This window comes from Pleurodeles waltl, chromosome 12 (genome assembly GCF_031143425.1).
Source record: "Pleurodeles waltl isolate 20211129_DDA chromosome 12, aPleWal1.hap1.20221129, whole genome shotgun sequence".
Taxonomy (NCBI): domain Eukaryota; kingdom Metazoa; phylum Chordata; class Amphibia; order Caudata; family Salamandridae; genus Pleurodeles; species Pleurodeles waltl.
Genome location: NC_090451.1, coordinates 582560335 through 583713767, shown reverse-complemented (window position 1 = coordinate 583713767; position 1153433 = coordinate 582560335). Strand labels below are relative to the sequence as shown.

At 46.2% G+C, this 1153433-nt stretch overlaps 1 protein-coding gene and 1 long non-coding RNA gene across 6 annotated transcripts; one reads left to right on the top strand and one right to left on the bottom strand.

Moving 5' to 3' along the window:
• Positions 1–408735: 408735 nt before the first annotated feature.
• Positions 408736–970921, bottom strand: ILVBL (ilvB acetolactate synthase like). Of its 5 annotated transcripts, none has more exons than XM_069217736.1 (16): positions 970768–970921; positions 921340–921474; positions 903044–903245; positions 858094–858221; positions 804780–804918; positions 770941–771052; positions 770616–770715; positions 748425–748522; positions 693682–693818; positions 632577–632711; positions 632354–632468; positions 489179–489348; positions 421167–421237; positions 412611–412682; positions 411570–411675; positions 408736–411411 (listed from the first exon to the last, which is right to left on the bottom strand). In XM_069217736.1, exons 2-16 carry the CDS (start codon positions 921454–921456, stop codon positions 411233–411235), a joined length of 1881 nt encoding a protein of 626 aa, XP_069073837.1. In that variant the 5' UTR covers positions 921457–921474; positions 970768–970921; the 3' UTR covers positions 408736–411232. The 5 variants fall into 5 exon arrangements, with proteins under 5 accessions (XP_069073837.1, XP_069073835.1, XP_069073834.1 ...); XM_069217734.1 differs by lacking the exon at positions 970768–970921 and adding an exon at positions 946243–946472; XM_069217733.1 differs by lacking the exon at positions 970768–970921 and adding an exon at positions 946308–946471.
• LOC138268252 (uncharacterized) lies at positions 946580–1010540 on the top strand. Its single transcript, XR_011199964.1, has 3 exons — positions 946580–946799; positions 970321–970421; positions 1010162–1010540. It is a non-coding gene; the product is annotated as an uncharacterized lncRNA (long non-coding RNA).
• Positions 1010541–1153433: the final 142893 nt, after the last annotated feature.

Sequence of the window (1153433 nt, the reverse complement as noted above, 5' to 3'; positions counted from 1 at the left end):
CATTTGGAGGCTGCTGTTGCTGTTGTAACCCAGCCCCATAGACACCACACTACAAGGGGACTCAATCCCTCATATTACCACGGTCTAGGATGAGCACCGGCAACCAGCGGTCACAAGGAGTCGGGCCTCCTCTCATTGCGCTCTTAAGCGCTTCAGGGATCCCGCGGCGTGGGGCATACGGACAGGCCCATCCTGCACCCGTCACCCCCCTTAGTTGTTTACATTTTTACATCGGGGACGTGACTTTCTTAGCCCAATGGGGAAATTCAAGGCATCAGACATGCCCTGGGGGAAAAGGGTCAAAAACCCCAAAGCAATGGGTTCCTTGCAGGCTGTAGGACTAGTGGACAATTTGACCCTGAACAGTATAAATAACCTAATAGAAGAAGTCAAAAATCACCTGGGGAAGGGAGGTGATTCCAGTACTGTTAAGGAAGGAACAGCCCAGAAGAAGGTCCCATCTATTTTTATGAAGAAGCAAAAAGTCAGTGTTTCTCGGGCTTCACCATTGCAAAGAAACCCTGCTGTCTACCCACCCAAAGATCCTGTATCTGAGCTGGAGTGTGTTACTAACTTGCTTAAACATGAACCTACCAGTCACATTCTCATTCATTGCCTCCATCGATATGTGTGAACAGATCTTTCACCCCTTGCATGCTCTATTCCAGCTAAGGCCTCCTCAGAAAGTTCCACAGGATTAATGGAGGCTCCCTCTCATCTGACGTCGCACCTGCTGCCTATGGATATAGCCATTAGGTCTATTAAGGCATGTGGGTATTGTGCTTGGGTGACATGGCCCTCTTGATTCAAAACCTTCAGGCAGAGGTGGCTGATATGAGCTCCAACGTGGCCTCATTATCAACAGAATAAGGTGAGCTTAGATCCACTGCTAAACATTCTGGTCTTTCTGATATTAATCACAGGGCTGCTTGTCCACTTATACTCCTTTCATTAATAAAACAATAGCGAGAAAAATCATGATCACCAAAATGTCCTGCTCCACTTCTCCTTTACTTAAAGCACCATCTCAGAATGGGCCTATGTGTTCTGTATTTACCAACACCTCTTCACCCATAGCCCCTTCATCTACCTGTGAGGAAAGAAGGAGACACTGTACCCTTGCCCTAAGAGGGGGGATGAGATGAATCTAGGCACACCTCAGGCATCTCTGCCATAAGGGGGAATATTTTACATATAGTTAAGGTCCCTACCCTTAGCAAAAAAGAATAGGAAGATGAAGAATCTTTTATAAATAAGTGTATAAACCATATAAGGACAGTCTTTGACTGTCGTTCGGTAGTCCATTCGGACCTGTTGCATACAAAGCACTTTTCTGACCTTCCTGAACCTTATGGGTGTTTTGACTGCATCAGGTTAGAATTGAGGTAAAAGTGGATGTTTAATTAATCTGAGTGTACATCGAAGTCTCTCATCTGGTTCATCTTTCGGGTTTAAACTGATTCCACCTTCCCCTCATGAACCATCTGGCGAAAGCAAGGAAATCTCTGATGAGGTGCTGGAGGTCCTGGTGACCTCCATGGTTGACTGAAAGATGGAGTTCACTCATGTAATAACATGACTAGGGGTCCCTCATTAGCTTATGAAAGACTGTCCCCAAAGTTGGGGGCGAAGTCCACGAGCATGGCAACGAATAAAAAGGGGAGTTGTCTATTCTCTCCCGTCGACAATCCCATTGATACCGGCCGTATGCTTAATCCTGCCTCAAAAAATAATGATCAACGTCTTCCCTGTATAAATGCCTTGTCCAAGGAAGCTAAGGATGGTAAGGGTATACAGGTGCATGCTAGTCCACTCAGAGTTTTACGTCGAGGTCAACTTAGACTAACTCAGGCGACTGATCCAAAGGGGAGATATGACCAGAGTAGGAAGGATGCTTATATCTACATGACAGGGGTCCCCAGGTTGTCTGCTGGTCAGAGAGAGTCTTACGAATCTCTCATTAATAAAGTTATTTATTGGATTCACATACAGAGGAAATGTCTCTCTGTTATCCGTTCTGATATTCGGGAGGTACGCAGACAAGCCAAATCAGACTCAGATTTTGATGATATTTCAATTCTTCTTTTCGATACCACCATGGTCGATAACCTTATGGCTTTCAATCTACGGACCAGCTTTCTGAAATCTGGTAGAGATATCGGAATTGGCCTCTGTATGTATCCTCCGGGGGGTGAGACACGAAGGATTGATAGACCATCTAATGTCCTCATGGGAGGGGTTCAGGGTCCACTCAAGAGCAATCCACCATTTTTGACCGAGATCCGTTCCCCCCTGTTATCCAATTTAGACTGACTAAATGCTGTTCCACCCTCAGAGTTCCCCAATGTAGTTGCTACAGCCCACAGAGGCAAACGACCAAGGGCTTTGAAGCTTACCGTACCCCTGAGAGCTAGGCCAACATTTGTGCTTCCTGAACTTAACATTATGTCTTGGAATGTGGCTGGAATGGAGAAAAAGATGGGAGATCCCAGATGGGTCAACCTTATCACTAAGCAAGATTTATGTATTTTTCAGGAAACCTGGGCGGAATAGATAATATATGTTGAGGGGTTTACAACATATTTTTCCGCAGCTCAACCTGCCTCTGGAGGCTTTGGTAGACCTATGGGTGGGCTCATGATTTTAGTGAACAAGAAATTGAAATGCGACCATTCTGCACTATCCCTTAACTCGCTAGATTTATTGGGTGTTAGACTTACATTTCAGCCTGGTTTTATAGTGATCATGGTCAATGTGTACGCGAGGTCCGTCCCCCGTAGTATGGAATCTAGGGTACTTGCCCAGTTAGCTGAGTATATGGAACTTTTGCATCCATCTAATTATCTGGTGATAGGGGGCGATATAAACTGTTCCTTCGTATTCAAGAACCTTATAGGCAATTTGACAACTGAAGAAGATGAATCTTGGGGTATTCCCCAAACGAAGGACGATACTCTCAGCATCGGTTCTTGTGTCGCCACGCAGATGGCCTCCCTTTGCTTACGTTTTGGACTCAGAGAATGTAATGGTCGCACTAGATCTGATCCAAATCGTGCTGTCACGTGGGCTCTCATTATCCTAAATGAGACTACTGGATTTCTAGGCAGCAGGATCGATAACGGTGTGGGGGACTGAGTCTGACCCACGTGTAAGGAACTCTGTCACCCTAAATCCGGTTGTTGCTCCGGCTAACTAGCAGTGCCTCATTTCTCCCATGGGGAAGAGATGATTGGGCAGCCGAGCGCATGACATCTTTGGAACTTCTCAGGGAAGTCATGGTCACTCAGATCCAAACCAACTCTCTCATTCACAATATGGTCTCATATACAAATGACAAAGACAGTATAAGTTTTATATAATGTTTTAATAAAACGACTGTATTTTAGATATTAAGGCGTGAGCCGCAATAACCAGAACAATACAACATAGTAGGATTGATATAGTAACCAGGAGAGTAAAACATAAGAATAAAGCTATCATAATTCCTAACCGTTTCTACTCTCCCTCTGCTTGTTCTATTTAGAGCACAGCATGTTAAGCTTCTAGCTTGCCTTTCTGTATCACTAGGGAGACGGACACACTCATACCTGAGCAAAGGCCTGTGATCTGGTTCAGCATCTGCAACAAGGCAGTCAGCGTCTAGTTGTGGTTCCCTGGTCGGAATCTCCCTCTTGCATGTATTGGGACAAGGAAGTGATTTTATAACTAACATGTCATCGTGATCACAAAATGTCCCTACGCAGGAATGGCAAGTCTAGACTCCTACCACGTCTATCGGCAATGTACCAGACTGTATCCTTGACTGAAGCACAGAGTGAATATGTTATGAAGAACTCCAGTGCTGAAGTAGGCAAAACAGTGTGATATGAATAAAAAACAACACCGTAGAACTGGCTATTCTGTAAAATAACAGTACGAAGCCTAATAGAAAGCATTTAGAGTAAAGTGCACAGAGGCTCTAAGCTGTTAGCAAATGAATAAAATATATTTAGGGCAAAGTGCACAGAGGCCTAAAGCCTGAAGCTAATGCGCAAAATATACGTAAAACTGACCACACTACACCCTCCCCTTGTCGGTAGCAAGTGGTTCTAATAACATAAAAAACATATCCTAAATTTAAACACAACATTTCGACAAGATGAGAAGACAATAAAGTCATAAATTTAGGAAACATGTGACGATAGAGCGAATTGCAATATAGTGTCAATTTAGTCGGGAGAGAGAAAAAAAATCCAATTGTCAGACAGAAGCAATAGAACGTAGAAGCTCCTCCACTTCGAGATATGTCAATATCGGAAGATCCACGCCACAAAGTACCATGGAGCAGGTGTGTTCCAAAGCCCCAAAACCATTTAGGGCGGCACCCCGTGTAGTGCCAAGGAAAGAGACAAAACCATCTTCCTCCAGGAAGGGAATCTCATAATCCGCTTCACGAAGCAAACGCAACCGTAGTGCACAAGTCTGGGAATGAGCCCTAATCGGGAACATCAACAGATCAAGATCAACCACTGGAGAGCGCTGCAGTGAGAGACAGAAAGCCAGTGCATGTTCAAACGAGCACCAAAGGCATCGAAACACGGGTTGCACACAATCCAAAACCGGCCTGAATGACAAAGACCAGTCACACTCCAAATGAGCCAGGAGTGTAGCTCCAAAATGCTGCATCATGCGTTCACGACACAGCTGTGCTGACGGGAGCAGCAATATAGGACCTCGTCGCAGCGGGACAGCCATTGCGAAAAAACAGTAACAACAGCAAAACTCCAGCCAATAAAGCCAAAGTAATTGGGAAACCCCCAAAAATGCTTCTGAAAATAGAGTGTATAGCCAAGGGTATCAAACCGAATATGGAAGAGAAGGTGTGAACGAAACCAACACCAACGGCTTTGAAAAAATGAGCAATACCAGCAGTGCTGGATGCATTAAATATACGTCCCACAAGTTCACCGAAATGACTCGGAATGTTAGTATTCAAAAGGGACTGTATCTCCGCCGATGACCTTGCCACTTGAAGTGCGTAGGTCTCGCTAGCAGATGTAAGGGCCACATGCTTTTGAAACAATAAAGCTTTCAGCCGACTCAACTTGTCGAAATCAACCTTGGAAGTAGCAATATGAGGCCAGATGTCCGCTACCTCCCTAAATTCAGTAGGGGGAAACAACACATTCCCGCAGCACGTAATGGCCTTGTTGACGACAACGACGTAAATTATTCCGGCACGCACGCCACAGCAGCGTTTGCTGTTAAGAACAATGTAACTGCCGTTAGAAAGCACCTGGAAAGTGTTTTTAATTACCGGGACTGGAACTCCCTTCAGATAACAAGCTAAGTTAGCAATCGAATCATTACACGCTCCGTGCAAGGACAGCTGTTTACAAACCATGGAATGGCTAACAGAAGCTTCGCATTCGCTACCGCTAAGAAAAACCTCCCGCAAACCATTAACACATCTGTACTGAAAAGGAAGCTCCCACACCTCGTGTATGTAACTGTCACCCAATAGTTCATATCTACCCACCGGAATGTGCTTCAAACAAGAAGTAAATTGCAGAGTGGAGATAGGCAAATTAATAACCCCATGAATCAACCACTCAGCTGACGGAATCTCAGCCACCGTAAAAGGCAGTTTCTCCAATTTTTCAATATTTAACATAACATACGTCGCTTCCTTCTTAGCCATCAATTGTTGTTGACGAGTTAAATTAAAGGAGATAAAGATCTCTCTGGCACGAATGTGCTTCCATGGAACCCGACCCGCCTTCAAGGTCTGAAGAGTCCAACCCAGCTGCATGATAGATCGTGTCTGACTCTGCCCATGATATAAAGAAGACATGTCTGATTTTATAATGTCAATAGCAGAAGAGACAATGCTGTCAATCGTGTAAACACGGTCAGAAAGGGTATGCATGCCATTATCAACAACAGACAAAGTCTGCAGCAGATTTTCTTGATCAATCTGTCTTAACCGGGCTGCAGCCTCCTGCTGGGAAAGTTTCCAAAACTCATTATACACTTCGTATAAGAACCTTTTTCTCCGGGGCACCTTGGGACCTGATAAGAAATCTTGTAAATCAGTACCATTAGACAGTAACTTGAGGTGTGACTTAACTGCACCCAGCGTGGAGTACTTCAACCATTGTTGACAAAGTTTCCCCACACTGTATGTAGTTATTATATCAGGAAACCTGGGCGGAATAGATAATATATGTTGAGGGGTTTACAACATATTTTTCCGCAGCTCAACCTGCCTCTGGAGGCTTTGGTAGACCTATGGGTGGGCTCATGATTTTAGTGAACAAGAAATTGAAATGCGACCATTCTGCACTATCCCTTAACTCACTAGATTTATTGGGTGTTAGACTTACATTTCAGCCTGGTTTTATAGTGATCATGGTCAATGTGTATGCGAGGTCCGTCCCCCGTAGTATGGAATCTAGGGTACTTGCCCAGTTAGCTGAGTATATGGAACTTTTGCATCCATCTAATTATCTGGTGATAGGGGGCGATATAAACTGTTCCTTCGTATTCAAGAACCTTATAGGCAATTTGACAACTGAAGAAGATGAATCTTGGGGTATTCCCCAAACGAAGGACGATACTCTCAGCATCGGTTCTTGTGTCGCCACGCAGATGGCCTCCCTTTGCTTACGTTTTGGACTCAGAGAATGTAATGGTCGCACTAGATCTGATCCAAATCGTGCTGTCACGTGGGCTCTCATTATCCTAAATGAGACTACTGGATTTCTAGGCAGCAGGATCGATAACGGTGTGGGGGACTGAGTCTGACCCACGTGTAAGGAACTCTGTCACCCTAAATCCGGTTGTTGCTCCGGCTAACTAGCAGTGCCTCATTTTTCCCATGGGGAAGAGATGATTGGGCAGCCGAGCGCATGACATCTTTGGAACTTCTCAGGGAAGTCATGGTCACTCAGATCCAAACCAACTCTCTCATTCACAATATGGTCTCATATACAAATGACAAAGACAGTATAAGTTTTATATAATGTTTTAATAAAACGACTGTATTTTAGATATTAAGGCGTGAGCCGCAATAACCAGAACAATACAACATAGTAGGATTGATATAGTAACCAGGAGAGTAAAACATAAGAATAAAGCTATCATAATTCCTAACCGTTTCTACTCTCCCTCTGCTTGTTCTATTTAGAGCACAGCATGTTAAGCTTCTAGCTTGCCTTTCTGTATCACTAGGGAGACGGACACACTCATACCTGAGCAAAGGCCTGTGATCTGGTTCAGCATCTGCAACAAGGCAGTCAGCGTCTAGTTGTGGTTCCCTGGTCGGAATCTCCCTCTTGCATGTATTGGGACAAGGAAGTGATTTTATAACTAACATGTCATCGTGATCACAAAATGTCCCTACGCAGGAATGGCAAGTCTAAACTCCTACCACGTCTATCGGCAATGTACCAGACTGTATCCTTGACTGAAGCACAGAGTGAATATGTTATGAAGAACTCCAGTGCTGAAGTAGGCAAAACAGTGTGATATGAATAAAAAACAACACCGTAGAACTGGCTATTCTGTAAAATAACAGTACGAAGCCTAACAGAAAGCATTTAGAGTAAAGTGCACAGAGGCTCTAAGCTGTTAGCAAATGAATAAAATATATTTAGGGCAAAGTGCACAGAGGCCTAAAGCCTGAAGCTAATGCGCAAAATATACGTAAAACTGACCACACTACACCCTCCCCTTGTCGGTAGCAAGTGGTTCTAATAACATAAAAAACATATCCTAAATTTAAACACAACATTTCGACAAGATGAGAAGACAATAAAGTCATAAATTTAGGAAACATGTGACGATAGAGCGAATTGCAATATAGTGTCAATTTAGTCGGGAGAGAGAAAAAAAATCCAATTGTCAGACAGAAGCAATAGAACGTAGAAGCTCCTCCACTTCGAGATATGTCAATATCGGAAGATCCACGCCACAAAGTACCATGGAGCAGGTGTGTTCCAAAGCCCCAAAACCATTTAGGGCGGCACCCCGTGTAGTGCCAAGGAAAGAGACAAAACCATCTTCCTCCAGGAAGGGAATCTCATAATCCGCTTCACGAAGCAAACGCAACCGTAGTGCACAAGTCTGGGAATGAGCCCTAATCGGGAACATCAACAGATCAAGATCAACCACTGGAGAGCGCTGCAGTGAGAGACAGAAAGCCAGTGCATGTTCAAACGAGCACCAAAGGCATCGAAACACGGGTTGCACACAATCCAAAACCGGCCTGAATGACAAAGACCAGTCACACTCCAAATGAGCCAGGAGTGTAGCTCCAAAATGCTGCATCATGCGTTCACGACACAGCTGTGCTGACGGGAGCAGCAATATAGGACCTCGTCGCAGCGGGACAGCCATTGCGAAAAAACAGTAACAACAGCAAAACTCCAGCCAATAAAGCCAAAGTAATTGGGAAACCCCCAAAAATGCTTCTGAAAATAGAGTGTATAGCCGAGGGTATCAAACCGAATATGGAAGAGAAGGTGTGAACGAAACCAACACCAACGGCTTTGAAAAAATGAGCAATACCAGCAGTGCTGGATGCATTAAATATACGTCCCACAAGTTCACCGAAATGACTCGGAATGTTAGTATTCAAAAGGGACTGTATCTCCGCCGATGACCTTGCCACTTGAAGTGCGTAGGTCTCGCTAGCAGATGTAAGGGCCACATGCTTTTGAAACAATAAAGCTTTCAGCCGACTCAACTTGTCGAAATCAACCTTGGAAGTAGCAATATGAGGCCAGATGTCCGCTACCTCCCTAAATTCAGTAGGGGGAAACAACACATTCCCGCAGCACGTAATGGCCTTGTTGACGACAACGACGTAAACTATTCCGGCACGCACGCCACAGCAGCGTTCGCTGTTAAGAACAATGTAACTGCCGTTAGAAAGCACCTGGAAAGTGTTTTTAATTACCGGGACTGGAACTCCCTTCAGATAACAAGCTAAGTTAGCAATCGAATCATTACACGCTCCGTGCAAGGACAGCTGTTTACAAACCATGGAATGGCTAACAGAAGCTTCGCATTCGCTACCGCTAAGAAAAACCTCCCGCAAACCATTAACACATCTGTACTGAAAAGGAAGCTCCCACACCTCGTGTATGTAACTGTCACCCAATAGTTCATATCTACCCACCGGAATGTGCTTCAAACAAGAAGTAAATTGCAGAGTGGAGATAGGCAAATTAATAACCCCATGAATCAACCACTCAGCTGACGGAATCTCAGCCACCGTAAAAGGCAGTTTCTCCAATTTTTCAATATTTAACATAACATACGTTGCTTCCTTCTTAGCCATCAATTGTTGTTGACGAGTTAAATTAAAGGAGATAAAGATCTCTCTGGCACGAATGTGCTTCCATGGAACCCGACCCGCCTTCAAGGTCTGAAGAGTCCAACCCAGCTGCATGATAGATCGTGTCTGACTCTGCCCATGATATAAAGAAGACATGTCTGATTTTATAATGTCAATAGCAGAAGAGACAATGCTGTCAATCGTGTAAACACGGTCAGAAAGGGTATGCATGCCATTATCAACAACAGACAAAGTCTGCGGCAGATTTTCTTGATCAATCTGTCTTAACCGGGCTGCAGCCTCCTGCTGGGAAAGTTTCCAAAACTCATTATACACTTCGTATAAGAACCTTTTTCTCCGGGGCACCTTGGGACCTGATAAGAAATCTTGTAAATCAGTACCATTAGACAGTAACTTGAGGTGTGACTTAACTGCACCCTGCGTGGAGTACTTCAACCATTGTTGACAAAGTTTCCCCACACTGTATGTAGTTATTATATCAGGAAACCTGGGCGGAATAGATAATATATGTTGAGGGGTTTACAACATATTTTTCCGCAGCTCAACCTGCCTCTGGAGGCTTTGGTAGACCTATGGGTGGGCTCATGATTTTAGTGAACAAGAAATTGAAATGCGACCATTCTGCACTATCCCTTAACTCGCTAGATTTATTGGGTGTTAGACTTACATTTCAGCCTGGTTTTATAGTGATCATGGTCAATGTGTATGCGAGGTCCGTCCCCCGTAGTATGGAATCTAGGGTACTTGCCCAGTTAGCTGAGTATATGGAACTTTTGCATCCATCTAATTATCTGGTGATAGGGGGCGATATAAACTGTTCCTTCGTATTCAAGAACCTTATAGGCAATTTGACAACTGAAGAAGATGAATCTTGGGGTATTCCCCAAACGAAGGACGATACTCTCAGCATCGGTTCTTGTGTCGCCACGCAGATGGCCTCCCTTTGCTTACGTTTTGGACTCAGAGAATGTAATGGTCGCACTAGATCTGATCCAAATCGTGCTGTCACGTGGGCTCTCATTATCCTAAATGAGACTACTGGATTTCTAGGCAGCAGGATCGATAACGGTGTGGGGGACTGAGTCTGACCCACGTGTAAGGAACTCTGTCACCCTAAATCCGGTTGTTGCTCCGGCTAACTAGCAGTGCCTCATTTCTCCCATGGGGAAGAGATGATTGGGCAGCCGAGCGCATGACATCTTTGGAACTTCTCAGGGAAGTCATGGTCACTCAGATCCAAACCAACTCTCTCATTCACAATATGGTCTCATATACAAATGACAAAGACAGTATAAGTTTTATATAATGTTTTAATAAAACGACTGTATTTTAGATATTAAGGCGTGAGCCGCAATAACCAGAACAATACAACATAGTAGGATTGATATAGTAACCAGGAGAGTAAAACATAAGAATAAAGCTATCATAATTCCTAACCGTTTCTACTCTCCCTCTGCTTGTTCTATTTAGAGCACAGCATGTTAAGCTTCTAGCTTGCCTTTCTGTATCACTAGGGAGACGGACACACTCATACCTGAGCAAAGGCCTGTGATCTGGTTCAGCATCTGCAACAAGGCAGTCAGCGTCTAGTTGTGGTTCCCTGGTCGGAATCTCCCTCTTGCATGTATTGGGACAAGGAAGTGATTTTATAACTAACATGTCATCGTGATCACAAAATGTCCCTACGCAGGAATGGCAAGTCTAAACTCCTACCACGTCTATCGGCAATGTACCAGACTGTATCCTTGACTGAAGCACAGAGTGAATATGTTATGAAGAACTCCAGTGCTGAAGTAGGCAAAACAGTGTGATATGAATAAAAAACAACACCGTAGAACTGGCTATTCTGTAAAATAACAGTACGAAGCCTAACAGAAAGCATTTAGAGTAAAGTGCACAGAGGCTCTAAGCTGTTAGCAAATGAATAAAATATATTTAGGGCAAAGTGCACAGAGGCCTAAAGCCTGAAGCTAATGCGCAAAATATACGTAAAACTGACCACACTACACCCTCCCCTTGTCGGTAGCAAGTGGTTCTAATAACATAAAAAACATATCCTAAATTTAAACACAACATTTCGACAAGATGAGAAGACAATAAAGTCATAAATTTAGGAAACATGTGACGATAGAGCGAATTGCAATATAGTGTCAATTTAGTCGGGAGAGAGAAAAAAAATCCAATTGTCAGACAGAAGCAATAGAACGTAGAAGCTCCTCCACTTCGAGATATGTCAATATCGGAAGATCCACGCCACAAAGTACCATGGAGCAGGTGTGTTCCAAAGCCCCAAAACCATTTAGGGCGGCACCCCGTGTAGTGCCAAGGAAAGAGACAAAACCATCTTCCTCCAGGAAGGGAATCTCATAATCCGCTTCACGAAGCAAACGCAACCGTAGTGCACAAGTCTGGGAATGAGCCCTAATCGGGAACATCAACAGATCAAGATCAACCACTGGAGAGCGCTGCAGTGAGAGACAGAAAGCCAGTGCATGTTCAAACGAGCACCAAAGGCATCGAAACACGGGTTGCACACAATCCAAAACCGGCCTGAATGACAAAGACCAGTCACACTCCAAATGAGCCAGGAGTGTAGCTCCAAAATGCTGCATCATGCGTTCACGACACAGCTGTGCTGACGGGAGCAGCAATATAGGACCTCGTCGCAGCGGGACAGCCATTGCGAAAAAACAGTAACAACAGCAAAACTCCAGCCAATAAAGCCAAAGTAATTGGGAAACCCCCAAAAATGCTTCTGAAAATAGAGTGTATAGCCGAGGGTATCAAACCGAATATGGAAGAGAAGGTGTGAACGAAACCAACACCAACGGCTTTGAAAAAATGAGCAATACCAGCAGTGCTGGATGCATTAAATATACGTCCCACAAGTTCACCGAAATGACTCGGAATGTTAGTATTCAAAAGGGACTGTATCTCCGCCGATGACCTTGCCACTTGAAGTGCGTAGGTCTCGCTAGCAGATGTAAGGGCCACATGCTTTTGAAACAATAAAGCTTTCAGCCGACTCAACTTGTCGAAATCAACCTTGGAAGTAGCAATATGAGGCCAGATGTCCGCTACCTCCCTAAATTCAGTAGGGGGAAACAACACATTCCCGCAGCACGTAATGGCCTTGTTGACGACAACGACGTAAACTATTCCGGCACGCACGCCACAGCAGCGTTCGCTGTTAAGAACAATGTAACTGCCGTTAGAAAGCACCTGGAAAGTGTTTTTAATTACCGGGACTGGAACTCCCTTCAGATAACAAGCTAAGTTAGCAATCGAATCATTACACGCTCCGTGCAAGGACAGCTGTTTACAAACCATGGAATGGCTAACAGAAGCTTCGCATTCGCTACCGCTAAGAAAAACCTCCCGCAAACCATTAACACATCTGTACTGAAAAGGAAGCTCCCACACCTCGTGTATGTAACTGTCACCCAATAGTTCATATCTACCCACCGGAATGTGCTTCAAACAAGAAGTAAATTGCAGAGTGGAGATAGGCAAATTAATAACCCCATGAATCAACCACTCAGCTGACGGAATCTCAGCCACCGTAAAAGGCAGTTTCTCCAATTTTTCAATATTTAACATAACATACGTTGCTTCCTTCTTAGCCATCAATTGTTGTTGACGAGTTAAATTAAAGGAGATAAAGATCTCTCTGGCACGAATGTGCTTCCATGGAACCCGACCCGCCTTCAAGGTCTGAAGAGTCCAACCCAGCTGCATGATAGATCGTGTCTGACTCTGCCCATGATATAAAGAAGACATGTCTGATTTTATAATGTCAATAGCAGAAGAGACAATGCTGTCAATCGTGTAAACACGGTCAGAAAGGGTATGCATGCCATTATCAACAACAGACAAAGTCTGCGGCAGATTTTCTTGATCAATCTGTCTTAACCGGGCTGCAGCCTCCTGCTGGGAAAGTTTCCAAAACTCATTATACACTTCGTATAAGAACCTTTTTCTCCGGGGCACCTTGGGACCTGATAAGAAATCTTGTAAATCAGTACCATTAGACAGTAACTTGAGGTGTGACTTAACTGCACCCTGCGTGGAGTACTTCAACCATTGTTGACAAAGTTTCCCCACACTGTATGTAGTTATTATATCAGGAAACCTGGGCGGAATAGATAATATATGTTGAGGGGTTTACAACATATTTTTCCGCAGCTCAACCTGCCTCTGGAGGCTTTGGTAGACCTATGGGTGGGCTCATGATTTTAGTGAACAAGAAATTGAAATGCGACCATTCTGCACTATCCCTTAACTCGCTAGATTTATTGGGTGTTAGACTTACATTTCAGCCTGGTTTTATAGTGATCATGGTCAATGTGTACGCGAGGTCCGTCCCCCGTAGTATGGAATCTAGGGTACTTGCCCAGTTAGCTGAGTATATGGAACTTTTGCATCCATCTAATTATCTGGTGATAAGGGGCGATATAAACTGTTCCTTCGTATTCAAGAACCTTATAGGCAATTTGACAACTGAAGAAGATGAATCTTGGGGTATTCCCCAAACGAAGGACGATACTCTCAGCATCGGTTCTTGTATCGCCACGCAGATGGCCTCCCTTTGCTTACGTTTTGGACTCAGAGAATGTAATGGTCGCACTAGATCTGATCCAAATCGTGCTGTCACGTGGGCTCTCATTATCCTAAATGAGACTACTGGATTTCTAGGCAGCAGGATCGATAACGGTGTGGGGGACTGAGTCTGACCGACGTGTAAGGAACTCTGTCACCCTAAATCCGGTTGTTGCTCCGGCTAACTAGCAGTGCCTCATTTCTCCCACGGGGAAGAGATGATTGGGCAGCCGAGCGCATGACAGCTTTGGAACTTCTCAGGGAAGTCGTGGTCACTCAGATCCAAACCAACTCTCTCATTCACAATATGGTCTCATATACAAATGACAAAGACAGTATAAGTTTTATATAATGTTTTAATAAAACGACTGTATTTTAGATATTAAGGCGTGAGCCGCAATAACCAGAACAATACAACATAGTAGGATTGATATAGTAACCAGGAGAGTAAAACATAAGAATAAAGCTATCATAATTCCTAACCGTTTCTACTCTCCCTCTGCTTGTTCTATTTAGAGCACAGCATGTTAAGCTTCTAGCTTGCCTTTCTGTATCACTAGGGAGACGGACACACTCATACCTGAGCAAAGGCCTGTGATCTGGTTCAGCATCTGCAACGAGGCAGTCAGCGTCTAGTTGTGGTTCCCTGGTCGGAATCTCCCTCTTGCATGTATTGGGACAAGTAAGTGATTTTATAACTAACATGTCATCATGATCATAAAATGTCCCAACGCAGGAATGGCAAGTCTAAACTCCTCCCACGTCTATCGGCAATGTACCAGACTGTATCCTTGACTGAAGCACAGAGTGAATATGTTATGAAGAACTCCAGTGCTGAAGTAGGCAAAACAGTGTGATATGAATAAAAAACAACACCGTAGAACTGGCTATTCTGTAAAATAACAGTACGAAGCCTAATAGAAAGCATTTAGAGTAAAGTGCACAGAGGCTCTAAGCTGTTAGCAAATGAATAAAATATATTTAGGGCAAAGTGCACAGAGGCCTAAAGCCTGAAGCTAATGCGCAAAATATACGTAAAACTGACCACACTACAGTGCCCCCACTTTCAAGCGTGGGTGCTCTTCCAGCATTATTGATTATTTTTTGGTCGACATTAGGCTCTGGTCAAACACTCTGGATATGAAGGTGGAACCCCGCTATGATAGCGACCACAACCCCATAGGTCTTACTTTATCCAATCAAGCTTTTGGGAGAACACAACATCTAGAGGCCACTGATGTCCCGATCCCCTGCCTGAATCTTAGGCAAACTCGCGTCAGCTGGCCAAAAGTTACATCTAATCCATTCCTGATTAAGCAAATTTACTCTTCCTTTCTACAGCTGTTCTCCGGTTTTGATGAGCAAGAGGTTGATAGTATTCCAATCTTGAAAATCCACGTCGAATTGATAAATATCTTACAGAACTTTTTCTATAAAGAAACCACTTTTAGGTATACTCCCAATACCATCCGATCTAGAGAATGGTTCAACAAAGATTGTGACCTCGCGAGGCTCAATCTTAAATTGGCCCTCTACAAGCACTCACAGGAGGAGATCAGGGCCGCCAGACTTAGCTACACCAAGGCCCTGGATCTAGCAAAGAAAAATTGGGAATTCGAGATCTGGCAGAAGCTGCTGGAGGCAGTCAAAAATCGAGATGAGGGCTCTTTTTGGAGGTTGCTGACCAACAGGCATAGAGGGGGTAATGACACTTTAAATCTCCACATCCAGCCCGAAAGATGGGTGGCCCACTTTTCTGAGATCTACACTCCATCCATATAGCAGGACCATGAGGACCATAGGGGCGATGAATGTAGACCTCTCATTGAAGGATATACGGGGGACATTGTTTTCACAATTGCTGAAACCACAGCAGCTATTAGTTCTCTGAAAACCGCCAAGGCTCCTGGTCCTGACAAGATACCGGGGGACCTGTTTAAGTCAGAACCCGTTATTTGGGCGTGGTATATAAATACATTATCGAATGCCATCGCAGCAGGTGGCCCTATTCCGGATTCGTGGCTCGGGCAGAAATTATCCCTATCTATAAAAAAGGAGATGTGGGACTGCCCGCAAATTACCGCCCAATAAGTCTCATTGACAATCTGCAAAAGATTTTCTCTAAGCAAGTCCTAGACAGGCTTATGGACTGGGTCCAAGCCAACCAGGTCCTATCCCCCCTCCAGGCCAATTTTCGCTCAAGAATTAGTACTATGGACCAAGTTTTTAAGTTCTTCCTGCTACTCTGAAAATACGTTACTTTGGCTAAACAAAATTTGTATGTTGCTTTTGTTGACCTAAAGTCCGCTTTTGATCTCGTTCCAAGAGAGAAACTGTGGGAAGTCCTAAAAAAAATTGGTGTCCCGAGGAATCTGGTGCACCTCATCCAAAGATTGCACAAGAACACCTACGCTCTCCAAAGATTGCACAAGAACACCTACGCTCGAGTAAGATGGGGTAGTCAGGGGGAACTTACCGATCGTATTAACATCAGGCAGGGGGTACGCCAGGGCTGTGTCCTGGCACCCACTCTTTTTTCCTTGTTCATTAATGAGGTGGTGCAAGTTGTATCTGACTGCCAAAATGATGCCCCCTCATTGAACAATTTAAAAGTTCCAATTCTCTTATTTGCTGATGACTCCCGCTTGATCTCCAAAACACCCATGGGCCTTCAGGTTCTCCTGGATAGGTTCAGTGTGTTCTGTGCAGACCACGGATTGGAGCTCAATTCTAGTAAAACCAAATTTATGATCTTTGGTCTTGGTCACACCAAACAATGCAATATTTTACTTAATGAGGTTCCTCTGAGCAAGGTATGTTCTATTGATTACCTAGGGGTGAGAATCAGCAATGACATGAACTGGCAGGCCCAGGTAGGAAAAAGTTGAGCTCTTTTAGCACATAGATCAGGGGCAATTTTGCGTTTCCAAAAGTCTAATACTGCAAAAGTTGTTTCCCCAGCTATTAAAATTTATCTAGCAAAGGCTCAGAGCGCCGCGGTTTATGGCGCAGAGGTTTGGGGCTGCTTCAAAACTAGTAAGTTATCTGTGGGGGAAAATAACTTTGTAAGATCACTCTTGGCGTGTCCTCGTAGCACGCCCTTGGTTCCAGTGTTTTTGTACTTAGGGTTCCCCCACATTTCTGATGTAATAGCCCTAAGGCCTCTAACATTTTGGGTTTGTATTTGGACCACACCTGAATTAGTTGTATACAAGGAGTCCTTGCAAGATCTATTGGATAGACCGAACGTACTTTCTGTACATTTTGGAATGGTTTCATACCTTGGGACTTAGTGACTTTTGGAGCCAGCCCAATAATTTAAGGAGGGCTCACAAGGAACATTTAAAATCAGTTTACTGGTCCCATGTTAGGAAAAATTATCTCCCCCCTCCCTTCTTAATGGCTGGCGCTGCGCGTCGCTAGTGAGCGACCTCTGACCTGTTTCAGGTCCTGAGCTCGCCCCCCACGACCGCAGCACCAACCTGCTGCCTCCTGCCTCTGTCCCCCGACCACGCTGCTGTTTGCGTGTTCGAGGCCCTCCTCCACCCGCAGGCATCCTCCTGCGCCTCATCCCTGGTGTCTAGTGGGCTCTGCCTAGCTCCACTTGACCCGTGTGCCGCTTCCGCCGTCCTGTAAGTTGTTTTTCTGATTGTTTTTCCTATTTTTCTGCGCCTCGCCGCCGGCGCTTCTGCCCCCGTTGTGCCCCCCTGATTGCTGTCTCCCCGATCGTGTACTGTGCCATTACTGTATTTCATACTGTGTGTTTTCTATTGTGATTGCCTTTAATTTTGCTAGTTTTTTGTGCTTTTTGCCCCTTGTGCGCTCCCCCAAGCGTTCCGATCCCTGCCGCTGCCTCCCTGCGGCCCGCCCCCCTCGCGCCCCCATTCGCCGCTCCCTCCCGCCTCCCGCCTCCCAGCTGCTCCTCCCTCCCCCCTCCCTTCTTAATGGCTGGCGCTGCGCGTCGCGAGTGAGCGACCTCTGACCTGTTTCAGGTCCTGAGCTCGCCCCCCACGACCGCAGCACCAACCTGCTGCCTCCTGCCTCTGTCCCCCGACCACGCTGCTGTTTGCGTGTTCGAGGCCCTCCTCCACCCGCAGGCATCCTCCTGCGCCTCATCCCTGGTGTCTAGTGGGCTCTGCCTAGCTCCACTTGACCCGTGTGCCGCTTCCGCCGTCCTGTAAGTTGTTTTTCTGATTGTTTTTCCGATTTTTCTGCGCCTCGCCACCGGTGCTTCTGCCCCCGTTGTGCCCCCCTGATTGCTGTCTCCCCGATCGTGTACTGTGCCATTACTGTATTTCATACTGTGTGTTTTCTATTGTGATTGCCTTTAATCTTGCTCGTTTTTTGTGCTTTTTGCCCCTTGTGCGCTCCCCCAAGCGTTCCGATCCCTGCTGCTGCCTCCCTGCGGCCCCGCCCCCCTCACGCCCCCATACGCCGCTCCCTCCCGCCTCCCGCCTCCCAGCTGCTCCTCCCTCCCCCCTCCCTTCTTAATGGCTGGCGCTGCGCGTCACGAGTGAGCGACCTCTGACCTGTTTCAGGTCCTGAGCTCGCCCCCCACGACCGCAGCACCAACCTGCTGCCTCCTGCCTCTGTCCCCCGACCACGCTGCTGTTTGCGTGTTCGAGGCCCTCCTCCACCCGCAGGCATCCTCCTGCGCCTCATCCCTGGTGTCTAGTGGGCTCTGCCTAGCTCCACTTGACCCGTGTGCCGCTTCCGCCGTCCTGTAAGTTGTTTTTCTGATTGTTTTTCCGATTTTTCTGCGCCTCGCCGCCGGCGCTTCTGCCCCCGTTGTGCCCCCCTGATTGCTGTCTCCCCGATCGTGTACTGTGCCATTACTGTATTTCATACTGTGTGTTTTCTATTGTGATTGCCTTTAATTTTGCTCGTTTTTTGTGCTTTTTGCCCCTTGTGCGCTCCCCCAAGCGTTCCGATCCCTGCCGCTGCCTCCCTGCGGCCCCGCCCCCCTCGTGCCCCCATTCGCCGCTCCCTCCCGCCTCCCAGCTGCTCCTCCCTCCCCCCTCCCTTCTTAATGGCTGGTGCTGCGCGTCGCGAGTGAGCGACCTCTGACCTGTTTCAGGTCCTGAGCTCGCCCCCCACGACCGCAGCACCAACCTGCTGCCTCCTGCCTCTGTCCCCCGACCACGCTGCTGTTTGCGTGTTCGAGGCCCTCCTCCACCCGCAGGCATCCTCCTGCGCCTCATCCCTGGTGTCTAGTGGGCTCTGCCTAGCTCCACTTGACCCGTGTGCCGCTTCCGCCGTCCTGTAAGTTGTTTTTCTGATTGTTTTTCCGATTTTTCTGCGCCTCGCAGCCGGCGCTTCTGCCCCCGTTGTGCCCCCCTGATTGCTGTCTCCCCGATCGTGTACTGTGCCATTACTGTATTTCATACTGTGTGTTTTCTATTGTGATTGCCTTTAATTTTGCTCGTTTTTTGTGCTTTTTGCCCCTTGTGCGCTCCCCCAAGCGTTCCGATCCCTGCCGCTGCCTCCCATTCGGCCCCGCCCCCCTCGCGCCCCCATTCGCCGCTCCCTCCCGCCTCCCGCCTCCCAGCTGCTCCTCCCTCCCCCCTCCCTTCTTAATGGCTGGCGCTGCACGTCCGCGCCGCTGGCGCGCCAGAGGCGCGCCAGAGGCAAGCCCGTCTGCGCCCGTCCGCGCCTGGACCGCGCCCAGCGCCACCCCCCCTGGTCCTCACACCCCCGCATCACCCGCGTCCGCTACTCAACCAACGAACTCCGCGCACTCAACCCCGGCCCCTCCGCAGAGTGCTTCCTTGCAACCCCGAAGCACACAAAAGGACCTTTCTCCTGCCGCACCTGCAACTTCTCCTGCGACAGAACGGCGAAGCCAACAACAAGAACTTCCAACACCAACCACCTGAACTGCATCCTCATCAACACACGCTCCGCAAGAAAACACGCCATCGAACTCTGGGACTTACTCGACACCACCGCCACTGACGTGGCCTTCCTGACCGAAACCTGGTGGAACGACTCCTCGGCCCCGGACATCGCAATCGCCATACCGGAGGGATACAAAATCACCAGAAGAGATCGAACCAACGGAATCGGCGGCGGAATAGCCATCGCCCACAAATCCACCCTCAAAATCCACACCCACACGGACGACACCCTCAAGACAGCCGAACACCTCCACTTCCAGATCCACACGGACCCCAACACGACCCTCAGAGGAACCCTCATATACCGCCCTCCAGGACCAAGAGCCCCCTTCAGCGACACCGTCGCCGACCTCGCGAGCACCCACGCCCTCGCGTCCCCAGACTACATCCTCCTGGGAGATCTAAACTACCACCTGGAAAATAACAACGACGTCAACACCGCATCTCTGACCTCCAACCTCCTCAACCTCGGACTCCGTCAACTGGTCAACACTCCCACCCACATCGCCGGACACACTCTTGACCCCCTCTTCACCTCAAGCAACCACATCTCTTTCAGCCACACCTCCGAACTCCACTGGACCGACCATCACTGCGTCCACTTCTCTTATACGAAAATCACCGAACACCACCGCATCCCTCGACCTCCTCACCGCCGCTGGGGAAAAATCACCCAAGACCATCTAACCAGCACCCTCGTCAAATACCCTCCACCCGGCTCAACCGACCCAAGCACTGCCGCCATCAACCTCCATCAATGGATCCTCGACTGCACCAACACCTTAGCCCCACTCAAGAAACCCACCGCCAACCAAGGAAAGAAAAAACCAGCCTGGTTCACAGACGAACTGACCGCCTCCAAAAGCCTCTGCCAGAAGCTCAAGAAGAAGTGGATCCTAGAGGGCACACCCGACAACCTCGCCTCCCTCAAAAACGCCAACCGTGAACACCACCAACGGATCCGAGTCGCCAAGCGCGCCCACTTCACTGAACGCATCAACAACAACGCCCACGACTGCAAAGAACTCTTCGGCATCGTGAAGGAACTCTCAAACCCCAACGCCAACTCCAACGACATCCCGCCCTCCCAGAAACTCTGCGACGACCTCTCCACCTTCTTCCACCAGAAAATCACAACCATCCACGACAGCTTCAACGCCACTCCGCCGCCAGACCCCACCCCTGACATCTCCACAGACGCCTGCCACCTCACCGCCTGGACCCACGTGGACGACACCGAAACAATAACAACCATGAACACCATCCACTCAGGCTCCCCCATGGACCCATGCCCTCATCACGTGTTCAACAAAGCCAACGCCATCATCGCCCCCAAACTCCGCGAGATCATCAACCTCTCCTTCGACTCCGCCACCTTCCCAGACAGCTGGAAACACGCAGAAATCCAACCCCTCCTCAAGAAACCCAAGGCTGACCCCAACGACCTCAAAAACTTCCGACCGATCTCTCTCCTCCCTTTTCCAGCAAAAGTCATCGAGAAGATCGTCAACACACAGCTCGCCCACTTCATCGAAGACAACTCCATCCTAGACCCCTCTCAATCCGGTTTCAGACGAAACCACAGCACCGAGACTGCTCTCCTCGCCGCCACAGATGACATCAGAACCCAAATGGACAACGGCGAAACCTCGGCCCTCATCCTCCTCGACCTATCAGCCGCTTTTGACACAGTCTGCCACCGCACCCTACTGACCCGCCTCCATGGAGCCGGCATCCAGGATAAAGCCCTCAACTGGATCTCATCCTTCCTCTCCGACAGAACCCAGAGAGTCCGACTCTCCCCTTTCCGCTCCAAAGCCACCAACCTCATCTGCGGCATCCCCCAAGGATCCTCCCTCAGCCCTACGTTGTTCAACGTCTACATGGCCCCCCTCGCCAAACTGGCCCGCCAACATCACCTCAGCATCATCTCCTACGCCGACGACACCCAGCTCGTCCTCTCCCTGACCAAAGACCCACTCACCGCCAAAACCAACCTCCACGAGGGACTAAAAGCCATCGCCGAGTGGATGAATGACAGCCGCCTGAAGCTCAACTCCGACAAGACGGAAGTCCTCATCCTCGGGCGCACCCCTTCGGCCTGGAATGACTCCTGGTGGCCCACCGATTTCGGACCCCCACCCACCCCAGCCAGCCACGCAAGAAACCTCGGCTTCATCCTGGACTCAGCCCTCACCATGTCCAAACAGGTCAGCGCCGTCTCCTCTTCCTGCTTCAACACCCTTCGAATGCTCCGCAGAATTTTCAAGTGGATCCCAACAGGAACCAGAAAGACGGTGACCCAAGCCCTCGTCAGTAGCAGACTTGACTACGGCAACGCACTCTACACAGGCATCCCAACAAAAGACATCAAACGACTCCAGCGTATCCAAAATGCATCCGCCCGCCTGATCCTTGACATACCCCGCCGATGTCACATCTCCCCTCACCTGAAGGACCTCCACTGGCTCCCCGTGGACAAGAGGATCACCTTTAAACTCCTCACCCACACTCACAAGGCTCTACACAACACCGGACCTACCTACCTCAACTCCAGACTCAACTTTTACGCCCCCATTCGTCAACTCCGCTCTGCCAATCTCGCCCTCGCCATCGTCCCCAGGATCCAGCGCAAGACCGCTGGCGGCAGATCCTTCTCCTTCCTCGCCGCCAAGACCTGGAACTCTCTCCCCACCTCACTGCGCCAGACCCAGGAACTACTCGCCTTCAGGAGACTCCTCAAGACCTGGCTCTTCGACCGCTAACAGCTCCCCCCCCCCCCCACCAGCGCCTTGAAACCCTGACGGGTACATAGTGCGCTTTACAAATGTTATGATTGATTGATTGATTGATTCATATGGTAGGTTGACGTCTTAGTTTCTCGATTTCAAGTGGTATCCTCACTTTTAACCCTTTTTAGATTTGATTACTGATCAACTAAGCAAAAGTCTGTATGATCGGTTCAGGTATGGATGCCTCCCCCTGAAGCCTTTTATTAGTTCATGGTTGTCTACTCCGCTAATCGATCAATGCCCAAGTTGTAGCGGCTCTGCAGAAACTGTAGCGCACTTTATGTTTATTTGTCCTGCCTATGGCCTTGTTCAGCGGAAATGGCTCTGCCCGCTTGCAGGAATATGGGGTTGAGAACGTGCAAAGATGCCCTAAGGTTGATGATGAGAGACTGCTCCCCCTTCCTAACTTGTGCGGTCAGCAAGTTCCTTGCATCCGCATGGCATATACGTACACATTTCTTAAAAAAACATAGTGATTTGCTATTAATTGAACCTTGATCTTAACTTATTTAATCTAATTACTGTTTATATAATAGTTTTAAGCTCAATGAATCTTTTATCAAATTATCGATGAGGAAGTTAAAGGTAGCTAAAATTTGACGATTCCTCCTCACATATAGGATGGGAGACAAATGTGAAGATTCATATCAACACTTTTTCGTATATTCGCAGATCTTTTTATTTTATCTTCATTATTACTTTTAAACCCTTGATATTATATATTTATTATGTACAGATCATGTTTTTTTTTGTTGTAAGTTATTGCTTTGATGGTTTAATTAGACCGAACAAAGCTTGTGTGACTCGACTCGACTGTCCCTAAAAGATGGAATTACATCTTTGACTTTTCCTTATGAGCCCCCTCTTATTATTGGTACTAAAAGCAAGACTAATATTCTGTCTTGGAATTTAGCAGGGATAAAGGCCAAGCTGGGCGATCTGGCTTGGGGAGATGTTATTGACCAATTTGATATTTGCATCTTTCAGTTAACATGGTCTTTAGAACCGCTGCATAGATCTGGCTACATAGCTTTCCATGTTCTGGCTCGATCAGTTGGAAGGGGCTGCCTTTCTGGCGGCCTCCTTATTTGGTCAAAGTGAGACTTGACACGTAAGTTTCTTCATTGCCATTTATTTAGCATGACATTTTAGGTATTACTATCACCAGATCAGGTACTGAAACCTATTATATCTATAATGTTTAGAAATGTGTTCTTGGCGGTGGGGGATCTTCGCAGATGATTAGCGATCTTGAGCTGCATTGGGCTGCACATGATCCCCCTGAGAACATCATCATTGCTGGTGATTTTAATACAACATACGAGCCTTTGGACTCTGGCACGGATTCTCCTGGTAGTGAGGAAGTGAGGAGTGGGGAATCCCACTGATGAATGTTGCCCCAGTGAAGCGCTGGACAAGTGCTGCTCCTCAGCATTTGCTTTTCTCTTGTGGTCTGAGAGCATGTAATGGCTTTACAGTATTGGATCCTGATGCCGTTCATACCTTTAATTGCCCAGGACACACAAGCAGAATTGATTATGTCCTGATATCTCTGCAACTTTGAGCCAATCTTGTTGGTTTGATTCTAGACATGCACAATGCTCTCGACTGTTCCTTAAAGGATCTGTTTTACTTCAGGAAAGATGTTCCATTCTCCTTCAGTATTAATTTGAGTCGCTCAAATGACAAGAGAAGGATTAAACGGGACAAGGGTGCATCGAATATGGGCACCAGAGATCGGATGGCCCAGGCACTTGGAGTTGCTGCTTTGGAAATAAAAGAAACTGAATGTTACCCAGAGCAGGTAGTTCTGGGACTCGAGCATCAGCAAGTGTAATAAGAACGTGTTCAAAATGCTTGGGAAATGTTTCAGCCACTGTGGTGGCTCAAAACGCCCCCTTCCCCAACCGGGGAGTACGAAGTATAATAAGGCATACAATGATAAGAAAAATGAGCTCTGACAAGCCCTGATTTGTGGGAAATGTTTCTTGATCAGTGAAAAAAGGATTGAGTATATAAAGATCCAATTGACAGCCTGGACGGCCTGGGAGCCCCTTATGTGGGAAAATATATATGAATCTGCTATTCAGAAAGATTTCAGGGAATTCAGGAAATTGGTGGCCAATTGGGACCAATCTCATAGCAATATATAGGCGGACTCCATTCCCCCGGAGGTGTGGCATAGACATTTTTCCGATCTTTACAATCAGGCATCAAGGGTCAAAGTTGAAAGGGCTTTCCCACTGCAGGAGAAATTTCTCCCCTCATCACTGCACCTTAGAATTGAATTGAGTAACCCCATCAGAGTGATAGAAGCTATTGTCGCGTAGGCTCTCATTATTCTAATGAGACTACTGGATTTTGAGTGGCAGAATCGCCCGCAGTGTGGGAGACTGAGTCTAACCCACTGCAGGTGACACCTATCGCTCCAATCCAGGTTTTGCTCCGGCCGGCTAGCAGTGCCTCATCTTTACCCAAGCGCAAGGATGACTGGGCAGCCAAGCGCATGAAATAATTGGTTTCTCAGGGCAGCTGTGGCCACTTAGGTCTCATCCATTTCTCTAAATTACATTAGTCTCATATATACAATTACAAACGAAGGCAGTATATGTTTCAATAATGATTTTAATGAAGCAACTGCATCTTAGATAGTAAAGCGTGAGCTGCAATAACCAGGACGACACATCATGACAGTATTCAAATTGTGACAAGGAGAGTGAAGCATAAGAATAACGCTACCATATTGTCACTACAGTCAATAGACTGATTCCTACCTAGGTTAAGATAGAGCACAGCGTGCTAAGCTCTAATTCTGCCCTTCGGGTTCCCCTGGGAAGACATCATTCCCCATACCTGAGCAAAGGCCTGTGGTCTCCAAAACAGCTGTGGCGAAGCATTCGGCAATCAGCATACAGTTGTGGTTCTGTGGCTGGAATCTCCCTCTAACGTGTAAGGGACAGGGAAGTGTTTTTATAATAAAACAGCTAATGCTCTGAGAAAATGTCCCTACGTAAGGATGTGTGTTTTCTATGAATGTCGGAGACTAAACGTCTACCACGTTCACCGGCAATGTACCTTGCTGTAGCCTTGGAAGAAGCACAGAGTGAGCAAGAATGTCTTGTTTGAGAACAGAGTGCTGGCCTAGGCAAAACAGTTAGATAAACGGAAAATAAAACAAGACCGTAAAAGTCGCTGTTGTAATAATAATAAAATAAAGACAAATAAAATATATCTAGGTTAGAGTCTTTCTCATAACTATTAATCCCTTTGGCCTTTTGAGGAGCTGTGATTATTCATAATTGTCTTGTACTATCTTGCCTTGATCGTTTGTCAGTGACAATCGCAGAATGAGTCTGCAGCTGGCAAATTTGACTAAATACACTGTAAAGAAATACGGGGTTTAACATTTTGCCACGCTACATAACAGGTAATAAGATGTCAGACTAATATGCTGAACAATATAATAGTATGTCGTTACTAAGTCAGCAGGTAGCCCCAAGCATCAAGCATTGCATGTATACATGAAGCCAATGCCAAATATATTTTCAAAGTTTGAGTATTTGTTTCAAATTACCTTTATTCACACTGCTTATTTTGAGACACGGCACTGTCACATAATTTTGAAGCAAACAGTTCACCTTATTATTTGTTTTTTAAAAGCACAGGTTTTGGTTGAATACAAGTCTTATTGCAGGCGATAATCGTAGCCACAGCAGTCAACCAGATTCAACAGGAGGGCTTTTTTGGCTGAAGTGATATTCCAGTCAGCCAGTGGAGTTTTAGCATTATCAAGAATGTCTCTGGGGCATGGCCGCGATGGCGACGGGGACGGTTGCACTGTAATGAGCACTGCAGCAGCCGCCCAGCAAATACTATCCTACACTGTGCAAGAGACATCCTGGGCTACGCAGGAACTCTTCTACCACTCCTGCCAGGACCTACCTCATGCTCAGCATTGATGGCAAGATCGGTGGTGAGAGTGAGTGGATAGATGCAGGCTGCCGGCCTGAGTATGGCTGAGAACGTGGACTTAAGTGCAGCCGGGGCTGACATCCAGAACGAGAGGTGGGACCTTTAGGGCTGCCTGCATAGTGAACTCCTGCTCTCCTGAGCGTAAGAACAGGGAGAAGCCAGCCGGAGTTCACCTAGGGGCTGTGAAGATGAAAGTCCTGCAAAGTTCCACATGGAGATTGTAGTGTCAAAACTAGGTGTACTAGGACCCTTATGGGTGTTGCTGGACCTAGAGAGGACATTGCGCAATCTCTTGGGAGGTGTTATGGCTGTTAACATCCATAACGTAATCAGTGTTTTTAGTGTGTGATTGTATGCAGAAGAATAAAGACGTCTACTCAAGAGCTCCGTGTATGGCATGGTCTTTGAATGCTCCTAGGATGGAAAGGACTCTACAACTGGCGATGAGATTGGGATACCTGCCCTAAGAAAACAAAGCTGCTTTCCCTAAGTGCGACCGAGCAGATTCCTCATGTGTGCCACATGCACTTGACTCAATCAGACATTGCTTAGAGTTGGTACAGGTAGAATCAAAGTGCTACTCCAGCCTTTATATGGCCCTTCAAGAGTAGAAGGCCCTGCGGAGGAAAACACTCAGAAGAATTATCAGAACCTGTGGTGCACCATAACACAAAGCCATCATTGAGGCAAACAAAACACTAAAGGCAGTAAGAACCAGGTACGATGCAAAAAGTTACATGAGAGAGTGAGCAAATGCAGGAGTTGGAGTCATTACTTGTGTCGAAGGAGGATAATGACTTACAAGCTCTGCTTAGACCTGGTTGCCCAGGCGTAAGCAAGAAGCCAGTGCTTACAGAAGTTGCAAGTAACCCTGAAAATAGGTTGTCGCCACCTGAACAGCATATACTGTCAGCCACAGAAGAAGAGGGCGCGAAGTATGATGCTGCTGTGTTTCTGAAACCACTACCGCCATTCGACACCGGCAAGAAACAGAACAGTGACACCAGGTTGACTGCGTGCATTGAAATGTTCAATGACTTCCTAAGTGTCTTAGAAGAAGTAGGCAATAAGAAAATCATTAACTACCTAGAAAACCTTACTGGTGATGGAGTAAAGGAAATTTTGAAGAAAATCTCACAGACTGAGACCATATCGTACTGTCAGATCAAGGAAGCTTTGAATGGCAAGTTGCATTGGATGCCAAAAGTTGACTATGAAAGGTATATTTTTAATCAGGTGAGACAATGGATTCGTTTGTTGAAAGACTTGATATGCTCATCAGACACTGTAAATTTAGTGAATTCAAAGAGGAAAAAAACATATACCTTAAAGTCATCCATGGCTGTCTGTCAGACTCTTTCAGAAGACTCATGTTGAGAGAGACACTCAGTTTAGATAAAATATTAATGGCCACAAGAGTTGCTGAAAGAGCAGAATGACAAGCGGCTGATATGGAAGGTCGGGAACAAACAAAAATGAATCAGCGCTAGTCATGAAAACCAAGTTCAAGCAGTTCACAGATGCACATAAATTGAGTTCTTCAAAGAAGGAAAAAAGTATGTCTTTAATGTGAGTTTTCATACCCAAGCAAATGTCCATCCATACATCCATGGGGTAGACATGAAAAGGTTGCAGAAAAAAAAAAGAATTTGTGACAGTGTGCAATGCAAAAGACAAACCAAATGCATCACTGAGAGAAGGGAAAATGGATGCCACAAAGTTCCAGAAATGTTCTCGCCATGCCCATCAGGCCAAAAAGCAACATCAGTTACGACAAGTAGAAACCAGACGAAGTCAATCAACGTCAAGCTCATCCTGCAGAGACTCACTGATGTTATCATCCAGTGCCAGTGAAGAGGACGGATGTGCAATCACAATGCCAACCAGAGGATGCCAGGCACATGTTGAGTGGCTGCGTGCAAGGCAGAACAAGTGACAAAGATCACTTGTCAAGTGAAACAACCCAGTTGATTTGGGCACTGCCTCAAGATCACAATAAAGGCCAAAGTTTGCCCCATAACCTTCATCATAAACAGTGCTGTGTCAATTAACATCATGCCAGTTCAGAAGTTTAATAACCTGTCTCAGGTACCACGACTTAACCCACCAAATATGAAGTTATTTATGCGGAGTGCTTCCAAACCATTGAGAAGTCAAGGGTCATTCACAGTGACCATGAAATATAAAGCAATGTCTGTGCAAGTGCTGATTCACGTACTTCCAGAAACTTTGACCAGTGCACGCCTGCTGAGTTCTGCCACTGCTGCTCACATGGGTCTAATATCTCTCAATTATAATTTACGCACTCAATCAGAAATTGTAAGTGAGTTTCTATCATTATTCCACTGCGTTATATGAATTAAAACAAAGAAAGCAAGACTTCACATTAACAAGGACATTTGCCCTGTTGCTCAGAGGTACTGCGGAATTACCTTTCATATACAAGACACTGTTGAGAAAGAACTAATAACACTGTTGAAGCATGACATTAGCAAGCGTTCCACTAGTCCTATGCCAGGGGTTTCACCCATAGTGGTGGTGCCTAAAAAGGACAGTGGAGGTGCAGTGCACATCTGTGTTGATATGCACCAGGCAAACAAAGCAATCCAGAAAGACATCCTGGTCCACACATAGCAGACATGATCATTCAGTTAAATGGCATCTAAATCTTCTCTTGCCTTGACATGAACAAAGGATATCACCAACTCGAGGTGAAAGAGAACTCTAGGCACATTACCACTTTTTTTACTCTTGTTGGTTTCTTCAAATATAAAATATTGAGCTTTGGAGTGGTCATCAAATGCAGAAATAATTCAGGGTGGTGTATGTTGAATAATTCAGCCTATTATGCATGCTTTCAACCACAGTGATGACATCGGTTTTTGGAGCAACAGGGAAGGAGCACGACAAAGCTCTTACCCAAGTGTGCAAACTGCTTGCCAGTGCAGGTCTCGTTCTGAACCCAGCAAAGTGTGAGTTTAATAAAGAAAAAATCTTAAATGCTTTGGGCACATATTCTGTAATAGGGAAATAACTCCTGACCCAGATACAGTGTAAGCACTGTCAACTACGTGTCCCCATAGGATGCTACCATTCTGCGATTATTTTTGGGTATGGGCAGTTATTGCTATAGGTACAGTCATGACTTTGTTACAGTAAGTGCCCCATTGAGAGAGAGTTGACAAGATGCTCTTTTTCAGTGGTCTGCAGAATGTGATCAGATTTTCAAAAAAGATAAAACATGCAATTTGAAAGACAACTGAGATGGTCTATTTCGACCCCTAGTTACAGATTGAACTCATTGTAGACGTGAGCTCGGTGGGACTGGGGGGCAATCCTTGCTCAACATAATGGTGATCCAACTGCTCAGAGACACATCGTGGTCTATGCCAGCCGAAGTTTGTCTGACACTGAATAAGCCTACTCTCAGCCAGAAAAGGAGAGTTTGGCCATTGCATGGGCCTGTAAAAATTTTCATGTATTTCTGCATAGAAAGCACTTCACAATTGTCAAAGACCACCAAGTGCTACACACTATTTTGGGGAGCCCCAAAGCCAAGATGCCCCTCGTATTGAAAGATGGAGGTTGCGACTGCAAGAATATGACTATGTAACTGTGTGCAGGCCAGGCAAAGATCAGAGCCCTGCTGGTTACTTCTTCTGAGTACCTCTACACAAACACAGCCCGACATCTAATGCAGCGGAAAGGTATATTATTTTGTTGTAAAGTCTAGTACACTGGCAGCCTTATGCATTGAACAGATCGTTGCTGTTAGGAATGCTGATAAGAACATGCTCCTTCATAAAGACATAATTTCAGCCCAGTCGTGGAAGAAGAGCATTCGACCTCTGGAAAATGAATTTCAAAAGTTCAAAAATGTACAGGATGAATTGCCTGTTACCAAGGAAGGTGTTGTACTGAGAGGTTCGAGAATCATGATAACAGCGAGCCTCCAGAAGCAAGTCATTGAGTTGGCTCATGAAGGACATTGTAGCATTGTAGTCTGAGAGATCGTGTGTGGTGTCCACAACTAGATGAATGAGTTAAAAGAGAACTGAGGGAGTGCCAGCTGTGCAAGTGCCTTTCCCCTAGAGTTACCCAGCACTCACTAGTCATGTCTGATCATCCTGCTCAAGCGTGGGATATTGCTGCTGTTGACTTCTTTGGGCCCTTGGGGAATGGACAACATCTCATGGTAGTCATCCATGAGTATTCGCTTTGTGCTAGTGGAGGACATGTCAATGACAAGGGTATTGAGCTACTGGACAATACCATTGCAGTGTGGGGTAGCCCCATCATTCTCAAATCAGACAATGGTCCACAATTTAACAGTCCCATGTTCAAGGAGTCTTTTGTGAAGCTGAATGCCAAGCATCAGAAGCGGGCACCTTTGTGGCCTCAAGCCAATGGTGTTGTTGAATGATTGATGGGAACCCTGAAGAATGTAATTCAGCAAGCAGCAATGGAGGGCATTGAACTGAGACAAGCCTTGTGCCAATCTCTCCATGCATATCACTCAACTTCTCACTCAACCACTGTTGATAGTCCTGCCACCCTACTGTTTGAGAGAGCTATTTTAATAAAGCTGCCACAGTGCACAATGGAGAAACCTATGGATGCTGTTAAGGTCTGGGCCCTTCACACTTCCTGCACATGGGTACACTGATCAGTGTCTCTGCATTCAGGAAACAGTCTTTGATGAAGGTGACTAGGTCCTAGTTAAACAAAAGCAAATGCGGAAAATGGACACTTGATTTGATGTCAAACTTCAGAAGGTGGTATCTTACAAAGGATAATGGTGATGGCCCAGCGTTCTGGAAAAATCACAAGGCACTTGTTGCATTTCAGACACCTACCTCAACGTTTGCAAAAAGAACAGATGATGGACGGAATGCTGAACAAATCAAGCATTCACCCGCAGTCACAGATCTGGGTTTAATCCAACATTTTTTGCTCAACATGCCACCCCAGTTTGTACCCAGCCATATGCAAATCAGTCTTGAACTTGGTACTTATAGGAACAATCCAGCCTAAACTGCCAGGCCAGGTTCTCCCTGGACCAGAAACAACCACCCTGGGTCCGGTTTTGGGGTATCACTCCTCATCAGCCAGGCTAGCTTGAGTCTAGTGGCACAGTGAGCATGGGACCCACATCTGTGCATACTCTTCCCACTTAGGATGACAAAAGAAAAAAAGAACAGATGATGGATGAAATACTGAACAAATAAAAACATTCACCCCAAGTCACAGATCTGGGTTTAATCCATTGTTTTTTTGCTCACCATGCCACCCCACTTTGGACCCAGCCATATACAAATCAGTCTTGACCCTGCTCCCCGTGGAAGAGTCAACCAAGTTAGATCCTCCTTGGACAGGAAACAAGCATCCTGGGACCAGTTTCAGGATATCTCCCTCATCAGCCACAGTAGCTTTTCTCCAGTTGCTCAGTGAGCACTTTCATCCGCTTCTGCAATTTTCAATGAGATGATTCCACCCCACAAGCATCAGATTCTGCGTTGTCAGTGCCAGATTAGAGTGCAGTTTCATCTTCTCACACCACAAGATGTAGTGTGAGTGTCTTGACGACTCTTTGAAGAACTCTGATGTCCTTTTGTCTGTACATTTTATTTAATGAGGGGGGAGGTATAGTGTTGTGAAACTAGGTCACCTAGTACCCTTGTGGCTCTGGGCGGACCTAGAGAGGAGACTGCGCAATTTGCTGGAAAGTGTTAAGGGGTGTCTAGTACCAGCCATGATGTAATGAGTGATTTAGTCTGTGATTGTGTGCAGATAAATAAAACATCTACTCAAGAGCTGTGTGTTTGGCTTGGTCTTTGCATGCTCACGGGCTGGGGAGGATGCTACAGAGACCACTGATGTGACTGTCGGGGCCCTTCTAACATGACATAGAATCAAGCTCCCTGAAGGAGGTGGGGAACCAAGCTCCCTGAAGGAGGTAGTGAATGGGAGGTGGAAAACCTGCCACAGCCTGGGTGAAGGGAGGAAGTAGAGCTGCACCAGATAGTCTCCATGGATTCAGGGTGCTATCTGTGCTGAGAGTCTGCGGGGGCCATGAAGTGCCCCAGCAGGGAGTGCCAGAGGAGGGTTCTTAGACTGTGGGCTGGGGAACACACATTGCCATGAGCTACCCCATTGGGGCACCAGGTGACAGAGAGATCCCTGTGCAATGAAGGGAGTCTGCTTGTAGTGACCTGATGCCCAACTCTCAGATCTCTAAGAACATAGTAAAGCAGTGAAATCTCAAGGGGGGGCAATACTCAGGCGACTTCATTCCACTGGCACCACCCTCCCACAGGGACAACCAGGAAGATTTAAGGATGTGATCCATGTGATCAGGGACATAAAAACATATCTAGAGCCCAAACTAGATGCCCTGGTGATGGACATTAGACTACTGAGTGTAGACCAGACTAAAAAGAAGCGACTGAATGGAAGCTACAAAGTCGACCGCAATCATGATACATCCCAGTCTCTAAAATCCATGTGTATGGCAAGGTCCTGCAGGTGGAGGCATCCTCCCTTACAAACAAAAGCAGAATATGAGAAGGGCCAATCTTGGCCCAACAATGTGTGTATTGTGGGCCTTCCAGATGGGGTGGAAGGGCCAAGCATGGAACTTTATCTAGAGGATTGGCAGTTCACCTTCATATTGGAAAGCAGGCATTGCACCTTCTTCTTTGTGGGACCCACTTACAGAGTCCCAAACAGACCTCCTCCTCTAGGGTCCCGGCCGATGCCTGTGATAGCATGACTATATATCTATTGGGACAGAGATCATATCCTGCAAGTCAACACAGAAAAGGGCCCATGAAATCAACCCAGACAAGGGCCCATGGCAAATAGAGAATAGAAGAAGCAAATATGTTCCTGGACTATACGATGGAAGTGCAGAGATGGTATGTCTCATTCATGGCAAGTAAAAATAATCTTCTTAAAATGGGGTCTAATGTAGTTGTGAATGTTTCAGGTTAAACTTTGGGTTCCCGGATGAGGAACCTACCCTCTTTTTCATAAATCCTGCAAATGTGTGGGACTGTTTGGAGACTAAAGGGGAATTCTACACAGCATCAGGCCCACTGCCAGACACCAGATGGCAAGTATAAAAAAAACAGTGGCAACAGAAATGAGGGGCTGGACGACCACTCTCAAGACAGCAGGAGGCGTGGAAAGGAGCCAAGGCAGTGATGGGAATAGTACTCTACAGCAGTCTAGAAAATGGGTTACATGGATCCATGATAGACTCACCAGAGATGCAGTCATTGCCTTGAAGGTCATAGAGATGCAGCTGAGATCAGGGCTGGACCTCACCTAAATGACAGCTGAACATGTTATATAGCTGGAGACACTATCTCCATTTTTCTCTACATTTGACTATTATGGGCCTCAGGCCACAGCAGTACACAGAGGGGAGCCCTGGGGTGGAGTGGGGTGGGCAGGCCTCCTGCTGAAATTGAACCCTTGATAGCTGCTATCTGAGGACTCACCATCATCCACAAATGGGGCAAGTTCTAATGTTTCAACACACAGTTCTTATGTGGTCAATGGCTAGGTTTGGCAGTGACCCAGGAGTAGGGGTTGGGGCATATGCTGAAATTGTTGCTAATGTGGAGTGACAACAAGTAGCTGATAGCATGGCTATCAGTACAGTACGGACATCCAGGGTGGGTTGGATGGAAGGTGGAGACAGTCACAATACTACGTAACATGGCAACTGACCTCAATGAATCAATACCCAGATACAACATACTGACCTGGAGAGGGATGGCCACTCCTAAATATGATTAGGTATACTCTTACTTTAAATGTAGACAGACACATATTGCATGCCTGCAAAAGACCCATATGACATTGGCAGAACTCCTCAACTTTCCAAAAGATGGAAGGGCCAAATAATCAGGCATTACCTATTCAATGTGTGTTAGGGGTCCTGATCTGGATCTGCCCACCATTCCATAGGTTATAAACTGGAGACAGGCCGAACTCAAAGGGCTGATTTGTGGTATTCAAATGATTTACCTAGTTCCCAAGGGGAATACTGGGTTGTTCTGTGTATGTTTAGCATTGTGTAATCAAAGGCACACTAGATGTCACACCAATATCATTAGTGGCCTGATCACTCACAGATGCTGGAGGTCCTCCCTCACACATTGGTACAGAACCCATGTGCACCAGGCATTTGGGGAAAGGACTTTGGGCCACATGTACATAGGTTCAGATTTGCGACTCACAAATTGCAAGTCAGTGCGACTCGCAATTTGCGAGTCGCAAATCCGAATGTAAGATGGTATCCTTGTCAACCATTTGCGATTCACAAGGGGGTCACAAATGCCCACCTCATGAATATTCATGAGGTAGGTCGCAACTTGCGACCCCCTTGGGAATGGCGGCCCTGACAGGGACGGTGGCCTGCTGGAGACAGCAGACCACCATGTCTGTGACTGCTTCTCAATAAAGCAGGGTTTTTTTGCAATGCAGCCCGTTTTCCTTAAAGGAAAACAAGATGCATAGATCGCGGTCACAAAATAATCTTACATTGCACTGCGAGTTGGAATTAGGAAGGGAACACCCCTTCCTAACTCCGAGTCGCAAACCCGTTTAGTGATTCGGTAACCAGGTTCCCCAATTGCAAAACTGGGTTTGTGCATCGTGATGTGCTTTTTGCACGTCGCAAACAGCCAGATTCGCTGTTTGCGAGGTGTAAAAAGCTACCTACATGTGGCCCTTTATTTGCATGCATAATGTGGTACTAAGCAGATTGACTCCTCCCACAGGGTGCAGTGAGATTAGGAAGGCAAGCTCCCTCAAAGCCTGGATGCGGGATGGGCATTTATATTACATTCAGTACATGATGCACCCTCAAGCAGCTGAATGCTCCTACTATTTCCCAGTGCACCAGCTGCATACTAAAATTGACTTACTCCTGTGCAACAAGGAGTTGGCTCACAACATACTGGTGTGAGAACGTAGCCTCTTACTAGCATGGTTACCCCCCACTTTTGGCCTGTTTGTGAGTGTGTGTCAGTGGGTTTTTACTGTTTCGCTGGGATCCTGCTAGCCAGGTCCCCAGTGCTCATAGATAAAAACCTATATGTCAGTGTGTTTTGCCTGTCTCACTGGGATCCTGCTAGCCAGGACCTCAATGCTCATCGTTTGTGGCCTAATGTATGTGTTGTCAGTAGTGCTCCACTGTGTCACTGAGGCTCTGCTAACCAGAACCTCAGTGCTTATCCTCTCTCTGCTTTTAAATTTGTCACTGTAGGCTAGTGACTTCATATCCCAATTTCAATTGGCACACTGGACCCTCCTTATAAGTCCCTAGTATATGCTACCTAGGTGCCCAGGGCATTGGGGTTCCAGGAGATCCTTATGGGCTGCAGCATTTCTTTTGCCTCCCATAAGGAGCTAAGACAAACCTTTTCACAGGACTCCCACTGCAGCCTGCGTGAAATAACGCACATGTTATTTCACAGCCATTTTCACTGCACTTAAGTAACTTATGAGTCACCTATATGTCTAACCTTCACTTGCTGAAGGTTAGGTGCAAAGTTACTAAGTGTGAAGGCACCCTTGCACTAGCAAAGGTTCCCCCACATAGTTCAGGGTCATTTCCCCGGACTTTGTGAGTGCAGGGACTCCATTACACGCGTGCACTACATATAAGTCAATACCTATATGTAGCTTCACAATGGTAACTCCAAATATGGCCATGAAAGTTGTCTAAGATCATGGAATTGTCCCCCGATTCCAAATCTGGTATTGGGGGGCCAATTCCATGCATCCTGGGTGCTCTACTATTGACCCCCAGTACTGCCAAACCAGCCCTCTGAGGCTTGCACAGCAGCTACAGCTGCTGCCACCTCACAGACAGGGTTCTGCCCTCCTGGGGTCTGAACAGCTCAGTCCCAGGAAGGCAGAAAAAAGCATTTCCTTTGGGAGCAGGGTGGAATACCCCCTCCCTTTGGAAATAGGTGTTACAGGCTGGGGAGGGGTAGCCTCCCCAGCCTCTGGAAATGCTTTTAAGGGCATAGATGGTGGCCTCCTTGCATAAACCAGTCTACACCGGTTCAGGGATCCCTTCACCCCTGCTCAGGCGCGAAACTGGTCAAAGGAAAGGGGAGTGACCACTCCCCTGTCCATCACCACCCCAGTGCTGGCGCCCAGAGCTCCTCCAGTGTGTCCCAGACTTCAGCCATCTTGCTTTGCAAGGTGTGGGGGCACTCTGCAGGGCTCTGAGTGGCCAGTGCCAGTAGGTGACGTCAGAGACCCCTCCTGAAAGGTCCTTACCTTATAAGGTAGCCAATCCCCCTCTATTGGCTATTTAGGGTCTCTCCTGTGGGTTCTCTTCAGATTCTACTTGCACGTTTCCAGCAGGAATCCTCTGCAACTACTACTTCATCCTCTGATCTCGGATCAACCGCAGCCTGCTCCAGGAACCACTGTAACAGCAACAAAGTATCCACAAGGGATATTTTTCTTCTGGAATTTCAGCTCCAGCCAGCAACTGCAGCAGTTTCCACAGTGTGCACTCTTTGAGGACTCCCTATCTTCACCCTGCACCAGAAGGACCAAATAAATCTCCCATGGGGCGGCGACCGGTTCTCTTGGACTCCTCTCACAGTGACAAGTGTGCTCCTTGGAACACAGAGGATAGACCCCATCGACACAGACTGTCCTGAGGTCCTGCGGTTGCAATTTGGAGGATGTAAGAACTTGCCTTCCCCCAGAACGACAGTACCCCTGTGCACCGCATCTTCTTCACCTTCTGAGGCCTCTGTGCACTATTTGCAAAGCTCCTTCGTGCACAGCCTGGCCCAGGTCCCCAGCACCCTATCCTGCGACGCTCATCTCACGGAGTTGTTCTCCGGCGACTTGGGACCTTCCTGCGTAGTGCTGCACCAACCGCATTTCGCACCTCCTTTGTCCCCATGTCCTGGGATTCCCGTGGGTGCTATCTGGTGCTCTGAAGGCTCTCTGAAGTGCTGTGAGCCCCCTCTTCCTTCTCACAAAGAGTTGAGGCCCCCAGGTCTCCTTTGGGTCCAGATAGCTCCTAGTTGACGTAAAACGGGACTTTGCAGGAACCAAGGCTTGTTGGAGGAATCCAGCGCCAAAACTCGTCTGCATCCAACTTCACGACGTGGGACATCCTTTGCATCATGCAGGAACTCGCTGGCATCTTCCTAGGGTGCATTTCTGCAGTCTTCGTCCAACCGGTTACTCTTCTTTTGCACCCTCTTCTGGGTTGGCAGGGGCTTCTGTTGTTCCTGGAACTTCTTTCAGCTTCTGGACTTGGTCTCCTTCTTTTGCAGGTCTTCAGTTCTAGGAATCCACTGTATGTTGTTTGTTGGTTGGTTCTTGCAATAATTCCAATCACGAGGTGTAGTGTGTCCTAGGGAAACTTGCAGTACTTTACTCCTGATTTTCTGGGCTCTGGGGTGGGGTAGTTTACGCACCTTTACTGTATTCTTACTCTCCCAGTGATTCTGCACACACTACACTTGTCTAGGGGGGAATTTGTGATTTGCCTTCCACTTTCTTAGTATAGGGTTTGTGTTGCACCTAGACCTATTTTCTCCCATTGCATTCTATAGCATTTCCTATTGTTTGCACTATCCTATGTCTAATTACTTACCTTATTTTGGTAACTAGTGTATATATTGTGTATAATACTTACCTCCAGAAGGAGTATTGCCTTTAAGATGTTTTTGGTACTGTGTCACCCAAATAAACTACCTTTACTTTTGGTAACACTGAGTATTGTCTTTACTTGTGTATAAGTTCTGTGTAACTATAAGTGGTATTGCATAAGCTTTGCATGTCTCCTACTTCAGCCTAAGCTGCTCTGCTATAGGTATCTCTATCAGCCCAAGCTGCTAGAACACTACTACTTCACTTATAAGGGATAACTGGACCTGGTACAAAGTGTAAGTACCCAAGGTACTCACTACAAACAAGGCCAGCCTCCTACAACTGGCTACTGAAAACTTAGGTCTCACTTTCTCTGCCCACAGCCCACTCTAGTTGGTGGTATTTTTGGTCAGACATCACACACAGATACCCACCTGGAGACTGCATACCCAGACTCTACAAGACTCCACATTTCAAGGCATGAAAGGCACGCATATAGAGTAATACTTTGAAGACAATGAGGGTACGTGTCAGATAGGAGAGTGGAATGGGATGTGTTCAAGGTACTGATTTGTAGCTTATGTATAAAAAAATACACACGGGGTAAAGGCATTGATACATAACAAGCTCTTGCAACTGGAACGTGCAATCCGGGAAAAAGAGGTGCAGGAGGGGGTCGGTCCTCATAAAGAACAGGACATTTCAGACCTTAGAAAAAACAATGGCCTCTGATGAACAGGCTTGAGGGACTAGATTACAAGTAACACTTGGTTCAACAGCACATTTAGGGCAACAATGCCAGGCACCTGGTTACTGTGGGCAGAGGCAAATAGGACACCAGTGGGCACTATCAAAACCTAGAGTGGTTACGTTTTTACCACACAGGTGAACATTAATAAGGTCTTTCTGGACTACTATCAGTCCCTGCACACTGCAGAGGAGGAAGAGGTGGAAGCTAAAAAAAAACTCTTCCAAGCATACATAGACAGGTAACTAATACCATGCCTAGATCCACTCCAGGCCTTGCACTAGTCGAGCCACTCACGATTGATGAGATCCGAACTGCAATCGAACAGATCGAATTCAACAAAGCCCCAGTAACCAATGGACTCCCAGCGGAGGTCTACTCCATATAATGAACTAAACTTGCCCCCAAGACTTTCTTTTCTGCTCACAGATGCCTCGAAGGCTGGAGCCCACCCACATCCCAATTCCTGACATATAATGCTCTGACAAATGCAATAACTTTGATAAACTGACCAGAACTCAATGATCCACCAATCACTGACTCCCTCCAGTTGCTCCCCAGCCATGGGGACAACAGGAGGATGGTCATATTACTATATCGGTCACTCTCAGTGACACACGTAAGGGACTACCAGGCGTTCAGAGGGAAGTGGGATCACTGCAATGGACGATAACTGGCAGACAGGCAGTGGTCTTCCTTACTGCAACATGTTAAGAAGGCATGAAGGAACTCCCACCTTATATCTACTCAATTCAGTTATCTCCATCACACCTACTTAACCCCTAAGCAGATCAACTGCATATTTTCTACGACCACACCCAAATGGCCACTATGCCCATGCACAGAGGCAGACTTTTACTACATGGTGTAGACTTGCCCAGAAGTTACGAGGTTGTGGACCAAAACGGTGGCAGCAAAGACGGAAATAACTATAAGCCTTTAACACTGGACCCGGTAACAGAATTACTATGGGTATTGCCATGTACCTTAAAAGAACAAATATACCACAAGATTCATAGATCTAGCATTTGTCCTGACCAAAAGACGGATAGGGATGACATGGAAGCATCCAACTGCTCCCCTTATAGGGGATTGGTTACGGGTTCTCGTCAAATGGGCCATGACAGAGATCAGTATGTGGTGCACAATGTAAGTGAGGGGTGAAAAGGGTCCCGTAAGAGATGCCTGGGACACACATTGTCACACCGGTTGCCAAGTTGGATGAGAGGTCATCCTGAACCTCAGTTCTGCGGGCACAGTGGCCGTCCATACCAGGTATGGACAGATGGCTGAGGTCACATGGCAGCCCCACACTGGGCTGAACAGGGGCTGCTTTAAGTGAGACAGCGGGACACAAACTGGTTGGCATCCCACCCCCTTAAGTTGCTCTTGGGGGACCAAAGAACACTTGGCAACTGAACAAACACCCCCAAATGATGTGACCCATGGCATGGGACAGGGTGAATCACGGCCAATCTGCCGTGAAGGTCTGGAACAGGCCTGGCCACCACTCACTCCTCTCTACAAAGGTCATATATCTCAAGTTGGGTACTTAAGGCCCTGCTAATGGTTATGGACAATCTACACAAGTGGTGTCTGTGATATTTAGAGTAGGACAGGAACCCGGCCACTTGCCTGACAAGTAGGCCACCATTGCCCAAGGCAGACAAGAATGTTGTGAAATGGACACAGGAGTGTGCACATGGCAACATGTGCTGAGGACATCGTATGATGGTACAATGAATGAGAAATGCCTCTCATTTTGTTGTAATGAAAATTCAATAAAGATCCACTTGAAAAAAATAGTTTCTCTTACATAGCATGGTATCATCATATTTATCACACTTTAACATGATGCCCATATTAGGTAAGGGGAAACTGGCCAACAGGAGTGCATTTAAAGCACTCTTTCAGGAGAAGTACACCATTTCAGCCCAATCAAATCATAAATCAAAAGAATAGTAGGGTGAACAAATGTGTTGTTAAAACAATCCACAAATGTATTTAATGTCTCATAGAAAGTCAACAAGTGTTTCTCAATGCCAGTCGCTCCCTCGGGGCCTCATACAAATCATATAAAGTTGTTCTGCAGTAAACAACAGACATACAAACTTATCAGTTACCCACATGATCTCTAAATGCACACATCACCATTTCATACATGTGGGATACAGTTGTGTTTTTGTGAGTTAACATTGTATTCAGGATTGATTAATCCAGATGGAATTGTGAATGTGCTTACCCTTGATTCTTTTGAGTTATACCTTTATTGTACACCTGTGGTGGCAGACTAGTTCTTGAGATGGAGCAGTGCTTCCTGTCTAATTTGGTGGATCTGCCTCAACTGAGTGACCTTCTAATCAAATCATGTAAATATGACTACCAAAATGTGGCCACAGCCAAAGCTCTTCTTCTGTTGATTCTCACATAATTGTCTAGTTTCTCTTTGCTTAAGATGTGATAATTTGGTAATTGCCTAATTAGCTCAAGTAACACTTCTCCAACTTAATATTTATCTTTTTCACATAACCCCGTTCCTGCACAGAAGCACAAGTTGATAGGGTTTAAAACATATCAACAATGCCCCAGAGGAAAATTGAGCATTTTTGAAGGCCATATATACAAAATCAAACTTAAAGCCATCTTCCTTGGTGCTGATCATTATTAGCAGGATAGATATTATTTTTCTTGAACAATTATGTTAAACAACACCCCCCACTAGGATCCCAAATAGATGCAATGGTGGATGCTGACTATTTCCAATCCAAGAAGCCGCTGCCTCTACCTCTTTTGAAATTCTGCCACATTGTAATGGACATGAACCCCTGCACCGAGTGTCCCAATTGTACTGATGTCTGGATCCCTAATGCTGATTTTGTTGTCATAGACAAGCATGGATCAAGTATGTGCACCATGACATAGGCGTGTCTCATAGATAGCATTCTTGTCGGACTGGGATGAGTGCCCGAAGTGCTACCCTCATAGTGGTGAAAAGCTACTGCCTTTACCAGGAGATGAGCAGCACAAGCATGGTGGTGGCAGCATACTGTGTGATGATAGGTAGGAGTGAACAGGTCCCTGTGTGTGCATGATAAATGCATGTGCTGAATGTCTGTGAGTTGTATAATACATGAAGGGTATAGCGCTGTGCAGTACATGCATTTTAAATCCATGTGTAGCGTGCATGTATGACTGTGAACGACATAGTACAAGAAAGATGGTGTCCTGTGCGGTGTGTGTATGTGTTCTTAGGAATTGTACAATACATGTCAGACTATGGGTTCCATTTTGAGACTCGGACCTGTATGGTGAAACATGAGGAGATGGAGGCATCCTCCCAGACAGATTTGTGTATTGCTACATTCCTGTAAGCTGAGTGAGACACACTGGAGAGGGATGTACCAGGCTTTCCCTGTACACTTCAAAGGATGCTCTTTGATTTAGAGTCAGGTCACAAGGAGGGGCCCTGAGCACATCTCAGGAAGGAGATGAGGCAGATGAGGGAATCATAAAGAGTAGGTGGATGCTCTTGGCTAAGCTTTGATACACATATTACTGTGGCTCATATAGAAGTGTGAACTCTAGTCAATCCCATGGCCTGTGGTTTTGGGGCTTTGGAGGTACTCCTGCTGTGACAGACTGCTTTCTAGAGGAAGAGATGCCAGAGAAGTGGGCACTTCAAAAGGAAACAGACCCCCAGCACAGGTTTCAAAGACTCAAACTCTAAATCACATTTGGTGTCTGGAAATGGATTATAAGAAAGGGAACAGGAAACACCAAAGTTTTTCAACTGTCAAGCAGCCAGTCAGGCTGTGTGAGAAGAGGCTCTGCCAGACCTCTGCCTGTAAATAGAGCTGAGGGCCAAGGCCTGCTAGTCTCCCGGCTGGGTGAGGGGGCATCATCTAGTGAATCCACAAACATCTTCCCTGGAGCACCAGAACCTGCTAACTTGCCTCGACCAGTGTGCCCTGTGAGGAAGAAGAGAGTGTTTCGCAGCGGATGCACCAATCGGGTCACTGACCATGTGCACAACAAAGTTATCGACTCTCTAATGGTAGAGGAAAGATGCCATGAAATGAGCTGGGGATACAGCTGTGCGGTGCGAGAGTCCATGTGCAATCAGGCAGCAGCAACCCCGTATGCCAGGAGGGGCAGCAACCAACTGAACTACTTTTATCACTGTGCCGATTGAGCAAGAGCCCATGTGCAGTGAGGATTTGGCGAGCCCGTATGCCAGCAGCATCCACAATGGATGGACTAATGTGTAGATTGGTCCATAGCCCTAGTGTGGTAATGAGCCAACGACCCAATATGCCAGAGTGCCACTGTGTAGGCATCTGCTGTACAGATTGTGTCATTCCCCATGTATGGCAGAGGTGTGGTGACCCCATAGGCCAGAGGAGGTCATCAGAACTCACAAGATGTGTGACCTTACCAGGAGTGATGCCTCAGGAGTGAGGCCGTTGCAGGATCCACCACGCACCTGCATCGGGTTAGAGGACCACCATCAGGAACTTCACATCACCTTCTATCCATCAAAGGATGGACTGAAAGGCTAACTGTGCCAGTTGGGGCAACCGTATATGAGGGACTCGGAGATCACTGATTGCTGCTCTACTGCACCACGTGCTTTGAACTCACCTCAACCAGCCACTGCCACTCTGGCACCCACAGAGGGGGGACACTTAACAACTCTGGACACTCCGATCCTGCAGGTGCAGGTATGACTGAATTCGGGCCAAGCATCCCTCAGGGAACTTGCTTCCTAGATAGGGCTTCAAAGCTGGCACACATTTGTCTTTATCATAAGTCAGAGTGGACTTTAGGACTACTAGTAGGGCTTACCATGTAGGTTTCCTAAAGTGAATGGGGAATAATCATGATCACTGGAGGGAGGAGGGCATGCAACTCTAGAGCCCTGACAACAGGAGGACTGGGTAGTTGTATGTGAATGTCATATTTACCTTTGTGTAAAAATACAATACTTATCATTTTCATAAAAGTGAGCATTTTGCTGGACAGTAATTTATTCCTGCTGCTGCATTTCTTTTGAGCTGTGAGCCTATATTCACTCTTTGTAACTACCTCCCCCGGAGGGAGCCTTGGACCAGACTACTCATGAGAGTCAAGTGATGAAGTGGTACTTGGCCTAATTAACCTGGGTCCATTGTAGGTCAGGCCATGGGACATCAGGAGTAAAAGGCTTCAACCCTCAAGGCTGGGCCTAATAGTTCCTGCTTGCCCCTGGCCTGTGAAAAGACTTCTGACAGTGATTGTGAATACTTTCTGTACCTAAATGTTTCCCCATTGCTGACTGCTTTTTCACTTAATTTTTTTCTGAGCAATGCTAATATGTTTTCATGCATTGTTGAAATCAAATTATGATTAATTTGAGATGACTGAATGTTCTCAACTGTGTAGCCAACACTCCATAATTTGAGGGAGAACAAAGTTATTTTTGATCAAAACAAGATTAAAAAAATTGTGATGACTAAAGCATCCTATACATTCTCTCTCAGCCTATTTGTATACCTTATGAGCTGACAATCTATACAAGAGGTGGCTTTATTTTGTACTTGCATATTGTTATCATGATTCCGCAACTCTGGGAGACATTTACGTCAAGACATGGTAGTACATGTCACCATCCTGGTTATATGTTGAAACAAGTGCTTCAACCACCCATGGCTCAACAACGAGTTTGGAACAACGACCTCGTTGTTATCACTAAAGCCTTTACCCCGAATGCCTTAACAATGATTTTTTTTGTAAAGGCATTCCTGGTAAAGGCATTAGTGATCAGCATGCACGGTTCCAGCATGCATCCCCCTAGCCCCTACGCCTAAATATTACTGCAACCCGCCCCACCCCCACAACCACCCCAACCCCCAAAATTACCACAACCCCTCCCCTAAAACCTAAAGCACCCCAACCCACCCCTAAAACCTAAACCCTGACCCCTTCTCTCCTAAACCCTAATCATCTCAAGCCCCTCATGTAGGAGGCTGGCCTGGCTTGTAGTGGGTACCAAGGGGTACTTACACTCTGTACCAGGTCCAGTTATCCCTTATTAGTGTAGAAGAGGTGTTTCTAGCAGCTTAGGCTGGTAGAAGGTAGCTATAGCAGAGCAGCTTAGGCTGAACTAGGAGACATGCAAAGCTCCTACTATACCACTGGTGTCATATGCACAATATCATAAGAAAACACAATACACAGATATACTAAAAATAAAGGTACTTTATTTTTATGACAATATGCCAAAAGTATCTCAGTGAGTACCCTCAGTATGAGGATAGCAAATATACCCAAGATATATGTACACAATACCAAAGTATGCAGTAATAGCAAAAGGAAGTAATGCAAGCAGTGTATAGTTACAATAGATTGCAATAGGAGCACATAAGTATAGGGGCAACACAAACCATATACTCCAAAAGTGGAATGCGAATAACGTATGGACCCCAAACCTATGTGAGCTCGTAGAGGGTCGCTGGGACTGTAAGAAAACAGTGAGGCTTAGAAAAATAGCCCACCCCAAGACCCTGAAAAGCAGGTGTAAAGTGCACCTATATTCCCCAGAGAGCACAGAAGTCGTGATAGGGGAATTCTGCAAGGAAGACCAACAACAGCAATGCAACAACAGTGGATTTCCAGACGAGAGTACCTGTGGAACAAGGGGACCAAGTCCAAGAGTCGCGACAAAGTCGACATTGGGCAGATGCCCAGGAAACGCCAGCTGAGGGTGCAAAGAAGCTGCCACCGGATGGTAGAAGCTGTGGATTCTGCAAGAACGAAGAGGGCTAGAAACTTCCCCTTTGGAGGATGGATGTCCCACGCCGTGAAGAAGCTTGCATAGGTGTTCCCATGCAGGAAGACCGCAAACAAGCCTTGCTAGCTGTAAGGGTCGCGGTTAGGGTTTTTGGATGCTGCTGTGGCCCAGGAGGGATCAGGATGTCGCGACTTGCGTGAGGAGACAGAGTGGGTGCCCAGCAGGACAGGGAGCTCTCACAGAAGCAGGCAGCACCCACAGAAGTGCCAGAACAGGCACTACGAAGAGGAGTGAACTGGAGCTCACCCGAAGTCACAAAAGGAGATCCCACGACGCCGGAGGACAACTCAAGAGGTTGTGCACTGCAGGTAAGAGTGTCGGGGACCCAGGCTTGGCTGTGCACAAAGGAAATCCTGGGGGAGTGCACAGGAGCCAGAGCAGCTGCAAATCACACGGTACCCAGCAATGCAGTCTGCGTAGGCAGGCAAGGACTTACCTCCACCAAACTTGGACTGAAGAGTCACTGGACTGTGGGAGTCACTTGTACAGAGTTGCTGAGTTCCAGGGACCACGCTCGTCATGCTGAGAGGGGACCCAGAGGACCGGTGATGCAGTTCTTTTGGTGCCTGCGGTTGCAGGGGGAGGATTCCGTCGTCCCACGGGAGGTTTCTTCAGAGCTCCTAGTGCAGAGAGGAGGTAGACTACCCCCAGAGCATGCACCACCAGGAAAACAGTCGAGAAGGCGGCAGGATCAGCGATACAAGGTTGCAGTAGTTGTCTTTGCTACTTTGTTGCGGTTTTGCAGGCGTCCTGAGCAGTCAGCGGTCGATCCTTTGGCAGAAGATGAAGAGAGAGATGCAGAGGAACTCGGATGAGCACTTGCATTCGTTATCTAAAGAATTCCCCAAAGCAGAGACCCTAAATAGCCAGAAAAAGAGGTTTGGCTCCCTAGGAAGGAGGATAGGCTAGCAACACAGGTAAGAGCCTATCAGGAGGAGTCTCTGACGTCACCTGCTGGCACTGGCCACTCAGAGCAGTCCAGTGTGCCAGCAGCACCTCTGTTTCCAAGATGGCAGGGGTCTGGAGCACACTGGAGGAGCTCTGGGAACTTCCCTTGGGAAGTGCAGGCCAGGGGAGTAGTCACTCCCCTCTCCTTTGTCCAGTTTTGCACCAGAGCAGGGCTGGGGGATCCCTGAACCGGTGTAGACTGGCTTATGCAGAGATGGGCACCATCTGTGCCCATCAAAGCATTTCCAGAGGCTGGGGGATGCTACTCCTCCCCAGCCCTGACACCTTTTTCCAAAGGGAGGGGGTGTAACACCCTCTCTCTGAGGAAGTCCTTTGTTCTGCCTTCCTGGGCCAAGCCTGGCTGGGCCCCAGGAGGGCAGAAACCTGTCTGAGCGGTTGGCAGCAGCAGCAGCTGCAGTGAAACCACAGGAAAGGTAGTTTGGCAGTACCCGGGTCTGTGCTAGAGACTCGGGGGGATCATGGAATTGTCCATCGTGACGCTGTACATAGGTAGTGACCTATGTCCAGTGCACGCGTGTAATGGTGTCCCCGCACTCACAAAGTCCGGGGAATTTGCCCTGAACGATGTGGGGGCACCTTGGCTAGTGCCAGGGTGCCCACACACTAAGTAACGTAGCACCCAACCTTTACCAGGTAAAGGTTAGACATATAGGTGACTTATAAGTTACTTAAGTGCAGTGGTAAATGGCTGTGAAATAACGTGGACGTTATTTCACTCAGGCTGCAGTGGCAGGCTTGTGTAAGAATTGTCAGAGCTCCCTATGGGTGGCAAAAGAAATGCTGCAGCCCATAGGGATCTCCTGGAACCCCAATACCCTGGGTACCTCAGTACCATATACTAGGGAATTATAAGGGTGTTCCAGTATGCCAATGTGAATTGGTGAAATTGGTCACTAGCCTGTTAGTGACAATTTGGAAAGCAAAGAGAGAGCATAACCACTGAGGTTCTGATTAGCAGAGCCTCAGTGAGACAATTAGTCATCACACAGGGAACACATACAGGGCACACTTATGAGCACTGGGGCCCTGGCTGGCAGGGTCCCAGTGACACAAACACTAAAACAACATATATACAGTGAAATATGGGGGTAACATGCCAGGCAAGATGGTACTTTCCTACACCCCACCCCCCAAAACTAAAAATATCCTGAGTCCCCACCCGCCTCTAAAACCTAAAGCACCTCAACCCCAAACCCACCACTAAAACCTAAACCCTGACCCCCCTAAACCCTAATCACCCCAAGCCCCCCACCCCAACCCAAAAACTAAAAATATCCTGAGTCCCCACCCCGCCCCTAAAATCTAAAGCTCCCCAATCCCCAACCTACCCCTAAAAGCTGACCCCCTAAACCGTAATCACCCCAAGCCCCCCACCCCACCCCCTAAAACTAAAAATACCCTGAGTCCCCACCCCTTCCCCTAAAACCTAAAGCATCTCAACCCACCCCTAAAACCTAAACCCTGACCCCCCCAAACCTAATCACCCCAAGCCGCCACCCCACCCCCCCAAAAAAACAGCCCCAGCCCAACTTACCTCCTCCTTCACCGCGTCGACTCCCTTCTTCTGTGTCTTAACCATGCATGTACATGGTTCACACATGTGTGGTTAAGGCCCTAAAACTAGAAAGTCATAGAAAACGAAACCGTTGTTTAGCTTTTGTTTTCCATGACTTCGTGGTTTAGGAGTCGTTGTTCCGGGACTTTCCGTTACATATGGCGGTGGTGACATGTAAAACACAAAATACAATGGTAAAGTTATGACTGGTATCTATATGCATGTAATTAAAGCCTAAATCACCAAAATGTACCTGTCTATAGCATAATGGAAGTCTCTGAATGTGATACATAGAACTACAAATTGAAAGGGAAAAAGGCACCACCTGAGAAAAATAACAAATAACTGAGAAACATTGCTATCAGGAGTAAATAAAGGGATATGCAATGTGTTATTATGTGAGATGTCACATTTTTTTAAATTCATTAACCTGTTAAAAATGTATATAATTTTCTATGTAAGTGCATATATTATATTTATGTTTGTATAATGTGATTTTATAGGTACCTGGAATGTAAATGTTGCTCAAATTAGATATTATCTAAAAAAAACAAGAGACAAGAGGCATCTGGCATAACAGGAAATGGTTCGTTTAATTCCACATTATGGCTGGGAGAGTAGTTACAGCACCGGTGTCCGAGGACTGTATCTCAATAGCACGCTGTAATGGTCCATGTATTATACAAGTCTCTGGAAGCAACAAACACACAATCATTCTTTCCAGGGTGAAATATGTGAACAGTTAAGTAGGAGTCGTGGATATGATTTCCAGATAAAAAATGCAGATGGGCCTTGACCCTTCATGGACACTGTGGACCAGTGAGTTTGTGTCCAGATGTCCGGCCTGAGGGGTGCATGGTCACTGCGTGTGCTGTGAGTTTTGTGTCCTGACTGACTACAGCTACCTAACTACGTGTGGCATCTGACTTTATAGTGTTTTGGGAATGCATGCATCCCGTTGGCCCTTTGTGCTTTATTGGGGCCAATCTCTGGGGACCATTGTAGGATTTGATCTAAGCTTGTGCCTTTCGCTGTCGACCTGTGACCTATCAGTCATTAACCTTCAGGCCTGGGGTGAAGAGCCTGACTAACCACGTACCCATGTGCTGGGTCTGACGGAAAGTTCATGACGGGAGAATCCAGCAGGAGTGATGTGGCTTTGTTTGTATGTGAAAATGCATTGTTTGTGTATAAAGGAGTCTTGCTGTCATATTAATTGACCCGATGTCAACATTTTTCACTTACTGCTACATTAATTGTATATACTTCTATTTTTTTATATTCTAATATATGAACAATGTGATTTTTAGAAATTAGGTTTCTGGTTGGTAGAGGTATGTACCCTGTTCAAGCAGGAACCACAATGCTAGTCAAGGTAAGTCCCTAAACACACCCTAAATTAACCTGTGCTCACCCTCTGGGGGCTTGGCACAGAGCATCAGACATAAGTTAAGAGGCAATGTATAAAATATTTGTGCAACACTTCAAACAGTAAAGCAGTGAAGACACCACACAAAAAGATACCATCACTGGTTATGAAACTGGATGGTGTGGGGTCGGTTACAGGGATGAGTCATAGCCTGCTGAAACAGTACCTTGGTTCATGGCTGCATCGACATCAAGGACAAGATGCAAGGAGCAAAGCAGGTGATGCATCGGCATCCATGCTGAGGATGTAGACGATGCATCAGCTCTGAGCCTCCCAAAGTCAGGGATGCTTTGGGAATGTAGGAGATGTGCTGCACCATCAACAATACAATGTCCTCCACCCTCGCAGCAGCAGCAATGTGTCGCCGGTGATGCAGTGTGATAAGTTATCGCAGGAGCAGCAATGCATAAGCATCGATGGAGATGCACCAGTTCCTAGCGGCGCAACAGCATCAATACCTACTTCCAAGGACCCAGACAAGATTGCCACCACTTGGCAGGGCAAGAGTCCAGGTGCTATCAGTGGATGGGTTGGCAGTCTTTAATGTCCCTGAGACTTCAAACATGAGGCAAACCAGCATGCTCCTTGTAATCACTTTGGTTCTGGGTTGGAGAGATGCAGGTCCAGTCCTTCTCACTCCCAGGCAAGGAGGGCAGCTGGGCAGGCACAGCGGAGCAGAAGTCCTGTAGAGACCAGCAGAGTGACAGTCCTTTCAGCAGCACAGTAATTCTTCTTCCTGGCAGAGTATCCCCAGATTCAGAACTGTTCTGAGTTGTGGTATCTTAGGTCCAGTACTTATTCCCAGGTGTGCCTTTGAAGTGGGAGAGACTTCAAAGAGAGGCCTTTGAAATGCACAGAGTCCCTGCCCTTCCTACCCTGGCTCCAGACTCACTACAGGGTGGTATGCAGCCCTTTGTGTGGGTACAGGACACAGCCTATTCAGGTATGTCAGCTCCTCCCTCTCAGCCTGCCCAGGATGGCCCACCAAGCTGTGGATGGCCCATCAGTCACACCTAAACACCCTTTCTGTGTGACTGTCTAGAGGGAATGTACAAAGCCCAGATGTCACCCACCCCAGATGTGTATTCATAAGACCAGAAGAAGACACCAAATAGTTAAAGAAAACACCAACTTTGTAGACATGGCATTTTCAAGATTACAATTGAAAATCCGACATCACCATAAAGTTGCAATTTTAAATTGTGATTCCAGAGACACCAAAATTGGGGATTCCATCTCTTCCCAAGTGGAAATTACACAATGTAATACGGTCATCCCAATGTTATCCTGTGGGAGAGACAGACCTTGCAGTAGTGAAAACTAATTTAAGATTTTTTCACTACTAGGACATGTAAAGCTTAACAGGATATGTCCTATTCTTTTTAATACATTGCACCCTGCCACTGGGCTGTGCAGGGCTTATCTTAGGGGGTGATTTATATGCATCAAAAGGGAAGGTTTGGGCCTGGTAAGAGGGTTAACTTGCCAGGTCGGCATGGCAGTTTAGAACTGCACACAAAGGCTCTGCAATGGCAGGCCTGAGTCATGTTTGAAGTGCCCTCTGAAGTGGGTGGCTCAATCTGTGCTGCAGACCCACTAGTAGTATTTAATTTCTAAGCCCTAGGCACAGGGAGTGCACTTTACTTGGACTTGTAGGTAAATTAAATATGCCAATTGTGGATAAGCCAATGTTACCATGTTATAAGTGGAAAGCATATGCACTTTAGCACTGGTTAGCAATAGTAAAGTGGCAAGAGTCCTAATCTCAACAATAACAAATTCAGCAGAAAGGTGGAGGGGAAAAAGTCTGTGGTGACTCTGCAGAGAGGGCCATTTTCAGTAGTGATGTATAGGGATGTCTGCAATGTCTAAAGCTTTTTATGAATGAAAACCAACACAATAGAGAGTGAGAAGAGGAGAATACATGCCTACCTTTCCAAATCTAATTTGTGATCATAACAATGAAAGCTGGTATATTACTTTTTCTTGATATATGCAACCTGTCTCTTAGAACACAGAGGCAGGTTGTGTAAGTGTATTTTTAGTATTGCTTTCATTTTATATCAGCGTACAAGTAGGATCTGTTCGTTGCAATGTGTTTTTCATGTGCTTTATATATCATGTTCAGTCCAATAAGAAAACAACCAACTAGGCTCTGCTTCAAGGTTCAGAGTTTTCCAGAGAGATATTTGATTTTCTACACTCTGCTTGTCCCTGTTCCAGCTGGTGTCTTACACACTCCCCCTCCTTCTTCCTCTGGGGTCCATTTCAAGATCACTCCTTCTCACATAACTCTCCCTGTATGGTCCTAAAATTACTACAGCTAGGAGGCATCTTCAAAGTATTCCTCAAATGTTTCAAGTGTTTCATCCCATAGTGTCTTGAGTGGTGTAGGAGGCTGGCCTGGCTTGTAGTGGGTACCAGAGGTACTTACACCTTGTGTCAGGTCCAGTTATCCCTTATTAGTGTAGAAGAGGTGTTTCTAGCAGCTAAGGCTGATAGAAGGTAGCTATAGCAGAGCAACTTAGGCTGAACTAGGAGACATGCAAAGCTCCTACTATACCACTGGTGTCATATGCACAATATCATAAGAAAACACAATACACAGATATACTAAAAATAAAGGTACTTTATTTTTATGACAATATGCCAAAAGTATCTCAGTGAGTACCCTCAGTATGAGGATGCCAAATATATACAAGATATATGTACACAATACCAAAAATATGCAGTAATAGCAAAAGGAAGTAATGCAAGCAGTGTAAAGTTACAATAGATTGCAATAGGAGCACATAGGTATAGGGGCAACACAAACCATAAACTCCAAAAGTGGAATGCGAACCACAAATGGACCCCAAACCTATGTGAGCTTGTAGAGGGTCGCTGGGACTGTAAGAAAACAGTGAGGGTTAGAAAAATAGCCCACCCCAAGACCCTGTAAGATAGGTGTAAAGTGCACCTACAACCCCCAGAGAGCACAGAAGTCGTGATAGGGGGATTCTGCAAGGAAAACCAACACCAGCAATGCAACAACAGTGGATTTCCGGACCTGAGCACCTGTAAGACAAGGGGACCAAATCCAAGAGTCGCGACAGTGTCGAGAGTGGGCAGTAGCCCAGGAAATGCCAGCTGTGGGTGCAAAGAAGCTGCCACCGGATGGAAGAAGCTTGATGTTTTGCAAGAAAGAAGAGGACTAGGAACTTCCCCTTTGGAGGATGGATGTCCCACGTCATGAAGAAGCTTGCAGAGGTGTTCCCACGCAGAAAGACTGCAAATAAGCCTTGCTAGCTGCAAGGGTCGCGGTTAGGGTTTTTGGATGCTACTGTGGCCCAGGAGGGATCAGGATGTCGCCACTTGGATGAGGAGACAGAGGGGGCGCCCAGCAAGTCAGGGAGCCCTCACATAAGCAGGCAGCACCCGCAGAAGTACCGGAACAGGCACTTAGAAGAGGATTGAACCAGAGTCCATGTGAAGTCACAAAAGGGAGTCCCACGACGCCGGAGGACAACTCAGAAGGTTGTGCACTGCAGGTTAGAGGATCGGGGACCCAGGCTTGGCTGTGCACAAAGGAAATCCTGGAAGAGTGCAAAGGAGCCAGAGCATCTGCAAATCACGCGGTACCCAGCAATGCAGAATAGCGTGGGGAGGCAACTTACCTCCACCAAATGTGGACTGAAGAGTCACTGGACTGTGGGAGTCACTTGGACAGAGTTGCTGAGTTCCAGGGACCACGCTCGTTGTGCTGAGAGGGGACCCAGAGGACCAGTGATGCAGTCTTTTGTTGCCTGCGGTTGCAGGGGGAAGATTCCGTCGACCCATGGGAGATTTCTTCAGAGCACCTGGGAGATGCAGAGGAACTCTGGTGAGCTCTTGCATGTGGTATCTGAAGAATTCCCCAAAGCAGAGACCCTAAATAGCCAGAAAAGGAGGTTTGGCTACCTAGGAAGGAGGATAGGCTAGTAAGAAAGGTAAGAGCCTATCAGAAGGAGCCTCTGACGTCACCTGCTGGCACTGGCCACTCAGAGCAGTCCAGTGTGCCAGCAACACCTCTGTTTCCAAGATGGCAGAGGTCTGGGGCACACTGGAGGAGCTCTCGGCACCTCCCCTGGGAGGTGCAGGTCAGGGGAGTGATCCCTCCCCTTTCCTTTGTCCAGTTTCACGCCAGAGCAAGGCTGGGGGACCCCTAAACCGGTGTAGACTGGCTTATGCAGAGATGGGCAGCATCTGTGCCCATCAAAGCATTTCCAGAGGCTGGGGGAGGCTACTCCTCCCCAGCCATCACACCTATTTCCAAAGGGAGAGGGTGTCACACCCTCTCTCAGAAGAAATCCTTTGTTCTGCCTTCCTGGGCCAGGGCTGCCTGGACCACAGGAGGGCAGAAACCTGTCTGAGCGGTTGGCAGCAGCTGCAGTGGAGACCCCGGAAAGGCAGTTTGGCAGTACCCGGGTTCTGTGCTAGAGACCCGGGGGATCATGGAATTGTCTCCCCAATGCCAGAATGGCATTGGGGTGACACTTCCATGACCTTAGACATGTTACATGGCCATGTTCGGAGTTACCATTGTGACGCTATACATAGGTAGTGACCTATGCATAGTGCACGCGTGTAATGGTGTCCCGCACTCACAAAGTCCGGGGAATTTGCCCTGAACTATGTGGGGGCACCTTGGCTAGTGCCAGGGTGCCCACACACTAAGTAACTTTGCACCTAACCTTCACCAGGTGAAGGTTAGACATATAGGTGACTTATAAGTTACTTAAGTGCAGTGGTAAATGGCTGTGAAATAATGTGGACGTTATTTCACTCAGGCTGCACTGGCAGGCCTGTGTAAGATTTGTCAGAGCTCCCTATGGGTGGCAAAAGAATGCTGCAGCCCATAGGGATCTCCTGGAACCCCAATACCCTGGGTACCTCAGTACCATATACTAGGGAATTATATGGGTGTACCAGTATGCCAATGTGAATTGGTAAATTTAGTCACTAGCCTGTTAGTGACAAATTTGGAAAGCAGAGAGAGCATAACCACTGAGGTTCTGGTTAGCAGAGCCTCAGTGAGACAGTTAGTCATCACACAGGGAACACATACAGGGCACACTTATGAGCACTGGGGCTCTGCCTGGCAGGGTCCCAGTCACACATAGACTAAAACAACAAATATACAGTGAAATATGGGGATAACATGCCAGGCAAGATGGTACTTTCCTACAAGTGGTCACCTATGTACTCCTCATATCCTTTCCTCATGCTGTGCAGCATATTTTCAGCCTTTGCCCACTACAAGTGGTCACCTATGTACTCCTCATATCCTTTCCTCATGCTGTGCAGCATTTTCAGCCTTTGCCCACATTACAACATTCGTTTTCCATCTACTGTGTGAGGTCTTTCAGGTGAGTTCTAGTGCACTGTAATGGCTCTCTTGGCCAATATCAGTGCAAAGTCAAATACATTTTTGCTGAACTTCATTGTTTTTGGTTTAGGATATAAGCCCTCTGAGCATCCTTCAATCTTATAAACGTCAGGTCTTTTGAACACTTTCTCCATGAAGGTTAAGACCCTAGCCGAAATGCTTCACAGTGGGGTAGCTCCAAACCATATGAAGAAAGTCGGTATCAGTTAATGCACATGGGCATTCAGCTTCTTTGGGATTGAGTAGGGGGTAAGATAGGTGGAATGCAGATAACTAAATTAAGTGCAGTTAAATGCAGTGCTTCACAAGACTTGATATGAGCATTCAGAATTGCCTCTCATTTATTTTCCTTCAGGGGTCTGCCTAGCTTCATTTCCCAATCCACCTTGAGTCTTGGCAAGTTATATTTTAGTCATGGATATAAGGTTTTAATAGATAGTTGGATAGGCACACCATGATGATTGTATCTCTTAGCAAAGATACCAACTTGCGTCCTCCTCCAAATGTCAGGAGAACCTGCAGTACTTTGTGAGTTTGCAGTTCCCAACGTCCTGTGCACCAGGTGTTCCGCAGAGCCCCATATGTCAAACATTAGGACTCTGGTAGCCCCATTTCTGCCATAAAATTATCTAAGGTTTTGAGTGCCTGTCCTTATAGCAGTCTTCTACAGTGAGGATTACTGTCTCCACTATACTCTCGTTCTGAACACTGTGAAGAACCCTCACCTGACAGTCGGGAGTTGAATCAATGGCATGACTGGGGAGTACTTCAGATTAAGCATGGTTTTCTTGAAAACACTTCTCCAGCCCCTATTGTTGTGGGAGGAGTTTTGTTTTGTTCAACAGGCCCTTAAAAGATGCAATCATCATGGTGTGCCTATCCCGCTATCCCCATCTCCTCTAGATGAAGCCCTTCTAACCATTTTTCAACTGTGAGGCTAAACAATAGTTTGTAATCGAACGCTCCCACCACTCCTTCTCTGATAGGGGATTGTAGTATGCAGAGGGATGTTCACCACCTCCCACATCCTGGATTAATTCCTATTGGAGCATATACGGTGCTCTAAACCACCCCTATAGAATCCAGAGTGGGAGAGTAGCAAACTAATAGAATACTTCCAGCAGCACCACCAAATTGGGTAGCACAATCCTGGACATTATTGGGAACGTAAGTGTGTGCGCCAGAATTGAATGTTGTCATTGCACCTCCCAGGATTTCCTCTCTGTTATCCCACTTACGGTGGTAGACTTTAACCCCTAGGTGATGCAGGACTTGTAGTCGCCATTTTACCCACACCTGGAATGCCACCCCCGGCAGTCTCAAGATAGTCGGAGACACCAGGAATCCATAGAATTTTTACCAGTTAATTTTCAGACCTGGCATTGTCTTGAGTTCTTCCAAGTGTTGCATAGTTGGTGCCACACGGATTCAGCATCTTGAAGGAATTAGCAGCATATTTTCAGAGTATAGTGAGAAAACATGGACATTGTCCATCAGCGGAATACTGCTCTCACACTCCTGGCGAAGCTAGTAAAGGGCTCAATTGTCAGTGCTAATTATAGGGGTGAGAATGGGCATTCCTACCTAGTACCCCTGTGTACTTTATATGTTCTAAAAATACACTGGCCTTCGGTGAAAAAATGGGGTGTATTGTATGGTGTGGCTATGGGACCTCACCATGTATTACACTTACCAACCACTTTAGGACCAGACGATTTTGTCTGTTAAACCTTTAGCTCAACTGTGGATAGCTGTGGCTCTCACAAGTCACACAAGGGATAAGTATAAAGCATTTCAAGGGCACCAAAGCAATTGAGGAAGAAATGGACGAGACACTCAAGAAATATTTGCCTTTGGGCAGTAAGAGATGAGGTTGCAGTACCTGCCATTGGAAAGTACCAGATGAGCTAGGCAGGCCTTGCACTGGACAGTAACAGATGAGCTAGCCATGCCTGACATTGAACAGTAACAGATGAGCTAGCCATGCCTTACATTGGACGGACAAAAGATGAGCCAGCCATGACTGACATTGGACAGCACAAGATGAGCTAGCCATGCCTGACATTGGACCACAGAAGATGTGCTAGGTTTGCCTAACATGGGACAGCAGGAGATGAGCTAGGCAGGCCTCATGTTGGAGAGCAGGAGATACATGCACACCACAGCACTGACTTTTACTAGTTTTCTTGTATTATATTTTCGATAACAGATATGGCACAGAAGGAGATGAGCTAGGCAGGCCTCACATTTGAGAACAGGAGGTTTATGCACACAACAGCACTGACTTTTACTACTCTACATGTTGTATATTTTCCATGCCCACATTAGCCAGCTTACGGTCTTCATGCTTTGATTTTCTTCAGGTGTAGTTGAAGTGCTTAATAATTGAATCCAAACAGTAGAGTGGCAAAGGAGCTATGAATGACTTTGGTGTATATACAGCACACCAGTTAAATTAATGCTGCATGCAGTTCAAACCACACAGACAGAATAAGCAAGTATACATTAGAGAAACCTCTTATTACAGGCCTTAACCTTTGCACATTAGCAAAAAGCTCAGCACTGGAGAGTGTTGGTTACTGACTAAGCACATTATTAAATAAGATCCATTGTAGTGTATTTCACCCCAAAAGCTGGGGCGCACCTATCCATTAGAAACCATGTTGGCTTGTTGCAATAATGTCAGTTTGAGGCAACTTGTAACCAACAGACAATTCCCTAGCAGTACATCAGTGCTCAGTGACTCAGTGATGTAGTGAGGCTGCAATAGGCCTAAAGAGAAGCAAGGAAAATGGGCCTCTCTCCCCCGCGTTTAGAAGTTAAATAACACCAGTAACTGAGGTGCAGTGGAGTCCATTCACTGGACCTCGAGAGGACGAATGTATAAGTGGACCAATAGAAGGCATAGTTGGACAGGGCAATCTGCTGCTAAAACATAAGACCCACATTTAGGTGATGATTTCTGGATGGTAGACTAGGCAAGAACTAGCATGTGTCCTGTGAGAGGAGTGCTGCTAAGAATAGGGCACGTCAGATTCAGGAGTTGGATTAATTGAAGGCTGAATAAAATAGTTATTCATACTGCATTTCACAGCTTATAAGTGCTGTCATTTCCTAGTGTGCAAGAAATCATTCACTGAGCTTAAACTTTCTTGTCTAAAGCACACTATCTTTATAACAAAATATTTTTCAAGGTGCAGCGGGGCAATTTTAGCAAAGAACAGTACACCTTTTTAAAATACAGTGCCACTCTCGCAAATTAATGGTAAAAAAATAATCTGATATACAAAGCGGTTTGACAATAAACAAAAACATGTACAGTCCATCAGTATGTACAAGTTAATCAAAGATCGGAATTCAATATTGCTATATTGTGGCTTAAATATACAGATGAAGCACATTGGAATACACAGGACAAAACCTGAATACTTCTAGAGTTAAAAGGTAAATGCTCATTTGAATGACCCATATACTTTTCTACCTCTTGTATACCATGTAAAATAAAAGTCTTGCCTAGTTTAAACATGTGGCAACATATCTGGAATTTAGGGGAATTGTTTACCTTTGGGCCAGGTGCTACTGCACCTGCTACACAGTTGATAGTTACAGTGGGCTCTAAAGATTATTAACACCAGCCACTCCTGTATAAAATGCAAAAGGCCATTGAAAAGACACCTGAATGCATTTACACTTTGTCATCTCTAATATTTATCAGTGTTAGAACCTTCACTTTTTGCCAAGTACACGTTCTCAAAATTCAGAGAACAAACCTAAATCATGCATTGACCGTAAGTAGCAAAAGTATGCGATGAAAGCAAAGTTCTTGTTTCAGTCCTGGGTATGGGTATGGATATGCTGCTCTTGTCTGCAGCAGACTAGCTTCTGGGCTGAGTAAAAGGTGTCAGCTGCTTAATTATTACCAGAAAGCATTTCAACAGTTCTCCCGTCCGGTAAAATAAATTAGCGACCAGGAGATGCGTTTAAAGTCTGCCCCTCCTGCACTGAAATGTCCCTGAGTGACCAAACATTTCCCAGAGACCTTTCCGAAAGTGTGAGTGCTGGTGTGTATCTAAAGAATCTTTCATGCTGCTTATTTTAAATGAGCACTGAGAAAGTCTCCCTTTGTGCATTTTAGACGTGTGTGCTCCAAAAGAGAACTTGGGTGCCTAAAGAGACCATGGTTCCTGATACAAGGGATACAGGATGCTACAACTCAGTCCATGGGCTTGGCAAGGTGATCCTGGCCAGTGAGGTCAACATTCCTCGAAGTCTTCTCAAGTTTGGTAGAAGTCCAGTCGCCACTAGGCAACCAGTCGCCCGTTATATTAGTTTCAGCATTTTTCTTCTGACGGTAACTTGCCTTCTGGTGACCCAGCTCTACTCTGATGACTCTCTTGTGTCCAGCAGACTTGAGGACAACATATGAGACCTTGGGGTGCACAGAGGCAAGGGGCAGCAATTCAGGAATCGGGCTACCAACTCGCCCCAGCAGGCTTCTTCAACTGCTGTGGCTGTGTGCTGTGAACAGGAGGTCAGCCACCTGACCCTTGAATTTCTTGCATCGGCTGGACTCACAAGTCAGCTCATCCAAGAGCAGGACATAGCAGGCAAATCTGCTTCTTCTTTACTAGCCACCAGGTACAGCATGTGCAGTCCACGTTGGTGCAATCTCTCTTCACCAGATCTTTGGTGCAGCAGGGCAGTCCTTCTTTAATCCTCTTCACCCGTCCAATGAGCTCTAGTTTCTGAGTGCCAAGGGGCCCTTTTATGAATAGAACATGCCTTTAGGGTAGGAAGTGATCAGTGGTTATGGGCTACTAGGATCCCCTCCTCTTGATGACCACTTCTTGTGAAGTGTGGTATCTGGCTATCACAGAATTCTCTCTTCTGCCCACTTTCAGTCTGGCAGAACCCCTCTCGCAGCGTGCAGAGCTCCCCAGCCCAACCCTGAGGTGTGGCTACAGAAGGGACCACATGTCCTTGGAAAACAGGTTTGACAATTGGCTTCACTTCTCTGTCCCTAGCATCAACCTGTCTACCTAAATCATAAAGCAGTCCCTCTCACAAGTGCCCTTCCAAGCAGCTTCTCCTTTAAAGCTCTCCTTTTGAGCTTACACCTGTGTGGCTCTCCGCCAAGGAGAGGTAACACCTCTTCCTCACATAGACTTCAATTGTGCCCTTTCCCGGAAGTTGTTTGCACATCTCACCAGGATGGCAGAAATCTGTTTATAGGACGGGCCTGATGTGAAACCATTAACCGGCACAGGAGTAAAAGACCTCAAACATCACGGCTAGGGTCCAATAGCCCCTGTGTGCTCCATAGCCTTCTGAAAGGCATTCTGACAGGGCCTGTGTAGGAGGCTGGCCTGGCTTATAGTGGGTACCTGATGGTACTTACACCTTGTGCCTGGTCCAGTTATCCCTTATTAGTAGATTAGTAGTGTTCTAGCAGCTTAGGCTGATAGAGGTAGCTATAGCAGAGCAGCTTAGGCTGAACTAGGAGACATGCAGAGCTCCTACTATACCACTTATATCATATAGGTACTATATCATAAGAAACACAATACTCAGGGTTACTAAAAATAAAGGTACTTTATTTTAGTGACAATGGCCCTCATTACAACCCTGGCGGTGGGTGTTAAAGTGGCGGTAATACCGCCAACAGGCCAGCGGAAAAAAAAATGGGATGACGACCACGGCAGAAACCGCCAACATAGACAGCCACTTTAACACTCCGACCGCCACGGCGGCACAAACAAACAGCGCGGCGGTGACCGCCAACAGACAGGCAGAAGGCAATGTTCCGCCCACCCTATCACAAGATGCCAATCGGCCACCTTTTCCATGGCGGAACCAACGCAAACAAAAAGACGGTAGAAACAGTACACAGAAGGGGAAATCACTCACCTCTCCACACCCCACGAGGAACCAGGACACCATGGAGCCAGAGCTTCACATCCTGCTCCTCTATCAGGAGCTCCAGAGACGGCGGCGACGACCACGGTGAGTACTGCACCTACAACACAGGGGAGGGGGAGGGGAAAGAGAGTGACACACACACACGCAACATGCAACACCCCCACCCTCACCCACAACACCATACACACATATACATGCTGCAACATTACATATACACCCCCCACTCCCCCTTGAATAACGCAAGGACAAAAGGAATTGATTTGAACGATTGTAATCAATAAAAATCCAGTACTCAAAACTCTAAATACAGTATATACAATTATGTACACCAACTACACAAGTCCGGATACTGCACCAATCATTGTCCGTGGACCACTGGGCCAAAAATGCATAGGCGAGGTCCACACATGATACCTGACTCCAAACGGAGAGAACACTGGAGGGGCATCAGATCGAAAATAAACAGGCACCTCACGGGGAGGGGGCACCTCAGCCTGATGAACGCACGACGCCACTGCTCCACGAGGGGGCTCCATGCCTATTGATGTATCCTGGGGAGTGCAAAGCCACAGTCTCTGAAGCCTTTTCAGTGGGTTGCCCACTCCCTTTTCCTGGGGAGTGCAAAGCCACAGTCTCTCAAGTGTCTCAAGTGGACGGGTTGCCCACTGCTTTATCCTGGGGAGTACAAAGCCACAGTCTCTCAAGTGGATGCCTTTCTCCACTGGTTCTGGAGTGGGCTTTGTGCCCAGAGTGCTTCATCCTGCCAAGGACAGAGGTAGTGGATGCGTTTCTCCACTGGTTCTGGAGGGGGCTTTGTGCCCAGAGTGCTTCATCCTGCCAAGGACAGAGGTAGTGGATGCGTTTCTCCACTGGTTCTGGAGGGGGCTTTGTGCCGAGAGTGCTTCATCCTGCCATGGACAGAGGTTGTGGATGTCATTCTCCACTGGTTCTGGAGGGGGCTTTGTGCCCAGAGTGCTTCATCCTGCCAAGGACAGAGGTAGTGGATGTGTTTCTCCACTGGTTCTAGAGGGGGCTTTGTGCCCAGAGTGCTTCATCCTGCCAAGGACAGAGGTAGTGGATGTATCTCTCCACTGGTTCTGGAGGGGGCTTGGTGCCCAGAGTGCCTCATCGGACGAATGACCACTGAGGATGGCAGCCATGTCTGCGGTGGTGCCACTGGCTCAGGATATCGCGGGGCCACTGGCGGTGCTTGCGGCGGTGTCAGTCGCAGCGGTGCTAGCTGCGGTGTCAGTCGCGGCGGTGCTGGCTGCGGGCTCTGTGGCAGTGGAGCTGGCTGCGGGCTCTGTGGCGGCGGTGCTGGCTGCGGGCTCTGTGGTGGCGGTGCTGGCTGCGGGCTCTGTGGCGGCGGTGCTGGCTGTGGGCTCTGCCGCAGTGGTGCTGGCTGCGCGCTCTGTGGCGGCGGTGCTGGCTGCGGGCTCTGTGGCGGCTGTGCTGGCGGCGGGCTCTGCGGCGGCGGTGCTGGCTGCGGGCTCTGCGGTGCGGTGCTGTCTGCGCGCTCTGTGGCGGTGGTGCTGGCTACGGGCTCTGTGGCGGCTGTGCTGGCGGCGGGCTCTGTGGCGGCTGTGCTGGCGGCGGGCTCTGTGGCGGCGGTGCTAGTGGCGGGCTCAATGACAGTGGTGCTGGCGGTGGGCTCTGTGGCAGCGGTGTTGGTGGCGGGCTCAATGACAGTGGTGCTGGCGGTGGGCTCTGTGGCGGCGGTGCTGGTGGCGGGCTCTGTGGCGGTGAAGGTGGCGGTCTTCTCTGCCGTACAGGTTGGCATCGACGTGAACAGAAGGTGTGACACTGGTCCCTCAGTCGGTGCCACCATGCCCTCTCCTGACCTGCTCTTTAGTTTCTGGCCCTTCCCCACCATGGATGGTGGCGCAGCTGTCCTGCCACTATCGCCTTTCGTTTTCCCTGAGCCCTTGGTGGCAGGTGTTTTCTGCTTCTCCCTCCGGGATATGGGCAACTTTTTTCAGTTTTGCAGGTGGCGGAATGTCCTTGCCCTCTTTCTGTGGCACACTGGCAGCCCTGATGGTTGGCGCACTCCAATAGCCCGCACTTGCTGGCACCATTGTGCCTGGGGATGTGGTGGCTGAGGTGCTGGGTTGGGACCTAGAAGGCCCTAGGGGATGGACGGGGGGAGGTGTAGGGAAGAGGTCAATATTAGCCAGGAAAAGTTTTTTTAGACACACTGGGACGGGAAGATGGAGGGGGTTTGGGAGAGGAGGAAGAGGTAGTGGTGTAGGAGGTGTACGTCTGCTGAATGTGGGTGAAGGTGCATGGGCTGGAGGCTGTTGGGTGGGTGTGTGCCTGCGTTTGTGTACTTTGGGAGGAGGGCTCACAGACACACTGGGAGAGGACACAGGGGATGTGTGAATGGTAGTGGGGGTGGTGAGTGCACATGAGCGGTGTGTGGTGATGGGCGTGCTGGTGATGGAGGTAGTGGCTGAAGATGTAGTGCATGCAGGTGTGAGTGGAGACGAGACTGGGAGGGAGGAGGGAGACGTGGAGGAGGAGGACACAGTTGAGGCAGTGGATGTTGGTATGTCTGCATGGGTATGGTGCTTGTGTGAGTGCCTGTGGGATGTGTGGTGCTTATGTTTGCCTGAGCCACCCTTGTGTGTTGAGGTGTGTGCATGCTGGTCTGATGGTGTGCTTGGGATAGGCTGAGGTACAGGGGATTGGGTCTGGGTGGACGAAGTTGGAGGGGGAGGCTGGATACAGGGACAATGGCTACCATCAGTGCTGAGGCCAGAGCCTGAAATGTTCTCTGTTGGGCTGCCTGGCCAGAATGAATGCCCTCCAGGTATGTATTTGTTTGTTGCAAATGCCTCTCAACACCCTGGATGGCATTCAGAATGGTAGACTGCCCAACAGTGAGGGATCTCAGGAGGTCAATAGCCTCCTCACGAAGGGCAGCAGGGCTGACTGGGGCAGGGCCTGAGGTGCCTGGGGCGAAGGAGATGCCCACCCTCCTGGGTGAGCGGGCACGGGACACACGCTGAGGGGCTGCTGGGAGGGCAGTGCTGGTAGGGGTGGTGTAGGAAAGTACCATCTTGCCTGGCATGTTACCCCCATTTTTCACTGTATATATGTTGTTTTAGTTGTATGTGTCACTGGGACCCTGGTAACCCAGGGCCCCAGTGCTCATAAGTGTGCCTGAATGTGTTACCTGTGTAGTGACTAACTGTCTCACTGAGGCTCTGCTAATCAGAACCTCTGTGGTTATGCTCTCTCATTTCTTTCCAAATTGTCACTAACAGGCTAGTGACCATTTTTACCAATTTACATTGGCTTACTGGAACACCCTTATAATTCCCTAGTATATGGTACTGAGGTACCCAGGGTATTGGGGTTCCAGGAGATCCCTATGGGCTGCAGCATTTCTTTTGCCACCCATAGGGAGCTCTGACAATTCTTACACAGGCCTGCCACTGCAGCCTGAGTGAAATAACGTCCACGTTATTTCACAGCCATTTTACACTGCACTTAAGTAACTTATAAGTCACCTATATGTCTAACCTTTACCTGGTAAAGGTTAGGTGCAAAGTTACTTAGTGTGAGGGCACCCTGGCACTAGCCAAGGTGCCCCCACATTGTTCAGGGCCAATTCCCCGGACTTTGTGAGTGCGGGGACACCATTACACGCGTGCACTACATATAGGTCACTACCTATATGTAGCTTCACAATGGTAACTCCGAATATGGCCATGTAACATGTCTATGATCATGGAATTGCCCCCTCTATGCCATCCTGGCATAGTTGGCACAATCCCATGATCCCAGTGGTCTGTAGCACAGACCCTGGTACTGCCAAACTGCCCTTTCTAGGGTTTCACTGCAGCTGCTGCTGCTGCCAACCCCTCAGACAGGCATCTGCCCTCCTGGGGTCCAGCCAGGCCTGGCCCAGGATGGCAGAACAAAGAACTTCCTCTGAGAGAGGGTGTGACACCCTCTCCCTTTGGAAAATGGTGTGAAGGCAGGGGAGGAGTAGCCTCCCCCAGCCTCTGAAAATGCTTTCTTGGGCACAGATGTGCCCAATTCTGCATAAGCCAGTCTACACCGGTTCAGGGACCCCTTAGCCCCTGCTCTGGCGCGAAACTGGACAAAGGAAAGGGGAGTGACCACTCCCCTGACCTGCACCTCCCCTGGGAGGTGTCCAGAGCTCCTCCAGTGTGCTCCAGACCTCTGCCATCTTGGAAACAGAGGTGCTGCTGGCACACTGGACAGCTCTGAGTGGCCAGTGCCACCAGGTGACGTCAGAGACTCCTGCTGATAGGCTCCTTCAGGTGTTAGTAGCCTATCCTCTCTCCTAAGTAGCCAAACCCTCTTTTCTGGCTATTTAGGGTCTCTGTCTCTGGGGAAACTTTAGATAACGAATGCAAGAGCTCATCCGAGTTCCTCTGCATCTCTCTCTTCACCTTCTGCCAAGGAATCGACTGCTGACCGCGCTGGAAGCCTGCAAACCTGCAACATAGTAGCAAAGACGACTACTGCAACTCTGTAACGCTGATCCTGCCGCCTTCTCGACTGTTTTCCTGCTTGTGCATGCTGTGGGGGTAGTCTGCCTCCTCTCTGCACCAGAAGCTCCAAAGAAATCTCCCGTGGGTCGACGGAATCTTCCCCCTGCAACCGCAGGCACCAAAAAGCTGCATTACCGGTCCCTTGGGTCTCCTCTCAGCACGACGAGCGAGGTCCCTCGAATCCAGCAACTCTGTCCAAGTGACCCCCACAGTGCAGTGACTCTTCAGTCCAAGTTTGGTGGAGGTAAGTCCTTGCCTCACCTCGCTGGGCTGCATTGCTGGGAACCGCGACTTTTGCAGCTACTCCGGCCCCTGTGCACTTCCGGCGGAAATCCTTTGTGCACAGCCAAGCCTGGGTCCACGGCACTCTAACCTGCATTGCACGACTTTCTAAGTTGGTCTCCGGCGACGTGGGACCCCTTTGTGCGACTTCGGGTGAGCACCATTTCATGCATCCTTTTAGTGCCTGTTTCTGGCACTTCTCTGGGTGCTACCTGCTGCTGAGAGGGCTCTTTGTCTTGCTCGACGTCCCCTCTCTCTCCTGGTCCAATTTGCGACCTCCTGATCCCTTCTGAGCCACAGCAGCGTCCAAAAACGCTAACCGCACGATTTGCAGCTAGCAAGGCTTGTTGGCGTTCTTTCGGCGGGAAAACACTTCTGCACAACTCTCCACAGCAAGAGAGATCTGTCCACCAAAGGGGAAGTCTCTAGCCCTTTTCGTTCCTACAGAAACCTCAGCTTTTTCTGTCCAGTAGAAGCTTCTTTGCATCCACAGCTGGCATTTCCTGGGCATATGCCCATCTCCGACTTGCTTGTGACTTTTGGACTTGGTCCCCTTGTTCCACAGGTACCCTAGATTGGAAATCCACAGTTGTTGCATTGTTGGTTTGTGTCTTTCCTGCATTATTCCTCTAACACGACTTCTTTGTCCTTAGGGGAACTTTAGTGCACTTTGCACTCACTTTTCAGGGTCTTGGGGAGGGTTATTTTTCTAACTCTCACTATTTTCTAATAGTCCCAGCGACCCTCTACAAGGTCACATAGGTTTGGGGTCCATTCGTGGTTCGCATTCCACTTTTGGAGTATATGGTTTGTGTTGCCCCTATCCCTATGTTTCCCCATTGCATCCTATTGTAACTATACATTGTTTGCACTGTTTTCTAAGACTATACTGCATATTTTTGCTATTGTGTATATATAACTTGTGTATATTTCCTATCCTCTCACTGAGGGTACACTCTAAGATACTTTGACATATTGTCATAAAAATAAAGTACCTTTATTTTTTGTATAACTGTGTATTGTGTTTTCTTATGATATTGTGCAAATGACCCTAAGTGGTACTGTAGTAGCTTCACACGTCTCCTAGTTCAGCCTAAGCTGCTCTGCTAAGCTACCATTATCTATCAGCCTAAGCTGCTAGACACCCTATACACTAATAAGGGATAACTGGGCCTGGTGCAAGGTGCAAGTACCCCTTGGTACTCACTACAAGCCAGTCCAGCCTCCTACAGGTGGTGGCGGCTGTACCTGTTGATGCGGGGGCACAGAGGGGCCCGCCACCGCAAGAGAGCTCCCATCAGAGGAGTCGCCGCTGTTACTGCTGTCACCTCCTGTCCCCGCCGTGGAGCTCCCCTCGCCCTCCATCCCACTGGTGGCTTCAGACTCCGTTGTTTCGCCCTCCAGGGCCAAGTGGGATGCAGCTGCCTCCTGCTCCGGTGCCACTGCTCCTCCGCCTGATGATGCTATTGTACACAAGAACAGGGAGACCACAAAAAGGGGGGGAGACAGAAGAAAGACATGTTCAGTGCATGCAACACCACTACCGTTGGTGGACACTACAGACACAGCAGACCTCTGCACTACGCCATGCACTTATAGTTCCTAGATTATTCACAGGGCCATGGGGTACAAGGCCTGTGCCCGCTTGATGCACACATGGAAGTCACAGGATCCTGACTAGGCACTAACCACTAGAGGGGTTGGGGTGCCACTGAGCCTGTCTCACAAGGGACCTTCCCTACCAAGCTCGCCCTGGCCTAGGGGAACCCACTGGCCACCTCCCCTACCCAGACACCTCATAATGCGTGCAGGGTCAGATGATTGTGACTGTACTCACCTCCTTGTGGCTGCTGTGATGACCTCAAGCGCCCATTCAACTCCGGATACGCCACTGCCAGACCTCAGTCCCCCACACCCCATGTATCTTCCATCCACACCACTCCAAACTGGCATTGCCCATGCAGCATGCTCACAGTGTACTCACCTGTTTGTCTGGAGGACCGTAGAGTAGCGTGTACTGGGGGAGGACCCCATCCAATAACTTCTCCAACTCCTCTGAAGTGAAGGCAGGGGCCCTTTCCCCAGACACATGAGCCATCATCGCTTCCAGACCCAGGTCACAGCAGCACTTGCAGTGTAGGTCCTCTCCTGTCGAAGGTCAGGTATCAAGTGAGTGAACAGACATAAAATGGCGGTCACGTCCGCGGCGGTGCGTACTGTCACCGCCGGCGTACATCGTCATTGGCTCCTGGGACCCATAGGGTCCAATGTTAACCAATGCAGGATTGCACAGCGGCTTTCGGCAGCCTACCGCGACGGTGTTGAACGCCAGCGCAGTTACCTCATATCCCCTTGTCCCACCTTACAGGTCAGGCAGCCGCCATTTCAGGGTGCCACATGGCATTAATAATAACTGCGTCACACCTATCTAGGACTTGCATACACAGAGTAACAGGCACATTGCGGATTAATAACTGAGTGCAAATTACATTTTGTAATACCTTAGTGTTGGCTGACTCTCTGTTCGCTGATCTCGTCCATAGTGCACGTCCGCTGGGGCAGGTGATGAGATGGCGGCATCCTAAGGTGTACAGACCACTGGTGGACCTGTCGACAATGGAAGAGAGACACTTAATAGTCACCTACAGACGTGATCGTGCTACAGTACATGAACTGTGTACATAGTTGGAGCCAGACCTGATGTCAGCTATCTGCCATCCCACAGGGATCTCCACTCTAGTGCAGGTCCTGTCAGTACTCCATTTCCTGGCAATTGGGTCTTTTCAAACAACAGTGGCCATTGCATCAGGGATGTCCCAGCCAATTTTCTCTACCGTGTTGTCCAGAGTGTTGTCTGCCCTGCTGAAACACCTGCGCAGCTACATCGTTTTCCCTCAGGTGGAGGATTCGTCCACAGTGAAAGGTGACTTCTATGCCCTGGGACATATCCCCAACATTATAGGTGCCATTGATGGGACACATGTGGCCTTGGTACCCCCCGCAGGAGTGAACAGGTGTACAGAAACCGGAATTGCTACCATTCAATGAATGTGCAGATGGTGTGTTTGGCCGACCAGTACATCTCCCATGTGAATGCCAAGTTTCCTGTCTCAGTGCATGACGCTTACATTCTGAGGAATAGCAGCATCCTTCATGTGATGGGGCAACTCCAGAGGCACCGTGTGTGGCTAATAGGGGAGGACAAGGACCCTATACCCTGTGAATAGTTGTCTGGGTCTGGGGTTGTCCCTACGGGTTAGTGTGTTTCTAATAGTTGTCCCTCAATATTTTCAGGTGACTCTGGTTACCCAAACCTGTCATGGCTACTGACCCCAGTAAGAAATCCCAGGACAAGGGCAGAGGAATGCTACAATGAGGCACATGGGCGAACTAGGAGGATTATAGAAAGAACCTTCGGCCTCCTGAAGGCCAGGTTCCGGTGCCTCCATCTGACAGGTGGTTCCCTCTACTACTCACCAAAGAATGTGTGCCAGATCATCGTGGCCTGCTGTATGCTGCACAACCTGGCTTTGCGACAACAGGTGCCTTTTCTGTAGGAGGAAGGTCCAGCTGGAGGTCTTGTGGCAGCTGTGGAGCCTGTGGACAGTGAAGAAGAGGAGGCAGAAGAAGCGGATATCGACAACAGAAACAACGTTATCCAGCAATACTTCCAGTGAGATACAGGTAAGAAGATATCACTGCCTCCCACATCTCATACTATTGTTTGACCTATCATTAGTCTGGCATTTTCACCCAGTGTATGGCCCGTGACTTGTCACTTTGCCTTTCCATTTAACAGATGTGGGTCCCACTTTGTAACCTCTGCTATATTTCCTCATGGACTACAGCTGTGTTACATCGGTATGTTGACATTTAAATTGACATCGCTATATTCCATAGTTATTGCAATTACACATTTGTGAAAACACAGACTGACTCCAGAATATTTTGTGATTGATGTGTGTTCATTTTTGTGCAAATAAGTGGAGGGGGTTGTAAAATGGTCAGGGGGGATGGTGGAGGAATGTCCATGGCAGAGTCCAGTCTATTTGTTTCACAGGTGCATTGTCCAAAGGGGCTTAGGAAGTGGAGCAAGGGCAGTCGAAGGATGGACAGGGTGACTAAGTGGGACAGAAGGATGACATTCAGGGGGTCTCATTTCCTGGTGGGGGTCTTGGCAATGTTCTCTGTCTTGGTCCTGGATCTCTGGGACCGTTTGCGGGGGTGGCTCTCCATCTGCAGGAGGTGGGGTGCTGGTGTCGTGGTGTTGTGGTCCTGTGGCGGTGCCTCCTGTCCACTAGCGCCGGCGGAGGTGGTGGGCTGTACATCCTCCAGGCTAGTGTCAGGGGCCCCTTATTGTGCCACAGTGTCCCTCCTGGTGTTGACAAGGACCTGCAGCACCCCTACAATGGTGACCAGGGTGGTGTTGATGGACTTGAGTTCCTCCCTGATCCCCAGATAGTGTTCCTCCTGCAGCCGCTGGGTCTCCTGAAAGTTGACCAGTACCGTTGCCATCGTCTCCTGGGAATGATGGTACGTTCCCATGATGTTGGAGAGGGCCTCGTGGAGAGTGGGTTCCCTGGGCCTGTCCTCCCCCTGTCGCACAGCAGTCCTCCCAGTTCCCCTGTTTTCCTGTTCCTCTGTCCCCTGAACCGTGTGCCCACTGCCCCCAGGTCCCTGATTTTCTTGGGGTGGTGGGTTTGCTTGGGTTCCCTGTAGTGGTGGACACACTGCTACTTGATGTGTCCTGGGGACAGAGGGATGGGCCCGCTGGGTGGGTGCTGTGCTGGTGTTTCCTGAAGGGGGAGGCTCTGTGGTGGATTGTGCCAGTGTCAGGGGAACCGACTGTTCTGAGGTCCCTGATGGGCCGGGCTGGTCATCTTGATCCAGTTGTGCAGAGATGCTGTCATCACTGTGGGCCTCTTCTGTGGGGGGACTGGAAATGTCTGGAACCTCCTGTCCGGTGACGTTGGGTAGGGGTCCTGCAGGGTTGTAAAGGCATGATTACTGCATCTGTGTGTGCCATTGTGTGCAATGGGTGAGTGACCCTGTACTCAAGTGCTTCCATTCTTGTATAGGTCCTTGTGTGATATTTGGTTTGGGGTCTGTGTTGGTATCTGTTGTGGACATGCTTTGGTGATGGGTGTCCCTGCTTTGGTGTTGCATGCAGGGCTTGGTGTTGGGATGGGTGGGTTGTGATAGTGGGACATATGTGAGGTGTTGGTGTGACGGGGGTGAAGGTAAGGGTGGGGGATGTGATGGCATGCAGGTAGGGTGGGGGATATAATAGTTAAGAGTTGACTTACCAGAGTCCATTCCTCCTGCTACTCCTGCGAGGCCCTCAGGATGCAGTATTGCCAAGACTTGCTTTTCCCATGTTCTTGGTTGTGGGGGAGTAGGTGGGGGTACACCGCCAGTCCTCTGCACTGCAATCTGGTGTCTTGAGACCACGGAACGCACCTTCCCCCGTAGGTCGTTCCACCTCTTCCTGATGTCATCCCGTGTTCTGGGGTGCTGTCCCACTGCGTTGACCCTGTCGACGATTCTGCACCATAGCTCCATCTTCCTAGCAAGGGAGGTGTGCAGCACCTGTGATCCGAATAGCTGTGGCTCTACCAGGACGATTTCCTCCACCATGACCCTGAGCTCCTCCTCAGAGAACCTGGGGTGTCGGTGATGTATGAGGTGGTGTCGCTTGTGATGTGTGAGGGGATGTGTTTGTGTGTGTTGTCTGAGGCGTGTGGATGTTGTGTGAGTGATGATGTTGTGTGCCTGTGGATGCTAGTGTTGTTTCTGGTGGTGTCTCTCTCTGGCCTTCTATCGCAATTCTGGTCGTAAGGGTTTGTGGGTGATGTGGGTGGGTGTTTTATATTGGAGGTAAGTAAAATACACAAAATATACACACAAACCAAAATCAGGAAAGTAAAACAGTCAGAAAGTAGTGCAAACACTGTAGAATACAATAGGATGCAATAGGCCTAGGGGCAACACAAACCATATACTAAGAAAGTGGAATGCAAACCACAAATGGAACCCTAGGCTAGTGTAGTGTGTAGAGGGTCGCTGGGAGTGTAAGAAAACATTAAGGGTGTCCAAGATACCCCACCACAAGGCCCTGGAAAGTAGGCGTAAAGTACTACTATTTCCCCAGAAACACACTAAAGTCGTGATAAAGGATTTTGCAAATACCACAACAGACTGCAAAGCACTGAAGACGGATTCCTGGACCTGAGGAACTGAAAAGGAAGGGACCAAGTCCAAGAGTCGTGAAAGTGTCCAGGGGGGGCAGGAGCCCACTAAACTCCGAATGAAGGTGCACAATGGCTGCCTCCAGATGGAAGAAGCTGAAGTTTCTGCAACAACGAAAGGTACTAGGAACCTTTCCTTCATGCAGAAGATGTCCCATGGAGTGCTGGAGGATGCAGAGTTGTTTCTTTGGCAAAAGACCACAAACAAGCCTTGCTAGCTGCAATAGTCACGATTGAAGAAAAAGGGTGCTGCCCGGGCCCAGGAAGGACCAGGATGTCGCCACTTGGGAGAGGAGACAGAGGGGGCCCTCAGCAACATAGAGAGCCCATGCACAAGAAGGTAGCTCCTGCAGAAGTCCTTGAACACAGGTTCAAGAAGACTGAACACAGCTGTCATCTCAACACTGCAAAAGAGGGTCCCACGAAGCCGGAGGTCAACTCAGGGAATTGAGCAATGCAGGACAGAGTGCTGGGGACCTGGGCTTTGCTGTGCATGAAGGTTTTTGTGGAAATGTGCACAGAAGCCCTAGCAGCTGCAGTTCACACGGTGCATAGGATTACTGTCTGGAGAGGGGAGGCAAGGACTTACCGCCTCCAAATTTGGACAGTTGGACCACTGGACAGTCTGAGTCACTTGGGTCCACACCTGTGTTCCAGCGGCCAAGCTCTTCAGGATGAGAGGGGTCCCAGAGTATCGGTGACGCTGAAGTTTGGTGCCTGCTGGAGCAGGGGGAAGAGTCCGTCGACCTACAGGAGATTTCTTCGTGGCTTCCAGTGCAGAATGAAGGCAGGCGGCCCCCAAAGCATGCACCACCAGGAAACAGTCGAGAAAGCCAGCAGGATTAGGCACTACAATGTCGCTGGTAGTCTCTGGGGTGGTGTGATTTACTTACCTTTACTGTACTCTTACTCTCCCAGGGATTCTACACACACTACACCTGTATAGGGGGAATTCATGATTCACATTCCACTTTTTAAGTATATGGTTTGTGTTGCACCTAGACCCATTTTCTCCCATCGCATTATATAGGATTTCCTACTGTTTGCATTGTTTTATGACTATTTACTTGTCTAATTTTGGTGTCTAGTGTATATATTGTGTAGAATACTTACATCCAGAAGGAGCATTGTCTCTAAGATATTTTTGGTACTGTGTCACTGTAGGAGGCTGGCCTGGCTTGCAGTGGGTACCAGAGGTACTTACACCTTGTGCCAGGTCCAGTTATCCCTTATTAGTGTAGAAGAGGTGTTTCTAGCAGCTTAGGCTGATAGACGGTAGCTATAGCAGAACAGCTTAGGCTGAACTAGGAGACATGCAAAGCTCCTACTATACCACTGGTGTCATATGCACAATATCATAAGAAAACACAATACACAGATATACTAAAAATAAAGGTACTTTATTTTTATGACAATATACCAAAAGTATCTCAGTGAATACCCTCAGTATGGGGATGAGAAATATACACAAGATATATATACACAATACCAAAAATATGCAGTAATAGCAAAAGGAAGTAATGCAAGCAGTGTAAAGTTACAATAGATTGCAATAGGAGCACATAGGTATAGGGGCAACACAAACCATATACTCCAAAAGTGGAATGCAAACCAAGAATGGACCCCAAACCTATGTGAGCTTGTAGAGGGTCGCTGGGACTGTAAGAAAACAGTGAGGGTTAGAAAAATAGCCCACCCCAAGACCCTGTAAGGTAGGTGTAAAGTGCACCTACAACCCCCAGAGAGCACAGAAGTCGTGATAGGGGGATTCTGCAAGGAAAATCAACACCAGCAATGCAACAACAGTGGATTTCCGGACCTGGGTACCTGTAAGACAAGGGGACCAAGTCCAAGAGTCGCGACAGTGTCGATGTGGAATCACGTTCTCCTGGATCCATTTGGACCTAGTAGACCCTGTGATACACAATGAAAATACAGGCCTGTTTCTGTTGAACACATTACAATGTTGAATTAACTAGGCCTTGGAGAAATGTCTATTGTGCTTGAAACGCATCATGTTGCAAGGCTTGCTAAACTGACGGCCATGACAAGACACCACCGCAAGCTAGCTTGCGAAATCCTCACTGATAAAAAGTACTAACGTAGGCACTTATGGTTTCTCTTTCTCCACATATAGATGTATCACAAGACATTTGATTCAGAGGACATTGTGCAAGCTTTCTGTCCATGAATCTAACCCTTATATGGAGCATCACGTGTGCTATATAGAAAAAAGTTAATCATACGACAATTATCAAGAACCAATGAAATGTGTTAATGTGTCTGAGGTTTAATGATATAAAAGATCATGCATTACTTCCTTGTGCAGACTGTTCAAGCTAGATTTTGGCCCGCTCAGTCTCCGTGTACACGTATTTCTTATTGTGTCTTATTAGTTCTTATTAAAAGTAATCTAAAGAAGAGTGGCTGGTCTCGGTTTGTTTCCTGAATTGTCTGGATCTGAAATACTCTGACTTGGCTTCGACAACTTGGCTTCGACATCTGGTGGAGGATTGCGGTTGGATTTACGATTTCGCCGGCTCAGCTCCTGCCTCTCTGCGGAGGGGGGCAACGGCGTTTTGGGCTGGTCGGGCCCCCCCCGGGGCAGGGTGTTGGTGCTGTCGTGAGTATCTGTCATTTCCTCGGTCCCGTCTGTTTATGTTTTGAATTTTTTATTTTTTATTTTCCCTCTCTCTCCCTCTGTTCGCAGAGGGTGTTGTATAGGGGGGAGGTGGCGGGGTGATTTACGTTTGCACTTCTAAATGAAGTTGTAGATAATTGTACTATATGCTATTCCTATTAGCCTGCTGTTCTTTCTTGTTATGTTTGTTCTTTGTTTACGGTGGCATGGAGATGTTCCTGTTCCCATTATTCCAGGCTCTTCTAGAGTACCTCGTTCAGACATTCAGATGATGGCCGTCAGTGTTGATATTATCGTTTCTGCCTTATTGCGCCATTTCCTTCCCTCTTTTGTTCTCAGTGCTAACGAATTCATGGTTCAGTAGTTGCTGTAAATATTAGCCAAGGGTTTCTGTTTATCCAGCGACGCTACATGTGTGAGACTGTTAATGGTATGGTCTCGGTACACAGCGGGAGGCGCTGTGTGGCCACAGCTCCCAACCGGACAGGGTTGGTGCTGCATTTCCAAGCCGGAGGGGCTGGGGAGGAATACTCTGGCTGGAGGGGGGTGGTGATTGTCCACCCCAGCAGGAAGGGCAGGTTGTGCCCAGTGATTTATCGAGTGGTATTTGTCCACTCCAGTGGAGCAGGCAAGGCAAGCAGTGCCGTGTTCTCGCATATTTATTTATTTATTTTCTCTCTCTCTCTCTGCGCTGATAGCGTTGAGGTGTTGTGCTCTGTGGGGGCGTCGTATTGATTTTTTTTCTTTCTTCTTTCTTCTCTTTCTCTCTCTCTCTCCTGCTGGTTAGATGGAGAGTTGAGTGAGATGAATGGATGAGGTGTAGGAAAAGGGTGTTGGAGAGATAGAAGGGGTGGATGAATTATGTGTTAGGATAGTAATGAGAATACAGTGAGGAAGGAGATGTGTATTAACTGACTGACTCAAGCTGCGATTGTACCTGAACTCAGGAGCATTACGCCCGCCAATACGGTTATAGTGACAGATTACTACAACTGACAGGGTCTGCCTGTGCACCACACTCTACTGTCACCACGCACCAGCACAAAGGGTGGGAGGAATGACCATCATGTAGGGCAAGTACCTGTTTTTGTTATATTGTTATCGTATTGTCCTATATGTGATTGAGTGCACTGTTCACCCTTGTTGCTTTACCTGTGTGTCACCCGCCACGAATCGGGTCTGGGTTCTAATCCCATACAGCCGCACCCTGCCTCAGGGCAGGAAAGCAAGGGTGTGGGATCTTTGCCTTTCTCTCTTGACCTTCCTGTCATCTTTTATTCACTAAAAGGACGCCAGTGTATGCCGTCACCAGCACCTTGGCACTGTTTTTTTTCATTCCAAACTTGTGCATGCTTGCGGTGAACAAGCCTGCGTGTACTGTTGTGTGATTGCAGACAAACCCTCCACTTCACTAATAACAAATGCAGTTGGCAGTGCTGATTTGAGTGCGGGTTTTCCTCATGTGTCATTTGATATGAGCGGCAGAAATAGCCGACTCCCTGGTGTTTCCTGGTGTGACCGAACTGTTTACGTGAAGTGGTAAGGGAAAGCGGTGACCTTTTATTTAGCTATGGGGAACCCGTTTAGCAAGGAACATTTGGACACACACCAAATCACACCCCCTAGGGATAGTCCTGCCTACCAAGTAGCTGTTAAGCAAGGACTATATGCATTAATGTTTCTTGACAAATGGCACAGGCTGACGGCAAGGCGACCCGACTTACAGTTTCCAAGTAATGGCACATATGACATGAACAAGTTGTCATACTTGAGACAAATGCTGATTCTAAAGGGACGTAAGATTCGTAACCTTGAATGGGACTCTTTCTACTCATGGGACTATTGCCTACGAGACCTCAGACATACCAACGACATAAAAGCTAAAGTGTGCAAGGAATTGGTGGTGTTGAAAGAGGGATTTTATTGTGAAAAAGAGAGGATTGAGAAGAGGGAGGAGTGGAGGGATAAAATGCTTGATATGGTAGGAACATACCCATGTCTTCCTGTGGTAGGTGCACCATCACAGGAACACAGTATGCAGGGAACGACAAAGGAAGAGACCGAGGACGCACTCATAGAAGACATACTGATGGGGAGGTTAGGTAATGAGAACAAAACAGTGAGTTCGGAGGAAAAAGTGCACGTTGAGCACTTAGCGACAGGTACAGAGCCTCCTGAGCCATCTCTGGCTCAGAAAACTGCAGCCCGTGAGCACGCACATGGTTTAATAAAAGAGGAACTAACAAAAATGAACCTTAACCGAGTGAAAGACTTTCAAATGCTGCAGGAAGTCAGAGAGGAAGTGGCCCACATTGCTCAGAAAACAAACAAGGAAAGTGACAGTTTGTTGGCGCAGGCTACAAAGAAAGGAAATGGACCAAAATTGTTGAATACACATTGGAAACAGCAGTTCCAAGACGCGTCCAGGGACAGTAGTGAAGGGATAAAGGGATTGCATGAGATAATATGGAGATATGTATTTTCACACACCACACGAAGCATAACATTGATATTTTGACAAGGTTTTTAGACGGAAGTCTATTTGAAAGGAGGAACAGCCTCACAGGAACACAAAACAAAGGAAAATCACCATACGGTACACCGAGTGCTTCTCCCAGAACACTAACAAAGACTACGTTCCTGAAATCAGACAGAAAAAATTGTTGTGCCATACTCACAGATCTCATTGATAGAAGACAGACATTTGGGGAGGTAGAAAGAGATAACAATAGGGAATACAGAGAGGAACTTCTAGCCATTGCGCGATCAGAACTGATGGCCCTAGGCCCTGAGATACACCAGATATATGCTCGCTACACTAACAGCACAAATCTCCTGCCAATAGAATACAGTTGGGACACTTCTCAAATGAGTTTCACAGATGCAGACGTGTCATCTTGGAGTAACGACAAATTGTCTGAAAAACTGGAATACGCTATATTAAAATTACAGAAATGGAAAGAATTGAAAGAAGGGTTAAAAGCAGCTCAGGTCCTGCAGAGCCTAGAGAAAAATAAGGAAGGGACAGAACAGGTACAGACAAAGATGATGCCTCTGAGAGAAGTACCTTCATCCTCCTTAGGGGAGGATGGCCATACCCCAACATATGTCTATGTACCTTGGCATAGAGCTGACCTGTTTTCCTTCACCAAAGAATTCCCAAAATTACGCGGTGAGCCACACAAATGGTACACAGAATTGAATAGAATAGTGGAGATTGGAGAAATGCTGTGGAAGGATTTGAACATGTTATTCAGTATAATAATACCACGAGATTTATGGGAGGATTGTAAGAAGGTGGTAGGATGGCCGGCAGAGGAACCGGTGAGGGGAAAAGGGGGGGCACTGGGAACAGAGGTATAGACAGCAAGAGACAAGGTGATGAAATACATACGAGAAAAAGTACCAGAGGAAAAGGTTGATTGGTCTAAAATAATACATACAAAACAGGAGAAGAATGTAAGTGTGACAAGTTACTATGACCGCCTTCTACAGGTCTACCAGCAGAGTAGTGGAATGAGGAACCCACTGGGTGAGGCGAGGCCTGCTTTTGTGACCAACTTTGTATATGGATTACAGCAGCCTATACAAACTCATTTACAAACGTCTTTTGTGTGTTGGCAACAAGAACCCATTGACAAAGTGTTAGCAGCAGCCAGGTATTGCGCAGACTATCAAACAAATATCCAAAGGGCAGATGATGAGAAATTGAAAAAGGATAAGGTAAAACTAATGGTGGCACAAGAACGATTTTACAATAATAATCAAAGCAGGGGTAGGGGAAGGGGCAGGGGCAGAGGACAGGGTGAACGGGTACCTTTCACGCCCCCGCCAGGTACCACCTGTTTCCACTGTAACCAACAGGGACACTGGAAGGCAGATTGCCCTTTTTTAGCCACGGGACAAAGAGGTAGAGGTCAGCAGAGACAACAACAGGGCAGTATACAATACGGGACACAACAGTTACTACCCCCACCTTATACTAACAATGCATATGATGCTGCCACTGTAAATGACCCGGTTTGTGCAGGGTGGGGTACATATCAAGACATACCACAGGCACCTCAGGGGGGACATGGGTTTCCATACCCACCTCCTGTGGAGACACATTTCACAGGTCCAGTACTGTCGGTTGATCAAGAAGGTCCATATGTAGATGGAACAGTGCTAAGCAGAACTGTGCCCTTTTTAGTTGACACTGGGGCCACTATGTCAATGCTAAAGGCCTCTGATGTACCCAATGCACCATTATCAGCAACTCAAATAACAGCCGTAGGTTTGACAGGACAACCCATGAGTGAATACTTAACACAACCATTGAAATTCAAAGTAGGCCCTATTACTGTAAATCACCAATTTATTTTTGGGAGACAATGTCCAGTAAATTTGCTAGAAAGGGATCTCCTATGTAAATTACAGTTCACCATCAGCTGCTCACCTGAAGGGATCTTCCTGGAAAGCAAGGAGAATGGGATAGCATTACAGGCTTTCATGGGATGTGACTCCGGAGGCAAGGGACAAGAACAAAGTCTCCCACAAGAATTACAAGACTCGGTCCCTAGTGAAGTGTGGGCAAAGGGGCCAATTGATGTGGGAAGAATATTAAATTGCCCCCCAGTGCAAGTGACACTGCGCCCTGGAGCCCGTCTACCACATGTGCCACAATACAAAATAGCCAAAGAGGGAGAGGAGGGGATAGCTCCAGTAATAGAAGAGCTTCTAAAGAAGGGGATACTGCGGGAGGTACGACACAGCCCATGCAACACTCCTATTCTCCCCATGAAAAAGGCAGCGAAAGGACCAGATGGGTCCCTGGTATACCGATTTACTCAAGATCTTAGGGAACTGAACAAGGCAGTTATACCATCATTCCCTGTGGTTCCCAACCCAGCCACCATCATATCAAACATTCCCAATACAGCTTTGCACTTCACAGTCCTGGATCTCAGTAATGCCTTTTTCTCAGTGCCTCTTCATAGGGAGTCTCAGGGTCTATTCTGTTTTACGTACAAAAATAGAAAGCTAACATATACTTGTCTCCCTCAGGGGTTTGTGGACAGTTCAACATTATTCTCAGACGCTTTAAGAGCAGACTTGGCATCATTGCATTTTGCAGGAGGATCAACTTTGATACAATATATTGATGATTTGTTGCTAGCCTCACCATCACAGGAAGCGTGTGTCCAGGACACCGTGGCCCTACTCTGTCACCTTGCCATAAAAGGACATAAGTTCTCCCCAAAGAAGTTGCAGTTCTGCCAATCAAAGGTGAAGTACCTAGGGCACGAACTGTCACCAGGGTCCAGGAGATTGCTACCAAATAGCATAGCAACAATAACTCAGCAACCCAGGCCACAAACACAGAAGGAGGTGAGGGCTTTCCTTGGGGTGGCAGGTTACTGCAGGCATTGGATACCGAATTTCTCCCTGATTGCACGACCACTTTTGAATTTAACACACAAGGATGTGCAAGACAAAGTACCATGGTCAGAAAACTGTGAAGAGGCTTTTCAGAAATTAAAGTTCGCATTGTGTGCGGCACCAGCATTAGGCCTCCCAGATGACACCAAAGATTTCCATTTATTTTGCCATGAAAAAGGTGGTTGCTCCTTAGGGGTTTTGGCACAAAAACACAGCACCTTCTACCGCCCGATGGCTTACTATTCGGCTACCCTGGACCCAGTAGCAGCAGGTCTTCCCCCATGTCTGAAGGCAGTAGCAGCGGCCGCCTTAGCAGTGGAACAATCAGAAAACATTCTCCTGGCTCATACTTTGGTGTTACATGTCCCACACGCAATTGACACATTACTAACTACCACTAAGACCCAGCACCTGGCAAATGCTCGCCTCTCACGCTATGAGTTGACACTATTGGCACCACATATAAGGATAAAGAGATGCACAACATTGAATCCCTCCTGCCTGTTGCCTACCGAAATGGATCACGATGATCCCACCATAGATAATTCTTTCCACGATTGTATTATGGCAGTCGACACACACACCAAGGTGAGGCCAGATCTCAGAGACACCCCATTCCCTGAGGCCGAGGGTGATTTGTTTGTGGATGGTTCATGCATTAGGGACCACACAGGGATGCTACAAGCAGCCTATGCTGTGGGAACGGCCAAAAGACTTCTTGAAGGAGGAAGGCTACCAAAGATTAAAAGTGCCCAGGCAGCAGAATTAGTAACACTAATCAGAGCATGCAAATTGGCAGCAGGAAAGACAACGAATATTTACACAGACAGCCAATATGCTTTTGGGGTCACTCATGATTTCGGTCAACTGTGGGCAATGAGGGGATTTCTCACTTCAGCAGGCCAACACATACAACATGCTTCATTGATTGTTGCCTTGTTGCAAGCTCTACTACTGCCCAGAAAAATTGCAATGGTAAAATGTGCAGCCCACACTTCTGCTAAGGACTATGTTTCTGTGAGAAATGCTTTTGTTGACAAACAGGCACGAAGAATAGCCCTCAGTGGGTGTGAGTATGTAATGGTCCAGGTTAAACCCACCACAATAGCTAAGGATGAAAGTACATATTTTGATCCAAAATGTGTTCAACAGCAGGCTGATGGGTCAGAACTAACAGATTGGGAAAAGGACGGTTGGCAGACAGACGGGGAGGGTGTGTGGGTGGGACCCAACAGTAAAATATGTCTACCATCCACGTTACTGTCCTCTATGGCACGCCTTTTCCATGGCCCCTCACATGTGGGTAGGGATGGAATGATACAACTGTTTTCACAATGTTGGTTTAATACCAAATTTCGGCAATATGCAGAACATTTATGTAAGAGATGCATGGTTTGTGCACAGTACAACACGGGAAAAGGTACACCAACCGCTTCAGGCCATTTCCCACCGCCACATGGACCCTTTGAGAGCCTCCAAATGGACTTCATTGAGATGCCCACGGTATACAAGCTGAAAGATGTTTTGGTGTTCACCAAATGGACTGAGGCATACCCCACCAGGAACTGCATATTTTAGACTGCCTGCAGGGTGGCAGGGCTCCTGCTACCTGGCGTTTGTACTACCCCAAATGTTGCATATAACAAATTTGACCAATGCAACACAAGAGGCACCCGGTAAGGTACGAAGAAGAAGGGCACCTACTTGGTTGGATAGGTTCATAGCAGTGGAAGGAATATTTGTGATGCCATTAGGGATAGCGCATTCAGAATATCAAATACACAGATTGGCAGTATTGGTAGAAACATTAGCAAGTTCTAGTGCAGAAGCCTTAGGTAACATTACTGAAGAACTTACAGACTTAAGAGCTGTTGTAATTCAGAACAGACTTGTATTAGACATCATTTTAGCAAGAGCCGGTGGTGTATGTAACATGATCCATCAGGAATGCTGTGTTTTTATACCGGACAACAGTGGGAATGTGAGGATGGCAATAGGGAAAATAGAGGTGGTAGAAGAAGGAGCAAGGAAAGTGGCGGATTTGACGGAAATAGGAGGAATACTAAAGGACATTGCAGCATGGTTCCGTGGTTGGGGATCCTGGCTGATAGAAGTACTGGTGGTGGGAATAGTAGGATTTATAACATCATGTGTGTTGATAAGGGTGTGTCCTTCCTGTTTGAACATGTTAATGAAGAAAATGTGTCATAAGGACACTGAGCACCATCGTAAGAGAAGGCATGAGGATGAGGCCAGGGAAGATGATGCTATTGAAATGACACCTGTCCATCAGGATGATTAAACTGTCAATGAGTGTTTTCATTGGGTATCAGAGGGCGGAATGTGGAATCACGTTCTCCTGGATCCATTTAGACCTAGTAGACCCTGTGATACACAATGAAAATACAGGCCTGTTTCTGTTGAACACATTACAATGTTGAATTAACTAGGCCTTGGAGAAATGTCTATTGTGCTTGAAACACATTATGTTGCAAGGCTTGCTAAACTGACGGCCATCACAAGACACCACCGCATGCTAGCTTGTGAAATCCTCACTGCTAAAAGTACTAATGTATGCACTTATGGTTCCTCTTTCTCCACATATAGATGTATCACAAGACATTTGATTCAGAGGACATTGTGCAAGCTTCCTGTCCATGAATATAACCCTTATATGGAGCATCATGTGTGCTATATAGAAAAAAGTTAATCATACGACAATTATCAAGAACCAATGAAATGTGTTAATGTGTCTGCGGTTTAATGAAATAAAAGATCATGCATTACTTCCTTGTGCAGACTGTTCGAGCTGGATTTTGGCCCGCTCAGTCTCCGTGTACACGTATTTCTTATTGTGTCTTATTAGTTCTTATTAACAGTAATCTAAAGAAGAGCGGCCGGTCTCGGTTTGTTTCCTGAATTGTCTGGATCTGAAATACTCTGACTTGGCTTCGACAACTTGGCTTCGACATCAAGAGTGGGCAGGAGCCCAGGAAATGCCAGCTGAGGGTGCAAGGAAGCTGCCACCGGATGGAAGAAGCTTGGTGTTTTGCAAGAACGAAGAGGACTAGGAACTTCCCCTTTGGAGGATGGATGTCCCATGTTGTGAAGAAGCTTTCAGAGGTGTTCCCATGCAGAAAGACCGCAAATAAGCCTTGCTAGCTGCAAGTGTCGTGGTTAGGGTTTTTGGATGCTGCTGTGGCCCAGGAGGGACCAGGATGTCGCCTCTTGGATGAGGAGACAGAGGGGGCGCCCAGCAAGTCAGGGAGCCCTCACAGAAGCAGGCAGCACCCGCAGAAGTACCGATCAGGCACTTAGAAGAGGAGTGAACCGGAGTTCACCCAAAGTCAGAAAAGGGAGTCCCACGACGCCAGTGGACAACTCAGAAGGTTGTGCACTGCAGGTTAGAGTGTCGGGGACCCAGGCTTGGCTGTGCACAAAGGAAATCCTGGAAGATTGCACAGGAGCCGGAGCAGCTGCAAATCACACGGTACCCAGCAATGCAGTCTACCATGGGGAGGCAAGGACTTACCTCAACCAAACTTAGACTGAAGAGTCACTGGACTGTAGGAGTCACTTGGACAGAGTTGCTGAGTTCCAGGGACCACGCTCCACGTGCTGAGAGGGGACCCAGAGGACCAGTGATACAGTCTTTTGTTGCCTGCGGTTGCAGGGGGAAGATTCCGTCGACCCACGGGAGATTTCTTCAGAGCTCCTGGTGCAGAAAGGAGGCAGGCTACCCCCAGAGCATGCACCACCAGGAAACAGTCGAGAAAGCCGGCAGGATAAAGCGATACAAGGTTGCAGTAGTCGTCTTTGCTACTTTGTTGTAGTTTTGCAGGCATCCTGAGCAGTCAGCGGTCAATCCTTTGGCAGAAGGTGAAGAGGGAGATGCAGAGGAACTCTGGTGAGCTCTTGCATTCGGTATCTGAAGAATTCCCCAAAGCAGAGACCCTAAATAGCCATAAAAGGAGGTTTGGCTACCTAGGAAGGAGGATAGGCTAGCAACACAGGTAAGAGCCTATCAGGAGGAGTCTCTGACGTCACCTGCTGGTACTGGCCACTCAGAGCAGTCCAGTGTGCCAGCAACACCTCTGTTTCCAAGATGGCAGAGGTCTAGGGCACACTGGAGGAGCTCTGGGCACCTCCCCTTGGAGGTGCAGGTCAGGGGAGTGGTCACTCCCCTTTCCTTTGTCCAGTTTCGCGCCAGAACAGGGCGGGGGATCCCTAAACCGGTGTAGACTGGCTTATCCAGAGATGGGTAGCATCTGTGCCCGTCAAAGCATTTCCAGAGGCTGGTGGAGGCTACTCCTCCCCAGCCATCACACCTATTTTCAAAGGGAGAGGGTGTCACACCCTCTCTCAGAGGAAATCCTTTGTTCTGCCTTCCTGGGCCAGGGCTGCCTGGACCCCAGGAGGGCAGAAACCTGTCTGAGGGTTTGGCAGTACCCGGGTTCTGTGCTAGAGACCCGGGGGATCATGGAATTGTCTACCCAATGCCATGATCTTAGACATGTTACATGGCCATGTTCGGAGTTACCATTGTGACGCTATACATAGGTAGTGACCTATGTATAGTGCACGCATGAAATGGTGTCTCCGCACTCACAAAGTCTGGGGAATTTGCCCTGAACAATGTGGGGGCACCTTGGCTAGTGCCAGGGTGCCCACACACTAAGTAACTTTGCACCCAACCTTCACCAGGTGAAGGTTAGACATATAGGTGACTTATTAGTTACTTAAGTGCAGTGGTAAATGGCTGTGAAATAACGTGGACGTTATTTCACTCAGGCTGCACTGGCAGGCCTGTGTAAGAATTGTCAGATCTCCCTATGGGTGGCAAAAGAAATGCTGCAGCCCCTAGGGATCTCCTGGAACCCCAATACCCTGGGTACCTCAGTACCATATACTAGGGAATTATAAGGGTGTTCCAGTATGCCAATGTGAATTGGTGAAATTGGTCACTAGCCTGTTAGTGACAATTTGGAAAGCAGAGAGAGCATAACCACTGAGGTTCTGGTTAGCAGAGCCTAAGTGAGACAGTTAGTCATCACACAGGGAACACTTATGAGCACTGGGGCCCTGCCTGGCAGGGTCCCAGTGACACATAGACTAAAACAACATATATGCAGTGAAATATGGCGGTAACATGCCAGGCAAGATGGTACTTTCCTACAGTCACCCAACTAAATACCTTTATTTTTGGTAACACTGAGTATTGTCTTTACTTATGTATAAGTACTGTGTAACTATAAGTGGTATTGCATGAGCTTTGCATATCTCCTAGTTCAGCCTAAGCTGCTCTTCTATAGCTGCCTCTATCAGCCTAAGCTGCTGGAACACTACTACATTCACTAACAAGGGATAACTGGACCTGGTGTAAGGTGTAAGTACCAACTACAAACCAGGCCAGCCTCCTACAGTCATGTAGGAAAGTACCATCTTTCTTGGCATGTTACTCCCAATTTCTGCCTGTTTGTCAGTGTGTTTTTACTGTCTGCCCTCCTGGGGATTGAGCATCGCAATCCCAGGAAGGTAGAAAAATCCATTTCCTTTAGGAGAGGGGTGTTACAACATTTCCCTTTGGAAATAGGTGTTACAGGCTTGGGAGGGGTAGCCTCCTAGAGCCCCTGGAAATGCTTTGAAGGTCACAAACTGTACCCTCCTTGCATAACCCAGTCTACACCGGTTCAGTGACCCCCAGTCCCTGCTCTGGCATGAAACTGGACAAAGGAAAGGGGAGTGACTACTCCCCTGTCCAACACCACCGCCGGGGTGGTGCCCAGAGCTCCTCCAGAGTGTCCCTGGCATTAGCCATCTTGGATTCCAAGGTGTGGGGACCCTCTGGGAGCATCTGAGTGGCCAGTGCCAGCAGGTGACGTCAGAGACCCCTCCTGATAGGTGCATACCTGGTTAGGTAGCAAATCCCCCTCTCAGGGCTATTTAGGGTCTCTCCTCTAGGTGTTTCCTCAGATTTGGTTTGCAAGACTCCTCTAGGACTCCTCTGAATCCTCTGCTTCAGATTCTGACTGTTGGATCAACCGCAGACTGCTCCAGCAACTGCTGTAATTGCAACAAAGTATCTAGGAAGGCTACTGTGACCTGCAACTTCAGTTCCAGCCAGCAACTGCAACAGTTTCCAGGTTGTGCATGCTCTGAGGACTGCCTGACTTCACCCTGCACCAGAAGAACCAAAGGAATCTCCCGTGGAGTGACAGTGTCACTTCCCTGCTTCAGCAGGCACCTCTCTGCAATGATGACCCGTGCTCTGGGACTCCTTTTCTGTTGATGAGCGTGATCCCTGGAACACAGGTGGTGGACCTAAGTGATCCTTACTGTCTAAAGGTCAAGCTGTCTAAATTTGGTGGAGGTAAGGGCTTGCTTCCCCGTGTCAGACAGTACCCCTGTGCATTGCGTCCTCTGCAGCTCCTTGGGCTTCTATGCACTTCTTCCAAAAGTCCTTCATGCACAGCGTAGCCCAGGTCACCAGCACTTTATTCTGTGATGCTCAGCTCCCTGAGTTGTTCTCCGGCAGTGTGGGATCCTTTTGTGTAGTGCTGCGATGACCGCACTTTGCAACTCCTTTGTCCCCGTGTCCTGGGACTCCTGTGGGTGCTGCCTGGTCTTGTAAGGGCTCTCTAAAGTGCTGAGAGGCCCCCCTCTGTCTCCCAAGTCTGAGTTGAGACCCCCAGGTCCCTCCTGGGCCGGGGAAGCTCCTCTTTGACACAAAACACGTTCTTGCGTGAACCAAGGCTTGTTGGCGGAATACAGCGAAGCGCACATAAGCCCTAGGAGCTGCAAAACATTTGGTGCAGGGGTACTGTTTGTCACAGGGAGGCAAGCTCTTACCTCCAACAAATTTGGACAGCTCGACCTTTGGACAGTCAGGGTCACTTTAGACCACCACCTGTCTTCCAAGATCCACGCTCATCATCGGGAGAGGGGACCCAGAGTCCCGGTTGTCGCTGCAGAGAGGTCCCTGCTGAAGCAATGGAAGTGACTATCACTCCACTGAAGATTCCTTCAATTCTTCTGATGCAGAATGAAAACAGGCAGTCCTCAGAGCGTGCACAACCTGGAGACTGGAAACTGTTGCAGTTGCTGGCAGGAGCTGAAGTTACAGAGTTGCAGTATCCTTCTTGGATACTTTGTTGCAGTTGTAGAGTTCCTGGAGCAGTTCTGCGGTTGATTTGACAGTAGAAGGTGAAGCAAAGGATGCAGGTGAGTCCTGCTGGAGTCTCGAAATCTGAATCTGAGGAAACACCCACAGGAGAGACCCTAAATAGCCCTCAGAGGGGGATTGGTCACCTAACCAGGTATGGACCTATCAGGAGGGGTCTCTGACGTCACCTGCTGGCACTGGCCAATCAGATGCTCCTAGAGTATCCCAACACCTTGGAATCCAAGATGGGAAAACCCTGTGACACTCTGGAGGAGTTCTGGGCACCACCCCTGGGGTGGTGATGGACAGGGGAGTGGTCACGCCTCTTTCCTTTGTCCAGTTTCGTGCCAGAGCAGGGGCTGGGGGTCCCTGAACCGGTGTAGACTGGATTATGCAAGGAGGGCATCATCTGTGCCCTTCAAAGCATTTCCAGAGGCTCTGGGAGGATACCCCTCCCATGCCTGTAATTATTTCCAAAGGGAGAGGGGGAACCTCTTTGCAGCGATGACCGGTGCTGTGGGTCCCCTCTCCTGATGACAAGCGTAGATCCTGGAACACGGGTAGTGGACTAAAGTGACCCTGACTGTTTAAAGGTCCAGCTGTCCAAATTTGGTGGAGGTATGAGCTTGCCTCCCCGTGCCAGACAGTACTCCAGTGCACTGCATGTTTTGCAGCTGCTAGGGCTTGTGTGTGACTTTCCAAGAAGTTCTTCATGCTTCATGCACAGCACAGCCCAGGTCCCCAGCACTCTATCCAGCGATGCACAGCTCCCTGAGTTGTTCTCAGGCGGCGTGGGATCCCTTTGTGTAGTGCTGCATGGACCGCCATTTGCATAAGGTGACCAGACGTCCCGGATTTCCCCGGACAGTCCCGGTTTTAGAGGACTGTCCCGGTGTCCCGACGCTCCTCTTAAATTTAAACAAATGTCCCGGTTTTTGAGACAAAGGTCAAATTATTACATAAATGTCCCGGATTTTGGGACAAAGGTCAGATTATCTAGGGAAGCATAAGTTCAAGGTATGCTCTCCTTTAACAGACGCATACAGAGTATGCAATAATTAAAGTATTTTATCTGTTACTGTCAGGCAACACAGTTCCCTCTCTGCTCCCAGCAGAGAGATGGAGTGGGGGGCAGAGAGAAGTGGGTGGGGGCAGGTTGGGAGGTCAAGCCATAGCTAATTTTATATGTATAGTCTTGTAAATGTGTATATCTATATATATATATATATATATATATATAAACACACACGTATAGGCACACATTCACAAAGCTACGAAAAAAAGGGACATGCCAGATATAAAAGTGAGTGTAAAGTCATTAATCCTTCTTTTATGTCTGACCTGTCCCGTTTTTTGCTGCTCAAAATCTGGTCACCCTACATTTGCACCTCCTTTGTCCCCATCCTGTGGGACTCCTGTGGGTGCTGCCTGGTCTTCCGAGGGCTCTCTGAGGTGCTGAGAGCCCCCTCTATCTCCTCATCCTGAGTTGAGATCTCCAGGTCCCTCCTGGGCCCGGGGAGCACCATTTCCCATCAAACGCATATCTTGGGGGAGCCAAGGCTTGTTGATAGAATCCAGTGCGCAAACCAGCCTGCATTCATCTATTTGATGTGGGACATCTTCTGCACCAACCAGGACCCCATAGCTGTCTTCTTTGGTGCATTGCTGACTTTGGGGGTCATTACAACATTGGCGGTAAAAGCCGCTTACCGCCGTGCAGAAGACTGCCAACACACCGCCGCGGCTGTGGAATTCCGGCACAGCTATTATGACCCACATCTCGGAATCGGCCAAAATTCTGACACCCACACAAGTCCGCCACACCAAAGGTCAGTGATAAACTGGCGAAAACAAATCCTCCACCGTCACGCCAACAGAAATACGCCCGCACTATCACGACACACGAATCCACGCGGCGGTCTTTCATCTGCGGTATTCCATTGGCGGTACACACCGCTACGCTCAAAATACACACACTCTTACAAAACATCCCCACATTGGACAATTCAAAATACACACACCTGAGACACATAACCACACCACTCCCACACACCCATTACAATATAAAACACCCACCCACATTACCCACAAATCCCCACAACAAAAAATTCAGAAAGAAGGCCAGAGAGACACCACCAGCAAGAACAACAGCATCCACAGGCACACAACACCATCACCCACACAACTTCCACGCACCTCACACAACACACCACTACATATCACCACACACTCCACCCCACACATCACCTACACCACCCCATGGCACGGCAAAGACACCCCAGGTTCTCTGAGGAGGAGCTCAGGGTCATGGTGGAGGAAATTGTCCGGGTAGAGGCACAGCTATTCAGAGCACAGGTGCAGCACACCTCCATAGCTAGGAAGATGGAGCTATGGCGCAGAATAGTGGACAGGGTCAACGCAGTGGGACAACACCCAAGAAATCGAGAGGACATCAGGAAGAGGTGGAACGACCTACAGGGGATGGTGCGTTCCGTGGTCTCAAGACACCACCTGGGGGTTCAGCGGACTGGCGGCGGACTCCCACCTCCGCCCCCACAACTAACAACATGGGAGGAGCAGGTCTTGGCGATTCTGCATCCTGAGGGCCTCTCAGGAGTAGCTGGAGGAATGGACTCTGGTAAGTCAAAGCTTTACTATTACATCCCCACCCTACCTGCATGCTATCACATACCCCCACCCCCAGCACCCAAACTCCTCACAAATGTCCCAACATCACAAACCACACATCCCAAAACCAAGCCCTGCATGCAACTACAAAGCATGGACACCCATCACCAAAGCATGGCCACTGCACATACCCAGACACCCCCCTAAACCACCATCACACAAGCTCCCACACAGGAATGCTAGCACTGGGGTACACGGTCACCCACCCATTGCACACCATTACACACACAGATTTAACAAACATCCTTTTGTACCCCTGCAGGACCCCTACCCAACGTCACCGGACAGGAGGGTCCACACATGTCCACACCACCAACAGAAGAGGCCCACAGTGATGACAGCAGTTCTTTCCAACTGGATCTAGATGACCAGCCCGGACCATCGGGGACCTCAGGACAGTCGGTTCCCCTCACACAGGCACAGGCCACCACAGACCTTCGCCCCTCTGGAAACACCAGCACAGCACCCACCCAACGGGCCCATACCTCCGTTCCCAGGACACGTCAATCAGCTGTGTGTCCACCACTACCGGGAACCCAGGATAACCCACAACCCCAACAACAACAGGGACTTGGGGGCAGTGGCAGTGGGCACACGGTCCAGGGGACGGAGGCACTGGAACACAGGGGAACTGGGAGGGAAGCCGTGCGACAGGGGCGGACATGCCATGGGAACCCACTCTCCACGAGGCCCTCTCCTCCATCATGGGAACATACCACCACTCCCCGGAGACGATGGCAACGGTACTGGCCAAGTTTCAGGAGACCCAGCGCATGCAGGAGGAACAGTATATGGGCTTCAGGGAGGAACTCAGAACCATCAGCTCCACCCTGGGCACCATCGTAGGGGTGCTGAAGGAAGTACTCATCACCAGGAGGGACACTGTGGCACTGCAATGGGCCCCTGACACTAGCATGGATGAAGAACTGCCCACCACCTCCGCCGGCGCTAGTGGACAGGACGCCCCACCACAGGACCACCACACCAGCACCTCATCCCCTGCAGAGGGAGAACCACCCCGCAAACGGTCCCTGAGATCCAAGAACAAGACAGAGAACGATGCCAAGACCCCAGCCAAGAAATTAGACCTCCCTCATTGTCATGCTACTGTCCCACTTTGTCACCCAGTCCATAATTAAACTGCCCCAGCTCCACTTCCTATGCCCATATGGGCAATGCACCTGTGAGACTAATAGACTGGACTCTGCCATGGACACTCCTCTGCCATCACCCCTCACCATTTAACTACCCCCTCCAATATTTTGCATTTAAATAAACACACCTAAAGCACAAAATGATCTGGAGTCTGTCTGTGATTTCGAAATAGTGTATTAGCAATTACAGTGACAAAATGTATTTGAAATAGTAATGTCAACATACCTATGTCACATAGCTCTCTATGAGGAATTTAAGCAGATGTCACACAGTGGGACCCACATCTGTGAAACCGTAAGGGAAAGTGACAACTCAGTGACCATACACTGGGTGAAAACGACAGACAGGAGAGAGGTAGTAGTGTAAAAGTACATGAAGTAGGCAGGATTGTATTCTTACCTGTGTTTCACTGGAAATATTGCTGGATCACTGAGTCCCTGTTGTGCATGTCTCTTCCTCTGCTTCCTCCTCATCACTGTCCACAGTCTCCACAGCTGCCACAACACCGCCACCTGGACCATCCTCCTGCAGAAAAGGCACCTGTCGTCGCAAAGCCAAGTTGTGAAGCATACAGCAGGCCACGATGATCTGGCACACCTTCTTTGGTGAGTAGAATAGGGATCCACCTGTCATATGGAGGCACCTGAACTGGCCTTCAGGAGGCCGAAGGTCCGCTCGATCACCCTCCTAGTTCGCCCATGGGCCTCATTGTAGCGTTCCTCTGCCCTGGTCCTGGGATTCCTCCCTGGGGTCAGTAGCCATGACAGGTTGGGGTAATCAGAGTCACCTGCAAACGGTGAGGGGCAACTGTTAGACACACACAAACCTTGAGGGATAACACCAGACCCAGACAACCATTCCTACTGACTTGCTTCCAGGTGCTCACCTAATAGCCACACACGGTGCCTCTGGAGTTGACCCATCACATAAGGGATGCTGCTATTCCGCAGGATGTAGGCGTCATGCACTGAGACAGGGAACATGGCATTCACATGGGAGATGTACTGGTCGGCCAAACATACCATCTGTACATTCATAGAATTATAACTCTTCCAGTTTCTGTACACCTGTTCACTCCTGTGGGGGAGGGGGGGACCAAAGCCACATGGGTCCCATCAATGGCACCTATGATGTTGGGGATATGTCCCTGGGCACAGGAATCACCTTTCACTGTAGGCAATCCTCCACCTGAGGGAAAACAATGTAGCTCCGCATGTGTTTCAGAAGGGCAGACAACACTCTGGACAACACGTTGGAAAACATAGGCTGGGACATCCCTATGCCATGGCCACAGTTGTTTGAAAAGAGCCATTTGCAAGGAAATGGAGCACTGACAGCACCTGCACTTGAGGGGGGATTCCTGTGGGATGGCGGATTGCTGACATTAGGTCTGGCTCCAACTGGGTACACAGTTCCTGGATTGTGGCACAGTCAAGCCGGTAGGTGGTTAACAAATGTTGCTCCTCCATTGTCGACAGGTCCACCAACGGTCGGTACACCGGAGGATGCCGCTATCTCCTCACATGTCCCACCGGACGGTGCCTGTAAATGACAACAGCAAGCACAGAGTCAAACAACTCAGAGGTATGTACCCACAGTTTACACAGAACACCAATCATGCATAAAAGGTGGCCTGTATGTGTGTTGAGACTAGGCCTAGGTATGTGTGATGCAGTTGAAAATGAAGCCATGTGGACCCCTGAAATGGCGGCTGCCTGACCTCTAAAGTGGGACAATGGGATGTGAGGTAACTGCGCTGGCGTTGTACACCGTCGCGGTAGGCGGTCGGAGACCGCGGCGCAATGCTGTATTGGTTAACATTGGACCCTATGGGTCCCAGGAGCCAATGACGATGTATGCCGGCGGTGATGGTACGCACCGCCGCGGACGTGACCGCCGCGGACCTGACCGCCATTTTCTATCTGTTCAATCACTCGATACCTGGTCTTCGACAGGAGAGGACCTACACTGCAAGTGCTGCTGTGACCTGGGTCTGGAAGAGACAATGGCTCGAGTGTCTGGGGAAAGGGCCCCTGCCTTCACATCAGAGGAGCTGGAGAAGCTCGTGGATGGGGTCCTCCCCTAGTACACACTACTCTACGGTCCTCCAGACAAACAGGTAAGTACACAGGGAGCATGTTGTATGGGCTATGCCTGTGTGGAGAGGGCTGGATGTAAGAAGGAAGGGGGCAGAGTGCTGCGTGCATGAAAGACGGTGAATGCATGTGCCACATGGCAAGGGTAGTTATGGGGGCCAATCACTTTGACTGTGCAGTTGTTAATGACTTCTCTTCTTCCCCTGTACATTTCATGTAGGTTAGCGCCCACCAGAAGAAAGATATTTGGCGTACCATCGCCAAGGACGTCCGGACCCTGGGGGTCTACCACAGGCGGAGCACCCACTGCCGGAAAAGATGGGAGGACATTCGCCGCTGGAGCAAGAAGACGGCGGAGGCTCAGCTGGGGATGGCCTCCCAACGTGGGAGGGGTGCCCGTCGCACCATGACCCCCCTGATGTTCAGGATCCTGGCGGTGGTCTACCCGGAGTTGGATGGGCGCTTGAGGGTATCACAGCAGACACAAGGGGGTGAGTACACTCTCATTCTGCTGACTTTGCACGCAGTGGAGTTGTCTGGGTGGGGGAGGAGGGCTGTGGGTTTCCCTAGGCCAGGGCGAGTTCCGTAGGCAAGGCCCCTCCGTAAGGCAAGCCATGTGGCACCCCACCCCTCCTCTGTAGACTGCCAAGTACAGCGATTCATGCCCCTGTGTCATCTATGTGTGCAGATGTCGTCCATAGCCTTGTAGGCCATTTCCCAGGAATTGAACAGTGGAGCCCAAGAGCGCGGCGTAGTGCAGGGGGCTTCTGTGTCTGTCTTGTCCGCCAACGGTATGCGGTAATCCATGCACTCAACATGTCTTTCTTCTGTCGTTCCCCCCCCCCTTTTTGTGGTCTCCCTGTTCTTGTGTGCATTAGCATCATCAGGCGGAGGAGCAGTGGCACCGGAGCACGAGGGAGCTGCATCCCACATGGCCCTGGAGGACGAGACTACAGACTCGGAATTCACCAGTGGGACGGAGGGCGATGGGAGCTTCACAGCGGGGTCAGGAGCTGACACCAGCGTCACGGACAAGTCCTCCGATGGGAGCTCCCTTGTGGTGGCAGCAACATCTGTGCCCCCCGCATCTACAGATACAGCCGCCACCCCCCCTACCAGCACCGCCTTCCCAGCAGCCCCTCTGCCTTCGCCCCGTGTCAGCTCACTCAGGAGGGTGGGCATCACCTTCGCCCCAGGCACCTCAGGCCCTGCCCCAGTCACCCCTGCCATTGACCTCCTCAGGTCCCTCACTGTTGGGCAGTCCACCATTTTGAATGCCATCCAGGGTGTAGAAAGGCAGTTGCAACAAACTAATGCATTCCTGGAGGGCATTCATTCTGGTCAGGCGGCCCTTCACCAAGCTTTTCAAACTCTGGCCTCAGCACTGATGGCAGCCATTGTCCCTGTCTCTAGCCTCCCCCCTCCAACTTCCTCCACCCAGACCCAATCCCCTGTACCTCTGCCTATCCCAAGCACACCATCAGACCAGCATGCACACCTCAACACACAAGGGAAGCTCTGGCAAACATAAGCACCACACATCCCACAGGCACTCACACAAGCAACACACACATGCAGACACACCAACATCCACTGCCTCCACTGTGTCCCCCTCCTCGTCGTCTCCCTCCTCCCTCCCAGTCTCGTCTACACTCACACCTGCATGCACTACCTCTACAGCCACTACGTCCCTCACCAGCACACCCGCTCATGTGCAGTCACCACCCCCACTACCATTCACACGTCCCCTCTGTCCTCTCCCAGTGTGTCTGTGAAGCCCCCTCCCAAGATACACAAACGCAGCCACACACCCACCCAACAGCCATCCACCTCACAACAGCCTCACCTGCACCCAAAGTCACCAAACATACACCTCCTACTACCACCACCTCTTCCTTCACTCCCAAACCCGCTCCAGCTACCCGTCCCAGTGTGTCCAAGAAATATTTCATGTCCAGCCTTGACCTTTTTCCCACACCTCCCCCACCCCGTCCATCTCATAGGTCCCGAAGTAGCACATCAGCCACAACATCTCTGGGACCAGTGGTGCCTGTAGTCACCGGTATGTGGAGTGCACCGGCCACCAGGACAGCCAGTCCCCCACCTGTGAAGCATCAGAAGTTGGCCAGTGCCCGGCGGGAGGGGGGAAGACTCCAGCCACCAAAGCCGTTCCCAGGGGTCCCGGTGGGAGTGTGGAGTCAGCTGTGACACCTCCCAAGGTGGGGAAGGGCCACAAGAAACCCAGAAAGTCTGGGAGGAGCTGCACGGCAGAGAAGACCACCATCATCCCAGCTGTCCAGGAGGCCACCGCCAGCCCCAGCTCAGCTGCCCAGGAGGCCACCGCCAGCCCCAGCCCAGCTGCCCAGGGGGCCACCGCCAGCCCCAGCCCAGCTGCCCAGGAGGGCACCGCCAGCCCCAGCCCAGCTGCCCAGGAGGGCACCGCCAGCCCAGCTGCTCTGGAGGGCACCGCTAGCCCCAGCCCAGCCCAGCTGCCCAGGAGGCCACCGCTAGCCCCAGCCCCGCTGCCCAGGAGGGCACCGCAAGCCCCAGCCCCGCTGATCCCTGAAGGACCGCCAGCACAAGCACCGCTGGGCCATGTAGGACCGCCAGCACAAGCACCGCTGGGCCATGAAGGACCGCCAGCACAAGCCCCGCTGGGCCATGAAGGACCGCCAGCACAAGCACCGCTGGGCCATGAAGGACCACCAGCACAAGCACCGCTGGGCCATGTAGGACCGCCAGCACAAGCACCGCTGGGCCATGATGAACCGCCAGCACAAGCTCTGCTGGGCCATGAAGGACCGCCAGCACAAGCCCCGCTGGGCCATGAAGGACCGCCAGCACAAGCACCGCTGGGCCATGTAGGACCACCAGCACAAGCCCCGCTAGGCCATGAAGGACCGCCAGCACAAGCCCCGCTGGGCCATGAAGGACTGCCAGCACAAGTACCGCTGAACAGGGCACCGCCAACTCAAGCACCGCTGAACAGGGCACCGCCAACTCAAGCACCGCTAGCCCATGAGCAGCAGGGGCACTGACGCAACTGGGTGAGTGATGCACTCTGGGCACCAGTCCCCCTCCAGAACCAGTGGAGAGATCCATCCACTACCTCTGTCCTTCATAGGATGAAGCACTCTGGGCACCAGTCCCCCTCCAGAACCAGTGGAGGCTGTTATCTACTTGAGAGACTGTGGCTTTGCACTCCCCAGGATTGAACAGTGGGCAAACCACCCACTGTAGAGACTTGTGAGACTGTGGCTTTGCACTCCCCAGGATTGAACAGTGGGCAAACCACCCACTGTAGAGACTTGAGAGACTGTGGCTTTGCACTCCCCAGGATTGAACAGTGGGCAAACCACCCACTGTAGAGTCTTGAGAGACTGTGGCTTTGCACTCCCCAGGATACATCAGTGGGCATTGAGCCCCCTCGTGGATCTGGCGTTGTGCACTCATCCGGCTGAGGTGCCCCCCCTTCCCTTCCGCCTGAGGTGCCTGTTGTATTTCTATCTGATGCTCCTGCAGTGTTCTCTCTGTTTTGATCGGGTATCGAGTGTGGGACTCGCCCATGCATTTTGGGCCCAGTGGTCCACGGACTATAAATGGTGCAATACCTGGACTTGTATTATTGGTGTATATATTTGTTTATAGTGTATATATATTTTGGAGTACTGGATTTTGATAGATTACATTCGTTACAATCATTTCCTTTTGTCTTTGCATTCTTCCGGGGGGTTTGGGGGGTGTAACTGTAATGTATCAACATGTATTAGTGTGGGTGAGGGTGGGGGTGGGGGTGTTGCGTGTGTGTGCCCCTGTTTTTTGCCTCCCCCCTCCCCTTTGTCGTAGGTGCAGTACTCACCGTGGTCTTCGCCGCCGGCGTTCGTGCTCCTGGTAGAGGAGCAGGAAGACTATCACAGGTAGAATTTGGAGTTCCGGTTCCATGGTGTCCTCGTTCCTCGTGGGGTGTGTAGAGGTGAGCGTTTTCCCTTCGAAATTCCTGTGTCCGCCGTGTTTATATCCCCGGTGAATCCGCCCCGGATAAGGTGGTGGATTGGCCTGTCATAATAGAGTGGGCGGTACATTGTCTCCCGTCTGTCTGTTGGCTGGGACCGCCGCGCTGTTTGTTTGTACCGCCGTGGAGGTCTGAGTGTTAAAGTGGCTGTCTTTGTTGGTCGGTTTCTGCCACAGTCATAATTGCAATTTTTTTACCGCCGGCCTGTTGGCGGTCTTACCGCCGCTTTAACACCGTCCACCAGGGTTGTAATGACCACCTTTGTCTTCTAACCGGACGTTCCACTTTTGCACCTTCATCCTGGTTTGCAGGGGCTCCTGTTCTCCCTGTACTCTTCAGTGCTTCTTGGACTTGGTCCCCTTCTTCCACAGTTCTTCAAGTCCAGGAATCCATCATTGGTGTCTTGTAGTCTCTTCTGGTTCTTGCATTATCTTCTATCACGACTTCCAGTGTGTTTTAGAAAACTTGCTGTGTTTTACTCCTGCTTTCCTGGGCTCTGGGGTGGGGTATTTTACTTACCTTTGGTGTGTTCTTACACTCCCAACACCCCTCTACAAACTACACTTGCCTAGGTGGGAAACCGACTTTCGCATTCCACTATTTTAGTATATGGTTTGTGTTCCCCCTAGCCCCATTGCAACCTGCTGTGATTTTCTATTTACTCACCTGTTTTTGGTTACTAGTGTATATATTGTGTAATTTACTTACTTCCTAAGGGATTATAGTCTTCAAAGTATGTTGGCCTTGTGTCACTAAAATAAAGAACCTTTATTTTTGGTAACACTGAGTATTGTCTTTTATTGTGTATACATACTGTGTGACTACAGTGCAATTGCAAGAACTTTGCATGTCTCCTAATTCAGCCTTGGTTGGCTGCTGCAAAATCCCAAAAACGAGGTGTAGTGTGTCCTAAGTAAACTTTAGTACTTTACTCCTGCTTTTCTGGGCTCTGGGGTACCCACTACAAACCAGGCCAGCCTCCTACATTGGTGGTGCAGCGGTGGGATAAGTGCTTGCAATTGCTTTACCACTTTGTTAACTATGCTTTTCACAAGAAAAGCTTTCTCCAATACTTAGAGCATATATAATATATACCTAGAAACACTTTTCTAAAAAGTTCTTTAAACTTTGAAAATGTTTTTACAAAGTTCTGAAAAAGTTTTCTTCTTTTCTCTAAAAAGTTAGCTCTGTTATTGTACTAACTTTTTACTCACTTTCCTAAACTTGTTTTTTCTTTCAATATGTCTTCTGTGGAAGCTACCCCTAGAGTTGTCAAGACTACTCATGAAAATCTAAACTTTAAAAGTTTGAGGGGTCTCTGTATTGAAAGTCGTTTAGGGATTGGGAAGAACCCCAATACGGAGTACCTCTTAAATCTCCTCCTCCAGGATGACCAGGGAATCAGCACTGAGAAGGTGGTAGAGGATAACTCCAACCAGGAAAGCTCAGAGGAGCAAGATGACAATCCTGGGGAGGGTCCTTCCACAGACCTATCTGTCAACCAGCCCCCTAGTATGACTGGTTGTGGTAAGAGTTCACACTCAAATAGGGCTCCCTTCACCCCTAGAGGCCAGGTCACTAGAGTGGCCCCTGCTAGAGATAAGCCTGCCTCTGCACACTCTCATCTTACCTCTGTTTCAGAGGCTTCACATATTTCAAACCCTGAGGACCAGGACCTAGATAGGAAACTCAGAAAGCTGAGGTTAGAGGAGGCCAGACTGAAGCTAATGCAGCAGCAGTTGGCCTTAGAAAGGGAATCTCTGGCTGTGGAGAAAGAGAGGCAGTGTTTGGGGTTAGTTCCCCATGGTGGCAGCAGCAGTTTTAGGAATACAAATGTTAGGAAACCTTCATTTGATTCTGCACAAGGTTGTCCCTCCTTACAAGGATGGTGATGACATCACGTAGTTTGCTGCACTTGAGAGGACCTGTAAAGTTCAGAGGGTCCCTCATGTACAGTGGGCTGCTATCCTTTGGTTATCCGTCTCTGGCAAGGGGAGAGACAGACTTCCTATTGTCAGAGAGGATGATGCAGATAATTACCAAATTCTTAAGAATGCACTCTTGGATGGTCTGGGAGTCACCACTGAACAGTACAGACTTAATTTCAGAGAGACCAGAAATGAGTCATCACAGAAGTGGGCAGACTTTGTAGAATGTTCTGTGAAGGCCCTAGAAGGTTGTTATAAGGGTGTTCCAGTAAGCCAATGTAAATTGGTAAAAATGGTCACTAGTCTGTTAGTGACAATTTGGAAAGAAATGAGAGAGCATAACCACTGAGGTTCTGATTAGCAGAGCCTCAGTGAGACAGTTAGTCACTACACAGGTAACACATTCAGGCACACTTATGAGCACTGGGGCCCTGGGTTACCAGGGTCCCAGTGACACATACAACTAAAACAACATATATACAGTGAAAGATGGGTGTAACATGCCAGGCAAGATGGTACTTTCCTACATTCCCCAAGAAAAAGGCAGATGGTGAGTTTACAGATGTGTGGGTGTAAATGCAATGGTGGTGACATGGCATTGTGTACTGTTTGTTATGGTAAGTATTTCATCTTGTGTTGTCTAATATGAGCATGTATGGTGTTAGACCTGTTTCCCTGATAAGGGTTATGGATTCCTCAAATGTGTGTCAGCTTGAGTTTTATTTGTGCAGACATGGAGTGAGTTCAATTGTGCTAGTGTTGTTTGTTTCTGACTGTGCCTGTGTCCCTTTAGCTGTGTGTACCTTGCCATTAGTTCCTCCAAATATATGTCCAATGCAGTTGGAGTTGTATGTGCTTTGTGCACTAGAACTTCCACGTTGTGCAGATGGGCATATCATTTGTGTCCAGTATTGTTTGTCCCTGAGGCACACGTAGTGCAAATGTTGTTTAAGGTGTGTGTGCAAAGTGATATGTGTCCCAGTGCAGCCTCCTTCCCTGAGTGCACTTGATTTCCTCATTCCTATTTGCAGGTATTGTTAGCATTGTGCTCCTTGTCTATTTGCCTCTCTGTCTATTGTGCATGTCATTGTCCTACTATTGTGCTGAGATGTGGGTGGTTTGTGCGTCCATTGTAGGGATGTTTAATGGATAGTGTTGTTTATGTTCCTTGCCACATCCATACATATGTGTGTTGTATGTGACGTCAGACCCTGGGCTATGAGGAATGTGTGTATGTGAGCTGTACCTGTATATGTGGTGTTGGTGTGATGTTGGTGATGTGTGAGGCAATGTTGTGTAGCATTCAGTATCCCTGTGCCTGAGATAAGTGGCCCTGTGTTTTTGTGTAGTTTTGGAGTGCAATATGTGTGACCTGCCCAAAGGGGGCATATTGTGACTGTGAATGTGTCTATCTTTATGCTAGATTTTGACTGTGTACACAATGAAACGTGTACTTGGTGCCCGTAGTGTGACCCGCATATGAAGTGAACAATGGTGCAACAATCTGTAGCTCAGCTTAATGGCACAGGTAGGTGTGTGTGTACTTATGGTTGGGTTATGCCCATGTCAGCGTGGATTTTGTGCTCCATCAATGATCAACAACAGTGGCGGATGTTTGTGATGGGTTGCACTGCAGCAGGAGCCATGTGAGGCTGCCTGCAGTTGAGTGTCTCCCTTTATACTGTCTGTTTCCACCTGCTGAGACGTTGTGCTTGGACTGCCACAATCACATTGGCGGTGTGCAACCTTGTAATGTGTCCGGCAGAAACACAGGCTCTGCCAACCTGCTTGTGCTGCCTTGTAACTGCGGCAGTCTGTGCTGCTTGGCAGTGCCGGTGAGACAGCGGCAGTCTTTGCTCCATTGGCCACCTGACTTGTAATCTAGTGGTCTGACCACCAAACCTATGTCAGTCCAGCTGCCACCGCCACTGTGGCGATCATCAAACTGCCAAACTCATAATGAGGCCCTTATGCTATTCTACAGATTACTCAACCTTCAACTACACTCCATCAACAAGTACACCTCAAACACCACAAAAAAGTAAGTATATCTAAAAAACTGCTTTAAATGCACTAAAACTACAACAGTTTAAACTCTGAATAACCTAAATGTCCTTAAACACCAAAAATATAATAGGTGCAAAATATAAAACTACCTTTTCTCTAATAACAGTAAAAAAAAAACACCTGTTTCAAGAAGCTTCCCAAAGAAAAAGTTTCCAGGAAGACAAAACTTCTGTAATCAAGTATGTTTAAAAAAAATTATAATGTCTATTTAACTGTATATTAATTAAAACATTTATTAATAACTATTATTCTGTATTCATGTTATTTCAATAAATAAAGACATAGGTGGTCATTACAACCCTGGCGGTTGGCAGAGAAGTTGCGGTCTTACCGCCAACAGGCTGGCGGTAAAAAAAATTGAATCATGACCATGGCGGTTACCGCCATGGTCATCCGCCACTTCTCCGAACCGACTGCCAGGGAGGAGACGACCGCTGGGCTGGAGACTTGGGTCCCCAGTCCGGCGGCTCTCACAAGACCGCCAGCGGTATCATGACCCGGCTGACCGCCATGGATTTCATGGGTTTTAGAACCGCCATGAAATCCATGGCGGTAAGCACTATCAGTGCCAGGGAATTCCTTCCCTGGCACTGATAGGGGTCTACCCCACCCCCACCCAGCGTCCTTCCCTGACACACCCCACACCCCTGCCACCCCCCAAAGGTGGCAGGACCCCACACCCCACCCCACCACCAACATCACTATACAGACTCACACCCGACACGCACGCAGACACCACCAACACACATACCCGCACACACACCAACAAACATGCCAACAGCCACACACACAGTCATACACGCACACCCACATTCATACATATACGCACACATCCATACAGACATACATAAAGACAGACACGCACACATTTCCAAAAACACAACACCCCTGCATGCATACAAGCACTCACAAACCCCCTCTACATGCTCACATGCACACCCCCATGCACGCACACAACACCCCCCACCCCTCACCCCCTCCCCTAACGGGCGATCAACTTACCTGGTCCGTTGATCCTCTGGGAGGGGATGGGATCCATGGGGGCTGCTCTGCCGCCAGTACTCCATCAACTGAACAAGCCACACCGAATCACGTAACGTGATTCGGTGGGCGGTGTTCTGTTGACGAGCGGTGGAGGTGGAGGTGGAGGTGGAGCAACCTCCACTTCCCCGCAGACCGCCAGTATGGCTGCTGGCAGCTCTCTGTCCGGAAAAGTAAGGAGGGCTGCCAGCAGTCATAATTCGCTGAGCGGAAAACCGCCAACACTGGCAGTCTTCAGCACGGCAGTCTTGTGAAAAGACCGCTGAGGTTGAAATGACCCCCATAATGATGGAAGATGCAAAATTTATAGCATCACAGAAGGGTAAACGTTTACTATGTTACATGGGATACACGTTGTTAGAAATGGGGTCTTTGGTTGGCAGTCAGGTTACCCCCTGTCCAAGCAAGGACCCTCACTCTAGTCAGGGCAAGTCACACACAATCCAAATTATCCTGTGCCCACCCTCTGGGAGCTTGGCACTGAGTAGTGAGGCTTAACTTAGAAGGCAATGTGTAAAGTATTTGTGCAATAAATCATACAAATAACACAATATAGCACCACAAAAATACACCACACAGTGTTTAGAAAAATATATGATATTTATCTGGATATTTGCAGGTTAAAACGATAAAAGATGCAATATGAATTTGTAAAGATATCACTGAAAAGTGATATATAGGGGGCCAATCCGACCCTGGCGGTCAAAGACAGCCTGGGCCGCGAATGACGGAAGCACCGCGAACAGGCTGGCGGTGCTTCCTTGCCCATTCTGACCACGGCGGTAAAGCCGCAGTCAGAAAACCGGGGCCGGCGGTTTCCCGCCGGTTTACCCCAGGCTGGGCGAATCCGCCAAGGCAGCGCTGCAAGCAGCGCTGCCTTGGGGATTCTGACCCCCTTCCCGCCAGACTGTTTCTGGCGGTTTTCACCGCCAGGAAGAGGCTGGCGGGAACGGGTGTCTTGGGGCCCCTGGGGGCACCTGCACTGCCCATGCCACTGGCCCCAGCCTGCTTTTCACTGTCTGCCTAGCAGACAGTGAAAAGTGCAACGGGTGCAACTGCACCCGTCGCACGCCTGCAACACCGCCGGCTTCATTCGGAGCTGGCTTCAGTGTTGCAGGCCTCCTTCCCGCTGGGCCGGCGGGCGCTAACATGGTTAGCGCCCGCTGGCCCAGCGGGAAGGTTGGAATGGCTGCAGCGGTCTTTTGACCGCGTAGTGGCCAAATGGCGGTTCCCGCATGGCGGGCGGCGCGGTTAGAATGACCGCCATAGTGTCTTAAGTCTTTAAAAAGCAAACAAAGTCTCTTTCAAGCACAAAGTACCTGGTTTGGAGTGGAAAATCTCCTCAGAGGGCCGCAGGGGAGGAGATGCGTGGAAAAATGGTGTGTGCGTCAGTTTCGCCCCTTCACACACGGACTTGCGTCGTTATTTTCCACGCGGGGAGATGTGCGTCGTTCTCTGGGAAGAAAAATGGTATGTGCGTCGGTTTCGCCCCTTCACACACGGACTTGCATCATTATTTTTCACTCGGGAAGACGTGCATCGTTTTCCGGCACGCAGACCGTCTCCTTCTATGGATCGCAGGATTACCAGATGTCCCAAGGTCTGTGCGTGGATTCCTCAGCTTGTTATCCAGCTGCGCGGCGTTCCGGTGGGCTGTGTGTGGAATTTTCTTCCTCATGGCAGGCGTCGCGTGGATTTCCTCTCTGGAAGTCCGGCGGCGTTGCCAAGGCGAGTCTGTGCGTTGAAGTTCCGGTCGCACCACAGGCGTCACGTCGAGCAGCATCTTTCCGGATCGGCGTGCGGTGAATTTTTCACCGCGGAGCAAGCTGTGCGTCAACTTTTTCGGCGCACGAGGAGTCCAGTTGAAAAAGAGAAGTCTTTTTGATCCTGAGACTTCAGGGATCAGGGGGCAAGCTCTATCCAAGCCCTTGGAGAGCACTTTCGCAGCAAGACAAGAGTTCAGCAAGGCAGCAGGCCAAAAGCAAGGCAGCAGTCCTTTGTAGAAAGCAGTCATGTGAGTCCTTTGAGCAGCCAGGCAGTTCTTCTTGGCAGGATGCAGGTTCTGGTTCAGGTTTCTTATCCAGCAAGTGTCTGAGGTGGTAGGGCAGAGGCCCTGCTTTATACCCAAATGTGCCTTTGAAGTTGGGGAGATTTCAAAGAGTGGCTTAGAAGTGCACCATGTCCCCTTTCAGTATACTCCTGTCTGCCAGGGTCCTAGTAGGGGGTGTGGCAGTCCTTTGTGTCAGAGCAGGCCCTCCACCCTCCCAGCCCACGATGACCCATTCAAAATGCAGATGTATGCAAGTGAGGCTGAGTACCCTGTGTTTGGGGTCTGTCTGAGTGAATGTACAAGGAGCTGTCAACTAAACCCAGCCAGACGTGGATTGTAAGGCACAGAAAGATTTAAGTGCAAAGAAATGCTCACTTTATAAAAGTGGCATTTCTAGAACAGTAATATAAAATCCAACTTCACCAGTCAGCAGGATTTTGTATTACCATTCTGGCCACACTAAATACGACCTTCCTGCTCCTTTCAGATCAGCAGCTACCACTTCAATAATGTATGAGGGCAGCCCCAATGTTAGCCTATGAAGGGAGCAGGCCTCACAGTAGTGTAAAAACGAAGTTAGGAGTTTTACACTACCAGGACATATAACTACACAGGTACATGTCCTGCCTTTTACCCACACAGCACCCTGCTCTAGGGGTTACCTAGGGCACACATTTGAGGTGACTTATGTGTAGAAAAGGGGAGTTTTAGGCTTGGCAAGTAATTTTTTTAAATGCCAAGTCGAATTGGCAGTGAAACTGCACACACAGGCCTTGCAATGGCAGGCCTGGGACAAGGTAAGGGGGCTACTTGAGTGGGTGGCACAACCAGTGCTGCAGGCCCACTAGTAGCCTTTAATCTACAGGCCCTAGGCACATACAGTGCACATTACTAGGGACTTATAAGTAGATTAAATAGTCCAATTGGGTATGATCCAAAGTTACCATGTTTAAAGGGCGAGAGCAGATGCACTTTAGCACTGGTTAGCAGTGGTAAAGTGCACAGAGTCTAAAAGCCAGCAAAACCAGAGTCCAAAAAGTGGAGGGAGGCAGGCAAAACGTTAGGGGTGACCACCCTAAGGCATGTCAGGTCTAACACACGTTCATTCAAGAAAATACTTCTTCTCAATATATTAAATGGAAATGTACAAAATATTATTCTAATACATATTATGGCAGGGCAACTATCAAAGAAACTGCAGTTATCAATGTTAAAGAGCATAACCACCCTCCCAATGTAACAGAAATAGGAGTGAGAGAAGTATTAGAAAATATAAGAAAACCAAACACTAGTTCCCAAGAACCCACAGCACAAATAGTTAAAGACATAATAATCCTCGCACCAGAACATATAACAGGCCAGTTACCATCAATACCTACCGTAAAACACCTTTTAACATGAACTAAAAGAGGCACCCGCGAAACCCCACCTGCTCCTAAAACATTCAGAGAAATAGACATCCCACCAGAGCTTATAATGACTTTCTATTATAGGATAATAAAAGCCATGACAAATGTATACTTCTATTTGCTACCTCTACGAGCTTACTAAAACTAGCCCAATGTCAAACATGGATGATAGATAGCACATTTGATATGTGTCCCAAGCCATTCTATCAACTATACACCATATACGGTGAATTTAAAAAAATGAATATACCTTTTGTGTATGCTTTACTCCCAAACAAACAAAGTAGTACCTACTTGGAACTGCTAAACCACATTAAACAACAAACAACTACTATCCCCAAAAAAACATTATTGATTTTGAGCAAGTCATGACAAATCTATACTTAAATTATACCCTCACACAGCCATACAGGGATGTTACTATCATTTTAATCAAAGTATATAGCGTCACGTACAGAAATCTGCTCTAAGTGTGGAATACGCCACCAACAGTCAATTTGCCTTTGAAATAAAAAAAATATTTGCACTAGCCTAGGTCCCTATGACTGAAGTAGTTAGTCATTTCAACATCCCGATAGAAACCCCCTCTTACCAAAATAATGAAGCCAAACTAGCTCCTTTAATGGACTACTTCGAGGACATGTGGGTATGCAGACGACATAGGTCAGGACACAGACACCAGCCAAAAAGTCCATATACCGTGGTGAAACGTGTACAACAGCACCTTGGCACAGAAGGCAAAAATAAACAATGCAGTGGAAGGCGGCATAATGTCTTCCAATCCAAACTAGGAGGAACTCAAACTACACTACACACATTTCTAGAAATCATACAAAAAGAGCAAAGCTACCAAGAATTTAGAAAAGAGGAATCTGTTACAGAAATTGTTCCTAAACTAACCAAACAAACAGGGAAAATGTATCAAATGCTACAATTCAAAGTAAGACTATTTGTAGGAAGGTAGCCTCTTTCTAGCCTTGTTACCCCCACTTTTGGCCTTGTTGTGAGTATCTGTCAGGGTGTTTTTACTGTCTCACTGGGATCCTGCTAGCCAGGGTCCAGTGCTCATAGTGAAAACCCAATGTTGTCAGTGTGTTTGATAAGTGTCACTGGGATCCTCCTAGCCAGGACCCCAGTGCTCATAAGTTTGTGGCCTGTATGTGTTCCCTGTGTGGTGCCTAACTGTGTCACTGAAGCTCTGCTAACCAGAACCTCAGTGTTTATGCTCTCTCTTTGCTTTAAAATTTCCAGGAGATCCCTATGGGCTGCAGCATTTCTTTTGCCACCCATAGGGAGCTCAGACAATTCTTACACAGGACTGCCACTGCAGCCTGAGTGAAATAAAGTCCACGTTACTTCACAGCCATTTTCACTGCACATAAGTAACTTATAAGTCACCTATATGTCTAACCCTCACTTGGTGTAGGTTAGGTGCCAAGTTACTTAGTGTGTGGGCACCCTGGCACTAGCCAAGGTGCTCCCACATTGTTCAGGGCAAATTCCCCGGACTTTGTGAGTGCGGGACACCATTACCCACGTGCACTACATATAGGTCACTACCTATATGTAGCATCACAATGGTAATTCCAAACATGGCCATGTAACATATCTAGGATCATGGAATTGTCACCCCAATACCATTATGGTATTGGGGCGACAATTCCATGCATCCCTGGGTCTCTAGCACAGAACCCGGGTACTGCCAAACTGCCTTTCTGGGGTCTCCACTGCAGCTGCTGCCAACCCCTCAGACAGGTTTCTGCCCCCCTGGGGCCTGGACAGCCCAGTCTGAGGAAGGCAGAACAAAGGATTTCCTCTGAGGGAGGGTGTTACACCCTCTCCCTTTGGAAATAGATGTGAAGGGCTGGGAGGAGTAGCCTCCCCCAGCCTCTGGAAATGCTTTGATGGGCACAGATGGTGCCCATCTCTGCATAAGCCAGTCTACACCGGTTCAGGGATCCCTCAGCCCTGCTCTGGTGCAAAACTAGACAAAGGAAAGGGGAATGACAACTCCCCTGACTTGCCCCTCCCAGGGGAGGTGCCTAGAGCTCCTGAGCTCAGTGTGTCCCAGACCTCTGCCATCTTGGATTCAGAGGTATTGGGACACAATGGACAGCTCTGAGTGGCCAGTGACAGCAGGTGACGTCAGAGACCCCTCCTGATAGGTGCTTACCTCTTTCAGTAGCCAAGCCTCCTTTCTCAGTAGCCAAACCTCCTTTTCTGGCTATTTAGGGTCTCTCCTCATGGCTATTCCTCAGATAACGAATGCAAGAGCTCACCATTGTTCCTCTGCACTTCCCTCTTCGACTTCAGCCAAGGATCGACCGCTGACTGCTCCAGGACGCCTGCAAAACCGCAACAAAGTACCAAGACGACTACCGGCAACATTGTAGCGTCTCATCCTGCCGGCTTTCTCGACTGTTTTCTGGTGGTGCATGCTCTGAGGGCTGTCTGCCTTCACCCTGCACTGGAAGCCAAGAAGAAATCTCCTGTGGGTCGATGGAATCTCCCCCCTGCCAATGTAGGCACCAAACCTCTGCATCACTGGTCCTCTGGGTCCCCTCTCATCCTGACGAGCATGGTCCCTGGAACACAGGAGCTAGGTCCAAGTGTCTCCCACAGTCCAGTGGCCCTTCTGTCCAAATTTGGTGGAGGTAAGTCCTTGCCTTCCCACGCCATACAGCAAACCTGTGTACTGCGTTATTTGCAGCTGCTCCGGCTTCTGTGCACTTTTCCAGGACTTCCTTTGTGCACAGCCTAGCCTGGATCCCCAGCACTCCGTCCTGCATTGCCCAACTCACTGAGTTGGACTCCAACGTCGTGTGACCCTCCTTTGTGACTCTGAGTCGACCACTGTTCTCAGATTTTCGAAGTGCCTGTTCTGGTACTTCTGCGGGGGCTGCCTGCTTTTGTGGGGGCTCTCTGATTTGCAGAGCGCTCCCTCTGTCTCCTCCTCCATGGGGCGACATCCTGGTCCTTCCTGGGCCCCAGCAGCACCCAAAATCCTCAACCACAACTCTTGCAGCTAGCAAGGCTTGTTTGCGGTATTTCTTCCTGGAAACACTTTTGCAACCTCCAGCATGCCGTGGGACATCTTCTCACCAAAGGGGAAGTTCCTGGCATCATCTGTTGTTGCAGAATACTCAGCTTCTTCCACCCAGAGGCAGCCCTTTTGCACCTTCATCCAGGGTTTAGTGGGCTCCTGCCCCCCAGACACTTGCATGACTCTTGGACTTGGTCCCCCTTGGTCCTCAGGTCCAGGAATCCGTCTTCAGTGCATTGGTATCAGTTGTGGTTCTTGCAGAATCCCCTAGCTCGACTATACTGTCTTTCTGGGGTAGTAGGGTAACTTTACCCCTACTTTTCAGGGTCTTGGGGTGGGGTATTTTGGACACCCTTTCTGTTTTCTCACAGTGCCAGCGACCCTCTACAATCTCCCATAGACCTGGGGTCCATTTGTGATTCGCATTCCACTTTTGGAGTATATGGTTTGTGTTGCCCCTAGGCCTACGTCTACCTATTGCATCCTATTGTGATTCTACATTGTTTGCACTACTTTTCTTACTGTTACTTACCTGTTTTGGGTTTGTGTACATATAATTTGTGTATATTACTTACCTCCGAAGTGAGGGTATCCTCTGAGATACTTTTGGCATATTCTCACTAAAATAAAGTACCTTTATTTTTAGTAACTCTGAGTATTGTGCTTTCTTATGATATTGTGCTATATGATATAAGTGGCATAGTAGGAGCTTTGCATGTCTCCTAGTTCAGCCTAAGCTGTTTTGCCATAGCTACCTCTAACAGCCTGCTAGAAACACCTCTATTCTACTAATAAGGGATAACTGGACTTGGCACAAGGTCTAAGTACCAAAAGGTACCCACTATAAGCCAGGCCAGTCTCCTACACTATTTTCAAACAATAATGGACTAGACTACCCAGAAGTAATAGCTAACTCTGTTGTCTAAACCACATATAAAATTTACCATCCATCTAACAAACTACAACATAATACACCATAACAATGAAAACTTATTTTTTAAAACATTAGTAAAATATTATTTTTATATCAGGGAAAAATTATTCTAAATTTATCATTACTCACTCAGATAATACACATATTAATACTATTGTTTAAAAATATTTTTAATTATTTAATGCATAAAGCAAACTAACAAGCTACCTACACATAATTAAAAAAATTAATCACATAATTCAACAAAATAAATATTATAAATATATCACATAACATAATTATCAATATTTCCCATTTCTCACCAACGTATGATTTTGTTGCTGCAGATCTCTCTCCAAACCTGCATACTTCCAAAAAGTATTCCACCAAAAAGTTGTACAAACCATAGTAAAAAGCCTGCAGAAAAAGATGCAAAAGTGTAGTTTAAAAAAATCCAGTCCCTTGGGACAATCAACAGTCTGCTGGTTCCATAAAAACACAAAAAAGAACCACTCCAGGAAACCCGAAAAACAAGGAGATCCGTTAAAAAAAAATAGTTTATAAAAAAAAGAATTCAAATTTCCTTAAAAAGAATGCACGGAACGTTCGACTGCCCTTAGAAATATCCAGGAAAATAAAACCTGCAAAAAAGAGATAAAACACCCTCCCACGCAAAACACTACATTCCCCAATATAAATACATGAATAATATTACTGTACACAAAACTAGTCAGGAATAAATACACTACTTATAACTAACTCAAAAAACACTTTCATCATTACAACATTTAGTAAAAGTACACAACACTAGATAGCATTGGAGGTAGGGCCGCCGTGGCAGTCTCACTGCCCCGGGACTGGCGGTGCAGACTGCCAAATTATGACTGTGGTGGTTTTGCCACTGCCGAACCGCCGCGGCCCCGCCCATCCCGCCGCTTTACTACGGCCAATATCACAGCACACCAGCACCTTCAGAATGCGCACTGTCTGCAAAGCTGGCACTGTGCATTCTCATAGTGCTGGGCAGGGGGCCACCGGCACTAGTTTTCCGCCACCCCTTCCATGGCGGGGTCCCTGTATGGAAAGGCTGGCAGAAAGCTGAGGCCAGGCGGTGCTGAGTTCAGCGCTGATGTGGCTGAGTACAACTCAGACTGCGTCAGCCCATCGGGAACCATGTTGCTAGCGGGGATGGACCCGCCAGGGTTGTAATGTGGCACTTGGACCACCTGGAGTGCGGCAAGTGTGACAGTTCTTGGACCACCACACTTGTAATGAGGCCCAAGAAACAATTTTTAAATTTAATTCATTAAATTTATAAAAATACACATGAAAAAATAAAATAAACACTAATACATTTTTTTTAAAAATGCTCCCCATCCTTATCCCCTATAAACCCAATATCCTGCTCCTAATTTGTTTTCGCAAATTTAAATATAAAAATTACAACATATACAATAATACATTATTTTTAAAATACGTCCTACCCTTATCCCCTATAAACTCAACCTCCCTCTCCTACAAAATATAATTTTACTAAATAAATAAATAAAACAAATAAATTACAAAACAAATTCATAGAAAAATTACTAAAAAATGTTTAAATAATTACTATAAATAAAAATATAAAAAGAAAAATACAATATATTACACACTACTAGAAAACGATATTACAAACAACAATATTAACAACATTGATGTGAAAAACATCAATATTAAATACAACACTTAAAATCGATAGTTTTGAATACGATATTAAAGGAAACGATATTTATGTGTCACCATATTCTTAACACAATATTTATGTTACATGATATTTTAAATTCTATATTTTGTCCTAACAACTGTAAACTTATAGTAACAATAACAGTAATGTCAGTCTTTCTCCTAATCAGAATACGCAATACAAATAGTAATTATTGACTATCTTACTTACTATTCAGCGCACTAACAGCAGCCAACCACAAACGTTGCTCTGTCTTTTTTCTAAATCATTTTCCATTTCCATGCTCTTCTTGAACTTTTCACATTTTGCTATTGAATACTCCTGGGTTCTACTCCAGGATACACGCATCATGGTTCAATTGTGGATTTCGGGCCACAGCTTTGTCTTCTGGGCTAGAGGTCATGACAAAATTGTAACATTGAAAGAGATCATGTATTTCCCCAAGTGGACATTACTTGGATTGATCACAGAGGTATGAATTGGCATCAACTTTTGCCTATGGTTGGGAATAATTTGGATTGCAAGCATTCTGGCCTCATGATTGTGCACTGTGCTGTCAATGATATGAGTGCAATCACAGGGGTGGGACGTGAAATTCAAATGAAGGAGACATTGGCTCTCTTAATCAATAAAGAAGTGGCAGTGGGCAAGTTAGTTTTGTCTAAAGATTGAGAAATCTTTTCGCCAAGGCCATGGGATGTGCTCTATATACCACAATAGCACCTGCTTTGACATGCTTAGAGTGTACTGCAAAGATGTTGTCCTTTTCACAGTTGAAGGGAACAGGATCTTTCTTAACAACTGTTAGACCTGGCATCCCTGGCGTGGTTTCCCCTGCCTTTTTGCCTGTGCCTCCCATATTTTTGACTGTGTGCTGGATTTCGTTTTTGCTAATCTGGGCTCTTTACCACTACCAGTGCTAATGTGCAAGTGCCCCCTGTATAAATTGTAATTATGATTGGTTATCCATGATTAACATATTTGATTTACTAGTAAGTCCTTAATATAGAGCACCATTTTTGCCCAGGACCTGTAAATCAAATGCTACTAGGGGGCCTCCAGCACTGATTATCCCCATTGGCATGGTGCAGTGTATTTAAATGGTAGGACATGTACTGGAGTGTTTTACATGTCTGGATAGTGAAATACTGCCAAATTCTGTTTTTACTATTGCAAGGCCTATCTCTCCCATAGGTTAACATGTGGATTTGCTTTAAATACTGTTTCAAGTGTAATTTCCCATTGGGAGCAGATAGAGGTGTGGAGTTTAGAGTCTCTGAACTACAACTTAAAAATATATCTATTTTTTATAAAGTTGTTTTTTAGATTGCAGGTTTGAAAATGCCACTTTTGGAAAGTGGGCATTTTCTCGCTTAACCATTCTGTGCCTCTGCCTGGCTACTGAATACATGTCTGGGTCAGACTGACAGTTGGGCTGTTTGTGAATTTACTCTAGACAGTCACACAAAGGGAGATAAGGTGTGTCCTGCATATCCTGATTGGTCTTCCTCGGCTAGAGTATAGGGAGGATCTGACACTTGCGCCTGAATAGGGCTGTGCCTGTTCTTACACAAAGCAGTCTCCACCCCCTGGAGTGTGTCTTGGGCCAGAACAGTGAGAGGCAGGGTCTTGTCCACTACAAAAACATTCCTTTGAAGTTTGCCTACTTCAAAGACAGAAATGAATATAAGTATTGGAGCACTGGTTCCATAGATTTAGAGCACTTCTGGATCAAGAGGAACCTCTGCCAAGAAGAAGAGCTGAACAACTGTGAATGAGTACTGCCCTTTTGCTGTGAGTGCTTTGCTGGGTTGGCCTGCAGTTGCTGCTTCTGCTTTGGAGAGAATAAAGACTGGATGTTGCTGTGTGTCCTCGTTATGAAGTTTCTCCAAGAGCTTGTACTGAGCTTGCCTCCTGTTAAGAAGTCTCAGGGACAGCACAGTATTCACTTACCAGCCTCTGGGTTCTCGTGCTACGGACCCTGACTCGCCAAGTGGTGTGCATTCCAGTTCCTGGGCCATTGAGAGTGTAAGCTGACCTAAAAACAAGAAGAACAAGGTACATTGACTCCAGATGACTTCACAACTGGCACAGCTGCCTGACTCCACCTGCTCTGAAGTCATGGTCCCCGCTGGAGTGCAACAACCATGGATTACCTTGCAGGCCCGACGCCACTGCAGCACCACTGAAGTCCCACAACATTGTGAATCATGTGTCACTGACATCTGTGGCAACCCACTCTGCTGCAGTGCCTGTGGCCCCGTGGTGTGACCGTGACCTCGAGAGGTCGCCCCATTGCTTCTTGACCCTCCAGATTAATCGATATAGCCAGATTGTAAGGAACCGATGCCTTGCCACTGACACCCCATCACCACCCCAGCAACTGTAAAGACCATCGCCTCCCTTCCCTTGATTCGCAGTACGGAACCAACACCTCACCTCCCTTGTAGCAGTAAGGAATCGAAGCAGCACTGGCTCCAGCAACATCTCACCTCCCTGACGATATGCAATGTCTTTGTTTTCTCATTTCTAAGGTACGGTACATAAGGTCCACGTGACTTCGTGACCGGTGCCGCACTCCCTCATGACTGGTGTTGTACTGTTGGTAACGACTCCATCAATGACGTCGTGATAGCCCCATTTGGAGCTATTGTGTTTCTAAGCACTTTATTAGTACTTAATCTTTAAAAATTCATATCTTTGCTTGTGTATGTTGGATTTTTGTCATTTTGGTCTTGTTTTACTTAGATAAATATTGGCTATGTATTTTAACTGGTGTGGAGTTCTTTTGTGTTGTTTTCACTTTGTTACTGTGTGTGTGGGTACAAATACTAAACATATTGCCTTTAGATAAGCTTGACTGCTTGTGGCAAGCTACCAAGGGGGTGAGCAGGGTTTATCTTAGGTGTGACTCCCTTACCCTGACTAGAGTGAGGGTCCCTACTTGGACAGGGTGTAAACTAGAGACCCCATTTCTAACAATAACATCAAGAAATATATCCAGTTCTATTGATAAGTGTGTATAACACATGTAGCCGGGCGATCCCGGCTACAAGCGAGCCGCATGACGTATCGGCCGAGGCCGATACGTCATTTCCGCGTCCTCCCGTTGCCGGGGAGACGCGATTCGAGAGCGGCTGGCGGGACGGCGTTGCCCGGGAAACGACGTCAGTTTTCCGGGCTGGACTGCCGCATATGAGGGACGCGCTGGGGAGCCTAGAGAGAGGAGGAACGGAAAGGACCACGGAGACAACGAGAGAGGAACAAAACAAGGAGGAACCGAATACCAGGAGCGACGCTGTCCAGACGCCGGAAGAGAGAGGGAGAGAGGAAGAACCCCAAAGCCTGGACCCTGGAGGCCAGCAGGAGGAACGCTATCAATCCAGCCACGACCCTGGAGGGTCGTGGCTAAACAAGGTACGGTCCATTTGGACTAAACAAAGGGACATTGGAGGGAAAGGGACTGGGGAGGGGTCATAGAGGAGGGTTGGGAAGGGAGGTAGGGGAAGGGCACTAAAAAGGGCTCACGAGTGTCACTTATTCCCACATTAGAGAAATAGTTGTGGTTACACTTTTTTCCCCTACATCACTCCTCACCAGCACCACCCCTCCTTCCGTGTGTACCACCTCCCAGTCCAGAGATAAGGGGGAACGGGAAGAGTCCTCAAATAACATCCATACTTACCTTAGTATTTTCCTTCCTATTTCTCGGCATCCAACCGGACTCTGACGGGCGAGCGAGGCAGAACGGACCCCTGTAAAACAAGAAGCAAGAACATAGAATTACTAACCTGGGAACAGTCACGGAGGAAACACATAAAGCGACTAAGAAAGACTATAATACTTGTGGTTGGGTTACACAGAACCTACTTTCCGCCTATCTAAACAAAATAATAAACCACTTACCCTTAACTACCTACCGCTTCAGTGGTCTTGTATACTGTTCGACCTGCAACAGTGGTGTCAGAAGTGGGATTTTAGACCTGCATACCCTCCCCGCAGCAATCGAACAGTATAACAATGAGTGACCAACCCTCATTAGAGGATATGATAAAGCAATTAGCCGAGGGCCAACGACATCTACAGCTGGTGTGGGAGGCCCACCAGCGAGAAGCCAAAGAAGACAGGGAAGCGTTACAGTCCGCTTTGAAAAGTCAGGCAACCATCCTTGCGAATAATCAGCTGGTCCATGAGACGGCTATGAAAAAATTGACTGAGACTATTGCTAGTAGTAAAGTACACCCCAATGTTCCAAGTTCCGTGCTACAGAAATATCAAGATGGAGAAGACCCCGAAGCCTTTTTTACTAATTTTGAGAGAGTGGCGTCCTCCGCTCAGTGGCCTGAGGATAGATGGGGTCAGTACGTCGCCCCCTTACTCACAGGGCTATTACAAGCAGCTTATCAAGCAGCAAACCCGGGGGGAACCACCCCATATCAAGAGATAAAGACTAGTATCTTAGAACGGGTGGGACATGACACAGAATACTACAGGGTAAAATTTAGAAAAATCAAATGGGGACCAAATGAAGATCCCCGAACCTTTTATTATCGGGTCAAGGATTTGGCCTTGAAATGGCTGGGTTCGTCCGGAAATAGTAGGGAAGAAGTGATCCAAACAATTGTCCTTGAACAATATCTGGAGTCCTTGCCTACCACCACTAAACACTGGATCCGTCAGCATCCAAAAGTGACTACTGAAATGGCAATTGATTTAGCATGTGCCTATCATCGCTCCACTGATGTGAGAAATATATCTCCCCGACCCAGCCTAAAGCCAGGAACTTCCACTCCTAAAATTACGCCACAGACTTTCTCAGAGGAACCAGTACCCCACAGATTTCCTAACCCTCCTCCGGTAGCAGGACCCCAATGTTACAACTGTGGGGAATGGGGCCACATTGCCCGAATGTGCCCCAGAAAGCAAGATAGTGGTGAGCCAATGGAAATCGGACTTACTAGGCGACGGGTACTGTGTACCGGAAAAGGTAACCAGAAGTTTAAACAGCTTCTGGGAGTCAACGGAAAAACAATATGGGCCCTTATTGATTCAGGATGTAGCCAGTCAGTGGTGAGGAAAGACATAATTCCCATCATTGATAAAGGAACCGAACAATGGGTGAATATATGTTATATACACGGAGATAAGGAACAATACCCGTTATGTAATGTTACAGTAGAATGGGGAAAACACCGGGATGTCGTACCGATGGGTCTAATGTCCAATTTGATTGAAGAGTGTATCATTGGAACTGACTATGAACATTTCCAAGAAATACTAGATTTTGTTCGACAACCTAACCTGACACAGGATTGGTGGAAAGACGCTCCTTTTTCTGATAGCAGCATAGAAAATCCCTCAATCAGGAGGAAATTATCCCGTAGAGAAAAAAGAATAGAAAAATTGAATTACTTGGGAAAAGAGAGATCAAAGTCTAACACCGGCATTGTGGCAGAAACCCATGAAGTCCCTGTTAGTTTTCCCCAGCAGCAAAGAGTAGATCCTTCTCTCGCCCATGCCTGGAAGTCGGCCAGAGAAGAAGACACCGAGGAGGTGGGTCCCTACTTTCTCATTAAGAAAAACCTCTTATATCGGATAACCACCACTGGTACCGGAGAACGTAAACAACAATTAGTGGTACCCGATCACTAAAGAAATCAGGTCCTAACAATGGCCCATTGTCAACCCGGGGGAGGTCATTATGGGAGGGAAAAAACTGAAGAATATCTTCTGAGATGGTTCTATTGGCCGGGAGTGTTTGCTCACATACGTAAATTTTGTTCCCAGTGTCCCAGGTGCCAACTTACGGAACCCGGCAGACCTAAGAAAGCACCATTGATGCCCCTACCCATAATAGATGTCCCCTTCAGTAGGATAGGAATAGACCTAATTGGTCCTGTAGTACCGTCCACAAAGGGACACACCTATATCCTAGTCATGGTTGACTATGCCACTCGATACCCCGAGGCCGTTCCTTTAAAAAGTATGACAACTAAGACAGTGGCACAGGCAATGATAACTCTTTTTTCCCGGGTTGGGTTCCCGCATGAAATACTTACTGACCAGGGGACTCCTTTTATGTCCACTCTTATGAAGCAAGTATGTAAGACCTTGGGTATTTCTCAAATCCGTACCTCGGTATATCATCCACAGACAGATGGACTAGTGGAACGATATAACAGAACAATAAAAACCATACTAAAAAAATTGCTGGAAGAGTCAGGGAGAGACTGGGATCAAAAGTTACCCTTAGTATTATACGCCATCCGAACACATGAACAGTCCTCTACAGGCCATAGCCCCTTTGAGTTGGTGTTCGGAAGACAGCCGAGATCTCTTCTTGACATGGCTATCGAAACATGGGAGGAATAGGCCGAAGAAGGTGGAAGGCCCCTTCTAGAATATGCACACAATTTGAGATCACAGTTACAAGGTCTTTGGGATTCAGTCAAAGTAAATATGGAACAAGCACAAGCCGTTCAAAAACAATATTATGACCGAGGGAGCAAGTTACAGGTGTTACAACCAGGAGATCAGGTTTTGATAATGCGTCCAACCTCAGAGCAAAAACTAATAGCTAAATGGCAGGGACCCTATAAGATACTTAGAGCGGTATCTCCGGTTACCTACCTGGTTGAATTATCGCATACTCCAAAAAAATCACAGATTTATCACATAAATCTCCTAAAAAAATGGGAAGAACCAGACCCTACCAACACTGACAGTGTATTAGCAGGCTTCTTATGTCCCAATAATAAGTCAAGTATTGAATTCTATCCCACCGAACACAGTAACGGGGAAGACCTACCCACAATAAATGAAACCCTAACAAAAGCCGAAAAAGAACAGGTATATACCTTACTAGAACACTTCCGAGATTTTTTTTCAGCATTTCCTGGCAAAACCACCTTGATAACCCATAAAATAAGAACCATACCAGGGAAAATTGTGAGATTACGGCCGTATCGTATACCGGAGGCCAGAAAACAGATTATGGAGGATGAAGTACAGAAAATGTTAAAACAAGGGGTGATTGAACCATCTACTAGTCCCTGGTGCTCCCCAGTTGTTTTGGTACCAAAACCCGATGGCACTGTGAGATTCTGTATTGATTTCAGGAAGCTTAACTAAAACTCCATGTTTGACACATATCCTATACCCAGAGTTGACGACGTCTTAGAGAAATTAGGAAAAGCCAAATATATGACTACCTTAGATTTAACAAAAGGGTATTGGCAGATTCCTTTAGCCACTGAAGATAAAGAGAAAACAGCCTTTGCCACCCAGTCTGGTCTTTATCAGTTCACGGTGCTTCCCTTTGGTCTCCATGGAGCACCAGCGACATTCCAGAGGTTAATGGATAAACTCTTAAATCCCTTCCAGTCTTTTTCAGCAGCCTATCTAGACGATGTAGTGATTTTTAGTGAGACCTGGAATGATCACCTACAACATTTATACCAGATTTTCCACACCCTTATCACTGCTGGATTAACTGCTAATCCTAAAAAGTGCATCATAGGAACTCCCGACATATCGTACTTGGGTTACAAAATTAGTCAAAGAAATCTAAAACCTCAACCAAAAAAAATAGAGGCCATACTTAATACGCCTAAACCAACAACAAAGAAAGAGTTACGTTCCTTCCTGGGGTTAGTTGGCTACTATAGAAGATTCATACCAGATTATTCTACATTAGCCGCCCCTCTCACGGACCTTCTGTCTAAGTCACATCCTAATAGGCTAGTGCCCTTTTCGGATCAACAGAACACCAGTTTTGAACAACTAAAATCCTTCCTAACCAAAGAACCTATACTCCGATGCCCGGATTTTTCAAAACCTTTCCATCTCTATACTGATGCCTCAGATGTGGGTTTAGGGGGAGTATTAGCCCAACCCGATGGGGACGGTAGGGATCATCCGGTGGTATATGTCAGCAGGAAATTGTTTCCCCTGGAGCACCACTATCCAACCATTGAAAAAGAATGTCTGGCCATAAAATGGGCCGTGGATACCTTACAATATTATCTTCTAGGACGTCCCTTTATACTTTTTACCGATCATGCTCCCCTCACGTGGTTATCTGCCCATAAGGACACCAATTCCAGGATTTTAAGATGGTTCCTTGAACTGCAACCATTTTCATTTCAGGTCCGTCACATTCCTGGTCACCAACAGGCCCCTGCTGACTATTTATCCCGTTATCCGGACACTGCTACGGTCCTCGAACAGGACCTTTCATAGGGAGAGGTATGTAGCCGGGCGATCCCGGCTACAAGTGAGCCGCATGACGTATCGGCCGAGGCCGATACGTCATTTCCGCGTCCTCCCGTTGCCAGGGAGACGCGATTCGAGAGCGGCTGGCGGGACGGCGTTGCCCGGGAAACGACGTCAGTTTCCCGGGCTGGACTGCCGCATATGAGGGACGCGCTGGGGAGCCTAGAGAGAGGAGGAACGGAAAGGACCACGGAGACAACGAGAGAGGAACAAAACGAGGAGGAACCGAATACCAGGAGCGACGCTGTCCAGACGCCGGAAGAGAGAGGGAGAGAGGAAGAACCCCAAAGCCTGTACCCTGGAGGCCAGCAGGAGGAACGCTATCAATCCAGCCACGACCCTGGAGGGTCGTGGCTAAACAAGGTACGGTCCATTTGGACTAAACGAAGGGACATTGGAGGGAAAGGGACTGGGGAGGGGTCATAGAGGAGGGTTGGGAAGGGAGGTAGGGGAAGGGCACTAAAAAGGGCTCACGAGTGTCACTTATTCCCACATTAGAGAAATAGTTGTGGTTACACTTTTTTCCCCTACATCACTCCTCACCAGCACCACCCCTCCTTCCGTGTGTACCACCTCCCAGTCCAGAGATAAGGGGGAACGGGAAGAGTCCTCAAATAACATCCATACTTACCTTAGTATTTTCCTTCCTATTTCTCGGCATCCAACCGGACTCTGACGGGCGAGCGAGGCAGAACGGACCCCTGTAAAACAAGAAGCAAGAACATAGAATTACTAACCTGGGAACAGTCACGGAGGAAACACATAAAGCGACTAAGAAAGACTATAATACTTGTGGTTGGGTTACACAGAACCTACTTTCCGCCTATCTAAACAAAATAATAAACCACTTACCCTTAACTACCTACCGCTTCAGTGGTCTTGTATACTGTTCGACCTGCAACAACACACTATAACATGAAGGCTTTTTACAGACCCGTCTAATCAGCAAATGATAGCATTTTTAGTTTTTTTTATGATTTAGTGGACCCATGGATCCACTGCGAAGCCACACTGGTCAAATAATCATGCTTTATGACTGTTTATGGCTCCGCTGTGGCCCCGCAAATCCAATCGAACTTTAAAAATCGTATCCCAAACTTCCCGTCAAAGACACAACTACCTATATGTCTATATATGTTTATATGTGTGCAAGACTATCTGTATATACGTAGGTATGAGTAGCTGTGTATGTGGGGGATTATGAGACAATGCGAGTGTGGGTGTAGTTGTGCGTATGTGTGCGTGCGATGGAGTGGGTGTAGAGGTATATAAGGGGGTGACTGAATATGTAGGGGTTTATGTATTGATGTGTGTGTGACTGAGTGTGTGGGTGTAGTTGTGTTACTATTGTTGTAGGGACACAGGTGTGATAACACTTGCGCTGTGTGAACTTCATTGCACTGTGGGGACATGAACCCAAGTCCCTAGTAGGTCATAGCTTTTATAATAGAAAAATACTTCAAAAACATCTGTGTCAATTTTTACAACTTTTTAAAAATTACCTTGTGGGGGCCTGTGTATCATCATGTGTATTATTTTGTTGCTCAGCTCTGCCCCTATAGATATGAAGCGGTACTGAAAGCTGAAAACCACCAAGGAATCTAAACACATTTCATTAATCTGATTCCCAGGCTCAGAGCAGACACATTGCAAAGGAAAGGCAGCATAGCTATCACTGTTTACTTTTAAAGAACTAAATCAGCTTTTCTCTCTTGTGCAAGCGTTTCCCTTATCAATGAAATGAATTTTAATGCAAATGAAGTAACTTGCACAAAATAAGGCAGCAAAGCACTAAAACAAAAGAAAATTATGGCTTGAGCAAATGGGACAAAATTGCAGTGCAACACGTTTAACTTCGGCACACACAAATTATGTCATCAACTGTGTCTGTGCAAAAAGATCTGCTTTAGCACAATGATATATGTTGATCCAGGACTTACAAACAAACAAACAGGGGCATATTTATGAGCCCCTAGCGCCACTGGAGCGTCACTTTATGTGACGCTCCAGTGACACTAACCTCTGCTCCATATTTACAAGGAGGTGTGATGCCACTTCTTGTGGTGTTACACCTCCTTGTTAATATTGGCCCCTCTGATGCGTTATCTGCGTCAGAGGGGTGTGCAATGAGTGTTGCTGTGGGCGTGCCACAGCAGCACCCATTGCATTTTGACGCAACCTCAGATTTACAAGATTTCGTAAATCTGAGGCATCAACAAAATTGTTAGCAAGGCACAACGAGGAGGAATACTTTTATTTCTCCTCATTTTTTGCTTTTTCTATGCATGCTGCATTCTGCAGCATGCATAGAAAGAGCAAAATGCCTAAAATGATTGTTTATAAACTTTTGAAGAAGCACGAGATAGGTAAAATACATTTTGAACAAAATGTATATAAAATTGTTCAAATTTGACATCACTGCTAAGTCTTTGAGTGCAATCACCACTATATCTCAGAGGCAGTCTTTTTATCCACATTCCCAATATTTTTTGGACTTTCAGAAAATGACACATTCAGTGTGGGAGGATCATTGGCAAAGAGGCTGTTAAGATGAACTTTCAATTCTGATTTCAAACAATACCTTTCTTTAAATTCATTTGGTATCTCTCTTGTGTCTTCCAATAACTCAGAAGTCATCCCCGGATCTTCTTCTCAAAATTCAAAAACTTCTTCTGGAAGTAATCAAGCCAACCCTGGAGAATGAAAAAGAACAGAGCTTCTTTTGCAGAAAATCATCAGGCTAATATCAGATCTTCAGGAGCCGGAATCAATTTTTATAGTGGAGTCTTTCAAATTATAACACTAGATCATATCCTATCGTCCATACTGATTTAACTCATTTTTCAAATGATGGCACTAGATCATAGCCTATTGTTCATACTGATTAAACGTTTCCATAATTGTGGAAGAGCTTTGGCAGTACCTGAGTTTTACATTCAAAGAATCCACATTATGAATGAATACTGTTGTATTCTCAAAACACTCACAAATCAGAATAGGCAGCTTATCTTTGTCTCCAGTGAGTACATTTGTTCTCCTTGTTTCATGACTGGCTAATTAAAGCATTGCCTTATACTCTTTGTCAGACAGTCTTTGTCTGGTTTGTAACTGTCTTCGAATTGGGATAGCCCTTTGACCAGAAAAGGTCTCATGTGATCCAATCACAAATACTTTTTTTTTTGCATCAGTGATAGACTTTCATGTTCACATTTTTGCATTGATTGTTTTCCAAAACAAGGCAGTGATAGATTTGTAGGTCTCATCTGAGACAGCACAGGTGCTGTTGCTTGTGAGACATTTTGTTAATGTACACAGGGCTTAGATCCTGTCTATTTCTTACCATATGTTGACTTATCTATCAGTCTTATTTGCTGGCTCCTGTTTGGTCAGGCATGCTGGCTTCACTTTCTGTTCGTATGTTTCCCTTATCCCTGGAGCACAGACCAAATACTGCTTCTTTTGTTGGGAGGTCCTTTCACTGCTCCTGCTTTCTAATGCCAAGTATTGTTTTTTGTTCTACTTGGAACACTTCCTAGGACTATATCTGTGTTTGGGTTGTCTTGCTCCTGTTTTTGATCCTTGCTGTTGCTTTGCCTGTTTCCTGTGTTCACCCCCTTTTACTTTTAATCCTCCCTCTCTACTCTTTGGTGCAGCATACCCACACCAACAAGCCACAGATTGTTTGCGCTGATTTTAACAATGATTTAAAAATTTACGGCTTTGCTCTATTGCTATTAACTAATGACTTGTTTAGTTTGCAACAAAGTGCTTTTTTGGTACATGTATCATGATTTGTACAATGTCTTGAGCATAAATAAAATGTTATATGTAAAAAATACTATGAGTTTTAAATTGGTTTATGCTTGCACAATTACAGGTTTCATAGAACATTCTAGCATGAAGATAACATTAGATAATATTGTAAAATGCTTTTTTGCTTGTTTGGCTGCTTCTATTGCGCTTCCTTGTGTAGCTCAATGTGTAAATTGTAACAAAGATTACATGCACTCAGACACCCCCCACTCACTCGCAAACATGCACTCAGACACCCCAGTCACTTGCACACATGCTCTCAGACACCCCCACTCACTCACATTCATCCACACAGACACCCCCATACACGCACACACACATTCACTCGCATACACCCAACAAATTCACCACCCCCCTCTGCAGACACGCACACAGGCACCATGCCCCACCTCCTCCCCCCCCTTTCGGAGGCCCACTTACCTTCTCCATCAAGGAGGACGTCCGGGAGGGGATGGGTCCTGGTGGTCTTGCATCGCCAGCACCACCACGCCAGCAGGACTCCGCCAACCCGTATTATTGCTGCACCGCCGACCGCCAACACGACTGCTGGCGACTTTCCACCACAAGTATGGCGGTCGGCTGCCAGCAGTTGTAGTATGGCGGTCTGCAGACCGCCAGCACTGGCAGTCTGGTGGCGGGTTTGGCTTTGGTTGTCAGGCAAATTGACAGCCAAAGTCAAAATGAGGGCCATAGTGCTTTAAAAACAATTATTTTCTGCACCAGAAGTCAAATCAGGGCAGCCAAGTCTGAGGTGGCTGTATGGTATTTTGGAAGTTTATGGAGAGTTCATGCAACGGCATTCTGAATGACCTGCAGTCTCTTTATGACATATTTTGGGCTGCCTAGGAAAAGAGAGTTTCCATGGTCGAGCCGAGAGTTGATGAGTCCCTACCTTTCTTGATGAAAGTGGGAGCCACTGTATGACTTTTCTGAGAGCTCTCAGCATGCTGAACAGGTCCCTGCTAGTTTCTTAGCCTGCTTTTTCATCATCAGCTTATCATCTATCCAGAAGCCTAAGCTTTTCACTGTATGTGATCTTTGTGGGAGCCCTCCAAGAAAATCTAGCTAAGCTATTCCTTTCCACCTGGAGGGGTTGTTGTCAACTAGCAGTACCTCTGTTTTTTCACCATTGAGTTTTAGGCAGCTTTCAGTCATCCAGTCTGTGAGCTGTTGAAGACATGAGTTTAATTTTGAGGACTCCTGTACTGTTTCTAGTGCAGCTAAAATAAACTGCGTTCATCGTATGGTAAGAAGTTGAGAAGAAGGTTTCTTCGCAAACATGGAAGATCCTATTTTCTAAGAAGGCTGACAGCCAGTTAAGAGCAGCCCCTGATATACCGGCATCCTCTATCATTCGAATGAGGATAGGATGAGAAACGGTATCAAATGCTGCACTGAGATCCAACATTATCATGGCTGCTGAGCCTCCCTGGCCAACAATCAGCCAAAGTTTCTCTGTCACTACAAGCAGGGTGGTTTTGGTGCTACTACCTTGTCCAAAACCTGTAAGATCACACGCCAAGAGTGGATTGGCCAAACATTTTTTTCAATGAAGGTTTAACTATAGCATGTTGCAATGAAGAAAGGACATTGCACTGACCAAAGAATGATTTAAGATATCCATCAGAGTTGATAGGATTATATCCCCTCTTTTTTTTAAGAATGTCAGGGGGAGCCGGATCAAATGGTGATCCTGATTTAATAGAGGCTAAAATACCTTCTGTGTACCTCTTATTTAGGGGAATGCAGTTAATTCAGATGTAGTCTAATTCTGTATGTGAAATGGAATTAGGGGTAGTCCTTATTGGTAAGGAGCTTAGAATGTTTTGTACTTTGTTAATAAGGTTTTTTGCAAACATATTGCAACGTTCCAGCAAGGGTTGAGGATCGGCAGTATTGACCAGTAATTTCATGAGGCTATTTACCACATTAAACAGTTCCTTGGAGGAATTGTTGATTAATTACATTTTTGTATTACATTAGGAAATTCTGGACTGTCCAACACAGTACTGATATTTTTTCGCCATCTTCCAATCAGCCACAGTTATCATAAGTTTTCCTCCAGTATTTTACCATTTTGTTTGCTTCTTTATTTAGTTCCATCAGCTAGGGTGTATACCAAGGAGCACATCTATTGGTCCGTTTGGATTTATGGGGTTTGAGAGGAACTTGATAATTAAATTAATAAGCTAGCTAACTTTCAAAGTCTTCATAGTAGGGAGGGATTCATTAAGTGAACGTATCCATTTCCCTCTATCTAATTTAGCCCATGCCCGTATGGGTTTGGGGGGGAAGAGATTGTTTATGTCCTTGACTGGGTAGTTCTATCAAAAGAGGGCCTATACAATGGTCTAACCACAGGATGGAATTGCCTCTTCTGTGCCTATATTTAAGATGTTTGTAAAAACAGGGTCATGGAGGAGACCATGATAGTGTGTAGGTATCCTCATGATTTGTTTTAATTGTCATGCTGCCAGGTCCTGTGTTAACCTAGTAGCCATTACATCATGATATTCCCCCAAATGGAGACTAAAGTCTCCAAGTAGTGTAAAATGTGCTTTCTGCAGACTGCACTTAGCAGCTATTTGAGGTAATACTTGGATAAGTGGTGTAGCTGAATTATATCACCTTGGGGAGTAATATAATAGAATACCAGAGAAGGTAAAGGTAGGCGAGAGCTCAAGTGAAAATTGAAGGCTCTCACTATAATAAATCTCTGTGGGTGCAAAAGTACTCCTGATGTCTTCCTTAAAGATGACAGTTATGCCACCAACCTCCTAACCTTTCTATCGCATCTCGCTATGGTATAGCCCTGTGGAAGGGACAACACTCAGGGCCTCATTACAAGTGTGGCGGGCTGAGGACCACCACACTCACTTTGACAGTCAGACCACTGCACTTCAGGTGGTGCAACCACCCAAATACAAACCTAGTAGACGGATCCGGCAGGGGACCGCCGTCCTCGCTGGGAGCATTGTTCCCGATGGGCTGACGTTGGTCTTGGTTTTAGTCAGCCATGGCGGCGCTGAACTTAGCACTGCCATGCTGATTACACCCTTGTTCTCAGCTAGCCTATTCATCGTGGTTTCCCTACCATAGAAAGGCTGGCAGAGAAAAAGTGCAGAGGGGCCACAAGGGGGGCCCCTGTACTGCTCATGGCATGGGTAGTACAGGCCCCCCCCTGCCCAGCACCATCAGAGTGCGTACTGTCTGCTTTGCACACAGTGTACATTCCGAGGGTACTGGTTGGCTTCCAGTGTACTATGAGATAGCACTCAGCTTCTTTAAGGGAGCCGAGTGCTCTCTCATAGCACTGTTCCCACTGGACTGATTGGTGGGAATGCTCTATTATAATCTATCCACCAATGGTACATTGTAATAGGGTGGGGGGACACCATCTCCATGGCATCATCCCCGTGAGCTTGGTGGTCCTGCGTTGTGACTGCCAGATTTGTAATGAGGCTCTCAATCTGGTACAGATTCTTATCTGAGCCATTTTTCCATAAGGAAGAAGGCCTCAGATTTATTGCCCTCCAGAAAGGTAAAAATATATGAACTATGTCTAGGCAAAATCTACAGTCAAGTAGATACATCTAGTGTCTGTGGGTGTGAAAAACTTTGTTAAGGTCCTCTTTCTCAATGTAAGATTTGCAGTGCTTTAATCTAAAATTATATTTTTTATAGACATTGGGGAGCTTATATGGAGCAAGAGCTGGCATACAATTTATGCTTGGTACCTTATTAGCCACAAAATGATGGATTAAACCCAGATCTTTGTGACTGGGGGTGAATGTTTGCATTGTTCAGCATTCCGTCCATCATCTGTTCTTTTTGCATTTGTCGTCCCAAGTGGAAAGGGAATGCCCTGACGTGGGTCCTGTGCTCACTGCGCCACTGGATTCAAGCTAGGCTAGCTGATGAAAGGTGATACCCTAAAACCGGCCCTAGAATGCTTGTTTCCGATATAGGGAGGACCTGGCTTGGCAGTTTGGGCTGGACTGTTGCCATCAGGAAGAGTCAAGACTGATGTGAATATGGCTGGGTCCAACCTGGGATGGCGTGGTCAGCATAAAAACAATGGATTAAACACAGATCTTTGTGACTGGGGGTGAATGTTTGCATTGTTCAGCATTCGGTCCATCAGCTGTTCTTTTTGCATTTGTTGTTCTAAGTGGGAAGGGTATGCACAGACGTGGGTCCCATGCTCCCTGCACCACTGGATTCAAGCTAGCCTAGCTGATGAAGGGTGATACCCTGAAACCAGTCCTAAAATGCTTTTTTCCAGTCCAGGGAGGACTTGGCTTGGCAGTTCGGGCTGGACTGCTCCCATGAGGAACAGGGTCAAGACTGATTTGCATATGGCTGGGTCCAAACTGGGGTGGCGTGGTCAGCAAAAAAAAACAATGGAGTAAACCCAGATCTTTGTGACTGGGGTGAACGTTTGCATTGTTCAGCATTCCGTCCATCATCTGTTCTTTTTGCACCTTATTAACAGCTCAGCTCTTCTGCAGAATATACTTACACAAGTTGGAATAGGGAGAGCATGTCGCCCCTGGCCCAGGCTGGACACAAACGGGCACCAATGGGCTTGTCTTTGGCGCACCGTTGGTGTGCCGATGGCGCGCCTGCTGCAAACGTCCACTGCTTGTACGCACCCAGGAGAGACTTAATTAGTGGGGTCAGATGGCAAATAGAAGCAACTAGATGGCGCCTTCCAAAATGGCTTTCCAAACCTAATTGGTGGCAAACAGAAAGTGTCTCTGAACACGGCCAGATTTAGTAATATCTAAGATGAACCCCCCCTCCCTCAAGTTAAATTCTTCTAATCCACTAAAAAGGTAAAGTAATTAAAAAAAACACAGTTCCCCCCAGCTGCTGTTGCTTTAGTTGTAATATCCAGAATAAAACAGCCCATGCCCATTCATTGAGGATAACTTCAAGGCGAGATGTGACTAGAATGTCCAATAGGAGACGCCCCTCTTTTTTTAAGGCCTGTTTAATGTAAATGGGGAGGATGCCCTCTGTAAAAGAGGCTAAAGTAGGAGTCCATTTCGTTTGACGGATTGAGATATTGTACTACTGATGTCCTGCCAGAACGTTTTGGTGAAGGTGCACTCCATTAGCATGCGTTTTAAGTTTCCTGTTTTCTTTTCACAGCTCCAGCATGTGTTGGAGGATCAGAGGCCTAGTTCATAAAGATTGGCCTGAGTTCAGTGGGCCATATTAGCAATCCAGTATATGCTCTGTGCTTGTGATGGAGTTAGTATGTTGGAAGTGAGGTTACTCCAGGAAGATGACCAGTCCAGTGAGACCTTTGAAGTGTTGTGAGAGTCTGATAGTAGAGTTTCCCACTTGTCCTGTGTTAGTTTATTTAGTGAGGTTTTTGTGGGGGATAGGAGGGAGTATAGTTTAGAAGCTAGGCGACTATATTTGGTAAGTTTTTCTCATGTGTTGGGCAGGTCAGGGAGGTTTATGTTTGGCTATAAGTGATTGTATTTTGAGGAAAGGTAAAAGTCCAGTTCATTTAGGTCAAATTTGTCTTTAATTTGAAGAACGGTATGGGTTCTGAGGGGACGCCGATATCTCTCACCAGGAGAACATCTTTTTCTACCCATTTCTCTATACACATCATTCTCCCTTCTAGTTTTAGGTTTTCACTGTGCCATAGCGAGGCTAGACATGAGTATTTAATTTTGTTGGGTAGTTTGTTGTCAAATTTTCAGAGTGCCTGTGCTGGTTAGAATGTTCATAGAGCAGTGTGTTTAAATGTGTTTGACCGTAAGAAATGAAGTGAGGGATAAGAGTTTAGCAAGGGTGATTTCAATAGCAAGCCATGGCGGCGAGGCCACACATGGTGGGAAAGGGTCCAATTGACAAGAACTGCCTATAACTCACTAAACATATACTTGAAGGTAACACCAATGAAGAATGGTAAACTCTGGTGCAAACTAGCAACTTTATGTCTCACTTGTCTATGTAACCATGATCACCTGATAACTCGATCATTCATGCATTCACTCACTCATTCTCCTCCCCCCACTGTCCCGCCCCTCCTCTCCTCTCCCTAACCACCACCCTTCCCCATGTACTCCCTACTTTTCACCCGCTATTGTCTCCTTCTCTTCTCTTTTCTCCACTGTTTCAACCTGTCTCATACATCTACAACTGAGGTACCTTAATCATTCACTACAACATCAAAATCCGCTCCGTCACAATACATACACTGGTTAACCTCACCACTGCAAACAAATACACTTATCTCTACCATTTACTTTTATGAATGTGGACAGACTCCTCATGCTATGTCCAAAGCTACTGTTCCCAATTGATTTGATGGTACCATACAGTGTATTGTTTCTTTTCATTTATGTTATTTAGTTTTTCTATTGCAGAAAATCACAATAAAACACTAAAAAAAAAAGGGCCCTGCCCACACGTAAACAGACTCCCAATGAACTAAAAAAGTAAAATGTATAAAACACAATTTCCCCAATGGCCTTGCTGTAGAAGCAAACAGGAAGAAATAAATGTTAAAAATCCATGCATAATACCGGCAAGTGTAAGGTCTTCAGGTCCAAGAGCCAGAGTGATTTAAATAGGGGGCCGGAAGGTAAATGGAAAGAACTAAACTACGCCTTTCAAAATGGCAGTCCAAACCTAATCGTGGCAAACAGGAAGTGGCTCTGAACATGGTCAAAGTTAGAAATAGTAGGCCACATCATACAATATCATACTCTACAGTGATTACACAGGGTTGTATGACAGAACCACGCATACCGGAACAACGCATGCCTTAACAAATCAGTGGGAACCACAACTGTGTTTTTCCCATGCATGCCTTTACAACAAATTTCATTGTAAAAACATGCTTAGCAAAGGCATATGTAGAAACAGCATGCGTGGTTCTGTCACACAACACCCTCTTAACCTACAAAAGTACCACAAACCCCCCACCCGTCCTTGAGGCCCAAAGCTACCCCTACCCCTAAAAAGTAAACTACCTAGACAACCCCCACCTGCCCTGAGCCCTAAAACCTTCCCATACCCCTAATAGCTTAACTACCCTGACCCCCCACCCACCCAAAGCCCTAAAAAAAAAGCTACCCCATCCTCGCCCCTAAAAACTAAACTACCCCAACACCCCCTACCCGCCCTGAGCCCTAAAACCTTTCCCCACTCCTAATAACTAAACTACCTGACCCCATTCACCCTAAGCCCTATGAAAACTACCCCCACCTTGCCCCTAAAAATGAAACTACCCCAACATCCCCACCCGCCCTGAGCCCTAAAACCTTCCCCACCACTAATAAGTAAACTAACCCGACACCCCACTCACCGAAGCATAAAAACAAAACTACCCTGACCCCCTCTACTCTTACCCCTAACAAATAAACTACCTCGACAGCCCCCACCCACCATCAGCCCTAAATCCAACCTCACTGCATCCTCTCCCGATCCAAATTTCTCTCCTCCCGCCCTTCCTTAAACCTTTCCCACCCCTAAAAATAAACTTCCACAAACCTCCCAATAAAACAATTTCCTGGATAATCCCTTAATCCACCCCACCCCATCCATAAAAACTACCCCCAACCTTCCCAAGCCCCACTTACCTCACCACGTCCTCTCCTGATCCACTAGACTGCTCTCCGCCTTTTCCATGTGTTAACCGTGCATATGTGTAGTTTGGCACATGCGTGGTTAAGGCAGAGAAAAAGGCATCCGTTGTTTCACTTGCATGGAAATGTCTGTGTGTTTGCAACACATGGTTTAGAACTTTTACAGTGACAGCCCATACCATACCATAACATACCATACCATATACTACACAATAATAACACCATACTAAATAAAAGGCATCATACAAACATATTGTTATATTATAATACATTAATATAATGTGTTTAAATATCTTATATGAAATACTATGTTATATATTATAATATAATAGCCCTTTAGTACAAAAGCTGTACAAGATCGCTAAAATATATTCACAAAGTCAATTGATTTTGTCTAGGCGAGACCTATTAGCTTTGTCAGTGACTGTCACAATCATCCTGTTACTTCACTGTTGTGATTTAAGACTGCCAAATCTGGTGGCTTCTAGCATGTATGATGTTCCTTTGTCTTGGAATTTAAAGACATTTTGCAGTGTCATCTGGCTCAGGTCAACAGAGGAAGAGAATGTTACTTTAATTATAACCCTAGATACTCTTAGGACTTCTTGTCCCTCCTTCATAACTGTCAGAGTAAGCAGATGCCATCTTTCAACTCTGTATGTCAAAACAATCACTGTTCATATTCCTGACCTACCTGCCAAGTGTGGCAATTTCCAAACAGTCATGAAGGCAGGAGGGCTAAGACTCTATGTTCTATACTAACCATGCAGATATCTTTTCTTGTTTCATGTATTTAGTAAAGTTGTTCAGTAGGTAAAGCCCCAGAATAACAATTAGACAGAGCAGAGATAGTTTGCAAATTTGATCATATGCATGTATTTAGATTTGTGCATTCCTGTGTACAAATATATACACTACATATGGTTTAAGGAATATATAGATATTCATATAGATCTGCTTAACAAATATATATATTACGTATGGTTAAAATACATATTTATATATTATTTATGCTTAACGGGTATAGATGTCACTGCATAGTTTGCATGCATGTTATTTGATTATATGCTTATGGGTCTCGTTTTTATTTTATTTATCACAGTGTGTAAATGTGGTGTTAACAATTGTATCTATATGTACTACAGTATTAAAACATTGATAAAAAAGAAAAATCAAAATTAATACACTGAAATAAAAAACATAAAATTCTCCCCCACACAAAAATACATAAACATTTTAACATTATGTACAGCAACAATTGAAAGTCGGAGTTTCTATGTATCCATACATGTACATATGGGACTTTATATAATAAGGCTTTATATGTAACTCTTTATTATTTTCCATATACAGGTATACCTTTCTATGTACTTATTATATACATATAAAATTATTACTTTACTACTACTACTGTAGAAATAAATAAAACCTTCAACTCTCTCCAATTCACTAATCTTTGGTTCATCCTATGCTTCTTTCAATATATCATCTTTCTCTACTCTGACTTATCCCAAACCTCATTGTACTACTATGATCTCCCTAATAACCATTTCTAAGCTATTCTTTCCTGTATCCCTCCTTTGACGCATCCCAAACCTCATTCTACTACTATGATCACCCGAATAACACTTTTTAGACTCTTGCCTCCTCTGCCCCCTTTGACTCATCCCAAACCTCATTTTACTACTATGATTTCCCAAATAACACTTTCTAGACTCCTCTCACCTCTATCCCTACTTTAGCCTATCGAGTCCAACTAACAGACTTAAATGCCCACAGCTCAAATTAACAACTTGAATTTCCCTTTACTAATCCACTTTGATTTCCAACTTTAGTAGGTTTGGCTATGCATGGAAGTTTAGGGATGATTGCTGTGCTCCCCCGCCCCGTCCATCCTCTGCTTTATGCCCACTTTTAAGCTGCTGTCTGGATCCAACTGGTTTCCTATTTCATACCTCCAACTTTCCTCTAAGTGACTGTGTGTCACGTTAAAATGTGGCTTTCCACTCTCTGGCTAGGCTTTGGCCATTTTCAGAGTGCCTTGTGCATAGTTTCCAATTAGGCCTGCTTCCTCCACCCAGTACCTCTCCTTATTTGGTCAGCTGTGGTGTAGGCTTGACCAAATTTGACTTAAATCTCAATTGTTTTTCATATATTTTGCATAACTTGTGCGTATCTTCCTTATATGCATATTTACATGCTTATGTATCCTGGGAGAATGGCTTGATCAAAATGTTTGTTGTAACTACATAACTGGACCCATGCTTCTGCCCTTGTACCACACTAGCAACGTTCTCTGAGTTACTTTAGAAACAACAAATAAAATACACTGAGTACGTGCATTGCATGACTTGTATGTGTGGTTATACCTCATGTAGAATTTGTATGCCAATGACCGCTTACAGGTATTTTGTACAATAGATACACACACGTATGCATATGCTTCATATGTGCATTTTATTGAAAAGTTATGCTTTTTACAGTCTGAATTTGTTTTACATTTTGCCGCCTTCTCATCTTGTACATCTGCATTACAGCATTATTTGATGAATTTCCTCATCGCAGACAAGGCCATTTTTTCTGCACCCACACACTTAATCACCAAGAAACCTCAGAACCCAATGATGCAGACTTTTCCAGCTTGAAGTATTGATATATCCAGTAGTGTTCAAGGCGTCAAGCACTAATTCAGAACAAAGCCAATACTACATCATTTAAATAAGAAGAGAACACTGATTTCACAAACATTCTTTGAACAGACGTGCAAGCTCCCTGGAATTATGAGGTAGTGTATGACACATTATAAGGCACAGTTAATTATGCTATGTGGCAAGAAAAGTTGAGTTATGTTTCAGAGAAAGTCAAGGTAGATGGCATTGCTTGTATTTAAAGTTAAATAATTAAAGAAAAAATTGGTAGCATTTTCACCAAGTGAGTCCACAGGAAAAATCATAGGTTTGTTAATAATGAAAACTAGACTTCTAAAGCAAATCTTATACAAACTAACAGCTTTTAATTATACCACCCAACACTGTACCATCATAATTTCTAAGCACCATAAATAACATAATAGAAAATATTATATTATTAACTGCATATTTGAGAGAAAAGAGTTTAGTTCGCTAAGCCACTTGCTGCTTATTTGCCTATATTCATTTATTTTATCTTACATACGAGATCACAGATTTTTTCGACCTCTCAGAGGAAATTGTTTGTGTACAAAATAGTGTTACATTCAGCAGAACACATACTTGTGGTTACATTTAATAACGTGCGCCTCTCATATGCCCAAGGTATTTTTTGAAGATTGTATTGGTTTACCCTCTGTTCACATGAGAGCCCAACTCATGCAGTGCTTCTTTCGTTTACGAAGCATCCCTGTGGAACTGTATTGTAATTTCATATGTACTTTCCACTTGTCTTTGTATGACACACTTTAGAAATTAATGGCCTCACTACGAGTTTGGCGGTCCCAACGCAGGACTGCCAAACTCGGCGGAGGACACCACTGCCATGGAGGTGTCATCCCCACCACTCTATTACAATGTTCCAGTGGGAACATTGTAATAGAGCACACCCGTCTGTCAGTTCGGTGGAAAAAGTGCAACGAGATAGCACTTGCTCCCTTACAGGAGCCGAATGCTATCTTGTAGCACAGAGGGGGGCAACCAGCACCCTTAGAATGTGCACTGTCTGCAAAGCAGATAATGTGCATTCCGATGGTGCTGGGCAGGTGACCATGCACTTGTTCTCCGCCAACCTTTTCATGGTGGGGAAACTGCCATGAAAAGGCTAGTAGAAAACAAGATGGTAATCAGCCAGGCGGCACTGAGTTCAGCGCTGCCCTGGCTGACTCCAAACAAGACCGCCGTCAGCCCATCAGGAACATTGTTCCTTGTGGGATTGGTGGTCCCCTGGTGGGTCCGCTCACCAGGGTTGTAATTGGTGGTTGGATTGCCCAGAGTGCAGCAGTATGACAGTCAACGCGAAAGTGGCGGTCCTCAGACCACCACACTCGTAATGAGGCCCTTAGACTTTTAAAACATCCTGGATGAAACAACAAATCATTAGTCTCTTTGAATTAACTCCAAATTCCGAATAGCGTGTGTTGACAAAATTATTTCTACTAGGAAAGAAAACAGTTTCATACCGAACACTAATTGCGTCATCATTTTAAAAAAAAAACAATTTCATACCAAAAACTGATTGTATCATTTTTTTTTTATTGTGTGTAAGTATTTGAAGGTTTGTTGTTATTGCCTTTTGCTCACTCACTCAAATAGGGATGTCTACATTATCTGCCTTGAAAGGAAGCTCAAGCCAGCTCTTGGTGGTGTCCTTCTGCAGATATGCAAATACGGATTCACAAAAAATGAAAGGCCTTTTAGGTTGACAAAAGAACAAGCCCTGGAAACACTTCCAGGGGGCTGCTCTCATTAACTAGGGAATGGGCCTTGCTACTGAGAACCTTAGTACAGCGTGAGGTGAAACTGACCATCTAACCTGACAGCAGCCACGTAGGGGCTTATGTGCCCAAACAAACGTTCTCTAAGATCACAGCCTTCCCTCTCTCAGAACAATTGTACACTTTTAACAAGTGTATTTTAGAGGTTTATAGGAAAACAATGTTTTGCACATATTGCTGTCATTGTTTTAAACAATAGAATTAAAGTAATTGTCTTATCCAGTCTCCAGGTACAGGTATGTGTTTACACTTGTTGAAAAGGACTTGTATCTTTCAGAAAGGCTGAATGTGTGAGGTATTTGGAAGTGTTTTATCCAACTTCCCCACAATCACTGCATTTCATATTGCAGTGGGCTGCTCAACATAACAAGCTGCTCCTCCTGTTCAGTTTTGCACATCACTCTGGTCGTAGGTGTTTAAGTATTACAAGCTGAACCGCATCAACAGTCACTATCTTCCAGGGCTCAATTCCTAAAAAAGAAGTGGGGGAATCACCAAGTTAGGCAGAATGGGCATGACATCACTGCGAGTGACATCACCGAAAGTGACATCACTTAAATTGACATGCATGTTCAATTGGTTTATCATGAGTGCACTTGAATGTATTAATAGATTTAACAAGTATTATTCTGATTAGTACTTAAGCATGTGGCATACTAAACTTGGCAACAAGAACAAAGCAGTTAACACATTGCAATAAAGATGCTAGAAACTGCAATTTTGAACTATACAATTTATTAATCTAGCCAAGATAGCACCATTGTATATATCAACAGTTATAAACACTCGGATCATTATAAGAAAAAAATGCAAGTTGCACACTGTATTTGATATTCTGAGCATGGCGTTTTGTGTTGTCTCCAGGGTATGCATGAGACTTGATGCAGCCATGCTGTGTTGGAGATGGACCATGGAAGGTGTGACCAGGACAGAGAAATGGGGCTTCAGGCAAACATGTAAGAAGGGAGTTCTGTTTAATTGGGTGGCTCCCAGGATAATGTTTGTGAGCTGTGGCACATAAAAAAAGAAGACTCCATATATTAGAAGACTGCACACCTTTTGGCAGTTGAAGGACAGATGACATCATGCTGGCCCAGTTGTTCATTCTTTAGAAACACTTCAGAGGCATTACATGAATATCCATCAAGCTGGAACCCACAAATATGGATGTTCCAAAGAGGGGAAGGGATTTTGGCTGCTGAAGAAGGAGCATGTTACATTTAGGAAAAATTAGATCAAGTTTGATGGAACAATTTGAGGTCTCTGGTGCAAGGAATAATGAATATAGATTGGAGATCTGACATCATAGCAGATGTCCACATAGTAAGACAGTTGCAGGTGGAAGGATGTTCACATAAGTACTGGGACGAAGGAGTGAGAATCACAGTGCTGATGATTACCAGTAAGTAATCAAATCATTAAATCCTCATCTCCATCCTTGTCCCAATCCTTACTCAATGAGGGTATATGTAAGCGGCATGCCTTTGCCAAGATCCACCAAGATACTGAGAACCACTGCACCAGGACAGCGGCAAGCATACAACAGTAAACAAATCTTCAGTGCCATTTATCTATAAATTACGGAAAATTATACATACAAAAATGTACTCTTACAATTTTGTGTGAGGGACCTAGTAGGATGGTGTTCTGCAGCTGTTAGTTTAAATGTTTTGTGAAGGACACACATTTTGATATACCCTCAGCAGAGAGGTCCTTAAGTACATGGGACCTGATTTATGAAATGTTAGCGCTGCCTTTACATCATTTTTTTACGCAAAAGCAGCACAAACTTACAAAATATAAAAGTTATAGTTACCCTTAGGGCATTGAGATAACTATAACAAGTGAATTCCATGGTTTTGTAAGTGAGCCTTCATAGAACGTCCCTGTAAACTTTTTTTTAAAGTGAATTTCGATTTTTTTATTCTATTTTCTAACTATAACATCCCTGTAACCTTTGTATTTTTCAGTGAATTTCTATGACGTGATAAAGTAAAGTAATTTTCATTGCTATACGTCAACCCAACCACTATGCGTGCAATGATGGGCCACAGGGCCTGGCCTGCAACCAAACCCTGAAGCCAACCCCCTAAACACCCACCACCGCGCTGTGCACATCCCTTTCGCCGTGCACGTCGGGTGTTGACCGCGACCTGTCTCTCTGGGTGTGAGAACAGGTGAGAGGGTGTCTGTGTAGTGACAGTGGCTGTGAGATTATCTGTCTGGGTGTCAGAGTGGGTACATTAGTGTCATAGAGGGTGTGTCAGTTTCTGTGTGGGTCTGTGAGTGTGTGAATAATGTTTTCAGTGGGTCTGTGAGTGGGTGTGTGAGAATCTGAGTGGGTGTGTGACTGGGTGCGTGTGTGTGTGTGTCTGAGTGTGTCTGAGTGGGAGTGTAAGAGTCTGAGTGGGGTTCTGAGTGGGTGCACAAGGGTCTGAGTCGGTCTGTGGGTAGGTGCACAAGTTTCTGAGTAGGTCTGTGAGTGGGCGCATAAGATTGTGAGTAGGTGTATGAGTGGGTGAAAAACTGAAAAAGAGAAGGAGAGAGACAGACAATTGTTTAGGCTTTAGTGAATGATATACGTAGAATGAGATTATCTTGACAAAATGAAAACAAATATGTATGCCAATTAAAAAGAGTGAGATCACCTTTCATCATGAACCTTAAAATGTTGAAGATTGAAAACAAATTAAAGTAGGAAAATGACCACAGACATACCTGGACTAGAACCCTCCACTTTCAGTGTGAGGGTCTGTGCCCTTAACCATTACGCCACAAGTGAGTCTTTATTCTCTGAAGTTATTGCAGGGAAAGACCATTGCAGTGACTATACTTCGCTCTCTTTGGGATGGAAGAGAGAAAGAGAGAGAAAGTAAGAGATTGAGAGACAGAGAAATTAAGAGAAGGAGATTGACAGAGAGAACTTGAGAGAGAGAGGAAGGGAGGTTTTAGGCTTTGATGAATGATGTAAGTAAAATGAGATTTTTTAGGACAAATCAAAAAGAAAAGCGTATTTGTCAATAAAAACGAGTTAAATCAACTTTCTGTATGAACCTTAAACATTTGAAGTTGAAAAGAAATCAAAGCAGGTACTTGACCTCAGACATGCTTGGACTAGGGCCCTGAACTGTCAGTCTGAGGGTCTGAGACCTTAACCATTAGGCCATAGGTGACTCCTTATTGTGCTTTCTCCAGATGTTACTGACATTAAGCCCACACAATTAGAGAGGAAAGAGACATGAATATCCCATTACTAGGAACAGTTTAACAGTCTAAACACTTGTAAATAAATGGACCCACTGCCTTGAGATACTAGGCTTTGAACCATCAAACTACTGAGTGACAGTCCAAGAGTTTTAACAGCAGGACAGAAGAGACTCTGTTCTGCTTTGCATCATAACGTAACTATCAAATTCAAACCACGTCTAACTAGTCTTACTCCTTCAAGTCATTGAGTGGAGAGACTTTTGTAATTACATTCTCTCTCTCACTGTCTTCCATCCTCTTATGGGATGGAAGAGAGAGAGAGAGATTGACAAGACCTCAGGGGGAGCTTCAAGGCCCCCTGAGGTCCTAGCTTGCTCCCTATGTCCTATGGGAGCCTGCAATGCTCCCCCAATCAAGGAGCTACTTTCAATAGCAGCTCCCTGCTTGCAGGAACAATATTTTCATCTGTGTTCCCTGAGGCAAATTTGTGTGCAGGAAGACAGATGAAAACAGCCCCCACTGTCAGAAAGCAGACTTTGCTTGCTTTTGGTTAGTGGGGTGGTCAGCTCCCACCACCTAAAAGCAAACAGTTATATCCCGGGGTGTGCACCCTGGGACATAGCAGGAACCAGCCCTGAGGGGTGGCGGTCCCCAGGCCATTAGTGGCTCTTCGAGGGGGGATGTGCAGTCCCCCTCTAATGAGTAAAGACCCAGGGAGGTAGTGGCCCCATGGCTGTGGGGGCTGGGCAGCCACCCGCACTGTTTATAATTACTGACCTGGGGAGGTGGTGGTTCCCAGGGCTGCGGGCTGCGTGAACCTGCCCCACATTGAATAACATTTAAGCCCTGGGGAGGTGGTGGTCCCCGGGGCTGCAGGGGGGATACACTGCTGCATTGAATTTAATAATATCCCTGGGGAGGTGGCAGTCCCTAGGGCTGCAGGGGGGGTAGGCAGCCCCCTGCAGTAAATTAACACACACATGTACTCTGGGATACGGTAATGTCCAAAATCCTTTTTATTTAATTAGTGCATGCTTGCATAAACATAAAGGATTGTTTATGCCATCATGCGCTAATTACCCCTTACAGTGTGGGCGTCGGCCACTGGACGATGTCCGCACTACCTTCCCTGGTGCGGGTCACAACCAGCCGACACCAGGGAGGGGTTTAAAAAATGATTTTTAAAACACCCCCGGAGCCACAGAATACCTTCCGTATCTCCCCCGGCCCCCTACCCACCCTTTCGGTGTGCTGACGTCATCGTCGGAGCAGGAAGCGGCCTTGTGGTGTCTAGTTTTCAGAAATGCATAGGTTTGGTAGGTTTCCTTAGGTGCCAGCTGAGCTAGAGGCCAAAATCCACAGCTCAGCTAGGCACTTTCCAAAAAAACAGCTCTGTTGTCTCTGGAAAATGTGATGTGTGCACGTTGTGTTTTGGGGCATTTCCTGTCGCGGGCGCGAGGCCTACCCACACAAGTGAGGTACCATTTTTATCGGGAGACTTAGGAGAATGCTGGGTAGAAGGAAATTTGTGGCTCCTCTCAGATTCCAGAATTTTCTGTCACCGAAATGTGAGGAAAAATTGTTTTTTTGGCGACATTTTGAGGTTTGCAAAGGATTCTGGGTAACAGAACCTGGTGAGAGCCCCACAAGTCACCTCATCTTAGATTCCCCTAGGTGTCTAGTTTTTAAAAATGCACAGGTTTGTACGTTTCCCTAGGTGCCGGCTGAGCTAGAGGCCAAAATCTAGAGCTAGGCAGTTTGCAAAAAACACGTCCGATGTCGATGTAAAAATGTGATGTGTCCATGTTGTGTTTCCTGACGCGAGCTTTAGGCCTACCCACGCAAGTAAGGTACCATTTTTATTGGGAGACCTGGGGGAACAAAGAATAGCAAAACAAGTGTTATTGCCTCTTGTCTTTCTCTACATTATTTCCTTCCAAATGTAAGACAGTGTGTAAAAAAGACGTCTATTTAAAAAATGGCCTGTAATTCACATGCTGGTATGGGCACTCGACTATTCAGAGATGTGTAAATAACCACTGCTTCTCAACACCTTATCTTATGCCCATTTTGGAAATACAAAGGTTTTCTTGATACCTATTTTTCACTCTTTATATTTCAGCAAATGAACTGCTCTATACCGGTATAGAATGAAAACCTATTGCAAGGTGCAGCTTATTTATTGGCTCTGGGTACCTAGGGATCTTGATGAACCTACAAGCCCTATATATCCCCGCAACCAGAAGAGTCCAGCAGACGTAATGGTATATTGCTTTAAAAAATCTGACATCACAGGAAAAAGTTATAGAGTAAAACATGGAGAAAAATGGCTGTTTTTTTCAGCTCAATTTCATTTTTTTTTATTTCAGCTGTTATTTTCTGTACGAAAACCTTGTAGGATCTACACAAATTACCCCTTGTTGAATTCACAATTTTGTCTACGTTTCAGAAATGGTTAGCTTTCCGGGATCCAGCATTGGTTTCACACCCATTCCTGTCACTAACTGTAAGGAGGCTGAAAGCACAAAAAATAGTAAAAATGGGGTATGATCCAGTAAAATGCCAAAATTGTGTCGAAAAATGTGTATTTCTGATTCATGTCTGCCTGTTCCTGAAAGCTGGGAAGATGGTGATTTTAGCACCGCAAACCCTTTGTTGACGCCATTTTCAAGGAAAAAACCACAAGCCTTCTTTGGTTGCCCTTTTTCCCAGCAACTAAGGGGTTAAATAAAAAGGATTTTGGACATTACCATATCCCACAGTACTGGAAAGCTTATTGAGGCAAAATACCAGGGCACTCCAGAAGGTAGTCCAAGCAGTATATTCCAAATGAAATGAGAGTCCAAAGTTCAATCAAGGTTGTTTTACCAATTAATGACCTTTATTCCTGGTAATCATGTACATTGCGCAAACAGCCAACACGTGTTTCGTCCAAAGGACTTTTTCAAGGCTGTGAATCAGAAATCAAAAACAGAATGTAATGTGCAAGAAAGGAAAAGGCATTATAGTGAAAGATACTCAGGAGTAAAAAGAGTAAAAAGAAAGTATGATGGAAGCATAAAGGGAGAGTAGGATGGTAGGGGGAAGGAAAGCGAATGGGTCAAAAAGGCAGGTGAAGGTAAACCGTCAAGCAAAACCAAAATACCCAACTTTAAGAGAAGACGAGATGGAGGATTAAGATGTGTACAACAGGTGAACTAGATCTATACAAACAGAGATGTGGTAGGAAAAAAAACATAATTTGTGAGCACACAGGTAAACAAGTGTTTAGAAAGAGAGTTGTGTACTTAGCACCAGTGCAATAAAGTAAAATGGTAACTTGCTCAGAAAGTCAGAAAATTAAATGAGCTTGTTGAAGTATTTCTGTGACCATAAGTTTAAGCACCAGAATGAAGAAAACAAGAGAGGAGGAGATGTAATCATATTCTGAAAGTGAGGAGGCAACGTACCGAAAATTATGGGTAAAAGTGGTTCACATATGAGAGGCTGAGCAGTCATGTAGTCCACCGGTATCTTGTGGTGCTCCAGGTAAAGAGTTCCGGGTAGTTGTAGCGTAGTGGACGGAAATAGTGTAGTTATGGCATCATATAAATCAGATTAGGTGTTGTAGGAAGGGGCCGTGATAAGCCCATTGAAGACTGGAAAATTAAATATATTTGATGTAAGTTGATGGTGGAGATACTGAAGAAATGCTAAGGTACGGTAAAAAGGGCAGGGTGTAGGGGCATGGTTGAGCTGTAGAGCATAGGAGGCAGCTAGTCTCACAGTGCAATTGTAGTCAGAAGTGACCGTAATAATGAGTTGAACGCAGGGGAATAGTTGAAAGATATTTTAACCAGGCAGGTAAAAAAGGAACCAGCAGTGGAACGATAAAAAAAGGGGCGGAGGGGTGTAAAAGAAATGACCTGCATAACGGTGCTGGTCCACAAAGTAGATGAAAAGGTGTGGATATTGATGACGGCATGGTGGGACATAAATATTGTGAAGCAGCCGATTAGCCGCAAAAAGTGAGTGAATGGCCAGTGTGGGGGAGGGGGCCTTTAAGCATAGGATTGAAGATTTTGCTGTACAAATGGCAAAAGACTTTGTCCCTATCGAACTCAGTGTTAATACCACAGTGCTGAGCCTATGCTTAAAATCTCTGAAAGATAAACAGACATTTGAGGTGAGCAAATCTAGAGTGTCATTGCTATTAATGATTTATATGTTGATACTAATGTGAAAATGCATAGAGAAATTAATTGTAGAAAAATAATGTGCATGTTTGAAAAATGTGCCCTCAGGTATGATCACCATGTGTACTAAAACAACTGAAAATTTGAAAAATAATGAAAATATATGAGAAAAATGTAGTAATATGTCATAATGAGACGTATAACCTCTGTTTTGTGTTATTAAGTTAGCTGAACTAAGGGCCTAGTTCCACTGGCCCTTGCACACTCTGAACATGGAGAAAATGGACACCTTGCAAGGGACTGGAAATCATGGACTGCAGCCTTGACCCGTTCAAAGTTCAAGTTACTTAGCTAGAATTTTCTGCAATGTACCGACGGACAGGAGATAATTATGTCAATTTGATACAATTACGTGTAGAGCAGGCTAAATGTACTTTCCCAGGACTTGAACAATAGAGGCACTGACTGGAGAGTCATATGCAACAATTTTGATACCTGAATGACCGGATGATGAGGGCATCGCAAGAAGAACCAATCCGTTTCGTGTAACTTGAAGTTTATTAAAATTAGTAGATTCGGTAAACAAAAACTATAGGTTAAAGTCATATCTGCTGACCATCTGACCAATTAGCAATTAGGAGGATGGACTGGGAGACCCTAATAAAAAGTAATGACAAGCGGTGAGGAATGAGAACTGCGGGGAGAAAATTGATGACGTCAGGAGACGCTGTCCGAGGTGCTGATATTGGGCTCATACTCTGTGAGCCTGATCCGTAGCTGACTAATTGATGACCTGAAGATGAAGACTGACTTATTGCTGATCCATCCTGGATAGGGAGCTATAGTAATGTGACTGATGATTTTGTGCCTTTTCTTTTAGGTACTAACTGCGCTGTTTATAGAGATTCACACTTAGGTAGATTTTTCCAAATTAATGTTTTCTCTAAATTGTTTTCACATGAAGAACCCCATGCCAATGCTAATCTTGGTTAGGTAGGCTGTTAGGGGTGACGTTGACGGTGACAAATGACTGACGAGCTTAATTGCTGGATTACATTATTAATGCTGATATTCAGAGCTTATGGTGTTGCTTTGTCACATATGTTGTCTTTAAAAGATTATGGGGGTCATTACAACCCTGGTGGACGGTGTTAAAGCTGCGGTAATACCGCAAACAGGCCGGCGGACAAAAAAAAGGAATTATGACCGTGACAGAAACCGCCAACATAGACAGCCACTTTAGCACTCCGACCGCCACGGTGGTACAGAAAAGCAGCGCGGCGGTCACCGCCAACAGACAGGCGGAAGAAAATGTACCGCCCACAGTATCACAACCCGCCAATCCGCCACCTTTTCTGGGGCCGATACACCGTGGATAAAAACACTGCGGAAACAGCTTTTGCAATGGGAAAACGCTCACCTCAACACACTCCACGAGGAAGGAGGCCACCATGGAGCCCGAACTACAAATACTCCCTGCGCTTGTCTTCCTGCTCCTCTACGAACACCAGCAACGTAGGCACCGAAGACAACAGTGAGTACTGCACCTATGACATAGGGGAGGGGGAGGCAAAAGTCAGGGGGACACACACGCAACACCGCCAACCCGACCCTCGCCCACTACAACACACACAGTGTGTGGTGGCTGTGGTGTGGTGTTCGTAGAGGAGCATTTCCAAACAGCACAGTAACAACCCACAACCCCCCCGGAAGAATGCAAAGACAAAAGGAAATCAGTTCAAACATTGTAATGTTTCAAAATACAGTAACCAAATATATACAGATATATATAAACATTCGAAAATCATACATCACGATTATTACTGCAGGTATGCACATATCAATGTCCGTGGACCACTGGGCCCAAAATGCATGGGCGAGGCCCACACTAGATACCTGTCCACAAACGGAGAGAACACTGCAGGGGTATCAGATAGAAATACAACAGGCACCTCAGGGGGAAGGGAAGGGGGGGCACCTCAGCCGGATTACAGCACCACGCCAGATCCACGACGGGGCTCCATGCCCATTGATGTATCCTGGGGAGTGCAAAGCCACAGTCTCTCAAGTCTCTACAGTGGGTGGTTTGCCCACTGCTTTATCCTGGGGAGTGCAAAGCCACAGTCTCTCAAGTCTCTCCAGTGGGTGGTTTGCCCACTGTACCATCCTGGGGAGTGCAAAGCCACAGTCTCTCAAGTCTCTACAGTGGGTGGTTTGCCCACTGTACCATCCTGGGGAGTGCAAAGCCACAGTCTCTCAAGTCTCTACAGTGGGTGGTTTGCCCTCTGCTTTATCCTGGGAAGTGCAAAGCCACATTCTCTCAAGTCTCTACAGTGGGTGGTTTGCCCACTGTACCATCCTGGGGAGTGCAAAGCCACAGTCTCTCAAGTGGATGCAGGTCTCCACTGGCTCTGGAGGAGGCATGGTGCCCAGAATGCTTCATCCTGTGAAGGACAGACAGAGTGGATGCAGGTCTCCACTGGTTCTGGAGGGGGAATGGTGCCCAGAGTGCATCACGATCCCCGTGACGGTCCCAGTTCCGTCACTGTCCCAGCTGCACATGGGCTAACGATGCTTGATTTGGCGGTCTTTGCCCTGTTCAGCGGTCTTCACCATGGTGGTCTTTGTCCTGTTCAGCAGTGTTTTGCCTTTGCTGTCTTTGCCCTGTTCAGCGGTGCTTTGCCCTGTTCAGCGGTCTTCACCATGGCAGTCTTTGCCCTGTTCAGCGGTTCTTCACCATGGCGGTTTTTGCCCTGTTCAGCTGTGCTTTCCTTTGCTGTCTTTGCCCTGTTCAGCGGTGCTTTGCCCTGTTCAGCGGTCTTCACCATGGCGGTCTTTGCCCTGTTCAGCGGTTCTTCACCATGGCGGTCTTTGCCCTGTTCAGCGGTGCTTGCCTTTGCTGTCTTTGCCCTGTTCAGCGGTGCATTGCCCTGTTCAGCGGTCTTCACCATGGCGGTCTTTGCCCTGTTCAGCGGTGCTTTGCCTTTGCTATCTTTGCCCTGTTCAGCGATGCTTTGCCCTGTTTAGCGGTCTTCACCATGGCGGTCTTTGCCCTGTTCAGCGGTGCTTTGCCTTTGCTGTCTTTGCCCTGTTCAGCAGTGCATTGCCCTGTTCAGTGGTCTTCACCATGGCGGTCTTTGCCCTGTTCAGCGGTGCTTTGCCTTTGCTGTCTTTGCCCTGTTCAGTGGTGCATTGCCCTGTTCAGCAGTCTTCACCATGGCGGTCTTTGCCCTGTTCAGCGGTGCTTTGCCTTTGCTGTCTTTGCCCTGTTCAGCGGTGCTTTGCCCTGTTCAGAGGTGCTTTTCCCTGTTCAGCGGTCTTCACCATGGCGGTCTTTGCCCTGTTCAGCGGTCTTCACCATGGCAGTCTTTGCCCTGTTCAGCGTTGCTTTGCCTTTGCTGTCTTTGCCCTGTTCAGCGGTGCATTGCCCTGTTCAGCGGTCTTCACCATGGCGGTCTTTGCCCTGTTCAGCGGTGCTTTGCCTTTGCTGTCTTTGCACTGTTCAGCGGTGCTTTGCCTTTGCTGTCTTTGCCCTGTTCAGTGGTGCTATGCCCTGTTCAGCAGTCTTCACCATGGCGGTCTTTGCCCTGTTCAGCGGTCTTCACCATGGCGGTCTTTGCCCTGTTCAGCGGTGCTTGCCTTTGCTGTCTTTGCCCTGTTTAGCGGTGCTTGCCTTTGCTGTCTCTGACCTGTGCAGCGGTTTGTGGCATGACGGTCCCTCAGTGCCCAGCGGGGCTGTGGCTCCCGGGGCCCTCCAGGTCACTGACGTTGGCGGTGGTCTCCGGACCAGTGACGATACTGCTGCCCTCCAGGGCACTGACTCTGGCGGTGGTCTCCGGACCAGTGACGATACTGCTGCCCTCCAGGGCACTGAAACTGGCGGTGGTCTCCGGACCAGTGACGATACTGCTGCCCTCCAGGGCACTGACTCTGGCGGTGGTCTCCGGACCAGTGAAGATACTGCTGCCCTCCAGGGCACTGACTCTTTCGGTGGACTCTGGACCAGTGACGATACTGCTGCCCTCCAGGGCACTGACTCTGGCGGTGGTCTCTGGACCAGTGACGACAGTGCTGGCGGTGGCGTCCCGGCCGGCGGGGAGGATGGCGGCCTTCTCCGCCGTGCTGCTCTTAGCAGACTTTGGAGACTTCTTCTGCCCCTTCACCACCTTGGGAGGAGTCACAGCTGACTCTGCACACCCCCGGGACCCTTGTGAGCTGTTTTGCCGGCAGGAGTCTTCACCCTCTCCCGTCGTCCTCTTTCCAACTTAAGGTGCTTTACAGGGGGTGGACTGGCAGTACTTTGGCTCCGTGTCACACTGGCTGCCCTGGAGGCCGGTGCACTCCACACACCTTTAACACGCACCACTGGTACTGGACTTTTTTTGGCTGAGGTGCTACTACGGGACCTATGAATTGGAGGGGTGGGGGTGGTGGGAAAGAGGTCAACGTTGCTGAGGAAGAGTTTCTGACGAACACTGGGATGGGTTGCTGGAGGGGTCTGGGAGTGGAGGAAGAGGAGGTGGTTGTAGGAGGTGTAACTTTAGATGATTTGGGTGCAGGTACTGGAGGCTGTCGTGAGGTGGATGGATGTTGGGCGTGTGGGTGCCCGAGTTTGTGTACTTTGGGAGGGGGCGTCACAGACACACTGGGAGAGGACACAGGGGATGTGTAAATGGTAGTGGGGTTGATGAGTGCAGGTGAGCGGGATGTGGTGCTGGGTGTTCTGGTGCGAGTCTTAGTGCCTGTAGATGTAGTGCATGCAGGTGAGAGTGTAGACGACACTGGGAGGGAGGAGGGAGACGATGAGGAGGGGGACACAGTGGAGGCAGTGGATGTTGCTGTGTCTGTATGTGTGTGATGCTTGTTTGAGTGCCTGTGGGATGTGTGGTGCCTATGTTTGCCTGAGCTACTTTTGTGTGTTGAGGTGTGTGCATGCTGGTCTGATGGTGTGCCTGGGACGGGCTGGGGTACAGGGGATTGGGTCTGGGTGGAGGAAGTTGGAGGGGGGAGGCTAGAGACAGGGACAATGGCTGCCATTAGTGCTGAGGCCAGAGATTGCAGGGTTCGCTGAAGAGCAGCCTGACCAGAATGAATGCCCTCCAGGAATGCATTAGTGTGTTGCAACTCCCTTTCTACACCCTGGATGGCATTCACAATGGTAGACTGCCCAACAGTGAGTGACCTGAGGAGGTCAATGGCCTCCTCACTGAGGGCAGTAGGGGTGACTGGGGCAGGGCCGGAGGTGCCTGGGGCGAAGGTGATGCCCACCCTCCTGGGTGAGCGGGCACTGGGCGAACGCTGAGGGGCTGCTGGGAGGGCGGTGCTGGTAGGGGAGGTGGCGGCTGTACCTGTAGAAGTGGGAGGGAACAGATGGTGCCGCCACCACAAAGGAGCTCCCATCGGCGGACGAGTTTGTGTTGCTGGTTGGTGATCCGGTGGCCGACGTAAAGCTCCCCTCGCCCTCCGTCCCACTGGTGCATTCTGAGTCCGTGGTGTGGCCCTCCATGGCCATATGGGATGCAGCTCCCTCGTGCTCCGGTGCCACTGTACCTCCGCCTGATGATGTTGATGCACAAAAGAACAGGGAGAGCACAAAAAGGGGGGGTCGACAGAAGAAAGACAGGTTGAGTGCATGGCATACTGCTACCGTTGGCGGAAAATACAGCCACAGCAGCCCCCTGCACTACGCCATGCTCCTGGCCTCTGCAGATGCAATTTCTGGGATCTGGTCTACATGGCTATGGTGGACATCTGCACACATGGATGCCACAGGGGCATGTATACCTGTACTTGGCACTCTACTGCGGTGGGGTGGAGTGCCACATTGCCTGCATTACGGAGGGGCCTAGCCTATGGAAGTCGCCATGGTCTAGGGAAACCCACAGCCCTCCTCCCACACCTCGACCCCTCAACTGCGCGCAAAGTCCCCAGAATGATAGTGTACTCACCCCCTTGTGTCTGATGTGATGCCCTCAAGTGCCCATCCAACTCAGGGTAGGCCACCGCCAGGATCCGGAACATCAGGGTGGTCATGGTGCGACGGGCACCCCTCCCACGTTGAGAGGCCATCCCCAGCTGAGCCTCCGCCGTATTCTTGCTGCAGTGGCGAATGTCCTCCCATCTTTTCCGGCAGTTGGTGCCCAGTCTCTGGTGGGCCCCCAGGGTCCGGATTTCCTTGGCGATGGCACGCCAAATGTCCTTCTTCTGGTGGGCACTGACCTACATGACATGCGCAAGGGAAGAAGAGAAGTCATTACCAACTGCACCGTCAATGTAAGTGTCCCCCCTCCCTACCCTTGCCATGTGGCACATGCATTCACGTGCATTCATGTTCCCTGAACTCTGCCCCCTTCCCTCTTACAACCAGCCCTCTCCACCCAGGCCTAGCCCATTGTGAGAAGGTAGCCTCTTTCTAGCCTTGTTACCCCCACTTTTGGCCTGTTTGTGAGTGTATGTCAGGGTGTTTGTCACTGTTTTCACTGTCTCACTGGGATCCTGATAGCCAGGCCTCAGTGCTCATAGTGAAAACACTATGTTTTCAGAATGGTTGTTATGTGTCACTGGGATCCTGCTGGTCAGGACCCCAGTGCTCATAGGTTTGTGGCCTATATGTATGTGTCACTGGGACCCTGTCACACAGGGCCCCAGTGCTCATAGGTGTGCATGTATATGTTCCCTGTGTGGTGCCTAACTGTCTCACTGAGGCTCTGCTAACCAGAACCTCAGTGGTTATGCTCTCTCATTACTTTCAAATTGTCACTAACAGGCTAGTGACCATTTTTTACCAATTTACATTGGCTTACTGGAACACCCTTATAATTCCCTAGTATATGGTACTGAGGTACCCAGGGTATTGGGGTTCCAGGAGATCCCTATGGGCTGCAGCATTTCTTTTGCCACCCATAGGGAGCTCTGACAATTCTTACACAGGCCTGCCACTGCAGCCTGAGTGAAATAACGTCCACGTTATTTCACAGCCATTTTACACTGCACTTAAGTAACTTATAAGTCACCTATATGTCTAACCTTTACCTGGTAAATGTTAGGTGCAAAGTTACTTAGTGTGAGGGCACCCTGGCACTAGCCAAGGTGCCCCCACATTGTTCAGAGCCAATTCCCTGAACTTTGTGAGTGCGGGGACACCATTACACGCGTGCACTACATATAGGTCACTACCTATATGTAGCTTCACAATGGTAACTCCGAATATGGCCATGTAACATGTCTATGATCATGGAATTGCCCCCTCTATGCCATCCTGGCATAGTTGGCACAATCCCATGATCCCAGTGGTCTGTAGCACAGACCCTGGTACTGCCAAACTGCCCTTCCTGGGGTTTCACTGCAGCTGCTGCTGCTGCCAACCCCTCAGACAGGCATCTGCCCTCCTGGGGTCCAGCCAGGCCTGGCCCAGGATGGCAGAACAAAGAACTTCCTCTGAGAGAGGGTGTGACACCCTCTCCCTTTGGAAAATGGTGTGAAGGCAGGGGAGGAGTAGCCTCCCCCAGCCTCTGGAAATGCTTTGTTGGGCACAGAGGTGCCCAATTCTGCATAAGCCAGTCTACACCGGTTCAGGGACCCCTTAGCCCCTGCTCTGGCGCGAAACTGGACAAAGGAAAGGGGAGTGACCACTCCCCTGACCTGCACCTCCCCTGGGAGGTGTCCAGAGCTCCTCCAGTGTGCTCCAGACCTCTGCCATCTTGGAAACAGAGGTGCTGCTGGCACACTGGACTGCTCTGAGTGGCCAGTGCCACCAGGTGACGTCAGAGACTCCTGCTGATAGGCTCCTTCAGGTGTTAGTAGCCTATCCTCTCTCCTAGGTAGCCAAACCCTCTTTTCTGGCTATTTAGGGTCTCTGTCTCTGGGGAAACTCTAGATAACGAATGCATGAGCTCAGCCGAGTTCCTCTGCATCTCCCTCTTCACCTTCTGATAAGGAATCGACCGCTGACCGCGCTGGAAGCCTGCAAACCTGCAACATAGTAGCAAAGATGACTACTGCAACTCTGTAACGCTGATCCTGCCGCCTTCTCGACTGTTTTCCTGCTTGTGCATGCTGTGGGGGTAGTCTGCCTCCTCTCTGCACCAGAAGCTCCGAAGAAATCTCCCGTGGGTCGACGGAATCTTCCCCCTGCAACCGCAGGCACCAAAAAGCTGCATTTCCGGTCCCTTGGGTCTCCTCTCAGCACGACGAGCGAGGTCCCTCGAATCCAGCGACACCGTCCAAGTGACCCCCACAGTCCAGTGACTCTTCAGCCCAAGTTTGGTGGAGGTAAGTCCTTGCCTCACCTCGCTGGGCTGCATTGCTGGGAACCGCGACTTTGCAAGCTTCTCCGGCCCCTGTGCACTTCCGGCGGAAATCCTTCGTGCACAGCCAAGCCTGGGTCCACGGCACTCTAACCTGCATTGCACGACTTTCTAAGTTGGTCTCCGGCGACGTGGGACTCCTTTGTGCAACTTCGACGAGCACCGTTTCACGCATCCTCGTAGTGCCTGTTTCTGGCACTTCTCCGGGTGCTACCTGCTTCAGTGAGGGCTCCTTGTCTTCCTCGACGTCCCTTCTCTCTGCAGGTCCAATTTGCGACCTCCTGGTCCCTCCTGGGCCCCAGCAGCGTCCAAAAACGCCAAACGCACGATTTGCGTGTAGCAAGGCTTGTTGGCGTCCATCCGGCGGGAAAACACTTCTGCACGACTCTCCAAGGCGTGCGGGATCCATCCTCCAAAGGGGAAGTCTCTAGCCCTTGTCGTTCCTGCAGTATTCACAGTTCTTCAGCCTAGTAAGAGCTTCTTTGCACCAACCGCTGGCATTTCTTGGGCATCTGCCCATCTCCGAGCTGCTTGTGACTTTTGGACTTGGTCCCCTTGTTCCACAGGTGCCTTCAGACAGGAATCCATCGTTGTTGCATTGCTGATTTGTGTTTTCCTTGCATTCTCCCTCTAACACGACTATTTTGTCCTTAGGGGAACTTTGGTGCACTTTGCACTCACTTTTCAGGGTCTTGGGGTGGGTTATTTTGCTAACTCTCACTATTTTCTAATAGTCCCAGCGACCCTCTACAAGGTCACATAGGTTTGGGGTCCATTCGTGGTTCGCATTCCACTTCTGGAGTATATGGTTTGTGTTGCCCCTATCCCTATGTTTCCCCATTGCATCCTATTGTAACTATACATTGTTTGCACTGTTTTCTAAGACTATACTGCATATTTTTGCTATTGTGTATATATATCTTGTGTATATTTCCTATCCTCTCACTGAGGGTACACTCTAAGATACTTTGGCATATTGTCATAAAAATAAAGTACCTTTATTTTTAGTATAACTGTGTATTGTGTTTTCTTATGATATTGTGCATATGACACTAAGTGGTACTGTAGTAGCTTCACACGTCTCCTAGTTCAGCCTAAGCTGCTCTGCTAAGCTACCATTATCTATCAGCCTAAGCTGCTAGACACCCTATACACTAATAAGGGATAACTGGGCCTGGTGCAAGGTGCAAGTACCCCTTGGTACTCACTACAAGCCAGTCCAGCCTCCTACACCCATACAACGTGCTCCCTGTGTACTTACCTGTTGGTCTGAAGGACCGTAGAGTAGCGTGTACTGGGGAGGACCCAGTCTACTAGCTTCTCCAACTCCTGAGCAGTGAAGGCAGGGGCCCTTTCCCCAGACGCAGCAGCCATCGTCGCTTCCAGACCGAGGTCACAGCAGCACTTGCAGTGTAGATCCTCTCCTGTCGAAGGTCAGGTATCGAGTGATTGAATAGATAGAAAATGGCGGTGACGTCCGCGGCGGTGCGTATCATCAACACCGTTGCACTTGTTCATTGGCTCCTGGGATACATAGGGTCCAATGTTAACCAATGCTGCATTGCGCCGCGGTCTACCACCGCCTACTGCGACGGTGTGCAATGCCAGCGCAGTTACCTCACAATACCATTGTGCCAGTTTAGAGGTCAGGCAGCCGCCATTTCAGGGGCCCACATGGCTTCATTTACTTCTGCGTCACACATAGCTAGGCCTACACTCAACACACATACAGGAATGGTTTTGTGTTTGGTGTCGTGTTCTGTGTATCTGTGGATACATACCTGGAAATTTGTTGACTCTGTTGTCGCTGTTGTCCTTCCTAGGCACCGTCAGCTGGGACAATTGAGAAGATGGCGGAATCCTCCGGTGTACCGACCGCTGGTGGACCTGTTGACAATGGAGGAGCGACATTTAATCATCACCTACAGGTTTGACCGTGCCACAATCCAGGAACTATGTACCCAGTTGGAGCCAGACCTGATGTCACCAATCCGCCATCCCACTGGAATCCCCCCTGACGTTCAGGTGCTGTCAGTGCTCCATTTCCTTGCAAGTGGGTCTTTTCAGACAACAGTGGCCATGGCATTAGGGATGTCCCAGCCTATGTTTTCCAACGTGTTGTCCAGAGTGTTGGCTGCCCTGCTTAAACACGTAAGGAGATACATCATTTTCCCTCAGGTGGAGGATTTGGCTACAGTGAAAGGTGACTTCTATGCCCTTGGACATATCCCCAACATCATAGGTGCTATTGATGGGACCCATGTAGCTCTGGTCCCCCCCCACAGGAGTGAACAGGTGTACAGGAACCGGAAGAGTTATCATTCCATGAATGTACAGATGGTATGTTTAGCAGAGCAGTACATCTCCAAGGTAAATGCTATGTTCCCTTGTTCAGTGCATGACGCCTACATCCTGCGGAATAGCAGCGTCCCTTATATGATGGGTCAACTCCAGAGGCACCGTGTGTGGCTATTAGGGGACTCTGGTTACCCCAACCTGTCCTGGCTACTGACCCCAGTGAGGAATCCCAGGACCAGAGCAGAGGAATGCTACAATGAGGCCCATGGGCAGACTAGGAGGGTGATCGAACGCACCTTCGGCCTCCTGAAGGCCAGGTTCAGGTGCCTCCATATGACAGGTGGTTCCCTATTCTACACCCGAAGGTGTACCAGATCATCATCGCCTGCTCGATGATTCACAATCTTGCTTTGCAACGCCAGGTGCCTTTTCTGCAGGAGGAAGGTCCAGATGACGGTGTTGTGGCAGCTGTGGAGCCTGAGGACAGTGATGAGGAGGAAGCTGAGGAAGAAAACAACGACAACAGGGAGTCAGTCATACAGCAATATTTCCAGTGACACACAGGTGAGAACATTTTAATTTTTACCATTACATTCACTGTCACACGTCTTCCTCTATCCTGTGTGTAATTTCATAGCATTATTTGGTAACTGAGTTGTACCTTTCCATTATGGTTTCACAGGTGTGGTTACCAACGTGTGTTATCTGCTTGCTTCCTTCAAGGACTTGTGATGTGTGACATAGGTATGTTGGCTTTACAACTAGAAATGCATTTTGACCCTGTCATTGATAATACATTTTACCAAATTACAGACTGACTCCAGATTTTTTGTGGTTCAAGGGTGTTTATTGAAGTGCTCAAAAATGGAGGGGGGTTGTACTATGGTGATGGGGGACGGTGGAGGAATGTCCATGGCAGAGTCCAGTCCATTGGTCACACAGGTGCACTGGCCATATGGGCAAAGGAAGTGGAGCTGGGGCAGTTAAAGTATGGACAGGGTAACAAAGTGGGAGGACAATCAGGGTGGTCTCATTTCCTGGCGGGGGTCTTCTCTTCTTGCTCTGTCCTGTTCCTGGATCTCAGGGACCGCTTGCGTGGTGGTTGTCCGTCTGCAGGGGGTGGGGTGCTGGTGTGGTGGTCCTGTGGCGGGACGTCCTGTCCACTAGCGCCGGCGGAGGTGATGGGCAGTTCATCGTCCTGGCTAGTGTCAGGGGCCCCTTGGAGTGCCACGGTGTCCCTCAAGGTCTGCTGTATTATATCCTTCAGCACCCCTACGATGGTGCCCAGGGCGGAGCTGATGGTCCTGAGCTCCTCCCTGAACCCCAAATACTGTTCCTCCTGCAGGCGCTGGGTGTCCTGAAACTTGGCCAGGACCATCGTCATCGTCTCCTGGGAGTGGTGGTATGCTCCCATGATGGAGGAGAGGGCCTCGTGGAGAGTGGGTTACCTTGGCCTGTCCACCCCCTGTCACACAGCAGCCCTCCCAGTTCCCCTGTGTTCCTGTGCCTCTGTCCCCTGGACCGTGTGCCCACTACCACTGCCCCCAGGTCCCTGTTGTTGTTGGGGTGGTGGGTTATCCTGGGTTCCCTGTAATGGTGGACACACCCCTGATTGACGTGTCCTGGGTAGGGAGGTATGGGCCCGCTGGGTGGGTGCTGTGCTGGTGTTACCAGAGGGTGGAAGGTCAGTGTTGGGCTGTGCCTGTGCAAGGGGAACCGACAGTCCCGAGGCCCACGATGATCCGGGCTGGTCATCAGGATCCAGTAGGGCAGAGCTGCAATCGTCACTGTGGGCCTCTTCTGTGGGTGGAGTGGAGTTGTATGGACCCTCCGGTGTGGTGACGGTCCTTCGTGATCCTGCAGGGGTATACGTGCATGATTTTTGCATGTGTGTGTGTCATGGTGTGCAATGGGTGGCTCACTGTGTACACCAGTGCAAGCATTCCTGTGGGGGGGGGGCTTGTGTTATGATGGTTGGGGGGGTGTTCTGGGTATGTGCAGTGTGCATGCTTTGGTGAGGGGTGACCATGCTTAGTTGTGTCATTGAGGGCTTGATGTTGGGATATGTGGTTTGTGTTATTAGTACATTAGTGAGGAGTTGGAGTGATAAGGGAGGGGGTGAGGGTGGGGGTGTGTGATAGCAAGCAGGTAGGGTGGGGGATATGATAGTTAAGATTTGACATACCAGTGTCCATTCCTCCACCGACTCATCCGAGGCCCTCAGGATGCATGATGGTCAAGACTTGCTCCTCCCATGTTGTTAGTTGTGGGGGTCCGCCGCCAGTCCACTGAACCGCGATGTTGTGCCTGGAGACCGCTGAACGCACCTTCCCCCATAGGTCGTTCCACCTCTTCCTGATGTCCTCACGATTTCTTGGATGCTGTCCCACAGCGTTGACCCTGTCCACGATTCTGCGCCATAGCTCCATCTTCCTGGGTATGGATGTGTGCTGCACCTGTGAGCCAAATAGCTGTGGCTCTACCCGTACGATTTCCTCCACCATGACCCTGAGCTCCTCCTCGGAAAAGCGGGGGTGTCTTTGGCGTGCCATGGGGTGGTGTAGGTGATGTATGGGGTGGTGTATGTGTTGATGAGTGTGGTGATGTGTAGTAGTGTGGGGTGTTTTGTGCGTGGATGTTGTGTGGGTGATGGTGTTGTGTGCCTCTGTGTGGTGGGGTTGTCTAATCTGTGCTCTCTCTCTGGCCTTCGTCTCTATTTTTTGGTTGTCGGGATTTGTGGGTGATGTGGGTGTGTGTTTTATATTGTGTTGGGTGTGTGGGAGTGTTGTTTGTATGTGTATCAGGTGTGTGTATTTCGAATTGTCCAATGTGGCGGTGTTTTGGAGATGTGTGTGTATTTTGAGCGCGGCGGTGTGTACCGCAATGGAATACCGCGGCTGAAAGACCGCTGCGTGGATTTGTGGGTCATAATAGCATGGGTGTGTTTCTGTTGGCGTGGAGGTGGAGGTTTTGTTTTCGACAGTTTAACACTGACCTTTGTTGTGGCGGACTTGTGTGGGTGTCTGAATTTCAGCGGATTCTGAGATGTGGGTCATAATAGCTGTGGCGGGATTCCGCGGTCGCAGCGGTGTATTGGCGGTCTTCTGCAGGGCGGTAAGTGCCTTTTATTGCCAATGGTGTAATGACCCCCTTACTGTGTAAGACTAGATGCTCCATTCATTGCTCAGACACTTGGCTAGAAGTCCCAAAAAATAGCGATGATGAAGAAGAACAGGTGACTGAAATGATGGTTAACAACGCTAATTAAAAATACCCATTGATTGAATTTTTCCTGATGTTTACTGTGAAAGAATTGCATGTAGACTTGCAGGGAACAGTGAAGGAAGAAGTCAGGGATTTGACAGGGAATGAAGTAGGTTTGATTAAGGGAGTGGAGCCGATTAAGATCACTCTGAAGCCCAATGCAGTATTTCCGCAGCTTCCATAGTACAACATGCCACAAGATGTTCTAATGATGGTGGCAAAAATAATTGGAGACTTTCTAACACAAGGAGTTCTGAAAGAAGTATTGAGCAGCCCGTGTAATTCACGAATAATGGGTTTAAAGAAGCCATGCGGAAAAGTGCATGTAGTGCAGGACTTGCGAAAAGTGAATGACTTGGTGGTTAAATGATACTGTTTCAGATTCCTTGCGATGCACAGTGGTTCACAGTGGTAGATATGTCACAAGCTTTCTTTTCTGTGCCTTTTCATCAGGATAGTCAGTTTCTTTTTAGTTTCAAATTCCTAGACAGAGTCTACTGCTGGTGCAGGTTTCAACAAGGGTATACAGAGTCACCATCTCTGTTTAATCATATCTGGAGAAAGAACTTGAAATCATTGGAATTGCCATGCCAATCCACAATAGTACAGTACATTGATGATTTGTTGATCGCATCCAGAACAAGGGATGAGTGTAAACATGACTCGATTGCACTATTGAACCATTTGGGAGAATTTGGACATAAGGTTTCACCTGTGAAATTGCAGTATTGTCAAACGTCAGTGAAATACCTGGGACACCAGATTGAAAAGGGATTAAGGAGAATCTATAGGGAGAGAATTACTATGATTCTGCAGAGAGGCCCCCGACTTCTCAGAGAGATGTCAGGATGTTTCTGGGAATGGTGGGATACTGCAGACAATGGATTCCGAATTTTTCTCAGACTGCTAAACCTTTGCAGCAGTTGACACATAACGAAGTTACAGATCCCATTACCCTAGATGAAGATCAGATGAAAACTTTCACTGAATTGAGAGAGAGTTTGTGCACAGCTCCAGCGTTGGGAATGCCTGATTACACAAAGCATTTCACTTTGTTTTGTAATGAACGTGATGCTTGTTCTTTGTGTGTTTTGACACAGGTCTATGGAGGTGCTTATCGCCCAGTCGCTTATTTTTCAGCTACTTTGGACCCGGTCGCAACAGCTTTACAAGGTTGCCTGCGCACAGTAGCCACAGTTGGTCAAAGTCTTTCCCAATGTGAGGGGGTAGTCATGGGATACCCTTTGACTGTAATGGTACCACATTCTGTTGAGATTTTACTGACAAGGACGAAAACCCAATACTTGACGGGTGCAAGACTGACAAGGTAGGAGACAAGCATATTGGGTGCTACAAATGTAACATTAAGGAGATGTACAGTGCTGAATCCAGCAACATTGCTTCCAAGTGATACCATTGAAATTGAAAAAGAAGAAGATGTTGAGCATGATTGTCTTGAGGTAACTGAATTGTGTTCATAACCAAGGTCTTATATTAGAGACACACGTTTAGAAGAAAATGGCCAAATTGTCTTTGTTGATGGTTCTGAGAGATGGAACAGGCACACTGAGAGAAGGATATGCAGTGTGCACAATTACAGGCACGTTAGAAGCTTCATGGCTTCCAGGTGTATTCTCTGCATAAGTGGCAGAACTGGTAGCTCTTACTAGAGCATGCTATGTTTCTGCAATATTAAGAGTCACAATCTATATTGATAGTCAATATGGATTTGGAATTGTTCATGATTTTGGTCAGTTGTGGTCGCAGCAAGGTTTTATGACCTCTACTGGGACAACAGTGAGAAATGGCGACCGAATAAAAGAGTTGTCGTACGCAATACAGTTACCTCAAGAAATTGCTGTGGTAAAATGCAGTGCACATCAAAAGACACAGGATTATATTTCATTGGGAAATGGATATGCAGATCAAGTTGCAAGGTTTTGCGCATTGAACTGTATATCTTTTAAAGACAAGTGGGAACTAATGCCTGAAGAAGAAAATAATTGTGCAAGTTTTGCCTTAAATGTAATTGATACACTGGAGGAATTAAAAACATTGCAAGAGAGTGCAGACAAAGAAGAAAAGAGGCTTTGGATTAAGTTAAAATTTATGCAAAGATCTGATGAAATTTGGGTTTCTGAAGAGGGTCAGGTGGTATTGCCAAACAGTTTGTTGACTCAGATGGCCAGGTACTACCAAGGCCAAGCACATATTGGAAGAGATGCCATGGTTAGAGTGTTTAAGGTTGATTGGTTTCATCCGAAATTCAGACAAGCAGCAGAGGCAGTATGTCATCGATGTGTGATCTGTCAGCAACTAAATGTGGGGAAAGGGACAGTGGTGAATTTGAGCCACATTGGAAGAGCAGTAGGACCATTCAGCAGCATTCAGTTGGATTTCATTGAGATGCCTGCATGTGGTGGTTAGAAGTACGTGTTGGTGATTGTGTGTCTTTGGTCATTGGATTGAAGCATATCCCACACGAAGGAATGACAGTCTCACAGTAGTGAAGCTGATGCTAAGAGAGTTAATACCACAGTTCAGATTTCCGATCTCTTTAGAATCGGATAGGGGAACCCACTTCAATAACGAAGTGATCAAACTCTTATCTGCAGCACTAAACACTGAGAAAAAGTTGCATTGCAATTACTGCCCTGAAGCATCAGGACTACTGGAGCAAATGAATGGTACACTGAAATCGAGAATTGCCAAAATGTGTGCCGTGACTAACTTGAAATGGCCAGATGCCTTACCTTTGGTACTGATGTCAATGCAAAATATTTCTGACAGGAAGACAGGACTGCCACCCCATGAGATCCTCATGGGCAGAGCAGTGAGATTGCCAACAATTCCAGCCAATGCACTTGTAAATATTACAGATTATATGGTATTGGACTATTGCAAGGGTCTGGCTGATGTGATTCGCTCTTTCTCTCAGCAGGTGCAGGCTGTTACTCTGCCACCCATCCATGAGCCAACCCACAATCTGAGAGCTGGAGATTGGGTCGTCATCAAAAAGCACGTTCGCAAGACCTGTTTGGAACCGCGTTGGAAAGGTCCATACCAGGGGGTGCTAACAACTGCGACAGCTGTAAAATCTGCAGGCCAGCCAAAATGGATTCATGCAAGCCATACAAAGAGAGTGGTGAGCCCACAAGAGCATAAGGAAGTGTTGTTGAGAGCACCAACAATAGTGAAGCAAGTGACTGTAAATGAGTTAGAACAAGAACACGCTGATCCTGAGATTGATCCTGAGCTTGTGGAGGATGGATCAATCATCCCTGTAAGAGACGAGAGTGAAGAATTACAGGAGGGTGAGCAAGATTCTAACTCAACAGATACAGCAGGAGAACCGAGCACTGCAGGGGTTGTCCCAGAAGCAGACGGTGCTGAAAAACAAGCAGAGCAAGTGCCAGATCAAGAGAGTGAAAGAGTTGAGACGGATCAAAGTCAAAGTGGTCTGACTCCTCTTGAACCCATTGCAGGTCCATCAAGAGAAAACACCATGGAAAGAGAAAAAGAGAAGAGTCCAATTCTAAGGAGAATATTGACTGAATGAATGAGAAAAGGAGACAATTGGCCTGAGTCGCGAATTGCAAGTAAGAAGGAGTTGGTGATAAATGAGCATATAGAGGAAGAAGTGGATACTACGAGAAAAGAAGAATTGAGTGAAGGAGAACAAGTGGAGAATGAAGATTGAAAAGAAAGAGAGTAGCAAGTCGAAGATACACAGGTCCTGAGTGGGCATATGCTGCAACAAGTGAATGGCAAAACAAGTTCATGTCCTTTTGTTTTGACAGAGAAGTTCCAAATCAGTACTTTGATGCAACCTAAAAGGGATCAATAGACTGAGTTGCTGAGCTAATCTGAAGAAAATCTGAAAAGAGACTGTTGAAATAAACCTGGAAAAGACATTGATAACCTTATATGACATTTGAAAACCTGGATGTGACAATCTGCTAACAGATTTTTGACAAAGGAGAAAAGGGTTCCTATGTGAGAAACAACTGCGAGAAATACTTATTTTTCCTTCTTTTTGATTTTGTTTTTCTGTTGCTCTTTATTTAAGAGTTATTTCTACTTTCTGATTCTTTACAGATCATGGCTGAATTAAATAATCATTTTAGAAATATTAAATATTGTTGGTATTTGAGTGTGGGAGTGGCAAGTATGTGTGGAATAATGTTAATAATGATGATTGTGGGAATGTCTGTTCATGAAATGAAAGAGGCTACTATTATCTCTGATCCTGAGACTACTACCCTAACAGCTTTAAAGAGGTTTAAGTTAGATTAAAAATATTTGCATGACTATACTAATGCACAAGGAGAGCTTTGTTCTAATGTGTTCTATCGGTTGTTGAGTGAGTAAGTTGAGACGATGGATGCAAGGAATTGTCTTATGTGTACTCAAATTCCTTCCTCTGTGGAAGAAGGGGTTATGTACCATAGTCTGCCGTTAACCTATGGCATAACTTGTAGTTTGCTACTAACCAGATTCTATAACCAAGAGTATATTCAATATTTGTATTCTAACCATGAAGTTGTGTTTTCCTTTGTTCCTATTATTAGATATTTGAGTAAAATAGCTAGGGAGCATGATATAGTACTAGTTAGGGGATTATTTGAGCCAACCCTAACATTTGGAACTGCTTATGCACATAGAAATAACCTAACCTGCTTACTAACTCCGTTAGAAAAGAGCTTCATAGGGCATACTGATGATAGAAGGAAGGCATTGAAGGAGAAGTTAGAGAAAGGATTGGAGAAAAGGACTTATAAGAATGATTATGCTTATATTGCTATTAAAACGAAAGGGAAATTAGCTTTAGATGCATTACATGTAGGAAAGCTTTGTATATATAGGCCGAAATCACGCACTGACACTTTATTTGTGGGAACGAGTGAATGTAGGCATATGTTTTTGTTTCAGAGTAAATGGACTTTTATGCTGAATGGTCAGGACCCTGTGATTCCTGGAATCTACTATATTTGTGGACTTAATGCTTATTACCGTCTTCCTAGAGGATGGTATCGGACATGCTATTTGGGGATAGTTTTCCCTAAAATTTATCTGATAGATGATTTAAAGAAAATTCTGAAAGTGACTGAATTACATCATGAGCGACAGAGGAGGGAAAGCTCTTCTGCAATTATGGGAGATTCTTTTGGTGCAGTAATTCCTTCTGTAGGAGTTATTTTGAATGCAATTAAGATACGAAAGGTGTCTACTTTTGTGGATAACATGCAGATGAACTTTACAGGGGCAATACTCCTGCTAGATACTGAATTGGCTGTGGATAGAGCTATGACACTTCAAAATAGGCTTGCTGTAGACATAATTTTAGCGAAAGACAGCAGAGTCTGTAAAATGATTAGTGCTAGGAATTGTTGTTCTTACATACCTAATAGTGATAAGGAGATAAGAGACTTACTTGCTAACTCAACTAATTCAAGCAAGGATTTGACAGAATTGAAAGAACCATGAGCTTGGGAAAAGGTTGGAAATGGTTTTGCTCTCATGGGTAATTGGTTTAGTCAAATTTGGTATGGGATATTATGGAAAATTTTACAGGGAATATTAATTGTGATTGTTTCTATATTGGGATTATGGGGTACATGCAAATTATGGCAAAAGAGAAAATTAAGGAAATCCAAAAATTATCAGAGGAAGGAAGAAGAGCCTAGGAGAAGAATCTATAGAGAAAATTTAAGGAGAAGTCAAGAGACATAAAAAAAAATGTAAAATGTAATGATGAGGGAAGGTGTGATGACATATTTAGTCATCAGAGGAGGAACTGTTGAAGCAGATGTACTAATTAAGAAAATTATTAAAGATGTATATGCTGTTACTAATGTGAAAATGCATAGATAAATTAATTGTAGAAAAATAAAGTGCATATTTGAAAAATGTGCCCTCGGGTATGATCACCATGTGTACTAAAACAACTGAAAATGTGAAAAATAATGATAATATATGAGAAAAATTTAGTAATATGTCACAATGAGACGTATAACCTCTGTTTTGTGTTATTAAATTAGCTGAACTAAGGGCCTAGTTCCACTGGGCCTCGCACACTCTGAACATGGAGAAACTGGACACCTTGCAAAGGACTGGAAATCGTGGACTGCAGCCTTTCCAGTTCGAAGTTCAAGTTACTTAGCTAGAATTTTCTTCAATGTACCGACAGACAGGAGATGATGAAGACAATTTGATATAATTACGTGGAGAGCAGGCTAAATGTACTTTCCCAGGACTTGAACAATAGAGGCACTGACTGGAGAGCCATATGCAACAATCTTGATACCTGAAGGAGTGGATGATGAGGGCATCTCAAGAAGAACCAACCCGTTTCATGTAACTTGAGGTTTATTAAAATTACCAGATTCGGTTAACAAAAACTATAGGTGAAAGCCAATTCTGCTGAGCGTCTGACCAATCAGCAATTAGGGGGATGGACTGGGAGACCCTAATAAAAAGTCATGACAAGGGGTGAGGAATGAGAACTGCGGGGAGAAAATTGATGACGTCAGGAGACACTGTCCGAGGTGTCGATTTTGGGCTCATACTCTGGGAGCCTGATCCGTAGCTGACTAATTGGTGACCTGAAGACGAAGTCTGACTTGTTGCTGATCCATCCTGGATAGGTAGCTATAATAATGTGACTGACGATTTTGTGCCTTTTCTTCTAGGTACCAACTGCGCTGTTTATAGAGATTTACACTTAGGTAGATTTTTCCAAATTAATGTTTTCTCTAAATTGTTTTCGAGTGACGACCTCCATGCTAATGCTAATCTTGGTTAGGTATGCTGTTAGGGGTGACGTTGACAAATGACTGATGAGCTTAACTGCTGAATTACATTATTAATGCTGATATTCATAGCTTATGGTGTTGCTTTGTCGCATATGTTTTCTTGAAGAGATAATGGGGGTCATTACAACATTGGCGGTAAAAGCCGCTTACCGCCGTGCAGAAGACCGCCAATACACCGCCGCGTCTGCGGAATTCCGCCACAGCTATTATGACACATATTACGGAATCCGCCTAAATTCAAACACCCACACAACTCCGCCACACCAAAGGTCAGTGTTAAACTGGCGAAAACAAATCCTCCACCTCCACGCCAACAGAATCACACCCATGCTATTACGACCCACAAATCCACGCGGCGGTCTTTCAACCGCAGTATTCCATTGGTGGTACACATCGCCACGCTCAAAATACACACACATCTCCAAAACACCACCACATTGGACAATTCCAAATACACACACCTGATACACATACAAGCACCACTCCCACTCACCCAACACAATATAAAACACACACCCAAATCACCCACAAACCCCTACGACCAAAAATTAGTCACGAAGGCCAGAGAGACAGCACAGATTAGACAATCCCACCACACAGAAGCACACAACACCATCACCCACACAACATCCACGCACAAAACACCACACACCACTACACATCACCACACTCATCACCACATACACCACCCCACACATCACACACACCACCCCATGTCACGCCAAAGACACCCCCGCTTTTCCGAGGAGGAGCTCAGGGTCATGGTGGAGGAAATCGTACGGGTAGAGCCACAGCTATTTGGCTCACAGGTGCAGCACACATCCATAGCCAGGAAGATGGAGCTATGGCGCAGTATAGTCGACAGGGTCAACGCTGTGGGACAGCACCCAAGAAATCGGGAGGACATCAGGAAGAGGTGGAACGACCTACGGGGGAAGTTGCGTTCAACGGTCTCCAGGCACAACATCGCGGTGCAGCGAACTGGAGGCGGCCCCCACCTCCTCCCCCACAACTAACAACATGGGAGGAGCAAGTCTTGACCATCATGCATCCTGAGGGCCTCAGATGAGTCAGTGGAGGAATGGACATTGGTAAGTCAAATCTTAACTATCAGATCCCCCACCCTACCTGCATGCTATCACACACCCCCACCCTCACCCCCTCCCCTATCACTACGACTCCTCACTAATGTACTAATAACACAAACCACCCATCCCAACACAAAGCCCTGCATGACACAACTAAGCATGGACACCCATCACGAAAGCATGGCCACTGCACATACCCATAACAACCCCCTAACCATCATCACACAAGTCCCCACACAGGAATGCTTGCACTGGGGTACACGCACACCCACCCATTGCACACTATCACACACACACATGCAATAATCATGCTCTTATGCCCCTGCAGGATCACGAAGTACCGTCACCACACCGGAGGGTCCAGACATCTCCACTCCACCCACAGAAGAGGCCCACAGTGACGATAGCAGCTCTGCCCTACTGGAGCCTGATGACCAGCCCGGACCATTGTGGGCCTCGGGACAGTCGGTTCCCCTTGCACATGCACAGCCCAACACTGACCTTCCAACCTCTGGTAACACCAGTACAGCACCCACCCAGCGGGCCCAAACCTCCGTACCCAGGACAGGTCAATCAGCTGTGTGTCCACCAGTACAGGGAACCCAGGATAACCCACCACCCCAACAACAACAGGGACCTGGGGGCAGTGGGCACATGGTCCAGGGGACGGAGGCATAGGAACACAGGGGAACTGGGAGGGCTGCTGTGTGACAGGGGGCGGACAGGCCAAGGGAACCCACTCTCCACAAGGCCCTCTCCTCCATCATGGGAGCATACCACCACTCCCAGGAGACAAGGGCGACGGTCCTGGTCAAGTTTCAGGAGACCCAGAGCCTGCAGGAGGAACAGTATTTGGGGTTTAGGGAGGAGCTCAGGACCATCAGCTCCGCCTTGGGCACCATCGTAGGGGTGCTGAAGGACATACAGCAGACCATGAGGGACACCGTGCACTCCAAGGGGCCCCTGACACTAGCCACGACGATGAACTGCCCACCACATCCACCGGCACTACTGGACAGGACGCCCCGCCACAGGACCAGCACCCCACCCCCTGCAGACGGACAACCACCCCGCAAGCGGTCCCTGAGATCCAGGAACAGGACAGAGCAAGATGGCAAGACCCCCGCCAGGAAATGAGACCACCCTGATTGTCCTCCCACTGTCCCACTTTGTTACCCTGTCCATACTTAAACTGCCCCAGCTCCACTTCCTATGCCCATATGGGCAGTGCACCTGTGAGACTAATAGACTGGACTCTGCCATGGACATTCCTCCACCATCACCCATCACCATTTTACAACTCCCCTCCATTTTTGAGCACTTCAATAAACACCCTTGAACCACAAAACAATCTGGAGTCAGTCTATGATTTGGTAAAATGTATTATCAATGACAGTGTCAAAATGCGTTTCTAGTTGTAAAGCCAACATACCTATGTCACACATCACAAGTCCTTGAAGGATGCATGCAGATGACACACGTTCGTAACCACACCTGTGAAACCGTAATGGAAAGGAACAACTCAGTTACCAAATAATCCCATTAAATTACACACAGGATAGAGGAAGACGTGTGACAGTGAATGTAATGTTAAAAATGAAAATGTTCTCACCTGTGTGTCACTGGAAATATTGCTGTATGACTGACTCCCTGTTGTCATTGTATTCTTCCTCAGCTTCCTCCTCATCACTGTCCACAGGCTCCACAGGCTCCACAGCTGCCACAACACCGTCATCTGGACCATCCTCCTGCAGAAAAGGCACCTGGCGTCGCAAAGCAAGATTGTGAAGCATCGAGCAGGCGATGATGATCTGGCACACCTTCTTCGGTGAGTAGAATAGGGAACCACCTGTCATATGGAGGCACCTGAACCTGGCCTTAAGGAGGCCGAAGGTGCATTCGATCACCCTCCTAGTCCGCCATGGGCCTCATTGTAGCGTTCCTCTGCCCTGGTCCTGGGATTCCTCACTGGGGTCAATACCCAGGACAGGTTGGGGTAACCAGAGTCTCCTAATAGCCACACCCGGTGCCTCTGGAGTTCACCCATCATATCAGGGATGCTGCTATTCCGCAGGATGTAGGCGTCATGCACTGAGCCAGGGAACATAGCATTAACCTGGGAGATGTACTGGTCTGCCAAACATACCATCTGTACATTCATCGAATGATAACTCTCCCTGTTCCTGTACACCTGTTCACTCCTGTGGGGGAGGGGGGGACCAGAGCTACATGGGTCCCACAATAGCACCTATGACATTGGGGATATGTCCAAGGGCATAGAAGTCACCTTTCACTGTAGCCAAATCTTCCACCTCAGGGAAAATTATGTATCTCCTTACGTGTTTCAGCAGGGCAGACAACACTCTGGACAGCATGTTGGAAGACATAGGCTGGGACATCCCTGATGCCATGGCCACTGTTGTCTGAAAAGAGCCACTTGCAAGGAAATGGAGCACGGACAGTACCTGCATGTCAGGGGGGATTCCAGTGGGATGGTGGATTGCTGACATCAGGTCTGGCTCCAACTGGGTACATAGTTCCTGGATTGTGGCACGGTTAAACCTGTAGGTGACGATTAAATGTCGCTCCTCCATTGTCAACAGGTCCACCAGCGGTCGGTACACCGGAGGATTCCGCCATCTTCTCAAATGTCCCAGCTGACGGTGCCTAGGAAGGACAACAGCGACGACCGAGTCAATTTTTTTCCAGATATGTACCCACAGTTACACAGAAGACGACACCAAACACAAAACCATTCCTGTATGTGTGTTGAGTGTAGGCCTAGCTATGTGTGACGCAGAAGTAAATGAAGCCATGTGGGCCCCTGAAATGGCGGCTGCCTGACCTCTAAACTGGGACAATGGGATTGTGGGGTAACTGCGTTGCCGTTGCACACAGTCGTGGTAGGCGGTCATAGATCGCGGCGCAATGCTGCATTGGTTAACATTGGACCCTATGGGTCCCAGGAGCCAATGAACAAGTGCGCCGGCGGTGATGATAAGCACCGCCGCGGACGTCACCGCCGCGGACGTCACCGCCAGTTTCTATCTGTTCAATCACTAGATACCTGATCTTCGATAGGAGAGAACCTACACTGCAAGTGCTGCTGTGACCTCGGTCTGGAAGCGATGATGGCTGCTGCGTCTGGGGAAAGGCCCCCTGCCTTCACTGCTCAGGAGTTGGAGAAACTGGTAGACGGGGTCCTCCCCCAGTACACGCTACTCTACGGGCCTCCAGACCAACAGGTTAATACACAGGTAGCACGTTGTATGGGCTAGGCCTGGGTGGAGAGGGCTGGTTGTAAGAGGGAAGGGGGCAGACTTCAGGGAACATGAATGCATGTGAATGAATGTGCCACATGGCTAGGGTAGGGAAGGGACCACCGGCAGAGTCATTGCCCAGGAGGGCCCAAGTATCGTCACTGGTCCGGAGACCACCGCCACCGCCAGAGTCATTGCCCAGGAGGGCCCAAGTATCGTCACTGGTCCGGAGACCACCGCTGGAGTCAGTGCCCAGGAGGGCCCAAGTATCGTCACTGGTCAGGAGACCACCGCAACCGCCGGAGTCATTGCCCAGGAGGGCCCAAGTATCATCACTGGTCCGGAGACCACCGCCGGAGTCAGTGCCCAGGAGGGCCCAAGTATCGTCACTGGTCAGGAGACCACCGCCACCGCCCGAGTCATTGCCCAGGAGGGCCCAAGTATCGTCACTGGTCAGGAGACCACCGCCGGAGACAGTGCCCAGGAGGGCCCAAGTATCGTCGCTGGTCAGGAGACCACAGCCAGAGTCATTGCCCAGGAGGGCCCAAGTATCGTCACTGGTCAGGAGACCACCGCCAGAGTCATTGCCCAGGAGGGCCCAAGTATCGTCACTGGTCAGGAGACCACCGCCATCGCCGGAGTCAGTGCCCAGGAGGGCCCCGGCTGCCACAGCCCGCTGGGCAATGAGGGAACGTCATGCCACACACCAATGCCCAGTCCAGAGAACGTCATGCCATACACCAATGCCCAGTCCAGAACCGCAATGGCAAAGCACCGCTGAACAGTCCAGAGCCGCCATGGCAAAGCACCGCTGAACAGTTCAGAACCGCCATGGCAAAGCACCGCTGAACAGTCCAGAGACCGCCATGGCAAAGCACCGCTGAACAGTCCAGAACCGCCATGGCAAAGCACCGCTGAACAGTCCAGAGCCGCCATGGCAAAGCACAGCTGAACAGTCCAGAGACCGCCATGGCAAAGCACCGGTGAAAAGTCCAGACCCGCCATGGCAAAGCACAGCTGAACAGTCCAGAACCGCCATGGCAAAGCACCGCTGAACAGTCCAGAGCCGCCATGGCAAAGCACAGCTGAACAGTCCAGAGACCGCCATGGCAAAGCACCGCTGAAAAGTCCAGACCCGCCATGGCAAAGCACAGCTGAACAGTCCAGAACCGCCATGGCAAAGCACCGCTGAACAGTCCAGAACCACCATGGCAAAGCACCGCTGAACAGTCCAGAGACCGCCATGGCAAAGCACCGCTGAACAGGGCATGCACCGGGGAAGAATGAAAAGGCCGCCACATCAAGCATCGTTATCCCATGTGCAGCTGAGACAGTGACGGGACAGGAACTGTCACGGGGAGACTAATCCAGTCTGGGCACCAGTCCCCCTCCAGAACCAGTGGAGGCTGTTATCTACTTGCGAAACTGTGGCTTTGCAATCCCCAGGATGGTCCAGTGGGCAACCAACCCACTGTAGAGACTTGAGAGACTATGGCTTTGCACTCCCCAGGATGGTACAGTGGGCAAACCACCCACTGTAGAGACTTGAGAGACTGTGGCTTTGCACTCCGCAGGATGGTACAGTGGGCAAACCACCCACTGTAGAGACTTGAGAGACTGTGGCTTTGCACTCCCCAGGATGGTACAGTGGGCAAACCACCCACTGTAGAGACTTGAGAGACTGTGGCGTTGCACTCCCCAGGATGGTACAGTGGGCAAACCACCCACTGTAGAGACTTGAGAGACTGTGGCTTTGCACTCCCCAGGATACATCAATGGGCATGGAGCCCCGTCGTGTATCTGGCTTTGCAATCATCCAGCTGAGGTCCCCCCCCTTCCCTTCCCCCTGAGGTGCCTGTAGTATTTCTATCTGATGCCCCGGCAGTGTTCTCTCCGTTTGTGGACAGGTATCTTTTGTGGGCCTCGCCCATGCATTTTTGGACTAGTGGTGCACGGACATTGATATGTGCATATCTTCACTACTTCTCGTAATGTATATACTTTTGAATAATTTTATAATATATCTGTATATTTTTGAGACATGTATATTGATACATTACAATGTTTGAACTGATTTCGTTTTGTCTTTGCATTCTTCCGGGGGGGTTGTGGGTTGTTACTGTGATTTTTGTGAATGCATTGGTGTGTGTGTTGTAATATGCGAGGGTGGCGGTGTTTCGTGTGTGTCCCCCTAACTTTTGCCTCCCCCCTCCCCTATGTCGTAGGTGCAGTACTCACCGTTGTCTTCGCCGGCGCCGGCGTTGCTCTTCGTAGATGAGTAGGAATACAAGGGCCGGTAGGATTTGTAATTCCGGCTCCATGGAGTCCTCCTTCCTCGTGGGATGTGTTCAGGTGAGCGTTTTCCCATTGCAGTAACTGTTTCCGCCGTGTTTTTATCCACAGTGAATCTGCCCCGGAAAAGGTGGTGGATTGGCGGGTTGTGATACTATGGGTGGTACATTGTCTTCCGCCTGTCTGTTGGCGGTGACCGCAGCGCTGCTTGTCTGTACCGCTGTGGCGGGCGGTGTGTTAAAGTGGCTGTCTTTGTTGGCGGTTTCCGCCAGGGTCATGATTCCCTTTTTTTCTCCGCCGGCCTGTTTGCGGTATTACTGCACCTTTAACACCGTCCGCCAGGGTTGAATGACCCCCAATGTCTTTTAACGAATGAATTAATAAAGAGTTGATTTGAATGAAGTTGATATTACATATGATTTAGAATTGTAAGCAATAGTGAAATAAAACTTGTTAACACTTTCCTGAGTAGTTGTTTTATTTATTAGTGTGGTTTAATTTTGTGTTTTTATAGTGTTTCCTTGATTATTGATGTTAGTTATTGATTCAATAGTCACTGCATGACTAGGATACTCCATGCGATTCAAAAGGTTCATCGACCTATATGCGTCCCCTTGTAAGTTTACTTACTAAGGACTAGGCGTGCTAGCATTCCTTACTGGAGCTTTTTCTTGATAATCAGTTGTGCACTGCTGAATAGACTGTGTAGGGCATAGCATTTCGGTATCTAACTCACCTTAAATATATACTTATAGTGTGTACATAGCACAATTCAAATTCTTAGAGTTTCCTTCCTAGCAATTTTAGCTGTGTGGGTAAAGATCACAATAAATAAAAGTATTTGAAAATGCACACCCCCATTTTTCCAACTTTAAAAGACTCCCAGAGAACCACAGACGTATCTACAATGCCTTTGTTGTTTTGAAAATATTCCCCTACGTTTATTCTAACTTCTTGTCTAAGGATTCTGCAATAGGTCTCCCGGTGTCAACCTTCACAGATAGCTGTTGGTCTAGTAGTAAAATCCTTACTACCTCCAGAGCGTGATAAATATGATTTGGGAAAATATCAATTTCTGTCACCCAACAGTATTTTGTCCATAGTACATACCCACATTTCATTTTTTGAATATGAGTCCTGTACAGCTGAAAAGACTGTGTAGGCCAAAAGCATTTGCATGGCTAACTCATCATATGTTCACAAAAGAGTGGTGCGCTTCAGTTATCACACTAGCTGACATGCCATCAAGGTAGTTGCGGGATCCCGGCATAAAATGTAAAACAGGTTTAGGATTAGATTGAAATACCAATTCCAAATCACTCACATGGTTTAAAGCACTGAGCATTTCAGTACTATCTCTTGAAAAAATGCAGAGCTCTCTATAAAAGGCCCATATATATTTATAATAATACTACTACTTTGTTTTGTTTTTTGAGCACACATTTTAAAATTACATAGCAGCTTTCTTCATCTAAGTGTGTCTTTAACTGCTGAAAAGGAACCCCTCTTTTAATCATTGTCATGAACCCACTGGTATATGTGGAGTTGGTTGTGAAGTAATGATGGGCACTTCACCTTTGGCAAAGTTGTTTTCCATCTCCTTCAGTACACGAGTCTCTTGTAAGATGGCTACTTATATTTTATGTCTTTCTCACTAGGCTAATATTTGTCTCACTTTCCTTGGGCTACACAGGACACTGGCATTTTATGTTAGAAAGCAAACGTTTATATTTTTTACCCAGTTTATCCTGCTGTGTTGTACCCAAGTGTGTTTCGAGCATCTGTTCTCCAAATGTGACTGCGACTATTTGTCTGCCTGCTTTCCAACTGACTATCAAGACCTGCAATTTTTTCATCACCTCTCCCGCCCACATTGATCATAAACTCTGCAACACATCGTTTCCCCAATACTAAACCACATTTCAGAACATTGCCAATGAGCAAAGCTCTTGACTAATGTTCTATTGGGAGTTCACTGTTTGGGGTGGCTAATTCTACACAACATCTACTTCCTGTCCCTTATGTAAGGTGCAAGTTGATTCCTATCTCATTCTTGTCCCACATATAAATTAGTTATTTTTGATTTGCTGATTCCTGTTTCCTAGATCCAGCTCTCCTTATATGGAGTATACATATACATGAGTTGTATGTTTATAGGTTATTTGGGACTTGTAATTACGTTTTTTCACCCAGAGCCCCATCCCACCAAGATATATATATATATATATATATATATATATATATATATATATATATATATATATATCTGTAATAAATCAGTAATGTATTCTTCTACTATTAATACCTGGATGTAAATATTAATAAACTTACATAAACAGTCACTGTGTTAGCTGCATATTTCACAATTTGATAGTTGTGTTGCCTTTATTGGCATCTGATGAAGAGGGTGGACTATTTATTTATTGGTCCTCAGTGCTGATTTATTAATCACTATCCTCTGACACCCCTTGACATGCAGACATACTTCCTGTCCTGTGTTTGCTGAGGAATAATACAGCTTGCAGGGGATCATTGAAGATATGCACCTTACTTTGCAGACTGAATTCCAGCTGCCATGTTGGATATAGCACCTGGTGTAGCTTCTTTACTGGTGCAAAAAGCCTCCAAGCATCCTGTACTGACTGTGCAAAGTTGTGATAAATGGACACTGTGGATCCCGGGCAGCTCTCTTTTTTATGCTCTAATCTCAGTACAGTATCTCCATCACTTATGTTTAACAGTTGTGTCATGATTGGACATGCTGGGACACTCGGGACTCATCTAAATGCAAGCGTATGGTGGTCCTTTCCTTGGTGAAAATTTGGTCATGCAATGTCCATTGTCTCACATCATCCAGCATGTAGTGGCACTCTCACAGTACAAGCTGTCACACGTTTCACGTGCTGGGAATCGTTGATGCTTTGGTTGTTTTATAACAGCATGCTGCTCTACAGTCTCCAGATCAAATTCTCATGAGCTCCACTTTTGACAGGTATGTGCCTCTTGCTATTTAATGACCAACCTCGCAATCATTAATCTGTTCAGTGTGTGGGATGGTTGAGAGCCTTTCCACACAACGATGCCCGTGGGCATCGGATGGCTCCGAGCCATCCCCACACATGGCACAGGAAAGTCCTCTGGTGGGCACCAGAGTGATTTCCATCTGCCATAAACAGCCAAGGGAGCTTCCTATGACCCAGCATTGCCCTACGTGTGCTGATAAAAACCCTGCCCTATTTGTGTGGCTGGGCCTAGCACCAGTGACAGGAATGGTTCCAACCAAGGTTAATAGGAGTCTTAACTTAAGGGTTCCCATTGTCCTTGGTTTGATCCGCTCCTGTTGCGGCACTAGGCCCATCCAAAAAAGTGGGGCAACAGTTTTATCAACACAGGTGGGGCAATGCTGGGTGGTAGGAATTTTGTGGACTCCTGTGGATTCCGGACATTTCCATCATGGAAATATAATGAAAAGGTGTGATTTCAGGCAAGGTTTGAGGTTTGCAGGGCATTGTGGATAAATAATCTCATGGGATCTACGCAAGGCACATCAACCTGGATTTCCATAGTCACCTGGTTTAAAAAAATGAATAGGTTGGCTAGGTTTCAGTATGTGCCAGCTGAGCTAGGGTTCAAAATCTAGAGCTACTTAAAAGAGGGTCAGTATTGGGTGGAAAAAAGTGCTGCGACCATGTTGCATTTTGGGCCGTTTCCTGTCTCGGGCACTAGGTCTACTCATAGAAGTGGGGTACCATTTTTATGAGGAGACTTGGGGAAAGGCCAGGTGGAAGGAAGTTTGTGGCTCCCTGCAGATTCCAGATCTTTCCATCACAGAAATATGAGGAAAATGTGTTTTTTAGTTAAAGTTTGAGGTTTGCATTGGATTCTGGGGAAAAATGCAGTGGGAGCCATGGAAGTCAGCCCACCCTGGATTCCCCTAGATGTCTAGTTTTTAAAAATTTATTAGTTGGCTAGGTTTCCCAAGGTACTAGCTGAGCTAGGGTCCAAAATCTAGAGCAACCCACATTACAAAAAGAAGGTCAGTTTTGGGTGGAAAAATGTAATGTCTCCATGTTGTGTTTTGGGCCATTTCCTGTTGCTGGCACAAGGCCTACCCACACAGGCGAGGTACCATTTTTATCAGGAGATATGGGAGCATAGAATAGTAGAACATTTGTTATTATCAATTGTATTTTGCTGCATTTGTGCCTTTCAAATGTAAGCCAGTGTGTAAGAAAGATAACATTTTGAAAAATATCCTCCAAATCATAATCTAATACAGGTACCCATAAATCCAGAGATGTAGAAATAAACACTTCCCCTAAGCTCTATATTTTGTGGCCATTTCAGAAATACTTACGTTTTCTTGACACCCTTTTTTCACTCTGCCTATTTTGCTATAAGAGTTTGTCTATACTTAGTACTCAATGAAAAAACATTGTACAGTGCAGTTCAGTTGTTTGCTCAGGGTACCTTGGGTTCTTGAAGAACTTAAAAACACTATGGCCCTCATTACAACTTTGACGGGCGGCGGAGGCCGCCCGCCAAAGTTGCGCCGCAGGAATACCGCACCGCGGTCTGAAGACCGCGGCCGGCATTCTGAGTTTCCCGCTGGGCAGGCGGGCGGCCGCCTTAAGGCCGCCCGCCAGCCCAGCGGGAAACAACCTTCCCACGAGGACGCCGGCTCGGAATCGAGCCGGCGGAGTGGGAAGGTGCGACGGGTGCTACTGCACCCGTCGCGTATTTCACTGTCTGCTATGCAGACAGTGAAATACAAGCGGGGCCCTCTTACGGGGGCCCCTGCAGTGCCCATGCCATTGGCATGGGCACTGCAGGGGCCCCCAGGGGCCCCGCGACACCCCCTACCGCCATCCTGTTCCTGGCGGGCGAACCGCCAGGAACAGGATGGCGGTAGGGGGTGTCAGAATCCCCAAGGCGGCGCAGCATGCTGCGCCGCCTTGGAGGATTCTGACGGGCAGCGGAAAACCGGCGGGAGACCGCCGGTTTTCCTGCACTGACCGCGGCCAAAGCGCCGCGGTCAGAATGCCCTAAGGGGCACCGCCAGGCTGTCGGCGGTGCTCCCGCCAACCGCGAGCCTGGCGGTCACAGACCGCCAGGCTCGTAATGAGGGCCTATATATACCCACAATCAGAAGGGTCCAGCAAATGTAATGGTAAATTGCTTTTGTCAATCTGCCATGGTGCTAAAATGTTACAGGTGAAAATGTCACAAATGTCCGTTTTTTACCTACTCATTTTTAATATTTGCTTTTTTCAAACGCTATTTTCCATGGGAAAACCGTGACGGATATCCACATATGACCCTTTGCTGACCTAGGAACTTTGTCTACTTTTCAGGGATCCTTGGCTTTTCTTGCTCACCCATGGGTTTCACACTGGTTTTTACCACAAACTAGAATTAGATTGAGAGCACAAACAATAGGGAAAATAGGCTACCTCTTAGAAAAACGCTAAAACTGTGGTAGAAGAATAGTTTTTTTTATTTAGCTCTGCATGTTGGTCATGAATGCTGGGAAGATGGTGACTTTAGTACAGCAAACCATTCGTGCATGCCACTTTAAGGGAAAAAACAGACAATTATCTGGAGCACTTTTTCCCTGTTTGTCACAAAAAAACTCAAGATTTTTCTGTATTTTGCTTATTTTCTCAGCCCGCTCCAGGGGAATCCACAAACCCTGGGCATTTTTAGAGTACCCAGAACGTTGGCAAAAAAGGACATAAATTTGGCATGAATAGCTTATGTGGACAAAAAGCTATGGAGGCCTAAACACACACTACCCCATATAGCCAAAAAAGGGGTCAGTACTGGAGGGGAAAAAGCCTAGCAGCTGTGGGGTTAAGCAACACTGCCTCAGGTTTTGGGGCAGTTGGACCCTGTGGGTACTTTGTTGTAGGTGCCCAGTTTACACCTCCAAAAGTGTTCTGCTACCCAAACCACAGTCATCATCAACTGTCCCCTTCCACCTCACCTTTCCCAGCTCAGGAATCCTTTAACTTTCACCAGCCAGCTAGCTCCCGGCACTGCTGCAGATCTTGCTTGTTTCTCTGTCCTGTTATTTTACCAAAAAAATGCAGAGAGTATAGAAGTTCATGGACTCTCAGTTTTTTTGGGCTCCAGAGATGCAATAAGCAGGTAATATAACACATTATTTGGCTGGTCAGACATATTTTGATTTGTACTTGTTGGATCAGTGGATATGTGTGGGCTGTAGGTCCTCTGTCACTTTGGGTGCCAATTTACAAAGTCATTTATGAGTATTTGAAGAATTACTACAGGAGCATAACTCCATGTTACCCTAGATTTTCAGCTGTTGATGCAGACACATGTTGTACATTGCTGGTAGGCTGCTCGGAGGAAGGGAGGAGCCCCGATCGCAGCATCCTGTTCCACCCCTGTTCTGCTCCATGTTCTGCAGGCCTGTGGTCTGTGTTGTGACTCCGGCCTAATTTCCTACCTGATTTCCGGACATCCTGTCACATGGACCACTGAGTGCCTGCTGGTCTCCTTGTTACCCTCCCAATTTACAAGGTGGTTGCAGGTAATGGCGGGCTTTCTGGGGTCTGTTGGGCTGGCCAGTTCACCCGAAGATACAGCCCGAAGATAGAGCTTGTCAGTTGGGTGTGTCACAAGTAAGTGATATAGCCAAGTGGGGGGCTTTTGGTTCTTGTTTCCTTACAGCTTCCCAAAATGGAGGAATCTCTGGTTTGGTCTTCTGCATTTTTTATGGTGGTCCAATTATCGTTGGAGGGGAACAAGGGCTTTTTGCTTATCAATTTTTATAATAACATTCTGCGTGATTCCCTGAATGTAAGTGTCATGGAGTTCATGGACTTCCTTGATTTTAATGGGAAGCTTCAGGACAGTGACTAAGTCATGATCTAGGTTGAAGATTTTAATGTGCTGTTATGTAATCAGGAATCCTCACACGTTTGTGGCACTTTTATAGAGGGGAGAGAGACGTCCACACATTTCACCCATTCCAATCAAGATGAAGCCTTAAATACTCTCATTTATAAATTTGATCTTGTTTTTGCTAGGGAGAAGTCTGCTACACATATTTAAAAGATACCCACTTATACGGGGAAATTCTAAAGGTAGTATTATCAATTTTATCTTAATCAGCTCCCCAGATTTCATTTTAATTTTCGATTTTAAGATAATACCACATTGTACCAGTGATCACAATCCCCTGTGTATTAACTTAGTTTTTAATAATAGTTTGATTTCATCTAGGGTAAGATGCAGGGGTAGCCCAGCTTTTAATAAAAATTTCGGTCTTTGCGTGAAATGGGAAAGTATAGATTCAAAAACTTTTCATAAGAATATTATTGAGCAAAATCTTGGTTCTATTATTAAGTGTTTGTTGCCACAGCCATCATGTCCTCATCTTGTAGTAGAATTTGAAGTTTTAAGTAATGGCGTCTCTGAGGCTTTAGTGAGTAATAGGCCTTCTTATTTCCCCAAGCCCCGGCAATGGTTTAACTCTACTTGTACTGGTGCCCATAAAGAGTTAAAAATAGCTTTGAAAACAATCCCGTTTAGTCGGGAATTAGTTAGACGGGCAAGGGGTCGATATAAGACAGCCCTGGAGGAAAGGAGAAATGAAATTAGAATTAGAGCATGGGAAGAACTCTTGGCGGCTACAGAACTGAAGGACTCTGCACAATTTTGGAAAGTAGTCAACCATCCTTACTTACTGGAACATGATAACAAACAAGGCGAATGTCTGATACGTGAAGGGGTCTGGGTGAAACACTTTACAAAGATATTTCAGCCTGCGAATGACCCCCATTATGAACAAGGGGACTGTAGTAATTCGAATATGGTGGCAGCAAATTTGAACACGAATAATTTATCCTTTGAGTTACATGAGGTAATTGCAGCTATCAAACGATCGAAATTAGGGAAAGCCCCTCGGCCCGGATGGGGTCCTGGTTGATCTTTTTAAATCTATTCCAGACCTCTGGGGACCACTAATCACAAATGTACTGATTAGTGTAGTTCAAAGTAACATTCCCTCTTCATGGAAATCAGCAATAATTGTTCCTATTTTTAAAAAGGGAAATAGACAAAATCCAACTTGTTATAGACCAATTTCCCTAATAGATTCTACCGCCAAGATTTTGGAAAGTGTTATCTTGACCCGGCTTGAGGACTGGGTAGGAAAGACTAAAATCCTCTCTCCAATCCAATATGGTTTTAGGCCTGGTTTAGGCACAGTGGAGCAGGCTTTAAACTTACATCCTATTCTTAGTAAATATGTCACTATCAGGAGAGGATCTGTCCAATTAGCTTTTTATTGATTTATCTAGTGCATGTGATTTGGTGAATAGACAGAAATTGTGGCAACTTATGGATATAATGGAGGTTGACCAGGATGTGCTTGAATTAATTAAACGTTTTTACACTGACCTTACAATTTCAGTCCAATATGGCCAGCGTGGAGAGAGATCTCTTCCTTTTCCATCCTTACGAGGAGTCAGGCAGTATTGTATTTTAGCACAGTTTTTATTTTTATTGTATATTAATGGCCTTTATAGTTTTTTAGTTAAAAATGGTAAGGATTTCCCTAGGATGGGATTTAGACAACTCCTGGTCTTACTGTACGCTGATGATGCTGTTTTGATTGCCCGCACAGCAAATGATCTTCAGAATTTATTAGATCTTTTCTTTACTTTTATGCAGGATCTTGACCTGAAAGTCAATTTTGTAAAGTCACACATTATGACATATGGCCCTCGAAACACATGCACTAAATGTTTTACTATGGATGGAAATATTTGAACTAAAGTGAAAGATTTTTGTTATTTAGGATTATATTTAAACTCCTCCTTGTCATGGAACCCCCATCTTAATTATAAGATCTAACAAATGGAGAGAAATATACAGGTGATTTTTTGTTTCACCGGTAAACTGGGTCATAGGCCAGTTCATCAGATTATTACGCTCTATAAATCTAAATGTATTACTGCAGCTATGTATGGTGCGGGTCTTTGGGGTTACATCAAACCAGCCTGTTTACAACAAATTGAGAATACATTTTTGCATAGGCTGTTTCTGGTACCTAAGAATGTAGCAAATATTATTTGCCATGAGGAGCTGGGAGTATGTCATATTGAGGATTCAGTTGGTATTGCCCCACTTTTGTTAGGGCTAAAAGTTTGATCAAATCCTGCAGCTAGCTTGGTACAAGAATGCATTACAGATTGTATTCAATCAGCTAAAATTCCGTGGCTTACCCAGGTTCAAAATTCCTTTCGGAAGTTAGGGTTAGAGAACATGTTTACTAATCTAGGGTCTTTACCCATTAATGCTAAGGAATTGCTCAAAACACAATATATAGATTATGCTGTGAATTGCAGATACCAAGGGGCAGTAAAACTGAAAACATTTGAATCCTATGTTCAAATTTCTACTTCCACGGTGTTAAAACCATATTTAACTTGGTTTTTGCGCTCCTAATCATATTCTTTCCTTGTTTTATTTAGATTAAATTTGATACATTTTAGAATGGCTTTTCCAAATGCTTCCAAACTGCCCCTGTGACAACTTTTCAAAGCAAAGTACGTGTCATTTTTTCTTATTTTGTCCGCTTTATTCTGTTCCTAAAAACATCTTTATACTGCCAATTTTGCATAAATTGCGAACTAGATCTCATAAGGAAGCATTGATTAACATCCAAAAACTCTCTTCAATACAATTGTGTCATTCTGTTTTAAACTTTATTAAATCGGCTATGGCCATTAGGAAACGATATGAGTTGATTGAAGTAGATACACATTAGCATAAATTGGCAATATATGACTTTATCCTGATGCTGGGCTTTTACCTCTGCACTGTATATGATCATATGTTATAGGGTTGTCGGATTGATTGATAATGGCAATGTATAGAATTTTATGATATTGTTGATTTAAGACATTTTGTTATCACTGCTTTTAATTTATTTGTATTGTATTTTAATTATTTAAATTTTTAGCTTGAATATATTGTGCTTTTATGGCATCTGCCGAATAAAGATCCTTTGAGTGACTGACTGACTGACTGATATAGCCAAGTGGGTGAGGTAATGGTCTTGGGCAGCAGGGGCAGAGGTGGCGGCAGGGGCCAGCAGAAAGCACTAGGCTACAGGTAACTTGCACCATGCGGAGGCAGCTGGCATCAGGCCTGTGCCGCTTGCCCTGGCAAGGCTGCCTTGCTCTGCTCTTTTTCCCACCAGGGGCTGCACCCCCCGTCCCTGGAGCAACCTGGAGCCCTTGGACCTTTGGAGTCACCTGGAGTCCTTGGAGCCTTGTTTACATATATGCTCCTGCACCCTGGCCTCTGTGTTCTAGTGATTATATTCTCTTCTTTGTCAAGTTGTAAGAAAATTCTGAAGGCTTCTATGTCACATCTGTGATCTGAATTGCAATCAGATTTACATCAATTGTTAAACTAATTGCCTAACCTATTGCATGCTCGTGCCCCCACCAGATCCACAAGTTTGTGGGATCACTTGCTTGGAGGTGTGGTGGCACAAATTGGAGATTAGACTACATAATCGCAGGAAGAATTTACAGGGCGATAAGTCATGCCATCAATCCTACCACAACTACATTCATATCAAGTGCTCAAACCTATTGTGTGCTCATGCTCCCACCACCAGAGACACTAGTCCTCTGGAATCTCTTACTTTGGGGGTGTGGTGGTGCAGTTTCGAGACTGGACTAGGTCTGTACAAAAGGGAAAGAGCTCCAGTGGGGCACACTATCTCTATAATAGGCATTGTAGTTACATTGGTTTTTATACTAGCAGCACCATCTGGCATAGCGTGCTTGCCTCCCCAACCTGCCACCTCCCCCCAACACCTTCAGGATTCCAAGACCAGGAGTATAGGTGTCAATTGTGACTTTAAAGAGCTTCAAAAGAGCTTAACAAAATCTAAAAGGACTGGTAAGGAGTTTTTAGACCTAGAAGAAGTCTGATAAGGATATGGATGCGGAAATATGGGAACTATCGCTGGTGCTACAGTGTTGCCTTAGCCCGAGTTGCCTTAGGCCAAAATGAGATCTGGGAAGACTAGGTCTCCTGTGCATGTGGCACAGAGGAAAAGGAAAAGGGAGACTACATCTCCGGAGGCAACCTGTGCAACAAGCTTAAAGCGAAAGATGTTAATCATACCCACTGGTGAGGACAGTGACCGATTTGGGTTTGTAGAGTTGCTAGAAGATTCGCCAGGCCCAAATATGACTGCATTAGGGGGCCCCTTGGAAGCGGAGAATTAAGTACAAAAGGAGGGGAAACCCCTAAGGCGGCAAAGCCCCAAAAAACTTTTACTATTTTAGGTTTTTGAGTGATGAGGGAAAGCGAACTTGTGACAACTGAGGCCCCAGCAGAATATAATGCTAATGACTTATTTTCAAGTCTAAAGTTGGACTTCGAGGAGTTGGATGGGGGGCAAGGGTCCACATTGATAGGGAGGAGGAATTATTACTGCAGCTGTTATCCCAACAATCTACTGGAAGGCCGTGTCCCCCTCTGTCAGCAGTGATAATTGTAAGTAAGCCGCAAAAATCTATGGCACAAATCTTGAGTCCTGAGTTGTGCCAAACTGTTACTTCGTCTGCAATAGATGCACAGTAATAGACTTAAGAAATAGCTGTTCAAACTTTGAGCTATGGTATAATTCATTCTCTACCTATCTGGATGTTTGTGAACAAGCCACCTCCCTCACCCAACCGAAAGTCATCAGTGGGGGCAGGTATAAAAGTCAATTTGAATCCTTATGTGTCACTGGAGATCCAGATGGCCCAGGGAGAACATTGGTACTGAGCCCATCAAAAAAGGCGCTAGAGCAAAGAATGGAGGAAGCTAGCCCAGAGAGAACATCAGTATTGAGGCCATCAGAAAAGATGTTAGAGCCAAGAATGGAGGAAGTGAAATCAGTTACTGATTCCAACAAGCCTTCTAATGGTCTTTGGAGTGTGGTATTAAACACAATGCAAGCTATTGTGGAGGCATTAAATCATCACAATAATAAAATGGACATTCAAGTTACTCTGCTCAATACATTGGCCATTTTCGTGTCAGGCATTGATGGGAATCTGGAGAAGTTAAATGCCCTAACAAATAGGCTTCAATCCAGGAATGATAACAACTTCACAATGTGCTTGTGTAAAGAGGTGGTCAAACATTTGATACGTTTGCCCGCACTGATAGAAGAGATGGTCGAGGAGATAAGGACTGTGTCATTTAAACCTAAATACCATCAGGATGAGTTAGCAAGGGTGGAAACCAACAGTATAATAGCTACTGGCACCCAGGTAGGGGGACGTGTAGGAAAGAACCTGGGTCATTCCAATAATAGAGGAACATAAGAGTTTGCTGTCCCAGGTAGAGGGAAATGTATAAGAAGTTGGTCAAACTCTACTGGTTCAAGCCAATCAGGGACCTCGTTAAGCTCCAAAGGCCACGCCAGTCCCTCAGAAGATGACAAAAGGGGAAAAAAACTAGCCAGGAAGGGCGGAAACCAGGTTATTCAAGCTAGCTTGCCAAAAACCCCGGCTAAGGAAAGGTGCAAAGTTTATACATCAAAGTGTACCCCGTTAGAAAAAGAGGTTGCCGAGTGTTAAGGTCATATGGGAAGTGAGGGAAGGGAGCAGGCCCCCCATTCCGTAAAGGTAAAAGCAGGTGAAACTGGGCTCAAAAACAATGCTACCTGCATGCCTACATGTGATGTAATGGCCTGGGACTCAATGCAAAAACTTCCTGGCACCGAAGCTCCTGCTGCACAAGGTGCCTGGCTCGCTGATGGGTGAAAAGATTCACAGGAGGAGGGTTTATGTGAGGCAACACCCAGGATCATGGTGTAAAAACTGCATACCTTTGTAGCCCCTGCTATACTAGGGGCTTGGGTCGCTGAAGGGCGAGGAGACTTGCAGGAAGACGTTGTAATGGTCCACCATCCCATGTAATCTGAAAGTTAAAACAGACGAAAATAAGGGGCTACCCTGGAAAACTGCAAAGAGTTAGTGGCCCCTCAAGCCTCGGTGTCTGCAAGATACACTGCCGGTAACCTGAAAAGAAGGTTGACACAGTCGACAGAGCCACCAGTAATCCAAGAGAGTGTTAAGGACGCAGCAGATGGAGTGTATAGTACTGAACATGCCCAGGGATAGTTGGGGGGACTTCAACACCCCAGCAGACTAGGACGTCGCAAAACCAAGTCTGCTGTGGCTTCAAGAATATAGATCTAGGGCAGGCAAGACATGCTAAATCATTCTAATTTACTAAAACTAGTTAGCGGCCTGGCAGACATAGCGGGAGTAGAGTCTCATGACATATATTCTATCAAATTTCTAGCCCCTCACCAGAAGCAACTAGCAGAGCCCACGCTGGCAATGAGGATCGTTATCCACCTTGCTTTATGGCTGATGAACAAAAGGTAGGCAAAGGCGTTAGTGAGAATAGATGTAATTCTATCAATTTCCCTATGCAAAAAATAGGACAACCGGCAGCCTCAATTTTGAAAAGTGCAGGCGGCTCTCCATCAGCAGTAAGCATAAATCCTGGATTGAAGATACAGTCAAAGCCCTGTCAGTAGACGGCGCAGATGTAAGAGTGGTAACTAAAATAGATGATGTTGGGCACTGGAGCTGGCTTCCATCTGCGTTATCGTTAGGTTGGCACAAGTAAGCACTAAAATGAGGAATGATCAGGGCAATGTGCAAGACTGCGAGGTCACCTCAGAGCCTGTGCCTGGAATTTGGGGGGTCTATCAAAGAAAATAGAAGAATCAACAGTCTCGGAATATCTCAACAAGTTAGATATCATTGCTGTCCAAGAGATATGGGCACAGTTCAGCACTCTCCTAATCGGGTTTACCGAATATTATAGGCTAGCAAATAAAACCTGCAACCATGGAAGAGCTAAATGGGGACTGGCAATCTATGTAACTACCAAGCTCTCAGCAAAAGTCATAGTGCTGGACCTTAATGAACCATGGTTACTGCCAATATCATTGGAAAATTGTGATAATCAGCAATCAAATCCCATAATCTTGATTAGTATCTATATTAACCTAAGGGAGAAAGGAATAATAATAGATGAGCTGATCAATCTGTTGGTGGAGGGGAAGAGGGAGCCCCACATGGTGAACCAGATACTTATTGGTGATTTTAACTTGAATCTTTTTCAAAACGTGACAATGGATGAGGAGGACTATCTACACATTTAGCCTGTTTCGAGTTTTCCACAAGTCAGGAGATACGATAAACTGGGGAAGAAACTCATGACACCTTGTGATCCAGCTGGACTGGTAACGTTAAATGGATGCCTAACTGGGGATGTTCTTCCATCCTGGACTAGGTGCTCTAAAACAACTACCTACTACCTTCATAATACACTAGTAAGTGCTAGGTTGATCATTAGGGTAGTCGATTTTATGATTGACCAGAAGGTGACCATTATCCACAAAAGATTTATTTATGTGTCTATTGACAGGGACTAGGCCGTGCCAAGTTGGTGTAGACAGAAGCCTACATTGAAAATCTAAAGAGTCTTAAATGGAGCTCAGCTACCATCCAAGAGCTCGGAATTGGAGCAGTGGAAACACTGAATGCAGCCCTCCATAGGGAGTTAGACCCAATAAATACTTGGGAATTTTACACAGATCACCTAATGCCTAGGCACTCTGCAAAACACTCCCCTGGCAGAAAGACTATCACTCCAGTAGTAATATTATGACCAAAATCAATCAGAACACTGATCAATAAAACCCTACGTCAGTTGCACCGAGTACCACAAAGCTATGTTTTACTAATGGCTCTTCGCCAAGATCATAGAAGACTTCAAAAAGAGATCTGGTCGCATAAGAAGAACAAAGCTGAGGGACTATGGGCTAAACTTCTTTATTCAACCAAACATAATGACCATCAGCAGTTCTGGAGGCTAGTAAATTATCTTTTTACGGGCCCCTAGACCTGTGAACAATGCCAATATATGTGAGAGAGAGTGGGTGGACTTTTTAAGAACTAATTAAGAGAGTGCGGATAACTACTTTATCCAGGAGCAATATGGTTGACAACAAAATCAGGATGGCAAAGATTCCAGCGGCAACGTAATGGTAGGCCCCACTGAGTATGCTAAGGCAGCAGTGGAAAAATATTATTGAAACCTCGCACCTCAATTGTGATCCAGGCCCTCACAGAATCACTACAGCCCTTCTTAAACAACATATTTAAACTTGGGCAGGCTTTCTGACATCTATGTTCAATTACACCTTGCATACCGGTTATTCCAAAAAGTTGGAAGGATTGGTTAACTATTCAATTTTTAAAGGTGGGCGAGCAACATTTCCAAGTAACCACCATTTGATAGTGCTGCTGGATGTGAACCTTAAGCTCTTTTCAACCCTCCTCCTGCAAGATCTTATGGAATCGGCAGTGAAGACTAGACAACTGCAGATAAACCAAACTGGGTTCTCCAAGAAGCAAGGAACTCTCACCAACTTAATGGTTGTGAGCTTCATAATGAAAAAAGCAAGTGATGCAGGCACTCCATCATTCTTACGCTTCATGGATTTTAAGGCAGCTTTTTCACTGTGTTACCTAGATCTGCTGTGGGAGAAGCTACATTGGTTGGGTATTCCAACAAACCTTCTAAGAGCGTTTGAGATGTTGCATTCAGGCACCTGGGTGAAAATCAAGCTAGGAGACAGCCGGTACCTATTTAGGGAAGTTAGGGAAGTTAGAACTTCCCAAGGGTTGAAGCAAGGGAGCGTACTAGCTCCCCTGTTGTTTAACCTGTTTATTTTGGATTTATCAGTATCTCTTGATGAAGTTGGGTCCCATTCACCAAGCCTTGGGGGACAGGAATTGTCTAACATCTTATACGCTGATGATTTGCTACTATTAAGTAATACCTGTGTTGCTCTACAAAGGTTAATTAACAGGCTAGCGGACTACTCAGCTAAGAATCAGCTGGAAATTAATTTGAAAAAGATCAAGGTAATCTTGTACAAATGATGAATTTCCAATCACGGGAGGTGGTTCCTCAATAGGTTGAAGATCAAGGAATCTTTAACATACACTTATCAGAGCTTTAAATTTGGTATTTCTCAGCCAAGTCAAGGCAGTCATTGCCAAGGCAGAAGCACTAAACTTTGCCTTCCCCAACCAATGGAAGCATCTGTCGGGCCATAATCTAAAAGCCTTAATGAGAGTTATAAAGGCAAAATGGGTTCCCACTTTGGTCTATGGAGGGTAAAAAATGTTAGGGAAGGATGCTGCAATATTAGAGAAGGTAGTGTTGCGGACGTATAAACAAGTGTTCCAGCTACTGAGATCTGCTTTTCCCGCCCAAGTAAGATCACAGATCTCCCTGGTAAATCAAACGTTGGCCAGACAAGGAGCATGTGTAAGATGCTGCCACCGTTTGAGAAATGCCAATGAAGATTCACCAGCACATCTTGTCTGAAAGGAAATAAAGCTTGGCCGGGGGAAAAAACATTTTTCCACATATCTGAAGATGGGTATAGAGAACCTGGGCTTTTCTGAACAATGACAACTTAATTCTAGTGACTCTGTCTTTAAGAAATTGTTAAATAAATGTATACAGCTAAAAAGTTGTGTGGAGGGCAAAAAACATCTGGCAAAGAAGTTGCATGGTTAGCTGGTGATAAAAGCATATGGAACTAACAACGAACAGCCCTATTCGAATCTGCTTTATTGATGACTGTAAAGACGGAACGTATGAACATGCGATTTGGGGTGCTACCATCACTAGATTTTGTCCTCAAATGGCAGAATAAGGGTCCATTGGAGCAAACAGTGGTCATCCTCTAACTTTCTGCCTGCCTCCCTCCATTTTTCGGACCCGATTTTGCTGGTTTTAGGACTCTGCACATTTTACCTCCGCTTACCAGTGCTAAAGTGCATATGCTCTCTTCCCTAAACATGGTAACATTGGCTCCTACCCTATTGGCATAGTCAATTTACCTGCCAGTCCCTAGTAAAGTGCACTAGAGGTACCCAGGGCCTGTTAAGTAAATGCTACGAGTGGGACTGGCCCACTGGTTGTGTCACCCACATAAGTAACCCCTCCCATTGCAGGCCTGTGTGTGCGGTTTCACTGCCACTTCAACTTGGCATTTAAAACTGCTAGGCAAACCTTAAACTCCCCTTCTTCTATACCCTAAGGTAGGTCCTAAGTAACCCATAGGTAGGGGTACTATGTAATTAAAAGGCAGGACATGTACTTGTGTGTTTTACATGTCCTTGTAGTGAAAAACTAACAAATGTGTTTCTCACTCCTGTGAGGCCAGCATCAGAAGTGCCTTTATATACTTGTAAGTGATAGATTCTGATCTGAAAGGAATAGCCCTGTCATGTTTAGTATGGCCGAAATGGTAATAGAAAATACTGCTTACTGGTGATGTTGGATTTAATATTACTATTTTAGAAATGCCACTTTTAGAAAGTGAGCATTTCTCTGCACTTACTGCCATCTGTGCCTTACAGCCTGTCTCCAATACATGTCTGGCCTGTGCTGGTTGACAGCTCCCCTTGTGCATTCCACCCACACAGCCATAAACACAGAACACCCAGTCAGATCAGCATTCATCTGCATACTGGATGGGTCTCTCTGGGCAGGAAGGGTGGAAGGGCTCTCTCTTATAGTTCAAAGGCCAGTGGCCTGCCCTCTCACGAAGGACTGATAACCCCCCACAGGAATCTTGGAAGATAGGGCTGGGTTGAAAGGGGAACTTGTGCACTTCAAAAACACTCTTTGAAATTTCCTCCAATTCAAAGGCATTTTGGGGTATATATACTGGGTCTCTGACCCCCCACCAAATCAGATACTTCTGGATCTACATCTGGACTCTGTCAGAGGGACTGCCTGGCTGCCCAAAGGACTCATTTGGACTGCTGTGCTGAAAAGGACTGCTGCCCTGCTTGTTGCCCTGCAGCCTGGTAGCCTTTGACTCTGCTGGAAGGACTCTGGGGGTCCTTACAACATTGGCGGTAAAAGCCGCTTACCGCTGTGCAGAAGACCGCCAACACACCGCCGCGGCCACGGAATTCCGCCACAGCTATTATGACCCACATCTCGGAATCCGACAAAATTCAGACACCCACACAAGTATGCCACACCAAAGGTCAGTGATAAACTGGCGAAAACAAAACCTCCACCGTCACGCCAACAGAAATACGCCCACACTATCACGACACATGAATGCACGCGGTGGTCTTTCAACCGCGGTATTCCATTGGCGGTACACACCGTCGCGCTCAAAATATACACACATCACCAAAACACCACCACATTGGACAATTCGAAATACATACACCTGATACACATACACACACCGCTCCCACACACCCATTACAATATAAAACACACACCCACATCACCCACAAACCCCTAAAACCACAATTACAGAGAGAAGGCCAGAGAGAGACACTACCATCAACAAACTAGCATCCACAGGCACACAACACCATCACCCACACAATTTCCATGCACAAAACACCACACACCACTACATATCACCACACTTATCACCACACCACACATCACCTACACCACCCCATGGCACGGCAAAGACACCCCAGGTTCTCGGAGGAGGAGCTCAGGGTCATGGTGGAGGAAATCGTCCTGGTAGAGCCACAGCTATTTGAATCACAGGTGCAGCACACCTCAATTGCAAGGAAGATGGAGCTATGGCGAAGAATAGTAGACAGGGTCAACACAGTGGGACAACACCCAAGAAATCGGGAGGACATTAGGAAGAGGTGGAACGACCTACGGGGGAAGGTGTGTTCCGTGGTCTCAAGACACCACCTGGCGGTTCAGCGGACTGGCGGAGGACCCACACCTCCTCCCCCACAACTAACAACATGGGAGGAGCATGTCTTGGCGATTCTGCAACCTGAGGGCCTCACAGGAGTCGGTGGAGGAATGGACTCTGGTAAGTCAAATCTTAACTATTACATCCCCCACCCTACCTGCATGCTATAACATACCCCCACCCCTATCACTCCAACTCCTCACAAATGTACCAATATCACAAACCACACATCCCAACACCAAGCCCTGCATGCAACAACAACGCATGGACATCCATCACCAAAGCATGCCCACTGCACATACCCATACACCCCCCTAAACCATCATCACACAAGCTCCCACACAGGAATGCCGGCACTGGGGTACACAGTCACCCACCCATTGCACACCATGACACACACAGATGTAATAATCATGCCTTTCCACCCCTGCAGGACCACTACCCAACGTCACCAGACAGGAGGGTCCAGACATGTCCACTCCACCCACAGAAGAGGCCCACAGTGATGACAGAACCTTTGTCCACCTGGATCTAGATGACCAGCCCGGACCATCGTAGGCCTCGGGACAGTCAGTGCCCCTCACACAGGCACAGGCCACCACAGACCTTCCCCCCTCTGGAAACACCAGCACAGCACCCACCCAGCGGGCCCATACCTCCGTCCCCAGGACACGTCAATCAGCTGTGTGTCCACCACTACAGGGAACCCAGGATAACCCACTACCCCAACAACAACAGGGACCTGGGGGCAGTGGCAGTGGGCACACGGTCCAGGGGACGGAGGCCCAGGAACACAGGGGAACTGGGAGGGCTGCTGTGTGACAGGGGGCAGACAGGCCAAGGGAACCCACTCTCCACGAGGCCCTCTCCTCCATCATGGGTGCCTACCACCACTCCCAGGAGAGGATGGCAACGGTACTGGCCAAGTTTCAGGAGACCAAGCGTATGCAGGAGGAACAGTATTTGGGGTTCAGGGAGGAACTCAGAACCATCAGCTCTGCCCTGGGAACCATCGTAGGGGTGCTGAAGGAAGTACTCAACACCAGGAGGGAAACTGTGGCACTACAAGGGGCCCCTGACACTAGCATGGACGATGAACTGCCCACCACCTCCGCCGGCGCTAGTGGACAGGAGGCACTGCCACAGGACCACCACACCAGCACCCCACCCCCTGCAGATGGAGAACCACCCCACAAACGGTCCCTGAGATCCAGGAACAAGACAGAGCACAATGCCAAGACCTCCGCCAAGAAATGTGACCACCCTGATTGTCATCCCACTGTCCCACTTTGTCACCCTGTCCATATTGAAACTGCCCCAGCTCCACTTCCTCTGCCCATATGGGCAATGCACCTGTGAGACTAATAGACTGGACTCTGCCATGGACACTCCTCCGCCATCACCCCTCACCATTTAACTTCCCCCTCCAATAATTTGTATTTAAATAAACACACCTAAAGCACCAAAAGATCTGGAGTCTGTCTGTGATTTCGAAATAGTGTATTTGCAATTACAGTGACAAAATGTTCATAAAATATTAATGTCAACATACCCATGTCACACAGCTATAGTCCATGAGGAATCTAAGCAGATGACACACGTTGGGACCCACACCTGTGAAACCGTAAGGGAAAGTGACAACTCAGTGACCATACACTGGGTGAAATCGACAGACAGGATAGAGGTAGAAGTGTAAAAGTACATGTAGTAGGCAGGAATTTATTCTCACCTGTGTTTCACTGGAAATATTGCTGGATGACTGAGTCTCTGTTCTGCATGTCTTCTTCCTCTGCTTCCTCCTCATCACTGTCCACAGGCTCCACAGCTGCCACAACACCGTCATCTGGACCATCCTACTGCAGAAAAGGCACTTGTCGTCGCAAAGCCAAGTTGTGAAGCATACATCAGGCCATGATGATCTGGCACACCTTCTTTGGTGAGTAGAATAGGGATCCACCTGTCATATGCAGACACCTGAACCTGGCCTTCAGGAGGCCGAAGGTCCGCTCGATCACCCTCCTAGTTCGCCCATGGGCCTCATTGTAGCGTTCCTCTGCCCTTGTCCTGGGATTCCTCACTGGGGTCAGTAGCCATGACAGGTTGGGGTAACTGTAGTCACCTAATAGCCACACACGGTGCCTCTGGAGTTGACCCATCACATAAGGGATGCTGCTATTCCGCAGGATGTAGGCGTCATGCACTGAGCCAGGGAACATGACATTCACATGGGAGATGTACTGGTCTGCTAAACATACCATCTGTACATTCATCGAATGATAACTCTTCCGGTTCCTGTACACCTGTTCACTCCTGTGGGGGGGGACCAAAGCCACATGGGTCCCATCAATGGCACCTATGATGTTGGGGATATGTCCAAGGGCATAGAAGTCACCTTTCACTGTAGGCAAATCCTCCACCTGAGGGAAAACGATGTAGCTCCGCATGTGTTTCAGTAGGGCAGACAACACTCTGGACAATACGTTGGAAAACATAGGCTGGGACATCCCTGATACCATGGCCACAGTTGTTTGAAAAGACCCACTAGCAAGGAAATGGAGCGCTGATAGCACCTGCACTTGAGGGGGGATTTCTGTGGGATGGCGTATTGCTGACATCAGGTCTGGCTCCAACTGGGTACACAGTTCCTGGATTGTGGCACGGTCAAACCTGTAGGTGATAATCAAATGTCTTTCCTCCATTGTTGACAGGTCCACCAGTAGTCGGTACACCGGAGGATTCCGCCATCTCCTCACATGTACCAGCGGACGGTGCCTATGAAGGACAACAGCGAGCACAGAGTCAAACAACTCAGAGGTATGTACCCACAGTCTACACAGAACACCATTCATACACAAAATGTGGCCTGTATGTGTGTTGAGACTAGGCCTAGGTATGTGTGACGCAGTTAGTAATTAGGCCATGTGGGCCCCTGAAATGGTGCCTGCCTGACCTGTAAAGTTGGCCAATGGGGTGTGAGGTAACTGCGCTGGCGTTGTACACCGTCGCAGTAGGCGGTGAAGACTGTGGCGCAATGCTGCATTGGAAAACATTGGACCCTATGGGTCCCAGGAGCCAATGACGATGTACGTCGGCGGTGATGGTACGAACCGCCACGGACGTTACCGCTGCGGACGTGACCGCCATTTCTATCGGTTGAATCACTCGATACCTGATCTTCGACAGGAGAGGACCTACACTGCAAGTGCTGCTGTGACCTCCGTCTGGAAGAGACAATGACTCGTGTGTCTGGGGAAAGGGCCCCTGCCTTCACATCGGAGGAGTTGGAGAAGCTCGTCGATGAGGTCCTCCCCCAGTACACGCTACTCTACAGTCCTCCAGACAAACAGGTAAGTACACAGGGAGCATGTTGTATGGGCTATGCCTGTGTGGAGAGGGCTGGTTGTAATAAGGAAGGGGGCAGAGTTATGCGTGCATGGAAGACGGTGGGTGCATGTGCCACATGGCAAGGGTAGGGATGGGGGCCACTCACTTTGACGGCGCAGTTGGTAATGACTTCTCTTCGTGCCTGTACATTTCATGTAGGTCAGCGCCCACCAGAAGAAGGATATTTGGCGTGCCATCGCCAAGGACGTCTGGACCCTGGGGGTCCACCACAGACGGAGCACCCACTGCCGGAAGAGATGGGAGGACATTTGCCGCTGGAGTAAGAAGATGGCGGAGGCTCAGCTGGGGATGGCCTCCCAACGTGGGAGGGGTGCCCGTCGAACCATGACCCCCCTGATGTTCAGGATCCTGGTGGTGGCCTACCCAGAGTTGCATGGGCGATGAGGGCATCACAGCAGACACAAGGGGGTGAGTACACTCTCATTCAGCTGACTCTGCGCGCAGTGGAGGTGTCTGGGTGGGGGAGGAGGGCTGTGGGTTTCCCTAGGCCAGGGTGAGTTCCGTAGGCTAGGCCCCTTCGTAAGGCATGGCCCTGTGGCCCCCCACCCAACCTCTGTAGAGTGCCAAGTACAGCTATTCATGCACCTGTGTCATCTATGTGTGCAGATGTCATCCATAGCCTTGTAGGCCATTTCCCAGGAATTGCACTGTAGAGCCCAAAAGCGCGACGTAGTGCAGGGGGCTTCTGTGTCTGTCTTGTCTGCCAACGGTAGCGGTAATCCATGCACTCAACATGTCTTTCTTCTGTTCCCCCCCCCTTTTTTTTGTGGTCTCCCTGTTCTTGTGTGCATTAGCATCATCAGGCAGAGAAGCAGTGGCACCGGAACACGAGGGAGCTGCATCCCACATGGCCATGGAGTGCCACACTACGGACTCAGAATACACCAGTGGGACGGAGGGTGAGGGGAGCACCACGGCGGGGACAGGAACTGAAACCAGCGACACAGACTCGTCCTCCGATGGGAGCTCCCTTGTGGTGGTGGCAACATCTGTGCCCCCCACTTCTACAGGTACAGCCGCCACCCCCCCCTACCAGCACCGCCCTCCCAGCAGCCACTCAGCCTTCGCCCCGTGCCTGCTCTCCCAGGAGGGTGGGCATCACCTTCACCCCAGGCACCTCAGGCCCTGCCCCAGTCACCCCTGCTGCCCTCAGTGAGGAGGCCATTGACCTCCTCAGGTCACTCACTGTTGGGCGGTCTACCATGTTGAATGCCATCCAGGGTGTAGAAAGGCAGTTGCAAAAAACCAATGCATTCCTGGAGGGCATTCATTCTGGTCAGGCGGCCCTTCACCGATCCTTTCAAACTCTGGCCTCAGCACTGATGGCAGCCATTGTCCCTGTGTCTAGCCTCCCCCTTCCAACTTCCTACACCCAGACCCAATCTCCTGTACCTCTGCCTATCCCAAGCACACAATCAGACCAGCCTGCACACACCTCACCACACAAGGGAAGCGCATGCAAACAGAAGCACCACACATCCCACAGGCACTCACGCAAGCATCACACACATACAGACACACCAACATCCACTGCCTCCACTGTGTCCCCTCCTCGTCGTCTCCCTCCCAGTCTCGTCTACACTCACACCTGCATGCACTACCTCTACAGCCACTACGTCCTGCACCAGCACACCCACCACCACACCCCGCTCACGTGCAGTCACCACCCCCACTACCATTCACACGTCCCCTGTCTCCTCTCCCAGTGTGTTTGTCACGCCCCCTCTAAAGATACACAAACGCAGGCACACACCCACCCAACATACATCCACCTCACAACAGCCTCCAGCACATGCACCTGCACCCAAAGCCATAAAACGTACACCTCCTACAACCACCACCTCTTCCTCCACTCCAAAACCCCCTCCAGCTACCCGTCCCAGTGTGTCCAAACAACTTTTCCTGTCCACCCTTAACCTATTTCCCACCCCCCCGTCCAACTCATAGGTCCCGAAGTAGCACCTCAGCCACAACATCTCCAGGATCAGTGGTGCTTGTTGTCACAGGTATGTGGAGTGCACCGGCCACCAGGACACCCAGTGTGGCACGGAGCCACAGTACAGCCAGTCCACCCCCTGTGAAGCACCAGACCTTGGCCAGTCCTCGGCGGGAGAGGGGGAAGACTCCAGCCACCCAAGCCTCTCCCAGGGGTCCCGGTGGGAGTGTGGACTCAGCTGTGACTCCTCCCAAGGTGGGGAAGGGCCACAAGAAACCCGGCAAGTCTGGGAGGAGCAGCACGGGGAGAAGACCGCCATCATCTCCGCTGGCCAGGAGGGCCCTGCCAGCCCCATCGTCGCTGCCCAGGAGGGCCACCCCAGCCCCATTGTCGCTGCCCAGGAGGCCACCGCCAGCCCCATCGTCGCTGCCCAGGAGGCCACTGCCAGCCCCATCAATGCTGCCCAGGAGGGCCACCCCGGCCCCATCGTCACTGCCCAGGAGGCCACCACCAGCCCCATCGTCGCTGCACAGGAGGGCCCCGCCAGCCACAGCCCAGCTGCCCAGGAGGGCCCCGTCAGCCACAGCCCAGCTGCCCAGGAGGGCCCCGCCAGCCACAGCCCAGCTGACCAATGAAGGACCGCCAACTCAAGCACTGTTGAACAGGGCAAGGACCGCCAACTCAAGCACCGCTGAACAGAGCAAGGACCGCTGAACAGGGCAAGGACCGCCAACTCAAGCACCGCTGATCAGGGCAAGCACCGCTGAACAGGGCAAGGACCGCCAACTCAAGCACCGCTGATCAGGGCAAGCACCGCTGAACAGGGCAAGAACCGCCAACTCAAGCACCGCTGAACAGGGCAAGCACCTCCAACTCAACCACCGCTGAACAGGGCAAGCACCGCTGAACAGGGCAAAGACCGCCAACTCAAGCACCACTGAACAGGGCAAGAACCGCCAACTCAAGCACCGCTGAACAAGGCAAGAACCGCCAACTCAAGCACCGCTGAACAGGGCAAGAACCGCCAACTCCAGCACCGCTGAACAGGGCAAGCACCGCTGAACAGGGCAAGAACCGCCAACTAAAGCACCGCTGAACAGGGCAAGCACCGCCAACTCAAGCACCACTGAACAGGGCAAGCACTGCTGAACGGGGCAAGGACTGCCAACTCAAGAACCGCTGAACACGGCAGGCACTGCTGAACAGGGCAAGAACCGCCAACTCAAGCACCGCTGAACAGGGCAAGCACCGCTGAACAGGGCAAGGACCGCCAACTCAAGCACCGCTGAACAGGGCAAGAACCGCCACTCAAGCACCGCTGAACAGGGCAAGCACCGCCAACTCAAGCACCGCTGAACAGGGCAAGGACCGCCAAATCAAGCACCGCAGAACAGAGCAAGCACTGCTGAACAGGGCAAGAACCGCCAACTCAAGCACCGCTGAACAGGGCAAGCACCGCTGAACAGGGCAAGAACCGCCAACTCAAGCACCACTGAACAGGGCAAGCACCGCCAACTCAAGCACCGCTGAACAGGGCAAGCACCGCTAAACAGGGCAAGGACTGCCAACTCAAGCACTGCTAGCCCATGAGTGGCAGGGGCACTGACGCAACAGGGGCCGTCACGGGGTGAGTGATGCACTCTGGGCACCAGTCCCCCTCCAGAACCAGTGGAGAAAGACATCCATTACCTCAGTCCTTGGCAGGATGAAGCACTCTGGGCACCAGTCCCCCTCCAGAACCAGTGGAGACATGCATCCCCTACCTCAGTCCTTGGCAGGATGAAGCACTCTGGGCACCTGTCCCCCTCCAGAACCAGTGGAGACATGCATCCACTACCTCAGTCCTTCCCAGGATGAAGCACTCTGGGCACCAGTCCCCCTCCAGAACCAGTGGAGAAAGACATCCACTCCATCTGTCCTTCCCAGGATGAAGCACTCTGGGCACCAGTCCCCCTCCAGAACCAGTGGAGAAAGACATCCACTACCTCAGTCCTTCCCAGGATGAAGCACTCTGGGCACCAGTTCCCCTCCAGAACCAGTGGAGAAAGACATCCACTACCTCAGGCCTTGGCAGGATGAAGCACTCTGGGCACAAAGCCCCCTCCAGAAACCAGTGGAGAATGTTATCCACTTGAGAGACTGTGGCTTTGCACTCCCCAGGATGCAGCAGTGGGCAAACCACCCACTGTAGAGACTTGAGAGACTGTGGCTTTGCACTCCCAAGGATGCAGCAGTGGGAAAACCACCCACTGTAGAGACTTCAGAGACTGTGGCTTTGCACTCCCCAGGATACATCAATGGGCATGGAGGCCCCTCGTGGATCTGGCGTCGTGCACTCATCCGGCTGAGGTGCCCCCCCTTCCCTTCCCCCTGAGGTGCCTGTTGTATTTCTATCTGATTCCCCAGCAGTGTTCTCTCTGTTTTGATCTGGTATTGTGTGTGGGCCTCGCCCATGCATTTTGGGCCCAGTGGTCCACGGACTATGAATGGTGCAATACCTGGACTACAAATCTTGGTGTATATTTTGTTAATAGTGTATATATGTATATTTTTGCCTACTGAATTTTGAATATATTACAATGGTTACACTCATTTTCTATTGTCTTTGCATTCTTCCGGTGGGGGTTGGGGGGTGTAACTATAATGTATAGATATGCATTAGTGTGTGTGTTGTAGTGGGTGAGGGTGGGGGTGGGGGTGTTGCGTGCTGTGTGTCTGTGTCTCTGTTTTTTGCCTCCCCTGTGTCGTAGGTGCAGTACTCACTGTGGTCTTCGCCGCCGGCATTGGTGCTCCTGGTACAGGAGCAGTAAGACTATAGCAGGAAGAATTTGGAGTTCCGGGTCCATGGTGTCCTCCTTCCTCGTGGAGTGTGTAGAGGTGAGCGTTTTCCCTTTGAAATTCCTGTTTCTGCCATGTTTTTATCTGCGGTGAATCCGCCCCCGAAAAGGTGGCAGATTGGCCTGTCATAATAGTGTGGGCGGTACATTGTCCTCCGCCTGTCTGTTGGCGGTGACCGCCGAGCTATTTGTTTGTACCGCCATGGCGGTCGGAGTGTTAAAGTGGCTGTCTTTGTTGGCGGTTTCCGCCACGGTCGTAATTCCAAACATTTTTCCGCCGGCCTGTTGGCGCTCTTACCACCGCTTTAACACCGTCCGCCAGGGTTGTAATGACCTCATGAGCTGCTCAGACCCCAGGATGGCAGAACTCTGTCTGTGAGGTGGCAGCAGCTGTAGCTGCAGTGCAAGCCTCAGAGAGCTGGTTTGACAGTACTGGGGATCCAGGGTGGAGCCACCAGGATGCATGGGATTGGCTCCCCAATATCAGATATGGAATGAGGGGACAATTCCATGATCTTAGACTCCTTAAATGGCCATATTCGGAGTTACCATTGTGAAGCTACATATAGGTATTGACCTATATGTAGTGCATGCATGTAATGGTATCCCTGCACTCACAAAGTCCCAGGAATTGGCCCTGAACTATGTGGGGGCACCTTTGCTAGTACAAGGGTGCCCTCACACTTAGTAACTTTGCATCTAGCCTTCATTAAATGAAGGTTAGACTTATAGGTGACTTATAAGTTAGTTAAGTGCAGTGAAAATGGCTGTGAAATAATGTGTGCACTATTTCACGTAGGCTGCATTGGCAGTCCTGTGAAAGGGTTTGTCTGAGCTCCTTATGGGTAGCAATGCCCTGGGCACCTAGGAACCATATAGCAGGGACTTATAAGGGGTGTACAGTGTGCCAATTGAAATTGGTAAATGAAGTCACTAGCCTATAGTGACAAATTGAAAACCAGAGAAAGCATTAGCACTGAGGTTCTGGTTAGCAGAGCCTCAGTGACACAGTTAAGCACTATACACTAACACACACACACATTGGGCCATAAACTATGCGCGCAGGGGGCCTGACCTGCAGGATCCCAGTGAGACAGGCAAAAACATACTGACATACAGGTAAAAATGGAGGTAACATGCCAAGAAAGATGGTACTTTCCTACAAATTATATACAATTTTTTTTATCTTGGGTGTCAAGCAAATAAGATGTGCCTGACTGTGTTTCAGTGAAAGGAAGCTGAATACATCCAGGCACTGTTGCTTTATAGTTCTCAATGTAAAATGCCTAGAGAAAAAACTGCCAAACTCACACAAAAAAGGGTTGTCCTGAACAAAACTGACACTATTTATAGGAGGTACTGCATTGTTGGATTCTCTGTACAAGACTGCAATCTAGTAAAAGGCTATCGCAGTGGATTTACGGTCACTTCTCCCATAGGATCAAGAGCAGTTTTTTGCTTTGGATCGTGTGAGAGAAGGCAAAGGGGCATATTTTCACAGAAGTAAATTCAGTCATAAACATATGCTTACAAGTGAATTTACCTTCTTTTAGGCCAACAGGATTTCACAAAGGGATCCCTGGCATAGGTTAACCCATTTACAGGGGTAGAGATCTTTGCTACAAGTGCAAATAACTCTGCAACAGTAAATCTCACTCAAGGAATTGGAAGTAAACATGCCAAAGCATGGTTTGCCTTTGAAGATTGGGAATGCTCACAAATGGAATACTTGTGGGCATTTGCACGCATCACTCCCTACTTTTTCTACTCTGAAAAGAGTCTTACAGTTACTTCAGCCAAGGGCTGGTATACTTTTCCTTCCATGGTGGGAAGGGGAGGAGAGTAAAAAAAAAAAACCTCTAAGTATTGACCATTTATATAGCACCCCGCATAAATGCAGTTGTGTCTTGGTGAATCAATGTTAGAACCTTTTTCCAGTTCAGTGGTAATAAATTGGTAGTTTTTTAAAATGACCCTAGAAGGATGTAAGACTAACTTGACCCTGTAGTTGTGATCAACCCTGTGATCTGAACCCACATCTCTGCAGAAGGGACATTAATATATTGCTTTGCCTTAGCATTTGTCAAACTGAAAGGAGCAGTTGGAAATGATTTGTATGGCCTCCATGGCCTCTAGCACAATGTCAACTAGGAGGACAAAACCTATTGCGTTAGCAACAACGTTAAAGCTGTGGGTATAAGGGCAGAAATTGTGATTTTTCACAATAATATACTTATTTAATTTGAGTTCCTTTTTAGGTGTGGGAGGCTGGGTTTGTAGTGGAACAGGGAAAGGAAGGTAATTAAGTAATAATTAGTTATCAATTCATTTTTAATTGTCAATTATTTGATTATCAGTTATGTAAATTGTGCTATACTTTTTTGAGTTACACTTTAGCTGCAGGATGCTGCGTTTGTAAGGGTCTAGGCTAGGAAGTTAAGTAATATTTAGCTAACAATTATTAATGTATTCAAAATATGTAAGTTATGGCATAGATTTTTGTTAAGTTATACGTTAGGTGCAGACTGCTGGTTTGTAGGAGTAAAAGGTGGGAAGTTAATTAACAGCTGAATATCAATTATTCATTTATAATTTTTTAATTGTTATCATGTACATTGTTTTTAGTTTTTAAACATATAGTTTACGTTAAATAATATTTTTTTCAGTTTACCCTTTTTTCTATATCCATTGGGATACTCACATATGTAATATGTTTGAAGTGACATATTTTCTCTCCTATTGCTTAGGCTGCATTAGGAATAGTAAAATTAATGTATTTGCAGTTCAACACTTACCCTACTGTTGTGCTGGTTGGTGTGGGAATATAAAATTTCACACCACTGAAATACAATGATTTCCCTACAGTTGCAGAGACTAGAGTTGGAATAGTACATTTTACCCCTCCGAAGTCCATCACTTTCCCTACTGTTGCCCTAATTGAAGTGGGATTAGAAAATTTCACCCCTCCAAAGTCTAACACTTTCCCTACTGTTGTGTAAACCAGAGTGGAAATGGTAAATTTTACTCCTCCGAAGTCCAACGCTTTCTCTACCTTTGGTATCTGATTCCACTGGACCGAGAAAAAGTCACAAGTTCAGGCTGACTGCAAAGAAGTGAGGGTCAGATATAGGGACCCCCTTAGGTCCCCTGTACAAGAGTACCTTGAATCCTGGTTGTAGAGCATTGTGGAATCCCACATTGAGGATGCCTCACTTCAGGCAATGAGCCAGTTTGAGAGGCTGCAATGTGAGGTCCTGCATCGTTTTTGAGAATACCATCGACAACGGGTTTGCAATGCGAAATCGAGGATGCTCGTGTAGTCGAGACAATGAGTTGGTTCACAGGAGCTGGGAGGCTGTGATGTACAGTCCTCCATCATCATCAAGGTTGCCATTGATGGGGTGCTTGCAAATGCGAGGGCCTGTATCTGGGATGTTTCACGCAGGAGCAGTTCCGATGAGGCTAGGGGCTGCAGGAATTAGGCAAAGTCCTTCTGTCGGGAAAATCCATGTAGCAGCGGCAGTGTGGTGGTTCTGCTCAGATTGCACTTCGCATCAGAAGAGATGCATCGGCTCTGCTAGATACAAATAGGGAATGGTAGAGCACCTTCAGGACTGGGGTGGCACCACCTGTCAGGATAGGACTCACAGTGGCAGATTCCAGGTGCAGGTTATAAGCAACTTGCCCCTTTGAATCACTTTGGGGGCCCTGGGTACAAGTTGCAGGTTCAGTCCTTCTCACCCAGGCAGGAGAGTAGCACAGTAGGGAAGGCAGTCCTTCAGAGCAGCAGTTCAACAGAGTTGCAGTGCTTGCAGCAGCATAGCAATCCTTCTTCCTGGCAGTCTTCCACAAATCCAGACATGCACTGAAGAGCTGGTATCTGAGTTCCAATATTAATATCTAATGCCTTCTTTGAAGCTGGACAAGCTTCTAGAGGTATTCCCTTCGATGTGAACAGGTTTCCTTCCTCCCCTGCCCTGGCTCCAGACTAACCAAAGCCCTATGTGTGGAGACAGGACACAGCCTATTCAAGTGTGAGTAGGGCTGTGCCCAGCTCTACCCTCGCATCCTGCCAGTGATAGCTCTGAGAAAGTAGCCTCTTTCTAGCCTTGTTACCCCCACTTTGGCCTGTTTGTGAGTGTATGTCAGGGTGTTTTCACTGTCTCACTGGGATCCTGCCAGCCAGGGCCCAGTGCTCATAGTGAAAACCCTATGTTTTCAGTATGTTTGTTATGTGTCACTGGGACCCTGCTAGCCAGGACCCCAGTGCTCATAAGTTAGTGTGCCTGAATGTGTTACCTGTGTAGTGACTAACTGTCTCACTGAGGCTCTGCTAATCAGAACCTCAGTGGTTATGCTCTCTCATTTCTTTCAAATTGTCACTAACAGGCTAGTGACCAATTTTACCAATTTACATTGGCTTACTGGAACACCCTTATAATTCCCTAGTACATGGTACTAAGGTACCCAGGGTATTGTGGTTCCAGGAGATCCCTATGGTCTGCAGCATTTCTTTTGCCACCCATAGGGAGCTCTGACAATTCTTACACAGGCCTGCCACTGCAGCCTGAGTGAAATAACGTCCACGTTATTTCACAGCCATTTACCACTGCACTTAAGTAACTTATAAGTCACCTATATGTCTAACCTTTACCTGGTAAAGGTTAGGTGCAAAGTTACTTAGTGTGAGGGCTCCCTGGCACTAGCCAAGGTGCCCCCACATTGTTCAGGGCCAATTCCCCGGACTTTGTGAGTGCGGGGACACCATTACACGCGTGCACTACATATAGGTCACTACCTATATGTAGCTTCACAATGGTAACTCCGAATATGGCCATGTAACATGTCTATGATCATGGAATTGCCCCCTCTATGCCATCCTGGCATAGTTGGCACAATCCCATGATCCCAGTGGTCTGTAGCACAGACCCTGGTACTGCCAAACTGCCTTTCCTGGGGTTTCACTGCAGCTGCTGCTGCTGCCAACCCCTCAGACAGGTTTATGCCCTCCTGGGGTCAAGCCAGGCTTGTCCCAGGATGGCAGAACAAAGGACTTCCTCTGAGAGAGGGTGTCACACCCTCTCCCTTTGGAAAATGGTGTGAAGGCAGGGGAGGAGTAGCCTCCCCCAGCCTCTGGAAATGCTTTCATGGGCACAGATGTGCCCAATTCTGCATAAGCCAGTCTACACCGGTTCAGGGGACCCCTTAGCCCTGCTCTGGCGCGAAACTGGACAAAGGAAAGGGGAGTGACCACTCCCCTGACCTGCACCTCCCCTGGGAGGTGTCCAGAGCTCCTCCAGTGTGCTCCAGACCTCTGCCATCTTGGAAACAGAGGTGCTGCTGGCACACTGGCCTGCTCTGAGTGGCCAGTGCCACCAGGTGACGTCAGAGACTCCTTCTGATAGGCTCCTTCAGGTGTTGCTAGCCTATCCTCTCTCCTAGGTAGCCAAACCCTCTTTTCTGGCTATTTAGGGTCTCTGTCTCTGGGGAAACTTTAGATAACGAATGCAAGAGCTCATCCGAGTTCCTCTGCATCTCTCTCTTCACCTTCTGCCAAGGAATCGACTGCTGACCGCGCTGGAAGCCTGCAAACCTGCAACATAGTAGCAAAGACGACTACTGCAACTCTGTAACGCTGATCCTGCCGCCTTCTCGACTGTTTTCCTGGTGGTGCATGCTGTGGGGGTAGTCTGCCTCCTCTCTGCACTAGAAGCTCCGAAGAAATCTCCTGTGGGTCGACGGAATCTTCCCCCTGCAACCGCAGGCACCAAAAAGCTGCATTACCGGTCCCTTGGGTCTCCTCTCAGCACAATGAGCGAGGTCCCTCGAATCCAGCAACTCTGTCCCAGTGACTCCCACAGTCCAGTGACTCTTCAGTCCAAGTTTGGTGGAGGTAAGTCCTTGCCTCACCTCGCTAGACTGCATTGCTGGGAACCGCGACTTTTGCAGCTACTCCAGCCCCTGTGCACTTCCGGCGGAAATCCTTTGTGCACAGCCAAGCCTGGGTCCACGGCACTCTAACCTGCATTGCACGACTTTCTAAGTTGGTCTCCGGCGACGTGGGACTCCTTTGTGTAACTTCGGGTGAGCACCGTTTCATGCATCCTCGCAGTGCCTGTTCCTGGCACTTCTCCGGGTGCTACCTGCTGCTAAGAGGGCTCCTTGTCTTGCTCGACGTCCCCTCTACCTCCTGGTCCAATTTGCGACCTCCTGGTCCCTCCTGGGCCACAGCAGCATCCAAAAACGCTAACTGCACGATTTGCAGCTAGCATGGCTTGTTGGCGTTCTTTCGGTGGGAAAACACTTCTGCACGACTTTCCACGGCGAGAGGGATCCGTCCACCAAAGGGGAAGTCTCTAGCCCTTTTCGTTCCTGCAGAAACCTCAGCTTCTTCTGTCCAGTAGAAGCTTCTTTGCACCCACAGCTGGCATTTCCTGGGCATCTGCCCATCTCCGACTTGCTTGTGACTTTTGGACTTGGTCCCCTTGTTCCACAGGTACCCAAGATTGGAAATCCATCGTTGTTGCATTGTTGGTTTGTGTCTTTCCTGCATTATTCCTCTATCACGACTTCTATGTCCTTGGGGGAACTTTAGTGCACTTTGCACTCACTTTTCAGGGTCTTGGGGTGGGCTATTTTTCTAACCCTTACTATTTTCTAATAGTCCCAGCGACCCTCTACAAGGTCACATAGGTTTGGGGTCCATTCGTGGTTCGCATTCCACTTTTGGAGTATATGGTTTGTGTTGCCCCTATCCCTATGTGTCCCCATTGCATCCTATTGTAACTATACATTGTTTGCACTGTTTTCTAAGACTATACTGCATATTTTTGGTATTGTGTACATATATCTTGTGTATATTTCTCATCCTCTCACTGAGGGTACACTCTAAGATACTTTGGCATATTGTTTTAAAAATAAAGTACCTTTATTTTTAGTATAACTGTGTATTGTGTTTTCTTATGATATTGTGCAAGTGACACTTGTGGTACTGTAGTAGCTTCACTCGTCTCCTAGTTCAGCCTAAGCTGCTCTGCTAAGCTACCATTATCTATCAGCCTATGCTGCTAGACACCCTATACACTAATAAGGGATAACTGGGCCTGGTGCAAGGTGCAAGTACCCCTTGGTACTCACTACAAGCCAGTCCAGCCTCCTACATTGGTTGTGCAGCGGTGGGATAAGTGCTTGAGACTACTTACCACTCTTGTCATTGTACTTTTCATAAGAGAAAAATATACAAAACAAGTTCAGTGTGTGTACACATAGCTAAAAAGTTTTGCATTTCCTCTTTTCACTCTTTTCTAAAGTGCTGAAAAGTACTTCTAAACTTTCAAAAAGTTCTTAAAAGTTGAAAAAGTTTTTTTCTGTCTTTCCAAAAAGCTCTGAAAAACTTTTTTCTCTTTTTCTATCACTTTAACTCTCTCTAAAAATGTCTGGCACAGGCTAAAATGTTGATCTGTCCAAACTTGCATATGATCACCTTAGCTGGAAAGGAGCAAGGAGTCTCTGCATAGAGAGAGGTTTGAGTGTAGGGAAGAATCCTTCCTTGGAACTGTTACTTAACATGCTTAGAGAACAAGATAAGGCTAAAAGTGCCCCATCTGTTGAAAAAGTAGCTAATGGTTCCCAATCTGATCCAGGGACTCCCCCAGGAAAAGATTCAGGAAAGAAACTCCCTAGCCTGCCCATTACTAGACAGTCTAGCATAGTTGGTAATGATGGAGAGCCACACCATACAAATAGTGTTGTCTCACATCATAGCAAAAGCATTTATTCACACCACAGTGGAACTGATGTTTCTGTTAGCCAAGCTGTTAGGGGGTCCTCTGTAAGGGACAGGTCTCCTTCTGTTCATTCCCATCATACCTCTGTATCTAGGAATGTCCCTCCCACCAACCCTGATGACAGATTGTTAGAGAGGGAACTCAATAAGTTGAGGGTGGAACAAACCAGACTGAAGCTTAAAAAGCAACAGCTGGATTTGGATAGACAGTCATTAGAATTAGAGAAGGAAAGACAGAAGTTGGGTTTAGAAACCCATGGTGGCAGCAGCAGTATTCCCCATAGTCATCCTGCAAAAGAGCATGATTCCAGGAATCTGCACAAGATAGTTCCCCCTTATAAGGAGGGGGATGACATTAACAAGTGGTTTGCTGCACTTGAGAGGGCCTGTGTTGTACAGGATGTCCCTCAAAGGCAGTGGGCTGCTATCCTATGGCTATCATTTAGTGGAAAAGGTAGGGATAGGCTCCTTACTGTGAAAGAAAATGAAGCCAATGATTACAAAGTTCTTAAGAATGCACTCCTGGATGGTTATGGCTTAACCACTGAACAATACAGGATAAAGTTCAGAGAGACCAAAAAGGAGTCTTCACAAGACTGGGTTGATTTCATTGACCATTCAGTGAAGGCCTTGGAGGGGTGGTTACATGGCAGTAAAGTTACTGATTATGACAGCCTGTATAACTTGATCCTGAGAGAGCATATTCTTAATAATTGTGTGTCTGATTTGTTGCACCAGTACTTGGTGGACTCTGATCTGACCTCTCCCCAAGAATTGGGAAAGAAGGCAGACAAATGGGTCAGAACAAGGGTGAACAGAAAAGTTCATACAGGTGGTGACAAAGAGAACAATAAGAAGAAAGATGGTGAAAAATCTAAAGAGAAGCATGGGGATAAGGGTAAAACCAAAGATCCCACTTCAAATCTTAAACACTCTTCAGGGGGTGGGGATAACACAAATTCTTCCTCTTCTTCTCAACCTACACAATTTAAAAAGCCTTGGTGCTTTGTGTGTAAGAATAGAGGCCATAGGCCAGGGGATAAGTCCTGTCCAGGTAAACCCCCTGAGCCTACCACCACTAATACATCAAGCTCTAGTGCCCCTAGCAGTAGTGGTACTAGTGGTGGGACTGCTGGCAACAGTCAAGTTAAGGGTGTAGTTGGGTTCACTTATGGGTCCATAGTAGAAACTGGGGTAGTCAGTCCCAAGACGGTTTCTGTCACACCTAGTGGCATTGGCCTTGCCACACTGGCTGCTTGTCCCCTTACAATGGATAAGTACAGGCAGACAGTTTCAATAAATGGTGTTGAGGCCTTGGCCTACAGGGACACAGGTGCCAGTATCACTTTGGTGACTGAAAACCTAGTGCACCCTGATCAACACATCATTGGACAACAGTATAAGATTATTGATGTCCATAACTCCACTAAGTTTCATCTCTTAGCTATAATTCAGTTTAGTTGGGGTGGGGTTACTGGCCATAAGCAGGTGGTGGTATCACCTAGCTTACCTGTAGACTGTCTCTTAGGTAATGACCTAGAGGCCTCAGGTTGGGCTGATGTAGAGTTTTATGCCCATGCAGCCATGCTGGGCATCCCTGAGGAATTGTTCCCTCTCATTTCTACTGAAATGAAAAAGCAAAGGAGAGAAGGCCTGAAAACTCAGGATCCCTCTCCATCAACAGGTAAAAAGGGTATCACAGTATCCCCTAACCACCCTACCATTCAGGATACCATTCCTGTGGTGGGAGAAACCTCTCCTGGGGTGGCACCTGTTCCAAGGGAATCATCAGCTGGCAAAGCTGGACTCCCTGAGGTAGAAGTACCTCTCTGTGGGATAACTAACATTGGTGACAAAAAGAGCACCATTTTAGTGAACATGGAGCATCCCCCCAACCCTCCCAGAGAAACTTTAGTGCAGAAACTCTGCACTGCCTCACAACACTTAGGACAGCATCCCTGCCCTAGTGTGGAGCTCATAGGACAGCATCCCTGCCCTGCTCCAACTCAGGAGAAACAGCATCCCTGTTCTCTCTTCCAGCCATATGGACAAAGGTTTTGCCCAGCTATGGCTTTACTGAGACAGCATCCCTGTCTGGCATTTCCATCACTACAAATAGGTTCAGTGGACAATTCCCAGTGCTCTAAACTAAAACGTACTGATAGAAACTCTGAAAATACATCTTCACATTGTTGCTTAGCTAAAAAACTTCAATCAGGGTGGTTTACATCCCCACAGGGAAGTAACCATATAGTGGATGATAAAGGGAGTAACCAGTCTATTGCAGAGCTACTCTCTACTTATCACCACTTAGACAATAAAGTCTCAACTGGCCAAGGTTAGCTTTATTGTCCTTCGTTTGGGGGGGGGGGGGTTGTGTGAGAAAGTAGCCTCTTTCTAGCCTTGTTACCCCCACTTTGGCCTGTTTGTGAGTGTATGTCAGGGTGTTTTCACTGTCTCACTGGGATCCTGCCAGCCAGGGCCCAGTGCTCATAGTGAAAACCCTATGTTTTCAGTATGTTTGTTATGTGTCACTGGGACCCTGCTAGCCAGGACCCCAGTGCTCATAAGTTAGTGTGCCTGAATGTGTTACCTGTGTAGTGACTAACTGTCTCACTGAGGCTCTGCTAATCAGAACCTCAGTGGTTATGCTCTCTCATTTCTTTCAAATTGTCACTAACAGGCTAGTGACCAATTTTACCAATTTACATTGGCTTACTGGAACACCCTTATAATTCCCTAGTATATGGTACTAAGGTACCCAGGGTATTGGGGTTCCAGGAGATCCCTATGGGCTGCAGCATTTCTTTTGCCACCCATAGGGAGCTCTGACAATTCTTACACAGGCCTGCCACTGCAGCCTGAGTGAAATAACGTCCACGTTATTTCACAGCCATTTTACACTGCACTTAAGTAACTTATAAGTCACCTATATGTCTAACCTTTACCTGGTAAAGGTTAGGTGCAAAGTTACTTAGTGTGAGGGCACCCTGGCACTAGCCAAGGTGCCCCCACATTGTTCAGGGCCAATTCCCCGGACTTTGTGAGTGCGGGGACACCATTACACGCGTGCACTACATATAGGTCACTACCTATATGTAGCTTCACAATGGTAACTCCGAATATGGCCATGTAACATGTCTATGATCATGGAATTGCCCCCTCTATGCCATCCTGGCATAGTTGGCACAATCCCATGATCCCAGTGGTCTGTAGCACAGACCCTGGTACTGCCAAACTGCCTTTCCTGGGGTTTCACTGCAGCTGCTGCTGCTGCCAACCCCTCAGACAGGTTTCTGCCCTCCTGGGGTCAAGCCACGCTTGTCCCAGGATGGCAGAACAAAGGACTTCCTCTGAGAGAGGGTGTCACACCCTCTCCCTTTGGAAAATGGTGTGAAGGCAGGGGAGGAGTAGCCTCCCCCAGCCTCTGGAAAGGCTTTCATGGGCACAGATGTGCCCAATTCTGCATAAGCCAGTCTACACCGGTTCAGGGGACCCCTTAGCCCTGCTCTGGCGCGAAACTGGACAAAGGAAAGGGGAGTGACCACTCCCCTGACCTGCACCTCCCCTGGGAGGTGTCCAGAGCTCCTCCAGTGTGCTCCAGACCTCTGCCATCTTGGAAACAGAGGTGCTGCTGGCACACTGGACTGCTCTGAGTGGCCAGTGACACCAGGTGACGTCAGAGACTCCTTCTGATAGGCTCCTTCAGGTGTTGCTAGCCTATCCTCTCTCCTAGGTAGCCAAACCCTCTTTTCTGGCTATTTAGGGTCTCTGTCTCTGGGGAAACTTTAGATAACGAATGCAAGAGCTCATCCGAGTTCCTCTGCATCTCTCTCTTCACCTTCTGCCAAGGAATCGACTGCTGACCGCGCTGGAAGCCTGCAAAACTGCAACATAGTAGCAAAGACGACTACTGCAACTCTGTAACGCTGATCCTGCCGCCTTCTCAACTGTTTTCCTGGTGGTGCATGATGTGGGGGTAGTCTGCCTCCTCTCTGCACTAGAAGCTCCGAAGAAATCTCCAGTGGGTCGACGGAATCTTCCCCCTGCAACCGTAGGCACCAAAAAGCTGCATTACCGGTCCCTTGGGTCTCCTCTCAGCACGACGAGCGAGGTCCCTCGAATCCAGCAACTCTGTCCCAGTGACTCCCACAGTCCAGTGACTCTTCAGTCCAAGTTTGGTGGAGGTAAGTCCTTGCCTCACCTTGCTAGACTGCATTGCTGGGAACCGCGACTTTTGCAGCTACTCCGGCCCCTGTGCACTTCTGGCGGAAATCCTTTGTGCACAGCCAAGCCTGGGTCCACGGCACTCTAACCTGCATTGCACGACTTTCTAAGTTGGTCTCCGGCGACATGGGACTCCTTTGTGTAACTTCGGGTGAGCACCATTTCACGCATCCTCGTAGTGCCTGTTTCTGGCACTGCTCTGGGTGCTACCTGCTGCTAAGAGGGCTCTTCATCTTGCTCGACGTCCCCTCTACCTCCTGGTCCAATTTGCGACCTCCTGGTCCCTCCTGGGCCACATCAGCATCCAAAAACGCTAACTTCACGATTTGCAGCTACCAAGGCTTGTTGGCGTTCTTTCGGCGGGAAAACACTTCTGCACGACTTTCCACGGCGAGAGGGATCCGTCCACCAAAGGGGAAGTCTCTAGCCCTTTTCGTTCCTGCAGAAACCTCAGCTTCTTCTGTCCAGTAGAAGCTTCTTTGCACCCACAGCTGGCATTTCCTGGGCATCTGCCCATCTCCGACTTGCTTGTGACTTTTGGACTTGGTCCCCTTGTTCCACAGGTACCCAAGATTGGAAATCCATCGTTGTTGCATTGTTGGTTTGTGTCTTTCCTGCATTATTCCTCTATTACGACTTCTATGTCCTTGGGGGAACTTTAGTGCACTTTGCACTCACTTTTCAGGGTCTTGGGGTGGGCTATTTTTCTAACCCTTACTATTTTCTAATAGTCCCAGCGACCCTCTACAAGGTCACATAGGTTTGGGGTCCATTCGTGGTTCACATTCCACTTTTGGAGTATATGGTTTGTGTTCCCCTATCCCTATGTGTCCCCATTGCATCCTATTGTAACTATACATTGTTTGCACTGTTTTCTAAGACTATACTGCATATTTTTGGTATTGTGTACATATATCTTGTGTATATTTCTTATCCTCTCACTGAGGGTACACTCTAAGATACTTTGGCATATTGTCACAAAAATAAAGTACCTTTATTTTTAGTATAACTGTGTATTGTGTTTTCTTATGATATTGTGCAAGTGACACTTGTGGTACTGTAGTAGCTTCACTCGTCTCCTAGTTCAGCCTAAGCTGCTCTGCTAAGCTACCATTATCTATCAGCCTATGCTGCTAGACACCCTATACACTAATAAGGGATAACTGGGCCTGGTGCAAGGTGCAAGTACCCCTTGGTACTCACTACAAGCCAGTCCAGCCTCCTACAATAGCCCACCCAGGCACACCTAAGCTCTTTATTTTGTGTGACTGTCTAGTAAGAATACACAAAGCCCAACTGTCAGCTACACCCAGTCATGTGACCCAGAGATAGGCTACATGCAGTAAAGGGATGGCCAACAAATGTCAACTATCTAAAGTTGTAAAAAAAAATATGACTTCACCATAAAAGAGAATTTTTCATTTCAGTGCCAAAGACACAAACAATGAATTGGTTATCTGCTCCCATTTGGAAGTTACAACCAATGAAATGTAATAAGGTAACTCAAAATGTTATCTTATGGGAGAAGTAGGCCTTACAACAATGAAAAACAAAATGATACATGTCCTTCTTTTTAAATACACAGCATTCTGTTATCTGGGCTGTCCAAGGCCTACTCAAGGGGTGAATTATATGTATTAAAAAGGAAAGTTTAGGCCTGGCAAAAAGTTTATTTGGCCAGATCGAAATGGCAGTTTAAAACTGCATACTCAGGTAGCAGTGGTAGGCCTTAGACATGTTTGAAAGGGCTACTTAGGTGGGTGGCACAACAAATGCAGCAGGTCCAACAGTAGCATTTAATTTACAGGTACTGAGTACACACAATACCACTTTGGTAGGGGCTTATTGTCAGAACTAGGGTAGCGCGCTGTCTAGGGCCTGCCCCAACCAATGTGTTATGAGTTCTTCAACGTACATGTTTGAGACATTGGTGCGGTAAGACACATGAGGCTGCACCCAGGCTGGTGGCATTGTCATTGCATGTATAGAGAGAGCCTGGAGAATCAGCTGAGCATATCTAGTCGTCTGCAAATAATCTGAGCTGTATGAATAATGTTACCTTTTGCATGAGCCTATGCTTGTTGATTGTCCTTGACATTATTATTACACAGACTTGCGCTTGTTTTACCTTTTGCATGAACCTATGCTTGTTGTCTGCAAATAATCTGAGCTGTATGCATAACATTACCTTTTGCATGAGTCTGTGCTTGTTGATTATCCTTGACATTATTATTACACAGATTTGTGCTTGTTTTTTTATGCTCTCTGTAGAGGTTTCCATAGCAACCAGGTGGCGTGTGTCCAGACTATAAAGCGCGCCACACCCAGTACCCAGATGCTCACTATTCCTCCAGAGCTTTCCAGTTTTGGTCCTTCGTCTGGCTGTGGCAAGCCTTATCTCTCTCGGCTTCGAGAGAGTGCTTTCTGGAGGTAGATTTTGAAGCTTACCGAAGAGCAGGCTGTGCTCTTAGTGATGAGATTTTATCTTCAGTAGCTAAACAAACAGAGTTTGCTGGAAGTCTGCCAGATGCAATATTTATTGCTCTTTTCCCGTTCCTAAAGATATGAAGTTACATAACTAAAGGAACACTGTGAATAGAACAAAGTGTTTGCTTTTATCTGTGTATCTGTAGTGCAAGGAAAATTCAGAGGAAATTATTTCTTCCATGTAAAGGATATTTTTGTTTTGCAAAGAGGATACTAACTTAAATATTTTTGGACGATTACTCTTTATTTAAGACAGGATAGTTTAGAAATGCAGAATATTGCAGAATTGTCCAATGAATATCAGCTTTAACAATATCTTTAGAACACTTAGCTTGGGGGGTATTTTTTGTTTCATTTTGGTTTTTTTGTCATCATATTCTTGGTGTGATATTCAGTAAATTTTAGTGAGTTTGTAAGAGAAAACAAATTCATGACTGAGAGATTATAACAGTGTTATAGTTAGTTATAAGATTGCATTGCTATGTGTTTTGCTATTTCTTTTTGCAGGCCTCATTCCAGGCAGTCCCCTTCCTAATTTCCTTCCCCTCACCTGGCCACTCTAATACTCTGTGCTACAAAGGTTTCTAGAGTTGGTGGTGCCTGAAGGTGGGCCTAACTTGTCATCTCGTACAGATCTTGAGGAATAGGAGCTTCACTCTGACAGAATAGTGAGGCCACGAAAACATTTTCCTCCCTGTTCTGTACAATATTCAACCATGACCACCTTGGATGATCTTTTGGAGGTTATCAAACAAATACAGCGTGATTTAGTAGATGCTAAAAATGCAACTGCTGCTCTAGCAGATACAGTTGGGAAGTTGCAACAGCAACAAGGCAGGATATCTAATCCCACTGGAATTCAAGCCCTGCCAAGAGGGGCCCAAGAACCAACATCTCCCACTAGCATATCGGTCAACGTTCCTAATCTTTCTTAATCAGGTAGAGTTGCATTTTACTTGTAGACCAAGTGCCTTCCGAGGCCCTCAATCAAGAATCACTTTCTTGATCTCATACCTTTCTGAAGATTGTGGTACTGAAAATTCTGGACCCGTGTTATAAACATCGTCGTATCACAACGATTTTGGTATCAGCAGACCGAGAATGGTTAGAATAGTATGCACAAGCATTGTATTCATATTCAGGTGACAAAATCACCCGAATATCAGAGTTTCCGTCCTGAAACTCTGAGGTTCCATTTAAACGACAGCCATTTTGTGATTGCCCTCACATAGGCTAACGACTAATGCTGAAAACGAGTCTGAAGGACACGTACATCTTTGCTGACTCCTCTGTGACCTGAGCAAGCTGACTCCACTGCCTGAAGCCAAACCTGTTCGGCCAGTTTCTTTCCCAGTGGCGGAATGAGATTAGTATCAAGGCACAACACATCATAAAACCTTTTCATCACACACAAACCATGCCTAATCTTACACACACCTGTCCCTGTTTCTTTCTTTATGACTTGCTTTACAAGGAGGAGGTGCCTGTTTATATTGGGGGTCCGTCGATATCTGATGAAAGTACTGAGCCTTGCCGGGTAATTGATTGAGGGCTGGACAAACTGAAATATGGCTTGTCATCATAACCCTGCTATTTCTTTGTAGTGAAAATATGTGAATGGTCAACTGTAAAATAAGGAATGTTTGCCTAAAGCATAATATTTTGAATAAAAGAGAAGGTTAGCTTTGCAAGGGGAGCAGTCTCCTGAGAATATACACCGTGTTGTACTTCTAGGATACCTGTTACTGGCTGCAGCCAATAAACAAGATCTTTGACTTCACCAAGAAGACTCTGTGTTTCTGTAGTCTGAAACAGGAAGGACTCGAAGTCTTAGGGTGTGTTCCCTGGCACCACTGGGTTCTGAAAAACCCAGTACTTCAGTTGGCGCCCAACGTGGGGCGATTTCAGCGGTACCGGTCCAAGCCAGAGGTTCGTGAGGAGCTTCGTGTGAAAATTCTGGAGGGAGGCCGTCACTTCATCGACCCCTGTATGTCGACGTGGTCCGAAAGTCTTTGCTGCGAGGTTCCCCGCTTTCCGACGGCTACGAAGGACTGCTGCCCTGACTATCGCCCTGTTTTGGACCCTTGATGATTTGGTAGAGCGAAACGATAAACGAGTCTTCTGGTGACGTCATCGATACCTCAGTTAAGTATAAGTGGAGCGTCTCCCAGTCCTTAGTTTGGTTCTTAGTTTGGTATCCCCTTGGGATCTTTGATTTAGAACTTGCAAGTAACAAAGCCGAGGGATTCGTGTATTCACGAGACTATTATATTCAATAATCCTTTGAAGTTTGAAGCTAGACTGGAGAGCGAAGATGCCTGGTCTTAGCAGACATGGAAATTTGTTTTGTCTTGGTTATAATAGGGATTCCCGATTGGAGGACTCGTGTCCGGTTCCTCCGATTGGAACTCCAACCTATGAACTATATGTGAAACATGGCATAGGCCCCCTCACATATAATGAAGTATGGATCCGATACACCAGGAAAGATGGTGTTTTAAAATGGCCCCAATATGGTAGTTTTGACACAGAGATTCTGGATAATTTGGAGGTTAAACTTTTTAAGAAGAAAGCCCGGCCGGCGATGTTTGACTCTTTCCGCCTATGGCGTAAGGAAGCCAAACAGAAGGAAATTAAATTAGCAAAGAGAAATAAGAGGGAAGAGGGTATCTCGATAATGCAAGCTGCCATGCAGTTTAAAGATGATGAAGAAGAACAGATAAATGAGCAGTTGCACAGGCAACGTAAAATGGTGACCGATAAATGTTATCCAGTTTTTCCGCTTCTTCAGCAAGATGCAGCAAAAGAACTTGAGAAAGATCCTTTAATGTCACACTTGTTGAGGTCGCCACCCCCTTATGCGCAGAATGCTACAGCACCCCCGCAACCTTTAGCTGTGCAACCTCCGGTTATTGTGCCTCAGGTTCTTCCACAGCCGCCAGCTCCTCTTCAGTTGGCTCCTACTACTATGGCGCAGCCCCTTCAAGGGCCGCCGACTTCGCTACCTGCTCCATCTGTACCTCCTACGACTTTATGTACTACATCGACTGCCTCTTCTGGTGTTCTTCCTGATACTGCCTCTGCGTCTGCCTCTGCGTCTGCCTTGCCTCCCTCTGTTTTTCCTCCTGTTCTTTCATCAACTTCTCCTTCTGTCTTACAGAGAATGACAGATACTGTTGCCAGCCTTATATTTCCTCTCTTTGGGTCGTCTGGTTTGACCCCAGATTCGGAGCGTAAGCAGTCGCGTAGTCAACTGCCTAATTCTCGAGAGAGAGAAATGTTTGACCGTATGGCGCGTAAATGGGTTGTTTACCCTTTAAGATACGATGAAGAGTCTGTTATGGATGTCTTCCGTCAATGGGAAGCACCGAAACAAAGATACGTTTTTGAGAAAATGTGTGCTTTCCTTTGTGAGGAATTGGAGGATAATGATTTGGAAACAAATCCGCCTGATTTGTGCTGTGTACGGTTTGAGTTTGAAAAGGGCACGATTGTGGGTTCCGATGTTGAGAAAGCAGTTGCGACGTTGTTGTCCTTTAGGAATAAGGATCCTTCTCAGTCATTGTTCGAACATGACTCCTCTGTTAAAAAAAAGGTGCGACAGTACCCAATGAGAGAAGTCCCTCCGGTATGGAAGGACGCCGTTGCGGCTGATGTTGCTAATCAAATTGATGCTGTCCCAGCTCATTTTCAGCGTGTTTGGGTACATGTTCCGTGGAAGCGAGCTGAAGTTTTAGCTCTTAAGAAGACTTTGCCTGATCCCCGTAAAAACCCTGCAGGGTATTATAAGGAATTATCACAGACTGCAGACTCATGCATTATGAATTTAGCTGACATAGACATGTTATTTGGGAATGTTGTTCCACAGCCTTTGTGGGGATTGATTCGCCATACAGATCATGCGCAAGAGTTAGGTGACTCATGGGCTAATATTAGTGCTGCAAATGATAGACAAGTTGGTGGTGCCAAGCCTGAGCCTTTGGTAGCAGAACTGCCTGCTAGGATCATTACTTACATGAAGACTTTAATGCCTGCGATGTGTGTGAATTGGGATAAATTGTCTGCGTGTAAGCAGAATAAAGATGAAACAGTGTCTGATTTCTTCACCAGGTTTGAGGAAACGTTTATCGACCACAGTGGTCAAGATATGAGTACAGAAGGTGGTCAACGGTTGTTCGTCGACAAGTTTGTGCACAATTTGCTTGCCGAGCTGTGTAAGAAATTGAAGGATTCAGAGAGTTCTTGGGCCGTTTCCTCTTCAGCACAAATATTGGCTACTGCACAGTACTACGAAAATAGGGATAAAGATGAGAAGGATAGAGCAGAAAAGAAAACTAAAGAATTAAAGACGAAGGTTCTTTTACAACAGGCGTATCCGCCACGTGGTGGTCAGAGTAACTATCAGCAACCTCAACAGTTCCAGAGAAACTCGCAAAGGTTCGAGTTTTCTCAACCACATGTTCCTGTAGGTCCCAATCAGTGTTCATATTGTAAAGAAGAGAGTCATTTCAAGTATAGTTGTCCTATTTTGTTACAGCGTACGAATGGTGCTTCTGGCGCAGGAGGTCGAGGTGTTCAACAAGCTCCTAGAGGTAGAGGACGTGGAAGTTTCCCCCAGAACACGCGTTCCTTTCCGTCTCAAAACTCAATGAATAGTTTTGACCAGCAACATAACGCGTCTGGTAGGACGGCTCAGTACTATGCTGACGACTACTATACAGAAGATGAGAACCTGGACGGTAATAATTGCTAGGACAGCCATAGACGGAGAGAGGGAGTTTTTTTAGTTCCAGTAGATCAGAATGGACCTTATGTTAAGGTGATTACATCAGATGTGTCGGAGCCTTTTCTGTTGGATACTGGTGCTACAAAGAGTTCTATTATGCACTTAAAACTCCCTGGCGCACCTTTGTCTGGCGAGATGAATGTTTCAGTAGGTTTTTCTGGCGCCCCGGTTAGGAACCCGATTTCTAGTCCTATGTCCCTTTCTGTTGGACCTTGTGAATTGGAAGCACTCCTTATTCTGACAACAGGTTGTGGTGAAAACTTGTTAGGATTGGATTTGTTGAAAAGATTGTATGCAACATTATATTGTTCTCCTTCGGGAGTACAACTTACATTGGGTAGGAAAATGGTCTCTCCAATGTATTTGTCGAAGGATAAACTTCCGACCGAATTGTCGTTTCTTCCTGATATCATTTGGGCTACTGGTCCTACTGATGTGGGTCTTTTGGAAATACCGCCTTATGTTGTGACATTGAAAGCCAATGTTAAATTACCACGCATTCAACAATACAAGATCTCTAGCGAAGGTGAAAAGGCGTTGCTAGCGATCATTTATGATTTAATTGAAAAAGATGTAATTGCAAAGACAAGAGGCAACGTTTGTAATAGTCCTGTTCTGCCTGTTTTGAAACGTACTGACCCCTCTAAGCCACCTGTTTACAGGTTCGTGATTGATCTTAGAGAGGTAAATAAAATAGTTGTGCCACAGTTTCCAGTTGTTCCTAATATCACTGTCCTATTGACTATGATTCCAGCTTCCGCCACCTGGTTCTCAGTGATTGACTTAAAGAATGCTTTCTTCAGCATCCCGATTGCCGAGGAGAGCAGGGATATTTTTGGCTTCAGTTTAGGAGGCCGAAGTTTCCGCTTCAAACGCACTCCACAAGGCTACTGTGAAAGTCCATCAATATATAGTCAGGCTTTAAAAACACAGCTTGATGCAATTGTTTTACCTGACGGCGCTACCCTTATTCAGTACATTGATGATTTGCTAGTCGCTACAGATACTGAAGAGATTTGTAAAGAAGCCACCTTGTTGTTGTTGCATCATTTGTCTGATTTACATCACAAAGTGTCCCTTTCAAAACTGCAATATTGTCGACAAGAAGTGACCTACTTAGGTCATCTCTTATCGAAGGAGGGAAGGAAACTGACCTCAGAAAGAATTCAGGCAATTGCAAAATTGAGTGTGCCAAGTACACAGAGAGAAGTACGTGCTTTCTTGGGCATTACATCATACTGCAGACAATGGATACCGAATTTTTCTTTGCTGGCCAAACCTTTGGTAGCATTGACCTATAAAGATACACTGAATCCCGTTCTGTGGTCTGAAGATTGTCAGAAAAGTTTTTCCGAATTGCGTAATGCATTGTGTTCGGCTCCTGTGTTGGGTACCCCCGACTACAGTAAGCCCTTTACACTGTATGTCCATGAGAGAGAGGGTTGTGCATTGTCAGTGCTGACACAGTCTTTTGGAGACAAGCAGTGCCCATGCGCATATTTTTCGTCGACTTTGGATCCGGTAGCTAAAGCATTGCCGAGTTGCTTGAGAGCCACAGCGTCAGCAGCTGTTTCTATTCGACAGTCTGCTGGGTTAGTGATGAATAATATGTTGATTGTGATGGTTTCACATGCAGTGGACACGTTGTTAAACAGGACCAAGACACTGCATTTAACTAGTGCTCGATTGTCAGGTTACGAGTTGACACTGTTAGCGAGTCATGTGCACATAAAGAGGTGCAATACGTTGAATCCAGCCACGTTATTGCCGATTTCAGTAGAAACAGATGATGTTGAACAACATGGTTGTTTTCTTAGGACAGAAGAAGAAACGAAAGGGAGAGTAGATCTTAAAGATACTCCTTTTGTAAAGTGTGATAGTACCTTATGGGTGGATGGTTCATGCTTCAAGCTTCCGAATGGTGATACGACTGCAGCATATGCTGTCACAACTTTGCATACGATTGTTGAAGCTGCACGTATACCACATAATTCAGCTCAAGCAGCAGAGCTGATTGCACTTACGAGAGCGTGTGTGTTATCGAAAGGAATGAAAGTGACCATATATACCGACAGCCAGTATGCGTTTGGTGTGGCCCATAGTTTTGGATGATTGTGGAAAGAACGTGGGTTCCTGACTTCGCATGGAGCTAAAATTCAGCATGGTCAGTTGGTGAATGAGCTTCTTGAGTCACTGACCTTGCCATTACAAGTTGCGATTGTGAAATGCAGTGCACACAAGAAGGTTACTGATGATGTCGGTCGTGGCAATGCATTTGCTGACGAAATCGCAAAAGAAACAGCAAAAGATGTGATGAATCGAATGTATGTTGCAGGCCCCGCAAGATGGGTTGGTGACGTTGGAATGTGTGAAGATACGATAGAGGGTGTGAAGTCTCTTCAAGCTGAAGCTTCAGAGAAAGAGTTGAATGTGTGGAAAGAAAGTACGGGTAAATTGGATGAAAATGGTTGTTGGGTTGACTTGTCAAAACATCAGCGATGGTTGTTACCCGATGCGTATGTGCTTGCAGTGGTGACAATGGCTCATGGAATGGCCCATATCAGTGTGAAAGGGATTTGTAAGTTGTTGGCTCCAGTATGGCAAAATGCTGGAATTCCTAAATGTGCAGAGAATGTGGTCAAGAATTGCATGGTGTGTCTGAAATACAATCCTGGTAGGGGAACCCCAACTCCAGCTGGTCATTTTGCGCCTCCAACGTATCCGTTCGAGGTTTTGCAGCTAGATTTCATCCACATGGAAAGGTGCAACAATCTGAAATACGTACTCGTTGTTGTTTGTTCTTTTTCAAGATGGGTAGAAGCGTATCCCTTAAAAGACAACACTGCCTTATCCACAGCTAAAGCCCTTGCCAAAGAATTCTTCCCTAGGTTTGGAATGCCGAGAATGGTGTGGAGTGATAATGGGAGTGAATTTGTGGGTCGAGTGATGAAAAAAGTATGTGAGGGGCTAGGTAGCCAGCAAAAATTCCACGCTGCAAATCACCCCCAATCAGCTATACTAGTAGAGTGCTATAATGGCACGCTAAAACTGAAGTTGGCAAAGATACAAGCGAGCTCTGGTCTTAAATGGCCTGATGCTCTGCCTTTAGCACTCCTATCAACAAGAATGACTGTGCATTCGCGAGTGGGACTTAGTCCCTATGAAATTGTGTTCGGCCTCCCGGCCAACATATGGGGAGTGCCAAGACCAACAAAATTCAGTGAGATCGAACACCCTGTACTGCTTGATTATTTGTATGAATTGACGGCTAAATTGAGTGTTCTACACCAACAGGTTCACGATACTCTGCCTCAGGTCTCTGAAGCTCCAGGACATCTTATCGATCCTGGATCATGGGTGCTGGTCAAGAACTTCCAGCGGACAAAGAATGACCAGCCCCGTTGGACCGGCCCCCACCTCGTCCTTCTCTCAACAAGATCAGCTGTTCGAGTGGAAGGGAAAAAGAACTGGATCCACGGCGTACACTGCAAGAGGGTCCCTTTTCCTCTACCGTACGACCGGTGGGTCCAGGAAGGGATCGCTGACTCTGAGACTGAGACTGTGCCTCGTTTTTTGCCATTTAGCGATGCACGTGTAAAAGGAACAATTTCTGAACGAGAAAGTGACAATAATTTGCAAGAAGCTGTGCCACCGTCAATTCGATTGAACACTACAGAGCCTGAACTCTTGTTCCAGAACCAGACAGTACCTGGAAAAAGCCGTTATAATTTGAGACCAAGAACTAAGGACAAATAATTTTTTTTCCGTTCCTTTGCTATTTTTTTTAAAGTGCGGCTCTCTCATCTGAGAAACTTTCTTATTTTTGTTTCTTTTCTTTTCGAACCGCCATCCGGGTTCAGCTGTAGGGTCGTGGTTGCCCAAGTCTTTGGAGTGCAGCTGAAGACGTTAGGTCGACAGTTCTGGTCGGTCTAAGGGAGTTTCCCTGGACTGACAGAAGCATTCCCTAGCATAGAACACCCTACCACCACGAGCAGCAATTAGAGAGGATGGAGTTTTTCAAGAATGAGAGAGCTGCCAGACAGATGGACTTTAAAGCCAGAATGTGTATAATAATGACAAAGAAACGATTTTTGATATTATGTATTTTCATGTTGCTCAGTGTAATGACGTTTTTAATAGGATATGTTTTATTCTCTTTTCAAGTGACATTTGCACCCATTATACAGCCCATACCTCCTTCTACTGTTTCCTCGCATTCTTTTCACCCCCTGCCTGAACACGAGTCTGCCAGAAGATTAGAATTTGTCAACAATTCATTCATTCAGCTTCTACACCAACACCAATTAGTAGTGAACACAACTAACTGTTGGGTGTGTGGTCTTATGACTCATACTACTAATAAAGGTATCCCTTATCTGGTCCTGCCTTTCAGCCATAATGGTTCTGTATGGGCATATAGAACGGTGTTCATATACGCGTATGAAGCCAACCCCCTACGTTCTGTGAAAGATAATCCTAAGAATAGTGCTCTAGCTAAGGGTATAGTAGATATGATTAGGGAAGATATTTCCTATGAGTCTATCCCGAGAGATGAGAGACTAGCATATATTGGATGGAACATAACAGGATATGGAGTTACTCTGAGTGGGAACCAGCGAGCAAAGAGATCCTCCCCGATTTGGATTGTACCCCATCAGGGTCACCTATGTCTGCAAGGTAATGGCAAGAATCCCAGAGCTCAGTTAGGGAAAAGTATCTGCACTGAAACATATGTTTTTGCGTCTCAGACTTCTCCTTTGTTCTTAGCAGCTAAGGGTGCCTATTTCATCTTCCATAATAGAGCCTATACATGGTTGCCCCCTGACTTCTCAGGCACATGTTTTGTTTCGTTCCTGTTATCTCCACCTACACTGCCGCGGCAGATTACCATAAGACAAGGATAGTTAGAGGTGTCATAAGTAAAGAAGACACTACAGGACACGAATTTGGAGATTTCGTAAAGGGTTTTCTGCCGTTTTGGGGTCCTATGGTTAACAGCAGGAACATAAGGCAATTGACAAGGGTGGTTGAATCCACGGTAGTTGAAACCGCCGGTGCCCTTAGTAATTTGACTGCTGAGCTCCAGTCGGATCGCCTTATTACTCTTCAGAACAGGGTCGCATTAGACGTCATACTTGCAGACCGAGGTGGGGTATGTAAAGTGATCCAATCAAGTTGTTGTGTTTTCATCCCAGATAACGCTCCGACAGTCTACCAGGCCATTTCCAAACTGCATAAGATCTCCGAATCTATTCACGTGGATAAAGGAGATTGGTCATTGATGGGGTGGTTCTGGGAGCTGATATCCGCCTGGGGATGGAAGACTCTGGTAGTCATTGGGATGATCTTAGCCATTCTTTTCCTGTCCTGTTTGTGTGTACAGTGTGCTCCTGCAATATGTGGCCTCTGTGCTACATCGTGTGTAAGGAAACCTGTATCAAAAGACGAGCTAAGTAATAGGATGATGCTACAGCAACATCTCAACGACTTTATGAATATAGACCTGGACTCAGATTAGCGTGAGTATGGGTTATTGCCTATGAAAGGGCAAAAGGAGGGTCTGTGGAACTGAAAATTCTGGACCCGTGTTATAAACATCGTCGTATCACAACGATTTTGGTATCAGCAGACCGAGAATGGTTAGAATAGTATGCACAAGCATTGTATTCATATTCAGGTGACGAAATCACCCGAATATCAGAGTTTCCGTCCTGAAACTCTGAGGTTCCATTTAAACGACAGCCATTTTGTGATTGCCCTCACATAGGCTAACGACTAATGCTGAAAACGAGTCTGAAGGACACGTACATCTTTGCTGACTCCTCTGTGACCTGAGCAAGCTGACTCCACTGCCTGAAGCCAAACCTGTTCGGCCAGTTTCTTTCCCAGTGGCCGAATGAGATTAGTATCAAGGCACAACACATCATAAAACCTTTTCATCACACACAAACCATGCCTAATCTTACACACACCTGTCCCTGTTTCTTTCTTTATGACTTGCTTTACAAGGAGGAGGTGCCTGTTTATATTGGGGGTCCGTCGATATCTGATGAAAGTACTGAGCCTTGCCAGGTCATTGATTGAGGGCTGGACAAACTGAAATATGGCTTGTCATCATAACCCTGCTATTTCTTTGTAGTGAAAATATGTGAATGGTCAACTGTAAAATAAGGAATGTTTGCCTAAAGCATAATATTTTGCATAAAAGAGAAGGTTAGCTTTGCAAGGGGAGCAGTCTCCTGAGAATATACACCGTGTTGTACTTCTAGGATACCTGTTACTGGCTGCAGCCAATAAACAAGATCTTTGACTTCACCAAGAAGACTCTGTGTTTCTGTAGTCTGAAACAGGAAGGACTCGAAGTCTTAGGGTGTGTTCCCTGGCACCTCTGGGTTCTGAAAAACCCAGTACTTCAAGATGCAGCAGCATGGTCTGTTCCACTAGTTCATCACGAAAGCCCCGCGTTATATAACTGGTGGAGATTTGTGGAAGAATATGAAAAGGTGTTTGATAGACGTTCAGCAACTCTCTTGGCCGATCGAGAGCTATTAGAGTTAAAGCAAGGGAATAAGGACCTGATCACCTACTTGGCTCACTTTAATAGTTTGATTGCAGAAACATCTTGGCCGGAAGAAAGAAGGTCAACTTTATTTTATCAAGGGTTAAAGGATGAGCTAAAAGATATTCAGGCTTAAATTGATCCTCAGCCAACCTCATGTCCAGAACTAATTAATCTGACTTTACGCCTTGATCATCACTTAGCTGTACGTAAAGGAGATCGTAAAAGACCAGAAAAATCAGGATGGCGAAATGAGAAGCCCACAGTGCAGGCTGTTTCAATTGAATCCTCTGTTGATCCTATGAAAATAGGTACGATTCGTCAACCTTTGTCCAAGGAACAAAAAGAAACTCGAAGACGCAACGGACAGTGTTTGTATTGCTGTTGTAAAGGCCATTTTGTTAAAGATTGTCCTACCAAACCTAAAACTAAAGTCTTGCCCACAAAAACGAATGCAGCTGTATTAGAATTTGGATCGGAAAACTAAAAAACCCAAGAAGTAGAGAAGGGGACCTCTTGGATACTCTTGCCTAGCTTTCAGTGAACTCATGTGACACTCCTTTTAAACCTCATTTTCATTTGGTTGTATCCTTCTCGCTGGACGGTCATGAAAATGTTGTTCTAGCCCTAGTGGATTCAGGTGCCATAGGGAACTTTGTGGATTATGAAACACCTCAGCGATTACATATGTCTTGTGTACAGAAAAAAATAAACACCTACGTCAATATCTTGACTAATATTTAGATAATGGATTCATCCGTCCTTCTAAATCACCACTCGCATCCCCTCTTTTTTTGTTTTAAAGGCTAATGGAGAATTAAACTGCATTGACTATAAATATCCTTTGCAATAAATCCCTGTCCTCTTAGATCAAGTAAAATCTGCTGTAATTTATACAAAACTGGACCTGAGGGAGGCATACCATTGAGTTAGAATCAAAGAAGGGGACGAATGGAAGACGGCATTTAAAACACGATACGGCCTCTTTGAATGCCCTTTGGTCTTTGTAATGCACCTGCCGCATTTCAATTCTTTTTTAATTATGTCTCTCGTGAATATTTAGACTTATTTGTGATAGTTTATATTGATGATATTTTGATATACTCTGAACCTGAGAGCCTTTATAAAACTCACGTAAAACAGGTATTAAGCAGTTTGCGGGAACACCAACTATACTGTAAACTGAGTAAATGTGAATTCTATGTCACGCAGTTGAGTTTTTGGGTGTCATTCTAACACCTTCTGGCATGCAAATGGCGGAACGAAAAATTCAAGCAGTATCTGATTGACCAACACCAACATCAGTTAGGGATGTGCAATGTTTCCTTTGATTGTGAATTTTTATCGGTGATTCATTTAACAGTTTTCCAAGATAGTAGCACCAATTATCAAATTATTACGCAAGAAAGTCAAATTTGAAAGGACAGAAGAAGCCAATAATGCATTCCAACAACTCAAAAAGGCTTTCATTTCTGATCCGATTCTAGCACATCCAGATACTGAAAAACCTTTCATTGTAGAAGCAGATGCTTCCGACGTAGCTATAGGAGCCATATTGTCACAAAGACACAGAGAATCTGGACAACTCCATCCTGTAGTGTATATGTCTCGCAAATTAAATATGGCAGAACAAAACTATTCTATTGCAGAAAAGAAACTGCTGGCCATCAGAGGCGCTTTTCGCAAATGGAGACATTATCTTCTGGGAGCCAAATATACAATAACTGTATGCACAGATCATAGGAATGTGCAATTCATGGGTTCAGCTCAACTATTAACACCTAGGCAACTCTGGTGAATGTTACTTTTTGCTGAATATGACTTTATTGTACTTTCAGACCAGGTCAAGAAAATTGAAAAGCTGATGCTTTATCCTGGCAAAATTCCATAACAAACCACACCATTGATGAACCACAACGTATTATTGCTCCTGATAAAGTGATTTGTATATCCACGATTGAAACATTTTTAGAGGTTATTCAAATTCAAAAGTAGTTTCCTATTACTGAGTGGCCTGACTGGATTAGGAATACAAAAAATTCACTAGTTTTAGTATTACCTACTCATAAATCTAAAGTATACCTTCCCACACAAAAACTTTGAAAATTAGCCTTTCAATGGCTACATATACATCCTATGGCGTGACATCCAGGGCCACAAAAGACTGTAGAAATAATGGTTAGATATTTCTGGTGGCCATCAATGAAAAAAGATCTTACACAAATGGTTTGGGACTGTGAAACTTGTGCCAGAAATAAATCAGGTCATAGTAAACCTAAAGGACTTCTGCTACCACTCACAATCCCGTCAGCCCCCTAGGAACACATTACCTTGGACTTCATCACAGGGTTACCTAAAATAAAGGGACACACAGTTACATTGGTAATCATAGACAGTCTAATAAATTATGCTTATTTCATTGCTTGTAAAGACCTACCCACATCAGATCAATTAGCCTTGATTTTATTACAGCAAGTAGTATGCATTCATGGTTTACCGAAAATAATTCTATTCAATAGGGGTTCTCAATTTTCATTGAAATTCTGGCAAACATGGTGTCAATCCTTGCAAGTGGCATCCATCTTATCAACCAGTTATCATCCTCAAACAGATGGTCAGACAGAAAGATTAAATCAGACCCTGAAACAATACCTGCGCTGTTACGCCAATGACACTGAAACATCCTGGGTAGAGCTGCTACGGCTAGATGAATTAGCTTATAATAATTCCTATCACTCTTCTATTGGCACCACACCCTTTGTTGGATTATATGGTTATCATCCAAAAACGCTGCCCATTATTTTACCTTCAAACACATTAAACATACCAGCAGTAAAAGACACTTTAGTCCATATGCAAGGTATACATAAGTGGATCAAAATCTGTCTTGATAAGGCAAAACATTAGATAAGTTCCAACATGATAAACATTACAGAATGGGCCCAACTAGAAGCCAAAAGAAAAAGTATAGCTTTCAACAAACATTTTTAACTTCAAACACAAAAGTATATTTCATTCACAATATATAGGACCGTATGAGGTAATACGTTAAGTGAACCCAGTAACTTATAAACTAAAACTCCCCGGCTCTCTTCGTATTCATCCAGTTTTTCACACTTCACTCCTTAAACTTGCTAACAATCATAGTATGAGTCTCCCTGCCACTATCCTGGTAAATGGAGATTGGGAGTACGAAGTACAAGCTATTTTGGATTCAAAGTACAGAGGTCGCACATTATGGTACTTGGTTTCTTGGAAAGGATGTGGACCTGAAAACAATTCTTAGGAACCTGTCACTAATATTCATGCTCCCCAATTAATCTGTTATTTCCATCGTCACCATCCCCAAAATCCAGGCCCTAGACTGCGCTTGGGAGAGGGGAGTACTTGTCAGAACTAGGGTAGTGTGCTGTCTACACAGACCTATTCTTGTTTTACCTTTTACATGGACCTATGCTTGTTATTTACAAATAATCTGAGTTATATGCATAACATTACCTTTTGCATGAGCCTCTGCTGGTTGATTGTCCCTGACATTATTATTACACAGATTTGTGCTTGTTTTTTTATGCTCTCTGTAGAGGTTTTGAGAGAGTGCTTTCTGGAGGTTGATGTTGAAGTTTATTGAAGAGCAGGTTGTGCTCTTAGTGGTGTGATTTTATCTTAAGTAAATAAACAAAGGACATTTGCTGGAGTTTGCTGGCAGTCTGCCAGATGCAATATTTATTGCCCTTTTCCTGTCTCTAAAGGTATGAAGTTACATAACTAAAGGAACACTGTGAATAGAACATAGTGTTTGCTTTTATCTGTGTATCTGTATTGCAAGGAAAATTCAGAGGAAATTATTTCTTCCATGGAAAGGATATTTGTGTTTTGCACAGAGGACACTAACTTAACTATTTTTGGAAGATTACTCTTTATTTAAGACAGGATATTTTAGAAATGCGGAATATTGCTGAATTTTTTAATGAATATCAGATTTAGCAATATCTTTAGAACACTTAGTTTGGGGGTATTATTTGTTTAATTTAGTTTTTTGTCATCATATTCTTGGTGTGATATTCAGTACATTTTGGTGAGTTTGTAAGAGAAAACAAACTCATGACTGAGAGATTATAACAGTGTTATAGTACTCATGACTGAGAGACTATAATAGTGTTATAGTTAGTTATAAGATTACATTACTGTGTGTATTGCTATTTCTTTTTGTAGGTGTCCTTCGTGGCAGTCTCCTTCCTAATTCCCTTCCCCTCACCTGGCCACTCTGATATTCTGTGCTACAAAGATTTCCAGAGTTGGAGGTGCCTAGACCCACACCCACATTACCCACAACCCCTTACGAATACAAAGCATTGGCACGAGACTGACACCAAGACTACTGCAACAACTAGAGCCATACACCACTCACACCCCTCACGTACTCCACATCACACACCCCAACACATTACTCAACACACCCTCACCAATACACATCATACAACACCCATGGCACCACAAAGGCACCCCCGTTTCGCTGAGGAGGAGTTAAGGGTCATGGTGGAGGAAATCGTCAGGGTAGAGCCACAGCTATTTGGAGCATAGGTGCAGCAAATATGAATAGCCAGGAAGATGGAGCTATGGCGGGGAATCGTCATAGGAATCGGAGCGACCTCTGACCCTGTTCACCAGGCAGGTCGCTCCCCTCACCGCCACGCAGCCCCTGTGTGACCGCTGACCGCTGCTCCATACCTGTGTCCTGTTGCCGCCTTTTTGCTATCCTCACCTGCTTTTGCCCAGTCTGGTCCTGTTTCTGGGTCCCTGCGCCCAGCGTCTCCCCCTGTTTCCCGCCGCCGTTTCCCGCCGCCGCGTCCCGTAGCTCCCCATTGGCCGCCCCGCTCCCACCTCCCAGCTGCTCCTCCCTCCCTCTCCCACTCTTATGGAGGCCGCGCAGCGGGCGCGCCGAAGGCGCGCCTAAGGCAAGCCCGTCTGCGCCTGGCCCGCGCCTAGCACCAGACCCCCTGGCCCCCACAGAGGCCAGCCCACCCGCAAGACCTACAGCGCCGCCACCCTCCTCGCACTCAACACCGGCCGGATCCCCGGATGCTGCCGTGCCGCCCCAAGACGCACCCACGGACCCTTCACCTGCCAATCCTGCAAGTTCTCCTGCATCCAGACCCGCACCGCACCCGCCAAACCAAGCACCAGCAGCAACAACCTGAAGTGCATCCTGCTCAACACCCGCTCCATCCACAGACACGCCGTGGAACTCTGGAACCTGCTCGACACCACATCTCCAGACGTCGCCTTCCTCACAGAAACCTGGATGAACGCCTCCTCAGCGCCCGACATCGCCATCGCCATCCCGGACGGATACAAGATCACCCGGAGGGACCGCGTCAACCAGACAGGAGGAGTCATCGCCATCGTCCACAAGAACACCATCCGCATCACGACCAACACCGACGACACCCTCACAGCCGCCGAACACCTTCACTTCCAGATACACACTGACCCCAAGACTACACTCAGAGGCACCCTCATCTACAGACCCCCAGGACCCCGCACACAATTCAGCGAAGACATCGCAGACTTCATCAGCCCACACGCCCTCCCCTCCGCTGACTACATCCTCCTAGGGGACCTCAACTTCCACCTGGAGAACAACAACGACAACAACACCACCACCCTGCTGGACAACCTCGCCAACCTCGGACTCAAGCAACTGGTGAACACCCCCACCCACTACGCCGGACACACGCTTGACCCAGTCTTCTCCTCCAGCAAGTACATCTCCTTCAGCCACTCCACCGGACTCCACTGGACAGACCACAGCTGCGTCCACTTCAGCTTCAGAAGAACCACGACTCACCACCACCCACACCAGGCTCCCCGCAGGAGCTGGAACAAGATCACCACCGACCAGCTCTCCACATCACTGAACCAGAACCCTCCGGCCAGCTCAGCGGACCCCAACCAAGCAGCCAACAACCTCACACAATGGATCACCAACTGCGCCGACAACCTCGCACCGCTGAAAACCCATCCCATCAAGCCCAACAGCAAGAAAGCCTCCTGGTTCAACATCGACCTCAAGAACTCCAAGAAGAACTGCCGCACCCTCGAGAAAGCCTGGCGAAAAAACCCGACTACAGACAACATGACCGCCCTCAAGCACGCCTCCCGCAAACACCACCAGCTGATCCACACCACCAAGAAGACAGCATTTAAAGAACGACTAGACAACAACGCACACAACAGCAAGGAACTCTTCAACATCGTTAAAGAGCTCTCCAAACCCAGCGCCGGAAACAACGACATCACTCCCTCACAAGACCTCTGCGACTCACTCGCCTCGTTCTTTCACCGCAAGATAGCCGACATACACAACAGCTTCGGCGCACAGACCACGCACCCAACCCCCAAACCGACGCCCCCCAACACCACCCTCCGCGCCTGGACCCCGGTCAGCACCGAAGACACTATCCACACGATGAACACCATCCACTCCGGATCACCAACCGACCCATGCCCCCACCACGTCTTCAACAAGGCCGACTCCGTCATCGCACCCCACCTACGGGACATCATCAACTGCTCCTTCAACACCGCCACCTTCCCGGAGAGCTGGAAGCATGCCGAACTCAGCGCCCTCCTAAAGAAACACTCAGCAGACCCCACCGACCTCAAGAACTACCGCCCTATCTCGCTCCTCCCATTTCCTGCCAAAGTCATCGAGAAGACCGTCAACAGACAGCTTGCCACCTTCCTCGAGACCAACGGATCCCTCGACCACTCGCAGTCCGGCTTCCGAGCCAACCACAGCACCGAGACCGCCCTCATCGCAGCCACTGACGACATCCGAGCCCTGCTCGACAACGGGGAAACAGCGGCACTCATCCTCCTGGACCTCTCCGCAGCGTTCGATACTGTCTGCCACCACACCCTAGTGCAGCGTCTCAGCAACATCGGAATCCAAGAGAAGGCACTAGAGTGGATCACCTCGTTCCTCGCCGGAAGAACCCAGAGAGTCCGCCTCCCCCGTTCAGATCCGAGGCCACCGAAGGCCACAAGGATCGTCACTCAGCCCCACCCTCTTCAACGTCTACATGAGCCCCCTCGCAGCCATTGCACGCCACCACAACCTCAACATCATCTCCTACGCCGATGACACCCAGCTGATCCTCTCCCTCACCAACGACCCAGCCACCGCCAGAACCAACCTGCACGAAGGGATGAAAGACGTAGCCGAGTGGATGTTGAACAGCCGCCTGAAACTGAACTCAGACAAGACAGAAGTCCTCATCTTTGGATCATCACCCTCCGCCTGGGACGACTCCTGGTGGCCCCCTGCCCTGGGATGCGCACCCAAACCAACGGACCACGCACGCAACCTGGGCTTCATCCTGGACTCCTCCCTCTGGATGACCAGACAAGTCAACGCCGTCTCATCATCATGCTTCAACATCCTACGCATGCTCCGAAAGATCTTCCGATGGATCCCCACCGAAACCAGGAAAACGGTCACCCAGGCACTCGTCACCAGCCGACTGGACTATGGAAACACCCTCTACACCGGAACCACGACCAAACTACAGAAAAGACTCCAACGCATCCAGAACGCCTCCGCACGCCTCATCCTCGACATCCCCCGACACAGCCACATCTCCGGACACCTGAGAGACCTGCACTGGCTCCCCGTCAGCAAGAGAATCACGTTTCGCCTCCTCACCCACGCACACAAGGCCCTCCACGACCTGGGCCCCAGGTACCTCAACAACCGCTTGACCTTCTACACTCCCACCCGCCAGCTACGATCGACCAGCCATGCCCTCGCCGCCGTTCCACGCATTAGAAAAGCCACCGTGGGAGGAAGATCCTTCTCCTACCTGGCAGCCAAGACTTGGAACTCCCTCCCCATCCACCTCCGTCTGACCCAAGACCACCTCTCCTTCAGGAAGCAACTCAAGACCTGGCTGTTCGAGCAGTAGCGGTCCCCCCCCCCAGTGCCTTGAGACCCTCCGGGTGAGTAGCGCGCTTTACAAATTCTTGATTGATTGATTGATTGATTGAATCGTGGACAGGGTCAACACCATGGGACAGCACCCCAAAACAAGGGACGACATCAGGAAGAGGTGGAATGACCTATGGGGGAAGGTACGTTCCATAGCAGCAAGACACCAGTTCGCTATACAGAGGACTGGCGGTGGACCCCCACCTCCTCCCCCACAACACACAGCATGGGAGGAGCAAGTCTTGGTAATACTGCATCCTGAGGGCCTGGCCGGAGTCGGAGGAGGACTGGACTCGGGTAAGTCAACTTTCAACAATTATAACCCCCCATACATGCATGGCATCACATACCCTCACCCTCACTCCCATCACTCCATTCCATCCCACACACTCCACCATCATATCGTACTAATACCAATGCCAAGCCCTGCATGCTGGACCAATGCATTGTCACCCCTCACAGCCCTGCATGGACACTCATCACTAAAGCATGGACAGCATAGGGAAACTAACAATACCACCAATCACCAACATACACAAGCAAAAGCAGGCAGGGCAATACCAAACATAGAGGGGAAGCCAGGGTGTACAATATGTCAGACACATGAAGCATAATACATCATTTACAAGCCCACAGGTACCCCAGCCAATGTTACTGGACAGGCGGTGCTATCACTATCCAGTTCCCCAACAGAAGAGGCCCACAGTGATGACAGTAACTCTGGTCTTCAGGATCTGGACGATCTACCTGGCCCATCAGGGACCAGCCCAGTCACAGACCGCCACAGAGGATCCCCCATCAGTATCCAACACCACAGCACCCACCCAGCGTACCCAAACCTCTGTCCCCAGGACACGTCAATCAGCAGTGTGACCACCTGTACAGGGACCCCAGGCCACACCTTGCACACAAGACAACCAGGGACCTGGGGTCAGTGGCAGTGGGCACTCCGTTCAGGGGACAGAGGCACAAGCCAACAGGGAAACTGGGAGGATTGCTGTGTGCTTGGGGAGGACAGGAGCAGGGAGCTGACTCTCCAGGAAGCACTCTCCGAGATCCTGGGAGCCTATCAACATTCCCAGGAAACGATGAGCCAGATCCTAGACAATGTGCAGGAGAACAGGTGGCTGCAGGAGGGACAGTTTCAGGGGATCAGGGAGGACTTGCAGTCCATCAACAACACCCTGATCTCCATAGCAGGGGTGCTGGCAGACAGGGCCAACATTATGAGGGAGGCAGTGTCACACCAGCGGGCCCCTGCCACTAGCCAGTCATCTGAACAGCCCTCCACTTCTGCTAGTGGCCAGGAGGCCCACCACAGGACTAACAGGCCACCAGCACCCCTCCCCCTGCAGGAGGTGAACCACTCAGTAAACATTCCCTGCAATCCACACAGAAGCCAAAGACACTTTGCCAAGGCCCCCGCCAGGAAATGAGGCTCTCCTGATTGTCCTCCTTGTGTCCCACCCAGTCACCTTGAACTGCCATTGCTCCCCTTCCTATGTCCCCTTGGACAATGCACCTGCGCTACGAACAGACTGGAACAATACCCTGGACTTTCCTCCATCATCACCACATCCCATTGCACTTTCCCCTCTATATATTAGCACTACAATATACACCCTTTGATAAAAATCGACTTCAAGTATGTCATGTATTTCAAATATATATTGATTGAAACAGCTACAACCATTGCAAATGAACTGTACATAGAATTAATGACCTGTAGCTGGCTGTTGTGATCACACCAGGACTATTTGTCAAATCACCAACATCTGCAAAATGAATATCCAGAGGTAACAGTACGTGGGCAAAGAAGTGGGAAATACCAGCATGCCAATGCCACACAGAATACACCAAAGTAATTGTAATGTAAAGTTGCATTGTCTCACCTGTGTGTCATTGAAAGTACTGACAGATCACAGATGTTCTGTTGTCCACATCCTCATCCTCTGTCTCCGCATCCTCACTGTCCACAGGGTCCACTGCTGCCACAGGGGCATGTCCAGCCTCCTCCTCCTGCAGAAAAGGTACATGCCGTCTGAGGGGCAGGTTGTGTAACATGCAGCATGCCACTACTATCTGGCAGACCTTCTTGGGTGAGTAGCACAGGGATCCACCTATCAGATGGAGGCACTAGAACCTGGCCTTCAGGAGGCCAAAGGTCCTTTCAATGATCCTTCTGGTTCACCCATGTGCCTCATTATAACGTTCTTCTGCCCTTGTCCTGGCATTCCTCACAGGGGTCAGCAGCCATGATAGGTTTGGGTAACCAGAGTCACCTGCAAATATTGAGGGACAACATTTAGCCATACACTATCCTATACGGCCAACACCAAAGGCATATACCAACATATACTGGGTGGGAACCAGGGCACAACTATTAGCCACACCCTGTGCCTCTGTAGTTGGGACATCACATTTGGGATTCTGCTATTCCTCAGGACAAAGGCATCATGCACCGACCCAGGATACTTAGCATTGACGTGGGAGATGTACTGGTCCGCCAGGCACTCCATCTGCACAATCATGGAGTGGAAACTCTTACGATTCCTGAACACCTGTTCATTCTGGCGGGGTACAAATGCTATATGTACACCGTCAATAGCATCAATATTATATGTCCCATTGCATAGAACCCGGCCTTCACAGTGACCAAATCCTCAACCTGAGGGAATGCAATGTAGCTACACATGTGTTTGATCAGGGCAGACAGCATTCTTGTCAGCACTATTGAGAACATTGGCGGTGGCATTCGTGCTGCAAAGCCCACTGTCACTTGGAAAGAACCAGTTGCCAGGAAATGGAGAACTGATTGCAGTTGCACAAGAGGGGGATCCCAGTGGGCTGACGGATAGCAGATATCAGGTCAGGCTCCAATTGGGCACACAGCTCTGTGATTATGGCCCTGTTCAGTCTATAGGTGAGTATTATGTGCCTGTCCTCCAGTGTAGCCAAGTCCACCAAGGGTCTGTACACAGGGGTATGTCTCCATCTCCTATTCATCCGCAGGAGTAGGCATCTAAGGGACAAAAGAGTGAGTCCACAGGCCTCTTCCCCCTCCCCCTGAAATGGCGTCCGCCTGTCCTGTGTGGAGGGACAGGTACAAGTGCGGTAAAGCCGCTAATGTTGTTCGCCGTGGCGGTAGGCGGTTGTGAACCACCGGACAACTCATCATTGGTTATAAATGGGCCCAGTGGCCAATAGTGATCTACGCCGGTGGTGACAGTATGCACCGCCGTGGACATGACCGCCATTTTCTATTTGATTCCTCACTTGTTTCCTGACCTTCCATAGGAGAGGGCCTACACTGCATGTGCTGCTATGACCTGTGTCTGGAACCTACCGTGGCCCGTTTGACCGGGGAAAGGGCTCCAGCCTTCACTTCTGAGTAGTTGGAGCGACTGGTGGATGGGTCCTACCACAGTACGGACTGCTGTATGGGCCTCCAGACCAACAGGTGAGTACACTGTGGGCACGATGCATGTGGCATGAATGCATGGAGTTGTGTGTGAAGGCTTCGTGTAAGGGTGGTGGGTGGATGTCTTCTTGGAGGCGTACACATTGTGTGCTGGGCTATGTGGGCGCCAATGGTGAAGGAAACAGGCATGGTGGGCCATTTGTTTTACTGGCTGGACTGTTTGTCTAATGGTGTTCTCCTGTCTGTATTGCCTCTGCAGGTAGGCGCCCATCAAAAGAAGGGTATATGGCATGCCATCGCCAAGGAGGTGAGGTGCGGACCCAGAGTGGTCTATGGCAGGCAGAGCACACACGGTCGCAAACGGTGGGAGGACCTGAGCCTCTGGGCATGGAAGAACACGGAGGTCCAGCTGGGGACGGCCTTCCAACGAGGAAGGGGTGCCCGTTGGACCCTGACCTCCCGGATGGCCCGCATACTGGCGGTGGCCTATCCTGAGCTGGATGGGCGCTTAAGGGCATCACAGCAGCCACAAGGGGAAGAGTACAGTGGCCATCATTGAAGCTCACGGCTGGAGGGGTAGTATCCGGGTGGTGGTTGTGTGTCAGTGGGTGCCCCTAGGCCAGCCCAGACATAGCAGCGTAGGTCCTCTGGTAGCTAAGGTTCTGAAGGGGAAATACTACTTCCCTAGCTTGTTAGCATTCACTACTGGTCAGGGCTGTGTGGGTCCCAGGTGTGCTGCAGTTGGAGGCGTGTGCTCCTCCTCATGCCTTGGTGGCTAGCAATATCACTGGTAGTGAAATGCATAGTGCGTAGGACTGTTCCCTGTGTGTGAGGGTGCTGTGTACATCAACTGTGGTGTTGGTGCAGTCCTTGACCCAGTGTATCTTTTTTGTCTCTCTCCCCCTTTCTTGTTTTGTCATCCTGTCCTTATGTGCATTAGTATCATGTGGCGGAGGAGCAGAGGCACCAGCGACAGAGGGAGCTGCATCCCACAGGACCCTGGAGGCAGAGTCCACAGATGCTGAAGGCACCAGTGGGACGGAGGGCGAGGGGAGCACCGCGGCAGAGACTACAGCGGACAACACAGACTCAGATACCTCCTCCGATGGGCGCTCCCTGGTGGTGGCGGACACCTCTGTGATCACCCAAGCCGCCACCCCCGTACCAGCACCGCATTCCCAGCAGCCCCTCAGCGAGTTGCCTCCACGACAGCTTCGGACACCAGACCCAACCAAACACCACCGAACCGGCATCCACGGCCATCACCCTCAACAACTGGTCCCACATCAACACGGAAGAAACCAAATCCATCATGAACTCTATCCACTCCGGCGCCCCTTCGGACCCCTGCCCGCACTTCATCTTTAACAAAGCCGATGACATCATCGCCCCGCACCTCCAGACCGTCATCAGCTCTTCTTTTTCTTCTGCTACCTTCCCCGAATGCTGGAAACACGCCGAAGTCAACGCCCTACTAAAGAAACCTACGGCTGACCCGAGCGACCTGAAAAACTTCTGCCCCATCTCTCTTCTGCCTTTCCCAGCCAAAGTAATAGAGAAGACCGTCAACAAACAGCTGACCACCTTCCTGGAAGACAACAACCTGCTCGACCCCTCACAAACCGGATTCCGAACCAACCACAGCACTGAAACCGCCCTCATCTCAGTCACTGACGACATCAGAACCCTGATGGACAACGGTGAAACAGTCGCCCTCATTCTGCTCGACCTCTCGGCTGCCTTTGACACCGTCTGTCACCGCACCCTAATCACCCGCCTCCGCTCCACCGGAATCCAAGGCCAGGCCCTGGACTGGATCGCCTCCTTCCTCTCAAAACGTTCCCAAAGAGTTTACCTCCCTCCGTTTCGCTCAGAACCCACCGAGATCATCTGTGGCGTACCCCAAGGCTCATCACTCAGCCCGACACTCTTCAATGTCTACATGAGCCCCCTCGCCAACATCGTATGCAAGCACGACATCATCATCACCTCCTACGCCGACGACACGCAACTTATACTCTCCCTCACCAAGGACCCCGCCAGCGCCAAGACCAACCTACAAGAGGGTATGAAGGACGTCGCAGATTGGATGAGGCTCAGCCGCCTAAAGCTGAACTCTGAAAAAACGGAAGTCCTCATCCTCGGCAACACCCAGTCCGCCTGGGACGACTCCTGGTGGCCCACAGCCCTCGGCACCGCACCGACCCCCACAGACCACGCCGCAACCTCGGCTTCATCTTGGACCCTCTTCTCACCATGACCAAGCAAGTCAACGCCGTGTCCTCCGCCTGCTTCCTCACCCTCCGCATGCTCCGCAAGATCTTCCGCTGGATCCCCGCCAACACCAGAAAAACCGTGACCCACGCCCTCGTCACGAGCCGCCTGGACTACGGCAACACCCTCTACGCCGGGACCACAGCCAAACTCCAAAATCGCCTGCAACGCATTCAAAACGCCTCGGCCCGCCTCATCCTCGACATACCCCGCAGCAGCCACATCTCCGCACACCTGCACTGGCTCCCAGTCAGCAAAAGGATCACCTTCCGACTTCTCACCCACGCACACAAAGCCCTCCACGACAAGGGACCGGAATACCTCAACAGACGCCTCAGCTTCTACGTCCCCACCCGCCTCCTCCGCTCCTCTGGCCTCGCACTCGCTGCTGTCCCTCGCATCCGCCGCTCCACGGCGGGTGGGAGATCTTTCTCCTTCCTGGCGGCCAAGACCTGGAACTCCCTCCCCACCAGCCTCAGGACCACCCAGGACCACTCCGCTTTCCGGAGACTCCTAAAGACCTGGCTGTTCGAGCAGTGATAACCCCCCCTTTTTCCCCCAGCGCCTTGAGACCCGCACGGGTGAGTAGCGCGCTTTATAAATGTTAATGATTTGATTTGATCCATGCACATGTCCCCTGTGTCCTCTCCCACCGTGTCTGTCCCCCCTCCTAAAGTACAGAAACGCAAGCACTCAGACACCCAAAAGCCATCCACCTCACAACAGCATACAGCCCATGCACCTCCACCCAAATCCAGCAGACAAACACCTCCAACAACCACTCCCTCATCCTCCACTCCCATTACTTCTCCCTCTTCCCTCCCCAATGTCCCTAAAAAACTTTTACTTTCCCAGATTGACCTCTTCCCAACCCCTCCCCTCCCTGCACGTATGGCCAAGGTAGCAAGGACCCAGCCAAGCACCTCAGCCAAACAGTCCACGGCCTAGTGTTAGCAGCACCTACCCGTGGTGGAAAGGATAACAGGCCACAAATACTGAAGAAGGAGCCTGCACCAGCCACAAAGAAGGGGAGGGAGCCTGCACCAGCCACAAAGAAGGGGAAGGAACCTGCACCAGCCACAAAGAAGTAGAAGGAGCCTGCACCAGCAGCTGTCACGGAGCTCCCGCCACCAACCATGGTTGTGCTGCCATCAGAGAGTGCAGGGGCTGAGTAGGAGCCTCCCCCAACCACCACCACAGTGCAGCCATCGGAGGGTGCAGGGGCTGAGCAGGAGCCTCCCACAACCACCACCACCACAGTGCGGCCATCAGAAGGTGCAGGAGCCTCCCACAACCACCACCACAGTGCAGCCATCGGAGGGTGCAGGGGATGAGCAGGAGCCTCTCACACCCACCACCACAGTGCAGCCATCGGAGGGTGCAGGGGCTGAGCAGGAGCCTCCCACAAGCACCACTACAGAACAGCTGTCACCATCGGTAGACGCCATGTAGTCCAGCCTGCACAGGCAGCTGTGCAGCCTGCCTCCACCAGAACCAGTGGGCAAGTCACCCACTCGAGAGACTGTGGCCTTGCACTGCCCAGGACCAAGCACACGGCATGTTGTCCCCTCCAGAACCAGTGGGGTATTCACCCACTCAAGAGACTGTGGCCTTGCACTCCCCAGAACCAAGCACAGGGAATGTTGCCCCCTCCAGAAACAGTGGGGTATTCACCCACTCGAGAGACTGTGGCCTTGCACTCCCAGGACCAAGCACAGGGCATGTCCCCCCTCGAGAACAGAGACTGTGGCCTTGCACTCCCCAGGAGCACGCACAGGGCATGTTGCCCCCTCCAGAACCAGTGGTCTTGTTTCCGCATCTGGCTGAAGTGCCCCCCCTCGCCCTGAGGTGCCTGCCTATTGCCAATTGATGCCCCTGCAGTGTTCTCTCCGTATTGGGGCAGAAATCGAGTGGGCCTTACACTTTGCCCTGTGGCCATGTGGGCCCTGTGAACTATGGACTGGGCAGTGTCCCTTTTTTGTACATTTGTACATATCAGTTTCATTGCCACATCGACTTATTATTTTTGATGTTGATCTTATTACAATCACTTTAGTCAATTCCTGCTGTCCTTGCATTATTCTGCTGATTATCGGGGACATATTGATTTCCTTGTGCATCTGGTTGTGTGTATGGTGTGTCTGTGTGTGGTGTGTGTCACTCTCGTTTTCCTCCCACCCTCCCTTGTGTGCTAGGCATCTGTACTCACCATCGTCGTCTTCACCGCGTTGGTGTTCCAGGTGGAGCATGATGTAGAAGATCATCGGGAACACATGCAGTTCTTTGATTTTTGTGCTCTGTTTCCGCCAGGCTTTTGATGACGTTGGTACCGCCCCAGAAAATGTGGTGGATTGAAGGGTCAAAATATGGTGGGTGGTACTTTGTCTTCCGCCTGGCTGTAGGTGGCTACCGCCATGGTGACTGTTGTTTCCGCCCTGGCAGTTGGTGTGGTACCTTGGCTGTCTTTCGGAGATATCACCGCCATGGTCATAATTTGGCGGTAGTTACCGCCAGCCTGTTGGCGGTATTACCGCCACTTTATCACCGACCACCAGGGTCGTAATGAGGGCCTATCTCTGTGGGGACTTGAGCACGCCTACAACTAGATACTATGTTTGTGGGGACCTAAACATTCCCCTAACCAGATACTATCTCGGTGAGAACTTTAACATTCCATTGGTCAAACACTATCAGTGTAGGGATTTGAACATGATAACCTTCACACACCATCTCTCCCTAGGCACTTGAATGTTCCTATAATCACAGACTAACTGTGTTTGAATGTGAACATCCTTATCTTCACACTTTATCTGGGTTGAGACTTGACCATTGTCTCTTCACACCTTTTCAGTGGGGTCCAAAATGATCTTTAAAATCTTTGTCGAGACTTGAACATCACGATAATAACACACCATACATGTGGGGTCATGAACATTATTATTCCAACACACTATTTGATTGGATACTTACTTGAACATTTTCTTTTCACACTATTCAGTGGGGCCTTGAACAAGACTATGGGGCCGATTAAGAGCTTTGCAGATGGGAACAACCGTCCACCAACCTCCCGACAGGGGGCCGCCACCATCCTACTGACTTCCCCACTGGCCCTATTACAATTTTCCCACTGGGCTGATGGGCGGAACTAAGGTTCCTGCCTGTCAGCCCAGTGGGAAAGGTGCGCCAGCATTGTCGCTGGATCATAATAGAATTGGCGACAATGCTGCTGCAAGCAGGAGGCACCAGAACCCTTGAAATGCGCACTTTCTGCATAGCAGAAGATGCACATTTTGAGGGCACTTGTTCTCCACCAGCCTTTTCATGATGGTGGAGCTGCCATGAAGGGGCTGGCTGAGTACAAGGTTACAGCTGGGTGGTGCAGAGTTTAGTGCTGCCCTGGCTGATTACAACATGTGCAGCCATCAGCATCTAAGATCCTGCCCGCCAACCTTGTACTGTGGTGGTTGGACCGCCACAGCAGTGGCGGTCTGACAGCCACTGCGTGGCTGGTAGTCTTCAGACCGCCAGCCTCGTAATCAGGCCCTATATTCTTATTTGATCTCTCTGGGTATCTGAACATCCCAATAACCACACACTATCTCCGTGGGAATATGCACATCAATATAATCACACACTTTCTTTGTGGGGACTTGAACATCTCTATAACAACATACTAACATGGTGGGGATTCAAACATCACTATAATAGCACACCATCTCTGTAGGAACTTGAATATTCCTATAATTGCACACAATCTCTGTTTGGGCTTGAACATCATTATCTTCACACTTTCTCTGAGCATTATCTTTACACAGTTAGGGCTTAACTACAATCATCTTTACATACTATCTCTGTGGAGATTTGAACATCCCAATAATAGCACACTATCTTTGTGGGGACTTGACATGATTACCTTCACTGTTATCTTTGAGAGGACTCTAAAATTCCCAACATTATACACTTGGGAATTTGAATGTAATTATCTTCAAATGTTTCCTCTGTGGTTAGTTTTCTCACAGATGCAGAGACCATGGTGCTACTTTGATTACATACCTCCTCTGTAGGCAGTGTCACTCCCACCATCCCAAAGCAGTGATCACATGCAACCTCTGCGGGAGTCATCACACACAATTCATATGGAAACATTTACATTTATACATTTCTAGAGAGATGTGGTCTAGTAGCTACTTTGATAAAAATGTGAGGAAAGATTCAAGCACTGGGTTCCCCTTGACATATTGCTTGACTCCATCTGTTTATTTATGTTTCACTTCTAATATTTTGAGCACTAAGCAATCAGTTAAATACAGTTTTAAGTGCCTTTATGTAATCATTAAATATATTTCCTAACACCCTTGCAGAGACCATACTTTTTATAGTGGAGTTTGCATTTACCCTGGATATATCCTGATGTTATATGTATAATTTATATACTTCAGAATACTAACAGTGTTTATAGTTTAACAAAACGCAACCCATTACGTAATTGTGAGGAAAGACACATCAATTAGATTTATGAAAAAAGCCTTATGTCTTTTATGTGCATGAAACCTGCATTGGCATATACCACACATTTATACTCATTTACATGCTTTAAGTTAATTTATTATTAACAAAGATTCAATCAGTATATAGTCATTATACTTAGGAGACCCCATATTGACAGTGAAAATAAACTTCAATGTTTTTGTGTTTATTTATATCAACTTTCATGTTTCCAAATATTGTTTTTTTTTTTTAGAACTTTGGTTCCAATAATCACACATAAGTTCAGAGGTTTACAGGGTAACCTTGGTTTTACTGTAAGACATGCATCATTACATTCAGTTTAGTCACATTAATTGTTAAGGTATGCAGTGTAGGGGCAAGAGTTGATTGACTCTCCATGGTGAAAAATAATACCAACAGCTGTGTACATTTTCTTACAAATGAATATCTGACCAGGTTCAAGGTTCGTGATATCAGTATTGATTTTATTTACATCAGCGCTACATCTTTGTAGCATGAGGATAAGATATTGTGAACTGTGTCTTACACCTAATATAAACAGTAGTGCTAATGTGAAGTCTAGGCAGGAGCTGTTCTGTACAATTTTCACCAAAAAGTTGTTGAAAAGCCACTGACTGGCAATCTGGTACTTTAAGGAATACAAATTGCTCTAATGTCTGTTCTGCCTAAATAGGGACAATTGACACATTTACGGTTCCATGAATAATGTGTTTTAAAGAAGTGAATGATTTGAATTCCTGCAATTTCTATCACATTAAGCACTATTATTAAAAGCTGCTGTTAATCTTGTTGCACATTCAAAGTAAACTGTGTACCACCATTACAGTGGTCAAAGATATCATGTAGAAATGCTGTTGAATTGCATGTGTATTTTTCACTGAGTTGTAAACTGTACAGTTGTCATAGTTTGGCATAAAGGTTTCTCTTTGTTTTCAACCACTGGTTATAGGTGGAATAGAACATTAAGTACTGCATTACAGTAACATGAAACTCCATAAAGTGTTAAAAAATGGAACAACTATTACATTACTAACTTCATTAGATTTTAGCTTTTTGGAACTCTTTGTAGATTCTTCACTTGGTTCTGAAACTTTTGAAAAATATACAATCTCAGAACATTTTTGATTTCTATAACTTGGATGCTTGTCAACAATGGGATATAAGATGAGATGCGGATCATAGAATCACAGAGCCCTCAGAAATTATTGAATTCTATCGCACATGATGAGTCAGCATTTACTTTGCTGTCATCAAAATCAAGAAGGTACAAACCTGCCAATGTCCTCATCCGTGATAAAGCAACATAACACCTTTCTTCTTTAAAGACTGTGTGACCTATATTTATCATTGCTGCCTCAAACATAATCTTTGAGATTGGTGGTGATGACATAGGCCAAACATAGAGAAAACTGTTGTCTTTTCATGTACAGATCTTTTACCAGGTTATTTACTAAAACACCTTTAGCTGTTTCTTCATTTATTTGCGACATCAAACTTTCTGTTCTCATTCCTTGCTTGGCCGACAGCATTTTGTATTTCATTTATAGCTATTGACACCTCATTTTCAATGATAGGCTGGCCAAAGGGATCTTGACTTTTAGACCCTGAGCTCTAGCTATGATGTGAGCTGTCCTTTACAAGTTCTATAGCAATAGATTCCTCCTGTTGTGTTCCATTATTCAACATTTTCTGATAGGTGTGAAACACTTCACATTAAAGGCTATCTTCCACTGCATAGAAAACATCTTCATAACAGTCATAGTCTCCTAGCTATTCAGTTTCTGAATACCAAGGTTTAACAAGTTGCAAAAGAGCCAAGTACAAGAATTCTCTTTTCTTGTCTGTTTGACACCTCAATGTACAACGATTAATGAGATTTAGTTTTAAATGTCTCACCAAATATCTGTAATAGGCAGTCACCCTAAACTTTTGTTGTTCAATGTTTTCATTTATGTTATTTCTCTATGTATAGTACTACAGTGCCTCACACAAATAAAAGTTTTCTAAATGGACACTCATATTAGAATAATTAATGTCCATCATATTTGTGTTAAGGAGCTCAGTGCTTTCTGGATCAAACTGAGCTATATACTCAATTTCAACAAACGGTTTCAACACACGTTTTCGTGTTAATGCCAGGCCTGAACTAGCCTAAATGATTGATTTGGACTTCCCTTATAAGCTAGAAGAACTGAGTGTGTTACAAGTTTCATAAGATCCATATTTCCTGTGTGAGAGCATCTTTAAACTAAACCTGTAAAGTGTTTTTACTTCAAAACTACTCAGCTTCTATCTCTTCCCATAAATATTTAATTTCGGTCTATTCTGACTTTGTCATATATGAAGTGATGAATCAAGTTACAGCAATAGAATTGCCTGCTAACTACTGAATATCCAAGTTGGCTTTCCATATGGATAGGATTAATTGATTGACACATTTTGAATCGCTATCTCTTTTCATTACATGTCTTTTTAGGTAATGTCCTAGTAACAGTGTATCTGTTTGCAGACATGAAACTGTTCACTCTTCCTTTGGAGATTACAGTCCTAGGGAATCCAAAAAAATACATAGTGTAGTATTTTCCTTTCGGTCTGTATCTCCGTGGCAATATTTGCCACATTATGGGACTAGAATCTCAATACTTGTTGCCTAAAAGTTCTGCTCTGAGACTCTTGAATGAATACCAACACCGAATCATCAGTATCTTGATCAAACAATGATGCATCTTTCAGCCACAATATCATATGCATATGTGGTGCTCCTGTAGATAGGTATTCATTTCTCCAGAAAACATCCACAACTTCACCCAGTGATGGAATCTTTTTGTTCAGATAAAATGGAGAATGGCCTGAAATCTATGCTTGAAATATGTACAAACATTTGCAGGATCAATTGAACACAATTCACCTACAGACTTAAAATCAATCCGTTGAATGTTTGCATTAGCTTGCCAGAAAACATTATGAAGATCATCCCAAGCATACTCAGCTCAAAGTAACAAAGCAGGAAGGTACATCTAGATGGCGTAACATACATTTCAACTCACCATGATGGCAAAACCAATAGGTATTGGTACCACTTTAGCAAGAAATAAGAAATAAGAAATAATAGCAACCACCTTTTCCTGTAGGAAACATCTTTGGAAAACACCATGCTTCTAAGCTCTTTCCTCACACACTTACTAGTTCTACTTTTGCTTGCTTCATTTGATGCAATTCTAAAGCATTACCCATCAAATATCTGGAATGTGGAAGATGAATGCTGTAATGTTCATACATTTCTTATATTTTACCTCCACTGATTTTTTTTCAAATTGAAAAGAAGGAACTCATGTCAAACTTTCTGCTCTAAGATAGCTAACATGTTCCTCTACATCAATTTCTTTGTAAAATACATTTTCTAATTTATGGTACTGCAAAACTCTTTTAACTCTATCAATATTCACAAGTTCCTGTTAAATTTGTTTCGCTTTAGTATGTAATTTATTACAATAACCATTAGGGGTTCTTCTTCTTCTCGATCTACTCCTATTGTTTCAATATTCTCCTTCATATTCAAAGGCAAATAAACAACTTTGTCAGGAGAAGTTAATTTCTTATATCTAGTCTTCATTATAACAATGGTTTGGAAGGGATGGGTGTACTGTTTGTATGAGAATAGGTGTGTACACATTCAGGTTTTGAAGCTCAGCAGGAATTGAAAAAGTTCCAATTTGTTAGGAACACCTTTAGTAGGTATTTTATCATCATCCAGTTTATCACTACAATACACAAGTCAAACCAATCTTCAGCAAGTAAATAAAGAGCACTATACTATTTCAGTCTCTTCTGTTTTTCCCAAATATTAATTTATTGACTTGTAATTCGTAGTCAGTTCACCTACAAGAAACACATCATCCTTGTCTGGAATTTCTGCTGCTGTTTTTGCAAATGTATCAATCTTTAAAATTTTCTAACACTGTGCTAGTATTAGACATTTCAGTGTTGGTATCTACACCAACCATCTCACTCTCTTCAGTTGGCCTTTCAGGTCCAAACTATTGCATCTTAGTGAAATCTATAACAGAACAGACTTCAGAATGACTCCCTCTTAAAAACATATCTTTTTGTTTTGAGAGCTGCACTTACATACAATTTTCTTACAAGATTACGCATTATAGTGTTGCACTGACAGCATCTGTATGGAAAGTACTGTCATTCATAAATATATTCTGATGAGCAAGTCTATGAATGTCTTTGAAGTTCTGTGAGTTTCCTTACTCAATAAGGATCAATACTTTGGAGTAGTTTCATTTTTTGTTTCACAGTTCTGCTCCTGTATTTGTTTTAAGAAGAGTCTAAGTTTGTCAATAGACTGTTGTCTTATGTTGTATACTTTTCTACGTTTCTACTAAAAACTGGGTGTTGAGGACACTGACCTAAAACTTCATTACTTATTCTACATTCCTAGGCACTATTATTTTATTTTTCAGTCGGTGTACCTTCATTGATTTCATATGCACAACCATCTGTGTCATTTGCATACACTAACTCATTCTCTTGTTAGTCACTTTCCTCATTAAGAAATGCCTCAGCACTGGAAGTATGTTTCCACTCTCCCTGAAAAATAGTGCAAACATTATTTTTACTAAGCTGCACCTTTTGACAACACTTTTTTCAGTGAATTAATCGGTTTATCTAAACACTCAATGAAGTCTTCTGGTTTTACAATGCATTATAATTTTTCTAAGAAAGAATATAATTTAGTTTTAGACATTGTAACATCTTCTGCACTACTCACACCTGCAGAAAAAAATTAGAAAATGTTATTACATGATGTTATTACTTTAACAAAAAAAGACTGTTTGCTCTTACTTGATTTTAATTTTCTTTTACCGTCATTCCCTTTCTCTGGATGTGTTTCATGTATGGATACTTTACTACAGGGCTGTCGATTTCACTTCTTTTTCTTCTGCTGCTTCAGTGGCATATTTAATTGACTGGAAGTCCAACAAAGGAAATATAAAACACATAGAATTTATTTATGCTTCTTATAGAATTATTACTAATGAATCAGTGTGTGTAGCTGGATTAACAGGAAACCTAGGCTCTGTGTTACTACATTTTAATGAGCTATATGGGGACAGTCTTTTGCCATTTTTACAAAAAAATCTTTAAGCATAGTGAGAGAGCGTAGCTTTTTATAATCTATATTAACATGAAATGTTTATGAACTAATGTATAATAATGCCGCATAGAAACTATATTAATATGTTTTGCTTAAACGTGCACTTGAAATGTGACCACGGGGAGTGGCTGTCAATATACACTGGGACTAATACAAATGACTAATGTAGATAAAATATGATATTAAGAATGGTTTATACTAATTATTAATGATTATGTTTTTAAAGTTTTGTTATTGAATCTTGTAGGCCTTAAGTTAGCATGAGCCGAAGCCTAGCGGCCTGGCTCTCATATTAAATGTGTTTTGCTAACGTGCAGTGTGCTGACTCGCAAAAGGACATGAACTCTTGTTTTTCTTCAAACTAGAAGCTGAATGTAACTATACTGGATCCGCTCTTATGAAATTCGTAGTGCTTGCAGAAATGTAATAACTAAAATGCAACAGTGTAGATTAGTATAATGTACAAGGTCGCCCAAACCGGTACAGACAATGGAGCTACTGACCGAAGATGTGCAAAGAAATTACAGAAGGATGAAATCATACCGGACGTGCTACCTCTGACGACGTCAATCATATGGACCAATAAAATGCCTGAGAATAAATGTGGGGTGAAAGATTAATGACATAATCCGTTTTTAATTGGCTAAAGATAGTGAGGTGCAACATTTTCCCAATCAAGTTTTAGGGGAATGTACAATGGAAAAGGGATAAAAACCTATGACACGGGGAGCCTTTAGGAGATTGGTTAGGGAATGCTATTGATTTTATCCAGAAACTCTGTCACTCTGTTTGGTGACTTATATGGTTTTACTTAAACCATTCTTTCTTAGATTGCCCATTTACACTTTACCTCCTTATGAGGGAAGTGCCCCTTTTGCCCCAGAGATGAGTTTTGACTGATGGCAAATCAACTGATGTCCTGAAGACGAAGACTGAACCTGAGTGCTGACCTAAACCTTGGAGGGTAACTAGGACAATGAAATTGTGATTTGTCTGTTTGCTTTTCCTTTCTAGGTACCAACTGCTTATTTTGACAGAGACCATAGCTAGATGTTTTCCAAATTGGTGTTCTAAATATGTTTTGCATGAAGCCCAACATGCTAATGCTAATTAGTGGTTAGGACAGGGGTTCACTAAACTGACGTAAATAGGGCGTGGCCGAGGCGTCAAGATGGCGGACGCACCTTTGTAGTGCTCCGGACGCCTCCATCATCCGCCTCCAATCAACACACCATCCAGCTCCATCGGATGACCCCCTTGGACCCTGTGGCCTCTCTGAGGCGGTGCCGCCGTTCCCCTTGTCGGGTCGGTGGGCTCTTCAGCCCGAAGTTTGCAAGCCGCAGGACCGAGGCTGGCTGGGCTCCAAAATGGCAGAGGACAGCTGAGGCCGCGTTCCTGGGCCTCCGGGAGAGACGAGCGACTGTAACTGCTCGCCGCAGATCGGCGGCGGAGCTTGGAGCTGGGGCCGGGGGTCCCCGTGGCCGGAGGCGGCCCCCGCGGCTCGGGGGTGACGGACCTTTCCTCCCCCCCTCTTCTTCCCGCCGCCCTCCTGGTCTCCTGGGTTCGGGCCGGGCCTGGGGTTGCGGACGGCCGGCCCGGGGCTGAGACGGGGCTCCTTGGAGGCCCCCCCATCCGGACGGGCTCTGTGGATGCGCCGCACCCCGGGGCCCTGGCAGACGCGCGGCCCCCACGGGATCACACTACGTCTCCAGACATTGAGACCCTGACCCGGGATCGCGCTAGACCTGCCATGAGCAAAGACAGACCGGCCCAACAAACGGCGGCTAAGACCCGCATGGACCAGTTTACCACGGGCGCCACTGGGCTTCGATCGGAAGACCGAACCCCGGGCGGGGTAACGAACAACAGGCGGCATCCGGGGAACGGGCGACGATACTTCAGGCAATCCAAGCTTCCCAGGCAGCCGTTGAATCTAAAATTGGAGAAGTTAGAGTGGATGTGGCCCTAGTCAGGCAAGACCTCCGCAACGCCACAGCCCGAATCACAGAGGCCGAGTCTAGGATCTCCACGGTAGAAGACAACGTATCTGCCCTCAAGGCCCAGGTTTCTGCGCTGACAGCTCATACCTCAGAGTTGCATAGGAGAGCCGAAGACACCGAGAACAGGGAAGATGCAACAACCTTCGCTTGGTAGGCCTTCCTGTAAAACACAGCGGAAACATCTCTTGTCCAATACCTGGAGGACTGGCTCCGCTCCTGGGTCCCCGCTGCTCGCCTCACACCATGGTTCGCTATCGAGCAAGCCCACAGGGCCTTACAGGCTATGCCCCCTCCGGGATCCTCACCCAGATCAGTGATACTACGCCTCTTTAACTTCAAAGACAGAGATGCGATTCTACAAGAGGCACGTGCAAAAGGAGACCTCCTTTGCAATGGAGTTGGGGTACTTCTTTTCCCGGACTACACGCAAGAAGTTCAACAACAACGCCGCTCATTCACTGAGGTGAAACAAAAACTTAAACCCATGGATATCCAATATCAACTTCTGTTCCCGGCACGACTCCGTGTAGTTTACAAGAACCAAACCCAATTCTTCGACCACCCAACTGCTGCCTGGACATGGTTGACAGAAGAGATCTCCCTGGGCCTCTGCAGAGACAATGCTAGTCCCCTTCAGGGTCCGCGGCCGGATCGGCCGGGGGGGGCGGCGGCTTGACCACCGCCGCTACACACGGTCTCGGCGGCGCGGGGTGCCAATCGGATCCCCTGCACAATCACCTTCGGGAGCCCACCAGGCAGAGCCGCAGGATCCACGCGCAGACCGCAGCCCTGGGAGCTCCGAGGACAGCCCCGTTGCGACGGGTGGAGGACAGGCCCGGTCCGGGCCCCTGGAAGACACAGACTTATCACGCAGCCCGGTGCTGTGATGCCGCTGGCGCCACAGACCGTTTGGAGAAAAGTCTCTAATGGACTAACAGGGTATATATGTCAAGACAATCTTATTGCTATTCACCGTAATTTTAGACTTAATCCGGAATATGGGGGGGTCCACCATCACTACAGTTACCACTACCTCATCAGTTTATAGTACACCTCACCAGTTCTAGAAGTGAGGTAATTATATGGGCGACAGATGCTTCTGGGGGGAAGTATGGGGTGGGATGGGAGTGGGGGGCAAGGGAGTTCAGGCCGGGTTCCAAGGGCCATTGGTACCGCGTTTAGGTCACCAAAATGTTTAATTTTCAGGTCTAGCAGACAGAGCAGGAAATATAGGGATTAAGCAGATCATGGGCAAACACACACCCCACAGAGCCGAAGACTGGATGAGGGTTCCCCAATATTTCCGGGCCCATTAGAGAGAGGCCCGAGCGACTACGATGAACACCTTTTATACACTCATCCCCCATGAGCCTAATACAGGTCATCTCATGGAATGTCAACGGCCTCCTAGATAAGATAAAACGCACTGCCGTATTCACATACATACACAGACACAGGCCAGACGTACTCCTGTTACAAGAAACTCACCTTCAAGGAAGCAACTGTCCCTTCCTGGCTCGTAGGGGCTTTGATAGAATCTACCACGCTGGGTTCACTCGTGGCTCAAGGGGAGTGGCTATACTTCTTCGTCGATCCTTCCCCTTGACGAATATTCAGGTACGAAGAGATCAACACGGGCGATACATAGCCATTACAGGCAAAATTGAAGGGAATACGATTAATATGGTCAGCACCTATGTCCCCCCCACATTAGTTCGGAAAACTTTAGACAACCTCTCCCAGCTACTTTTAAATCTGTCACCAGGGTTCACAATGATAGGAGGAGACTTTAACTCCACCCCAGACCCAACAATAGACGTGACAGGCCCAATCTCCGCACATAGACATGCAATGGCAACGGGACTCAGGGGTTGGTTTTCGGCGACAGGGCTCTGTGACGCCTGGCGAATATGGCACCCAAGACGGCGTCAATTTACCCACACATCAGCTGCTCATGGTTCACAATCCAGGATAGACCTGGTCCTTCTTCCAAGCACTGACTGCGCAGCCCTCTCCCATGTTGAAATATTGACAAGGGGAATCTCTGACCACGCTCCACTCACTGTAGGTCACACCCAATCTCAAGTCCGCCCAATGTGGCGACTAAACGCATGGTACCTCCAAGACCAAGGTTATGTGGAACGGATGCGCAAGGAAATAAAAGACTATTTTGAGCTGAACGAGGGGTCGGGGTCATCCATAGGTACTTTATGGGCGGCGAGCAAGGCAGTGCTGAGGGGTAGGGCCAAATACCTGGTACGGATCCAGGAACGCACTCGAACCCAACACATCGAAAAGTTGGAGTTACGGGCCAAGGTCCTGGAAAATGAAATTGAAATAAGCCTGTCCGACAAAACGACACAACAACTGTGCTTAATCCGATAGGAAATAAGAGACCAATCCCTAGAGGCAGCCAAGTACTTATGGAGAGCTAACATTGGAAGAATCTATGGCTGGGGAGACAAGACCGGTAAAATGCTACATTGGCTGGTGTCTCACCACCAGGCCTCCAGGATAGTCCCTGAAACTCGGGATGGGTAGGGTAACATTGTTGTAAACCATGAGTGTAGCCAGACAGTTACTGGATGAAATCCCCCTCCCATGGTTGTCAGCAACAGAGGCAAAGGCCTTGTAAGAGCCCATTGACACAGAGGAAATCCAGGCGGCCATCTCGGTCCTGGGCACTGGGAAAACCCCAGGACCCGACGGACTCCCCTCAGAATACTACAAGGTCTTTAGAGAGGAATTAATACCGCACCTGTTGAACCTCTTCACAGAAGTAGATAGCAGTGGTGTTTTCCCAAGAGAACTAGATACAGCTACCATTGTGGTGCTCCCCAAGACTCAACCTCCCTCAATACTTTGTGCTGATTACAGGCTGATCTCACTGATTAACACAGAGATTAAAATCTTTGCAGCCATCCTTGCCACCCGTCTTAAAAAGGTTCTGCCTCAACTAATAAACCCAGATAAATGTGGCTTCATGGTCACTTGCAGCACTCGGCATTGTATCCGTCGGTTGCACATAGCATTAGCTGAACGCGGCCACTTGACCCGAGACCTTGCCCTTTTACTCATTGATTTCGAAAAGGCCTTTGACTCGGTCGACTGGGGATTTCTTCGTTTGGTACTTCGACGCACGGGCCTTGGCCCTAGATTCTGCCACTTGGTTCAGGTATTATACATCAACCCCACTGTCTGGGTGCAGGTTAACGGTTCCCTGTTGTCGACCCTAGAGATTCCCAGGGTACACAACAAGGTTGTCCTCTGTCTCCCCTTCTATTCACCCTAGCAATTGAACCTCTGGCTCAGATGGTCAGATCCGACCCAATATATCGCGGCTGGCAATGGAATCACTCCCAGGAGGATAGAATAGTGCTTTATGCCGACGATGTCCTGCTATATATGGAAGAGCCCAGTGTAACAGGCCCAAGATGCCTCAAACTGCTAGAGCGCTATGAAGTGGCATCGGGTCTGAAAATGAACCCTGCTAAATCCATACTAATTCCGCTTGCACACTCACGAGACTGCTTCGATTGGCAGGAATAGATACCACTGCGCAGACTAAGCTTTAAATATCTGGGTATCTGGGTGTCACTGCTGCCGGAACTGACATGGGCAAAGAACTTGACTCCCTTGTTGTCACGCATAAAAGCTGATCTTCAGAAATGGCAGACTCTACCGTTAAACGTAATGGGCCGAGTGGCTCTGTACAAGATGATGACTCTGCCGAGGCTCCTCTACACCTTTCAAAGTTTCCCTTTACTCATCCCCCGCTCGTGGTTCAAAGCCCTTGAAAGAGCCACCGGGTTGTTCCTCTGGAAGGGTACCAGACACCGTGTAGCGGCCCATCACTGCCGAAGAGGGGTTTACGATGGAGGCCTGGGTGCCTCTGACCCCTACATTTATTATCTAGCCTCCCAACTAATAGTGATACACGACTGGTTTAACGGGGGATGGGGAGACCCAGCTTACCGGGTGGAATTGGAACTCCTGGGGTTCCCTCGCCTTCTATACATAATGTATGGGAATCCCCTACCCCGAGGAATGGGAGAAGTTACCAAAGTGATTTTTCAGGCATGGCGTGCTGCCCTGAGATACACCCACTGGAACGCCACTGTTTCACACCAAACACCACTATGGCGAGGGAAATGGCTAAGCAAAACTGCAGCTCTGGAAGGATTTGGGGAGTGGGATCTGGTGGGCATCTCCCTGGTGGGAGACGTGTGGGCATGGGATTCCATGAAATCTTTCCAAGACTTAAGGAGGGACTTTCAGCTAGCCCAAACACAATTCTTCCGATATCTCCAACTCAGACATGCTTTAAGAATCCACATACCGACAGTAGGCTCTCTACCAGAGTTTAACCCGCTAAAAGCCAAGTTACTCATGGGAAACTTGGGAGGGAAAGGTGTTTGCCAAATTTATAAAACGCTGATCAACAATGCTCCTGGGGACCTGAACCCCACTAGATCCAGATGGGAGAAATGGCTGGGTGCTCTAGAAGAATGGAAAGAAGCCCTGATGACACCCAGGTCTTTAACAGTGTCGGCCAAGCTCCGCACAGTGCAATTCTTTTACTTACATAGTGCATACGTATCTCCTGCTAGGCTATACCGCACAGGTCTGCGACCGTCGGCCCAATGCCCACGATGCTTGATCTAACCTGCTGATTTTTTCCACATGGTTTGGTCATGTCGAGTTATTCGGTCCTACTGGGACTCGGTGGTCCGAGTGCTGGAGAAAGTCTTGAGTTGTGAAATACAAAGATCTGCCAAACTGGTCCTACTGGGAGTGATGGAGGACATGAGAGGAACACGGGCCCATCGAGCTCTGGTGGCCACAGCCCTGTTGATAGCCAAGAGCGATATAGCAGCAGCCTGGATCTCCCCGAACTGCCCAAAGCTCCAAAAATGGAAGAAAGGGGTAGACTGGTGCGCGACCCAAGGAACAGTGGTCTACGATTCTAGAGGGTGCCCTAGGAAATTTGAAAAGATATGGGGAAGATGGATAGACTTGCTGCCATAATAAAGGATGAGAGTCTGGCCGCGACGGCCGTATTGGAAATAAGGCAATGGTCCACTCCCACAGGTCTAGACTTTTATTCCCCACATGGTATCTGCTTAGAATTCACTAATGTCCTTAATTTCTACTGCAATGTCATATGGAATTGTAAATGCTCTCTGCTTGACATATCACTGTTCTTTGTTCTTAACCTTCTTTTCATTTCCTTGTTGCTTTTTATTTTTTCTCCAAAACAATAAAATATGTTTATCAAAAAAACTGACGCAAATAGACAAATGACTGAATCTATGCTTTGTTGAACTGACGCGTTATTGACACTCTGCTAAAGTTGATCTATGTTCACGCCGTGTGATGTTCTGATGTTCGTGATTCTCGCCTTAATGAAATCTTATCAGAGTTGCTGCGTTGTGACTATGCTATTGTGTTTCTTAGTTTTGAGATTAACGCACCTGCTTTTGGAATTGTAACTAATAGGGAATAAAACTCATAAAATTCTACTAAACTGGTGTGGTTATTCATTACTGCAAGGTCATGGTGGTGTCTTGAGTTGATTAATGACTTTGACCAAAGTGAAATGCATTGTGGTAATAAATATTGATGACATTATTGATGTATTGATTGACATATTGATTAGCTATCTCGTCCTAAGGTGCCTCTCAACTGGGTCAAAAGATTCATTGGCCTAAAACGAGTCCTGATGTGTAATAAAATAGCATAAAGGGACGCGTTAACAGTTCTGGTAGCAAAGCGACGGTTTGGCCCTTTGGGGCCCTAGGACGGAGAATTGTTTTCTGAGATAATGCAAATCGGAGGTATGATGTGTTTCTAAATTCCCCATGACTTTCCTGGGATCTCGGAGCCTGCCTAAGTGAGTTGGGAATGTTCTCGGCGTTTTAGCATGTGTGGTATAGAAATTGCGCTTGCTCAGCCTATGCATTTTGCAGGTGATTTGTGAAGTTTGTGTGTTTTTTAGGCCAGGTAATGTTGTTTTAGCAGGAGTGGGCCTACTCCGCAGTATGAGATTAGGGAAGCCGGCGTACTTCATGTGAGTGTGGTGCTTTGTGCTAAAAAATTATCCACGGGGTTGGTTGGTAATGTACGGACCCGTCACGGTCTAAGACTCCGGAGTATATTGACAAGTGTAGGAGACACTTGGGTTTATGTTGTAATTTGTGCGGTTTAAATAGGTCAATCGGGCGTGATTGACAAGTCGAGTTTGAGTCAAGTGTATGAGAGAAACCTTCGATGGAGATTTGGCAAGTTCTATAGTGCACTAGAACGAACCATTGACAAGTCGAGAGTAGGATTTGCGGGTCGAATTCTGCTTGCGTATGCAGGAACTGAGAAGGAGAGAGTAGCAGCCGAGGCTTCACGTGAAATCTCTGTAAAGTTCTGAAGTGATTGTGTACCCTTCCTGTAGTAAACTGACAAATTTAAGTTGTTGTTGTTGTTAAAGGTGCTCGCAGTAATTTTAGATTAGTTTGGTGTGAATCCAGTGTGAGGACAAACCGCAAGACTTTGTCAGCTGTAGTGTGTGTGAATGTGACGTCAGTGGTGCCGCGCTGGGATAGGTCAGTTACCGAAAGGGGTCGCGCACGGATTGGCAGCCGTCCGTGAGAGGCAATAGGTTGAGAAAGGTGGGTGAAGAGTGTCCTGGGAATTAAAGTAACTTCCTGATTAAATACAAAGAAAAGAGAAGACGCAAAGATGAATTTTCTTAAAGCTTTTAGGAGCACTCTGAAAGGAGACGCATCCATTATGGCGACTGAGGGGGAGCCTACACCGCCTGTGGGTACTCCAGCTTATATAGTAATGGAGGAAAAGGGAGTTGCGCCTTGCTTATAAATGAAACACTGGCAAAACTTAACAGAAAAGGAGGGATGTTTGACGTTTCCGGAGCACAGAACGTTCAATACGAGAATTTTAGAAAATTTGAGGTGGATGTTAAGTGTGCAGAAACCACCCAGAGGCCAGCTCAGTATGAGGCATTAGCAGTCTGGGATTTAATGGCAATTAAACAAAGACGGCAGAAATTCAAGAGCAGAATGAAGAGGGCAGAGAAGACTTTAGCTGAGGCTAGATGGGACAATGAGAGTAAGATGTGGAGAAGGGGAATAGTTGACGGACTCAAATTGTTCCCAGCAATAACACAGGGAGACGAGACACAGGGAAAGAAAGCCACCTGCAAGACAGACAAGGACTCTAGCAAACCAAAAGAGACTAAGAGGTCTTGGATAGAGGAAGATGACTCAGACGATGAAGAATTTCTTAATCAGTTGTTACATGATCGCCCGCCACCTTATGCAGTAGACAACAATGTCCCGAGCACTAGCATGGGTCCTGGGAACCAGACGCAGGAGAAGAGAGTTACAGATATAGTGCAGACTAGTGATACAGGTTTGATACAGAATGGTGTCAGTGTGCCCACTACACCAGACATGCAGATACAGTTGCAACCCCGCCACAGATACAGAGAATCTATCCAGACGTCCCAGTACTAGAGACTACTACAAATCTGATAGTGCCGCCTGATCCGATATATACAAAATCGAGGTTAGTGCAGATTGAGCCAACTCCGCAATTGCTTTCCCAGCCGCAGAAACAGCTGATTCCGGGTTACAGTCCAGCAGCAGGACCTCCGTTTGTACCTGCACCAGCCACAATGAGCCAAGCTTCGGGAGTTACTGCTCCGCGGGGTCTGGGACCAGGTCAGACACCAGCTGCCATATCATTGCCAATTACTGTTGGTCCACCTATACCGCTGTATGCGCAAGGTAAACCTGATACAGGTGATCAAGGGGTGGGAACCCAGGAGATAATGAGAGAAAGATACACAAGGACCCCCGATCCATCTCGCCAAGGGCACACACAACCGAAAACTTCAGATCTCTGTTAGACCTTAGTCCGATTGGGGCTCCTTTGGAGGCAATGAGACAAGTAGGGTCAAGTGTGTTAGCCCCACAGACAATGAGTGCGGATATGTCACAGACACCATTGATGCAGCCAGGAAATATCTTGTTGCAAGGCTTTTCCGTGCAACAACTAAATAAGTGGTTGGGAAATAACAAAACTTCACAACCTGCTACAGTGACCACAGAGAAATCAGAGAGAGATGATTACTTAAACTTTGTAAGACTGGGTGTGGAAGCTGCTGAGCTAGTGGAAGGAACAATAGGGGTAAACAGATTAGAATCATACACAGAAGCAGAATTGAGGTATCTGTGCCCCAAAATCACTAAAGAAGTGGGCAAGGTGCATCAGAGGTTGGCGAACCGGGCAGACAAATACAATATTGATATTGAGAATACTAAACATTTGAAAAGGAGCTACAGACTAGACTTCGATTCTAAAGATTTTGATCACATGAGGTCGGCCGGAATAAAAGCGCATCTTAAAGAAATACTACAAAGTGCGCAAATCTGGGAGCTTTAGAAAAGTGGGAAGGTAGATGGGCAAAGAAAAGAGATAAAGAGAAAGGTGACAGTCGGGGATCAAATCAGACTAAAACTTCACCGGATACTTGGTCGGTAAAGATGTTACCAATGAGAGAAACAGCTGGAGGGGTTCTAGTTCGTCTAGGGGAGACATTCTGTCATTCACAAATGATTATCCCAGGTTGAGGGAGAAACCGATAGTGTGGTATCAGCAGACAGACAGGTTTGTGAAGCTTGCGAAATGTCTCTGGGAGGACTTGAATACTTTGTTCGAGATCATTGTTCCACCTGACTTATGGCTTGAGTGCAAGAGAGGTGTGGATTGGCCGACGCAGGAACTGGCAAAGGATAAGGTGACTGGAGCACCATCTGAGGAGGTGATGAAGTACTATCATAAAGTGATTGAGTTTTTGAAGCAGAAAGTGTTGCCGAAAGTGACTGATTGGCAGAAAATCAACCGGACCTCACAGGAGGTTAGAGTCAATCCATGCTTATTATGAAAGGTTGTTGAAAGCGTTCAAGCATTACACTGGCACTGAGACTATTGAGCCGAAGAACATGAACCATCTTGTGTTCAAATTTGTTGAAGGGCTGAGACCAGAGGATAGCCAGATGATTAAGAATCATTTGAACTGTTGGCAAGCAAAGCCGATTGATGAGGTGTTGCAGTATGCGAAATACTGTAGTGATGAGATTGAGCTGAAGCAGAGAAAGTTGAAGGAGAAAGTCATGGTGATGCAGATTAAGGCAGCGCAGGCAGGTATGCAAGGGAACGGTATTCATCAGATGGTACAACAGCAACCGCAAGTGAATGGGGTGTTTCAGGCGCAACCAAGAGGCCGAGGTCGAGGTTTTGTGAATCGCGGTCCAGACATGAAAACCGTTGTGGTTCAAAATGATGCGCAGGGGATGAAAAAGATGTCACCATGTCACACATGGGGCATTGGAAGCGGGAATGCCCAAACGTGGTACATGATGGTGTCGTTCAACAAAGCACTGATGTTGGTACATTTCAAAATGTGAGGGGTCCAATAATTGAGAGGTCAAAATCAGAACTTCCAGAATAACATGGTACAGATGCAGGGGTTACAGCCTATGCAGCAAAAACAAATGCTGCGTGTTCAACCAACACAAATGCAACAAGTACAACAGCAGGTTCCCATGGTACCTAGACAGCAAATGCAATTACCCTTAGCTCCAATGGGACAGCAACAGGTGATGCTTCCTCAGCAGGTCACAGGCCAAATGATGAGTCAAAATAACACAGTGCAGCAATTCCCATTACGTGGTGAAGATGGAATGAATGATGAATGGTCTGATGATAGTTCAGACAGTGAGGAGTGCAGGCTTGCAGCGTCCCTAGAAGTAGATCAGAGGGGACCCTATGTGGAGGGAAAGGTGAGGGGACACAAGGTTTCATTCTTGGTTAACACGGGAGCTACACGCTTTACAGTCAGAAGTGCAGAGGTCCCGAAATTGCCACTTTCAGGGTGTACCATAAGAGTGGTAGGAGTAGCAAACCAGTACTTGACAAATCCGATCACAGACCTGGTTCAGGTTGAGATTGGAAACTTTCAGGGACTGCATAAGTTTGTAGTCTGTGATTCTAGTCCTGTGTCCTTACAGGGCAGAGACTTATTGTGCAAGACGAAATGTTTGATTACCTGTTCTAATGAAGGGATTGAGGTGCAGACAAATAGTGATGATGAGGGGGATGATGGGCAGTTTTCAGAATCGGAGACAGAGACCACAAATGAAGACTACCCTCTGATAACCTTCTTCCCAATGCTTACAGTGACTGACTTGCCAGCTGAATTGCAGGGGACAGAGAAAGTGTGGGACCTGACAGGAAAGGAAGTTGGACTGATAAAAGGAGTAGAACCAGTTAAAGTACAAGTGAAGCCAAATGCAGTGTTTCCTCAGGTGCCGCAGTATCACATGGAACAAGATGTCCTTATTCAAGTGTCGCAGATAATTGCAGATTTTGTAAAGCAGGGAGTTCTGAAGGAGGTATTGAGCAGCCCATGTAATTCACCAATAATGGGTTTGAAAAAGCCTTGTGGAAAGGTTCGAATTGTGCAGGATTTGAGGAAAATAAATTAGATTGTGGTAAAATGTTGCCCCATAGTGCCGAATCCAGCAGTAATCATGTGCCAGGTTCCATGTGATGCAGAGTGGTTCACAGTTGTGGACCTGTCACAAGCATTCTTTTCAGTGCCTCTTCATGAGGACAGCCAGTTTCTCTTCAGTTTCAAATTCCTGGACAAGGTGTACAGTTGGTGCAGAATTCCTCAAGGATTTTCTGAGTCACCTTCTATCTTCAATCAGATATTGAAGAAAGACTTGGAGTCGTTAGAATTGCCTTTCAGTTCGACTCTAGTGCAGTACATTGATGACTTGCTGATTGCATCCAGAACAAAAGATGACTGCAGGTATGACACAATTGCCTTACTGAACCATTTGGGAAAGAACGGACATAAAGTGTCCCCAAAGAAGCTGCAGTATTGTCAGAAAGAGGTGAAATACTTAGGGCACTTGATTGAGAAAGGGTCCAGGAGAATATCAAAGGAGAGGGTGACATCCATACTACAGACGAACCCCCAGACAACAAAGAGAGATGTCGGAATGGTGGGCTACTGTCGCCAGTGGATTCCCAACGTTTCGATTATCTCTAAACCACTGATAAAGTTGACAGGCAAGGAAACTAAGGATGAACCGTATACCATAATTTTGGTCTGAGGAAGAGCTTGAGTCATTCATGGAATTGAGAGAGTGCATGTGTAAGGCACCAGCTTTAGGTATGCCTGAATACACAAAGCCTTTTCTACTGTTTTGTCATGAACGTGATGCTTGTTCTTTGTCTGTCTTAACACAGGTCCATGGAGGTGCAAACCGCCCTGTAGCATATTTTTCAGCTACTCTGGACCCAGTCGCAGCAGCCTTACCGGGTTGTTTGCGTGCAGTTGCAGCAGTTGGTCAGAGCCTCACACAGTGTGAAGGCATAGTGATCGGACATCCCTTAACAGTAATGGTTCCGCATTCAGTTGAAATTCTCTTGACCCAAACTAAAACCCAGCACATGACAAATGCCCGACTTACTCAATATGAGACTATCATTCTGGGGTTGCCTAATGTCTCCTTAAAAAGATGTACTGTATTGAACCTGGCAACTTTACTTCCTGTTGAAAATGCTGAAATTAATAATACAGAGGAAGTGGAGCATGACTGTCTTGAGGTAACAGAACTATGTACCAAGCCCAGACCTGACATTAAAGATACGCAGTTAGAAGAAAATGACTGCATTATGTTTGTTGATGGATCATGTTTGAGAGACTCAGTCGGAATACTGAGAGCCAGATATGCTGTGTGTACAATCAACGGTATTATAGAAGCCTCCTGGCTCGAAAGAGTGTATTCCGCACCAGTGGCAGAATTAATTGCCCTTACTAAGGCATGCCATGCAGCTGAAAATCTGAAAGCCACTATCTATATTGACAGCAGATACAGATTTGTCATTGTACATGATTTTGGCCAATTGTGGTCGCAGAGGGGTTTCATGACCTCTTCTGGTTCACCAGTGAAAAATGGCGAACAGATTAAAGACTTGTTGCATGCGATTCAGTTACCTCTTGAAATTGCCGTGGTGAAATGCAATGCTCATGTTAAGTCACAGGACTTTGTGTCAATGGGAAACGGCTATGCAGATCAAGTCGCAAGGTTTTGCGCATTGAACTGTATATCGTTCAAGGATCAGTGGGAATTGTTACCGCAAACTGAGAATGAAACATGTTTAAACTTTGCATTAAGAGTAGTTGATATATTAGATGAGCTAAAATCACTGCAGGGTCGTGCAAGCAGGGAGGAAAAACGCTCCTAGCAAAGAATGCAATGTGTACAACGAGCTGACGACTTGTGGGTCTCAGAGGAGGGAAAACTGGTTTTGCCAAACAGTCTTTTGTCACAATTTGCAAGGCTTTATCATGGACAGGCATTTCTTGGGAGAGATGTAATGATCAGGTTATTCAAAATTGACTGGTTCAATCCAAAATTCAGACAAGCTGCAAAAGTTACCTGTCACAAGTGCATCATCTGTCAGCAGATGAATGTGGGAAAAGGGACTGTGGTGACTTTGAGCCACATAGGGAGAGCTGGAGGTCCGTTTAGCAAGATGCATATGGATTTCATTGAGATGCCTTTATGTGGAGGTTTGAGGTATGTGTTGGTGATTGTGTGTGTTTTCATTCACTGGATTGAAGCTTAAACTACACGTAGAAATGACAGTCTCACAGTAGCAAAGCTGTTGCTTAGAGAATTAATACCAAGGTTCGGGTTTCCGGTCTCTTTAGAATCAGATAGGGGCAGACATTTCGACAATGAGGTGATAAAGCTCTTGTGTGCTGCATTAGACATTGAACAGAAGCTGCATTGTAGGTACCGCCTGAAGCATCAGGACTAGTGGAACAGATGAATGGTACCTTGAAGTCGAGAATGGCAAAAATGTGTGCATTTACCAATGTGAAGTTGCCAGATGCATTGCCCTTAGTGTTGATGTCAATGAGAAACACACCTGATAAGAAGACAGGACTATCTCCCCATGAAATACTCATGGGCAGAGCTATAAGGTTGCCTGCAGTACCTGCAAATGCTCTTGTGAATATCACGGATGATATGGTGTTGGAATACTGCAAGGGTCTGGCTGATGTGGTCCGCTCTTTTTCCCACCAGGTGGAGGCTAACACGTTGCCACCAATCAGTGATCCAAGTCACACCTTGAAAGCCTGTGACTGGGTGGTTGTCAAGAAGCACGTGAGGAAGTCGTGTTTGGACCCGTGCTGGAAGGGGCCATATCAAGTAATACTGATGACAACCACTGCTGTGAAATGTGTAGGCGTTCCAAACTGGATACATGCCAGTCACACGAAGAAGGTGACATGTCCGACTGATGTGGAAGTTGACGTGTCTGAAACAACAACTCCAGAGAAGGAAGTCTCAGGGCCGGAGAGTATTCAAAGGGAAACTGAGACTGCAGGAGAGCCCACTGAGGACGGCCTGGTCCCTCAAACAGTAAATGAGTTCAAAAGAGGTGACAGTGAGCCTATCTCAGTAAAGGCAGCAGGAGAACCAAGACAAGGAGAGGTTCTCTCAGAAGTAGACTGATACGAGTTAGAACTTTAACCCGTTACAGACCCTGAAGACGAGGGGGAAAGAGCAGAAGGAGGTCAAAGCACACAGATTCCTCCTGAACCACTTGCAGGTCCATCAAGAGAGAACACCATAATAATAACTTTTATTCGGTATGAAAAAATTCATCCACTACAATAAATAATCTCCAATACATTTGTTAAAAATAGCAATAAAACCATAAAAAATAAGAACACCCATCAGGAATAAAAACATATATAACCACATGCATAGAAACAATAAAATAGAAAGATTCATTCTAAAAACTCCACATTATTACGCCAAGTAATAGCTCCCTTCAGGAATGATCCCAGCCCCTTCCACACCAATACATCTGAGGCCATCTGCAGCCACATAAAAGCAGGACGATATTGCACAAAACCCTTGGGCCTTAGGAGAGGTAATAAAAAAACGAGTTCTGAATGGTGCATAAAAATCACAAAACAGAGTAAAATGGGGCAAGGTCTGTTGGGACACCCCATCACAGGGGCAGGGTCTAATACATTTGTCCCCATACTGACCTAACGGGAAACACAGATTACTTCTGATGATCTCCAAACGGAAACGGGTTATGAGAGACCTTTCCCTCACATCCTTTATCTCTAAGAGATAGCGCTCAGGACCTACCCACATCTTTAACATAATGAAATCCCTGCTAAATTTTTTCCCTAAGGCCTCCCCCTCCCTCCTGTTCTTCTGGATTCTTAAAAAATTCTCCTTAACCCATTTCTTATCACAACTGGTCAGGCCTTCAGGATAATCAACCAATTCAGGCCGCCCCAAATCACGAGCCATCTTCCTTATGTGCATCAACCAGGGAATATTCTTTACATTGTCACAAGCCAGACAATCCTTTAAGATATCCCTATTCAGAGTGGCATGTCCGTTAGTCCAAATTGAGATCAATAGCAGGAGGGGAGCCAACTGAATAGTGTCCTGCACAAACTCAAGCTCCAGCTCCAAATGAAGGCTAAAACCAGGGATATTTTGTCCAACTCCCAATAGCCTTCTACAGAACCGATTTTCTTCCACCATAAGGGCTCGGGAGTCCCTATACCCCCAAAGTGCAGCACCATACAGCAGGACAGGGAGGCATTTCCGCCTATAAATTTCAAGCAAAGGCTTGATAGGTTTACTACCTACCCTTACAGCAAAGTCAAAAGTCGCGCCAACTGCTGCATGAAAAAGCGTACCCCTTCTGGCAATACAAGGTTTCCAAGATCCTTTCTCATCAAAAATAATCCCTAGGTATGGAAACTCATGGACCCTACTAATAATTTGATCCTCCACCCTTAGCTCCCCCACCCTACTAATGGGTCTTCCACACACCATAAAATGAGATTTCTTAAAATTGACCTCTAAACCCAAAGCTGACATAAAGGAGGCATAAGCTCTAACTATTTCCCAGAGACCATTCATAGTACGGGCCATGAGGACTGCGTCATCCGCGTACGTCAGCACAGGTATATCAGTACCATTCACCTTTGGAACATCCCTACAGTGTTTCATCAGAAAATCAGACAATCCATTTGTATATAGAAGGAACAAAGTAGGAGCCAGGACACACCCCTGGCGCACACCCCTTGAAAGCTTAAAGGCCTCTGAGCATTCCCCATTCGACCCCACCCTCACATTTGCAACCATACCAGAATGTAGATATCGGAGCAACTCTACAATATTAGGATCCAGCCCTAGCTGATTTAACCTTTCCTATAATATAGACCGGTTCACCTTATCAAAGCAACAGCTTGAGTTACTGGGTTTTTCAGAACCGGTACTGATCCGGTAACCCAGCGGTGCCAGGGTACACCCAAAGACCTCGGGTACTTTCCTGATTCAGACCACAGAAACTCAGAGTCTTCTAGGTGAAGTCAAAGATCGAATTTATTGGCTGCAACCAAGTACCAAGCGTCCTAGAAGTACAACAGCACGGTTTGTATGTTCTCAGGAGACTGTGTTTCAATGCAAAGTCAGGTTTCCTTATATACAGTTTTTTAAGCTTCAGGCAAACATTCTTGACATTTTGGTTGGTCATTCACATGTTTTCACTACAAAGGAAAAAACAGTGTCATGATGAAACCTCATATTTCATGTCATCCAACCCATAATAAATTACCTGGCAAGGCCTAGTATTTTACATCAGATAAGTGTGGACCCCCAATAAAAACGGGCACCTCCCCCTCGTAAAGTAAGAAGAAGAAAAGAGCAGGTGCAGGTGTGAGCAAGATTAGGCAGAGTGTGTGAGCGATAATAAGGGTTTTATGGCATGGTGTGCCTTGATGCTATCTGATTCGGCCACTGGGAGAGGGACTGACCAAACAGGTTTGGCCTGAGGCAATGGTTCCAGCTTGCCCAGGTCAGAGAAAAGTCAATCAAGGTGTACGTGTCCTTGGAATCAAATCTGACTGTATTATAAGCCTATGTGAGGGCAACTTTTAAAAATGGCTGCCGTGTATAAAATGGGAGCCACGAGTGCAGGACGAAAATGGCGATTTCGAGGTGAAAACGCTGCTGGAATTGAGCGAAAATGCTCATGCTTAGTGTACTAGTCATTATCGGTCTTTTGATACTAAAATCGTACTGCTGTGGCAAAGTAAATTACATGGGTCCAGAATTTGTAGAACCACAAACCCTCCTTTTGCCCTTAAATAGGCAATAAACCTATTCTCATGCTAATCTGAGTCCAGGTCTATGTTTATAAGGCCATGGAGATGTTGCTGGAGCAAAATTCTAGTACTTGGTAACTCTCTCTGGACAGGTCTCCTCGAACATGAAGTAGCACAAAAGGCCACATATGGCAGGACAAAATAAGGAATACCGCTATCTGCAGTAGGTGGCATAAGATCACACACCCAACAATTAGTGATGTTCACTACTAACTAGTGTTGATGCAGAAGCTGTACAAAAGAATTGCTTACGAATTCTGATCTTCTAACCTGCTCATGTTCAGGAAAAGGGTGAAAAGAGTGCAAAGAAACAATAGTAGGAAAAAACATAGGTTGGGAAGTGGGTGCAGAAGTCAATTGAGTAGAGAAAAACAATCCCACCCATAAATGACAACGTCATGTTTAAAAGACACTAGAAAACACGTTATTAAGAACATATAGACAACGGGAGAAAGTAGTGACCACTATTACAAATGAAATAATAATTTTTCACAACCCTAACCAAAAAGCAAATCCTAAAATTATCTAGTAACATTTTTAGGGCTCCTCTGCATTTCAGTAATTTTTGTATGTTCAGGTGGAACAGTGGTGACTCTCATCAATCCTCTAAGGTGAAAAGGGGGTACTCTTTCCACAGAAAATGGACTTTATTCTGCTTTTACTAAACAGAATAGTACTTTAAAACAATGCCAGCAAAACAATCAGTCTCCTAACACCTAGTCTATACAATCACACGGAAACCTCTTGTGAAACCAACTATGCCCAGAGTCCGTTCAAAAAGCCTCTCTGGCAGGCTTCTATTGTCCATCAAATTTTCTTTTGTTGTTTTCTTTCGCATGGGCCTCTCAATTCAGGCCTCTTCGTGAGAAAAGTACTGCTTAGTTGGAGTGCCCTCCTGGCAAACACCCACAGCTCACTCGAAAGTCTCAATGTCTTAAAGCAATGCACCAGTGTCTCTCCTCTGTGGCAGACACTACAAACAATGTGCTCTTCATTGATCAAGGGCACAAATCATCTCGTGCAGACCCAAGCACCATTAATTGGGAAATAGCTCAAGCTCAGCAGCACTTTCAGACTCCAACACCCATTATTTAGTGTCAGAGGACGCTCAAGCTGCTCTTTCATGGGTACCACAATATAGTGCCTTTTTCCAAACTTGAAATCTCCGGTGCACTGCCCTTCTTCCGTTGGAGCAAAGAAAAGGGGGTGTGTGGCCAAAACTCAGGCCAAGGGGCTCAAGGGATTGCACACTGTCAGAGGTTACCAGCACATGACAGGTAGAGAAATGAAACCTCAAAACAGCTCTGCTATCAACAACAGGAGTCCTTCTCTTTAGCTCTTTTACACTGAAACTTTGGTTTTGTGATGTCCAACGCCGTCTGATGGAGCAAGTACGATACCATGCGCTGGCGATCGCTGTCCAGCTTTGCTACTTTCTGGGTGCTGAGACTGTAGGGCCAAGACGTCCGTCTTTCATCTGTAGCTGTCACTGATGGGAATTAGGCTTAAATCAATGTCCTGCAGGTTATTATGACTTGATACCCGCAGAATCTAGTGACGTAGGAAATGTGCCACAGTTGTTAGTTTCCTTCAATTTAGTTAAAAAAAAGTTCATGGTTTTTAGCAAGGGGACTGCAAGCAGGTGGTCTGCAATCTTCAAAGGAGTAGCCATACACCATGGGCATAAAATACAAAGACAAAGGCAGAAGGGCAAAACAGGGTCTCTAGCATCTTTAATTGGGTTCTCTCCATTATTCTCTGCCATCTATAGCTACATGAGAATTCTATCTGAATGGATTTCCTCACACAGTGGCATTGTCTAATGGGGTAAACACATATTTTCCTCAATGATTAAGTCTAGGTGTTCCTCCTTACCTTAGAACATCTCAATAGAGAAATCACATGATACCGATTATCAGGGACATATAGAAACCTTCCTTTAAAAACTGTGCATCAGGTGCACTATGCAATACACAGGCTAATAGTCAAATGTGCAAACAAAAAGACAAGAACTAGAGGGTCCTGATATTTGCATGATTAGGACACATCTGATCCCACCAAAAATTAAAGTAGCAGGAACAGAAGGGAACCGAAAACCAAATTAAAATAGACATTGAAAATTTGTCATGTTCAAAAAGGTAAACATAAGATATCTCCTATTGAAATGGAAAACTTGTCTTACTATAATATTGAGTCAGTTAACCAGTCTATCGCTACCCTGACAGTCAGGCTGGAAAACATTGAAGCAGGCCTAAGGCAAATTCTTGAAAACCAGTCTGGTCATACCAAAGGGAATTATACATAACATGGGGGTCCCTGGTACATCACTGCAGTCTGGAAATGTGAACCTGAACAATACATCAATAATAATAAAAGGGCTGACTGGTGAAAGGAATTCGAAAAAGAGAAATGGGACTAGGACATAGCTAAAATCTCAATAACTAAGCATGATGCGACATTGGTCAGGGGAAGTAACAAAAGAAAAAATCTATAGGAAGAACAAAAAAATTATTTGGGTGATAGTCAGGCATGTGACACAACACCAAGAGTACGGGTGATACACAAAGGCCAAAGTTACACAAATGTTAACTCTACCGTTGGCGACTACACTATATACGGTACTCCTAGCTAATGTTTCAGTTCCTTCTTCAGGAAAAAATGAAAACCTGGTTTTCTTTTAAGGAACAAAAGCCATATGCTACTTAGGAAACAGAACATCATTAACTAATGTAATATAGAAATTAGGCCACCTTGAGTCACAGATCTATAATTTCATCCTTAGGTCCAATCAAGGCTACATAAATGTAGGGCTGCCTGTTCCTTTAAGGGAAGGGGCAGTAACGTGACTAACTGCAGGTGACACACTTTGATCCTGTATATCTCTTTTTATTTTCCTTCAATACCATTATAGCCAAATAGACATGCACTGGTGAAGTGTTGTCTCTTATGTTCACAGCATGAAATATCATTATCTGTGGAATTTAGTAACCAGAACAAGTTCAACCAACTGTTGCGTAGCGATGGGCATCGTCATGACCATCCCCTCACAACACAGGGGAGCTTGTAATAGTATCAAAAGCAGCAACAAACATGCAAAAAACAAATAAAAACGCACAAAACGTCAAGCCATCAGATATACTTGCTGTGCATCAAGCACAAAAAGCATAGCCAAAACAATAGCATGTGTGAATAAGCGGTGACACACAACACCATGTCATGTACTTTATGCACTGTAAACCTGCAGCCAAAACGCAATATTTGGGCCTGTTTAATTTGTCAGGTTTAAAATCCTTACCCTCCTTTTGACAGTAGATCACCAGGCAATGGAAATCTGCTGTCAAATATAACTTTACTGTTTCTCTTCTAACATACAGGACCAGCAAGAACAATTCATGATAGGACCAAATAAATGAAAATAAATTTCCATTACTTAACTGTTACCCTCTTGTCAGTTACTTCGCAACATCAAGCCACCTTAGTTTTACCTTTCTAAAAGTAAAAATTGTTACACTGACACTCCATATTAATTTGGCACCTACAATTTCCACTGTGAAAAATAAGTCTTAATTGGCAAATCGTTCTCATTAAGGCATGTAGCCTTCAAAATTTTAGAAAAGGGCTGCATCTTATTTTCTGTCTAAGACTTAATGCAACACTTCGTTTTCTGTCAAATAAAAGCAACTAGCAGGCATCATTTTATTTTTTTAGAGCGGAGACACAAATGTATCAGTTCTGCAGAGCATTTAACATGATGTTGGGACTTTCGAAGAAACCCCTTTTTTTTATATTTTCCCTTTGGAATTAAGTTCTTTAATTGTATTGATGTTCTTCTGGAGAAACCAGAAATCCAACTTTTAGAGGCCCGTAGGGTCATTCTGCATTTCACAGAGACAAGGCCCTAATTTAAAAGGTCACAAGTGTCAACATGACAGCCTCCTCCATTGTTTATGGGAAAACTAAAGATAGCATCTCAGCAGCATGACTTGAGCCAGCCTCTGTAGCTCTCCTAGCTTCTGCCACTCTGAATCTGTCAAAGACAGTAGGCCTTCCTATTTTCCTTCTAACCTGCAATAATTCACTCTATTTAAAAAAAATTTTTTTTCCTTTTTAGGCGCTAAAAAAATTATCTCTATTTCCAGATTATTAAACTACATTTACTGTGAATAATTCACAAACCTTAATAACACACATACCAGTTGTTAGAATAAATGCTTGTTGCAATCCCATGCAATGGTACATATTTCATCAACCTCGAATGAATGAACGTCTCAGTAGGCCCAGCTGAAGTTAGAACCTTCAACCTTGATATTAAAACAAGCCTTTGTACTGGCACATTGACTCATTGAATCATAAGAAGGCACAACCTGCAAATATATATCAAACCTAAATGTATGCATTTACTGAAGCCTGAGACACTTTAAAAAATACTCTGAAGGAAAGAAAATGCAGTTTAAACAGTGCTTTTGCCCAAAATCGACTTTGATATTTTAGGCATTAAAAAATCAATATCCTACAATTTTCTTGCATAATATGCATTACCAGAATGTCTATTACACAATCCATGAGTCAGCCATTGAAAATATTAACTTATACTTTATAGAAATGAGCTTGTTTGCTCCTGCGCCAAGGGAAAATTGCACATACAAATGTCATTTTAGCGGTGCAACATAACTTAAATTAAATTTTAATGTTAGGAGGTCATAGTATAGGTATTAAGCTTTATAAATATTAAAAAACGATTTTGAAAGGCACTTATTTTTTAAATAATTTTTCCATAATTAATAATTTTCTTTTTAAAAAAAAATAAAAACCCAATTATTCTTTATTTTGTGATAATTCCACATATAAAAGCAAGCTGCATCCCTTGCCTATTATTTGGGATACATTAACTCACAAGCCTAAGCGCATAAGCCTAATTTGAAATGCGTCACAATTTTGCGCCACTTTCATTTAAAAGGAAGGTTATGCAAAATTCCACCCATGTTTTACTGGGAAAGTGCTGGCTGAATTGAACATTCCTATCAAATATACTGCAGCTGAAAAGTTTGCCTGTGAACATCTAATACAATGCATTTTTTTTTGTTGCAAAAATAGATAATTTCGTTTTTTTGGGGGGCCCTATTTATATCTATTGAATGCGTTTTCTAATTTATTAATGTAGGAGGCTGGACTGGCTTGTAGTGAGTACCAAGGGGTAGTTGCACCTTGCACCAGGCCCAGTTATCCCTTATTAGTGTATAGGGTGTCTAGCAGCTTAGGCTGATAGATAATGGTAGCTTAGCAGAGCAGCTTAGGCTGAACTAGGAGACGTGTGAAGCTACTACAGTACCACTTAGTGTCATATGCACAATATCATAAGAAAACACAATACACAGTTATACTAAAAATAAAGGTACTTTATTTTTATGACAATATGCCAAAGTATCTTAGAGTGTACCCTCAGTGAGAGGATAGGAAATATACACAAGATATATATACACAATAGCAAAAATATGCAGTATAGTCTTAGAAAACAGTGCAAACAATGTATAGTTACAATAGGATGCAATGGGGAAACATAGGGATAGGGGCAACACAAACCATATACTCCAAAAGTGGAATGCGAACCACGAATGGACCCCAAACCTATGTGACCTTGTAGAGGGTCGCTGGGACTATTAGAAAATAGTGAGAGTTAGAAAAATAACCCTCCCCAAGACCCTGAAAAGTGAGTGCAAAGTGCACTAAAGTTCCCCTAAGGACAAAGAAGTCGTGTTAGAGGAATAATGCAGGAAAGACACAAACCAACAATGCAACAACTGTGGATTTCCAATCTAGGGTACCTGTGGAACAAGGGGACCAAGTCCAAAAGTCACAAGCAAGTCGGAGATGGGCAAATGCCCAGGAAATGCCAGCTGCGGGTGCAAAGAAGCTTCTACTGGACAGAAGAAGCTGAGGTTTCTGCAGGAACAAATAGGGCTAGAGACTTCCCCTTTGGTGGAAGGATCCTTCTCGCCGTGGAGAGTCGTGCAGAAGTGTTTTCCCGCCGAAAGAGCGCCAACAAGCCTTGCTAGCTGCAAATCGTGCGGTTAGCGTTTTTGGACGCTGCTGTGGGCCTGGAGGGACCAGGAGGTCACAAATTGGACCAGGAGAGAGAGCGGACGTCGAGCAAGACAAGGAGCCCTCTCAGCAGCAGGTAGCACCCGGAGAAGTGCCAGAAACAGGCACTACAAGATGCGTGAAACGGTGCTCACCCGAAGTCGCACAAAGGAGTCCCACGTCGCCGGAGACCAACTTAGAAAGTTGTGCAATGCAGGTTAGAGTTCCGTGGACCCAGGCTTGGCTGTGCACAAAGGATTTCCGCCGGAAGTGCACAGGGGCCGGAGTAGCTGCAAAAGTCGCGGTTCCCAGCAATGCAGCCCAGCGAGGTGAGGCAAGGACTTACCCCCACCAAACTTGGACTGAAGAGTTACTGGACTGTGGGGGTCACTTGGACAGAGTCGCTGGATTCGAGGGACCTCGCTCGTCGTGCTGAGAGGAGACCCAAGGGACCAGTAATGCAGCTTTTTGGTGCCTGCGGTTGCAGGGGGAAGATTCCGTCGACCCACGGGAGATTTCTTCTGAGCTTCTGGTGCAGAGAGGAGGCAGACTACCCCCACAGCGTGCACAAGCAGGAAAACAGTCGAGAAGGCGGCAGGATCAGCGTTACAGAGTTGCAGTAGTCGTCTTTGCTACTATGTTGCAGGTTTGCAGGCTTCCAGCGCGGTCAGCAGTCGATTCCTTGGCAGAAGGTGAAGAGAGAGATGCAGAGGAACTCGGATGAGCTCTTGCATTCGTTATCTAAAGTTTCCCCAGAGACAGAGACCCTAAATAGCCAGAAAAGAGGGTTTGGCTACCTAGGAGAGAGGATAGGCTACTAACACCTGAAGGAGCCTATCAGAAGGAGTCTCTGACGTCACCTGGTGGCACTGGCCACTCAGAGCAGTCCAGTGTGCCAGCAGCACCTCTGTTTCCAAGATGGCAGAGGTCTGGAGCACACTGGAGGAGCTCTGGACACCTCCCAGGGGAGGTGCAGGTCAGGGGAGTGGTCCCTCCCCTTTCCTTTGTCCAGTTTCGCGCCAGAGCAGGGCTAAGGGGTCCCCTGAACCGGTGTAGACTGGCTTATGCAGAATTGGGCACATCTGTGCCCAACAAAGCATTTCCAGAGGCTGGGGAGGCTACTCCTCCCCTGCCTTCACACCATTTTCCAAAGGGAGAGGGTGTAACACCCTCTCTCAGAGGAAGTCCTTTGTTCTGCCATCCTGGGCCAGGCCTGGCTGGACCCCAGGAGGGCAGATGCCTGTCTGAGGGGTTGGCAGCAGCAGCAGCTGCAGTGAAACCCCAGGAAGGGCAGTTTGGCTGTACCAGGGTCTGTGCTACAGACCACTGGGATCATGGGATTGTGCCAACTATGCCAGGATGGCATAGAGGGGGCAATTCCATGATCATAGACATGTTACATGGCCATATTCGGAGTTACCATTGTGAAGCTACATATAGGTAGTGACCTATATGTAGTGCACGCGTATAATGGTGTTCCCGCACTCACAAAGTTCAGGGAATTGGCTCTGAACAATGTGGGGGCACCTTGGCTAGTGCCAGGGTGCCCTCACACTAAGTAACTTTGCACCTAACCTTTACCAGGTAAAGGTTAGACATATAGGTGACTTATAAGTTACTTAAGTGCAGTGTAAAATGGCTGTGAAATAACGTGGACGTTATTTCACTCAGGCTGCAGTGGCAGGCCTGTGTAAGAAATGTCAGAGCTCCATATGGGTGGCAAAAGAAATGCTGCAGCCCATAGGGATCTCATGGAACCCCAATACCCTGGGTACCTCAGTACCATATACTAGGGAATTATAAGGGTGTTCCAGTAAGCCAATGTAAATTGGTAAAAATGGTCACTAGCCTGTTAGTGACAATTTGGAAAGAAATGAGAGAGCATATCCACTGAGGTTCTGATTAGCAGAGCCTCAGTGAGACAGTTAGTCACTACACAGGTAACACATTCAGGCACACTTATGAGCACTGGGGCCCTGGGTTACCAGGGTCCCAGTGACACATACAACTAAAACAACATATATACAGTGAAAAATGGGGGTAACATGCCAGGCAAGATGGTACTTTCCTACACAACCCCCCCCCAAACGAAGGACAATAAGACTAGCCATGACCTGATGAGTCTTCATTGTCTAAGTGGAAATATCTGGAGAGTCCATCTTCATTGGAGTGGCTACTCCCAGGTCTATGTTCCACTGTATAGTCCATTCCCTGTAGGGATATGGACCACCTCAACAATTTAGGATTTTCACCTTTCATTTGTTTTAGCCAAAGTAGAGGTTTGTGGTCTGTCTGAACAATGAAGTGAGTGCCAAACAGGTATGGCCTCAACTTCTTCAGAGCCCAGACCACAGCAAAGGCCTCCCTCTCTATGGCAGACCAACGCTTTTCTCTAGGGGTCAACCTCCTACTAATAAAAGCAACAGGTTGATCCTGGCCCTCAGAATTAAGTTGTGATAGGACTGCCCCTACTCCTAATTCAGATGCATCAGTTTGGACATAGAATTTTTTAGAGTCACAAGGGCTTTTCAGGACAGGTGCAGAGCACATGGCCTGCTTCAGCTCCTCAAAAGCTTTCTGACAGTTTGCTGTCCATAATACCTTTTTAGGCATTTTCTTGGATGTGAGGTCATTAAGAGGGGCTGCAATGGAGCCATAGTTCTTAATGAACCTCCTGTAATACCCAGTGAGGCCTAGGAAGGCTCTCACCTGAGTCTGAGTGGTAGGGGGAACCCAATCAATAATTGTTTGGATTTTCCCCTGAAGTGGTGCAATCTGTTCCCCACCAACAATGTGTCCCAGATAAACCACCTTACCCTGCCCTATCTGGCACTTTGAAGCCTTGATAGTGAGGCCTGCCTTTTGCAGGGCCTCCAAAACTTTCCATAGGTGGACCAGGTGATCATCCCAGCTGGAGCTAAAGACAGCTATATCGTCCAAATATGCTGCACTGAAAGCTTCCAGCCCTTGCAGGACTGTGTTCACCAACCTCTGAAAACTGGCAGGTGCATTTTTCAAACCAAAAGGCATTACAGTAAACTGGTAATGTCCTCCAATGGTAGAAAATGCAGTCTTAGGTTTAGCATCTTCTGACAATTTGATCTGCCAATACCCTGCAGTCAAATCAAAAGTGCTTCGATACTTGGCAGATGCCAGTGTATCTATGAGCTCATCTGCCCTGGGTATAGGGTGAGCATCAGTTTTGGTTACCAAGTTGAGACCTCTATAGTCTACACAAAACCGCATTTCCTTCTTTCCATCTTTGGAATGGGGTTTTGGTACCAGTACCACAGGAGAAGCCCATGGACTGTCAGAGTGCTCAACCACTCCTAGTTCTAACATTTTCTGGACCTCTTGCTTTATGCAGTCCCTGACATGGTCAGACTGCCTATAGATCTTACTTTTGACAGGCAAGCTGTCTCCAGTATCTATAGTGTGCTCACACCAAGAAGTGGTACCTGGCACAGTAGAGAAGAGTTCAGAGAATTGATCTAGGAGATTTATGCAATTGTCTTTTTGCTCAGCAGTAAGACAATCAGCCAAAACTACACCTTCCACCAGAGCATCTTGTTCTGTGGAAGAGAAGAGATCAGGTAGAGGATCACTGTCTTCTTCCTGTCCCTCATCAGTTGCCATGAGCAGGGTGAGATCAGCCCTGTCATAGTAGGGTTTCAGGCGGTTGACATGGAGCACCCTAAGGGGACTCCTGGCAGTGCCTAAGTCAACTAAATAGGTGACTTCTCCCTTCTTTTCAACAATTGTGTGGGGACCACTCCATTTATCTTGGAGTGCTCTTGGGGCCACAGGCTCCAAGACCCACACTTTCTGCCCTGGTTGGTACTGAACCAAAACAGCCTTCTGATCATGCCATTGCTTCTGGAGCTCTTGGCTGGCCTGAAGGTTTTTACTGGCCTTTTTCATGTACTCAGCCATCCTTGATCTGAGGCCAAGTACATAATCCACAATATCCTGCTTAGGAGCTTTTAAAGGTTGTTCCCAACCCTCCTTTACAAGTGTGAGTGGACCCCTAACAGGGTGTCCAAAAAGAAGTTCAAAGGGGCTGAAGCCCACTCCTTTCTGGGGTACCTCCCTGTAGGCAAAAAGGAGGCATGGTAGAAGGATATCCCATCTCCTGCGGAGTTTTTCAGGAAGACCCATAATCATGTCTTTGAGAATTTTGTTAAATCTCTCCACCAGTCCATTTGTTTGTGGATGATAGGGTGTTGTGAACTTATAAGTTACACCACACTCCTTCCACATGGCCTTTAAGTATGCAGACATGAAATTGCTTCCCCTGTCTGATACTACTTCCTTTGGGAAGCCCACCCTGGAAAATATTCCCAGGAGGGCCTTTGCCACTGCAGGTGCTGTAGTGGTCCTTAAAGGAATAGCTTCAGGATATCTTGTGGCATGGTCCACTACCACCAAGATAAATCTATTGCCTGAAGCAGTAGGAGGGTCAAGGGGGCCAACTATGTCAACCCCTACCCTTTCAAAGGGAACCCCAACCACAGGCAGTGGAATAAGGGGTGCCTTTGGGGTGCCACCTGTCTTGCCACTGGCTTGACAGGTTTCACAGGACTTACAAAATTCCTTTGTGTCCTCAGACATTCTAGGCCAATGAAACAGGGGAACAAGCCTGTCCAAAGTTTTCATTTGTCCTAGATGCCCAGCTAGGGGAATGTCATGTGCCAGGGTTAGGAGGAACTTTCTGTACTCCTGAGGAATCACTAATCTCCTGGCAGCTCCAGGTTTAGGATCCCTATGCTCAGTGTACAAGAGGTTGTCCTCCCAGTAAACTCTGTGAGAGTCACTGACATCCCCTTTAGCTTGTTTGACAGCTTGCTGTCTGAGACCCTCTAATGTGGGACAGGTTTGCTGTGCCACACTCAGCTCCTCTCTGGCAGGCCCCCCTTCACCCAAAAGCTCAGCAGTGTCTGCTTCCAGCTCCTCTGGTGTAGATTCTGCACAGGGAGGGAATTCTTCTTCCTCAGAAGTAGAATCCACTGTAGAGGGAGGGATAGTAGGAAGTGGTTTGCTTCTACTAGCCCTAGCTTTAGGGAGCACTTGGTCCATTGTTCCAGAATCCAAGCTTCCCTGTCCTTTTTGCTTTTTGGCCTGAGCCCTTGTCAAAGCAAAAATATGCCCTGGGATGCCCAGCATTGCTGCATGGGCCTCCAACTCCACATCTGACCAAGCTGATGTCTCCAAATCATTCCCTAATAGACAGTCTACAGGTAAATCTGAAGCTACCACAACTTTCTTTGGACCAGTAACCCCCCCCCAGTTGAGATTTACAACAGCCATGGGGTGGCTAAGTGTGTTGTTGTGAGCATCGGTTACTTGGTACTGGTGACCAAGTAGGTGTTGTTCAGGGTGGACCAGTTTCTCTATGACCATAGTCACACTGGCTCCAGTGTCCCTGTAGGCCTGAACCTCAACACCATTTATTAGGGGTAGCTGCTTGTACTTATCCATATTAAGGGGACAAGCAACTAAGGTGGCTAAATCAATAGCCCCCTCAGAGACTAACACAGCCTCTATGGCCTCCCTAACAAGGCCAACCCCGACTAAGTTACCAATAGTGAGCCCAGCTACTCCCTTGGATTGGCTATTAGTAGGTTTGCTCCCACCACCACTGCTATTAGTAGGGACACTAGGTGTAGCAGTAGGGGTTGTAGTGGTAGGAGGCTTGGTGCCTTTCTTTGGACAACTGGGATCTGTTGTCCAATGGCCTTTTATTTTACATAAATAGCACCATGGTTTCTTTTCCTTGTTCTGATTAAAAGAGGATTTGGGCCCACCACCCCCACCAGAGTGTTTTTGTGGGCCTGATGAAGACTCATTTTTAGATTTGTCCCCACCCTTGTCAGAAGACTTACCATCCTTCTTTTTGTTGCCATCTTTGTCACCCCCTGTATGAACTTTTCTGTTCACCCTTGTTCTGACCCATTTGTCTGCCTTCTTTCCCAATTCTTGGGGAGAGGTCAGATCAGAGTCCACCAAGTACTGGTGCAACAAATCAGACACACAATTATTAAGAATATGCTCTCTCAGGATCAAGTTATACAGGCTGTCATAATCAGTAACTTTACTGCCATGTAACCACCCCTCCAAGGCCTTCACTGAATGGTCAATGAAATCAACCCAGTCTTGTGAAGACTCCTTTTTGGTCTCTCTGAACTTTATCCTGTACTGTTCAGTGGTTAAGCCATAACCATCCAGGAGTGCATTCTTAAGAACTTGGAAATTATTAGCATCATTTTCTTTCACAGTAAGGAGCCTATCCCTACCTTTTCCACTAAATGATAGCCATAGGATACCAGCCCACTGCCTTTGAGGGACATCCTGTACAACACAGGCCCTCTCAAGTGCAGCAAACCACTTGTTAATGTCACCCCCCTCCTTGTAAGGGGGAACTATCTTGTGCAGATTCCTGGAATCATGCTCTTTTGCAGGATGACTATGGGGAATACTGCTGCTGCCACCATGGGTTTCTAAACCCAGTTTCTGTCTCTCCTTCTCTACTTCTAAAGTCTGTCTATCCAAATCCAGCTGTTGCTTCTTGAGCTTCAGTCTGGTTTGTTCCACTCTCAATCTATTGAGCTCCCTTTCTAACAATCTGTCATCAGGGTGGGTGGGAGGGACATGCCTTGAAACAGAAGTATGGTGAGAATGGACAGAAGGAGACCTGTCCCTTACAGAAGCCACCCTAACAGCTTGGCTAACAGAAACATCACTACCAGTATGGTGAGAATAAATGCTTTTGCTATGATGTGAGACAACACTATTTATATGGTGTGGCTCATCATCATTACCAACTATGCTAGACTGTCTAGTAATGGGCAGGCTAGGAATTTTCTTTCCTGAATCTTTTCCTGGGGGAGTCCCTGGATCAGATTGAGAACCATTAGGTACTTTTTCAACAGATGGGGCACTTCTAGCCTTATCCTGTTCTCTAAGCATGTTAAGTAACAGTTCCAAGGAAGGATTCTTCCCTACACTCAAACCTCTCTCTACACAGAGACTCCTTGCTCCTTTCCAGCTAAGGTGGTCATATGCAAGTTTGGACAGATCAACATTTTGGCCTGTGCCAGACATTTTTAGAGAGAGTTAAAGTGATAGTAAAAGATAAAAAGTTTGTCAGAGCTTTTAGAAAGACAGAGAAAAAAAACTTTTTAAACTTTTTAGAACTTTTTAGAAAGTTAGGAGTACTTTTCAGCACTTAGAAAAGAGTGAAAAGAGGAAATGCAAAACTTTTTGGCTATGTGTATATACACTGACCTTGTTTTGTATATTTTTCTCTTATGAAAAGTACAATGACAAGAGTGGTAAGTAGTCTCAAAGCACTTATCCCACCGCTGCACAACCAATGTAGGAGGCTGGACTGGCTTGTAGTGAGTACCAAGGGGTACTTGCACCTTGCACCAGGCCCAGTTATCCCTTATTAGTGTATAGGGTGTCTAGCAGCTTAGGCTGATAGATAATGGTAGCTTAGCAGAGCAGCTTAGGCTGAACTAGGAGACGTGTGAAGCTACTACAGTACCACTAATGTCACTTGCACAATATCATAAAAAAACACAATACACAGTTATACTAAAAATAAAGGTACTTTATTTTTATGACAATATGCCAAAGTATCTTAGAGTGTACCCTCAGTGAGAGGATAGGAAATATACACAAGATATATATACACAATAGCAAAAATATGCAGTATAGTCTTAGAAAACAGTGCAAACAATGTATAGTTACAATAGGATGCAATGGGGAAACATAGGGATAGGGGCAACACAAACCATATACTCCAAAAGTGGAATGCGAACCACGAATGGACCCCAAACCTATGTGACCTTGTAGAGGGTCGCTGGGATTATTAGAAAATAGTGAGAGTTAGAAAAATAACCCTCCCCAAGACCCTGAAAAGTGAGTGCAAAGTGCACTAAAGTTCCCCTAAGGACAAAGAAGTCGTGTTAGAGGAATAATGCAGGAAAGACACAAACCAACAATGCAACAACTGTGGATTTCCAATCTAGGGTACCTGTGGAACAAGGGGACCAAGTCCAAAAGTCACAAGCAAGTCGGAGATGGGCAAATGCCCAGGAAATGCCAGCTGCGGGTGCAAAGAAGCTTCTACTGAACAGAAGAAGCTGAGGTTTCTGCAGGAACGAATAGGGCTAGAGACTTCTCCTTTAGTGGACGGATCCCTCTCGCCGTGGAGAGTCGTGCAGAAGTGTTTTCCCGCCGAAAGAATGCCAACAAGCCTTGCTAGCTGCAAATCGTGCGGTTATCGTTTTTGGACGCTGCTGTGGCCCTGGAGGGACCAGGAGGTCGCAAATTGGACCAGGTGAGAGAGGGGACGTCGAGCAAGACAAGGAGCCCTCTCAGCAGCAGGTAGCACCCGGAGAAGTGCCAGAAACAGGCACTACAAAGATGCGTGAAATGGTGCTCACACGAAGTCGCACAAAGGAGTCCCACGTCGCCGGAGACCAACTTAGAAAGTCGTGCAATGCAGGTTAGAGTGCCGTGGATCCAGGCTTGGCTGTGCATAAAGGATTTCCGCCGGAAGTGCACAGGGGCCGAAGTAGCTGCAAAAGTCGCGGTTCCCAGCAATGCAGCCCAGCGAGGTGAGGCAAGGACTTACCTCCACCAAACTTGGACTGAAGAGTCACTGGACTGTGGGGGTCACTTGGACAGAGTCGCTGGATTCGAGGGACCTCGCTCGTCGTGCTGAGAGGAGACCCAAGGGACCGGTAATGCAGCTTTTTGGTGCCTGCGGTTGCAGGGGGAAGATTCCGTCGACCCACAGGAGATTTCTTCGGAGCTTCTGGTGCAGAGAGAAGGCAGACTACCCCCACAGCGTGCACAAGCAGGAAAACAGTCGAGAAGGCGGCAGGATCAGCGTTACAGAGTTGCAGTAGTCGTCTTTGCTACTATGTTGCAGGTTTGCAGGCTTCCAGCGCGGTCAGCAGTCGATTCCTTGGCAGAAGGTGAAGAGAGAGATGCAGAGGAACTCGGATGAGCTCTTGCATTCGTTATCTAAAGTTTCCCCAGAGACAGAGACCCTAAATAGCCAGAAAAGAGGGTTTGGCTACCTAGGAGAGAGGATAGGCTACTAACACCTGAAGGAGCCTATCTGAAGGAGTCTCTGACGTCACCTGGTGGCACTGGCCACTCAGAGCAGTCCAGTGTGCCAGCAGCACCTCTGTTTCCAAGATGGCAGAGGTCTGGAGCACACTGGAGGAGCTCTGGACACCTCCCAGGGGAAGTGCAGGTCAGGGGAGTGGTCACTCCCCTTTCCTTTGTCCAGTTTCGCGCCAGAGCAGGGCTAAGGGGTCCCCTGAACCGGTGTAGACTGGCTTATGCAGAATTGGGCACATCTGTGCCCAACAAAGCATTTCCAGAGGCTGGGGGAGGCTACTCCTCCCCTGCCTTCACACCATTTTCCAAAGGGAGACGGTGTAACACCCTCTCTCAGAGGAAGTCCTTTGTTCTGCCATCCTGGGCCAGGCCTGGCTGGACCCCAGGAGGGCAGATGCCTGTCTGAGGGGTTGGCAGCAGCAGCAGCTGCAGTGAAACCCCAGGAAGGGCAGTTTGGCAGTACCAGGGTCTGTGCTACAGACCACTGGGATCATGGGATTGTGCCAACTATGCCAGGATGGCATAGAGGGGGCAATTCCATGATCATAGACATGTTACATGGCCATGTTCGGAGTTACCATTGTGAAGCTACATATAGGTAGTGACCTATATGTAGTGCACGCGTGTAATGGTGTCCCCGCACTCACAAAGTTCAGGGAATTGGCTCTGAACAATGTGGGGGCACCTTGGCTAGTGCCAGGGTGCCCTCACACTAAGTAACTTTGCACCTAACCTTTACCAGGTAAAGGTTAGACATATAGGTGACTTATAAGTTACTTAAGTGCAGTGTAAAATGGCTGTGAAATAACGTGGACGTTATTTCACTCAGGCTGCAGTGGCAGGCCTGTGTAAGAATTGTCAGAGCTCCCTATGGGTGGCAAAAGAAATGCTGCAGCCCATAGGGATCTCATGGAACCCCAATACCCTGGGTACCTCAGTACCATGTACTAGGGAATTATAAGGGTGTTCCAGTAAGCCAATGTAAATTGGTAAAAATGGTCACTAGCCTGTTAGTGACAATTTGGAAAGAAATGAGAGAGCATATCCACTGAGGTTCTGATTAGCAGAGCCTCAGTGAGACAGTTAGTCACTACACAGGTAACACATTCAGGCACACTTATGAGCACTGGGGCCCTGGGTTACCAGGGTCCCAGTGACACATACAACTAAAACAACATATATACAGTGAAAAATGGGGGTAACATGCCAGGCAAGATGGTACTTTCCTACAATTAAGCATTTAACGGCAGTTTTGTATATGTGCACAATTGCTCATTCTATAAATTAAAGAGCAACATATAGCTATGTTAGCACATCACATGGTTCATTTCTGGATTTTTTCTAAGTTTCTACTTAATATTAATTAACCAACATTTTACTTAACAAACTGTAAACATCAAGAAGACCCACAAACACACATTGAGCTCATTTCAGATATAAACAGAAAACACTCAGTACACACAATACAGCGCGCTTTAGCCATTTTTCATAAATAGCGCCGTCACAATTTACTTACAGAACCGTTTGCAGATCCTAGTTGTAAGTCATATTTACAAGAAAAAAAGAAAACTTTTCTCAATTATTTCCAAGAATAGCGGACCCATACTTTATTAAACGTGATGGGGCCTACTCCGTGCTTCACATATAGTTCATAGGTTGGAGTTCCAATCGGAGGAACCGGACATGAGTCCTCCAACCGGGAGTCCCTTTTACAACCAAGACAAAACAAATTTCCGAGTCTGCTAAGACCAGGCATCTTCGCTCACTAGTCTAGCTTCAAACTTCAAAGGATTATCGTTTACGATAGTCTCGTGAATACACGAGTCCTTCGGCTTTGGTACTTGCAAGTTCCAAATCAAAGTGATCCCGAAGGGATACCAAACCAAATGTCCAACTAAGGACCAAACCAAGTGTCCAACTAAGGACTGGGAGACGCTCCACTTATACTTAACTGAAAATATCGATGACTTCACCATAAGACTCGTCTTATCGTTTCGCTCTACCAAACATCAAGGGTCCAAATCAGGGCGATAGCCAGGGCAGCAGTCCTTCGTAGCCGTCGGGAAGCGGGGAACCTCGCAGCAAAGACTTTCGGACCACGTCGACATGCAGGGGTCGATGAAGTGGCGGCCTTCCTCCAGAATTTTCACACGAAGCTCCCCGCGGACCTCAGGCTTGGACCGGTACCGCTGGTATCGCCCCACGTTGGGCGCCAACTGAGGTACTGGGTTTTTCAGAACCGGTACTGATCCGGTAACCAAGCGGTGCCAGGGTACACCCAAAGACCTCGGGTACTTTCCTGATTCAGACCACAGAAACTCAGAGTCTTCTAGGTGAAGTCAAAGATTGAATTTATTGGCTGCAACCAAGTACCAAGCGTCCTAGAAGTACAACAGCACGGTTTGTATGTTCTCAGGAGACTGTGTTTCAATGCACAGTCAGGTTTCCTTATATACAGTTTTTTAAGCTTCAGGCAAACATTCTTGACATTTTGGTTGGTCATTCACATGTTTTCACTACAAAGGAAAAAACAGTGTCATGATGAAACCTCATATTTCATGTCATCCAACCCATAATAGATTACCCGGCAAGGCCTAGTATTTTACATCAGATAAGTGTGGACCCCCAATAAAAACGGGCACCTCCCCCTCGTAAAGTAAGAAGAAGAAAAGAGCAGGTGCAGGTGTGAGCAAGATTAGGCAGAGTGTGTGAGCGATAATAAGGGTTTTATGGCATGGTGTGCCTTGATGCTATCTGATTCGGCCACTGGGAGAGGGACTGACCAAACAGGTTTGGCCTGAGGCAATGGTTCCAGCTTGCCCAGGTCAGAGAAAAGTCAATCAAGGTGTACGTGTCCTTGGAATCAAATCTGACTGTATTATAAGCCTATGTGAGGGCAACTTTTAAAAATGGCTGCCGTGTATAAAATGGGAGCCACGAGTGCAGGACGAAAATGGCGATTTCGAGGTGAAAACGCTGCTGGAATTGAGCGAAAATGCTCATGCTTAGTGTACTAGTCATTATCGGTCTTTTGATACTAAAATCGTACTGCTGTGGCAAAGTAAATTACATGGGTCCAGAATTTTTAGAACCACAAGCTAAGATCCATAAAAGCAAGATAGAGCGTACCTTTCCTAGCCTACGTGTATTTGCCAATCAGCATCAGTAGGTTGAGACATTGATCTCGTGTGCCAAGGCCTTCCCTAAAACCATACTGGTCCCAGCTTAAAATATCATTCCCTATCATCCAGGACTCCAGACGCCTTAAAATAATCCGTCCCAGAATCTTCACCGAAGAGTCAAGTAGAGAAATAGGGCGGTAGGACTTAGGATCATTTTGGTCGCCCTTTTTAAACAATGGGACAATACATGCCAGTCTCCAAGAGGCAGGGGTACCCACAGTAACTGCTGCATTAAGGACATTTAAGAGAACAGGTGCCCATGACTGGGGGTTCACTTGATACAGGTCCATAGGGATCGAATCCGGGCCCGGAGCTTTATTGCTCGCACTACTCTGTATCGCATCCATAACCTCCTGGAGGGAAAACCTAATTGCTAGGCTGGGAGCAATCTCATACTCGTTCTCCCGGTTATTTCTTAGGGGAGAACCCTCAAAAATACTACAAAAGTGAATTACCCATGCTTCCGGGGCGATGTTACAGCCAAGGCCCTCAGATGTATCTGTTCCAAAGGAACCTCTATTTACCACTTTCCAAAACAGGCCAGGATCCTTCAGAGCTATGGCACGTTCTAACTCTTCCCAGGCTTTATCTTTATGTTTTATCTTGCTATCCTTTAGGGCCCTCTTATATTTCATTCTAGCTTCTTTTACGAGGACCTAATCTCTAGGATGTTTCTTAGTGGCCATCTTCAGGTTTGCCCTTGCAACATAGCAGGTCTTATCATACCAACCACAATTACGTTTACTAGGTTGGCTGCCTACTGAAAAAAGGCAGTCTCTTACTGCTGCATTTACTACTGTTATTGCATTCATAACAGTTTTAGGATTAGGAGCCTCTGTCAAGAGTGTGTCCATAAATAAATTTAAATTTTCCCCCACCACCCTTTCTACAACTTTTAGGGAATCCACTTGCTTCCACCCAAGCCGCCTACCCTGGTCCTTTATCTCCACTACTACCGGCCTACCTCGTCCTAATTTACGTAGGGCCCCAGGGAGTTTAAAGGATACTATAAGGAGATTATGATCACTGAAACTCTCCCCCAGCACCTCCCCCCCAATCACCAGGTCTTTCATAGTTGGAGACATAAAAATATAGTCAATAGTGGATTCAGATCCTCTTCCCACATAGGTTGGGAGTTGATGAGTGCCTACGGATTCTATATCACACAAATTCAGAAGGCCCATCTTCCTGAGTTCCTTGATTAGAACCCTGCCTCTGGAGTCCTGCAGACCATCCACTGAATAATCCTCGCAGTCAAAAATAAAGGGATTAACCACAGTACTGAGCCTCCCCAGCTTAGCATTAAAGTCTCCAGAGACAATAGCACAGAATTCTAACCCCATCTCCTCCATTCTGTGTTTCAAAACCTGAAGAACGGAAAACAGGGCCCTGATTTGGCATCCCACATCCCACACAGCGTTCTAAAAGTTAACCAGTAGAATATTAAAATTACCCATACCAGCAATATACCTTGGTGATTGCAGTTAATTTGAAAAGCACCCACTATCTTAGAGAGGCGGATTAGGGTAACCAAGCCACCTTTTGAGCGGCCACCAAGAGACTTCACAGCTGGAATTGCAAATCTGTTATACCCATCCCACACAGACGACCCCTCTGACCAGGTTTCCTGAAGCATGATCACATCAAAATTAGTCACACACCTAATCTACGCCTGATCAGATAACTTAGCATCATAGCCCGCAATATTCCATGAGATAAGTTTACACTGTGGGGGCACCTCTTCCCGTATAGCCAGGGTCTTGGCGCATTGTCAGTCCACCCCTTCCAAGGATAAATTACTGTTAGTGACAGTTCTTCTGCTGGTTGCCTGGTGAATATTCTGACCCAGGGGGGGGAAACCTACCAGAACCCGGAGACATCCCGGCACTCAATCGCATGTGGCATAAAAATAACCCAAAGGGACCATACCAATTGTACCAGATCTAAATACAGCAGGGCGGTAGGTAGAAAGGAGCCTTTGACTCAGGGCTGGGTATCTAACATTTATAATAATACAATCTTCACCCCCCACCTTATTTTTGGGCCCAACCCATCCAATTCTTCTGGCAACCAGAATATCATTGAAATCCTTACATGAGAAATCACAGTTCTTACTCAACCAATATCCAGCCTTGTTTGTAAGTTGGGCCGTGGACTCAGTTACCCCAGGGGCAAGAGCAGGTACATTCGTCAACACCACCACATAGGGGGCACAAGCTGGGGGGAGATCCAAACAGGTCAATGCAGGCCTGGCCGTCGGGAGATTCAGATTATTATTCCTAACCAGCTGTTGGTCAGCCCCCCCCGCTACCACAAATTCAGGATCAGGCTGCCTACTACAGCTAGGCCTATTGACAGTCCTGTCCGCCCTTAATATAGAAGACGGTGCAGCCGGCGCAATCTCAGCATGAGCGCCCTGACCCCCAGAATTTTCAGAATTAACCAATAACTGAGATGATTTTCCCAGAGGCCCCAATGGCCCTGCAGCGTCCTCCGGCAGGAGCAACTCCTCACAGGGATGGGATCGCCTGGTCGGGGCCACACACCCACCTACACAGTGCCTCCCCTGACTTCCTAGCACAGATATCAGAGAAACTGCCTTTTCTATGGCCGATAGTTTCGCCACAACGGGGGATAAAATCTCCTGGATCATTTCACAAAATGTTGACAATAAAATAGTAACATCACAACCCAGCTGCTGGCAAGGTGCAGGGTCACTACTCGTACCCTTAGGGAGTTCCAATGGGTATGTTTTCGACTTGAGGATCGATTTCTTTAGGACCTTTTTGTTCCTAGGGGGGGGCTACATTTATCCAGGGGGCAGGCCGGGGGAGAAGATAATAAAAGTCTTTTGCTTCTTCTGGAAGGGCCTTGGCTACCAGAACCCTCTGTTGTCTCTATTAGCTCAATTTGAGCAGGCTCAACAGCAACCATAACAGTACCTTGGTCTCCCCCCGGATAAGTCACCTCCGCATCCACAACCTCACGAGGACCACTATCTATTGGGGCCGACGCCAGTCCTCCAGTTCCATGGATAACCTCCTCTCTGCCAGATCAATCTCCTTCGTTACGACCCCGGCAGCTCTTGCGAGGAAGGAGTCTAATGTGGTGGTGCCACTTCCCTGTCTACTACCGCCACCACCACCCCCCATGGGACCAGTTAACGGACCTCTTTTCCTGCCCATTTTAACAAAAGGTTTCAATACCAAAATAACAAACAAAACAGACTAATGAATACAAATTAAAAATATAAAAAACCCACTAAACCCACTAAAAAGGCTCCAACATGATCCCCAATATTAGTAAATGTATAAATAGTCACCCTCCACTGGAGATGAAAGAGGGGTGGCCCAGCCCAGCTTCAAACGGGCGATGACGGGCGCAAGACAGGCCCGAGCTTCGCCCGGGCGCCGCCCACGCGCGTCCCGCGATTGCGGGAGCGCGAAACAAGTTTTAAAGGGCTCCTGCCCCCTGAGTTAGTGCCGCCGCCTCCTCCTTTGATGACGCGCTTCCCGCCCACCATAGAGAACACCATAGCACAAGAGGAGGGTGCTGTTCAGCGTCCTGAAAGGCCAAGCAGGAAGAAAATGCATAAAGGTGATAACTGGCCAAAGAAACAAGTTGCAAGGGAAAAGATTGTCCCAGGTGAAACAATAGAGGAAGCGATCAATACAACCAGAAAAGAGGATCTAAGTGAAGGAGAGCTGCAGAGTGAATGCAGGCTGAAAAGAAAGAGAGTCACAAATAGAAGGTACGCAGGTCCTGAATGGGCATATGCAACGACATCTGAATGGCAACAATAATTCTTAGCATTTTGTTTTGATCGAGAAGTACCAGGCCAATACTACGGTACCTGAATTCGAACAAGAAAAGAGACTTTGTTAAAAATTGAAATTGCAAGCTGGAAGCTGAGAAAGAGACTTATAAATTACCGGATGTGACATTTAAACCTGAATTGACTCTGAAGAAACCAATTATGATGAGCTGCTAACCTGATTTGACAAAAGGGTCCTGGGTGAGTGAAACGCTGTAAATAGACGCAGAGAGAGAGAAAGATAGACTTTGCATTAGAAGAGAAAAAAGAAAAAAGGAGCTTTTAAATCGTCCTCAAGTTGATTGTTTGTTTTGAGTTGTTCTGCTATCTGATTCTTTACAGATTATGGCTTACACTAGAGGTAGTAGCAAAAAGGGTAAAGTGTGTGGTTGGTTAAGTGTTATTTTAGGTATTGTGTGTGCAATAATAATCGTGGGTGTGATTGTGGGAATGCCATGGTTGGATAAGAAAGTCACTAACAATGCTTCAAAACCTGAGGCTGCTACACTAACAACATGGGAGAAGTTTGAGCAGGATACAAAATATTTGCATGAGGGAACTAATTCAAAGGGGGAACTCTCTACTAATGTCTTATATCGCTTACTGAATGAGTATGTTGACACAATGGATGCAAGAAGCTGTTGTGTGCGCACAAAGATTCTTTCATCATTACAAGAGAGGGTCACCTATCATAGTCTGCCACTAACCTACAGAATAAGCTGTAGCTTGCTACTAACAAGATTCTATGACCAGGAACATGTGCAATATTTTTATTCTAATTTGGATGTAGTGTTTTCCTTTGTGCCTGTGATTGAGTTACTGAACGAGTTAGCTAAGGAGCATTGTATAAAATTAGTTTCTTTGAGCCAACACTGACATTTTGGACAGCTTATGCACACCGCAACAATCTGACCTGCCTATTAACGCCTGTAGAGAAAAGCTTTTTAGATCACACTGATGATAGACGCAAAGCACTTAAAGAAAGGCTAGAAAAAGGATTAGAAAAACGTGCATATGCTAGTGATTATGCTTACACCACAATAAAGATGCAGGGCAAATTAGCTATAGATGCATTACATGTAGGTAGGCTTTATATATATAGGCCAAAATCTGATCATGGCACTTTATTTGTGGGAACGAGTGAATGCAGGCATGTGTTTTTGTTTCAGAGTAAATGGACATTCATGGTAAATGGACAGGATCCGGCGATCCCTGGGATCTATTATATCTGTGGGCTTAATACTTATTACCGTCTCCCTAAGGGATGGTATGGCACATGTTATTTGGGGATAGTTTTCCCAAAGATCTACCAGGTTGATGACTTAAAGCAAATATATAAAATATCTGAATTACAACATGCTAGAAAAAAACGAGGGACAACGGCTGCTGTCGTTGGTGACATATTTGGAGCCATAATTCCTTCAGTAGGGGTTATCTTAAACTCCATAAAGATCTGAAAGTTGTCTACTATTGTGGATAACATGCTGACCAATTTCACAGGGACTATACTCCTGATGGATACTGAACTTGCTGCGGAAAGAGCTATGACTCTTCAAAATCGGCTTGGTTTAAACGTTCTTTTAGCAAAGAGCAGCAGAGTCTGTAAAATGTTTAACGAGCGCCATTGTTGCTCGTTTATTCCGGATAATAGCAAAAAGATTAGAGGTATGCTTACTAACCTAACTAGAGATAGTACAGATTTAAAGGATTTAAAGGAACCTGGAGTTTGATAGAAAGTTTGAAAAGGAATTTTCAGAGTAGGGAGCTGGTTTAGTAATATTTGGAACGGGGTTCTCGCAAAAATATTAGGGGGTCTGTTAATTGTCTTGATTTGTTTATTGGGTTTATGGGGAGCATGCAAAATTAATAAAAGAATTAGAAGATATTGGCCGAAAAGAAACAAAAGAAACAAAGAAAATGAAAGGGAGAAAATGTTTAATGAAAACTGGGAGAGTTCACACAAAGGACAAGATGTTGAAATGCTCATTATGCGTAAGGTGAAAAATTTAAAGTGAAAGGTTGAAAGGGAAAGGTTTCTGTGATGACGAACATCATCAGAGAAGGGACTCAGAGAGCGTAGCTTATATAATCTATATTAACATGAAATGTTTATGAACTAATGTATAATAATGCCACATAGAAACTATATTAATATGTTTTGCTTAAATGTGCACTTGAAATGTGACCACGTGGAGTGTCCGTCAATATATACGGGGACTAATAAAAATGACTAATGTAGATAAAATATGATACTAAGAATGGTTTTATACTAATTATTAATGATTATGTTATTAAAGTTTTGTTATTGAATCTTGTAGGCCTTAAGTTAGCACGAGCCGAAGCCTAGCAGCCTGGCTCTCATATTAAATGTGTTTTTCTAACATGCAGTGTGCTGACTCGCAAAAGGACATGAACTCTTGTTTTTCTTCAAACTAGAAGCTGAATGTAACTATAGTGGATCCGTTCTCATGAAATTCATATTGCTTGTAGAAATGTAATAACTAAAATGCAACAGTGTAGATTAGTATAATGTACAAGGTCGCCCAAACCGGTACAGACAATGGAGCTACTGACCGAAGATGTGCAAAGAAATTACAGAAGGATGAAATCATACCGGACATGCTACCTCTGGAGACGTCAATCATATGGACCAATAAAATGCCCGAGAATAAATGTGGGTTGAAAGATTAATGACATAATCCGTTTTTAATTGGCTAAAGATAGTGAGGTGCAACATTTGCCCAATCAAGTTTTAGGGGAATGTACAACGGAAAAGGGATAAAAACCTATGACACGGGGAGCCTTTAGGAGATTGGTTAGGGAATGCTATTGATTTTATCCAGAAACTCTGTCACTCTGTTTGGTGACTTATACGGTTTTACTTAAACCATCCTTTCTTAGATTGCCCATTTACACTTTACCTCCTTATGAGGGAAGTGCCCCTTTTGCCCCAGAGATGAGTTTTGACTGATGGCGAATCAACTGATGTCCTGAAGACGAAGACTGAACCTGGGTGCTGACCTAAACTTTGGAGGGTAACTATGACAATGAAATTGTGATTTGTCTGTTTGCTTTTCCTTTCTAGGTACCAACTGCTTATTTTGACAGAGACCATAGCTAGATGTTTTCCAAATTGGTGTTCTAAAATTGTTTTGCATGAAGCCCCACATGCTAATGCTAATTAGTGGTTAGGACAGGGGTTCACTAAACTGACGCAAATAGACAAACGACTGAATCTATGCTTTGTTGAATTGACGCGTTATTGACACTCTGCTAAAGTTGATCTATGTTCAAGCCGTGTTATGTTCTGATGTTCGTGATTCTTGCCTTAATGAAATCTTATCAGAGTTGCCACGTTGTGACTATGCTATTGTGTTTCTTGGTTTTGAGATTAACACACCTGCTTTTAGAATTGTAACTAATAGGGAATAAAACTCATAAAGTTCTACTAAACTGGTGTGGTTATTCATGACTGCAAGGTCATGGTGGTGTCTTGAGTTGATTAATGACTTTAACCAAAGTAAAATGCATTGTGGTAATAAATATTGATGACATTATTGACGTATTGATTGACATATTAATTAGCTATCTCGTCCTAAGGTGTCTCTCAACTGGGTCAAAAGATTCATTGGCCTAAAACGAGTCCTGATGTGTAATAAAATAGCATAAAGGGACGCGTTAACAGTTCGATTGACACAGTGACATCCTCACCGAGCTGTAAAATGACAAAAGCCATTCATCACTCCAGGCACAGCATTACAGATTTGGACTGGTAAAATACCATCCAAGCCAACCTGGAATGAATAGAAGCAACCCCTGACACATGTTTCACAGTCATTAGAGCTCTTCAGAGGGGTTTAGCTTTGTCCAGACACAAGGGAGCACCCATTATAAGTCATAACAAAGCCATTTCAGGGTTAGGGTGATGCATAAATTATGCAAAAAATAAGAGAGAAGTCTGGGTAGTTCCCAAGTTTAGGTGGAGAGCAGTTCCTGTAAGGAGCACCCTGATTTGCTCACCTCAAATGTATGTTTATCTAGCAAAGTTTTTAAGCATAGGATCAGCACCGTCCTATCCATCTGTAAAATGACAAAAGCCACTCACCACTACAGGCACAGTATTACATGTCTCTCCTATATATAGTACCTACTAGTAGGTAGGTATAGTTAGGTCCATGTTTCCATAAGAAAAGTGTTTTGTGACTTGCCTATATCTGTGGGATGGTTTGACAAATCTTCACAATTTTTTTTTTAAAAAGGTGTTGCAGTGATTCTTGTTGTGCTTGGAAAGTTTCAGGGTTATGCGTCAAGCAGGAGCAGAGAAAAAGGGGGCTAAAAAAACATTGCGTTTCTCATGTTAATTTCAATAGGATTCTCTAGACATGACTACAGGCCGAACCACTTTTGGCAGAAAGCTAGCTGCTGGTACGCAGATCATGCTTTTGCTTATCTGGAGTAAATCTGTTCAGTAGTTTTTGAGAAATTTAGGGAAATTCTAATTTGTTCATCTCTGTCCACAAAGTATTCACGAACAAAGATGAGCCCGTGCATGGAAATGCACAGCTCTGATTGGCTGCCAACACTTCTTCTTAGAACTTGGCTTGAGCCCAGTCCCAGAAAAAAGTAAAAATAAAATAAAAGGGGCCAGGGTAGGGACACCCTGACCCCTTAGCACTGGTGTGGGGGTCCCAGAGGAACTCCACCAGAGCAAAGCATTTTTAAATTTTTTTTTTTCTGCAAGTTTGTGAGAAAAAGATCCCGCTCCTGTATTTTTTTTATAGGCCCCCAGGTGGGCCAGGACCCTTTGGGACCCCCATGCCCTGGGGACCACCAGCCCCGGGGCTATTCTCGTTGGAGGGGGGGTCGCACTATTCTCTTGGAGTCCTCGGATATTCCTAGGGACCCTCACTCAGGGGGTCCCAGGGCCGGCTCCTGCTATGTCCCTGGGATTCCCGACCCTGGGACATAACTGCTTGCTGTGGCGTGGCTGCAGAGCTGCAGCCGAGCCACAGCAAACACTCTGCTGTTTGACAGTGGGACCTTTAAACCAGGTCCTGCTGTCAAACAGCAGAGCTTTCATCTCTGTCTCCTGCACGCGTGCAGCGGACAGAGATGGAATGTTTCAGCAAGCACGTAGCTGCGGTCAAAGCATCTTTGTGTTTGCGGAAGTAATGACAGTGCAAGGGAAGCCTTAAGGTTTCCCCCGCAGTGCCAGGTAGCCCATAAAGGGCTATTATTATTATCATTATTATTATTATTATTAAATAATATTTAAATGAATAAAAAATATAAAGAAGCTGCGGCAGAGCCGTTGCGGGCTCCATCACGGTCGCTGAAAGCTCATAAAGGGAATTTATTTTTTAATGTATATAAAAAATTAAAAAATAAATAAATAAATAAGGAGAGACTGTAGGTCCCAGATAGCCCATAAAGGGTTAAAAAAAATTTTTTAAAAACACCATAGCTCAGTGTGAAGGTTGCAGAGGGTAGTTTGAGTCCAGCTGGACTCATTTTTTTTTGTTAATACATTTTTTTATTACATTTAAAAAAAATGTTTTTGCTTTTTAGTGTAGTGGATGTACGTGGTGTGTAGTTGAATTATGTGTTTTGTATTGGAGTTGTTGATTGTTTATTTGTGTGGTGTGAGATTATGTTTTGTGCAGTGTACTTGTGTAGTAGAATAATGTGACATGGCAAATAGATAGTAGTGAGAGCTGCAGAGAATAGTTAGGAAGAATGAGAGGAATAGGCAGTTTGTGCCGGTAGTCGGTATTGACATTGAGAGAAAGGTGCAGAAATAGTGTGTGAGATAGAAGGGGAGAGCAGGCCACAGATGCCAGAAGAAAGAGCTTTTGTGTATGCAGAAAGGACGCTAAGAAAAAGAGGAGAGCGTGTGTTTGAGGGACGGAAACTTTGAAAAGGCATATGAACGAAAATGTGCATGAACATCTGAAGTTAACAATATCAGTGAGGCAGGGATAGTACATGAGAAAGTGCGATAGACGGGTAAGAGCGAGCACAAGAGAGAGAGATAGCATGAGGAGTGGACTGTGTCCTGGTGTAATTTATCTGGTGCTCATGTAAAGTGATGCAATGATTCCGGGATAAGTTTCCGTTATATAAAAAGAAAAAAAGGGGCACCCCCAATATTGCACTTTTGTAAGAGTAAAAAGGAGCATTGTCAAGGTACAGTGAATGCAGGGTGGCGATTGTACATATCTGTTAGTGTCTGCATGAGCAAGGGCCACTGCTCATGATGTATTGCAGCACAATAAGATAAACCATTTAAGCAGCCTATTTAGCCCTAGGACACCACTTGCTGCTCATTTACCTAGAAGCTTCAAGAATACATTTTAAAGTTAAAAAGTAGCATCTACTGGCTATATTTTTTAAATAAAAATGTTAGCCCTTTTTAAAAGGAGCCACTAGGCAGGCTACATATTCTGGAAACGTTTTTTTTTTTGTTAAATAAAATTAATAATCCTTTTACCAACTTAAAAACACCTCAGAAATGTGTTGCAATTCTAGATAAAGCACAGTGGGTGCAATGCAAAGATTGAAATTTTAAACACAAACACTATACAAATAGTCAATTGTGTATGCATTAGAGTATTGTGTTACCTAACTTTGTTTGAAGTTCCTCCTGTAAAAATACAACAAAGCAAAGAAAAAATGGTCAATGTATAAACAACGGCATTAACTACCAATTTTTTTTAAAAAGCAAAAAGAAATGCATGAGGCGCTGCTGCACCATAACGTGGTAAGTTGAAGCAAACAGAATAACCGTGCACAGTCACACACTTATGTTGAGGCATGCACAGGGTGCATACATGTTTGTGTAGACTAGTAACGCATATGATGCACAATTAAGTAACAAAAGTGCCCAGTTAATAATTCACTAAGGTAAATAAGAGAACATAACAGAAAGGTCTATACCGCCTGCAAAGATAGTCTACTCTTTACATCTCTACTTGAATAAGTCCCTGAATTACTCAAAGGTATAAGATTCCTGAAATAGTAGTATTAAACTATGAAGACAAAGGGCATGAAACCAATAAGTAAGGGTGTAACTTTATAACAGTATATGTCAAACCTACTGCACATGGTGAGAGAATATATAGTACCTCACACACATATAATGATCATTGAAACTTTAGGACTGAGCATTAAAATGAGCACAACTTCCCTATTTGATACTCTTCCAGTCCCTGTCAGTTTCCCCTCGCTTGGTCTACTCTCCAAATCCGGCTGCATCGCCTGGCTTTTCCCTTCAAACCCTTTAAGTATTTTTTGCTACACCATAGCAAGCACCAAGTTTTCTTCTAATCCATCTGCGCACTTGTTACCCAGGTCAATGGTACTCATTTTATTTACTTTAGAAATATAAAAGGATGAGTAGATCCACCAGGATTTTAACATATGACCTTTAGGTAAAACACAGGTTCCTGTAGTAGATGGATTGTTCCACTGAGCCACCAAGTTTAGAAGAGAAACAATTGAGTGAAAATTTACTGGGAATTCATATGCATGTCTTGCTTGTGCCATTTATTTGTTCGCAACAGGTGCACTGGGATCGCTGGAACAAACGCATTAGCCCACATGTGTAACCTATACAGAGCACACAACTGTGGCCTTCAGGTTACAGGCAATTTTCAGCATCAGGTAAGTTAACCTGCTAAGCTATTTCAGCATCACGCAAACTTATGACATGAAATTACAAACAGATATTTGTAGCAACCAGATGACCCATCTGAAACTTGATGTAGACATTATTTTTTAAGTAGAATAAAATGTGTTTCTAAATCCAGTCTTGTTTGCCCTCTCTACCCGCCCAATGTCCTCTGTTTCCACAAATGTGCCTTTATCCCTCCAGGTTTGTGGGTTCTAGAAGTATGGAATTATTTTTCAATTGCCAGCAATAGAATTTCCTGTTAGGTTTTCCCTTCGAGAATCAAAGGAAACAACATAAAGATGAAGGCATCTATTCAGCCCCGTAAGTCACTGCCTGCAGTGTTCCTGCTGTCAGTATATAGAAGGTAGAAGAAAAGAGCAAAAGCAAGATACTGGGAAAGCAACTGTGGTTTGTAAAGCTTTGCGCTGGCACTTCCGCACTTAGGAGCCATCTGGGGAGAGGAAATGAGGGCCATTTTGGAAGCAGTTAACACTGACACCGTAGCTCAAAAGCTCTAGGGAACATTATTGACAGTGTTTAATGTAAATATGACTGCTATCGATCACGCTGATCACAGGGTCTGTGGCAGACAGATCATAATGCTCTTTTGATGGGGGAGTGAAGGGTGGGAGTCTAACGGGGGAAGGGGCTGCTCTGAAATAAAGCAGAGGCGTCGTTCTCAAGCTGTACTAAGGGGCCTCTTCTCTCCTGGGAAAAGGGAATTGGTGAGGCTGGCCGTCAAGCTACCACCTCTCCTTCAAAACCACATCTCCTACGCTTGCATTGACCTACATTAAAGCATCCAAAGAAGCGACATGTTTTGGCACACATCTGTAGTTACTTAGGCACCATTGCGCAACCTCAATGTTACCTCTCTTGACTGCTGTAAACAATTCAGGGCCTCATCTGAAGACTTTTGGAACCTCAGAGTTCAGCTGCAGTAATGAGAAGAATGCAGTACCTTGAAGTGGCTACCACCTTTTAGACAATACCTGGTAGTAACTATGTTAGACACAGATGTATATTACATCTTGTCTTACATTCAACTTTTACCCCTGCTCCATGGAAGCTACTCCCTCCTCCGTTGTCCCTGAGGGAGGACAGTTTGTGAGCACTAACCAGATGTGCTGGTGACTAGGGGTGCGGAGTGTGTCCCCAACTGTGTCTCAAGGAGGGGCAGTATCCAGACAGAAGGAAATACGGAGCAGTAAACAAGCAACAATGTGGAAGGGATGGTGGGGATGGGTGGGAGGTCCTGGGGGACAACAGTGCGAGCCGATTCAAAGCGCCATGGCTGCCATAAGCATGAGAGCAAAGGAGGGACACAACCGAAAAAAGGAGTTTGCTCACAGTAAGACACGTCGACAATCGTGCAATAATCCATGCAACAGGGTCAGTCTGCAAGGCGGTAACAAAATCGTCCCATGGCAAAACAAACTTAAAGCATTTACCAATAACATGAAGGGAATTTTGATAGGCAAGCCCATGAACCAGTGAAAGTGATGGGCGTGAAGTGGGTGTGGTTAAAAGCCCACAATACTTACAACAGGTCAAAGCACTTGTGCACTCGACCTAAAAATGCTTTGTCAATATAGAATCCCTTTACATGGGCAATACATAAAAGTCATCTCTGCAGTGGCCCTAGCACCAAGTTAATAACATTAGTGATAGTCTTTTCAACAGTTTGATTTTTTTTCACTAAAATATCAGGTTTAAGTATATTTCGGAAAGTCATCCTTTTTGCTCCAAGCATCAGCTTATTAATTATGAAAATACAAATATTTTTGTCTTGAATTTCAATTCAAGACAAATATTTTTGTCTTGAATTTCAATTTTAGTGTACATATAATAATTCAACCAAGTATAAGCATCTAATTTAGTTCTCTGAGCTGTACACAGGAGAGCTATGTTCAGGTAACTGAAGAGCTACCAGTAACTCACAGGCTACTTGTTGGAGAAGCCTGAGTTACAACATGCATCAACCATTCTTAAGAAACACCTACATTTAAGACAAAACTCTTTCCATAGCCACCTATAAACTCAACATTATATAAAAGATACAATCAGCTAACATTCATTAGCAAGCACTTTTAATTTGTATTCAGCATTTTAAACAATCAAGTTATTACTACTGGCATAATAAACAAATATATTGAAAGTTGCTTCTAAACATATTATTTATCTTTAATATTTAATCAAAAACCTCATACTTAAATTACACAATATGTGTAATTACCTCAAAATGGAGCTGTATCTTGAAGGTAGCTGAATATACCAATCACCCTTAATCAAAAGTCAAATGACCTCTGCTGAGCACAAGTTAAAGAGATTACATTTGCTTCCCGTCCAAACCACCACAGGTAATCTCAGGTGCCTGATGTTATGCAACACTTAAGTATATGAATCCTCAAGTGTTGCAGCCAGTCATATGGTTGCTTTTCAAAAAATGTATAGAGGGAAAGTCAACAATTGGTTGACACTAATATAACCTCAGTTTTGCATCCTACACAGATGAAATGTATCCGTTTCACAGTACATGGAGTATGTGTACCATAATCCCCTTTAAATGTTTTTCTAACCTTTTATTTTAGATTAATAGTTAACATTGACTACTTGTGCTTCACTTATATTGCTTTATGGTTGCTATAACCAGTCGAGTGCACTAGTACTGTGAAAATGCACGTTCTTTTCTTTCCCTGCACAATCGGCTTGTGAGACTCACAAGATTAAAAAAAAGACCTTGTGGCATGATCACTTCCTGAAGTGTCATGCTTCTCTCGTGAAGACCGTACGACGCGCCCACAGCAAGCTTCATCATGACAATGAATCTTGCAAGACTCTCACAGGATTGTACCAAAATGTGAAAATCAGCCAATAGAAAAGCTGTTACTGTTTCTGAAGTAACTTTGTACCATACAAATGGCAGCTGGTCACAATCTAACCTAGTTTTATAACTGCCAAAAATCTACCAATTACATTTATGCTATTGCCACACTCCCATTTTGCCTCTCATGTTATAACTCTATCTTGCTCCTGAAGCTTACTCATTCTGCTGAACACTCCTCTTGTGACTGAGATCTCCATAATGCACCACGGTTCACCTCTGGATTTTGGGACACAGCTTCATCCACTGGGCTAGAAAATATGCTATTATTGTGGTATTGACAAAAATCTTGGATTTCCAAACTTTGACATATGTTGGATAGGCCATAGAGGTGTGAAGTGGCATCAATTGTTACCAATGTTTGAGAGGATTTCAAACTGTGAGCACCTAGACCTGATAACAGTGCACTCTGGTGGCAAAGACCCAGGCACAATCACAGGTGTTACACTTGAAATCTAAATGAAGGAGACCTTTTCACAAAAGATGTCTCTTTCCTCACACTGTTTTTGTATATTCTAATATACGTCAAAGGCAAAAATGATAATGGTCAAAAGAGTTTTGTCCTAAGATTGAGAAATCCTGGAAGCTTGTGAATAAAACAGTTTCTGCATTTCTTCGTGGCTGTGGTATGGGCTCTATATATCACAACAATATCTGGTTTGAGATACTAGTTGTTTATAGGTGAGATGGAGTGCACTTCATTGCAGAAGGGAACAGGATCTTTCTTAATAGCAACAAGGAATGCATCCAGTCCTATGTGTAACTGAGCATTACACACTATAAACACAAAGGCTCTTACAAGAGCCACCCTATTAAAACATTATGGGGGTCATTCTGACCCTGGCGGCCGGTGGCCGCCAGGGCCACCGACCACGGGAGCACCGCCAACAGGCTGGCGGTGCTCCCACGAGCATTCTGACCGCGGCGGTTCAGCCGCGGTCAGAAGCGGCAAGTCGGCGGGCTCCCGCCGACTTACCGCTGCTCGGGGGAATCCTTCATGGCGGCGGAGCGCGCTCCGCCGCCATGAGGATTCTGACCCCCCCTACCGCCATCCTGTTCATGGCGGGAAAGCCGCCATGAACAGGATGGCGGTAGGGGGAGTCGCGGGGCCCCCGTAAGAGGGCCCCGCAAAGTATTTCAGTGTCTGCCTTGCAGACACTGAAATACGCGACGGGTGCCACTGCACCCGTCGCACCTTCCCACTCCGCCGGCTCGATTACGAGCCGGCATCCTCGTGGGAAGGGAGTTTTTCCCTGGGCTGGCGGGCGGTCTTTTGGAGACCGCCCGCCAGCCCAGGGAAAAACTCATAATACCCTCCGCGGTCTTCTGACCGCGGAGCGGTATAATGGGGGCGGAATTCTGGCGGGCGGCCTCCGCCGCCCGCCAGAATCAGAATCACCCCCTATATGATTGTTTCATGGTATAATTATTATTATAATTTTTTAGGAATACTGACACCCGCAAGACCCTCATGAGCGTGAGCACCCCAAAGCCTACCCACTCTTGTAAATTCATCTGGCTCTCTCAAGAGCCTCGCAAGCTCAAACATTTAACCCATATTTCATGCATGATAGCTCTGCATTATAGGGTATGTGTATTATACTGTGCAAACACGCCTCTGCACTGAAACCTCTCTCTTGAGAAAGATTTTCCCTACCCTCTACTTTTTTCAATCATGCAAGACTTTTGCAAGATCAGAAAATTGTTTTTGGGGAGGATTGTACACCTCCCTTAGTTACAGTACTTATCCCTTATAGTCTCCAATAATAAAGTGTGGGGTAAAAGAGGTCCCTCCAATGAGGCATTTTCACATTATGACAACAATGCATATTACGTTGTGAGTGGACAGGTTTCTCAGTGACACCTCTCCCTAGGCCAACAGCTGTGCATAGTGGAGTATGGGGAGGGACTAGCCTCTCCACAGAGACCTTGTATCAAGTTAACCAGTGTGTAGAGTAGGGTGTAAAGAGACACTGCCTCTCCACTTACACCTTTCCCCAAGCTCAGCAGTATGCATAGTAGGGTGTGGCAGGTACTCACCTCACATGTAGGATCTCCCTCATGCATAGTAAGTATCAGAGGTACTGGCTTTTTCACTGAGACCTCTCCACAGGGCAATAACCATGTATATTAGTATGTGGGAATGGGCTTGCCTGTCAATAACACATCTCTCCAGGGTGACAAACATATACAGTAGTGTACAGGGAAATACTGTTGTCTCCACTAACACCTTTCTCCAGGACAACATGAACGTGCAGTACGGTGTGGGCAAGGAGTGACCTCTCTGCTGATATCTTTCCTTAGAGCAACAGAGATAAGTAGTAGAGTCTGAAAGTGAGTAGGGCTGCCAACTAACACATCTCCCTTGGGTGAGAGGTATCTGTAGTAGACTTTGAGAAATAAATTACCTCTCTGCTCATAACTCTTCCCATGTTGACAGGTATACATAGTAGGCTGCAGGAAAGAACTGCCTTTTTTGCTGACACATCTCTCTTGGATGATAAGTCTGCGTAGTAGAAGGTAGGGAGACAATAGATTCTCTCCTGTGACCTGTCTGGAAAAACTGCTGCAAAATGTTGACAAATGTTGTTTGCCCCCCTCCTCCTTTCTGCCTTGAGGGGTCACCCGATCTGACCTGTCTGCCTGCATTTCTCCTCATGTGGCTTAGCTGGGGTGGGACCACGTCCCCCAGCAAACACCTTTGCCGTAGGTGGGGCTATGAAACTGAGACATGCTTGAAAAGCACAATAGACTCCCCGCAGCGCAGGCCCGTCTTAGCCCATCGTAGCCCAGGCCGGGCTCGTACCCTTGTCAAGAAGCTATATGTTATTGGTCACTTTACAGGTACTGTGTATTTTATTGTAAATTTTAAATCTTGTCTTCTGGTTTGCTGCGCCCACTTGTTAATTGCTAATTTTAATATGGGCAAAAGGAAGGGGAATATCAGGTCCTTGGCAGGCATGGACTTGCACTTATGCTCCACACTTGATGTTTTTTTGACACAGGCTGTAAATCTAGTTTCAAATGAGATTATAGTGGATGAGTATTGCCTCGTGCTCACAGTGGAAAACTGTGTCTCTTTGACAAAGCTAGCTGTGTTGTACTCTCCCCCTCCCAGCCACATTGAGTTTTCCTCTCCTCTGGAACCTCTGCTAGGAGCGTCGGTGCCAGAGAGTGAAAATGTCTGTGGGTCAAATGGGAAGGTAAGTAGGGCTGAGCTAAACTACATTAACTGGTGTCAACAACTGTTCACTGGATGTATATTTGGTTCTGTCAGCTAAATTAAGAAAAGAGGTGCAAAAAACTAAACTGTTAGACCCTGACGTTGTCACCTGTGCATTAAGGCTGGCTGACCAAAGCAAAGATCCAACTGTGAGCATTGACCCCTGGGACAGCTTTAGCACACAATCAGGGGAGTTGCTGTATTCTAAGTTGAGGCCTAGCCTTGACTAGCTTGTTGCTATTGAGACCAGCCTAGCTAAACTATTTAAAGCTGGGGTGGTAGGTGCTTTTTGTTCCCAAAAGCAGCTGACACTTGTAAAGCCAGGTGTTAATTTGGTGGTCACTGCCCAAGTGACCGATACATCTCATTTGGCATCTAATGTTTGTGTGGAACTTGAAGATGATGATGTTATTAAGTCTTTGTCTACTTTGCATATTTACGCACAAAGGGGTTCTCACAAATGCCTTCTACTGTTAACACTCAGCAGGAAGAAATGAAGCTAGTAAAACTTAATGTCTTACCGGTGATCAACCTCCCCCGAGCTGCTTGCCCCTATTTAATCATGCTAGAAAATGTTCCCAGTGAACAAAGAGTCTCTCTGGAATAAACAGGAGCCGTGAAGAATAGTGATTGAATAATAATGTAAGGTGTCACTGGGATCTTCACAGCGAGATTTTGTTTGTACAGTGGGTGGGGGTTATTGGCCGTATGGGCAAGGAATTTCAAGATGATATCTTAATTGTCAATACTCACAACACGATGGTTCCTGGAGATATTTTGGCATAGGCCAGATGAGGGATGGTAAAATCAAATCTAATTGAGGTTCTTCCATTAGACTTTTTTTTAGGCATCTGGCCCATGGCAAAACAGAGCTCTGGCCTCCTAAGAACCCCCCAATAGGTCGCAATGCCCCTTCCTCTTCCCCTACAAAATAGATTTGAACCTTTTGTGAGTCTGGAAGATAATGTCTGACATTTAGGAAGGGTGGTCGTTCTGGCCTCTGATGTGGTGCTTAGTGGTCAGCAGAATCAAGTGATTCATTCCCCCTCAGGCCATGTACTCACACCTTTGCCAAGGGCATCCCCGGGCTCAGTAGGGATGGTTAATGATTCTGTTTCTTTGTTGTTGCACCGAACCAAGACAGTTGCTCATAGAGAGAGAGAGGTAGAAAGCAACCCTAACATAAATCTCCTTAGCTGGAATGTGGCCGGCCTGGCATCTAAGACTTAATCATCAAGGGTTATGACACTGTGCGCATGCAGGAAACATGGTCTGTAAATGAATTTTTTAATGGTGGGTTTACTTGTTTTTATCTTCCAGCTATCTTTCATCGGTGGGTCACGTCAAAAAGGGATGTGTGGCCTCGTTCAAGGTGGGCCTTTGCTGCAAAATGTATCCCACAGCATCCGATAAAGATGTGTTGCAGGCCTTTGTCTTGAGTGAGGACAACAAGTTTAGACTTTATGTTGTGAACTTTTACAAAAACGATTTTAAAGCCACATGCAATTTGAATTTTGAGCATTTGTTCTCATTAGTATACTCTTTGGGTGAAGGGGAGTTACACCTCGCAGACCTTACAACTTCATCTTGACAGGGGATTTCAATGCCAAGCTGGGCTCTTTGCCTTATGCATCATCGCAAATTTTGGATCCCCTGTCTACAGAGGTAGATCCTAATGACATGGGTATCAGGGGTCGGCTATTGTATCTGCACCTGGTGACCCCCAATCTAGGAAATGTGGTTCCTCCTAGTGTCTGTTTAGTTACACCTACTATTCCTGGGAGGAGCACAGGGACCACAATTGACTAAGTTTTCGTTACACATAGTTTAGAATCTTTAATTTTTAAGGAGGGCGATGTCCGCATACCGAGTTTAGTGACCATAACCCCATTGTTTTACAACTCAAAGTCTCTAAATAGTGCAAACAGGTAACAATTGACAGTAGTCAGATGCTAACTACTAAAGATGTAGGTCTCAGATTGGTTTGGTGGCATGCTGAAGCTAGTTATGAGCAGCATTATGGGTAGCTGTATGGATTTAGTGTCCCTTTGTTTAAATGATTCTCATGATCCTTAGGTGGTTTTAAGGAGTTTTGAGGAACTTACGTCCCCTATAAAAGGACTTTTCCCAGACCCAAGAGTAGATTTTCTCACCATAAAATGTTTTGGTTTGATAAAGAATGTACAGTGGCTACTGACAATCTATGCAAGGCTATTAAGCAGTGACAGAGACAACAGAATTTAGTTACCACATGTAGAAAAGCCTATGCATTGGCACAGAAAAGGAGGAAGCTGGCCTTTAGCTGTCCCTTAAGAACGAAAAGAGGGAGGCTATTGTGGTAGCTTGCCAGAGCAAAGACAGATATTTTGAAAGGTGGTGTGGGCAGGCATGTCATTGGCATTTCCACAGATAACGTCACCATCCATATATCTTCAGAGATTTGGTTGGAACATTTTACTGCAGCATATTCTCAGAACACAGTGAGTCCTGATGATGGACCAAGTGAGGGAGTTTCCTGTGTAAGCCTGTTTTTTATTTTTAGAGGAGGAAGTTCTCAAAGCTATGCATGACAGCCCCTGTACTAAGGCGCCCAGTCTGGATGGTGTACGTACGGACCTATTTAAAGAGGACCCTGGGTTCTGAGCCACTATTCTTACTAATGTTTTTAATTCAACAGGTCAAAAGGGGATCCCTCCCTCCAGGCACCTTTCAATTATGGTACCCATTTTTAATAAGGGCAACATCCACGATCCAAAGTGTTATCACCCGATATCCCTGCTTGACACAACTATTAAATTAATTGGAAGAGTTGTGTTAGACCAGCTTTTTTCTTAGTTAAGCGATCATAATGCTATATTGGAGATCCAGTATGGCTTCAGAATGGGCATAGGGGTTATTGAGCAATGTCTGAACCTACTCCTTATTGTGGCTAAATATAAAATGATAAAGGGCACCCCAATTCATCTTGCGTTTATGGACCTGTCAAGTACATTTTATTGTGTAAATAGGTAAAAATTATGGACGATCCTTGTGTCTATGGGACTTGAGGGGGATTAGGTCTCCTTCTTAAGACAACTTTATCTGAAAGTCTCTGCCTCAATAAGATACAGTGAAGATGGGGAGTGCACCATGTCATTTAAAATTAATTGTGGAGTAAGCCAAGGTTGCGTACTTGCTCCCATTCTTTTCTTAATTTACAAAAATGGTTTAGAAATCTCAGTAGTGGTTGCCGGGTCAGATGTTCTGCGGGTCAAGAAAAAGGCAGTGCCCATCCTTTTATATGCTTGCCAGAACAGCTTATGGCCTGAAGAATTTGATTAGCATTTCCATATCTTGGACTGTAATTTGATGATGCGTGTACTTGGTCTATCTGCACCAGAAACAGATTGTCCTGTTTTAGCAATGCTATTGGTTCCACATTTTCCCTATTTTAGATATTAAATTTTTTTTTAAAGGAAGTGTATCTCGACCTTGACATATAGAATGGGAGATTTTTATTGCCCTATTGCTCAGAAACACATTTACCAAAGGTAATGCTACATTGCTTTTCCTCCAGCAATTAAATGATCAAGATGCATGTTATTTGGTTAGCTGCTTTTTGAGGAATATTTTACGTGTGAGGAAGGTTATGGTATTTTAAATTTATGGAGAGCTAAACCCCATATGTACCATGCCTTTATTAGGCCTCTGTTATTATATGCTCTGACACTATGTTTGTAACAAAATGTATATATCTTAAAATATTCATGTATTGGGCTTTTTAATCAAAGTTTTATGTATTGGTATGGTGTTTCTTGTGATGCATTTTATTATCATCCTTTTTAGGTATTTATTAATGTCTTTTGTATTTATTAATGTCTTTTATGATCATCTTGGAAATGATTGAATAAAGTTAATTTATTTGAATTGACCTGTCTTTTACCTAAAGAGAGTGCAAATTTGGAAATGGTTAGGGGATTACCTCCCTGATGACAGGTCTCCCTAAGTTGACAGATGTGAAAGTAAGGTGTGTAGATGAAATTACCTCTATGCTGAGTAGTTTGTCATGAATAACAACTATATTGAGTAATGTATGGAGACACTATCCTGTCAGCTCAGATATCTCCCCAGAGCAACATGTGCAAAGTAGGCTGTGGGCAGAGTCTGCTCTCTCTGCTCATACCTGGTGATAAATGTCCATAGTAGGGTAAACAATTCAGTATCTTCTCTGAAACAATCGGGTTTTGGACAACCGGTGTGCATGTTTCAAAGGGAGGACACACTTAGCTCTGCCTCAAACACATCTCCACCATGCATAGTTTTCTCCTTAATAATTTTCATGCAAGTGCTGGAGATAGATTTACAATGATGTTGTAGAGCATGTCACGAGTAATGTCACTTGTGAGGTTATTAGCAGTGCATGGTGAGGGCGTGAGTTATAGTTACGTTAGGGCATGAGTTGCAGTTTTTTTAGATAACAAGAACTGGTGAATTTAAGTGATTTTAGGAGTTTAAAAGGTTACGTTGTAACTGAACATTTCACCTAACCATATCATTCCTTTAACCTTTGTTTTTTTCAGTGAATTTCTATGTTTTTTTAACGGGTGTACATTTATATTTGGGAGGGCTTGGCAGCTGGAATTTGCTACCAAGACACCCTTTTCTCTTTTATTTGTTTTTACAGATTTTTGGTAATTTGCCGCTCCAAGATTGGTGTATTTAGAATGGTAAATATAACATTTTTAAAAATGGCCACTGCATCATGCTGCCTTCATACGCATGCCGTGTGATCCATGCATGCTTATATATCAAAGTACGCTGCTTTCTTTTTTTTTTGGCCATTATTGTTCTGCATCAGCCAACAAGCATTTTTTTCTTTTTACTAATACAAAGCAGCATTGGCAAAAAGTGCCGACAATGTCAATAGTTTGGATAATGGCATTGCAAAGGTGCAAGCTATTGGAATTGCCAATGTTTTTTTTACCAGTTCCGATACCATGTGGTGGTATTGCTTTGAGGTGTAACACATGCTTATTTCATGTGGAGAAGGCCTGTGAGAGTTGCTCAACCACTGCTGAATAACACATAGAAAAGGTCACATTGGCACTAGGTTAAGATTCATTTAGGGATCCAGCTAAGAATCTTATCTAGTGAGATGACAAAGGGCTGGTCTGAGCAAGCACAGTATTATGTGAGCCTCTTTCCACAACAAATAATCACAAACCTCAAGGAGTGGCAGGGAGGCCTGGGTAAGTGACTGCTTTTAAGTAACACACTTGGAATTGGCCTCCTGTGGGAGGTGAAGGGAAGAAGAAACAGTGTACAGGAGAGGGGGGTTGTGGAGGAGGAGAGCAGCTGAGAAGCAAAGGGGCATTCCATAGAGTACATCATTGCATACTGAGTGATCTGCCAAACACTGAGCCTATGTAAATAGGTAACCAATAAGTTCAGGAAGAGAGATCTTTCATTGGAGGCTGGAAAACCAAAAGTGTTTGGCTAGGTACCTCAGAAGTGACTGGTTTGATTTGTAAGTAATGGAAAGGATCTTGAATTCAATTATCTCTTTCACCAAGTCCTCATGGATTTACCACAATTTTGCTGTTAATTCTAAAGCTAAATATGAGTTGAGTGGGATGGTTCAGGCCCTTTGGATTTGGCAAGTGTTTTCCCAGATATTAAGGGGATGTGAATTAATTATTTACAAACTGTACGTCTCTGTTATTACTTTAGCATTAGTGTGCAACACTAACATCCTCCAACCTATCTATTCCACATTGATACATTTCCTTTCCATTTAGCTGTAAACTTTAGCTGCTTTAATGTATCTTTTTAGCAACTGGCTCCGAATACAGCTTTGGCATTCTTTTTGTCCCAGGCTGCAAACTATTTTCCCTTAATGCTATCCATTATATATATATCCTTAAGTTATTTCAGTTCCTTGGGTCTTTTAAAAATGGAGTCTGAAAGTAATTGTTATGTTTAATTGCTCCATGAGCAGGTGTGGGCCAGCCTTTGGTGTTTCTGCCTGCCAATATATTAGCCACCCCATATGTGTATGACATTTATGTTGTTTTCTCATCTTAGCTTCTGTTTGCTGCAGTTCTTACAGGTCACTTAGCCTTGTGTTGCTCCCCCATGCCTGCTGAAACCCAAATTCCTTATCTTGAATTCATTAGTGTAAAGGGGGGCTCGGAGACACTTGAAATCCCACAGTATAGTTCTAAGACAATCTGACTTTGAATTTTAATTATGCCCTAAGCTCGAAATAATTAGCGAACATTATAGCAATCATATCAGTTTTGGATAGATCTAGGATTAGCTTTTTCAGCCAGTTTGATTAATGTTACGTATTTACATGTAATACAGCTTTAACCCCTGAGCTGCTGGGCCTCCCCCCACCCCTCTCAGTGCTGAGCTCTTTTTTGGCTATTTGGGGTAGTTTGTGCTTAGGTCTTCATAACTTTTTGTCCACATAAGCTATACAAGCCAAATTTGCAATCATTTTTTTCCAATATCCTAGGGATTCTAAAGGTACCCAGAGTTTGTGGGTTCCCCTGAAGGAGACCAAGACATTAGCCAAAAAACAACTAAAATGTTGTTTTTATCAGACAAATTGGAAAAAGGGCTGCAGAAGAAAGTATGTGATTTTTTTCCCCTGAAAATGCATAAACAAAGGCTTTGCAATGCTAAAATCACCAACTTCCCAGCTTTCAGGAACAGGCAGATTTGAATCAGGAAACCAAAACAATTTTGGCATTTTACTGGGACATACCCCATTTTAAATATTTTTCTGCTTTAAACCTCCTTCCAGTTAGTGACAGAAATGGGTGTGAAACCAATGCTGGATCCTGGACAGCTAAACATTACTGAAAAGTACTCTGAATTCAGCAAGGTTTCCCTACAGAAAATAACAGCTGAAATAAAAAAAAGATTGAAATTGAGGTGAAGAAAAACAGCCATTTCTGTCTACGTTTTCTTCTATAACTTTTTCCAACTATGGCAGACTTTTGAAAGCAATATACCATTATGTCTGCTGGACTATTCTGGTTGCTGGGATATATAGGGCTTGTAGGTTCATCAAAAACCCTAGGTACCCAGAGCTAATAAATGAGCTGCACCTTGTAATGAGTTTTCATTTTATACAGAGTATACAGCAATTCATTTGGTGAAATATAAAGAGTCAAAAACATGTATCAAGGAAACCTTTGTATTTCCAAGCACAAGATAAGGTGTTGAGAAGCAGTGGTTATTTGTACATCTCTGAATTCCGGGGTCCCCATACGAGCATGGGAATTACACAGCATTTCTCATATAGACTTTTTTTTTTAACACACTGTCTTACATTTGGAAGGAAAAATTGTAGAGAATGATAATGGGCAATAACACTTACTCTCCTATTCTGTGTTCCCCTAAGTCTCCCAATAAAAATGGTACCTCACTTGTGTGGTTAGGCCTAGTCTCCGCTACAGGAAATGCAACATGGACACATCACATTTTTACATTGAAATCTGACGTGTTTTTTTGGAAAGTGCCTAGCTGTGGATTGTGGCCTCTAAGCTCAGCTGGAACCTGTGCATTTTTTTAAACTAGAAACCTAGGGGAATCCAGGAAAAGGGATAAAAACCTATGACACGGGGAGCCTTTAGGAGATTGGTTAGGGAACGCTATTCATTTTATCCAGAAACTCTGTCACCCTGTTTGGTGACTTATACGGTTTTACTTAAACCATCCTTTCTTAGATTGCCCATTTACACTTTACCTCCTTATGAGGGAAGTGCCCCTTTTGCCCCAGAGATGAGTTTTGACTGTTGGCAAATCAACTGATGTCCTGAAGACGAAGACTGAACCTGAGTGCTGACCTAAACCTTGGAGGGTAACTATGACAATGAAATTGTGATTTGTCTGTTTGCTTTTCCTTTCTAGGTACCAACTGCTTATTTTGACAGAGACCATAGCTAGATGTTTTCCAAATTGGTGTTCTAAAATTGTTTTGCATGAAGCCCCACATGCTAATGCTAATTAGTGGTTAGGACAGGGGTTCACTAAACTGACGCAAATAGACAAACGACTGAATCTATGCTTTGTTGAACTGACGCGTTATTGACACTCTGCTAAAGTTGATCTATGTTCAAGCCGTGTTATGTTCTGATGTTCGTGATTCTCGCCTTAATGAAATCTTATCAGAGTTGCCACGTTGTGACTATGCTATTGTGTTTCTTGGTTTTGAGATTAACACACCTGCTTTTAGAATTGTAACTAATAGGGAATAAAACTCATAAAGTTCTACTAAACTGGTGTGGTTATTCATGACTGCAAGGTCATGGTGGTGTCTTGAGTTGATTAATGACTTTGACCAAAGTAAAATGCATTGTGGTAATACATATTGATGACATTATTGATGTATTGATTGACATATTAATTAGCTATCTTGTCCTAAGGTGTCTCTCAACTGGGTCAAAAGATTAATTGGCCTAAAACGAGTCCTGATGTGTAATAAAATAGCATAAAGGGACACGTTAACAGTTCGATTGACACAGTGACATCCTCACCGAGCTGTAAAATGACAAAAGCCATTCATCACTCCAGGCACAGTATTACAGATTTGGACTGGTAAAATACCATCCAAGCCAACCTGGAATGAGTAAAAGCAACCCCTGACATGTGTTTCACAGTCATTAGAGCTCTTCAGAGGGGTTTAGCTTTGTCCAGACACAAGGGAGCACCCATTATAAGTCACAACAAAGCCATTTCAGGGTTAGGGTGATGCATAAGTTATGCAAAAAATAAGAGAGAAGTCTGGGTAGTTCCCAAGTTTAGGTGGAGAGCAGTCCCTGTAAGGAGCACCCTGATTTGCTCACCTCAAATGTATGCTTATCTAGCAAAGTTTTTAAGCATAGTATCAGCACCGTCCTATCCATCTTTAAAATGACAAAAGCCACTCACCACTACAGGCACAGTATTACATGTCTCTCCTATATATAGTACCTACTAGTAGGTAGTTATAGTTAGGTCCATGTTTCCATAAGAAAAGTGTTTTGTGACTTGCCTATATCTGTGGGATGGTTTGACAAATCTTCACAATTTTTTTTTTTTTAAAGTGTTGCAGTGATTCTTGTTGTGCTTGGAAAGTTTCAGGGTTATGCGTCAAGCAGGAGCAGAGAAAAAGGGGGCTAAAAAAACATTGCGTTTCTCATGTTAATTTCAATAGGATTCTCTAGACATGACTACAGGCCGAACCACTTTTGGCAGAAAGCTAGCTGCTGGTAGGCAGATCATGCTTTTGCTTATCTGGAGTAAATCCGTTCAGTAGTTTTTGAGAAATTTAGGGAAATTCAAATTTGTTCATCTCTGTCCACGAAGTATTCACGAACAAAGATGAGCCCGTGCATGGAAATGCACAGCTCTGATTGGCTGCCAACACTTCAGACCAGGAAGTGTTGGCAGCCATCTTAGAATTTGGCTTGAGCCCAGTCCCAGAAAAAAGTCAAAATAAAATAAAAGGGGCCAGGGTAGGGACACCCTGACCCCTTAGCACTGGTGTGGGGGTCCCAGAGGAACTCCGCCAGAGCAAAGCATTTTTAAAATATTTTTTTTCTGCAAGTTTGCGAGAAAAAGAGAAAAAAAACAAGTGCGGGATCCCGCTCCTGTTTTTTTTTTATAGGCCCCCAGGTGGGCCAGGACCCTTTGGGACCCCCATGCCCTGGGGACCACCAGCCCCGGGGCTCTTCTCGTTGGAGGGGGGTCGCGCTATTCTCTTGGAGCCTCTGATATTCCTAGGGACCCTGACCCAGGGGGTCCCAGGGCCGGCTCCTGCTATGTCCCTGGGATTCGCAACCCCGGGACATAACTGCTTGCTGTGGCATGGCTGCAGAGCTGCAGCTGAGCCACACCAAACACTCTGCTGTTTGACAGTGGGACCTTTAAACCAGGTCCTGCTGCCAAACAGCAGAGCTTTCATGTCTGTCTCCTGCACGCGTGCAGCGGACAGAGATGGAATGTTTCAGCAAGCACGTAGCTGCGGTCAAAGCATCTCTGTGTTTGCGGAAGCAATGACAGTGCAAGGGAAGCCTTAAGGTTTCCCCCGCAGTGCCAGGTAGCCCATAAAGGGCTATTATTATTATTATTATTAAATAATATTTAGATGAATAACAAATATATAGAAGCTGCGGCAGAGCCCTTGCGGGCTCCTTCACGGTCGCTGAAAGCCCATAAAGGGAATTTCTTTTCTAATGTATATAAAAAATTACAAAATAAATAAATAAATAAGGAGAGACTGTAGGCCCCAGATAGCCAATAAAGGGTTAAAAAAATGTTTTTAAAAAACACCATAGCTCAGTGTGAAGGTTGCAGAGGGTAGTTTGAGTCCAGCTGGACTCATTTTTTTTTGTTAATACATATTTTTATTATATTTAAAAAAACAGTTTTTGCTTTTTAGTGTAGTGGATGTACGTGGTGTGTAGTGGAATTATTTGTTTTGTATTGGAGTTGTTGATTGTTTATTTGTGTGGTGTGAGATTATGTTTTGTGCAGTGTACTTATGTAGTAAAATAATGTGACATGGCAAATAGATAGTAGTGAGAGCTGCAGAGAATAGTTAGGAAGAATGAGAGGAATAGGCAGTTTGTGCCGGTAGTCGGTATTGACACTGAGAGAAAGGTGCAGAAATAGTGTGTGAGATAGAAGGGGAGAGCAGGCCACAGATGCCAGAAGAAAGAGCTTTTGTGTATGCAGAAGGGACGCTAAGAAAAAGAGGAGAGTGTGTGTTTGAGGGACAGAAACTTTGGAAAGGCATATGAACGAAAATGTGCATGAAGATCTGAAGTTAACAATATCAGTGAGGCAGGGATAGTACACGAGAAAGTGAGATAGACGGGTAAGAGCGAGCACAAGAGAGAGAGGTAGCAGGAGGAGTGGACTGTGTCCTGGTGTAATTTAACTGGTGCTCATGTAAAGTGATGCAATACTTCCGGGATGAGTTTCCGTTATATAAAAAGAAAAAAAGGGGCACCCCCAATATTGCACTTTTGTTAGAGTAAAAAGGAGCATTGTCAAGGTACAGTGAATGCAAGGTGGCGATTGTACATATCTGTTAGTGTCTGCACGAGCAAGGGCCACTGCTCATGATGTATTGCTGCACAATAAGATAAACCATTTAAGCAGCCTATTTAGCCCTAGGACACCACTTGCTGCTCATTTACCTAGAAGCTTCAAGAATACATTTTAAAGTTAAAAAGTAGCATCTACTGGCTATATTTTTTAAATAAAAATGTTAGCCCTTTTTAAAAGGAGCCACTAGGCAGGCTACATATTCTGTAAAAGTTTTTTTTTTGTTAAATAAAATTAATAATCCTTTTACCAACTTAAAAACACCTCAGAAATGTGTTGCAATTCTAGATAAAGCACAGTGGGTGCAATGCAAAGATTGAAATTTTAAACACAAACACTATACAAATAGTCAATTGTGTATGCATTAGAGTATTGTGTTACCTAACTTTGTTTGAAGTCCCTCCTGTAAAAATACAACAAAGCAGAGAAAAAATGGTCAATGTATAAACAACGGCATTAACTCCCAATTTTTTTTAAAAAGCAAAAAGAAATGCATGAGGCACTGCTGCACCATAACGTGGTAAGTTGAAGCAAACAGAATAACCGTGCACACTCACACACTTATGTTGAGGCACGCACAGGGTGCATACATGTTTGTGTAGACTAGTAACGCATAAGATGCACAATTAAGTAACAAAAGTGGCCAGTTAATAATTCACTAAGGTAAATAAGAGAACATAACAGAAAAGTCTATACTGCCTGCAAAGATAGTCTGCTCTTTAAATCTCTACTTGCCTAAGTCCCAGAATTACTCAAAGGTATAAGATTCCTGAAATAGTAGTATTAAACTATGAAGACAAAGGGCATGAAACCAATAAGTAAGGGTGTAACTTTATAACAGTTAATATCAAACCTACTGCGCATGGTGAGAGAATATATAGTACCTCATACACATATAATGATCATTGAAATTTTAGGACCGAGCATTAAAATGAGCACAACTTCCCTATTTGATACTCTTCCAGTCCCTATCAGTCTCCCCTCGCTTGGTCTACTCCCCAAATCCGGCTGAATCGCCTGGCTTTTCCCTTCAAACCCTTTAAGTATTTTTTGCTACACCATAGCAATCACCAAGTTTTCTTCTAATCCATCTGCGCACTTGTTACCCAGGTCAATGGTACTCATTTTATTTACTTTGGAAATATAAAAGGATGAGTAGATCCACCAGCATTTTAACATATGACCTTTAGGTAAAACACAGGTTCCTGTAGTAGATGGATCGTTCCACTGAGCCACCAAGTTCAGAAGAGAAACAAATGAGTGAAAATTTACTGGGAATTCGTATGCATGTCTTGCTTGTGTCATTTATTTGTTCGCAACAGGTGCACTGGGATCGCTAGAACAAATGCATTAGCCCACATGTGTAACTTATACAGAGCACACAACAGTGGCCTTCAGGTTACAGGCAATTTTCAGCATCAGGTAAATTAACCTGCTAAGCTATTTCAGCATCACGCAAACTTATGACATGAAATTACAAACAAATATTTGTAGCAACCAGATGACCCATCTGAGACTTTATGTAGACATTTTTTAAGTAGAATAAAATGTGTTTCTAAATCCAGTCTTGTTTGCCCTCTCTACCCACCCAATTTCCTCTGTCCCCACAAATGTGCCTTTATCCCTCCAGGTTTGTGGGTTCTAGAAGTATGGAATTATTTTTCAATTGCCAGCAATAGAAATTCCTGTTAGGTTTTCCCTTCCAGAATCAAAGGAAACAACATAAAGATGAAGGCATCTATTCAGCCCCATAAGTCACTGCCTGCAGTGTTCCTGCTGTCAGTATATAGAAGGTAGAAGAAAAGAGCAAAAGCAAGTTTGTAAAGCTTTGCCCCGGCACTTCCGCACTTAGGAGCCATCTGGGGCGAGGAAATGAGGGCCATTTTGGAAGCAGTTAACACTGACACTGTAGCTCAAAAGCTCTAGGGAACATTATTGACAGTGTTTAATGTAAATATGACTGCTATCGATCACGCTGATCACAGGGTCTGTGGCAGACAGATGATAATGCTCTTTCGATGGGGGAGTGAAGGGTGGGAGCCTAACGGGGGAAGGGGCTGCTCCGAAATAAAGCAGAGGCGTCGTTCTCAAGCTGTACTAAGGGGCCTCTTCTCTCCAGGGAAAAGGGAAGTGGTGAGGCTGGCCATCAAGCTACCACCTCTCCTTCAAAACCACACCTCCTACGCTTGCATTGACCTACATTAAAGCATCCAAAGAAGCGACATGTTTTGGCACACATCTGTAGTTACTTAGGCACCATTGCACAACCTCAATGTTACCTCTCTTGACTGCTGTAAACGATTCAGGGCCTCATCTGAAGACTTTTGGAACCTCAGAGTTCAGCTGCAGTAATGAGAAGAATGCAGCACCTTGAAGAGGCTACCACCTTTTAGACAATACCTGGTAGTAACTATGTTAGACACAGATGTATATTACATCTTGTCTTACATTCAACTTTTACCCCTGCTCCATGGAAGCCACTTCCTCCTCCGTTGTCCCTGAGGGAGGACAGTTTGTGAGCACTAACCAGATGTGCTGGTGACCACTTGTGCACTCGACCTAAAAATGCTTTGTCAATATAGAATGCCTTTATATGGGCAATACATAAAAGTCATATCTGCAGTGGCCCTAGCACCAAGTTAATAACATTAGTGATAGTCTTTTCAACAGTTTGATTTTTTTTCACTAAAATATCAGGTTTAAGTATATTTCGGAAAGTCATCCTTTTTGCTCCAAGCATCAGCTTATTAATTCTGAAAATACTAATATTTTTGTCTTGAATTTCAATTTTAGTGTACATATAATAATTCAACCAAGTATAAGCATCTAATTTAGTTATCTGAGCTGTACACAGGACAGCTATGTTCAGGTAACTGAAGAGCTACCAATAACTCACAGGCTACTTGTTGGAGAAGCCCGAGTTACAACATGCATCAACCATTCTTAAGAAACACCTACATTTAAGACAAAACTCTTTCCATAGTCACCTATAAACTCAACATTATATGAAAGATACAATCAGCTAACACTCATTAGCAAGCACTTTTAATTTGTATTCAGTATTTTAAACAATCAAGTTATTACTACTGGCATAATAAACAAATATATTGAAAGTTGCTTCTAAACATATTATTTGTCTTTAATATTTAATCAAAAACCTCATACTTAAATTACACAATATGTGTAAATACCTCAAAATGGAGCTGTATCTTGAAGGTAGCTGAATATACCAATCACCCTTAATCAAAAGTCAAATGACCTCTGCTGAGCACAAGTTAAAGAGATTACATTTGCTTCCCGTCCAAACCACCACAGGTAATCTCAGGTGCCTGACGTTATGCAACACATAAGTATATGAATCCTCAAGTGTTGCAGCCAGTCATATGGTTGCTTTTTAAAATTTTTATAGAGGGAAAGTCAACTATTGGTTGACACTAATATAACCTCAGTTCTGCATCCTACACAGATGAAATTTATCTGTTTCACAGTACATGGAGTACGTGTACCATAATTCCCTTTAAATGTTTTTGTAACCTTTTATTTTAGATTAATAGTTAACATTGACTACTTGTGCTTCACTTATATTGCTTTATGGTTGCTATAACCAGTCAAGTGCACTAGTACCGTGAAAATGCACGTTCTTTTCTTTCCCTGCACAATCGGCTTGTGAGACTTACAAGATTTAAAAAAAAGACCTTGTGGCATGATCACTTCCTGAAGTGTAATGCTTCTCTCGTGAAGACCGTGCAACGCACCCACAGCAAGCTTCATCATGCAAATGAATCTTGCAACACTCTCACAGGATTGTACCAAAATGTGAAAATCAGCCAATAGAAAAGCTGTTACTGTTTCTGAAGTAACTTTGCACCATACAAATGGCAGCTGGTCACAATCTAATCTAGTTTTATAACTGCCAAAAATCTACCAATTACATTTATGCTATTGCCACACTCCCATTTTGCCTCTCCTGTTATAACTCTATCTTGCTCCTGGAGCTTACTCATTCTGCTGAACACTCCTCTTGTGACTGAGATCTCCATAATGCACCACGGTTCACCTCTGGATTTTGGGACACAGCTTCATCCACTGGGCTAGAAAATATGCTATTATTGTGGTATTGACAAAAATCTTGGATTTCCAAACTTGGACATATGTTGGATAGGCCATAGAGGTGTGAAGTGGCATCAATTGTTACCAATGTTTGAGAGGATTTCAAACTGTGAGCACCTAGACCTGATAACAGTGCACTCTGGTGGCAAAGACCCAGGCACAATCACAGGTGTTACACTTGAAATCTAAATGAAGGAGACCTTTTCACAAATGATGTCTCTTTCCTCACACTGTTTTTGTATATTCTAATATACGTCAAAGGCAAAAATGATAATGGTCAAAAGAGTTTTGTCCTAAGATTGAGAAATCCTGGAAGCTTGTGAATAAAACAGTTTCTGTATTTCTTCGTGGCCGTGGTATGGACTCTATATATCACAACAATATCTGGTTTGAGATACTAGTTGTTTATAGGTGAGATGGAGTGCACTTCATTGCAGAAGGGAACAGGATCTTTCTAAATAGCAACAAGGAATGCATCCAGTCCTATGTGTAACTGAGCATTACACACTATAAACACAAAGGCTCTTACAAGAGCCACCCTATTCAAACATTATGTGATTGTTTCATGGTATAATTTTTTCATTTTTTTTTTAGGAATACTGACACCCGCAAGACCCTCATGAGCGTGTGCACCCCAAAGCCTACCCACTCTTGTAAATTCATCTGGCTCTCTCAAGAGCCTCGCAAGCTCAAACATTTAACCTATATTTCATGCATGATAGCTCTGCATTGTAGGGTATGTGTATTATACTGTGCAAACACGCCTCTGCACTGAAACCTCTCTCTTGAGAAAGATTTTCCCTACCCTCTACTTTTTTCAATCATGCAAGACTTTTGCAAGATCAGAAAATTGTTTTTGGGGAGGATTGTACACCTCCCTTAGTTACAGTACTTATCCCTTATAGTCTCCAATAATAAAGTGTGGGGTAAAAGAGGTCCCTCCAATGAGGCATTTTCACATTATGACAACAGTGCATATTACGTTGTAAGTGGACAGGTTTCTCAGTGACATCTCTACCTAGGCCAACAGCTGTGCATAGTGGAGTATGGGGAGGAACTAGCCTCTCCACAGAGACCTTGTATCAAGTTAACCAGTGTGTAGAGTAGGGTGTAAAGAGACACTGCCTCTCCACTTACACCTTTCCCCAAGCTCAGCAGTATGCATAGTAGGGTGTGGCAGGTACTCACCTCACATTTAGGATCTCCCTCATGCATAGTAAGTATCAGAGGTACTGGCTTTTTCACTGAGACCTCTCCACAGGGAAATACCCATGTATTAGTATGTAGGAATGGGCTTGCCTGTCAATAACACATCTCTCCAGGGTGACAAACATATACAGTAGTGTGCAGGGAAATACTGTTGTCTCCACTAACACCTTTCTCCAGGACAACATGAACGTGCAGTACGGTGTGGGCAAGGAGTGACCTCTCTGCTGATATCTTTCCTTAGAGCAACAGAGATAAGTAGTAGAGTCTGAAAGTGAGTAGGGCTGCCAACTAACACATCTCCCTTGGGTGAGAGGTATCCGTAGTAGGCTTTGAGAAATAAATTACCTCTCTGCTCATAACTCTTCCCATGTTGACGGGTATACATAGTAGGCTGCACGAAAGAACTGCCTTTTTTGCTGACACATCTCTCCTGGATGATAAGTCTGCGTAGTAGAAGGTAGGGAGACAATAGATTCTCTCCTGTGACCTGTCTGGAAAAACTGCTGCAAAATGTTGACAAATGTTGTTTGCCCCCCTCCGACTAGACTTTCTGCCTTGAGGGGTCACCCGATCTGACCTGTTTCTGCCTGCATTTCTCCTCATGTGGCTTAGCTGGGGTGGGACCACGTCCCCCAGCAAACACCTTTGCCGTAGGTGGGGCTATGAAACTGAGACATGCTTGAAAAGCACAATAGACTCCCTGCAGAGCAGGCCCGTCTTAGCCCATCGTAGCCCAGGCCGGGCTCGTACCCTTGTCAGTCAGATTTTCAAGCTGCAAGAAGCTATATGTTATTGGTCACTTTACAAGTACTGTGTATTTTATTGTAAATTTTAAATCTTGTCTTCTGGTTTGCTGCGCCCAATTGTTAATTGCTAATTTTAATATGGGCAAAAGGAAGGCGAATATCAGGTCCTTGGCAGGCATGGACTTGCACTTATGCTCCACACTTGATGTTTTTTTGACACAGGCTGTAAATCTAGTTTCAAATGAGATTATAGTGGATGAGTATTGCCTCGTGCTCACAGTGGAAAACTGTGTCTCTTTGACAAAGCTAGCTGTGTTGTACTCTCTATCTCCCAGCCATATTGAGTTTTCCTCTCCTCTGGAACCTCTGCTAGGAGCGTCGGTGCCAGACAGTGAAAATGTCTGTGGGTCCAATGGGGAGGTAAGTAGGGCTGAGCTAAACTACATTAACTGGTGTCAACAACTGTTCACTGGATTTATATTTGGTTCTGTCAGCTAAATTAAGAAAAAAGGTGCAAAAAACTAAACTGTTAGACCCTGACGTTGTCACCTGTGCATTAAGGCTGGCTGACCAAAGCAAAGATCCAACTGTGAGCGTTGACCCCTGGGACAGCTTTAGCACACAATCAGGGGAGTTGCTGTATTCTAAGCTGAGGCCTAGACTTGACTCGCTTGTTGCTATTGAGACCAGCCTAGCTAAACTATTTAAAGCTGGGGCGGTAGGTGCTTTTTGTTCCCAAAAGCAGCTGACACTTGTAAAGCTAGGTGTTGATTTGGTGGCCACTGCCTTAGTGACCGATACATCTCATTTGGCATCTAATGTTTGTGTGGAACTTGAAGATGATGATGTTATTAAGTCTTTGTCTACTTTGCATATTTACGCACAAAGGGGTTCTCACAAATGCCTTCTACTGTTAACACTCAGCAGGAAGAAATGAAGCGAGTAAATCTTGATGTCTTACCGGTGATCAACCTCCCCCGAGCTGCTTGCCCCTATTTAATCATGCTAGAAAATGTTCCCAGTGAACAAAGAGTCTCTCTGGAATAAACAGGAGCCGTGAAGAATAGTGATTGAATAATAATGTAAGGTGTCACTGGGATCTTCACAGCGAGATTTTGTTTGTACGGTGGGTGGGGGTTATTGGCCGTATATGCAAGGAATTTCAAGATGATATCGTAATTGTCAATACTCACAACACGATGGTTCCTGGAGATATTTTGGCATAGGCCAGATGAGGGATGGTAAAATCAAATCTAATTAAGGTTCTTCCATTAGACTTTTTTTTAGGCATCTGGCCCATGGCAAAACAGAACTCTGGCCTCCTAAGAAACCCCCAATAGGTCGCAATGCCCCTTCCTCTCCCCCTTCAAAATAGATTTTAACCTTTTGTGAGTCTGGAAGATAATGTCTGACATTTAGGAAGGGTGGTCGTTCTGGCCTCTGATGTGGTGCTTAGTGGTCAGCAGAATCAAGTGATTCATTCCCCCTCAGGCCATGTACTCTCACCTTTGCCAAGGGCATCCCCGGGCTCAGTAGGGATGGTTAATGATTCTGTTTCTTTGTTGTTGCACCGAACCAAGACAGTTGCTCGTGGAGAGAGAGAGGTAGAGAGCAATCCTAACATAAATCTCGTTAGCTGGAATGTGGCCGGCCTGGCATCTAAGACTTAATCATCAAGGGTTATGACACTGTGCGCTTGCAGGAAACATGGTCTGTAAATGAATTTTTTAATGGTGGGTTTACTTGTTTTTATCTTCCAGCCGTCTTTCCTCGGTGTGTCATGTCAAAAAGGGATTTGTGGCCTCGTTCAAGGTGGGCCTTTGCTGCAAAATGTATCCCACAGCATCCGATAAAGATGTGTTGCAGGCCTTTGTCTTGAGTGAGGACAACAAGTTTAAACTTTATGTTGTGAACTTTTACAAAAATGATTTTAAAGCCACATGTAATTTGAATTTTGAGCATTTGTTCTCATTAGTATACTCTTTGGGTGAACAGGAGTTACACCTCGCAGACCTTACAACTTCATCTTGACAGGGGATTTCAATGCCAAGCTGGGCTCTTTGCCTTATGCATCATCGCAAATTTTGGATCCCCTGTCTACAGAGGTAGATCCTAATGACATGGGTATCAGGGGTTGGCTATTGTATCTGCACCTGGTGACCTCCAATCTAGGAAATGTGGTTCCTCCTAGTGTCTGGTTAGTTACACCTACTATTCCTGGGAGGAGCACAGGGACCACAATTGACTACGTTTTCGTTACACATAGTTTAGAATCTTTAATTTTTAAGGAGGGCGATGTCCGCATACCGAGTTTAGTGACCATAACCCCATTGTTTTACAACTCAAAGTCTCTAAATAGTGCAAACAGGTAACAATTGACAGCAGTCAGATGCTAAATACTAAAGATGTAGGTCTCAGATTGGTTTAGCGGCATGCTGAAGCTAGTTATGAGCAGCATTATGGGTAGCTGTATGGATTTAGTGTCCCTTTGTTTAAATGATTCTCATGATCCTTAGGTGGTTTTAAGGAGTTTTGAGGAACTTACGTCCCCTATAAAAGGACTTTTCCCAGACCCAAGAGTAGATTTTCTCATCATAAAATGTTTTGGTTTGATAAAGAATGTACAGTGGCTACTGACAATCTATGCAAGGCTATTAAGCAGTGACAGAGACAACAGAATTTAGTTACCACATGTAGAAAAGCCTATGCACTGGCACAGAAAAGGAGGAAGCTGGCCTTTAGCTGTCCCTTAAGAAAGAATAGAGGGAGGCTATTGTGGTAGCTTGCCAGAGCAAAGACTTCCAGGTATTTTGAAAGGTGGTGTGGGTAGGCATGTCATTGGCATTTCCACAGATAACGTCACCATCCATATATCTTCAGAGATTTGGTTGGAACATTTTACTGCAGCATATTCTCAGAACACAGTGAGTCCTGATGATGGACCAAGTGAGGGAGTTTCCTGTGTAAGCCTGTTTTTTTTTTTTTAGAGGAGGAAGTTCTCAAAGCTATGCATGACAGCCCCTGTACTAAGGCGCCCAGTCTGGATGGTGTACGTATGGACCTATTTAAAGAGGACCCTGGGTTCTGAGCCACGATTCTTACTAATGTTTTTAATTCAACAGGTCAAAAGGGGATCCCTCCCTCCAGGCACCTTTCAATTATGGTACCCATTTTTAATAAGGGCAACATCCACAATCCAAAGTGTTATCACCCGATATCCCTGCTTGACACAACTATTAAATTAATTGGAAGAGTTGTGTTAGACCAGCTTCTTTCTTAGTTAAGCGATCATAATGCTATATTGGAGATCCAGTATGGCTTCAGAATGGGCATAGGGGTTATTGAGCAATGTCTGAACCTACTCCTTATTGTGGCTAAATATAAAATGATAAAGGGCACCCCAATTCATCTTGCGTTTATGGACCTGTCAAGTACATTTTATTGTGTAAATAGGTAAAAATTATGGACGATCCTTGTGTCTATGGGACTTGAGGGGGATTAGGTCTCCTTCTTAAGACAACTTTATCTGAAAGTCTCTGCCTCAATAAGATACAGTTAAGATGGGGAGTGCACCATGTCATTTAAAATTAATTGTGGAGTAAGCCAAGGTTGCGTACTTGCTCCCATTCTTTTCTTAATTTACAAAAATGGTTTAGAAATCTCAGTAGTGGTTGCCGGGTCAGATGTTCTGCGGGTCAAGAAAAAGGCAGTGCCCGTCCTTTTATATGCTTGCCAGAACAGCTTATGGCCTGAAGAATTTGATTAGCATTTCCATATCTTGGACTGTAATTTGATGATGCGTGTACTTGGTCTATCTGCACCAGAAACAGATTGTCCTGTTTTAGCAATGCTATTGGTTCCACATTCTCCCTATTTTAGATATTTAATTTTTTTTTAAAGGAAGTGTATCTCGACCTTGACATACAGAATGGGAGATTTTTATTGCCCTATTGCTCAGAAACAAATTTACCAAAGGTAATGCTGCATTGCTTTTCCTTCAGCAATTAAATGATCAAGATGCATGTTATTTGGTTACCTGCTTTTTTAGGAATATTTTACGTGTGAGGAAGGTTATGGTATTTTAAATTTATGGAGAGCTAAACCCCATATGTACCATGCCTTTATTAGGCCTCTGTTATCATGAGCTCTGACACTATGGGCCTGATTCTAACTTTGGAGGACGGTGTTAAACCGTCCCAAAAGTGGCGGATATACCACCTACCGTATTACGAGTCCATTATATCCTATGGAACTCGTAATACGGTAGGTGGTATATCCGCCACTTTTGGGACGGTTTAACACCGTCCTCCAAAGTTAGAATCAGGCCCTATGTTTGTAACAAAATGTATATATCTTAAAATATTCATGTATTGGGCTTTTTAATCAAAGTTTTATGTATTGGTATGGTGTTTCTTGTGATGCATTTTATTATCATCCTTTTTAGGTATTTATTAATGTCTTTTGTATTTATTAATGTCTTTTATGATCATCTTGGAAATGATTGAATAAAGTTAATTGATTTGAATTGACCGGTCTTTTACCTAAAGAGAGTGCATATTTGGAAATGGTTAGGGGATTACCTTCATGATGATAGGTCTCCCTAAGTTGACAGATGTGAAAGTAAGGTGTGTAGATGAAATTACCTCTATGCTGAGTAGTCTGTCATGAATAACAACTATATTGAGTAATGTATGGAGACACTATCCTGTCAGCTCAGATATCTCCCCAGAGCAACAAGTGCAAAGTAGGCTGTGGGCAGAGTCTGCTCTCTCTGCTCCTACCTGGTGATAAATGTCCATAGTAGGGTAAACAATTCAGTATCTTCTCTGAAACAATCGGGTTTTGGACAACGGTGTGCATATTTCAAAGGGACGACACACTTAGCTCTGCCTCAAACACATCTCCACCATGCATAGTTTTCTCCTTAATAATTTTCATGCAAGTGCTGGAGATAGATTTACAATGATGTTGTAGAGCATGTCACGAGTAATGTCACTTGTGAGGTTATTAGCAGTGCATGGTGAGGACGTGAGTTATAGTTACGTTAGGGCATGAGTTGCAGTTTTTTTAGATAACAAGAACTGGTGAATTTAAGTGATTTTAGGAGTTTAAAAGGTTACGTTGTTACTGAACATTTCACCTAACCATAACATTCCTTTAACCTTTGTTTTTTTCAGTGAATTTCTATGTTTTTTTAACAGGTGTAAATTTATATTTGGGAGGGCTTGGCAGCTGGAATTTGCTACCAAGACACCCTTTTCTCTTTTATTTGTTTTTACAGATTTTTTGTAATTTGCCGCTCCAAGATTGGTGTATTTAGAATGGTAAATATATCATTTTTAAAAATGGCCACTGCATCATGCTGCCTTCATACGCATGCCGTGTGATCCATGCATGCTTATATATCAAAGTACAGCTGTTTTCTTTTTTTTTGTTGCCATTATTGTTCTGCATCAGCCAACAAGCATGTTTTTCTTTTTACTAATACAAAGCAGCATTGGCAAAAAGTGCCGACAATGTCAATAGTTTGGATAATGCCATTGCAAAGGTGCAAGCTAATGGAATTGCCAATGTTTTTTTTACCAGTTCCAATACCATGTGGGGGTATTGCTTTGAGGTGTAACACATGCTTATTTCATGTGGAGAAGGCCTGTGAGAGTTGCTCAACCACTGCTGAATAACACATGGAAAAGGTCACTTTGGCACTAGGTTAAGATTCATTTAGGGATCCAGCTAAGAATCCTATCTAGTGAGATGACAAAGGGCTGGTCTGAGCAAGCACAGTATTATGTGAGCCTCTTCCCACAACAAATAATCACAAACCTCAAGGAGTGGCAGGGAGGCCTGGGTAAGTGACTGCTTTTAAGTAACACACTTGGAATTGGCCTCCTGTGGGAGGTGAAGGGAAGAAGAAACAGTGTACAGGAGATGGGGGTTGTGGAGGAGGAGAGCAGCTGAGAAGCAAAGGGGCATTCCATAGAGTACATCATTGCATACTGAGTGATCTGCCAAACACTGAGCCTATGTAAATAGGTAACCAATAAGTTCAGGAAGAGAGATCTTTCATTGGAGGCTGGAAAACCAAAAGTGTTTGGCTAGGTACCTCGGAAGTGACTGGTTTGATTTGTGGATAATGGAAAGGATTTTGAATTCAATTATCTCTTTCACCAAGTCCTCATGGATTTACCACAATTTTGCTGTTAATTCTAAAGCTAAATATGAGTTGAGTGGGATGGTTCAGGCCCTTTGGATTTGGCAAGTTATTTCTCAGATATTAAGGGCATGTGAATTAATTATTTACAAACTGTACGTCTCAGTTATTACTTTAGCATTAGTGTGCAACACTAACATCCTCCAACCTATCTATTCCACATTGATACATTTCCTTTCCATTTAGCTGTAAACTTTAGCTGCTTTAATGTATCTTTTTAGCAACTGGCTCCGAAAACAGCTTTGGCATTCTTTTTGTCCCAGGCTGCAAACTATTTTCCCTTAATGCTATCCATTATATATATCCTTAAGTTATTTCAGTTTCTTGTGTCTTTTAAAAATGGAGTCTGAAAGTAATTGTTATGTTTAAGTGCTCCATGAGCAGGTGTGGGCCAGCCTTTGGTGTTTCTGCCTGCCAATATATTAGCCACCCCATATGTGTATGACATTTATGTTGTTTTCTCATCTTAGCTTCTGTTTGCTGCAGTTCTTACAGGTCACTTAGCCTTGTGTTGCTCCCCCATGCCTGCTGAAACCCAAATTCCTTATCTTGAATTCATTAGTGTAAAGGGGGGCTCGGAGACACTTGAAATCCCACAGTATAGTTCTAAGACAATCTGACTTAGAATTTTAATTATGCCCTAAGCTCGAAATAATTAGCGAACATTATAGCAATCATATCAGTTTTGGAGAGATCTAGGATTAGCTTTTTCAGCCAGTTTGATTAATGTTACGTATTTACATGTAATACAGCTTTAACCCCTGAGCTGCTGGGCCTCCCCCCACCCTTCTCAGTGCTGAGCTCTTTTTTGGCTATTTGGGGTAGTTTGTGCTTAGTTCTTCATAACTTTTTGTCCACATAAGCTATACAAGCCAAATTTGCAATCATTTTTTTCCAACATCCTTGGGATTCTAAAGGTACCCAGAGTTTGTGGGTTCCCCTGAAGGATACCAAGACATTAGCCAAAAAACAACTAAAATGTTGTTTTTATCAGACAAATTGGAAAAAGGGCTGCAGAAGAAAGTATGTGATTTTTTTCAATGAAAATGCATAAACATAGGCTTTGCAGTGCTAAAATCACCAACTTCCCAGCTTTCAGGAACAGGCAGATTTGAATCAGGAAACCAAAACAATTTTGGCATTTTACTGGGACATACCCCATTTTAAATATTTTTCTGCTTTAAACCTCCTTCCAGTTAGTGACAGAAATGGGTGTGAAACCAATGCTGGATCCTGGACAGCTAAACATTACTGAAAAGTACTCTGAATTCAGCAAGGTTTCCCTACAGAAAATAACAGCTGAAATAAAAAAAGATTGAAATTGAGGTGAAGAAAAACAGCCATTTCTGTCTACGTTTTCTTCTATAACTTTTTCCAACTATGGCAGATTTTTGAAAGCAATATACCATTATGTCTGCTGGACTATTCTGGTTGCTGGGATATATAGGGCTTGTAAGTTCATCAAAAACCCTAGGTACCCAGAGCTATTAAATGAGCTGCACCTTGTAATGAGTTTTCATTTTATATAGGGTATACAGCAATTCATTTGGTGAAATATAAAGAGTCAAAAATAGGTATCAAGGAAACCTTTGTATTTCCAAGCACAAGATAAGGTGTTGAGAAGCAGTGGTTATTTGTACATCTCTGAATTCCGGGGTCCCCATACGAGCATGGGAATTACACAGCATTTCTCATATAGACTTTTTTTTTAACACACTGTCTTACATTTGGAAGGAAAAATTGTAGAGAATGATAATGGGCAATAACACTTACTCTCCTATTCTGCATTCCCCCAAGTCTCCCGATAAAAATGGTACCTCACTTGTGTGGTTAGGCCTAGTCTCCGCTACAGGAAATGCAACATGGACACATCACATTTTTACATTGAAAACTGACGTGTTTTTTGTAAAGTGCCTAACTGTGGATTTTGGCCTCTAAGCTCAGCTGGCACCTAGGGAAACCTACCAAACCTGTGCATTTTTTTTAAAACTAGACACCTAGGGGAATCCAGGATGGGGTGACTTGTGGGGCTCTCACCAGGTTATGTTACCCAGAATCCTTAGCACATCTCTAACTTTAGCAAAACAAAAAAAACTTTTCCCTCAGATTTCAGTACTGCAAAGTTCTGGAATCTGAGAAGAGCCACAAACTTCCTTCCCGATAAAAATGCTACCTCACTTGAGTGGGTAGGCCTAGAGCCCGTGACAGGAAATGCCTCAAAAAACAACGTGGACACATCACATTTTCCCAAAGAACACTGACCTGTTTTTTGCAAAGTGCCTAGCTGTGGATTTTGGTCTCTAGCTCAACCAGCATTTAAGAAAACCTAGCAAACCTGGACATTTCTGAAAACTAGAAACCTAGAGGAATTCAGAATGGGGTGACCTTTGGGGCTCTCACCAGGTTCTGTTACCCAGAATCCTTTGCAAGCCCCAAAATTTGGCAAAAAAAACAATTTTTTCTTCTAATTTCGGTGACAGAAAGTTCTGGAATCTGAGCAGAGCCACAAACTTCCTTCCACTCAGCATTCCCCCAAGTCTGCCAATACAAATGGTACCTCACTTGTGTGGGTAGGCCTAGTGCTCGTGTCAGGAATGGATCACACAACAGTCAATGTTAGTCCTTACATGAGGGCAACTGTTGACCCTGGGGTGATCCATTCCTGACGAAGGTACAGGCACTCAAGTGGGGTAGCATTTTTATCAGGACAGGTAGGGGATAGGAATTTTGAGGATCCCAGCATATCCCTTTAGTTTGTGTGACAAAAATGCAAGAAAAAATAGAGTTTTTATTCAACATTTCACCTTTGCAGGGTATTCTGGGTAAGAAAACTTTGGGGAATCCACACAAGTCACACCTCTGTGGACTCCCCAAGGTGTCTAGTTTCCAGAAATGTCTGGGTTTGGTAGGTTTCCCTATATGGCCGTCGAGCCCGGGACCAAAATGCAGGTGCCTGCCTTATAAAATCCAGGATGTTTTGTGATAATTTTGATGTCTCCACAATACGATTTGGGTGGTGGAATTTGGGGCTGAACTAAATTGGGGAGCTCCCAAGCGAGCACTCTCTCTGTGCTTACTGCCACATGCACCTGCTCTCTCGGCTTGGGTAACCCCCTATTGTCAGTCTGCACTGACTGTGCTTGCGAAGGGACCGCATGACTGTCTTCATCACCTACCTCAGAATCACTGGAAGAGGAGTTGTCGGAAAGATCACTCCGAGAGTCTGCGCTGTTGTCCTATCCCTCAGATGCTGTCTCTGTTTCTGCTGTTTCAGTCTCTGATCCTACATCAGAGCTGTCCACTATAACCCGATTTGGGCTTGAGCAGCAGTAATCCAACAAGACGCCATTTCTGCTACTGGCTAAACTGTCGCACTAAAACACTAGCCTATGTAGACAGTCAAAAAATTGCTGGTGGGTATGTGTGAGATGCGTGCAACAGTAAAGGTCAGTCACCTTACCTTTGCTTCTTCCCTAAATCAGCACGTTCTCTCAAGACACTAAAAAAAAAAAAAAAAGACACACTATTACTTCACCTTGTCACATACTTATCGTCACAGTCTTTATCGACTCTGCCACCCAGTCTAACAATCATTATTGGTGCTCCCACTCCCATGACCTCCACCTCAGATTCCCTCACTACCACCCAGCAAAAGTGCCCTTCATCTCTCCATAGCCCCCTTCGCACATACATTTCCTTTGTATTATAGTGTAGGTAATAGCTGGCTTTACTAATACACTCAGCTATTTACATAAAATACAGATTTGATCTTTGCAGTAGGCATATAAACATTCTGCGGTACTGTATGGCATCAAAACTACCACTAGACATAAGTCAGATCCTTTTGTAGCAGAAACAATCACATGAGTTACTTGACTTTTTTATTGCTGCCTAAAAGCTACAGTTAAAACGCGTCAGTTAAAATATGTGCATTGCTTTGAAGACTCAAGCTGCAGCTACAAGAGAACTGGTGGCATATATATATATATATATATATATATATATATATACAGGGAGTGCAGAATTATTAGGCAAGTTGTATTTTTGAGGATTAATTTTATTATTGAACAACAACCATGTTCTCAATGAACCCAAAAAACTCATTAATATCAAAGCTGAATATTTTTGGAAGTAGTTTTTAGTTTGTTTTTAGTTTTAGCTATGTTAGGGGGATATCTGTGAGTGCAGGTGACTATTACTGTGCATTATTATTAGGCAACTTAACAAAAAAAATATATATATACCCATTTCAATTATTTATTATTACCAGTGAAACCAATATAACATCTCAACATTCACAAATATACATTTCTGACATTCAAAAACAAAACAAAAACAAATCAGTGACCAATATAGCCACCTTTCTTTGCAAGGACACTCAAAAGCCTGCCATCCATGGATTCTGTCAGTGTTTTGATCTGTTCACCATCAACATTGCGTGCAGCAGCAACCACAGCCTCCCAGACACTGTTCAGAGAGGTGTACTGTTTTCCCTCCTTGTAAATCTCACATTTGATGATGGACCACAGGTTCGCAATGGGGTTCAGATCAGGTGAACAAGGAGGCCATGTCATTAGATTTCCTTCTTTTATACCCTTTCTTGCCAGCCACGCTGTGGAGTACTTGGACGCGTGTGATAGAGCATTGTCCTGCATGAAAATCATGTTTTTCTTGAAGGATGCAGACTTCTTCCTGTACCACTGCTTGAAGAAGGTGTCTTCCAGGAACTGGCAGTAGGACTGGGAGTTGAGCTTGACTCCATCCTCAACCCGAAAAGGCCCCACAAGCTCATCTTTGATGATACCAGCCCAAACCAGTACTCCACCTCCACCTTGCTGGCGTCTGAGTCGGACTGGAGCTCTCTGCCCTTTACCAATCCAGCCACGGGCCCATCCATCTGGCCCATCAAGACTCACTCTCATTGCATCAGTCCATAAAACCTTAGAAAAATCAGTCTTGAGATATTTCTTGGCCCAGTCTTGACGTTTCAGCTTGTGTGTCTTGTTCAGTGGTGGTCGTCTTTCAGCCTTTCTTACCTTGGCCATGTCTCTGAGTATTGCACACCTTGTGCTTTTGGGCACTCCAGTGATGTTGCAGCTCTGAAATATGGCCAAACTGGTGGCAAGTGGCATCGTGGCAGCTGCACGCTTGACTTTTCTCAGTTCATGGGCAGTTATTTTGCGCCTTGGTTTTTCCACACGCTTCTTGCGACCCTGTTGACTATTTTGAATGAAACGCTTGATTGTTCGATGATCACGCTTCAGAAGCTTTGCAATTTTAAGAGTGCTGCATCCCTCTGCAAGATATCTCACTATTTTTGACTTTTCTGAGCCTGTCAAGTCCTTCTTTTGACCCATTTTGCCAAAGGAAAGGAAGTTGCCTAATAATTATGCACACTTGATATAGGGTGTTGATGTCATTAGACCACACCCCTTCTCATTACAGAGATGCACATCACCTAATATGCTTAATTGGTAGTAGGCTTTCGAGCCTATACAGCTTGGAGTAAGACAACATGCATAAAGAGGATGATGCGGTCAAAATACTCATTTGCCTAATAATTCTGCACTCCCTGTATACATACATATATATATATATATATATATATATATACACATATATATATGTAAGGAGATCACTTTTCTATGTGGTGGAAACCACAGACGTATTGACAAAAGTGACATATATATATATATATATATACACACACTTACATATATATATATATATAGCTATCTATATAGATAGATATATATATCTCTGTATAGATATGTCAATACATAGATCTATATAAATATATAGATGTATATTTCTATTAACCCCTTAGCAGCTGGGCCGTTTCCCGCCCCAGTGCTGAGCCCTTTTTTGGCTATTTGGGGTAGTTCGCGCTTAGGCCTTCATAACTTTTTGTGCACATAAGCTATCCACGCCAAATTTGTGTGCTTTTTTTCCAACATCCTTGGGATTCTAATGGTACCCAGAATTTGTGGTTTCCCCTGGAGGAGACCAAGAAAGTAGCCAAAATACAGTGAAAATTTCGTTTTTTCAAAAAACAATGGGAAGAAAGGGCTGCAGAAGAAGGCTTGTGGTTTCACCATCTTCCCACCTTTCAGGAACGGGCATACTTGAATCAGAAAACCACATTTTTCAACACAAATTTGGCATTTTACTGGGACATACCCCATTTTTACTATTTTTGGTGCTTTCAGCCTCCTTCCAGTTAGTGACAGGAATGGGTGTGAAACCAATGCTTGATCCCAGAAAGCTAAACATTTCTGAAAACTAGAAAAAATTCTGAATTCAGCAAGGGGTCATTTGTGTAGATCCTACAAGGTTTTCCTACAGAAAATAACAGCTGAAATAAAAAATATTGAAATTGAGCTGAAAACAACAGCCATTTCTCTTTATGTTTTACTCTGTAACTTTTTCCTGCGATGTCAGATTTCTGAAAGCAATGTACCGCTTTGTCTGCTGGACTCTTCTGGTTGCGGGGATATAAAGGGCTTGTAGGTTCATCAAAAACCCTAGGTACCCAGAGCCAATAAATGACCTGCACCCTGCAGTTGGTTTTCATTCTATACTGGGTATACAGCATTTCATTTCCTGAAATATGAAGAGTGAAAAATAGGTATCAAGAAAACCTTTGCATTTCCAAAATGGGCTCAAGATAAGGTTTTGAGGAGCAGTGGTTATTTGCACATCTCTGAATTCCGGGGTGCCCATACTAGCATGTGAATTGCAGGGCAATTCTCAAATAGACGTCTTTTTTACACACTCTCTTATATTTGGAAGGAAAAAATGTAGAGAAAGATAAGGGGCAATAACACTTGTTTTGCTATTCTATGTTCCCCCCAAGTCTCCCGATAAAAATGATACCTCACTTGTGTGGGTAGGCCTAGCGCCCGCAACAGGAAATGCCCCAAAACACAACGTGGACACATCCCATTTTTTGACAGAAAACAGAGCTGTTTTTTGCAAAGTGCCTACCTGTATATTTTGGCCTCCAGCTCAGCCGGCACATAGGGAAACCTACCAAACCTGTGCATTTATGAAAACTAGAGACCTATGGGAATCCAAGATGGGGTGTCTTGTGGGGCTCTGACCAGGTTCTGTTACCTAGAATCCTTTGCAAACCTCAAAACGTGGCTAAAAAAACATGTTTTCCTCACATTTCAGTGACTGAAAGTTCTGGAATCTGAGAGGAGCCACAAATCTCCTTCCTCCCAGCGTTTCCTCAAGTCTCCCGATAAAAATGATACCTCACTTGTGTGGGTAGGCCTAGCGCCCGCGACAGGAAATGCCCCAAAACACAAAGTGGACACATCCCATTTTTTGACAGAAAACAGAGCTGTTTTTTGCAAAGTGCCTACCTGTATATTTTGGACTCCAGCTCAGCCGGCACATAGGGAAACCTACCAAACCTGTGCATTTATGAAAACTAGAGACCTAGGGGAATCCAAGATGGGGTGACTTGTGGGGCTCTGACCAGGTTCTGTTACCTAGAATCCTTTGCAAACCTCAAAACGTGGCTAAAAAAACATGTTTTCCTCACATTTCAGTGACTGAAAGTTCTGGAATCTGAGAGGAGCCACAAATGTCCTTCCACCCAGCGTTCCCCCAAGTCTCCCGATAAAAATGATACCTCACTTGTGTGGGTAGGCCTAGCGCCCGCAACAGGAAATGCCCCAAAACACAACGTGGACACATCCCATTTTTTTGACAGAAAACAGAGCTGTTTTTTTGCAAAGTGCCTACCTGTATATTTTGGCCTCCAGCTCAGCCGGCACATAGGGAAACCTACCAACCCTGTGCATTTATGAAAACTAGAGACCTAGGGGAATCCAAGATGGGGTGACTTGTGGGGCTCTGACCAGGTTCTGTTACCTAGAATCCTTTGCAAACCTCAAAACGTGGCTAAAAAAACATGTTTTCCTCACATTTCAGTGACTGAAAGTTCTGGAATCTGAGAGGAGCTACAAATCTCCTTCCTCCCAGCGTTCCCTCAAGTCTCCCGATAAAAATGATACCTCACTTGTGTGGGTAGGCCTAGCGCCCACGACAGGAAATGCCCCAAAACACAAAGTGGACACATCCCATTTTTTAACAGAAAACAGAGCTGTTTTTTGCAAAGTGTCTACCTGTATATTTTGGCCTCCAGCTCAGCCGGCACATAGGGAAACCTACTAAACCTGTGCATTTATGAAAACTAGAGACCATGGGGAATCCAAGATGGAGTGACGTGTGGGGCTCTGACCAGGTTCTGTTACCTAGAATCCTTTGCAAACCTCAAAACGTGGCTAAAAAAACATGTTTTCCTCACATTTCAGTGACTGAAAGTTCTGGAATCTGAGAGGAGCCACAAATCTCCCTCCTCCCAGCGTTCCCTCAAGTCTCCCGATAAAAATGATACCTCACTTGTGTGGGTAGGCCTAGCGCCCGCGACAGGAAATGCCCCAAAACACAAAGTGGACACATCCCATTTTTTGACAGAAAACAGAGCTGTTTTTTGCAAAGTGCCTACCTGTAGATTTTGGCCTCTAGCTCAGCCGGCACATAGGGAAACCTACCAAACCTGTGCATTTTTTTAAACTAGAGACCTAGGGGAATCCAAGATGGGGTGACTTGTGGGGCTCTGACCAGGTTCTGTTACCCAGAATCCTTTGCAAACCTCGAAACGTGGCTAAAAAAAACACGTTTTCCTCACATTTCGGTGACTGAAAGTTCTGGAATCTGAGAGGAGCCAGAAATTTCCTTCCACCCAGCGTTCCCCCAAGTCTCCCGATAAAAATGATACTTCACTTGTGTGGGTAGGCCTGGTGCGCGACAGGAATAGATCACACAACGGTCAATGTTGGTCCTTACATGAGGCAGCTGTTGACCCTGGGGTGATCCTTTCCTGACGCAGGCACTAGGTGTAGGCACTCAAGTGGGGTAGTGTTTTTATCAGGACAGGTGAGGAGTCACTGGGTGGTAGGAATTATGTGGATCCCAGCATATTCCTGTAGTTTGTGTGACAGAAATGCGAGAAAAATAGAGTTTTTATTCAACATTTCAGCTTTGCAGGGTATTCTGGGTAAGTCTCCCGATAAAAATGATACCTCACTTGTGTGGGTAGGCCTAGCGCCCGCGACAGGAAATGCCCCAAAACACAAAGTGGACACATCCCATTTTTTAACAGAAAACAGAGCTGTTTTTTGCAAAGTGTCTACCTGTATATTTTGGCCTCCAGCTCAGCCGGCACATAGGGAAACCTACCAAACCTGTGCATTTATGAAAACTAGAGACCTAGGGGAATCCAAGATGGAGTGACGTGTGGGGCTCTGACCAGGTTCCGTTACCTAGAATCCTTTGCAAACCTCAAAACGTGGCTAAAAAAACATGTTTTCCTCACATTTCAGTGACTGAAAGTTCTGGAATCTGAGAGGAGCCACAAATCTCCTTCCTCCCAGCGTTCCCTCAAGTCTCCCGATAAAAATGATACCTCACTTGTGTGGGTAGGCCTAGCGCCCGCGACAGGAAATGCCCCAAAACACAAAGTGGACACATCCCATTTTTTGACAGAAAACAGAGCTGTTTTTTGCAAAGTGCCTACCTGTATATTTTGGCCTCCAGCTCAGCCGGCACATAGGGAAACCTACCAAACCTGTGCATTTATGAAAACTAGAGACCTAGGGGAATCCAAGATGGGGTGACTTGTGGGGCTCTGACCAGGTTCTGTTACCTAGAATCCTTTGCAAACCTCAAAACGTGGCTAAAAAAACATGTTTTCCTCACATTTCAGTGACTGAAAGTTCTGGAATCTGAGAGGAGCCACAAATGTCCTTCCACCCAGCGTTCCCCCAAGTCTCCCGATAAAAATGATACCTCACTTGTGTGGGTAGGCCTAGCGCCCGCAACAGGAAATGCCCCAAAACACAAAGTGGACACATCCCATTTTTTTGACAGAAAACAGAGCTGTTTTTTGCAAAGTGCCTACCTGTATATTTTGGCCTCCAGCTCAGCCGGCACATAGGGAAACCTACCAACCCTGTGCATTTATGAAAACTAGAGACCTAGGGGAATCCAAGATGGGGTGACTTGTGGGGCTCTGACCAGGTTCTGTTACCTAGAATCCTTTGCAAACCTCAAAACGTGGCTAAAAAAACATGTTTTCCTCACATTTCAGTGACTGAAAGTTCTGGAATCTGAGAGGAGCCACAAATCTCCTTCCTCCCAGCGTTCCCTCAAGTCTCCCGATAAAAATGATACCTCACTTGTGTGGGTAGGCCTAGCGCCCACGACACGAAATGCCCCAAAACACAAAGTGGACACATCCCATTTTTTAACAGAAAACAGAGCTGTTTTTTGCAAAGTGTCTACCTGTATATTTTGGCCTCCAGCTCAGCCGGCACATAGGGAAACCTACCAAACCTGTGCATTTATGAAAACTAGAGACCTAGGGGAATCCAAGATGGGGTGACTTGTGGGGCTCTGACCAGGTTCTGTTACCTAGAATCCTTTGCAAACCTCAAAACGTGGCTAAAAAAACATGTTTTCCTCACATTTCAGTGACTGAAAGTTCTGGAATCTGAGAGGAGCCACAAATGTCCTTCCACCCAGCGTTCCCCCAAGTCTCCCGATAAAAATGATACCTCACTTGTGTGGGTAGGCCTAGCGCCCGCAACAGGAAATGCCCCAAAACACAAAGTGGACACATCCCATTTTTTTGACAGAAAACAGAGCTGTTTTTTGCAAAGTACCTACCTGTATATTTTGGCCTCCAGCTCAGCCGGCACATAGGGAAACCTACCAACCCTGTGCATTTATGAAAACTAGAGACCTAGGGGAATCCAAGATGGGGTGACTTGTGGGGCTCTGACCAGGTTCTGTTACCTAGAATCCTTTGCAAACCTCAAAACGTGGCTAAAAAAACATGTTTTCCTCACATTTCAGTGACTGAAAGTTCTGGAATCTGAGAGGAGCCACAAATCTCCTTCCTCCCAGCGTTCCCTCAAGTCTCCCGATAAAAATGATACCTCATTTGTGTGGGTAGGCCTAGCGCCCGCGACAGGAAATGCCCCAAAACACAAAGTGGACACATCCCATTTTTTGACAGAAAACAGAGCTGTTTTTTGCAAAGTGCCTACCTGTAGATTTTGGCCTCTAGCTCAGCCGGCACATAGGGAAACCTACCAAACCTGTGCATTTTTTAAAACTAGAGACCTAGGGGAATCCAAGATGGGGTGACTTGTGGGGCTCTGACCAGGTTCTGTTACCCAGAATCCTTTGCAAACCTCGAAACGTGGCTAAAAAAAACACGTTTTCCTCACATTTCGGTGACTGAAAGTTCTGGAATCTGAGAGGAGCCAGAAATTTCCTTCCACCCAGCGTTCCCCCAAGTCTCCCGATAAAAATGATACTTCACTTGTGTGGGTAGGCCTGGTGCGCGACAGGAATAGATCACACAACGGTCAATGTTGGTCCTTACATGAGGCAGCTGTTGACCCTGGGGTGATCCTTTCCTGACGCAGGCACTAGGTGTAGGCACTCAAGTGGGGTAGTGTTTTTATCAGGACAGGTGAGGAGTCACTGGGTGGTAGGAATTATGTGGATCCCAGCATATTCCTGTAGTTTGTGTGACAGAAATGCGAGAAAAATAGAGTTTTTATTCAACATTTCAGCTTTGCAGGGTATTCTGGGTAAGAAAACTTTGGGGAATCCACACAAGTCACACCTCTGTGGACTCCCCCGAATGTCTAGTTTCCAGAAATGTTTGGGTTTAGTGTGTTTCTCTATATGGCCGCCGAACCCAGGACCAAAAACACAGGTGCCTGCCTTACAAAACCAGTTTGTTTTGCCATAGATAATTTTGATGTCTCCACAATACGATTTGGGTGGTGGAATTTGGGGCTGAACTAAATTGGGGAGCTCCCAAGAGAGCACTCTCTCTCTCTCTGCTTGCCGCCGCATTCACCTGCTCTCTGGGTTGGGCTAACCCACAATTACCCAGTTTCACAAACAGCTTGCGAAGGGACAGCAGGACTGTCCTCATCACCTCCCTCACAATATACTGGAAGAGGAGTTATCGGATGGGACTCCTCCGACTGAAAAATCACTCCCACAGTCTGCGCCATTGTCCTATCCCTCAGATGCTGTCTCAGTATCTGATGTCTCAGTCTCTGATCCTATGTCAGAGCTGTCCTCTATAACCCGAGCGCCGGCAGCAGTCATCCATCAAGATGCCATTTCTGCTATTGACTAAACTGTTGCTCTAAAACACTAGCCTACGTAGACAGTCATAAAATCGATGGTGTGTGTGAGATACGTGCAACAGTAGAGGCCACCTTACCTGCTTTTCTTCCCTCAATCAGCACGTTCTTTCAAGACACTCAAAAAACACTTTGTCACATACCATTCGTCACAGTCTTTAGCACCTCCTGCGCCCAGTCCAACAATCATTATTGGTGCTTCCACTCCCTCCTCCTCGGATTCCCTCATTACCACCCAGCAAAAGTTCCCTTCATCTGTCCATAGCCGCCCTCCACCCCGCACATACATTTTATTGGTATTATAGCGCAGGTAATGTCTGACTTTACTAATGTACTCGGCTACTTACATAAAATACAGATTTGCTATTTGCAGTAGGCATATAAACCTTCTGCGCTTCTTTATGGCACTAAAACTGCCACTAGACAAGTCTGACCCTTTTCCCCCCAGGGAAACCACACACATATTGACAAAAGTGATATATATATGAGAGCCAACCACCTGAAACTCAACTCAAACAAAACCGAAATAATCCTCTTTGGCCCACACAAAAACACCTGGGACCCCTCATGGTGGCCCACCACGCTAGGCCCTGCACCCACCCCCGCCAACCATGCACGCAACCTCAGCATCATCCTAGACTCCTCCCTCTCGATGACCCAACAAATCAACGCTCTCACCTCCTCATGCTTCAACACACTCCGTATACTGAAAAAAACATTCAAATGGATCCCCACAGAGACCAGAAAAACTGTCACTCACGCACTCATCAGCAGCAGACTCGATTACGGAAACGCCCTCTACGCCGGCACCACTCTAAAACTCAAGCGCAAACTACAGCGCATCCAGAACTCAGCAGCACGACTCATCCTCGACCTCCCCCGACACGAACACATCTCTCCACACGTCAAATCCCTCCACTGGCTCCCCATTGACAAAAGGATCACCTTCAAGATCCTCATCCCTGCACACAAATCACTCCACAACACAGGCCCTGCCTACCTCAACGAGAGTCACCTTCCACACCCACACACGAAACCTCCACTCAGCTGATCTCTCTCTTGCCTCTGTCCCTCGCATCAAACACACCACCACCGGGGGCAGATCCTTCTCCTACCTTGCACCCAAAACCTGGAACGCCCTCCCAACCCACCTTCGCAAGACCCAAAACCTACTTCTTTTCAGGAAGGGCCTCAAAACCTGGCTTTTTGAACAGTGATCCTCCCAGCCCCTTCCCCTATATATATACCTATAGATATATCCATGTACATAGATATGTCTACATAGATATATCTATCTATATATATAGATCTATATATAGATCTATTTTTTTTAGTTGTTGTATGGTTTCCTTGGGGGCCAAAATGGCCCCCAGGGAAACCATACAACATCTAAAAAAAATATTGCCCCCACATGGGGTCGCCCTGCCCACGGGCGACCCCCTGTCCATTTATTTTTATTTTTATTTTTGAAAAAAAAAAATTCCCCTACGGGGGCGCAATCGTGCCCCCCCCCAGGGGGCACCTACCTTTTTTTAAAAGAAAACGCCCCATTTTCCGAGGGGCCGACCCCCCAAGTGAAATCCCTGGCATCTAGTGGTGTTTCCTGGCCCCCGATCGCAGCACAGCACAGCTGCGATCGGGGGCCTGGAAACACTTTCAGGAAGGCCTCGTAAGAAAGGGTGAGACTCTCCCCTTTCTTACGATGCCCACAGCTGCGATGGGGGGCCAGGAAACACTTTCAGGAAGGCCTCGTAAGAAAGGGGAGACTCTCCCCTTTCTTACGAGGCCTTACGGAACGTGGGGAAGGCCGTTTTCCCCATTGGAGCAGGAAGCAAGGATTTTTTGTCTTTTTTTTTTTTATAACCCCAGGAGACACGGAAGCTTCCGTGTCTCCCCCCGCCCCTTTGTGACGTCAGCGCGCCGCGAGGCGCGCTGACGTTACAAAGTTGATCTCCCCGCAAGGCTGCTTCCTGCTCCGATGGGGAGATCAACTTTGTAACGTCAGCGCGCCTCGCGGCGCGCTGACGTCACAAAGGGGCGGGGGGAGACACGGAAGCTTCCGTGTCTCCTGGGGTTATAAAAAAAAAAAAGACAAAAAATCCTCGGGTGCGACGCACCAGAGGATTTATTAACCCCCTCCCTGGTGTCGGCCACTGGTCGTGACCCGCACCAGGGAGGGAGTGTGGGTGTCGGCCAGTGGCCGACACCCGCAGCCAACAGGTTAAAACAAAGTTGCCCCCACAGGGGGTCGCCCTGCCCACAGACGACCCCCTGTCAATTTCATTTAAAAAAACAATTTTTTTTTTCATTTTGTAACCCTTAGGGGTAAACTTTTAAGAAAAAAATGCCCCCGAGGGGTGGGTGGGGCGACCCGTTCCTGAGTGGGCCGACACCCCCCCAAGTGAATTCCCTGGAGTCTAGTGGGGTTTCCTGGCCCTCCATCGCAGCTGTGCTGAGATTGAGGGCCAGGAAACCATTTCAGGAAGACCTCGTTTGAAAGAGGAGGATCTACCCTTTCAAACAAGGCCTTCTGCCCGTTTGGGCCCGTTTTCCCCACCGGAGCAGGAAGCAGCCTTATGGCCGCTTCCTGCTCCAATGTGAAAAACAGATAGTGACGTCAGCGCGCTTCGCAACGCGATTATGTCACAAAGGGGCGGGTGAGGGGGTGGGGGAGACATGGAAGATTTTCTGTGTCTCATGATCGGGGGATAATAAAAAATAAAAAAAACTCCATCTGCCACTGGTCATGAACCGCACCAGGGAGGTAGTGCGGGCGTCAGCCAGTGGCCGACGCCCGCACCAGAGGGGTTAAAAAATATATACATTTTTTATTAGGATTATTATTTACATTTTTAGACATTTTAGTGATATCCACACCAGATAGGTAGTTTCTTGCAAAGCTGCTTCAACAATTCCAGAACATTAATGTGCAATTGATGTCCCTTCCTAGGATGTCACTTCCTGCGATGTCACATCCTACAGGGGCCTCACATGTCCCCATTCTGCCCTGGGCCCCACAAAGCCTTGGACCAGCCCTACACTGAATTACCCATTAGCCTTGGCTATCTGGAGCAGCGTGCTGCCTGGTGTATAGCACATCAAGGGCTTGGCAAGGGATATAAGGGCTATGTACATTAAATTACAATACAATAATTGGAAAGCTACGGGCAGTTCATATGCGTGCTACAAAGATTATTTGTACTCTGCAGACATGCCACCATGTCAAACAAGACAGGATATGTATTCACTGGCTTATCACAGAAGCTCACTTCAAAGAGGCCATTTGCATCTTATAAATTGTTACGAATGTACACTCTTGGCTACCTGATGCGTGGTAAACGCATGTATAGTATAAACCCTTGGAAGTGTTCAGTGCATTGAGATCAGGAAGTGTTCAGCTGTTTCACACACTATGTTCACACTAGGCAGACAACGCCCACAGGGCTTAAAGGGCTTTAGCACACCACCCCCCCGTCAGGATTGTGGGCTGGGCTGGAGCTAAGGGCCTCTAGGCTGTCACCTAAAAAATGATTGCGCTTATCCTCGTAAGGCCTTTTAAAACTTTCTAAACTTCAGTTTGTTTTTTATTGTGAGGACATCTCTGCTCAACTCTTGAATCCTAATATTTTTGGCTCAGAGTTAACAAGCAGTAAAGTGCAGTGTTTAAACCAATTGGGGACAGGTGTGAAATCACAGAATAGATGGATCTGCTGTTATCACACCCATCTTCATTTTCTTCATTCACAAATAAACAATAGGAGTACCCAGCAACAATCCCACAAAAAGAAAGAACGACATGCAATTAAAACAAAGAGCCAGAAATCTGACAGAAGGATGACACTTGAGGCCTTAGAACATACATTTGAATAATGGTTTTATTTTGTTGACCCGTCATAGCAACAATAAGGTGCTGAGCTATTTAAAAAATAACTGAACAAAAGAAAGATTGTAGTCTTGCATCTAGTAAAAAGTAGCCTATGAATCATTCTGTTTCATGAATGTGATATCCAGTTTTATGCAGATTGTTATATGTGCCAGTACAGACACCATTGCAGATATCGATGTGAGACTACAGCGGTTTTGAATTCCAGCAGAGTTTTCTCATCTATTTTATCAGAACGATGAAAGCACTTTCAGGGCTAAAAATGACAGAGTTGATAAATGAAAAAAGAAAGGTTTAATTAAAGATGAGCCTCCAATGGCCATTTATTAAAACACATAAAGTTACAAAAGGCGTCCGCTAAGGTGCTGTCATTTAATTTAAGCAAAAAATACAAAAACCTAGCACTAAAAAACTAAAATGCACAATTGGGTTGTGGAGTAATGGTAGGCAGTCAGAATTAATTAACTATTTTGTACTGGTGTATTTTTTTTAATTAAAAAGCACTACAAGTGATGTATTTCAGAATGTTTGAAATACATTTTTAAAATTATGAAGTCTATTTGACTCCTTTGCATCTTTTGACGCCACTAGAAAACTTGTTTCCTGAATGACAGTGATCAAGTACAAATATATAGCGCACAGTAAAGTTTTGTCCTGTCTGAGTATAAATCCTTTCCATGTTTGTCTAGTAAATTGCATGTGCATGCAACATTTGAGCAGATTCACAAAGATGGTAGTAAATCTACACTCAGAGGCTTACATCTATGTCCAACTGTAGGGATACTAGTTTCTAGTTTCTAAGATACACAAATTGTGCACTGAATTCATATGGAAAGGAGCACCTGGAGCAGGTTTGGATATGGGGTCTGTGAGAAGGTAGCCTCTTTCTAGCCTTGTTACCCCCACTTTTGGCCTGTTTGTGAGTGTATGTCAGGGTGTTTGTCACTGTTTTCACTGTCTCACTGGGATCCTGATAGCCAGGCCTCAGTGCTCATAGTGAAAACACCATGTTTTCAGTATGGTTGTTATGTGTCACTGGGATCCTGCTGGTCAGGACCCCAGTGCTCATAGGTTTGTGGCCTATATGTATGTGTCACTGGGACCCTGTCACACAGGGCCCCAGTGCTCATAGGTGTGAATGTGTATGTTCCCTGTGTGGTGCCTAACTGTCTCACTGAGGCTCTGCTAACCAGAACCTCAGTGGTTATGCTCTCTCATTACTTTTAAATTGTCACTAACGGGCTAGTGACCAATTTTACCAATTCACATTGGCTTACTGGAACACCCTTATAATTCCCTAGTATATGGTACTGAGGTACCCAGGGTATTGGGGTTCCAGGAGATCCCTATGGGCTGCAGCATTTCTTTTGCCACCCATAGGGAGCTCTGACAATTCTTACACAGGCCTGCCACTGCAGCCTGAGTGAAATAACGTCCACGTTATTTCACAGCCATTTTACACTGCACTTAAGTAACTTATAAGTCACCTATATGTCTAACCTTTACCTGGTAAAGGTTAGGTGCAAAGTTACTTAGTGTGAGGGCACCCTGGCACTAGCCAAGGTGCCCCCACATTGTTCAGAGCCAATTCCCTGAACTTTGTGAGTGCGGGGACACCATTACACGCGTGCACTACATATAGGTCACTACCTATATGTAGCTTCACCATGGTAACTCCGAATATGGCCATGTAACATGTCTATGATCATGGAATTGCCCCCTCTATACCATCCTGGCATAGTTGGCACAATCCCATGATCCCAGTGGACTGTAGCACAGACCCTGGTACTGCCAAACTGCCCTTCCTGGGGTTTCACTGCAGCTGCTGCTGCTGCCAACCCCTCAGACAGGCAGCTGCCCTCCTGGGGTCCAGCCAGGCCTGGCCCAGGATGGCAGAACAAAGAACTTCCTCTGAGAGAGGGTGTGACACCCTCTCCCTTTGGAAAATGGTGTGAAGGCAGGGGAGGAGTAGCCTCCCCCAGCCTCTGGAAATGCTTTGTTGGGCACAGATGTGCCCAATTCTGCATAAGCCAGTCTACACCGGTTCAGGGACCCCTTAGCCCCTGCTCTGGCGCGAAACTGGACAAAGGAAAGGGGAGTGACCACTCCCCTGACCTGCACCTCCCCTGGGAGGTGTCCAGAGCTCCTCCAGTGTGCTCCAGACCTCTGCCATCTTGGAAACAGAGGTGCTGCTGGCACACTGGACTGCTCTGAGTGGCCAGTGCCACCAGGTGACGTCAGAGACTCCTGCTGATAGGCTCCTTCAGGTGTTAGTAGCCTATCCTCTCTCCTAAGTAGCCAAACCCTCTTTTCTGGCTATTTAGGGTCTCTGTCTCTGGGGAAACTTTAGATAACGAATGCATGAGCTCAGCCGAGTTCCTCTGCATCTCTCTCTTCACCTTCTGATAAGGAAACGACCGCTGACCGCGCTGGAAGCCTGCAAACCTGCAACATAGTAGCAAAGACGACTACTGCAACTCTGTAACGCTGATCCTGCCGCCTTCTCGACTGTTTTCCTGCTTGTGCATGCTGTGGGGGTAGCCTGCCTCCTCTCTGCACCAGAAGCTCCGAAGAAATCTCCCGTGGGTCGACGGAATCTTCCCCCTGCAACCGCAGGCACCAAAAAGCTGCATTACCGGTCCCTTGGGTCTCCTCTCAGCACGACGAGCGAGGTCCCTCGAATCCAGCGACTCTGTCCAAGTGACCCCCACAGTCCAGTGACTCTTCAGTCCAAGTTTGGTGGAGGTAAATCCTTGCCTCACCTCGCTGGGCTGCATTGCTGGGAACCGCGACTTTGCAGCTGCTCCGGCCCCTGTGCACTTCCGGCGGAAATCCTTCATGCACAGCCAAGCCTGGGTCCACGGCACTCTAACCTGCATTGCACGACTTTCTAAGTTGGTCTCCGGCGACGTGGGACTCCTTTGTGCAACTTCGGCGAGCACCGTTTCACGCATCCTCGTAGTGCCTGTTTCTGGCACTTCTCCGGGTGCTACCTGCTTCAGTGAGGGCTCTTTGTCTTGCTCGACGTCCCCTCTCTCTGCAGGTCCAATTTGCGACCTCCTGGTCCCTCCTGGGCCCCAGCAGCGTCCAAAAACGCCAAACGCACGATTTGCATGTAGCAAGGCTTGTTGGCGTCCTTCCGGCGGGAAAACACTTCTGCACGACTCTCCAAGGCGAGAGGGATCCGTCCACCAAAGGGGAAGTCTCTAGCCCTTTTCGTTCCTGCAGAAACCGCAGCTTCTTCTGTCCAGTCGAAGCTTCTTTGCACCCGCAGCTGGCATTTCCTGGGCATCTGCCCATCTCCGACTTGCTTGTGACTTTTGGACTTGGTCCCCTTGTTCCACAGGTACCCTAGATTGGAAATCCACAGTGGTTGCATTGCTGGTTTGTGTATTTCCTGCATTATTCCTCTAACACAACTCTTTTGTCCTTAGGGGAACTTTAGTGCACTTTGCACTCACTTTTCAGGGTCTTGGGGAGGGTTATTTTGCTAACTCTCACTATTTTCTAATAGTCCCAGCGACCCTCTACAAGGTCACATAGGTTTGGGGTCCATTCGTGGTTCCCATTTCACTACTGGAGTATATGGTTTATGTTGCCCCTATCCCTATGTTTCCCCATTGCATCCTATTGTAACTATACATTGTTTGCACTGTTTTCTAAGACTATACTGCATATTTTTGCTATTGTGTATATATATCTTGTGTATATTTCCTATCCTCTCACTGAGGGTACACTCTAAGATACTTTGGCATATTGTCATAAAAATAAAGTACCTTTATTTTTAGTATAACTGTGTATTGTGTTTTCTTATGATATTGTGCATATGACACTAAGTGGTACTGTAGTAGCTTCACACGTCTCCTAGTTCAGCCTAAGCTGCTCTGCTAAGCTACCATTATCTATCAGCCTAAGCTGCTAGACACCCTATACACTAATAAGGGATAACTGGGCCTGGTGCAAGGTGCAAGTACCCCTTGGTACTCACTACAAGCCAGTCCAGCCTCCTACATTGGTTGTGCAGCGGTGGGATAAGTGCTTTGAGACTACTTACCACTCTTGTCATTGTACTTTTCATAAGAGAAAAATATACAAAACAAGGTCAGTGTATATACACATAGCCAAAAAGTTTTGCATTTCCTCTTTTCACTCTTTTCTAAGTGCTGAAAAGTACTTCTAAACTTTCAAAAAGTTCTTAAAAGTTTAAAAAGTTTTTTTCTGTCTTTCCAAAAAGTTCTGAAAACTTTTTTCTCTTTTTCTATCACTTCAACTCTCTCTAAAAATGTCTGGCACAGGCCAAAATGTTGAACTGTCCAAACTTGCATATGATCACCTTAGCTGGAAAGGAGCAAGGAGTCTCTGCATAGAGAGAGGATTGAGTGTAGGGAAGAATCCTTCCTTAGAACTGTTAATTAATATGCTTAGAGTACAGGATAAGGCCATAAGTGCCCAATCTGTAGAAAAAGTAGCTAATGGTTCTCAATCTGATCCAGGGACTCCCCCAGGAAAAGGTTCAGGAAATAAACTTCTCAGCCTGCCCATTACTAGACAGTCTAGCATAGTTGGTACAGAAGTTGAATCACACCATACTAATGGTGTGCTCTCACATTATACTGGTAGCCAAGCTGTTAGGGTGCCCTCTGTAAGGGACAGGTCTCCTTCTGTTCATTCCCATCATACCTCTGTATCTAGAAATGTCCCTCCCACCCACCCTGATGACAGATTGTTAGAAAGGGAGCTCAATAGATTGAGAGTGGAACAAACCAGACTGAAGCTCAAGAAGCAACAGCTGGATTTGGATAGACAGTCTTTAGAAATAGAGAGGGAAAGACAGAAGTTGGGTTTAGATACCCATGGTGGCAGCAGCAGTATTCCCCATAGTCATCCTGCAAAAGAGCATGATTCTAGGAATCTGCACAAGATAGTTCCCCCTTATAAGGAGGGGGATGACATTAACAAGTGGTTTGCTGCACTTGAGAGGGCCTGTGCTGTACAGGATGTCCCTCAAAAGCAGTGGGCTGCTATCCTATGGCTATCATTTAGTGGAAAAGGTAGGGATAGGCTCCTTACAGTGAAAGAAAATGATGCCAATAATTTCCAAGTTCTTAAGAATGCACTCCTGGATGGTTATGGCTTAACCACTGAACAGTACAGGATAAAGTTCAGAGAGACCAAAAAGGAGGCTTCACAAGACTGGGTTGATTTCATTGACCAGGCAGTGAAGGCCTTGGAGGGGTGGTTACATGGCAGTAAAGTTACTGATTATGACAGCCTGTATAACTTGATCCTGAGAGAGCATATTCTTAATAATTGTGTGTCTGATTTGTTGCACCAGTACCTGGTAGACTCTGATCTGACCTCTCCCCAAGAATTGGGAAAGAAGGCAGACAAATGGGTCAGAACAAGGGTGAACAGAAAAGTTCATACAGGGGGTGACAAAGATGGCAATAAGAAGAAAGATGGTGAAAAATCTCAAGATAAGCATGGGGATAAGGGTAAAACCAAAGATCCCACTTCAAATCTTAAACACTCTTCAGAGGGTGGGGATAAAACAAATTCTTCCTCTTCTTCCCAACCTGCACACATTAAAAAGCCTTGGTGCTTTGTGTGTAAAAATAGAGGCCATAGGCCAGGGGATAAGTCCTGTCCAGGTAAACCCCCTGAGCCTACCACCACTAATACATCAAGCTCTAGTGCCCCTAGCAGTAGTGGTACTAGTGGTGGGACTGCTGGCAACAGTCAAGCAAAGGGTGTAGTTGGGTTCACTTATGGGTCCATAGTGGAAACTGATGTCATCAGTCCCAAGACAGTTTCTGTCACACCTAGTGGCATTGGCCTTGCCACACTGGCTGCTTGTCCCCTTACAATGGATAAGTACAGGCAGACAGTTTCAATAAATGGTGTTGAGGCCTTGGCCTACAGGGACACAGGTGCCAGTTTCACTTTGGTGACTGAAAACCTAGTGCCTCCTGAACAACACATCATTGGACAACAGTATAAGATTATTGATGTCCATAACTCCACTAAGTTTCTTCCCTTAGCTATAATTCAGTTTAGTTGGGGTGGAGTTACTGGCCCTAAGCAGGTGGTGATATCACCTAGCTTACCTGTAGACTGTCTCTTAGGTAATGACCTAGAGGCCTCAGGTTGGGCTGATGTAGAGTTTTATGCCCATGCAGCCATGCTGGGCATCCCTGAGGAATTGTTCCCTCTCATTTCAAGTGAAATGAAAAAGCAAAGGAGAGAAGGCCTGAAAACTCAGGATCCCTCTCCATCAACAGGTAAAAAGGGTATCACAGTATCCCCTAACCACCCTACCATTCAGGATACTATTCCTGTGGTGGGAGAAACCTCTCCTGGGGTGGCACCTGTTCCAAGGGAATCATCAGTTGGCAAAACTGTACTCCCTGAGGTGGAAGTACCTCTCTGTGGGATAACTAACATTGGTGAGAAAAACAGCACCATTTTAGTTAACATGGAGCATCCCTCCAACCCTCCCAGAGAAACTTTAGTGCAGAAACCCTGCACTACCTCACAACACTTAGGACAGCATCCCTGCCCTAGTGTGGAGCTCATAGGACAGCATCCCTGCCCTGCTCCAACTCAAGAGAAACAGCATCCCTGTTCTCTCTTCCAGCCAGATGGACAAAGTTTTTGCCCAGCTATGGCTTTTCTGAGACAGCATCCCTGTCTGGCATTTCCATCACTACAAATAGGTTCAGTGGACAATTCCCACTGCTCTAAACTAAAACTTACTGATAGAAACTCTGAAAATACATCTTCACATTGTTGCTTAGCTAAAAAACTTCAAACAGGGTGGTTTACATCCCCACAGGGAAGTAACCATATAGTGGATGATAAGGGAGTAACCAGTCTATTGCAGAGCTACTCTCTACTTATCACCACTTAGACAATAAAGTCTCAACTGGCCAAGGTTAGCCTTATTGTCCTTCGTTTGGGGGGGGGTTGTGTGAGAAGGTAGCCTCTTTCTAGCCTTGTTACCCCCACTTTTGGCCTGTTTGTGAGTGTATGTCAGGGTGTTTGTCACTGTTTTCACTGTCTCACTGGGATCCTGATAGCCAGGCCTCAGTGCTCATAGTGAAAACACCATGTTTTCAGTATGGTTGTTATGTGTCACTGGGATCCTGCTGGTCAGGACCCCAGTGCTCATAGGTTTGTGGCCTATATGTATGTGTCACTGGGACCCTGTCACACAGGGCCCCAGTGCTCATAGGTGTGCATGTGTATGTTCCCTGTGTGGTGCCTAACTGTCTCACTGAGGCTCTGCTAACCAGAACCTCAGTGGTTATGCTCTCTCATTACTTTTAAATTGTCACTAACGGGCTAGTGACCAATTTTACCAATTCACATTGGCTTACTGGAACCCCCTTATAATTCCCTAGTATATGGTACTGAGGTACCCAGGGTATTGGGGTTCCAGGAGATCCCTATGGCTGCAGCATTTCTTTTGCCACCCATAGGGAGCTCTGACAATTCTTACACAGGCCTGCCACTGCAGCCTGAGCGAAATAACGTCCACGTTATTTCACAGCCATTTTACACTGCACTTAAGTAACTTATAAGTCACCTATATGTCTAACCTTTACCTGGTAAAGGTTAGGTGCAAAGTTACTTAGTGTGAGGGCACCCTGGCACTAGCCAAGGTGCCCCCACATTGTTCAGAGCCAATTCCCTGAACTTTGTGAGTGCGGGGACACCATTACACGCGTGCACTACGTATAGGTCACTACCTATATGTAGCTTCACCATGGTAACTCCGAATATGGCCATGTAACATGTCTATGATCATGGAATTGCCCCCTCTATACCATCCTGGCATAGTTGGCACAATCCCATGATCCCAGTGGTCTGTAGCACAGACCCTGGTACTGCCAAACTGCCCTTCCTGGGGTTTCACTGCAGCTGCTGCTGCTGCCAACCCCTCAGACAGGCAGCTGCCCTCCTGGGGTCCAGCCAGGCCTGGCCCAGGATGGCAGAACAAAGAACTTCCTCTGAGAGAGGGTGTGACACCCTCTCCCTTTGGAAAATGGTGTGAAGGCAGGGGAGGAGTAGCCTCCCCCAGCCTCTGGAAATGCTTTGTTGGGCACAGATGTGCCCAATTCTGCATAAGCCAGTCTACACCGGTTCAGGGACCCCTTAGCCCCTGCTCTGGCGCGAAACTGGACAAAGGAAAGGGGAGTGACCACTCCCCTGACCTGCACCTCCCCTGGGAGGTGTCCAGAGCTCCTCCAGTGTGCTCCAGACCTCTGCCATCTTGGAAACAGAGGTGCTGCTGGCACACTGGACTGCTCTGAGTGGCCAGTGCCACCAGGTGACGTCAGAGACTCCTGCTGATAGGCTCCTTCAGGTGTTAGTAGCCTATCCTCTCTCCTAGGTAGCCAAACCCTCTTTTCTGGCTATTTAGGGTCTCTGTCTCTGGGGAAACTTTAGATAACGAATGCATGAGCTCAGCAGAGTTCCTCTGCATCTCTCTCTTCACCTTCTGATAAGGAAACGACCGCTGACCGCGCTGGAAGCCTGCAAACCTGCAACATAGTAGCAAAGACGACTACTGCAACTCTGTAACGCTGATCCTGCCGCCTTCTCGACTGTTTTCCTGCTTGTGCATGCTGTGGGGGTAGCCTGCCTCCTCTCTGCACCAGAAGCTCCGAAGAAATCTCCCGTGGGTCGACGGAATCTTCCCCCTGCAACCGCAGGCACCAAAAAGCTGCATTACCGGTCCCTTGGGTCTCCTCTCAGCACGACGAGCGAGGTCCCTCGAATCCAGCGACTCTGTCCAAGTGACCCCCACAGTCCAGTGACTCTTCAGTCCAAGTTTGGTGGAGGTAAGTCCTTGCCTCACCTCGCTGGGCTGCATTGCTGGGAACCGCGACTTTGCAGCTGCTCCGGCCCCTGTGCACTTCCGGCGGAAATCCTTCGTGCACAGCCAAGCCTGGGTCCACGGCACTCTAACCTGCATTGCACGACTTTCTAAGTTGGTCTCCGGCGACGTGGGACTCCTTTGTGCAACTTCGGCGAGCACCGTTTCACGCATCCTCGTAGTGCCTGTTTCTGGCACTTCTCCGGGTGCTACCTGCTTCAGTGAGGGCTCTTTGTCTTGCTCGACGTCCCCTCTCTCTGCAGGTCCAATTTGCGACCTCCTGGTCCCTCCTGGGCCCCAGCAGCGTCCAAAAACGCCAAACGCACGATTTGCGTGTAGCAAGGCTTGTTGGCGTCCTTCCGGCGGGAAAACACTTCTGCACGACTCTCCAAGGCGAGAGGGATCCGTCCACCAAAGGGGAAGTCTCTAGCCCTTTTCGTTCCTGCAGAAACCGCAGCTTCTTCTGTCCAGTCGAAGCTTCTTTGCACCCGCAGCTGGCATTTCCTGGGCATCTGCCCATCTCCGATTTGCTTGTGACTTTTGGACTTGGTCCCCTTGTTCCACAGGTACCCTAGATTGGAAATCCACAGTGGTTGCATTGCTGGTTTGTGTATTTCCTGCATTATTCCTCTAACACGACTCTTTTGTCCTTAGGGGAACTTTAGTGCACTTTGCACTCACTTTTCAGGATCTTGGGGAGGGTTATTTTGCTAACTCTCACTATTTTCTAATAGTCCCAGCGACCCTCTACAAGGTCACATAGGTTTGGGGTCCATTCGTGGTTCCCATTTCACTACTGGAGTATATGGTTTATGTTGCCCCTATCCCTATGTTTCCCCATTGCATCCTATTGTAACTATACATTGTTTGCACTGTTTTCTAAGACTATACTGCATATTTTTGCTATTGTGTATATATATCTTGTGTATATTTCCTATCCTCTCACTGAGGGTACACTCTAAGATACTTTGGCATATTGTCATAAAAATAAAGTACCTTTATTTTTAGTATAACTGTGTATTGTGTTTTCTTATGATATTGTGCATATGACACTAAGTGGTACTGTAGTAGCTTCACACGTCTCCTAGTTCAGCCTAAGCTGCTCTGCTAAGCTACCATTATCTATCAGCCTAAGCTGCTAGACACCCTATACACTAATAAGGGATAACTGGGCCTGGTGCAAGGTGCAAGTACCCCTTGGTACTCACTACAAGCCAGTCCAGCCTCCTACAGGGTCCTTGGAAAATGATGTAATTTCCAAATTTAGATCCTGTTTCCTCTGTACAGAGATTCCCATGGTGGAGAACTCCACACAGGTGGCATGAAATTCCCTGTGCAAATGCATTTTCTTTTCTTGATGGGAAATATATTTGGTCCATGAACAACCCCATTGCTTTACGCCTCATCCCCCCATCTACCACCAAATTTGGGGGTGATCCTTTCCTCTTTCCACCTTGGAAAATGATATATGCCAGCCTTTGGCTGGGACTGAAACTATGACTCTTTCCAGATTGTAAAGGAAAATGTAAGAAGTTTGTTAATGCTCACAAACAAGGGCTAACATTGCCCTGAAATGCCCAACAACATCCCTAACACCCACCCCTGAGTGGGATATATGGTTGCCGTGCTTTCCAGACTGGTGGAGGAGATCCCTGCACCCATAAAAGGGCTTACAACTACCTGGAGTCTCTTTGTGCAATCCTGGCAGGCATAACTGAGTTAAATTCACATTTGCAACTATATATTTTTTAATAGATTCTGTTGAATTTTTCTAAATAAATATACTTTTTTGTTTGATCGATTATTTCCTACATGTTTACTTGCCTTCTTTAAATGTGTTGTTGTGTGGTGATCTATAAACTCATATTTCTTTAACGTAACTTAGAGGACGTGCCGCGGTAATGGATTTCGCCAATACAGCACAATTCATGTGTTTTTGGATAATGATCAGAAATTAGTTTGTTCTTTTGAAAGACACCCAGAGTGTGGGTAAATCTTCAATAGTGTAACTTGCTTCCTGAAATACATGAGACAATCTTATCATTACATTTGGGCTATATAGATTATAAGTCCTTGTATTAGGAAGCCTTTTTACTTTTGTTTTTATTGTGTTTCTAAGGTCAATTGACCAAATAAAGTTGTTTAACGGAAGTCCTTGTGCATAGCTGAGTGATGGCAGGAACAGGAGTTTTTGTTTTCTGGATGCCGCAGCAGTGCAGAAAGAACTGCTCAAAGTGATTGTCCTAGCTGCTCCTCATTCCTTTGAACATGTGGAGTTCCAGTGTTGTTGACAATTTCTTCTGTTCGTGCACACAAGGAAAGAATGGGCCTAGGTTTTGCTACCTCTTGGAAAGAGGTCTACAACAGGTCAATCTCAGGTTACTAGCTGCTTGCAGGCTGTCTTGGAGTAGCTTGCTTGTCAGTGGAGTTCGGGTGTATGTGTCCACTATCTCTCTAATGATGTACCTTAAAAACCTGCAGCCGCTTATGTGAGGCTTCCAAAAGGTACAGTAGAGGCTGGAGGAGCATGCTGGAGGAGCATGCTAGACAACCTCTTGCTAAATGAACAATGTCTAGCTGCTGCCTGGTAAGAAGCCTCACGATAAATGTTTTTCAGCACACTCTTTGATGTGCTTTTCTGTTCTTTAATTGCCTTTTTCATTCTTTCTTCCATTCTCTCTATCTTTTCCTTCCTTTTTGACACATTCTTGCTTTTCTTTCTTTTTTATTTGTGTCTGCTTTGTTTCTCATTGTATTTCTTTCTTTCTCCTCCTTCTTGGTCGAGTCTCTGTCTCTTCCTCTCTGTTTGTTTTTATGGTTGGTTCTTTCATTCTCTCCTTTAATCTATCCCCTTTATTTTCTCTCATTTCTTTCTTTTTTGCTGCATTTGCTTCACTGTCACTTTCACTTTTTTGTTGCTTCTTTCTTTTTTTTCTTTCATTCATCCTTTCTTTGCTTCCCAACTTGTCTTGTTCTGTTCCTTCACTAGGCATGCTTCCTTCATTACTTTTCATTTCTTTCACTCCTTTTTACACTTTTCTATTTCCTCTTTCTTGTATTCCTTCCTCTCCTTGCATTCCTGCAGTCTACTCATCCTTTCTTTACCTCCTTTATTATTTCTATCATCAACATCAATTCTTCTGAATCTATAACATGTAATGGTCCTATTTAAAAATGCAATGTATATGTAAAAACATTATGCTTTAGTTGTAAGTGTAAAGGGTAGTTCTTGGCCATTTTACCCTAGGGCTTTAAAACTCATGTTATAAAACCAATACTGTTCCTGCCACCACTAACTCTTAATCTTGAGTCATTAAGGCTGGGTGTGTTTCTGGTAAACAACTATTGGACGTCAGCTCAATTTGTTTTACCCACAGGTCAACTTTCCAGAGACAGCTCTTGTGACATTGGGGCTCTATGCCAATTGCTTCAGGACTGAACACTCTAAAAGGGCAGAGTTTAAGTTACGAGTTCTTTATGTACCATATCTAATCAATATTAGGGTATAGCTCTGAATACTTTTCATTGCTCAGTAGTTCTTCTCACTGGAGAAAAGGATGGAGACCTTTATGCTAGACTATCCCACCCTTTGGTTATAAGGAATCTTTCTAGAGGTATATTTTGCCTCAGAATCAGGTAGTGGCAGCATGCGATGTACAGGTGATGCCTCAAAATACACCTGTCTCAGGAGCCCAATTTCAGTTCTATTGTGGAACCATATATCTTCAGCATCTATGCCAGCACCCTAGGCTATTCCACCTGCAGCAATTCATTCCTCACTGTCTATTTGGAGATGCCAGGGCAGCATCATTACAGACGATGTACCATCTTTTGTGGGGTCCCTGTGTCACCGTTTGCTGACACCAAATTGCCATCATCTTGATTTCATTGTTTTCCTCGTGCAGTTTGTTCACACGCTTTTGTAATTGTACATGAGACATTGCCATGGAGTTCATTATGATTGAGTTGCCCTGAGTGGTTGCTTGCTGCTGAAGTATTGTTCCCTTGGCTGCCTTATAAATCCGTGACTCTGAAGACTTTCCAGTCTTTTACATCTTCTGGTATCTAGTTCCACTTCTTGTACTGTTTCTTGAGGACTTATCATTTGGTACCAACTGAGTGCTTCTGCTCCTCTCTTATTCCTCACTCTGAGATCTACTGCTGCTGCCCCATGACTGTTTTAACACCTTAAGTATGTGCTACCTAGTCAATAAATAGACATACTGTGTTTTCATCTGGCAGGCTTTGACCCTCCTTCAGTGTGACAATAAGTTGAACAGCAGAGCTTTGACAGGCTGTAGCCGATGTATTTGAGAATCTCTGAAATGTCCATAACGTTTGTTGACATAAATCTGGTATTTGGATAGAATATCAGAAACAAAAATATTGCGGGACAAAATATTGTGTCAAGAAAATTGGGAACAAAAATATTGTGAAGGTAAGTTTCTGTAGATAATTACAGTTTTGCTATATGTACTCCACATCTATGTACTTTGAAGATTATATATATCTTCAAGGTACATAGATGTGGAGTTAAGAATAGTAAACCTGTACTTACCTTCTTGGACATTTTTGACATGATATGCTATCCACACAATATTTTGGTTTCTGATTTTCTGTCAGTGATCCTATAAATCTATACTAATCTTTATCATGTGTCCACCCCATGCCACATGAGTATTCTCATGTTTGAATTGAAGTGTTTTGCAATTGACACAAGTCTGAGTTCCAACAGGAATTCAGTATTTAACACCTTTTCTTTGGAGGGCCCCCCAAAATAGCTGGCATTCTGGGTAGAGTTCAGAGGAAAAGATGTGTTAAGAATACAAAAGAAAAGCCTCAATTTTGTTGCTTGATACAACGTAGTTACATTTTTCCTTGGGTCTTTGACTCAAAGATTAAATTCAATGTTATCAATATGGGATGATAAATGAAGCCCTTTGTTACCAATAAGTCCTAAAACCTGATATGTTAATTAAGGAAAAGGAGCAACACACTGAGGGCCTGATTACGACCTTGGCAGAGGGGATTACTCCATCACAAATGTGACGGATATCCCACCCGCCATATTACAAGTTCCATTATATCCTATGGAACTTGTAATATGGCGGACAGGATATCCGGTACATTTGAGACAGAGTAATCTCATCTGCCAAGGTCGTAATCAGGCCCAGAATCTTGCAGAACCCCACATGCTATGGGAAGGATACTGAGATAAAGGACAAAGTTTGACTTACTGTGTTCTGCCTGCCAAGGGGAGCAGAAGTGACATCACACACAATTTGACCACCAATTCCAACAAATAATTGAATGTATGATCCAACCTTAATGATTCAAGAACCTCCTATGTACTACCTAAAGTCTAGCTGGAGACAACAAAGTATGTAGAGAGAAAGAAAACTAGATTTTTAGAGCTGAGTTTACTTTTCTATGCTGTCAATGCCTTCTTGAGCCCTGAAACCCCCAGTAGCAATGGCAGTGCCAGGGGTATCAAATGGCAATCCATTTGTAGGAGCTTCTACTACTGGTTGGTCAATGTGTCCTTTGAGGGAACCATGGATATTTACACCTGGCCAGTTTCTGATTTTGTGTCACTAGTGCCAAAATATGTCCAAATATGGGTTGTAGTTCAGGCTGTGGCTGTGGTTGTTGTTGTGACCAAGCAAAGGAAAACCATGAATATTGGATGGAAGATTGAGGGTTTTCATGTCACACCATAGCGCACAGCTTCAACAGACTGGGTAGTATATAGCATGGGCATGAAGGCAATAGTTTTCTCTCCTTTACTAACATCCTTTCTTGTAAGAAAGGTATTCTCTGCTGCCAAACGCACTATGAACAAAACAATATTTGCATACTGTATTATTTGATATTGATTTTCCAAATATTCTTTTGGAGAGGATGCCTAAATATCTTACAAAAATTGTTGTTAAAGATTGAGGACAATGAACCTCAAATATCACATCCTGCTTGGTCTGATGGCTTAGTTTGTATAGAATTCAGCAATTCATCCATTATTTTAAAATTCCTTCAGGAAAACCTTTAACCTCTGTAAAGAATGTATAAATCACACCATTGTTAGTGGTCCTTAGAACATCATTGACCTAAGAAAAAGGCCACCCTTATCATGCAGTGCACCACAAGAGTGAAAGGAGCACCCAAGTCCACTTCAGCCTAGTTCTGAAGTAGACACTGCCCCAACAGTTCAAAGTGTTAGCCCCCCTCCCCTGAAGTTTGGGTCTAGTTGGGTGTAGGAGGCTGGACTGGCTTGTAGTGAGTACCAAGGGGTACTTGCACCTTGCACCAGGCCCAGTTATCCCTTATTAGTGTATAGGGTGTCTAGCAGCTTAGGCTGATAGATAATGGTAGCTTAGCAGAGCAGCTTAGGCTGAACTAGGAGACGTGTGAAGCTACTACAGTACCACTTAGTGTCATATGCACAATATCATAAGAAAACACAATACACAGTTATACTAAAAATAAAGGTACTTTATTTTTATGACAATATGCCAAAGTATCTCAGAGTGTACCCTCAGTGAGAGGATAGGAAATATACACAAGATATATATACACAATAGCAAAAATATGCAGTATAGTCTTAGAAAACAGTGCAAACAATGTATAGTTACAATAGGATGCAATGGGGAAACATAGGGATAGGGGCAACACAAACCATATACTCCAAAAGTGGAATGCGAACCACGAATGGACCCCAAACCTATGTGACCTTGTAGAGGGTCGCTGGGACTATTAGAAAATAGTGAGAGTTAGAAAAATAACCCTCCCCAAGACCCTGAAAAGTGAGTGCAAAGTGCACTAAAGTTCCCCTAAGGACAAAGAAGTCGTGTTAGAGGAATAATGCAGGAAAGACACAAACCAACAATGCAACGACTGTGGATTTCCAATCTAGGGTACCTGTGGAACAAGGAGACCAAGTCCAAAAGTCACAAGCAAGTCGGAGATGGGCAGATGCCCAGGAAATGCCAGCTGCGGGTGCAAAGAAGCTTCTACTGGACAGAAGAAGCTGAGGTTTCTGCAGGAACGAAAAGGGCTAGAGACTTCCCCTTTGGTGGACGGATTCCTCTCGCCGTGGAGAGTCGTGCAGAAGTGTTTTCCCGCCGAAAGAACGCCAACAAGCCTTGCTAGCTGCAAATCGTGCAGTTAGCGTTTTTGGACGCTGCTGTGGCCCTGGAGGGACCAGGAGGTCGCAAATTGGACCAGGAGAGAGAGGGGACGTCGAGCAAGACAAGGAGCCCTCTTAGCAGCAGGTAGCACCCGGAGAAGTGACAGAAACAGGCACTACGAGGATGCCTGAAACGGTGCTCACCCGAAGTCGCACAAAGGAGTCCCACGTCGCCGGAGACCAACTTAGAAAGTCGTGCAATGCAGGTTAGAGTGCCGTGGACCCAGGCTTGGCTGTGCACAAAGGATTTCCGCCGGAAGTGCACAGGGGCCGGAGTAGCTGCAAAAGTCGCGGTTCCCAGCAATGCAGCCCAGCGAGGTGAGGCAAGGACTTACCTCCACCAAACTTGGACTGAAGAGTCACTGGACTGTGGGGGTCACTTGGACAGAGTCGCTGGATTCGAGGGACCCCGCTCGTCGTGCTGAGAGGAGACCCAAGGGACCGGTAATGCAGCTTTTTGGTGCCTGCGGTTGCAGGGGGAAGATTCCGTCGACCCACGGGAGATTTCTTCGGAGCTTCTGGTGCAGAGAGGAGGCAGACTACCCCCACAGCATGCACAAGCAGGAAAACAGTCGAGAAGGCGGCAGGATCAGCGTTACAGAGTTGCAGTAGTCGTCTTTGCTACTTTGTTGCAGTGTTGCAGGCTTCCAGCGCGGTCAGCAGTCGATTCCTTATCAGAAGGTGAAGAGAGAGATGCAGAGGAACTCGGATGAGCTCTTGCATTCGTTATCTAAAGTTTCCCCAGAGACAGAGACCCTAAATAGCCAGAAAAGAGGGTTTGGCTACCTAGGAGAGAGGATAGGCTAGCAACACCTGAAGGAGCCTATCACAAGGAGTCTCTGACGTCACCTGGTGGCACTGGCCGCTCAGAGCAGTCCAGTGTGCCAGCAGCACCTCTGTTTCCAAGATGGCAGAGGTCTGGAGCACACTGGAGGAGCTCTGGACACCTCCCAGGGGAGGTGCAGGTCAGGGGAGTGGTCACTCCCCTTTCCTTTGTCCAGTTTCGCGCCAGAGCAGGGCTAAGGGGTCCCCTGAACCGGTGTAGACTGGCTTATGCAGAATTGGGCACCTCTGTGCCCAACAAAGCATTTCCAGAGGCTGGGGGAGGCTACTCCTCCCCTGCCTTCACATTATTTTCCAAAGGGAGAGGGAGTCACACCCTCTCTCAGAGGAAGTTCTTTGTTCTGCCATCCTGGGCCAGGCCTGGCTGGACCCCAGGAGGGCAGATGCCTGTCTGAGGGGTTGGCAGCAGCAGCAGCTGCAGTGAAACCCCAGGAAGGGCAGTTTGGCAGTACCAGGGTCTGTGCTACAGACCACTGGGATCATGGGATTGTGCCAACTATACCAGGATGGCATAGAGGGGGCAATTCCATGATCATAGACATGTTACATGGCCATATTCGGAGTTACCATTGTGAAGCTACATATAGGTAGTGACCTATATGTAGTGCACGCGTGTAATGGTGTCCCCGCACTCACAAAGTTCAGGGAATTGGCTCTGAACAATGTGGGGGCACCTTGGCTAGTGCCAGGGTGCCCTCACACTAAGTAACTTTGCACCTAACCTTGACCAGGTAAAGGTTAGACATATAGGTGACTTATAAGTTACTTAAGTGCAGTGTAAAATGGCTGTGAAGTAACGTGGACATTATTTCACTCAGGCTGCAGTGGCAGGCCTGTGTAAGAATTGTCAGAGGTCCCTATGGGTGGCAAAAGAAATGCTGCAGCCCATAGGGATCTCCTGGAACCCCAATACCCTGGGTACCTCAGTACCATATACTAGGGAATTATAAGGGTGTTCCAGTAAGCCAATGTAAATTGGTAAAATTGGTCCCTAGCCTGTTAGTGACAATTTGTAAAGAGAGAGCATAACCACTGAGGTTCTGGTTAGGAGAGCCTCAGTGAGACAGTTAGGCATAACACAGGGAACACATACCTATAGGTCACAAACTTATGAGCACTGGGGTCCTGACTAGCAGGGTCCCAGTGACACATAACAAACATACTGAAAACATAGGGTTTTCACTATGAGCACTGGGCCCTGGCAAGCAGGATACCAGTGAGACAGTGAAAACACCCTGACATACACTCACAAACAGGCCCAAAGTGGGGGTAACAAGGCTAGAAAGAGGCTACTTTCTCACATTGGGCCCCTGGTTCACACAGTTGGCAGAATTTGAACTACTTCCAGGAAAATATTTGAGGCTTGTTAAACCCTGAAAGTATTGCACTTTACAACAAGGGTTTAGATTTAAAAAGCATTTAAAGTTGTATAAATATAAAGGGTGGCCTTGTTCACATGTTTGAGAACTAACCAAGGAGTTTAAGATGTATACGAGGTTCTGCTATCTACACAATGACGTGTCATCACAAACATTGAATAATTATGTCACTTTCTAGTGCATTAACCCTGCCTTCTTGTGTGACAGCTGTGACTTGTGTTGAAGAAAATGTAACTTTGAGAGGAGGGTTGGAATAATAACAGAGCAAATGCTTCTAGTTTACAGGGGGCTAGGGGCAGCTGTGGCTTGTGACTTTGTCAGTGTGTGCAGAACACAAGCATCAAAGGTCTGCTCTTGCCAGGAGACAGGCACTTGACAGATGCTGCTGCACCCGATGGGCCTTACACAAGAGGACGCTTTAAGGAATACAGTGAGTTGGCTGCAGCAGGACCATGTACAGAGCCAGGCTAATCCACGAAAACTAAAAACTCACACCACTAACTGCACAGTGCATATCAATATCATTATTTCACCTGGCGCTACAAAAAGCAGGTGTGCATTAACGTTATAAAATTTAACGGCATGACCTATATCGACTTCAGAAGGGGGAAACGGGTGTATGGGCCCTGTTGTGAGTTGAACCTGTGATCTCGGTTTGTACAACATACTAACTGCGAAAACCTAATACTAATAATAACAACAATAACAAGCCGTGGATGGTTCATAAACTCACAGCAAAATCTTAAAAAATTAAATAAAATGTTGGCCCCAGGCCTATAGTGTCAGGGTAACCCTGCCTCCTTGTGTCTCAGACCGAGTCCTAAGTCTTAAGATTGTTACCACTAATTCCTGGTTGAAGTGGTGGCAGCCAATCAGATCTCAGTTTGAGATCTTTTTGATTTGTGGATCTTCCACATCTTCCGAGGTACATTAATCCTTTCTCTTTAATTACTCCAAAACAGATTTCCATAAAATTACAAAGAGATCTTTCTGGACCAAAATGTCATCTTCTGCCAATTTTAGTGTAATTGCATTCAGTAGTTCGGGCTCTGGTTTTTTCCAATATCTCTAGGGGAAATTGGATGGGGGAAAACGTGTTTTGGACCCCATCTTTTTCTCGCCCCCCTTGACAAACCACCCCAAAACCTTCCAGAGAGCAGCTGAGGTGACAGGCACACTAGTTTTAAAAATTCTATAAATATTCATCAAATGGTGTCAAAATTATCAGCAAAACAAAAAACACTTATCCTATGGAAACTACCAGTAGGATATATACCACTGAAAAAATAAAGGTTACAAGGTTGTTATAGTGTAAATATAACTATAACTATAAATGTTGAATTTCTATGGTTTTGTGCGGGTAAAACGTGAACCAAACTAATGTCCCTGTAACCTTTGTTTTTTTCAGTAAATGTCCATGGTCTTTTTCAATATGTAATTACCATACATTAATACAACCCCTGCTGCACACAGCCTTCAGCCGTATGCAATAGGAGTTTGTTATGCGAGTGTGTGAATTTTTTATTATTCATTGGCCCAAAGATCCACGGATCGTTCGTGATTTTACACTGGGGGTCAGGCTGATCACCATGGCAGATCCATGGATCAGACAAAATTTGGCCAATTTGTTGCCCATAAGGAGTTCCTCAGAGACCCCTGTATGTTTTCTATGGGGTCAGGATACCTCTAACTTGACCCCTATCTTATTTTCTAATTATTTTTTCCAGGGGCCAAGAAAAAAATACTGGCTGCAACTTTCCTTTCAAGTTGCGGACAGACAATCAGAGCCTTGCTTTTGGGTTCGGACTAGCAGATCTGTGAAAGATTAGTGACTGTAGACATCTATATTTTTTTCAGTAATAACTCTGCCACTACTGAACGGATTTACACCAAATTACAAAAAGGGCTCTTTCTGGACCAAGATCTAGGTTTCTGCCAAACTTGTTGTCATTCTGTTCAGAGGTCATCACTAGGTAGTTATAGTCAGGCCTCTTTTATGATAGATGGAGCATTTTCTAGTTTGGCCCCATTCGACCAATCTTCACAAAACTTTACAAAACAAATGTTAACATATCCCAGCTCCTTCCTGGAAAGTTTTGGAGTGATCCATCTAGCAGGTGCCAAGAAAAAAAGGGGTCACCCAAATGTAAAATCCCCATTTATTTTCCACAGACGTCTTTAGGCAGGACTACAGCAAAAACTGCTGAACAGTATTACACCACATTTAGCAGGAAGGTAGATGTTGGTCCGTGTATTGTGTCTTTTTGTGATTTGGTGTAATTCATTCAGTAGTTTTTGAGAAATTAAGGTTCAAAGTTAATTTTATATTTTGGCAGTTGGGCTCACAAAAGTCCTGCCAACCTCCCACAATTGCACTTAATCAAAATTGAAGGCCTGTGATTGGTATATAAGGGGGTGGCACGCTGTCCCCTTAGATTTAGAAAGGTAGTATCTATGGGATAGCTACTGCAAAGATTATTAATGTTTATTATTTTTAACTATGATTTACAATCTTGTAGCACTCACACGGGATCGGGAATAGTAAAATGGAGTAGATGAGTTCTCAATACACTTTATCAATGCATATTGTGGTCTTTGTTTTAGAGAGGAAGCAAGTAAAGGATAAGTACCGTGATGAGTAGATGGTTAAATTTTGTTTAAAAAAATGTTACGATCTCGCAAGACTCTCATGGGATTATGAAAGGTAGAAAATAATAAGTGATCTTTGAATATAGTGTAGTATGCACACTTGCTACTGTGGGAAGGAGACTTACTGGAGATGGTGTTTATCAGAGTCACTATCCATGCCCATTGGCTTGGTAAGGGTTGTGAGTAGAGTAAAGTCTCTTTCCATTCCCTACTACGCAATCCCTTACCAAAGAGACGGGTGTTAGCTGGAAGGACAGTCCCTGGACAGAGCCTACTATGTACCCATGTCACCTAAGAGAGAGGTCTCAGCGGAGAGGGCAGTATCTCTCCACACAACCTCCTATGGACACTTGTCATCTGAGGGAGGGATCTGAAAGAAGAGGCCAGTCCATACAACTGCCTTACTACACTAACCCGTCACCTGAGAGACACGTCTGACAGGAGAGGCCAGTCCATGTACACACCCTAATATGCGCACTCATCATCAGAGATAGGAAAGGGCAGTCACTCTCCACTCTACTATGCACACCCGTCACCTAAAAGAGACTTTTTAATGGGGAGGCCAGTGTGTGCACACACCTTACCATGTTAACCCATCATCGGAGAGAGAGGTCAGACAGGAGAGGCCCATCTATGTACACACTCTACGATGCACACCTGTCATCTGAAAGGAGAGGCCAGTCCCTTACCACACACTACCACACACATTCTGTCAACTGAGAAAGAGATCTGACAGTAGAAGCCACTCCATCTGACACCCTATTACGCACGCCCATCATCTGAGAGAGAGGTCTGACAAGAGATGCAAGTCCCTCTCCACTCACTACTGCGCACACTTGTCATCTGATAGAGAACCCTGAAAGTAGAGGCCAGTCTATCTGCACACCCAACTACACACACCCATCATCTGTTTAATACTCACACATATTTTAGAAAGATTTTGTAAACTGTGAACCATATCATGTTATGTTTTAATAAAAAAAACATTGGGCCAGATGTATCATCACAGCCCTTTGCGATTTGGTAATAGCGATTTCTTACAAATCGCAAATGCTATTACCGAATCGCAAATTGCGATACCGGCCCCATTCGCAGCTGTGGGCCTGTTGGCCCATATCTGAAAATTTTTTGCATTTCCAAAATTGCGATTTCTGAACCAGAAATCGCAATTTTGAAAATGCAAAACCCCAGGGTGCTTGGGGGGCTAAGGCCACCTCTGCTGAACCCCAACAAATTTTGGGGGGACATGTAAGGTGCACATATGCCAAAAGGGCTTGTGTGCTTTACGTGTACAATTTAAAAATGCATTTTAAATGCATTTTTTAATTTTGCACATGGTTACCACCAAGTTCAACTTGGTGATAATTAGCGATTCCTAAATGCCAAAATCGCATTTAGGAATTGCTTCATACATGTGCTAAGAAATCACAAATAAGGAATCCTTATTTGCGATTTCTAATTTAGAGAGTCGCAATTCGTGACTCTCTAAACAGGGTCGCAATTGTAAGGAATCGCTATTTTAGCAATTCCTTAAAAGTGCATTCAGAATGTATTTCATACATTCTGAAATGGCATTTTGCTTTCGCAAACGGGCATTCGCACTGTTTGCGAATGCAAAATGCTTTCATACATCTGGCCCATTATTTTTACAAAATAATAAATGGTGCAGGCAGCATCTGTCACAATCTGCACAATGCTTCTCACCTTTGACTGAAGGGTTTGACCGTACCCTCCAGAAGGAGTCCAAGAGAAAAAAAAAACCAAAATGGGAAAAACCTCAAAAACAGGAACTCCTAAAAAAGAGGAAAAAACAGGAATGAAAACTGGAAAATAGCGGAAAAATTCACAACCAGAGGAACAGGAAAACAAAGACGAACAGGAGCGAAAATCACCACCAAGAGGAAGTGTCTGCAACACAAGGCAGTTCAGGACTGAGTGACTTATATACTGGAATACAGGAAGTGACAACACAGGAAAAGGAAACAACACCATCTTGGACTGGGAAAAGGCCCATAGAAGAGAATGGGAAAAAAGTAGCAGTATAAGTGTCAGGCGCCCAATTCCTCGGGATCTGCACGTTGCTAGTCAGGGGCCCACCACCAGGCAACACCAACTCAGATGCCTTTGCAGCGCTGAGGATTGGAAGAGCCAGGCAAGGGGAAGGGATAACAGGAAGGGAATAGCCAGGAGGGAGATCTAGAATGGAAACGATTTAACGCAGGCAATAATAATAATCACAATTGAAGACAAGCACTATCAATAATCACTCTGAAGTCGGAGCCAAGAGCACCTTTGGTATGTCATTAATGAATTTTTCAACAACATCAAGAAAAGCAATGAACTGCAATAAAACCCCCCTTAGTCTTACTACAAAGGGGCTAGAGCGAAGCCACTGCGCTTCATCAACACAAAATACTAAACTAGGAAGTCACGCGGAAAACACAAGGTTACCTACACCAAACTGCCTGCTGAGTATCTAACAAACTAATATTATCAATCAAAGGCCAAGGAAACCCTTAAACTCACTATCATGAAATATATTGCAACGCTGAGTTCCCTTAGAATGTTCAATGCAGGCTTCGGCAGATATTAAAAAATGAAATGATACACTGTAATCATTATTGACAGAACGTTATCACACACAATAATAACATTGGCACGATCACATGGTAATAATAATGAAAGGGTTCCCACTTGGAGACGTCAGCAGTAGAACTGACTGCAAGTGTAGCCGAGAAACGTTCAGGAGCCAGCGCAGAAACAAAGTATCAGCTCCGAAGACTGAGTTCAAAAGCCAGCAGGGGAAACCACCTGTCAGAAAGGTCTTACCATGAGCAAGTCCGACCACTCGCTAAGAAGGCGTCCTGCCAAGATTTGAAGGAGAGACACAAAGCGTCACGCGGAGCTAACGACCTCTGAGAAGACTCAGAATAATAGGCGCCGGTTGCAGGGTGTGGCTGGTATTTATGGATCGGCCACACCCCAAGATGGTCGCCGCCCAGGTAAGCTGGGAAATGTAGTCCCAAGTGGTAGCTGCCGATGAGGGCACGGTTGCAACCATCGTCTGCAACTCCCAGGCAGATGGGTTTTTCCACAAGGAGAATGGGAAGAGCGTGGCTTACAGCAACGGAGGGAAGATAGCGAGGTCGCTCTCAAGGTGTGGCAGGCGTGCAGAGCAACAGGGATGTCGTGGGGAAAGGCGCCTTTGAGACCGCGCGTCTCCGGAGTTCTGACAATAAGAGAAAAAGGGCATGCTGGGAAAAAGGAACAGAAGAAGACAACATAGAAACCTGCAAGAAGACAGCATGGAGACAAGAAAGAAGAAAAAGACAAGAGCACAGAAAAACAGAAGAAAATAAGAGAAAGAAAAAGGAAAGGAGTCTACCACCAACAGAAAGTAAAACATATTACAAAGACAGGTAAGGACGACATGACTGGGCAAAAACACAGAGGAAGACGCTCCGATAACCAGAGTCGTGGTCGGGCCATGGTTGTACACAGAGACGCGGCGGTTAAGCGCGGTGTCACAGTAGGTCCCCTCCCTGAGGCCCCAGGCTTGTCAGGGTAATGGGAACAAAAAAGGCGAATCAATTGGGGGGCATGAACGGAGGAAGCATCCTCCCAAAAGCACTCACTGAGGGGATAACCCTTCCAGTGGATCAAAAACTGCAGTTTGTTCTGAGAATATCGAGAATCACAGATTTCCTGTACTTCATAGTCAGGATGGCCGTCCACAGAAAGAGGAGGCGGTCGTTGAAAATGCTGGTTGTACGGATCAGAAACGAAAGGTTTTAACTGGGACACGTGAAAAACAGGATTAACTCTCCAGGTATAAGGCAACCTTAGTCGAACAGTGACAGGATTCAATACTTGCAGGATCCGAAAGGGTCCATAAAAATGAGGTTTGAAATTGGTTTAGGGAAAACCGAGAGGGCAGAAATCTGGAGGAAAGCCACACCTTGTGTCCTACTTGATAAGAGAGTGCTTTCTAACGTTGGCTATCCGCCTTTCATTTCATTGCTTGTTTAGATGCCAAAAGAGTGGTATGGATTAGGCGGATTCACTGTGCAAAAGAAGTGACTGCAGGAACAAGCAAAGTCTTACTAGGAATAGCGTACATGGCCCTAGGATGGAATCCATAGGTGCAATAAACGGTGTTGATCCGGTTGCACTATGAACTGTATTGTTATAGGAGACTTCAGCAAGAAAATCCGACCAATTACTTTGAAAAGCATTTCAGTAGCATCTCAGGTATTGTTGGATTTCCTGATTCACACGTTCAGTCTGACTATTGGTTTGTGGATTGGAACCAGAAGACAAGGACATGTCAATGTTTAATAAGGCACAAAAAGCTCTCCGAAATCGTGACATATATTTTGGTCCTCTATCAGAAATGACTTCTTGCGGAAGACCATGGAAACAAAAAATGTCTTGCATGAATATGTGACTCATTTCAGGGGCTGTTGGTAATTTCTTTAGGGCTGTAAAAATCGACATCTTGGTGAATGAATCAGCAGTCACCATGATGACATGGTTACCAGAAGAAGACGGTAGGGAACAAATGAGATCTGTGGAAAGAGTAACCCAAGGAGCTGAGGGAATGGGTAAAGGCATCAATAAACCTGTCGGTTTTGTTCTGGGTATCTTGGTCTGAGCGCATACAGGGCATGCTGAGACATAGGTTTCCATATCGTTCTTGAGGGAAGGCCACCAAAAAGATAGTTGAAGCAGTTCCTGGGTCTTCTTGATTCCTCGATACCCAGCCCCCGGAGAATCATGACACATTTGCAATGCCTCGGTCTGTACCTTTTTAGTAGGTAAGAAAAGGGTTTTTTGATGATAGAAATAGTATTTTTCTTTTCGTAAAAGAGGTGTCACTTTATTCCACTCTTCAAGTGGAAGGAACTGGTACTCCGATTTGACATGATCCAGAAAAGATTGAGTAACCCAATGATTCTACTGGACTCAATGATGTGTGGGGAGGAGGTATTGGCAATGTCAGGGTATCGACGGGATAATGCATCTGCCAAGAGATTCTGGGACCCAGGTATATAAGTTATCACAAAATCATATTGGCTAAAAAATAAAGCCCATCTTGCTTGCCGACTATTACAGCACTGGAAGTTTGGAAGACATTGTAAATTGTGGTGGTCAGTCCTTGCTTCAAAAGGCCCTCTAGTGCCCATCAAGAAATGTCTCCATTCTTTACATGCTAATTAAGAGCAAGTAATTCCCATTCCAGTACTGAGTAAACGTTCTTCTTCTGACAAAATGTGAGAGAGAAAGAAGATAGGGTGTTCTAATCCATCATCATCTTGTTTTTTAAGTAGAACCACTCCTATGGCTTTTTCAGATGCATCAGTCTCTACTGTAAATTTTTTAGTAGTATCAGGATGTCGCAAAATGGGTGCTTGGGTGAAGGACTTCTTTAGTTCCTGAAAGGCCCGTTCAGCACCTTCAGTCCAGACAAACCCCATATTCAGATTTTCTTTTTTTATTTTCTGGGTGATGAAACTTTGTTGGTGGGCAGAATCCTGAATGAATTGTCGATAGAAGTTCGAAAGCCCAAGGAAACATTGGGTTTCCTTTATAGAAGAGGGAGAAGGCCAGTCATAGATGGCTCTTTGTCTGGGTCCGTGGATATTCCTGTTTGATTAATACTGAACCTCAAATACTTCACTTCGGTCTTGTGGAATTCACACTTCTCTGGTTTGCAATATAATTGGTTCTTTTTGAGTTTTTCCAAAACCTGTAGTACATGTTCAGTGTGTTGCTCAGGATTATGGGAGTATATCAATATGTCATCCAGATAGATTTCTACATTGTGGTTTAACAAGTCAGAAAACACAAAATCCATGAATTGTTGGAAAACAGAAGGCGCATTGGTTAATCCAAAAGGCATAACACAATATTCATAGTGTCCGAATGGAGTACGGAAGGCTGTTTTCCATTCATCTCCTTCCTTGATACGCAAAAGATGATAGGCACCTCTTAAATACAATTTAGTGAACATCTTGGCTCCTTGTATGGCGTCCAGTATATTCTGAATTAAAGGTAGAGGATAATGATCTTTGATTGTTATTTTATTGAGTCCGCGAAAGTTAACACATGGATGCAGAACTTTTGCCTTCTTGGGAACGAAGAAAAGAGGACCCCCAGCAGGAGATGAAGAAGGAGTAATTAACCTGTTCTTTAAGTTGTCATCCAGGTATTCTTTGAGTACCTTCTTTTCTTGATCTGTCAAAGAATACATTCGACCAAATGGAACTATCTCGTTCGGAACCAGAGGAATAGCACAGTCATAGATTCGATGAGGAGGTAAGATGGGATGACTAGGTTTCTGAAAGATGTAAAAATATTCTTGGTAACAATCTGTTACTCCTTGAATCATATTTATAGCATTATCGGAATTCTGAGAGGGCTGATGGAATCTTATGGGAGACCAATATGAGTTGGTAGGAAAGCAATTTTCTGACAAAACTGAGATGTTAAGGATATTGTTCTCGTTTCCCAATTGATATAGGGGTTGTGCCGGGTTAACCAAGATATTCTTAAGTCATCGTGTGATTAGGCGAGGATATAAGATCAAAATCAACATGTTCTTGGTGCCTTCCAAAATTCAAACAGAGTGTAGGAGTAGAAGCAACACAGGCCCAGAGGTTAAATGGGAACCATCTACCGTCTGTACTTGCTCCGGAGTTTCCTTAGGAATTCGTGGAATCCCCTTATTCTTAGACCAGGTCTCTCTAAATAGATACTGCTAGCTCCACAGTCTACAAGAGCAAAGAGTTGTTCTTCCTGACCTTGTGAACATTGTAATGTGACCGAAAGGATAAACAAGGTGGACATACTTTCTCTGGAGGAACATATTGATGGTACCTCAGCTCCTTCCATCTCCTTCCTCCTTACAGGGAACAGGAGTTGGCGTTTCCCGAAGGTATGGAAGGACGAACAGAGCAACAACGAATCAGATGGCCAGCCTTGCCACAGTAAAGGCAAAGACCCTTTCGTCTTCTATCCTCCTTTTCAGACTCAGATAACGGACCATGGACGAGATCAATCTGCATGGGTTCTTCGGTAGAGGATGGAGAAGCTTCAGAATGGACTTCATCAGTTCGCCGACAGAAGGTATCAGTTAACTCCAGGCTCGCATTCTTCTTCTTTCCATCTTACGCTCTCGTAATCTATATTCAATGTTCATGGCTTGGTCCATTAATTCCTTCAAGGAACGGGTTGGAGTCGTCGAATGTACTAACTCATCCTTGATTTCTGCACGCAGTCCTCGGCGGAACAAAGTTACAAAGGTGCGTTCCACCCAGGTGGTTTCAGCTGCCAATTGTTTAAAGCTGGTTATATACTGCAAAACGTCCTGATTGCCCTGCTGACGGGATCTTTCGCGGAAACCAAGGGAGTTGCACAGGCTAGTGCAGGGCAAGACAAGGCACTGATCATATAACCAACCTTAGCCTTATAGGAAGAAAATTGTAGCAGATGGAAAGCAATGAAGACTGTTAGGGCATCCAGAAACTCCTTTAACTTCTGAGGATCCCCAGAATACTGAGGTGTAGCAGCAGATACAGATGGCACATCCATTGACCAGGAGGACAGAACTTGTCTTAGTGCAGTATTTTCAGCCCGCAATTGCTGCAACTCTTGAGCTTGTTGTTGGTCGGTCTGCAGCATGGCTTGTGCATTTTCTTCTACGTCTCCCTGTGGTCCTTCCATGGTCTCGCAACACGGATTCTTTGGAAATTGCAATCTGTCAAGATCTGCACAATGCTTCTCACCTTTGACTGAAGGGTTTGAAAGAGCACCCGTTCTTCTGCCGGTTCTGGATACACCAAGATAGGGGCGACCCTTTCCAGTAACCATGATACTGCTTGACAGGAAAACGCCAAAGCAGACCGTACCCTCCAGAAGAAGTCCCAGAGAAAAAAAAAAAATGGGAAAAACCTCAAAAACAGGAACTCCGGGAAAAGAGGAAAAAACAGGAATGAAAACTGGAAAAAAGAGGAAAAATTCACAACCAGAGGAACATGAACTGGAAAACAAATGACGAACAGGAGCAAAGATCACCACCAAGAGGAAGTGATTGCAACGCAAGGCAGATCAGGACTGAGTGACTTATATACTGGAAAACAGGAAGTGACAACACAGGAAAAGGAAACAACACCATCTTGGATTGGGAAAGGCCCATAGAAGAGAATGGGAAAAAAGTAGCAGTATAAGAGAAAAAGCAAATGCTGGGAAAAAGGAACAGAAGAAAACAACGTGGAAACCTGCAAGAAGATAGCATGGAGAACAGAAAGAAGAAAAATACAAGAGCACAGAAAAACAGAAGAAAAGAAGAAAAGGAAAAATTAAAGGAGTCCACCACCAACAGAAAATAAAAAATATTACAAAGACAGGTAAGGACGACGCGACCGGGAGCATGAAAAATGATTCCTGGCACGCGTCGCAAGAACTGGGCAAAAGCGCGGAGGATGGCGCTCCGATAATCGGAGTCACGATCTGACCACGGTTGTACACAGAGATGCCGCGGTTAAGCACGGCGTCACAGCATCTTCTTTAGCACCCCCAGATCGTGTTTTTTTTTTGTAAATATTGTTTTTGGACAACCATTGCATACAGTGCACATTGTTCTTAGTAGATTATTTTGATATTGTGTTTTGTATTTATCATATGTTTTACTGTCTGAAAAAAGTGGTATAGAGTAAACTCTCTCTGTAGAGTGAGTACAGTTTACAGTACCCACTTCTCTACTCTTGTTAACTTTACTTCTCAATATAGGTCCAGTGAATGTCATGGTAAGGTATTTTTTATTTGAACCAGCATTCGCTACTTTAGCTATCTGTAAACAATTGTACAGATATTGAATACTAAATTCAATAATTTGTTCCCCTATATCTGTTGTTGATTGTTAATTTTGTCTATGCTACCTGTAAAGTGTATTCTGTAGGCTCAATGTTGCATATAATGCATGTTTTCAACATCTAAGCGAGTTGTATCTGTTGTGGCAGTAGTAATGGCACTATTACAGTAAGATGGGTGTTTTTTCCTGAGCTTTTTAGTCATACGCTCAGGCCTCTAATGGCTTCTAATTTCTTGAGCGAAATAAGTTTGGATGATGTCATAAATTATTTCATAGAACAACTATAACGTTACTTTATCTTTGGTTTCTTCATTATATATATGTTGAAAAAAAGGTTTCTTAGCCTGTAAGCATGCTGTACTTTCACAGGCTTTACATACTTACGCTATCTACTGTTGGGCTCGGACATTACAAGTTGTTTTTTCTTTGAAGATGCTTTAAGTCACAGGATACTGTGTGACTTCCCCTCTACTGCACAATACTCTTGCACAGTGACCCCATCCTTAGATTGTTTTTCACACAGCAGGTGAAAGTAGAGAGTCAGTGCTTGGGAGTGGGGCTTTTTGCCAAGGTTGCTTCTTCTATGCCCTTACTGTTATTTTCTCTCTAGCCTCCCCATGCCTAATCTCTTCCTATCTGGGACTCATGAAAGGCCTACTGCTAGAGCTGGTAGGATTGTGTCTAACTGTGGGATGTTATCTTACTAGTGCCTCTCGTGTAGTATCTTTGAAAAGAGCCCCTGGTTTTGCTGATTATAGTGCACCGATCAACTTATTGATTTTAGAGTCTTTCTTGACCTTCTCTAACATCTTGTCTACTTGGGTACCAAAGAGATGTTTTCCATTGAGAAATATAGTAAAGTGCTATTGACTTCTTATTTAAATACAAGGCATAAATCCATGCATGTCAAGGAAGCAGTATGCTTGTGTTTAAACTGCAGGAGGCAGTGCCTGCTGTGTTTAGAGCACACTAGATATTCAAATTGCAAATGTTTTTTTCTCTCTGTGACTAGTGCCTCACCCATCTTTCTATATGCTGTAGAAGGACCTCCATTGCCTCCCAATTAAACTTGCCATATTTTGAGAGCAAACATATCTGTCACAGTGTAGTTCCTCCCACTGTGACTCTTTTGCCAGCGGTGTCAATACATTTAGGGCCAGATGTAGAAAGATTCCAAATTGCGATTTGCAATTTGCGAGTCCCTGCGACTCGCAAATTGCAAGTCGCAATTTGGAATGCAGAAAGGTGTCTCAGACACCTTCTGCAACTCGCTATGGGGTCGCAAAGACCCACCTCATAAATATTAGCGAGTCTAGGCACTCACGGGGATGGTGGCCTGCTGGAGACAGCAGACCACCATCTCCGTGACTGCTTTTAAATAAAGCAGTTTTTTTTTTTCTCTTTGCAGCCCGTTTTCCTTAAAGGAAAACGAGCTGCAAATAGAAAAAAATACCGAAACCTTTTGTTTCGGTTTTTTTCAGAGTAGGCAGTGGTCCATAGGACCACTGCCTGCTCTGAAAAAATAATTTTGTGAGCATTCACAAAGGGGAAGGGGTCCCGTGGGGACCCCTTCCCCTTTGCGAATGAGTTACAATCCACTTCAAGTGGATGGTAACTGCGAGTTGATTTGCGACCGCTTTCGCGGTCACAAATCAACTTAAATCGCGGTGCGAGTCGCAAATAGGAAGGGAACACCCCTTCCTATTTGTGAGTCGGAAACACATTTTGCGAGTCGGTTCCGACTCGCAAAATGTGTTTCTGCATCGCTTGAGGGTTTTTGCACCTCGCAAACGGCGTTTTTCGCCGTTTGCGAGGTGCAAAAGCCTACCTACATCTGGCCCTTACTCTCTTAATCTGGATGGGAGTGTAGGAAACCTATTGTTTCTGTGTGATCACACAGGAGTTTTTGCATTTTGCTGGCTTTAGAAGCCTGTGCACTTTACCTATGCTAACCAGTAATAAAGTACCTGTGCATAAAAATGGCATGCTGCTAATTGGGCTAATTAACTTACCTATTAGTCCTTAATACATAGTACAAGTTCTACCCAGGGTGACCAGTAAGTTAAATGCCACATGTGGACTGCAGCATTTATTGTGCCATCCACTTAAGTGGTAGAGCAAACATGGCTTCAGGTCTACCCTGTGTATCCTTATCATAGCAGTTGGATCTGTGAAACGAAACCCTTCCTTTTAAATATTAATAAGCCACTCATTTGGAGAGCTTGTACTCTACTAGGCAGGATGCACTGTTTTTAAAAGTAGGACACACAGAAAATGAGGCCCTCATTATGACATTGGCGGTCAGCTGACCACCATGTCGACGATGGAGGTAGTACCGTTGCCAGGCTGGCGGTGAAGACTGCCAAATTATGACCAAGGCAGTGATCCTTCCCATACACAGCCAATGTACCACCTGACTCGCCAGTGCAGTCCGGCAACCAACCACAGCGGTGGCCATCTTCAGGCTGGTGAACACCATTCCCTCCTACCATATGATGACATAGCAGACCGCCAGAATTTCTGGGACGGGACCACCGCCAAGAAAAGCCTCCCGGAAACAATTCATATAAAAGGAGATACTCACCTCCAGGGCACAGAGGAGTCCACGGCTGCCATGGAACCCGAACTGGAAGCCCTGCCGATGTTGTACCACACGAAGGCAGTCCAGGAGCAGCAATGCAGACGACAACAGTGTGTACAGCTGCCTAGCACACAAGGGGGGAGGGGAAATAGACACACCCACACGCACACCATACACACAACACACACCGAGAACAATCCACTGAGAATTCAAACAGCAACATAAGCCAGAATTAAAGAAACCAGGACAAATATCTTTGGTCCAACCACTGTATTCCGGTGGGAATAGAGCCCACAACAAATGAGACAACCATATACAAAGGGCCATTAACCAGTCCAATGTCACATACAACCCACATGGCAACGAACAAGGTCCAACTTGACTCCTGACAGCCCAATTCACTCCACTGGGGAGGGACAGCATAATGCAAGGCAGTGCCCTTGGGGAGGTGAGTCCATGGGTTTGGGAGGGGGCGGGACTTTGCTCTTCTGTTTAGGGGGTGGAAGAGTGGGCTTGGAATGGGGGTCAGAGTGGCAGTTTTGTGCCCCTTAGTGGGAGCTTTTGCTGCAGGGGGAGGGATATGGTCAACACCAGGGGGGCTGTGAGAGATCTGGGAGCTGGAGGTACTGGGCTGGGGGAGCGGGACCTTCTTTTACAGACACAACAAGGTGGGGAAGGAGGAGGGAAGAAGTCAAGGCGGGCAAGGAAAGGTTTCTTGGTCCAATGAGGTGGGCTGTGGGAGGATGTTTGGGAGTGGAGGTAGAGGGAGATGTTGTAGAAGGAGTAGGTGTGCTGGACTAGGTGCAGGTGCATGTACAGTGTGCCTGTGTGAGCGTTTATGTGTTTTGGGGGCCGACAGGGTGGAAGAAGACAAACAGGTTGTGTGCATGTATGTTGTGATGGTGTCTGCAGGTGAGGTGGGTGTGCTGCGTGTGGTTGTGATGGTGGTGGTGGTGACTGCACATGTGGTGAATGGGGTGCTAGTCTGCGTGTCCACTGGGTGAGCGGGCACGGGCAACTGGGAGGGTGGTACTTGTATGGGGGTGTTGGAAGATGATGTAGCTGGGGTGGTCCCAGAGGGGTCTGCCACCACCAGGGAGCTTCTATCAGAAAAGGAATCAGAGTCAGTAGTATCAGCTCCTGTTTCCCCCGTGGTGCTCCCCTCGCCCTCCAACCCACTGGTCCCCTGAGCATTGGTGGACTCTGCCTCCTGGGTCCCGTGGGCTGCAGCTCCCCCACTCGCTGGTTCCCCTGCTCCTTTGCCAGATGATGCTAATGCACACAAAAACAGGAAGAGAAAATGAGAGAGGGTGGGGGAGAAAGAAAGGGAGCACAGGGTCAATTTCAGCAACAACAGCACATATGGCATACACATCACAATTACTCACTGGGACTAACACTGTTCAGTATGAACCACAATACGAAACCATTGCCTGGGAACAACAGCAGAAATGAACTCAAACACTACCATCTGCACACCCACTGGGACTCACTCAGCCATGTCTGCCATGGTATGCCAGCTAATTGCCAATACCAAATGTACATACCACTTTACATTGCAAAGTAGGACTGTGCAAGATCAGCTAAACAGGCATATTGGGCCATCCACTGACTAGAACCTTGCACCCATACAACATGGCAGGCATCAAGAAACAATTCCACACAGTGTGTACTCACCCCCTTGTGGCTGCTGTGCTGCCCTCACACACCCATCCAACTCTGGATTGGCTACTGCCAGTATGGGGGCCATTAAGGGTGTCAGGGTTCAACAGGCACTTCTCCCTCGTTGGGAGGACATCCCCAGCTGGGCCTCTGCGGTCTTCCGGGCCCAGCGTTGCAGGTCTACCCACCTCTTTCTGCAGTGGGTGCTCTGTCAGATACATACCTCCAGGGTCTGCACGTCCTTGGCGATGGTACGCAATAACCCTTTCTTCTGATGGGCACTGAACTGCATAGGGAACATAGATGACACCATGAACTCCACACTACATTCTGTTACAGCAATGGCTTACATACTGCATAGATCCCACATCAACCTCACACATAACTCGTACCTCTGCATACACATTGCATGCAGCAGAAATACACTCCCCAAATGACACACTCTCAGCACACTCATACATCTACATATAGCCATGTTGCTATCAACACCAGGACAGTGCGCGCTCTATGGGCAGCTTAATGCAGAATGACAAACCTTATGCAATGTAATAATTCATGCATTGTGTGCTGATATTGCATACTAACTTTTTGCATTACAGGTATTTATCTCGAAATGTTTTTAATATTGGTTGCAATGTATTGTTCATGTTCAAGCCTTTCCTGCAGCCTGGCTGGGTGTGGCAGGTGGGCCGGGCTTGGGTCTATTTGAGGAACCCAGCCCAGCTCCACGTGCTCACTATTCAGAGGTCCCGGTGCAGAGGAGCAGCATTTTCCAGAGCTCCTGTTCCGGAGGCCTACTTGGACATTTCCTGGCCCTGTCCTCATTATGTTGCTGATCTTCAAGCAGGGCGGTAAGGTGGAGTTCGGGATAGACCTCGACTCCGTTTTCTAGAAACATTTCAGTTTTTGGCTTTGTGATTTTACTGTGCGTGCGGTTTACTCTTGGCATTTAACCGTTGCAGTTTGGATCAGTAGAGTGCACGATCATTTTGAGGCATTTGGATCTTGATGGTTGAATCGGCAACCGTGTGCACAATTCATTCTTGGTAATTAACCTTTGCAGTTCAGATCAGCAGAGTGTGTGCTCATTTCCAGGCATTTGAATCTTGATGGTTGAATCGGCAACAGTGTGCGCAATTCTTTCTTGGCAATTAACCTTTGCAGTTCAGATCGGCAGAGTGAGTGATCATTTCCAGGCATTTGAATCTTGATGGTTGAATCAACAACAGTGTGCACAATTCATTCTTGACAATTAACCCTTGCAGTTCAGATCAGCAGAGCGCACAATCATTCCAGGTACTTGAGTCTTGATACGCAGTCTGACAATAAGGTGCGCAGTTACTTCTGAGCAATTGGATCTTGTAATGTAGATTAAACAGAGTGTGATCTTTCTAGACAGAACAAGTTGAGTCAGTTTGCCAGTGCTACAGTATTATTCATGAATCATATACCAGTTACTTCTTTGGGAACGAATGTACTTATTGACTCTTGTTGTGATGTAATTGCTATTTTAGAATTACCTTGAGAAAGTTCAATGTACAGAGTATATGATTATAAAAAGGTCATGGTATTGAAAAGTTCTTGATCTCTCATGTTATTAGAGCATAAAGAGTTAAAGCAAAGTTCATGAAGATTAATGTGAATGACCTTGCTATTGAATTCTTAACTCTTGCTTCCACAGGTCTCCTTCCCCGCTGTTCCCAACCTAAACCCCATCCCCCGCTTGGCCATTCTTTAACTCTGTGCTATAACGGCTACTAGAGTTTGGAGCTGCCAAGAGGTGGACATATTGGGAACAAGCACAAACCCGGAGGATCCGGTCTCGCTGACAGTTGCATCCAAAGTACCAAAAAGGGGCTCACCTGTTGATCTGGAGCCCATACAACTGTCCATACATGGGTAGGACCCCACCCACAAGCCTCTGGAGTTCCTCAGATGCGAAGTCTGGAATCCTATTCCCTGTAGCACGGGCCATCGCAGGTTCCAGACACAGGACACAGCAGCACATGCAGTGGAGGTGTCGATGTGTTGAGAGTCAAGAATCAAATGAAGTGGGATAGAGGAAATGGCGGTCACATCCACGCCGGTGAACACCATGGTGATTATCATTGGCCCCTGTGCTCCATAGACTTCCATGTTAACCAATGAGGAGTCGCATGGCGCAGCAGACCCCATACTGCCATGACGCCAAACGCCGGCGGAGTGAGGTCACTTCCACCTGTCCCTGCATACAGGATAAGCAATTGTCATTTCTTGGAACTGGTACTAATGGCGGTCAATTTAATGTGCGTCTTAGGTACCGATGGTAGACACCAAGGCACTTCCAGTCCGCCACATTCGTTGGTTCAGTTGTAGATTCTGGCACTCAGATCTCATACCAGTGCACTGCTTGCAGATGAGTAGTTGACAGAATATTTCAAATGGGATGCTACTTATCACGACATACGACTGCGACTACATCTGTGAGACACAATGACTAATGAAAACTATTGGAATTTTGAGGAAGTCCGTTTACAAGTAGAGGACACCAGTGTAAATTCCAATCATTGTTTGCGTAAATTGGATGTGACTGTTCTGTGTACTGTGATATTGTGTGCCCATCCTTCCTGTAGTCACACACTTCTGATGTTTGGTTCACTTAGATACCAACCACTGCGAGGAGGAGGCAAGCACCCATATACAGACCCCTAGTCGACTTGGCTACACTGGAGGAATGGCACATTACAATGACCTATCATGCGGACAGGGCCACAATTACTGAACTGTGTCATCAAGTTGAGCCAGATTTGAGTCCTGCTATCCATAGCACTACCGCAATAACCCCTGCAGTACAGTTACTGCCAGTGCTTCACTTCCTGGCCATTGGTCCTTTCCAGGTGACTGTGGGCTTGGCTGCAGAAATGTCACAGCCAATGTTTTCACATGTGCTGAGTAGAGTATTGGCTGCCTTGCTGAAACACATGAGCAGCTATATCTCATTCCACTGCAGTGGTGATTTGCCCACTGTAAAGGCTGCATTCTACACCATCGGACACATACCATTTGTCATTGGGGCCATTGACGGGATCCCTATTGCCTTGGTCCCTCCCAGGACAAATGAGCAGGTCTACAGAAATAGGAAGAGTTACCATTCAATAAATGTCCAGATGGTGTGCCTTGTAGATCAATACATCGCCCACGTTACTGTCAAGTTTCCTGGATCTGTGCATGATGCCTATGTACTGAGGAATAGCAGCATCCCACAGGTGATGGCATGACTACAGAGAGAGAGTGTGGCTCATAGGTGAACTTGAGGTTTCACCCAATGTATGTCACTGTAAGCCACCTGAAGTTGTTCTCTGTGCTGTGTACATGAGTAATGTGTGTCTCTCACTACTTCCAGGTGACTCCAGTTTCCCAAATCTATCCTGGCTGTTGACACCAGTGAGGAATCTGAGGACAGGGCCAGAAAATCAGTACAATGTAGCACATGATCGTACCAGAAGGGTAACTGTAAGGACTTTTTGGCCACTGAAAGTCAGGTTCCGGTGCCTCTGTGTATCTAGTTGATCCCTACTCCACGCCCCAAGGAAGGTCTGCCAGATAGTTGTGGCCTGCTGCATGCTGCACAATTTGGCCCTCAGATGTCATGTGCCATTCCTGCAGGAGGAGGGAGGAGACAATTGTAGGAAAGTACCATCTTGCCTGGCATGATACTGTAGGAGGCTGGCCTGGCTTGTAGTGGGTACCAAGGGGTACTTACACTCTGTACCAGGTCCAGTTATCCCTTATTAGTGTAGAAGAGGTGTTTCTAGGAGGTTAGGCTGATAGAAGGTAGCTATAGCAGAGCAGCTTAGGCTGAACTAGGAGACATGCAAAGCTCCTACTATACCACTGGTGTCATATGCACAATATCATAAGAAAACACAATACACAGATATACTAAAAATAAAGGTACTTTATTTTTATGACAATATGCCAAAAGTATCTCAGTGAGTACCCTCAGAATGAGGATGCCAAATATACACAAGATGTATGTACACAATACCAAAAATGTGCAGTAATAGCAAAAGGAAGTAATGCAAGCAATGGATAGTTACAGTGAATTGCAATAGGAGCACATAGGTATAGGGGCAACACAAACCATATACTCCAAAAGTGGAATGCGAACCACGAATGGGCCCCAAACCTATGTGAGCTTGTAGAGGGTCGCTGGGGCTGTAAGAAAACAGTGAGGGTTAGAAAAATAGCCCATCCCAAGACCCTGAAAAGTAGGTGTAAACTGCACCTATATTCCCCAGAGAGCACAGAAGTCGTGATAGGGGAATTCTGCAAGGAAGATCAACACCAGCAATGCAAACAAAGTGGATTTCTGGACGAGAGTACCTGTGGAACAAGGGGACCAAGTCCAAGAGTCGCGACAAAGTCGAGAGTGGGCAGATACCCAGGAAATGCCAGCTGAGGGTGCAAAGAAGCTGCCACCAGATGGTAGAAGCTGTGGATTCTGCAAGAACGAAGAGGGCTAGAAACTTCCCCTTTGGAGGATGGATGTCCCACGTCGTGAAGAAGCTTGCAGAGGTGCTCCCATGCAGAAAGACCGCAAACAAGCCTTGCTAGCTGCAAGGGTCGCGGTTAGGATTTTTGGATGCTGCTGTGGCCCAGGAGAGACCGGGATGTCGCCACTTGGATGAGGAGACAGAGGGGGCGCCCAGCAAGTCAGGGAGCCCTCACAGAAGCAGGCAGCACCTGCAGAAGTACCGGAACAGGCACTTGGAAGAGGAGTGAACCGGAGCTCACCCGAAGCCACAAAAGGAGTCCCATGATGCCGGAGGACAACTCAGGAGGTTGTGCACTGCAGGTTAGAGTGTCGGGGACCCAGGCTTGGCTGTGCACAAAGGAAATCCTGGAAGAGTGCACAGGAGCCGGAGCAGCTGCAAATCATGCAGTACCCAGCAATGCAGTCTAGCGTGGGGAGGCAAGGAGTTACCTCCTCCACACTTGGACTGAAGAGTCAGTGGACTGTGGAAGTCACTTGGTCAGAGTTGCTGAGTTCCAGGGACCACGCTCGTCGTGCTGAGAGGGGACCCAGAGGACCGGTGATGCAGTCTTTTGTTGCCTACGGTTGCAGGGGGAAGATTCCGTCGTCCCACGGGAGATTTCGTCAGAGCTCCTGGTGCAAGAAGAAGGCAGGCTACCCCCAGAGCATGCACCACCAGGAAACGGGTGAGAAAGTGGCAGGATCAGCAATACAAGGTTGCAGTAGTCGTCTATGCTACTTTGTTGCGGTTTTGCAGGCGTCCTGAGCAGTCAGCGGTCGATCCTTTGGCAGAAGGTGAAGAGAGAGATGCAGAGGAACTCTGATGAGCTCTTGCATTCGTTATCTAAAGAATTCCCCAAAGCAGAGACCCTAAATAGCCAGAAAAGGAGGTTTGGCTACCTAGGAAGGAGGATAGGCTAGCAACACAGGTAAGAGCCTATCAGAAGGAGTCTCTGACGTCACCTGCTGGCCCTGGCCATTCAGAGCAGTCCAGTGTGCCAGCAGCACCTCTGTTTCCAAGATGGCAGAGGTCCGGAGCACACTGGAGGAGCTCTGGGCACCTCCCCTGGGAGGTGCAGGTTAGGGGAGTGGTCACTCCCTTTTCCTTTGTCCAGTTTCACGCCAGAGCAGGGCTGGGGATCCCTGAACCGGTGTAGACTGGCTTATGCAGAGATGGGCACCATCTGTGCCCATCAAAGCATTTCCAGAGGCTGGGGGAGGCTACTCTTTCCCAGCCCCGACACCTTTTTTCCAAAGGGAGAGGGTGTAACACCCTCTCTCTGAGGAAGTCCTTTGTTCTGCCTTCCTGGGCCAGGCCTGGCTGGATCCCAGGAGGGCAGAAACCTGTCTAAGGGGTTGGCAGCAGCAGCAGCTGCAGTGAAACCCCGGGAAAGGTAGTATGGCAGTACCCGGGTCTGTGCTAGAGACTCGGGGGATCATGGAATTGTCTCCCCAATGCCAGAATGGCATTGGGGTGACAATTCCATGATCTTAGACATGTTATATGGTCATGTTCCGAGTTACCATTGTGACGCTGTACATAGGTAGTGACCTATGTACAGTGCACGCGTGTAATGGTGTCCCCGCACTCACAAAGTCCGGGGAATTTGCCCTGAACGATGTGGGGGCACCTTGGCTAGTGCCAGGGTGCCCACACACTAAGTAACTTAGCACCCAACCTCTACCAGGTAAAGGTTAGACATATAGGTGACTTATAAGTTACTTAAGTGCAGTGGTAAATGGCTGTGAAATAACGTGGACGTTATTTCACTCAGGCTGCAGTGGCAGGCTGTGTAAGAATTGTCAGAGCTCCCTATGGGCGGCAAAAGAAATGCTGCAACCCATAGGGATCTCCTGGAACCCCAATACCCTGGGTACCTCAGTACCATATACTAGGGAATTATAAGGGTGTTCCAGTATGCCAATGTGAATTGGAGAAATTGGTCACTAGCCTGTTAGTGACAATTTGTAAAGAGAGAGCATAACCACTGAGGTTCTGGTTAGCAGAGCCTCAGTAAGACAGTTAGTCATCACACAGGGAACACATACAGGGCACACTTATGAGCACTGGGGCCCTGGCTGGCAGGGTCCCAGTGACACATACACTAAAACAACATATATACAGTGAAATATGGGGGTAACATGCCAGGCAAGATGGTACTTTCCTACACAGAGTAATTGCTGGTGCCATTGGTTTCACCTATATAACATGCAATGAAGGTGAGACGGTCCTTATTGCATACAGATCACATTAGCATTCAGCAGTAGAACAACGCTTTGCTCCCACTGAGAAAATTCTCACCTCTGTTCAGATGGCTGTCAATAAAGAGAGACCGCTAGACCAGGGGAAACACATTATTGTTGTATGTCCAATCCCAGCCCTTGAGGCTGTTACCAGAGCCAGTGTTCCAAACGCTAAAGCCTTACATCCACATTGGATCCAATGGGCAACGTCTCTGACAGCCACTGATGTAGACCATATTTTTGACCCAAAATTAAAAACTCAAGAATTTTTGCAGTATGAACTAGAATACCCAGTTCTGGCAAATACATTGCCTATTGTTCAATATCAAAGAGTCATGTACACCGATGGCTCAGCACAACCTGCAATAGGCACTAACCATCAATACTCCGCTGCTTGCACAGTCGTAAGCGGCTATATGGAGGGTAGTAAATTCTATTTTCAACATACTTTCACGCAAACCCTAGGGGATTGCACGGCACAACTGGCAGAGCTAAAGGCTCTGGTGATGGGACTGGAAAATACGGATCCTGCACAGCTAACACTGACTGTCTGTGATTCCTACTATTACTAGCGCCAGAATGGGTTCAGAGATTCTAAAGGCAACACCATAAAACACAGACTTCTGTGGGGGAAAGTAGCGGATCTGAGGGAAATGCTACAAAATGTCCATGTTGTACATTCACTTGGACACCAGCGCGTTGGAATACAAGTTGCTGGGAATACACTGGCTGATGAAGCAGCCAAATCAGCAGTCGCTATGGCTGCTGTTGCTGCAGTAACTCGTTCTGTAACAAAACCGGATGACGACATATGATCTACAGTGAAAGTCACGGCTGAAGGCACGCCCTTTCCAAAAGCATTTCCTGCAAAATATTCCTACTGTATGGGAGGCTTTCTTGACGCAGAAGTAAAAATACCAGGTGTGGAGGTTCGAGTAATTCCCATTAAAGACCTAACTTCAGAGTTGATTAAAGCAGCGCAAGAGGGGGATGCTTCCGCCCATGCTGGTGTGGCGCCTACAATATCATTATTGCAAGTATGTTATTGGGGGCCAGGTCTGTACAAACAGACCAAGCAGTATGTCCTTTGTTGTGATATCTGTCAAAAAATTAAGGGGTCCACCGTCAAACGCCCACTGCAGACACCCCTCCTAATTTCCAACAAACCATTACAATGTCTGTACATTGTGGTACCCTAACACCGGACAGTGCATACAAATATATCTTAGTCGCTGTTGACTCCTGCTCCAGATTTATATGGGTGTGGCCACAACACTCGGCTTACGTTTGGTCTGTTATTAAAGATTTGCAAGTCTTTATTCGCACATATGCAGTTGTGGCTTTCTACTCAGACCAGGGCCCTGCTTTCGCCTCACAGGCATTCAGAGACGCCATGGCTTCGTTAGGGGTCCAACTCCATTAGATGTCTCTGTAGGAGGCTGGCCTGGTTTGTAGTGGGTACCTTAGGTAGTTACAACTTATACCAGGTCCAGTTATCCCTTATTAGTGAAATGTAGTAGTGTTCTAGCAGCTTAGGCTGATAAAGGTAGCTATAGCTTCGGCTGAACCAGGAGACATGCAAAGCTCATGCAATACCACTTATAGTTACACAGTGCTTTTACACAAGTAAAGACAATACTCAGTGTTAACAAAAATAAAAGTATTTGGGTGACACAGTACCAAAAATATCTTATAGACAACACTCCTTCTGGAGGTAAGTATTATACACAATATATACACTAGACACCAAAATAAGGTAAGTAATTAGACATAGGATAGTGCAAACAATAGGAAATGCTATAGAAAGCAATGGGAGAAAATAGGTCTAGGGGCAACACAAACCATATACTAAGAAAGTGGAATGCGAATCACAAATTCCCCCCTAGACAAGTGTAGTGTGTGCAGAATCACTGGCAGAGTAAGAATACAGTAAAGGTAAGTAAATTACTCCACCCCAGAGCCCAGAAAAGCAGGAGTAAAGAACTGCAAGTTTCTTTAGGACACACTACACCTCATAATTGGAATTATTGCAAGAACTAACCAAGTCTGCAAACAACAAACAGTGGATTCCTGGACCTGAGGACCTGCAAATGAAGGAGACCAAGTCCAGAAGTCGAAAGAAGTTCCAGGAAGGACAACAGCCCCTGCCATCCCAGAAGAGGGTGCAAAAGAAGAGTCCTCGGTTGGACAAAGACTGCAGAAATGCACCCTAAGAAGATGCCAGCGGGTCCCTGCGTGATGCAAAGGATATCCCACGTCGTGAAGTTGGATGCAGGCGAGTTTTGGTGCTGGATTCCTCCAACAAGCCTTGGTTCAGGCAAAGTTGCGTTTTGCGTCAACTAGGTGCTGTCTGGACCCAGGGAAGCCCTGGGGGCCTCAACTCGGTGTGAGGAGGAAGAGGGGGTTCTCAGCACTTCAGAGAGCCCTGTAGAGAAAATAAGTATGTTTGACCACTGACTTTGTGTTTCACCACTGTGCATATTAGTTGTTCAATGTTCACCAGTTGCAGATTACATTTTGTATTCACCTTAGCTGCCTATTGGCTTTATCGTGGCATTAGACATTACATTTTGTATTCAGTTTAGCTGCCTATTGGCTTTATCGTGGCGTTACACATTGCAGTTGAGACCTTGCAGATGAGCTGTGTTTTTTCACATGGTAAACTAAGCTTGTGTTCTTCATATTTTCTCTTACCGAACACGATAGCATGATAAGGAAGCGTATATTTTGTGTTTTTCTTTAGTTCAGGGAAGAAGTTGGCCTTGGAAGAGGGAGCCTTGAAATCTTGGCCAATTTTCAAAGTTGTTTCTTCCAACTCTGACCTACAGTAGCCAGCATGTTTTGAATATTTACAACTGAGAGGGAAGGGGCTTTCAGAAGGTTTTTTTCCATGATTATTTAAGCTATAAAAGGTGGCCCTGGGCAGCAGCGAGGGGAATTTCTGAGTCCTCGGTCAGGATTGGACGTCAAATGCCTGACATTTTCCTGTGAGGGTGGAAATCTCTTTCTCGCAGTTGAAAAGGGGTCATTACCTTGCTGGCATGAGAAAGATGAAGAGTATTGACAGGCCCTACGGTGATGAATTTTGACTTTATTCTTTGCTTTGCAATTATGCTATAATATAATCACATATATCTGCTGAGTACATTGCAGTTAAGAATCACTTTGATATATTTTCCTCTCATTGCGGTGACTATTTTTAAACGTGTGCCTCGGACCTATAATCTCCTTTTTCAGGAACCTCGTGGTGAAGTAATAATAAACGTCTTCTTTAAACAAAGAAGTGCATTCCATGTCAGCTCGGTCATTAGTGAAAGCAAAACAAGCCCTCAGGACACAAGATAGCACCCACGGGAGTCCCAGGACACGGGGACAAAGGAGGTGCAAAATGCATTTGGTGCAGCACTACACAGGAAGGCCTCACGCCGCCGGTGATCAACTCAGCAAGTTGAGCATCGCAGGATAGACCGCTGAGGACCTCGGCCAGGCTGTGCATTAAGGAATTTTGCAAATAGTGCACAGAGGCCTCAGGAGGTGAAGAAGACGCAATGCATAGGGGTACTGTCATTCTGGGGGAAGGCAAGGTCTTACCTCCTCCAAATTGCGACAGCAGGACCTGAGGACAGTCTATGTCAATGGGGTCCACCCTCTGTGTTCCAAGGAGCACGCTCGTCGCTCTGAGAGGAGTCCAAGAGAACTGGTCGTAGACTTAGAAGGTGCCTGCGTGAGCAGGGGAGTGACTCCGTCATCCCACGGGAGACTTCTTCGGTCCATCTGGTGCAGGATGAAGACAGGGAGTCCTCAGAGCGTGCACACTGTGGAAACTGTTGCAGTTGCTGGTTGGAGCTGAAGTTGCAGAGGAAAAGTATACCTTGTAGATACTTTGTTGCTGTTACAGCGGTTCCTGGAGCAGGCTGCGGTTGATCCGAGGTCAGAGGATGAAGTAGTAGTTGCGTGTCGAATCTGAAGAGAACCCACAGGAGAGACCCTAAATAGCCCTGAGAGGGGAATTGGCTTCCTTCTCGGGTAAGATCTATCACGAGGGGTCTCTGACTTCACCTGCTGGCACTGGCCACTCAGAGACCTCCAGAGTGCCCCCACACCTTGCAAAGGAAGATGGCTGAAGTCTGGGACACACTGGAACACCTCTGGGCACCACCCCTAGGGTGGTGATGGACAGGGGAGTGGTCACTTCCCTTTCCTTTGTCCAGTTTCGTGCCAGTGCAGGGGACAAGGGGTCCCTGAACTGGTGTGGACTGGCTTATGCAAGGAGGGCACCATCTGTGCCCTACAAAGCATTTCCAGAGTCTGGGGGAGGTTACCCCTCCCTAGCCTCTAACACCGATTTCCAAAGGGAGAGGTTGTAGCATCCTGCTCCCAAAGGAAATGCTTTGTCCTGCCTTCCTGGGACTGAGCTGCTCAGATCCCAGGAGGGCAGAACCCGGTCTGTGAGATGGCAGCAGCTGTAGCTACAGTGCAAGCCTCAGAGAGCTGGTTTGGCAGTACTGGGGGTCCATAGTGGAGCCCCCAGGATGTATGGAATTTGCTCCCCAATACCAGATTTGGAATGGGGGAACAATTCTATGATCTTAGATACCTTACATGGCCATATTAGGAGTTACCTTTGTGAAGCTACATATAGGTGTTGACCTATATGTAGTGCACGCGTGTGATGGCGTCCCCGCACTCACGAAGTCCCGGGAAATGGCCCTGATCTATGGGGGGGCACCTTAGCTAGTGCCAGGGTGCCCACACACTAAGTAACTTTGCACCCAACCTTCACCAGGTGAAGGTTAGACATATAGGTGACTTATAAGTTACTTAAGTGCGGTGAAAATGGCTGTGAAATAACGTGTGCGTTATTTCACGCAGGCTGCAGTCCTGTGAAAGGGTTTGTCTGAGCTCCTTATGGGTGGCAAAAGAAATGCTGCAGCCCATAAGGATCTCCTGGAACCCCAATGCCCTGGGTACCTAGGTACCATAAACTAGGGACTTATAAGGGGGATCCAGTGTGGCAATTGAAATTGGTAAATATAGACACTAGCCTGTAGTGACAATTTTAAAAGCAGAGGGAGCATAAGTACTGAGGTTCTGATTAGCAGAGCCTCAGTGACATAGTCAAGCACTATACAAACACACACATTAGACAATAAACTTTGAGCACTGGGGTCCTGACCAGCAGGATCCCACCCAGTGAGACAGGCAAAAACATACTGGCATACAGGTAAAATTGGGGGTAACATGCCAAGAAAGATGGTACTTTCCTAAAGTCTCCCTTTCATCCAGAGGGAAATAGTGTTGTGGAGCGATGAAACCGAGATTTAAAGCAATCCTTAACAGCCAGAGTATTAGGTACGGGTCGTAATTGGCTTAATCACCTGTATTGCGTCCAGAGAGCACTTAATAATCTGCCTAGACTGTCCCTGGGGGGGTCGTACTTCATACTGGTGCCTGTTATGTTCCAGATCTTGATGGTCCTAGAGTGGAGGCGACAGAAACACCTTTTGACATAAATGAACGTGTCACTGTCTTGCAGGAATTACAGCAGTTCTGTGATAACAACGCTTCTGCCAGTGCTGCCTCCGTAGGAATTAAGGATGTACCAATAACACCTACTGGCTGGATTCCAAAAGTTGGGGATCTAGTATGTGAAAAAGTTGCTGTGAAGGAGTTTGGTCCTTCCTATCACGCACCGGTCCCAGTCCTAGGAATACACAACACAAGAACTGTCACTCTACCACCATTGCCTGGTGCTAAAGAAAACAGTTTTGTCTCAATCAACAATGTCAAGTTAGACCATGTGGCCGATCCTACTCAGCAGACCAAGAGGAACAACCAGTAGTTCCCGAATCTCTCTCACTACTGGTCAAGATGTCCCTCTACAAGTTTTGAGCAGCAATGCTGACACCTCTACAAGCTTGGGGAGGGTGGAAAATGATTTTGCATTAGTTCCACTAACATCTATTACAACAAACAACACAGAAACTGCTGGTTGATTTGATTCAACTTCTTCACAGACGGATGGCATCAATTACAGTGAACCACCGCGGGAGACCCCTACCAATTCTCCTCCTTCAAATATGGCTCCAGTTTTTGCACAAACTGCTTCTGGATACTTTGCCGACACCTATGACACCTTTTTGGACTCACACCTGAACTGCCAAAAACCCACAAGCTGATAAACTGGCTTAAAACAAATTACTTTGTTTTCCCATGGAACTATCTGCGGCTTTCCTCGACTATATTAGCTTTCCTTCTTTGGATTGACTTTGTTATTACTTTCTTTCTATTAATACATGGCCATTACCTTCCTGAAAGATCAACAGTTGAACTGGTGGATGAGGTCCTAAAACCCTATGTTTCTTCTCACAAGGTCCGCAGAGACTTGTCTTACGTGAACATTTCCGCTATATTGATTCCTGATGGGATTGTTTGGGATAAAGTTACATTTGATATATATGGCCCGAGGTCATTCAAATACCATATGTGTTTAAACTTTCTATGAATTATGTAATATTACCCGGAGTTGTTTATGACTGAGATGTAAAAACAGTTGATTCTTTGATGACTGAATTGCAGTATTTTACTGTATTTGAAAGTGGGAATGTTTATCAATCCAAAGACAATTATGGTGACATGTTTGCTATAGTTATTATGGACACCATTTCATTCACAGAGCAAGTAGCCCAAAAAATATTTTTAATTACACACAATGGGAAGATTGTCCAACACCACCACAAGGGAGTTCTAAGACATATAATGAAAAATGTGCATATTTTTCTGGGCGCAATGCTAAAAATGCTGAATCATATTATTTCAAATTGCCGTTGATGGAAAATGTACATATATTATTGACTGATGCGAAATTCATTTATTTGGATTCCTTTGTTTCCTGGTTGGCTATAGAAGGCTATGAAATTGGTTGAAGCCGATTGTCTTAAAAAGTGTGTGGGGAACAAAAAATTGGCAAGTAAGGAGAAAGGAAGCGTTATTTAGAGCATGCCCGATACCTGTTCTAATGATGTTTTTAAATGAAACTGATCAACTGACAAGTTGTTTAGGCATAGCAAAAATTAAGAAATTAAATGCGCCCAATATTCCTGCCCCTGCTAAATTTTACAAATGGCAGAAATATATAAATGCAACTGAAGATCAACTCGATTAATGGGTCCATAAAGGCATATTTAATGCTTCATTTTCACGTCCTGGTGGGTGGTTATTGTGGTCAGATACCAATGGGTCTCAAACGTTTTATAAACTCCACGGAGGTTTAGAAAACGTAGGCCTGACCCTCGCTTTATGCCATCTGAACATACGTTTACAGTAACAACATACATTGTAGGGAAACTATGCCAGCAATGGTTGAAGAGTTCCTCGCTAGATGCTGTTAGAGAACATCTCAGTCTCCTGTCTAATAACACTGACTTAGGCCCCAGAAAACAATGCAGAAAGCGCTTCTTATATGCAGTCTATAATGAAATTTGGAAGCTTTCTCAACAAGAAGCTGCTCCCCGGTTAAGGCAAATAGATCAGGAAAACTTACAGAAGGCATTAGCTGTTGTAGATAATGGGATTAATACCCTGTCCGACCGAATATACACCTTAATCAATATAGTTTCTTCTGCAATAGACGTAACACAAAGTGATATGTCCTCTTCACATCATGGACAGAGGCAACTGAGGTCCATTATGCAGTTAGGTTGGACACTACAAACACTGAAGGCAGGACACGTTCCCTGGCAACACTTTAGCACAAGGGACATATTTTCCACATTTAATCTAACACAACAACTATTAATGGCTAAGAAAAAAGCAACTTATGTCATGTTAAATATTGAAAAATTAGAAAAGTTGCCGTATACTGTGGCTGAAATACCATCTTCAATTCACGTACTGTTTAAAACACATTCCAGTGGGAAGATATGAAAGGCTAGGAGATAGTTACATCCATGAGGTGTGGGAGTTACCCTTCTCATACAAATGTCTCAGTGGCATGAAAGAGGTCTTTCTTAGCGGTAGTGAATGCAAGACTTCTGTCAGCCATTCAATGGATTGTAAACAGCTGTCCTTGCACGGGGCGTGTAATGCTTCGGCTGCGAACTGGGCTTGTTATCTGAAGGGAGTTCTAATCCCTTGACTAGACCTGCGTTCCAGGTGCTCTCGAATGGCAGCTACGTCCTTCTCAACAGTGATTAATGTTGTGGGCTGTGAGCCAGAATAGTTTATGTTGTTTCGGTCTCTAAGATTGTTACATGCTGCGGGAACATATTTTTTCCTCCTACACGACAGAGGGAAGTAGCTGAGATTTGGCCCCATATCGGTACTTCAAATGTTAATCTTGACAAGTTGAGCAGGCTTAAGGCTTTATTGTTTCAAAAACATGTGGCACTTACATCGACATGCGAGACCTTTGCACTTCAGGTTTCGAGGTCAACCGCAGAGAGACAGTCCCTTTTAAGTACTAACTTTCCAAGACACTTTGGTGAACTCGTGGGACGGTTATTTAATTCGTCCATTACTACTGGAATCGCTAATTTCTTTAAGGATGTTGGTTCTGGTTTTGTTTACACCTTCTCCTCTATATTCCGCTTAATACTTTCAGCCATCCACTCAATATTCTCCAGTATTTTCGGGGGATTTCCGATAACTTTGGCTATAATCAGTGGCATTTTGCTATTGCTTCTTTTTCTGCGCAATGGCTGTCCCGTCACAACAAGGAGGACTGAAAACGATTCCACCAGCGCAGCTGTGTTGCTAATGCATGATGCAGTACTTTGGAGCATCCCTCTTGGAGCGATTGGAGAGTGACTAGTCTCTGTCATTTAGAACGGTTCTGCTTTGTGTGCAGCCCGTGTTTCCGTGCCTCTGATGCTCATTCAGACATACACTGAAAGTTTGCCTTTCTATCCAGCACTTGCTTTCATTGGACCCAGATCTGTTGATTTTCTTGCTGAGAGCTCATTAACAGACATGGGAGTTGAAGCTGCTTATGAGTTGCCCTTTGTGGATTATGCAGCTCTAAACTCGTTGTTGGGCACACCACATAATGCTGCTGCCTTGGCTGGAGCTCAGGCTTTGTAACACAAATGCTCCTTAGTTTTCCTTGGCGGTTAACTTCCTACTTTATCACCTGCCGAAGTGGAAGATTTCCTGTCTTCAATTATCCCAGATTCAATTGGCAACTTTCAAAATGACTCTGGCTATTGAAATTCAGCTTTTTTTATGTCTCACTTAACATTTTAAATTGTCCTTCTAATACATGCTCAAGTGTCTTTTTAACTTGTCATTATTGACCTTCTATATATATGCCCTAGGATGAATTTTATATATAATTAGGCTCTGAACCAGCAAAGGGAGGACGTTGTATAGCCTGGTGCTGTGCACTTTAAAATAGATATATTCCATTCAGCTTAGTTTTTATTATTTAAATAAGAGCCACATTTGTGGTCTTGTTTTATTTTCTCTATCTAGCTGTTCTTTGCCTAGGCCAGCACTGCATTCTTAAACAAGACATTTCTTTCACACTGTGCTTTTCTCAAGGCTGCAGTAAGATAGGTTGCTGGCAAAAGTGGTACGTATTGTCTCTAATGTTCACAGTAACATACATACTCCTAAATGGGGATCCTTTCTTGGAACATCAGCTGTTTTATTATAAAAACACTACTTTGACCCATGTACATTTGAGGGAGATTCCAGCCAGATGACCACAACCGTATGCTGATTGCTTCGCTGCAGCTGCTTATGTAGACTACAGGCCTCTTGCTCAGGTATGAGGGATGATGTCCTCCCGGGGGAACCTGAAGGGCAGAATTAGAGCTTAACATGCTGTGCTCCAACATAGCTTAGGTAGGACTATTCTTAACGATCGTAGTGACAACATGGTAGTGTTTTTTTTATGCTTTACTCTCCTTGTCGCAATTTTAATCCTGTCATGCTTCATCGTCCTAGTTATTGCAATCCACGCTTTATTATCTAAGATGCACTTGCTTCGATAAAACCTTATTGAACCATACTCTGCCTCTGATTGTTCTTGCATATGTGAGATGAATGTACTTCAGAGAAACGGATGAGATCTGAGTGACCACAATTTCCCTGAGGAGTCATTTGTGTCATGCGCCCGGTTGTCCAATCAACCTGCTCTTGGGTGGAGATGAGGCACTGCTAGTTAGCCGGAACAAAACCCGGATTAGGCTGACTGGTGTCACCTGTAGTGGGTTCATACTCAGTCCCCCACAGTGCAAGTGATTCTGCTGCCCGAATCAAGTAGTCTCATTAGGATAATGAGAGCTTACGCAACAGAATGAGCATGCAAGCCCTCAGGGGGCTGCTTTTTGGCCAGTGCATAGCAGATTTTTATTTATTTTTGAGAGTGCAAACAAAAGAAGAAAATAGCAGGATACAACATAATAAAGCATAATAATGCTTACATCAAGAGAGCCAGCAGGTATTATACTTACTTCACACAAATTAAGGTGGTCATTGGACATAAGCAGTACAATAATTGACATAATCAGCAAATACTAATCAGACATCATATAATCTTTCAGACTCCCCGAAATACGATGAAAATTTCAGGTTGGCTCCTCAGATGTTGGCTATCTGGATCTCTAGCTCACATGCCTCCGTTACTTCTTTCCATCACTCCTCATATTTTTGCGGGAGTGAGGATTATCAATTTCCTGCAATAATAAATCTAGCTACAGAACGCATATAAAAAACCCAAACGGTAACTCCTATACCCAACAGGACCATTTTTAGCACAAGGTTGTACTTTGTTGTTGGACCAAAGACCAGTATGGTATCAATTTAGGGCGTGTGGCAAACATATGGACATTATCAGAGGGGAGTTTGCGAGTTGAAAGTCCTGGAGGACAGGATGGGCAAAATGCCCATTCCTCCGGACCGGAATGTCCAGGCAGTAGTGTTTGGTAAACATGTGCAAGGATGCCCACGTGACCTCCTGGCAGATATCAAGGACACAAACTCCACATGCTAACACAGTGGTTGCTGCTTTGGCTCCGGTAGAATAAGCATGCAAACCTTCAGGGTGTTACTTCATGGCCAGTGTGTAACATATCTTTATGCAGATTACGACACATCTGTAGATGGTCAGCTTCTGCACTGCTCGACCTTTCTTCACACCCACATAACCGACAAAGAGTTGATCATCCACCTAGAGCACTTTTGTATGATCAAGGTAGAACGTTAATGCTCTTTTTGGGTCCAGGTGGTAGAGTCTCTTCCTCCACTTCAAAGGCACATTTGGGTATATATATTGGGTCTGTGACCACCTGAAATCAGACACTTCTCGGACTACAACTGGACTCTGTCAGAAGGACGGCCCTGCTGCTCAAAGGACTCATCTGGATTGGTTTTCTGGAAGGACTGCTCTACTGTTTGTTGCCATGCTGCCTGCTGCTCCCTGCCAACAAAGGCTTCACATGTGGGAGAAAATCCACTGCATCTGAAAATCCACGCAACGCCTGCAAAAATCACCTGTCTTGTAGCTAGAAAATTGCAGCAGCACTTACAGGACTGACACAGCCCCTGCTTGATCCTCACAACGTAATTTGGATTTTCCACACATCGTCCCTGGGCATCAAAATATCCCCGCACCACAGTAAGGAACCAGGGCACACCCAGAAATTGACGCATCACCTTGCCCGAGAGAGAAAAATCAACGCATCACCTCCACCGCACCAGAAAAATCAATGTATCACTTTACTTTTCGATGCATCACCTTCTCTGCATTGCTATTTTTCATGCATCATAGGCACTTTGTGCTAAAAAGGTACATCCATTGATTCCTATGGATTAAGACTTACCCAAACTTCTAAAAAGTGATATCTTCATGTGTGCATACTGGATTTTAGTTTTAGTTTTATTTTATTCAGATACATTTTATCTATGTTCCTAAATTGGTGTGGCATGCTTTTTGTGGTGTTTTCACTGTTACTGTATGAATTATTGCACTAATACTTTACACATTACCTTCTAAGTTAAGCCTGCCTGCTCTGTGTCAAGCTATCGGAGGGTGAGCACAGGATAATTTAGGTTGTGTTGTGACTTACCCTGACTAGGATTGTGGTCCATATTTGAAGACCAGTGTAGCCATATTGAGTACATGGGCTGGGAGTTTGTAATTAAGAACTACACAGATGCAAGATGGGTTTACTGAAGACTGGGAAGTTTGGTTTCAAACTTCTCAGCGCAATAAACCTACACCAATGCTAGTGTGGGATCTACTGTAAAATGCACACAGAAGGCATCTAATAAATTTCCCCTGTATTTGACCAAACTCTTTACAGCACGGCTGATCAGTCTGCACCAGCCTGCCACTAACAGGCACTTTTCTGACCCCATGGGGTGAGAGCATTCGTGTTCTCTGGGGTCAGAAACAAAGCCTGCTCTGGTAGAGGTGCTTCACACCTTCCCCCTGCAGGAACTGAAACACTTGGTGTTGAGCCTCAAAGGCTTAGGCCTCTTGTTACAGTGCCCCAGGGCACTCCAGCTAGTGGAGATGCCTGCCTCCTGGACAAAGCCCAACCTCTGGTGGCAGGTCCAGTGAGAAAAGTAGGTATAACAGGGAGGGGTGACCACTGCAGCTAAGGCTACTCCTAAGGTGTCCAGAGCTGAAATTACCCCCTCCTTGCAGAATCCTCCATCTTGTTTTGGAGGATAGGGATCAACAGGGTTAGGAATGTGCCCCCTCCCCAAAGGGAGTGGACACAGGAAAGGTGCAGCCACCCTGAGGGACTGTACTACTGCCCTCTGAGCCCTGTAAAGCCCCCTAAATCCTGTATTTAGGGGCTTCCCTGAACCTCACTCACCAGATTCCTGGTAACCTCAGAAGAAAGAAGGAGGACTGCTAAGGGCCGACCCCTGCAGTGAAGACTCCAGACAACAACTGACTTGGCCCCAGACCTAACTACCTTTCTGCAGCTTCAAAGACCATTGCTCCAAGAAAGCAATGCATCCTGCAGGATCAGCAACCTCTACAAATCCCCAGAGGACTGCCTGCCCAGCAGAGGACCAAGAGCACCCAAGAACAGTGGCCCTGTCCAGAAAGATATCACCAAAAGGACTCCAGAACTGCCCCAGATCTGCATGCCCTGTCCACTCTGCATCCAATGCCCACAACCTGTTTCCAGGCGGCCCACCCATCCAGAGAAGGTCCCCAAGTGATTCCAACATCGAGTTCATCCTGGGTTGACCCCTCTTGACCAACAAGACAACGCCTGCCACCTGAATCCGGAGGCCCCTCCTGACCGTGAACGGATCTGACAAAGATTCCCGATGCCTAAAGGTACCCCTGGATCCGCAGTCCCCTGGCCTTGGGAAATCTGACCGAAGGTCCAGCAACATCCAACGGGTGCCTCTCCTTCCTGTCCAGCCTTTGGTTTTCTGGAACCAACCCCCTTTAAATAGCCTGCAGCATCTTTGTGACCCCCATGGTACCCTCATTGAAAAGCATTGGGCGCCCGACACTGCGTTTGCAGCCTGCACCCAGCAGCCCCTGTGTCGCTGAGTGTGTTTGATGCTGACCTGTGCCCCTCACCCCACCTCCAGTGCTGACGTAAGCCCCCCAGGCCTGTGTCCTGAAACCGCAGACTATCAGAGGTTGAGCACAGGATAATTTAGGTTATGTTGTCAGTTACCCTGACTAGGACTGTGGTCCCTAAATGGACAGGGTGCATACTTCTGCCAACTAGAGACCCAAATTCTAACTCGACCCTGCCATGGAAAAAAACTAAAACAGGACAGCATACTAATTCAATTTAAACTATCTGTTTTTCTTCTCTATGAAATGGGACTCTAAAACAGGTCTAGATCCAAGCCAGTTCCCGATTTATAGAAGATACATTTCCATAACATACATTTAAAAGGAAATCATTCATAGAGCCAGGTGTTACCCTGAAAATGTGGCATTAACATAAAAATCATGAACATCCATGTTTGAGACATTCAGGACAAATCACAATTTTGTAGCATTTATGTGACATGATTATAGACAGAAAACGTAGTTTCAGTGTAGGTGAAAATGGGCAGCAGAAACAATATCAGGGTGTCACATCACACAGCAAGCTGAAAGGGGACACCCCTTTAAAATTCTTGCTGGAAGCACTTATATCATACATTAATAACCTATAACTGCTCAATTTCTATGGTTTTGAATGGGTAAAATCTATAACATCCCAGCAACCTTTGTTTTTGTCAGAGAATTGCATCTGTGGAGTTCTTAATTACAAACTCCCAGCACATGTTTTTAACATGATGTAATATACAATTACTGGACGTTAAAGGCTGTGTACGGCGAGGGTTGGTGGCAGGGTTTGGCCCTGCAGCCAACCCCCCTGCATGCACTCAACTGCACCCCGCACATGGCCTTTTGTCTGTAAGTGGGTGCATTTATTATTGCATTTTGGAGCCTTGGATCCCTCACAGATTTACACTGGGGGTTCAAGCTGAGAACCATTGTAGATATGCGGATAGGCTAAAAACAAAAATATATATTGGGTGCCAATTGTTTCCCAAAAGAGATGTCTCAGAGACCCTCCATCTGTCCTATGGGGTCAGGATCTGTTTCTTGACCCCTTATGTCTGTTTTTCATTGTCTCCTCCCCAGCCCAAAGCGAGAAAGAAAATGGGGCCACAACTTTCTTCTCAGTTTGCAGCCTGCCAATAAGTACCTTGTTTTTCCCCGGATCTGCAAAGAATCTGCACCCCTAGATATATATAATTTCTTTCCTCTAAAAACTCTGAAACTACTGAACGGATTTGCACCAAATTATAAAAAGCACTGTTTGTGGACCAAGATGTAGCTTTCTGCCAAATTTGGTGCAATTCCGTCCAGTGGTAAGGGCTGTCGTTCTGCCTAAAATCCCTATGGGAAATTGCATTGGGAAAACGGGTTTTGGGCCACCGCTTAACAGTTCATCCCTAAATTTTACAAACAGCAGCAGAAGTGAGTGGCAAAGTAGTTTTGACAATTTTGTGAAGATTTTTTAAACAGTGCCAAAGTATAGGCAAAACAAGCAAGCATTTGCAATACAATGGGTCTCGCGTTTGCTCGAGTTAGAGCTGTAAGTGTTGTAAACTTCTAACTGGACTTTTCTTGACATATAAACTGAAAATGAAAACAGTTCCACATCAGCGAGCTGACAGCCGCCATGAGTGCGAAGCAGGCACACAAAGGGAAACACAAGTTCGCTTGCAGTGAAACGTATCGGCAAAAGTGCAATTATCCATTTTGCTGGCAAAAGTGCAATTATCCATGTAACAGGGTTGATGTCATGCAAAGCGCTCCACTACTGCCCAGCGAGATTGCACTGCCTACAAAATAAAGAGAAAAAGTAGTCCAGTAACCATATGGAAAAAATGCAGCCTTGTATGTTTTCAGTAGTTGCCTGCTGCGCTCAAGGGGGGCTAAACACCGGAAAAGGCATGACGTATGCATACCTTTCACTAATGAAATCAAGTGAATTTTAAAAGGCAACCCCATGAACCAACCAAACTGATGGGCGTCACATGGGTGTGGTTACAAGCCCATAGAGAGATTACAACAGGGACAGAGCGCTTTGCCCACTCAACCCTAAAAAGGATTTTCCTATGGAAACTAGGTCTTAAGTATAACTGCCTATCCCTAGTAGGATGGAGAATATATACATGCATTTACATATAGTTTAAATTGCCCCTCTTAGGCAGCTGCCTTATTCACCTTATAGCTTATATAGTTGCAATTGTTTGAAAATCCGTAATTGTTTTGTGCATGAGTGGTGCTTGTGATGTTGCGGACTGTGCTTTACCCATCTTGTGTGTAGGAATCTTGCACTGCTGATGCTAATACTGCACTAATACCTGTAAATTGGCTCTATGTCTTGAATGAAACTTTCAGACAATACCGACAGTTCAGCTTCAGCACTCATTGCAATTTGTCATACCATACTTTTAATGCTGAAAGGTGTTTATAAGCTGCAGGTTGTCAGACAATTGACCATGTCCAGCCCCCAGGAAGAAACTCAGGGCAAAAAAATACTAAACCCTGCCATGTAAAAACACTAAAGCAGGACGGCATACTAATTCAATTTAAACTATCTGTTTTGCTTCTCTACGGAACGGGACTCTAAAACAGGTCTAGATCCAAGTCAGAGTTCCATATATATATATAGAATACATTTTCATAATATAAATGTAAAAGGAAATCATTCATATAGCCAGTTGTTACCCTGAAAACGTGGCATTAACATAAGAATCATGAAAATCCGTGTTTGAGACGTTCTGGACAAATCACAATTTTGTAGCACTTATGTGATTATGGATAGACAACGTAGTTTCAGTGTAGGTGAAAATGGGCAGCAGAAACAATATCAGGGTGTGACATCACACAGCAAGCCGAAAGAGGACACCCCTTTGATATTCTTGCCGGAAGCACTTGTATCATACATGATTAACCTAAGAAATGTAGGCTGAAGAGTGGCACTGTTTTACTGGAGTGAACGTAGAAGAAAGAATCAAGTTGGGAAAACGCTTACATCTTTGTGTGGAAGCTTAAGGTGGCTGTGAATGACCTTTGAAAAAGATGTTCAACTTCATATTTTTTTCGTAAGGCAGACTACCAGGTTTATCAGTGCTGTAAAACATTGACTAACTCTCCTTGATGGATAAACACAAGTACATAAGGGGGGTGATTCTGACCTCGGCGGTAAAATGCCCTTACCGCCGGTCATAAAACCGCCATAACACCGCCGCGGTCAACCGCCACGGTCATTCTGACCCACAACGGCCAAACCTCCAAAAATCCGTCCTCCACTGCAGCCCGCCACATCGGCGGGCAGCGATAAACTGGAGATGACCAAACCTCCACCGTCACGCCAACAGAAATACGCCCATGCCATTACGACCCACGAATCCACACGGCGGTCATTCAAACGCGGTATTCCATTGGCGCTACACACCGCCGCGGTCAGAATACACACACATCACCAAAACACTGCCACATTGGACAATTTGAAATACACACACCTGATACACATACACACACCACTCCCACACAATCAACCAACTATAAAACACACACCCACATCACCCACAAACCCCTGCGACCAGAATTACTGAGAGAAGGAGAGAGAGACACAGCAGACAATCCCTAGCAAGACACGCTGAGGCACACTACACCATCACACACACCACATAGTAGCACAAAGGACCACACACCAACATACTCCTCATCACATACACCACCCCACACCTCACCCACACCACCCCATGGCACCCCAAAGGCACCCACGCTTTTCGGACCAAGAACTCCGGGTCATGGTGGAGGAAATCCTAAGAGTGGAACCCCAGCTCTTCGGCTCGCAGGTGCAGCACACCAGTATAGCCAGGAAGGCGGAGCTATGGCAGCGGATCGTGGACAGGGTCAACGCGGTGGGACAGCATCCCAGGAATAGGGAGGACATCCGCAAAAGATGGAACGACCTACGGGGGAAGGTCCGATCGATGGTCTCCAGGCACAACATCGCGGTCCAGAAGACTGGCGGCGGACCCCCACCCACCCCTCCCGAACTTACATCGTGGGAGCAAGAGGTCTTGAACATCCTGCATCCTCAGGGCCTCGCTGGAGTAGCCGGAGGAATGGACTCTGGTAAGTCCCATCTCAACTACTATATCCCCCCCACCCCACCAGCATGCCAACCCACACCCCCACCCTCACCCCCAACCCCCCAGCACATATCCTCCCTGACAATGTCTCACCAGCACAACCCACCCATCCCAACACCAACTCCTGCATGATAACACAAATCATGGGCACCCATCACCTATGCATGACCACTGCACCAACCCCTCCCCCCCACTAAATACCCTCACAACACCTCCCTCAAGGGAATGCCTGCACTGGGGAACAAGGGCACGCTATTGCACACACAGAAACAATAACCAAACTCTCTTACCCCATGCAGGACCCGAACGACAACACACCAGCCAGGAGGGTCCAGAACTGTCCATCCCACCACCGGAACAGGCCCACACTGAGGATAGCAGCTCTGTCGACAGTGAACCTGATGACCAGCCCGGACCATCGGGGACCTCTGGGCAGTCGGTTCCCCTCAGGCAGCTACAGGCCACACCAGACCCGACCCCCTCTGCCGACACCAGCACAGCTCCCACCCAGCGGGCCCATGCCTCTGTCTCTAGGACAGCTCAATCAGCGGTGTGTCTGCCACTACAGGGCACCCAGGCTAACCCAACACCCCAACAACAACAGGGACCTGGGGGCAGTGGGAGCGGGCACACCGGCCAGGGGACAGAGGCCGGGGGAAACCGGGCAGCTCGGAGGGCTGCTGTGCGACAGGGGGGGGAGGAGAGGCCCAGGGAACCCACTCTCCAAGAGGCCCTCACCACCATCATGGCAGCCTACCACCACTCCCAAGAAACGATGGCGACGGTACTGGCCAGGTTCACTGAGGTCCAGGCACAGCAGGAAGAACCCTACATGGGGTTCAGGGAGGAGCTGAGAATCATCGGGACCGCAATGGGGACCATCGTCCTGGCCCTCCACAGGATAGAGGACGCGTTGCGGGACCATGGTGCACCACACAGGGCCCCTGTCACTAGGCCGGACCAGGAACAGCCTACCACCTCCGCCGGCGCTAGTGGACAGGAGGTCCCAACACCTCGACAGCCCCCCAGAACCCCACCTCCTGCTGAAGAACAACCACCCCGTAAGAGGAGCCTGAGACCAAAGAAAAAGACAGAGTAGGATGTCAAGACCCCCGCCAGCAGGACATACCCCCTGAACTCTTCCCACTGTCCCACATTGCCACCCTGTCCAACCATGAACTGCCTATGCTCCATCCTTCCCCAGGCAAAAGAACAATGCACCTGTGAGACTGAGAACTGGACTCTGCCATGGATATTCCTCCACCCCCACCCATCACCCTTAGAATCACATGTACCGATATCTAGCACTGTAAATAAATCACATTTTGCACAATAATCTGTTTTGAGTCATGCTGTCTTATTAACAAATGTATTACATATCACTGTTCAATTTCTGTTCTGTCAATTAGTCATGACAACATACCAATGTCAATACGCTGTATTTCATGGGCGAACCAAGCAGAAGTCAGGTACTGAGTCAGACAGCACTGAGAAGGGAAGGGAAAGGCAAAAATTACTGAAAAACATCTGTGGGGAACTACAGAAAGTACAGATGCAGGAGGCTAGAAGCAATTGGGAAATGGCGTGGGTGAATCTTACCTGGGTGTCACTGGAAATACTGTTGTATCACTCTATCCCTATTGTCTGTGTCGTCCTCTGAGTCTTCCTCCTCTTCACTCTCCACAGGCTCCACGGCTTCCACAACACCACCATCTGGACCATCCTCCTGCAGGAAAGGCACCTGGCGTCGCAAAGCCAGGTTGTGAAGCATACAGCAGGCCACGATGATATGGCACACCTTCTTTGGTGAGTACATTAGGGATCCACCAGTCATATGCAGGCACCTAAACCTGGCCTTCAGGAGTCCAAAGGTTCGCTCAATCACCCTCCTAGTACGCCCATGGGCCTCATTGTAGCGTTCCTCTGCCCTTGCCTGGGGATTCCTTACTGGGGTCAGTAGCCACGGCAGGTTGGGGTAACCAGAGTCACCTATTAGCCACACACGTTGTCTCTGTAGCTGCTCCATCACATAGGGGATGCTGCTATTTCGCATCACATACGTGTCATGCACTGACCCAGGGAACTTGGCATTTACATGGGAGATGTACTGGTCAGCCAAACAGACCACCTGGACATTCATCGAATGATAATTTTTTCTGTTTCGGAACACCTGCTCATCGTCTTTTGGGGGTACCAAAGCCACATGGGTCCCATCAATGGCACCAATGATGTTGGGGATGTGTCCAAGGGCATAGAAATCACCCTTCACTGTAGGCAAGTCACCCTCCTCGGGGAAAATGATGTAGCTCCGCATGAGTTTCATCAGGGCAGACAACACTCTGCTCAAAATCTTAGAAAACATAGGCTGAGACATTCCAGATGACATGGCCACTGTGGTCTGGAATGACCCACTGGCCAAAAAATGGAGGACTGACAAAACCTGCACCAGAGGGGGAATCCCTGTGGGTTGGCGGATGGGGGACATCAGGGCTGGCTCCAGCTGGGCACACAGTTCATGGATAGTGGCACGGTCAAGTCTGTATCGAAGTATTATATGGCGTTCTTCCATTGTCGACAGGTCCACCAGCGGTCGGTACACGCGAGGATTCCTCCTTCTCATCGCAAGTCCCAGCGGACGGTGCCTAGGAAGGACAACATGGAGCACAGAGTCAGCCAAAACACAGGTACGTACAGACAGCTTGCACAGTTAAAGAATGGCAATGGGTTGAAAGGCGTGTATGTGTGGCAATGCAAGGCCTAGGCCTGTGTCTCGCAGTCAAAATTAAGCCATGTGGGCCCTTGAAATGGCGGCTGCCTGACCTGTGAAGTGGGACAATGGGATGTGAGGTCAATGCGCTGGCGGGGCACACCGTGGCGGTAGGCGGTCGCAGACCGCGGCGCAAAGCCGCATTGGTTAACATTGAAGCCTATGGGTTTCAGCAGCCAATAACGAAGTGCGCCGGCGGTCGCGGTACGCACCGCCGCGGGACGCACCGTCGCGGACGTGACCGCCATTTTCTATCTGCTTAATCACTCGAGACCTGATCATCCACAGGAGAGGACCTATACTGCAAGTGCTGCTGTGACCTCGGTCTGGAAGATACAATGGCTGCTGCGCCTGGGGAAAGGGCCCCTGCCTTCACGTCTGAAGAGTTGGACAAGCTCGTGGATGGGGTCCTCTCCCAGTATGCGCTACTCTACGGTCCTCCAGACCAACAAGTGAGTACACCGGGTGCTAATGGAATGGGCTATGCCTGTGTGGATTGGGGTGGATGTAAGTTGGTGGGGTGGGGGGGCGAATGAGGAGTGCAACGCCCGACAGATGAGAGCATGTGCCATATGGCAAAGTGGGTGGGGGGGGGGGGGCAATTACATCTAACATGCAGGTCATTGATGAGTTCCTCCTTTCCACCCTGTACATGTCTAATAGGTCAGCGCCCATCAGAAGATCGACATTTGGCGTGCCATCGCCAAGGAAGTCCGGACCTTGGGGGTCCACAACAGACGGGGCACCCACTGCCGCAAGAGGTGGGAGGACATCCGCCGCGGGACAAGGAAGACCACAGAAACACTGCTGGGGATGGCCTCCCAACCTAGGAGGGGTGCCAGTCGCACCATGACCCCCCCCTGATGTCCCGGATCCTGGCGGTGGCCTACCCTGAATTGGATGGGCGCTTTAAGACATCACAGCAGACACAAGGGGGTGAGTATCAGCACATTCTCCTATCTTTCTGCGCAGTGGAGGCGTCTGGGTTGGGGAGGAGGGCTGTGGGTGACATTAGGCCAGGGCGCTTTCTGTAGTGTAGTCCTCTCCCTTAGGCATGGCCCTGTGCCCCCGGCCCCCACCTCTGTAGGGTGACAAGTACAGCCATTGAAGGTCCAGCATCTCCCATGTGCGCGTTTGACGTCTCTTGGCCTGTTGTCCTATTCAGTAGTACTGAGTAGTGTACCCCGAATGCGCGGCTTAGTCCATTAGGCACCTGTGTCTGTCCTCTCCGCCAACGGTGTTGACATTGCATGCACTCAACCTGGTCTTCTTTTTTCTCCCCCCACCCTTTCTCTTCATCTTCTTGTGCATGTGTGCATGAGCATCATCAGGCGGAGGAGATATGGCATCGGAGCACGAGGGAGCTGCAGGACACAAGGCCCCGGTGGGCCCAGGAACAGACACCGAGGGCACCAGTGATCCGGAGGGCGAGGGGAGCACCACGACGGGGACCGCTGGTGAGAGCAGCGAAAGCGACACGTCCTCGGATGGGAGCTCCCTAGGGGTGGCGGCAACATCCGTGCCCCCCGCCTCTACAGGTACAGCCGCCACCCAGCGCACCAGCCCCGCCCTCCCAGCAGCCCCTCAGCCTTCGCTCCGTGCCGGTTCGCCCAGGAAGGCGCGCGTCTCCTTCGCCCCAAGCACCTCAGCCCCTGCCCCTGTTGCCCCTGCTGCCCTCAGTGCGGAGCTCATTGACCTGGTAAGGACGCTCATTGTTGGGCAGACGACCCTTTTGAATGCCATCCAGGGTGTGCAAAGGGAGGTGCAACAGAGCAATGCGTACCTGGAGGGCATTCATTCGGGTCAGGCTGCCCATCAACGAGCGTTCACTGCTCTGGCCTCAGCACTGACGGCAGCCATTGTCCCTGTTTCCAGCCTCCCTCTTCTGACTGCCTCCAGCCTGTCTCTGTCTCCTGTTCCTCAGCCTATCCCATCCACACCATCAGACCAGCCTGCACACACCTCAACACCCAAGAGCAGCTCATCCAAACACAAGCACCACAGATCCCGCAAACACTCACCCGAGCAACACCCAGATGCAGACATGCCAACAGCCACTGCCACCCCTGTGTCCCCCTCCTCCTCGTCTCCCTCCTCCCTCCCTGTGACGTCTACACTCACACCTGCATGCACCCCAACATCAGCCAGTGCTTCCATCACCACCTCACCCTCCAGTACAGTCCACACTCGTGCAGTCACCACCCCCACTGCCATGTACACGTCCCCTGTGTCCTCTCCCACTGTGTCTGTCACCCCCTCTTCCAAGACACACAAACGCAGGCAGCCACCCACCCAACAGCCATCCACCTCACGACAGCCTACAGCACCAGCACCTTCACCCAATGACAGCACACCTGACTCTCCTACAACCACCTCCTCTACCTCCACTTCCATCTCCACTCCTCCTACCCTTTACCTTGGCCCTAAAAAACTTTTCCTGGCTAACCTTAACCTCTTTCCCCCCGATGACCTCCCCCATCCATCTTCAAGGAGTCCCAAGAGCACCGCAGCCACCACCAGCCCAGCTTCGGGTGTCACTGTTGTGCCTGGGTTCTGGAGCCCACCCTTTGCCAGCAGTGACACATCGAGCTGCAGCAAGGACACGTCCAGCCCCCCCCCCGGCAAGAGGACCCGCCAAACCAAGGACCGCCGTGCGAGGACCGACAGGGCTGCCCCCAAGGAGCAATGTGCGGCCACTTCACCACCCACACCATCTGGGGGAGGCAAGGGCCCGAGAGCCCCATCAAAGGAGCGGAAGGGCAGCAGGAGCGCGGAGAAGGTGGACCCCACATGCCACATCCCAGCTGGGAAGGAGGACACTAAGGAGGCCAGGAGTCCGTCCCCGAAGGGTCCAGAAACGTCACGGTCCGAGGGCGACTGAGCAGTGAGTCGAGGCCAGGTCTGGCTCCCTTGACCTGCTGGATGAGCACCGCTGAACAGGGCCCGCGGTGGAGAAGAGCACCGCTGAACAGGGCCCCGCCGTGGAGATAGGCACCGCTGAACAGGGCCCGCGGTGGAGAAGAGCACCGCTGAACAGGGCCCGCGGTGCAGAAGAGCACCGCTGAACAGGGCCCGCGGTGCAGAAGAGCACCGCTGAACAGGGCCCGCGGTGCAGAAGAGCACCGCTGAACAGGGCCCGCGGTGGAGAAGAGCACCGCTGAACAGGGCCCGCGGTGCAGAAGAGCACCGCTGAACAGGGCCCGCGGTGCAGAAGAGCACCGCTGAACAGGGCCCGCGGTGGAGAAGAGCACCGCTGAACAGGGCCCGCGGTGCAGAAGAGCACCGCTGAACAGGGCCCCGCCGTGGAGATAGGCACCGCTGAACGGGCCCGCGGTGGAGAAGAGCACCGCTGAACAGGGCCCGCGGTGCAGAAGAGCACCGCTGAACAGGGCCCCGCCGTGGAGATAGGCACCGCTGAACAGGGCCCGCCGTCTCAAGCACCGCTCCGCTGGGCCCTTCCTCTCAAGCACCGCTCCGCTGGGCCCCGCCGTCTCAAGCACCGCTCCGCTGGGCCCTTCTTCTCAAGCACCGCTCCGCTGGGCCCTTCCTCTCAAGCACCGCTCCGCTGGGCCCTTCTTCTCAGGCACCGCTCCGCTGGGCCCTTCCGCTCAAGCACCGCTCCGCTGGGCCCCGCCGTCTCAAGCACCGCTCCGCTGGGCCCCGCCGTCTCAAGCACCGCTCCGCTGGGCCCTTCTTCTCAGGCACCGCTCCGCTGGGCCCTTCCGCTCAAGCACCGCTCTGCTGGGCCCCGCCGTCTCAAGCACCGCTCCGCTGGGCCCCGCCGTCTCAAGCACCGCTCCGCTGGGCCCCGCCGTCTCAAGCACCGCTCCGCTGGGCCCCGCCGTCTCAAGCACCGCTCCGCTGGGCCCCGCCGTCTCAAGCACCGCTCCGCTGGGCCCTTCCTCTCAAGCACCGCTCCGCTGGGCCCCGCCGTCTCAAGCACCGCTCCGCTGGGCCCTTCTTCTCAAGCACCGCTCCGCTGGGCCCTTCCGCTCAAGCACCGCTCTGCTGGGCCCCGCCGTCTCAAGCACCGCTCCGCTGGGCCCCGCCGTCTCAAGCACCGCTCCGCTGGGCCCTTCCTCTCAAGCACCGCTCCGCTGGGCCCCGCCGTCTCAAGCACCGCTCCGCTGGGCCCCGCCGTCTCAAGCACCGCTCCGCTGGGCCCTTCCTCTCAAGCACCGCTCCGCTGGGCCCCGCCGTCTCAAGCACCGCTCCGCTGGGCCCTTCTTCTCAAGCACCGCTCCGCTGGGCCCTTCTTCTCAAGCACCGCTCCGCTGGGCCCTTCCTCTCAAGCACCGCTCCGCTGGGCCCCGCCGTCTCAAGCACCGCTCCGCTGGGCCCTTCTTCTCAAGCACCGCTCCGCTGGGCCCTTCCTCTCAAGCACCGCTCCGCTGGGCCCTTCCTCTCAAGCACCGCTCCGCTGGGCCCTTCTTCTCAGGCACCGCTCCGCTGGGCCCCGCCGTCTCAAGCACCGCTCCGCTGGGCCCCGCCGTCTCAAGCACCGCTCCGCTGGGCCCCGCCGTCTCAAGCACCGCTCCGCTGGGCCCTTCTTCTCAAGCACCGCTCCGCTGGGCCCTTCCTCTCAAGCACCGCTCCGCTGGGCCCTTCTTCTCAGGCACCGCTCCGCTGGGCCCTTCCGCTCAAGCACCGCTCCGCTGTGCCCCGCCGTCTCAAGCACCGCTCCGCTGGGCCCCGCCGTCTCAAGCACCGCTCCGCTGGGCCCTTCCTCTCAAGCACCGCTCCGCTGGGCCCCGCCGTCTCAAGCACCGCTCCGCTGGGCCCCGCCGTCTCAAGCACCGCTCCGCTGGGCCCTTCCTCTCAAGCACCGCTCCGCTGGGCCCCGCCGTCTCAAGCACCGCTCCGCTGGGCCCTTCTTCTCAAGCACCGCTCCGCTGGGCCCTTCCTCTCAAGCACCGCTCCGCTGGGCCCTTCCTCTCAAGCACCGCTCCGCTGGGCCCTTCCTCTCAAGCACCGCTCCGCTGGGCCCTTCTTCTCAGGCACCGCTCCGCTGGGCCCTTCCGCTCAAGCACCGCTCCGCCCCGCCGTCTCAAGCACCGCTCAGCTGGGCCCCGCCGTCTCAAGCACCGCTCCGCTGGGCCCTTCCTCTCAAGCACCGCTCCGCTGGGCCCTTCTTCTCAGGCACCGCTCCGCTGGGCCCTTCCGCTCAAGCACCGCTCCGCTGGGCCCCGCCGTCTCAAGCACCGCTCCGCTGGGCCCCGCCGTCTCAAGCACCGCTCCGCTGGGCCCTTCTTCTCAAGCACCGCTCCGCTGGGCCCTTCCTCTCAAGCACCGCTCCGCTGGGCCCTTCTTCTCAGGCACCGCTCCGCTGGGCCCTTCCTCTCAGGCACCGCTCCGCTGGGCCCCGCCGTCTCAAGCACCGCTCCGCTGGGCCCCGCCGTCTCAAGCACCGCTCCGCTGGGCCCCGCCGTCTCAAGCACCGCTCCGCTGGGCCCCGCCGTCTCAAGCACCGCTCCGCTGGGCCCTTCCTCTCAAGCACCGCTCCGCTGGGCCCCGCCGTCTCAAGCACCGCTCCGCTGGGCCCTTCTTCTCAAGCACTGCTCCGCTGGGCCCTTCCTCTCAAGCACCGCTCCGCTGGGCCCTTCTTCTCAGGCACCGCTCCGCTGGGCCCTTCCGCTCAAGCACCGCTCCGCTGGGCCCCGCCGTCTCAAGCACCGCTCCGCTGGGCCCCGCCGTCTCAAGCACCGCTCCGCTGGGCCCTTCTTCTCAAGCACCGCTCCGCTGGGCCCTTCCTCTCAAGCACCGCTCCGCTGGGCACCGCCGTCGCAAGCACCGTTTATGGTTCACTGTGCCCACCATGCCTCCTCCTTGACCAGTGGAGACTGTCATCCACCTGATGGACTGTGGCTTTGCACTCCCCAGGATGGCCCAGTGGGCAGCCCACCCACTGTAGAGACATTGAGAGACTGTGGCTTTGCACTCCCCAGGATGGCCCAGTGGGCAGCCCACCCACTGTAGAGACATTGGGAGACTGTGGCTTTGCACTCCCCAGGATGGCCCAGTGGGCAGCCCACCCACTGTAGAGACATTGAGAGACTGTGGCTTTGCACTCCCCAGGATGGTCCAGTGGGCGATCCACCCACTGCAGAGACTTGAGAGACTGTGGCTTTGCACTCCCCAGGATGGTCCAGTGGGCATGGTGGCTCCTCGTGGATCTGGCGTCGTGGACTCATGTGGCTGTGGTGCCCCCCCCTTCCCTTCCCCCTGAGGTGCCTGTAGTTTTTACATCTGATGCCCCTGCAGTGTTCTCTCCAAAGGACTCAGGTCTCCTGTGTGGGCTTTGCCCTTGTTTCGCAAGACTTTGGCCCACGGACATGCTGAAATCGTAGGTTGTGCAGGACTTGGTACTTCAGTTATACACTGATGTGTGTGTAATTAGTTTTGTTGTGGATATCTTTCATGGTTGTACGCTAATTTTCTGGAGCTTTTTGGTACATAAATATTTATTCCAAATATGATTATGTCCTAGCATTTTTCAGGGGTGTTTGGGTGGTGTCACTGTGACTTGGTGCGCTGCATTGGTGAGTACGTAGTTGGGGGGGGGGGGGGCGCATATGTGTGTGGCCGTAACCTTTCGTCCTCCCCCTCCCGTGTGTCGTAGGTGCAGTGCTCACCGTTGTCGTCTGCGCCGGACTTCGTACTCGTGGTAGATGAGAAGATAGACGAGAGCAGGTAGGATGTTTAATTCGGGTTCCATGCTGTCCTCCTTCCTCCTGGAGTGCGTAGTGGTGAGCGTTTTCCCGTCCGTAGTCTGTTTCCGCCGTGTTTTTATCGGCGGTGCTCCCGCCCCGGAAAAGGTGGCGGATTGGTGAGTTGGAATAGTGTGGGCGGTACATTGTCTGCCGCCTGTCTGTTGGCGGTGACCGCCGCGCTGTTTGTTTGTACCGCCGTGGCGGTCGGAGTGTTAAGGTGGCTGTCTGTGTTGGCGGTTCCCGCCAGGGTCAGAATCCCATATTTTTTACCGCCAGCCTGTTGGCGGGTTGGCCGCCACTTTAACACCGACCGCCAGGGTTAGAATCACCCCCCAAGTCTCTTTTTACAACTATCTAAAAAAGTAGATAATATCTGAGGCACTGTATGGTACTTGGACATTTACTCTTAAACGTTTGCCATTGTGATCTTAAATTTCAAGTATTTCAGTTACCACAAAGTTGAATATACATTTGAGAAATAGTCAACTCCCTTGACGGCAAAGTGTCCCTGAGATCTCCTATTCTTTTTTTTTTTTTTTATTAGACTTTATTACATCTATTGCTCTAAAAGCGACTATAACAATGAGTTAAAAATAATAAAATCATTAAGACATTAAAATCCATAAAATCATGACATATAAGATTGTTAGAAAGGCACATCACAACAATTTAAAAAATAAACCAAAGTTCATTTAAGAGCTCCATGACATAATTGTGTACTGCAACATTTGTCAGTAGTCCATATTCAAAGAAATAGCACAGAATTCACAAAATCGCGGGAGACTGCAGGATACAACATGAGATCACACAAGTTCTTAGCACTAAGCGCTAGGCATGAACAGGGCAACAATTTTCTGTCTGTGTCTCCACATATATGTGAGAAAGAGAGAAACAGCAAATAGCAGCAGTGTCTGCCTCAATATCCTAGTTGCAATTATGTAGTCCCCAATGCCCAGATTGTAGCACAACGGCAAAATCCATTCCCTACTGTAAGCATAATATTATGGACAAAAATCAATGACATGGTTAACAGTTTCCTTGGCCACACGATAAAAGGGATAGCTTAGGTCAGGTTCGGCATCGGTAGGGTGACGTTGCAACTTTGCAGTAAATGAATGGAGAGGCAAGGTCCTGATGCGACCTTAAAATAAAGAAATCGAGCTACCAGAAGCTCAATTGTGTCCATATATTCTTCCAGACAACAGGTGTCTTTAAATGACAGAAAACTCGAGGTCAGGGTGGCTATTCCACTCCACTCCCAGACCTGTGGGATGTACCATCTGAATGTCTCCAATACAGCTCCTTAAGCATGGAATTGGAAACACCACATGACATTTCCGGATGGGCCCACACATTTGCGCACACAATCATTTCAAGGCAGCGCCTAATATACCCCAACAATGGGATCCAGTAGCCTCAGGGAGTTTTACGATTTCTTCCAGGCCCAACCAAAAGGCCAATAAGACTAAGGGGGTTATTACAACTTTGGAGGAGGTGTTAATCCGTCCCAAAAGTGACGCTAAAGTGACGGATATACCACCAGCTGTATTACGAGTCCATTATATCCTATGGAACTCGTAATACGGCTGGTGGTATACCCGTCACTTTTGGGATGGATTAACACCTCCTCCAAAGTTGTAATAACCCCCTAAATCATCCTCCAATACAATAAGGGTCTAAGTTGTATTCTGATGGCAAGAGGCCGGCAGGAGGATTGGTGAGTAGTTGGACTAAACGGTTTTCCATCAATTCCTCTCATTGACACTGTTGTGTCCTGAAAGTTCCCCATTGTATGAAGACCCCTCCCACCCCCCACTCCCAGAGCTTGCAACTTATACATTTGCAATGCGAAAACTAGATCCCCTTAAAGCTCTCAGGATACCACGGGTACAATGTTCTATTCCGAGTTTACACTTTTGGATCTGGGGTGACCAACGATCTCTCTTTATTGTTGGTTATGTCAATTTAGCAGTTAGTCATGCGTGTCATATGCGGTTTCAAGCACCACTTGTTTTTCTTTTTAGTTTAAAATATAAATTGCAGTTTGAGAACGTTTGGTACTTTTTTTTTTTTTTTTTACAAAGACCCGTCAACTTCTCTAGTGACAGACAAACAAAAAACAAAAAAGCCCCTGAAAACATGACACACACATTTCTAAATGTACTGACGGAATATGAACGATGCAGTGTTGCAATGGTAGAAACTGGGCACGAGGGTAGAGTAGATAACAGATCTTCTGAGTTTTTGCAAATATATATAGTGTATATATACACTTAGAACGGCGTAGCTCATCGGCTCCTAATCACCAGTGGTACAGATATCAGAAGTGCGCCACAGCGTCAGATATTCACACTCTCCTTTTGTTCTTCCAAAAAGGATACGGCACTCCACAGTTGCTAAAAAATAATAATTTATTGACAGGCCAAGAAACCCGTTTCGGCGTTTATGCCTTTATCAACCTCCATGTCAATACATTTTTTTAATTTTTTTTTAGCAACTGTGGAGTGCCGTATCCTTTTTTGAAGAACAAAAGGAGAGCGTGAATATTATATATATATATATATATATATATACATATATATACACACACACACACACTTCCTTCGGAGGGTGTATTTACATGCTGAAAAATCAAGTCGTAAAATGTGTTTCACACAGAAATAGTACCCTGAAAGAAGTTAATTTTACCCCAATAAAGTAGTTTTGGATGTACAAAAAGTCAAGTTGCACTTAGGAAGTTGGTTTTGTAGGAATTGAAAAACACTTTGGAACTGGTTTCAATTAAAAATGTCCCTCTAATGCTGGTATTGTACAAAGCTAAAATCCCCTTTGAGACTAGCTTCTGACATTTTAAGTGCAGATGGGGCCGGCATGAGTGCACTTATACCGAAATCGACCCATCTCGAAAATCTGTTTTGCCTATTAGAACGTTAATCAGTGTTGCTTTTCCTTTCATGCTCTGTTCCTGGGCTGCTTGGATTATGGAATCCATACTGTCTTCATCTTCTCGCTTTAGAAGGAAGCCTTTTCCACCAAAGCCCTCTGCTACCACATGGTAATCTGAGTAATAAAAAAAACTGTTGTAAGAGAACATTGAAGTAAACTCAAAATGTTAAAATACTTGAGTATTGTAGATAACTTTTGACAACGTGCTAGCGTGTAGAAGGTAAGAATGTTACCAAAGGAGAAATAATGATCAAGAGATACACCATACTTGCCATTATATGACAAACCACAGGCGACATTACTTCCCAACATAGGAACCTGCTCTCGAGAGATCTGGCTCCAGCATGCATCATTTCCAACAAGTGCAATCACAGGAGTCTAAAATCAGAAGGCAGACATTTGGTTACTGCAGAACAAGTTATGAGTTAGACGCAGGTAGACATTAAAGAAGAAAACAGCATAATTATGAAAACTGCATATTGCAGAACATACTGAGAGGATAACTATCATAGATGGACAGAATGCACAATCTCAGTTACATGTGCTAGTATTGTAAAGAACCAATTTGTTCTGGTTAATATCTGAAACACTTAATCACCAGTTATAATTCTATGTGTAGGTATATAGAGATCATTAAGACAGAAGATTGCCTCATGTTGATAGGAGACAACCCATTGAAAAATGTCTGAACCTGCACTAATAATACACAGTTTTCTAGTTAACTATACCTGATTGTGATCAGTCTTTCTACTCTAGCACCAAGAAACCTTTGGTGAGCGTGCACTTTCTAAGTTATAATAATACAACGTGTCTGAAACTTATGTCACAGATGTGCTTTGCTCATGGGATCCGAAATCCCTACTATCACAATACTTGTACAATGCAGGCAGGGGTACTGCAGATGTTAAAAATTAATCCTGCAATGGCACAGGTTTCTCTGAAGTCACCATTGTCTGTGAATCTTTCAGTGTGATCTCTAATGATCTCGATGCAATTCTTCAAATCCCACCTTGCAAATCACGAAGCATGAAATTTTATCTTAGTCTGCTGCGAATTAGGAGGGTCATTTATTAAACTGAGAATAAAACACAGAATTTCATTTAAAAAGACATTCATTTTTGTAATATCTATCAAAATATGTTAGAGTGACCAGATTTTGCTTTTTTTAAACTTTGAAATGGGTATTATTTAATTAAACAAACTAAAGGAAATGCAGACCGAGAAGAACATAAAAATGCAGAATAGTAAATAAAACAAAGTGAGTGAGGAGGGCCATTTGACATTCTGTTTAGAGTCAGTTGTGCAACAATCACCTTGTGACGGGTGAAGGTGTCAAATTCTGCAATGCTATATCCAAGCGAGCCATCCCCATATATGATCCACACCTAAAAGAGAAAGTCACAAAGACAACAATGAAAAATATCTAATATTTGAGATAGAAAATGTGTCTCATTTATCCTTGCTATGTAGTGCTTGTTTGTATGCATATTCTTTAAACAGATAACGCTCGGCAGCTGCATTTCCGCTTCAAGCAAGAAATATCTAGTAAGACTTCATGATCGCTTCAATCAATTTTGAGGGCTCTTTTCTGACGATAAAAACTAACTTTTATGAATATGGTTAAGTTAAGGTTAAATACTAAGCTAGAAGCCCGCCACCCAGCAAGCAAAGTAGATTTGATTTTGTTTTAGAATGGCTACATTTCTTTTTCAGGGCTTGAAAGACAGAACATGCTTGTTTTTTTGCCTTGGCTGGTTTGGCGAGTATGTCAGATGATTCTAAGGGGGAGGGGGACGAAAACCTCAAAATGTAAATCTGCCTGAAAAAACGTCTTTACAATATTGTGCAGTGAATCTAAAGTGATCTTGAATCACTAACAGTGCTGCAGGAGTGGCTGGGCTGCGCTTGAATACACAAGACCTTTCCTTTGAAGTCCTTTTGTCTCCACTATCACAAGTTAACAAGTACCCAAAAACCGCATCTGTTAGTCGGTCATAGTTTAAGGAAACAGTGATAAGAAGGTGTAAGTAAAGTGAGTATGGGGGAAGGGAGGGAGAGTGAAGCTGTGGACGGTTGACCAAATCTGCTCTGACCATATGGAGTAGACATAGATTGCCCTCTTTGTATTGCCTTCTTTCATGTGCATTTTGTCTTAAAGTAACAATGGATTCTCGCACAGTCTTAGCATCCTGGTGTAGGAATCTATCTTTGTGCAATGTTTACACTAAAATCTATTTGATTTTTGGACTCTGAACAGCTTGATTTAAGACCGCTGGTCAGTTGGGTGCCCTTAACTACTCTCAAACGCATGTGTCCTTCCGTAAAAAGGGATATCATTGTACAATTGACAAGGCAGATAAAATTAAAATTCCAAATGTGAGTGACTGACACATAAAAGAAGAAACCACCATATAAGAGCATTGGTAGAACTGACTTTCAGAAGTGTAAACAATGCAGTTTATGCACTTTAAATGCCAGGTTAGGTTTTAGTAAGTAAGCTATAAGTGCAATGTGAAGGTTAAAAAAGTTACTTACCTTCCGTAACACCTTATCTAGTAGAGACATAGACTAGCCGTAGATTCCTTATCTTAGAATTCTCCCCTAGGTGTCAGACTGGATACAGAAAACTTTTCTTCAGCAGTACTTCTGTTAGCTGGTAGAGGGTGTCGTGTGACTCCGAAGCAACGTCGTCCCCGGATATAACATTGACAGAGTCCATATAGTCCCTCCCCTGATGCATTGACAACAGTTTCTTCTGTGACTAGAACCCGCACAACAACTCAAAGCCAAATAGAAACTGGCAATGGAACAGTGTACACCAAACATTGGATGTAATTATGTTACAACCACTAAACTGAAAAACATAACAAAAGAATGCCCCGAAGCGAGACTGAAGCCAGATAGCACAGTTTGCAAAGCGGAGAGGCTGGGTGGGTCAATAAGGAATCAGTGGCTCGTTTGTGTCTCTACCAGATAAGGGGTTACCGAAGGTAAGTAACTTGTTCTTCTGATAGATACAACTAGCTGCAGATTCCTTATCTTAGAATTAAATACAAAAGCAATATCAACCCAGGAGGAGGTCTGCAAACACATCTCATCCAGAATCGCAATAAACAACCGGTCAACTAAGGAGTAGTAGACCAGCTATGGGATAGACAAAGGTGAGAAGAAGCATGTAGCTCACTCGCAAAGTAGATAACTCACATATCACAAGAAGGTATGAGAAGTCATGGGCGTTTTAAGAAAGGTCCATTAAAATGAAACTGTTGGTAGAGAACCAAGACAGGTAAGAACATGAAGTGCTTCCAAGAAATAGCCGAATGAATGAGGTGCAAAAGCATTCAATAGGGACTGCGAGAGATGGGAACGTAACACCTATCAAAGGAAAAACCCCAAAGGGTAACTAAGAAGGGAAGCTACACATAATGCTACTTACATCAAGATGCCTATTGAAAATTTGCAAGAAGGAGAGCCGTCACGCTGAAAGGGAGATGAACTGGACAGCAGATTGTACGTGTCCAGGAAAAATGAGTAGACTGAAAGCAAAACTGTGGGGCACTTAGGGCCAGTCAACAGAATACTCCGAAGGTTTACCAATAGCACATTACTTACGGGTAAAATAGGAGGCCTGGAAAAACCAGCCGTGGAACCCATTCAGAGGGACAGACATGTAAGAACATAGATGTGTCCAAGCAGAAATTGTCCAGCGTCAGACATAGGATCAGGACAACACAGATGTCATAACCTAAACAACAGAACACCATAGGAGGGATGTGATCGGAACCCTTGATTTGTAGATGTCATAACATCAAATGCTCAAGACCTGAACACTAGCTGTGCTCCTAATCTAAGATAAGAAGACAGAAGAAGGGATATTCAGGCGCCACAACACAGGAGGAAAAGGAAGAGGAGAAAGATAAAACACCCCTCAAGGCAGAAAAATCAACCAAAGATGAAAAGCAACGTCAGTACATCAAAGGGAGTAGAAGGTGGAAGAACCACCTGCTCAGATAAACCAACAGATAACCGTGTGGTACTGGAAAAAAAGAAACACAAAGTAGAGAGACACCCTGTGAGATGAGTCCAATCACAAAAAGGGCATCAGCAACAAACAGAGGAAATCTATTGAAGAAAGAACAGAAACAAAAGTGCACAGCACATAAGAAAGCAATCCAAGTTTAGATCAACAATGAATACTGCTAAAATGAGTATATAAAGATCAATTCCCCGAATGGAATCTGTATACCAGGCCTTAGAAACCTGTAAGGCCATAGAGGAATATCAGATCCAAAAAGAGAAAAACATTCACACCTCTGAACCAGCAGTAAAGTAGCAATGCTAGGGGTAGAAGCCTGCAGGGAGATACCTGCATTAGGTGACAAAAGATGACTGAGAAGATACACACAGAAGGGAAAATGAACCCTCCAAGAAGCAGGAAAACCAGTTATGAAAGAATAGGTGTCAACAACATCCAATATGCGTGCTACACTCATCCCTCATGGAAGGAATGGAGCTAACAGGCAAGATCAAGTGCATGAACCAATGGTGGCATACAATTATAACCCTGCCATAGTGGACTGGTGATTAGGAACCATGCCCCTCGAATAGGCAGCCTATGCTTTAAATTAAATAGAGTTTGAAATCAAAGGTAAAGGAGGGAAATGTCTGAAGACACACCCGGAATAGAACCTTCACTTCTCAGTGCGAGTGTCCGTGATCCTGACCACTAAACCACAGGGGAGCGGCCCACGCATCTCTAGTGAGGGTCTGTAACTGTGACCACTACTCCACCGTTAATTTTCATACTCAAAAGGAAATATGATAATAAAAAATGTCTTCATGCAGAAACACAGAGCAAAAAAGGACCTACCCCTCATGGACACCCTAAAAAGGGCAGAAGTAAAATGAAAGTATGAGCCTCAAGGGGCAACAGATGGTGCCCCTGAGCTGGAGAAAAGACAACCAGAAAAGAAGATCTGGTGTATAAGTAGTAACCAATTGAACAATAGAAGTACCGTGGACAATGGGCAGAAAAAAACTCAACCATAATTTCAATAGAAAAGGACACGTGCAAAAGCAATCATAGAAATCCTAGTGACATTAGGAACCAAACTGCTCCCATAGGAGTTCCAAGGAAGTCCCAAAAGGGAACAAGAAGCAGGAAAGAGTAGTGAAAAGCTTACACTAATTGCTCCTAAGAGCTGGGGCTGAACGCAAATCTCCATAGAAAACACAGAGATTGTAGGTGACCTGCTTACAAGTAGAACACAACATAAAACACACCATGGGAGGAATAAGACTAAGACCTGGTACACAATAACAAAAAGAAAATCACCATAAGTTGCACACCAGCGAAGAATGAACCTAAAGGGCATTGGTGGTAATGAAACCGCTGAACAAGAGTGGTCTGCGCCAGCAGAGGCACGTTAACGTGCCACTAAGCAATATCTCCATGACGGAGGAGAACATGGTAATAACAAATGAACCTGCAAGGAGCAGGAAGTTTACACTAGTTCTTAACTGACAAGAACACACTCCAGAATGATAGTTCAAAAAATCGTAATGATGGAAAGAAGTACACGCTAAAGGTGGTGCACGTTTACCGTCACGTGGAAGAGGACTGTCGAACTCAGTGGGAGGGTGTGAGACCGTGAGTATTATGCCACAGTAAATGCTCCTTAAAGAAGCTCTAGAATAGGAACCATCTTTGAAGCAGCGTAAAGCCGAATCTGCATGCATACTAAAAAGGGACTTGACATCAAAGGGCATATCAAGCACCGAATCTCATACAGATTATGAGAAATAAGAAGAATGTGGCTACGTCCTTTGCCGTAGCGCTACTGAGGAAGCCATAATCGACCCAAAAGAATCAGTGGTATCCATATCACAGCGAACATTAAGTTTGGCAGCCTGCTGACCATCCCATACAAAGGGCATGAATGCAGTTCTTGCCTTGTCAGACAGAGAAGGCAAAATACGCTCCACTGAGTCTCACAGAATATGGGGGAAGCAAGCAAGGTATTAGTGGAACGCAAGGCTGAACTTGGTGGCCATCTGCCTGGCTTCTTGCTCTTGTGGGGCCGGAGAAATCTGCATAAGACTGTGTGCTACAAAGCAGTTTGCACCACAAAACTTTGAGTCCCTGGGTGCTGGCGATGGCACGATGGATCCTCCGTGGCCGGCCTTTGTCTGTGAGAGATAAAAAGCTCCACAGAGAGACCAGAAACTGGCTGGGTCCAAAAACCTAAGAGGATCTCATAAAGAGCTCCACAATAAGAAGGACCGGCTCTACATAAGACTGATCGGGCTGTAATACGTCAAGTAACAGATCCATGGACAACTGCACTGAAGGAAGCTGCAAATGCAACACCCCCGATATCCGTTCAACAGATTTGGAAGAGCAGAACTAGCTTCAGTTGCCAAACCAGGGGATGATAGAAGGCTGGATGCCGGCAAGGAATCAAGACCGTTTTCACTGGCCAAATCAAGCAACCAATCCCAGTGGGAAAGCGGAATGATGCCTGAATGAGGAGGCTGAGGATGTCCAGGCCCCTCCGATGGAAGAACAAGAGGTTGAGGCTCAGATAACACCAGTGAAGAAACATCCGACTCCAATGGCGCCGCTCCCAGCGGAGAGGGAGAAACCTCAAGCTCGGAGGTGGTGTTGTCCGACTCCAGAGAGACAATAGGGGTGTCACCACTGCCAAAGACGGCGTCAGAAGGGAAGAATCAAGTGCAGTTAATGGGAGCTGAAGAAGGTTGTGCATCTTTGCCAATCCGACTCCTGAGTCGAAGTCGAGGGGCCTAACGGGCACGGAGGACAAAGCTGCTGGTGAGGTCCCTGTTAGCACAACTCCTTAGAGCCAGAAGGTGCTCCAGAGGGAGGAAGAGACCCAAAAACAGCATGCAAGGAATCTGAGACGGCGAGGGAGACGCACAAGATCAACTCCTAGAAGGGTCTCTGGGAAGCGAAGTGGAAGATGAAGGACTACAACGCCTCTGAGAGTCCTGCAAAGACTGCGAACCCCATGCCGCCAGCAGCTTCATCTGCTGCTCTTGCAACATCTTATGCCTCAGCTATCGTCAGACGTCGCAGTCGTCGGTGTCGTGGTGGGTGCCTAGGCACCACATGCAAACAGAGTGAGGGTCCAAGACAGACATCTATTGAGCACATGACCCACAAGGCTTAAAGCCAGTAGGCATATACACTCTTCCAAAATAAAAAATACCTTCAAAAGGGAAGGACAAAATTGGCAAGAGTAAACTGCTTTTCCAGATCTACGTTGATGCGTGGATAAAAAGAAACTGACGTCATTGAGTCAGGGAGAGACTATATGGACTCTGTTGTCGTCATATCCGGGAACGATGTTGCTACGGAGTTGCACAAAGCCCTCTACCAACACGCAGAGGTACTCCTGAAGAAAAGTTTTTCAGATCCAGTCTGATACCTAAGGATAATTAGAAGATAAGGAATATGCGGCTAGTTGTCTTTATCAGATGTGCAAAGTCTCAGAGTTAAAGTACAGAAAGTACAATGGTAGCACTATTTGCATCTAAAAAGCTAACATTGGTGCAGCATCAATGCTTTAGTCAAGTATCAACGTTAAATGACATTTTTGTTTCAAGGCTATTTTTGCTAGCTCGTGGTAGAAAATACTTAGAAAAATAATTAATGCTGCTTGTAAGTAAGGGAAATAAAAAAACAACACACCGGAGTTTTATTTACTATGCTGCTAAAATCACTTTTGAAACGCTGTCACATTTTCTTCCTAGAAGTAACTAGCCTGTGTTTAAAGTTAAAGTCCCTTCCCCTTTACTTGAGTTCTTTGTGAAAGGTAGTCTGCAGCTTTTTGACTGCTAATGATGTTAAGAAACACCATGAATCTTTTGAGTTTTCTTATTCGATGCTCCAGGTAGTTAGGGTTGTGCGTGGGTGGTGAAGTCGCAGTCCTTTAGGTAAGGTTACTTACTCTCAGTAGAAAGGGGTGACTAATGTAACAACACAAAGTGCAAAAAGTAACAAGCATTTGCAATGCAGTGGGTCTCGCGTTTGCTCAAGTTAAAGCTATTAGCGTTGTAAATTCCTAACTGGACTTTTCTTGCCACATAAATTGAGAATGAAAAGTAAAACAGTTGACTTGAGGCGAGTCTATTCAAAGCGCCACAATGAGCATGAGCACGAAGGACAGATATAAAAGGAAAAAGAAGTTAGCTCGCAGTCAAAGGTATTGGCAAACTAGGATTATCCACAGAACAGGGTTGATAGCCAAAAAGGTAACAAACTGCCCCAAGGAGGGACAAATGTAAAGTATTTACTAATGATAAAGGATTTTTGAAGGGCAAGCTCATGAAGGAGTGACAGTGATAGGCGTCAGGTGGGCATGGTTAAAAGCCCACAGATAAATTACAACAGGCCATTTGCGCGCTCGACTTAAAAACAATTGAAGGGGGGGTGTAGGTTTGAACTGGCTCATGAGAAATATCTTAGAATGTTCACGGACAGCACAGTATAGTGTCACCTGTATGGGAAAGATTTTGTGAATGCCTCTTTGAAAGCCATGGTAGGCTGGATCAAAGATATTCTGAACTGTGTAATCGGATCATGAAGGAACACTTGCTTACTAATTACTTTCCAGCACTGCGCGGTAAACTCCCAGCTCTTTGATCCAAGAGGGCCTGACAGAAAGGCTGCCACGTCGGTCAGCATGAAAATGTCCAAAGAATCTCATTGGGCGGAGGGAGGGTGGTGGTGAGGGGGAGATGAGATCACTTTTATTAATTCTGTTTTGCACTTTCAGTTGAATGTACTACATTATATTACTTTCATAAGGAAACTGTTCCTTTCTATTGGCATGTTTTTAAATATATATTTTTTTATTTAAAAACATGATTATCTTAAATTGTATTCCAGGATCACACATATTTTCGGTGATAGCCTTTTAAGAATATCACAGAGAATCCAACTTTCTTTTCTCAGCTGCAGGGCACTGACTTTCCACTAAGACTGAAGAACAAAGAGCCAGAATTGTCTGGATATTCAGGTTCATGTATTTTAAGTTAATTAACAGGATGAGAAGCATACATACATTCCATGAAATGAAGAAATCCTCTTGTGCATCTTGGCAACTGCCCATCCAATTGACTATGATGGATACTTAAAAGGTCTGTTTTATTTTCTTATTTTGCAGAAGTCGATTTCTGGGAAACCAGTGGTGTTCTAGGTCATGTCCTGCACCCTATGTGTCGGTTATGTTTTATAATGAAGATTATTTCCTCTTGGTGCCACAATATTTATTTCGTTTTATTTTATTTTTGTTAATTGAAATATTGGAAATCTAGCTACAAGAAGCAAAGAAACATTCCAATAACACATTTTATTGCAGAAGGAGCACTTCTTATAGTAACTGATGCACATGTAGTTTGTGGGGACCAGCTGAAATCAGATTACATAATCCAGGATGCGACAAAGAACAGGAGAAACTGATGACGTGAGCAAGCACATGGTACAATTCTTTTACATCACACATATTTACACAACTACACCTATTGGTATTACACAAATTTACAATGATTTACAACGTAAGTCAAAAACAAGGAGTTACAGAATTTGCCAAGAACAGTACAGCTTTTGGTCAAGTATCAACGCCGGAATACAAATAAGATGCTAAATACAACATTCCACACCCTGTAGATACTCTTTATTTTCTACCCTCTGACAAAACACACATCACAAAAAGACCATTCTCTAAGTTACTCGCCGTCTTCTTTACCCTTCATTCCCCCTTCGCCTCTCTACATTGTATGCAGTCTTTATAATAATCATATATTTGCTTTTCAAAGTGAACCAAATATACTCGATAGGAACTTACCTCTGATTCAGGCCGGCATAGTTTAGCTCCCAAGGCAAATCCGCCGCCAACTCCCAATGTACCAAAAGCACCTGAAATGTTGAATATAACCTTTAAGAGCTGAGTTCAGTTAACTATTGCTTGCTGTGCCAAGCATTATTATAGTTATTATCATAATCCTGAATCTTCCCTTTTCGACATGTTTACATCATATTCAGCACGTCATTGCTCTTCCGGCAGGTAGTGCGCCACAGTACTTATACACATACATCTATACCTTCAAAATCTCTCTTAAAATCAATTCCGGCGATGATCTAGCGCTGCCTTCCTTCCCATTTAAGGAGGCAGAAGGATAACAAATGTACACGGCCTATTCGAGTTTATTGGGTATGACTGAGGCGAATGGAAGGAACTAAAATGAGAGGTGGTGGAGACGGAGTGACACACTGAGGGGAGAGGACTTTACGGAATTCTGGAGGGTACACGTGGCAAGAACACAGGAAAAAACGCTACCAGAAACACTTATGTAAAGGGTAATCATCATCATCATCATCATTTAACTTTATTTCAGTAAGTAAGAAAACATACCATAAAAGTACAGTGCAGACAATAACAGTTAAATATTAAAAGACACTAAAAGTACATGCACAGTAGAGAATTAAAAAATACAAAAAGTTAAGATCCAACCAGAGTATCAAAAATTAGTCTCTTAACAGTAAGGGGGTCCCCTCAACAAGGGGCCACTTCCCAGGATCCATAAATACTCAATAATATAGTAAAAAAATAACTTTGCTAATAGGAGAGATATAAAATCGGTCATCGCGAATGAATAGATATGCATAAATAAGTATAAAAATTAACTACCCTGTGTTTTTCTTTAAAATAACTAATCTAAGGTGCCAGATTGCTTCGAGACATTTTGCCACTGGAAAAACAACTTGGACGGATGGATCAGATTTTAGAATTCTCTCAGCATGAAGATGGGACCCGACGCCAATAGATTTACAAAGCGGGATAATCCAAAGGGCTCTTTGTTTGAGGTATGCATGACAGAAAAAAAGAACATGTGAAATAGACTCTTCACTTTTACAACCCATCGCGCAAGTCTTGGATCTGTTAGTGGAACTAGGCCAGTTATGCGTCAAACATCATAAAGGGAGAGACCCTACTCTAAATCTAACAAAAAGAGCTCGTGCAAATGGAGATAGTGCAATATCCATGAAGGGCTCGAGTTCATAATGGCATTTGATTGATAAGAACTTGTCCGACATAGAGAGCAGCACAGTCTTAGCAAATTGCATAATCTGAATATTGTGCCAAAAAGCATCCTTCAGTACCTGTGCAGCATTTTTGGGAATGGAGGAAGGGTCGGTCCAGTAGGACCCTAGACCTAGGAGAGTTAAAGACTGTTTAACATAAGCACACCATTTGGTTTTGATGATAGTATTATGACCTACCAATGGTAGAAGCCCGCAGCGAAATGGAGATAGGGCATCTGTTGACCAAAGCCAAATCCAAAATAGCAAGGGCCTTAAAGCAGCTATCTGTGAAATAGAGAAAAGGTTGAGATCCATTCGAATGGGCAGAGATGGAGTGCTGGAGGGAACTTTAAGCAACATTTTCAAAAATTGTTTTTCTGCCTTTGCCAAATTCACCAGACTACAATGCCCCAGAGTTCGGCACCATAAAGCCCCCTCCCCCCCCCCAGCTTGAGATTTGTAAATTTCAAGGGCAGGAGACATTGCAAATTTGGGAGATCTAGAAGCAAATCTAACAATGCCGCCCGCCCTTTGCTTCAGGCATAGTAAGGATTTCTGGCGCTGAGCATTCCAATAATGTGAGTCTTCCAATTTAATGCCCAGGTAATCGAAGGTGCCCACTCTCTCCAAGGGAACACCATCTAAATACACCCGCCTCTTCATTCTGCACCTATTGTCCCCAAAAAACATATATTTAGTTTTTGCTGAGTTAATTTCCAACCTGTGGTCCTTGCAGAAGTCCATTAAACGGGAAAGCAGTCTTGAGAGGCCCATTGCAGTTCGTGAAAGTAACAGGGTGTCATCCGCGAACAAGAGGCAAGGAAACTTTTGCCCACCCAGACATGGAGCGTCTCCATAAGGATCCAAAAGATATGGAGTACATGCATTGATGAACAGTAAGAATAAGGTAGGCGCCAGAACGCACCCCTGCCTCACACCGCAGGTTGTAGGAAAAGCTGAGGACAAATCACCAGCCGAACCCCAACGAACTCTGGCATAATTATCAGAATAAAGGTCTTTAATAATGTTAATCATAGAACCCGGAATTCCAGTAGAGCTCAGGACCTCCCAGAGCTTAGTACGCGGGACAAGGTCGAACGCAGATTTCAGATCAACAAAGGCCACAAATAAGTGGCCTCGGTCTTCGTCTACGGTCTTCCACTTGATGGTAGTAAATTGGAAGACCTGGTCGATGGTGCTGACCTTGTCCCTAAATCCAGCCTGTAAATGGCTTAAAACCTGGTTTTTCGTTATCCAGTACTTTAGTCTGGATAGGAGCTGAAAAGATTTTTTTTTTGCAGGTTATCTAATAGACTAATGGGTCTGTAATTCCCTGGGGAGCTCTTATCTCCTTTTTTGTGGATGGGAACAATAATTGCCACCTTCCGCGAGTCCGGATAAGAACGGGTTGCCAGGACGCTATTCGAAACCCTATTGATGTACAGGGTCCATACGGATAAGTCTGATTTATACAAATCCGAAGGGATGCCGTCTAGACCAGGAGCCTTCCCTGTTTTTTTAGCACAAATACCCAGCTCTGTTTATTTTAATGTAAAAGGCGGAACAGCAGAAAGGCACGATGAAAGATTAGGAGGAGTATTGTCCGGATCCGGGCAGGACCCGTACAAATCCCCAAAATGAGAGAGCCAGGTTTCTGCATCAATATGACACTCAGGAGTGGGTAAAAGGGCAGGATCTCTGCGGGAAACCAGAGACCAAAAAAGTTTGATATCACGAGCACTGGCCGCATCCGCCAAGCATTTCCATAGGTTTTCCTCATATTTAAGTTTGGCTAACTTACAAGTAGAAACATAGTTTCGTCTCGCATGTACAATGGGATCCCTGATCTTTAACTTTAAGGCTTTGGACAGAAGGCTCTTGGCCTCCCGACACTCCTCATCAAACCATTTGCAATTTGGTACAAGGGGTTTCTTATATATTGAAGGAGTTTTGATAAAAAGCTCCTTAAGGTCCGCAAAAAGAGCCTCATGGGAAGACATGACTTCTGAGGGAGAGAATACAGTAAAATCATCGAAGAGCTGGTGGCAGGAAACTAGGGCACGAAGCTTGTCGCTAAGCTGATTGGATTTCGAAAATGAAGACCATCTCACCGCACGCCTGTTGCTGGATAATCCAGTGGAACTTTGAAAGCGTCCAAGGCAGGAAGGGGAGCGAGCCCTTTAAAAAGCGTTACATTGTATACAATTTGTAAGGGGGCGTGATCACTGGTACACCTCAAACCAACCTCCACATCAATTATGGAATGCCAGACTCGTAGATAAAGAATGACATAATCCAGAATGCTGGCATAAGAGCCTCTAAAGAATGTAGGTTTGGCAGGGTTATCATTTGGGAATCGCCCATTTCCAAAACGGAGGCCATATGTGACTACAAGGTCTATTATCTGCAGCACCCTAGGGGAGGGGATACAAGATACTGAATGGGGTGACAGTGGGGGGATGTTCCACGCTTCATCTTCAGCCTGGATGGACTCAGAGAAAGCTGAGTCAAATTCAATCTGAGCGTTAAAATCACCTGCAATAATGACGTGGTATCTCGAATGGGATTCAGATAGAAGATTGTGCAAAAGGTGGATAGTATCAGACTGGAGATTAGAGGGACCTGGTCTATTATAAATGTTGATACATATTACGGGAACACCTGAAATTGGCCATATTACTGTTGCTAGAATATCACAGGAATCAACAACAATTTCCTTAACCTTGCCCGCCTCAGTCAACTTGACCCAAGTACATAGACCCCCAATCGCCCTTCCCCTAGTAGATTGAGTTGCCTTTTTAGTAAAACAGCAATAGCCTTGCCTATACACACAGTCCTTAGACCAGGTTTCCTGGAACATGCATATGGAAAAAGAATCAACATAAGACCCCCACTCTGGGTTGGATAATTTGCTCTTAATACCCGCTACGTTCCAAGACAATAGTTTCCCAGGTGCAGTACTGCAACCCAGCTTACATGAGTCAACATTAAAAGGTGGATTGGGAATCGCATTGATAGTGCAAAGTGGGGCCCCTAAAATATTGACCCCCGTGCCCAATAGAGATCCTAGGGAAGGCACTTCTTGACAAAGTGGGACACAGGGTTTACCAGGAGAATAATGGAGGAGTCAGTCCACATCAGATGTATCCCCTGGATAAATAGGATCTCGGATATTAAGAGATTTAATGTTACGAACCATAGCAGCCCCACCACTAAAAAGAGGCAACAAACCAAGGGGGGGCAACAGGAGCAGGAACTTTACAAGGGATAGTCGTGGCCCTTAAAGGGCAAGAGAACAAGAGCTTGTCATCCATAACAGGCAAGCAAAAAAAAATATCTAAATCTGTTCGTGGTGGATTGCGAGCTTCCATCTGCAAAAGCCCCTTAACTAAAGCGGGATTGGCAAGATTGAGTTTAATGGTATCCCGCCCCCCCGGGCAACCTCGAACATGTGAAGCAAAGACAATGTCGGCATGAATAATAGAGCCGCAGCCCCTGTTGTGGCGAATCCAATACGACACTTTGTTAATAAGAGAGGAAGTGTCTTCCCTCTTATGAGATGTAAGTTGGGGTACATTGCACATATCAATACAATTTTGGGCAGACACAAATATAGAGCGGGCCCTAGGATAATCAGAGATAAAAGGGGCTGGAGCTAAAATCGAATGGTTTCTATGATAAGGTCTGCAACTAAGACCCTTGTCGACTTCTCGCTGCAATGGCGAGACCACTGGCGGGGGAGCAGGAGCCGAAGATGGGACAGTGTGTGCTGAAACGAGAGGCGAAGTGCACTGGGGAGTTGGTTCGGGTTTTTTGAGAAGTTTTAAAACTTCAAACAGTAAGCTCTTCAGTTCCCCAACTTCGCGTTTCAGACTGGACACCAATGTTAAAACGTCTTCAGTAGGAGGATCACGGTTGGGATTAGAGACTGAAGAAGGCACGGGCTGGTTGACATCCTCGAATTCTGGGAAAGCCAAAACAGAGAATCGATTAGCACAAGAAATCCCATTGAGGAAGGAGTCGGGGGGAGCAACCTCCAAATTGGAATGGGATCCAGGATGAGGAGAGGGGCTGACCAAACAAGGCGAGGAGGAGGAAGCGGGCCGGAAGCCAAGGTTGTCAAAGGCTGAACATCGGAGGATTTATTTAAACCTGTTGTCCAAAACGGAAGCAAAGATCCAGATTTCAATCTCTTTCCGGCGTTGCTCTCTTTTTCCTTAAGAATGGATTCCACTTCCTCAATTAAATTATCGATTTCTCTGGAGACACAGTTAGAATGGATTTGCGTTTCTCTATTAGATTTAGAGGATTTGGACTTAATTGAGGCTGGATCGGGGCTGGAGCGTACCTTACGCTTTCCCATGGTGAGGAAGAGAGGAAAGGCTCACTCAATACCACTAGCAGCACAAAAAACAAAAATTAAGAGGAGTGGCCCAGCCCAGCCTCATCCGGTCACAGGAAGGGCGCGCACACGCGCGTCCCGCGATCGGGAGCGCTGTTAGGTTTTTAAAGGGCTCCTGCCCTTTCCGAAAAGCAGCTCCTCCCTGTCCCCCCAGGTGAGGGAAATCTGTCGGCAGAAGGCGCTTCCCGCGATCGGGAGCGCTGTTAGTTTTTTAAAGGGCTCCTGCCCTTTCCGAAAAGCAGCTCCTCCCTGTCCCCCCAGGTGAGGGAAATCTGTCGGTAGAAGGCACGTCCTGCGATCAGGAGCGCTGTTAGGTTTTTAAAGGGCTCCTGCCCTTTCCGAAAAGCAGCTCCTCCCTGTCCCCCCAGGTGAGGGAAATCTGTCGGCAGAAGGCGCGTCCCGCGATCGGGAGCGCTGTTAGTTTTTTAAAGGGCTCCTGTCCTTTCCGAAAAGCAGCTCCTCCCTGTCCCCCCAGGTGAGGGAAATCTGTCGCTAGAAGGCACGTCCTGCGATCAGGAGCGCTGTTAGGTTTTTAAAGGGCTCCTGCCCTTTCCGAAAAGCAGCTCCTCCCTGTCCCCCCAGGTGAGGGAAATCTGTCGGCAGAAGGCGCGTCCCGCGATCGGGAGCGCTGTTAGTTTTTTAAAGGGCTCCTGCCCTTTCCGAAAAGCAGCTCCTCCGTAAAGCCTATGGTTAGTGCCAGGAACTCTTGTTGCATTATGAACAGTTCCGGATGTTCTTCCTTTAATTGCCTGGAACGAACGCACGTCAGCACACTACATACAAAAACATAACAACACACATGCACGACACTCTGCAGAGGCAGAGACACAGACTGGGGCTTGGGATCTGCCCTATCAGCCATTGGCTTGTTTCAACAAGCTTCAGGACTTGGCTTGCTGGTCGGTCACTCACGTTTTGGGACAAGTCTCGATCAATTTGAGGATGTACACATTTGGATTCTTTATTTTGGTGAAAGGACAAAAGCAGTTCATTTACGCTCAGGAGGTGGCGTCTCCTTCAAGCTGTTTTCTGGGTTCCACTAATGGTGGGCTCAGCAAAGGATTGCGTGAAGGGAGCTAAATCCACCATTGTTACAGTGACGCAAGCCCTCCAATACATAAAGAGAAAAATTGGTATTCATAGAATTGATTTTTTTCTCCTAAAGACAACAATAAGAACCCCATTCTAAGATGGCTTCCGTTTTCCATATGTCAGAGGTTGCACTAACTGGCTGGTCCCGCTTTTGTTTTATCTTTATTCTTCTTTTGAGAGGCAGGTGGGTTGAACAGGCTCATAAACTGGTACTCTGGAAGTCATCCTAATTTCCTGGCCATGCATCAGTTGTACGTTTGCAAGTCATGGACATAGATAATAACATCCTTTGGGGAGTAGGTGGCTTCAACAGGCTCAAATTTGGGTACTATGGAATTCATCCTGATTAATGGGCCATACCTCAGTTTTATGTAGTGGTCCGCAGGTACTGTTTGCTTTACATTAGTCGCTGTTACATTACACATGGTCAGATTAATTTTGTTATTCTTTTAGGCACAGGGAGATTATGTGATTTACTCAGATTCACAGGATGTTGAGCCAATGCCATGACTCCAACCTCAAACTCCAGTTTCAAAATCGTCAACTCTGCCCATAATGTCAAATCCTTTCTTTTGTCCACAGTTGTCTGGTTGCAGGCTATGTACGAAGGCAATAGTATTCAGTCACTTGAGTATGAAGAGTTCAAGGCAATAATTTTTAAACGAAGCAATGGCAAATCTAATTGGGCTGGCCTTTCACATAGCTACATGACAAGTTATTGTTAGATGTCCGTTTCGAGTCAGAAAAACAGTGTGAAGTCTTTAACATCACTTCAGTCCTTCATAACTTTACTAGCTGTCCCTCTCACAAATGCCCATCACAAGTTTCAGGGGGTGTAAATAAAATGTACAGTTCCACTTCTGTTTCTCTAATATATTGTGCTTGATTTCAATAAGATAAGTAAATACACCAATGCTGGTGTAATGCTGATGAATCAATATCACAACTTCCAATAAACGTCTTGATTACAATGTAAAACTTGTAAAGACAACCTAGTATATATATAGATACTAGCAATCACGGGTTAAGTCAAGTGCCTTCAACCGTACTGTTGAGAAACAGTTTTTTTCAGTGGCACTACATTCATGTCCCAGTAAGATGCTCACTGCCTTATGCTATGGTAGGAACAAGCACAATGCATGTATATATCAAAATTCTTGTCTAGAGCTTTGGTTCCTCAAGGTCCTGTCAAGTCAAATGCAAAAGCATTTTGGAAGGTGCAGCTCCACAAGCCATTACTAAAGGTCTGAATACGAGTGTGGAGGTCGGAACACCCGACCACCAGCCTCGCAGTGAGGAGACCGCCACAGTGCTGGCAGTCTCCCCATTAGCCCCATTATGAGATTTCCACTGGGCTGACTGACTGAAACCAAGTTTTCTACTGGTCAACCCAGTGGTAAACATGCAGTGGAATTGGACTCGGCTCCACGTAGAGCTGAGTCCAATGGTGTCGCACATGGGGCCGACCAGCACCCTCAGAATGTGCACTGGCAGACAGTGTGCATTCCGAAGGTGCTGGGCAAGGGGGTCCTCTGCACTGTCCACGACATGGCTGTGGCCCCCATCACTGACTTTCCACCAGCCTTTTCAAGGTGGTCAGACTACCATGAAAAGTCTAGTGGAAAGTGGGCTTGTAATCAGCCAAGCGGCGCTGACTTCAGTGCCGCCATGGCTGGTTACAATCTCGACCGCCGTCACCCGTCAGGATCTTGGATCCTGGCAGAGACAGCGGTCTGTTGGCAGGTCCACCCACCAATCTTGTAATGTGGCAGTCGAACCGCCACAGCTGCAGTGGTCTGACCGTGAGTCTGGCTTTATTGTGACTGCCAGACTCGTAATTAGGCCCTAAGTGTCCCTCACAAGCCAAATGCAAAAGCACTGAAATCTTTAATTAAGCTGCAGTTTCACTGGTCATCACTAGATTTCCTTCAAAAGTCAAATGCAAAAGCATTGAAATACATACTTGAACCTGCAGTTCACCAGGTTGTTACTAGGTTTCCCTCAAAAGTCAAATGCAAACTACACATGCCTAGGTGGGAAACTGACATTCTCATTCCACTTTCTTAGTATATGGTTTGTGTTCCCCCAGGCCCATTTCTAACTATTGTGATTTTCACTAATTGCACTGTTTTCTTACTGCTTTTATGCCTATTTCTACATACTAGTGCATATAATTTGTGTATTAGTTACCGCCTAAGGGAGTATAGTCTGTATGGTATTTTTGGTTTTTGTGTCACCAAAATAAACTACCTTTATTTTTGTAACAGAGTGTTTTTTTCATGTGTGTGAGTACTGTGTGGCTATAGTGGTATTGCATGAGCTTTCCATGTCTCCCAGATAAGCCTTGGCTGCTCATCCACAGCTACCTCTAGAGAGCCTGGCTTCTATACACTGCCTACATTTCACTAATAAGGGATAACTGGACCTTGTATAAAGTGTAAGTCCCATAGGTATCCAGTACAAACCAGGCCAGCCTCCTACAACCGCTGAATAGGATGTTCCCTCCTCCGCAGCCGTGGAAGGGGGAGAAAGCATTCCATTCTCAGTGGAAGTATCCAGACCACTTGCGTCATCCAGGTCCATCTGCCAGTCCATAGGGTCTTGGAGCTGGTATTCTAAAGGGTCCAGCTCCCCCACACCCATCCTTCACTGTACCCCAACCAATAACGGTGAGGATCTGACAAGGGGGGCAAGGCCCCTGCCGAAGTAGGAGTCAACATCACAACTGTAATGCAGGTCCGTGTCAGAGTTGGCAATAAGGATGAGGTCGACACCACCAGGGGGCACCGGCAGCGTTGATGTCAGACCCAGCACTGCAGAAGGTTGGGGTGGTACGACCAACGGCGGCTCAGTTCCTGAAACAGATCCATGGGTGCCCCCTGGGGCCGAGGCTGAAGTCACTGGCACTGTGACCATGCCGAACTTGTGAGGTCCAAAGGTGCTCCAGCAGAATCAGGACAGATGTCTGGAGCGACAACACTCCATTTCCATCATCTAGTTGGCTGATGGACGGGGTAAAGTTGAAGAAAGCTTGTTCTTTGACTTCTTCTTGTGCCTCGACTTTCCGACCATTCCTGAGACTTGGAGTGGGACGATGATGAATGTAGGCTCCGTGACCGTTCTTGAGACCTTCCCCTCCTCCAAGATTGGGAGAGACGCAGAGTTGAGCTGCAAGGAGCTTTAGGGACTGCACCCTCAAAGCTTTTGGATTCATGGCCCGGCACTTGGAGCACAATTTTGGGTCGCTCTTCAGACACCACAGGCACACGAGGTGTGGATCTGTCACGGACATCGCCCGATGACAGGCTTCAACCCAGTCTAACGTGAAGACATTCTCTAAGAACCAGGAGTGAAGACACTCAAAAATCTTCAACAGAAAGTCGAAAGAGACCAGTCAAAAATTGACTGAGAAGTAGCTCTTCTTTGGATCTACACTGGCTGGTGCAGGGCCAGCGATTTCATGTCTGGTGTGCACAACACCGACAATGGACACGGAACCGACCGTGATAAGGAGATTCCATTATTTAGATAGGATGGAGTTCATATACCTTTCCTGGGTAATGAATACTATCCAATGGGCATGAAGGAGGAAATAACTAAGAAACACGAAAGAACGCGCTGACTGATGTTGGGACTCTGCAATTGTCATTTGCCTAGGGAGGGACCTCATCCCCCAGGCTCCCTTGCTTCACCTCACGCTTCATCTACTGCTCTGACTTCCACTCTGCGCAGTGACTTGGATGTCGTATCCTGTGACACAGACTGTCTTCCTGTAGGGAAGTGTTCCCCCGTTTACCACCCAGCCCTGATGTCCTGGTGATTCCAAATATCCTGTGTTCTAATCAGTATGGGCCTCTGGCAGAGAAGGGAAGGCCCCATGATTGTGGTACACATCTACAACCTGAAGTCTGTGTTGATGATAACATTGCGGCCAAATTGCCTCCAAACATGGGTAGACTGCCTCCGTCTGATGGGGAATCTGATTTGGCTTCTATTTCTCAGAAGCTGGATGAAGTCAAGAGTTCGGTGCAGCTGTTAAAATGAACCAATTAATGGGGGATCTGGCACAGACGTGTGTGTAAAAGCTTGAGGGGCGGGGTTTAGCCTGCTCTAGGGGGTTTGCCCACTGGTATTAATGCGCCAGAAGCTAGACTTCGAGCTGCTAATCATCCTCGAGAGCTTTCTACAACGTCTATTCCCGAGAGCTCTCCCATGTTGAGGGATCTCTGGATGCACCTGCGACTGTAAGGCGGAAGTATAACACTGTTATAAAGGACAGGAATATTACTGGGGTAGAGATGCCTGTTAGAGCACAGCCTGTTGATTATGCCATGGGCTCCTGGGGGGCCGTTGGCACTCAGGTGCCTGCTGGGGTAGCTACTCCCATACAACATTACATCGCGCCATCGGATGATGCTGTGTGTCAGGCTGGCATGAGACGGTCAGTCCTAAAGGAATCGAGCTGAAGCCTGCGGAGCAAGGGAGGCACCAACTATATGGTTGAGGTGCCTAAATTGCCCCCTGGCTCTCGGGAAACCCATGATTCCTTGTTAAATAAGCTCATCTATTGGCTACGAGTTCAGAGGAATTGTCTTTCTGTTATTCCTGCAGATATTCTTGAGATGGGCAGACATAGTCAAATTGGTTCAAACTTTGACTTTAATCTATTTGTTTTGTGGACAGGCTGCTGGTGGATAAACTAATTGATTTTGAATTATGCACTTGCTATCTTAGGAATTCTAGAAAGGGTGGTATTAGGCTTAAACCTTCTCCCCTTACTGGTAGTCCATGTACACCATATGGCGATCCAGTTGGCAGGAAGTCTGATTCTATCCAGGAGTGTGCCCTGACTCCTGCAGTAAATTTCTCTCAGACATTACCTAAGGTTGATTGACTACATATTGATCCCTATATGATCACTTTAGTTCGGACCCCTCAGGCTAAATTAGGAGTGTCAGATGAGATAAAAAAACTATAGTGAAGTTCAGTGTCCCAGGCCGAGAGTACTGACAACTAGTTCTGAACTCTCTATTATGTCATGGAATCTGTCTGGGTTAGGCAGGAAGCTGGGAGATCCAGAATGGGTCAATTATATAAACAAACAGGACATATGTCTATTCCAGGAGACGTGGGAGGAGGACCCAGTTTCCTTGGATGGGTTTTTATCACACTACGCCGCAGCCCAGCCTGCACAGGGGGGCACTGGACGTGCCAAAGGGGGCCTATTGACATTAATAAACAAGAAACTACAGTGCAACCATTTTGCATTAAAAATAGATTCCCCCGACCTACTGGGCATCCAGCTTATATTTGACAGAGATTTTAAGATGACTATAATTAATGTATATGCCAGGTCTGTTACAAGAGGCTTAGAGTCACAGATTATAGCTCAACTGTCTGAATATATGGATACCCTGCATTTTTCAACCAAATTAGTGGTCGCAGGTGATATGAATTGCACTTTTGAACCCTCTTGTTTAAGCAGTGATCTAAGGGTCGAAGAGGATGAACTTTGGGGTATCCCTCAAATGAGGAATGGGCGATTATGTACTCGCTCCCATGCTGCCTTACAGCTGACATCCATGTGTCTTAAATATGGACTCAGGGCCTGGAACGGCCGTACCCGCTCTGACTTGTGCACTGCAGTTACCTTTAAGCGAGGTCAGTCCTCAAGTGTCATTGATTACTTTCTAGTGGATGTCAGGTTATGGCCATCTTTAAAAGACATGAAGGTGGACTTTCATTACGAGAAAGATCATAATCCCTTGCTCCTCACTTTATATAGAGGTGCATTTAGGAGATCGCAGAACACTCACCTTACTGAGGTTCCGGAGCCTCTTTTGGCTAATAGTCAGACTCGCGTCAGCTGGCCTAAAGTAATGTCCAATCCTTACTTGACCAAGGGTATTTACCAACTGTTTGTTGATGCCATGGCTGATTACGAGGAGTTCAAAATCAGCAATATTCCAATTCTTAGCATCCACAAAGAAATGATGAGGGACCTGCAAAATATTTTCTATAGGAAGACTACCACTAAGCGCTAAGATGATAACCATAAAACTAGCGAGTGGTTTAATAATGATTGCTCAGAGGCCAAGTTAGCATTAAAATCAGCCATTATGTCCCGTTCACAGGGGGCGATAAAATCAGCCAGATTTATCAATAATAAGACAACACAGGCAAAAAAAGCTGGGAAGATAAAACCTGGCAGGACCTCCTTGATACAATTAAACATAATGATAATGCAACATTTTGGAAGTTACTGTATTATAGACACAGAGGGGGCAAGTGTACAATTCACACTCATTTTCAACCTGAGAGCTGGGTGGATCACTTTACCAAACTATATGCTCCACCTAGCAACCTCTTAATTAATGAAACCCCCCTCCAGCAGATGGTTAAAACATGTCATCTCCCTGACAATCAAGGGAAGGGATACTCTTAATCTTGCTGACCCAATTGTTTTATGATGGGGGAAACTATCAATTCTCTAAAATCTGCTAAAGCACCCGGTCCAGATAAGATACCGAAGGATCTCTATAATTCTGAACCAGTAATATGGTCCTGGTAAATAAGCACAATCTCAAACACTATAGCAGCTGGGGGCCCAATACCCAGTACCTGGAAAGGGGCCAAAATAATTCCTATCTATAAAAAGGGTGACGTAAGTTCCCCTTCTGATTACAGACCAATTAGTCTCATTGACAACCTCCAGAAAATCTTTGCCAAGCAACGTTTGGATAAGCTATTTGACTGGGCTCAAGATAATCAAGTGTTATCTCCACTCCAGACGGGCTTCTGCCCGAAAATTAGTACGGTGGACCAGGTTTTCAGGCTGATGCTTTTAAACTGGAAATATGTAGTCCTTGCTAAGCAAAATCTATATGTTGTCTTTGTGGACCTCCGGTCCGCTTTTGATACTGTCCCTAGAGAAAAGTTATGGGATGTCCTGCATAGAATGGGCACTCCTGTCAATATAATTTACTTACTACAACGGCTACATGAGAACACATATGCTAAGGTGAGATGAGGTAATCAGGGAGAATTAACAGATCATATTCCTATTTTATGGGGGGTTTGCCAGGGATGTGTCCTGGCACCAACTCTATTTACTCTATTAATAAATGAGATAGTACAAGCTGTGTCTCTCTGTCAAAACGATGCCCCTTCCCTGAATGGACAGAAAATTCCTATTCTACTTTTTGCAGATGACTCTCTCCTCATTTCTAAGACCCAAATGGGTCTTCAGATTCTTATTGACAGGTTTAAATCCTTTTGTGTAGATTATGGATTGGAACTAAATGCTAGCAAAACCAAACTAATGGTGTTTAGTTCAGGACCAGTAAGGAGATGTACTATCATTTTAGATGGGGTCCCCCTGAGCAAGGTCAGTTCAATAGATTATTTGGGAGTGAGGATCTCAAAAACTTTTATTGGGGGGGATCAGATTAGCAAAAGTGTGACACTTCTTCAACATAGGTCAGGTGCTATCCTGCGCTTTTATAAAAGCACTGCCACGAAAGCTGTCTCCCTGGCTATTAAGATCTATTTGGGAAAAGCGCAAGGTGCTGCTGCCTATGGTGCTGAGGTGTGGGGATTTTGCAATACTAATGAACTGTCTGTGGCCGAAAATTGCTTTGCTAGAGCAATACTTGCGTGCCCACGCAGTACACCCTTGATTCCGGTTTTCTTGGACCTTGGGTTTAACCGCATTTCTGATCTGATAGCTCTGAGATCCCTACTCTTCTGGGTAAGGATCTGGACTACTCCAGAGCTTGCCATCTACAGGGACTCCCTTCTTGACATCCTAAAATGACCTAATACAGTTACTATTCCATGGCTTAGGAAGGTGTCAAAATGGTTTTGCATTTTGGGACTTGAGAGCTATTGGGAGAACCCACAGAATTTAGGAAAGGCCCAGAAACAATCTCTGAAATCCGTCTACTGGTCTTATGTAAGAAATAATCACCTCTTTTGCATATCACATGGTCGACTGACTAATCAATTTCTTGATTTTAAGTGGTATCCCCAGTTTGAATCTTATTTAGATCTTATCCCTGATTCATTGGGCAAGAGTTTGTATGCCCGTTTTCGTTTTGGATGTCTACAGTTATTGTCCTTAACCAGCAGCTGGAGATTATCATCAACATCCAATTTATGTCCTGGCTGTAATGATTCTTTCGAATCTGTCGAACATTTTATGTTTTTTTGCCCAGTGTATGCCCGTCCCCGACATATGTGGATTAGTTCAGTTTGTCGGAAATTGGGCATAAAACAATTTGGTATTTCTTTAAGGATTTTGAAGAGTGACACTTCGACTCCTATAAATTATGCAGTTAGCAAGTTCCTTGTGGCTGCATGGCATATACGCACCAGTCTTTTAAATATTTAGAAATCTGTAAATACGTATATTATAAGATAATAAATGAATGGTCTTAACTGATTGCAAATGTACACCCATGATTTTAACTCATTGTTCTTAAGTTTTTACATTTTTGGATTAATGTGCTTTTTTGTATTGCTTTGATGGTTATTTATGACCGAACAAAGATTGTGCGATGATGATGATAGCTAAGAAACTGACAGTGAGAGTATGGAGTTAAAATTAGCTAGGATTATAACTGTTAGTTGTTGACGTTTACTTTGTGGATGTTAAGCAACTAGCCCATGAGCTGAATTGCTGGGGGGTTTGGGACACAAGAAAAATGCCTAGGCAGGGCAAAAAGACAGATGGCGTGGGTTAGAGGATGGGACACATACCCATTTTGGGTGAGTTGGGAGGCTGATGGTTGGAACCATGTTTGAGGGGAGACGACGTTGAGAACCCTTGGGAACATTTGTCAGGGTTGGTAAGGAGGATTAAGGGTGGGAGGCAATCGTTTTTAATATGTATTAGTGAGGTGGGGTTAAAATTATCATGTAATTGTTGGACTTTTTTTTATGCAGGGTCATCCCCAGTCTTTTTGCCTCTTTCCTCCTATTTATTCTGACCTCTCACTGTTGACTCTAGGACTCTGGGCACTTTATCACTGCTGGCCAGTGCTAAAGAGCAGGTGCTCTCCCATCTAAAGTTGGTATGATTGGCTTATACCTAATTGGCATATTTAATTTACCTGTAAGTCCCTTGTACAGTGGTATCTCTATACCCAAGGCCTGTAAATTAAATACTACTAGTGGGCCTGCAGCGCTGCTTGCGCCACCCACTGAAGTAGACTTTCAAACCTGTCTCAGGCCTTGTGCGCAGTTTTCTGCCACAGGGACCTGGCATCTGAATTTACTTGCCAGGCCCAGAACTCCCCTTTTACTACATGTAAGACACCCCTAAGGTACGACCTAGCTAGCCCTATGGGCAGGGTGCCATGTATGTAGAAAGCAGAACATGCGCCAGGTTGTGTGGCCTGTCCTGGTAGTGACAAACAGACTAACTTGGTGTCTCACTGCTGTGAGTGCTGCGTTCTCATAGGATTGCATTAGAAATGCCTTGCCTTATGTGTTGGTATTGTCTGATGTATGAGGGGTAGCGTAGGCGTGTTTGGTATGGTTGTGATGGTGATAATAAATGCTGCTTACTGGTGTAGGTGTATTTTTTATTACTGTTACAGGAATGCCTTCTTCTAGAAAGAGCTCCTTTATCTCTGCTTATGACTCTGGTGTTTTGTAGCGCAACTCCAATCCACGTCTGGGCAGAGTGACAGTTGGGGCTTTGTGCATACTTTTCAGACAGCCTGAACACAGGGAGGGTGGAGGTGTCACAGGGTACATCTGCATACTGAATAGTCTTCCTGGGCTGAGAGAAGGGAGAGGCGGGCACACCTACATTTGTAAAGGTTGTGCCCTGGCCTCACACAATAGGGTCGTTTACCCCCCCTGATGTTTGGAGCCTGTGCTGAAGGAGAGAGAGGGCACTCCCAGAATCAGTTATAACTGGCTGAAACCTCCTCTCCCTGCCATTGCAAAACATTGTAAAGACTGAGTATAAGTAAAGGGGAATTTTCCCCACAATTGGGAGACTCTTGGAATCATCTTGGAACTGGACACAAAAGGCTAAAGGGACTCACCAGGAACCGCCATGGACTGCTGCTGCTGTGCTGACCTGTGACCTGCTTGGTCACTGAAAGGACTTGCCACCTGCTTGCATCCTCTGTGTGCTGGCCTGTTGCTGGGCCCCTTCACCTGTAGGCCTTCTTCCAGGACATTGTCTCCCAGGGGCAGGGTGCTGTGGCCCCTGACCCCTGCATCCATTATAGCACAAGGAGTGCTGCTGGTGTCCAGCCTCTGATCCTCAAGCACCTGGAGAACGCTCCTTCTTTGCCCTGCACAAATGCCTGGGGAGCGCACTGTTGAAGTGGAATTAAGCGCCTTGAGAGCGCTGCTGTAATATCAGTTTTTGCGACATGCGAGCGCTTCTGCCATTACTAGTCACCACCGCGTTCCGGGTAGGAGAAGAACAACGAGCCAGTCGAAACGCGCTGCCTGGTGTGCCCCTGGGGCACGAGAAGGAGAAGGGAAGCCCACTGTTCTGGTACCTCCTGGGAACGGGGTCACTGTAATCAGTGCCCCCGGGGCTTAGGGAGGCACCATCTCCTGAGGATCACCGCCGGTGCCCGGATCGAGTGCTGCACCTCGCTGAAGAGGTCCAGAAGGAGGACGGGAGGATCTGCCCCTCTGCCCCAAGACCGGGTGGGGTCTTGAGTTAGGTGGCTCCCCCGGCGTACTGAGACCCGGGACACACGGTCTCCAACTCTAAGAGCGAGACAGGGCTGGCTGGAGCCGCCCCCCTCGCCCCACGCTGCACTCTCCTGCCAGTGCGCTTGAACAGCAGTACGGACCGGAGGTGAGGGTCCCTACTGTACCAGGGGGCCCCGGTTGTCACTGCCCCCCGCCCCTGTTGGATTTCTGAGTACTTTGCAGTGCCCACCCCCGTGGAAGAGCTGGTGGAGGCCCGGGGGCCCCAGTGATCGCGGGCCCCCTGAGGGGCCCGTCAGTAGTACAGAGGGGGTGCGCACCACCCCTCTCTCCTTCAGAGCTCACTAGAGGCCCCTGTTTTGCGCAGAGGAGCGCCGGGGGGCCAGTTTTCATCTTCTAGGCACTAGAGGTGCCTCATCAGACAAACAGGTACTTCCACAAAGAAAAATATATATACTAAAACTTCTTTCTACAGACTTGAACTTATATATTGCTTACCTATGTTGGTATGTATTGTTATATGTATGAACATGTTCCTATTATGGGCATAACATACTAATATGTTCTGATGACTTGCCATATGTTTTATAATGTTCCTACAATGGGCGTTTATGATATTCTTATGACAAGTGCTTTAGTGTAATAACGTGTTTCCTGACTACTGCTTTTGTTGCAGAATACTGAGTAACCTGTGTGTTATATGTGACTACTGCTAGTTTGAAGAGTAACTAATGTGTAACGTTCTGACAACTGCTTAGGTAGCAGGATAGTACTGATGAGCAGCTACCTGTGGATTCCTCACCTAATGAATTCTCCCCATGCGCAGCATTCAACGGAAACTTCTTTCCAGCGCTGCACGTCGGCGAGGACGTCACAATTGCCCGACTCCACGCGGCTCCACCTGACGTCATCGTGGCAATAGGAGGCCCTCGCCGGCGTGCTGACGTCAGTTTACACCTTTTTTTGACGTGCCTTTGAGACAAATAGGTGAATATTGACATTCCAAACACTTCATATCTATATTCAGGAAAACTTTTATAGAAAAGGCAAAAGCCAACAATAGAGACAATACCAATACATGTCCGCAAAAGTTTTGCGCAATCATAAATTTATACCAACACATTCAAATAGAACCATATATACAAAAATATCTATAAACATATACCCTCATAATACAGAAACAATCAACAATACATGTACACACCCAAGGAAATCTCGGTATGTCCAGACAGACTACGGAGAGGCAGGAGGGACCGTGAGGAATCCACAGGTAGCTAGTGTATCCACCAGAAAAAGCATTACCAAAGGTAAGTAACTTTCTCTTCTGATGGATACAACTACCTGTGGATTCATCACCTATTGAATAGAGTCCCAAAGCAGTACCGCCTCGGAGGAGGGTGTCTGTCTGGTCACACCAAAAAATCCTGCAGCACAGACCGTGCAAAATGGCAATCCCTACTCACCTCCGAGTCCAAGCAATAATGTTTTAGAAAGGTGTGGAGGGACGCCCAAGTCGCGGCCTTACAAATGTCCGCCACTGGAACACCTCTAGCCAGGGCCGATGTGGCAGACTTAGCCCTGGTGGAATGGGCTCTTATCCCATCAGGAAGATCTTTATTCGCCAACAAATAGCATATCTTAATACAAAGAACGACCCAACTGGATAGTGTTCGCTTGTGGACGGCCTTCCCCTTCCCCATGTATCCGACAAAGAGTTGGTCATCCAATCGGAACTCTCTCGTTCTGTCTATGTAAAAGCTGAGAGATCTCCTTGGGTCCAGTCAATGGAGCCTCACCTCCTCCTTAGATGGATGTGGAGGAGGATAGAATGCCGAGAGAGTGATGGACTGTCCCAAATAAAACAGAGTCACTACCTTGGGGAGGAAAGTCACCCTGGTCCTCAGTACCACTTTGTCCTTATGAAAGGTTGTAAAAAGGGGGGTGAACAGAAAGAGCCTGAAGCTCACTTACACGCCTAGCAGACATGATGGCCGTAAGAAACACAGTCTTTAGAACTAAAAACCTTAAAGGGCAAGAATGAAGCAGCTCAAAAGGAGAGTCCATCAAAAAGGTTAAGACCAGATTTAGAGCCCACTGGGGCATGAGAAACGGAGTGGGAGGAAACCTATTGGTAAGCCCCTTCAAAAACCTCAACACTAAAGGGGATCTGAACAAAGAGGGTTGATCAGGAAGACATAAGAAAGCCGAAAGGGCCGAAAGATAGCCCTTGACAGTAGCAACAGTGCAGCCTTTCTATGCCAAGGACAATGCAAACATCAATATGTCTGGCAAATGGGCTCTTAAGGGATTAAGTTGTCTCTCTCCACACCAATCAATGAATCTAGCCCATCTGCCCGCGTAGACAGATTTGGTGGAGTGTCGCCGGGCCGATAAAATAACATCCACCACATCCGGTGGGAGAGAAAAAGAACTCAGGTTGCCCCGTTCAATCTCCAGGCACAAAGGTGCAGGCTCTGGAGGTGGGGGTGTAGAACCCACCCCTGCGACTGCGAGAGGAGGTTTGCCCTGAAAGGGAGACGGAGCGAAGGGCACTGCTAGAGTTGGAGAAGGTCCGTGTACCACACCCTTCTTGGCCAATCCTGAGCTATTAATAGGACTTGGGCCCGGTCTTGGCGAATCTTCCTCAGAACTCGAGGAATCAAGGGTATGGGGGGAAATGCAACAGGCCGTTCCAGGACATCTAAATCCCCTCCCCCAATGCTCCCTGCATCGGATACTGAAGGCTGCAGAACAACGGGCAGTGCGCGTTCTCCCGAGTGGCAAATAGGTCTACCTGGGGAAATCCCCACATCTGAAAGATGTAAAGGACCAGATCTGGATGAAGACGCCACTCGTGATCAGTGGAGAGGAGCAGACTGAGACTGTCCGCACGCACATTTTGAACCCCGGCCAGATGATTTGCCATTAAGCAAATCCGATGGTCCTCTGCCCAGGACCAGAGCCGCAGAGCCTCTCTGCAGAGAAGATATGACCCGACTCCTCCCTGCTTGTTGATATACCACTCGCGGTCATATTGTCCGTCAATACTAGTACCGACAAACCGCGAATGGAAGGGAGGAAGGCCTTGAGAGCCAAACGTATCGCCCGCAATTCCAGCAGGTTGATATGAAACACCTGCTCCACTGGAGACCAATGACCTTTGATCTCCAGGGCCCCCAGTGAGCTCCCCACCCCAAACTGGAGGCATCCGTTATCACTGTGGTCACTGGAGGCGTCAACGAGAACGGCTTTCCTTGAGACAGGTTGCCGACCACAGCCCACCATTGAAGATCCACTGCAGTGTCTCTGGAGATCCTTATTGACTCCTCGAGATCCCTTTGGTGCTGAAACCACTGCCTGCGGAGACACCACTGAAGAGCCCTCATGTGCCAGCGTGCATGAGTGACCAACAGAATGTAAGAAGCGAACAGACCGAGCAAACGAAGGACCTTGAGGATTGGAACAACCTCCTTCTTGAAACATTGGAATCAACGCCTGAATGTCCTGAATCCGCTGTGGCGGAGGAAAGGCTCGATTCAATGTAGTGTCCAGTACTGCCCCTATGAACAGGAGGTGTTGAGAGGGCTCCAGATGAGACTTGGGCACGTTTATTGAAAGCCCAGACTGAACAACAACCGGGTTGTCATCAGCAGATGATGCAGCACAAGCTCCGGAGACTTGGCTTTGATCAACCAATCGTCCATGTAAGTGAATACTGCTATTCCCTTCCTCCTGAGGTCCGCTGCAACCACCGCCATCACCTTCGTGAAGACTCGAGGTGCGGAAGTAAGACCAAACGGAAGGACCGCAAACTGGTAGTGCTGCGACCCTACCACAAAACAGAGATACTTCTGACTTGAGAATGGGAATATGGAAATAAGCATCCTGCAAGTCGACAGACACCATCCAATCTTCCTTGTTCAACGCCATAAGCACCTGCGCTAGAGTCAGCATTTTGAATTTCTCCTGTTGAGAAACCAATTCAAAATCCTCAGGTCCAGGATAAGCCTCAAGCGACCATCCTTTTTGGGGATCAGAAAATACCTTGAATAACATCCCTGACCCCTCTCTTGCTCGGGAACCAACTTCACTGCACCCTTTGACAATAGGGATAGAACCTCCTGTTCTAACAACAGGAGATGATTTTCTGAACAAAAGGAAGGACGGGGAGGGAAGGGAGGAGGAATCTCCCGAAAGGGAAGGACATAGCCTTTCCTTACCACACTGATGACCCAGGAATCAGATGTTATCGACTCCCATATGAGAAGAAAAAGACAACCTTCCCCCTACCGGAGACACATGGGATGCAATGGTTAGAGGACTAGGGTTGCTTTCCCTGTTGCATCCCTCCTGAGGAAGAGGAAGGGTGCTGCTGTTGGGTGGCCCCTCTAGTGCGGACTCTACCCCGCCCCCTAAATGAGCTGTAAGGGAGGCTCGATGGCTGTTGGGCTGCCTGCTGCGATCTCCCACAAAAGGACACCCCTCATCAAAATACTCTAAGCCGCCTAAAGGACCTAAAAGGGGTCGAAACAGCCTGCAGGCCCAAGGATTTTGCTGTTGCCCTACACTCCTTAAAGCGCTCCAATGCAGAGTCAGCTTTAGAGCCAAATAATTTAGCACCATCAAAGGGCAAGTCTAAGAGGGTGGCTTGAACATCCGATGAAAACCCCGAAGTGCGCAACCAAGCATGACGCCTGGTGGCAATGGAGGTTCCCATGGCTCTAGCAACAGAGTCCGTGGTGTCAAGTCCCGACTGTATGACCTGCGTCGCCACTGACTGGGCATCCGAGAGGAGTCCTTGTAAGTCTTGGGGCATGTCTGGCAACGCTGCTTTAGCTGCATCCATTATTGCATGAATGTATCTGCCCAGGATACACGTAGCGTTAGCTGATTTCAGTGCCATGCTGCAGGAGGAGAAAACCTTCCTGGCAGACTGTTCCATGCGCTTGGACTCCCTGTCAGATGGCACTCCAGGGAAGGAACCAGGAGCAGACCGCAATGAACAGGATGCCTGCACGACCAGACTCTCAGGAGACGGACGTTTGGAAAGAAACTCGGGGTCTCCAGGCGCTGATCTGTACCGTCTGCAAAAACAACAGATGATGGACAGAATGCAGAACAAATCAAACATTCACCCCCAGTCACAGATCTGTGTTTAATCCATCAGTTTTTTTGCTTGCCATGCCATTCCAGTTTTGACCCAGCCATATGCAAATCAGTCTTGACCCTGTTCCCTATGGGAACAGTCCAGCCCGAACTGCCAGGCCAGGTCTTCCCTGGACCAGAAACAAGCATCCTGGGACCGGTTTCAGGGTATCACCCTTCATCAGCCAGGCTAGCTTGAATCTGGTGGCATAACAAGCACGGGACCCAGCGCCGGGCTATTGTCTCCTGCCGGACAGAATGGCATGAACGGTGTCGGCCTGTTCGGAGCCGGAATGCCTAAATTAAATGCAAAGGGACTAGTGGGGCCAGCTGGCGCACCACCTCCCGGCACCATGCTCTGGAACATGGCAAACATGGCATTGAGGAATGCCGCCGGATATCTGTCCCCGGAGCAGGGAAGGCAGGATACTCTTGAGGAGCCGGAGCCGAAGCCTGACTTGAATCCTGAACATCCGGATGCGCCGGAGATGAGTGATGACTCTGATGCTCCACCACCTCAAAGACCGCCGGCGCTGGCGAGGATTGCTGCGTCAAAGGCTGCGGAGACACTGTCGGGCTGACCTCCCAGGACTTATGACACCGGACAGACTGAGATCTCGACCGGCTTCCTCTGGAGCGACGTCGGAGTCGTGATGGCGCCGCTTCCTGTGACTCTTTGCCAACTTCCCGACAAAGACCTATGGTGCCTCCTCTTCTCCTTCTTGGCTTTTGCTAAGAATAATTTGGCCTCACGCTCCTTCAGAGCTTTGGGGTTCATTTTTTGGCATTTCCTGGATGTCCTGGTCCGAGCTTAGGCACCATAGACAATCGTTATGCGGGTCAGTAACAGGCATTCGACCTCTGCATTCCCTGCAGGGCTTGAACCCTGACTTCTTCGGAGCAGACATCTCGAAGAAACACAAAGAATCCCTCTCAACAGCAAACAATACAGGAGCTGGAGAAATAACAGTTATCTAAGGCACGGAAAAAAGGGAACTGACGTCAGCACGCCGGCGAGGGCCTCTTATTGCCACTATGACATCAGGCGGAGCCGCGTGGAGTCGGGCAATTGTGACGTCATCGCCAACGTGCAGAGCTGGAAAGAAGTTTCCATCGAATACTGCGCATGGGGAGAATTCATTAGGTGAGTAATCCACAGGTAGTTGTATCCATCAGAAATGTGATATTAGATCTAATTATTGTGTTGTGTACAATACAGTATATTTTCTTATAATCTGGTGGTGTGTTTCCTTTGTGGTGGGGATATTGCGTCACATGTGTTGTGTGTGTTGTGCAAACGCTTTCCACATTGCCTCTGGGAAAGGCCAGACTGCTCGTGCCAGGCTACCAAGGGGGTGAGTTGCCCTGACTAGAGTGGGTAAGTTCTGCCTGGCTGAGGTGCATACCCTAGCCAACCAGAAACCCCATTTCTAACAGTAATGTTTTGAGAATAACTGCACACGTGTCCCAGGGACATTACATTTTGCTCTTATAAATGGGGCATCTTGGATGCTGTCTCACTTGATTGGTTTTGGGGGTGGGGGTGGGGAGGTGGTGGGGGGGGAGTAGTTCAAAAGGGTCTTCCCCAGGGGTCTTCAGGCAGATGGTGTGTTCCTGGGACCATGAGGTCCCTGGATTGGTCACCTGCGTGCAGGGCTTGTTTGTCAGTTAGTGCTGTGAGGTCATTTTGACTGGCTGGCAGCTGTGGTGCATAATATGTGTGGCCCGCTGTTCCTTATCCAATTTTTTGCTGAGCGGTAGCAACTCTTTAATGTGGTCATGGCTCCATCTCTTCTTTAGTACTTTGCGGGGTCACCTTGTTGGTTTTGTTCATTACAGTTAAGTCACACATGTGGGGGTGGTCTCATGTTGTTGGGGCAGGGTGCCTGCCTTTTAGTAAAACCAATCGATGGACAGTTTAGGGTCACTGTGAAAGCAACGTTTGGGGTGGGTTGTAAGAACTGTTGTTGGAGGAATATGTGAGGGTAGTGGATATTAGGAACATTTTGGGACTTTTTTCAGGGTTGTGGGGGAATTTAGGGTGGTATGAGAAAGTTTTTTAAATGTATTCGTGAGACCAGTTTATTATTGTGTAATGGTTTTGAGACTAACGGCACACATGTCTGTAAAAAATTGCCTTTTGCTCATATATTCAGGTCCTCTTTGAACACTGTCTTGCCTGAAATGAGTTTTGCAGAAGTTGAGAGAACTACTCAAATGCATTTGTGCTAAAAAAAAATGTTTTAGGAAGGCATCTACTAATGCCACCACCCCAAGCATACGGGAGGGAGGAAACTGCAGCTGGATGGCTCCAGCGTTTGGTGGGGCTTAGCTTGGACACCCATTACTGTGGGATTCAGTAATATCACTGGAGGGGAGTCACCGGATACACACTGGTGCAAGAAGAGGTAGATACGGCCCAGCTGGATGGGAATAGGTGCTTTGGGCACCCAATTTAGAAGAATGCACTGACTGCTTGTAGGGCCTCACCCACCAACATCCTGGCAGGAAAGTACTGGAGACGACTCAACAGACATCCTGCTCAAAGTCACCCCCTGCCTTGAAAATGTACAAAACACATTTGTCTAGCAAATAAGGCACACTGGACAAACATACCCATAATGAGGGTCATGAACAGGTACACAATCTCTGTGGGGCACAGCAGCAGTCTGAGAATCCCATAGTGACTCACCTAGTCATGCTAAACATTACTGTGCTCCTTTCTCCCACCAATTAATCGCAAGAGTATCCAGTTCACTGGCTTCATCCAGGTCCTCATGCAAGTCCATAGATGGGTCTTCTCCGTAAAGCTGGTATTCTGCAGGGTCCAGCAACCCCACCCCATTCCTCCTCAAGGCCTAGCGCAAGGGAATAAGGGTCAGGCTTCGATCTTTGGAAGCAAGTTTCCTGTTGGTGTCAGATGCGTCTCCGTATCAAGGACCACAATGGGATGCCGCCACCAGTGGGCGCCGGGAGCGTTAACAGCGGGCCGGGGAAGGTTAAGAAACAGGAAACAGGCCTTGAATGTCAATGCTCCCTCATCTTGAGGCGGACAGATGGGCAAAGACAAAGACCTCTTTTACTTCCTGCTCTTCTTCTTGTGCCTTGACCTACCCCAATGTTCCGAGGACTTAGAGTGGGACGATGATGACACCGGACAAGGTGTGGTTCTGTCAGTGATATCGGCTGATGACAGGTTTCACAGTATTGAATCTTGTATTCCTAGATGGCATGACCTAGCACACCAGGAGAAAATCCTCAAAAATATTAGACAAAACATTGAAAAAAGCCAGTCAACAAATGACTGAGGGGGTAGCTCTTCCCTGGATCAGCTCTGACTGGTGCAGAAAAAAAAATAACTGACATCTGCGCACCTGGGTAGTGACTATATAGGTATTGAGATGTCACCCTGGCGCAGACGACACCAACTACGCATGCAAAGCCGATCGCCGCTACCACATGGATCGCAGGGGTACTGCTAGCGAAAAATCAATGAAAATCTTCTGGATCCAGACTGAAGCCTGGGAAATTCACAGGTTAGGAATCTGCAGCTAAAAGTCTGTATCAGACGGTGGAGGACCAGGAAGGAAGGGCACAAAGGGATAACATCCAGTTTACCCGATTTCTGGAGGGCTGTGAAGAATCTGCCCCAGATAAGTTCCTAGAGCATTGGTTGTGATCCATCTTACGTTCGGACACACTCTCCCACTGCTTTCTCATTGAGTGAGCACAAAGACAGTAATGGCCACTTCCGGGCACCCCGCTCCACCCCATGATAGTCAGACTGCTCAACTATTCACAACTAGGATGGAATTCTCTGCTTTGTCTGTGAGCAACAATCTCTCCACTTTGACAGAAAACAAGGTTCCCGCACCAGTTTCACCTGCGACATCACGTACTTCATCATACTCCTCATCGACGCCAGCACCTTCTTCCTCAGAGACCTTAAATTTCACCTAGAAGACTGCACCATCCCAAATTATACAGCCCTTCTACAAAACCTAGCAAGCCTTACCCTCATCCAGCACGTTATCGAACCCACCCTCACAGTCAAACACCTATTGGACCGGATTGTGTCCTCAATTAGCAACATCAGTCGACTAGCCAGCAATTAAGACATGCACAGTCCAAGCCTTTGTCAGTTTCAGCATACTCACCCTGCAACACCACAGATATACAAATACAAGAACTGCTCGCCACATTGGGAAAAGTTCAGATAAGAGGAGAGGGCCCAAGCACATCAGCAACTTCAAGAAAGCCAAAAAGAACTTCAGCAGCCAGATCACAGCGTGCACCAATACCCTGGCTCCCCTCAAGTGCAAACCAATGGCAAAACCCTGAACCACAGACAGGGTGGCGCACAGAGGAACTCAGGCTGACAAAACGCCACTCAAGCAAGAGAAGTGCAACTGGAGAGAAAGTCAAGAAACCAGTGATGACATCTTCAAATAAGCCCTAAGATGCTACCACCTGCAGGTACAAAACACCAAGTTCACAGCTCTTGTAGATCGCATTAACACTGGCACTAACAGCAGCAAGGAAATCTTCTCCACCATCAAACAATTCACCACCCCCGCCCTAGCAACATGACTTTTGGAACAAGCTCTCTGAATTCTTTTGTAATAAAATAATCTCCTTGTAAAGCAACTGTACCCCACCCCTGTCGAAACTCAACTTCCCATCACGGTCGAAGAATGAACACTGACTTCGTGGCCTGCTGTCATCATTGTCAACATTGCTGTTACCATGAAGGCAATTCACTTGGGTGCCCCATCTGACCTTTTTCCCCCACCATGGCTTCACTGAAGGACACCTAGCAATCAGCGAACCACTAACACCCATCCTTTGTGCCTCCATGCCCCCAAGAAACCATCTGATGGCCTACAATGCTTCCCAATTACAGATCTAGCTCTAGCCTGCCACACCCGGCAAAGGTCTTAGAGAAACTAATCAACCAATGCCTCACCGACCACCTCAGCACCCACCAGCTTCACAATGCCACAAAATCCAGATTCAGGTCCAATCACATACTAAACACCGTAACAGACATCATACACATGATACTTGACAGGAGACATGGGAGCCCTCATTTTCCTGGACCTCTCTGCAAAATCTAACAAGATCTCACACCCCATCTGCATCAGCCGCCTGCACAAAAGTAGCAAGGCATCTAAGGACACGCTATCTCTGGATCTGCTCCTTCGTAACAGGAACAAAACAAGCTGTCTGTCAAATCTGGTACCTTCCTCTTCAGAAGCTTGCAAATTCATCTGCTGAGTGCCTCGAGGTTCGTCGCAGAGTCTCACCCTCTTCAACGCACACATGATCCTGTTGTGTAGCCATTTTAGCTATAGATCCATGCACGTTATTTTACCACACTAGGCCAGACCCCTGTGCACTCTAACCTAGATATATTTTATTCTGCTTTATGTTTTGTTACAATAGCCACCTTTACGGTCTTGTTTTATTTTCTGTTTATGTAACTGTTTTTGCCTAGGCCAGCACTCTGTTCTCAAACAAGACATTCTTGCTCACTCTGTGCTTCTTCCAAGCCTACAGCAAGGTACATTACTGGTGAACGTGGTAGAAGTTCAGTCTCCAACATTTGTAGAAAACCCACATCCTTACATAGGGACATTTTCTCAGAACATCAGCTGTGTTGTCATAAAAACACTTCCTTGTCTCTTACATGTTAGAGGGAGATTCCAGCCAGAGAACCACAACTGTATGCTGATTGCTTCGCTACAGACGCTAACGCAGACCTCATGCCTTTGCTCAGGTATGGCGGATGATGCCTTCCCAGGGGAACCTGAAGAGTAGAATTAGAGCTTAACATGCTGTGCTCTATCATAGCCTAGGTAGGAGTTTGTCTATTGACCATAGTGACAATATGATAGCATTATTTATATGCTTCACTCTCCTCGTCACAATTTTAATACTGTCATGCTGTGACTTCCTGGTTATTGCAGCTCACGCTTTGCTATCTAAGATGCAGTTGTTTTATTAAAATCATTGTTGAAACATATACTGCCTCGGTTTGTCATTTTATATATGAAACTAAGGTAACAGAGAAACGGATGAGACATGAGTGACACGGCTTCCCTGAGAAACCAATTATGTCATGCGCTCAGCTGCCCAGTTATCCCTGCCCTTGGGTAGAGATGAGGCACTGCTAGTTGGCTGGAGCAATACCAGGACTGGAGCGACAGGCATCACCTGCAGTGGGTCAGACTTAGTCTCCCACGTCGCAGGCGATTCTGCCGCTCAAAATCCAGTAGTCTCATTAGAATAATGAGAGCCTACGCGACAATCCATCTGGCCAACGTCATTCCCATACACATCAGCATTGTCCCCTACACTGATGATACAAAACTCAAATTCTCCCTCTCCGACAAGATGAAAGCCAACTGTCTCAAGCTCCCCACCAATAAGAAAGAAGTAGTGATCTTTGGCAAGAATAACTCACCATGGAACTCCAATTGGTGGCCGGCTGAACTTGGCCACAAACCTATACCTACGCCAGTAACCACAGAATAATCACTGACAGCAAACTGGCCATAACCACACAAATCAACTATGTCAATGCTTTATGCTTCCACACCAAGAAGATAGATGCTGAGGAAGCACTTCAGCTGGCTTCCAAGCAACACTAGAAAAAACTCAAGTTGGACTACAGGAACACCCCTATCCCAGGATCACTAGGCAACCAACTACAACAGTATAAACCATGCAGAGCTCAGCAGCTAGTCTCACCCTCTACCTCCCACACCACACCTCAGGGAGCTCCACTGGCTCCAATACACAGAATTACCCATTCCAAACGCCTTACACACATTTAAGGTCCCTACATCCCGTAGGTCCCACCTCCCAGAAAAGCTGGATCTCCTTCAACCAACCACCCAAACATCTCTGCTCCACAGGGCTCCTACCTGCACACATCCCAATGTACGACGGGCCCCACAAGGGGGCTCTTTGCCGGAGATCTTTTGATCAATGCCGTCTGGCCAAGTGCAGGGATGTACTGGCCCTGTCGGTGAGGGGAGTGAAGGACTGGAAAGTGAATGTCAAAATTGACTATAGGCCCTCAAACCTATGTGTTTATTAGATACCTATGGGTCTATGTCAAAGTTAAAAGCAGAAATAGGAGTGAGTGTCAGGGAGATAATGCTCCTGCACTCACTGCAAAAGAGGTGAAAAAAGGGGGTAATTTTCTTCTATCCTTGTGTGTAGGTCGACATATTTCATGCCTATGGAAGTCTCTATAAGATCTTTATCAGATCAAGTGGTATTTCTTCAAGACCGAAAACAGAAGCCTAGTCCTCACTTCAGAGACCCTAAGTGTGTCTGCAATGCAAAAGATTGTGAAAAAAAGACTTGCATATGACCCTAGATACCCTAATTTAAGGTAGGGCTGGAAAGGAATAAAAAATGCATAAAATACATACAGCGCACATAAGTTCATTAGTGGAGGAATTATTTTTGTGGTGCGAGCACACAGTGATCGCATGCACACACTTGTGTTGTGTTCATGTCATCAAACTCATGCAGAAACTTGTTCTAGGGCTTGGTGTTATCATGCCTAGAAAAACAATGTAGCCTCACCCTCCTAGCTTAAAGGCAGGGACCCATGGGTAAATGCGAGACCCCATCGGTATTCCAGCCCTTCATTCCCTTCAACTACAGCTCTTCTCAGTGACCAAACTTTATATAGGATGTACAGTCACAACATGTGATATTCTAACTGACACTGATTTGACAAGGAGCAGAAACACTAATACTCAAGGGGTACTCATGTGATTTCTCAAAATGGGCTCACACCCAATTCCTTTACTTGAAGTTTTAAGTTTCTTCAAGGTTTTTTTTCTCTTAACTCATTCTTAGTGGTTTTGTTTGGAATAAGGGAGTTTTGAGCATAGTTAGGTGAGATTCTTTATTTGTTCCCAGCTGTTTGTTGGTCCCATAACTATGCCACAACATATTCTTCAGGTTCCAGAGGTATACCGTGGGAAGGGGCTTGGGGGCAGAAAGGGAGGGTTGATAAGATTTGTTTTATGGCTGAATTATTTAGTGAGACAAAGCCATACAACACACCCATGATCTCTGTGTGTGTTCCCCGTCCCTGACTCTTTTCTTTATTTAGGCAAGATGAAGGACAGAAGAACAAGCTTAAACTGCATTAAAAATGGTGCGATTCTACAAGCGGCAAGATGATGTAATCAAGACATTATTTTCCTGTAGAAGACCCATCTGTTGGGCTACAGATGCCCATTAAAGGCATCTATGGGTTTTTCATAGGTAGATCATATGTAGGCTTTTCCAGAGGACAAGCGGGTATGCCATTTTACTTTGCAAAGGCTTCCTTCTAAAGGCTGACCGCCTTGGTAGATATTTTACCATAGATGGAGTGTAACAAGGAGTGCTGATCTCCCTGCTTTGCTTACAAGCTCCCCCGCCACATTTGGTGAACTTTAGTGAGAATATCTTGACATCATTTCCCTCAGGACCATGTGAACTGGATTTCAATGGAGTGGCTAACCTGACATTGGACTGCTCTGGGAGCAAAGGGGGGTTGGTAACGGGGGTGACTCCACCCGCTAGATAAATGATAGTCCTGGGTCTCACAGAGCCCTGGAGGATATTCCAGCCCCAGGAGAGGGGTACACTTTTTCCTCAGTAGTCCACAAGTCCTTTTCTTGTTTGGAAGAATTTTTATACCAAATTTTGCTGTTAGTGGTTTGGCAGGTATCCAAATACTGGCTTGGGACATTTAGGACCACTCTCAAATAGAACACCTGGGGAGGGTGGGCCCAGAGTCTAGGACACAGCTGGCTGCTGGCTAAGTCAGAACACAAGACGCGCATCATGAACTCAATAGACTTTTCTGTATAATATAGGTTCCAGGTGGGGGGGAGGAATCCTCTGTGAGGTTCCCAAGGCCATTCTATATGAAGACATCATTAGTTATTAAACGGGGTGGAAAAAAGACAGCAAGCAGTATTAGATTTGGAGGTGCGAGTAACAGCTGGAATTCACACAACTAAACTCATCCTTACCAGTTGTCCTCGTAAATCTGCTGCGTACTCAAGAGGACCTCAAACAAACTCAATTGTGAAAGCCAGATATACATGGCATCCGACTCAATGTCTTTTATATATATCAGTCGGGTACCAAAGCTACTACAATTTTACATTGATTATGCACTAATAATGAAGGACAGGATCAACTCCCCCTACTTTCAAGTGATACAGATGAGATGATCAAGGGAGATGTGGAAATGGCTTGGAAATTTGCAGCCTATTATGCAAAAGTCTATTCCCCAGACTTTCCCCCCAATGGGAGAATTCTGGAGAGTTTTCTGGGATCTCTTCTGAAGAAGATTAGGCACCATGGAGAGACATCCCTCAAAGGGGCGATTGAGGAGGGAGAGCTTGGGGAAGCCCTGCTGCAGTTCCAACCAGGGAGTACCCTGGGACCCAACAGATCCTATTTTAATTCTTGAAAACAACCCCGTCTAAATTCATTGGCCCTCTGACACAGCGAGTTGATCGTCGCAGGGTGGAGTGCTAGGGACCTGGGCCAGGCTGCGCACAAAGGAATTTTGCAAAGAGTGCACAGAGGCCTCAGGAGGCGAAGAAGACACAATACACAAGACACAAAAGGCAAGGTCTTACCTCCTCCAAATTGCGTCCGCAGGACCTCAGGACAGTCTATGTCAATGATGTCCACCCTCTGTGTCCTTAGGAGCACGCTCGTCACCGAGAGAGGAGAGTCCCAGGGTACTGGTCATCACCTTGGAAGGTGCCTGCTTGGAGCAGGGGAGTGACTGTCACTCCACAGGAGATTTCTTCGGTCCTTCTGTTGCAGGATGAAGACAGGGAGTCCCCAGAGCATGCACACCGTCGAAACTGTTGCAGTTGCTGACTTGGAGCTGAGGTTGCTGAAGAAAAGTTTCTCTTGTAGACACTTTGTTGCAGTTACAGCATTTCTTGGAGTAGGCTGCGGTTGATTCGAGGTCTGAAGGGTCTGAAGTTGTTGCAGAGGATTCCTGAAGGAAACTTGCAAGCAGAATCTAAAGAGACCTTACAGGAGAGACCCTAAATAGCCCTGAGAGGGGGATTGGCTACCTTATCAGGTATTGAACTATCAGTAGGGGTCTCTGGCGTCACCTGCTGGCACTGGCTAGTCAAGAGGCCTCCAGAGTGCCCCCACACCTTGCAAAGCAAGATGGCTGAAGTCTAGGACACACTGGAGGATCTCTGGGCACCACCCCTAGAGTGGTGATGGACAGGGGAGGTCACTCCCTTTTCCTTTGTCCAGTTTCCCTCCAGAGCAGGGGACAAGGGGTCCCTGAACTGGTGTAGACTGGTTTATGCAAGGAGGGCACCATCTGTGCCCTTCAAAGCATTCCCAGAGGCTGGGGGAGGCTACCCCTCTCCAGCCTTTAACACCTATTTCCAAAGGGAGAGGGTGTAACACCCTGCTCTCAGAAGAAATGTTTTGTTCTGCCTTCCTGGGACTGTGCTGCCTAGAACCCAGGAGGGCAGAACACTGTCTGTGAGGTGGCAGCAGCTGTAGCTGCAGTGCAAGCCTCAGAGAGCTGGTTTGGCAGTACTGGGGGTCCATGGTAGAGCCCTGTAGGAAAGTACCATCTTGCCTGGCATGTTACCCCCATTTTCACTGTATGTATGTTTGTTTTTGCCCTTGTGTCACTGGGATCCTGCTAGGCAGGACCCCAGTGCTCATAGCGTATGCCCTGCAAGTGTTCCCTATGTGGTGCCTAACTGTATCACTGAGGCTCTGCTAACCAGAACCTCAGTGTTTATGCTCTCTCTGCTTTCTAAAATTGGCACTGCAGGCTAGTGACTAATATTACCAATTCTCTTTGGTACACTGCTACACCCATATACTTCCCTTGTATATGGTACTTAGGTACCCAGGGTATTGGGGTTCCAGGAGATCCCTATGGGCTGCAGCATTTCTTTTGCCACCCATAGGGAGCTCAGACAATTCTTACACAGGACTGCCACTGCCGCCTGAGTGAAATAACGTCCTCGTTATTTCACAGCCATTTTTCCCTGCACATAAGTAACTTATAAGTCACCTATATGTCTAACCCTAACTTGGTGAAGGTTGGGTGCCAAGTTACTTAGTGTGTGGGCACCCTGGCACTAGCCAAGGTGCCCCCACATTGTTCAGGGCAAATTCCCCGAACTTTGTGAGTGCGGGGACACCATTACACGCGTGCACTACACGTAGGTCACCACCTATGTGTAGCTTCCCAATGGTAGCTCCGAACATGGCCATGTAACATGTCTAAGATCATGGAATTGTCACCTCCATACCATTCTGGTATTGGGGGGACAATTCCATGATCCCCCGGGTCTCTAGCACAGAACCCGGGTACTGCCAAACTGCCTTTCCGGGGTTTCCACTGGAGCTGCTGCTGCTGCCAAGCCCTCAGACAGGATTCTGCCCTCCTGGGGTCTGGGCAGCCCCGGCCCAGGAAGGCAGAACAAAGGATTTCCTCTGAGAGAGGGTGTTACACCCTCTCCCTTTGGAAATAGGTGTTAAGGGCTGGGGAGGAGTAGCCTCCCCCAGCCTCTGGAAATGCTTTGATGGGCACAGATGGTGCCCATCTCTGCATAAGCCAGTCTACACCGGTTCAGGGATCCCCCAGCCCTGCTCTGGCGCAAAACTGGACAAAGGCAAGGGGAGTGACCACTCCCCTGACCAGTACCTCCCAGGGGAGGTGCCCATAGCTCCTCCAGTGTGTCCCAGACCTCTGCCATCTTGGATTCAGAGGTGTTGGGGGCACACTGGACTGCTCTGAGTGGCTTGTGCCAGCAGGTGACGTCGGAGACCCCTCCTGATAGGTTCTTACCTCTCTTGGTAGCCAAACCTCCTTTCTTGGTAGCCAAACCTCCTTTTCTGGCTATTTAGGGTCTCTCCTCTGGGCTATTCCTCAGATAAAGAATGCAAGAGCTCACCAGAGTTCCTCTGCACTTCCCTCTTCGACTTCTGCCAAGGATTGACCGCTGACTGCTCCAGGATGCCTGCAAAACCGCAACAAAGTAGCAAGATGACTACTAGCAACATTGTAGCGCTTCATCCTGCCGGCTTTCTCAACTGTTTCCTGGTGGTGCATGCTCTGAGGGCTGTCTGCCTTCACCCTGCACTGGAAGCCAAGACAAAACCTCCCGTGGGTCGACGGAATCTTCCCCCTGCTAAGGCAGGCACCAGAAGACTGCATCACCGGTCCTCTGGGTCCCCCCTCATCCTGACGAGCGTAGTCCCTGGAACACAGGACCTGGGTACAAGTGCCTCCCACAGTCCAGTGGCCCTTCTGTCCAAATTTGGTCGCGGTAAGTCCTTGCCTCCCCATGCCAGACAGCAAACCTGTGTACTGCATGATTTGCAGCTGCTCCGGCTTCTGTGCACTTCTCCAAGGATTCCTTTGTGCACAGCCGAGCCTGGGTCCTCAGCACTCCGTCATGCAGTGCTCAACCCGCTGAGTTGCACTCCGACATCGTGGGACCCTCCTTTTGTGACTCTGAGTTCACAGAACTTCTAAGTGCCTGCTCCAGTACTTCTGCGGGTGCTGCCTGCTTCTGCGGGGGCTCTCTGAGTTGCTGAGCGCCCCCTCTGTCTCCTCCTCCAAGGGGCGACATCCTGGTCCTTCCTGGTCCCCAGCAGCACACAAAAACCTCTAATGCGACCCTTGCAACTAGCAAGGCTTGTTTGCTGTATTTCTGCGTGGAAACACTTCTGCAACATTCAGCACGCCGTGGGACATCTTCCATCCAAAGAAGAAGTTCCTAGCCCTTTTCGTTGTTGCAGAATCTTCGTCTTCTTCCACCCGGAGGCAGCCCTTTTGCACCTTCATCTGGCGTTTCCTAGGCTCCTGCCCCCCAGGACACTATTGTGACTCTTGGACTTGGTTCCCTTCCTTTTCAGGTCCTCAGGTCCAGGAATCCACCTTCAGTGTTTTGCTGGTGCTTGTGGTTCTTGCAGAATCCCCCTATCACAACTATTGTGTCTTTCTGGGGTAGTAGAGAACTTTACTCCTGCTTTCTAGGGTCTTGGGGTGAGGTATTTTGGACACCCTTACTGTTCTCTCACAGTCCCAGCGTCCCTCTACAATCTCCCATAGGTCTGGGGTCCATTCGTGATTCGCATTCCACTTTTGGACTATATGGTTTGTGTTGCCCCTAGACCTATGTTCAACTATTTCATCCTATTGTAATTCTACATTGTTTGCACTACTTTTCTTACTGTTACTTACCTGTTTTGTGTTTGTGTACATATAACCTGTATATATTACTTACCTCCTAAGTGAGGGTATTCTCTGAGATACTTTTGGCATATTGTCACTAAAATAAAGTACCTTTATTTTTAGTAACTCTGAGTATTGTGTTTTCTTATGATATTGTGTTCGATGATGTAAGTGGTATAGTAGGAGCTTTCCATGTCTCCTAGTTCAGCCTAAGCTGCTTTGCCATAGCTACCTTCTATCAGCCTAAGCTGCTAGAAACACCTCTATTCTACTAATAAGGGATAACTGGACCTGGCACAGGGTGTAAGTACCACAAGGTACCCAAAATAAGCCAGGCCAGCCTCCTACAAGCCCCCAGTATGCATGGAATTGGCTCCCCAATACCAGATTTGGAATGGGGGCCGATTCCATGATCTTAGACATGTTACATGGCCATATTCGGAGTTACCATTGTGAAGCTACATATAGGTATTGACCTATATGTAGTGCACGTGTGTAAAGGCATCCCGCACTCACAAAGTCGGGGGAAATGGCCCGGAACTCTGTGGGGGCACCTTTGGTAGTGACAAGATAGTTATCTGTGGATCTTATATTTGGGGTTAATGAATTCCATAGTTTGGCTGCTTGAACAGCCATAGGATGTATCACCTACTGTCTCTTGCTTGCATGGTGGTATTTTAACCCCTTGGGTGCCCTGGACGTAATGGTTATGTCTTCGGCTGCAGTGCTGCTGTGCCGAGGACATAACCATTACATCCTGCATCAGGCCAAAGGGGAGAGCACTAGCGCTCCCTCTGCGGGCCTCCCCCCCCCCCCCCCCCCTGGGCAGGGATGGCAGGGGAAGCGCTTCCCCTGCCACCCACGGTCCCCCCCGAACCCACTCGCCAGTGACATCTGATGACATCAGGGTGCAGTCAATCGCACACTTACCTTATATCAGAGGTCACCCCCATCACGCTGGAAGCCATTGTGAGCCGAGGAGAAACATTTGTTTCTTTCTGGACGGGGGAGGGGGCAGCTCAGTGAGGCATTGGACGAAAGGTAAGGCTTTTCCTTTCCTCCAATGTCTCTTGAACCTTCCTGCAGCACGATCACATAGCAATTGTGCCGCAGGAATGACCACTAGACACCTCGGATTTTTTTTTTTTTAACTAAACAAGTGGAGCTCCCCTGGAGGCCAAATTTATGTTAGACCCTTTCAGCCCCCCTTGGGGGCGATCCGCCTATTTTTATTAGGCCAGTCTGCCCCAAGGGGGCAGAAACCACTAGACACCAGGGATTTCTTTTTTTTATTTATAATTTCAAAAGGAGAGAGACCCCTTAGGCAAGGGTAGCTCCCCAGGGGGCATACTCTATTAGGCCATTTCTGCCACCCTTGGGGTAGATCAGCCTGCTTTTATAAGGCCAATCTGCCTCTAAGTGGGGCAGAAACCACTAGACACCAGTTATTTAAAAAAACAAAAAAAAAACAATTAGTTTACATAAGGGGAGCGCTCCCTTAGGCAAGGGTCGCTCCCCAAGGGAGGCAGAAACCACTTAGACACCAGAGATTTGCGCGTGTGTGTGTGTTTTGTTTGGGCAAGGGTCGCTCCTCATGGGGTCACATTACTGTTGGCAGATCAGCCTATTTTTATTAGGCCCTTCTGCCTCCAAGGGGGGAAGAAAGCCCAGTAGACACCAGGGAAGAATAAAAAACAAAAAAAAAGAAAGTTACTTTTATGGAAATAATGTCTGCTTTACTGAGATTTATTGCTTATTTGAATATAATAGCTAGTCCACCTCCTCTTTGCCTGTACGGTTTTGTGTGATGGTTTGAGGGATGGTTCCAGGTAACACTGGGGCCATGCCATCTCTCAACCATGATTCCGTTATGAATAGTAAGTCAGGTTGTGTGTCAGTGAGCAGGTCGTAGATGTGGTGCTTGTTTTTTTTTTTTTAGCGTAATCGAGCATTTAGGAGTAGGCATTTTAGAAAACGCGTGTTTGTGGCTGTGTCATTTTGTTTTGGAGAAGGGTGGGCAGTATATTTTGAGCTTGTAGCAGGTGTGTTGTTAGTTATGATAATTGAATGAGGGCCACGATAGTCCTGTTTTTCTATATAGTGATCCTCGTCCAGAAGGCTTAGGAGGCATTTTGTTGGGTCTGTGTGTGTTGGTGGTGGACTTGATGGTTGAGAGGGACATGGTGAGTGTAGTTTTTTTTTTCTAGAGTAGCCTTATTGTTTAATAGACAAGGGGATGCAAAGTTGTTAAGAGTGGCGTATTGTTTATTTTGTTTGCGTCTGTTTAGTGTGGAAGGAGTATGGGTTAGGGGTGGTTGAGGAGCATGTGGATTATAATGTAAAACTCTAAATTGTGCAATGGATGAGAGGTGGGTGAATGAATGTTGCTGTGTTGGGGTGCTTGTTGTAGATGTTTATGAAAAGTGAGAATGTAGGAGTAGAGATTGGTCAGGATTTGTATTATTTGTGCGATCATGAGGGTAGGAGCGGGTATGACAGAAAGTATGAAAGGTTTTGTTATTTTGATGTGCTGATGTGTGTGGGTTCGTATTGTTTATGTGGAATGGTGAGAGAATATATTGATGTAGTGGTTTTCTGTGAAGGATGTGTATGTGAATTAGTGCTTGTGAGTGGTATTAGAATATCACAGGGAGTGCTGATGTGTTTTGGAGATGAGTGTATGAGGTATGTAAGAGGGGATGGACGAGAGGTAGGGGTGTTTGTGTTAGTTTTGATTACTGGAAGAGGTAATATGTGTGCTGGAGTCTAAGGATTGTCTGGTTGTGTGTAATTGGTGGAGAGGGGGGGAGAGTATTTGTGGATGGTGTGATGGAAGGTTGGGTTTAGGTATTGGCATGATAAAAGGGGGTCTGGAAGGAGCAAATAGAGGATAGTGCTGTTGGTTTGTATGAACAGGGAGTGTGTGTTTGGATGGCTGAAAGTAATGCATAATGTGGTTTTGGGTTGTGTGGGTGATGGCAGGATGTGTTAGTGGGAATGGACAGAATTGTGTTTGGTGTGAGAATGAAGGTGTCTTAATGTTGTAGTTGTGGTGGATATGTGTATCGGTACGGAATGAGGGGTTTTGTGCTGGTTGATAAGACATTGCAATATGTATGAGGTATGTTTGTGGTGCATGAGTGGGATGCCTTTGCTGATATTGTGTTTGGATGTTGGAGGATGCGTAGGTAATAAGGTCCTTTCTAGTAAATGGAAAATTGGGCAGCATTTCTGGCCCTAGCCCGGCCAGGCAACTGCCCTTGTCCTCTCCGCCCTTAGCCTCGACACCCGGGCTGAGGCTCTCTGAGCCCTAGGCTTAAATAGCCCTATTGGCCATAGAAACCTAGTCTTAGTCCTAACCAATCCGATTTGTAACCCTAAACCCTAGAGCCAATGGGAAACCTAGCCCTATTAACCAATCACACCCATAATCCTGACTACCAATCACAACAGTAACCCTAAAATCTCAGTCCAATAGGAACTCCAGCCCTAGTACCAATCTAAATAGAAGTCCTAAACACACAGACCTGTAGCAATCACAACCCTAGTACCAATCAAAACCGAAGCCCTAAAATCACAGTCCAATAGGAATCCCAGACCTAGTACCAATCACAGTAGAAGCCCTAAAACCAGTGTCCAATAGGAACCCTAGCCCTAACACAATCAGAACACAAACCCTAATCCTTAAGCCAATAGAAATACTAGTCCCAGCAACCAATCACAACATATTCAACAACCAATAGAAACTTACATAGGGGACAAGCTAACTTAAGCCCAAACCCCTGTAGAAGGGATTAGGGAGGTGCTTTTCTATTCAGGATCTCCCTGGATACAGAAAGGTAGAATCCACACTTCCAAGCCAGCAGAGTCTACTTTCCAGATAAGGGACAGATTGAAAAGCACTGAAATACTGCTTACCGCAGATATTTGGCTTTTTCACAAGTGGTGCAGACACTTTCTAAACACAGTTTAAATCACACAAGAAGATTAAGCAGTCTGCTATACACACTCTGGTTAGCCACTGAGGTGTATGTAGTCTTTTTTTTTTTTTTTTTTAAGTGTGGGTGGGGGGGAGGGGGCAGCTGTGTACAGACTTTTGCCACAAACTTGGAGGGAAATTTCAAACAGTCACGGGTAAAAAACAGCAGCTTAAAAAGATCAAGCTGGCTAAAACACAAGGAGGCTACTGTAAACGGGCGTGGGTAGCAGTGCAAACACTTTTTAACAAATAACAAGAATTCCCAGAAAGTCTGGGGCTCTTACCTGTCTTCTAGGACTGTTTAATCACTGGGCTGCATTAGGGCGCAGGGAAAGCTGAGCTCACAAAATGGAAGTGGCTGTCTTGGGGTTCCCTCCATAAAGTTAAAGGCCCAGTGCAGGTGCTAGAAGAAGGAGCAGGTTGCCTGGGAGCTAGAGAGCCAGTCACCAAGCCCAAGCCCCTGTGGAAGGGAGGAGGGAGGTGCTGCTCTATTCTCTATTCAGAATCTCCTTGGATACAGAGAGGCAGAATCCACACTTCCAATCTAGCTGAGTCTAGTTTCCAGGTAATGGACAGATTGAAAAGCACTGAAATACTGCTTGTCGCGCACGCAAATACTTGGCTTTTTCAAGGCCAAAACAAGTGGTGCACACACTTTGTAAACAGTTTAAATCACAGAAGCCGAATAAGCAGTCTCATGAACACACTTTGGTTAGCCACTTAGGTGTATGTAGCCTTTTTTTAAAAAGAAAAAAGAAAGAAAAAAAGTATGTTGTTAGGTTGGTTAGGCCTGAACTGCATGGACCCAGGGTTGCCGGTGACGAAATGTGAATGCTCCTGACCCCCGGTCATCCTAATTATTCCTGTACATGATGCAATGTTAACTTACATGCCAATGTTTCGAAATTAGGAAGAGTGATTTTTGTTAAAAAAAAAAATTAAAAAAAAATGAGGCATTTTATTTTCCTGATATTTTTTGACTGAGGCAGGGACAATTTCAGGAGATTGCTACAATAAAGCTGTTTTGGGCATAAAAAACGTGAATCTCCAACCTGAATCGGTCTGCTGGTGAAGATGTGTTAATGCACCATCAGATGCCCAGCCCCTGCTAGCCTGCCAGGGTGAGGCTGTTTCCTCACCTTTGTAGTTCACCAGAGTGGGTGCTGTTCAGCATGGCTAAAAGTTAGTGGGCAAAGAGGAGAGTGGCGTGGCGTGTCGTAAAGTGGAATGGCGAAGAGTGGAGAAGAGTATTGTAGGCTGGAGTGGCAGAGAGTGCTGTGTATTGAAGTGCCATAGTATGGAGTTGCATAGAGTGACAGACTGGAATGGCGGTGTTGAGTGGACTGGTGTGGAGTGCATTGGCGTAGAGCGTTTCAGAGCATAGTGGCATAGAGTGTAGTGGCACTGAATTTAGCGGCGTAAAATCCAGTGGGGTACATTAGAGTGGTGCATAGTAGAGTGCATTGGTGCAGAGTGCAGTGGCGCACAATGCAGCAGCACAGAGTGCAGTGGCATAGAGTGCAGTGGTACGGAGTGGCATTGAGTGATGCAGAAGGCAGTGGCACAGAGTAGAGTCGGTGGCATAGAGTGTAGCGACGTAGAGTGGCGCACAGCTGAGTAGCAGACAGTGGTAGAGTATGGTCATATAGAGTGCAGTGGTGTAGAAGTGGAGTAGTGTAGAGCAGGGTGCAGTTGCATAAAGTGGAAGAGTGTGATGGTGTAGAGCAAAGAGGTATCGAGTGCAGTGGCACTGAGTGCAGTGATGTAGAGTAGATTAAATTATGGTAAAGTAGAATGGTGCAGACAGCAAGGGCATAGAATTGAGGAGTGTGTTAGCACAGAGTGCAGTGTTGCAGAGTGGCGTAAAGTACAGTACTGTAGAGTGGAGTTGTGCAGATTTAATTGATGTGGCCTACACTGGAATGGTGTGCAGTGCAGTGGCAAAGAGTGCAGTTGTGTAGGGTGGTGAAGACTGCATTGGCATAGAGTGGTACAGAGTAGAGTAGAGAAGCATAGCGTGAAATGGCATAGGGTGGAGCGGTGCAGAGTGCAGCAGAGTGGTGCAGAGTGGAGTGGTGTAAAGTGGAGTGGTGCAGAGTGGAGTGGTGCAGAGAATTCATGGGTGGTAGTACACTCCTATTAAAGACAACACATTTTTAACTGAAATTACCATTACGTTTGCACAGACATACCAATAAAACTATACAGTGCAGAGATGTAAATGTGTGGAATTTGCAACACCGAGTTTAATGATTCATTTTAATCATATTAAAGTATTCATTGCAAACACACTTCAGTAATATCACAAAAAGTGCTTTGTGTGTTCAAAATTCTGATATGTTTTGAAATACTTACAGTTAAATTAAATGTTGTGTGCTAGAAAATAAAAATAAAATCCTACCCCGAGTATTCAGCAAGATTGTTACATAAATCCTCTCACTTTGAAGTCAGAGAAGCAAAGTAAACAAGCACCCATGGAAGACAGCATCGGACATTTGACCTCGGTCTTTGAATGCACAGCAAATGTGATGAGATAAGAACAAGATTTAAACGTCTGCTAACAGAAAGGGAGTTTGTGGAAGAATACCCTAAACACGGTTTTGCCAAAGGGAGCAACAAACTGAATCTGGAGAGAGTAAAGCAAATAAAGCCGGCAAATGGAAAGCCAGAAAGTGTGAGTTACAAACCAAAAATCCAATAGTAATCAACAAGTAGAACGCATTCCTAGGTCAACTTTGTGAAAGTCCCCAAGATATCCTTAGCAACCCAGACAGCTGCGTTGTCTGGTAGGCTGTGACACAATAAAGGACAAGTGTTAAGCTGTTAAGGAGAGTGCATCCGGAACTCACTATACGTAACAAAAAAAAAGTATTAAAAAAAGAATTGACTTTATGAGATTACTTTGTGCAACACTAAGTTGCTTCATGAAAGTAAGAGTATTCTGTACAAGGAATGAAGGATGATTATAATTAGCTATGCAGACCTTGGATATTTATTCAACTGCTGTTTTTGTTTCATGGTCCCTTCTTATTCTCTTTCACCTGGTTGGCACACAAAAGATTAAGAGGGCAGATCTGGGCCACCATTCAAGGTCAAAAAGGTTATCTACTCTACCTAGGGTTCCTGTATATTGCCCCTAACCAGCAGAAGTGGGTAGAAAAGTATGGAAGTGTGATTCAAAGTACGAGTCGGGAGTCAGTGTGCGTAGTGGATGAACTGGAACTACTTCATTGGTTTTCGCCTTCAGATAAATGCAAATAAAATAAAACACACACCTCAAACAGAAAATAAATGTGACAATGTAATCTTTGGGAAATAGAATATATTATGTTATGAAAGCTCAATTAGTTATTGCGATCATGACAGATGTCTGTGTGTTAAACCAGACAGTCACAGAAGGGAATTCTGCTTGCTGCAGCGGAAGAGTGACATGTATTTATAATGCTGCGAGGCCCCAGCTAGCAACTGAAAACACTGTGAATTTGCAATTCATTATTTTACAACTGTATTGCGATAAGATATGCTGTAGCAAATTGGGCAAAAAGATTTAGCGTTTGCTAAAACGAGTGCTTGCAAAATACATATTTTTAGTAATACGCAGACAGGCTACACCAAGTGCAAACACTTCCATTCAGAAGGATGCAACCGAAACTCTGCTGATAATACCCTTGCATTATCTCTCAAAAATGATGAATCTGTCACAATGTACTTTTCAAATGAGCCCAACAATTAAAGTAATACAGCTTCTTCCAAGCCTGTTAGGTTTACTGATTAACCAACTGCACATATTAACATGTAATTCAGGTACCATGCACCCTGCTGGGAAAGCTTGTTCTTTAGCTGACTGTCACTCCTATGCCCCCATAGTACAGGAGACCCCCTCCGTGCTCTGTTAGCAACAGCCATCTCAAGGTACGCAGTAACCAGTCAAGATTTTGTTTTTCTTTTTTTTTAAGCAAAAAGAAGGGGAACAGTTTATGTAAAAATAAAACAAGCATTGACAAAGCTAATATGTTTTGCCTATCCAAATCTATTGGTGTTGTCAATATTTTTTTCACATATTGCATAGTCCCACATGCTGCTGTAAAACATGGATTAAAAAAAAGCATTGACTGTGTCAAAGAGCTTTTGTTTTTTTTTAATTTGAGGGGGATGTCAAAAGTTATTTTACGCTATAAATACATACTGGCACAATAAAAATGAATCATTGTCATTTAACATATCATTTGCATTTAAAGTTTTTATTTCCTTTTGTATGAATTGTGTGGTAAGGTTTTCTCTAAGACAGGATAAAGCACAAGGCAAACAATGTATGATATAAACACTAGTAACTTTTTACAGACAGCAAAGCCTATATAATTTCTGTCATTTCGAAGTGCTGTACATAAAGTTGTTAATTTACCCTTGATTGCCATTGGGCAATTTTGTATTTTATTGTCTTGTGCGCACTTGCAGTTGGCAATTTTCTTTGGCAGTATAGGCTCACGATTGGCCATCGCCCTCCGGACATCCTATTTACCTGCTATTGTTGATGTCTGATAGCATGGGACGGCCTGCAGACTAGGCCAGCCCACTGGCCTGCATGCGAGACCAAGAGCTCAGTTATCCAAAGTAAAGGTCATACTTGTGCACCCTCCTTTTATAAAAGCACAATTTCTTGAGACGTTTCGTAGTCCCAACTGCCTCGAGCAACCGCAAGTCTCTGTTTTTGTCCAAGAGCTGAGGATGCAAATAAGCCTAGAAAAACTATACAAATAATTAGCAGAAAAGACAGTGTAACATGCACTGATGAATGGCACTTCCTGCTTTAGCTTGTGTTGATTATGCCACCTGTTCTTGTTTCAGTGGGGGGGTAAAATATGATGGTAGCTTGTCTGCTCTCTTGTATTAGCCTACATCACTCATTCTGGGGATGAAGGGCTACTGTCTAGGGTAAAGCTAGTCATACACTGCTGTCTCTAAAACTGGCTCTTGGAGCAATCAGGCAGTCGGCATGGACATAGCTATTAATAGTGAGTGCTGCAGTGGCCCCAGGTGAGCACTTTTTCACTCATAAACCAGGTGGTGGTGGTGGTGCTGTGTGTGTGAGTTCCTTTTTGCATCTTACATTGGGAGGCAAGATACCCTAGATATACTACTCGGTGTCAGCTCTTGGACTGATGATGGAGGAACTGCTGGTGACCTCAGGGTGTAGGGTGTACCTGGTCTGGCTGCTAGTGGGCAGGTTTTCTTTTGCCACCCAGGATCCGGCATTGTACTTCCGGGATTACTGTTCAGAGGGAGATCTCCGGGGAGAGCACATCTGCCACCCGTGTGACCGAGCTTGGCTCATCTTCAGTAAATAAGGGAGAGGGGTGCTGTGGGGGCAGGAGGAGAGAATCAATGGACAAAATATATTGAAAGAGGACCTGTAAAACAACCATTTTGGGTACCACTGGGACAGCCAACAGCAATATTCTCGAGGTTGGGGGGTGGGGTGTGTGTCATATTATGTGTATGTGTGCACCGTCAGATGACTGTGATATTGCAGGAGGCTGGCCTGGTTTGTAGTAAGTACCTAAGGTACTTATACCTGGTCCGGTTATCCCTTATTAGTGAAATGTAGGCAGTGTTCTAGCAGCTTAGGCTGATAGAGGTAGCTATAGCAGAGCAGCTTAGGCTGAACTAGGAGACATGCAAAGCTCCTGCAATACCACTATAGTTGCACAGTACTTATACACAATAAAAGACAATACTCAGTGTTAGCAAAAATAAAGGTAGTTTATTTTCGAGACATAAGGCCAAAAATATCTTAGAGGCAATATTCCTTCTGGAGGTAAGTATTATACACAATACACACACTAGTAACCAAAATCAGGCAAGTAAACAGTCATAGAATAGTTCCAACAGTAGGAAATGTTATAGAATGAAATGGGAGAAAAGAGGTCTAGGGGCAACAGGAACCATATACCAAGAAAGTGGAGTGCGAATCACGAATTCCCCCCTCGACAAGTGTAGTGTGTGCAGAATCGCTGGGAGAGTAAGAATACAATAAAGGCAAGTAAATGACCCCACCCCAGAGCCCAGAAAAGCAGAAGTAAAGTACCACAAGTTTCCTTAGGACACACTACACCTTGTGATTGGAATTACGGCACGAACCTTCCAAGTCTGTAAACAACAAACAGTGGATTCCTGGACCTGAAGACCTGCAAAAGGAGGAGACCAAGTCCAGAAGTCGAAAGAAGTTCGAGGAATGATGGAAGCCCCGGCCAACCCATGAGAGGGTGCAAAAGAAGAGTCCCCGGTTGGAGGAAGACTGCAGGAATGCACCCTAGGAAGATGCCAGCGGGTTCTGCGTGATGCAAAGGATGTTCAACGTCGTAAAGTTGGATGCAGGTGAGTTTTAGCGCTGGATTCCTCCAACAAGCCTTGGTTCTGGCAAAGTTGTGTTTTGCGTCAACTAGGCGCTATCTGGACCCAGGAGGGACCTGGGGGCCTCCACTCTGTGTTAGGAGGAAGAGGCGGCTCTCAGCACTTCAGAGAGTCAGAGAGCCCTCAGAGCACCAGACAGCACCCACGGTTGTCCTAGGACACAGGGACAAAGGAGGTGCAAAATGTGGTTCGTGCAGCACTACAAAGGAAGATCCCACGCTGCCGGAGAACAACTCAGCGAGTTGAGCGTTGCAGGATAGAGTGCTGGGGGCCTGGGCCAGGCTGTGCACTAAGGCATTTTGCAAATAGTGCACAGAGGCCATAGGAGGTGAAGAAGACGCGGTGCAAAGGGGTACTGTCGTTCTGGGGGAAGGCAAGGTCTTATCTCCTCCAAATTGGGACAGCAGGCCCATAGGACAGTCTGTGTCGATGGGGTCCACCCTCTGTGTTCCAAGGAGCATGCTCGTCGCCAGGAGAGGAGTCCAAGAGAACCAGTTGTCGACTTAGAAGGTGCCTGCGTGAGCAGGGGAGTGACTCCGTCACCCCACAGGAGATTTCTTCGGTCCTTCTGGTGCAGGAAGAAGACAGGGAGTCCTCAGAGCGTGCACACCATTGAAACTGTTGCAGTTGCTGGCTGGAGCTGAAGTTGCAAAAGAAAAGTATCTATTGTGGATACTTTGTTGCCGTTACAGCGGTTCCTGGAGCAGGCTGTGGTTGATCCGAGGTCAGAGGATGAAGTAGTAGTTGCAGAGGATTCCTGCTGGAAACCTGCAAGTAGAATCTGAAGAAAACCCACAGGAGAGACCCTAAATAGCCCTGTGAGGGGGATTGGCTACCTTACCAGGTATTGACCTGTCAGGAGACGTCGGTAATTAGTTATAAGGGGATTCCCTGTACTAATGAGTGTAGCTCAGACAGGGAATAAACCAATGTAGGAAAAACTACAATGAGAGCTACTCAACTGCGCATGAAGATACTATGATCTTCACAGACAACAATAAAGTTGAGGATAATCTTGACTAAATATAACAAGCTGATTGTATACACATGATATCGGACTGCTATGTTCTTGTTATTAATTACAGATAAAATAGTCCCATTATGTGGTTTTATAAACGTTTTTTATTTTTATTATTGTCATTAAATACTGATATAATCATACAAAGTTTATTTTTAGTTATGTACATCATTTAAAAAAAAAAGGAAGACAAAAATACCTGGATCAGACATACCACACACATACTCTAGACACAGTGAATAAAAGATGAAATCGTATAGACTAGTGAAACATAACATATATACAGTTGATCCTGATATCACAGTGAGGCTAAAACAATGTTTAGTGATAACAATACATTAACATACATACTTCTAATACATTATTGATAATCTAATACATAAGAGCAAAGGATAGTGCTAACGTGGTTCTATCTGAATTGTACCGTAGGGACCGAAAGGCCTACGCGCGTTTCGGTGTTTCGTGATGTAATAAGTCACCTTCTTCAGGGCCGTTCCCAGTGGTACTGTTCAATAATGATATAGTCTTAGCAGCCAAATCTTCTGATACAATCAATTTTGGATTTCTAATATGTTCCTTGATAGTGTAGTCATGGATTCTAATAAAGAAAATTATATGGTAATTTGTATGAATGATAGTGCTAGCATATTAGGAGTCACCTGTCTATATTTTTAAATATATATTGATCAGAGGTGACATTTTATCATCCCAAGATAAGTATCCAAAAAGTCCGAATGTGCTTTACATGGTGGAATTAGTAGTAGAGTATGGAATATAAAGTGCTGCATGCTGCAGACATTTAGTTAGAAGACATGAATTGGCAAAAGTTTTAGTGGGTGACAATAGTACATCATGGGCATTGCTTACAAAGCCCGTGATTAGTGAATCATTGCTATATAGTGCCTTCCTTTATGTTACCAGCATTCTTTAATTCCCCTTGGTGGATACATGCATCATAATGTATGTTAAATAATGCAGATAGTAAGTTCTCATGCAAAAAAATCTTACTTGAAAGATCTCTTCTAACTTTTTTTCATAATGGGGGTAATCCCAGCTGTCTTTATCTCTTTATAGGACGGATGTCAATTTATAGACCGGGAGATAGGCTAAATAAATGACAGGAGCCACAAAATAGATAGATATATCAGTGGTTATTGAGACAAAAATGTCCATGGTGTAACTAAATAAATGTTCTTGATGTTAGCAAATGCCAGAATTCACCTGTACATCTGCTGTTAGCTGCCGTTGGAATTAGATCCTTGTATTTGATTGTTGGAGATCTTTAGAATTGTAACAATATAAAGGATGAATCCAGGATATGTTTATCTAAATATAGTGAACAGGACTATCATTAGTGAAAAAAATGGACAGGGAGTAAAATAGAATATTCACTATGTGCTATAGACCACATGGATCTAGCGGTTATGTTTTTCAATAAAGCAAAATGAATACAACATAACTAGAAAACGAACAAGTATATATTAAGAGAACGTACCGATAGTGACGCTCGATAGTTTCCCTTCTGCTGCTAAGATCAACCGCCGCAGCGTGTGAGCGTTTATGTACAGCTGCCAGATGGAGTTCTTCGAATCACTAGACCGCAGATGTATAGGATAGTTAGGCGGTCTAGTGCGGGCGCCATATTGAAGGTATGCCAGCGGCGTGACTGAACGTTTGACACGTTTTAAATAGATATATTGTACACTGTCGAGTGTAGATATAGTGAAACTTATAATGCAGAGTTGACAGATTCTTGTTATTTCTAATACTTCCTTAGAATCTACAATCGAGACGCTACTGTGGCATAGTAGCTAACGGGGTATATGTGTGTGTTAATACAAGACGGGACCTGGTAGAGACGTCTTCTAATCCATGATGTCTGCTACTGGCTTGAATGTTAACTGGGAAAAACAGGACAAGCGATAAAGGATGGATACAAAAATATATATAGATATAGTAATGACAAGAGTATGAATATAAGGGGAAGTGGAGATAAAGGTAAAAATTATAATAAATAATAAACATAAAAATAACAATGGAGATGGGAGCAAAATGAAGAATAAATAAATAAACGCACCAATGGGCAAAAATAAACTGGCAAAAATTCTAAACAATTCTTTTTATTAGAAGTACTAATTCTGGGACAATATATAAATATTGACAGATACAGATTTTACTTATATAATAGCATTTTCCCAAGGGATATATTCATTCAATCCCTTTTCGTAGCTGTCTAATGTAAATATCCAGAAAACTTCTCTCTTTTTCCGAATTTTCTGATCATCTATTTGTCCGGAATTTTTTATTTTTTCTAGGACAGTCCAGGAAAGATCTTCAATTCTGTGTCCATGTTTTTTCCAGTGTGTGACCAATGGGGCACTCTCTCTGTCGTTGCGAATATTGGAGATATGCTCCAGTATTCTAGTTTTAACTTCCCTCCCTGTTTCTCCTACATATGGAAGAGGGCATGGACACCTGATTAGATAAATGCAATTAGCTGTTTTGCAATTAGTCATATCCGATAATTGAAAATTGGTACATTTCCATGAAAAAACATTGCCCACGATGGCTCTAGGGCAAGCTTTACAGTTACCACATCTGTGGTTACCTGTAATCGGTTGATTACCATGGATGGACTTCTGACAAAAGGTCTCACTTTTGGGTAAACTAGCTCTAACTAGTTTATTCGAGATATTTTGATTTTTCCTAAATGAGAGGAGAGGACGTTCTAATGATGTTTGGTTAGAATTACTGTTAAGGATATGCCAATTGGCAAGAATTATTTTCCTAATCTTTTCATTTAGATTTGAGTGTTGGATAACACAAATTATAGAGGGTGTGGATTTTTTCTTTTGTTTATCGAACATGCTAGTCCTATTATAGTATTTTGCTCTTTTGTAGGAGTCCCTGATAAATTTTTTGGGATATCCTCGTAGAAGAAATTTCTGTTGTAAAATATTTGCATGGTATTCATAGTCACTCAGACTGGAACAATTCCTACGGACCCGTAGGAATTGACTAAAGGGGATCCCTTGTTTCTGGCTGGTGGGATGGAAGCTGTCATAGTGTAAGATAGTGTTTCTAGCTGTAGGTTTAGTGAACAATGACATTTCAAGTTGGGAGTTGTTATGGCCAATCCAGATGTCTAAAAACTCAACTTTATTTCTATTGATGTGAATGGTAAACTTGAGATTGGGATCACACAAGTTGATCCACTGACTGAATTCTGCTAGTGAATCTTCCTCTCCTGTCCAGATGAAGAAGATGTCATCGATAAAACGTGACCAAAATTGTACATTTTCGTAGAATGGTGCCATCTCATTGTAAATGTAGGTTTCCTCAAAGGAGCCTACATAAATGTTGGCTACACTAGGTGCACATGCGGCCCCCATACTGACTCCTTTCTTCTGCTGATAAACCTGGCCATTGAATTCAAAAAAGTTTTCTCTTAGGACGATATTGAGACACTGTAATATGAAGGAAGAATGTTCTGTATTGCCTTCTTTCTCAAAGAGGCGTGCAACTGCTAACCATGCCTCTTGCTGTGGGATATTTGTATATAGTGCCTCAATGTCCATAGTCACTAGCAATTGCGTAGTTGGATTAAAAGGGAGACCTTCTAATTTAGCAATAATATGGGTGGTGTCCCGAATAAACGCTGGTAGTTGGGACACTCTAGGGTTTAAGAATTTCTCCACATATTTGGATAAAGGTTCTGTCAGTGCCCCTACCGTGGAGACTATAGGTCTCATGGGAGGATCAGTCTTGTTCTTGTGTATTTTTGGAACTCCATAGAACACTGGAGTCCTGGTTTTGGTAGGATTTAGGTATTGGAATTCCTGTTGGCATATGATTCCATTGTCTAAAGCTTCAGTACTTATTTTGATTATCTCTTTTCTGACTCGTTCATGCCAATTATTTCCTGTTTTCTGGTAATATTCTGATTCATTTAACATAGTTTGAATCTTAAATTTATAAGTTTCAGTGTCCAACAGTACGATACCTCCTCCTTTATCGCACGGTTTGACTGTAGTATGTTTGTCTTTCTGTAATCTTTGCAATGCTTGGTGTTCACTATGATTTAAGTTGAAGGAGGATTTGGGAACGAATTTCAGCAAGGATTGGATCTTGTTAGATACTATGTTCTCAAAGATCTTAACTTCTGAGCCCACCATATCTAGGTGGGGAGTAAAAGTAGAGATGGGTTTTAATCCAGATAGATTATATTCTCTGGTATCTATTTTATCTTCGAAGTATCTAGATAGCCTGATTTTTCGAAAGAATGCATGAATGTCAGAGAGGAGACCAAATTTGTTGATGGAAGTAGTAGGGATAAATGACAATCCTTTCTTTAATAGACACTCAGTATCTGTGTCAATAGGAGACGTTCTTAGATTGAAAACTGGTACCGCTTTTAATCCCTCCCATATTGTTGTCTCCTGGTTTGTAAGGTATGTGACGGATTGTCTGTATTCTGGAATCTGCCTCTTTGATAGTTCTTGTATCTCATTCGGGGTCTCCCTCCTCTGGATAAAAAATGATTAGTACAACTAGGGCCTTCATTGGGACCTCCCCTTGTATTGTATTGTTCGAATTGGTTGGACGTTCCTTCCCCTTCAGATTCTGAAGTGTCTGAGAAGGTAACTATTTTTTTATTCGTCCAAAATTGACGGTCTTGATCTGGTACATTCTGTTGTTGATTCGCATAGTATCGATCTGACAAGTACGGATATGCTCGTTCCTTTGTGAACCATCTGATATCCTTTCTAAGCTTATCTGTCTTTCTCTTGACTAGATATAGGTTGAAGGATTCTAGTTCTTGATTGATGGTCTCTATCTGTTTCTTTGCTTCCTGAACAGAGTCTTGTTTTTTCAGCTCTTCCTCTAGTGCTTGGATTTCTTTCATAAGGGTTTCCATTAGTTCTTTCGCAGTTTCTATTATAAGGATCATCCAATCTCTAGAACAACGATTGGCGATCAGGGACCATTTCTCTAAGAATTGTCTAATCTCTACAAAGAGGCCTGGGATATTTCTTACTCTTAGTCCCGTAGGGATGATCCCTGCTCTAAGATACTCTAGAATATAATCTGCGTGTAACTCTGTGCGTTTAGTTTTTTTCTTTAGTTCTAGTAGTTTGAACCAGCCTTCTTTGGGTTGATTAGAAGAAATGAATGTCCCTGAACCTGATCTTGGTTGGTCTAGTAATTTAGCTAGATCTTCTTCGCTAAATCCAAATGTTTTTATAGAATCCATAGTTGGATCTGGATTGTTGTCTAAGATAGAAGATTCTTCTTTGTTATCTTTGCCTAGTTTTATTTCTGAATATAAAGTAAGAGGAACAGGAAGGTAGTGTAACAGTTATGGTGTGGATGGTAAACAAAAAGAGAATGATTTTCTATTATATATCCGGTGATTAGCTCCCACAAAGTGCTTATGTCATACAGGTTACATTCAGTTGAAAGATGGATAGCCAAGGTGACTACTAAAGCTAGCACAAGTGAAAAAATCAGCTTGTTATATTTAGTCAATATTATCCTCAACTTTATTGTTGTCTGTGAAGATCATAGTATCTTCATGCGCAGTTGAGTAGCTCTCATTGTAGTTTTTCCTGTCAGGAGACGTCACCTGCTGGCTCTGGCCACTCAGAGCCCTCCAGAGTGCACCCACACCTTGCAAAGCAAGATGGCCGAAGTCTGGGACACACTGGAGGAGCTCTGGGCACCACCCCTAGGGTGGTGATGGACAGGGAGAGTGGTCACTCCCCTTTCCTTTTTCCAGTCTTGCGCCAGAGCAGGGGACACGTTGTCCCTGATCCAGTGTAGACTGGCTAATGCAAGGAGGGCACCATCTGTGCCCTTCAAAGCATTTCCAGAGGCTGGGGGAGGCTACCCCTCTCCAGCCTGTAATACCTATTTTCAAAGGGAGAGGATGTAATAGCCTGCTCCCAAAGGAAATGCTTGTTCTGCTTTCCTGGGACTGAGCTGCTCAGACACCAGGAGGGCAGAACCCAGTCTGTGAGGTGGCAGCAGCTGTAGCTGCATTGCAAGCCTCACAGCTGGTTTGGCAGTACTGAGGGTACTTTGTGGAGCGCCAGGGTGCATGGAATTGGCTTCCCAATACCATATTTGGAAACCATATACTAAAATAGTGGAATGCGAATCACAAATTCCCCCTAAGGGAAGTGTAGTGTGTAGAGAGGCGCTGGGAGTGCAGGAAAACACCAAAGGTAAGTAAAGTACCCCAACCCAGAGCCTGGGAAAGCAGGAGTAAAGTACAGCAAGTTTCCTCAGGACCCACTACAAGTCATGATGAGAGATGTTGCAAGAACCAAGCAAGACTGCAATCAACAAACAATGGATCCCTGGACGTGAAGACCTGTGGAGAGAGGAGACCAAGTCCAGAAGTCGAAGAAGAGTTTGCCTTCACCCTGCACTGGAAGCCAAGAAGAAATCTCCCGTGGGTCGACGTAATCTTCCCCCTGCTAACGCAGGCTGCAAACGTCTGCATCACCGATCCTCTGGGTCCCCTCTCATCCTGAGGAGTGTGGTCCCTGGAACACAGGAGCTGGGTCCAAGTGTCTTCGACAGTCCAGTGGCCCGTCTGTCCAAATTTGGTGGAGGTAAGTCCTTGCCTCCCCACGCCAGACAGTAATCCTGTGTACTGCGTGAACTGCAGCTGCTCGGGCTTCTGTGCATTTTTGCAAAGCTTCCTTCGTGCACAGCCTAGCCCAGGTCCCCAGCACTCTGTCCTGCATTGCCCAACTCGCTGAGTTGGACTCCGACGTCGTGGGACCCTCCTTTGTGACTCTGAGTCAACAGCTGTCCTCAGATCTTCTAAGTTCCTGTTCAGGTGCTTCTGCGGGTGCTGCCTGCTTCTGCGGGGGGCTTTCTGTGTTGCTGAGCGGCCCCTCTGTCTCCTTCTCCAAGGGGCGACCTCCTGGTCCATCCTGGGCCCTAGCAGCACCCAAAATCCACAACCACGACTCTTGGAGCTAGCAAGGCTTGTTTGCTCTCTTTCTGTGTGGAAACAACTTTCCATCCTCCAGCACACCGTGGGACATCTTCTGACCAAAGGAGAAGTTCCTGGCACCTTCCACCCGGAGGCAGCCCTTTTGCACCTTCATCCGGGGTTTAGTGGGCTCCTGCCCCTCACTGGACTCTTGCTTGACTCTTGGACTTGGTCCCCTTCCTTTACAGGTCCTCAGGTCCAGGAATCCGTCTTCAGTGTTTTGCAGTCAGCTGCTGTCCTTGCAGAATCCCCTATCTCGACTTTACTGTCTTTCTGGGGAAGTAGGGTAACTTTACTCCTACTTTTCAGGGTCTTGGGGCAGGGTATCTTGGACACCCTTAGTGTTTTCTTACATTCCCAGAGACCCTCTACACACTACACTAGGCCTGGGGTCCATTTGTGGTTTGCATTTCACTTTTGGAGTATATGGTTTGTGTTGCCACTAGGCCTATTCCTCCCTATTGCATTCTATTGTGTTCTACATTGTTTGAACTACTTTTCTAACTGTTACTTACCTGATTTTGGTTTGTGTGCATATATTTTGTGTATATTATTTACCTCCTAAGGGAGTATATCCTCTGAGATACTTTTGGCATATTGTCACTAAAATAAAGTACCTTTATTTGTAGTAACTCCGAGTATTGCGTTGCCTTAGAATGTAGAGCTAAGTGATATAAGTGGTATGGTAGGAGCTTTGCATGTCTCCTAGTTCAGCCTAAGCTGCTCTGCTATAGCTACCTCTATCAGCCTAAGCTGCTAGAATACCTCTTTTCTACTAATAAGGGATTTCTGGACCTGGCACAAGGTGTAAGTACCACAAGGTACCCACTATAAGCCAGGCCAGCCTCCTACATTGGTGGTGCAGCAGTGGGATAAATACTTGTAACTGCTTTACCACTTTGTCCTTGGTGCTTTTAATGAGAAAAACATATGCCAAATATTTCAATATATACACATTGAACCAAAACAGTTTACTGTTCTGCTCTAAAACTTTGTACAAAGTTTCTGAAAAGTTCTGAAAACTTTTTAAAGTTTTCAAAAAGCTTTTCTCTGTACTTTCAAAAGTTCTAAAATATTTTCTCTCTCTGTCCTAAACCTTTTCTTTCATGTCTGCAGTAGAGCTCACTCCCAAAATTCTTCAAGCAACCTATGAGAGTTTAAACTTTAAAAGTTTGAGGGTTCTCTGCATAGAAAGAGGTTTAAGTATTGGTAAGAATCCTACCAAAGACTTTCTCTTCAACCTTCTCCTAGAAAATGACCAGAACCAGTCTGGCGCATCCCAGGAACAAGAGGTATGAGGGGAAGGTACCCAGTCAGACTCAGAGGAGTTCCCTGAAGAGAGTGGGGAGGGTTCCCTATAAAGACCTGCCACCTAGCAGGCCACCTAGTGACACTGGTAGTGGAGGGGGGCCACACATTAGTAGGGCACCTTTCACTCCTAAAGGTCAGGTTACTAGGGTCCAGCCAGTTAGGGACAGGTCTCTCTCTGCCAATTCCCAAATTTCCTCTGTATCTCACCATCCCCAAGCCTCCCACCCTGAGGATAACTTAATGGAACGGGAACTCAGAAAGCTGAGGTTGGAAGAGGCCAGGCTGAAGCTTAAACAGCAGCAACTGGCCTTAGACAGGGAATCTCTGGATGTAGAGAGGGAAAGGCAGAGATTGGGGTTAATTCCCCATGGTGGCAGCAGCAGTGTTTATGATAGCAATCCTATTAGAGAGCAAGATTCCAGAAAGCTGCATAAGATAATCCCCCCTTACAAGGAGGGGGATGACATTAACAAGTGGTTTGCTGCACTTGAGAGGGCCTGTGTGGTACAGTTGGACACTCAAAGGCAGTGGGCTGCTATCTTGTGGCTTTCTTTCACTGGTAAGGGTAGGGCTAGGCTCCTTACTGTCAGAGAAAGTGATGCTAATAACTACAAAGTTTTGAAGGATGCACTCTTGGATGGATTTGGCTTAACCACTGAACAATACAGGATTAAGTTCAGAGACAACAGAAAAGAGTCCTCTCAAGACTGGACAGATTTTGTGGACTGTTCAGTGAATGCTGCATTGCAGTAAGGTGACTGACTATGAAAGCCTGTATAATCTGATCCTGGAAGAGCATATTCTTAACAATTGTGTGTCTGATTTGTTGCACCAGTACTTAGTAGACTCAGATCTGACCTCACCCCAAGAATTTGGAAAGAAGGCAGACAAATGGGTCAGAACAAGAGTGAACAGAAAGGTTCATACAGAAGGTGAGAAGGATGGGAAGAAGAAAGATGGTGAGAAATCACAGGATAAGCATGGGGATAAAGGTAAAACTAAAGATCCTTCTTCAAATCCTAAACACTCTTCAGGGGGTGAGGAAAAATCATCTTCCTCCTCTTCTTCACAACCCCCACACATTAAAAAGCCTTGGTGCTATGTGTGTAAAAATAAAGGACATAGGCCAGGGGATAAGTCCTGCCCGGGTAAACCCCCTAAGCCTACCACCATTAATACATCAAACTCTAGTGCCCCTAGCAGTAGTGGTAATAGTGGCGGGACTGCTGGCAACAGTCAAAGTAAGGGTGTAGTTGGGTTCACTTATGGGTCCATCATAGAAACTGGGGTAGTCAGTCACAAGACAGTTTGTCACACCTGGTGGCATTGGCCTTGCCACACTGGCTGCTTGTCCCCTTACAATGGATAAGTACAGGCAGACAGTTTCAATAAATGGTGTTGAGGCTCAGGCCTACAGGGACACAGGTGCCAGTATCACTTTGGTGACTGAACACCTAGTGTCTCCTGCACAATACATCATTGGACAACAGTACAAGATTATTGATGTCCATAACTCCACTAAGTTTCTTCCCTTAGCTATAATTCAGTTTAGTTGGGGTGGAGTTACTGGCCCTAGGCAGGTGGTAGTATCACCTAGCTTACCTGTAGACTGTCTCTTAGGTAATGACCTAGAGGCCTCAGGTTGGGCTGAGGTAGAGTTTAATACCCATGTAGCCATGCTGGGTATCCCTGAGGAATTGCTTCCTCTCATTTCAGCTGAAATGAAAAAGCAAAGGAGAGAAAAAGTCCTGAAAACTCAGGATCCTTCAACAACAGGTGAAAAGGGGATCAAAGTATCCCCTACCCACCGTGCCATTCAGGATACCATTCCTGTGATAGGAGAAACCTCTCCTGGGGTGGCACCTGTACCCGGGGAACCATCAGCTAGCACAGATGTACTCCCTGAGGTGGAAGTACCTCTCTGTGGGATAACTAATATAGGTGAGAAAAAGGGCACCATTTTAGTTAACATGGAGCATCCCTACAACCCTCTCAGATAAACTTTAGTGCAGCAACCCTGCACTGCCTCACAACACTTAGGACAGCAGCCCTGCCCTAATGTGGAGCTCATAGGACAGCATTCCTGCCCAGCTCCAACTCAAGAGAAACAGCAACCCTGTTCTCTCTTGCAGCCATATGGACAAAGTTTTTGCCCAGTGTAAGGAAATGCCTCCTTGGCATGGTTAACCCCTGACTTTTTGCCTTTGCTGATGCCAAGTTATGATTTGAAAATGTGCTGAGGCCTGCTAACCAGGCCCCAACACCAGTGTTCTTTCCCTAAACTGTACCTTTGTTTCCACAATTGGCACAACCCTGGCACCCAGGTAAGACCCTTGTAACTGGTGCCCTTGGTACCGAGGGCCCTGATGCCAGGGAAGTTCTCTAAGGGCTGTAGCATGTCTTATGCCACCCTAGGGACCCCTCACTCAGCACAGACACACTGCTTGCCAGCTTGTGTGTGCTGGTGGGGAGAAAATGACTAAGTCGACATGGCACTTCCCTCAGGGTGCCATGCCAACCTCACACTGCCTGTGGCATAGGTAAGTCACGCCTCTAGCAGGCCTTACAGACCTAAGGCAGGGTGCACTATACCACAGGTGAGGGCATAGGTGCATGAGCACTATGCCCCTACAGTGTCTAAGCAAAACCTTAGACATTGTAAGTGCAGGGTAGCCATAAGAGTACATGGTCTGGGAGTCTGTCAAACACGAACTCCACAGCACCATAATGGCTATACTGAAAACTGTGAAGTTTGGTATCAAACCTCTCAGCACAATAAATGCACACTGATGCCAGTGTGCACTTTATGGTAAAAATACACCCAGAGGACATCTTAGAGATGCCCCCTGAAAACATACCCGACTTCCAGTGTGGGCTGACTAGTTCTTGTCAGCCTGCCACACACCAGACATGTTGCTGGTCACATGGGGAGAATGCCTTTGTCACTCTGTGGCCAAGAACAAAGCCTGTATTGGGTGGAGGTGCTTCTCACCTCCCCCTGCAGGAACTGTAACACCTGGCGGTGAGCCTCAAAGGCTCACCCCCTTTGTTACAGCGCCACAGGGCATCCCAGCTAGTGGAGATGCCTGCCCCTCAGGCCACTGCCCCCACTCTTGGCGGCAAGGCTGGAGGAGATAATGAGAAAAACAAGGAGGAGTCACTCCCCAGTCAGGACAGCCCTTAAGGTGTCAACAAAAGGAGGGATAGGGAGGATTAAAGGTCCAGTGTACGTTCTCCCAAAAGGATTAGTCGACAACAAAAAGGTACACAGTTCCTAGTTCTAGGGAGACAGATAAAGTATCAGGAGCAAGAGCCCTCACACACCCAAAAGGGTGTCATGCTTCATCATCGGGAAGCTCCTCGTCAGACCGGCGTGCAATATCTGACGGGCTCCCCTTTCGGGGGCTCTTTACCGGAGATCTTTTTATTGTGTTGCTGCCGTTAAGTTTAAGCAGGTCAGACGTTTATTTTTGCAGGAGAGTGAATATAAAATTGATTAGGAACCCCTAAGTAATCTACTTTACTGGTTATTTCAAGGAGTTACGATCAAGATTAAAAAACAAATCAGAAAGTGGAGGATGAGAATAATGCTCAACCACTTTAGAAAAAGCCTGGAGATCTGGGAAATTGTCACCTGACCCCTAGGGTCTGGTCAACATGTTTCGCGTAGTGTGGTCATGAAAGATCCCTTAACGCTTCATCAGGACCTATAAAGAACTGAGCTTCTCCTGACTCTATAGCATTATTTCTAATATATATATGAGAGAGAGTAACAGTCACTTACATTTGTAAAAACTGTCTCGTCAAAATTTTGAATCAAAAAAAGGTCGCCCTAGAGAATAAAAAAAATACAAACAGATATTGTGTAGGAAAACACGGTTAAATGACCATCGCACCCAAAGTGAAAAAGGTGAGCTGAGTGATGTTTGATAAATAAGTAAGAAAAACATCTGCTTACCATCCCTCACCGTGTGGGGGGCCCCTTGGGGAATAGCACGAAACAGCCAGTCACTTCTGACGAGGGTTACACATCATAAAGAGGGTTAATACAATATATGTAATACGCGCACAAAGTAGTGTACATTGTATTGTCCCATTTAATACTGCATAATGGTTGTAGCAGACTTCATAGTTGTAAATAGTCTCCCAAAATTTTTTTTTATAACACAAAATTTTATAGTAAATAACCACACTTTCAGGAGTCCAATAACATGCTTTATATCGCAACTGTCTCTGACTGAACCCCAACGATGATTCCCAAATGATAATGATAAGCGGAAAGTACAGAAGAAAGAGAAATAATTAAAAGACACCATCTTCATCCTTCCTTCCTAACCTCATGCGTCTCTTAGAGGTTCAGAACTTAGTTGCCAAAATCAAAACTGAAAAGACCAGGAGATGTCGAGTATTTGGCGGTGTCACAGCACCAAACCTTAGATTAGAGGTCTGTGCTGGCGGGGATCGCAAACAGTGCAAAGAACCCAATAGTATACGAGGCAAGAACGCTTATTAAGCCCTTCGTTACTTACTTGGGACTCGGCGTACTCCTCGCAGAAACCTACCCGCGACGTGCTGACCCCGAAATGGTGAAACGGGGACGCACTCGAGGATATTTAAAAACCGACGCGGAGGTGGAATGCTTCCGCGTCACGTGATCGCGTCACCATAGAGGTGAAAATGAAAGGTGGACTAAGAATAATAATAGACTCGGTCAACTCGGGCAACCACAATGTGGCGGCCATCTTATAAGGTGCTCCTCTAGTAAAAATATATCGAGGATGATATGTAAAAAACGGCACTAAATGGGCACTGAACAGAATGTTTGTAAGAATGTCAGGGTGCGGTGAGACCTCGGGGTAACCCCACTACTGATCGATTTAAAAAGATAGGAAAAAATAGGGAAAAAAATCGCGGAGTCATTATAACCTCTTCTGGAGGGTAAGTATGGTTCAAGTAGATACTCAGTGAAGCATCTGGAATGGGTAAGTCATTATTTTCGAATTGAAAAATACGAAGTAATAACATATTATTTAGACATGATGTAAACGAGGCAGTCTAGTCATGAAGAGAACTAACTGGACAGTGATACCCAAGGAATATCATCATTCAAACCATTGGTATTAGTGTGTAGTTTAAATATCCATCGTTGTTCAAGCCTGAATAGTGATTGGGAGGAATCGTTAATATAGCTGGGAGATTCCAAAATGACCCAGCGTAAATCGTCAGGTCTGTGTGGTGATTCCAAGAAATGGGCGCATAGTTTCGTGGTTATACGTCCGCATCTGATGTTGCTTCTATGCTCATTTATCCGTATCTTAACGGGTCTAGAGGTCATTCCGATGTACCGCAGACCACAAGGACATGTTATCATGTAGATACAATTCTTGGTATTGCAATTAGTGTGTTTTATCAAATTCCATCGGCCGATTGGGGCCAAGTCAAGTGTTTTAGTCTGGTGAGTCAAAGCACACACATTACATTGTCCACAAGGATAATGTCCTGACACCGGGGGGAGATTCCAAAGTGTTGACTGCGTCTGGATAGTGTTTCTCGGACGTGTGTGTATAATCAAGTCCTTGATGTTCTGGGATCGTTTAAATGCAAATAGGGGTCTTGGAATTATGTAACCACCGCTGCCAAGTATAGACCATCTTTTCATGATGAGACTTTTAATCTTATTGGATAGAGGAGTGAAGGTAGTTACACATGTCAGCAGGTTAGTAGTGTCCCTGGTGTTGTGTGAGAGTAATGATTCACGATTATTGTTCCTCGCTCTTTTCCGGGCTCGTTCAACTATATCCTGAGGGTAATTACGTGCTAGCAATTTAGTTTGTAGCTCTTTGGCTTGTTTATGGTACATGTGTGTTGAACTGCAGTTTCGTCTTATCCGCAGAAATTGGCCAAAAGGCAAGTTATCACGTAATGATCTCGGGTGATGACTGTCGTATGTCAAAAGGCTGTTCCGATCGGTAGGTTTATGGTATGTACTTGTGGTTAGTTTGCCACCCTGGATAGTAATCAATAAATCCAAGAAGCTGATCTCCTTGGTTGACACTGTCGATGTAAATTTCAAGAAAGGGTTGAGTGTATTCACCCAGTCCGTGAAGGTTGAGGCAACAGTGAGTGAACCATGCCATACTATCAAAATGTCATCGATATAGCGACGCCATAATTTGATGTTGGTAGAGAACGGGTTAGAGGGTGGTAAAATGTATTGCTTCTCGAAGTTATACATGTACAAACATGCTAAACTAGGAGCAAACGTGCTTCCCATGCAAGTACCCCTTATCTGGTGATAGAATTGATCCTCGAACTGAAAAAAGTTTTCTGTCATTGCTAAATTTGCACACTGCATAATAAAGGAGACGGGTGACGTCAGGCTATCACTATTCTCTAAGAGTGTGGTTTCTACTACCTGCAGAGTCGCGTCTTGAGGTATGTTTGTATATACAGGGAGTGCAGAATTATTAGGCAAATGAGTATTTTGACCACATCATCCTCTTTATGCATGTTGTCTTACTCCAAGCTGTATAGGCTCGAAAGCCTACTACCAATTAAGCATATTAGGTGATGTGCATCTCTGTAATGAGAAGGGGTGTGGTCTAATGACATCAACACCCTATATCAGGTGTGCATAATTATTAGGCAACTTCCTTTCCTTTGGCAAAATGGGTCAAAAGAAGGACTTGACAGGCTCAGAAAAGTCAAAAATAGTGAGATATCTTGCAGAGGGATGCAGCACTCTTAAAATTGCAAAGCTTCTGAAGCGTGATCATCGAACAATCAAGCGTTTCATTCAAAATAGTCAACAGGGTCGCAAGAAGCGTGTGGAAAAACCAAGGCGCAAAATAACTGCCCATGAACTGAGAAAAGTCAAGCGTGCAGCTGCCACGATGCCACTTGCCACCAGTTTGGCCATATTTCAGAGCTGCAACATCACTGGAGTGCCCAAAAGCACAAGGTGTGCAATACTCAGAGACATGGCCAAGGTAAGAAAGGCTGAAAGACGACCACCACTGAACAAGACACACAAGCTGAAACGTCAAGACTGGGCCAAGAAATATCTCAAGACTGATTTTTCTAAGGTTTTATGGACTGATGAAATGAGAGTGAGTCTTGATGGGCCAGATGGATGGGCCCGTGGCTGGATTGGTAAAGGGCAGAGAGCTCCAGTCCGACTCAGACGCCAGCAAGGTGGAGGTGGAGTACTGGTTTGGGCTGGTATCATCAAAGATGAGCTTGTGGGGCCTTTTCGGGTTGAGGATGGAGTCAAGCTCAACTCCCAGTCCTACTGCCAGTTCCTGGAAGACACCTTCTTCAAGCAGTGGTACAGGAAGAAGTCTGCATCCTTCAAGAAAAACATGATTTTCATGCAGGACAATGCTCCATCACACGCGTCCAAGTACTCCACAGCGTGGCTGGCAAGAAAGGGTATAAAAGAAGGAAATCTAATGACATGGCCTCCTTGTTCACCTGATCTGAACCCCATTGAGAACCTGTGGTCCATCATCAAATGTGAGATTTACAAGGAGGGAAAACAGTACACCTCTCTGAACAGTGTCTGGGAGGCTGTGGTTGCTGCTGCACGCAATGTTGATGGTGAACAGATCAAAACACTGACAGAATCCATGGATGGCAGGCTTTTGAGTGTCCTTGCAAAGAAAGGTGGCTATATTGGTCACTGATTTGTTTTTGTTTTGTTTTTGAATGTCAGAAATGTATATTTGTGAATGTTGAGATGTTATATTGGTTTCACTGGTAATAATAAATAATTGAAATGGGTATATATTTTTTTTTGTTAAGTTGCCTAATAATTATGCACAGTGATAGTCACCTGCACACACAGATATCCTCCTAACATAGCTAAAACTAAAAACAAACTAAAAACTACTTCCAAAAATATTCAGCTTTGATATTAATGAGTTTTTTGGGTTCATTGAGAACATGGTTGTTGTTCAATAATAAAATTAATCCTCAAAAATACAACTTGCCTAATAATTCTGCACTCCCTGTAGTGCCTCGACGTCCAGAGTGATCAAACCATGGACGTCGACAGTGTCATTGATTAATTCAATCAAATTCAAGACATCCTTGGTATCTTGAAGATAGGTAGAGGATTTCTTAACCAGAGGTTGTAAGAAATGGTCGCAAAAAACAGATAATGGTTCTAGTAGGGACCCAATACCTGACACAATAGGTCGTCCCGGCGGTGGTGAGATCCCTTTGTGGATCTTGGGGAGGCAGTAAAAGTATGGAACTTTAGGATGTGGAGTGTTCAGAAAAGCCGCCTCTTTGGGAGAGATCCACGCGTTGCTAGTGGCTTCTAGGATCATTGACTTGATCTGAGATTGTAATCTAGGAGTGGGGTCTCTATTGATCTTTGCATAGTAAGTGTTATCGCTCAACAACCGTATGCACTCTTGTCGGTAGTCCACGGAGTTCATTATCACTATTGCTCCTCCCTTGTCAGCTTGCTTGATGACAATAGAAATGTCTTCATCCAATGTCCTTAAAGCTTTCCTTTCAATGGTGGGAATGTTCATAAAAGGACGTTTCGGATGTATCGTTGCCAGGTCGGTTAAGACCGCTTTTTCAAAGGCTAGAACCTCGCATGGGACAGATGTTAGGGGTGGAGTGAATGTCGATTTTGGTCTTAGTCCAGAATCTGTCTGTGTGCTATCAGATGGAGTATCTGAAAAGTAGAATTGTAGTCTGATTTTGCGAAAGAATTGGGAGAGTTCACAATTAAGCCTGAAAGAATCTTCGATAGGTGTGGGGACGAAACCCAGGCCTCGATTGAGCACCCTGGTTTCAGTCTCAGTAAAATGTCTAGTTGACAAGTTGACTACTAGGTTCTCGGAGGTTGATTTTTGCCTTGACTCCTGGTGATCATCTGGGGTTCCATAGCCCATTGAACTCGTCGGCCTCTGCCTCTTCTTCTGCCTCTTCCTCTAAACACCCTTAGTGTTTTCTTACACTCCCAGCGACCCTCTACACACTACACTAGGCCTGGGGTCCATTCGTGGTTCGCATTTCACTTTTGGAGTATATGGTTTGTGTTGCCCCTAGGCCTATTTCTCCCTATTGCATTCTATTGTGATTCCTCATTGTTTGCTCTACTTTTCTAACTGTTACTTACCTGATTTTGGTTTGTGTGCATATATTTTGTGTACATTATTTACCGCCTAAGGAAGTATATCATTTGAGATACCTTTGGCATATTGTCACTAAAATAAAGTACCTTTATTTTTAGTAACTCTGAGTATTGTGTTTTCTTATGATATAGTGTTATATAAGTGGTATAGTAGGAGCTTTGCATGTCTCCTAGTTCAGCCTAAGCTGCTCTGCTATAGCTACCTCTATCAGCCTAAGCTGCTAGAACACCTCTATTCTACTAATAAGGGATAACAGGACCTGGCACAAGGTGAAAGTACCACAATGTACCCACTATATGCCAGGCCAGCCTCCTACACATATCATCCTCCTGCTTCAACACCCTTCGCATGCTACGCAAGACCTTCAAATGGATTCCTTTAGAAACAAGAAAAACGGTCACCCACGCCCTCATAAGTAGCAGACTGGACTATGGCAGCACCCTCTACGCAGGGACCACAGACAAGCTTCAGAGAAAACTCCAGCAAATCCAGAACGGAGCTGCACGTCTCATCTTCAACCTCCCCTCGCCACGAACACATCTCCGCCCACCTCAGATCCCTACACTGGTTGACCATCAACAAAAGGATCACGTTCAAAATCCTTGTCCACGCTCACAAGGCCCTCCACGACATCGGACCAGCCTACCTCAACGAGTGAATCAACTTCCACAAACCTACTCAACAGCTCCACGCCAACCTCGCCCACGCTACAGCCTCCCGCATCCAACGCACCACCTCCGGAGGCAGATCCTTCTCCCACCTCGCCGCCAAAACCTGGAACTCCCTCCCCACCAACATGCGCAAGACCCAGGACCTCCTAGCCTTCAGAAAGCTCCTAAAAACATGACTTTTGGAGCAGTAACACCCCCCCCCCCCAGCATCTTGAGACCATACCGGGTGAGTAGTGTGCTTAAGAAATCTGTTTGATTGATTGATTGGCTACCTACCCAGGTATGCACCTATCAGGAGGGATCTCTGACGTCACATGCTGGCACTAGCCTCTCAGAGGTCTCCAGAGTGTCCCCACATCTTGGAATCCACAGTGGCTAATGCCAGGGGCACACTGGAAGAGCTCTGGGCACCACTCCTGGGGTGGTGATAGACAGGGGAGTGGACACTCCCCTTTCCTTTGCCCAGTTTCGCACCAGAGCAGGGGACAAGGAGTCCCTGAACCGGTGTAGACTCCCTTATGCAAGGATTCAAAGCATTTCCAGAGGCTCTGGGATGCTACCCCTCCCGAGCATGTAACACCCTTTTCCAAAGGGAGAGGGTGTAACCCCCTCCCCCAAGGGAAATGCATTGTTCTGCCTTTCTGGGATTGAGCTGCTCAGTCCCCAGGAGAGCAGAAACCTCTCTGTGAGGTGGCAGCAGCTGGGGTTGCAGTGTAACCTCAGAGAGCTGGTTTGGTGGTACTGAGGGTCCATGATGGAGCCCCCAGGGTGCATGAGATTGGCTCCTCAATACCAACTTTGAAATGGGGGGACAATTCCATGATCTTAGACACCTCACATGGCCATATTCGGAGTTACCATTGTGAAGCTACATATATGTATTGACCTATAAGTAGGGCATGCATGTAATGGTATCCCCGCACTCACGAAGTCCGGGGAGTTGGCACTGGACAACATCGGGGCACCTTTGCTAGTGCAAGGGTGCCCTCACACATAGTAACTTTGAACCTAGCCTTCAGTAAATGAAGGTTAGACATAAAGGTGACTTATAAGTTACTTATTTCACTCAGGCTGCAGTGGCAGTCCTGAAGAAAGGTTTGTCTGAGCTTCTTATGGGTGCAAAAGAAATGCTGCAGCCCATAAAGATCTCCTGGAACCCCAATGCTCTGGGTACCACATACTAGGGATTTATAAGGGGTTCCAGTGTGCCAATTAGAATTGGAATATGGGATCACTAAACTATACTGAAAAATTTGGTAAGTAGAGAGAGCATAAACACTGGAGCTCTGGTTAGCAGAGCTTCAGTGACACAGTTAAGCATACTGACAACACACACATAGGCCACAAACTATGAGCACTGGGGTCCTAGCTCGCAGGATCTCAGTGAGACAGGCAAAACATACTGACAAAAATTGGGGGTAACATGCCAAGAAATTTGGTACTTTCCTACAGATATGTACTGTGGGTATTGTGTGTATCGCTCTGGTCTGTCTATACCTGGAGTGTGATTTCCATGAATTTTCTGAATGTATCAGCTGTTCTGTGTTTCTTGTCTGGTGGGCAAGATATGTGAATCATGTAGTGAGTGTTCTATGCTTGGCATTTGTGTGCATCTGGTGTGTGAATGCCTTGTTTGTGCATTGTAAGGGAGAAGCATAGATTTCTATTTAATGCTGAGTCGACCTAAAGCAACCTCCCCCATAGTGTCCACAAACATGCACTGTTTTTCAAAATCTAAAAACGTGCAAGACAAAAGTAATAAAGTCTATGAGAGCAGAGAGAATTGCAGGTATTTAATCGTGTGCAATATGTTGCACGCAATGTTGCATGGGAGGGGAAAAAAATAATGCCAGTATGTGATTAACACAATGGATGTGTTCAGGAAAGGGCACAGCTAGAAAACACACACGCAGAAGCAAAGAGTTTGATTAGAAAGAAAGAAGTAGCTCCAGTAAACAAATGAACGGATGAATACTTCAAAAGGAAGGAGTACTTGGTCCAGGCTCCAAAGAAAATATAAACACATGAAAAGAAAACAGAAACCAATAGAAAACAACAGGAAATAATACTCTAAAACCAATAAAAAGCAAGGCATTCAGAGGGACAAGCTGGCCAACAAATGGTAAGTAATGGGAGAGATGTAAGCCTCTTTTAAACTTTCTTTTTTTTTTTTTTTTTTTTACTTTCAAGAGATTTCGCAAGCACAGCCCAAGTGCAGTGCAGGCAAAACCTGAATAGACTGGGAAGTTCTCAATAGATACATCCCACTGGAACAGCTGACCCAAACTGTGGAACTCTCAGTCTGTCTAAAAAGCCCACAGAAATGTAGGACTAAGGAGTTGTTAGTCACAGAGATAAATACACAACACAAGAAAACCTGATATAGTGTGTTGTCTAGAATACTTTTTAAAGCCTATTTAGATCAACTGGTGCTCTGACTCACTGGAAACATTTTCGAACACTCTGAAAGACCCTCCTTTCATAATCAGCTTAATCTTACTTTAAGGCAGAATTTTACATCTTTTTTCTTTTTGCATGTAATAGTTATATGGCCATAAGCCTCGAGTGTCTTATTTACCTGAAGTAGACTCGGACAATGAGGATTGCACATGAATTTAATACCTGGATCAAGCCAGCAAAGGGGCCCCCGGGGCCGAAGGATGTAAGCCGCACTTCCTACGAAGTCACCACCATCGGCTATGATGATACTGTCTTCAGACATGAGCTTGTCCACATGGTGAAGTACTTTCAAGGGATTCAGGTGACGCTCTGTCTTTTCATTAGACTTCTTTCTGCCAAAAATACAAAATCAACTTATATAATCATCAATTCAGATATACAAGTCAAATATACAGAAAGCTTTATATCCCAAAATCCTATGCTTCAGTAAGCAACAATGATGGCTGTAAATCCCTGCATCCCATATTTTTTCTTGCTCATTCAATGTCATACAGTAAGACTGTGGATACCAAATTACTTTATCCCTTTATACACCATAGTACATCAAGACAAATCAACAACCCAGCATTATCTTTTTCATTATTCTTCATAGTCCCTATCCAGCACCTTTGCTATTACTAGTGGTAACCGTTAACATAATCCGTATTGCAGAATCCTCTTTCATTAAACAACAGTTACCATCTTAACCCACTGTACAAGTTACAAACAAACAATTCCACAGCACAGGATCTTGTGATTGTTTACACTGGAACCACTATTAAATCCATCGGTATTCCAGGACCTTGTTATCTTTCAAAATATGATTTTTAAATCCCTGTAAGTCGAAGTATCTTCTACTGCATTAACAATGTTGTATAGAACTGCGTTCTTCAGCTCTATCACACACAAATCTGAATTTACAGCAAGTCCTAAACAAACCTTGCACATACCAGCATGGTTTGCGTTATGACGCTGTAGTGGTATTTGTATTTTGACCACTGACTTCTAGTTGCACCACTTTGCACTTGGCTTAGCTGTCCACCGTCACATTAGTGATCACCAGTTACAGACCCCATTTTGTATTCAGCTTAGCCTTAGCTCCACTGCCACGTTAAGGGTACGAGTAGTTTTTGAGTACAAACATGTTATGAAACGTGTTTTCTATTCTGCTTGTTCTCTTTCACACTGAAGATCTAGGACATATCACCGAAAAGCTATGACATAATATGGAGGAGTTAGCACGGTAAGGAGGCACTAGACTGATGTTATGGTACAGCAGGGGACGGCTTAGGCTTGGGAGAGACACCCTGGGAAACTGGCCAGTTCCAAACTGTTTCTTTCAAACCTGACCTCAAATAGCCAGCATTTTTTTAATACTTCCAGAAAGCTCCTTCCTCATTTGTTTAAAATATACAAAAGACCCAGATCGATAGTGGGAGATTTAGATACCTCAATCAGGATTTTAGACTCTTAATGCCTGATATATATTTCCTGTTAGGGTAGAGTGCTCTCTTTCTCACAGTCGAATGTGGTCATCAGCTTTCTGGCAGGAGAAAGATGAAGCACCTGACAGGCCCTACGGTGATGCATTTTTATTAATTATTTGATTTGCATTGTGTATGAATATATATACATATATCAATATGTGTTTGTATCTTTGCATGTATATATTTTCTGTTTATAGAGTGAAGATTCTTTGTACATAGTCTGACTTCATTGTTGCACATTTTAAAAGTACACTTTTGGCTATTCAAGCCTTCCTTCACGAGCCTCGCGAAAATCTATAATAAATGTCGTCTTCAGATTAAGAAGTGCATTCCAGAGAATCTTTTCGACTCCTTTCAGTGTGTATATTTTGGTCAGTCAAAAGTAAAGCAAAACACTTTGGCGTAGTTCAGCAAGGAAAGGGTTTGTAGGTTAAAAGTGTACATTTAAAAGTGAAAATATGTTTGGCAGAAAGGCTAAAGCATCTGCTTCTAAAAACGTGTGTAAACATAGTGTTTTTGAAATTCCTGGATGGTGCCGGGCACCTTTTCACGAGTTAGCTAGTGAATTTTCACATTTGGCTGGTTTATCAGAAAGTTGGGATGAATGTTTGAATGGAGCATAACCACTAGATGTTCCATCCTACTTAAGAAAAGTACCGGTTGAAGGGAATGATCTTTCAGTTCTTGGCAGTTGGGGGTGGATACTTTTGTCTGCCTACAGAAAAATGCATGAAAAATGTAAACAATTAGAAAGGGTAATGGAACAACTGGAAAAGCAGCTTGTGGATTCAAATAATAGTGTTACCATGTTGTCTTGTCAAAATAAATTATTGGAAGATAAGGCAGACACGTATCAAACCATCGCAGAACGTGCTGCAATCAAAGTAGCTCTAAACAAATATCATAAACATAGAGGAAGGATATATCAGAAAAAGATCCATTTAGTCACTGCTAATGCTGGTTTGGTGCCCAGGTTCGTCTTGGATTAAAAGTGTTTGGACCAGCAGTGATCCGTCAAACTCTAGTGATGAGGAGAGTGAAAAAGGTGGGGGACAGGGGGGCCGGGGGACCTACAGGCGTAGAATGTAGTGCATGCACAGCCAATGTTTAGACAAAAATTGCAGCACACACCACAAAATCTGTCTAGGGATTGAAATTAATTCCTTAGAAGATTACACACAGCAAGAAATCAATGATGACATAGATAGGTTTAAGCTACGGTCAGGAGTCAATACTTACTTGAATAGTGCGGTTGTTTGATTATGGTGCCTCAAGTGTTATGCTTGATATAGGGGATTCTTCTCAATTCTGCACTCTAAGCACAGATTCCCTCATACAGGAACAGTTTAGAAGTTTTCAGAGTCCACACCAAATTACTTTGCTGCAGTTAGCCTCTGAGGGCTGTAAACATAAGTACCCTGCAGAAGCAGACTGGCCGCCTAATGATAAGCCCTGGTATACTTTAAAAGATGCAATGCAGAGACTTAAAGAGTAAAGTATGAAAACTTCCATTTTCCTGAACAATGCACATCATCTATTAGATGGAACAATCGGTGTCTCAGTGCGCAACCAAATTATTCGCCTTGCTCCCCCAGCCTACAAACAAGTGATCATGACTCTCCTAATTAATCGGACAGGACACACTTTAAAAGACGTGCTAGAGGCTGTCAGAGATTTAGGACAATAGTATAAGCCTGAGAGATCTTCAAAGTCTGTGGGGCGCACAGATGATAGAGTGTCCAGGAAAGACATGTTTACTGCACTACTAAAAGATGGTGTCACAAAAGAACAGATTGATGGGCTAGATACCAAAAGCTTCTGGTAAATGTACCGTAAAAGGGGTTTAGATCGAACGGTAAGCAGCAGAAAGGTAAACAAGCAAGATAACAAGCGTGAAACGCAGAGCCAGTCACAGATATCATGGGAAGGAAAAGAAAGGGAGTAAAATGTTTCTTCTCAATAGAGTGAGGAAAACCTGGACAGTGACTGGTTAACTTTTGAGAACAGAGACGGGGTGAGCCCACTCGCAAATATGAAAGCATATATCCAGACCTCACTTGAGCAAAAGTTGACAGGTTTAAATCAAACTAGGAAACTGGCCAAACTCCAGTACAAAGTTGGGCCCGTACAGATAACAGACCTCATGTTGATTTAGAAATACACTGGAAACACAAAAATGTGCAAAAAGTTCGAGCCTTAGTTGAAACCGCAGCGGAGGCCTCTTTGATTTATGGAAACCCCAGGAAGTTTAATGGACCGCATTACACCATCACAGGGTTGAGGGGAGGGCGGAGCCCCATTGTACAAACCACAGTACAAATGAAAATAGGGAGAACAGCAAAAAGAGAATATACTGTGCTAAGTGCACCTCTTTTGGAATACACACTGGGAATTGACATTTTGAAAGAAAAGACTGTGTTTAGATGATGGTAGTTATCAGTTTGAAACAAAAAGATACATTTCAGTGGATGCCATGAAAGTGGGTCGTTGAAATATTCCCCCAGTGAAGGTGCCCCAGGCAACTGAAGTAATTCATTTGAAATAGTACCACATTCCTGGAGGGCATGATGAAATAAGTGAAACTATAAAAAGACATGATTGAGGCTAGTGTAATAGCTCCAACTACTACTGATTAGAACAATCCCCTCTGGTTGGTTAAATGACCTGATGGGCGGTACTGAATGACAGTTGATTACAGCGAGATGAATAAACATAGACCCCCCTTTGACAGCCGCGGTCCCAGACACTATCACTTTGATTGAACGAATACAGAAACACACAGGGACCTGGTACGCCGTCATTGACATAGCCAATGCGTTTTTCTCTATACCCTTGGCGCTAGCATGTCAAGAGCAATTTTCATTCTCCCACTGCAGAAGGCAATTTAAGATGTTATCTTTGCCACAGGGGTACATATATAGTTCCACTATCTGTCACCGGTTGGTGGCAAAGCACCTGGGTGAAATATCTGTCATTCCAGGTGTGCAATTGACCCATTACATTGATGATGTGATGATTCAGGGAGAGACAGAAGAACAGGTGCAGATTCAGTTGGGGAGAGTAGTGGAACTCTTGCAGAGTAAGGGGTGGATGATTAACACAGATAAGGCACAAGGACCATCTCAAAATGTGAAGTTTCTATGCATTCAGTAGAATCGGGGTTACCACTAGCAAAGCAAAAGATTCTCGAGTTTGCCACACCCTGTACTAAGCAGAGACACAGAGATTTATTGGATTGTTTGGTTTTTGGAGACAGCTCAGCCCTCATTTGAGTCAGATCTCGGCCCCTCTGTACAAAGTGACAAGGAAAAAACATGAGTTTGAATGGGGTGAAGAGCAGCAGCGTGCTTTCGATTTGGCAAAAGAAGCAATTTGACAGGCTTTAGACTTATGGCCAGTGCAGGAAGGAGACATTGAGTTAAATGTAACTGTTCAGGGACAATATGAAAATTGGAGTATGTAGCAGAAACAGGGAAGGAAAAGGGTACGCCTGGGGTTCTAGACTAGAAAACTACCTGCTTCCGGGGAGCGATATACTCCTTTTGAAAAACAGCTTTTGGCCTGTTATTGGGCTCTAGTGAATACTGAGCAAATAACACTAGATCATAATTTAATTCTGAGACCTGAAATACCAATTATGAAGTGGGCGATGAGTTCACCTAAATCAGTGTACAGGACACGCACAAGAGGCTAGTATCATACTCTGGAAATGGTACATACAAGACAGGGCTCGAGTAGGACCGGCAGGCACAGCAGCCCTACATGAACAGGTGTCACAAGTCCCTGTACAGGAGGAAGAGAGGGTGCAGGAAGTACCACAGGCAAAAGAGTCACCAGTAAGATGGTGTGCAGCATTTGAATCCTTGTCCCCTGAGGAAACATGTATGGTTCACTGATGGTTCATCCAAATATGTGGGTACCAAAAGACATTGGAAAGCAGTGCCATACAATCCAGTTACCAAAAAAGTTGCTGATTACCACCGGAGAAGGTAAAAGTAGCCATTATGCGGAGTTGTACGCTGTGTATCAGCCTCTAAAGCAAGAGCTGCCTGGGACTTGTGATATTTACAATGATCCTTGGTCCACTGCCAATGGGTTAGCCACTTGGCTTCCCACATGATATGCACATAACTGGTTTATCCACTCAAAAGAAGTGTGGGGCAAAGAGTTGTGGTAGGAAATATGGGAAATGTTATAACAGAGTAAAGTCACAGTATATCACATGGATGCTCATTGTCCCACTTACTCACTAGAACTCTGGTTCAATTACCTGTGCAGACGACAAAGCCAAAATTTCAGAGACAGAAGTGGCAATACCGGATTCTGACTTGGTGTGGATGGCTAAATGGGTGCAACACAAATGTGGACATCTGGGAGAAAAAGCCACTTACAGGTGGGCGGGGATTAGAGGGATGCACATTGCCCTAGACTTGATAAAAACTGTAATTTTGCAATGTCCTATCTGTCAGCACATACAACAGAGATCTGTCCCGCAAACTGTCAAAGGTCAATTGGGGAGAGGAAAGTTACCAGGATAGATTTGGCACATTGATTACATTGTACAACTACTGATTAGTCACGGGTGTCAATACGCCTCCACTGTAGTGGACACTTACTCTGGGTACTTGATTGCTGTACCTTGCAAACATGCTACTCAGCACAATACGATCAGAACTTTGTACTTGTTAATGTTATACAATGGGTCACACTTCAAAGGCAAATTGGTTCAGGATTACTGCTCTCAGCACAACATTGAGTGGATACTTCATATTCCTTATTATTCACAAGCCTCAGGACTGATTGAGAAAATGAATGGCTTACTAAAAGCTCAACTGCAAAAATTATCTGATGGAACTTTAAAAAACTGGATAGAACATTTAAAGAAGCCCTTTAGATTCTGAATAACAGACCATTAATAAATGCTGAAATACCCCGATGCAAATGTTAACTCCAGCTTTGCAAATACAACCACTTGTGGCCACCAATACCATCACATACTGGGAAATAAGACCTGGAGCCTCAGCTCCTTACAAAGCCACACCTGAATCTGCAGGTCTTGACTTACATGCTTTACAGGCTTAAAGACTGAAACCACAAGACAAAGCACTGTGTGAAACAGGTGTTGGAGTACAGATTCCCTCACGGCATTTCAGATTGATTGCTTCCAGATCTGGGTTGGTCCTCAAAGGTATTCAGATTTTAGGGGGAGTGATTAACGCAGATTACCAAGGAGAAATCAAAGCTACTCTGTAAAATAGTGGAGAAGTTGACTTATTCATTCTATTGGAGACAGAATTGCCCAACTTGTCATAATTCAAGAGTATGGAGGACTGGTGAGGAAGGGGACTGCCCCAGTCCTTTTTACTGTACGTGGGGAGGGAGGTTTTGGTTCAACTGACAAAAACCCTGGTGCTAAAGTGTGGGTGGAATCCCCAAATGGCCCTACAGAACCAGCAGAAATTATAGCAAAGGGCCCTAATAATGTCCTGCTAATCATGAAACGAGGGAAGGAAAAATAGGAACATATTCCAGCTGATAAATGTTATTTGCGAGAATGATCATACTTGTTTCTTTTACAAATCATACTACAGCTTGTTTTTGTCACGAGTGTGCCGGTGTGGCCTTCTTTTGGGCACGTGCGTGTGGGGTCGGAAAAGACCTAAAACCCCCAACCTCAACTTGACTGATTGACCACATCGTGCAACACCTTTACTCATCTGAATGACAATGTATGGATTCATCTGGCACACCCCATGCTCAACAGATCTGACTTTTGTATGAGTGCTATGAAAAGCACTGTGGATGTTTTGTCAACATGTTTGATCGCCATACCAACACCAACAAGCATCTTCTTAGAAATTTTCAGTGCCACTAACCTGGGTAAAGATGTGCAAGAACATGACATGGAAACCCATTTCAGTCCCTATGAGTATTGCAGGGACGGTCAGGAAACAACCGATGAAAAGTGGGACAATTTCACTAGGATAATTACCTACAACATTACTATCGGTGACGTGTTACTGCATGTCCTGCAATTCTCTTGACATTGGAAAATGCAATCAATTGCGTTTAGAAAAGAAAACATCAATCTCTCAAAATGTACAGTGGGAACACAGAGTTTTGTGCTTTTACCGAACGACAGGCAGTGCAAAAATATGCCAAATCACATGGTTTGTCTACCAGTCACATTAAAAATGTCAAGTTGCCAGGTGGCTGGCTGTTTTCATGTGGAAACCTTACTTTTACTTACATTCCAACTAGCATAACAGGCGGGCCATGTACTTTCACACGCCTGGGACTCATGATGTTTCCATCTAACTCTATACATACTCGTTATCCTAGAGACATTATGCAATTAGATGAAAATTGTGACTCAGATATTCAATTATTATCCCACTCAAAGTATCTAAGTTTAAGTCTTTCTACTGTAGGCATGCCTGGTTTAGCTGTATACAATACCAGGATTATTAATAAGCTAGCATGTCTAATAATTAAAAACATTAACCAGACTTCTATTGCTTTATCTGAATTTTTATTAGATGTGCGTGGTACCAGAAAAGCTGCATTACAAAACAGGGCTGCTATAGACTACCTTTTACTAAAACATAATCATGGCTGTTCCCATTTTGAAGGCATGTGTTGTTTTAATCTTTCTGACCACTCTAAATCTATCCAGACCCACATTGATACACTACATACATTAGTGAAAGGGGTAAAACAGGATATGGATCAGGGATGGTGGGACTGGTTGGTTGAGTGGTTACCCGATTTTGGACAGTTACGCAAAGTTTTGGGAGGAAGTTTTGTAGTACTAGCTCTTATTATTTCATTATTTTGCTGTATACAATGTATTCCTAATCTGCTTGCAATGCTTAGACCGAAACAAGTTGATTTTAAACCTATAGGCTACACAAGTCATTGGTTAAAGGGCGGAATGTAGTGATATTTGTACTTTGACCACTAACTTCGTGTTGCACCACTTTGCACTTGGCTTAGCTGTCCATCACATTAGTGATCACCAGTTACAGACTCCGTTTGGTATTGAGCCTAGCCTTAGCTTCACTGCCACGTTAAGGGTACGAGTAGTTTTCCATACAAACATGTTATGCAATGTGTTTTCTATTCTGCATGTTCTCTTCTCTCTGAAGAGCTAGGACATATTATCACCGAAGAGCTAGGACATAATATGGAGGAGTTCGTCAGCACAATAAGGATACCAGACTGATGTTTATGGTACAGCTCCAAGCTTAGGCTTGGGAGAGACACCCTGGGGAAAAAACTGGCCAGTTCCAATCTGTTTCTTTCAACCCTGACCTAAAATAGCCAGCATTTTTTTATATTTCTTGCGGAAGCAGGAGGGGCTTTTCCAGAAAGCTCCTTCCTCATTTTAAAAAAATATATGAGAGACTGACAGTGGGAGATTTAGAGACCTCAATCAGGATTTTAGACGTCAAATGCCTGATATACATTTTCCGTGAGGGAAGAGTTCTCTCTCTCTTGCAGTTGAACGGGGTCATCGGCTTGCTGGCAGGAGAAAGATGAAGCACCTTGAATGCCCTACAATTTACATTTATAATTATTTTTACTGACGTGCCCTACAAGTGATGCATTTTTGTTAATTATTTGCTTGGCATTGTGTATGAATATATATACATATGTAAATGTAAGTGTTTGTATCCTTGCATGTATATATTTGCTGTTTATTGATTGAAGATTCTTTGTACATGTTCTGACATCATTGTTGCACATTTTAAAAGTACACTTTTGGCTATTCAAGCCTTCCTTTGCAAACCTTGCGAAAAGCTATAATAAATGTCTTCTTCAGATTAAGAAGTGCATTCCAGAATATCTTTTCGACTCCTTTCAGTGTGTATATTTTGGCTCAGTCAAACGTAAAGCAAAACATGCTATTTAGCCTAAGATTAATATGTGCATGTGCGACTTTCTTTTGTATTGTACGCGCGTGAGAGAAACTGTGGGGATTCGAGATTATGGTAAGTGAGGGCAGGGACAGTTGGACAGACGCCGGGAGGAGGAACACAGGTTTTGTAAATTCTGCCCTAACAGTGTGTTTTATTAGTTGTGCTATAATAAAGTGGATAGTGAACTTCCCACGGCTGGACGACGAACAACGCACAAAAGCGTGCAGTTTAGTCATACAGATAGGCACCTTTTAAAAAGAACGGCGGAACGGATCTGCAAGTAAAACAACATAAAAGGGGGGAGATATACTTTATGTAATCAGGGAGGAACTTACTTTATTGCGGTAACGCAACGGATAGCCTTGTAATGTTCAAGCGAAGCTGGATTTGTTGAGCCAGGGAGCGTACGTCATGACGCATTGTATCTTAGCAACGCTAAACGGAAGATTAGCTTGTTATCTCAAGAACTGCCATCTACGACAGTGTGCGTTCCATAAATATACACTCGTATTGATGTATCTGAGCACGTTTGGTCAAACAAATAGAAAACTATTTATAAATAACAAGTACAATTAATAGATTTGTACAATGGAACTATTTATATTTGTTACGGTATACGTGTACATGGACTGGAGAATTTATTAAAGGCATAATGGCTGCAGGGGATTTATTTAACTTATCTCCTCCACAAGCATTTATCCCTGCATTAGGAGAGCCAACATAAAAATGGAAAGAATGGTGTGAGTATTTCATAGACTACATATCTACGTTTGATAATGAAAAAGAAGAATCAAAACCTAAAAAGAAAAAGAACATTTTATTACATTGCTTAGGGGCAGGTGGTTTAAAAATGTACAATTCTATTCATAAAAAACAAAGACCTGAAGGAGAAGGAGATGTGTACAAGAATGCTTTGGGGGACTTGGATAATTACTACAAACCTACAGTATGTGTTGCGGTGGATCGCCACAAATGTCTTAATCGTGTACAAGGTACAGATGAGCCCATTGAAGATTACCTTTCTGCTTTAAAGAACTTAGTTATTACGTGTCGGTTTGGAACTTTACAGGATGAATTTATTAGAGATCAAATTGTTATGAGAGCATCTAACGAAAACATACAACAACAGTTGTGGTCTAAAGGTGAAAAATCTCTCAAGGATGTGATCGACATTGTGAAGAGAGAGAGCTGAATTAACAGGGAGGTGCACTAAGGCAGTGTTAAAAAAAAAAAGGTTAAGACATTCACATGAAACAGTTGGTAACTAAAACTGAGTGCACAAAATCATCAACACATACAGCTACCAAAAAAATAAAAACAAGGGAAGAAACGGCATCTGAGTGGAAAAATAATAACCAAGTGAACCTTACAAAAAAAGAAGTGTTACAGATGTGGAAGTGCAAACCATATGGCAAATAATCGGAGATGCCCGGCAAAGAAACAGAGATGTATCAAGTGCGGTGTTATAAGGCACTTTCAGAAGGTGTGCCAGAAGAAGACAGGAAGTAGAGTAAACATGGTTGCTTTGGGAGAAGAGGTTCATAGTAGTTTCTTCAGAGGACTTGGATCTGAATTTGTGTGTGTTGAATATAGAAGATGAACAAATGTTTAATGCTGATACTTACATTGATGGGAAAAACAAGAAACCGATGTGATGTGTGCATTGGTGGGGTTGACATCTCAATAGTGGCTGATTCTGGGTCACCATACACAATTATCAACAAAACAAATGTGGAAGGAGATGTTTGCGCATACTGTAGGGGGAAAACTGGAACAACCAGATATTGCACTCAAAACATTCACAGGTGAACCAATAGGGTTATTAGGCTACAAAATACTTAAATTCAGGTAAACACAGGGAAGTTGTATATATCGGTTACTGGACCTTCTGTTTTGGAGTGAATTGATCAGGGTAAATTGGGAATAACCTTAGCCCCTAACAGTCCTGAACCTGCTATGATAATACACTCCGATGAAAACAAATGGGGAATCAACATTAAGTAAACATTTCCCGATGTATTTTCAGGCAGCATTGGGAAATTGAAAGGTTTTTGTCATAAAATACAGCTTAAATCTGATGCCCGGCCATTTGTACATAAAGTAAGAAATATACAATTTTTGATAAAACGTGACATGGAAAAACAATTGGAAGAGCTTTTGAGAAATGACATTATTGAACAAGTGGAGTCTTCAGAGTGGGTTGCACCATTTGGTGTGGCTAGGAAACCCAATGGGAAACTTAGATTATGCATTGATTTGCGCAATCTCAATAGCAATATGCAGATTGACCAATTTCCGTTACTCAAAATAAATGAAATGTTAACTTTAACCAAGGGTGTGAAGTGGTTTTGAACCACTGATCTAATTGCAGCATACCATCAGATCTCATTACATCCTGATAGTAGGAATTTAATCACCTTTGTTACACATTTTGGATGTTATAGATATAAGAGAGTTCCATTTGGGTTGCCGTCAGCAGCTGCCATGTGCCAAAGGTTGATGCATAAATTGTTCAAAGGAATGGAAAATGTGTTTATATTCCAAGATGACATATTAGTGATGGGCAAAACTAAGATGGACCATGATGACAATCTATTACGAGTGTTGCATACTTTGAGGGAGAAGAGGTTGACAGCAGAATTTAGTAATTGCACATTTTCTCCGGGGCAGGTGACCTACTTAGGACATGTGATTGGTGGGGATGGTACTAAACCAAAAAAGGAATTGTTTGAAGCTATCTGGGAAGCGTCCACACCCAATAGCAAAGATGAAGTGTGGGCATTTTGGGGACTAGCAGAATTTTACTCCACATTTCTGAAAGATTTCTCATCCAAAACATACGTGCTCAGACAATTACTTAAAGTGAAAAACACATTTGAATGGTCTACTAAGGGTCAGGAAGAATTCAATAGCCTTGAGGAAAGTATTTGTGAAGCTCCTCCCTTACAAGGGTTAGATCCGGATTTAGAGAGTATTGTCACTACTGATGCTAGTGGAAAGGGTGTAGGAGCTGTGCTAATGCAAAAAGATGGAAGGAACAAGGAAGTTACCATTGCATTTGCGTCTCATTCCCTAACCCCTACAGAGGAAAAATATTTGGTTATTGAACGAGAGGCACTGGCATGTGTTTGGGGTCTGCAGCATTTCAGGCAATACATTTGGGGGGGGGAAGGGTGATTTTAAGAGGTGACCATAAACCCTTAACTAAAGTTCTGTCCATTAAAGGATTGTATAATGCTTCAGCCAGACTTGCCTGTATGTGAGTAAGGCTGTTTGATTTCAATTAAGAAGTACAGTATGTACCTTGTGTGAAATATGTGATTGCGGATTTCCTTATTAGATTACCCATGCCAGCAAATAAGATGGATGAAGATATATGTGATGAATTCTGTGTGGCAAACATAGCTGAAGAGTTTCCCAGCATAACAAAGGAAGAGAAGGAATTGGCGCACGAGAATGATAAAATGAGAGGCAAGATAAGCATTATGATATCAGAAGGTTGGCCCTGCAAAAGAAACGTTGGTAAAGATGTATTACCTTACTGGAAAGTGAAGAATGAATTGTCATATGAAGGTGGATTAATAATGAGGAATGGGAAAGTGGTTCCCCCAGAGACACAGAGGAAAGAAATTCTTGATGTATGCCATGAAGGACATTTAGGTATATGTAAAACAAAATTGAGAGTAAAAAGTTGGTATTGGTGGCTGGGTTATGATTTGGAAATAGAAAGAACAGTTTCGGTTTGTTTAAAATGTGAAAATTCTGACAAGACTGAAGTCACCCTTAAATCTCCACTACATCCATTGAAATACCCGGAAATGCCTTGTGAAAGTGTAGGTGTGGACATAATGGGACCCATTTTGGAACATGAAGAACAAGTGTATGAGATAGTACTAATTGACCATTTGACAAAATGGCCTGAGGTGGAGACTGTATGTAAAGCAGACTCAAACAACATTATTAAGTTCTTAGATCAAATTTTTGTTAGAGAAGGGTTACAGAAATTTACTGTGGGTGACAATGGGCCACAATTCATAGCAGAAAAATTTAAGGATTATTTGAAGAGGAATGAGATAATACACAAGAGGACATCTGTGTACCATCCAGCAGGGAATGGGTCTGTGGAATATTTTAATTGTGTAATTAAAGGAATTATACAGTTAGCAAACAACAACAGTCAAGTGGAGGATGGAACTGTATAAAACCTTATGGGTATATAGAATTACACCTTCGGAGAACATAGAATCTAGTACTTTCGAATTGATGATAGGAAGGACACCCCTGTCCAAACATAATATTGGGTGGATGAAAGCATCCAGAAGAATTGATTAAACATCACAGCATGTTAAGGAGAAACTCACAAAAAAACATACATTATGTAAAAAATATGATCTAAAGCATAAATATAAGACAGTACATTTAGAAGTTGGTGACGGGGTTAAGGTATAAAAAAAAAATAGATTGATAGGGAAAGATCAAAGTCGTTTTTCTCAACCCTTAACAATATTGAAGATCTTTGGTAACTCAGTGATGTTGAGTGATGGGAAAGTATGGCATATGTCTTTGTGTAAAAAAAAAAAAAAAAAAAAAAAGAATATGAAAAATAATCCTGTAAAGAATAATCTGGGTGACGGATTGTCAAACAGTTGGGGTCATGGGCAAGCAAAATCTGATACCATCGGACGCGATTTTGAGTGGTTGGATGAGGAAAATATAGAACATGAAGATAATTCACAGAGTTTGAGGAGAAAGCACCAGAGGTGGGTATTCGGAAGGGAGAGATGAGGGAACTCCCTGTCATGGTAGTCACCCCAAAACACACGCTCCAAAGCAAAGGAAGAGTTTGGAGGGAACACCATGCAGTGGGTAATCTTACTAACAGAACTAGCAGGACGGGTCGTACAGTGAGCAAACTTAGGAAATTAGAGGACTATGTATGTGAATGATTAAACAGCATGTGTATGATGAAAGATTCTTCATTTTATGGAAGATTTATATATTTAGAAAAAAAATATTATTTATAAAAGCTATAGAACTAACGCAAGTTAGTCGAGGTCACGTTGGCTTTGCTTTATGTATAAAGGTTTGATATGGTCATTCATCCATGTTGTTAATTTATGTACCCTTATCCAAATTTGTAGGTTATGTACTTTAATATCTATATTGAAATTTGGTTCATTGTATACTATTTCAACAAATTCCTTTTCCAATTGTATGTTATTATAAGGAAGGAGATGTGTTGTGACGCTATTTAGCCTAAGATCAATATGTGCACCTGCAACTTTCTTTTGTATTGTAGGTGCGTGAGAGAAACTGTGGGGATTTGAGATTGTGGGTAGCGAGGGCAGGGACAGTTGGACGGATACCGGGAGGAGGAACACGGGTTATGTAAATCCTGCCCTGACAGTGTGTTGTATTTGTTGTGCTATAATAAATCAAGTAGATTGTGAACTTCCCAAGGCTGGAATCTGTCTTCACAGTTTGCTTCACTAAACATTAGCCACCATTAATCATGTTAATATCAAAGCACCCACAAGATAACAATATTATGTCAGTACACACACACACACACGTCCCAGTTAACTCCACGAGCACATACCAGCATCCTTTTCTTTTTCTCAGTCACCAGTAAGTACATCTGCAGTGATATGAAAAAGTAGACCGTCTTAAGGTTCTTTGTTTTTACATATAATGACTTATCATACCTTCACTTAGTTAAATTAAATGCTTAAGGGTAGATAAAGCTAATATCCTGTGGCAAGAAACATCCGCGCGTTTCACTTTGTCATTTATCAAAGAAAAAATACAATTGGAAATCATTTTGAAGCCTTGTGTGATGAGAAAGAAAGCTAACCCTTACTACTTTCAGATCAGTTAAGAGGCCTAGAAGAATAAGGTGCAGCAAGAAAAAAAAAATCACGATTACTTGTTTAGTCACTGGAAGGGCTAACACCAGTACATAAATAAAAAACTGTCAGTTCAATCCAGAGTTAAGTGGGAAACGCTGACTCTCACTACCCAACCACCGTCGAAAGTTTGAAGCACTAGATTTCGAGCTACACTGTTTGCACAGAGGTGCACTTTGCCTTTTATTAGTTTAATCCATTCCCTTATTTACCACACACTGCTGTTGATTTCAAATGAGGTTTCGCGATTCTATTGCGCACAAAACGACTTGCTCTCCTCAAGCAGTATACTTCACAAGTTCACATAAACCATTTTTAAAATTTGAGCATATAGTTTATTACAGCCCTATGCATATATGGTCTTTGACCAGATGAACAAGTTACTTACCTTGGGTAACGAGGTATCTGGTAGAGACTCTATCTAGCTGCAGATTCCTTACCTTAGAATTCCCTGGCGTCCGCTTAGAATCTGGAGTTTTTTCTGAGCTGTACCCTGCGCGCGTCGACCAGCTCCGCGTGCGTGGTCAGCGTCGTTGGAGCCATCTATGACGTCATGGTTGTCTATATAGACGCCGTCTCGGCGCGCGCACGTCAGTTCTTTTCCACAACTTCCCACGCCAGAAGCGCAGTCATGGAAGAACCAATCATTATGGATTTTACCTCTTTGACTGTTTGAAGCAAAAATTCTTTCATGCCTTTAAGGAAGGCAAAAATGCCAAGATCAAAAATATACATATGTACACATAAATACATATATACATATATATATATATATCTACATAAGAAAAATATCCACAGAGCGGGGAGGCTTGGGCGGGTGTAAGGAATCTGCAGCTAGATAGAGTCTCTACCAGATATCTCGTTACCGAAGGTAAGTAACTTGTTCATCTGATAGAGACTTCTAGCTGCAGCTTCCTTACCTTAGAATAGATACCCAAGCTATAACCCATGGAGGTGGGTCTGAAGGAGATTTTTACACCAGAAAGTCCTGCAAAACAGACCGGGCAAAATGCCCTTCTCTTCTCACCTGACTATCCAGGTAGTAGTGTTTTGCAAACGTGTGCAAAGAAACCCACGTTGCAGCTTGACAGATGTCCACCACCAGTACGCCTCGTGCTAATGCAGTGGTAGCAGCTTTCCCCCTAGTAGAATGAGCTCTCAAGCCCTCGGGAGGCTGGTTCTTTGCCAAAGCGTAGCAGATCTTTATACAGAAACCGACCCAGCACTAAATGGATTGTTTCTGCACTGCCCGACCCTTCTTTACACCAACGTACCCCACAAAGAGTTGGTCATCCACCCGGAACTCTTTAGTGCGGTCAAGGTAGAACGATAACGCTCTTTTTGGGTCCAGCCGATGGAGACGCTCCTCTTCCTTAGAGGGATGCACTGGTGCAAAGAAGGTGGGCAGGGTGATATTTTGACCCAGATGGAAAGGGGTAACCACCTTTTTTATTTTTTTATTTTTATTGAGCATTTTACAGTATAAAAAATACAACAAACAAACTTGCCAGTTATCATCATAGTGTGTTACATATGGTATGCTATTAGGTGTCGAATAAATAGAACGTGTTACAATAGTCATCATGTCCGTATTAATAGAGATTACAAGCCTCTAGCCTGGGCCCAAGGGATCGGAGGGCCACAGTATTTTGCTTTAGCATGTAGAGAGGGCGGTAGCGGAAGAAAACAGGGTTAGTAACCAAGCGCACTCTAGCGATATGGACACCACCCACATGATGTGAAAGGAGAGAAGTACGCTGTAACACCCACCGCCCTCCCCCTCCCAGGGGTCATTCACTCAGAGTATCACTCCCCAACCTACTGCTCCGATGTTCCCGAGCCCAACTCACAAACGGGTCCCAGATATCACGGGGCCTAGATGCAGCTGGCATTAACTCCCAGAATGTAGTTAACTGCGTGTGTCCGTAAGTTACATCAGCCAGCCAATCTCTCACCATAGGTACCCTCTGCCTACCCCAGTGGATTGCCACCCGTCGCTTAGCAAACAGTAGTAGTAGTGCATGCAGCCTGCGCATTGTTGGCGGAGTGTCCCTGACATATCCCAGAAGCCCAAGCAGAGGGGAGGGGACATCCGAGCGGCCCACTATCTGATTTATCGACTCAAAGATCTGGGACCAATAACCCTTTAACCTGGGGCAGGACCACGCTATATGTAAAAAAGAGGCCGAGACCGACCCACATCGCCAACATTCATCTGTCTCCCTAAGCCCGATTTTTCTCAGGTTGATGGGGGTTCTATAGAACCTATGCAAGTATTTAAAATGTATTAAACGCAGCTTGTAATTTGGCGAAAGCTCAGTAAGCTGCCCACAACCAGAACTCCCACTGTTCCTCAGTAATCTCAGGCTGGAGCTCCTCATTCCAATACAGCATAGATTTAGGCGTCACTTCCGGTGCCATGCTTTGCATATGGCGATAAATAAGGGTTACCAGTTTTCGGGGGGAAGGGGAGCTCACCACCGCCTCCAAAGCTGTAAATACGGGTGGCGCGTCAGGGAAACTTTCGAATAGCGACCGGCACGCCGCACGTAGTCTGTGGTATAGAAATAGTTCAGAAAAAGGCACTGTACCTCCCTCTTCTGATGTCGGGGGAGGTATGAACTTACCATTGGGAAAAAGGTCTGCAAATGTGTGGAGGTGCATTTTGTCAATCAGATGACTAGCTATCCCATCAGCCACATAAGGCAGCAACGGGTTATGCAGTAGCGGAAGCGATGGAGCATACAACAGTGGGACCCCGGCCCTCTTGCGCAATTCTTCCCATACCCACTGCAGCATCCTGGCCGTGTATACGTCTGCTCTGGGACGCCCTGCCTTAGCGCATATCGCCACTCCAATTGGAAGGGGCGCCACCACATCGCGCTCCACTGCCACGTGAGGGTGAAAAGGGACCGGGTGGGACCAAAAATGCACGAACTGAGCCTGAGCACAGAGGGCGTACAGTTTTATATCTGGGGCACCTAAACCTCCCCATCGCAATGGCAGTGTCAGCGTGTCCCACGCCACTCTGGCCTGTCCACCTGCCCACACCAACTCCACCAGGCGTGACCGCAAAGTGGCAAAGAAGTGTGCTGTAAGCGGTATAGGTATGTTGACGAATAGGTAAAGGAATTTGGCTAACACTATCATTTTTGCTAGCGCAATCCGCCCAGTCAATGACAGAGGCAGGGAAGCCCATAATTTCACTTTCTCGCTCAGCCATAACATTGCTCTGCCAAAGTTAAGGCCCCAAATCTCCTGAAGGTCCCGGCTAATCCAAATCCCCAGATACTTGACCCTTCCCGCCTCCCAACGCAAAGGATATTCAGAGCGCACTTCCGTGGTGGCGTTCGTGAGAGGAAAGATAACTGATTTGGACCAGTTGATGGAGATACCTGCGAAGCCCTCAAAGCGGACAAATTCCCGCAAGATGGGGTCCAAGTTGTCCGAAGGATTGGTAAAATAAAGGGTCACATCATCCGCGTATAGTGACACCAGAAGGTTTCTAGAGCTGAATCTTATACCTCTTGCAGAATGATGTTGCCTAATCCTCGCTGCCAGCGGCTCCATAGCTATAACAAATAGCAGCGGGAATAAAGGGCAACCCTGTCTAGTACCACGCAAGACGGGGAAAGGCTCAGACACCAGACCATTCACCCGCACTCTGGCTGTAGGCATTGTGTAGAGCAGGCGGATTTTCCTAATCAGCAACGTACTGAACCCCATCCTCTCTAAAACACAGAATAAATATGGCCATTCAATTGTATCAAAGGCCTTAGTGGCATCCAAAAACACCACGGCCGCTCTAATCTCGGGGTGTAGGTAATGTAATGTAGCGAAGATCGCTCGTAGGTTATGGGATGTCGCCCTTCCTGGTATAAAACCGGATTGGTCAGGGAGTGCGATCATCGACAGCATTGGTTGCACCCGGTTCGCAATCAATTTGGCCACATTTTTCACATCTACATTAATCAGAGATAATGGTCGGTATGAGTTTAGATCGTCAGCCGGTTTATCTGGCTTCAGCAGCGTGATAATCAGCACTTCACGCATAGTGGCAGGCAACACCCCTCTTTCCAGGGCCTCTTCATACACTGCCAGCAACCTGGGCGACAGCTCATCTGCGTATGCCTTATAGAAGGCTGTTGTCAGACCGTCAGGTCCCGTGCCTTGTCAGGCGGTAGGCTCCTGATAACTTGTGCCACATCTCCGGCATCTATCGGGAGGTCCATATATTCCCTGTGGTTATTATTGAGCCATGCCAATGCAATGGAGTCTAGGTAGGGCTCCAACCCCACTGGACATGTATCATGAGTGTTGGTATATAACCGAGAATAAAACTTGGAGAATGCTCCTACAATGTTCTCCCTGTCATGAAGCAGTTCGCCATCCGCTGTACGTAGTTCATGGATATAAGTCGCGGGACGAGGCGGTCTAATCATATTTGCCAGGACCTTCCCCGGTCTCCCTCCTTCGCCATAACGCCTCGCCTCCACATATTTCCCTAGAAACTTGACCTCCCGTAGCGCCTCCTCCTCATATTCCAATAATTTGGTTTTCAACAGCCCCGCCACCTCTGATTCTCCAGCCTCCAAGGAAGTGCGCTCAAGACGTTTTATTTCAGTTTCCAGCCCCACCAGCGTGCCCCTTATCGCCCTTAATACACCCGCCTGTCGGGCTATACACTGGCCTCTAATGACGACCTTGAAGGCCTCCCACAGAGTCGCCTCTGTGTCCACCGATCCCTCATTGTGCTCAAAATAGTCAGTGATATCAGTCCGTATCTCCTCTCTGAATGCAGTATCAAGTAATGCCTGGGGTGGAAGCCGCCACGAGAAAGCCGGGAAAGGACCCCCGGGAAGCAGCAACTTCAGCATGCAGGGTGCATGGTCTGACAGCGTGCGGGGCATATGCTCCGCCTGCACCGTCCACAACGCTACATCCCGCGACACTAGCCAGAAGTCAAGACGGGACGGGACAACGCGCCGCTATAGGCTGACATACAAGTGCCCTCCCTCAGGTCCTCATGCCTACCTCGCCACACATCAACCAGCGCACCATCTAACATTATATCCCGCAGCGCAGAGCCCGCCAATGGATTTAAAGTGCGAGCCACTCCCTTCCTATCCACTCTGTCATCAAGTACTGCATTAAAATCGGCTCCCCATATAATTGTATCGCACCCAGTGGCTTTCACTTGTCCCCACAACTTATGAAAGAAACCTGGAGAGTCAGCATTAGGCCCATACACAGCCACGAATATTACCAAAACACCACATATAACACCCTGTACCCAAACATATCGCCCCTCTGGGTCACACTGAACAACGCCCTCACGCCAGTCCAGCCCGCGACGTATCAGTATCGCCACCCCGAGCATAGTTGGAGTAGATAGCCAAGTAAACATGCCCCCATCTGGTGTGGCGCAGTCTTTGGGCAGGGGCGGTGTTCAGATGAGTTTCCTGCAATAGGCAGACATCCACACCATGTCGTACCAAATATGCATGTACCAACCCAGCCTTCCTGTGGTCGTTGAGCCCCCGAACATTCCAGGTGAGACAGTTCAAGGTTTTATCTACTCTTGACATTTCTCATACACATCATGTAAAGTGCAGGAGGACATGTAGACAGTGACCCTACTATACGCTCAAGACACCACACAAATAGCATACGATAGATATTGGCAATAAACAACAAAATAACAACCCCATTCAGCTGCCCCCCACCCACTCCAAACCCCCAACCGGGTCGTAGATTAACCATCCCCATACTATCCCCAAAAAGACATTTTACTAAACAAGGGAACATTCCCGAGAGGGTGTGGCGATGCCAGCTACTTCCCCGTATGTAACGGGGTGGCCGGAAGATCTGCAGGGGAACCTCGCCGCTTAAAACCTTATAATTTAGATCTATCTAGAATAGCAGATGACGGAGATTGAATCACATATGCATCACCCCCTCAAGTAAATAGAGGTCACATTTAAGTAAGAGTCATTCCCAAAGGATATAGTAGATTGGGCCTGCGTTTACTCATTGTCACTGAGCCTGCTATCCATTGTCTCCGCAGCCTCTCTTGATCGTTGTGCGGATTTGCGTCCCACATGTTTGGCAAACTTCATCGCTTCCTTGGCATCCGTGAACATGTGGGTAGACCCCTCAAAGGACACCTTTAATTTGGCCGGGTAGAGAAGGGAATAAGGGACCTGCGCCTGTAGTAGAAGTCGCTTAGCAGGCAGAAACCCCCGGAGGGCAGCCTGCACAGCCGGGGTGAAGTCGGGGTAAAAGGAGATGCTGTTGCCCTTGTGCGTGATGGAACCTCTCTGCCTTGCCAGTTTAAGGATTAAAATCACGGTCTTGGTAGTTCAGGATTCTCGCAATCATAGGCCTGGGCGGCGCTCCAACAGGGGGTCTCTGGCCCAATGACCTATGTGCCCTCTCCACCGCAAACATCGCAGAGAGGTCAGGGTCAAATAATTCATGTAGGAGTTCAGTAATGTATGTTTCCATCTTATTTATGGCAGTGGTCTCCGGGATCCCCGTGATACGTAGATTGTTACGCCGGGACCGCGTTTCCAAGTCTTCATTTTTGGCATGTATTATTCCCAGCAATTTGTCCATGTGTAGGAGCTGGTCCCTCGTTTCCACTGGAAACTCGTGACACTCAGTCTGGCGAGCCTCAAGCGTGTCCAACCTCGTCTCGTGAGTGGTCACCTGTGTTTTCACAGAGTCTAATTGATTGGTAAGATTGTCCAGTTTAGTGTCTATATTCCTGAGGCTGGAACGCATCTCCAGCATCAATGTGCGCAAATCTTCACCCTGATCATCAGCGATTAGGTCGAGCCCCCCCGCCGCCTCGGGCCCCTGCTCCGACTCTCCCTGACGTGTAGAGCGCTTATTATCAAAGTTCAGCCTAGGCTGCTTAGCATCATGTTTACCCATGGCAGCCAGATATCAACCGGGTCGCGCCGCGAGCTACCAGCCGGGCCTACAGCCACCTCCACTTCCAAGCAGTCGCAGCCGGGGACCTCTATCCCCCACTCGGCGCTTACGCTGACTGATTCCTCACTGATAAGCCACTTAGTCGCCGCCAGCTCCTCCACTGGGTTCCCATTAGACTGTTTCTCCACGGTAGACCAAAACCTTTGCCAGGATGTAATCAAATGTCCACTATGTCCTCCATGACCTCAAACCGATGGGGGGGGGGGGGAGGCCCTTCATACACTCCCCGCACACACAAGGCAACTGGCCCTGCCACAGCAGCGCCTGTCCCAACTGACCACCTTCAGCCTCCAGCCCAGCTGAGCTTGCTCGTAGGATCCCTGTCTCCTCACCTCAGCATCCCTGGAGCATGCCACTTGTGTCGCCCGGGCAGACCAGGCACTACTACCTCCACAGGTGCTCCAGTAGCCTTCACCCGTGCGCCCATGGCATCAGCGAGGCCCCGCGTCAATGCCCAACCGCACACAAGTTCTCGCACCGTCTCACTCTTAGGCCTGTGTTTTGGCTCCTAAATGTCGTCCGCCGCCTCCAGAATCCGCCACCACTGCTCCCGCCGCAGGCACAACGGAGGTGTCCAGCGGGCCGCCTCCGTAAGAAGGAGTGCAGTCCTGGTGTCGCTCATGCAACTTTTTGTTTTAGGGGTCCCCTGTACCTGCCAGTGTCGACCGCGCCGGCGGGCAGCGCCCCGACTTCTGGGCCACCACCCGGCCGCGCGGCTCCAAGATCTCGGCTCCAAGGCCGCCCGGGGGCCGCCCCCGCACACCCGCAGGATCACCCGGCCAGCTGTTATCTGCGCCGGGATCCTCGACGTCCCGGCGCTGCTCTCTCTCGGGCCCGCTGCCAGTCCGCGCCCGAGTCTCAGCGCTCCCAGCAGCGCTCCTCGGCAGGCGCCTCCGACGGGCCCGTCCGCATGCCGCGAGGTCCCCAGTTCCTCGTAGGCATTAGGGCATAAACCTCTCGTATCTCTGCCCGTGCCCCACCGCCACCTGCAAACTTTTTACTGGTCCTGGCAGCTACGGCTCGCCCTCAAGTGAAGGATAATTAAAGGATTACGTTCCGGCCGGCGGAGCTCACTCAAAGAGCGGCCATCTCGCTGCTCAGCAGGCCACGCCCCAAGGGGTAACCACCTTGGGGAGAAAAAAGGCACAAGTTTTTAATACTACCTTGTCAGGATATATCGTGAGGTACGGTGGCTTTGAAGATAAAGCCTGCAGCTCACTCACTCTCCTGGCAGATGTAATTGCCACGTAAAAGGCAGTCTTAATAGTAACAGTTATGGAAGGGCTCGAAGGGAGCACACATAAGGAAGGTAAGAACCAAATAAAGATCCCACTGGGGCATAACGAAAGGCACAGGCGGGAATAGATGCACAAACCCTTTCAAAAACCTCTGTACTATAGGTGATTTAAACAGAGATGGTTGATCAGGCAACTGAAGAAAAGCAGATAAGGCTGCAAGATAGCCCTTGAGAGGCCTCAAAGAGGAACCCTGCTGGGCGAGAGACAATATAAACAAAAGGATGTTAGACAGAGAAGAAGAAAAAGGATTAATACACATCTATGTACAATATGAAACAAAGCGTTTTCAACGGCAGGCATAGATTGACTTAGTAGATGGACGACTGGCTGCCAGAATGACGTCACAGACCTCAGGAGGGAGGGCATAAACCATCGACTGTCGCTGCTCAATCTCCACTCATGAAGGCGCAGAGCTGACAGGTATGGGTGGAGAACCTTCCCCTGCTGCTGCGACAGAAGATCTTCCGGAAGAGGCAGCCTGATTGGAGGACCGATGCTCATTTTGAGAAGCTCTGGATACCAAACTCTCTGTGCCCAATCCGGAGCCACTAGGACTACTTGGGCCCGGTCGTTCTTGATAACTCTGGGCAGAAGTTGTATAGGCGGAAAGGCGTACAGGAGGCCTGAACTCCACTCGCGATGAAAAGCACTGCCTAGCGATAGCCCACTTGGAAACTCTAATGCGCAAAACTGCTGACATTGCACGTTCTCTGCGGAGGCGAACAGATCTAACCAAGGCTCTCCCCACTGCTGAAAAAGTCCTTGCGCCACCTCCGGATGGAGACACCATTTGTGATCCTCTAAGCATTTTTGTCTGAGTTCGTCTGCTTTGGCGTTCAGAGAACCTGCCAGGTGTTGAACCACCAGGGTCATGCTCTGCTGTTCCAGCCATGTCCAGAGACGTAAAGCCTCTTGACAAAGGGTCCACGACCCCACACCGCCCTGTTTGTTGCAATACCACATTGAGGTAGTGTTGTCCGTGAACACCTGCACCACCTTCCCTTTCACAACAGTAAGAAATGCTTTGAATGCTAGCCGGATCGCCTGAAGCTCCAGCAAGTTGATGTGGAGCCAGGATTCCGCCGGAGACCAGTGACCTCTGACCTCCACCTCCCCAGATGGCCGCCCCATCCCAGAAGTGACGCATTTGTCACTACCGTTAGATCTGATTGGGGAAGGGAGAGGGGTCTGCCTTTGACCCACTCTCAGTTCACTAACTACCACTGTAGATCTTTTGCAGTCCCCTCCGAGATCTGAACCACGTCAGTAAGATTTCCCTGATGCTGTGCCCATTGGAACTTCAGGTCCCACTTCAGAGCCCTCATGCGCCATCTGGCATGCTTGACCAACAGGATGCAGGAAGCCATGAGTCCCAGCAGCCTCAGAGTGTCTCACTGAGATCCAGGATAGAGGCCGAAACATCGGTATCATAACCTAAATATTCTTGACCCGCTGTTCGGGAGTTTAAGCCCGATACTGCACTGTGTCCAGAAGAGCCCCTATGAAAGTGAGCTTCTGAGAGGGAGTCAGGTGTGACTTCGGCACATTTATAGTGAACCCCAGCGAATGCAAGAGGTCCGCCGTCGTCTGGAGGTGGGTGACGAGAGCCTGGGGTGTAGGAGCCTTCAACAGCCAATCGTCTAGGTAGGGGAAGACTGAAATCCCTGACCTGCGCAAATGAGCTGCCACCACCGCCATCACCTTTGTGAACACCCGGGGGGCACTGGTGAGGCTGAAAGGAAGCACGGTAAACTGAAAGTGCTCGTGGCCCACCTTGAACCGCAGGTAATGCCTGTGGGATGGCAGGATAGGAATGAGGAAATACGCATCCTGCAAATCCAGCGCTACCATCCAGTCTCCTTGGTCTGGGGCAGACAAAACCTGAGCAAGAGTGAGCATCTTGAATTTCTCCTTCTTGAGGAAGAGATTGACGTCCCTTAAATCCAAGATGGGGCGTAGGCCTTTGTTCATTTTGGGAATCAGAAAGTAGCGGGAATAACAACCACTGCCTACTTCTGATATCTGGACTCTTTCTATGGCTCCCTTGGCCAAGAGAGCTGTAACGTCCTCGCAGAGCAAAGCTAGATGGTCCTCCATCAGCCATTCCTTTGTCGGAGGGATAGAAGGAGGGAAAGACTGGAAGGGAAGGGAGTAGCCCTTCCGTATGATCTGTAGGACCCACTTGTCCATGGTGATGGAAAGCCAGTGAGGGAGATGAAAAGGAATCCTCCCTCCAACTGGACGGACATGATCCCGCAGAACCATACTAAGAGGGCTTGGGCACAGTGGAGGGGGACTGTTTGGTGGCCAACCTCTGGCGAGACCCTCTGGGTCTGATGGTACCACAATCACGTCCTCTTCTGGGATGCTGTGAAACCTGAGGACGGTGGCTGAACTGTGGCTGGCGTGGTACAAGACAGACTGCTGTTGTGCTGGCGCTGAAAGGCCCAAGGATATGGCTGTGGCTCGAGAATCCTTGAACCTCTCAAGCGCGGAGTCTGCCTTTTCGTCAAAAAGGCGAGAGCCATCAAAGGGCATGTCCATGAAGCTGGACTGGACATCCCCTGAAAAACCAGTAGAACGTAGCCTAGCATGGCGATGTAGGGACACTGACGATGAAATCGCTCTGCCCAGCGAGTCGGTCGTGTCCAAACCACACCGGATCGTAAACTTGGCTGCATCTCTCCCATCCTTGACAGCCTGGGTGCGAGTGTCCCGTACACCCTCCGGGACCTGGGGCAGCACCTGTGCCACTGTATCCCATAAAGTATGGGAATAACGGCCCAATAGGCAAGAGGTGTTTACGGACCTCAATGCCAGGCTGGTGGAAGAAAACATCTTCTTCCCAAGCTGATCCAGCCTCTTGGATTCCCTATCCGGGGGAGCGGAAGGGAAGGCACCACGGGAAGTAGAGGCTTGGACAACCAAGCTCTCAGGAGTGGGGTGTTGTGTGAGGAAACTAGGGTTGCTGGGAGCGGGCCTATGGCGGCGGCCGACCATCCTATTCACAGGAGCCCCTGTGCTGGGTTTGGACCACATACCCAGAAGGACGGCTGTAAGAGTCTCATTGAAGGCCAAAAATGGCTCTGATGTTGTCACCCCCCTGGCTGAAGCACTTCTGTCAGGATACTCGTCTTGACTGGCAGCGTAGGCAAATCTAGGTCCAAGACCTCAGCTGCCCTACGCACCACCATAGCGAAAGAAGCACCCTCCTCCGTAGCCACATTAGGAGGAGAGAGCATACCAGTATCTGGAGACATGTCCAGTCCACTGGCCTCCCCTAGATCCTCATACCAGTCCTGTTGCAATCCAGATTCTAAAGGGTCCTCAGACCCCTCCCATTCCTCTCCTGCATCTGGCTGATCTAAATAATGCTCAGACAATGATCTGGGCAGAATTGGCTCCATCGAAGTCGGAGTCGACGTCATACGACGTCGCTCCGGATCAACCGGAATAAGGATGGGGCTGCCACCGGTGGGCGCCGGTGGCGGAATCGTCGACGTCGGACCCGGCGCCGAAGGAGGTCGATTGTGAGAGACCGGCGCCGGTCCAGATCCGGTATCGGATCCTGGGGTCCCAAATGGCACCGAGGCCAAAGCTGCCAGCGTCGAATCCGAAGGGGCCCCTGCTGACCCCGCGGGGCCCAAGGACCCACCCAAGGGTGCAGCCCGCTCAAAAACAAGACGCATGGCCTCGTAAAACTCTTATTTGAGCGGGGTCGATCCGGTCCCCGGAAAGGGGGGGAGACGCAGAGTCGACCATGGCGACGGCTCCGCAGAACCGTGCTCGGAACGTCGACGTTCCCTAGACGCCTCGTCGCCAGACGGGCATGGCGAAGACTAAGTCCGCTTGGACTTCTTCTTCTTCTTGTGCCTCTTACCTTCAGATGACCTCGAATGCGAGGAAGAGGACTTGGGGCTCCGGGAGCGGTGCCGCGACCTCCTCCTACTGCGGGACCGTGACCTCCGCAGAGTCGCGCCGACCGAAGACGAATGTCGGGCCGCAAGAAGCTCAAGGGATCTCTCCCTCAAGGCCTTTGGCGCCACGGCCCGAGAGTCGGAGCACGAGGTGGAATCGTGGTCCTTCTCCAGGCACCAAAGACAAACACAGTGCGGATCCTTCACCGACATGGTGCGATGACACGCACCACACCGCTTGAATCCTGTCTTTCTCGAAGACATGACTTCAAACAGTCAAAAAAGCATTGACAAAGCGTCTAAGCAGGGTAGCTCTTTCCAAAACTTTGCTTAACCGGCACGGAAGGAAAAGAACTGACGTACGCGCGCCGAGACAGCGTCTATATAGACAACCATGACGTCATAGATGGCTCCAATGACACTGACGACGCACGCAGAGCTGGTTGACGCACGTGGATCCGAACGACACCGCCCGACGGTGTGTGCGCAGGGTACTACTCAGAAAAAACTCTGGTTTCGAAGCGGACGCCAGGGAATTCTAAGGTAAGGAAGCTGCAGCTAGAACTCTCTATCAGATTACAACTGCAGGAGCTGTCACACTCAGAAAGCAGATTTGCTCAATCTGGCCAGGACAGTTAGCCCTGTACAGGCTTTCTAGGGTGACATTATTTGTGCTTTGTTAGATATGACTGGGGATGAATTTCAAATGCATCCTAAGATAGTGCTACCTAGCTAGGTGGAGGGATCTCTACCCCTTATGAAAAAAATGTACTGCACAGCTGGTGGTGGTGTGCAGTTGGGTTAGAGGCAGGGCTCCAAAATGTAAAACCTGGCTGAAACCTGTATTGCAATGCTCAGCTTGAGCTCTAATCAGAGCTCCTGCCACCTTCATCTAGACCTGTAGACATATAGACACTCCTGAAATAATCCCTGTTTAAATATAAATATGTCTGCTTTATTGAACTGGACTGCTCTGTAATGACAGCATACTAATATCTGGCCGAGTTAGTGTTATGTCTCCTGCCTTGCGCCCACTACAGAAGAACTGTTTCTGTGGGATGCCTTAAGTGAACACTACCATCAAAGCCCACTACGATTGTATGAATGTCCGATCTACTGGTTGGTTTTATAGTATGTGTCAATTAAAATGATTAACTCTGTATAATACTTGATTATGTGGGATTTGACCATAAGGAACGGAATTTCATCTGCTATTGGGCTTGTTATGTTTGTGTTTAAATAGAACTAATACAAAATGCGTTGTGGGTTTGTTCTGGAGCATTAAGATATGTGATTTACAAGGAGCTCACCAGGTCGGGTAGGGCAATAGAGCCCCTTAAAAACTAAAGTTCATCAAAACAGAGTGAGAAAGAATATTAATAATAAGCAATAGAATCTCAGAACAAATGCCATTGTACCCCGGAGTAGGACCCTGAGCAATTTTGAGAACGTAAAAAGCCCAAAGATAAATGAAGAGGTCAACAGACCTCAAAATACAGTAAACCCAAGAACTGACTATTCTAATGTAAGGAAAAGACTGAATAAGTGAGGCTTTCGAGGAAGGGCAGCTAAGATAAAAATCCAACTCTTCAACTTAATGGCATGATCTAGGTATGCAAAATAACACCCTACAAGACTTCTAGGGCAGGCTCTCCTCGACAACTATACAAAAGTAGGGTTATTTGGCTATTCTAAAGTATAACAATTGGCAAAACTAAACACTGTGTAGCGAGCACCCTGTGAACCTCACACCAGCCATCAAGCATGGTAGTATAGGGATGATGATTTGAGACTGCTTTGCAGACAAAGGATCTCAACATTTCACAGCCAGTAAGCCCACCATGAATTTCTCTACATACTTGGGCATTCTAGAGCAAAATTATCTATCCAACACCTAAAGCTTAGCCGAAAGAAATCATGCAACAGGACAATTATACAAAAACAACAGAAAGACTTGCACCGAGTTATTGAAAAAGAACAGAATTAGGATTTTAGATTAGCCGAGTCAAAGTCAAAGCCTCATCCGCACTGAAATGTTGTAGCAGGACCTAAATAGAGCTGTGCACAAATCGTCTCAAATCTCACTCAGCTTGAACATTTGTATGGGGGAGTGGACGGAATTCATGCTGGGAAATTGGACAGTGATGAAATGTTACAGGAAATGTTTATTTCAGGTATTTGCTACTAATGGGGCATTCGTACGTTACTGATTCAAAAGTGGACTATTTTCCTCAAGATTACCACATTTTGGAGGATGTTTTGTGTTTAACAAAAACAATGGCAAAGTGTAAATTGTGTGTGGTATTTGTCACGTTAAGCTAGATTTCTCTACATAAGATGTAATTATTATTATAATAATAATTAACACCTTAAACTCCCAAAAGAATGTACTGTAGGCTTTACATCACTGTATATCTCAGCGCATTATGTTTCATTGAAAGCTATTTTGCACACCCCAAACAGCATTACAACCCTTTTACAATTTAGCATTCACTGAAGCATTACACACGCTTCCATAATCTGGAACTGTCACAGCACTGCTTACTTGCTCATTACTACTGGGTAATGAAGATGATAACAGCAGCCTCTTTTGTATTACACTTATACATTTAGGCATTTGAACCCCTTAAGATTCCATGTGCCCTCCACAAGTCATCAATGAAGCTGCTCTACATTCCAGCACTGCCCGCTTTACTGTAGCTGAAGAGCCATTCAAATTTAGATTCATTTAAACAAATGTAATTCAACCAAGGCCATAAAAGCAGAATATCACTGATAAAACATCATAATGTCCATACAGTAAAAAATAGGGTCTTCATAGACAAATCACAAAACTTGTATGTCACAGGTATTTAAAATTCAGAACGTTTCCTAATAGTGAGAGACAATCTAATAACATTTAAAATTGCATAACAGGCATCTATATATACAGAAAAAAGAACTCTTAACTAATCAGACGTGTTTTGTAAAATATGGTCCAGGAACAAATGGAAGGACAAATAATTTGAATATCAGATGTATGAAGAACAAATAGTCCAAAGATTCAGTCAAACGAACACACATTACTTGATTTTGTAGTCAGCCAATCATATGATTTGTAGATCAAAGAAATACATTAATGATCTCATTCCAATAATGAATTCAGCCTTACAATGAGCAATTAGTATAATTAGTACAATACAAAAAAAAATCTTTAGTGCAATGATCTGGCAATACACTTGTTTGACTGCTTTTTCTATTTCTATGACGTGCCACTGTCTACGCGACGCTTGCATGTAAACACGTTTTTAAATAACGAGCAAAACACGCATACTGGCGCAGAGACTATGATGTGATACTGCAGGCTGTGATACACGCCGTTGGCGTAGATAAGTGTGACGCAATTGGTCTGGTTCACAGTGAGGAGTATGAAATACAAAACTACCAGTTAAGAAGCTTAGTGCACTTTGGGGCTAGACGAATAATCCAAATCAATGCTCCTTTCTAAACTTGAAAATGGGCCAGGATATTCGATTAGCCGGTTGTGAATGTTGGCTAGCCACAACACGGCATGTACAGTTGTCTCATCAATAATTTTATTGCAAATGGTGCAGTGAGGATATGAAAGATGGCATAGAATATGTCTTCAATAATCTAATATGTAGAGTAATTAGCTGTGCATGGTGAAGGTGGAGTTATAGTAACCTTAGGGCTCCAGTTTTAGCTACTTGAAAGAACTCTAAATATAACTGCTGAATTTCCATGGTTTTGTACGAGTAAATTCAGAACCTAACTATAAAGCCCCTGTCAACTTTGTATTTTTCAGTAAATTTCTATGCTTTTTTAACGTATAGTAATATTCATTACTATATGTGAATCCATCCACTGCTGGCAGGGCCGCTGTTGGCTACAGGGCCTGGTCTGCGGTCAAATATATATATATATATATATGGAAAATGTCACTTACCCAGTGTACATCTGTTCGTGGCATGTTGCGCTGCAGATTCACATGCTGTGCACTGTTCCTGCCATCTAGTGTTGGGCTCGGAGTGTTACAAGTTGTTTTTCTTTGAAGAAGTCTTTTCGAGTCACGGGACCGAGTGACTCCTCCCTTTCGGCTCCATTGCGCATGGGCATCGACTCCATCTTAGATTGTTTTCCCCGCATAGGGTGAGGTAGGAGTGGTAGAACGAGGATACTAAAGATGTCCATGCAAATAAATAGATATGTATGTACACAGTTTGTGTTAAAGGAATGTTTATTTACATATATACAATTTTAATGAACTTAAACGGCTACAGGCTCCCGGGGAGGCGGGAGGGCGCATGTGAATCTGCAGCGCAACATGCCACGAACAGATGTACACTGGGTAAGTGACATTTTCCGTTCAATGGCATGTGTAGCTGCAGATACACATGCTGATCATAGACTACAAAGCAGTAATCCTCCCCAAAGCGGTGGTCAGTCTGTAGGAGTTGAAGTCGTTTTAAATAATGTTCTTAGTACAGCCTGTCCTACTGTGGCTTGGTGTGTTGCTAACACATCTACACAGTAATGTTTGGTAAACGTATGAGGTGTAGACCAAGTGGCTGCCTTACAAATCTCTGTCATTGGTATGTTACCTAGAAAAGCCACTGTTGCTCCTTTCTTTCTAGTGGAGTGAGCCTTTGGTGTAACGGGTAACTCTCTTTTAGCTTTAAGGTAACAGGTCTGTATGCATTTGACTATCCATCAGACAATACCCTGTTTGGATATAGGGTTACCAGCATGGGGCTTTTGGAAAGCAACGAATAATTGCTTAGTTTTTCTAAATGATTTTGTCCTGTCTATGTAATACATTAGTGCTCTCTTTAAGTCTAATGTATGCAGGGCTCTTTCTGCTACTGTGTCTGGCTGTGGAAGGAAGACTTGGAGCTCTACAGTTTGCTTTAGATGAAACGGTGAAATGACTTTTGGCAGAAATTTCGGATTTGTGCGGAGAAACACTATGTTTGTGTACTTGTATAAATGGTTCTTCGATAGTGAATGCCTGTATTTCGCTAACTCTTTGTAGTGAAGTGATGGCTATTAGAAATGCTACCTTCCAAGTCAAGAATTGGATTTGGCAAGAATGCATGGGTTCAAAAGGTGGGCCCATGAGTCGTGTAAGTACAATATTAAGATTCCACGAGGGCACTGGTGGGGTTCTTGGAGGTATAATCCTGTTTAGTCCTTCCATGAAGGCTTTAATAATGGGGATTCTAAAAACTGACTTTGTATGTTTAATCTGCAGGTAAGCATAGATTGCGGTGAGATGAATTTTGATAGAAGAAAAAGCGAGATTTGCTTTTTGTAGGTGTAGTAAGTAACTCACAATGTTTTGTATGGAAGCATCTAACGGTGTGATTTGGTTTGCTTGGCAGTAGAAAACAAACCTTTTCCATTTGTTAGCATAACAATGCCTTGTCGGTTTTCTTGATTGTTTAATGACTTCCATACACTTATTTGAAAGGTTTAGGTAGCCAAATTCTAAGACTTCAGGAGCCAGATTGCTAGGTTGAGCGATGCTGGATTGGGGTGTCTGATCTGTTGTTTGTGTTGTGTTAACAGATCTGGTATGTTTGGGAGTTTGATGTGAGGTACTACTGAGAAGTCCAACAGTGTTGTGAACCACGGTTGGCGAGCCCACGTTGGTGCTATGAGTATTAGTTTGAGTTTGTTTTGACTCAGTTTGTTGACTAGGAAAGGAAAGAGTGGGAGAGGGGGAAAAGCGTAAGCAAATATCTCTGACCAATTAATCCATAGAGCATTGCCCTTGGACTGAGGGTGTGGGTACCGGGATGCGAAGTTTTGGCATTTTGCGTTTTGTTTTGTTGCAAACAGATCTATGTCTGGTGTCCCCAGCGGTAGAAGTAATCCTGTAGAATCTGGGGATGTATTTCCCACTCGTGAGTTTGCTGGTGATCTCGACTGAGATTGTCGGCTAACCGATTGTGAATGCCTGGTATATATTGCGCTATCAGGCGAATGTTGTTGTGAATTGCCCAATGCCACATCTTTTGTGCTAGGAGGCAAAGTTGTGACGAGTGTATCCCCCCCTGTTTGTTTAGATAGTACATTGTTGTCATATTGTCTGTTTTGACAAGAATGTGTTTGTGGACTAGAAGGGGTTGAAAAGCTTTTAGTGCTAGGGAGACCGCTAGTAGTTCTAAGTGATTTATGTGTAGTTGATTTTGTGGATTGTCCCATTGTCCTTGTATATTGTGATTGTTGAGGTGTGCTCCCCACCCAATCATGGAAGCATCTGTTGTGATAATGGCGTGAGGCACAGGGTCTTGAAATGGCCGCCCTTTGATTACATTTACAGGGTTCCACCATTGAAGCGGAGAGTGTGTTTGGCGGTCTATCAACACTAGATCCTGAAGTTGACCCTGTGCCTGCGTCCATTGTTTTGCTAGGCACTGTTGTAAGGGCTGCATGTGTAGCTGTGCGTTTCGGACAATAGCGAGGCATGAAGATATCATGCCTAGTAGTTTCATGACAAATCTGACTGTGTACTGGTGATTTGGTTGTACGTTTGACACCATAGTTTGAAACAATTGAACTCTCTGTGGGCTTGGAGTGGCAATTGCTCTTTGTGTGTTGAGTGTGGCTCCCAAGTATTGTTGTAGTTGGGATGGCTGCAAGTGAGATTTTTGGTAATTTACAGAAAACCCTAGTTTGTGAAGGGTATCTATTACATATTGCGTGTGACTTTGACACCGGTGTTGAGTGTTGGCTTTTATTAGCCAATCGTCGAGATATGGGAATACGTGCATGTGATGTCTCCTTATATGAGCTGCTACTACAGCGAGGCATTTTGTAAATACTCTGGGCGCTGTTGTTATCCCAAAGGGCAATACCTTGAATTGGTAATGTTTGCCCTGTATGACAAATCTGAGATATTTCCTGTGAGATGGATGGAAGGGTATATGGGAATACGCATCTTTTAAATACAGTGTTGCCAATTATTCTCCCTGTTTTAGTAAGGGAACTACATCTTGTAGGGTGACCATATGGAAATGTTCTGATTTGATGAAGCAGTTTAATGTCCTGAGATCTAAAATTGGTCTTAGTGTTTTGTCTTTTTTGGGGATAAGGAAATATAGGGAGTAAACCCCTGATCCTTTTTGGTGGTGAGGTACTAGTTCTATGGCTTGTTTTGTTAATAATGCTTGTACCTCTATTTGTAGCAGGTCTAGATGCTGTGCCGACAGTTTGTGCGCTCTTGGAGGAACAGCTGGAGGGAAATGTGTGAACTCTATGCAGTAACCATGTTGGATAATTGATAGAACCCATGTGTCCGTGGTTATGTCTGACCAATGTTTGTGGTATTTTGTTAATCTTCCCCCTACCGGTGATGTGTGTTGGGAAAGTGTGACATTGAAGTCACTGTTTGTTACCGGGGGTCTGCTTGGTAGGCTGAAATGTTCCCCTTGCTCTTGGGAATTGTCCCCTGAATCAACCACAAAACCCCCCTCTCTGGTATTGTGACTGGTAGGTGGGTTTTGTTTGAGAGGTGTATGCCTCTGAGGGTTGCTGTCTAAACTCTCCCCTAAATTGTGGCTTTCTAAATTTCACCCTATACTGGGAAGAGTAGAGCGCGCCCATGGCTTTGGACGTGTCAGTGTCCTTTTTCATTTTTTTCGAAGCCGGTGTCCACCTTCGGCCCAAATAATTGCTGATGGTTAAACTGCATGTTTAACACTGCATGCTGTATTTCAGGTTTGAAACCTGAACTTCGTAGCCAGGCATGCCTCCTGATCGTGACTGCCGTGTTTACAGTTCTTGCTGCAGTATCGGCAGAGTTTAGTGCCGAACGGATCTGGTTGTTGGAGATGGCTTGTCCTTCCTCAACCACCTGTTGAGCCCGTTTCTGATATTCTTTCGGTAGATGCTGAATGTTATCATTCATTTCATCCCAGTGGGCTAGGTCGTAACGGGTGAGAAGGGCCTGTGAATTTGCGATACGCCATTGATTGGCAGCTTGCGACGCCACTCTCTTCCCCGCTGCATCAAATTTGCGGCTTTCTTTATCAGGAGGTGGTGCATCCCCTGATGATTGCGAGTTTGCCCGCTTCCTTGTGGCTCCCACTACTACAGAGTCCGGAGGGAGCTTCTGTGTAATGAACACAGGGTCCGACGGGGGTGGTTTATATTTTCTCTCCACCTGCGGTGTGATGGCCCTTCCCTTGACCGGCTCTTGGAAGACTTGTTGTGCATGTTTAAGCATGCCTGGTAGCATAGGCAGGCTTTGATACAACGCATGCGTGGATGCCATGGTATTGAAAAGGAAGTCATCCTCCAATGGTTCCGAGTGCATAGTGACATTATGGAATTTCGCAGCCTTGGCAAAAACTTGTGTATATGAGGTGCTATCCTCTGGAGGAGATGGCTTTGAGGGGTAGCACTCAGGGCTGTTGTCTGAAACCGGTGGGTCATAGTGGTCCCAGGGATCTACATCTTCCTGTGTTTTTGCACAGTATGTGTGGGTGACTGTGCAGTTGGCGTGACAAATGGCGACCTTGTCCTTTGTGGCGAATGTGGTGGTGAGAAATGTGGAGTTGGTGACTTTTCTCTAGCCACTTTTGCTCTTGGCTGATCAGTTTCAGTCTCTGGCCTGTGTGCGAAAAGCCAATTTCCTTTTAAATTTGAGAGGAGGGATAGTTTGAATTTTTCCAGTATCCTTCTGGATCTGTAATCTTGGTTGACTTTCATCAAAATCCTCCACATCTAACTCCGGTTCAAACCTGTGCTTCTCTTTAAGTTGCTTGGAGAGCCCATGTTCTTCTGTGTAAGAAGTCTTTTTCGGCTCCGAAGCCGGCTTTCTCGGCACCGAAATACCCTTTGTCATGGTTAGCCTCGGATCCGGAAGGCTCTTTCGAGGCTTAGTGGTCTCGACCAGTCTATGTCGACTTTTTCGACGCCAGTTTCTCGACTCGAGTTGGAAGACTTCGGCACGATTTTGGCCTTTTTCGGTGCCAAAGATGTTGCTTGGTCACCGCTCTTTTTGTGGGTCGAGCCATGGCCTTCAGGCCGTGGCGTCCCGAGGCCTTTTGCTTTTTTGGCTGACTTTGGGGATGCGTCAGGCAGGCGTACTCACTTTTTGGCCCGCTGTCGGTCTCCGTCGGTTCGTCCGATTCCGATCCCTGGATGGAGATAGCCATCTCCTCCTATTCGACGTTGAGGTGTTGTGCCGATTTCGACGTCATCTGTAAGCGCTTTGCCCTCTGATCTCTCAAGGTCTTTTTCGACCGAAAGACCTTGCAGGCCTCGCAGGTATCCTCCCTGTGCTCCGGTGACAGACACAGATTACAGACCCGATGCTAGTCTGTATAAGGATACTTGGCGTGGCACGTCGGACAGAAACTGAAGGGGTACCGGTCCATGAGGCTTCAACGACGGGTGTGGTCGGGCCGAGGCTGGGCGGGGAAGCCGGAATGGCTGCCGAAGCGGTTGTCTCGTAGGTGCCAATATATCTATAGGAAACCGGTCCCGAACGCAACAATACAGATGGATTTTCAATGATTTTAATACTTTCCTGATTCGAATCACGGAGCGAAGAGGAACACATCCGAACCCCATGGCGGAAAGAAAACAATCTAAGATGGAGTCGATGCCCATGCGCAATGGAGCCGAAAGGGAGGAGTCACTCGGTCCCGTGACTCGAAAAGACTTGTTCGAAGAAAAACAACTTATAACACTCCAAGCCCAACACTAGATGGCAGGAACAGTGCACAGCATGTGTATCTGTAGCTACACATGCCATCGAACACACACATGTGTATATATATATATATATATATATATATATATATATATATATATGGAAAATGTCACTTACCCAGTGTACATCTGTTCGTGGCATGAGTCGCTGCAGATTCACATGCTGTGCACAGTCCGCCATCTGGTGTTGGGCTCGGAGTGTTACAAGTTGTTTTTCTTCGAAGAAGTCTTTTCGAGTCACAAGACCGAGGGACTCCTCCCATTTCGACTCCATTGCGCATGGGCATCGACTCCATCTTAGATTGTTTTCCCCGCAGAGGGTGAGGTAGGAGTTGTGTATGCTAGTAATAGTGCCCATGCAATGGAGTGAATACGTATGTACATAATGAAGCTTAAAGTAATATAGTACAAATGTTTAAGATCTACTTCTAAATGGCTACAGGCTGCCGGGGAGGCGGGTGGGCGCATGTGAATCTGCAGCGACTCATGCCACGAACAGATGTACACTGGGTAAGTGACATTTTCCGTTCGATGGCATGTGTAGCTGCAGATACACATGCTGTGCATAGACTAGTAAGCAGTTATCTCCCCAAAAGCGGTGGTTCAGCCTGTAGGAGTTGAAGTAGTTTGAAATAATGTTCTTAGTACAGCTTGACCTACTGTGGCCTGTTGTGCAGTTAACACATCCACACATTAGTGCTTGGTAAATGTATGAGGCGTAGACCATGTTGCTGCCTTACATATTTTGTTCATTGGAATATTTCCTAGAAAGGCCATGGTAGCACCTTTCTTTCTGGTTGAGTGTGCCTTTGGTGTAATAGGCAGCTCTCTCTTTGCTTTAATATAGCAGGTTTGAATGCACTTAACTATCCATCTAGCAATGCCTTGTTTAGAAATTGGATTTCCTGTATGAGGTTTTTGAAAAGCAATAAATAGTTGTTTTGTTTTTCGAATTAGTGTTGTTCTGTCAATGTAGTACATTAGCGCTCTTTTGATGTCTAATGTATGTAGTGCTCTTTCAGCTACAGAATCTGGCTGTGGGAAGAACACTGGTAATTCTACCATTTGATTCAAGTGGAACGGTGAGATTACTTTTGGTAAAAATTTTGGATTTGTTCGTAGGACTATTTTATTTTTGTGTATTTGAATAAATGGTTCTTGTATGGTAAAAGCTTGAATTTCACTCACTCTTCTTAGAGATGTGATGGCAATTAAAAAAGCAACTTTCCACGTTAAGTATTGCATTTCACAAGAATGCATGGGTTCAAATGGTGGACCCATGAGTCGTGTTAACACAATGTTGAGGTTCCATGAAGGAACAGGTGGTGTTCTTGGTGGTATAATTCTCTTTAGGCCTTCCATAAACGCTTTTATGACTGGTATTCTAAATAATGAAGTTGAATGAGTAATTTGCAGGTAAGCTGATATTGCGTTAAGATGTATCTTTATAGAAGAGAAAGCTAGATTTGACTTTTGTAAATGTAGTAAATATCCTACTATATCTTTTGGAGATGCGTGTAATGGCTGGATTTGATTATTATGGCAGTAATAAACAAATCTTTTCCACTTATTTGCATAGCAGTGTCTAGTGGTAGGTTTCCTAGCTTGTCTTATGACCTCCATACATTCTTGTGTGAGGTCTAAGTGTCCGAATTCTAGGATTTCAGGAGCCAAATTGCTAGATTCAGAGATGCTGGATTTGGATGTCTGACCTGTTGTTTGTGTTGTGTTAACAGATCTGGTTTGTTGGGTAGTTTGACATGAGGTACTACTGAAAGGTCTAGTAGTGTTGTGTACCAAGGTTGCCTTGCCCATGTTGGTGCTATTAGTATGAGTTTGAGTTTGTTTTGACTCAATCTGTTTACTAGATATGGAAGGAGCGGGAGAGGGGGAAAAGCGTACGCAAATATCCCTGACCAGTTCATCCATAGAGCATTGCCTTGGGATTGATCCTGTGGGTACCTGGATGCGAAGTTTTGGCATTTTGAGTTTTCCTTTGTTGCAAATAGATCTATTTGAGGTGTTCCCCAAATTTGAAAGAAAGTGTTTAGTATTTGGGGGTGAATCTCCCATTCGTGGATTTGTTGGTGATCCCGAGAGAGATTGTCTGCTAACTGGTTCTGAATCCCTGGAATAAATTGTGCTATTAGGCGAATGTGGTTGTGAATCGCCCAATGCCATATTTTTTGTGTAAGGAGACACAACTGTGTCGAGTGCGTCCCTCCCTGTTTGTTGAAGTAATACATTGTTGTCATGTTGTCTGTTTTGACCAGAATGTATTTGTGGGTTATTAGATCTAGAAGCTGACCCTGTGCTTGTGACCATTGTGATGCTAGGCACTGTTGTAAGGGCCGCATGTGCAACCTTGCGTTTGGGACAATGGCTATGCATGAAGACATCATGGCTAGCAGTTTCATTACCATTTTGACTTGTATCTTTTGTTTTGGATACATGGCCTGTATTACATTGTGAAATGTTTGAACCCTTTGTGGACTTGGAGTGGCAATCCCTTTTGCTGTGTTGATTGTCGCTCCTAAGTATTGCTGTGTTTGACACAGCATAAGGTGTGACTTTGCGTAGTTGATCGAGAAACCTAGTTTGTGGAGGATTTGTATGACATATTTTGTGTGCTGTGAACACTGTCTTAGCGTGTTGGTTTTGATTAACCAGTCGTCTAAGTACGGGAACACATGTATTTGCTGCCTTCTGATATGTGCAGCTACTACTGCCAGGCATTTTGTAAAAACTCTTGGCGCAGTTGTTATTCTGAATGGCAACACTTTGAATTCGTAATGTATTCCTTTGAATACGAACCTTAGGTATTTTCTGTGTGAAGGATGTATTGGTATATGGAAATACGCATCCTTTAGGTCTAGTGTTGTCATGTAGTCTTGTTGTTTGAGCAGTGGGATTACGTCTTGTAATGTAACCATGTGAAAGTGGTCTGATTTGATGTAGGTATTTAGTGTTCTGAGATCTAGTATTGCTCTCGGACTGCCGTCCTTTTTGGGTATCAGAAAGTACAGTGAGTAAACTCCTGTGTTTATCTGTAGTTTTGGTACTAATTCTATTGCTTCTTTTTGTAGCAATGCTTGAACTTCTAGTCCTAGAAGGTCTATATGTTGTTTTGACATACTGTGTGTTTTCGGTGGGACGTTTGGAGGGAATTTGAGAAATTCTATGCAATAACCATGCTGGATAATTGCTAAGACCCAAGTGTCTGTTGTTACTTCCTCCCAATGTTTGTAAAATTGGCTTAGTCTCCCCCCCACAGGTGTTATGTGATGGGGTTGTGTGACTTGTAAGTCACTGTTTATTTTGAGGAGTTTTGGGGCTTTGGAACTTTCTCCTATTCTTCTGGAATTGGCCCCCTCTATATTGCCCCCGAAAACCTCCCCGCTGATATTGGCTCTGGCAAGTGGGCCTTGCTTGTGATGTTGTGGTTTCTGTTGGTTGACCTCGAAACCCTCCCCTAAAAGGTGTTTTGCGAAAAGTGCCTCTGCTCTGCGGGGAGTAGAGTGCGCCCATGGCTTTGGCTGTATCAGTGTCTTTGAGTTTCTCAATAGCAGTGTCGACTTCCGGCCCAAACAACTGCTGTTCATTAAAGGGCATATTTAGCACGGCTTGTTGAATTTCCGGCTTGAACCCCGAAGTACGCAGCCATGCGTGCCTTCTTATTGTTATTGCAGTGTTTACTGTCCTTGCAGCCGTATCTGCTGCATCCATGGAAGACCGTATCTGATTATTTGAGATACTTTGTCCTTCTTCCACCACCTGTTGCGCCCTTTTCTGGAACTCTTTGGGTAAGTGTTCTATGAAATGCTGCATTTCATCCCAATGAGCTCTATCATATCTTGCCAAAAGTGCTTGTGAATTGGCAATGCGCCATTGGTTTGCTGCTTGTGCTGCCACCCTTTTGCCCGCAGCATCAAATTTGCGACTCTCCTTGTCTGGAGGTGGTGCGTCCCCTGAGGTATGAGAGTTCGCTCTCTTACGAGCTGCCCCGACAACTACTGAGTCCGGTGTCAATTGCGTTGTAATATAAACTGGATCTGTTGGCGGTGGCTTGTATTTTTTTCTCCACCCTTGGAGTTATGGCTCTGCCTTTAACAGGATCTTGAAAGATTTTTTGGAATGTTTTAGCATTCCTGGGAGCATAGGAAGGCTTTGGTACTGGCTATGGGTGGAGGATAGGGTGTTAAACAAAAAGTCATCCTCAATTGGTTCGGAATGCAAGGTGACGTTGTGAAAAGCAGCTGCCCTTGCAACCACCTGTGTGTAAGATGTACTGTCCTCAGGTGGCGACGGCCTTGCAGGGTACGAGTCTGGGCTGTTGTCTGATACTGGAGCGTCGTAAAGGTCCCATGCATCGGGATCATCCTGACTCATTGTAGTATGAGCTGGGGAGTGCATCAGTGGTGGAGTTGTTACTGGTGATGCGTGTATTGATGGTGGTGGAGACGGTGGTGGAGTTGTTTTCCTTGCCACCTTTGCCTGTGGCTGCTTGTCCTTTTGTTGAAAGGCAAGTTTTCTTTTTATTTTAATTGGGGGAAGAGTGGTTATCTTCCCTGTGTCCTCATGAATGTGGAGCCTTCTTTGTGTATAGTCTGGCTCTACAGCTTCAAGTTCCTCTCCGAATTTATGCTTTTGCATTTGGGAGGTTAATCCTTGTTCCTCTGTGTAGGAACCTGTTTTCGGCTCCGAGGCTGGATGTTTCGGAACCGAAACTTTTTCGGACGTCTTTTTAGGCTCTGAAGAAACCTTTTTTATTTTCGGCGTGGTGTCTCGGTGCCGAACTTCTTCGGTGCCGCTGTCTCGGTGGCGTATTTTTTCGGAGCCGCTGTCTCGGGTCCGAGGTTGCTGTGTGGCGGTATCTCAACCTGAGTCGGATGACTTCGCCACAAGCGTGCCCTTTTTCGGTGCCGATGATCGGTCACCTATTTTTCGGGTTAAGCCATGGCCTGTTGGCGGTGGCGTCCCCTGGGCTTTTGTTGACTTCTCGTGAGTCTTATGTTTCGACGTCTTACTCACGGTTTTTGGCGTTTCTTCGGCCTCGAGCTCTTCCGAGTCCGACTCGTGGATGGAGAAAGCTTCTTGTTCCTCCTCGAAACGCTCTTGTCCTATCGGCGTCGACGCCATTTGCAGTCTTCTGGCTCTTCGGTCTCTTAATGTCTTTCTCGACCGAAACGCTCGACAGGCTTCACAAGTATCTTCCTTGTGCTCGGGAGACAAGCACAAGTTACAGACCAGATGCTGATCCGTATACGGATACTTGTTATGGCATTTTGGGCAGAAGCAGAATGGGGTCCGTTCCATCAGCCTTGAAGTCACATGTGGCCGGGCTGACCAGGCCCCGACGGGGGAATCGAAAAAACCCTGAAGGGCCACCGGAGCTCTTCAGAATTCGGTGTCGATTTGTTCTAACTAACCCGATACCGAACGCAAACAATACCGACGATTTTTTCCGAGATTCTAACTAACTTTCTGACCCGAAACACGGAGCGAAAAGGAACACGTCTGAACCCGATGGCGGAAAACAAACAATCTAAGATGGAGTCGACGCCCATGCGCAATGGAGTCGACATGGGAGGAGTCCCTCGGTCTCGTGACTCGAAAAAACTTCTTCGAAGAAAAACAACTTGTAACACTCCGAGCCCTACACCAGATGGCGGACTGTGCACAGCATGTGTATCTGCAGCTACACATGCCATCGAACATATATATATATCTTTTAGGTAGAAATAAAAATAACTTTTGATTATGTTCCTGCTAGAAAAAGAGATCAGACTTTTGTCTAGTGGCAGTTTTTATGCTATAAAGTAGCACAAAAGGTTTATATGCCTGCTGCAAAGAACAGTTCTGCATTTCATGTGAATTGCTGAGTGGATTAATAAAGCCAAATTTTACTTGCACTTTAAAACAAATAAGTGTATGTGTGATGGGGGCTATGAAGACATGAGGGGCAATTCTGCTGGGTGTTAGTGAGGGAATCCAAGGAGGAGGCCGTGGGAGGGGGAGCAGCAAAAAAGCTTGTCACACTGGGTGCCACCAGCGCTAAAAGCTGTGATGATGGGTATATGGCAAGGTGTTTTTTTCAGGGTCTTCAGAGAACCTGCTAATTGAGGGAAGAAGCAAAGGTAAGGTGACTGACATTTACTGTTGCTCACATCCAACGACACCTGTTCCAGTTATTCTGAGGGAGACAATGAGGACAGTCGTGTGCTGTCCCCTTGCAAGTACAGTCTGTGCAGCAGGACAACAGTGGGTTAGCCCAACCCAGAGAGCAGGAGCGTGCGGCGGCAAGCACAGAACAGAGTGCTCTCTTGGCAGGCCAGCAATTTTGTTCAGCCCCAAATTCCACCTTTTACTAGTGACGCTGGATGTAAAGTAGATACAGCCAACTTTTTGCCAATTGACTATGTCCATCTCTTTTTGGATGCTGACTTCATTCAGCAAATTGTGCAGCAAACAAATTTGCATTCCGAACAATTTCTGAGGGAGCATGGAGGCACTCTAGGGCCCCGTTCCAAAGAACGCCAGTGGACTACCACTTCACTGGAGGATGTTGAAGATAGTTTTGGGCCTTATGCTCAAAATGGGGTTAGTGCACAAACCCACCTTGCCGTCCTGCTGGACATCTCGCACGGTTTCAGTAAGCCCCATCTCTGCACAAGGCCGCGATAGAGAAGGGCCCTAATCGCATTGGGGAAACATGAAAATGGTCTATCACAAAACAACCTGGTTTTGTAAGGTGGCCATCTGCGTTTTGGGTCCTGGGCTTGGCGGCCACATAGGGTAACCTACCAAACCCAGACATTTCTAAAAACTAGACACCTGGGGGAGTCCACAGAGGTGTGTCTTGTGTGCATTCCCCATAGTTTTCTTACCCATAATGCCCTGCAAAGGTGAAACGTTGAATTAAAAACTCTATTTTTCCTTGCATTTCTATCACGTGAACTACAGGAATATGCAGGGAACCACAAAATTCCTACCACCCAGCGTTTCCCCACTTGTCCTGATAAAAATGCTACCCCACTTGTGGGCCTGTGCCTAGGGCCTACGTTAGGAATGGATCACCCCAGGGTCAATAATAGCCCTCACGTAAGGACTACCATTGATCGTTGTGTGATCCATTCCTGTCACGGGCACTAAGGCAGGCACACCAGTGGGGTGGCGTTTTTATTGGGACAAGTTGGGAAATGCTGGGGGGGTAAGCAGTTCGTGGATCACTGCATATTCCTGTAGTTTACGTCACAAAAGTGCAAGAAAAAATATTGTTTTTATTCAATGATTTACATTTGCAGGGAATTCTGGGGGAAAACACTTTAGGGAATCCTTACAAGCAATACCTCCCTGGACTACCCTTGATGTCTATTATTAAGAAATGTCTGGGCTTGAAGGTTTCCCTAAATGGTTACTGTTAGACCTGACAGCCTTAGGGTGGTCATTCCCCAACTTTCTGCCTGCCTTCCTCCACTTTGCCAACACTGTTTTTGCTGGTTTTAGGACTCTGCACTTTAGCACTGCTAAGCAGTGCTAAAGTGCATATGCTCTCTCCCTTAAACATGGTAACATTGGTTCATCCCCAATTGACATATATGATTTACATATAAGTCCCTAGTAAAGTGCACTACATGTGCCCAGGGTCTGTAAATTAAATGCTACTAGTGGGACTGCACCACTGATTGTACCACCCACATAAGTAGCCCCTTATCCCTGTCTCAGGCCTGACATTGCAAGGCCTGTGTATGCAGTTTCACTGCCACTTCAACTTGCCATTTTAAAGTACTTGTCAAGCCTCAAACTTCCCTTTTTCTACACATACATCAAGATAGGCCCTAGGTAACCCATTGAGCAAGGCACTATGTAGCTATAGGGCAGGACATGTACATATGTGTTTTATATACCCTGGTAGTGAATAACGCCTGAATTCATTTTCCACTACTGTGACACCTGCTCCTTTCATAGACTAGCATTAGGACTGCACTCATATACTTTTTGAGTGGTAGGTTCTGATCTGAAAGGGGGTAACCAGGTCATATCTAGTAAGGCCAGAATGGTAATAGAAACTCCTGCTTATTGGTGAGGTTGGATTTTATACTTCTATTTTAGAAATGCCATTTTTAGAAAGTGAGCCTTTCTCTGCACTTAAAACCACCTGTGCCTTACAGCCTGTCTCCAATCCACTGGTCATCTGTGCTGGTTGACAGCTCACTTGTGCATTTCACCCAGACATCCACGAACACAGGACACTCAGCCACATCTGCATACTGAATGATTTTTCCGGGGCTGGAAGGGTGGAGTGCCTGACAGTTCAAAGGCCAGTGGCATGCCCCCACACAAAGGGACTGATAACCCCCCCACTGGGACCCTGGTAGACAGGTCTGGGCTGAAAGGGGAACTTGTGCCCTTCGAAACCACTCTTTGAAGTCTTCACCACTTCAAAATCATTTTTGGGTATATAAACTGGGTCTCTGACCCCCATCAACTCAGATACGTCTGGACCTGCACCCTGTAAGACAAGCTGCCTGGCTGCCAAATGAACTCATCTGGACTCCTCTGCTGAGAAGGACTGCTGCCCTGCTGGCCCCTGACATTGCTGGAAGTACTATGCCTTTCCCAAAAGTGCTCTCCAAGGGCTTGTTTTGATCTTGGCTCTTCTTTTATTAAGTCTCGGGGCCAACAAAGACTTCACCTCTTCAAGAAATTCCTTGTGCAACGCAAATCCACGCACCTCCTGCAGAAATCGAAGCGAAGCCTGCAATGCAGCCGAACAATTACTGCTCAGCTGATTGGAACAACATAGCCAAGACTTCCCAACTAGAAATTCAATGCGGCGCCTGCCTTGCAACAGAAAATTAGACGCATCGCCTATCGGATCAGCGCAGCGCCTGTTCCTTCTTCCAGCGCTTTAAGGTTTTTTAAGGCATCGTCCCTGGGCGTCAAAATATCCCTGCATCGCAGTGAGGAACCAAGGCTGCGCACCGAAAAATGATGCAAACCCCTTGCAGCATGGAAAGAAACAACGCATCACCTGTGCTGCGTCGGAAAATCCAATGCAACACCTTATTTTTCCATGCATTTCCTCCTCTGCGGTCACCATGTGTCGTTATTTTTTACACGTACCAGGTACTGTGTGTAACAAAGAGACAACTGTTTATTTCTAAGGATTGAGACTCTTTTAAACCTTTAAAAGTGATATTTCATCTTGTGCTTATTGGATCTTTGACGTTGTTACCTTATTTTATTCAGATATTATATATTTTTCTAATATTTTTGTGGTGTTTTCACTGTATTACTGTAGGATTTATTGCACAAATTTTTTACACATTGCCTGCTAAGTTAAGCCTGACTGTTTAGTGACAAGCTACCAGAGGGTGGGCACAGGATAATTTGGATTGTGTTGTCTCTTACCCTGCAGAGGATTGTGATCCCTGCTTTGACAAAGGTGCATACCTCTGCCAACTAGAGACCCCATTTCTAACAATTCCCGATCCCAGGGCTAATTAGTACAATCGCCTTAGTTATCATTATCACCACAATACACTTTGGGACCTTCCCTGTCACGGGGAATTGGCCTACCCACCCAAGTGAGGTTCGTTTTTGTCAGGAGACTTGGGGGAATGCTGGGTGGAAGGAAGTTTGTGGCTCCCCTCAGATTCCAAAACTTTGCATCGCTGAAATTTGATGAAAATGTGTTTTTTCAAACAAATGTTGAGGTTTGCAAAGGATTCTGGGTGACAGAACCGGGAGACAGCTCCACAAGTCACCCCATTCTGGATTCCTCTAGGTGTCTAGTTTTGAAAAATATATATCTCTGCTAGGTTTCCCTATGTGCCGGCTGAGCTAGAGCCCAAAGTCCACAGCTAGACACTATGCAAAAAACACATCCCTTTTGCTTTGGAAAAATGTGATGTGTCTACGTAGTGTTTTGGGGCGTTTCCTGTTGTTGGCACTAGGCCTACCCACACAAAAGAGGTACCATTTTTATCGGGAGACTTGGGGGAATGCTAGGATGAAGAAAGTTTGTGGCACCATTCAAATTCCAGTACTTTGCATTGCTGAAATATGACGAAAATTTGTTTTTCAGACAACGTTTGAGGTTTGCACAGGATTCTGGGTGACAGAACCTGGTGAGAGCCCCGTGTCTAGTTTTAAAAAATATATAGGTTTGCTAGGTTTCCCTATGTGCCGGCTGAGTTACAGCCCTAAATCCTCAGCTAGGCACTTTGCAAAAAACACGTCCATTTTCATTGGAAAAATGTTGTGTCCATGTAATGTTTTGGGGTGTTTCCTGTTACGGGCACTAGGCCTACCCACACAAGTTAGGTGCCATTTTTATCAAGGCACTTTGGGGAATGCTGGGTGAAAGGAGGTTTGTGGATCCCATCAGATTCCAGAACTTTGCATTGCTGAAATGTGAGGAAAATGTGTTTTCTACAAAAATATTGAGGTTTGCAAAGGATTCTGGGTGACAGAACCTGGGGAGTGCCCCATAAGTCAGCCCGTTCTGTATTCTCCTTGGTGTCTAGTTAAAAAAAATATATATATAGCTTTGCTACGTTTCCCTATGTGCAGCTGAGCTAGAGCCCAAAATCCACAACTAGGCAATTTGAAAAAAACACGTCCATTTTCACTGGAAAAATGTGATGTATCTTTGCGTTTTGGGGCGTTTCCTAACACGGACACTAGGCCTACCCACACAAGTGAGGTACCATTTTTATCAGGAGACTGAGAGGAACATAGAATAGAAAAACAAGTGTTATTGCCAATTGTCTTTCTCTACATTTTTGCCTTCCAAATGTAAGACAGTGTGTAAATAATAAGTAATTTTTAGAAATGCCCTGTAATTCACATTCTAGTAGGATGACCCCCAAATTTAGAGATGTGCAAATAATCACTGCTTCTAAACTCCTTATATTGCGCCCATTTTGAAAATACATAGGTTTACTTGATACCTATTTTTCACTCTTTATATTTTACCAAAACAATCGCTGTATACCCAGTATACAATGAAAACCCATTGCAAGGTGCAGCTCATTTATTGGCTCTGGGTACCCTTTGGTTCTTGATGAACTTACAAGCCCTATATATCCCCGCAACCAGAAGGGTCCAGCAGATGTATCAATATATTGCTTTGAAAAATCTGCCATAGTTGGAAAAAGTTACAGAAGAAAACGTAGACACAAAATTCTTTTTTTTTCAACTCAATTCAATATTAGTTTATTTTAACTGTTACTTTCTATCGGGAAACTTTGATGGATCTACACAAATGACCCCTTGCTGAATTCAGAATTTTGTCTACTTTTCATAAATGTTTAGCTGTCCAGGATCCTTCATTGGTTTCACACCCATTTCTGTCACTAACTGGAAGGAGGCTGAAAGCTTGCAGTAAAATGCCAAAACTGTGTTAAAAAATGTGTTTTTCTGATTCAAGTGGTGATTTTAGCACTGCAGACCCTTTGTTGATCCCATTTGCAGGGAAAAAACATATGCTTTCTTCTGTAGCACTTTTTTCCCATTTTCCTCAAAAAACACAAACTTAAGCTGTATTTTGGCTAATTTCTCGGTCTTGTCCAGGGGAACCCACAAACTCTGAATCCCCAGGATGTTAGGAAAAAAATGACACAAATTTGGCTTGGGCAGCTTATGTGGACAGAAAGATATGGGGGTTTAAGCGCAAACTACCCCAAATAGCCAAAAAAGGCCTCAGCACTTGGGGGGGGAGAAGGCCCAGCAGCTAAGGGGGTTAATGATTATAAAGTAAGATATTTGGGTTTTGAATGTGCTTTTGGGAGGATTTCTATTCAAACAAAATGCAATATCTCCTCAACGTGCAGGTAAAACACCATGTTGGAGGACTTAATAAATGACTGATTCCAGTATGACCATGCTGTCAATTTGCTGGTGGTCACCGTTGGTACAACAGTGTTAAACCCATGAACTTAAAGAAGGTTTTTCCTCATAGGACAAGGAGAGGATACCATTTACACTACATCACTATAACCCTGGGTAGAATTCCTTATGTTGGTCTATATTTGGAAGGATAATTCAGGTCTATGCTTATATTTAGGTGGGTGTTTACTATGTTGGTCACATATGGGTTAGGACCAGTCCTGCAAACTATGTGATTATGTTAGGACACGACGGCTGTTTTTTTGACATGCAGGGGACTCCCATCATGGTGCACATTCATGGTACCAGTTACGGGAGAGTGGCTTTTAAGTGTTTCAAAACAACTTGTTTGTGACTATTAAGAGAGTTAAGTTATATGTGGCAGACGGATAGTGAGGGTTTCTTGGATTCACTTTAGAAGAGAGCTATTTTGCACCCTATAGATATGTGCTTGCCAGGAATGGCTGTAATATTCAAATGACATTTTCATCACTTTTTTTTTTTGGGACAGACTGGTAATAGGTTATGTAATATATTGTTATTTACAGATTGTGTTTTTGGAAGATTTATCAAGGTCCATCATCCGTTTTAGACTATACTACGATTGTAACAGCACTACCAGTCACCAGGGGTTGGGTCTTGGCTGTCTTGTGCAATTTAAATATGGGAGGGTTATACCTGATCTTGTTTGGATATTTGAACCATTTTGAGAATGGCCTGCATGAGGCACTTTGAGGACATTAAGCTTAGGTCTCTGAAGGTTGGCGCAATGTGGAGTATTTTTATTTTGGTCTGATATTTGGTATGGGGGTACAATTCCAGATATCCGAGATTAAATACATATGTTCTACACTGACTTTCAGTTGTTCTGATTTGAAGCCTGGATGGAAGTTCTGTAGGGATCTATGATTGGCATCTGGTTCACTTAATGATTTATGATTAATATCATTTTGGTTTGTGCAGAGGTAACTCATTGAATTCTCTTCATATTTACTTTTTCTGAGCACATCTTCACCATTTCTATTTAATACACAGTTTCCAACCCTGTTTTATTGAGCAGCATGGACCTTATTTGATGGCATGCACTTTTCTGGATCAACTTATCATTGGTTGGATTATTACTTTTTGGTGTTTCTGGTGAGCTTGCTTCCATATAAGGTCACATGCTTTGTGTTCTGGTTCTGGTGATGGTTCTTTCACTGATTTTCATTCAGTGTGCTGGCACATAAGTTCTATGTTTTTTATATTGGTCTTTCTCTTTGGAAAACGTTATACCGTGACCAATGTCACACATTTGGTGGTGTTTTGTGTTTTTATGGTTTTAAAAACGACAATATTACGGTATTGAGTTTTAAATATTTTTTGTTTAGGAATAAAGACAGCTTCTAGCGAGCTAAGGCACTGCAGAAAAACTAGCCCATCATCAAGTCGCCTCAAGGTTGTATTACACAAAATGGGGACCAGAAAAGAAGACCAAGAAACTGAATGAACAAGTGATATACCTTTGGAAACACCTTTATCTGGTAGACATATTATAGTTGCAGATTCCTTACCTTAAAATTTCCCCAAGGCGTGAAGTCCGTCAGCTCTGCATCTGTTGGTGTTGTGCGCGCCGGATATGACATAGCAGGACCTACAGAGGCACCCTGATGTCAGTTTATTTCACGACTTTTCACACCAGAAGGGCAGAGCCAAGAAGAGCACTGACCAAGGTGTGTCAAAATTAGGGCTCTCTAAGGGAAGTCCCTACCCTGTCCCTAGAAATCAGTTTGCAGCGTGAGGAGGATGGGTGGGTTGGTAAGGAATCTGCAACTAGAATATCTTTCTACCAGGTAAGGCGTTATCAAAAGTACTCATCTCATCGGCCAACAGACGCAGGGAAGTTGAAGAACGTTTGTTCTCTTTCGAATTCTTCATGAGCCTTGACTTACCCGACCATTCCTAGGACTTAAAGTTGGCCAATGAAGAAGTGGGGCTTTGCGACCGTTCTCAGAACCTTCCTCTCAACCGAGATCAAGAGCGACATGGAGCAGAGTACTGGGCCACAAGGAGCTTTAGGGACTGCTCCCTCAAAGCTTTTGAGTTCACTGCCTAGCACCCAGAGCACGGCTTTGGGTCACAGCCACACTCCAAGCACCGCATGCACATGAGCAGCGGTTCTCTCATTGACATCACCCGATGGCAGAATCAGGAGGGCTTCAATCCGGTCTTACGTGACATCTCGGATGCACCAGGAATGTAAACACTCAAAAATCTTCAACAAAAAGTAAAAAAAAAAGACCAGTCACAAAGTGACTGAGTGGTAGCTCTTCTTCGGATCAGTGCAGGCTGGTGAGGAAAGAAAAGAACTGACATCAGCTAGTCACCTATATAGGTTCCACAACAACATATCCGTCGAGCATGATGCCGGACATGTAGCACACCGACTCCACCTGACGGCATGCAGGGGTACTGCTTGAGAAAAATCTCTGGATCCAGACTGACAACTAGGGGAAATTCCAAGATAAGGAATCTGGAACTAGAAGTCTCTAGCAGATACAAAATGCAAAACAATATAAAGTGACTTGTGCTTTCTTAGAGATATTATTACAGCAACATTGAGGCAAACCGTGCTGCCAAACACCTTGGAGAGGGAAGGCAAATTTAAAGTGCAATGTGCCTAGTCTAAGAAGTGCGATATAAAAGCGGTGGGTGGGGTTCACAATCCATTCTAGGTAGGGTTCCAGACTCCTTGTTGTTGATACTATAGAGCATCTAATGATCGACTCCTTAAACTGGGCCCTCTCCAGTCATAAATTCATACAGTGACTCAGAAAACGCTGTTTATCTAATTCTTTTTGTTTAAGTGTAAACTTAAGAGGATCTTTATACAGTTCGGAGTGACATAGGGTATGAAAACTACAGAATCTAATCTACCTAGTTGAGGGACAGTCAATCAGAGATATAAGATCTGGTGAGGCCTACCTCTGGGTTTCGCCAACAGTTAATCCAGAGTAACAAAGGTGCAAGCCCAATCACGTCCTCCAAGTATGGTATTCCAAGTTCCTCATGATGTATAAAAGTGGTGGTGCCGCTAGAAACTAACAGTAATCTGCACATATAATGTTTTTTAAAGCGCTGGAGGGCCCCCAAGTTGCAATAGCCCCATAGCACTGCACCATATTCTCCTGCAGAGATACATCTGCTTCTTATAGGCTTAGTAAGTCTTTGATTAGTTTGTGCCTTAATATATGTGCAAATCTAAAATTAGACTCAATGTTCCTGCTAAGACGTTGGGGATCTTGAATTTAATAAAGGAATCCAGCTAAACGATGCACTAAAAGGATTCCCAAATAATTAAAAGATTTAACTTTTTCTAGGTGTATCTCTTTCCCGTGACAAAACACTTGGACTCTGTGCTTGAGCGACCATCGATCATAATATAAGATTTTGAATGATTTACCTGCAAGTCCAGGTCATCCATGTAAATTAAAAATAAATTTTAATTTAAATAAATTTTAATTTAATTTAATCTGTAGGGCATTTTGTGTGCAAGCGACAAGCACTAGATCATCCGCATATATTAAAATGGATACTGATTTACTTCCCATTTGAGGCATATCTTTCCCTTTATCCACTAAGTATTCATTAATCCCATTCATGTAAGGCAAAAACAAAAAAGGAGCTAAAGTGCACCCTTGTCTGATGCTTAAGTGGAGCTGATACTGGGGGGAACATCACCTGAAGCGCCACAGCGAACCCTTACAGTAAGGGCCTGGTGTAAATGCCTAATGAGGATGAGGAGTTCTTTCTCAATGCCCATCCTGTCATCAGGCCCCACAGCTTTGGGCGCTTCACTAGATCAAAGGCACTCGATAAATCAATAAAGGTCAGATGTAAAGATCCCCCTTTAGACCTGACGTATTTCCCTGCTATTAAGGTAATGGTTTAGGTACGGTTTGACAGAGCCTGGTCTGAACCCGAATTGAAGTTCTATTAGGACATTGTTTTCTGCAGCCCAACTCTCCAGATGAGACAACAGTACACAGCGCGGAATCTTAATGCAGGAGTCCAACAGAGATTGGCCTATAACAAGTCAGCGGGGATCTATCTCCCTTTTTAAAAAGGACAACAGCCGTCCTGCAATAGTCTAGGATGGGGCCTAACACAGCAGGCCCACAAACATATATTGCATTTAAAAATATCAGCAGTACCAACATCAGGGCCAGGAGCCTTCCCAAGGATGGATTTTTCAATGGATCAGATCACTTCATGGGTGCAGTTCGGGTTTGATACACCGTATGGTTCTAGGGAATTTAAGCTCTCACATAAGACTATAAGGGTAGACACATTTTCTGATAAAAAAGTTTTGTAAAGTGGGTCACACAGAAATCCAGAGTGATTAGATTTTCCTCTTATGGTGCATCTAACTCTGCAAAAGAAATTGGTTGACTACTCCCCAAAACTTGTCCCTGGCCCTCACTGTCACTACAAGGTCTTCCCATGCTTTTCTCCTTATCTCAGCTGTCCACTCATTAACGAGGATAGGCAATTTACTTCGATAAGTTGGAATGTGGCTGGATTTAAAAGTATAATTTCCAATCTAGACTGGCTTTCCTTTATTGATAAATAAGCGCAAAATAGTATTAATGTATTTTAGGGGACAGTAAATAGGCTCTATCAAAGAGATGCAATCCGACCCCCTCCTCCCCCCAATAAATCGACTAAGCAATAACATCTCAGGTCAGGAATGGATAACACACTTCATTGGTGTTTATCAGCAAAAGGTGGATAGAGTGCAAGATTGCTTCGCAACAGGCAATTGACTGTGCAGACTCACTGCAAGTTACTGTTCAGGAGGTTGAGGCGGCTATTGCTGCTAGTGAAGGAGGTAATGCCTTTGGCCTGAACGGGATCCCCATGGATTTATTTAGATGGCATACTGATCTATGGGGAACCCTGCATGCAAATTTATTTAACAACTCCCTGTGTGACAGGATTCCTGAGTCTTGGTCCCTTTCCATAATCATCCCAATTTTTTGATAAAAGACACAGGGGGTCAACAAAATGGTACTGGCCTATATCCTTGGTTGATAGCTCTGTCAAAATAATAGGGAGGGTCATTTTTAACCGTTGGCAATAATGGACTACAGGGAACAAAATACTATCCCCTTGTCAGTAGGGCTTTCGTCCAGGGCTCGGTACAGTGGAGCAGTGCTTGAATTGACATGTTATTGTAAGCAAATATACAGTTGTCAAGTGCTGCCCACTGTACCCTGCCTTCATGGACTTGTCTACTGCTTTTGATAGCATGAACAGAAGTTATGGATGATTTTAGTCAATTAAGGAGTGAATGTTGCCTTAGTTAATTGTTTGCATGGCCGCCACAAAAATTTGTGTGCCACAGTATGATATGGTCAATATGGCAAAGTGTCCGATATTTTCCCCTTAGCAAGCTGCGCTCGGCAGGGGTGTGTACTAGCATCCCTTGTTTTCATTCTTTATATAAAGGAGCTAAATGCCAGTCTTTCCAACTCTACACAGGATGTACTGATAATTGCTAATTCCCCTATCTCGGTTTTACGGTATGCTGACAATGCAGTTCTGCTGGCCAGAAACCCTTGCGCATTACGAAACCTGGTTGATGTCTTTGTGATCTTTATGCGTAACCAAGATATGAATACGAACTTTGGTAAAACGCACATCATGGTCTCTGGACCTGGTAGGAGAATAGTATCAGTCCTGAAAGTGGCCGAAAACTCACTTAGCGCTGCCTGGAACTTTTGTTAGTTAGGTTTGGATTTTTCTTCAAGCAATTCCTGGGCGGCTCAGGTAAACATAGCCCGGCGGATACTCAGAAGATCCGCTGGCTCTCTCTAAGAAAGAAAAGATGGCAGGTCCACAATTTCCCCTTTTATTAAAGTTTACAAAATGCAATATATTTCAACAGCTGTGTATGGCACAGGAGTATGGGGGTGTAGGAGGCTGGACTGGCTTATAGTGGGTACCTTGTGGTACTTACACCCTGTGCCAGGTCCAGTTATCCCTTATTAGTAGAATAGAGGTGTTTCTAGCAGCTTAGGCTGATAGAAGGTAGCTATGGCAAAGCAGCTTAGGCTGAACTAGGAGACATGCAAAGCTCCTACTATACAACTTATATAGCACAATATCATAAGAAAACACAATACTCAGAGTTACTAAAAATAAAGGTACTTTATTTTAGTGACAATATGCCAAAAGTATCTCAGAGAATACCCTCACTTAGTAGGTAAGTAATATACACAAGATATCTGTACACAAACCCACAACAGGTAAGTAACAGTTAGAAATGTAGTGCAAACAATGTAGAATCACAATAGGATGCAATAGGTAGACATAGGTCTAGGGGCAACACAAACCATATACTCCAAAAGTGGAATGTGAATCACGAATGGACCCCAGACCTATGGGAGATTGTAGAGGGTTGCTGGTACTGTGAGAAAACAGTAAGGGTGTCCAAAATACCCCACCCCAAAACCCTAGAAAGTAGGAGTAAAGTTAACCTGCTACCCCAGAAAGACACAATAGTCGTGATAGGGGGATTCTGCAAGAACCACAAGCACCAGCAAAACACTGAAGACGGATTCCTGGACCTGAGGACCTGTAAAGGAAGGGGACCAAGTCCAAGAGTCGGGATAGTGTCCAGGGGGGGCAGGAGCCCAGGAAACCCCGGATGAAGGTGCAAAAGGGCTGCTTCCGGGTGGAAGAAGCTGAAGATTCTGCAACAACGAAAAGGGCTAGGAACTTCTCCTTTGGATGGAAGATGTCCCACAGCGTGCTGGATGTTGCAGAAGTGTTCCACGCAGAAATACCGCTAAAAAGACTTGCTAGCTGCAATGGTCGCAGCAGAGGTTTTTGGGTGCTGCTGGGGACCAGGAAGGACCAGGATGTCACCCCTTGGGGGAGGAGACAGAGGGAGCGCTCAGCAACTCAGAGAGCCCCCGCCAAAGCAGGCAGCACCCGCAGAAGTACCGGAGCAGGCACTTGGAAGTTCTGCGAACTCAGAGTCACAAAAGGAGGGTCCCATGACATCGGAGTCCAACTCAGCGGGTTGAGCACTGCAGGACGGAGTGCTGGGGATCCAGGCTAGGCTATGCACAAAGGAATCCTTGGAGAAGTGCTCAGAAGCCGGGGCAGCTGCAAATCATGCAGTACACAGGTTTGCTGTCTGGCGTGGGGAGGCAAGGACTTACCTCCACCAAATTTGGATAGAAGGGCCACTGGACTGTGGGAGACACTTGGACCCAGCTCCTGTGTTCCAGGGAGCACGCTCATCAGGATCAGAGGGGACCCAGAGGACCGGTGATGCAGTCTTTTGGTGCCTGCGTTAGCAGGGGGAAGATTCCGTCGACCCACAGGAGATTTCTTCTTGGCTTCCAGTGCAGGGTGAAGGCAGACAGCACTCAGGGCATGCACCACCAGGAAACAGTCGAGAAAGCCAGCAGGAAGAGGCGCTACAATGTTGCTGGTAGTCGTCTTGCTACTTTGTTGTGGTTTTGCAGGCGTCCTGGAGCAGTCAGCGGTCGATCGTTGGCAGAAGTTGAAGAGGGAAGTGCAGAGGAACTTTGGTGAGCTCTTGCATTCGTTATCTGAGGAATAGCCCAGAGGAGAGACCCTAAATAGACAGAAAAGGAGGTTTGGCTAAAAAAGAAAGGAGGTTTGGCTACCAAGAGAGGTAAGAACCTATCAGGAGGGGTCTCTGACGTCACCTGCTGGCACTGGCCACTCAGAGCAGTCCATTGTACCCCCAACATCTCTGAATCCAAGATGGCAGAGGTCTGAGACACACAGGAGGAGCTCTGGGCACCTCCCCTGGGAGGTACTGGTCAGGGGAGTGGTCACTCCCCTTTCCTTTGTCCAGTTTCGCGCCAGAGCAGGGCTGGGGGATCCCTGAACCGGTATAGACTGGCTTATGCAGAGATGGGCACAATCTGTGCCCATCGAAGCATTTCCAGAGGCTGGGGGAGGCTACTCCTCCCCAGCCCTTCACACCTATTTCCAAAGGGAGAGGGTGTAACACCCTCTCTGAGAGGAAGTCCTTTGTTCTGCCTCCCTGGGCCGGGGCTGCCCAGACCCCAGGAGGGCAGAATCCTGCCTGAGGGGTTGGCAGCAGCAGCTGTAGTGGAAACCCCGGAAAGGCAGTTTGGCAGTACCCAGGTTCTGTGCTAGACCCGGGGATCATGGAATTCTCCCCCCAATACCAGAATGGTATTGGGGTGAAAATTCCATGATCTTAGACATGTTACATGGCCATGTTCGGAGTTACCATTGTGACGCTACACATAGGTAGTGACCTATGTGCAGTGCACGCGTGTAATTGTGTCCCTGCACTAACAAAGTTTGGGGAATTTGCCCTGAACGATGTGGGGGCACCTTGGCTAGTGCCAGGGTGCCCACACACTAAGTAACTTGGCACCTAACCTTCACCAAGTGAGGGTTAGACATATAGGTGACTTATAAGTTACTTATGGGCAGTGAAAAATGGCTGTGAAATAACGTGGATGTTATTTCACTCAGGCTGCAGTGGCAGACCTGTGTAAGAATTGTCAGAGCTCCCTATGGGTGGCAAAATGAATGCTGCAGCCCATAGGGATCTCCTGGAACCCCAATACCCCAGGTACCTAAGTATCATATACAAGGGAATTATATGGGTGTACCAGTGTGCCAGTGAGAATTGGTAAAATTAGTCACTAGCCTGCAGTGACAATTTTAGAAAGCAGAGAGAGCATAAACACTGAGGTTCTGGTTAGCAGAGCCTCAGTGATACAGTTAGGCACCACACAAGGAACACATACAGGGATTACACTATAAGCACTGGGGTCCTGCCTAGCAGGATGCCAGTGACACAAGGGCAAAAACAAGCATACATACAGTGAAAATGGGGGTAACATGCCAGGCAAGATGGTACTTTCCTACACAACCCTCCTCAAACGAAGGACAATGAGGCTAACCTTGCCCAGATGAGTCTTCATTGTCTAAGTGGAAATATCTGGGGAGTCCATCAGCATTGGAGTGGGTACTCCCAGGTCTATGTTCCATTGTATAGTCCATTCCCTGTAGGGATATGGACCATCTCAACACTTTAGGGTTTTCACCTTTCATTAGTTTTAGCCAAAGTAGAGGTTTGTGGTCTGTCTGAACATTAAAGTGAGTACCAAACAGGTATGGTCTCAACTTTTTCAGTGCCCAGACCACAGCAAAGGCCTCCCTCTCTATGGCAGACCAATGCTTTTCTCTAGGGGTCAACCTTCTGCTGATAAAAGTAACTGGTTGATCCTGGCCCTCAGAATTCAGTTGTGATAGTACTGCCCCTACCCCTAATTCAGATGCATCAGTTTGAACAAGGAATTTCTAGGAGTAACATGGGCTTTTTAGGACAGGTGCAGAGCACATGGCCTGTTTGAGCTCCTCAAAAGCTTTCTGACAGCTGGCTGTCCATAATAACTTCTTAGGCATTTTCTTGCTAGTGAGATCATTATGAGGGGCTGCTATGGAGCCATCATTCTTTCTGAATCTCCTATAGTACCCTGTGAGGCCTAAAAAGGCTCTCACCTGGGTCTGAGTTGTAGGGGGAACCCAATCTATGATAGTTTGGATTTTCCCCTGTAGTGGTGTAATCTGTTCTCCACCAACCAGGTGGCCCAGATAAACTACTTTCCCCTGCCCTATCTGGCACTTTGAGGGCTTGATAGTGAGGCCTGCCTTTTGCCGGGCCTCCAAAACTTTCCATAGGTGGACCAGGTGATCATCCCAGGTTGAGCTAAAGACAGCAATATCATCTAGATATGCTGCACTGAAAGATTATAACCCTTGCAGGACTGTATTCACCAACCTCTGAAAAGTGGCAGGTGCATTTTTCAAACCAAAGGGAATTACTGTGAATTGGTAGTGCCCTCCAATGGTAGAAAATGGAGTCTTGGGTTTAGCATCTTCTGCCAATCTAATCTGCCAATACCCTGCAGTTAGATCAAAAGTGCTAAGATACTTGGCAGAAGCCAGTGTATCAATGAGCTCATCTGCCCTGGGTATAGGGTGAGCATCAGTTTTGGTTACCTGATTGAGCCCTCTGTAATCTACACAAGACCTCATTTCTCTCTTTCCATCTTTGGTGTGAGGTTTTGGTACAAGCACAACTGGGCAAGCCCAGGGGCTTTCAGAGGGTTCAATCACCCCTAAGTCCAACATTTTCTGCACCTCTTGTTTAATGCAGTCCCTGGCATGGCCAGGCTGCCTATACATTTTACTTTTGACAGGCAGGCAGTCTCCAGTGTCAACTGTATGTTCACACCAAGATGTAGTACCTGGTATAAGTGAAAAGAGGTCAGAAAATTGTCCTAGGAGATTGATGCAGTTGTCTTTCTGTTCTGCAGTCAGTCAATCTGCCAAGACTACTCCCTCCACTAAGGCATCTGCTTCAGTGGTGGAGAAGAGATCAGGGAGAGGGTCACTCTCTTCTTCCTGTCCCTCATCTGTTGCCATGAGCAGGGTGAGATCAGCCCTGTCATAGTAGGGTTTCAGGCGGTTGACATGAATCACCCTAAGGAACTCCGGCAGTGCCTAGGTCTACAAATAGTTAACCTCACCCTTCTTCTTAACAATTAGATGGGGTCCACTCCATTTGTCATGGAGTGCTCTTGGGGCCACAGGCTCCAATACCCATACCTTCTGTCCTGGGTGGTATTGAGTCAGGACTGCCTTCTGGTCACGCCATTGCTTTTGCAGCTCCTGGCTAGCCTGAAGGTTTTCACTGGCCTTTTTCATGTACTCAGCCATTCTGGATCTTAGGCAAAGTACATAGTCAACTATGTCCTGTTTAGGAGCTTTTAAAGGTTGTTCCCAACCCTCCTTCACAAGAGCAAGCGGACCTCTTACAGGGTGCCCAAAGAGGAGTTCAAAGGGGCTGAAGCCCACTCCTTTCTGGGGTACCTCCCTATAAGCAAAAAGGAGGCAAGATAACAGGACATCCCATCTCCTCCTGAGTTTTTCAGGGAGTCCCATTATCATACCTTTGAGAGTTTTATTAAACCTCTCAAACAGACCATTTGTTTGTGGATGGTAAGGGGTGGTGAACTTGTAGTTAACACCACACTCCTTCCACATTGCTTTTAGGTATGCAGACATGAAGTTGCTACCTCTGTCTGACACCACTTCCTTAGGAAAACCCACCCTGGAAAAGATTCACATGAGGGCCTTTGCCACTGCAGGAGTGTAGTGGTCCTCAAGGGGATGGCTTCAGGGTATCTTGTGGCATGGTCCACTACCACCAAGATAAATCTATTGCCTGAAGCTGTTGGAGGGTCAAGGGGGCCAACTATGTCAAGCCCTACCCTTTCAAAAGTGGAATTAGAGGGCCTTTGGAGTGCCACCAGTCTTGCCACTGGCTTGGCAGGTCACACAAGAGCGACAAAACTCTTTTGTGTCCTCTGACATATGAGGCCAGTGAAACAAGGGGACAAATCTTTCCCAAGTTTTCGTCTGGCCCAAATGCCCAGCCAAAGGAATGTCATGGGTGAGAAGAAACTCTCTGTACTGCAAGGGAATGACGAATATCCTGGCAGCTCCAGGTTTAGGGTCCCTTGACTCTGTGTACAAGAGGTTGTCTTCCCAGTACACCCTATGGCTATCACTGACATTCCCATTCTGCTGTTTGATAGCTTGCTGTCTAAAATGCTCTAATGTGGGACAGGTTTGCTGTGCTACACTCAGCTCTTCCCTGGCAGGCCCCCTGCACCCAAAAGCTCAGCAGTGTCTGCTGCCAGCTCCTCTGGTGTAGGTTCTCCACAGGGAGAGGATTCCTCTTCCTCAAAAGGGGAATCATCTGTAGAGGGAGGGATAGTGGGCAGGGATTTACCCTTTCTACCCCTAGTTTTTGGGAGCACTTGGTCCATTGTTCCAGGATCCAAGTTTCCCTGTCCTTTTTGCTTCTTGGCCTGAGCCCTTGTCAAAGCAAAAATATGCCCAGGAATGCCCAGCATTGCTGCATGAGCCTCCAACTCCACTTCTGCCCAAGCTGATGTTTCCAAATCGTTCCCTAGTAGGCAAAGTCAACGCCACCATCAGAGACTAAAACAGCCTCTGTGGTCTCCCTAACAAGACCAACCCCAAATACATTGCCAATAGTGAGCCCAGCTACACCCTTGGATTGGCTATTTGTAGTAGATTTCACACCACCACTGCTATTACTAGGGGCACTAGAGGTTGCAGCAGGGGTTGTGGTGGTGGGAGGTTTGGTGTTTTTTCTTTGGGCAAGTGGAATCACTTGCCCAATGGCCTTTGACTTTACACAAATAACACCAAGACCTTTTCTGATTGTTTGAAGAGGATTTGGCCCACCACCCCCAGAGGATTTTTGTGGGCCTGATGAAGACTCAGAATGCTTACTTTTGTCCCCATCCTTCTTAGAAGACTTACCATCCTTTTTCTTGCCATCCTTGTAACCCCCTGTAGGAACTTTTCTGTTCACCCTTGTTCTGACCCATTTGTCTGGCTTCTTTCCCAATTCTTGGGGAGAGGTCAGATCAGAGTCCACTAGGTATTGTTGCAACAAGTCAGACACACAATTGTTAAGAATATGCTCTCTCAGAAAAAGATTATACAGGCCTTCATAGTCAGAAACGCTACTGCCATGCAACCAACCTTCCAAGGCCTTCACTGAAAAGTCCACAAAACCTGCCCAGTCTTGAGAGGACTCTTTTCTGGTGTCTCTGAACTTACTCCTGTATTGTTCAGTGGTTAAGCCAAATCCATCCAAGAGTGCATCTTTCAAAACTTTGTAATGAGGGACAAATCTCTGGCTAGTATTGTCTCTCCGATTTGTTTAGCAACCCTGGCTCAATTAGTAAATCTGATAAAAGTGTGGAGCAGCAGAGGTTTTGCGAGTATACTGCTCTACCGAGAACACCATCTGTGAACTGAATATTTGTTATTTTTATTCTACTCTGGCAGTTGTCGTCATGCCGCTGTATCATTCTAGAGCTGACGAGATGGGAGATGATTCAGATCAGAGACTGTGTGGCGCTTAGCATGTTTTAACGATGGGAACAATTTGTGGGGTAGTCTGTTGCCTCTGTGTCCTTGTGACAGAAGGGCAGAACAATCTGTTGCACTTCATGTTCTTCTGTGGCTTTTATAGCAGGTTTTTCCAGTTTTGCCTCAAGCTTCTACTAAGAAGGAAAATGCAGGGGTCTTAGTCTTCTTACAGTTGTTAAATAGCCCGGATGTACAAGTTACTTACCTTCGGTAACGATATGTTTGGTAGAGACACATTCTGGTTGCAGATTCCTTACCTTAAAATATTTCCACAGGCATCAGACTGGATCCGAGGATTTTTTTGTTTGAGCAATACCCTTGCGCGTCAGTAGGTGGCATCAGTTGACTCCGCGGGCATCATTGGCATCGTTAGGACGTCGGGAGTAGTACATACACTTCGCTTCAGCGTAGTGATGTCAGTTTTTTTTCACAACTTTACACGCCAAAGCGCAGAGCCGCAAAGAACACTGAAACTAGTGCACCACATCCAAGGCCCTGAATGGGGAAGCCCTGTCCCTAGAAATCACTTAGCAAGCGGGGAGGATGGGTGGGTCGGTAAGGGATCTGCAACTAGAATATGTATCTACCAGATATGTCATTATTGATGGTAAGTAACTTGTACATCTGATAGAGACTTCGAGTTGCAGATTCCTTACCTTAGAATAGATACCCAAGCAATACCATCCTTGGAGGAGGGCTGCATATCAAGATCATACTAGAAAGTCATGCTAGACCGAAAGACCAAAGTAGCCGTCCCTACGGACCTGACTGTCAAGGCAGTAATGTTTGCTAAACGGGTACAAGGATGCCCACGTGGCTGCCTGGCAGATATCCAGGACAGGAGCTGTGTGCGCTAACCCAGTGGAAGCAGCAATCACTCTGGTGGAATGAGCGCCCAAGCGTAGCACGTGTTGATGCAAAGTAGTACCCATCGAGAGACGGTATGTTTTTGCTGCGCTTTCCGTTTCTTCGCATCCACATATCCAACGAAGAGTTGATCGTCCACCCGGAAATCTTTAGTACGATTGACATAGAACGCCAATGCTCTTTTTGGATCCAGACAGTGGAGTCTCTCCTCCTCATGAGAAGGATGTGGAGGTGCGTAAACAGTAGGCAATGTGATAGACAGGCCTACGTGAAAAGGTGTAACAACTTTGGGAAGGAAGGAAGCCTTAGTGCATAACACCACTTTGTCAGGGTGCACAATGAAGCTCACTCACGCTGCAAGGAGATGTGATGCCAACAAGAAAAATAGTTTTGAAAGTAAGGAGCTGCAATGGACAATTGTGCATCGGCTCAAAGGGAGTACACATTAAGAAAGTAAGCACAAGATTGAGGTCCCACTGAAGCATGATAAATGGAGTGGGAGGAAACAAATGGGTGAGACCCTTAAGGAATTGACTAACAATAAGAGACTTAAAGAGAGAAGGCTGATCAGGCAACCTAAGAAAGGCTAAAATAACCGATAAATAACCTTTAAGGGTGGCAGAGCCCTGCTGGGCTAAAGAAAGAATGACAAAAGGACCTCAAAAAAGGGAGCAGAGAGGGAATCAAAAGATTTGTTGGTAACCCATGCCACAAATGTATTTAGGCGTATACCGTTATGGTGGAGGGACACCTGGCTACCAAGATAACGTCACAGATATCCGGTAAAACATCAAAAGCCATCAAGTGCCGCCGTTCAGTCTCCACGCATGAAGGTGGAGATTGGAAAGGTTTGGGTGGAGAACCGTCCCCTGCTGCTGCAATAGAAGATCCTCCCACAGAGGCAGTCTGAGTGGAGGATCGGTGGCCATGCTCAAAAGCTTTGGATACCATAATCTCCGTGCCCAGTCCCGAGCCACCAAGATGACTCAGGCCCAGTCATTCTTGATCTTCTTGAGAACTCTGGGCAGAAGAGGTAAAGGCGGAAAGGAGGCCGGAGTTCCACTTGATGCGAAAGCATCTCCGAACGAGTGCCACCTTGGAAACTCCAACGTGCAAAACAGCTGGCATTGCGCATTGTCTGCGGAGGCAAACAGATCTAACCAAGGCTCTCCCCACTGCTGAAAGAAACCTTGCGCCACCTCCGGATTGAGACACCATTCGTGATTGGCTATGCATTGACGGATTACTTTATCTGCTCTGGTATTCAGAGAGCCTGTCAGATGTTGAACTACCAGCGTAATGTCCTGATGTGCCAGCAATGTCCAGAGGCACAGTGCCTACTGACAAAGGCTCCAGGGCCCTACTCTACCCTGTTTGTTGCAGTAGCACATGGCAGTAGTGTTGTCCGTGAACAGTTGCACTACTTTCCCTTTGAGAGAGGGAAGAAACGCTTTCAATGCAAGCCTGATCACTTAGAGCTCCAGAAGATTGATATGGAGCCCAGACTCCGCCGGAGACCAGAGGCCTATGATCTCCGCCCCTCCCATGTGGCTGCCCCATCCCAGAAGTAACATGTCTGTCACTATGAATAGATCTGGTTGGGGAAGGTAGAGGGATCTGCCATAGACCTAATCCAGATTCGAGAGCCACCACTGCGGGTCTTTCGCAGTTCCCCCTGAGATCTGGGACATGTCGGAGAGATTTCCCTTATGCTGCGCCCACTGCAACTTCAAGTCCCACTGCAGAGCCCGCATTTGCCATCTGGCATTTGTCACTAGCAGAATGCAGGAGGCCATGAGGCCCAGCAGCCTCTGAGTCAGTCTCACCGAAACCCAAGATAAAGGCTGAAAGATCGGAATCGTAGCCTGAATATCCTGGACTTGCTTTTTGGGAGGATAGGCCCAAAACTGCACTATGTTCAGAACAGCTCTGATGAAAGGGAGCGTCTGAGAATGAGTCAGGTGTGACTTTGGCACGTTTATAGCTAACCCCAGCGTGTTCAGGAGGTTCGCTGTAGTCTGAAGGTAGGAGATGACTTTCTGGGGCGAGTCTGCCTTCAACAGCCAGTCGAAGAGGTAGGGGAAGACTGAAAGCCCCCCAACCTGCGCAGATGAACTGCAACCACCAACATCATCACTTTCGTGAAAACCCAAGGGGCACTGGTAAGGCCGAAGGGGAGCACAGTAAATTTAAAGTGCTCGTGACCTACCACAAATCATAGGTAACGTCTGTGTGCAGGCAGGATGGGAATATGGAAATAAACGTCCTGCAAGTCCATCCAGTCTCCTGGGTCCAAGGCAGCCTGGACCTGAGCCAGGTTTGAATTTCTCCTTCTGGAGGAAGAGGTTGAGGTCTGAAGGTCTAGGATAGGACGTAAGCCCTTGTCTTTTTTGGGCACCAGAAAGTAGCTGGAATAAGAACCACAACCTACTTCTGGTGCAGGGACCCTCTCTATGGCTTCCTTGGCCAAGAGAGCCTCAATGTCCTGGTGGAGAAGTGCCAAATGATCCTCTGGAATATGGCTGACTAATGGAGGCATGGCTGGTGGGGCAGATTTGAAGGGGAGGGAGTAGCCCCTTCAAACCATCTGCAAAACCCACCTGTCTGTAGTGATGGATTCCCAGTGGGGCAGGTGATGGCGAATCATGCCGCCAACTGGACCGGAGTGAGGGGATGGACTAGGAGGGTTTGGAGGCTGCGAAAGGGGAAGGGGTAGACTGGGTCGACCTCTGGTTCTCTGTCCCAGGCCCATGTGGGATTCCGCGTCCCCAGCTATGCAGCGGCTGAACAGCATGGGTGGCAGGGTGGCTGGGATAGGGACACGACAGGGAGCCCCTTCGGTGGCCACGAAAGGGGCGAAAAGTGACAATGGAAAGGCCGAGGGACTGAGCCGTAGCCCGGGACTCCTTGAACCGCTCTAAAGCCAAGTCCGCTTTGTCTCCAAAGAGACAGGAGCCATCAAAGGCCATGTCCATAAAGAGTCTGTTGGACATCTCCTGAAAAACCAGATGTACGTAACCAGGTGTGGTGCCTCAAGGCCAACATCGTCACAAGCAATCTACCTAGAGAGTCGATCGTGTCCAGCCCAAATCTGATAGTAACCGTTGCTGCGTCTCTACCATTGATGACAGCTTGGGAGACAAAAGCCTCCTCCTGTATCTGCGGCAGAACTTGTGTGACCGTATCTCACATAGAGTGGGTACAGCGGGCCAAAAGGCATGCGGTGTTCACTGACCACAGCGTGAGACTGGAGAAAGAGAACATCTTCTTCCCAAATTGTTCCAGCCTTTTTTATTCCCTGTCTGGGGGTGCAGAAGGGAATGCTCCCGAGGATGAGGATGCCTGGATGACAAAAATGAGTTGCATGGCCTCATAAAACTCCTTTAATTGGGCAGGGGTCGCCCTAGCTCCCAGAAAGGGATGTGTGGAGCAGACCCCTCGAGTGAGACCAGGACCTACGCAGAGTCAAGCGCCAGGCCGCCATGAGCTTGAGGGACCTCAATCCTCAAGGCCTTCGGGTACATGGCCCGGCACTCGGAGCACGACTTCGGGTCGTGGCCGCATTTCAGGCACCATATACAGACCCGATGTAGATCCGTCACTGATATCATGCGGTGACAGCCCTCGCACAGTTTGAACTAGGTCTTCTGCGACATCCCTCGACTCACCAAAAAACTCACCAAAAACTCAACAAAAGAGTTGAAGTCGGTCAAAAAGTGACCACGGGTAGCGCTCTCTGGATCAGCGCGTGGAACGGAGAGAAAAGAACTGACGTCACTGCGCTGAGGCGGCATCTATGTACTACTCCTGATGTCCTCATAGCGACCACGATGCCAATGACGCCCGCGGAGTCGACCGACGCCACCTATCAACATGCAAGGGTATTGCTTGAAAAAAAATCTCTGGATCCAGTCTGACGCCTGGGGGAAAATTCTAAGGTAAGGAATCTGCAACTAGTTGTCTTTATCAGATATTTGTTCTAGAGTGTGTTGCTTTTTGAAACACACTATCCGCAGCAGAAAATCAATAGAGGGCAGTTAACTGGGTAGATACAAGACTGGACCGGCCAGGTCCATATTAATTCTACCTGGTTTCTTTTGATGGATGTTATTATTAAGGTCTTTATTAATAATGAACTGTGTTTCTTTGCTGTAGTATTGTATTATTTGTCAATGTGTGCTTTTAGGATATTTTTTGATTGAATAAGGTTTACTGGAATTGCATAAGCACTTTAAATGAAAAAATAATGTTATATTCATACACGTCTTGTAAAACAACTAACCAGAGTGAATTAACCTACTTTGATTTTGTTCTCAGCTCATTAATATTACTAGTTAATTGTCAATATTTCTGACATCTTACCGATTACATCAAGTTGATCAATCACATCACTTACGGCTTGGTCAAAAATATTTTAATGAAAGTGAATCCACATAATATCAGGTTCAGCAGGTAAAGATAGGAAAGTGACCAAAAAATTGGGGAGAAGACCACAGTTTTGAGACTTGAAAAATAGCAATACCACCTTTGGCTCTTCCTGCCTTTGAAGATAGGGCTGGCAGGAAGAAAGCACAGGACCCATCAATATAAAATCTATCTGCCATCCAAGTTTCTTGGCAACATATAAATTCAAAAGAACTGACAAAACTAACCAAGTCAGAATTTGTCATTTTCAAGCGCGCTCCAGAAATTTTGCACAAAATAAGTCTAAAGACCTTCCAGGCTGGGCTCGATACTTGAATTATGGGCAATGCTACTTAATACTGTGACTGATGAGTTCCATCTGGTGTAAATTCGTAATGGAAATCCTGTGATACAGGCAATTCTCCTTTAACAAAAGATTGGTGGGTTTCCTAGGTCGAGAGCTTAGAATCAACTTCCCCAGAGTCCAAATTCACTATATGGCAAAGTCAATCCAAATCTTCCGTAGAAGCCAAAGGTTCAAATGCACTTTGGATCTCATGTTTGAACCAATGCCAAATGTCGATTACGAAAAATATATTTTCAGTCAGGAAAGACAGAGAGTTGGTGAAACAATCAACACATTTGTTGAAAGATGTACATTGTAAGTTCAATTATTTCAATGATGAAGAAGCCGTACGCCTCAGGGTTATAGATGGTTGTTTCTAAGATTCATTCAGATGAGAAATGCTGAGAGAAACACTCAGGCCCTCATTATGATTTCAGCAGTCTATTTCTTAAACCGCCGAAGTTATGCCCACCACATGACCGCCAGTGTTGGCTGTTAACTGCTCTCTGCCACTATTTGGCAGGCAAGCCACCAGCAACCATACTGGCGGTCGGCGGTCTAGTGGAGCTTGCTCTGTCACCACCGCCATGTCACCACAACACCGCCCGCCATATTACAACATTGTAGACGGTGTGGCGGTGATGTGCTGGTGGGGCACTGGCGGCAATGCAAGTGCCATGGACCTCATTCCTTCGCAGACGACAACCGCGACCACCAGGTATGGTGATCGACCGACAGGGGAGTGGTTTGGGGGGGGATGTTGAGTGTTGTGTACGTGAATGGGTGTGTGTGTGTGTTTGTGTGTGTGTGTGCAAGTGTCTGTGTGCGTGTATGCAGGGGGGAGTATGTGTGCGTCGATGCGGGGTGGGGTGTGTGTTGTGGTCGTGTGTGAATGAGTGAACGTGGATGTGTGCGGGCATGTAAGCAAGTGTGGTGTATGTGTGAGTGAATGGGGAGGGGGCGGGGGTATGGAAGCGGGATCGGTGGGAGGAGGTTACAGAACGGGGATCAGGGAGGGAGGGCGTCGCTGCTTGGGGTGGTGGAGGGCTTCTGATGGGGTCAAGGGGCTCCTACATAGAGTGGGTGTTGGGGAGTCCTGTTGTGGCGACAGGAATGAGTATTCCTGTCACCAGTATCCTTACCGCCAGGGATTTTGTGGTGAGGCTGCTGCCACAGAATCCCTGGGAGTAAGGATAACCAAAATACCGCGGGGTGGTTAGGTGGACCACCGGGTCGACCAGCGTGGTGGGACAGAACCGTCAGAGTCATAATGACCCCCTCAGTCTGGAGCAAGCACTCATTGCTGCAAGAGCTGAGAAACGTGTTGATTGACAAGCTGCTGACATGGAGGCCAGAGGCACTCATAAACATGAAAAGTAAGCATGAACACAAAGCTTAAGGTCACAAAGTGATGTCTCCAAAGAAAAAGAAACTGTGCTTCAGGTGTGGACTTTCATTTCCACATGAAGATAAATGTCCTGCCACTGGGCAAATATGCAAGGGCTGTGAGAAAGAGAAACATATTGTAACGGTTTGCAAGGTTAAGGAGAAACTAAGTGTGTCACACCGAGAAAACAAAATGGACGTTCTACTCACACCCACAAGGTTAAGCGGAAACATAAGCTGAGGCAAATCAACACTTAGTCAATCGCCATCTAAATCTTTGTCCAAGAGTTCTTAATTTCATTGCCACGTGACAGTGACGAAGACGGATGTGTGAGATCATGGTTTACCTCAGAAATGTGTGTGCATGTCAGACTGGCTGCATGCAAAGAAGAATATGAGTCAAAGAAAAGTTGATGAGTAAAATCACAAGTCATTAAATATTGTCCCAAATTTACACTACAATGTAAACGGTTGCTCCCAACTTTTTATTGACAGTGGTGAGTCAATAAACTTTGTGTCTACGGAGAAATACAATGAACTATCTTCCATTGCCCAGTCTAAGACCGTAAAAAATGTAAGTGTATACATGGGCCTCATCGAGTCATGGTTCATTTGTAGCGACTATGAGCACAAAAAGCCAAAGGTACAAGCAACCAATCATGCATTTCAAGGTACTGCTACAAGTGACTGTCTACTCAGTTTCAATACTGCTGCTGATATGGAACTAATATCTGTGAACTACAACATGAATGCTCATCATGAAATATTAAGACAGTTCCTGTTGTTGTTTCACAGATTAGGAAAACTTAAGACCGTGAAAGTGAATATCAATGAGTACATTTGCCCCGTTGCTCAATAACATAGACAAATTACATTTCATCTACAAGAAGATGTTGAGAAAGAGCTTGGAACTTTATTAAAGAAAAGCATAATTGAGCAATCTACTGGTCCAACTCAGTGGGGTTTTGCCCATACTGGTAGTGTCCAAAAAGGACTACAAAGGAGCTGCTCGCATCTGTGTTGGTACACGCCAAGCTAACAAGACGAACCTAAGAGAATGACAACCAGGTCCACACACTGCCGACCTGATCACACAGCTAAATAGTGCCAAAGTTTTCTCTTGCCTTGATCTGAACAAAAGGTATCATCAAATTTATCTGGAAGAAAAATGCAGGTACATTACTATCTTTCTACTCACAGTGGTTTGTTCAGACATAAAAGGTTAATTTTCAGTGTTCCCTTAGCTACTGAATATTTTCAAGATGTCACTCAAACTTATAGTACAGCCTGCCACAAATGCTTTCAATTACAGAAATTATATACTGATCTTTGGGGCCACACAAAAAGGGCATGATAAAGCTCTTACACACGTTTGTTGATTACTTGCTGTTTCAGGTCTAACCTAGAATGCAGAGAAGTGTGAGTTCCAAACAACAAAACACAAATACATTAGCCATATCCTTTCTAATAGGGGCATGATACCGGATTCAGCTAAAATATAAGCCATCAGCTACCAATCACCCACAAGATGCTGCCATGTTACATTCATTCTTCTACATGACCATTTATGGTTCCATTACATTTGTTATTTTGCTATATAAAGTGCTCCCCTAAGAGACTTAACACAAAGAAATGTTTCATTTTACTGGTCACATGAATGTGAAAAAAGTTTTAACAAAATCATGCATGCAATGGAGCACGCCACTGAAAAGGCCTACTTTGATCCGAAGTTGCATACAGTGGTTGCTACTGAAGCAAGCCCGATCGGGTTAGGCAAGATCTTTGCTTAACACACTGGACACCCAAATGATCAAAGGCATATTGTGGCATATGCAAGCAGACGTTTGTCACGAACTGAATGTGCCTAACCACAACCTGAGAAAGAAAGTTTAGCAATGGTGTGGGCTTGTAAACATTTCCGCATATTCTTATATGGAAAACATTTTACTCTTGTAACAAATCATCAAGCATTGCTTACCATCTCTGGCAACCCAAAAGCCAAGACTCCTAGAATTGAATGTTGTGACTACAGGAATATGACTAAACTATTGTGCACTGAACAGGGAAAGATAGAAACCTTGCTGACTAATTTTCACGAGTGCTAGTACAGTGTCATAGTACCCCTTCCAAAGTGGCTAATGTAGGCATTGCCGCTATTTCTCTGGAACAAATTTTTAGAGCAACGAGCAATTGCAGTGACATGTTGATACTAAAGGACATTATTGCACATCAGTCCAGGAAACATCACACTCTATCTCTCACACACCAGCGAATTCCATGAGCACAAAAATGTAAAAGAGAAACTGTCCGTTAATCGAGAAAGTATTGTCTTAAGAGGTTTAAAAACTGTCATAACAGAAAGTCTACAACAACAAGTAATTGAAGTGTCCCATGAAGGACCTTGTGGAATTGTTGCCAGTAAACAAGCTCGAAGACTGAGTTTGGTTTCCCAATGTTGACGAGAGGGCTGAGAGAGAGTTGAAGGCCTGTCATTTGTGCAATACCTTATCTCCCAAAATCACTCAACATACATTGAACATGTTGGATTTACCAACATGTGTGGGAGAGAATAACTGTTGATTTCTTTGGTCCTCTTGATAACCAACATCACCTGATGGTGATTATCGAAGAATCAGTGGAAGATCTTGCATTGACTACTCAAAAAAGAGTAATCAAAAGGTTAGATGGCATTTTTTGCGAAAGAGTGTTCCATCAATTCTAAAGTAAGACAATGGTCCGCCTTCAACAGTCGAGAATTCCAAGACTTTTTTAATCATCTTAATGTGAAACATCAGAAAATCACATCTCTTTGGCCACAAGCAAATGGTGTTGTTGAACACTTTAAGAGCACACTTAAAAAGACCTTCCACAGTGCTAAATTCAAGAGAATTAATCTGAAGTCAGATCACCATGCTACTCTTTGAGCTTACTGGTTGACTTCTCATTCAATAACAGGTGAAAGTCCTGCCACCTTGATGTTTGAGAGAGCCATGATGACCAAGCTACCACAATGGACCAACAGGAGATCTATCACAGATGGTGATCTCCTTCAAACAAATGTGTCATAAACAAAAGATGAAAATATATGCCAACAAGAGTTGATGTGCCAAGAAGGAAAATGTTACTTACCTTGAAGAGATCTGTTTGTGGCATGTATTACTGTAGATTCACATGCTTTGCATAAGTCTGCCATCTAGTGTTGGGTCCAGAGTGTTGCAAGTTGTTTTTGTTTGAAGAATCTTTTCGAGTCACAAGATCAATTGGCTCCTTCTCTTGGTTATACTGCGTCTGGGCATCGAACCCTTTGTTAGATTGTTTTCCCGCAGGCGGGTGAAATAAGGAGTCAATACAGATTAAAGAGAAAGAGATGTTCATGCAGTGTATTTACATATATACAATATTTATGTAAGAATGCAACTACAATGGCCATAGGCATCCAGGGAGAAGGGAGGGCACATGTGCATCTACAGCACTACATGCCATGCACAGATGTCTACTGAATAAGTAACATTTTCCATTAAGTGGCATGTGTGGCTGTAAATACACATGCTTTGCATAGAGTGTAAAGCAGCCCCCCCGTGGGTAGCCTGAAGGAGTTGGTGTTGCTTGAAAAAGTATCCTGAGCACTGCTTTTCCAACATTATCTTGTTGACGTGCCAAAACATCTACACAATAGTGTTTAGCAAATGTATTTGGTGTAGACTAAGCAGCAGATTTAGATATGTCCACTACTGGGATGTTCCCTAAAAAGACCATAGAAGCACCCTTTTTTTCTGGCGGAATGTGCTCTAGGAGTAATAGGTAACTTCCTTTTGGTTTGACATAGTAGGTTTGAATACATTTGACTATCCATCTGGCTATGGCATTTTTAGGGTCGAACCTGCGAGTGCGTGTGCTAGCACATGCGCCTCGCTTGCGAGACTCTGTTGTGTTCAGTAAAGGGCTTGAAGCCTACTTGTTGCTCACCATTTGTCGGTTTGCATGGCACTCTTCTTTGCAGCCTTTAAATTTGTCAAGGCACTCCTGGAATCATTTATGTTTCTCTGTTTGGAGCGGGAATCAAGCACTAATTGATTCAACGTAATTATTGCCCATCCGCTACTGCCCACGTGAGTAAGGTACTATTTCTTAACTTCTAGTACCACGCAAACTGAAGACTTATGACTGGCAAACACGTGCACAGCAGGAAAAACAAAATTGCAAAGTTTTATTTTTTAAAGCTAACTTTCTTTTATTTTGCCAAGTCGTATTTCTCAGTTTCCACTCGTGTTTTCTTTTGTTTTGCTTATGGGCGCTGTTGTCAAAAGGTGACAATTGTTCTAAATATGCAAGACCTATTTTGCAAATGCTTGTTGGATATTGGGTTACCTTTATGAGGCATTGAAAATGCTATAAGGAGTTGTTTGGATTTCCTAAACTGTTTGGGCCAGTCAATGTAATACATAACAGCCCTTTAACATCTAGAGTGTGAAGAGCTTTCTCTGCAACATAGTCTGGTTATGGGAAAAAGACTGATAATTCGATTTATTGATGTGGAATGGTGAAACTACTTTTGGAAGGAACTTAGGGTTTGTTTGAAGAACTAACCTGTCTCTATGTAACTGGAAGAATGTTTTTTCTAAAGTTAGAGCCTGGAGTACTTACACATCTTAAGGAAGTGATAGCTACTGAAAAAGCTACCTTCCATGAGAGAAATTGTAAAGGACAGGTATGAGTAGGCTGAAAAAGTTGAACCCATGACCCTAGTAAGTACAACATTAAGGTTCTGAGATGGAGGTGGGGGAGCCCTGGGTGGAACGGCTCTTTTGAGGCCTTCCATGAAGGCTTTTGTAACTGGGATTCTAAGCAAAGAGATATGTTATCTGTTTTGGAGGTAATCAGTTATAGCTGCCCAATGAAGATGAATAGATGAGTATGCCAAGTTTGCCTTTTTGCAAATGCAGCAGATAACAATGTCCCAAACTGAGGCTTTGAGTGGATCAATGCATTTAGGTTGACAGTAGCAGACAAAACGTTTCCTTTTCGCTCTATAACACTGTCTAGTTGTAGGTTTATGTGCCTCCCTGAGGCAAGATTCAAATAACCAAACTCTATGACTTCAGGAGCCATGTTGCAAGACTGGGCTTTCTGGGGTCTGGATGTCTGATGTGAACTTGATTTTGAGTGAGAAGGTCCGGCCTGTTGGGGAGTTTCTCATGAGGAACTAGAGAGAGATCCAACAGTGTTGTGTAACCCAAGGCTGACGCGTCCAATTGGGAACTACAAGGATCCTTGTAAGTGAGATTTGTCTCAGTTTGCCAACTAGAAAAAGAATGACTGGGAGAGGCAAAAAAAAGCATAAGTAAATATCCCTGACCAATTATTCCATAGAGCATTGCCCTAGGACTTAGAGTGTGGATACCTGGGTGCAAAGTTTTGCCATTTGGAATTTTCTGTGGTGGCAAAGATATCTGCTTGTGGTATTCCCCACCTTTGAAAGTACTGGTAAAGAACTTGTGGGTGGAGTTGCTATTTGTGGATTTGTTGGGGAATCCTGCTGAGTAGGTCTGCTAACAGGTTGTCTATGCCTGGGAGATACTGTACCACTAAGTGAGTGTGATGGTGAATTGCCCATTTACAGATTGTCTGAGCAAAAAGGGACAATTGAGAAGGACGTGTCTCTGCTGTTTCTGAAGGTGATACATGGCCGTCATGCTGTCTGTACAAACCAGAACCACTTTGTTGGAGAGTTGTGGTAGAAAGACTTTGAATGCTAGGAAGACTGCCTGTAACTCCAGGTAGTTGATGTGAGAAGCTTGTTGAATGGGATTCTACACACCTTGTATTGTGAGGTTATTGAAGTGAGCTCAGTAACCTGTCTCTGATGCATCTGCAGTGAGAGTGATTTGAGGCAAAGGGTCCTGAAAGCGCCGGTGAGCCTGGTGGTCCAACAACACTAGAACATAGAGATGACCCTATGACTGAGACCACTAGTGAGATGGACACTGCTCTAAGGGATGCATGAGCATGGGAAATGATGGCAATGCAGGATGCCATCATCCCTACTAGCCGCATCACTAATCATACTTTGTAAGTGTGGTTTTCCTGTAGCTGGGTAAGGAAAGTTTGAAAAGCTTGAATTTGAGCTGGGTTGGATATGCCAACCCTGACTGGGCAATGAGCATTGCTCCCAGAGAATGCTGTATCTGTAAACGTTGGAGATGGGATTTGAGAAAGTGGATTGTGAATCCCAGGGTGTGAAGGAGGCCTACTGTGATCGGAGTACAACGCTGACATTGCTGCATGGTACTGACTTTGATGAGCCAGGTGTCCAAGTAAGGGAAGACATGGATGTGTTGTCGTCTTAGGTATGATGCTACTATTGCTAGATATGTTGCGAAGACCCTTGGGGTGGTTGCGATCCCAAATGGTAAGACCTTGAATTGATAATGTTTTCCAGTGATGACAAACCTAAGGTATTTCTTATGTGCTGGATGAATGGGAATGTGAAATTATGAGTCCTTCTTGAGTTAAAGTATTGTCGACCTCATGACCAAACAAGTGTTTCCTGTTGAAAGGCATATTAAGAACTGCCTCCTGAATTTCTGACTTGAAGCCTGCAAATCTAAGCCAAGCATGCCTTTTGATAATAATGCTGGTATTAATACCATGTGCTGCTGTATCTGCGGCATCGATTGCACACCTTATGAGTTGTTGTAAATGGTTTGACCCTCAGAAACTAACTCCTGTCCCCTTTTTTGATGTTCCCCTGGGAGGTACTGGAGAAGATCCTCCATTTTGTCCCAGAGGGACCTGTCGTATCATGTCAAAATTGCCTGGGAATTGGTGATACGCCAATGATTGGCAGCATGTGCAGCCATTATTTTCCCTACAGCATCTAGTTTTTTATCATGGGAAGGTGCATCTCCTGTTGATTGGCTGTTAGCACATTTCTGTGCTGTGCTGATGACTATTGAGTCAGAAGGGATTTGTGAACGAATAAATATAGGGTCTGTGGTTGCCACCTTACATTTTTTATCTACCCTTGGGTTGATAACTCTGGACCTAACAAGTTCTTTAAAAATGCTGGCAGCATGTCTAAGCATGCCTGGTAGCATAGGCAAAACCTGACTTTCTTTATGGGTGTTAGTGAGTGCATCAAAGAGGAAATCCTCTTCAATAGGGTCAGTGTACATTTGTACGTTGTGATATGCAGCTGCCTGTGCTATGACCTGCTGATATGAAGTTGTGTCTTTGAGAGGTGATGAGCGAACGGGATATAGTTCAGGGTTATTTGGTAAAAATGCGATCTGGATCAGATGAATCCCATGGGTCAATATCGTGTGCCATGCCTCCTAAATCATCTCCTTGAGGTGGATGTGAAACTTGCGGAGAAAACTGTGGTTCACTAATAGGTGGAGGAGATTGGGGAGGTGGTGGAGGGGTAGAAGGGAGCACAGGAGAGAATAGAGGAGAAGGCTGTGGTCAAACTGGAGCCTTGTCTCTGGAGACCTTCATAGGTGGAGGAACAGTGTCCAAGGCCTCTCAACAAGTAAGTTTTCTCCTGACTGGAACAGGGGGGAAGCAATTATTCTTCATGTTCCTTTCTGGATGTGGATCTGGCACTGATGAGCGTCTATTACTTTTAGGATGGGTTCCACTGGTAAGGCTACTTCTGAGGAGTGACTGGAGCCTCTGGAAGGCAAAATCATTAATTCTGAAGTTTTTGGAGTTGAAAGCTTGTGGTGAACCAAAGTGAAATTCTTCTTGTTCGGTGCCGAAACGCTTGGATCGAAGGGTTGACTCGATCCCGAGGCTGTGTGGAATACTGTTGAGTCAGAGGTCTCAGAGGTCGATGCCCAAGATGGCTTAGTCTTGGCTATTTTCGGTGCTGATCCAGAAAGCGGGGCATCCGAAGGTATCTTTTGGATCCAACCATGGCCCGAAGGCAGTGGTGGTCAGACAACCTGTTTGTGGGGCTTCTTTAAAGTGTTTGTATGGGAGGTCGGGGTGCGCGGAGAAGAGAGGCTGACTCGATTTCAGATTTGACGTCCAACTCCGAATCTTCTATGGAGGAGGCCTCCCAGTGTTCGATCTCCTCCTGGGCGTGCTCTTCCCCGAAAATATCCAACGCTATCCCCAACCAATGCGCTCTTTGGTCCTGGAGCATCTTTTTGGATTGAAAAGACTGACAGGTTCCGCAGCTTTCTTTTTTACGGGCCAGAGAGAGGCACAAGTTACACCCCATGTGTTGGTTGGTGTGTGGGAATTTCGAATGGCATTGAGGGCAAAACCAAAATGGAATCCGTTCCATCAGCCCTGCATGTCCCAACACCATGTGGAGGAGCAGGCGTGAGAGGGGAGCGGATGCCCCAAAGGGTAGTAAGTCAACTCCTGATGCAGAGACTCAGATCAACTACGTTAGATAGAGAAAACGCTATAGAGTTACAATACCGTTGCTGAAAGAACAGTTCAGAATTGAACAAGCTGAGGAGTACCAGAGCAAGAGGAACAAGTCCGAACCCGAAAGTGGAGATAAAACAATCTAACAAAGGACTCAATGCTCCTGCGCAGTATCACCAAGATGAGGAGTCACTTGATCTTGTGACTCAAAAAGAACCTTCTAAAAAAAAAAAAAAAAAACAACTTGCAACACTCCGGACCCAACACTAGATGGCTGACTTATGCAGAGCATGAGTATCTACAGCCACACATGCAATCGAACCAATATTTTTAATGAATGAGATCGAGTATTGGTGGGACAACAGAAATAAATCTGATGCCCCCTTTCATGATGAACCCTTCAAAGCTGTGACAAGCAAAGAACACATGGTGACTGCGCACCATCCTGGAAAGTCCATTACACAAGATTATTTGCACTTCAGGCATCTGACTCATCATTTGCCAGTTCCTGATGTCAAAAATGAGACTGGTTCGGTTGAGACTGTAGAGTGCCTCCTGACTGCATTCATCCCTACATCACCAGCATCAGTCATGGACGCTTCACTCATCACAGCCTTAGAGGACATGTTCTGAGTGTTTGGTCAGAGCTCTACGACATTATATGAGTTGTGATTTATACATGTATATATATATATATATATATATATATATATATATATATATATATATATATACATGTATATATATATATATATATATATATATATATATATATATATATATATATATATATATATATATATGACAGCGTGTGTGAGTTGTTCTTTTTGGGCACTTCATTGTTTATTTTCATTTTCGTATGGATTTTTCCTCTAGTGCCGTTTATTTATGAAAAATTGTTTCAAATAAATGGAGCCAACGATTTTCTACTTCATTGACTTTTGAAATTGTGCTTACTTTCCATATGGCACGAGCGTTTGGATATTGTGCAGCCGTTTGGTGCCTAATTAGGTTGCACCGTTTTTTGAATAATCATATGTATATATATATATATATATATATATATATATATATATATATATATATATATCTATAAAAAAAACTGTAAACTGGACTCCACAGAACTGTGAAGCAAGTGTTCGGGTGTGGTGAAAGATTTTATGTTTTGAATGTTGAGTTTGCGGTAACACGCAGAGGAATAAAATGTGTAAGATCGAGCTGCGTGTGTGGCATATTCATTTACGAGTACACAGGCTGGAGAAGACACTACAAATCTGATTAACAAAATGATTCAAAAGTGATTTTACCATGTTTGGAGATCTAAAAAAAATAATAACACAATCTCCATTTGTCTCCTTTTTGCTAGGGCCAATCCAAGAGGTTCTTCTAACCAATGATATCTCAGTTGAGAAGTCAAAGGGCCACCAAGACCTGCTCCCGAGCTAATGAATTGTTTTATTCTTCAGGGCTAAACTGTATTCTTTCATGGATGCTGTTAAAATCAGGACATTCTTTAACACTACAACATACAGGGTACATTCCGGGGGAAGGTGATTTTCTTATTATCGGGGGCAGCAACAGCTTCACCAATATTTTTTCCCCTTCCGCTTTCCCTTTCCTTCCCCATTTTGTTATGCCTTCCCACACTTGCTCTTTCTCAGCTACCTTAAGGTGTACTACTGTGCCTTTGATTGTGGGATGAGAGCCAGCTGAAATTGTGGTGGTAGGCTCAGATGTACTGGGTAGGGGACTTATAGTCATGACCCCAGAGCAAGTAGCAACAGGTAGCACCCCACATGGCTGGTGATCAACAGAGATGGAATTCAGTTTGCATAATGTATTCAATTATTTAAAACATCTATAAAGCACACTATCACCATACTGGTATCCTGGCGCTGAGGGCTTCGGCCTAGACAGGACATCTGCTACTTAGCTTAACAGCGTAGGACATTATGGGTTACTTTGGGGGGGTGGTAGGGGGGCAGCCAAGTTTACACAGCTTTTCTAAAGTGCAGTTATTCAGCTGAAGAGCTGAGAGAAAGTGGAAGCTTATTCCAGCGCTGGGCTGCTCTGACCATAAAAACTAATCCTATCTAATCTTCTGGAATTTAGCAACACACAGAAGATTTGCCGCTGCGGAACGGAGACATCTCTCTGGGGTGTATCTTTTTAATTTGTTTTGCATGGGCACTGTGCCCTTGCCATTATGTGGTTTAAAGATTATACACAGGGATTTAAAGGCTATCCTCTGTTTCATCGGTAGCCAGTGGAGGTCCTTCATCGTGTTTGATGCGACGATCTCCTTGGTCTGTTCAATGCTGTTTTAACAGCAGATGCTTGGACTCAGAATAACATGTTTATCAGATAATCCGGTGCACCTAACGTTAGAGTGTTACAGTTGTCTAGCCTACTTAGTATTACGCTGTGCACAATCAGGGTTTTAGCAGTGGCAGGCAGAATTGAAATGAGCTTCTGAGGACCATGGAAGAACAAGAAGCATATGCCAGCAATGTTGTTAACATGGCACTCCATGGACTTGTCAAATGTAACCTCCAAATTGCAGACCATATCTGAATGTTTCAGCTCTTCACTGGTTGGCAGTGTAATTGCAGTTCAATTGCTCTCAAGTGATCATAAATAGGTTCAAGTTTACTCATCAAGGATTCCATGAGTTTTGTCACATACATTTTTCATTTTGTCAACAAAAGTCCTCCTCTGTTGCCCCCCATCATGCTTTGGGGCAAGAGTTAGCATTCAGTGTCTGTTTGTCTTAGTACCTACTACAGCTCACTTCCTTTTACCTACCTGCCCCCTAGATATACCACCACTGGGTTGGAGTTTAGGTTGAACGTCCCCCAGATTTCACAGCAGAAATACTGGCTGAAGCATCTCTACTGCATTGTTCTTTGACTGGAATGTTAGTTGTAGGCAAAATTATTTAGAAGAAATAAGCAAAAGTACCTGTGACGTGTTAAAAACAGGGTGGCCCAGCCTCCTCCAGGAAATGAAGGGGCGAAAATGCAGGACTCACACAGTGTGAAAGCCGCATCTTCGCCTGTCGGTTTTGGGAGGGAGGTAAGTGAGGGTGGGGAAGATATTCTGGAAATCTCTGGGAGCAGACCTAAATCATCCGGACCGGCAGCTGGGCCAGTGGTAAGCATTGGAAGTGCTCTGGGTCCACGGACAAACGCAACCCAGAGACGAGTGAGGTGCATTTTGACACTATGGCCATGGAATGCATTCTGTGACTTTAAGGCCATAGAACCATGGTGTGGAGGGAGTGTTTGAGGGGTGGTCTCCATTGTCCTGGAGTTGGTCCAGTACACCTGACCTCCTCACTTGTGCATGCAGAAGGGCCTGACCTTGCTTACCATTTCCCACATGGGGTGAGGCTCATGAACCTGTGCCTGCAAATAAATAAGAATTGCCCTGGGATACTACACCACGTTTTACACTAAAGCAGCAACAATCAGGCTGTTCATGTTCCCGCTTCACTCAATGTGCCAGCAAAGAGTCAGCTCGGGTGGAGTTGGGTCAGACTCCTCTTGCTGCGGATGAGAAGAGTTTCAACTGAAATACTCATGTGGCACTTAAAAGGAAGATTGGAAGGCACAATCATCTCTATGCAAACAGACTGATACATTAGTGGGGCTTGGGATCTACACCAACTCCTCTAAACAATGAGAGAGGTACCCTCTCAGGGTGATCGCATAGGAGCAGAGAAGAAAATGAGAGCACTCCATTCTGGGCCTTGGGGAAAAGGAACTGGAGATACTATTGCTTGGTATCACATCAAAGCAAGAACTCTGATGTGGACTAGCACAATCTGAGCAGGCCTGGATTCCGAAATAGCCTGGGTAATATACTGGGCACACAACAAAGCCAGGACTTGGTATCTGAATTAATAGGAGGAAGCACTGAACAGTGACAATCAATGAAAATCCCAAAGAAGGCAAATATGGCGAAGAACATGCCCCACTAAATCACATCAACAAATTTGTGAACTTTTCTCCCACAACTGACCCACAATGGGCTTGAGAACGCAACGTGCTCCAAAGCCTAAGTAGCGGTTCAACCAACCTTCAACACAGCAGCGATCCTACAAACTCTCAAAGGCACCAACAAGGCCTTAAAAACTCTTACTGACATGGTAGGATCCAACATGACTGGTTCTCATTAGACAGGACAAAAGGAAAACTGTTTAGAGAATCATGAAAGTGGAAGGCTAGAATAGGGTTTAGGAAACTGGCTTAGCATATTGGGTACACCTATAGGTGAGGTACCCTGTACGGAGTCCAGGCAACCCTTAGTGATAGTGTAGCTGGTTCTAGATAACCAGAGCTCTCATAAAGGTACCTGTGGAGAGCAGCTAAGGCTTATACAGGAGGTGTAAAGCGTTCGCAAATACCATACAAGTCAGTCAGTGATGTACACACAGGAAAAAAACACACCAGTGTTAGAAAAATATGTTATATTTATTGTAACTCATTCTCTAGAACTAACTTACCTAACCGGAGATATGAACATACAAACATATACTTAGTAAGTAAAGGCAACAAACTAACATGAGCCCCTGGTGGGGGGCCCAAACCATATACAAAAAAATGGAATTCAAAAATCACTCCCAAACCACACTACCACCCAAGGACCATTAGGACTGGGGAAATACTAAAACCCCAAAGGCAAGTAGGTAGGACTCCCAAATCACCCATGCGCAATGTTGTAGCCCTGGGTCAGTGCCCATAGGTTAACATTTGCATTTTAGGACCATTCTCAGATGACCCTGAGGAAACCCATTGGGACAAAAGAGATTAGATAGTGCCCCGACCCATGGATACCGAGAACAAAGGCATACCTACACCATGGAGCCCAGGTGCATTGGGGTGAAGTTGTGTCGGAACCTCCTGTTTAGGTCAACGGGGACCTTGTGTAGGAGGCTGGCCTGGTTTGTAGTGGGTACCGTGGGTACTTACACCAGGTCCAGTTATCCCTTATTAGTGAAATGGAGTAGTGTTCTAGCAGCTTAGGCTGATAGAGGTAGCTGTAGCAAAGCAGCTTAGGCTGAACTAGGAGACATGCAAAGCTTCTGCAATACCACTATAGTTACACACTACTTATACACAAGTAAAGACAATACAGTAGTTTAATTTAGTGACACAAGGCCAAAAATATCTTAGAGGCAATACTCCTTCTGGAGGTAAGCATTATACACAATATATACACTAGACACCAAAATAAGGTGAGAAAACAGTCATAGAATAGTGCAATCAAAAGGAAATGCTATAGAATGCAATGGGAGAAAATAGGTCTAGGGGCAACACAAACCATATACTAAAAAGTGGAATGCGAATCACGAATTCCCCCCTAGACAAGTGTAGTGTGTAGAGAATCGCTGGGAGAGTAAGAAAACCAAAAAGGTGAGTAAAATGCCCCACCCCAGGGCCCAGGAAAGTAGGAGTAAGGTACTGCAAGTTTCCTTAGGACACACTACAAGTCGTGTTTAGAGTTATTGCAAGAACCAAGCAACACAGTAAGCAACAATGGTGGATTCCTGGACCTGAAGACCTGTAAAGAGATGAGACCAAGTCCAGAAGTCGCAGAAGATTCCAGGAAGGACAGGAGCCCCTGCCAATCTAGAAGATGGTAGAAAAGAGGAGTCTCTGGGTGGAAGAAGAATGCAGAAAAGCGCCAAGGAAGATGGCTGTGGGTTTCTGCGTGATGCAATGGATGTCCCATGTGGAGATGTTGGATGCAGGCGAGTTTCAGCACTGGATTCGTCCAACAAGCCTTGGATCAAGCAATGTTGCGAATTGTGTCAAAGTGGTGCTGACTGGACCCAGGAGGGACCGAGGGGCCTCAACTGGGACTGAGGAGGCAGAGCAGGCTCCCATCACTGGAGGGAACCAAAAGATGACTAGGCAGCACCCACAGAGGTCCCAGGACACGGGGACAAAGAAGGTGCAATTGCGGTTGGTGCAGCACTACAAAAGAAGGTTCCACGCCGCCGGAGAAGAACTCAGTGATTTGAGCGTCGCAGGATAGAGTGCTGGGGACCTGGGCCAGTCTGTGCACGCAGGATTCTTGCAAATAGTGCACAGAAGCCTCAGGAGGTGAAGATGACTCGGTGCACAGGAGCACTGTCATAAATGGGGAAGGCAAGCTCTTACCTCCTCCAAATTTGGACAGCAGGGCCTTAGGACAGTCTGTGTAGAAAGGGGAACCACCTGTGTTCCAAGGAGACGAGTCCAAGAGAACTGGTCGTCGTCCTAGAAGGTGCCTGCTGGAGCAAGGAAGTGACTCCGTCACTCCACAGGAGATTTCTTCGGTCCTTCTGGTACAGGGTGAAGACAGGGAGATCCCAGAGTGTGCACACCATGGAAACTGTTGCAGTTGCTGGCTGGAGCTAAAGTAGCAGAGGAAAAGTAGCCCTTCTGTATACTTTGTTGAAGTTACAGCGGTTCCTGGAGCAGTCTGCAGTCGATCCGAGGTTAGAGGATGAAGTAGGAGTTAAAGAGGATTACTGAAGAAAACTTGCAAGCAGAATCTGAAGTGAAACCCACAGGAGAGACCCTAAAATAGCCCTGAGACAGGGATTGGCTACCTTATCAGGTATGGACCTATCAGGAGGGGTCTCTGATGTCACCTGCTGGCACTGGCCACTCCGAGGCCTCCAGAGTCTCCCCACACCATGGAAAACAAGATGGTTGGAGTCTGGGACACAGTGGAGGAGCTCTGGGCACTACCCCTGGGGTGGTGATGGACAGGGGAGTGGTCACTCCCCTTTCCTTTGTCCAGTTTTTACACCAGAGTAAGGACTGGGGGTCCCTGAACCGGTGTAGACTGGTTTATGCAAGGAGGGCACCATCTGTGCCCTTCAAAGAATTTCCAGAGGCTCTGGGAGGCTATCCCTCCCAAGCCTGTAACACCTCTTTCCAAAGGGGGAGGGTGTAACACCCTCCTCCCAAAGGAAATGCCTTGTTCTGCTTTCCTGGGACTGAGCTGCTCAGACCCCAGGAGGGCAGAACCCTGTCTGTGAGGTGGCAGCAGCTAAAGCTGCAGTGCAAGCCTCAGAGAGCTGGTTTGGCAGTACTGGGGGTCCATGGTAGAGATGCCACGATGCATGGAATTGGCTCCCCAATACCAGATTTGGAATGGGGGGACAATTCCATAATCTTAGACATGTTACATGGCCATGTTCGGAGTTACCAGTGTGAAGCTACATATAGGTATTGACCTATATTAGTGCATGCGTGTAATGGCGTCCCCGCACTCACAAAGTCCCAGGAAATGGCTCTGGACAGCGTGGGGACACCTTTGCTAGTGCAAGGATGCCCTCACACTTAGTAACTTTGCACCTAACCTTCAGCAAGTGAAGGTTAGACATATAGGTGACTTATAAGTTACTTAAGTGCAGTGAAAATGCCTGTGAAATAATGTGTGCGTTAATTCACGCAGGCTGCAAAGGTAGAGAGCTCAGACAAACCATTGCACAGGCCAGATGCTGCAGCCCATATGGATCTCCTGGAACCCCAATACCCTGGGTACCTAGGTACCTTATACTAGTGACTTATAAGGGGGGTCCAGTGTGCCAAATTAAATTGGTAAATGAAGTCACTAGCTATAGTGACAAATTGAAAAGCAGAGAGAGCATAGGCACTGAGGTTCTGTTTAGCAGAGCCTCAGTGACACAGTCAAGCACTATACAGACACACACATTAGGCCATAAACAATGAGCACTGGGGTCCTGACCAGCAGGAGCCCAGTGAGACAGGCAACATAGTGACGTACAGGTAAAAATGGGGGTAAAATGCCAAGGAAGATGGTACTTTCCTACAACCCCCCCACCCAAACGAGGGACAATAAGGCTAACCTTGCCCAGATGAGTCTTCATTGTCTAAGTGGAAATATCTGGAGAATCCATCTGCATTGGAGTGGGTATTCCCAGGTCTATGTTCCACTGTATAGTCCATCCTCTATAGCGAAATGGACCACCTCAACAATTTAGATGTTTCACCTTTCATTTTTTTAAGCCAAAATAGAGGTTTGTGGTTTGTCTGAACAATGAAGTGAGTCCCAAACAAGTAGGGTCTCAGCTTCTTCAGTGCCCAGACCACAGCAAAGGCCCCCCTCTCTATGGCAGACCAACACTTTTGTCTAGGGGTCAACCTCCTGCTAAGGAAAGCATCTGAGTTTAGTTGTGATAGTACAGCCCCTACCCCTAATTCAGAAGCATCTGTTTGAACAATGAATTTTTGGAGTAGTTTGGGCTCTTTAAGACAGGTGCAGAGCACATTGCCTGCTTAAGCTCCTCAAAAGCTTTCTGACAGCTAGCTGTCCACAATACCTTTTTAGGCATTTTCTTACTGGTGAGGTCTGACCTGGGTCTGAGTTGTAGGGGGGGGGGGCACAGTCCATAATGGTATCCCCCGAAGTGGTGCATTCTGTTCTCCACCTACCAGGTGGCCCAGATAAACCATGTTCCCCTGCCCTATATGGCACTTTGAAGCCTTTATAAATGTTCCCCTGCCCTATATGGCACTTTGAAGCCTTTATAGTTAGGCCTGCCTTTTGCAGGGCCTCCAAAACGTTCCAGAGGTGGACCAGGTGATCATCCCAGGTGGAGCTAAAGACAGCAATATTGTCCAAATATGCTGCACTAAAAGCTTCCAAAGCTTGGAGGACTGTATTCACCAGAGTCTGAAAAGTGGCAGGTGCATTTTACAAACCAAAGGGCATCACTGTGAAGTGATAATGCCCTCCTATGGTAGAAAATGCAGTTTTTTCTTTAGCATCTTCTGACATTTTGATCTGCCAATACCTTGCAGTCAAGTAAAAAGTGCTTAGATACTTGGCAGATGCCAGTGTATCTATTTGCTCATCTGCCTTGGGTATAGGGTTAGCATCTGTTTTGGTTACTGTATTGAGACCCCTATAGTCCACACAAAACCGCATTTCTCTCTTTCCTTCTTTGCTATGAGGTTTGGGGACAAGCAGCACTGGGATAGCCCGGGGGCTCTCAGAAGGCTCAATAACTCCAAGGTCTAACATTTTCTGAACTTCAGCTTTTATGCAATCTCTGACATAGTCAGGTTCCCTGTCAATTGTATGTTCACACCAAGCAGTTGTACCAGGTGTGAGTGAGAGGAGTTGAGAAAACTGATCAAGGAGATTTTTACAGTCTTCCTTCTGCTCAGCAGTAAGGCAGTCTGCCAGAACCACTCCCGTCCACTAAACCATAAGTTCCAGTGGTGGAGAAGAGATCAGGGAGAGGGTCACTCTCGTCTTCCTGTCCCTCATCTGTAGCCATGAGCAGGGTTAAGTCAGCCCTGAGATAGTGAGGCTTGAGCCGGCTGACATGAAGCACCCAAAGGGGGCTTCTGGCAGTGCCCAGGTCCACCAGGTAGGTGACCTCACCTTTTTTTTTTTTCTACAATTAGATGGGGTCCACTCCATTTGTCCTGGAGTGCTCTTTGTGCCATATGCTCTGGTTATACCATTGCTTTTGGAGCTCTTGGCTGGCCTGAAGATTGTTGCTGGTCTTTTTCATGTACTCAGCCATTCTACTTCCCAGGCCAAGTATATAGTCTACTATGTCCTGTTTTGGAGATTTTAAAGGTTGTTCCCAACCCTCCTTAACAAGAGCAAGGGGACTCCTAACATGGTGACCAAATAGGAGTTCAAAGGGGCTGTAGCCCACTCCTTTTTGGGGTACCTCCCTGTAGGCGAAAAGGAGGCATGGTAATAGGACATCCCATCTCCTGAATTTTTCAGAGTCTCATAAACATACCTTTGAGAGTTTTTATTAAACCTCTCATCTAGTCCATTAGTCTGTGGATGATAAGGGGTGGTGAACTTGTGGGTAACACCACACTCCTTCCACATTGTTTTAAGGTATGCAGACATGAAGTTACTACCTCTGTATGACACCACTTCCTTAGGGAAAGTCACCTTGGAAAAGATTCCCAAGAGGGTGTTTGCCGCTGCAGGAGCTGTAGTGGTCCTTAAGGGGGATAGCTTCTGGGTACCTTGTGGCATGGTCTACCACCACAAGGATAAATCTATTGCCAGAAGCTGTTGGAGGGTCAAGGGGGTCAACAATATCAACCTCTACCCTCTCAAAGGGCACCCCAACCACTGGAAGTGAGATCAAGGGGGCCTTTGGGGTGCCACCAGTCTTGCCACTGACCTGGCAGGTGACACAGAAACAACCAACTCTTTTGTGTCTTCTGAAATATGGAGCCAGTGAAAATGTGGAACAAGTCTGTCCCATGTTTTACTCTGGCCTAAATGCCCAGCTATAGGGATGTCATGAGCCAGAGTTTGGAGGAATTCCCTGTGATGAAGGGGAATGCCCAGTCTCATGGTAGCACCAGATTTAGGGTCCCGTGCTTCAGTATAAAGGAGATTATTCTCCCAATAAACTCTGTGTGTGTCAGTGACATCACCATGTTGCTGCTTGACAGCTTGCTGTCTGAGGCCCTCAAATGTGGGACAGGTTTGTTGTGCCACACTCAGCTCTTCTCTGGCAGGCCCCCCTGCACCCAAAAGCTCAGCTGTATCAGTGTCCAGGTCCTCTGGTGTAGGTTCTGCAAAGGGAGAGAATTCCTCTTCCTAAAAAGGGGAATCATCTGTGGAGGGAGGGATAGTGGACAAGGGTTTGCCCTTCCTACCCTTAGTTTTTGGGAGCACTTGGTCCATTGTTCCAGGATCCAAGTTCCCCTGTCCTCTTTGCCTCTTGGCCTGAGCGCTGGTAAGAGCAAAGATGTGTCCTGGAATGCCAAGCATTGCTGTATGAGCCTCCAAATCCACTTTAGCCCAAGCTGAAGTCCCCAAATCATTGCCTAGCAGACATTCTACAGGTAAATCAGTGGCTAGCACAACTTTATTTGGGCCAGTAACCCCCCCAACCCCCCCAAGTTGAGATTCACAACAGTCATGGGGTGGCTTAAAGTGTTGCTATGGGTGTCTGTCACTTGGTATTGGTGACCAAGTAGGTGCTGCTCAGGGGCAACCAGTTTTTGCATCATCATGGTGACACTGGCACCTGTGTCCCTGTAGGCCTCAATCTGAACACCATTAATCAGGGGTAGCTGCTTGTACTTATCCATATTGAGGGGACAAGCAACTAAAGTGGCTAGGTCAATGCCAACATCAGAGACTAAAACAGCCTCAGTGATCTCCCTAACTAGACCAACCCCAACTACATTACCAATGGTGAGCCCAGCTACACCCTTTGATTATCTATTAGTAGTGTTCTTCCCACCACCACTGCTATTACTAGGGGCACTAGTGGTTGCAGTTGGGGTTGTGGTGGTGGGAGGTTTGACGTTTTTCTTTGGACAATGACTGTCAGTTGTCCAATGGCCTTTGGCTTTACACATGTAACACAAAGGTTTCTGATCTTTGTGAGAAGAGGATTTGGACCCACCCCCCCAGAGGATTTGTACGGGCCTGATGAAAACTCAGATTTTTTAGCTTTTTCCCCACCCTTGTCATGTGACTTACCATCCTTCTTCCTGCCATCCTTGTCACCCCCTGTATGAGCTTTTCTACTCACCCTTCTTCTGATCTACTTGTCGGCCTTCTTTCCCAATTCTTGGGGAGAGGTCAGATCTGACTCCACAAGATAATGATGCAACAAGTCAGACCCCCAATTATTCAAGATACGCTCTCTCAAAATCAAGTTATATAGGCTTTCATAGTCAGTCACCTTACTGCCATTTAACCAACCTTCTAGGGCCTTCACAGAACAGTCTACAAAGTCTGTCCACTCCAGTGATGACTCCTTTCTGGTCTTTCTGAACTTAAGTCTGTACTGTTCAGTGGTTAAGCCCAGACCATCTAAGAGTGCACCTTTAAGAATTTGGTAATTACTAGCATCATTCTCTCTGACAATAAGAATTCTGTCTCTCTCCTTGCTAGAGAAGGATAACAGCCCACTGTACATGAGGGACCCTCTGATCTTTACAGGCCCTCTCAAGTGCAGCAAACCACTTATAGATGTCATCACCATCCCTGTAAGGAGGGACAACTTTGTACAGATTTCTAGAATCAAATGAAGGTTCCCAAGCATCTGAGTTTCTAAAACTGCTGCTGCACCATGGGGAACTAACCCCAAACGGTACCGCTCTTTCTCCACAGCCAGGGATTCCCTGTCTAAGTCCAACTGTTGCTGCATTAGCCTCAGTCTGGCCTCCTCTAACCTCAGCTTTCTGAGTTTCCTATCTAGGGACTGGTCCTCGGGGTTAGAATTATGTGATGCCTCTGAAACAGAGTTAACATGAGAGTGTGCAGAGGCAGACCTATCTTTAACAGGGGCCACTCTAGTGACCTGGCCTCTAGGGGTGAAGGGAGCCCTACTTGTTTGTGAACCCTTCCCACTACCAGTTATACTATGGGGATTATTGACAGATAGGTCTGTGGAAGTATCCTCCCCAGGATTGTCATTCTGTTCCTCAGCCTTCCTGGTTGGAGTCATCCTCTAACTCTTCCCCTGTCTGAACTGGACCAGTGCCGAGTCCCTTGTCATCTTGGAGGAGAAGATTTAAGGGGAACTCCTTATTGGGGTTCATCCCAATCCCTAAACTTCTTTCAAAACGGAGACCCCTCAATCTTTTAAATTTAAGATTTTCACATGTTGTTTTCACAACTCTAGGGGTAGATTCTATGGAAGTCATATTGAAAGAAAAAAGTTTAGTTAAGTGAGTAAAAAGTTAGTAGAATAACAGGGCTAATTTTTTAGAGAAAAGAAGAAAACTTTTCAAGACTTTGTAAAAACTTTTGCAAAGTTTAAAGAACTTTTTAGAAAGTTAGAAAATTGTTTCTAGGTATATATTATATATTCTCTAAGTATTGCGGCAAGCTTTTCTTGTGAAAAGCACAGGTAACAAAGTGGTAAAGCAATTGCAAGTACTTATAACACTGCTGCACCACCAATGTAGGAGGCTGGCCTGGTTTGTACGGGTATCTTGGGTACTTAAACCTTGTACGAGGTCCAGTTATCCCTTATTAGTGAAGTAGTAGTGTTCTAGCAGCTTAGGCTGATAGAGGTAGCTATAGCAGAGCACCTTAGGCTGAACTAGGAGACATGCAAAGCTCCTGCAATACCACTTATAGATACTCAGTACTTATACACAAGTAAAGACAATACTCCGTGTTACCAAAAATAAAGGTATTTATTTGGGTGAGACAGTGCCAAAAATATCTTAGAGACAATACTCCTTCTGGAGGAAAGTATTATATACAATATATACACTAGACACCACAATTAGACAAGTAGTCATAGAACAGTGCCAACAATAGGAAATGCTTTTGAATGCAATGGGAGAAAATAGGTCTAGTGGCAACACAAACCATATATTAAGAAAGTGGAAGGCGAATCACAAATTCCCCCCTAGACAAGTGCAGTGTGTGCAGAATCGCTGGGAGAGTAAGAATACAGTAAATGTGAGTAAATTACCCCACCCCAGAGCCCAGAAAAGCAGAAGCAAAGTACAGAAAGTTTCCTTAGGACACACTACACCTTGTGATATGGATTATTGCAGTAACCAACCAAGACTGCAAACAACAACTGTTGGATTCCTGGACCTGAAGACCCGCAAAAGAAGGGGACCAAGTCCAGAATTCAAAAGAAGTTCCAGGAAGGACAAGAGACCTTCCTGTAGGAGGCTGGCCTGGCTTATAGTGGGTACCAATGGTATTTACACCTTGTGGCAGGTCCAGTTATCCCTTATTAGTAGATTAGTAGTGTTCTAGCAGCTTAGGCTGATAGAGGTATCAATAGCAGAGAAGCTTAGGCTGAACTAGGAGACATGCAAAGCTCCTACTATACCACTTATATCATATACCACTATATCATAAGAATCACAATACTCAGAGTTACTAAAAATAAAGGTAATTTATTTTAGTGACAATGTGCCAAAAATACCTCAGAGGATATACTTCCTTAGGGGGTAAGCAAAATACACAAAAAATACACACAAACCAAAACCAGGTAAGTAAAACACTTAGAAAAGTAGTGCAAACACTGTAGAACACAATAGAATGCAATAGGAGATAATAGGCCTAGGGGCAACACAAACCATATACTCCAAAAGTGGAATGTGAACGATGAATGGACCCCAGGCCTAGGTTAGTGTGTAGAGGGCCGCTGGGAGTGTAAGAAAACACTAAGGGTGTCCAAGATACCCCACCCAGAGACCCTGAAAAGTAGGAGTAAAGTTACCCTACTACCCCAGAAAGACAGTAAAGTCGAGATAGGGGATTCTGCAAAGACAACAACTGACTGCAAAGCACATAAGACGGATTCCTGGACATGAGGACCTGCAAAGGAAGGGGACCAAGTGCAAGAGTCACGCAAGTGTCCAGGGGGGCAGGAGCCCACTAAACCCCAGATGAAGGTGCAAAAGAGCTGCCTCCGGGTAGAAGAAGCTGAAGATTCTGCAACAACGGAAGGTGCCAGGGATGTCTCCTTTGGTAAGAAGATGTCCCACGGCATGCTAGAGGATGCAGAGTTGTTTGCATGCAGAAAGACCGCAAATAAGCCTTGCTAGCAGCAAGAGTCACGGTTGAAGGTTTTGGGTGCTGCCAGGGCCCAGGAAGGACCAGGAGGTCGCCCCTTGGAGGAAGAGACAGAGGGGGCGCTAAGCAACAGGGAGAGCCCACGCAGAAGCAGGCAGCACCCGCAGAAGTACCTGAACAGGCATTCAAGAAATCTAAGCATGGCGGTCATCTCAGCACAACAAAAGAGGGTCCCACAAAGTTGGAGGTCAACTCAGCGAGTTGAGCAATGCAGGAGAGAGTGCTGGGGACCTGGGCTGTGCTGTGCACGAAGGAAGTCTTGTAAAAGTGCACAGAAGCCCTAGCAGATGCAGATTGTAGGAGGCTGGCCTGGCTTGTAGTGGGTACCAGAGGTACTTACACCTTGTGCCAGGTCTAGTTATCCCTTATTAGTGTAGAAGAGGTGTTTCTAGCAGCTTAGGCTGATAGAATGTAGCTATAGCAGACCAGCTTAGGCTGAACTAGGAGACATGCAAAGGCTCCTACTATACCACTGGTGTCATATGCACAATATCATAAGAAAACACAATACACAGTTATACTAAAAATAAAGGTACTTTATTTTATGACAATATGCCAAAAGTATCTCAGTGAGTACCCTAAGTATGAGGATGACAAATATACACAAGATATATGCACACAATACCAAAAATATGCAGTAATAGCAAAAGTAAGTAATGCAAGCAGTGTAAAGTTACAATAGATTGCAATAGGAGAACATAGGTATAGGGGCAACACAAACCATATACTCCAAAAGTGGAATGCGAACCACGAATGGACCCCAAACCTATGTGAGCTTGTAGAGGGTCGCTGGGACTGTAAGAAAACAGTGAGGGTTAGAAAAATAGCCCACCCCAAGACCCTGTAAGATAGGTGTAAAGTGCACCTACATCCCCCAGAGAGCACAGAAGTCGTGATAGGGGGATTCTGCAAGGAAAGCCAACAGCAGTGGATTTCTAGACCTCAGTACCTGTAAGACAAGGGGACCAAGTCCAAGAGTCATGACAGTGTCGAGAGTGGGCAGGAGCCCAGGAAATGCCAGCTGAGGGTGCAAGGAAGCTGCCACCGAATGGAAGAAGCTTGGTGTTTTGCAAGAACGAAGAGGACTAGGAACTTCCCCTTTGGAGGATGGATGTCCCACGTCGTGAAGAAGCTTGCAGAGGTGTTCCCACGCAGAAAGACCGCAAACAAGCCTTGCTAGCTGAAAGGGTCGTGGTTAGGGTTTTTGGATGCTGCTGTGGCCCAGGAGGGACCAGGATGTCGCCACTTGGATGAGGTGACAGAGGGGGCGCCCAGCAAGTCAGGGAGCCCTAACAGAAGTAGGCAGAAGTAGAAGTACCGGATCAGGCACTTAGAAGAGGAGTGAACCGGAGTCCACCCGAAGTCAGAAAAGGGAGTCCCACGATTCCGGAGGACAACTCAGAAGGTTGTGCACTGCAGGTTAGAGTGTCGGGGACCCAGGCTTGGCTGTGCACGAAGGAAATCCTGGAAGAGTGCACAGGAGCCGGAGCAGCTGCAAATCACGTGGTACCCAGCAATGCAGTCTAGCGTGGGGAGGCAAGGACTTACCTCCACCAAACTTGGACTGAAGAGTCACTGGACTGTGGGAGTCACTTGGACAGAGTTGTTGAGTTCCAGGGACCACGCTCGTCGTGCTGAGAGGGGATCCAGAGGACCGGTGATGCAGTCTTTTGTTGCCTGCGGTTGCAGGGGGAAGATTCCGTAGACCCACAGGAGATTTCTTCAGAGCTCCTGGTGCAAGAAGGCAGGCTACCCCCAGAGCATGCACCACCAGGAAACAGTCGTGCAAGATGGTACTTTCCGGTGTGGCGTCAGTTCCTTACTGCAGAGCAGGGGAGATGATGTGGTGTTAGTGCGCAGCGTCGGATTCTTACCTCCAGTGCAGTCGGTGAATCTGGCGGCTCAAGACGCAGTGAGGCGACCTCTAGGGGTCGCTGTTACGCCACGGGGCTGCAGGCGCCTCAGCGGCATCGGGTGTCATGAACATCGGTGACACAGCACTCAGGAATCAAGACGTTGCTAGACATTAGCGGGGCTGCAGCAGCATTGGGCTTGCGATGTTGGCTGTGGTTGTCACACTCCAGCAGGGACCACGGCTTAGGGTGCATGCGGAGGCACAGAGTCAGGCAGTGGCATCTGTCATGGAGTCGTCTGGAGTCTCTGCACCTGATAATTCTTGTTTTTAGGCCAGCTTTCACACCCAAGGACCCAGAATCTGGAATAGGCACCTCCTGGTGAGTTAGGGTCCACAGAAAGTGCACCCAGAGGCTGGTAGGTGAACTCTGAGCTTGCCTCCTGTTAAGAAGTTTCAGGGTCAGCAAAGTCCAAGCCCTTGGAAAGACTTCACAAGCACGATACACAGCAAAGTCCAGTCTTTATCCTCTTTAAAGCAAAAGTAGTAACTACAGTCCAGCCCAGCAAAGCACACACAGCAAAGTACTTCTCTCCTCCAGCTCTTCTCCTTGACAGAGGTCCAGAAGTGTTCTAAAAATCTGGGATTTTGGGTCCACTTCTTATATTCATATCTCCCTTTGAAGAATGTAAACTTCAAAGGAAAGTCTCTGTTGTTTACAAGATCCTGCCTTGCCCAGGCCTGGCCCCAGACACACAGCAGGGGGTTGTGTGAGGACAGACACAGCCCTTTCAGGTGGAGGTGACAGCCGCTCCCTCCCACTCTAGCTCAGGGAGACTCATCAAGATATGCAGGACACACCTCAGCTCCCTTTGTGTTACTGTCTGGAGGGAATTCACTAACAGCCCAACTGTCAGTCTGACCCAGACGTGGATTCCACAGGCAGGGAGAGGCACAGAAGGGTTAAGCAAGAAAGTGCCCGCTTTCTAAAAGTGGCATTTTTAAACTGACAATCTAAAAACCAACTCTACCAAACAATGTATTTTACAATTGTGAGTTCAGAGACCCCAAACTCCATATTGCTATCTGCTCTCAATGGGAAACTGCACTTAAAATATATTTAAAGGCAGTCCCCATGTTAATCTTTCGTAGGCCTCGCAATAGTGAAAAATGAATATGGCAGTATTTTACCATAAGGACATGTAAAACACACCAGTACATGTCCTTTCAAATACACTGCACCCTGCCCATGGGGCTACCTAGGGCCTAACTTAGGGCTGGACTTACATGTAGTAAAAGGGAAGGTTTGGGCCTGGTAAGTGGGTACACTTGCCAGGTGTTAGAAATGGGGTCATTAGTTGGTAGAGGTATACACCCTTGTCCAAATAGGGACCACAATCCCAGTCAGGGCAAGTCACACACAATCCAAATGATCCTGTGCCCACCCTCTGGTAGCTTGGCACTGAGCAGTCAGGCTTAACTTAAAAGGCAATGTGTAAAGTATTTGTGAAATAAATCATATATTAACACACTGAAAGCACCACAAAAACACACCACACAGGTTTAGAAAAATATATTTATCAGAATAAAATAAGGACAAATTGATAAATATTCAATAAGCACACGGTTGAAATATCACTTTTACAAGTCTAAAATCTTAGAAATCAACAGTTGTCTCTTGATTATACAAAGTACCTGGCTTGCATCAAACATAACACACACGGAGACCGCAGAGGAGGAGAAGCATGGACACATAAGGTGTGCGTTGGATTTTCCGACGTGTTACAGACGATGCTTAGTTTCTTTCCACACTGCAAAGGGTTTGTGTAGTTTTTCAGCATGCAGTCTTGGTTCCTCACTGCAATGGGGGGATCTTTTTGATGCCCAGGGACAAATCGGGGAAATCCTGGGTGCGCTGGAAGAAGTCACAGGCATTGCATCGATCCGGTATGGCATTGCATAACATTTTCAGTTGCACTGCAGGCGCTGCGTCAAGTTTTCACTCAGGGAATCTGGTGCATCGTTCCGCTTCGGCTCTGCGTCGATCCGGTAGGGCTGTGTGTCACATTTTCTGTTGCAAGGCAGGCGCTGCATCGAATTTCCACTCGGGAAGTCGGGCTGCATCGTTCCGGTCGCAAGGCAGGCTCTGGAGGGTTTCCGGCAGGCTGTGCGTCAATTTTTGGCACACAAAAAATTTCTTGGAGAGATGAAGTCTATTAGGCCCTGAGACTCTAGAAAACAGGAGGCAAGCTCAATCCAATCCCTTGGAGAGCACTTCTCAGCAAAGTCAGAGGTCAGCAGGGCAGCAGTCCTTCTCAGCAAATCAGTCCTCTGGGCAACCAGGCAGTTCCTGTTTACAGGTTGCAGGTTCAGATCCAGAAGTGTCTGAGCTAGTGGAGTCAAGGACCCAGTTTATATACCCAAACATGCCTTTAAAGTGGGGGAGATTTCAAAGAGTGGTTTTGAAGTGCACAAGTTCCCCTTTCAGTACAGGTCTGTCTGCCAGGGTCTCAGTAGTGGGGTTGACAGTCCATTGTCTGATGGCAGACCACTAGCCTTTGAAATGTAAGTTTCAGGCCCTCCACCCTACTAGCACCGGAAGGCCCATTCAGTATGCAGATGAGTGCAGGTGTGACCGAGTATCCTGTGTTTGTGGTTGTCTGGGTGAAATGCACAAGGAAGCTGTCAAACAGCCCAGCCCAGACGCTGATTGGAGACAGGCTGTAAGGCACAGATGGATTTTAAGTGCAGAGAAATGCTCACTTTCTAAAAGCGGCATTTCTAAAATAGTAATATCAAATCCAACTTCACCAATAAGCAGGATTTTCTATTACCTTCCTGGCCATACTAAATATGACCTGGTTACCCCTTTCTGATCAGAATCTACCACTCAAACAACAATGCAGATGACACACAGATATTACTTAAATTGCAATGCCCCAAAGACATTGAAAACTCACAAATCTTCAGTTGCCTCAGGGCCGTTGATCAGTGGATGACTTGGAGCCATCCCCCCCAAAAATACTCACATGTGGTGACTGGCAAAATTATGACCCACTGTGCGTCTGGCCTGGCGATCTCGGACCACCTACTCAATTATCCAAGGAAGTAAAAAACCTTGGAATTACCATGGAAGTTAACAATGAATGCCCAAGTGGACAAATTAGCACAAACTAGCTCCATCACCTTGAAGACTCTACAACGCATCTTCCCCCACCTGGAATATCCATACAAGATGCAGGCTACTATCTCTCTTTTACTATCCAAACTGGTTTATGCCAATGTGTAGGAGGCTGGCCTGGTTTGTAGTGGGTACCACAGGTACTTACACCATATACCAGGTCCAGTTATCCCTTATTAGTGAAATGTAGTCAGTTTTGGATTGCAAGACTCCAGCAGGGATCCTCTGCATCCTTTACTTTATCTTCTACCGCCGGAACAACAGCAGAACTGCTCCAGGAACTCCACTATGGACCCCCAGTGCTGCCAAACCAGCTCTCTCAGGCATGCAATGCAGCTACAGCTGCAACCACCTCACAGACAGGGTTCGGCCCTCTTGGGGTCTGAGTAGCTCAGTCCCAGGAAGGCAGAACAAAGCATTTCCTTGGGGAGGAGGGTGTTACACCCTCTCCCTTTGGAAATAGGTTTTACAGGCTGGGGAGGGGTAGCCTCCCCCAGCCTCTGGAAATGCTTTGAAGGGCACAGATGGTGCCCTCCTTGTATAAGCCAGTCTACACCAGTTCAGGGACACCTTGTCCCTGCTCTGGCGCAAAACTGGATAAAGGAGCGGTGGTGCCCAGAGCTCCTCCAGTGTGTCCCAGACTTCAGCCATCTTGCTTTTCAAGGTGTGGGGACACTCTGGAGGTATCTGAGTTGCCAGTGCCAGCAGGTGACGTCAGATACCCCTCCTGACGGGTCCTTGCCTGATAAGGTAGCCAATTCCCCTCTCAAGGCTATTTAGGGTCTCTCCTGTGGGTTCTCCTCAGATTCTACTTGCAGGTTTCCAGCAGGAATCCTCTGCAACTACTACTTCATCCTCTGACCTCGGATCAACCGCCGACTGCTCCAGGAACAGCTGTAACAGCAACAAAGTATCCAGAAGGGCCACTTTTCCTCTGCAACTTCAGCTCCAGCCAGCAACTACAACAGCTTCCACAGTGCGCATGCTCCGGGGACTCCCTGTCTTCACCCTGCACCAGAAGGACCGAAGAAATCTCCGGTGAAGTGATAGTCACTTCCCTGCTCACGCAGGCACCTTCTAAGTCGACAACCGGTTCTCTTGGACTCCTCTCCTGGTGACGAGCGTGCTCCTTGGAACACAGACGGTGGACCCCATCGAAACAGACTGTCCTGAGGTCCTGCTGTCCCAATTTGGAGGAGGTAAGACCTTGCCTTCCCCCAGAACCACAGTACCCCTGTGCACCGCGTCGTCTTCACCTCCGGAGGCTTCTGTGCACTATTTGCAAAATTCCTTCGTGCACAGCATGGCTCAGGTCCCCAGCACTCTATCCTGGGACGCTCAACTCTCTGAGTTGTTCTCCGGCAGCGTGGGACCTTCCTTTGTAGTGCTGCACCAACCACATTTTGCACCTCCTTTGTCCCTGTGTCCTGGGACTCCTGTGGGTGCTGTCTGGTGCTCTCTGAAGTTATGAGAGCCCCTATTCCTCCTCACACAGAGTTGAGGCCCCCAGTTCCCGCCTGGGTCCAGACAGTGCCAACTTGACACAAAACAAGACTTTGCTGGAACCAAGGCTTGTTGGAGGAAGCCTACGCCAAAACTCGCCTGCATCCAACTTCATGATGTGGGACATCCAGTACATCACACAGGAACCCGCTGACATCTTCCTTGGGTGCATTTCTGCAGTCTTCGTCAATTGGAGACTAGCCTTTTGCACCCTCTTCTGGGTTGGCATGGGCTCCTGTCCTTCCTGGAACTCCTTTCGACTTCTGGACTTGGTCTCCTTCCTTTGCAGGTCTTCAGGTCCAGAAACCCACCATTTGTTGTTTGCAGTCTTGCTTCGTTCTTGCAATAACTCTAATCACGACTTGTAGGTTGTCCTAAGGAAACTTGCAGTACTTTACTCCTGCTTTTCTGTACTCTGGTTGGGGTAATTTACTTACCTATACTGTATTCTTACCCTCCCAGCGATTCTGCACACACTACAATTGTCTAGGGGGGTATTTGTGATTCGCATTCCACTTTCTTAGTATATGGTTTGTGTTGCCCCTAGATCTTTTTTCTCCCATTACATTCTATAGCAGTGGTTCCAAACCTTTTGAGTTCTGTGGACCCCCACTTTAACATTACTGGAGCCCAGGGACCCCCACTGAATCTTTTTTGGAATACAGGGACCCTCCACTGAGTCATTACTGAAAGCTGGGGACCTAATCTGTTAATAATATTTAATTTTCTAAGAAGTCGCTGACCCCCTGAGGAGGCTGTGCGGACCCCCAGGGGTCTCTGGATCACAGGTTGGGAACCACTGTTCTATAGCATTTCCTATTGTTTGCACTATCCTATGTCTAATTACTTACCTTAACCATGTCTAGTGTATATATTGTGTATAATACTTACCTCCAGAAGGAATATAGATTCTAAGATATTTTTGGCATTGTGTCACCCAAATAAATACCTTTATTTTTGGTAACACTGAGTATTGTCTTTACTTGTGTATAAGTACTGTGTAACTATAAGTGGTATTACATGAGCTTTGCATGTCTCCTAGTTCAGCCTAAGCTGCTCTGCTATAGCTACCTCTATTAGCCTAAGCTTCTAGAACACCACTACTTCACTAATAAGGGATAACTGGACCTGGTGTAAGGTGTAAGTATCCAAGGTACTCACTACAAACCAGGCCAGCCTCCTACACCTTACATAGCCATATTCGGAGTTACCATTGTGAAGCTACCTATATGTATATAGTGCACACTTATAATGGCGTCCCACACTGACGAAGTCCGAGGAAATGGGCCTGGAAAACAGGGGTGCCCTCACACTGGTACTATGCACCTAGCCTTCAGGGTCTGAAGGTTAGATATATAGTTTACTTATAAGTGACCTGCAGTAAAAATGGCTGTGAAATAGTGTTTACACTATTTCACTCAGTCTGCAATGGCAGTCCTGAAGAAGTGTTTGTATGAGCTTCTTATGGGTGGCAAAACAAATGCTGCCACCCATAAGGAGCTCCTGGAACCCCAATACCCTGGGTACCTAGGTACTATATACTAGGGATTTATAAGGGGGGGGGTCCAGTATGCCAATTTGGACTGGAATACTGGGCTACCAGTACGTAAGTACAAATTTGGAATCCGAGAGAGCATAAGCACTGGAGTTCTGGTTAGCTGGACTCCGTGACACACTCAAGCATACAGACAAAACAGTAAAACATACTGACATGTAGGCCACAAACTATGAGCACTAGGGTCCTGACTAGCATGATCCCAGTGAGACAGTAAAAACACACTGACAAACAGGCCAAAAATTGGGGTAACCATGCTAGAAAGAGACTACTTTCCTCACACAACGGCCTCTACTATGGATCATCTCTATTAAGCGAAAACTACAACTTATTCAGCACTCCGCTGCCAGGCTACTATTACATGTAAAGCCACAAGCCCACATCTCCCCTGCCTTGAGAGCACTACACTGGTTAGCCGTTGCCAGAAGATCCACCTTCAAGCTGCTTTGTATCATCCACGAAGCTATACATGGAACAGGACCGCTTTTTATCAGAAACAAAATAACCAAATACATTCAACAAAGAAACCTCCGCTCAAGATTGTCACCCCACCTTAGAACACCACCATAGAAGAGAAAGACTATAGGTGGTATATCCTTCTCCGTTCAAGCAGCCAAACTACTGAATTCATTAACTCTAAATATAAGATCCACGGATAACTATCTTGTCTTCAGAAGACTACCCAAGAGTTGGCTCTTTCCTTCATAACCACCATATTCAAACAGCAATGGACTGTACATGCCTTTGTTGATAAATAGTTTTAATCTGATTATGTGTATATTCTAGATATGTATAGTTTTTTAGGAAATATGTATCGCTACTATGTCATAACAATAATTTTAACACATACTGTTTAACAGATGATTGTTTACTAACAGTTGGGTGTGTGTATATATAATGTCATAACAATAAATTTAATCACACATACTCTTTAAACCTGTTTAACAGATGTATATTTACTCACAGTTGGGTGTATGTGTATATATGTGTGTGTGTATGTGTGTGTGTGTGTGGGTATGTGTGTGTGTGTATATACATATACATGTGTATGTTATTCTATGCTTGACATGTTCATAGGTCATTGCATTGCTCCTCGTGGGTTGTTACATTAGATACTTATAAATCCCTGCTCTAGAATTTATATCACACTGATCAAATGTTTTATTATCATAAGCATTTCACTATTCCAAAATTGAGGAAAGATAAATAAATGTTAGAAAAGTACATTTATTAATTAACTTCAAATATTGCAAATCTTGGGGGTCTGTGTTTGTACAATGCTACTTTTCTTCTCTTATTATTATACCCATTATTATGTTCCTTGAACATATATTCCCTTACTATGTATTCAAATATCTATATATTTATTACTCTAGTCCTACTGTACTATAGAAAAATTAAATAATAAAAACAATCTATAAATACAATTCAAATTATAAATAAGTAAAATAAAGTAAAAAAATAATGAACAAAGAAATTAAAGAAAAAATGTATATATCAATAAAATTATAAATAAATAAAAATAATATAAATTTACTCTCTTGTAAACTTTACTTTGTCTACCCATCACCACGACATGTCTCTGTCAATCTATCCTCCATCCCCACTCTGACTCATCCCAAACCCAATATACTACTTTCATCTCCAAAATAACCCTGCCTAAGCTCTTCCCTCCTCTTCCACATCTAGCTCACCCAAACCTCAGTTTACTACTGTGATCTCATTAACAACCCTACTAAATTCTCCCTCATTTATCTCACCTTTGACTCACCCAAAACCCCTCCTGCTACTACGATCTCCCTAACCCTTCCCAAAGTCTCTTGCCTCCTCCATCTCTCCTTTACTCATCCCAAGCCTCATCCTATTACTATAAACTCCTAATTAACACTTCTGGATTCTCCCCCCTCTATCACTCCATTACTCTAGTCAAGCCAACTAGCAAACTTGCATATCCTCTGCTCAAATTAATTTATAATAATACTAAAACTATACTCATATTTTCCTATACTAATCCACCACTAGTTCCTCTTGGGTTCCGGACTAGCATGCTACTCGTCGAAAAGCACTTTGTCACCTCGTCAGGGGTATTAGGCACTATATAAACACCATTACAATACAATACAATTACAATATGCACTTTAGCACTGGTTATCAGTGGTAAAGTGTGCAGAGTCCTAAAACCAGCAAAAACAGCGTCAGAAAAGTGGAGGGAGGCAGGCAAAAAGTTGGGGGATGACCACCCTAAGGCTGTCAGGTCTAACACCAAGTCGAACTAGCAGTGCAAGACTGCACACACAGACACTGCAGTAGCAGGTCTGAGACATGTTTATAGGGCTTCACATGTGGGTGGCACAATCAGTGCTGCAGGCCCACTAGTTGCATTTGATTTACAGGCCCTGGGCACCTCTAGTGCACTTTACTAGGGAATTATTAGTAAATCAGATCTGCCAATAAGGGATAACCAATCATTATCACAATTTAAACAGGGAGCACTTGCACTGTAGCACTCAGCAGTGGTAAAGTGTTCAGAATACCAAAAACCAGCAAAAACTAAATCCAGCACAAAAAAATACAAAAAGCAGAGACAAAAGGACAGAGGAAACCATGCCAAGGATGCCATGTTTAATAGTGAGACGTGTCTGGAGAACTCCAACGCACACACAGAAGTACTGACATTGCGTGTTTTTGGCAGTGGCGAAGAGGTCGAGCCAAGGATCCCCTCATTTGTGGTAAAAAGCTGGTGCCATCTCTGGATGCAATTATCACTCATGATCTCCTAGGCGTCAATGGCGGAGTTCATCTGCCCTCGCATTCAGGGAGCCTGCTACATTGTTCACCACTAGGAAGATCCTTTGGTGATCCAGCCACTTCCAGAGGAAAATCTCTCTCTGATTTTTACAGTACCACATGGCGTGGTGTTGTCCACGAGCACCTGAAACAGCCTCCAATTGAAGAAAAGAAGGGAGGCTTTCAACACCATGCAGATGATCTTCTGTTCCAGAAGGTTGATATGGCGCTGATACTGCTCAAAGAGCCAAGTCTTGAGGAGTTTTCTGAAGAAAAGAAGATCCTGGGTCTGTCGTAGATCCAGCGGGAGGGTGTTTCAGGTCTTGGCGACGAGGTGCGAGAATGATCTGCCGCCGGAAGATTTGCGTCGGATGCGGGGGATGGAGGCGAGGTTAGCGGAGCGGAGATGCCAGGTGGGGGTGTAGAAGCTGAGTCTGTTGTTCAGGTATGATGGTCCGGTGTTGTGGAGTGCCTTGTGTGCGTGGGTGAGGAGCTTGAAGGTGATCCTCTTGTTGACGTGGAGCCAGTGAAGGTCTCTTAGGTGGGGGGTGATGTGGCAGTGGCGAGGGATGTTGAGGATGAGTCGGGCGGAGGCGTTTTGGATGCGTTGGAGGAGTTTCAGACCCCCCTGCCGAGCCTGCATAGGCACCAGGATGCACAACTACCAGGATGCAGGAAGCCATCACTACCAGCAGTCTCAAGTCGACCTCACTAAAATCTAGGACCAAGGCTGAAAGATCTGTATCATAGCCTGAATGTTTTGGAATCTCTTCTGCAAAGGAAAGGCACTAAACTGAAGAGTGTCCGGAAAGGATCAGATAAAGGGGAGCATCTGAGAAGGAGTCAGGTGTAATTTTAGCACGTTGTTAGTGAAGTCCAAGGATGACTTACCGTATTCTGGAGGGGGAATGGCCTGGTCTAGTCCGCCTTCAACAGCCAGTTGTCAAGGTAGGAGAGGCCTGGCATACCTGACCTTCAAAAGTGCGTTGCCACCACCATTGTCATTTTAATGAACACCCAAGGGGTACTGGTGAGACCAATGAGGAGCACAGCGAACTGAAAATGCTCTTGTCCCACTACGAATCACAGGGAAGGCCAATGGAGTGACAGGACAGGTATATGGTGATAAGCATCCTGCAGGTTCAACATCAACATCCAGTCTCCGGGGTCAAGGCCAGGCAAGAAGTGGGCCAGGGTGAGCATCCTGGATTTCTCCTTGTGGATGAAGGCATTGATAGGACACAGGTCTATATTAGATGAAGCCCTCCGTCCTTCTTGGACATCTCAAACAATGCATTCTTGATCAGCCTGTGCTTCAGTCAAGGCTACAGTCTGGTACATTGCCGGTAAACGTGGTAGAAGTTTAGTCTCCAACATTCGTAGAAAATACACATCCTTACGTAGGGACATTTTCTTAGAACATCTGCTGTGTTAGTTATAAAAACACTTTCTAGTCCTAGTACACGTCAAGAGGGAGATTCCAGCCAGGGAACCACAACTGTATGCTGAATGCTACGCTGCAGATGCTGACGAAGATCACAGGCCTTTGCTCAGGTATGAGGTCTGATGTCCTCCCGGGGGAACCTGAAAGGCAGGGTTAGAGCTTAACATGCTGTGCTCGAAATATGATTTAGATAGGGAATAGTCCATCGCTTCTAGTGGCACTATGATAGCATTATTCTTTTGCTTCACTCTCATCGTCACTATTTTAATATTGTTGTGTTGTGTAGTTCTGGTTATTGCAGCTCACGCTTTGCTATCCAAAATGCAGTCATTTTATTAAACCAATATTTAAAACTTATACTGCCTTTATTGTCATTTATATATGAGACCGCACTGTGTGAGAAGTACCAATATGTCATGCACTCGGCTGCCCAATCATCTCTGCCTCTTGGGAGAGATGAGGCACTGCTAGTTAGCCGGAGCAAAGCCTGGATTTGGAGCGACAAGTGTCATCCACCGTGTGTCAGACTCAGTCCCCCACACTGTAGACGGTCTTGCTGCTCAAAATCCAGTAATCTCAATAGAATAATAAGAGCCTTCGCGACATGGCGCCGCCAACGTTTGGTCAGGCTCAAATTTTCAGGTCCACCGGAGTTTCTCAGTCTAATTTCATATAATGACACCTCAGTGCCGTATACGGAGACATCCGTGGTACTGAGGATTTCCACCACAGCCGTATAGGTAATACTATTACAGCTGGCGGTTGTTCAAGCTTGAACTTTAAAAGGAAAACCCCATCTTGGTGTGCCTTCTCTGAACTCATAGTCCTTCTATCACAGCGAATCCCCAAATTGTAGAAATAGCTGTTAACATGAGACAACCTCTCACAGCACACCTATTGGCAAATGGCCTAACGGCCCAGGGAGGTCCAGTCACATTCGTGGTGGATGCCCACGCAGCTTATAGAACAGAACTTTTCTACTCTTGGGTCACATTTCCAGCAGTTGATGGTAACACAAATACATTTCATAGATATACAGTTGCGAACGCGCCTGGACAATACAGAGCGCACGCATATTTAGAGATACCTCTTTCTAATCAAGAACATAATTGACTTGATGACGCCCTACCCCACACAATATTACAAGTTAGGTTAGGTCCACTAAGTAATGATGGTCCTACCTGGCCTTTATTGGCCACTTATACACCACATCCTGCGGTTGGGAATTTAGCAGTAGCTGAGGTTCGTCGCTTATACATTGAGTTAATAGCAAATATATAGAAGATTAGTGCAATTTGTGATGCAAACTTTAAATACAAACCCAGCACGTGCTGCTCTAGAACATCCACATGCTGTAACACCGGGTATAAATCTGGCGACTGTACATTCCATTATGGGTAAAGTACCGGGCAAACGAGAGGAGACTCCTTTTTGGCTAGCACAAAACATAAATACGCTGGAGGCAGTATTTCCCCCCATACGGGACCTCAGGATAAACATAGAATTTTAACGATGTGCTTGCCCTTTAAGATGGTCCCTGCAGTAGAAAACTGTAATACATGGGGCACAGTATTTGCCGTGCTCTATACAACTGCATACGGTACACCAACACTTGCCAACTTACCGGAGGTGCTAAAACAAATTCAAGATGAATATGGGGCTGCCCCGGCCCTAGATTTGGGGATGCAACTGATGGGCAACTTTGCCACAGTATCTTCAATCATTTTAAGTAACCTTAAAGGTGAAGCAGTTGCACTCGCAGTGTGCATGCGGCTCAGTGACGTTCCGCAACAAGATCAAGAACGAGAGCTGACTAAAATAATAGCGGATACATATTCAAGTATCGGTCGAGATAGCCTAGGGCTAGACCACAAAAACCTCAATTTCACGGTAAAAGAAATAAAGATAACTCCAAACAGCAACCTGAGGGTAACAAGAAATGCTGGGATGAAAAGCAACAAACGCCTAAAAAGAAAGGGGAGAATCTCCACGTACGGAGACCCCACAGAATAGTTATAATCTCAGGAATAGAGATAATATCAAAACGCCTGATAGATACCAATGGAAAATGTCACTTACCCAGTGTACATCTGTTCGTGGCATTAGTCGCTGCAGATTCACATGCTGTGCATAGTCCGCCGTCTGGTGTTGGGCTCGGAGTGTTACAAGTTGTTTTTCTTCGAAGAAGTCTTTTCGAGTCACGAGACCGAGGGACTCCTCCTACTTTGGTTCCATTGCGCATGGGCGTCGACTCCATCTTAGATTGTTTTCCCCGCAGAGGGTGAGGTAGGAGTTGTGTATGCTAGTAATAGTGCCCATGCAATGGAATGAATAAGTATGTACAAAATGAAGGTTAAAGTAATATATTTACAAATGTACAAATGTTGAAGAATTACTTCCAAACGGCTACATGCTGCCGGGGAGGCGGGTGGGCGCATGTGAATCTGCAGCGACTAATGCCACGAACAGATGTACACTGGGTAAGTGACATTTTCCGTTCAGTGGCATGTGTAGCTGCAGATACACATGCTGTGCACAGACTAGTAAGCAGTTATCTCCCCAAAAGCGGTGGTTCAGCCTGTAGGAGTGGAAGTAGTTTGAAATAAAGTTCTTAGTACGGCTTGACCTACTGTGGCTTGTTGTGCAGATAACACATCTACACAGTAGTGTTTAGTAAATGTATGAGGCGTAGACCATGTTGCTGCCTTACATATTTCGTTCATTGGAATATTTCCTAGAAAGGCCATAGTAGCACCTTTCTTTCTGGTTGAGTGTGCCCTTGGTGTAATAGGCAGTTCTCTTTTTGCTTTAAGATAGCAGGTTTGGATGCACGTACTATCCATCTGGCAATACCTTGTTTTGATATTGGATTTCCTGTATGAGGTTTTTGGAATGCAATGAATAGTTGTTTTGTGTTCCTAATTTCTTTTGTCCTATCAATGTAGTACATTAGAGCTCTCTTGATGTCTAATGTATGTAGTGCTCTTTCAGCTATTGAATCTGGCTGTGGGAAGAACACTGGTAATTCCACTGTTTGATTTAAGTGGAACGGTGAGATAACCTTTGGTAAGAATTTTGGATTTGTTCTTAGAACGACCTTATTCTTGTGTATTTGAATAAATGGTTCTTGTATGGTAAACGCCTGTATTTCACTTACTCTTCTTAGAGATGTGATGGCAATGAGAAATGCAACTTTCCACGTTAAGTATTGCATTTCACATGAATGCATGGGTTCAAAAGGTGGACCCATGAGCCTTATTAAGACAATGTTGAGGTTCCATGAAGGAACAGGTGGTGTTCTTGGTGGTATAATTCTCTTTAGGCATTCCATAAACGCTTGAATGACAGGTATTTTAAACAGGGAAATTGAATGAGTAATCTGCAGGTAAGCAGATATTGCGGTGAGATGTATCTTTATGGAGGAGAAAGCTAGATTAGATTTTTGCAAAAGTAGTAAATATCCTACTACATCTTTTGGAGATGCATGCAATGGTTGAATTTGATTATTATGGCAGTAATAAACACATCTTTTCCATTTACTTGCATAGCAGTGTCTAGTGGAAGGTTTTCTAGCCTGTTTTATGACCTCCATACATTCTTGTGTGAGGTCTAAGTGTCCAAATTCTAGGATTTCAGGAGCCAAATTGCTAGATTCAGCGATGCTGGGTTTGGATGCCTGATCTGTTGTTTGTTTTGCGTTAGCAGATCTGGTCTGTTGGGTAGTTTGACATGAGGTACTACTGAAAGGTCTAGTAGCGTTGTATACCAAGGTTGTCTTGCCCATGTTGGAGCTATTAGTATGAGTTTGTTTTGACTCAATCTGTTTACTAGATATGGAAGGAGAGGGAGAGGGGGAAAAGCGTACGCAAATATCCCTGACCAATTCATCCATAGAGCATTGCCTTGGGAGTGCCGGTGTGGGTACCTGGATGCGAAGCTTTGGCATTTTGCGTTTTCTTTTGTTGCAAATAGATCTATTTGAGGTGTTCCCCAAATTTGAAAGTAATTGTTTAGTATTTGGGGGTGAATTTCCCATTCGTGGACTTGTTGGTGATCCCGAGAGAGATTGTCTGCTAGCTGGTTCTGGATCCCTGGAATAAATTGTGCTATTAGGCGAATGTGGTTGCGAATTGCCCAATGCCATATTTTTTGTGTTAGGAGACACAACTGTGTCGAGTGTGTCCCCCCCTGTTTGTTTAAATAATACATTGTCGTTATATTGTCTGTTTTGACAAGAATGTATTTGTGGGTTATCATGGGTTGGAATGCTTTCAACGCTAGAAATACTGCTAACAGTTCTAAGAGATTTATGTGGTACTTTCTTTGATGAATGTCCCATTGTCCTTGGATGCTGTGTTGATTGAGGTGTGCTCCCCACCCTGTCATGGAAGCATCTGTTGTTATAACGTATGTTGGCACTGGGTCTTGGAAAGGCCGCCCTTTGTTTAAATTTGTACTGTTCCACCATAGAAGCGAGATGTTTGTTTGGCGGTCTATCAACACCAGATCTAGAAGTTGACCCTGTGCCTGTGACCATTGTGATGCTAGGCACTGTTGTAAGGGCCGCATGTGCAATCTTGCGTTTGGGACAATGGCTATGCATGAAGACATCATGCCTAGTAGTTTTAATACTATTTTTGCTTGTATCTTTTGTGTTGGATACATGGCTTGTATGACCTTGTGAATTGTTTGAACCCTTTGTGGACTTGGAGTGGCTATCCCTTTTATTGTGTTGATTGTCGGTCCTAAGTATTGTTGTGTTTGACACGGCAAAAGTTTTGACTTTGCATAGTTGATGGAGAAACCCAGCCTGTGAAGTGTCTGTATGACATACTTTGTGTGATGTGAACACTGTTAGCGTGTTGGTTTTGATTAACCCCTTCCCCGCCACGGACGTAATGGTTACGTCCATGGCAGCGCCCGTGTGGCGCCATGGACGTAACCATTACGTCCAGGGACTGGCAGTCGGGGGAAGCGCTAGCGCTTCCCCCGAGGGCCGCCCCCCAACACCCCCAGGCCAGGGCTGAAAGGGGAATCCCTTCCCCTTTCACGCCCACCCCCCCCCGCCCCCCCCCCCCATGACGTCAGCGCGCGATCGCGCGCTGATTTCATGGAAACGGGGAATGACGCGCTGGAAGCCATTTGCTTCCAGCGCGTCAAGGGAGAAGGTGAGTATTTCACCTTCGTGCGGGGTGGGGGTGCTCTCAGAGAGGCATCGAGGGAAAGGAAAGGGTTTTCCTTTCCCTCGATGTCTCTTTGAGCATTCCTGCTGCCCGATCGCGATGCGATCGGGCAGCAGGAATGCCCACTAGACACCAGGGATTTCTGTATGTGTGTGTGTGTGAGTGAATATTAGTGTAGGGGAGCGACCCCTTGGGCAAGGGTCGCTCCCCTTTGGGGGCACATGCTTTTTACGTCGTTTCTGCCCCCCCTGGGGGCAGATTGGCCCTATTTTTAGGCCGATCTGCCCCCAAGGGGGGCAGAAAGCCACTAGACACCAGGGATTTTATTGTTGCTGTGTATTTTTTGTGTTGGGGGGCGGCCCCTTGGGCAAGGGTCGCTCCCCTTTGGGGGCACATGTATTTTACGTCGTTTCTGCCCCCCCTGGGGGCAGATTGGCCCTATTTTTAGGCCGATCTGCCCCCAAGGGGGGCAGAAAGCCACTAGACACCAGGGATTTTATTGTTGATTTGTATTTTTTGTGTTGGGGGGCGGCCCCTTGGGCAAGGGTCGCTCCCCTTTGGGGGCAAATGTATTTTACGTCGTTTCTGCCCCCCCTGGGGGCAGATTGGCCCTATTTTTAGGCCGATCTGCCCCCAAGGGGGGCAGAAAGCCACTAGACACCAGGGATTTTATTGTTGATGTGTATTTTTTGTGTTGGGGGGCGGCCCTTTGGGCAAGGGTCGCCCCCAGGGGCCCTCATGTATTTTTGGGCAGTTCTGCCCCCCTTGGGGGCAGAGAGGCCTATTTTTTTTAGGCCTTTCTGCCCCCAAGGGGGGCAGAATCCCAATAGCGCCAGAAATAGTATGTATGTATGTGTGCTTTGTGTTGGGGGGTGGCCCCTTGGGCAAGGGTCGCTCCCCCCAGGGGCGCAATGTATTTATTGTCGTTTCTGCCCCCTTTGGGGGCAGATTGGCCCTATTTTTAGGCCGATCTGCCCCCAAGGGGGGCAGAAAGCCACTAGACACCAGGGATTTTATTGTTGATGTGTATTTTTTGTGTTGGGGGGCGGCCCCTTGGGCAAGGGTCGCCCACAGGGGCCCTCATGTATTTTTGGGCAGTTCTGCCCCCCTTGGGGGCAGAGAGGCCTATTTTTTTTAGGCATCCCAATAGCGCCAGAAATAGTATGTATGTATGTGTGCTTTGTGTTGGGGGGTGGCCCCTTGGGCAAGGGTCGCTCCCCCCAGGGGCGCAATGTATTTATTGTCGTTTCTGGCCCCCTTGGGGGCAGATTGGCCCTATTTTTAGGCCGATCTGCCCCCAAGGGGGGCAGAAAGCCACTAGACACCAGGGATTTTATTGTTGATTTTTATTTTTTGTGTTGGGGGGTGGCCCCTTGGGCAAGGGTCGCCCCCAGGGGCCCACATGTATTTTTGGGCAGTTCTGCCCCCCTAGGGGGCAGATATGCCTATTTTTTAGGCCTTTCTGTCCCCAAGGGGGGCAGAATCCCCATAGCGCCAGGGATACTATGTATGTGTGTGTGTGCTTTGTGTGGGGGTGTGGCACCTTGGGCAAGGGTCGCCCCCCCCCAAAGGGTGCAATGTAATCTGGGTGATTTCTGCCCCCTCCCCTTGGGGGTAGATTGGCCTATTTTTTTTTTAGGCCCATCTTCCCCCAAGCAGAGAAGACTAGACACGGGAAAATGAAAAAATGGTTAGTGGCGGAGTGTTTGTCAACTGGCGAAGTATTTACTTTTATGATAATAACAGTTTTTCTCCTTTTTGTTTTAGTTCAAAGCTTTTGCTGACTTTGCTGTGGCTTGTTGCAGTTTTGGCAGTAGTTGTCCTGCGGTTTGCGTAGTTGCATGTTTTAGGTAAGTAATGAAAATGTCACTTACCCAGTGTACATCTGTTCGTGGCATCAGTCGCAGTAGATTCGCATGTTCTGCAATAGCTCGCCATCTGGTGTTGGGCCGGAGTGTTACAAGTTGTTTTTCTTCGAAGAAGTCTTTCGAGTCACGGGACCGAGTGACTCCTCCTTTTGTCTCCATTGCGCATGGGCGTCGACTCCATCTTCGATTGTTTTTCCCCGCAGAGGGTGAGGTAGGAGTTGAATTGTAGTAATAATGCCCATGCAATGGAGTGACTAAGTATGCACCTATTTAAGGTTGAGATGACACATATATAAATAATTGAAGGTAACTTCCAAACTGCTACAGGCTCCCGGGGAGGCGGGTGGGCACATGCGAATCTACTGCGACTGATGCCACGAACAGATGTACACTGGGTAAGTGACATTTTCAGTTCGATGGCATCTGTCGCTGTAGATACGCATGTTCTGCATAGACTAGTAAGCAGTTATTTCCCCAAAAGCGGTGGATCAGCCTGTAGGAGTGGAAGTAGTCTGAAATAATGTTCTTAATACAGCTTGACCTACTGTGGCTTGTTGTGCGGATAACACGTCTACACAGTAGTGCTTGGTGAATGTGTGAGGCGTAGACCATGTGGCTGCCTTACATATTTCTTGCATTGGGATGTTTCCTAGAAAGGCCATGGTAGCACCTTTCTTTCTGGTTGAGTGTGCCCTTGGTGTAATGGGCAGCTGTCGTTTAGCTTTAAGGTAGCAGATTTGGATGCATTTAACTATCCATCTGGCCATACCTTGTTTTGAAATTGGGTTTCCTGCATGAGGTTTTTGAAATGCAATAAAGAGTTGTTTAGTCTTTCTGATGTTTTTTGTTCTGTCAATGTAATACATCAATGCTCTTTTGACATCTAATGTATGTAGTGCCCTTTCAGCTACGGTATCTGGCTGTGGAAAGAACACTGGAAGTTCCACTGTTTGATTTAGATGGAACGGTGAAATAACCTTTGGCAAAAATTTAGGATTGGTCCTTAGGACGACTTTATTTTTGTGTAGTTGTATAAAAGGTTCCTGTATTGTAAACGCCTGAATCTCGCTTACTCTTCTTAGGGAAGTAATGGCGATGAGAAATGCCACCTTCCAGGTTAGGAACTGTATGTCGCAGGAGTGCATGGGTTCAAAAGGTGGACCCATAAGTCTAGTTAGGACAACATTTAGGTTCCATGAAGGAACAGGTAGTGTTCTTGGTGGTATAATTCTCCTAAGGCCCTCCATGAATGCTTTAATGACTGGTATCTTATATAGGGAAGTTGAATAGGTAGTCTGCAGGTATGCAGATATTGCTGCAAGGTGAATTTTAATGGAAGAGAAAGCTAGGTTAGATTTTTGTAAGTGAAGCAAGTAACCCACTACATGTTCTGGAGTTGTGTGTAATGGTTGTATTTGATTAATATGGCAGTAGCAAACAAACCTCTTCCATTTACTTGCATAGCAGTGCCTGGTGGATGGCCTTCTGGCTTGTTTTATGACTTCCATACATTCTTGGGTAAGTTGTAAGTGCCCGAATTCTAGGATTTCAGGAGCCAGATTGCTAGATTCAGCGATGCTGGATCTGGGTGTCTGATCTTTTGGTTGTGCTGTGTCAACAGATCTGGCCTGTTGGGCAATTTGATGCAGGGTACCACTGATAGGTCTAGCAGCGTTGTGTACCAGGGTTGCCTTGCCCAAGTTGGTGCTATCAATATGAGTTTGAGTTTGCTTTGACTGAGTTTGTTTACCAGGTAAGGAAGGAGAGGGAGAGGAGGAAAAGCGTAAGCAAATATCCCTGACCAGTTCATCCATAGGGCATTGCCTTGGGATTGTTTGTGTGGGTATCTGGATGCGAAGTTTTGGCATTTTGCGTTCTCCCTTGTCGCAAACAAGTCTATCTGAGGTGTTCCCCAGAGTTTGAAATAAGTGTTCAGAATTTGGGGGTGAATTTCCCATTCGTGGACCTGTTGGTGATCTCGAGAGAGATTGTCTGCGAGTTGATTTTGGATCCCTGGTATAAACTGTGCAATTAGGCGAATTTGGTTGTGAATTGCCCAATGCCAAATTTTTTGTGCTAGCAGGCTTAACTGCGTGGAGTGCGTCCCCCCCTGCTTGTTTAGATAATACATTGTTGTCATGTTGTCTGTTTTGACGAGAATGTATTTGTGAACTATTATTGGTTGGAAAGCTTTTAGTGCTTGAAAAACTGCTAGAAGTTCTAGGTGATTGATATGCAGTTTTGTTTGATGTACGTTCCATTGTCCTTGTATGCTGTGTTGATCGAGGTGTGCTCCCCACCCTGTCATGGAAGCATCTGTTGTTATTACGTATTGTGGCACTGGGTCTTGGAAAGGCCGCCCCTTGTTTAAATTTATGTTGTTCCACCACAGAAGCGAGAGGTAAGTTTGGCGGTCTATTAACACCAGATCTAGAAGGTGACCCTGTGCTTGAGACCACTGTGATGCTAGGCATTGTTGTAAGGGCCTCATGTGCAGTCTTGCGTTTGGGACAATGGCTATGCATGATGACATCATGCCTAGGAGTTGTAATACCATCTTTGCCTGTATCTTTTGTGTTGGATACATGCGTTGTATGATGGTGTTGAAATTTAGAATTCTTTGTGGACTTGGAGTGGCTACTCCCTTTGATGTGTCTATTATGGCTCCTAGGTATTGTTGTACCTTGCGCGGCAGAATGTTGGATTTTGTAAAGTTGACGGTGAACCAGAGTTTGAAGAGGGTTTGTATGATCTGATTTGTGTGATTTGAGCACTGTATGAACGAATGGGCCTTGATTAGCCAGTCGTCCAAATATGGGAACACATGTATTTGCTGCCTTCTTATGTGTGCAGCGACTACCGCTAGACATTTGGTAAAGACTCTTGGTGCGGTTGTTAATCCGAAAGGCAGTACCTTGAATTGGTAATGTATTCCTTTGAATACAAACCTTAGGTATTTCCTGTGCGATGGGTGTATTGGTATATGGAAATAAGCATCCTTGAGGTCTAAAGTTGCCATGTAGTCGTGTAGTTTTAGCAATGGCAATACTTCTTGTAGTGTGACCATGTGGAAGTGGTCTGATTTGATGAAAGTGTTCACTACTCTGAGGTCTAGGATTGGTCTCAGTGTTTTGTCCTTTTTTGGTATCAGAAAGTACAGTGAGTAAACTCCTGTGTTTATTTGTGTGTTTGGCACTAATTCGATTGCATTCTTTTGCAATAGTGCCTGCACTTCTATCTCCAGGAGATTGGAATGGTGTGTTGTTAAATTTTGTGCTTTTGGTGGTATGTTTGGAGGGAATTGTAGAAATTCTATGCAATAACCATGTTGGATAATTGCTAGAACCCAAGTGTCTGTAGTGATTTTCTCCCATGCTTTGTAATAATGACCTATTCTTCCCCCCACTGGTGTTGTGTGGAGGGGGTGAGTGACATGTGAGTCACTGTTTAGTAGTAGGGGTTTTGGGGCTTTGAAATCTTCCTCTATTTCTAGGGAATTGCCCTCCTCTATATTGTCCCCGAAAACCTCCTCTATACTGTCCCTGGTAACTGGACGGTGTGGCTTGTGAGGTGCTGGCTTGTGTGCTTTGACCCCGAAACCCCCCTCGAAAGGGCGTTTTACGGAATGTGCTGTAATTCCCTCTGCTCTGCGGGGAGTAGAGTGCGCCCATGGCTTTGGCAGTGTCCGTATCTTTTTTGAGTTTCTCAATCGCTGTGTCCACTTCTGGACCGAACAGTTCTTTTTCATTAAAAGGCATATTGAGAACTGCTTGTTGAATCTCTGGTTTAAATCCAGACGTTCGGAGCCATGCATGCCTTCTGATAGTTACAGATGTATTAATTGTCCGTGCAGCTGTATCTGCAGCGTCCATGGAGGAGCGTATCTGGTTGTTGGAGATGGTCTGTCCCTCCTCAACCACTTGTTTTGCCCTATTTTGTAAGTCCTTGGGCAGATGTTCAATGAGATGTTGCATCTCGTCCCAGTGGGCTCTGTCATAGCGCGCAAGTAGTGCCTGGGAGTTCGCGATGCGCCACTGGTTTGCAGCTTGTGCTGCGACTCTTTTACCAGCTGCATCGAACTTGCGGCTTTCTTTATCTGGGGGTGGTGCATCTCCAGATGTGTGAGAGTTGGCCCTTTTCCTAGCTGCTCCTACAACGACAGAGTCTGGTGGCAGCTGTGTAGTGATAAAAACCGGGTCCGTAGGAGGCGCCTTATACTTTTTTTCCACCCTTGGTGTGATTGCCCTACTTTTGACCGGCTCCTTAAAGATGTCTTTTGCGTGCCGGAGCATACCAGGGAGCATAGGCAGGCTTTGGTATGAGCTGTGGGTGGAGGAGAGTGTGTTGAATAAGAAATCATCCTCGACCTGTTCTGAGTGGAGGCTTACGTTGTGAAATTGTGCTGCTCTAGCCACCACTTGAGAGTACGCGGTGCTGTCTTCTGGTGGAGATGGCTTTGTAGGGTATGCCTCCGGACTGTTATCTGACACTGGGGCGTCGTATAGGTCCCATGCGTCCTGATCTTGGTCACCCTGGCTCATGGTGGTGTGAGCTGGGGAGTGTGATGGAGTTTGTGCTGGTGAAACGTTAATCACGGGCGGAGGAGAGGGTGGTGGGGTAACTCTTTTCACCACTTTTGGTTGTGGTGTTTGTTCCGTCTGTAACTCCAACCTTCTCTTTCTCCTAATGGGGGGAAGGGTGCTTATTTTTCCTGTCCCCTGCTGAATGAAGATACGCTTTTGCGTATGGTCCACATCAGTTGCTTGTAGCTCTTCCTCAAACCTATGCTTCTGCATTTGGGAGGTTAGCGAGTGCTCTTCTGTATAAGAGCCTGAAGCTGGGTCGCTTGCAGTTTGTTTCGGCATCGAAACTTTGTCTGCGTGTTTTTTCGTCTCCGAGGTGACTTTTTTCCTTTTCGGGGCCGAAACCTCTCGGCGTCGATCTGTTTCGGTGCCGCTGTCTCGGCGTCGAGCCGTGTCGACACCGGCATCTCGGTGTCGAGGCTTGTCTCCAGCACTTTCTCGGTCCCGAGAAGGCTGCGTGCCGGTGTCTCGACCGGAGTCGGACGATCTCGGCACTGTTTGGGCCTTTTTCGGTGCCGACGGTCGGTCACCGAATTTATGGGTGGAGCCATGGCCTGGTGGCAGTGGCGTCCCCTGGGCCTTGTAAATGTTCCTCTGAGTGGATTTTGACGTCTTACTCACGGTTTGTGTATCGTCGAATCCTTCGGAGTCTGAGTCTTGGATCGAGAAGGTACCTTCCTCTTCCTGTTCCTCGAACTCCCGTTGGGCTGTCGGTGCGGACGCCATCTGAAGTCTTCTGGCTCGACGGTCTCGGAGTGTTTTTCGGGACCGGAACGCACGACAGGCCTCGCAGGTGTCTTCGCTGTGCTCAGGTGACAGGCACAGGTTGCAGACCAAGTGTTGGTCTGTGTAGGGGTATTTATTGTGGCATTTGGGGCAGAAACGGAACGGGGTCCGTTCCATCGGCGTTCTTCAGCACGCGGTCGGGCCGACCAGGCCCCGACGGAGGATCGAAAAACTACCCCGAAGGGCACCGGAGCTCTTCGATCTTCGATGCGGTGTGGAATCTAAGTACGCCGATCCCGAACGCAACAATACCGACGAAAATCTTCCGAAATTAGCTAATTTTCCGTTCCGAAACTCGGAGCGACAGGAACACGTCCGAACCCGATGGCGGAAAAAAAACAATCGAAGATGGAGTCGACGCCCATGCGCAATGGAGACAAAAGGAGGAGTCACTCGGTCCCGTGACTCGAAAGACTTCTTCGAAGAAAAACAACTTGTAACACTCCGGCCCAACACCAGATGGCGAGCTATTGCAGAACATGCGTATCTACAGCGACAGATGCCATCGAACATAAATTTACTCCAAGTGAGTATTGTTGCAATGCATGAATGACATGTTTGTAGGTGGTGTACTGAATGCAGGATTGTGTGTGAAATTGTCCTTAGAGTTATGCACAATGATTATTGTGTTGTCTTATGTCTAATTTGCTTTTTTTTCTCTTTTTAGTGGGATATCGTTGGTGATTGCTGTGGCTGTGCAGAGTAGTTGCTGGTGAGTCAAGCTTTTTCAGGCAAGTGAGCAGTATAGTTTTTGAGTTTATAATTCTTAGTAATAAACCTATACTTTGTTACTTATCTTACACAGTGCTGGTTGTTGGTGGTGTATTTGTCCAGTTAATTTTAGTAGGAAGGATCATGGCCAGCCGTAGGATGACCGCTCAAGCAGGTTGTTAGTGTGCTTTTTGAGTCATCTTCTGACCATGAATATGAGACTGACTCTGCATCTGAGGCAGAGGAGGAAGTGCAGGATTCTGGAAGTGAATTTTCTGTCAGAGATGAATCATCTGATGATGAAGCCACTCTCAGTGCTGATGAAGGGCCTGTTTTAGAGGAGGACAGTGATGTGCCAATGGTGCAGGAGCCAGCGGCTGAAAGGCTTCCCATTGGAAGACCTGACGCATGGGTTGCACCAAACATGGAGCAGCCACAGTTGCCTGCGTTTACTGGTTTTCCAGGGTGTCGAGTAAATACGGAAAACTTTTTGCCCGTCAACTTTTTTGAGTTGTTTATGGACGATATATTTTTGGAAGAGATTGTTGAGCAGACTAATTTGTATGCAGAGCAGTTTTTGAGGGACAACACTGCCAGACTTAGGCCACACTCTAGAGCTAGCCGGTGGATTCCCACAAATCTGGAAGAGTTGAAAAAGTTCTTGGGTTTAACTTTTTTGATGGGGCTGATAAGGAAGCCGTCGCTGTCTTCATATTGGTCTACTAGTCCCTTGATGGCAACTGCTATATTTCCTGCCATCATGAGTCGTAACCGGTATGAGCTTCTTCTTTGGATGTTGCATTTTGTAGATAATGCTTTAGCCTTGCCACAAGATCATCCTGATTCTGACCGTCTTTTTAAGATTAGACCTGTCCTTGATCATTTGGTAGATCGGTTTTCAGAGATCTATGTTCCAGGGAAAGAAATATCTGTAGATGAGTCTTTGGTCCTGTTCAAGGGTCGTTTGGTTTTTAGGCAGTACATTCCTAGCAAGAGGGCACGGTATGGAATTAAATTGTATATGCTGTCAGAAAGTAGTACAGGATATGTTTATAATTTCCGGGTCTACACTGGTAGGGATTCCAATATTGACCCCCCTGGTTGTCCTCCCACTTTTGGAGTTAGTGAGAAAATTGTGTGGGAACTTGGTAGACGACTGTTTAACAAAGGTCACCATTTATATGTAGATAACTTCTACACTGGAGTTCGGTTGTTCAAGGAGTTGTTCAGAGTGGACACTGTTGCTTGTGGCACAATCCGCTCTAATCGGAAAGGCTATCCAAAAGAGCTTGTCTGTAAAAAAACTTGAGAAGGGACAGTGCAGTGCCTTGCGGAATGATGAGCTGCTAGCTCTGAAATTTGTAGACAAGAGGGATGTATACATGCTAAGCACCATCCATGATGAGAGTACTTCACCTGTGGCTGTTTGGGGTCAGGTTGCCGAAGTGCGCAAACCTGTGTGCATCTTAGACTATAATAAGCACATGGGTGGTGTTGATAGAGTAGATCAGAGGTTAGAACCTTACACTGCTGCTCGTAAGTCTTATGTGTGGTATAAGAAATTAGCGCTTCACTTGTTCCACTTGGCAACTTTTAATGCTTTTGTTGTGTTTAAGGATAGTTCTCCAGAGTCAAGGATGACATTTGTGAAATTTCAGGAGTCTATCATAGCTAGCCTTGTTGTGCTGGAACAGGCAAGAGTTCCTAGAGAAGCAGTGGTGGAGGATGTGGCTAGATTGAAAGATCGTCACTTTGTTGAGCACATTCCTCCCACGGCCAAAAAAAACTTTCCTGCTAAGAGATGTAGAGTCTGTGCTCGAAGAGGTATCAGGAAGGAGACTAGGATGTACTGCCCTGATTGTCCTTCAAAGCCTGGGCTGTGTGTGGGTGGCTGTTTCAGGAGCTACCACACACAGAAGAATTATTGGGAAATTCCGTGAGCGTAAACTGGTGTTTTATATTTTTATATGTTCGGTTTCACGGTTGGCATTAGTCATGTATTCAGTTAGAGCTTTTGTGTTTGTAGTTTTGTACTAATTTATGATTAGTGGTTTCTTTGTTGTTTAAAAACAAAAAAAAGGGGATGGCATGTGTAGAGTGGCGCTTGGCTGGCGGCGTGGGTGTGGTGGCGCTTGGCTGGCGGTGTGTGTGGGGTGGCGCTTGGCTGGCGGTGTGTGTGGGGTGGCGCTTGGCTGGCGGTGTGTGTGGGGTGGCGCTGGGCTGGCGGTGTGGGTGGGGTGGCGCTGGGCTGGCGGTGTGTGTGGGGTGGCGCTTGGCTGGTGGTGTGGGTGGGGTGGCGCTTGGCTGGCAGTGCCGGCCAAACGCCAGTCCACACACTCATCAGCTGGTGTGATTGCTGTATCAGGCATGTGGGCGTATGAAAGTGATGGGCCCTTGACTGGCGCTGTCTGTGGATGCGAGTCTTGTAATGTGCTGGGCCCGTGGCTGGCGGCGTGAATGGTCTAGTGCATGTCATGTATGAAAGGTGTGTGAATGGACTGTAAAGCGGTTGGTGCCTTGTCGTGGCTTTACAGCTCACGAGCTGTGAGTCATTGGTTCAGTTTTTTGGCCTTTCAGTTATTACCAGTGCATTTCACTTTTGTGAAATCTCTTGTTAATAAAATTTGATCTACTGAACCATCACTCACCCTCGTGCCAAATCCAACCAGTATGTGTGGTACAAATGACAAAACCTGCTCCGCTGTAATCAGGCGTCGCAGCACACTTGAGACACGCTAGGTGCCTCAGGTGGGACCCCGATGATGAAGCATGCCACCAACTTGGTTGGTGGGTGAGGGGTCTTCTTCACATAACCTAAGTGTGTTTCTTTTCACAATTTTAGTGTTTGGCACATCACGGACGTATGTGCACACATCAAAGTGATATATTCCAAAAATACCTGTGTTTGGGGGGGAGGGCCCACCTATGTTTTTGGTCCTGGGTGCGGCCGTCATGTAGGGAAACCTACAAAACCCAGAAACTTTTTAAAACTAGGCACCCCAAGGAGTCTAGGGAGGTGTGGCTTGTGTGGCTCCCCCAACATTTTCTTACCCAGACTCCTCTGTAAACCTCACAATTTGCATAGAAAAGCATATTTTCCTGATTTTTCTTAGTAGGATCACCGCTCCAGCACAAAATTCCTACTCCCCAGTTTTCCCCTCAGTCTCCCAAGTAAAATGACACCTCACTTAAGTGGGTCCCCAAAGCAGAGTCCGTCTAAAGATGTATAAAAGAATATGCCCTTATAAACTTGCTGTGCTATCCCTTCTATCCCTTCAGGTTTTGGGCCTTATTATGTTGCAGGCACCTGGGCCACCCACACAAGTGAGGTATCATTTTTGTCGGGAGACTTGGGGGAACGCTGGGTGGAAGGAAATTTGTGGCTCCTATCAGATTCCAGAACTTTCTGCCACAGAAATGTGAGGAACATGTGTTTTTTTAGCCAAATTTTGAGGTTTGCAAAGGATTCTGGGTAACAGAACCTGGTCCGAGCCCCGCAAGTCACCCCTCCTTGGATTCCCCTAGGTCTCTAGTTTTCAGAAATGCACTGGTTTGGTAGGTTTCCCTAGGCGCCGGGTGAGCTACAGGCCAAAATCCGCAGGTAGGCACTGTTTTCTCCCAAAATTGTGGATGTGTCCACGTTGCGCTTTGGGGTGTTTCCTGTCGCAGGCGCTAGGCCTACCCACGCAAGTGAGGTATCATTTTTATCGGGAGACTTGGGGGAACGCTGGGTGGAAGGAAATTTGTAGCTCCTCTCAGATTCCAGAACTTTCTGCCACAGAAATGTGAGGGACATGTGTTTTTTTAGCCAAATTTTGAGGTTTGCAAAGGATTCTGGGTAACAGAACCTGGTCCGAGCCCCGCAAGTCACCCCTCCTTGGATCCCCCTAGGTCTCTAGTTTTCAGAAATGCACAGGTTTGGTAGGTTTCCCTAGGTGGCGGCTGAGCTAGAGGCCAAAATCTACAGGTAGTCACTTTGCTAAAAACAGCTCTGTTTTCTGTGATATGTCCACGTTGTGTTTTGGGGCATATCCTGTCGCGGGCGCTAGGCCTACCCACACAAGTGAGGTATCATTTTTATCGGGAGACGTGGGGGAACGCTGGGTGGAAGGAAATTTGTGGCTCCTCTCAGATTCCAGAACTTTCTGCCACAGAAATGTGAGGAACATGTGTTTTTTTAGCCAAATTTTGAGGTTTGCAAAGGATTCTGGGTAACAGAACCTGGTCCGAGCCCCGCAAGTCACCCCTCCTTGGATCCCCCTAGGTCTCTAGTTTTCAGAAATGCACAGGTTTGGTAGGTTTCCCTAGGTGGCGGCTGAGCTAGAGGCCAAAATCTACAGGTAGTCACTTTGCTAAAAACAGCTCTGTTTTCTGTGATATGTCCACGTTGTGTTTTGGGGCATATCCTGTCGCGGGCGCTAGGCCTACCCACACAAGTGAGGTATCATTTTTATCGGGAGACGTGGGGGAACGCTGGGTGGAAGGAAATTTGTGGCTCCTCTCAGATTCCAGAACTTTCTGCCACAGAAATGTGAGGAACATGTGTTTTTTTAGCCAAATTTTGAGGTTTGCAAAGGATTCTGGGTAACAGAACCTGGTCCGAGCCCCGCAAGTCACCCCTCCTTGGATCCCCCTAGGTCTCTAGTTTTCAGAAATGCACAGGTTTGGTAGGTTTCCCTAGGTGGCGGCTGAGCTAGAGGCCAAAATCTACAGGTAGTCACTTTGCTAAAAACAGCTCTGTTTTCTGTGATATGTCCACGTTGTGTTTTGGGGCATATCCTGTCGCGGGCGCTAGGCCTACCCACACAAGTGAGGTATCATTTTTATCGGGAGACGTGGGGGAACGCTGGGTGGAAGGAAATTTGTGGCTCCTCTCAGATTCCAGAACTTTCTGCCACAGAAATGTGAGGAACATGTGTTTTTTTAGCCAAATTTTGAGGTTTGCAAAGGATTCTGGGTAACAGAACCTGGTCTGAGCCCCGCAAGTCACCCCACCTTGGATCCCCCTAGGTCTCTAGTTTTCAGAAATGCACAGGTTTGGTAGGTTTCCCTAGGTGGCGGCTGAGCTAGAGGCCAAAATCTACAGGTAGTCACTTTGCTAAAAACAGCTCTGTTTTCTGTGATATGTCCACGTTGTGTTTTGGGGCATATCCTGTCGCGGGCGCTAGGCCTACCCACACAAGTGAGGTATCATTTTTATCGGGAGACGTGGGGGAACGCTGGGTGGAAGGAAATTTGTAGCTCCTCTCAGATTCCAGAACTTTCTGCCACAGAAATGTGAGGAACATGTGTTATTTTAGCCAAATTTTGAGGTTTGCAAAGGATTCTGGGTAACAGAACCTGGTCCGAGCCCCGCAAGTCACCCCTCCTTGGATTCCCCTAGGTCTCTAGTTTTCAGAAATGCACAGGTTTGGTAGGTTTCCCTAGGTGGCGGCTGAGCTAGAGGCCAAAATCTACAGGTAGGCACTTCGCAAAAAACACCTCTGTTTTTTTCCAAAATTTAGGATGTGTCCACGTTGCGCTTTGGGGTGTTTCCTGTCGCCGGCGCTAGGCCTACCCACGCAAGTGAGGTATCATTTTTATCGGGAGACTTGGGGGAACGCTGGGTGGAAGGCAATTTGTAGCTCCTCTCAGATTCCAGAACTTTCTGCCACAGAAATGTGAGGGACATGTGTTTTTTTTAGCCAAATTTTGAGGTTTGCAAAGGATTCTGGGTAACCGAACCTGGTCCGAGCCACACAAGTCACCCCTCCTTGGATTCCCCTAGGTCTCTAGTTTTCAGAAATGCACAGGTTTGGTAGGTTTCCCTAGGTGGCGGCTGAGCTAGAGGCCAAAATCTACAGGTAGTCACTATGCTAAAAACAGCTCTGTTTTCTGTGATGTGTCCAGGTTGTGTTTTGGGGCATATCCTGTCGCGGGCGCTAGGCCTACCCACACAAGTGAGGTATCATTTTTATCGGGAGACGTGGGGGAATGCTGGGTGGAAGGAAATTTGTCGCTCCTCTCAGATTCCAGAACTTTCTGCCACAGAAATGTGAGGAACATGTGTTTTTTTAGCCAAATTTTGAGGTTTGCAAAGGATTCTGGGTAACAGAACCTGGTCCGAGCCACACAAGTCACCCCTCCTTGGATTCCCCTAGGTCTCTAGTTTTCAGAAATGCACAGGTTTGGTAGGTTTCCCTAGGTGCCGGCTGAGCTAGAGGCCAAAATCTACAGGTAGTCACTTTGCTAAAAACAGCTCTGTTTTCTGTGATGTGTCCACGTTGTGTTTTGGGGCATATCCTGTCGCGGGCGCTAGGCCTACCCAAACAAGGGAGGTATCATTTTTATCGGGAGACTTGGGGGAACATAGAATAGCAAAACAAGTGTTATTGCCCCTTGTCTTTCTCTACATTTATTCCTTCCAAATATAGGGGTGTGTGTAAAAAAGACATCTATTTGAGAAATTCCATGTAATTCACGTGCTACTATGGTCACCCCGGAATTCAGAGATGTGCAAATAACCACTGCTCCTCAACACCTTATCTTGTGCCCTTTTTGGAAATGCAAAGGTTTTCTTGATAGCTATTTTTTACTCCTTATATTTCAGCAAATGAATTACTGTATACCCGGTATAGAATGAAAACGCACTGCAGGGTGCAGCTCATTTATTGGCTCTGGGTTCCTCGGGTTCTTGATGAACCTACAAACCCTATATATCCCCGCAACCAGAGGAGTCCAGCAGACGTAACGGTATATTGCTTTCGATAATCTGACATTGCAGGGAAAAGTTACAGAGTAAAAAGTAGAGAAAAATTTATGTTTTTTTCACCTCAATTTCAATATTTTTCTTTTTCAGCTGTTATTTTCTGTAGGAAACCCTTGTAGGATCTACACAAATGACCTCTTGCTGAATTCAGAATTGTGTCTACTTTTCAGAAATGTTTAGGTTTCTGGGATCCAGCATTGGTTTCATGACCATTCCGGTCACTGACTGGAAGGAGGCTGAAAGCACAAAAAATTGCACAAATGGGGTATGCCCCAGTAAAATGCCAAAATTGTGTTGAAAAATTGGGTTTTCGGATTCAAGTCTGCCTGTTCCTGAAAGCTGGAAAGCTGCTGAATTTAGCACCGCAAACCCTTTGTTGATGCCATTTTCAGGGGAAAAACCACAAGCCTTCTTCTGCAGCCCCTTTTTCCAATTTTTAAAAAAAAAACGAAATTTTCACTGTATTTTGGCCAATTTCTTGGCCTCCTTCAGGGGAACCCACAAAGTCTGGGTACCTTTAGAATCGCTAGGATGTTGGAAAAAAAGGACGCAAATTTGGCTTGGTTAGCTTATGTGGACAAAAAGTTATGAGGGCCTAAGCGCGAACTGCCCCAAATAGGCAAAAAAAGGCCTGGCACAGGAGGGGGAAAAGGCCTGGCAGCGAAGTGGTTAACCAGTCGTCTAAGTAGGGGAACACGTGTATTTGCTGCCTTCTGATATGTGCAGCTACTACTGCTAGGCATTTTGTAAAGACTCTTGGCGCAGTTGTTATTCCGAATGGCAACACTTTGAATTGGTAATGTATTCCCATGAATACGAACCTCAGGTATTTCCTGTGCGAAGGATGGATCGGTATATGGAAATACGCATCTTTTAGATCTAATGTTGTCATGTAGTCTTTGCTGTTTGAGCAGTGGGATTACGTCTTGTAATGTGACCATGTGAAAATGGTCTGATTTGATGTAGGTGTTTAGTGTTCTGAGGTCTAGAATTGGTCTTAGTGTTTTGTCCTTTTTCGGTATTAGAAAGTACAGTGAGTAAACTCCTGTGTTCTTTTGTGGACCTGGTACTAATTCTATTGTGTCCTTTTGCAGTAATGCTTGAACTTCTAGTCCTAGAAGATCTACATGCTGTTTTGACATATTGTGTGTTTTCGGTGGGACGTTTGGAGGGAATTGGAGAAATTCTATGCAATAACCATGTTGGATAATTGCTAAGACCCAAGTGTCTGTTGTTATTTCCTCCCAAGATTTGTAGAACTGGCTTAGTCTTCCCCCCACTGGTGTTGTGTGAAGGGGTGGTGTGACCTGTGAGTCACTGTTTATTTTGAGGGGTTTTGGGACCTTGAAATTTTCCCCGGTTTCTTGGGAATTGTCCCCCTCTGTATTGTCCCCGAAAACCTCCCCTTTGATATTGTCCCTGGTAGGTAGGTGGTCTTGTTTGTGAGGTGCTGGTTTCTGTGGGTTGACCTCGAAACCCTCCCCTAAAAGTAGTTTTACGAAATGTGCCAAATGTGCATCTGTCCTGCGAGGAGTAGAGTGCGCCCATGGCTTTGGCTGTGTCGGTGTCCTTTTTTAATTTTTCAATTGCTGTGTCCACTTCCGGCCCAAACAATTGTTGTTCATTAAACGGCATGTTAAGCACAGCCTGTTGAATCTCGGGTTTGAACCCAGAGGTGCGCAGCCATGCGTGTCTCCTTATGGTGCCTGCAGTATTTATTGTTCTTGCAGCTGTATCCGCTGCATCCATAGAAGAACGTATTTGGTTGTTGGAGATATTTTGTCCCTCTTCAACCACTTGTTGCGCTCGTTTTTGGAACTCTTTGGGGAGGTGTTCGATGAAATGCTGCATCTCGTCCCAATGAGCCCTGTCGTATCGCGCTAGGAGTGCTTGGGAGTTGGCGATGCGCCACTGATTTGCAGCTTGTGCTGCAACCCTTTTCCCAGCTGCATCGAACTTGCGGCTCTCCTTGTCTGGAGGTGGTGCGTCGCCTGATGTATGCGAGTTGGCTCTTTTACGAGCTGCTCCTACAACTACTGAATCTGGCGCCAGTTGTGATGTAATAAAAGCAGGGTCTGTAGGCGGTGCTTTGTATTTTTTCTCCACCCTTGGAGTTATAGCTCTGCTTTTAACTGGCTCCTTAAAAATCTGTTTAGCGTGCCTTAGCATTCCCGGGAGCATGGGAAGGCTTTGATAATGGCTATGGGTGGAGGACAGGGTGTTAAAGAGGAAGTCATCCTCAATAGGCTCCGAATGTAGCGATACATTATGAAATTCGGCTGCCCTGGCTACCACCTGTGCATATGCTGTACTGTCCTCAGGTGGTGAGGGCTTAGTTGGGTACGATTCAGGGCTATTGTCCGATACTGGAGCGTCATAGAGGTCCCATGCATCTGGATCATCTTGGCTCATGGTGGTATGAGCTGGTGAATGTGGTGGAGTTTGTGCCGGTGATGCATGGGTTGACGGTGGTGAAGAGGGTGGTGGAGTTACTTTCTTTACCACCTTTGCTTGTGGCCGCTTGTCTTCTTGTTGGAAGTCAAGTTTTCTTTTTCTCCTGATTGGGGGAAGAGTGCTGATCTTCCCTGTATCCTTTTGGATAAAGATCCGCTTTTGCGTGTGATCTGGTTCTATTGTTTGTAATCCCTCCTCAAATCTGTGTTTTTTTAGTTGGGAGGACAGTCCTTGTTCCTCTGAGTAGGAACTGGTTTTCGGTTCGGTTGCCGGGTGTTTTGGCACCGAAACCGTGACTTTTGATTTTTTCAGCTCCGACAAGATTTTTCTTCTTTTCGGTGTCGTGCCTTCTCGGTGCCGAACATCTTCGGTGCCGTTGTCTCTGTGCCGAGCAACTTCGGTGCCGCTATCTCGGTGTCAACCCTTTTCTGCACCACTCTCTCGGTCCAGAGATTGCTGCGTGCCTGTGTCTCGACCTGAGTCGGACGACTTCGGCACCAGCTCGCCCATCTTCGGTGCCGATCGACGGTCACCTACTTTATGGGTTAAGAGATGGCCTGTTGGCGGTGGCGTCCCCTGGGCTTTCTCTGTTTTTTCGTGTGATCTTTGTTTCGACGTCTTACTCACGGTTGGTTGCTCTTCGACGTCGAATTCTTCGGAGTCTGAATCGGGGATGGAGAATGTTTCTTCTTCCTCCTCCTCGAACCGTTGTTGTCCTGTCGGCGTGGACGCCATCTGCAACCTCCTGGCTCTTCGGTCTCTGAGCGTTTTTCTCGACCGAAACGCGCGACAGGCCTCGCACGTATCCTCCTTGTGCTCGGGGGACAGGCACAAGTTACAGACCAAATGTTGGTCCGTGTAAGGATATTTATTGTGGCATTTAGGACAGAATCTAAACGGGGTCCGTTCCATCAGTCTCGATGTTGCACGCGGTCGGGCCGACCAGGCCCCGACGGGTGATCGAAATTACCCCGAAGGGCTACCGGAGCTTCTTCAAGATTCGTTGTCGATCTGTCTAATCTAACCCGATACCGAACGAAACAATACCGACTGATTTTTCCGAGATTCTGACTAACTTTCCGACCCGAAACACGGAGCGAAAAGGAACACGTCCGAACCCGATGGCGGAAAAAAAACAATCTAAGATGGAGTCGACGCCCATGCGCAATGGAACCAAAGTAGGAGGAGTCCCTCGGTCTCGTGACTCGAAAAGACTTCTTCGAAGAAAAACAACTTGTAACACTCCGAGCCCAACACCAGACGGCGGACTATGCACAGCATGTGTATCTGCAGCTACACATGCCACCGAACATAATGATACACGCCAATCTCGTTCCTTTCAGGACTCATCGGAAAAGAGAAATGAGAGAGGTGGGCGATCAGAGCGAAGAACAGAGTACATGAAACCGAGACAGGAATCACAACGCTCTTTGGAGGTTTCTGTTAAAAAGGAAGAGAAACCTGTCCAACACAAACAACAATTTAGAAAGAAAAAGGTGGCAGCAGTCTCAGTTCGACATGCCACACAGGAAGAGGGTCCTCTTGAAGAACAAGAACTGGGCTCTAGCATTGCTAGACAGCGCGGCAGAGGTCACAATAGTTCGCCGGAATCTTCAAGAGCATCTGGAGGTGAAAGCAACTGATGACTTTATACAAGTAGAAACAGCGGACATGCGTGTCTCCGAGCCTGATAGGGTGTACAGAGTAACACTGCAATTAGAAGGAGACATTGAACGCACAATGCACGCAATCTTTTGGGATTGCATAGTTAAAGTGTATGACATCTTGTTGGCTGGACAAGATTGGCCGCCTGATTTTGTCCATACCTGCCCATATGGAGAAGATGTTATTAAGCCTTCTTTCTCACCCCTTGTTCCAGAGGAACTAGCTGAATCCTATTCCATCGAATGGGCTCTAGCACAGGCACCAGCGTTATACAGAAATCACGTAGGATAAGATAAGGAATCCCCCTACCATGTAATCCCCATTAAAAGTGAACCTCAGCCACAACCGCAGTATCCTATTAAACAGGAAGCAAAAGCACCAGTGAGAGAAATACTCACGCAATTAGAGTACCAGGGTGTGACTGAACCCTGTGTCTCGCCGATCAATAACCCTTTATTTCCTGTAGCTAAACCGAACCATTCATACAGAATAGTCTTAGACTACAGACATTTAATCAGTCACGCACATATGCTATACAAAATTCACATAGCACTGCACTAATGAGCAACATAGTGCGGAAAAAATACAAAACAACTTTAGACATTTCAAATGGGTTCTTCTGCCAGAATATAGCGTCTGAAAGCAGGGACTTAACAAGATTTAGCACACTAGGCTTTCAGAAAAAATTCTGTTGTTTGCCTCAGGGGTATAACAGCCCAGGACTGTTTGCAGCTTGTGTGACTGTCATTTTACACGAGATTGACTCTGAAGCATTGTCACATGTAGATGATCTATATCTCACGGACGATGAGTTACTACAACATTTAAGACGGGTAGCCCGCATTGTTGTAGGGTTTGCCGAACTTGGCTACAAATTTAACTTTAAAAAAACAAAAATTGCCTTCCTCAGCATCCTGTTCCTGGGATATGAGCTGTCGAATGAAGGGAAGAGCCTACCGCCACAATTTTTAGAAAAATGTGCACAATTACAACCATCGAATAAGATTTAAAAAACTCCAATCATTGTTGGGTTTCTTAACTTTTGGCAGAACCTACATTCCCGATTATGCTACACGCATAAAACCTTTATATGACTTAATACGTCCCAATTTTTCAAGTAAATTCTGGACAGTTGAACATATACGCACTCTTTGAGAATTGCAGACAGACATGCTAGCAGCAAAACATTTACACACAAGGGACAACAAAACACATTTGGTCATCAGGGTAATAGCTGGGGCCATCGATTTCATCTATGTGACATTTAATGAAGGTGAGACAGTCCCAATTGCATACAAATCACATTTGTATTCAGCAGCTGAACAACGCTTTCCACCCACAGAGAAAATTCTCACTGCTGTACAGATGGCTGTTATTAAAGAAAGACCTCTTGCCAAAGAGAAACACATTATTGTCGTTTCTCCAATTCCAGCCCCAGAGGCTGTTACAAAAGCTAGCGTTGCGAAGGCAAAAGCACTACATCCACGTTGGATACAATGGGCTACGTCTTTAACAGCCACTGATGTAGACTACATTTTTGATCCAAAGTTACAAACTCAGGAATTTCTACAATATGAAGTAGAATATCCAGTTCCAGCGAATACCTTGCCTATCGATCAATATCATAGAGTCATGTACACCGATGGCTCTGCGCAACCAGCGATTGGAACTAAACCTCAATACTCTGCTGCTTGCGCAGTCGTAAGTGGCTATATGGAGGGGGAGAAATTCTGTCCCCTACATACCTTTAAACAGACTTTAGGGGTGTGTACAGCACAATTGGCTGAGCTAAAAGCTCTGCTGATGGCACTAGAACGTACGGATCCGGTGCAGCCTACGCTGATTGTTTGTGATTCATATTACTGTGTTCAGTCCTTTAATGAATATCTGCATTATTGGTGCCAGAATGGGTTCAGAGATTCCAAAGGCAACACCATAAAACACAAACTCCTGTGGGGGAAAGTAGCAGACCTGAAAGAGACGCTACCGAAAGTCCATGTTGTGCATACACTTGGACACCAGCGCGTTGGAATACACGTTGCTGGAAATACTTTGGCTGATGAAGCCGCGGAGTCAGCAGTGGCAGTGGCCACGGTAGCTGCAGTGACTCGATCGAGTTCCAAACCAGACGCAGACATTTTGGCTGCCATAAAGGCTACAGCTGATGGTACGCCCCATCCTATAGGATTCCCTAATAAATATCAATACTATATGGGAAGTATGCTGAACGCTGAAGCTAGAATACCAGTCGAAGGCGTACGTGACATCCCCAACAAAGATATAAGACCACAATTGATCAGAGCAGCACATGAGGGGGCGGCATCTGCACATGCTGGTGTGGCGGCTACAATTTCTATCTTACAGGCCCGTTATTGGTGGCCCGGTCTCTACAAAGAGACTAAGCAGTATGTCCTTTGTTGTGACATCTGTCAGCAAATTAAAGTTTCTACGGCCAAGCACCCGCCGCAGACACCCCTCTTGATTTCAAGCAAACCATTACAGTGTGTGTGCTTGGACCACTGCGGTCCACTAACACCTGATAGTGCATACAAATACAAATATATTTTAGTCATTGTTGATTCATGCTCCAGATTTGTATGGGTGTGGCCACAACGCTCGGATGACGCTCGGACTGTTATTAAAGATTTGCGAGTCTTTATCGGTACATATGCAGTTGCGGCGTTCCACTCTGACCACGGCCCTGCTTTCGCCTCAATGGCATTCAGGGACACCATGGCTTCTTTGGGGGTCCAACTACAGTACTCGTCTCCATTTCATCCCGAGGGAAATAGTGTAGTGGAGCGATTAAACCACGATTTAAAGCAATCCTTAACAGACAGTCTTAGGTACGGGTCCTAGTTGGCTTACCCACCTGTATGGAGTTCAGAGAGCACTAAATAACATGCCTAGAAGGTCCCTGGGGGGTCGTATTTCATATGAGTGCCTGTTCGGAACACAAATGTTTGTTCAGGATCTTGATGGTCCTGGCGTGGAGGCAGCAGAAACACCTTTTGACATAAATGAACGTATCACTGTTTTACAGGAATTACAACAGTTCTGTGAAGATAATTCTTCTAGAAGTGCTGCCTCCACAGGAATTAAGGATGTGCCCGTAACATCTACCGGCTGGATTCCCAGAGTTGGGGATCTTGTACTTGAAAAGGTCGCAGACGAGAAAGAATTTGGCCCTTCTTATCGAGCACCAGTCCCTGTACCGGGGATACACAGTACCAGAACTGTTCTTCTACCACTGCTGCTAGGTGCCAAAGAAAATAGTTTTGTTTCAATTGACAATGTCAAATTACACCATGTGGCTGATCCTGCACAGCCGACCAAGAGGAACATCCAGTAGTTCCCGAATCCCTCTCACTACTGGAGAAGAAGTTCCGCTACAAGTTGTTTATACCAACACTGATACCTCTCAGAGCTTGGGGAGGGTGGATGATGATCTTGTATTAGTTCCACTAACAACAAACAATTTAGAAACATTTGATCAAGCCATCTCGATTACGAGCCAGATGGATGGTGCTGTCTACAGTGTGCCACCACAGGAAACACCAACTCCACCACTGACAACGGCTACGCCATTTGCACAAACTGCCTCTGGTTACTTTGCCGACTTCAACGACGGTCTATCGGATTCATTTGCCTCTTCGACAGCTGACCGGTCAGGTGCACGTAAGCTAATATATTGGCTTAAAGAAACATACTTCATTTTTCCATGGAGCTATGTATGGCTTTCTTTGACTGTTTTAGCCTTTCTACTTTGGATTGGTTTTGTTATTACCTTTTTCTTGTTATTACATGGTCATTTTCTTCCCGAAAGATCGGCGGTTGAACAGGAGGAGGAGGTGTTGAAACCACATTTTTCATCACATAAAATCCAAAGAGACTTGTCTTTTGTGAACATTTCCGCAGTGCCAATTCCTGATGGGATTGTTTGGGACAAAGTAATGTTCGATATATATGGTCCCACGGAGATTATTCAAATACCTTATGTGTTAAAATTATCAATGAATGATATAGTCATACCAGGCATTGTATCTGATGATTGGGATGTGAAAACAGTTGATTCTATGATGGCAGAATTACAATATTATATTGTCTTTGAAAACGAAGATGTTTACCAATTCAAAGAAAATGATGGTGATATGTTTTGCTATAATTATTATGGGCACCACTTCATACATAGAGCGAGTAGTCCCAAATCGATATTTAATTACACGCAATGGGAACATTGTCCAACTCCACCGCAAGGGAGTTCTAAAACTTATACTGAAAAGTTTGTGTATTTTTCTGGGCATCATCAAAAAAATGCTGAGTCATATTATTTTAAAGTAACTCCTACTAAGGATATACATATGTTATTGACCAATACAAAATGTATATATTCGAAATCCTTCGTTTCCCGGTTATCAATAGAAGTTTATGAATATTGGTCCAAATCTATTGATTTGAAAAGTGTTTGGGGAACAAAAGATTGGCAGACCAAGGGAAAGGAAACATTGTTTAGAGCATGTTGTAGAAAGGTAGCCTCTTTCTAGCCTTGTTACCCCCACTTTTGGCCTATCTGTTAGTATATGTCAGGGTGTTCTCACTGTCTCACTGGGATCCTGCTAGCCAGGGCCCAGTGCTCATAGTGAAAACCCTATGTTGTCAGTGTGTCTGTTATGTGTCACTGGGATCCTACTAGCCAGGACCCCAGTGCTCATAGGTTTGTGGCCTATATGTATGTGTTCCCTGTGTGATGCCTAACTGTCTCCCTGAGGCTCTGCTAACCAGAACCTCAGGGTTTATGCTCTCTATGCTTTCCAAATTTGTCACTGCAGGCTAATGACTAAATTTACCAATTCACATTGGCATACTGGTACACCCATATAATTCCCTTGTATATGGTACTGAGGTACCCAGGGTATTGGGGTTCCAGGAGATCCCTATGGGCTGCAGCATTTCTTTTGCCACCCATAGGGAGCTCTGACAATTCTTACACAGGCCAGCCACTGCAGCCTGAGTGAAATAACGTCCACGTTATTTCACAGCCATTCACCACTGCACATAAGTAACTTATAAGTCACCTATATGTCTAACCTTCAATTAGTGAAGGCTGGGTGCCAAGTTACTTAGTGTGTGGGCACCCTGGCACTAGCCAAGGTGCCCCCACATCGTTCAGGGGAAATTCCCCGGACTTTGTGAGTGCGGGGACACCATTACACGCATGCACTATACATAGGTCACTACCTATGTATAGCATCACAATGGTAACTCCGAACATGGCCATGTAACATGTCTACGATCATGGAATTGTATTGGGGGGACAATTCCATGGTCCCCCGGGTCTCTAGCACAGAACCCGGGTACTGCCAAACTGCCTTTCCGGGGTCTCCACTGCAGTTGCTGCTGCTGCCAACCCCTCAGACAGGTATCTGCCCTCCTCGGGACCAGGCAGCCCCGGCCCAGGAAGGCAGAACAAAGGATTTCCTCAGAGAGAGGGTGTTACACCCTCTCCCTTTGGAAATAGGTGTGAAGGGCTGAGGAGGAGTAGCCTCCCCCAGCCTCTGGAAATGCTTTGATGGGCACAGATGGTGCCCATTTCTGCATAAGCCAGTCTACACCGGTTCAGGGATTCCCCCAGCCCTGCTCTGGCACGAAACTGGACAAAGGAAAGGGGAGTGACTGTACCTGGCACAAGGTGTAAGTACCTTTGGTACCCACTACAAGCCAGGCCATCCTCCTACACATGCCTCATCCCTGCTCAAATGATCTTTTTAAATGAAACAGTGCAACAAACAAGTTGTTTAGACTTAGCAACAATGAGAGAATTAAGCATGCCCAGTATACCTGCCATGCAAAATTTGACAACTGGCAAAAGTACACGAATGCAACAAAAGATTATCTAAATGAGTGGGTCCAGAATGGTACATTTAGTGCTTCACTAACACGTCCAGGGGGGTGGTTATTGTGGCCTATAGATACTAACGGGTGTCATCAACGTTTTGTCACCTCTTCTGGGGGTTTTAGGACGAATAGGCGAACCCTCGCTATATATCACCAGAACATGCTGATATAATTACAACATATAGTGTAGGACAATTGTGCCAACAGTGGCTTAAATCATCCTCACTAAATGTGGTTAAAGCACACCTCAGTCTCTTGTCTAACACCACTGACTTACAAGATTTCTTGTCAGGCCTCAAAATACCACGTAGGAAGCGTTTTTTGTATGCAGTATACAATGAAATATGGAAACTTTCCCAACAAGATGCTGCAGCCCGGTTAAGGCAAATAGACCAGGAAATTTGGAAAAGGCATTAGGTGTTGTGGATAATGGGATTAACACCTTGTCCAACCGGATATATACGATAAACAACATTGTATCTTCTGCTATAGACATTATACAATCTGATATGTCTTCTTTATATCATGGGCAGAGTCAGACCAGGCCCATTATGCAGTTGGGTTGGACACTTCAAACATTGAAGGTGCGTTGCGTTCCGTGGCAGCACATCAGTGCCGGGGAAATATTTTTTTCCTTTAATCTAACGCGGCAACAACTAATGGCTACGAAAGAAGCAACTTATGTCATGCTTAACAGAGAAAATAGAGAGGTTGCCTTTCACCGTGGCAGAAATACCATCGGCAGAGTGGTTAATACACGGGGTTATTAATCTGCCCTATTTCAACGCTACAAATCACCTCCTGTTTGAAACACATTCCAGTAGGCAGATATGAAAAACTGGGAGATAGTTACAACCATGAGGTGTGGGAGTTTCCGTTCTCGTACAAATGTTTCAATGGCATGAAAGAGGTCTTTCTTATCGGTAGTGAATGCGAGACTTCAGTCAGCCATTCAATGGTTTGTAAACAGCTGTTCTTGCATGGGGCGTGTAACGCCTCCGTTGCAAACTTAGCTTGCTATATGAAGGGAGTTCCAGTCCCCATGAATAGACCAATGTTCCAGGTGCTTTCAAACGACAGCTACGTCCTTCTCAATAGTGAAGACTGTTGTGGCATGCGGGCCATAATAGTTTACGTTGTTTCGGTCACTAAGGTCGTTACATGCTGCTGGAACGTGCTGTTTCCCCCCCACTAAATTAAAGGAGGTAGCTGATATCTGGTCTCATATTGCTACTTCAAAGGTGAATTTTGACAAGTTGAGTAGACTCAAGGCTTTATTGTTTCAGAAGCATGTGGCCCTTACAACTGCATGCAAGACCTACGCACTTCAAGTGGCAAGGTCGTCGGCAGAAATACAGTCCCTGTTAAATAAAAAATTTCCGAGGCACTTTGGTAAACTCGTGGGACGTATATTTAATGCATCCAGCACGGCTGGATTAGCACATTTTTTCAGAGCTGTTTGTTATTGGTTTTGTTCACACCTTCTCCTCTATATTCGGTTTGATACCTTCAGCTATCCACTCAATTTTCGGTAGTATTTTGGGGGGATTTCCGATAACTTTGGCTTTATTAGCCGGCATTTTGCTGTTGTTTTTCCACAATGGCTGTCCCGCCGCAACAAGGACAAATGAAGGCACTCCCATCAGCGCAGCTGTGTCGTGAACGTATGATGCAGCAATTTGGAGCAACACTCCTGGAACATTTGGGGTGTGATTGGTCTTTGTCATTCAGACTGGTTTTGGATTGTGTGCAGCCCATGTTTCGGTGCCTTTGGTGCTCCTTTGAACATGCACTGGAAGTTTGTCTTTCACAGCAACACCCCCCTGCAATTGATGCTGATCTGTTGATGTTCTCGTTGAGGGTTCATTACCAAACATGCGCACTGCAGTTGCGTTTGCTACGTGAAGCTGATTACAAGCTACCCTTCCTGGAGGAAGTTGCCATCAACTCGTCAATGGGCACTGCACGGGATGCCGCCTTGGTTGATACTGGAGCTATGGAACACACTTACTCCTTGGTCGTTTTTGGTGCAGATTTTCCGGTTTTGTCATCTGCCGAAGTGGAAGATCTCTTGTTTTCCATGACTCATGCTTGATTCGGAACTATTCTAAATTGACATTTTTCATTGAATTCGGTTTTAAACCGCATGCTCATTTTTTAAAATTGTCAAGTAGTATGCTTGTGTCTCCTCTTAACTTGTCAAAATTGAGTAGGGTTTTAAATATATCTTGGGTTGAGATATTTTTGTTTTGGCTTGAACCACTAGGTCGCTGTGCACCTTGACCTAGATATATTTTATTCAGGTTCACACTGTTGTTTTTACAATAACCAGTTTTATGGTCTTGTTTTAATTTCTTCTATCAAACTGTTTTGCTTAGTTCAGCACTGTGTTCTCAAACAATGCATTCTTGATCACCCTGTGCTTCAGTCAAGGCTACAGTCTGGTACATTGCCGGTAAACGTGGTAGAAGTTTAGTCTCCAACATTCGTAGAAAATACACATCCTTACGTAGGGACATTTTCTTAGAACATCTGCTGTGTTAGTTATAAGGACACTTTCTAGTCCTAGTACACGTCAAGAGGGAGATTCCAGCCAGGGATCCACAACTGTATGCTGAATGCTCCGCTGCAGATGCTGACGCAGATCACAGGCTTTTGCTCAGGTATGAGGGTTGATGTCCTCCCAGGGGAACCCGAAAGGCAGGATTAGAGCTTAACATGCTGTGCTCGAAATATGATTTAGATAGGGAATAGTCCATCGCTTCTAGTGGCACTATGATAGCATTATTCTTATGCTTAACTCTCATCATCACTATTTTAATATTGTTGTGTTGTGTAGTTCTGGTTATTGCAGCTCACGCTTTGCTATCCAAAATGCAGTCATTTTATTAAACCAATATTTAAAACTTATACTGCCTTTATTGTCATTTATATATGAGACCGCACTGTGTATGAGAGAACCGGTTGTGACTTGAGTGACCACGACTTCTCTGAGAAGTACCAATATGTCATGCGCTCAGCTGCCCAATTATCTCTGCCTCTTGGGAGAGATGAGGCACTGCTAGTTAGCCGGAGCAAAGCCCGGATTTGGAGCGACAAGTGTCATCCACCGTGGCTCAGACTCAGTCCCCCACACTGTGGACAATCTTGCTGTCAAAATCCAGTAGTCTAATTAGAATAATGAGAGCCTACGCGACACCAGTATGCAACATCCCCATCAAATCCGCAAAAGGAGTAAGAAGTGTGGTACACTTGGTTGGACGGGGTGGATAAGTCTAGAGAGCCTGCAGTACTTCAGCTCTCCTTAAATCGCTCCAAAGTAGAATCAGCCTTGTCCTCAAAAAAGGATGTCCCGTCGCAGGACATGTTCTTAATGGAGAACTGGATATCGCCTGAGAATCCAGTTGATCGCAGCCATGCATGGTGGTGAACGGCTACACTAGCTCCAACGGCTCGCATGATGAAATTAGTATTGCCCAAGACACAACAAACTGTGAACTTGGCAACATCGCTATGTCTTGGGTGGCCTGGACAAGGACAGGTCACAGATCTTCAGGGACAACATGGAGGACTTGAGCCACCACGCATAGGAATAACGGCCCAGTTGGCATTTACTGAACGGAGAGCCAAGCTAGTGGAAGAAAAAAACTTGCTTCCCTAATGTCCCCACTCGTTTGGAATCCCTATCGGGAAGTAGTCTGGAAAGTGTGGGGGAAATCTCCTTGTGGACACTTGACCACCAAACATTTAGGGGAAGATTGCTGGGAGAGGAATGCATGGTCATCTGGGGTAAGGCAATGCTGTGTCAAAATACGTCTGTTGACTTGGGGGTCAGAGCAAGGTTTGGCCTCAGCTACGACAAGGTATTTGTTAGTGCCTCATTAAATGGTGAAAGAGGCTCAGAAGATGTCTGCCCCAGCTGGAGGACTTATATCAATTGATTAGAGTTGAACTCTATGGTGAGGAGTTGGAGGTCAAAGACTTCAGCTGTCCTACACATTGCCATGGCACAGGAGGCGGATTCCTGAGTAGCTGGACCAGGAGTTGAAAGAACATCTTTTCAGGGGAGGTATCAAAACCACTAGGCTCCTCAAGTCATTAATAGGGCCGAAGGAATTCATCACCTGCATCATAACCACTGCCCAAGTCTGTGCCGAAAAGGAAGTGTAGGGTGTGTGTTCTACCTTGTGGAAGTGGCAGATCAAGTGGACGAATTACAATGGGTATCTCTTTGTATGGCATTAATGGATTAGGCTGCAGTGTCAAACTTCCAGGGACTGGCTTGGACTGTGACGCTGGAAGCAGAGTTGTGCTCAGGGCTGGAGGTGTTGGGACTGGCTCGGAGAATCCAACCAGTGCTGACAGCGAACTCACCAGTGGTACTCCAGGTGGAAGGCCTCTCAGCTCGGAAGTTGGGCAACTCTAGCAGCGAGATCTAGAGCGATAGTGCCGCCCAGCCCCTTGTTTAGGTGAATGCAAGTGGCGAGAGGGTATCAAGTCATGCCTCAATTTATGTTATGGCTCTCCATTGACTTGCCTGAAGATTCAGTCCTCGACAAAGACTGGCATCTGAAAAAGCTTTGGCGAGTTACCTGTGCTCTGAGATGTTAAGCTTTGCCCCTGCAGTCCTGGGTGCCATATGGGATAATCAACACACAGTAAGCCTTAGAATTGTGACTCGACCCCAGGCACCATAGGCACACTTGGTTGGGATCTGACACAGACATTTGCTTGCAACAGTCCATACAGAGCTGAGGATCTGACGTCAGCACACATAAGCATTGCCTACATAGGCTCTGCAAGTTATTTTCGGCACCGAATTGCATCAGAGCAGAGCCGCACAGTGCTACCTACCAGCCTACAGAGGTAGTATGGAAAAGCTTTCTGATCCAGTCTGACACCTGGGGAATATTCAAAAGGTGAGGAATCTGTGGCTACGGGTGCCTTTTAGAAAAGGCAGACCTTTGAAATGGTAGTGTAATCCACCTGCAATGACGAACAGGTAGAGGTAATGCACTGAGTGGACGGGGAAATGAAATCAGGTGCCCTTTGGGTCAAGGGTTGCGTTGTGGTCTCTTGTGCAATGCAATGGAGTGGTGCTCTTCTGGGTAGAAGTGCTCCAACAAGATGTACCTGTTCCATGGCCCTGAAGTCTAGGAGAGGCTATAGAGTTATGGTTTTTTTGTGAATGAGGAAGTGCAATGAGTAATCTCCTCAGGCCTGCTGCTAAGGTAGCACCGGCTCGATGGCAGCTGAGGAAGAGCTTCTGTTGACTCCAGCAATAGGCTTAGATGTTCTTGACTCAATGTGTAAAAATGAGGCAGTATGTATGATGGTGGTGGGATTTGGAACTCAAGGCAGTACCCAAGCTGTCCCATTGAGAGAACCCACTTGTCTAAGCTCATCTCCTCCAATTTTAGAAGAAGTAACATTATTCTCCCCCGACAACTGTTATGTGATAAGGGGATGGTGGGTGAATCACTAATTGAATGTAAAGGCAACTCTGCGGCAGTCTATATAGGGCTAAACTGTTGCTCTCCATTGAATGAAACATCAATGAGATGCTGCTATATGTCTGGCTTGAACCCAGACATCCTAAGCCATGCATGAGGAATATGGTGCCAATGTTTACCATCATGGTGGCAGTTTCAGTCGAATCCAGGATGCACTGTATGTTAGCACTAGAGATTGCTTTCTCATCTGCCACACGTTCTCGTCCCTATAGTGATTTGCCTCTGGCAGGCGCTTGTCTAACTGCTCTATCACCGCACAATGGTATCTATTGCAGCAACAGATCAGTCTGACTGAGTTGTCAATTATACACTGGCCAGCTGCCCTTACAGCCAGTCATCTCCTTGCCTCATCAGATTTTTAGCTCTCCTTATCAGAAGGAGGGTCGTTCTTGTTAATCGGATAGTGGCTATAAGTAAGCACCATCCTGTGGATCTACATGGTAATCCTTCCAAGTTTCATCTCCAGTCCCAGCAGGCTCAGTGTCTAGATATGGGTCCTGCTTATCACAGGGGCTTGATCAGAGTGTTTATCATCTGAGCGGTCCAACTGCTCAGTTGACGGAGAAGGTGGTGGTGTTTATGGTCATGGCAGAGGTTCGGGAACGTGAGGAGGAAGTTGTGAAGGAGGGCTACTGGCCTTGCCTCTGCAATTCTTTGCTGCAATTCGTCCAACATTTGCTCCTTCAAGGCTTCTTTCTCCATGGTTCTGACTGTGGTGTGTGAGCATCCTTTTGAGGGGCTGGACGAGAGAGAACCTTCCCTCTGGAAGGGATATGAATATTTTATGCTGCCTAACATCATACACTTGTGGGAGCTCAATGGCACTTGGGGGTTCACACTTGACTCAAAAGCTCTGATCCAAGCAACAAGACCTTTCTTAGAGAAGGCCACAGGGTTCGTTTCTGGCTCAGCCTCACAGCTAATTTTGAATCTGAGGATGGAGTTGCTTGGGCCAAGCTGGCATCCGTGAGTCAGAGCCCTTTGCCAAAGGCTTTCTTGGAATCGAGTGAGTCATCAAGAGGTCTTGAAGCCAGGTGATAAACTCAAAGGTCAGTGCCTCATGTGGCTATTTTCATGGATCAAAACCTGACTCCCTTGGGAGAAGTGCCCAACCACAGTGTAAGACTTTGGGCCTGATTTAGAGTTTGGCAGATGGGGTTACTCTGTCACAAACGTGATGTATATCCCGTTCGCTGTATTATGATCCCATTATCTAGTATGAGAATCGTAATACGGCGGACAGGATATCCGTCACGTTTGTGATGGAGTAACCCGTCCACCAAACTCTAAATCTGGGCCTCTGATTGAGTTTGCTACCAAGTGGTTTGATCCTCAAATGAGTGTAGAGAAATAGCGGCCCTTAATATGGTTTTTGTACTGATCTCTGTGATGATTTTCACCTTCTTGACCACTGGTGCAAGGACCTCTGGACTTTGCTTTCCAAGCTGTGAATATGATGTGCTTCCACCCTTCTACTCAGTGCCTTCATGTACTCGGAGCCAGAAACATCTGGTATGTCAGATGCGTTTCCACAATGCTGCATTTTACGATGAGACCTGTGGCGTTCTCTGCTGTATCATATTTTGTTTGGTTCTTAAACACCTTGCGTGTCGAGCAGGTCAATTCCTTGAGTCGAGTTGTTAGGTAAGTAAAATGTAAGTAAGGTAAAAAGAAGGAAGAGTGCCTTTTTACCATGTTCTCATAGTTTTATAGATTGTGGGTGCAGACCTGACAGGAGGAGAACATAATGGAAGGTTAAACTGAATTATACTATGATCACATTATAAGACATGGTATTAGGCGGTCACATGAGGTTTTGAGGTGAAAGAACTGCGTTACATGCACATCTAGGTTTTCAAATCAAATACTGAAATATCCAAGTATAGAGAAGAGGCACGTTTTAGTTTAGACTTGGAGAAAAAACCTAGGAAGAGATCATTGACCGGAGGACTGTTTGGCCGTGGTCTAAAGGTAAGGAGAAATGAGGATATGTACGATGGTGAAGAAATTCAGGGAAGGGGCAGGGATTCGTATTCTGGAATAATCTCTAACTGGTTTAGTAGAGAGCTACCGCTTTTGTGAACAACAGCTATTCATTCCATATTATTTGAGATTTGATTTGTCATCAGAATATTATAGTCTGTGACAATGACCAAGAGCAGATTTTCTTCTATCCAAACGTATTACAACCGCAGTGCTCTTCCGATGATTTCTTTGTTTGGCACGATCAGAAATATTTTTGAGGGAAGGAAATAAGCTCCAGTGCTCATGAACAAGAGAAACCTTCTCAGGGAAAATCCTCCTCCTTCATGGCAGCTGTGAGTGGCTGACTTTTTTTTTTATTCAGGAAACATTTCAGAAACGAACATGTTACCTAAAAAACATCTGTTGCTCCTTCCGTAGAAATTTGCAAAGGGCTAGAATATACTTTCCAGCTGAAAATGTAGTGACTCTTTATGAGGAGGTGTACTCAAGACAGTCTGGAGCTTATGGTCCATCTTCATCATTGATTAAGGCAGAATAGACTACACAATATGGACCAGATGGTGGATTAGATACAATTTTACAAGTTTTATGCACAATTTAGTGCGTTTCCAGCATTATATCAGATAATATTTCAAGTATGTGACAATCTTTTAATCTATTTAGCGTTTTGCAAATCGGTTTATGAAACAGTCAGTTCAGAGCATTCGGATACGCAGAAAACAAAGTGGGACATGAGGCACAACAGTAGCATCTAATTGAATGGCAAAGGGATCCCTATCTGGCAGCTTCTTATCACTGACTACAATGTTCCAGGGCATAGCAGGGCTTGCAGCCATACACCCACAATGTAGGCCTGCGGCACTTTCTGCCTTTCGAATGGCCAAAGGGGATTTAATGAGGGGCCAGCATCTGCACCTACTTTGCTTCAATATGTTTTGTGCACACAGGAGAATGTCTTGAACTTGAAGCTGTACTCCAGAGAAGCAAAATAAGTGCTTTAAGAGCTGACCTGAAGTAGACATCTCTCTGCTGGTTCATGCACATTCTAGAAGCTCCATTTCTAAGTTGAAGTTAGTCTGTAAGGCAGTCATCTATTTCCCTGAACCCTATACTGAATTAAACAAAATACTCATAAAAAGCTCCAATATCCTGGAATCAACTATTTAATCAAAAGGAATTGCTTTCATGGTCCAATATGATCCAGCATTTTGTGCTCCATAATGCAATTCGACATTCCATTACATATTCCTCCAAACATGCGCTGCTTTATTACACACAGTTCAACATTAAGCACTACAGTGTTCACTATCAAAATTCACATTCAAGATTCATTTGCTCCAAAATATCCCGGAGCTTTTGTCTTTTATAAAGTTTCATTCAACTGAGAATAAATCACTCATTCAACCAAGTAGTTGCTACCCATACACTTCCCTCCTGCCCCACCCCCACCCCCAAACGCTATTATTGTCTTGTTTCTAAATTTACCGGTTTGCTTGTTCCTTCTTGATATCACCTTCCTTTAGACCTTCAATCCATTCCGGGGGACAGGAATAATTCTTAAGTCCTTTTAAAAGCTTTGTTAGAAACGTTCCGACATCGCCTTACAAAAGAAGATACAAGAGCTTAAACACATCGTACCTAGGTGTGTGATATGTTAGGCATCTGAGAAAAAGCGACACATACGTCTGTGAGAGCAGCTTTTAATTACCTTGGATGGCGATGGTTGGCTTCCAGAACATGTCAGAGTTCTTCAGCAACTGTGACTGATCTCTATTAACAGCAATGATTTTGCTTCGTCGGTTGAAGACACGACCATAAGAGAGACGGAAATCACACACAGTACCTTTGAAGTGAAGAAGAATAAAAGTAATTTTCTCTTTCAAAGGGATAGCAGAAAAACACCCGATTAGCCTGCTGAAAGGAAGTTGGCTGTGCCATTTTTGTTTTCATTTTTGAGCTTTAAAGAGAGGGTATACGCTGCCACTATTTAGGGTTCTAAGACAGACTGACAAAGAGGGAGTGAGAGAGAGTTGATGTTGCTTTCCTTAGACAATCACCACTGCTCCTGCACTAGACTAGAAGAAAAAAAATCATTGCACCAAAATACACAGAGATGCACACTCCACAGCCACAAAGGATATTAAATCTGAGCCCGAATTCCATATTGGGAGCACTGTCACAATGAACACTTGTAGGAGGCTGGCCTGGTTTGTAGTGGGTACCTTGGGTACTTACACCTCAAACCAGGTCCAGTTATCCGTTATTAGTGAAATGTAGTAGTATTCTAGCCGCTTAGGCTGATAGAGGTAGCTGTAGCAAAGCACCTTAGGCTGAACTAGAAGACATGCAAAGCTCCTGCAATATCACTTATAGTTACATAGTACTTATACACAAGTAAAAACAATACTCAGTGTTAACAAAATAAAGGTATTTTATTTGGGTGACACAAGGCCAAAAATATCTTCGAGGCAATACTCCTTCTGGAGGTATTATACACAACATATACATGAGACACCAAAATAAGGTAAGTACTTAGACAGTGGATAGTGCAAACAATAGGAAATGCTATAGAATGCAATGGGAGAAAATAGGTCTGGGGGCAACGCAAACCATATACTAAGAAAGTGGAATGTGAATCACAAATTCCCCCCCTAGACAAGTGTAGTGTGTGAAGAATCGCTGGGAGCCTAAGCATACAGTAAAGGCAAGTACATTACCGCACCCCAGAGCCCAGGAAAGTAGGAGTAAAGTACTGCAAGTTTCCTCAGGACACACTACAAGTCGTGATTAGAGTTACTGCAAGAACCAAGCTAGACTGAACACAACAAATGGTGGATTCCTGGACCTAAAGACCTGCAAAAGGAAGGAGACCACGTCCAGAAGTCGGAAGAAGTTCCAGGAAGGAAAGGAGACCCTGCTAACCTAGAAGAGGGTGCAAAAGAAAAGTTGGACGAAGATGGCAGAAATGCACCCAAGGAAGATGTCAGCGGGTTCCTGCATGATGCAATGGATGTCCCACGAAGAGATGTTGGATGCAGGAGAGTTTTGGCGCTGGATTAGTCCAACAAGCCTTGGTTCCTGCAAAGTCGCGTTTTGCATCAAAGTGGTGCTGTCTGGACCCAGGAGGGACCTTGGGGCCTCAACTCTGTGTGAGGAGGAAGAGGAGGCTCTCAGCACTTCGGAGAGCCCTCAGTTGACCGGACAGCACCCACGGAAGTCCCAGGACACGGGGACAAAGGAGGTGCAAAATGTGGTTGGTGCAGCACTACAAAGGAAGGTCCCACACCGCCGGAGGACAACTCAACGAGTTGAGAGTCACAGGATAGAGTGCTGGGGACCTGGGCCAGGCTGTGCACAAAGGAATTTTGCAAGTAGTGCACAGAGACCTCAGGAGGTGAAGAAAATGTGGTGCACAGGGGTACTGTCATACTCAGGGAAGACAAGCTCTTACCTCCTCCAAATTTGGACAGCAGGACCTCGGGACAGTCTGTTTTGAAGGGGTCCACAACCTGTGTTCCAAGGAGCATGCTCGTCGCCAGGAGAGGAGTCCAAGAGAACCGGTCGTTGACTTAGAAGGTGCCTGCAGGAGCAGGGAAGTGACTCCGTCACTCCACAGGAGATTTCTATGGTCCTTCTGGTGCTGGGTGAAGACAGGAAGTCCCAGAAGCGTGCATACCATGGAAACTGCTGCAGTTACTGGCTGGAGCTGAAGTTGCAGAGGAACAGTAGCCCTTCTGGATACTTTGTTGCTGTTACAGCGGTTCCTGGAACAGTCTGCAGTCGATCCGAGCTCAGAGGACGAAGTAGTAGTTGCAGAGGATTCCTGCTGGAAGCTTGCAAGTAGACTCTGAAGTTAAACCCACAGGAGAGACCCTAAATAGCCCTGATAGGGGGACTGGCTACATTATCAGGTATGGACCTATCAGGAGGGTAACTGACGTCACCTGCTGGCACTAGCTACTCAGAAGCCTCCAGAGTGTTCCCACTCCTTGGAAAACAAGATGGCTGAAGTCTGGGACACACTGGAGGAGCTCTGGGCACCACCCCTGGGGTGGTGATGGACAGGGGAGTGGTCACTCCCCTTTCCTTTGTCCAGTTGTGCACCGGAGCAGGGACTTGGGGTCCCTGAACCGGTGTAGACTGGTTTATGCAAAGAGGGCACCGTCTGTGCCCTTCAAAGCATTTCCAGAGGCTGGAGGAGGCTACCCCTCCCCAGCCTGCAACACCTATTTCCAAAGGGAGAGGGTGTAACACCCTCCTCCCAAAGGAAATGCTTTGTTCTGCCTTCCTGGGACTGAGCTGCTCAGACCCCAGGAGGGCAGAACCCTGTCTGTGAGATGGCAGCAGCTGTAGCTGCATTGCAAACCACAGAGAGCTGGTTTGGTAGTACTGCGGGCCATTTGTGGAGCCCTCAGGATGCATGGAATTGGAGCCCCAATACCGGAATTGGGGTCCCAGTACCAGAATTGGGATGAGGGGACAATTCCATGATCTTAGACACCTTACATGGCCATATTCGGGGTTAACATTGTGAAGCTACATATAGGTATTGACCTATATGTAGTGCATGCGTGTAATGGCGTCCCCGCACTCACAAAGTCCCAGGAATTGGCCCTGAACTATGTGGAGGCACCTTTGGTAGTGCAAGGGTGCCCTCACACTTAGTAACTTTGCACCTAACATTCAGTAAATTAAGGTTAGACATATAGGTGACTTATAGGTTACTTAGGTGCAGTGAAAATGGCTGTGAAACAGTGTGCGCACTATTTCACGCAGGCTGCAGTGGCAGTCCTGTGAAAGGTTTTGTCTGAGCTCCTTATGGGTGGCAAAAGAAATACTGCAGGCCATAAGGATCTCCTGGAACCCCAATGCCCTTGGTACCTAGGTACCATATACTAGGGACTTATAAGGAGGGGTCCAGTGTGCCAAATGAAATTGGTAAATTAAGTCACTAGCCTATAGTGACAAATTTAAAAGCAGAGAGAGAAGATAAGCACTGAGGTTCCAGTTAGCAGAGCCTCAGTGACACAGTTAAGCACTACTGACAACACTACTGACAACACACACATTAGGCCACATTAGGCCACAAACTATGAGCACTATGGTCCTGGCTAGCAGTGAGACAGGCAAAACACACTGACATTTAGGGTTTTTACTATGGGCACTGGGGTCCTGGCTAGCAGGATCCCAGGGACACAGTAAAAACACACTGACAGCCACTCACAGACATGCCAACAGTGGGGGTAACCATTCTAGAAAGAGGCTTCTTTCTCACAACACTTTATTAGGTGTGCCTGGATAAAAACTAAAATGTGCTGTCCTCACCACACAAACTCCAACAGTTTGAATGTGCAGCCATATATTTCACTAGATAATTATCCCAGCTTTGGAAGGAGAGAGGGATCCTCAAAGGTGCAATTTATCACTGCACCTGCTCCAGGTTTATGTATAGGGGGCCTATGGGATCACCAGGAAACATAATGATTTCATTTTTTAAATAAATGAACCTTTGTTTTGCTCAACATAAAGATCATTAACAATCAAAAACGAGTAAGGAAGTGATCAGTGAGGTGAAGAGAGTACTCTCTGTTCAAACTTAGTTATAGAATTGTGCAAATTAGAAAATACAGAGTACAGTTAATTATAAACACCGCCAGTAAAAAGTACAATCAAAACGGGTCTTGTGTCAACAATCACAGACATTCCAATCTCATAATAATAACTGACCATCATCAGGACTTGGATATTAGCCACAGACCAGGCTAAAGAAAAAAATGACATACAAAGTATACATGAATAAGTACAGCACTAAATACAAACTAATACAAAAGCTGACATTCTAGTTCAAGGTTACATGCATAGATCACGGCAGAAAATAAAGACCTACAAAAAGCATACGACACCAAGAAAGCATAGCTAATAATCACTTGTGAAGAATGGAAATAATCATTTGCTCTACGTCAGTAACAGAAATCGTGAAAATGGTTGGAAAAAGAATGGCTTACCAAACGTACCACACCTGCTTTGGTGCACATCACATAAGTTCCATGCACCTGATGAGTTATAAGTAAAAGCAGCATTGGCTAAGCTAATGTGCTTCTCGTGTGGGAAAGACCTATTGGCTTTAACAATGCCTTTTAGCCATGTTACAGAGTTTAGCTGTGCAGCATAGCTAAAAGTTAGAAAAAAAAGTGACACGATGCAGCCAGCACTGGCAGCGTCACAGCAGTTTTTGTTTTTTTCTTATAGTGGGTGAGTGGGAACACAGACAAGGGGAGTGTGAAGCCTGGGAGTGAAGAATCAACACAGACAACGGGAGCTTAGGAGAATAGGAGGAAAGAAGGAAAAACAGAAGAGGCATCTCAGACAAGGAGAAAGGAAGAAAGAAGAAGCAGCAATACAGACCATGAAAAAGAAGAATCAATTCTGACACTGAGGAAGAAGAAATAGGAAGTAACATGCACAATGAGGTAGAAGTAAAATAGTACTTCAATGAAGCACGAGTAACGGAAGGGCAGCAATCTAGATAAAGCCATCAATAATTGGTCCTTGTTCCAGCCACAAGGAAAGGAAGTGAAGCTGACACGTTGGCCAATTAGGAGGCAGCAAAGAAAAGTGACAATGAAGGGAACGAACGGTAAGGAAAGGCGGCCTTCAAACCCTAATACCACCGGCAGCAAAGCACATGCCCTGTCCGTAGGCGAGATTGTAACGGTGTTCACCTCGGCCTTCAGAAATGTAAGATGGCTACATAGCAAAAAAGTCCAACCTTCTGCTGCCAGGGTTCTATATGTGTTTTAATCACACAGACCAAATCATACCAGCACTGTGGGCTCACATTGGTCTCCTCTTACAAGTCGGGTTGATTCAATGCACTGTACAGGGCGTATACAGCCTATCAAGAGTCTGGTGTTTGCTTCTTTTCGGACAAATAATTAGATGTATGTACCCTCAGAAAATGCCTTTTGCCATTGCATCTGCCTACACGGACCGTAAAACCAAGAAATCCTTTTGGAGGCTTTTGGATTCACAGTCTAGCCGATGGGCATGGGAACCCGGTGGAGATAAACAAAAAACGAAATCTTGCACTGCACAGAAAGGACATTACAATTATATTAAAACACTGACAATGATATCTTCTAGGTTTTCCGTCGAGTCTCTAGCACCTCTGTTATAATGGTGTTTTCATCAATAGCTAGCTAATTTTAAAATGCATATTTGCCGTTGTCATAGATTCCACAACAGTAAAATCATTGACATATTTTAATTTATTGTCTGTTGCCAGAGACATCGAGGATCCAGGCGTTTTGGAGTGCAATTAAATGTCTTATTATACACTGCCTGTCTTAGACCACCTCTCAACATGTCACACACTAAGCACATTAAAACAGGGGACATTTTAATATGAAAACTTGTAAAAGAATGGCGACTAGAGGACCCCAAATTAAAACAGACACATTTTCAACATGGATAACTTCGGAGAAACAAACGATTAATTACAGTGAACTTCTGTGAGAATGCAAAACAGGAAATGGCTGCCATCCTGTGGTTATGTTTGGCATCACTGTTCACAATAAGGTGGCTTATATAGCGATCTACAAAACAAGCATTTACAATGCAATTGGTCCGAAATTGCTTGCGTTAGAGCTATTGGTGTTGAAAATGCATAACTGGACTTTTCTTGTCACAGAAATCCAGTGGCCCTGCATATAGTTAGATTGCTAAAAAGCCCTACTGGAATATTATTTCAAACAAGGCCTAAAAACACCAACTACTCCTAGCTGTATAACAAAAGTTCCAGCCGTAAGAGAGTTTAAGAAGACACTGAATGATGTGAAGCGTTATTCTTTAGAGGTCCCCCACTAACCTACTGTGGGGACCCTGAGATGATTTAGACAGAAAGGGCATGTTGATGTTTTGATGGAGGTCCCATTGTCCTAGGACCACCACAGGAGTTATGAGCAAATAGGTTTTGTAAAAGGAATACCCCTGTAAAGCTTTATGGGACAAGTTTCAGACTGCAGCGACTATTGTAGTAACTTGACTGTAATGCTCAGAACAGCCTCTGGAGGTCACCACTATAAAAATAACATTTGGAAGAAACATGGTCATGTAACCATATAGTCAGCCCTAGAGGGTATAACCATATGAAAAGATAATGTCAGAAAGTAATGCAGTGTAACCATCTATTAGCCCCTAGAAGGCGTAGTGCATTACACGTTTTCAGGCCTAGAAGGCCTACTGTAATGTTATTGCAAACAAGGACCTCAAAACACAAACTACTCCCAGCTGTAAAACAAAAGTTCCAGCCATAAAGAGCTTAAAAAGGCACTGAATTGTAGGAGGGGTTATTTTGGGGTCCCCACTAACCTAGAGTGGGATCCAGAGATGAGCTAGACAGAAAGTGCGTGTCATGCTGAACAGTTTAGTGGTTGTCGTAGGACCACCACAGGTTGAGTTATGAGCAAAAATGTTTTGTAAAAGAAATGTCCCTGCAAAGCATTACGGGGAGAGTTTCCCTAGTGCAATGAATATTGCCGTATCGGGGCTCCCGTTGTGCTGGAAGAGCTGCGTTGAGGATTCCTGTGTTTTTGAATAAAGCATTTACCAATGACAAGGGATTTTTTAAAGCTGTGGAGTGCGAAGAAGAAAGGCAAAAGCAAAATCGAAATTACTCGGGTTAGGTAACAGTGTGAACAATGTGACAAGCACTCCAATACCACTGTTCGAGCTCACGCTGCGAGCACCATGGAGCGCGATGGAAAGGGGAAGAGACAAAAGAACAAAGCAGTTTGCCCATGCTGAAGTATATTGGCAATTGTGCAGTAAGCCATGTAACAGGGTCTGTCTACAAAGTGTAACAAAAGACATTCAAGGGGGGACAAACGTAAAGCATTTACCAATGATATCAAGGGATTTTTGAAAGGCAAGCCCAGGCACAAATTAAAGTAATGGCTGTTCGGTGGGCATGGTTGAAGCTCAGTGATAGATAACAGGTTGGAAAAGCAGCACTTGTGTGCTGTTATGCTGAATCTAAAAGCTACACCAACAAAAATTGATACAAACATATTTTCTGTACCCAGCATAACAACAATACAAAGTTTTGTTTGCATTGCAGTCACAACCCGTACCAGATGGTCATCTTCAGATATTCACCTTTTCAGGTTTTTAAGCAGAGAAGGAGGGGGGGGGGGGGGGGTGGTAATAGTACCTCAATCACGTTGGGAGAAGTAGACGAGCACTGATTAACTTGAATCAATCTGTGCTTGATCCTGGCTCCACAGAAAAGATTGTGACGTTTCGCCAGCACTGGATGATAAAGATGACTGCAAAAAAGAGGACCACTGGAACCAACAATGGTAAGCGATGGACGGGCTTCAAGCTCTTTTTGTGAACAACAGGGTCTTGCTAGCGCACGCTCTTGCAGGCTCAACCCTTAGAAGAGACAACTGTATGGAGCATGTCGCGACCAGGGAGGTGTGTGAAGAAAAAGGGAATAAATGTGGCACTGACCATAATCTCAGATGAATTTGCCACCTGCTACCAAAAGCTATAAGCACACCATCCATGCTGATTACACGAATGGCACTCCGTACTCACCGGCAACCCCATTCAGGCAATTTCAGCAACCAACAAATCGGTCCCCGAGTTGCCCATCACCACTGAAGAGATCAAGGTGGCAAAGCAAGAGATGAATTCCAGCAAAAACACCCAGAGCAAATGGTTACCCACTTTAATTCTACAGTAAATTCCAAACCCACCTCACTCTCGGTTACTCAACCTATATAGGGAAGCTGCTAACATTGGCCACTTTCCCCCAGAGCTATGCACTGCCACCTTAATGGTCCTCCCTAAGGCTGCCCCCTCCAAACCCCGAACCACTTTGCCTCATATATGCCTATAGCCTCAATTAAAACACAAGTATAAGAAGAATATTGACAAGGATCCTGGCCAGCAGTATACAGAGAATCTTACCACCCCTAGTCCATCTGGACCAGCGTGGCTCAATGCTCAATCACAGCACCCACCACTACATAAAAGTGTAAGTAGCTATGGTCTGCTGACAAAAACTGGATGGATCCTGCGCCCTCCTTCTGAACTTCAAAAAATACTTTGATTCAGTAGACTGGGATTTCCTGAGGAAGGTACTGTAGAAAAGTAGCCTCTTTCTAGCATGGTTACCCCCACTTTTGGCCTGTTTGTGAGTGAGTGTCAGTGTGTTTTTACTGTGTCACTGGGATCCTGCTAGCCAGGCCCCCAGTGCTCATAGTTTGTGGCCTAATGTGTATGCCTGTGTAGTGCTTAACTGTGGCAGTGAGGCTCTGCTAATCAGAACCTTAGTGCTTATGCTCTCTCTGCTTTTAAATGTGTCACTGTAGGCCAGTGACTGCATTTACCAATTTCAATTGGCATACTGGACCCCCCTTATAAGTCCCTAGAATATGGTACCTAGGTACCCAGGACACTGGGGTTCCAGGAGATCCATATGGGCTGCAGCATTTCTTTTACCACCCATAGAGAGCTCAGACAAACCCTTACACAGGACTGCCACTGCAGCCTGCGTGAAATAGTGCACACACTATTTCACAGCCATTTTCTCTGCACTTAAATAACTTATAAGTAACCTATATGTCTAACCTTCACTTGCTGAAGGTTAGGTGCAAAGTTACTAAGTGTGAGGGCACCATTGCACTAGCAAAGGTGCCCCCACATAATTCAGGGCCATTTCCCCAGACTCTGTGCACTGCATATAGGTCACTACCTATATGTAGCTTCACAATGGTAACTCCGAATATGGCCATGTAACATGTCTAAGATCATGGAATTGTACCCCCATTCCAAATCTAGTATTGGAGAGCCAATTCCATGCATCCTGGGGGTTCCACCATGGACCCAAGTACTGCCAAACCAGCTCTTTGAGGCTTGCACTGCAGCTACAACTGCTGCCACCTCACAGACAGGGTTCTGCCCTCCTAGGGGCTGGGCAGCCCAGTCCCAGGAAGGCAGAACAAAGCATTTCCTCTGAGAGCAAGGTGTTACACCCTCTCCCTTTGGAAATAGGTGTCACAGGCTGGGGAGGAGTAGCCTCCAGCAGCCTCTGGAAATGCTTTGAAAGGCACAGATGGTGCCCTCCTTGCATAAACCAGTGTACACCAGTTCAGGGACCCCTTCTACCCTGCTCTGGCGGGAAACTAGACAAAGCAAAGGGGAGTGACCACTCCCCTGTCATCACCACCCCAGGGGTAGTGCCCAGAGCTCCTCCAGTGTGTCCCAGACTTCAGCCATCTTGCTTTGCACAGTGTGGGGGCACTCTGGAGGGCTCTGAGTGTCCAGTGCTATCAGGTGACATCACAGACCCCTCCCCCTCAGGGCTATTTAGGGTCTCTCCTCTGGGTTCTCTTCAGATTCTGCTTGCAAATTTCCTTCAGGAATCCTCTGCAACAACTTCAACATCGTCTGACCTCAGATCAACCGCAGCCTGCTCCAAGAAACGCTGTAACTGCAACAAAGTGTCTACAAGAGACACTTTTCTTCAGCAACCTCAGCTCCAAGTCAGCAGCTGCAACTGTTTCATTGGTGTGCAGGATCTGGGGACTTCTTGTCTTCATCCTGCACCAGAAGGACCGAAGAAATCTCCTGTGGAGTGACGGAGTCACTCCCCTGCTCCAAGCAGGCACCAACCAAGGCGACGACCGGTACCCTGGGACTCTTCTCACGGTGACGAGCGTGCTCCTAATGACACAGAGGGTGGATACCATCGACGTAGACTGTCGTGAGGTCCTAATGATGCAATTTGGAGGAGGTAAGACCTTGCCTTCCCAGAGAACAACGGTACCCCTGTGTTGTGCGTCTTCTTCGCCTCCAGAGGCCTCTGTGCACTCTTTGCAAAATTCTTTCGTGCACAGCCTGGCCCAGGTCCCCAGCACTCCACCCTGCGACGCTCAACTTGTTGAATTGTTCTCCGGCGGCGTGGGACCTTCTTTTGTTAGTGCTGCATCAACAGCGTTTTGCACCTCCTTTGAAACCCGATCCTGCGGCTTCTGGGGGTGCTGGCTGGCATCCACGGGGCTCTCTAAAGTGCTGAGAGCCCACTCTTCCTCCTCACACAAAGTTGAAGCCCCCAGGTCCCTCCTGGGTCCATCTAGTGCCATTTTGATGTAAAGCGCACTTTTGCCGTAGCCAAGGCTCGTGTTGGCGACTTCCAACATGAAATCTCATCAGCAACTATCTTCACGCCGTGGGACATCTTTTGCATCATGCAGGGACCCACTGGCATCTTCCTAGGGTGCATTTCTGTAGTCTTCAACTAACTGGGGTCTCTTTATTTGACCCTCTTCTGAGTTGGCAGGGGCTCCTGTCCTTCCTGAAATTTCTTTCGACTTCTGGACTTGGTTCCCTTTATTTGCAGGTCTTCAGGTCCAATAATCCAGCAGCTGTTCTTCGCAGACTTGGTTGGTTGCTGCAAAATCCCCAAAACGAGGTGTAGTGTGTCCTAAGGAAACTTGCAGTACTTTACTCCTGCTTTTCTGGGCTCTGGGTGGGGTAATTTACTTACCTTTACTGTATTCTTACTCTCCCAGCGATTCTGCACACACTACACTTGTCTAGGGGGGAATTTGTGATTCACGTTTCACCTTTTTAGTATATGGTTTGTGTTGCCCCTAGACCTATTTTCTCCCATTTCATTCTATAGGATTTCCTACTGTTTGCATTGCTCTATTTACTTGTCTAATTTTGGTGGTTAGTGTATACATTGTGTCTAATACTTACCTCCAGAAGGGGTATTGTCTCTAAGATATTTTCGGTACTGTGTCACCCAAATAAATACCTTTATTTTTAGTAACACTGAGTATTGTCTTTACTTGTGTATAAGTACTGTGTAACTATAAGTGGTATTGCATGAGCTTTGCATGTCTCCTAGTTCAGCCTAAGCTGCTCTGCTATAGCTACCTCTATCAGCCTAAGCTGCTAGAACACTACTACATTCACCAACAAGGGATAACTGGACCTGGTGTAAGGTTTAAGTACCCAAGGTCCCCACTACAAACCAGGCCAGCCTCCTACAGGTACTGGTGATAATGTGCCCGAGACACTGAATAAGTGGATGTATTAATCTGCTCTGCCTGATCTCTTCCCTATTTGACGGCGCACCAGGCAAGGAAGCTTGCTTTCCCCCTCCAATTTGCCCTAGAACCCCTAGTCAGACTCGTACCACGTGTTACCCAGGTACAACAGTGGCACAAGTGCCCAGATGAAATAGTCACACTCTATGAGGATAATGTACTTCTCTTGATATTGACCCCCCCCCCAATCCACAGGCCGACGCTTCATCCAGATACTACATTTGTACAAAGGGGCCTCTGGCCTTCGCATGAACCGAAGTAAACATTTGCTAATTCCTGTTGGTGGAGACGAATCAGCCAAGACGTGGCAAACCACCATACGCATAAAGAGAAACAGCTTTAAATACTTAGGGATACACATCTCCTGGGAACCTGACCCAAACTGGAGCCTCAGTATGACACCTCACAAGAACAACATAAAGGCAGACCAGCAGTGCTGAGCATCACCTCCGCTCCAGGTACTGGTGCGAGTTGCCTTGTTTAAAATGATGATCCTGCCACACTGCCTATACAGCGTTCAAAACTTTGCACTGATGATCCCAAACGCCAGGATCTCTCTTCCACAACCCATGCATTCCTCTTGACAAACCGGCCACCCCATAGGCTGGGCTAAATGCAGGCAGGCTGTTTATGATGGAGCAATGGAAATGGCTGACCTTCAGTTGTATTTTAGAAGGATGCAACTATTGGTCATTAATGACTGGTTGTTCGGGGGCTGGGGTGACCAGGCGTATGGAGCCAAGCTCTTTAATGGGAGAGGACAGGGTAATGAAGTCCCTGTCACCGTCCCTCTCCCCAAAGTCACCCAGGACTTTCCTCAACTGGCGTGCTGTGCTGCAGAGGTTGGGAGAAAAAACTGACACAACAAACTCCAATGTGGCAGGGCAGATGATTATACCAGATCGCAAAACTCAAGGGGTTCCACAAATGGGAAAGAATAGGCATTGTAACTTTGGGAGATGTCTGACAGGGGGATCACATTCACTCCTTTCGAAACCTCCAGCTTCAATACAATCTGTCCATAACTTAATTACACAAATACTTACAGCTTCAGCACGCTCTGGACACGTATTAGATCCCCCTCAAAGGTCTCTAGGAGTACATTCCGCTTGAGACCAATTTACTAAAGGTCAGGCTTGGAAAGAGGGTGGATGACGTATCCCAGATCTATTGCATCCTTGTCAATAACATTGTCGATGGATTTGAGTCCCAACAGCGATGGGCTGGTCCCGTTGATGATCTTGACTGGCAAATAGCCCATATGTCCCCAGAGAAAGAGCTGTATCCTCATGACTCAAATTGATCCAGCTGTACTATTTACATACAACATACCTCAGACTGCAGCATGCTAGGAAACTCCCACATCCCATCTGTTTTTAGTTGTTCGCGCCCAGACACATATTTATTCCATATGACCCAGAAATGCCATCCAATTGTTAACTACTGCCACCAGATTGCAGAGGCCCTAACCCAGGTCCTGGGACACACCCATAACATATGAGACCGTAACTGGTCCTTGGTTGCTTGTGTTCTGGTTCAGGGCTGGAATGTTCATACTTTACCAGGGTCAAGACTGATTTACATATACCTGGGTCCAAATTGAGGTGACAGGGTATGTAAAATAAAGATTGATTTGGATGTGGCCAAAGTAATTATCAGTGGCTGAAAAAATTTCAAGCATTTCATCTATAATTTTTTGGGGACAGTTTAGTGTGTTGTCTTAAGTGGGACAGGTATGCCCAGACATTCGTCCTGTGCACACTGTCACTGGAACCAAGCTGTACCTGACTGACATGCTCATAACTAGGGCGAAATCGGTCCTGGGATGCTTGTGTTCCAGTTCATGGAGGACCTGGCTTTGCAGTTTGGGCTGGACTGCTCCGACTGGAGCAGGGTCAATACTGATTTTCACATAGCTGGGTCCAAACTTAGGCGACATGGTGTGCAAAATAACAATGGATTCTGATGCGGACTGAGAAATTACTAGTGGCTGAGATTAATTCAAACATTCCATCCATCACTTCTTGTGTACTTTAGAATTATCACCCAAGCATGCTCTACTCGGGGTACTAGATGACGATGGAGATACGTGAGGGGAGTGTTGTCCGATAGGTGGGGCAACTGTGATGGTCAAAAGAGACATCGCCCGGAAGTGAAGCACTGCCGACCCACTCAAGCTTGCCAACTGGCAGGAGGGAATGGACTGGTGTGGAAAAGTGGAAAAACCCATTTATACTGTTAGACGGTGTGCCCGCAAACACACACAGATTTGGGGAATTTGTTGGGACTACTATGGACTTGGTCTTCAATGATTAACTACAAATGTAAGATGTCTATGGGTTGGGTTTGCTTTTAGGAAGATGTGTGTATTCGGCACTATATGTTCTTCGTTCATAATAAAAATAAGAAAATCAATTATCAAGAAACAACAAAAAAAATTAAAAAGAGTATCAACCAGAAAGTTATTTACCAAAGGTAAGCAGATTTTTCTTCTTAAGGAACTCACCAAGGTCCTCAACTACTCAATCACAACCACCCACTTCCCCCAGAAATGGAAGCATGCAGATGTGCAGCCACTGCTGAAGAAACCATCGGCAGACCCAGAGGAACCTAACAACTACTGAGCTACCTCTCTCCTCCCTTCTCCAGCCAAGGTCATCGAGAAAGCCATTGACACACGGCTCACCAGACACTTGAAGAACCACAACCTTCTGGACCCCTCCCAATCAAGCTTCAGAGAACATCACAGCACAAAGACTACCCTAAACGCAGCCATGGATGACAGAACGCTGTTGGACCGCAGAGAAATGGCAACCCTCATCCTCCACGACCTCTCAGCAGCCTTCAACACCGTATCCCACCACACACACTGCTAAACAGTCGCCACCAGATCAGCATCCAAGTAGCAGACACAATAGCGGACTTAAACAGGTAAGGCTGGACTTGGAAACAGAGGAATGCCAACAGCGCTGCCAAATATAAAGGTTACTTACCTTCGGTAACAATCAAATTGGTCAACCCTCTAAGGAAACACATCACAATCCTTCAGTAACAATCTTAATGGTGGATACTCTACCTCCCTGCAGATTTCTCACCTTTTGATTACCCCAGGCATTATACTGTGCAAACTTTTCAATACCTCTCCACGCCAGTAGAGGGCGTTGGCTCCACATCCACAACAGGAATAATGCTACTGTGATGTCACTGCAGACACAAAGCATCTGCACCAGTGCCCTGATCTGAGTCTCCCATCCATTATTTACCCGCTTTTAAGGCAAACACGAGAATGACATGAGCTTCACAAGATGCAGTACAATATCTAGAAAGGAACCTTTTTATGGAAACTAACTTGCGTAAGCCAGCCTTCAAAAGCGGAGGAGGGAGAGGCTTGTGAGGAATATCCTGATGGATAGTGTATCCATCAAAAATATCGTAACAAAAGGTAAGCAATGTCTTCTTGTGGTGTGTAGGAGGCTGGCCTGGCTTATAGTGGGTACCTTGTGGTACTTACACCTTGTGCCAGGTCCACTTATCACTTATTAGTAGATTAGCGTAGGTGATAGAGGTAGCTATAGCAGAGCAGCTTAGCCTGAACTAGGAGACATGAAATACCTGCTATACCACTTATATCATATAGGCACTATATCATTAGAAACACAGTACTCAGAGTTACTAAAAAGGTACTTTATTTTAGTGACTATATGCCAAATAAATCTCAGAGGATATACTCCCTTAGGAGGTAAGTACAAAATATACACACAAACGAAAATCAGGTAAGTAAAACACTTAGAAAAGTAGTGAAAACACTGTAGAATGCAATAGCAGACAATAGGCCTAGGGGCAACACAAACCATATACTCCAAAAGGGGAATGCGAACCACAAATGGAACCCAGTCCTAGTGTAGTGTGTAGAGGGTTGCTGGGAGTGTAAGAAAACACTAAGGGTGTCCAAGATACCCCACCCCATGACCCTGAAAAGTAAGAGTAAAGTTACCCTACTACCCCAGAAAGATAGTAATGTCGAGATAGACATTCTGCAAAGGCAACAACTGACTGCAAAGCACTGAAGACGGATTCCTGGACCTAAGGACCTGCAAAGGAAGGGGACAAAGTCCAAGAGTCATGCAACTGTCCAGGGGGAGCAGGTGCCCACTAAACCCCGGATGAAGGTGCAAAAGGGCTGCCTCCGGGTGGAAGAAGCCGAAGATTCAGCAACAACGGAAGGTCCCAGGAACTTCTCCTTTGGTCAGAAGATGTCCCACGACGTGCTGGAGGATGCAGAGTTGTTTCCACACAGAAAGACCGCAAACAACCCTTGCTAGCTGCAAGAGTCGCGGTTGAAGATTACGGGTGCTGCCAGGGCCAAGGAAGGACCAGGAGGTCGGCCCTTCGAGGAGGAGACAGAGGTGGCGCTCAGCAACACAGAGAGCCCACGCAGAAGCAGGCAGCACCCGCAGAAGCACTTGAACAGGCGTTCAAGATATCAGAGCACATCGTCCATCGCAAAACAATAAAGGAGGGTCCCACAAAGCCGGAGGTCAACTCAGAGAGTTGGGCAATGCAGGACGGAGTGCTGGGGACCTGGGCTAAGCTGTGCATGAAGGAAGTCTTGCAAAAGTGCACAGAAGCCCTAGCAGCTGCAGCTCACGCAGTACACAGGATTACAGTCTGGCGTGGGGAGGCAAGGACTTACCTCCACCAAATTTGGACAGAAGGACCACTGGACTGTCGGGATCACTTGGTTCCAGCTCCTGTGTTCCAGGGACCACGCACGTCAAGATGAGAGGGGACCCAGAGGACCGGTGATGCAGATGTTTGGTGCCTGCCTTAGCAGGGGTAAGATTCTGTCGACCCACTGGAGATGTCTTCTTGGCTTCCAGTGCAGGGTGAAGGCAGACAGCCCTCAGAGCATGCACCACCAGGAAACAGTCGGGAAAGCCAGCAGAATTAGGCACTACAATGTTCCTGGTAGTCGTCTTGCTACTTTGTTGCAGTTTTGCAGGCATCATCGAGCAGTCAGCGGTCGATCCTTGGCAGAAGTTGAAGAGAGAAATGCAGAGGAACTCTGGTGAGCTCTTGCATTCGTTATCTGAAGGGAAACCCACAGGAGAGACCCTAAATAGCCCTCAGAGGAGGATTGGCTACCTAACCAGGTATCAGGAGGGGTCTCTGATGTCACCTGCTGGCACTGGCCACTCATAGGTCTCCATTGTGCCCTCCTACCTCTGCATTCAAGATGGCAGAGGTCTGGGACACACTGGAGGAGCTCTGGGCACCACCCCTGGGGTGGTGATGGACAGGGGGGTGGTCACTCCCCTTTCCTTTGTCCAGTTTCACGCCAGAGCAGGGGCTGGGGATCCCTGAACCGGTGTAGACTGGTTTATGCAAGGAGGGCACCCTCTGTGACCTTCAAAGCATTTCCAGAGGCCAGGAGAGGCTACTCCTCTCAGGTCTTTAACACCTATTTCCAAAGGGAAAGGGTGTAACACCCTCTCTCAGAGGATATCCTTTGTTCTGCCTTCCTGGGACAGGGCTGCCCAGGTCCCCGGAGGGCAGAAACCTGTCTGAGGGTTGGCAGCAGCGGTAGCTGCAGAGAAAACCCCAGAGAGCTAGTTTGGCAGTACCCAGGGTCCATGCTGGAGCCCCGGAGATGCATGGGATTGGCACCCCAATACCAGATTTGGCTTGGGGGGGACAATTCCATGACCTTAGACATGTTACATGGCCATGTTCGGAGTTACCATGGTGATGCTACATATAGGTATTGACCTATATGTAGTGCACGTGTGTAATGGTGTCCCCGCACTCACAAAGTCCGGGGAAATTGCTCTGAACAACGTGTGGGTACCTTGGCTAGTGCCAGGGTGCCCTCACACTTAGTAACTTTGCATCTAACCTTCACCAAGTGAGGGTTAGACATATAGGTGACTTATAAGTTACTTATGTGCAGTGAAAAATGGCTGTGAAATAACGTGGACGTTATTTCACTCAGGCTGCAGTGGCAGTCCTGTGTATGAATTGTCTGAGCTCCCTATGGGTGGCAAAAGAAATGCTGCAGCCCATAGGGATCTCCTGGAACCCCAAATCCCTGGGTACCTAGGTACCATATACTAGGGAATTATAAGGGTGTTCCAGTGTGCCAATCAGAATTGGTGAAAATAGTCACTAGCCTGCAGTGACAATTTTAAAAGCAGGGAGAGCATAACAACTGAGGTTCTGGTTAGCTAGGCACCACACAGGGAACACATATAGGCCACAAACTTCTGAGCACTGGGGTCCTGGCTAGCAGGATCCCAGTGACACATATCAAACACACTGACAACATAGGGTTTTCACTATGAGCACTGGGGCCTGGTTAGCAGGATCCCAGTGAGACAATAAAAGTACCCTGACATATACTTACAAACAGGCCAAAAGTGGGGGTAACAAGGCTAGAAAGAGGCTACCTTCCTACACCCTTGGAAGGAGAAGCTGGTAAAACTTAAGTGAAAATCCATGCACCGGTGCTGAGCGGCAGAAAAACTGACGCAGCACCTGCACTGAAGCTATAAAATCGATGCCGCACCTGCCCAGCTGCTGTAAAATAGACGAAGCACCTGCACTGAGGCTATAAAATCAAAGCATTGCCAACTCAGCACGGCTCCATCATTGCTGTGTGTCTGGATTTTCCATGCATCGTTTCTGGGTGCCAAAACTTCGACATCACCGCACAGACCGGAGGTTGCGTGCCCAGAAATCAACGCATCACTCTCCTGCGGGAAAAGAAATGATGCATTGCCTGCCCCGCGGAGCAGGAATCAATCCATGGCCTCACTTGCGAGTAAGGAATCAACGCATCGCTTGCTTTTCTGATGCACTTGTGCCCCTGCGGCTTTATTTTTGACATATACAAGGTACTCTGTGCTAAAACTACAGATCCAGTGCTTTCTAGGACGAAGAATCTTTTTACTTTAAACATTCAAATTTTTGCTTGTATATGTTGGATTTTTGTTGTTTTGGTCTTGTTAATATATGATAAATATTTACTATTTTTCTTAACTCTTGAGGTGTCCATTTGTAGTGTTTTCACTGTTGTACTGTGTGTGGTGGGTATAGATACTTAACACACTGCATTTGAGATAACCCTCACTGCTTGTGCCAAGCTATCAAGGTGGTGAGCAGGGGTTATCTTAAGTGTGTGATCCCCTTACCCTGAGTCGACTGAGGATCTCTACTTGGACAGGGTTTAAATTGACTGCCAACCATAGACCCCATTTCTAACAGTGATGATCCTATTTTTAAGGACAGATACCTTCCTGTGTGACTGCAGAATCTGTATATGAAAATACACGTCCTGCAGTTCGACAAGCAATATCCAATATTCAGCTTCCAGAGCAAGCGACACCTGGGCCATGGGCAACATTCTGAACTTCCGCTTGTGGTTGGACTCTTGCGCTAGTCAAAACTGCTGGTTTAGGGATGATAGCACTTTTGTTTGTAGGTGACTAGGCCAATCCTACAACAAGTCGCAACTGTTGGCCCAATCCTCCCGGCTCACAAGCAGTACCTCACCAAAAACCCAAATAGTAAAAGGTGATTTGTGGCAGCCTTTACGCAAGGACTCAAGAGTGCGATATCACAGGGGAGTTGTGGTTAAACAGAGATTATTATTTTCTCACATGAGCAACATGTCTCAGTCACACAAAGGCAATGAAGGAGATGTAGTAAAGTTTTCAATAGGTTTTATTAACAAGACTGCAATCTACTTTAAATTGCATTGGCTGCAATGATTAGGATAATGAACAATGCAAGAAACAGAATTGTGAAAATGAGAGTCATGAATACAAAGACCCCCACCATCTTGCAATAACATGTAATATGAAACAGATGTGAAAAGAACCGTAATACCCTAGCATGATGAACCTAATCTCTAACCTAAAGAGAACTAGGTGTGATAAACCTAATCTGGCAGTACCAGGTCCATGAGAAGAGCCCCCCCAACCCTTGTTACCGTGAATGAGGTCTCTAGATCAGAGTCCGTGGGGACACGAAGGCTGGGTCTGCATCAAAGCGACGTGTAGCATAGATAGCGTCAATGGCATCTGGTAGGAATCCCTCTGAAAACCCTTTCTGTGTGAGATGTGTTTATACAGATCTTGTAGGCCCACTGACCCAGGTATGTTTCCAAACAATAGATAAGAAGGCATGCTTGGGGCGACAATTATATAAACAGTTCTCTGAAAAGGTATATTATGGTACTGTCACACATTAAGTGGGAAAGTACTTGATGTGAATACCTAAGAATCTCCTTTGTCTTTGACGCTGATAGTGACGCTTTCACAGAGTGGCACTGGTAACGTGAAATCAAAACATCTTCCAAACTATAAACATAGCAGCCATCTTAGAAGAAATAATTAAATAAATGTGCTAAAACAAAGCTGACTAAGTAGGTTAAAAGTCACTAGGTTACTGGGGCACAGGCCTGCAAGCCAGAAGGCTAAGCTATCTCCTGATTCCCAATAAAACCAAATAGGATCCTGTGAGAAGGTAGCCTCTTTCTAGCCTTGTTACCCCTACTTTTGGCCTGTTTGTGAGTGTATGTCAGGGTGTTTGTCACTGTTTTCACTGTCTCACTGGGATCCTGATAGCCAGGCCTCAGTGCTCATAGTGAAAACACTATGTTTTCAGTATGGTTGTTATGTGTCACTGGGATCCTGCTGGTCAGGACCCCAGTGCTCATAGGTTTGTGGCCTATATGTATGTGTCACTGGGACCCTGTCACACAGGGCCCCAGTGCTCATAGGTGTGCATGTATATGTTCCCTGTGTGGTGCCTAACTGTCTCACTGAGGCTCTGCTAACCAGAACCTCAGTGGTTATGCTCTCTCATTACTTTCAAATTGTCACTAACAGGCTAGTGACCAATTTTACCAATTTACATTGGCTTACTGGAACACCCTTATAATTCCCTAGTATATGGTACTGAGGTACCCAGGGTATTGGGGTTCCAGGAGATCCCTATGGGCTGCAGCATTTATTTTGCCACCCATAGGGAGCTCTGACAATTCTTACACAGGCCTGCCACTGCAGCCTGAGTGAAATAACGTCCACGTTATTTCACAGCCATTTTACACTGCACTTAAGTAACTTATAAGTCACCTATATGTCTAACCTTTACCTGGTAAAGGTTAGGTGCAAAGTTACTTAGTGTGAGGGCACCCTGGCACTAGCCAAGGTGCCCCCACATTGTTCAGAGCCAATTCCCTGAACTTTGTGAGTGCGGGGACACCATTACACGCGTGCACTACATATAGGTCACTACCTATATGTAGCTTCACAATGGTAACTCCGAATATGGCCATGTAACATGTCTATGATCATGGAATTGCCCCCTCTATGCCATCCTGGCATAGTTGGCACAATCCCATGATCCCAGTGGTCTGTAGCACAGACCCTGGTACTGCCAAACTGCCCTTCCTGGGGATTCACTGCAGCTGCTGCTGCTGCTGCTGCTGCCAACCCCTCAGACAGGCAGCTGCCCTCCTGGGGTCCAGCCAGGCCTGGCCCAGGATGGCAGAACAAAGAACTTCCTCTGAGAGAGGGTGTGACACCCTCTCCCTTTGGAAAATGGTGTGAAGGCAGGGGAGGAGTAGCCTCCCCCAGCCTCTGGAAATGCTTTCTTGGGCACAGATGTGCCCAATTCTGCATAAGCCAGTCTACACCGGTTCAGGGACCCCTTAGCCCCTGCTCTGGCGCGAAACTGGACAAAGGAAAGGGGAGTGACCACTCCCCTGACCTGCACCTCCCCTGGGAGGTGTCCAGAGCTCCTCCAGTGTGCTCCAGACCTCTGCCATCTTGGAAACAGAGGTGCTGCTGGCACACTGGACTGCTCTGAGTGGCCAGTGCCACCAGGTGACGTCAGAGACTCCTTGTGATAGGCTCCTTCAGGTGTTGCTAGCCTATCCTCTCTCCTAGGTAGCCAAACCCTCTTTTCTGGCTATTTAGGGTCTCTGTCTCTGGGGAAACTTTAGATAACGAATGCATGAGCTCAGCCGAGTTCCTCTGCATCTCTCTCTTCACCTTCTGATAAGGAATCGACCGCTGACCGCGCTGGAAGCCTGCAAACCTGCAACATAGTAGCAAAGACGACTACTGCAACTCTGTAACGCTGATCCTGCCGCCTTCTCGACTGTTTTCCTGCTTGTGCATGCTGTGGGGGTAGTCTGCCTCCTCTCTGCACCAGAAGCTCCGAAGAAATCTTCCCCCTGCAACCGCAGGCACCAAAAAGCTGCATTACCGGTCCCTTGGGTCTCCTCTCAGCACGACGAGCGAGGTCCCTCGAATCCAGCGACGCTGTCCAAGTGACCCCCACAGTCCAGTGACTCTTCAGCCCAAGTTTGGTGGAGGTAAGTCCTTGCCTCACCTCGCTGGGCTGCATTGCTGGGAACCGCGACTTTGCAGCTACTCCGGCCCCTGTGCACTTCCGGCGGAAATCCTTTGTGCACAGCCAAGCCTGGGTCCACGGCACTCTAACCTACATTGCACGACTTTCTAAGTTGGTCTCCGGCGACGTGGGACTCCTTTGTGCAACTTCGGCGAGCACCGTTTCACGCATCCTCGTAGTGCCTGTTTCTGGCACTTCTCCGGGTGCTACTTGCTTCAGTGAGGGCTCTTTGTCTTGCTCGACGTCCCCTCTCTCTTCAGGTCCAATTTGCGACCTCCTGGTCCCTCCTGGGCCCCAGCAGCGTCCAAAAACGCCAAACGCACGATTTGCAGCTAGCAAGGCTTGTTGGCGTTCTTTCGGCGGGAAAACACTTCTGCACGACTCTCCACGGCGAGAGGGATCCGTCCACCAAAGGGGAAGTCTCTAGCCCTTTTCGTTCCTGCAGAAACCTCAGCTTCTTCTGTCCAGTCGAAGCTTCTTTGCACCCGCAGCTGGCATTTCCTGGGCATCTGCCCATCTCCGACTTGCTTGTGACTTTTGGACTTGGTCCCCTTGTTCCACAGGTACCCCAGATTGGAAATCCACAGTTGTTGCATTGCTGGTTTGTGTCTTTCCTGCATTATTCCTCTAACACAACTATTTTGTCCTTAGGGGAACTTTAGTGCACTTTGCACTCACTTTTCAGGGTCTTGGGGAGGGTTATTTTTCTAACTCTCACTATTTTCTAATAGTCCCAGCGACCCTCTACAAGGTCACATAGGTTTGGGGTCCATTCGTGGTTCGCATTCCACTTTTGGAGTATATGGTTTGTGTTGCCCCTATCCCTATGTTTCCCCATTGCATCCTATTGTAACTATACATTGTTTGCACTGTTTTCTAAGACTATACTGTATATTTTTGCTATTGTGTATATATATCTTGTGTATATTTCCTATCCTCTCACTGAGGGTACACTCTAAGATACTTTGGCATATTGTCATAAAAATAAAGTACCTTTATTTTTAGTATAACTGTGTATTGTGTTTTCTTATGATATTGTGCATGTGACACTAAGTGGTACTGTAGTAGCTTCACACGTCTCCTAGTTCAGCCTAAGCTGCTCTGCTAAGCTACCATTATCTATCAGCCTAAGCTGCTAGACACCCTATACACTAATAAGGGATAACTGGGCCTGGTGCAAGGTGCAAGTACCCCTTGGTACTCACTACAAACCAGTCCAGCCTCCTACAGATCCACTACAGCTTTTGCAGTAACCAGTTCAAAACCCTGAGATCTTAGATCAGAAGACTGACATCATTCTTCGGCACCCCTGGCCCCTTTCCTGCTATGGTGCCAGCTCCACTGCCACTTTCAGTAGTAAGATCTCTACCTCTAGTTGAATAGGAATGGTCTGCGCAGAACAGAGAAGAAAGCAGGGATATAGATGGAAGGACCTCTTCGAAAGGTAAGGCATAGCCCCTTTTGAAATCTGCAAGTCCCACTGGTCTGAAGACCTACAGGGTGGTGGAAAGCAGGCTATCCGTCCTCTAACTGGAGACCTGTGTTTAAAAAAAAGTGGGAAACAGGGCTGCTTCTCAGTGGTGGCAGGGAAGACAAATGAGAGGAAAGGGGAGAGGGGAGGGAGAGGCAAGGGGAGGTCTTTCCTTTTGCCTCGTCTTTGATACTGTTTCTAAAGTGGTTTAGCTTGTTGTGCGAGACCCGAGAATGCTTTCTGCATTAAAAGGAAAATCCTCTGGGAAATCATCAAACTTTCCGGTACTGTCTCTAGTTTAGTTTGTAGTCCAAGGGAGCTTGTGGTGGCTTTGCTCTTGCTGGTCGAACCACTTGAAAGCTTGGTCTGCGTTTGCCCCAAAAGGATGTGATCCATTGAAAGAAGATCCAACAAACTGAATTGTATGTCCTGACAAAATCCAGAACTTCTTAGCCATGTATGGCAACAGTGGGATATGGATGTGGCCATGGCTTGTGCCAGAGTTCACAGTAATGAGTTTGGATTGGATCATTTGTTTTGCAGCTGTCTGGCTGTACTTTACAAGCTCTATAAAGTGGGATTGAAGGTGCTGCGTCAGGTTCAGTATGACTAACTCTCCCATGACCCACAGGTTGTGGGTATAACGTCTTATCAGTCATGTCACATTGAGGGATTTTGGGACCGTTCTCCTGCTGAAAAACATTGCTTTGTGTATTGCTCTATGTTCTTAGACTCTCTTATGCGGATGTAGTGGCAAAATACTTTGAAGAAAGTCTGGGAAATTGAACAAGGCTTTTATGTAGACAGGTGTGCTGACAAGAAGACAGGGTCACCAGGGCCGGCCTGTTCTTGTCTCCATCTCACCACTCTATTGACGGCAGAAGAAATGGGGTTCTCCCACACCACCAGCATGGGCTCAGCTAGAGAGGGCAGTAAGGGCTCCAAAGTATGGGCCATAGGATGGAATACCTCAGTTAATAGGTTTGCTTTAGCATCTGTGGAATGGAGTTGGAGACCAAGGACTTTTTTTTTTTAATGACTGTGATATGAGGTGACCTATGGAGGCCAACGGCCAGTAAGGGAGTATATTTTTCTTCAGTGAGCTATCAAGGCCACTTGGGTCCCTGAAAACTAATAAGTCTGCATCCATGGTGGCTAATTGTGCATCCCCATCATATGCATCTCGAATGGGTTCCTCAAGCGGGCCATAGTCTCCAAGGTAGCAGAAATCCTCCTCCATGAGACGTTGTGCCTCGATTCTTGGCCAATGTGTTGGAGAAGGAAGTTCCATCAACGACCATGGATCCAGGGCAGAACCTTGGTCTGGTGGAATCGGCTATGACGCAAGTGGCTTTGACTGTGGTGCTGAAGGTGTGAGTTGTAGCAAGGGCTGGCCTGCCGCCAATTGTGAAGTGCCTGCAGGAATGTTGAGGGGAGTCTGCACTGATCATGGCACTCATCCCAAGGCAGAAGCAGACACTGGAGTGGGAGTCAAAATGTGTGTTTGAGCCAAAGTTATTGAAGGCAGTGGAAGGAATAGAGCGAAAGGAGCTGAGGTGCAGCCCGTGTGCACTGGACTGAAGACGTAGTCCATAGATCCACGGGGCCTGAAGGCGCTCCATATGGGAACATAGCCCTGTAAAAGACATCATACACTGCATTTAAAAGTAAAGCATGGTCTATTCCAGGGACAGCTGATTCAGGGTATTGCTGATCAGGCTGTGGCCTGATAGATAGTGCCACAGGTGGTAGTGGATCTGGGATAAATGCCATGTGGGGGAAGGTGAACAAGCTCTGGCTCAGATGAAGAATGCCGTAATGTCATGTCTTCCTAACATTCTGTCATATCAGGTCTTACTGCCAAGGGACGCGTACAACACTAAGGCGACCTTGGTCTCTTATGAGGAAGCATACATGGAATAGTTAGCACAGACTCTTATGAGGATGCATTCATGGAGCTGTTTGTTGGCACAGACTGGTGGTTGCATTTGAGTTACTGCTCAGTGGTAGGCTATGACCTTAGTGAACTATGAACCAAAAATATGCATATGAGACTGCTGCACACTGTAGGTATAATGCACAGAATTCTAGTGTAGTATAATGAATGTTGAGCATGAGGGTTTTTGCCAACCACACACTGTAAAACCAGTACGAGTCCCTTCTTTAGGTTTAAGACATAGCAGGCCATGTTGCCCTCTCTATATATTTATATAGCAACTATAGACATTTGCAATGAACCCTACGGGCATATGGTAGGGCCGCTGTTGATGTCAAGACTCCCATGACTACAGCGTCTGGGATAAATAGCAGTCCTTCCCAACCGCAGGCACTTGCAGTGGAGAACTCCTGGCTTGGTAGCACACAGAAATCAAGAACGGGAAAGCACTGTAAGGCATGTCAGACCGATGCGCTTTTCTTCTGTTTTAGCAATGCATAAAGATACAAACAGTTTCCTGAGGTTCCTGATAGAAGTCTAGAGGTGGATTTGGCACACTTATTACACATGAGTCTAGAAAGCACTGTACTAAAGCTTATAGAGTGCATGTCAGTCACTTGAAGTGAAAGTGACCTATTTTGGAAAGATAAGTGCACACACAGCAGTCCGAATATTATTTCACTAAAAAGGTGCACAAAGCAAAGTGCAATTATTGAAGTGCTACTACGCATAACTTTCAATATGAACATTGATGGCAACTGCATATCCCTCAGTATGAACATTGTGAATGGTAGCGTGCACCAGACTGTTGAAATATTTGCACACCACTAACCCTGAGTAATTGGCTGCAACTGGAACGTACTAATCCAGAGTTATTGGTTCCAACTGGTATCATAGATGGGTCAAGTTTAGGGTCACTGAAGTTGCCATTCGCAGGCTGACCTATTTAGATTGTGGTAAACCTAAAGACCTATTACAGGTAAGCCAAAATTGATCGACAAACTATTTAAACTGTGATTTCATGATAGTTCTCTGGCTTCAAGAATCCTCAGCTAATTGCGGATTTCATCTGTTCTAGGTCTCCTTCCCCGCCGTACCATTCCTAACACCCTTCCCCTCGTCTAGCTACTATGAGCCTCTGGTTGTTGTTAAGACACAGGGTTGGTACTGCTGTAAGGTGGACTTTAAGAGTACTGCTCCTGAGTAGCTGTGAGCCTGTCTGTCAGTGCTCAGGAGAGTCTTGGTGACATAACCTTCATAGAGCAGTGCCACTCTCAGTCATAGCATTGTTTGTCCTTGTGCATTCTCTAGGACGACATCAATGGCAGCAGCAACTTCTCCTTAGGTCTTGACTTCCTCTTGGTTCAATGGTCATCTCTGGTCACGGCTATGAATGGCTTGGCTTCCCGCTCCTTCATGGATTTCGTAATGCATGCTTCTGCAGAAGTCACAAGAATTCATGTCTTGATCTGACCCCAGGTACCAGAGGCACGTGTTATGAGGGTCCATGATGGACATTTGTCCATTAATGTCCCATATGTTTTAAAGCCTGAACATTGGGGTTGAGTAAGGGGGTGAAGGGCATATTCCCTGTACTGCACCATAGTTAGTTAATTTAAGGGTCATGAAGACAAACATGTCTGAGAAAATTCCCAGAGGAAAGCTGTTCAGATTCGGGTTTATGTTGATGGCATGGAAAAAAGTGAACTGACATGGGGCGCTGTTGGGGGCACTTTATGGCTCCAGTGATATCACAATACTGTTGTTTCCGGTACTGAAGTGGAGCTAATGCCCCCTACCAGCATGAAAGCTAATATAATGTTTCTGGATTCACTATGTGTAGGAAAGTACCATCTTTCTTGGCATGATACCCACAATTTCTGCCTGTTTGTCAGTGTGTTTTGCCTGTCTCACTGGGATCCTGCTAGCCAGGACCCCAGTGCTCATAGTTTATGGCCTATATGTGTTGTCAGTATGCTTGACTGTGTCACTGAATTTCTGCTAACCAGAACTCCAGTGCTTATGCTCTCTCTACTTACCAAATTTGTCAGTATAGTTTAGTGACTCCATATTCTTATTCTGATTGGCACACTGGACCCCCCTTTATAAGTCCCTAGTATATGGTACCTAGGTACCCAGGGCATTGGGGTTCCAGGAGATCCTTATGGGCTGCAGCATTTCCTCTGCCACCCATAAGGAGCTTGAACAAACCTTTCATGAGAACTGCAACTGCAGCCTGCGTGAAATAGTGCACACACTATATCACAGCCATTTTCACTGCACTTAAGTAACTTATAAGTCACCTTTATGTCTAACCTTCATTTACTGAAGGCTAGGTGCAAAGTTACTGAGTGCGAGGGCACCTTTGCACTAGTAATCTTTGTCCAGGTCCAATTCCCCAGACTTCGTGAGTGCGGGGATACCATTATAAGCGTGCACTACATATATGTCAATACATATATGTAGCTTCACAATGGTAACTCCAAGTATGGCCATGTGAGGGGTCTAAGATCATGGAAGTGAACCCCCAATCCACATCTGGTATTGGGGGGCCAATCCCATGCACCCTGGGACTCCACCATGGACCCCCAATACTGCCAAACGGGCTCTCTGAAGTTTCCACTGCAGCCTCAGCTGCTGCCACCTCACAGACAGGTTTCTGCCTTCCTGGGGATTGAGCAACTCAATCCCAGGAAGGCTGAACAATGCATTTCCTTTGGGAGAGGGGTGTTACACCCTCTCCCATAGGAAATAGGTGTTACAGGCATGGGAGGGGTAGCCTCCCAGAGCCTCTGGAAATGCTTTGAAAGATACAAACAGTGCCCTTCTTGCATAAGCCAGTCTACACCAGTCCAGCTCTGATACGAAACTGGACGAAGGAAAGGGGACTGACCACTCCACTGTCCATCACCATCTGGGTTGGTGCCCAGAGCTCCTCCAGAGTGTCCCTGGCGTTAGCCATCTTGGATTCCAAGGTGCGGGACGCTCTGGAGACCTCTGGGTGGCCAGTGCCAGCAGGTGACATAAGAGACCCCTCCTGATAGGTGCATACCTGGGTAGGTAGCCAATCCCCTCTCAGGGCTATATAGGGTCTCTCATCTGGGTGTTTCCTCAGATTCAGTTTACAAGATTCCTCAAGGACTCTGCATTCTCTGCTTCAGCTTCTGACCGCAGACTGCTCCAGGAACCGCTGTAACTGCAACAAAGTGTCCAGGACGGACTACTGTAATTGCAAATTCAGCTCCAGCCAGCATTTGCAACAGTTTCCAAGGTGTGCACGCTCTGAGTACTGCCGGTCTTCACCATGCACCAGACGAACTGAAAGAATCTCCCATCTGAGTCACTTCCCTGCTTCATCAGGCACCCTTCTGCAATGACAACCTGTACTCTGGGACCCCTCTCCCTAAGACGAGCATCCTCCCTGGAACACAGGTTGTAGACCGAAGTGACCCAGACTGTCCAAAGGTCCAGCTGTCCAAATTTGGTGGAGTAAGAGCTTGCCTCCCTGTGCTGCGACAGTACCCCTGTGCACTGCATCTTCTCCAGCTCTTTGGGCTTCTGTGAACCAAAAGTTCTTTGTGCACAGAGTAGCCCAGGTCCCCAGCACTCCATCCTGCGACGCACAGCTCCCCGAGTTGTTCTCCGGCGGCGTGGGACCTTCCAGTGTAGTGCTGTGACAACCGCACTTTGCATCTTCTTTGTCCCCGTGTTCTGGGACTCCCGTGGGTGCGGACTGGTCTTCTGAGGGCTCTGAAGTGCTGAGAGCCCCCTCTGTCACCTCAGTCCGAGTTGAGACCCCCAGGCCCCTCCTGGGTCCAGGCAGCTCCTCTTTGACACAAACCGCATACTGTAGGAAAGTACCATCTTGCCTGGCATGTTACCCCCATTTTTCACTGTATATATGTTGTTTTAGTTGTATGTGTCACTGGGACCCTGGTAACCCAGGGCCCCAGTGCTCATAAGTGTGCCTGAATGTGTTACCTGTGTAGTGACTAACTGTCTCACTGAGGCTCTGCTAATCAGAACCTCTGTGGTTATGCTCTCTCATTTCTTTCCAAATTGTCACTGACAGGCTAGTGACCATTTTTACCAATTTACATTGGCTTACTGGAACACCCTTATAATTCCCTAGTATATGGTACTGAGGTACCCAGGGTATTGGGGTTCCAGGAGATCCCTATGGGCTGCAGCATTTCTTTTGCCACCCATAGGGAGCTCTGACAATTCTTACACAGGCCTGCCACTGCAGCCTGAGTGAAATAACGTCCACGTTATTTCACAGCCATTTTACACTGCACTTAAGTAACTTATAAGTCACCTATATGTCTAACCTTTACCTGGTAAAGGTTAGGTGCAAAGTTACTTAGTGTGAGGGCACCCTGGCACTAGCCAAGGTGCCCCCACATTGTTCAGAGCCAATTCTCTGAACTTTGTGAGTGCGGGGACACAATTACACGCATGCACTACATATAGGTCACTACCTATATGTAGCTTCACCATGGTAACTCCGAATATGGCCATGTAACATGTCTATGATCATGGAATTGCCCCCTCTATGCCATCCTGGCATTGTTGGTACAATTCCATGATCCCAGTGGTCTGTAGCACAGACCCTGGTACTGCCAGACTGCCCTTCCTGGGGTTTCACTGCAGCTGCTGCTGCTGCTGCCAACCCCTCAGACAGGCAGCTGCCCTCCTGGGGTCCAGCCAGGCCTGGCCCAGGATGGCAGAACAAAGAACTTCCTCTGAGAGAGGGTGTGACACCCTCTCCCTTTGGAAAATGGTGTGAAGGCAGGGGAGGAGCAGCCTCCCCCAGCCTCTGGAAATGCTTTGTTGGGCACAGATGTGCCCAATTCTGCATAAGCCAGTCTACACCGGTTCAGGGACCCCTTAGCCCCTGCTCTGGCGTGAAACTGGACAAAGGAAAGGGGAGTGACCACTCCCCTGACCTGCACCTCCCCTGGGAGGTGTCCAGAGCTCCTCCAGTGTGCTCCAGACCTCTGCCATCTTGGAAACAGAGGTGCTGCTGGCACACTGGACTGCTCTGAGTGGCCAGTGCCACCAGGTGACGTCAGAGAATCCTGCTGATAGGCTCCTTCAGGTGTTAGTAGCCTTTCCTCTCTCCTAGGTAGCCAAACCCTCTTTTCTGGCTATTTAGGGTCTCTGTCTCTGGGGAAACTTTAGATAACGAATGCATGAGCTCAGCCGAGTTCCTCTGCATCTCTCTCTTCACCTTCTGATAAGGAATCGACCGCTGACCGCGCTGGAAGCCTGCAAAACTGCAACATAGTAGCAAAGACGACTACTGCAACTCTGTAACGCTGATCCTGCCGCCTTCTCGACTGTTTTCCTGCTTGTGCATGCTGTGGGGGTAGTCTGCCTCCTCTCTGCACCAGAAGCTCCGAAGAAATCTCCCGTGGGTCGACGGAATCTTCCCCCTGCAACCGCAGGCACCAAAAAGCTGCATTACCGGTCCCTTGGGTCTCCTCTCAGCACGACGAGCGAGGTCCCTCGAATCCAGCGACTCTGTCCAAGTGACCCCCACAGTCCAGTGACTCTTCAGCCCAAGTTTGGTGGAGGTAAGTCCTTGCCTCACCTCGCTGGGCTGCCTTGCTGGGAACCGCGACTTTGCAGCTACTCCGGCCCCTGTGCACTTCCGGCGGAAATCCTTTGTGCACAGCCAAGCCTGGGTCCACGGCACTCTAACCTGCATTGCACGACTTTCTAAGTTGGTCTCCGGCGACGTGGGACTCCTTTGTGCAACTTCGGCGAGCACCGTTTCACGCATCCTCGTAGTGTCTGTTTCTGGCACTTCTCCGGGTGCTACCTGCTTCAGTGAGGGCTCTTTGTCTTGCTCGACGTCCCCTCTCTCTGCAGGTCCAATTTGCGACCTCCTGGTCCCTCCTGGGCCCTAGCAGCGTCCAAAAACGCCAAACGCACGATTTGCGTGTAGCAAGGCTTGTTGGCGTCCTTCCGGCGGGAAAACACTTCTGCACGACTCTCCAAGGCGAGAGGGATCCGTCCACCAAAGGGGAAGTCTCTAGCCCTTTTCGTTCCTGCAGAAACCTCAGCTTCTTCTGTCCAGTCGAAGCTTCTTTGCACCCGCAGCTGGCATTTCCTGGGCATCTGCCCATCTCCGACTTGCTTGTGACTTTTGGACTTGGTCCCCTTGTTCCACAGGTACCCTAGATTGGAAATCCACAGTTGTTGCATTGCTGGTTTGTGTCTTTCCTGCATTATTCCTCTAACACGACTCTTTTGTCCTTAGGGGAACTTTAGTGCACTTTGCACTCACTTTTCAGGGTCTTGGGGAGGGTTATTTTGCTAACTCTCACTATTTTCTAATAGTCCCAGCGACCCTCTACAAGGTCACATAGGTTTGGGGTCCATTCGTGGTTCGCATTCCACTTTTGGAGTATATGGTTTGTGTTGCCCCTATCCCTATGTTTCCCCATTGCATCCTATTGTAACTATACATTGTTTGCACTGTTTTCTAAGACTATACTGCATATTTTTGCTATTGTGTATATATATCTTGTGTATATTTCCTATCCTCTCACTGAGGGTACACTCTAAGATACTTTGGCATATTGTCATAAAAATAAAGTACCTTTATTTTTAGTATAACTGTGTATTGTGTTTTCTTATGATATTGTGCATATGACACTAGGTGGTACTGTAGTAGCTTCACACGTCTGCTAGTTCAGCCTAAGCTGCTCTGCTAAGCTACCATTATCTATCAGCCTAAGCTGCTAGACACCCTATACACTAATAAGGGATAACTGGGCCTGGTGCAAGGTGCAAGTACCCCTTGGTACTCACTACAAGCCAGTCCAGCCTCCTACACATACTTGCTTGAATTAAGGCTTGTTGGCGGAATTCAGCGATGTAAACAGCCTGCATCCAACAACTCGACGTGGGACATCTCCTGCACCAAGCAGGAACCCGCAGTCATCTTCTTTGGTGTACTTCTGTACTTTTCTTCTAACCGGAGAATCCACTTTTGCACCTTTTTCTAGATTGGCAGGGGTTCCTGTCCTTCCTGGACTCTTCTTCGGGCGATCCCTATGGGCTGCAGCATTTCTTTTGCCACCCATAGGGAGCTCTGACAATTCTTACACAGGCCTGCCACTGCAGCCTGCGTGAAATAACGTCCACGTTATTTCACAGCCATTTACCACTGCACTTAAGTAACTTATAAGTCACCTATATGTCTAACCTTCACCTGATGAAGGGTGGGTGCAAAGTTACTTAGTGTTTTGGCACCCTGGCACTAGCCAAGGTGCCCCCACATCGTTCAGGGCAAATTCCCCGGACTTTGTGAGTGCGGGGACACCATTACATGTGTGCACTGCACATAGGTCACTACCTATGTACAGCGTCACAATGGTAACGCCGAACATGGCCATGTAACATATCTAAGATCATGGAATTGTCACCCCAATGGCATTCTGGCATTGGGGGGACAATTCCATGATCCCCCGGGTCTCTAGCATAGTACCCGGGTACTGCCAAATTGCCTTTCCGGGGTCTCCACTGCAGCTGCTGCCAACCCCTCAGACAGGTTTCTGCCCTCCTGGGGTCCAGGCAGCCCTGGCCCAGGAAGGCAGAACAAAGGATTTCCTCTGAGAGAGGGTGTAACACCCTCTCCTTTTTGGAAATAGGTGTCAGGACTGGGGAGAAGTAGCCTCCCCCAGCCTCTGAAAATGCTTTGATGAGCACAGATGGTGCCCATCTCTGCATAAGCCAGTCTACACCGGTTTAGGGATCCCCCAGCCCTGCTCTGGCGCGAAACTGGACAAAGGAAGGGGGAGGGACCACTCCCCTGACCTGCACCTCCCAGGGGAGGTGCCCAGAGCTCCTCCAGTGTGTCCCAGACCTCTGCCATCTTGGAAACAGAGGTGTTTGTGGCACACTGGACTGCTCTGAGTGGCCAGTGCCAGCAGGTGACGTCAGAGGCTCCTTCTGATAGGCTCTTTACCTCTCTTGGTAGCCAATCCTCCTTCCTTGGTAGCCAAACCTCCTTTTCTGGCTATTTAGGGTCTCTGCTTTGGGGAATTCTTCAGATAACGAATGCAAGACCTCACCAGAGTTCCTCTGCATCTCACTCTTCACTTTCTGCCAAAGGATCGACCTCTGACTGCTCAGAATGCCTGCAAAACCGCAACAAAGTAGCAAGACGACTACTAGCAACCTTGTATCGCCTCATCCTGCCGGCTTTCTCAACTGTTTATAGGTGGTGCATGCTCTGGGGATAGCCTGCCTCCTCCCTGCACCAGGAGCTCTGAAGAAATCTCCTGTGGGTCGACGGAATCTTCCCCCTGCAACCGCAGGCACCAAAAGACTGCATCACTGGTCCTCTGGGTCCCCTCTCAGTCCGACGAGCGTGGTCCCTGGAACTCAACAACTCTGTCCAAGTGACTCCCACAGTCCAGTGACTCTTCAGTCCAAGTTTAGTAGAGGTAAGTCCTTGCCTCCCCACGCTAGACTGCATTGCTGGGTACCGCGTGATTTGCAGCTGCTCCGGCTCCTGTGCACTCTTCCAGGATTTCCTTTGTGCACAGCCAAGCCTGGGTCCTCGACACTCCTTCCTGCAGTGCACAACCTTCTGAGTTGTCCTCTGGCGTCGTGGGGCTCCCTTTTGTGACTTCGGGTGGACTCCGGTTCACTTTTCTTCCAAGTGCCTGTTCAGGTACTTCTGCGGGTGCTGCCTGCTTCTGTGAGGGCTCCCTGAGTTGCTGGGTGCCTCCTCTGTCTCCTCCTCCAAGTGGCGACATCCTGGTCCCTCCTGGGCCACAGCAGCACCCAAAAACCCTTACTGCGACCCTTGCAGCTAGCAAGGCTGGTTTGTGGTCTTTCTGCGTGGGAACACCCCTGCAAGCTTCATTGCGACGTGGGATATCCATCCTCCAAAGGGGAAGTTCCTAGTCCTCTTCTTTCTTGCAGAACTCCAAGCTTTTTCCAACCAGTGGCAGATTCCTTGCACCCTCAGCTGGCATTTCCTGGGCTTCTGCCCACTCTCAACACTGTCGCGACTACTGGACTTGGTCCCCTTGTCTTACAGGTACTCAGGTCCGGAAATCCACTGTTGTTGCATTGCTGGTGTTTGTTCTTCCTGCAGAATCCCCCTATCATGACTTCTGTGCTCTCTGGGGGTAGTAGGTGCACTTTACACCTACCTTTCAGGGTCTTGGGGTGGGCTATTTTTCTAACCCTCACTGTTTTCTTACAGTCCCAGCGACTCTCTACAAGCTCACATAGGTTTGGGGTCCATTTGTGGTGCGCATTCCACTTTTGGAGTATATGGTTTGTTTTGCCCCTATCTATGTGCTCAGATTGCAAACTACTGTAATTTTACACTGCTTTCATTACTTTTCTTGCTATTACCTGCATAATGTTGGTTTGTGTACATATATCTTGTGTATATAACTTATCCTCATACTGAGGGTACTCACTGAGATACTTTTGGCATATTGTCATAAAAATAAAGTACCTTTATTTTTAGTACTTCTGTGTATTGTGTTTTCTTACAATATTGTGCTTATGACACCAGTGGTATAGTAGGAGCTTTACATGTCTCCTAGTTCAGCCTAAGCTGCTTTGCCATAGCTACCTTCTATCAGCCTAAGCTGCTAGAAACACCTCTTCTACACTAATAAGGGATAACTGGACCTGGCACAAGGTGTAAGTACCTCTGGTACCCACTACAAGCCAGACCAGCCTCCTACACCCCTAGACAGTCTAAGCTGCTAGAACGCTGCCTACATTTCACTAATAATGGATAACTGGACCTGGTATAAGGCATAAGTACCTTAGGTCCCCACTACAAAACCAGGACAGCCTCATACTATGATGCCTGGGGATATTCAAAAGGATAAGAATCAGCAGGTAGAAGTATCCATCACAAACCTTTTGACAGTGCCCACTGCGCAATGAAACTGAGCCAGACACTGAAAAAAGGCTTGCAAGGGATTTATGTTGTTGTCCATGCACCATGGGACAAAGCTGTTCCACCTCCCAGAATACAGAGATTTTGTGATGGGGATGGCGAGCTGAGAAGATGACATCCACCACCTTCGACAAGCTGAAAGGAGCTTAGAACTCAGTCTCCAGGCATGAAGGTGGAGGTTCTGAAGACTGAGGTTCAGAACCATTCCATGTGCGGGGACAGAGAATCTGCCCTAACAGGTAGTCTAAGTGGATAACAAGGAAAGTACAGATGGTCTGCATACCACATCGTTCTTGGCCAGTCCAGGATGACTTGGGCTCAGTCTTAGCAAATCTTCCCCAGAACTTGAGGAATCAAACTCGTATTGCAGCTAAAAGTTCTACCTCAACTGAAAAACTTCCCCCAAATCTCTACTCCCAACTGCTTGTTGATATCCCAGGTCATAGTTTTACTGTCTGTCAAGAGATTTAGATAGACTGACAATGAATTAAGGGCAGAAGGGCCTTGAGAGCCAGCTGAATTGTAAAAGCTCAAGCAAGTGGATATATAGCATATTCTCCTCCACAGACCCAAGGCCCCTGATCTCCAGATTCTCTAGATGGCCTTCCCAAAGCAGGGTGGAGGCATTTGTCACTACCGTTGCCACCAATGGAGAGGACAGATATTCCACAGAGAAGGCTCTCCTCGTTTCCCCTCCAGGTCACATTCATCACACCATCACCATGATGTCAGACTGATCGCCCTCATGCTGGAACCACTGACTGTGGATGCAATGTTGCAGAGCTCTCATGTGTCAATGTGCATATGTAACCAGAAGAATAACCAAAGCCAAGAGATCTAGCAGGCTAAGACCATCAGGACAGGGATCTGCACACCTCCCAGGAAGGATGAACCAATCTTTTTCCTGGATGTCTTGGATCCGCTGACGAGTGGAAGGAACAGAGAAGGGTGGGGTCCAGAACTGACCCTGTAAAAAGGAGTTGATTTGAGGACTCCAGGTAATTTATGGCCTGTTTATTGAAAATTCCAGGTGGAATACAAGAGTTACATTTGACTGCAGATGGCGCATCACCACCTCTGTTGACTTGGCCTTGATCTGCCAGTCATCCATCTATGGGAAAACCGGAACCCTCGACTGCCTGAGATAAGTCAAAACCGCAGTCATCAGTTTGTGAAGAACTGACGCGCCGATGTCAAGCTAAATGGGAGTACTGGATCAGAACATGAAACTATACATCCTGCAAATTGAATGGCACCAACCAGTTTTCCGCTTTCAAAGCTAACAGGACTTGAGCTTGAGTCAGCATGTTGCACTTTTCCTATCTGAGGTAAATGTTCAGAATTTTGAGGTCCAGGATAAGGCACAGTCTGCCATCCTTAACGGGAACAAGGATTTATTGCATGTAGTATATCCTTACCAAATTGTCTGCTCTGACACTAATTACTCTGTTCCCTTTAGAGGCAGTACAGCCAGCCCCTGTTGCAAGATGGAAAGATAAGATGACCTTTGGCTAGAAGAGAAGGCTGGGATCTATAAGAAAGGTAGAATGTATCCCCTTTCTAGTATTTGTATGATCTACTGGTGCAAATTAATTGATTTCCAGGCGGGAATAATGCAGCCTCCTACAGTCTTTTGTTGCTCGTATAAGAGCAAATGAGGACTGCTTTCCTGTACTTGCCAGGGAGAAGTAGCAAGAGGCTAGATACTGAGATCCCCGACCTTACCTGTTCCTCTTCCCCTTCTCTGACTGACCAAGGGAATCGGAGACTGCTGCAAATATGACTGAAGATACAGTGCTGGCTAAAGCTGAAGCCTCTACAGAAGCCTCTAGAGAAGCCCCCAAAGTGGTGCAATCGTCTATAGTCTCACTGAAACTTTGAACATTGAAGGCCTCGGGATCTAGCCTTAGCTTTACTATCCTTAAACCTTTCTGAGAGGGAATCAGCTTTCCTTTAAACAGGTGGGCACTGTCAAAGGGAAATTCCTGAAGAGTGGATAGCACATCTCTTGAAACCCCAGGATGTGCTGTGAGGCATCCAAGCCATCCTTTATGACCTCGGAAAATGGGCCTTTAGGTCATCTGGGACATGAGAGACAACTAGTTAGACAATGTCCTACGGGGCATGGGCAAATCTCACTAAGACACAGGTGCATTTAAGGATATCATCACTGTACTGCTGACCGAAAAAAAGACTTTCTTGCCCCAAGTTTTGAAGCTCTTAGGCTCTATCTGATGGAACTAGTGGGAAAATTCATGGAACCTCTTAAGTCAGCTACTGGCTCAAAAGGAGCTTGGTCCAGTGTAGGAGGCTGGCCTGGTGTGTAGTGGGTACCTTGGGTACTTACACCAGGCCCAGTTATCCCTTATTAGTGAAATGTAGTGTTCTAGCAGCTTAGGCTGATAGAGGCAGCTATAGCAGAGCAGCTTAGGCTGAACTAGGAGACATGCAAAGCTCCTGCAATACCACGTATAGTTACACAGTACTTATACAAAAGTAAAGACAATACTCAGTGTTACCAAAAATAAAGGTATTTTATTTGGGTGACATAGACCCAAAAATATCTTAGAGGCAATACTCCTTCTGGAGGTAAGTATTATACACAATATGTACACTAGATACCAAAATAAGGTAAGTAATTAGACATAGGATAGTGCAAACAATAGGAAATGCTGTTGAATGCAATGGGAGAAAATAGGTGTAGGGGCAACACAAACCATATACTAAAAAAGTGGAATGTCAATCACAAATTCCCCCTAGACAAGTGTAGTGTGTGCAGAATCCCTGGGAGAGTAAGAATACAGTAAAGGTAAGTAAATTACCCCACTCCAGAGCCCAGAAAAGCAGGAGTAAAGTACTGTAAGTTTCCTTTGGACATACTAGACCTTGTGATTGGAATTAATGCAAGAACCAACCATGTCTGCAAACAACAAACAGTGGATTCCTGGTCCTGAAGACCTGCAAAGGAAGGAACCAAGTCCAAAAGTGGAAAGAAGTTCCAGGATAGGACAGGAGCCCCTGCCAACCCAGAAGAAAGTGCAAAAGAAGAGACCCCATTTGGACGAAGAAAGCAGAAATGCACCCTCGAAAGGTGTCAGTGGGAATGTTAGGAGAATCCACTGGAGAGACCCTACATCGCCCTGAGAGGGGGATTGGCTAACTTATCAGCTAAGGACCTATCAGAAGGGGTCTCTGACATCACCTGCTGGCACTGGCCACTCAGAGCCCTCCAGAGTGCCCCCACACCTTGTAAGGCAAGACGGCTGAAGTCCGGGACACACTGGAGGAGCTCTGGGCACCACCTTTGGTGGTGATGGACAGGGGAGTGGTCACTTCCCTTTCCTTTGTCCAGTTTCCCGCCAGAGCAGGGGAGAAGGGGTCCCTGAACCGGTGTAGACTGGTTTATGCAAGGAGGGCACCATCTGTGCCCCTCAAAGCATTTCCAGAGGCTGCAGGAGGCTACTCCTCCCCAGCCTGTAACACCTATTTCCAAAGGGAGAGGGTGTAACACCTTCTCTCAGAGGAAATCCTTTGTTCTGCCTCCCTGGGACTGGTCTGCCCAGACCCCAGGAGGGCAGAAGCCTGTCTGTGGGTTGGCAGCAGCAGTAGCTGCAGTGAAAACCCAAGAGAGCTGGTTTGGCAGTACCCGGGGTCCATGCTGGAGCCCACGGGATGCATGGGATTGGCACCCCAATACCAGATCTGGCATGGGGGGGGACAATTCCATGATCTTAGACATGTTACATGGCCATATTCGGGGTTACCATTGTGAAGCTACATATAGGTATTGACCTATATGTAGTGCACGTGTGTAATGGTGTCCCCGCACTCACAAAGTCCGGGGAAATTGCCTGAACAATGTGGGGGCACCGTGGCTAGTGCCAAGGTGCTCTCACACTTAGTAACTTTGCACCTAACCTTCACCAAGTGAGGGTTAGATATATAGGTGACTTATAAGTTACTTAAGTGCAGTGTAAAATGGCTGTGAAGTAACGTGGACGTTATTTCACTCAGGCTGCAGTGGCAGGCCTGTGTAAGAATTGTCAGAGCTCCCTATGGGTGGCAAAAGAAATGCTGCAGCCCATAGGGATCTCCTGGAACCCCAATACCCTGGGTACCTAGGTACCATATACTAAGGAATTATAAGGGTGTTCCAGTGTGCAAATTAGAATTGGTAAAAAAATTGTCACTAGCCTGCAGTGACAATTTTAAAGGCAGAGAGAGCATAAGCACTGAGGTTCTGACACAGTTAGGCACCAGACAGGGAACACATTCAGGCCACAACTATGAGCACTGGGGTCCTGGCTAGCAGGTTCCCAGTGAGACAAGCAAAAAAATAAAACTGACACACAAGTAAAAAATGGGGGTAACAAGCAAGGTAAGATGGTACTTTCCTACACAGCCCCCTCCCCCCCCCCCCCACACACACCCAAACGAGGGACAATAAGGCTAACCTTGCCCAGATGAGTCTTTATTGTCTAAGTGGAAATATCTGGAGAGACCATCTGCATTGGAGTGGGTACTCCCAGGTCTATATTCCACTGTAGAGTCCATTCCCTGTAGGGAGATGGACCACCTCAACAATTAAGGGTTTTCACCTTTCAATGTTTAAGCCATAATAGAGGTTTGTGATCTGTCTGAACAATAAAGTGAGTACCAAACAGGTATGGTCTGAACTTTTTCAGTGCCCAGACCACAGCATCAGTCTGGACTATGAACTTCTTGGAATAACAAGGGCTTTTTAGGAGAGGTGCAGAGCACATGGTCTGTTTTAGCTCACCAAAAGCCTTTTGACAGCTAGCTGTCCACAATACCTTTTTAGGCATCTTCTTACTATTGAGGTCATTAAGAGGAGCTGCAATGGAGCCATAGTTCTTAATGAACCTCCTATAGTACCCTGTGAGTCCTAAGAACGCTCTCTCCTAGGATTGAGTTGTAGGGGGAGCCCATTCCATAAGGGTCTGGATCTTCCCCTGCAGTGGTACAATCGGTTCCCAACCTACCAGGTGGCCCAGATAAACTACTTTCCCCTGCTCTTTCTGGCACTTTGAAGCCTTGATAGTGAGGCCTGCCTTTTGCAGGGCCTCCAAAACTTTCCATAGGTGGACCAGGTGCTCATCCCAGGTGGAGCTAAAGACAGTTATATAATCTTGATAAGCTGCACTAAAAGCTTCCAAACTTTGCAGGACTGTGTTTACCAACCTCTGAAAAGTGGCAGGTGCACCCTTGAAACCAAAGGGCATAACAGTGAACTGATAGTGCCCTCCAATGGTGGAAAATACAGTTTTAGGTTTAGCATCTTCTGATAATTTAATCTCCAAATACCCTGCAGTCAAAAGTGTTAGATACTTGGCAGAAGCCAGTGTATCTATTAGCTCATCTTCCCTGGGTATAGGGTGAGCATCAGTTTTGGTTACTTGATTGAGACCTCTAAAGACAACACAAAACCTCATTTCTCTTTTACTATCCTTACTGTGAGATGTTCAGACAAGCACCACTGGGCTAGCCCATAGGCTTTCTGAAGGCTCCATCACTCCTAGGGCCAGCATTTTCTGTACCTCTTGTTTTATGCAATCTCTGACATGGTCAGGCTGCCTATAAATCTTACTTTTGACAGGTAAACTGTCTCCAGTGTTGATTGTGTGCTCACACCAGGTAGTGATACCTGGTATCAGTGAGAAGAGGTCAGAGAACTGGCCTAGGAGATTTATATAGTTGTCCTTCTGCTCAGCAGTAAGGCAATCGGCAAGCAGCACTCCCTACCCTATGCCATCAGCTTCAGTGATGGAGAAGAGGTCAGGGAGAGGGTCACTCTCTTCTTCCTGCCCCTAATCAGTTGCCATAAGCAGGGTTAAATCAGCCATTCTGGATCTTAGGCCGAGTACATAATCCACTATGTCTTGCTTGGGAGCTTTTAAAGGTTGTTCCCACCCCTCCTTCACAAATGTTAGGGGACCTCTTACAAGGTGTCCAAATAGGAGTTCAAAGGGGCTGAAGCCCACTCCTTTCTGGGGTACCTCCCTGTAAGCAAAAAGGAGGCAAGGTAACAGGACATCCCATCTCCTCCTGAGTTTTTCAGGGAGTCCCATTATTATTCCTTTGAGAGTTTAATTTAACCTCTCTACCAGTCCATTTGTTTGTGGATGATACGGTGTGGTGAATTTGTATGTTACACCACATTCCTTCCACGTGGCCTTCAAGTATGCAGACAAAGTTGCTACCCCTATCTGATACAGCCTCTTTTGGGAAACCCACCCTGGAAAAGATTCCCAGGAGGGCTTTTGCCACTGCAGGAGCTGTAGTGGTCCTTAGAGGAATTGCTTCAGGATATCTTGTGGCATGGTCCACTACCACCAAGATAAACCTATTGCCTGATGCAGTAGGAGGATCAAGGGGGCCAACTATGTCAACCCCTACCCTTTCAAATGGAACCCCAACCACAGGCAGTGGAATAAGGGGAGCCTTTGGAGTGCCACCAGTCTTGCCACTGGCTTGGCAGGTCACACAGGACTTACAAAAGTATTTTGTGTCCTCTGACATCCTAGGCCAGTGAAACAGGGAGACAAGCCTTTCCCATGTTTTAATCTGACCAAAATGTCCAGCCAAGGGAATGTCGTGTGCCAGAGTTAGGAGGAACTCTCTGTACTGCAGGGCAATTACCAATCTCCTGGCTGCTCCAGGTTTTGGGTCCCTTGTCTCTGTGTACAATAGGTTGTCCTCCCAGTAAACTCTATGTGAGTCACTGACATCCCCATTTTGCTGTTTGACAGCTTGCTGTCTGAGACGCTCTAATGTGGGACAGGTTTGCTGTGCCACACTCAGCTCCTCCCTGGCAGGCCCCCCTCCACCCAAAAGCTCAGCAGTGTCTGCTGCCAGCTCCTCTGGTGAAGGTTCTGCACTGGGGGAAATTCTTCTTCCTCTGAGGTAGAATCATCTGTAGAGGGAGGGATAGTGGGTAGGGATTTACCCTTACTAACCCTAGCTTTGGGAAGCACTTGGTCCATTGTTCCAGGATCCAAGTCACCCTGTCCTTTTTGCTTTTTGGCCTGAGCCCTTCTCAAAGCAAAAATATGCCCAGGAATGCCCAGCATTGCTACATGAGCCTCCAACTCCACTTCTGCCCAAGCTGATGTCTCTAAATCGTTCCCTAGTAGACAGTCTACAGGTAAATCTGAGGCAACCACAACTTTCTTTGGACCAGTAAACACTCCCCCCCGCCCCCCCCCCCAAGTTGAGATTCACAACAGCCATGGGGTGGCTAAGAGTGTTGTTATGAGCGTCTGTCACTTGGTACTGGTGACCAAGTAGGTGTTGTTCAGGGTGTACCAGTTTCTCTATTACCATGGTAACACTGGCACCTGTGTCCCGGTAGGCCTGAACCTCAACACCATTTATTAGGGGCAGTTGCTTGTACTTATCCATATTAAGGGGACAAGCAACCAAGGTGGCCAAATCAATGGCCCCTTCAGAGACTAACACAGCCTCTGTGGTCTCCCTAACAAGACCAACCCCAACTAAATTACCAAAAGTGAGCCCAGCTACTCCCTTGGATTGGCTATTAGTAGGTTTGCTCCCACCACCACTGCTATTACTAGGGGCACTAGAGGTTGCAGTAGGGGTTGTGGTAGTGGAAGGCTTGGTGCTTTTCTTTGGACAACTGGCATCAGTTGTCCAATGGCCTTTTATTTTACATAAATAGCACCATGGTTTCTTTACTTGATTAGAAGAGGATTTGAACCCACCACCCCCACCAGAGTGTTTTTGTGGGCCTGATGAAGACTCATTTTTAGATTTGTCCCCACCCTTGTCAGAAGACTTACCATCCTTCTTCTTGCCATCCTTGTCACCCCTGTATGAACTTTTCTGTTCACCCTTGTTCTGACCCATTTGTCTGCCTTCTTTCCCAATTCTTGGAGAGAGGTCAGATCTGAGTCCACTAGATATTGGTGTAACTAATCAGACACACAGTTATTAAGAATATGCTCTCTCAGGATTAGATTGTACAGGCTTTCATAGTCAGAAACTTTACTGCCATGTAACCACCCCTCTAAGGCCTTCACTGAATAGTCAACAAAGTCTATCCAGTCTTGTGAGGACTCTTTTCTGGTTTCTCTGAACTTAATCCTGTATTGTTCAGTGGTTAAGCCAAATCCATCCAAGAGTGCATTCTTCAAAACTGTCAAATTATTAGCATCACTTTCCTTCACAGTAAGGAGCCTATCCCTACCTTTTTCACTGAAAGATGGCCATAGGATAGCAGCCCACTGCCTTTGAGGGACCCCCTGTACCATACAGGCCCTCTCAAGTACAGCAAACCACTTGTTAATGTCATCCCCCTCCTTGTAAGGGGGAACTATCTTGTGCAGATTCCTAGAATCATGCTCTCTCACAGGATTGCTATCAGGAATACTGCTGCTGCCACCATGGGGTCAAAACCCCAACCTCTGTCTCTCTTTTTCTAAGTCTATGGATTCCCTGTCTACAGCCAGCTGTTGCTGTTTTAGCTTCAGCCTGGACTCTTCCACTCTCAACTTATTGAGCTCCGTTTCAAACATCTTGTCATCAGGGTGGGTGGGTTGGGAATGTTTTGACACAGAAGAAAGATTTGAATGAGCAGTGGGAGACCTGTCCCTAACAGTTGGGACCCTAACAACCTGGCCTCCAGGAACAAAAAACATCCCTACTGTGATGGGAGCTTCTATTACTACCAGCATTGCTAGGTGGTCTGCTAAGGGGCAGATTAAGAAGGAAACCCTGTAACACTCTCTCAAGGGGCTCCCCTGAGTCAGAGTGTGAGCTATCTATCAACTTTTCAGATGAGGTGCCACCCTTGGCTGTACCATTCTCAATAAGCATATTAGACAGTAACTCTCTAGAAGGGTTCTTACCTACCACTAAACCTCTATCAATGCAGAGACTCCTTAGGCTCTTAAAGTTAAGGTGGTCATAAGTTGTACTGACCAAATTAAGAGGGGTTCCTACATCAGACATGATAGAAAAAGGTTTAGAGACAGATAAAGGATAGAAAAAGTTTCGGGACTTTTTAAGGAACAAGAAAAAAACGTTCAAATTTTTGAAAGATTAGGAGTACTTTTCAGCACTTAGCACATAGTGTAAGAGAAGAAAAGCAAAACTTTTTGGTTAGGTGTACATACACTGAACTTGTTTTGTGTATTATTCTCTTATGAAAAGTACAAAATGACAAAGTGGTAAGTAGTTGCAAGCACTTATCCCACCACTGCACAACCAATGTAGGAGGCTGGCCTGGCTTGTAGTGGGTACCAAGGGGTACTTACACTCTGTACCAGGTCCAGTTATCCCCTATTAGTGTAGAAGAGGTGTTTCTAGCAGCGTAGGCTGATAGAAGGTAGCTACGGCAAAGCGGCTTAGGCTGAACTAGGAGACATGCAAAGCTCCTACTATACCACTGGTGTCATACGCACAATATCATAAGAAAACACAATACACGAATATACTAAAAATAAAGTTACTTTATTTTTATGACAATATGCCAAAAGTATCTCAGTGAGTACCCTCAGTATGAGGATGCCAAATATACACAAGATATATGTACACAATACCAAAAATATGCAGTAATAGCAAAAGGAAGTAATGCAAGCAATGTAAGTATACAGTAGGTTGCAATAGGAGCACATAGGTATAGGGGCAACACAAACCATATACTCCAAAAGTGGAATGCGAACCACGAATGGACCCCAAACCTATGTGAGCTTGTAGAGGGTTGCTGGGACTGTAAGAAAACAGTGAGGGTTAGAAAAATAGCCCACCCCAAGACCCTATAAGGTAGGTGTAAAGTGCACCTACCACCCCCAGAGAGCACAGAAGTCGTGATAGGGGGATTCTGCAAGGAAAACCAACACCAGCAAAGCAACAACAGTGGATTTCCGGACCTGAGTACCTGTAAGAGAAGGGGACCAAGTCCAAGAGTCACAACAGTGTCGAGAGTGGGCAGATGCCCAGGAAATGCAAGCTGAGGGTGCAAGGAAGCTGCCACCGGATGGGAGAAGCTTGGTGTTTTGCAAGAACGAAGAGGACTAGGAACTTCCCCTTTGGAGGATGGATGTCCCACATCGTGAAGAAGCTTGCAGAGGTGTTCCCACGCAGAAATACCGCAAACAAGCCTTGCTAGCTGCAAGGGTCGCGGTTAGGGTTTTTGGATGCTGATGTAGCTCAGGAGGGACCAGGATGTCGCCACTTGGATGAGGAGACAGAGGGGGCGCCCAGCAAGTCAGGGAGCCCTAACAGAAGCAGGCAGCACCTGCAGAAGTACTGGATTAGGCACTTAGAAGAGGAGTAAACCGGAGTCCACCCGAAGTCACAAAAGGGAGTTCCACGACGCAGGAGGACAACTCAGAAGGTTGTGCACTGCAGGTTAGAGTGTCGGGGACCCAGGCTTGGCTGTGCAAAAAGAAAATCCTGGAAGAGTGCACAGGAGCCGGAGCAGCTGCAAATCACGCGGTACCCAGCAATGCAGTCTAGCGTGGAGAGGCAAGGACTTACCTCCACCAAACTTGGATTGAAGAGTCACTGGACGGTGGGAGTCACTTGGACAGAGTTGCTGAGTTCCAGGGACCACGCTCGTCATGCTGAGAGGGGACCCAGAGGACCGGTGATGCAGTCTTTTGTTGCCTGCGGTTGCAGGGGGAAGATTCCGTCGACCCACGGGAGATTTCTTCAGAGCTCCTGGTGCAAGAAGGAGGCAGGCTACCCCCAGAGCATACACCACCAGGAAATAGGCGAGAAAGCCGGCAGGATGAAGCGATACAAGGTTTCAGTAGTCGTCTTTGCTACTTTGTTGCGGTTTTGCAGGCGTCCTGAGCAGTCAGCGGTCGATCCTTTGGCAGAAGGTGAAGAGGGAAATGCAGAGGAACTCTGGTGAGCTTTTGCATTCGGTATCTGAAGAATTCCCCAAAGCAGAGACCCTAAATAGCCAGAAAAGGAGGTTTGGCTATCTAGGAAGGAGGATAGGCTAGTAAGAAAATTAAGAGCCTATCAGAAGGAGTCTCTGACGTCACCTGCTGGCCCTGGCCACTCAGAGCAGTCCAGTGTGCCAGCACAACTCTGAATCCAAGATGGCAGAGGTCTGGGGCACGCTTGAGGAGCTCTGGGCACCTGCCCTGGGAGGTGCAGGTCAGGGGAGTGGTCACTCCCCTTTCCTTTGTCCAGTTTCGCGCCAGAGCAGGGCTGGGGGATCCCTGAACCGGTGTAGACTGGCTTATGCAGAGATGGGCACCATTTGTGCCCATCAAAGCATTTCCAGAGGCTGGGGAGGCTACTCCTCCCCAGCCCTGACACCTTTTTCCAAAGGGAGAGGGTGTAAAACCCTCTCTCTGAGGAAGTCCTTTGTTCTGCCTTCCTGAGCGAAGCCTGGCTGGACCCAAGGAGGGCAGAAGCCTGTCTGAGGGAATGGCAGCAGCTGCAGTGAAACCCCGGGAAAGGCAGTTTGGCTGGACCCGGGTCTGTGCTAGAGACTCGGGGGATCAGGGAATTGTCTCCCCAATGCCAGAATGGCATTGGGGTGACAATTCCATGATCTTAGACATGTTACATGGCCATGTTCGGAGTTACCATTGTGACGCTATACATAGGTAGTGACCTATGTATAGTGCACGCGTGAAATGGTGTCCCCGCACTCACAAAGTCTGGGGAATTTGCCCTGAACGATGTGGGGGCACCTTGGCTAGTGCAGGGGGGGCCCACACACTAAGTAACTTTGCATCCAACCTTCACCAGGTGAAGGTTAGACATATAGGTGACTTATAAGTTACTTAAGTGCAGTGGTAAATGGCTGTGAATTAACGTGGACGTTATTTCACTCAGGCTGCACTGTCAGGCCTGTGTAAGAATAGTTAGATCTCCCTATCGGTGGCAAAAGAAATGCTGCAGCCCATAGGGATATCCTGGAACCCCAATACCCTGGGTACCTCAGTACCATATACTAGGGAATTATAAGGGTGTTCCAGTATGCCAATGTGAATTGGTGAAATTGGTCACTAGCCTGTTAGTGACAACTTGGAAAGCAGAGAGAGCATAACCACTGAGGTTCTGGTTAGCAGAGCCTCAGTGAGACAGTTAGGCATCACACAGGGAGCACATACTTATGAGCACTGGGGTCCTGGCTAGCAGGGTCCCAGTGACACATAACAAACTTACTGACAACATAGGGTTTTCACTATGAGCACTGGGCCCTGGCTAGCAGGATCCCAGTGAGACAGTGAAAACACCCTGACATACACTCACAAACAGGCCAAAAGTGGGGGTAACAAGGCTACAAAGAGGCTACTTTCTCACACAGACTGACAAGTAGGCCACAAACCATGAGCCCTGGGGTCCAGGCTAGCAGGATCCCAGTGAGACAATTAAAGCACACTGCCAAACAAGCCAAACATGGGGGTAACCATGCTAGGAAGAAACTACTTCTCACAGGTAGCATTATGGGCAAAACAATGGATTGGGATTAGGCAAATGAGACTGCCAGTGGCTGAGATCAATTCAAGAATTCCATCCATCACCTTGTTGTTTTCCCCTATGCAAGTTCCAGCATGTAGTGCTGAGATTGCAGACAAGGGAAGAAACATGTTAGTCACAAGGATGCACATCTGTATTGCACAAAAAAATATTGACTTAAGGAGAAGAGAGACCTTCTATCCGAACTGCAGGCATCTCGGGAGGAGAGTGGATGCATGTGAATTTACAGCACTATTTGCTATGAACAGAAGCTTACAGGGTAGTATCATTTTCAGTTTGTAGCATTGCTGCTGAAGATACACATGCCCTTCATAGACTGTAAAGATGGCCTCTCCATACGTGGTGGCTAGCTTGGACGATGCAATTGTCTGGATAGAGTGTCTAGCCAACCAATGACTGTTGTGTGGTTAGAACATACACACAGTAGTGCTTAATAAACGTGTGTAAGATTGACCTTGTAGCCAGCTTGTGTATGTCAGCTGGGGAATGTTTCCTAAGTCATCCATGGTAGCAGCCCTCCTTAGAGCAGAGTTAGCCAAAGGAATAACAGGAAGGGCTCTTTTGGCTTGGAGATGGGAGGTCATTATGCATGTTCCTATCCATCTAGCAGTCCCTGCACTGGAAATAGGCAGCCCGTTCTGAGGCTTTGCAAATGCCACAAACGATTGGTCAGTTTTGCAAAAAAAGTTTGTTTTGAAATACATGAGAGCATGTTTAACGTCTGTGGTGTGGAGTGCTCTGTCAGCTATACAGTCTGGCTGGGGGAAGACTGAGAGCTCTATAGTCTAGTTAAGGTGAAAGGGAAAACCACCTTAGAAAGGAACTTAGGGTTTGTCCTTATTACTACCCTGTCATTGTGAACTTGTATGATGGGCTACTGAAGTTGAGGGCCTGCAGCTCAACAATGTGGTGTAAAGAGGCTATTCCCACAAGGAAGGCTACTTATACTACTATAGCAGGCAAGAATGTAAGGGTTCAAATGGGGGATCCACAAGCCTAGTGAATGCAATATTAAGGTTCCACATTGGCGCTGGGGGGACACTAGGAAGTATGACACTTTTTAAGCCTTCCATGAATGCCTTCATCACAAAGATGCAAAAGACGGTGGAATGCTCCTTGTTTTGCATGCATGTGGTTATATAGCTAGATGATATCTTAAACGGCAAGTCTAAGAGAATCTAATTCTTGGTAAATGCAGTACTGGACATATTATCTCCATTTTGTGGCATAGCACGCCCGTGTGTTATGTGTACGGGACTCACGCAGGATGTTCACGCATTCCCAGAGGATGCCTAAGTAAACAAATTCAATGACCTCAAGTGCAAGAGTGCTAGACTGAGTTGCTCGGGATCTGGATGTCTGAAATGGCCTTGGTTCCTGGTACAAAGGTCCAGCCTCTTCGAGAATGTCTCATGAGGGCTGATCAACATCTCTATTAGGGCTGAATACCTGGACTGCCTGGCCCACTTGAGGGCTAGAAGAATGACCGTTCTCACTGAGATGACTTTGCAGTTGAAAATAGGTACAAGCTGGACCAAGGCTGCAACCCTTTGAGGACTTGGGTAGGCTTTGCCAGGGACTTTAGTTACAACCGCTCCCAGAAAGGGTCGGATCTGTAGGGGATGGAGGTGGAACTTGGCCATATTTATAGTGGACTCACGACTGTGAAGAAGTGAGATGGTCGCCTGTGTATGCTGTAGGCACTGCTTGCACCCTTGATCAGCCAATCCCTGACACAGGGGAAAACGTGTACACCTCCTCTCCTTAAGTGGGCAGCCACCCCTACCAGGTACTTGGTGAAGACCCTTGGGGCATTGATGACATCAAAGGGAAGTATGTTGAAATGATAATGCCAGGAAATGCAGGTAGCATTTGTGGGCAGGATGGAAGGGGATATGAAAGTAGGCATCTTTGAAGTCTAATGCTACCATGTAGTCACCTTGCTGGAGTAGAGGTATGGCATCCTGCAGAGTCACCATGTGGAAATGTTTGTAGAAAATATATCTGTTGAGGGGTCTGAGAAAGATGTCCTTTTTGGGGATAGGGAAATATACTGAACCAACCCTTCTGCCTCATTAGTGGATGGGGACTACCTATATTGTGCCCTTTTGGAGAAGCGCTAGGACCTCTTCCACTAATGGTCATAGATGCTCCTTGCTGAGGTATTTGTGGGGTGGGGGGGAATGTTGGGTGGGGTGTGACAAGTTCTAGTCATTAGCCATGCAGAACTGTGCCGGATACCCACAGGTGTTGTGCGGTAGGGGAGAGTCAGTGTCTAGTGGCAGCGTGCCCCTACCTCTGTTGTTACTGCTCATGTTCGCCCCCTGGGAGTATTCACTGGGAGACTGCTGGTTGTAGGCCTGCAGCTGCCACTAAAATGAAGAAGGGGTTTATGGGGAGACTGCATATATTGCCTGCCTTGTACTGCTGCCTCTGAAAGAATCTCAATGAAGTGGATGCCTGGGGGGCACACCTAGCCTTGACCGTATCGGTATCTTTTTTTTTTTTCCTTTTCAGTTTCTTCAGCGTTTGGTTTACCTGTGAAGCTAAAAGGTGTTTGCAAGTAGGTTCAGAAAATGTTGTTGTACCTCTGGTTCAAACCAGAATCACAAAACCAGGTGAAGAGTCTTATTAGGATGCTAGTATTGATTCAATTAGCTGCAGTGTCAGCAGCAGGTAGTGCATAGTGTCTTATGGTATTGGAAATATTTTTTCCTTCTGCCGCAAACTCTTCATCCCTGTGCCTATATTCGTCTGGGAGATGCTTGCATTTTGTTCTAGTTAGAAAAGTGGTGCAAACACTGCAGAACACAATAGAATGCAATGGGAGACAACAGGCCTAGGGGCAAAACAAACGATATACTCCAAAAGTGGAATGCAAACCTAAATGGACCCCAGGCCTAGTACAGTGTGCAGAGGGTCGCTGGGAGTGTAAGAAAACACTATGGGTGTCCAAGATACCCCACCCCAAGACCCTGAAAAGTAGGAGTACATTTACCCTACTACCCCAGAAAGACAGTAAACTCGAGATAGGGGATTCTGCAAAGACAAAAACTGACTGCAAAGCACTGAAGACGGATTCCTGGAACTGTAAAGGAAGGGGACCAAGTCCAAGAGTCACGCTAAGTGTCCAGGGGGGGCAGGAGCCCACTTAACCCCAGATGAAGGTGCAAAAGGGCTGCCTCTGGGTGGAATAAGCATGCTGGAGGATGCAGAGTTTTTTCCACGCAGAAAGACCGCAAACAAGCCTTGCTAGCTGCAAGAGTCGCAGTTGAAGGTTTTGGGAGCTGCCAGGGCCCAGGAAGGATCAGGAGGTCGCCCCTTGGAGGAGGAGACAGAGGGGGCGCTCAGCAACACAAAGAGCCCACGCAGAAGAAGGGAGCACCCGCAGAAGCACCTGAACAGGCGTCCAGAAGACCTAAGCACGACGGTCGACTCAGCATAACAAAATAGAGTCCCGCGAAGGCGGAGTCCAACTCAGAGAGTTGAGCAATGCAGGACGGAGTGCTGGGGACTTGGGCTATGCTGTGCACGAAGGAAGTCTTGCAAAAGTGCACAGAAGCCCTAGCAGCTGCAGTTCACGCAGTACACAGGATTACTGTCTGGCGTGGGAAGGCAAGTACTTAACTCCACCAAATTTGGACAGAAGGACCACTTGACTGTCGGGGACACTTGGATCCAGCTCCTGTGTTCCAGGGACCACACTTGTCAAGATGAGAGGGGACCCAGAGGACTGGTGATGCAGACATTTGGTGCCTGGGTTTGCAGGGGGAAGATTCCGTCGACCACAATGCTGCTGGTGCCCCTTCTTTCTACTTTGTTGTGGTTTTGCAGGAGTCCTGGAGCAGTCAGCGGTAGATCCTTGGCAGAAGACGAAGAGTGAAGTGCAGAGGAACTCTAGTGAGCTTTTGAATTAGTTATCTGATGAGAAACCCACAGGAGAGACCCTAAATAGCCCTCAGAGGAGGATTGGCCACTGAGAAAGGTAAGTACCTATCAGGAGGGGTCTCTGACGTCACCTGCTGGTACTGGCCACTCAGAGCTGTCCATTGTACCCCAACACCTCTGTATCCAAGATGGCAGAGGTCTGGGACACACTGGAGGAGCTCTGGGCACCTCCCCTGGGAGGTGCTGGTCAGGGGAGTGGTCACTCCCCTTTCCTTTGTCCAGTTTCGGGCCAGAGCAGGGCTGGGGGATCCCTGAACCAGTGTAGACTGGCTTATGCAGAGAGGGCACCATCTGTGTCCATCAAAGCATTTCCACAGGCTGCGGGAGGATACTCCTCCCAGCCCTTCACACCTATTTCCAAAGCAAGAGGGTGTAACACCCTCTCTCAGACAAAATTCTTTGTTCTACCTTCCTGGGACCAGGCTGCCCATGCCCCAGGGGGGCAGAAACCTGTCTGATGAGTTGGAGGCAACAGCTGCAGTTGAGACCCCGGAAAGCAAGTTTGGCAGTACCCGGGTTCTGTGCTAGAGACCCGGGGATGCATGGAATTGTCCCCCCAATACCAGAATGGTATTGGGGTGACAATTCCATGATCCTAGACATGTTACATGGCCATGTTCGGAGTTACCATGGTGATGCTACATATAGGTATTGACCTATATGTAGTGCACATGTGTAATTGTGTCCCCGCAATCACAAAGTCCGGGGAGTTTGCCCTGGGCAATGTGGGGGCACCTTGGCTAGTGCCAGGGTGCCCACACACTAAGTAACTTGGCACCTAACCTTCACCAAGTGAGGGTTAGACATATAGGTGACTTATAAGTTACTTATGTGCAGTGAAAAGGGCTGTGAAATAACGTGGACGTTATTTCACTCAGGCTGCAGTGGCAGTCCTGTATAAGAATTGTCTGAGCTCCCTATGGGTGGCAAAAGAAATGCTACAGCCCATAGGGATCTCCTGAAACGCCAATACCCTGGGTACCTAGGTACCATATACAAGGGAATTATAAGGGTGTTCCAGTGTGCCAATGAGAAATGGAAAAATTAGTCACTAGCCTGTAGTGACAATTTTAAAAGCAGGGAGAGCATAAACACTGAGGTTCTGGTTAGCAGAGCCTCAGTGATACAGTCAGGCACCACACAGGGAACACATACAGTGCATATAATATGAGCACTGCGGTCCTGAGTAGCAGGATCCCAGTGACACATAGGCAAAAACAAACATACATACACTGAAAATGGGGGTAACATGCCAGGCAAGATGGTACTTTCCTACACAACCCCCTCCCGCCCCCCACACACGAAGGACAATAATGCTAACCTTGCCCAGATGAGTCTTCATTGTCTAAGTGGAAATATCTGGAGAGTCCATCTCCAAACAGGTATGGTCTCAACTTTTTCAGTGCCCACACCACAGCAAAGGCCTCCTTCTCTATGGCAGACCAACGCTTTTCTCTAGGGGTCAACCTTCTGCTGATAAAAGCAACAGGTTCATCCTGGCCCACAGTATTTAGCTGTGATAGCACTGGCCCAACCCCTAATTCAGAAGCATCAGTCTGTACAATGAATTTCTTGGAGTAGCAAGGGCTTTTTAGGACAGGTGCAGAGCACATGGCCTGTTTGAGCTCCTCAAAAGCTTTTTGACAGCTAGCTGTCCATAATACCTTCTTAGGCATCTTTTTGCTAGTGAGGTCATTAAGAGGGGTGTAGGAAAGTACCATCTTGCCTGGCATGTTAACCCCATATTTCACTGTATATATGTTGTTTTAGTTGTATGTGTCACTGGGACCCTGCCAGCCAGGGCCCCAGTGCTCATAAGTGTGCCCTGTATGTGTTTCCTGTGTTATGACTAACTGTCTCACTGAGGCTCTGCTATTCAGAACCTCAGTGGTTATGCTCTCTCATTTCTTTCCAAATTGTCACTAACAGGCTAGTGACCAATTTCACCAATTTACATTGGCATACTGGAACACCCTTATAATTACCTAGTATATGTTACTGAGGTACCCAGGATATTGGGGTTCCAGGAGATCCCTATGGGCTGCAGCATTTCTTGTGCCACCCATAGGGAGATCTGACAATTCTTACACAGGCCTGCCAGAGCAGCCTGAGTGAAATAACGTCCACGTTATTTCACAGCCATTTACCACTGCTCTTAAGTAACTTATAAGTCACCTATATGTCTAACCTTTACCTGGTAAAGGTTGGGTGCTAAGTTACTTAGTGTGTGGGCACCCTGGCACTAGCCAAGGTGCTCCCACATTGTTCAGGGCAAATTCCCCGGACTTTGTGAGTGCGGAGACACCATTACACGCGTGCACTATACATATGTCACGACATATGTGTAGCGTCACAATGGTAACTCCGAACATGGCCATGTAACATGTCTAGGATCATGGAATTGTCACCCCAATGCCATTCTGGCATTGGGGAGACAATTCCATGATCCCCCGAGTCTCTAGCTCAGACCGGGTACTGCCAAACTACCTTTCCCGGGGTTTCACTGCAGCTGCTGCCAACACCTCAGACAAGTTTCTGCCCTCCTAGGGTCCAGCCAGGTTTGGCCCAGGAAGGCAGAACAAAGGACTTCCTCAGAGAGAGGGTGTTACACCCTCTCACTCTGGAAAAAGGTATCAGGGCTGGGGAGGAGTAGCCTCCCCCAGCCTCTGGAAATGCTTTGATGGGCACAGATGGTGCCAATCTCTGCATAAGCCAGTCTGCACCTGTTCAGGGATCCCTCAGCCCTGCTCTGGCGCGAAACTGGACAAAGGAAAGGGAAGTGACCACTCCCCTGACCTGCACCTCCCCTGGGAGGTGCCCAGAGCTCCTCCAGTGTGCTCCAGAACTCTGCCATCTTGGAAACAGAGGTGCTGCTGGCACACTGGACTGCTCTGAGTGGCCAGTGCCAGCAGGTGACGTCAGAGACTCCTTCTGATAGGCTCCTTCAGGTGTTGCTAGCCTATCCTCTCTCCTAAGTAGCCAAACCTCCTTTTCTGGCTATTTAGGGTATCTGCTTTGGGGAATTGCTTAGATAACGAATGCAAGAGCTCATCAGAGTTCCTCTGCATCTCTCTCTTCACCTTCTGCCAAGGAATCGACTGCTGACCATGCTGGAAGCCTGCAAAACTGCAACAAAGTAGCAACGACGACTACTGCGACCTTGTAACACTGATCCTGCCGCCTTCTCGACTGTTTTCCTGGTGGTGCATGCTGTGGGGGTAGTCTGCCTCCTCTCTGCACTAGAAGCTCCGAAGAAATCTCCTGTGGGTCGACGGAATCTTCCCCCTGCAACCGCAGGCACCAAAGAACTGCATCACCGGTCCTCTGGGTCTCCTCTCAGCACGACGAGCGAGATCCCTTGAACTCAGCAACTCTGTCCAAGTGACTCCCACAGTCCAGTGACTCTTCAGTCCAAGTTTGGTGGAGGTAAGTCCTTGCCTCCCCACGCTAGACTGCATTGCTGGGAACCGCGTGTTTTGCTGCTACTCCAGCTCCTGTGCACTCTTCCAGGATTTCCTTTGTGCACAGCCAAGCCTGGGTCCCCGGCACTCTAACCTGCATTGCACAACCTCCTGAGTTGTCCTCCGGCTTCGTGGGACCCTCTTGTGCAACTTCAGGTGAGCTCCGGTTCACTCCACTTCGTAGTGCCTGTTCCGGCACTTCTGCGGGTGCTGCTTGCTTCTGAGTGAGCTCTTTGTCTTGCTGGACGCCCCCTCCGTCTCCTCACGCAATTGGCGACATCCTGGTCCCTCCTGGGCCACAGCAGCATCCAAAAACCCTAACCGCGACCTTTGCAGCTAGCAAGGCTTGCTGGCGGTCTTTCTGCACGAAAACACCTCTGCACGACTCATCACGACGTGGGACATCCATCCTCCAAAGGGGAAGTTTCTAGCTCTTGTAGAATCCACAGCTTCTACCATCCGGTGGCAGCTTCTTTGCACCCACAGCTGGCATTTCCTGGGCATCTGCCCACTCCCGACTTGATCGTGACTTTTGGACTTGGTCCCCTTGTTCCACAGGTACTCTCGTCTGGAAATCCATTGTTGTTGCATTATTGTGTTGGTCTTTCCTGCATAATTCCCCTATCACGACTTCTGTGCTCTTTGGGGAACTTAGGTGCACTTTGGACCCACTTTTCAGGGTCTTGGGGTGGGCTATTTTTCTAACCCTGACTGTTTCTTTACAGTCCCAGCGACCCTCTACAAGGTCACATAGGTTTCGGGTCCATTTGTGGTTCGCATTCCACTTCTAGAGTATATGGTTTGTGTTGCCCCTATCCCTATGTGCCCCCATTGCATTCTATTGTGACTATACATTGTTTGCACTGTTTCTATTGCTGCATATTTTGGTATTGTGTACATATATCTTGTGTATATTTGCTATCCTCATACTGAGGGTACTCACTGAGATACTTTGGCATATTGTCATAAAAATAAAGTACCTTTATTTTTAGTATATCTGTGTATTGTGTTTTCTTATGATAGTGTGCAAGTGACACTAGTGGTACTGTAGGAGCTTCACTTGTCTCCTAGTTCAGCCTAAGCTGCTCTGCTAAGCTACCTTTCTATCAGCCTAAGCTGTTAGACACCCCTCTACACTATTAAGGGATACCTGGGCCTGGTGCAAGGTGTAAGTACCCCTTGGTACTCACTACAAGCCAGTCCAGCCTCCTACAAGGGGCTGCTATGGAGCCATAATTCTTGATGAATCTCCTATAGTACCCTGTGAGGCCTAAAAAGGCTCTCACCTGGGTTTGAGTAGCAGGGGGAGCAAAGCCCATGATAGTCTGGATCTTCCCTTGTAGTGGTGTAATCTGTTCTCCACCTACCAGGTGGCCAAGATAAACCACTTTTCCCTACCCTATCTGGCACTTAGAGGCCTTGATAGTGAGGCCTGCCTTTTGCAGGGCCTCCAAAACTTTCCATAGGTGGACCAGGTGATCATCCTAGGTTGAGCTAAAGACAGCAATATCATCTAGATATGCTGCACTAAAAGCTTCTAAGCCTTGCAGGACTGTATTCACCAGCCTCTGAAAAGTGGCAGGTGCATTTTTCAGACCAAAGGGCATTACTGTGAATTGGTAGTGCCCTCCAATGGTTGAAAATGCAGTCTTAGGTTTAGCATCTTCTGATAACCTAATCTGCCAATACCCTGCAGTTAGATCAAAAGTGCTTAGATACTTGGCAGAAGCCAGTGTATCTATTAGCTCATCTGCCCTGGGTATAGGGTGAGCATCTGTCTTGGTTACTTGGTTGAGCCCTCTATAATCAACACAAAACCTCATCTCTCTTTTTCCATCTTTGGTGTGAGGTTTTGGGACAAGCACAACTGTGCTAGCCCAGGGGCTTTCTGAAGGCTCAATCACCCCTAAGTCCAACATTTTCTGTACCACTTGTTTAATGAAGTCCCTGCCATGGTCAGGCTGCCTATACATTTTACTTTTGACAGGCAGGCTGTCTCCAGTATCAACTGTATGTTCACACCAAGTAGTAGTACCTGGTATAAGTGAAAAGAGTTCAGAAAACTGACTTTAGAGATTGACACAGTTGTCTTTCTGTTCAGCGGTAAGACAATCTGCTAAGACCACTTCCTCCACTAAGCCATCAGCTTCAGTGGTGAGAAGAGATCAGGGAGAGAATCACTCTCTTGTTCCTGTCCCTCATCTGTTGCCATGAGCAGGGTGAGATCAGCCCTGTCATAGTAGGGTTTTAGGCGGTTGACATGAATCACCCTAAGGGGACTCCTGGCAGGGCCCAGGTTTACCAAATAGGTAACCTCACCCTTCTTTTCAACAATTAGATGGGGTCAACTCCATTTGTCTTGGAGTGCTCTTAGGGCCACAGGCTCCAATACCCACACCTTCTGTCCTGGGTGGTACTGAGTCAGGACAGCTTTCTGGTCATGCCATTGCTTTTGCCGCTCCAGGTTGGCCTGAAGGTTTTTACTGGCCTTTTTCATGTACTCACCCATTCTGGATCTTAGGCCAAGTACATAGTCTATTATGTCTTGTTTGGGAGCTTTTAAAGGTTGTTCCCAACCCTCCTTCACAAGAGCAAGGGGACCTCTCACAGGGTGCCCAAAGAGCAGTTCAGAGGGGCTGAAGCCCACTCCTTTTTGGGGTACCTCCCTGTAAGGAAAAAGGAGGCAAGGTAATAGGACATTTCCATCTCCTTCTGCGTTTTTCAGGAAATCCCATTATCATACCTTTGAGAGTTTTATTAAACCTTTTAACCAGAGCATTTGTTTGTGGATGGTAAGGAGTTGTGAACTTGTAAGTTACACCACACTCCTTCCACATTGCCTTGAGGTATGCAGACATTAAGTTACTACCTCTGCTGACACCACTTCCTTAGGGAAACCCACTATGGAAAAGATTCCCAGGAGGGCCTTTGCCACTGCAGGAGCTGTAGTGGTCCTTAAGGGTATGGCTTCAGGATACCTAGTGGCATGGTCCACTACCACAAGGATGAATCTATTGCCTGAAGCTGTTGGAGGGTCAAGGTGGCCAACTATGTCAACCCCTACCCTTTCAAAGGGCACCCCAACTACTGGGAGTGGAATTAAGGGGGCCTTTGGAGTGCCACCAGTCTTGCCAATGGCTTGGCTGGTCACACAAAACTCTTTGGTGTCCTCTGACATATGAGGCCAGTGAAACAGGGGGGCAAGTCTTTCCCAAGTTTGTGTCTGGCCCAAATGCCCAGCCAAAGGAATGTCATGTGCCAAGGTAAGAAGAAACTCTCTGTACTGCAAGGGAATAACCAATCTCCTGGCAGCTCCAGGTTTATGGTCCCTTGACTGTGTACAAGAGGTTGTCTTCCCAATATACCTTATGGCTATCACTGACATCCCCATTCTGCTGCTTGACAGCTTGCGGTCTTAAACCCCTCTAGTGTGGGACAGGTCTGCTGTGCCACACTCAGCTCTTACCTAGCAGGCCCCCTGCACCCAAAAGCTCAGCAGTGTCTGCTGCCAGCTCCTCTGGTGTAGGTTCTGCACAGGGAGAGGATTCCTCTTCTTCAAAAGGGGAATCTTCGGGAGAGGGAGGGATAGTGGGCAAGGATTTACCCTTTCTACCAATAGCTTTTGTGAGCACTTGGTCTATTGTTCCAGGATCCAAGTTTCCCTGTCCTTTCTGCTTTTTGGCCTGAGCCCTTGTCAAAGCAAAAACATATGCCCAGGAATGCCCAGCATTGCTGCATGAGCCTCCAACTCCACTTCTGCCCAAGCTGATGTTTCCAAATCATTGCCTAGTAAGCAATCTACAGGTAATTCAGTGGCTACCACAACTTTCTTTGGACCAGTAACCCCCCTCCCCCCCAAGCTGAGATTCACAACAGCCATGGGGTGGCTAAGAGTGTTGTTATGAGCATCAGTCACTTGGTACTGCTGACCAAGTAGGTGTTGATCAGGGTGGACCAGTTTCTCTATCACCATAGTTACACTGGCTCCTGTGTCCCTGTAGGCCTCAACCTCAACACTATTGATTAGGGGTAGCTGCTTGTACTTACCCATATTAAGGGGACAAGCAACCAAGGTAGCAAAGTCAATTACACCATCAGAGACTAAAACAGCCTCTGTGGCCTCCCTAACAAGACCAACCCCAACTACACTGCCAATAGTGAGCCCAGCTACATCCTTGGATTGGCTATTTGTAGTAGATTTCCCACCACCACTGCTATTACTAGAGGCAACAAAGTAGCAAGACGACTACCAGCAACATTGTAGCACCTAATCCTGCTGGCTTTCTCAACTGTTTCCAGGTGGTGCATGCTCTGGGGGTAGCCTGCCTTCACCCTGCACCAGAAGCTCTGAAGAAATCTCCCATGGGTCGAAGGAATCTTCCCCCTGCTAACGCAGGCACCAAAAGACTGCAACACTGGTCCTCTGGGTCCCCTCTAATCCCAACGAGCGTGGTCCCTGGAAAACAGCAACTCTGTCCAAGTGACGCCCACAGTCCAGTGATTCTTCAGTCCAAGTTTGATGGAGGTAAGTCCTTGCCTCCCCACGCTAGACTGCAAAGCTGTGTACCGCGTGATTTGCAGCTTCTCCGGCTCCTGTGCACTCTTCCAGGATTTCCTTCGTGCACAGCCAAGCCTGGGTCCCCAGCACTCCGTCCTGCAGTGCACAACCTTCTGAGCTGTCCTATGGCATCGTGGGACTCTCTTTTGTGACTTCACGTGGACGCCGGTTCACTTTTCTTCTAAGTGCCTGTTGGGGTACTTCTGCGGGTGCTGCCTGCTTCTGTGAGGGCTCTCTGAGTTGCTGAGCGCCCCCTCTGTCTCCTCCTCCAAAAGGCAACATCCTGGTCCTTCCTGGTCCTCAGCAGCACACAAAAACCTCAACTGCAACCCTTGCAGCTAGCAAGGCTTGTTTGCGGTCTATCTGCGTGGGAACACCTCTGCAAGCTTCATCGCGACGTGGGACATCAGTCTTCCAAAGGAGAACTCCTAGTCCTCTTCTTTCTTGCAGAACTCCAAGCTTCTTCCAACCGGTGCCAGCTTCCTTGCACCTTCAGCTGGGGTTTCCTGGGCTCCTGCCCCCCGTGGACACTGTCGCGACTCTTGGACTTGGTCCGCTTGTCTTACAGGTACTCAGGTCCTGAAATCCGTTTTCAGTGCACTGCTGGTGTTTGTTCTTCCTGCAGAATCCCCCTATCACGACTTCTGTGCTCTCTGGGGGTAGTAGGTGTACTTTACTCCTACTTTTCAGGGTCTTGGGGTGGGCTATTTTTCTAACCCTCACTGTTTTCTTACAGTCCCAGCGACCCTCTACAAGCTCACATAGGTCTGGGGTCCATTCGTGGTTCGCATTCCACTTTTGGAGTATATGGTTTGTGTTGCCCCTATACCTATGTTTTCCTATTGCAACCTATTGTAATTCTACACTGTTTGCATTACTTTTCTTGCTCTTACTTACCTGTTTTTGGTTTGTGTACATATAACTTGTGTATATATCTTATCTTCTTACTGAGGGTACTCACTGAGAAACTTTTGGCATATTGTCATAAAAATAAAGTACCTTTATTTTTAGTAACTCTGTGTATTGTGTTTTCTTATGATATTGTGCAGATGATATAAGTGGTATAGTAGGAGCTTTGCATGTCTCCTAGTTCAGCCTAAGCTGCTTTGCCATAACTACCTTCTATCAATCTACGATTCTAGAAACACCTCTTCTACACTAATAAGGGATAACTGGACCTGGCACAAGGTGTAAATACCTCTGGTACCCACTACAAGCCAGGCCAGCCTCCTACAGTACTATTATAAAGTACATGCATAAACCAAGTATAGAATGTGTAAGTAATCTTTTGTGATAGGCACTATTAGTACCTCACATAAGTTTTGGCTTTTGTCGAATACACTTGCAAGACAGAACTTCTCTGAAAGCGCCAAAGTCAACCATAATAATGAAAGTGAAACAGAGAAGAGTATAATGTAAGCAAATAGTATATAGAAATGCGTTCCAAGGACATACCTGCTAGAATGACCAAGTCAGCATTCTTCAGAGCATCTCTGCGATTCTGCCGGATGTGGAGTGGGCTGTCCCTACCCAACATTCCCCGGGCCATGCCTCCCAGGAAGCAGGGGACAGCAATAGCTTCAAGTGTTTTCCTGTTGAGATGTGTGAACAATATGATGATAAAGATAATACTAGACATCCCCTGAAAAAGCAGTATTAGAAGCAATGAGCCTTTTAAATGAAGAATTGACACACATACAACGACCTCCAAAACATAAAAATTCGTAATTAATGTATGACACAAACATAATTGCTCACTCGGTATCAAGACCGGAGGTTATGCCTACTAATTTCACTTTTACACCAAACCCACCAGATCAAAAAAACAAACAAAAAAAAACCTACATTTCACAACAACTGTAGAGAAAAATGTAATCCAACATCATCCAATCAGAGTCCTTCACTAATGGCACTCAAGAAAGTTGAGTATCCCTCTTTCTTCGCCGGTCCAGGAGCAGATAGTGCCTCTAAAATATGCTTGTTTTCCCCGTTTTCTACTTCATGGGCCTCATTGCTGTCCACCCTGACAACCTCAAGAATTGCCTGAGAGCTCCAGCTCCCTCTGTTCAGTTCCCCAATCTGACAGTCTTCACGCTTCAGCAGCAGGTGATTATCCCTTCTGCGTCGAGCCTATCAGGGCACCTTGGAGGCCCGTAGCTAGACACCCAAACAAGCAGGATCGCCACTCGCTAGCGGCTCCTGATTCATCATTATTATTGAGGACATCACGATTAAACAGTACTTTGAGTCAGAGCTTTAAATGAAAATAAAGAAGTGCGTGTACTCTCTATTTAGAGTATCTGTTTGCACCCGAGTAGTGCCGATACTCATCCATTGTAATGGATTGCAATAGTGCTAAGAAGTGCATGCACTCTCCCCTGACTCCAATTTCATCATACTTTATAAATATAAATACAAATAAATAGAACCCTCGAGGTTCAGCCTACTGAGGTGGCCCACTCCCTTTTGGTGATTCCACTTGTGCTGCATTGTGTCAGCTCATAATATAGTGCTCTGTGCTGGATCTAAGTTGGTCTCCCTTTCCTACCTACAAAATCATACTGGGCAATTCTGGGACCTCTTGGGTCTCAATTATGCAGGATATGTAACAAAACTCCATGGCAAAAGAGGGGGAAGAATTTATCCAGTGGGATGATATTTCTGAAGCAGTGGATGCCTTAATACAGAACTTGTCAGCAGTGCCTTGGAACCCATACCGAAGCTATTGTTATTGATGGCTTCAGCCATTCCAAACTCCTTAGAGGGACTGAATAGCAAACCTCCTCTAGTGAAGCTCTTGAACCCAGAGTGAATCGGAGCAAGACTACAGACACTGCAAAGCAAAAGGGAGCAGTCTTCTGAGCCAGATGCCTTTTACAGACTTGGGGGACCCTTCATGTCATGGGCTGAGTTAACCAACTAGAAACTGGGCTCTTGTGGCCAGGTATCTGGACAATCCTGGGGTATTACTTTCCCTACTACAGACTCTAGCTCACACATTACCTCTAAATTAGACATGAAGAAAGATAATCAATTAACGGATATCTCAATGGGGGTTTGGGCGCTGGCAGGCCCTTGTAGCTGAGTCTACAAGGTAAGTGCTGCAACAAAGTCGAGACCCAGCTTCACAAGACCCTCTTAGGCATTCTTCACCCAGAGAGCATCTGCCACCCTTGTTCTAAAAATGCACCCTGGAAGAAAGAAGAGGTACGTACATTGAAAGTTGACTCATAAGTAGGATAATAAGGTCAGGGGCTGCCAAAAGGCAGAGTGTCCCCATCCAACACTGAAGGGGATAGTTGCCTTGACATCAGATATTAAAGGACGGACGGACACTTTTCTGGCCAAATTTGTGAAGGACAAGAAGAAGAGCAATGAAAGGTCTTGGCATGCTTGTCAGGATAAGCTTTTGGACATTGCAGGTCCCCTCACAGAAATCATGGACATGGCTGAGAAGGCCAAGGAGGCAGAGACTCATATCTTCAGATATTCTCTCTGGGTGGAAGCCAGGGCCCTTTATCTGTTTAGGAATTGCTAACTGTGTGATATCTTCAGATCAATGCAGATCTCACCCTACTAAGTTGGACCACATGATGAGGAACCTTCCCACCTCAGAAGCAGAACCATTGTCTTAGGTGGGCTTGTTTGGTGAGCCTTTCCTCAAGAAATTAGGTAGTATGTTTCAACTTTTGCCTTCTTGGATAAGGGCCTAGCTTTGATCAAAAAGATCTTCAGACAAAAGGTTTTGGAGGCGCCAGGAGAGGCAGGGGTGCTCTGCTGGCAGCTTCCTCCATTAAGGTCCTTAAAATGAATTCCATTTAAGTTGCGGTCAGTGGCAAAACCAGACACTTTGTCAGCGTCCTCCTATCCACAGGATCCAATAGAAATTGCAGAGTGAGAGGCTGCTTTGACGGAACCTCTAGCTGAGCTGGTTCTTTTTCTGCTTTTACAGTCCCTTATTCCCATGTAGAGATATGAGGGAAGTTGGCATTGTTTGCACACAAATGGAGTGAGCACACTAGCCAGCAATACTTGGGTATACAGACAATACATGGGTTTTGATTGGAATTCTATGGTTCCATCAAGCACTGACAGAGACTGGTTCAAAATTAGTAGACCAGAAGGGTTCTGGTTTTTCTGAGGAGAGATGTGATCATGCCTTTGAGGTAACACCACAATGGGTTCTTGAGGAACATCTTTCTTGAGCATCATTAATGCCAGTATATTTAATGACAAAATGTTTGGCCATTTTACCATTACAGGGTAAGAGAGCTGGCATCTAGAATCAACGGGACTGTGTTAAGTGACTGAGCAATTTCCTTGAGGCACTGCTGAAAGAATATATATACATATTTTTACCAAATTCTTTTTTATTGAGATACAAGCATTTATTTACATAGGGAAACTCAACAAGTACAATGATTCATAGAAACATGCAATCTACTTATAATGTAATTCTCGTTAATATATTTCAGAACAGTCCCTCTTGCCCACGCCTCCCCCCCGAAAATACACAGAGGTACTATATCATTAGTCCTTTCTTTCCAATCTGCTTGTAGGTCTGCCTAGTCTTTAATCGTTTGACTAAGAGTTACTCCACCATGCCCAGCGTAAAATTGGAAATAAAATGAGAAAGGAGTACATTGAAAAAAGAGCTTAAGAAATTCAAATATGAAGGGTTCTGGTGAAAGCTTACTTACACCAATAAGAAGAAGGACACAGCAAGTTTATGGCGAATGATCAATATGAAAGTCAGCGGACACAGATAATCTAACACCACAAACATCAGTGAAGATACCTGGGCAAGTTATTTAACAAATCGTTTATCAGCACTCGAGGATAAACCAAGTAATCCACATAATACGAAATACGAACAGTCACATTTGGGCAGTTAGGATGAGAACCTTACCCTCATGATCAAAGCCATTCAAAGCAAAACTAATGAAGACGTAGTGTCCCGTGGGTGTTGAGCAATTTACAATCTAGCTATGCCCAATGGCAGTATGGATGCCTGATTTGAATACAGTGGGCTGGGCAATAATCCATTAAGCTTCTTGTGCGAAGACAATACAATTATTTTCAAATCACACGCTGATTGTGCACCATGCACAAATAGTCTACTCCAGGCAGTACTTAAAAAAGAGCCTAAGCTCTGGGTTGACAGGCTCAACGTGCATAACAGACATATTTTACAGACACAAGACATTTCTGATCCTTGGAAGGGTTCAATAACCCATCAAAGTTATAAAGCCAAGGACATTACAAAACCTTATAATTATCGACTTATTACAGTGATCAGAGCTAAAACTAAATATTTCCCAAATATATTGCTAACTATCCTCGAAACCTGGTCAAATGAACAAAGGATTATCTAGCTGAATCAAACAGAATTCACCCGAATCAGGGTTGTGTATCAAATCTGCTGGCAATCTCCACGAAAACAGTCAATTCTGTCCAGATCATTCACCTATGTATGCGTTTCGTTGATTTCAAGGCACTCTTTGATAGAATTTCAAGAAGGCACCAATAGGAATGTTAACAACCTGAGGCGTTCTGCTGAGTCTTTTGCAAGTAACAGAGCTACTGTATTCTGAAACTTCTCTGCATATGAAATTATGAGATGGCACCCTTCTCTCAACAAAGATATTGACTACGGAAGGCCTAAACCAAGAATGTGTCCTGGCTCCCCTGCTTTTTATTCTGTTCATTTCTGATCTTATAGGGGTGTTCGACACAGTTAGTTCACACTCGCCGAAATCTGGAAATAAATGCCTGTCTCACCTACTTTACGTAGAAGACTTTGTGCTGTTAAGACACACAAGTGTGGGTCTACCAAGGCTTATGGGTACCCTCTTTGAATTTACAACGCTAAATATGCTGGAAGTGAATTGAGAAAAGAGTAAAATTATCATATTGAAGGGAAGAATAAATAAGCTAGGGTGACAACAAGAAAGTGAGCACTGAGAAAATGTCAGAATGTAAGTATCTCATAGTTGGGCTAGACCAAAAAGGCTTCCTCTCAAAAGCAAAAGGGATCCATTAAAAAGAAGGCTTGCGCTCTCCAGGCCACCCTCCAAACTCTGGGAAGGAAATTGTGGGGCCCTCATATGGATCCAAACCTACAAGTAATGTAGGAAAAAGTCTCGCCTGTTCTCACTTACCGAAGTGATATGCTTGGAAATGATGCCAGATTCATAGAAATGCGTTCCAAGGACATACCCCCTGACCCCCCCTCAGGCCCCGTCTCCTGCACAGGTTCGACTAGAGTTCGGCCTTCTTCAGCAGACCATAGCTAGACAGAGCTCATTTGTTAAGCTACGTCAAAGGATTAGATCAGCAGTGTTGGGCACGCTCAACAGTATAATATGGAAAGCATTAAGATCTGCCAGCAGCAAATGCACTCACACTTGTTAAATGGATTCATGTTTAACTGACTTACATGCCTGGCCTGGGAGATGTGGGTGATGAGGTAGGCCAAAATAAGTAAACAAAAAAAAAAACAAAAAAAAAAACGATGAACATAAATACCAGGCCTCTGTGCAGACAAGGTGACCAAGAAGTTCCATCACAGAGATCTCATGCTTGGATGGTACTATCAACATATATTATGTCTGGGAAACAAGCTCGCCTCTTGGCGAATTTCCATAGGGACATAAAAATAGATTTCTGCCATTTCGTTTTGGGGTTCTGCCAACACTGAACAAAATAGCAAAGTGGCAACCCAGACCACCTGAGGAGAAATGCAGACTCTGCAGTGAGAGGGGAGAATCCTTCGTACATGCTTTATGTCTGTACCCGCATTATTAGAACCTCACAGACATTTGTTATGCCAACTACTGAACCTCCAGAATGTACGGTCTTGCAGCCAGGCCATTATAGTAGCCCTGAACCCTCTAAACACAGTTCTGAACGTCAGGCTGGTTAAATTTATGTGAGCATTTTGGCATTTACTGAAACAACAGGAAAATAGCAAATAAAGGTAAGGCAATTTATGACTCTGGTCTCACTATTCAGGAAGAAGAGATTTCAATTGTTAAAATCATTGTACATTTGTTATTAGTTTCATCTGGCTACTTGAATATCAGACTATGCTTGTTTCCAACCACAGTTACCAAGCCACACAAGCACTTTGTAGGCCTCAGTGCACCTTGGCTATATTTTAATATGAAATGATAATGATCTTTTTAATCTAGCATATATTCTTCATGTTGTGTATATATAGATGCATAGATGCTTTATAGGATTTTATAATGAGCCTTTTTTTTTTTTTACTTTAAGTCAGGCATCAAGTTGTTTTATATTAGTCTGATTGATTGCAAAAGTTTTTACTAATCATGCAATAAGGTTTTTATTCTTATTATAATCGTTTGGCTTGATTTATGTGTCACCCAATGCCCTCTAGGATCTGCACATCTTTATTCCCCTTTCATGCTACACTAATTGTGTCTTTTCCTCCCCTTTTACAAAAAATTGTTTGTTTAGTGAAATAGTTGTAGTGTCGTAAACCAATGATGGAAAACATTTATATTCTAAGGTCCACCGGTACTCATTTTTGGGGATCCGCACTTATTTTTCCTCAATAGAGTTTTATCTAGAGCAACAGAGAGAAAGACAAAAAAGGGGGAAGAAAGAAGAGAAAGACGGAAAAAGATTAACAAAGGGAGAAAGAAGGAATTAAAAAGCACTTGCAGGAGTGAGATGAAGGTGGTGTCTGGTGTTCGACTAGACACGTGGTGAAATCAAGGCAACACAGCCTAGGTTTTTGGCACCCCTACCATCAATAGCGCTAAGCGTGAGCTTTTGAGCAAAACTTTGGCCCCAATATTAATTCTTCTACAAAAGTAATCACTGAGAATTTCTCTTCTAAATTATGAGGTTGCAGATAGTCCCAGTTCATAGTTACATTTATGTTACTTAGTGGATGTCTTAGTCTTCAGAAATCTAATGGTTAAAAACAGAACAATACTTAGACTAGAGTCACTAAATATACATCTGAGAATAACTGATTTTTGTAAGACGCCACAGTAATTAACTATAGTTTGAAACTGGATGTCTGTTGCAAAACAATCAGACACCTATGCATAATTGGCTTGAGCCACTGACACAGGCATTGTGCACACACTCCAATGTGGCTTGCTGTAGTGCTGCAACCATGCATCTCTTGCAGTGTTGTGGTTACACTCTGAGGCTAGATGATGCATTACAACTGCCTCTGCCAATCTTGCCCCAACAAGCTGTAGGCAACAGAGTGTATCAGGGTTCCAAACTGTCTATAAGTTTTGGGGAAGGTTCTTTATCCATTAAGCCACTCAACCGTAGTGCTAGAGTCCTGACAATTGTTCCTGAACATGATGGTAGTCATCAATGAGGATGATGTGGTGATTAGGGTACACTCAATATTTCTTATGGTATCTATCACCCTGTAGATATCGATGAAGAGCCTATGATTACACTGCTTCCCATTTTCTCAGTAAGCATCATATTACTGTTGCGTTTAAGATTTCTGCTTTAGTGTTTATACGCCTAGTCTATATAATCCCCTTTGATTGTTCTAGGTATTAACAGGGGTCTCCAACCTTTTCTGTAGTGAGAGCTACTTCTGATAAGTGAAAATCATAATGATGTACTGAAGGCTAAACAACCCACACATTGTTACCAGACACCCCCATGGCCAGTTTCATAGACTTTAAGCCTAATGCCCGTACAGCCAGATACTATGGTTTGAACAAAATACTTTGACTGGGACACTATGGCATGTATGTCTGTGAGGTCATGGTCTTCTGGGGATGTATGAACATTTGTGCATATGAATGGGATATATGTGTATGGGTGACTGACAGTCTTTGTTGTATGTACCTGTGGCACAGGACATACCTTTCACTATTATGTGGCACCGTTACATGTATAACACAAACAAACAAACAACCATTTTGGTTAAATGGGAGGCATTTAAAGTGCAGAGAAATGTTCTGCTAACATGTTAAAAATACAGAACGTATTTTTCTGCATTTAAAATTTCTCCCATTCAAAAAACAAAATCTGTATTTTTCAGTTATGCAAATAACATACTGTCTACTGGTCACTGGGAGCAAGAGGCCTGCTGTTTGTAAATGTGACACTTTGAAATGGCAGAAACTTAAAAGGAAGAGTTAACCTAATCATTAAGGTAAGTTTTAATTTGAAATTTCTCCCATTTAACAGCATTCAGAAACCTAATTCTGTTCTCACCCACCAATATTGGTTGACAAGGACTTTTATTTAAGAGTTAAATACCTCTGTGCTTCAGTTGTCCACCTCTGTGCCCCAGCTGGGTCATATATTTGACTGAGCACTGGCTTATTATCAGGACCTGCTAACTGCAACCTCATAATAATAATAATAATAATAATAATAATAATAATAATAATGGAAAATAAACACAGACTTTCCTTAACCTCTTAGCTGCTGGGCCATTTGTGCAGATCCTACAAGGTTTTCCTACAGAAAATAACAGCTGAAATAAAAAATATTGTAAGTGAGCTGAAAAAACTGCCATTTTTCTCCACATTTTACTCTGTAACTTTTTCCTGCAATGTCAGATTTTTTACAGCAATATACCGTTACGTGTGCTGGACCCTTTCGGTTGTGAGGATATATAGGGCTTGTAGGTTAACAAAGATCTCTAGGTACCCAAAGCCAATACATGAGGTGCACCTTGCAATGGGTTTTCATTCTATACTGGGTAAACAGCAATTCATTTGCTGAAATATAAAGAGTGAAAAATAGGTATCAAGAAAACCTTTGTATTTCCAAAATGGGCATAAGATAAGGTGTTCAGAAGCAGTGGTTATTTGCGCATCTCTGAATTCCGGGGTGCCCATGTGAGAAAGTAGCCTCTTTCTAGCCTTGTTACCCCCACATTTGGCCTGTTTGTGAGTGTATGTCAGGGTGTTTTCACTGTCTCACTGGGATCCTGCTAGCCAGGGCCCAGTGCTCATAGTGAAAACCCTATGTTTTCAGTATGTTTGTTATGTGTCACTGGGACCCTGCTAGTCAGGACCCCAGTGCTCATAAGTTTGTGGCCTATATGTATGTGTTCCCTGTGTAGTGCCTAACTGTCTCACTGAGGCTCTGCTAACCAGAACCTCAGTGGTTATGCTCTCTCATTTCTTTCCAAATTGTCACTAACAGGCTAGTGACCATTTTTACCAATTTACATTGGTTTACTGGAACACCCTTATAATTCCCTAGTATATGGTACCGAGGTACCCAGGGTATTGGGGTTCCAGGAGATCCCTATGGGCTGCAGCATTTCTTTTGCCACCCATAGGGAGCTCTGACAATTCTTACACAGGCCTGCCAGTGCAGCCTGAGTGAAATAACGTCCACGTTATTTCACAGCCATTTTACACTGCACTTAAGTAACTTATAAGTCACCTATATGTCTAACCTTTACCTGGTAAAGGTTAGGTGCAAAGTTACTTAGTGTGAGGGCACCCTGGCACTAGCCAAGGTGCCCCCACATCGTTCAGAGCCAATTCCCTGAACTTTGTGAGTGCGGGGACACCATTACACGCGTGCACTACATACAGGGAGTGCAGAATTATTAGGCAAGTTGTATTTTTGAGGATTAATTTTATTATTGAACAACAACCATGTTCTCAATGAACCCAAAAAACTCATTAATATCAAAACTGAATATTTTTGGAAGTAGTTTTTAGTTTGTTTTTAGTTTTAGCTATGTTAGGGGGATATCTGTGTGTGCAGGTGACTATCACTGTGCATAATTATTAGGCAACTTAACAAAAAATAATATATACCCATTTCAATTATTTATCATTACCAGTGAAACCAATATAACATCTCAACATTCACAAATATACATTTCTGACATTCAAAAACAAAACAAAAACAAATCAGTGACCAATATAGCCACCTTTCTTTGCAAGGACACTCAAAAGCCTGCCATCCATGGATTCTGTCAGTGTTTTGATCTGTTCACCATCAACATTGCGTGCAGCAACAACCACAGCCTCCCAGACACTGTTCAGAGAGGTGTACTGTTTTCCCTCCTTGTAAATCTCACATTTGATGATGGACCACAGGTTCTCAATGGGGTTCAGATCAGGTGAACAAGGAGGCCATGTCATTAGATTTCCTTCTTTTATACCCCTTCTTGCCAGCCACGCTGTGGAGTACTTGGACGCGTGTGATGGAGCATTGTCCTGCATGAAAATCATGTTTTTCTTGAAGGATGCAGACTTCTTCCTGTACCACTGCTTGAAGAAGGTGTCTTCCAGGAACTGGCAGTAGGACTGGGAGTTGAGCTTGACTCCATCCTCAACCCGAAAAGGCCCCACAAGCTCATCTTTGATGATACCAGCCCAAACCAGTACTCCACCTCCACCTTGCTGGCGTCTGAGTCGGACTGGAGCTCTCTGCCCTTTACCAATCCAGCCACGGGCCCATCCATCTGGCCCATCAAGACTCACTCTCATTTCATCAGTCCATAAAACCTTAGAAAAATCAGTCTTGAGATATTTCTTGGCCCAGTCTTGACGTTTCAGCTTGTGTGTCTTGTTCAGTGGTGGTCGTCTTTCAGCCTTTCTTACCTTGGCCATGTCTCTGAGTATTGCACACCTTGTGCTTTTGGGCACTCCAGTGATGTTGCAGCTCTGAAATATGGCCAAACTGGTGGCAAGTGGCATCGTGGCAGCTGCACGCTTGACTTTTCTCAGTTCATGGGCAGTTATTTTGCGCCTTGGTTTTTCCACACGCTTTTTGCGACCCTGTTGACTATTTTGAATGAAACGCTTGATTGTTCGATGATCACACTTCAGAAGCTTTGCAATTTTAAGAGTGCTGCATCCCTCTGCAAGATATCTCACTATTTTTGACTTTTCTGAGCCTGTCAAGTCCTTCTTTTGACTCATTTTGCCAAAGGAAAGGAAGTTGCCTAATAATTATGCACACCTGATATAGGGTGTTGATGTCATTAGACCACACCCCTTCTCATTACAGAGATGCACATCACCTAATATGCTTAATTGGTAGTAGGCTTTCGAGCCTATACAGCTTGGAGTAAGACAACATGCATAAAGAGGATGATGGGGTCAAAATACTCATTTGCCTAATAATTCTGCACTCCCTGTATAGGTCACTACCTATATGTAGCTTCACAATGGTAACTCCGAATATGGCCATGTAACATGTCTATGATCATGGAATTGCCCCCTCTATGCCATCCTGGCATAGTTGGCACAATCCCATGATCCCAGTGGTCTGTAGCACAGACCCTGGTACTGCCAAACTGCCCTTCCTGGGGTTTCACTGCAGCTGCTGCTGCTGCCAACCCCTCAGACAGGCATCTGCCCTCCTGGGGTCCAGCCAGGCCTGGCCCAGGATGGCAGAACAAAGAACTTCCTCTGAGAGAGGGTGTTACACCCTCTCCCTTTGGAAAATGGTGTGAAGGCAGGGGAGGAGTAGCCTCCCCCAGCCTCTGGAAATGCTTTGTTGGGCACAGATGTGCCCAATTCTGCATAAGCCAGTCTACACCGGTTCAGGGGACCCCTTAGCCCTGCTCTGGCGCGAAACTGGACAAAGGAAAGGGGAGTGACCACTCCCCTGACCTGCACCTCCCCTGGGAGGTGTCCAGAGCTCCTCCAGTGTGCTCCAGACCTCTGCCATCTTGGAAACAGAGGTGCTGCTGGCACACTGGACTGCTCTGAGTGGCCAGTGCCACCAGGTGACATCAGAGACTCCTTGTGATAGGCTCCTTCAGGTGTTGCTAGCCTATCCTCTCTCCTAGGTAGCCAAACCCTCTTTTCTGGCTATTTAGGGTCTCTGTCTCTGGAGAAACCTCAGATAACGAATGCAAGAGCTCATCCGAGTTCCTCTGCATCTCTCTCTTCACCTTCTGCCAAGGAATCGACTGCTGACCGCGCTGGAAGCCTGCAAACCTGCAACATAGTAGCAAAGACGACTACTGCAACTCTATAACGCTGATCCTGCCGCCTTCTCGACTGTTTTCCTGCTTGTGCATGCTGTGGGGGTAGTCTGCCTCCTCTCTGCACCAGAAGCTCCGAAGAAATCTCCCGTGGGTCGACGGAATCTTCCCCCTGCAACCGCAGGCACCAAAAAGCTGCATTACCGGTCCCTTGGGTCTCCTCTCAGCACGACGAGCGAGGTCCCTCGAATCCAGCGACTCTGTCCAAAGTGACCCCCACAGTCCAGTGACTCTTCAGTCCAAGTTTGGTGGAGGTAAGTCCTTGCCTCACCTCGCTGGGCTGCATTGCTGGGAACCGCGACTTTTGCAGCTACTCCGGCCCCTGTGCACTTCCGGCGGAAATCCTTTGTGAACAGCCAAGCCTGGGTCCACGGCACTGTAACCTGCATTGCACGACTTTCTAAGTTGGTCTCCGGCGACGTGGGACTCCTTTGTGCAACTTCGTCGAGCACCGTTTCACGCATCCTCGTAGTGCCTGTTTCTGGCACTTCTCCGGGTGCTACCGGCTTCAGAGAGGGCTCCTTGTCTTGCTCGACGTCCCCTCTCTCTGCTGGTCCAATTTGCGACCTCCTGGTCCCTCCTGGGCCTCAGCAGCGTCCAAAAACGCTAACCGCACGATTTGCAGCTAGCACGGCTTGTTGGCGTTCTTTCGGCGGGAAAACACTTCTGCACGACTCTCCACGGCGAGAGGGATCCGTCCACCAAAGGGGAAGTCTCTAGCCCTTTTCGTTCCTGCAGAAACCTCAGCTTCTTCTGTCCAGTAGAAGCTTCTTTGCACCCGCAGCTGGCATTTCCTGGGCATTTGCCCATCTCCGACTTGCTTGTGACTTTTGGACTTGGTCCCCTTGTTCCACAGGTACCCTAGATTGGAAATCCACAGTTGTTGCATTGCTGGTTTGTGTCTTTCCTGCATTATTCCTCTAACACGACTTCTTTGTCCTTAGGGGAACTTTAGTGCACTTTGCACTCACTTTTCAGGGTCTTGGGGAGGGTTATTTTTCTAACTCTCACTATTTTCTAATAGTCCCAGCGACCCTCTACAAGGTCACATAGGTTTGGGGTCCATTCGTGGTTCGCATTCCACTTTTGGAGTATATGGTTTGTGTTGCCCCTATCCCTATGTTTCCCCATTGCATCCTATTGTAACTATACATTGTTTGCACTGTTTTCTAAGACTATACTGCATATTTTTGCTATTGTGTATATATATCTTGTGTATATTTCCTATCCTCTCACTGAGGGTACACTCTAAGATACTTTGGCATATTGTCATAAAAATAAAGTACCTTTATTTTTAGTATATCTGTGTATTGTGTTTTCTTATGATATTGTGCATATGACACTAGGTGGTACTGTAGTAGCTTCACACGTCTCCTAGTTCAGCCTAAGCTGCTCTGCTAAGCTACCATTATCTATCAGCCTAAGCTGCTAGACACCCTATACACTAATAAGGGATAACTGGGCCTGGTGCAAGGTGCAAGTACCCCTTGGTACTCACTACAAGCCAGTCCAGCCTCCTACAGCCCATACTAGCATGTGAATTACAGGCCATTTCTCAAATAGACATCTTTTTTACACACTGTCTTACATTTGGAAGGAAAAAATGTAGAGAAAGAAAAGGGGCAATAACACTAGTGTTGCTATTCTGTGTCCCCCCAAGTCTCCCGATACAAATGGTACCTCACTTGAGTGGGTAGGCCTAATGCTCGCAACAGGAAACGCAACAAGGACACATCACATTTTTACATTGAAATCTGACGTGTTTTTTGCAAAGTGCCTAGCTGTAGATTTTGGCCTCTAGCTCAGCCGGTACCTAGAGAAACCTAGCAAACCTTGCATTTTTTAAAACTAGACAGTAAGGGGAATCCAAGATGGGGTGACTTGTGGGGCTCTGACCAGGTTCTGTTACCCAGAATCCTTTGCAAACCTCAAAATTTGGCTTAAAAAAAAAAAAAAAAAAAACATTTTCCTCACATTTCGGTGACAGAAAGTTCTGGAGTCTGAGAGGAGCCACAAAATTCCTTCCACCCAGCGTTCCCCCAAGTCTCCAGATAAAATTGATACATCACTTGTGTGGGTAGGCCTAGCGCACGCGACAGGAAATGCCCCAAAACACAACATGGACACATCCCATTTTTTGACAGAAAACAGAGGTGTTTTTTGCAGAGTGCCTACCGGTAGATTTTGGCCTCTAGCTCAGCCGGCACTTGGGGTAACCTACCAAACCTGTGCATTTTTTAAAACTAGAGACCTAGGGGAATCCAGGATGGGGTGACTTGTGGGGCTCTGACCAGGTTCTGTTACCCAGAATCCTTTGCAAACCTCAAAATGTGGCTAAAAAAACACTCACATTTCGGTGACAGAAAGTTCTGGAATCTGAGAGGAGCCACAAATTTCCTTCCACCCAGCGTTCCCCTAAGTCTCCCGATAAAAATGGTACCTCACTTGTGTGGGTAGGCCTGGTGCCTGCGACAGGAATAGATCGCACAATGGTCAATGTTGGTCCTTACATGAGGCAGCTGTTGACCCTGGGGTGATCCATTCCTGATGCAGGCACTAGGTGTAGGCACTCAAGTGGGGTAGAGTTTTTATCAGGACAGGTGTGGAATCACTGGGTGGTAGGAATTTTGTGGATCCCAGCCTATTCCTGTAGTTTGTGTGACAGAAATGCGAGAAAAATTGAGTTTTTATTCAACATTTCAGCTTTGCAGGGTATTCTGGGTAAGAAAACTTTGGGGAAACCACACAAGTCACACCTCTGTGGACTCACCCGAATGTTTAGTTTCCAGAAATGTTTGGGTTTAGTATGTTTCTCTACATGGCCGCCGAACCCAGGACCAAAAACACAGGTGCCTGCCTTACAAAACCAGTTTGTTTTGTGATAGATAATTTTGATGTCTCCACAATACGATTTGGGCGGTGGAATTTGGGGCGGTACTAAACTGGGGAGCTCCCAAGAAAGCACTCTCTCTCTCTCTGCTTGTCGCCGCATTCACCTGCTCTCTGGGTTGGGCTAACCCACTATTAACCTGTTGCACAGACTGTGCTAGCGAAGGGCCAGCAGGACTGTCCTCATCACCTCCCTCATAATTTACTGGAAAAGGAGTTATCGAATGGGACTCCTCCGACTGAAAAATCACTCCCACAGTCTGCGCCATTGTCCTATCCCTCAGATGCTGTCTCAGTATCTGATGTCTCAGTCTCTGATCCTATGTCAGAGCTGTCCTGTATAACCTGAGTGACGGCAGCAGTCATCCATCAAGATGCCATCTTTGCTATTGGCTAAACTGTTGCTCTAAAACACTAGCCTACGTAGACAGTCACAAAATCGATGGTGTGTGTGAGATAGGTGCAACAGTAGAGGCCACCTTACCTGCGCTTCTTCCCTCAATCAGCAAGTTCTTTCAAGACACTCAAAAAACACCTTGTCACATACCATTCGTCACAGTCTTTAGCGCCTCCTGTGCCCAGTCCAACAATCATTATTGGTGCTCCCACTTCCTCCTCCTCGGATTCCCTCATTACCACCCAGCAAAAGTGCCCTTCACCTCTCCATAGCCGCCCTCCACCCCGCACATACATTTCATTTGTATTATAGCGCAGGTAATGACTGACTTTACTAATGTACTCAGCTATTTACATTAAATACAGATTTGCTCTTTGCAGTAGGCATATAAACCTTCTGCGCTTCTTTAGGGCGCTAAAACTGCCACTAGACAAAAGTCTGATCCTTTTGTAGCAGAAACATAATCACAATACTTACTTTACTTTTTTATTGTTGCCTAAAAGCTACAGTTGAAATGCATCAATTGAAGTATGTGCATTGCTTTGAAGATGCAAGCTGCAACTGCAAGACAACTGGTGGCAAATATATATATATATATATATATATATATATAGAGAGAGAGAGAGATCACTTATTTGTGGGTCTGGTTTTCCTGAGGGCCAATCGCAGCCCCCGAGGGAAACCACATATGTATTGACAAAAGTGATATATATATATATATATATATCTACATAGATATATATATTTTTTTTTTAGTAGTTGTATGGTTTCCTTGGGGGCCAAAATAGCCCTACAACAGCAACTAAAAAAAAAAAATTGCCTCCACAGGGGGTCGCCCTGCCCACAGGCGACCCCCTGTCCATTTCTTTTTCTTTTCTTTTTTTCATTTAAAAAAAAAATTAAAAATTAGCCCCTGGGGGGGGCGCGATCGCTCCAGGGGACACCTACCTTTTTTAAAAAATATATATGCCCCCCCGGGGGGGGCGTTTTCCGAGGGGGCCGACCCCCCCCAAGTGAAATCCTTGGTGTCTAGTGGTGTTTCCTGGCCCCGATCGCAGTTGTGCTGTGATCGGGGGCCAGGAAACACTTTCAGTAAAGGGGAGAGTCTCCCCTTTCTTACGAGGCCTTCCCAAATGTGGGGGAAGGCCGTTTGGGGCCATATCTGCCTTTGGAGCAGGAAGCGGCCGCAAGGCCGCTTCCTGCTCCGATGGGGAAATCAACAAAGTAACGTCAGAGCAGGCGGGGGGAGACACGGAAAAGCTTCTGTGTCTCCCGGGTTTTAAAAAAAAATCCTCAGGTTCGACGCACCCGAGGATTTATTAACCCCCTCCCTGGTGTCGGCCGATGGTCGTGATCCGCACCCAAGGGGTTAACTTTAAAAGTAAAATGTGACCCTGTGGTTATTTAAAAATGAACTCAGGGCTACGAGCTACTCTGAAGGTAACTGGCTGGAGACACCTGTTCTAGGACTATTATTGTTCAGCATACTAAATGTAACTGACCTAATTATTGAGTTTTGTGTCAGCCTGTAACTGCATTTTGTACACCCTTGAAGGCATACAATAAAGTACTCAAGGGTGGGGGGATGTTTTTCTCAAGGCTACCTGAGAAGCTTAAGTGCGGTGTTATTACAAAAGAAAAAATAAATCTATCTGACAATTATATTTAAAGTAAGACAAGACCAAGAGCTGCATCATTTGTATTGTGGTTAGAATGTTGTCGATGAAATCCAGTGGTGTAGGTCTTATTCAAGGGCACAAAAATCTAGAAGATACTGAGAACGCATACACATCAAAAGACAGTAAAGGAGGCTGCAATACCAGGTATAGCGGAGAGATAGCTAAACATCATCCACATTAGCCGTAATAGTGTTTGTAATTGTGGCAGCAACAGAAGCGCACTACATGTGGCTGGAAATATCAAATTTACATCAAAAGACAGTAATGGATGCTGCAAGAGCAGTAATAGCTGTAACACAGCTAAACATCATCCACTTAAGCATCAGCAGTTGACATGTTCTCCTCAAAACATCAAACTTGCATTTATTTTTTTATTTGCACTTTACATTTCCAAATAACTGTCTAAGACCACGAAAGACTTCTAATTGGGGAACACACTACTACTACTACTACGGCTGCAAATTCCAGACGTGCCTAACCAACTCACCTCTACAATCTAAAATATGGTTAGACTATCCCCAAAAAGTTAACACCAAATATCAGCTACCTGTTACTTATTCATCATATCCAGCCAATCAAACGACTAAGACCAGCTATTGCTACCACCATTGTGCACTACATCATGACTTTGATAGTTCTGCTTCAAGGCTTTGTAACTGTAATTTGACGTAAATGAAAGAGGGTTCTCAATAGCGGACTTCAATCATTCTGGTTAAATCACTGTTTACTTAAACCACCAACATTTTCATTATTTTCCATCTTATGCATACATATACAGCAAAGTATTCTGAGAGTAGGGCAGAGTAGCGTTCAATGCATTACAAAAGCCTCAATCACAAATAAATACAATAAAGTAATAGTGGGCAGCAAAAGAGACTATGCAGTAAGAATAGTGAAAATAAAAGAGGCTAAGTTATTCTATATCAAGACCGGAGGTTTTGGATTATGCTTCCCCTTCTTTACTCTTTGTTACCATACAAACACAGCAGCCAATAAAATTAACTTTTTTCAAAACTACATTACCCATAAACAATGACCTCACAGTCTCAGTACCAATCACAGTTCAGCTTATCATAATATCCAATAACATTGATAACTCTTCCTCTTTCTTTGTTGCTTCGTTAGAAAGAAAAGTACCATACTCTGTTGTTCTTGTGCATGCGATAATTAGTTTGGTGTTGTGTTGCTTGGGTATTCTTGCGACAGCACGTGTATCTTAGAGCAACGTGTGTCTCCCTTTCAACGGTACATATGCTACTTTTGTCTAAAAGGGGGAAAAATGCTCCATTGATCCTCCGCCTCCATTGATCCTCCGCCGCCAGAGTGATAAAAGTGGTTTCACTTGAACCGCTAGCAGCACTTTCCTCCGGCGGCAAGCGGGAGGCCAATTAACATTTATTGCACCCGGCGGGGGGGCAAGGAGGCAAGGGGGAACAAGCGCTTGAAGAGAGGACCGCAATCCTCTTTCTAGCTTGCTGCCCACGCGCACGCTTTGCACTGCGGGTCAGTTTTCAGATTTGAATTATGGACAGCGAGCCCATTCCATCAGACTCGGCAGGCAGGAGTCTGCTCCGGTGTGATTGTATTCAGGCCACAAAAGGATTTTTTCCTGCCTCCTATACGGCCCTTAATTTCTGGGGAACCCCTCCCCCCAATATATTGGGCAGCGAGCAGACCCCCTATCCAGTCCCTCTTACAAATACAATGAGCGAACGGCAGAACCAGGATGAGGCGAGTACCTCAATGAGCAAGAGGACTTACTCCTCGCTGGGGACATTGTTCATGCCCTGGATGCCTCATTGGAGCAATCAGTAGAAAGGGCCCTTACGACCGCACTGCAACCAATCCCCAGGCAGCTGAAAAGATATGCCCTGACAGTTCCTCCCTATGGCCAGCCCAACCCCATGCCCCTGACTGCTTGTAGGAGGCTGGACTGGCTTGTAGTGAGTACCAAGGGGTACTTGCACCTTGCACCAGGCCCAGTTATCCCTTATTAGTGTATAGGGTGTCTAGCAGCTTAGGCTGATAGATAATGGTAGCTTAGCAGAGCAGCTTAGGCTGAACTAGGAGACGTGTGAAGCTACTACAGTACCACCTAGTGTCATATGCACAATATCATAAGAAAACACAATACACAGTTATACTAAAAATAAAGGTACTTTATTTTTATGACAATATGCCAAAGTATCTTCGAGTGTACCCTCAGGGAGAGGATAGGAAATATACACAAGATATATATACACAATAGCAAAAATATGCAGTATAGTCTTAGAAAACAGTGCAAACAATGTATAGTTACAATAGGATGCAATGGGGAAACATAGGGATAGGGGCAACACAAACCATATACTCCAAAAGTGGAATGCGAACCACGAATGGACCCCAAACCTATGTGACCTTGTAGAGGGTCGCTGGGACTATTAGAAAATAGTGAGAGTTAGAAAAATAACCCTCCCCAAGACCCTGAAAAGTGAGTGCAAAGTGCACTAAAGTTCCCCTAAGGACAAAGAAGTCGTGTTAGAGGAATAATGCAGGAAAGACACAAACCAGCAATGCAACAACTGTGGATTTCCAATCTAGGGTACCTGTGGAACAAGGGGACCAAGTCCAAAAGTCACAAGCAAGTCGGAGATGGGCAAATGCCCAGGAAATGCCAGCTGCGGGTGCAAAGAAGCTTCTACTGGACAGAAGAAGCTGAGGTTTCTGCAGGAACGAAAAGGGCTAGAGACTTCCCCTTTGGTGGACGGATCCCTCTCGCCGTGGAGAGTCGTGCAGAAGTGTTTTCCCGCCGAAAGAACGCCAACAAGCCTGGCTAGCTGCAAATCGTGCGGTTTAGCGTTTTTGGACGCTGCTGAGGCCCAGGAGGGACCAGGAGGTCGCAAATTGGACCAACAGAGAGAGGGGACGTCGAGCAAGACAAGGAGCCCTCTCTGAAGCCGGTAGCACCCGGAGAAGTGCCAGAAACAGGCATTACGAGGATGCGTGAAACGGTGCTCGCCGAAGTTGCACAAAGGAGTCCCACGTCGCCGGAGACCAACTTAGAAAGTCGTGCAATGCAGGTTAGAGTGCCGTGGACCCAGGCTTGGCTGTGCACAAAGGATTTCCGCCGGAAGTGCACAGGTGCCGGAGTAGCTGCAAAAGTCGCGGTTCCCAGCAATGCAGCCCAGCGAGGTGAGGCAAGGACTTACCTCCACCAAACTTGGACTGAAGAGTCACTGGACTGTGGGGGTCACTTGGACAGAGTCGCTGGATTCGAGGGACCTCGCTCGTCGTGCTGAGAGGAGACCCAAGGGACCGGTAATGCAGCTTTTTGGTGCCTGCGGTTGCAGGGGGAAGATTCCGTCGACCCACGGGAGATTTCTTCGGAGCTTCTGGTGCAGAGAGGAGGCAGGCTACCCCCACAGCATGCACAAGCAGGAAAACAGTCGAGAAGGCGGCAGGATCAGCGTTACAGAGTTGCAGTAGTCGTCTTTGCTACTATGTTGCAGGTTTGCAGGCTTCCAGCGCGGTCAGCAGTCGATTCCTTATCAGAAGGTGAAGAGAGAGATGCAGAGGAACTCGGCTGAGCTCATGCATTCGTTATCTAAAGTTTCCCCAGAGACAGAGACCCTAAATAGCCAGAAAAGAGGGTTTGGCTACTTAGGAGAGAGGATAGGCTACTAACACCTGAAGGAGCCTATCAGAAGGAGTCTCTGACGTCACCTGGTGGCACTGGCCACTCAGAGCAGTCCAGTGTGCCAGCAGCACCTCTGTTTCCAAGATGGCAGAGGTCTGGAGCACACTGGAGGAGCTCTGGACACCTCCCAGGGGAGGTGCAGGTCAGGGGAGTGGTCACTCCCCTTTCCTTTGTCCAGTTTCGCGCCAGAGCAGGGGCTAAGGGGTCCCTGAACCGGTGTAGACTGGCTTATGCAGAATTGGGCACATCTGTGCCCAACAAAGCATTTCCAGAGGCTGGGGGAGGCTACTCCTCCCCTGCCTTCACACCATTTTCCAAAGGGAGAGGGTGTCACACCCTCTCTCAGAGGAAGTTCTTTGTTCTGCCATCCTGGGCCAGGCCTGGCTGGACCCCAGGAGGGCAGATGCCTGTCTGAGGGGTTGGCAGCAGCTGCAGTGAAACCCCAGGAAGGGCAGTTTGGCAGTACCAGGGTCTGTGCTACTGACCACTGGGATCATGGAATTGTACCAACAATGCCGGGATGGCATAGAGGTGGCAATTCCATGATCTTAGACATGTTACATGGCCATATTCGGAGTTACCATTGTGAAGCTACATATAGGTAGTGACCTATATGTAGTGCACGCGTGTAATGGTGTCCCCGCACTCACAAAGTTCAGGGAATTGGCTCTGAACAATGTGGGGGCACCTTGGCTAGTGCCAGGGTGCCCTCACACTAAGTAACTTTGCACCTAACCTTTACCAGGTAAAGGTTAGACATATAGGTGACTTATAAGTTACTTAAGTGCAGTGTAAAATGGCTGTGAAATAACGTGGATGTTATTTCACTCAGGCTGCAGTGGCAGGCCTGTGTAAGAATTGTCAGAGCTCCCTATGGGTGGCAAAAGAAATGCTGCAGCCCATAGGGATCTCCTGGAACCCCAATACCCTGGGTACCTCAGTACCATATACTAGGGAATTATAAGGGTGTTCCAGTAAGCCAATGTAAATTGGTAAAAAATGGTCACTAGCCTGTTAGTGACAATTTGTACAGAGAGAGCATAACCACTGAGGTTCTGGTTAGCAGAGCCTCAGTGAGACAGTTAGGCACCACACAGGGACCACATACATATAGGCCACAAACTTATGAGCACTAGGGTCCTGACTAGCAGGGTCCCAGTGACACATAACAAACATACTGAAAACATAGGGTTTTCACTATGAGCACTGGGCCCTGGCTAGCAGGATCCCAGTGAGACAGTGAAAACACCCTGACATACACTCACAAACAGGCCAAAAGTGGGGGTAACAAGGCTAGAAAGAGGCTACTTTCTCACACTGCTGCCAATCAAGACTGATCTCCGCAGGGCCCAGAATGGCTCAACGCAGCCCCCATGGCCCGACTGTTGCAGTCCTCCTCTGACCACCAGTACTCGTCGCAACCATCCTCTAGCGCACAAGCTCTCTCTTTTTCCCCTCCAGACGACATCTGGGACACATTACATTCCCCTCAGTCTGAATCAGATGATGACACCCATCCACATAAACGACGACGCCACTCCTCTGACGAACATAAGGCCCCTCCTCTGAAGGTACTGATCTCACGTCTTCCCTTAACTTCGACCCAGGCGCAATTGTTCACTCTAGGTCGTCAGACTGGACTTCCCTACCCGCAGTGGCCGACTACGCCCAGGCAGGGCTATGGAAAGCCCTAGATAAGGAGGTTAGGAATCACCTCTGATCGGAATGTCCTCAACCGGATATCCCCGACAAAGTAGCCTTGACTACTCAACTGGACCCGAATCTGGCGACTTTTATCAAACGATCCAAAAAAGACCCTAAGAAGGGCACAGACAGATCTTGCAGTCTTGCCAGGACGAAGTCCTAGACCTTACAGGTCCACTGTGTAAAATCTTAGACGTAGCAGTTACTGCTAAAGAATCCAGCTCTAGGATTGACCCTGATAACCTAGATGGATGGGCTCAGCGCGCCTTATGCATCTTGGGCAACGCAAATTGCGCCATCTCCATGGAAAGGAGACGATCTATCCTGCTGCGCCTAGACCCAAAACTGGCGGATCTGGCGAACACCGAGCTGGGGCCAATGGCTGATGGACTTCTGATGGGAAGTAAATGTGTTAAGGACTTGTGCAAGTTTGTCCATACGCTTACAGCCCTAGACAAGGCCTGACATCGTTGAATAAAGTCTTTCAGAACTGCATTTTTGCCAGGGCCGGCAGAGGAAGAGGGCGACTGTCCGGCCTTTCCACCACGCACAGCCCTCACCTAGGCTCCGCCTCTTCAGGCAGAGGATATGTGTCTCAACCCAGAGACACTTTCTACCCCGCCAGAGCACGAGCAGGTCGTGCCTGCATCAGCTGAGGTGGTTCCCGGAGCAACTACAATTCAGGCTCCAATCCTGAAGGTAAGCTTTATTTCTCCCTCTCTAGTGAAACTGAGTGGGCAGAACCAGATTGTTTCTGCACAACTGGTCATTACTGACATTGGATCAACTGGTACAAGAGAGAGTGACAGATTTCCATCTAGAGTTTTTTGGCAACCCTCAGCAGACAGCCCTGCCAGAGCCAATCCATTCTTCCCAACTAGATCAAGAATTTATTCAGCAAGAGATACATCAACCGCTAATCAAAGACGCAATTGCCCAGTATCAACCGGACCCTTCAGGGTTTTGCAGCAATATTTTTAAGGTAAACAAGAAAGGAGGAGGATCACATCTATTGATAAACTTGTAAGAGTTCAACAGCTGTATTCTATACCACCATTTCAAGATGGAAGGGATCCATCTTCTCAGAGACATTCTCAGAGAAGGCGACTAAATGGTACGACTGGACCTGAAAGATGCCTAACTCACAATTCCAATTTTTTCCCCTCACAGGAAGTTCCTACAATTCAGATGGGAAGGTCAGTGGTTTCACTTCAAGGTCCTCCTCTATGGCCTCTCATCCGTTCCTTGGTGCTTCACCAAGATCATACGACCAATAGTAGAGAATCTCCATTCCAAGGGAGTTTGCATGATTGTCTACTTTGACAACATTTTACTTATTGCCCAAGACGTCCAGTCACTCATGCAACATTTAGAATGGACCATTCAGTTGCTCCACGATCTAGGAATCCGGATCAATTCGAAGAAATCCGATCTGACCCCAGCTCGGCAGATGGGAGTTCCTGGGTTTCAGATGGACTCTTATTTTTCTCTCCTTTCCCTTCCAGCCCAGAAATTGTACTCAATCCAGAAGGAGATCCAGTCCACTCTCCGAAAAGACAAGATCTCTCTCAGAGTACTTGCCAGGATAGTAGGCTTGCTAGCGTATTCCATACAAGCCATCTTTCCAGCGCAGTTGCATTACAGAGCGCTATAACTCCTACAAATCTACCATCTACAGAAGGGCCTCTCTTACGCAGAGCTCACAAATCTCACCCCGGAGACTCGCAGCGAACTCCAGTGGTGGTTAGACCATATGTTAGCATGGAACGGCAGAGCCATATTCAGCTCGCAACCAGATATTATTGTAGAATCAGACGCCAGCAAGTTGAGCTGGGGAGCCAGGTGCAATTCCATTTCCACAGGAGGCCGCTGGTCTCGCCAAGAGTCTCACCTTCACATAAACTGCTTGGAGCTGTTAGCAGGCTCCTTCGCCATAAAAACTCTGGCCTTCATTCCAACTGTTGTGTACTTCTACGCATGGACAGCATTTCAGTGGTTCGTTATGTCAATAAGCTAGGCGGGACACCATCTCGAAATCTAGCATAGATAGCGAAGGCTTTTTGGCACTACTGTCTTCAAAATCAGATTACAGTGACAGTAGCATACCTTCCAGGCAAGCTCAATACAATAGCAGACTGGAATTCCAGATTTCTCAGGGACCTTAGCAAGTGGAAATTCCATCAATGGGTGTTCCAAGCACTTCAAAGGAGATGGGATCAATGTCACATAGATCTTTTTGCGTCTCACCTCTCCCATCAACTGCACCGGTTCTACTCTTAGAGACCGGATACCATGGCAATGGCCATGGATGCCTTTCTTCAAACGTGGACGGGTCTTCTAATTTACACCTTTCATTACATCAGAAAGCAGAGCTGATCCTCATCACTCCTCTTTGGAGAACACAACCTTGGTTTCCAGTTCTTCTAGAAATGTCCAGGGATCCTCTGGTTCAGATTCTCACAATTGCAGAGCTCTTGTTAGACCCATTAGGTCTGCCTCATCCCCTCCTCGATAAGAACAAACTGCAGCTCACAGCTGGGCGCACGGCTGGCAACGTTGGCATCTGCCGGACCTGGAATGGGGAATTTGAAGACAGGAGCCTCATTATTTGTACACTCTCCCTTGTCCCTCCCAAACCGTTCTGTCTAGTGAGGAAGTCTCCTGATAAATGCCCAAGTCGTTTTCATCATTTACCTTGTAATCCCTTTGGTCACATAGTTCAGTCAACTTCAAGAAATCAGTTTTGGGGCTGATAACAGAAACAAATCTTGTAAACTTATGGGGAACTGGCATCTTCTGCAAAAGGGATCTGCAACAGGGATCTATCACTGAAGCTTGTTAATATTTTTCTGGCAGCCGCATGTATCTCGTCGATCTTAGGCATCAGATAAAAACGTTATGTGATGCATTATCTGTTGGCCCAGGATTAACACACTGTTCCTATGGTGCCAGGAAAGCAGTTGCATAGGGTGTTTTGACTTCGCCAGTGTCACAAGCATGCTGGATCTAATTTTATCCAAGGTTTAATTTTCTTAAGTATTAGAACAGCTTACAACAATGACTTTAGTTCTTCTAAAGCATATCAGACTTTCTTTGAGAAGAGAAACGAACCCTTTTGATACTTTTAAGTTCTCTCTTTCTGTTGAGAGATGTTTCTCTGGATCAAGAAACCTTCTAAAGGTTAAGGCTCGATAGGGATCAGAACCTAGATTATTTCACTTGTCAATGCACAGTCAAAAAAAAGTTTCAGTTCCCTCGGTCCTTTGTCATCCTGTGGGGCACTTAATTACAGATATCACTTGATGTAGAGTCAAGTTCTACATGACAATGGGGAGGGGGTTTCAGACAAATGTGCCTCTTACACTTAACATGTTACCAGACTGGACACATTCTGCTGTCAATTGAAATCACTATGGTCACACAATAAGAGACCAGTTTTGTGGGAACAAACAGTCCACAAAAAACACCCCAATGTCTCCAGAGGTTTAACAGATTTTTTAATTTTCCTTTCATTGTCACGTATTGGTCCCATGGTTCTCAAACAAAAGTCAAATAAACCCTGAAAGGATGTGCAAGGCTACTTAGTCCTGCAGCCAAATCGTCCATGCTTGTGCCCGCCACCGAAACTCGCTGGAATCACCGGACGCAAAGACACAGAGAGAGTGTAACCAGGTAATTGTTTTCGGCTCCTGCTCCTTACTCTCAGTGTCCCAGCCGATGGGTGCGGTGTGGCTATATTAGAGCTGGGTGACACGGGAAGAGTGCATCACGGATGCCCTCCACCAGGCTCGGAAATATGGAGGCCATTCTGGGCATCATATTATCAAGCCACCATCATAGCTGCCAAGGCTTCACATTGCTTATGTGTGACATTTTCATATATAAGTGACATTCAAGGACTATCGCGAGCAATATTAAGCAATGAAGAAGGAAACAAATATCAGAAACGACACCCATTAATTCACATTGGTTACAATAGAATACCCATAACACACTGGTGCTTCATCTTTATGTTTGTATTTATGTATTACACAGCTTCGTAGGAGCGTAACAGCAGTCAAAATAAAAGCAATACATGCCAATAGAACAGATTCAGGATTGGGACTCCTTATTTTTGAAGCAAACAATGGCTTTAGTTTGGCTGTCTCAATCCTGATATTGCTTGTGCTTTAATACAATTTAATAGGGGAAATACAGTCGGCCGATTACGTTTTTAAGACCTCTCTCTTCCATGTTCTAATGTTGGCCACTGAATCAAAGTAATTGCTGCACTCACCGGACATTGTGTCTAGAAGTGCAGCACCTCCGTACCTGGTGCCACGCAGGTGAGCAGCTTTAAGACCGTCAGGGATGGCAGGGCATGAGTAGCCTTTTCCGTTCTGTCCGGGGTGTGACTAAGTCTTTTTTGAGCTGTCAGCTTGCCAGAGTATGCTGCGCTCAGCTCGGCCTGCACAGGCAGGCGAGCAGGAATGGGATGGTGAAACCACTGATGTCAGGAGGAGGGCGCAGCAATATGTTTTAAGGTGACGGCATCAGGCTATGCACCCTCTGACCACCATGGGCGCACACAGTGGCACTTGTCAGGCTGGAAAAAAGTTGAATCCAGGCTGGAGCTGCCGCGTAGACCATTAAGTGCAGAGTGCACTGTATGCCTGAAAAAAAAAACTGGGGGTGTCAATGGCTCCACTTGCGCTGGGCCTGAGACACACGTACTGCTGTTTATTGCAGAGCAGATTCTGTCTCCGTCTCCTGTCGAGATAGATCAGATTCACCGGACTCGGAGTCTGTGGCCTGTCCTGGCCACGGCAGACTTGTTTTTTTTTTCTCAGCCCTGTTCCGGCCCTTGAAAATACAATGTATAACAGGCACAGATGATATATCACCATAGAGCCACGATTCCCCTGAAGACGGCAGCTGAGAGTGCCGAGCCGCGCAGCTAATTACATTGCCTGTGGCAGGCAGCAACACAGCAAGCGCCCAAAGCATTTTTTTTGTTAATTCTTATGCAGCGCCTCGTGGCACACTCAATTCGGAGGAGCTGTAAATACGTGACTAAACTTTTTACGGCGGTGATGCGGATACTAGCCCTACAATGCGTTAGTCTAACCCCTGATGCATGATACTTGACAGTGCTGCCCCATTTCTGAGGGATGACAAACACATGAACAGTGCTTTAGGTGGTTCTAGCACTTAGCAATGCACATTTATGCTGGGACCGCTACCAGCAGCAGTGTGATGGATAGCTGTCGAGTCTGTGAGGTTTTGTTCAATAATGAATTCAAGGTCTGATGCTGCAGACTGAAGTAAGGCAGTAAGACTCTTTTCCTTACTTTACCACTATGATTTTATTATAACCACTACAGGTGCTGAGGTTACAGGTGTGGAGGGCTATGTTGGTTGGCGTTAAACACTAGTCGTGTCTGCTCACCCTGGGGTGAGATAAACAGGCAGTGAGTGGTGATACTCGAAGCAACCCTCTCTGTAACCTGAGGTGCTGTGGTGAGTCACAAGTGTTTGGCGCCTGACAAGGACTTCAAACATTTTTCCACTGAGGGAGTTCACATAAAATTTAGAAACGTTTGGGTCCCTCTTTCCTTCTTCTGGGTCAGCACTCCCTATTACAGACTGGATTTTAGCATCATATAAACCTAATAACAAGGACTGCAAGAACGCACTGGTTCGTGGGATACCATAACATACGAGAGATGATAGAACTGATAAAGGGAATTAGTTGAGTTCATGTAGTGGTGACGGTGGTTGTGTAGCAGGAGCTCTGAAATCAAGTCAATAAGTAAATTCAGTATTCTCACAGAACAGTCCAAGACCATTGAGTACCACAAAAGTGTAAGGAGATAACAAACAAAGTTGGTCTCACTTTGACTTTTTGATATAAATATTGTAAAGGAAGCCACTCTACAAAGCCTGTTTGGCATTCTGTAAGGAATACGGCCAGCATAGACACGTGGACAGGAAGGTGTCAGCTGATTCACAGAGCAAAATGCCTTTGAGTAAACCTGGAAGAAGGAAAAACTAGTAGCCGATCAGAATCTGAATGGTAAGGGATTGAGTGTAGAAATCTGACGAACTGGCTCCAAAAAGACTTAGGTGGATAGTTTAGGAAGAGGAGAGCTTGAGATATCTATCAGGCCTAACATTGGCGTGCTGGATGAAGCTGTGACATCTAAGGCCTCTCCGCTGGTAAAGTCTACGAAGAATTTTGTGGAAAAACATTTTCTGAATAAAGTCAGAAGTAGTGGATGACTGAATCTACAAACTAGGGCCTCAGGCCAGATTATGCCTGCCTTAACAGCCTAGAAGTTGAACTGCAAGGTGTAAATGAGCCTGGGTGTACAAAAACTGGAACCTAGATTGTCATCTTCCCCATGCATATTTGTGGAAAGACTGTTAGATAATACCCTTTGTAGCAATGATAAGAGGAAAGAAGTGGATATTCTACAGGACAGCTCAAGGCCAGACCTCGGGCTAGATGTCAATCGCCTCAACATCAGCTTTATGTCTAAGAATTCCTAAGATTTTCACAATCGGAATCAAAGGGATATAGGGAATGTGACCAGCGGGAATAAGTCAAGTACATCCCCCAAGATTACCCCACATCATGAGTTATGAGTATGTTCCCCACTCCTCCTTCCTCATTGTTGCACACAATAATATTAATGCAAAAATCTCCAAAGCATTTGAGGCCATTGTCTTAAATATGGACGCTCTGAAATAACACAAAACCTTCAGATGATACTCAATGAATAGCAACAAGTAACTGCTTGCATGTCTTCTCTAGTAGGGCCTATAAAAAGAACAGAAAGAGTGGAGAGTGCCATGAGGCAGGAGGAAAAGGGGTGTGTATTTGTGGGTGTGGAAGGATTGTCTGGAGAGGCAGCTCCGACAGTATACATTTCAAAATACCGGATTTGTGTTTTTTTCTTAAACAAATTTTGATATGTTTCATCCTTTCCAAACAAGCAGTCATGTCAAACACAACAATCCCCCCCTTGTAGACTTAGCATTTGTAGTAGCATCCCACCTGCAGTGCCCGTCCACCTCCCCCAGTCATTTCCCTTATCTTCAAAGCTTATGTTGGTATTTCAAGTTTAAATTGTCTCAGTGCGATCAGTTCCAAAAGACCATATATATGAGCTTTCTATCCAGTGACGGTTTATCAGAGCATCTGCCCAAGCAGACTGCACCTTAGGTAAGCCAGCCACGCAAAGAATGAGTCACTCTTAGGGTGTACCTGGTGATGGGAGATTTGGGTCTTTCATACAATCTACTAATGCCTCCCAGGCCATACCCGGTGACTCTTGTCAGGTTCGGAGGGTGGTCAGGGGAAGCATCATTTCCTCTCCAATCGTCTTAAATAAGCAGGTGACAGCTTTAAAAGTTCCCAAAAGTATGACTATATAATGACAGTTCTTGTGGCTTAGCGGTTCTGACACAACAACACCCCAATGTCTATGGACTGCAGTTGTCACAGCACCATGGAGTAGGAATTGGCCCAGAGGTAAATTATTTCCCAATCAGAACTCCTTGAATGGGAGGAGAACCTCGGGCCCCAACAAGCGGCCCAGTACAAATGCTCCTGGCAGTTACCCACTCTGCTATGCCCTGCTAGCCTCCCCCATCTCCATGAGTATGTCAGGTGAATATGCAACCGTCACGCGTGTTCTTTGCAGACCCCCAGGCCCAACACTGCTGCAATACCAGAGTCTCGCCTTCACTAGGGCACTTTAGCTTTATTAGTACTCTGATCAACTGGTGAAGATCAGGTACAAAAGAACCCATCTTTTGCTCTGGTGCCAGTATGCCCGCCAGCCACTGCATCACTTCTGGAGCTGTGCCGCAAGACAATAAGATTCAAAGTCGGGGACTGCGAGGCTTCTGTTTCCCACAGGTCTCTGCAATGCAGCTAGAGCCACTTAACTGAGGTTTGTGCCCCAGAGGAAAGCAGTAATTAGCAAGTCGAATTCTTGAAACATTGCTCAAGGAATTCACATCAGCAGCACCACTAAAAAATACAATAGTTGGGTGAGTGGGAGGGAGGGATGGGGGGTTGCAACCATTTTGAACAGGGCCACCCAGTCGGCAACCAAAAGGGGAAGCGTCATCCAAAAGTCAAAGCTCGTTCTCAGAGCCCGGGTTGCCTTTCCAACTTTCCCTTCAAATAATGTGATAGAGCTTTACCCCCAGGTATTGCAAGTATCGGAGCTCCCACTGCCACATTATTAACCCACCCGGGGGTCACAATTTGCCAGCGCAGGCAATAATAGAGATTTCTGCCAACTGACCCTCAGCCCAGAGAACAATCCAAACTTCTCCAGTAGCCCTCAAGTGCCCTTTAGAGCTGTTGTCTTATTTTGTAGAAAAATAGGGAGATTTTATGCCTACAGGGCAATGTGGTGGGTTTGCACACCTGCCTTTATGCTCTGTTCCCCGTTCTGGTGTAGTGGGCCAGCAGTTCCATTGCTAGTGCGAATAATAGGGACGACAAAGGGCACCCCTATCTGGTCCCGCAGCCCACCGATTGCTCTCCTATATGAGTCACTCCATCTGAACTCTGGCAGTGGGGTCCATATACAGAAATTTGGTCCAGGCCACAAACCCCCGCCCCAGACGGAAGTGCTCCATGACACCACAGAGAAAGGCCCATTCCAGGCTGTCAAAAGCCTTCTCTAAATCCACCGAGAAGATCGATGCCTCTGAGCGATCATAGTTATCAGCTTTCAATAGTGTTAGAAGTCTCTGAATGTTGAGTGCCGTGTAGCAGCCAGTGATAAACCCGGCCTGATCAGAGTGGATTAGCTTGGGCATGTGAGGGAGGAATCTAGTAGCAAGGATCCAGCTGAGGAATTTATAATCAATGTTTAGCATTGATAATGGTCAGTAGGTGCTCGTTGTGCACTGGTCTCCCTGGTTTTAACCCCTTCCCCGCCACGGACGTAATGGTTACGTCCATGGCAGCGCCCGTGTGGCGCCATGGACGTAACCATTACGTCCTGGGACTGGCAGTCGGGGGAAGCGCTAGCGCTTCCCCCGAGGGCCGCCCCCCAACACCCCCAGGCCAGGGCTGAAAGGGGAATCCCTTCCCCTTTCACGCCCACCCCCCCGCCCCCCCCCCATGACGTCAGCGCGCGATCGCGCGCTGATTTCATGGAAAGGGGGAATGACGCGCTGGAAGCCATTTGCTTCCAGCGCGTCAAGGGAGAAGGTGAGTATTTCACCTTCCTGCGGGGTGGGGGTGCTCTCAGAGAGGCATCGAGGGAAAGGAAAGGGTTTTCCTTTCCCTCGATGTCTCTTTGAGCATTCCTGCTGCCCGATCGCGATGCGATCGGGCAGCAGGAATGCCCACTAGACACCAGGGATTTCAGTATGTGTGTGTGTGTGTGTGAATATTAGTGTAGGGGAGCGACCCCTTGGGCAAGGGTCGCTCCCCTTTGGGGGCACATGCATTTTACGTCGTTTCTGCCCCCCCTGGGGGCAGATTGGCCCTATTTTTAGGCCGATCTGCCCCCAAGGGGGGCAGAAAGCCACTAGACACCAGGGATTTTATTGTTGCTTTGTATTTTTTGTGTTGGGGCCCCTTGGGCAAGGGTCGCTCCCCTTTGGGGGCACATGTATTTTACGTAGTTTCTGCCCCCCCTGGGGGCAGATTGGCCCTATTTTTAGGCCGATCTGCCCCCAAGGGGGGCAGAAAGCCACTAGACACCAGGGATTTCATTGTTGCTTTGTATTTTTTGTGTTGGGGGGCGGCCCCTTGGGCAAGGGTCGCTCCCCTTTGGGGGCAAATGTATTTTACGTCGTTTCTGCCCCCCCTGGGGGCAGATTGGCCCTATTTTTAGGCCGATCTGCCCCCAAGGGGGGCAGAAAGCCACTAGACACCAGGGATTTTATTGTTGATGTGTATTTTTTGTGTTGGGGGCGGCCCCTTGGGCAAGGGTCGCCCCCAGGGGCCCTCATGTATTTTTGGGCAGTTCTGCCCCCCTTGGGGGCAGAGAGGCCTATTTTTTTTAGGCCTTTCTGCCCCCAAGGGGGGCAGAATCCCAATAGCGCCAGAAATAGTATGTATGTATGTGTGCTTTGTGTTGGGGGGTGGCCCCTTGGGCAAGGGTCGCTCCCCCCAGGGGCGCAATGTATTTATTGTCGTTTCTGCCCCCCTTGGGGGCAGATTGGCCCTATTTTTAGGCCGATCTGCCCCCAAGGGGGGCAGAAAGCCACTAGACACCAGGGATTTTATTGTTGATTTTTATTTTTTGTGTTGGGGGGTGGCCCCTTGGGCAAGGGTCGCCCCCATGGGCCCACATGTATTTTTGGGCAGTTCTGCCCCCCTTGGGGGTAGAGAGGCCTATTTTTTTAGGCCTTTCTGCCCCCAAGGGGGGCAGAATCCCAATAGCGCCAGAAAGATATGTTTGTATATGTGCTTTGTGTTGGGGGGTGGCCCCTTGGGCAAGGGTCGCTCCCCCCGGGGGCGCAATGTATTTATCGTCGTTTCTGCCCCCCTTGGGGGCAGATTGGCCCTATTTTTACGCCGATCTGCCCCCAAGGGGGGCAGAAAGCCACTAGACACCAGGGATTTTATTGTTGGTTTTTATTTTTTGTGTTGGCGGGCGGCCCCTTGGGCAAGGGTCGCCCCCAGGGGCCCACATGTATTTTTGGGCAGTTCTGCCCCCCTAGGGGGCAGATATGCCTATTTTTTAGGCCTTTCTGTCCCCAAGGGGGGCAGAATCCCCATAGCGCCAGGGATACTATGTGTGTGTGTGTGTGCTTTGTGTGGGGGTGTGGCCCCTTGGGCAAGGGTCGCCCCCCCCCAAAGGGTGCAATGTAATCTGGGCGATTTCTGCCCCCTCCCCTTGGGGGTAGATTGGCCTATTTTTTTTTAGGCCCATCTTCCCCCAAGCAGAGAAGACTAGACACGGGAAAATGAAAAAATGGTTAGTGGCGGAGTGTTTGTCAACTGGCGAAGTATTTGCTTTTATGATAATAACAGTTTTTCTCCTTTTTTTTTAGTTCAAAGCTTTTGCTGACTTTGCTGTGGCTTGTTGCAGTTTTGGCAGTAGTTGTCCTGCGGTTTGCGTAGTTGCATGTTTTAGGTAAGTAAGTAAATAAATTTACTCCAAGTGAGTATTGTTGCAATGCATGAATGACATGTTTGTAGGTGGTGTACTGAATGCAGGATTGTGTGTGAAATTGTCCTTAGAGTTATGCACAATGATTATTGTGTTGTCTTATGTCTAATTTGCTTTTTATTTTCTCTTTTTAGTGGGATATCGTTGGCGATTGCTGTGGCTGTGCAGAGTAGTTGCTGGTGAGTCAAGCTTTTTCAGGCAAGTGAGCAGTATAGTTTTTGAGTTTATAATTCTTAGTGATAAACCTATACTTTGTTACTTATCTTACACAGTGCTGGTTGTTGGTGGTGTATTTGTCCAGTTAATTTTAGTAGGAAGGATCATGGCCAGCCGTAGGATGACCGCTCAGCAGGTTGTTAGTGTGCTTTTTGAGTCATCTTCTGACCATGAATATGAGACTGACTCTGCATCTGAGGCAGAGGAGGAAGTGCAGGATTCTGGAAGTGAATTTTCTGTCAGAGATGAATCATCTGATGATGAAGCCACTCTCAGTGCTGATGAAGGGCCTGTTTTAGAGGAGGACAGTGATGTGCCAATGGTGCAGGAGCCAGCGGCTGAAAGGCTTCCCATTGGAAGACCTGACGCATGGGTTGCACCAAACATGGAGCAGCCACAGTTGCCTGCGTTTACTGGTTTTCCAGGGTGTCGAGTTAATACGGAAAACTTTTTGCCCGTCAACTTTTTTGAGTTGTTTATGGACGATATATTTTTGGAAGAGATTGTTGAGCAGACTAATTTGTATGCAGAGCAGTTTTTGAGGGACAACGCTGCCAGACTTAGGCCACACTCTAGAGCTAGCCGGTGGATTCCCACAAATCTGGAAGAGTTGAAAAAGTTCTTGGGTTTAACTTTTTTGATGGGGCTGATAAGGAAGCCGTCGCTGTCTTCATATTGGTCTACTAGTCCCTTGATGGCAACTGCTATATTTCCTGCAATCATGAGTCGTAACCGGTATGAGCTTCTTCTTCGGATGTTGCATTTTGTAGATAATGCTTTAGCCTTGCCACGAGATCATCCTGATTCTGACCGTCTTTTTAAGATTAGACCTGTCCTTGATCATTTGGTAGATCGGTTTTCAGAGATCTATGTTCCAGGGAAAGAAATATCTGTAGATGAGTCTTTGGTCCTGTTCAAGGGTCATTTGGTTTTTAGGCAGTACATTCCTAGCAAGAGGGCACGGTATGGAATTAAATTGTATATGCTGTCAGAAAGTAGTACAGGATATGTTTATAATTTCCGGGTCTACACTGGTAGGGATTCCAATATTGACCCCCCTGGTTGTCCTCCCACTTTTGGAGTTAGTGAGAAAATTGTGTGGGAACTTGGTAGACGACTGTTTAACAAAGGTCACAATTTATATGTAGATAACTTCTACACTGGAGTTCGGTTGTTCAAGGAGTTGTTCAGAGTGGACACTGTTGCTTGTGGCACAATCCGCTCTAATCGGAAAGGCTATCCAAAAGAGCTTGTCTGTAAAAAACTTGAGAAGGGACAGTGCAGTGCCTTGCGGAATGATGAGCTGCTAGCTCTGAAATTTGTAGACAAGAGGGATGTATACATACTAAGCACCATCCATGATGAGAGTACTTCACCTGTGGCTGTTTGGGGTCAGGTTGCCGAAGTGCGCAAACCTGTGTGCATCTTAGACTATAATAAGCACATGGGTGGTGTTGATAGAGTAGATCAGAGGTTAGAACCTTACACTGCTGCTCGTAAGTCTTATGTGTGGTATAAGAAATTAGCGCTTCACTTGTTCCACTTGGCAACTTTTAATGCTTTTGTTGTGTTTAAGGATAGTTCTCCAGAGTCAAGGATGACATTTGTGAAATTTCAGGAGTCTATCATAGCTAGCCTTGTTGTGCTGGAACAGGCAAGAGTTCCTAGAGAAGCAGTGGTGGAGGATGTGGCTAGATTGAAAGATCGTCACTTTGCTGAGCACATTCCTCCCACGGCCAAAAAAAACTTTCCTGCTAAGAGATGTAGAGTCTGTGCTCGAAGAGGTATCAGGAAGGAGACTAGGATGTACTGCCCTGATTGTCCTTCAAAGCATGGGCTGTGTGTGGGTGGCTGTTTCAGGAGCTACCACACACAGAAGAATTATTGGGAAATTCCGTGAGCGTAAACTGGTGTTTTATATTTTTATATGTTCGGTTTCACGGTTGGCATTAGTCATGTATTCAGTTAGAGCTTTTGTGTTTGTAGTTTTGTACTAATTTATGATTAGTGGTTTCTTTGTTGTTTAAAAACAAAAAAAAGGGGATGGCATGTGTAGAGTGGCGCTTGGCTGGCGGCGTGGGTGTGGTGGCGCTTGGCTGGCGGTGTGTGTGGGGTGGCGCTTGGCTGGCGGTGTGTGTGGGGTGGCGCTTGGCTGGCGGTGTGTGTGGGGTGGCGCTGGGCTGGCGGTGTGTGTGGGGTGGCGCTTGGCTGGTGGTGTGGGTGGGGTGGCGCTTGGCTGGTGGTGTGGCGCTTGGCTGGCAGTGCCGGCCAAACGCCAGTCCACACACTCATCAGCTGGTGTGATTGCTGTATCAGGCATGTGGGCGTATGAAAGTGATGGGCCCTTGACTGGCGCTGTCTGTGGATGCGAGTCTTGTAATGTGCTGGGCCCGTGGCTGGCAGCGTGAATGGTCTAGTGCATGTCATGTATGAAAGGTGTGTGAATGGACTGTAAAGCGGTTGGTGCCTTGTCGTGGCTTTACAGCTCACGAGCTGTGAGTCATTGGTTCAGTTTTTTGGCCTTTCAGTTATTACCAGTGCATTTCACTTTTGTGAAATCTCTTGTTAATAAAATTTGATCTACTGAACCATCACTCACCCTCGTGCCAAATCCAACCAGTATGTGTGGTACAAATGACAAAACCTGCTCCGCTGTAATCAGGCGTTGCAGCACACTTGAGACACGCTAGGTGCCTCAGGTGGGACCCCGATGATGAAGCATGCCACCAACTTGGTTGGTGGGTGAGGGGTCTTCTTCACATAACCTAAGTGTGTTTCTTTTCACAATTTTAGTGTTTGGCACATCACGGACGTATGTGCACACATCAAAGTGATATATTCCAAAAATACCTGTGTTTGGGGGGGAGGGCCCATCTATGTTTTTGGTCCTGGGTGCGGCCGTCATGTAGGGAAACCTACAAAACCCAGAAACTTTTTAAAACTAGGCACCCCAAGGAGTCTAGGGAGGTGTGGCTTGTGTGGCTCCCCCAACATTTTCTTACCCAGACTCCTCTGTAAACCTCACAATTTGCATAAAAAAGCATATTTTCCTGATTTTTCTTAGTAGGATCACCGCTCCAGCACAAAATTCCTACTCCCCAGTTTTCCCCTCAGTCTCCCAAGTAAAATGACACCTCACTTATGTGGGTCCCCAAAGCAGAGTCCGTCTAAAGATGTATAAAAGAATATGCCCTTATAAACTTGCTGTGCTATCCCTTCTATCCCTTCAGGTTTTGGGCCTTATTATGTTGCAGGCACCTGGGCCACCCACACAAGTGAGGTATCATTTTTATCGGGAGACTTGGGGGAACGCTGGGTGGAAGGAAATTTGTGGCTCCTATCAGATTCCAGAACTTTCTGCCACAGAAATGTGAGGAACATGTGTTTTTTTAGCCAAATTTTGAGGTTTGCAAAGGATTCTGGGTAACAGAACCTGGTCCGAGCTCCGCAAGTCACCCCTCCTTGGATTCCCCTAGGTCTCTAGTTTTCAGAAATGCACTGGTTTGGTAGGTTTCCCTAGGCGCCGGGTGAGCTACAGGCCAAAATCCACAGGTAGGCACTGTTTTCTCCCAAAATTGTGGATGTGTCCACGTTGCGCTTTGGGGTGTTTCCTGTCGCAGGCGCTAGGCCTACCCACGCAAGTGAGGTATCATTTTTATCGGGAGACTTGGGGGAACGCTGGGTGGAAGGAAATTTGTAGCTCCTCTCAGATTCCAGAACTTTCTGCCACAGAAATGTGAGGAACATGTGTTTTTTTAGCCAAATTTTGAGGTTTGCAAAGGATTCTGGGTAACAGAACCTGGTCCGAGCCCCGCAAGTCACCCCTCCTTGGATCCCCCTAGGTCTCTAGTTTTCAGAAATGCACAGGTTTGGTAGGTTTCCCTAGGTGGCGGCTGAGCTAGAGGCCAAAATCTACAGGTAGTCACTTTGCTAAAAACAGCTCTGTTTTCTGTGATATGTCCACGTTGTGTTTTGGGGCATATCCTGTCGCGGGCGCTAGGCCTACCCACACAAGTGAGGTATCATTTTTATCGGGAGACGTGGGGGAACGCTGGGTGGAAGGAAATTTGTGGCTCCTCTCAGATTCCAGAACTTTCTGCCACAGAAATGTGAGGAACATGTGTTTTTTTAGCCAAATTTTGAGGTTTGCAAAGGATTCTGGGTAACAGAACCTGGTCCGAGCACCGCAAGTCACCCCTCCTTGGATCCCCCTAGGTCTCTAGTTTTCAGAAATGCACAGGTTTGGTAGGTTTCCATAGGTGGCGGCTGAGCTAGAGGCCAAAATCTACAGGTAGTCACTTTGCTAAAAACAGCTCTGTTTTCTGTGATATGTCCACGTTGTGTTTTGGGGCATATCCTGTCGCGGGCGCTAGGCCTACCCACACAAGTGAGGTATCATTTTTATCGGGAGACATGGGGGAACGCTGGGTGGAAGGAAATTTGTAGCTCCTCTCAGATTCCAGAACTTTCTGCCACAGAAATGTGAGGAACATGTGTTTTTTTAGCCAAATTTTGAGGTTTGCAAAGGATTCTGGGTAACAGAACCTCGTCCGAGCCACACAAGTCACCCCTCCTTGGATTCCCCTAGGTCTCTAGTTTTCAGAAATGCATAGGTTTGGTAGGTTTCCCTAGGTGGCGGCTGAGCTAGAGGCCAAAATCTACAGGTAGTCACTTTGCTAAAAACAGCTCTGTTTTTTTCCAAAATTTAGGATGTGTCCACGTTGCGCTTTGGGGTGTTTCCTGTCGCCGGCGCTAGGCCTACCCACGCAAGTGAGGTATCATTTTTATCGGGAGACTTGGGGGAACGCTGGGTGGAAGGAAATTTGTAGCTCCTCTCAGATTCCAGAACTTTCTGCCACAGAAATGTGAGGGACATGTGTTTTTTTAGCCAAATTTTGAGGTTTGCAAAGGATTCTGGGTAACAGAACCTGGTCCGAGCCCCGCAAGTCACCCCTCCTTGGATCCCCCTAGGTCTCTAGTTTTCAGAAATGCACAGGTTTGGTAGGTTTCCCTAGGTGGCGGCTGAGCTAGAGGCCAAAATCTACAGGTAGTCACTTTGCTAAAAACAGCTCTGTTTTCTGTGATATGTCCATGTTGTGTTTTGGGGCATATCCTGTCGCGGGCGCTAGGCCTACCCACACAAGTGAGGTATCATTTTTATCGGGAGACGTGGGGGAACGCTGGGTGGAAGGAAATTTGTGGCTCCTCTCAGATTCCAGAACTTTCTGCCACAGAAATGTGAGGAACATGTGTTTTTTTAGCCAAATTTTGAGGTTTGCAAAGGATTCTGGGTAACAGAACCTCGTCCGAGCCACACAAGTCACCCCTCCTTGGATTCCCCTAGGTCTCTAGTTTTCAGAAATGCATAGGTTTGGTAGGTTTCCCTAGGTGGCGGCTGAGCTAGAGGCCAAAATCTACAGGTAGTCACTTTGCTAAAAACAGCTCTGTTTTCTGTGATATGTCCACGTTGTGTTTTGGGGCATATCCTGTCGCGGGCGCTAGGCCTACCCACACAAGTGAGGTATAATTTTTATCGGGAGACGTGGGGGAACGCTGGGTGGAAGGAAATTTGTGGCTCCTCTCAGATTCCAGAACTTTCTGCAACAGAAATGTGAGGAACATGTGTTTTTTTAGCCAAATTGTGAGGTTTGCAAAGGATTCAGGGTAACAGAACCTGGTCCAAGCCCCGCAAGTCACCCCTCCTTGGATCCCCCTAGGTCTCTAGTTTTCAGAAATGCACAGGTTTGGTAGGTTTCCCTAGGTGGCGGCTGAGCTAGAGGCCAAAATCTACAGGTAGTCACTTTGCTAAAAACAGCTCTGTTTTCTGTGATATGTCCACGTTGTGTTTTGGGGCATATCCTGTCGCGGGCGCTAGGCCTACCCACACAAGTGAGGTATCATTTTTATCGGGAGACGTGGGGGAACGCTGGGTGGAAGGAAATTTGTGGCTCCTCTCAGATTCCAGAACTTTCTGCCACAGAAATGTGAGGAACATGTGTTTTTTTAGCCAAATTTTGAGGTTTGCAAAGGATTCTGGGTAACAGAACCTGGTCCGAGCCCCGCAAGTCACCCCTCCTTGGATCCCCCTAGGTCTCTAGTTTTCAGAAATGCACAGGTTTGGTGAGTTTCCCTAGGTGGCGGCTGAGCTAGAGGCCAAAATCTACAGGTAGTCACTTTGCTAAAAACAGCTCTGTTTTCTGTGATATGTCCACGTTGTGTTTTGGGGCATATCCTGTCGCGGGCGCTAGGCCTACCCACACAAGTGAGGTATCATTTTTATCGGGAGACGTGGGGGAACGCTGGGTGGAAGGAAATTTGTGGCTCCTCTCAGATTCCAGAACTTTCTGCCACAGAAATGTGAGGAACATGTGTTTTTTTAGCCAAATTTTGAGGTTTGCAAAGGATTCTGGGTAACAGAACCTGGTCCGAGCACCGCAAGTCACCCCTCCTTGGATCCCCCTAGGTCTCTAGTTTTCAGAAATGCACAGGTTTGGTAGGTTTCCATAGGTGGCGGCTGAGCTAGAGGCCAAAATCTACAGGTAGTCACTTTGCTAAAAACAGCTCTGTTTTCTGTGATATGTCCACGTTGTGTTTTGGGGCATATCCTGTCGCGGGCGCTAGGCCTACCCACACAAGTGAGGTATCATTTTTATCGGGAGACATGGGGGAACGCTGGGTGGAAGGAAATTTGTAGCTCCTCTCAGATTCCAGAACTTTCTGCCACAGAAATGTGAGGAACATGTGTTTTTTTAGCCAAATTTTGAGGTTTGCAAAGGATTCTGGGTAACAGAACCTCGTCCGAGCCACACAAGTCACCCCTCCTTGGATTCCCCTAGGTCTCTAGTTTTCAGAAATGCATAGGTTTGGTAGGTTTCCCTAGGTGGCGGCTGAGCTAGAGGCCAAAATCTACAGGTAGTCACTTTGCTAAAAACAGCTCTGTTTTTTTCCAAAATTTAGGATGTGTCCACGTTGCGCTTTGGGGTGTTTCCTGTCGCCGGCGCTAGGCCTACCCACGCAAGTGAGGTATCATTTTTATCGGGAGACTTGGGGGAACGCTGGGTGGAAGGAAATTTGTAGCTCCTCTCAGATTCCAGAACTTTCTGCCACAGAAATGTGAGGGACATGTGTTTTTTTAGCCAAATTTTGAGGTTTGCAAAGGATTCTGGGTAACAGAACCTGGTCCGAGCCCCGCAAGTCACCCCTCCTTGGATCCCCCTAGGTCTCTAGTTTTCAGAAATGCACAGGTTTGGTAGGTTTCCCTAGGTGGCGGCTGAGCTAGAGGCCAAAATCTACAGGTAGTCACTTTGCTAAAAACAGCTCTGTTTTCTGTGATATGTCCATGTTGTGTTTTGGGGCATATCCTGTCGCGGGCGCTAGGCCTACCCACACAAGTGAGGTATCATTTTTATCGGGAGACGTGGGGGAACGCTGGGTGGAAGGAAATTTGTGGCTCCTCTCAGATTCCAGAACTTTCTGCCACAGAAATGTGAGGAACATGTGTTTTTTTAGCCAAATTTTGAGGTTTGCAAAGGATTCTGGGTAACAGAACCTCGTCCGAGCCACACAAGTCACCCCTCCTTGGATTCCCCTAGGTCTCTAGTTTTCAGAAATGCATAGGTTTGGTAGGTTTCCCTAGGTGGCGGCTGAGCTAGAGGCCAAAATCTACAGGTAGTCACTTTGCTAAAAACAGCTCTGTTTTCTGTGATATGTCCACGTTGTGTTTTGGGGCATATCCTGTCGCGGGCGCTAGGCCTACCCACACAAGTGAGGTATAATTTTTATCGGGAGACGTGGGGGAACGCTGGGTGGAAGGAAATTTGTGGCTCCTCTCAGATTCCAGAACTTTCTGCAACAGAAATGTGAGGAACATGTGTTTTTTTAGCCAAATTGTGAGGTTTGCAAAGGATTCAGGGTAACAGAACCTGGTCCAAGCCCCGCAAGTCACCCCTCCTTGGATCCCCCTAGGTCTCTAGTTTTCAGAAATGCACAGGTTTGGTAGGTTTCCCTAGGTGGCGGCTGAGCTAGAGGCCAAAATCTACAGGTAGTCACTTTGCTAAAAACAGCTCTGTTTTCTGTGATATGTCCACGTTGTGTTTTGGGGCATATCCTGTCGCGGGCGCTAGGCCTACCCACACAAGTGAGGTATCATTTTTATCGGGAGACGTGGGGGAACGCTGGGTGGAAGGAAATTTGTGGCTCCTCTCAGATTCCAGAACTTTCTGCCACAGAAATGTGAGGAACATGTGTTTTTTTAGCCAAATTTTGAGGTTTGCAAAGGATTCTGGGTAACAGAACCTGGTCCGAGCCCCGCAAGTCACCCCTCCTTGGATCCCCCTAGGTCTCTAGTTTTCAGAAATGCACAGGTTTGGTAGGTTTCCCTAGGTGGCGGCTGAGCTAGAGGCCAAAATCTACAGGTAGTCACTTTGCTAAAAACAGCTCTGTTTTCTGTGATATGTCCACGTTGTGTTTTGGGGCATATCCTGTCGCGGGCGCTAGGCCTACCCACACAAGTGAGGTATCATTTTTATCGGGAGACGTGAAGGAACGCTGGGTGGAAGGAAATTTGTAGCTCCTCTCAGATTCCAGAACTTTCTGCCACAGAAATGTGAGGAACATGTGTTTTTTTAGCCAAATTTTGAGGTTTGCAAAGGATTCTGGGTAACAGAACCTGGTCCGAGCCCCGCAAGTCACCCCTCCTTGGATTCCCCTAGGTCTCTAGTTTTCAGAAATGCACAGGTTTGGTAGGTTTCCCTAGGTGCCGGCTGAGCTACAGGCCAAAATCTACAGGTAGGCACTTCGCAAAAAACACCTCTGTTTTTTTCCAAAATTTAGGATGTGTCCACGTTGCGCTTTGGGGTGTTTCCTGTCGCCGGCGCTAGGCCTACCCACGCAAGTGAGGTATAATTTTTATCGGGAGACTTGGGGGAACGCTGGGTGGAAGGAAATTTGTAGCTCCTCTCAGATTCCAGAACTTTCTGCCACAGAAATGTGAGGGACATGTGTTTTTTTAGCCAAATTTTGAGGTTTGCAAAGGATTCTGGGTAACAGAACCTGGTCCGAGCCCCGCAAGTCACCCCTCCTTGGATCCCCCTAGGTCTCTAGTTTTCAGAAATGCACAGGTTTGGTAGGTTTCCCTAGGTGGCGGCTGAGCTAGAGGCCAAAATCTACAGGTAGTCACTTTGCTAAAAACAGCTCTGTTTTCTGTGATATGTCCACGTTGTGTTTTGGGGCATATCCTGTCGCGGGCGCTAGGCCTACCCACACAAGTGAGGTATCATTTTTATCGGGAGACGTGGGGGAACGCTGGGTGGAAGGAAATTTGTCGCTCCTCTCAGATTCCAGAACTTTCTGCCACAGAAATGTGAGGAACATGTGTTTTTTTAGCCAAATTTTGAGGTTTGCAAAGGATTCTGGGTAACAGAACCTCGTCCGAGCCACACAAGTCACCCCTCCTTGGATTCCCCTAGGTCTCTAGTTTTCAGAAATGCATAGGTTTGGTAGGTTTCCCTAGGTGGCGGCTGAGCTAGAGGCCAAAATCTACAGGTAGTCACTTTGCTAAAAACAGCTCTGTTTTCTGTGATATGTCCACGTTGTGTTTTGGGGCATATCCTGTCGCGGGCGCTAGGCCTACCCACACAAGTGAGGTATCATTTTTATCGGGAGACGTGGGGGAACGCTGGGTGGAAGGAAATTTGTGGCTCCTCTCAGATTCCAGAACTTTCTGCAACAGAAATGTGAGGAACATGTGTTTTTTTAGCCAAATTGTGAGGTTTGCAAAGGATTCTGGGTAACAGAACCTGGTCCGAGCCCCGCAAGTCACCCCTCCTTGGATCCCCCTAGGTCTCTAGTTTTCAGAAATGCACAGGTTTGGTAGGTTTCCCTAGGTGGCGGCTGAGCTAGAGGCCAAAATCTACAGGTAGTCACTTTGCTAAAAACAGCTCTGTTTTCTGTGATATGTCCACGTTGTGTTTTGGGGCATATCCTGTCGCGGGCGCTAGGCCTACCCACACAAGTGAGGTATCATTTTTATCGGGAGACGTGGGGGAACGCTGGGTGGAAGGAAATTTGTGGCTCCTCTCAGATTCCAGAACTTTCTGCCACAGAAATGTGAGGAACATGTGTTTTTTTAGCCAAATTTTGAGGTTTGCAAAGGATTCTGGGTAACAGAACCTCGTCCGAGCCACACAAGTCACCCCTCCTTGGATTCCCCTAGGTCTCTAGTTTTCAGAAATGCATAGGTTGGGTAGGTTTCCCTAGGTGGCGGCTGAGCTAGAGGCCAAAATCTACAGGTAGTCACTTTGCTAAAAACAGCTCTGTTTTCTGTGATATGTCCACGTTGTGTTTTGGGGCATATCCTGTCGCGGGCGCTAGGCCTACCCACACAAGTGAGGTATCATTTTTATCGGGAGACGTGGGGGAACGCTGGGTGGAAGGAAATTTGTGGCTCCTCTCAGATTCCAGAACTTTCTGCCACAGAAATGTGAGGAACATGTGTTTTTTTAGCCAAATTTTGAGGTTTGCAAAGGATTCTGGGTAACAGAACCTGGTCCGAGCCCCGCAAGTCACCCCTCCTTGGATCCCCCTAGGTCTCTAGTTTTCAGAAATGCACAGGTTTGGTAGGTTTCCCTAGGTGGCGGCTGAGCTAGAGGCCAAAATCTACAGGTAGTCACTTTGCTAAAAACAGCTCTGTTTTCTGTGATATGTCCACGTTGTGTTTTGGGGCATATCCTGTCGCGGGCGCTAGGCCTACCCACACAAGTGAGGTATCATTTTTATCGGGAGACGTGGGGGAACGCTGGGTGGAAGGAAATTTGTGGCTCCTCTCAGATTCCAGAACTTTCTGCCACAGAAATGTGAGGAACATGTGTTTTTGTAGCCAAATTTTGAGGTTTGCAAAGGATTCTGGGTAACAGAACCTGGTCCGAGCCCCGCAAGTCACCCCTCCTTGGATCCCCCTAGGTCTCTAGTTTTCAGAAATGCACAGGTTTGGTAGGTTTCCCTAGGTGGCGGCTGAGCTAGAGGCCAAAATCTACAGGTAGTCACTTTGCTAAAAACAGCTCTGTTTTCTGTGATATGTCCACGTTGTGTTTTGGGGCATATCCTGTCGCGGGCGCTAGGCCTACCCACACAAGTGAGGTATCATTTTTATCGGGAGACGTGGGGGAATGCTGGGTGGAAGGAAATTTGTCGCTCCTCTCAGATTCCAGAACTTTCTGCCACAGAAATGTGAGGAACATGTGTTTTTTTAGCCAAATTTTGAGGTTTGCAAAGGATTCTGGGTAACAGAACCTGGTCCGAGCCACACAAGTCACCCCTCCTTGGATTCCCCTAGGTCTCTAGTTTTCAGAAATGCACAGGTTTGGTAGGTTTCCCTAGGTGCCGGCTGAGCTAGAGGCCAAAATCTACAGGTAGTCACTTTGCTAAAAACAGCTCTGTTTTCTGTGATGTGTCCACGTTGTGTTTTGGGGCATATCCTGTCGCGGGCGCTAGGCCTACCCAAACAAGTGAGGTATCATTTTTATCGGGAGACTTGGGGGAACATAGAATAGCAAAACAAGTGTTATTGCCCCTTGTCTTTCTCTACATTTATTCCTTCCAAATATAGGGGTGTGTGTAAAAAAGACATCTATTTGAGAAATTCCATGTAATTCACGTGCTACTATGGTCACCCCGGAATTCAGAGATGTGCAAATAACCACTGCTCCTCAACACCTTATCTTGTGCCCTTTTTGGAAATGCAAAGGTTTTCTTGATAGCTATTTTTTACTCCTTATATTTCAGCAAATGAATTACTGTATACCCGGTATAGAATGAAAACGCACTGCAGGGTGCAGCTCATTTATTGGCTCTGGGTTCCTCGGGTTCTTGATGAACCTACAAACCCTATATATCCCCGCAACCAGAGGAGTCCAGCAGACGTAACAGTATATTGCTTTCGATAATCTGACATTGCAGGGAAAAGTTACAGAGTAAAAAGTAGAGAAAAATTGATGTTTTTTTCACCTCAATTTCAATATTTTTCTTTTTCAGCTGTTATTTTCTGTAGGAAACCCTTGTAGGATCTACACAAATGACCCCTTGCTGAATTCAGAATTTTGTCTACTTTTCAGAAATGTTTAGGTTTCTGGGATCCAGCATTGGTTTCATGACCATTCCGGTCACTGACTGGAAGGAGGCTGAAAGCACAAAAAATTGCACAAATGGGGTATGCCCCAGTAAAATGCCAAAATTGTGTTGAAAAATTGGGTTTTCGGATTCAAGTCTGCCTGTTCCTGAAAGCTGGGAAGCTGCTGAGTTTAGCACCGCAAACCCTTTGTTGATGCCATTTTCAGGGGAAAAACCACAAGCCTTCTTCTGCAGCCCCTTTTTCCAATTATTTTGAAAAAAACGAAATTTTCACTGTATTTTGGCCAATTTCTTGGCCTCCTTCAGGGGAACCCACAAAGTCTGGGTACCTTTAGAATCGCTAGGATGTTGGAAAAAAAGGACGCAAATTTGGCTTGGTTAGCTTATGTGGACAAAAAGTTATGAGGGCCTAAGCGCGAACTGCCCCAAATAGGCAAAAAAAGGCCTGGCACAGGAGGGGGAAAAGGCCTGGCAGCGAAGTGGTTAATAGTGGCACCACTATCCCTAGCCATCATATATATGTCCACTAGTTTGGGGGCCAGCTCATTTGCATATGCAGCATAGAGCTCAACCAGGAGCCAATTTGTTTCCAGTGTTTTGCCCCGAGCCAGGGTTTTTATAGTCACCTCGTTCTCTGGCAAGGTGATCTTCCCTTCCCCTACAGCTCCTCAGCTGAGATACCTAGGAAAGTCAAGGGTGCCAGGAAAGCACCAATGTCATCACTGAATTGGTCAGAGGCGCTCATGTACAGGTCAGAAAAGTAATTATAAAATTCCTGTTTAATATATGCTTGTTAGTATAGCCTGCCTCCCCGGCCTGTTTTGAGTTCTACAATAATCAAGCCCTGTTTTGCAGGTTTTGGGAGCCAGGCCAGTAGCGAACCAGTATAGACCCCTTCCGCTTGTGAACGGGTCATGTATTGTATTGTAATCGTATTTATATAGCGCTTACTACCCCTGATGAGGCGTCGAAGCGCTTTTCAGTGAGTAGCACGCTACTCTGGAACCCAACAAGAATTAGTGATGTATGCTGTATAGTCAAAGCATCTCAGCCTATCTACTAGTTCTGCAACTTTCTCCTTGGTTTCTTACAGTTCTGGGTTGTAATTCTGGGTGACCTGCTTTATGTTGTTTGACATTCCTTAATACCTCTTCCGATGACAGAACTTCAGTCATTAAAGTGCACTGCACTCTCACTGACTCAGCTATGCACTTCACTCCGAGCAGGATTTTAAAAGCATCCTACGCCCCCTGAGGGGACGACGTTGTAACAGAATTATCCTCAAAGTATTGCTGAATGCTATTCCCTATGGTGTCCCCAAAAACCAAGTCTTCCCGGGACCCTGGTTTCAGTCTCCATGCTGGGATGCAGGATAACATTCTCTCCCATCCCAAATAGAGTAGGACCTGTTCCAATATGGTCCTAGAGAGATATGCAATAGCATGTACTGACCCATGGACATCTGGGGTGCGGAGAAACGTATCTAAACACATGTGGATATCATGGAGAGTTGAGAAAAAACATTAATTCTACTCTGTTGGGTATGTCAAGTGCCCGGAGTCAATGAGTCCCCATTCCGTCTGCCATTCAGAGAATATTCAGGGGACTCTAATAATTGGGGAGTCTCGCAGCGGGGGGTGAAAGCAATCGAGCATGGGGTCTGCCACAGAGTTATAGTCTCCAACCATGCTGTGCTTGTCAGGGAGGGGGCGAAGCCTCGGCAGGTCTGCAAAGAACACCCCTTGGTCTATATTCGGAGCATAAATATTGACTATTACTACATCTCGATCATAAAGGCAGCCAGTCACTACTATAAATCTGCTTGTGAGGTGAATCAGGTCACCAGTATGTTGGAAAGGAACCCCTGAGCGTATCCATATCATTGTCCCTCTTGCACAGACTGAGAAGGTAGTATAACAGGCTCCACCTTCGATACAGTGCCCCCCCTTCCTTAGCTGTCAGATGTGTTTCCTGTACGAATGCTACATGGATCCCCTGCCTATTAATTGATATGAAAACACCTTGTAACATTTGGCCATGTGATGCATCCCCCTAATATTCCAGGATAAGATTTTGTAGGTCATGGGGGTGCCACTGCATGGGATTATAGACATTCAGCCACTACCACTGGACCCTGATCCCACAGTCACACTCTCTCATTCAACATAACAATATTGCAAAAAATCACCCCTGGGGCATGGCTGACGAACCCCTTGCCCCCAACAGTCAAACAGCAAACAACCCAACTCCCACACCCCAGGTCGAGCAGGTGAACAGCTCTCCCTCATCCAAGCTTACAGTCAAATCACTAACACTCAAGGATGAACGCACATAAACCACAAACAGATGGGTTGTGACCATTTAGGAGCGCCTTACCAGGACCCCCCCCTTACATGGCCAGAAGTAATAAGAAAGGACAGCAGACCCAGGGCCCAGAAAGGCATCTTCACCGCTCCCCCCCGAGGCACAGTTGGCTCCTCCTCAATCAAAAAAGCTCAAAGCTTATGTTACAGCATCTGCTTCATATGAGTTCATCAACAGTTCTTGGCATCACTTTAGGCAAGTCAATGTCCAAATTGTCAGATGAGCTAGACCTATGGTTTGAGTCCGAATCACGGGCGTTGTTCTCTCTCATCAAGGTAGTCAGGCTTGCACCGCCGCCACTCATTGCAGCTACAACATCTACCGTTCTCGGCTGCTCTCACTGGACCCCAGTTCCTGAACAGGCTACTCCGTGGGCACTCCTTGCTCTGTGTTTCAACCTGTTCGGTCTTGATTTTCATTGTGGGGATCTTTGGCTAGGACCCACCTGCGGATGCATATCAATCCACTCCCACACTTCCTGTGGGGTTTGGAAAAATTGCAGCTCACAATTGGGTTGGGAATAGCATGGCGTAAGTCAAGCCCATCTAGCCAAGACATTTTTTAGCATCCAGAAACGTTGAGCATTGTTTCTATACTTCCCTGGTGAAGTCCGGGAGTATCATGATTTTACTGTTTTGCACTCTGATGTCTCCTCTCTTTTTGGCCTGATCTAGGACGTGATTTCATTCTCTGAAGTACATTAGCCTGGCCAAAACCAGCCGCAGCTGCGTACCTGTCAGAGGGGGGCATGCAGGAACTCTATGTGCCCTCCCTAGAGCGTAGAATGGGGAGAGACCTTCCAGAGCCACCGCTGCATGTAACCAACATCCTAGGTAGTCCAGTGTGTTGCTCCATTCCTCACGCGCTGGTAGCCCTATCTCATGAATATCGTTTATCTGCAACCTGTTTTCTGCCTCCTCTCCCCCAAGCTCTAATATGTGAACCTTTCCCTCCATAATCGTGAGTATTTCTCACATTGCCACTAAATTCACGGGGATCTCCACTAGTGTTCTCTCTGCCATGATGACCTGCTCCACTAGGCATTGGTGGTCATTCTTTTGGATACCGAAATCTGCTCCAAGCGTATCAATTTTGATCTCTGGTACCTCTCTGGAACTGGTGATGGCCTGCAGAATACCTTGTAGAGTAGACCTCCCAGGAGGTCCCATTTGTGGGGCATTGTAGGAGGCTGGCCTGGCTTATAGTGGGTACCTTGTGGTACTTACACCTTGTGCCAGGTCCAGTTATCCCTTATTAGTAGAATAGAGGTGTTCTAGCAGCTTAGGCTGATAGAGGTAGCTATAGCAGAGCAGCTTATGCTGAACTAGGAGACATGCAAAGCTCCTACTATACTACTTATATCATATAGCGCTATATCACAAGAAAACACAATACTCAGAGTTACTAAAAATAAAGGTACTTTATTTTAGTGACAATATCCCAAAAGTATCTCAGAGGGTACACTCCCTTAGGAGGTAAGTAATATACACAAAGTATATGCACACAAACCAAAAACAGGTAAGAAACAGTTAGAAAAGTAGTGCAAACAATGTAGAATCACAATAGAATGCAATAGGGAGACATAGGCCAGGGGCAAAACAAACCATATACTCCAAAAGTGGAATGCGAACCACAAATGGACCCCAGGCCTAGTGTAGTGTGTAGGGAGTCGCTGGGAGTGTCAGAAAACACTAAGGGTGTACAAGATACCCCACCCCAAGACCCTGAAAAGCAGGAGTAAAGTTACCCTACTACCCCAGAAAGACAGTAAAGTCGAGATAGGGGATTCTGCAAGGACAACAACTGACTGCAAAGCACTGAAGACGGATTCCTGGACCTGAGGACCTGTAAAGGAAGGGGGCCAAGTCCAAGAGTCACGCAAGTGTCCAGGGAGGGGCAGGAGCCCACTAAACCCTGGAAGAAAGTGCAAAAGGGCTGCCTCCAGATGGAAGAAGCCGAAGATTCTGCAACAATGGAAGGTGCCAGGAACTTCCCTTTTGGTCAGAAGATGTCCCCCGGCATGCTGGAGGATGCAGAGTTGTTTCCACGCAGAAAGACCGCAAACAAGCCTTGCTAGCGGCAAGAGTCATGGGTGAGGATTTTGGGTGCTGCTAGGGCCCAGGAAGGATCAGGGGTCGCCCCTTGGAAGAGGAGAGAGAGGGGGTGCTCAGCAACTCAAAGAGCCCACGCAGAAGCAGGCAGCACCTGCAGAAGCACCTGAACAGACACTTAGAAGATCTGAGGACGACGGTTGACTCAGACCAACAAAGGAGGGTCCCACGACGTCGGAGTCAAACTCAGCGAGTTGGGCAAGGCAGGACGGAGTGCTGGGGACCTGGGCTAGGCTGTGCACAAAGGAAGTCTTGCAAATGTGCACAGAAGCCCGAGCAGCTGCAGTTCACAGGATTACTGTCTGGCGTGGGGAGGCAAGGACTTACCTCCACCAAATTTGGATAGAAGGGTCACTGGACTGTCGAAGACACTTGGACCCAGCTCCTGTGTTCCGGGGACCACGCTCGTCAGGATGAGAGGGGACCCAGAGGACCGGTGATGCAGAAGTTTGCTGTCTGTGTTAGCAGGGGGAAGATTCTGTCGACCCACAGGAGATTTCTTCCTGGCTTCCAGTGCAGGGTGAAGGCAGACAGGCCTCAGATCATGCACCACCAGGAAACAGTCAAGAAAGCAGGCAGGATGAGGCACTACGATGTTGCTGGTAGTCTTCTTGCTACTTTGTTGCGGTTATGCAGGCGTCCTGGAGCAGGCAGCGGTCGATCCTTGGCAGAAGTCGAAGAGGGAAGTGCAGAGGAACTCTGGTGAGCTCTTGCATTCGTTATCTGAGGAATAGCCCACAGGAGAGACCCTAAATAGCCCACAGAGGAGGATTGGCTACTGAGAAAGGTAAGCACCTATCAGGAGGGGTCTCTGACGTCACCTGGGACACACTGGAGGAGCTCTGGGCACCTCCCCTGGGAGGTGCTGGTCAGGGGAGTGGTCACTCACCTTTCCTTTGTCCAGTTGCGCGCCAGAACAGGGCTGGGGGATCCCTGAACCGGTGTAGACTGGTTTATGCAGAGAGGGCACCATCTGTGCCCATCAAAGCATTTCCAGAGGCTGGGGGAGGCTACTCCTCCCCAGCCCTTCACACCTATTTCCAAAGGGAGAGGGTGTATCACCCTCTCTCAGAGGAAATCCTTTGTTCTGCCTTCCTGGGCCCAGACCCCAGGGGGGGCAGACACCTGTCTGAAGGGTTGGCAACAGCAGTAGCTGAAGTGGAGACCCCGGAAAGTTAGTTTGGCAGTACCCGTGCTCTGTGCTGGGGACCCGGGGATGCATGGAATTGTCCCCCCAATACCAGAATGGTATTGGGGTGACAATTCCATGATCCTAGACATGTTACATGGCCATGTTCAGAGTTACCATGGTGACGCTACATATAGGTATTGACCTATATGTAGTGCATGCGTGTAATGGCGTCCCCGCACTCACAAAGTCCGGAGAATTTGCCCTGAACAATGTGGGGGCACCTTGGCTAGTGCCAGGGTGTCCACACACTAAGTAACCTTGCACCTAACCTTCACCAAGTGAGTGTTAGACATACAGGTGGCTTATAAGTTACTTAAGTGCAGTGAAAAATGGCTGTGAAATAACGTGGACATTGTTTCACTCAGGCTGCAGTGGCAGACCTGTGTAAGAATTGTCTGAGCTCCCTATGGGTGGCAAAAGAAATGCTGCAGCTCATAGGGATCTCTTGGAACCCCAATACCCTGTGTACCTAGGTACCTTATACAAGGGAATTATAAGGGTGTTCCAGTGTGCCAATGAGAATTGGAAAAATTAGTCACTAGCCTGCAGTGACAATTTTAAAAGCATAGAGAGCATGAACAATGAGGTTATGTTTAGCAGAGCCTCAGTGATACAGTTAGGCACCACACAGGGAGCACATACAGGGCATACTTTATGAGCACTGGGGTCCTGGCTAGCAGGATCCCAGTGACACATAGGCAAAAACAAACATACATACAGTAAAAATGGGGGTAACATGCCAGGCAAGATGGAACTTTCCTATAGTGCTGCCTTGGACTTGCCCACTACTCACCTTAACCCCACAAGGTTGGTCTTGTAAGTCACTGTACTCTACCTGTTTGCAGAACATGTTTTTCCTCCCATAGGATAACACTGCAGAACTCAAAAATTGCACTGTGTCAACTTTTTAAGGTGAAAAGAATTCCTATTTAAAAACTTACTTATCTGAACGATTTTTCTCTGATGCCTAAATATATAAAGATACTTACTATTTTTTCAAATTTGTGTGGATTTCCTTTTTGAGTTGTGTCTCTCATTATTGACTATTGTTTGTATTTGTAGATGTCTTGCACTCCTTTGTTTTAAGGCAAATGCTGCTCGACCACATTACCCCTGAATAGAGCATCTTGGGATTGCACCGCAAGCCTGGTTCACTCACTGGGGAACACCGGGACTCTTTACACAGTATTCACATACCACAACAAGGAGCAGCTTCGTACAAAGGTCTAACAAAGAATAAGAGAAAGATACATTGAGAAAAATATTGGATAACGACAAATGAAGTAATTGAAGCTAAAAATACAAAGAGACTTTGGGATCTGGTCCAAACTGGGCTTGGGAAGAAAGAGGCAACGCTGAAATGCATGGTGCAAGATGAAAGTAGGATATAATTCCTGGAGGAATTTTATAATGCTTGGTCTATTAATGGTACTTGCCCAGGCTGACTAAATAGAGAAGATATAAGGGGTCACTTTTCGGAGAAGAAAATAAAAGAACCCATAAGAGCACTAAAACTGACTACAGCACATGCCCCAGTAACTTACCTGTGGTAACAGTAAAATCTAATACTGATTGGTGGTCGAGCCTGTTTTATGTACTAGAATTATAATAAAATTGGGATTTACCATCTAGCTGGAAGTGGGTGGTGATCAAACGCATATACAAAAAAAGGAGACGTCACAGCTCCTAAACATATAGACTAACAAACCCTTTAGATGTGAGTAGTAACATATTGTCGAAATTCCTTTTGGACATGTTGAAAGAATGAGCTTGGACAAAGCGTATAATCCAAAGGGAGCAAAAGGTGGGGTTAATGAGGGGCAGTCAACAATTGCTCACAGCTTAAGTTTCTAGGCCATAACACACGAATACCTAGAACTAAAAGGAAATCTGTACTGTTGTTTTGGGAATTTCAGCTCGATCTTTGTTATTTTTGATCAAGAATTACCGTGGGCAACCTTGAGAAAGTATGAAATTTCATGTGATTTGCTTGTACTTTTGTAAAAAATACACAGGGATAATTGGACACAAGTGGAAATTGATGGGCAAGGTTCATTATCACGTAAAATATAAGATAAGAATTGGATGAGACAAAGATGTGTGTTGGTGCTGTTGCATTTTCGCTCTTCCAGTAGATTTACCCAAAGACATTAGACATAATAAATTGCCTCAGCCGCAAGATTAATGGAACCCCTATTAGATGCCTCCTATATGAAGGTAACTTAGTTGTTATGGATCTTACGGAAACTTTCTTGCAGAGAAAACTAGACGTTTTCTCAAACTACTGTAAGATGAAAAAACTAACAGCAAACATGGATAAAACTAAAGTCTTCTAATTTGGAAAGAAAATGCATTAAGTACAAATGGTTCCTTGATGACGAAGAAATAGAGGCAGGTATTAAATATAAATATTTGGGAATGTGGTTTGTGGATAAATTGACATGTAAAGACCACATCCAAGTATTACAAGCAAAAGCCTTATTCACTGCTAGTGGCCTTAAGAAATTAGATCAAGCTTATGGAGGTCCATCATTAACACCGGTATCAGCTTGATATCAAGCAATGATTCAGCCCTGATTTCAATGCAGAGTTGAAGTGCTCTGCTTAAGTGAAAAAAATCAAGTGGAATCTTGAGGAAGGTACATGTTTGAAATCTCTTTCAGGAGATTGGCAAAGACCGACCTTCATGCTAGCTGTTAATGCATGTCAGTCCACCTTTATTGAAGCTGATATGAGCCAGTGATGAGAATGCAGGGCATAAAACTCAATCTTTGTGTCAGACACTCTTGAACTTATATTTTGATATATGCACATAAAGTTACTAAAGGGACAGAAACACAATCTGTAGCCCAATTCACTGAACTGCTCACATCTCAATGAATAACTAGGGGACTAACTTATATAGAAGCAGGTGGCCCGTTGCTCCATCACGGAGACAGAGTAAATTATTCCTTCATCCTGGAAGAGGTGCCATCCGCTTAATTTAGAAATGACCGTCTAGCTGGGAGTTATTTATTACGCACTGGTAGGAGCCCCCATCACAGCGGTTCCTATCAATCTTTTTAAAAGTTTGGTTCAGGGCTCCATCAACATGATGGAGGCCTGCACCTACTATTTTATTATTTATTTTGAAAAAGAAAATCCTGAAGCGGGATTTTCTTTTTGAAAATAAGAAGGAAAATGGTCCCTTCAGAACGAGAGTACTCTTCCATGGCAAGAGGAGCATTTAGCAGTTTTTACTGCCCCTTAATGCCAAGGTCTTCCCGATGGTGATTGGCAGTGGAAACTGATTTCTAATTGTGCCCATCTAAATTGGGTGGGTGTAATTAGTGATCTGCGCCAGCAGCCTATATTCCACAGGGTCGTCAGAGGGGTTTAATCACGGCAGAAACGGAGTAGTCTCCGTTATGATTAAACCCAAGGTCTGCCTGCTTTTAATTTTGGCGGGCAGACCTTTATTTTGGTGGTATGTATAATCCATCACTGTTGTGATGCACTATACAGACCGCCAAGATGTATCGGGCCCGAAGTCACAAGGTGATCAAGACATTTTCCCAAGACAAAATGACATAAGACTTAACAGGTGTTTCAATACACATCTATAAAATCAGTCCTTTAATAAAGAGTTCTGATGTTTATGTAGAGCCTCCAACCTGTGACAACCAGTCACAGGTACGGTGCTCTGTATAAGCAACAGAACACTTAGTTAAGGTTAACTATTTACCTGAGCTTTTCTGCTGAGGTGGGGGGCAGCGTTGCTTGACTGCCAAGCAGAATGATGGGTGCCCTGGCTCTGCTGAGCAGCTCCACACACTGCTGCACCTGCACATGGGAGAGAACAGCACAGTTACCACATTTCATTAATTATCAGGGTATTGACAGTTTGAAAGGTGTTTTTTGCAAGAAAGAGAACAGGATTAGATGAACTGCATAACTGACCCGTGTGTGGGTACTTTCTGTGCAGGTTTTTAACGAAATGCTAATAAACTGATTTAAACCAAAAAAAAGATGCACTGCGGTATTAACTCTGAGGAATATGTGAAGGACCAGAAGACAGGAACATTTAATTATCTCTACCGACAGTCCTCCAGCGAGAGATCCTGCTTAGAGCCACAATCTTTAAAGTTATGGACTGCTGCCACGTGGAGGGCCTGTTATGTATCTGGAGAGGGTCCCTTGCTGAAGGAATATTGCTACATTTATCTAACTTTTCCTTCTGCAAGAACATGATTTGTAATCTTAGAAGTGAACGCAAAGTAGTAGGAGGTGAACAAATCTGGACGGTTCACTGAGGGAAAAAAAGATCCCTGGTAGGAAGGGTGTCAACCCCAGCTGGGTTTTAGATGTTCTTTCTGAATCAAAGCAATAAGGATCACAAAACCTATGCACAGACATTTAAGCTGCCTGTTAACAAATGTCCAGTAGATAGATTTTTCACCAGAACGCCACAGTAGTTGCTTTACTTTTGGGGGAGTGAACCCATGGTGACCCAGACGCAACCAATCTGCTTTATCATATCACAAAGGAATGCCTTCCACAAGCTACCTAAAAGTGGACAGCTTTACCTGCATTACCTCTGGCGTATAAGTCTAAAACTGCTTGGTAGAATCTGCTTGATTTCTTAAAATTAATACTCCAAAGCTCTCCCTATACCCAGTGTGTTAAAAACACAGTCAAAACACAGCACCAGCATATCTTGCATTTGGTATAGTTCTAAATGGGGTGAGCAAAACCATGAGTTTTTCAGATGGGGCATTTGTCGACCTCTGGAAGGTGACTTTCATCAGCCAATCTCTAAGAACTCTAAACGATATTGACAGTCTTAACATTTTGATTTGTCATTGATAGCAGGGAGATGTACTTGTGGTACTGGAGAACAAACACATTATTATTTACCACTTAGATATTACCCACACCTTTACTACAGCAGCCTACCTTGTCTGTTTTGCTTGGAGATGAACCTCTAAGAATTATTTGCTCCCTAAAGGAGTTTTGGCATTTTCTCTCTATGTCAACATTTTCTTTTCAGTGGGGGTCTGGAGGAAATACCAGTGAGTCTTTGACTGCTTCATATTCACCGTTGCTACCTAGTCGGTCACTTTGATCTGTATTGTGATCATAATTATAGAGATTGGAAACGGGCAGCCACAAACAAACAATGCTTCTAACTCTGCAGCCTTTTATGTCGTCTTCGGGCAAGGGACCTAGGAAAGAATAAAATATACCCATCTTCACAGCAGCAAGTATCGGGCGTCAAGAACTGCTGGGCTTTCAGAGAGTCAGTATTACCCAGCCAAGCACACTTCAGAGAAAGGGCAAGTGTGCCCCAACACTTTTAGGCATCTCATTCAGAGAATATTTCAGACAGACCATTAGCGGCTGGTGCTCCTTAACAGAAATTCTCTTCTGCTTATTAGCCTTTCCTTTTCTCAAGAATATGAAACAGAATTTGGCAAAAAGCATGGGCCGCAGGCCTTAATAGTATTTGCCAATTACTGCCATGTTAGCTGGATACTTAAAACACTTCCCATATGACACTGACATATCTCAGAGGATGACATTTCTAGCAGCTAACGGACCTTTCACGTGAATTTGGCACCCATGCCAAAACAAGCAAGCATGATGTTTCCAAGGGAAGTGGCCAAGGCCCACTGATTTATTGTTGGGCATTCCAAACAAGTCTTCTCAAAGAAGGAACATGTTACTTACCCCGTAAGCATCGATTCATAGTATGCAGTGCTGTAGATTAATATGCTTAGCATTCTTCTGCTATCTAGTGATTGGCTCAGATGCTTCAAAGTTGTTTTTCTTCTAAGAAGTCTTTCAAGTCACAAATTATGACTCCTCCTCCTATAGTCTACATTGCGCAAGGTCCTCGGCTCCACTGTCAGATTGTTTTGGGCTCATCAAGTAAGTTTGTTATAGAAGCAATAGAGAGTTAGTAAAGATGAACATGCAAGATATAGTTTGATTAGAATGAGTGTTTATAGTTAAATAGTGTGCATCTGAATCATTAGCTTCTCGGAGGAGGGTGGATGCATATGAATCTACAGCACCACATGCTTTGAAAATATGCTTACAAGTTAAGTAATATGTTCCATTCACATCAAGTGTTGGCTGCAGATAAATATGCTTAGCACTGAATGTAAAGCAGTATTCTCCAAAGCAGTGGCTAACTAATGGTTGATGTGGATGCTTGAAATAGTGTACATACAACAGCCTGATCCACTGTAGTTGTTGGCTTGCTAGGACATCAACACAATATTATATTTTGGGAATGTATGTGGGTTGTTTCATGTAGCTGCCTTACAAATATCAAACAGTGGGTTATTTCCTAGGAAAGCCAGAGAGGCTTACAACCTTTTGTATACTATAGTATACTTCTTGTGTGGGCTTAAAACCATTGTGCTTGCTTTTAAGTTGTTTGTTTCAGTGTCTTTTAAAAATCCTTGCTTGTTAGTGGTCAGTACTGCCTCTCTGTTCTTTCTTTTTCTCCTTAGTTCCTCCCTGGAGCAGGGACCAAGTGCAGTATCATTACGCATTGTCGTCTTTATATCTTTGGGGAGGGGGCTATTTTTTTTTTCCTGCTAGTGTAACACTGTGGGTGCTTCAGGTCTGCAGCAGCTTGCATTTTATTGCAGAATTCCTTGCTCCCACCTCCTCCAAAGCTGGAACAAACCAACTGCTGTCCTCTAATCTAATCTGCTGTGACAGGAGCGCTGAGTGGTGACAGCAGGCACTCCCTCTCGGATCTTTTAACTTCTGTTAACTCTCTCGGATCTTTTAACTTCCCTCCATGCATAGTGCCATTTCAAGGTCACAAAGGCTTGTTTTACCTGGCTTCATTTCATTATCATCATGGCTTGCTCCCTTGTTCAATCACCCGGTAAATGTAGCTAAACTGTTCCTGATCCTATCACTCCTAGCATCTCCCCAGCCCCCTGCTAAGGCTGCTGCCAAGCCTCAGAAAACATGTGCTATGTGCCACTGTGTTTGCATTTCTAAAGGGGGAAAGAATGATCAAGATTTCAAATGAATCCACACCCCCCTCTCCCCAATCAGCACTAAATCACTGTCTGGGGAGAGGTGAACTCTGGCCTCAACATCTGGGACAACACCTTACTAGATCACAGATACTGCTCAGCAAAATACTTCCCCTGGGCAAATATTCCAGGACTTTAGCTGGAAGGTCATAAAAGGCACTTCAGGTGAAAAGTCATAATAAATAATGTGAGATTTCTCAGCATTACAGCGTCATCCTCCGCCTTGGACTAAATCATAGACATAATAAATGGACTTCATTGTCTCATGTTGAGCTGTGATGCATGCCTGTAATTGGTCTGATTATCCTACATACCGGTACACAAGCACAATCCCTCTCACACATACTCTATCAAATTCGGTCACATAATCTTGTTCTCTCTCACTGTTCCATACAATCTTTGTGCTGTTCTCAAACACTTTCACACACACAGCAATACACTCACTTTCTCTCCCATGCATATATATTTTTATAGCCTATAGAGAGAACTAAAACGGATACGGACACATTTTATACATAAAATCATGTTACAGGTTAAGCTCTCTGTTCTAAAGGCTCCCTTCAAATAAATATACATTCTTTTGCAGATAGATGGCAGAGTCCTGTTAAGTGTGTGGGGGGGGGGACCTAAAATCAGCCAGCATTGAGATTTCAAAGCCCACCTGTATCAATATCATGAGATCAGTTTACAACCATCTGCAATCAATCAAATATGTTTAACTGAAGAGTGTAATCAGCAGGCCCGTCAGAAAAGGGGCACATGGGTCATTGTTTCCCGGGCCTGCACTTTTTGGGAATATTGCGTTCATTTATATATTTTACAAACAAAGCTGCCCTGTTTATTAATGACGTGGCAGCATACAATATAGATAGCGCCAGATGGTGTGTATTCTATTTACCTACAAGCCATTTTACCAAAATCTGAAAGATATCATCATCCTACGAAGAGCCCCACTTTAGATAATGGACTCAGGCCCTGTACATCACACTGCCAGATGAGAAGTATATAACCCACGTGAACCTCTATCTGGGGTACTTTTGTGCTGGAAACTTACTGTTTAAAATTTTTCAACTGCATCAGTTGGTTTGGTTGAAAACAACATGCAAGCAGAGACTCAAGCATCCAAGCACAGTCTCATTTATATATGGAGAAGTAATTATCCCTACCTACAAAAAAAGGGACATCGGTTCATAAAGAAAATTAAACCTACCCCAAAAATACTCTACTGACCAAGTACAGAATAACATCCTAAGTTCGAAGCATGGTACACAAGGTCTTTTGGGATGCACGCCTGGCCTTTAGGTGGCAAACCATTAAGTCTAGCTCACAAAGAAAAGTGACTTTTTCACTGGTAGGTGAGTTTGTTTCCTAATTCTGGTGTCAACCATCCCCACCCATCCAGCTCTAATGCTTCTCAGCATTTGAGCAACAGTTTTTTTTTTTGGTGGATCCAACTTAGATCAGAAAATAAGAAAACAAAAGGGCGCACAAGCGTGGTGCATGCTCCAATAATCCAACAAATTGACGCTGCCCGCATCATATGCCTTTTATACTCCCCTCTTTGCCCTCCTGCAGAGGATCGGAGATGCTGCATAGCTTCACTAAAAAATCCTCGCAAGCTATCACCTGCAGTTAAATCACCAACGCTAAAATGTCTTTTAAAGTTCACAAACCTCCTTGTTTTTTTCAAGTGTGGGTACAAAATAACCAGCAAAGAATTGTTTAAATCTTTAAGAAACCAAGTCTTCAAGAGATTTAAAAAAAAAAAAAAAAATTGTGCAATTTGTGTAGTAAGGAGGCGGCGGTTTCTTACAGCGCTAGCAGCGAGAGAGGCACCAGAGAGGCAAAGGTATTTCAGCAGCCATATGTAGGGTAAGTAAGAGATCTTCAGTACAGAGATGGACAGTTTCGCTTGCAGAAACCGGCCTCAAGGCGGTTCATCCTTCAGCGTTTGTGTGTGTTGGAGGACCAGCCATTAACAAAAGTAGTGTATGTGTCCTGTGATTCAAGCCAGGTATAGCCCCTCCACGAACTAATTAGAAGGGACAACGAACCCCCAAATCACCCTCTCCAAAACTAAAGAACAATGGATATCTGAGAGGTCTCCTTTTACTGCGAGACCGCACTGGCTGCACTCGAGGTGCTTCAGGTGGTTTGCTTTCCTGTGCTTCTTCAGAGAGCCTGTTGTGTTTACTACAGTCTCATCAGACGATGGGTGGGTGATGTCTGCAGGAGGTGCTCTGTTCCACCACATAAATTCTTTGCTCTGTGCATGACTTTTTTTTTTAAGTCACCTGCATTTGTTTCAGGGGAGCGTTCATGTTTGCACAGTATCAGCAGATTGGGTGCATCTGCAATTCAATGTGAAAGGTCATCTCCTGCTCCCTCCCCAACTTGACTGATAAACCTTTGATTCCAACCCTTTAAAGTACTACCAGAGCAGGGCTCTACATACTCTCTTAGTGCACCAAGTACACCCCAAGAGCAGGTTAGGTTGTGGAGGGATTAAGGAAACCAGCTAAAAAGATGATCCTTAGGTTTTGATAATGAGAAAATGAAATTATCATACAAAGACCAGGATGGAAAAACAGTACTCTGGATTTCTGTTTTCCCAGCCTTTGAGCTTTTCTCTCTCTGGCAAGAGACAACCCAGTAAACTTGCAAACATTTTCGCAGGGACCACAAACTATGGTCTGTGGTGTACCCGAGGACTGCAATGATACCAGCAGGTGATAGTGGGGCTTTGCGGGCAGCAGTGGGAGGTGAGGTGAGCATTGGGGAAGAGTCATTGAGTCACGGAGTAATTTTGAGGATTTCATTCCATACTGCCTTCTAATTTAATACCCTAGTCTCTAGAAGAGTCATAGATTTGACTGTACTAAGTTATGCAGTATCTGAATCGCTATCGCTCTACCAGCATTCTCTACTTGCTATAAATCCCCTACAAAGTCAAGTGTTAAAAATAAAAAAGTAGTAACTTCATTACTGAACTGGAATGAACATGAATTGCAGTGTAAAACCAAAAAATCTACAATCAATCCTGGATTCCCCAATTGACCAAATTGTGTGATTATAGGCCACTGTTCTATTTTCTTCATTTCACATGTAAGAGCACCTTGAAAGATATGTGTTCAGGATAAGCATGATACAAAACCTTCTACTGTGTTTGATTTAATAAGCTATAACATTGTCCACATTATAGTTTGTGGGCTCTATACTTTTATCAGTAAAATTGTTTGTTTGTGCAAATGTAATGGCCATGTCAATTGAAGATGTGCTGTCTAAAATGGCCTCTCCTCACAGGTTTTCAGGTCCAGGAATCCACCTTTTGTTGGTTGCAGTCTTGCTTGGTTCTTGCAATAACTCTTATCACGACTTGTAGAGTGTCCTGAGGAAACTTGCAGTACTTCACTCCTACTTTCCTGGGCTCTGGGGTGGAGTATTTTACTTACCTTTGCTGTTTTCTTACACTCCCAGCGCCCCACTACACACTACACTTGCCTAGGGTGGAATTTGTGATTCGCATTCCACTTCCTTAGTACATGGTTTGTTTTTCCCCTAGGCCTATTGCATTCTATTGTATTTTCTACTGTTTGCACTATTCTATGATTATTTACTTACCTGATTTTGGTCTCTACTGTATATAATGTGTATAATACTTACCTCCAGAAGGAATATTGCCTTTAAGATATTTTTGTCCTTGTGTCACTAAAATAAAGTACCTTTATTTTTGGTAACACTGAGTATTGTCTTTTATTGTGTATAAGTACTGTGTAACTATAGTGGTAGTGCAGGAGCTTTACATGTCTCCTAGTTTAGCCTAAGCTGCTCTGCTACAGCTACCTCTAGACAGCCTAAGCTGTTGCAACACTGCCTACATTTCACTAATAAGGGATAACTGGACCTGGTATAAGGTGTACGTACCTTAGGTACCCACTACAAACCAGGCCAGCCTCCGACGGTTCATTCATTTCTGTGGTAGATTAAGGGAACCAAATTCTAGAACTTCAAGGGCCAAATGATTTCCCTCTTTCTGGTTGGGATATGTGACCCTTCTGAGTCAGAAGATGTGGCTAGATGGGCAGTTTTTTAATGTGCAACAACCAGTAGTTGAGCAGGGTTGTTAACCAAGCCCGTCAAGCCCATGTTGGGAAAATTAGAATTAGTGTGAGGGATGTTTCTGTGAGCTTCTGAACCACGTAAGGAATGAGAGGAGGAAAAGTGTAGGCCATTATCCACGGCCAGTTGAGCCATAGGGCATTGCCTTTGGACTGTGGGTGAGGAAACATGGACGCAAGGCTTTGGCATTTTGCGTTCTGGTGTGTGGCAAACAGGTTTATGTCTGGTGTTCTCCACCATCTAATGTACGAGTGATGGAGTGTTCAATCAATCTCACATTTGTGTACCTGTTGGTACATTCTGCTGAGAGTATTGGTGAAGTCCTAGCAGAATATCTACCAGGGGTGGACCATGACCCCTGGTAGGTATTCTGCTAGGAAGTGGATGTTATGATGTATGACTGCGTACCATATGTGCTCTACCATGCGGGAAAGCTGTATGGAATGTGTGCTTGCTTCTTTCTGTTTCTGAAAGTAGTCATGGCTGTCATGTTGTCAGTATGGATAAGAACCACTTTGTGGTGAAAATGATGTTGAAAAGCTTTGAGAGCTAACTGAACTGCTAGAAGCTCAAGTTGACTGATGTGTAGATGTCACTGCGCTGGAGACCACTGTCCGTACTGTGAGATCTTGCATATAAGTCCCCCAACCATGTAATGATGCATCAGTTGCAATGGTGACCTATGGACCAGTGGCTTTAAAGGGGTGGCCCCGCAAAAGATTGTTGCTGTTCCACCACTGCAAACAGCGATGTGTTGCTGGACCTATCAACACTAGATCTTGTATATGCCCCTCCGCTTGGGATCATTGTGACTGGAGGCATTGCTGTAGGGGACGTATGTGCAGTATGGCATGTGGTACTATGGAGATACATGAAGACATCATACCTACAAGTCTTATTGCTGTTTGATTGACTTATGTGACGATGTGGGTGAAAAAGATGAAATGTTAGCTGGAATTTTTGTACTTGTGCAGGACTGGGATATGCCTTTGCTTTGAAAGAGTCTAGAATTGCACCTACAAATGGTTGTAGTTTTTAGGGTTTTAAGTGGGATTTTGCTGTACTGAGGGGAAGCCCAGTTTGTGTAAAAGACTGATAAGTCTGAGTTTTCTGCAGACATTGCTGTTTGGTTGCACTCTTGATCAGCCAATCATATAGGCATGGAAACATGTGTGTGCCCTTCCTTCTGAGATGAGCTGTTACTACTGCAAGGCATTTTGTTAACACTATTGGTGCTGTAGTTACTCCGAATGACAAGACTTTGAACTAATAGTGTTGGTCACTTATTTGAAATCGGAGTTAGCGGCGATGGGCTGGATGTATTGCTATGTGAAAGTAGGCAGCTTTGAGACCTATGGCTGTCATTAAGTCTTCTTGTTGTAATAATGGTATGACTTCCAGGAGTGTTACCAAATGGAAGTGTTCCAATAAAATGTATTTGTTGAGAGCTCTGAGGTCTAGGATTGGTCGTAAAGTTCTATCTTTTTTGTGAATGAGGATATATACCTGGTGTAGGAGGCCTGACTGGCTTGTAGTGAGTACCAAGGGGTACTTACACCTTGCACCAGGCCCAGGTATCCCTTATTGGTGTAGAGGGGTGTCTAGCAGCTTAGGCTGATAGAAAAGGTAGCTTAGCAGAGCAGCTTAGGCTGAACTAGGAGACGAGTGAAGCTCCTACAGTACCACTAGTGTCATATGCACAATATCTTAAGAAAACACAATACACAGATATACTAAAAATAAAGGTACTTTATTTTTATGACAATATGCCAAAGTATCTCAGTGAGTACCCTCAGTATGAGGATAGCAAATATACACAAGATATATGTACACACTACCAAAATATGCAGTAATTGCAATAGAAAACAGTCCAAACAATGTATATTCACAATAGAATGAAATGGGGGCACATAGGGATAGGGGCAGCACAAACCATATACTCTAGAAGTGGAATGTGAACCACGAATGGACCCCAAACCTATGTGACCTTGTAGAGGGTCGCTGGGACTGTAAGAAAACAGTGAGGGTTAGAAAAATAGCCCACCCCAAGACCCTGAAAAGTGGGTGCAAAGTGCATCTAAGTTCCCCAAAGAGCACAGAAGTCGTGATAGGGGAATTCTGCAGGAAAAACCAACACCAGCAATGCAACAACGATGGATTTCCAGACGAGAGTACCTGTGGAACAAGGGGACGAAGTCCAAAAGTCACGATCAAGTCGGGAGTGGGCAGATGCCCAGGAAATGCCAGCTGTGGGTGCAAAGAAGCTACCACCGGATGGTAGAAGCTGTGGATTCTGCAAGAACGACAAGGGCTAGAAACTTCCCCTTTGGAGGATGGATGTCCCACGTCGTGAAGAGTCGTGCAGAGGAGGTTTTGTGACGAAAGACCGCAAACAAGCCTTGCTAGCTCAAAGGGTCGCTGTTAGGGTTTTTGGATGCTGCTGTGGCCCAGGAGGGACCAGGATGTCGCCAATTGCGTGAGGGGACAGAGGGGGCGTCCAGCAAGAGAAGGAGCCCTCTCAGAAGCAAGCAGCACCCGCAGAAGTGCCGGAACAGGCACTACGAAGTGGAGTGAACCGGAGCTCACCTGAAGTCACAAAGTAAGGTCCCACGACGCCGGAGGACAAGTCAGGAGGTCGTGCACTGCAGGTTAGAGTGCCGGGGACCCAGGCTTGGCTGTGCACAAAGGAAATCCTGGAAGAGTGCACAGGAGCCAGAGCAGCTGCAAAACACGCGGTTCCCAGCAATGCAGTCTAGCGTGGGGAGGCAAGGACTTACCTCCACCAAACTTGGACTGAAGAGTCATTGGACTGTGGGAGTCACTTGGACAGAATTGCTGAGTTCAAGTGACCTCGCTCGTCGTGCTGAGAGGAGACCCAGAGGACCGGTGATGCAGTTCTTTGGTGCCTGCGGTTGCAGGGGGAAGATTCCGTAGACCCACGGGAGATTTCTTCAGAGCTTCTAGTGCAGAGAGGAGGCAGACTACCCCCACAGCATGCACCACAAGGAAAACAGTTGAGAAGGCGGCAGGATCAGCGTTACAAGGTTGCAGTAGTCGTCTTTGCTACTTTGTTGCAGTTTTACAGGCTTCCAGCGCGGTCAGCAGTCGATTCCTTGGCAGAAGGTGAAGAGAGAGATGCAGAGGAACTCTGATGAGCTCTTGCATTCGTTATCTAAGGAAGTCCCCAAAGCAGAGACCCTGAATAGCCAGAAAAGGAGGTTTGGCTACTTAGGAGAGAGGATAGGCTAGCAACACCTGAAGGAGTCTATCAGAAGGAGTCTCTGACGTCACCTGCTGGCACTGGCCACTCAGAGCAGTCCAGTGTGCCAGCAGCACCTCTGTTTCCAAGATGGCAGAGGTCTGGAGCACACTGGAGGAGCTCTGGGCACCTCCCAGGGGAGGTGCAGGTCAGGGGAGTGGTCACTCCCCTTTCCTTTGTCCAGTTTCGCGCCAGAGCAGGGCTGAGGGATCCCTGAACCGGTGCAGACTGGCTTATGCAGAGATGGGCACCATCTGTGCCCATCAAGGCATTTCCAGAGGCTGGGGGAGGTTACTCCTCCCCAGCCCTGACACCTTTTTCCAAAGGGAGAGGGTGTAACACCCTCTCTCTGAGGAAGTCCTTTGTTCTGCCTTCCTGAGCCAGGCCTGGCTGGACCCCAGGAGGGCAGAAACCTGTCTGAGGGGTTGGCAGCAGCTGCAGTGAAACCCCGGGAAAGGTAGTTTGGCAGTACCCGGGTCTGAGCTAGAGACTCCGGGGATCATGGAATTGTCTCCCCAATGCCAGAATGGCATTGGGGTGACAATTCCATGATCTTAGACATGTTACATGGCCATGTTCGGAGTTACCATTGTGACGCTATACATATGTCGTGACATATGTATAGTGCACGCGTGTAATGGTGTCCCCGCACTCACAAAGTCCGGGGAATTTGCCATGAACAATGTGGGAGCACTTTGGCTAGTGCCAGGGTGCCCACACACTAAGTAACTTAGCACCCAACCTTTACCAGGTAAAGGTTAGACATATAGGTGACTTATAAGTTACTTAAGAGCAGTGGTAAATGGCTGTGAAATAACGTGGACGTTATTTCACTCAGGCTGCACTGGCAGGCCTGTGTAAGAATTGTCAGATCTCCCTATGGGTGGCACAAGAAATGCTGCAGCCCATAGGGATCTCCTGGAACCCCAATACCCTGGGTACCTCAGTACCATATACTATTGAATTATAAGGGTGTTCCAGTATGCCAATGTAAATTGGTCACTAGCCTGTTAGTGACAATTTGGAAAGAAAATAAGAGAGCATAACCACTGAGGTTCTGGATAGCAGAGCCTCAGTGAGACAGTTAGTCATAACACAGGTAACACATACAGGGCACACTTATGAGCACTGGGGCCCTGGCTGGCACGGCCCCAGTGACACATACAACTAAAACAACATATATACAGTGAAATATGGGGGTAACATGCCAAGCAAGATGGTACTTTCCTACACAACCCCCCCTCCCCCAAACGAAGGACAATAAGACTAGCCATAACCTGATGAGTCTTCATTGTCTAAGTGCAAACATCTGGTGAGTCCATCTGCATTGGAGTGGGTACTCCCAGGTCTATGTTCCACTGTATAGTCCATTCCCTGTAGGGATATGGACCACCTCAAAAATTTAGGATTTTCACCTTTTATTTGTTTTAGCCAAAGTAGAGGTTTGTGGTCTGTCTGAACAATGAAGTGAGTGCCAAACAGGTATGGCCTCAACTCCTTCAGTGCCCAGACCACAGCAAAGGCCTCCCTCTCTATGGCAGACCAACACTTTTCTCTAGGGGTCAACCTACTGCTGATAAAAGCAACAGGTTGATCCTGGCCCTCGGAATTAAGTTGTGATAAGACTGCCCCTACCCCTAATTCAGATGCATCAGTTTGGACAATTAATTTTTTGGAGTAACAGGGGCTTTTCAGGACAGGTGCAGAGCACATGGCCTGCTTCAGCTCCTCAAAAGCTTTCTGACAGTTTGCTGTCCATAATACCTTTTAGGCATTTTCTTAGATGTGAGGTCATTAAGAGGGGCTGCAATAGAGCCATAGTTCTTTATGAACCTCCTGTAGTACCCAGTGAGGCCTAAAAAGGCTCTCACCTGAGTCTGAGTTGTAGGGGGAACCCAATCTATAATAGTTTGGATTTTCCCCTGAAGTGGTGCAATCTGTTCTCCACCTACAAGGTGTCCCAGATAATCCAATTTCCCCTGCCATATCTGGCACTTTGAAGCCTTGATAGTGAGGCCTGCCTTTTGCAGGGCCTCCAAAACTTTCCATAGGTGGACCAGGTGATCATCCCAGCTGGAGCTAAAGACAGCTATATCATCTAGATATGCTGCACTAAAAGCTTCCAGCCCTTGCAGGACTGTGTTCACCAACCTTTGAAAAGTGGGAGGTGCATTTTTCAATCCAAAAGGCATTACCGTGAATTGGTAATGTCCTCCAAAGGTTGAAAATGCAGATTTTGCTTTTGCATCCTCTGATAACTTGATCTGCCAATACCCTGCAGTCAAATCAAAGGTGCTTAGATACTTGGCAGATGCCAGTGTATCATTAGCTCATCTGCCCTGGGTATAGGGTGAGCATCAGTTTTGGTTACCTGGTTGAGACCTCTGTAGTCAACACAAAATCTCATTTCCCTTTTACCATCTTTGGAATGAGGTTTTGGTACAAGTACCACAAGAGAAGCCCATGGACTTTCAGAGTGCTCAACCACTCCCAGTTCAAGCATTTTCTGCACCTCTTGTTTTATGCAGTCTCTGAGATGGTCAGGCTGCCTATAGATCTTACTTTTGACAGGCAAGCTGTCTCCAGTATCTATAGTGTGCTCACACCAAGAAGTGGTGCCTGGCACAGTAGAAAAGAGTTCAGAAAACTGACCCAGGAGATTTATGCAGTGGTCTTTCTGCTCAGCAGTAAGACAGTCTGCCAAAACTACACCTTCCACTAGAGCATCTTGTTCTGTGGAAGAGAAGAGATCAGGGAGAGGGTCATTCTCTTCTTCCTGTCCCTCATCTGTTGCCATGAGCAGGGTGAGATCAGCCCTGTCAAAGTAGGGTTTCAGCGATTGACATGGAGCACCCTAAGGGGACTCCTGGCAGTGCCTAAGTCAACTAAGTAGGTGACTTCACCCTTTTTCTCAACAATAATGTGGGGTCCACTCCATTTGTCTTGGAGTGCTCTTGGTGCCACAGGGTCCAAGACCCACACTTTCTGCCCTGGTTGGTACTGAACCAAAACAGCCTTCTGGTCATGCCATTGCTTTTGGAGCTCTTGGCTGGCCTGAAGGTTTTTACTGGCCTTTTTCATGTACTCAGCCATTCTACATCTTAGGCCAAGTACATAGTCCACTATGTCTTGCTTTGGAGTTTTTAAAGGTTGTTCCCAACCCTCCTTCACAAGTGTTAGAGGACCTCTTACAGGGTGTCCAAATAGGAGTTCAAAGGGGCTGAAGCCCACTCCTTTCTGGGGTACCTCCCTGTAAGCAAAAAGGAGGCAAGGTAACAGGACATCCCATCTCCTGCGGAGTTTGTCAGGGAGTCCCATTATCATTCCTTTGAGAGTTTTATTAAACCTCTCAACCAGTCCATTTGTTTGTGGATGATAGGGTGTGGTGAACTTGTATGTAACACCACATTCCTTCCACATGGCCTTTAAGTAAGCAGACATGAAATTGCTTCCCCTGTCTGATACCACCTCTTTTGGGAAGCCCACCCTGGAAAAGATTCCCAGGAGGGCCTTTGCCACTGCAGGAGCTGTAGTGGTCCTTAGAGGGATTGCTTCAGGATATCTGGTGGCATGGTCCACTACCACCAAGATAAACCTATTGCCTGAAGCAGTAGGAGGGTCAAGGGGGCCAACTATGTCAACCCCTACCCTTTCAAAGGGAACCCCAACCACAGGTAGTGGAATAAGGGGTGCCTTTGGGGTGCCACCTGTCTTGCCACTGGCTTGACAGGTTTCACAGGACTTGCAAAATTCCTTTGTGTCCTCTGACATTCTAGGCCAATGAAACAAGGGGACAAGCCTGTCACAAGTTTTCATTTGCCCCAACTGTCCAGCTAAGGGAATGTCGTGGGCTAGAGTTAGGAGGAACTTTCTGTATTCCTGAGGAATCACCAGTCACCTGGCAGCTCCAGGTTGTGGATCCCTTGCTTCAGTATACAAAAGGTTATCCTCCCAGTAAACTCTGTGAGAGTCACTGACATCCCCATTTGCTTGTTTGACAGCTTGCTGCATTAGACCCTCTAGTGTGGGACAGGTATGCTGTGCCACACTCAGCTCCTCCCTGGCAGGCCCTGTAGGAGGCTGGACTGGCTTGTAGTGAGTACCAAGGGGTACTTACACCTTGCACCAGGCCCAGGTATCCCTTATTAGTGTATAGGGTGTCTAGCAGCTTAGGCTGATAGATAATGGTAGCTTAGCAGAGCAGCTTAGGCTGAACTAGGAGACGAGTGAAGCTCCTACAGTACTACTAGTGTCACTTGCACAATATCATAAGAAAACACAATACACAGACATACTAAAAATAAAGGTACTTTATTTTTATGACAATATGCCAAAGTATCGCAGTGAGTACCCTCAGTATGAGGATAGCAAATATACACAAGATATACGTACACAATACCAAAAATATGCAGTATAGTCTTAGAAAACAGTGCAAACAATGTATAGTTACAATAGGATGCAATGGGGACACATAGGGATAGGGGCAACACAAACCATATACTCAAAAAAGTGGAATGCAAACCACAAATGGACCCCAAACCTATGTGACCTTGTAGAGGGTCGCTGGGACTGTAAGAAAACAGTGAGGGTTAGAAAAATAGCCCACCCCAAGACCCTGAAAAGTGAGTGCAAAGTGCACTAAAGTTCCGCAAAGGACACAGAAGTCGTGATAGGGGAATTCTGCAGGAAAGACACAAACCAGCAATGCAACAACGATGGATTTCCAGTCGAGGGCACCTGTGGAACAAGGGTACCAAGTCCAAAAGTCACAAGCAATTCGGAGATGGGCAGATGCCCAGGAAATGCCAGCTGTGGGTGCAAAGAAGCTGCTACTGGACAGTAGAAGCGGAGGATTCTGCAGGAACGACAAGGGCTAGAGACTTCCCCTTTGGAGGATGGATCCCCCACGCCATGGAGAGTCGTGCAGAAGTGTTTTCCTGAAGAAAGACCGCCAACAAGCCTTGCTAGCTGCAAATCGTGCGGTTAGGGTTTTTGGATGCTGCTGTGGCCCAGGAGGGACCAGGATGTCGCCAATTGCGTCTGGGGACAGAGGGGGCGTCGAGCAAGACAAGGAGCCCTCTCAGAAGCAGGCAGCACCCGCAGAAGTGCCGGAACAGGCACTACGAAGAGGAGTGAAACAGTGCTCACCCGAAGTTGCACAAAGGAGTCCCACGCCACCGGTGGACAACTTAGGAAGTCGTGCAATGCAGGTTAGAGTGCCATGGACCCAAGCTTGGCTGTGCACAAAGGATTTCCGCCTGAAGTGCACAGATGCCGGAGTAGCTGCAAAAGACGCGGTTCCCAGCAATGCAGTCTAGCGCGGGGAGGCAAGGACTTACCTCCACCAAACTTGGACTGAAGAGCCACTGGACTGTGGAAGTCACTTGGACAGAGTTGCTGAGTTCAAGGGACCTCGCTCGTCGTGCTGAGAGGAGACCCAGAGGATCGGTGATGCAGTTCTTTGGTGCCTGCGGTTGCAGGGGGAAGATTCCGTCGGCCCACGGGAGATTTCTTCTGAGCTTCTAGTGCAGAGAGGAGGCAGACTACCCCCACAGCATGCACCACCAGGAAAACAGTCGAGAAGGCGGCAGGATCAGCGTTACAAGGTTGCAGTAGTCGTCTTTGCTACTTTGTTGCAGTTTTGCAGGCTTCCAACGCGGTCAGCAGTCGATTCCTTGGCAGAAGGTGAAGAGAGATGCAGAGGAACTCTGATGAGCTCTTGCATTCGTTATCTAAGGAATTCCCCAAAGCAGAGACCCTAAATAGCCAGAAAAGGAGGTTTGGCTACTTAGGAGAGAGGATAGGCTAGCAACACCTGAAGGAGCCTATCAGAAGGAGTCTCTGACGTCACCTGCTGGCACTGGCCACTCAGAGCAGTCCAGTGTGCCAGCAGCACCTCTGTTTCCAAGATGGCAGAGGTCTGGAGCACACTGGAGGAGCTCTGGGCACCTCCCAGGGGAGGTGCAGGTCAGGGGAGTGGTCAATCCCCTTTCCTTTGTCCAGTTTCGCACCAGAGCAGTGCTGAGGGATCCCTGAACCGGTGCAGACTGGCTTATGCAGAGATGGGCACCATCTGTGCCCATCAAAGCATTTCCAGAGGCTGGGGGAGGCTACTCCTCCCCAGCCCTGATACCTTTTTCCAAAGGGAGAGGGTGTAACACCCTCTCTCTGATGAAGTCCTTTGTTCTGCCTTCCTGGGCCAGGCCTGGCTGGACCCCAGGAGGGCAGAAACCTGTCGGAGGGGTTGGCAGCAGCAGCTGCAGTGAAACCCCGGGAAAGGTAGTTTGGCAGTATCCGGGTCTGAGCTAGAGATGAGGGGGATCATGGAATTGTCTCCCCAATGCCAGAATGGCATTGGGGTGACAATTCCATGATCTTAGACATGTTACATGGCCATGTTCGGAGTTACCATTGTGACGCTATACATATGTCGTGACATATGTATAGTGCACGCGTGTAATGGTGTCCCCGCACTCACAAAGTCCGGGGAATTTGCCCTGAACAATGTGGGAGCACTTTGGCTAGTGCCAGGGTGCCCACACACTAAGTAACTTAGCACCCAACCTTTACCAGGTAAAGGTTAGACATATAGGTGACTTATAAGTTACTTAAGAGCAGTGGTAAATGGCTGTGAAATAACGTGGACGTTATTTCACTCAGGCTGCACTGGCAGGCCTGTGTAAGAATTGTCAGATCTCCCTATGGGTGGCACAAGAAATGCTGCAGCCCATAAGGATCTCCTGGAACCCCAATACCCTGGGTACCTCAGTACCATATACTAGGGAATTATAAGGGTGCTCCAGTATGCCAATGTAAATTGGTGAAATTGGTCACTAGCCTGTTAGTGACAATTTGGAAAGAAATGAGAGAGCATAACCACTGAGGTTCTGGATAGCAGAGCCTCAGTGAGACATTTAGTCATAACACAGGTAACACATACAGGGCACACTTATGAGCACTGGGGCCCTGGCTGGCAGGGTCCCAGTGACACATACAACTAAAACAACATATATACAGTGAAATATGGGGGTAACATGCCAGGCAAGAAGGTACTTTCCTACACCTGGTGTCCTGGGTGTTCGATTAGGATGAACTCTATGCCCCCCCTTTTGAAGCAGAGCTTGAACCCCCTGCTGTAAAAGTGGAAGGTGTTCTGCTGACATATTTTGTGTTCAAGTTGAGATAATGGGAGGATGAGAAGTAAGTTCCAGACAACAACCATGTTTTATTATTTAAAGGACCCACTGATATGTGGTAATGCGTTTCCACTGTGTGTGTTGTCCTGTAGACGTCCCCTCACTGGTGTTAATTGTGGAGAGGGGAGGAAATAATTGTATGACTTCTTGGAACGTTACCATGTGGAAGTGTTCCAATAGGATGTATTTGTTGAGAGGCCTGAGGTCTAGGATTGGTCATAAAGTCCCATCTTTTTATTGGAATGAGGAAATATATCTGTGTCCTTAATGTTGGATTGGGATGGGCTCTATGCCCCCCTTTGAAGCAGAGCTTGTATCCCCTGCGGTAAAAGTGAAAGGTGTTCTGCTGACATATTTTGTGTTCAAGGGAAGATATTGGGAGGACGAGATGTAAGTTCCACACAATAACTATGTTTTATTATTTAAAAGACCCACTGATATGTGATAATGCGTTCCTACTGTGTGTGGTAGTCCCGTAGACATATCTCCCAACGGTGTTAGTTGTGGAGAGGGGAGGCAAAGTGAGTCACTGCTTGTCGGAAGTGGCCCCCTTGGAAGTGCATCCATGAGCTCGGACATTGTTAGACCTGTAATTTGATCTGCAGTAAGATCCTCATGTGTATTTTGGGGGATAGCGGCTTTGAGTTTTCTTAGAGGTAGTGGTATCTGTAGCAGTGGCAGTTTTGGATGCCCCTCTGTATTGTCTCCTCCGAAAGGAGCCCCTGTGTTAGTAGGTTTGAAGGGCACCCTTTGCTTTCGCAGTGCTGGTGTGCTTTTATTTTTTTTCTAGTATTTCATCTACTTAGGGTACGAATAAGTGTGCCGTCAAAGGGTATTTCAGCACATCTGGTTTTTAACCTAATATTCTGAGCCTCCTTTGCGCTGGTGTCTGGTGAATCTAGCACACATGGAATTGGGGCGTTTGGATATTATTTTCTGCTATCTCTGACACACATTGTTTATAGTATAATGGGAAGTGCTGGAGTAGATTCTTCATCTCATCCAACTGGGCCCTGTTGTATCTAAATAGGAGGTCCACTGGCTTAACTATCCTGAGGTGATTAGCTGTTTGGACTGCCACAGGTTTACCAGCTGGATCATATGTTTTACTCTCCTTATCAGTAGCAGGGGCATCACCTGTACCCTGGGAGTTGGCCCGTTTCCTTGCTGTGTGTACTAACAGGAACACAGAGTGGACAAGACCCTTGATATAAGCAGGATTGGTTGGTGGAGGTTTGTACTTTTTAATTAACCCTTGATTTTATGACTTGTTTAAACATATCAGCAGTGGGTTTAAGCATGCCCTTTAGCACTAGTAGGAACTGTACAGTGTGTTGCAATTTGAAGAGGGTTTATACAAGAAAATCGTCCTTATCCTGTATGGTATGCATTCTACATTATGGTATTGCGCGGCTCTACGGAAAACCTCATGGAATGAGGTAGTGTCATCTGGTGGTGAGGGTTTAGAACGATACACATCTGGATTCGTATTCCCCTGTGGGTTGACATCATAGTAATCCCATGGCTGGTTAATATCTTTGGCATCACTTTGTGGATTGGGGAAGTAAGGTGCATAATGGGGTCAGCATGATGAGTTGGTCTGTGTTCTCCAAAAAATGATGGAGTGGGTGACCCCTGTAGGTAAGTGTGAAGGAAGCATTGTGGTGATGTTAGTGGAAATAGAGAAGGTGGTAACAACAGGATCATAGGAAGGGAAGTGGCAGAGGAGAGGTTGAAAGAAGTGGATCTGGTAGTTCTTGAGTGAACTGTTTGGGGCTGGTACACCTATCTTTTCTCTCCCTGCAAGGACAGAGTGGTAATTGGGGACCTGTGGTATCTTCTTCAAAAGTACTGTTTTGGAAGTGTCTCTGCTGGTGGGACAAGTGGTTTGATATCCACTCTTCCTGTATGTGGGTAGATAAACAGTGTCTTTTGCCTTGCACCAAGATGCTCTTGCAATTTGATGAGTATTGGCTGTACTACCTGTTCTTTTGGCTCAGGGAAACTTTTTGACACTTTCAGAACCAAATGTTTTGTTGACGAACATGTCAAAGATGTCGATGATGACTTGGCATGGAGAGCTGCTGTGGGCGCCAAGAGAGTTTTCGGCTCCGAGGGCAGGACAATTTTTTTTTTATTTTGGCTCCAAAGGCCTGGAAGGCTTTTTGGGTGCAGAATAAGTCTACAATACAGGCTCTAAAAGGGGCTTTGCTTTTATAGGGGTTGAAGACTTCAACCTTCGATGCCTTTAGTGCTTTGTTTAAGCGGAGAGACAACTGTCTGCTCCTTTGCCTTTTTTTCTTGATATCTCCATAGCCCGAAGGCAGAGGTGTCAGTGATCCAGCGTGTGGGTCTTTGCTTGGGTGTGTGAGGCTTTGAGTAATATATTCATGTGCCCAATGGAATGTTCAGGCTCATAGAATGAGCCGGAACCATTCCCACTGCTGGGCACAAGGATGGGAGCATCCGTTGGTGCCTCCTGGGCTTCAGCCTCCTCCTCGACATCCTCTTCGACCTGGAAACTATACGACTGATCCACGAAGATGTCAAGTGCATCATCAGGTTGAGAAGTCTGCTTTTTAGTGTGTGCCTAAGGCCGCTCTCTGCTGTGGAGGGGTCATCTTAGAACAAAAGGCTGAACAGGCTTCACACGATGTCTCGTCGTGTTCTGGAGATAGGCACATGATGTTGGTCTTACCTGGAGTATTTGGCACAACACTTGGGGCAAAAACTGAATGGATACAATTTCCATCACTCTGTAGGCGTTGACTTAAAGAAGATGACAATGAAAGATGGAAGTTGAAGACAGACCCTGGGCCTGAGCCTGGGAGGGCATAACAAAGGGTGTCGAAAGAAGACCGGAAATTATTGTTCCCCTGTTATCTGGACATTGTTCCTGCGGCCTCCTTCTGTGGCCGACTTACCAATGTCAAAGCTTGGGTCCCAGGGCTCCATGATAGACATCTGAATCCAATGGTGGAGAAAAACAATCTAACAATGGAGCCGATGACCATGCCCAATAAAGACTATAGAAGGAGTCACTTGATGTCCTGACTCGAAAGACTTCTTCAAAGAAAAACAAGTCACAAAAGTCTGAGCCCAACATTAGATGGCAGAAGTATGGTAAACACATGTACCTACGGCCAACACATGCTACGAATACATAGTTTTGATCCAAAAGATAAGCAGCAAATAGATCAAATAGTTATTGTATATCAGTGCAGGACCAGTCAGATAGTATTTAACTGAAAGAGGGTGTGACATGTATTATGCAAATAAATCTTGCTGATAGGAATGTTTGACACCCTGCAGATATGCAGATAATGAAGTCATTTGTACAATGGTGAACTAAATGTAACTTGCATAGGCTCTAGGACTGTATTTTCTGGTAGTGATATTGGCGGATCACTTAGAAGGGAGTTTTGACACTTATAGTGCATCTGAACCTTTGAGAGGATAATGCTTATACTGGTGGACGTAAAATTATGGAGGAAAGAGAGTAGCTTTGTGAATGAGACAATGCCTCAGTCTGTTGCTCCTCTACTGTAGCGCCATAGCATTGAATTATAGGTGGACGTAGTCAATACTTGGAAGACAGAAAAAAAGGTCTCCAAAAGGTACACAATTCTCTGGTTGTTTATAAGTGGGAAAAGCGTCAATAGAGATGTACTGCAGGATTCGTCCAACTGGGGAAGTAATCCAGGAGTTTATTTTCAGGGAGGTACTTGGTTCAGTTGGTTTGGGAGACGAACACTGTGAGGCATAGAAAAGTAGAAAAGGCATAGCTAGTTAACAAGAAATTAAAAACCACCCTCAGATTTTCATTGTTCTTTTTATTTACCAAAAAACATTAGAAGGGTTTATTTTTTTGTTTTTTAAACTAACAACTGGTCCTAATAATTACGTTTGGCAATTACCATAGTTAAGTATGACTGATCTAGACTTAAATTGGTTTATAATGGTTAAATCAACAGATCTACCTAGCAGTTGTAACATTTTTGTTATTTGATTTACTGCATGTAATATAGTGATGATACACCATTTGGGTACAAAATCGTTTATCTTTTTGTTATTACAACACCCTTAAAATGGACTAGACAGTAAAGATGTTTCTCCATATACTGAATGTACTTAGTAACGTGGAAACTGAGAAGTCTTAAGATGATGCCAAAAAGAATGTTGCTTATGAATCCCCGTCTGAAATTGCTATTTGAAGAATACTAGTCCCATACCAGGGAGATCTAACCGGTCCTTGATGGAGATCACACTGTACAATAGAGGGGAAAGTAACGTCTCACCTGTTCTGTGGTTGCTTGAGGAATATGAATAGGAATAGGGGAAAGGTCTCGCTGCTCCCAGGCTCCAGCAAACAGATTACTGAGATGGTTCTGCAGATACCTAAATCAGAGAAAAATAAGGTTGATCGTTATAGCAAAAGATAATTCTCAATAAACCTGTTCTTTAATAGGAGCTAGTGCCCATATCACCAAAAATATCTTAAGGCTTTACTCAACAGCACTGTATTACTAGACTACAGCAATCACTACCCTACATGCATTATGTCACTAAACATGATGGTAAGCACAGTATCCTTCTGTTGCATTGCGCTTAGGCTGTACTCACCAGTTAATGATTCTTCCCATAACGCTCTTGGGAGCCCCTTTAGGAGACAGCTCCTTCTGCACCACATGATAAGGATACAGAATGTCGATGGGAAACTCAACAAACACTGGGCCTGAAACATCAAAGTAAACAGAAGAATATTATGGTGAGATAATGCTAGGCATGAGGCTATTTGACACCAGTTCCCGACTCATGTTAGACAAAGTTGTCAACAAGCAGAGCTGCTATAACTACAAAGCAGAAACATATGTTCAATGCATTGCTGAACCTGTAACTTTGCCCTGTATATGAGGTCATCCCATGAATTGGTTTCACTTTCCACATGTATATATGGACAAACTAGCATTGAAATTGACAATTTTGGCTTTTTTCAGTGAATCACAAAACAGAACAGCGTGGGTGGCAGCAATGCGAGTTTCCCTAAAACAAAAAAGAGGGAGGGATGTGTAGGGGATAGGTGGTAGAACCACCAGTATGAAATTCCCTGATGCACACTGTAGAGAAATGTGTGTTTTGACCACTGACTTTGTGATGCACCACTTTCCTCCTGGCTTCGCTGTCCAGTGTTCACCAATTACAAACTCCATTTTGTATTCAGTTTAGTCTTAGCTTCATTCTGCCTATTGACTTTATAGTAGCATTGAACACTGCCATGTTAAAGGCTGCCCGTAATTTTCCACGTTGTAAAATGTGTATTCTGTCTTGTTTTCGTATTAATTCCCACCAAGGGCTTTAGTTGAAAAGAATATACTCAGATGGCAGGGAACGGCATTGCTTTGACTTGACATCTTGGGACTGTGGCCAAATCCCAACGTGTTATTTTCAAAGCATATCTTAACTAGCAAGTATGTTTGAATACTTTTTGCGCAACTTGAGGGTTTTTTCCAGAAGGCTCCTTCTTCGTTTTTTTTAAGATATAAAAGAGACCCTGATTGACAGTAGGAGATTTAGACACCTCAATCAGGATTCAGACATTCAATGCCTGATATAGATTTCCTGTGAGGGTAGAGATCTCTCTTTCTTGCAGTAGAACGGGGTCATCAGCTTGCTGGCAGGAGAAAGATGAAGCACCTACGGTGTTGCATTTTTAATTCATTATTTGCTTTGCATTATAATATAGATGCATATATTTGCTGTGTATATTGCAGTGAGAATCAGTCGTGTATGTTTTCATTTCATTGTTGTGACTAATTATAAACATGTGCTTTCAACATGCTAATCTCCTTTTAGGAACCTTGCGTAGTGAAATAATAAATGTCTTCTTTGGACTAAGAAGTGCATTCCAGAGATTTTTTGTCCGTGCAAGAGTATTTCAGTTCGGTCATTAGTGAAAAGCAAAACACACACAGAACGGGTAGGATCTCTGTGGGCCTCCTCATAAAAAAAAAAAAACACAGGCACAGCATAAGCAGAAGCAGTAGTCATATACAAATGCACATACACACATACATCAGGTACAGATCGAACATTGTGGAGCATGTGCAGCGTCGTCTCTCACAGAAAGCAACAGTGTAGGATTCATCATGCACAAAGCGTGCACCATATGCAGTGGAGAACACATTTCCAACACGTAGGCAGAACAATAATGAGGCAGCAGTGTTACTTTGAAGATCATCATCAGTGTGCTTCTGAAAAAAATGTATTTCTGAAAAGGAGCAGCAAAAATACGATCCGCAACAGCTCAGACCAACAGTTTCCCCACCTATCTCCAGCACCTTCCTTCAACTGCCGCCCCCACAGGAATCTCCCCACTCAAACCACACAGACACATACACTTTACATTCTATTTTTCATCCATTCCACTGGACTCTTTTCCACACAAGGCTTCACAGTATTGCATCACATCACAATGTGACTAACCTATCACACACCTTTACCTTTTAGGAACTACATAGACTAAGTTTAAAAATCATGATAGCAAAGAACAAGTTAAAATACTGTGAAAAAACACAACCCAGAATGCCCAGTGAAATCTGGTTCACGGAGAACAGAGCATATTGCCATTGTGGTACAAAAAAAATGAACATTTTACTTACTAGGAACCCTACTATTCCTTTAGTGTTCTCTGCGCACGTCGACATTCTCATTAAACACTCACCTTGGTGAAGAAACGTTAGGTCGAGCACACTCTCCCTCAAATGTTTTACCATAACGCATAACTTACTTTCTTGCTTTCAAAAGCCTTTGCGGCTAGGAACATGTTACTCTCTTCATCCTTACCACACAAATCACCTGCTGTTCATGTATTGACACCCTTCCAAGGTTCCACACCCAGCCCACTTCCACTCTTACGACATTTTTAAACACCTCAACCACTTGTACAGCATCAGATCATTTAGGCAACCCTATTTTTAGGGTCAAGCACACAAGCACTCATCCCTGTTGTAATCTCTCTTGGGCTTTTAACCACACCTATGTCACTCCTGTCACTTTCATTGGTTCATGGGCTGGCCTTTTAAAATCCGCTTGATTTTATTAATGAAAGACATGCAAACTTCATGCCTTTCCCAGTGTTTAGCCCTCCTCGAGTGCACCAGTCAACTACTGAAAACATACGAGGCTCCATGTTTTCAGCCTGGTTTCAGTACTACTTTATCTTTTTATTTTTCACGCAGCGCTGGGTTTTACATAGTGCGAGCGCGCTCGTATTTTTGGTTTTCAATTTGAGTGTGATCGCGCTCATTTTTTTCTTTCAATTTATGCGTAAAAAAAAATCCGATTAGGAGTTGACAACGCTAATAGCTCTAACTCTAACAAATGAGAGACCCATTGCATTGCAAATGCTTGTCTTATCTGCAGGCAATTTCAGTCTGACAAACTCTTCTATGGGAAGAACTGTTCATGAAGTTATCCCACTTTCACGGCCCATCATGTTTTTCATTTTACTGTTGTACACTTTTGCATACTGTCTCATCCCGGAAAAAAAGGTCACTAAACATATTAATACTAGATGACAGTTTTTCCAGCATTTCCTTTACCCACTGCGAAGCCGAACATGGTTTACAACCTCTTAAAAGCTCAAGCGGGTAACAACCGGTCACAAAACACAAGTAGTCCTGTATGATAGTAACGTGGCCAAAAAGGCCTTCACCCAATTGATCGCCTTCTTAACAGTCAACCATATTGACCTCATAACACCCTCATTAAAGAACTCAAACTGGCACTAGCTTCAGGGCGGTACACTCCTAAACATTTATGAGTTATGACACATCCATTCAAGAAAGTTGCAAATAGGGAACTGCAAAACTGCAAATAATTATCCAAGTCCAAGGTCTCAGGAAGACCTTCCTTACAAAATACACTCTCCAAAACAGTTGTCACAATCTCAGTTTTATTTTTTCCACAACTTTTACTTCAGACCAAACTATATTTCTCCTTTCTGAGAGAGGACAGAATGGTGCCAAAATGTCGATGGCAAACTTCCTCCAAGACCCTTCCTGAAGAGGAACTGGAATAGGTGGTGAAACTCATGCTGTGGTTAACTTTATCACCCTTGGCACAATACTCGCATTCCCTCAACCATTTCACTGGTGCTAGGCCAGACATGCTTGGCGTGGTATCCCGCACCTATCATTTGCCTCCATGTCATTTCTTTTGTTGAATTCATTATACTAATCAGTGCTAGAGCTTCTGCTTGCTCCTTCAAGCATGGTAAAATTAGCCTACATCCATTTGGCACACTTAATTGGCTTGTAGGTCCCTACCAGACAGTACAACATGTTCCCCAGGCTCTTTAACTTAACTGCTACTAGTGGACCTTTTGCATTCATTGTGCCGCCCACTAGAGGAGTCTTTTAAAACATGTCTCAAGCCTGCCATTTAAGCCTTCAGGACAGTTTTAAACTGCGATTTTGACCAAGCAAAATACATCATTTTGCCAGCCCAAAACCTCTTTTTTTCAGTACATATAGCGCCCCCCCCCCCCTCCCCCCTCCCCAGTGGCAGGCTCAAAAACCTCTCTGGGCAGGGTGCATTGTATTTAAAAAGTTGGACATGTGAGTTTAGGTTTTACTCGTCCTAGCAGTGAAAAATTGCTAAAGCTATTTTTCACTGGTGTAAGGCCCATCTCTCCGACTGGGCTACCTTTTTACATTTTATAAGTGATAACTTTGGACTAGGAGGAGCCAGAAAATGTGGTTTACACTCAAATTAATTGTAATATAAAACCCTCTTAAATGGTGAAGTCGAATTTTAAGTTACAGTTCTGAAAATGCCACTTTGAGAAATTTGGCCTTTTGTCTTCTTAATAACCATTTGTCTCTTCTGCCTGTGGCCTGGGTTACATGACTATTAAAGGCTCCGCTGTTGGGGTTTGTTTATCCTTCCCTACATTAACACATAGGAGGGATAAGGTGTGTACCGCATGGGCCATCCAGGCCGGATGACTGGGACCTATTGCACCCGCCCTATTTGCACTTCAAAGGACCTTGTCTTATACACATACAAAGGAATATGACACCAGACCTGCCCTCTTTGCCACCCCAGACAGTTTGGAGCCTTGACAGGGGAATGGGAAAAACTTCCCAGAACCTGATGTAGGGGTAGCATAGGAAATTTCCCAACATCCAAGTCTGGCACAAGGTATTGAACGTCCTGAGCCACTCATCAGAACACTCTTAAACCTGTGAACATTACAGAAGCAGAACTGCCATGCCACCAGAGGCTTGACCTGATGCTACCAGAGGACTATCCTGCTGCATAAACACTGCCTTCCTCTATGGGAAGGAAAACTGGACATACTCCCTTCATCCCAGGCAAACATTAGTAACTCCAAGCGTCAATTGGCTGACCTATCTAAGTTAGAGGGACACAACAAGCTCCAGAGGCTTCCCTTGAGCTGCCCAACTGCCCTGTTGCACTGGGCCTGCCTCCTCCCTGCTGGTCTCTGCTGGAGTGCATTCCTGATGCCTAAGAGGGGCCTTCCCAGGTTCTTGATTCTTTGGCTGGCATCAGCTGAGCTCCTCCTGTGATGAAAGGTGAAATCCTGAAGTTTTGGCCCTTTAGGACCGCATATAGGTCAGTTCATGCCAAGACTCTGTCACCTGGGACAACAGCCAACACAACACTCCAGTGTACCCAACTGTGTGGGCTACAACCTCCAGCAGCAACCACCAAGGCAAGATCTGCACCTTGCCCAACAGCAAAGACAGCCTGCTGTGACCTTCAAAAAGAAGATCCAGCAACTACCCCTGGCAATGCCCCACCAGCTCTCTGAACTGCAGCAATGACAGCCAGCACCGCCAAGCCTGCTCTTCTGGCTACAACGATGACCATCCGTGAAGCTCTACCTGCTACTAGCGACTTCCTACACAGCAAATGGACCTCTTCAGGCCGATATTTAGAAGGATAACGTTTTCAGCTGGACTAACCTGGTCCCTGTTCCCAGCTTGCGCTCATGGTTGGCCAGAATGTGACGCTTTTCCCCGGGCTAGCATGACCACATGACTGCAAGTGACGCTTTGTGCTACTGAATGGATTTTTATTCCATTTTAGTCATTAAAATTGCTTCTTCTTTCTAAATTGGCTAGGGTTTTTTCTTCTATTGTGTTTTTAATTTATTTCTGTTTGTGTGCTGCATAAATACTTTGTACTTTGCCTCTAAATTAAGCCTGACTGCTTTTGTGCCAGCCTACTGAAGAGTTAAGCACAATTTAATTTAGTGACTTTTGTGGTTTACCGTGACAACAATTGTTGTTCTTGCCTGAATAGGGCTTCCACCCCCCTCAATCAATAAGCCAATTTCTTACACTAGGCCACCAACAGCATTCCAGATTACACCTTTTAGTAGCCAACATTCCACTGTGCCCCTCATTAATTTGGATTACTAATTTACTCCTCAGCCTGTGAGGGAATGATTTTTTTTCGGCACAAATACATCCATTTATCATGCAAGCTCAGCTTGACTCTTGCAAAGGGAGCCCAACTCCTTTTGCAACTTACGTTCCTCCAGCTGCCCAGCAAGTAGAGACTGCATCAATTTACACATAACTAGGTCACTCCTGCAAGCTGCAACCCATTTTTTTCTTTACATGCACTGCATGGATGGCAAAACATCTGTGATACTGAAAGCAACTTTCATCTCATGGTCACTCTCACTCATAACCAGTAATAGTAATGGGTCAAAAAGTTGCTTACCATGCACACATTTAGCAAAAAATGAAAATGTCACTTACCCAGTGTACATCTGTTCGTGGCATTAGTCGTTGCAGATTCACATGTTTTGCACAGTCCGCTGCCTGGTGTTGGGCTCGGAGTATTACAAGTTGTTTTTCTTCGAAGAAGTCTTTTTTGGTCACGGGACCGAAGGACTCCTCCCTCTTCGGCTCCATTGCGCATGGGCGTCGACTCCATCTTAGATTGTTTTCCCCGCAGAGGGTGAGGATGGAGTTGTTTGCTATAAATAGTGCCCATGCAATGGAGTGAATACGTATGTACATAAAAAGTTTATAATAATTATTTACAAATGTACAAATGTTTAAGATTTAAGATCTACTTCTAAACGGCTACAGGCTTCCCGGGGAGGCGGGAGGGCACATGTGAATCTGCAGCGACTAATGCCACGAACAGATGTATACTGGGTAAGTGACATTTTCAGTTCGATGGCATATGTTGCTGCAGATACACATGTTTTGCATAGACTATAAAGCAGTTACCTCCCCTAAAAGCGGTGGTTTAGCCTGTAGGAGTTGAAGTAGTTTGGAATAATGTTCTTAGTACAGCTTGGCCCACTGTAGCTTGTTGTGCATTTAGTACGTCTACACAGTAGTGTTTAGTAAATGTATGAGGCGTAGACCAGGTTGCAGCCTTACATATTTCGCTCATAGGAATGTTTCCTAGAAAGGCCATTGTAGCACCTTTCTTTCTGGTTGAGTGTTCCTTTGGTGTAACAGGCAATTCTCTTTTGGCTTTAAGATAGCATGTTTGAATACATCTGACTATCCATCTAGCAATGCCTTGTTTAGAGATTGGATTTCCTATGTGTGGTTTTTGAAAAGCTATGAACAGTTGTTTTGTTTTCCTGATTAGCTTTGTTCTGTCAATGTAGTACATTAGTGCTCTTTTGATGTCTAATGTTTGTAGTGCCCTTTCAGCCACGGAATCTGGTTGTGGGAAGAACACTGGCAATTCTACTGTTTGATTTAAATGGAATGGTGAGATTACTTTTGGTAGAAATTTTGGATTTGTTCTTAGAACTATTTTATTTTTGTGTATTTGAATAAATGGTTCTTGTATGGTAAATGCCTGTATTTCACTTACTCTTCTGAGGGATGTGATTGCAATGAGAAATGCGACTTTCCAGGTTAGATATTGCATTTCACAGGAATGCATGGGTTCGAAAGGTGGACCCATGAGTCTTGTTAAGACGATGTTAAGGTTCCATGAAGGAACTGGTGGTGTTCTTGGTGGTATAATTCTTTTTAGCCCTTCCATGAATGCTTTAATAACTGGTATTCTAAATAGAGACGATGAATGAGTAGTTTGTAGGTAAGCAGATATTGCTGCGAGGTGTATTTTTATAGATGAAAAAGCGAGATTCGCTTTTTGCAAATGTAGTAAGTATCCCACTATGTCCTTTGTAGAGGCTTGTAATGGTTGGATTTGATTGGTATGGCAGTAGCAAACAAATCTTTTCCACTTAGATGCATAGCAGTGTCTAGTGGAAGCTTTTCTAGCTTGTTTTATGACCTCCATGCATTCTTGTGTGAGGTCTAAGTGTCCGAATTCTAGGATTTCAGGAGCCAAATTGCCAGATTCAATGATGCTGGGTTTGGATGCCTGATCTGTTGTTTGTGTTGTGTTAACAGATCTGGTCTGTTGGGTAGTTTGACATGCGGTACTAGTGAAAGGTCTAGTAGAGTTGTATACCAAGGTTGTCTTGCCCATGTGGGTGCTATCAGTATGAGTTTGAGTTGGTTTTGACTCAACTTGTTTACTAGATAAGGAAGGAGAGGGAGAGGGGGAAAAGCGTATGCAAATATCCCTGACCAACTCATCCATAGAGCATTGCCTTGTGATTCGCGGTGTGGGTACCTGGATGCGAAGTTTTGGCATTTTGCGTTTTCTTTTGTTGCGAACAAATCTATCTGGGGTGTTCCCCAAATTTGAAAGTACTTGTTCAGAACTTGGGGGTGAATTTCCCATTCGTGGACTTGTTGGTGGTCTCGCGAAAGGTTGTCTGCTAGTTGGTTTTGGATCCCTGGAATAAATTGTGCTATTAGGCGAATGTTGTTGTGAATCGCCCACTGCCATATTTTTTGTGTTAGGAGGCACAATTGTGTTGAGTGTGTTCCTCCTTGTTTGTTTAAGTAATACATTGTTGTCATGTTGTCTGTTTTGACAAGAATGTATTTGTGTGTTATTATGGGTTGAAAGGCTTTTAACGCTAGAAATACTGCTAACAGTTCTAGGTAATTGATATGAAATTTTGTTTGGTGTACATCCCATTGTCCTTGAATGCTGTGGTGATTGAGGTGTGCTCCCCACCCTGTCATGGAAGCATCTGTTGTTATAACGTATTGAGGCACTGGGTCCTGAAATGTCCGCCCTTTGTTTAAATTGTTGCTGTTCCACCATAGAAGCGAGAGGTATGTTTGGCGGTCTACCAACACCATTTCTTGAAGTTGACCCTGTGCCTGTGACCATTGTGATGCTAGGCACTGTTGTAAGGGTCGCATGTGTAGTCTTGCGTTTGGGACAATGGCTATGCATGATGACATCATGCCTAGAAGTTTTAGCACAAATTTTGCTTGTATCTTTTGGTTTGGAAACATAGCACTTATTACCTTGTGGAATGCTTGCACTCTTTGTGGAATTGGAGTGGCAATTCCCTTTGATGTGTTGATGGTTGCTCCTAGATATTGTTGTGTCTGACACGGTTCGAGGTGTGATTTTGTATAGTTGATGGAGAAACCCAGTTTGTGAAGGGTTTGTATGACATATGTGGTGTCGTTTGTGCACTTTTTTACTGTGTTGGTCTTGATTAGCCAATCGTCCAGGTAAGGAAACACATGTATCTGTTGTCTCCTGATATGTGCCGCTACTACTGCTAGACATTTTGTGAACACTCTTGGTGCAGTTGTTATTCAGAATGGCAACACTTTGAATTGGTAATGTATTCCTTTGAATACGAACCTTAGGTACTTTCTGTGAGAAGGGTGTATCGGTATATGAAAGTACGCATCTTTTAGGTCTAATGTGGTCATGTAATCTTGCTGTTTGAGCAGTGGAATGATGTCTTGTAGTGTGACCATGTGAAAGTGGTCCGATATGATGTAGGTATTTAGTGTTCTGAGATCTAATATTGGTCTTAATGTTTTGTCTTTTTTTGGAATTAGAAAGTACAGGGAGTAAACTCCTGTGTTTTTTTGTTGTACTGGTACTAACTCTATTGCATCCTTTTGCAGTAGTGCTTGAACTTCTAGTCCTAAAAGTTCTAAATGTTGTGGTGACATTTTGCGTGTTTTTGGAGGGATGTTTGGTGGGAATTTGTGGAATTCTATGCAATAACCATGTTGGATTATTGCTAATACCCAATTGTCTGTTGTAATCTGCTGCCAAGATTGGTAGAATTGGCTTAGTCTTCCCCCCACTGGTGTTGAGTGAAGGGGTTGTGTGACTTGAAAGTCACTGTTTAGGTGGAGGTGTTTTTGGAGTCTGGAATCTTCCCCTACTCCTTGGGAATTGACCCCCTCTATATCCCCTGAAACCTCCCCTTTGGAATGAACCCTGATATGGTGTGGTTCTTGTTTGTTGGCTGGTGGTGTCTGTGGGTTGGCCACGAAACCCCCCTCTAAATGGAGTTTTTTAAAAGAGCTTCTGCTCTGCGGGGAGTAGAGTGCGCCCATGGCTTTGGCCGTGTCTGTGTCCTTTTTCAATGGCTGTGTCCACTTCAGGGCCAAAAAGTTGTTTCTCGTTGAAGGGCATATTAAGGACAGCCTGCTGGATTTCAGGTTTGAAGCCTGAAGTGCGGAGCCAAGCGTGTCTCCTTATGGTGACAGCAGTGTTGACTGTTCTCGCTGCAGTATCGGCTGCGTCCAGTGAAGAGCGGATTTGATTGTTTGAGATCGTTTGTACCTCTTCAACTATTTGCTGCGCCCTTTTTTGGTATTCCTGGGGAAGATGGTCTACGAGAAGTTGCATCTCATCCCAGTGTGCGCGGTCATATCTGGCCAGCAGCGCTTGAGAATTTGCGATGCGCCACTGGTTGGCTGCCTGTGATGCTACTCTTTTTCCTGCCGCATCAAATTTTCTGCTTTCTTTGTCCGGAGGTGGGGCTTCGCCAGATGTATGGGAATTTGCTCTCTTGCGAGCTGCCCCTACTACTACGGAGTCAGGTGGTAACTGCGAAGTAATAAACACTGGGTCTGTGGGTGGTGGTTTGTATTTCTTATCCACCCTTGGGGTGATGGCTCTTGATTTTACGGGCTCTTCAAAAATTTGTTTTGCGTGCCGTAACATCCCTGGTAGCATTGGGAGACATTGATATTGGCTATGTGTAGCCGAGAGGGTGTTAAATAAAAAATCATCCTCTATAGGATCGGAATGCAGTTGGACATTGTGGAATTCTGCAGCCCTAGCCACCAGTTGCGAGTATGAGGTACTGTCCTCTGGCGGTGACGGCTTTGTGGGGTATGAATCAGGATCATTGTCCGGCACTGGGGTGTCATATAGGTCCCAAGCGTCTTGATCCTGATTATCTTGACTTATGGTAGTTTGCGCTGGTGAGTGCATTTGTGGCGGTGTTTGTGCCGGCGATGCCTGTTGTGGTGGAGAGGGCGGAGGTGTGACTTTTTTAACCACTTTGGCTTGTGGTTGTGCGTCATCCTTGAGAAGTCCGATCCTTCTTTTCCTCATTATTGGGGGAAGGGTTGATATCTTCCCTGTGTCTTGCTGGATGTACAGTCTCTTTTGTGTGTAGTCTGATTCTACACTTTGGAGCTCTTATCCAAATCTGTGCATCTGGCCACTTATTCCTTGTTCCTCTGTGTAGGATGAAGGTGTGGAACTTTTCGGCGCCGAGAGAGAATCTTTTTTCGGCTTCGGCACCGACAGAATTTTTGTGGCTTTCGGCAGTGTGTCTCGGTGCCGATGTTTTTCGGTGCCGGCATCTTGTTTTTGCCTCTCGGAGCCGCTATCTCGGCTCCGAGGTTGCTCCATGGCGGTCCCTCGACCGGAGTCGGGTGTCTTCGCTATGGGCGTGCCCTTTTTCGGCGCCTTCGACGGGTCGCCGGTTTTATGGGTCGAGCCATGGCCTGTTGGCAGTGGCGTTCCCTGGGCTTTTGTCTTCTCGATGGTTTTAATTTTCGACGTCTTACTCACTGTTTGTTGCTGTTGTTCGACGTCGGAGTCTCCGGATTCTGATTCCGGAACCGAGAATGTTTCCTCTTCGTCGTCGAAACGTTGTTTTGTTGGCGTGGACGCCATTTGTAGACGCCTGGCTCTTCGGTCCCGGAGTGTTTTTCTGGACCGGAAGGCTCGACAGGCCTCACAGGTATCCTCCTTGTGCTCGGGGGACAAGCACAAGTTACAGACCAAGTGCTGATCTGTATAAGGATACTTACTGTGACATTTTGGGCAGAAACGAAACGGGGTCCGTTCCATCGGCTTCGATGTCGCACGCGGTCGGGCCGACCAGGCCCAGATGGGGGAATCGAAGCTACCCCAAAGTCTTCCGATGATCGGTGTCGATGTACCTAACTATCCCGATACCGAACGGAACAATACCGACGCTTTCTTCCGAGATTCTGACTAACTTTCCGAACCGAAACACGGAGCGAAAAGGAATACGTCCGAACCCGACAGCGGAAAAAAACAATCTAAGATGGAGTCGACGCCCATGCGCAATGGAGCCGAAGAGGGAGGAGTCCTTCGGTCCCGTGACCAAAAAAGACTTCTTCGAAGAAAAACAACTTGTAATACTCCGAGCCCAACACCAGGCAGCGGACTGTGCAAAACATGTGTATCTGCAGCAACATATGCCATCGAACACACATATTTCTGGAACCTATAGGCCAAACTCGCAGCCATGACTCTTCCCCCACCAGGCAAAGAGATACTGACCTAGGGCTTGCTGTCAGTCGTTAACATGAAACATGTACCCTACAGAAAACATCTGACAATGATCAACAGCCGTCGTGCAGGCCAGCACCATTTGTTCTATAACAAAGTAAGTATTCATACTCTCATACAGGTCTTGGGTCTCTACCAATATGCCACAATGTACGCAGGTTCACCGTCAAACTAAGAAAACACAGCTCCAAGACCACATGTGGGCATCCATTTGGGCATCCACTGACATCACATTTTGTTTTTAGCCAACAACATAGTGATTCAAGCATAGTACTCTCACAATCTATTTTTTAATTAGGATAAAAGTGCCCTTCTGTCCATTTCCACAGAGCAGGTCGCAGCATCTCTGCTGGCATCACTAAAGTCATTCCAGGTGTCACTGAAGTTGGAAAACTAGCTAAAAGCAATTAGATGAAGTGTTTGCTATCCCAGGGACTTTAAAATAGGAGGCAAGCTCAATCCACACCCTTGGAGAGCAGTTATGGGGAAGACAGAGTCCTTCCAGCACAGTCAGAGGCCAGTCAGAGGCCAACATGCATCAGGGCAGCAATAGGGAAGGAGTCGTCCTCAGCAAAGCAGTCTAGATGAGTTATTTGGGCAGCCACGGCAGGTCTTCTGAGAGAGTTCAGGTGTAGATCCAGAAGTGCCTGATTTGGTGGAGTCAGGGACCCAGTTTATATACCCAAAATGTATTTTAAGTGGGGGAAATTTCAAAGAGTGGCTTTGAAGTGCACAAGTTCCCCTTTCAGCCCAGTCCTGCCTGACAGGGTCCCTGTGGGTGGTTATCAATCCTTTGTGTGAGGGCAGGCCACTGGCCTTTGAAATGTAAGTGTGAGCTCCTTAACCTTCTTGCCCCCAGAAAGACCCATTCAGTATGCAGATGTGAATGATTGTCCAGTGTTTGTGGTTGTCTGGGTGGAATGCACAAGGGAATCTGTGGACCAGCACAGACCATACTTGGATTGGAGACAGGCTGTAAGGCACAGATGGCAGTAATTGCAGACTAATGCCCATTTTCTAAAAGTGGCATTTCTATAACACTAATATTAAATCCAACCTCACCAGTAAGCAGGATTTTCTATTACCATTCTAGCCATACTCAATATGATCTGGTTACTCCTTCCAGGTCAGACTCTACCACTGTAGGGAAGTACCATCTTGCCTGGCATGTTACCCCCATATTTCACTGTATATATGTTGTTTTAGTGTATGTGTCACTGGGACCCTGCCAGCCAGGCCCCAGTGCTCATAAGTGTGCCCTGTATGTGCTTCCTGTGTGATGACTAACTGTCTCACTGAGGCTCTGCTAACAAGAACCTCAGTGGTTATGCTCTCTCTGCTTTCTAAATTGTCACTAACAGGCTAGTGACCAATTTCACCAATTCACATTGGCATACTGGAACACCCCTATAATTCCCTAGTATATGGTACTGAGGTACCCAGGGTATTGGGGTTCCAGGAGATCCCTATGGGCTGCAGCATTTCTTTTACCACCCATAGGGAGCTCTGACAATTCTTACACAGGCCTGCCACTGCAGCCTGAGTGAAAAAACGTCCACGTTATTTCACAGCCATTTACCACTGCACTTAAGTAACTTATAAGTCACCTATATGTCTAACCTTCACCTGGTGAAGGTTGGGTGCTAAGTTACTTAGTGTGTGGGCACCCTTGCACTAGCCAAGGTGCCCCCACATCGTTCAGGGCAAATTCACCGGACTTTGTGAGTGCGGGGACACCATTTCACGGGTGCACTATACATAGGTCACTACCTATGTATAGCGTCACAATGGTAACTCCGAACATGGCCATGTAACATGTCTAAGATCATGGAATTGTCACCCCAATGTCATTCTGGCATTGGGGAGACAATTCCATGATCCCCCGAGTCTCTAGCACAGACCCTGGTACTGCCAAACTGCCTTTCCCGGGGTTTCACTGCAGCTGGTGCTGCTGCCAACCCCTCAGACAGGTTTCTGCCCTCCTGGGGTCCAGCCAGGCCTGGCCCAGGAAGGCAGAACAAAGGACTTCCTCAGAGAGAGGGTGTTACACCCTCTCCCTTTGGAAAAAGGTGTCAAGGCTGGGGAGGAGTAGCCTCCCCCAGCCTCTGGAAATGCTTTGATGGGCACAGATGGTGCCCATCTCTGCATAAGCCAGTCTACACCGGTTCAGGGATCCCCCAGCCCTGCTCTGGCGCGAAACTGGACAAAGGAAAGGGGGGTGACCACTCCCCTGACCTGCACCTCTCAGGGGAGGTGCCCAGAGCTCCTCCAGCGTGCCCCAGACCTCTGCCATCTTGGCTTCAGAGGTGTGCTGGCACACTGGACTGCTCTGAGTGGCCAGGGCCAGCAGGTGACGTCAGAGACTCCTTCTGATAGGCTCGTACCCGTGTTGCTAGCCTATCCTCCTTCCTAGGTAGCCAAACCTCCTTTTCTGGCTATTTAGGGTCTCTGCTTTGTGGAATTCTTCAGATACTGAATGCAAGAGCTCATCAGAGTTCCTCTGCATCTCTCTCTTCACCTTCTGCCAAACGATTGACCGCTGACTGCTCAGGACGCATGCAAAACCGCAACAAAGTAGCAAAGATGACTATTGCAACCTTGTATCGCTGATCCTGCCGCCTTCTCGACTGTTTCCTGGTGGTGCATGCTCTGGGGGTAGCCTGCCTCCTCTCTGCACCAAGAGCTCTGAAGAAATCTCCCGTGGGACGACGGAATCCTCCCCCTGCAACCGCAGGCAACAAAAGACTGCATCACCGGTCCTTTGGGTCCCCTCTCAGCACGACGAGCGTGGTCCCTGGAACTCAGCAACTCTGTCCAAGTGACTCCCACAGTCCAGTGACTCTTCAGTCCAAGTGTGGAGGTAAGTCCTTGCCTCCCCACGCTAGACTGCATTGCTGGGAACTGCGTGTTTTGCAGCTGCTCCGGCTCCTGTGCACTCTTCCAGGATTTCCTTCGTGCACAGCCAAGCCTGGGTCCCCGACACTCTAACCTGCAGTGCACAACATTCTGAGTTGTCCTCCGGCGTCGTGGGACTCCCTTTTCTGACTTCGGGTGGACTCCGGTTCACTCCTCTTCCAAGTGCCTGTTCCGGTACTTCTGCGGGTGCTGCCTGCTTCTGTGAGAGCTCCTGGACTTGCTGGGCGCCCCCTCTGTCTCCTTATCCAAGTGGCGACATCCTGGTCCCTCCTGGGCCACAGCAGCATCCAAAAACCGTAACCGCGATCCTTGTAGCTAGCAAGGCTTGTTTGCGGTCTTTCTGCGTGGGAATACCTTTGCAAGCTTCTTCACGATGTGGGACATCCATCCTCCAAAGGAGAAGTTTCTAGCCCTCTTCGTTCATGCAGAATCCACAGATTCTACCATCCGGTGGCAGCTTCTTTGCAAACTCAGCTGGCATTTCCTGGGCATCTGCCTACTCTCGACATTGTCGCGACTCTTGGACTTGGTCCCCTTGTTCCACAGGTACTCAGGTCCGGAAATCCACTTTGGTTACTTTGCTGGTGTTGGTCTTCCTTGCAGAAACCCCCTATCACGACTTCTGTGCTCTCTGGGGGTTATAGGTGCACTTTACACCTACCTTACAGGGTCTTGGGTTGGGCTATTTTTCTAACCCTCACTGTTTTCTTACAGTCCCAGCGACCCTCTACAAGCTCACATAGGTTTGGGGTCCATTCGCGGTTCGCATTCCACTTTTGGAGTATATGGTTTGTGTTGCCCCAATACCTATGTGCTCCTATTGCAATCTACTGTAATTTTACATTGCTTGCATTACTTCCTTTTGCTATTACTGCACATTTTTGGTATTGTGTACATATATCTTGTGTATATTTGGCATCCTCATACTGAGGGTACTCACTGAGATACTTTTGCCATATTGTCATAAAAATAAAGTACCTTTATTTTTAGTATATCTGTGTATTGTGTTTTCTTATGATATTGTGCATATGACACCAGTGGTATAGTAGGAGCTTTGCATGTCTCCTAGTTCAGCCTAAGCTGCTCTGCTATAGCTACCTTCTATCAGCCGAAGCTGCTCGAAACATCTCTTCAACACTAATAAGGGATAACTTGACCTGGTACAGAGTGTAAGTACCCCTTGGTTCCCACTACAAGCCAGGCCAGCCTCCTACAACCACTACCACTCATGTTGTACTATGCTCAGGAGCCTTAGGCTCACTATACAGGAGACTATTCTCTCAGTGGGTCATGTGTTTGCTAGAGGCAAGCTGCCTGGGTCTCAGACCCACAAGAGTAGGGGATTTTCTCATTGCCTTGCAGAACTCCTACATGGTGAGACCCCCCTTCCTGTTGCCAGTTGGACAACTCAGAGAGGTTCACAAGAGTGGTTACATCCTCCCCATAAGGTACAGGGGTGTCCCTCTCAGGTTCGGTTTCCTCTCAGACTATGGAAACCTCAGGAGCGGGTTTCCTGCTTCCGTTGCCCTTCCTCTACTTGACAGGTACCTGGGTCATTCTTCCAGGCTCCAGTTCAGGCTGCCATGGACCGTGTGATCAGGCACACCAACTCAGGCAACCCCATCATCTCCAAGAGGGACCTGAACTCCACCTCCTTCTACGCGGTATGCTCCAGGTATTTACTAAGCAGACAATCCACAGGCATGGACAGACTCACAGCTACCCTCAAGGAACCGGAGACAACCCCCAACTCAAAGCAACAAGAGCCACTGGGTAGTGACTTTCGGCAGAAACAACTTGTTGGAACAGATTAGGGTCTACCTACTCTGAAGAATGAGATGATACCAGATGGTGGTCAGGCCTGCTCCTAAGTCTCTCTGAGCCTCTAACCTCTGCCCATTGATGGTGACCCACAGACTGTACTTCCTAGTATTGTCAGGCATGCAGATTCTCTGCACCATCCTTCTGCCAACAAGGGACACTAGGGTAACCTCTATGCTATCCCTCAAACTATCTGGGACAATCTCCACCACAATAGCTACACTAGCCAAACCCAGTGACTGCACACCAGTGGGGGGCTGTGCCTACTTGCAACACTTGGATCTCCCTTGAAGTGCCTTTCCTGCTGACAATCAAAGCACTTCAGCGCAGCCCTACTGTCAGGGAATGATTTCTTCTTCTTCTCAGTGAGAGGATGGGAGCCCTGACCCACAGAACTAGTTTGCGGCCCTTTAGAGAACACTTTTGTTTTTCATCTTCCCCCCTCCTTCTTCTGGCCACCCTTGTGGTGATCTCCCTGCTCCAGATATCTTCTTGTGAAACCTGGACCTCCTTCATGGCAGAATACCTCCTCCTTTCAACCCCTCTAGGGCCAGTAGGGTATCCCCCCCCCCTCACTAGGGAGGTGTAGGCACAGACTAGCTCCACAACCCCCCCTCAGGGATCTTGTGCATCTGTAAAGCAATTGCATAGGCTTCAAACCATCAGTTAATGTAATCTCCCACCACAAAGTCAGACACCAAACCCTTGGGTACGTGGACTCTCCTGTCAGAGGGCACTGAAGAATTGCTGTCACTACTGGACTGTACTTGTGTTGCCTTTATATCCAGTTCCTTTAAGCTCATCTCATGAGTCAACCGCTCTAGAGCCAGCCTCTTATCCATGACCAGGATCTTTTTCTTCTCCTCCTCCATGGCAAGCCTCTTCTCCTCTAAAGCTCTCTCCTTCTACAATATTGGCCAGCTCCAATTTCAATTTTCTCTACTCCCTCCTGTCCTTCAGCTCGCCTGGGGATCAGGCCTCTACCTAAAACGATGCTCCCTGACCTGGAAGGAACCTCCACCCCATGGCTCTCCGCCCCACAGGCAGCTCCAGATTCTCCAGTAAATTCTGGTCCAGCTTCACATCATCCTCTATGATCTCATACTCCTCCTCTGGGGTCACAGGTACATCCCGAGCTTCTAACCAGACCCTTGGTGCCTTTTGCAGCACCACCCTCCTGGTCAAGCCTTTCATAGGAAGCCCAAACCCCTTGCAGAAATCCTTGAGCTGGGCCACAGTGTAACTCTCCAGCTTGACCAGCTCACAGCCCATTTTTCCAGGTGCAGATGTAGGTCATCCAGTCAGAGACATGATTTTAGAAAAAAGCAAAAATGCAAAAAGGGGAGATTTCAAAGAGTGACATGGGGCTCAGGGTCCACAACGTGCACATTACGTGCGGTCTGAAAGCTTTTTAACTGTAGTTTTCTGGTGCGTCAAGCTTTCATTCACCCACTCTCAGCTTATGAGATTGATGCTGTCTCAGTCCAGATGAGAGATGTCCTGGCCCATTTATATGGCCTGCTGAAGTAGTTGTGGTGGGTGTTTACCCCTTTGTAGGACGCTGGCCTGGTTTTTAGTGGGTACCCTAGGTATTTACATCTTATACCAGGTCGAGTCATCCTTATTAGTGAAATGTAGTAGTGTTCTAGCAGCTTAGGCTGATCGAGGTAGCTATAGCAGAGCAGCTTAGGCTGAATTAGGAGACATGCAAACCTCTTGCTATACCACTATAGTTACACAGTACTTATACACAATAAAAGACAAAACTCAGTGTTACCAAAAATAAAATTACTTTATTTTAGTGACACAAGGCCAAAAATATCATAGAGGCAATACTCCTGGAGGTAAGTATTATACACAATATATACACTAGAGACCAAAATCAGGCATGTAAATAGTCACAGAATAGTGCAAACAATAGAAAATACCATAGAATGCAAAAGGAAGAAATAGGCCTAGGGGTAACACAAACCATATAATAAGAAAGGGGAATGCGAATCACAAATTCCTCCTGCTCAAGTGTAGTGTGTAGAGGGGCGCTGAGTGTAAGAAAACCACAAAGGTGAGTAAAATACCCCACCCCAGAGCCCAGGAAAGTAGGAGCAAATTACTGCAAGTTTCCTCAGTACACACTACAAGTTGTGATAAGGTTATTGCAAGAACCAAGCAAGACTGCAAGCAACAAATGATCGATTCCTGGACCTGAAGACCTGTAAAGAGGGGAGACCGAGTCCAGAAGTTGCAGAAAATACCAGGAAGGACAGGAGCCCCTGCCAACCTAGAAGATGGTGCAAAGGAGGATGCTCCAGTTGGAAGAAGTCTGCAGAAGATCACCAAAGAAGATGGCTGCGGGTTCCTGCGTGATACAAAGGATAGCCTACCTCAAGATGTTGGATGCAAGTGAGTTGCAGCCCTGGATTCGTTCAACAAGCATTAGTTCAAGCAATGTTGCAGTTTGCGTCAAAATGGCGCTGCCTGGACCCAGGAGGGACCTGGGGGCCTCAACAAGAACTAAGGAGGCAGAGGGGGCTCCCAACACTGGAGGGAACCCACAGATGACCAGGCAGCACCCACGGGAGTCCCACGACAAAGGGACAAAGAAGGTGCAAATTGCAGTTGCTGCAGCACTACAAAAGGTCTCACGCCGCCGGAGAACAACTCAGCGAGTTTAGTGTAGCAGAATAGAGTGCTGGGGACCTGGGCCAGGCTGTGCACGAAGGATTCTTGCAAACAGTGCACAGAGGCCTCAGGAGGTGAAGATGACGCGGTGCACAGTGGTACTGTCGCAAACCAGGAAGGCAAGCTCTTACCTCCTCCAAATTTGGACAGCTGGATCTTAGGACAGTCTGGGTTGAAGGGGTCCACCACCTGTGTTCCAGGGAGCACGCTCGTTGTCAGGAGAGGGGTCCCGGAGAACCGGTTGTCGTCTTAGAAGGTGCCTGCTGGAGCAGGGAAGTGACTCCGTCACTCCACGGGAGATTTCTTCGGTCCTTCTGGTGCAGGGTGAAGACAGGGAGTCCTCAGAGCGTGCACACCTTGGATACTGTTGCAGTTGCTGGCTGGAGCTGAAGTTGCAGAGTGTCAGTAGCCTTCTTGGATACCTTCTTGCAGATACAGCGGCTCCTGGAGCAGTCTGCAGTTGATCCGATGGTCAGAGGATGAAGCCGGAGTTGCATAGGATTCCTGGTGGAAACTTCCAAGCTGAATCTGAAGAGGAACCCAGAGGAGAGACCCTTAATAGCCCTGAGAGGGGGATTGTCTACCTAATCAGGCATGCACCTATCAGAAGGGGTCTCTGACGTCACCTGCTGGCACTAGCCACTCAGAGTCCTCCAGAGTGTCCCCACACCTTGGAAAACAAGATGGCTATCGCCAGGGACACACTGGAGAAGCTCTGGGCACCACCCATGGGGTGGTGATGTACAGGGGAGTGGTCACTCCCCTTTCCTTTGTCCAGTTTCGCAACAGAGCAGGGACTGGGATCCCTAAACTGGAGGAGACTGGCTTATGCAAGGAGGGCACCATTTGTGCCCTTCAAAGCACTTCCAGGGGCTCTGGGAGGCTACCCCTCCCAAGCCTGTAACTCATTTCCAAAGGGAGAGGGTGTAACACCCTCCCCCCAAAGGAAATGCTTTGTTATACTTTCCTGGGACCCCCCCAATACCAGATTTGGAATGGGGGACAATTCCATGATCTTAGACACCTTACATGGCCATACTCTGAGTTACCATTGTGAAGCTACATATAGGTATTGATATTCACCTATATGTAGTGCACACGTGTAATGGTATCCCCGCACTCACGAAGTCTGGGAATTGGCCCTGGACAGCGTGGGGGCACCTTTACTGGTGCAAGGGTGCCATCACACTTAGTAACTTTGCACCTAGCCTTCAGTAAATGAAGGGTAGACATATAGGTGACTTATAAGTTACTTAAGTGCAGTGAAAATGGCTGTGAAATAGTGTGTGCACTATTTCACTCAGGCTGCAGTGGCAGTCCTGTGAAAGGGTTTATCGGAGCTCCTTATGGGTGGCAAAAGAAATGCTGCAGTAAAATAAGGATCACCTGGAAACCCTATGCCCTGGGTACCTAGGTACCATATACTAGGGACTTATAAGGGGGGATCCAGTGTGCCAATTGGAATGGAATATGAAGTCATTAAACTATAGTGACTATTTTGGAAGCAGAGAGAGCATAAGCACTGAAGTTCTGGTTAGCAGAACGTCAGTGACACAGTTAAGCACTACCGACAACACACACATAGGCCATAAACTATGAGCACTGGGGTCCTGGCTAGCAGGATACCAGTGAGGCAGGCAAAACACACTGACACACACTCACAAACAGACCAAAAGTGGGGATATCCATGATAGAAAGAGGCTACTTTCTTACAACCTTTCCTTGTGCAAGCTACTATCTTCTTCTATGAGCGTTGCAATTAATATCCTCTGTTTGGCCACCCCCAATCCCACCCGCCTCCAATCTGGATGATCTGGAGCCTTCTTACCGAATTGAAACCCCAAGGGCAAGGTTTGGGGGAGCAGTGTGGCCGCAGTTAATAGGCCAAGTGATATGTCTCATCAAGGGCCTTCGTAGGAGGTTGGGCTAGCGAGCACTGCAACCCGGCTGCTTTTGCGACCATGGATCTCACCTTAGCAAACCAACGGTTTTATTCCCGAGGCATGCAGCACACAGGACCCCACAATCAACAGCAAGCCTTTTGCTCAGGATCACAGAGCCTGCAGCTTACTGCGTCTGCAGTTCTTCGTGGGCCCAAGTGCAGGGCCCTAGGGCAAGGTGGTGTGGTGATGATTGCTATGGCTACCGGAGTCACAAATATAACTCCAGTGAGGGAGCCATACGTCCATGGAGGCAACAATATGGAGGAAGTACAGACATGTACATGCATCAGAGAAAAGCCTCATGAGCTAGAGCACGAGACAAAGCTAAAGGGGACACCAATAGAGCATGTGCAATAGAAACACCTGTTATTCCATTCTTAGAAGAGAGATACTGATGCTATTACAACTTCCTTACAGTAGAGACACTGTTTGCGTGTCATGTTCAGTACTCACTGTGTGGTTCAAAGCAAACAAAAACTATTGGCTGTGATTATTCATGACATTTTTCTCCTAACCCCAAGATACTAGAATGAGAAAGTTACTTAGGAAGGTGGGCAAGTGAGGCATGCCTGAATGAGTGAGAATGTCATGTTTTGTTAGCACTAAAACATGTATACAATTGTGATACCATTTTACCAATAGACACTTGAGTAGGGATCTAGAATTTTGTTCCTGATGAAAGTGAACTGACCAGTTGTGATAAAAATTTAGGTTAACACATTTAGATTTCAGAGGCTGGAGCATCTCTTACAGCATCACATTTTGTTTTTAATCTTGCCAGGGGATCCCGGAAAAAAAATTAGGAGAAGGCGTAGAGTAGCCCTAGGCAACATTATATACAGATCCCTCCAGAGAATAGAAGCACTATATTGATGATCTAGAAACCGAAAGTATCTGGGCAAGGACTCTGATGAAGAATGCCACTAGAAACTGTAGTGGGCAAGAGTCCTTTTTAAAACCGAAAAGGTATATCCCAGGTGGATAAAAGACACCAAAACTAGCAGCAGAGAATCGGTGAATGCGTAACAGAACAAGCTGGTTACTAAGGGCCTGATTATGAGATTGGCATTCCTAAAACCGCCAGCCCCGCGGTGGCTGTCGGACTGCCTCGCCTGTTGTGGTCCAACCGCCACGTTACGAGGTTGGCGGGCTGACCTGCCCACCAACCGCGATCTCTGCCGGGATCCAAGATCCCGACAAGCTGACAGCGGTCTTGGCTGAACTAAGCACTGCCCTGCTGGTTACAATTTTGTTCTCTGCCAGCCTTTTCATAGCGATTTCACCGCCATTAAAACGCTGGGAAAGAACAAGTGCAGGGGGCCCCCTGCCCAGCACAGGCAGTGTGCTGTGCAGGGGGCCCCCTGCCCAGCACAGGCAGTGTGCATTTCAAAGGTGCTGGCACACCCTGCATCCAGCAGCATTGCCACCGGCTCTATTATGAGCTGGCAGCAATGCTGCCACACCTTTCCCTGTGGGATGGGGTTCCAGCCCGTCAGCCCGGTGGGAAAGTTGTAATAAGGCCGGTAGAGAGACCGCCAGCTCCACGGCTGTCTCCTCACCACGGGTCTGGTGGTAAATGTTCAGGGGAGAAACACTAATTTCTAGTGTATGCTCATCGAAAACTAATTTCAAGAGTAGTCCATGAGTATTTGCCAAAAATGTCAGGCTATCTGGTAGGCATGCTTTTTCATGTGGCTCCTTTTCATTCACCACTGGCATAGATCAGAGGCAATGACATGCCACTTTAGATATGCACCACAGCATGCTCCATGATGCCGCATTTGTAGGATAATTTCTGCTTTACTGTGTTCCGATGAGGAAGTAAATGACGACAGAAAATATGCAACAGACACAGTACCTTACAACATGCTCAGGGGAGAGATACTAAGCATCAGCTTATACACAAAATATGGGACCTAAGCAACTCTCAGTCAAACCAAAAATGGAACTGGCCTCACAAACAGAGCATGGTTAGCAGAAGAAGCTAATTACTACACGCTAAGAGGGAAAACATTCATCACCAGTGCATGCTGACAGGAGTAAACTACAGAAAAAGGTAGTGTGATGGGTCTTTACACTCCGAACCACACACTTCCCTGACTTGTGCTGACTCTGCCTTTGTTGCACCAGAACTAGCCCAGGATCACAGCGCTGACATTGGCTGCCTATCACAACCTCAGGAGTTGAGGGGATTTAAAAGACAGCTTCTTTCCCTTCAGGAAGGCGACACCGGGAATAGGAGCTGGGAGACACCGGAGCTTGTGGAGAGAGAAGACGCCGAGACAACCAACGAAGACGCTGCCTCGTGGAGGAACGATACGCTGCCGGGATCGGAGCCGGCAGAAACCCTGGAAGACGACAGCTGACCCCGGGAAGCCGAACGGAAAAGCTGCCACGCTTCAGGAGAAGCGTGGCCTTTCCAGGTACGGGGTGAGGGACAAGGGAAACCGGGCGGGAGGTGCGGAAAGGAGGGAGGAAAGGGGCAACAAAAGGGAACGACACGGGGAACACTGGGAGGAAGGAAAAACGAAAGGGTGGGCACGAAACGGGCACACTGAGAAGAAAGGAAGACAGACGGGAGAGGGAAGAAGAGAAAAGACAGCAAGGAGAGATATACTGATATATATGAAGGCAGAGAACAGAGAAAAGGGAAAAAGAAGAAAACGATAAGAAAGGAAGAAAGAACAACAAGGACAGGAACAGAACAAGAGAACCAGAGAAGAATAAGGGAAAGAAATAAAAGGAAAAGACAAAAGAAAGATACTTAGGGAAAGAAAGAGAGGGAAGAAAACCACCAAAACCTCTATCCCATACTTACCCATACTATATTCTTTCCCCCCCCACATGCTTCCCGCGAGGTCCTGAGAGAGAGAGAAGAGAAAGAGAAAGAAGACGCGAGCTGTCAAGAGGGAGAAGACGCAACGATCTATCAGCCATAAAAACTTTTCATATAAGACTGATTTCTATTCAACCAAATAAATCAAACCTTTTAATATAAGGAAAACACGCGCAGTCTGGTCTCTATAACAACCATCCTCGTACAGGTGGCTATGCTTACAAGTTCGCACTTCCTATATACGTGTATAATATATTTGGGAAATAATGTCCAGAGATCACAGATAGTGCTCAGAGGGTGCCAAACTGGTACAGCACCCTACCACCTCTGGTGAAGTCGTGTCGATTGAGGGATCAATCAACGTGGAGAAGTTTAATACTGGTTTACCAAGGCACACCACAATAGTCCATAAAGTCCATTTCTTAGTAAAATGTATCAATCAAAGTTCTAAATACTCGTCTGTATATAGTTGAAATTGTATTCATCCAAGGCACCATGAATCCAATGAACATCAGCCGACATGTGTTTCGTCATCAACACTTTCTCAAGGCTGCAAGATGGACTTGCAAAAGAAATGCAGTCAGGTAAATTGACGATAACAGGGAATCTGATTGTTGCTCCGACACACACCAAAGCCCATGCACATTTTCTAATCAAATGAGTAAAAATAATTTAGAACAGAGGAAGAGGAGGTGGGGAAAAGAGTTCATGCGTCCCTCCAAGCCATACAGGTTATAATCCCATGAAGAGGAGGACATATCTTTATTGTGTCATGTGTATCAATAGTGTCATTTTTGCACTGGAAACTGCTGACCAGTAAATTCTATGGAACTCATGTGGATGAAAAAAAAAATAAGTAAAAGTGTCCCGAATAGGTGGGCCCGTATAACCCATATGTCACAAAACAGCAAACAAAAAGTGATGTCAAACGTGTTAAAGCATGCAGTGCATATAAACTGTCAGTGTGCGGCCCTCTTGGCGACAGGTGAGATTAAGTAAGGAGAAGTGATGTATATGAAAGTAAGGCCAGACCATAAGTTCGCAAACAATATAATATCCAAGAAATGTGAGATTCCCAACAGCGAGGAAACGCAAACTTTTAGATTGTTTTGCCAAATACTGAAGGGTTAATAAGTATTCCTGATAGACACTGCCATGATAAGCCTAAGTAAAAACAAGTAACCACAATCAAAAATGGCAAATATAGTTGTAAGGATGTAATAAATCCCTTATTCCCAGGGATAAACAGGAGAAAATTACTATCCAATGTGTTACCTAGGAATACACATAAAAATAGGGTGTCCAGAATCGAAGAAAGGTATATATAAAAAAGGCAAAATAGCTTTCTAAGGATAGGTCCTGTACATAGATTACTAGTGCATCTACAATTACCTGTGTATGAATACGTCCTAACACTACAAATGTATCCAAAAACATGCGTCATAAAAAAAGTTCTTGTGTGAGCCCAAAATGTAGAAATATTATGAAAAAAGTAGAGACCCCCATGGAATGTAAGGACAGTGTCCCATGATTCTCTCACACCACTAGTGTGCAAAATTCTGTAATAAAATGACTTGCAAATGACAAAGGGGCAAGAAAACAAAGGCCTACGACGAGGCATTGTGAAAAAACTCTAAACTAGGGTTTTAGGTAAACATAGGACAGAAGGGTAAAGTAACTGTAATTTAGACCCCGGAAAAGGAAACGGGTCTATTCAAGGTCAATATCTAAATATTCTATGGAAAATATTGAACACCGTCAGCCGAGTTCCGCTAAACAGGAGAAACAAGCATAAAAGCCTTACTGTAACAGGTTGGTGCAGCGCAGTAAAATGAAGTGTATGTGCAGGTCATACGAGCACTGCCATTCTGTTCTATATACATACAAGGGTCATGGTGGTAGAGAGAGGACTTCGAAAGCAAAAGGAGTGGGAAACTGGGGGCAGAGGCACAATATTTAAACATGTGTGGAAGCATGCAGGACTGTAAAAGAGCGTTCTGAAAGATCCAAATTGGCAAATGTATAAAGCATGTATAACTGAAAGATACAAACAGGTACCCATGTTACACCAGAATATTATACACCAAAAATATATAAAATAAATATAAAAATTAACATGAAGATGCCCAGAAGAGGAAGCATTGTAAAAATATATGTTAAGGCATATATTTAAAGAAAATAATTCAAATCTTGCAAACAATTATAGAATGCCTTATAAATAAAGTAAATCATCCTGGTTAATGAATTATGCTAGAAGCGCTATGTAGGTAGTGAAACAGATCAAGAGAATACAAGAAGTAAGAGACAGGCATAAACATGCATCTGTATAGCAAAAATGTTAAGGCACAGAACAGACTATGAGGGTAATGCGACCATGGCCACAGTCACAATAAAAATGTGTAATATAACATGCAAAAAGAAAACGAAAGCAAGCTAACAGAATCATTGCTGAGGTAATATTGCTATGTGAAATGACACAAAGTCCTTACATGACGGGGCATCTCTAAGAACTCATACCACATTGGCATAGAAAAGTGAAGGAAAGAGGCTTATATGCTGGCACATTACATCACTTGTTCTGTACAGTACAATACGAAAATATGCAGAACTGAAAAAGAGGAGATATGAAAAACACATACATAACTACAGTATATATACTTCATTGGAAGACATTTAAGTCGTTCTCAATGTTGTGCCCCTCTTCAACCACTCTGAGTTTATTAATCCATTTACTCTCCATACGCCTAAACATTAAGGTCCTGTCTCCACCTCGTGGACAGGCAGTTATTGTGTCAATGCCATGAACAGTAATCCCTAGATCTTCTCTTTGTCCATGTATGGAATTGTAATGTGTTGAAAAGGGATAATCTGTATTATTATGTTTGATAGCCCTAACATGCTCTTGAATTCTTTTTTTGAAAGGCCTGATGGTGCTACCCACATAGATACATTCACAAGCACATATTAGACAATACCCCACATATCTGGTATTACAATTCATACATTTAGAGATCCTGTAGGATACCTTAGTGTTGTATTGAAAGGTAACAATTTTATCCTTAGCATAGCAACAAATATTGCAATGGCCGCATTTGTAAAAACCACAGGGTGGTTTGGGTAACCACGTTTTGTTAGTTACAGATGGTATGAAACTGCGGCATAAAAGGTTTCAGAATGTACGTCCCCTACTGTGTGTAATACTTGGTCTAGCGGTAATCACATTTTTTAGGGTTATCAGCTATAAAAAAAGGAACAATGCTTGAGAAGAATCTTATGGATCTGAGGACTGAGGATACTGTAGGGGGTAATAAGAGACAAATTATTGTGTTCCTTGCGTTTACCTTTAATGGGGGCAGTGAGAAGAGCCTCCCATTTTGTTTTTCTGATTCTGTTGCTAGTGTCTCTTAAGAGGCCTTTAGGATAGTCCAGTGTTAGGAAGCGCTGTTCCATCCATTGTAATTCACTCAAGAATTCATCATCATGACTGCAATTACGTCTAATTCTGGTGGCTTCTCCATAAGGGATAGCCTTAATTTGAGATTGAGGATCAGAACTCTTAGCATGCAATATCGAATTGCAGGCTGTCTGTTTTCTGTACATCTTGGAACATATTCTATTATCATCACTGTACAGGGTAATATCCAGGAAATCAACTCTGGTATCGCTATATTGACTGGAAAATTTGATATTAAAGACATTATTGTTCCGATGTTGAATAAACAGACAATGAATTTGAATCCCCAGACCAAAACATAAGTACATCTTTTATATACCTGCCCCAGTATATAACATGTTGAATAAATTCTGGGGAACAGCTCTGCCATAGATGCTCTTTCTCAAAAAATCCCATGTACACATTCGCAAAAGGTGGAGAGAATTTAGCCCCCACGGCTACTACTTGTATTTGAAGGTACCATGAGCCATTATGCCTGAATACATTATTGTCTAGTACAGTTTTAATGAGATCCAGCAACATGTTAGAGTGTTCTAGTAAGGTAGCGTCCTGTTTGTCAAGGAAATGTTGTATTGCGACCATGCCCTCTGCTCTGGGGATGCTAGTATATAGAGAGGCAACATCGAGGATAACCAAAAAATTGCCTTTTATCCATTCAAAATGGGTGACTTTACACAGTAGATCCTTTGTAGCTCTAATGTATGAGGGTAAATTACATACAAAAGGTTATAGAAAAATATCAATAAGTTCTGATAGTTTCTCTGTAGAGGATCCTATCCCTGAAATAATAGGCCTGCCTGGTGGAAAAGAGTCTGTTTTGTGTATTTTGGGAAGACTATAAATACACAGCTAGTGGGTTTAGGATTGTAAATGTACCGATATTCCATGTCTGTTAAAAGACAAATGTCCCTCCAAAGACAAAGTTTTTCTTGTATAGTACTGTGAATCTCTTTCAATGGATTGTAGGTAAGTCCACAATAAGCTGAAGTATCGGGAAGTTGTCGGTCAATCTCCATGGCCCTCATTACAACCCTGGCAGTTGGTGGAGAAATGGCGGTAATACCGCCAACAGGCCAGCGGGAAAAAAAATGGCATTACAAGCATGGCGGTGACCACCATACTAAACAGCCACTTCCATACCGCCATGGATTTCGTGGGGTTCTGTACCGCTACGAAATCCATGGCGGTAGGCACTATCTGTGCCAGGGTATTCCTTCTCTGGTACTGATAGGGGTCTTCCCCACCCCGAGTCCTCTCCCCACCCCCTGACCCCCCCTGCCACCCCTCAAAGGTGGCAGGACCCCCCCTCTCCACACCCCCAACATCGACACCCCCCCACACGCACACATACACTACAACTACACATACCGGTACACATACAAACATTCCAACAGACATACACACAGACATACACGCACACATACTCCCAGACATACAAGCACACACTCACAGACCTACAGACACGCACACATTTTCAAGACACACAACACCCCCCCGAATGCATACACGCACTTACACACCTCCTCTACACACTCACATGCACACCCCCATGCACGCACAAAACAACCCCCGCCCCCTTCCCCTAACGGACGATCATGTTACCTGGTCCGGTGATCCTCTGGGAGGAAACGGGATCCATGGGGGCTGCTCAGCTGCCAGCTCCCTGTCACCAGAACACCGCCACACCGAATCATGGGACGTGATTCGGTGGGCAGTGTTCTGATGACAGGGATCTGGCGGCGGAGCAGCCTCCACTTCCCCGCTGACCGCCTGTATGGCTGCTGGCAGCTCTCCATCCCAAAAAAGGACGGAGGGCTGCCAGCAGTCATAATACGCTGTGCGGAAAACCGCCTGCACTGGCGGTCTTCAGCACGGCGGTACCTCGGCGGTCTTACAAAAAGACCGCCAAGGTTAAAATGAGAGCCTATGTTACCCCACTTGTCTGCCTCCTTAATGATAATATCCTGTGCCTCAGAGAGCAAACGTAATGCTTTGTGTTCTTCTCTCCTTATATTATGTACAATGGTCTTATGTTTTGTTACATACAAATACTCAAATTCATAGAGGTCCATGGTTACACTTTTGTAAAAAATTTCAATTACATTATCAGATGGTAAAGTTGGAGTGCATTTGGAAGTAGTTTTAAGCCCACTTCCTACTCCAAGATTTTAATCTATGTCCAAGTCAGCTAGAATATCCAAAAGGGAAGGAGTAGTGGTCAGGTTAGAGGTGTGGTCTAAGAATAGTAATGTTTGTATATCCTTTATGTCTTTGATGATCAGATCACTGGGTATACTGTCAGTAGAAATAAGCAAAGCTGTTGTGTTTTTCTCTTTTACAAACTTATACAATTTACATTTACGAATGAATTTGTATAAGTACTAGTGCAATTCAGAAAAATCTGTCAATGAAGTAGGAACAAAACCCAAACCTTTACTCAAAACCTTTATTTGTTGAGCATCAAGTTTCATGTTGGACAGATTCACAATGGAGATCTCATTCTGGGGAGAAACAGAGTCTTGTGAGTTATGGTCCAGCTATTCTGATAGCGGGAAATTTATCTTGTAGTTACACTGTCCCTTTCATTTCTCTGTTCCTTTTATTCTTCCTTTTCCCTCTTCTGACTCTCTTATGTACGTTTCCTGTCCTATGCATGGTTGATTCTGACCCGTGCAATCTCTCTCTAGTTCCAATAAAAAAGGAGATTTATTGGAAACAGCATTGGACTGTTGCCTAGCTGAGCCACTTGCATCATCGCTTGTTGTGCTCAAAGTACTATGCACTAGACATGAGCCACCTTTGAGCATTTCAATTTATTTTGAGTACATGCTCCTTCATAAGGCATCTTTCTGTGATCAGTGCCTGTGCCCTGTTCATGCACATTCACTCCTGGCATAAATCAGTAGCAATAAAAGCACTCATGAAATAAGCTTCTATAAAAGCATCACTCATCACTATACTGAACATGTATTGGTGTTTCATTTAAACTTTCAGCATACAGATAGCAGTAAAATACACCAACAGAGCACACACAATAAAAATAGAACATTATCGCTTACTCTGAGGAGAAATATGGACCATCAGACTATGGTCCAAATATGCAACCCTAGAAACTTTTTTTCTTTTTTTTTTAAACACAAGGCAAAACACCAGAAGACCACATAATAAAGCATTTGCAGCAGAAGAAACTTTTACCGTATGCTCAGACGTTAAAAACTAGCCACCTGTGCATATTATAAAAAGGCTTTACAAACTGGACACAAGCAGCCCCTGAGCATTACAAAATAATTTAAATCTGTCTTATTCTCTTTTATAAGACATCTTTTTGTGAGCAGTGTGTCTCCTGTTTATGATCCCTCATTCTTGGATTGAATCTGTGGCAAAGAAAGCATTAGCAAGACAGACTCATACCAGAGATTTGAGTAGGTGTCTTTCTTCCGTTTATGTTAATTTACATGTGGCATGGATCTGTGACAATAACAATACTTCCTAAGCAGACTCATATGGGGCTATTCAAAAAGGTAACCTACTTGTATAGGTAAATTACAAGTGTAATTTAATCTTATACTTTTGAATACCTTTCCTACTTTAGGCTATTTGCAAAATCAGAGTGTAAAGTTACTCAAACACCTAGACTTGCATGTCTCCAGCCCCTTAAAAAAAAAAAAAAAAAAAAAAAGGGAGTGAACCAAAGTTACGAGTGGAAGCTATTATTGGCAAAAAAGAAATAGTAGTAAGTCCAGAACCACAGATGGCAAGCAACTTCTACTGCAGCACCCTCCAACAGAAAATTAAAGCAGGAGGAACTTTAAATAAAACCTTGCTAGAAATAATGTTAAATTAAATTGAATTATTTAAAATAGTTAAAAGATACAAATGTAATTTAATGGTAAATAACATCGAAAAATAAAACATCCTTATCATGTAATTATGAATTGTTTTATTCATTTTGAGTTTATAAATATATATATTATATATTAACATATAACTAAATTTGTTTTAATTCTATACATCATTTTTAATAATTAAAGACAAAAATGTATTTTCTTACTTTTAGTCTTAATTCTTTAAATTAAAATTTCCAAAAAATAATTGTAACTAAATAAAGTTAAAGATGTAATTAAAAATTAAGCTAAAAGTGTTGTAGCATTTTCTACTTTTATTCTACATTTAAAATAAACAAAATTAATTTATGTTAATGTTTAATATGAAAATATTTTTACCAATTAATTATAATAATGTTGAATAAACTTTTTAAATATTCACAGTAATTTACTATCAGGAGATCACCTCAACTGTAAAGTGGCACTCGGGTAAAATACGGGGAAAAGTGAAACAGTTTATTCAACTTAATAAAGAAAATAGTACAAATATTTTATGTTGACCATTAAAGTAAATTAACTTTATATATTTAAATATCAAACAAAATATTAAAAATGCTACAACAGTATTGTCTCAGTTGTAATTCAAAACAAAATCATTATATATTTTAACAACATTAAATTATAAAAAATATTTTGTAGTTTAAATTAAAAATAAATTCCCACTTAAGTAAAAACATTACATATTTTATTATGCATTCATTATTAAAAGTGAGGCACAGAATTAATGAAAAGTAATTTAATTATATTTGAATACAGATTAAGGTTACATTAATTTATAAATTCAAAATGTTCTTAAAATATTTTGTGAATAAATAAGATATATTTTTTTTCAATCTTTCTTTATTGATTTTCAATTTAACAGGACAGACTCAACAGTCCAATCTATTAAGTCTGGGTGTACATTTGGTAGGTTCAAAAGTACAGGGTGAAAGAACGACGCAAAGCATTAAAACACACATTAACACATAGAAACGGTGTCACAGAAGTCCGTGCCAAGCAATCCGAATCCAACATTGCCCCCCTCCCCTTACCAGTAATCCATGCCTCCCAGTGTCCAAGAGCCTTTCTATTACCTCAGTATAAATCCACGTCAAATATATATATATATTTTGTGTGGTCACGCCAACTGTGTAATATTATCTGCTTGATACAGTGTCTAACTACACCTGTCTGGTCAATCTCTCCCAGCGGACATAGCCCTCTTGAAACAGAGTTGTATTTTTAGACTGCTTAAACATAAAATTATATTTATTTATATTTCTAACTATTATAAACAATTACATTTATTATCATTTTCTATAAGGTTTCATTTTAAGTCCCTATCATTATTATTTTCTAATGGAGGGTGTTGCAGTACCAGTGGTTGGTAATGTGTGGTGCTCGAAGTACTCCAGCTCCGAGCTGGAGTAATTTGCTACAGTTTGGGTCCCTTTTTGGATGTGGCAACTTTGGAGTGCAGTTTGTGTACAGCAATAGGTTTATTCTTTTGTGAGTGGGTGCACGCCCCCAACGCCCCTCAACCCCTTCCTTACTAATCGCTAAACCACTGTCGTTTATTAGTAAGTATGCTCCTTTTTCAGCCACTCACCAAAGTCACTGAATCGTTTACTAAAATAGTAAACTGACATGTGCGAGAATCTCCCCATTGAACAAACAGGTGAGGTGGCGCTGAAGATTTACACTTGTAGGTTTGTGAATTTTATTTTGTAGTACTTTAGGTATGCTGCTGTAGCACTGCAAAATTTACTACAAAAGGCAGTTTCTGAATAGGGCTCGTACACTTTATACACAAATTAAACGCCGCAAAGCTGCTAAATGAGAAATGTTATGGTCTTAGAAAAAACAATAATCACCAGTGCCTGCTCGAACAGACTGGACATCAGCACCCCGAGCATTTACAGATAATGTAAAAAAGGATAATGAAGTGAAAAATACCAACTAAGTATTTCTTTAGGAGTAAAGTGCATAACAAATATAACAGATTGTGAGATGTTTTTGTATACTTTTTAGATGCAAAATAGTCATTTGCGCATTACAATGAAAGTTTACTCATTGGGACACAAGAAAATAATGAAAACCCAATAGCATGAGCGGAAAGAAAAATACTCCTCTAAGGCACAGACAAAGGCCTTTCTATTTCTATTTTCAAGAATTCGCGACAAAAAACATGGAGGTCAGGCCCATTATACTCTGTAGATATTTATTTGTAATTCTTAATTATACTGGGCAGATTTTACCTGGTGTTCCAGACTGAGCAGCAGCCATGGCTCTGCGCAACACAGGGGCGATATCTCGCACAGTCCTGACCGAGGCACTGAACTTACAAAGAGACTTAAAGAGAGAGAGCTGGTCAATGTCTTGGAGTGCACCACGCCCCTGCAAAGAAAAGGAAAAAACAAAGATTGACTGATGGAATCTGTATTACGCAGTGCATTATTTTTCGAGGGACTTCTTCAATTGACTGTATGAATAACCTGTTATGGGGTAGCAAGAAATGAAGATACTTTATTTGGAAAGTATATTTGTGTGTCAGGAACACTTCTGGGCTTACATGTACCTCTGTGTTTCCTTTCATCAGACAAGAACTCAGATTCCTTACAGTACATATACAGCCTCGAGACAGCACGCTCATGTCACACTTTTTCATCTAAAATACTTTGCTTGCACTTATACCTATAATTTGGCCCAGGTCACATGAAAGGGTGTGACACAGAGCAGTGCCATTTCTTCTGTGCATACCATCCAAAGAAAGGGTAGCAGAACCTCAATTTCTCTGCATGTACATGCCCCAAAAATAGCTCCAACTACTAAGTTTTGAGATGTGTTGCTGTATTTTAGCCACTACATCCTGTCCTCTGTAGTGCTTTGGTCTGACTCACCAGGAGTCAGGCAGCAGATCCCTGTCTTTTTTGTGGACATCCCAATCTATCAGCAACCTCTTTCTGCTTGCAGTCCGGGTGGTGCAGATTATGGAAATTAGGTTTTTCCTCTGTGTCTATGGGCATACATTTTTGTTTTTTACTTCTGTGTGACAAAACCAATCATATTAGGTTCCGATTAAAGGTGGTAGTCTAAATGTGTACAATTTTAGATATGTGAAAACACTTCGTAGTATGTCAACCTGAACCACTAGAGTGTTGCACCGGCTACAACAATCATGTCAGATCTGCAGTGATATGCAGCATCGATGATACTCTCTTAAGACTACTCAAAACATAGGCTGTTACAAACTCTTTTTGGATACCTACATGTGTTTCCCACGCTGTACAGGCCTAACCACAAAATGTTGATCCCAAGTGTGTTGGGCTGGTTGATAGGCTATCTTGTTAATTTTGCCAATCAGATACTGGACAGCCCAACAATAGGCACTGCGAAGGCTTTGGAGTCAAAAATATCAGTATTCTATCTTCTCTTTTCCAAAATGGTTGAAGGTTTTCAATATGGAAATTTGGACCTTTCAAGTGGTGAAGGAACTAGTAAAGTTGCATGTTACATTTTTCCTTTAGTTCCTGAGCCAATCGGTAACGGGGCGGTATTATGGTGGGTACTGTAGTTTAGCACTGATAACCCACGGCCACAAGAGCTGATGCATTCAAACTAGCTAACTAACACACACTGATTTGGCACTCGAATGAGTCAAGTCTTACTCCTGAGGATGGCAGTGAGTCACAAACTCAGTATGGCATAGTAAAATGCACACAATACAATCAACGTTCAAGCATGTATATCACTTTCATGAAGATTAGCTCATCATTTACAAGATGTCGAAATCAGGGACTTGTTCTTTAATATAGTATTATTAGATTTTCACCAAATATACATATCAAGTGTCTCTCGATATAGAAAAAAACAAAGAATCAACATGGATACTGAATTAGTGAATTCCAATACAAAACCTCCAGCAACTACAAAATATCTTAAAATAGACAGTGCACTTTATAAGTAACATTTTTAAAAATCCTCCCATTGCACAATAATTTCACATCCATCAAAAATGGCCTAGACATAAAAAAGCTGATATTGCATAACGCTTAATGATCCTAGAAATTATAAAAGCACTCCCTTATGAATTTCTTGTACAATTGGGTGGAGCAATACAAATAGCATGTGCAGTTCTGAGATGATTTTATCGAACAAAAAAATTGTTCATAATCCCAGGGAAAGATTTCCTCAGGATGCCAAGTGCTGCATCCTGCAGAAACATATACATTAATAATGCATGGCGAATACGACAAAATGTATTTAACTGGAGGTGACCCTCAAACATAGTTTTATGAAACTTGTTTTTTTCCCTCTTCCTTGCATAAATCAGCTTTTAAATGTTCTCTTACCAACCCTTCTGAGCTGCGACAAATGTCTGGGCATATGTTAGTGCAACCTTTCACTTACAATGAGCATCATTACGAGTGTGGCCGGCGGAGGGCTGCCACACTCGTGGTGACAGTCAGACCGCCGCACTCCCAAGTCCGACTGCCACATTACAAGCCTCGCAGGCAGACCTGCCAGGGGACTGCCATTCCCGCCAGGAAAGTCGTTCCCGATTGGCTGACAGTGGTCTGAGCTGTACTCAGCCACAGCGCTGATGAACTCCGCACCACCATGCTGATTACAACTCAGCTTTCCGCCAGCCTTTTCATGGCGGTCCCCCACCATGGAAAGGCTGGTGGAAAGCCAGTGGCTGGAGATATAGGAGGGACCCTGCCCAATACAATCACAATGGGCACTGTCTGCTTTGCAGACAATGCTCATTCCGATGGTGCGGGTGTTCTACAGTATTGGTCTTAAGGGATCTGAGCCGAGACCAATATCGTAGTAACTGTCCTCGACAGCCAGCCGGGCGGGAAAGCATAATACAATGATCCCCCTGGTCAGCCCGGCAGGAGCACTGTAATATGCTTGGGGGGAGATGCCACCGGTATGACAGTGATGTCCTCCCGCGAGTTTGAGTTATAGTTAGGTCAATATGAGTGACAACATTAATGTTTTGAACTAAAAAAAATAAATCACCAGGTCTAGTGAGCAGTGTTGTGTAGCCATTTTAGTTATAGCCCCATGCATGTTATTTTAGCACGCTAGGCCTGCCGCTGTGCACTTTAACCTAGATATATTTTATTCAGCTTTGTTTATTATTTTAACAATAGCCACATTTGCGGCCTTTTTGTATTTCTTTCTATTTAGCTGTTCTTTACCTAAGCCAGCACTGCGTTCTTAAACACTTAAACAAGACAATTCTTTCACCTGTGCTTTTCTCAAGGCTGCAGTAAGATAGGTTGCCTGTAAACGTGGTAATGCCTTGTCTCTGGTATTCATAGAAACATACATATCCTTACGTAGGGACAGGTAAGAGGGATGATGTCTTCCCAGGTGAACCTGATGGGCAGAACTAGAGCTTAACATGCTATGCTCTAATATAGCCTAGGTAGGAATTATTTTAATGACTCCAGTGACAACATGGTAGCGTTATTAGGCAGTGAAATGCGCAATGGGGCTGTGCATGGGGGCCCCTGCACTGCCCATGCCAAGTGGTCCCCAACACCCCCATTCCGCTAGCCTTTCCATGTGATGGCTGCCATGGAAAGGCTGGTGGATGGGGACTCGTAGCCACTAGGGCAGGGTTGCTTGCAGCGCTGTCCTGGCGGATTACAACCGCTGGCTGCAGCCTGGCAGTATCAGTGGTTGGACCGTTGGATGTTCATAATGGGGCGGTCAGTCCATCCTGTGTACATCAAGTACTAACCCATGTAACGTGTGCTGGTTTAGCTGTCTGTAAAGTTCTCACTACGGTATGAAAACTGCAGGAATATGATCTTTAAACTTTGGTTATTATAATAGAATAGTTTTTTTTTTTTTTTTTTAATAGAGTTGCATGGAGTTTACACTGTTCTAAATAGATATTTTTAAAATACTCTGTAGTGCATTTCCTATGTCTGCTAACAGTGTGGTACACAACAAACTCTCTCCATAAAATAAATTCTGTTTACATTACCCACTTTTCCACTCTATCACCTTAATTTCTCAAAGTAGGTTCAGTGACTGTGAGGGGTTTGATACAGATAAAAGTCAGTAAGGCTTACAGTTTTGAACAGACACGGAGTATCTCCACGAACATGGCTTCCTATTAACAGTTGTATACATATTTAACACCATGTGTAATGACTGTTTCCCATATATCTATAGCTAATAGTTAATGTGAACTATGCTTCCCGTGAAGTGTATGGTATAGGTTAAATTTTGCACATAGATCATGCTTGCTACACCCAAGGAAGTCAGCTGTGCCCAGCAGTGTGTTGGCAACAGGGTCTGCATGTGGCCAGATCCTGTGGCCAACCCAGCCGGAAGCACCTAGCCCCCCTTCCCCCTTGAAGGAAGTCAGCCAGCCTCACGTTATGTATAGCCTTTTGGTGCGAGGGGTGTAGGGTTGGCTAAAGGGCCTGGCTTGAAGCCAGGCTCTGCGACCAACTCCCACCAGGCAGCCAACCCAGCAACACACACAGTCTTTTCTCATGTGTGCCATCTGGTAAGCAGCAGGGCCTGTGTTGCAGCCAGGCCCTGCTTCCAGCATCTGGAAGGCAGCCAACCCCATTCAGTACAGCTTTTGGCCGTGTGCAGCAGTGAATTGATGACCGAGCTTGATCTGCCGTCAGACCTGTGCCCAAACCCCCATAAGGCTGCAGACGTGCACAGCCTTTGCTGTGCATAGTATGAGGTTGGCTTTCAGACCCCCCCATCCCTGGGGCCAAAACACATATTAAGGGGAGGAGACAGCAGGACTACATCTTCTGGAGCCAAATACAGTTAAATAGGAGAGAAGGGTGTGCAAACCTGCCTTGAACCTTACTAGGCCTCAGGGACCACATCACCTGGGGCCAAATACAAATCAAGAATGGGAAGGGGGGCTGCGCTCTCCCCCTTCCCACATCTTCTTAGACCCCCGGGGCCAAAATCTAAGGGGAGGTGAAAATGCTACCCTCACAAAGTTATTAGGCCATCCATGTAGTCATACCAATAAAAGAGCGGTGGGGGGGCTCTTCCTGAGCATCATTAGGGCCTAGGAACTCCACCCCCCCAGACCTAAATATTTTCATGGGAGGTGGGCCATGTGGTCTCCTTCATCGAGCCTAATCAGGCCCCAGGCCCCAGTTTATAAACTTTTTATTTGTTTTAAAAAAGAGAAGGTGTGCTATGCCCCCCCAACCTTGAGCCTATAGAAATAAAAGAGGGTGCCCTGGTGCCTACCCAGGGCCCCCAGTATATACTAGTTGGAGGCCTTGGGAGGAGTCCGAGACCCCACGCCCCCTGCATGCTGCTGGAGCTGGCATTATTGCCGCCTGGAGGGAGCAGCTATTTATGCTATTTGCTACAATCGGGAGGGAAACTAATTAAAAGTCTGCTCCAAGCCGGTAAGAGCCTTTTTAAGGCTCTCGCCCACTGGGATCTGACTATATTTGCCCCTCCTTAGCAAGAGTTTTGAAAATGTTACTGTCCAAGTGAGAGCAAACACAAATTTCCCAACCCATGCTGGTGCGGACAGTGAAGCTACTGTTTCCCAGGGCTGGGCTCCCTGGAAGGCAACATGTGAGCTGGACTCTGAGAATGGGTCCCCAGGACCTTTTAAAGGCTTGGGGAGGTGGGTCACGTGGCTCCTCTGCCCCTTTTTGTATGTTTTGTCCTTGGTGGTGGGCTCACCGGGGACTATGATGGCTTGAGGATGGGGGCTGCACTGCCCCCTCCATACCTTTAATTATAGAAAGCGGTCCCGGTGGATGGGGCCCCTGGTGCCCTAGAAGGTTCAGGGAGAGGGCCTCTCCTCTTTTATGAATCTTTGAGCACCGGGTTGGGCTCCAGGGGCCCCAAGATGGCTCAAGAATGGGAACCACACGCCTCCTTCCCTTATGGAATATGGTCCTGAGGGTGGACGCTTCAGGGCCTTGTAGGAAGCTGGCCTGGTTTGCAGTGGGTACCTAACGTACTTACACCTTATACCAGTTCCAGTTATCCCTTATCAGTGAATTGTAGTCAGTACTAGCAGCTTAGGCTGTCTAGGGGTAGCTGTAGCACAGCAGCCAAAGCTGAACTAGGAGACATGCAAAGCTCTTGCAATACCACTATAGTCGCACAGTATTAAAGTGGTATTGCATGAGCTTTGCATGTTGTAGGAGGCTGGCTTGGTTTGTAGTGGGCACCTTGGGTACTTACACCTTATACCAGGCCCAGTTATCTCTTATTAGTGAAATGTAGTAGTGTTCTAGCAGCATAGGCTGATAGAGGTAGCAGTAGCAGAGCAGCTTAGGCTGAACTAGGAGACATGCAAAGCTCCTGCAATACCACTATAGTTACACAGTACTTATACACAATAAAAGACAATATTCAGTGTTACCAAAAATAAAGGTACTTTATTTTAGTGGCACAAGGCCAAAAATATCTTAGAGGCAATACTCCTTCTGGAGGTAAGTATTATATACAATATATACACTAGACACCAATATCAGGTAAGTAAACAGTCACAGAATAGTGCAAACAGTGAAAAACACAATAGATTGCAATGGGCCTAGGGGCAACACAAACCATATGCCATCCCAAAATAGTGGAATGCGAAGGTTGGATTTTCCCCTAGGCAAGTGAAGTGTGTAGAGGGGCGCTGGGAGTGTAAGAAAACATTAAAGGTAAGTAGAGTACCCCACCCCAGAGCCCAGGAAAGCAGTTTCCTCAGAACACACTACAAGTTGTGATGAACAATTATGCAAGAACCAAGCAAGACTGCAAGCAACTAATAATGGATTCCTGGACCTGAAGACCTGTGGAGAGGGGAGACCAAGTCCAGAAGTTGATGAAGAGTCCAAGAAGAATAGGAGCCCCTGCCCACCTGGAAGAAGGTGCAAAAGTGGATTCTCCAGGTGGAAGAAAATTCCAGAAATGCACCAAATAAGATAGCTGCTGGTTCCTGCTTGGTGCAAGAGATCTCCCACGTCGAGTTGTTGGATGCAGGCTGTTTGCATCACTGGATTCCGCAAACAAGCCTTGGTTCACACAAGTATGCATGTTGCATCAAAGAGGAGCTACCCAGACCCAGGAGGGACTTGGGGGTCTGAACTCGTACTGAGGACACAGAGGAGGCTCTCAGCACTTCGGAGAGGACCAGGCAGCACCCAAAGGAGTCCCAGGGTACAGGGACAAAGGAGCTGCAAAGTGCGGTTGTTGCAGCACTACACATAAGGCACCCACGCCGCCGGGGAACACCTCAGAGAGCTGTGCGTCGCGGAATAGAGTGCTAGGGAACTGGGCTACGCTGTGCACTAAGAACTTTTGGAAGAAGTGCACAGAAGCCCAAGGACCTGCAGAAGACGTGATGCACAGGGGTAATGTCTGGCATGGGGAGACAAGCTCTTACCACCACCAAATTTGGACAGATGGACCTTTGGGCAGTCAGGGTCACTTCTGTCTACCACCTGTGGTTCAGGGATCATGCTCATCAACAGTAGAGGAGTCCCAGAGTACCAGTCGTCCTCGCAGGGAGGTGCCTACTGAAGCAGGGAAGTGACTCAGTCACTCCACGGGAGATTCCTTTGGTTCTTCTGGTGCAGGGTGAAGACAGGCAGTCCTCTGAGCCTGCACACCTTGTAAACTGTTGCAGTTGCTGGCTGGAGCTGATGTTGCAGGTCACAGTAGCCTTCCTGGATACTTTGTTGCAGGTACAACAGTTCCTGGAGCAGGCTGCTGTTGATCCGACGGTCAGAAGCATAAGCAGCGGATGCAGAGGAGTCCAGGTGGAATATTGCAAACCAAATCTGAGAAAAAACACCCAGAGGAGAGGCCCTTAATGGCCTTGAGAGGGGGATTGGCTACCTACCCAGGTATGCATCTATCAGGAGGAGCCTCTAACGTCATTTGCTGGCACTGGCCACTCAGATGCCCCCAAAGGGTCCCTACACCTTGGAATCCAAGATGGCTAACACCAGGGACACTCTGGAGGAGCTGTGGGCATCACCCCTGGGGTGGTGATTGTAGGGGAATGGTCACTCCTTTTTCCCTTTCCAGTTTCGTGCCAGAGCAGGGACTGGGGGTCCCTGAACCGGTGTATGCTGGATTATGCAAGGAGGGTACCATCTGTGCCCTTCAAAGCATTTCCAGAGGCTCTGGGAGAATACCCCTCCCATGGCTTTAACACCTATTTCCAATGGGAGAGGGTGAAACTCCCCTCTCCTAAAGGAAATGCATTGTTCTGCCTTCCTGGGACTGAGCTGCTCAATCCCCAGGAGGGCAGAAGCATGTCTGTGAGGTGGTAGCAGCTGGGACTGCAGTGGAAACCTCAGGGAGCTGGTTTGGCAGTACTGGGGGTCCATGTTGGAGCCCCCAGTGTGCATGGAATTGCCCCCCCCCATACCAGATTTGGTTTGGGGGTTCAATTTCACACTCGTAGACACCTCACATGGCCATATTCGGAGTTACCATTGTGAAGCTACATATATGTATTGACACATACGTAGTGCACGCTTATAATGGTGTCCCCGCATTCACGAAGTCTGGGGAATTTGCCCTGGACAGCGCGGGGGCAACTTTGCTAGTGCAAGGGTGCCCTCACACTTAGTAACTTTGCACCTAGCCTTCAGTAAATGAAAGTTAGACATATAGGTGACTTATAAGTTACTTAAGTGCAGTGAAAATGGCTGTGAAATAGTGTGTGCACTATTTCACTTAGGCTGCAGTAGCAGTCCTGAAGAAAGGTTTGTATGAGCTCCTTATGGGTGGCAAAAAAAACGCTGCAGCCCATAAGGATCTCCTGGAACCCTAATGCCCTGGGTGCCTAGGTACCATATACTAGGTACTTATAAGGGTGGTCCAGTGGGCCAATTCGAATTGGTATATGAAGTCGATAAACTATAGTGACCAATTTGGTACACAGAGAAAGCATAAGCACTGGGGTCCTGGTTAGCAGCACTCCAGTGACACAGTACAGCATACTGACAACACATATAGGCCACAAACTATGAGCACTGGGGTCTTGACTAGCAGGATGGGATCAGTAAAAACCCACTGACAAACAGGCAGACATTGGGGGTAACATGCCAAGAACAATTGTGCTTTCCTACAGGCCTATAATGGCTTGGTGGGAGGGAGGGCTACATGCCCGCTTCCCCTTATATAAACCTTGACACCCCGGGGATGGGCTCACCAAGGCTTAAAAGGGAAGAATGTAGTCCTGGCTGCCATTTTGGGGCCTTTTTTCGGTCCTGCAGGATTGCTGCAAAATTTGCAATTTTTTTAAATTTTAGATTAGGTCCTGGGGGAGGAGGGGATTGGTCCCCTGGGCCCCCCATGGGGCCTAGGGAACCAGGGTAACCCTACCCTGCCCCCTTCTTATATTACTTTTAGTTGCCAATCAGAGCGCTTGCTTCAGCTTGAGTGTGGCTCCCGCATGAGCGAGATGACCCCAGGGGGAAAAAGCTCCCCGGGCAAATCAGTAAACTCTATTCTTGAAATGGCGCTCCCGCAAAAGTCTCTGAAGCCTCTCCCGGACACATCCCTCAAGAGATACAAAATATAACAAATATTTCTGAACCTTAATTTCACAAAAACTACTGAATGGATTGATATCAAATCACAATCTGGTAGCCAAGATCTAGCGTCCTGCTAAATTTGGTGAAATTCCATGGAGCAGTTTTTGAGGTATAGCTTCTTCAAGTAGCCTAAGGAAAATGCATGGGGATTTTACATTTTGAGACTCCTTTTTTTTTATTTTTTTTATCTACCCCGCTGGGCAGAAAACTCTGAAACTTCCCATGCACAAGCTAGTCTACTGCTAAAAGTAGCAGCTTTTTTGAAAGTTTTGTGGATATTCGTCAAACGGGGCCAAAGTTATCAGCAAAAACCAAAAACTTTTTTTGTAAGAAACAGCTGACCAAACTTTAAGTAGCCAGTGAGGACTGTCACTGGGTAATATAGAATATAGACACACATACACAAATATATATATATGGAAAATGCTACTTACCCAGAAGACATCTGTTTGTGGCATGTAGTGCTGTAGTTCACATGCTTTGCGTAAGTCTGCCATCTAGTGTTGGGCTTGGAGTGTTACAAGTTGTTTTTCTTCTAAGAAGGTCACGAGATCGAGTGACTCCTCCTCTTTGTGATAGTGCACATAGGCATTGAGTCATTTGTTAGATTCTTTTCCCGCAGGAGGGTGAAGTAAAGTTTGTACAAGTGGTTATGTGGCTATATGGTAAAGAAAAGAGATCTTCATGCAATGTATATACATATTTACAATATATAATACTACAACGACCACAGGATTCCGGGGAGGAGGGAGGGAGCTTGTGAATCTACAGCACTAGATGCCACGAGCAGATGTCTAATGATTAAGTAGCATTTTCCGATTGATGGCATGTGTAGCTGTAGATTAACATGCTTTGCATAGACTGTAAATCAGTCCCCTCCCATCAAATAAGCGTGGCTAACCTGTAGGAGTTGGAGTAGTTTGGAATAGTGCTCTAAGCACTGCTTGTCCAACATTTGCTTGTTGGCGAGATACTACATCTACACAGTAGTGTTTAGTAAATGTGTGTGCTGTAGACCATGTTGCTGCTTTACATATTTATGCCTTTGGTATATTGCCTAAGAATGCCATTGACGCTCTGTTTTTCCTGGTGGAATGTGTTTTAGGAGTTACTGGTATCTGTCTTTTAGCTTTAAGATAGCAAGTTTGTATACAGTTGACTATCCATCTTGCTAATCCATTTTTTAAAATGGGATTCCCTTTGTGAGGCTGTGAAAATGCCACAAAGAGTTGTTTGGATTTTCTCAAATCTTTTGTTCTGTCTATATAGTAAATGAGAGCTCTTGTAACATCAAGAGTGTAAAGAGCTCTTTCAGCAACTGAATCTGGCTGTGGAAAGAATACTGGCATTTCCACTGACTGACTGATATGAAAAAGTTAAACCACTTTTGGTAGGAAATTTGGATTTGTTCTAAGAACATCTTTGTTTTTTGAGAATCTGAAAGAAAGGTTCTTCTAAAGTGTAGGAGGCTTGCCTGGTAGTGGGTACCTAAGGTACTTATACCTTATATCAGGTCCATTTATCCCTTATTGGTGAAATGTAGGCAGTGTCCAGAAGCCAGGCTCTTTAGAGGTAGCTGTAGCTGAGCAGCCAAGGCTTATCTAGGAGACATGCAAAGCTCATGCAATACTACTGTAGTTACACATTACTCACACACATGAAAAAAGATACTCAGTGTTACAAAAATAAAAGGTACTTTATTTTAGTGACACAAATACCAAAAATACCATAGAGACTATACTACTTTAGGAGGAAAGTAATACAAATTATATACACTAGTATATAAAACTAGGTGCAAAAATAGTTAGAAAACAGTGCAAATAGTGAAAATCACAATAGTAAGAAATGGGCTTGGGAGAACAAAAACCATATACTAAGAAAGTGGAATGCGAAAGTCGGTTTCCCACCTAGGCAAGTGTAGTGTGTAGAGGGGTGCTGGGAGTATTGGAAAACACCAAAGGTAAGTAAAAGAACCCACCCCAGAGCCCAGGAAAGCAGAAGTAAATCACAGTAACTTTCCTAGAACACACAAGAACACAAGAAAGAAGATTATGCAAGAACCAAAAGAAACTGCAAGACACCAACAGTGGATTCCTGGACTGGAATACATGTGGAAGAAGGGGACCAAGCTGAGGAAGCACATGAGAGTCCAGGGAGAACAGGAGCCCCTGCTAACCCAGACCAAGGTGCAACTGAAAAACCAACGGTGAAGAACAACAGTCAATATTGCATCCAAGAAGACGGATGCAGGTTCCTGGTTGGTGCAGAAGATGTCCCACGCCGGATGGAAGATTGCAGTCTGGTTTGCGTCGCTGGATTCCGCCAACAAGCCTTGGCACACCAAAGCTCGCAGTTAGTGGAAAAGGGCGCTGCCCAGTATCAGAAGGGACCTGGTGGAAACTACCCAGGAGGGAAAGTCAGAGGGGGCTCTCAGCAACCCAGAGAGCCCACAGAAGAGCAAGCAGCGTGCACAGGAGTCCCACAGCACGGGGACAAAGAAGGTGCAAAATGAGGCCTACGCAGCAGTATGATACCACACCGCCGGAAAACCACGCAGGAAGCTGTGCGTCGCAGGATAGAGTGCTAGGGGCGGAGCTGCACGGTACATGAAGAACTTTATGGAAGGATGCCAACAAGCCTTCGCAACTGCAAAACACACAGTGCACAGGGATACTGTCTTGCGTGGGAAGGAATGCTCTTACCTCCACCTAAGTTGGACAGCAGGACATAAGGACCGTTGGGACCACTTCAGGCCACCACCCATGATGCAGGATCCACACAACTCGTCAGGAGAGGGGACCCACGCAGCCAGTTGTCATTGCAGAGGTGTGCCTGCTGAAGCAGGGGAGTGACTCCTCCACTCCACGGGAGAATCCTTTGTTCTTCTGGTGCAGTCTGAAGACAGGCTGTGTTCTGAGGATGCATGACGGGGAAACAATTGCAGTTGCTGGCAGGAGCTGAAGATACAATGTTACAGAAGTCATCATTTCTTCTTTGTTACAGTTTGTAGAGTTTCTGGAGGGTCCAGATGCAGTTTCTTCGGTGAGTAGGTGAAGTAGAGGATGCATAGGATTCATGCTGGTATCTTGCAATCCGAATATGCACAACCACCCAAGACAGATACCCTAAATAGCCCTGAAAGGGGGATTGGTCACCTAACCAGGTAAGCACCTATCAGGGGAGGGCATTGACGTCACCTGCTGGCACTGGTCACTCAGATGGCCCCAGAGTTCCCTGCCAACTTGGTATACAAGATGGCAAGCCCCAGGGACCCTCGGAATGAGCTCTGAGCACGACCTCTGAACCGGTGTAGACTGGATTATGCAAGGAGGACACCAAATGTGCCCTTCAAAGCATTTCCAGTGTCTTGGGGAGGCTACCCCTCCCAAGCCTATAACATCTATTTTCAAAAGGAGAGGGTGTACCACCCATCTCCCAAAGGAAATCCTTTGTTCTGCCTCCTTGGGCTTGAGCTGCTCAAGCAACAGGAGGGCAGAAACCTGGCTGAGAGGTGGCAGCAGCCGGGGCTGCCTGGAAAACCGCAGAAGGCTGGAATATCAATACTGGGGGGTGGGTCCCCCTAAGGAGCCCACAGAGTGCATGGAGTCATAAAACCAATGCTTGAAAAAGCCTTGGGGTATGATTCCAACATGTTGGATACCAAATATGCCTATGTTCGGAGTTACCATTACGTAGCTGGACCTAGGTAGTGACCTATGTCCAGTGCACATGTAAAATGGCATCCCCGCACTCAAGAAGTCTGTCTGGAAAAATAGTCATGGAAGTCGTGGGGGAACCTCTGCTAGTGCACGGGTGCCCTCACACACAGATACCCTGCACCCTGCCCTCAGGGCTGGAGGGCCTGCTATAGGGGTCACTTATAAGTGACCTTGTGCAGTGGAAGGGTGCATGCACATTTTCACGCAGGATGCAATGGCAGTCCTGCCGAAGCCTTTGCATGGGCTCCCTATGAGTGGCAATAGAAATGCTGCAGCCCATAAGGATCCCCTGGAACCTCAATGCCCTGGGTTCCTAAGTACAATATACTAGGGACTTCTAAGGGGGCACACCAGTATGCCAATTGTGGGTGAAATACTGGGTTACCAGTATGCAACAACCAAATTTAGATGAGAGAGAGCATAATCACTTGGGGCCTGGTTAGCAGGATCCCAGTGAACACAGCCAAGCACACTGACACCAGGCAGAAAATGGGGTAACCATGGCAAGAAGAGGGTAATTTCCTACATAAAGTGAATGCTTGAATTTCACTAACTCTTCTTAGAGAAGTGATTTCTACTAAGAAGGCAACCTTCCACGATAAAAACTGAAGAGGGCAAGAACGCATGGGTTCACATGGTGGGCCCATAAGTCGTGTGAATACAGTATCAAGATTCCAAACCGGAGCTGGTGGAACTCTAGGTGGAATAACCCTTTTAAGACACTCCATAAAAGCCTTTATAACAGGAATCCTAAACAGGGAAGTATGTTGCCTGTGGATCCTAATAGAGGAATATTCAAGGTTTGCTTTTTGTAAGTGTCGCAAATAGCAAACAATATACTGTACTGAAGCTTTAAGTGGGTCAATGTTTTTTGGCTGACAATAGTATACACAATGCTTCCATTTAGCTGCATAACACTGTCTAGTTGTGGGTTTGCGTGCCTCTTTTAGAATATCCATTCATTCGGATGGAAGTTTTAAATAGCCATATTATATGATTTCAGAAGCCAAATCGACAGGTTGAGTATGTTGGAATTTGGATGCCTGATTTGAACTCTCCTTTGAGTTAACAGATCTGGTTTGTTTGGTAGTTTGTGATGTTATACTACAGATAGGTCCAATAGTGTTGTGTACCAATGTTGACATGCCCACATGGTAGCTATGAGTATCAGGGTGAACGTGGTTTGTTTTATCTTTTTGATCAGAAATGGAATTAGTGGGTGTAGGAGGCTGGCCTGGCTTGTAGTGGGTACCAGAGGTACTTACACCTTGTGCCAGGTCCAGTTATCCCTTATTAGTGTAGAAGAGGTGTTTCTAGCAGCTAAGGCTGATAGAAGGTAGCTATGGCAAAGCAGCTTAAGCTGAACTAGGAGACATGTAAAGCGCCTACTATACCACTGGTGTCATATGCACAATATCATAAGAAAACACAATACACAGATATACTAAAAATAAAGGTACTTTATTTTTATGACAATATGCCAAAAGTATCTCAGTGAGTACCCTCAGTATGAGGATGAGAAATATACACAAGATATATGTACACAAACCAAAATTATGCAAGTAATAGCAAAAGGAAGTAATGCAAACAGTGTAAAGTTACTGTAGATTGCAATAGGAGCACTGGGGAGGGACCAGGAGGTCGCAAATTGGACCTGCAGAGAGAGGGGACGTCGAGCAAGACAAAGAGCCCTCACTGAAGCAGGTAGCACCCGGAGAAGTGCCAGAAAGAGGCACTACGAGGATGCGTGAAACGGTGCTCGCCGAAGTTGCACAAAGGAGTCCCACGTCGCCGGAGACCAACTTAGAAAGTCGTGCAATGCAGGTTAGAGTGCCGTGGACCCAGGCTTGGCTGTGCACGAAGGATTTCCGCCGGAAGTGCACAGGGGCCGGAGTAGCTGCAAAGTCGCGGTTCCCAGCAATGCAGCCCAGCGAGGTGAGGCAAGGACTTACCTCCACCAAACTTGGGCTGAAGAGTCACTGGACTGTGGGGGTCACTTGGACAGCGTCGCTGGATTCGAGGGACCTCGCTCATCGTGCTGAGAGGAGACCCAAGGGACCGGTAATGCAGCTTTTTGGTGCCTGCGGTTGCAGGGGGAAGATTCCGTCGACCCACGGGAGATTTCTTCGGAGCTTCTGGTGCAGAGAGGAGGCAGACTACCCCCACAGCATGCACAAGCAGGAAAACAGTCGAGAAGGCGGCAGGATCAGCGTTACAGAGTTGCAGTAGTCGTCTTTGCTACTATGTTGCAGGTTTGCAGGCTTCCAGCGCGGTCAGCGGTCGATTCCTTATCAGAAGGTGAAGAGGGAGATGCAGAGGAACTCGGCTGAGCTCATGCATTCGTTATCTCAAGTTTCCCCAGAGACAGAGACCCTAAATAGCCAGAAAAGAGGGTTTGGCTACCTAGGAGAGAGGAAAGGCTACTAACACCTGAAGGAGCCTATCTCAAGGAGTCTCTGACGTCACCTGGTGGCACTGACCACTCAGAGCAGTCCAGTGTGCCAGCAGCACCTCTGTTTCCAAGATGGCAGAGGTCTGGAGCACACTGGAGGAGCTCTGGACACCTCCCAGGGGAGGTGCAGGTCAGGGGAGTGGTCACTCCCCTTTCCTTTGTCCAGTTTCGCGCCAGAGCAGGGGCTAAGGGGTCCCTGAACCGGTGTAGACTGGCTTATGCAGAATTGGGCACATCTGTGCCCAACAAAGCATTTCCAGAGGCTGGGGGAGGCTACTCCTCCCCTGCCTTCACACCATTTTCCAAAGGGAGAAGGTGTCACACCCTCTCCCAGAGGAAGTTCTTTGTTCTGCCATCCTGGGCCAGGCCTGGCTGGACCCCAGGAGGGCAGCTGCCTGTCTGAGGGGTTGGCAGCAGCAGCAGCTGCAGTGAAACCCCAGGAAGGGCAGTTTGGCAGTACCAGGGTCTGTGCTACAGACCACTGGGATCATGGGATTGTGCCAACTATGCCAGGATGGCATAGAGGGGGCAATTCCATGATCATAGACATGTTACATGGCCATATTCGGAGTTACCATGGTGAAGCTACATATAGGTAGTGACCTATATGTAGTGCACGCGTGTAATGGTGTCCCCGCACTCACAAAGTTCAGGGAATTGGCTCTGAACAATGTGGGGGCACCTTGGCTAGTGCCAGGGTGCCCTCACACTAAGTAACTTTGCACCTAACCTTTACCAGGTAAAGGTTAGACATATAGGTGACTTATAAGTTACTTAAGTGCAGTGTAAAATGGCTGTGAAATAACGTGGACGTTATTTCACTCAGGCTGCAGTGGCAGGCCTGTGTAAGAATTGTCAGAGCTCCCTATGGGTGGCAAAAGAAATGCTGCAGCCCATAGGGATCTCCTGGAACCCCAATACCCTGGGTACCTCAGTACCATATACTAGGGAATTATAAGGGTGTTCCAGTAAGCCAATGTAAATTGGTAAAAATGGTCACTAGCCTGTTAGTGACAATTTGGAAAGAAATGAGAGAGCATAACCACTGAGGTTCTGATTAGCAGAGCCTCAGTGAGACAGTTAGGCACCACACAGGGAACATACACATGCACACCTATGAGCACTGGGGCCCTGTGTGACAGGGTCCCAGTGACACATACATATAGGCCACAAACCTATGAGCACTGGGGTCCTGACCAGCAGGATCCCAGTGACACATAACAACCATACTGAAAACATGGTGTTTTCACTATGAGCACTGAGGCCTGGCTATCAGGATCCCAGTGAGACAGTGAAAACAGTGACAAACACCCTGACATACACTCACAAACAGGCCAAAAGTGGGGGTAACAAGGCTAGAAAGAGGCTACCTTCTCACAATGTGTGGTTGTATTGTAGTTGTGATATGAGATTGTGAAATACTTGAATCCTGACTGGGTTTGGGTATGCTAATGAGTGTTCAGAATTGCTCCTAAATAAGGTTGTATCTGTAATGATTGCAGGTGAGATTTTTGGTAATTGATGGTGAATCCTAGATTGTGTAGGCTGTTTATGGTGTACTGAGTATGTTGTTGACAAATTTGAAGTGTACTGGCTTTTATGAGCCAGTCGTCGAGATATGGGAAGATGTGTATGTGTTGTCTTCTGAGAAATGCTGCAACCATGGCTCAGCATTTGGTGAACGCCCTTGGTACTGCTGTTACCCCGAATGGTAGCACTTTGAATTGGTAGTGTTTTCCTGCTATAATGAATCTTGGATACTTTCGATGTGCTGGATGTATGGGAATGTGGAAATAAGCATCCTTGAGGTCTAACACGGTCATGTAATCATGTTTTTGTAGTAGGGGAATGGCGTGTTTTAGAGTGACCACATGAAAATGTTCTGAAAGTATGTATAGAGTGAGGGGTCTGAGATCTAAGTCTGAGAGTACCATCCTTTTTAGATATGAGGAAGTATAATGAACATACTCCGGATCCTTGCTGGGATATACGTACTATCTCTACGGCTCCTTTGAGCAGTAATGACTGTACCTCCGGATTTATTAGTGTGGGATGCCCCTGAGTACGTCTGTGTGAACTAGGAGAAATATTTTGTGGAGTGGAAATGGGTTCTAGACAATAACCATGTTGGATAATTGATAGAACCCACTGATCTGTAGTGAAGTTGTGCCATTGTGGATAGAAATTAACCAGTCTTCTTCCCACAGGAGATGTGTGCTCTGTGGGATAGGTGGGAAAGTCATTGTTTATATGAGTTAGAGGAACCTCTAGAGGTTGATGGTTTACCTCTTCTTCTTTTGTTGGATACTCTGTAGGAGCCTCTAAACAATTCTCTTGTATAGAATTGTGAAGACTGTTTTTGTTGGGAGTTTGCTGTTTCTGAGGCCAATGCTTTGAAACCCCCTCTAAACTGTGGTCTACGAAATTTAACTCTAGTGGGTGTGGTATATAACACACCCATTGCTTTGGCAATTTCAGAGTCGTTTTTAAGTTTGTCTATGGTTGTGTCAACTTCTGGGTCAAATAGAGGTTCTTCGTCAAAGGGTGTATTTAAAACAGCTTGCTGTATTTCAGGTTTGAACCCTGAACATCTTAACTAGGCATGTCTTCTAATGAGAACACTGGTGTTGATAGATCTGGCTGCTGTATCAGCTGCATCCATAGCAGATCTAATAGCATTTTTAGATATTGCTTTCCCTTCTTTGATTACTTGTTGTCCCCTCTTTTGGTGTTCTGGAGGAAGGTACTGCAGGAGTTCTCCCATTTCATCCCAGTGGGCCCTATCATACCTAGCCAAGAGAGAGCTTGTGAGTTGGCTAGCCTCCAATGATTTGCGCAGCTTGTGAGGCGACTCTTTTACTTGCTGCATCTATTTTCTTGCTTTCTTTGTCTGGAGGAGGAGCGTCTCCTGTGGACTGACTGTTAGCCCTTTTCCTTGCTGCACTAGCAACAACTGAGTCAGGTGGTAATTGAGTTTTTATAAACAGTGGGTCTGAGGGTGCAGGTTTATGTTTTTTATCTACTCTAGGAGTGATCATTCTGGCCTTTACGGGTTCCTTGATAATATCAGAAGCATGTCTGAGCATTGTGGGAAGCATCGAAAGACATTGATATTGCTGATGTGTAGATGTTAGTGTGTCAAAGAGGAAATCTTTTTCTATTTGGTCTGTATGCATCTGCACATTATGATGGGCCACAGCTCTGGCTGTTACTTGGTTATAAACAGTAGAGTCTTCTGGTGGGGAAGGTCTAGCAGGATACAAGTCTGGAACTGTTGGAAGAATGGGATCCGGATGATATATATTCCATGGATCTTTATCCTGCTATTCATCACTGAAATCATCCCTAGGAGGTGATAACGAGGATGTGTGTGGTGACAACTGTGTTTAATATGTGGGTGATGGTGGTGGTGTATAAGGAATAACAGGCAAATGTGGTGGTGAAGGCTGTTTGTTTCTTGTAGCCTCTTCCTGCTCTTTATCCTTAGATACCTTTTTTGGTAGAGGTGCATTCTTTAAAGTCTCTTTAAAAGTTAATTTCCTCTTAACGGACATTGGAGGAGAAGCAATTATTCTTCGTGTGTCCTTCTGAATGTGTAGTTTTCGCTGCTTTGCATCCATCACCTCTAAAATAGGTTGTATGTCTGAAGTTTTGTGAGTAGAAGTAGTTTGCTTGCTATCCGTGTCTTTTGACTACAAAGGTTTATGTATGGATAGCTTGGCTCGAACCGAGAACATCAGCTCTGAAGGCGGTGTTACATTTTTCGGCTCCGAAGCGTTCCTTTCTGACTTTCGGCTAGGTTCAGAAACAGATGTAGCAGTGTGTCTGGTCAATGCCAAATGCACTTTAGTTTTTGTTGTCTCTGTGCAGAACCTGAAGGTTGGTCATACAGACTTTGACCATGACCCGAAGGCAGTGGAGGACCGACGACTAGTGCTGGAATCTTTTTAAGTATCTTTGTCTGGTCAATGGGGCATTGTACTCATGTACTGTGCCGTAGGCACATAGTGGCGATCGTCATTGGAGTGTTGATCGGAGTCCGGGACTTGGATGGAAAACGCTGCCCCCTGTCGAACTTCTTCCTGGGCGTGTTCGTCACCGAAGATATCAGGTCTATCTTCTGTGGACTTGGATGCCATTTCGAGACGACGAGCTCTACAGTCCTGAGAGTTTTTTAGATCTAAATGATCTGCAAGCATCGCAGGTCTCTTCTCGATGATCAGGAGATAGACCGAGATTACACACAGAATGTTGATCGGTGTATTGAAATATAGTGTGACACAGAGGACAGAAGGGAAACGGAGTTCGTTCCATCAGCCCGACATTGAAGTAGGCCTTTAAAGGGCTAGAATCCGACCTCAACGGTCTAAATCGGACCGAGTACAGATGGAACACACAACTGAAACAATACTGACTATATTGAAGAAAGGTAGAATAAAGTTCAGGAATAGCGAACCGAGATCCACCAGCTTTAATCCACAGCAAAAATAATTTAAAAAGAACAAAGTGCGGGCTGTCACGCTTTGTTTTTTTAACTTCGTCTTTTTTAAGCCCCCGGGGACCGCTACCTCCTTGGGGCGATGCATAGAAAATGTGTGGAGGGCCACGTGCACCTACACAGCGGGGGCCACCACATCCCCAGGGCAAAATGTTGTATTTGTGTGGGGGAGGCCCATTGGCCTCCCGTGCAACTCCGGGGGCGGATACGCAGGGAAGACAGATGTGAACATTGCTCCAGCATCCAGGGAGCTGCTACTTAAAGCAGCTCCTTGGTTGCTGGATCATGCCGACCCAGCCTTCGTGTCCCCACACAGTCTGATCTAGAGACCTCATTCCAAGGTAAAACGGTTGGGGGGCTCTTCTCATAGACATGGTACTGGCATATTAGGTTTAACACACCTTGCCTCCTTTAGGTTAGAGATTAGGTTATCCATGCTAGGGTATTAGGGCCTATTTTACATCTATTTCACATTTCATGTTGTTGCAAGATGGTGGGGGTCTTTATATTCACAACTATCGTTTTTACAATTCTATTTCTTACATTGTTCATTATCCTAATCATTGCAACCCATACAATTTACAGTAGATTGCCAATAAAACCTATTGAACACTTTATTGCATCTCCTTCATTGACTGCGTGGGATTGAGACATGTTGCTCATGTGAGAAAAGGGTAGTCTCTGTTTAACCACAACTCCCCTGAGATGTCGCACTCTTGAGTCGACGCGTAAAGGCTGCCTCAAATTACCTTTTACTGTTTGGGTTTTTGGTGAGGTACTGCTTTTGAGCCGGGAGAGTTGAGCCCACAGTTGCGACTTGCTGTAGGATTGGCCTTGTTACCTACAAACAAAAGTGTTGTCATCCCGAGCCTAGAGCAAGAGTCCAACTACGAGATGGCTCTACCAACTATGGGGTTTGGCACTAATTTACGGATGGCCTGCGTATCTCTGTCTCACACACAACAGGCTTCCTAAGTACTGAAATGCAAAGACGTCCGTCGTCTTTGGGATAATTCTCCTCAGCTGAACAGGGAGACCTAATTAGGCTCTAGGTTGTTCGAGCTGGAATTCAAAAAAGGACTTTTCTTCTCATTTGGTGTTCCATCGCTTTACCCATTTCACATTATGGCTAATGCCATAGACATTCCAGAGAATGTCAGACATGCATTACCTAATGCATGCACCTAATAGGGCACCGCTTAGGTGATAAGGGCGGGGATGTCACATTCATTGTCAAGGCTCATGAAGCTTACCATACAGAAACATTCTACTCTTGGGTCAACTTTCTAAGGAAGACCCTAGCACATTCACATTCCACACATACAGAATTGCAAACGTACCACAACAGTACCACGCATACCAGTATCTTGAAATATCAATTACTTATCAAGAACATCAGAATTGGTTTAAGGGGGCCCAACACACGTAATACAACCTGTGAGATTAGGTCCCTTGGGTAATGAAGGGCCAACGTTTGTCACATATACACCTCACCCCGGTGTACCAAACATGCAGACAGCTGATCTGCGCAATCTATACATTGAGCTAGTAATACTTTATAGACGACTTGTTCAGTTTGTAATGTGAACTTTGAACACAACACCACCGCATCCAGCACCACCAGCACCCGCTGGATATCAATTGGCCACTAGTAGGATTAATCCATAAACAGTACATGGCAAAGTACCCACGGAACAAGAGAAAATCCTGTTATGGATGGTCCAGAAAACTAATCAGCTGGAAGCTTTGTTTCCCCAAAGAGGGATATAACAGAATTCTCATAATGTGCTTGCCCTTTGGGATGGTGCCCTATGTGGATGACTACACCACATGGGGTACAGTCTTTGGTGCGATTTATACTACCATACATGGTACTACGACACTTGCCAATTTACCGGCAGTGTTAAAACAAATACAGAAGGAGGACGTGCCGCTCCAGTCTTAGAATTGGGGATGAAATTAATGCCTAATTTTGACATAGTCGCCTCATTAATACTCAGTAACATTAAAGGGGAAGTGGTAGCGTTGTCTATACACCAGTGGCTCTGATTGATTCCACACCTGGAACAGGAAAAACAGCTTCCGAAAATCATTTCTTTTTACCTATACCATTATAGGACAGGATACTTTGGGAGCTAAGCCTAAAAAGCCTGAAATACAGAGTACCACCCCTAAGGAAGATACTAAACAGCACAAGAGGATTCTAAAAAGAGATGGGATAAACAAAAGCAATTTAGAGACAGACGGGGTCAGAGAGCAGATTCTCCACACCCGGAGAACTCCGAAAGGATATATAATCTCAGAAATAGAGAAAATATAAAAGCTCCTGACAGATATACTAATTCACGTCCCTCTCGTTCCTTTCAGGAAGCACCAGATAGACATAACGAGCGAGTGGGCCAGTCAGAGCAACGTTCCGACAAAGTGAAAGAGAAGAAAGACTCACTACAGTCTTCAGACAAAAAAAGAAGACAAATCCCCACATGGTACTACAACACTTGCCAATTTACCGGCAGTGTTAAAACAAATACAGAAGGAGCACGGGCCGCTCCAGTCTTAGAATTGGGGATGAAATTAATGCCTAACTTTGACGTAGTCGCCTCATTAATACTCAGTAACATTAAAGGGGAAGTGGTAGCGTTGTCTATACACCAGTGGCTCTGATTGATTCCACACCTGGAACAGGAAAAACAGCTTCCGAAAATCATTTCTTTTTACCTATACCATTATAGGACAGGATACTTTGGGAGCTAAGCCTAAAAAGCCTGAAATACAGAGTACCACCCCTAAGGAAGATACTAAACAAGCACAAGAGGATTCTAAAAAGAGCTGGGATAAACAAAAGCAATTTAGAGACAGACAGGGTCAGAGAGCAGATTCTCCACACCCGGAGAACTCCGAAAGGAGATATAATCTCAGAAATAGAGAAAATATAAAAGCTCCTGACAGATATACTAATTCACGTCCCTCTCTTTCCTTTCAGGAAGCACCAGATAGACACAGCGAGCAAGTGGGCCAGTCAGAGCAACGTTCCGAAAAAGGGAAAGAGAAGAAAGACTCACTACAGTCTTCAGACAAAAAAAGAAGACAAATCCCCACAACAAAAGCCACTGTTCAAAAAGAAAAAGGTGGCAGCACTGTCAATTAAAAATGCCAGTAAACTTGAGAGCATTGCTGAACGTGGTCGGTGACACTGCTAGGCAGCGCAGCAGAAGTCATGATATGCCACCAGAGTCTGAAAGACCATCTGGATGCGACAGCAACTAGCGATTTTATTGCAGTCGAGACTGCGAATGGCGCATTCTCCCACCTGACAGGGTTTACGATTTAAATATCCAAATTAAGGGATATTATATATTATATATATATATATATATATATATATACAGCGCACCATTAGTGTGATATTCTGGGATGACCTTAGTTGTGATACCCTACTTTGCCATACATGTGAACAGAACGAGGCGCAGCAGCCCCCTGTACATTCCAGAGGTTCCTGTTTAGACTCCAGATTAGAAGACATGGGGTATTAGATTCCTTGAATGTGACACTATGCAAGACACAGAATGCTAGAAAGACAGGCAGGGCCACTGCTGTATTCACCCTAGATACCACTGGCTTGGTGCCAAAGGTTCCCGTTCTCGCAGGAGCTGGGAGCACTAAGGGTGTTGAAGGATCTTCGTATCGCCACAATGGGGGACTTCTTCGCTGAGAGAAAGTTCTGTGACTTGGAGGGAATACAAGAAGGTGGGACCCAGGAACCCCGTTAACGCACTTTTACTACTATAGGGTGAGACACATGCAACAAGATTTGCCGGGAGAGAAAAATCTAGAGCTACCTACTGGACTGGACTTGTCTTCACTTTTACAAACATTTACACAACAACTTTTAATATCCAGACTGTATTTTCGTACTCCAATTCAAACCACCCACCCCAATCCAATCTAATCCACCCCACTCGAATACACCCAATATCAATCCATCCCACTCCAACTCACACCAATCCACCCCACTTAATCCACTCCTCTCTAACCCAACCAAATCCACCCCACTACCTCAATCTATTCCAACCCACTCCACGACACTCTCTGCCACTGAACCACTAAACTCCACTCCCCTGTACTCAGCTCTACGACACTCCAACAAATCCAGCCTACAACACTCTACTCCTCCGCTCCACGCCACTAACCTTTAGCCACAATGAACAGCAGCCACACTGGTATACAACGTGGCAAAACATATTACAAAAGCCAATAGTATTTGTATACGCGAGACCTGTTGGCTTAATCAATGCTTGTTTTGTTTTTTGGGGTGGCAAACTTTTTTTGGTTGTTTTCAAAGGTACAGCATAAAGTGACATGTTGCACGCTACATAAGGCCATTTTCAAAGATAAGGCTAATTATGGGATCAGTTTTGCATCAAATTAGCAAGGCCATAAGATTATACAATTATCAAAATTGCTTATCGACTTGTGATACAACCATGACACCCCAGAAGAGCATATTCATGCTGAAGAAGTGTAAAATACAAGCATATAACTTGCAAGGTTGGACATTAAATCGGATGAGTAATGAATAGAGGGCTTAATAGAGCGACAAAGCTGGGCAACCTACGCTCCAAGATTAATGCGCTGTGGGAAGACATTATGTCTGAAAGAAATGGAGTGCTCTCGTTCAGGTCTGGAATGAAGAAAGTGGGAGATCCTTCAAAAGGAACTGTACCAGAGTACCCCATATGTAGCCAATGCTCTTCCGGAAGTCTGTCATAATGTCAGTAATTCCCTAAATTGTTAGCGCATGCTGTAGGCGAGCATGCCATTGCAACAACGAGGGGGCTTCGGCGTGCCTCCATGCCAATGCTAATGTCATCTTGGCTGCTCCGAGGCACAGCCAAAGGATTGAGCAGTCTTCCCTGTGTTTGATATTTGATGGATCGGTCGCTAAGGCCTACTAGGATAGTTGCTGGGGTGAAAGAAATGGGACAACCCAGTATCTCTTTATCTGAGCTAGAATCGCTGCCTAGTAGGTGCGGATGACCAGGCAGTGTAGGAAAGTACCATCTTGCCTGGCATGTTACCCCCATATTTCACTGTATATATGTTGTTTTAGTCTATGTGTCACTGGGACCCTGCCAGGCAGGGCCCCAGTGCTCATAAGTGTGCCCTGTATGTGTTCCCTGTGTGATGCCTAACTGTCTCACTGAGGCTCTGCTAACCAGAACCTCAGTGGTTATGCTCTCTCTGCTTTCCAAATTGTCACTAACAGGCTAGTGACCAATTTTACCAATTCACATTGGCATACTGGAACACCCTTATAATTCCCTAGTATATGGTACTGAGGTACCCAGGGTATTGGGGTTCCAGGAGATCCCTATGGGCTGCAGCATTTCTTTTGCCACCCATAGGAAGATCTGACTATTCTTACACAGGCCTGCCAGTGCAGCCCGAGTGAAATAACGTCCACGTTATTTCACAGCCATTTACCACTGCACTTAAGTAACTTATAAGTCACCTACAGGGGGTGCAGAATTATTAGGCAAGTTGTATTTTTGAGGATTAATTTTATTATTGAACAACAACCATGTTCTCAATGACCCCAAAAAACTCATTAATATCAAAGCTGAATATTTTTGGAAGTAGTTTTTAGTTTGTTTTTAGTTTTAGCTATGTTAGGGGGATATCTGTGTGTGCAGGTGACTATTACTGTGCATAATTATTAGGCAACTTAACAAAAAACAAATATATACCCATTTCAATTATTTATTATTACCAGTGAAACCAATATAACATCTCAACATTCACAAATATACATTTCTGACATTCAAAAACAAAACAAAATCAAATCAGTGACCAATATAGCCACCTTTCTTTGCAAGGACACTCAAAAGCCTGCCATCCATGGATTCTGTCAGTGTTTTGATCTGTTCACCATCAACATTGCGTGCAGCAGCAACCACAGCCTCCCAGACACTGTTCAGAGAGGTGTACTGTTTTCCCTCCTTGTAAATCTCACATTTGATGATGGACCACAGGTTCTCAATGGGGTTCAGATCAGGTGAACAAGGAGGCCATGTCATTAGATTTCCTTCTTTTATACCCTTTCTTGCCAGCCACGCTGTGGAGTACTTGGACGCGTGTGATGGAGCATTGTCCTGCATGAAAATCATGTTTTTCTTGAAGGATGCAGACTTCTTCCTGTACCACTGCTTGAAGAAGGTGTCTACCAGGAACTGGCAGTAGGACTGGGAGTTGAGCTTGACTCCATCCTCAACCCGAAAAGGCCCCACAAGCTCATCTTTGATGATACCAGCCCAAACCAGTACTCCACCTCCACCTTGCTGGCGTCTGAGTCGGACTGGAGCTCTCTGCCCTTTACCAATCCAGCCACGGGCCCATCCATCTGGCCCATCAAGACTCACTCTCATTTCATCAGTCCATAAAACCTTAGAAAATCAGTCTTGAGATATTTCTTGGCCCAGTCTTGACGTTTCAGCTTGTGTGTCTTGTTCAGTGGTGGTCGTCTTTCAGCCTTTCTTACCTTGGCCATGTCTCTGAGTATTGCACACCTTGTGCTTTTGGGCACTCCAGTGATGTTGCAGCTCTGAAATATGGCCAAACTGGTGGCAAGTGGCATCGTGGCAGCTGCACGCTTGACTTTTCTCAGTTCATGGGCAGTTATTTTGCGCCTTGGTTTTTCCACACGCTTCTTGCGACCCTGTTGACTATTTTGAATGAAACGCTTGATTGTTCGATGATCGCGCTTCAGAAGCTTTGCAATTTTAAGAGTGCTGCATCCCTCTGCAAGATATCTCACTATTTTTGACTTTTCTGAGCCTGTCAAGTCCTTCTTTTGACCCATTTTGCCAAAGGAAAGGAAGTTGCCTAATAATTATGCACACCTGATATAGGGTGTTGATGTCATTAGACCACACCCCTTCTCATTACAGGGATGCACATCACCTAATATGCTTAATTGGTAGTAGGCTTTCAAGCCTATACAGCTTGGAGTAAGACAACATGCATAAAGAGGATGATGTGGTCAAAATACTCATTTGCCTAATAATTCTGCACTCCCTGTATATGTCTAACCTTCACCTGGTGAAGGTTGGGTGCAAAGTTACTTAGTGTGTGGGTACCCTGGCACTAGCCAAGGTGCCCCCACACTGTTCAGGGCAAATTCCCCAGACTTTGAGTGCGGGGACACCATTTCACACGTGCACTATACATAGGTCACTACCTTAACTTATTCTTGCAAAACACCAAGCTTCTCCCATCCGGTGGCAGCTTCCTTGCACCCTCAGCTGGCATTTCCTGGGCATCTGCCCACTTTCGACACTGTCGCGACTCTTGGACCCCTTCTCTTACAGGTACTCAGGTCCGGAAATCCACTGTTGTTGCTTTGCTGGTGTTGGTTTTCCTTGCAGAATCCCCCTATCACGACTTCTGTGCTCTCTGGGGGTTGTAGGTGCACTTTACACCTACCTTACAGGGTCTTGGGGTGGGCTATTTTTCTCACCCTCACTGTTTTCTTACAGCCCCAGTGACCCTCCACAAGCTCACATAGGTTTGGGGTCCATTCGTGGTTCGCATTCCACTTTTGGAGTATATGGTTTGTGTTGCCCCTATACCTATGTGCTCCTATTGCAATCTATTGTAACTTTACACTGCTTGCATTACTTCCTTTTGCTATTACTGCATATTTTTGGTATTGTGTACATATATCTTGTGTATATTTGGCATCCTCATACTGAGGGTACTCACTGAGATACTTTTGGCATATTGTCATAAAAATAAAGTACCTTTATTTTTAGTATATCTGTGTATTGTGTTTTCTTATGATATTGTGCATATGACACCAGTGGTATAGTAGGAGCTTTGCATGTCTCCTAGTTCAGCCTAAGCTGCTCTGCTATAGCTACCTTCTATTAGCCTTAGCTGCTAGAAACACCTCTTCTACACTAATAAGGGATAACTGGACCTGGCACAAGGTGTAAGTACCTCTGGTACACACTACAAGCCAGGCCAGCCTCATACAGGCAGTCCCACCAGATATGATAGAAATCTCCTAGTAACCCACAACCTCTCCAGCAACAATCTGTCATGTTTGGAAATCTTTTCTGAAGTTTTTACGGGTACAAGTACCAATCATAAAAGACTTTATAGTGTTCTTTGCGTAGAGCCATTGAGTGGTTAAATCTGGACATGTAATGCCAGAGGGTAGGGCATTGCTGCTTCTCCATAGTAATATCCAGCGTTTGTTCGCGGAATGTAATATGCCGTGGAGTAGGGGCAAAAATAGTGGATCTCAACAGGGAGCAAAGAAAAGAGATTCACCCACGGGTTGTTCCTGCTTTTTGTACAAATTGCTCAACTGAGAGGATGTCTTTAGTAGCAACTAACCTTATATCTGATTGTAGAACCCAATGTTTTAGTTGAGCATAGTGATATGTTTCTGATGTAGGTAAATTACAATTGCAGCAGCAGTTTTAGAATGTTAATATGTCTCACCAATGGAATAAGTCTAATGTAGAAAGGCTTCCCCCCTCCCGCCACTTGTCAAAAGGGCCTTGCAGTGGGGCAGGTTGAAAGGCTGGGTTGAAATGGGTAGGTGTGTACAGGGAAGGGAAGGATGTCAGTTCATTTGTCTTAATTACAATGTCCCAGATTTTAACATGGTGGTCGTTGGGGTGCTTAAGTAGGTATTGAGTGCATGATCAGGTTTGGGTTTCCACAGGACATCCCAGATTGTCCTACTCACTATTGCCCAATACATATGCAGCCACTGTTTGTATGATTTCCTTAAGGATCATTCAGATATGAATCGGAGTTGGGTCGCTCTATAGTAGGACAAGAAGACTGGGAAGCCCTGGCCCCCTGCTTCTTTAGGGAGCGTCAAGAGGCAGTAGGAGAGTCAGGCCCTTCAATTTTGCCATATAAACTTCGTTATCATGGAGCGAGTGGTGGTGAAGAATTCCATATCTACTTCCAATGTGAGTCCTTGGAAAACCTAAAGTATACGGGGAAGCACTGCCATTTTAATTGCATTAATGCAACCAAGCTAAGTTAAATATAATAATGGGGGCCATAGTCCAAGATCCAATTTGAAGTGCGTAACACAGGGGGATAATTTGCCGTGCAAAGGTCGGTCACTTTGGGTGTGATTTTTATCCCTAAGTATGTAATGTCTTTCTTCGCCCAGTGAAATAGGGAGACAGATGCTAGCTCCGGAGATGGGACAGTTAAGTTGAGTAGGAAGGATTTGTAAAGATTAATGCAAAAGCCAGCCACTGATTCATAGTGTTGAAGTTCTACCTGGAGTTCCTGGAGGGAGGATCAGGGAAAAATAAGGGAAAGTAAGATGTGTTTGGCAAATAACAAGAATTTGTGACCTTCTGAACCAAAGGGGATCTCTTGAATGGAGAGTGAAGCCCTTATCTTGCCAACTAAGGGTTTCTGAGGGCAAAAAGTAGAGCGGAGAGTCTCGTTCCTCGAGTGAGATCGAAATAGTCAGAGGCTGTCCGTTCACCAATATTCTGAAACAGGGATGAGTCTAGTTAACCTGTATCATAGTGATAAAGCTTTCATTAAATCCAAATTGCCGCAGTGTGTGCAATAGAAATGCCCAATCCACCTGGTCAAAAGCCTTTTCGGCATCCAACGCCAGAAAGATTGCTGGCATTGACTTCTTTGTAGCCTTCTCTATCAAGCTGATGACTGTTGTCATGGGTTTGTCGCCGTGTAATAAAGCCCGATTGATCTGGGTTGATCAGTTCTGGCATAATGTCCTCCAATCTGTGGGCTAGGAATTTAGTGTACAATTTGTCGTCAAGGTTGAGGAGAGCAATTGGACGATATGAAGCACAAAAACTAGGGATTTTCCCCCCCATTTTGGAATGACAGAGCTCAGGAATTTTCCCATAGAGGAAGTTACTGCCGTATATTAAAAATTATGTGTCAGGTGAGGGACTAATTCTGAGCTGAAGGTCTTGTAAAATTGGGCATTAAATCCGTCAGAGCCAGGAGCTTTGTGGAGGTTAAGAGCTAGTTGTACCTTTTCCGTCGTTATGGAACTGCTTAAGGCATCATTGAGGGCTGGAGAGACTTGCGGCAGGGTAACGTCAGCTAGGTAGGCCATCTACTCCTTGACATCCATTGAGTGAGAAGTGTGAAGCTGTTTGTAGAAGTTGCAAAAGCCGGGGCCTTCCTCTCTTCTGTGTGATGAGGGGCACCTGCCTAGTCCTGTATCTGACTTACATATCCTTTTTCTTGTTTACTTCATAATTGTCTCGCTAATAGAGGGCCTACCTTGTTGCCGCTTTCATAAGTGGACCATTTAAGCCACAAGAGGGTTGATTCCGCCCTATTGGCGTTTATTGCTTTAATTTCCATAGTTTTCATCATGGGTGTAGCCTTATGGGCTTTTTCAGCTTGCAAAAGTTCTGCTTCTAGCATCTGTCTCTCCTTTGTTTTTTGCTAGGTGAGAGTGGTCTTTAAGGAGATACATTTAGCCCAGATAACTGCCTTAAAGGCGTCCTAAGCCATGGAAAGTGTGGTGCCCTAGGTTTTATTTAGCTGAAAATATTCTCTAATCACCTTGCAAAGTTTATTACGGAAAAGAGGGTCCCTCGAAATTATATTGAGAAAATCCCATCTATGGAAAGAAGATCTCGGGTGTGCCAATCGAAGACTGCTTACAGTGGGGCATGTTCTGAAATAGTAGTGGTATGAATGGTAGCAGTTAAAATTGTATGACCTAGGTGTTGAAAGTATGATCTAGCCTACAGTGGGTTCTATGGGAGTGAGAGAAGAAAGTGTAGGCCTGTGTGGTGGGGTTCACAGCCTTCCATGCATCCACTAAGCCGAGCTGACACAGAGCTGTTTTAGTGGCATTGGTGCATAACCCGGCATGGGACCTGTGAGACTGGGCACTGTTCAGACTGGGATCCCTTATTAAGTTGAAATTTCCCATCAGTATAATATCAACCTCTGCAAATCCCCCCGCATGGAAAGGGAGGAAGGCAGAAATTCAGACTGACCGGTATTGGGAGTGTAAAATGTAGCAATGGTGCAAAGACGACCTTCAATAAGCCCTTTAACCGTCAGTAACCTCCCTTCTTTATCTTACTTGCTATTTGTGAGTTGGAATTTAACCGTAGATCGAAAGAGGAGCGCAACACCGTTTTGTTTAGTGATGGCGGAGGATCTGTATGTAAGGGAGTATGATTTATGTCACAATATGTGAACCTCAGCTAGTCTGAGATGTGTCTCCTGAAGTGCTATATGTCTAGGCACCTATAGAGGATATATTTCCAAAGTTCGGAGCGTTTATTGGGAGAGTTAAGCCCTTTGATGTTCCACATTAAAGTATTCAATACTGTCACGATTTATGAGAGAAAACTGATTTAAGGCACTCCATTTGAAACGCATAGAAGAGGGTCCCAACTGACCCCCCCACCCACAGCCTCCCAGAGCACAGTCAATCCCCCCACGGGTACCATTCCCAGCCATGCAAAGGAACATCTAATAGAAAAACAAAGAATATGAACTAGGAAGTGTATACTCCCGCTAAACCAATAACTCCATCTAGGTATAAACTATAAGGCTGTAGTGGACATTAACCCACCAAGCACCCTGAAGGCTGCCAATGTATATCGTACAGAAAATGAATGCTTGATCTCATATTAGTCATCTGCAATGCTTCTTATAAGATGTAGGAAAGTGAAGGAGCTATTAAGGTGAATGTCAAGGATATATATATAACTGCTCAGTATGTCTCAACCTTTTTGACCTAGCAATTCAAGAGAAAGGAGAGACATCCAAGTATATCGGTAGCATCAGAGCCAGGCCTATAGAGGTTGAAGAATGGATGCTTCGTAACCAAATGTGTTGATTTGCATTTCAGGTGTCACTTCTTGCCATAGTGTTTCCCTATCTGTTGTGAGCGCCATGGTCATGTGGCAGAGTTATTAGTGGAGTCAGATGAGGGCATTTTGCCATGTCTCCTGGAGTCCGATGGGGTGGTTATTGTGAGGCTGAGAAGAGAAACAGCATCTTCCATTAAGTGGTGGTGTTTATTTTGGAATTCAAAAGCAATACCAAAAGGGTATGTCCAACGATATTTAACTTTGACATGGTTGTGAAAAAGTACGTCTGTAGTCGGCCTAAACTGTAGACGCTGTGCCAAAGTTGCCCGGGGTGACATCTTGGTATTAAGAACAGTTTGCTCCTTGGAAGGTGATACTGTCTTCTTTGACGGGCCACTCGAAGAATCAGTTCTTAAATTTTGTAGGAACTCAGTTTGGCAAGAATGTCTCTCTGTCGTTTCTACCCAGACGATGCCAGTGGGTCCACTCTGTGCACTCATTCCACTAACACCTCAAGATGTTCAGCACCTAGTAGTTCAGAACACTGGCCCATCATAAAGGCCTCCAAGTCTGGGCCTTCAATTCCTTTCCCCAAACCACTTTCTAGGATGTTGACCCTCAGAGAACGGTTTTGCAAGTCTTCGCACTTCAGAAGGGAGTGCTGTTCGGCGTGGAGGTGTTCCATGTCGTGTCTCAAGGGTTCAAACGCTGCTCTAAGTCCTGCATTTTCGTTTCTAAATCTAGAGTGCATGTCCCAAGTGGGTCGACGTCTGTCTGTAGGGAGACCATCTGGGAGTTAATAGACATTAATAGGCCTTCTAAGCCTCGAAGGAGGCGGAGATATCAGCTTTGAGCTCTTCTCTATGTTCTTTCTTGAATTCACACAGGGAAGAGAGGAGCTCCTTCTTGGTGAGAGCCATATTTGTGTCCGGGAAGGTTTCAGTGATCAGTAATGTTGCTTCTGATAGGGTGAAATAATGAGACTCCCTATTATTTTGGACCTTTCTGGGTGGCATTGAGACTGCACTGATGTAGACCGGCCTGGGTCATAAACAGCAACGAGGGCGCCTGTGTGACAGGGGTGAGGGATGGGCCCCCTGTACAAACCAATCCTGATGAATGCCTTAGCTCTTGCCCCTGTGTATTTGTTCCACTGGAGTTAATTTCAGAAAGTGCAGTGGTTGCCAAATCTCAGTGTCAGGGGTGGGGGAGGGTGATAAAGGGGCACCACTTTGTTGACCCCTGGTTGGTGTTTACATTATCTTTATAAGAACACTCGCAATCAGGGCTTGGATGAGCGCCATGCTGAAGTCAGCGTTCTGCTCAGTTGTGTGTGTGGGGGTGGGGGGGAATACACCTTCTAACCCTCGACCCAGGGGTTCCCAATGTAATGCCCTTGAAGGAAATTGGCATGGATGAATGGCGCCTTGCATTGGGGGCAAGTTTCTGGTGTCTTGCTGGCAACGCTCAGAGGGAACAGCCATCCACTTTGTTTTGTAGAGGGGTGGGGTCACATGTCGCTTACCACAGGAGATTGCGGGCATTCCCCAGGGCACTCATCCGGACCTCATGGTTGGCGAGCCTGCCATGTCGTCTCTGGCCCGGGGCGCACTCTAACTCCTTTCAGGTAAGGTTTCGGCGCTAGGTGAGCTGAAACAAGCAGACAGCTTGGCAGACTTTTCAGGTCTGCATCAAGGTTCCAGGACGGGAGAGGGAATGCTTGTATAGCATCAGATCGAGGCAAGCTGTAGCGTGCTTGGCAAAGCCTACGTGGATTACATCCACTCAGCCATGATGGTTGGCCATGCCCAACCCTGCCAATGCTTGTTTTTTATTGCAGCTTGCCCACAGTACTCTGCTGACCTGGGGACTGAACTGTAAACAAGTGTAGGAGACCGCTCTTTTTTTTTTGGCCAAATTTGCAGATCTGCCCAAATTTCAGTGACATTTTTTTTTAAAAATGCTTTTTTTGCCCTGGAGGAGTCCCTTGGGAACCTCAGCACTTGGGCACGGGGTCAGGGTATTCCTACTCTGCCTCTTTCTTTTAACTTCTTGTTTGGGACTCAGATTCTAAAAATGGCTGCCAACAGTTCCTGGTTGAAGTGTTGACAGCAAATCAGATCCCTGCATGACATCTTTGGGATCAGCAGAGCCTCCGCATTCTGCCCACCAAGATCTAGCTTCCTGCCAAATTTGGGGTAAATCTTTTTTTTTTTAAGACACCCCCCCCCCCCCTTCTCGACCTCCATTTGACTAATCACCCTGAAAATTTCAAGACAGAAGCTGAAGTGAGTGCCGTATTACTTTTGAAAATGTTGTGAAGTTTCGTCAAACGGTGCGACAGTTATTGACAAAACAAAAAAAAAGCTTTTCCTATGGAAACTAGACCCTAAGTAGAACTACCTACTGGCGCCCGATGGGAGATAGTATATATTCACTGCAAAACCAAAGGTTACAGGGCTGTTATAGTTAGGTCTTGAATTTACTTCTACAAAACCAGAAAAAAATCAGCAGTTATAGTTACGTGAGCTAACTTTAACTTGCGCCACTGTAATGCACTGCTTATAACAACACATATTACATCACTCATGACTATGTCAGTGACATCACTGATGACATCACTGATAACGTCATCCAGTATCTGTAAGTGGTTATACGTATGTATAACTGAAGGTGTGAGTGGTTGTACTGATGAGTTGATAGTTGAGTTGGTTTCTGTACGAAACCGTAAGTGGATGTGTTACTAGGTGTGTATACAGGGAAATGGCTGTGTGATAGTCTACATTGGTACGGTGAGTGGGTGTTTGAGTAGCTGTACAGCTGAGAGAATGGCTGTGTGATTGTTTGTATGGAGTACTGCCCGTGTGTTTCAGTAAATGTGTTAATATGTAACTCCCTATTTTTGAGAATATGGATGAGTGAATGCCTTTATATCGGGCTGTATCCACAGGTAAGTGGGTCTGTTACTTCTTTTGTGGTACAGTAAGTGTATGTGTGAGAAGGTGTACATGTAAGAAAGAGGATCTGTTAGTAGCTGTATGGCCAATTATGTAGGTGGGAGAAGTTTAACTGGGGACTGGGTAGCAGTAATAGCGTCTTTATTAGGCAGTTAGTGGGTGATTTATGAGTGTATCAGTGGCTGATTTTATCTTTGGGTTGCTGTTCCCATAACTGGGTGCTGTATCAGTGAGTCAATGTGAGAGCGAGTAGATGTGTGAGTACATTTATTCATAAAAAAGTGAGAGTATGAGTGGCTGTATGGGGGAGTGAACGCCTGTATGTATGGGTGACTGGAAGCAGGAGTTGTTGTATGGGTGATTGATTGGGTGTGTAAGTCTTTGTATTGGTGGGTAAGTGGTTGTCTAACTGTATGCATGGGTGTGTTTTTTATAGCATGTGTGAGTGAGTGGATGTATCTGTGGTTATATGTATTTTATAGTATATTTGTGAGTCATGTATGGGTGAGTGAGTCGGTGTAGGAGTAGTGTACTGGGCTGTGAGTGGGTGTGTGCATGGTTGTATGAGTGTGGTAATAGCGCAGTTAGTTATGCATGAGTGAGTGGGTGGGTGGGTGTGTTAGCGTTGCATGAGTGAGTAGGTGTGTGGTAGTAGCTGTATTGCTCTGTCAGTTAGTGTTCTAGTATTTGTATGTGTGGCAATCTACGTGAGTTTGTGTAAGAGTATGATTGAGTGTGCGGATGACGTCATTTAAGATGTCATCAGTGATGTCACTATATCATGAGTGATGTAATAATCATAAGTAGTGCATTACAGGGGCGCACGTTACAGTTGGCTCAGGTAACTATAACTGTGGAATTTGTCTGGTTTTGTGAAAGTAAATACAGGACCTAACTATACCAACCCTATTACCTTTGGTTTTTTAAGTGAATTTCCAAGGTTTTTTAAAATCTATTTCCTAACTATAACGTCTCTACAACCTTTGTTTTTTCAATTAATTTCTATGTTTTTTTAAATTCCATTTCCTAAATATAACGTCCCTATAACCTTTGTTTTTTTCAGTGAATTTCTATGTTTTTTTTAGACGTATAGTAACTTTTATTACTGTACGTTAATCCAACCAGTGCCACGTACGGCCAAAGGGAGGTGGCTGCAGCCTGTCTCTGGCTGTGCCAACAGGTGCAAGGGGGTGAATTTGGGGTGAGAGTGACTGTGGGAGTCGCTGTCTGGGTGTGAGAGTGCATTCATCAGTGTCTTCGTGGCTGTGTTAGTGTCTGAGTGGGTCTGTGAGTGGGTGAATGAGGTTCTGAGTGGTCTGTGAGTGGGTGTATGGGTGGCTCAGTGGTTCTGTTTTTGTGCATCAGAGACATTCATGAAAATTCACGAATTACTGAGACCTTCGTGGACCCACTCATAGGCCCACTCACACTGACGCACCCCCTCACGAACCCAGTGAGACACTGATGCCCTCACACATAGACGCAGACTCTCATACATCCACTAACAGACCCACACACATTGACACATCCATTTACAGACACTGACGCACCCACTCACAGACCTACTCAGACCCTCACTCACAGACCCACTCAGACACTGATGCACCTACTCACAGAACTCACAAAATCAGTGAGACACTGTCACACCCATACACAGATCCACTGGGACAATGATCCACCCACTCACAAACCCACTCAGACCCTCACATACCCGATCACAGACCCACTCCGCCCCTCACACACCCAGTCACAGACCCACTCCGCCCCTCACACACCCAGTCACGGACCCTCACATACTCACTCACAGACCCACTCTGCCCCTCACACACCCACAGACCCACTCCGCCCCTCACACACCCAGTCACAGACCCAATCGGATACTCACGCACCCACTCACCGACCCACTAACAGTGACACATCCACTCACAGAACCACTCAGACATTGACACATGCACTCATGGCCCACTCAGACCCTCATGTACCCACTCACAGACCCACTCAGCCACTGATGCACCTATTCACAGACCCACTCAGACACTGATGCTCTCACTCACAGACCCACACAGCCCCTCATGCACCCACTCAGACCCATTGAGACCCTCATGCACCCACTCACAAATCCACTCAACTCACTCTCATGCGCCCAGTCACAGACCCATTCAGACACTCATGCACCCACTCACAGACCCATTCAGACGCTCACGCACCCATTCACAATTCCACCCACACTCTCATGCACCCAGTCACAGACCCAGTTAGACCCTCATGCACCCACCCACAAATCCACTCAGACCCTCACGCATCCACTCACAGACCCATTGAGACCCTCATGTACCCACTCACAAACCCACTCAGACACTGATGCACCATCTCACAGACCCATTGAGACACTGATGCACTCACAAAGACCCACTAAGAAACTCAAACACCCACTCACAGACCCACTCAGACCCTCAAACACCCACTCACAAATCCACTCACTCTCATGCACCCAGTCACTGACCCACACAGACCCTGACACATTTACTTATATCCCACTCAAACCCTCATGCACCCACTCACAGACCGATTCAGACCCTCAGGAACCCACTCACAAATACACTGAGATCCTCATGCACCCACTCACATTGTGGCACCCACTAACAGACCCACTCAGACACTCACACACCTGTTCACAGGCCCACATAGACATTGACGCATCTACTCACACACCCACTCAGACATTGATGCTCCCACTCACAGACCCATTCAGACCCTCACACACCCACTCACAATCTGCTCAGGCTCTCACACACCTACACAGGCCTGCCAGTGCAGCCTGAGTTAAATAACGTCCACGTTATTTCACAGCCATTTACCACTGCACTTAAGTAACTTATAAGTCACCTATATGTCTAACCTTCACCTGGTAAAGGTTGGGTGTAACGTTACTTAGTGTGAGGGCACCCTGGCACTAGCCAAGGTGCCCCCACATCATTCAGGGCAAATTCCCCGGACTTTGTGAGTGCGGGGACCCCATTACACGTGTGCACTGTACATAGGTCACTACCTATGTACAGCGTCACAATGGTAACTCTGAACATGGCCATGTAACATGTCTAAGATCATGGAATTGTCACCCCAATGCCATTCTGGCATTAGGGGGACAATTCCATGATCCCCCGGGTCTCTAGCACAGAACCCGGGTACTGCCAAACTGCCTTTCCGGGGTCTCCACTGCAGCTGCTGCCAACCCCTCAGACAGGTTTCTGCCCTCCTGGGGTCCAGGAAGCCCTGGCGCAGGAAGGCAGAACAAAGGATTTCCTATGAGAGAGGGGGTAACACCCTCTCCCTTTGGAAATAGGTGTGAAGGCTGGGGAGGAGTAGCCTCCCCCAGCCTCTGGAAATGCTTTGATGGGCACAGATGGTCCCCATCTCTGCATAAGCCAGTCTACACCGGTTCAGGGATCCCCCAGCGCGAAACTGGACAAAGGAAAGGGGAGTGACCACTCCCCTGACCTGCACCTCCCGGGAAGGTGCCCAGAGCTCCTCCAGTGTGCCCCAGACCTCTGCCATCTTGGAAACAGAGGTGTTTGTGGCACACTGGACTGCTCTGACTGGCCAGTGCCAGCAGGTGACGTCACAGGCTCCTTCTGATAGGCTCTTACCTCTCTTGGTAGCCAATCCCCCTTCCTAGGTAGCCAAACCTCCTTTTCTGGCTATTTAGGGGCTCTGCTTTGGGGATCTCACCAGATAACAAATGCAAGAGCTCACCAGAGTTCCTCTGCATCTCCCTCTTCACCTTCTGCCAAAGGATCGACCGCTGACTGCTCAGGACGCCTGCAAAACCGCAACAAAGTAGCAAGACGACTACTAGCAACCTTGTATCGCTTCATCCTGCCGGCTTTCTCGACTGTTTCCAGGTGGTGCATGTTCTGGGGGTAGCCTGCCTCCTCTCTGCACCAGGAGCTCCGAAGAAATCTCCCGTGGGTCGAGGGAATCTTCCCCCTGCAACCGCAGGCAACAAAAGACTGCATCACCGGTCCTCTGGGTCCCCTCTTAGCACGACGAGCGTGGTCCCCTGAACTCAGCATCTCTGTCTAAGTGATTCCCACAGTCCAGTGACTCTTCAGTCCGAGTTTGGTGGAGGTAAGTCCTTGCCTCCCGATGCATTGCTGGGTACCGCATGATTTGCAGCTGCTCCGGCTCCTGTGCACTCTTCCAGGATTTCCTTCGTGCATAGCCAAGCCTGGGTCCCCGACACTCTAACCTGCAGTGCACAACCTTCTGAGTTGTCCTCCGACGTCGTGGGACTCCCTTTTGTGACTTCGGGTGGACTCCGATTCACTTTTCTTCTAAATGCCTGTTCAGGTACTTCTGCGGGTGCTGCTTGCTTCTGTGAGGGCTCCCTACATTGCTGGGCGTCCCCTCTGTCTCCTCATCCAAGTGGCGACATCCTGGTCCCTCCTGGGCCACTGCTGCACCCAAAAACCCTAACCACGACCCTTGCAGCTAGTAAGGCTTGTTTGCGGTCTTTCTGCGTGGGAACACCTCTGCAAGCTTCTTCGGACGTGGGACAACCATCCTCCAAAGGGGAAGTTCCTAGTCCTCTTCGTTCTTGCAGAACACCAAGCTTCTTCCAACAGGTGGCAGCTTCCTTGCACCCTCAGCTGACATTTCCTGGGCTCCTGCCCACTCTTGACACTGTTGCGACTCTTGGACTTGGTCCCCTTGTCTTACAGGTACTCAGGTCCGGAAATCCACTGTTGTTGCATTGCTGGTGTTTGTTCTTCCTGCAGAATCCCCCTATCACGACTTCTGTGCTCTCTGGGGGTAGTAGGTGCACTTTACACCTACCTTTCAGGGTCTTGGGGTGGGCTATTCTTCTAACCCTCACTGTTTTCTTACAGTCCCAGCGACCCTCTACAAGCTCACATAGGTTTGGGGTCCATTCGTGGTTCGCATTTCACTTTTGGAGTATATGGTTTGTGTTGCCCCTATACCTATGTGCTCCTATTGCAATCTACTGTAATTTTACATTGCTTGCATTACTTCCTTTTGCTATTATCTGCATAATTTTGGTTTGTGTACATATATCTTGTGTATATAACTTATCCTCATACTGAGGCTATTCACTGAGATACTTTTGGCATATTGTCATGAAAATAAAGTACCTTTATTATTAGTATATCTGTATATTGTGTTTTCTTATGATATCGTGCATATGACGCCAGTGGTATAGTAGGAGCTTTACATGTCTCCTAGTTCAGCCTAAGCTGCTTTGCAATAGCTCCCTTCTATCAGCCTAAGCTGCTAGAAACACCTCTTCTACACTAATAAGTGATAACTGGACCTGGCACAAGGTCTAAGTACCTCTGGTACCCACTGCAAGCCAGGCCAGCCTCCTACAGTCTCCCATTCCAGGCCTATCACAGGAGCATTGGCTGAGTCATGGGGAGTCTCTTAACCAACGGCACTAGAGCCGGTGTCTGAACCATTGATTTGGTTCTGTTTCTGAGTCAGGGCTGATGATGGAGATGGCACTGCCGTGGGGCGTTTGTGATACCAGGGGAATTAGCACAGAAGCCGCAACAGGAAAGGATGAGGTGGCTCTACCAGTGCCACTCCAGGTCCATCCACGGATCCAAGGAGCCCACTGGCACCAGGGGCAAACTCACCAGCAGAAGGCCAGTAGGTGCCCCTTCCAAGCCCAAAGGCAGACCAGCGGGGACGGGCAGCTCAAATATGAGGTGTGTCGCTTCTTAAAATTCACATAACTGGGGGTGGGGGAGGGAGTTGCTCTAGTTCCCGGATACTCTGGGAGGTGAGGAGACAGCCCAGGCGCAGGTTCCACCCAGGGGCTAGGCCTTGAGTGCCGAAGCTCCCTTGTCTCATTCGATGACTTCCACAGATGTGCCAGAGTTGAAGATCTTCTTGCTCTTCTTGTGCCTGTGGGACTTCCCCGACGACCTCGACGATGAGCACTTAGAGTGGCTCTGTGACCAATCCCAGGACCTTTCTCTCGACCAAGATCCTGAGTGTCGCGCAGCGAAAAGCTTCAGGGATCGCTTCCTCAAGGCCTTGGTGTGAATGTTGTGGCAATTGATGTAGGTTTTGGAGTCGTGGTCGCGCTCCAAACACCAGAGGCACACCAAATGTGGGTCTGTCACCGACAGCTTTCCTAGCTGACATCCTCAATGTACCAGGAGACACAGTCTCGTAAAAAACTTGACAAAAAGTCGAAAAATGTCAATCAAAAAAGACTGAGGGTAGCTCCTCTCTGAATCCCACCTGGTCTGGAAAGAAAACAACTGTCAGCACGCTGGGGTAGCACCCTTGCGGGCATCACCTGCATCACTCAGACAACCAACACCACCTACCAGTGCAGTCTGGTTGACTTTGACGCCCAGGGACGAGGCGTGGAAAATCCTGTCACACGGTGTTAGAAAACCGCACTGCGTGGGATTTGCGTCATTATCTGCCTCAGTAAGCAGGTATTGCGCATCGTTTCTCCAGCAGTGATGTGTCGATATCCCAGCTGCGATGCAAGTGGGGTGGCGATTTCAGCCGCAAGGCTAGTGGCACGTTGTTTATCAGCTGCATTGCAGATGGTGTGTTGAAAATTTCCCCACACGCCAGTCTTTGTGTGGATTTCAATCCTTTTCCACCAGCTTCAACTTTCAAGGGCCCAGGGACTGGATGGGGCACCACTTGGCAGGGCAGGAATCTCACCAGAGAGTCCAGGTGCTGGCAGACAGAAGTCTTTGATGGCCCTGAGACTTCCACAACAGGAGACAAGCTGAATTCAAGCCCTTGGAGATTCTTCTCACGGAGGAATGCACAAAAAAGTCCAGTCTTTGTCCCCTTTCACAGGCAGAAGCAACATCTGCAGGATAGCCCAACAAAGCACAGTTACAGGCAGGGGCAGCACTTCTCCTCAGCTCTTCTCCTTGGCAGAGGTTGCTCTTGAATCCTTGAAGTAATCTAAAGTCTGGGGTTTTGGGTCCACTACTTATACCCCATTCTGCCTTTGAAGTAGGCCAACTTCAAAGGAAAGTACCTCTTGTTTGTAAGAATCTGCCTTGGCCAGGCCAGGCACCAGACACAAACCAGTGGGTTGGAGATTGCATTGTGTGAGGGCAGGCACGGCCCTTTCAGGTGTGAGTGGCCACTCCTCCCTTCCCTTGCAGCACAGATGGCTCATCAGGAAATGCAGGCTACATCCCAGCTCCCTTTTTGTCACTCTCTAGAGGAGAGGTGCAAACAGCCCAACTGTCAAACTGATCCAGACAGGGAATCCACACATAGGCAGAGTCACAGAATGGTTTAAGCAATAAAATGCCTAATTCTAAAAGTGGCATTTGGAAACACACAATCTAAAAACAAACTTTACTAAAAGATGGATTTTTAATTGTGAATTCAGAGACCCTAAACTCAATTTTTCTATCTGCTCCCAAAGGGAATCTACACTTAAATAACATTTAAAGGCAGCACCATGTTAACCTATGAAAGAGATAGGCCTTGCACAGTGAAAACCAAATTTGGCAGTATTTCACTGTTAGGACATATAAAACACATTAGTATATGTCCTACCTTACCCATACACTGCACCCAGCCCATCGGGCTACCTAGGGCCTACCTTAGGGGTGCCTTACATGTAAGAAAAGGGAAGGTTTAGGCCTGGCAAGTGGTTACACTTGCCAAATCAAATTGGCAGTTTAAAACTGCATACCCCGACACTGCAGTGGCAGGTCTGAGCCATGTTTACAGGGCTACTCATGTGGGTGGCACAACCAGTGATTTACAGGTCCAGGGCACCTCTAGTGCACTGTGTAGGAGGCTGGACTGGCTTGTAGTGGGTACCAAGAGGTACTTACACCTTGCACCAGGCCCAGGTATCCCTTATTAGTGTAGAGGGGTGTTTAGCAGCTTAGATTGATAGAAAAGGTAGCTTAGCAGAGCAGCTTAGGCTGAACTAGGAGACGAGTGAAGCTCCTACAGTACCACTAGTGTCATATGCACAATATCATAAGAAAACACAATACACAGATATACTAAAAATAAAGGTACTTTATTTTTATGACAATATGCCAAAGTATCTCAGTGAGTACCCTCAGTATGAGGATAGCAAATATACACAAGATATATGTACACAATACCAAAATATGCAGTAATAGCAATAGAAAACAGTGCAAACAATGTATAGTCACAATAGAATGCAATGGGGCACATAGGGATAGGGGCAACACAAACCATATACTCTAGAAGTGGAATGCGAACCATGAATGGACCCCAAACCTATGTGACCTTGTAGAGGGTCGCTGAGACTGTAAGAAAACAGTGAGGGTTAGAAAAATAGCCCACCCCAAGACCCTGAAAAGTGGGTGCAAAGTGCACCTAAGTTCCCCAAAGAGCACAGAAGTCGTGATAGGGGAATTCTGCAAGGAAGACCAACATCAGCAATGCAACAACGATGGATTTCCTGACGAGAGTACCTGTGGAACAAGGGGACCAAGTCCAAGAGTCACGATTAAGTCGGGAGTGGGCAGATGCCCAGGAAATGCCAGCTGTGGGTGCAAAGAAGCTGCCACCGGATGGTAGAAGCTGTGGATTCTGCAAGAACGACAAGGGCTAGAAACTTCTCCTTTGGAGGATGGATGTCCCACGTCGTGAAGAGTCGTGCAGAGGTGTTTCCGTGCAGAAAGACCGCAAACAAGCCTTGCTAGCTGCAAGGGTCGCGGTTAGGGTTTTTGGATGCTGCTGTGGCCCAGGAGGGACCAGGATGTCGCCAATTGCGTGAGAAGACAGAGGGGGCGTCCAGCAAGACAAAGAGCCCACTCAGAAGCAGGCAGCACCCGCAGAAGTGCCGGAACAGGCACTACGAAGTGGAGTGAACCGGAGCTCACCCGAAGTCACAAAGGAGGGTCCCACGACGCCGGAGGAACACTCAGGAGGTCGTGCACTGCAGGTTAGAGTGCCGGGGACCCAGGCTTGGCTGTGCACAAAGGAAATCCTGGAAGAGTGCACAGGAGCCGGAGTAGCTGCAAAACCCGCGGTTCCCAGCAATGCAGTCTAGCGTGGGGAGGCAAGGACTTACCTCCACCAAACTTGGACTGAAGAGTCACTGGACTGTGGGAGTCACTTGGACAGAGTTGCTGAGCTCAAGGGACCTCGCTCGTCGTGCTGAGAGGAGACCCAGAGGACCGGTGATGCAGTTCTTTGGTGCCTGCGGTTGCAGGGGGAAGATTCCGTCGACCCACGGGAGATTTCTTCGGAGCTTCTAGTGCAGAGAGGAGGCAGACTACCCTTACAGCATGCACCACCAGGAAAACAGTCGAGAAGGCGGCAGGATCAGCATTACAAGGTCGCAGTAGTCGTCTTTGCTACTTTGTTGCAGTTTTGCAGGCTTCCAGCGCGGTCAGCACTCGATTCCTTGGCAGAAGGTGAAGAGAGAGATGCAGAGTAACTCTGATGAGCTCTTGCATTCGTTATCTAAAGAATTCCCCAAAGCAGAGACCCTAAATAGCCAGAAAAGGAGGTTTGGCTACCTAGGAGAGAGGATAGGCTAGCAACACCTGAAGGAGCCTATCAGAAGGAGTCTCTGACGTCACCTGCTGGCACTGGCCACTCAGAGCAGTCCAGTGTGCCAGCAGCACCTCTGTTTCCAAGATGGCAGAGGTCTGGAGCACACTGGATGAGCTCTGTGCACCTCCCAGGGGAGGTGCAGGTCAGGGGAGTGGTCAATCCCCTTTCCTTTGTCCAGTTTCGCGCCAGAGCAGGGCTGGGGGATCCCTGAACCGGTGTAGACTGGCTTATGCAGAGATGGGCACCATCTGTGCCCATCAAAGCATTTCCAGAGGCTGGGGGAGGCTACTCCTCCCCAGCCCTGACACCTTTTTCCAAAGGGAGAGGGTGTAACACCCTCTCTCTGAGGAAGTCCTTTGTTCTGCCTTCCTGGGCCAAGCCTGGCTGGACCCCAGGAGGGCAGAAACCTGTCTGAGGGATTGGCAGCAGCAGCAGCTGCAGTGAAACCCTGGGAAAGGTAGTTTGGCAGTACCTGGGTCTGAACTAGAGACTCGGGGGATCATGGAATTGTCTCCCCAATGCCAGAATGGCATTGGGGTGGCAATTCCTTGATCTTAGACAGGTTACATGGCCATGTTCGGAGTTACCATTGTGACGCTATACATATGTCGTGACATATGTATAGTTCACGCGTGTAATGGTGTCCCCCTGAACAATGTGGGAGCACCTTGGCTAGTGCCAGGGTGCCCACACACTAAGTAACTTAGCACCCAACCTTTACCAGGCAAAGGTTAGACATATAGGTGACTTATAAGTTACTTAAGTGCAGTGGTAAATGGCTGTGAAATAACGTGGATGTTATTTCACTCAGGCTGCACTGGCAGGCCTGTGTAAGAATTGTCAGATCTCCCTATGGGTGGCACAAGAAATGCTGCAGCCCATAGGGATCTCCTGGAACCCCAATACCCTGGGTACCTCAGTACCATATACTAGGGAATTATAAGGGTGTTCCAGTATGCCAATGTAAATTGGTGAAATTGGTCACTAGCCTGTTAGTGACAATTTGGAAAGAAATGAGAGAGCATAACCACTGAGGTTCTGGATAGCAGAGCCTCAGTGAGACAGTTAGTCATAACACAGGTAACACATACAGGGCACACTTATGAGCACTGGGGCCCTGGCTGGCAGGGTCCCAGTGACACATACAACTAAAACAATATATATACAGTGAAATATGGGGGTAACATGCCAGGCAAGATGGTACTTTCCTACACACTGTACTAGGGACTTACTAGTAACTCAAATATGCCAATCATGGAAAGCCAATTACACATACATTTTACATAAGAGCACTTTCACTTTAGCACTGGAAGGCAGTGATAAAGTGCCCAGAGTAACAAACAAAGCACACATCAACAACCTGGGAAACAGAAGAATAAAGTTAAGGAAGACTACACCAAGGCTGCCAAGTCTAACACATGTACCCCCACAACTGGAAGTGGGAAGCAACTACCCAACCTCCTGGGAGTATTCATCACTAAGGCGGAAGAATCTGGACAGACCATCAGCATTGGCGTGTTCTGTACCAGGGCAGTGTTCCACCGTAAAGTCCATCCCCTGTAGGGTAATGGACCACCTCAACACTTTTGGATTCTCACCACTCATCTGCATTAACCATCTGAGGGGCCTGTGGTAGGTCTGAACCCGGAAGTGAGTGTCAAACAAATAGGGTATTCCTCACCACCCAGACCACAGCAAAAGCTTCAAACTCTATTGCATTTCACCTACGTTCTGGGGGAAATAACCTCCTGCTAATGAAGGCTAAAGGTTGATCTAGGCCTCTTCATTAATCTGTGAGAGTATTGCTCCTATACCATGCTCTGAGGTGTCTGTTTGCACACCAAACTCCTTGGAGTAGTCAGGTGCCTTCAGCACTTTAGGGCATCAAAAGTGGTCTGACAAGCCTCTCTCCAGATCACATTCTTTGGTTGCTTCTTGGAAGTCAACTTAATCAAGGAGGCAACAATGGTGCCATTCCCCTTGCAAAACCTCCTGTAATAGGCAGTGAGGCCTAAAAAGGCCCTCGCCTCATTCTGGGTCTTAGGAGGCTCCCAAGACAGAATGGAGTGAATTTTTGGCTGTAGGAGTGCCACCTGGCCACTCCCTACCTGGTGCCTCAAATAAACTACTGAACCCTGCCCTATTTGGAACTTGCTTGCCGTAATAGTGATGTCTGCCTTTTGCAGGGCCTCCAACATTCTGCAGAGGTGCTGCAAGTATTCCTCTCAAGTGGAACTGAACACTGCAGTGTCATCCAGGCATGCTGCGCTGAAGTCATCCAGCCCAGTCAACACCTGGTTGACCAATCTCTGGAATGTGGCAGGGGCATTTTTCATCCCAAATGGCATCACTTTGAACAGGAAGTGTCCATCTTGGGTAGAGAATGCTGACCTCTCTTTAGCCCCCTCAGGGCAATCTGTCAATACCAAGACGTCAAGTCAAATGTGCTGAGGTATTGGCAGCTCCCAACAGATCTATGAGCTCATCAGCACGTGGGGATGGGGAGCCCGTCAGTATAAGTGACCGCACTGAGACCACGGTTGTTCACAGAGAACCGGAGTTCTGGGCTGGCACCGGGAGCAGCAGCCTTTGGGACCAAGACTACAGGGCTGGCCCAAGGACTGCTAGAAAACTCAATTACCCCTAGGGATAACATCTTAGATACCTCATCTTTGATAGTAGCCCTGACCTTGTCACCCTGTAAACCTTCTGTTTAATAGATGGACTGTCCCCAGTGTCCACATCATGTGTAGACAAGTGTGTGACCCCTGGGATCAAGGAGAATAAGGAGGCGAACTGACGATAGTCCCTCTGTTGTTCTGAGGTCAAGGAGGGGGAGAGTTTCACTCCCTCCACAGACCCATCTTTTTCTCCAGCAGACAGGAGGTCAGGCAGAGGCTCACTCTCTTCCTCCACCCCATCATCTGTCGCTAGCAGCATAGACAATTTAGTCAACTCAAAGTGTGGCTTGAGACGGTTCACATGCAGGACCCTTTGAGGGTTCCTGGGAGTCAGCAAGTCCACCAGGTATGTGACTTCGCTCTTACTCTCCATCACTCTAAATGGCCCAGTCCACTTGTCCTGGAGCTTCCTAGGCTCCACAGGTACCATTACCCACACTTTTTGCACAAGCTGAAACTCAACCAGAGTAGCATTCTGGTCATACCACTGTTTCATGCCTGCCTGGCTTGCTTCCAGGTTCTTTTGTGCGGGAGCTCTGATGCAAGCAGTCTGGTTTCTGAAGGCCAGCATGTAGCAAAATACATTCTGGGGAGTTTTACTGGGGACTTTCTCTAAGCCCTCCTTTACCAGACTTAAAGGTCCCCTGGCAGGGTCGCCATACAGTAACTCAAAAAGACTAAATCCAAGCTTTTTTGAGGCACCTCTCTGTAGGCGACAAGGCGTTACTGACCATTGGAGAAGGTTGGAGGGGAGCCTTACATTTCTCCCCACTCTTGCCACTTGCCTGACAAGTTTGGCAAGACCTGCAATGAGCATCTGAGTGCCTGCACATTAGGGGCCAGTAAAAGTGGGTGACAACCCATTCAAAGACCTTGTCCTGCCCCAAATGTCCAGCTAAAGGCACATCATGAGCCAGCCCCAGTAGGAAGGCTCTGAAGCATTGGGGTACCACTAGCACACGGGCTAACCCAGGCTCAGCAACCTTAGGCTCACTATACAGGAGGCCATTGTCCCAATAAATCAGGTGAGATCCTGGCTCCTTGCCAGCCGCCTGGTCTGCAGCCTACTGCCCAAACCCACTAGAGTAGGGCATGTCTTCTGTGCCTCACAGAATGCCTCCTTGGTGGGTCCCTCTTCCTGCTGCCACTGTGACAGCTCACGGACCTCCCCCAGCTCAGCCACCTGATCCCCTGTTGGCTCCAAGACATCACCCTCAAGCTCTGCCTCCTCCCGGGCCGTGGGAACTTCTGGGGCCGGTTTCCCGGACCCCTTGTCCTTTCTCTTTTTGGTGGACCCCTGGGCCACTGTTTCAGGCTCCAGGGGCTTCTGACCCACCCTCACGGGCTGCCATTGACCGGGTGGAAATGCATACCCACCCAGGCAGGCCCAACATCTCAAAGTGTGACCTGTGCGCCACACCTTTCCAAGGGGAATCCTCCAGGGCATTGCCAAGCAAACAATCCACAGGCATGGTTGGACTCACAGCTACCTTCAAGGAACCTGAGACCAGCCCCCCTCTGCCCCCCCCCCCCAAATTCAAAGGGAACCTGCAGCACTCTGCACAGGCGCTATGAGTTTTTCACTGCAACTACTTAGTGAAGTACACGGGGATCTATCAGCTCTTCAAACACCAGGTGACTCCTCCCTGTAGTAACACTGGCTCCTGTGTCTCTCAGAGCCTACACCCTCTGTCCATTAACGGTCACTCACAGCCTGTACTTTTTTGTGTTCTCAGGCACTAGGGTTCTTTGGACCATCTCACTGTCCCCTAATAAGACAACGGTAATCTCAGCTGGCTCTCACCCCCCTGGAACCAACTCCTCTCCAAGCGCTACACTGGCCAAACCCTGTGACTGAGCACCAGTGGGTCCCAGTGTACTCTTGGGACATTTGGGATCCATTCTCACATGACCCACCTGGTCACATTCATAGCACTTGTGGAGACCCCCATCCACAGGTTTCCCTTTGGAGAACCATGGTTTCTTTTCACTGGGGGGTTGGGAATCCTTACCCTGGGAACTAGGTTGGGGCCCTTTAGAGAACTCCCCCTGTTTAGCTTCACCCACTCTTTCTTCTGCGAGGGACCCTACCCACCCTTGGTGTAGTCTCCCCCATACCTCCTTTGGACCATGGTACTCTCCCAATGGCCCACTTCCTGCACAAGCTTCCTGGGATCAGTCAGCCTGCTGCCAATTAGGTGCTGTTGCAGCTCTGGAAAACAAATTGTACAAGTGCTCCCAAGCAATAAAACTGCAAAGCCCCTCATACGTTGTCACCTTACTGCCCTTCACCCAAGCATCCAGTGACCTGCAAAAACAATCAACACATTCCAACCAGGTTTGGGATTCCTTCTAGGACCTGAACTTAACCTCATACTACTCAGGGGTGAGACCATACCTTGTGAGTAGGGTGTCCTTCATGACTGAGTAAGTAAGCCCTCGAGGATCCCCTAAGGATGTCAGAGTATCCCTCTCCTCAAAGTGGTTCCACAGACCCACCACCCAATGAGCTTCAGGGACCAGATTCATATGGATAGCAGACTCATACCCCTTGAACCACTACAATATGTCATCCTCCCTTTTGTAATCCTTCACAAGGTCCTTACGAATGTGCACTCTCCTCTCAGGCTGCACTGTGATATTGCTGCCACCATCCCTACTGGACTGGCTCCTCTGATCCAGCTCCCTCAAGCTGAGCTCATGAGCCACCAATATCTTCTTCTCTTCTATGGCCATCCGACTTTCTTCCATCTCTCTTTGCATCCTAAACTTTTCCAACTCCAGCTGGTGGACCATCTCTGCCTGTCTGTCCTGTAACTCTTAAGGAGTCAAACCCTTGGATGACACATTTCTACCTACCCTGGAGACTCTCTCCCTGGACATAACAGGCCCACCCACTATGCCATTGTGTATGGATTCCAAATCCTCCTCCTCCTCCTCTGCGTGCCCCGCTGCTTCCTTGGCTGTCATCCAGGCCCTCTGTGTCTTCTGCTGCTCCTCCTTCCTGTTGGAGCCCTTAATGGGACAGGCAAGGTTTTTGCAGAACTGCTTCAACTGAGCAACTGTATAACTCTCCAGTTTACCTAAGTCAAAAGCAACTCCAGCTGAAGCATCTCCAGATTGGGACATGAAGAAGAATAAAAAAAGTGCAACATTCCAAGGCAGAAAAAGAGTTCCAGATGAAGTTCAAAAATCAATCAAAGATTAGCAAAAATATGGCAGTAGGGAAACACAATCTAAAAAGAGAAAAAGCAAAAACAAGCAGTATGTGGTCATGTAATGGTCTGCACTGAAAGAAGTAGTGTGCACTTAATCACTGTATGTCAAGTACAGGTTCAAGTACAATCCTCACCGCTGATCACCAATGTTAGAAATGGGGTCTTTGGTTGGCAGTCAGGTTACCACCTGTCCAAGCAAGAACCCTTACTCTAGTCAGGGTAAAGGAGAATCACACTCAGTTAACCCCCGCTCACCCCCTTGGTAGCTTGGCATGAGCAGGCAGGCTTAACTTCAGAAGCAATGTGTAAAGTATTTGTACCAACACACACACAGTAGTACAGTGAAAACACTACAAAATGGGCGCCACAGCAGTTTAGAAAAACAGTAAATATTTATCTAAATCAAACAAGATCAAAATGACAAAAATCCAACATACACAAGTCAAGATATGAATTTTACAAAGAATCCAAGTCTTAATCCTTAGAAAATAGTGAGAATGCAGATATTACACAAAATATCTGAATAGCGTCAAAAATAAAGCTCCGTGGGCGAGCAGGTGTCAGAAAAAGGGTTGTGATGCTTCAATTTCTTACTCACAAATGAGGATGTGCGTCGTTTCCTTCTCCGGTTGGCTCAGCGATGAGTCGTTTTTCTCCCCAGCAAGAGGGTGATAGGTCAATTTCTGAACGGGGCACCTCGGATCCGTGCAGAATCGGGTTGACTTTGACGCCCAGGGACGATTCGTGGTAAATCCTGTTGCACAGTGTTAGAAAACCACACTACGTGGGATTTGCGCTGTTATCAGTCTCCATAAGTGGGTGTTGCGTGTCGTTTCTCCAGCTGCGATGTGTCGATCTCCCAGCTGCGATGCCGGTGGAGGTGTTGATTTCAGCCACGAGGCCGGCGGCTCGTTATTTTATCAGCTGTGTTGCGAATGGTGTGTCGAAAATGTCCCTGTCATTTTTCAAGGGCCCAGGGGCTGGATGGGGTACCACTTGAAAGGGCAGGAGTCTCACCAGAGAGTCCAGGAGCTGGCAGAGAGAAGTCTTTGATGGTCCTGAGACTTCAACAACAGGAGGCAAGCTCAACTCAAGCCCTTAGAGAATCTTCTCAAGCAGTAATGCACAACTAAGTCCAGTCTGTCCCCTTTCACTGGCAGAAGCAGCAACTACAGGATAGCCAAACAAACACAGTCACAGGAAGGGGCAGCACTTCTCAGCTCTTCTACTTGGCATTGGTGCCTCTTGAATCCTTGAAGAAATCTTGAAGTAATATAAAGTCTGGGGTTTTGGGTCCACTGCGTATACCCCTTTCTGCCTTTGAAGTAGGCCAACTTCAAAGGAAAGTATCTCTTGCTTGTAAGATCCTGCCTTGGCCAGGCCAAGCCCCAGACACACACCAAGGGGTTGGAGACTGCATTGTGTGAAGGCAGGTACAGCCCTTTCAGGTGTGAGTGACCACTCCTCTCCTCCCTCCCAGCACTGATGGCTCATCAGGATATGTGCATATATCAGAGACAGTGCAGATTCACTAAGACCTGTTTTGCTGGCTGCATATAATTTACCTCAGATGTTGCATTTGTTGTTTGGGACAGTTCTGGACAGCTAGGCAGCAAGCCATTCATGGCCTCAGGCGGGCCTTGCTCTTTATTCTATTAGTCAGAGTTCTGCTTTCCACCTCACAAACAATACCTTAGCTTCAACTTCTTCACGCCAGGATTGAATGAGTCTCTTACAGACTAAAGGCATGTTTTAGGTGAAATAGAAGTCACTGGAGGGAGGGAATACAGATTATCTCAATTTTGGAGCGCAGGACGAAAAGCACAAAATAAAATTAAAATGCAAGGATCACTGAAAATGCAAACACTCCTCCAATTAATAGACTGTCTTTCATCGGATTTTACCGTTTCTTTTATGGGCTTTGGAATGGCAGTCTGATGCTGGGTTGGTTCCAATAGGCCAGGGCAGTCTGTAGTTTGATCACAGTTAGTCTTCAGCTTTTTTCTTGCTGTTAAGCAGTGCCCTGGACAACAGGGATGGGGTAAATTGAGGGAGAGCTATTGATTCTTCCACAGACATCTGCAGATTTATACCATGGACTCAGGAAAAACAGAATATGACATTTCTCATATCCACAGAGAGGAATGGGAACTATCAAGGAAATCATTATTTTGTTCAAAAGCCTGTGACCATTAGAATGTAAAGCTGACACTAACTGCTGGACACCAAATACCATGCTAAGAAGCCTCGACTAATTATGAGGACACATTTAGTGTGAGTACATAACGAGTACTGTCAGATTAACATGAACCCCAACACACGCTAAGTGGGTGAAGGTTCCTTGTCCCATATTGGCACAAAGTACCACATCCACAACATAGCAACTGTAAACGCTCTTTAGTCATCTGTGCCGACAACATTTGATATACACCTTTTGTAAACTTTTCTATTTTGAATAGTCCAAATCTGTAGTTTATAATTTCAAATTTCTTTTATACACAATGTTTAAACCCAAGATAAGCCCTTCAAATTGAGCAGTAAGTAAATAAAGAGAGGCTGTGTACAACAGCATTGTGAGCACTACTATTTCTGCCAGAAGGCCCACCATGTTCGAGCCTAATGGGGTAATATGTCAATATTTCCTCCCTGGTCTCATGAATGTTAAGCTGACTAAAGGAGTGGCGGTAAGGCTTTCACAAACACTGACTAATTACATGCCATTTACAGCAATATGCCGCAAGCCCCCTGAACTGAGTGACACATATTCTCCCCTTCCATTACAGATCACTAATTAGCTCACTTGTAGTAGTACGGTAACCTCCAATTCCCATGAAGTTGCAAACCAGTGCTGTGAAGCAAAATGACAGCTACCCATATTTCTTGGCTTTGGCAGGACTCGTCTAATTTGCAGCGAAGTAAGGCAGAAACTACTTCTGCCCTGAACGTCTGGAACCAGCGTCCTGCCGTAGAGTGCCCACGTTTGGTTTACTTATAGGAGAGTGGTCACTGATAACATTTTCTTAAACATTTGGGTCTGGCTCACCTGCAGAAGGGTTGCAGACGCGCCTCCGATCAGAAGAAGTGGTGACTCGGCCATCTGTGCATTCTTAATAGCTGTCACTGTGTTGGTTAACCCAGGGCCAGCAGTCACAGCAGCCACTCCAACAGTGCCTGAGCAGCAAGAAAAAGTAGCTTGTTAGCCTAGAAAGATAAATCAAAGGGCAAACAAGGAAGAGCCTACACACTACAGATGCCAGTTTACTATTGACAATGGTGAAGAATTAGTAACAAATGAAGAGTACCCTAGAGTATCCAAATAATAAGCTACATACCTAGGTACTGCAGAGGACAGAGTACCTTGGAGCAGCGGTTCTCAACCTTTTGACCTCAGTTGACCCCAACTGAATCAAAAGTGAAAGCCGAAAACACATCCTCTAAATAATTTCTACGACAGAAGTATTTTATTTTATTCACAAATAAGGAAAAGTGAAAATCAACATTTTATCTTAATTTAACGGAATGCGGAACTTTTCAAAATTTGGATTCAATTTAAAAGTCGAAGCGATAGCCTTGATTCTTGCCTATCACTTTGTCTTTTTTGTTCGTAGTGCATGCGTTCTTTATGTTGGTGCCTACTAGTGCTACTTCAGTTGAGGCAACTGATCGTCCATATTAGAATCAGCCACAAAACAATATATGAATAGCAACTTAATTTTTAGCTTTCCTACAGTGTACTAAAACGTTCAGCTTTTCAATCCTGCCTTTTTACATATAAGTACTCTATTAATCTACTAATATTATTTCATTTTTTATTTTCTACACAGTGGCGAGCCATCTGCATAGACATCGTGGACTCAAGAATTGAGGACGACAGATAAGAATGTCAGGAATTCATAATAGGGACGAACAACAACACACTAAGATTATACAAAAGTGCGGGGCACAAGCCTCAAATGTAGTGTACACTGGAACAGGGAGTCAAGTAGCAATCTCGAGCGAATCACGGACTATGCCAGAGCAGAATGATCAGTCATTCTTGTTGCGCCCCTTCGCTCCCCACCGCGCAGAAAAGACACAGATGCAGGTCACGGTGCATGAGGAACTGCCCGAGCGCAGTCCTCGCTTTATTTTAAAACATCGGGCGCAAACCCGCCCTCGTGCCCTTTACTGCAACAAAGTATAGGGGAGGCCGGGTGGCTCTCTACAGTTCTCATTGTGATCTCTAGCAGCTGCGTAGCAGGGAGCAATGTCAAAGTACTTCAAGTGAAGTATGAGCAGAGGCCGAGATCCCAGGCACACCACAGAAGAGACTCCCTAGATGGGACTGTGCACGAGCAGCAGTTAAATATCCCGCAACGGAAAGCCGATTAACAGGCAGGATGCATATACACTTTCAGAAAGATTAATACGTATTTCTAATGTGCACAATGTAGGAGGCTGGACTGGCTTGTAGTGAGTACCAAGGGGTACTTGAACCTTGCACCAGGCCCAGTTATCCCTTATTAGTGTATAGGGTGTCTAGCAGCATAGGCTGATAGATAATGGTAGCTTAGCAGAGCAGCTTAGACTGAACTAGGAGACGTGTGAAGCTACTACAGTACCACTTAGTGTCATATACACAATATCATAAGAAAACACAATACACAGTTATACTAAAAATAAAGGTACTTTATTTTTATGACAATATGCCAAAGTATCTTAGAGTGTACCCTCAGTGAGAGGATAGGAAATATACACAAGATATATATACACAATAGCAAAAATATGCAGTATAGTCTTAGAAAACAGTGCAAACAATGTATAGTTACAATAGGATGCAATGGGGAAACATAGGGATAGGGGCAACACAAACCATATACTCCAAAAGTGGAATGCGAACCACGAATGGACCCCAAACCTATGTGACCTTGTAGAGGGTCGCTGGGACTATTAGAAAATAGTGAGAGTTAGAAAAATAACCCTCCCCAAGACCCTGAAAAGTGAGTGCAAAGTGCACTAAAGTTCCCCTAAGGACAAAGTAGTCGTGTTAGAGGAATAATGCAGGAAAGACACAAACCAGCAATGCAACAACTGTGGATTTCCAATCTAGGGTACCTGTGGAACAAGGGGACCAAGTCCAAAAGTCACAAGCAAGTCGGAGATGGGCAGATGCCCAGGAAATGCCAGCTGCGGGTGCAAAGAAGCTTCGACTGGACAGAAGAAGCTGAGGTTTCTGCAGGAACGAAAAGGGCTAGAGACTTCCCCTTTGGTGGACGGATCCCTCTCGCCTTGGAGAGTCGTGCAGAAGTGTTTTCCCGCCGGAAGGACGCCAACAAGCCTTGCTAGACGCAAATCGTGCGTTTAGCGTTTTCGGACGCTGCTGGGGCCCAGGAGGGACCAGGAGGTCGCAAATTGGACCTGAAGAGAGAGGGGACGTCGAGCAAGACAAAGAGCCCTCACTGAAGCAGGTAGCACCCGGAGAAGTGCCAGAAACAGGCACTACGAGGATGCGTGAAACGGTGCTCGCCGAAGTTGCACAAAGTAGTCCCACGTCGCCGGAGACCAACTTAGAAAGTCGTGCAATGCAGGTTAGAGTGCCGTGGACCCAGGCTTGGCTGTGCACAAAGGATTTCCGCCGGAAGTGCACAGGGGCCGGAGTAGCTGCAAAGTCGCGGTTCCCAGCAATGCAGCCCAGCGAGGTGAGGCAAGGACTTACCTCCACCAAACTTGGGCTGAAGAGTCACTGGACTGTGGGGGTCACTTGGACAGAGTCGCTGGATTCGAGGGACCTCGCTCGTTGTGCTGAGAGGAGACCCAAGGGACCGGTAATGCAGCTTTTTGGTGCCTGCGGTTGCAGGGGGAAGATTCCGTCGACCCACGGGAGATTTCTTCGGAGCTTCTGGTGCAGAGAGGAGGCAGGCTACCCCCACAGCATGCACAAGCAGGAAAACAGTCGAGAAGGCGGCAGGATCAGCGTTACAGAGTTGCAGTAGTCGTCTTTGCTACTATGTTGCAGGTTTGCAGGCTTCCAGCGCGGTCAGCGGTCGTTTCCTTATCAGAAGGTGAAGAGAGAGATGCAGAGGAACTCGGATGAGCTCTTGCATTCGTTATCTAAAGTTTCCCCAGAGACAGAGACCCTAAATAGCCAGAAAAGAGGGTTTGGCTACCTGGGAGAGAGGATAGGCTACTAACACCTGAAGGAGCCTATCAGCAGGAGTCTCTGACGTCACCTGGTGGCACTGGCCACTCAGAGCAGTCCAGTGTGCCAGCAGCACCTCTGTTTCCAAGATGGCAGAGGTCTGGAGCACACTGGAGGAGCTCTGGACACCTCCCAGGGGAGGTGCAGGTCAGGGGAGTGGTCACTCCCCTTTCCTTTGTCCAGTTTCGCGCCAGAGCAGGGGCTAAGGGGTCCCTGAACCGGTGTAGACTGGCTTATGCAGAATTGGGCACCTCTGTGCCCAACAAAGCATTTCCAGAGGCTGGGGGAGGCTACTCCTCCCCTGCCTTCACACCATTTTCCAAAGGGAGAGGGTGTCACACCCTCTCTCAGAGGAAGTTCTTTGTTCTGCCATCCTGGGCCAGGCCTGGCTGGACCCCAGGAGGGCAGATGCCTGTCTGAGGGGTTGGCAGCAGCAGCAGCTGCAGTGAAACCCCAGGAAGGGCAGTTTGGCAGTACCAGGGTCTGTGCTACAGACCACTGGGATCATGGGATTGTGCCAACTATGCCAGGATGGCATAGAGGGGCAATTCCATGATCATAGACATGTTACATGGCCATATTCGGAGTTACCATGGTGAAGCTACATATAGGTAGTGACCTATATGTAGTGCACGCGTGTAATGGTGTCCCCGCACTCACAAAGTTCAGTGAATTGGCTCTGAACAATGTGGGGGCACCTTGGCTAGTTGCAGGGTGCCCACACACTAAGTAACTTTGCACCTAACCTTTACCAGGTAAAGGTTAGACATATAGGTGATTTATAAGTTACTTAAGTGCAGTGTAAAATGGCTGTGAAATAACGTGGACGTTATTTCACTCAGGCTGCAGTGGCAGGCCTGTGTAAGAATTGTCAGAGCTCCCTATGGGTGGCAAAAGAAATGCTGCAGCCCATAGGGATCTCCTGGAACCCCAATACCCTGGGTACCTCAGTACCATATACTAGGGAATTATAAGGGTGTTCCAGTAAGCCAATGTAAATTGGTAAAAATGGTCACTAGCCTGTTAGTGACAATTTGGAAAGAAATGAGAGAGCATAACCACTGAGGTTCTGATTAGCAGAGCCTCAGTGAGACAGTTAGTCACTACACAGGTAACACATTCAGGCACACTTATGAGCACTGGGGCCCTGGGTTACCAGGGTCCCAGTGACACATACAACTAAAACAACATATATACAGTGAAAAATGGGGGTAACATGCCAGGCAAGATGGTACTTTCCTACACACAATAAATCTGTATATATTCCTAAGGAAGGGTCAAGTCATTAACTGGTCGATACTAATTTCCTCCAGATTGTACATCTAGTCCTAATACATAGACGAAGTCTTCTCAATCTACATGAATGAAATGTCCTGGGAAGTACGGAATGTCAAATAGAACATTCCAAAGAGCAGTAGCCAAAAACAAAGAAGCTTGACCACATGTGCAAACCTTATTCGACTAGAGTTATCAATTGTGTTTAAATTAAAAATGTTTTTGGTTTTAAAACAAAGCCTTAACTATAATAAAGCAAAAGACCAGATAAATTAGGTCAAAATGTGGGAAAATAAAATGCTTGGAACATATTATATATATTACTTCCATTAAACTTCGCACAGGATTTTGTAGTCTCTGCGACCACCAGTTAGACATGCACAGCACAGATCGCTGATATCAACTAAAGAATTACACGCCTCATAACACACATCTTGACGTAGGTCTAAAATGAACCACAGCACTGCCTCACAGGGCAGACTGCAATTAACCCACTGTAGGAAAGTACCATCTTGCCTGGCATGTTACCCCCATTTTTCACTGTATATATGTTGTTTTAGTTGTATGTGTCACTGGGACCCTGCCAGCCAGGGCCCCAGTGCTCATAAGTGTGCCTGAATGTGTTACCTGTGTTATGACTAACTGTCTCACTGAGGCTCTGCTATCCAGAACCTCAGTGGTTATGCTCTCTCATTTCTTTCAAATTGTCACTAACAGGCTAGTGACCAATTTTACCAATTTACATTGGCTTACTGGAACACCCTTATAAATCCCTAGTATATGGTACTGAGTTAACCCAGGGTATTGGGGTTCCAGGAGATCCCTATGGGCTGCAGCATTTCTTTTGCCATCCATAGGGAGCTCTGACTGATCATGGAATTGCCCCCTCTATGCCATCCTGGCATAGTTGGCACAATCCCATGATCCCAGTGGTCTGTAGCACAGACCCTGGTACTGCCAAACAGCCTTTCCTGGGGTTTCACTGCAGCTGCGCTGCTGCTGCCAACCCCTCAGACAGGTTTCTGCCCGCCTGGGGTCCAGCCAGGCCTGGCCCAGGATGGCAGAACAAAGGACTTCCTCTGAGAGAGGGTGTTACACCCTCTCCCTTTGGAAAATGGTGTGAAGACAGGGGAGGAGTAGCCTCCCCCAGCCTCTGGAAATGCTTTCATGGGCACAGATGGTTCCCATTTCTGCATAAGCCAGTCTACACCGGTTCAGGGACCCCTTAGCCCTGCTCTGGCGCGAAACTGGACAAAGGAAAGGGGAGTGACCACTCCCCTGACCTGCACCTCCCCTGGGAGGTGTCCAGAGCTCCTCCAGTGTGCTCCAGACCTCTGCCATCTTGGAAACAGAGGTGCTGTTGGCACACTGGACTGCTCTTTGTGGCCAGTGCCAGCAGGTGACGTCAGAGACTCCTTCTGATAGGCTCCTTCAGGTGTTGCTAGCCTATCCTCTCTCCTAAGTAGCCAAACCCTCTTTTCTGGCCATTTAGGGTCTCTGTGGATTCCTTAGATAACGGCTGCAAGAGCTCATCAGAGTTCCTCTGCATCTCTCTCTTCACCTTCTGCCAAGGAATCGACTGCTGACCGTGCTGGAAGCCTGCAAAACTGCAACAAAGTAGCTAAAACGACTACTGCAACTCTGTAACGCTGATCCTGCCGCCTTCTCTACTGTTTTCCTGGTGGTGCATGCTGTGGGGGTAGTCTGCCTCCTCTCTGCACTAGAAGCTCAGAAGAAATCTCCTGTGGGTCGACGGAATCTTCCCCCTGCAACCGCAGGCACCAAAGAACTGCATTACCGGTACTCTGGGTCTCCTCTCAGCACGACGAGCGAGGTCCCTTGATTCCAGCAACTCTGTCCAAGTGACTCCCACAGTCCAGTGACTCTTCAGTCCAAGTTTGGTGGAGGTAAGTCCTGCATTGCTGGGAACCGTGACTTTTGCAGCTACTCCGACCTCTGTGCACTTCCGGCGGAAATCCTTTGTGCACAGCCAAGCCTGGGTCCACGGCACTCTAACCTGCATTGCACGACTTTCTAAGTTGGTCTCCGGCGACGTGGGACTCCTTTGTACAACTTCGGGTGAGCACCGTTTCACTCTTCTTCGAAGTGCCTGTTCCGGCACTTCTGCGGGTGCTGCCTGCTTCTGAGAGGGCTCCTTGTCTTGCTCGACGCCCCCTCTGTCCCCAGATGCAATTGGCGACATCCTGGTCCCTCCTGGGCCACAGCAGCGTCCAAAAACGCTAACCGCACGACTTGCAGCTAGCAAGGCTTGTTGGCGGTCTTTCGGTGGGAAAACACTTCTGCACAACTCTCCACGGCGTGGGGGATCCATCCTCCAAAGGGGAAGTCTCTAGCCCTTGTCGTTCCTGCAGAAGCCTCAGCTTCTACTGTCCAGTAGTAGCTTCTTTGCACCCACAGCTGGCATTTCCTGGGCATCTGCCCATCTCCGACTTGCTTGTGACTTTTGGACTTGGTCCCCTTGTTCCACAGGTACCCTCGACTAGAAATCCATCGTTGTTGCATTGCTGGTTTGTGTCTTTCCTGCAGAATTCCCCTATCACGACTTCTATGTCCTTTGGGGAACTTTAGTGCACTTTGCACTCACTTTTCAGGGTCTTGGGTTGGGCTATTTTTCTAACCCTCACTATTTTCTAATAGTCCCAGCGACCCTCTACAAGGTCACATAGGTTTGGGGTCCATTCGTGGTTCGCATTCCACTTTTGGAGTATATGGTTTGTGTTGCCCCTATCCCTATGTGTCCCCATTGCATCCTATTGTAACTATACATTGTTTGCACTGTTTTCTAAGACTATACTGCATATTTTTGGTATTGTGTACATATATCTTGTGTATATTTGCTATCCTCATACTGAGGGTACACTCTGAGATACTTTGGCATATTGTCATAAAAATAAAGTACCTTTATTTTTAGTATATCTGTGTATTGTGTTTTCTTATGATATTGTGCAAGTGACACTAGTGGTACTGTAGGAGCTTCACTCGTCTCCTAGTTCAGCCTAAGCTGCTCAGCTAAGCTACCATTATCTATCAGCCTATGCTGCTAGACACCCTATACACTAATAAGGGATAACTGGGCCTGGTGCAAGGTGCAAGTACCCCTTGGTACTCACTACAAGCCAGTCCAGCCTCCTACACCCACCCACTCTGCATACTACAGAGCATGATCCTCGGAAAAGTCCCGTTAATCCCTAAAATCCTAAAAATCCCTAGGCACTCATTAAAATCCACTTTAAAAAAAAAGCGTCAGACCCCCATTTGGGTTAACGATTATCTTTACAGGACAGAGCAGCGTTTAATACACACTAGAAGGAAATACTACACACTACAACAACAAAGTGCAATTTAGTTTCCCCGTATGCTACACTCCTTTCCCTGGAATCCCCAATACTTTTCCTAACCCCACAGATTATAAACTTCAAAGATGAAAAGAAGAACAGAATAAGTTGCTCTTGTCCGACATGAAGCAAACTGAAACCTATCGATATATCACCTTCTACGTACCTTGATGTTGGCACCATTGTACATCAACCAGTGCCCTCGTCTTCAAACCATCCTGTATCCCCCTTGTCACACAAACTTGGGAACTGTAAATCACCTGATATTTCCATGACGCCCACTGCCTAGTGCTCCCTTGAGGCACAAGCGCAAGTGATCTTCTGATGCACGTAACAGCGTTTCTCTGGTTCACATCACCAGGAGCTCCTCTGATGTACTTATACCTCTGCTGTCCTGGAGAACATCATCATTTGCTACCGTGATGTATATAATTCCTGATTCGCATTATCTGATTCTCCTAAGCGCACATAATCCATAGCTCCACTGATGCACATAAAAGTAGTTACAAGGAAACCAGGAACTTGCTCCTGGAGCCGTTTCTGGTGTATGCTGCACCTTCCAAGGCTATTTTCATGGTAGATTCCTGACTATTGTCCCTTTGTTTGTATAGTGTGCTGCTTATCCTGGTTAACATAGCTGCTCTCCAAACTTGCTGAACAAGAACAGTAAAAAAATTAGGAAAACCCTCAGAGAAGCTAAGGAATGACAGTGAAGCAGTTATGTTAATCACATTGTGATTTCTGCTGTCAAGGGTATGGAATTTAATAAAGTATCTACTTGTCCTATAAAAAAAATCTACTTGTCCTTTTGGTACCATGCAGTGCGGTGATCCATTATGGCAGCAATATCATTTGTAAGAGCGCTGATAATAGCCTCTCTGATTATGCCATGGCTAATACTGTAGCAGGGCTGGAATAATAGCAATTTCGAGCCCTACTATAGCAATTTCCCTATTTTGCCACCTTTCCGTAGATCTACATACTGGGGCTGGAGGAAGCAGTAAGCAGTAGTTCCGGGGCTGGAATGCATTTGAATCTCTGCAAACCTACTAAAATTAATGTTTTAATGATTTTAATTAGCACTTCTCTTATCTTTTTCCACACTGAGAAAGTTTGGAAATTTACTCCTGACAAGGGCAGAAGCAGAAGTGGTTGGAGGGAAAATGAACTTGTAAACGCTCAATAGATTTTCACATGAGCAAATCTACACATGCATATTTGTTTGTGCTAAAATACAGTTCACAAATATGTTCTAGGAGTACGATCACCAGGCCTTCTTCTGTAAATTCTTGTGAACTGATGAAGGACACTAAAATGCAAACACATCCACCATGGGTGCACTTTTGTGACTACCTTTAAGAATTGGGCCCCAAAATAGGTCTGGCATTATCCAAGAAATTTTGTTTCTATTAAAATTCTATTTCTCCCTTTAGCCATCTATCAGCCAGCTTTACTGTGGGTGACAGCATCCTGCTCTTGCACAAGGAGCATACTGGCACACAAAGTAATTTTGTTCGGTGCCAGGAACTACTGTGGCAGTGTGTACTTTCTGAGACCTAATTTCTTATCACCTTTTGCCAATTTTTGTTACAATAGTGTGGGCTTGGCAGCTCCCACAACAATAAAATGTTACAAAAGCCATGTCAAAACAAGACACACATTGACAAAACCAAAAAGACTGATACACCAATGTCGGATCAGTTGGTTTTTCCAGTGCTTGTTTACTTTCATGTTTCCCATAATCTTGTTGGAAATGGTTAGACTTCTTTTCCATTACGAATATTTTTGGAAATACTAGCATGCATCAAAACATTTTACTAAATGATGCTTTGAAGAAATAGTACCTATAATTTCACAGTAATTTAGTAAATCACTTTTTTTCCTACCTGCATTTTTTTCCTGAACATTTTATTTTGAAAGCAAAGAATCATCATTCTTGCCTACAAGGTTCTGCTAACTTTTGCTTATAATCAGAGAGCATTATACATACGGTCATATTATTAAACCTTTCAAATGTGGGTACACACATTTTTTTCTAAGTGGAACCACTGTCAGTAGTGCTGTGTGACATTACAACATCTTTTTAGATTGCTCATCCTAATGATAAAGGCTTTGCATTATTGAACGAAGAATACATGTCCAAGCAGCATTAACATATGGACACACATTTTACCACAACTGCACACAGTTCCCTTCCCTGTAAACTGGCAGCCGAAGGCTTTCTGCTGCAGGGGGCTGGGTCTACTGGTCCCAAGGACAAAATAACATGAAAACTTGTTGTCCTTGACCCCAAACAATATGTCCTGGGCCTCGGGCTATGGAAATTCCACACCCGTGTGCTGTATAGATTTTTGTATGAATTTCTGTTTGTGTGACTGCCACCTACACTAATTCCTTTGATATTTCTCATTTCTAGGTGTTGCTGAGTTAATAAATGACTAACAATATATTGACAACTGGAAAATAAACAGTATCAGAGTGTGTCTATTTCAGAAACACTATTAGGCAGAATCCATGCACAGAACTTGATAATTTGAGATGGGAAAAAAATTAGCAGTCAACATGCAAGAAGATGGTTCCAGATTTCCACGGGAAGTCAAAGGTACCTAGGCTGAAATTATTACAAGAGTGGATTAGCAGTGGTGACTTGAGGTCACAGCACTACTGGACCACAAACTGAAACAACCAAGTAACACTTTTTTGCACTGACTTCACAATGTTAAGGCAGAGCAGTCGAAGGAGGAATGAAGGAGGAAGATTGCGCTGTAGATAACTCAATAATACCCGTTTTTAACAAACTGTTGAATTAGTGCTTACCTTCATGATAAGACAAGTGTGTTAATGCATGTAAAAAGAACTATGTACAAAAAACAATAACAGGCAAAGAAAACTATTTACTATTTCCTTTTTAGCCAGAGATTTGACCCCAAATACTATTACAGCACTTACATGCTGTGCATTACAGTTACCATTCATTCTAGTTGACCAATGTTAGCCCTATCGGAGTGTTCACAATCACCAGACTTAATTTTGCAACCACGGAACCCGGGCTCACAAACAGATGACTAGTTCATGTTAAATGGGGAACCAGTCACAGGCCTGCTCTTGATTCTCAGCACCAGTTCTTCTCAAAGGTGGCCACCTCCCCAAATTGGGACAGAATCTTCCACTCTGCATAGCACTGATTTGAGTACTGGATGCTTGTACATGAATCTGTATGAGACTTCTGTGCACCTGCCACAAAAAAACAAAACTTTCCATGGACCACCTACCAAACTACAAAGCTACCACAGAGATCCTTGGCAAGCAAGTGGTCATGTTATTATGAACAATATGACAAGTCCCTTTTAGACCGCTTCTATTTTTATTATGTGGCTGATTGCAGATTTTTTTATCTCTTTTAATAGATATTGTTAAGTTTTAGACACACCCACAAGTGCTAATATCATGTCTGCCTCATCTCTAGGGTGACATTTTAATGTTTTGTCAGGGACACTGCCATAACATCACGATCGCTAATTGTGGAAGCTGACATGGTTTTATTGTTTTAGTTGAAGCAGAATATTATTTACATTTAAATCAAGATGACACCTTTATTGCCATATTTGTTTAGTCATGTTGATATTTTAGTGTCTGGAATTATTTTATAATTATGAGATAAAATTGGCAATCAGAATCTACAAAAACCCAGGTATTTGACCATATGATGAAGGGGCTTTGCCCTGGGACGATTATGTCAGAGGTCATGCTGGTTTGTAGTGACAACCAGCCTTAGTTGAAGGCAGCTTCAATTATGGTGAAGAGAAGCATTCCATCTATGACTTTTTAAATATATTTTAGTGTGGTGTATTGCCCTCAGTGGGGCAGGTATGTCCAGATGTGGGTCATGTGCAAACTATGCCGTTGGAACCTAGCTATAGCTGGAAGAAGAGCCCTAACTAGGGTGAAACTGGTCCTGGGTTACTTGTGTTCCAGATCAAGGAAGATCTGACCTGGCAGTTCGGGCTGGACTGTTCCAACTGGAGCAGGTTCAATACTGATTTGGATATGACTGGGTCCAAACTCAGGTGGCATGTTGTGCAAAATAACAATAGGCTGGGACACAACCCAAGTAACTACCAGTGCCTAAGATTAATTCAAGCATTACATTTATCACTTTTTTGTATAGTTTAATGTGTCGCCCTAAGTGGGACTGATATGCCCAGATGTGGGTCCCGTGCACATTCAGTCACTGGAACCAGGCAACACCTGGCTGATGAACCCTAACTAGGGTCAAACTGGCCCTCGGTTGCTTGTGTTCTGGTTCAGGGAAACCTGGTCGGGCAGTTCAGGCTTGAATGCTCTCTTTTGACCAGGGTCGAAAGTGATTTACATATGGCTGGGTCCAAAACTGAGGCGGCATATCGTGCAAAATAATGATGGCCTGGGATACTGCCCAAGTAATTACCAGTGGCTGAGATTACTTCAAGCATTCCAATAATCACTTGTTTGTATACTTTAGAAATGGTCTTTAGCCTTGCACTGCCCTTCATTACCAGAAAAGAGCAGTGATGGAGAAGAGCTAAACAGCTATTGTTTTACAGCGAGAAGGTGTGCTTTATGATCCATCTTAAGAACCTCAATTTATAGACTTGCTATTTATTGCATCTGTTAACTGTTAACATATAAGTAGCTATAAAGTGTTAGGATGCTTGGAACGTTTTGTGACACTAATCAACAACACCACCACATACTTTGCTGGTGTGTTATTACAGTGTAGGAGGCTGGCCTGGCTTATAGTGGGTACCTTGTGGTACGTACACCTTGTGCCAGGTCCAGTTATCCCTTATTAGTAGATTAGAGGTGTTCTAGCAGCTTAGGCTAAAAGAGGTAGCTAAAGCAGAGCAGCTTAGGCTGAACTAGGAGACATGCAAAGCTCCTACGATACCACTTATATCACTTAGCACTATATCATAAGAAAACAAAATACTCAGAGTTACTAAAAATAAAGGTACTTTATTTTAGTGACAATATGGCAAATGTATCTCAAAGGATATACTCCCTTAGGAGGTAAGTAATATACACAAAAATATACACACCCAAACCAAAATCAGGTGAGTAACAGTTAGAAAAGTAGTGCAAACTGTGTAGAACACAATAGAATGCAACAGGGAAAAATAGGCCTAGGGGCAACACAAACCATATACTCCAAAAGTGGAATGCGAACCACGAATGGACCCCAGGCCTATTGTCATGTGTAGAGGGTTGCTGGAAGTGTAAGAAAACACTAAGGGTGTCTAAGATACCCCAACCCAAGACCCTGAAAAGTAGGAGTAAAGTTACCCTACTACCCCAGAAAGACAGTGAAGTCGAGCTAGGGGATTCTGCAAGGACAACAACTGACTGCAAAGCCCTGAAGACGGATTCCTGGACCTGAGGACCTCTAAAGGAAGGGGACCCAGTCCAAGAGTTACGCAAGTGTCCAGGGGGGCAGGAGCCCACTAAACCCCTGATGAAGGTGCAAAAGGCTGCCTCTGGGTGGAAGAAGCCAAAGATTCAGCAGCAACGGAAGATGCCAGGAACTTCTCCTTTGGTCCGAAGATGTCCCACAGCGTGCTGGAGGATGCAGAGTTGTTTCCACGCAGAAAGACCGCCTTGATAGCTGCAAGAGTCGCTGTTGAAGGTTTGGGGTGCTGCCAGGGCCAAGGAAGGACCAGGAGGTCGCCCCTTGGAGGAGGAGACAGAGGGGGCGCTCAACAACACAGAGAGCCCACACAGAAGCAGGCAGCACCAGCAGAAGCACCTGAACAGACGTTCAGAAGATCTGAGCATGACGGTCGACTCAGCACAACAAAAGAGGGTCCAACGAAGTCGGAGTCCAACTCAGCGAGTTGGGCAATGCAGGACGGAGTGCTGGGGACCTGAGCAGCTGCAGTTCACGCAGTACACAGGATTACTGTCTGGCGTGGGGAGGCAAGGACTTGCCTCCACCAAATTTGGACAGAAGGGCCACTGGACTGTCGGGGACACTTGGACCCAGCTCCTGTGTTCCAGGGACCACGATCGTCAGGATGAGAGGGGACCCAGAGGACCAGTGATGCAGAAGTTTGGTGCCTGCATTGGCAGGGGGAAGATTCCGTCGACCCACGGGAGATTTCTTCTTGGCTTCCAGTGCAGGGTGAAGGCAGACAGCCCTCAGAGCATGCACCACCAGGAAACAGTCGAGAAAGCCGGCAGGATGAGGCGCTACAATGTTGCTAGTAGTCTTCTTGTACTTTGCTGCGGTTTTGCAGGCGTCCTGGAGCAGTCAGCGGTCGATCCTTGGCAGAAGTCGAAAATGGAAGTGCAGAGGAACTCTGGTGAGCTCTTGCATTCGTTATCTGATGAGATACCCACAGGAGAGACCCTAAATAGCCCTCAGAGGAGGATTGTCTACAGAGAAAGGTAAGCACCTATCAAGAGGGGTCTCTGACGTCACCTGCTGGCACTGGCCACTCAGAGCTGTCCATTATCCAAGATGGCAGAGGTCTGGGACACACTGGAGGAGCTCTGGGCACCTCCCCTGGGAGGTTCTTGTCAGGGGAGTGGTCACTCCTCTTTCCTTTGTTCAGTTTCGCGCCAGAGCAGGGCTGGGGAGATCCCAGAACCAGTTTAGACTGGCTGATGCAAGGAGGGCACCATCTGTGCCCTTCAAAGCATTTCCAGAGGCCAGGAGAGGCTACCCCTCTCAGGCCCTTCACACCTATTTCCAAAGGGAGAGTATGTAACACCCTCTCTCAGCGGAAATCCTTTGTTCTGCCTTCCTGGGACTGGGCTGCCCTGGCCCCAGGGGGCAGAATCCTGTCTGAGGGTTGGCAGGAGCGGTAGCTGCAGAGAGAACCCCGGAAAGTTAGTTTGGCAGTACCCTGTCTCTATCCTGGAGACCCGGGGATGCATGGAATTGTCCGCCTAACACCAGAATTGTATTTGGGTGACAATTCCATGATCCTAGACATGTTACATAGCCATGTTCGGAGTTACCATTGTGACGCTACATATAGGTATTGACCTATATGTAGTGCACATGTGTAATGGTGTCCCCACACTCACAAAGTCTGGGGAATTTGCCCTGAACAATGTGGGGGCACCTAGGCTAGTGTCAGGGTGCCCACACACTAAGTAACTTTGCACCTAACCTTATAAGTTACTTAAGTGTGGTGTAAAATGGCTGTGAACGTTATTCCACTCAGGCTGCAGTGGCAGTCCTGTGTAAGAATTGTCTGAGCTCCCCATGTGTGGCAAAAGAAATGCTGCAGCCCATAGGGATCTCCTGGAACCCCAATACCCTGGGTACCTAGGTACCATATACTAGGGAATCACAAGGGTGTTCCAGTGTGCTAATCAGAATAAAATTAGTCACTAGCCTGCAGTGACAATTTTAAAAGGAGAGAGAGCATAAACACGGAGGTTCTGGTTAGCAGAGCCTCAGTGATACAGTTAGGCACCACACAGGGAACACATACAGGGCATACTTTATGAGCACCGGGGTCCTGGCTAGCAGGATCCCAGTGACACAGGCAAAAACAAACATACATACAGTAAAAATGGGGGTAACATGCCAGGCAAGATGGTACGTTCCTACATACAAGAGCTGCAGCAGCGGGCACAGGCAAATGCCATTATTCCTCTAAATCAAAATTGCTTCTCAAAGAAAAAAGGGACCCTAGTTAACATCATGACAATTTACCTGTTAACTGACTGTGCAATATCCTACTGGCACCCGGTCTATTTGGGGTTTATTGATTACAAATCTGCTTTCAACAGAGTCGATTGAGGATAACTGTGGCAGAAGCTGGCTAAATATAACATCCCGGACGGCCTCCGTAGGGCCCTTGTGCTGTTGCAAAAATATACATGGGTCAAAATCTAAATTGGGGACGGGTCTAGACTATCTAGGCCAATCAAAACTACACAAGTCCTTAAACAGGGCTGTGTTTTAGACCTCACCCAGACACTGAACATTGTCAACTCCCACCCGCCCAAAATAGGGGGGCTCCCACTTTCGAACATGCTCTATGCAGACGACCTGGTCATAGTCAACAGGATGAAGGTTTGGGTGAAGCATATATTGGGTGCTATCTTGAATTATTCAGATGGAAATGCCCTGACAATCAATAGAAAGAAAACAAAAATCTTAGCATTCCACTGCTCAGGAAGTCAGAAGCCCACATGGTTTCTGGCCAAAGACAGAATTGGACATGTTAAAAGCTTTAAGTATCTCAGCGTTTACTTTAACGCGAATTACAGGTTCCGTGAACAGCTTGAAGAACTGAAGAGAAATTGCTATGCCCTGGCTTCGCGCCTAAGATCTCTTTACAGCAAACTGAAAGGACCATCGCTTACACCAATCTTGCAGGTGACTCAAGCAAAAGCCCTTCAATGCCTGGCCTCAGTAGCAAGGCCTTCAGGAGTCGGGACAGCACAGTTCTACACAAAGTGCTCCTTAGGGTTGACAGGACAATATTTCAGATACCATTCTACACATCGCCTGCTGAGATCTGGTTGGAGTTTGGCATAGTTAAACAGCCATTGGCATGCCTGGCAACTTCTACGGTGTGCCACCACAAATTCAAGACAGCAAACAAGGCACTTTGACCCATCATCTATGGTCCTAAATCGAAACAAGATAGAGATCTCCAACAAGGTCCTAGCTGCAGCAGGCCTTGGAAACACTTGGTCTGAATGGAGCCTGGAAACAGGCTATCAGGAGTTCAAAAAACTTGCTAAATCACCTACACACTTGATGTCCATGCTTGACCACAAGGATTGTCTCTCTAGGCATAAGCCCGGCTGGATGACATTACAGAGGCTGAAGCCTCAGAGTTACGTTAGTGAACCTTATGGCGAGTGGTCCAAGTTACTATTTTTGAAGCATAGGCTGGAGATACTGCCAAGCCTAACCCAATTTCCAGACTGTATCAGGTGTGAGACTCAAAACGTCTGCAGGTTATGTGGCCAGGGCAAAAATATATTATTCATATACTCTGTTTGTACCCAGATTTAATGATGAATCGGCTGGAGCTCCTCCAAAGAATGTGGATTGAGTGGAACATAAGATCTTGCAGGGAGGCAGTGCTGGCTTGATTTAATTAATTGGACATTAGGCTGAAATGTGCACTGGTTCATTTTCTACAAAGAGTAAAGAAAAGGACGGAGGCCAGGGAGCTATCAGTTACTGATGTGGTAAGCGCTTTGAAGATAATCAATGTATAAGCCCAGTTCTAATCGTACCAAGAGGTTCAGCTCACAGTCAAACATGATTTTGAGGAGATAGAGTGAACTAGGGGTACTTTCATTGAGTACTCCTCTTATCCGGAACAGGTCCCCACTTATTCACGGTGTGGTATTGGCTGTTCTGTGTCATCGTAGACATTTGGCCATATTGGTCTAGGGGGGGCCCTCTTGTACAATTTGTATTTAATGCTCATGGTAATTCATAGCGCTTTACAGTTCAGCTTTAAGCACTGCACTTTAAACCTGTGGTTTTTAGCCAAATCGCTCAAGGAAAATGCCCTTAGAGAATGCTAGCTGATCGGGGTATTTATGAGTTGTTCGCAAAATAGTTTTATACTTGGGCTAGTTTTCGGAATACATTTTGGCAGCAATTCAGCTAAACCACAGTCATGTCCTTATTTTTTAAGCTACCTAAGCCTGGGAGAAGTGGGGAATCCCCAAGACCCTCTTAAAAACCTCTGAGCTTAACAGGCTTCGGTTTTTAGTCAATATAGTTTTAACTCCAAAAGTGCATATTTGATGTATTTTGAGTACAGTTGTTGCTGTGTCTTATTTTGCTATGGTTTTAACAAATCAAGCAATAAAGATTATCAAATTAGGAACTTGTCCACCATGTCAGAAATGCTCATATTGCATTTTGTGCCCATGTCATGAATTTCTGCATTTATATCCTTTTTCTGTGTGATTACCATTCATATTTTATGCACTATACTTGGGTTTTAGTCAAACATTTTAAAGTAGACCCCTAAATAAATTTTCATGCTCTTCTGGGTGTGTTATTCATTTACGATAGGATTCCAACAGATTGTGACTATAAAACACTTCCTAGAGAGAACTTCTCAGTGGGTAGTGTATTGGCCGCAGTCCAACTGGATTTCTAATTTGTATCGTTACACTGAACTAAATCCTTGCACCAGGAGGGTAGAAACCAGACCTCTACAGTTCTGAGGAGAGGTGGGGCCCTAGATTGTGACAATGTGAGAGGAGTGAATGGCAGTCTCCAGTATCTTGGCCCAGTCCACTAGCCCAATAGCTTATAGTTCAGGGGACTACAGTTGGTAGGGTTGTCAGTAAATCAGAATCCTGACAATATAGCACCAACTATTTCAAAGCCCTTTATCTTGGAAACTACCAGTCGCAAACTGAATTTTATGGTACCGGTGGTGCCTACAGGTCTTGTGTTTCCATTCCATTGTTCCGCCACACGACCCTATACATGGACCCTCTGCAGCCTGGAAATCACCATTAAAACTCATCCAAAGTACCTCTGACTCAAAATGCTTCAAATTTCAATCTTGTAAGCAACTAAACTCCTACATTTGCTTCCATGGGCTTCAGGTTCCAATATGCACTACCAAGTATTCAATAAGATCTGGAATATGCTGTCCCTTGCTTCTATGGGAGTACTCCTGTTGTTCTTCAGCATTGGAGTCTCTTCTCCAGGACTTGAGAGACTGGAATCGCACACATCTGTGACCAGTCTTGTGCAGCCCAGTCATGTGACTCCACCCTGGGCTTGCTGCTTTCTGGAATTGCTTATAAGCTGCCATTTTCTGAAGCTCCTTGTTTGTGCACTGATGATTGTTCCTCCATGTACCGGACCTCTTGCTGCTTGTTTTCCAGTCCAGTTCCTGCCTTGCTTCAGCCAAAGCCTGTGTCCTGTTCCTGTGCAGCCTGCTACACATTTTCCCAGTCCTGCTTTGGTTTTGCTTTACTCCTTTGTCTGCCTTTTTTTCTACACTTTGGTGCAGCCCCCGAACTGCTCCCTTTCTAATTGTTCCTAGTTTGTTCTTTCTGTCCCTGCTATAATTTCCAAGCTATGTATAACTTTTGCTTCTATCATAGCTCTTGCATTTTCGTCTGTCTCCTAGATTGTGTCACTAGTTTATGTTCTCTTTCTCAGGGATTCTTATACAGTTTCTAGTTTCTCTGAAGTTCCAGTCTCTTGCTTGTTACAGTTCCTAGAATCCTTGTGCTTGACTTGCATGTGGGTTCACCAGTTTTTCCATAAATACCATGCTCCAGACTATACGCTACAGCTCATAGGTTTCTTTCCAGTGCCTGCTTTGTATTTTCCTATTGGGCTTATGTATCTGGTATTTGGTCCTCACCTGTGTATAATAGTATTAGTTTGTACATGGGTGTCTCTTGGTTTCAAGGAGGCACGTCCTGCCCCCATCCTTTGTCATGCGTTGTATGTAGTCATAAGTGCCTCATCTGTGACAGTCTGCCATTTCTACTTTTCTTAGGAATTGCCAATGTGTCCCCAGCTAGACCCACAAGGGCTTGTCTTGTGTATTTAAGTATAGTTCTTGTTTGTGTCCTAGGGTTTAGAGACAGAATCACTTCTGCTGTCTCCTTTCTATGGGGCTTACAGGGTGACTATCTGTAGAGTAATCTGCACAGAGGCACTGACATCCCTGTTGCTATGGGAAGTTTTATGACAGGAAGCTTATGTCTTGAAGAGAAGTTTATTTGTAACGTATAACGACCCTTGGTTCAGACGTCCTCTCCAACCCAACTCTGCCTCCCACAATCCGATTCTAGATGCCACAGTCAGGTTGCCAGGAGACGTTTTAATTCCAGGGAAAATGTATTACCACGTTCCACAAAAATACATGAATATAACACATCCCCTATCCTTATAATATAATGATAAAATACAAATAGCAATGGCTAAAATTAACATATACTAAATGCTCTATTATATACATAACACTCAATGCTTGTACATTGACTATCACTACTTAATCTATACTAATCAACTTCTTGCTTACTTATCAGTCTAACACTAACGTACTAATAGCATACATAGTCCCTTAATGACTTTGTTCGTTCCTTCAAACACATGCTGGGTTCACTTTTCTCAAACTTATTATCAGACAGCTTACCGTTTAATCTGCCCTCAACAGCCTGAGATCCACTCCCTGCCATTCTCCTCATCCATTCTGCCTTCTCTACCTTTGTACACCTTGTCACTCTTCTCACATTCCACCGATATCCATCCGATAACCTTAAATTATCTCCATGCACATCTTTTACTCTTCTAAGTTCCGAAACCTTAGACCCTCCTTTTCTAACACAAATTCCCAGTCTCACTCTCACCCACATGCCTTTTTCATACATCATGTTTCCTGCTGATTCTGCTGTTGTGCCTAGTTTCATACCGTTTTTGATATTTAATACCTTTTCACTCATTTTTTTGTACTTTATGTTATGGTCCCCCTCTTAAGACATCCACGCTGGCACAGCTATAGTACATGGTACTCTCCCTCTCACAAGCAAAACTGGTGTTTCTCCAGTCACACTATGTGGGGGTGTTCTGTAACTCCACAACATGTCTCTGACCTGATCCCTCCAAGAGAAATTATTGAATATAGCTAATTGGATACTTTCCCCTAAAATACAGTTAAACCGTTCAGTCATTCCATTACCCCTTGGATGATACAGAGGTGCCTTACAATGTTTTATTCCTCACTTTTTGAGAAACTTCTCAAACTCAACTGACACAAACTATGGACCATTGTCAGTCAAAATCACCTCAGGGCAACCTTCTCTTCTAAAAATATCCTCAAAGAATGTTATCACATTACTAGCTTTCACTTCTTTCACAAAAGCTTTTTCTGGCCATTTCGAAAAATATTCCATCATGTCAATGGCGAATCTGTCCGTCAAACCCAAACATTCAAACATGCCACAAATATCAATAGCTACTCTCTCCCATGCGTTTCTTGGAAATGCCAATGGTTTAATGGGTGATTCTCGCAGTACATGTGACTTATCACTACACGTGCATGTAACACATTCCCATTCATATCTTTCTATATGTTTCTCCATTCCTGGCCACCAACATTTCTCACAAGTCTTCCTTTTCATGGCAGACATGCCACCATGCCCTTCATGTAGTAGATTTAATAATCTTTCCCTCAGACTCATTGGTATGACCAATTTGTCCCCTCTTCTCAGCACTCCATTCTCAACTGATAATTCCACCCATACATTTTTGAAAATTTCTAGTTCAACATCTAAATTCCATTTAATCAATTCTGGTACTGCCTTTTTAACTTTCCCAACACTGCATCTGACTGTACTGCAGCTTTCCATCATCTTCATTTATGGCTCCACACATACCCGATATCTCTGCTACCAACCATGTATCCTCTTCAAATACATCCTCATCATCTAATGGAAGTCTAGGCATACAATCCACATTTATATTTTTTATCCCTGGCACATATTTCATTTTAAAAGAATATTCCTGAAGTCTAAACAACCATTGGCAATTCGAGGAGTAGCCTTGCAAGCCCCGTTGGTAGTGAATATATCTATCAACAGTTTATGATCTGTACGAAGCTCAAATTCTATTCCTCCAAACAAATATTCGAAAATGTTGTACCCCCCCACCAGCATGCCAAAGCTTCCTTTTCAATTGTGGAATACGTTTTTTCAGCTCCCTTTAATGTCCGTGAAGCAAAAGCCACAACTCTTTCTTTGCCTTCATTTGCTGCAATAATGTGCACCCAACCATAATTACTTCCATCAGCAACTATTATGGTTTTATCCGCTGGATCGTACGGTTTCAGTGTTATTGCTTTTACTATAGCATGTTTAACTGATTCAAACACCTCTTGACAACTCTTAGACCAGTCAAATGTGTTAACATTTTTTCTTTATCTCTCTTAGGACATCCACCTTGTTTGCAAACTGATCTACAAATTTAGTGTACCACTCCGCTAAACCCAGAAACAATCTTAACTGTTCCTTATTTTGTAGAGAAGGAGCCTTTTCTTTTGCATCCATTAGCTTTAACTTCGGTTTTATCTCCTCCTGGTTCAACGTATGCCCTAAATACTCAACTTCTTTTAGACAAAAGTTACATTTATTTTTATTGATAGTAAGTCCTGCTTTTTCCATTCTTTTCAACACTTCGTTTAACACTTCATCAAGTTTTTGTTTGTTTTCTCCCCATATTAGTACATCATCCTGGAACACTAATATATTACTCATATTGCCCAAAACTTTTTGCATCATCCTTTGGAATACAGGAGCTGCTGAAGCTAGTCTGAAAGGCATTCTTACAAATTGGAACGCACCCTCAGTTGTGATGAAAGATGTTAAATGGCGGAGTTTTTTCTAAACGAATCTGATGATAGGCATTCGATAGATCCAATGTGGTGAAATATGTTTCCCCTCTAACACTGGCAAGCATTTCATTTTCCGCTGTAAAGGGTGGCGATCAACTAAAATGCTTACATTCAGATCCCTTAAATCTATGTATAGCCAAATGTTTCCATCAGGTTTCTTCACTATTACTATTGGACTTAACCAATCAGATGCCTCTATAGGTCAATAACCCCTCCCCTAAATAACCTTTGTGGTTCTTACTGTAATTTGCCCCTTAGTGCCAATGGTACATTGCGTGCCTTGTGTACCTTAGGTATTGCGTTTTCTCTTGAAAGAATATGGTGTTCAAAACCTTTGAGGAAGCCTAATTTTCCACTGAATAGCTCGGGAAATTTGGTGACCCACTCATTTTCAATAATAATTGTTTGGGATGATTTGGGTTTAACACAATCCCCAACGCACTTTGTTCTTTCCATCCAAATAATGACCTCCCTTGTTGCACCACATATATTTTCCCACTGGCTTTTCTGTTCTTAAATTCAAAGTCTGCTTTAAAATATCCTAATATTGGAAGTTTACCTCCACAATATCCTTCCGGTTCTACATTTTTCTGAATAAGTGTGTTGTTCTGTGAATTATCCCACACTTGCTTTTCTATCGGCGTGAAAGGTGAACACCAGTCAGCCCACATTTGTACTTGCTTTCCATTTACACCAATGACACACTTCGGTGGTTTGTACTCATCACCTTCCACTTCATATTGGGTACACACCAGTGTCTTTTCTCCTTTGACCAGTAAAACTTCCAGTTCATCAGTACTTACATTACCCGCTTTACCTTTGGTATCATAATCTTCCACTGCATTTACTGACCTGCTGAACCTGGTCCCATTTGACATTCTACATACTCTTGCAAAATGCCCTACTGTACCACATATAAAACATTTGCTATTCACAGAGGGGCAATTCTTTGCTTCAGTTAAATGTTTATTACTGCCACATCTGAAACATTCTTTCCTTTCCAATTCTTTTTTTTCTTTTATTTTCTTCTCCAAATGTATTTGTACTTCTTCTGGCGACTTTCACATCATTTAAAATATAATGTTCCTTACCTCCAGTTTCCATGTTAATAAATTCTTTGACATACTGGGATGTATTCTCCATGTGTCTGGCTACATCTATGGTCTTGTCCAAGGTGGGGTTGCTTAAACGTAACAATTTTTCCTATATTTCTGCATCTCTTACTCTGTTTATAAATTGATCTCTAATAATCTTGTCATTAATATCTTTAAATGTACATGTTATGGCCAAATGTCTTAAAACAGAAATGTATTGATCTATTGTCTCACCTTGCTTCTGTGTACACCAAAAAAATGTATGTCTTTCTACAATATTGATTTTCTTTCCATAGTGCTTGTAGGAAAGTACCATCTCGCCTGGCATGTTACCCCCATATTTCACTGTATATATGTTGTTTTAGTGTATGCGTCACTGGGACCCTGCCAGCCAGGGCCCCAGTGCTCATAAGTGTGCCCTGTATGTGTTACCTGTGTTATGACTAACTGTCTCACTGAGGCTCTGCTAACCAGAACCTCAGTGGTTATGCTCTTTCATTTCTTTCCAAATTGTCACTAACAGGCTAGTGACCAATTTCACCAATTTACATTGGCATACTGGAACACCCTTATAATTCCCTAGTATATGGTACTGAGGTACCCAGGGTATTGGGGTTCCAGGAGATCCCTATGGGATGCAGCATTTCTTTTGCCACCCATAGGGAGCTCTGACAATTCTTACACAGGCCTGCCCTTGCAGCCTGAGTGAAATAACGTCCACGTTATTTCACAGGCATTTACCACTGCACTAAAGTAACTTATAAGTCACCTATATGCCTAACCTTTACCTGGTAAAGGTTGGGTGCTAAGTTACTTAGTGTGGGGGCATCTTGGCACCAGACTTTGTGAGTGCGGGGACACCATTACACGCGTGCACTATACATATGTCACGACATATGTATAGCGTCACAATGGTAACTCCGAACATGGCCATGTAACATGTCTAAGATCATGGAATTGTCATCCCAATGCCATTCCGGCATTGGGGAGACAATTCCATGATCCCCCGAGTCTCTAGCACAGACCCGGGTACTGCCAAACTACCTTTCCCGGGGTTTCACTGCAGCTGCTGCTGCTGCCAACCCCTCAGACAGGTTTCTGCCCTCCTGGTGTTCAGCCAGGCTTGGCCCAGGAAGGCAGAACAAAGGACTTCCTCAGAGAGAGGGTGTTACACCCTCTCCCTTTGGAAAAAGGTGTCAGGGCTGGGGAGTAGCCGCCTCCCCCAGCCTCTGGAAATGCTTTGATGGGCACAGATGGTGCCCATCTCTGCATAAGCCAGTCTACACCGGTTCAGGGATCCCCCAGCCCTGCTCTGGCGTGAAACTGGACAAAGGAAAGGGGAGTGACCACTCCCCTGACCTGCAACTCCCCTGGGAGGTGCCCAGAGCTCCTCCAGTGTGCTCCAGACCTCTGCCATCTGGGAAACAGAGGTGCTGCTGGCACACTGGACTACTCTGAGTGGCCAGTGCCAGCAGGTGACGTCAGAGACTCCTTCTGATAGGCTCCTCCAGCTGCTGCTAGCCTATCCTCTCTCCTAAGTAGCCAAACCTCCTTTTCTGGCTATTTAGGGTCTCTGCTTTGGGGAATTCCTTAGATAACGAATGCAAGAGCTCATCAGAGTTCCTCTGCATCTCTCTCTTCACCTTCTGCCAAGGAATCGACTACTGACCGCGCTGGAAGCCTGCAAAACTGCAACAAAGTAGCAAAGACGACTACTGCGACCTTGTAACGCTGATCCTGCCGCCTTCTCAACTGTTTTCCTGGTGGTGCATGCTGTGGGGGTAGTCTGCCTCCTCTCTGCACTAGAAGCTCCGAAGAAATCTCCCGTGGGTCGACGGAATCTTCCCCCTGCAACCGCAGGCACCAAAGAACTGCATCACCGGTCCTCTGGGTCTCCTCTCAGCATGACGAGCGAGGTCCCTTGAACTCAGCAACTCTGTCCAAGTGACTCCCACAGTCCAGTGACTCTTCAGTCCAAGTTTGGTGGAGGTAAGTCCTTTCCTCCCCACGCTAGACTGCATTGCTGGGAACCGCGGGTTTTGCAGCTACTCCGGCTCCTGTGCACTGTTCCAGGATTTCCTTTGTGCACAGCCAAGCCTGGGTCCCCGGCACTCTAACCTGCATTGCACAACCTCCTGAGTTGTCCTCCGGCGGCGTGGGACTCTCTTGTGTAACTTAGGGTGAGCACCGGTTCACTCCACTTCGTAGTGCCTGTTCCGGCACTTCTCCCGGTGCGGCTTGCTTCTGAGTGGGCTCCTTGTCTTGCTGGAGGCCCCCTCTGTCTCCTCACGCAATTGGCGACATCCTGGTCCCTCCTGGGCCACAGCAGCATCCAAAAACCCTAACCGCGACCCTTGCAGCTAGCAAGGCTTGTTTGCGGTCTTTCTGCGGGGGAAAACACTTCTGCACGACTCTTCACGACGTGGGACATCCATCCTCCAAAGGGGAAGTTTCTAGCCCTTGTCGTTCTTGCAGAATCCTGAGCTTCTACCATCCGGTGGCAGCTTCTTTGCACCCACAGCTGGCAATTCCTGGGCACCTGCCCACTCCCAACTTGATCGTGACTTTTGGACTTGGTCCCCTTGTTCCACATGTACTCTCGTCTAGAAATCCATCTTTGTTGCATTGCTGGTGTTGGTCTTTCCTGCAGAATTCCCCTATCATGACTTCTGTGCTCTTTGGGGTACTTAGGTGCACTTTGCACCCACTTTTCAGGGTCTTGGGGTAGCTATTTTTCTAACCCTCACTGTTTTCTTACAGTCCCAGCGACCCTCTACAAGGTCACATAGGTTTGGGGTCCATTCGTGGTTTGCATTCCACTTCTAGAGTATATGGTTTGTGTTGCCCCTATCCCTATGTGCCCCCATTGCATCCTATTGTGACTATACATTGTTTGCACTGTTTTCTATTGCTATTACTGCATATTTTGGTATTGTGTACATATATCTTGTGTATATTTGCTATCCTCATACTGAGGGTACTCACTGAGATACTTTTGGCATATTGTCATAAAAATAAAGTACCTTTATTTTTAGTATATCTGTGTATTGTGTTTTCTTATGATATTGTGCATATGACACTAGTGGTACTGTAGGAGCTTCACTCGTCTCCTAGTTCAACCTAAGCTGCTCTGCTAAGCTACCTTTTCTATCAGCCTAAGCTGCTAGACACCCCTCTACACTAATAAGGGATACCTGGGCCTGGTGCAAGGTGTAAGTACCCCTTGGTACTCACTACAAGCCAGTCCAGCCACCTACATACACTAATAAGGGATAACTGGACCTGGTACAGAGTGTAAGTACCCCTTGGTACCCACTACAAGCCAGGCCAGCCTCCTACATTGGTTGTGCAGCGGTGGGATAAGTACTTGTAACTACTTACCACTTTGTCATTGTGTACTTTTCATAAGAGAATAATATACAAAACAAGTTCAGTGTATGTACACCTAACCAAAAAGTTTTGCTTTTCTTCTCTTACACTATCTGCTAAGTGCTGAAAAGTACTCTTAAACTTTCAAAAAGTTTCTAAAGAGTTGAAAAATAATTTTTTTCTGTTTCTTTAAAAAGTCCTGAAACTTTTTATCTCTTTCATCTATCCCTAAACCTTTTTCTACCATGTCTGATGTAGGAACTCCTATTAATTTGGCCAATACAGCTTATGACCACCTTAACTTTAAGGGCCTAAAGAGTCTCTGCATTGATAGAGGTTTAGTGGTAGGAAAGAACCCCTCTAGAGAATTATTGTCTAACATGCTGATTGAAAATGATAAGGCCTTAGCTGGCACTTCAATTGAGATGTTAGGAGATAGCTCACACTCTGACTCAGGGAAGCCCCCAGTAAGGGTGTTAGAGGGTGCCCTTCCTAATCTGCCCCTTAGCAGACCACCTAGTAATGCTGGTAGTAATATAGGCTCCCATCACAGTAGGGATGTTTTTATTCCTGCAGGCCAGGTTGCTAGGGTGCCAACTGTTAGGGTCAGGTCTCCCTCTGTTCATTCACATCATTCTTCTGTGTCAAAGCATTCCCAACCCACCCACCCTGATGACAGACTGTTAGAAAGGGAACTCAATAGATTGCGAGTGGAAGAGTCCAGGCTGAAGCTTAAACAGCAACAGCTGGCTCTAGACAGGAAATCCCTAGACTTAGAAAAAGAGAGACAGAGGTTGGGGTTAGGACCCCATGGTGGCAGCAGCAGTATTCCTGATAGTAATCATGTGAAAGAGCATGATTCTAGGAATCTGCATAAGATAGTTCCCCCTTACAAGGAGTGGGATGACATTAACAAGTGGTTTGCTGCACTTGAGAGGGCCTGTATGGTACAGGGAGTCCCTCAAAGGCAGTGGGCTGCTATCCTATGGCTATCTTTCAGTGGAAAGGGTAGGGATAGGCTCCTTACTGTGAAGGAAAGTGATGCCAATAATTTTACAGTTTTGAAGAATGCACTCTTGGATGGATTTGGCCTAACCACTGAACAATACAGGATTAAGTTCAGAGAAACCAGAAAAGAGTCCTCACAGACTGGGTAGACTTTGTTGACTACTCAGTGAAGGCCTTGGAGGGGTGGTTACATGGCAGTAACGTTTCCGACTATGAAAGCCTGTATAATCTGATCCTGAGAGAGCATATTCTGAATAACCGTGTGTCTGATTTGTTACACCAATATCTAGTGGACTCAGATCTGACCTCTCCCCAAGAATTGGGAAAGAAGTCAGAAAAACGGGTCAGAACAAGAGTGAACATAAAAGTTCATACAGGGGGTGACAAGGATGGCAAGAAGAAGGATGGTAAGTCTTCACACAAGGGTGGGGACAAATCTAAAAATGAGTCTTCATCAGGCCCACAAAAACACTCTGGTGGGGGTGGTGGGTCCAAGTCCTCTTCTAATCAAGTAAAGAAACCATGGTGCTATTTATGTAAAGTAAAAGGCCATTGGACAGCTGATGCCAGTTGTCCAAAGAAAAGCACCAAGCCTCGCACTACCACAACCCCTACTGCAACCTCTAGTACCCCTAGTAATAGCAGTGGTGGTGGGAGCAAACCTACTAATAGCCAATCCAAGGGAGTAGCTGGACTCACTTTTGGTAATTTAGTTGGGGTTGGTCTTGTTAGGGAGACCACAGAGGCTGTGTTAGTCTCTGAAGGTGCCATTGATTTGGCCACCTTGGTTGCTTGTCCCCTTAATATGGGTAAGTACAAGCAACTTCCCCTAATCAATGGTGTTGAGGTTCAGGCCTAAAGGGACACAGGTGCCAGTGTTACAATGGTAATAGAGAAACTGGTACACCCTGAACAACACCTACTTGGTCACCAGTACCAAGTGGCAGACGCTCATAACAACACTCTTAGCCACGCCATGACAAAGGAAAGGAAAGCGACCACTCCCCTGACCTGCACCTCCCAGGGGAGGTGCCCAGTGCTCCTCCAGTGTGCTCCAGACCTCTGCCATCTTGGAAACAGAGGTGCTGCTGGCACACTGGACTGCTCTGAGTGGCCAGTGCCAGCAGGTGACGTCAGAGACTCTTTCTGATAGGCTCTTACCTGTGTTGCTAGCCTATCCTTCTTCCTAGGTAGCCAAACCTCCTTGTCTGGCTATTTAGGGTCTCTGCTTTGGGGAATTCTTTAGATAACGAATGCAAGTGCTCATCCGAGTTCCTCTGCATCTCTTCACCTTCTGCCAAAGGATCGACCGCTGACTGCTCAGGACACCTGCAAAAGCGCAACAAAGTAGCAAAGACGACTACTGCAACCTTGTATCGCTTCTCCTGCCGCCTTCTCAACTGTTTCCTAGTGGTGCATGCTCTGGGGTAGCCTACCTCCTTCTTGCACCAGGAGCTCTGAAGAAATCTCCCATGGGTTGACGGAATCTTCCCCCTGCAACCGCAGGCAACAAAAGACGGCATCACGGTCCTCTGGGTCCCCTCTCAGCACAACAAGTGTGGTCCCTGGAACTCAGCAACTCTTCTTTGCACCCTCAGCTGGCATTTCCTGGGAATCTGCCCACTCTCGACACTGTCGCGACTCTTGGACTTGGTCCCCTTGTCTTACAGGTACTCAGGTCCAGAAATCCACTGTTGTTGCTTTGCTGGTGTTGGTTTTCCTTGCAGAATCCCCCTATCACGACTTCTGTGCTCTCTGGGGGTTATAGGTGCACTTTACACCTACTTTTCAGGGTCTTGGGGTGGGCTATTTTTCTACCCCTCACTGTTTTCTTACAGTCCCAGCGACCCTCTACAAGCTCACATAGGTTTGGGGTCCATTCGTGGTTCGCATTCCACTTTTGGAGTATATGGTTTGTGTTGCCCCTATACCTATGTGCTCCTATTGCAACCTATTGTAACTTTACATTGCTTGCATTCATTCCTTTTGCTATTACTGTATATTTTTGGTATTGTGTACATATATCTTGTGTATATTTGGCATCCTCATACTGAGGGTACTCACTGAGATACTTTTGGACTATTGTCATAAAAAATAAAGTACCTTTATTTTTTGTATATCTGTGTATTGTGTTTTCTTATGATATTGTGCATATGACACCAGTGGTATAGTAGAAGCTTTGCATGTCTCCTAGTTCAGCCTAAGCTGCTCTGCTATAGCTACCTTCTATCAGCCTAAGCTGCTAGAAACAGCTCTTCTACACTAATAAGGGATAACTGGACCTGGCACAGAGTGTAAGTACCCCTTGTTACCCACTACAAGCCATGCCAGCCTCCTACAAATGGGTCATCCTGTTATTTGGATGTTGGATGCGTTGTTTGTTTGTAATACTATGCCCTGCTTTCTTGCCAGCCCATACATTGGGAAAATGAATTAGTTATGAAATATATATAAATGCGTAGCAGAAATCTGTATAGTTTGTACCTGCACATGTCAACTTTATCCTGAGTTCAAAGCCATTTAAGGGTGGAACACACCAAATACAATTAAGGAGCAGCTATAAATGTATTTTGCACCTTCACACATCACTATTTTGAGCTCAACGTTATGCAGTGTGACATAAGGAATATCTGATACAGTAAATTGGATGGACAGTATATTAAGAGGGAGATGCACTTTATTTGTATGCATGAACGTTTAATTTGAAAAGGAAATTGAAATAATATCATATCATTGTCAAACTGTAAGGATTATGTGTCGGAGGGATACAATCATCAAACGACTGGATCAATGTAACAACAATGTGTGGGGGAGACCATAAATATGGAACGTGAATCAACTCAAGGGATGGGGTATGTTGTGATCATCAGACACCCCCCTACCTTTCTGAGATAGGACAGACACATCTTCATAAAGGTGATTGTTTTTTATCATCATGTTGTTCAAATTGATTAAGACTCTTTGTAAAAATAACAGTTGCCCTTATGTTGCTCTGAGAGCCATGGGAATGGTGAAGGGACTATGCATGTATTATAAGGGTGTCCACCATGATAGTAGGAGAGGCCCAGTAGAAGGTGTCAAGCCAAAATGCATCGGCCATTTTTTTTTTTGTTTGGTGCACACTTTCATAGGCATTTATGGGGGAGCTAATTAGACTCTTCAGTGACATTTGGTACCATCGCTGGATGGTACTTCTGTGTGCCACCGTACCATGGGTCCGGGAGGTGGCTGTGTTAAAAGGTGAAAATAAATACATATATCCGGCCTACAGAAAAGGCAAAAATGGCTAAATTGCTTTACTTTTTTTAAATAAAAAACCACATGACTCAATACAATTCATGCCAATACTGAAAAGCTGACCATAGGAAGCTTTCTAGAAACCTTTATTCCAAAGGAAAAGGAAAGGGAGTATGGGACATGATTAACCAATAGGCTGCCATTTAAGTAGTAAGCATAAAACTGGCACTGTGCCTTTAAAAATATCACAGTACCCACTGTATACCATCATGCCCCACAGGCAACAGTTAAGTAGGTTATTTTTACAGAGAAATCTTACATACAGAACCTGCTGAAAGCTGCAATGGCTTTCGTCTGGGGAGGTGGGTGGGTTGCTTATGACTCTGATGAGGATTCCACTGGAAAAAAAACTAGGACTACTGGTAAGCAATGTATTCTTCTCTTCTAAGGGATCCTCATCACCAGTCATAAGTACTGAACAGAATAGCAAGCCCATCCCACAAACAAAAAGATTCCCCAATGAAGCCTAACGTACTCGAGTATCTGCTTTAACATCTGAATCCATGTCACGATTCGCCTTTGGCTTACTGCCCAGATCAGATGGGGATCGCGTGCCACCTCGGTTATTGCAAGTCCTACTCTGGCCAAGGTCGGGCGACCCCTTCCGCTAGCCACGGTACTGCTGACAGTAGTACGCCGCCACAGTCCGTGCCCTCCAGAAGGAGCCCCAGAGGAAAAACCCCAAAGGCAAAAAAAACCTAGACAGGAACTCTCTGGAACAGAAAAAAGGACACAAGGAATCAGAACTAACTTTGGAATATCACTGGAAAGGCAGAGGAAAAACAGGAGCAAAAACTGGAGTCCAAGAAAAAAAACAGCTGGAGCGTGAATACCACAGGAGAAGTGTTGCAACGCAAAGAGAAGAAGAATCTATCCCCTTATATAGCCCTTAACAGGAAGTGACATGCAGGAAGAAGTAGGACTGCCATCTTGGATTGGGAAAGGGGCTATAGAACAAAATAGGAAAAAGACACCACTGAGCAAGGGAACAGATGCATGCAGGGAAGGTGAATGAAAATGGTATGCTGGGAAAGGGAAATCATGGCTTCTCCAGAAAAAAGAAGGAAGAGAGGGCCCTAGAATGGGGCACCAGGTAAGTAAAAAGACTGAGGGGGGGCGCGGGCACCCAGCGACAACACCCATGCTGCATATTATACGCGGCGAGGACCGACGCCCAATCGCAGGCCTCCGGCCCCGCCGCAGTGAAAGAAACAGAGCACAGCCAGAAAAAAAGGGCCACTGCAGGCCCTGCGATCCGAAAACGGACAGCAGCCCCAAACGTGGCCCGAGCGAGAGATGCCGCGGAAGCCCGGGGCATGACAATCCAGTAATGTCTAGTAAAGGTATGAGCAGATTTCCAAGTAGCAGCTTTACAAATTTCAGCAATTGGAACATTTCTTAGCAGAACTGCAATCGCAGCTTGTCCCCTTGTAGAGCGTGCTCTAGGTCTAACAGATAATGACTTATTAGCTAGCATATATGACATTACAATGTAAGAAACAATCCATCTGAAAATAGACTGCCTAGATGATGCTAAACCTGTTCTCACCAGACCATAGTTTACAAAAAGTCGTCAATTCTTTAATACTCTTGATCTTATCTAAATAGAATTTTAACATTCTCTTAAAATCCAGTAAATGTAGTGTTTCAGATGGCTTAGAAGGGCTAGGAAAGAAAGCAGGTAGAGAGACATTTTGATTGATGTGAAAATCTGAAACAAACTTTTGAAGAAAGCTAGCATGAATCCTCATAGCAACTCTATTGGCATGAAATACAGTGTAATGTAAGTCTAAACACAGAGCTTGAATTTCACTTACCCTACAGGTGAAAGTGACAGCTACCAAAAAAGTTGCTTTCCAGATGAAATATTACAACAAGGCTTTATGGATTGGCTCAAATGAAGGGCCTATGAATGTGGAAAAGAAAAGGTTTAATTCCCATGAAAGATAACAATTTCTGACTGGGTGAAACACCTTTTTAAATACTTCAAGCAAGTACTTTACCACTGGGATTAGGAAGAAAACGTTTCAGATTTCCTGTAGGCTGTAATGGCTGCAAGGTGTACCCTGGGTGAGGAGAACTAGAACCCTGGTTTAGCTATGTGTAGAAAATAGGGGATTACTACATCTACACTAAAATTGGATTGTGATTATTCCCAGTACACCACAAATAAAAACTCTTCCATTTGAATGTCCTCACCTCCCTGAGAATGTTCACACATTCTTTACAAAGTCCTAAATGTCAATTTTGGAGGAATTCAGGAGCAATGCTGTCAGGTTCAGGGATGGAAGGTTGGGGTGTAGTATCTGTTCTCCTAACTTGGACAGGAGATCCTGTCGGCAGGGAAGCCTCATGTGGGACCTCTCCAAAAGGTGAAGAAGGACCACGAACCACTACTGGCAAGGCCACTCTGGGGCTATGAGTAACATAATATCCTTTTGGTGAGAGAGCGATACAGCTTGAGGATCACTTTCAGAAATTCAAGAATTGGTGGAAATGTGTAGAGACATTTCCCTGACCAATTTATCAAAAAGGCGTTCTCCTTTGACCCTGGCTGAGAGAACCTGGACGTGTAGTTTTGGCATTTTCTTTTGTTGACATCTGCGAACTCTGAGGATATCCCCATTTGTGAAAGATTTTGCACAAGACGTCATCGTTGCGAATCCAGTTGTGATTGTCCTGAAAATTTCAGTTGAGGTCCTCTGCCTGTATGTTTTGAGCATCTGGACAGCCATTATTGTGAGACTTCTGGATAAATAGTTTCAGATGGTCTGTACTGAGAGAGAGAGAGGACAGGAATGAGTTCTTCCTCGTTTGTTTGGGTAGTGCATGGTTGTCGTTCTGTCGGTGTGGACAAGGACACAGTTGGTTTTGATTGCTGGGAAAAAAAACTTCAGAGCAAGGTGGACTGCTCTTCGTTCCAGCATGCTGATATGAGAAGTCTGTTCCTTGTCCGACCAAACACCCTGTGTGTGAAGAAGATCCATGTGAGCTCCCCACACTTGGAGAGAGGCATGCGTGATCAGATTCTGACTCAGTTGGCCCTGATGAAATAGTACCCCTAGCATCAGATTGTACAGAGTGAGTTTAGTGGCACCTCTAATCAGAAAATCATTAAATGTTAAAAGGTCATAAACCAGTGACACTCACTACTGGAGGTGTGGCAGAGAGGGTGGTAGAGTAGTCTCCTACTGAAGACCTTGTGCAAGATGTAAACCATTTGGATTTAGACAGGGATCTAGATGTTCTGTGAGATCTAGAACAGTGGCAAGCAGGACTTCTAGCCCTTCTGGGTAGTTCAGGACCGTTGGAGGCACCGATACTGTGCCTGGAAAGAACCTTAGTGAAGGTGTTCTCTTAGGCGATGGTGTAAAGGACTTGCAAGAGAATATGCCCAAGAGTATTCAGAGTCTGATGTTGCAGGCATTGGTCTCTTACTTAAACTTTGTAGCTATCTTGGCGAAACAGTAACTGGGGACCGTGATCTAGACCTAGAATATGATTGAGGTCTTGATGAAGCCAAGTCCGCTGATGAAATCTGGACATCTGAAGACTTCTGTGGGCCTTCTGCAGCCTGTGCACCTGTTGACGTCAAAATGTGCAGTTTCTTCGACATCGAGCGTGGCATTTCTTTAGGTTTCAACGTCAAGTGTGTGCTTGACATCGATGGAGGGTTTGCAGTTGATGGTTGCTTCTCAGATGTAGATTGCCTCAAAAGTGTATGTTTCGACATCAACTGATGTTTTTGAGTTGCCAGTGTCAACTTTTCCGGCAAAGGCAGCATCAGCATCAAGGAATGCTTTGACGTAAACTGGTAATGTCTCCTCACCAGCGATGCTGCTCTAGAAATCAAGTGTGGGTGTGTTTTGACATCCATGGATCAACCAACCCCTTTTTAGAGGGTGTCTTAGAAGTCGACTGTGTCTTCGAAGTGGATGGTAAACAGAGTGGTATTTTCCTCGACACCCTATCTCTCAACCTCTCCTGAGACCTTATTTTCTGCTAGTTCTCTCAAGATCTTCCTCTGTGGGGTGTTCTTGACCTCGAAGAAGGATCTTTAGAGGAAAAATTATGTTTCCTAATGCCTCTTGTTGATCCTCTCTCTTGGAGTCCATGAAGCCTGATCATCTCTCTGTCCTTCAAAGTACAACTGGAAAGCTTTTGGCAGAAAGGACAGGAATCAGGACGGTGAGACTCTGGAAGGCATACAATACAACCTGAATGATTGTCAGTTTGAGTCTTTCTTCCCACATGAAGGGCACTTCACAAACAGTAAAGGAATTTGTGGACAGAAGAACAAGTAACTTACCTTTGGTAACGCTTTTTCTGGTCGATACAATAGCTACCTGTGGATTCCTCACCTTATGAATTCATCCTTGATTCAGCCTCCGACGGAAAGTTCTCTTTCTAGCTCTCCACGTCGACGAGGACGTCACAATTGCACGGCTCCACGAGACTCCGTCTGACGTCACCGTGCCAGTAAGAGGTCCTCGTCAGCGTGCTGACGTCAGTTTCACCCATTTTTTACGTGCCTTTGAGCCGAACAGGTGCGAACCGACTTCCACAATAAATACATATACACATAAAGCCCTCATGATGCAACATAATGAAAAACCATCATATATATATATATATATATATATATATATATATATATATATATAGAGGTAAAAGTATTTATATACACATATATCTATACAACCACATATTCTAGTGCAATCAGATAGGCAACGGGGAGGCGGGCGGGACTGTGAGGAATCCACAGGTAGCTATGTAGGGGGGCAGAAATGGTCTAAATACAATTTGCCCCCCAGGGCAGCGACCGTTGCCTGATGGGTCGCTACCCATCTCTAAAAAAACCAACAAACAAAAAAAAAACCACAAAAATAAAACTTGCTCTGGCGCCTAGAGGTTTCAGTCCGATCTGCCCCTAGGGTGGGCAGAAATGGCCTAAAAAAAATTGCCCCCCCAACCACCACCCCCCCCCCGGGAGCTGCACCCTGCAGTGCGTTTTCATTCTATACCAGGTATACAGCAATTCATTTGCTGAAATATAAAAAGTAAAAAATAGCTATCAAGAAAACCTTTGTTTTTCCAAAAAGGGCACAAGATAAGGTGTTGAGGAGCAGTGGTTATTTTCGCATCTCTGAATTCCGGGGTGACCATACTAGCACGTGAATTACAGGGCATTTCTCAAATAGATGTCTTTTTTACACACTCTCCTATATTTGGAAGGAAAAAATGTAGAGAAAGACAAGGGGCAATAACACTTGTTTCGCTAATCTATGTTCCCCCAAGTCTCCCGATAAAAATGATACCTCACTTGTGTGGGTAGACCTAGCGCCCGCGACAGGAAACGCCCCAAAGCGCAACGTGGACACATCCAATTTTTTTAAAGAAAACAGGGGTGTTTTTTGCAAAGTGCCTACCTGTAGATTTTGGCCTCTAGCTCAGCCGGCACCTAGGGAAACCTACCAAACCTGTGCATTTCTGAAAACTAGAGACCTAGGGGAATCCAAGATGGGGTGACTTGTGGGGCTCGGACCAGGTTGTTACCCAGAATCCTTTGCAAACCTCAAAATTTGTGCTAAAAAAAAACACATGTTCCTCACATTTCTGTGGCAGAAAGTTCTGGAATCTGAGAGGAGCCACAAATTTCCTTCCACCCAGCGTTCCCCCAAGTCTCCCGATAAAAATGATACCTCACTTGTGTGGGTAGGCCTAGCGCCCGCGACAGGAAACGCCCCAAAGCACAACGTGGAGACATCCAAATTTTTTAAAGAAAACAGAGCTGTTTTTTGCAAAGTGTCTACCTGTAGATTTTGGTCTCTAGCTCAGCCGGCACCTAGGGCAACCTACCAAACCTGTGCATTTCTGAAAACTAGAGACCTAGGGGAATCCAAGATGGGGTGACTTGTGGGGCTCAGACCAGGTTCTATTACCCAGAATCCTTTGCAAACCTCAAAATTTGGCTAAAAAAACACATGTTCCTCACATTTCTGTGGCAGAAAGTTCTGGAATCTGAGAGGAGCCACGAATTTCCTTCCACCCAGCGTTCCCCCAAGTCTCCCGATAAAAATGATACCTCACTTGTGTGGGTAGGCCTAGCGCCTGCGACAGGAAATGCCCCTAAGCGCAACGTGGCACATCCAAATTTTTGAAAGAATCAGAGCTGTTTTTTGCAAAGTGCCTACCTGTAGATTTTGGCCTCTAGCTCAGCAGGCACCTAGGGAAACCTACCAAACCTGTGCATTTCTGAAAACTAGAGACCTAGGGGAATCCAAGATGGGGTGACTTGTGGGGCTCAGACCAGGATCTGTTACCCAGAATCCTTTGCAAAACTTAAAATTTGGCTTAAAAAAAAACACATGTTCCTCACATTTCTGTGGCAGAAAGTTCTGGAATCTGAGAGGAGCCACAAATTTCCTTCCACCCAGCGTTCCCCCAAGTCTCCCGATAAAAATGATACCTCACTTGTGTGGGTAGGACTAGCACCCACGAAAGGAAATGGCCCAAAACACAACGTGGACACATCACATTTTTTCATAGAAAACAGTGCCTACCTGTGGATTTTGGCCTGTAGCTCAGCCGGCACCTGGGGAAACCTAGAAAACCAGCGCATTTTTAAAAACTAGAAACCCAGGGAAATCCAAGATGGGGTGACTTGCGGGGCTTTGACCAGGTTCTGTTACCCAGAATCCTTTGCAAAACTTAAAATTTGGCTTTAAAAAAACACATGTTCCTCTCATTTGGGTGACAGAAAGTTCTGGAATCTGAGAGGAGCCTCAAATATTTCCTTCCAACCAGCGTTCCCCTAAGTCTCTCGATAAAAATGGTACCTCACTTCTGTGGGTAGGCCTAGCGCCCACGAAAGGAAATGGCCCAAAACACAACGTGGACACAACATATTTTTTCACAGAAAACAGAGGTGTTTTTTGCAAAGTGCCTACCTGTGGAGTTTGGCCTCTAGCTCAGCCGGCCCCAGGGGGTGGGCAGAAATGCCCTAAAATAAATTTGACCCACCCCCCCTGCCCGGGAGCGACCCTTGCCTACGGGGTCGCTCCCCCTGCGTGACATTGGCGCCAAAAAACAAATCCCCGGTGCCTAGTGGTTTCTGCCCCCTTGGGGGCAGATTGACCTAAAATCGACCAATCTGCCCCCAAGGGGGGAAGAAATGGTCTAAATACAATTTGCCCCCTAGGGGAGCGACCCTTGCCTGATGGGTCGCTCCCCATCTCTAAAAAAACAAACAAAAAAATAAACACAAAAAAAAAATGTGCCCTGGCGCCTAGAGGTTTCTGCTCCCCCTGGGGGCAGAAATGGCCTAAAATAAATCCCCCCCAACACCCACCCCACCCGGGGGCAGAAATGGCCTAAAATAAATCCCCCCCCCCCCCAACACCCCCCCCCACCACCCGGGAGCGACCCTTGCCTTAGGAGTCGCTCCCCCTGCGTAACATTGGTGCCAAAAAACAAATCCCAGGTGCCTAGTGCTTTCTGCCCCCTTGGGGGCAGATTGACCTAAAATCGGCCAATCTGCCCCCAAGGGGGGGCAGAAATGGTCTAAATACAATTTGCCCCCCAGGGCAGCGACCCTTGCCTGATGGGTCGCTACCCATCTCTAAAAAAACAAAAAACAAAAAAAACCACAAAAAAAAAAACTTGCTCTGGCGCCTAGAGGTTTCTGCCCCCCCTGGGGGCAGATCGGCCTAATAGTCCGATCTACCCCCAGGGGGGGCAGAAATTGCCTAAAATAAATTCCCCCCCCCCCAGGGAGCGACCCTTGCCTAAGGGGTCGCTCTCCTTGCGTGAAATTCACGCAAAGAAAAAACTCCCTGGTGTCTAGTGGTTTCTGCCCCCCCTTGGGGGCAGATTGGCCTCATCAAAATAGGCCAATCTGCCCCCAAGGGGGGCAGAAATGGCCTAAATATAATGTTCCCCCAAGGGGAGCGACCCTTGCCTAAGGGGTCGCTCCCCACCAAAAAAAAAAAAATGTTAAAAAAACAACAACAAAAAAAGATCCCTGGTGCCTAGAGGATTCGGCCCCCAGGGGGGGGCAGAAAAGGCCTTCACAAAAAATGCCCCCCCTGGGAGCGACCCTTGCCCAAGGGGTCGCTCCCTTATGACAATTTCAGGAAAAAAAAAATCCCTGGTGTCTAGTGGGATTTTAAAAGCCGGATTGCAAGCAATCCGGCTTTTGAAACCCTGGGAGAGACTTCAAAGGGAAGGAAATACATTTCCTTCCCTTTGAAGCCCCTCTGGGCCTCCCCCAGTGATTGAAAGAGAAATGCTTTGCAAATCAGTGACGTCACGTGGGTGGGGGGGGTGCCGGGGGTGGAAGGGGAACGTCTTCCCCTTCCAACCCCGCCTTGGGGGGGTAGGGGGGTGCAAAGGGGGCGCGCTAGCGCTCCCCCAAGTTCCCCTGTGCCTTGGACGAGGTGAGCTCGTCCAAGGCACAGGGGAACTGTAGCCTTGGACGAGGTCACCTCGTCCAAGGCACAGAAGCGGTTAACTTGTTCTTCTGATGGATACAAACTACCTGTGGATTCCTCACCTTATGAATAGAGTCCCAAAGCAGTACCGCACTCGGAGGTGGGTGCCCGTCTGATTAAACCAAGGAATCCTGTAAAACAGATCGCGCAAAATGGCCGTCAGATACTGGCAACTACCGAATTTAATTAGTTTTAAAAGGTTTTTGAATGATTTTTGTTTTCTTACAAAATATTTTTTTTAAACAGAGAGCTCAGTGCTCCAGGATCCTAGCTGAATATGGCAAAATAACTAACTAACCTAACTGTCACCTGTGGGGCATGATGGGATACAGGGGGTACTGTGAGGTTCTTAAAGGCACAGTGCCAGTTTTATGCTCACTTTTTCCAATGGCAGCCTATTGGTTAGCAGTGTTGGGTTTTTTTTCTAAAAAAGAAAAGTAAATGTAACTTGTCATTTTAACCTTTTCTATAGGCTGCTGCTCCTATATTTATATATATATATATATATATACACATATATATATATACACGTATATGTATATGTATATATAGTCACTGAAACAAACAAAGGTTCAAAGGTTACAGGGACGTTATTGTTAGGTTCTGAATTTACTTGCACAAAACAATAGAAATTTAGCAGTTATACTTATGGTTATCTCAAGTAACTATAACTCACGCCCCAGCCATGCAGTTTTCTCATCAACTATGTTACTGCAAATGTTACAGTGATATTATCAATGATGTTATCAATGATGTTATAAAAGGCGTAATATCTGGGGTAATTAGAAGTGAATTGCAAAGGAGCAAGTTATAGTTACCTTACGGCACGAGTTATAGTTACTTGAGATAACCATAACTATCCCTGGTGAATTTCTATGGTTTTGTGTGAGTAAATTCAGAGTCTAACTATAACGTCCCTGTAACCTTTGTTTTTTTTTAAGTGGTTTTCTAAGTTTTTTTAATTCTAGTTCCTAACTATAACGTCCATGTAACCTTTGTTTTTTAGTTTTTTCAGTGAATTTCAAAGTTTTTTAATGTTAAGTAATTTGAATTTTTTTTACTTTAATCTAACCCTCTAGAACCACCCAAACCTGCGCCAAGCACAGCCTTTCAGCTGTACGCAGTGGGGTTTGGCCACAGGGACTGGCCTGAGACCAGGTCCTGTAGCCAACCCCCTATAATCGCCCAATGCCAACATTTGGCCACAGGGCCCACCACAAAACACTCATGAAGGGGTGCTTCTTTGTTTGATGTAGATGTGACCATATTCCTATGCATTAAGAACGCATCTCCAAAATCAGAGGGAAACGTGCTGGGGGTCCTTTAGTAAGCTGTCCATCTTCCTGGGAAAATGGGGGGGGGGGGATCAACTTTCTGCTCAGGTTGCAGCCAGCCAATAAAGCCTTGCTGTAGCACAACAATTAGCGAATTTGCCGCAAGTGGATTCGAGCCTCTAGATGTACAAATCTGGTTTTCCTTTAATTACTTCAAAACTATTGAATGGATTTACACCAAATGCGTGATCTCTGGCCAACAGTTATCTTCCTCCCAAATTTGATGTAATTCTGTTCAACGGTTCAGGCTGCATGCATGACTAAAGAGTCAATGGGAATTAACATGGGAAACACACTTTTTCGGACCTCCCCCCCTTTATCTCCGCACCAGCTGGACAGATCCCACCAAAACTTTCCATACACAACAAGACCCTTGGGCACACTTTTTATGGGAAAAGTTCATGAAGATTCATCAAACAGCACCAAAGGTATAGCCAAGTCAAGCAAATGCTTTTAGATGGAAACATATACACCTATGAACATATATATATATATATATATATATCATATTTAAAAAGTGCTCCGGGGTCCCCATGCATGGGCAGGACTATTCAGTGCTTATGACTATGATGAGTATTCCCCTGGAAAAGAATGTAAATCCTTCCTCTAAAGTAATTTTACGATCCTGTGAGAGTCTCAAGGGATTGTATAAAAAAAAAAAGGGGTAGAGAAAATCTGGTGCATATAAATTATATCTATTACAACAGGATATGTTCAGTTAAAATGCAAATTCCACTATATAAGTAAGCTTCCGCAGGATGCTCACAAGCTTAAGGCAGCAAACACTGCCCTCTTGCAGTGGACATGGAGGACTGAGTGCCTGGCTCTCGCTAGAGTCACCCATGCTATGTAGGAGGGCATTATGGCACTCAAGTTTCTTGTTAGAGACATCGAGAAGAAAAAAAAAACATTGGAAAAGCCAAGATTTATCTGAGAATGTGTTGCAGCCATGTTGTACAACTGCGTGGCTGGCGTTCAGCATGGGTAAACGTTAGTGGCACAGAGGCGTGTGAGTTGGAGTGTCGTAGAGTGGAATGGCAACAAGTGCAGTAGAAATATTGTAGAGTAGTGTGTTTTAGAGTGAAGTTGCAGAGAGTGTCATGTATTGAGTGGCATAGTATGGAGTTGTGTAGAGTGACATACAGTAGAGTGGACTGGTGTAGAATGCACCGATGTAGAGTGTTGCAGAATACAGTGGCATTGAGTGTAGCAGCACTGAATTCAGGTGTGCAATGCAGCTAATAGAATGCAGTGGTGCATAGTAGAGTGCAGTAGCGCAGAGTGCAGTGGCATAGAGTTGAGTCATGCAGAGGGCAATGGCATAGAGAAGAGTTGAGTGGCAGAGTGCAGTGGCCTGGAGTACAGAGTAGAGTTGTTCAGTGGCTTAGATTGGTGCATAGTAGAAAAGCATTGAGTGTTGCACAGTACAGTAGCATAGAATGCTACAAAGTAGAGTATAGTGCCGTAGAATGGAGTAGCATAGTGTGGAGTAGTGCAGAGTAGAGTGGTGTAGAGTTCAGTGGAATAGAGTAGAGTGGTGCAAAGTGGAGTAAAGTGGTATAGAGTAGTGTGAAGCGGTGTAGAGTGCAATGGTGGAGGGTAGGGTGCAGCGGTGTAGAGGGGCATAGAGTATAATGCGAGTGGCTCACAAGAACCAGACAGGAAGTACAGCCCCTTTATAGTGCACACAGGGGATTGAGTGTTTGGCTCCTGCGATCGTCTTGCATGAGCCATAAGTTTGTAAACAAAAAATCAACACAATATACATACTGTACTGGCTTTATTATTAAAGATTACCATGCAATAACTGGCCAGATGAAAAAACTCTGTACCACAGATTAGAATGAAATTTATAACTCTACGATCCCGCGAGTTTCCATCAAGCCACCCATGAGAGCGATCACACACTTTAGAAAAGGATGTATATAGTGAAAACACAAAGTTAATAGTATAGGAAACACTCATAAGTGTCTTTTTCAAATATAGATAAAATGATTATGTAAAGATAGATACAAAGACTATGAAACTATGCTGGGAATATTTATGAACATGCTAGTTATAAAAACTAAGAAGTTGAACATCTCAGTGGAAACATTGTTGGAATAGTTTGTTTCAATGTATTTATAAATATATTTTTATTTAAAAAAAACCTTTACACTCACTGAAAAAAAAAAAAAAAATGTTAAAGCAACGTTATAGTTAGGTGTAATAATATGTTTTCAATATTTAAAAAAAATAGAAATTCACTGAAATAAACAAAAGGTTAAAGTAATGTTACAATTAGGTGAATTTCTCAGTGGTGTTAACCTTTTAAACAAAAAAAAAATAAAAAAATCACAGAAATTCCCCAGCTACAGTTAGCACCATTAACTATAATGTGCGCCTCCGCCATGCACTGCTTATGACATCACATATGACATCACTCACGAAATGTTCTATGACATAATTTGGGGCATCACAGATGGCATCTCAAATGACTTCATTGATGACATATGACATCACTGATGACATCGCTTATGACATCACATATGACATCACTCACGAAATGTTCTATGACATAATTTGGGGCATCACAGATGGCATCTCAAATGACTTCATTGATGACATATGACATCACTGATGACATCATCAAAACATTGTTTTCCGCATTACACCTGTATAAATTGTAATGTCCTTACATGTGCCATAGTTCATATTAACAATAAACCACAAGGATATGGGAAACCCTCATTGAGTACTGTGTATTCAACTATTCAGAGAAAGCCAAAATAGTGAGTACCAAATTGAAAACAAATGCCCTGCTACTGACAGCTTTTATCTGTATCAAACCCCTGACACACACCGAACCCACATTAAGAAATGAAGTTGATATCAGCAGAGGACGGAGTATGGTAAACAGTGCTTACTCTATGGAAATAGTTCATTCTATACAACACTGTCTGCAAACAGTGAAACTCTCATTAGAAATACACAACAGAGTAATGAAAAGTATCTACCAAGACCAGTCTACATTCTATGCAACAGTTGTAAAAAAAAAAAAAAAAAAAACACTAGTTGCTAAAAATAGGGCTTCTGGAGTTCCATTTTTACTTAATTTGACAGATAAATACAGACAGAAAACCATTTCTTTTCTGGCTACATTTATTTTTAAGAATGGAAAAATACAGAAAATTGCAGAAAATTAGGTTTATTATCAGTCACTTTTCATAGTCTTTCATTAATTCCAGACTAACCGCTGAGCAGATAGATGTCAACATCCATTTACCTATAAATTGATTATTCACTGGTGGGTGTATTGTTATGTTACATTTGGCTACTTAATTTGCTAAAACACTACAGGTGTCAAAGTTTGAGTGCACATTTATTAGTTAAATAAATGTGGAAATATACAATTTTCCAACTTCATTTATTCACAGCACACAAAATAAATATGGATAAATACTGATTAGTTTGCTAAAAAAGAAATACAGATGGAAATATTTAAAAAATAAATACCATAAAACCGGGAGCCCTAACTAAAAATAACAAAGATTTGAAAGTGCTATTGCACCCTTCACACTGTGAAAACTTTACAGATAGCCCTTCTTCTGATGCGAAACAAGTAGCCGTACATAGGTTAGCACCTGGTGCACCCACCCTCCCATGTTAAGTATAAATTGGCATGCTGACACAATTCTCCCTAATAACTCAAGGCTGCTTACAAAAGTTAACATCTACTACATAAAATCTTTCTCCTGTTGGAAACTTTTTCTGCAGAGCTAAATAGCTGTGTCGAGCATATTCAATACAAGTCAACTGTCACTTGCACACAGAGTTCATCTTAAATGCAAACATTTATAATGCTTTCAAAACCGCTACATAGCTACGGTGCATTAGGAGCACAAACATCTCATAAACACTTATGTCAATTAGCTGCAACCAAACATTACAAAATTATGTATATTTCATATGGTAATTATTCACCACTATGTCAGCTGTAACATAGTGGGGGGGGGGGGGGGGGTGTGTGTATACATACACACACACAAACATACACTTTGGTGACTTTGCACATTTTAGATACAAATATTCTGTACACCTCATCACAATTTTTGATACAACTGCAATGATTACTTGCTTGCCAGCAGAATTTTTCAATTTCCACCTGCTCAGTACAATATATCCAACAAAGTCTACTGATCCCACACACAATACCTGAAAGTCGAGCAACAGCATCTGCTGCAAATACAGCTGTGGCTTCATGTCGCGTGTCTACCACCCGGAGTCCCAACTTCTCACAGGCCACCAGAATAGGGGAGATGTGGCCTCCTACCAAAGTGAAAATGAATTGCACATTATGGGTCCGCAGAACATCTGCCACAATCTCCCCTCCGTGCCGTGGACTCTGAGCTTCTACCTGAAATTTAAAAAAAGAACCCTTACGCATACGATTAGTAAAGAAGGGTGAAGCAAAACTGGATTGATGTAAAGGCAAATACAGAAACAAAAATTTTCAAAACCTGTGCTTTTTTTTTTTGTTTTTGTTTATTTAAGCAAAAGCAAAGTGGACTTTATGTGGATGCCACAAACACAGAGAAAAGGAAGAGGCAAGTGAAAGAGACCAAGAGAATGAAATAACTGAAGAGGCAGAAAAAAATAACAAGCATTTGTAAAATCAAAACGTCTCGCCTGCATGACACATTGGCTCTGTCATTGTTTTAGCCATATTGTACAGCAGCAATACAGACAACAAAAGCATGATGGGCGAGTGAGAGGAGTAAGCAACAATGAAAGAGGTGAGGGCAAGTGGCATGGGCAACAACAGAAGGAGAGGAGGTGGGGCAAGCAACACAGACTACAAGAGAAGGAGGGACAAGCAACAACAGAAAGAGGAGGTGGAATGGGACAAGCAGCTTAGGTAACAACTTAAGGAATGGTGGGGGAAAGTGGGGCAAGCAACATGGGCAATAATGAAAGGAAGGGGCAAGGTGAGGGCAAGCAACAGAGGCAAAAACAAAAGGAGTGACAGCAAGTGAAGGCAAGGAGACAGCAGAGGGTATTCAGTTCAGTTCAAGTTTATTTATTTGAAATATTTCCAGCTAGGCCAAACAAACATTTCAACCATCAGACAAATTTAAAATGTCATAAAAATGAAAGGAAAAACAGGAATGCTACACATCTTACAAAAAAAAAAAAAAAAAAAAGATATTGAGACAAATTACAGAATGATTTGATTTCATATCGCCTAAGTTTGGTTAAAAGGTTAAGCAAAAAACAAAACTAACACTTTGTGTTCTAAAAATCATGTACATAATGGACTTTAAGATATCTACCCATCGACTACATACTATGTGGCATATCATCTATCAGTTATAAGCAGGGGCCTCACTGATGAAGTTACGTCGCCGAGATACCAAAATAATTGCTAATTGAGTTCCTTCTATAGTATTCCACTTACCATCTTTTTAATTTAAAGAAGCAACACCAGAATTCTGGAAGTGTACCAAAATAATTTCTAGTAAGGTGCAAGATACAATTCCTCATAGCTTATTTTTGAGCAAAACCAATTAGCAACATTATTCAATTTAATGATATTATAAATACAATTTCATATGAAGTGCACAATGCAATTCCTATAATATGTTTATATCGCAACTTCTCCATCTTCTTTAACATATCAGCTTTCCTAATCATTTGTCTATCACATCACCTTCAAAACACCCAAATTAAAAAATAAAAATACTTCTCAACAGTAAAGCAGAGCTTTATAAAAAAAAAAGTGCCAAATGCAAACTCCTCATATTTAGTTAATATATAAATTTTCACCTTCTTTGCAAGGCTGGTTTACTTTGCAGTATGAAGGGCTATACATATTAACATGCTATTTTAAATAGAGCAATTTCTTCATGACAGTATTAAAATGTGTACCAAGCTGATAACACAGCCTGATGATGTTGCATCTCTGCACTAAGATAATCAGTCCCTTTACTGTGCAGTTCTCTATAAACAGGAAGCAAAGTTTTTTTTTCCATTCCTGACCAATCGATGTGCAAAGTACTAGCACGTGTGAAAGTGTCAGATTGTTCTGTTGGAGAAGGGACACATATTTAGGCCCTAATTATGACTTTGGCTAACAGAAAAGGCCATCCGCCGAAGTCCTGAGGTCAGGTTACCACCAGTGCGGTCCCCTTCCCGTGGCCCCCATTACGAGTTTCCTGTTGGGTCAGCTGGCCCAGAGGGAAACAGCCCACAACATGCAGACCATGAAAAGCGCAAGAGGGCTGGCCATGGGGGCCCCTGCACTGCCCATGGCAAGTGCAGGGGCCCCCATGGGGCCCCCTGCTCTCTGTCTCTGCCGGCCTTTACATGGCAGTGCTAATGCTATGTAATCGCTGGCGGAGAAGAGACTTGCAATCCCCAGGGCAGCGCTGCTTACAGTGCTGCCTTGGCGGATTAGGACCACCAGCTCCTCCAGTGGAGAAGTGGCAGTCCGATTGTGGCACAAGCACCATGGTTGTAATGTGGCTATCCGACCGCCACCACTGCCCTGGCAGTCTTAAGACCGCCAGGGTCATAATGAAGCCCTTACTGTTCCATTCATGATCACATGACTTTCAGCCAAATGTTTCCGCTTTATGGAAGCCTAAACTTGGCTCAGTCTAAGCTTCACCATCCATCTTATTACAGTACACCTTTTTATATTTTTCAAGTACGGTTGTAAAGTAGATGTAGAGTCTGTAGCCAAAAGGTGAGAAAGTTCAGGTTTTCGCTACAATCCTCTTAATCCTTTATCTGAGTTTCTGGTCTGCACCATTTTCAGGTCGAGCATTCGAGACCTCTTGTATATACTTTAGTATATACTTCTACACATCTTTGTGGGCTCTCTGCTTTTTCACTAGTTTGTTTCAGTGTTCTTAAAAAATCCTTGCTTGCCAGTGGTCAATCCTTGCGCTTTGTCTCACCTTTTCCACAGTTGTACACTCCCATGGAGCATGGCCCCTGTACTTGTACCCTTCCACTTGTGCCAATGTAATGGGCTTAGGGACTACCTTTTTCATAGGCTTATAGCATTTGACCTAAGTGCTGGATGTTTTCAGTTGCTCCAGTGTGTTTCTGTAAAAAGGGCTCTAAATCATGTTCTTCTCTGGTTACATGTGTTGTACATTCAAAGACCGAGTACAAATGTTACAGGCTGTTTTATTAGGGCACCTGTTTCCGCCCCCTGCTGTTGCGGTGCAAAGCCAATCATGACCACAACTATGAAAATATTGATTTTCTTATGCGTTGCCGAGGCATAGAGAAAATCGCTACTGTTACAATATTTCAAGTATATTCCCCCAATTTAAAATGGCTGCAGCACGTGATGCGCGATAACGCCATTGATGTCATGACGAGCCGTCTTGTTTCCTCCACCGTTACTTGTTTTAGTTCACAAATTGCACAGAAAAGTGTTTTTGAAGCTCTCATGTGCGTTTCTCCCCCTTCCCCACCACTCTGCTCCAAGCTGCCCTGTGTTTAAGCATATGAAAGCACTTTAGTGTCAAATATTTGCGGCAATTGCTCTACTTGGCATCTCACAGTGCTCTTCAGACTAGGGGCGGACTTGAGGTGTCCTCTGAAGCCGAGCCTGCACTCCTTCATTAAAACCTCCTGCATACATTGAAAGAGTGGCATGTAAACAAGAATTGTAAAGCATTGAAAAAACAAAAGTGAATTAACTGCTTGTTCTTTGTCTTGCAGCGCTCGTATTTTCACACACTCCGTCCCCTCCTCCCGCTGCCCAAAGTCTAATACTTATTTTCATCACTTCAGATGAAGCAAACAAAAACAGGTATGCTGTGAGGGTTGCGCTGAGACAGGTGCTCCTCGGACACTTGGTTTTCATTACAGAAATCATTACTTTGTCAGAGCCAAATCAAACAAGTATCGAGGATAGATGACAGTTTTCTCCCCCACATATGAAACACTTTTTCCAAGGTTTCCGTACGATTATCTTTATTTTGAGTTTATTCTTGTTTAAGCAGCTTGACTGATTATGCTTGAGGGTGTCCTTGTGTATACGGGGCTTCTGGCACGAGGAGCAGGTCTCGGTTGTCTTGATTTACAAGTTCTCAATTGAAATACTCTGTATTTTTTAAACATTTTAAAAACAGCCACATAGTTTGACATAACAATATTTGTGTAAGATGCAGACACACTGGCCCTCATTTTGAGTCTGGCGGTTTTGAGACCGCCAGACTCATGGTGGCAGTCCCACCGCCGATGGGCCAGCGGTGTTGACTGCCATATTACAAGTGTGGAGGTTTGGCCTGTGCCTCCGACCCAGCAGTCCACCTTTGACTGCCGGTGGTATTACGAGTCCCTTTTACACCAGGGTTTTCGTGGCTGCAGCATCTCTACGAAAACCCTGGCGGAAAGGCTACCTCCGACAGGAATTAGCATTCCTGTCACAAGTAAACGACTCCCCCACCGCCCCCTACATCCAAGTGCCCTCCCACCCCCTTCCCTTACAACATTCTCACACCGCACCCAGTACTTACCCCTCACCCACCCGCATACACACACGCACCCAAATGCACACACTTCCACACACGCACATCCTGACACTCACAACACTTACACTCCCCGAATCCATACACACAATCACACATGTGCACACAGACAACACCCCATCCTCCCGAATTCATACACAACACCCTGGTCCCCCCCAAATCCATACACACACTCACAGACAACACCCCCGCCCCCTTTCGGATGGTCACCTTACCTGGTCGTCGAGGTGGTCGTCCGGGAGGGAACAGGTTCTGGCGCTTGCACCAACACAACACCTCCATGCAGTTTTTCGAAGTGAAATATGGTGGGCAGTGCTTTGTTGGCGTGGCGGTGTTGGCAGTGCAACCGCCACTAAACTGCCGACCGCCAGTACGACTGCTGGTAGTTTTCTGCCTGGAAAATGGCTGAAAGCCACCAGCAGTCGTGATATGGTGGTTTGAGGACCACCATGCTGGAGGTCTTTTGGCGTCCGCCTGCACTGCGGTCTTCCCCACCAAGCTCGTAATGAGCACCACAGTATCACCATTGACAAATATTAGAAAAAACAAGTATGCATAATCTGCAGCAGGGCCCACATCTGCTTGTATATTGCATGTAATATTTATATAGTGCTTACAACCACTAAGAGGGGTGCTGAAGCACTTGCCCACATGGGACGCATGCTACACCATCAAGGGTGTGTGGCTGGGAGAGCGCTGTCTTAGTCTTGAAACTATCTAGGAAGTGTCTCCCTGTTGTGTGTGACGATCACTGAGGGGCAGTCGTCGTATTATGGGATGCATCGTTTAGGTGTGGTGAGTGAAAGGAAATAAGTGTGACTGGGCACCGAGCTCAGCCACAAATTGGTTTTATAATGTGTGATGTATGCATGTAAATAAGATGACTGAAGTATTTTTCTATGCATCATTTTTAATTTATCCTGACACATTTTGTTTTTTTAAACATGAGTAGAAATGTGCCTACAGCGTGTTTTACCAACTAAAGGTTGTATCTCTAGGCGTAAAGGTTTTTTTTTTTTTCATTCACACTGGTGTCCCATTGAAACGCAATGCATTGTCTGACCCGAGGGAAATAAATCTTATTCTTTGCAGAGCGGTGATTGCTAAGGTTACCCCGAGGCTCGGTGTAGACTAGACATCAAAGTTTGTACCTGAAGTGAAGAGTCAGTTTCCTTACCCAGAAGAGATCCTCAAACCTGTATTTGTGTGATTACAGGTAGAGCTCATCTGCTTTAATTGTAGAGTAAATGCCATTCTTGATCACAATTGGTAGACTGGTGCTTGGGCGACACCAGTGTGGGATTCTGCTGCCACCAGGCACCAGTGTGCGGTTTTTACGGGCGAGCGCAAAGCACTCAGTTTCATGTTGTTATCTCTCTTTGGGCTTCAAACCACGCCCATGTTACGTCAGTGTCTTTCATTCGTTTGTGGGCTTGACTTTTAAAATCTGCTTGCTTTCATTAGTGGAAGGCATGCATACGTCATGCCTTTTTTCGGTGGTTAGCCATCCTCAGGCAGGGCGACCACGTGCTGAAAACATACGAGGCTTGCTGTTTTCCATCCGGTTTGTGGACTACTTTTTCTGTTTTTTTCGCAGCGCGATCTCGTTTGGCAGAAGTTGAGCGCTTTGCATGACATCAACCCTGTTACAGAGTTAATTGCACTTTTGTCGATAGGTTTCACTACGAGTGAATTGTTATTTCCGTTTGTGTCTGCTGTGCGCTGATGGCGGCCGTCAGCTCACTTGTGTGAAACTTTTACTTTTCAGTTTATATGGCAAGAAAAGTCCAGTTAGTTATGTGAAACTGTTCTATTTTCATTTTCAATTTATGTGGCAAGAAAAGTCCGGTTAGGAGTTTACAATGCTAATTGCTCGAGCAAACGAGAGACCGTTTGCATTACCAACGCTTGTTTTTTTTGCTGCTGAGAAGCTGTGATGATGAAACGGTTATAGCCACTGGAATTATGTGGCAGACAGCATTAAATTATGCGGCAGAGTTGACCAATTTATGTGGCAAGAAAAGTCCAGTTATGGATTTACGCCAATACTCTAACTCAAGCAGTTTTAATTATTAACTTTGTTGTGCCGATCCCACACCCACCTTCGCAACTGTATTTGCTTTTTTTTTTTTTATTATCCATCCATAAGGATTGGTTTTTGAGTTGTAGATGCTGTTTCCTCAATTGCCGTAGCAATTCCTATGCTACTTTTGAGATACCATACCAGTAGTTCAATACTCTCTGCTAATATCTGAAACATATGCCAAGTTCTAGTCTTAGTGCACTATTCACAGAACTTCTTCGTAAGCCAAGCCATTTTTCCACATATTTGTTTCTATTCTTTCAATTATTTTTTGCATCGTTCTGGTAACATGCTGCATCTGTACACCAATAAATGAGTTATTTTTGCATTATAGGCCTCCCTGAGAACATCAATGTTCCTGTGACATAGTGCTGAGTTTATCTTCTTTTATGTTCCAGCTACTGCTTTCACTTTATGTTCTTGGTGATTGATGTATGATTTGAAGTTTAAAACACATTTTAAAAACAGGCCCAAATACCTATCTATACTCAGCGATAACTTCCAATTGTTCACTTCTAAGCCATCAGTGCACTTTAGATTTCCGATTCGTATGGTGTGAGAATATCATTATTTTTGTTTCTGAGACATGAATAGTTAAATCATTACTGTCAAAGTATTCTGCAAGGCATTTAATTGCCGTTGTAGGCCAATTAGGGTGAGGTCCAACAGGGCTGTGTGATCTGCATAAAGATTTGGCGAGATAGATTCCCCCAACCCTCCTCAATTTTGGAAGGAATGAGCAGCTTTATCATAATGCATCTGGGGCATCTGCAATTTACAGAAGGAGGTGCAAACTTACTACGTGGGCATAGCCCATTTAGTGTGTACATTTTTCAATTGAGAGATCCTTTATTTCAAATTAACATTCTCTGTAAGGAACTATCACGTAGTGTCATTATTAGTTTCAGTAAAGCTAGTAAGAGTTCCGGTTTATACCTTGCTGGGTAAAACCAATACTGTGACCATGAGAAACATTTTTGATTATGGCTGTTATAGATTGGGGTTAGAATTGGAACCCATTCACTGAGTGCTGACTTCAATATGTCAGCACACAGCCCATCTGGGCCTTAGGCCCGTGAACTTATCAGGCTGCTGATGACTAACCCCAATTGTTTTACAGATGTCATCAAGTCATCTGAACCAGACTAAGTAATAAGGCATTCTACTGTATGACTTAACGACAGTGTACTATTGTTGTAATTTTATCAAATGTATTACTTATATAATTCTTTGTTAATGTCACACTAAAGCAGGATATCATCTAGTTCTTCCTACTGTATATATAAATATAAAATACTGCATGCTATTGCCCATCTCCAGGGGCCCTCGCCTCCCACAGTTTTAGTTGAGTCTATGCATGTGTTCCGCCGAACTGTCATTCTTGTCAGAAGTGGCTCTGAGGTTGTAACTTTGAAGCTTGATTAAAGATTTCCCAATACTGAAGATATTTACGAGTATTTTTGTAACAACTTTGGTTGTTATTGCTCTTATTTGCTCCGTAGAGCACTGTTATCTAGTTGCACACCCTTCCTCCTCTGCGACTGGAAGGGCTTTGATTTTCTTCCGACCCCTCAATGTTTGACTTCAAATATTCCAGAACGATTTGGCATTCAAGAGTCAGAGATGCTATCACTTCAGTCCACATTTTCTCTTTTTGTATCCAGGAAATCATTTAGGTCTGTTCTTATGATCCTTTCTGTTTTGTATAATAAGGTGCACTTAAATTTTTGTCTCACTTTTAAAAGCCTCCCTTGTATTCTTGTTCAGATGCACTCTTGGTTTTTTTTCTATTACAGACCGGTTTCTCCCCTTTAAATGGTTTCCTTTTGTTCGAATAAGAAGCAATTTGTTTTATGCCAAAGTACTAGAGAAAGCCATCAACCTACAGCTCATCAAATACCTCAAACGAAAACCTCCTTCTGGACACCTCACAATCAGGATTCCAGGCCAACCACAGTACGGAGATGCATTGATAGCAGCCATGGATGACATGAGAACCCTCCTCGACAGAGGAGAAAGGGCAGCTCTAATCCTCCTAGAACTCTTTGCTGCGTTCAACAGTCTCCCACCACACTCTCCTCAACAGACTCCACAACATAGATATTCAACAGAACGCCCTCAAATGGATCGCCTCAATGGAGGCGGAGGCATAAACGTGCTTATTCTGCCCCTGGCTCTCAAGTGATATTTAACAGTGATAACAATGTGATCGAAAGGCTGGTCTGACCTAAAGCACCCTTCACACTCTGAACAACAGAGACTATTATGTTACGTTATGTGTATTTGTAAAGCACACTTTCACCTGGGACGGTATTCTGGCAGTGGACAGGTGAGAGTCTAGCCTCGCCTACGGCAGGCGGTACAAGCTATTTGAAGAGCCAAGTGTTCAGCTTTCTGCGGAGCTCAAGTAAGGCGGTGGATATAATGTGTAGTAGTAGGTTGTCCCATGCTTTAGGAGCAATGTAGGAGAAGCCCTGACCTCCGGATCTGGTTCTTGGCAGACTCAGAATGACATGAACACAGATCCTGAGGTAATGACAAGACCAAGGAAGCACCAGAGGAATGTGAGCAAGGAGCCAAAGAAACTTATCATCAAGAAGGGGCTTGTGTGGGCAGATCTGCCACCTGCAGCCATCCAGGCAACAGCAGGATCCAACAATGAGGCAGGGAGAAGACATCCAATGGTGAGCATGTAAATGCAATTGTTAAGGAATGTTTAAAATCTTTTGCACCCCTACTGCTCAGTGACAATGGCGCAGCACAAGGGCAGGCTTCCTCAGCGGGGGGAGAGTGAAAAGGAACGTTGTCCACCAGCTGGAGGAAGGCAGGCAGTCATACCAATAGACCTGAGCAGGACAGTTCAGCTTCACCCATAGCAGCATGGGGCAGTGTGGTAGTCAGCAGCACTCATCCAGCAAAAAGCACAGCATTAGCAGGACAGGCACTGCAAGGCCCTCTTTGGGGCAGCCCTCGATGATCACTAAGGCAAATGTGTTGGCAAGCCTTATCCCTCTGGGAGTTAAGGAGAGAATTTGGAGTAAGGAATTTATCTACATTTTTACACTGCTAGAAATACAGATAGAGGGCCTGGACCTCACTCCTTGCAGTAAGGAGAAGGAGGAAAGGAAAAGAGTGAGGGAGTAAAGGAACTTTGACAACAGGTTAGATGCTTTCAGGGTAATGGCATGAGTCATCGTAGAGAAGTTCCTTCACTGCGCCGCAAGCCTATGGTTATATACGAGTCCAAGACCAATTTCAGAAAACACCTGGCAACCTTATTAATATTCTGTTACATGTTTATTTTTGTGTGCACAAGCAGAATTATAACATTTATTTTCTTCTATTCATTCAGCAATTGATGATACAAAGTTTACTTGGAAACATATATGACCTAATCAATAAAAAAACAAATAATAAATATCAATCAGCTGTCATAATACTCCACACTAATAACTTACGCCACCCTAACTAACTCTCTACTCATTAATCCCACCGTCATTAATATCATATCAAAGGACATACATCAGTCAATAGTTATAGATCATAGGATATAATATATCTCAGAGAAGAGAGTTCACAGGTGTAGCACATTCAACATCAATACATGCACGTCGTTTCATTTTTATTATTCATCCACAAAAATATTGTTTATCTGTGACTTTTCTATAAAAGTGCTCTTCTGTCCGTACTTTTCCTTCATACTTGCTCTCATTTTATATTGTTCTTTATATAATTTTCACTTGTCTTTATATTCCTCTCTTTTTCCTTAATATTACTCTATACATTCCTCTCTTCTTTCTTTCATATTACTCTCTTGTACTGCTCTCTACATGTTTTTTGACAGACACATCCCTTTTTCAGGACAGTCTTCTCATTATTAAATGGATCTGTAAATCAGTAAACATACTGCTAAGCAAGAAAACTCATATCAAAATATACAATATGAGCTAACAAATAGCCACAGCCCGAACCTCCACCAGTTTAAAAATAATGAGCACTCCTGTGTGGTGAAAAATCATCTTAATCTCAAACTTCACTGAGATCAGAGTGAATAATAAACAAATCGTATGCCCATACAGTAAGGTAGAAACACTTAAAGTAATGGAAGAACATTTTTCCTAAATATATATATTTCATGTGAGAAAAGGTGCTGTGCATGGGAAAGAGTGCTCGATATCCCCAAAGTAAAGGAGAAGTGTCTTATGAAATTTAGCCTAAAAAAAATAATATATGTTAAATGCGCAAGGAATTTTGCTGGAATATGCTCAAGTCAAAGTCCCAACTCCACTGTGGAGAAAGCCATAGGCTTGGTGAAGGTAAGAGGTAGGGTATCCCCCAAGGTGAAGGAGAAAATCGAGTCCACCTTCCGACTCCTCCCAGAAGCTACCCCACTCACAAGCAGAGTTAAACCAACAAGAAACTTAATGACCCCCAAAGCGGCATGTATGATTGCTTTAACAACAAAAAGGTGCCATAAGGAGGACAAGCAGATGGCATGAGTGGATTGAGAAGTGACACCCTGATGTATGACCTATCAACAATGTATGATTTATGATCTGTCACTCGTAAAGGACTTATGATCCTGTCACAGTGATTTATGACACCGGAACCTTGATTTACAACTGGGCACTGTGATCAAGCATGCTGAATAAAATGCGGCCATGTTTTCCCATAGTTCAACAAAAAACATGTTTTGCTTCAACAGTTTCTACATTGGCGTATGTAAACTGAGCATGTGTAGACTGGAGTGGGCTAAGTGCAGGGGTTACGAATTGTGCACACTTGTGTACAGAAAGCCAGTGGAGCTCTTTCTGGTGGGGTGTTTATGGCTGAGAGCTAGATGGTTTGCAGTCGCCTGGTGAGGTGTTTGTGACCTCGGAGTAAAGGGGTTCCAGTAATCCAGTGTGCTAGTGACCAGGGCCGTTTTCCAGGTGCTGCATGTGGGTGCTGCTCCAGAGCCACTTGAAGATTTTCCTTAGCATCTTCAACGTGTTGAAGCAGGAGGCTGTGGCAATGCTGACTAAGGAGGTCATGCCCAGTCTGATGACTATCATGAAGTTCTTGGTGTGTATGCTGGGATTGTTGTTTTCCCCCCGAATATCACAAATTCTGTTTTCTCAGTATTGAGTTTGAGACAGTTTGTCTACATCCAGTCGGCAACTTTGGTCATACAGGCAGTGAACTTGTTTAAAGTGCTGAGAGTCTTGTTGAGAGTATGAGCTAAGCGTCGTCAGCCTAGGGGAGAACGATGTTGAGAGAGTGAATAATGCTGACCGAACAATCATATTGGCACTGAACATGGTCAGGCTGAGAGACAAGCCTTGTGGTACTCCACAGATGAGGCTGTGGATGACCAACAAGTAGGGCACAAGGCAGACTGCTTTTCCGGCCAGTCAGGAAGGAGCAATCCAGAAGAGAGCAGGTTGCTGGATTCCAATCTCAGGAAGATGCCAGATGATGATGATGGGGTGGGGTGCCGTAGTGAATGCTAAGTTCGGGTCCAGAAGGATGAGGGCCACTAGGTCTCATCTGTCCAGTCATATGGTCGTAATTTGTGGCGAAAATGTTGGCTGTTAGGCGTTGCATCCTTATGGTGGTCTTACTCCAGACTTTTTGCTTTTTACCTCTTGTTATGTTGGTGTAGCTTTTGGTAGTCCTTGGGACTCTGAGCACTTTACCATTGCTAACCTGTGCTGAAGTGCATGTGCTTCTCTCCTAAACATGGTAACATTAGTGTATCCACATTTGGCATATTTTATTTACCTGTAAGTCCCCTGTAAAATTGTATACCATATACCCAGGGCCTGTAAATTAAATGCTGCTAGTGGGCCTGCAGCACTGGTTGTGCCCCTACTTAAAGAGCTCTATAAACAAGTCTCAGGTCACCAACTGAAGGGCCTGTGTATTCAGTTTAACTGCCACCTCTACTTGGCATGTAAAACCTCTTGCTAAGCTTTTAATTCCTCTTTTCTTACACACGTCACCCCTAGGATAGGCCTTAGATTGTCCACAAGGCAGGGTGCTACATAAGTAAAAAGAAGGACATGTACTTTTAAGTTTTACATGTCTTGGTAATGAAAAACTCCCAAAGTCATTTTTTGTTACTGCGAGGAATGACTCTCTCATAGGCCAGCTTAGGGAATTCATTAAAATACTTTTAGCTGTAATTCCTGATCTGAGAGGAGTGGCTTCATCATGTTTAGTATCACTGGAATGGTAATGAGAAATCCTCTTTGCTGGAAAATGCAGATGTATTATTACTATTCTAGAAATGCCACTTTTAGACAGCCCTTGCTGTCCTGTGAGCCTACAGCCTGTCTCCAATACTCGTCTGACCTGGGCTAGGTGACAGCTACACTTGTGCATTCCCTTCAGGTACCCATAACACACGATACTCAACTGCATCTGCTTTTATCTGCATACTTATGTGTCTTCCTGGGGAGGTGGTTAGAAAGGGCTCCCCCCTACACTTCAAAGGGAGTGGCCTGAGCCCACACAAAGGGGCTGATTACCCCCAACTGATAGTCTGAAGCCAGGGTTGGGTTGAAAGAGGGACCAGTGCACTTCAGAGAAACGTTTTTCATCTCCCACATCAAAGGCACTTTTTGGTATAAATACACGGTCTCTGACCCCCTAAAAACAGTACACTCCTGGACTCAAAGAAACTCTGCTGGAGTAAAGACTGCTGTGTGCCAGGATCGCCACTTTGCAAGGAATGACAGTTCCAAGGAATTGCTACACTGCCTTGTTGTATTGCCCTGCCGATCTCAGCTCTGCAAATCATGAATCAACAACCACACACAGAGTAACTCCAAGGGCTTGCTCAATTGCCTCCAGTTTTATTAGGGGTCTCCAGGACATCAAAGATCTCCGAGCAGCTTCCCACCAGCCTGTGGCCAGCTTTTGCCAAGGATCGCAGAGCGGCTTCCATGCAGCCTGTCACCTGCTTTTGTCAAAGAATCGCAGAGCAGATTCACTGCAGCCTGCCACCTGCTTTGCCATTGGTTGGAGAGAAGCTTCAGCTCAGCTTGCCACACACTGTGCCCTGGATCACAGAGAGACTTCAGCTCCATTGGCCAGACGAGTTTTCAAGATTTCGACACAGCTTCCCTGCAACTACCAACAGCTCCTGCACGGACTTTACCTCAGCAGCCAGTCCCTACCTGGCTGCCCACGTAACAGAGGCGCTGCACGTTCGTACACTTTTGCCTTCTGCTTCAGCGCCGACAGCCTCAATATCTCCTTACTTTTCAACCCGCTGCTTTGGCAGTTATTTCCCTGGTGCCCGATGTCCACTGGTAGCTCCCCCACAGCCCTGACAGCTTTTTTTCCCCGCCACGCTGGGGAGAGACATAATCCAGAACACAGTAGCCTACAGCTCTATGGGAAATAGCATGACCGGAGTATTAAGGTAATTTACGTAAACAAAGTGGATTCATTTAGCATAATTCTCTGCATCATTTAAAACCACGAACTTGATAACTTTGAAAAGTGAAATATCTAGATTGGAATTTTTACGCTTTGGTCTTATTTTTAATAGATAGATATTGTCTGTTTTCCTAATACTGTGTGTTTTTTGTGGTGGCCTAATTGTGATTACTGTATGTGTATTACACAAATACTTTGCACATTGCCTTCTAAGTTAAGCCTGCCTGCTATGTGCCAAGCTGCCAGAGGGTGAGCACAGGTTAATTTATGTTGTGTATTTGACTTACCCAGACTAGAAATGTGGTCCCTACTTGGACAGGGTACATACCTCTGTCTACTGAAGACTCAATTTCTAACATGGGCGGTTTCTGTGCCCTAAGTTTCTATAGGACTAAGGCTAGGTATGGGAGCAGAGAGATCGATCTATAGTTAATGGGTCTGCACAGGGTTTCTTGAGCAGATGGCAGTTGCATGCAAAATGGCTGCTTCCTGGTACAGCTCAATGCCTCCTGACACCCACTCAGGAAAGTTAGTAGGCCCCAGGCATTTCTGTTATGTGATCAGATAAAAGACTGATGCAGAAGAAAAGGGGTGCTGTTTGATCCAGTTTTGCAGTCACAGGAAGGCCTAAAGGAGAATTAGGGTAGAAAGGTGAGAAGGTGTTTACAACAATTAAAATGGGCAGTAAAGCTCAGGACAACATTGCGATAATTAGCACACAGGCTTCAGATTAGAGAGACTGGTGCAGATGCAAGGGGGCTCTATCTGGCCCGTTGTGGTGCCAATGGAGGTCTTAAAGGGGCTGTAAAATACCGAGCAACAGTAGACCACAATTACAGCTCAAACTTAGGCGGATGCTTTTACTGAAAAGATACTCAATAAAATTAACTCAACTAAAATCAGCTAAACACATTTAATTCAGATGAAAAATGCACCAATACAGCTTCTAAAGAAAACCTGCAAAACCGGCGCAAATAGACTGGTGAAACATTATGCTACAACAGAACAAATATTTTCAAATTTTATATCGGAATTTTCAATAAGTTACTTAAACTTTAGCTTGCCTACATCACAAGCATCTACCAATTATAGCGCACGTTTTCATATTGATGCTAAGTTTACATAAGTCTCCAATACATTTTTGTCACTGTATAACAAACCAATCATACAAGTATTATCTACTTCATCTCCCCTGCTTTAGTACTGGATATGGAATTCCTCCTGCTCGACCACTCTGTTTTGTTGATGGCTATTATACTAGTTGTGGGGTGTTGTTTCTTAATCTGCCTGGATGCTAAATTTTGTCAGATTGCTCCCTATAGGTTTCCCTGATGTCCAAGCGTAAGAACGCCCAACAGCTACTTCTCACAGACATTGCGGCTGAGAAATTAAAATCTGCTATCCCTAACATGGAGGAACCTACATTGAAGACATTAATAAGGGAATATACCAGAATTAAGACAACAATAGCTCTAATGCATGCAGACACAAAGTCCACAGCAGCTTATCTTTAATTGCTGAAAACAGATCTTAGCTTCCTGTACAAATGGCTAGATAAATGAATCACAGGGTTGAATCTATAGCTGAAAGCTTGACTGTCCTAGAAACTAATCATGTTATGGGAAGTGAGGTGTAGCAACTGCAAAGAAAGCTAACAGAGATAGACGATCATAGTCCCAAAAATGTCTGCTTTTTCATTGGGCCAGAGGATGCAAAATCAAAGGACATGGAAGGCTTTCTTTCTGTCTTCATTCCTAAGTTCACAGTGCTGACTTATGCCTCCATTGGAATTTCAGAGTGCATTACTATATTCGTGACAGAAGTACTACTCGTCGGAATACTCCACAACCAATTATCGCCTGTTAGTATGTCACCAGCAAGCTCCTCAGATCATTGTTTCAGCCAAGAGACATCATGGTCCTTTTCAATTTTGCAGTACCAAAGTTTTAATTGATGCTGATTTCTCACACAATACTGTACTGCGCAGAAAGAAATTCTTGGAATTAGACCGACTCTGAGGAAGCTTGGAATCCGCAGTGGTCTTTTGGAACTAGATATTATGCTCCTTACCACTGATGGCAAGGATAAAGAATTCAAGATCTGAGTAATCCTGGTCCTTTTTGTCATCTCTGCCGGAAGCAGACAAGGAGGTGTCTCAACCTGACCCTGAAAGTATACCGCAATCTGGTCTGAGTTTTGTGCCTGCTCAACGGGAAGGTGGGTGACAATGCTCTGGAACGTCAGAGGCTGGACTCTGTAATAAAACGATGGGAGGGGCCCTAGAGAAGGATTTGAAGCTGCCGCGAGAGAGAGCAACAGGTCTCACTCTCCCATCAAACTTTGATGGATTGACATGACTGATTCTGACCAACAAATTTAATACTGAATTTGAGAATAATGTTCTAAGAGAAATTATGGAGGGATGGATGGAGGGAGAGACAGATTGAGGAAGGGATGGAAGGAGGGATGGATGGAGGAATGGATGTCCACTCTGTGATTTTTGATTTGTTAGGGGTGTTCCTTGTATCCATCTGTAACTCTTTCAGAGGTGTACGATCTGAAAATGTGTCCTTTTGTCTTGTTCGTTTTACACACTTGTTGCCTGTTGTATATGTCCTTGAGTTGCATGGAAGTGTAGAGATCCGGAAGAGCTTTGGTGTCCAGAGATGTCCTGTTATTAAATTATAAATGTGTTTCTGGTAGGGGGTGTTTGGGTGGGGGTGAGTTGGGAGGTTCACTCGCCTGTTTAAAGTAAACACATTTTTACTGAGGACTTGTTTTACTTATTTTTTTTATTTTTTTGTTATTTTGGTCATTTTCGACTATTATATTCTTGCCTTCATAAAAACTGTACTGATTTAAATTTGCTCTACAGTTTCTGCAAACCTATTGCATATAATTGCAAAAGGGCTACACTAGTCGTTTTTGCATTTTTCAAATTTTACATTTCATTTTAATACTAGTCACCACTTTCACACAGCGAACAGCAAACAGCTTAATTTTGTCCTGGTTTCAAGTTATTGCCATCAAAACTCAAATAATTACGGATATTATCCCCTAATATTAATGGCCTCATGCACTACATTAAGAGGAAGAAGGTATTGTCTTATATTGCCTCGAAACTTGTAGACATCGTCATACTGCAGGAAACTCATCTTTGAGTCCTGGAATCAAGCGAATTTAGGAAAGATTGGGTGGGCCGTATAGTTAGTGGTAATTTACAGGCCACTGCCATTTTTGATACTGTCTTCTTTGAAAAGGTGTGGAGTTGCCATTCTGTTCTACAAATCTGTGCCGGTCACTGTTCTGAAGATGGGGCTGGACATGTTGGGCAGTTACATCATCATAAGATTTAAAACTATGGCTCAGATTTGGTTTGTGGGGTCAGGGCACGCTCCCAATTATGATTGGACACCTTGTGTTTTGCTGGCCGGATACACATCTGCACTTAGGTTTCTCTAGCCCGGCTGTGTTGAACAGCCGGGCTGTAGAAACTGCACAGCCCCAGGGTTGTCTCTGAGCGGCAGTCCAAGCTGCTCAGACCAATCCTGATGCTGCTCTCATGCTAGGGTTAGCATGAAAGCAGCACCAGGATTGCTGGGGAGCCTGTACTGGTGACCCAGTGAATGCTGGAATACCAGAAGGGGAGTGCTGTGGCAGGAGGCGGCAGCAGCGACAACGCCCCTGCCCCCCCTTGACATTTCCTGCCACCGCCACTATTAGGTATCCTCCCACAAGCACTACACTACCTCCATCTGGGTAAACAAACTCACCTCCATCTTTTGCACAATATTGGGACGGGAGCTTCCAAAATGAAGCTCATAGGCCTCCATTACTTTGGTTCACTCACACACATGATGTACGCATCATGCAGGTGACATGCAATGGGGTGTTAGAGGTAGGACCTAGGACAGCATGTAGCAGCGGAAAATTACATCTTAAGTAGGCCAGTAGGCCTTCACTGCTGTGGCAAAGATAAAAAGGTCTGGTCACACTAGCGATTCACAAAAAACACAGTACATTGCCATCACACAGCTACAAACAAAAACCATGACAGGGACAGTAATCCACAGTCTAACCAAGAGCATGCTTTATGTGCCTCTACAGGCGAATGACCTCTTCTTTTAAAGATCAGGCCTAGGCCTTCGCGCACCTGGTCAATTAGTGCGAGGCCAGGGCCAAAATTAAAACCAGGGTACCAGATACCCGCAGTTAGGCACTCAGGTTAGGGGAGCATAACTGTATCCAATGCAGGGCAAATTTCCATACCAACACGTACTGTAGTCGATATAAGGTTACCTTGACATTATGGCTTCCAGGGATCAAAATCAACAATTATTGGTGTCTGACAATCCACAAACTGGTCACAATAGTGCAGAAGCATCTATAAGTGGTCCCAGTCACTCAGTATGCCGGAAGAGGTCGACCTGATCTCACTGTGGTCTTACCTTGTGGAAGAGCTGGTATATGAACCCAAGGCGATGAGCCAAGTAGATCACTGCCATACACAAAGATGTGACGAAAAGCGTCCCCAGGACAAATAAGCAATCACAGTTCACCTCCATAGTGAGGACTCACAGAACCTGCAGCGAGACCAGGAGAAAGATTATTAAATACGCCAAAAAAAGACAGAAATTAAAGTAAATAGGACACAAAGGTAAAGGAGGAATGTGGATAAAACGCATGGAAAGGATAAAACGATTAAGCCAAAGTAACATTGAGTTACGGGTTCTTGTCATTTTATATAGCTCAGTGCGTCCTCTGGTTGGAAATGAACAGTTTAATGGGTTCATATTCTCACAAACCGAGCCAACCTCACTGATTTCGCCGAGGAAAACGTATTTCATTCGGGTAGAGTTTGCACCAAGATTCCCCTCCTAAAAACTGCTCGCACACTCACTGACAGCAGGCGCATTGCACTGCTCACTCGTCCTCGAGCAAATGCTGCAGCATTGTACATTCATTGCTCGGTAACCTTTGAACGACTCGGGCGGGCACCAGCGGATAGAAAAGGAAACTCGTGCTCTTACAAAACCTTTGGCCTCTTCTCTCTAGTTTAGCACCTTACAGCAGAGGTCGGGACAGGTTCAGATAAGCAGACACAGCATTTATTTAGTTCACAGTGCAATGCTTGGTTGATCAGGGCTTATGTCTTTAAACAAATAAACCTTTGGAGCAATAAAAAGAGGTTGCAGAAGCCAAACGCGTAATCACCCTGGTGGAGCAGGGCTTTTAAAAATGTTTTGTTACAACCTACCAAAATGGGCTGTACATTACCACTCACAACCAAAACTCCAAGTGAAGGAGGACATTTTTTTTATATTTCCTCTTTGCATTTAGTCTGCGTGCAGCAAAGAACATACATCATTAAAACAGCACCAGAATGAACCGCGGAATAGTAGGCACGCAGCAGCAGGTCCGCGTCCTCGTAGCCAACACCCGGCCAGCTAACATTCCTGATTATAAATAATCCCCACACCTCTACTCCCACTTGTTTATGGTCTACCAGTTAACTAGTGCCCTCGTAATTCCTTTATTTGTTTTATATGAATGTTTCATCTGATTGAGATAACAGAGGATGGGTGCAGATCTTGCCTGGGAAGCCGCAGATCAACACCCTAGTGCGTTCGGACGGCATGCTTTAGGCAGGGTTGAACGGTCAAGGTTCCTCTCAGTGTTCAGCATCCCACCGAATGTAATACACAGCATCTACACAATCCATATTACTCATGTACATCTCTTCGCACCCATAAAGGAAAAGCCCAAAGGGCCTTAATCAATCCTTTGTAGGTGTGCCCCCGAAATCTTGAATGACATTACTTTAAGAATTAGAGAGGGCCAATCCTTTGGAAACCACCTCAAAAACAATCTACTTCCAGATATCAACATCAAGAGGGACTTGTACACTTTTATATCTTGATTACCGCTCACAGACTTTACCGAGAAGCCAATGAAAGTCTACTCCCATCAACACCTGTACTGATCATCTCCTTCCATGAACAGACATCCTTATCCTAAACCATACCCCTACTGTTAAGTAACCCCTATGTCTGCTGATTGACCACTTTTTTTTTTCTCTCGAAGTTCTCTCAACATTTGAAATTGTATAGTTGTTTAGTGCAACATGTTTCTTTCTGTAAAACACTTAACACTCTCTTAATCATGTGAGTGAGACAGAAAAACCTAAACAAAATTAGTAAGGCAGTCTGGGGTCTTCAAGTCAGGTAGAACGCATGGCATACATTATGGTTAGGTAGAATAATCTGGTGGAGGTATGAACTTTGGGGTCAATTTGTGGCTATTAACAAAACAAAAATAAGCAAAATTACATTCTTTTAGGAGACATCTACAAACGTATAAAAAATATGGCTGGTCTATATTTCAGGGAAAGCCCTTAGAAAAATCACACAGAACTCTTAAAATATATATATATATATATATATATATATATATAAAACCCATTGAAAGAAGAAGCTCCTTTCTCCAAAGGTAAAAATAATTCTGAAGGTGTGAAAGCAAAAGAAACAAACCTAAACAAAGGATTTATTCATGGAAATACTAAGAGTGTATTACAGCCACGTCTTAAAAAGCTGTCAAAAAGCTAGGTTGTATCTGGTTTTTAAAAGAAAGGGCATACATGTGTGCTTCTTAAATCACCTCTGGTACACGTGCCGATTTTGATACACTGCCTGATTTCTCTGACCTCGTTGTCACTTCAGAGGGAGACAAACAGTAGAGGGGTAAAGCTCCTTCTTTTCCAGTAAACAGTCGTTTTACATAACATAGCGGTCCCAAATAACAGGATAACATTTTGTTTAATCCTGATATTTCCACTCCTGCTTGTACTGGTTGAAGAAACCGATAGAAATAGATGAATCGAAAAATTGAGTGCCGAATGTCTTTTGCCCGCTACTTTTACTTAAAGCTACTATGACCTCTGTGCTGCATGTTTCATATGAGAAGCTCTCATCGACGGAATGGCGCTCCCCACTTGACTAGGATTGGTGTCCACTGACTACAGCTGATTGCCTGAAACCTAGAAATTACACATTATTCTAGCACTTACATTTTCAAAAATATTGCATTTTAAAAATTACCCCAGGCCCTAACACTAAATCCCAGTTCTCATTTACCAGCTGTTCGGCTCTTGGGCTCCCCACGTGTCTTGGATGCCCTTGCAATCACAATTTCTTACCTATGATCTAGCCATATTAGGATAGCCATATTAGGTAAAAGCCTGAGGTGAGGTCTCCCCAATGGATGGATATCCACTAGTTCACCTCTAGCACCAGTATTGTACCTGATAAAACTAATGACCGAGATCGGTCTAGAGCCTAACTCTGTTGCGTTCAGGGGCAATTATAAATCAGTTAATTTGACATTAAGATTTTTGGGAGAACTTAGCTTTGTTAAACTGAAAAACTCTTTGGAATGGGAAAACTGCTGCAGTTCAGTTGTCTTCTGGTCTTTACTGGTTACTCACCTACTCTGGATCTACTTGCACCAAGAGCTACCAATAAACTAGGGTAGACATATTATTATATTTATACGATGCATCTCTCTGCCACCTCTGCCTCATTGACTGAATATGGAAAACAAATACAGGAATAAACACAATAACTAACTAGGACTCATGAAAACATACCAAGACCTTGCCCTATAGGATAACAGCCAAATGGAGGAGCAAGTCCAAATCCTCTGTGCAGATTTTTTTTAATGATAATGCAGATTCATAACACTAAGATTTCAGTTTAGAAAGTGCGCAGAAAACTTGGCAAGGAATGAGAACTGACTGGCACCAAGGAGGCCGACCAGCGATGACACCTATTAACCCAGACTAAAACACAACAACAATTACCGACTAGGCCACACAATTTTAAAAACAGCATATGTTTATGCTGCTTCCTTTAGATGAGATCTGGTGGTCAGAAATAATGGAAATGATGAGACAGTTTAAAAACTGCCATACTGCTTACACCTAAAATATTAGTCTTAAAATAGGCTGAAGCACTAAAAAAAAAAAACTTTAAAAAAACAACAAAAACTGAATCTATAACAGCCTGCAATTTGCATTAGTCTTGGAATTTGGAAAAACAAACACAAACTTACTATTGCAGATTAGCTAAGTACCATGCTCTCCCAAGTCTCACCGGAAAACATTTCAAACTTCTCTATAGACATAATGTTTAATAAGATATGAGGTAAGCTATAAAAAATGTATTTATGGGGCGTGACCAAGGCGTCAAGATGGCGGACGCACTTTTGTAGTGCTCCGGACCCCTCTGTCATCCGCCTTCGATTTTCCCCAAATCCGCCTATATCCAGGGCATCCTCTGGTCTTAGAGGCTTCGTTGCTCCTCTCCTGATGAGACAGTCGTTTTGCCTGAACCCTTTCTCCGGTTCGGGAGGGGGAGAGGCCCGGAGGAGCCGCGTGCGGAGATCGGCCAGCGGCGCCGGGAGTGCTGGAGAGCCGGGCTGTGAGGCACAGAGTCCCTGAGGGTGGCTGTCCGGGGGGTGAGAGACGTGGCGGATCTCTCGTTTCCCTCCGGCTCCCCCTCTCCCTGGCGAGTGAAGAGGCCTGACCGCGCCGAGGGCACAGACAAGCAAAGGGGACCCTCACCTAAGATGGCGGCCGGAACAAGCGGCCGACAACGGTAGTCCCTGCGAGTGGACTCGGCCCCCACGGCAGGGAGACGGGGACGGAGCCGCAGGGACTGTCACAGAACTAACCTGATTTGGCCCAACATCGGCAACAGAAGCGGCTGAAAGGTATTGAGACTGCGGTATGAGGGGAGCTCGGGGCGGCGCAGAGAGAGGCTGGAATGACGAACGGAGGAATCATGCCCGCCCGCCCCCCTCTCCTGTCGCTTGTTCCCGTCTCCCTTCCCCCCTCCCTTCCTGCAGAGACCGTGGGAGAGACACACCATGAGACGATCCTTCGCTGGGGATCCCCACCCCCCCGCCCGATCGGGACGACGGCCAGGGCGTGGAGGAGCCCGGAGGTTACACTGCATTGATAGGGACAGGACATAGGCATCTCCTGGGGCCCATTGATGACACAGCACAGAAGAAGAAAGCCTACCGGAAATATGACGAGGCAGAGCTAAACATTGATGGGCTTTGCTCCCCCAGAGCCACAATGACTGCTCGTCGGAGATAGAGGAGAGGGGGTGCAGGTCTGGCCAGCGACCCCGCCGGGGCATGAGACGCCCCAGAACCACACGGGTACCCGAAGAGGTGACACCCCAGACAGACTTAGACCTTGGCCAGTGCAGGTGTGTGCCGGTGGGACCCCAGCGAGCAAAACATGGGCAAGGACAAGGTGGTGAAGCAGTTGACTGCGCAAACGCACACAGAACAATTTGCCAGGGGCGCGGGCAGACAACGGATGGAAGCCCGCACCCTGAGCGACAAAGGAGATCTACAGACAGCATCTGGTGACCTGCTGATGATCCTCCAGGCCATCCAATCATCCCAGACCGCAGTGGAGACTAAGATTGGGGAGGTCAGAGAGGAAGTGTCCTTGGTCCGGCAGGATCGTCGCAATGCCACCGCCCGGCTCACTGAAGCAGAGACCAGAATCTCTACGGTAGAAGACGAAGTAAATACTCTTAAGACACAGGTCTCTGTACTCACATCTCATACATCAGAGCTATACCAGAGGGCTGAAGACGCCGAGAATAGGTCAAGATGGAACAACCTCAGAGTGATTGGCCTGCCCGAGACCACATCCACGGCGTCCCTCGCCACAATCCTTTAAGAATGGATCCATTCCTGGATTCCGGCTGAACGTCTAACCCCATGGTTCGCCAATGAACGAGCACATAGAGCTTTGAAGATGAGGCCCCAGCCGGGGTCTCCGCCTAGGCCGGTGATTCTCTGCCTCTTTAATTTCAAAGATAGGGATGTGGTTCTACAAGAGGCTCGTTCCAAAGGAGACCTCTTCTGCAACGGAGCTAAGGTCCTCCTCTTCCCCGACTACATAAGGGACGTACAACAGCAGCGGCGCTCGTTTCTCGAAGTCAAACAAAAATTGAGAGCGATGGACATTCAATACCGCCTGTTGTTCCCCCGCGAAACTGCAAGTGGTCTATGGCAATAAAACTTATTTTTTTGAACAGCCAACTGCGGCATGGACTTGGTTGACTGAGGAAGTGCCGCTCAAATCAAGCGGAGAACGTCCTGGGTTGAAACAGACTGGAAGCCAAGCTAGCACCCAACCGAGGCGGCCAAATACCAAACAACATCGTACACGTTCAAAGAAACGCAGGGAGCGCGGTAGCTCCCGCTCGAACTCTCCACTGATGGCCGCATCTGAGAATTCGGAAGGTTGGCAATGGTTAAAGTCACAAGGAGACACCGAGAAAGACCTGAAGACCTGAAGCCCAAAAGCCCACCGCGGGCAGGTTCCGATTCATCCCAAAACACTGATCTCTCCTGCAGCCCGATACTGTAACTTGACGACAAAAGAAATCTCTCCGGAGAGGGAACTAGCTGCCTTGTTGAAACACTACTGCTATCAACAACTAACTATTATAAATTGTTTTTCTCTAAATGATCCGACGATATGGAGGGGTCCACCACCACTGCTCACTCAGTTACCGTCCTTACCCCGCTAGGTTAGGGGATAGGATGCTTACTAAGGGCGACAGATGCTTCTGGGGGGAAGTATGGGGAGGGGTGGGAGTTGGGGGGTCAGGGAGTTCGAGTCCTATGTTGGGACGTCCACTGTTGTTTAATGTTACATTGAAATATCTATTTATTTTAATTGCTATACAAGACAGAAGGCAGAATAATTCTAGAGGCAGAATAGGATTCTCATCTAGACACACAGGAGAGGAAGCAGGGGGCTTCCCAAATCCAAAGCAACCATATCCTGGGGGCAACGCAGCAACACATCCCTACAGATATCCCAATGAGTCCAATTCAGGCTATCTCATGGATCGTTAATGGTGTCCTAAACAAAATCAAACGCACCGCAGTTTTCACCTTCATACATAGATATCGACTAAATATGCTCCTCTTACAGGAGACACACCTCGTAGGAGAACAATGCCCCATCCTGTTACGGAAGGGTTTTGACAGGGTGTTACATGCAGGGTTTACGCAAGGATCGCATGGTGTCGCAATTCTGCTTCATCGCTCCTTTCTTTTGACGGTGATGCAGGTTTGGAGGGATGGTCAGGGCCATTTTGTGGCCATCACTGGAAGGGGTGACAATCAACGTAATCAGCGTGTACGCCCCTCCAGCGTTCGTGCGTGGGGCTCTCAGGGAACTGACTCAGATTCTCTTGGGTCTACCCCCGGGACTTACCATTCTAGGAGGGGACTTTAATGCAGTTCCAAACCCGGCTAGGGATGTTGAGGGCTTTATATCAACCCATCGACGCACTGTGGCTGCGAGTCTCGCGGACTGGTTGGTGGCTGCGGGGCTCTGTGACGCGTGGCGGCTGTGGCATCCGAGGAAAAAACAATTTACCCATACCTCAGCGGCCCGCAGCTCACAGGCCCAAATTGATTTGTTATTACTGCCCAACACTGACTGTGGTGCCCTATCACACATCGAGATCCTGCCGCAAGGCATCTCTGATCACGCAGCACTCCGCTGCATGATAGGCCTTACCAGACAGACGAACCGCCCCATGTGGAGGTTAAATGCCTGGTACTTACAGGACAAGGTGTTTGCTGAGCAACTGCAGCAGGCACGGACTGAATACTTTACCCTCAATGACGGCTCAGTATCTTCTCCTGGCACCCTGTGGGCCGCGGGTAAGGGTGTGCTGAGGGGAGCGGCCAAGGGCTTCATACGAGAGATAGAGTGCTCAAAAACCCAAAATATTGAGGTATTGGAAAAGCGGGCGGCAAGTCTTGAATCCACACAGGAGATAGAGCCCAAGGAGATGATAGCGCGACAGCTTTCCCTAATATATGAGGAAATCAGAGACCTGTCTCTAGAAGCAGCGAAAGCATTATGTAGAGCAAGCACCGCAAGGATTTATGGTTGGGGGGACAAGACTGGCAAACTGCTACACTGGCTGGTCTCCCACCACAGGGCCTCTGGCATTATTCCTGAAATATGGGATGGAGAACACGGTAGAGTGGAGGGCCACCAAGAAATAGCAGAGGCATTTGCCCACTACTACAGAGCGCTCTATAGAGCCTCAGAGTCGGTCGACCTTGCTCACACTCGCAGGCTATTAAAGGGAACATCCCTGCCGCGACTACCCCTGTCCGAAAGGCGGATATTAGACGAACCCCTTAGTGAAGAGGAGGTAGACAAAGCAATCTCTGATTTAAAAACAGGGAAAACCCCGGGCCCTGATGGTTTCCCATCAGAATACTACAAGACGTATGAGAAGGATTTGGTGCCGCGTCTGACTGCTCTCTCTGTGGAGGTGGAACAACGGGGATCCTTCCCGAAAGGGCTGGACGCCGCCACCATTGTTGTGCTCCCCAAGACTCAGCCCCCATCATTGTACTGTGCGGACTATAGGCCGATATCCCTGATTAACTGCAAGGTTAAAATCCTCGCTAACATACTAGCAACACGCCTCGGGCGGGTCTTATCGCAGCTGATCCACTCCGATTCAATGTGGATTTATGGCAACTCGGAGCACCCGTCATTGCATCCGTCGTCTACATGTGGCTCTTGCTGAGCGTCACCGGCTGCCCCGAGACTTAGCCCTCTTATTTATCGATTTTGAGAAGGCATTTGACTCGGTAGACTGGGGCTTTCTCTTCCTGGTGCTCCAAAGGGCAGGTGTTGGACCGAGATTCTGCCGCCTGGTCCAGGCGTTATACGCTGACCACACAGCCCGGGTGCAGGTTAATGGGACCATGTCGTCAGCCTTTGCGATCAGACAAGGCATGAGACAGGGCTGCCCGCTATCTCCCCTCCTCTTTACCCTGGTTATCGAACCTCTGACCCAAATGTTGCGGACTGATTCGGAGTACTGTGGATGGAGGTGGGGACATGCCAGAGAAGAAAGAATAGCCCTGTATGCGGATGATGTCCTGTTATATATGGGCTCACCGAGTGTGTCAGGTCCGTGCAGCCTTCTTCTTTTAAACAGCTATGCACTGGCATCGGGCTTAAAAATGAACCCTACCAAGTCAATGCTGGTCCCCCTAGCGAATACCCGAGACTGCTTCGATTGGCAAGAAATGATACCCCTTCGTAGATTAAGCTTCAAATACCTCGCCGTTTGGGTGACTCTCCTACCAGAATTGACATGGGCCAAGAACCTAGACTCATTCATGGTGCGTGTTAAGACTGATCTACAGAGATGGCAGACTCTGCCACTGAATGTCATGGGCCGTGTTGCCCTGTATAAGATGATGGTTCTACTGAGGTTTCTATATGCGTTTCAAAGTTTTCCCTTTCCAGTGCCTCGTTCGTGGTTCCGAGCTCTGGAGGTCGCCATGGCTCGGTTTCTTTGGAAGGGAGCTAGACACTGAGGGGCAACGCGGTATTGTCGGAAAGGAACTTATGAAGGAGGTCTGGGAGCTTCGGACCCCTACTTATACTACCTGGCGACCCAGCTGCTAGTGATTCACGATTGGTTCGCTGGAGGCTGGTCAGATCCGGCTTATCAGGTAGAATTGGAATTCCTAGGGTTCCCACGCATCCTCGATCTGTTGTATGGTACACCCCTCCCCCAAATTATGGAGGGGGTCACCAGGGCGTTCTTCCTGGCATGGCGGGCGGCGTTGCAACACCCCCGCTGGAACGCAGTGGTCACTCTACAGACTCCATTGTGGAGAGGGAAATGGATGAGCGCTACAGCCGCACTGGAGGGATTTGCCGAATGGGACTTTGTTGGGTATTTCATTAGTGGGAGATGTGTGGAGGGTGAGATATTAAAGACCTTCCAGGAACTACAGACAGACTTCCAACTAGCACAAACACAATTTTTCAGGTACCTTCAGCTTAGACATGCTTTGGGGACACACATCCTGAGAATAGGCCCACTGCCAGAATTGAACCCGCTAGAAGCTAAGTTATTTATGGGGATCTTAGATGGGAAAGAGGTCTCACAGATCTACAAGATGCTGATCAATAATACAACTGAGGACCTGAACTCAACCAGGGCGAAATGGGAGGCATGGGAGGACACAGAGTGGATGGAGGCGCTTAGGGCCCCTAGGACCCTGGCCATATCAGCGAGACTCCGCTTAGTGCAGTTCTACTACCTATACAGGGCATATCTAACGCCTGTCAGAATGAGCCGGGCTGGACTGCACCCTAACAGTCAATGCCCACGCTGTGCTGGGGAGCCCGCGGACTTCTTCCATATGGCTTGGTCCTGTCCGGGTCTGCAAATATACTGGGGGAGGGTACTGGCTGAGTTGAACACGGTATTGGAGATGGCGATACAGCTCTCTGCCAAATCTGTGCTGCTGGGGGTGAAGGAGGACGAGGTGAGTTCCCGGGCGCACCGCGCTTTTATTGGCACGGCTTTATTGATTGCAAAAAGGGATATCAGTATGGCCTGGAGCTCACCATCTGGTCCGTCCCTACGGAAATGGAGAAGAGGTGTGGACTGGTGCGCTAATCAGGAGAGGAGAGTGTATGAGTCGAGGGGATGCCCCCGAAAGCACGATAAGATATGGGGTTCCTGGCTGGGGATGTTGTCTTAAGAAATGTCATATGGTCTAAGGTCAATAATGCATGGAATTGAATTCTGCAATACTGTCTGTACTAAATGTTTGAAAATCTGTCTTTCCAAAAACAATAAAAACTTGTTTATAAAAAAAAAAGAAATGTATTTATACATTCCTCCACACATTTAACCAATGTTGTTTAATGTCTTCACTTTGCTTTTACAACTATTATTCTTTAGGTTTGTTCTTGGATCCCTCTTATCGAGTTTGCTATTTAGTTCCTCTCCTCCTGTCACCAACACCATCCCTTCCCAATTTTGAGTATTTTAATTCCCCAAATATTAAGCCAGTTTTTTACTATATAGAGTGTTTCTCTTAGCGCTTCCTGGTCTATATCTTTTTACTTGATTTCTGTTGCCATAACATCCTTTTGAACCACTAGAAAGAAAACACTAACTCAGGTGGATTGTCATATGGCCTAAGCACTGGTCACATCCATAGTGAGGCTCTGCAGTCATGCCACCCATCCCAAAGTTTCAGAACCCCATTCAGTGGTCCGCAGGCCAAGCAGGAGCTACTGGGCCCAACCGTGTGGGTTGAGGCCTATCTGAACAACTGGGTCAAGTACCCTTTCAGCACTTGACTCAGTGGTAGGACAAGTTGAGCAGTCCAAGGCTTCCGTGTGCATGGTATTGGAGGGGGGAGGCAGTGGTGATAGTGGGTAGATACAGTGGGTGAACACAGGAACGCAACTAAAATATGTTCAAAAGCAGCAATAAATGATTGTCGTGTCAAAAACGTTCCTTTCTGACCAAAGTACTATTTTATATACTAACAAATTGTGAGATACAGCATACACAAACAATACACACAGCCCCAGAGGGCAGGCCTCTAGTGTTTAATGGTAATTCCCTGAGTCCTGATCACCTGACTACCCACCAAAAACCTCAGGCAGTGCTATACAGCCCATTTTTGTTTTATCTAGGTGAGCACTGCAGCTGAGAGTTCTATGAGCCCTACGAACTGTGCAGGTTTGTGAGAAGTGAGGGGCCTGTAACTTTCAACTACTCAGACATGCCCCTCTCGCTGTTATACCAGTTCACCTAGACGGACAGAGGTGAGGCAGCATCTTCATCGACTACATACCAGACCATCGGTTGTAGAGGATTATCCTCATGAGGTCTAGGAAGGCCGTGGGACGGCCCCCACAGCACCTCCAAGGGGGAAGCAAGTTGGAGACAACTGCTCCCCGGATCAGGCAAAGAAATGAGCAAGACCCTAGGTGAAGTCTAAAGAGCAATTCACAGAGGAGGCCTTAATACACATCATGGGCTCAGGTGAGGAGGATAAGACATATGTTACGGAACCACTCAACCTCCTCCAACAAGCCCACTACGGGCACCACTCCGAAAAAGCTCACTGCCTGTACAAAACAGCCTCAAATCTACTCAAGATTCAGTTTCCTGAAAAATGCAGCCTCATTCTTTTTTTCGAGCATCGAAGGGCTCACGGGGCTACAGACTACCCTTAACATAAGCAGAGATCATCAGTGATGGGGGCTGACCTACTCCACCCTAATAAATCAGGAAACTCTGGAAATGACCAAAACTCATTCAGTCTCCTGAGAAGCTCAAGGGGCCCTTGCTTTAACGGCTCATGAAGCAGCAGAAGAAGAGGAACATGGGGCACTCTCATATATAAGAACATCCGAGTGGAATGAAATGTTGGCACTGGATCTCCAACAATCAGTCTGGTCTCCCTGGCCGTCCTGTACAAAAGGTGAAGAAGAAGAATTAAGTAGGGTAAAACAATAATCTTCTGACAATGTCTGAGTATCCCTCCTAAACACAGTTTAGCTATCTGTGGAGGCACTACAATATCAATCAAATAAGATGGACATCCAACTCTCCCTTCTCAACACCCTCGCCATCTGTGTAGCTGGCATAAACGACAGACTAGGTAGGGCAATCAAACTCCCTCATTAAAAGTGCACAGTTGGGCACCTCACTGACACAAACTGGCCTGCACAAACATCATAAATAAGCTATCAACTTTCCCCATGATGCTCAATGACCTCACAAATGACTTCAAACAAAACTCAACCTCACAAGAGGCTTTGGCATTTGGGCTGCAAGTACCTCGCTCCAAGCTACCAACTTGTCATGGCTACACACGTCCTTCCCAAACCAATGAAGAGTCCAGTGGTAATGCAAAGACTATTTTTACATCAGAAGGGCGTAATGCAATCTCTGTGGACTCAGATAGCCTAAACCCAAACCCACAGAGAAATGGCTTCAAGGGCAAATTGGATCCTGCCAGATCCGAGCAGTCGGTAAACACAGATACAGCTGCAAACTTAAGAAATAATGGCAAGTACAGAAGATCACAAAGGAGGAAGGAACAAAATAAAAAAACCTGCTGCCAAAAAGGGGGTATTCAGCGTAGCAACAAGGCAAAATGGGTCTGCTCTCCAAGCCAAGTCAATCATGACCAAGGACAAACTCCTCCAGCAACAGACATTCTAGAGGCTGAAGACATACCAACGGAAGGGGTCTGCATCCAACTTCCGGATACCAATCTCTTGGCCACACCGCCTTGACAACCTTCTCTGGCCGATGCCAACTCCAGAAGCATTAGGGAAACCCCAACGGTGCCAGCACTTACCACATTTCCTCTACCGAGCTTCACTCCCCTTCCCAAAAAAGCATACTTGGGAACACACCGGAGGCATCCCCCGCAAAAAACATCATGACGAGGGGCGAACAGCAACAGCATGTAGGTAATGAGCTAATTTTATTCACAAGTCACAAGCCCAAAATAGAACCATGCATAAGGCTGGAATTTCCACCCCCGCTTGCTCAAGCCAAAGGAGTGAACCCAGGGTTGATCTTGTAACAAATGCAACTGGACCGACCCAAAAAGAGAATACATTGATATTTCAACAAGGTCCTTGGGGTGATGAAAACTCCTCCAATGTTCTGTTGCACCTTCAAGGTACCACCACTGATGCAGCAGGACTGACCCAACAAGAGAACGGAACACTCCGCCAAGGTCCTTAGAGACATGAAAACTCCTCTAATGTTCTGTTGCACTATCAAGCCAGCACTACAGTGCTAAACTTCATCCCATAGTATGTCTTTAGAGGAAACCATGATGTCCTCAACAGGGGCAATATCCTTCAGCTTTTATCTCCAATTCCAATTTTAGTTGACCTGAGAACAATGGAGACTTGGACCCCAACTGAAATCATCCAGCGAGCACAAGGATTTTCTTTATCTTTATGGCCCACCTTTGATAGGTGGGCCATAAAGATCTCTCCACGCTATGAATCAGGATACCCACTCCCTTATGAATCAGGATATCCACTCCCACTTCTCTCACCCGGCCGACCAAGAGGTGGAGCTCAGGCACTGCAGGCAACAGTTTCTGTGCTCAAGGGGGCAAGGGGAGCTTCATCAAGGGACATGCAGCATCCAGTGACAACAGGGTCTGGTAAGCGAAAAGAGGCAGTGAGCGAGGATGCCAGCCTCCTACATTGGTGGCAGCGGTGGGATTCCGTCGACCCACGGGAGATTTGTTCTTGGCTTCCAGTGCAGGGTGAAGGCAGATGACCCTCAGAGCATGCACCACCAGGAAACAGTCTTGAAAGCCGGCAGGATGAGGCGCTACAATGGTGCTGGTAGTCACCTTGCTACTGTGTTGCGGTTTTGCAGGCATCCTGGAGCAGTCAGCGGTCGATCCTTGGCAGAAGTCGAAGAGGGAAGTGCAGAGGAACTCTGGTTAGCTCTTGCATTCGTTATCCGAAGAATTTCCCAGAGGAGAGACCCTAAATAGCCAGAAAAGGAGGTTTGGCTACCAAGAAAGGAGGATTGGCTACCAAGAGAGGTAAGAGCCTATCAGAGGGGGTCTCTGACGTCACCTGCTGGCACTGGCCACTCAGAGCAGTCCAATGTGCCCCCAACAACTCTGTTTCCAAAATGGCAGAGGTCTGGGACACACTGGAGGAGCTCTGGGCACCTCCCCTGAGAGGTACTGGTCAGGGGAGTGGTTACTCCCTTTTCCTTTGTCCAGTTTCACGCCAGAGCAGGGCTGGGGGATCCCTGAACTGGTGTAGACTGGCTTATGCAGAGATGGGCACCATCTGTGCCCATCAAAGCATTTCCAGAGGCTGGGGGAGGCTACTCCTCCCCAGCCCTTCGCATCTATTTCCAAAAGGAGAGGGTGTAACACCCTCTCTCAGAGGAAATCCTTTGTACGGCCTTCCTGGACCAGGGCTGCCTGGACCCCAGGAGGGCAGAATCCTGTCTGAGGGGTTGGCAGCAGCTGCAGTGGAAAGCCCGGAAAGGCAGTTTGGCAGCACCCGGGTTCTGTGCTAGAGACCCGGGGGAATCATGGAATTGACCCCCCCCCAATATCAGAATGGTATTGGGGTGACAATTCCATGATCTTAGACATGTTCGGAGTTACCATTGTGACGCTATACATAGGTAGTGACCTATGCATAGTGCACGCGTGTAATGGTGAACCCGCACTCACAAAGTCCAGGGAATTTGCCCTGAACGATGTGAGGGCACCTTGGCTAGTGCCAGGGTGCCCACAAACTAAGTACCTTGGCACCCAACCTTCACCAGGTGAAGGTTAGACATATAGGTGACTTATAAGTTACTTATGTGCAGTGAAAAATGGATGTGAAATAACATGAACGTTATTTCACTCAGGCTGCAGTGGCAGGCCTGTGTAAGAATTGCCTGAGCTCCCTATGGGTGGCAAAAGAAATGCTGCAGCCCATAGGGATCTCCTGGAACCCCAATACCGTGGGTACCTAAGTACCATATACAAGGGAATTATATGGGTGTACCAGTGTGCCAATGAGAATTGGTCAATTTAGTCACTAGCCTGCAGTGACAAATTTAGAAAACAGAGAGCATAAACACTAATGTTCTGGTTAGCAGAGCCTCAGTGATACAGTTAGGCACCACACAGGGAACACATATAGGCCACAAACCTATGAGCACTGGGGTCCTGGCTAGCAGGATCCCAGTGACACATAACAAACACACTGACAACATAGGGTTTTCACTAGGAGCACTGGGCCCTGGCTAGCAGGATCCCAGTGAGACAGTGAAAACACCCTGACATATACTCACAAACAGGCCAAAAGTGGGGGTAAAGAGGCTACCTTCCTACAACCCCTCTGGTTGTCCTCCCACTTTTGGAGTTACTGAGAACATTTTGTGGGAACTTGGTAGACGACTGTTCAACAAAGGTCACCATTTGTATGTAAATAACGTCTACACTGGAGTGCAGTTGTTCAAGGAATTGCTTAGATTGGACACTGTTGCTTGTGGCACAATTCGTTGTAACTGGAAAGGCTATCCAAGGGAGCTTGTCTGTAAAAAACTTGAGAGGGGACAGTGCAGTGCCTTGCGGAATGATGAGCTGCTAACTTTGAAATTTTCGGACAAGAGGGATGTCCCCCACCCACCCTGTTTCCCCTCCCCCAGCGCCTTGAGACCCTCACGGGTGAGTAGTACACTCTACAAATTTTTTTGATTGATTGATTGAAAGATGACATTTGTTAAATTTCAAGAGTCAATGTTAGAGAGCCTTATGTGGTGGAACATGCAAGAGTTCCTAGAGAAGCACTGGTGGAGGATGTGGCTAGATTGAAAGATCGCCACTTACTGAGCATATTCCTCCCACACCCAAAAAAGACTTTCCAGCTAAGAAATGTAGAGTGTGTGCTTGAAGAGGTGTCCAGAGGGAGACTCCAATGTACTGCCCAGATTGTCCTTCAAAGCCTGGGCTGTGTGTGGGTGGTTGTTTCAAGAATTGCCACACCCAGAAGAATTACTGGGAACGACCATGAGTGTAAACTGCTTGTTTTATATTTTTGTGTGTTCAGTTTCATGGTTGGCATTTCTGTCATCTACTTAGTTAGAGCTTTTGTGTTTGTAGTTTTGTAATTATTTCCAATTATTTAGTGGTTTCTTGGTTTTTAAAACAACAAAAAAAGTGAAGCCATTGTGTGTGGAGTGGCGCTTGGCTGACGGTGTACATATTGACTTGCTGTGATGTATGAAAGGTGTGTGAATGGACTGTAAAGCGGTTGGTGCCTTGCCTTTACAGCTCACGAGCTGTGAGTCATTGTTTCACACCTATGTTTTTGGTCCCGGTGCAGCCTTCAACTAGGGAAAAGCTACCAAACCCAGACTTGTTTTAAAAATAGACACCCCAAGGAGTCCAAGGAGGTGTGGCTTGCCTGGATCTCCCAACATTTTCTTACCCAGACTCCTCGGCAAACCTCAAAACGCTGGGTGGAAGGAAATTTGTGGCTCCTCTCAGATTCCAGAACTTTCTGTCACCGAAATGAGAGGAAAAAGTGTTTTTTTGGCCAAAGTTTGAGGCTTGCAAAGGATTCTGGGTAACAGAACCTGGTGAGAGCCCCACAAGTCACCCCATCTTGGATTCCCCTAGGTGTCTAGTTTTAAAAAATGCGCAGGTTTGCAAGGTTTCCCCAGGTGCCGGTTGAGCTAGAGGCCAAAATCCACGGTTAGGCACTTTGTAAAAAACAGCTCTGTTTTCTTTCTGAAAATATGGTGTGTCCACGTTGTGTTTTGGGGCATTTCCTGTCACGGACGCTAGGCCTACTCACACAAGTGAGGTACCATTTTTATCGGGAGACTTGGGGGAACAATGGGTGGAAAGAAATATGTGGCTCCTCTCAGATTCCAGAACTTTCGGTCACCAAAATGAGAGGAAAAGTGTTTTTTTGGCCAAATTTTGAGGTTTGCAAAGGATTCTGGGTAACAGAAACTGGTCGGATCCCCACAAGTCATCCCATCTTGGATTCCCCTAGGTGTCTAGTTTTCAAAACTGCGCAGGTTTGCTAGGTTTCCCCAAGTGCCGGCCAAAATCCACCGGCTAGGCACTTTGCAAACAACAGCTCTGTTTTCCTTGTGAAAATGTGGTGTGTCCTTTTTGTGTTTCCTGTCGCGGGCGCTAGGCCTACCCACGCAAGTGAGGCACCATTTTTATTGGGAGACTTGGGGGAACACATAATAGCAAAACAAGTGATATTGCACCTTGTCTTTCTCTACATTTTGTCATTCCAAATGTAGGACAGTGTGTAAAAAAGACGTCTATTTGAGAAATGCCCTGAAATTCACATGCCAGTATGGGCACCCCAGAATTCAGAGATGTGCAAAGAACCACTGCTTCTCAACACCTTATCTGGTGGCCATTTTGGAAATACAAAGGTTTTCTTGATACCCATGTTTCACTTTTTATATTTCAGCAAAAGAACTGCTGTATGCCCGATATAGAATGAAAACCCATTGCAAGGTGCAGCTCATTTATTGGCCCTGGGTAGCTAGGGTTCTTGATGAACCTGCAAGCCCTATATATCCCCGCAACCAGAAGAGTCCAGCTGACGTAACGATATATTGCTTAAAAAAAATCTGACATCGCAGGAAAAAGTTACAGATTAAAACATGGAGAAAAATTGCTGTTTTTTCACCTCAATTTCAATATTCTTTTATTTCAGCTGTTATTTTCTGTAGGAAACACTTGTAGGATCTACACAAAATGACCCCTTGCTGAATTCAGAATGTTGTCTACTTTTCAGAAACGTTTAGCTTTCTGGGATCCAGCACTGGTTTCTTACCCACTTCTGTCACTAACTGGAAGGGGGCTAAAAGCACAAAAAAATAGTAAAAATGGGGTATGTCCCAGTAAAATGTCAAAATTGTGTTGAAAAATTGGGTTTTCTAATTCAAGTCTGCCTGTTCTTGAAAGCTAGGAAGATGGTAATTTTACCACCGCAAACCCTTTGTTGATACCATTTTCAGGGGGGGAAAACACGAGCCTTCTTCTGCAGCCCTTTTTTTCCCCATTTATTTATTTATTTATTTTTTTAAACAAACTTTTAGCTGTATTTTGGCTAATTTCTTGGTCTCCTTCAGGGGAACCCCCAAAGTCTGGGTACCTCTAGAATCCCTAGGATATTGGAAAAAAGGACGCAAATTTGGCGTGGGTAGCTTATGTGAACAAAACGTTTTGAGGGCCTAAGCGCGAACTGGCCCAAATAGCCCAAAAAAGGCTCAGCACAGGAAGGGAAAAGGCCTGGCAGCGAAGGGGTTAATGTCCGACAAAAAGAAGTAAAAAGCAAGCTTCCTCCAGAGTGAGAGCGCTTCTGTCTCTAAATGCACAGCAAATGTGACAAGATAAGAACAAGATTTAAAGGCCCGTTTACAGGAAGCAGGTTTGTGGAAGACTACAGTAAACAATGTTTGGGCAACGGGAGGAACAAACTCAAGCTGGACAGCCTTAAGCAAATAAAACCAGCAAATAGAAAGCCATAAAATAAGAGTTACAAACCACAAAGCCAATAGTAAGCAACACGCGGAATGAAGATTTCACTGAAGGGTTAGAGACAGCAAAATTTTTGAAAAATGTTTAAATCAAATGAACTGCACCATTAACCGTATCCCAAGCTCCCACCTCTGGGAACCTGGAGCAAAACCTCAGAAGAAAAGCACTGCTCATGGAGGCAAACAGATCCAGGAAGGGTAAACCAAACCTCCTGCAAATGGCCCTAAGTATGGATTTTGCCTGCTGCAGATCCTGTGAAGGGGAAACTTCTGACTCAAGGCATCTGCCACCACATTGTCCAGGCCCTTGGTGTACACAGCTGGTAAAAAGAGGAGACAGGTTCCAGCCCACAGACCCAGATTGCAGGCCAACTCATTAAGTGATCGACAACGGGGACTCCGTTAATCACATAATCCAGGTTCTTGACTGAAGGAGCAACGTGGCACAGGAGATGCTACAGCAGAGGGTCTCATATTAGGTCTTGCCTAAGGGGGCGTAAAATCAGATTGTGTCATATGACCCTGTACCTTCAACCAAATGAACAAGGAAGCAGATCTGCTTGCAAGGACTATTTCTTGGAGACGGATCGTCCTGTTCATGAGATGAAACAACTTGCCCAGCTTAGTGCTAAACCATGCTCCAATGAACTGAAGATCTCTGGAGTGAAGGAAATGGCATTTTGGAACATTCAACGGGAACTTGTGATAGTTTAGAGTAGCAACCGTCAAGGATATATGAAGTTTGAGAGCCAAAATAGATGGAGCCTAGACTAACCAGTCATCGAGATATTGGAATATTGACAATTCTTTGAGATGAAGATGTGCTACCAGAGGGGTTACAATCTTTGTGAAGATTCTTGGAGAGGACTGGAACCCAAATGGAAGAACTTTGTACTGCCAATGCTTGCATCAAACACAAAATCAGTGTAATCTTTGATACAGCTTGCACATCATAGACTGCACAGATAAGTGTCCATTAAGTCCAGCGTGGCTAACCAGCCCTTTGGTTCCACCAGGGGAATGATCCTTTGTACTGTCTACATCTTGTAGGAAATCTTTTTCACAAATTTGTTCAAGGATTTCAGGTCTATGACAATCTGAAAACCCCAATGGACCTGGGGAACCACAAACACGACTCAGTACATTCCTTTGGGAAGGGGACAAAACCTTTCTTTGAATTAATGAAAGAAAGCCTTCCTCAAAAGTCACCTGCTTTTCGAGAGATCTGGGAACAGGGGTGACAGTGGCTCCTGAAGGGACTGGAGGGGATCCAAACTCCATCTTGTATCTTCTCTTAATTATCTCCAGAACCCATCTATCTGACGTTGTTGACTGCCATGCTTGCTGAAAATACTGAATCCTACTGAAACCTGCCACCAACCTCATACATGGAACCATTAACTACCACCATTCCGGGATATTCTGGAGAACTGATTGGCATTCTGAGGATACGGTTTGCCCCTTCACTGGAACTTCCTGGAGGAGACTCTGATTTGGAATCTCGATCTGTTCCACACTCTGCTGCCTCTGAGAAGGCTGTCTTAAAGATCTTGTCTTAAATTTAAGAGAATTTGTAGAAAGAGTATTTTTGCAAAAAGAAAAGGAATGCTTCCTCTCTAAGTATTTTATGTAGCTTTTCTCCAACTCAGAACAAAATAACTTATCTCCTCTGAAGGGCATTCTCAAAGCAGCAGCTTTTTGAGCAGAGTCCCTATTCCAGTAGTTTAAGAAAAGATCTGTCTTGCAGCTTGAGATGCTCCATACAATAGTGCAGCTGCCTGGACAACATCAAAGAAGGTATCGGACAACAGCTCAGCCTCTTTCTTCATGTTTTGTAACAACTCAGGGGCACTGTGTACCTTCTAGCATAAATTTGAAAAGTTCCTTGAAATCACATAATAAAGTGTGTGCCACATAAGCTCCAAAACCTACACTAAGAAGGGCTACTGGGAACCAGAGTTAGCCTTCTCCAGAGATCAGTCTATCTTCTTGTGTGCTTGATCCTTAAGAACAATGTTCTCAGCCATAGATCAACAGCCCACCAGGCTAGCCAGCAAAGAGTAACATGCACTGAGCCTGGAAGCTTCTACTCCATCCCTCCAGTGGATACAACCATCGACATAAAGCGTGGAATATTAATCTTATCAGGGTCTTTCCATTCGTTCAGAACCACATCAAGGGCATGTCGATGGATGGGAACTCCCATATTAACAGTTTTCCTAAAGCGGTGCAGGGCAGCATCCTTGGAAGATTCAGCCAACTCCTCACCAGAAAAACCCATGTTGCCACTTGATATGGGAAAGTAAGTCTGGTAACGTCCTTAGAAACATGCTTTCCTTTGTGGTCAGGAGGAGTATGGGAAGAACATCCAGATAAATAGAAGTCCGAAAGATCAGAATACAGGCTTTTCTGGTCAACCTTGTTACTTACTTCTCTCTTTTGCTTTTTTAAAGGGACCTGCATTTCCACTGTCAATCTCTTGATCATGTCTGCATCTGGCGAAGATTACCCCACTTAGGTGGATAAGAAGAGGAGGCTCCACTGGAAGAAGCTCTACAACATGGATACTCAAAGTACGGCCCGGGGGCCGCATGCGGCCCTCCTATTGTGGCCCCCTGGTGAACAGCAGCACTTACCTGCTGTTCACTTGACAAAGCAGACAAATTCAGAAACGGGCATACTTTATTTACAAATTAAGTGGCCTAGACAACTTATTTGTAGGAACACGTTTAGTTTTGCACTTTTTGCAGTTTAGTATTGTGATGCTATTAATTTTGTTTGACCAATGACTGTGTTTCACCACTGCGCATATTAGTTGCTCAATGTTCACCAGTAGCACATTGTATGTTTTGTTCAGCCTAGCCGCCTATTGGCTTTGACATGGCATTAGCCATTACATTTTGTATTCAGTTCAGCCGCCTATTGGCTTTGACATTGCATTAGCCATTACATTCTGTATTCAGCCTATTGGCTTTGACATGCTGTATTCAGTTTAGCTGCCTATTAGCTTTGACATGATATTAGGCACTACATTTTGTATTCAGCTCAGCTGCCTATTGGCTTTGACATGATATTAGACATTGCATTTTGTATTCAGCTCAGCTGCCTAGTGGCTTTGACATGATATCAGACATTACATTTTGTATTCAGCTCAGCTGCCTATTGGCTTTGACATGACATTAGACATTATATTTGATATTTAGGTTAGCTGCCTATTGCCTTTAACATGGAGTTAGACATTGCAGTTGAGAATCCAAGCTGTATTTTTCCAAGCTGTGTTTTTGCACAAGATGAACCAAGATGTTTTCTTCACACTGGACTAGACCTGATAAGAGAGAGTACATTTGGTGTTTTCCTTTCTGCTCAGGCTTGGGAAGAGGAGAAGTCTAGGAGATCTGGCCCGTCTCCAAAGGCTTGCGTAGTTTTCCCGAGTCTGAGAGGAGGGGGCATGCTTTTGTAAGGATGGCTCGGGCTTCAGAGAATTAGATTCGAATCTGCTTGACTTCGGGCTGGAACTTGGTGCCAGTTGCCAGTCTCCCGTGTGGGTAGATAAACTCTTTCTCGCAGTTGACCGGAGTCATCAACTTGCAGACCCCAGAAAGATGAAGCTGTAAATAGTTTCTCACACGGTGAAGTATTTGTTTTGCTTTGCATTATATATATATATAACCTGCTGTGTACATTGCAACTGAGAAGCACTGTGATATATTTTGTTTTCATTGCTGCGATACTTTTACTCATTTGAACGTGTGCTTGAAATCTATTAATTCGTCTCTCACGAACTTGTGGGTGGGGAAGAATTAACAACAATAAAGGTCTTCTTTGAACTCAGAAGTGCATTCTTGATATGTCTGTAAGCTCTGATACGAGATAAGAAGGAAAGCAGAACAAGTATCTTGCACTAAAAGTAAAACTGTGATCAACTGTCTGCAAACTTCAAAAAAGTGAATTTTATTAAAATACATGAGCGTTTTACCTTACTAGATCAGATTACAGCACTGCATTGAGATGCATTTATTAGAAGTAATACTTTCAGACACGATCTTGGAAACATCCAAGCCCTCCCCATTCTGAAAACAATGCCATCAGTGAACCCAGAGGAAAGTAATTTGTCAGGTGCATCTTGTGTTTATCCTTGGTTGTTATTATAGAATTGGAACATCATAGTTTATTAAATAAAACACAAGATAATTTTTTGTATAGCACACATCCTAAACCTGTGTATTTCAAGGGACTCTCACGTAGTATTGAAGTAAAATGAGGCAAATTACATCAACCAATTGCCTAGGATCACACAGTTTGGTCAAATGAGGAAGCAGGGACTGATGCCTAGTTTTCTAGTATAACATTTTGCAATTCAGCTACCAGATGTGTATCTCCTTTTCTCTCAGTTATTCATACCATGTAACTGCTTCGCCCCCCACCCACTTTCTATGCCCAGCTTTCATCACCCGACTCTCGGCCTTTTGGCATAAGTGTGGCCCTCGGGTATGCCACAGACAGTATTTTGTGGCCCCTGGAGAAATGTTTGTGAGTACCCATCCTCTAGCAGGAGGAAGGGAGAAATGTCTCTTCTTAAACAAGTGTCTGCCCATGATAACTCAGAATGGTAATCTCAAACGATCAGTAAACTACAATAATCTTGCAATATTGAAAACCCACACACAGTCATATATGTCCAGCCACTCACCTTTATATCTCTGGGCAAAAACAAACTATACTGTCGATTCAGCCGTGCTTGCCCCGGGCGTGAGCATGCTCTGAAAACACCAGTGCACTAACCTGACTCGGTGGAGCAGACACCGCACGTGCGAAACACACAAAAGCGGGGAAGCCAGCACCACACGCATGCGAATACGGGTGCATTAAAGAATAACACGTATAACGAGGAATCCACATGCACTGCTAGTAAGCAACCTTATACCGTCTTAAAATGGAGTCGACCAATCCTGTACCTCCGTGCAGTGTCCTCATGAGAGATGGAGTTCAGAAAGAACGTCCTCACCTGTATACCCAACAGGCTGCCCGGGGTCCATGTCCAAACTCCCCACTCCCCTTTGGCGTGGGTTATACCATGGGCACAGAGAAGCCCCCAGAGTGGAAGGATGGGGCTTCAACAAATTACAGATCGAAAAAGTTGAAGCTGCATTCGCTTTAACAAGCCCCGCCTAACAAATAATAATCAGAGTAAGATTTTTGGTCTGTACGATTAGTCCTGCGTATCCACAAAAAGCATATAGCAAAACAACAGTGAGTCAGTCTTTTTTAGGAACCTGGATTGGAACCTATATCCACTCGCGGTGTAACGTGCCTCTTGAGTGAGACAGCTCAAGTATACAAGGTTACATAAAGCAGATTTAGTGGCCGAGATCTTAAGTGGCATGCTCATTTCTCCTTTCTGTGATGGCACGTGGCTGAGGGTTTTCTAGGTAGTCGGCAGTTCTCATCTTTCTCTTTATAGAACTCTCTGCGCCTGCCTATTTTATGTTGTGCTCCTATCAAGCCCTGCAGCCCAAAACTGGAAAAACTGCTCTCAAATATCATCGTACAGTCTTCTATAGATACATGGCAACATTTTAGAAAAGGCAAGTGAGTAATTTTAAAAACAAATAATCGGGAGAATGTATTTCCCTCACTGGCATCTATTGACACCGAATCAATTTCAGGCTGGAGTCAGCCACAATTAATTCAATTTTGGGTTATAAAATCGTGAGTCTCTCACTTGAATCCGGTCTTTTGGCATGTGTGTCTATAAGAAGACCCTGTGCTATCCCTCTCTAGACTATTAATGACTCATATTGCTTTTTATCCCCAGATTATCCCAGTTCCACACCGATCCTCTCACACTCTTTTGAAGGATGTGTCCCTCATTGGCAGCAATTTCAGCAAACAAGTAAAATGCCTACATAGACTTGAAAGGAATTATACGGCCTGAAAACGTTAGCCTTCTATATTTGTCAGCTAATAGGTAGTGCATAAACGTTTAAATGCCAATTGATCTCAATAGGTTAAGCCTCCAAAACCACTCGATCTCACCCGTTTCAAAAGGTAGGCCATTTGATGTCCCTTATGAAACCCCTGGCCGCTAGGCAGGTGTCCTGTAATCTACAAATTCCTCCTCCGTTCTGCTAAAATCCACTCACTATCCTCGGTAGCTCCTGCTTCTTTGTCGCCTCATTATATTTTAATCTGCTGCATGGCACAGCGCGGTACAATAAGAGTATGAAACACCGATCGAAGTTAATATAAAAAAACATACATAAACAAAAACAAATCACAACGTGTTCATTCTTTTTGGGACCGAACACACGCATGTATAATTTTACACCACAATAGATTGATACTCAGAGACCTATTACATTTTATACAGCTTGCCTTTTTCTCTCAATAAATGGCGAATCTCTCGATTAAGGCGGGAGGTTGCCAAATGTGAGCCTTACCTCCCGCCTCACGACTGAAGACTTAAACATCCAACATTATCCGCTTTGCTCAGGGATGAAACTAACTTTAAAACGAAAAAGGGGCAATGTCTTCTTGGGTTACTTCCGCCTGGTAAACCCAGCAATTGGTTAGAAAAAGATGACGCACTCAGTTAAAAAAAAAAAAAAACGCAACTGAAAAGTAACCCGTTGATTTGATGCCGACCCCGGAAAAGACCGCCCCTACCGCTCGGGAAGTGAATGTTCAAGCGCACTTGGGCTGGCGTTGTGTAAATAGCAGGTGTCCGTGTCCTCTTGTGAAGCGTTATTCCCTGCCCATCTGCTGCCTTCAAGACTTCTTCCACGCCATCGGCTTCGCTTCTCTAAGCGTCGCTGGTTGGTGCCAGAGAGCTTCTTTGAGGCTCAGTCCCTGGCCCTAACTGACTACTACTAGAGAAGGGCTGGCCGTCCCGGATTTGCCGGGACAACCCCGATTTTTCGGCAGCCGTGCAGGTAGATTTCGGCAAATTTGGCTTCTGTCCCGGTTTTGGAGGGGTGACTGAAAACAGTGAAATGCACTTTTTTCAGGTGTTCTAAAGCTGTTTTAGTTAGCAGCTGTTATAAGTAAGAAATTTAATTAACAGATATGCTGGTTTTAAAAATTGCATTTTATTTCTTTTCCTAGCGCCCCTGCTGTGTTCCTGTGTTGATGACAGCTGTCATTCAACGCAGCTCTGTTGATGTAAAATTGTAGTCTTTCTATTTTTGCAAAATGTCCCGGTTTTTGCTTCTCAAGATCTGGTCACTTTATACTACTAATGTCTTAATCTGCCGCATTCTAATGAACAGAACATTACCAGCAGCACGCTGAGCCCAACAGCTTTTCGTATACTTTAGCCTCTGATATGTAGCGTTTTATTTAGCCCTGATGTAGTGTTTTTCTCCTACAATATTTTTGCTATTACACAATAAGAAGTTTCAATTCTATTAAAGACGCAGAGAAGAAAACTTAAAACTACATTTCTCATAAACAGTATAATCGCACCAACATCACATACTTGAAGCACCATAAAGCCAGCCCTGCAAGAGCTAAGACCACCATTTTGGATTCTCTTCCTTTGCCAACTAAATGGAAACAATTTAAAAATGAGAACCATACTATTTTGTAGTCCACACAGCCAACCGGAGGACTAACTCCACTTCAACATTTAGAACTTGAACTTTCCCTTCTGAATATTTATATCAGTACATCATAATAGAAGAAGATAGGCAATCATAACAATGTAATGTTGTCACAGAATATATTCTTACAGTATCAACAAATACTGTTCTAAATCATCCATACATAACATTCTAGGGTGGGATAATCCTCGCCTTCTTGTCCTTAATAGAACTGAATTGAATAATCTTATTGCATAAGGTAGAAAAAATGTTATTCTGTGTCAGGATCGGAGGGTGCAATTTTGCTAATTTAAAGCTGAGGCTTATAATAAAAAGTCTTGAAAGAGGATTCAGAAGACCAATCAACTGCCCGCGTGATGTCACCCAGACAGGAATCCAAGGTGAAAGACTAGGACACTATCACTCCTCTAGCCGAGTGAGCGTCAAAAACTAAAGTAGCTATGTCTGCCTCAGTCAAAAGCCAGCACATCCTTCTGGCCAAGGTGGCCGCTGCCATGGGTTTAAAAGGCTTACGTAAAGCAATCCGCAGTTGACCCCTAGCGTCCAAGCTAAACTCGCTAGTGCATGCTTAATGTGCCTTGAGACATTAGACAATGCACAATTTTGAGTTATTCGGAAAGGCTGGGTATGAAATGAATCTTGAATTTGTTCGTCTGGAAACAGAAAAACAAACACCTAGAAAAAACACTCTACCAGAAAGATCCAGAGCTAGGTCATCGAAAACTCTTTTGCATGAAATCAAGCTGAGAAGCATTATGTGCTCAACAGAAAGTTGTTTGTGGGACAAATTACACCCTATTACACTGACTACCATGGTTGCGGAGGTTTAGACATTATAATAGCTCGCATGAGTTTGCATGCCACTGGATGTTCGCCAACAGGTTTACCGTCAACAGGGAGATGACCAGCTGAAATTACAGACCTGAAGTTATTATTTGACCTATGCACCCAGCGAGAAGTCACTAAAGAAGATAAGAAATGAATTACCAGGAAACAATCTGCCCCTACTGGATCAGCACTCCGTTCGTTGCACCAATGTAGAAAGGTGTCTTTCTTCTAGCATGGTTACCCCCATTTTTGGCCTGTTTGTCAGTGTGTTTGTACTGTCTCACTGGGATCCTGCTAGTCAGGACCCCAGTGCTCATAGTTTGTGGCCTATATGTCAATATGTTTTACTGTTTTGTCAGTATGCTTGACTGTGTCACTGGAGTCCTGCTAACAAGACTCCACCAGGACTCCTCTGCTTCAGCTTCTGACCGTTGGATCAACCGCAGACTGCTCCAGGAACACTGTAACTGCAACAAAGTATCCAAGAAGGCTACTGTGACCCTGCAACTTCAGCTCCAGGCAGCAACTGCAATAGTTTCCAGGTTGTGCATGCTCTGAGGAGTGCCTGTCTTCATCCTGCACTAGAAGGACTGAAGGAATCTCCTGTGCAGTGACGGAGTCACTTCCCTCCTTCAGCAGGCGCCTCTCTGCAGCAATGACCCGTATTCTGGGTCCCCTCTCCCAATGACAGGTGTGGATCCTGGAACACAGGTGGTGGATTAAAGTGACCCTGACTGTCCAAAGGTCCAGTTGTCCAAATTTGGTGGAGTTAAGTGCTTGCCTCCCCGTGCCAAACAGTACCCCTGTGTACCAAGTGTTTTGCAGCTGCTAGGGCTTCTGTGCACTTCTCCAAGAAATCATTCATGCACAGCGTAGCCCAGGTCCCCAGCACTCTATACTGCGACGCTCAGCTATGCGAGTTGTTCCTCGACAGTGTGGAATCCCTTTGTGTAGTGCTGCAACAGCTGCCATTTGCAACTCCTTTATGCCTGTGCTGTGGGACTCCTGTGCATGCTGCCTGGTCTTCTGAGGGCTCTCTGAGTTGCTGAGAGCCCCTTCTCTCTCCCCCCTCCTAGGTAGAGTCAACCTGGTCCTTCCTGGGCCCGGGCAACTCGATTTTTCATGAAACACAACTTTTACGTTTACCAAGGCTTGTTGGCGGAATCCCGTGGGACATCTTCAGCACCAACCAGGAACTCGTATCGGTCTTCTTTGGTCAATCAATCAATGCATTTATAGAGCACGCTACTCACCCGAGAGGTTCTCAAGGCGCTGGGGGGGTGGGTTACTGCTGCTTGAAAAGCCATGTCTTGAGGCGCTTCCTGAAGGCGAAATGCTCCTGGGTAGTTCTTAGGTGTGCGGGGAGGGAGTTCCATGCTTTGGCTGCCAGGTAGGTGAAGGATTTTCCTCCTGCGGTGGTTCTGCGGATACGTGGGACGGTGGCGAGGGCGAGGCTGGCTGAGCAAAGCTGACGGGTGGGCGTGTAGAACGAGAGGCGGCTGTTGAGGTATTCGGGGCCCATGTTGTGGAGAGCTTTGTGTGCGTGGGTGAGGAGCCTGAAGGCCACCATAAGAGGGAAGGGGGGGAGGAGGGGTCAGCTGGGAGGCGGGAGGGAGACAGCGAATGGGAGCAGAGGGGTGGGGCCGCACAGGTGGCAGCGGCGGGAAAGTGGGAAAAGCGCAAAAAGAAAATGAAGTACACAGTAGAAAAGGGCAACAGGAAAGAAATAGAAATACACAGAGATTCACAGAAGAAAAGCGCAAAGGAAACCTAAGACCTTCAAAGAAGTGGCAGGGGCCTGGGCAGGCGGAGCTGCAGCGGGAATGCGACCTACCCGCGGGTCAGTGCAATACTGACTTTCTCTTCTCAGTGGTGGCTCGTCTTTTGCACCTTCATCCGGGTTAGCAGGGGATCTACTTCTACCTGGACTTTTCAGTGCTTCTTGGACTTGATCCCCTTCTTCCACAGGTCTTCAGGTCCAGGAATCCATCATTGGTGTCTTGTAGTCTCTTCTGGTTCTTGCATTATCTTCTATCACAACTTCTAGTATGTTTTAGGAAACTTGTACCTTACCCCTGCTTTCCTGGGCTCTGGGGTGGGGTATTTTGCTTACCTTTGGTGTTTTCTTACACTCCCAGCGCCCCTGTACACACTACACTTGCCTAGGTGGGAAACAAACATTGACATTTGTAGGAGGCTGGCTGGGTTTGTAGTGGGTACCTTGGGTACTTACACCAGGTCCAGTTATCCCTTATTAGTGAAATGTAGTAGTGGTCTAGCAGCTTAGGCTGATAGAGGTAGTTATAGCAGACCAGCTTAGGCTGAACTAGGAGACATGCAAAGCACCTGCAATACCACTTATAGTCACACAGTACTTATACACAAGTAAAGAGATTTCTTCGGTCCTTCTTGTGCAGGGTGAAGAAAGGGAGTCCTCAGAGCGTGCACACCGTGGAAACTGTTAGCAGTTGCTGGCTGGAGCTGAAGTTGCAGAAGAAAAGTATCCTTTGTGGATACTTTGGTGCCTTTAAGCGGTTCTTGGAGCAGGCTGCGGTTGATCCGAGGTCAGAGGATGAAGTAGTAGTTGCAGAGAATTCCAAAAGGAAACTTGCAAGCAGAATCTGAAGAGAACCCACAGGAGAGACCCTAAATAGCCATGAGAGGGGGATTGGCTACCTTATCAGGTATGAACCTATCAGGAGGGGTCACTGACGTCACCTGCTGGCACTGGCCACTCAGAGGCCCCCACAGTGCCCCCACACCATGCAAAGCAAGATGGCTGAAGTTTGGGACACACTGGAGGAGCTCTGGGCACCACCCCTAGGGTGGTGATGGACAGGGGAGTGGTCACTCCCCTTTCCTTTGTCCAGTTTCGCGCCAGAGCAGGGGACAAGGGGTCCCTGAACCGGTGTAGACTGGCTTATGCAAGGAGGGCACCATCTGTGCCCTTCAAAGCATTTCCCGAGGCTGGGGAGGCTACCCCTCCCCAGCCTGTAACACCTATTTCCAAAGGGAGAGGGTGTAACACCCTACTGCCAAAGGAAATGCTTTGTTCTGCCTTCCTGGGACTGAGCTGTTCAGCCCCTAGGAGGACAGAATCCTCTCTGTGAGGAGGCAGCAGCTGTAGCTGCTTTGCAAGCCTCAGAGAGCTGGTTTGGCAGTACTGGGGGTCCATGGTGGAGCCCCCAGGATGCATGGAATTGGCTCCCCAATACCACATTTGGAATGAGGGTACAATTCCATGGTCTTAGACACATTACATGGCCATATTCAGAGTAACCATTGTGAAGCTACACCTATGGGTGGCAAAAGAAATGGTGCAGCCCATAAGGATCTCCTGGAACCCCAATGCCCTGGGTACCTAGATACCATATACTAGGGACTTATAAGGGGGGTCCAGTGCGCCAATTGAAATTGGTAAATTAAGTCACTAGCCTATTGTGACAAAATTCAAAGCAGAGAGAGCATAAGCACTGAGGTTCTGATTAGCAGGGCCTCAGTGACACAGTTAAGCACTATACAGACCCACACATTAGGCCACAAACTATGACCGCTGCGTTCCTGGCTAGCAGGATCCCAGTGACAGAGTAAAAACACACTGACACACACTCACACCTAGGCTACAAGTGGGGGAAACCAGACTGCAATCAACAAATGGTGGATTCTTGGACCTGAAAACCTGCAAAGGAAGGAGACCAAGTCCAGAAGTCGGAGAAGATTCCAGGAAGGACAGGAGCCCCTGCCAACCTAGAAGCTGGTGTAAAACAGGATTCTCCAGTTAAAAGAAGTCTGCGGAAGAGCACCAAAGAAGATGGCTGTGGGTTCCTGCGTGGTGCAGGAGATGTGCCTGTGAGAAAGTAGCCTCTTTCTAGCATGGTTTCCCCCAAAGTGGTAAAGCAGTTACAAGTACTTATCCCACCGCTGCACCACCAGTTTAGGAGGCTGGCCTGACTTATAGTGGGTACCTGATGGTACTTACACCTTGTGCCAGGTCCAGTTATGCCTTATTAGTAAAATAGAGGTATTCTAGCAGCTTAGGCTGATAGAGGTAGCTATAGCAGAGTAGCTTAGGCTGAACTAGGAGACATGCAAAGCTCCTACTATACCACTTATATCATATAGCACTATATCATAAGAAACACAATACTCAGAGTTACTAAAAATAAAGGTACTTTATTTTAGTGACAATATGCCAAAAGTATCTCAGAGGATATACTCCCTTAGGAGGTAAGTAAAATACACAAAATATACACACAAACCAAAATCAGGTAAGTAAAACACTTAGAAAAGTAGTGCAAACATTGTAGAACTCAATAGAATGCAATAGGAGACAATAGGCCTAGGGGCAACTCAAACCATATACTCCAAAAGTGGAATGCGAACCACAAATGGACTCCAGACCTAGTGTAGTGTGTAGAGGGTCGCTGGGAGAGTAAGAAAACACTAAGGATGTCCAAGATACCCCACCCCAAGACCCTGAAAAGTAGGAGTAAAGTTACCCTACTACCCCAGAAGACAGTAAAGTCGAGATAGGGGATTCTGCAAAGACAACAACTGGCTGCAAAGCACTGAAGACGGATTCCTGAACCTGAGGACCTGCAAAGGAAGGGGACCAAGACCTAGAGTCACGCAAGTGTCCGGGGGGGCAGGAGCCTACTAAACCCCGGATGAAGGTGCAAAAGGGCTGCCTCCGGGTGGAAGAAGTAAAAGATTCAGCAACAATGGAAGGTGTCAGGAACTTCTCCTTTAGTCAGAAGATGTCCCACGGCGTGCTGGAGGATGCGGAGTTGTTTTCACGCAGGAAGACCGCAAACAAGCCTTGCTAGCGGCAAGAGTCACAGTTGAAGATAATGGGTGCTGCCAGGGCCCAGGAAGGACCAGGAGGTCACCCCTTGGAGCAGGATACAGAGGGGGCACTCAGCAACAGAGAGAGCCCACGCAGAAGCAGGCAGCACCTGCAGAAGCAGTTGAACAGGCGTTCAAGAAATCTGAGCACGGTGGTCATCTCAACACAAAAGAGGGTCCCACGAAGCCAGAGGTCAACTCACCGAGTTGGGCAATGCAGGACGTAGTGCTGGGGGCCTGGGCTGTGCTGTGCACGAAGGAAGTCTTGCAAAAGTGCACAGAAACCCTAGCAGCTGCTGATCACGCAGTACACCGGATTACTGTCTGGCGTGGGGAGGCAAGGACTTACCTCCACCAAATTTGGACAGAAGGACCACTGGACTGTCGGGGACACTTGGATTCGTCTCCTGTGTTCCAGGGACCACGCTCTTCAACATGAGTGGGGACCCAGAGGATCTGTGATGCAGACGTTTGGTGCCTGCGTTGGCAGGGGGAAGATTCCGTCGACCCACGGGAGATTTCTTCTTGGCTTCCGGTGCAGGGTGAAGGCAGACAGCTCTCAGAGCATGCACCACCAGGAAACAGTCGAGAAAGCCAGCAGGATTAGGCGCTACAATGTTGCTGGTAGTTCTTTTGCTACTTTGTTGCGGTTTTGCAAGCGTCCTGGAGCAGTCAGCGGTCGATCCTTGGCAGAAGTCAAAGAGAGAATTGCAGAGGGGCTCTGGTGAGCTCTTGCATTCGATATCTGATGAGAAACCCACAGGAGAGACCCTAAATAGCCCTCAGAGGAGGATTGGCTACCTAACCATGTAAGAGCCTATCAGGAGGGGTCTCTAACGTCACCTGCTGGCACTGGCCACTCAGAGGTCTCCATTGTGCCATCACACCTCTGCATTCAAGATGGCAGAGTTCTGAGACAAACTGGAGGAGCTCTGGGCACCACCCCTGGGGTGGTGATGGACAGGGGAGTGGTCACTCCCCTTTACTTTGTCCAGTTTCGTGCAGCGCAGCGGCTGGGGGCTCCCTGAACCGGCGTAGACTGGCTTATGCAAGGAGGGCACCATCTGTGCCCTTCAAAGCATTTCCAGAGGCTGGGGGAGGCTACTCCTCCCCAGCCCTTCACACCTATTTCCAAAGGAAGAGGGTGTAACACCCTCTCTCAGAGGAAATCCTTTGTTCTGCCTTCCTGGGACTGGGCTACCCAGACCCCACGAGGGCAGAAACCTGTCTGAGGGTTGGCAGCAGCGGTAGCTGCAGAGAGAACCCCAGAGAGCTAGTTTGGCAGTACCCAGGGTCCATGCTGGAGCCCCGGGGATGCTGGAATTGTCCCCCCAATACCATTCTGGTATTGGGGTGACAGTTCCATGATCTTAGACATGTTACATGCCATGTTCGGAGTTACCATTGTGATGCTATACATAGGTAGTGACCTATGTATAGTGCACGTGTGTAATGGTGTCCCTGCACTCACAAAGTCCGGGGAAATTGCCCTGAACGATGTGGGGGCACCTTGGCCAGTGCCAGGCTGCCCACACACTAAGTAACCTGGCACCCAACCTTTGCCAAGTGAGGGTTAGACATAAAGGTGACTTGTAAGTTACTTATGTGCAGTGAAAAATGGCTGTGAAATAACGTGGATGTTCTTTCACTCAGGCTGCAGTGGCAGGTCTGTGTAAGAATTGTCTGAGCTCCCTATGGGTAAAAAAAAAAAATGCTGCAGCCCATAGGGATCTCCTGGAACCTCAGTACCCTGGATACCTAACTACCATATACAAGGGAATTATATGGATGTACCAGTGTGCCTATGAGAATTGGTAAATTCAGTCACTAGCCTGCAGTGACACATTTTAAAAGCAAAGAGAGCATAAACACTGAGGTTCTGGTTAGCAGAGCCTCAGTTAGGCACCACACAGGAAACACATATAGGCCACAAACGTATGAGCACTGGGGTCCTGGCTAGCAGGATCCCAGTGAGACAGCAAAATCACCCTGCTATATACTCACAAACAGGCCAAAAGTGGGGGTAACAAGGCTAGAAAGAGGCTACCTTCCTACAGGTGAAAGGTGGTAACTGCATGTGTGTGTAATTATAAATGTGATGCTGTTTAGGGGCTATGTTGAATTGCATTATATGATGCTAAAGGTTATTTAAAGTGTATGTTGCAAACACCCCCTAGGGGTGAAGAGTTATAATTGCACAGGTTGTGATTACAAGTGTGATGCACTGTAGGGGCTATGTTGAAGGTGCAACACCCTCTTGGGGTGAGAGTTTATAATTGCAGTGTGGTAGTTATAGAGGTGATGTCCTTAAGTGGATATGTTTAATTTGTGTTATTCATACTAAACATTGCCTTAATGAAGTAAAAACACCGACAAACTCTCATGTTCAAAAGTATGTACCGTATTTTCCGGCGTATAAGACGACTGGGCGTATAAGACGACCCCCTACTTTTCATGTTAAAATATAGGGTTTGGGCTATACTCGCTGTATAAGACTACCCCTCTTCCAACGCACACCAAATAAAAATTTTCAAACATCAGATTTGATTTTAACATGGTAATTTTAATTCAAATGCTTATGACATGCAGGTACTTAGTAGGAAAACTGTCACTTATAAACAGAAGGCTATTTGTCATCAAACATGTAAACATAAAACAGTGCAAGTGAAATAGCCGGGAGCACATGCAGGAATACGTGCCTGTCCAGACAACTGCCAGCGAGGATTGCGGCACACGGTAAGGACAGCTCAACTCACAGTTGACCAATCAGCTCTGTGTCCACAAGTAGCTGAATCTTGTGGGATGCGGAACCCATCATATGCTTGGAATCGATTTCCAAATGCAACGCACGGTGGCTCAGCTACAGGGCGCCTGTCCCTGAAGTTTCAGCACACCGTATACCGGCGTATAAGACGACCCCCGACTTTTGAGGAGATTTTCAGGGGTTAAAAAGTCGTCTTATACGCCGGAAAATACGGTATGCTTTATTGACCACATTAATGGCGTTCATTCAAAGTTATATTCAATTATTGCATTGTCATACTAGGGAATATTTTGACATGTGATTTGTTGATCTAGACCTCCTTTTGGGAAGGGTAAGAATGATTATGCAATGTCACTAAGAAGCATTTCCATCCACTTATGTATATTTGTAAATTACTGCACAGCATCAAGTAGGAGTGTGTAATAAATGTACTTTTTCTGTTTTCAAAAGAAAAAGCACAGACTGGACAATCATTTATTGAGTGTTATTTTTGCTTATCTATGAATGGGGATGGCTAACCCACACCACCTCCCTTGAGAAGTGTAGGAAGTTATCCTCTTTTTGGCATCTTATCCCCAATTTCTGCCTGATGTCATTGTGTTTGACTGTGTCACTGAGATCCTGATAACTAGGACCCCAGTTCTTATGCTGTCTCTCCTCTAAATTCTGTCACTGCATAATGGTAACCCAGTATTACATCCCAAATTGGCATACTGGTCACCCCTTATAAGTCACTAGTATTTGGTAATTAGGTACTGTGAGAAAGTAGCCTCTTTCTAGCATGGTTACCCCCACTTTTAGCCTGTTTGTGAGTGTGTGTCAGTGTGTTTTCCCTGTCTCACTGGGATCCTGCTAGTCAGAACCCCAGTGCTCATAGTTTGTGCCTAATGTGTGTGTTGTCAGTAGTGCTTAAATGTGTCACTGAGGCTCTGCTAAGCAGAACCTCCGTGCTTATGCTCTCTCTGCTTTTAAATTTGTCACTATAGGGTCCTTAAAAGTCCCTAGTATAGGGTACCCAGGTGCCCAGGGCATTGGGGTTCCAGGAGATTCTTATGGGCTACAGCATTTCTTTTGCCACCCATAAGGAGCTTAGACAAACCCTTCCACAGGCCTGCCATTGGAGCCTGCGAGAAATAGTGCACACATTATTTCACAGCTATTTTCTCTGCACTTAAGTAACTTACAAGTCACCTATATGTCTAACATTCATTTAATGAAGGCTAGGTGCAAAGTTACTAAGTGTGAGGGCACCCTTGCACTAGCAAAGGTGCCCCCATATAGTTCAGGGCCAATTCCCGGGACTTTGTGAGTGCGGGGACGCCAATGCACGCGTGCACTACATATAGGTCATTACCTATATGTAGCTTTACAGTGGTAACTCCGAATATAGCCATGTAAGGTGTCTAAGATCATGGAATTGTCCCCCCATTCCAAATCTGGTATTGGGGAGCTAATTCCATGCATCCTGGGGGCTCCACCATGGATCCCCTGTTATGCCAAACCAGCTCTCTGAGGCTTGCAGTGCAGCTACATCTGCTGCCACCTCACAGACAGCGTTATGCCCTCCTGGGGGCTGAGCAGCTCAGTAGCAGGAAGGCAGAACAAAGCATTTCCTCTGAGAGCAGGGTGATACACCCTCTCCCTTTGGAAATATGTGTTACAGGCTGGAGAGGGGTAGCCTCCTCCAGCCTCTGGAAATGCTTTGACGGGTACAGATTGTGCCCTCCTTGCATAAGCCAGTCTATATTGGTTCAGGGACCCCTTTTCCCTGCTCTGGCTTGAAACTGGACAAAGAAAATGGGAGTGACCACTCCCCTGTCCATCACCACCCTAGGGGTGGTGCCCAGAGCTCCTCCAGTGTGTCCCAGACTAAGCCATCTTGATTTGCAAGGTGTGGGGACACTGGAGGCCTCTGAGTGGCCAGTGCCAGCAGGTGACATTAGAGACCCCTCCTGATAGGTCCATACCTGATAAGGTAACCAATCTCTTTCTCAGGGATATTTAGGGTCTCTCCTGTGGATTCTCTTCAGATTCTACTTGCAAGTTTCCAGCAGGAATCCTCTGCAACTACTACTTCATCTCCTGACCTCATATCAACCGCAGCCTGCTCCAGGAACCGCTGTAACATCAACAAAGTATCCAGAAGGGCTACTTTCCCTCTGCAACTTCAGCTCCAGCCAGCAACTGCAACAGTTTCCACAGTGTGCACGCTGTGAGGACTATCTATCTTCACCCTGTACCAGAAGGACCCGAGAAATCCCCTGTGGGGTGACGGAGTCACTCCCCTGCTGAAGCAGGCACCTTCTAAGTCGACGACCGGTTCTCTTGGACTCCTCTCCTGGCGACGAGCGTGCTCCTTGGAACAGAGAGGGTGGACCCCATCAACATACAGACTATCCTGAGGTCCTGCTGTCCCAATTTGGAGGAGGTAAGACCTTGCCTTCCCCGAGAATGACAGTACCCCTGTGCACCGCGTCTTCTTCACCTCCTGAGGCCTCTGTGCACTATTTGCAAAATTCCTTCGTGCACAGCCTCGTCCAGGTCCCTAGCACTCTATCCTGCAACACTCAACTCGCTGAGTTGTTCTCCAGTGGCGTGGGACCTTCCTTTGTAGTGCTGCACCAACCGCATTTTGCACCTCCTTTGTCCCTGTGTCCTGGTACTCCTGTGGGTGCTATCTGCTGCTCTGAGGGCTCCCTGAAGTGCTGAGACCCCCCTCTTCCTCCTCACACAGAGTTGAGGCACACAGGTCCCTCTTGGGTCCAGATAGAGCCTACTTGACGAAAAATGCAACTTTGCTGCAACCAAGGCTTGTTGGAGGAGTCCAGTGCCAAAACTCACCTGCATCCAACTTCTGTCCGTTCGACATCCAGTGCACCACGCAGGAACCCACTGACATCTTCCTAGGGTGCATTTCTGCAGTCTTCGTCCAACCGAGGACTCTTCTTTTGCACCATCTTGTGGGTTGGCAGGGGCTCCTGTCCTTCCTGGAACTTCTTTCGACTTCTGAACTTGGTCTCCTTCCTTTGCATGTCTTCAGGTCCAGGAATCCACCATTTGTTTTTTGCAGTCTTGCTTGGTTCTTGCAATAACTCTAATCACGACTTGTAGTGTGTCCTAAGGAAACTTGAAGTACTTTACTCCTGGTTTTCTGGGCTCTGGGATGGGGTAATTTACTTACGTTTACTGTATTCTTACTCTCCCAGCAATTCTGCACACACTACACTTGTCTAGGGGGGAATTTGTGATTTGCATTCCACTTTCTTAGTATATGGTTTGTGTTGCCCCAGACCTCTTTTCTCCCATTGCATTCTATAGCATTTCCTATTGTTTGCACTATCCTGTGTCTAATTACTTACCTTATTTTGGTGTCTAGTGTATATATTGTGTATAATACTTACCTCCAGAAGGAGTATTGTCTCTAAGATATTTTTGGTACTGTGTCACCCAAATAAACTACCTTTAATTTTGGTAACACTGTGTATTGTCTTTACTTCTGTATAAGTACTGAGCGACTATAAGTGGTATTAAAGGAGCTTTGCATGTCTCCTAGTTCAGCCTAAGCTGCTAGAACACTACTGCATTTCACTAATAAGAGATAACTGGACCTGGTGTAAGGAGTAAGTACGCAAGGAACCCATTACAAACCAGGCCAGCCTCCTACAGGTACCCAGGGCATTGGGGTTTCAGGGGATCCCTATGGGCTGCAGCATTACTTTTGCCACCCATAGGGAGCCCATGCAAAGGCTTCTACAGGACTGCCATTGCAACCTGTGTGAAATGGTGCATGCTCCTTTGCACAGCAATCTACACTGCACCAGGTCACTTATAAGTCACCCATATACCAGGCTTCCAACCTTGAAGGCTAGGTGCAGAGTACCTGTGTGTGAGGGCTCCTCTGCACTAGCAGAGGTGCCCCCATGTCGCGCAGGGCCATTTTCCCAGACTTCGTGAGTGCAGGAACGCCATTTTACACGTGCACAGGACATAGGTCAATACCGATGTCCAGCTTCACAATGGTAACTCCGGAATATGGCCATGTAAGGTGTCGATTGTAGAATTGGTTGTATGATTCCATGTACTCTTGGGACTCCACAGTGGACCCCCAGTACTGCCAAACCAGCCTTCTGAGGTTTTCCAGGCAGCCCCAGCTGCTGCCACCTCACAGACAGGTTTCTGCCCTCCTTTTTCCCCAAGCAGCTCGAGCCCAAGAAGGCAGTGTAGGAAAGCACCATCTTGCCTGGCATGTTACCCCCATATTTCACTGTATATATGTTGTTTTAGTTGTATGTGTCACTGGGACCCTGCCAGCCAGGGCCCCAGTGTTCATAAGTGTGCCCTGTATATGTTACCTGTGTGATGACTAACTGTCTCACTGAGGCTCTGCTATTCAGAACCTCAGTGGTTATGCTCTCTCATTTCTTTCCAAATTGTCACTAAAAGGCTAGTGACCAATTTCACCAATTTACATTGGCATACTGGAACACCCTTATAATTCCCTAGTATATGGTACTGAGGTACCCAGGGTATTGGGGTTCCAGGAGATCCCTATGGGCTGCAGCACTTCTTGTGCCACCCATAGGGAGATCTGACAATTCTTACACAGGCCTGCCAGTGCAGCCTGAGTGAAATAACGTCCACGTTATTTCACAGCCATTTACCACTGCACTTAAGTAAGGACTTTGTGAGTGCGGGGACACCATTACACGCGTGCACTATACATATGTCACGACATATGTATAGCGTCACAATGGTAACTCCGAATATGGCCATGTAACATGTCTAGGATCATGGAATTGTCACCCCAATGCCATTCTGGCGTTGGGGAGACAATTCCATGATCCCCTGAGTCTCTAGCTCAGACCCGGGTACTGCCAAACTACCTTTCCCGGGGTTTCACTGCAGCTGCTGCTGCTGCCAACCCCTCAGACAGGTTTCCGCCCTCCTGGGGTCCAGCCAGGCTTGGCCCAGGAAGGCAGAACAAAGGACTTCCTCAGAGAGAGGGTGTTACACCCTCTCCCTTTGGAAAAAGGTGTCAGGGCTGGGAAGGAGTAGCCTCCCCCAGCCTCTGGAAATGCTCTGATGGGCACAGATGGTGCCCATCTCTGCATAAGCCAGTCTGCACCGGTTCAGGGATCCCTCAGCCCTGCTCTGGCGCGAAACTGGACAAAGGAAAGGGGAGTGGCCACTCCCCTGACCTGCACCTCCCCTGGGAGGTGCCCAGAGCTCCTCCAGTGTGCCCCAGACCTCTCCCATCTTGGAAACAGAGGTGCTGCTGGCACACTGGACTGCTCTGAGTGGCCAGTGCCAGCAGGCGACGTCAGAGACTCCTTCTGATAGGCTCCTTCAGGTGTTGCTAGCCTATCCTCTCCCCTAGGTAGCCAAACCTCCTTTTCTGGCTATTTAGGGTCTCTGCTTTGGGGAATTCCTTAGATAACGAATGCAAGAGCTCATCAGAGTTCCTCTGCATCTCTCTCTTCACCTTCTGCCAAGGAATTGACTGCTGACCGCGCTGGAAGCCTGCAAAACTGCAACAAAGTAGCAAAGACGACTACTGCGACCTTGTAACGCTGATCCTGCCGCCTTCTCGACTGTTTTCCTGGTGGTGCATGCTGTAGGGGTAGTCCGCCTCCTCTCTGCACTAGAAGCTCTGAAGAAATCTCCTGTGGGTCGACGGAATCTTCCCCCTGCAACCGCAGGCACCAAAGAACTGCATCACCGGTCCTCTGGGTCTCCTCTCAGGACGACGAGCGAGGTCCCTTGAACTCAGCAACTCTGTCAAGTGACTCCCACAGTCCAGTGACTCTTCAGTCCAAGTTTGGTGGAGGTAAGTCCTTGCCTCCCCACGCTAGACTGCATTGCTGGGAACTGAGTGTTTTGCAGCTACTCCGGCTCCTGTGCACTCTTCCAGGATTTCCTTTGTGCACAGCCAAGCCTGGGTCCCCAGCACTCTAACCTGCATTGCACGACCTCCTGAGTTGTCCTCCGGCTTCGTGGGACCCTCTTCTGCAACTTCGGGTGAGCTCCGGTTCACTCCACTTCGTAGTGCCTGTTCCGGCACTTCTGCAGGTGCTGCTTGCTTCCGAGGGGGCTCTTTGTCTTGCTGGACGCCCCCTCTGTCTCCTCACACAATTGGCGACATCCTGGTCCCTCCTGGGCCACAGCAGCATCCAAAAACCCTAACCGCGACCCTTGCAGGTAGCAAGGCTTGTTTGCGGTCTTTCTGCATGAAAACACTTCTGCACGACTCTTCACGACGTGGGACATCCATCCTCCAAAGGGGAAGTTTCTAGCCCTTGTCGTTTTTGCAGAATCCATAGCTTCTACCATCCGGTGGCAGCTTCTTTGCACCCACAGCTGGCATTTCCTGGGCATCTGCCCACTCCCGACTTGATCGTGACTTTTGGACTTGGTCCCCTTGTTCCACAGGTACCCTCGTCTGGAAATCCATCGTTGTTGCATTGTTGGTGTTGGTCTTTCCTGCAGAATTCCCCTATCACGACTTCTGTGCTCTTTGGGGAACTTAGGTGTACGTTGCACCCACTTTTCAGGGTCTTGGGGTGGGCTATTTTTCTAACCCTCACTGTTTTCTTACAGTCCCAGCGACCCTCTACAAGGTCACATAGGTTTGGGGTCCATTCGTGGTTCGCATTCCATTTCTAGAGTATATGGTTTGTGTTGCCCCTATACCTATGTGCTCCCATTGCAATCTATTGTGACTATACGTTGTTTGCACTGTTTTCTATTGCTAGTACTGCATATTTTGGTATTGTGTACATATATCTTGTGTATATTTGCTATCCTCATACTGAGGGTACTCACTGAGATACTTTTGGCATATTGTCATAAAAATAAAGTACCTTTATTTTTAGTATATCTGTGTATTGTGTTTTCTTATGATATTGTGCAAGTGACACTAGTGGTACTGTAGGAGCTTCACTCGTCTCCTAGTTCAGCCTAAGCTGCTCTGCTAAGCTACCCTTTTCTATCAGCCTAAGCTGCTAGACACCTCTTCTACACTAATAAGGGATAACTGGACCTGGTGCAGAGTGCGAGTACCCCTTGGTACCACTACAAACCAGGTCAGCCTCCTACAAGCAAGACAAAGAATTTCCTTTGGGAGAGGGGTGTTACACCCTCTCCCTTTGGAAATAGGTGTTACAGGTGTGGGAGGGTTAGCCTTCTAGAGCCTCTGGAAATTCTTTGAAGGGCAAAGATGGTGCCCTCTTTTCATAATCCAGTCTACACCGGTTCAGGGACCCCCAGCCCCAGAAATACATGTAGGGGCCCTCTTACGGGGGCCCCTGCAATGCCCATGCCAGTGGCATGGGCACTGCAGGGGCCCCCAGGGGCCCCGCGACCCCCCCTACCGCCATCCGGATCTCGGCGGTCCGACCGCCGGGATCTGGATGGCGGTAGGGGGGGTCGGAATCCCCGCGGCGGTGCAGCAAGCTGCGCCGCCGCGGAGGATTCAATGGGGCCGCGGTACACTGGCGGGACCCCGCCAGTGGTGCCGGTCCGACCGCGGCTTTACCGCCGCGGTCGGAATCCCCATTGGAGCACCGCCGGCCTGTCGGCGGTGCTCCCGCGGTCCTCCGCCCTGGCGGTCAAAGACCGCCAGGGTCAGAATGACCACCATAGTATTTAAAGAACTTCTGATGGACCAGGAGTGGTGTTAAGCCCCTTGGGATTTTGTTGTTCCTCAACTGGACTTGGTCAACATATAAATTCATAATCAAATAACATTTCATAATTAGATGTAGAGCACAACAGGCTTCACAATAAAGACTGATTAATATTATGATGGAACCGATGAAGGTTTTTTTAAATACTTAAGACATTACAGAAATCAAATGAGGCGGCAAGAAGTCGGTCAGTCGTTTATAAGAAGGATGAAGCTTAGAATAAAATGAATGAAATCATAGCTGCCAAGGAGTCAGATTACTAATGTGTGACATTTCTGTGCTTTCAGTGCATGCATGTCAATCCTCCTGATTCAGGTCAATTTCAAATCTAGTCTCCCACCTCCCAATTCATACATGCAGAAAACCGATTCAGATGACCGAATCATGATATGCTGCAATCCAGGCAGAAGTGAAACGGTAATGTCTGTCACCCAAGCTCTCGTCTCCCCCACCAAGAATTACCTCTGACATCAAAGGTTAATTCCTTGTTGTTCATTCTTGGAGGAGAGGGAGACACTCTTTGAATTTTTATTTTTGGCAGTTTTAAATAGTGCATACAAAAGAACTTTGTTTTTGTTTGCGCTATGTTATTAAACTGCCAAAAATTAAATGCTAATTGTCTGTCACCATACATACCAGTAGACGCGATTCAGGCAGATTGCCTCTGCTTCGATATAGGTCACTAGTGAAAATACATTCTTCCCACTATTTTTTGAAAATCTCTCACTTGCCTGCTCTAAAATGTTCTGTAAACCTCAACAAAGCCCACCCATGTAACAAGAAACCTGGGCTATACAATATATTTAAAAAACATTGGTTCTTGTCCAACAATATATGAATATTAAATTAATTATACTAGATACCTTAATAATAACCTCTAAGATGACAGAAGGGGACTCCATTATATTTGAAGAACCACAAGTTTTCCAGTATTATACACAATATATACATTAGACACCAAAATAAGGCAAGTAATTAGACATAAGATAGTGCAAACAATAGGAAATGCTATAGAATGCAATGGGAGAAAATAGGTCTAGGGACAACACAAACCATATACTAAGACAGTGGAATGCAAATCACGAATTCCCCCCTAGACAAGTGTAGTGTGTAGAGAATCCCTGGGAGAGAACAATACAGTAAAGGTAAGTAAATTACCCCACCCCAGAGCACAGAAAAGCAGGAGTAAAGTACTGCAAGTTTCCTTAGGACACACTACAAGTCATGGTTAGAGTTATTGCAAGAGCCAACCAAGTCTGCAAACAACAAATGGTGGATTCCTGGACCTGAAGACCTGCAAAGGAAGGAGACCAAGTCCAGAAGTCGAAAGAAGTTCCAGGAATGACAGGAGCCCCTGCCAACCTAGAAGACGATGCAAATGAAGAGTCCCCGGTTGGACGAAAAATGCAGAAATGCACCTAAGGAAGATATCAGTGGGTTCCTGCATGATGCACTGGATGTCCCACGTCTTGAAGTTGGATGCAGGCGAGTTTTGTAGCTGGATTCCTCCAACAAGTTTTGGTTCTGGCAAAGTCGTGTTTTGCGGCAAGAAGGTGCTATCTGAACCCAGGGGGGACCTGGGGGCCTCTCCTTTGTGTGAGGAGGAAGAGGGGGCTCTCAGCACTTCAGAGAGCCCTCAGAGCACCAGATAGCTCCTACGGGAGTCCTAGGACACGGGGACAAAGGAGGTGCAAAATGCGGTTGGTGCAGCACTACAAAGGAAGGTCCCACGCCGCCGGAGAACAACTCAGCGAGTTGAGCGTCGCAGTATAGAGTGCTTGGGACCTGGGCCAGGCTGTGCATGAAGGAGTTTTGCAAATAATGCTGAGAGGCTTCAGGGGGTGAAGAAGACGTGGTGCACAGGGGTACTGTCGTTCTCGGGGAAGGCAAGGTCTTACCTCCTCCAAATTGGGAAAGCAGGACCTCAGGACAGTCTGTGTCAATGGGATCTACCCTCTGTGTTCCAAGGAGTATGCTTGTCACCAGGAGAGGAGTCCAAGAGAACCGGTCGTCGACTTAGAAGGTGCCTGCTTCAGCAGGGGAGTGACTCTGTCACCCCACAGGAGATTTATTCGGTCCTTCTGCTGCAGGGTGAAGACAGGGAGTTCTCATGGAAACTGTTGCAGTTGCCGCCTGGAGCTTAAGTTGCAGAGGAAAAGTATCCCTTCTGTATACTTTGTTTCTGTTACAGCGGTTCCTGGAGCAGGCTGCGGTTGATCTGAGGTCAGAGGATGAAGTAGTAGTTGCAGAGGATTCCTGCTGGAAACTTGCAAGTAGAATCTGAAGAGATCTCACAGGAGAGACCCTAAATAGCCATGAGAGGGGGATTGGCTGCCTTATCAGGCATGGACCTATCAGGAGGGGTCTCTGACGTCACCTGCTGGCACTGGCCACTCAGAGCCTTACAGAGTGTCCCCACACCTTGCAAAGCAAGATGTCAGAAGTCTGGGACACACTGGAGGAGCTCTGGGCACCACCCCTAGGGTGGTGATGGACAAGGAAGTGATCACTCCCCTTTGCTTTGTCCAGTTTCGCACCAGAGCAGGGACAAGGGGTCCCTGAACCGGTGTAGACTGGCTTATGCAAGGAGGGCACCATCTGTGCCCTTCAAAGCATTTCCAGAGGCTGGGGACGGCTACCCCTCCCCAGCCTGTAACACCTATTTCCAAAGGGAGAGGGTGTAACAACCTGCTTCCAAAGGAAATGCTTTGTTCTGCCTTCCTGGGACTGAGCTGATCAGACCCCAGGAGGGCAGAACCATGTCTTTGAGGTGGCAGCAGCTGTAACTGCAGTGCAAACCTCAGAGACCTGGTTTGGCAGTACTGGGGGTCCATGGTGTAGCCCCCAGGATGCATGGAATTGGCTCCCCAATACCAGATTTGGAATGGGGGGCAATTCCATGATCTTAGACACCTTACATGGCCATATTCGGGGTTACCATTGTGAAGCTACATATAGGTATGGACCTATATGTAGTGCACGTGTGTAATGTCGTCCCCGCACTCACAAAGTTCCGGGAATTGGTCCTGAACTATGTGGGGGCACCTTTGCTAGTGCTAGGGTGCCCTCACACTTAGGGCCATATGTACGAACACTTTTTCCCATAGGCACAGAATAGGTAAAAACCTTTGCTACATCTGGCCCTTAGTAACTTTGCACCTGGACTTCATTAAATGAAGGTTAGACAGATATGTGACTTATAAGTTACTTAATTGCAGTGAAAATGTCTGTGAAATAATGTGTGCACTATTTCACGCAGGCTGTAGTGGCGGTCCTGTGAAAGGGTTTGTCTGAGCTCCTTGTGGGTGGCAAAAGAAATGCTGCAGCCCATAATGATCTCCTGGAACCCCAATGCCCTGGGTACCTAGGTACCATATACTAGGGACTTACAAGGGGGGTCCAGTGTGCCAATTGAAATTGGTAAATGAAGTCACTAGCCTATAGTGACATTTAAAAGCAGAGAGAGCATAAGCACTGAGGTTCTGATTAGCAGAGCCTCAGTGACACAGTTGAGCACTATACAGACACACACATTAGGCCATAAACTATTAGCACTGGGGTCCGGAACAGGCAGGATCCCAGTGAGACCGACAAAATCATACTGACATACAGGCAAAAATGGGGGTAACATGCCAAGAAAGTCTGTACTTTCCTACAATACTCATTCCTGCTATGGTGGGATCAGTGAGCCATTATTGTGCTCCCTGTGTATGTTTGGTAATTGATTCCACTATAATTCTGCCATTTGTTTTATAATTGGTGCTATCAGTGCTGATTATTATTTTTTATCATACAGCAACAGGATTGTTTCTTACATTGTGAGGACCTTAACTTGCCTACCCGGGCTCTCATACTAATTTGGCCTTTCGTGCTTCACATTTTATACACTGTCAAGACCCCGGTGGGTATCTTTTCTCTGGATCGCTCATGTTTTTTTTTTTCACCTGGGTGCTGGTTTCCTCCATATTATGTTGGGGTTCTCTTGGTATTGTTGCCATTATTCAAAATGTTATACTACTAACGGACACACTCCTATCGTCTATTAAACTTGTTTTTCTCTATTATAGGTGTCCTTCTATCTCTTGGTCCAGATGAGACCCCTTATCCGTTAGAGGGTCAACATGTTGTCGTTGGTGTCCCTTTTATATGAGACAATTGATGTTTTTAGGTCACTTATTTTGAAGAAATTGGAAACCTTTAAATGTGAATGTAGTGAACAAACGATATTTCTTGTATGGGTTTTCTTTTTGGTTCCTGGTTTTGGACACCATTTTGAACGTTTGTGAATTATTAAACTTAGTTGTCCTTGATGTAATTTAAATACAAATATAAATCAATTTTAAATTCTGGAAAACCTGTGGTTCTCTAAACATAATGGAGCGCCATTCTGTCATCTTAGAGGTTATTGTTCAGGTTTCTAGTTTAATTCATTGAATATTCATATATTCTTTGACAACAACCAATGTGTTCGACATATATATGCTCTAAAATGTTGGCATGTATGCCCGTGCACTTATGAATGACATTCAGCCACCAACTGTGTGACAGAGTGGCATTTTCTTGTGAGTAAATCCAAGGAACAAAGTGCATGGAAAGAGCTGACAATCAGAAATTACACCTTTTTGAACAATGAGAAGCTCTAAAAATATCTTGAAAAAGCTGCAAGGTCACTGAAATAGAAGATTAACACATGCTTTACAATGAATATTACATTTCTATGGTATCCTATCTTATACTATGAGTAATACATTTATAAAACAATATGCATATTCATAGTGCTTTCAATCACAGGCTGCAACCTCTTAGCACTATAATAGAGAGGTCACTTTTCCCGACTAAACCAACTAGTCTTCCAGGGTGTAGGCTAAGCTGAGCAATTCTTCATGTGAATTAGAAATGGTCACTCTGTTCCAGTGAGCACCCTCTTTTTCACTTGAAACTAAAACTCGGAAGCTTGGCTTTGAAAATATGTATTTCTGGTGCAGTAATGATGACCACAGCCAAGAGAGCTAAGGTAAGATTGCCATAAACCTAAAAGCTGCATGCCCTCGGAATGATGTGAAGCAGCCACGTGATGCAAAGTAGGCCCACCTGGTCATCAACACTCATACTTGAAAGAAGTGTGCCTGTCAAGTTGGCCGGCTGCGTTTCTGTGATCAGCCCAACATGAGCAGTACAGATCTCACAGTTTTACCACGTGTGCAAAGTGAGCAAAGAGGGCACTGCTCTCAGCAATTGAGCAGAGTCTGAAGTGTCCTGGGCATGCGGTTAGGCTCTTGCTGAGCGCCCTGAACATGAGGCAGCATGGGGGTGGAGTAGTCCAGGTCCATGCAACACATGGCTAATCACTGAATGGCTTTATTATGAAGCTTGCAGTGATTGTCCATTCTGTCTCTTTGCGCTCTTCACTCCCTCTAGACTCTTCACATGCAGGCACATCACCACTAACAGCATTTCCACATGAGGGGGGTATGGGAGACAACATAATGGTGGCTCCCATCCGGAAGCTAACTCCTCCTAAGCGGCGATTTGAGAGGGGCACTATCAGTGTGACTCAACGTACAGGTACTACTACCATCGTCGTTGTGAAGAAAAACATTTTTTAAATGTGAAAGACTGTGAATTAGGAATGTTTGGTTAAATGTGACATGCTGGTGTGGCCAATGTCATACTGTAGGTAAACTGCCTTTAGAGCTCTGTTCACCATCTCTGGGCCTCCTGCTGCCTCATGACCTGTGAAAACCAGGGATCGCTAGGGCTGCTCCAGCAGTACCAAAGAGGGGAAGTAATATAGCAGCTGCTATCCACTGCTACACCTAATTTATGACCTCCAGGATCGTAGGGAAGAGGATGACTAAGAAGAAATGTTCCCAGTTTTCTGTATGTTTGACACTCAATGGGCCATATGTACGAAAGCTTGGATTAGCCATTTCCTAATAGTAAATCCGTAGAAAATGCAATTAGGGATTCGCAAAATGAGATGTAGGTAACCTCAGATTGCATTAATAGCAATTTCTATGGGTTCACGATCACAATTAGGAAATCACAAAATTGCGATTTCCTAATAGGAAATCACAAAACCAAAATAGGAAAAGTTGCATTCTGGATGAAGAATGATGATGTCAGACCAGGAAGTTAAGAAATAGAGGATGTGGCCACAGGAAGGAGTGCACCTGTGTCACTACTGGTTGTAGTATACCTGTGCTTGAATCACACTATGTCGAAGGAAGATGGGTGCAAGGACTCTGGGAACAGGAAGTGCAAGGCCTCGTTTTCTGAATAGGAGCTGCAGCTTCTCACAGAAGAATGTGTGGCACATATGGTCCAGCTATTTGGGAAAGCCTCATTTACTGTTCCTGAGAGTGAGAAGACAAAGATATGACACAGCATCTTGGAGAATGTGAACTTCCTTGGTGTCACACAGAGGACCATACCAGAGATTGGAAAACCCTTGTTTTAGAAATGAGGTTTCTGGTTAACTAGGTGTAGGAGGTGGGGTTTTAGCGCTTTGAAAGTGTCAAGAAAATAACTTGCTCCGAGACAAAATTGTGGTGCTTTAATATTGTTATTTTCTTTTCTTCAAGTAATTTAGCCCCTTTTCCTTCCCTGGTGTCTGAGTATCCCTTGTTGTCTCTTAATTCTGTCCTTTTGATGTTCTTTAGATGTTCTTATTTCCTTTCTGTTATTCTCCTCCGTTAATATAACTTGTTATCCTGTCTTTTTCTTTTAGGGGTCTTCCCTCTGATGGTATATGTCCCCGTTGTTCGAGCAGGAATGGAGGAGGCAGCGGTTTGGACGTTGGGGAACGCAGGAAAGAAAAGAAAAGAGAAGGTAAGTAGGGGATTCTGGGACCTGTGGGGTAGGGTTAGTAGGATGGTGTAGCGTGATGGGTAAATATACAGGGCCCCCCTCTTTTGTTTTATACGCCCAAGAGGTCACCGACTCGTGCAGTGGTTTCTAGATTTTCCTTAAAGGAACCTTGTAAATTTTACTCCGTAGGGCTGTTAACTTCACAGTCCCTAAGACAGAAAAATTATATTTTTTCTAATATTCCTGGTTGTGCTCGCTATTCCATATGCCTTTCGTCAGCGTTTCCTAGTGCTCTGTCCCCCACCTCACCCACTCTCCCTCCTCTGCCAAGTAGGGTATTGTAGTGAACGCGAATGCAGGAACGTACCTGCGAAAGCCAAGTCCCTCCAGGGACGTTGCGGGAAAGTGCTCCTGTCTGTTGCTGCAAGGTCAGCGTTACCGGGTTTCGGGCTCCGACGTCTTGCTTTCCTTCCTCCGAAGTCCGCAGGCTCTCACCCGTCTCCTCTTCGGTTTTGGTTTTCCTCTCCGCATCTGATGGCGCGCGCACTGGAAACTCCCCTTTGGAGGAGTTTAACTCCCAGATATCTGGGATTGGGCTGGACGTCTGTGGGTTGCTGCGTTCACCACTGGTAGATAGGGCTGGTGTCAGCCCCTGTAACCGGGGAACTCGTAACCCGGTTACACAAGGGTATGCACCTCAGCCAGGCAGAACCCAACCACTCTAGTCAGGGCGAGGGGTGTTACACACCCAGGATAACCATTGCTCACCCCCTTAGTAGCTTGGCATGAACAGCCGGGCCTAACCTGGAGGCAATGTGCAAAGCGATTGCTCAACACACGTGACACACTACATACACTACAAAGGAAATACAACACCATGTTATTTAAAAATAAACTGTATTGCATAAAACATTAGACCAAACACAACATGTCAATAATACCCTGCTACACAAGCAGTTGTCAGAACATTACTCAGGTACTATTACTCTGCAAAAGCCAGCAGTAGTCATATAACACACAGGTTACTGGTTATTCTGCAACACAAGCAGTAGTCAGGTAAACATTGTCATTAGAATGCATGTATCGTGGTACAACATATGATCATAACTGCCAAAACATTATCCTGGATGAGCATAACATGACACCTCACCAAGAATGCAAATGGCGCAATAGGCACTGTAGGAAGGTAGCCTCTTTCTAGCCTTGTTACCCCCACTTTTGGTCTGTTTGTGAGTATATGTCAGGCTGTTTTTACTGCCTCACTGAGATCCTGCTAGGCAGTACCCCAGTGCTCATAGTGGAACCCCTATTTTTCAGTGTGTTTTATATGCGTCACTGGTACCCTGCTAGCCAGGACCCCAGTGCTCATAGTTTGTGGCCTGTATGTGTTCCCTGTGTGGTGCCTAACTGTGTCACTGAGGCTCTGCTAACCAGAACCTCAGTGCTTATGCTCTCTCTGCCTTTAAAATTGTCACTGCAGGCTAGTGACCATTTTTACCAATTCTGATTGGCACACTGGAACACCCTTATAATTCCCTAGTATATGGTACCTAGGTACCCAGGGTATTGGGGTTCCAGGAGATTTTATGGGCTGCAGCATTTCTTTTGCCACCCATAAGGAACACAGAGAAACTTTACTTCAGGACTGCCCCTGCAGCCTGAGTGAAAGAGTGCCTACACTATTTCACTGCCATTTTCACTGCACTTGAATACTTAAGTCACCTATATGTCTAACCTTCACTTGCAGAAGGTTAGGTGCAAAGTTACTAAGTGTGAGGGCACCCTTGCACTAGAAAATGTGCCCTCACATAGTTCAGGGCCAATTCCCGGAACTTTGTGAGTGCGGGGACCCCATTACACATGTGCACTACATATAGGTCAATACATACATGTAGCTTCACAATGGTAACCCAGTATATGGCAATGTAAGGTGTCTAAGATCATGGAATTGTCCCCTTATTCCAAATCTGGTATTGAGGAGCCAATTCCATGCATCATGGGGGCTACACCATGGACCCCCAGTACTGCCAAACCAGCTCTCTGAGGCTTGCACTGCATCTACAGCTTCTGCCACCTCACAGACAGGGTTCTGCCCTCCTGGGGTCTGAGCAGCTCAGTCCCAGGAAGGCAGAACAAAGCATTTCCTTTGGGAGCAGGTTGTTCCACCCTCTCCCTTTGGAAATAGGTGTTACAGACTGGGGAGGGGTAGCCTCCCACAGCCTCTGGAAATGCTTTGAAGGACACAGATGGTGCCCTCCTTGCATAAGCCAGTCTACACCGGTTCAAGGACCCCTTGTCCCTGCTCTGGCGTGAAACTGTACAAAGGAAAGGGGAGGGACCACTCACCTGTCCATCACCACCCTAGGGGTTGTGCCCAGAGCTCCTCCAGTGTGTCCCAGACTTCAGCCATCTTGCTTTGCAAAGTGTGGGGGCACTCTGAAGGGCTCTGAGTGGCCAGTGCCAGCAGGTGACATCAGAGACCCCTCCTGATAGGTGCATACCTGGGTAGGTAGCCAATCCCCCTCTCAGGGATATATAGGGTCTCCCCTCTGGGTGTTTCCTCAGATTTAGTTTGCAAGACTCCTCCAGGAATCCTCTGTGTACGAGGCTGGCCCCTTCTTGTTGTGGTGGCTCGTAGCAGTCGGGGTGGCGATCCTTGACGGAGGTCCCCAGTCCTACCTTGTTATCCATCTTGGATTCCAAGGTGTGGGGACACTCTGGAGACCTCTGAGTGGCCAGTGCCAGCAGGTGACGTCAGAGACCCCTCCTGATAGGTGCATACCTGGGTGGGTAGCCAATCCCTCTCTCAGGGCTATATAGGGTCTCCCCTTTGGGTGTTTCCTCAGATTCAGCTTGCAAGACTCCTCCAGGAATCCTCTGTGTACGAGGCTGGCCCCTTCTTGTTGTGGTGGCTCATGTAGCAGTCGGGGTGGCGACCCTCGACGGAGGTCCCCGGTCCTGCCAACCTTAATCCTGCCTCGCCACAGGTGTAGGAATGAGAGCGCAGGAGCTCCAAGATTGGGACACGGATGTCCCCATTTTCACCCCCATCATTCCTTGTGTGGCGCCTGGGATGGGTGGCAGATCGTACTCTCCAGTTCTGGTAAGAAAAGCATATAGTGGTATTTGCATGCCTTTTTTAGTGACTTTTATGATCCTATCTTGGCCTATGATTATGTCCCTGTAGGAGGCTGGCCTGGCTTATAGTGGGTACCTGATGGTCCAGTTATCCCTTATTAATAGATTAGTAGTGTTCTAGCAGCTTAGGCTGATAGAGGTAGCTATAGCAGAGCAGCTTAGGCTGAACTAGGAGACATGCAAAGCTCCTACTATACCACTTATATCATATAGGTACTATATCACAAGAAGCACAATACTCAGAGTTACTAAAAATAAAGGCACTTTATTTTAATGACAATGTACCAAAAATATCTCAGAGGATATACTCCCTTAGGAGGTAAGTAAAATACATGAAATATACACACAAACCGAAATCAGGTAAGTAAACAGTTAGAAAAATAGTGCAAACATCGTAGAATACAATAGTATGCAATAGGCCTAGGGGCAACACACACCATATACTCTGAAAGTGGAATGTGAACCACAAATGGACCACTAGGCTAGTGTAGTGTGTAGAGGGTCGCTGGGAGTGTAAGAAAACACTAAGGGTGTCCTAGATACCCCACCCCAAGACCCTGAAAAGTAGGAGTAAAGTGATACTACTTCCCCAGAAACACACTAAAGCCGTGATAGAGGGTTCTACAAGGACCACAACAGACTGCAAAACACTGAAGACGGATTCCTGAACCTGAGGACCTGCAAAGGATGGGGACCAAGTCCAAGAGTCGTGAAAGTGTCCCGGGGACAGGAGCCCACTAAATCCTGGATGAAGGTGCAAAAGGGCTGCCTCCGGATGGAAGAAGCTGAAGATTCTGCAACAACAAAAGGTGCTAGGAACTTCTCCTTTGTGCAGAAGATGTTCCACGGAGTGCTGGAGGATGCAGCATTGTTTCCTTGGAGAAAGACCGCAAACAAGCTTTGCTAGCTGCAAGAGTCGCGGTTGAAGAAAAAGGGTGCTGCCCGGGCCCAGGAAGGACCAGGATGTTGCCACTTGGGAGAGGAGACAGAGGGGGCCCTCAGCAACACAGAGAGCCCACGCACAAGAAGGCATCACCCGCAGAAGTCTTTGAACATGGGTTCAAGAAGACGGAGTACGGCGGTCATCTCAATACTACAAAAGAGGGTCCCACGAAGCCGGAGGTCAACTCAGGGAGTTGAGCAATGCAGGACGGAGTGCTGGGGACCTGGGCTAGGTTGTGCACGAATGATTCCTTGCAAAAGTGCACAGGAGCCCTAGCAGCTGCAGTTCACGCGGTGCACAGGATTACTGTCTGGAGAGGGTAGGCAAGGACTTACCTCCTCCAAATTTGGACAGTTGGACCACTGGACAGTCTGGGTCACTTGGGTCTACCACCTGTGTTCCAGGGGCCATGCACGTCAGGATGAGAGCGGTCTCAGAGTACTGGTGCCGCTGAAGTTTGGTGCCTGCTGGTGCAGGGGGAAGGTTCCGTCAACCCACAGGAGATTTCTTTGTGGCTTCCAGTGCAGGATGAAGCCCCCAAAGCATGTACACCAGGAAACAGTTGACAAACACTAAGTCCAAACAATTTACTATGGGGGGCAATATCATTAACAAGGTAAAGAATTTCTGTTATTTAGGTGTGTATGTGAGTTCATCTATGTCCTGGAATACTCACCTCAATTTTAAGACCCAGCAGATGGTAAGGAATATCGAAGCGATTTTCTGTTTTACTTGTAAATTAGGCCACAGACCTCCCCCTCAGATTAAAATGCTTTATATTTCCAAGTGTGTTTCAGCAGCCTTATATGGGGCAAGTGTCTGGGGCTATAACAAAGTACCCTCTCTCCAACGTGTTGAAAATAAATGTTTGCGCAGGTTATTGATGTGTATAGCAAATTTCATTAGTTATGAGGAAGTGGGTCAATGTTTTCTGGAGGACACGGTTTCTGTTGCCCCCTATTGCTCTGGATTAGATGCTGGCTGAACTCAGCAGTAAGCCTTGTCCAGGATTGTATTACTGGATTCCCTGGCATTCGTACTTGCAAAAATCTTTTGGAAAGCTGGGGCTCAGGTATATGTTTGAAGAACCTCAACTGTTAACTACAAACTCTAGGTCTGTTTTGAAATCACACCATTTTGAGTATACTTCGGATCTGAGATTTTATAGTTCCCTGAAAACTGAAATCTTTTGACCCCTATATTCAGATTGCTACGGCCTCATACATGGAACCTTATTTGACCTGGTTTTCATGCCCTAAAAAATACTCTCTTTTTAACTCTTTTTAGATTGAATCTGATCGATTTTAAGGTGGCCTTTCCTAATCAGTGTATTTGGCAAAATGATTTACCACCCTGCCCTTGTGATTCTAGATCAAAGCAGAGTACTTCTATTTTTTTTTCTTTTTTGCTCTTTATATGCTACTCCTAGAAAATGCTTTTATCTTACCCATTTTATGCCAACAAAGACCCATTCATTACAAGAAAGCTCTACTATACCTTCAGAAACTGTCAGACATTCAAACCTGCTATCATGTATTAAATTTGATCAGATCTTCTATTGGTATTAGGAAACAGAACATTTCGATCTAATTTTTATATGCCTGTGACAGTTTCCGTACAACATCTTAAGGTATTTGATACTATGCCAATTTCTTGAGAAGAATTTTTGTAAATTTGCACACTTTTAGTGATTTTAAACTGTGTCCAGTATAGTTATCTGCTACCTGTAAAGGGGAACTTGGATTAGATAATCTTGTGCTGTTTAGGTAAATTTATTTTATGGCATCTGACTGTGTTTTAAATCATTTTATAGTTTTGTAATATGTGATTTTGTTTGTACTTTTATGGCAATTGCCGAATAAAGTTTCTTTGACTGACAGTCGAGAAAGCAGGCAGAATTAGGCGCTACAGTGTGCTAGTAGTCTTCTTGCTACTTTGTTGCAGTTTTGCAGGCGTCCTGGAGCAGTAAGTGGTCGATCCTTGGCAGAATTCGAAGAGAAAGGTGCAGAGGAACTCTGGTGAACCTTGCAAATCGTTATCTGAGAAAAAGCCAACAGTAGAGACCCTAAATGGCCCTCAGAGGAGGATTGGCCACCTAGTGAGGTAAGCACCTATCAGGAAGGGTCTCTGACGTCACCTGCTGGCACTGGCCACTCAGAGGCCTGCATTGTGCCCTCATACCTCTGGATTCAAGGTGGCAGAGGTCTGGGAAGCACTGGAGGAGCTCTGGGCACCACCCCTGGGGTGATGATGGACAGGGGAGTGGTAACTCCCCTTTCCTTTGTCCAGTTTCACGCCAGAGCAGGGACTGGGGGTTCCCTGAACCGGTGTAGACTGGCTTATGCAAGGAGGGTACCATCTGTGCCCTTCAAAGCATTTCCAGAGGCTGAGGGAGGCTACTCCTCCCCAGCCCTTAACACATATTTCCAAAGGGAGAGGGTGTAACACCCTCTCTCAGAGGAAGTTCTTTGTTCTGCCTTCCTGGGACTGGGCTGCCCAGACCCCAGGAGGGCAGAAACCTGTCTGTGGGTTGGCAGCAGCGGTAGCTGCAGAGAAAACCCCAGAGTGCTGGTTTGGCAGTTCCCGGGGTCCATAGTGGAGCCCCGGGGATGCATGGGATTGGCACCCCAGTACCAAATTTGGCATTGGGGGACAATTCCATGATCTTAGACATGTTATGTGGCCATATTCAGAGTTACCATTGTGAAACTACATATGTAGTACACGCATGTAATGGTGTCCCCGCACTCACAAAGATCGGGGAAATTGCCCTGAACTATGTGGGGGTACCTTTGCTAGTGCAAGGGTGCCCTCACACTTAGTAACTTTGCACCTAACCTTCACTAAGTGAAGGTTAGAAATATAGGTGACTTATAATTTACTTAAGCGCAGTGTAAAATCGGTGTGAAATAACGTGTGTTATTTCACTCAGGCTGCAGTGACAGTCCTGTGTAAGAGTTGTCTGAGCTCTTTATGGGTGGCAAAAGAAATGCTGCAGCCCATAGGGATCTCCTGGAACCCCATTACCCTGGGTACCTAGGTACCATATACTAGGGAATTATTAGATTGTTCCAGTGTGCCAATTAGAATTGGTAAAAATGGTCACTAGCCTATAGTGACAATTTTAAAGGCAGAGAGAGCATAAGCACTGAGGTTCTGATTAGCAGAGGCTCAGTGACAGAGTTGGTCACTACACAGGTATACACATTCAGGCCACAAACTATGAGAACTGGGGTCCTGGCTAGCAGGATCCCAGTGAAACAGGCAAAAACAAACTTACATACATGTAAAAATGGGGGTAACATGCCAGGCAAGATGGTACTTTCCTACACTCTGCTTCAGCTTTTCACAGTCGGATCAACTGCAGACTTCTCCAGGAACCGCTGTAACTGCAACAAAGTATCCAGGACGAATCCTGTGACCTGCAACTTCAGCTCAGCCAGCATTTGCAACAGTTTCCAAGATGTGCATGCTCTGAGGACTCCCTGTCTTCACCCTGCACCAGTTGAACCGAAGGAATCTCCCGTGGAGTGACAGTCACTCCCCTGCTCCTGCAGGCATCCTTCTGCGACGGCGACCGGTTCTCTGGGACTCCTCTCCTGACGACGAGCGTACTCCCCGGAACACAGGTGGTGGACCAACACGACCCAGACTGTCTTAAGGTCCAGCTGTCCAAATTTGGAGGAGGTAAGAGCTTGCCTTCCTTTTTTTGAGACAGTACCCCTGTGCACCGTGTCATCTCCAGCTGCTTGGGCTTCTGTGCACTTCTTCCAAGAATCCTTTGTGCACAGTGTAGCCTAGGTCCCCAGCACTCCATCCTGCGACACACAACTTGCTGTGTTGCCCTCTTGCAGCGTGGGACCTTCTTTTGTTGTGCTGCACCAACCGCACTTTGCATCTTCTTTGTCCCCGTGTCCTGGGACTCCCGTAGGTTCTGCCTGATCTTCTGTGGGCTCTCTGCAGTGTTGAGAGCCCCCTCTGCCTCCTCAGTCCGTGTTGAGGCCCCAAGGTCCGTCCTGGGTCTAGGCAGTGCCATTTTGACACAAACCGCGACCTTGCTTGAACCAAGGCTTGTTGGACAAATCCAGCAACGCAAACAGCCTGCATCCAACACCTCAACATGGGATATCTCCTGCACCCCGCAGGAACCCGCAGCCCTCTTCTTTGGTGCTTTTCTGCAGACTTCTTCTAAGCTGAGAATCCACCTTCGCACCATTTTCTAGGTTGGCAGGGGCTCCTGTACATCCTGGAATATTTTTCGACTTCTGGACTTGGTGTCCTCTCTTCGCAGGTCTTCAGGTCCAGGAATACACCATTTGTTGATTGCAGTCTTGCTTGGTTCTTGCAATAACTCTTATCACGACTTGTAGTGTGTCCTGAGGAAACTTCCAGTATTTTACTTCTACTTTCCCGGGCTCTGGGGTGGGGTACCTTACTTACCTTTGGTGTTTTCTTACACTACCAGCACCCCTCTACACACTACACATGCCTAGTGGGGAATTAGTGATTCGCATTCCACTTTCTTATTATATGGTTTGTGCTGCCCCTAGGCCTATTGCATACTATTGTATTTTCTACTGTTTGCACTATTCTATTACTCTTTACTTGCCTGATTTTGTTCTCTACTGTACATATGTGCCTTCCTGACTGAGACCTGGATGAACCCCTCCTCAGCCCAACACATCGCCAAGCCATCCCGGACGGCTACAAGATCACCCACAGCGACCACACCAACAAACCAGGAGGAGGCATTACCATCGTCCACAGGAACACCCTCAGAATCACAATCGGCACCGAAGACACCGTCGGCACCTCCGAACACCTGCACTTCCAGATACCGACCCAAACACCACCCTCAGAGGAACCTTCGTATATAGAACCTCGGACCCGACAGCAGTTCAGCGACTCTATCACCCGACTTCATCAGAATACATGCTCTCGCATCCACAGACTACTTACTCCTTGGGGACTTGAACTTTCACCTGGAAAACACCAACAACAACAACTCTTCCACCCTGCTTGAGAACCTTTTCCAACCTCGGCCGCAAGCAGCTTGTCACAACACCCACCCACTCCGCAGGATACACGCTCAGCCCCATTTTTCCCACCAGCAAACACACCTCCTTCAGCCACACCACCAAATTCCACTGGACCGAACACTGCTGCATGCACTTCTCCTTCGAGAAACGCACAACACACCATCACCTGCAACGGATCCTCCACCGCAGATGGAACAAAGTCACCGAAGACCAACTGATCTCTACCCTCTCCCGGATCCCACCTATCGACACCACTGACACAGCAGCCCGCAACCTCAGGCAATGGATCAACGACTGTACCAACACTCTCGCCCCAATCAAGAATCCTTCCAACAGACGCACCCACAGAAAGGCCTTCTGGTTCACCGCCGACCTCCAAGAATCTAAGCAAACATGCCGAAGACTCGAAAAGAAGTGGCGCCAAGATCAGACACTTGACAACACACAGCCTTCAAGAACGCCATCCGCAGACACCACCAACTCATCCAAACCGCCAAGAGAACCGCCTTCAAAGAACGCATCAACAACAACGCAGACAGCTTCAAGGATCTCCTCAACATCGTGAAGGAGCTCTCCAACCCCGGCTCCAACGTCAGTGACATCCTGCCATCACAAGACCTCTGCGAATCCCTAGCCACCTTCTTCTACAAGATCGCAGACATCAATGACAGCTTCAGTACTCAGAACACCCCGTTTTACCACCGACACCACAGACTCATCACCCACCAGCCTCCTGTTCTCCTGGACCCACAACAGCAACACCATCGAAATCATGAACACCATCCACTCCAGCTCACCATCCAACCCCTGCCCTGACCACATCTTCAACAAAGCAAGCTCTGTCATTGCACCCCAACTCCAGAGGTTATCAACAATTCCTTTGAGACCGCCTTTTTCCCAGAGAGCTGGAAAAACTCTGAGATCAACGCCCTCCTCAAGAACTTCCGTCCCATCTCCCTGCTCCCCTTCCTGGCAAAAGTCATAGAGAAAAATGTCAACAAACAACTGACCTGTTTCCTCGAGGAGAAAACCAGTCTGGAACCATCCCAATCCGGATTCCGCAGCGACCAGAGCATCGAAACCGCCCTCATCACCGCCACCGCTGACATCAGGACCATACTGGATAGCGGCGAAGCTGCATCCCTCGTCCTCCTGGACCTCTCAGCCACATTGGACACCGTCTGCCACCACACCCTACGCACACGCCTCAACGACTCAGGAATCGGCAACAGAGCCCTGGATTGTATCACCTCTTTCCTCACTGGCAGAACTCAGAGAGTCCGCCTTCCTCCATTCTGCTCTGAAGACACCAACATCATCTGCGGCTTTGTGAGAAAGCAGCCTCTTTCTAGTATGGTTACCCCAACTTTTGGCCTGTTTGTGAATGTATGTCAGTGTGATGTTACTGTGTCACTGGGATTCTTCTATCCAGGACCCCAGTGCTCATAGATAAAAACCTATATTTCAGTGTGTTTTGCCTGGTTCACTGGGATCCTGCAAGCCAGGACCCCAGTGCTCATAGTTTGTGGCCTAATGTGTTTGTAGTCAGTAGTGCTTAACTGTGTCACTGGGGCTCTGCTAATCTCCGTGCTTATGCTCTCTATGCTTCTAGATTTGCCACTATAGGCTAGTGACTTCATTTAGCAATTTCAATTGGCACTCTGGACCCCCCTTATAAGACCCTAGTATATGGTACCTAGGGAGCATCTGAAGGTTAGGTGCAAAGTTACTAAGTGTGAGGGCACCCTTGCACTAGCAAAGGTGCCCCACATAGTTCAGGGCCATTTCCTGGGACTTTATGAGTGCGGGGACGCCATTAGACGTGTGCACTGCATATAGGTCAATACCTATATGTAGCTACACAATGGTAACTCCAAATATGGCCATGTAAAGTGTCTAAGATCATAGAATCGTCCCCCCCATTCCAATCTGGTATTGGGGAGCCAATTCCATTCACCCTGGGGGCTACACCATGGACCCCAAGTACTGCTAAAACCAGCTCCCTGAGGCTTGCACTGCAGCTGCTGCCACCTCACAGACAGGGTTCTGCCCTCCTGGAGTCTGAGCAGCTCAGTCCCAGGAAGGCAGAACAAAGCATTTCCTTTGAGAGCAGGGTACTAATCCCTCTCCCTTTGGAAATAGGTGTTACAGGATGGGAAGGGGTAGCTTCCCCCAGCCTCTGGACATGCTTTGAAGGGCACAGATTGTACCCTCCTTGCATAAGCCAGCCTTCACCAGTTCAGGGACCCCTTCTCCCCTGCTCTGATGCAAAACTGGACAAAGGAAAGGGCAGTGAGCACTCCCCTGTCCATCACCATCCTAGGGGTGGTGCCCAGAGCTCCTCCAGTGAGTCCTAGACTTCAGCCATCTTGCTTCGCAAGGTGTGGGGGCACTCTGGAGGGCTCTGAATGGCCAGTGCCAGCAGGTGATGTCAGAGACCCCTCCTGATGAGTCCTTACCTGATAAGGTAGCCAGTCCCCCTCACAGGGCTATTTAGGGTCTCTCCTGTGGGTTCTCTTCAGATTCTACTTTCAAGTTTCCAGCAGGAATCCTCTGCAACTACTACTTCATCCTCTGACCTCATATCAACCGCAGCCTGCTCCAGGAACCGCTGTAACAGCAAGAAAGTATCCACAAGGGATACTTTTCCTCTGCAACTTCAGCTCCAGCCAGCAACTGCAACAGTTTCCACGGTGTGCACGCTCTGAGGACTCCCTGTCTTCACCCTGCACCAGAAGGACGAAGAAATCTCCCATAGGGTGACGGAGTCACTCCCCTGCCCAGGCAGGCACTTTCTAAGTCAGCGACCGGTTCTCTTGGACTCCTCTCCTGGCGTCGAGCATGCTCCTTGGAACACAGAGGGTGGACCTCATCGACACAGACTGTCCTGTGGTCCTGCTGTCGCAATTTGGAGGAGGTAAGACCTTGCCTTCCCCCAGAACGACAGCAACCCTGTGCACCGCGTCTTCTTCCCCTCCTGAGGCCTCTGTGCACTATTTGCAAAATTTCTTCGTGCACAGCCTGGCCCAGGTCCCCAGTACTCTATCCTGCGATGCTCAAATCGCTGAGTTGTTCTCCGGCAGTGTGGGACCTTCCTTTGTAGTGCTGCACCAACCGCATTTTGCACCTCCTTTGTCCCTGTGTCGTGTGACACCTGTGGGTGCTATCTCGTGCGTAAGAGCCCCCTCTTCCTCCTCACAAAGAGTTGAGGCCCACAGGTCCCTCCTGGGTCCAGATAGCACCTAGTTGACGCAAAATGCAACTTTGACAGAACCAAGGCTTGTTGGAGGAATTGAGTGCCAAAACTCGCCTGCATCCAACTTCACACCGTGGGACTGTAGGAGGCTGGCCTGGCTTGTAGTGGGTACCAAGGGGTACTTACACTCTGTACCAGGTCCAGTTATCCCTTATTAGTGTAGAAGAGGTGTTTCTAGCAGCTTAGACTGATAGAAGGTAGCTATAGCAGAGCAGCTTAGGCTGAACTAGGAGACATGCAAAGCTCCTACTATACCACTGGTGTCACATGCACAATATCATAAGAAAACACAATACACAGATATACTAAAAATAAAGGTACTTTATTTTTATGACAATATGCCAAAAGTATCTCAGTGAGTAACCTCAGTATGAGGATGCCAAATATACACAAGATATATGTACACAATACCAAAAATATGCAGTAATAGCAAAAGGAAGTAATTCAAGCAGTGTAAAGTTACAATAGATTGCAATAGGAGCCCATAGGTATAGGGGCAACACAAACCATATACTCCAAAAGTGGAATGCGAACCACGAATGGACCCCAAACCTATGTGAGCTTGTAGAGGATTGCTGGGACTGTAAGAAAACAGTGAGGGTTAGAAAAATAGCCCACCCCAAGACCCTGTAAGGTAGATGTAAAGTGCACCTACAACCCCCAGAGAGCACAGAAGTCGTGATAGGAGATTCTGCAAAGAAAACCAACACCAGCAAAGCAACAACAGTGGATTTCCGGACCTGAGTGCCTGTAAGACAAGGGGACCAAGTCCAAGAGTCGCGACAGTGTCGAGAGTGGGCAGATGCCCAGGAAATGCCAGCTGAGGGTGCAAAGGAGCTGCCACCGGATGAAGAAGCTTGCAGAGGTGTTCCCACGCAGAAAGACCGCAAACAAGCCTTGCTAGCTGCAAGGGTCGCAGTTAGGGTTTTTTGGATGCTGCTGTGGCCCAGGAGGGACCAGGATGTCGCCACTTGGATGAGGAGACAGAGGGGGCGCCCAGCAAGTTAGGGAGCCCTCACAGAAGCAGGCAGCACCCGCAGAACTACCGGAACAGGCACTTAGAAGAGGAGTGAACCGGAGTCCACCCGAAGTCAGAAAAGGGAGTCCCACTACGCCGGAGGACAACTCAGAAGGTTGTGCACTGCAGGTTAGAGTGTCGGGGACCCAGGCTTGGCTGTGCACGAAGGAAATCCTGGAAGAGTGCACAGGAGCCGGGGCAGCCGCAAATCACGGGGTACCCAGCAATGCAGTCTAGCGTGGGGAGGCAAGGACTTACCTCCACCAAACTTGGACTGAAGGGTCACTGGACTGTGGGAGTCACCTGGACAGAGTTGCTGAGTTCCAGGGACCACACTCGTCGTGCTGAGAGGGGACCCAGAGAACCGGTGATGCAGTCTTTTGTTGCCTGCGGTTGCAGGGGGAAGATTCCGTCGACCCACAGGAGATTTCTTCAGAGCTCCTGGTGCAAGAAGGAGGCAGGCTACCCCCAGAGCATGCACCACCAGGAAACAGGCGAGAAAGCCGGCAGGATGAAGCGATACAAGGTTGCAGTAGTAGTCTTCGCTACTTTGTTGCGGTTTTGCAGGCGTCCTGAGCAGTCAGCGGTCGATCCTTTGGCAGAAGGTGAAGAGGGAAATGCAGAGGAACTCTGGTGGGCTCTTGCCTTCGGTATCTGAAGAATTCCCCAAAGCAGAGACCCTAAATAGCCAGAAAAGGAGGTTTGGCTACCTAGTAAGGAGGATAGGCTAGTAAGGACGGTAAGAGCCTATCAGAAGGAGTCTCTGACGTCACCTGCTGGCCCTGGCCACTCAGAGCAGTCCAGTGTGCCAGCACACCTCTGAATCCAAGATGGTAGAGGTCTGGGGCACGCTGAAGGAGCTCTGGGCACCTCCCCTGGAAGGTGTAGGTCAGGGGAGGGGTCATTCCCCTTTCCTTTGTCTAGTTTCGTGCCAGAGCAGGGCTGGGGGATCACTGAACCGGTGTAGACTGGCTTATGCAGAGATGGGCACCATCTATGCCCATCAAAGCATTTCCAGAGGCTGGGGGAGGCTACTCCTCCCCAGCCCTGACACCTATTTCCAAAGGGAGAGGGTGTAACACACTCTCTCTGAGGAAGTCCTTTGTTCTGCCTTCCAGGGCCAGGCCTGGCTGGACCCCAGGAGGGCAGAAACCTGTCTGAGGGGTTGGCAGCAGCAGCAGCTGCAGGGAAGACCCCGGAAAGGCAGTTTGGCAGTACCCGGGTTCTGTGCTAGAGATCCGGGGGATCATGGAATTGTCCCCCCAATGCCAGAATGGCATTGGGGAGACAATTCCATGATCTTAGACATGTTACATGGCCATGTTCGGAGTTACCATTGTGACGCTGTACATAGGTAGTGACCTATGTACAGTGCACGCATGTAATGGTGTCCCCGCACTCACAAAGTCCGGGGAATTTTCCCTGAACGATGTGGGGGCACCTTGGCTAGAGCCAGGGTGCCCTCACACTAAGTAACTTTGCACCCAACCTTCACCAGGTGAAGGTTAGACATATAGGTGACTTATAAGTAACTTAAGTGCAGTGGTAAATGGCTGTGAGATAACGTGGACGTTATTTCACTCAGGCTGCACTGGCAGGCCTGTGTAAGAATTGTCAGAGCTCCCTATGGGTGGCAAAAGAAATGCTGCAGCCCATAGGGATCTCCTGGAACCCCAATACCCTGGGTACCACAATACCATATACTAGGGAATTATATGGGTGTACCAGTATGCCAATGTGATTTGGTAAATTTAGTCACTAGTCTGTTAGTGACAAATTTGGAAAGCAGAGAGAGCATAACCACTGAGGTTCTGGTTAGCAGAGCCTGAATGAGACAGTTAGGTATCACACAGGGAACAGATACAGGGCACATACTTGTGAGCACTGGGGCCCTGCCTGGAAGGGTCCCAGTGACACATAGACTAAAACAACATATATACAGTGAAATATGGGGGTAACTTGCCAGGCAAGATGGTACTTTCCTACAGGCAGGGGCTCTTGTCCTTCCTGGAATCTTCTGCGACTTCTGGACTTGGCCTCCTCTCTTCACAGGTCTTCAGGTCCTGAGGAAACTTGCAGTACTTTCCTCCTACTTTCCTTGGCTCTGGGGTTGGGTATTTTACTTACCTTTGGTATTTTCTTACACTCCCAGCGCCCCTCTACACAGTACACTTGCCTAGGGGGGAATTTGTGATTCACATTCCACTTCCTTAGTATATGGTTTATGTTGCCCCTAGGCCTATTGCATTCTATTTTATTTTCTACAGTTTGCACTATTCTATGACTGTTTACTTACCTGATTTTGGTCTCTAGTGTATATATTTTGTATAATACTTACCTCCAGAAGGAGTATTGTCTCTAAGATATTGTTAAGATATTGCAAGTCTCCACTGGTTCTGAAGGGGGACTGGTGCCCAGAGTGCTTCATCCTGTGCAGGACAGACTGAGTGGATGCAAGTCTCCACTGGTTCTGGAGGAGGACTGGTGCCCAGAGTGCTTCATCCTGTGCAGGACACTCCACTGGTTCTGGAGGGGGACTAGTGCCCAGAATGCAGCACTCACTCCGTGACGGTCCCAGTTGCGTCACTGCCCCTGCCGCTAATGGACTAGCGGTGCTCGCCTTGGCGGTCTTTGCCCTGTTCGGCGGTCCTTGTCCTGTACAGCGGTGCTTGCCATGGCAGTCTTTGCCCTGTTCAGCAGTGCTTGCCATGGCGGTCTTTGCCCTGTTCAGTGGTGCTTGCCCTGTTCAGCGGTGCTTGACTTGGCAGTTTCTGACCTGTTCAGCGGTGCTTGCCCTGTTCAGCGGTGCTTGCCATGGCGGTCTTTGCCCTGTTCAGCGGTGCTTGAGTTGGCAGTTTCTGACCTGTTCAGCGGTGCTTGAGTTGGCAGTTTCTGACCTGTTCAGCGGTGCTTGCCATGGCGGTCTTTGCCTTGTTCAGCGGTCCTTGCCCTGTTCAGCGGTGCTTTCCCTGTTCAGCAGTCCTTGCCCTGGCGGTCCGTCATTGCCCAGCTGGGTGGGGCTGGCGGTCCTTCATGGGTCAGCTGGGCTGTGGCTTGCAGGGCCCTCCTGGACAGCTGGGCTGTGGCTTGCGGGGCCCTCCTGGGCAGCTGGGCTGTGGCTTGCGGGGCCCTCCTGGGCAGCGACGATGGGGCTGGCGGTGGCCTCCTGGACAGCGACAATGGGGCTTGCGGAGCCATCCTGGCCAGCGGGGATGATGGCGGTCTTGTCCGCTGTGCTGCTCCTCCCAGACTTTGCAGGTTTCTTCTGCCCCTTCCCCACCTTGGGAGGAGTCACAGCTGAGTCCACACTCCCCTCGGAACCCCTGTGAGCGGCTTGGCTGGCTGGAGTCTGACCCCTCTCCCGCCGGGCACTGTCTAACTTCTGGTGCTTCACAGGGGGGGGGACTGGCTGTGCTGTGGCTCCGTGCCACACTGGCTGGCCTGGTGGCCGGTGCACTCCACATACCTGTAACAACAGGCACCACTGGTCCCGGAGATTTTTTGGCTGAGGTGCTAGTACGGGACCTATGAGTTGGACAGGGGGGGTGGTAAATAGGTTAAGAGGGGGGACAGGAAAAGTTGTTTGGACACACTGGGATGGGTAGCTGGAGGGGGTTTGGTAGTGGAGGAAGAGGTGGTGGTTGTAGGTGTGTGCCTGTGCCTGTGTTTGTGTATCTTCGGAGGGCGCGTCACAGACACACTGGGAGAGGACACAGGGGACGTGTAAATGGTAGTGGGGGTGGTGAGTGCACCTGAGCGGGATGTGGTGGTGGGTGTGCTGGTGCGGGACGTAGTGGCTGTAGTGGTAGTGCATGCAGGTGTGAGTGTAGATGAGACTGGGAGGGAGGAGGGAGACGAGGAGGGGGACACAGTGGATGTTGGTGTGTCTGTGATGCTTGCGTGAGTGCCTGTGGGATGTGTGGTGCTTATGTTTGCCTGAGCTTCCCTTGTGTGGTGAGGTGTGTACAGGCTGGTCTGATGGTGTACTTGTGATAGGCAGAGGTACAGGGGATTGGGTCTGGGTGGAGGAAGTTGGAGGGGGGAGGCTAGACACAAGGACAATGGCTGCCATCAGTGCTGAGGCCAGAGTTTGAAGGGTTCGATGAAGGGCAGTCTGACCAGAATGAATGCCCTCCAGGAATGCATTTGTGTGTTGCAACTCCCTTTCTACACCCTGGATGGCATTCAAAATGGTAGACTGCCCAACAGTGAGTGACCTGAGGAGGTCAATGGCCTCCTCATTGAGGGCAGCAGAGGTGACAGGGGCAGGGGCTGAAGTGCCTGGGGCAAAGGTGATGCCCACCCTCCTGGGTGAGCGGGCACGGGGCGAAGGCTGAGGGGCTGCTGGGAGGGCAGTACTGGTAGGGGGGGTGGCGGCTGTACCTGCTGAAGTGGGGGGCTCAGATGTTCCCGCCACCACAAGGGAGCTCCCATCGGAGGACGAGTCCGTGTCACTGGTTGCAGATCCTGTGACCGCCCTGGTGCAACCCTCGCCCTCCGTCCCACTGGTGTATTCAGAGTCCGTAGTGTGGGCCTCCATGCCCATGTGGGATGCAGCTCCCTCGTGCTCCGGTGCCACTGTACCTCCGCCTGATGATGCTAATGCACACAAGAACAGGGAGACCGCAAAAAAAGGGGGTGAAAACAGAAGAAAGACATGTTGAGTGCATGGCTTACCGCTACCGTTGGCGGACAATACAGACACAGCAGCCCCCTGCACTACGTTGCCCTGTTGGGATCTACAGTGCAATTCCTGGAAAATGGCCTACAAGGCTATGGACGACATCTGCACACATAGAAGACACAGGGGCATGAATAGCTGTACTTGGCACTCTACAGAGGTGGGGTGGGAGGCCACAGGCCATGCCTTACGAATGGGCCTAGCCTACGGAACTCGCCCTGGCCTAGGGGAACCCACAGCCCTCCTCCCCCACCCAGACACCTTCACTGCGCGCAAAGTCAGCTGAATGATAAGGGTACTCACCCCCTTATGTCTGCTGTGATGCCCTCAAGCGCCCATCCAACTCAGGGTAGGCCACCGCCAGGATCCGGAACATCAGGGGGGTCATGGTTCGACGGGCACCCCTCCCATGTTGGGAGGCCATCCCCAGCTGAGCCTCCGCCGTCTTCTTGCTCCAGCGGCGAATGTCCTCCCATCTCTTCCAGCAGTGGGTGCTCTGTCTGTGGTGGACCCCCAGGGTCCGGACGTCCTTGGCGATGGCACGCCAAATATCCTTCTTCTGGTGGGCGCTGACCTACATGAAATGTACAGAGGAAGAAGAGAAGTCATTACCAACTGCACCGTCAAAGTGAGTGGCCCACATCCCTACCCTTGCCATGTGGCACATGCATTCACGGTCTTTCATGCACGCAGAACTCTGCCCCCTTCCTTCTTACAACCAGCCCTCTCCACACAGGCATAGCCCATACAACATGCTCCCTATGTACTTACCTGTTGGTCTGGAGGACCGTAGAGTAGCGTGTACTGGGGGAGGACCGCGTCGACGAGCTTCTCCAACTCCTCTGCAGTGAAGGCAGGGGCCCTTTCCCCAGACGCACAAGCCATTGTCTCTTCCAGACTGAGGTCACAGCAGCATTTTCAGTGTAGGTCCTCTCCTGTCGAAGATCAGGTATCGAGTGATTAAACAGTTAGAAAATGGCGGTCACGTCCGCGGCAGTGCGTACCATCACCGCCGGCGTACATCGTCATTGGCTCCTGGGACCCATAGGGTCCAATGTTAACCATTGCAGCATTGCGCCGCGGTCTTCGACCGCCTACCGCGACGGTGTACAACGCAAGCGCAGTTACCTCACATCCCATTGTCCCGCTTTAGAGGTCAGGCAGCCGCCATTTCAGGGGCCCTCATGGCCTAATTACCAACTGCGTCACACATACCTAGGCCTACTCTCAACACACATACAGGCCAGATTTTGTGTATGATTGGTGTTCTGTGTAGACTGTGGGTACATACCTCTGAGTTGTTTGACTGTGCTCACTGTTGTCCTTCATAGGCACTGTCCGCTGGGACATGTGAGGAGATGGCGGAATCCTCTGGTGTACTGACCGCTGGTGGACCTGTCGACAATGGAGGAAAGAAATTTGATCATCACCTACAGGTTTGACCGTGCCACAATCCAGGAACTGTGTACCCATTTGGAGCCAGACCTGATGTCAGCAATCCGCCATCCCACTGGAATCCCCCCTCAAATGCAGGTGCTATCAGTGCCCCATTTCCTTGCAAGTGGGTCTTTTCAAACAGCTGTGGCCATGGCATCAGGGATGTCCCAGCCGATGTTTTCCAACGTGTTGTCTGCCCTGCTGAAACACATGCGGAGCTACATCGCTTTCCCTCAGGTGGAGGACTTGCCTACAGTGAAAGGTGACTTCTATGCCGTTGGACATATCCCCAACATCATAGGTGCCATTGATGGGACCCATGTGGCTTTGGTCCCCCCCCACAGGAGTGAACAGGTGTACAGGAACCGGAAGAGTTATCATTTCATGAATGTACAGATGGTATGTTTGGCAGACCAGTACATCTCCCATATGAATGCCATGTTCCCTGGATCAGTGCATGATGCCCACATCATGCGGAATAGCAGCATCCCTTATGTGATGGGTCAACTAAAGAGGCACCGGGTGTGGCTATTAGGGGACTCTGGATACCCCAACCTGTCATGGCTACTGACCCCAGTGAGGAATCCCAGGACCAGGGCAGAGGAACACTACAATGAGGCCCCTGGGCAGACTAGGAGGGTGATCGAACACACCTTCGGCCTCCTGAAGGCCAGGTTTAGGTGTCTCCATATGACAGGTGGATCCCTATTCTACTCACCAAAGAAGGTGTGTCAGATCATCGTGGCCTGCTGTATGCCTCATAATTTTGCTTTGCGACGACAGGTACCTTTTCTGCAGGAGGATGGTCCAGATGGCGGTGTTGTGGCAGCTATGGAGCCTGTGGACAGTGATGAGGAGGAAGCAGAGGAAGAAGACATTGACAACAGGGACTCAGTCATCCAGCAATATTTCCACTGAAACACAGGTGAGAATACATTCCTGCCTACTACAAGTACTTTTCAACTTCTACCTCTATCCTGTATGTCGACTTCACCCAGTGTATGGTCACTGAGTTGTCACTTTCCCTTACGGTTTCACAGGTGTGGGTTCCAATGTGTGTCATCTGCTTAGATTCCTCATGGACTAGAGCTGTGTGACATAGGTGTGTTGACATTACTATTTCCTGGAAATTTTGTCACTGTAATTGCAAATACACAATTTCAAAATCACAGACAGACTCCAGATCTTTTGGTGCTTTAGGTGTGTTTATTTACATACAAAATATTGGAGGGGGAAGTTAAATGGTGAGGGGTGATGGCGGAGGAGTGTCCATGGCAGAGTCCAGTCTATTTGTCTCATAGGGGCATTGCCCATATGGGCATTGGAAGTGGAGCTGGGGCAGTTCCAATATGGACAGGGTGACAAAGTGGGACAGTGGGTTGACAATCAGGGTGGTCTCATTTCTTGGCGGGGGTCTTGGCATGTTGCTCTGTCTTGTTCCTGGATCTCAGGGACCGCTTGCGTGGTGGTTCTCCAACTGCAGAGGAGGGGGGGGGTGCTGGTGTGGTGGTCCTGTGGCGGTGCCTCCTGTCCACTAGCGCCGGCGGAGGTGGTGGGCAGTTCATCATCCATGCTAGTGTCAGGGGCCCCTTGGAGTGCCACAGTGTCCCTCCTGGTGTTGAGTATTTCCTTCAGCACCCCTACGATGGTGCCCAGGGCGGAGCTGATGGTTCTGAGTTTCTCCCTGAACCCCAAATATTGGTCCTCCTGCATGCGCTGGGTCTCCTGAAACTTGGCCAGTACCGTTGCCATCGTCTCCTGGGAGTGGTGGTATGCTCTCATGGTGGAGGAGAGGGCCTCGTGGAGAGTGGGTTCCCTTGGCCTGTCTGCCTCCTGTCGCACAGCAGCCCTCCCAGTTCCCCTGTGTTCCTGTGCCTCCGTCCCCTGGACCGTGTGCCCACTGCCACTGCCCCCAGGTCCCTGTTGTTGTTGGGGTGGTGGGTTATCCTGGGTTCCCTGTAGTGGTGAACACACAGCTGATTGACGTGTCCTGGGGATGGAGGTATGGGCCCGCTGGGTGGGTGCTGTGCTGGTGTTATCAGAGGGTGGAAGGTCTGTGGTGGCATGTGCCTGTGTGAGGGGAACCGACTGTCCTGAAGCCCACGATGGTCCGGGCTGGTCATCTGGATCCAGTTGGACAGAGCTGCTGTCATCGCTGTGGGCCTCTTCTGTGGGTGGGGTGGAGATGTCTGGACCCTCCTGTCTGGTGATGTTGGGGAGTGGTCCTGCAGGGGTGTAAAGGCATAATTATTGCATCTGTGTGTGTCATGGTGGGCAATGGGTGGGTGACCGTGTACCCCAGTGCTTGCATTCCTATGTGGGGACTTGTGTGATGATGGTTTAGGAAGTGTATGGGTATGTGCAGTGGGCATGCTTTAGTGATGGGTGTCCATGCATTGGTTTTTCATGCAGGGCTTGGTGTTAGGATGGGTGGTTTGTGATATTAGTACATTTGTGAGGAGTTGGAGTGATAGGGGAGGGGGCGAGGGTGGGGGTCTTTGATAGCATGCAGGTAGGGTGGGGGATATGGTAGTTAAAGGTTTGACTTACCAGAGTCCATTCCTCCACCGACTCCTGCGAGGCCCTCAGGATGCAGAATCGCCAAGACCTGCTCCTCCCATGTTGTTAGTTGTGGGGGAGGAGGTGGGGGGTCTGCCACCAGCCCGCTGAACCGCCAGGTGGTGTCTGGAGACCACGGAATGCACCTTCCCTCCTAGGTCGTTCCACCTCTTCCTGATGTCGTCCGGATTTCTTGGGTGTTGTCCCACTGCGTTGACCCTGTTGACTATTCTTCGCCATAGCTCCATCTTCCTTGCAATTGAGGTGTGCTGCACCTGAGCTCCAAATAGCTGTGGCTCTACCCGGACGATTTCCTCCACCATGACAGTGAGCTCCTCCTCCAAGAACCTGGAGTGTCTTTGCCGTGCCATGGGGTGGTGTAGGTGATGTGTGGGGTGGTGTGTGTGGTGATATGTAGTGGTGTGTGGAGTTTTGTGTGTGGAAGTTGTGTGGATGATGGTGTTGAGTGCCTGTGGATGCTAGTTTGTGGATGGTGGTGTCCCTTTCTGGCCTTCTCTCTGTAATATTGGTCGTAGGGGTTTGTGGGTGATGTGGGTGTGTGTTTTATATTGTAATGGGTGTGTGGGAGTGGTGTGTGTATGTGTAACAGGTGTGTGTATTTTGAATTGTCCAATGTGGCAGTGTTTTGTAGAAGTGTGTGTATTTTCAGCGCGGCGGTGTGTACCGCCAATGGAATACCGCGGTTGAAAGACCGCCGCGTGGATTCGTGTGTCGTGATAGTGTGGGCGTATTTCTGTTGGCGTGACGGTGGAGGTTTTGTTTTCGCCAGTTTATCACTGACCTTTGGTTTGGCGGACTTGTGTGGGTGTCTGAATTTTGTCGGATTTCGAGATGTGGGTCATAATATCTGTGGCGGAATTCCGCGGCCGCGGCGGTATGTTGGCGGTCTTCTGCACGGCGGTAAGCGGCTTTTACCGCCAATGTTGTAATGACCACCAGAGTTACTAAAAATAAAGGTACTTTATTTTTATGACAATATGCCAAAAGTATCTCAGTGAGTACCCTCAGTAAGAAGGTAAGAAATATACACAAGGTATATGTACACAAACCAAAATTAGGTAAGTAAGAGCAAGAAAAGTAATGCAAACAGTGTAGAATTACAATAGGTTGCAATAGGCAAGCATAGGTATAGGGGCAACACAAACCATATACTCCAAAAGTGGAATGCGAATCACTATTGGACCCCAGACCTATGTGAGCTTGTAGAGGGTCGCTGGGGCAGTAAGAAAAGTCAGGGTTACCAAAATACCCCACCCCAAGACTCTGAAAAGTAGGAGTAAAGTGCACCTACTACCCCCAGAGAGCACAATAGTCGTGATAGGGGGATTCTGCAGGAAGAACAAACACCAGCAGTGCACTGACAACGGATTTCCGGACCTGAGGACCTGCAAGGCAAGGGGACCAGGTCCAATGGTTGCGACAATGTCCAGGGGGGCAAGAGACCAGGAAACCCCGGATGAAGGTGCAAGGAAGGTGCCTCCGGTTGGAAGAAGCTTGGAGTTCTGCAAGAAAGAAGAGGACTAGGGACTTCTCCTTTGGAAGACGGATGTCCTACGTCGCGATGAATCTTGCAGAGGTATTCCCACGCAGAAATACCGCAAACAAGCTTTGCTAGCTGCAAGGGTCGCTGTAGAGGTTTTTGGGTGCTGCTGAGGACCAGGAAGGACCAGGATGTCGCCTTTTAGAGGAGGAGACAGAGGGGGCACTCAGCAACTCAGAGAGCCCTCACAGAAACAGGCAGCACCCGCCGAAGTACCCCAACAGGCACTTAGAAGAAGAGTGAACCGGATTCCACGTGAAGTTACAAAAGGGGGTCCCACGACGTCGGAGGACAACTCAGAAGGTTGTGCACTGCAGGACGGAGTGCTGGGGACCCAGGCTAGGCTGTGCATGAAGGAAATCCTGGAAGAGTGCACAGGAGCCGGAGCAGCTGTAAATCACGCGGTACACAGCTTTGCAGTCTAGGGTGGGGAGGTAAGGACTTACCTCCACCAAACTTGGACTGAAGAGTCACTGGCTACCCCCAGAGCATGCACCACCAGGAAACAGTCGAGAAAGCCAGCAGGATTAGGCGCTACAATGTTGCTGGTAGTCGTCTTGCTACTTTGTTGCGGTTTTGCAGGCGTCCTGGAGCAGTCAGCGGTAGATCCTTGGTAGAAGGTGAAGAGGGAGATGCAGAGGAACTCTGGTGAGCTCTTGCATTAGTTATCTGAAGAATTCCCCAAAGCAGACACCCTAAATAGCCAGAAAAGGAGGTTTGGCTACTAAGGAAGGAGGATTGGCTACCAAGAGAGGTAAGAGCCTATCAGAAGGGGTTTCTGACGTCACCTGCTGGCACTGGCCACTCAGAGCAGTCCAGTGTGCCCCAACACCTCTGTTTCCAAGGTGGCAGAGGTCTGGGACACACTGGAGGAGCTCTGGGCACCTCTCCTGGGAGGTACTGGTCAAGGGAGTGGTCACTCCCCTTTCCTTTGTCCAGTTTCGCGCCAGAGCAGGGCTGGGGAATCTCTGAACCGGTGTAGACTGGATTATGCAGAGATGGGCACCATCTGTGCCCATGAAAGCATTTCCAGAGGCTGGGGGATGCTACTCCTCCCCTGCCCTTCACACCTATTTCCAAAGGGAGAGGGTGTAACACCCTCTCTCAGAGGAAATCCTTTGTTCTGCCTTCCTGGGCCAGGGCTGCCTGGACCCCAGGAGGGCAGAAACCTGTCTGAGAGGTTGGCAGCAGCTGCAGTGGAGACCCCGGAAAGGCAGTCTGGCAGTACCTGGGTTCTGTGCTAGAGACCCAGGGGGATCATGGAACTGTCCCCCCAATACCAGAATGGTATTGGGGTGACAATTCCATTTTCTTAGACATTTTACATGGCCCTGTTCGGAGTCACCATTGTGACGCTATACATAGGTAGTGACCTATGTATAGTGGACGTGTGTAATGGTGTCCCCGCACTCACAAAGTCCGGGGAATTTGCCCTGAACGATGTGGGGGCACCTTGGCCAGTGCCAGGGTGCCCACACACTAAGTAACTTTGCACCCAACCTTCACCAGGTGAAGGTTAGACATATAGGTGACTTATAAGTTACTTATGTGCAGTGGTAAATGGCTGTGAAATAGCGTGGATGTTATTTCACGCAGGCTGCAGTGGCAGTCCTGTGTAAGAATTGTTAGCGCTCCCTATGGGCGGCAAAATAATTGCTGCAGCCCATAGGGATCTCCTGGAACCCCAATACCCTGGGCACCTCAGTACCATATACAACGGGATTATATGGGTGTACCAGTATGCCAATGTGAATTGGTAAATTGAGTCACTAGCCTGTTAGTGACAAATTTGGAAAACAGAGGAAGCATAATCACTGAGGTTCTGGTTAGCAGAGCCTCAGTGAGACAGTTAGGCATCACACAGGGAACACATACAGGGCACATACTATGAGCACTGGGGCCCTGCCTGGCAGGGTCCCAGTGACACGTAGACTAAAACAACATACATACAGTGAAATATGGGGGTAACATGCCAGGCAAGATGGTACTTTCCTACAACGAGCAATTGGATTGATGTTCTTGAGAATGCATTAGACCTGTGTTCTGTTGAATGTTGCCACCAAGGCAACGTGCTGCTTAACTTGCTCTAACCACATGTGTTAGTCGACCCAAAGAATACTAATCACCCTTCACATTGAGAAAATCCTAATTTTGAGTTAAGTGTATGAAGCTGTTGATGTGTCTCATCGTAGTAGAAATAACGTTTTGTAGCACATCACTTAAAGTTGGTTTTCACATTCCCACAGAGTCTGCCACAGTGGATTGTAATGATCCTATGGCCACAAATTGTAATGGTACCATGATTTTCACTATTGGTGTTTTTGATGTGAGTTTCCTGTTGTGAGGCACGATGTCTCAGTCCAGCGGATGACGTGAATCAATAATAGTTTGCCTATTGAATCTATTTATTAAGATTATATATTGTTCTTCCTTGGAGTCAGGATTTGGAACAATAAAGATACAATGGACACACTGTGTTATGCATTGGTGGTCATTTTTTTCAGATTTCTTTTTTAACAGATGTATGTAATCAGTACATTGAGATTTCAGTTTGGTATATGTTTTACTTTTTAGAAAATGGGATACACCTTGCATAATTGTAACATTTTTTAAATAATTTATATTTATTGTTTTCTTTTTTACATAATAATGGAATGGAGAAATAAATAAAGTAAATACCACAACAGACACTACACCTGTCTTTGTCTATGTGTTATTTGAATTTATTAATCAAAGAGAAATAAACTTAAACATGTTGAAACCAAACAAAACAGTCAATCATGGTAGCTGAAACTATTTTTGATTAGGCTAAATTGTTTGATGTTCAGTGTACAAAATACTCCTGTCCTCAAAAATGGTAAATGTGTGCAGAAATTAGCCTACAGAGTGAATGGTAGTCACACACTGAAGGAACTTAGGTTCTTCATCTCTTGCTGGTGGTGGTGGAGGTCTTGCCATCCTCTCCTGGTAGTCCATATGAACACCCCCATGTGGACGGACGGCGGATTCCACAGTTGCAGGAACTGGGGTGGGTGAAGCTGTTTCCTGTTGTGGCAGGTCCTCCCTTTCTGTGGTTGAGACTGAAGTATATTGTCCAGAAGTTGAAGGATCACAGACAGGGGTAGATGGTACAGGAAATGTCCTGCAAATATGGTGATAAATGTTAAACATCAACCCAGTCACTGAGGACACATTAGAGTTAAGATTCTGCATCTCAAAATTTTGCTCCCTCTGCACCTGCTTAATGTCCCAGAGCTCTGCTAGGACCTGCGCCACCATGTCTTGGGACTAATGTAGGGCTCCCAAGTCTTGGTCAATGGTGGGCTGGGTGACCGTGTACCCAGTGACCTCCCTTTGCAGGCCCACATATTCCCTATCACAGCCTCTACCCACACTACTCTGTGCCCTTGAGGCAGTGTGCCCATCCCACTGGGTCCAGGCTGAACTGGAGATGGTGGTGGTGTTGGCTCAACAGCAGCAAGGACTGGGGGGGGGCACAAGATGGGTGTTATATTCCTTTGAACACAGAAAGTGGAAGTATTATATGGCTGAGGTGTTATAGCAACTGGGGTAGGAGGTGTAGGTGTGGACCGAGGGTGACTAACTGGAGCTGCCTGCCCAGACGGACCAGATGGAGAAGGCTGCTCCACATCATCTGGATTTGCAGGAGTGGTGTCCTTACTGAAGGTTTGATCATGTTCTGGAGTGGAGCTGTCCTCAGTGGAAGACCGTAGTCCACTGGCTTTGGGACCTAATATGGATTAAAACAAATCTGAAATTAAAAGTCTGGATTGTACAGCAAGTGTGTCTTCAGCTACAATGAAGCAACCTAACAGTTACAAAATGATTTCTTGGATGATTAAACTTCGGTGATATTGTTTGTGAATTACACATACAGGTTAATTTACACACATGCAAACTTCAGAACTACTGGTGAAGAGATGTCCTGAAAAGAAAAAAAATGTTTATTTAGTAAGTGTGCAGTACATGTACCAAACATCAAACCCAACAAAGTAGTGAGGAGAATTGAGAACCAAATGAGCCCAAGGCCTAGCATGCTAATAATCAGACTAATATACAATTTAGGAGAATTAATAGTATTAGTCATCATATAAACTTTGCAAAGTAAATTGTTCATCAATACTACTTATACTCAGCATACAACGGGCCATGATAGACACTTTTTAAGTTAACATACTATGATTTGTAAAACCAATTGCATCAATTCAATCGAATGACAAGAAAGAGACAACATACTAGATATACTTCAAAACATGACATTTTCATTGATAGCATACATTTTTGATTGTCAAATGCATGCCACTGACGTGCATATATAGAAGAAAAGAAGGAATGACCAACATTGCATTGCAATATTATTTTCCAGAGACAAAAACAGCGTATCATAGTCATTTCTATTCACCTTTAACACTTGTAAAAATGTGAGTTAAACACACCTTGTAAAATATCTGCAGTGAAAATTAGCACACATTTACAATATGTAGACACATGTGAATGATGTAAATAGGTGAAAAGGACACGTAGGTGCATTATTCCTCCATGTAGAAATATATGGAGGTTGGAATCTGTTTTCGTCAGTACATCACCACACATTGAAACAAACCTACAAACTAGGCAAATGCAAGGGATGATCTATGGAGAACAACGCACATTATGACAACACATATTGATCATTGTTAAAAAAAAAAAAGAAATAGAACAATAATGCTACTAATTTGTTCATAACAATACATGTTGATACTTTAAGATTTTATTTATATGTTTTAATGAGGGTCAAAAAACGTTATCAACAGCTAACTGAAGGACAAAATCTACATTTCTGATTAGTTAGACATTCAAAAGTATATCTTACCAGTCTCTACTCCACCAGGGATTCCTGTCAAGCCTTCAGGATGTAGGATCTGCAAGACCTTCTCCTTCCAGCAGACAAGTTGTAAGGTGGGGCTGGAAGAACCACCACCAGTCCTCTGGGCCTCCAGGTGACGCTTGGGGGCTAGGGAATGCACCCTCCCTCGCAGGTTGTTCCACCTCTTCCTAATTTATTCCTATGTGCACAGGTTGTTTGCTACAGCATTCACTCTGTCAACTATTTGGGACCACATTTGCCTTTTCTGAGCTATGTCTGTATTTTGTACTTCAGCTCCAAACAATTGTGGGTCTACTCTGATGATTTCACCCACTATGACTGGCAATTCCCCCTCTTTAAAACATTGATTCCTCCTCCCAGCCATAGTGAGAAACTAGAAATAAATGACATAGTGGCCCACAAGTTGATTAAAACACATGACCGGACTCCTGAGTGGCAAATTCATCAGCAAAATGGTGTCTGCAGTGGAATGGCAAAGAATCCTGGTCTGAAATGGAGTGTGTTTTTTAGTGTGGTTTGCAGGTGCTCACAATTGGCCAATATACATCAGGTGTGTGCAGTTAGCATCCATCCAATAGCCATTGTTCAATGTTGAACGCATCCTGCGACTGACTCCTGCCATCAGGAATCCGCCACCAGAACAACACCAGCACGACTGTGAAACCTAAAATATGTTCGGCACAGTCTGCCACCCTGACAGCGACGGAGTGTGGTTAGCCAGCATTGGAGTCTGCTGGTTTGGCAGCGGTAGACTGCTTACACAGTGGACTCCACTTTGTCGCAGTAATGTGCAGTTTTTTAATAATGCATATGCAAATACAAAGAATGTAATATGATGGGGTACTTTAAATATGATTATAAAGACAACAACTTTGATCTATTTGAGTAAGTGTCTAGATGAGAATTGGATGCACATTACGTTGTAACATACATGGTATAATTTTTATATTCTTGTTACACTCTTGTGGTAGTTATTATGGTTTGTGTTGGAATGTGCAAGTTATTTGAATTTTTGTGCAATAATGTTATCTAAAACAATATAGTTAGGCTGAATACTTAAAAGTTACACGTATTTTTTAGTATTGTTCTCTGAATTTCCACACCAGTTATTAGCAATATTGTGCTCAGTAGAGGTGGAGACGAACGTAAAGAAAAAAGAGGTTTAGTTATTTTACATTAAATGATTCCATGATATTACTTATATAACCAACCCAAAACATTTTATAGTGCAAGCCACTGGGTGGTATAGAACAACACACTGTAAATTTCAATGTGTTGCTCTTAGTGGGAGAGGTTTGCCCAAACGTTGGTCTCAAACACATTGTGCCACTGGAACCAGGCTGTACCTGGCTGATGAGCCCTATTAATGGTGAAATCAGTCCTGGGTTGCTTGCGTTCAAGGTCAGGGAGGACCTGACCTGGCAGGTTGGGCTTGACTGTTCCCATTGAAGCAGGGTCAAGACTGATTTGCATATGACTGGGTCCAAACTGAGGCGGTGTGATGTGCAGAATAACAATCCATTGGGATTGAATCAATGTAATTACCAGTGGCTGAGATAAATTCAAGGGTTCATTCCATTACTTTTTTTTATACTTCAATGTATTGCCCTAAGTGGGACGGGTATGCCCAGACGTGTGTTCTGTACGCATTTTGTCACTGAAACCAAGCTATATCTGGCTGACGAGCCCTAATAAGGGCAAAACTGGTTCGGGGTTGCATGAGTTCCGGTTCAGGGAGGACCTGGTCTGGCAGTACAGGCTGGACTGTTCTATAGGAGCATGGCCTAGACTGATTTGCATATGGCTCGGCCCAAACTGAGGTGAAATGGTGTGCAAAATAACAATGGACTAGCATGCGACCCCATGCCATTGTTGTATACTGCAGTGATATAAACTTTGTACTCTAGAATTCCAATAATTGTCTTTCTGGTTCTCCCTTTTTAATTTAGAACATTCTGACCTCAGAGGATGTAATGTTACAGCTTTTCTGCTTCAGACTATTTGAGTTGTTAAAAGCTTCCTTCATTAAAGGTCCTTGCCTACAAGTTGGGCCTGTAACTTGGTTCAAGACGTTTGAAAAGCGTTAAAGGCCTTGGTAGTGGGCTATGAGACTCTGGGCCTGATTTAGAACTTGTCCGACAATTTACTCCGTCACAACGGTGACCGATACCCCATCTGCAGAAATCTAAATCAGATTATAGCCTGTGGGTTTTAGATTTCTGCAGATGGGATATCTGTCACCGTTGTGACAGAGTAACCTGTCCTTCAAGTTCTAAATCAGGCCCTATATTATTTACACTATTAGTTATGATATTACATGTTTTTGACATGCTTACTACGGCATTTATAGTTAGGAAATCAGCAAGTGTAATTGATATAAAAGTGCTATGTGGTAGATGGTGTCCAATGTAGGTCCATGTTTTGGCTCTCATGTTTGTTCTGCTTTTACTTTCTGGTTTTATATTATATGTAATCCAATCCGATCACTTTTCTCTCGTCATCTCCTGATGTTCTAGTCTATAAGAGAGGTTCTGGGCCTTTAACAATCACTGTAGCCCTGATCAGTGAACTATAAGGTTATAAAAATCGGCAAATTATGAAGCTATACAAGGGTGTCACTGAGTAGTACTGAATAATATCAGTGGGAAAGAGAAGTTTCGTTATGTTATATGGTTATTAAACTATTTCTATCAGGAAATCAAAACCAACTGTAAAGCACCACGATAATCTGCACTATACAAAAATTATGAAAGTGTTTAATCTTTATAAATTCTAGAATGACGCTGTATATTAGACCATTCAAATAGTGATGACTACAATAAAGACAATTAAGTGGCTGTGGCTAATAATTACCTGGTATAACCCTCCTCCTGCAGGACTGCAATGTTTGTTATTCCGTTTCTCCCTTTTTAATTTAGAATATTCTACTCTCTATGGGTGGAATGTTCTAATAACCTTCTACCTTTGACTATACCTATTGTTAAATGCCCTCTCCCTCCTTACTTGGCCTTCCCTATACTTTAGGCCTCATAACTTGGGTTCAGGTTCTTTAATAACAAGTATAGTTCTTGGCAGCAGGATGTAAGGTTCTTTTATCCTTGTAAGTCACCATATCAGGCTATTGTGACCATTATACAGAGTTGGTCCAATGCTACACAGCAATGTTGAACATGTGGACCTAGAATGAGGGTGCTTGTTTTTAATACTTGATATACGCTGTAACCGTGATGAAGTAGGGTGATAGCACAAACACCTGATAAAGATGAAAGGTCCTAATTGAAAAGCCAGTTGTCTGTGGCACTCCAAGTTTACAACCTGTCATGCCTGAAAGGATTGTGTGAGTTCCAATGTTTTTCATGTGTCTGCTTGTCAGTTAGTACTGTGTGCCTACAGATCAAGATTGGGTACATGTGATAATCATCCTGCTTGAGGTGTGTGCAATTCTTTTTTCATCATTTTGGAGAGTAAAGGGACACCACAGTTAATTAGCGTTTCATTCTCTCTTTCCTCAGAGAGCAGTACCATTATGAGTTGTGGCATGAAAGAGATGAATACGTCTTGTGTCCCTTGTTTAAGAGCACCTGTTTTTCTCTTTTCTCTCCCCATTTAGCATATAATAAAAAGTTAGGGGAAGAAAGAGACAGAGGCTGTGACGTAACAGATTCTAATGTTGAAAGCAGCAGGTCTACATCAGTGCTAACAGTGTCATATTAGTCTATATTAAAGCCTGATAGCCTGCTTCCAATCGCTAAGCTGGTTCTTAAAGGCCCTGAACCTGAATTGTAGGCCCCAGGCCTATCACAACAAAGAGGGAATTTAACAAGTGATAAAGACTGAAACAGAGGAATATAAGGGTATTAGAACATTCTACCCATTGAAAATAGAATGTTCTAAATTCAAAAGGGAGAAACACAGAGACAAACATTGGTATGTTGAAACAACATAGCCCTCAAGTTTTCAGTAAGATTCTAGTGACATCTCTATGTTTGCTGTCCTGTTATGTGTGACATTTACATGCTTCATATATGACACTGGGTCTCAGACATCTGAAAAAGAAACGTGGTATAATGCAGAAAGATCAATTCTGTTTTTACTGATTAGTCTGAGGTATCTGAACTTCTGCGTTTATATTGTGAATAGTAATACTAAAAGAACAAGAATTGGTAGGGAGAAAAATGATTAGATTAACTACGCTCACCTAAAATAAGATCACCAAAGTAATCCCATCGTGTCCAAACTTGTTCTCTTTATAGCTTTCTGCATACTGTCCAATTACCTAATTAAACTTGCATATCTGATAGCCATTATTTTCATGTGAAACACTCAGGTCTAGAAGCAGTGCATATTGTAACAGAGTAAAGTTGTGAACCATTGTGCAGCTCTCAAATTTTCAAAAAATATTAGAAGTCATTTTCTCAAATTAGTGACATCGCAGAGGGCAACACACAACAAAGTTTTGTGAATGCAACTTCCTCTTCTGATCTACAAGTTCAGTGCAAGCAGTAGAAAGCCAAGTGTAGGAGCAGGAGCCTAGAACTGGGGTGTCAGACTCTTTCCTCCAGGCAAGGCGCCATAATACAAATACTACCTGTGTGACGCAAAGCTGAATTGCGTGCTGCAAGGCACCATTACATGCTGTATGTCAGCATTGAGTCACACGGGAGTGCAATGCATGGCAAGAACGTTTAAAAAAGACTCATATTGCAATTGTTTGTACGAACACTCCACCATCTTTCACTGTGGAAGGTGCATCAGGAAGGCAGGAGGGAACCAACCCTGATGATGTTTCAGAAATCTAGTACAAAAGGAAGAGGAAGCTAAATTTCACAGAGGACGAAAGCCCAATATTGATAAGTAAGGTGACCGAAATGAGCATCTTTAGTTTGCCAACTCTAAATTGCTATCAGCGAAGAAGGTTAGTTTTTGGCAAACAATAGCGTACAAGATCAACTGCTTGGCACAAACAAGAAAGACTGTATTTGAATGCAAAAAAATGGTAGCATCATCACAAACACAGGACAGAAATAAAAGTGGCAGGAAACTTAAGGCTGCAATAAGGACCGGAGGAGGACCAGATGTTCAGGAGTTGCAGCCACTGGAAGAGAAGGAGGCATCCCTCATTTCCCCATGAGTTGGTTGATGAAGTTGAGGCAATATACAGTGCTGACATAGAGGACCAACATAACTGAAAACATAATGCATGTAATATATATGACTAAAATGTGCTTTCTGTGGAGACCTTGCGGGGCGACTACAAGCCCCATGCCTCCCTGTGAAGGATGACGAGACGGGCATCGGCCTGTTAAAAACCGCGCTGCACTCCAGCAGCACGGGATGTGCTTTCTTTGGAGACCTTGTGGGTGCGAACTACAAGGCCCATGCTTCCTCAAGCAGGAGGAGGAGACAGGCATCGCCCTGTGAAAAATAGCGCTGCACACCTGCAGCGCGGGATGCGCTTTCTGTGGAGACCTTGAGGGGGCGGACTACAAGCCCCATGCTTCCCTGAGAAGGAGGAGGAGACAGGCATCGGCGCTTTTAAAAACAGCGGCCCCTCTTTCCCCTCTGTGGCTGAGTGATCCAGGCAGTGAGCGGAATATTTGAGGTACATGAAAAATCTATCCTAATGGGGAAGAGAAAGAATAATGCGCAAATGGGGAAAAGTGGCTCGGGTTCTACAGCCGAGTCGTCAATCACAAGCTATTTATTCTCCGTTATGGGAGCTATAGAGACTGAGTTAGAGTAAGTGGAGGTTAAGATTGGGGCTGTGCAGAAACTGTCTCAGAGGCCACCCCTGTTGTACCTATTGTACTTGTAAAGCCTACACAAATGGAACAGCCATTGCGAAAGAACTTAGACTCTGACCCCCTCAAGATTGAATAAACGCGCACTCCTTGCATCTTCCCTTGCAGGATACAAGTCCAAGTAAGGAATGAAATAAGGAACCAATTCCTGAATTCTCATTGGTAGACTCCCCTCCTCTGAAAAAGAGAAGAGAGGAAGGAAGGGCTAAAAATGTGAAAGGGGTCTCGGGCCCTAAAAAGAGAAGCCATATACAATTGAAAGATAATGCTGGACATCAGGTGGCCCCGGATACGCTAAGGGAACGTACTATAAGAAAAGGCATTTTAAATGATTCTACCTATTTAATTGATTCTATATTAAAACCATTTTGTGTAGTCTTGGAGGAGAAACTTATTAAATTGATAACTAAGAGATTGGATAATTTCCAAACTAATGTGACCAGCGAGCTACTCCAGATAACCAACTCCACAGACAGGAGTCTGCATTAAAGGATGAAAATGCGTTACATAATCCAGACTTGAATGAAATTGTTCCACCCTTAGCTCAACTCTTAGCTCAACCTAGAACTTCATATATAGAGCACAAACCACATTTGGCAAATCAAATGGGGGCTCATCCTGGGTGTTCAAACCCCCTTGTACTAACTCCACTAATAACCTGGAAGAGGCACTGCCTTTACCCCCTGAATGCACGCCGTATGTCCTGGTGCTAGAAAATGTGCCTCCTTTGAATGGATATAACAATGAAGATACACAAGCCCTGATGGGAAAGTCCACCTATTGGTTGAGGACAAAAACTAGATATCAAGAGGATTTAAATAATAAGATCCTTTTAGCACTTAGAGTGAAATGGGTTGGTCCATCAAAGAAAGCTTCTGATGGAGATTGCTTTGTGATAAATTTTAAAAACCCTTGTCTGGTCAAACGCTTGTTGGCAGATCTGGACTACTGTGCAAGAGCAAAAGAAAGGATTCAAGTGTACCCATTAAGTCAATCAATCAGGGAATTTGTAAAGCACACTACTCACCTGTGAGGGTCTCAATGCGCTGGTTGCTACTGCTCGAACAGCCAAGTCTTGAGATGTCTCCTGAAGGTAAGGAGGTCCTTGGTCTGACGCAGGTGGGTGGGAAGAGTGTTCCACATCTTGGCAGCGAGGTGCGAGAATGATCTGCCGCCGGTGGTTTTTCTGCGGATGCATGGGACGGTGGCGGGGGCAAGGTCGGCGGAGCAAAGCTGTCGGGTTGGGGTGTAGAAGGAGAGCCGTCTGTTGAGGTATTCTGGTCTGGTGTTGTGCAGCGCCTTGTGAGCATGGGTGAGGAGTTTGAAGGTGATTCTCTTGTTGATGGGGAGCCAATGCAGGTCTCTCAACTGGGTTGTGATGTGGCAGTGGTGGGGAATGTCCAGTATAAGGCGTGCGGAGGCGTTCTGGATGCGTTGCAGTCTTTTATTGAGTTTGGCTGTGGTTCCTGCGTAGAGGGCATTGCCGTAGTCCAGTTTGCTGCTAACGAGGGCTTGGGTGACTGTTCTTCTGGTTTTAGTGGGGATCCATTTGTAGATCTTCCGAAGCATGCAGAGGGTGTTGAAGCAGGAGGAGGAGATGGTGTTGACTTGCTGGGTCATAGATAGGTTGCGTGCGTGGTCGGTGGGTGTCGGCGCGGTTCCCAGTGTGGCAGGCCACCAGGAGTCATTCCATGCGGAGTGGATGGAGCCAAAGATGAGGACCTCAGTCTTGTCCGAATTTAGTTTCAGGCAGCTGTTCTTGATCCATTCGGCGATGGCCTTCATTCCATCATGGTGATTGGTCTTGGCAGTGTCCTTGGTGAGGGAGAGGATCAGCTGGATGTCATCAGCTTATGAGATGATGTTGAGGTTGTGAGATCAGGCGATGTTAGTGAGCGGAGCCATGTAGACGTTGAGGAGGGTCGGGCTGAGGGACGAACCCTGGGGTACACTGCAGATGATTTTGGTGGCTTCAGAGTGGAATGGAGGGACACGGACTCTCTGAGTTCTTCCGGTGAGAAGGGAGGTGATCCAGTCTAGGGCTCTGTCGTGGACTTCCTGCATCGCTGAGGCTTGGGCGTAGGGTGTGGTGGCAGACGGTGTTGAATGCGGCTGAGAGGTCTAGGAGGATTAGGGTTGCGGTTTTGCTGTTGTCCATTATGGTTCTGATGTCGTCGGTGGTGGCGATGAAGGCAGTTTTGGGGCTGTGATTGCTGCGGAATCCGGATTGGGATGGGTCCAGAGTGCTGTTCTCCTCGAGGAAACGGGTCAGTTGTTTGTTGAAAATGTTCTCTCTTTACTTTTGCCAAGAACGGGAGCAGGGAGATGGGCCGGAAGTTCCTCAGGTCCTTTGGGTCTGCCTTAGGTTTCTTGAGGAGAGCATTGATCTCGGAGTGTTTCCCGCTCTCCAGGAAGGTGGCGGACTCAAAGGAACTGCCCGCAGAGGGGGGCACTGGCCATGCTAAAGTGGGTTTATTGACACTGTTAAATAAGAAATTACAGTGTGATCATTTGCATTAAAAATAGATTCCCCTGACTTATTTGGTGTCCAGCTTACATTTGATCGAGATTTCAAGGTGACCATAATTAATGTATATGCCAGGTCTGTTCCACAGGGACTAGAGTCTCAGACTGGCTCAGTTGTCTGAATTTATGGATACCCTGCATCCTTCGACCAAATTAGTGGTTGCAGGGGATATGAATTGTACTTTTGAACCCTCTTGTTTAAGTAGTGATTTAACGGCCAAAGAGGATGAACTTTGGGGTATTCCACAATTGATGAACAAGCAACAGTGTACTCGCTCCCGTGCTGCTTCCCAGTTGACATCTCTCTGTTTTAAATATGGACTTAGAGGCTGTAATGACTGCACTCATTCTGACTTGAGCATCGCACCTACCTTCAAGCGAGGTCAGTCCTAAAGTGTTATTGACTATTTTCTAGTTGATGTCAGGCTATGGCCATCTTTAAAAGATATGAAGGTGTATTTTCGTCATGAGAGTGATCATAATCCCTAGCTTCCTATTTTATACAGTAGTGTATTCAGGAGATCGCAGAACATCCACCTTACTGTGGTTCCAGAGCCACTGTTGGATAATAATCATACTTGTGTTAGTTGGCTAAAAGTAATGCCTAACCCTTATTTAATCAAGGGAATTTACAAACTGTTTGTTGATGTTATGGCTGATTACGAGGAGCATGAAGTCAGTAACATTCATACCCTCAGCATTCATGAAGAAATGCTGAAGAAATTGCAGAATATTTTTTATAGGAAGACCACCACCAAGTATTCTGATGATAACCCAAAATTAACGAGTGGTTTAGTAAGGACTGTTCCAAGGCCAAGTTAGCAATAAAGTCAGCTATTATGTTTCGTTCACAGGGGGCGATAAAAACAGCCAGACTCACTTATAATAAGACCATAGCACAGGCAAAGAAAAGCTGGGAAGATACAACCTGGCAGAACCTGCTTGATGCAATTAAGCATAATGATAACGCAACATTTTGGAAGCTACTGTCTAATGACATAGAGGTGGCAAGAGCACAACCTGTACTAAATTCAACCTGAAAGCTAGGTGGACCATTTTTCCAAACTTTATGCTCCACCTTGCAAATTCTTAACTTATTAACTTCTCCCCCAGTTGCTGGTTAAAACGTGCCATTTGTTTGATGATCAAGGTATGGATACTCTTAACCATGATGACCCAATTGTTTTCACGCTGGGGGAAACTACAGCTGCAAATAATTCTTTAAAATCTGCCAAAGTGCCAGGTCCAGACAAGATACCGGAGGATCTTTATAAATCTGAACCAGTAATATGGTCCTGGTATATAAATATGATCTCAAATTTGGTACCTGGTACCTGGAAAGCGGCTGAAATAATCCTCATTTATAAAAAGGGCGATATGAGCTCCCCTGCTAATTATAGACCCATTAGCCTTATTGACAACCTCCAGAAAATTTCTGCCAAGCAGCTTTTGGACAGTCTATTGGATTGGGCTCAAGACCATCAGATGTTATCCCCACTCCAGGCAGGCTTTCGCCTGAAAACCAGCACTGTAGACCAGGTTTTTAGGCTGATGCTTCTATACTGGAAATATGTAGTCCTTGCTAAGCAAAATTTATATGACGCCTTTGTGGACCTTAGGTCTGCTTTTGATATGGTTCCTAGAGAAAAGCTATGGGATGTTCTTCATAGAATGGGTACTCCTGCCAATATAATCCATTTATTACAACAGCTACATGAGAGCTCATATGCCCAGGTGAGATGGGGTAATCAGGGAGATTTAACAGATCATATTGCCATTCAGTGGGGTGTTCGTCATGGATGCGTCTTGGCACCAACTCTATTCACCCTATTCATAAATGATGTGGTACAAGCTGTGTCCCTCTGTCAAAATGATGCCCCACCCTAAATGCGCAGAAAATTCCTATTTTACTTTTTGCAGATGACTCCCTCCTCATATCTAAGACCCCAATGGGTCTCCAGATTCCTGTTGACAGGTTTAAATCATTCTGTGCAGATTATGGTCTGGAAAGGAATGCTAGTAAAACTAAATTAATGGTGTTTAGCTCAGGACCAGCTAGGAGATGTACCATCATTTTAGATGGGACCCCCTTAAGCAAGGTTAGTTCAATAGACTATCTGGGAGTGAGGATCTCAAACAATTTACATTGGGAGGATCAGATTAGCAAAAGTGCATCACTTCTTCAACATAGGTCAGGCCCCATCGTGCGCTTTTATAAAAGTACTGCCACGAAAGCTGTTCCCCGGCTATTAAGATCTATTTGGCAAACACGCAAGTTGCTGCTGCCTATGGTGCTGAGGTGTGGGAATCTTGCAATACTAATACATTGTCTGTGGGTGAAAACAGTTTTGCCAGAGCACTACTTGTGTGTCCATGTAGCACCCCTTTGATCCCGTTTTTTTTCGGATCTTGGGTTTAATCACATTTCTGATATGATAGCTCTGAGACCCTTTCTCTTTTGGGTAAGGATCTGGACTACACCAGAGCTTACCATCTAAGGGCCTCCCTTCTTGACATCCTAAAAAGACCTAATGCAGCCCCTATCCTATGGCTCAGGTATGTGTCAAAATGGTTCGTACCTTGGGACTTGGGAGCTACAGGGAGAATCCACAGAATTTAGGAAAGGCCCAGAAACAATCTCTGAAATCTGTTCACTGGTCCTATGTAAGAAATAATCATCTTCTTTGTATAGTACATGGTCGATTGACTAATCAATTTCTTGATTTTAAATGGTATCCCTAGTTTGAATCTTATTTAGATCCTATTCCCGATTCATTGTGTAAAAGCTTTGGTTTTAGGTGTTTACCGCTGTTGTCTCTAACTGGTAGCTGGAGACTACCATCAACATCTGATTTATGTCCTGCCTGTAATGATGCTACTGAATCTGTCGAACATTTTATGTTTTTCTGCCCAGTGTATGCCCTTCCCTGGTGCAAGTGGATCCGTACAGTTTGTTGAAATATGGGCATAAGACAATGTGGCATCGCTTTAAGGACTTTGAAGAGTGAAACTTCGTCTGCCTTCATCTATGCTGATAGCAAGTTCCTTGTGGCTGCATGGAATTTATGTACTCGTTTTTTTAAATTTAGTAATCTGTAAATATGTACGCTATAGGACAAGAATTGATTGGTTTTTATTCTATTGTAAATGTTGACTTTTTTTTTTTTTTTTACTTTTTCTTATGCTTCTATGAATCTATTTATACTTTTTTAATTTTTTTTTAATCTAATTTGTAATTTTTGGATTACTGTGGTTTTATTGCTTTGATGGTTATGCATGACCGAATAAAGCTTGTGTTACATATATATATAGATGTATATATAGATATATAAAGGAACTGTTGATGATCTTCAGGAGTTGGGGTGCGATGACGGAGCTTGCTTTGGTGAAGATGTGGTGAGGGCAGAGGTCGGATGGTGAGCCGGAGTGGATGGTGTTCATGATTTCGATGGTGTCGTTGACGTGGGTCCAGGAGAGCAGGAGGCTGGTGGGTGGTGAGTCTGTGGTGTCGGTGGTTGACGGGGGTCTGAGTGCTGAAGCTGTCATGGATGTCTGCGATCTTGCGGTGGAAAAAGGTGGTGTCATAGTTGGACTCTTGCTCTAGGCAAGACTGCTGTTTTAAGGATGAAAGTACTTATGTTTGTAGGTGACTATGCCAATCCTACAACAAAACGCAACTGTCATCCCAACCCTTCTGGCTCACAAACAGTACCTCATCAAAAACCCAAAACAGTCAAAGGTGATTTGTGGCAGCCTTTACGCAAGGACTGAAAAGTGTGACATCTCAGGGAGCATCATGGTTAAACGGAGATGACCCCTTTCTCACATTAACAACATGTCTCAATCACACACAGGCAATAAAGAAGATGCAGTAAAGTTTCAATAGGGTTTATTTTAGTAAAACTGCAATCTGTGATAAGTTGCATGGGCTGCAATGATTAGGATAATGATAGCAGTGATGGCATATGGTCGGAATCCCTCTGACTATCTGATAAAATGAGGAGTATTTATACAGATCTACTTGGACCCCTGATGTTGGTTTGTTCCCAAACAATAGATAACAAGGCGTGCTTGGGGCGGTAATTAATTTAAACAATTCCCTCGACAGCATGAAGAGGGAAAGAACCTAAAGTGAACACGTACAGTTTCTTTGTATTTGTCACCTGATCTTGACGCCTTATTGCGTTGGCACTGATAATGATAATGCAAATCAAAACATGGGCCTAAGTCAAAACAAGGCAGCCATCTTAAAAGAATTAATTAAATAAATGCGCTAAAACAGAGCAAGCTAACTAGGGTAAAAGTCACTGGGTGACGGGGGCACGAGTCTGCAAGCCAGAGGCTAAGCTAACTCCTGTATTCCATTGAAACAAACTAGGATTCACTACACCCTCCCCATTGCCGTAATAAGAATGACGCCATATCTAGACGTTACCGAAGGTGAAATGGAACCAAAAGCTAAAAATGCTCTGGACTAAAAGCTAAAGCATAAAAACTAGCTAAAAGTCCTCTAAAAAAATGTTAAAATCAGTAGCTAAGAAACGTATCAAGAGATATAATGTCGACCATGACTAGCAAGGCAAGCCAAAGTAAGAACAATAAATGTATACTTTGATTTAGTTGGAGCCAATCATCAAATTATTTACAATAGTCATGATCTTGCAGAGCATCTCTTGAGTCACTAAATGGAAAGGACCCCAAGAAAGAGGCCACATTGTTAGATGTTAGATCGATCACAGGATAGGCAGATGGGTCGACGGAGCAGTAGTGCGTAGAAGTCTCTTGTGCAGGTCCACCTGCAATAGTGTCATCCTCCATGGTGTAACGAGTCAACTCAGTGAGCAAGGAAGGCTCATAGGAGGCCTCGCGAATCAGCCTTAGTCTCAAGGGGTACGACTGTGAGTGAACCCTCATCGGGGACATCAGCAGTTCTTGGTCTACAGGAGGCACCGGCGTAACAGCAAGGCACACTGTTGGCAAATGTTCGAAGAGGCACCATATGCAATGAAAGACTGGTTGCATGACCACAAGAGTGGTTGGAATGACAATGACCAATCACGCTCCAATTCCACCAGCAAGGAAGCAACCAAGATCTGAACCATGCGATCACGGCACAGTTGAGCTGGTGGCAGCGGCTCCATTGGTTTGTGTAGCTGAAAAGACACAACCACTGCAAATCAGAAGAAATAGCAGCAGTATCCCGCCAATTAATGTCAAAATAATTGGAAAGCCGCCAAACACACTTGCAAAGAGTGAGTGGATGGCAGATGGGATGACTCCAAAGACATTCTGGAAGATGGACACAAATCCAGACCTAAGAGCCTTAAAGAAATGGACAATCCTGACTGTGCTTGAGGCGTTATAAATTCTGGATACCAATTCTCCAAAGTGCTTGGGGAAGTTGGTATTTAATAGGGATTTTATCTCGGTTGATGATCTTGCAGTCTGCAGAGCATACGTCTCTCTGGCTGATGTCAATGGAACCTGTTTTTGAAACAGTAGCGCCTTTAGTCTGCTCAGCTTGCCATAATTTACATTAATAGTATCAATGTGAGGCCACATGTCTGATACCTTTATCACTCGTGTGGGGGGTAATAAAACATGTCCACAACATGTAATGACCTTAGAGACTGAAAATGTGTAGGCAATTCCTGGTCGCATACCGCAACAGCTTTGGTCGCTCAGCATCACATAACTTCTATTCGAAAGTACATGAAATGCCGGTTGAAGGGACAGGAGTACCCTTTAGAAAACAGGCCAAGTTTGCGACCACCGCATTGCAAAGGCCCTGAATGGGCACCTGTTTGCAGTTTGTTGAATGACTACCATTAGTCTCACATTCGCTTCTGCTAAGAAAGACCTCTGTTTCGCCGTTCAGACACTTGTAATCAAAGGGCAACTCCCACTCTTCTTTAATGTAGCTATTGCCCAGTCGCTCATACCTGCCTATGGCAAGATGTTTCATGCATTTCAAAAAATGAAAAGTGGAAATGGGCAGATTAATGATGCCATGTAAGAGCTATACAGTTGAAGGACTCTGCAACTGTGAAAGGCAGCTTTTCTAACTTCTCTATGAGGAGCATAGTGAAACTTGCTTCCCTTTTAGCCATCGTCTGCTGTTCTTTGGATAAATTAAAAGCAGTGAACAATTCACTACCGTTAATATATTTCCATGAAATTCGGCCATCTTTCAATGTCTGTAACGTCCAACCTAACTGCATGATGGAACGCAGCTGACTTTGTCCATGATATAAACAGGACATGTCTGTCTGAATGATATCTATCGCAGATGATACTATGTTTGTCAGTGAACAGATTCTGTTGGACCAAGTGTTCATGCCGTTATCGACAACAGCTAAAGCCTTTTTTTAAGTTTTCTCTATCTACCTGCATTAAGCGCGCAGCAGCTTCGACCTGAGAGAGCTTCCAGGACTCATTGTACATAACATATATGAATCTTTTAGCACATGTTTTCTAGGACCTAGCAAAAAGTCCTGCAAGTCTACATCTTCCGAAAGAGTGTTAAGATGTTCTTTAACTGCGGCTAACGTGTTAGACTGTATCCATTGTTGCCACAGTTTACCCACACTATATGTTGTAACTATACCTGTGTGTTGACCCAAGATAAAGCGAAGGTCTGGCCAGCTAATCTTGAAAACCCCTGAGGAATTCAAAAGACGTGCCTGACATCCATCGGTGTCCATTGGCCAAATTAACCATCTGCCGGGACTGGAAAGTGAAGAATTATAAGTACCAGCCTGAACCTATGCATCTATCTCTTCCTCTGTGACTTTCAGGAAGAATTGCCAATCACTAAACTTTGCAGGTGTGGGGATACTGGGCTTGATAATTTATTTTACTTTTGCTAACCCCAGACAGGATGTCTGTTGAATGGTGTCATCTAAAAAGATAATTTGGACAGGAATCAGGCATGCTCTAAATAAAGCTTCCCTACATACTATTTGACAATTTTGTGTTCCCCATACAGTTTTTAAATCAACAGTGTTCTTCCAGTATTCGTAACCTTCAACTGTAAGACAGGAAACTAAGGACTGAATAAATCAGCTTTGTAACAGTTAGCAAAATTTTCCTAATTTTCGAAGGAGGCAACTTGAAATAATATGACCATATTTTTTGTGTCATGCCCAGTAAAATAAGTGAACTTGTCTAAATAGTGTTTCGGGCTCCCCACTAGTGGTGTAGAACAGTGTTCCCACTGTGTGAAGTTAAGTACAGGTCTGTGTCTAGTAGCACAGTACAGGTAGTAATGTCCCCAGTTATTATAACAGAACATTTCCCCATAATTCATTGTATGTCTATACACATCATCACTTTCAAACACTGAATAGTCCTTCATTTCAGTTACCATAGAATCAACTGTCTGGACATCCCAATCATCAGATACAACACCAGGTGTAATGACATCTGACATCGAAATCTTGAACACATATGGAATTTGAATGACCTCAGTAGGCCTATATATATTTCAAATGCAACGTTGTCCCACACAATACCATCAGGAATTGGCACAGCTGAAATTTTCACAAAGGGCAAGTCTCTTCAGACCTTATGTGAGGAATGATGTGGAGTTAAGACTTCATCCACAAACTCAACTGAGGAGCGTTCAGGAAGGTAATGACCATTTAAAGTAAAAAGAAAACAGTCACAAACCCAATCCATAGGAACAATGCAAAAAATATCAGACAGAACCATAAATAGTTCCATGGGTGAATTAAATAGTGATTTTTAAGCCAGAGGCAGTCTGCAAAAATGAGAGCAGGTGCATTACTGGTAGATTGATCCACTTCATGTGGAGGCTCATGGTAGACAGTGCCATCAGTTGGTGTAGTATTGCTGTAAAAAACAGCAAAATCTTGCACAGGTACTGTCGTTGATGCGGTAACTGGAATTAGCAAGAACTAATTTTCCGCCCACCCCATGGCCGAGGAGGTGTTTGAAACATCATTGGACATTGTTATGTAGTCCGAAGTAGCGTTGTTGAGTCTACTTTGAAGATGTATGTCCTGTTGGGTAGTGAGAGGGAATCAGGAACTACCCAAGGGACCTCTAGGGCTACTGTGCAGGATTGGCCACATGGTGAACTTTGATGTCATCAATGGAAATGAATCTGTTTGTTCTGGAACCAGGCGGGGGTGGTAAGATGACGGTTCTGGTACCTTGTACTCCAAAGACTGGGACTGGTGCTCTGTACGATGAACCAAATTCCTTTTTCACAGCAATCTTTTCATGAACCAGATCCCTGACTTTAGGAATCCAACCAGTGGAAGTTGTTGGTAAATCCCTTATTCCTAAAGTGGCAGCACTGACGGATAATTTATCATCACAAAATTGCTGAAGCTCCTGTAAGACAGTGAGACGTTCATTTATATCAAAAGGTGTATCTACTGCCACCAAACCAGGGCCATCAAGTTCTGGGACATACATAGGTATCCCAAAGAGAACCTCATAAGGAGTGCGTCCCCCCCAAGGACCGTCTTGGCAGATTGTTCAGTGCTCTCTGGACCCCATATAGGTGATGAAGCCAACTGTAGCCAGAACCTAATACTCTGGCTGTTAAGGACTGCTTTAGATCACGGTTCCACCTCTCCACGACTGAAATTCCCTTGAGATGGTATGGTGAGGAGTAATGGAGTTCAACACCCATCTTCCCAATGGTGTCCCTGAATACCTTTGAGGCAAATGCAGGGCCCTGATCCGAATGGAATGCCGCAACTGAATATGTACCAATAAAGATCAGCAAGTCTTTAATAACAGTTCGAGCGTCAGCTGACTGCTGAGGCCATACCCACAGGAATCTAGAACAAGAATCAACAGTGACTAAGATGTATTTGTATGCACCATCAGGTTGAAGTGGACCGCAATGGCCTGCTGGACACCAAGAGGGATGTCCGCAGTGGGCATTTGATATTAGAGCCCTTTATTTGCTGGCAATTTTCACAACAAAGGAAGTATTGTTTTGTCTCTTTGTATAGACCTGGCCACCAGAAGAGTTTCTGTAAGAGTGTTACAGTGGCCGAAATACCAGCATGTGCAGAAGCGACACCCTCATGAGCTGCTTTTTTTAGACCTAGTCGCTGGTCTTCGTTGGGGATTGCCCGATCTCCGACCCCAGCAATTGTTGCATAAGCAACATTCTGTGCACTGATTTGGTAAGAATTTTTTGTAGGGTATGGTTTTGGGAGAGACTTGCCTTCGGCCGAAGCCTTCTCGGCAGTCAGTATTTCATTATCCAATCCCGCCTAAGAATGAGTCACTGTAGCCACAGAAGCAGCAGCTACTGCAGATTTGGCCAGAGTGTTACCGATAACATGTACTCCTACACGTTGGTGACCCAATGTATGTACTATATGGAAATACGGTAGCTTATCCTTAAGATCAGCCACCCTACCCCACAAAGTTTTGTGTTTTATGGTGTTCCCTTTGGAATCTCTAAACCCGTTCAGCTTCCAATGATTGAGGTAATCATTGTAGGACTGGATGGAGTAGTAGGAGTCACAGACTATCAAAATTGGCAATCCTGGCTCTGTATGTTCTAGCGCTAGAAGAAGGGCTTTAAGTTCAACCAGCTTAGCTGTGGAGTCCCCTAGGGTCTGCGTGTGGGTATTATGAGGGTGGAAAACTCCATCCTTCATCACTCCACTCATGGCTGCGCAAGTGGCTGAATATTGATGTTTGGTACCTACAGTTGGTTGTGCTGAACCATCAGTATAAATGACAGTATGGTATCTGTCCAGTGGTAAGATATCTAGAGGAGCGGGCACTTCTGTTCATATTGGAGATATTCTTGTGTCTGAAGTTTTGGATCAAAGATGTAATCAACATTATTAGCGGTCAGGGAGGTAGCCCACTGAATCCAACGTGGATGTAGTGCTTTAGCATTAGGAACGCTTGCTTTAGTGACAGCCTCTAAGGCTGGCACCGAGGTAACAACAATAAAGTGTTTCCCTTGGGCAAGTGGCCTCTCCTACATGACAGCCATTTGAACTGCGGTCAGAATTTTCTTCTGTAAGTGCAAAACGTTGTTCTGCATTAGAGTATAAATGGGATTTATATGCTATGGGCACTGTGTCACCCTCGTTAATGGTGACATAAGTAAACCCAATGGCACCAGCAATTATTCTGATGACCAAATTTGTTTTGTTATCACATGTGTGTAAGTGTTTGGATTCCAGCATGTCCTGTTGCAATTCCCAAAGGATGCGTGTGTGTTCAACTGTCCAGTGCTTGCTAGAAAATTCTGGGCAAAATAAGTCATAGAGTATCTTAATATGTTGTGCATAGTCAGGAATGTATGTTCTGCCAAAATTAAAGACGCCAAGTAGAGACTGTAGTTTCCTGAGAGTGTTAGGTGAGTGCCGTTGTGCACATTTCTCTAGGAAGTGCAGGCTCTTCCCCTCGTTTGATAGTTCATATAGCAGGGACAATACATTCAGTAAGGCTATCTTACTTTTCTTAAAGTTAAATTTGTAACCGAGGTCTGAAAATCCTAAAATGATCCGATGGACCCTGCCAAGATGAATGGGGAGATCTTCGTCTGTGAGATAGATGTTATCAACATAGGATAGTGCCTCTGGATCTAGATCATGTAATATTGACATTACACGGGCTGAGAACAGTCCTGGACTGTTCTTATATCCTTGGGGCAAACAGCAAAAGCCAAATGAGAATGCACTCAGGTCCTGACTTTCTTGTGCTAAGTTTTGGCAGAAAAACCCATTGGAAATATCCAACGTTGTTTTATACTTTTTGCACACTATACTGTTAATAAGTGCTGTGCTATGTGAAATTTGTATAGCGTATGTGCATGTTTGACTGCTTAAGTGTCTGTAATCTAAGACTATTCTTTAAGAATGGTCAGGTTTTGCAACTGGGAATAACAGGTTATTCATTGCAGCGGCACAGGGCTCAATTACTCCCTGGTACTCTAGCTGAGTGAGGATGTCCCTTACTGGAGGTTTAGCTTCATGTTTAACAGAATATTGTGGCTGAGGTTGGGGTGTAGACCTGATAGGTATTACATGACAAGTGTTAATAGGTAGCCTATTTCTAGCATGGTTACCCCCCACTTTTGGCCTGTTTGTGAGTGTGTGTCAGTGTGTTTTTACTGTGTCACTGGGATCCTGCTAGCCAGGACCCCAGTGCTCATAGTTTGTGGCCTAATGTATGCGTTGTCAGTAGTGCTTAACTCTGTTACTGAGGCTCTGCTAATCCGAACCTCAGTGCTTATGCTCTCTCTGCTTTTAAATTTATCACTGTGGGCTAGTGACTTAATTTACCAATTTCAATTGGCACACTGGACCCCCCTTATAAGTCCCTATTATATGGTACCTAGGTACCAAGGGCATTGGGGTTTCAGGAGATCCATATGGGCTGCAGCATTTCTTTTGCCACCCATAAGGAGCTCAGACAAGCGCTTACACAGGCCTACCATTGCAGCCTGTGTAAAATAGGGCACACATTAATTCACAGCCATTTTCACTGCACTTAAGTAACTTATAAGTCACCTATATGTCTAACCTTCGCTTGCTGAAGGTTAGGTGCAAAGTTACTAAGTGTGAGGGCACCCTTGCACTAGCAAAGGTGCCCCCACATAGTTAAGGGCCATTTCCCCAGACTTTGTGAGTGCGGGGACACTATTACACATACACGTGCACTACATACCAGGCCAGCTTCCTACAACAAGGAGAGTCCTTGTCCCAGCCTACATGATTGTGGTATAGTGAAAGAGCCTGCATTAAAGCCCAATGACGAGCGTAGGCTTGTTTTACCGCCTCTGGAACAAGATCAGAGAAAGAAAACAAAATGACATCTTCCCCATGTGAGAGCTTACGGACGTGCTCAGGTGGCCAGTCTCTTTCGGCCAACAGGGTATCACAATTAAGTTCATCCCAGAATATCACCCTAATAGTGTGCTCTATGTCTCCCTCAATTTGAATTTTTAAATCATAAACCCTATTGGGTGGGAGAACGCGCCCTTCCACAGTCTCAACTGCAATGAAATCGCTAGTTGCTGTAGCATCCAGTTGATCTTTCAGACTCTGGTGACATATTGTGACCTCTGCTGCGCTGTCTAACAGTGTCACTACCTATGTTATGTTCTTCAGAAATGCTCTCAAGTGTAATGGCATTTTTAATTGACAGTGCTGCCACCTTTTTCTTTGGCTTCTGTTGTGGGGACTTACGTTCTTTTTTGTCTGAAGACTATGGAATGTCTTTCATTTGTTTCACGTATTCAGGACGTCGGTCAAGACAGCACCCTCTCTCGCTACATCTGTCCGATGGGTCCTGAAAGGAACGAGAGGGACTTGAATCAGTATATCTGTCAAGAGCTTTTATACTTTCACTATTTCTGAGAGTGTATCTCTTTTCGGAGTTCTCCCGATGCGGAGAAACTACTCTCTTATTTCGTCTTTCTTTGAATTGTTTCTGCTTATCTCAGCGCTTCTTAGTATTTTCCTGTGCTTGTTTAGCACCTTCCTTAGGGGTGGTACATTGTATTTCAAGCTTCTTCAGTTTGGCTCCCAACCTATCCCGTCCTATACTAGTATAGGTATTGGAAATAACTTTTGGTAGTTCTCTCTCCTGGTCCAAATGTTGAATCTCTCGGAGACGCTGGCGTATAGCCAGTGCTACCGCTTCCCCTTTAATGTTACTGAGTATTATTGAGGAGACTGCGTCAAAGTTATGCATTAATTTGCAGCCCGTGTTCATTCTGTATTTGTTTTAACACTTCCAGTAAATTGGCAAGTGTCAGGGTACCATGTGTGGCAGTGTATTTTGCAGGAAAGACTGTACCCCATGTGGCGCAGTCATCCACTGAGGGAACCATCCCGAAAGGCAAGCATATAGTGAGAACTCTATGTTTCTCCTGTGGTCCCGTATGGGGCAACACAGCTTCTAGCTGATTTGTTTTCTGGGCTATCCAGAACGGTATTTTCTCTCGTTCTGTGGGTACTTTACCCATAATGGTATGTACTATTTGTGGATTAATCCCAGTAGTCAATTGGTATCCAGCAGGTGCTGGTGGTGCAAGACGCGCTGGTGTTGTGTTTAATGTTCGCATTACGAACTGAACTAGTCGTCTAGGTACCAAGGGCATTGGGGTTTCAGGAGATCCATATGGGCTGCAGCATTTCTTTTGCCACCCATAAGGAGCTCAGACAAGCGCTTACACAGGCCTACCATTGCAGCCTGTGTAAAATAGGGCACACATTAATTCACAGCCATTTTCACTGCACTTAAGTAACTTATAAGTCACCTATATGTCTAACCTTCGCTTGCTGAAGGTTAGGTGCAAAGTTACTAAGTGTGAGGGCACCCTTGCACTAGCAAAGGTGCCCCCACATAGTTAAGGGCCATTTCCCCAGACTTTGTGAGTGCGGGGACACTATTACACATACACGTGCACTACATACCAGGCCAGCTTCCTACAACAAGGAGAGTCCTTGTCCCAGCCTACATGATTGTGGTATAGTGAAAGAGCCTGCATTAAAGCCCAATGACGAGCGTAGGCTTGTTTTACCGCCTCTGGAACAAGATCAGAGAAAGAAAACAAAATGACATCTTCCCCATGTGAGAGCTTACGGACGTGCTCAGGTGGCCAGTCTCTTTCGGCCAACAGGGTATCACAATTAAGTTCATCCCAGAATATCACCCTAATAGTGTGCTCTATGTCTCCCTCAATTTGAATTTTTAAATCATAAACCCTATTGGGTGGGAGAACGCGCCCTTCCACAGTCTCAACTGCTATGAAATCGCTAGTTGCTGTAGCATCCAGTTGATCTTTCAGACTCTGGTGACATATTGTGACCTCTGCTGCGCTGTCTAACAGTGTCACTACCTATGTTATGTTCTTCAGAAATGCTCTCAAGTTTAATGGCATTTTTAATTGACAGTGCTGCCACCTTTTTCTTTGGCTTCTGTTGTGGGGACTTACGTTCTTTTTTGTCTGAAGACTATGGAATGTCTCATTTGTTTCACGTATTCAGGACGTCGGTCAAGACAGCACCCTCTCTCGCTACATCTGTCCGATGGGTCCTGAAAGGAACGAGAGGGACTTGAATCAGTATATCTGTCAAGAGCTTTTATACTTTCACTATTTCTGAGAGTGTATCTCTTTTCGGAGTTCTCCCGATGCGGAGAAACTACTCTCTTATTTCGTCTTTCTTTGAATTGTTTCTGCTTATCTCAGCGCTTCTTAGTATTTTCCTGTGCTTGTTTAGCACCTTCCTTAGGGGTGGTACATTGTATTTCAAGCTTCTTCAGTTTGGCTCCCAACCTATCCCGTCCTATACTAGTATAGGTATTGGAAATAACTTTTGGTAGTTCTCTCTCCTGGTCCAAATGTTGAATCTCTCGGAGACGCTGGCGTATAGCCAGTGCTACCGCTTCCCCTTTAATGTTACTGAGTATTATTGAGGAGACTGCGTCAAAGTTATGCATTAATTTGCAGCCCGTGTTCATTCTGTATTTGTTTTAACACTTCCAGTAAATTGGCAAGTGTCAGGGTACCATGTGTGGCAGTGTATTTTGCAGCAAAGACTGTACCCCATGTGGCGCAGTCATCCACTGAGGGAACCATCCCGAAAGGCAAGCATATAGTGAGAACTCTATGTTTCTCCTGTGGTCCCGTATGGGGCAACACAGCTTCTAGCTGATTTGTTTTCTGGGCTATCCAGAACGGTATTTTCTCTCGTTCTGTGGGTACTTTACCCATAATGGTATGTACTATTTGTGGATTAATCCCAGTAGTCAATTGGTATCCAGCAGGTGCTGGTGGTGCAAGACGCGCTGGTGTTGTGTTTAATGTTCGCATTACGAACTGAACTAGTCGTCTGTAAAGCGTTACTAATTCAATATAAAAGTATTGCAGGCCTGATGCCTGCATGTTTTGTATACCTGGGTGAGGTGTGTATGTGTCAAACATAGGCCATGTTGGTCCATCATTACCTAAAGGACCTAATCTCATGCATTGTATTATTTGTGGTAGGGCACCTTCAGGCCAGTTCTGAGGCTCTTGGTACGTGAGCGGTATTTCAAGATACTGGTATGCTTGGTACCGTTGAGGTACGTTTGCAGTGTTATATGTGTCGAATGTGTCCGATCTGTCGTTTTTCGCAGATGTGACCCAAGAATAAAATATTTCTGTATGGTACGCTTCGCTAGCTTCTACTATGAATGTAATATTCCCGCCCTCTTCTGTTAAGCCATGCGCTACTAAATGTAAAGTTAAGGCTTATCTAGCATTTTCAGGAAATGTCTATTGCTTTAGCCATAATGTAAAACTGAGTAAAGAGATGGACCACCAAGTGGGGAGTTAAGTCTTTTTATGAGTTCAAGCTTGAACAACCCACAGCCTAATTAGGTGGTCCCTGTTCAGCTGAGAAGGATCTTCCTCAAGACCACGGACGTCTCCGTTTAATGGTACTTAGGGTACCTGTAGTATGTGAGACTGTGATAATCGGGGTATCCGTAAATTAGTGCCTAAACACCATCGTTGGTGGTGCCATGTCGTAGATGGACTCTTGCTCTAGACAAGACTGCTGGTTTAAGGTTGACAGTACTTATGTTTGTAGGCGACTATGCCAATCCTACAAACAAAACGCAACTGTCGTCCCAACCCTTCCGGCTCACAAGCAGTACCTCACCAAAAACCCAAAACAGTCTAAGGTGATTTGTGCAGCCTTTACGCATGGACTCAAAAGTGTGACATCTCAGAGAGCGTTGTGGTTAAACAGAGATGACCCCTTTCTCACATTAACAACATGTCTCAATCACACACAGGCAATAAAGAAGATGCAGTAAACTTTAATTAGGGTTTATTTGAGTAAAACTGCAATCTGTGATAAGTTGCATGGGCTGCAATGATTAGGATAATGAACAATGCAAGAAACAGAATGGTAAAGACAAGAGTCATTAATACAAAGACCCCCACCATCTTGCAATATCATGAAATAACATGAGTTGTGTGATATGTCCTAATACCCTAGCATGTAGGCCTAAACCCTAACTTAGAAGAGGTTAAACCTTTAATCTGCCAATGTCAAGTCCATGAGAAGAGCCCCCAACTGTGTTACCTTAGAATGAGGTCTCTAGCTCAGACTCCACAGGAACACGGACTGGGTCAGTGTCAAGGTGACGTGCAGCTTCGATAGCAGCGATGGCATCTGGTCCGAATTCCTCTGACTATCTGATAAAGTGAGGAGTATGTATACAGATCTATTGGACCCCTGACGTAGGTTTGTTCCCACACAATAGATAACAAAGCGTGCTTGGGATGGTAATTAATATAAACAATTCCCTCGACAGCATGAAGAGGGAAAGTACCTAAAGTGAACAACTACAGTTTGTTTGTATTTGTCGCCTGATCTTGACGCCTTAGCGCAGTCGCACTGGTAATGCAAATCAAAACATGGGCCTAAGTCGAGACAAGGCAGCCATCTTAAAAGAATTAATTAAATAAATGCGTTAAAACAGAGCAAGCGTAGTAGGGCAAAAGTCACTGGGTGACGGGGGCACGAGTCTGCAAGCCACAGGCTAAGCTAACTCCTGTATCCCATTAAAACAAACTAGGATTCACTACAGTGGCTAGGGAGTCGCAGAGGTCCTGTGATGATGGGATGTGGTTGACGTGGGAGCCAGGGATGGAGAGCTCCTTCACGATGTTGAAGAGTTCCTTGTGGCTGTGTGCGTTGTTGTTGATGCGTTCTATGAAGGCGGTTCGGATGAGTTGGTGGTGTCTGTGGATGGCGTTTTTGAAGGCTATGTGGTTGCCCAGTGTCTGATCTTGGCACCACTTCTTTTCGAGTCTTCGGCATGTTTGCTTAGATTCTTGGAGGTCGGCGGTGAACCAGAAGGCCTTCCTGTCGGTATGTCTGTTGGAAGGATTTTTGATCAGGGCGAGAGAGTTGGCACAGTCGTCGGTACATTGCCTGAGGCTGAGGCAGCTGTGTCAGTGTCAATGGGTGGGTTCCTGGAGAGGGTAGTGATCAGTTGGTCTTCGGTGACCTTGACCATCTGCGGTGGGGAATCCATTGCGGGTGATGATGTGTTGTGGTTTTCTCGAAGGAGAAGTGGATGCAGCGGTGCTCGGTCCAGTGGAGTTCGGTGGTGTGGTTGAAGGAGACGTGTTTGCTGGCAGAGAAAATGGGGTCGAGTGAGTGTCCTGCGGAGTGGGTGGGTGTCCTGACGAGCTGTTTGAGGCCTTGGTTGGAGAGGTTGTCGAGTAGGGTGATAGAGTTATTATCGTTGGTGTTCTCGAGGTGGAAGTTCAAGTCCCCAAGGAGTATGTAGTCTGTGGATGCGAGAGTGTGCATGCTAATGACGTCGGTGATAGTCGCTAAACTGCTGTCAGGGGCTAGGGTTCTCTAAATGAGGGTCCCTCGGAGGGTGGTGTTTGGGTCGGTGTGGATCTGGAAGTGCGGGTGTTTGGCCCTGAGGGTGTCTTCAGTGCTGGTTGTTATCGTGCGGGTGTTCTTGTGGACGATGGTGATGCCTCCTCCTGGTTTGTTGGAGCGGTCCCTGTGGGTGATCTGTAGCCGTCCAAAATGTCTATTGCAATGTCTAGCGCTGAGGAGAGGTTCATCCAGGTCTCAGACAGGAAGGGGACGTCTGGGGACGCTGAGTCAAGTAGATTCCAAAGTTCGACAGCGTGTTTGTGGACGGAGTGGGTGTTGAGTAGGATGCATCTGAGGTGGTTGCGTCCTGCCTTGGTGGGTGGGTCGTTGGCGTGGAGGCTGGTAAAGGTGCAGTTCTGGCAGGAGAAGGGTTTAAGGGATGAGCTACGGGATGGCTTAATGGCAGGCTGGTGAGCGGCTGGTGTTGAAGGCATGGAGGGTGGTGGTGTCATAACAAAGACGGGTGTAGCGGCGGTTGGGGGGCGGGAACCAGGGGTTCCGGCGCTGGGCGTGGTCCAGGTTCGGACAGGCACAGATGAGCTTGCCTTTGGTGTGCCTTCGTTGCTCCATCAGTGCACCAGTTGCACGCGTCCACTGTGCGGCCTCCCAGCGGCTGGGAGGCGGGAGTGGGGCAAAACAGCGTGAAAAAAGGGGGCGGGCTGCAGGAGCAGCAGAAGCGGCTGGAGTGCAGCCGAGAGAGAGGAGGGGGCCGGGGCTGTAGGGGCAGCAGTGGCAGGGGAGAGAGTGAGGGGGGAGAGCGAGAGTGGGGGAGAGAGTGGAGGGAAAGCGCAGAAGTAAAGCAAAAGTCAAAAAGGGCATTTTTTTGTCCTTTTTTTTGTCCGAAGGGAGCTTTTGTCCATAATTGTCCTATTATCGATTGAGGAGAGAAAGGGTATTTTATTAAAACATTTTTATAATGATATGCCATATGGCCTTTTGAGGAAAACCTTTGAGGATGTAATGGATTTCCTAGCCTCATCTACTTGGCTTCAGGACAAAGAGCTAACCATGCTCTGGGCAGGAGATTTCTATATGCTCTCTGTCAATCGGAAGGCTCTCATGCATGTAGTTTCCTGATTGAAGGAAGAGAGAAGACGACCCACTTTAATCATACAGACGAAGGGGATGCTTTAAACATCTTTATTAGTAAGTATGACATCATGTTTGCAAGGGAGAAAGCGCCTCAAAATATTCAGAAAATTCTGACATTTACGGGGAATTCCGAAGGGAGCTTCATTGATTTTATTCTTATCAGCTTAGCTGATTCACAATTAATTCTCGATTTCAAGATAGTTCTGCACTGTGCCAGTGATATGAATTTTCTGTGTATTAACCTAGCCTATAACATTAAATTAGGTCCAAAGAATAGGGAAGGGAGAGGAAATATTGTTTTTAATAATAACACAGGTCTGCATATGAAATGGAAAAGGTTGATCAAAAGGCATTCAATCAGAGAATCATTAAGCAAAAGCTAGACTCTATCAGTCTTTGCCTAACACATCGGCCAACCCATAACCTTAGAGTACAGGAATATGAGCATCTAAGCAATGCCATTTCTGCGGCACTGGTCATTCATAGGTCAGCATTGGAACCAGAAGTGCACCGATGGTTCAACTCCGCGTGCATAGCTGCTCACAAAAATCTACAAAAAGCTCTTAAATCAATTCCTTATTCCTGCGACCTTAAAAAGACAAGGGGTCAGTATAAGGCAACATTGGAAGAGAGGAAATCAGAAATTAGAACAAAGGCCTGGGAATATCTAATGGCAGCTACCCAATTGAAGGACACTTGTAAATTCTGGAGGATGATAAATGACCCATACGTCTTTGATCAAGACACAAATGCAGATGATTTCTTGATCCCAGAAGATGTCTAGGTATGACACTATGCAAGGGTATTTCAGTCTGAAAATGAACAACATCATTAAGGGGATGGAATTACAAATCAGAAACCCGTGGAAAGAAACCCAATTGCATCAGATACTCCTATTGACCTTCAAGAGGTCATTACAGCAATAAACCGTTCTAGGCCAGGAAAGGCACCTGGTACAGATGGGGTCCCAGTTGATCTATTTAAAACCATGCCACGTTTTTGGGGCCCTCTAGTCCCAAAAGTCCTAAAAAGTGTAGTAAAGAGTAACATACCTTTTTCATGGAAACTGGCCGTCAAGATCCAACTTGTTAAAGGCCAATCTCCCTTGTAGACTCTACAGCTAAAATATTAGGAAGTTTGATCTTGTAACGTCTGGAGGAATGGGGGACGGAGGCAAATATTCTTTCCCAAATTTAATATGATTTAGGCGCAGTTGATCAAGCCTTAAATTTGCATCTCATCCTTAGTAAATACTAACAAAAAAAGGAGCCATTCACATGACAATTATTGACCTCTCTAGTGCCTTCAACCTGGTAAATAGGGAGAAGCTTTGGCAAATCATGGAAACTCTGGGTATTGATTTAAATCTGTTGGTGCTAATAAAACATCTACACACAGATCTGATGGTCTCGGTGTAGTACGGCTTACAAGGCGAAAGAACACCTCCTATCTTATCAAGGTGAAGAGTACAACGGGGTTGCATCTTGGCTCCATTTGTATTTATTATATACATAAACGGTTTACATGACTTCTTTCTAAAGTATGGGAAGGACTTACCATAGATAGGGCAGAGACAGCTTCCAGTCTAACTGTATGCAGATGATGCTGTTCAAATTGCGCGTACTGATAATGGCCTCCAAGGTTTGCTAGACCTTTTTCCATCTTTTATGCAGGACCTTGATCTGAAAGTAAATTTTACAAATACCTATGTAATGACATGTGGCCTCAGAAATACAAAGTCTAAACAATTTACTATGGGATGAAACATTATTAATAAGGTGAACGATTTTTGCTATTTAGGAATGCATGTAAGCTCCTCTACACTATGGAATTCTCATCTTAAGACCAAGACTAAACAACTGGTAAGAAATATAGAAGTGATATTTCGCTTGTAAATTGGGTCACGGGCCAGTACCTCAGATGGTGACGCTCTATAAATCTAAATGTGTATCAGCAGCTACATATGGGGCGGGACTGTGGGGTTATGGCAAAGCAGATTCGCTACAACGTATTGAAAATAAGTTTGTACATAGATCACTGTTGTACCTAAGAACCAGCAAATGTTGTCTGTCACGAGGAACTCAGTTTGCAGTACCTGGAAGACTTGATTGCTGTTGCTCCCCTTTTATGGTGGGTCAGATGTTGGAGAAACCCCGTGGCCAGTTTAGTACAAGATTGCACGATTGACTGTCTACAATTGGCCAATATGAATAGAATCCCCAGGCTTTCATATCTGAAAACGTCTTTTCAAAATCTGGGGCTTGAAAATATGTTTACAGACCCAAAGTCTTTGCCTACAAATGCAAAGGAGGTGGTGAAATAGCGCTATAGAGAGAATACTCTGAGCCTTAGACTTCATGGAGCATTGAAATTGAATTTTTTTTAACCTTAGATCCAGATTTCAACCCCTGATACTATGGAACCCTACATAGCCTGGTTTCAGAGTCCATCAGTATGCTCTCTCCTAACTCTTTTCAGGTTAAATTTAATTCACTTTAGAGTGGCCTTTCCCAAGCAATGTACCTAGCAAAAATATCTACCCATTTGTCCCTGTGATGCCAGGTCCAAGCAAAGCACTTGACACTTTCTCTTATTTTGCACACTTTATACTGCCCCTAGACATGCTTTTATATTGCCTTTATTATGCAGGACAAAGGCCAGACACCATAAGAATGCAATAAGCTTTGTTTAAAAACTACCAAAAATTCAAATTTGTCATTCTATCTTAAGCTTTATTAGATCTGCTATTGCTATTAGGAAACAATATGAATCTGCTGATGTAGTTGTATAATTTGACATAGACATAGGCCACAATCTTAAAACGTCTTATAATGTTATTTCCAACATTTAAGAAATAAGTTGTGATGGATGATATTTTAACCCGATGTTTTTGGAATTTAAAAATAAATAATAATTTTAACTTGTATTTAACGGATTTGTGATTTTATGGCAATTTGCAGAATAAAATAATTTAACTGACTGACTGACTAATTGCCAATACTTTCACTTACGAACATAGGGACACTTTAACAAACCATTGTCGCAATGCAGAGCAGTAAGCAAAATTACTGCATTCTGTTGCATGAAAGGGAGAAAGCAGAAATGCTCCATATTTGGAAAGACAGGGAGCATTTTTGCTCACTCCTGGCACAAGGCAAGCACCCTTGTACCATACTGCAAGAATGCCTGTGTTACCGACAGGGATTGTTTTTGTGCAGGATGGGACACATTCCTGCACAAAAACAATCTTTAGAGGTATTTTCCTCTTTCTATGTGTGCTGCAGAATGCAGCATATGTGCAGAGTGGTAACATTGATGAGAAAGAACATTACTCCATGTGCAGCCTTACTGGAGAAGGGGTGGCATATTGACGCAATCCTAGATGTATAAATCTATGTAAACTTGGGAATGTGTCAGAATCCATGGGTGAAGACATTCGATTGACCATGCTCCACCCATGGAAGGCCTTGCAAGTTAAATTGGAATGTAAAGCAGCTGCCTTGTGTAACATTTATTTACAAACCCACGCAAGTCCACACAAATAAGGCCTTGTCTGGCTTCGGAAATCTCACTGAAGGTTTTGTGTTGTTCTTGTGTTGCACTGTGTTGCAAGGACATTGCAAGAGATCCATAAAATTGGACATAGTGCAATAATCCTTACATGTAAATACACATAACGCAACTGTGTAAGTGAAATTTTGCAACATAATCATATGGTGCCTGTTATACACAATTTCATATAGCCAACTATTGAAGTACCATCATGAATGAAGATGTGTGTATGCGTAAGGGTGAACCATAACTCACATGACAGATTTGTCAGTTTCTTTGAAACAAATCTACATACCACTGAGTCATATGTGCATCATACAAATCTGTCTTCCCACAAACATAGGGCCTAGGTTATAATTGACTAATTGTTGTGTAGCCATTTTAGTTATAGCTCCATGCACGTTGGTTTAATACACTAGGCCGGTGTGCTCCTTGATCTAGATATAGTTTATTCGGCTTTGCATTGTTATTTTTACAATAACCAGTTTTACGGTCTTGTTTTAATTTCTTCTATCTAACTGTTTTGCTTAGCCCAGCACTGTGTTCTCAAACAAGACATTCTTGATCACTTTGTGCTTTAGTCAAGGCTACAGTTTGGTACATTGCCGGTGAACATGGAGAAGTTTAGTCTCCAACATTCGTAGAAAATACGCATCCTTATGTAGGGACATTTTCTTAGAACATTGGCTGTGTTATTATAAAAACACTTCCTAGTCCCATTACACTTCAAGAGGGAGATTCCAGCCAGGGAACCACGACTGTATGCTGAATGCTTCGCTGCAGATGCTAACGCAGACTACAGGCCTTTGCTCAGGTATGAGGGTCGATGTCCTCCCGGGGGAACCTGAAAGGCAGGATTAGAGCTTAACATGCTGTGCTCAGATTATGATTCAGATAGAAAATAGTCCATCGATTCTAGTGGCAGTATGATAGCGTTATTCTTATGCTTCACTCTCATCGTCACCATTTTAATATTGTCATGTTGTGTCATTCTGGTTGTTGCAGCTCACGCTTTGCTATCTAAAATGCAGTCGTTTTATTCAACCAGTCTTTAAAACCTATGCTGCTTTCATTGTCATTTATATATGAGACCGAATTGTGAATGAGAGAACCGGATGTGACCTGAGTGACCACGACTTTCCTGAGAAGTATGATATGTCATGCGCTCGGCTGCCCTATCATCTCTACCTTTCGGGAGAGACGAGGCACTGCTAGTTAGCCGGAGGAAAACCCGAATTTAGAGCGACAGGTGTGACCCACAGTGGGTCAGACTCAGTCTCCCACACCGTGGACGATCTTGCTGCTCAAAATCCAGTAATCTCATTAGAATGATGAGAGCCTACGCAACACAATAATGTAAGCCAACAAGCCAAACAGGATTGGTGAGCACTTACAAAGTGAGTCAATAATACTATATTAAAATTAATTATAAAGTCCCATACTCATCAAAGTCAATGCCTGTGGCGTATTGTTCACTAGATTGCTAACCTCCACAGAACAGAAAGGTTGACTTCACTGCATATTTGTATGTGTCTGTAGGATTGTGTTATACTTTTACAAATCTCATATCTATCAAAGAGGCAGTGGGCATGAAAATAAGAACGAAGAGATAGATTTGCCTATCCTCACTCATGACACAGTAGACTTAAGTACCTTAATATGTGTCACACATCCACAATGACACAAGTATTGATGGGCATGCAAGAACAATCATACTGGCTGCCATGTTTAGGATTATATTGTGATGGATTTTACATAGATGGTAAGTAAGAAATCATGGCCTCGCAATGTACCTCAACCATTCATACTGGAAATGTAATCCCCATGAGCCTTTATGTACATGATGTGTAAAATGTTATGTCAGAGCAAATGTTACAACTCCTGTATGAAAGTATTTTTAAATTATTGCTGCAGGTCATGTGTGTGTATAGCTTCAGTTATCAATATTCACCCAACAACTTATAAAACATGTCATCCGTTTTGATGCAACCCTGTGTTCTGAAGACAGGTAAATGTAGGATATCAATAAGTGGTATTGGGGCAGTACGAGACACCGATTCTTGGTTCCATGGAATTGATGCCCCCTTAGCTGATATCACTGATGTTATGATGCTGAGGGACACACATGAACAGCCTGCCTTATCTCCTGTGTGTAGGAAAGTACCATCTTTCTTGGCATGTTACCACCAATTTCTGTCTGTCTGTCAGTATGTTTTGCCTGTCTGACTGGGATCCTGCTGGTCAGGACCCCAGTGCTCATAGTTTGTGGCCTAATGTGTGTGTTGTCAGTAGTGCTTAACTGTGTCACTAAAGTTCTGCTAGCCAGAATGTCAGTGCTTATGCTCTCCCTTCCAAATTAGTCACTATAGTTTAGTGACTTCATATTCCAATTCCAATTGCCACAATGGACCCCCCTATAAGTCCCTAGTATATGGTACCTAGGTACCCAGGGCATTGCTGTTTCAAGAGATCCTTATGGGCTGCAGCATTTCTTTTGCCACCCATAAGGAGCTCAGACAAACCGTCCTTCAGGACTGCCAATGCAGCCTGCGTGAAATAGTGCACACACTATTTCCCAGCCATTTTCAATGCACTTAAGTAACTTAGAAGTTCCCTATACCTCTAACCTTCATTTACTGGAGGCTAGGTGCAAATTTACTAAGAGTGAGGGCACCCTTGGACTCGCAAAGGTGCCCCCACGCTGTCTAGGGCCAATTCCCCAGACTTTGTGAGTGCGGGGATACCATTACTCAGGTGCACTACATGTAGGTCAATACCTATATGTAGCTTCACAAGGGTAACACTGAATATGGCATGTAAAATGTCTAAGAAAATGGGGGGGGGTAATCCATGCATCCTGGGGGCTCCACCATGGACCCCCAGTACTGCCAAACCATCTCTCTGAGGCTTTCACTACAGCTACAGCTGCTGCCACCACACAGACAGGGTTCTGCCCTCCTGGGGTCTGAGCAGCTCAGTCCCAGAGAGGCAGAACAAAGCCTTTCCTTTGGGAGGAGGGTATTATACCCTCTCCCTTTGGAAATAGGTGTTGCAGGCTTGGGAGGGGTAGCCTACCAGAGCTTCTGGAAATGCTTTGAAGGGCATCTGGAGGTGCCCTTTTGGAGGTGCCCTCCTTGCATAAGCCGGTCTACACCAGTTCAGGGACCCCCCAAATCTCGGCTCTGGCGTGAAACTAGACAAAGGAAAGAGGGAGTGCCCACTCCCCTGTCCATCACCACCCAGGGGTGGTGCCCAGAGCTCCTCCAGTGTGTCCCTGGCATTAGCCATCTTGTTTTCCAATGTGTGGGGACACGCTGGAGATCTTTGAGTGGCCAGTGCCAGCAGGTGACGTCAGAGACCCCTCCTGATGGGTGCATACCTGGGTAGGTAGCCAATCCCCCTCTGAGGGCTATTTAGGGACTCTCCTGTAGGTTCCTCTTCAGACTCAACTTGAAAGTTTCCTCCAGGAATCTTCTGCATCCTCTGCTGCAGCTTCTGACCTCGGATCAACCGCACACTGCTCCAGGAACCACTGCAACAAAGTATCCAGGACGACTCCTGTGACCTGCAATTTCAGCTCCAGCCAGCTTTTGCAACAGTTTCCAAGGTGTGCAATCTCTGGGGACTCCCTTTCTTCACCCTACACCAGAAGAACCGAAGGAATGTCCCGTGGAGTGACAGTCACTTCTCTGCTTCTGCAGGCACCTTACAAGATGACGACTGGTTCTCTGGGACTCCTCTCCTGACGATGAGTGTGCTCCCTGGAACACAGGTGGTGGACCCATCCGACATAGACTGTCCTAAGGTTCAGCTGTCCTAATTTGGAGGAGTTAAGAGCTTGCCTTCCCGGTTTGCGACAGCACCCCTGTGCACTGCGTCATCTCTAGCTCCTTGGGCTTCTGTGCACTTCTTCTAAGACTTCTTAATGCACAGTGTAGCCCACGTCCCCAGCACTCCATCCTGCGACTCACAACTCGCTGAGTTGTTCTCCTGCAGCGTGGGACCTTCTTTTGTTGTGCTCACCAACCCCAATTCGTACCTTCTTTGTCTCTGTGTCCTGGGACTCCCGTGGGCGCTGCCTGGTCATCTGTGGGCTCTCTTCAGTGTTGGGAGCCCCTTCTTTCTCCTCAGTCTGAGCTGAGGCCCCCATGTACCTCCTGGGTCCAGGCAGCGCCATTTTGACGCAAAAAGCGACCTCGCTTGAACCAAGGCTTGTTGGACGAATCCAGCGACACAAACAGCCTGCATCCAACATCTCGACGTGGCACTTCTCCTGCACCATGCAGGAACACGCAGCCATCTTCTTTGGTTCTCTTCTGCAGACTTCTTCTAACCGGAGAATCCTCTTTTGCACAATCTTCTAGGTTGGCAGGGGCTCCTGTCCTTCCTGGAATCTTCTGCGACTTCTGGACTTGGTCTCCTCTCTTCACAGGTCTTCAGGTCCAGGAATCCACAATTTTTTGCTTGCAGTCTTGATTGGTTTTTGGAATAACTCTTATCACGACTTGTAGTGTGTCTTGAGGAAACTTGCAGTAACTTGCAGTTACCAAAATACACACCCAGCTCCAAAACACAGCCACATTGGACAATTTGAAATACACACACCTGATACACATACACACATCACTCCCACACACTCAAAACAATATAAAACACACACCCACATCACCCACAAACCCCTGCGACCAAAAATTATTGACGAAGGCCAGAGAGAGACACCACCAGCTAGTACAAGAGCATTCACAGGCACATAACACCATCACCCACACAACATCCACGCACAAAACACCACACACCACCACACTCATCACCACAAACACCACCCCACACCTCATCCACACCAACCCATGGCACCACAAAGACACCCCAGGTTTGCAGACGCTGAACTCAGGGTCATGGTGGAGGAAATAGTTCGGGTAGAGCCCCAGCTCTTCGGGACACAGGTGCAGCACACCACCATTGCCAGGAAGATGGAGCTATGGCAAAGAATAGTGGACAGGGTCAACGCTGTGGGACAGCATCCAAGAAATAGGGACGACATCAGGAAGTGGTGGAACGACCTACGGGGGAAGGTGCGTTCCATGGTATCCAGACACAACATTGCGGTGCAGCGGACTGGCGGAGGACCCCCACCTCAACCCCCAGAATTTACAACATGGGAGTTACAGGTCTTAGCAATCCTGCATCCTGAGGGCTTCGCAGGAGTAGGCGGAGGAATGGACTCTGGTAAGTCAAATCTCAACTACTTCATCACCCCCACCCACCAGCATGCCAACTCGTACCCCCACCCCCATCACACATCCTCCTTGCCAATGTCTCACCATCACAACCTACCCATCCCAACACCAAGCCCTGCATGCGACCACAAACCATGGACACCCATCACCTAAGCATGCCCAACGCACAAACCCATCCCCCCCCAAACCACCATCACAACAGTCCCCACAAGGGAATGACAGCACTGGGGTACACGGGCACCCACCCATTGCACGCTATGGCACACACAGAAGCAATAACCATACTCTTATACCCCTGCAGGACCCGAACGCCACGACACCGCCCAGGAGGGTCCAGAAATGTCCATTCCACCCCCAGAAGAGGCCCACAGTGATGACAGCAGCTCTGTCTCCCTGGACCCAGATGACCAGCCCGGCCCATCGGGGACCTTGGGACAGTCGGTTCCCCTCAGACAGCCACAGGCCACAGCAGACCTACCCCCCTCTGGGAACACCAGCACAGCACCCACCCAGCGGGCCCATAGCTCTGACCCCAGGACACGTCAATCAGCGGTGTGTCCACCACTACAGGGCACCCAGGTTAACCCAACACCCCAACAACAACAGGGACCTGGGGGCAGTGGTAGTGGGCACACGGTCCAGGGGACAGAGGCACAGGGAAACAGGGGAACTGGGAGGGCTGCTGTGCGACAGGGGGGGGACAGGCCCAGGGAACCCACTCTCCACGAGGCCCTCTCCTCCATCATGGGAGCATACCACCACTCCCAGGAGACGATGGCGACGGTCCTGGACAGGTTCCAGGAGATCCAGGTCCTGCAGGAGGAACAGTTTATGGGGTTCAGGGAGGAACTAAGAAACATCAGTTCCGCAATGGGCACCATCGTAGTGGCTCTCAATCAGATAGTCACCACATTGCGGGACCATGTGGCACCACAAAGGGCCCCTGTCACTAGCATGGACCAAGAACAGGCTACCACCTCCGCCGGCGCTAGTGGACAGGAGGCCCCGACACAAAACCAACAGGCCACCAGAACCCCACCCCCTGCAGAAGGAGAACCACCCCGCAAGCGGGCCCTGAGATCTAGGAAGAAGACAGAGTAAGATGCCAAGACCCCCGCCAGGAAAGGATACCCCCTGATTGTCATCCCACTGTCCCACATTGTCACCCTGTCCAACCTTAAACTGCCCCTGCTCCACTTTCCACAGGCATATGGACAAAGCACCTGTGAGACTGATAATCTGAACTCTGCCATGGACATTCCTCCACCATCACCCCTCACTGAATTGCAACCACTTACCAAATTTGAGCACTTTAATAAACACACTCATTGCACAAAACAATCTGGAGTCTGGCTGTAATTTTGAACAAATGTATTAGACATAACCGTGTGTAGGAGGCTGGACTGGCTTGTAGTGAGTACCAAGGGGTACTTGCACCTTGCACCAGGCCCAGTTATCCCTTATTAGTGTATAGGGTGTCTAGCAGCTTAGGCTGATAGATAATGGTAGCTTAGCAGAGCAGCTTAGGCTGAACTAGGAGACGTGTGAAGCTACTACAGTACCACTTAGTGTCATATGCACAATATCATAAGAAAACACAATACACAGTTATACTAAAAATAAAGGTACTTTATTTTTATGACAATATGCCAAAGTATCTTAGAGTGTACCCTCAGTGAGAGGATAGGAAATATACACAAGTTATATATACACAATAGCAAAAAATATGCAGTATAGTCTTAGAAAACAGTGCAAACAATGTATAGTTACAATAGGATGCAATGGGGAAACATAGGGATAGGGGCAACACAAACCATATACTCCAAAAGTGGAATGTGAACCACGAATGGACCCCAAACCTATGTGACCTTGTAGAGGGTCGCTGGGACTATCAGAAAATAGTGAGAGTTAGAAAAATAACCCTCCCCAAGACCCTGAAAAGTGAGTGCAAAGTGCACCAAAGTTCCCCTAAGGACAAAATAGTCGTGTTAGAGGGAGAATGCAAGGAAAACACAAATCAGCAATGCAACAACGATGGATTCCTGTCTGAAGGTACCTGTGGAACAAGGGGACCAAGTCCAAAAGTCACAAGCAGCTCGGAGATGGGCAGATGCCCAAGAAATGCCAGCGGTTGGTGCAAAGAAGCTCTTACTAGGCTGAAGAACTGTGAATACTGCAGGAACGACAAGGGCTAGAGACTTCCCCTTTGGAGGATGGATCCCCCACGCCTTGGAGAGTCGTGCAGAAGTGTTTTCCCGCCGGATGGACGCCAACAAGCCTTGCTACCCGCAAATCGTGCGTTTGGCGTTTTTGGACGCTGCTGGGGCCCAGGAGGGACCAGGAGGTCGCAAATTGGACCTGCAGAGAGAGGGGACGTCGAGCAAGACAAAGAGCCCTCACTGAAGCAGGTAGCACCCGGAAAAGTGCCAGAAACAGGCACTACGAGGATGCGTGAAACGGTGCTCGCCGAAGTTGCACAAAGGAGTCCCACGTCGCCGGAGACCAACTTAGAAAGTCGTGCAATGCAGGTTAGAGTGCCGTGGACCCAGGCTTGGCTGTGCACACAGGATTTCCGCCGGAAGTGCACAGGGGCCGGAGAAGCTTGCAAAGTCGCGGTTCCCAGCAATGCAGCCCAGCGAGGTGAGGCAAGGACTTACCTCCACCAAACTTGGGCTGAAGAGTCACGGGACTGTGGGGGTCACTTGGACGGTGTCGCTGGATTCGAGGGACCTCGCTCGTCGTGCTGAGAGGAGACCCAAGGGACCGGAGATGCCGCTTTTTGGTGCCTGCGGTTGCAGGGGGAAGATTCCGTCGACCCACGGGAGATTTCTTCGGAGCTTCTGGTGCAGAGAGGAGGCAGACTACCCCCACAGCATGCACAAGCAGGAAAACAGTCGAGAAGGCGGCAGGATCAGCGTTACAGAGTTGCAGTAGTCGTCTTTGATACTATGTTGCAGGTTTGCAGGCTTCCAGCGCGGTCAGCGGTCGATTCCTTATCAGAAGGTGAAGAGGGAGATGCAGAGGAACTCGGCTGAGCTCATGCATTCGTTATCTAAAGTTTCCCCAGAGACAGAGACCCTAAATAGCCAGAAAAGAGGGTTTGGCTACCTAGGAGAGAGGAAAGGCTACTAACACCTGAAGGAGCCTATCACAAGGAGTCTCTGACGTCACCTGGTGGCACTGGCCACTCAGAGCAGTCCAGTGTGCCAGCAGCACCTCTGTTTCCAAGATGGCAGAGGTCTGGAGCACACTGGAGGAGCTCTGGACACCTCCCAGGGGAGGTGCAGGTCAGGGGAGTGGTCACTCCCCTTTCCTTTGTCCAGTTTCGCGCCAGAGCAGGGGCTAAGGGGTCCCTGAACCGGTGTAGACTGGCTTATGCAGAATTGGGCACCTCTGTGCCCAACAAAGCATTTCCAGAGGCTGGGGGAGGCTACTCCTCCCCTGCCTTCACACCATTTTCCAAAGGGAGAGGGTGTCACACCCTCTCTCAGAGGAAGTTCTTTGTTCTGCCATCCTGGGCCAGGCCTGGCTGGACCCCAGGAGGGCAGATGCCTGTCTGAGGGGTTGGCAGCAGCAGCAGCTGCAGAGAAACCCCAGGAAGGGCAGTCTGGCAGTACCAGGGTCTGTGCTACAGACCACTGGGATCATGGAATTGTACCAACAATGCCAGGATGGCATAGAGGGGGCAATTCCATGATCATAGACATGTTACATGGCCATATTCGGAGTTACCATGGTGAAGCTACATATAGGTAGTGACCTATATGTAGTGCACGCGTGTAATGGTGTCCCCGCACTCACAAAGTTCAGTGAATTGGCTCTGAACAATGTGGGGGCACCTTGGCTAGTGCCAGGGTGCCCTCACACTAAGTAACTTTGCACCTAACCTTTACCAGGTAAAGGTTAGACATATAGGTGACTTATAAGTTACTTAAGTGCAGTGTAAAATGGCTGTGAAATAACGTGGACGTTATTTCACTCAGGCTGCAGTGGCAGGCCTGTGTAAGAATTGTCAGAGCTCCCTATGGGTGGCAAAAGAAATGCTGCAGCCCATAGGGATCTCCTGGAACCCCAATACCCTGGGTACCTCAGTACCATATACTAGGGGATTATAAGGGTGTTCCAGTAAGCCAATGTAAATTGGTAAAAATGGTCACTAGCCTGTCAGTGACAATTTGGAAAGAAATGAGAGAGCATAACCACTGAGGTTCTGATTAGCAGAGCCTCAGTGAGACAGTTAGTCACTACACAGGTAACACTTACAGGCACACTTATGAGCACTGGGGCCCTGGGTTACCAGGGTCCCAGTGACACATACCACTAAAACAACATATATACAGTGAAAAATGGGGGTAACATGCCAGGCAAGATGGTACTTTCCTACACAACCCCCCCCCCCCAAACGAAGGACAATAAGACTAGCCATTACCTGATGAGTCTTCATTGTCTAAGTGGAAATATCTGGAGAGTCCATCTGCATTGGAGTGGCTACTCCCAGGTCTATGTTCCACTGTATAGTCCATTCCCTGTAGGGATATGGACCACCTCAACAATTTAGGATTTTCACCTTTCATTTGTTTTAGCCAAAGTAGAGGTTTGTGGTCTGTCTGAACAATGAAGTGAGTGCCAAACAGGTATGGCCTCAACTTCTTCAGAGCCCAGACCACAGCAAAGGCCTCCCTCTCAATGGCAGACCAACGCTTTTCTCTAGGGGTCAACCTTCTACTAATAAAAGCAACAGGTTGATCCTGGCCCTCAGAATTAAGTTGTGATAGGACTGCCCCTACTCCTAATTCAGATGCATCAGTTTGGACATAGAATTTTTTAGAGTAACAAGGGCTTTTCAGGACAGGTGCAGAGCACATGGCCTGCTTCAGCTCCTCAAAAGCTTTCTGACAGTTTGCTGTCCATAATACCTTTTTAGGCATTTTCTTGGATGTGAGGTCATTAAGAGGGGCTGCAATGGAGCCATAGTTCTTAATGAACCTCCTGTAATACCCAGTGAGGCCTAGAAAGGCTCTCACCTGAGTCTGAGTGGTAGGGGGAATCCAATCAATAATGGTTTGGATTTTCCCCTGAAGTGGTGCAATCTGTTCCCCACCAACAAGGTGTCCCAGATAAACCACCTTACCCTGCCCTATCTGGCACTTTGAAGCCTTGATAGTGAGGCCTGCCTTTTGCAGGGCCTCCAAAACTTTCCAAAGGTGGACCAGGTGATCATCCCAGCTGGAGCTAAAGACAGCTATATCATCCAAATATGCTGCACTGAAAGCTTCCAGCCCTTGCAGGACTGTGTTCACCAACCTCTGAAAAGTGGCAGGTGCATTTTTCAAACCAAAAGGCATTACAGTAAACTGGTAATGTCCTCCAATGGTAGAAAATGCAGTCTTAGGTTTAGCATCTTCTGACATTTTGATCTGCCAATACCCTGCAGTCAAATCGAAAGTGCTTAGATACTTGGCAGATGCCAGTGTATCTATTAGCTCATCTGCCCTGGGTATAGGGTGAGCATCTGTTTTGGTTACCAAGTTGAGACCTCTATAGTCTACACAAAACCTCATTTCCTTCTTTCCATCTTTAGAATTGGGTTTTGGTACCAGTACCACAGGAGAAGCCCATGGACTGTCAGAGTGCTCAACCACTCCTAGTTCCAACATCTTCTGAACTTCTTGCTTTATGCAGTCCCTGACATGGTCAGGCTGCCTATAGATCTTACTTTTGACAGGTAAACTGTCTCCAGTATCTATAGTGTGCTCACACCAAGAAGTGGTGCCTGGCACAATGGAGAAGAGTTCTGAAAATTGTCCTAGGAGATTTATGCAATTATCTTTCTGCTCAGCAGTAAGACAATCAGCCAAAACTACCCCTTCCACAAGAGCATCTTGTTCTGTGGAAGAGAAGAGATCAGGTAGAGGATCACTGTCTTCTTCCTGTCCCTCATCTGTTGCCATGAGCAGGGTGAGATCAGCCCTGTCATAGTAGGGTTTCAGGCGGTTGACATGGAGCACCCTAAGGGGACTCCTGGCAGTGCCTAAGTCAACCAAGTAGGTGACTTCACCCTTCTTTTCAACAATTGTGTGTGGACCACTCCATTTATCTTGGAGTGCTCTTGGGGCCACAGGCTCCAAGACCCACACTTTCTGCCCTGGTTGGTACTGAACCAAAACAGCCTTCTGATCATGCCATTGCTTCTGGAGCTCTTGGCTGGCCTGAAGGTTTTTACTGGCCTTTTTCATGTACTCAGCCATCCTTGATCTGAGGCCAAGTTCATAGTCCACAATATCCTGCTTAGGAGCTTTTAAAGGTTGTTCCCAACCCTCCTTTACAAGTGTGAGTGGACCCCTAACAGGGTGTCCAAAAAGAAGTTCAAAGGGGCTGAATCCCACTCCTTTCTGGGGTACCTCCCTGTAGGCAAAAAGGAGGCATGGTAGAAGGATATCCCATCTCCTGCGGAGTTTTTCAGGGAGTCCCATAATCATGCCTTTGAGAGTTTTATTAAATCTCTCCACCAGTCCATTTGTTTGTGGATGATAGGGTGTTGTGAACTTGTAAGTTACACCACACTCCTTCCACATGGCCTTTAAGTATGCAGACATGAAATTGCTTCCCCTGTCTGATACTACTTCCTTTGGGAAGCCCACCCTGGAAAATATTCCCAGGAGGGCTTTTGCCACTGCAGGAGCTGTAGTGGTCCTTAAAGGAATAGCTTCAGGATATCTTGTGGCATGGTCCACTACCACCAAGATAAACCTATTGCCTGAAGCAGTAGGAGGGTCAAGGGGGCCAACTATGTCAACCCCTACCCTTTCAAAGGGAACCCCAACCACAGGCAGTGGGATAAGGGGTGCCTTTGGAGTGCCACCTGTCTTGCCACTGGCTTGACAGGTTTCACAGGACTTACAAAATTCTTTTGTGTCCTCTGACATCCTAGGCCAATGAAACAGTGGTACCAATCTGTCCCAAGTTTTCATTTGACCCAGGTGCCCAGCTAAGGGAATGTCATGTGCCAGTGTTAGGAGGAACTTTCTGTACTCCTGAGGAATCACTAATCTCCTGGCAGCTCCAGGTTTAGGATCCCTATGCTCAGTGTACAAGAGGTTGTCCTCCCAGTAAACTCTGTGTGAGTCACTGACATCCCCATTAGTCTGTTTGACAGCTTGCTGTCTGAGACCCTCTAATGTGGGACAGGTTTGCTGTGCCACACTCAGCTCCTCTCTGGCAGGCCCCCCTTCACCCAAAAGCTCAGCAGTGTCTGCTTCCAGCTCCTCTGGTGTAGGTTCTGCACAGGGAGGGAATTCTTCTTCCTCAGAAGTAGAATCCACTGTAGAGGGAGGGATAGTAGGAAGTGGTTTGCTTCTACTAGCCCTAGCTTTAGGGAGCACTTGGTCCATTGTTCCAGGATCCAAGCTTCCCTGTCCTTTTTGCTTTTTGGCCTGAGCCCTTGTCAAAGCAAAAATATGCCCTGGGATGCCCAGCATTGCTGCATGGGCCTCCAACTCCACATCTGACCAAGCTGATGTCTCCAAATCGTTCCCTAATAGACAGTCTACAGGTAAATCTGAAGCTACCACAACTTTCTTTGGACCAGATACCCCCCCCCAGTTGAGATTTACAACAGCCATGGGGTGGCTTTGTGTTATGTTGTGAGCATCGGTTACTTGGTACTGGTGTCCAAGTATGTGTTGTTCAGGGTGCACCAGTTTCTCAATCACCATTGTGACACTGGCACCTGTGTCCCTGTAGGCCTGGACCTCAACACCATTTATTAGGGTTAGTTGCTTGTACTTCTCCAAGTTATGGGGGCAAGCAACCAAAGTGGCTAAGTCAATAGCCCCTTCAGAGACTAAAGTAGCCTCTGTGGTCTCCCTAATCAGACCAACCCCAACTAAATTACCAAAAGTGAGCCCAGCTACTCCCTTGGATTGGCTATTAGTAGGTTTGCTCCCACCACCACTGCTATTAGTAGGGACACTAGGTGTAGCAGTAGGGGTTGTAGTGGTAGGAGCTGTGGTGCCTTTCTTTGGACAACTGGGATCTGTTGTCCAATGGCCTTTTATCTTACATAAATAGCACCATGGTTTCTTTTCCTTGTTCTGATTAGAGGAGGGTTTGGGCCCACCACCCCCACCAGAGTGTTTTTGTGGGCCTGATGAAGACTCATTTTTAGATTTGTCCCCACCCTTGTCAGAAGACTTACCATCCTTCTTTTTGTTGCCATCTTTGTCACCCCTTGTATGAACTTTTCTGTTCACTCTTGTTCTGACCCATTTGTCTGCCTTCTTTCCCAATTCTTGGGGAGAGGTCAGATCAGAGTCCACCAAGTACTGGTGCAACAAATCAGACACACAATTATTAAGAATATGCTCTCTCAGGATTAAGTTATACAGGCTGTCATAATCAGTAACTTTACTGCCATGTAACCACCCCTCCAAGGCCTTCACTGCCTGGTCAATGAAATCAACCCAGTCTTGTGAAGACTCCTTTTTGGTATCTCTGAACTTGATCCTGTACTGTTCAGTGGTTAAGCCATAACCATCCAGGAGTGCATTCTTAAGAACTTGGAAATTGTTAGCATCATTTTCTTTTACAGTAAGGAGCCTATCCCTACCTTTTCCAGTAAATGATAGCCATAGGATAGCAGCCCACTGCCTTTGAGGGACATCCTGTACAGCACAGGCCCTCTCAAGTGCAGCAAACCACTTGTTAATGTCATCCCCCTCCTTGTAAGGGGGAACTATCTTATGCAGATTCCTGGAATCATGCTCTTTTGCAGGATGACTATGGGGAATACTGCTGCTGCCACCATGGGTATCTAAACCCATTTTCTGTCTTTCCCTCTCTATTTCTAAAGATTGTCTATCCAAATCCAGCTGTTGCTTCTTGAGCTTCAGTCTGGTTTGCTCCACTCTCAATCTATTGAGCTCCCTTTCCAACAATCTGTCATCAGGGTGGGTGGGAGGGACATTTCTAGATACAGAGGTATGATGGGAATGAACAGAAGGAGACCTGTCCCTTACAGAGGGCACCCTAACAGCTTGGCTACCAGTATAATGTGAGAGCACATCATCAGTATGATGTGATTCAACCTCTGTACCAACTATGCTAGACTGTCTAGTAATGGGCAGGCTGAGAATTTTCTTTCCAGAACCTTTTCCTGGGGGAGTCCCTGGATCAGATTGAGAACCATTAGCTACTTTTTCTACAGATTGGGCACTTATGGCCTTATCCTGTACTCTAAGCATATTAATTAACAGTTCTAAGGAAGGATTCTTCCCTACACTCAAACCTCTCTCTATGCAGAGACTCCTTGCTCCTTTCCAGCTAAGGTGATCATATGCAAGTTTGGACAGTTCAACTTTTTGGCCTGTGCCAGACATTTTTTAGAGAGAGTTAAAGTGATAGACAAAGAGAAAAAAGTTTTCAGAACTTTTTGGAAAGACAGAAAAAACTTTTTAAACTTTTTAAGAACTTTTTGAAAGTTTAGAAGTACTTTTCAGCACTTAGAAAAGAGTGAAAAGAGGAAATGCAAAACTTTTTGGCTATGTGTATATACACTGACCTTGTTTTGTATATTTTTCTCTTATGAAAAGTACAATGACAAGAGTGGTAAGTAGTCTCAAGCACTTATCCCACCACTGCACAACCAATGTAGGAGGCTGGACTGGCTTGTAGTGAGTACCAAGGGGTACTTGCACCTTGCACCAGGCCCAGTTATCCCTTATTAGTGTATAGGGTGTCTAGCAGCTTAGGCTGATAGATAATGGTAGCTTAGCAGAGCAGCTTAGGCTGAACTAGGAGACGTGTGAAGCTACTACAGTACCACTTAGTGTCATATGCACAATATCATAAGAAAACACAATACACAGTTATACTAAAAATAAAGGTACTTTATTTTTATGACAATATGCCAAAGTATCTTAGAGTGTACCCTCAGTGAGAGGATAGGAAATATACACAAGTTATATATACACAATAGCAAAAAATATGCAGTATAGTCTTAGAAAACAGTGCAAACAATGTATAGTTACAATAGGATGCAATGGGGAAACATAGGGATAGGGGCAACACAAACCATATACTCCAAAAGTGGAATGTGAACCACGAATGGACCCCAAACCTATGTGACCTTGTAGAGGGTCGCTGGGACTATCAGAAAATAGTGAGAGTTAGAAAAATAACCCTCCCCAAGACCCTGAAAAGTGAGTGCAAAGTGCACCAAAGTTCCCCTAAGGACAAAATAGTCGTGTTAGAGGGAGAATGCAAGGAAAACACAAATCAGCAATGCAACAACGATGGATTCCTGTCTGAAGGTACCTGTGGAACAAGGGGACCAAGTCCAAAAGTCACAAGCAGCTCGGAGATGGGCAGATGCCCAAGAAATGCCAGCGGTTGGTGCAAAGAAGCTCTTACTAGGCTGAAGAACTGTGAATACTGCAGGAACGACAAGGGCTAGAGACTTCCCCTTTGGAGGATGGATCCCCCACGCCTTGGAGAGTCGTGCAGAAGTGTTTTCCCGCCGGATGGACGCCAACAAGCCTTGCTACCCGCAAATCGTGCGTTTGGCGTTTTTGGACGCTGCTGGGGCCCAGGAGGGACCAGGAGGTCGCAAATTGGACCTGCAGAGAGAGGGGACGTCGAGCAAGACAAAGAGCCCTCACTGAAGCAGGTAGCACCCGGAAAAGTGCCAGAAACAGGCACTACGAGGATGCGTGAAACGGTGCTCGCCGAAGTTGCACAAAGGAGTCCCACGTCGCCGGAGACCAACTTAGAAAGTCGTGCAATGCAGGTTAGAGTGCCGTGGACCCAGGCTTGGCTGTGCACACAGGATTTCCGCCGGAAGTGCACAGGGGCCGGAGAAGCTTGCAAAGTCGCGGTTCCCAGCAATGCAGCCCAGCGAGGTGAGGCAAGGACTTACCTCCACCAAACTTGGGCTGAAGAGTCACGGGACTGTGGGGGTCACTTGGACGGTGTCGCTGGATTCGAGGGACCTCGCTCGTCGTGCTGAGAGGAGACCCAAGGGACCGGAGATGCCGCTTTTTGGTGCCTGCGGTTGCAGGGGGAAGATTCCGTCGACCCACGGGAGATTTCTTCGGAGCTTCTGGTGCAGAGAGGAGGCAGACTACCCCCACAGCATGCACAAGCAGGAAAACAGTCGAGAAGGCGGCAGGATCAGCGTTACAGAGTTGCAGTAGTCGTCTTTGATACTATGTTGCAGGTTTGCAGGCTTCCAGCGCGGTCAGCGGTCGATTCCTTATCAGAAGGTGAAGAGGGAGATGCAGAGGAACTCGGCTGAGCTCATGCATTCGTTATCTAAAGTTTCCCCAGAGACAGAGACCCTAAATAGCCAGAAAAGAGGGTTTGGCTACCTAGGAGAGAGGAAAGGCTACTAACACCTGAAGGAGCCTATCACAAGGAGTCTCTGACGTCACCTGGTGGCACTGGCCACTCAGAGCAGTCCAGTGTGCCAGCAGCACCTCTGTTTCCAAGATGGCAGAGGTCTGGAGCACACTGGAGGAGCTCTGGACACCTCCCAGGGGAGGTGCAGGTCAGGGGAGTGGTCACTCCCCTTTCCTTTGTCCAGTTTCGCGCCAGAGCAGGGGCTAAGGGGTCCCTGAACCGGTGTAGACTGGCTTATGCAGAATTGGGCACCTCTGTGCCCAACAAAGCATTTCCAGAGGCTGGGGGAGGCTACTCCTCCCCTGCCTTCACACCATTTTCCAAAGGGAGAGGGTGTCACACCCTCTCTCAGAGGAAGTTCTTTGTTCTGCCATCCTGGGCCAGGCCTGGCTGGACCCCAGGAGGGCAGATGCCTGTCTGAGGGGTTGGCAGCAGCAGCAGCTGCAGAGAAACCCCAGGAAGGGCAGTCTGGCAGTACCAGGGTCTGTGCTACAGACCACTGGGATCATGGAATTGTACCAACAATGCCAGGATGGCATAGAGGGGGCAATTCCATGATCATAGACATGTTACATGGCCATATTCGGAGTTACCATGGTGAAGCTACATATAGGTAGTGACCTATATGTAGTGCACGCGTGTAATGGTGTCCCCGCACTCACAAAGTTCAGTGAATTGGCTCTGAACAATGTGGGGGCACCTTGGCTAGTGCCAGGGTGCCCTCACACTAAGTAACTTTGCACCTAACCTTTACCAGGTAAAGGTTAGACATATAGGTGACTTATAAGTTACTTAAGTGCAGTGTAAAATGGCTGTGAAATAACGTGGACGTTATTTCACTCAGGCTGCAGTGGCAGGCCTGTGTAAGAATTGTCAGAGCTCCCTATGGGTGGCAAAAGAAATGCTGCAGCCCATAGGGATCTCCTGGAACCCCAATACCCTGGGTACCTCAGTACCATATACTAGGGGATTATAAGGGTGTTCCAGTAAGCCAATGTAAATTGGTAAAAATGGTCACTAGCCTGTCAGTGACAATTTGGAAAGAAATGAGAGAGCATAACCACTGAGGTTCTGATTAGCAGAGCCTCAGTGAGACAGTTAGTCACTACACAGGTAACACTTACAGGCACACTTATGAGCACTGGGGCCCTGGGTTACCAGGGTCCCAGTGACACATACCACTAAAACAACATATATACAGTGAAAAATGGGGGTAACATGCCAGGCAAGATGGTACTTTCCTACACCGTGCCAAAATGTTCAGTTACATTGTGATGACAACATACCACTGTCACACAGCTGTAGTCCATGGGGAAACAAAGCAGATGTTACGCAGTGGGGCCCACATCTCTGAAATTTGAAGGGAAAGTCACAACTCAGATACCATACACTGGGGGAAAAGGTCAGACAGTAGAGAGGCAGTAGTCTTTAAGTAAATGTAAAATGCCGGTGTGGATTCTTACCTGTGTGTCATTGAAAATACTGCAGTATTACTGTGTTCCTGTTGTTTATGTCGTCCTCTTCGTCTTCCTCCTCTTCACTCTCCGCAGGCTCCACAGCAGCTACAATACCACCATCTGGACCATCCTCCTGCAGGAAAGGCACCTGGCATCGCAAAGCCAGGTTGTGAAGCATACAGCAGGCCACGATGATCTGGCACACCTTCTTTGGTGAGTACATTAGGGATCCACCTGTCATATGGAGGCACCTAAACCTGGCCTTCAGGAGGCCGAAGGTCCGCTCGATCACCCTCCTAGTACGCCCATGGGCCTCATTGTACCGTTCCTCTGCCCTGGTCCTGGGATTCCTCACTGGGGTCAGTAGCCACGACAGGTTGGGGTAACCAGAGTCACCAATTAGCCACACACGGTGCCTCTGGAGTTGACCCATCACGTAAGGGATGCTGCTATTTCACATGATGTACGCGTCATGCACTGACCCAGGGAACTTGGCATTTACATGGGAGATGTACTGGTCAGCCAAACAGACCATCTGGACATTCATGGAATGATAACTTTTTCTGTTCCTGTATACCTGTTCACTCGTGCTGGGGGGGAACCAAAGCCACATGGTCCCATCAATGGCACCAATGATGTTGGGAATATGTCCAAGGGCATAGAAATCACCCTTCACGGTAGGCAAATCCCCCACCTCCGGGAAAACTATGTAGCTCTGCATGTATTTCAGCTGGGCAGACAACACTCTGGACAACACCTTTGAAAACATAGGCTGAGACATCCCTGATGAAATGGCCACTGTTGTTTGAAATGACCCACTTGCCAAAAAATGGAGTACTGACAGAATCTGCACTAGAGGGGGGATCCATGTGGGTAGGCAGATGGGTGACATCAGGTCTTGCTCCTGCTGGGCACACAGTTCCTGTATAGTGGCTCGGTCAAGTCTGTATGTCAGTATGACATGTCTTTCTTCCATTGTCGACAGGTCCACCAGTGGTCTGTACACGGGAAGATTCCTCCATCTGCTCGCATGTCCCAGCGGACGGTGCCTATGAAGGACAACAGCGAGCACAGAGTCAATCAACTCACAGGTACGTTCCCACAGCTTGTACATAACACGATTCCCAATGCATTGTATGGCTTGTATGAGTGTCGATGCAAGGCCTAGGTATGTGTGACGCAGTAGAAAATAAGCCATGTGGTCCCTTGAAATGGCGGCTGCCTGACCTGTGAAGTGCGACAATGGGATGTGAGGTCAATGCGCTGGCCTGGCACACCGTGGCGGTAGGCGGTCGAAGACCGCGGCGCAAAGCCACATTGGTTAACATTGATCCCTATGGGTTTCAGGAGCCAATGACGATGTGTGCCGGCGGTCGCGGTACGCACCGCCGCGGGCGTGACCGCCATTTTCTATCTGCTTAATCACTCGATACCTGACCTTCCACAGGAGAGGACCTACACTGCAAGTGCTGCTGTGACCTCGGTCTGGAAGCGACAATGGCTCATGCAACTGGGGAAAGGGCCCCTGCCTTCAGCACGGAGGAATTGGAAAAACTTGTGGATGGGGTCCTCCCCCAGTATGCGCTACTCTACGGTCCTCCAGACCAACAGGTAAGTACACTGGGAGCATGTTATAAGGGCTATGCCTGTGTTGAGTGGGGTGGATGAAAGATGGGGTGGAGGGGACCGATTGAGGCATACATCAAAGGACAGATGAGAGCATGTGCCACATGGCAAGGGTGGGGATGGGGGGGCACTCACATGGAGCATGCAGAAGGCGATGACAATTTGTCTCTCCCTGTACATGTCACATAGGTCAGCGCCCACCAGAAAGTCGATATTTGGCTTCCCATCGCCAAGGACGTCCGGACCCTGGGGGTCCACAACAGACGGGGCACCCACAGCCGGAAGAGGTGGGAGGACATCCGCCGCTGGAGCAGGAAGACGGCGGAGGCTCAGCTGGGGATGGCCTCCCAACGTAGGAGGGGTGCCAGTCGCACTTTGACCCCCCTGATGTCCCGGATCTTGGCGGTAGCCTACCCCGATTTGGATGGGCGCGTGAGGACATCACAGCAGACACAAGGGGGTGAGTACACTCTCATTCTGCTGACTTTGCGAGCAGTGGAGGTGTCTGGGTAGGGGAGGAGGGCTGTGGGTATCCCTAGGCCAGGGTGATTTCTGTAGGCTAGGCCCCTCCGTAAGGCATGGCCCTGTGCCCCCGCCCCCCACCTCTGTAGGGTGCCAAGTACAGGTTTCCATGACCCTGTGTCATGTGTGTGCAGTTGTCGTCCATAGGCTTGTAGGCCATGTCCCACGGATTGAGTAGTGGACCCCAAGTGCGCGGCGTAGTGCAGGGGGCTTCTGTGTCTGTCCTCTCTGCCAACGGTGTCGCCTATGCATGCACTCAACATGTCTTTATTTCTCCCCCCCCCCCTTTTTTGTGGTCTTCCTGTTCATGTGTGCATTAGCATCATCAGGCGGAGGAGAAGTAGCATCGGAGCACGAGGTAGCTGCATCCCACATGGCCCTGGAGGGCCATGCAATGGACTCAGAGTACACCAGTGGGACGGAGGGCGAGGGGAGCTCCACAGCGGGGACTGGTGCTGATGTCAGTGGCAGCGACTCGTCCTCGGAAGGGAGCTCCCTTGTGGTGGCGGCAACATCCGTGCCCCCCGCAACAACAGGTACAGCCGCCACCCAGCGCACCAGCACCGCCCTCCCAGCAGCCCCTCAGCGTTCGCCTTGTGCCCGCTCACCCAGGAAGGTGGGCATCTCCTTCGCCCCAGGCACCTCAGGCCCTGCCCCTGTCACCCCTGCTGCCCTCAGTAAGGAGGTCATTGACCTCCTGAGGACTATCATTGTTGGGCAGTCTACCCTTTTGAATGCCATCCATCGTGTAGAAAGGGAGGTGCACCGGAGTAATGCATACCTGGAGGGCATTCATTCTGGTCAGGCTGCCCATCAGCGATCGTTCAACGCTCTGGCCTCACCACTGACGGCAGCCATTGTCCCTGTCTCTAGCCTCCCCCCTCCAACTTCCTCCACCCAGAGCCAATCCCCTGTACCTCTGCCTATCCCAGCCACACCATCAGACCAGCCTGCATACACCTCAACACCCAAGGGAAGCTCATCCAGACATAAGCACCACATATCACACAAGCATTCACACAAGCAACATCCACATGCAGACATACCAACATCCACTGCCTCCTCTGTGTCCCCCTCCTCCTCGTCTCCCTCCTCCCTCCCTGTGACGTCTCCACTCACACTTGCATGCACAACATCTTCAGCCACTACGTCCATCACCGGCACACCCACCAGAACACTCCGCACATGTGCATTCACCACCCCCACTACCATTTAAACGTCCCCTGTGTCCTCTCCCAGTGTGTCTGTCACCCCCTCTTCCAAACCACACAAACGCAGGCAGCCACCCACTCAACAGCCATCCACCTCACGACAGCCTCCAGCCCAAGCACCTGCACCCAAAGACACCAGACTTCATTCTCCTACAACCACATCCTCTTCCTCCACTCCCATACCCACTACACCTACCCGTCCCTCTCTTTCTAAATTGCTTTTCCTTTCCAAACTTGACCTCTTTCCAACAACTCCCCCACCCCGTCCATCTCATAGGACTCCAATTAGCACCTCAGCCACCACAAAACCTGGACCTATAAAGACAATTGTCCAAGGACTGTGGAGTCCCCCACCCTCAAGGCCAGCTAGTTCATCTAGGAGCCAAGACACGGGCAGCCCACCCCCGGAAAAGCAAGCAAGGATTGCCAGTGCCCGGCGCGAGAGGCCAAAAACTGCAGGGTCCAAAGGCCCTACCCTGGCTCCGTCAGGAAGTGGGGTGCCACCTGGCACACCGCCAAAGTCTGGAAAGGGCCACAGACAAGCAGGGAAGGGTGGGAAGGGCAGCACGCCCGACAAGTCCGGCAGCAGGCCAGCTGCCCAGGAGGGCCCCACCAGCCAACCTAGGTGTGCAGGAGGACACCCAGAGGCCCGGTGCTGCAGCCCAGGAGGGCCCCGCAAGCCAATCCACAGATGGGCAGGAAGGCCCCGCCAGCCACATGTCAGGTGGCGAGTGACATCCATGGCATGGCCGGTACTGCTGACCTGGACACTCATCTCAAGCACCGCTGAACTGGGCCCCCCAAGTCAAGAACCGCTGAACTGGCCCCCCCAAGTCAAGAACCGCTGAACTGGGCCCCCCAAGTCAAGAACCGCTGAACTGGGCCCCCCCAAGTCAAGAACCGCTGAACTGGGCCCCCCAAGTCAAGCACCGCTGAACTGGGCCCCCCAAGTCAAGCACCGCTGAATTGGGCCCCCCAAGTCAAGAACCGCTGAACTGGGCCCCCCAAGTCAAGAACCGCTGAACTGGGCCCCCCAAGTCAAGAACCGCTGAACTGGGCCCCCCAAGTCAAGCACCGCTGAACTGGGCACCGCCGTCTCAAGCACCGCTGAACTGGGCACCGCCGTCTCAAGCACCGCTGAACTGGGCCCCCCAAGTCAAGAACCACTGAACTGGGCACCGCCGTCTCAAGCACCGCTGAAATGGGCCCCCCAAGTCAAGCACTGCTGAACTGGGCACCGCTGAACTGGGCCCTTCATCTCAAGCACCGCTCCACTGGGCCCTTCATCTCAAACACCGCTCCGCTGGGCACCGCTGAACTGGGCCCTTCATCTCAAGCACCGCTCTGCTGGGCCCTTCATCTCAAACACCGCTCTGCTGGGCACCGCTGTCTCAAGCACCGCTGAACTGGGCCCCCCAAGTCAAGCACCGCTGAACTGGGCACCGCCGTCTCAAGCACCGCTGAACTGGGCCCCCCAAGTCAAGAACCGCTGAACTGGGCCCCCCAAGTCAAGAACCGCTCAACTGGGCCCCCCAAGTCAAGAACTGCTGAACTGGGCCCCCCAAGTCAAGAACCGCTGAACTGGGCCCCCCAAGTCAAGAACCGCTGAACTGGGCCCCCCAAGTCAAGAACCGCTGAACTGGGCCCCCCAAGTCAAGCACAGCTGAACTGAGCACCGCCGTCTCAAGCACCGCTGAACTGGGCACCGCCGTCTCAAGCACCGCTGAACTGGGCCCCCCAAGTCAAGAACCGCTGAACTGGACACCGCCGTCTCAAGCACCGCTGAAATGGGCCCTTCATCTCAAGCACCGCTCCGCTGGGCCCTTTATCTCAAGCACCCCTCCGCTGGGCCCTTTATCTCAAGCACCCCTCCGCTGGGCCCTTCATCTCAAACACCGCTCCGCTGGGCACCGCTGTCTCAAGCACCGCTGAACTGGGCCCTTCATCTCAAGCACCGCTCCGCTGGGCCCTTCATCTCAAACACCGCTCCGCTGGGCACCGCTGTCTCAAGCACCGCTGAACTGGGCACCGCCGTCTCAAGCACCGCTGAACTGGGCACCGCCGTCTCAAGCACCGCTGAACTGGGCACCGCCGTCTCAAGCACCGTTGAACTGGGCCCTTCATCTCAAGCACCGTTGAACTGGGCCCTTCATCTCAAGCACCGCCCGCTGGGCCCTTCATCTCAAGCACCGTCCCGCTGGGCCCTTCATCTCAAGCACCGCCCCGCTGGGCCCTTCATCTCAAGCACCGCCCCGCTGGGCCCTTCATCTCAAACACCGCTCCGCTGGGCACCGCTGTCTCAAGCACCGCTGAACTGGGCCCTTCATCTCAAGCACCGCTCCGCTGGGCCCTTCATCTCAAACACCGCTCCGCTGGGCCCTTCATCTCATGAACCGCTGGCCCATTGGTGGAAGGGGCAGGCCCGCATCTGTGTCGGACATGGCTGCACGAAGCACTCTGGGCACTAGTTCCCCTCCAGTACCAGTGGAGACTGTCATCCACTTGTGAGACTGTGGCTTTGCACTCCCCAGGATGGCACAGTGGGCAACCCACCCACTGTAGAGACTTGTGAGACTGTGGCTTTGCACTCCCCAGGATGGCACAGTGGGCAAGCCACCCACTGTCTGGACTTGTGAGACTGTGGCTTTGCACTCCCCAGGATTGAACAGTGGCCATGGAGGCCCCTCGTGGATCTGGCGTCGTGGACTCATCTGGCTGAGGTGCCCCCCCTTCCCTTCCCCCTGAGGTGACTGTAGTTTTCCTATCTGATGCCCCTGCAGTGTTCTCTCCGTTGGAGGCAGGTATCCTGTGTGGGCTTTGCCCATGTGTTTTGGCCCAGTGGCCCACGAACAATGGCTGATACCCATATCGGACAGGACAATTTATGTGTATATATTTATAGATGTTTGATATATTTTATACTCAGCCTTACAATATTAACCAATTTTTATAATCATTTCCTTTTCTCTTTGCATTCTTCCGGGGAGTTTGGGGGTTGTAACTGTGATGTATTGCTATGCATTGATGTGTGTGTTGTAGTGGGTGGGGGTGTCGCGTATGTGTGTGCCGGTAATATTTTTTGCTCCCCCCTCCCCTGTGTCGTAGGTGCAGTACTCACCGTTGTCTTCTGCGCCGGCGTTCGTGCTCCTGGTAGAGAAGCAGGAATACAATAGCTGGGAGGATGTGTAGTTCCGGTTCCATGCTGTCCAGATTCCTCGTGGGGTGTATGAAGGTGAGCGTTTTCCGTTCGAAATATCTGTTTCCGCCGTGTTTTTCTCGGCGGGGCTACCGCCCCGGAAAAGGTGGCAGATTGGTGGGTTGTGATAGGGTGGGCGGTACATTGTCTGCCGCCTGTCTGTTGGCGGTGACCGCCACGCTGTTTGTTTATCCCGCCGTGGCGGTCGGAGTGTTAAAGTGGCGGTCTCTGTTGGCGGTTTCCACCAGGGTCAGAATTCAAATTTTTTAACCGCAAGCCTGTTGGCGGGTTAGCCGCCGCTTTAACACCGACCGCCAGGGTTGGAATGACCCCCAATGTCTTTTACTTATGTGTTTTGGTTTTGAGTGTAGGGGATGTATGTGGTGTGGAGTGGAAATTTGTAGTTTGTATTTTAATTGTTACTTGTGGAATTGTGAAGTCTGGAATTGTATGATAGGGACTGTATTTGTGTAGTGGAATTATGTGGCATGGTGAATATATATGGATGAGAGGTGTACACGTTAGAAAGGAAGATAGACAGGGATAGGAGGTTCATTTAGGAACTGGTGGAAGCCTCCCTCACACAGAAGGTAGGTTGCAAGCTTCCCTCACACAGAAGGTGCAATGCAAGCTCCCTTCACAGAGAAGGCACAATGTAAGCTTCCCTCACAGAGAAGGCACAATGCAAGCTTCCCTCACAGAGAGAGGACAATGCACGCTTCCCTCACAGAGAGGGAGCAATGCAAGCTTCCCTGCCACAGAAGGTACAATGCAAGCTCCCCTCCCCTGGAAGGTGCACTGCAAGCTTCCCTCATAGGGAAGGTACAATGCAAGCTTTTTTCACAAAGAAGGTACAATGCAAGCTTCTTTCACACAGAAAGTACAATGCAAGCTTCCCTCACACAGAAGGCACAATGTAAGCTTCCCTCAAAGAGAAGGTACAATGCAAGCTTCCCTCCGACAGAAGGTAAAATGCAAGCTCCCCTCACAGAGAAGGTACAATGCAAAGCGTCCCTCACAGAGAAGGTATAGTGCAAGCATCTCTCTCACGGAAGGTAGGATGCAAGCTTCCCTCACACAGAAGGTGCAATCCAAGGTTCCCTCACTGAGGAGGTACAATGCAAGCTTCCCTCACAGAGAAGGCACAATGCAAGCTTCCCTCACAGAAAAGGCACAATGCAAGCTTCCCTCACATAGAGGGGACAATGCAAGCTTCTTTCCAGTGGATGGTACAATGCAAGCTGCCCTCCCACGGAAGGTACAATGCAAGCTTCCCTCACAGTGAAGGTACAATGCAGGTTTCTCTCACAGATAAGGTACAATGCAAGCTTCCCTCACTGAAGGTACAATGCAAGCTTCCCTCACAGAGAATGTGCCATGCAAGTTTTTCTCACAGAGAAGGCACAATGCAAGCTTCCCTCCCACAGAAGATGCAATGCAAGCTTCCCTCACGGGGAAGGTACAATGCAAGCTTTTCTCACAAAGAAGATACAATGCAAGCTTCCCTAACACAGAAAATACAATGCAAGCTTTCTTCACAATGCGAGCTTCCCCTCAGAGTGAAGGTACAATGCAAGATTCCCTCACAAATAAGGTACAATGCAAGCTTCCCTCACACAGAAGGAACAATACAAGCTTCCCTCAAACAGAAGGTACAATGCAAACTTCCATTCCACAAAAGGTACAATGCAAGTTTCCCTTCCACAGAAGGTAAAATGCAAGCTCCCCTTACAGATTAGGTACAATGCAAGCTTCCACTACATGGACGTTCCAATGCAAACCTCCCTCACAGAGACTGTACCATGGAAACTTCCCTCACACACAACAGTACAGGCTGCAACAGTGCATACTTCTCCCAAACACAGCAGATACAGCACAGGCATGCTCCCTCACAGAGGGGGTACAATGCAAGCTTCCCTCACACACAGCTGACACAGTACAGGCAGCAGTGCAAGCGTTACACACAGAGCAGATACGGCACAGGCAGCAGCAGCAGCGCAAGCTTCCCTCACACAGAGCAGATACAGTAGAGCAGCAGTGCAAGCTTCCCTCAAGCACAGCAAATACAGCACACGCAGCAGCAGTCCAAGTTTCCCTCACACACAGCGCAGATACAGCACATTGGCAGTGCAAGCTTCCCTCACACAGTAGATACTGAACAGGCAGCAGCAGTGCAAGATTCCCTCACACACAGCAGATACAGTATAGCAGCAATGCAAGCTTCCCTATCAGAGCATGTACAGTGCAGGCTTTCCTTATACAAGGAACAGACAGAGTGCAGGCAGCAGTGCAACCTTCCCTCACACACACCAGCTACAGCACAGAAGCAGTGCAAGTTTCCCTCACAGGGAAGGTACAATGCAAATGTCCCTCACACAGAAGGTACAATGCAAGCATCCCTCACACAGATGGTACAATGCAAGCTTCCCTCACAGAGAAAGTACCATGTAAGCTTCCCTCACAGAGAAGGTACTGTGCAAGCTTCCTTCACACAGAAGGTACAATGCAAGCTTCCTTAACAGAGAATGTATCATACACGCTTCTCTCACACACAGCAGTTACAATACAGGTAGCAGCAGTGCATACTTACTTCACACACAGCAGATGCTGCACAGGCAGCAGTGCACTTTCCCTCACAGAGAAGGTACAATGCAAGCTTCTCTCACACACAGCAGATACAGTACAGGTAGCAGTGCAAGCGTCACTCACACACAGATGAGATACAGCACAGACAGCAGCATTTATTTGAGTTAGAACTATTGGCATTGTAAATGGGAATGTCTTTTACATATGTGTTATGAGTACATGTATGTGTTGTGTAGTGGAATTATGTGGGTTGGGTTATTTAGTTGTGGAATTCTGTGGTATGGAAGTGTGTGGTGTGGAGTGGATTTGTGTAGTGGAATTATGTGGTTTGGTGTGCTGTGGACTTATGTGGATAATAATTATGTGGTATTGATTGTACTGGAATTATATGGAGTGGGATTGTGTGGTATGGATTTTAATGATGTGTAATGCTGTTTTGTGTTGTGGAGTGGTATGTAGTGGGGTTTAATTATGTGGTGTGCTGCTGAAATTTGTGGAATTGTGTGGTGTGGATTGGATGTATTTGGTGTGTTGTGTAATTGTGTTGTTGAGTTGTGTCATATGGTTTGGTGTTGAGTTATGTGTTGTGGATTGGAAATGTGTGGAGTTGAATTGTGTGTCGTGGAACTGTGTGGATAGCATTGCCTTTTTGGAGACGAAAAAATAAATATGTTGGAGTTAAGCTCCAGATCTGTGTGTTTGGGTGTTCTAAAACTAGAAAGAGAGTTAGAGCTATTTGTGTTGTAACTGTAAATGTGTCTTACCTATGTGTTATGGAGTGGATTTATGCCGAGTTTAGTGGTATTATGTGAGTTGGATTGGAAGTTAGTTGTGGCACTGTGTGGCATGAATTGTGTGGAGTGGATTTGTGTGTGGAATTATGTGGCATGCTGTGCAGTGGTATTATGTGGAGAGTAAATATGTGTTTTTGAGTGTATTGGAATTTTGTGGGGTGGTGTGTTATGGAGTGTAATTAGATGGAATGTTAGTTTTGTTGTGGTTTATTATGAATTGGCGCTTAATGAGGTGGTGTGTTGTTGAATATTGTGGTATGATGTTTATCATTGTGTTGTGAATTGGATATATGTGGTGTGTAGTGGAATTGTGTTCTGTAGCGGAATTGTGGCTTGGTGTGGAGTTATGTGGTTTGGAATGGATTTGTGTGGAGTTGAATAGTGTGGCATGGAACAGTATGGTGTTGAGTGAAATTATGTTGAGTGGAATTATGTGGTATAGTGTAGAGTGTGTTTATGTGGATTGTTTTTATGTGGCATAGAGTGGATTTAGGTGGGTAAAAATACAAAACCAGATTGAGAGAAAGAGAAGCAAGGAGACAATGAGGGGGAGAAAGAGAAAGAGGAGCGATGGAGAAAGAGAGACAAGGAGGAGATAGAAAGAGAATTAGGAGAGTAAGAGGGCAGAAAGAAACAATGCTGAGAGAGACAGGAGAAAGAGACAAGTACCTAAAAGAGAAACGAAGAGAGAAAAATAGGTGATCAAATACTACACCATTGTTTAATATATGACCTAAACACATAACTAGAATAAATAATTGCAGTATTTAAACAACTTTAAATCGCAATAAGTAGGGAGTACATACGAGTACGCAAATCAAGTAATAATGATAACAAACATGTTTATAGCAGTTCATGCCAAAGTTCTGAAAGCTGAAAATCATGCATTGCTATCATTAACTCTTAAGTACTTAGTGTAAGAATAAAAACAAAAAATACAATACAATGGGGGCGATAAACACTAACTGAAGAATATTCATTCAAATATAAATAGAACAGAAAGATTGTAAAAGAGAGTGAAGGTATTAGATATGGTAATGATTGTATGTATAAGGTACCATATTTAACATACATATCATACTGTGTTAGATATGGTCTTGCTAACGCGTCCCTTTATGATAATTTATTACACATCAGGACTCGTTTTAGGCCAATGAATCTTTTGACCCAGTTGAGAGACATCTTAGGACGAGATAGCTAATCAAGATGTCAATCAAAACGTCTATAATGTCATCAATATTTATCACAACAATACATTTCACTTTAGTCAAAGTCATTAATCAATTCAAAACACTACCATGACCTTGCAGTCATGAATAACCACACCAGTTTAGTAGAATTTTATGAGTTTTATTCCCTATTAGTTACAATTCTAAAAACAGATGTGTTAATCTCAAAACCAAGGAACATAATAGCATAGTCATGATATGGCAACTTTGATAAGATTTCATTAAGGCGAGAATCACAAACATCAAAACATAACAATAGATTTGGTTGTTTGTCTATTTGCGTCAATTTAGTGAACACCTGTCCTAACCGCTAATTAGCATTGGCATGTTGGCTTCATGCAAAACAATTTAGAACACCAATTTGGAAAACATCTAACTATGGTCTCTGTCAAAAGTAAGCAGTTGGTACCTAGAAAGGAAAAGTAAACAGACAAATCACAAATTCATTGTCATAGTTACCCTCCAAGGTTTAGGTCATCACACAGGTTCAGTCTTCGTCTTCAGGACTCAGTCAAATCACCATCAGTCAAAATTCAGCTCCGGGGCAAAAGGGGGCACTTCTCTCATAAGGAGGTAAAGTGTATAATGGGCAATCTAAGGAAAAGGATGGTTTAAGTAAAACCAAGTAAGTCACCAAACAGAGTGACAAAGTTTCTGGATAAAATCAATAGCATTCCCTACCTAATTCTAAATGGCTCCCCATGTCATGGGTTTTTCTCCCTTTCTCGTTGTACATTCCCCTAAAATTCTATTGGACTTTGGTTATACCCCACTATCTTTACCCAATTAAAAGATGGATTATGTCATTAATCTTTCTCTTGCTTCAAACCAATTGGTTTTCCAGCAATCTGAACATAGAACAATAATTTTGAAAGAAACACCTTTTTGGAACTGTGTATATAATTTTTTTGATTTGATTACTATTGGGAGTCATATGCACAGGACCATGAGTTTGTTCTCCAAACCTCCCGCACGTGCCCCTCCTTTCTGTTGTTGTTTGATGATTTAGCGCAACTTTTGAGCTGCGGGCGTTTTTTGTTCACTCAGATAAATTATATCTGGTGGAGAACATGTCAGACTTACAAGGTCTTAGTTTTGATGACAACATGGTGCAAGCTATTCTACAGACCCCATCCATTTTAGGAGATGAGAGCAGTGGTCCTTCCAATAGTTGCAAGGAAGATTGGACTAAGTTGTCTGCTTTGAAGAAAGAACTAATCAAGACCATTCTCCACAGCACAATCATGACGGAATACCTAAGGGCTAACATCTCACCAAATGGTCTGATTGTTACTAATGTCCCCAGAATGTTTCTACAAGACTTACAATTCCGTCTAGATTGGTCACAGATCTCATAGAAATGCACTCAGGACTGGTTGGTTTTGATTATAAATACTTTAAAGCGTCTGGCTGATTCTATCACCATCCAGATCTCTATTATTGAGGCGTCCATGAAAACTACGGTCCAACTCTCCCAGTTTAAATCTCGTTTAGCTGAAATTAACTTGGAACTTAATGAGACTAAAGAATACCTTACGCGACATAAAATTAACAAACTTCAGAAAGACATAAAGAGATTTAGTAGACAAAAAGTCTATCCCTACACGAAAGATGACTACCAATGGGAAGGAGCCCCTGAGACTTCAGATGATTCCGATGTTCCACAACGGAGACCCCGGACATCTCATTACAGCTCTAGCTCAGACGATTGGAGTAGGGACGAGGGACAGAGAACGAGTCAGAACCGTTATGTTCCCCCCACGCATTTCAACCCTCCATTCCCATACCAACAGGTTCCTCCTTGGCAACAAATCTCTATACCTTTTTTTCAACCACAGCCACAGTACAATTTCATTCCTTTTTTGTGAAGAGGCCGGGGCAGAGGCAGAAACAGAAGAAGAGGCAGAAACGTTAACTGGGCACAGGAGGAACCCCAAATGGTCACCAGGAGCCGCAGTGTGACAACACAAAAGAAACCCTAGTTGTCAATCTCTCTAGTATTTCTCTTACACCATCTGAGACGGCAGTTCTAGAAAAAGGCTTAGGCTTTGTACGAACTCCAAAGGAGGATCAGTTCCCACTGAATTGTGAAATGACAGCCTTATTCCGGAAGATCTGGTTACACTTTTTCTTCAAAGACCATCCTCTGGCAGATCCTAGAGGTGATACCAATCTTCATGCCTCCCCCCACTTCGGTCCCTATAGAAGTGCTTACCTTTGAGAAGGCGGTGCTGGGTGATGAAGTCCAACTCCTGGAAACTCTCCATCCATTTCAGAATATCTCGAAACTGGAACGGACAGTGATCCATTCCTTATCCCACAATTTGGACATCACAATTAAACCCGCAGATAAAGGAGGTGCAATTGTTGTTCTTGACACAACCAACTATAGACAAGAATGCCTCAGACTGCTCAGCGATGGAACAGAAACAGCTGGTTGGATCACCCAACATGAAGCAGAGTTCCTGAATGCAAAAAATCCCAGGGTACCCTATTTCTACTGTCTCCATAAGATCCACAAGGGCACTCCTCCACCTGGTCACCCTATAGTGTCTGGGATAGGATCTCTTCTAGAACCATTATCCAAATTTTGTGATTTTTTTCCTGCAACCGATTGTCCAAAAGACTTCTACCTTCTTGAAAGATACTAAGGACACCCTGGTTCTACTAGAAGACATCAACAATACAGGTACTACTGACATGCTGATATGTCTAGATGTGGAGGCTTTATATACCAATATACCACAGGAAGCAACTCTTGCTGCAGTGGAAGACATACTCCAGTCAGATACATGGACTTACAATACCCCTATCAGTTTTATCATGCAATGTGCAAGTTTGGCCCTTAAAGAAAACTTTTTTCAATTTAAAAAACGTCTTTTCCATCAGATACAAGGTACCTCCATGGGGAGTACCTTTGCGCCTAGTCTTGCATGTTTGTATATGTATGCTTTTGAACAGCGCCATATACTTAGTCCTAACCTACCATTCTTTTCAAATATCAGATTGTGGCGCCGTTATATAGATGACATCCTAGTGATCTGGAAAGGTGATGCAGAACAAGCGAGAGCCTTTACCCAATGGATTAATACTTTAGATATCCACCTCCGCTTTAGCGCTAACATCTCAGACATAGAGGTATCCTTCCTTGACTTACATATCACACTAAGAAATGGGTACCTACATTCCTCTGTGTTCCACGAACCTACTGATAGGAACAGCCTCTTACTCTATAACAGTCATCACCGTAAAGCACTGAGAGATAACCTTCCCTTTGGACAGTTTTTAAGAACACAACACAACTATTCGGAAACAACTGACTTTCACACTCAAGCGGACACTTTATGCTGCAAATTAAGTGAACAGAACTACCCTATCTCTAACATTAGACGGGCTAAGAAAAGAGCCAGTAATATCCCCAGGGAGACTCTTTTGACTAATACCACACTTATTCAACAATCTAGACTGACATGTGTGACAACATTTACCCCTCTGAGTAACCAGATCAAGAGTATTGTGCAGAGACATTGGCCTATCCTTAACAGTGCCGGGGAATCATTAGAACGTCCTGTGTTCTCCTTCAAGAGAACACAGAATATTAAAGACCTAGTAGTCCATACGAGACTGGCATCCCACCAGTATTCTGGCTCCACTGGTGCTAATCAATGGTTGGGAGTCAAAGGACATCACCCCTGTGGAGTGTGTAATGTTTGCCCTTTCACCATCAGCACACTGGAGCTGGACCTGGGCGAACCCAAGAAATGGCAATTAAGATCACACATGAATTGCCGTACAAAAAATTGCATATACATGATTATGTGCCCTTGTGATCTGAAATACATAGGTATGACAACTAGAATGGTTAAAATACGAATCAATGAACATCGCAGTACCATCCGGTGTAAGAGATCTTGGACGAAACTGACCAACCACTACATTGAGAAACACCACTCTCCCAGTGACCTTCGGTGGGTTATTCTGGAGACTATTAAGGACAATAGAGATTGTGCTACTAGGTTATTCGAGAAGGAATAACGTTGGGTTTTCAGGTTGAAGACTCATCTTACTGGACTCAACAATGAGATTCCTTGGACTAACTTTATCCATAGATAGCTATACCCCCCATTTTTGTCACTATGATCTCCTAGGGGCTATTTTCCCTATATCTTTGGCTATACTATGGTCCAAGCATTCTCTACGTTCTGATTTTCTCACATTCCTTTTATGATATTTTTAAATTCTATTTCATTTTAGAAATGAACACTTTTTTCATTTCTGATTAGATACCAAAATTGTGGTAGTCCTTCTTTATACAACTCTGTTTTATTTAGTGAACTCTTCCCTGTATCTATGGCTGTAGCTTTCACCTTGTCCTTTGTTTGTGTCTATCACTTTCTTTTGGCTGCAGTCCTCTTTTACTTTTTGTTTCCATTGAATGCAGCTTTCTTTATAAAGCTCCACCCACTGAATACCTTTCATCGTTCCGGGAATACACAGATCGATGTAGGTGTGTCGCCAAACGTGGGACCACTGAGAGTAAGTGCCTCTTGTTGGAGTTGTGGACTGTTAACTTCTCTACATGCCTCCACTTTTAATTACACTCGGCAGTATGCGAGAGCTCCCTCGCGTGCTCTTTCTGCAAGTAATATCCGTTACTTTCTCTACATGCCTTCACTGTTAATTACACTCGGCAGTATGCGAGAGCTCACTTGCGTGCTCTTTCTGCAAGTAATGTCCGATACCGGTTCAGCATAACGCGTACCGGTATACGGTTTAGGCGGGTTCTCTTTTAATTTTTCATTATCGGCACTCACTTGTGTATTATGTTGCAGCGCGGGATTGTTAACGCGCATTAGGATCTTGCTCTGGGACTCCACTGTTGTTTCTCCGCATACCAGAGATCGGCTTGTCCTTCGCTTTTCCTATTTTCCACGGCCTTAGTTTATGGCTTAGCAGGGGTGTTGTTACATTTAGTTATGAGTCATTACTTGATACTTAGCAACGCCCTTACTTACAGAAGCCTTCTTGATGTGGTTTGTTGGGGTTCTATCATTAGCATTATCCTTTATACCGCCCCAGCAGCACATTGGTATAATCTCTAAAATACCCAGGACTATCAAGATAATATGGCATATGTGTATGTGTATTTCTTGCTGATGGTAGTTTCTAGTTTTGGCATTTTCCTGCCTGTTTATCTCATGGCATTTATATGTCATATTTAGATAATTTTTGGAGTCAACATTGTGACATTACGCTCTACTCTGTCGGTCATTTTGAAATTAAGGTTTTCTTTCTCTATGTATATTTAGACCATAGTGGATGACTCAAGCCTGATGTTTTCCCCGATGGGGCCCATCCTTTAGTATATGGAGGGTAGGCATTGTGGCACTGTTGCCGTGTTGTTTTCTTTGTCACTGACTTGCTTTTGGCACATGTCACCGAAGGGATTTTTCACGAGTTTGTGGCTTCAAAACTGAGGACAATGTGCACACACTGGATGTTTGATACAAAGAAATTCTTTGATGATAGTTTCTTTCTTCTATATTTCAGGTTCCTGCCAATCAGTTATTCCCTATTATGGGTCTCTAATTGCTTAAGGTTTAGGTACGTGTCATGGTCCTGATGAATCGCACCAGATCATTTTTGACTAACTAGCGAGAAACATGTTGACCTATCATTCGAAGTAACACAGGGGATCCTGTGTTTACTTACACTATACTCCCAATTGGTAGACTTAGTGATTACTATTTATAACTTCTGTTCTGCTGGGGAGTTTAGACATCGTTTTATTATCTCCCCCCATGCTGTTTTTAATCATGTCAGAGGTTTTAATATCCCAATAAAATTGCATTTTACCTCTAGTCATTTTTAACTATCTCTATACCAATCCTAGATTAGTTTTTTTGACCGGTTGTTCATAATTTGCAAAAGATCTCCAGAGAGCCCCCTTGAGGGGCCCGTCAGGCATTGCAGTGCCGGCCTGACGAGGAGCATAGCCCTTTGATGAAGCATGCCACCGGAAGGTGAGTGAGGGCACTTGCTTCAAACCAATTGGTTTTCCAGTAATCTGAACATAGAACAATAATTTTGAAAGAAACACCTTTTTGGAACTGTATATATAATATTTTTGATTTGATTACTATTGGGAGTCATATACACAGGATCAGGAGTTTGTTCTCAGAACCTCCTGCACGTGCCCCTCCTTTCTGTTGTTGTTTGATTATTTTTTCACCCAATATTATTTTACAAGCTTTTCATTGGTCCACATGTTCGATGTCTTCAGAGGTAGCACGTCCGGTATGATTTCATCTTTCTGTAATTCTTTGCACATCTTCTGGTCAGTAGCTCCATTGTCTTCACCAGTTTGAACGACCTTGTACATTACATTAATCTACACTGTTTCATTTTGTCTAATATTTTCTACAAGCAATGTGGAATTCATGGGAACGGATCTACTATGGTTACATTCAGCTTCTAGTTTGAAGAAAAACAAGGGGTCATGTCCTTTTGCGAGTCAGCACACTGCAAGATAGGAAAAATACATTTAATAAGAGAGCCAAGCAGCTAAGCTTCAGCTTATGCTAACTTAAGGCCTACAAGGATTACAGCACAAATTCAATAACACAATAATTAATAATTAGTATAAAACTTATTCAGTATAACAATTTATAAACATTTTAGTCATCATTATTAGTCCACGTATATATTAGTGGCCACTCCCCGTGGTCACATTTCAAGTTATTGCAATTTCTATTATCACACATTAATTCATAAACATTTCATGTTAATATAGATTATATAAGCTACGCTCTCAGTCCCTCCTCTGATGACGTTCGTCATCACACAAACCTTTTCCTTTTGACCTTTCACTTTTAATTTTTCACCTTGCGCATTATGCGCATTTCATCATCTTGTCCCTTGTGTGAACTTTCCCAAATTTCATTAAACATTTTCTCCCTTTCACTTTCCTAATTTCTCTTATTTCTCTTTGTCCCATTTCTTTTAATTTTGTAATTAATTTTGCATGCTCCCCATAAACCTAATAAACAGGCCAGAACAATTAATAAACCCCTTAGTATTTTTGCAAGAACCCCATTCCAAATGTTGCTAAACCAGCTCCCTACTCTGGCAATTCCTTTTCCCACTTTCTCCCACACTCCAGGTTCCTTTAAGTCCTTCAAATCTGCACTATCTTTAGTTAGGTTAGTAAGCATACCTCTAATCTTTTTACTATTGTCCGGTATATACGAGGAACAATGACGCTCGTTGAGCATCTTGCAGACTCCGCCGCTCTTTGCTAAAAGAATGTCTAAAGCAAGCCGATTTTGAAGAGTCATTGCTCTTTCCGCAGCAAGTTCAGTATCCATCAGGAGTATAGCTCCTGTAAAATTTGTCAACATGTTATCCACAATAGTAGACAACTTTCAAATCTTTATGGAGTTTAGAATAAACCCTACTGAAGGAATTATGGCTCCAAATATGTCACCAACGACAGCAGCCGCTGTCTCGTTTTTGTCTAGCATGTTGTAATTCAGACGCTTTAGGTATTTGTTTTAAGTCATCAATCTGGTAAATCTTTGGGAAAACTATCCCCACATAACATGTCCCATACCATCCCTTAGGGAGACGGTAATAAGCATTAAGTCCACAGGTATAATAGATCCCAGGGATCGCTGGATCCTGTCCATTTAACATGAATGTCCATTTACTCTGAAACAAAAACACATGCCTGCATTCGCTCGTTCCCACAAATAAAGTGTCATGATCAGATTTTGGCCTATACATACATAGCCTTCCTACATGTAACGCTTCTATAGCTAATTTTCCTTGTGTCTTGATTGCAGTGTAAACATAATCATTTGCATATGTGCGTTTCTCTAGCTACTTCTCTAGTCGCTCTTTCAAAGCTTTGCGTCTATCATCAGTCAGATTGTTGCAGTGTGCATAAGCTGTCCCAAATGTAAGTGTTGGTTCGAAGAAACCTCTAACTATTTTTATACTATGCTCCTTAGCTAATTTGTTCAGAAACTCAATCACTGGCACAAAAGAAAACACCACATCTAAATTTGAATAAAAGTATTGCACATGTTCCTTATTATAGAATCTTGTTAGTAGCAAACTACAGCTTATCCCATATGTTAATGGTAAGCTATGAAAAGTGACCCCTTCTTGCACTGATGAAGGAATCTTTGTGCACACATAACAGTTTTTCACATCCATGGTTTCAACATACTCATTCAGCAAGCGATAGAAGACGTTAGTTGAGAGTTCCCCTTTTGAGTTAGTTCCCTCATGCAAGTGTTTTGTATCTTGCTCAAACTTTTCCCACGGTGTTAGTGTTGTAGTCTCAGGTTTTGAAGCATTGTTAGTCGCTTTCTTATCCAACCACGGCATTCCCACAATCACACCTATAATTATTATTGCACACACAATACCTAATATAACACTTAACCAACCACATACCTTACCCTTCTTGCTACTACCTCTATTATGAGCCATGGTCTGTAAAGAATCGGATAGCAGAATAACTCAAAGCAAACAATCAACTTGAGGACAATCTAAAAGCTCTTTTTTTTTTTCTTGATGCAAAGTCTGTTTCTCTCTGCGTGTATTTACAGCGTTTCACTCACTCCAGGACCCTTTTGTCAATCAGGTTAGCAGCTTGTCATAATCGGGTTTCAAAGTCAATTCAGGTTATCAGTGTCACAACCGGTAATTTATAAGTCTCTTTCTCAGCTTTCAATTTTCAATTTCAGTTTTAACACAGTCTCTTTCTCTGATTGATTTCAGGTACCGTAGTATTGGCCTTGTACTTCTCGATCAAAACAGAACACTAAGAATTCTTGTTGCCATTCAGATGTCGTTGCATATGCCCATTCAGGACCTACGTACCTTCTATTTGCGGTTCTTTTTCTTTTCAACCTGCGTTCACTTTGCAATTCTCCTTCACTTAGATCCTCTACTCGGGTTGTATCGATTTCTTCTGCTATTGTTTCACCTGGTACGACCTTTTCTTTTGCAGCCTGTTTCTCCGGCCAGTTACCACCTTTATGCGTCTTCTTCCTGCTTGTCCTTTCAGGACGCTGAACAGCACCCTCCTCTTGTGCTATGATGTTTTCTCTTGACGGACCTGCAACTGGCTCAGGGGATGCCGGTGTGCTTTGAACTCTCTCTACTATTTCCCCTTCTTCTGGGTCTGTAACAGGTTCAAGCTCTAACCTGTACCCGTCTACTTCTGGGAGAAACTCTCCTTGATTTAGTTCTCCTGCTGCCTCTACTGAGATAGGCTCACTGTCACCTCTCTCGAACTCGTTTACTGTTTGAGGGACTAGGCTGTTCTCAGTGGGCTCTCCTGCAGTCTCAGTTCCCCCTTGGCTATTTTCTGGCCCTGATACTTCCTTCTCTGGACTTGTTGAGTCGGAAACTTCAAGTTCCTCATCAGTTGGACATGTTACCTTCTTTGTGTGACTGGCATGTATCCAGTTTGGAACGCCTGCACATTTCACAGCAGTGGATGTTGTCAGTATTACTTGATATGGCCCCTTCCAGCGCGGCTCCAAACACGACTTTCTCACGTGCTTCTTGACAACCACCCAGTCACCGGTTTGCAGGGTATGACCTGGATCACTGATCAGTGGCAATGTGTTGGCTTCCACCTGGTGGGAAAAAGAGCGAACCACATCAGCTAAACCTTTGCAGTAGTCCAACACCATATCATCCGTGATATTCACAAGAGCATTTGCAGGTACTGCGGGCAGCCTCATAGCTCTGCCCATAAGGATCTCATGGGGTGATAGTCCTGTCTTCTTATCAGGGGTGTTTCTCATTGACATCAGCACTAAGGGCAATGCATCTGGCCATTTCATATTGATAGCTGCGCACTTCTTTGCCATTATCGACTTCAGGGTACCATTCATTTGTTCTACTAGTCCTGATGCTTCAGGTCTGTAGCTACAATGCAGCTTCTGTTCAATGTCTAATGCAGCACACAAAAGCTTAATCACCTCATTGTCGAAGTGTCTGCCACTATCTGATTCTAAAGAGACCGGAAAACCGAACCTGGGTATTAGCTCTCTAAGCAACAGCTTAGCAACTATGAGACTGTCATTCCTACGTGTGGGGTAAGCTTCAATCCAGTGGCTGAAAACACACACAATCACCAACACGTACCTCAATCCTCCACAAACAGGCATCTCAATGAAATCCATTTGCATCTTGCTAAATGGACCTCCAGCTAACCCTATGTGGCTCAAAGTTACCACAGTCCCTTTTCCTGCATTCATCTGTTGACAGATGATGCACCTGTGACAAGTAACTTCTGCAGCTTGTCTGAATTTTGGGTTAAACCACTCAATTTTGAATAACCTGATCATTGCATCTCTCCCAAGATGTGCCTGTCCATGATAAAGCCTTGCAAATTGTGACAGAAGACTGTTTGGCAAAACAAGTTTCCCCTCCTCTGAGACCCACAAGTCGTCAGCTCTTTTTACGCATTGTATTCTCTGCCAGGAACGTTTCTCCTCTCTGCTATCACGACCCTGTAGTGATTTTAGCTCATCTAGTGTATCAACCACCCTTAATGCAAAGTTCAAGCATGTTTCATTTTCAGTTTGCAGTAACAATTCCCACAGATCCTTGAACGACATACAGTTCAATGCGCAAAACCTTGCGACTTGATCTGCATAGCCGTTTCCCATTGACACAAAGTCTTGTAACTTAACATGAGCATTGCATTTCACCACGGCAATTTCAAGAGGTAACTGAATTGCATGTAACAAATCCTTAATCTGTTAGCCATTTTTCACTGGAGAACCAGAAGAGGTCATGAAACCTCTCTGTGACCACAATTGGCCAAAATCATGTACAATTCCAAACCCGTATCTGCTGTCTGTATAGATAGTGACTTTCAGATTTTCAGCTGCGTGGCATGCCTTAGTAAGGGCAATTAATTCTGGCACTTGTGCGGAATACACTCTCTCAAGCCAGGAAGCTTCAATAATACCAACTATTGTACACACAGCATAACCGGCTCTCAGTATTCCGACTGAGTCTCTCAAACAGGATCCATCAACAAACATAATGCAGTCATTTTCTTTTAACTGCGTATCTTGAATGTCAGGTCGGGGCTTGGTACATAGTTCTGTTACCTCAAGACAATCATGCTCCACTTCCTCTTCATTATTAATCTCAGTACTTTCAACAGGAAGTAGAGTTGCCGGGTTCAGTACAGTACATCTCTTTAAGGAGACATTTGGTGACCCCAAAATAATTGTCTCATATCGGGTAAGTCGGGCATTTGTCATGTGCTGGGTTTTAGTTTGAGTCAACAGAATTTCAACTGAATGTGGAACCATTACTGTTAAGGGATGTCCCATCAATATGCCTTCACACTGCGTGAGGCTTTGACCAACTGTTGCAACTGCGCACAAACAACCCGGTAAGGCTGCTGCGACTGGGTCCAAGGTAGCTGAAAAATACGCTACAGGGCGGTTTGCACCTCCATGGACCTGTGTCAAGACAGACAAAGAACAAGCATCACATTCATGACAAAACAGTAGAAAAGGCTTCGTGTAATCAGGCACACCTAAAGCTGGTGCCCTGCACATGCACTCCCTCATTTCCATGAATGACTCAAGCTCTTCTTTGGACAGAGTTATGGTATACGGGTCATCCTTAGTTTCTTAGCTTGTCAGCTTTATCAATGGTTTAGAGATAATTGAAAAGTTGGGTATCCACTGGCGACAGTAGCCCACCATTTACAAAAACATCCTGACATCTCTCTTTGTTGTCGGGGGGGTTCATCTGCAAAATAGCTGTCACCCTTTCCTTTGACATTCTCCTGGACCCTCGCTCAATCAAGTGTCCGAAGTACTTCACCTCTTTTGACAGTACTGCAACTTCTTTGGAGACACTTAGGGGGTCATTCCGACCCTGGCGGCCGGCGGATTGCTGGCGGGAACACCGCCAACAGACTGGCGGTGTCCCGGCAGCAAGTATGACCGTGGCGCAAAAGCCACGGCCATACCGCCAGCTCCTCCATTTTCCCGCCAGGTTGCGGCCTGGCGGGCATAATCCCCGAGCACCGCTGCCCTGGGGATTATGAGTCCCCGACCGCCAGCCTGTCCATGGCAGTAGACACCGCCATGGAAAGGATGGCGGTAAGGGGACGCACGGCACTGCCCATGCAATTGGCATGGGCAGTGCAGGTGCCCCCAGGCGTAGCCCCGTCACGCATTTCACTGCCCGAATTTCAGGCAGTGAAATGCGCGACAGGTGCTACTGCACCCGCTGCACATCAACATTGCCGCCGGCTCGATTACGAGCCGGCGGCAATGTTGATGTGCCATTTCCGCTGGGCCAGCGGAAATGTCGGAATAGGGAGGTATGAATACCGCCGGCAATGGCGGTATTCTGTCTTCCCCGGCCTCGGCGGTCTTGAAAAAAGACCGCCAGGGTCGGAATGACCCCCTTTATGTCTGTTCTTTCCCAAATGATTCAATAAGGCAATTGTGTCATACCTGCAGTCATCTTTTGTTCTGGACGCAATTAGTAAGTCATCAATGTACTGCACCAGAGTCAAACTGAAAGGCAGTTCTAGTGACTCCAAGTCCTTCTTCAATATCTGATTGAAGATGGACGGTGACTCAGAAAACCCTTGAGGAATTCTGCACCAACTGTACACCTTGTCCAGGAATTTGAAACTGAATAAAAACTGGCTGTCCTCATGGAGAGGCACCGAAAAGAAAGCTTGTGACAAGTCTACAACGGTGAACCATTCTGCATCACATGGAACCTGAAACATAATCACTGCTGGGTTCGGCACTATGGGGCAACATTTTACCACAATCTTGTTTATTTTCCTCAAGTCCTGCACAATTCGAACCTTCCCACAAGGCTTTTTCAGACCCATTATTGGTGAATTACATGAGCTGCTCAATACTTCTTTCAGAACGCTTTACAAAATCCGCAATTATTTGCGACACCTGAATAAGGACATCTTGTGCCATGTGGGACTGTGGCACCTGGGGAAACACTGCATTTGGCTTCACTTGTACTTTAACTGGTTCCACTCCTTTTATCAGCCCCACTTTGTTTCCTGTCAAGTCCCACACTTTCTCTGTCACTGTCCCCTGTAACTCAACTGGTAAGTCAGTCACTGTAAGCATCAGGAATAAGGTTATCAAAGGGTAATCTTCATTTGCGGTTTCCGTCTCTAATTCTGAAAACTGACCGTCCTCGCCTTCATCATCACTGTTTGTCTGCACCTCAATTCCATCGTTGGTACAGGTAATTGAACATTTTGTTTTGCACAGTAAGTCTCTTCCCAGTAGGGGCACAGGACTTGAATCACAGACTACAAACTTATGCAGTCCCTGAAAGTTGCCAATCTCAACTTGCACTGGATCTGTGATCGGATTTGTCAAACACTGGTTTGCTACTCCTACCACTCTTATGGTACGCCCTGAAAGTGGCAATTTCGAAACCTCTGCACTTCTGACTGTAGAGCGTGTAGCTCTGGTGTCAACCAAGAAGGAAACCTTGTGACCCATTAACTTTCCCTCTACATAGGGTCCCCTCTGATATACTTCTAGGGACGCTGCAAGCCTGCACTCCTCACTGTCTGAACTGTCATTCGACCATTCATCATTCATTCCATCTTCACCACGCAATGGGGATTGCTGTACTGTATTATTTTGGCTCACTACTTGACCTGTGACCTGCTGAGGAAGCATCACCTGTTGCTGTCCCATTGGAGCTAATGGTAATTGCATTTGCTGTCTAGGTACCATGGGAACCTGCTGTTGTACTTGCTGCATTTGCTCTGGTTGAACACGCGGCATTTGCATTTGCTGCATGGGCTGTAGCCCCTGCATCTGAACCACGTTATTAGTTCTCATTTTGACCTCTCATTTTTGGACCTCTCACATTTTGTAATGTACCGACATTAGTGCTTTGTTGAACGACACCATCATGCACCGCATTCGGGCATTCCCGCTTCCAATGCCCCACGCCCCGCACGCGTGACATGGTGACATCTTTTTCATCCCTTGTACGTCATTTTGAACTACAACAGTGTTCAAGTCTGGACCTCGATTCACAAAACCTCGACCTCTCGGTTGCGCCTGAAACACACCATTCCCTTGCGGTTGCTGCTGTATCATCTGCTGGATTCCATTTCCCTGCATACCTGCCTGCGCTGCACTTATCTGCATCACCATCACTTTCTCCTTCAGTTTTCCCTGCTTCAGTTCAATCTCATCACTACAGTATTTTGCATACTGCAATACCTCATCAATCGGCTTCGCTTGCCAACAAATCAAATGATTCTTAATCATCTGGCTAACCTCTGGTCTCAGCCCTTCAACAAATCTGAATACAAGATGGTTCATGTCTTTCGGCTCAATATTCTCAGTGCCACTGTAATGTTTGAACGCTTTCAACAACCTCTTGTAGTAAGTATGGATGGACTCTTTAACCTCCTGTGAGGTTCGATCGATTTTCTGCCAATCAGTCACTTTCAGCGACACTTTCTGCTTCAAAAACTCTATCACTTTATGGTAGTATTTCATCACCTCCTCAGAAGGTGCTCCGGTCGTCTTATCCCTTGCTGGCTCCTGTGTCGGCCAGTCTACACCTCTCTTACACTCAAGCCATAAGTCGGGCGGAACAATGATCTCAAACAAGTTATTCAAGTCTTCCCAGAGACACTTCGCAAGCTTCACAAACCTATCTGCCTACTGATACCACTCTATCGGCTTCTCCCTCAACCTGGGTAATCATTTGTGAATGACAGAATGTCTCCCCTAGTCCACGGTACATGAACTAGGACCCCTCCAGCTGTTTCTCTCATTGGTAGTATCTTTACTGTCCCAGTGTCTGGTGAGGCTTTAGTCGGACTCGATCCCAGACTGTCGCTTTTCTCCTTATCTCTTTTCTTTGCCCATCTGCCTTCCCACTTTTCTAAGGCTCCCCAGATCTGAGCACTTTGCAGTATTTCTTTAAGATGAGCCCTTATTCCAACTAACCTCATGTGATCAAAATCTTTAGAGTCGAAGTCTAGTCTGTAACTTCTTTTCAAATGTTTAGTATTCTCAATATCAATATTGTATTTGTCTGCCAGGTTCGCCAACCTCTGATGCACCTTGCCCACTTCTTTAGTAATCTTGGGGCACAGATGCCTTAACTCTGCTTCTGTGTAGGATTCTAATCTGTTTACCCCTATTGTCCCTTCCACTAGTTCAGCAGCTTCCACACCCAGTCTCACAAAGTTCAGGTACTCATCTTTCTCAGGCCTTTCTGGCTTCTCTGCAATTACTGCAGTCTTTTGTGATGTGTAAGTTTTTTCTAACCACTCATTCAATTGTTGCACCGTAAAACCTTGCAGTGAAATATTCCCTGCATGCATCATTGGCGACTGTGAAGCATTTGTACTTATTGTCTGTGTGGTTAGCACACCTAGCCCTGCCTGTCTCATTGCCTCCAACGGTGCCTCAACCGGGCTAAGGTCTAGTAAAGACCTTGGTCTTTCAACTGATTGCTCTCCCGGGGCCATTAACTGGGGAGTTCCTGTGGACCTTCCTCTTATTGCATCTTGGGTCATTACTCGCTGATCACACATGCCAGGCTTGCCCTGCGCATACAATGGCGCCGGTGGACCGACAGTAATTGGTAACGATATGGCAGCAGGTGTCTGGCCCGGTCCAAAACACCACGGAGCAGCAACTCCCAGAGTTTGATTCTCTGAAGCCAGGGCAGGTACTAATGGAAGTCCTGCTGCTGGATTATACCCTGGTATCAGCTGTTGCTGCGGCTGGGGCAGCAATTGTGGAGTTGGCTCAATCTGTACTAACCTTGATTTTGTATATATCGGGTCCGGCAGCACTATCAAATTTGTAGTAGTCTCTAGTACTGGGACGTCTGGATAAATTCTCTGTATCAGCGGTGGAGGTTGCAACTGTATCTGCATGTCTGGCTCAGTGGGTACACTGACACCATTCTGTATCAAACCCGTATCACTAGTCTGTACTGTATCGGTAACTCCCTTCTCCTGCGTCTGGTTCCCAGGACCCGCACTGGTGCTTGGAACATTGTCGTCTACTGCATAAGGTGGCGGGCGATCATGCAATAACTGATTAAGAAACTCCTCATCATCTGAGTCACCTTCCTCTATCCAAGATCTCTTAGTCCCTTTAGGCTTATTAGAGTCCTTGTCTGTCTTACAGGAGGCCTTCTTCCCCTGCGTCTCATCGCCCTGTGCTGTTGCTGGAAACAATTTGAGTCTGTCAACTATTCCCCGTCTCCACATTTTGCTCTCATTGTCCCATCTAGCCTCAGCTAAAGTCTTTTCTGCCCTTTTCATTCTCTTCTCGAATTTCTGCTGTCCTTGTTTAATAGCCATTAAATCTCAGACTGCTAATGCCTCATACTGAGCTGGCCTTGGAGGTGGGTTTTGTACACTTAACATCCACCTCAAATTCTCTAAAATTCTCGTATTGAACGTTCTGTGCTCCGGAAATGCCAAACATCCCTCTTTTTCTGTCAGTTTGCGCCACTGTTTCATCCATAAGCAAGGCGCAACACCCTTTTCCTCCATGACTATATAAGCTGGAGTACCCTCAGGCAGTGTAGGCTCCCCTTCACTCGCCATAATGTATGCGTCTCCTTTCAGGGCGCTCCTAAAAGCTTTGATAAAATTCATTTTGCGTCTTTTCTTTTGTTTGTATTTAATCAGAAAGTGACTTTAATTCCCAGGACACTCTTCACCCACCTTTCTCAACCTATTGCCTCTCACGGATGGCAGCCAATCCGTGTGCGACCCCTCTCGGCTACTGACCTATCTCAGCGCGGCACCACTGACGTCACACTCACACACTGCAGCTGACAAAGTCTTGCGGCTCGTCCGCCCCTCACTAGATTCACACCAAACTAAAGCAGAATCACTGCACGCACCTTTAACAACAACAACAACTCAAATTTGCCGGTTTACTACAGGAAGGGTAACACATTCGCTTCAAAACTTTACAGAGATTTCACTTGAAGCCTCGGCCGCTATTCTCTCCTTCTCAGTTCCCGCACCCGCAAGCAGAATTCCACCCGTAAATCCTACTCTCGACTTGTCAATGGTTTGTCCTAGTGCACTTTAGAACCTTCCAAATCTCCATTGAAGGTTTCACGGATACCATTTGACTCAAACTTGACTTGTCAACCACACCTGATTGACCTAATTAAACCGCACAAATTACAACATAAACCCAAGTGTCTCCTACACTTATCAATATACTCCGGAGTCTTAGACCACAACGGGTCCGTACATTAACAACCAACCACGTGGATAATTTTGCGCACAAAGCGCCACACTCATATGAAGTACGCTGACTTCCCTACTCTCATACTGCGGAGTACGCCCACTCCTACTAAAACAACATTACCTGGCCTAAATACACACAAACTTCACAAATCACCTGCAAAATGCATAAGCTGACCAAGCGCAAATCCTACACCACACATGCTAAAACGCCGAGAACATCCCCAACTCACTTAGGCAGGCTCCGAGATCCCAGGAAAGTCATGGTGAATTTAGAAACGGATTATACCTCCAATTTGCATTATCTCAGAAAAACAATCTAAACAATAATTCTCCGTCCTAGGGCCCCAAAGGGCCAAAACGTCACTTTGCTACCAGAACTGCTATCGTGGCCCTTCATGATAATGTATTATACATCAGAACTCGTTTTAGGCCAATAAATCTTTTGACCCAGTTGAGAGACACCTTAGGACGAGATAGCTAATCAATAGGTCAATCAATACGTCTATAATGTCACCAATATTTATCACAACAATACATTTCACTTTAGTCAAAGTCATTAATCAATTCAAAACACTACCATGACCTTGCAGTCATGAATAACCACACCAGTTTAGTAGAATTTTATGAGTTTTATTCCCTATTAGTTACAATTCTAAAAGCAGATGTGTTCATCTCAAAACCAAGAAACCTAATAGCATAGTGTAGGAAAGTACCATCTTGCCTGGCATGTTACCCCCATTTTTCACTGTATATATGTTGTTTTAGTTGTATGTGTCACTGGGACCCTGGTAACCCAGGGCCCCAGTGCTCATAAGTGTGCCTGTATGTGTTACCTGTGTAGTGACTAACTGTCTCACTGAGGCTCTGCTAATCAGAACCTCAGTGGTTATGCTCTCTCATTTCTTTCCAAATTGTCACTGACAGGCTAGTGACCATTTTTACCAATTTACATTGGCTTACTGGAACACCCTTATAATCCCCTAGTATATGGTACTGAGGTACCCAGGGTATTGGGGTTCCAGGAGATCCCTATGGGCTGCAGCATTTCTTTTGCCACCCATAGGGAGCTCTGACAATTCTTACACAGGCCTGCCACTGCAGCCTGAGTGAAATAACGTCCACGTTATTTCACAGCCATTTTACACTGCACTTAAGTAACTTATAAGTCACCTATATGTCTAACCTTTACCTGGTAAAGGTTAGGTGCAAAGTTACTTAGTGTGAGGGCACCCTGGCACTAGCCAAGGTGCCCCCACATTGTTCAGAGCCAATTCACTGAACTTTGTGAGTGCGGGGACACCATTACACGCGTGCACTACATATAGGTCACTACCTATATGTAGCTTCACCATGGTAACTCCGAATATGGCCATGTAACATGTCTATGATCATGGAATTGCCCCCTCTATGCCATCCTGGCATTGTTGGGACAATTCCATGATCCCAGTGGTCTGTAGCACAGACCCTGGTACTGCCAGACTGCCCTTCCTGGGGTTTCTCTGCAGCTGCTGCTGCTGCCAACCCCTCAGACAGGCAGCTGCCCTCCTGGGGTCCAGCCAGGCCTGGCCCAGGATGGCAGAACAAAGAACTTCCTCTGAGAGAGGGTGTGACACCCTCTCCCTTTGGAAAATGGTGTGAAGGCAGGGGAGGAGTAGCCTCCCCCAGCCTCTGGAAATGCTTTGTTGGGCACAGAGGTGCCCAATTCTGCATAAGCCAGTCTACACCGGTTCAGGGACCCCTTAGCCCCTGCTCTGGCGCGAAACTGGACAAAGGAAAGGGGAGTGACCACTCCCCTGACCTGCACCTCCCCTGGGAGGTGTCCAGAGCTCCTCCAGTGTGCTCCAGACCTCTGCCATCTTGGAAACAGAGGTGCTGCTGGCACACTGGACTGCTCTGAGTGGCCAGTGCCACCAGGTGACGTCAGAGACTCCTTGTGATAGGCTCCTTCAGGTGTTAGTAGCCTTTCCTCTCTCCTAGGTAGCCAAACCCTCTTTTCTGGCTATTTAGGGTCTCTGTCTCTGGGGAAACTTTAGATAACGAATGCATGAGCTCAGCCGAGTTCCTCTGCATCTCCCTCTTCACCTTCTGATAAGGAATCGACCGCTGACCGCGCTGGAAGCCTGCAAACCTGCAACATAGTAGCAAAGACGACTACTGCAACTCTGTAACGCTGATCCTACCGCCTTCTCGACTGTTTTCCTGCTTGTGCATGCTGTGGGGGTAGCCTGCCTCCTCTCTGCACCAGAAGCTCCGAAGAAATCTCCCGTGGGTCGACGGAATCTTCCCCCTGCAACCGCAGGCACCAAAAAGCTGCATCTCCGGTCCCTTGGGTCTCCTCTCAGCACGACGAGCGAGGTCCCTCGAATCCAGCGACACCGTCCAAGTGACCCCCACAGTCCAGTGACTCTTCAGCCCAAGTTTGGTGGAGGTAAGTCCTTGCCTCACCTCGCTGGGCTGCATTGCTGGGAACCGCGACTTTGCAAGCTTCTCCGGCCCCTGTGCACTTCCGGCGGAAATCCTTCGTGCACAGCCAAGCCTGGGTCCACGGCACTCTAACCTGCATTGCACGACTTTCTAAGTTGGTCTCCGGCGACGTGGGACTCCTTTGTGCAACTTCGGCGAGCACCGTTTCACGCATCCTCGTAGTGCCTGTTTCTGGCACTTCTCCGGGTGCTACCTGCTTCAGTGAGGGCTCTTTGTCTTGCTCGACGTCCCCTCTCGCTGCAGGTCCAATTTGCGACCTTCTGGTCCCTCCTGGGCCCCAGCAGCGTCCAAAAACGCCAAACGCACGATTTGCGTGTAGCAAGGCTTGTTGGCGTCCATCCGGCGGGAAAACACTTCTGCACGACTCTCCAAGGCGTGGGGGATCCATCCTCCAAAGGGGAAGTCTCTAGCCCTTGTCGTTCCTGCAGTATTCACAGTTCTTCAGCCTAGTAAGAGCTTCTTTGCACCAACCGCTGGCATTTCTTGGGCATCTGCCCATCTCCGAGCTGCTTGTGACTTTTGGACTTGGTCCCCTTGTTCCACAGGTACCTTCAGACAGGAATCCATCGTTGTTGCATTGCTGATTTGTGTTTTCCTTGCATTCTCCCTCTAACACGACTATTTTGTCCTTAGGGGAACTTTGGTGCACTTTGCACTCACTTTTCAGGGTCTTGGGGAGGGTTATTTTTCTAACTCTCACTATTTTCTAATAGTCCCAGCGACCCTCTACAAGGTCACATAGGTTTGGGGTCCATTCGTGGTTCACATTCCACTTTTGGAGTATATGGTTTGTGTTGCCCCTATCCATATGTTTCCCCATTGCATCCTATTGTAATTATACATTGTTTGCACTGTTTTCTAAGACTATACTGCATATTTTTGCTATTGTGTATATATATCTTGTGTATATTTCCTATCCTCTCACTGAGGGTACACTCTAAGATACTTTGGCATATTGTCATAAAAATAAAGTACCTTTATTTTTAGTATAACTGTGTATTGTGTTTTCTTATGATATTGTGCATATGACACTAAGTGGTACTGTAGTAGCTTCACACGTCTCCTAGTTCAGCCTGAGCTGCTTTGCTAAGCTACCATTATCTATCAGCCTAAGCTGCTAGACACCCTATACACTAATAAGGGATAACTGGGCCTGGTGCAAGGTGCAAGTACCCCTTGGTACTCACTACAAGCCAGTCCAGCCTCCTACATTGGTTGTGCAGTGGTGGGATAAGTGCTTTGAGACTACTTACCACTCTTGTCATTGTACTTTTCATAAGAGAAAAATATACAAAACAAGGTCAGTGTATATACACATAGCCAAAAAGTTTTGCATTTCCTCTTTTCACTCTTTTCTAAGTGCTGAAAAGTACTTCTAAACTTTCAAAAAGTTCTTAAAAGTTTAAAAAGTTTTTTTTTCTGTCTTTGCAAAAAGTTCTGAAAACTTTTTTCTCTTTGTCTATCACTTTTACTCTCTCTAAAAAATGTCTGGCACAGGCCAAAAAGTTGAACTGTCCAAACTTGCATATGATCACCTTAGCTGGAAAGGAGCAAGGAGTCTCTGCATAGAGAGAGGTTTGAGTGTAGGGAAGAATCCTTCCTTAGAACTGTTAATTAATATGCTTAGAGTACAGGATAAGGCCATAAGTGCCCAATCTGTAGAAAAAGTAGCTAATGGTTCTCAATCTGATCCAGGGACTCCCCCAGGAAAAGGTTCAGGAAAGAAACTTCTCAGCCTGCCCATTACTAGACAGTCTAGCATAGTTGGTACAGAGGTTGAATCACATCATACTGATGATGTGCTCTCACATTATACTGGTAGCCAAGCTGTTAGGGTGCCCTCTGTAAGGGACAGGTCTCCTTCTGTTCATTCCCATCATACCTCTGTATCTAGAAATGTCCCTCCCACCCACCCTGATGACAGATTGTTGGAAAGGGAGCTCAATAGATTGAGAGTGGAGCAAACCAGACTGAAGCTCAAGAAGCAACAGCTGGATTTGGATAGACAGTCTTTAGAAATAGAGAGGGAAAGACAGAAAATGGGTTTAGATACCCATGGTGGCAGCAGCAGTATTCCCCATAGTCATCCTGCAAAAGAGCATGATTCCAGGAATCTGCATAAGATAGTTCCCCCTTACAAGGAGGGGGATGACATTAACAAGTGGTTTGCTGCACTTGAGAGGGCCTGTGCTGTACAGGATGTCCCTCAAAGGCAGTGGGCTGCTATCCTATGGCTATCATTTACTGGAAAAGGTAGGGATAGGCTCCTTACTGTAAAAGAAAATGATGCTAACAATTTCCAAGTTCTTAAGAATGCACTCCTGGATGGTTATGGCTTAACCACTGAACAGTACAGGATCAAGTTCAGAGATACCAAAAAGGAGTCTTCACAAGACTGGGTTGATTTCATTGACCAGGCAGTGAAGGCCTTGGAGGGGTGGTTACATGGCAGTAAAGTTACTGATTATGACAGCCTGTATAACTTAATCCTGAGAGAGCATATTCTTAATAATTGTGTGTCTGATTTGTTGCACCAGTACTTGGTGGACTCTGATCTGACCTCTCCCCAAGAATTGGGAAAGAAGGCAGACAAATGGGTCAGAACAAGAGTGAACAGAAAAGTTCATACAGGGGGTGACAAAGATGGCAACAAAAAGAAGGATGGTAAGTCTTCTGACAAGGGTGGGGACAAATCTAAAAATGAGTCTTCATCAGGCCCACAAAAACACTCTGGTGGGGGTGGTGGGCCCAAACCTTCCTCTAATCAGAACAAGGAAAGGAAACCATGGTGCTATTTATGTAAGATAAAAGGCCATTGGACAACAGATCCCAGTTGTCCAAAGAAAGGCACCACAGCTCCTACCACTACAACCCCTACTGCTACACCTAGTGTCCCTACTAATAGCAGTGGTGGTGGGAGCAAACCTACTAATAGCCAATCCAAGGGAGTAGCTGGGCTCACTTTTGGTAATTTAGCTGGGGTTGGTCTGATTAGGGAGACCACAGAGGCTACTTTAGTCTCTGAAGGGGCTATTGACTTAGCCACTTTGGTTGCTTGCCCCCATAACTTGGAGAAGTACAAGCAACTAACCCTAATAAATGGTGTTGAGGTCCAGGCCTACAGGGACACAGGTGCCAGTGTCACAATGGTGATTGAGAAACTGGTGCACCCTGAACAACACATACTTGGACACCAGTACCAAGTAACCGATGCTCACAACATAACACAAAGCCACCCCATGGCTGTTGTAAATCTCAACTGGGGGGGGGTATCTGGTCCAAAGAAAGTTGTGGTAGCTTCAGATTTACCTGTAGACTGTCTATTAGGGAACGATTTGGAGACATCAGCTTGGTCAGATGTGGAGTTGGAGGCCCATGCAGCAATGCTGGGCATCCCAGGGCATATTTTTGCTTTGACAAGGGCTCAGGCCAAAAAGCAAAAAGGACAGGGAAGCTTGGATCCTGGAACAATGGACCAAGTGCTCCCTAAAGCTAGGGCTAGTAGAAGCAAACCGCTTCCTACTATCCCTCCCTCTACAGTGGATTCTACTTCTGAGGAAGAAGAATTCCCTCCCTGTGCAGAACCTACACCAGAGGAGCTGGAAGCAGACACTGCTGAGCTTTTGGGTGAAGGGGGGCCTGCCAGAGAGGAGCTGAGTGTGGCACAGCAAACCTGTCCCACATTAGAGGGTCTCAGACAGCAAGCTGTCAAACAGGCTAATGGGGATGTCAGTGACTCACACAGAGTTTACTGGGAGGACAACCTCTTGTACACTGAGCAAAGGGATCCTAAACCTGGAGCTGCCAGGAGATTAGTGATTCCTCAGGAGTACAGAAAGTTCCTCCTAACACTGGCACATGACATTCCCTTAGCTGGGCACCTGGGTCAAATGAAAACTTGGGACAGATTGGTACCACTGTTTCATTGGCCTAGGATGTCTGAGGACACAAAAGAATTTTGTAAGTCCTGTGAAACCTGTCAAGCCAGTGGCAAGACAGGTGGCACTCCAAAGGCACCCCTTATCCCACTGCCTGTGGTTGGGGTTCCCTTTGAAAGGGTAGGGGTTGACATAGTTGGCCCCCTTGACCCTCCTACTGCTTCAGGCAATAGGTTTATCTTAGTGGTAGTGGACCATGCCACAAGGTATCCTGAAGCAATTCCTTTAAGGACCACTACAGCTCCTGCAGTGGCAAAGGCCCTCCTGGGAATATTTTCCAGGGTGGGCTTCCCAAAGGAAGTAGTATCAGACAGAGGAAGCAATTTCATGTCTGCATACTTAAAGGCCATGTGGAAGGAGTGTGGTGTAACTTACAAGTTCACAACACCCTATCATCCACAAACAAATGGACTGGTGGAGAGATTTAATAAAACTCTCAAAGGCATGATTATGGGACTCCCTGAAAAACTCCGCAGGAGATGGGATATCCTTCTACCATGCCTCCTTTTTGCCTACAGGGAGGTACCCCAGAAAGGAGTGGGCTTCAGCCCCTTTGAACTTCTTTTTGGACACCCTGTTAGGGGTCCACTCACACTTGTAAAGGAGGGTTGGGAACAACCTGTAAAAGCTCCTAAGCAGGATATTGTGGATTATGTACTTGGCCTCAGATCAAGGATGGCTGAGTACATGAAAAAGGCCAGTAAAAACCTTCAGGCCAGCCAAGAGCTCCAGAAGCAATGGCATGATCAGAAGGCTGTTTTGGTTCAGTACCAACCAGGGCAGAAAGTGTGGGTCTTGGAGCCTGTGGCCCCAAGAGCACTCCAAGATAAATGGAGTGGTCCACACACAATTGTTGAAAAGAAGGGTGAAGTCACCTACTTGGTTGACTTAGGCACTGCCAGGAGTCCCCTTAGGGTGCTCCATGTCAACCGCCTGAAACCCTACTATGACAGGGCTGATCTCACCCTGCTCATGGCAACAGATGAGGGACAGGAAGAAGACAGTGATCCTCTACCTGATCTCTTCTCTTCCACAGAACAAGATGCTCTTGTGGAAGGGGTAGTTTTGGCTGATTGTCTTACTGCTGAGCAGAAAGATAATTGCATAAATCTCCTAGGACAATTTTCAGAACTCTTCTCCATTGTGCCAGGCACCACTTCTTGGTGTGAGCACACTATAGATACTGGAGACAGTTTACCTGTCAAAAGTAAGATCTATAGGCAGCCTGACCATGTCAGGGACTGCATAAAGCAAGAAGTTCAGAAGATGTTGGAACTAGGAGTGGTTGAGCACTCTGACAGTCCATGGGCTTCTCCTGTGGTACTGGTACCAAAACCCAATTCTAAAGATGGAAAGAAGGAAATGAGGTTTTGTGTAGACTATAGAGGTCTCAACTTGGTAACCAAAACAGATGCTCACCCTATACCCAGGGCAGATGAGCTAATAGATACACTGGCATCTGCCAAGTATCTAAGCACTTTTGATTTGACTGCAGGGTATTGGCAGATCAAAATGTCAGAAGATGCTAAACCTAAGACTGCATTTTCTACCATTGGAGGACATTACCAGTTTACTGTAATGCCTTTTGGTTTGAAAAATGCACCTGCCACTTTTCAGAGGTTGGTGAACACAGTCCTGCAAGGGCTGGAAGCTTTCAGTGCAGCATATTTGGATGATATAGCTGTCTTTAGCTCCAGCTGGGATGATCACCTGGTCCACCTTTGGAAAGTTTTGGAGGCCCTGCAAAAGGCAGGCCTCACTATCAAGGCTTCAAAGTGCCAGATAGGGCAGGGTAAAGTGGTTTATCTGGGACACCTTGTTGGTGGGGAACAGATTGCACCACTTCAGGGGAAAATCCAAACTATTATTGATTGGATTCCCCCTACCACTCAGACTCAGGTGAGAGCCTTCCTAGGCCTCACTGGGTATTACAGGAGGTTCATTAAGAACTATGGCTCCATTGCAGCCCCTCTTAATGACCTCACATCCAAGAAAATGCCTAAAAAGGTATTATGGACAGCAAACTGTCAGAAAGCTTTTGAGGAGCTGAAGCAGGCCATGTGCTCTGCACCTGTCCTGAAAAGCCCTTGTTACTCTAAAAAATTCTATGTCCAAACTGATGCATCTGAATTAGGAGTAGGGGCAGTCCTATCACAACTTAATTCTGAGGGCCAGGATCAACCTGTTGCTTTTATTAGTAGAAGGTTGACCCCTAGAGAAAAGCGTTGGTCTGCCATTGAGAGGGAGGCCTTTGCTGTGGTCTGGGCTCTGAAGAAGTTGAGGCCATACCTGTTTGGCACTCACTTCATTGTTCAGACAGACCACAAACCTCTACTTTGGCTAAAACAAATGAAAGGTGAAAATCCTAAATTGTTGAGGTGGTCCATATCCCTACAGGGAATGGACTATACAGTGGAACATAGACCTGGGAGTAGCCACTCCAATGCAGATGGACTCTCCAGATATTTCCACTTAGACAATGAAGACTCATCAGGTAATGGCTAGTCTTATTGTCCTTCGTTTGGGGGGGGGTTGTGTAGGAAAGTACCATCTTGCCTGGCATGTTACCCCCATTTTTCACTGTATATATGTTGTTTTAGTTGTATGTGTCACTGGGACCCTGGTAACCCAGGGCCCCAGTGCTCATAAGTGTGCCTGTATGTGTTACCTGTGTAGTGACTAACTGTCTCACTGAGGCTCTGCTAATCAGAACCTCAGTGGTTATGCTCTCTCATTTCTTTCCAAATTGTCACTGACAGGCTAGTGACCATTTTTACCAATTTACATTGGCTTACTGGAACACCCTTATAATCCCCTAGTATATGGTACTGAGGTACCCAGGGTATTGGGGTTCCAGGAGATCCCTATGGGCTGCAGCATTTCTTTTGCCACCCATAGGGAGCTCTGACAATTCTTACACAGGCCTGCCACTGCAGCCTGAGTGAAATAACGTCCACGTTATTTCACAGCCATTTTACACTGCACTTAAGTAACTTATAAGTCACCTATATGTCTAACCTTTACCTGGTAAAGGTTAGGTGCAAAGTTACTTAGTGTGAGGGCACCCTGGCACTAGCCAAGGTGCCCCCACATTGTTCAGAGCCAATTCACTGAACTTTGTGAGTGCGGGGACACCATTACACGCGTGCACTACATATAGGTCACTACCTATATGTAGCTTCACCATGGTAACTCCGAATATGGCCATGTAACATGTCTATGATCATGGAATTGCCCCCTCTATGCCATCCTGGCATTGTTGGGACAATTCCATGATCCCAGTGGTCTGTAGCACAGACCCTGGTACTGCCAGACTGCCCTTCCTGGGGTTTCTCTGCAGCTGCTGCTGCTGCCAACCCCTCAGACAGGCAGCTGCCCTCCTGGGGTCCAGCCAGGCCTGGCCCAGGATGGCAGAACAAAGAACTTCCTCTGAGAGAGGGTGTGACACCCTCTCCCTTTGGAAAATGGTGTGAAGGCAGGGGAGGAGTAGCCTCCCCCAGCCTCTGGAAATGCTTTGTTGGGCACAGAGGTGCCCAATTCTGCATAAGCCAGTCTACACCGGTTCAGGGACCCCTTAGCCCCTGCTCTGGCGCGAAACTGGACAAAGGAAAGGGGAGTGACCACTCCCCTGACCTGCACCTCCCCTGGGAGGTGTCCAGAGCTCCTCCAGTGTGCTCCAGACCTCTGCCATCTTGGAAACAGAGGTGCTGCTGGCACACTGGACTGCTCTGAGTGGCCAGTGCCACCAGGTGACGTCAGAGACTCCTTGTGATAGGCTCCTTCAGGTGTTAGTAGCCTTTCCTCTCTCCTAGGTAGCCAAACCCTCTTTTCTGGCTATTTAGGGTCTCTGTCTCTGGGGAAACTTTAGATAACGAATGCATGAGCTCAGCCGAGTTCCTCTGCATCTCCCTCTTCACCTTCTGATAAGGAATCGACCGCTGACCGCGCTGGAAGCCTGCAAACCTGCAACATAGTAGCAAAGACGACTACTGCAACTCTGTAACGCTGATCCTACCGCCTTCTCGACTGTTTTCCTGCTTGTGCATGCTGTGGGGGTAGCCTGCCTCCTCTCTGCACCAGAAGCTCCGAAGAAATCTCCCGTGGGTCGACGGAATCTTCCCCCTGCAACCGCAGGCACCAAAAAGCTGCATCTCCGGTCCCTTGGGTCTCCTCTCAGCACGACGAGCGAGGTCCCTCGAATCCAGCGACACCGTCCAAGTGACCCCCACAGTCCAGTGACTCTTCAGCCCAAGTTTGGTGGAGGTAAGTCCTTGCCTCACCTCGCTGGGCTGCATTGCTGGGAACCGCGACTTTGCAAGCTTCTCCGGCCCCTGTGCACTTCCGGCGGAAATCCTTCGTGCACAGCCAAGCCTGGGTCCACGGCACTCTAACCTGCATTGCACGACTTTCTAAGTTGGTCTCCGGCGACGTGGGACTCCTTTGTGCAACTTCGGCGAGCACCGTTTCACGCATCCTCGTAGTGCCTGTTTCTGGCACTTCTCCGGGTGCTACCTGCTTCAGTGAGGGCTCTTTGTCTTGCTCGACGTCCCCTCTCGCTGCAGGTCCAATTTGCGACCTTCTGGTCCCTCCTGGGCCCCAGCAGCGTCCAAAAACGCCAAACGCACGATTTGCGTGTAGCAAGGCTTGTTGGCGTCCATCCGGCGGGAAAACACTTCTGCACGACTCTCCAAGGCGTGGGGGATCCATCCTCCAAAGGGGAAGTCTCTAGCCCTTGTCGTTCCTGCAGTATTCACAGTTCTTCAGCCTAGTAAGAGCTTCTTTGCACCAACCGCTGGCATTTCTTGGGCATCTGCCCATCTCCGAGCTGCTTGTGACTTTTGGACTTGGTCCCCTTGTTCCACAGGTACCTTCAGACAGGAATCCATCGTTGTTGCATTGCTGATTTGTGTTTTCCTTGCATTCTCCCTCTAACACGACTATTTTGTCCTTAGGGGAACTTTGGTGCACTTTGCACTCACTTTTCAGGGTCTTGGGGAGGGTTATTTTTCTAACTCTCACTATTTTCTAATAGTCCCAGCGACCCTCTACAAGGTCACATAGGTTTGGGGTCCATTCGTGGTTCACATTCCACTTTTGGAGTATATGGTTTGTGTTGCCCCTATCCATATGTTTCCCCATTGCATCCTATTGTAATTATACATTGTTTGCACTGTTTTCTAAGACTATACTGCATATTTTTGCTATTGTGTATATATATCTTGTGTATATTTCCTATCCTCTCACTGAGGGTACACTCTAAGATACTTTGGCATATTGTCATAAAAATAAAGTACCTTTATTTTTAGTATAACTGTGTATTGTGTTTTCTTATGATATTGTGCATATGACACTAAGTGGTACTGTAGTAGCTTCACACGTCTCCTAGTTCAGCCTGAGCTGCTTTGCTAAGCTACCATTATCTATCAGCCTAAGCTGCTAGACACCCTATACACTAATAAGGGATAACTGGGCCTGGTGCAAGGTGCAAGTACCCCTTGGTACTCACTACAAGCCAGTCCAGCCTCCTACACATAGTCATGATATGGCAACTTTGATAAGATTTCATTAAGGCGAGAATCACAAACATCAAAACATAACACGGCATAAACATAGATCAATTTAGCAAAGTGTTAATAACGCGTCAGTTCAACAAAGCATAGATTCGGTTGTTTGTCTATTTGCGTCAATTTAGTGAACACCTGTCCTAACCGCTAATTAGCATTGGCATGTTGGGCTTCATGCAAAACTATTTAGAACACCAATTTGGAAAACATCTAACTATGGTCTCTGTCAAAAGTAAGCAGTTGGTACCTAGAAAGGAAAAGCAAACAGACAAATCACAAATTCATTGTCATAGTTACCCTCCAAGGTTTAGGTCAGCGCACAGGTTCAGTGTTCGTCTCCAGGACCTCATTCAAATCGCCATCAGTCAAAACTCAGCTCCGGGGCAAAAGGGGGCACTTCCCTCATAAGGAGGTAAAGTGTAAAATGGGCAATCTAAGGAAAGGGATGGTTTAAGTAAAACCAGGTAAGTCACCAAACAGTGTGACAAAGTTTCTGGATAAAATCAATAGCATTCCCTACCTAATTCTAAATGGCTCCCCGTGTCATGGGTTTTTATCCCTTTCTCGTTATATATTCCCCTAAAATTCTATTGGACATTGGTTATACCCCACTATCTTTACCCAATTAAAAGATGGATTATGTCATTAATCTTTCACCCCATATTATTTTACAAGCTTTTCATTGGTCCACATGTTCGATGTCTTTAGAGGTAGCACGTCCGGTATGATTTCATCTTTCTGTAATTCTTTGCACATCTTTTGGTCAGTAGCTCCATTGTCTTCACCGGTTTGAACGACTTTGTACATTACATTAATCTACACTGTTTCATTTTGTCTAATATTTTCTACAAGCAATGTGGAATTCATGGGAACGGATCTACTATGGTTACATTCAGCTTCTAGTTTGAAGAAAAAAAAGGGGTCATGTCCTTTTGCGCGTCAGCACACTGCAAGATAGGAAAAATACATTTAATATGAGAGCCAAGCAGCTAAGCTTCGGCTCATGCTGACTTAAGGCCTACAAGGATTTCAGCACAAATTCAATAACGCAATCATTAATAATTAGTATAAAACTTATTCAGTATAACAATTTATAAACATTTTAGTCATCATTATTAGTCCACGTATACATTGGCGGCCACTCCTCGTGGTCACATATCAAGTGCACGTTTAACCCAAAAAAAAATATTATTGCAATTTCTATTATCACAAATGAATTCATAAACATTTCATGTTAATATAGATTATATAAGCTACGCTCTCTCAGCCTTGTAGCAAAAGCAGTCGATTGCCACAGCAATTTAATCTTCAGGTGTTATTTGAAGACATAATAAACCAAAATTACAATTGGCCTGTGATTAAATAATTGAAAAACGCAATTGCCAAGTCAATTATGCAAAGCGAATAGCAGTAGAAGAGCAATAACCAGGGAAAAAGTGTTGTCAGTACAGGAGAGCTGGACTACGCACTATGAACAGAATATGGTTAGGATGTTCGTAATCGGCCAAAAGCTCTCATTGGCTTGGATTTCGCGCCATGCAGGACATCGGAATGAGTCTGCCCCAGTCTCACTGCCGTCAAAGATAAAACACAGCAAATGTACGGAGCTTAACCTAAGCAAATTAATGGAACGTTACTTATGAATCCCATTGAGCAATGTCATAGTCAATTCGATTTTTATGCAGCAGTGAGAGAGGTGGATAAGGGATGTGGTGTGTGTATTTTGGAGAAACAATTTTATCTTATCGCTCTTGTGCTGTTTAGTACAATTGTTGCAGAAGTGTTTATGTTGCTAACTAACACCCAGCAGGGACAGCTTCATAAGCCAGGAGTGCAGCCCATCCCTCCCTAGGGGTGCGGAGAGGCCTACATATCACAGGAGTGCCTCGCTGCCACTGTTGCATGGATTGTACCTCACTCTCCAGACAGCACCAGAGCGCGATACTGGCACACACTGGGTTATCTGCCTCAACCAGTGACAAAACTACTGCCATGAAGGGCATTATCAGAGGGAGGAAAGGAGAGGGGGCATTACGGACAAACGCAGGTTCAAATCTAAACTCGTTTCTTACCATTACATGCCTTCTCCACCACTTGCCACTTAGAGCCAAAGAGTCGCTCTAATTAGACAAGCATTTTCAAGGCAACGAGTCTTGCATTTGCTCGAGTTAGAGCTTTTAGCGTTGTAAAGAAAATAAATTCTGCACGATTGCGCTGCGAGGAAAATAAACAGATTAAGTAGTCCGGACACCATGCTGGAAACATCGAGCCTCGCATGTGTTTAGTAGTTTACCGGTGCTGTGTAGTTGGACTAACCACCGGAAAAGGCATGACATATGCATGCCTTTCACAAATGAAAGCAAGCAGATTTTAAAAGGCAAGCCCATGAACCAATGAAAGTGACTGACGTGACATGGGCATGGTTGGAAGCCCAGAGAGAGATTACAGAATGGGACAGAGCGTTTTGCGCTCGCCCATAAAAAGGGAAACTATTAGGAATTTTCTTATTAGTGTAGACTTCCTTTTCATCATTTAATATATGTAATACATGTAATTTACAACATAAGCATATGAAGTGCTCACTTAAAAACATAAAATACTTATTAACCCCTTAGCTGACCACCCTCACCCAAGCTGAGCCCATTTTGGGTATTTGGGGCAGTTCAAGCTTAGGGCTCCATAACTTTTTTTCTGCATAGGGTATCCATGCCAAATTTCTCTTTTTTCTAACATCCTCAGGATTCGAAAGGTTCCCTGGGTTTGTGGATTTCTCTTGAGGGGACCAAAAAAATAGGCAAAATGTAGTGAACTATTGAGTTTTTGGAGAAAAATTGGAAAAAAGTTATCCATATAAAAGTGTCTGGTTTCTTCCCTAAAATGGCATAAACAAACGGTTTGCTGTGCTAAAGTCATCATCATCCCAGCTTTCACGAACATGCAGAGTTGAATCAAAAATCCACAGATTTGGCATTTTTCAAAGAGGTAGCCTATTGTTCCTATTTTTGTGCTCTAAACCTACTTCCAGTTTGTGATGGAAACCCATGGGTGATCCAGGAAAGCTACAGAATTCTAAAAAGTCAGGCTTATCTCAGAGGCAATGTGTAAAGTATTTGTACAATCACGCACAGTAAAACAGTGAAAACACCACAAAAGGACTCAATACCAGTTTAAAAAAATAGCCAATATTTATCTAAATCAAACAATAGCAAAACGACAACAATTAAACATACACAAGCAAAGTTATGAATTTTCAAAGAGTAAACTTGAGTATAGCACTCAAAAACACAAATGCTTCAATTTAGAGTTATCATGGCATTGTGGCAGATGTCGTTCCCAACAATCTGACACTAGTGGCACCGGTCACTGAGTCACATGGACTCCTGGGTACAGTACCTTTGGTACATGATGAAACAGGCAGGGGCACAAAGTTGTGTAGGAGAGACGTCGCTGGATCCGGTTCCTTACTGCGGAGCAGGGGAGGTGATGTGGCATCAGTGTGAAGCGTCTGTTCCCTACGCTCCAATAGGGTCAATGTCCGGCAGGTCAAGATACAGTAGAGCGACCTCACGGGGCAGCGGTCACACCACGGGCGCCGCAGACATCGGTTACATGCACTCGGCACTCACTAAGGCACAGGACGTCAGGGGCTGTAGTGGCATCAGGCCTGCAATGTCAGCATGGTCGTCGCACTCCAGAGGGGACCATGGATTTGATTGCAGGCGATGTCACAGACTTCGGCAGCAGCATCGGTCCAGGTGTTGTTCGGAGTTGTTGCACTGGTTTATCTTGTGTTTCAACCAGCTTTCACTCCCAGGGGCCCAGAGACTGGAGTAGGCACCACCTGGCGAGCTACAATCCACATCAAGTAGACACAGAGGCTGGTAAGTGAAGTCTTTACTGTCCCTGAGACTTCTTAACAGGAGGAAAGCTCAGTCCAAGCCCTTGGCGACACTTCACCAGCAGGATTGCAGAAAGCAGAGTCTAGTCCTTTCCCTCTTATGCAGAAAGAGCAGCAGCAAGCCAGCACAGCAAAGCAACAGGCAGAACTGCAGGTCCTCTTCAAGCATCAAGCTCTTCTCCTTGGCGGAGGTTCCTTTTGGTCCAGAAGTGATCTAAACTTCTGGGGTTTTGGGTCCATTACATATACCCATTTCTGCTCTTGAAGTAGGCAAACTTCAAAGGAAAGTCTCTGGCATTTACAAGATCCTGCCTTGCCCAGGCCTGGCCCCAGGAACACACACTGGGGGGGTTGGAGATGCTTTGTATAAGGACAAGCACAGCCCTGTCAAGTGCAGGTGTCAGCTCCTACCTCCCCATTCTATCCCAGGAGACTCATCAGGATATGCAGGACACTCCCCAGCTCCCTTTGTGTCACTGTCTATTGGGCAATCACCAACAGCCCAACTGTCAGTCTGACTCAGACGTGGATTATACAAGCAGGCAGAGACACAGAATGGACAAGCAAGGAAATGCCTACTTTCTAAAAGTGTCATTTTCAAACAGACAGTCTAAAAACCTACTTTACCACAAGATGTAATTTTAAATTGTGAGTTCAGAGATCCCAAACTCCACAACTCTATCTTCTCTCAATGTGAATCTACTCTTTAAATATATTTAAAGGCAGCCCCCATTTAAACTATGAGAGAGATGGGCCTTGCATAATCGAAAACCTAACTTGGCAGTATTTCACTATCAGGACATGTAAAAAACATCAGTCCATGTCCTACTAGTAAAAGAGAAGGTTTAGGCCTGGCAAGTGGGTATCGAATTGGCAGTTCAAGACTGCACACACAGACATAGCAGTGGCAGGTCTGAGACATGTTTACAAGGCTATACTATGTGGGTGTCACAATCAGTGCTGCAGGCCCACTAGCAGCATTTGATGTACACGCCCTGGGCACCTCTAGTGCAGTTTACTAGCACCCTACTAGTAAATAAAATATGCCAATCAGGGATAACCAATCACCAACACAACTTAGACAGAGAGCACTAGTTAGCAGTGTTAAAGTGCCCAGAGTATCAAAACCAGCCAAGCCGAATTACAGCAGAGGGTCCAAAAACAGGAGTTCAGAAGCAAAAAGTACAGGGAAACAACGCCAAGAGCTGCCAGGTCTAATACCAATGTTATTGAAAAAGGGTACAGGGCAAGATGGGCCAGGTGTATCATGCACTTTTGCGATCGCAAATGGGCAATTTGGGATCATGAAAATATGTTTTGGTATGTATGAATTCCAGTTTGCTAATCGGTAACTTGTTATTTGGAATTGTGACAACATACCGATTCGGTATTAGAAAAGGGTGTGTCAAGGGCGTCCCTTCCTAATACCGAATGGCAGCGTTATGTAGGAATGTTTTGTGACCCAAATGCGGCCGCAAAACATTTGCATTTTACCACCTACTTCAAGTATGTGGTAACCCATATGTTCCATCCACCATTATGTGCAGAGTGGAAACTATAATGCATTTGTCAATCAGCGAACAGAACACCTACCACTTTCTGGCAGTGGATAAAGGTGTTGAGAAGGCAGAAAGCAAGTCTGTGATTTCCTCAAGTAGAGGAGCAAACATTCTACAGCTACTTGCCTAGTGAAGTAGCGGCCCATGGAAGGTAGGTATCAAAGCACAACCACTGAAAGGTTTATCTAACAGCAGCTCCACCTAAGTCAATTTCTCAATACTTCACTTTTGTACTGTTGTGAGGTTATTTTAGCATCATTTTATGGGCATGTTATTTTAGCCATAGGCCTGCAGTTTGTGCCCTTTAGTCTAGTAGTAATTACTTTTAATTAATTTTATGATTTTACTAGCCCCCTCATTTTGCAATGATTTTTTAATTCTTTATTTATTGTTTGCTCTGCCAAGGAATTATTTTCTTTCTACGCACAACATCATAACTCTGTGCTTGCTCAAGGCTATACACTGTATATAGTATATTGTTGTCAGGCCAAAGTAGAACATAACATTCCCTGCCACTTCATGGAAACATATGTGTTATTACATTAGAGCAGTTTTCTTAGAACACCAGCTGTTTTATTATAAAATATCTCTCTTCCCCCTACACATTAGAGGGACGTTACAGCCAGAAACTGCCACCTCATGCTGTAGCTTCATTGCAGCTGTATGCTGAGACTTGATGTCTTTTTCACCTACACGGGAGAGGACTTTTGGTAGAACAATGGCCCTCTTCACTACTACCACATTCTCCTCCTCAGCTGGTTAGGTAGCACCCTTAAAAGGATTAATCCCATGTGGAGTCCTTATCTCTGAACAGGTCCATTCAACATGGCGAATCCACAACAGGTGGTAAATACAGTAAACGCAAGGCCACCTCACTAATAATTTGTTAAATAATTGTCTTACAGCCTGGGGGGGCTCCTACATTTATAGTCGAGGCACATCCATCTAGAGAAATATTTTACTCTTGGGTTAAATTTCCAGCAGTTGATGGGAACACTAATACATCTTATCGCTCTACACATGCTAATGCACCTGCACAATACAGAGGATTCGCATACATAGAAATATCTTTAGCGTTTCAAGACCACCAAATTTGGCTTGATGGCACCCTACCACATACAACATTGCATGTGAGGCTAGGTCCTTTGAGTAATGAAGGTCCTACCTGGCCACAATTGGCCACATACACACAATATCCTGATGGAGGCAACTAGGCTGTAGCTGAGGTTTGCTGCTTATACCTTGAGCTTGTAGCAATATATAGACTCTTAGTATAATATGCAATACAAACATTAAATACTAACCCAACACGGGCTGCTCCAGCACAACCGCATGCGGTCACACCAGGCATTAACCCTGCAATGGTGCATTCGATTATGGGTAAGGTACCCGCAAAACGTAAAGAAATTCTGTTTTGTTTAGCTCATAAAATAAACGCACTGGAAGCAGTGTTTCCTCATAGGAGAACCAAAGAGAAACACGGAATTCTCACTATGTCCTTGCCCTTTTGCATGGTTCCCTCGGTGGATAACTGCCCCACCAGGGGCACAGTGTTTGCTGCACTGTACACTAGCGCACACGGTACACCAAAACATGCCAATCTTCCAGAAGTGTTAAAACAAATTCAAGATGAATATGGGGCAGCCCGGTCCTGGATTTAGGGATGCAAGTAATGGGCAATTTTGCTACTTTGGCCTCAATAATATTAAGTAATCTTAAAGGGAAAGCATGCATGCGGCTCCAGCGTGTTCCTTCATAGGATCAAGAGCGTGAGTTGCCTAAAATTACTGCATTATACCCACACTGGATCCAATCAGCAAAATCTCCGACAGCCACTGATCATTACATTTTCAACCCAAAATTCCAAACTCAAGAATTCCTTCGCTATGAAATGGAATATCCAATACCAGCAAACACTTTGCCTATTTATCAATATCAAACAATTATTTACACTGATGGTTCAGCACAACCTGCCGTAGGCACTAAACAACAATATACCACCGCTTACACAGGTGTGAGTGGGTACATGAAAGATGATGAATTCCATTTACAAAATACTTGCACACACACCTTAAGGGACGGTACTGCGCAACTAGCAGAGCTCAAAGCTCTGGTGATGGCACCAGAACACACAGCTCCATAAACAACTAACATTAATAGTCTGTGATTCGTATTACTGTGTCCAGTCCTTCAATGAATACCTGCATTACTGGCTTCATAGTGGGTTCAGCAATGCAAAAGGCAACACCATAAAACACAGGTTACTGTGGGGGAAAGTAGCAAATCTGATAGAAACGTTACCCAATGTCCATGTAATTCATACACTGGGACCTCAACGTGTAAGAATACATGTTACAGGCAATACCTTGGATAATGAAGCGGCCAAGTCAGCAGTAGGTACAGCTTCTGTTGCTGCAATTACTCATTCACGAACAAGACTGGATGATGAAACATTGACTGCTGTGAAAGTTTCAGCTGATGGCAAGCCAACCAAAGGTATATGCTGCCAAATATTCTTACCACATAACTATCCTAAATACTGCCTTAGTAACAATACTAGGGGTGGGTGATTGTATGATCCCCAACCAAGACCATAGATCTGAGTTGATAAAGGCGGCACAAAAGGGAGTTGCTTCTGCCCATGCAGGTGTGACTGTTACTATTTCTCTACTTCAAAAACGCTATTGGTGGCCAGGTGTATACAAACAGACAAAACAGTACGTCCTTTGTTATGACATCTGTCAGCAAATGAAAGGGTCCACCTTCGAAAACCCACCGCAAATACCCCTTCTCATTTCAAACAGACCACTGCAATGTGTGTACCTGGACCATTGTGGTCCCCCGACACCAGATGGTGTATACAAATACATTTTAGCTCCTGTTGACTCATGCTCCAGATTTCTATGGGTATGGCCACAATGATCAGCTGAAGCTCAAACTGTTATTAAAGATTTGCAAGTCTTTATCGGTAAATATGCAGTTGCGACTTTCCACTCGGACCAGGGCCCTGCCTTTGTCTCATGGGCATTCAGGGGCATCATGTCTTTGCTAGGGGCCCAACTCCCTTCCTCGTCACCCTACCATCCCAAGGGTAACAGTGTAGTGGAATGGAAGAATTCAAACTTAAAGCAGTCCTTAACAGCGAGAGTATTAGGCACGGGTTGTAGTTGGCCTTGACACCTGTATGAAGTCCTTAGAGCACTTAATGATCTGCCCAGACTGTTCCTGGGAGGGTGTACCCCATATGAGGTTCTGTTCAGACATAAATGTATGTTCCTGATCTTGATGGCTCTGGCGTGGGGGAAGCAGACACACCTTTTCACATAAATGGAACATGTCACTCTCTTGCAGGAATTACAACAGTTCTGTGATAAAAACGTGTCTGCCTGTGCTGCCTCCTTGGGAATAAGGGATGCACCAATAATCAACTAGCTGGATTCTGAAAGTTGGGGATCTAGTGCAAGAAAAGATTGCTGTGTAAAACGAGTATGGTCCTTCATATCGTGCACCGGTTCCAGTACTGCGAATACACGGTACCAGAACTGTTATTCTACCAAAGCTGCCTGGTTAAAGGGAAAACCACTTTGTTTCCATTGATAATGTCAAGTTACACCATGTGGCCAATCCTACACAGCAGACCTGGGTAGTTCCTGAATGCCCCTCACTACAGACCAGGACGTTCTTCTACAGGTTTTAAGCAGTGATTCTGATACTTCCTCAAGCTTAGGGAGGGTGGAAAATGATTTTTCATTTGTACCACCATCTTCATCTGCTACTAGAAACAACCAAATTCAACTCAAACTGATGGAATAGTCTACTACTAACCACAGAGGGAGACTTCTGCTAGTTCTCCACTTCCTTACACAGCTCCAGCTTTTGCACGAACTGCTTTTGGATACTTCGCCGATCGCAATGATTCTTTCTCTGAAGTATCCACTTCTGCTGCAACACCATTGTCAAGACCACGTAAGCTGATATATTGGCTCAAAATTAACTATTTTATTTATCTGTGGAACCATCTGTGGCTCTCACTAACGTTACTTGTCTTCCTCCTTTGGATTGGATTTGTCCTTGTCTTTATCTTACTCATACATGGTCATTACCTTCCTGAATTCTCTGCATTCGAACTGGTGGATAAGGTCTGTTGAGACTTGTCCCTAGTGAACATTTCAGTGATACCAATGCCGGATGGGACTATTTGGGCTAAAGTATCTTTTGATATATTTGGTCTGATGAAGGTTCTTCAAATTCCATATGTTTTCAAAGTTTCAATGAATGATGTGATAATACATAGCGTTTTGTCTGATGACTAGGGTGACAAACAGTTGATTCCATGCTTTCTGGGCTAGAGTATATTAATGTTTTTGAAAGTGAAGATATTTACCAAACAAAAGAAAATTATGGCGATATGGTCTGTTATAATTATTATCGACATTATTTTATTCATAGAGCTAGTTCCCTAAAGACTGTTTTTAATTATATACAATGGGAGCATTGTCCTACCCTAACAGAGGGGAGTTCTAAAACATAAATGGAAAAGTTTGCATATTTTTGGGGGCATAATGTTAAAAATGTTGAGTACTTTTATTTTAAATTGCCACCAATACAAATGCACAGTGTACTGTTAGCAAACACAAAATTGATTTATTCTTATTTGTTTGTTTCCCAGTTGGTTATAGAAGGCTATGAATATTGGATGAAGTTGTTTGACTTTGGGGAATTAAAAATTGGCAAATACAGGGATAGGAAGCTTTATTTAGAGCACACCTGATACCTTTTTAAATTATATTTTTAAATGCCACAGTGCAATAGACAAGTTGTCTAGCTTTGGCAAAAAATAAAGAATTGAATGTGGCCAGTATCCCCACCCGCAAAATGTTACAAGTAGCAAAAATACGTTAATGCAACTGAAGAACAGTTGTATGGGTGGGTCCAGAAAGATACATTTAACACAACACTTTCAAGCCCTGGCGGATGGTTATTGTGGCCAGTGGACCCAAATGGTTGTCATGCGCATTTTGTAAACTCCACTGGGGGCTTTGGAGGGAACAGACCAGACCCTTGCTATGTGTCATCACAACATTCAGGTATTGTGACAACATACAGTGTAGGAAAACCATGCCAGTAATGGTTAAAAAGTTCCTCACTAGACTCTGTAAACGAACACATCATTCTCCTGTCAAAGAACACAGACGTACAAGATTTCTTGTCAGGCCCCAGAAGACAACGTAAAAATCGCTTCTTATATGCAATTTACAATAAAATTTGGAAAATTTTACAACAAGAAGACGCTGCCTGGTTAAGGCAAACAGATCAAGAGAACTTACAGAAAGCATTAGCTGTTGTAGAAAATGGGATTAACACCTTGTCATACCGTATAGACACTTTTAACAACATAACTTCTTCTGCAATTGACATTATGCAAACTGATATGTTATCTTTACAACATGGACAGAGTCAATGTAGGTCCATTATACAGTTTGATTGGACACTACAGACAATGAAAAATTGCCCTGTCCCATTGCAATAAGTTAGAGCAAAAGACTTGTTTTCCACATTTAATTTGACACAACATCAACAAATAATGGCTAAGAAAGAAGTGACTTATGTTATGCTGAACGTCAAAAAGTTAGAAATTCCATCTGCATTATGGTTAATTCATGGGGTTATAAATCTGCTTATCTCAACATTACAGTTCACATCTTGCTTAAAACACATTCCAGCAGGCAGAGAAGAAAGGCTAGGAGATAGCTGCATTTATGAGGTGTGGGAGCTACCCTTCTCATACAAATGTTTCAATGGCATGAAAGAGATCTTTCTTAGTGGTAGCAAACGTGAGGCTTCTGTGAGCTATTCAATGGTTTGTAAGCAGGAGTCCTTGCACAGAGCTTGTAATGCTTCTCCAGTAAATTTGGTCTGTTATCTGAAGGGAGTTCCTGACTCTTTAAATTGACCAGCATTCCAGGTGCTCTCTAATGGAAGGTATGTGCTTCTAAACAACGAGAGCTGTTGTGGAATGCAGGATGAAATTGCCTATTTAGTTTTGATCTCCAAAATTGTAACTTGTTGCGGTAATGTACTTTTCCCCCCACACAGCAGACAAACATAGCAGACATTTGGCCTCATATTGCTACTTCTAATGTAAATTTTGACAAGATAAGCAGACTAAAAGCTCTGTTGTTTCAGAAACATGTAGCACTGATATCTGTCTGCAAGACCTATACACTACAAGTAGCAAGGTCATCTGCAGAGATACAGTCCCTTTTAAATACCAACTTTCCGCAACACACCTAGGTTAACTCGTAGGATGAATATTTAACATGTCCAATACTGCCGGGATTGTACATTTCTTTAAGGCTGTTGGTTCTGGGTTCATCAGCACCTTTTAGTCTACATTTGGTATAATACCTTCAGCCATACAATTAATATTTTCAGACATTTTTGGGGGGATTCCCAATTACTTTGGCCTTAATTGGCGGCATTTTACTGTTGTTATTTTTTTTTTTCACAGTGGCTGTCCCATCACAGCAAGGAGGACTGATGGCGCTTCCACCAGTGCAACTGGGTTGTGAATGCATGATGCAGGATTTTGGAGCACCCCTCCTTGAAGAACTGCACTGTAACTGGTCTTTGTTGTTTAGACTGGTCCTTGATTTTGTGCAGCCAGTGTTTTGTTGCTTTTGGTGACTTTTAGAATGTGGACTACAATTGTGTCTTTCTACACAGAGCTTACTTTCATTGGACGCTGATCTGTTGATGTTCTCGCTGAGGGCTCATTACCAGATATAAGGGATGAGAGTGCATTTGCTACGGGAAGCCTCCTATGAGATGCCCTTTGTGGATCATGTGGCACTTAGTACTTTAACTTTTGGCACTACATGAATGCTGCCACCTTGGCTGGAGGTGAGGCTTTCGAACATGAGTGCTCTTTGGTTTTCCTTGGCACGGATTTGGTGACATTAATGCCTGCCGAAGTGAAATCTTTCCTTGATTCAGTTGTCAGGGACATAATTGGCAATTTTCAAAATGACTCTGACTTTTAATTTCATGACTTCTACATTCTAAATTGACCGTTTTATTCGGCCTGCTTCAGTACTGTTTTGCTTGTCAACTTGGATATTTATGTACATATTTTAGTTTATTTGTTTACCTCTACACTTTGAAAGTGTGGGATTGGACACAGTTCCTCACAATCTGGTGGTGCACCCAAATCCAGCAGTCTCATTGGTACAATGAGAGCCAACATGACAGTATGGTACAACATAAAGCAAGTAGGAAAATACAGGGCTGGTGAGATGGGCACTGGGGATAGCAATCACAACTCCCCTGCCTCTTTCCTTGCTTAGAGCAGACTCTACAGTGGCGACATGATTGAGTCTTTTCAGCTGCTCCAGGAACGCGATCAGTAAAATGTTGATCCTGCAGCTTGGCCATGTCCTCCAGAGCATATGAAGTGAAAAATATTCTGGATTTCCTGGGAGCAAGAATGACAAAACTTGTTGACACAAGTTTCAGTTTCGTCAATGAAGCGTGGAGCAGAGCGGGGTTGGCGGAGTGAGCTGCCCGTGCACTGTGCTCCATGAGCCCTAAGCTTGCTCTAGAGGAGCAAAGAGTAGAGTGAAGGAAGCAGAGGAAGGGGAGGGAGCGAGCCCACTTTCTAGGGCACCGAGCTGTGCCCAAGGTACTTGTGCTGGGCTGGCTCCTTCTGGCAAGAAAGAGAAAGGAGGACACCATTGTGACTTTGTGCGTGTCACATGTTTGTGTTCCCCAGGACGTGCCATCATTTGTACAGCCTCATACTTGTGGAGGATAGAAGGGTTAACTCATAGTCTGATGACTGTGGGCTGAGGCACATAGTATGTGCATGGGAACACAATCCAACCCATACAGTTTACATATGCTACACCAATGTCTGCAGCCACATATTAAGTCCGTTGTGACATCACACAACTCACATATAAATGCAAAATACTCAAATGTGACACTGAAGATTGGCTACCTAGTAACAATGCTGCCATGCTTGCCCACTAGGCTAATATACAAATGGCCCAAGCACGGATCTATCCTACCACGTTGGTGTATTGCACTCCGATACAAACAATGGGTTCACTCCTACAACTACATTTTATGTGTGATTGTGGAAAACACAACACAAAGAGTCAGAATATGAAACATTTGCACAGAAGCAATGACTAAATGCAAGGTGAATCCAGCCAAGTTATTATGCACTGATGTATTTCAGGTCATAGTAGCAGAATGTGACAATAAATGCCCAGGTGACCATCCTGTGTGAATATATACCTACATCCTAAGTACAAGTAACCCCTCAATATAGCAACATATTGTGATGCATGCTAGATACCTCAGAGGAATGAATCAGCCTCATTTTGGTTACCCAAGCTGGGTTCGTGATCGCTAAAATATAGAGACTGATTTGAGGCAAAAACTATGGTGCATTGGCACTGTGCATGTGCCACACATATCCTTCAAGACCCACACCTGTACAGCAGATATGTGTGCATACCTCCACATGATATGGTAGTTGTTGGATATGAATCTCTGGTAACTGTTGGTATGCACATAACAACATGTGTCATATCTAAATAGACACATCAATTGCAAATCCAGACAGTCAGTCTGTCCCCTGGATGCCACATATACTGTAGGCTGGCACAACTAGCCTGAATGGGTACTGCATTCACAAGACATCCTGGTTTAGCAACGTATACAGATATGGGCAGTGGGGGTTGGCTTGTATTTACAATGGGGAGTTGCAGGGGTAAAATAATAATAATGTTTAAAAAACACCACTTACCTTAAGGCGTCGTCCTCTCCTCTTAGACAGCTGGGTTAGAGAAGTTTAAAGTGTGCATGAAAGGCTAGCCATCGCAAGAAGGCTGGCCAAAGGGATATGTGCACTTTAAACATAGTGCATAGCCCCCTGCTGCCACTCAGCAGCAATTACCCTGCCCCGTCCTGAAACCTCAGTTCAGGGAGGGTGTTGAAAAATAAAATGGTAATAAATAAAGTTTATTACCATTTTATTTTCCAGTTCTGGGGGCATTTTGTTTTAGCGGGCAACGCTTTTCCCCTCTAGTGGAGGGGCTTCCCCTGGAAATGGGCCTGTGAACCCCGAGCTTGTGCTGCTGGTGTCCCACTTCTCTTGGCCCTTAGGTGGCACAAGCCTCTCACCCAGGTGCCCAGACATTTGGCCAAAGTTACTACAAACAAAGAATTGGGATCTGACCGTAAAACAGGGGAGTGGAATGTAATGAAATATTCACTTATCCATGGGGCAGGTTGCTTCCTAAATCTACTTGTCCTGTAAAAATATCTACTGGTCCCTTTGGTGCCATGTAGTGCGGCGCCAAATTATGGCAGCAATCTAATTATGTAAAAGCTCTGATAATAGCCTCTCTGATTATGCCAGGGCTACTACAATAGTAGGGCTTGAGTACTTGCTATTTCAATCCCTACTATTTCAATTTCCTTATTTTGCTACCTTTCTGCAGATCTACATACTGGGGATGTAGGAAGCAGTAGGCAATAGTTCCAGGGCTGGAATGCATTTGAGTCTGCAAACCTACTAACTTGCATGTTTTAAGGATTTTCACCAGCTCTTCTCTAATCTTTTCCCAAAATGAGAAAGGTTGGAGATTTACTCCGACCATGGCAGAAGTAGACATTTTTCAAGGGTTGGGTAAAAAGTGGTTGGAGGGAAAATGAACTTGTAAACGCTCAACAGATTTTCACATTGTAGGAGGCTGGACTGGCTTGTAGTGAGTACCAAGGGGTACTTACACCTTGCACCAGGCCCAACTATCCCTTATTAGTGTATAGGGGTGTCTAGCAGCTTAAGTTGATAGATAATGGTAGCTTAGCAGAGCAGCTTGGGCTGAACTAGGAGACGAGTGAAGCTCCTACAGTACCACTAATGTCACTTGCACAATATCATAAGAAAACACAATACACAGATATACTAAAAATAAAGGTACTTTATTTTTATGACAATATGCCAAAGTATCTCAGTGAGTACCCTCAGTATGAGGATAGCAAATATACACAAGATATATGTACACAATACCAAAAATATGCAGTATAGTAATAGAAAACAGTGCAAACAATGTATAGTTACAATAGGATGCAATGGGGGCACGTAGGGATAGGGGCAACACAAACCATATACTCCAAAAGTGGAATGCGAACCACGAATGGACCCCAAACCTATGTGACCTTGTAGAGGGTCGCTGGGACTGTAAGAAAACAGTGAGGGTTAGAAAAATAGCCCACCCCAAGACCCTGAAAAGTGAGTGCAAAGTGCACTAAAGTTCCCCAAAGAGCACAGAAGTCGTGATAGGGGAATTCTGCAGGAAAGACCAAAACCAGCAATGCAACAACAATGGATTTCCAGATGAGAGTACCTGTGGAACAAGGGGACCAAGTCCAAAAGTCACGATCAAGTCAAGAGTGGGCAGATGCCCAGGAAATGCCAGCTGTGGGTGCAAAGAAGCTGCTACTGGACAGTAGAAGCTGAGGATTCTGCAAGAACGACAAGGGCTAGAAACTTCCCCTTTGGAGGATGGATGTCCCACGTCGTGAAGAGTTGTGCAGAAGTGTTTTCCTGCAGAAAGACCATAAACAAGCCTTGCTAGCTGCAAAGCTCGCGGTTAGGGTTTTTGGATGCTGCTGTGGCCCAGGAGGGACCAGGATGTCACCAATTGCGTGAGGGGACAGAGGGGGCGTCCAGCAAGACAAGGAACCCTCTCAGAAGCAAGCAGCACCCGCAGAAGTGCCGGAACAGGCACTACGAAGTGGAGTGAAACGGTGCTCACCCGAAGTTGCACCAGAGAGTCCCACGCCGCCGGAGGACAACTCAGGAGGTCGTGCAATGCAGGTTAGAGTGCTGTGGACACAAGCTTGGCTGTGCACAAAGGAAATCCTGGAAAAGTGCACGGGAGCCGGAGTAGCTGCAAAAGACGAGGTTCCCAGCAATGCAGTCTGGCGTGGGGAGGCAAGGACTTACCTCCACCAAACTTGGACTGAAGAGTCACTGGACTGTGGGAGTCACCTGGGGACAGAGTTGCTGAGTTCAAGGGACCTCGCTCGTCGTGCTGAGAGGAGACCCAGAGGACCGGTGATGCAGTTCTTTGGTGCCTGCGGTTGCAGGGGGAAGATTCTGTCGACCCACGGGAGATTTCTTCGGAGCTTCTAGTGCAGAGAGGAGGCAGACTACCCCCACAGCATGCACCACCAGGAAAACAGTAGAGAAGGCAGCAGGATCAGCGCTACAGTGTCGCAGTAGTCATCTTTGCTACTTTGTTGCAGTTTTGCAGGCTTCCAGCGCGGTCAGCAGTCGATTCCTTGGCAGAAGGTGAAGAGAGAGATGCAGAGGAACTCTGATGAGCTCTTGCATTCGTTATCTAAGGAATTCCCCAAAGCAGAGACCCTAAATAGCCAGAAAAGAGGGTTTGGCTACTTAGGAGAGAGGATAGGCTAGCAACACCTGAAGGAGCCTATCAAAAGGAGTCTCTGATGTCACCTGCTGGCCCTGGCCACTCAGAGCAGTCCAGTGTGCCAGCAGCACCTCTGTTTCCAAGATGGCAGAGGTCTGGAGCACACTGGAGGAGCTCTGGGCACCTCCCACGGGAGGTGCAGGTCAGGGGAGTGGTCACTCCCCTTTCCTTTGTCCAGTTTCGCGCCAGAGCAGGGCTGAGGAGTCCCTGAACCGGTGTAGACTGGCTTATGCAGAAATGGGCACCATCTGTGCCCATGAAAGTATTTCCAGAGGCTGGGGGAGGCCACTCCTCCCCTGCCTTAACACCTTTTTCCAAAGGGAGAGGGTGTAACACCCTCTCTCTGAGGAAGTCCTTTGTTCTGCCTTCCTGGGCCAAGCCTGGCTGGACCCCAGGAGGGCAGAAACCTGTCTGAGGGGTTGGCTGCAGCAGCAGCTGCAGTGAAACCCCTGAAAAGGCAGTTTGGCAGTACCCGGGTCTGTGCTAGAGACCTGTGGGATCATGGGATTGTGCCAACAATGCCAGGATGGCATAGAGGGGGCAATTCCATGATCATAGACATGTTACATGGCCATATTCGGAGTTACCATTGTGAAGCTACACATAGGTAGTGACCTATGTGTAGTGCACGCGTGTAATGGTGTCCCCACACTCACAAAGTCCGGGGAATTTGCCCTGAACAATGTGGGAGCACCTTGGCTAGTGCCAGGGTGCCCACACACTAAGTAACTTAGCACCCAACCTTTACCAGGTAAAGATTAGACATATAGGTGACTTATAAGTTACTTAAGTGCAGTGGTAAATGGCTGTGAAATAACGTGGATGTTATTTCACTCAGGCTGCAGTGGCAGTCCTGTGTAAGAATTGTCAGAGCTCCCTATTGGTGGCAAAAGAAATGCTGCAGCCCACAGGGATCTCCTGGAACCCCAATACCCTGGGTACCTCAGTACCACATACTAGGGAATTATAAGGGTGTTCCAGTATGCCAATGTGAATTGGTGAAATTGGTCACTAGCCTGTTAGTGACAATTTGGAAAGAAATGAGAGAGCATAACCACTGAGGTTCTGGATAGCAGAGCCTCAGTGAGACAGTTAGTCATAACACAGGTAGCACATTCAGGGCACACTTATGAGCACTGGGGCCCTGTCTGGCAGGGTCCCAGTGACACATACAACTAAAACAACATATATACAGTGAAAAATGGGGGTAACATGCCAGGCAAGATGGTACTTTCCTACACAACCCCCCCCCCCAAACGAAGGACAATAAGACTAGTCATTACCTGATGGGTCTTCATTGTCTAAGTGGAAATATCTGGAGAGTCCATCTGCATTGGAGTGGGTACTCCCAGGTCTATGTTCCACTGTATAGTCCATTCCCTGTAGGGATATGGACCACCTCAACAATTTAGGATTTTCACCTTTCATTTGTTTTAGCCAAAGTAGAGGTTTGTGGTCTGTCTGAACAATGAAGTGAGTACCAAACAGATATGGCCTCAACTTCTTCAGTTCCCAGACCACAGCAAAGGCCTCCCTCTCTATGGCAGACCAACGCTTTTCTCTAGGGGTCACCCTCATGCTGATAAAAGCAACAGGTTGATCCTGGCCCTCAGAATTAAGTTGTGATAAGACTGCCCCTACCCCTAATTCAGATGCATCAGTTTGGACAATGAATTTCTTGGAGTAACAGGGGCTTTTCAGGACAGGTGCAGAGCACATGGCCTGCTTCAGCTACTCAAAAGCTTTCTGACAGTTTGCTGTCCATAATACCTTCTTAGGCATTTTCTTTGATGTGAGGTCATTAAGAGGGGCTACAATGGAGCCATAATTCTTTATGAACCTCCTATAGTACCCAGTGAGGCCTAAAAAGGCTCTCACCTGAGTCTGAGTTGTAGGGGGAACCCAATCTATAATAGTTTGGATTTTCCCCTGAAGTGGTGCAATCTGTTCTCCACCTACCAGGTGTCCCAGATAAACCACCTCCCCCTGCCCTATCTGGCACTTTGAAGCCTTGATAGTGAGGCCTGCCTTTTGCAGGGCCTCCAAAACCTTCCATAGGTGGACCAGGTGATCATCCCAGCTGGAGCTAAAGACAGATATATCATCTAGATATGCTGCACTAAAAGCTTCCAGCCCTTGCAGGACTGTGTTCACCAAACTCTGAAAAGTGGCAGGTGCATTTTTCAATCCAAAAGGCATTACTGTGAATTGGTAATGGCCTCCAATGGTTGAAAATGCAGTTTTTGCTTTTGCATCTTCTGATAATTTGATCTGCCAATACCCTGCAGTGAAATCAAAAGTGCTTAGATACTTGGCAGATGCCAGTGTATCTATTAGCTCATCTGCCCTGGGTATAGGGTGAGCATCAGTTTTGGTTACCTGGTTGAGACCTCTGTAGTCAACACAAAACCGCATTTCCTTCTTTCCATCCTTGGAATGAGGTTTTGGTACAAGTACCACAGGAGAGGCCCATGGACTTTCAGAGTGCTCAACCACTCCCAGTTCAAGCATTTTTTGTACCTCTTGCTTTATGCAGTCTCTGACATGGTCAGACTGCCTATAGATTTTACTTTTGACAGGCAAGCTGTCTCCAGTATCTATAGTGTGCTCACACCAAGAAGTGGTACCTGGCACAGTAGAGAAGAGTTCAGAAAACTGACCCAGGAGATTTATGCAGTGGTCTTTCTGCTCACCAGTAAGAAACTCTGCCAAAACTACACCTTCCACTAGAGCATCTTGTTCTGTGGAAGAGAAGAGAAGAGAAGAGATCAGGGAGAGGGTCACTCTCTTCTTCCTGTCCCTCATCAGTTGCCATGAGCAGGGTGAGATCAGCCCTCTCATAGTAGGGTTTCAGGCGATTGGCATGAAGCACCCTAAGGGGGCTCCTGGCAGTGCCTAAGTCAACTAAGTAGGTGACTTCACCCTTCTTTTCAACAATAATGTGGGGTCCACTCCATTTGTCTTGGAGTGCTCTTGGGGCCACAGGGTCCAAGACCCACACTTTCTGCCCTGGTTGGTATTGAATCAGAACAGCCTTCTGGTCATGCCATTGCTTTTGGAGCTCTTGGCTGGCCTGAAGGTTTTTACTGGCCTTTTTCATGTACTCAGCCATCCTTGATCTGAGGCCAAGTACATAGTCCACTATGTCTTGCTTTGGAGCTTTTAAAGGTTGTTCCCAACCCTCCTCAACAAGTGTTAGAGGACATCTCACAGGGTCACCAAATAGGAGTTAAAAGGGGCTGAAGCCCACTCCTTTCTGGGATACCTCCCTGTAAGCAAAAAGGAGGCAAGGTAACAGGATATCCCATCTCCTGCGGAGTTTTTCAGGGAGTCCCATAATCATGCCTTTGAGAGTTTTGTTAAATCTCTCCACCAGTCCATTTGTTTGTGGATGATAGGGTGTGGTGAACTTGTATGACACACCACACTCCTTCCACATGGCCTTTAAGTAAGCAGACATGAAATTGCTTCCCCTGTCTGATACCACCTCTTTTGGGAAGCCCACCCTGGAAAAGATTCCCAGGAGGGCCTTTGCCACTGCAGGAGCTGTAATGGTCCTTAGAGGAATTGCTTCAGGATATTTGGTGGCATGGTCCACTACCACCAAGATAAACCTATTGCCTGAAGCAGTAGGAGGGTCAAGGGGGCCAACTATGTCAACCCCTACCCTTTCAAAGGGAACCCCAACCACAGGCAGTGGAATAATGGGTGCCTTTGGAGTGCCACCTGTCTTGCCACTGGCTTGACAGGTTTCACAGGACTTACAAAATTATTTTGTGTCCTCTGACATTCTAGGCCAATGAAACAAGGGAACAAGCCTGTCCCAAGTTTTCATTTGCCCCAAATGTCCAGCTAGGGGAATGTTGTGGGCTAGAGTTAGGAGGAACTTTCTGTACTCCTGAGGAATCACCAATCTCCTGGCAGCTCCAGGTTTTGGATCCCTTGCTTCAGTGTACAAGAGGTTGTCCTCCCAGTAAACTCTGTGAGAGTCACTGACCTCCCCATTTGCTTGTTTGACAGCTTGCTGCCTTAGACCCTCTAGAGTGGGACAGGTATGCTGTGCCACATTCAGCTCCTCCCTGGCAGGCCCCCCTTCACCCAAAAGCTCAGCAGTGTCTGCTTCCAGCTCCTCTGGTGTAGGTTCTGCACAGGGTGGAAATTCTTCTTCCTCAGAATTAGAATCCACTGTAGAGGGAGGGATAGTAAGTAGTGTTTTACTCTTACTAACCCTAGCTTTAGGGATCACTTGGTCCATTCTTCCAGGATCCAAGTCACCCTGTCCTTTTTGCTTTTTGGCCTGAGCCCTGGTCAAAGAAACAATATGCCCTGGAATGCCCAGCATTGCTGCATGAGCCTCCAACTCCACTTCTGCCCAAGCTGATGTCTCTAAATCATTTCCTAATAGACAGTCTACTGGTAAATCTGAGGCAACCACAACTTTCTTTGGGCCAGTAACCCCCCCCAGTTGAGATTCACAACAGCCATGGGGTTTACTAAGGGTGTTGTTATGAGCATCGGTTACTTGGTACTGGTGACCAAGTAGGTGTTGTTCTGGGTGGACCAGCTTCTCTATTACCATTGTAACACTGGCACCTGTGTCCCTGTAGGCCTGGACCTCAACACCATTTATTAGGGGTAGTTGCTTGTACTTATCCATGTTAAGGGGACAAGCAACCAAGGTGGCTAAATCAATAGCCCCCTCAGAGACTAACACAGCCTCTGTGGTCTCCCTAATCAGACCAACCCCAACTAAGTTACCAAAAGTGAGCCTTGCTACTCCCTTGGATTGGCTATTAGTAGGTCTGCTCCCACCACCACTGCTATTACTAGGGGCACTAGGTGTAGCAGCAGGGGTTGTAGTGGTAGGTGTAGGAAAGTACCATCTTGCCTAGCATGTTACCCCCATTTTTCACTGTGTATATGTTGTTTTAGTTGTATGTGTCACTGGGACCCTGTCATCCAGGGCCCCAGTGCTCATAAGTGTGCCTGAATGTGTTACCTGTGTAGTGACTAACTGTCTCACTGAGGCTCTGCTAATCAGAACCTCAGTGGTTATGCTCTCTCATTTCTTTCAAATTGTCACTAACAGGCTAGTGACCAATTTTACCAATATACATTGGCTTACTGGAACACCCTTATAATTCCCTAGTATATGGTACTGAGGTACCCAGGGTATTGGGGTTCCAGGAGATCCCTATGGGCTGCAGCATTTCTTTTGCCACCCATAGGGAGCTCTGACAATTCTTACACAGGCCTGCCACTGCAGCCTGAGTGAAATAACGTCCACGTTATTTCACAGCCTTATAAGTCACCTATATGTCTAACCTTTACCTGGTAAAGGTTAGGTGCAAAGTTACTTAGTGTGAGGGCACCCTGGCACTAGCCAAGGTGCCCCCACATTGTTCAGGGCCAATTCCCCGGACTTTGTGAGTGCGGGGACACCATTACACGCGTGCACTACATATAGGTCACTACCTATATGTAGCTTCACAATGGTAACTCCGAATATGGCCATGTAACATGTCTATGATCATGGAATTGCCCCCTCTATGCCATCCTGGCATAGTTGGCACAATCCCATGATCTCAGTGGTCTGTAGCACAGACCCTGGTACTGCCAAACTGCCTTTCCTGGGGTTTCACTGCAGCTGCTGCTGCTGCCAACCCCTCAGACAGGTTTCTGCCCTCCTGGGGTCAAGCCAGGCTTGTCCCAGGATGGCAGAACAAAGGACCTCCTCTGAGAGAGGGTGTTACATCCTCTCCCTTTCGAAAATGGTGTGAAGGCAGGGGAGGAGTAGCCTCCCCCAGCCTCTGGAAATGCTTTCTTGGGCACAGATGTGCCCAATTCTGCATAAGCCAGTCTACACCGGTTCAGGGGACCCCTTAGCCCTGCTCTGGCGCGAAACTGGACAAAGGAAAGGGGAGTGACCACTCCCCTGACCTGCACCTTCCCTGGGAGGTGTCCAGAGCTCCTCCAGTGTGCTCCAGACCTCTGCCATCTTGGAAACACAGAGGTGCTGCTGGCACACTGGACTGCTCTGAGTGGCCAGTGCCACTAGGTGACGTCAGAGACTCCTTCTGATAGGCTGCTTCAGGTGTTGCTAGCCTATCCTCTCTCCTAGGCAGCCAAACCCTCTTTTCTGGCTATTTAGGGTCTCTGTCTCTGGGGAAACTTTAGATAACGAATGCAAGAGCTCATCCGAGTTCCTCTGCATCTCTCTCTTCACCTTCTGCCAAGGAATCGACTGCTGACCGCGCTGGAAGCCTGCAAAACTGCAACATAGTAGCAAAGACGACTACTGCAACTCTGTAACGCTGATCCTGCCGCCTTCTCGACTGTTTTCCTGGTGGTGCATGCTGTGGGGGTAGTCTGCCTCCTCACTGCACTAGAAGCTCCGAAGAAATCTCCTGTGGGTCGACGGAATCTTCCCCCTGCAACCGCAGGCACCAAAAAGCTGCATTACCGGTCCCTTGGGTCTCCTCTCAGCACGACGAGCGAGGTCCCTCGAATCCCGCAACTGTGTCCAAGTGACCCCCACAGTCCAGTGACTCTTCAGTCCAAGTTTGGTGGAGGTAAGTCCTTGCCTCCCCACGCCAGACTGCATTGCTGGGAACCGCGACTTTTGCAGCTACTCCGGACCCTGTGCACTTCCGGCGGAAATCCTTTGTGCACAGCTAAGCCTGGGTCCACGGCACTCTAACCTGCATTGCACGACTTTCTAAGTTGGTCTCCGGCGACGTGGGACTCCTTTGTGTAACTTCGGGTGAGCACAGTTTCACGCATCCTCGTAGTGCCTGTTTCTGGCACTTCTCCGGGTGCTACCTGCTGCTGAGAGGGCTCCTTGTCTTGTTCGACATCCCCTCTGTCTCCTGACGCAATTTGCGACATCCTGGTCCCTCCTGGGCCACAGCAGCATCCAAAAACGCTTACCGCACGATTTGCAGCTAGCAAGGCTTGTTGGCGGTCTTTCGGCGGGAAAACACTTCTGCACGACTCTCCACGGCGTGAGGGATCCGCCCTCCAAAGGGGAAGTCTCTAGCCCTTGTCGTTCCTGCAGAAACCTAAGCTTCTACAGTCCAGTAGCAGCTTCTTTGCACCCACAGCTGGCATTTCCTGGGCATCTGCCCATCTCCGACTTGCTTGTGACTTTTGGACTTGGTCCCCTTGTTCCACAGGTACCCTCGACTGGAAATCCATTGTTGTTGCATTGCTGGTTTGTGTCTTTCCTGCAGTATTCCCCTATCACAACTTCTTTGTCCTTTGGGGAACTTCAGTGCACTTTGCACTCACTTTTCAGGGTCGTGGGGTGGGCTATTTTTCTAACCCTCACTATTTTCTAATAGTCCCAGCGACCCTCTACAAGGTCACATAGGTTTGGGGTCCATTCGTGGTTCGCATTCCACTTTTGGAGTATATGGTTTGTGTTGCCCCTATCCCTATGTGTCCCCATTGCATCCTATTGTATCTATACATTGTTTGCACTGTTTTCTAAGACTATACTGCATATTTTTGGTATTGTGTACATATATCTTGTGTATATTTCCTATCCTCTCACTGAGGGTACACTCTGAGATACTTTGGCATATTGTCATAAAAATAAAGTACCTATATTTTTAGTATAACTGTGTATTGTGTTTTCTTATGATATTGTGCAAGTGACACTAGTGGTACTGTAGGAGCTTCACTCGTCTCCTAGTTCAGCCTAAGCTGCTCTTCTAAGCTACCATTATCTATCAGCTTAAGCTGCTAGACACCCCTATACACTAACAAGGGATAACTGGGCCTGGTGCAAGGTGTAAGTACCCCTTGGTACTCACTACAAGCCAGTCCAGCAGAGCCTCAGTGAGACAGTTAGTCATAACACAGGTAACACATTCAGGGCACACTTATGAGCACTGGGGCCCTGTCTCGCAGGGTCCCAGTGACACATACAACTAAAACAACATATATGCAGTGAAAAGTGGGGGTAACATGCCAGGCAAGATGGTACTTTCCTACACACATGAGCAAATCTACACATGCTTAGTTGCTCATGCTGAAACACAGTTCACAAATATTTTCTATGAGTACGATTTCCTGGTCTACGTCTGTAAATTCTTGTGAATTTATGAAAGCCACTAATTTAAAGACCTATGCTATGGGTGCACTTTAGTGACTTTAAGAATGAGGTCCCTAATTAGGTCTGCTGTTAACAAAGACATTTTGTTTTTATTAAACTTCTATTTCTCTCTCTATCTGTTGGCTGGCTTTACTGTGAGTGATCCCATCTGCTCTTCCGCAAGGAGCATATTGGCACACAAAGTAGTTGTGTTCGGTGCCAGGAAATGCTGTGGCAATCAGTGGCATAACGAAACTGGAGCAGCCCTCCCTGCAAAGACTACAGATGGCCCCCCAGACTCACTCAGGGTTGGTGCTGTGCTGAGGGATCCCCCTGGAGGAGGACTGAGGGGCTGTTGTTACACCACTGGTGGCAACATGTGCTTTCTGAGACCAAAAACCTTTTTTTCTTTTTGCCAGTGATTGTTGCAATGGTGAGGGCCTGGTAGCGCCCACAACAATAAAGTGTTACAAAAGCCATGTCAAAACAAGACACTCATTGACAAAAACCAAAAAACTCACAAAATATCTTAGATCGGTTGGTTTTGCCAGTACTTGTTTATTTTCATGCTTTCCATAATCTTGTTTAAAATGGTTACACTGATTTTCCATTATAAATATTTTTTGGAAATACTAGCATGCATCAATACATTTAGTAAAATGACGCTTCAAAGAAATGGCACCTAACATTTCATAGTTGCAAAACTTTTTTTCCTACTTGCATTTTTGTCTGAACATTTTATTTTGAAAGCAAAGAATCATCACTGTTGCTTACAGGCTTCTGCAAACATTTGCATCTAATCAGAGAGCATTTTGGGAGCATTATACTTACTCTCATATTGTTAAACTTTTCAAATGTAAATGTGTGTACACTTTTTTTTTTTTACTGGAACCACTGTAATTAGTGCAGTGTGACCTTAACATGTTTATTTACAGCGCTCACCCTAATAACTAATGTTTTTTATTAATGAACCATAAATAGAAGTTCTAACAGCATTAACCTACAGACACACATATCACCTCAACTGCAGACAGTTCCCTAAACTGGAAACCAAAGGGTTTGTGCTATAGGTGATAGGAATTCCACATCCGTGGGGTAGCACCCTGTTGGATCCCCAGGGAAAGGAGACAATGTCTTAATTAAAGATAACAAAATTGCACCCCATCCGAAAGGTCATAGTCTATTTTAAGCTGTTCAAAAGACTTAAGGGAGTCTCCCTCAAAAACATCTCCTACTGTTTTGCATCCTCCCTGCAGCCAGGTGCTATAATTCCCCCTATCTAGACTGGGAGAAAAAGCATGATTCCCCCAGAGAGGGATAAAGGGCAATAGAAAGCATGTGAGCCCCTTTTTTTATCGCCACTCTGTCCCAGACTTCCAAGTTAACCCTAGTAATGGGCGATCTATGGAGGATACCCATTTTCTGAGGCCTACATTTCCATGGAATTTCCCACAAGGGCTCTGCTGCCATCGTATGATCAACAACACACCACCCTTTTTCAGTTTCCCGCCTAGTCCAATGGACAAGGAGCAGAGATGCGCTGCAGTATAATAATGCACTAGATTTGGGAGGACTATCCCACCCGATCCAGGGTTTGAGATTTCATTGGTGCTTGGCTTTCCCCTTCCAAAGGTATGTGTAGCAGAGTGTCTGAAGCCCTGCAGTACAATATTTAATAATCAAGAGAGTCACAGTCTGAGAGATGTATGTAGAAGATCTTAGGGAGGTTAGCCATCTTGATAGTCGCCACCTGGCCCATAAGGGACAGGGTTTTGTACTTCCAGCTACCTAGCTCAGCTTTCACTACCCTCTTCAAGCATTGGAGGTTCATGGCTTGTGCTTGAAACAGGGTAGGGGGTAGTGCCAGTCCCAAGTAGTCGAGATGTGACTCAGCCCAATGAATGGGGAATGTCTGCTGAAGGCAGGCTGGGACCAGTGCTGAAGTAGAGAGATTGAAGATCTCCAATTTTGCAATGTTAATCTTAAATCTCAAAACTTTCTGATATGCTTCCACTTGGACATCAAATGGAGCAGAGATGAGCTCGGGTCAGTTAACGAGACAAATATATTGTGTACGGACTGTGAGTTTTATGTCCTGCGTGCCAAATCTAATTCCTTTGATGAGGGGGTTTGCCTGAATGTGTTGGGCTAAAGGCTCCAGTATGAGGGTGAATAAGAGGGGAGACCCAAAGAGAGCGCAGATTGTTCAGCCAGATGTGGGCCATTGGGGAGTGATGTCCTGCCAGGAGCCAATTACTAAAAGAGTTGCCAGACCCCATTTTCTGCAGTAGTTCTACCATAAAGTGCCAGTTTACCCTGTCAAATGCCTTCATATCCAGGGAGACCAGGAGGGAATGGTTGTGTCTTGTTGGCCCATTGTCTATTAGGTGAAGTGCCAATTTGGTGCTATCAGCTGCCTGCCACCCAGGTAGAAGGCCTGGTTGATTCGGGTGCAGTGGATCCCCCATCAGGATTTGCAGTCACAAGCTAGCTCTTAGTGTCAATATTGAGTAAAGCTATTGGATGATAAGATCCGTACTCCTTGGGGTCCTTCCTAGGTTTGGCAATCAGGGAAATTATGGATTCTGACATGTAGGGCGTCAAACAGCCTTCTCATATCATTTCTTGGTACACCTTAATAATAGGAGGAGGAGGGGGGGACGCAAAGCATTTGTAGAAGATGCCTGTGAATCCATTGGGCCTGGGTGCTTTGAATAGGGACAACTTCCCTATGGCTAGCAATATTTTCTCATTCGCCATAGAATGCTCAAGCCATTCCCTACTAGATGCGCTAAGCTTGAAAAGACAAACTTCCGCTAGATAGGAGTCCTGTCACTGTCGGTTGATGTCCTCTCTTGTGAACAGGTTTGAATAGAAGGTTCAAAAGCATTCAGCCTCATCACGATCTGACAGGAGTACCCGCCTGTCCTGATTCTTGACTTCAGTGATGTTGTTGCTGGCTTGTTTAGCTCTAACCAGGGTGGCTAACAATTTCCCAGAATTATTCTCCAACTCATAGTATTTATTATCTAGCTTAGCAAGGAAAAAGGCAGTTTGTCCATCTCACAAAATTTAAGCTGACCTTAAATCTTGAGGGTTTTCCACCTTATTGTCTGTGAATGGGTGCGCTTGTGATCTTGCTCCAAAGCTTTGAGCTCCTTCCTCGGTTCCTGAAAGAGAGTATTGCACAGCCATCTCAGCCAAGCAGTCCCTGAAATAAAATTCCTTCCAAGTACTGCTTCAGTGCATCCCATAGGATAGCTACCGATGTGTCCCAGTGCTGTTATGTTTGATATATTCTGTAATATTTTTGGTGATGATAATGACTGTCATTGGATCTTTGTGGAGAGCGTTCTGAAGACGCCAAAGGCAGCTGGCTCAGTCCTGTATATAGCATTTTTGGGAAAGCATGCAAGCTACAGGACCATAGTCCGATAGGTCTGTGGTTCTTGTGTGGATTCACGTATGTCTGGGCGAAGATGCCTATTTAGCAAAAAGTAGTCAAGTCGAGTGTGTGTTTTATGTGCTTGAGAGCAGTGCAAAAAATCAGTGCTCAGCAGATGCTAGTGTCTACAGGCATCTACTAGGCCCGTCTCCTCCAAAAACACCCTCCCAGCTATCGACAAAATTGCTGTATAGCCCCAACCTTGTTTATCTATAATTGCCTCTTTGTTGAGTGCCAAGCGTAGATCGCCACTGAGAATAAGATGGGGCCATAGACCATGCAGTCTGAATGCAGATGACCTCAATGAGAAAAGATTCTTGACCCTGATTAGGCCAATAGAGGGAGACTATGGTCATGGGGGCACCACTCAGCATTCCCCGGATCACAACCCACCTCCCAGCTCTGCCTCTAAGGTTGCCTTCTACCGGGGGGGCGGAGCTAGCCAGCGGCAAGATGGCCGGCACTCCGTGAGGCTCTGCTCCGGCGGGGGCCCAGTTTGCTAAATTCTCCGGCCAGGACGGAGCTGGCCGAGCGATGAGAGGGCGGGGGGACGCCTGATGTTGGCGGCTTCCCCCCGTTGCAGCGGCGGCAATTGCGGTGCAGCGCGGGGGGTCGAACCAGCCTCTTTGAGGCGCGGCATGCTCCCGGCCGCCACACTGCGTGGGACTGGTCTGCGCTTTCCCCCGGGGGCCTGGAGGGCCTCCGTGGCTTCACTCATTGGAGTGCTCTGGGGGGCCATATCGGCGGTGGTGTCATGCCGTGGGCCCCCCCCTTCTCCTCCACAATTGAGAGCCTTCTCTCGCCATGCCTGGGGATCGCGGCCTTGCCTTGAAGACCTGGACCGCGTGGCCTGGAGGTCGGACGGCCACGTGGACAGCTCCGGGCGTTGGGTGGCCCGAGAGCCCCTCCTGCCGGGAAGGACTGGCGGCATAGGTGGCCGCCTTTGGAGGGGAGTGTCGCTGGAGTCAGGGGGGTTCCGGGGAGTCGATCGGCGGTCACGTCAGACCGCGGAGGGGGGGCCTCCCCTCCTTCTGAATGGACTTGCCTGGCCTGGTGGTCGGCTGCCGGTGTTGGACCTGATCTAATGGGTCCGGTGTGGACAGATACAAGGTACGGCGGACTGGCGTGACTTTGACCCTGCGTTCTGGGCCCCGATTCTGGAAGTTGGTGAGGCTACTGTGTCCCCCTGCTGCACTGATGTGTGGGCTGCTGGTGTGACGGAGTTGATTGTGTGGCCTGGAGGACACACTCAGAGACGGTCGAACAGTGGAGGTGGTAGGATCGTGGCTGGGGCCCTGAGGTGCGGTGGTGGTGAAGGAAAAGTCCGGAGTGGGAACTGGTGTGGTGGTGCTCTGACCAGGTGCCGTTGGTGCAGCGGCTTATCCGACGCCGGACATTGGCGAGATTCATAGCACCGCTGGCACTGGATAAAGCTGATTAGCAGGAGCCTGGTGGACTTTGTGAAGGTGGACTGAATATCTGGCCTCCCCTCCTGGACTTCCAGGGGGGTCAGTGGAGTGTGTTCGTCAACGACCCACTGGTTGAGTGATGGGGAAGGCGGAGCAGAGACAAGCTAAGCCCTCCTTTGAGGGGGGCCGACGGAAGGGGGGTGCACCCGCATCCCAGTCGGAGGGGCCTGCGACGGATGAAGAGAATTCAGATGGATCGGTAAAGGCAATGTTTCTGGACCTCAAAACCAGCCTGGATGGAATAGATGGGAAGCTAGATCACGTGATAGAGCAACTTGATCGTATCAAGACTCGGGTGGACGAACATGACTCCCGCCTTGACCAGCTGGAAGCGCGTACCTCTGGTCTGGAAGACACACAGCGAGGTGAGAGTGAACAATTGCTGCGCATGGAGAGGGTGTTGGAGGTCATCCGGGCAAAGAACGCAGATTTGGAGGCCTAATCTCGTCGGAACAACCTCAGGTTGATAGGGCTTCCCGAGTCCACAGACATGGGCAGAATGGAGGATTTTGTGGAGGAGATGCAGTCCGATCTTTTTCCCGGCCAACTGTCCCATTTGCTAGTAGTGGAGAGGGCGCATAGATCGTTGGGGACGCGGCCCCCACCTGGAGCTCCCCCGCGTCCTATCATTATTCGGCTCCTGAACTATTGAGACCGTGACACGATTCTACGACTGGCCAGGGAGCACCGCCCGGTGATTTATAAAAACACTGAATTGAACTTTTTTTCCAGACTACACCCCTGGCGTGCAGGCGGCGAAGCGCTCACTGGCCCAAACTGCTGCTAGGTTCTCGCTTATATACCCGGCGAAACTAAAGGTGCAACATGGTGGGTCTCTTCAGTTCTTTACGGATCCAAAGCTGGCGGCGAGGTATGCCAAGTCTCTTCCTCGGAAGTCTGAAGCGGTGCCGGTGGCTGAGAGTGCCGCAGAGCGAGAGTCGCTGAGCTATAATGACTGATCATTACTGATTTTTTTCAGCAGAGAATGCGCCGCTGCAGCTAGATGTGAGATGAATTTCTTTTTGTGCCGCTTGTCCTGAAGACACTCCTTTTGTGCTGGGCCCCTGCCTGCCCTCCCTGCCTGATATTAGGCGGTTTGTGCGGCTAGCTTCCGCCCTCTGGATGAGTCCCCATTATTTGCATATTTGGGTAATTGTGGTTTTTGGGGGGAGGGATATGTCTTTTACCCGTTTGGGGGGTCTGTGTGGGTAGGGGGGGAGTGGGTTCTTGGGGTTGTTGTATTGTGTTATTTTTTGTTTTTCTTTTTGTGTTTTGTGGTTTTGGGAGATTGGCTGGGATGGAGGAGTGATGGAATTGCGCTGTATGTTCGCTGAGGAGAATAGATGACACAGATGAGAGCGTCTCTGATTCGCTGCTTAACATGGAATGTGTGTGGCTTGAATGATAGACGGAAGGTGCGCCTTATGTCGGCATACGTCAAGAGGCAGAATATAGATATATGCATGCTACAGGAGACACACCTGGTGGAGAGTACCTTGCATTATTTAAAGGCGGGATGGATTGGGGAATGCCACGGGTCTGTGTATTCGGGTTATGCTAGAGGCGTGGCGATTCTGTTACGCAAGGGGTTGCAGTGGCGCACTCGCAAGGTGATTGTTGACCCATTGGGGTGGTATGTTCTGCTTAGCGGAGTGTTGATGGATAAGCTGTGTCACCTCGCGTCGGTGTAGGGGCCTAATTCGGATGATCCTGAGTTCTTTAGTGAGGTCTGGCGACTGATCTAGTCTCTGGGGGGAGGAACTGTTCTTTCGGGGAAGACTTCAATGTGACCCTTGATCCCATTTTGGATAGAGAAAGCTCGGCTCGGACACAGCGTACTTCTGCTGCTTGCGTTTTATCTGCGATTATGGACGATGCGTTGCTGGTAGATTTGTGGCAGATGAAACACCCTGCGGTACGGGAAGGCACTTGTGTTAATTACGTACATAACAGTTGGCCCCGTCTTGACTGTTGGATAGGCCCTCGCGATGTGGCTTTATGGACCCACTCGGTCGATCATATGGCACGCACGCTGTCGGACCACGCCCCGATGTGCATAGAGCTGGAGATACCTGGCGGACCTGCTCAGGCCTATATGTGGAGGTTGCCGCCTGGGGCACTTAGAGACGAGTTGTTTCCGTGAGGAACTGTGTCATGATATCAATCTTTACTTTGAACAGAATGTGTGTGGGAAAGTAGCCTCTTTCTAGCCTTGTTACCCCCACTTTAGGCCTGTTTGTGAGTATATGTCAGGGTGTTTTCACTGTCTCACTGGGATCCTGCTAGCCAGGGCCCAGTGTTCATAGTGAAAACCCTATGTTTTCAGTATGTTTGTTATGTGTCACTGGGACCCTGCTAACCAGGACCCCAGTGCTCATAAGTTTGTGGCCTTTATGTATGTGTTCCCTGTGTGATGCCTAACTGTCTCACTGAGACTCTGCTAACCAGAACCTCAGTGGTTATGCTCTCTCTTTACTTTACAAATTGTCACTAACAGGCTAGTGACCAATTTTACCAATTCACATTGGCATACTGGAACACCCTTATAATTCCCTAGTATATGGTACTGCGGTACCCAGGGTATTGGGGTTCCAGGAAATCCCTATGGGCTGCAGCATTTCTTTTGCCACCCATAGGGAGCTCTGACAATTCTTACACAGGCCTGCCACTGCAGCCTGAGTGAAATAATGCCCACATTATTTCACAGCCATTTTACACTGCACATAAGTAACTTATAAGTCACCTATATGTCTAACCTTCACCTGGTGAAGGTTGGGTGCTAAGTTACTTAGTGTGTGGGCACCCTGGCACTAGCCAAGGTGCCCCCACATCGTTCAGGGCAAATTCCCCAGACTTTGTGAGTGCGAGGACACCATTTCACACGTGCACTATACATAGGTCACTACCTATGTATAGCGTCACAATGGTAACTCCGAACATAGCCATGTAACATGTCTAAGATCATGGAATTGTCACCCCAATGCCATTCTGGCATTAGGGGGACAATTCCATGATCCCGCGCGTCTCTAGCACAGACCCGGGTACTGCCAAACTACCTTTCCCGGGGTTTCACTGCATCTGCTGCTGCTGCCAACCCCTCAGACAGGTTTCTGCCCTCCCGGGGTCCTGCCAGGCCTGGCCCAGGAAGGCAGAACAAAGGACTTCCTCAGAGAGAGGGTGTTACACCCTCTCCCTTTGGAAAAAGGTGTCAGGGCTGGGGAGGAGTAGCCTCCCCCAGCCTCTGGAAATGCTTTGATGGGCACAGATGGTGCCCATCTCTGCATAAGCCAGTCTACACCGGTTCAGGGATCCCCCAGCCCTGCTCTGGCGCGAAACTGGACAAAGGAAAGGGGAGTGACCACTCCCCTGACCTGCACCTCCCAGGGGAGGTGCCCAGAGCTCCTCCAGCGTGCCCCAGACCTCTGCCATCTTGGATTCAGAGGTGTGCTGGCACACTGGACTGCTCTGAGTGGCCAGGGCCAGCAGGTGATGTCAGAGACTCCTTCTGATAGGCTCTTACCTGTGTTACTAGCCTATCCTCCTTCCTAGGTAGCCAAACCTCCTTTTCTGGCTATTTAGGGTCTCTGCTTTGGGGAATTCTTCAGATACCGAATGTAAGAGCCCACCAGAGCTCCTCTGCATCTCTCTCTTCACCTTCTGCCAAAGGATCGACCGCTGACTGCTCAGGACGCCTGCAAAACCGCAACAAAGTAGCAAAGACGACTACTGCAACCTTGTATCACTGATCCTGTCGCCTTCTCAACTGTTTCCTGGTGGTGCATGCTCTGGGGGTAGCTTGCCTCCTTGCTGCACCCAGAGCTCTGAAGAAATCTCCTGTGGGTCGACGGAATCTTACCCCTGCAACTGCAGGCAACAAAAGACTGCATCACCGGTCCTCTGGGTCCCCTCTCAGTACGACGAGCGTGGTCCCTGGAACTCAGCAACTCTGTCCAAGTGACTCCCACAGTCCAGTGACTCTTCAGTCCAAGTTTGGTGGAGGTAAGTCCTTGCCTCCCCACGCTAGACTGCATTGCTGGGTACTGCGTGATTTGCAGCTGCTCCGGCTCCTGTGCACTCTTCCAGGATTTCCTTTGTGCACAGCCAAGCCTGGGTCCCCGATACTCTAACCTGCAGTGCGCAACCTTCTGAGTTGTCCTCCGGTGTCGTGGGACTCCCTTTTGTGTCTTCGGGTGGACTCCGGTTCACTCCTCTTCCAAGTGCCTGATCCGGTACTTCTGTGGGTGCTGCCTGCTTCTGTGAGGGCTCCCTGACCTGCTGGGCGCCCCCTCTGCCTCTTCATCCAAGTGGCGACATCCTGGTCCCTCCTGGGCCACAGCAGCATCCAAAAACCCTAACCGCGACCCTTGCAGCTAGCAAGGCTTGTTTGCGGTCTATCTGCGTAGGAACACCTCTGCAAGCTTCTTCACGACGTGGGACATCCATCCACCAAAGGGGAAGTTTCTAGCCCTCTTCGTTCTTGCAGAATCCACAGCTTCTACCATCCGGTGGCAGCTTCTTTGCACCCTCAGCTGGCATTTCCTGGGCATCTGCCCTCTCTCGACATTGTTGCGACTCTTGGACTTGGTCCCCTTGTTTCACAGGTACTCAGGTCCGGAAATCCACTGTTGTTGCTTTGCTGGTGTTGGTCTTCCTTGCAGAAACCCCCTATCACGACTTCTGTGCTCTCTGGGGGTTATAGGTGCACTTTACACCTACTTTTCAGGGTCTTGGGGTGGGCTATTTTTCTAACCCTCACTGTTTTCTTACAGCCCCAGCGACCCTCTACAAGCTCACATAGGTTTGGGGCCCATTCGTGGTTCGCATTCCACTTTTGGAGTATATGGTTTGTGTTGCCCCTATACCTATGTGCTCCTATTGCAATCTACTGTAACTTTACATTGCTTGCATTACTTCCTTTTGCTATTACTGCATATTTTTGGTATTTTGTACATATATCTTGTGTATATTTGGCATCCTCATACTGAGGGTACTCACTGAGATACTTTTGGCATATTGTCATTAAAATAAAGTACCTTTATTTTTAGTATATCTGTGTATTGTGTTTTCTTATGATATTGTGCATATGACACCAGTGGTATAGTAGGAGCTTTGCATGTCTCCTAGTTCAACCTAAGCTGCTCTGCTATAGCTACCTTCTATCAGCCTAAGCTGCTAGAAACACCTCTTCTACACTAATAAGGGATAACTGGACCTGGTACAGAGTGTAAGTACCCCTTGGTACCCACTACAAGCCAGGCCAGCCTCCTACAATGTGGGCACGGTGAAGTCGGCTGGTACACTGTGGGAAGCCTTTGAGGTGGTTGTACGCGGGATATGCATTTCAAAGCAACACGGCGTGCTGCGGGCGTGGCGTCGTGAGCTGGCTGAGTTAGAGGGCCGGATTGCGGATCTGGAGGCTCGATTGTTGTTGGACTGGTCCGGAGACACATTGGCGGCCTTGAGGGCTGCGGTCTCCGCGTATGAAGAGGCTTCTTTGAGAGAATTATATTTTTGGGGGAAATTTGCACTGGCCAGGTGATATGGAGAGGGTGATAGATCCAGACACACTTTGGCTAATCTACTCCGCAGGCCGTGGGCTAGTGGCTATGTGACTGAAATGGATGATTCGAGGGGGGAGCGAGTGGCGGGTACGTCTGAGGTTCTGAGGGTCTTTACTACCTTTTTCCAGGATCTTTATTCTGCTCCCTCTGCGGTGCCTGTGGAGGTGATGCGGGGATATTTCTCTGACATTAGCCTCCTCTGGTTTGACAGGGCGCACAGGGAATACTTTGATGCTCCTTTTACTATAGAAGAGGTGAAGGCTGCTATTCGGAGCCTCCCTGGAGACAAGGCCCCTGGGTTGGATGGATTAACTTCGGCATTTTATAAAGAGTTCGCAGACATTTTGGCGCCCTATCTGCTGGAGGTTTATGACGAGGCATTGCGGAATGGAGTGCTCCCGGCCTCTCTTCGCGAGGCGCTTATTGTCACGATTCTCAAGCCTGGGAAGGATGCAGTTAGCTGTGATTCGTACCGGCCCCTGTCGATGATCAACATTGATAATAAGATATTAGCCAAAATGATCGTGGCGCGACTGTGGCCTCTTATGACGAGACTGGTGCTGCCGGATCAGTCAGGGTTCATACTGGGGCGGTCCACAACACAAAACTTGCGTCCGTTTTGGCTTATGCTGGCTCAGTTCCCGTCGATGATGGGGCTGTGGCGGTGTTCCTGGACGCTACTCATTGCTGTGGCAATATCTGTTTGCGCTCCTGGAGAGAGTGGGGATGAGTAGTCGTTTTGTGAACTGGATACGTTTGCTATATTCACAGCCAGTGGCTTGCTTGCGGGTGAAAGGATGCGTGTCAGAGCCCTTCAAGATGGCGTGTGAAACTAGGCAGGGTTGTCCCCTGTCACCATTGCTTTTCGCGATTGCGATGGAGCCACTGGCAGCCTTTATGCGCCACAGTGAGCGGGGGCTGCCGTTTCGCCAGAGAGCAATTCTGATTTCCATGTACGCTGATGACGTGGCGCTGTATGTGCGAGCTCCTGTGCGAAACCTGGATGTGTTGCTGGATGAAATTGTTTAGTATTCCCTAGTATATGGTACTGAGGTACCTAGGGTATTGGGGTTCCAGGAGATCCCTATGGGCTGCAGCATTTCTTTTGCCACCCATAGGGAGCTCTGACAATTCTTACACAGGCCTGCCTCTGCAGCCTGAGTGAAATAACGTCCACGTTATTTCACAGCCATTTTACACTGCACTTAAGTAACTTATAAGACACCTATATGTCTAACCTTTACCTGGTAAAGGTTAGGTGCAAAGTTACTTAGTGTGAGGGCACCCTGGCACTAGCCAAGGTGCCCCCACATTGTTCAGGGCCAATTCCCCGGACTTTGTGAGTGCGGGGACACCATTACACGCGTGCACTACATATAGGTCACTACCTATATGTAGCTTCACAATGGTAACTCTGAATATGGCCATGTAACATGTCTACGATCATGGAATTGCCCCCTCTATGCCATCCTGGCATAGTTAGCACAATCCCATGATCCCAGTGGTCTGTAGCACAGACCCTGGTACTGCCAAACTGCCTTTCCTGGGGTTTCACTGCAGCTGCTGCTGCTGCCAACCCCTCAGACAGGTTTCTGCCCTCCTGGGGTCAAGCCAGGCTTGTCCCAGCATGGCAGAACAAAGGACTTCCTCTGAGAGAGGGTGTTACACCCTCTCCCTTTGGAAAATGGTGTGAAGGCAGGGGAGGAGTAGCCTCCCCCAGCCTCTGGAAATGCTTTGTTGGGCACTTTTGGTGCCCATTTCTGCATAAGCCAGTCTACACCGGTTCAGGGACCCCTTAGCCCTGCTCTGGCGCGAAACTGGACAAAGGAAAGGGGAGTGACCACTCCCCTGACCTGCACCTCCCCTGGGAGGTGTCCAGAGCTCCTCCAGTGTGCTCCAGACCTCTGCCATCTTGGAAACAGAGGTGCTGCTGGCACACTGGACTGCTCTGAGTGGCCAGTGCCACCAGGTGACGTCAGAGACTCCTTCTGATAGGCTCCTTCAGGTGTTGCTAGCCTATCCTCTCTCCTAGGTAGCCAAACCCTCTTTTCTGGCTATTTAGGGTCTCTGTCTCTGGGGAAACTTTAGATAACGAATGCAAGAGCTCATCCGAGTTCCTCTGCATCTCTCTCTTCACCTTCTGCCAAGGAATCGACTGCTGACCGCGCTGGAAGCCTGCAAAACTACAACAAAGTAGCTAAGACGACTACTGCAACTCTGTAACGCTGATCCTGCCGCCTTCTCGACTGTTTTCCTGGTGGTGCATGCTGTGGGGGTAGTCTGCCTCCTCTCTGCACTAGAAGCTCCGAAGAAATCTCCTGTGGGTCGACGGAATCGTCCCCCTGCAACCGCAGGCACCAAAAGTCTCCTTGGGTCTCCTCTCAGCACGACGAGCGAGGTCCCTCGAATCCAGCAACTGTGTCCAAGTGACCCCCACAGTCCAGTGACTCTTCAGTCCAAGTTTGGTGGAGGTAAGTCCTTGCCTCCCCACGCCAGACTGCATTGCTGGGAACCGCGACTTTTGCAGCTACTCCGGCCCCTGTGCACTTCCGGCGGAAATCCTTTGTGCACAGCCAAGCCTGGGTCCACGGCACTCTAACCTGCATTGCACGACTTTCTAAGTTGGTCTCCGGCGACGTGGGACTCCTTTGTGCAACTTTGGGTGAGCACCGTTTCACGCATCCTCGTAGTGCCTGTTTCTGGCACTTCTCCGGGTGCTACCTGCTGCTGAGAGGGCTCCTTGTCTTGCTCGACGTCCCCTCTGTCTCCTGGCGCAATTTGCGACATCCTGGTCCCTCCTGGGCCACAGCAGCATCCAAAAACACTAACCGCACGATTTGCAGCTAGCAAGGCTTGTTGGCGGTCTTTCGGCGGGAAAACACTTCTGCACGACTCTCCACGGCGTGAGGGATCGGTCCTCCAAAGGGGAAGTCTCTAGCCCTTGTCGTTCCTGCAGAAACCTAAGCTTCTACTGTCCAGTAGCAGCTTCTTTGCACCCACAGCTGGCATTTCCTGGGCATCTGCCCATCTCCGACTTGCTTGTGACTTTTGGACTTGGTCCCCTTGTTCCACAGGTACCCTCGACTGGAAATCCATCGTTGTTGCATTGCTGGTTTGTGTCTTTCCTGCAGAATTCCCCTATCACGACTTCTATGTCCTTTGGGGAACTTTAGTGCACTTTGCACTCACTTTTCAGGGTCTTGGGGTGGGCTATTTTTCTAACCCTAACTATTTTCTTATAGTCCCAGCGACCCTCTACAAGGTCACATAGGTTTGGGGTCCATTCGTGGTTCGCATTCCACTTTTGGAGTATATGGTTTGTGTTGCCCCTATCCCTATGTGTCCCCATTGCATCCTATTGTAACTATACATTGTTTGCACTGTTTTCTAAGACTATACTGCATATTTTTAGTATTGTGTACATATATCTTGTGTATATTTCCTATCCTCTCACTGAGGGTACACTCTGAGATACTTTGGCATATTGTCATAAAAATAAAGTACCTTTATTTTTAGTATAACTGTGTATTGTGTTTTCTTATGATATTGTGCAAGTGACATTAGTGGTACTGTAGGAGCTTCACTCGTCTCCTAGTTCAGCCTAAGCTGCTCTGCTAAGCTACCATTATCTATCAGCCTATGCTGCTAGACACCCTATACACTAATAAGGGATAACTGGGCCTGGTGCAAGGTGCAAGTACCCCTTGGTACTCACTACAAGCCAGTCCAGCCTCCTATATTGGTTGTGCAGCAGTGGGATAAGTGCTTTGAGACTACTTACCACTCTTGTCATTATGCTTTTCATAAGAGAAAAATATACAAAACAAGTTCAGTGTGTGTACACATAACTAAAACGTTTTGCATTTCCTCTTTTCACTCTTTTCTAAAGTGCTGAAAAGTACTTCTAAACTTTCAAAAAGTTCTAAAAAGTTTAAAAAGTTTTTTTCTCTGTCTTTCTAAAAGCTCTGACAAACTTTTTTCTCTTTTTCTATCACTTTAACTCTCTCTAAAAATGTCTGGCACAGGCCAAAATGTTGATCTGTCCAAACTTGCATATGATCACCTTAGCTGGAAAGGAGCAAGGAGTCTCTGCATAGAGAGAGGTTTGAGTGTAGGGAAGAATCCTTCCTTGGAATTGTTACTTAACATGCTTAGAGAACAAGATAAGGCTAAAAGTGCCCCATCTGTTGAAAAAGTAGCTAATGGTTCCCAATCTGATCCAGGGACTCCCCCAGGAAAAGATTTAGGAAAGAAACTTCTTAGCCTGCCCATTACTAGACAGTCTAGCATAGTTGGTACTGAGGTGGAGTCACATCATACAGATGGTGTGCTCTCACATTACACTGTCAGCCAAGCTGTTAGGGTGCCCTCTGTAAGGGACAGGTCTCCTTCTGTTCATTCTCATCATACTTCTGTGTCTAGGAATGTCTCTCCCACCAACCCTGATGACAGATTGTTAGAAAGGGAACTCAATAAGTTGAGGGTGGAACAAACCAGACTGAAGCTTAAAAGGCAACAGCTGGATTTGGATAGGCAGTCTTTAGAACTAGAGAAGGAAAGACAGAAGTTGGGTTTAGAAACCCATGGTGGCAGCAGCAGTATTCCCCATAGTCATCCTGCAAAAGAGCATGATTCCAGGAATCTGCACAAGATTGTTCCCCCTTATAAGGAGGGGGATGACATTAACAAGTGGTTTGCTGCACTTGAGAGGGCCTGTGTTGTACAGGATGTCCCTCAAAGGCAGGGGCTGCTATCCTATGGCTATCATTTAGTGGAAAAGGTAGGGATAGGCTCCTTACTGTGAAAGAAAGTGATGCCAATAATTTTACAGTTCTTAAGAATGCACTCCTGGATGGTTATGGCTTAACCACTGAACAATACAGGATAAAGTTCAGAGAGACCAAAAAGGAGTCTTCACAAGACTGGGTTGATTTCATTGACCATTCAGTGAAGGCCTTTGAGGGGTGGTTACATGGCAGTAAAGTTACTGATTATGACAGCCTGTATAACTTGATCCTGAGAGAGCATATTCTTAATAATTGTGTGTCTGATTTGTTGCACCAGTACTTGGTGGACTCTGATCTGACCTCTCCCCAAGAATTGGGAAAGAAGGCAGACAAATGGGTCAGAACAAGGGTGAACAGAAAAGTTCATACAGGGGGTGACAAAGATGGCAAGAAGAAGGATGGTAAGTCTTCTGACAAGGGTGGGGACAAATCTAAAAATGAGTCTTCATCAGGCCCACAAAAACACTCTGGTGGGGTTGGTGGGCCCAAATCCTCTTCTAATCAAAACAAGGAAAAGAAACCATGGTGCTATTTATGTAAAATAAAAGGCCATTGGACAACAGATCCCAGTTGTCCAAAGAAAAGCACCAAGCCTCCTACCACTACAACCCCTACTGCTACACCTAGTGTCCCTACTAATAGCAGTGGTGGTGGGAGCAAACCTACTAATAGCCAATCCAAGGGAGTAGCTGGGCTCACTTTTGGTAACTTAGTTGGGGTTGGTCTTGTTAGGGAGACCACAGAGGCTGTGTTAGTCTCTGAGGGGGCTATTGATTTAGCCACCTTAGTTGCTTGTCCCCTTAATATGGATAAGTACAAGCAGCTACCCCTAATAAATGGTTTTGAGGTTCAGGCCTACAGGGACACTGGTGCCAGTGTGACTATGGTCATAGAGATACTGGTCCACCCTGAACAACACCTACTTGGTCACCAGTACCAAGTAACCGATGCTCACAACAACACACTTAGCCACCCCATGGCTGTTGTAAATCTCAACTGGGGGGGGGGTTACTGGTCCAAAGAAAGTTGTGGTAGCCACAGATTTACCTGTAGACTGTCTACTAGGAAATGATTTGGAGACATCAGCTTGGTCAGATGTGGAGTTGGAGGCCCATGCAGCAATGCTGGGCATCCCAGGGCATATTTTTGCTTTAACCAGGGCTCAGGCCAAAAAGCAAAAAGGACAGGGAAGCTTGGATCCTGAAACAATGGACCAAGTGCTCCCTAAAGCTAGGGCTAGTAGAAGTAAACCACTTCCTACTATCCCTCCCTCTACAGTGGATTCTACTTTTGAGGAAGAAGAATTTCCACCCTGTGCAGAACCTACACCAGAGGAGCTGGAAGCAGACACTGCTGAGCTTTTGGGTGAAGGGGGGCCTGCCAGGGAGGAGCTGAGTGTGGCACAGCAAACCTGTCCCACACTAGAGGGTCTAAGACAGCACGCTGTCAAACAGGCTAATGGGGATGTCAGTGACTCTCACAGAGTTTACTGGGAGGACAACCTCTTGTACACTGAAGCAAGGGATCCTAAACCTGGAACTGCCAGGAGGTTAGTGATTCCTCAGGAGTACAGAAAGTTCCTCCTAACTCTAGCCCACGACATTCCCCTAGCTGGACATCTGGGGCAAATGAAAACTTGGGACAGACTTGTTCCCTTGTTTCATTGGCCTAGGATGTCTGAGGACACAAAGGAATTTTGTAAGTCCTGTGAAACCTGTCAAGCCAGTGGCAAGACAGGTGGCACTCCAAAGGCACCCCTTATTCCACTGCCTGTGGTTGGGGTTCCCTTTGAAAGGGTAGGGGTTGACATAGTTGGCCCTCTTGACCCTCCTACTGCTTCAGGCAATAGGTTTATCTTGGTGGTAGTGGACCATGCCACAAGATATCCTGAAGCTATTCCTTTAAGGACCACTACAGCACCTGCAGTGGCAAAGACCCTCCTGGGAATATTTTCCATGGTGGGCTTCCCAAAGGAAGTACTATCAGACAGAGGCAGCAATTTCATGTCTGCATACTTAAAGGCCATGTGGAAGGATTGTGGTGTGACATACAAGTTCACTACACCCTATCATCCACAATCAAATGGACTGGTGGAGAGATTTAACAAAACTCTCAAAGGCATGATTATGGGTCTCCCTGAAAAACTCAGCAGGAGATGGGATATCCTGTTACCATGCCTCCTTTTTGCCTACAGGGAGGTACCCCAGAAAGGAGTGGGCTTCAGCCCCTTTGAACTCCTCTTTGGACACCCTGTTAGGGGTCCACTAACACTTGTCAAGGAGGGTTGGGAACAACCTTTAAAAGCTCCAAAACAAGATATTGTGGACTATGTACTTGGCCTCAGATCAAAGATGGCTGAGTATTTGAAAAAGGCCAGTAAAAACCTTCAGGCCAGCCAAGAGCTCCAGAAGCAATGGCATGACCAGAAGGCTGTTTTGGTTCAGTACCAACCAGGGCAGAAAGTGTGGGTCTTGGAGCCTGTGGCCCCAAGAGCACTCCAAGATAAATGGAGTGGACCCCACACAATTGTTGAGAAAAAGGGTGAAGTCACCTATTTAGTTGACTTAGGCACTGCCAGGAGTCCCCTTAGGGTGCTCCATGTCAACCTCCTGAAACCCTACTATGACATGGCTGATCTCACCCTGCTCATGGCAACTGATGAGGGACAGGAAGAAGACAGTGATCCTCTACCTGATCTCTTCTCTTCCACAGAACAAGATGCTCTAGTGGAAGGTGTAGTTTTGGCTGATTGTCTTACTGCTGAGCAGAAAGACCATTGCATAAATCTCCTAGGTCAGTTTTCTGAACTCTTCTCTACTGTGCCAGGTACCACTTCTTGGTGTGAGCACACTATAGATACTGGAGACAGCTTGCCTGTCAAAAGTAAGATCTATAGGCAGCCTGACCATGTCAGAGACTGCATAAAGCAAGTGGTGCAGAAAATGTTAGAACTAGGAGTGGTTGAACACTCTGAAAGTCCATGGGCTTCTCCTGTGGTACTTGTACCAAAACCCCATTCCAAAGATGGAAAGAAAGAAATGCGGTTTTGTGTAGACTACAGAGGTCTCAACCAGGTAACCAAAACTGATGCTCACCCTATACCCAGGGCAGATGAGCTCATAGGTACACTGGCATCTGCCAAGTATCTAAGCACTTTTGATTTGACTGCAGGGCATTGGCAGATCAAATTATCAGAAGATGCTAAACCTAAAACTGCATTTTCAACCAGTGGAGGCCATTACCAATGCCTTTTGGATTGAAAAATGCACCTGCCACTTTTCAGAGGTTGGTGAACACAGTCCTGCAAGGGCTGGAAGCTTTCAGTGCAGCATATTTGGACGACATAGCTGTCTTTAGCTCCAGCTGGGATGATCACCTGGTCCACCTATGGAAAGTTTTAGAGGCCCTGCAAAAGGCAGGCCTCACTATCAAGGCTTCAAAGTGCCAGATAGGGCAGGGTAAGGTGGTTTATCTGGGACACCTTGTTGGTGGGGAACAGATTGCACCACTTCAGGGGAAAATCCAAACAATTATTGATTGGGTTCCCCCTACTACTCAGACTCAGGTGAGAGCCTTCCTAGGCCTCACTGGGTATTACAGGAGGTTCATTAAGAACTATTGCTCCATTGCAGCCCCTCGTAATGACCTCACATCCAAGAAAATGCCTAAAAAGGTATTATGGACAGCAAACTGTCAGAAAGCTTTTGAGGAGCTGAAGCAGGCCATGTGCTCTGCACCTGTCCTGAAAAGCCCTTGTTACTCTAAAAAATTCTATGTCCAAACTGATGCATCTGAATTAGGAGTAGGGGCAGTCCTATCACAACTTAATTCTGAGGGCCAGGATCAACCTGTTTCTTTTATTAGTAGAAGGTTGACCCCTAGAGAAAAGCGTTGGTCTGCCATTGAGAGGGAGGCCTTTGCTGTGGTCTGGGCACTGAAGAAGTTGAGGCCATACCTGTTTGGTACTCACTTCATTGTTCAGACAGACCACAAACCTCTACTTTGGCTAAAACAAATGAAAGGTGAAAATCCTAAATTGTTGAGGTGGTCCATTTCCCTACAGGGAATGGACTATACAGTGGAACATAGACCTGGGAGTACCAACTCCAATGCAGATGGACTCTCCAGATATTTCCACTTAGACAATGAAGACTCATCAGGTCATGGCTAGTCTTATTGTCCTTCGTTTGGGGGGGGGGTTGTGTAGGAAAGTACCATCTTGCCTGGCATGTTACCCCCATTTTTCACTGTATATATGTTGTTTTAGTTGTATGTGTCACTGGGACCCTGTCATCCAGGGCCCCAGTGCTCATAAGTGTGCCTGAATGTGTTACCTGTGTAGTGACTAACTGTCTCACTGAGGCTCTGCTAATCAGAACCTCAGTGGTTATGCTCTCTCATTTCTTTCAAATTGTCACTAACAGGCTAGTGACCAATTTTACCAATTTACATTGGCTTACTGGAACACCCTTATAATTCCCTAGTATATGGTACTGAGGTACCCAGGGTATTGGGGTTCCAGGAGATCCCTATAGGCGGCAGCATTTCTTTTGCCACCCATAGGGAGCTCTGACAATTCTTACACAGGCCTGCCACTGCAGCCTGAGTGAAATAACCTCCACGTTATTTCACAGCCATTTTACACTGCACTTAAGTAACTTATAAGTCACCTATATGTCTAACCTTTACCTGGTAAAGGTTAGGTGCAAAGTTACTTAGTGTGAGGGCACCCTGGCACTAGCCAAGGTGCCCCCACATTGTTCAGGGCCAATTCCCCGGACTTTGTGAGTGCGGGGACACCATTACACGCGTGCACTACATATAGGTCACTACCTATATGTAGCTTCACAATGGTAACTCCGAATATGGCCATGTAACATGTCTATGATCATGGAATTGCCCCCTCTATGCCATCCTGGCATAGTTGGCACAATCCCATGATCCCAGTGGTCTGTAGCACAGACCCTGGTACTGCCAAACTGCCTTTCCTGGGGTTTCACTACAACGGCTGCTGCTGCTGCCAACCCCTCAGACAGGTTTCTGCCCTCCTGGGGTCAAGCCAGGCTTGTCCCAGGATGGCAGAACAAAGGACTTCCTCTGAGAGAGGGTGTTACACCCTCTCCCTTTGGAAAATGGTGTGAAGGCAGGGGAGGAGTAGCCGCCCCCAGCCTCTGGAAATGCTTTCATGGGCACAGATGTGCCCATTTCTGCATAAGCCAGTCTACACCGTTTCAGGGACCCCTTAGCCCTGCTCTGGCGCGAAACTGGACAAAGGAAAGGGGAGTGACCACTCCCCTAACCTGCACCTCCCCTGGGAGGTGTCCAGAGCTCCTCCAGTGTGCTCCAGACCTCTGCCATCTTGGAAACAGAGGTGCTGCTGGCACACTGGACTGCTCTGAGTGGCCAGTGCCACCAGGTGACGTCAGAGACTCCTTCTGATAGGCTCCTTCAGGTGTTGCTAGCCTATCCTCTCTCCTAGGTAGCCAAACCCTCTTTTCTGGCGATTTAGGGTCTCTGTCTCTGGGGAAACTTTAGATAACGAATGCAAGAGCTCATCCGAGTTCCTCTGCATCTCTCTCTTCACCTTCTGCCAAGGAATCGACTGCTGACCGCGCTGGAAGCCTGCAAAACTGCAACAAAGTAGCTAAGACGACTACTGCAACTCTGTAACGCTGATCCTGCCGCCTTCTCGACTGTTTTCCTGGTGGTGCATGCTGTGGGGGTACTCTGCCTCCTTTCTGCACTAGAGGCTCCGAAGAAATCTCCCGTGGGTCGACGGAATCGTCCCCCTTCAACCGCAGGCACCAAAAAGCTCGACGTCCCCTCTGTCTCCTGGTGCAATTTGCGACATCCTGGTCCCTCCGGGGCCACAGCAGCATCCAAAAACACTAACCAACCGCACGATTTGCAGCTAGCAAGGCTTGTTGGCGGTCTTTCGGCGGGAAAACACTTCTGCACGACTCTCCACGGCGTGAGGGATCCGTCCTCCAAAGGGGAAGTCTCTAGCCCTTGTCGTTCCTGCAGAAACCTAAGCTTCTACTGTCCAGTAGCAGCTTCTTTGCACCCACAGCTGGCATTTCCTGGGCATCTGCCCATCTCCGACTTGCTTGTGACTTTTGGACTTGGTCCCCTTGTTCCACAGGTACCCTCGACTGGAAATCCATCGTTGTTGCATTGCTGGTTTGTGTCTTTCCTGCAGAATTCCCCTATCACGACTTCTATGTCCTTTGGGGAACTTTAGTGCACTTTGCACTCACTTTTCAGGGTCTTGGGGTGGGCTATTTTTCTAACCCTAACTATTTTCTAATAGTCCCAGCGACCCTCTACAAGGTCAGATAGGTTTGGGGTCCATTTGTGGTTCGCATTCCACTTTTGGAGTATATGGTTTGTGTTGCCCCTATCCCTATGTGTCCCCATTGCATCCTATTGTAACTATACATTGTTTGCACTGTTTTCTAAGACTATACTGCATATTTTTAGTATTGTGTACATATATCTTGTGTATATTTCCTATCCTCTCACTGAGGGTACACTCTGAGATACTTTGGCATATTGTCATAAAAATAAAGTACCTTTATTTTTAGTATAACTGTGTATTGTGTTTTCTTATGATATTGTGCAAGTGACATTAGTGGTACTGTAGGAGCTTCACTCGTCTCCTAGTTCAGCCTAAGCTGCTCTGCTAAGCTACCATTATCTATCAGCCTATGCTGCTAGACACCCTATACACTAATAAGGGATAACTGGGCCTGGTGCAAGGTGCAAGTACCCCTTGGTACTCACTACAAGCCAGTCCAGCCTCCTACAGTCAATGATGGTCACCATGTGTTGGTATGGTACCCCGGGTTCAACCCATATCAAGGTCCCTCTGGCAAAGGTGGAATAGGTGGTATAGTATACCTGACCTCGCCAACGCTTCTGCAGGGCACAGCCCTCAATAGCATCTAGATGTGTCTCTTGGAGCATTGCTATTTGGAATCCCTGCCTATTGAGGACGGAGAATACCCTATGGCGTTTAGTCATGGAACGTATCCCCCTAACATTCCACCTGAGGAATTTTAGATTTAGTGGAATACCCATTAGTAGTGATTTGAATAATCCGGTGGATGATGGCAAGGCCTTCTGTCCACCCTCTAGGTGTTCTACTCGCTGTAACATAGGTATGTGGCTTGTCTAGGCAACATGACGTGGATTGAACCGTAAACAAATAACATTCTCCCCAACTCTGGGATTCCCCTGTCCTGCCCCCTCCCCCTTTATTACTTTGAGTAATGTGCATGAGGTTCTGATATCGCAAGAGGGAGCCGTTAGTGTCAGTAGTGAGAAGGGAGTGTGCTTCACTGTTCGGGCTGTCCATTCAGGATCTTAGCTACTGAGTGACTGTAGGAGGCTGGACTGGCTTGTAGTGAGTACCAAGGGGTACTTGCACCTTGCACCAGGCCCAGTTATCCCTTATTAGTGTATAGGGTGTCTAGCAGCTTAGGCTGATAGATAATGGTAGCTTAGCAGAGCAGCTTAGGCTGAACTAGGAGACGTGTGAAGCTACTACAGTACCACTTAGTGTCATATGCACAATATCATAAGAAAACACAATACACAGTTATACTAAAAATAAAGGTACTTTATTTTTATGACAATATGCCAAAGTATCTTAGAGTGTACCCTCAGTGAGAGGATAGGAAATATACACAAGATATATATACACAATAGCAAAAATATGCAGTATAGTCTTAGAAAACAGTGCAAACAATGTATAGTTACAATAGGATGCAATGGGGACACATAGGGATAGGGGCAACACAAACCATATACTCCAAAAGTGGAATGCGAACCACGAATGCACCCCAAACCTATGAGACCTTGTAGAGGGTCGCTGGGACTGTTAGAAAATATTGAGAGTTAGGAAAATAACCCTCCCCAAGACCCTGAAAAGTGAGTGCAAAGTGCACTAAAGTTCCCCTAAGGATAAAGAAGTCGTGTTAGAGGAATAATGCAGGAAAGACACAAACCAACAATGCAACAACGATGGATTTCCAATCTTGGGTACCTGTGGAACAAGGGGACCAAGTCCAAAAGTCACAAGCAAGTCGGAGATGGGCAGATGCCCAGGAAATGCCAGCTGTGTGTGCAAAGAAGCTTCTACTGGACAGAAGAAGCTGAGGTTTCTGCAGGAACGAAAAGGGCTAAAGACTTCCCCTTTGGTGGACGGATCCCTCTCGCAGTGGAGAGTCGTGCAGAAGTGTTTTCCCGCCGAAAGAACGCCAACAAGCCTTGCTAGCTGCAAATCGTGCGGTTAGCGTTTTTGGATGCTGCTGTGGCCCAGGAGGGACCAGGAGGTCGCAAATTGGACCAGGAGGTAGAGGGGACGTCGAGCAAGACAAGGAGCCCTCTTAGCAGCAGGTAGCACCCGGAGAAGTGCCAGAAACAGGCACTACGAGGATGCGTGAAACGGTGCTCACCCGAAGTTACACAAAGGAGTCCCACGTCGCCGGAGACCAACTTAGAAAGTCGTGCAAAGCAGGTTAGAGTGCCGTGGACCCAGGCTTGGCTGTGCACAAAGGATTTCCGCCGGAAGTGCACAGGGGCCGGAGTAGCTGCAAAAGTCGCGGTTCCCAGCAGTGCAGTCTAGCGAGGTGAGGCAAGGACTTACCTCCACCAAACCTGGACTGAAGAGTCACTGGACTGTGGTGGCCACTTGGACAGAGTTGCTGGATTCGAGGGACCTCGCTCGTCATGCTGAGAGGAGACCCAAGGGACCGGTAATGCAGCTTTTTGGTGCCTGTGGTTGCAGGGGGAAGATTCCGTCGACCCACGGGAGATTTCTTCGGAGCTTCTAGTGCAGAGAGGAGGCAGACTACCCCCACAGCATGCACCACCAGGAAAACAGTCGAGAAGGCGGCAGGATCAGCGTTACAGAGTTGCAGTAGTCGTCTTTGCTACTATGTTGCAGGTTTGCAGGCTTCCAGCGCGGTCAGCAGTCGATTCCTTATCAGAAGGTGAAGAGGGAGATGCAGAGGAACTCGGATGAGCTCTTGCATTCGTTATCTAAAGTTTCCCCAGAGACAGAGACCCTTAATAGCCAGAAAAGAGGGTTTGGCTACCTAGGAGTTAGGATAGGCTAGCAACACCTGAAGGAGCCTATCAGAAGGAGTCTCTGACGTCACCTGGTGGCACTGGCCACTCAGAGCAGTCCAGTGTGCCAGCAGCACCTCTGTTTCCAAGATGGCAGAGGTCTATAGCACACTGGAGGAGCTCTGGACACCTCCCAGGGGAGGTGCAGGTCAGGGGAGTGGTCACTCCCCTTTCCTTTGTCCAGTTTTGCGCCAGAGCAGGGCTAAGGGGTCCCCTGAACCGGTGTAGACTGGCTTATGCAGAATTGGGCTCATCTGTGCCCAAGAAAGCATTTCCAGAGGCTGCGGGAGGCTACTCCTCCCCTGCCTTCACACCATTTTCCAAAGGGAGAGGGTGTAACACCCTCTCTCAGAGGAAGTTCTTTGTTCTGCCATCCTGGGCCAGGCCTGGCTGGACCCCAGGAGGGCAGATGCCTGTCTGAGGGGTTGGCAGCAGCAGCAGCTGCAGTGAAACCCCAGGAAAGGCAGTTTGGCAGTACCAAGGTCTGTGCTACAGACCACTGGGATCATGGGATTGTGCCAACTATGCCAGGATGGTATAGAGGGGGCAATTCCATGATCATAGACATGTTACATGGCCATATTCGGAGTTACCATGGTGAAGCTACATATACTTAGTGACCTATATGTAGTGCACGCGTGTAATGGTGTCCCCGCACTCACAAAGTCCGGGGAATTGGCCCTGAACTATGTGGGGGCACCTTGGCTAGTGCCAGGGTGCCCTCACACTAAGTAACTTTGCACCTAACCTTTACCAGGTAAAGGTTAGACATATAGGTGACTTATAAGTTACTTAGGTGCAGTGTAAAATGGCTGTGAAATAACGTGGACGTTATTTCACCCAGGCTGCAGTGGCAGGCCTGTGTAAAAATTGTCAGAGCTCCCTATGGGTGGCAAAAGAAATGCTGCAGCCCATAGGGATCTCCTGGAACCCCAATACCCTGGGTACCTCAGTACCATATACTAGGGAATTATAAGGGTGTTCCAGTAAGCCAATGTAAATTGATAAAATTGGTCACTAGCCTGTCAGTGACAATTTGAAAGAAATGAGAGAGCATGACCACTGAGGTTCTGATTAGCAGAGCCTCAGTGAGACAGTTAGTCACTACACAGGTAACACATTCAGGCACACTTATGAGCACTGGGGCCCTGGTGAACAGGGTCCCAGTGACACATACAACTAAAACAACATATATACAGTGAAAAATGGGGGTAACATGCCAGGCAAGATGGTACTTTCCTACACAACCCCCCCCCAAACGAAGGACAATAAGACTAGCCATGACCTGATGAGTCTTCATTGTCTAAGTGGAAATATCTGGAGAGTCCATCTGCATTGGAGTGGCTACTCCCAGGTCTATGTTCCACTGTATAGTCCATTCCCTGTAGGGATATGGACCACCTCAACAATTTAGGATTTTCACCTTTCATTTGTTTTAGCCAAAGTAGAGGTTTGTGGTCTGTCTGAACAATGAAGTGAGTGCCAAACAGGTATGGCCTCAACTTCTTCAGAGCCCAGACCACAGCAAAGGCCTCCCTCTCTATGGCAGACCAACGCTTTTCTCTAGGGGTCAACCTCCTACTAATAAAAGCAACAGGTTGATCCTGGCCCTCAGAATTAAGTTGTGATAGGACTGCCCCTACTCCTAATTCAGATGCATCAGTTTGGACATAGAATTTTTTAGAGTAACAAGGGCTTTTCAGGACAGGTGCAGAGCACATGGCCTGCTTCAGCTCCTCAAAAGCTTTCTGACAGTTTGCTGTCCATAATACCTTTTTAGGCATTTTCTTGGATGTGAGGTCATTAAGAGGGGCTGCAATGGAGCCATAGTTCTTAATGAACCTCCTGTAATACCCAGTGAGGCCTAGGAAGGCTCTCACCTGAGTCTGAGTAGTAGGGGGAACCCAATCAATAATTGTTTGGATTTTCCCCTGAAGTGGTGCAATCTGTTCCCCACCAACAAGGTGTCCCAGATAAACCACCTTACCCTGCCCTATCTGGCACTTTGAAGCCTTGATAGTGAGGCCTGCCTTTTGCAGGGCCTCCAAAACTTTCCATAGGTGGACCAGGTGATCATCCCAGCTGGAGCTAAAGGCAGCTATATCGTCCAAATATGCTGCACTGAAAGCTTCCAGCCCTTGCAGGACTGTGTTCACCAACCTTTGAAAAGTGGCAGGTGCATTTTTCAAACCAAAAGGCATTACTGTAAATTGGTAATGGCCTCCAATGGTTGAAAATGCAGTTTTAGGTTTAGCATCTTCTGACAATTTGATCTGCCAATACCCTGCAGTCAAATCAATTGTGCTTAGATACTTGGCAGATGCCAGTGTATCTATGAGCTCATCTGCCCTGGGTATAGGGTGAGCATCAGTTTTGGTTACCAGGTTGAGACCTCTATAGTCTACACAAAACCGCATTTCTTTCTTTCCATCTTTGGAATGGGGTTTTGGTACAAGTACCACAGGAGAAGCCCATGGACTTTCAGAGAGCTCAACCACTCCTAGTTCTAACATTTTCTGCACCTCTTGCTTTATGCAGTCCCTGACATGGTCAGGCTGCCTATAGATCTTACTTTTGACAGGTAAACTGTCTCCAGTATCTATAGTGTGCTCACACCAAGAAGTGGTACCTGGCACAGTAGAGAAGAGTTCAGAGAATTGATCTAGGAGATTTATGCAATGGTTTTTCTGCTCAGCAGTAAGACAATCAGCCAAAACTACACCTTCCACAAGAGCATCTTGTTCTGTGGAAGAGAAGAGATCAGGTAGAGGATCACTGTCTTCTTCCTGTCCCTCATCAGTTGCCATGAGCAGGGTGAGATCAGCCCTGTCATAGTAGGGTTTCAGGCGGTTTACATGGAGTACCCTAAGGGGACTCCTTGCAGTGCCTAAGTCAACTAAATAGGTGACTTCACCCTTTTTCTCAACAATTGTGTGGGGTCCACTCCATTTATCTTGGAGTGCTCTTGGGGCCACAGGCTGCAAGAACCACACTTTCTGCCCTGGTTGGTACTGAACCAAAACAGCCTTCTGATCATGCCATTGCTTCTGGAGCTCTTGGCTGGCCTGAAGGTTTTTGCTGGCCTTTTTCATGTACTCAGCCATCCTTGATCTGAGGCCAAGTACATAATCCACAATATCCTGCTTAGGAGCTTTTAAAGGTTGTTCCCAACCCTCCTTTACAAGTGTGAGTGGACCCCTAACAGGGTGTCCAAAAAGAAGTTCAAAGGGGCTGAAGCCCACTCCTTTTTGGGGTACCTCCCTGTAGGCAAAAAGGAGGCATGGTAGAAGGATATCCCATCTCCTGCGGAGTTTTTCAGGGAGACCCATAATCATGCCTTTGAGAGTTTTATTAAATCTCTCCACCAGTCCATTTGTTTGTGGATGATAGGGTGTTGTGAACTTGTAAGTTACACCACACTCCTTCCACATGGCCTTTAAGTATGCAGACATGAAATTGCTTCCCCTGTCTGATACTACTTCCTTTGGGAAGCCCACCCTAGAAAATATTCCTAGGAGGGCCTTTGCCACTGCAGGTGCTGTAGTGGTCCTTAAAGGAATTGCTTCAGGGTATCTTGTGGCATGGTCCACTACCACCAAGATAAACCTATTGCCTGAAGCAGTAGGAGGGTCAAGGGGGCCAACTATGTCAACCCCTACCCTTTCAAAGGGAACCCCAACCACAGGCAGTGGAATAAGGGGTGCCTTTGGGGTGCCACCTGTCTTGCCACTGGGTTGACAGGTTTCACAGGACTTACAAAAATCTTTTGTGTCCTCAGACATCCTAGGCCAATAAAACAAGGGAACAAGTCTGTCCCAAGTTTTCATTTGTCCCAGATGCCCAGCTAGGGTAATGTCGTGGGCAAGAGTTAGGAGGAAGTTTCTGTACTCCTGAGGAATCACTAATCTCCTGGCAGCTCCAGGTTTAGGATCCCTATGCTCAGTGTACAAGAGGTTGTCCTCCCAGTAAACTCTGTGAGAGTCACTGACATCCCCATTAGCCTGTTTGACAGCTTGCTGTCTTAGACCCTCTAATGTGGGACAGGTTTGCTGTGCCACACTCAGCTCCTCCCTGGCAGGCCCCCCTTCACCCAAAAGCTCAGCAGTGTCTGCTTCAAGCTCCTCTGGTGTAGGTTCTGCACAGGGAGGGAATTCTTCTTCCTCAGAAGTTGAATCCACTGTAGAGGGAGGGATAGTAGGAAGTGGTTTGCTTCTACTAGCCCTAGCTTTAGGGAGCACTTGGTCCATTGTTCCAGGATCCAAGCTTCCCTGTCCTTTTTGCTTTTTGGCCTGAGCCCTGGTTAAAGCAAAAATATGCCCTGGGATGCCCAGCATTGCTGCATGGGCCTCCAACTCCACATCTGACCAAGCTGATGTCTCCAAATCATTTCCTAGTAGACAGTCTACAGGTAAATCTGTGGCTACCACAACTTTCTTTGGACCAGTAACCCCCCCCCCCAGTTGAGATTTACAACAGCCATGGGGTGGCTAAGTGTGTTGTTGTGAGCATTGGTTACTTGGTACTGGTGACCAAGTAGGTGTTGTTCAGGGTGGGCCAGTTTCTCTATGACCATAGTCACACTGGCTCCAGTGTCCCTGTAGGCCTGAACCTTAACACCATTTATTAGGGGTAGCTGCTTGTACTTATCCATATTAAGGGGACAAGCAACTAAGGTGGCTAAATCAATAGCCCCCTCAGAGACTAACACAGCCTCTGTGGCCTCCCTAACAAGGCCAACCCCAACTAAGTTACCCATAGTGAGCCCAGCTTCTCCCTTGGATTGGCTATTAGTAGGTTTGCTCCCACCACCACTGCTATTAGTAGGGACACTAGGGGTAGCAGTAGGGGTTGTAGTGGTAGGAGGCTTGGTGCTTTTCTTTGGACAACTGGGATCTGTTGTCCAATGGCCTTTTACTTTACATAAATAGCACCATGGTTTCTTTTCTTTGTTTTGATTAAAGGAGGATTTGGACCCACCACCCCCACCAGAGTGTTTTTGTGGGCCTGATGAAGACTCATTTTTAGATTTGTCCCCACCCTTGTCAGAAGACTTACCATCCTTCTTTTTGTTGCCATCTTTGTCACCCCCTGTATGAACTTTTCTGTTCACCCTTGTTCTGACCCATTTGTCTGCCTTCTTTCCCAATTCTTGGGGAGAGGTCAGATCAGAGTCCACCAAGTACTGGTGCAACAAATCAGACACACAATTATTAAGAATATGCTCTCTCAGGATCAAGTTATACAGGCTGTCATAATCAGTAACTTTACTGCCATGTAACCACCCCTCCAAGGCCTTCACTGAATGGTCAATGAAATCAACCCAGTCTTGTGAAGACTCCTTTTTGGTCTCTCTGAACTTTATCCTGTATTGTTCAGTGGTTAAGCCATAACCATCCAGGAGTGCATTCTTAAGAACTGTAAAATTATTGGCATCATTTTCTTTCACTGTAAGGAGCCTATCCCTACCTTTTCCACTAAATGATAGCCATAGGATAGCAGCCCACTGCCTTTGAGGGACATCCTGTACAACACATGCCCTCTCAAGTGCAGCAAACCACTTGTTAATGTCATCCCCCTCCTTATAAGGGGGAACTATCTTGTGCAGATTCCTGGAATCATGCTCTTTTGCAGGATGACTATGGGGAATACTGCTGCTGCCACCATGGGTTTCTAAACCCAGTTTCTGTCTCTCCTTCTCTACTTCTAAAGTCTGTCTATCCAAATCCAGCTGTTGCTTCTTGAGCTTCAGTCTGGTTTGTTCCACTCTCAATCTATTGAGCTCCCTTTTTAACAATCTGTCATCAGGGTGGGTGGGAGGGACATGCCTTGAAACAGAAGTATGGTGAGAATGGACAGAAGAAGACCTGTCCCTTACAGAGGGCACCCTAACAGCTTGGCTAACAGAAACATCAGTACCACTGTGGTGTGAATAAATGCTTTTGCTATGATGTGAGACAACACTATTTGTATGGTGTGGCTCTTCATCATTACCAACTATGCTAGACTGTCTAGTAATGGGCAGGCTAGGAAGTTTCTTTCCTGAATCTTTTCCTGGGGGAGTCCCTGGATCAGATTGGGAACCATTAGCTACTTTTTCAACAGATGGGGCACTTCTAGCCTTATCCTGTTCTCTAAGCATGTTAAGTAACAATTCCAAGGAAGGATTCTTCCCTACACTCAAACCTCTCTCTATGCAGAGACTCCTTGCTCCTTTCCAGCTAAGTTGATCATATGCAAGTTTGGACAGATCAACATTTTGGCCTGTGCCAGACATTTTTAGAGAGAGTTAAAGTGATAGAAAAAGAGAAAAAAGTTTGTCAGAGCTTTTAGAAAGACAGAGAAAAAAACTTTTAAAACTTTTTAGAACTTTTTAGAAAGTTAGAAGTATTTTTCAGCACTTAGAAAAGAGTGAAAAGAGGAAATGCAAAACTTTTTGGCTATGTGTATATACACTGAGCTTGTTTTGTATATTTTTCTCTTATGAAAAGTACAATGACAAGAGTGGTAAGTAGTCTCAAAGCACTTATCCCACCGCTGCACAACCAATGTAGGAGGCTGGACTGGCTTGTAGTGAGTACCAAGGGGTACTTTCACCTTGCACCAGGCCCAGTTATCCCTTATTAGTGTATAGGGTGTCTAGCAGCTTAGGCTGATAGATAATGGTAGCTTAGCAGAGCAGCTTAGGCTGAACTAGGAGACGTGTGAAGCTACTACAGTACCACTTAGTGTCATATGCACAATATCATAAGAAAACACAATTGTAGGAGGCTGGACTGGCTTGTAGTGAGTACCAAGGGGTACTTGCACCTTGCACCAGGCCCAGTTATCCCTTATTAGTGTATAGGGTGTCTAGCAGCTTAGGTTGATAGATAATGGTAGCTTAGCAGAGCAGCTTAGGCTGAACTAGGAGACGTGTGAAGCTACTACAGTACCACTTAGTGTCATATGCACAATATCATAAGAAAACACAATACACAGTTATACTAAAAATAAAGGTACTTTATTTTTATGACAATATGCCAAAGTATCTTAGAGTGTACCCTCAGTGAGAGGATAGGAAATATACACAAGATATATATACACAATAGCAAAAATATGCAGTATAGTCTTAGAAAACAGTGCAAACAATGTATAGTTACAATAGGATGCAATGGGGAAACATAGGGATAGGGGCAACACAAACCATATACTCCAAAAGTGGAATGCGAACCACGAATGGACCCCAAACCTATGCGACCTTGTAGAGGGTCGCTGGGACTATTAGAAAATAGTGAGAGTTAGAAAAATAACCCTCCCCAAGACCCTGAAAAGTGAGTGCAAAGTGCACTAAAGTTCCCCTAAGGACAAAAGAGTCGTGTTAGAGGAATAATGCAGGAAAGACACAAACCAGCAATGCAACAACTGTGGATTTCCAATCTAGGGTACCTGTGGAACAAGGGGACCAAGTCCAAAAGTCACAAGCAAGTCGGAGATGGGCAGATGCCCAGGAAATGCCAGCTGCGGGTGCAAAGAAGCTTCGACTGGACAGAAGAAGCTGAGGTTTCTGCAGGAACGAAAAGGGCTAGAGACTTCCCCTTTGGTGGACGGATCCCTCTCACCTTGGAGAGTCGTGCAGAAGTGTTTTCCCCCCGGAAGGACGCCAACAAGCCTTGCTACACGCAAATCGTGCGTTTGGCGTTTTTGGACGCTGCTGGGGCCCAGGAGGGACCAGGAGGTCGCAAATTGGACCTGCAGAGAGAGGGGACGTCGAGCAAGACAAAGAGCTCTCACTGAAGCAGGTAGCACCCGGAGAAGTGCCAGAAACAGGCACTACGAGGATGCGTGAAACGGTGCTCGCCGAAGTTGCACAAAGGAGTCCCACGTTGCCGGAGACCAACTTAGAAAGTCGTGCAATGCAGGTTAGAGTGCCGTGGACCCAGGCTTGGCTGTGCACGAAGGATTTCCGCCGGAAGTGCACAGGGGCCGGAGTAGCTTGCAAAGTCGCGGTTCCCAGCAATGCAGCCCAGCGAGGTGAGGCAAGGACTTACCTTCACCAAACTTGGGCTGAAGAGTCACTGGACTGTGGGGGTCACTTGGATAGCGTCGCTGGATTCGAGGGACCTCGCTCGTCGTGCTGAGAGGAGACCCAAGGGACCGGTAATGCAGCTTTTTGGTGCCTGCGGTTGCAGGGGGAAGATTCCGTCGACCCACGGGAGATTTCTTCGGAGCTTCTGGTGCAGAGAGGAGGCAGACTACCCCCACAGCATGCACAAGCAGGAAAACAGTCGAGAAGGCGGCAGGATCAGCGTTACAGAGTTGCAGTAGTCGTCTTTACTACTATGTTGCAGGTTTGCAGGCTTCCAGCGCGGTCAGCGGTCGATTCCTTATCAGAAGGTGAAGAGGGAGATGCAGAGGAACTCGGCTGAGCTCATGCATTCGTTATCTAAAGTTTCCCCAGAGACAGAGACCCTAAATAGCCAGAAAAGAGGGTTTGGCTACCTAGGAGAGAGGAAAGGCTACTAACACCTGAAGGAGCCTATCAGCAGGAGTCTCTGACGTCACCTGGTGGCACTGGCCACTCAGAGCAGTCCAGTGTGCCAGCAGCACCTCTGTTTCCAAGATGGCAGAGGTCTGGAGCACACTGGAGGAGCTCTGGACACCTCCCAGGGGAGGTGCAGGTCAGGGGAGTGGTCACTCCCCTTTCCTTTGTCCAGTTTCGAGCCAGAGCAGGGGCTAAGGGGTCCCTGAACCGGTGTAGACTGGCTTATGCAGAATTGGGCACATCTGTGCCCAACAAAGCATTTCCAGAGGCTGGGGGAGGCTACTCCTCCCCTGCCTTCACACCATTTTCCAAAGGGAGAGGGTGTCACACCCTCTCTCAGAGGAAGTTCTTTGTTCTGCCATCCTGGGCCAGGCCTGGCTGGACCCCAGGAGGGCAGCTGCCTGTCTGAGGGGTTGGCAGCAGCAGCAGCTGCAGTGAAACCCCAGGAAGGGCAGTCTGGCAGTACCAGGGTCTGTGCTACAGACCACTGGGATCATGGAATTGTACCAACAATGCCAGGATGGCATAGAGGGGGCAATTCCATGATCATAGACATGTTACATGGCCATATTCGGAGTTACCATGGTGAAGCTACATATAGGTAGTGACCTATATGTAGTGCACGCGTGTAATGGTGTCCCCGCACTCACAAAGTTCAGTGAATTGGCTCTGAACAATGTGGGGGCACCTTGGCTAGTGCCAGGGTGCCCTCACACTAAGTAACTTTGCACCTAACCTTTACCAGGTAAAGGTTAGACATATAGGTGACTTATAAGTTACTTAAGTGCAGTGTAAAATGGCTGTGAAATAACGTGGACGTTATTTCACTCAGGCTGCAGTGGCAGGCCTGTGTAAGAATTGTCAGAGCTCCCTATGGGTGGCAAAAGAAATGCTGCAGCCCATAGGGATCTCCTGGAACCCCAATACCCTGGGTACCTCAGTACCATATACTAGGGAATTATAAGGGTGTTCCAGTAAGCCAATGTAAATTGGTAAAAATGGTCACTAGCCTGTCAGTGACAATTTGGAAAGAAATGAGAGAGCATAACCACTGAGGTTCTGATTAGCAGAGCCTCAGTGAGACAGTTAGTCACTACACAGGTAACACATTCAGGCACACTTATGAGCACTGGGGCCCTGGGTTACCAGGGTCCCAGTGACACATACAACTAAAAAAACATATATACAGTGAAAAATGGGGGTAACATGCCAGGCAAGATGGTACTTTCCTACAACAATACACAGTTATACTAAAAATAAAGGTACTTTATTTTTATGACAATATGCCAAAGTATCTTAGAGTGTACCCTCAGTGAGAGGATAGGAAATATACACAAGATATATATACACAATAGCAAAAATATGCAGTATAGTCTTAGAAAACAGTGCAAACAATGTATAGTTACAATAGGATGCAATGGGGACACATAGGGATAGGGGCAACACAAACCATATACTCCAAAAGTGGAATGCGAACCACGAATGGACCCCAAACCTATGTGACCTTGTAGAGGGTCGCTGGGACTATTAGAAAATAGTGAGAGTTAGGAAAATAACCCTCCCCAAGACCCTGAAAAGTGAGTGCAAAGTGCACTAAAGTTCCCCTAAGGATAAAGAAGTCGTGTTAGAGGAATAATGCAGGAATGACACAAACCAACAATGCAACAACGATGGATTTCCAATCTTGGGTACCTGTGGAACAAGGGGACCAAGTCCAAAAGTCACAAGCAAGTCGGAGATGGGCAGATGCCCAGGAAATGCCAGCTGTGGGTGCAAAGAAGCTTCTACTGGACAGATGAAGCTGAGGTTTCTGCAGGAACGAAAAGGGCCAGAGACTTCCCCTTTGGTGGACGGATCCCTCTCGCCGTGGAGAGTCGTGCAGAAGTGTTTTCCCGCCGAAAGAACGCCAACAAGCCTTGCTAGCTGCAAATCGTGCGGTTAGCGTTTTTGGACGCTGCTGTGGCCCAGGAGGTCGCAAATTGGACCAGGAGGTAGAGGGGACGTCGAGCAAGACAAGGAGCCCTCTTAGCAGCAGGTAGCACCCGGAGAAGTGCCAGAAACAGGCACTACGAGGATGCGTGAAACGGTGCTCACCCGAAGTTACACAAAGGAGTCCCACGTCGCCGGAGACCAACTTAGAAAGTCGTGCAATGCAGGTTAGAGTGCCGTGGACCCAGGCTTGGCTGTGCACAAAGGATTTCCGCCGGAAGTGCACAGGGGCCGGAGTAGCTGCAAAAGTCGCGGTTCCCAGCAATGCAGTCTAGCGAGGTGAGGCAAGGACTTACCTCCACCAAACCTGGACTGAAGAGTCACTGGACTGTGGGGGCCACTTGGACAGAGTTGCTGGATTCGAGGGACCTCGCTCGTCGTGCTGAGAGGAGACCCAAGGGACCGGTAATGCAGCTTTTTGGTGCCTGCGGTTGCAGGGGGAAGATTCCGTCGACCCACGGGAGATTTCTTCGAAGCTTCTGGTGCAGAGAGGAGGCAGACTACCCCCACAGCATGCACCACCAGGAAAACAGTCGAGAAGGCGGCAGGATCAGCGTTACAGAGTTGCAGTAGTCGTCTTTGCTACTATGTTGCAGGTTTGCAGGCTTCCAGCGCGGTCAGCAGTCGATTCCTTGGCAGAAGGTGAAGAGAGAGATGCAGAGGAACTCGGATGAGCTCTTGCATTCGTTATCTAAAGTTTCCCCAGAGACAGAGACCCTAAATAGCCAGAAAAGAGGGTTTGGCTACCTAGGAGAGAGGATAGGCTAGCAACACCTGAAGGAGCCTATCAGAAGGAGTCTCTGACGTCACCTGGTGGCACTGGCCACTCAGAGCAGTCCAGTGTGCCAGCAGCACCTCTGTTTCCAAGATGGCAGAGGTCTGGAGCACACTGGAGGAGCTCTGGACACCTCCCAGGGGAGGTGCAGGTCAGGGGAGTGGTCACTCCCCTTTCCTTTGTCCAGTTTCGCACCAGAGCAGGGCTAAGGGGTCCCCTGAACCGGTGTAGACTGGCTTATGCAGAATTGGGCACATCTGTGCCCAAGAAAGCATTTCCAGAGGCTGGGGGAGGCTATTCCTCCCCTGGCTTCACACCATTTTCCAAAGGGAGAGGGTGTAACACCCTCTCTCAGAGGAAGTTCTTTGTTCTGCCATCCTGGGCCAGGCCTGGCTGGACCCCAGGAGGGCAGATGCCTGTCTGAGGGGTTAGCAGCAGCAGCAGCTGCAGTGAAACCCCAGGAAAGGCAGTTTGGCAGTACCAGGGTCTGTGCTACAGACCACTGGGATCATGGGATTGTGCCAACTATGCCAGGATGGTATAGAGGGGGCAATTCCATGATCATAGACATGTTACATGGCCATATTCGGAGTTACTATGGTGAAGCTACATATAGGTAGTGACCTATATGTAGTGCACGCGTGTAATGGTGTCCCCGCACTCACAAAGTCCGGGGAATTGGCCCTGAACAATGTGGGGGCACCTTGGCTAGTGCCAGGGTGCCCTCACAGTAAGTAACTTTGCACCTAACCTTTACCAGGTAAAGGTTAGACATATAGGTGACTTATAAGTTACTTAAGTGCAGTGTAAAATGGCTGTGAAATAACGTGGACGTTATTTCACTCAGGCTGCAGTGGCAGGCCTGTGTAAGAATTGTCAGAGCTCCCTATGGGTGGCAAAAGAAATGCTGCAGCCCATAGGGATCTCCTGGAACCCCAATACCCTGGGTACCTCAGTACCATATACTAGGGAATTATAAGGGTGTTCCAGTAAGCCAATGTAAATTGGTAAAATTGGTCACTAGCCTGTCAGTGACAATTTGAAAGAAATGAGAGAGCATAACCACTGAGGTTCTGATTAGCAGAGCCTCAGTGAGACAGTTAGTCACTACACAGGTAACACATTCAGGCACACTTATGAGCACTGGGGCCCTGGTGAACAGGGTCCCAGTGACACATACAACTAAAACAACATATATACAGTGAAAAATGGGGGTAACATGCCAGGCAAGATGGTACTTTCCTACAGTGACACATAATGGTGTCAGTGAAGTCCTGCCGTGGTAGACCGTTCTCATTCAAATAAGTTCATCAGCCGTGTTTGGGGTAACCATAGACAGCATTATGCTCGACTGAGTGGAGGTCGCTGTCTCACTCATCTTACCTCTGTAGGTTCGAGGGCAGAGTACTACTTGATGCCTCTGGTGGCCCGCCCAACAGCACAACCGCCGCCATCACCCGCTGTCTTTCTTCCTGTGATTCTTTGGGGGTGGGTGGGTCAATCTTGTGTGATGGTTGTCGCCTCCTCGATCTGGGCCATCATTTCTTGTTGTGCTGTGACATGGTGTTTGGGCCTAAGTCCGGTTTTGACTCCAGCCATGTCCATGCTTATGTATAGATATTTTACTGTTTGCTATTGTCAGCTCGCCGTTTTGCCCGGCTTCGCGTAGTAAATGGTCCCTATCTCTGAAATGTAGAAGTCCCGCTATCACCGATCTCGGAGGAGTCCCTGGGGGTTGTGTTTTACTAGGTACTCTGTGAGCTCTCTCCAGTGCGAAGAAGGGCGAGAGTCCCTCTGGGGCAACCACTTCTTGAAGCCAGTCCTCCAAGTATCTCACCATATCCAAGCCTTCACTTTTTCCAGGATGCCTATTATCCTGATGTTGTTGCAGCCTGCTCTGTTTTCAGCATCGTCTGGCCTATTTTCCAGTACTTTGAGGTGGTTGTCTATGGTGTTCAGGCGGCTGTCTGTTAGAGCCAAGGTGGGAACTGCAACCGCCAAGTCTTGTTCCGTCTTAGTGACTCTCTCTGCCAGCCGCTTGTGGTCATCTCGTAGAAGGCCCAGGTCTATACTCAGTGTGTCTATCTTGACTTCCAACGCTGTCCAGGAGGCTGCGATGGCCTGACGCACATCCTAAAGTGTCGGCGTGGCAGACGCTGTCTCCGGGGCAAGGTGCGCGACCGGGTCAGCCACCTCCGTGCGTGGTCTGGGTCGTAAGGGTCTCCCCATGTCACAGTCTCTTTTTTTGAGGGCCTTCCCCATTTGGAGTTCCCCACTGCGGGTGGGACTGATTTTCAGGGTTGGTTCTCTTAGTCCTTGTTCGTGTCCCGGGGCTGCGCTGTGGTTATCTTGAGGCAGATTGTCTACTCAGTCTGAGCAGGTCTCTCAAGGCGATGTGTGTCTCAGATTTGAATATATGTTGTATCTGTGCTGTTTACGATTAACTTGCACTCCTATTTTCGCACTGGGGGAGAATTCCTCCCTGTGGTCCCCCAGTGGTGCCCCAGGCCCTTGGTAATTACCTCTCTGCCCGCTGATTTCCTCTCTGCACCAAATCTCCTGTCCTCTGTCAGAGAGCGTTGCAGCCAACTCTAGTAAGTGTGTCACCACTCCCGGGAAACATGTGGGCCTGTTATAGTACACGGTTCACTGCTTCGTATGCTCATCAGCTGGCTTAGGCAACGGGCCGGCGATAGGCACCCATTTGTGGTTCTAGCATTGCTCATTTGAACCTCCTCTGTCTATGAGAACCTTTCAGGGCATCCTCACCCCCTTCTGAGTTCTGTGCCTGTCCTTGCTAAGGTGCCAGCGGTGCACTGGGTTTCAGTCTCTGTGTGGGCCTACCCAGGATATCGCCTCCGCTCAGGGCCGTGGGTCTCCAGCGGTGCTTGCAGGTCAGGGCCTCACCGTCATGTCCCCTTCTTACCAGCAAGGTCTCAGTAAGCACGGGCCTTCCCCAACACCATCAGCGCTCTGCCTCAATATGCTTCGGTTTGGACTCTCCCAGTCCTCCGAGGCTCGGGCGATATTCTTGCAGAGGCGCCGTCTTGATGTTCCAGGCACGCAGGTCTCAGGTTCCCGCCGTCACCACTCCTCGCCAGTGGTGAGAGTCCAGGTTTCCCACATTGCCCCGGTTGCCGCGCCCCAGCAGTGTCGTCTTCAGTCCTCAGCGGCCTCTGTGCCCAAGCATGGCCGCCATTAGGGGTGAGTATACTCCCGCTGGTTCGGGCACTATCGTCGGCTCTCACACCACCGTCTCTTCGGAGCTCCGCCGCCTCTGCTCCTCACCTGTGCCAAAAATCAAGTGTTCACGCCCCGCTCTAAACACCGCACCTCCGCAGTGTCGCTCCCAGCTCTCATCTTATACTTCGGGGACCTGTAGAGTCTCCCCCATTCGGTTCCTTTTGCAGGATGGGCCGTGGGGGTGAATGGGCAGCCGCGGGTCCCAGAGCTCCCGTATTCCATTGCCTACTCCATGCGATGCTTGCCCACGCCCTGACAGCTCTTAGTTATGAAAATCCCCACCCTGCCATCTTCTTCCCAGCGGAAGCGAAGTATTGACCTGGGTAGCTAGAGGCCCTAAGTCAGGATTGATCTTCCCACAGTAGGTGAGTTTCTTGGATCAGGCTTGTATCTGTGGAAAGGGAAAAGACCTCATTCAAAATGAAGCATCTTTTGAGTGGATTGTTCAGGTGCCTCACATTGTAAAAGGTTATTTTAAGAGCCAGCATGGTAAAGTGTGGTCCACTAGGGTAGATGGAAAACTTGTTTGGTTGGATAGGAGATGAAAGCCCATCAACCTTCTGGGCATGTTCTAGAGCTGCTGTCTATCCCTCCAGAATCTCCTCACTCCTGGGTGTTGCACATTGATGAAGGCTGTGAACTGTCAGCCATGGCGGGCTGGAAGGCCTGGGTAGGTCCAGTGGAGAACTCTCAGCAATGTCAGGCTGAGACAGCTCTAAAATGTGACAGGCTTCCTTAAGGGATTTGGTCACCCACATCTGTCCATGCTATTCAAATTGGAGAAGAAATTGTGCCCTCAATGGTATCGTAAGCCATGTTCCTTGAGAAAGCAGGTCACTGGACGAAAGCCCTTGCGTTGCCCCAGCGTGATGGGAGAGCCATTTTGAAATATCTGGAGCTCGCATCCATTTTAGGGGATAGGGCCACCCCGTCTGCTAGCAGCCAGCAGGGCTTCCTTGTCCGCATAGTTGTGAAAACAGACTAGAATGTCTGGCGATAGATTGGTTCTCCTTCCGGCGGGTCCTGCCTTGTGCCCTTACCAATCTGGAGCAGTTGTGGGCCATAGTCAACTAAGAGCAACTACACAAGGTCTTAAATAGAGTCCTGAATGTCCTTCCCCTCTTTACCATTGTGGACTCCCCTGTTGAGGAGTTTGGAGCACCAGGATGGTTATCAAGGTCTTCCTGCTTCTCTCAACACAATGACTTGCTCACTCAAGTCCATGGGCCGGGCTCTATATTCTTCCAGGTCTAAGCATTGTTTTTCTTGTGTCTTTTTGAGAGTCCATTTTGTGACTTCGGTCCCCCACACCTTTGAGAACTTCAGAGAGACTTTGCTGTAAATCTGCTCAGACAGACCACGCTTGAGCTCAAAGAAGAGTTGTGTCATAAAGTTCTCGATCAGCCAGTCATCATTGTCAGTGGGGGCAGAGTAAAAATCATCCCCTTATGAACGCCTCTGCATGGGTAGTTTAGTGGCCCCTTCACCTCGCTTACCAGAGACGGCCTGTAGCAGAAAATATGTGCAGTAGCTGCAGGTAGGACAAACTTAAACATGGTACAATCTATTGCACCAAACACATGAGA

Excerpts from the sequence above, each read along its gene's own strand:
- ILVBL (XM_069217736.1), bottom strand. The coding sequence starts at position 921,456 with ATGGAGGTGAACTGTGATTGCTTATTTGTCCTGGGGACGCTTTTCGTC. Across the intron at positions 858,222-903,043 it reads TGCTGTTGCTCGACTTTCAG|GCACTGTTGGAGTGGCTGCT; the intron begins GTATTGTGTGTG and ends CTTGCTGCTCAG. Across the intron at positions 632,469-632,576 it reads GCCAACCATCGCCATCCAAG|GCGATGTCGGAACGTTTCTA; the intron begins GTAATTAAAAGC and ends TTCTTTTGTAAG.